This window comes from Emydura macquarii, unplaced genomic scaffold (genome assembly GCF_026122565.2).
Source record: "Emydura macquarii macquarii isolate MOO-44397 ecotype Brisbane River unplaced genomic scaffold, CSIRO-AGI_Emac_v2 contig_2473, whole genome shotgun sequence".
Classification (NCBI taxonomy): Eukaryota; Metazoa; Chordata; order Testudines; family Chelidae; genus Emydura; species Emydura macquarii.
Genome location: NW_027132610.1, coordinates 10,539,258 through 11,692,690, shown reverse-complemented (window position 1 = coordinate 11,692,690; position 1,153,433 = coordinate 10,539,258). Strand labels below are relative to the sequence as shown.

Sequence of the window (1,153,433 nt, the reverse complement as noted above, 5' to 3'; positions counted from 1 at the left end):
GGCTACAGACACATCACAGAGCAGTAGCAACAGTAATGTTTCATTAGCAAAGAGCAAAGCTGAATGCAGGTGAGGAGGAACAAATGGAACTTTATTAAACCCTGTGCACTGCTCTGTCCATGTGCCTGAATTACTTCCACCTAACTCCACCCAGTCCTTATTCCCCTAATGTCCTGTCCTTAACAGTCCCTCCAAGGAACATGAGCCCTCTGACTCCAGTTCCATTGATCATGATACATCTTTCCTATTTTATAAACATTTTAATATAAACGTTTAAAACAAACAATTGATGCCCAGACCTCCACCCCATCTCCCTTTGGCCAGAGGTTGCTAGCACATAACTGAGTTGGATTCTTGTTTTTACAACAGACTCAGTTGGTTACCAAGTTTTTGAGATAGTTTGATCTCCTCAACAGGTGACGATATCAGGAGTGACCCGTCTAGCAAATTATTTCTCTGTGGAATCACTTCCCTCCCTGTGGGGTTGGCCTCCAGATGTTTCTCCTTTCTGTGATGATCTCTGTAGGCTCCTCTCTGGGTATTGTATCTGCTGGCTTGTAAGTGCTGCCTGTTACTTTGGCTCATTTGTCCATTTTCCATAGTCATCTCATGTGACCTGGGTGCTACTGTATCCCTTATGACTTCTTTAGTCTGCTCTATCTGGTATCTCTTTTTATGGCTGGATCCTCACAGTGAAGTGCCTCTCTCTAAGGCCAGTAGATCTTTGGCTGACCTGTCATATTCTAGTGTCTACTTTCTCTGATTGTTGGCCATCTCCGCTCCGCAGTATCTCCTTTCTTTTGGCTGCAGCTGGTTTCCCCTCTTTAGTAACAGGGTTTTGGTCCTTTGTCCCATCAATGCCTGCTTTGGATTGTTATGGCATTTCTATGATGGGGTTGTGACACATCCATGCCTAGGGTAGCCACCTGAAAATGCCAATGTCAGGGCAGGCTATAAAAGAAGAGCAGATTCTCCCAGCACTGGCGGGTGACACTGAAGTCAGACTTCCCAACTAGCCACAAACAGTGCTTCTGATTCCCCACACTGGTTATCAAGAAGCCAAAATAGAATATACACAGCCCCCTTTACTGCATTTCAGCCTCCAGCTCCCAATCAGCCACTCGGTCCAGTAAAGAAATCAGTTATTTAAAACTCTATGCTCTTTACCAAAAAGGTTTCTCCTGACCCCAAAGAGTCAGCCACAGTACCAGATTAATATAAGTTTAGATCTTTCCCAAAATACCACGCTGCCAGCCAATCCTTTAGAAAATAAAACTAAAGGTTTATTATAAAAAGAAACAAACTATAAGAGAAATGTTAAATAATTAAAGCACTCAGACACATACAATTGATTTGAAAGCTCATATATATCAGGTTTATAGTAGAATTGTGGAGTTTGCAGGCTTGTATAGTCCCTCTGGTATACATCCAGTACCTGGATGGGTCTCAGTCCTTTGTTTCACAGTTTTAGTTCCGTTCAGTTCAGTTGTAGATGAGTTGATCCAGAGGTAGGTGAAGACTGAAGACAGAGACTGAAAGACAAAATGGATCTTGGGCAACTGCCTTTTATGTCTTTTGGTCTTTGCCATGCTGCTGGTGGAAATTTACAGGAATACAATGGAGTCCAGAGTCACATGAGTAAGTCCTGGTGACTCATCAGGTATATCCCTGGCTTCTCCCCCTGAGCCCATTGTACCTGTGAATTTCCTTAATGGGCCATTAAGCAGGGTTGTGCTGCAGCCATCCTGTCTGGGGTGTCGCCCAGACACAGCATTATTTGAAATACAGATATATCAACCATATCCATAACTTCCATTACATATATAACACATGAACATAAACATGATCATCTTACTTAGCACATTACAGCCTTTCTAACGGTACCTGGCATGGCATATCTCACATGAATTGCTGTGATTTTGACATATTGATGTTAAAAAATATAATAAATGCCCCCCCCCCCCAAATCCAGTTAGCATGACACCCCCAACGCGAGATTGGTGTAGAAGGGAGTAATCAGAGCTCCTGAATACACCTCAAGGGCCCCCCTAATCCAGCCAGTGTCACAGGGGTATTCCTGTGTGCCAAAAATGCTAACAAGGGTCTGAACCACAAGAAATGGTCTTGTATAACAGTCTTAGCTGTTTTCACAGTTGATTCTATCTTACCATTACTCTATGGGTATGCTGGGGAGGAGGTCTGGTGGTCAAATATACATTTGCGTGCAAATTCCTTGAATGCTTCCAAGGCAAATTGTGGTCAGTTGTCAGTGAATATAGTGTGGGGGGGATGTATTTCACAAAGTGGACCTTCAGTTTGCCAATCACTGACTTGCTTCTTGTGTCAGGCAGGGCATTGACATCACAAACCTTTGATTAACAGTCCACTGTAATGAAGCACTACTTTTTCTTAAAGTAAATAAGTCTGCTCCTACCTTTTCCCACAGTCAGGTGGGCAGCTCATGTGGTAACAGTGTCTCTTTCTGCTGGTGGTTCTCACACCGTTCAATCAAGAAGTGGAGTTGTGTACTCATTTCCAGACAGTAAACAGAGATGCAAGGTAGGTGGGGTAATATCTTTTATTGAACCAACTTCCGTTGGTAAGAGATACCAGGATGTCATGCAGAATATACATGCCTCACACCTGGGCATTGACAACTGTCTTAAATGAGCTCAAGCATCTCTAAGAGCTTGAGACCAATATGGCTACAACAACACTGCATACAGCCTATAGGAACTTCTCTTTTGTTTTCTGGCCATCCTGCTAGTATCAGTCTTTTGACTTCCTATAGTTGGGTGTCCTTTTCCATAACCTCTTTGATTTTCATCAGCATTGCTGTTGAAACAGAGATAGGACACTGAATCTATTAACATGCTACACTGAGCCCCTTCCCCCAACTTGCTGATGCTGGATATACATGCCCTGCTCAGGGCGTCAGCTAACACCAGTAATTGTCCTGGACAATATCTGATCTCTCCCTGATAGCACTGGAGGCGCACCAACATGGGCTGCAGTCTCCTTGGAGCATTAAGAAGACACTTTGCTATGATGGTCTCTAAGAGGTTGTTGTCTCATTACACTGTTACTGGGTGGCCACAGGTGTACTGATGGAATCACTCCACTCCAAATACCACAGCCAGAACTCTTTTTTCTATTTGGATGAACTCCTGTTCAGTCTCTCAAGGGCTCTGTCAGCATAAGTGACCAGCTGCTCCTGCAAAACAGACACCTAATCCTTTCTCCAGTGCATCACACTAGCATGTCAGCGTATCTCCAGTCTGGTACTGCTTCACAACAGAGGCATCTGTTATCAGTTTTTTCAGCAGGTCACGTTTGCTCTTGGAAATCTGCCCAGTTCCAATCAGCGGCCTGCCTTATGAGCTAACAATGGGTTCTGCTACTGCAGCCAGGTGTGGACAGCACTTGAACAGAAAATATACCTATGAAGCGCTGTACCCCTTTCACATCCACTGGAGCTGGCATGTCTCTGACCACCCTGATCTTGTTGGGAATCTGCTTTCAGTCCCTCTGCTGTGAGCAGATGTCCAAGATATGTCACCTCATGCTATTAGAATCATATTTTCTCTGGGTTCAGTTTCATGTTCTTGTTCCTGCATTGCTGTAGAAAAGTTTGTAGTTTTTCGTCACGGTCTGGTTCAGCTTCTATATTATTGCTCCCTTCACTTATAAGGAGGAGATCATCTGCAATTATTTTCACCTCAGGCAGCCCTTCCAGAACTTGGGTGAATCGTCTCTGGAACACTACTGGTCCTGGACTTATGCCCATCAACATGTGCAGCCATCTGTAGCAACCAAATGGTGCTGCAAAAATTGGATATGGCAGACTCTTTATCCAGGCTTATGTGCCAAAACCCATTCCTCACATCGCAGACTGTAAAGATTCTGGCTTTGGAAAGTCTTGATAAGATGTTATTAATTGTGGGCAGTGAATAGTGGTATCTGATCAATGCCTGGTTCAAGGGCTTTGGGTCTCTGCAGATGTGTAATTTGCTTGCTGGCTTCTTTACCACCACCATGCTACTTATCCAGGCTGTCCTGGCCTCTCAGGGTGCTATGATACCCCTGCTCTGCAGACTTTCAGACTTCTTGCATACTGTATTATATAGGGTCACTGGAATTTTCCTTTGTGGTAAACACACAAGTTCCACTGTGGTGTCTACTTCCTGTCACAGCTTCCCTTCAAGGCACCCATCACCTCTGAAAACATCCCCCTATGTTTTAAAAATGGTTTCCATTGTCCATGGGACTCACCATTTTGCTTCTTCCACTGCAGCTGTAAAATTCTGATGCTCCACCCTGATCAAATCCAGGGTTTGTCTGGCTGTATTGCTGCTGAGGAGTCTGTGGTGCTTACCATTCACCACTCCAAACTGAGTTTGTTATTTTTTGGGTTAGTTACTAGAGGTCACATTTTCCTATGGGCTGCATTATGCTTTCGTATGTTATTAGAATGCCCCTGGTGTCTGTAATGGGAGTGTTTGAGTCTAATTAACCCCCAAGGAATCACATTGCAGGAGGCCCCTCTATCCATCTGAAATCACATAGAATGTTTCCCTACCAACATTGCTGCATAGTCAGAGGATGGTATTGTCCTTTGTTGTTTTCCTGTCCTAAAAACCTGAATCTGTTGAGCTCTTGGATTCAAGGGGAGATCCATGATATCACCACTGTTATGTGCCACTGCCCTCTTGTACAAGCCTGACTGAATCTTTCTTGGACCTTCCTCTGCTTTTGCACACATGGATAAAATGGTTCAACATGCCACATTCCTTGCAATGCTGTCCTAGAGCGGTGCACTTCTTTATCTACTCATGCTTTCTCTCACAGCCAATGCATATCACTACAGGCCACCTGCTCTCCTTTGCTGTTGTCTCACTACATATTCTTCTGAGGGTACTGTGCCTCCTGGAGCTGTCATCCTTTCTCTTGAGGCTTCAGCTGCAAGTCCCACCTCTAAGCATCTAATGTGAGATCACCTTCCTGGAGCAGCCAGTACCACAGGTGGTGATCCCAAGTGCCACATACTATCCTGTCCCAAATCAGGGAGGTTGTCATGTTCCCAAAATTGCACGTAGCAGCCAGTGTGCATAAGGCAGTAACATGGGGGGGAGGGGTCTTTGCCCACCAATTCAATTCACATTTAAGGAAAAAAACCAGTGTCACTCCACAGTTAGGTTCTAGGATTGCTTTGAGGCAATGGTGAGCTTTAGAGTGGTGCAGACATCTCTGGGTTGTTTCCCAGTAAGGTAAAGTAACAGTTTTACTTTCCTGCTACTGTCATCCTCCTGTATGGCCAGGTCTGTGTAGGGCTCAAACTCCTCTTTCCCCTGGACTAGGTTTGCATCTTCAAAATCCAGGACTCCAGGTGGCTTCAGATCAGGTTCAGGGCTCACGCTGCCAATTGCTGAACTACAGAGAACTCACAGATCAGATGTGGCCACCATGTTTTATTCACAAACTCTGAAGCTGAATGCAGTTTAAGTTGAGTAAGTAAAACTTTATTGCACTCTGTGGACTGCTGTGTCCATGTGGCTGAGTTGCTGCCACCCTAACTCCTTTGTTCCCCCTTAAATAACAGTCCCTCCAGGGAACAGGGCCCCTCTGATTTCAGTTCTGCTGATCATGATGCAAGTAGGACAACTCATGTCGACAAGGCACAGAGCATTTTGAGCACTGTGATATGTAGACCTGCTCTAAGCAGGGTTAAGTTATGATTCTCCAGCTCTACAATTTTCTTTGTTTGTAGGGAGAACATTGTCCCTGAACAGGTCTTGAAATTTGATGGGGCACATGGGAGCCTTTAGGACCAAAACATGATTGGACGGCCCTCTGTGTTGCCTGGAGAAATCGAGACCCTTAACTCTTGTTTGAAATTAGATGATGGAGAGGAGCTGGTTTGTAATGTTCTTATGTCAACTTCTAGTCCAAAGAATTAAGTCCTGAACTGTGGCCAGCAACATGGGAAGACTCTTTGAGAGTACTAAGGAGAGGAGAGTTGAGTTAGTTTATTTTGGTCTGACGCCTTGTCAACATGAGACAAGACAATGAGTCGGGGCCACTTCACCACTATCACCAACAGAATCTCAGTCACTCTATTATGAATCCTTTGTGGAGGAATTCCCTGGGTCCTTGTTTTGTATTTGAGCTGGGGAAATTGACACAGATCAGCTTATCATCTTCTCTACCCATAGCCTTTGATGAGCTGAGTGAGCTAGGGAAATGAGGAGGGCTAGCACAGGGTATGCAGTGTCATCCAGCCAAATCTTGGAAGAGCAGGCTGCATCTGGAGACTTTACTGACAATGCGATTATGGCTGGTTTTCTATCTGTTGACTGCTGATCTAGCAGTGAGCAACACAAGTGTGAATTCTTGGGGCTTCTTTGCATCAGTTTCATTACTGTGAGTAGCTACTATTTATTACGTGATTCCAGTTCACAGACCCCTAGTGTTATAGGCTTCTAGGGTATACGCAGTCTTTCCTGAGGTTGTTCCTTCCATTTAGAACTTTAATAGGGGTGGAGGAAGACACAATTGAGTTAGGGCTGCTTCGTGTGTGTGCCAGATGAGTCTGATCCTGAGTGTCATTGTCACCCAGCTGCATGATAGGAGGGGACAGAGGAGGCATAGCCTGGCTCAGAAGGGGAGGTGGTGTGGTGGAACTAAATCTGCATGGCTTGGCTATACAGTGATTAAAGCAGCATAGGAGAACCAGCTACAGGCGTTCTGAGGGTATAAAATGTTAAGGAGGAAGAGGCATTCTTTGAGGTAGATCTGAAAGTAATGGGATGCAACTGAGGAAAGGAAAATTTAAGCTGAACATTAGGAACCATCCATGAGAGATTGTCACCATCCAAAATAGCTAACTGGCACAAGTCAAATATTATAAATATGGACATAAGTGAATAGGAGAATTCTAGTACCTAAGATAGTTAAACTAGCAGCATAGCATACTAGATATTTTCCTAATTTAATTGCAATAAAACATGTCTGAATTAAATCCAAAACACTATTGATCTCCCACAGAGTTATTACCAGAAAGCCTTGCAGTGAGAGAGGTGGTGGTTTAATTAGCTCTCAGTGACACTGAGGATTAGCTAATGTCTGTAAAGTGCTCTGAAATGAAAAACTCAGTGTTTAGTAAATTAATATAAAAATTGTCTTAACAATGGGGTCTATTAAATGAAAGCATAATCCCTCCAGAGAAGTGGCAGAAGCATCATCATTAAACATATTTAAAACTGACCTGGGACAACACCGAAGAATATGCTCTAGGGCAGTGTTTCTCAATTGGGGTTCCATGGAACCCTGGGGTTCTGTGGGAACAGTGTTAGGGTTCCGCAAGCAGCTGTTCTCTGCGCCACCGAAAAAGGGAAGATGTCCCGGATTTTTTGGCGGAGGGTATCGAGTGTAAGTGTAATTTAATTTATATTTAATTGAGAAACACCGAGCTAGTTGTTTGTATAGACATTTTTTTTGGCCCCATATGTAAAAATACTGTTAAGAGTTTGGGGGGTTCCACAGTTATTTATTGAGTTCAAAAGGGTTCCATGGCCAAATTTAATTGAGAAACACTGCTCTAGAGAATGGTTCTGCATTTGCCCCCAGCAATGAACCAGATAACTTAGCACTGCAAGTGTTTTCCATCTCTAGCCTGCAGCAGTCTTTCCTGAGGTTCAAGCAATGGAGTTGATTATTTAAATTAGATTTTCTTTATAACTAACAAGTGAGATGTATTGACAGGAAGTGTGTGTCATTCACCTAGTAAGTCTGGCAGCTAAACTGAGGCCGTAAATTACATATTCTCTATGAATAAAATATACACACTGGATCAGAATACAGGGTCACTTGACTTTTCTTGGTGACCAGTACAAACCTGCAAGCTGGTGGGAGGAGGTCACCCAGCTCTGCTCAGGACGGAGGGAGTGCACACTCCGCCAGCTGAGTGCAGCAAAATCCCTGCATCATTAGAACCCAGTCAGAGTCCAAGCAGGGGAGGAAAGGCGCAGCTTCTCCTCTTTTCTCCTCCTATTGCTGCTGCTTCTGCCCACCACCCAAAAAGTGCCTCTCTTCCCCACCTCCTGCCCACCTAGGGCTCAACTCAAGCAGGGAAACCAATGCCTTGAAGGTCTGTAAAGCCAGCTTCAAAGGCCCTTGTAGAGGTGCTTTCCAAACCAGGGAACCCAACTGAGTTCAGTATAGGTGCAGGGAGAGGAATAGGTTGGGGGAGAGACTTGCCACTCCACTCCTCAGCAGCACAAGTTTACCATCACTCACCTGTTTTGATGCATGACTCACTAAATGTCTAAAGATCATCACTGTGACCCAAATCTCCCTTACACCCTCAAAGGATTGTGGGATATTGTGGGTCATAGGACAATTTTTCTGGAGTTTTGTTGCCACAAACTAAAAGCAAGTTAATAGATCTGTAACCCATCTGCCCAGCAGAGCCGGCAGCAGCAAGGGGCCGGGTTCTATGTCTAAGGGGTTTCTGTCAATGATACAACACCAAACTGGCTCGAGCCACCACCCAGTCACCTGGGAAATCACACACTATCCCTTGGGCACCCCCAAAAGGCAATAATTCCCCTCTCGCAAGTGCAGCATCTGAGTGTAGAAAGTAAACCTTTTAATAAAAGGAAGGAAGGAACACAGCACTGGATTGGGAAAACAGTGCAAACAGAATTCATAAACACCATGAGCACAACCCAACCCACCCCCAGAATACGTGGGGTGTGTCCTTCACCTCTCCCTTCTTGCTTTCCCCTGCCCTACCAACCACTGTAGTTGCACTGTCCACCTCCCAGTCATGGGGCTCGACCATCGCCCTCTGCTGGCTCCCTCCACCTGACGGACATGGGTCTCAACCAGCCCCTCTGCTGGCTGTCAGTCTCTCAAGGTTTCCCAGTTCCTTAAGCGACTTCAGCTCTAGTGAGTTTCAGCTTCCAGTGATTTCAGCTCTCAGCTCATGGGAAAGCCCTCTGCTGACACAGGAGCATTGACCCTGCTTTTTAACAAAACAAAGGACTCCAAGAGGAATCATTAATTCTACCTTTTAACAGTGGGAGGAAAGAGCCAATCCATGTCTGAGGATGGCCCTTGGCCAGTGCTGGCACAGCCTCAGCAGGAAGACCCCAACTGTTCCCAGCTGCTCTCACAGGGCTCTAGCATACGAATGCCTCTTTGTTGAGTTCTGTTCGGACAAGAGTGAATCTTCCATCAGAATAGGCTAAGCACAGCTCTGCTGCCATTTGTTCATACAATAGGGGGACAACATTTCATTACCTCTGCAATTAACACTAAAGTGATTTGTAACCCAATACCAGCCAGACCAACCATTTCCCATCATGCTCAGCACCTAGGTGTGCTTATGCAGACACAGTGCAACCATGCTGAGCACCTAGCTGTACTCTTGCAAATACAGAGCGTAGGCAAATAAAGTGCTCCCCTTTTCAGCTGGCTGAGCAGAGAAGGGACGCTAAGACCTTGCTCACAGATCCATAGATTTAAAGCCAGGAGGAACTCCTGTTTTCATCTATTGATTCTGCAATACACAAGCCACAGAATTTCAACCACTAATTCCTGCATCAAGCTCAATAACTAGTGGCTGAACTAGAGCATATCTGCTATGGTGTGTCTTCACTGCAGTGTTGACATAAGTTTCCTACTCTTGAATTTCTCCTCTTGCATTAGCCTAGCCCAAGTGTGAGTGCACAGATACAACTGCACTGCTGTAGCACGTCTGCGGAAAACACTCTATGCCGACAGGAGAGGTGTTTCTCATCAACATAATTACTTTACCTCCATTAGAGGTGAAGAAGTTATGTCAACAGGAGAATATCACCCACTGACATGTCGCTGGTGTGGACACAGCTTAGGGAACTGTAACTTGCGTTGCTCAGTGGGGTAGCTTTTACACATCCTGGAGCGTTGTAAGTTATATCGACTTAAAGGGTAGTGCAGACCTGCCCTAAGACTTCTGGGGAATATCCTCTAGTTCTTAGCACTGCAGTAAGCTGAGCTTCTAACTCTATGAATTCTTTCTCAACGAACTGTGAGAGAACTTGTCTGTCTTCGTTGGGCACACCAGAGGAATTGTGGGAATGCCTTGGAGGACTAGCAATACGTGAGTGGCAGTACCATGTACTCATATTACAGTGTTTATGTTAGCAGCTGACGAATTGTGATCCCTGCAACTGCAGCCTATATATGCAGCCTCGATGAGCCAGCCAGTTTGATTTAAAAGCACCACCATACTTAAGTTAAGGGGTTTTGTGCGTGGACAGGACTCAAGTTGGGGACAACACTCAAGTTAATTCTGCAGGGAAGACAAACCCTTAATAAAATATTTTATCATGATTTAAAGGTTGAGAAGCCTTTGGCCAGTGGACAGGGCTCCAGTACTCACAGCCAAGAACTTCTGAATTTGAATCCCACCTCTGACACTGATACATTGCATGTCACATTCCTTAACCTCATTTTCTTCAACAGAAAAATAGGGATGATAGTAATGTACCTAATAGGGTTTCAGGAGGGTGAATTAGATTATTTATCCAGACCCTTATAAATGTGTAGCACTATACAGATGCTAAGTATTACTCCATCAAATCATGAAGGTCCCTCGATCTAGAGAAGATGATTGACTCCATCATTAGTTTCATAATTAACATGTCACTCATAATCAAAAGGCTAATGATCTGAGTCACCATGATTTCATTCACTGTCTTAAGGCAGATGCCTGTAAATAAAGGTGCCCATCCACAGGGATGGTAATCAATACATATGTATGCCCAGATTTTGAGCCATTATTTGTTACAGTAATACAGGATCATATGTGGCCTTGTAATATTGAAACCATTTAGATACCAATCAACTCCAACAATTAAAGAAAAGGGAAGGTAGTGTGTTGCTGGTAATCACCATAAACTGATATGCTGACACTTCAAATTGTTTCATCTCTGTAGAAATCATCTACTAAGAATATGGTACAGCAAATTGAAGAAGTTAAGTAAAACTGACAGCTCTAGCTTCTCACATCTTGTGCCAACAGCAGCTCAGCACTGAGTTGGAGTGATTGGGAACAGCCATAATTGCTTCTGAATTTGATGGATTGTTTACACCAGACACTTGAGCCATTCTGTTTAAGAGATGGCTGATGATAAATTCAGGTAGGTTGCCTTTCATTGACAAATGAGCCTTGTGAACATGGTAACACAGGCATATGCTCTTAAAAAGGCATTTCAGTGTGTTTCGGAGGCATCAAAACACATGGTAGAGAATTTTAGGAAAATATTCCCCCGGGTGCTACTGCTGCTTCAGTTCTATTAGTGGGCAGCATTTATGGGATCCCCAATATAGACAAGGTTCTAATGACTTTCAGCGTTTTTACCATCATGTCTATTTAATTTGTTCCTCGGTTTTATAAAGCACTTGTCTACAGCAGGGCTACTCCTAGGACAGTTGATTTGGTGATTGCACCAGGGGGACATTTCTAAAATCCATAGAATAGATCTAGACAAAGACACAGAGGAGGAGGAGGAGGAGTACAAGTTCCCAGCTACACTTGGGTCTTTTTGACACAGAACTGAAATTACTGACACATCTGGACTGCAAGCTGTATATAACTGTTGCCATCCAACTTCTCTGTTCAGGACTGTACTTACACCTAAATAAATACGGTTAGCTATCCTGCATCTTCTGTCAATCAGTTAATTTCTCTCCCAACACAGAAATAACCTACTCCTGGAATTCTCTTTCCTGATTGCTTAGAAGCTGGAATGCTGACCATAGAGATATGTGTAGAACTACCGAGCATGTTACCAGTTATAAATGGCACTGCAGGATAAATAGTTACACTGTCACAATGTCATGATTCAGGTAAGCAAGCAGACTGGAACTCAGAATCAGGGTTGTTTGATTTGGGTTTTGGTAGCAAGGTTTCAAGGGTGAGGTGGGGACCAGAGATTTAGCACCTTGAACCATGACAAAATAAATATTATGTGAAATATCATGATGGGCCTATATTTTTCAGAACAGGTGGCTATCTTAGAATGCACGTATCTTCATGATGTGAGTCACATACCTTAAGCTGACCAAGAATGACCTCATAGTGCAGCCTTTGGTTATCAGAATTAGAGTTCGAGTCTCAGTTAGGATTCTCTTTCTATCTTGAATCAACATCAGCATTAAAATTCCCAAGTGCCCAGATTTCACCATCAATAAACCTGCTGGCTATGATAAAAAATAGTTTAAGACAGTTGTTTAAACTGAATTAGGAAATGAGGGCCAATTCCAGTAAACTCACGTGATTTTTGTAAATCCTGTGTAAAGGTTATTAACAGAGTAAAGTACAGAGGCTTGTAATATGACAAGGTATGTTAATGTTCATACCAGTCCTGGGAGAATAAAAAATACTGTTTATTCGCACATATCATGATAAACTATTGCATTCACTATTACAATACTCTAAAAGTATTAATAAGTCTGTCTTGTTTTATTGAAAGTTTTTTGTGTACCATGCAAAACAAGAACTCAGTATAATGCATTACATTTTGAATATAGCTTCAGCTTATTTCAATGAAATTTTAATGTATGCACAGGACGAATCAATAAAAGCCAATTTCAGAGGCACTCTCTCTTAGTAACCACAGTGACTCACTTGCCATTGTTTTTGTCCCCCTGCGCATTTTGTATTGTTTGATGGTAAATAACTCTTTGTAAAGCCTGTTGAAGGACTGATAACAGATTATCCAGAATAAAAACACAAAGTAATTCATGCAGCTGTAGAGGCAACACGTTTATTGAACTATTCAAAATAAAAGTACATATTTGACTAAAACAGCTGACTCCCCGTATGCAGTACTTTACACTATCCCCTTTCAATAGCAGAGTTCACTTTCTGTATTTATTTTCCTTTCATCATCTGCAAAATAAAACCAAACAATGCAATTCTTCGGCAAACAATGCCAGGGGAACATTTTTAGTGCTTTATGTAGGAAATTAAATGAGCAATTTCACCTTTACAGTTCCTCACTCAGGGATCTGGGGAATGCTTTGTTAGAAAAGAAGTTTGCACTCAACTTCATTCCATGAGTTGACTAATTAGGGACAGATCATAAAGTTACAGTCCAGCCTGGATAAGATGCAGCACATAGGTGGGATGCCTCTGGAGCAGATGAGGGATTATGACTCAGTCGTAATTTTTAGTTCTCACCCTTGCTGCCACTGAAACATTTCACTTCAAACATTTTATTTTCCCTTTTGTTGCTAGCAAGAAAAACAGTACCACAAGCCCGGCACCCCTCACACCCGGCATCCAGAGCAGGCACCTGCCCCTAAATGTGGCCCTGTAACAGGGTAATTATGGAGAGATCCACCCTTCTCTTCCAGCTTCTGGTAGTCAAAGATTTAGTGTCATCCCTAGCATGGCGTTTCATCCCTGACCATCTTGGGTAGTAGCCATTGATGACGTATCCTCCATGAACTTATCCATTTCTCTTTTGAACCAGTTATACCTTTGGCCATCACAATATCCCATGGCAACAAGTTCCACAGATTAGTTGTGCATTATGTGAACAAGTATTTCCTCTTTTTGTATTAAACCTGCTGCCTATTAATCTCATCTGATGACCCCTGATTTTTGTTGTGTGAAAGGGTAAATAAAACTTGTCTATTCACTTTTTCCACACTATTCATGAATTTAGAGACCTCCATCATATCCTCCCATCCCCCAGTCATCTCCTTTCCAAGCCGAACAGACTCAATCTTTTTATCTCTCCTCATTTAGAAGCTGTTCCATTCTCTTGATCATTTTTGTTGCCTCCTTCAGAACTTTTGGGTAAAGAGTTACCATCTGGTCCTGGTGATCTTCAGAAGGTCACAAATCTGATCAGTTTAACTGACTTTTTAATAAAATTTCATCTAGTACATTTCTCTCCTTACCAACTGGTTTCAGATCAAGATTATATCATCATTTTTCTCACATTCCAAAAGAAGATATAAAGACATACATAAGATCACAACTATTCCCCATTTCTCCCACTAATGGTTAGGCTTATAGTGTGGGTGAGTGGGAAGGGTTGTAGATATAAAAGTCATGTCAACTGATTCCCTCCTTTATATTCATTGACACTTAAGTAACGATACCGCTTCATGTCCTGCATTGAAGACTTTTTTTTTCAGGACAATAAGAAGCTTTGTAAGTATGCCACACAAAAAATCTGTGAACTGTGATTTAAGGTTGCTGGCCTGCATAGCCCAACAACAAAAACCACAAAAAGCAAACGAGTAGCTATGTGCTATGCCCCATTCATTAGTTTCTTTTCTCAACCTCCTTTCCACTACTCACACATCCTGAACAATGTGCATCCTTAAAGTCCAATTTGGTTACATCTATTATATGTCAATGTTGTTCCATGATCTATATATGATTGATTCAACTTTCATAAATTACACTGTACATAGTTCTGTACATGGTTTTGCACTGGTGTGTGTAAACAAGAGCTGCAAAATAAGATTTTCCTGTGATGTTTAGGTGAGCTTATGTAAATGGGTGATCTTTGTTGTTCATGGTTATTCTAGTACTAGAAATTATAGAAAAGCAGTGGATCAGGTACATTATGTGGATGGTCTAAATTAAGGTTGCACTTTTTTTTTTTTTTTGTAAAGTCCAACACATGCTTAGCTATGGAGTCACTACCAAAACTTTCATATAATCCATTGTGGGAGACGTCATGGATTTGCTTTTCTTATTAATTCTCTCTAGGTTCAGAATGGTCCTTCCATTCACTTCCACTTTTTCTACGTACCAATTGTGTCCAGCTGCTTCAGTTTACCAGGCTCTGCATTTCTAATAGGCCTCTCACTTCAGCATGGAGGAGCTGGATGCATCATTATGAGTAGGAGCATTTCTGTATGAAAAAGACAAGACTCTGTGCCCCTCCATCATTTTGCTCACAAATGGATCACTCTGTGTGGTAGTCTTCATGAGAAAATATTAGTTAGCAACTACCAATTACTTTTTTTTTTACAAGCATTTCTATGCACTTATCACCACATCTGGCCTCCTCACTTACAGTGAGGAATGACCTGTACAAAGAGAGGATATCTCACATTGCATCTAAAAGTTATAACCCATGCTAGTGTGTTCCCTACTGTATGTTTTCTAGTACTCGCTCCAGTATATTTCTAAATATCTCCATGCTAGGCGCTTCTATAATTAGGACAAATACAGATAACTCCTAGACTACCATTATTTTCCCTTTTTTCAAAGCAGGCGCCCAGTTCTGTGTCTAGTATGAATTGATTTAATATGGAAATTATGTTATCCCCAGTGGAGCAAATGATCAGCCTTTCCCACCCATTCCTGGGCTGTCTTTACAAGATTATCTTCATAACATCTTTGTATTTTGACTCAGAAGGAAAGAGCTCAAAGCAGGGAGCAAAGGAGGCACACTTTCAAAATTAAAAATTGACCTGAGGCAATCAACAGAGCAAGTAAACAGCTTTTAAACAGTCTAAGGAGCAGTCTAGTCTCATGTGCACATATTTATGTTCTAGTAGGATTTCTGCCATTCTTACTCTTCTTCAATTACACAAGCTGGCTTGGGAGATTATGCCTGCCATTCACACTATTTCTTGTTCCCTCTTGCCCCAATTTTAGTTCTTGTACCTTGTTAACAATGATTACAGAACTTCTTCTTCTGATAGCAATGGGCATGCCTCGTGGTATTTTATTTTTATTGACTAAGATGGTCCAAAGCTATTTTTCTTACAAATATAGGGGCTAACCCCGCAAACACTTCATGCAGTATTTGACTTGGCTGGAATTCCTTATATGGGTAAGCATTATACTCAGTAGCAAGCATCTGCCAGATTGAACCATAGTGTTTAATCCCCATCATTAAATATTATGTAAATGGGGTTTGTGATGGGAATTGCAAAAGTGCTCAGTACTGGCCTATTTTTCTTCCCACTGAAATCAACAGTAAAACTGCCAATGATTACAGTAGAAGCAGAATTAGGTAAACACTGAGCTCTTTTGAAAATTATTCGCTCTGTGTTTATTTCATGCCAGTGTAACATAATGTGCCCCATGTACACCTTTATGGTGTGATTGTGTATCATTCATGTTCACCCTTATAGTGCAACTATGTATTGTTTAATGCAAATTATGCCATGTAAGGTGTTTCTGGAATGTTTATGACATTCTGAACTTTATTCTTATGATAGTATACTTCCTGCAATGTCACATGCATGGTTCTGAAGCTCTGCTATGTAATATTCCCAAATGTGTGTCTCACATGGCTTGAATAGATCCAGGCAAACATAAAGCAGAGTGAGCATTCATGCCTTGCTGAGACATGCATACAGGAACAATGGACTTGCCTATGCATCTGATAAGGTGATGCTCATTTGATTCAAGGGGAGGAAGCCATGCCAGACATGGCTGATCACCTGACCCCAGGGGGTTGCAAGGAGAATCTGTTAAAATGAGAGGCATTTTGGTATCTGGAGCTCTGTCTTGCATTCCATCTACAAGTGAACATCAATCAACTGGTCTACAGGGGTCAGCCAGCCTGTGGTAAGAGAACATCAAATACTGTAAGGCGACTGAAGTGTTAACTTTAGTTTAGAATATGATTTGCTTTATTTATTTGCTTTATCAAATCGGATTTATATTATTCTGGTTTATAATCACTTAAAATCTTTCTGTGCTTAATAAACTTATGTTTCTTTTATCTAAAGCAGTAAATGTGGTTTGAGTGTGTGGAGAGACCTCATTTAGAGTGACAGAGCAGGTGCATATCAATTTCTTTGATACATTGACTAACCAATGAGCTTGCAGGGTCCAGTGGACAGTACTGAACTTTGTAAAACAGCAGTTCCTAGAGTTGCATCTGGGACTGGGAATATTGACAGGGGGTCACACCCTTGCATAATCCCATGAGTGGCTGGCCAGAATCACTCACTCACTAAGATAAGAGACACTGGCTTGCAGGAGGGCTGGGTGTAAACTGACCCAGGATTCGGGTGTTCACACAGCAGAGCAAGTGCTAGTCAGGTTCTAGGAGTGAGGGATTGGGGTGACACAGCTATACACCAGTCCAGATTGCAGAGGGGACACCATAACCAGGTATAATTCAGTTCCTTAAAATTGTTTAACATTTATCAAAGTTTGAATATTTTATATATTAAATGAATCCAGAATTGTTTTATTAAATATTGGTGTCATACCCTATGCTGAAACTAACAGCAGGACTGGAAATGAAAATAAAAGGGGATTATCCCATGTTATTTTTCTGATTAGTTTTATGCATTTTTGTTCCCATTTTCTTGGCAGTTAAAATTGTATTTTGAAAAAATATCCTTTTTACCAAAAAAAAAAAAAAAAAAGTAATTCCTTTCTCTGATTATTTCTGGGGCAGCTGTGTCAGAGACTCTAAGCTTCCTTCTGCGTTGCAGGAGCTGTGGGCTGCAGGACTGCTCTCTTCCAGCTCTGCTGTCCAAATAACCTGTTTCTATCTCTTTTAATTCCTCCACCAGAAGGAGCATTTGCTGCAGGTGTGGCAGGGCAGAGCTGACTGGGCCTAAAATAATCCCTTAACCCCTTGTTGCCCAGTGTTGTACACCATCACAAGGGGGAATACTGAGTATGAGCAGGGAAGTGGTATTACCTCTGTATACAGCACAGGTGAGACCATTACTAGAATACCAGGTCCAGTTATGGTGTCTGTGCTTCCATGCTGAGGGGTGTGGTTGGGGGGGGAAAGGGGAACCAGAAAATTTTCACAGAAGAGTCACAAAAATGATTTGAAGACTGAAAACATGCCTTACAGTGAGAGACTTGAGGAGTTCAATCTATTTATCAAAGAGTAAATAAGGAGTTGATCGTGGTCTGTAGGTACCTACACCAAGGGAGCATGTATCAGATATTAAAGTACTCTTTAATCCATACTTACAGGATGTGTGATTCTATCCTGGGAGGCAGTAAATCTGAAAAAGATTTGGGGTCATGGTGAATAATCAGCTGAACATGAGCTCCCAGTGTGACACTGTGGCCAAAAGAGCTAATATGCTCCTGTGATGAATAAACAGGGGATTCTTAAATAGCAGTAGAGAGGTTATTTTACCTCTATATTTGGCACTGATGAGACTGCTGCTGGAATACTGTGTCTACTTCTGGTGCCCACAATTCAAGAAGGATGCTGATAAATTGGAGATGGTTCAGCAAAGAGCCGTGAGAATGATTAAAGGATTAGAAAAACCTGCCTTTTAGTGATAGAGTCACAGAGCTCAATCTGTTTAATTTACCAAAGAGAAAGTTAAGAGATGACTTTATTATAGTCTATAAGTAACTAAATGAGGAACAAATATTTAAAAATGGGCTCTTCAATCTAGCAGAGAAAGGTATAACAAGATCCAATGGCTCGAAGTTGAAGCTAGACAAATGCAAACTGGAAATAAGGCTTAAATTTTTAATGGTAAAAGTAATTAACTGTTGGAATAATTTACCAAGAGTCATGGTGGATTCTCCATCATTGACAATTCTTAAAACATCCAATCTTGACTTAAAATTTGCTCTAGGAATTATTTTGGGGCAGGTCTATGGCCTGTGCTATAGATGAGGTCAGACTAGATTACCACAGTGGGCCCTTCTGGCCTTAGAATCTATGAATCTAGCAGAGAAAAGCATAACAAAAACCAATAGCTAGAAGATGAAGCTAGACAAATTCAAACTGGATATATGGTGCAAATTATTAACAGTGAGGATAATGAATCATTAAAAGAATTTCCAAGGGTCATGGTGGATTCTCCATCACTTGATATTTTTAAATCAAGATTGGACATATTTCTGAAAGATCAACTCTAGCTTAACCACAATTACAGGGCTTAATGCCAGAATTTCTTGGTTAAAGACTACGGCCTACATCTGGACGAGGTCAGACTAAGGCCATGTCTATACTACATAGTTAAGTCGACTCAAGTTACGCTAATGATCGTAAACTGCTATAATTACATTGCTTGTGCATGTTCATACAATGATCTTTGTGTCAATGGAGTGTGTCCACAGTTGGTGCTCTAGCATTGACAGAGAGAGCAGTGCATCATGGGTAGCTATCCCATTATGCAACTCACCACCTTCAGCCGCAAGGAGTTCTGGGAATGGATCGCAGTGAATCATTGGTGTACATTACATCCCGTAATGTAGTTTTCTCCGTCCCATCATTCCATGGGCTTCCAACTATGTTTTGCGCTGTTTTTCAACAGCCCCTGTAAACTGTGCACCTGCTGTCTCTGTCTGAAAGCATGGATCCTGCACTGCTCACCAGTGTTGTGATAAGCATTATGAATACAATGTGGCTGAGCATGCAGTATTTTATGAGCTGCAAATCTGAAAATGACTCTGTGGTGCCTGCCCTACTGAGTGCCGTGGAAAGAAATAATTCTGGTTTGCTTTTGGCATTCACGGACCAGCTGCACATGGTGCACCATTGCTATTGGACTCAGGAAACAAGCACTGAGTGGTGGGATAGCATCATCATGTAGGTATGGAATTATGAGCCCTGGCTGCAGAATTTTCAGATGCACAAAGCCACCTTCATGGAACTGTGTGCAGAGCCATTAATTGCACCCTGCTACAAAGGACTGTGACTCTAGGCAGTGTGTGTGAAATAGAGGATGGCTTTGTGGCAATGGATTCCCTAACTGCAGTGGGGTGATAGATGGCACACATATCCCAATTTTGACCCCAGACCATATTGCAATGGAGTACATCAATAGAAAGGGCTACTTCTCTATTGTATTGCAGACATGGTGGATCACTGTGATCATGTCATTGATATCAACACGGGTGGTCAGGGATGGTACAAGATGCACGCATCCTCAGAAACACTACCCCGTATGTAAAGCTGCAAGCAGGGACTTTCTTTCTAGACCAGAAAATTCCAATAGGGGATGTTGATGTGCTTATTGTGATCCTGGGAGACCCAGCCTACTCTTTACTCCCGTGGTTCATGAAGACTTACACCAGAATCCTTGACAGCAGCAAGAAGCGCTATAACAACAGGCTCAGCAGGTACATTTGAATGTATGTTTGGCAGATTATAGGCTCGGTGGCGCTGCCTTTTTGGCTGACTAGACCTAAGTGAGGAAAATATTCACATGGTCATTGCAGCTTGCTGTGCTTTGCATAACATTTGTGAAGCTAGGTGGGAAAAGTTTCCACAGGGATGTAGCACTGATGTGGATCACTTGGAGGCTGATTATGAGGAGCCAGATAACAGGGCTTCAGCGAGGGGCTATTCGAATCAAAGAGGCTTTGAGACAATATTTTGACAATGAGACCCAATAATGTGTTTTTCTGTAATGCTTTCGGCCATGCTTTGTTTACTTGCTGGCTGGAATGACCCTTCTAATGATTGCTTCCTAAGCATGCATTGTAGTCTGCAAATGTGACAATTGCCCCTGTGTATGAATTCCAGCAGAAACCACCATGTGTAGGACAAAAATAAAGATTAATTTTCTTTCCATGAGTATATTTTTTTATTGAACAGCAATAAGCAATATACAAAATTCAATTTCTTGCAAGGGACATGACACTGAGAAATATTCTCTTAATTGAGACTCTCAGAGCTGTGTGTAAGTCCATCTGTCATTATGGAACCTGTGGGAAAAGGTGGAGTGCAAAGGGTCCTGTGATGGGGCAGGAATGTGTAAGGAATGTGTTTGGGAAATTTGGGGAGGGTATGGAACGCAGTTCTGTATGGGCTGCAAAAGGAGAACAGCATGCATGTATTCTGACTGCAGCACAGCCAGGGAACTCAATATCTCTGTTTGGTCCTCCATCAGTTTTATCATCTGCTCCTTGCCCTGTAAAATATACTCCTGGTCCTGTTTCCTTTTCTGGCTATCTATTTTTAATTTTTCATTAATTGTCTCTCTCCATGCTCTGTGATCATTATCTGCAGCATCAGATGATTGCAGCACCTCCCTAAACGTGTCCTCCTTACTCCTCCTGGTTCGCCTCTTTATCTGATAAAAGTGCTCTGCTGGTGTGTATGGGGTTCCCCTCATGTGCACATCTGCAGAAGCACAAGAAATAGAGACAATATTGTGAGTGCACTCACAGCTTTGACTCATAATAATCAAATACACCTCTTTCTCATTCTCCCTTGGCAAGCTCCTGAAAATGGTGAATTTGGTATGTGGCGGGGGGTGGGGGGGGGGGGAAGAGCCAAAATGAGGCACAGGGTCTGGATGGTTTCCCCAGGGGATCACAACAAGTGCCTAGGGACACTCTTGTAAATGCTGGCACCATTTTCCAAAGGCAGGGTGATTGAACCTGATATCTCATTCTTGAGGGTAATGGAGGATGCAAGGGTTCATCTCCTGTATGCATGTGGCATCAGACTGGATCCCAGTGCTGCTCGCCTGCATGTCACTGTGGGTCCTGCAGAAGTAATTGCCAATTGGTGTGGCAAAGTTTCCTACAGTGGGGGAAGAAACAAAGTAGTTCTGCCAAGGAACCTTTGGCAGAGGATTGGCAAGTACCTCCAGGAATGTTTCCTAGAGATCTCGCTGACGTATTCCTGTGAAATTTCTGTGTTCATTAACAAACTTTTCCACGTAGCGGCATTGGGGATTGGGAAGCCGACGCAAACAGTGCTAGTCTTGTAAATTTGTATCCCTTAACTCACTTCTAACATATAACAAAACAAAGCACAGCTCTACTTCATGTAATCATGCAGTATCAAATCAAAACAAGTACTTACCAGAGCCACCTTCTCCTGCATGATGCATGCCAGAATGCTGGAACCAGCTCGAACCCACCGGAGCTGAGAAGAAGTCTTTGCTTGCCACGCTACCGGACGACCCTGTCACCTGTCCCACATCATCCTCCAACTCCATTTCCTCCTCCACCACTGCTTCATACTTGGGGTTGACTCCAGTTGACTCCAGTTTCACACACGCCCCCCCAAAGTATACACAGCACTCTTGGGGGTGGAGGTGGTGTCACCGCCGAGGATGGCATCCAGCTCCTTGTATAAGTGGCAGGTATTTGGCACAGCACCAGAGCAACAGTTTGCGTCCCTTGCCTTATGGTACGCTTGCCTCAGCTCCTTGATCTTCACATGGCACTGATGTGTATCCCATTCATGGCCCTTCTCCAGCATGCCATGAGCCATCTGCCCATAGGAAACAAAGTTCCTATGGCTGGAGCAGAGCTGGGACTGCACAGCCTCCTCTTCCCACAGACCAGCACACTCTGGTGTACTCCAGGTGAGAGCGGGTTTGCTGAGAGGAGCCGTCATGGTCAACTGGCATGATGTGAGCTCTCCTCACTAAGCAAACAGGAAGAGGAAGTTAAAACATTCCTGGGCTTTTAAAGGGGGAAGGGCACATGCCTGTTAATCTGGCTGCAGGGCAGCGGAGTTCAAACCGCTGACCAGAGTGGTCAGGATGGGCATCATGGCACACCTCCTGGTGGCCATTTATGGCAACATAAGCAAGAGCGGTGTCTACACTGACATGGTGTCACTCTAACTTTGTCACAAAAAAACTTCTATGCCTCTGATTGAGGTGGTTTTATTATGTCAGCACAGCAGGAGAGTTACACTGGCAGGAAGAGCATTGTATTATGTACACCTCCACTATTTTGTTGACAAAAGCTGACTTTTGTCGACAAAACTGTGTAGTGTAGATGTGACACTAGACAAGGGTTAAATCTTCATAATGGCCCCTTCTGGCCTTAAAAATCTATGAATCCAGGAATAGTTTAGGCACCAGCATCAATTTTGTAACTTCTCCTTGAAGGCTGGAAGATTACCTCTCCTGGGGCTGGGCTATAGTGAGTAATCCCAGAAACAGTTTAAGATAAAAACATTACTTAAATAAAACAAAGTTTACTGAAAATTGAGAAGTCAAATTGAATGAAAGAACAAAAATGGAGTGAAGACCAGGTTGCTTCATCTAAGTAGGTCCCAATAGTCTATCTAGGGCTTAGATAGTGTCTACACTTAAACTGCTGCCATGACACACACTGTGGTAATCCACCGACCCAAGAGACAGTAACTAGGCTGATGGAAGAATACTTCCATTGACCTAGCACTACCACAGAAACTTAGATCATCTTAACTACGTCACTCAGGTTGATTTTTCACACCCCTGAGGGATGTAGCTAGGTCAACCTAATTTTCTAGTGTAGACCAGCCCTTAGAGATACAAGGTGGATGAGGTAACTTCTGCCAATCCAATAAAATATATTACATCACTCGGTCTCTCCAATATCCTGGAACCAACACAGCTACAACAACACTGTGTATCTAGGATTTATACTTCCCCCAGTACATATGAGCACCTAGATGCTGGGAATTATGAAAAAGAAGGCGGTGCCAATCAGGGTTTAGACTCCCCAAGGAAAAAACAGAAGGTTTAAATCCCAAAATGAGCAGTTAAACTAACTGATTGCACAATGTGTTATTGTCCTATAAAAGTGAATCAAGTAAGGTCTTTTATGAAAGCTTGTAATGTTGTGAACTTGATGGTTGTTGTGTGATACGTATACAGGCTGTGGTTATGAATCTATGTATTTGTGACTATATAAAACTGTGCTCACAATCTATGCCTCACCCTCAACTACACATCACAACAGGGTGATGAGCAGTCAAGCAGGGAGGGGCACCTCCCAAGTCAGATATTTCTATGAAACTGGCTGCAAGTAACTAACCATTGTCCAGCCCAGGAAAAGACAATGATGGACCACTAGAGTTAATGGAAAGTTACCCAGACATCCCCAGAAATCAAGTCAAGAGGGAATTTCTCTATTCTGAATAAACATGAGTGATCAGGGATGGGGGTGTGGGAGGGGAGGGAAGAAACAGCAGCAGAAGTAGTTGCCGCCTTATAAAAGGAGGTTTGGGACTATGTTTTTTTATCCAGAACTTGGGGAACTGTCTAATGGAGGGAGGCTGTCCATGAACACTTGATCCCTCCATTAGCTAGGGGTACCCTGAGAAACTGTCTTAAAGCAATAGATAACTCTTATTAGAAAAGGGATTTTATGCAATGTGCAAGTGAAAAGCCTGAGGTTGTGTGTGGGTATGTTTATTTTCTGTTTAACTTGTATTGTGTTTGCTTTCCCTTACTATTTCACCTTTGAATCTGTGGTTTTTCTATTAAACTAACATTTTGTTTATTTTCATCCCAAATAGGTCCCTGGCGTGCTAACTGTGTATGTCAAAGTAAGCTGCTATCTGGGAGGCTACTTTCACACCTTCAGGCGTGACAAACCAGAGGGGAATGATCTGAGTGTCTAATAATTAAAAACGCTGAGAGGATATATTTGGGGAGACCCAGAATTGGAGGGGCTGTTGGTGTCACCCTGCAAAATGTAATTAGGCTGGTGAGAGCCAGGGTGAAACCTTATGCTTGTGGTCTGGCTACTGGTGACAGGAACCGGAACCATAGCTATACATCACAAAGGCTCCCCAAGTTACAGGGCAGGTTGTGACAGAACCCTTTTGTGGTCTGTGTGTACCCTCAAAATGTGTCAGATACAGATTTTTAAGCCCTATCCTTTCTCATCCCAAGTCTTGTCTACACTGTAAGCAATGCTTGTTTGCTGACAATGGGTGTCACCGTGATTATAATCTGCTTCTGTCTGGAAGCAGAGGAAACCATGTGGCATGTCTGACATTTGTGTACAAACAGACTATTTCACATCATTAGGTCTCATTCTTTTCTTATATGTTTGGTCTTGGTTTTGAAAAGATAAATTATTCAGTTACAAAACAAATCATCACTCTCTTCTAGATTAAACTCTGAAAATTTCCCGATGGGGAGGAAATATACTTTGTAAACAATAAACTTCACAAAACTGCTCACTATGGCTAAAAACAAAACAAAACAAAAAAAGTGTTAAAGAACACCTGACTCTAGCTTATTTTTCACTGGGCTTTGTTAAATGGCCTTTCATGTCTTGGTTTACATTAGTCAGAGCTCTGCTATCCATGTGAAATCAAACAACCAACCGTTTCCCAACCGTTGAAGCAACAGTGGGAATTAGATGATCAACCTTAATTACATCTTGCAAAGATGAAACAGTTTCCACAGGCATTTCTCAGCTCTGCTTAATCAGACAGCAAATTGAGAGGCAACCTAAATCATTGTAATTAGATGTCCTCAGTCTCCTTTTTCTTCCCCACGGGAGGTGTTTACAGAGAAGTCCAGATAAAGCTTCTGAAGGTCAGACAAGGTTAGTATTAACAGATCAGCCACATTCAGAACCCTGCCCATAAAAAAGATAGGCAGCATTTGTGAACGTTGTCACCAAATTATTTCCTTTCTAGGACTGACATCACTCCTAGTCTGAGAATTTGGACTGTACCTCATTTCCCAGAAATACTAGAGGTAATTCAGGTTTGTCCATGAGGTTGCTGGGCTGGATGCTCTCTACCCTCACATCAGCCGAGTACTTCCAAAACTGTAGGGAAACATTTAATTCTCCTTTGTAAAGTAATTTACCACCACCAACTTACATCTCTTTATCATACACATGCACCCTGAAGATATCTCTGCAGAGATATCTGGAAAATATTTCTTGTGTGGGATAGACTGGAGGGGAGGGTCAGTCTCAGAAATGAAATCAGGTGATAAATTGGCCTTTTGCATCCTAACCCTAGCTCCCATGTGAGACATCTGGGACACAGCTAGCAGAAAGAAAAAATTAATGGGGAGAAAGAGATAAATCAATCAAATGGGGGGGGGATTTCCAATTTCCCCTAAATTAGTAGTATTAATCTAGTTTGTGGTTACCACTTGGAGCCTGCCAAAGGGAAATGTCTTCAGAGGACTGAAGATCAAGATTGTGATGCTTTATAAAAGTGTTTGTGGATGATCAAGTGACAGCTTTACAGGTGAAATATTTCTTGGTTCAGGGACATTCTGTATGCCAGCTCACTTTTGTGTTCAACATGTCATCTGTGTAGAATCCCCTGATGGCACCTAGGTGACACTAGGAGAGAACTATACCTGGTAAGCATATAGACTTGAACTTCTGGTATGTTCCTGAGTTACGTATGCCAGGTCACAGAGGTGTCTGATTGAACCAGGATATACTCTCTCCTCAGATGAGCCCAAAGAGCGAGCCTCCTCTCTTAAGAAATTAATGTTGACGAGACCTTCTGACTTTGACATTACTTGTGTATTGTGTTGCCCTACAATTGTGCTTTATCTTGCTCACCTTCTTTCTCTGATTGGATCTAAGTGATGGCCACCATTGCCCTCACCATGGGTTCAGACATGGCTGGGAAGAAATAGCATTGCACTGGAGAAACAAGGGTGATTGTCCTTGTCAAAGAATCAGCCTCTTTTTTGTCTAGTGTTCCCAATTGGCTCTTACCCACTATGGTAGAGGGTTGTCCTTAGCAGCTGTACTCATTATCACATCCAATAACTGGAGAAGTGAAGACAAGCATCTCTAAGAGAGCCCAGTATCACTGTGGGAAGGAAAATCAAAAGGATGTCAGATTTCTTGCCAAGTGACTTCATTACCCACTTCAGAATCTGGGATAGGACCCTGGAGCTTTTCCCACTACAAGGCAATTCTTGGGCAGAGCTCCACAACACATCCTTGACTGCTGTTGCTGGTCCAGTTTGCTTGTCCCAAGAATAGAACAGGAAGGGGCTTGTGGAGATGTCTGCTTTTTTGGGGGGAGATGGACAGTTTCCAACAAGCAATCCAGAAAAAGGGTTTACAGACTGGGAGCTATCACAGCAGAACTCCCCTTTTTGTGACGCCTGAAAGGGTCTCGTCACAGAGATATTGTCTCTAAGCTTTCAAAGTGCTCTATTTAGCCTCCTCCACCAAGAAGGGGGGCATGGAAGAAGGAACTAGGTGCGTGCCCTCATTTGGAAACCAAAGTCCCCTGAATTTGGTCACCACAAGAGAAATGAGGGAAAAGGGTTTTAATTGAAGCTGTCCCAAAATCAACTTTAAAAACAGGGATTGAAATTAATAAAATTGGACCACTGAACCATTGCTCTGTTTGCACCACTGGAAGCAGACACTCTTCTGTGAGGTCAGACAGGAAGGGGCTAAGCCCTAGGACTTTGTGGACAATTCTGAATTGTCTCCACTATTTGAAGGAAGCCCTATTTGAAGCTTCAGATTGAGGAAGACATCAGGATCAGAAATACGCTCATTTTATTAAATTAGAAATTCATGTATAGGTCACCAAAGTTGTGAGGAGTTGCCATATTTGAAAGGCTGTTTTCCAAGATTTGCATTTGGCAGCTCTTATTTTTAGACACCCAACTTCCCTGTAACATTTTCCATGACCAATGCTGCTCTTTTGTTTTTAGGTACAGAAAGCACTTAAATTATGCTGTAGCAGGGTCAGCTGCCTCCCATGTGCCCCCTTATGGCCAGGGGTTTCTCTGCAGCATCCTAATAATTTTTCCCCTCTTCAGGGCTCTCTCCCCTTATGTTCCCATCAAACAGTGTCTTGGGCCCTTCTGGCTGGGTTTCAGTGCCCAGGCCCTTTCTGGCAAGGCTTTTATTTCTCTTACCCTGCTAGTCTATCCTCAGGGATCTCTCTCCCACAGTTTACTGCCAGGCTTCCTACCTCAAGCAGACTCAGCAACTCTCTGACATACACACCTTCACTACAACTTCCTGCTGCACTATAGGGGAATCTCCTGATCCAGCCTAGCCATGGCTGGCTAGCCAGACTCTGTCTGGCCCTTAAGAGCAAGTCACCCTGTTACAGGCCCTTTTAAAGAGGCAACAAATGTTTTTCCACAGGAATCATGTGGAATAGGAGAGAACAGAGCCATATTTACTAAACTAGAATAAAAAAGGAAGTTAGGAAGTAAACTTCTGTTTTAAAGGGTAACTAGCAGTAAATTTACAACTACAACCATGTGCGGCATGTTTGGGAAGATAATGCAGATCATGTGCTTGCATATTCTAATACCAAAATGTTTTAGTGATTCATGCCATGTTTTATAGCTGTACTTAATACTGTACTTTATCTTTACACTATCCGATAAACAGCTTCAAAAGTTCCAAAACACATCTAAAGTTCAGCGTGGCATTCGACTCCAACTAGCCTTTTGGTCAAATTTAAAGAAAGCAAAAAGTTAGATGAAGGAAACATGTCATCAATTATAAACAATTCTAATAGCCTCAGCTTCTCTTCTAAAGACATTGATAACTAAATCTGGACCCACAGATACACTCAACAACACCATAAGCCCTGCAACAGCTAATGACTGTCTTCAAATTAAATCCAATTTTTGGTTTGTGTGTAAATTATTTATTTTATTCCAGTATGCAGCACGTTAAGACGGGGTACACAATTTACAGCACCAGCTGTGAACTCTCCTCTCCCCCAAATATTCAATAATCTATTTAGAAGCTACTGCTTTTAATAGGACTTCCTTCTCTTTGTTTTTTTGTATTTTGGTGAAATGTTTATGAGTTTGGTAAATGAGTTTCCCTTCACTGTTTCAAATGGACACCCAAACATGTTCACTTTGTATACCTTCTTTTATTGTCATCAGCATGATTGAGGATGTCAGCATAGGTTTGTAAACTGTAACTTACGCTCCAGCTGCTGGTTGGTTCTGCAGCAGCAGAGGAGAAAATAAATATTGTCAGACATAAAAGCTCTCTCGTCTAATTTTTCTGTCACTAAGTAGTGGATTTAATTCCCTTCCCGCCTCACCATTATTTCCCTATCCTCTTAACTAACACACACACACACACACACACACACACTCGCGCCCCCCCCCCCCCCCCCACCCCCCCAATTTGCTTTTGGACAACATTCAGCTGCGCAGCCAATTCTAACAGTTGTAAGGTTGCATACTTGAGGTTGTCCCTTCAAATATTTAGCTTATAATATGTAATGCTTCACAGTGTAGAGTGAGTCTTCCTTCACTGTATTTAAACAATACTGAAAAAATATGGCAAAGCTGCCAAAATTTTCAAGAATTATCCTCTGTTTCTCCAAACCTGTTGTTAGTTCTACAGAGCTCCACAATACAATGTAGTATTAGGAAACTCCCACAAATCACTTCAGAGATCAGAGATGCATTTTTTAATTGATGGTACTGAGTAGCATATCAAGTGAAGTGTTATACTTCAGAGGGCAATTCAACACTGGAAAAGAGCTTAACTGAAAGAGTTAAAAGGCATTTTCCCTCTCTAGCTTCTCTAATGCTAGATAGTGTATTACAATTCACAATGGGCTATCCAGATACTTAGCATCCATCTTACATTGTGAAACAAAAAAACTTAATTGTAAGAAAAAGTGAATGACTTTCTAAAATGTGGAGCAAAGATGTGACTATATTTAACATGAATAAAGTTTCAGATTAAATATAATGCAACAGTACTGACATATTATAAATTAAGCTTATGGGTTTCATTGCACGGTCTTGAAAATCTTCCCCAGTTTCAACAATTTAAAACACCTCTGAAAGGTCCAAACTCATATGCAAGTGATAAAATATGATCACATTGTCCTCCTAGGATGGTATTCACAAATGGGAATGCATTTAAAGAGGATGCTTTGATTCAAAAGAATCCATAATAAACCAAGCTCTCTCAATCTCCCCACCCCCATTTTATTAGTTTTGATAAAGGAGTGCATACAGTTGTAGAGACTCATTTTCTTGCACCATCTGCTGGGTTTTAGCTGTAACTGCGCTCCAAGTGCTGGCATACTTGATTTCTTACTCCATACATATATGGGCGTATGATTACTTAATATGTCTTGATTTTCCAATCAGACAACCCATTTGCTTTTGTTTCTTGTACATTATTGAAAGACCTTTTCTTTGTTATACAACTAAAGAATTTGTGTCAAGCAACATTTTTTATATTTACAAGGCTCTCTTTTCACACGTGAAATTTGCAATTCTCTCTTTTCTTCTCCATGCTGTTGCCATAACACTACATGCTGATGAGTCAATATTTGATGGAATCCAGCCATTTGTACTTAGGTGGTTGGTTCTGATTACAAACATTAACGCGGAGTTTGGGATTCTAGCTTGTTAGATTGTTTACCTGTCTATACATTGTTTATTTTTAGGGAGGGGTTAGCCTGGCTTCCTTCTATCTGTACCTTGGGCACCTGTATAATCTTTTTCTATGATTGCTCTCATGTGATATATTTTCTATATTACTGTCACACAGAAAGCCCTTAAATAAAAAAATACTATTGTTATCTTGACCTAACATGTCATTGCATTTTGCTCACACACTACATGACACACTGTTGTGCTTAACAATAAAAAGTAGCAACCAACGAAAATTGGTTTGAAATAGAGCTGTCAATTAATCACAGTTAATGCATGCAATTAACCCAAAACAAACTAACTAGATTTAAAAATAGTCCTGATCAATCACAGTTTTAATCATATTGTTAAACAATAATAGAATACCAATTTACATTTATTATAAATATTTTTGGATATTTTTCTACATTTTCAAATAAATTGATTTCAGTTACAACACAGAATACAAAGTGTACAGTGCTCACTTTATGCTATTATTTTTATTACAAATATTTGCATTGTAAACAAGATAAACAAAAGAAATCGTATTTTTCAATTCACCTCATACAAATCCACTCAGTCCCACTTCTTGTTCAGCCAATCACTAAGACAGACAAGTTTCTTTACATTTACGGGAGATAATGCTGCCCACTTCTTATTTACAATTTCACCTGAAAATGAGAATAGGCATTTGCATGGCACTATTGTAGCCAGCGTTGAAAGGTATTTATGTGCCTGATATGCTGAACATTTGTATGCCCCTTCATTCTTCAACTCGTTGGCGCTAAAGTTTTACATTGTTTTGTTTTTGAGTGACATTATTTAAAAAAAATAATTCTACATTTGTAAGTTTCATTTGCATGATAAAGAGATTGCACAACAGTGTTTGTATGAGGTGAACTGAAAAATACTATTTATTTTGTTTAACTTTTTTATAGTGCAAATATTTGTAATAAAAAATACAAAGTCAGTACTGCTCACTTACAAAGTTATTCAGTTACAAAGTGAGTAACTGAAATCAATTTATTTGAAAATGTAGAAAAACATCCTAAAATATTTATAATAGATTACCAGTTTAAATTTCTTATTGTTCAACAGGACGATTAAAACTACAGTTAATTTTGACTATATTTTTTAATCTCACAATTAATTATGATTAATTTTTTTAATTGGTTGACAGCCCTACTTTGAATAAAATACGATGTCAATCTGTAACTTCTAAATATTTTTGCATCACAGCATCCCAATTCCGAGATGTAAATAAATTCTCAAAAATGTTGATGCTCATGAGTCAGTGACCCTTTAAGAAAACTGATAACTGCATCTAAAATGCCACATTAACCACTGCAGAGCAGTCGTAAATAATATAGCTATAATCATGGATTCACAGGTATTTTTAAAATGTACCCTTACATGTCAAAATTAAACTCCACATCCTTACCTTCAAGGTCCTACAACACTGAGCACTCTCTGATGTCTCCTTATTCGTCTCACTCATCAAAGCTCACAAGTTGTGCATCTAATTTCTTCTCCATCTTCCACTCATCTCTGGGCTGTCCTCCACTTGGCCCCATATACTTGGAACTTCTTCTCTGATCTTGTCTTTTCTCCTTCAAGTGCCTTCCTAAAAACACTTTTTCCAAAATACCTAATAGTCCTAAACCTACCCTCAGAAGAGCATTAAGCTAGATGCTTGAAAATCTTTACCTGCAAATTTGCAAGTTTCTAGTTTTGACGGGTTTGTTGATTGTTGTCGCATTAATAAAATACTTTAATGAATCACTAATAAGCCATCTGCCTAGCCTGTTTAGAGTTTCATTAATATTCCTTCATTTCTAAACACTACACTACAAATGTGCACACAGCTAGTCTCTGTAACTAATGTTCCTATTAGTGTATTCCTTAATTTCCTCCAATACTCATCACCCTGTGCTTCATTCATCTATGTCTTTAATTAGACTGTAAACTTTTTGCAATAGGGACTGGCCTTTGCTGTACATACTATATGTACATCACCCAGTACTAGTAGGACTGATTCAGATCCTCTGGGAACTACTGCAACACAAATAATAAATCTAAACTGGAAGTCCAGCCCAGTGGACTGGAACAAATGTGACAATATTGTAACAATGGAAGTTTTTGGTCAATGGAATAAACTTTGCTTGAAAAACAAGATAGCAAAACCCTCTAACTCAAACATCTGACAAGCCAACCTGGTGCAAAATGTCTCATATGTATGCACAAATGATTGACGTTGCTTTCTGACAGCTGGTCCACAGAGGAGATAAGGGATGAACTGCTATCTTCAGCTATGGCTGTTCTTCAGTAAACTGGGAGAAGCCTGTATGTAAAGAGTGGAAACGTGAGGGGTCTAGCACCACCTGCCTTTGTGTGAGATTTGTACAGTAATTACATCTGTTGCCTGCTACTCACAGATTCATTACAGTGTAAAAACTCCAGGAATAGCTACGCCTGTATATCAATGTATCCAAGGATCCTTTATAGACTCAGGGACTGGTACTATATTACTGGGGTGAACAGACTTTTTGTTCTTTGGAAATCCAGCTGTGCATCTAACATAACAGGGAATCATGAAACCAATGCTATGTGATTGATATAGTCTATGCAGCCTGCAAGGTTAAACAGGTAACACCCCCTATTGGAAACAGAATACATCAGAAGACAAATCTACAGAAGACATCTATACCTCAGCATTTTACTTAAGATAACGACCTCTGACCACCTATTGACTGGCCAATAATATGGCAAAACCTAATTGAGTGTGTGGCGAGAGCTGACCTTTGGAGCCTCCAGAACCCACATCTGTAGATGCACCAGTAATGATGTTGGAGTTCCTCTAAATTACCATCTCACGTTCAATGTTGTTACTGAAAGGTGTGCTTCTAGACCTCTCCATTGCACAAATCACCTTGAAAATATAAGTGAATTGCTAGAGTGGAAAATTTGTCTTCTGTGATTTTTCCTTAAATCCTCTTAAAGCTGTCCAGGGCCTGAGTTAAGTCTGTGGCCCTTGATTTGAGAGAGAACCCAGAGTGACTTGTGACTGTGCATGAGGGGCTGTCTGAGTGCAGTAAGCTTCCTGCCCCAGATGTTTGCCTACTCCCACATCTAAACTGGCTTCACTGCTGAGCAGCCAAAGTACCCTCAAACCAGGCCTGGTCTACACTAAGAAATTCTTCGATATGTAATTCCTTAGTGGTGCAGCTCCACTGGTGGTAGCGAGGGTGGAAGATATAGTGTAGGAAGGACACAGACATTTATTCCACTATAATGTCTAGTTCTACCCAGAGTTTCCATCATTATTAGCATCAATGGGGTTGCTCTGATGAAGTAAGAATCCAGGTTTTGCCAGGTACAGGTAGCAAGGTAGGGGTAGCTCCATAATGTAAAAGACATGTGGACCGAGGAGAAAAGCAGGAGCAAAGACTTTATACCTTTTAACCACAGCTCTGACAATGACTCTAAAGTCTGTATAGAGTATCTCAAGCACGCAGAGAGATTTCCAAAAGTCACAAATGAGAATTAGGCTCACAACTCCCATTAACTAATTGCCCTTTGAAAAATATCCCCCATAAATTTTCTGTCTTAGCTCTTCCGTAACTGCATAATCACTCAACTAGCCCACATAGGGATGCTGTGACCACTAACTAGCTGTTTGTGAGGTATTATATACTAAAGGATTAACTATGATTAAAGAGAGTGCCAGAATTAGGTGAGGAAAGAGAGTGGAAGAAATGGAGAACCCTTGAAGAACAGAGATTAGGATGCAGTGAGTAAAGAGGACAGACAGTACAGAAGGAGGGGAAGAAAAAGGAAGGAAATGTAGATGGGGAGAGGACAAATGGGTGGACTGAAGACAATGGAAATAAATATTACAGAAAGAATGAAAAGAAGAGAGATGCTGCTATTAACCAAAAAAAGACAAGATATGAGAGAGAGAGAAATAGTATGGAGATAGATAGAATGGGATAGACCTGGAAGGAGAGAAAAGAAAAGTAAAGAAATAGAAGAGTTGGAAGATGAAAAAAGGGAACTTTTATGTTGTATTTAGTTATGCTTCTTTATGTCACTGAATTTCCCTGGCAGATATTTTGAGCATGTGTTTATATTAATATTTATATGAATATTGCTGGCTACTTTGGAGTCTATGTTACATTATGTAACACTAACAGCGCACGAAGTGCTATATAGAAAATTGGGAGGAGAAGCTGACAAGGTCCCTGCTTTCTATGTAAGTGGTATTTCTGAATAGAGAAAGGCACATGGAAAGTAACCTTCTGGTAGGAACTGGCCTAGCAGCCCTCAGAGTTCATGCTTTCTAGGAGAATTGTCCCTTGAACATCTCTTTCTGATGTTTGTATGGACCAATATCCTGTTAATATGGTGTGATGATAGTGGAAAGAAGTCAGTTAAGTTTTTAAAGGGATTTGAATGACAACTAAGAAGGCTTTTACAGGCCCACCCCAAAATGCAGAAGTAGATGTATAGGCATGCATGTACCACAGCATACAATTAGAGTTTTCTGGGCAACTTTTGTTTAGTTCCTCGAGTCTTTCATTAATGCACTATGAGATCTCTGTTTAATTGCACTCACTGCATTAATGACCAAACAATGGGCTATAGCAGGTCTGCCATGGGTCTGACAGGCAGCAAATCAGCCAGTATGAACAAACTTCATATTAGTGTCACCCCCAAGAATAGTTAGAAAGAACAGTGTTACCCTGTAACACATGGGACAAGCAGATATAAATTTAACCCTTTGGGAACTGGCCAGTTCCCAGGTGGCTGACACATGTAGCCAGTTTATTTTCTGGGTTATTTTTGGGCTGCTATGGATGCTTTACCCAGGAAAAACGGGGGAATTTGCAACTGCTGGGAGAAGAGTAAGTGGGAACTTCTGCATGAGAGAGTCTTTAGTGGCTCCATCTCCTGCATACCAGGAATATCACTGTCTACCCTGGACAGCTCTTTCAATAGGAGCGACCTTCCCCATGCCAGGTCCTGCTTTCCCCCCGCAAGCAGAAATGGCAATTTCCCAGTGTGGAAGACAAGCTATGTGCTGACAGGGGGGCTGATGGAGAGAATGAGCTCTATGTGCTTGGAGAGTCAAGGACTTCTTTAGAAGCCACAGGAGGGGCTATCAGGGTAGGGATGAGCTCATTTTGGAAGGAGAAGGAGGACAGAGCAAGGAAGGGGTAAAGGGTTTTGAAAGGCTAGGCTCCAAGAAGAATCGCCTTCAGTGCCATTTACTGAGAATGAGCATTATCTCTTTGGAGGCAGAGAGAGATATGTCCTCTAGCTTCCATCTGTCCAGCAGCGTGGAAATGACAGAATTCTAAAGGGATGAGTTCTAAGATTATTTCACGCACAGTGAGACTTTGCAAATACTGAATGTCAGAAAAAACTTACACTAGCTGTTTGAGCATCTTGCTGAGTGTAAACATGATCTTTGAAAAATATTCTAGTATTTCTTCAGAGAAGCAATGCACACAGATTCAATTAGAAATGTGGACAAAAGCACCTGCTGCAGTGTGTCTCTCTTCTTTTAAACTTTCACTTTTGAATTACACAAATACAAACTGAAACTTAAGACAATAGAAATGTTTGTGAACATTATTTTTCAACAAGAAACGGAGGTCAGGCTCCTGAATAATCAACTTCAAACTAAATTAACTGGAGCTAAGGGCATAATCAAACCATGCAACTCACACAGCCCCTAATGGAACAGCAAACATCCAAAATGCCATGTCAGTTCTACATTCCTATAAGTGCACTGTTATCCACATCACTAGGACAAATAACCTTCCCTGAGTCTTTGGGTCAGATCCTCACCCAGTGTAAATCAGCACAGCTGTACTAATTTATATCGACTGAGGTTCTGCTCAATTACAACTTGGAATTATCTCTTTGAAAAGCCTAACTTCAGAGATGATCATATATGAAAATTGCTGAGAAAATTATCCTAAGTTTTGCTAACTTGGAAGGGGACACATTGATTAATTCAGTTTAGTTTCTTGAAGAGGAAAATCAAAATAATTCCTATAAAGAACTTTTATAGTGATGGAGGAAATGTCAGTGAATTCTGAAGTAATTGAAAGTGCTGGATCTTTTCAGTCTTGGCTCCTTCTGATCCATCAATTCCTTTATCTACACTGTAATTCAAGGACTAGCTGGGGATGGGTAATGCAACAAGCGCTAGCTTGATCCTGAGCGGTGCTGAATTCTTTCAGTTCCCAGGGAGTTAATGGAGAGATGTAGGTTCTCAGCAACAGACACAAATTATTGTATTCCCTGGATGCTTATGAACCACATACCAGTGCCACAGTGTTCTGTTTTGTTCTTTTTTTATATGTAGAATTTGTACAGTCCCAACATTTTAAAAGAAATTTAAAAGGTTGAAGTATTTAAATGATTGTGGTGCAATCATGATTGTTATTGGATGTAACTGGAGCTGACAAGGTATTTTTGGCTTGACTAAGTCTGATCTGGTTCCAGTTTTTAACTAATCCTTTCAACAAATTATGAAAAATATACATATATCTACTGTCCACAGTGCTTTGACACCAAATACTTCTTCCTCAGCCCCCTAATTCTACAAACTCTTTGATCCTCTATTAGTTATTTGATACTGTGTTTTCTCCTATTTTCTCCAATGACCAATTATGGTCTTTAAACTACATTAGGATAGCAAGAAAATTATTTTTAATGCAAGATAGCACTACTGATCAAATTTGTGTCATTGCTGTTTAACTCATGTGTGTTATTCATGAAGATAACAAATTTTCTGGATAAAAATGGTTCAATATGTACATAATGACGACATTAATCTAAGCAATGTCTGCTCTAATAGAAACAATGCCAGAGCTAAGATACATAACTACTGGATTTATAGGTATGGACACTAAATGGAGTAGCACAAATCACTTGCAAAATTTAAATCAGAACTAAATACATGATCCATATTAAACTGTAATCATTAAGAAATGTAAATCCTATAAAAAGCAAATTCTTCAGACCTGATTCTAACAGAGATGAAACACTGACTGATTTGTTTATGTAGTATATAGATCAAAGTCTCTTAATCCATACACTGTCCCAAGATGAAAATATAAGTATCCTTAGGAGCTGTCTCCCAAAAACATTTAGAGAAGTTAAAGCCCAGTCCTGCTCTCCTTGAAGTTGTTTCAAAAGTTCCATTGACTTCAGTGAGAACGAGATGGGTCTCTAAGTTCTCTAAAAGTTTGGTTTGCACAGCTGCATTAATAATAAATGGCATGACATTATCCCATATGACAGGGTCAGAGAAATATCTAGATAGTATTTAGGATCATATAAAATGCAATTATTTTTTGTCTTCCTAATTTTCAAATTACACTGACATTTACACACAGAATCCTAGTTATATAGATCATGTTTAAGTTATTTGGGAAAACAACTGAACAAAACCACAAAACTCCATTAACAAACTATTGCCTTATATGCCTAAAAATACTGACATGATGTTAAATGGACACCCTCAAAGCCATATGCGGGCACCAGTGTTATGTGCTAACCAAAATCTGAGCCAGACAATTAGATTGCTGAATGGCTGACCATAAATTTAAAATAAGGCTGCCAATTTGGAGTCAGCTTATTTGTGTCAAATTAACTCCAAGAAGTTTTTCCTTTTTTAATAAAAGGAGCAGCCAGCCAATGGGGTCTCTCTTCTTTCCTCTTATGGCATCAAAATCTTACTTCCAGCATGTTTGTTTTTGAATGTTTACTGAAAGGACATAAAGGGAAAGTACTGTGTTGACATTTGGCAGTCAATATAAACTCCAATTGCATGTGTTAAGTACTGCTGTGTGTGCACACGCACATGAAAAAACCAGAAACTCAAACACAAACATTTGAATGAAAACCTGGTTTCTGATTCACTGAAATTCAAGCTTCTAATAGCCCAATGCTGCCACCACTGAAATCAACGAGAGCTTTCCAGCTTCCATGGAATTAGGATCAGGCCATTAGGCCAAATCAATTCATTTTTAAAACAGGGGTACAGTTAACAACAGCTCGTCATAAGCCTATAGTTGCCACAGAAACCATAACCGTGCCACGCTGCACACTTAAGGCACAAATTTAACAAAATACAGAAATTTGTTTAAAAAAAAAAAATCAATCCTGCATAAATGCAAAGAGGTCAAGGCCCACAGGATCGCTTTTACATTTAATAGATGAAAGCTGCAGATTATGAGGATGGCAAATTGTTTTAGTTTTGGAAGTGAGAGTCATCTTTCCCTGGCTGCATCTCAGTGGTGGCCAGCAGGGTCTATACTCACTCACTCTCTGGCCCAATGAACATTTAATTACTTATACAAAGTGGAACTGTGGGGGAATGGGAGGGAGCGAGAGCACATGCATGCAACTCATCCCAAACTAGCCATAGTTTGGTGGTTAGGGCACTTGGAGGAAGGGAGAGCTGGGTTCCAGAAATGAACTGTTCGGACATTTGCCAATGTTTTCTCAACCAAAACAATTAGTTGAATCTGCCAAATTCACATGATTCGATTGACCTGAATCTGCATTTTTTGGGGAGAAAAAAATAGGTCAGATGAAAACTTTTGCCCAGCTCTACGTGGCCAAATACACGGTGCACCATATCTCACTAAATATTGCATGGCTGGTGGCCTGTCATTCATAAGTCATCATCATACAAAGTGTTTGGGAGAGGAAGCCCTGATTTCTGCTCCCTCCACACACAGCGCTCCATTGTGGTACACTGGACTTGCACCCACATCTCTGATTAACGTGGCTACGGGATTTTACTTGAACAAATCCCAAGTATTTTCCTCTAAACCACACTCACTTTTCCTTTTATTCTGACTGGTGCTAAAAGTGGTGCATCAGAAATGAGCACTTCGACGAAAGGGAAGCTGTATCCCCTTCCCCAGAGGCATTCTACATGCAGCTGTGGAGTCGGCACTCCAATCTTCAACTTCTCTGAACCTCCCTCCCAGCAGATCCTTATTTTCCCTGCTGTTTCCCCTCCCCCATCCTTGCCTGCCTCCCACACAGCTCCTGCTCCCACTTCTCCAACGTTGACTTCCAATCTCATTTTGAAACAAAATAATGAAGGGGTTGCAGGGTTCTCCTGGAAGTGCCATCACTGAAGGGATTGTTTAAATGATACCATCATGTACAACAGAATGTTAATCTTTTACACCTCCTTAATGCTACTTCTACAGTGATGCAAAGTGATGCTTCCTCACTCAAGGATGCATAAGCATCAGTAGCACTCCTCATGCTTAGAGCTATTGCGCAATGTTACTGTTTGTACAACGTTCAAAGAGGTTATTCCTTTTTGCAGAAGTTCTGAAAGTGTTTATATGTTTTTGCTAATGGAGACATTACCTTCCCAGTAAACCACCAGAGCATCACATAAAATGTTTATTGTTCACATATTTTCTATATACTGCACCAGAGAGATACCTTCAAGAATCTGCAAATTTGTATTTCTTACATACTCTTATTATACCTCATTATTTGCAACACACTTGGGATTTGAAAAGAGGTTACTCACCTGTGCAGTAACTGAGGTTCTTCGAGATGTGTCCGCCTGTGGATGATCCACTTCAGGTGTCAGTGAACCCCGATGCCATCAATTGGTGAATTTCAGCAGCAATGTCTGTCTAGGTCACATATGTGTGGTGGTCATCTCATGGTGATATTGGCACCTCATCTATCATGCGCACAATCCAACCCAACTTCATCCGTTCCTTCTATACCATAGAGTCCCTAATGTGAAATCCGAAGTAGATGGGAAGAGGGTGGGTAGTGGAGCACCCCCACGGACACATATCTCAAAGAACCTCAGTTATCACACAGAGTGAGTAAACTTCTGTTCTTCTTTGAGTGATGTCCCTGTGAGTGCTCCACTTCAGGTGACTGTAGAGCAGTGCCCCGTTGTGGATGGGAGGGGCTTTGGAGTTGTTTGAGTGAACGATGCGTGAATAGTGATGTTCCATCGATCTTGTGGTGGAAAGCGTTAATGGCTGCAAGATGTACCTTGATGGAACTTGTGGCTAGCCCCGAGTTTTTCAGTTCCAGTATGTAGTCCAGAACTAATGGGAGAGATGCAGAAAGTGCCTTGATGTGTTTATTTTGACACCATGGGTAGAATCTCTTCCATTTTTTAAGATAAGTTTTAGACATGGTTGGTTTCCTACTATTTAGTAACACATTAAACTTGTTCTGAACAGGTTAATTTGTCATGATGGAACCATGATGAAGTCTGTCCAGAGTGGGGTGAAGAATCTGACCCTCATTCTGTGACAGGAGGTCCGTCTGGAGAGGAAGATGTTGTGAGGCACAGACCGCCATTTGCATCAGGTAGGAATACCAAGTTTGTTTGGGCCACGTTGGGGTTATCAGTATGACTTTGGCCTTGTTGTGGCATGTCTTGTGTATCACCCTTGACAATAATGGGATCAGTGGAAATGCATAGAGGAGTGTTGCTTTTCATTTGAGAAGAAAAGCATTCCCTAGTGAACGGGGTCCCAGGCCTGCTCTTAAGCAGAAGTGTGGGCATTTCCAATTTTTTGCTGTTGAAAATAGGTCGATGGATGGGAAGTCCCATTTTTGGGATTGTATGGACTGTGTTGTTCAGTTCCCATTCATGGCCATGGAAGAATTGTACTACGAGCTATAGGCAGGTACGTGTCGACATGTGCGGGCTGGCTGTGGTTACCATAATGAGGTTTGTCAATGTTAAGAATCTGTTGAATGGTAGTGATGTTCTGGTCTCTGAATTGAGGTCTGCTCCAATGAATTCCAATTGTTGTATGGGAATTAAGTTTGACTTCTGTTCATTTATCTGTAACCCTAGGTTCTAAAAGAGACTGATGGTCTTTGAGTATTGTCTATTGCCTCTGATTGAGTGTGGCTTCTTAGTTGGCAGTCATCAAGATATGGGATTATTATTCTCTCTTTCTTGCATAAGTGTGCCGCTACTACCACAAGGACCTTGGAGAATACCCTTGGTGTGGTGGAAAGGCCAAATGGTAGTACTCTATTAACAATGTTTGTTCCTAGTGTAAAGCAAAGGAACCTTCTGTGAGCCGAGTATATTGTGATGTGGAAGTAAAGCATCTTCTAGGTCGAGGGCTGAAAACCAATCCCCTTGCTCCAGCACTGGATTTATTGTGGTCAGTGTGACCATCTTGAATCTTTGAACTCGTACAAACTTGTTGAGCTTTCTGAGATCTAGAATGGATTTCTCTCCATCCTCTGCTTTTCTTCTGTGTTAAGAAGTAATGGGAATAGAATCCCTTCCCTCTGTATTGTGGAGGAACTTGCTCCACAGCATCTAATCATAGAAGGTGATTTATTCCTTGTCGCAGAAGGTGCTTGTGAAAAGGGTCCCTGAAGAGGGAGAGGGAAGGAGGTTGAATGAGTGGTACTGATGTAAAGGGCATTGATGTAGCCCGCTCTTGTAATCTCTAGGGCCCATTTGTCCATGGTAATTGACAACCAGGTGTGATAGAAAGGGAGTAAATGATGCCCAAAAATCTGGTTGATGTTGGGTACTGGCGCTGTGAGGTGGGAAAGATTGTTCAGGCCCTTGACCAAATCTTCAAAATGGTTGTTTTGCCGATGAGAGTTGTGAGGAGGATAGCTGGGTTTGAGATGGTCTGTGTCTCTGAGGTCTCTGTCACTGTCTCTGAGTGTCAAACTGTGTTTGCTGACGTGGGAATGAGGTGTCCCTTCGCTGATAAGGTTGGTATCATCTGCATTTGGGTGCAGGTGTGTAAATTCCAAAGAGTACATAAGATCATTCTGAAGTCCTTCATAGAGTGGAGTACCTCATCATTTTTAACCGAGAAGAGTTTTTCTCTGTCGAATTGGAGGTCATCCACTTTCAATTGTAAGTCCCTTGGGATACGTGATGATTGTAGCCAGACACTATTATAAATGTGGCAGTTGTTTTTGCCACTGTATCTGCAACATTGAGGGACGCTTGTAATGCCATTTGAGTGACAAGTTTTCCCTCGGTTATTAGATCCTTGAATTGTTCCTGCCTGTCACCTGGTAGGTCATTGACAAATTCATTAAACTTGCCGTAGTTACTGTGGTCTTCTTTAGCAAGGAGTGCGCTGTGATTTGCCACTCGGAACTGTAAGGTCTCAGATAAATAGACCTCTAGTCTAAATAAATCAAGTCTCTTCCACTCCTTCTTGTGTGGGGTGGATTTGTATTGGGGTTCTTTGCCTCTTTCATTTGCGGCTTCTATTACTAGAGAATTGGGCAGCAGTGTGGGGAAAAAAGGAAGCCCATGTCTTTGGCTGGCACATAGTACTTCCTATCCACTCTCTCTCATGTTGATCAGGCAGTGGCTGGTGTTTGCCATACAACCTCTGCTGGCTCTATGAGTGCATCATTTATCAGTAGCACTGTCTTAGAGAGGGAGGATGTCTGAAAAATTTTTAATAGCTTGTGTTGGTTCTCAGACATTTCCTCCAGAGGAGTTTCCTGGCTCTGTGCCATCCATGTAATGAGTTCTTGAAACTGTTTGACATCATCGGCTGTTGTGGGAGGCGGGGGGCATTATGGACTCACCCAGTGATGACAATTAGTTATGAGTGGGTGGCATCATGTCCTGCTCTGTCTTCTTCCCTCTCCTCCACTGTATCCTTGTAGGCTTCAGCGGTTTCTGGTACAGGTGGTGCTAGCGGTGATCTTATTTCATCCCAGAGTGGAGTTCGGAGGAAGAATGGGGTGAAGAAAAGGAGGGGGGTCCTTTTGAGGGGGTCAGGTCAGACACGTGATAGATGAGGCGCCAATGGAGCCGCAAGATGACCACCACACATATGTGACCCTGACAGACACTGCTGCTGAAATTCTCCAATTGACGGCACTGTGATGCACCAACATCTGAAATGGTGCACCCACAGGGACAACTGTTACCCTTACCAGTTGTTGAATGTTGAGACTTTTCCCTCTGTTTTGAATAGAGCTGGCTCTTGGCCAAATTCAGGCTCTAAGTGTAAACGGATACAACTTCCACAATTTCAACAGGTGCTGCTTACTCAAGGATTGAGTTAGGTGTCCCTTGTGTTTATCAACAGCCTTAAAATGACAATGCCACTTGCGCAACTGTACTGCTAGGGCAAAAACAATGAGAGTTCTGTGGCACTTTAAAGACTAACAAATTTAATATTTGCAGGGCAGTGGAGAATGAAAAAGATTCCTATTGACAGAATTAAGAGGTATTCAAAATGGGAAACTTTTTTGGGGGAAGAGGGGATACAGTTTTTTTTTAATTTGCATTTTTACTATTAGACAATATCAAGAAAGTTAAAGAACAGGTGGATAGAAGTATGATTTTGCTTTTTGGTGTACTAAATCTTGGCATAAATGTAATGAGGACTTTATATTGTGACCTATATGCCAGGCCTGTATATTAATTTTGTTTTAGAGAGTGCTCTCCTACTGTGGATAGCAAATGATCTAAAGTACTTTCACAAGTATTAGCAGATCTGTGCTGTGGGTCTCACTCATTCCCATATTTATGATAAACATAAAAAGAAAGTGGGAGAAAGGGGATTCTGGGTTATTAGAGTATTGGGACTATTAATCTATTAATCAGAGCCTCGAATATTTGAAGCTAAATTTTTTTACTTGGGTAACTTAAAAATAAAAGCAAGCGCACATATCAGAAGGAAGGAGTTAAAATAAACCTTAGGCATGAGGAAAGCAAAACCTGTCACCAACACACAATCAACACCTCTCTAGGCTTCAGAGCCTGAGCTCCAGCGTGATCTCAAACACCACCAACCACTAGTGCCCAAGTGTGTAGGCCTGGGCTCTAAGACTCTCTGCCACAGGTTTCTGTTTGCCATGTAGATGTCTCCTCAGTGTCTTTGCAGGGACTGAAAAGGGGTATCCCTTAGGGAAAGGAGGGCAAGTTGGATTCCTGATGAGTAAAGTGTGTGTGGGTGGGGGGGGGGAGGGGGTATTCATGGTGCTGGACACTGAAGCCTGGCAAATAGTTATAGCTGAATTACAGGGGAAGGAGGGTATCGAAGGGTAGTGTTAGATAAAAAATCAGCAGCTCAATATGAATACTCAATATGAATACTGAGATATGAATACTGAGATAGACATCATGATTGTTAGGACCCCATGGTAATATGGATTGGTGTCTTCAGTGTTCGCTTCAGTACTTGCAGTGGCCTGGGAAGCAATTGTGCCCCCTTTATTATCTTAGGTAACTTTGAGCGGTCTGTGTCTAGGGTGGGATCTTGGCCTCTCTGTTCTCATTTTTAGCCATGACTGCTTCTTATTATGCTCAGCTGGTGGCTACTTTGACTAAGCAGTTTGGTTTCTGGCCTCACATGTTTCTGCCGGGGATGCATTTGAAAAAATAAATTAAAGGACAGTTTCTGAGAGCACACATCAGCATTTTTCTGACTTTGCTCAGCTTGGTTTGATTAATGTCTTCCATCTCTAATAGATAGACTCCCAATCCTCTGCAACTGGCATTTTGAGTCAGGAATAGGATATAGGGATTATAGTGAGAACTCAAATATAATCCTCTTCCTTAACACACGTTGGATACTAATATCCCACAGCTATATGGATATCTGCTCCTTCCCACTTCTTCCTCAGTTTCCCCAGGAAAGTCATTTATCCTCTCTCTGTTTCCCCACCTGCAAAATGGGGATAATATTAATTTATCTACCTCATGTAGGTATCAACGTTGAAGGCTTCTGTTTATATAAAAGGTGGCATTCAGCTCCTTTGGTCAAGGGGAGATGGGATTATCTAGGTTGAAGTCTGATGTCCTGCTACTCCTTGCTCCTACCTGCATTTCTCTCTGTAGATTACCCTACTTTCAATTCAAATTTCCAGTATCTTCAAAGTGCTTCCAAAAATCATCTGTTTTCCCACCCGGTCACATACACACCTGCACACACCAGTGTTTAGAGTTCACCTACATGATCTGAAAGGGAAACTCTTAAGAAGTAGAAGCAGGACAAGATTCTCTCTCCTACCTCCAATTCTTTTCAACAGATACACATGGGAGGACAGCAACTGCTTTATGAAAAAGTGGAACAGCCTTTAGCCTACCAGGCAGAAGGCCAAAGGCTAGCTTTTAGAGAAATGCAGGTGTCTCAGCATACTCATTCCCAGAAGGTATATTATTGCTAAGGATAAAATTATGTCACAGAGATCATGGATTCTGTGACTTCCAGAGTGACATTTTCAGATTCAGTACTGGGGTAGCGGAGATGGAGCTGTCAGCTGGTAAGGCCCCGCGCAGTGCCCAGTCACCAACTCTGGAACTCCCAGCCACCATGGGTGGCAGAGGGACCAGGAGTTCCCAGCTGCCAGTCCAGAGCTCTGAGATACTGCTGCAAGTGGCAGGGAGACCCACTGCAGCTCCGTCACCGGAGCGGGACCCGGAGCTTTGAACTGCCATAGGTGGCAGGGGGGACCTGGAGCACCAAGCCCCCCGTAATCAGGGGGGACCCACAGCTTTGAGCCCCGGAGCTCCAAGCTGCTGCAGGCACTGTGGGCCGCTGCAGCTCCCTGCTGCCATGGGCGCCCTGCAGACCCAGAACTCCCAGCTGTGGCCCCACAGCTCCCAGGCACCATGGGCAACAGGGGCCCCAGAGCTGCCAGCTGCAGCAGTGGATGCTAGACCCCTTAGCCCTCCAGTCAGCCCCATTTTGTCAGTAATTTTTAGTAAAAGTCAGGGACAAGTCATAGGCTTCTATGAATTTTTGTTTATTGCCAGTGACCTGTCCCTGACTTTTACTAAAAATTATTGTGACAAAACCTTAACCTTAATTATTGCGTCTATAAAATAGCTTTAAAAATAAGTTTTTATTTTTATTTTTGTTAGAATTAGCACATTATGGTTTTATTCGATTTAAAAAGCACTTTTCTGTTCTTTCAAATCATTTCAGTTCACATGTAGTGTTTTTTTTTTTTTTGGTGAATACAAATATGCTACAAGGACTGTAGACACCCGGAAACTTAAAATATAACTGCTTTTTTTAAAAAACATCTGCTTCAAGTGAGGTTGACTATTTCATTTTACTATGGCTTGGTGAGAGTGCTTCAGATTGTCAGTAAGGTCTTTTCTCAACATGTTTTTGTAAGTTCTTTAGGGCAGAGACCCATGCTACTCTATCTCTACAGTACAGTGTTGGGCACTTGATAAATACTAATAGCTTCTATTTTAGATGCTTCCATTTATATTAGATTCCCACATGCTTTATAGTAATGGGAATCACAGCACAGGATTGGACTAAGTTAGACAAAGTGTAACTACTACTATACACATAGGATAAAGTATGGGGTAATACTGGCATATTTTCCTTATAATACCCAGCATTTGAAACTTTATGCTGTGTGATTTTGCACAGAACCAAAGAACCTTATGAAATGCAGAACAAATTTAAAAATATTTTCTCCAGTGACAATGTTTCTGAATAAGCAGGAAAAATGCAATAAATTCATTCAGTGACACTGCTTAGGTTTTCAAAATCCTATGGTGCCCTAAAAGTGTCTACACCTGCATTTAAAGTTGAATACAAAATACCAGAAAATAAAAGTAACAATAAAATACCTGTAGATATTGTACATTATACGTGTTAAAAACCATTCCAAAGTTGCATTGCATAATTTCTGAAATGTCAGAGTATGGATTTGTGAAAAATCTACATTATTTCAGAAAAAAATCCATCCTCAGTCCTCAAAGCATATAGATACAAAGGACAGTATATGGCAGCTGCCAAAGAATATACATGCTAATTATTTAAATGAATGTGCTATTAGAAACAAGACTGAATACTTGTAGTGAGCACTGATTTACAATGCCACATAAGATGCTTTGTTTTAGTTACTACTTACGTGGAATATTTACTATATAATAAATAATGCACATTTACTTACCCTCTGCTGCTCATAAATTTGTTAATAGCACTTAGTGAACTAATTAGGCTGAAGTCAGAACTTTTAGATGGCAGGATCTGAATTGGAGTTTAAGAACAAATTGTTTGGGTTCTGCTGTTTTCGTTATGCTTGCACCTACAATTGGTAACATTCAGATTCGTTATTCTCCACTGGTCATAGTAATAGAGGATGCTCCACTGTAGATAAGAGAGCAGTTGTTTTTAACAGCATGTTGTGTAATCCTTTTGACACAGCAGTATACACACATGCTCTGCCTATATTAGAGCATCCACCTATCACCACCATGGGAGTTGCACCTACATTAAAAGTACAATTTTCCTAGTGTAGACAATGTCTTTGTGCTTGTGACATCCATTAAGGATAAGGAGACTAGAGAGTGCCACCCTGCCTAGCACAATGAACTGGGGGTGAAGACTTCTATTCTTCACATTGCTGCTGACTCAATGTGTGGCCTTGTTTTAAGTTACTTGAACCTCTCTGTGCCTCATATCTATAAAACAAGGATAACGAGAGTAAGATCAACAGGATGGTAGTCAGGAGCTCATTCTAATCATGACTCACTGTGTTGCCTTGAGCAAATGTCTCCACTTCTGCCTCAGTTTCCCTATTTGAAAAAAATGGGTAAAATACTTTCAGTACCTACCAGCTTGCTGATGTGAAGGTGAATTAATCCATATAAAGCTTTGAAAACAAATGGCCAGATTTTCAAAGGCCAGATTCAAGCACAGGCTCACAATTGTGCACACTTGAGTATACATACTTCTTAAAGACATGTCTTTGTGTGTGCAAGTGTTATAATATCCAAAGTATTTTTATGGAGTTGGTTGCAGAAAAGAGCAAGTACATATCTTAAATCCCAATCCTGCAAACATTTATGCATATGAGTTTGCAGGATCAGACCCCTAACATTTACAGTGTGTATTCATGGAGACAGATTTTGATAACCTGGCCCATAAAACTATTTAAATCCTAAATCTTTAACAGCTATAATAATTCAACCTCTTTTCAAAGTGCATTGAGTCCTCAGATGAAAGATATTACACAAGTGTTAAGCACTTCACCTCTAAGCTTGTTGCATTTTAGTCACAAACAGGACGAAACTTCTCCAGCATTGGCGAATCCTCCTTTCTAAATAATTTAAATGTTTGTGCCATATAGACAAACTTCAAAATAGCAAGATTCATATGCTTGAAAAATGGTTTGTGTTAGACACGGTAAAATGTCAGATTAAAGTATCAACAAATATGTAGAGAGTTTAGAATATAAAGAGCCAGATTTTTAAAAGCCATCTTCAAGCATAGGCTCATAAATGCATGTTAGGGTACTTAAGCAACTAGCTGAAGCAATTTTGGATCCATTAGTGATTACTTTTGAGAACTTCGATAGAGGGAAAAATACTGGAACAATCAATTTGTAATACCTAGAGGCTAATAGGGTGATAAGTAATAGCCAACATGTCAAGAACAAATCATGTCAAACCAACTTAATTTTCTTCTTTGGCAGGGTTACTGACCTAGTGGACTAGGGGGAAGCTGCAGACATGATATCTTAATTTTAGTAAGGTTTTTGACACAGTCCTACATGACATTCTCATAAGCAAACTAGGGAAATGTGATCTAGATGAAATTACTATAAGGGGCCACAAAATTGGTTGAAAGATTGTACTCAATGAGTAATTATCAATAGTTCGCTGTCAAACTAAGAGGACATATCTAGTGGGGTCCCTCAGGGTACTAACATGGGTCTCCATTAATGACATGGATAATGGAGTGGAAAGTATGCTTACAAAATGTGTGGATGTCCCTGAACTGGGAAGGGTTGCTAGCACTTTGAAGGACAGGCTTAGAATTCAAAAGGACCGTGATAAATTGGAGAACTGGTCTGAAATCAACAGGATGGAATTCAATAAAGATGAGTTCAAAGTGCTACATTTAGTAAGGAAAATCCAAATGCACAACTACATAATGGGGAATAACTGGCTAGGTAGTAGTACTGCAGAAAAGGATCTGGGGATTATAGTGGATCACAAATATAGTATGAGCCAACAATATGACACAGTTATGAAAAAGGCTAATAGTCTAGGGCATATTAAAAGGAGTGTCATATCACTGGCCTAGTGTACAACTGAAATTTACTGCAACCTATTAATATAGCTCAAAGCAGTGAAAAATTTCATACCGTGTGACAGTTAGATTGATCATACCCCCAGTGAAGATGCAGCCACATTGACAGAAGACTTCTTCCCTCAACCTGGCTATGATCTCTTAGAGAGGATGATTACTGACACTGAAAGAATAAAATCCTTCCATTGATGTAGGAAGCATCTACGCTGCAGCACTGTAGCTGTGCCTTTGTACTACAGACATGACCTTAGACATGAGAGGTAATTTGTTCCACTCTTCTTAGCACTAGTGATGTCACTGGAGTACAGAGTCCAGTTAAGGGCTGATATAAAGAGGATGTCCACTGAAGGTAGGACAAGTAGTAATGGGCTTAATCAGCAGCAAAAGAGATTTTGATTAGATATTACAAAACGCTAACTATAAGGATAGACTATAACACTAACTCTAAGCAATGGAACAGGTTACCAAGGAGGTTGTGGAATCCCCATAGCTAGAGTTTTTTAAGATCAGGTTAGACGAACATCTGTCAGGGATGGTCTAGGTATACTTGGTTTGATCACAGACCGCAGGGATGGACTAGATGACCTCTCAAGGTCTCTTCCAGCCTTCTATGACCTCTATGATTAATGTATAGATGTAGATTATCTAGTTTTGTGGGGGAGATTTTTCAGTTACAACTTTCAAACTAGCAGTTTCATACATTTCCTTATTTATGAGTAGCTTTAAGAAGAACCCTTAATATTTACATTATCAGAGAAAGTGGTGGAAACAAAGAAGTGTCAAAAACCAAGCTTATGGAGTCAAAGTAATTAACCTTTAACAGCTAGAGAAGAGTTACAGGCACTGCATGTATTTCACATATAAAGTGAAGATCATTGAAAGTTTCCTGTACCACTGCAGCAAGAATATGAAAAGTAATGAAGATTACCTTAATTTGCTGCAGGATACAGTAAAATACTCACTGTAATTTCATAAGAACTTCATACTGGAACTTGTTACAGTGAGTTCAATTTGATTTTTTAATGTAATACAGTACATTTTTATAAACTGAACATTATCATTGCAGAAGAGCATGCTAACTGAGTGTTAGCAATTTATATTTTTATACATAATTATTTTACTCTACTGTAGCTATTGTATGCAGATCTCAATATTAGTACATAAAATATTTATTTTACTTATATGAGGAGATGAGGATGAACCTAGAAGAGGTTTGAATATCAGAATGTCATATCTGCTGCACCTGTTTTCCCAAGAAATAATGAATTACACATTATAACCCCAAAAATAAACATTTAAATTGCAAAACTATAGTTTAAATTTACATTAATCATATTTTATGATCAGTTGTGCATCTATAGTCAATGAAATTTGATCTAATCATGCTTATGCACATAAAACCAACAGTCCACAGCAGTTTCAACATCAGTTCTTCATATTTTGTATAAAATGGACTTAAAGATATATCTTCCATAAATGTTTTCAGTGCAATTCTGTCAATGAAGAAAATATAAAGTTAACTTTCCATTTTTATTTTATAGGATAAAAAACTTGCATTTGCACTGCTGAAGTGTAAATAAGCCATTTAGGTTAGTTATGCTAGTGACAATTTCAAAGTCAGTCGTTTAAACCAACTTGAACTGCCCTTATGGCAGCAGTTTCCCCCATATTCATGGGTATAACTTAGAACAGCTGAATATTGAGGAAAAATTTAAGTGGAGGCAGAATAATCTATTTTTTGAAAATATAGTTTTTAAGGAACAGAAATTTTAAATGGAAAAAAAAAGAAAGAAAACAGTCAAATTTCTTATGATGTAGTCTGGAAATTGGTAAAACCATGTTCCAACACTATCATCATCTCTCACATCCCTATGCTCTCTATGTGCTGTCTTGCAAATATAACTTAAGAAGATATGCATTGATGGGTTATATAAAAATGCTCCATTATTCAATGAGACAAAGATTTAATAAGTTAAAAACTGATCTTTTTCACATGTCAACTGCAAGGAACCAGAGGGAGAACTGCACCTGAAATTATCAAAATGTGCTTGGCTAAGCATAAAGTAATAACCTATACATTTTGGTTCAGAGACTCAGTTTGTAAAACTGCACACAGGATACTGCCTTACATATTTTGTCTCTGTTCTTTGTAGATTACACCCAACAAACAAAAATTCAACCACTCTAAGGTAGCACAAAATAAAAGCGAGCTTCATTCAAATCTTGAACACCCGACTGCAAAGACCTACAGCTGGTCATTCAATGACAATTTAGCTCTTCATACCAAAAAAAATTTGGCTCACAAAAAATAAGTACAATAAACTCTTGGTAGAAGGTTCTCTTATGAGGCAACCTACCATATACTACTGCTAGATACGAGTCTCCAAAAAAACATTACATCCCATTTTCAGCACATTTTTCATAAACATGCAACTCACTATAAAATACAAAACACTTGGCTCTCAAGAACAGTTTTATAAAGACACACTGCATCAATAAAATTTTTTTCTTTGTGATTAACTTTACATGGTAATAATTGTATTTTCACTAATGTTTATATATCAGATTTCATATTATAATGTAGTAATAATTTGCTCTGTGTGAACATAATGTTCAGGAGGAAATATCTATACACATTAACATACTAGACTATTAAAAACTCATTCAGTTACAGAATTTTATTGATACAGTAGATTAATAAAAACTGATAGGGGAAGATAAAATGGATAGGGTAATTCAGTACATTATTTAATAACACATTTTAAAAATTAAAATATTTTAAATCCTTTCTGAATTTTCAATGCCACTCAAAGTCCAGAAAAGCCTGGCATCAATACTGAGGTGTAAAATGAATCAGACAACTTATTTCACAATTTGTATCTGTTGTATTATTCTATCTGACATCTTTCAGTGATAAAAGAAAAAGTAATTTAACACCTTTGATGACAGAAGGTGCTTAAGAGTAAACTCTAAATTAGATACATAAAGGAAACAAAGATCATTCCTTTTCTTTCTCTTTCCAACAAATAGTGGCAAAAAAAAATGGCACTATTTATTCAACTGATTTTTTCACAGTTAAATGCCAAGGAGAGTACAAATATGAACACTGACAGATATTGCTTGAGATCCACTCTAACATTTGTTTTTCTTTTTTAAATCAACAGATCTAATAAACAGTTGGGCACTGTCAGTTTAAAGCCACTGATAAAAGCTATACAAGCACTTAAGAAATCAGAAACATTAAAAAAGGGCTATTTACATGTTTTTTCTTTAGTTCATATGTCTACAAAGTCAGCGCACATTACACTTCACAAAAATCCACAGTTAATGATATCAACATGTGTGTGGCTAAAGCTTGTGACCTAAGGGCTGCAAACGCAGGGGTAGTAAATGTAAAGTAAGTTTTTGTTTTTCTTCAACGACCCCATTTTGTGCACTAAGAGCTTCATTCAGCCTCGATCTTCAAATTATGAGCGTTCTTCAAAGCTTTCACCTTGGAATGCGGATTACTACACACTTCCTCATCGCCTCTCTCTTTTGGAAGTTCTGCGACGTACCTGTTGAAAAGAGTCAAGAGATTCATTTTTTAAATTACATTTTTAAATTTAATTATTTCATTTTATTTTAAGAAAAGCTGCACCTACATTATTTTGAAAAAACTCACATGTAAACGTATTCCATTATGGGAAAAACATTGACTGAATGAATTTACACCGTTCTTCATAAGCTACGAAATAATACATTCATAGGAGCTCTCTAGGCCTGTCGTCTTCTAGTATTATTTAAAAAATTAACCCTCTTTTTGGGAGATATCCATTGCCAAAAACTGTAGGTGAGCAGTTCTTGGAATTGGTCCAAACAGTAAATTGTTAGTGAAAGTGTTTTCAAAATAAAAAAGGATATAAATACTAGGTATCATTATTACCAATACTGTATTTTAATACATACACAAACAATTTGAAGGTAAATTATACTGAGAAGCAACAAGGAAAATATTTTTTTTGAGGCAAGACTTTGCATTTTGGCTTTTGATTCTTGTAATTGCTGAAAAGCACGATTTATATCTGTTCTATAGAATGGAGCATTATTTGCAGCTCCATGGCTTACACTAAGATTTGCAGTTACATGAAGGATTAAATCCTGTGGTTAGATACAAAAATGTTCGTTTATCATTCCCAAATTTAAAAAACTTAAGGTAGGCAGGAAAGGATAAAGGCTGAATTTTCTAAAAATTACAAGTAAATCTTCCAAAGTTTTAAGGGTTTGAATGAACTAAAAATACCTTAGATTTGGCACAATTACAGATACTGGTAATACTTCAGAATTTAAATAAATTATTGTGATTACTCATCACAGCTGTTTCAATGTATTTTGTAGAAGCAAACCAAGAAAATATACCTAGCCAGCAAGAAATACAATTTTCTACATCATATTGTAACTTCTAAAGCCTGAAAGAACTCTTGCAGACTTTCTAAACTCTGCAGGCAAGTACTCAGGGATTCCTTAGCAGCTCCTTGACAAATGGGAGCTAGAGGGAACTTCTAGAGCACGGTTTCTCAAACTTTTTTTGCTGGGACCCCCTTTGAAAATATTTCAGGCTGTGACGCCTCCCCTCCAAAAAGTGATGACCACGCCAGGTCATGCCATCCATCCCTCCTTGTCATGCCACCCTTGCTTCTGCGCTGCTGGGTGTGGCGCTGACTTCAGAGCACCCAGCCAGCAGGTGCTGCTCTCCAGCCACCCAGCTCTGAAGAGCTCTGGCTGTCAGCCATGCATGGGGCCAGCAGCACAGCCACAGCATGCATGGGGGCTAACAGCTTGCAACCCCCCCATAATAAGCTGATGACCCCTCAAGGGGTCCCAACTCCCAGTTTAAGAACCCTTGTTCTAGAGGGAACTTACTGAGCTCCTTAAAGTATCTTTTCTATATAAAACAACTAACTTTCAGTTCAGTTAAGTACTGAAACCCATGAAGTTTCAAATACATCAAGAAACTAGATCAGGGGTGTCAAACATACGGCCCGCGGGCCGCATCCGGCCTACGAACCTTTTTGATCTGGCCTGCGTCCGGCCAGTTTTTTTGAGACGTGCTGCCACCCAAAGTGAGGGCATTGCCACTTAAAGAGATTTCTCTGCCTACGGCGATGCCGGACACAGAGAAATCTCTTAAAGTGGCAATGCACTCAGTCCGGCAACACTGTCCCCCGCGAAATCCCGCCGCCGAAAAGGGCTGATGCTGTGCCGCCGAAAAGGGGAAGATGGCCCGAATTTTTCAGCGGAGGGTATTGCATGGCCCCTGTGAAGTGCAGTTTATGAGAATTTGGCCCATCACCATCAGCAAGTTTGACACCCCTGAGCTAGATGGTTTCTACCACATAAATATAACTATATTTTACCTACAAAAAAACTTTACAATGGATAGGCAGTTAGTGTGCTGAGACCACTGCTCATCATGCTGACCAGTATCATCTTTGTTTCCTTGTGCTCCAGTCGTCTGTACCCACCTGATTGCTCGTCTTACAATTACTTTGTAAGATCTTCAGGGCAGGGACAATCTTTTTGTTACGAGTTTGTAGTGTCTAGCACAATGGAGCCATGCTCCACAACGGGTGTCCTATGTGCTACCACAATACAAATAATAAATTATACTGTCAGTTCAACAAGCTAAGTGGTCCCCCAGAAACCAAATCTCTAAAGACCTGATAAACTCAGGATCCAGGGGCTGTTGGCTGCATCTTTCTTCCAACCAGTTCTTCTGACCTATGAGGTACCCAATTCTGGAGATGAAGGCAGCCAACCACATACTCAAGGAAGTTCAGTAGCTCCCCAGTACCTTGGATTTTGGAGCCAATCTGGAACTCCACTGAGCTTCTTAATATTTTCTCCTTCTACAAGCAAACTCCGTTCTTACTGTGCTGGTTAAGTACTTAAGCATTTTTTGCTTAAAAACTTTGGCATTTAAAATGTTAAGCCCTAAATGTTAAATTATCTTAGCTTGAAGTCTGTTTACTTGGCACATAATAGTAAATTGAAACTTTCCTAACTTGCTGACTTCCTCAACTTCACAGGACAAGGCAAATGAAAGATTTTCAGATGTAGTGGGAAAAGAGCTGTCAAATTCCATTAAAGATTAAAAGACAATATAGAAAACAGGTGAGGGAGGAATGGAGCTTTAAAAAAATAAAAGGAAATACATGGCTCTAGGGAGTGCCTCCTATCTTAATTTTTATCATGGCCACTCAGTGTCCATCTTCCATAATAAGTTATATAATCCTGAGACACCTTTAACTATTCCAGCTCAAAAAACTACAGACTCCTCCCTCTCTAGAGCTTAGGAACTTAACTTGCAAATTTTCCCATCTCCTACTGAATTTAGAAGCCTGGAACTATGCAAAACTTGATGCCCCCAGTATACCTGATCTTAACTTTCAAGGCTCATCTATTTTTTTCCCTGGAAGAAAACGAGGAAAGACCCATTTAAAAATTGTTAATTTAGAGGTAAGGTTGCTAAAATAATATTATCCTTATACAAGAATACATGCTTCAGCATTACCATTAAAAAAATCTAAGTTAAAACGACTATTTATAGGTAAAACTCCATAAATATTTTATTACTCTTCTATTTCAGACATTCCGCTATTGACATTGATACATGAAAAAACAGAAAGTTTTATGGTTAACATTCTCTGACCCATAAGGCAAACAAGCACACCCACTTTAAAAATACACATCACCAATATAGGGCACTAATTTGAATATTTATGATGTACAGGTATATATTGAATGAGTTCATAAGTACAGCTCATCGAAAAACAGGATTTCTATCGCATGGGAAATTCTGATATTTCAACATTTGTCTTCATCCTAAATCTGGATGGAAAGTCAAAATGTCGAAACTTTCATGGAACAAAATATTCTTAAAATATGACTCAGAAATGTCAAAATGTTTCATTTCAGGACATTAATCTACATATGCCTGAGCCACTGCTGTACTTCATAGGAGTTATTGTTCAGGTCATGTCCCCAATTTTCCCTGGGGGTAGGTTCTCCCACAGTACACCTCAATCAAAAGACTGCCAGGATATCTGACAGCCCAGGTGTATCATAGGAGTCCCATGATTGTGATGCATCATGGAGATATAATTTGGGTGGCGTGTCCTGCCCCTGGGAGAACAACGAGGACAAGCAGCATATGAATTACAATTCCCATGAGGCATCACCGCAGCTCATGCATGTACTGAAATTAACGTTGCCTTCAAACAAAATTTATTATTTTGATTTTCCCTATGGAAAATTGAAAGTTTCTGAAAAAAACCCGACAATTTTCCCATATAAAATTTCAATTTTGCAGAAGCCATATTTTTCACCAAAAACATTCATGGAAAATTCTCACCAGTTCTATTCATAAGTATATTTTGAGAGCCAAAATACACACTATCAAAATGTGAAAAGTGAGTTTTTGCTCATTAACAGGCATACAGAGAGGTACCAAACAGATCCACAGAACACATTTCAAACATGCATCTTACACTGATTGTGGAAACTTCCTCTTCCTCCATTACTTCTTCTTGCGGAATGTCATCACTGACAGGAGAACTACCCTGAAATACATCCATCTCTTCACTAGATTCATTTTCTTTACTTGATGCTTGTTTAGTGCGTCCAGCACGGCTACAATTAAAAATCACAAATTAATTTTACAGTACATGGGTCTTTAAGCACACAAATTAATTTTTCAATGGAAAAACACTTCCAGCTAGCCTTTTAAAAAAAATGTTCATTTGCTTCCTGTACAGCGTCCATCTACTTTTATCTGTAATCAGAACGGTAGAAATTCTGTTAGGAGGCTGAGTGATTACTTTTGAAACCAAAATAACTCCAGGATGATGTGTCAGGGGTACAAAAAATGTGAGAGACCAGACCATTAATATATTTACAACTATTTATGTTCATCTTAGACTGAGCATATTTTTCTTTCCAACACCTTAAACCAAATTGCATGCCAAAGGGTGTTTTTTGTCAGAACAACAACCCTGGTGAAAAGATGATGTATCTCAGGTATATTGTTGATTTCATGGTTCTCAGGTACATCATTGGTTTCATGGTAAAATGAAAGATAAAAACACCATATTACTCATGGGAGAACACTTTTCACAAAGCAATCACTCCATGTCTGATCTTTCAATACTTGTCCTCAAGGGAAACCTGCTCAACACCTTCAAAAGGCAAACCTAGAAACTGAAATTCATAACTCTGCTAGACACCAAAAACCATTGACTTAAAAGTTACTGATTTTATGGCTTATTACAACAATCTATAACACACCACACTGCCTGTTACCTTTAATTGCCCATTTCAAATCCTTTATGCATAGCACTAACCCCAACTGCCCACTTCAATTTGAGTGACCACCTTCATCATGCATGAACCCTTCTGCTTAACAATCTGTCCCAACTTTTATTTAGCGCAGACATTCTGCTTCCTTCCCCCACCTCTATGTAGCTCAAAAGCTTGTACACCTTCCACCAACGGAAAATGGCCCAATAAAAGATATTACCACATCTACCTCATCTCTTTCAGTACCACAGTGAGCATTTTTAAGCTAGATCTAGATATTATTTTGCATATATATCACAGAAATATAGGGCTGTAAAGGAACTCGAGAACTCCTCATGTCCAGCCCCTAGCTCTGAGGAAGGACCAAGTAAACCTAAACTATCCCTGATAGGTGTTTGTCCACCCTGTTTATAAAAACCTCCAATGACAAGGACTCCACAACTTCCTTTGGAAGCCTATTCCAGTTCTTAACTAACCTTATAGTTAGAAAGGTTATATCTCCCTTGCTGCCCATTAATTCTCTTCCTATCTTCTATGGGCATGTGGAACAATCAATCACCATCTTCTTTAGGCCCTTAGCATATCTGAAGACTTATCGGGTCCACTCTTGCTCTACTTTTCTCAACACTAAACATGCCCAGTTTTTGTTTTTGTATTACCCAAGGTCAGTTTTTCTAAACTTATCATTTTTGTTGCTCTCCTCTGGACTCCCTCCAATTTGTCCACATCTTTCCTAAAGTGGCACCCAGAATTGAACACAGTAATCCAGCTGAGGCCTCACCAGTCCCAAGCAGAGTGGAACCATTACATCCATAGTCTTACATACACTACTACACCCCCAAAACAATCACCCATTTTGCAACTGCATCACACTGTTGGCTCATATTAAATTTGTGATCCAATATAATCATCAGATTCTTTTCAGCAGTACCACCACCTAGCTGTTTATTACCTACGTTGTAGTTTTCCACTTGATTTTTTCCTTCCTGAGTGAAGTACTTTGCTCTTCACTGTACTGAATTTCATCTTGCTTAATTCATATCAATTCTCCAATTTGTCAAGGTACTTTTGAATGCTAATCCTGTCTTCCAAAGTACTTGCAACCCCTTCCAGTTTGGTGTCATTCACACATTTCATAAAGATACTCTCCATTCCATTATCCAAGTCATTATTGGAAATACTGAATTGTACCAGACCCAGGACTCACCCTCCACAGGACCTCACAAGATACATCCTCCCAGTTTGACAGTGAATCATTGATAACTACTCTGAGTATGGTCATTCAACCAGTTGTGCACCCACCTTTAGTAATTTCATCTAGAACACATTTCCCTAGTTTGCTTATGAGAATGTCATGTGGAACTGTGCCAAAAGCCTTACTGAAATCAAGATATTCCATGTTTACTGCTTCTCTCCTGTTTAACAGGCCAGTAAGTCTGTCAGAAAAGGTTGGTTTGGCATGATTTGTTCTTGAGAAATCCATTCTGGATATTCCTTATAACACTATTATCCTCTAGATGCTTATAAACTGATTGTTTAATCATGTATTCCAGTATCTTTTCAGTTATGAAAGTCAGGTTCACTGGTCTATAATTCCATGTATTCTCTTTAAAGAATGTTTGCCCTTTTTTCAGTCCTTTGGGATCTCACCCATCCTCCATCAGTTCTCAAAGATAATTACTAATGGTTCAGAGATTGCTTTATCTAGTTCCTTAAGTACCATAGAATGAATTTCATCAAGCTCTGCTTACTTGAATACATCTAACTTTCTAAATATTATTTTATCTGTTCTTTCCCTGTTTTGGCTTGGCCTCCTTCCCCCTTTCTGTTAATATTAATTGTGTTGAGTATCTGATCACCATTAACCATTTTAGTAAAGGGTGAAATAAAACAGCCATTATACACCTCAGCCTTCTTGATGTTATCAGTTATTAGCTCTCTTTCCCTGATAAGTAGGAGACTTACATTTTCCTTCATCTTTCTCTTGCGCCCAATGTATTTAAAGAACCTCTTATTGCCTTTTTTGTCCCACGCTAGATGTAACTCATCTTGTGCCCTACCCTTTCTGATTTTGTCCCTACATGCTTGTAGCTATTATTTTGTGCTCTAGCAATTTATCCATATTTCCATTTTTTGTAGGATTCCTTTTTAATTTTCATGTCATTAAACAGCTTCTGATGAAGCAATATTGGCCTTTATTCTTACTATCTTTCCTTTGCACTGGGATAGTTTGCAATTATGCCTTTAATACCATCTCTCTGTGGAATTGCCAGGTCTCCTAAACTCCTTTATCCCTTAGATTTTATTCCTATGGGACCTTACCTAACCTAAAACCTACCAGTTTTCTGAGTTTGTCTGCTTTCCCCCTTTTTTTAAAGTCCACAGTTTTTATTTTGCAGCTCTTACTCCTTCCTTTCCTTAGACTCATGAGAGCTATCATTTCATGATCACTTTCACCCAAATTGACTTATTTCTTCAGATTCACTACCAATTCCTCCCTGTTAGTCAGAATCAAGTCTAAAAAGGACTGCCCTCCTGGTTATTTCCTCCATTTTCTGGAACAAAAAGTTGTCCCCAATATATTCCAAGAACTTAGGGAAAATTTTATGTTTTGCCGTATAACTTTTACAACAAATTTCTGCTGTGCACCATTACTAAAAGTTATTGTGCTTTGGCTATTTATGTTACTTGTTCTAGAAATGTCTCATCCACCTCCTCTTATTGATTTGTTTTTCTACAGTAGACCCTTACCATGATTTCACATCAATTTTGACCCCTTTTTTACTTTACCACTCTCACTTTCTTCTGGATCTCAGAACGAGTGTATATATTCTTGATGTATGATGCAACATCTCCTCCCTGAACAAGCTATATCCTATACCAATATTCCAGTCATTAAACTTATCCCACCTACTCTCTGTGATGCCAATTAAGTAATAATTTAGCTTATGTACTTTTTCCTCTTTATTCCCCTACTCCTGTCATATGTATTGACAGAGCTTCAGATACCTATAGTTCTACAGATAACTAAGGAGAAAAGAGGCCAACCATGTGCCCGAAGACCTTCAAGAATGGTGTCTCTTGGTAGACTGTAGCACATCTGGTATACAAAATATTAACCACTGAGATTGTCTCCAAGTGGATAAAGCCTGATCTTTCAATAGAAAGGCCAAACAGAAATTCAGGAGGTTACATTCAGAACTTACACTTTTTTTTGCTGTGACAGTGGCGTTTTTGGAGGCCTTCCTCGTCTTTTCTGTGGTGTAGACTGCGTCGATTCAACTGCACTAGTTTCAGATGATTCTACTCTGTTTTGAGGGAAACCCAAATTGCAAAGTATCAAATAATAATTAATATCCAAGCTTTTTTTTTTTTTTTTTTTTTTTTTTTTTAAAGGATGTAGTTTACAAGGAAAGAGACACACCTCTGTTGCGCTCTTCTTGGTGTTCTGAATTGCCTGCCTTTTGGCTTCTGTTCTTCCAAGTTTTCACTTTGCCCTTCTTCCTCCTCCTCCTCTTCCTCCACTACTGGTGCTTCAGGCACAGCTTTTTTTCTGCCCCTTTTAGATGCCTTTGCTGCTGGTTCTTCCTTTGGTGTACCACCAAGAGCTGCTTTAGGAGGTCTTCCTCTTCTTCCCTTCTTTGGTGGACTGTTTTGTTCATCCTCACTTTCTAATACATCTTCCTTTATCCTCTTTTCCTCTGGCCACTGTGTTTCATCAGATTCTGAAACAACTGCAGCTCTCTTCCTCCCCCGCTGATTCCCTCTAAGTTTCTGTTCTTGCCCCAATTTATTCAGGTCATCTATACCCAATTTCTCTTCTGAGTCTGTGATGGTTGCTTTCTTTCTACCTCTGGGCTTCTCCATCTCTGACTGAAAAGACAGATGAGATTACTTTTGTTAATGAAACATTTTAATGATCTTATTTGAATAAAGTGATTTACATTCCATGATGAAGAGTAATTTATGGCAATTCTTCATCTTCAATTAATAAAGTCTTAAAGTAAGTTATTAGCGTAAGATCTTGCACCACACTTCAAATATCTTTGCAAGGGTGTATAAATATATATAAATGTTGACAAGCATAGAGAAAATATTCTAAGGAAGCTGAGCCATTAAGGCCTACCAAAATGTGGGGCCTTCCTCTCTTGGGTTCTCACTTGTAAAAATGTGCAAATAACTGGATAATTAAGACATTACAAAAATACCTATAATCCCATTCTTTAATGGGGGTAGAGGACCAAGACAGAGTATCTTGCCTGGTTTTGTTATAGGAGGAGCTTGAAGAAAACTAGGTTACTTAAGTTTATATGTAAATTATGTTCTCCAAATACAATATTCCCAGAGTTTCATACTTTTGGTGTTGGGCTCAGTATAGCTGAAAATACAACACTTGATCTTTCTACCTGTACGCAACACTACATTATATTTTGACTCACTTCTCATATGAAAGGGAGAGCATTCCAAAGGATATTTCATAGGACCATATAATCGTAGGACTGGAAGGGACCTCTTGAGGTCATCTAGTTCAGTCCCCTTCACTTATGGCAGTACCAAGCATTATCTAGACCAGGGGTTCTCAAACTTTATTTTGCTGGGACTTTCTCTGAAAATATTTCAGGCTGTGACCACCTCCCGTCCAGCAAAAGTGATGACCCACTATGCCATGCCACCCATCCCCCTATGTCATGCTACCCTTGCCTCTGCACTGCTGCTGTGGGTAGCACTGCCTTCAGAGCAACTGGCCAGCAGCCCTGTTCTCTTCCCACCCAGCTCTAAAGGGTTCTGGCTATCAGCCGTATGCAGGGCTGACAGCCACAGTCCCTGCATGCGAGGGGGCTGACAGCTCACGACATCTCCCCCCTTAATAATTTGTGATCCCTTAAGGAGTCCCAAGTCCCAATTTGAGAACCCCTGGTCCAGACCACCCCAGACAGGTGTTTGTCTAACCTGCTTTTAAAAATATCCAATGATTTACAACATTGAATCATTTTACACCAATAATACAGTTAGTAAACCAACATTATCATTATACTGCAATTCAAATGGAATGCTTAAATACATCTGCTCTGTCCTCATCTGGATCAAAGCAAATATGTTCACCCCATGCCATTCAAATACAGATTCGACATTTCTCCTCTCAAACCACTGCTGTGAAGACTTAAGTTAGTAATCAGAGAATTTATGAAAAGAACTCTCTGCTCCAGTAGCCCATCTTTGCTCAAGAAAGAGGTAAAAAGTCCAGCCAGTGAGAAGGAATTGTGAGAAAGCACAGGGAGGTCTAAAGGAGGAGATATTAACTAGAAGAAAATATTGGTAACTTGAACCTCAACTGCAGCATTGAGTAAAAGATGAGCCTTGCCCTGTTTGATTTTGCACAGAACAATGTGCAGGAGAGGGATGGGAGGAAAACCATATAGAAGACTGTCTAACCACATCAGTAGACAAGCATGTGTTAGTAAACCTGGGTGTGGGGTGCTCGGTTGTGTTTTGTTGCAAATCGACCCACTTTGGGATGTTCCCCAGAGCTGGAAAATGGGGATGCTATCTCTGAATGAAAGGATGCATAGACTTTAAGGTCAGAAGGGACCATTATGATCATCTAGTCTGACCTCCTGCACATCACAAGCCACATAACTTCACCCACCTACTCCTGTAAATAGACCCCTAACCTATGACTGAGTTACTGAAGTCCTCAAATAATAGTTTAAATACTTCAAAGTACAGAGAATCCACCAGCAAGTGACTTGTACCCCATGCTGCAGAGGAAGGCGAAAAATCCACAGGGCCTCTGCCAAACTGCCCTGGAAGAAAATTCCTTCCCAACCCCAAATATGGTTATCAGCTGAGCATGTGGGCAAGACTCACCAGTCAGACACCTGGAAAGAATTCTCTGTAGTAACTCAGAATCCACCCCATCAAACATCCCATCACTGACCATTGGCATATTTACTGCTAGTAATCCAAGATCAGTTAATTGCCAAATTAGGCTGTCCCATCATACGATCCCCTCCATAAACTTATCAAGCTCAGTCTTGAAGCCAGCCATGTTTCTTGCCCCCTTGGAAGACAACTGCTCCCCTTGGAAGCCTGTTCCAGAACTTCACTCCTCTCATGGTGATTGATAAACAGTTTGCTTAGGTGGTTTGTCAGGATATCCTAGACGCCTGGAAGGAAAGTGGCTTTCAGAAGTATAGAGCTGACAATGCAGAAATCCCAAAGTAGAATCACTTCTCGACAGCATAAAACATGGCTGTTGTACTGTGAGTCAGAACAAACCATTCAGCCAGGTAAGTGAAGATGTGAACTTCTGATGTCCATAGTTATGCTGCTACCACCACCATACACTGAATACAGGAGTGGCAGCTGACAGACCAAAATGGGGCAGCACTGTGAACTGGTAATGCGAACCGCTGACTCTGAATCTTAGAAGCTTTCCATGTCGCCGATGAATTGCCATGAGGAAGTAAAGCGTCCTTTATGAAGGGCAGCATACCAGTCCCTGGCTCCAGGGAAGGAATAATGAAAGATAGAGTGACTATCTGGAATTTGATTTCTTTAGGAACACATTTAACTCTCTCAGATTTAAAACAAGCCTGAGACACATCCTTAGCTTTCGGGATCAGGAAGTATTAGGAATAAAACTCCTTTCCCCTGAGCAATGGAGAGACCTCTTCTATAGCTCCTACAAGAAGAAATGATTGAATGTCTCACAACAATATGGCTTCATGAGAGAGGTCACTGAAGGGGGATGGTGATGGGATAGAAAGAGATTGAGGAGTGTATCCCATTTCCACTGCGCTTAGAATCCACCAACCCAATGTGAGTCCAAAGCACAAAGAAAGCTGAATAGGCAGTCTGCAAAAACTGGGGAAGGGAAAGACGGAACTTGGAACTGGTAATCTGCCCTCAATCAGTCCATTAAAATGTGCTCTTGAAGGATGCAGCCTACCTTGACGAACTGGTAGCTGCAGGGGCAAAGGATGGTGATGGACATAAATCCCTAGAAACTTCAACTCTCAAGTCCTGGAGACTATACAGAGACTCATCAGTCTTTCCCAAGAACATTGATGGCCCTTCAAAAGGAAAGTCTTGGATTGTTAGTTGTATCTCTGAGAGGAGACCACAGGACTGCAACCATGAAGATTGTCACAAAGTGATGGCGTAGGTTGTGCAGTGAGCTGCAGAGTCAGATGCGTCTAGATCACCCTGCACAGCTGTTCTAGAAACCAACTTGCCCTCCTCCACCACCACCTGAAATTCTTGTCATGTGGGAGCTTGTCCTTAAACTTTGAAATTGTATCCCACAGGGTGAACCTGTAGCATTCCCAGCAGACCTTGCTGGTTTACAGTGCGAAGCTGTAACCCTCCTCTGGAAAAAAACTTCTTTCCAAACAATTCTAGCTTCTTACCTTCCTTGTTCTTTGGTGTCGATCGCCGGTGACCCTGCCTTTCCCTTTCATTAGCAGCAGATACTACCAACAGTGGGGGTTGGTTGTAAAAATGTTCAAACCCCTGAATGGGTAATACTTCAGTAGTAAGAAATCAATAGTTTATGGCACCTTTAAAATGTCTATTTATGTCTATTCAGATGGTATATGGCATCAGTTCTAGCTCTGACAATGAGAGAAAAAGACTAAAACTGGATCAGAATTCAAGGCAGATGGGAAAGGTGATTACCAGAATGATACAACCTCAAGGTCCATTATCTTGAGTCACAAGGCTTAAAAACCACTATACTCATCTAGAAATGGAGATTCTCTCGTCCCACCCTCCCACCCTTTTTTTTCCCCAGGGGATTAGTTTATTTTCCTGATGATTCACAAGATACTATAACATGAAATGGTCACTAGTGCCTCAGACCAGGCAAAATACAGGCCATTTACCTGACAGAAGCTTTCAGCATCCCAAGCAACCTGGTGAAAACTACCGCAGCAGATGCGAGTGAGATAAAAGTAGCAGGTGGAAGCATGGGACAACAGTGGAACAAAAGAGGTAATGACAAGAGATACCATCTCTTGGGTGCACTGTTTTCAGAGAAGCGAATTACAGTAAATGTGGTATTATATTTATTTTGCGAGCACAGTTTAGCTTTATATTTTAATACAATTATTGACAAACTGTCAGATATTAAAAAGCAAACTGATGTAGAGAATTCTTCATGGTGGAAATACAGAGAACTAACAGTATGTGAAAATTTTACTGAGATATTAGAACTGTTTTATAAACAAAAAACAACTGTATAATTAGAGATCATCATCAACAGTAATTTTTTTCCCTGTATTAATTTTCTGTGCTATATGAAAGTAAGACATCTTTAAAGAGTGATTAAAGTCAGAAAAGTGAATGCAAATATATCATGAGGTTCCATTTTTATCCTGCTGTGATCTCTACATCAAACATGCTCAGTTCAAAAATATGAAATAAGATGTCCATTTTTCAGATCTATCAGAAGCCTTTGATACCACTGACCACAAGAATTTGTGTCACCTGCAGGACTTGGTAGAGACAGGCTAACTTCCTTCACAGATCAATAAATGACTGATCATCCATCCCCAAAAGCTCTCACAAATGGGATCCCCCAGAAGATAATAATGCTATTCCTCCTGTAGAATGTTTGTATGTTGTTGTTGCTGGTCTTCAGTCTAATGACAACACTTTATTCTATGGTATCCCACATTTGGTAATGATATCACAGACAGGTTTCATTTCTACATTGAACAACATAGGCAAAAACCTTTATTCTTGACAAACACATATCAAATCCCTTGGTGATAACACACGTGTTCATCATCATTCATCGAACTTCCATCTTCTAGATATTATTGGAATCACTGAAAGGAAGCTATGTCTCAGTTTCCAAAGCAACAAGCCACTGTTAATCATATTGAAAGCTGGTGAGAGATCCAGCATAACCAAAATGGCCAGCTGACTTTGATCTAAAAAATCAGTAGAAGATCATGACTCAGGCATTAGCTGTCTCCATACCAAAAGTTAGACCAGAATGCCAACTGTTATGTACACAATATGTCGATCTTCAAGTGCACATGGAAGTTAATAGCCACTGCTTTCTCCCTCACTTCTATAGGAACTTGGTGGTAGTTGACAAGCACTCTAGCATCAAGAGAAAGTTATTGGAGGAGACAGTAGACCTACATGTTTTAGCTAGCAATTTCTCCACACAAGGCAAAGTTCTGAGAATGCTTGTCAGTGAAAACCACAACTATCTAATTTTGCCTTTATCAACTTAGATAGCAACAGGCATTCTCATGGCACTGTCAGCACCGCCGGATCGATTCTTTGGGATCAACTGAGCGGCAATGGAGACCTGCTCAATCGATCCAGAAGTTGATTCAATAAATCCACCCCCACAAAAAGATTAATGCTGCGTCAACGGGAGGGCATTTCCCATCAGCGCAGCATAGTGGGGACGGGAGATACGCAAGCTTCTCTACGTAGCTTCCATATCCTCCGTTGACTGCCACTGAATTTCGCCACAAGTGTAGACCAGGCCTCAGAGATCCAACTAAATGCAACTAATGGATGGCAGTCAATAAGTAGTGCCCTGCTTTCACTCAAAATGGTCTGGAAGATGAGCCTGAAATCCAGTTCTCTCACCTGCAGGGAAAACTGAAAAATCAGTGATCAATTAGAAAAGCAATTAAGAGACCAAGGCAGTCTGGAGTAATCAGATATCAGCCACCTGAAAAAGTGTTGACAGACAGACTGTTACTTGTGCTGTCGAGGGATGAGACCAAATAATATTTCTTGGCCTCAGTCAGACCTCTATTCTGCAGCAATACAAGTTATCTGTACAAAATATGATCAGACTCCAGGTGGCTCTTCAGCCAACTCTTCTCCATTTTCAAGGCTTAGCTTTTTAACTTCCAAAATTCTGTGTTAAACCATGGTGCCCTTTGGGACCACAGACAATGAGGACACAGCAGGTAATGGAGAGTACCCTCTATCAGTTCACAGAAGCTGACTGTTCACTGGAAAGGGAGGCCTGATTTGCCTCATCAGCAGTGAAGAGACAACTAAAATGTAAGACAATAAAGCATTAAGACTGTAATAAAACACTGCTCTGCCAGCACCATGGATATGAAATAACTCTCAAAAAAAAAAAATCAGACAAGGGCTGGATTTTCAAAATACTCAGCAGGGGTGACCCAGGATCTCAGACAGACAAACCAGTCCCCAGAACTAAGTCAAGCATATGGCCAACCCTATGGGAGTTCTCCTTGATCCACTAGAAATCAAGCTTACTCCTCCATAGCTGAATTTGTTGTGTGGTGCTAACGATAACTAGGGTCATCTTAAAGCACAAATTAGAGCAAGCAACTGCTGGTGGCCCTGAGCAAATCTGAAACTCACGTGCCTGCCCAATTTCTTTGCAATAGGTCCTCAGCACAAGACAAATCATGCACTAATTTTCATTAGCCTACCTCCTCCAAAGCCTTGGATACCAACTCGTTAGTAATCTTCAAATCTTATTGCTAGCCTTTAAGTTAGTAACATGAAGCAAAGACAACTTACACACACAACAGAAACATGTACATTGAATAAGAGGATGCCTTTTTTTTTAAACATAGTCTTATTTCACATCATAACCAAACTGACCATCATGAACATCAGCTCAACTCCATGTAAAAGTCGAAGTTTACAAAATTACACCAGTTGATGCTTGTTATAAGGACTGCATAAGCTTATTTGTTCAATGTTGAGTCAATTAAGTTAAATTTAATTGAAACAACTGCAGCATAACCAAGCGGCTCACCCTTACAAGATCAGAGTCATCCCTTTTGTCAGTTTTCTTCCCCGGTAAAGGTGAAGCCATTGTGAAATCTTCATTTTCACTGTGGTCCATCTCAGTACTGTCGAGCCTATCAACACAGACATTTATCATTATTGAACATCAGGAATGTAGTAATAATTTTAATTCTATTGTTTGTATCTAACCTGTCAAATTGGCAGTAGCTTTGTCTGCATAATAAACCTAAAAACAAACAAGTGCAAATTTAGCATCCCTTTAATTATTTTTCAGATCACCAATCACTGGTAATATCATAACTTATAAAACATATTTTTCATGACTTTCCCTCAGTATTTTTGCAATTACTGAAGAAAGCTATTTAAATAAGAGTATAGCCCAGGCCATTCTCTCTCTTTGATTCAGCATTGAAGACATAATGCTCAGTTTATGACATCCCAATCAGGCTGATGTCAAACAAATTCACTACTACACCACAGAATCAGAATCAGACAAAATTGGACTGCAAACAGCTGCTCAAAAACAAAAACAAAAACAAAACAAAACAAAACAAAACACAAAAAACAAAACACAAAAAACCACACACGGCACAACCCAGGAGGAAATTTTCACAAAAATCTTTTTTCAGTCAAATTTCAACACAGTTTATTTTTATTTCTTTTAAAAAAAATCAAAATGTAGAACTTTCAACCATCTCTAGCTGTGAAGGAGAAAGATATAATTCAAAACAAACATTATATAACTAAATATAACGTAGAAAGCTATTAGCAAACTAGTTTGTAATACAAATGTTCATATTTTCCCCTAAATTTTCCTCAGTGTTAAATTTCTCTAAAATCACACATTAAACTTTCAAATTCTAGACTAAGAATTTAGCTTAGTAGCTGCATAATACATTAATCACCAAGACTAGAATTCAGAAGACAACTGAGCCCTAAACCAGAAAAGGTTTGGCAGACCCATTCATCTTTGGTTATTGGAGCTGTCACATGGCACTGTGGCACAACATAGCATAATTTGTCACTCCTAGCCAAAACAAAGATGTTGATAGCAAACTAGGGGTATTGATGCACAGTGATTAAATTAAAGTAACAGAGAATTTATAAAATAATTGTAAGACTTTAAATTCTTAACACTGCACCATCTGAATGATGGAATAGATAATTCATTTAACTTCATAGTTGATAAACATAATAAACTTGTTAAACAATTCAATAAAAAATAGGATATTTCATATATCATATAATTGTGTAAAGTGAAAGAATGAGATACCCAGAGATAGTATTTTTTCAATTACTGAAGGCTGTGTTTGAATTCTTGTTACCTGACATTAACTTTTAAATAGTTTTTTTTTATAGATTCTAAAGTAAGTCTGTTTTAAGATTATTCCCTAGTTGAAGTGACAATTATTCTATTATTTTAACATACTGTATCAGATATTGGGGTGGACTGGGCTAAGTCACAGGACAGGAGGACTCTGTATCTCTTTCAAAGTTAAAGCAGAAAACCAAACTTCTCTTGTATACAATGCTTTTTGCAAAAAGACAAGTGATATACATACTATGTATATAAATACACACACATGCGTGTGCATATTTATTTATTTATTTACACTCTGTGTGTGTGTGTGTGTGTGTGTGTGTGTGTGTGTGAGAGAGAGAGAGAGAGAGAGACAGACACACACACACACACACACACACATGCACGCTCTCTGGATTAGGGGTGACCATTCGTATGGGTCACATCTTGTACAATGGCCTACCTAGTGGACAGAGCATCAGAATGGGAGCAAGAGACTTGGGTTCTATTCCTAGCTTTGCTTGCCATTGGCCTGCTGGGCGACCTTAGGCAAGTTACTTCACTTCTCTGTGCCTCTGTTTCCTCATCTGTAAAATGGGGACAATGATACTTATCTTCTTTGTAAAGCACTTTCAGATCTACTGAAGTAAAGCACTATATAAGAGCTAAACATTATTATAGTATATGAGGACCATTTTGTTTCATCTACTTTGGGGCTGGAATGAGGCAGCCATTTTAATACTGCAAATATTGCACAATTGTTTAGAGACAAAAAGCGAAGACTAACTTATCCATTAGAGCAAAGGAGTAATTAAGGTATGTGAAATATGGCCTTGAGACTGCTGCAGTTACTCCTACTCTAACACAAGTGCCACTGCGATCTTTAACGGACATGAGTGATCAGGAGCTCTGTTTTATATCTAATCTCAAAGACTATACACATGCAGAGCCGCAATGCTCCTGATATGCTGGTATACTGGTTCAGTAATAATCACAAAGAGGAGTGATACCTATTGAGTCATTAACATCACCTCCTGAAGTATTTTGTTTTTTCCACGGAGGTCTCCATTCAAGTACTGACCAAGCTTGGGCTTGTTTAACTCGTAAGATCTGATGAGATCACAGCCAAAGTAGTACAGCCCAGACTATAAATTTTGTTGCATAGTTTAACAATGAGATGACTGCTGAACAATCTGAATCTGGCTATATTAGCCTAACAGATTAAGTTTACTTACTGGAGCAGGGAAGAAACTGGCTTTCAATCTGTCTTCAGTGAACAACTATTTCCATATACTACTTGTATTATTTCTTAATTATCGTTCTTCAGTATGATCCTTCCAACATACGCAGTTGATCACCTTCATCAACTGCTCACAAGCTACTGGGCCACATTACAACTAGTATTACAAATAAAAAGGTGATATACTGTCAGCTCTCCAGAGGCAACATAATTCACCACCATAGGATAGTCTACTTAAAACCTTAGATCATGAGAGAGCTCTCTCTTCCTTACAGTCTCAGACTCAATGGGAGATATGATGATGTAGCTGGAATTACTGTTAACTACACAAGCTTGATGGGAACCCCAGATCTATAACTGAATGTGTGCTGCTTTTTTTATTTTATATTGTACATGATGATTTAACTTTGGCTAGCTTTCACATAATGTGCTTGGGCTGCTTTTTAAAAAAACTTATCTATTTTCATTGTGGTACTGAGCCAAATTCTGGTTTCAGTTATACTAATGTGCTGGTTACTCTGGATGTACACCAAGATAAGAGAATAGAATTCAGTCTAGCACTGTTAACCCATATTATAGAAATCTTTGCAGCTTTAATAAAAATACTTGAGCATCAAAGCTACATGGCGGTATACCAACCTCCCTTTGATCCTTCCTGGAGAGCTTGGATTTGAACTGCTGCTGGCATTGCTTACAGTTTCCATTCGTGAAGATTTGGATTGAGACTGCTTGCCTGCTGCTGAAAGAGGCTTATTAACTGCTCCAAGAACATTGGCTGCTTTGGGCTGAAACCAAAAGTATAGTTCCTTTATTTTAATCTACATATTTAATATGATACATACCTAGTCTGAACCAACATGTACTAAGCTTAAATATTTGCATGTAACCTGCATGCATCCTACAATCACCAGTGTCTTTTTTATTAGAACAGGAGTTACTTAAAAACCAAAAACAAAAAGACATAAAAATTACAACTCAAGCCAGACGGAAGGTAGCAGAGATCATAATTTCCATGAGGAAAAAATAGATTCAGAAGCAAAACTTTTGGCATGAAGTCCTGACCCCGTTAAAGTCAATGGGACTTTTGCTACTGACGTCAATAAAATTAGGATTTCACCCTGGAAGCCAAAATTTCAAAACATGGGTTGACCTTAGGTTACCATCTAAATAAAGAATGGTTTAATTTTCAGATGTGCAGAGCTCCTTCAGCTTCCACCAACTTTAATGTAAGTTTAAGATGTTAAGTAACTGTGAGTATCAAGTCACACACCTAGAGACTAACTAGAGACACAAATTTGAAAACTTGCTAGAGATCATACACAAAGAAGATAACTATTCTCACTCTCCTATGAACGACAGTTTAATCCAGTATAATGACTTTTTCATGACAGGACTATTTATTAAACTACTCCCTGACTCTAGCTGACTATGCTGAATGATGAAGCTGCAAGCTTTACCAAAGGCAGGTAGTTGTCAGTGATTCTATAGACAAAAGTGTATCTTATGGAGGTGCTCGTTGTGTCTCCAGAGTTAAGGTTGAACTGAGTTTTACACTTACAGAAGGGATTCACTATGTTGTGTATGAAGAACATAGAATATCCTCCCCACAATTCAGTTATTCTCTGCATACATAATTAAACTGTCTGAGAATTTACAAGTAAATCTGTTGGTTTATTATTTAACAATCAACAAACAGGTCCTTTAAGAAATTTGGCAGACCCTTTTTTGTCCTGAATGATCTTAGCAATGAGACAAACCTCAAACGTTTCATCTAGTTAAAACTCATTTAAATCTATAGTATAGGCTACTTTTGAAGATATTCGGTTATAATTAAGCTAAATTATTAACAATTGTTGTATTAACATTTGATTATAGGCAGGGCTATGTCAACAGCTCACTTCATTCTTAATTGGGTTTTGACATTAGAGATAACACAACCAAACATTATCCCTGCACCTAATTTGCATGCGACAGTTCTACCCATTGTAATGAGTGGTATGAGAGACTGGACTCCCTGTCAAAAGTTTTTACTGGTTGGTTACTTAGCCCCAACTGTCGCTAACCCTTAAAGGTCCTGTGATCACTTGCTAGTTTGGGCATCAGTATCTTGACTCCATTGTGCAAGACACAGCACTGCATGGGGAACTCAGGCAGAAACACAAAGAGAGGCCTTAAAGCAAGAGAGCCTTCTTGGGACTGGATTGGGCTGGGCTCCAGTTCAACCCTGGATTAGAGATTCCTAGACTATAGAACCAGAGAAATGTAGGGTTGGAAAGGACCTTGAGAGGTCATCTAGTTCAGCCCCCTGCACTGACACAGCACCAAGTACTCCTAGACCATTCCTGACCATTGTATAAGGTCAGAAGGGACCACTGTGATCATCTACTCTGACCTCCTGCGTAAAACATGCCATAAAAGATCCCTGAATTAAACCCTGTTTGGACTCAGGCATACCTTTTAGAAAAACATCCCATCTTTATTTAAAAATTCCAGTGATGAAGAATCCACAACAACCCTTGGAAAAATTATTCCAATGGCTAATTACCATCGCTGTTAAAAATTTGCACCTTTTTCCAGTGTGTATTTGACTAGCTTCAACTTTCAGAATTTTGTTATACCTTGTCTGACAGATTGAAAAGCCCATTATCAAATTTTTGTTTCCCATGTAGATATTTCTAAACTGTGATAAAATCATCCTTTAACCTTCCCTTTGTTAAAATTGACTGAGCTCTTCAAGTTCATCACTATAAGGCAGGTTTTCTAATCCTTTAGTCATTCTCTGAACCCTCTCCAATTTATCAACCTCCTTCTGCTGGAGACCAGAAATGGAAACAGTATTCCAGTTGCACCAGTACCAAATACAGAAATGATATCTCCTTATTCCTACTTGAGGTTCCCCTGTATATTTTCTCAACATTGTTGCCATTATTTCTAGTGTTAGTCTACTATAATTTTTTTAGAAATATAACTCTTAAAAAAAAGCATTTTACACAAAATTTGCTCAACTTTATATTATCAGGAGCCAACTACCTTACCTGTTGCATGTTCTTTCTTCCCCCCAACCTCTATCTGTGTTTTGAGGGGTTTGTTTTTGTTTTTAAAGAGTTTAAGTCCTTAGGGGCAGGGACCATGCCTCTTTTTGTCCCTGTGCAATGTTTAGCCTATAAGGAGATTTTAGTTGAAAAAACAAGATAGGTGGTGATAATAAAAAACACACCTTTCCAGGAGTGAAAAAAGATTTCATTTCCGGAGGGAGATAATTTTTGGTGTTACTGAAATTCTGCAAGCAAGGGAATAAAGAAGAAAAGAAAGGTCAATTAATAAATAGATTTCAAAAAATACATTTATGAGGTGATACTGGAAATTATTTTTTTTTAAATTGAATTTCTTTGAAGCATTTATGTTTTTGAAATGCTAAATCTGAACATTTAACACATGCATTGACTTGAGACATTATTGGGACCGTAAGTAAAAAAGACTATGTTAATTACAAGAGCTCTGTTTTAATAAAACTCAGATGAAAGCAAGCTGCCTACTTAAATCTTTAATGCAGTTTAATTAAAAAAAAAAGAAAATTCAACCAAAAACCCAAATTATACCTTGTCAGGTTGAGTGAAATATCGAGCTGGAAGTACTGGGTCCTTAGGGGATTCCAAACTGTATGTTGTGCTCTTTGACATAATGATATTCATTGCTACATCACAAACTGTGTAGAGTTTCTGTTACAAAATAAAAATGAGTTATTTTTTAAACAGACTTGGCATCATCTTTAATTTTAACAGTAACAAGTACAAGTTCATTTGAAACTTTCAGCTCTGATGTGCCACTTTAGAGGCATATTGGAAACTATTCGAAGTCCAAAGGGTTTCTTTGCTACCTGAGTGTTCAAACTCTCTGGTCAAACAAAGCTGGTTCTTATGGTCTCTCTACATTAGAAAACTGTACATTTCAAAATTAAAGTGGTTTAGTTAAGTGTAATTTTTGAAAATAGTCAGTGTCTAATTAGTCTGTCTTATGTAAAACATCCACTTACAGCACTCTGTTGATGTACCCGTGCACTGTAGTACCTGGGTGGATTTTTCATGAGGACACCAAGAAGTACTTCCCTGACTCCAGGGTATCTCCCAGCCAAATTCCAAGTTTCCATTTAAAAGCACAGAGGCCATAGAGCTCAAAGAAGTGACTGGGGGAAAAAATATCTAACTGTGTTCTCAGAAACGGTTGAACTATTTCTGCTAGAACTTTAAAAAACTTTCAGCCAGAGGCACATATCAAGCATGAGAAATTTATAAGCAACTAAAACATGGATTTTTAATTGGAAGTGTTAGGCAACCTTAAATACGATTCATTACTAACTCAGCCTATAATATGTCTACAGTACCTTTGGTGCTTGTGTAATGCTAATAATAAACACAATCTGGGAGATGTACGTAGTATACAATACATATTCCCACAAACAATAGTAGTAGTAGTAGAATCATCATTGTAGGAGTTGCTAAGTACAATCTATGCCCCCCATAAAATTCCTTACAAATAAAGTAATGTCCAGTTAAGTGAATTTTCTTTAACATATCTTACTTCTTGACATCACATTAACTACTCTGTGATAGACTCTATTCCACCAAAAGAATCCTTTCCAAATTAAAAAAGATCGAAACAACACACATACCAAATTCCTACAACTCTCACACTAACACAGAACCGTAATATCAGCATCACACATCTAACTAGTGCACATGTCTACACTACGTAAACAGGAAAACTAAAGTTTTTGCATTGTAGAAAGGGTGTCAAATTCATACTGTGGGGAGGGACTAAATTTCATTTCCAATTATGGTCCATAGGGTGCGTGGGATGTATTATTACTATATATCCCCCACCCCCAATCCACAACACATCTCCCACTGTGTCAATGGGAAATATTTACAAAAACAAGGGTAGATGTTGGCTTTCTGTAGTACCTAAACTTTGTATTTTGTATTTATTATTTGTTCAGTGACACATACTCTCTGCTTGGGATTTATTCCCATGCCCTTCCTTAATCCAGCATTAAAATTATTAGAATTGTATAGTTAATTACTAACATTTAAAATGTTATTAGGCAAGAGAATTAATACCTAAAAGGAGATGATGGGGTGACTGGGAGTCTGCAACTCTCAGTCATTATTTCAGGCTACCTGCAATAAAAGTAGGACGCTGCATTGGTTTACACTCAGTTCATCTGGAAGGTGTGGTGTTGTCTGGCTTTTTTTTGCGCAACCATGAGGGCTAAAAATTTTAATTTAGGAAGAAAAAAATAATCTTACATTTTTCAGAATCTGATTATATACCACATGGTCCACATAAACACATTAAGTGATCCAAACATCCATGTTATAATACAAGTTAGAGAAATTTGGTGTGTGTGTTTTTTTTTTAAATAGTCAAGAAACTGCTTACTGGTACTACACTGCAATTTTTTAACATTGTTGAAAAGTAGAAAAGCATTGTATTATAGAACTTAACCCTAACTTCCCAGAATTTCAGCCTAAATACTAGTAAAGATATTTTATGCATAAAGGTGGTGGTTTATTGAAACCAATTTTTAAAAGAAAAATAAAGGGCTCCTGACAATTCCAACTAGCTTCTGAAGAATGTAGACATCTCCTGAAGCCAAGTAAAGTAACAGAGCAGCTAACCTAAAGTCTATAGCTTTGAGTCTAGTGTACAGAACGTCTATTGCCTTTTATATGTAATTCTACTGAGAAATATACATATTTTAAAATAGGAGTGTAAAAATGCCTCAGTTTCATGATGTTGGAATAAATAAGCAACTTCCACTAAAGGTACAACATACTTCATTCATTTTTGGATCATCTGGTCCTTGAGCATCTTTTGTCTGCTTAATGTTTTCCACCATTTTTCTGATAAACGCATGACTATTATTTTCATTTTTAGCCATCAGTATTTCCAGTATGAACCAAAGACACCTAAGGGAAAAACGGTTTTCTTTATTAAGTACAAGAAGAAGAACTGTCAAAGAAACCTAGAAAAGACCTTGTTTAAAAATACAGTTTACTTTAACATGAATTCATCCACTGATCAGTTTGGCTTTTTTGAATAAATTCATCTTCAGGTTTGCTAAAGATACTGGGAAGGAATAAGCAAAACGCAAGAACAGGAAAAATGCATTACTGACATTGAGCAGTCCCCAAATGCCTGATATGATTGAGTAAAACAGTTAATATAAACTAGGAATATTTAGTATCTCTTATACTAATTTAAGAAAGTAATTATTCTTCATAATTATGTACTGGACAATTTATCATGATTAGGGATAAGTCTTTATCACGGAGGTCACAGAAGTAATGGATTCCAGAGACCTTTGTGAAATTAGTCTTTTCAGCTTCCACCCTGTGACCTGGGGGCAGAAACTGTCACCTTCTGGAGGCTGTGGAGCTCTCAGCAGCTGTAGGGATCCCCAGCTCCAAGCTCCCGGGCTGGCGGCAGGGATCTCATGGCTCCAAGTGGCAGTGACCCCGCCTCGTTGCTGTCAGCAGGGGTGGGCAGCAGGGACCCTGCGACTTGGAGCTGGGTGGGCAGCGAGGAGACCCTGCAGCCCTGATCCACCATGGGGGAACCCCAGAGCCCAAAGCCAGTGCAGGCGGTGGCCCCGCAGCTCCAAGTGGTGGACAGTGGGGGGACCTCAGAGCACTGGGGTCCCTCCATCACCAGCGGTGGCTCTGATCTCCCAGGTCGCTCTACTGGTGGCTCTGAGGTCCCCACCACCTGTGGGAGCTGATGGCTGGGGTCCCTGGAACTCTCAGCTGCCGGGGGGGACCCTGCAGCTCCCAGTCACTGTGGGTGGCGGGGAAACCCCACTGCCACCAGCCATGGCAGGTAGTGGCGCCCTGCGGCAGTCACTGTGGTTGATGGAGGAACCCCTCTGCCCCCAAACGTGAGAAGTAGTGGGGGGACCCCAGAGCCTGCAGTCCAAGGGCCCCACGGGGACAGTGGGGGAGAATGTCAGAGCCAATGGGTACCTTCGCTATCCGTGTGGGCTCTGAACTCCAGGGTCACCACCACCTGCAGCAGCTGACGGCGGGGCTCCCTGGAGCTTCCAGCTGAGGCAGGGGGACCCTGAAACCCCAAGCCAGTGTGGGGGAATCCAGCCTAGATCCCCTCCCACCCACTCTCAGCTGCTGGGCCTGCGGCGGCTCTGAGCTCTCGAGTCCCCCAGACCTCTGGTAGCTGATGGCGGGGATCCTTGGAGCTCCCAGTCTTGGCAGGGAGACCCCGCAATCCCAAGCCACAACCTGGACCCCTCTAGCTCCCAGCTGCCACCTTGTTATTTTTAGTAAAAATCACCGACAGGTTATGGCTTCTGTGAATTTTTGTATATTACCTGTAATCTACCTGTGACTTTTACTAAAAATAACCGTGATAAAGTTACAGATACCATGATTAAGGTTAGGATTTTAAAAGCTATCATTAATTATCTCTGAAAGTACAAGCAAGATCTTAAAATATGAAAGGAAATAGTCTTACTCTTTAATGTCCTTAAGTTGTTCAATATCCTGGACTTTCACATAATCTGGGTCATGTGCCAGAAGATGGATAGTATATGGAACAACATATTCTGGTAGAAGTGATAATAATTTTTCTGAAAGTATAGAATATAATTAAAAAAGAGAAAAACAGTTGTGTTAGAAATCTGTATATTTGTTCAGGGTTTTTTTTTCCCTCCCCTTTACATAAAAAAATCAAACAGCACTAAATAAAGACAACCTACATTAATATATTGATTCGTGCTATTTTGGTGGACCTAAAGAACAGTTATTTACCCTACAGTAACTGTGGTTCTTCAAGATATTGTAGTCTGTATGTGCATAAGTGCATGTGCGCCTCATGCTCACAAGACCTGATTTTTTTTGACTGACAGTGTCTATCAAGTCCCCATATGTGCCTTGTGCCTCTCTTGTTCTCCTGTAGGAGGGCATAAGGTCAGGGCAGCCATGACCCTCATTAAATTCTCTCAGAGTTGAAAACTCATGTTACTAAGGACACTGAAAAGCAGGGAGAGAGGGGCAAGTTGTAGGATCCACAGTAACTACATCTCGAAGAACCAATTACTGTAAGGTAATTAACTGTTCTTTCTTGTTGGAAGATTCCAGGATAGGTGAATGGCAAGCAGTAACTTCTCTGGATGGTGGGAATGAGGAGTTTCAGATGTATCAGTCAAATAGGGATTGCATACTGCTCTCTTGAACAGGCATCTGACCTGATTGCCATGTCAAGGGCATGCTGTTTTAACAAAAGTAAGTCGGTTGCTTCTCATAGCTACCTCGCAGATCTCAGAGTGGCTTATTTCTGAAGCAAGATGATACCATCTGTGTCCTGGTGGAATGTGCTTTAATGTTCAGGAGGAGAGGCTTGGCAGCCCAATTGATAGCAGATGGAAATATATTGTGTGATCCACTGAGATGAGTTAGGTTGGCCTAATATGGCTACAAAAAGGCAGAGAGAGAACTTGAAAGGCTTGATCCTGTTAAGGTAATATAGTAAGACTCTGGAGACATCCAAACCATGCAGCTTCTTCTCTCCCAGTGCTGAGTGTGGATTCAGGAAGGAGACTGGTAAGATGATGGCTGTTTCAGGTACAATTTCTAGGCCATCTTCAGGATGAACTTGGGATGTGGTCTCATCATCACCTTGTCCCTGAGGAAGGGTGTTTAAGATGTCCCGGCTGCATTGGCTTGGAGTTCACTGACTCTCCATGCCTAGGTAATGGGCATGAGAAAGATATCTTTCTGGTAAGAGAACATGTTGAATGCTTCAAAAACAGCTTGAAGGCAGGCTTCATAAGCTTTAGAAGGATGACACTAAGGTCCCACATGGGAGTTGGGGCTCTGACTAGAGGACCAGTATGAAGAAGGCTCTTAAGGAATTTCAATACCACAGGATATGAAAAGACAGAGCATGACTAAACTGGAGTGTGACATGCTGATATTTTGGCAAGGTGAACCTCAAAGAAGTTAAATGCTAACTTAGCTTGTTTCAGGAGTAGGATGTAATCCAATATTTGAGTATGTCTTTGTGTGGTGCAAGGTCTCCTACTTTGCACAAGAATTATGGGCAGCCATAACCCTTTGGTGTACTTTTATTCAATCTCAATTTTTCTTGTACAGACAATAAAAAGAGTAATGGATTGGGATGAATGCAGAAATACTCAAATCCTGAAGGGGGTATCTGATACCTCTTCTCAACTCATTTCACCACTGGCATAGTGGCTGGTGTCAGTCAAAATAATCCCTTGTTAATGGGAAAAGTGATCACAGCAGGACCAGAAGCTGAGAGGATGTCAAATAGCTTGTGGGACTTTTCTCAGATGACCAAAGTCTTTGTGTAGATTGCCAGAACTCCGGAGATAATGTGATCCAGGAGCACTTTAAAAGTCATACTGGAATAGGCTTCCAAGGAAGGTTGTGGCATCCCCATCACTAGAGGTTTTAACAACAGATTAGACAAACATCTGTCAGGCATGGTCTAAGTAAACTTGGTTCTGCCTTAGTGCAGGGGGCTAGACTACAGGACCTCTTGAGGTCTCTTCAAACCCTTTTACGATTCTATGATTGTTTGCTCAATGGGGAGCTAGATTATGCTGGTGTGTGTAGTATTAGGAGTCTAGAGTGTTTCCTCTGGGTCTGATGAAACCTTCATGGACTGTTTGAGAAGGTGGAGTTTCACAGCCTTGCATCTCACGACTTGCAGATCCTCACATCTGCTTGGAATGTGTGATTCACACAGAAACAAGAGACACTTACTGAGTCTCTTGCAGAAGGATTAGTCCACTGTAGGATGGACAGGGCTTTAAACCCACAGGTTTCAAATCCACCATTTAAAAAGCCTGGCATCAGTGGAGTCAGATCAACAAAGTTTGGTCCAGGCAGCTAGTGATCAGTTCATGGCAGTCAAAACAGGAGATTAGAAATCGTTCAAAGGATTTGTAGAAGATTTCAAGAAGTTTAGCCTGATCTCAGAATCAGTGGATTGGACACTCATTAATTTTCATCTCACTACCATGTGTTAGTTGTAAAAAGTAATTGAGGGACAGTGATGGCTGCTCTCCCTTTTTGCTCTAGTACAGGAGCATGAGGTGACATAGGGGCATGTGCATCCCTGATGGACATTGATAGTAAAAAAAATCCAGACTCAGGTATGAGGTGCATGTGCACCTACAGAGGGATGACCACTCATATATTCGAATGATAGAATAGGACATTTTTTAGAAAGAAACTTATAAAAGTGTCTTACTTTCATGAGATGTCTTGTGCTATCAAATGAAGAATAAATGCTTTAGGAAATGAAATTTAAAGCGTAAGCCACAATAGTAATGATAAGTAGATGCCCCCCATTTAGTGGCTAAATCACATGTAGAAGTTTATGATTCTGTTAGGACTTGAGGCTACTGGACCTGGCCCAGTAGGTCAAACAGCAGAGGGTCTTAAATACTTTTAGATCCAGAGGTCCTAGGATTGAATGATGCTCACGGATAACCCTTCTAGAGGTTCCATTACATCAACTTTAGTTCAGACCAAAAACATACACCATTAAATACAAGAACAACACCTTAAAAGACTGTGATTTAACCAAGAAACGGCAATTAGGTAGCCAGGAAATTTCATGTTAATGTTACATTTAAAACCCCATCCACATTTGAAAGTACAGAAAGGCACAATTAAGCAACCAAGTAACTTCAGTTCTTTCCCTGTCCCCTGGCACCTTGTACATCTTGATGTGTAAGCTACATACCTAATTTGAAGTCCTTAGAAAAAGTAAGTTTAAGTTCTTAAAACATGTCTGAAATAGAGGAAAACTGGAGCATGTATTGGAGATGTGAATTTATATGTAAATTAGATGTGTCTATGCCTTCACAGTATGCTGTAATTTGACATTTTAAAACCAAATAACTTGACAGATAGCCCAAAGTCTTGTCACTTCTTTTGAGAACTTTTAGAAAATATCTAACCATGTTTTTGAGGAGTTTGCATGTGAACAAAATGAAGGCTGCAGCACATGGCAGGAGTTATCTAACTCTTAGCACACTGAAGTTTTAATATCATAGCAAAGGGTATCTAGGAGATCCAGATCTCTGTATGTCATTTAGGACAACCATATCGGAGTTAATCAAATAGCAGCTGTCACTAAAGGGGTGATAAGTTATTTTGTTTTTCAGTTTCATATACTGATCTATGAAATATGCCTGACAAAAATTCCCAAAAAGGTCCTACTTTGGCAAAAGATCATTATGACCATTTTCATATGGATTTATTTAATTCTGGTGAAATTAGGCATATGGGGCAACAATGAAATTATAATGGAAAACTAGCTACAGCCTTAGCTAGTCTCTCCATAAAAACGATTCATAAAAGATATCAAGGACAAAACTGCCATGGTGTATGGGGGAAAGCAGCAGTCCCTGTAAATCCCTTAGTGCAGGGGGTACACATAGGATTAGAAGGGAGGCTCCAGACCAAGGGCCAGATAAAATTTGATTCCATGTGCTTTTAAATCATTAATCATGTTTCCTATTAACTACTTAACCAAAATCCATTATGACACTTTGTTCATAATGCTATGGTATGTAACAATACCTTTGCATTATCTCGAATTTTAATTTACAGTCTAACTTCGAGCCAAACACCTACACAACTCTCAATGAAAAGGCTGAAATACTTCATTTTGTAACAGTATACTCTATTTTAGCAATTTCTGCATTACACAAAATTAGTTGTAAAAATTGTATAATTTTTCTTTAGCTGAGGTATTTCTTAAATTAAATTTATTACAAATTTAGAGTTATTTTTTATTATTGAACTACTCAGCAAAATCAATCAATATTTATACAGCCTAGTCAGGGTCCACATACATGGCTAGCACATTTGTATTTGCATTTGCTGAGAATTATTTCTATTTTTTTCCTTACCACTCACTGCTGCATGCTGCTTCAGATATTCCCTTCTCACATTTATGTTTTTCACAAGGCACTGCCTAGCATGTGCTCTTCTTTCCTTCACTGGGTCTTTTGCGCACAGTGCACAAATGGCCATATATTCCAGCGGGAGCCGTAGTCTGGAAAGGCCTTTGTGGAGTTTCTGAGCAAATATTTGTCTAACTTGATAACACTCGTCCTGTAAAAAAATGTATAAAAAATTGAGCTTTTTTACATATAACACAGACTCTTAGAAGTTACACAAAAAAATTACTGGTATGTATGAAAAAACACAATAAGTTCCCCTGCAGCCATAAAATTCTTCCTATTCTGTAGAAAAGTAACATCTTTCCCTCCCCCCTCTACCCCTCCTCCCCCAATCAATAAGAACTTGCTAGAATTCAACTGAATGTATCCTGAAGGGCGGAAAATCCCCTATAGGACAAGAGGAATGTTAAAGTTTAGGGTTAGATCCAACCTTGAAGCCTTTTTAAGGCCCACTTGAGAAGCATGTGCCTAACTTGAAGTACATGAGCATTCCTCCCATTGATTTCAATGGGAGTGGTGGAACGTAAACTGGCGCACATATTTAAGTACCTTCCTGTGCCCCTATTCTCCTTACGCTGAATCAGGACCTAAAGCAAGTAGTTCCACGGAAGTAATAAAGCCTTTATTGGTAGTTAAGCAAACAAAAAAAACAATGTGGAAATATAAAGTGGTAAAATCAAAACAAATTTTCAACATGCCACTGAAAAGCACCTGACACAAACTCCAGCTCCCTGCCAAACTTCAGCTGTCTACTTCTGTTTAGTCAGGAGATGTCCAACACCAAGGGCAATGCTATCAGTACCAGGAGCCTTATTATGCCCTAGCTAGTAGTAAAGGTTATTGATGAGCAACTCTCCCCTTGCTTGTAACCACTGGATAAATAGCATGGGGATTTCCCTTATCACGATTGGTTCTAACAGGATTGGGGATTCCGGGTCCAAAAGGAAAGCAATGTCCTTAGGAGTGGTGTAACTATCCCCAGATGAAAGGGGGTGGAATGGACACCTTTCTTTTCACAGGACTGGTAGCGCTGGTCTTTGTCATGGTCTTCGGTACCCATGACTCCTTGCCATAGTACCACTGGTATAGGAGGCATCCACTTCCGTTTCTCTCTTGCTGATACTAAGGATGGTCCTTTTCCTGCATTGAATGAAGTTTCAGACGGTATAACTCTTCAGAATCAGGAGACTGGTACCATGCATTCCTTGTGAGCTTCTGACATGTCTATACCAGGGTGAGGAGTCTCACCCAATATGGAAGACGTCAGAGTAAAGGTCCTCTTGGATGAGGACCTAGAGGAAGATTTCTCTTGCTTCTTGTGAAAGTGAGTGTTTCCTGTTTCTCATGCCCCTGTTTGGAGAAGTCCTTACCTCTGTTCCCAATGGCCTGAGAGTTATGCTTGGAGGGGTGCTTCTTGGTGCCTCTGCCCAATCTACAGAGGGGTATGCCAGGCCAGAGTTGGGGCCTTATAGCACAATCCATCAAGAATCTCCAAAGCCTATACCCATGGGGTGGATAGGCTCGGCTTGGAAAGGATAGACTAATAGTGCACTTCAAGGGGATGTGAGCTTCTCTGACCTGATATGAAATGCATTAAGGATCAAAACAAACAATCAGGGGGTTTTTTTGCTAGATTGGAGAAGGGCAAGATGAGTTTCTAGAAGACTGGAGGAACTTGCAGTAGTCAAGGAGGAAGATGATTAAGGCACAGACAAATACATTTTGGCTACTAGCACTGGAAGGAAGGAGGAAACACAAGAAAAGTCATCCTGGTGCATCAAGTCCAGCCTCCTGTCTTCAACACTGGCCTGAGGACTTCAAAATGAGTAGAGGATGAAGTGACAGGCTTTGGTTACATCCTAGAAATGGGGAAAAGAGGAGAGAAGAGTCTCCTCCCCAGGTTAGCAAGTCTGTGTAACAGGGAGGATAGTCAAATCACAGAACTGAGGTACTAGAGAACATCTGGGAGATAATAGTATGCACTTGGTTTTGTCTACAATGAAAGAGTGGTGAGCAGTCCAAGATGAAATGTGAGGTGCGGGGAGCATGACAGGCTGAACTGCAGATGGGCCTGCAGTTGAGATCTATGTTCAAGAGTCCACAGCACAGAAGTGATATTTAAAATCTACTAAAGCACTAAAAGGAAAGAAGCAATGGCATTAATGAGAATGAGAACAAACAGGAGTACACAACTAAGGACTTAAAGTTTAACTTATTTTTAAAAAACAGAAAAAAACAAGTTGTGTACAGAACAATAAGAATACCTCATGATCTTTCATTGCTGTAAGCTTTGTTCAGGAAGGGGATTTGGGAAGACTTTTTTGGTTAGATATTGCCATGTTATGTCTAATTTAGACTGCAAACTCCTGGAGGCAAAAAGCAGTACATTTTAACTGTGAAGTGCCATGAACATATACAGCATTGTATAAATACTAAAAAATTAAAAACAAGAGGGGCAGAGTTGAGAAATCATATGCTGTTCAGGACAGGGAGCATGCTCTTAGCTATGTTTGGAAAGCCCCTAAAATATTTTGGGTTCCATCACAATCTTTAAAAAATTATAATAAAACAGGAAATTAAAGAGACCCCCATGAGGGGGGAGTCCAGGCTCCAGCCCAAGTTTGAATGTCTACAATGCAATTAAACAGTCCCGTGAGCCTGAGTCAGCTGACACGGGCCAGCAGCTATTGTTTAATTACAATGTAGACATACCCTTAAGGTCTGCAGGATAAAAGATTTCTTCTGCAGAATTAAAAAAAAAGTCAATATCCCTAAGTGAACTTTGCATGGTTCATAAGAAGCTAAGATCTTTAAAAATCACCATAGCCCAGTGTATCTTTCTTGCATCACTACTTCAGCATTAAATAAATGTGTTATCTAACTGGGATATGGCAAATAGATACTAGAAGAATCTTTTAGCTCCAATGAATAGCAATTTTCTAAAAGTCAGTACACCACTGCTCTTACTACTAGACAATACTCCTTTATTGCTTTTAGGTCAGAGTGGTATTCATCATTTCAACATTATAAAAAAAAAACCCTGAATTTTCATGACTATGAGAAGCAAATTTAAAATTGAGGACAAGTTAGAACTGCAATTTGAATATTAAGGACTTTTCAAATGAATATTCTTAGTGATCTGAAGACATATATTATTAGCATACATACTAGATGATTCAGACAGACACACACTCCTCTCTCTTCCCTCCGCCCCATTTCCTTACATTAACGGCTAATGCACACAGCTGGTATTGTTCTAATGTGATGATTTCATGGTAACAAGGTTCCTGTGCCAGCTTCACAATAGCACTACCAGCAGCCAGCCTCAGCCGAGACATATCGGGTTTACTGAAAAACAAGCACAGAAGTAAATGGGTTAAAAATAATGCAAGATTATTTAAGTATCTGTGTGACAAAATAAAGTCTGTCATGTCGGAAACCATTTTTCTCCATCATACTGAAAAATGGCTCTGGAGGAACAGGGAGGAATTTGCTTTCACTTTCTGTACTCAAAATAATTATACAAGTAACTGAAAAGTAAAATTAGAACCTTGTAAATGAATACTTCTCATGGAATCTCTACCAATCTAGAGGTTTGCATGGTACCTTTGGTAACCTTGTGTTATTTGCTGTATGAAAGGGTTTAGTTTCTAGATTCAGGATAGAATAATCACAGCAACTTAGGGTACACCTATAACGCTTGGGCACATTTGGGAATTAATATGTCCTTTGTGATTTGCTCAGAGAGAGTTTCACTTGAGGAAATGGATCCAATCTGCCTTTTCATAATGCCTATGAATTATCGAATGCTAGCACAATATGCATCAGATCCTCATGTATACTAGGTCTAATGAAATCTCAGTATAAGGGCTAAAGCATTCCCTCCCCCTGTGAACCCAGTTAAAGGGAATCTGGTGAATCAAGCCAATTGTCTCTCAATACTTTGGGAGTACCAGTAATTGATTTACATGCTCCCCTAATCAGGCATTTGCTATTTTCCAAATATGGTTGGACTTTTGGTACATTGGGTATTATTATCTTGACAAAGACATCATAAAAGTATCAAAAAGTTTCCTCATTTTATCTCTGCAAATTGGTATTGACTCAATCTGAATAAACAATCAGTTTGTTAGCCTTCAGGAACTTTAGAAACAGTCTCCTTTTTAGCATTTCTTTTGGCTCTCTGTGGATTTGATTATGAAAAAGAAATAGATCTCAAAAAGTCTCATGTCTCTCTCAGTCTCTTGCTTGGGTCTGAATTCTAGTGTTGACTGCTGTACCACAAACAACTTTTTACCCTGGCAACCTGTACTAGAAATTAGATCCATTAATAAATGAAGGGATAGAATTACTAATATCTGAAATATGACAAATACTGAACTCCTTAATCTTTCTCTCAGGTATTTATGGAGTGATAACCACCAGAGTATTTTAAATCTGTCTTTATCATGAAAAATATATTTAAAAGTTCAGATGATTAAAAAAGAAAAGATTGTAACTATACTTATTAATAAAGACTATTGATGAAATGCTTGGGAGATTTTGAACATACACAAATTGCCTAGTCATGTACCTTAAATTTTTAAGGGAATTAGCTAACAATTTTTTTTTGAAGTCACGTAGAACTGGAATACTAGTACTACAACAACAACAAAGGACATGAAGAATGATCTTGGAATTTTCTCATCTTCTTCTAACTAAAACAGAATGGAAAAATATTGAGAGAAAAAACAAGAGTATAATCGAGTCGCATGCAATAAGCAGTATGGGTTTAAAAAAGAATAAAATAAGACTTGCCAGACAAGTTTACTTTCTTTTTGTGCTAGAAATGAATTTGTTGGTGAATGAAAGAGGGCTACGCACCTTGTGCAGTAACTGAGATTCTTCAAGATTTGTGTCCCTGTGGGTGCTTCACTTTAGGTGTTGTCACGTACCGGGTTCTTGATCAGAAATCTTTACAACAGTACTCGTCCAGGCCACGTGTGTGCAGCTCCCGTCTCACGGTGCCGTTGGTGCCTTTCTGGCACGTGTGACCCAACCCCCTCTGTTCCTTCTCTACCATACAGTCCTGTCCTTGAACTCCAAAGTAGGGGGGGGGGGGCGGTCATGGCGCACCCACAAGGACATGCATCTCGAAGAGCCTCAGTTATTGCACAATGTCAGTAACCCTCTCTTTTTCTTCGAGTGGTGTACATGTGGGTGCTCCACTTTAGGTGACTCTAGAACAGTCTCTCTCATTTGGTGGAAGGGACTTCAGATTCAGTTGTTTGGACAGATGAAAGTACTATTAAATCCTATTGCGCCATCCCTAATAGATGCGTGATCAATTGCATAATGTTTTGTGAAAGTATGTGCGGAGGCCCAGGTAGCTGCCTTACATATGTCCGTAATGGCAACATTGTTAAGGAATGCTATAGAAGTGGCCATTGCTCTGGTTGAATGTGTTCTGATTCCCGGAGGAGCTTGTAAGTTCTTTTGTTTATAGCATAAATGGATACATTCTGCTATCCACTTCAGTAGTCCCTCAGTAGATATTGATTTGCCTTCCGTGTGTTCCACCACAGATCAGAAGAGCTTGTCTGATTTTCTAAAGGGTTGTGTTCTATCTAGGTAAAAGGCTAGTGCCTGTCTGACATCCAGGGTATGCAGTTCAGTTTCCTGCGCATTATGAGGTGGTTTTGGATAGAAGGTGGGTAAGTAAATAAGTTGGTTCATATGGAAGTCTGATACGATTTTTGGCAAAATCTTTGGGTGAGGTCTAAGAGTGATCTTATCTTTGTGAAAAATCACATAGGGTGGGTGGGTAATGAGTGCCCCGGTCTCTTCTACACAGTGCGCCGATGTGATGGCTACTAGAAAGGATACTTTCATAGACATATGGAGAAGCGAACACGTTGCTAAGGGTTCAAATGGTGTTCTAGTAATGGCCCTTAGCAGTAGATTTAAGTCCCACGGTGCTGTGGGGGCCATGTATGACTGAGAATACTCTTTGTATCTCCTCCAAGAACCATTTTACCATTGGGTGACTGAAAATGGTTGTATCATTGATCTTGTCACGGAAGACACTAATTGCTGATAGATGTACCTTTAAGGAGCTAATTGATAAACCTGATTTTTTAGTTCTAGGATATATTCCAGGATAGGCAGAATGGATGAGGATGCAGTGAGGATTTCTCTATCTTTGCACCATGAATCGAATCTATACCATTTCTGCAGGTAGAGTGTTCCTTGTTGTCATTTTCCTACTATTTATTAGTATATGTTAACGTGTTCCGAGCATTCTAGCTCCTCTGAGCAGAGCCAGTTAGGAACCATGCTGTTAGATGGGGTTTTTGTAGCTCTGGGTGAAAAATACAGCTGCTCTCTAGGATAGGAGATCGTATAGCAGATGGAGAGTGATCGGTTTGTATCTTGATATCTGCAGTAGGTCGGAGTACCATGTCTCTCTGGGCCATGTAGGTGCTATAGTTATCACTGTCACCTTGCCGGCTCTTATTTTGTGGATGGTTCTAGGTATCATCAGGATGGGTGGAAATGTGTAGAGGAGTTCTTTGTTCCAGTTAACGAGAAAGGTATCCCCCATCGAACCTGGTCCTAGTCCTGCCCTTGAACAGAAATGGGAGCATTTGGTTTTGTTTCATAGCAAAGAGATGGACAACTGGATGACCCCACTGTCGAAAAATGTTTTTCAGAATGTCATTGTTCAGTCCCCACTCCTGATTCTAGCCAAAGTGTATGTGGGAGGGTGTCAGAAATGGTGTTCTGGCACCTGGGTAAGTATGCCACTGATATGTTGATGTTGTGCAAGTTGCACCAATTCTAGAGTTTCGTTGCTTCAGTGCATAGGTGAGATCTTGCTCCTCCCTGTCAATTGATATAAAACACGCACACGATGTTGTCTGACATTATCTTTATTGTTTTGTTTTTTATGAAGGAAAGAAAATGATAGCAGGCATTGAGAACTGCTCAGAGTTCTAACAGGTTTATATGCAGACTGGTTTCAGGTTTTGACCACCAACTTTGTATCACGTGGTTGTGGAGATGAACTCCACACCCTAGGACTGATGGTGGCTGTTGTGAAAATTATATTCCTGTCATCATGTTACTGTCCTGGGTCCACCACATGAGGGAATCTTTGACTTTGTTTGGCATCGTCAGTAATCTGTTTAAACTGTGTCTGTGGGGTTTGTAGACTGAAGTTAGCCATCCCTGTAGACAATACATTCTGCCATTGAATTGGATAAGGCATGGGTACTCGAAACTATAGTAGACCATACCAGGGATATGCACTGGGTCCCTTATGAGGTTTGTATCTGGGTGACTCCAACAATGGTCTCTTAGGAGAGCTATGCGGTGATGAAAATTCCACCTTGTCTTCCTTGCTGTCCTCTCCACTTCAAAAGGGTATTGGGGAGAGAGCTTCATCATGTACAAAGTGAACTGGGGAATTGTTGTCTTGGACACCAGTGATTGTGGAGACAATGTAACTACTGTCTCAATTTGGTGACAGTGTCGTTGCTTTTCCTTTTTCTCTTAACATGGTGCCAATAACCATGCCACATCTCATGTCAGTGCCGTGGTTGTCTTAAGTGCCATCTTCAGCACTTGCTTGTTGTCGGTACTGGTATTATCATCGGTGACAGAACATTTAGCAGCACCGTGATCATACTTGGTGCGAGACTGAGTGGTTGTACTGTAGTTGATTGTAGTCGGTGCCTTGTCATCTGACAGTACCATGGCCAGGACGGTTAACTGTTGGGCCAGTGATCTCTGCTTCATCTCTTTCATCAGTGCACTGCAGGAGGAGGACAGTTTGTCTTTGTCTCTCGACTCCGCACCGGGGCATTTCAAGTCCTTTGGTGCCATGGTTTGAGTTATACCTGAGGAACCTGGTGCTTTATGGGTACTAAGTCTTGAGGCTGTTAGTCCTTTGGGCAAACGCCCCTTCTTTGCTGTGGCTTCTTCTTGGAGACATTGAGGCTCTTTTCCCATTTTTTCTGAAGATGCTGGGATGATCCCTACGTGATGTACACCTTTTAATTCCTGGTGAACCAGGCATTGTGTAACTGCCTCGGTTTCAGAAAATATTATACTCTAAGAGGGGAGTCAAGAAGAGTGAAAGAGAAGGGGAAAATAAAACATTTTATTTTTTGGAGGAAGGTAGGTAATTAAGGTAATTATTGACTAAACTAAGCTGTTTCTAAAAGTTATTTGTGATAGGACGAATTAAGTCTGGGACATCTGAGGACTCTATCTCAAACCGTGGACGTTAGAGAAGGAACTGAGAGGGTCAGGTCACATATACATGCCAAAAAGGTGCCAAAAGCACCAAGAGACAGGAGTTGGGCATGCACAGCCCAGACGAGTACAGCTTTTAAGATCTCTGATCAAGAACATAAGCGCAATGACATATAAAGTGGAGCACCCACAGGGACACCACTTGAAGGATAAGTTTAAGAACTCTCAATTTTACTCAACCATTTTACAGTATCAAAAAATGTTATTCTGAAAATTAACAGAAATCAGATTTTACATATAAACTGGCTAAATAATTACTAACAAAGTTCAAATGATTCATGTTAAATATTTGTATTATAGCAGTGCACAGAAGCCTGAATAAGACCAGGGCCCAACTGTGTTAGAGATTGTACAAACATATGGTAAGAGACAGTCCTGGCCCTTAAAAGTTTACAGTCTGAATTAAGACAAGCTGCAGTGGTTGTAATAAACAAATGAACCAAGTGTGTGTGTGTGTGGCGGGGGGAGGGACGAAGCTAACAGCAACTACGCATGGGGTATTATATAGCAGAGAAGGCTTTGTAGACAGAAATATGAGAATTTAGAAAAAGGGGTTCCGATATAAGCCATATATTTGAAACTGCAACAAAGTGAGACCAAATGCGTAGATAAATTGTAGGACTGGAGTACTTATTCTGAATTCTGTTAAATTTTCTGGGGTAGATAATCAAAAAAAAAAAAAAAAAAAAAAGTGTCTTACAAGCACTTGTAATGACATTTTATCTCACTCCACAAACTAATACTTAGGTATGTCAGAAAGAACTTCTCTTCTGAATTCACAGTATATAAATGAAAGTTGTCCAAACCTCTGAACTTTTTCCAAGTATTTCTCTGAACAAAACAGACCCTTTGGCAATATTGGGTATCAAGCTGGAGCACGGAGGTAGAATTATGCCTGAATCTATGAAGCAATAATAGCCACTGAAAAGAGTATTTTTCTTTCATCCAACTCTTGGTTTTCTCCTGTCAGTCTCATTTGTCCGTAGGCTTTCATCCTAGGGCAATGTGGATGGTATGGCCTTCAATATTCTTATTTCCAAAATGCAGTTTTATGAGGGGTGATTTTTGGGACCTATTGCCAATCAATACGTGAATGGGGCTAGGGATCTCTTAAAATGGATTCTTACCCTAGTATCAGTATTCTTAACAGCTATTTGCAGCAGTTGGTGTCATGTGGTATTGCAATATCCTAGTTTTCTTTTCATAGATGTATAAGCAATACTGTATTTTTGCATTTAATGCTTGCTTTAGATTAAAATAAAAACTGTATTTAAACAATGTAGTGTGACTGCTTTAACTTCAATTGTTTTAGTTTAGCTAATTTCAATTAATTCTTCATCTTCTTTAAAGAAATATTTAAATGTAAAGGATATCATTATCAAGGTGGATAAGTCAAAAATGTGTCATCTGTACACATGCTAACATTGTATGACTAAAACAATACAGTTGCTGTGACACTGTCTGGATTGGGGTGACTGTTTATAATACTGATACCAATATTGCAGAATTACAACAAATCTTGCAAAATAGTTATGATTTACTGAATATGATAAACTCATCTATTTGTGTGCATCATATTTGTATTGTAAGCTATGAACACGTGTGATATTTTATATCTAAAACTTGGGCTGTGCTACTGGGTGATACCCCCAACAAATTAGCCTCAGGACTGGCCAGCCTGATTGAGAGCCAATCAAGGGCCATCAACTATACAATGAGCCCAGGGGCTACAGCTTTCTGAGTCACCAAGACATGTAGGAACATTCCTATGGAGAGGGCTTTGAGGCTTTTCCATGCCATGTGTGCTTCCTGGCTGTGTTTGGGACAAAAGAATATACAAGCCACATGCAGAAACTATAAAATGCAGCTTCACCTTCTCCATCTTGTCTTTATTCCTGTTTCCTATCTCTGGATCAACTCACATACAAATGAAGCTGTGAAACAAAGGACTTAGATCCATCCAGTTACTGGATGTGCACCAGAGGAACTATATAAGCCTGCAAACTCCACAATACTACTGAGAATCTGATACATACAAATGACTTCAAAGTCCATATATATCTGATTGCTTTGATCATTTAGAATCTCCCATCTTGTTTTTTTTTTTTTTCCTTTTATAAAAAACCTTTAGTTACTAAAGGATCGACTGGCAGGACAGTATTTTGGGTAAGATCCAAACCAATATTGATCCGGTAATGTGGCTAACCTTTTGGGGATCAGGAGAACTTTTGGTAAAAGGAACAGAGTTTTAAATAAGTTATCTCTTTACTGGATCTAGTTGCTGATTGGGAGCCAGAGACTAAAATGCAATAAAGGGGACTGTGTAACTTCTTGTTTTTAGCTTTTTGATAATCATGTGGGGCATCAGGAGCACTGTTTGTGAATGGTTTGTGAATCTAACTTCAGTGTCAGCCACCAGTTCTTGGAGGATCTGCTTTCCTTTTTGCAGCCTGCCCTGATCTTGGCATTTGCAGGTGGGCTACCCTAGGCACGGACGACTCACAGTAGCTATGTAGAAGATTTACCTGGAAACTAAAAAATATATCAGTGAAATCAACAATCCAAAGAAACTGTCTCTCTGAAAAATATCTTAGCAGTTGCAGTCTACCAAGCTTCTTCAGCCAACTGCTCCATGGTTTAAATGGAAAGGGGCTAATGCCAAGGAGTTTTTCATGTGGAGCTCTGACTGGAACCCAGTTCATACCTACATATGACAAAGTCTGTACTTGCTGACTTTTCAGAGCATACTGCAAAGCCCATTTCCCTATACTGTCCTTGAAGAAATAGGTATGTAAGTGAGAAAAAGGGGCGTTAGAAATCTTATTTATGGAGATGAGAGAATCTCTTTCCATGGACATTTGCTCTAGCAAATTTTTGTATGCATCTATAATGACGTGCAATTCTTCAAGTTTAGACACACCTCTTATCATGCTGAAATTCACAAATATATAACGATAAAGACTATTGCAACACAGATTATGAGCATTCATGTAATCATACTTCCTATCTATTGAAATACACATTTATCCTAGACTTTCCACTATTTACACCTTTAATTTAGAATTGATACAAGTACCCACTAAGTGGAAAGTTTCAGATTATAGACTCAGATATAAATACGTATAATTTACTATGAAGAATAATGATTCAATAACATAGCAATGATGCAGTAAAAATCAAGTCAATAAAGAACCAGCTAAATCAGTGGTTCTCAACCTATCTAGTATTAAGAGCCGCATATGAAGCCCTCTGTGTGTTATGTGGGCTGCATCCACCCTATATATACACACATATATGACCCTGAGGATGTCACATGGGCCGCAGCTGTGTGCTAATTGGGCTGCAAGTGGCCAGAAGGCCAAGAACCACTGAGTTAAGTTCATGACTCATGATAAAAAACGGTTACCTTTTGTAACTGTTCTTCGAGAGGTGTTGCTCATGTCCATCCCAAGTAGGTGTGTGCGCCACGTGCACAGTGGCCAGAAGGTTTTCCCCCAATGGGACCCGTCGGGTTGATGCAGACACCCCTGGAGTGATGCCTCAATGGCACTGCATATAGGGGCCTGTTGACCCGCTGCCTCTTCTGTTCCTTCTGACCGTCTAGCTCTGACAGCAGGGAAGGCAGGTGAGTCTTGGAATGAACATGAGAAACATCTCGAAGAACCACAGTTACAAAAGGTAGATAGCATTTGAAGGGGAAAAAAAAGTTATGTCGATTCCAAGTAGGTGACTCCCAAGCTGACACAAGGAGAGGGGGTTGGAACTCACAGCATCACTGACTGAAGCACAGCCCCACCAAATGCTGCATCATTCCCGGTGTGCTGTGTCATGGCACTGAGAGAGGTGAACGTATGAACTGATGACCAAGTTGCAGCCCTGCAGATTTCCTGAACAGGGATATGTACCAGGAACGCTGCTGAGAAGGCCTGCGCCCTTGTGGAGTGCACTGTTAGCTCTGGGGCTGGCACATTCGCCAGATAGTAGCAGGTCCTGATACAGGAGGAAATCCACAACGAGATCCTCTGAGCCAATACCAGGAGGCCTTTCACCCTATCTGCTACAGCGATGAATAGCTGGTTCGATTTGCAACAAGGTTTTGCCCTTTCTATATAAAAGGCCAGCGCTCGCCTGACATCTAGGGAATGGAGGGTTCGCTCCCTATTATTGGTGTGCGGCTTTCGGAAGAACACCAGGAGAAAGGAGAAAGCATGAAATGGGGATACCACCTTCAGAAGGAAGGCTGGACGGGGTAACAATTGGACTTTATCTTTGTGAAACACTGTATAAGGGGGATCGGATGTCAAAGCCTTGAGCTCAGACACCTCCTGCCTGATGTAATTGTGAGCAGAAAAGCCACTTTCCATGCAAGGTATAAGAGCAAGCATCACACCAAACGCTCAAAGGGAGGCCACATTAATCTGGTGAGTAACAGGTTAAAGTCTTATGCTGGTAACGGGCGGCAAACCTGAGAGTATAGCCTATCCAAGCCCTTAAGGATGCGTGCCACCAACGGATCAGCAAAACCCGAATGTCCATCTGCTCCCGGGTGAAATGCAGAAATTGCCACCAGATGTGCCTTTATGGACAACACAGCCAACCCTAGATGTTTCAGGTGAAGCAGGTAGTCAAGAATGAGAAGCAGCAGTGCTTCCAGCCAAAGTAGTGTCCTTTTGCATTGACCATATGAAAAAATCTCTTCCACTTGGCTAAGTGCTGTCCCTGATGGATGGCTTCCTTCTGCCGAGTAGGACTTCCCTGACCGGGGAAACCCCAAACATGCAGACACTAGGGGATTCAGCCATGAAGCTTCCACACTGTGAGGTGGAGAGCCCGAGGCTGGGATTTTTCAGGCATCTGTGGTCCAGAGTGAGCAGGTCCGGCACCAATGGCAGAAGAAAATTGGTGGGGGTGGGGTGGGGAGGAGAAGACGACGACAACCATGGACAGCTCCTGCCATGCTGTCGGTGCCATGATGGGGCTATCAGTATGATGGATGCCCTTTCCCTACTGATCTTGAGAAGGACCTTGTGAACGAGCGAGAAGGGTGGAAACGCAAAGATTAGGTGGTTTTCCCATGAGGGAAGGGAATATGTCTGCAAGCTAGTCCGAGCTGTGACTGAGGAAGGAGCAGGACTATTGACACTTCCTGTTCAGTCGAGCCATGAACAGACCTACTTGGGGAACTCCCCACTGCTGGAAGATGATGTTTAGGATGTCCAGATGAATGGACCAGTTGTGGTTGTGAAAGGATCTGTTGAGACGATCCACCAGCTCTTTCTGTGACCCTGGAAGGTAAAATGCCTCCAAGTCTATGGCGTTGAGTCCCATAGCTTGAGGGTTTCTTGGCACTGGAGAAAGGAGTGTGCTCCACCCTGTTGTTTTATATAAAACATTGCTGTCATACTGTCCATCATGACTCTCACACACCTGCCGTCCAGGTAAGGTTGAAAGATGTGACATGCTAGGCAAACCACTCTCAGTTCTTTGACGTTAATGTGAAGTAACATCTCTGATGGAGACCAAAAGCCTTGAGTCCTGTGAGACACCAGGCATGCTCCGCATCCCAGCTCAGATGTATCCATGACCAGGGATAGAGATGATTGGGACCTGGAAAAGGGGACTACTGCGCAAACAAATTGAATGTTGAGTTACCACTGGAGGGATTGTAATACTCGAGACTACCTTGTCCAGCAGGTCACAGGAAGTGATTATTCCCCTCTATTTGGCATTGGTGAGGCCGCATTTAGAATATTGTGTCCAGTTTTGGGCCCCCACTACAAAAAGGATATGGACAAGTTGGAGAGAGTCCAGTGGAGGGCAACAAAAATGATTACGGGGCTGGAGCACAGGACTTATGAGGAGAGGCTGAGGGAACTGGGCTTGTTTAGTCTGAAAAAGAGAAGAATGAGGGGGGATTTGATAGCGGCCTTTAACTACCTGAAAGGGGGGTCCAGGGAGGATGGGGCTAGGCTGTTCTCAGTGGTGGCTGGCAGATGACAGAACAAGGAGCAACGGTCTCAAGTTGCAGGGCGGGAGGTCTAGGTTGGACATTAGGAAAACGTTTTTCACTAGGAGGGTGGTGAAGCACTGGAATGGGTTACCTAGGGAGGTGGTGGAATCTCCATCCTTAGAGGTTTTTAAGCTGAGGCTTGACAAAGCCCTGGCTGGGATGATATAGCTGAGGTTAGTCCTGCTTTGAGCAGGGAGTTGGACTAGATGACCTCCTGAGGTCCCTTCCAACTCTAATATTCTATGATTCTAATTTAAATTGTATCAGCTCAATATCGCCTGTTGATTAGCAATACAAAGCTGTAGCCCCCTCAGTAGAATTTACAGTTCTACCAAAGAGATCCAGCTTCTCCGAGTCCCTGAATTTGGGCGTTGGCCCCTGTTGGCCTTGCTTTTCTTTATCATTTGTCGCTGCCACCAACAACAACCCCAGCTGTGGGCGAGTAAAAAGGTACTCATGCTCCGCAGAGGATGCAAAGTATTTTCTTTCTACCCCTTTAGCTGTAAGAGGGATAGAAGCTGGTGTTTGCCACAGTGTCTTAGCGGTGGCTTGGACTGTCTTTATCAGTAGCAAAGCTACCCTAGAAGGGCCCTTTGGCACCAGGATATCTATCACAGGGTCCTGACTCCTGCACTTCCTCCCCTTGGATTCCCAGGTTTTTGGCCACCCATCTTAGCAGCGCCTAGTGAGCCTTATTGTCTACTGGTGGTGGACTTGAAGAAGTCCAGGTCACCGCCTCATCGGGGTAGATCGGTGATGACTCCCGAGGCAGCCCCGGTCCTCCTGACCAATCAGTACGTGGTGCTCTTTCTGTGTTGTCTCAGTCAATCTCAGTGCCAAGATCAGCTCCAGTGCTGGTCTCTACTCCATATTCCACACTTGCCTCGACGCCAAAGTCATCACCCACTGTGCCGTGAGATGATAAATGGACCCTGGGTGGTCAAGGGGACTTTGTTTGAGAAGCGACCTAATAGGAGCTTCTGCAAGAGGACCCTTGGGCCTGGTGGTATGCCCATAGACTCCAAAAAGGCCACTGTGTTGGCCAGGGTCCCATGAAGGAGGCTTGCCCCATCTCCCACAGTCCTGGAGGTGTATGACTCTGTTTCTGACCCGGAAGACTGCAACTTGCAGTGTGGGGACCATGGCAGTGCTAGGGGATGGCAACTGGTCTGCAGCATGGCAGGTTTGCCTCTAGACAGCACCACGCTTCTCTGTGGTGCCGGAGATCTCAGGTCCTGCTCCTCCACTCTGGCTGGGGACTGCAGTACCATCATGATTATCAGGTCCTTTGTCATTGTCATTGAGATGGAACAGGGCACTGTATCAGCTGCATCAGATGCTGTTTTGACAGTAACTGCCCCCCATTGATCATGGCTCGGAATTGTTCTCATTGTGACTCTGATAGATGGTCAATAAAGGTGTTGAATTTGGTATAATACATATATAGTCGTACTTTGCCATTAAGTACTTTGCAACTCTGAATTGCAAAGTAGAAGAAGACTAGGCCTTCCTCCCAAATAGGTCAAGACACTTCCAATCCTATCATAAGGGGTGGATCTGGAATTATGTTGGCAGCCAAGGGAGATCACCACACCTCAATAACGATGAAATTATGTGGAGCGTGGGGAAGAAAGAAATTCTGTATCCTTGGGGGTTACACGTAGTACCTCTAGACCCTTTTGCATGTTGGCATAGCTGATACTAGGATTTGTCATATGAGTTTAGCTGGATCCAAAAGCTCCGCGTTGATAGAGGGGGCAATCCTCGAGAAGTAGGAAGTATGTAAAATATGTAGCAACTTATGCTGAGTGTCTGTTACCTCCTCTAGAGGTATTTGCAATGTATCTTCCACCCTCTTTGTATGGTCTTGGAAGAGCTTAAAATCATCTGTGATAATGGTGGAGGGGGCATAACTGTCTCTTCTGGAGGAGAAGAGATGATAGTATGTGGTGTAACATTGTCCTCGACTCTGATCTGCTTCTCCAGATCTCCTCAGGAGGTTCTAAGGCTCTAGATGCAATGGCTCTGACAGAACACTTCAGTCTCTCAGTGTGACACTGGATGCCTGGGAGGCATGACGCCTATAGGCTGCCCGTGGATTCCAGCAGGGCCACTGGGGCTGTGGGAATGGCATGGGTGACTAAGCCCCTGGTTGGTCCTGGTAGCAGGAAGGAGCATAGTGGGAGTGACAAGAGAGGACCTCCTCCTGGTCACAGTCCAAATCTCCACTGGAAAGTGGTGGAGCCAATGCAAAAACTGGAGGTTCACAGCTCGGTGCCAGTGGTGAGCCCTGGGCTCAAGATATGCTTGGTACTTGGGCCTCAGTATCAAGTAGAGGAAACTCTGGTACCTTAGGTACTGTGTAGTCCTTAGAGACTTTGTACTGCAGCACCGCTGGAGTTCAATCAATACCATCAGAGGTTGCCGGTGTCGAGATGATGGTGCTAAAGGATCGGAGACCTTGGCTGCACCAAGTGGTCCGATGATGGTTGTCTTGCAGTCATTGGTACCAGGGGTGCTCGTACCAGTGCTGTCTGCCAGGAAACAGTACAGTCTACGTCCCTGTCCCTGACTGGAGGTACTAATGCTTTGGTGCCTGTGCCCACAGGATACTTAGACGTACCAGCGGTGTCTGTTGCAGAAGGCCCATGCAATCTGTGGGTATTGTACTTAGATGCCTTCAGTACCATTTGTACAGAGGAGACCCAACATGTCAGTGATCTCCTCTGGCTGGTTCAGAGCTCACTGTGAGGGCTCTAAACTCTCTTTTTAGAGGTCTTACATGGGGAATCCGAGAGTTTCTTCCTTGGTTTATCGTCCTTGGAGATGAAAGGCTGTGGAGATGACCCATGTCACCTGGGAGACTTGGGCCGTGGATCGGTCACAGGCTGAAGAGCTCCACCCATAAGAAGACCGTGGTCCATGACGAGGTAACAGACACTGTGGGAATGTCCATCCATTACTGGAATGGTCTACCTGGAGGACAGGCACCTCTTAAACCCAGGCAAACAGGACATGCTTCTTACTGGGGGCAATCCCCCATATAGGGGGAAAGAGGCTTAAAGTAAAGAACTTAAAAAAAAATGGGAAGAAAAAACAAAAGGAAACTCTATGAGACTTAAGCCTGGTCTACATTACAGAGTTAGGTTGACATAAGGCAGCTTACACTGACCCTCCTTATGTCAGTGTCTATACTGCAGCCTTACTACACCAACATAACGCCACGTCCATGAGAGGCATAGCACTTCCGTCAGTGTAGTTTGGATGATGTAGTGTCCCTTTCTCTACTATGAAATTGAGCTTGGCACCGGGCTCACAGCTGTCCCGCCCCAACTGTCAGCCAGGTGCCCGGCTCATATCTGGAGCCGCTGCCCCCCCCACCCCAGAATGGCAGCCCCAGATGTGAACCTTGTGCTGGGCTCAATTTCACAGCAGGGAGCCTTCCAGCCTTTGTCAATTTCATGGCTTCAGCTAGGAGACCCTCTGTTGTTCTGAGCCTGAGGCAACCATAAAGTTGACAAGAAAGGCTGGTAAGCTCCCTGCTGTGAACCTTGCGTCAGGCTCATAGCTCGGACTGTCACCTGGAGGTGGGTGGGGACTCCAGCTGTGAGCCTGGCTACCACCTGGGCTCTCAGCTCCCTGCTGGGAACCCAGCTGCCACCCAGACTCTCAGCACCCCGCTGAGCTAAACAGCTGGAGATCGGCTGCTGGGAAGCCAGGAGCTGGGAGCCCAGGTGGCAGTCAGGCTCCCAGCAAGGAACTCTGTGCTAAGCTGAGAGTCTGGGCTCTCAGTCCCCCACATTGCCCCTCTTAAGTCGGTGCAAGCACTCCTTTTGAGGACACACAGCACCGACAGAAGGAGGGTAGTGTGGACATGAAAAACCACAGTAATTACTGTGGTGGCTTTTATTGTATTGTTGACTTAAATTTGAAGCGAGACATGCCCTAGGAAAAAAACAAAAGAATTAAAACACAGTTAGGAATGAATTTCTAAACAAGTAAAGTATGCGTGAACAGATTGCTAATTGCTCTGTCTCCAGCCAGGGGTGGGTAAGAAGGAACTGAGCGTGATTTGCCCCTCAAGGCAGAACACGAGGAGGGGACAGCACATGTGTGGGCCAAACAGATACTGTGACCAAAGATCTCTGATCAGACACACAGGGACTCATATACACCTACAGTGGAGCACCCATAGGGACACTAAGAAAAATTATTACTTAATTCTTCATTGACAGACTTCTATGTGTGGGTCATATGATGGTATTTTAAATTTAAGGGTGTTATGATTGCTTACAAGTTATATTGAAATGGAATTCTCAGCTTGAGTGAAGTGACTCACGTTAATATGCAACTATAAAATTCTCTATTTTGCAATTCCCTACACTCTGGATTGGTCTGGTGTTTGATTTGCATAATCATTTTACAGTCATTTAACTATATACACCAAATATGCAAATCTCTTTATTTTGACTACTGTTGTCCCTCTCTGCTGTCCATTGGTTTCTGTAAATAGAATTTTCAGTGTTTGCCAGAAACAATGATGGTGAACTCAGCTCCTCACTGCTGCGTAAGCAGAAAGATTACATGAAAATAAACATTAGCAGTCAAAACAAATAGGCTAACAGCCAGATGAAATGGAAATTGTTAAAAACTAATCTGCTTTACCCATTTCCCTCCTCCCTTTCATCCTTCTCTCTCCCCCTAAAAGGCAGAGCGCCATCAACCACCCATAAAGTGCACCACAAGATAAGATTTTCATAATTTATTTGTTTAAAATCAATTTAGAAGGAGAAGGAGAAATTGTGCAATTCTTCCTTCCAGTATGAAAAGTAGTTCAGAAGGAAGGATGAGACAAAAAGTAGACAAAAATGCATAAAAATCCTTTACTATGATTTTGGATTATATTTATAGTAACAATCTGGGAATTCAACCTAGGATACCATTGCTCATGAAAAGGTAAGTTTATATATAAAGTGTAACGTACATCTATACACCCAAAATGCCCTTAAATTCTTCTTTTCCATACAGTGCACCCTGTCCCTTCTAAGTTACTGAAACTATTGAGCCATTATACTGTCCAAATAGATGGTTTCACATAATTGCTGATGGTATACCTAATTTTTCCCTGTTCTGTCAAGTCTCCATCACTGTGCAATATCGTGGTTAGTAATCTCAAAGTAGAGGTTCCCGATTTACTGTGGTTATTCTTCATTCCTAGCAACCATCGAACCATCATCTTAATGGCCTGGATCTGAAAGAAATGTTGACGGGTAATATGTCAATTACATTCTGCAAACAAAATTTTGAAATAATCTCTGTAGTAACCTAACCACTTCGCAAAATGATCTTCTCAAACGCTTTTATTAGGTAGAGAACATAATCCTCCCATGCATGTGAAACACATGATCATCATTGCAACATGCATAGTTTCTACATTTTCTGAAATGTAAATAAACCTTACTAGTTTTTCACAAAATAAAGCAATTTTTCATTAAAAGGTATAATAAAAAAATTATTTACCATTTACCATTGTAAGTAAACATCTGCTAGAAAATATGGTTAATCAAGCCTTCCACCACTAACATTCACACCTGCTGTCTCCTGTGATACCACATATTTAATTTGAATTACATGATCAATGTATTACTATTAAACCTTGGAACTCACAAGACAGCCTACATAAATAATCCAATCACCATTTATTTTGTTTTTATGTATATGAATAGCAAAATTAATATTTTATTTGTGTACAGAGATCTAAGATGTTGAGCAGTTTCCCCGCCAACTGTTGGCCCTCTTATTGCTCCTGTGATTTTGCTGTAACTTTCCATTTCTCTCCCCTCCGACATGTTTAGCCCTCTGTTAAAGTCACCTTTTTTATACCTACCTGTGGGATTTGGTCACCTGCCCTCCCTGAATCTAGTTTAAAGCCCTCCTCACTAGGTTGGCGAATCAGTATTTGAAGATGTTCTTCCTCTTCTTGGTCAGATGGACCACATATCTTCCCAGCAGTCCTCCTTTCCAGAACTGCACCCCATGGTCAAGGAAGCCAACACCCTTCTGTAGACAACATCTGTGAAGCCATGCATTTATCTCCAGGATGGACGTGTCCCTGCCTTGGCCCTTACTCTCAATCAGGAGGATGGACGAGACCACCACCTGTGCCCCCAACTTCAACTTCTCTCTCAGAGCTCTGTAATCACTACTGAGTTATTCAAGGTCATACATGGCAGTATAATCAGTATCCATGTGGATGAACAGCATTGGGTAGTGATCAGAGTGACAGATAAGCCTCAGTAACCTTTCCGTAACATCTTTGATGAGGGCTCCAGGCAGACAGTACACTTCCTGGGTAACATGTCAGGTGGGCAGATGGATGCTTCTAACCCACACAGAAAAAAAGAGTCCCCATGCACCACCATCACCCTATGTCTCCTCCTCTTGGATGTAATTGCTATGAGTCTCCCAACTTGGGGGCCAATGTCTCCTCCTCCCCAGTTTTAGGGTCTACTCCTCTTCCCTTGTTGCCAGCGTTGCATCCTGGTTCTTCATGACGTTAAATGGGGGACCAATGAATGGGTGGTGGACCACTGTCTCAGGTGGCAAGCAGCCAGCCTCCTCCCCGTAAAACAGCCAGTCTCCTTCCTCTGGTACTGCTGTAGTCATCCGTAGCTGGCTAGCATATCCAATCCTAGATGTCCCCATGTGGATCCTGCCAACAAAGACCTCATGCTCCTGTATGGTATGCTAATTAGACACCTCCTCCTGCAGCTCTCTCACCTGCTTCCTGAAGGGCTACAACAACAGACACCTCCCACTTAAACACATTTAAATAAAGGAAGGTTACCCTATAGTAACTCGAGTACTTCAAGATACGTGGTCCTTATGGGTATTCACTGTGGGAGGACAGGCACTCTGTATGCCTGAGACCAGAAACTCTTCAATGGCAGTGCCCATTAGTCCACGCCTGTGACTTCTGCCTCCTTGTGCTCCCAACTGAGAGTAAAGACGGTTACTTACTTTGTAACTGTTGTCTTTCGAGATGTGTTGCTCATGTCCATTCCATTGTAGATGCGTGCACATGTCCGTGCATGGTTACTGGAAATTTTTTCCCCTTAGCAGTACCCATAAGGCCAGCTCTGGCACCCCCTGGAGTCTCGCGCACATGCCACGGTATATGAGGTGCCGATGGCCCTACGCCCCCCCAGTTCCTTCTTGCCGCCAACGCTGGCAGCAGGTGGAGATCATGGAATGGACATAAGCAACACATCTCAAAGAACAACAGTTACAAGATAAGTGACCATCTTTTCTTCTTCAAGTGTTTGCTCATGTTGATTCCATTCTAGGTGACTTACAAGCAATACCTTGGAGATAGGTTCAGGGATCATCGGTGAGCAGATTGCAGCACTGCCTTGCTGAAGCTGCCATCATCACATGCCTGTTGGACGATGGCGTAATGGGAGGTGAAAGTGTGTATCGAGGACCAGGTAACAGTTTTGCACATGTCCTGAATGGACACCTGTGTCAAACGCAGCCAACGAAGCCTGTGCTCTGGTGGAATGGCCTGTGACCACCCCCGGAAGCGGGACCTTTGCCTGCTCGTAGCAGAACCTAATACAGGAGGTTATTCCACAAGGAGATCCACTGCGTTGAAACAGGTGAGCCTTTCATCCTATTGGCCACTGCCACGAAGAGCTGTGTGGACTTAAGGAACGACTTTGTCCACTCTATGTAAAATGTCAGGGCCCTTTGGACATTGAGTGTATGCCAACGTCATTCTTCCTCCGAAGCATGGGGCTTCAGAAAGAAAACGGACAGAAAAATATCCTAATTACAATGAAATTGGGACACTACCTTGGGCAAGAAGGCCAGGTGAGGCCGCAATTGGACCTTATCCTTATAAAAAACTGTATACAGTTAAGTACCCTAACCTCAGATACCCTCCTAGCCAAAGTGATTGCTACCAAGAAGGCCACCTTCCAGGACAGCAACAACAAAGGACAGGTTGCCAAAAGCTCAAATGGGTCCCACAGGAGCCTGGAAATGGATCCCTAATCTGGGATTGCCATGGGATCTAACCTGGGCCTCTCATGAGCCTCTCTTCTTCGGGGATCTCAGTGCCGAGGGAGCTCGACAGCTCCAAGGCTGGTCTCAGGGTTGCTTCCATGAGGAGAGCTTTCAGGTGGATCTCCCTTTTCTTCTAAGTCCTCGACCTGAAGGCCTTGCAAATCCTGCACTTATCCTTCCTGTATGATTACCCCAAACACTTTAAACAACTTTCATGGGGGTCGCTGGGTGGGAAGGGTTTGCCGCAAACTATGCAGGGCTTGAAGCCCGGAGCATAGCCCACTCCCAAGCAGAAGTCCCTAACGGGACTAACACTTAACACTAACTTACTACCTAACTCCAGTACTTAACTAACAAAGAACTACTTAATTAACCTAATCTCTAACTATAAGAACAGGGGAACTGAAGCACTTATGATAGCAAGCAGAAGCAAGGTTCCAGCAATCATCAGTGGTGGAAAGAAGGAACTGAGAAGCCATAGGGCCGGTGGTGCCTCATATACCACAGCATGTCAGTGGGGCTCAAGGGGGCACCAGAACCAGCTCTATGGGTACTGCTAAGGGGAAAAAATGTCTGGTAACCGTGCACAGAGGCTCGCACGCACCTAGAATGGAAACAACATGAGCAAGCACTCAAAGAAGAATAATGAGCAGCGTGAACTGACCACCTCTCCAGTTCCTAGTCTACCACAAATAACCCTACTATAAGGATCCGATGCAGAGGGAAGGCGGGCGGGTCATGAATAAGCATAAGGACCACAAATTTTGAACAACAGTTACTATAAGGTAAGTAATTTTGCTTTCTTGTTTGAATGGTGATCCCTACAGGTTTTCACTGTAACTGACTCCCCAAGCACTGTGTATTAAAGGAGGTGCTCTGCACCATAGTTTGCAGGATCATCAAACCAAAGGAAGTGTCTTCAGCCAAAGCTTAAACTAGGGCATAATACTTAGTAGATGTATGAATTGAATCCCAGGTTGCAGCTCTACAAATCTCCGAGAGTGGAATTCCTTGTAGGGAAGCCACCAAGGCAGCTTGAGCTCTGGTGGAATGAGCCCCGATAGACTGAGGAGGAAGCGCTTCCTTAAATTCAGAGCAGAGGAGGGTGCAATTGAAAAAACCACTTTGAGAGTCTTTGGAAAGTTATCACTTCCCCTTTCAACCTCTCAGCAATAGAGACAAATAACTTTGGAAACCTTCAAAAGGGCTTCATTCTGTGCAGGTAGAAGGCTATAGCTCTGCATACATCCAGGGAGTGGAGTCTCCTGTCCTCACTCCTATTGTTTTGGGTAAAACACTGATAGGTGGGCTGTTTGGTTCAATTGAAAATTGGAAGGAACATTGGGGATAAGCCTGTTCTGTAATCTCAGGTAGACTGTCTCTGTGAAAGATGCTATATGGTGGGTGGCACCATAAGGGTCCCGAGCTCACCCAATCTCCTAGCCAAGGTATTAGCAGTTAGGAAGGCTACCCCACTGAAACATGTAAGAGGGAGCAGAAAGCCAAGGGCTCAGATGGCAGGTTTTTAAGTGCCAATAGCAGAGAGTTTAGGTCCCACACAGGCATAAATTTTAATATCAGCAGGATGTTCTGATAATGCCTTTTGGAAACTTTACTGTTGTGGGGTGGCTGAAAACTGAGCAGTTCTCCATCAGAAGATAAAAAATATCAATAGCTGCTAAATGTACGTGTAGTGAACTGACAGATAGGCCTCATTAGTTCAAGGAAAGTAGATACTGCACGACAAGAGAAATCCTGGACTCCTCCAGAGGTAAATGATGCTGCTGATACCACAAAGAGAACCCCTTCCACTTGCCAATATAGCATCTTCTTGTAGATTTCCTGCTATTGAGAAGGATGGATTGGCCCACCTCAGAGTAAGACTTCTCTAGCTCTGTTGCCCATCCAAAAAGCAGGCCACCAGATGGATGGATACTGAATTTGGGTGACTGGTTTTGCCTCCATTCTGCAACACTAAACCTGGAAACAGCTGTAGGTAAATGCAAAGGTAAGAGGCCATCAGCAGGATCATTGTGAACCAGAACTGCCTCAGGCCTATAGTGCTATTAGGATTACTGCTGCCTTGTCCTGCTTGATCTTCTGGAGGATATGAGGAAGCAGAGGGATAGAAAGGAAGGCATAAATCAGTGGGTTTGACCACTACACTATGAAAACATCCCCTCTGAAATTGCATCCTGAGTGTCCCAAGAGTAGTAAGGCCAGGTATTTCCTGTTTCTCTGGGTTGCAAAGTGATCCCAATATGGAAATCCTGCACTGCCGAAAAATGTGCTGGATCACTGAAATGTGGAGTGCTTACTCATTTATCCTTGTGAAAATGCCCACTCAGGCTGTCTGCTAGGAAGTTCATTTCTCCCTATAGGTGCACTTCAGAGAGGGTGATTTGATGCTGGACACACCAGTTCCAGATCTCGATCACTTCTCTGAAGACTGGGGTGGATTTTGCTCCCCTTTCTTTGTTTATATAATAAACAGCAGTCATATCTTCCGACCTGATGAAAGGCACAAACCTCTTGTACTCTTTATGCACTACTGCCTTAAGAGTGATGTTCTTGTAGAGTCAGGAACCATGAGCTGAGAGGTAATCCAGGTGCACTCGCCATCCCAGTAGGGAGGCATCATCATAAGTGTCGTTATGCGTGGGATTGGAACAAAGGGAACCCCAACACAGACACAGGTATTTGTCTCCCAGCAGGTGAGTTCTGTCAGGATGCTATGAGAAAGTGAGACCCATTTGTCCAGGGAGCCTGTGCTCAGAGCATAGACTTTCCTTAGGTATGCCTGGAGGAACTGTAGGTAAAACATTGTGAAAGGAGTCACAAGCGCAGGAAGCCATGTGGGCTAACACGACCAGACAGTCATCTGAGAGGCTAAGTCAACGTTGAGAAATTATGTCTCTCATCATGAGGAATCTGTCCTGAGATAAATATGTCCTGGCTGCAATCAAGTCCAGATTCACTCCAGTAAGCGATATCACTTTTGTGGTGGTTAAAGTGTTCTATTCTTGATTTACCTGAAATCCCAAGGAGTGACTCAGGTCAAGTAAGGAGATGACTGCTGCCTGTACCTTCTGATACAATTGTCCCACGAGCAGCCAGCTGTCTAACTAGGTTATAATGGACTGCCCTATCAGTGCAGATAGGTTGCTTACCATAGCCACCGCCTTTGTAAAGGCCCTCAGGGGTGTCAAGAAGCCAAAGAGCAGCACTCTGTATTGCTGAGAGCCCACCGTAAAGTGCAGAAAATGCTATATGCCAGGTGAATGCCTATATGAAAATATATGTCCCTCAAATCAAAAGCTGCAAGCCAGTCACTTTCACTGAAAAACAGGTGGTCATCCTGAATCTTCAATGGTGGATGAAGACATACATCTGTCTGAGGTCCAAGATGGGTCTCCAGGCCCTTTCTTTTGGGGGATTAGAAAGCATTTGGAGTAAAAACCCTTTTCCCTGTGTTGGAGAGGTACGGGCTTCTATTGTCCCTAGCTGTACTAGAGAATCCAGCTATTGTCTGAGAATCCTCTTGTGAGAGGGGTCCCTGAAGGAGGACCCGGAAAAGGGTGTTTTGGAGAGGGGACAGAAAGGACTTTGATTGTGTAGTCACTTAAATGGGTCATAGACATCATCTTGTCTGATGTGATGTGATGTGCTGCTACACTGGGAAGAAATGTGCCAGGTGGCCAATGAATGGGGTAGAGGAAACTGATTCTGTGTTAACTGGTTGACAGCACTCAAGTGACCCATTAAAATGCCTGCTTGATAGGTAGCTGGATCCAATGAAGAGATGAAATTGGTGGAGTACATGTCTGCTGCGCTATACCCTCTGGCACTTCCTCAGAGGCTCACAGAAAGCTAAGAGGCTAGTCAGCATCTATGAGGCAGTGGTTCAGAAAATTTCCTCCAACATGCGGGGGTAATAAGTCCAAGGAGTGGAGAGTGCCACAAGAATTCTTGAGGGAGTGAAGCAACTCATCAGTCCTCAAGAACTTCACTCCCATCTCCTTTATTTTAGGAAAAGGGATAACAATCAGCAATGGTATAGTTAATGCTGGCACAGTAGTGTCATCAACTGCCCTTTAGAGAGATCACACTTGAATGAGATTAAAAGGGAAACAGACAGTTCACCCTTCCCCATCACTCCTTCAGTCTGCCTGCAGACTCAGACAAACCTGACAATGGTTTACACTCAGTTCGTGTTTGAAAGGTTCTATCTGCAGTTATGGGGCCTACAAATCTCCTTATTTAAGAAAATGAAAGCTTACATTCTGCACACATTTCAGTATGTCAGAAGGGCCGTATACATATCTCATGCAGGCCAGATACAGCCTGTGAAATGTATGTTTGACACCTCTACACTAGAGGATGCAGCACAACACACTGAAACATACATCCACATGTATATTTCATAAATAAGCATAGAAAGGGTAAAGATATAGCAGGTTATTTCTGAAAGGCAGTGTGGGTAGGTAAGATGGGATTTCGATCCGCCATATTTGAGAACTAGGTTTTATTCCCAGCTTGTGTAAACTATTACTAAGAGGTATTGCTTAATAATAAAAGTTGTGAAGAATTCAGAATTAACACAAGTCAGCAGAATAAGGAAGTTGGACTTTGATGCTGGGGTTCTCATCATACCCCCAGAAGGCAAGGCAGAGGGAATTCCTGCACCATGTGATGCCTCCAAAGGGGTGGATCATAGCCTGGCTCCCCTCCATCTCTGAGATGCTATGGCAGCAACTGGGCTACATTTCTGCACCCAGAGCTCCAGTGCAGTGTATTTTGCAGTAGCCCGGTTTTAAATTGTTCAAGGTTTTAGGTGTGCTGACAACGTCAAGCAGAGCACCAGGAACACAAACCAAAGGAGTGAAACGGTACTAAAAAGTAAACAAAAAATGTTAGGATACATAAGGACTGGTAAAGAAAATAATACTGAAGATATTAAAATGCCATTATATAAATCTATGTCTACTTTGGGAATCCTTGCATCTTCCTTTGAAGCATTTGATACTGACTGGTCACTTTCAAAGATAGAATACTAGCCTAGATAGAACACTGGTATAATCTGGGATGGAAATTCCTGTTTTACCCATGTATATTTAACTTAACATTATTTCACCTCATATTTAATACTGCACTACAGAGTTTTGTACAAACACTTACAATTTGGTGGCTGCATTAATATTGTTTAGATCAGGGGTTCCCAAATTGCAGTACATGTACTGTTACGAGAGAACTTAATTTGATTTAACCGCAGCCATTCTGTGTACTCAGACATCATTAACTGAAAGCGAAAACACCACGTAATTAGGAATAAGTTGGGCTTTACCTAATGTGGAAGGAACAGTTTTATAAACTTTATTTTTTGTATTCTACTTTTATACCTAGTTATATATTCTATTTTGTATTAAACTTTTAAGACTCCATCTTGTATGCTAAAGATTCCATCTTGGATTTTTAGTAGCTTTCTCAGCCTTGAAACAGGTACATTTTGCAGATGTTGCAGGTTTTTGCAGCTGTCAGTAGATAACAGGACATTGCTAACTATCTTCAAAAGATAGTTATGGTAATCAGGGGCCACATTCAATTAGTAATATGGAGGAATTTATTAGTATATCTTAGTGTAGAAAAGATTGAGCTAATGGAAATGTACTGCAATACGTCATCTTTTTCTTTGTTCTCTTTGTCTGAATACTGTATAAAACTTAGTGATGTGAGTCCTCAGGAGCCTTAGGGTGACCGACACTTCTCCGAGCTGCTCGTAATAAACTGCCTCAAAGAACTATGCATGCAAGTCTTTATTTAGGAGGGCCCTGAGCTTTCCTATGACACTAAGCAGGTCAAACAGCTACACAGCTGCAGCTTTGCTAATAAGGACAGAGAAAGTGACAAATTCATGAGAATGGGAGGAAGTGTGGATAACTGATCTTGGACCTGGGTGTCTATGACCACGATGTTGTTGCTGTTGTTAAAACTAGGAGTTGCTTTGCTGATAAGTAGAATTATGAGGTTTTCTGCTGACGCTAGGAAAATTGTTAGCCCACTAGGAGTTATTATGAGTTATGTGCTTTGTTTTGGGCAATCTATAAAGAGATAATATGGAAGTTTGGTGAAGCTTTTGATGGGCTAGGACAGGGGTTCTCAAACTGGAGGTTGTGAAGTTATTGGGGGGAGAGAGGGGAAGGGAGTTGCGAGCTGTCAGCCCCCGCACATGCCCCATGCAGAGCTGGGTGACTGGAGAACAGCGGCTGCTGGCTGGGTGCCCAGCTCTGAAGGCAGCACCGTCCACAGCAGCAGCACAGAAGTAAGAGTGGCATGGCATGGGGTGGGGGGGTCATCACAGCCTGAAATATTTTCAAAGGGGATACGAGGGGGTAAAAAGTCTGAGAACTCCTGAGCTAGGAGACTGTCATCCAACTCCCCAGTGGCTAGGAGGAAGGCTGGCCATCAGAAACCTGCTGCTGACCACTCGACACCATCTCAGACTTTGGTAACTCTATATGGGTTGCTCTAGACTATTGTTATTTTAGATGTGTACTTTAGATTCAATAAAAACAAGAGTTTTTGGGTGAAAGCACTTTTGTGTGAGCCAATCATTTATCAGACAGAAGAGCTGTGTTCCCCACTGATTTATTTCCTGAAACCACCTAGGAAACAAAGACTAGTTTTCATAGGTTCGAGTTCAGAAAGCCCCAGTACCACTGATTGTACATGAGCTTGTTGGAAGTGATACGCAGTAACATGGTGGTCTGTCCCCTTTAAGGAGTAATTGGGCCTTGGGCTAGTCAACTTTTATTCCATAATATAGCCTTTTTAGGGAAACAGACATTCAAGGATGCATCAGGTTAGCTGGGAAATAGAGACCAGAGGGTTAATGAAGTAGTTACCTCCTTAACATGATAAACCCCAGCTGTTAGGAGACTCCCAGGACAGGAAAGAGGTAGATGGCCTGGAGAGCAGAACTCCAGAGAAGTATCAAGTCAGGGGAATAGGATGAGACTGGAACAAAAACCAGAAGGGAGACTGATGGGCTAGGGAAGCCAGCCTGAATCAGAAGCCAGCCCCAAGAAGGATGCATGTGGGGCCCTGAACCAAGGCAAAAAGTGAGACACACCAAGGAATGCCTTGGGGAGCAAGGCTGGAACCTGGATACTGGTGGGTTGAGGAAGCCTGCTTGAATCATGGCAGAGCCCCATGAAGGAGATCCGTGGAATCCCAAGAGGTAGGAGCTGTGAGTCCAAGCTCCTGGGCAGGAGATCACTATGAAAGATTCTCCAGAGAGGCCAGGGTGTACATTGGGACTGGCAGAGCTCACTGGCTGAGACACAACTTGAACCAGGAACCTGAAACCTTAGAACAAGGATGAATTGGAGCAGAGTTGAAGCTGTCTGGTGCCCAAGTAAAGCCCCTCCTCTTCCAGCCAAGACTCTTCACCTCTACCCCGCCCTGTTCTTCTACACACATCTATCCCCCCCACACATAATAGTGCCACCCCTGCATTCCAGCCAGGGCTCGTACACTTTCTGTCTTACCTCATGTCTTCTAACCCTTCCACCCAGATTACCCCACCCAAACTCAAAATTTATTTGTAGTAAAAATTCACAAATACTTAAGTTAAGCCTATCAAGTCCTAAAATAAATATGCAGAATAGGAGAAATGTGCATATAATACTTGAATCATGACTTTTAAAGAAGATGGTACGTGAACCAATAAAGTTTGGGAACCAATCATTTAGACAGAGGTAATGCCAAAAATATGCTAGGTCAGATGAGTAGAGCCCTAGCAACTGAATGAATTCCAACCAAAACAGAATTATCCAAGCATGAGCTAGGTGCCAGGCTGTAAAATGAGGTACTGACTAGCAGAAGAGGGAGTAAATAAACAATAATAAATTAAATTAACAGCTTTAGGAGACAGAAAACAGGGAATTATAGATGGGTTTGACTCCAAATGTTTAAATAAAAAACATCTAAGAAGAAAGGAATGCTACAAACAATATTGAAAGATCAAAAACAGTGTGATGTGTAATACGTGCATTGTTTCTATTTATGCAGACCAATGTGTAAGAAGCATAAGCTGGTTCCTGTTCTGAAGGAAGGGTTATAGAGGATTTAAAGGCAGTTGAAAACAAGAGAAACAAAATTCTAACCACACAAAGAAAGAGGAATGGATTTGCCATATGAAACGTTAGAGGTCATAACCTTGAATAGGGAAGAAGTGAAAGACTGCATATTCTTCTAAGACCCTAAATACTGTAGGGAGAATAAAAAGTTTGTAATGCCATGTAACCTTGATATCCACAATAAACATTCCACCATTTTAAACTTAAAGAGAAATCAGAGTGAAAAGCAACATATGAAGATCTAGCAGCAAACCAGTTTTTTTAAACAAATCAAAATGGAGAAAAAGATTCCTAACACAGGTGTTTAAATCTGGAACTTTATTATTTCATTTGTAGGCTTTTGCATTTGATATGCACTTAAAGCTCCTTGTAAACAATTTAGTAATCTATTAACTCAAGCTAACTAATGTTTTTAAGCATGGTTTTTCATCTTCCAAATTTTAGTGAAAGTTTCATTGGGATCTGAAAACCTCCAAGTGAAGTGTAAGAATCAAGACACCACAATAAGTCTAAAAATGTACTGGCTTTCTTCCAAGAATCAAGACCATAAATTAAAATGTCCTGTAATACAGAAAATATTTACAAATATAAATAAAGTGGTCTTTTGGAATATAAAATAGCGTTTTGAGCTATCTAACAAGAAGTGAAAAAATTAATTAACTTGTTCACACAAGGAGCTGGAATTTCTTTAAATGATGCACTTATGCAGCAGACACTTCAGGCCTGCGTGCATCAAAAGGTTATGGCATGTAAATGTATGTTAAAGAGAAAAATTTAACAAAAGTTCAGTATGATATATATATATATATATATATATATATATATATATATATACACACACATATATATATACATAATCTTACTTGCAAACAAGTAGATGTTCCAAGAAACAGAATCTGGTGCCTATCGTGACAGAATTCTTAATTTATAAAAATAGACTTTTTTAATTTTAGAAGGACCACAGGGCAGATAGCATACAAAAGGAAGGAAGCATACAAAAAAGAATGACAGTTATTAATGGCAGCTTTAGAAATTCTAGACATCTTTAGGCATACAGACATTATTAAGTCACAATTATTCTGATGGTAAATATATACCAAGAAAATGTTTTAAGAGCTACTTACTTTGACAAGTGTTTCAGGAGAAACTTCCTCATCTGGAACCCAAAGTTTAGTTGTCTTTTTCCCTGGAAGCTAAATCAAATTTTACATCTTATTACGCTTTATTATACTATTACTATCAGTATCAGTAAAGCCTACTATAATCTTATTTGCCTCTGTTTGCTTTTAAAGACAAACAGCAGCATTCACTAGTTAACTATGTGGCTTTTGTCAGACTAGCACTCTTACTCGCTATTGAAACAGCTAGTTTAGCCATACTGAAAAAGATATTTTTTTTACTTATTTCATTTCTTAAGAGAAAGCATTTGCTTTGAAGTATAAGCCAAACTGAAAGTTAAATTCTTATATTTACAGATCTTGTAATTATTACAAAATTGAAATAAAGCCTTCTTAAAGTTTCAGGTTGTTGGCCCAAGACACATAAAAAGCATAACAGTGAAATCCTGGCCCCCTTGAAGTCAACCACAAAACTCCCATTGACTAAAATGGACCTAGGATTTCACCCAGTGGCTTTAATATTCTAAGTGTTAGGCAGTCACTTGCTGTGATCCATGAAAAGAAAATGTATTCTACACATTACCTGCAAAAAGCCCTCTTTCCCTTTTTACCACATAAATTTCCAATCAAGTTAAAAAAATATACGTGCCAAAACACCAAAATATTAAGGGATGTATACAGCCAAGTGGAAGCATACACGTCACTAATTTTTATAACTATCATAATTTTCTACTTCCTGAATATCTTACCAAAGTCAAATTCTCAAAGACAACACACATTTTTTTTTAAAAAAGTACTTACCCTGTCATTCATTAGCAAATCTTTAACAATAAAGGTAGCTACCAAGGATTTCAAAGGGGCAGCAAACTGGTCTGGTGCAAGCATGGCTATATGACCAATAGAAACCAATGGTGTAATGAGATGCTCAAGGTTGCTTGGATCAAGGCTCTTATGCAGTGGCTAAAATATAAATATAGGCAACAAATTCAGATCATACCAATCTTTAGCTATACTAGAAAAGTACTTTTCATCATTATTAAACTCTAAAAATTCCATTAAGTGAAAAGTTTAACATGGTACTGCAACAATGTGCTCTCTCTCCCCACCCCCCCAATCACAAGCCTCGCTGGCATTATGAATTCATTAGATTAATGGATATATTTTTCTGTGTTGTTAAATTGATGTCACATTCTGTCTCCTAAAACTACTATTTCAGTAGTGGACTAAATGATTCCTGTTTGAAAAGTGATTTAAGATCCTTGAAGATGAAAGGTACTATAAATGTTAATTATAAAGGATGCTGAAGGCACGTGCTATAGTTATACCTACAAAATAGTTTCCTTCAATCTATTTAATCCCATTTACCCCTAGCTTCCAATGGAAACAAGTCATTTACACACCGTTCCCTTTCCAAATACAAACTGAACCATCAAGGACTGTTTGCTGGAGCCAGTAACTACTACAAGGTAAGCTTAGCCCCTCTATTGCAATCTACTCAACCAGCAGTATCTGAGCCATTTAATATGCCCTCCATCCAACAAGGACGACTGATTTGAGATTAAAGAAAGAAAGGAAAAAGTTTATTTTCTAGTTTTAGGACTTGGGTAGTGGGGAAGGACTGACTGAATAACTTGTGTTTCAATATTAGTTACCACTACACTCCTGATTTTAACAAAATTATAAAAATACAAACAAAGGTATCAATATGAATATGCAATATGAAGATAAAAAGAAAATAATTTAAAGCTTTTCTTCTTACCTCAAATATCTGTGCAAACTGTGTTTCTTTGCTGGAAAATATTGCATGTATGCAGTGAATGGCATACTTGGCCTGACGAGGAGGTCCTTTTTTAGCTTTGTGATGCAAGACTGGGAGCAAAGCACTAAAAAAATAAATACCTTTTAAAAAATTGTAAGCTTGCTACTTAACATGCTTTCACCATACAGCTATACAAAAGAAACTTTCTTATTTGCACAAATGACTGGGGGACTTCCTGGGGAGATTCAGTTTTTTCCCTCCTTCATCTGGCTCTACAAATGTTAAATACTAAAAAACATCCTTCCAACATTACAGAAGTGATTAACTTAGGAAATAGGCTGTAGTAACTGAAGTACAGTAACATGGATTTAGGTTTCAGACCTGATAGCAAGAGGAGATTACCTGACCGTAACTAGAGGATCTTCAAGGCGTGTGGTCCCTATCTGTATTCCACTGTGGGTTTACGCATGCACAATATGCGTCTGAAGCTGGAGAATTTGAAAGTAGTAGTGTCCGTTCCACGCATGCGCCCTTGGCTCATGTCATGGTTTTTTCCGAGGTGATAAACAGAGAGGCAGACCAACCGTGTCTCCAGTTCTTTCTCCAGCACAACAGGATCCAACAGATCCTCAGGAGAGGGGAATGAGGAGAATGAGACCAATAAGTAGAATACAGATAGGGACCATACATCTCAAAGAGTCTCCAGTTACAGGCAAGTAAGTTCCTCTTCTTTGATTGATGGTCTCTACTGTATTCCACTGAGGGTAATTAACAAGCAGTACCTAAGCTGGAGGACCATGCGAGGATGAAGATGCAACTGTTGAGCAGAAGACAGCTGCACTGAAGAAGGAATCTGCCGCCACATCCTGCACCACGGCGTAACGCGTAGCCAAGGTGTATACTGAACTCCATGTGGCCACAATACATATGTCCTTAGAGGCATGCTGTGGAGAGAGACCATGGTCAAAGTCTGGGTTCTCATGGAATGGTCCTGCACCCAAGAGGGTAGAGCCAATCCTGATAACTGATAGAGTGTAACACCCCAAAATCCACATGGAGATTCTGTGCGACAGTTGCTTCATCCGTAATTCTTTCAGCTATTGTGACAAATAGTCTAGAAGATTTCCTGATCAGTCCTTGCCCTTGCCAAGGCCCGACAGACATTAAGGGAGTGGAGTCATTCCTCTGCCAAAGCGTGAGGCTTCAGAAAGAAAGCCGGTAAGTGAATGGGTTGATTAAGATGAAACTGGGAGACAACTTTTGGCAGAAATTTAGGATGCAAACACAGGGAGACTTTATCTTTATGGAAAGTGGTGAAAGGAGGGTTCCGCCATCATGGCTCCAATTTCACCAACCCTTCTCGCTGAAGTGAAAGCAACAAGGAAGGTGACTTTCATGGAAAGGAGGGACACAGTATGATGCCAACAGTTCAAAGGGTGATTTAATTAATACAGATAGAAATAGGTTGAGGTCTCACAGGGGAGCAATGGGTTGAACAGGTTGGAAGGCTCTAATGAGGTCTCTCCAAAACCTAGCTGTCAATGGGTGTGTAAAGATTGACTGTCCTTCCATGCGGGGTGGAGGTGGGGAGGGGGAGGTGGCAAGGTGCCAATTGCCACTAGCTGGACTTGAGAGTTGAGAGTAAGACCAGATGCCTTCAAGGACAGGAGACAGTCCAGAAGGAGAGGACTCCATCTTTTCTGAGGAAAGCCCTTTCCATTGGGCCCATGAGGCAAAGCATTTCCACTTGGACTGGTAGGAATGCCTAGTTCACTCTTTCCTCCTGCTGGAGAGGATGTTTTGCACCTCTGATGAACACTCCTATTCTAAAGAGGATGCCCATTCAAATATCATGCTCTGAGGTGAAGTGTCTGTGGATTGGAATTTCTGATCCTGCCATTGTGCTGCGTAAGTAGTTCATCGCCAATTCTCATCCCCTCTTTCCCTGGGCAGACATGCAGAGGAGGCTGGGAAACCAGAACTGTCTGGGGCAGCAGGGGGCGATCAGGATGACCGTCCCTCTGTCTTGTCTGATCTTGTGGAGTGCTCGTAGCAGGAGTGGAAGAAGAGGGAAGGCATAGTTGATCTGGCCCAACCAGTGGAGTACGAGAGCATTGCCCTAAGAGTGGGGACCAAGACCCGCCTGGAACATTATGTGCTGCATTTGGTGATGACAGAGGAGGCGAAGGTGTCTCTGGTCAGAGTCCCCCATTGGTCAATGATGTCACACACCATGATGTAGTGTAGTCCCCACTTGTGGTTTATCACAGACTGTCTACTGAGCAAGTCTACAATCATGCTTTGAGTCTCTGGAAGATAGGATGCAGATAACAGGATCTTGTGGGTGATGAAACAATTCCAGAGGTTGACTGCCTCCGTTTACAAAGCGATCAACTTCATGCCTCCTTGTTCACTGATGTAGTAAACAGCTGTGGTGTTGTCTAACATGATAAAAAGATGATGGGAATGTAGGAATGGGAGAAATGCTTGGCATGCACTCCTTACAACCCAGAATTCCAGAATGTTGTCATGTATCTTGGATTCCTGAGAGGTTCATGTTCCCTGTGTCATGTGATCTCCTATGTGCACTCCCCATCCTGTGAAGGAAACATAGGTGATGACTGTCCCATTGGGAAGGAGATGAGAAGGCGAATTCCTAGGCAAACCTGTGATGGGTCCATCCACCGGAGAAGGGAAGAGACTACCATGGGGGAGAGGGAGACTGCTGGCATAGGGTCCATGGCATGATGCATGGATGAGTAGAGGAAATTCTCTGGAGGCACATCTGGAGGTGGCAAAGGTGGAGGCGAGCGAGAGTGATGACATATGTGCACAAGTTCATGTGGCCAAGAAGGAATAGGCAAGTCCTGGCCAGGACAAAAGGACTGTTGACTATGCGGGCTATGAGTTCTTGCAGAGTCTGGAACCTGTCCCTCAGTAGGTAAGCTCTTGCTGTGACAGAGTTGATGGAAGCCCCTATAATAATGATGATAATAATAATAATAATAATAATAATAATTAAAAAAAAAAAAGAAAGAAAGAAAAAAAAAAATCAACGGATTGTGTGGGGTCCAAAGTTCATTCTTCAGTGCTAATGCTAATTTCAAGGAAGGAAAGGTATCCAAGCAACATGCAGGTTGAAAGTTGAGTTTCACATCTGGACCGCATCGCTAGGAATCAATCATCAAGATAGAAAAATACAAGGACCCCATTACGCCAGAGATAGACCAACATCACAGTACCACTGGAGCACGAGAGATGTGGCACATCAGATGAGGAGGTACCACTGAAGTAGGAAGATTCCTGATGTAATTGCCACCAGAAAAACAAGGTTACTTACCAGTAACTGATGTTCTTCAAGATGTGTTGCTCATGTCCATTCCACTATAGGTGACTAACAAGCAATACCTTGGAGGTGGGTAGGAGTTACCAGTGAGCTGCTCTCAGCACCACTCTGCTGAATTTCATGTCCTCTCTCACTTGCTGGGCAATGGCGTAGTGGTATGTGAAGGTATGCACAGACGACCAGGTGGCAGTTTTGCAGATGCCCTGCAGGGGCACTCTCTCAAGGAAGGCTGTATATGTGGCTTGAGCTCTGGTTGAGTGCACTGTGATGGTTCCCGGAAGCAGAACTCTCGCCTGCTTGTAGCAGAACATGATGTAATCCATGAGGAGATGCGTTGGGTGGAGACAGGTGAGCCTTTCATCTGGCCAGCCACTATGATGAAGAGCTGCGTCCATTTCTGGAATGGCTTTGTACGCTCGATGTAGAAGGCCAGGGCTCGTCTCATGTCCAGCAAATGCCATCTTCTCTCCTCCTCCGAACCGTGCGGTTTGGGAAGAACATGGGGAGAAAAACATCTTGGTTATTGGGAAACCACCTTGGGAAGGAAGGCTGGATGTGGCCTTAATTGCACCTTATCCTTAGAAAATACTGTATAGGGGGGCTTTGAGATCAAGGCCCTAATCTTGGAGACCCTCCTAGCTGAGGTAATGGCCACCAGGAAGGCTACCTTCCATGAAAGCATGAGCAGAGGACATGGAGCCATGGGTTCAAAGGGGGGCTCTATGAGTCTCAAGAGGAGCAGGTTGAGATCCCAGGGAGGCACCGGTCACGGACCTGCAGATAAAGTCTCTCCACCTGCTTGAGGAACCTGACAGACATGGAATGGGAGAACAGGGATCTACCCTCTAGTGGCTGATGGAAGGCCGAAATGGCTGCCAGGTGAACCTTCAGCGATGCCAGCACCAGACCCTGGAGCTTTAGTTGGAGTAGGTACTCCAGGATCGCCTGCATTGGCGAGAGGCTGGGCGGAATACCCCTGGACTCCGCCCAACAGGTAAACCACCTCCACTTAGCCTAATACACGACCTGTGTGGAAGGCTTCCTGCTGCCAGGCAGGACTTGTTGGACCTGCGCCGAGCAGCTCTCTCCCCCTCAGTCAGCCACAGAGCCTCCATGCCGTGAGGTGCTGGGAGTCCAGGTCCGGGTGCAACAGGCGACCACAGTCCTGGGAGAGAAGATCGTGCCATCTTGGGAGCTCCAGGGGCGGGGTGATCGAAGTTTTAAGTAGTAGTTAACTAAACTACTTAGAATAACAAACAGTTCAAAGAAGGGGAACAGAACTTGCTGAGAGCAAGGCACGTTCCAGCAACTGTGACAGGCGGAAAGAAGGAACTGAGGGGGCAGCAGTGTCTCATATACCGCAGCATGTGCACATGTCTCCAGGGGGCATCAGAGCCAGCCCTACGGGATCTGCTTAGGGGAAAAAAGTTCCAGGAACCATGCACAGAGGCATGCACTCACCTATAGTGGAATGGACATGAGCAATCACTCAAAGGAGGAGGCAACTTTCTACAAGTCCTGTTTGCTTCATCCCAACATGGGTTCAAAGGGAGGGTCTAGTGAATCTGGACAAAACTAGGTTGAGGGTTCCATGAGAGAACCAGGTCTCACCTGCAGAAAGAACCTTTCCAAGCCTGTCAGGAATCTGGCTGTTATCTCATAGGAGAAGACTGATCTGCCCTGGCTATGTGGGTGAGAGGCCAAGATGGCCACCAGTGTATCCTGATTGACAATAACACCAGGCCTTGATGTTTCAAGTGGAGTAAGTATTCCAGAATGGACTGTAATACTACCTAGATCAGGGAGAGGTTTTAATTCCATCACTCAGCAGGAGAAGCATTTCCACTTTGCCAGGTAAGTTACTCTTCTAGAATGTTTTCTACTTTGCAGCAGGACTTCCTGAACCTGAGTGGAGCAAGCTTGTTCCTCAGGGCTTAACCATGCAGCATCCACACTATCAAATGTAAGGAGGCATGGTCCAGATGTAACAGCTGACCATGATCCTGTGAAATCAAGCCCGGACGGTCCGGGAGTGTCTGAAGGGTTGCCACCGCCAGGTCCAACAACATGCAGAACCTCTGTTGACAGGACCATGCCAGAGCGAACGTTATGACCTTTGTCCCTCTAGATCTTTATGAGGCGCTTGTGGATGAGAGGGATCAGTAGAAAGGCATACATCAGGCCTCCCGACCACTACAGGATAAAAGCGTCAGGAAGTGAGCCACTGTTGGGTTCTTGTAGGGAACAAACGGTGACATTTCCTGTTTGGTTGTGAACAGGTTCATCTGGGGAGTTCCCCACCAAAGGAAGATAACCTTAACTACCTCCAGGTGCAGGGACCACTTATGGTGAGAAGAGAAGCACCTGAGGAGGTGATCTGCTGGGAGGTATGAGGCTTCGAGGTGGATTGCATGCTCCACACAGAAGTCCCACAGACTAAGTGCTTCTCAGCATAGGGCTGAGGATCTTGCTCCCCCTTGTTTGACGACATAATGCACTGATGCTGTATTGTCTGTTAACACTTGTACTACCTTTCCCAACATCTGGGGGAAGGAATACTTTGCAGGTTAGAACGATTGCCCTGGCCTCTCTGACATTTCTGTGTAATGTTAGCTTCTCTATGGACCAGAGACCTTGGGTCCTGAGGAAACTGAGGTGGGCTCCCCTGTCCCAGATCCAAGGCATCCGATACCAAGGAGAGAGTCAGATGTGGGGCCGCAAAGGGGACCCCTCTTGCTACATGGGTAGCGTTTGTCCACCATGCCAATGAGACAAGTACTCGATGTGGTATCGTAAGAATCACGTCTAGGCTGGGTCTCAGGGAGTAAATGGAAGCTAACTGCATTTGTAGGGGTCTGAGATGCAGTCTTCCATATTGTGCCATGTAGGTACACATTGCCATGTGACCCAGCAGTCTGAGACACTGTGGTGAGGGGGTGAGCTGTGAGTTGTGACCTGGGTGATCAGGTTTGACATGGTTTGAAGTCTGGCTCAAGGTAGAAATGCTTTGGCCTAGGGAGAGTCGAGGACAGCCCCAATGAATTCTATCCTTTGCATGGGTACTAATGTAGATTTCTGCTCATTTCCAACAGGCTCAGTTCTTGGCAGGTTGCCTGTAGTACTGTGATACTGTGCCATATCTGAGCTTCCAAGTGACCCTTGATGAGCCAGTCATCAAGGTAAGGGCAAATTTGTATTCCCTGGTATCTGAGGTAGGCTGCGACTACTGCCATACATTTGGTGAACACTCTTGCAGTGGCTGATAGGCCAAATGGGAGAGCCGTGAATTGGAGTGGTTGTTTCCCACTATGAACTGTAAGAACCATCTGTGGCCATGGAAAATGGAAATATGGATGTACGCGTCCTTCAGGTCGAGGGCAGCATACCAGTCTCCTGGAACCAATGAAGGGATAATGGTGGCCAGAGAGACCATATGGAACCTCAGCTTCTTGAGTTATTTGTTGAGGTGACATTAGTCCAATATGGGCTACAGACCTCCCTTGGCCTTTGGGATTAGAAAGTAATGGGAGTACAACCCTTTCCCTCTCAGATGTAGCGGAACTTCCTCTACAGCCCCTATCCATAAGGCGGCTTGTACCTTCTGGACAAGAAGTTGCTTGTGAGAAGGGTCCCTAAAGAGGGACGAGGGCGGGGGATGAGGAGGAGGAATATTTCTTATGGAAATAAACTGAAGGGTGTACCCCACTGCAATGGTGCTTCGTGCCCACTTGTCTGACATTATAGCCGCCTATGCAGGAAGATAGGGGGAAATGCGGTTTGAAAAGAAAAGGAGGGTTGGATCCTGGGTTAAATCTGCTAGGCTGCTCCCCGTCGCACACTCAAAAGGCCTGCCTGATGGTTAGTGGCTCGAGCCTGACAGGGAAGTGCTGGGAGGGGGGTTGACCTTGATGGCTCTTATATACCTTGGTCTTCTTCCTGTAGGGCTTGCTCCTGTCCTGGCCCGTGAACTGCTGCGGTGGCTGAGGCTTGAAATGGTTCCTGGAAGCCAATGGAGCGTGCAGGCCTAAGGAGCAGAATGTGGCCCTGGAATCCTTTAGCCTCTGTAGCCTGGCATCCGTTCTGTTGGAGAAGAGCGCCGCACCATCCAAGGGGAGGTCCTGGATGGTCTGTTAGACCTCTGCAGATTATGCAAAGAGCCTCGTGGCTACAGGCCTGAGACTACTGACACTATTGTTCTGGCCACTGTGTTGGCTGCATTGGAGACTACCTGGAGGGAAGATCTCAGCTTGTCCCCCGCTCCCCATTTGTCCTTCTTAGGGGTCGGGGAGTGCTCTCCAGCATGCAGCTTCTTGTGCCGTTTCTTCAGCACCAGGGATGATGACTGGTGCCAGGATGAATTCTGTGTCAGCAAGGCACTTCAAGTAGATGCCGATGTACTGGGCACAGAATCTGCGTGGCTAGGCTCGAAGTCTGGTCTGAGAGTGAACTTCATCAGGAATGCTCTTAACTTGATGTCCCAGTCCTTTTTAGTGTGGAGTCTATAGTTTCTGCAGATCCTGCACTTGTCCCGAATGTGGGTCTCACCCAGGCACTTTAAGCAGCTCCGGTGAGGATCGTTTACAGGCATGAGCTTCTTAAATGAAGCACATGGTTTGAGGCCCAGGGACTGGAGCATGCCCCATCATTGGGGCTATATCCCTGAGGAACTAATTACAACTATATCTAAACTACTAATTAAACTTATCTAACAAACTATGTACACTAAATCTACGGATGAAAACACTGGTACAAGGCTTACCAAGGCAAAGATGATCCAGCACCATACTGGCAGTAAGAACGAACTAACAGAGGAGTAGGGGCCAGCATACCGCCACTGCAGAGGGCACTAGATCTGGCCCTATGGGTAACACTGAGGGAAAAATCTCCAGCACCAGTGCATGTGGTGTGCACACATACCTGACATGTGAGCAAGCACTCGAAAAAGAACTGCAGATGCAGCTGTCGGTCCTTCATCACCTCAGACAAAACCATGAGGGGAGCCAATGGCACATGTGTGGACTAATGGACACTACTCTGGACTAATGGACAAATTCTCTGGCTCTGAACACATAGTGTGCATGCATAAACCCTCAGTAGAATACAATAGGAACCATCACTCAAAAATATTGCTTTTCACATATTACATGTACTTCAACCTTTCATCAGTTAATGCATTTAACGTTAGTTAAACCTCACCGCTATTCATATTAAAATGCCCGAGTGCCCCAAACTTTTCTTTGAAGTAATATTTTCCTTCAAAAAATGAAGAATATGGCACTTCCAGATTAAGAAAATGTAACACTTCTAGAATTCCATTTAATAAAAAACTTCACTAAAATAAAATATATCCAACTCACGATCTGATGTGAGGAAAGTCCTCTTCAATTTTACTTCCTGTATTTTTGAAAATTTGCAATGCAGCTTCTGCCACCTTTTCATCCTCCATTTTCAGGCAAGCTAGAAGGGATTCAAAAGTTTCAGCTGAATGGAATGAAATAGGGTGTGTAAATGACAGGACCTGCAAAAATAATGCAAAAAGTCAGATGTCAACTTTAAAAAAAACAAACCATTGTATAAATTACCAAATGTCATTATCTGTTGCCATATTTTGAACCCGTATAATACATTGCAGTTTTTGACAAAGTAATCCTACGTCTCTCACCTCGCCACTCAAGACATTCTTTCCCTCTACTTCTGCTCACTCATCTTCCTCTGCCAATGATCTTACTAATGTTTTTATTTGCTCTCCCCATCCTCAACCTCCCTTCACAATCCTTTGATTCTGTTCTTTTTCCTATGTCCAACAGTGAGGTCTCTCAAAAATATTTATCCCTAACTCTTCAAACTGGCCACATTCCATTATGCCTTTCCAGCTCCTTTTCTCTCTCCTGGATCTCCTACACTGAAGAAACACTACTTGATCCTACTTCATTCTCTATTGCGTCTTCTTCCTTTCAACTCTTTGAGTGGGCTGTTGAGTCTCAGAGCCTCAACTTCCTCCCCTTCACACCTGATTACATCCTCTCCACTTTGCTGAAACTGTCTGTCGTCATTAAAATCATTAATGATATTTTCCTTTCCAAACTCATGTGCCTCTTCTCCATACTCCTTTAATTTTTTTTGCTGCCTTTCACATTGCTATCTCCCTCTTCTTGGGCTTCTGTGGATTCTGTCCTTTACTAGCTCTCCTCCACCCTTGCTGACCACTTCATCAGCATTAACTTTGGTAGATTCTCTTCCTCCTCTCCCTCCCCTCTGTTGATATTCAAACAGTTCAGTTCTGTCTTGGATACCTTTTTCTTTCTACATTGTCTTCCTGACAAATATCATGGCTCCTATGGTCTTTTTTACACCACATCTGATGACAACTCAAACCTGTCCCTTTACTCCTGACTTCTTCCAACTTTGTCCCAACTTCCAGAGATCTTCAACTAGTGATGTTGAACATCTACACTCATCCTTCCCTATCCCAAAGTCCCCATACTGTTAAACCAGCTGGCCTCAGACAAGTCTTCCATATTTCTGGATAATCTGGGGTGTATGTTCTGCAGACTTCAAAGTCTTTAATTGTCTGAACACAACTGTCATTTTTGGGTGACCCACAAAGCCTTCATATACTTGAGGCTGTACTCATTAATGTACTTGATGCCATAAACCTGGTATAGACTAAGCATATGTGGTATGAGCAACACATACAGTGGAATCCTTTATAGCAAAGTCAGATATAACAGAAGTAGGATCATTAAACAGAATGAAAATTCTGTACTGCTTCAATTAAAGAGATTTTCACACTGTTTAGAGTACACATTTGTAAATCACAAGGTGATCAGTTCCTCCCCTTTTCTGTTTTGTCACAGCTACAAGAAAAATAGGAGATCAGGAGACACAGGAATTTCGTTTAACTATGTTTGTACAACATCTAGCATAAGAATTTCATCCTGTCTGGGGCCTTGGCACACTATCCCAATATTAATATTATACATAATAATAAATAATAATAATAATAATAAAGTGTGGTGAAAATTAGGAACAGGTTCTTGTTTTAGTGAAATAGTGATTTTTTTGAAAATTATTAAACAACTTGCCTATAGCCAAGTTCCACTGTAGTTGATTTCTGAAGGCAGAGGCAAGTTACTCTGCTATGGATTAATACCCTAAGTGCCAAGTTATGCAGCAACACAGGTCAATACATATGATATGGTGGAACTTCTTGTACTTATAATTGCCAGCATGTTGGAGTGTACACAACAAACAGGACAAAGAAATAAAACCAAAAGAAGAGCTTAGTAAAACAGAGGTGAGGGATGGAAATTAAGGCAAATGCACACAGTGATAGCTATAGCTCAAACCCAAACCTCCAGAAGAGAATACTTTCAACTTTAAAATTAATCTTTGAAAAAAATATATAGCATGTCATGTAAATATCCTCACTACCTTGTTATGATGTGCATGAAAAAGGAGGACACAGTAATGTTTGAGAATAGTCGTGAAAAGATGCTGAGCTTGTATTTATAGTTTCTATTGTTCTCTCACATTGATTAAACCTGAACAGTACGGAAAACATTTTCTTCTGGATGACTACTGCAAAGCCTATAGTAGCTTAAGAAATTGAGAACTAATATATTATAACATAGTTATTTTAGAGAATTTTAACAAACCTATCATAATGTTCACTGAAGACCAAGAAAATATTTACCTTAAGCAATTCAAGACCTGCTCTGATTGCCTGATCAGTAGGCACACCCTCATCTTCATCATCTGCTGTTCCATCTATAGATTTGTTTACTTGCTTGATAAGGGCACTGAGAAGGAAAACAATGTTCACTCAAATTTACAAATTACTGTAGATTTTAAGCTAACATGTCCATTTCTAAAACATTAAGTACAAATTATTAGGAAAGCAATGCTAATCAGCCTCACACAAATATCTGATTGCCCATCCCTAATAAATACTTTGAGATGGTTGCTCTAATGTAATATTTAACCTTACAAAAATGCCTTGTTTATGGTGATGAATAAAAAAAGCTGTAAATAAATTACTCTGTTTAAGGGGACCAAAGCGTAAGTCTGAGTATGAGGAACTGAGATTCAGTTAGAGTTAAAATATTTTTCCACTTGACATTACTGGCTATTTTGGTTTCTTAAAACTGATGGAAACTATGGGCTTGTCTGCACCACAAACTTAAGTCAATCTACATTAGGTCAACTTATAGCCACTGCAGTAATTACTGTGGTAATTCATGTCCACACTACTCTCCTAGTGGTCCACATCCTCACCAGAGTGACTGACTTAAGAGGAGCAAGTATGGGGGGCATGCAGCTGCCTGCCAGGACCTGGCTTTGCCCTCCCCCCCCACCTCACCCGCCTGGCTCTCATATCCCCACCCGGGGGACAGCTGGCCTCCTGACGGGGAACAGAAAGCCCAGAGCCCAAGTAGCAGGCCTGGCGTGGAGTGGGGAGCTCAGGTGGCAGCCTGTCTGGGAGTGGGAACACGGGAGCTCGTGAGGCAGTTGGGCTCTAGCTGGACTCTCCCACCCATCTCAGGGCGACAGCCAAAAGCCAATGTAAGTAACCCACAGTGTCTACATAGATATTGCATCAACCTAACTACACCAGCATAAATCCTACGCCTCTCGTGGAAGTGCAGTCATTATGTCAGTGTAGTAGGGCACTTACATTGAGGGTAGCAAGGCTGTAGTGGGGACACTGACATAATAAGGTAGCTTACATTGACCTAATTCTGTAGCATAGATCAGGCTTGAATCGGAGCTGTGATTACTAAATTAGACCTGGTGGGCAATGCAGAGGCAGCTGCCTAGACACACACACCTGAAAAACATCCTGGGTATTCTCTGGGTTTGCTCTGGCAGAAAGGGAGCTAATGTAAGCAGTGATAGCAAGTAGTGGAGAAATACGCTAGTCAGACATGGACCGGACAATATTTAGAAGATTAAAATAAAAGCAATTATTTGGAAGTACTGGAGTTGTCTGTGTATATACATTCTGGGTTCTAATGTGTCACATATATTCAAAATCTAGAATAAAAATGTTAACCAGCACTTGTTTTTGCAGCAATATATATTGCTGGGGCAGTTGTCTGAGGATCCGCTTAGTTTCACTGATTATTGCTTCCACAATACCTCATTGTGCCCAAGTACTAAAGTTTTCCTTAAATGTTCATGAAATTTAAATTGAGTAAACAAGAGCTGTTTCTAACATAATACAACATTCTCCCGTATCTGCAGAAAACCCATACTAGGATGATGGAGTATGAGAAACAAGTCAGAATAGGAAAGAAGGTATACTATTCCTTCTGCAAGTAAAAAAAATGTATGCAGGTCTTGTTGCAACCATATCTTTCGAGGATATTAGAGAGAAGTTGGGTGAGGTAATATCTTTTATTGAACAACTTCTGTTGGTGAAAAAGACAAGCTTACAAGTTCACACAGAGCTCTTCTAAAGAAGCTCAAAAGTTTGTCTCTCAGCAACAGAAGTCAGTCCAATAAAAGCCAAAAAATGGACAGTAACTACAATACTGGTGAGCAAGCAGACCGATTTCAGTCTCCAATATTTAGTCAGACAAAGAAGGAAAACTTATCTTGATTACAGGTAGAGAGGTGGGAAATAATTTTAATATGTACATCACTATTTCTCACAACCAGATGCGTTTCTAATAGAGTTAAACACAGAACCCTGCAGGACTAATTAAAAAGACAAGCAGTTTGAGATTGAATGATTCACTAAACAGCAACAACCTGTAAAAAGTATACAAAGGTTTTCATCAACAATACAGCTGGTCGAAAATTTTCCAACTCAACAGTTTTTCATCAGAAAATGCCAATTTGATGGAAAGAAACCATTCCACAAAACACATCAATTCTGTCTAAATTTAAATGGAAACCAGCCAAGCTGGCTACCTGATTCTTGACAGCCTACTCAGCTACCCGGGACACCTGGTTCCAATGCAATCTGCCTAGCTGGCTAATGGGCCTCCCAGGCTCTGCACTTCCCCCACTGTCCACATGGCAGGTTGCCCAGCTCCCAGACTCCATTCAGCTGGCTCTTAGGGCTGCTGGGCGGCTGGTTCCTCAGTGTCCCAAGGAGCCTGGCAGTCACCAGTCAGGCAGCACAGAATTCTTAAGAGCATATTTAATTTCAAAAACATTGAAATAATCAGACTGTAGAAACATTTTGCTGTTTCTGAAATGAAATATTTTAAAATTTCAATGTGGTCCCCCGTGCCCCTCCCAATTTTTTTAAGATTGGGAACTTTTTTCCAGACTTAGGTTGACTTTTTTTTCCCCCCAAAAGCTCAAAAAATTTTCCACAGGACAGAAATTCTGTTTCCTGGCCGGCCCTAGTCAAAAGATGCCCTCACACATATTACTTCTGCTATGTCTTAAAAACATATTTGTATTAAAGATGAAACTGGTAGCAACACCAATAGTTCAGCAGCAGCAGATTCACACTGCTAAGATGTACCCATGGTGGCTTTTCATCTTCAATGGTCCCTTGCAAATCCTTCTTCCTTCAGCATGAGTCAGTATATGAGGGATTAGGCTTAAACCCCTCAAAATTGCATCTTCCTTCCTCATTCATGGTCGGCTTCATGATCTTCTTCCTTCAACTTCACCTTTAGAAACCTTCTGTAAATGCATACCTTCTTCTTCTACATGTTGGACATGACCCCACCATTGCAGTTGTCTTGTTCTCAACTGGTTCAAGACTGCAACTTGTCAGAATCACTTAAGTATTCTCTCATTTATGATAAAATCAAACCAATGGCTGTTAATATGACATAACTTAACACTGAAAACTGTGTAATTTTCTCACCTCAGCTGTTTCTAAACGCCATGTTTCTGCTCCACATAAAAAGCTATCATCACTACCATGCTGAACACTTATATTTTAGTTGTCACCCAGACATCCCATCAGCCAAACAGAGATCTTTGAAGATGATATGTCATTGACAAGACTGACACTATGTGCGACTTCTTTGGATATAGAGCCTCCAGCTGTCAACCAATTACCCAGACAGATAAACCTATTCACCTATTCAATGTTATTGCCATCTACATGCAGCATCAGCAGATCATTTGTTTCCCCCTTTTATAGAAGGCATGCATAGCTTTAGTTTTATAACCATTGATTTTAAGTACCACAGATTCTGCACACTTTTTCACAGCTCTTCCAGCATTCGCTGTAGTTGGTTAGCAGGCTCTCCAAATAAGGCGATATAAATTTGATCCTCTAAAAATGAATTTAATTTCACACCTCGTACTTTGGCCTCAATCAGCTTTGTCATCACATGGTCTATCAGAATATTAAATAAGGTAGGAAAGAACATCCCCTGGTGTACTCTTAGTTCTACTGAAAACCAGTGTGTAATATAACCACTGACACACAGCTAAATGTGTCACTATACAGTTTCTCCACAAGGGACAGTAAGTAGTCAGATACCGCAGTAGCTGTAGCAGTATCCACAGTGCTGATCAACATACTGAGTCAAAAGTGGATGCAAATGTGTCTATAAATGTGATGCTAACTTCCCTTTGTCACTCCAGTTGTTTTTCAATAACATTCTGCAGAGCATATATAGAATGGATTGTAAATTGACCTGTATGGAAACCACACTGGTTGTCCCTCATTTTTGGGTTGAGAGACTATTTCAATCAATTTAGTAATATGATCGTAAAAGCACCTTCACTGAGATTGACAACAATTTTATTCCTCTATAATTTGAGCAAGGGGATCTCTTTCCTTTTTTGGAAAAAGGAATGACACAGCTCCTTTTCCAATCTTCTGAAACATGACTGGTTTCGCAAACTTTTAAGTCAACTCTACAAAACCAGTGAACTATATCTGAGCCTCCATTCTTTAGTAATTCTGATGAAATATTGTCAAGACCAGATGTTTTATTATTTCTTAACTGCATGACTGCAAGCATCACTTCCTCTAATGTCACCTGCCTGTTTTCTGCGGTGTTCATTTTTGGATTAAGATGTAATTTACACCTTGGTGGTGATCTGTGCATTAATTAATTTAAAAAAATGGAACAACCTTACTCCAATGCTTAAGTTGTGCATCAATTCTGTCACGCTGGCCCTTGAGGTGTATTCAGGAGCTCTGATTACTCCCTTCTACACCAGTCTCGCATTGGGGGTGTCACGTTGACTGGATGGGGGGTGGGGAGGAACAAGCATTTATGATACTGTTTGACATCAGTATGTCAAAATCATAATAATTCATGTGAGGTATGCCGTATCAGGTACTGTTAGAAAGGCTATAATATGCTAAGTAAGATGATAATGTTTATGTTCATGTGTTATACGTGTAATGGAAGTTATGGATATGTTTGATATATCTGTATTTCAAATTGTGCTGTCTGGGACACACCCCAGACAGGATGGCTGCAGAATAATAGCCTATTTAATGCCCCATTAAGACATTCCCAGGTGCAAGGGGCCTAGGGGGAGAAGCCAGGGATATACCTGATGAGTCACCAGGACTTGCCCATGTGACTCTGGACTCCATTTTGGTTCCTGTAAAATTACACAAGCAGCATGGCAGAAGCCAGAGGATATATAAGGCAGAAACCTTGGAATCCATTTTGTCTTCAATCCTGTTCAGCTTCCAGTCACTTATCTACCTCTGGACCAAGTCATCTGCAACTGAAGCTGTGAAACAAAGGACTGAGACCCATCCAGGTACTGGATATATACCAGAGGGACTATACAAGCCTGAAAACTCCACAATTCTTCTAGAAACCTGATGTATATGGACTTTCAAATCATTTGTATGTACTTGATTGTGTTAATCCTTATAGTTTTTCTTTCTTTTTATAATAAATCTTTAGTTTTAGTTACTAATGGATTGACTGTCAGCGTGGCATTTTGGGTAAGATCCAAACTTATATTGATCTGGTACTGTGGCTGACCTTTGGGGTCAGAGGGAACTTTTTTTGGTAAAGAGCATAGAATTTAAATAACTGGTCTCTTTACTAGACTTAGTGGCTGATTGGGAGCCAGAGACTGAAACGCAGTAAAGGGGGCTGTGTATATTTGTGTACTTGCTTCTTGATAACTGGTGTGGGGAATCAGAAGCACTGTTTGTGGCTGGTTGGGAAGCCTGACTTCAGTGTCACCCACCAGTGCTGGGAGAATCTGCTCTCCTTTTACAGCCTGCCCTGACCTTGGCATTTTCAGGTGGCTGCCCTAGGCACGGAAGGGTTACAAATATCCTGGTAGTGTTCTTCATTTTGTCCTTAACTGACAGAAGCTGTGAGAACAGGTTCAACTAGGACCTGCGAAGTCTCAAATACACATTTCTGGTCATGTCTTCAGAAACTTCCTCAATGGACTGCGCCATGCTAATTACAATCAATCATTCTGCCAGACCCTTGACTGCCCATTCAAGACATTTCTTTTTCCTCTACTGCTCATTTCCTCCTCTCGGCACTGACACAACTCTGACCTTCCGGTGTTCATTCCACACCACACCTTTTTCTTTCCCATAATTTGATGGTATCACCTATAACCCTAGGTTGCTTCTTCACTCTCCTTAGACCCAGTTGTTCTTCAGCAACCTCTGCAACAGAATCACAAAATAAAGACCACTCTTGCTCTGTGATAGACAGCAGATAATCCAATATGGAATATTTCGTGGAAATTGCTACCACATAACTATTAGTGATCACTTCATCATGAAGCTTGTCAACACTGAATCATTTCAATGCAATTGATATCCATCTGGAACCTTATTAAATGCAACAACTTTGTTGCTCTTTGGAGTCAATGATCAGATTCCATAGCTAGATCAATATTTCTAAATGCACATATATCCTGGATGAGATTAGTCAAGGTTTTTGCAAACTAGAATATGATCCAAGGTTGCACTGATGCTTGATGGATATTGAAATGTATACTTATAGCAATTCTTGTGCTTAAACCAGGTAGCCATTAAAAATAGCTCATGTGTCAGCAAATTCTAACAGATGCACACCACTCTCCTATCTCTCATCTTATAGTTGAAGTCTTCTAAAATCTCTACCATAAGCATCTGCTTTTAGTTGCTTATAACTTTGCCAAATTTACTGTTTTGGCTCAAACTTACTATGCTAGGTATTCTCACCAGGCTTTTATTGAAAGTTCCCATGAAAACTGTGCAGCAGTTTCAGGAAAAGTTCAGCAAAACAACGTATTTTTCCCTATTTTAAAAAATTCTTACAACCATTTCTTTGAAAAAACTAGCACCTGCACATTTTGGAACAGGCAATCTGAAATCAGTAAGAGTCACTCTGGAGTCAGTGAAGTGTTTTTTGCTGACACTGAAAATTTGCAGAAACCTAGTCAAGTCATAAGCCTCTGAGAACTGCCATCTCCATATGCTGAGGATTGCAGCTAAATTCTAAGAACATTCTGCCAGCACTAAGCATGCTCCACAACAGGGTTGCAGAGACTGAGCAGGATTTTTCCTGCAATTACTCACCAAGCACCAAATGGACAGCAAGGAGGTAGTCTCTCCTGTGCTCTCAATACACTGTGCTAGTACACAGACAGCATGAAGGAGGAAGAGAAATAGTCTGACTCAAATGAAGAGGAGCAGAGAGTACAAAGAGGCTATGATGGAGAATTTGGGGGGAGAACAAAGCAGCAGGGTCTGTAATCACTAGAGTACACTCCCCTGCAGAACCTGGATTGGAATCCAAAATTTCCAAATCCCGACTGTCTAGAGCAGCATTTCTCAATTATATTTCGCCGCGGCACCCTTGCGCAGCCATGCCATACCCTCCGCCGACAAGTCCAGGAATTCTTCCCATTTTCGGCGGCGCGGTGTAGGCTGGTTTCGGCGCCGCGCTGACAGTTGTTCGGTGGCGCGGTTCCGCTTTTTCGCGGAACCCTTCAACTCAACCATTCCGCGGAACACTATTTGAGAAACACTGGTCTAGAGCAAGTAGTTGTGTTACCCACTGGCAAAGCCTACCAGTACTACCAGACTTTCCACTGGGACAAGTAGTAAAGGTCTGTGATGTGAATCTAAAGCTTCCAAGCCTGCTAATAACCCACATGTAGATTAAAATGGTTAACAATTGTGGATTTTCTGTTTTTTCAGTTTGATTTCTAAAAAAGTTTAGGAAATTGGATAAAAAAAAACTACTTCAAAACACCACTAAGGTTGCAAAGTCAAACATTCAAAAGTTAAGAAATGGAAGAATTAAGACAGCCTGTGCAATCTTAACTCTGCATTTCCTTGCACATAGATATTATGATACAGTTCAATTACATGATAATATGCTGATCTTTCCATGGGACCCCTGCCTTATTCAGTGCACAGGACACATGGTGATCAGGGAATGAATGAGGGTTGCGTAGAGACTGAGTCTGTAGGACTCCTACTTTATTTGTTACAGAAGTTGGAAAGTATGTATTGAATGAGGCAGGTGACTGCAGGAAAAGGAAGGCTGGTCTTGAGGCAAAACTATATGCTTCTGCACTGTTAACACATATGCACTTTTTTCCCTTCCATTACTTAGAAGTATAACTGTACAGAGTTCAATTGCTATGTCTACAGTGATATAAATATTACTGTTTGCAATGCACTACATGAATATTAATTAAAATGTGCATGTTTTCTATTGCTTTTATGATTGTTCATAATTACAGTATGACCAGATTTTTTTAAATGGAAAACTTGGACATACAATAATGGTCTTAACTGGTTCTAAAAATTAAAAAGAAAACAAGAAATCCAGTTCAACTTTTCCACTTTTTTCAGATGAAAAGAATATTTTAGAATCACGCTATGACCTGACCAGAGACTAAGACAAGATCATGCAGGGAACAAAGATTTTGTTCTAGATTTTTAAATGAAATAATCTTAGGGGCTCAGCTATTTTCAAAGCTGAATGAAATGCAAAAAAACAGTACAAATGTCAAAAAATTAATTTTAAAACAGTTTTAATCTATGATGTAATTAGTAACAGGTAAAATAATACAGTATCTAAAAATATTTTAATCTGATTGTGTCTTTTTGACAACCCATTACTTACATGTCAAATCTTCCATTAGTTTATCTGCAACCCAAACAAAATACATACCTGATTGATTCAGTGTCAATGTGCACAGGGGCTATCCTCTCCAGAAGAAACTTAATCATTTCCAAGAAAGGGTTTGTAGGTTGTTTGGGATTGCCCAATTTCTTTGTAATTTCTCGCTGCAATATATATATATATATATATTTGAAACAAGTTAATAACCAATTCAGTTACCAAAATAACATCAAATACTCTGAAAGCTATTCTTACCACACATCCTTCAGCCTGTTTGCAAGAACATGTTGGGCTAACAAGCATTTCTAACTGGTTTCTTATTTTCTCATCATCTTCCAGAACTTGTGTGAATTTCTTCATGAAATCCTGAGCCTTGCCAGGATCTGGCAAGTTTCCTTTAAAAATTAAAAAAGATCTTAAAATTAGTATCAACTTGACCATTTTTAATTTTTAAGCAAATGTTTACTTTTATATTTTATTACTGAACTATTTTTTTCTTGTATTGTTTTTAAAATATTGGTGATCAGGCAGATAAGGGCACTGAAGAGGAAAAACACAATGTAGCTTCATATTTCATATTGCTGCAGATTTTAGCTAAAATGTCCATTTCTAAAACTCTTCCCCCTGTGCTCTCAGCCTCCTCTTTGCTTCTCTCACAGAATCCAGGCCAGTCACTTCTCTTTCCCCACTGCCTAAGGCTCCCTATTCTGCTGGTAATACAAAGAGCTAAGGCAGAAAAGGTGATGGGCCAGCATTTGACCTATAGAATCTTTTATTACTAGGGAGATGCAGATCAGAAGCAACACAGCAAGGGTGGTACACCATAAAAATACAAAATGTATTTACACAAACTGACCTTATCCAATTTACAAATCATGTACATATAAAACATGGAGTTTCACACTGCAATTTTAACAAAATTGATTCTCCACTATTCTCCTATACTCTATGATGAGATCTATACTGTGGAAAAAAGTTTGAGAAGCCCTTCCTTAAACAGTAAATAGAAGAATACGGAGTAAGGAAAAAAAATAAACCCCAGGTCTTTTAGCAATGGCAACATTTAATAATCAGCATACTTTTTCTTCTAGTACATTATATGTTAAAAACCGGGGTGACAACGAACAGCCTGTGTTAAATCTGTAGTCAACACCTTTTAATATATTGTGTGCTGCTGTAAGTGCTGAAGGACAAGTTGTTTACTTCTGTCATCCATTTTACTACAATGCTGTCTAGAAATGCTGTCAAAGTGTGAGGAGGAATATCAGTACCAGGTAACTAGTTCTGTGATTTATTTGTGACTATGTACTAAATATTGTTTTTGCAGTTGCCTTGATGATCCCCTTAATTAAAAAGTATAAAGTAATATAGGTTTGCTGCAATAGTCTATAGGCTAATGTATCAAATATTTGTAAACCAGAAAGCATCATACTTTAATTCTAATCGTTAACAGCATAAAATATTTAATCAGACTTACTTGTAATTACCATCACTTTTGAGAATATAGCTTTACTGCTGGCATCTGTCTGCAAGTCACAAAAAAAGAGAAATCTGTTTGAAGTGAAGACTTGACATTATATGCTATCAAATGGATACAGTGTGAGCACAATTCTAAAAGGTTATATAATCAGAACAAGACTTATTACTTCTGCTGAATAATACAGGAGTATATTAAATGCAAAAAAAATTGATAATGTCAGTGTTAAATGTTTAATCACAAAGTCAAAGTTTAAAGTTTTCAGTAACAGTAATACATCCTAATGGCATACTATGGATATATTGAGATAATCATTTAGTAGCTTAACTAGTAATAAAAAATATTTTATGAACAATGAAGTTGTTTCTATGAGAAGCATTGCATTTAATGACCTTTTGTATTTAAAGCTAATCCTAACATCGCATTCAAAGATTTTTTGCATTTTATCATTTTTTTGTTTGTTTGTATTTGTTTTTAATTGCTTCTAAATGTAAGTATATAAATAACCCCAGCTGAAATCAGTTTCTCAGTATGACGAATGAAGCAAGTTCATATGCATGGCTGTCGCTACTGTTCAACTGAAAACTTTGCTGCTGTTTGTTTGGTTTTTTGCGAGGTCTACTCCAAAAGGGAGTCCCTTTGACCCCCTAAACTCCCAGGATACATGTCACAGTTTGGTGATTGACTAGGCCTTGGGACAGAAGGTATGGAAATCCTAAATTCTGAGTGAATCATACTCGGAACTGAAGGCTGTAGTGGGAAATTATATACCATCTTCTCACCTGATAGAGATGGCATCGACAGAAAACATTCCTTTGTCTAAATCTCCTGCACAATTTAGCTATATTCCTACTCAGATCAGGGAGCAAACTGATCAATGTTTGGTATCAACCGCAGTACTGCAAATTTCCTGAACTGAGTTCCCGTTTCTTGGATGGGAATAAAAATTTTCTCAGCTTGGACACTGAGGACTCTTGCTAGATAGATTACTCTGGTGAACTGAAAATACAGTTCTGCTAAGTGTAACAGAGCCTTGGCGTCCAAAGAGGTTTATTTTTCATCCTCCTTTCCTATGTTTACAGTCAATATGCTCTTACTGAAGTACTGTCTGTTTGATCACCAAGTGATTATTGAATCATCTCATTCTGAACCTAAGTTTACCAGCCAGTAGGCATCCTATTTCTTTGCTTCTAGAGGTCAAATTTATTTAGCCAAGCAATTATTCAGTGTGGCTGTCCAGCTTTATATACCAACAGAGGCAACAAACACTCCACAACTGATGGCAATCCTCCCACCTCTGAAAGGAGGCTCAGAATTCTACATGAAAATGACCAGGTAATGAGAAGAGCTGAAATCACTATCTCAGAAAGAAAAGAAGCAAAGCAGCAGACTCCTGGAACAGGCCTGGCTCATGGAACAAGTTTAAATATTGAGGTCAACCGGACCGAGCAAACTTCCAAATTTCAGTTGAGTCAAAAATGAGGCAGAGCATATAAGATTCAACTGCCTTGACCTTGCAGTACTGGACAGGGCTCCCAGATAAGACAAACCTTGGAGTCAGGAAGCTGCTATTCTTCGTCATCAGAAACTGCAGGCAGGCTAAAGCATTGATTACTTGAGACACAGTGTCGCAAGTTACCTGCTTAAATGGCCAGATTTGGAATTACTTGAATCACAAGACTCCCTCACAAATACCACCATCAAAGCTTTGTTTTGCCTACAACAGCTTGAAGGGGATCAAGACTTACCTTTCTAGAAAGCTTATTGTGACATTCTATCTACTTAATCAAGTCTTGAATTCACTCTAGAGAAGGTGTATACCAGGAAGAATTGGGAATTAAGCTATGGCTCTTCAGGGCAGACTTACGTTCCTTTCTTAGAGCCAAGTCTCAATAGTCTCTCTTGAATTGGAAGTGGTGACGTCAGAGTCACTAGGAATAGAGGAATTCTTAATGGCACTTTAATAACTGCTTTATCAACTCAAGGAAGAAGAGAAAACTTGCCATCTTTAGCTGAAGGGAAACTATAAATCTTGCCAAAAACTGTGGAAAAAAATCATTCAAAACACAGCTTATCTCAGGTCTCCAAGATCCATTTTCTCCAGGTTCTCTTTTTTGTTTCTTTGGGAAAACACTACTTTTCCTTCTACTTCCTTCGATTCTTCCAAATATCTGAGTACTGGCCTTGTACAGACAAACAAATCCTCAAATGATACTTCAGTGGAATGCCTTATTGAAAGACAAGATCCAGCTTCTTTTTATGTGCCTGTCCAAATTAGGAGGAGAAAGTAGAAACCCCACACAGAAAGCTGAAGAACCAGTAGCCTGAAGGGCAGGGCAGCCTTTCATCCCAAGAGATGGAACATGCTGAGGCCATCCTGACAGGAACATATGGAGTCGGCTCATCTTCATGAACAGCAGCCCAGGGTGAAAAAGTAGAATAAAAGCTGATCTTCTAGAGGCAGGAGACCTTTCTCTGTCTAACTCTGTAGTACCAAAGATTCAATTTTCTGACCTGAGAGAGGAGAGGGACCAAAATCCAGGAGAACCCCCAACTGGTCCAGTAGGGGGAAAGGAAGAGAAGAAGGTGCAGGGTCTGTGCTGCTCTATGTTTCTGCTATAGATAACACGGTAACACCAGCAATGGGGGTTATCATCACCCAAAGAAAATGAGAGCATCTAGCTTGGAGCAAGGAAAAACTGAACAGGCTCCTTAAGTACAACCATATGAGGGATCTCTTCTAAGATGGAAGAATGTCCATTTGAAACAGTGAATAGGTCTGGTGATCAGTTCACCTGTCTTCAAGAGCAACACTTGACAGGGGCAGACCATTTCTTTAGACTTGAGAATAGAGAGGAGGAAAAGTTAAGTACTTATCTCATTGTTGGTTATTGACTAACATTTTAAACTGTCTCAAATACTCCACCAGTTCAATGACTCAACATCCCTTAAACCAACTCACTACATCTGTTTTACTCCAAGACAATTTAATTTTGCTGATAATTTTCCTTTCTAATATCCTTTAAAGAAAGGCTTCACTAAAATAGTGGGATATATAGAAAAATAGTGAAGAAATTTGTCTAATGAGATCACCACCACCTTCACTATTTAACTTCTCCTTGCTACTCCAGTCATCATTATTTTGTGTTTATGACACTATAGATTGTTATGTCAAATTCCATATGGTGAAAACTGAAAAGTTAAGTATGTAGAGAAGGGCCATTAGGGAAATAGCCAACAAGGAGAAATACTTGATCATTAAAAGAGAGAAATTATGAGCGTACATTATAGTTGAATGGATTAAGAATGGTTTATTTGGAAGTTTTTCCTAGTATGAAATGCTCTTTTTCCAGCCCTTTTTCTGTAGAATGCTTAAGTCTACAAAATATTTTTTCCACGAGAGGAGTATGGAACTGATGAAAACACTACATATGAATACGAGTATTTCAGTATAACAACAAATCAATTTTTAAAATACAATATTTGTGGAGGCCTTCATTGAAACTACAGTTTTAATATCATGGTTTACATCATGCCACCATGATGCTACAGTTATGAGTGATAAATCATTCATTATAACACTCTATTTTCAGGTAGATATAGCTTTCCCAAAATAATACGCTTTCAACTGAAATTTTTCAGGCATTGAGGTTATTTTTGAGAAATCTTAGGATGAACAAAATAAATCTTCTTTCACCAGTGAAGAAATTTTACAAAATGTCTTTTTGCATTCCAATAACTCTAAAACAAAGTTTCTTTTTCAAACTTGTCATGGTCTTATTTCAAAATGTATTCGTACTCAATGAAAAACAACTGAAGAATTAAGTTACAGGCATGCAAAAATTATATATTGTGCATGAATGTACTATTACATTCCAACTGTAAATTCAATTATTAAACTGAGATTAATTTTTTTAAACAAAGCAACTTAATGAAATGGGGAAAACACTTTTTTATATTTAACTGTATACATACTATACAATTATTAATGCTGTGTTATGGCTGAGATATTAAATGCATCAAATCAGAATGATTCCCTCTGCAATCATAACTTGGTTCCTGGCTGCTTACAACATCATAGTTGTAAGAGACAGGAAAGAACGATTGGATCACAGTTTCATCTATCTGCAAGAGCAGAGCTGTGCCCTGCAGAGGACATATCATATTAGATAATATACTAATATGTGTAGAAATATATAAGTAACAGGGAGAGAACGTAATTACATTTTCAGTGGAAAGAGTAACTGGATCTCTTGACGTATATGTTCAGAATCTCAAATATAACATTGCATGTTAACTTTTTTTTATATTTAATTGTATATACAATATACATTTTTTGCGCTGTAACACCTAAATGTTGTCATTGCTCATGTTTGCTCAACACATCTTTTGCTTAAAAATTAGTGGGAAACACAAGAGTAACTTTGTGACACTGATGTCACCCCAAATCAGAAATTTTTTTTTCAAAGTTTTAACAAAAAACCCTTGGAACAATTCCCATATTTCAACATAATTTGCAGTATATAATTAAGCCTAGACTGCCAGATGCTGAGATAGGGGATGGATCACTAGATAATTGCCATGTTCTGTTCATTTCCTGTGAAGAACATGGCAATGGCTATCATAGGAAGACAGGATTCTGGGCTAGATGGACTCAGTATGGCTGACCAGGTCTGACTTAGTATGGCCATTCTTAGGTTCTTTTTTATATAAAGAGCATGCATATGAGTAAGTAAAATTCTGTCATGTTAGGTATTAAGAAAAACTTGATTTTACAGAATTTTACATTAAGCTGTAGAATTAAAATTACTTCAATATTTACATTCACTCATCTTCTAATACATTTTTTTCCTATCATCATCATAGAAATTTCTAACAACTGTAACTGAGTTTTTTGGCTTTGAAATAACCAAATGAATTTCCAACAATTTTCAGAGAGAAAATATAAAAGGAACGCTATCAGGATAATTAATATACACATTTTTTTCTGTTAATAAACCCTACCTTAAATAATTTAATAATTAAAAAGAAATTAAGTTTTAATGTGTGTGTGCTTTTTTGTATTTCACTCAGTTTGGCCATCAGAAATAGATCAGCCAGTTTACTTTCTGATTCTCCAGCCCTGGTACAATCCTGCAAGATTTGGCTTTCAAATATTAGAAGGAAACATTTAAATTCAAACAAAAATTATTTTTAAACACACTATTTCATATTTTTTTTAAATTTTCCAGCTAGCTAAAGTAACCCTCCTCCTGCCAGACAGACAGACAGACACACTTTGCTCTCTCTTATGTAGTCTGATAGAATTTTATTTGCGTTTCCAAAAAATTTCACATCACTGAAAATAAGCATGGCAAATTTCAGCTCAACAGGAATAGGTTCTAGACATAAATTAATAGTGTCCCCCTTTAAGTAAACTCATAATTGATATACACACAATAATTCAAGAAGAAACTGAACTTACTTTGGGCTGTTTAATTAAGTCGACCAAGTCCTTTACCTGGTGTCGTAGCAGATTTTGACATTTCCACATTTCATTCAATGCTCTGAAGTGAAAAAAAATTAGTTGACAGAAGCTGCTACTCATTAATATACCTGTAAACCTATAATATACCAAGTGACTCAACTCCCATTGACTTCAATGAAACTCGAGATACTGAGCTTCTTCCAGGGTTTGTTCAACTGTCATAGCCCAAAATAAATACTGGAAAAAACATTTTTTACTCTTAAGACAGCTTTTTTTTTCACTGCAAAAAAGTTTTAGGACATCTGTCATAATATTTCAACTTAAACCATGTAAAAAGTTCTTACTGTAACGCGAAAGAAAGAACCTCTAAGCTTTTTTAAAAAAATTGTTCTTGATCAAGTTAAATACATGCTACAGCAGTGCAGCACTATCAAAAGATCAAAACAAAATGACAAGTGAGGCCTTCGCCATCAACTTACGCAGCACTTAAAAGCTTTCATTTGGAAATAATTATGTTTCTGTCCCTTAAAATAACCTACTAAACCAGAACCAAATATATATTTTTCCTGAGTTTGCAGGCATAGAGCTCCAGTGTCACAGCAGCACTTATAGCACTGGCAAACCAGAGCACAGTGAACATACCAACACTTTGGGTCAGTTTCTGAACCCTGGAAGCAGCAATGAAATTATTAATAATCATGTCAAATTCATGCTTTTGCTTGGGAAAGCTATGAACAGCAAGAGAGGCAAGCACTAGTTACCAAGAGCAGATGCTATGGGAAAAGGGGTGAACAACAGACTACCTTCCCTTCTTTCACCTTCAAACAAGCATGAGGCTGGAGGAGGAGTAGAATAATGAAGACCAAAGCGGTCAAAATATGATCCAGTAACTGCATCCCTCATAGAAATCCATGCTACCTCTCCCTTTCCTCACCAGGCTTTTGCGCCTGGACACACCTTTCAGATGTATTTATGGTCAGTAGTCATCTGGCTAGCAGGTGTTTCATAAACGTTTCAAGCCCTGAGTGAACATAACATTTTAGCACTGTATATTTATTGATAATTTATGAAAAGGGATTGTCCACCATGGCTGGGCCATCCACCGTTTTTCCAACATTTATGCAAAGTAATGGTAATACTTTGTACTTACAAAGTGCTTTACAAAGGAGTATCATCATTTTTACAAATGGAAAAGTTCTGGCACAGAGACGTTAGATGAATTGCCTAAGATCACTCAGACTATGTCTACGTCAGGCAGAAGAGACAGTTAGCAGATCTGGATCAACTTATCCGGTTCGACAGAGCAGCAGTGAAGACATGCTCAATCGATCTGGAAGTTGATCTATTAAAACCACCTCCAGAAAAAGCGTAGTGCTGCGTTGACAGGTACACATTTCCTGTTGGCGCAGCGTAGTGGAGATGGCACGTAGAACAGAAGTTAGGAAGTCGACTCCCACCGAATTTACCGGTCAGTGTAGACCAGGCCTCAGACAGAGGCAGAGACTGGTCTAGAACCCAGGCCTCCTGATTCCCCATCCAGCGCTGACTCACAAACAGACTTATGAGGCTCCATCCAGGTTTATTAGGATCCCTATATTAAATATTCTCTTTAAAGTACCCAAGTCAATCCTATTAGTGTTGCAAAGGTTAAATACACTCAAGTTCACATTTATTATATGAAACATACTTCACAGCATTTGAGTCCAGTGTTGCATAAAGGTAATATAAACATTTCATTCGTTCATTTGTTTCCAAATTGTGAGGGACCATATACTGCGCAAAGATGCGTTCAACAAGCAATCTGAAAGAGAACATTAAGAAGGAATTTTAGCTATAAAGGAGCAATGTGGTTATACAGTCAAATTATTAAAGCATTCATGTAAAAATTCTCAGAACAACACAGTCAGTAGTAGGTTTACACAAGAAAATGGATGTTGTTTAGAAATCTGAAGATCAAGCTTAATCCCCATTAATGGTCTCAAGCAGAACTTGATCAGTTAACTGAGCTAAATGTATAATACCCCTACTATCAGAGTCCCTCACAAAAAAGTCTATGCTTATTAGACCCAAGTGTATTGGTATATAGGTATGAATCAAAATATTTTGAGAATATTTTAGATTAGAAGAGAGGAATTAATAGGCTTTTTCTGAGTGAGGGAGTTTTAAAGGATGGAAGCTTTTACTTCATGGGTTAAGTACTTTTAGGGTCATCTGACACTGCATGTATTTGATTATCCTGTACATATTTTTAAAGTTTATGTCTTTACAGATTTACTGATATGTACAATGTATAAATAAAAATACTAAATTAATAAAGCAAGCACCTTTCTGAACATTAACATGAGATGAGAGTGGGAAACAGCAAAAATACTAGAAAGTAATTCTGCTCCATTGAAGCAATACTTCAGGGTTAAAAAAAAGCAACACAACTTGGCTGTGTCCATTTAAGAACACAAGTTGGCCTATACTATATATAATGATAAAATATGAATTTGCCTTTTGTCATCATTTAATAATCAGAAAATAAAATAAACTTAGAAAGCTAGGCAACCTATATATACAAGCCTCTAATCTTCAAAACCCAGTAAACTGACCTACCGGTCATCAATACTGTTTTGATAATATATGTGCAGCAATTTGTCCTTGATCCATGAAATTTGTTTTGCAGCTTCTTTTCCCGCCTCTGACTGTAATGAATATTTCTTGTATATCTGTGCAAGTCCCATCATAGCTTCTTTTCTCACTCTCCACTAAAAAATAATATTGCCGTTTTAAAACTCAATTTTTTTTAATTTTAAAAGAAACAATCACTTGGCAAATAAACATTTCCTTTCATTTCCTTTTATCTTTTAAAAACTAAAATGGTGATTTTAATTTGTAAAAAGAAAATGTTTAATGTATTTCATTGAGTTTACTAAAAAGTTTTATATTTATTATTATATCAGCAACAACCAACATTTTCATCACCATCCATAGCTGGCATGTGAATAAAACTAATACCTGAGTAAGCAACAAATCCTGTGGACTTCAGTGGGTAACATTTCTAATATCAATATATTTTTTCTTCAGAGAACCATACTGAATACCTACCATTATTTTATGGCTGCATAGGGGAAAGCATGTCACCAAATGAGGGGGAAAAAAAAGTCAGAAAATGAAAAAATGGTGATTGGTAAAGTTTGCCCTCAGCATGCTTGCTGTTAATGTTATTTAGGGTACATGAAAACAGTTTTTAAAGTTTACTGAATAATAAAACATGGTTAACTGAAATTTAAAAGAATTCGAGTTTGGAAGTTGCTGAATTTGCTCTTAGTCTTCCATAGTTCTAATTAAAAGTAAGCAAGCAACCTGACAGGCTGAGGATGACTGAACATTTTTCACTGGGATTCCACAATACATTTTGAATTCTGTATTCCATGTTTTAAAAAAAAACATTGAAATATCTTGGAAGGATTTCATTTTTATTTACAAATATTAATATAACAAAAATACAACAAATGATACAGAAAATACCATTAAAATAGTTATAAGACCATAGACTGAACACGATCCACAGTAGTACAATGCAACACTTTTGGCCTCTATATGGGCTGACAGAGGCAGAGCACTATGGAAATAGGATATTCAGACTCTAGGGCAAGAGAATGCTTCACTGTTTAGCAGTGACTATTCCAGCTAAATATAAAAGACCACCAATAATTTCTCCAAAGGGAGTCCTGCCAAGTTCTCCTCAGCTGGAAGGATAATGATTACACAATGGTACTTCAAGTGTGGGATGTTTAAAATGGGATATTTCACAGGGCTCAGTGAGTGACACAGGGACAGCCACCCACCTTCCATGCCCTAGGAGGGGAAAAAAAGAAAGCAGACTAAAATGAACATTCTGTTAAACTAGGATGCAATACTCCAAAGAATGTAGTTTATCATCTACAGTCATTTCATTTGTTTGTCTGACAAATACACATACTATGGTGTTACCAGATATTCCACCAGTAATCTTTCAATGAAAAATTATTTTTCTCTTCAGTTTTAATGTTTTTCTATCATTAGACTTAGATACTTTAAAAAAGGGAAATTTGAGATGAATAAACTTTACACTATAAATGGCAAAGATTTTTGTGTTATTTAATAGTTTTTATAATGTATTCAAATGACAATTTTTAAATTGGCTGTTTTAAAAAGCAAGGTTATTTTCTTATCTAAAAACAGAAAGCTAAATTTGTTACAAGATATTTAAGACAAACTACTACAATTAACCACTATTAGTACTAATCTAAATGTCTTACCCGTTTATCCAGTGTTCTCTCTCTCACAAAATTAAGTAGGTGATCATTGACAAGCAAAAGATCTTTTTTAGCAGCAGTGACTATGGATACAATAACATCATGCCTAATGGCTTCTTCTGGGTCATGTGACCTTACTTTAAGATATTCTGAAAGAAAAAATACTATAATTGAAATTAAATATTTATGCAGCTTTAACTATGTTTAATTCCCCAGAGAGTGCTTAGAGAAACATGACTGAAGTCAGCCACATTTTACACATTTACACTATTTCAAACATCAAATATAAAGTCACTGAATTCATCTTGAGTAGATGAACTGCCAGCTATTTAGCAACTTTTGTTATAGAGTACAGTATATCTAATAATTATTTCACTATTAGTTTCTCAGTTCCTATCTATAATTAGAAGTATTTTATTTTTGTCAATAGTTAGAGATTAAGATTTTCTTTCCCAGACTACATGGTATCCCTAACTGGTAAAATATAACCTTTTTGCCACTTTATACACCTTGATCACTGTTCAGTGACCAATGAAAAATGAATTGGTCATCTCATAAGAACAGCCATACTGGGTCAGACCAATGGTCCATCTAGCCCAGTATCCTATCTTTTGACACTGGCCAACACCAGGTGCTTCTGAGGAAATGAAGAGAACAAGTAATCACCAAGTGATTCATCCCATCACCCATCCCAGCCTCTGACAAACAGCAATACCTGCCTATCTGGCTAATAGAATTTAATGGATCTATACTCCATGAACTTAACCAGTTCTTTTTTGAACCCCTTTATAGTCCTGGCCTTCACAACACCCTTTGGCAAGGAGTTCCACAGGTTGATTGTGTGTTGTGTGAAGAAATGCTTCCTTTTGTTCATTTTAAATCTGCTGCCTATTAATTTTATTTGGTGACCCCTAGTTCTTGAGTTATGAGAAGGAGTAAACAACACTTATTTACTTTCTCCACACCAGTCATGATTTTAATAGATCTCTATCATGTCCTCCTTTAGTCATCTGTTTTCCAAGCTGAAAAGCTCCTGTCTTATGAATCTCTCCACATATGAAAGCTTTTCTATAACCCTAATCATTTTAGTTGCCCTTCTCTGTACCTTTTCCAATTCCAATATATATTTTTTGAGATGGGACAACCAGATTTGCACACAGTATTCAAGATGTGGGAGTATCGTGGATTTATAAAGAGATAACACGATATTTTCCGTCTTCTTAGTTATCCATTTCCTAATGAGTCCCAACATTCTGTTAGGATATAGTGGCAGTCAAAAAAACTAAGTCGATGCTTTCAGAGAACTATCCACATGACTCCAAGATCTCTTTCTTGAGTGGTAATAGCTCATTTAGACCCCATCATTTTGTGTGTATAGTTGGGATTAGGTTTTCCAATGTGCATTACTTTGCATTTATCAACATTGAATTTCATCTGCCATTTTGTTGCCCATTTTTGTGAGACCCCTCTGTAAGTCTTCGCAGTTTGCATTGGACTTAATTGTCTTGAGTAATTTTTTTTTAATGACTCAGACTTGACAAAGGAAAAAACTAATACAAATCAATTATTCTTCCCCATATCTCAAAGCACACCACAGTGCAGGCCATGAAGTCTAGTACATTACATAAAAGCAGGCCAAAGTCAACTCAACGCACTTTCAGGACAACAGAAGGAATACAATTAACCTTTCGTTTAGTAAAAGTTTGAAAATAATGTATTGAAATGTTAGGTGTTAGATTTTATAAGCTATATTTGTGTTATTTTGCTCTGCTTATCTGAAATACTTCACACTACATTTTGTGAAGATCATGGAGGCAGTGGTGTTTAAGTAGTTATTAATTACTCTTGTATTTTTAGTAATCTTTAATTCAACTTTGCTGATATTTATCAGCTTGTTTCCATTTTTAAGTCATTGTAAAAATCTACTTCATCAACCCATTTCAAAACCTCATTTTCCACAAATGTTGCAAAGCCACAACAGTAGCCGGATACCTAATTCTGCTATTACCATGGAGAATAGATAAAAAAAATACTTCAGAATATTAATATAATAATTGGTACCTGTTAAATCTTTTGCTAGATCTGGATGGTTCATAAGGCAGTGGCTAGCAAATTTCACACATTCAAGCCGGATAGGTACATGGATATCATTAAACCTGTTTTAGGAACAAACACTGTATTTAATAAATCAACACATATGTTTAACTCAAAATTATTTTATTTCATTTCCATCAAAGCACTGTGCCTATTTCTACAAACAAAGCACTGAAATAGTGATAGTCCAAGACTGGTCTTAAACCAGGGGAGAATTTCTCTCACATCTTCACTTAAGAGTAGCACCTTCCCACTTTCCTGTCCCCTTGTATCAGGCAACCTTGTACACGGACAAAGTTCTATGTGTTTGATTCTATTTCTAAGGGCTGTGGGTTCAGTTGATGAACAGATCAAACAGGATTAGACTAGAAGGTTTTGGGACCCAGGGCAGAATGCTCCAGGAATCACTATCTGCTTTTACTTGTAGCTTAGGCAGCATGAAGCAACCAAACTTAAATTAAAACAAGATAGATGTAGCTGCTTTCTAGCCATTTTTTCTTTTCCAACTATGTCTATGCTTCTCATATATGGATGCATGCATAAGATAGATGCCCTTGATTTTACACTGAAAATTTGACTGGTCTTGCAAAGTCTCATTTAAAAAGGAAACTTGAAAATATTTCTTATATAAATACAGTTAATTTATTTGCCCTTTACTAATGAAAATACCCTCCCTTAATGCACATGGAAAACTCCCATGAACACAAATGGCAGTTATTTATGGGTAGCAGACATTGCTGGTTTAAAAAATATAGATAGTCCACTGTCCACCATTTCCATAAACATCAAATATTTAAATAAATAACAGTAATATGAAGAATCATATAAGTTTCACTAAAATAATTGGTTTCCTAAATTGTCAATCCCAAATAACCTATTCCTCTTTAAACTGAACATGGTAAGGCAAAATTAATAGACTTATATATGCATCAAATCTAATCTAATAGGAATCTGTTTAAAGATGGACCACGTTAGAAGTAGTTAAAACTTTCAAAAACCACATTCTTAACAGAAGTGCATGAACATTTGAAAACTCAAAATCTAGTCTCATGTTTGATTTTATTAAACTGGAATTGTTCTGCATAACTATCCGTTTAAATTATTATGTAATATAATCAAATATAAATTTAATATAAGATACTATAAAAGGGAATTCTTTTGGAAAAAATCCAATGCCTTGTGCAATATTTTCAAAATCTGAACAAACTAAAATGATCTAAATTAAATAAATTCAAGTTTCCAAATTTTTAAAAACATCAACACTCAAGATAGGGCAACACAGTTCTCATATCAGTTAACAGTATATATGAAAAACTTCTGACACAAAGATTGACATTTGAATGTAACAGTGCTATAAAATAAAAAGATTTAGTATATAATTTAGAAAACAAATACAGAATTACGTTATATTTGAATTAAAATGGATTTATAAATTTATAAAGGGCTTTATTACAATAATGTAAGTCTTTACTGGTTACTTATTTTTTCAAATGTTTGAAAGAGTCTACAAAATAAATATTGAGTCTTCAAATTTGTAACCTTCTTAAAATAGACATTGTGATTAGTTGATGACAGAGCATCGACCCAGCATCAGGTACACTTTCACTACAGTAGTTATGCTTAAGTTTCTTTCATTTTAGAAGTGTATCAGCTCCATCTGTATTCCCCATTTTTATTAGCAGAAATTTTTTTCATCAAACCAGCAGAATCTTTCAGAATGAAAGAAACACTAACTGTGACTGCTGTATAATGTAGCACTAATTTTATTTATTACAACACAGCAATTATTATTCAGTAAGATATAATACTGTATGCTTATACTCTATTGTAAGTCGTCTCAGGATCACTTCAATATAAGCTCATACTACCAATGCCATCTGATGTTATTTTAAAAGTTATGAACTGATTATTTCAAATAGTGTGATATATCTGAAAAAGTAAAATAAAATGCTGTTATCTTGGCAGTGGCAGTAAAGAAAATTACAATATAAAAATAAAAAATTATCTAAGTAAAGTAAAGAAAAAGGCAGGTTGATAATTATCAGCTCTATCGAATCACAGATGTATCTTTAATATTATCTGTGTCAGATTTCAGAGCAAGCAGCAGAATAGAATTCTTACTTATCCATAGCTCATACTTAAAGGAAATTTTAAAAATGTTGAATTATACTTCATTGTTTATCTCTGTGGGAAGGGAACTAAAACAGTGTATACCTCCCCAAGTAGCACTGCCAAAGTGGTTTGTTTTGAGATGCCAACTCTGAATCCTTTGCGCCAAACATTTTTGCTAGTAGTTTTACAACCTGTAGGCGTTCTTCATTGTCATTGCTCTGGAAAATGAACACATTTTGCAAAAATAAAAAAACTGTATAAATGAGTTTTACACATTTATCTTACATTACACATACATTTATCTTCAGAAAATGAAAATGCAGATTAAGATATACAGTTCTGGTATATAGCAATCTATGTTCTAAACAGATATAAGATTATCTTAATCTTGGAGATGAAGAAATTGATACAGAAATTAAGGAAGTTCAAAGAAAGATGAAATGTAGAGTGCCCTAATAATACAATCCTGTTAAGAGAATACAAATGTATATTAAAGGCTTATGTATATTTCATTTCTCATTTATAGTTTGTTAATACTGTTTTAAACAAATACAGATAAAAATTAACAGAAGTTAGGCACACTTATACAACCAAACTTAGACAGATAATGAACTAGATAAAACAATTTAAAATAGTGTCTACGAGTATACATTTAAAATGCTGCGGAAATCTCCTACTGTGGATATAATGAGAACCTGAGTAAGGTGTCAGGTTCACTGCCCTTAAGTTTTTATAGAGTTCTCACTGAAGGCTCTTCAGCATAAATTTTCAAACGCAACTAGTGATATAGAACCTTAAATTTTTGGGTGCCCACCTTGAGACACTGTGAGGCCTCATTTTCAGGAAGTGATGAGCACCAAACTTAAAAAATACCGGGGGGGGGGGGGGGGCGCTGTGTGTGTGTGTGCGGAAGAGAGCGGGAGGTGGCACTTTAAAGGTCTCTCAAAATTTAGGTACACCAAAATTGAGGCATCCAAAAACTTGTCATGTTTGAAAATTTAGGCTTTTATAATTCAACACTTTCCAAAACTAAGCAGACGCCTTTAGTTGGAAATTAAATTTGCTCCTACACAGTTCAAAATGATCTTCTAGCTAAATATTCCAGTACTAATTTTCATTTCCACCTGTATGAAATACAGAACATATCCTTTAAGGTTAAAATATACTGTAGAGACGTCACGTTAGATTTGCAGTTTAACATTTTACAGTTTAGATTTACACTTACAGTTCACCATACAACATGTATATTTTTGCATAAAATAAGAAAATATGAAAAACCGGACATATAGTTACTCTACACTAAGGTTACACACAGCTACTCAGAGACAGACTGAAAATGTTCTCTGTACATTTATTTTCACAGAATTTTCAAAATCTGAAAATATTTCACATATTTACACCGAACATGTTCAATTCCGCAATATGACTACAGTTCTAAGAAATAGCCATTTCCAAAGTATGCTGCCTGTATAAATACTAGCATCTTTTACACAGCATTTGCTTCCACTTACCTTAAGACTTTCAAGCATATCACTTCTCAGTCCTACCTGTTTGCCACAAGCTACACAAACAGATTCCAATCCAAAACTCTGCATTGTCCAGTCTTATCCAAAATTATACTATCATTTTAATTTCCAATATTCCCACCCCAAAGTTTGCCAAAACAACATATTCAATCTCAAAAACAAGAAAATAATCTCCTCACCACAACCACCCACCCACATCATAGATGATTTCACTATTTCAGGTAATGTAAGAAGAGGAACAACTTCTCCCCTCTGACACTTACACATCACAATGGATTGTATGATTTTTTGTGTTTACCTGTGATTCAGGCTTGTATCAGAATTAACTTATTTAGAATTTTCTTCTCAATTTGCATCCACTCTATTATTGTAAGAAACGGAAACTGAAGAATGAGGAAATCTCTAACACAAATATCCTTGGCACTCACTACCCCTATCACGTGAGAAGAGAGACAACTCAGCTTGAATACCATTTTTTTTTTGGTAACAGCATAATTCAATGTACTTCCTGCTAAAATTAACCAATAAATTCCCTGGTTATGGTTCTGCTTTAACGTTAGCAAGAACCAGCAATAACAGTACATTTTTATTCCACTGCAACAGTGTATATATCTGTCCATTTTTTCAGATGAGTGTTCCCGTTCCAAATTTGCCATTCTAATATGTGGTAATAAGACAGACACTGGCAATATTTTTGAGAAAAAACTATCTTTCAGTTTCTTTTCTTTTAATTAGTTTACAGGATGATTTTTCGGTCATTGGCTTCAACAAGTACCAAAACTACAGCATTTTTTCCAAACTCATGCCAAGAATTTGTCTGCTTGTCAAATTTCCTGCCTAAGCACCTGAACCCAATCAACAAAAACCCAAAAGTCTGCACAACCGCACACCATGTGCTACTACACCCTCTCTAATCCTATGTGTATAGATACTTTCCTTACAGGGATAAAGGTCCCACCAACATATCGCTGTCCACACCAGCGCTTAAATCAGTATGTTATGTCACTCAGGGGGGGGACTAATTCAAACCCCTGAGCGATATAACTTGTATTGACTTAAACTGTAGTGTAGCAATAGCCAATGTCAGAGGCTATGTACACACTACAGCTTATGCCAGTATAAGCTGTGTCACTCAGGGGTGTGAATAAGCTGAAACTGTTCAGCAGTATGCTGAACCAATCCCAGTGCAACCAGGATGATGTTCGCCCTGTCCCTCTTGATTTTCAGGAGAACTCTGTGTAGCAGCGGAATGGGCGGGAATGCATATATCAGAACCCCCTTCCACTGTAAGAGAAAGGCGTCGGATAGTGACCCCTCCTCGAGGGTGCAGAGAGAAAAGAACTGCAGGCACTTCTTGTTCCATCTGGATGCAAACAAGTCCACTTGGGGAGAACCCCACCTCTGGGGAATCATAGTGGCTACCCCCAGGTGGAGAGATCAGTTGTGGCGAGGTAAAAAGGACCTGCTGAGGTAGTCTGCTGTGTCGTTCCTGATGTCCGGAAGGTTAGAGGCTATAAGGTGAAAATCATAGCTCACTGCTAGGTTCCACAGACATAATGCCTGCCTGCAAAGGGTGGAGGAGTGGGGTCCCCCACTCCGCCTGTTGATATAGTACATGACAGCAGTGTTGTCCGTCAGCACCCACACTACATTGCCCGCAATGAAAAGAAGACACCACACAAGCCAGATGTATCGCCTGTAGCTCTCTCGTGTTTATGTGCATGTCTCGCTCCTCCCGCGACGAAACCCCTTACATGCTGTGGTTGGAGCTGATGTGGGACCCCTACACCCCAAATCCGAGGTGTCCAAAACCAATGTGACCAAGGGGGATAGCTCCTTGAACGACATGCCCCGCAGCACCGAGCAAGGGTCTTGCCACCATTCCAGTGTGGACAGGACATGGGGAAGGACCATGACCACTCGGTCCAATGAATGCCTACTCAGGGCATACACAGAGGCCAGCCATGACTGGAGCGACCTGAGCCCTAGGTGTGCGAACCTTACTATATACATGCAAGCCGCCATATGGCCCAGCAGCTACAGACAAGACCTGGCTGTCGTGATGGGGGCACTTGCACAAGCGAGTAATATCCGACATAGTTTCGAAGCGAGGTTGGGGCAGAAATGCCCTGTCCCACGTGGAGTCCAGGACCGTTCCAATGAATTCTATCCTCTGTACCTCCGTTAATAAATTAACAGAAATCAACACTAACAGACCCAAACAGCAGCAGGAGGTACATACAAGGTCCAGACTGCTTCAGACCTGAGACTGAGACCTGCCTTGATCAGCCAGTCATCTAGATGCGGATAAATCGGCACACCCTGGTGTCTTAGGTGCGCTGCCACCATCGCCATGCATTTTGTAAACACTCTGGGGGCAGACGAGAGGCCAAAGGATAACGCTGTAAATTGGTGGTGGGAGCAGTCCACGACGAAGTGGAGAAATCGCGTGTGGCCAGGAAAAATCATGATGTGGAAGTACGCGTCCTTTAGGCCGAGGGCAGCATACCAGTCTCCTGGATCCAGAGTGGGAATGATGAAGGGTAGGGAGGCCATGTGGAACATCAGTCTCTTGAGATATCTGTTGAGACAACACAGGTCTAGAATGGGCCTGAGACCCCCTTTCGCCTTGGGAATAAAGAAGTACCGGGAGTAAAATCCTTTCCCTTTCATGTCCATCGGTACCTCCTCTACAGCCCCTAGGTTGATAAGGTTCTCCACCTCCCACGTAAGAAGCTGCTTGTAAGAGGGGTCCCTGAAGAGGGACGGGGAGGAAGGGTTGGGAGGATGGGGGAGGAAGAAAATTGCAAGACATATCCTGCTGAGATTATGCCAAGGACCCAATGGTCCGATGTTATCATGGCCCATTAGGACAGGAAGAGGGCAAGACGGCTGAAGAACGGATGGGAAGGAGGATCCTGTCTGGAGACTGGAACGCTGTCCTCGGGCGCACTCTCAAAAGGAATGGCGCTGGCCATTGGAGCACATGAAAGGCCCTGGCTGAGGCAGACCCCACAGTTGTCTGGCACCTCCTAGACCCCGTATCTCTGTCCCTTCATCTTTAGGGGGCGAAATGAGGAGGCTAATATCTCTGCTGCTGCTGCTGAGAGCGGACCTGGAGCCTCAAGATCTGGGGCATTTAAAGGCTCAAAGAACGGAGTGTAGCCCTCGAATCCTTCAGACATTGCAGCTTTTTGTCAGTCTGGTCTGAGAAAAGGGCAGACCCATCAAAAGAAAGGTCCTGAATGGACTGCTGCACCTCCTGCAGCAGCCCAGAAAATTGCAGCCCTGAGCACCAATGCATGCAAATCAACGAGGCCATGGCCCTCCTGGCTGAGTTTGCCATATCGGAAACTGCCTGCAGGGCCACTCTAGCCACCGTTATACCCTCCTCGAAGATGGTGGCAAAGTCTGGTGCCTGTTCCTGGGGCAGGGACGCCTCAAAACGCTTGAGGGAGTCCCTAAGATTGTAATTGTACCTGCCCAGGAGTTCTTGCTGATTAACAATGTGAAACTGCAGGCTTGCCATTGAATACATTTTTCTCCCAAATAAGAACAAAAAACTGGACCGGTTTTTGGGAGCCATGCTAAGCTGGCCCTGCCTATTGTGCTCATTGACAGCCACTACTACCAGGGAACCCAGGGAGGGATGGGTGAACAGATATTCAAGTCCCTTGGTGGGAACATAACACTTTTTCTCTGCCCTTTTTGATGGTGGGACCACAGACGATGGCATCTGCCACAAGGCTTTCACTACTTGAGCATCCCTTTGTGTATGGGCAGGGCGACCTGGGCTGACACAGACGCCAACGCTGCCAGCACATGAAAGAAGCTGTCCGAGGCCTCCCTGAACTTCTCTGCCTCCAAATCCAAATTCGAAGCCACCCTCTTAAGGAGCTCTTGGTGGGCCCAAAAATCGTCCAGGGGGACAGACAGCCCAAATGCAACTGCCTTGTCCAGGAAAGACAATGAGGATTGAGCAAGCACGGAAGGCAGTGGCAACTCCTCCTGTTAATGGGGAGCCGTTGACAGGGAGCCACTGACGACGTTCCCTCCTTGGGGTCCGAGTCCTCCTCCGACGGCCACTCGTGCGTCCTCTCCAGGGCCACTGGTGCTGACTGCATGCCAGAGGACCTGTATGAGAGAGGGCCTCAGGCCACTGGGATCCCCCAAGGTCCCCAATACAACCACTGCACCAGCCACTGGCCTTGGGGCCAATCAGGAGCTGCAGAGCAGGGGACTTCCTCCTGAGTCCTTGGGGAGGGGGTGGGGAGTGATGCCCTGATCAGGCAGCAGGCTACCTGTCCTCCCTTGAGGAAATGGACTCACTGCCAGACGACACTGGAGGGGCAGTACCTGGCTCCCTTGCAGTAAAGTGCCGCAAGGGGAAGGAGCGGTGCTTCGAGTACCATGGCGCTCCGATGACCACCGCCTTGGTGCTGGGAAACGCAAAGAGGATGACCGGCAGTACCGCTCACCCGACCGACACCAGGTTGCTGAGGATCCATGACCCAAGGATGATTGGGATGGGTGCTGCGTCGAACATCAGCACCTTGGGACCAAAAACTTGCAGTGTTGTTTGCCCCCTTTAGGTGATGACTCGCTCTTCGGCGACCGGGTTCTGCACTGTGCCCGTATGAGCGAATTCTTTGGTGCCAGGGAGCAGGAACAGTGTCGACGCCCCTCCGGAGAACACCTGTGGAAGGCTGAACAGGAACAGTGCCATCCCCCCAAGTGCAAGGCCCTCGGTGCCGGAAAATCACGATCGGTGCTGCAAGGTGGCTGGCGACCACCTCTGATGTTCCACTGAGGAGCACCCCAAGATGGGGATCGGAAGCACCCTCTCGGGGACCAGTGCCGCGACGTCAACTCCCTGCGCACTAACCTGTCCCTTGGGGATGAGCACCTCTGTTCAGGGGGGCAGTACAGCCATTGAGGGAGACCCATCGTGGGCTAGCCCTCGGAAACCGGAGCCTTTTCCTTCAACAGCACTGGGATCTGAGGAGAAGGCACCAATGGCAGGGCCATCAAGTTCCTCGCTGCCTGGAACGCCACCGGCCTCGATGGCAGCATAAGCTAAAGAGGCCGTCTTCTGCTCCCAGGAGTCAGGGGTGACTCTCTCATTGGGGTTGCACTCCTGGGTGTCGATTCCCTCTCCTGCTGACTGACTCCTGCTGACTCCTCAGCTGGCTGCTCTGAAACAGGTCCCACGCTCAACCCCACTTCCCTGGACTTTCTTGGTGAGGGGGAGTGGCCTCTCTCTGAACATTGCTTCTTCTGTTTCTTCCTTGATGGGGAAGAGGAAGAGGTCTGGAACCATGTCGGGGCCGGTGCCGACTGGGCGCATTGCCCTGACGCCATACTCGGCACCGAGGTGGATCGTGCCTGTTCGGAGGCTGGTCTTAGTGCTGCCTCCATCAGTAAGGCCTTCAAGAGGATTTCCCTCTCCTTCTGGGTCCGTGGTCTGAAAGCCTTACAGATGTTACACTTCTCCTTCCTGTGGCCTTCCCACAGGCACTTCAGGCAACTGTCATGGGGGTCACTAAGAGAGATGGATTTGCTGCAGGAGATGCAGGGCTTGAAACCCAGAGACTGAGGCATGCCCCACTCCAGGCAAAGGTCCCAGCAGGGACTATTCCTAACCTACCTATTGAACTATTAACAACTACTTAACTAACAGAGAACGAATAATAACTATCAAAAACTACTGAAGGTACTAAGCACTTGCAAAGCAAGCAGAGCAGTTCCAGCAACCATCAGAGGCTGAAAGAAGGAACTGGGGATGGGGGGCAGCGGCATAGGGCCAGCGGCACCTCATATGCTGCAGCATGTGCACAGGACTCCATGAAGCGCTGGAGCCAGCCCTACGGTACTGCTGAGGGGGAAAATTCAGGTAACTGTGCACGGAGGCGCACGCACACACACCTAGAATGGAATCGACATGAGCAAGCATTTGAAGAATCGCCTCAGAGGGAAAAAATTCTAAGAAGAAATAAGAATTTAAAAAAACACACACGCACCTTTTGACATAATAAAATACTGAAGTAATAATATGAACTACATAGCAACTATTCAATGGTATCAAAACAGTCAACTTCAGAGTTCTAGAAGTGGTCTGCAGAATAACGACTACTTCCAGGTAACCCACAGAAGTGCATCTATGAGCATCTGCATCTGTCAGCGAGTCTACCTGCTAACTGTAGCCCAACACAATTACATCTTAGCCTCCTTCATGATTTTCATGCCTTATTTTGTTGGGAGTTTTTTTTAATGTAAATTCAGCCATGATCAAATCTGAGATGACACCAACACTGGAAACGTGGCAAACAGCACAGGACAAAACCCATCTACATAAAGAGGTTAAAGGGAATGTGAAAGCTTTTAGAAATTACATACCTATATATAGATATTTACGTGGAAGTGGTTTGCGCTATTAAATAAAAAGGTAGAAAGAAAGAAGGGTCTATTAACAAATGAGGATGATAATGATTTACTTACAGCTAAGATACTGAATGCCCTTTCAAACAGAAAAAAGGTGGAAAAATTGGTAAATTATAAAAACCATAACAAAAGTTCTTGTTGTGGTTCAGGCACTGGACATATATTTAGGAGTCCTAAGCTCAATTTTCACCTTCACCACAGGCTTGTGAGAGACTATGGAGATATTATTCAATGTATTAATCTCCATCAACAAGGGGCCCAGTTCTTCCCAGCTGGGTTTCCCCACCCTGGAAGGACATAGGTCCAAAGCATAGTTTGTAGTTCAAAATATTTCCAACATTCCTTAACACTCCTCACAAGGAGCAACACTGGCTGAAGCAGAGAAGACAAAAGACCAGATTCACCCGTCCACTAAGTTCACTTTGCTCCATGAAGGCAGTGCAAGTAGGAGAACTTAAGCCAACCAGAAATTCTCACTAAAGACTTCCCCCTGTGAAGGAGGAATCTTTGCTGGCATAAAGCTGACTTCAGCTGCCCTCCCCCATCACAGTGAAGAGGCAGGGGTGTTGAAAGCCGGGTGCGCTGTGAAGGAGGTACAGCCCACTACACCTAATTGTCTACAGCCATAAGTTAAGAGTAGGCCCCCTATTGCTCAGTCACCAGCTGGGCAACTGACAAGGAGCTGCAAATGGGCTGCCTGTGGCTGCCCCTCTCCACTACATCCAAGCACAGCCACAAACAATTAAGTCCAAATCTTTTGAATTTCATCTACAAGTGAACATGACATTTCCTCACAAAATGAGGTGGAGGACAGAACTTGTGTTAATTTAGTGCCTCATACAATTTTTATTAACCAGCCTATCTGCTACATGAAGATTGAGACGTAGGGCTTATCTACATGAGAAAGTTGTATGGTCTAATCTAAGGTGTGATTTAAATTCACTTCCGTTACATTGGTACAAAAGGTTGCATGGATACTTACTTCAGTTTTAAAAAAAGACTTATTTTAGTTTAGCTTAAGTTTATTGAGAACAGTTTTAGGCTAACCTGAAAACCACTCTTAAATTGAAATAAGTGTCTCCGCACTGGGGTTACACCAGTATAATAAAATCAATAAAAACAATGTAAACTAAACATGTTACCATAATAGGTTAAAAAAATTCAGACAAGTGATTTTTATGTTGATGGCGTGCTTTTAAGTCTTAAAGAGAAAAGCAACTCTTAAATATAGTAAAATTTGTCTGGGTGTACACCCATACTGTTAAGTATGGCCAGGAAGGAATTAGTCCGGATAAATTAAAGAATGAGACTTATTGCTTTGTTCACATCTGCAACACTCCATGTTAGCCTTCATGGGATTCATTCCAAGGCTTTCTTGCCACTATAAAAGGGGTGATAAAGTACAAAAAGTTGTACTTAGGAAGGTCTGATTATGATCTATGTAATTTCATGTTAAATTGAGGGTATGCCATTGCTTTTTCCAGAGGATGAAAAAGTCTTAGAAAAGAGAATTTCCTTAAATCTGGATATTCAATTTTAGGAATAAACTCCACATTAATTCAGAGAACCACCTTTTACTTGCAAAGTATACAATATTAAGGTTCAACTGATAATGCCCCTAGCTCAAATACCTTCCTTGCCAAGGTGAGGACTAAAAGAAAATTATTTTCAGTGATAAAAAGTAAGGACACTTCAACAGAGGTTCTAAATTGGTGCTTAGTGAGAGTATTCAGGAAAATGTTTAACTCCTATGGGCTGTGTTCTATGATTTTTTGGAGTAATGATTAGACATGCTCACTGCCCATAAAAATTGTCTGATACATGGGTGAAAGCTGGACAAGGATGCTGGATATAGCCTCCATCTGACCTTAACTTTAGGGTTTTAAATCCCTAGTGAGCCCATTTTGCAGAAATTAAAACAAGTGTTGACCTTGGCTTGTAGGAAAACTATATTAGCCTTTATGCCAAAATTTGAATTGAGACCAGTTATATATATAATATGTTGATGCATAATAGTTTAGCAATACTAACATGTTAATAGCCTCTAATTTTTAACTCTCTCTTTTCAAAATTGAGGCAGCCATATTTATGGCTTGTGTGTACACATACTAGTCCCCAACTAATGAAATGTTTCCTAAAACTGATTTATTTTCTTGAGTGCAAATCTTTCTTTGGACACATTTTGGAATAAAAGTGGATTAGCTAAATTGATTTTAGCTACTTTTATTCCAAATAAATATCCATGTACAAACTTGCACTGGAAATAATTAAACTGGTTTTAATTCACATCCTGTTATTTCAGTGCAAATTTGTATGAAGCCCCTTTGCATCTTGATGCAGAATTAGTCCATATGACAACAGGTATTTTCTGCAAGGGAAAGAGATGAGTAGGCTAGCTGACATATTTCCTAGATCAGGGCAGAGAGGCTGCCTTGACCAGTGAGAGGAAATTAGGAGCATAATTGTTTTCTCCTTCCTGATCTTCTGAATCAGACTGGTTAAATATAGCTTTAACATAGAACTGGAGACAAAAAATTTACCTGAAGATACTTTACCCTCTCCTTCTGAGGCTTCTCTCCAGCATAAGATCACTGGTCTTCCAGGAGGAAAGGAAAGGATTCTTTCCCTTCTTAGGCCTCAAAGACTTTTTCTTAGAATTTAAGGACCTATAAAATCTCAGTTTATGTGCTTGGCCTTTTAAATATAAAGAACAGGCTAAGGGAGAAGCTCTGGTGTTTTCTCTTTGATCTGCAGTATGCAACATCTTCTGTTATTTTATCTGGAACAAGTTCCTCCTCTAGTATGATGTAGTAGAAAGAGAGAACCTTAGACATGAGGCCTAAAGGCCTGAACTAAAGTCAAATGCTGCTAATTTAATGCAGAGTTAGCAAGACTCAGGGCAAGTCAGGCCCCACGCTGTTACAAAACATGCCTGTTTGCAAGTTCACAAAACCTGGCAAGAACAGGACTGATATTGCAAAAATGCAAACATTTTTAAGAAGTGCTAGGCACAGGACGCTCACACAAACACCTTCCAAAAGGATAATACCAGAAAATCCCAATGCCAAAAATTGTATAAATACACTGACCACTCCTAAATATAGGTCAGGATGACAGGGTGATGGATAGAGATGTTTTGATCAACCAGCAGGTACAAGGTAAAGGGTGGTAACTAATCATGTCAGAGGGACAATACATAACTTGTTTCTAACAGTGTATAAAAGAGGGGTCTCAGGAGGAGTGTCTTTGGCCTAGAAGGGAATGGAAAGTCCTGCCATTCACTGAGCTGGTCCTTTGTTACAGGCATACATGTATTAAGTGTATTTGTAGAACATATAGGGCACTAATACCATGCTTTGTTGGCAATAAACCTGGATGAGCACCTTCACTACTGAACAAAGTCTGCGGTATTACTGGGCAGTTTGATCAGAGCCTGCTATACAGGCTAGCTGGCCAGAGCCTGTGCAGCATGCAGCGAGAACACATACACGCAGCCAACAACTGGCTACATACAGAGGAAGAGATAAGTAGTCTTTATTTTGAATGGGATCTTGGATATCTTTACTTTTTCTCAGAAGCAGCCTTCCTGGCCTTGGATTTCTTTTTCTTCAAATCAGCCTCTGCTGGAAGGTATGTCTACATTGTAATTAAAAACCCACAGCTGGCCCATGCCGACTGACTCAGGCTTGTGGGATCCAGGCTAAGAGGCTGTTTAACTGTGCTGTAGACATTTGGGCTCAGGCTGAAGCCTCAGCTCTAGGACCCTGAGAGGTAGGAGGATCCCAGAGGTCACGATGTAGTGTAAATGACATTATAATTAAACAATCCCTTAGCTCGAGTCAGCTGGCATGGACCAGCCACAGCTGTCTACTTGCAGTGTACACAATCAAAGATGACAAAGAAAAGGCTTTTCATATTTACTGGGGATAGAGGAGATTCCTTAGGCTCACTCTAGCAGAGTTTCAGATTTTTTATTTTATGATTAATTATTATGATTATTTAAAGGACACAAAGCTTGATCTCTGGTGATCTGTCTCCTAGAAGATGGAAGTTCCTGATGCAGGGAGGCAGGGGAGGAATAGGCAACGACAAGAGGTCAACACAGCCACCAGCTTTGGCTAGTAAGGTAAGTCCAATCATCTCCCTGCCCTTTGGGATGTACCTCTGGCTAATGCTACTTTGTGAGGACTCCCTCTCACAGTTAAGGGACATTACCACTAGTTTCTTCATATCAGGCTGAATTTCTGGTCCAGGGTGGCTTCCTTTTTATTTGGCCAGCTCATTGCTTTGAAGATGGGCCTTGCTGCTCCTTTCAGACACTCCCATCAGCAGAGAAGAACAGGAAGAGCACCTTTTGCTTCTTCATAAGATTCTCAGACATTACCAGGGTCCCATATTTAACACACTGCAGCAGGAAGACCTGGTTTGCCTACATGCAGCTGTGGATTGTGGGCTCATCAGGAACAGGGATATTCCTATTTTTTTCTGATCTGTTTCCTAAGCTCAGAATTGGTTGTAGACCCATTAATTAGGATCTATAGAACTTACTATGCAGAAGAATAGAGAGAAGTGGTGGTGACAGACAAGAGGAACAACAGAAACGGAAAGGACAAAGGCAGTATTATAAGAAGCAAGAAAAAAACCTTTACACCCCAATCTCCCAACAAGAGTGCTTTTTTATTCAGATATTAAACATTGCTTCCAGGACTTTCATAATTCAAGCATGAGGAAGTAGAATGAGTAATTCAGAAGATCTGACCCATGGTAAAAAATACTGAGTTTAAGCCTTATTTTTAAAATTATGAGGCTTGTTTTCCCCATTCACAAGACCATTATTTTGACAAATTTCTAAAATAGAATAAAACCTGCAAAAAAACGTGCTGCTTCCTCTAGGGAGATGAGGGGAAATAGCTTGGTACCCACATGCCCTTCTATTATAGTGTTGAGAAGACAGACAGTAAGGCAAAAAGTAGCCCAGAAAAAGAGGAGGAAGAAGGGGGAAGCATAATGACCAGGGACAACAACACTAAAAAAAAAAAAAACCACACCACCACCAACAACAATTCTTAAATTTCCAGGAAGTAACAGTAAAGAAGTTGCTGTTTTCCCACTACAAAGGATAAAGAATATTTCCCAATCTAATGACAGCAATACAATATTTTAATGTTGGCCAGACATTTGCCCAGGAATAGCACCCTTCTCCATTCAAACTTTTTAAAATTACCACATTCAAGGGCATGGTATGCCATTAAGTGGCATATTTTTCAATCTATTAAAATTTGTGAATCAGTGCGCAAGCATTTAAATAAACAATAGCTCGCAATGCAATGACAATATTGGAAATATGTTACCTTTTTGTATGAAACATGTGAAGCGGACTTATAAATGCAGTCTTTTTTAATTACTCTTTGTGAAGTAACATCTATAATTATGTTTTTTCTACAACTTTCAGATTAGTCTTCTTATGATATAATCTTGTGCACTGGTTGTTTTGAGTTCCTTAGATATGATAGTAAGAAAATACTTAATTCCAAATTAGACATGGTGAACTCATCATGTATTATATAGCCCAAATTCAGAGCAAGAAAAATCCTTTTTGACACTGTCTAAAACATACATAGTACGGTATTTACCTTAAGTTTGAATTCAAGCTGCGGTAAAACAGAAAGCAAGAGATGACTGTCAATATTGTATAACTCCAGAATTAAGTCAAAGACATGCTCTGACAGATCACTGATAGAAGTTTTCCCAAGCATAAGCACCTGATTAAAGAACTGGAAAGTAAAACAAATAACATTGTATCAGTAACAGAATATAAAGTAAAACTTATAAAATTCTAACTTTGCCTACCACTGAATCAGCTTAAAATATCTTCACTAATTCTGAGTAAGGATACAAATTTTTATCTATTCAAATGATATGGGGGTGGGAGGGGGGTGTTTATGGAAAGGTAGCTGTGTCCCTTAAAATACAGTACTTTTTCCTACCAATTTATATTCATAAATTAGAGACAAAAGGCATGCATACAAAAAGATGCCATGCAACGTTTGGTTTATCTCAGCAAGTCTAGAAACAACTTTAAGATCAACAAATAATTCCTCCACCAGTTTCAGTTGTGAGACCTTTTGTAATAACACTAAATTTAGAATTATTTAACCCACAGGGGACACCAATTTATTTCAAAAGCATTCCATCCTTTTCCCTAAATGGGACCAATAGAGAGAAATATCTAGGGAAATATCTAGGGAATTACCATACTGTAAAAAAATAACGTATACAGTTGTATGCAATGTAGTTGTAGCTGTGCTGGTCCCAGGATATTAGACACACAAAATGGGTGAGGTAGTATCTATCCATTGGCTCAACTTCCATTGGTGAGAGAGAGAAGCTCTCGAGCCACACACAGCTCTTCTTGAGGTCACACAGCTCTCCTTCTCAATAGTCAAGAGGAAAAGACCACTCTAATAACTAAAAAGGCTGTATTAACCTCATAGGAAACTCCTTTATGGATCCTTTGAGAGGAACAGATATGATTTGAAGAGAGAGGAAGAACACAAAACTTATGTTCTTTATCTTTTAGCTGGGTAAAATGAATTTGACTTCTTTGAACTCAAAAAATCATTAAACAATTATGTTCTTTTCCCTTTGCCAAGTTATTTTTCCACCATTGTGTTTCTAAAACAACAAATCATAGAACTTTTTGTGCATCAGCATGCTCAATTCCAAGGAAATGCACAGACCTTGGCAAAACATTTGAACTATTAACTACAAAACCATCAGGAAGAGTTCACACATTTGACTTGCTATGGTATCAAGAATCAGGCCAACCAGGAAAAAAAGGGGGCTTCTTTCATAAGGTGAGAAACGTAAGAAGAAAAATGAAAAGCTATTAACTGATAAGGAAAGGATGCACTATATTTACAGATCAAAAATCTAGGTGCTACACTAGAAACACTAAGCCAGTGAACTGGCCTTGTGAGGTATGGTGGTTTTTTATTTTGTTTTTTCTTTTAAACAAACAACTTCTTCTGGAAGATGTATATTCCTGATTGGATAGTTGTGTGTCCTCTACTGTGTTTTCTTTATTTACCCTTCCAAACAAAATTGTTCTTTAATGCTATAAAGTGTACAATTCCCCACTTGTCAGGTGGATTTTCAGAACAAGAGAGCTGTGGATGTAAAGATTTTTCACCATGAGAGAGGATTTTTATTGCAGTAGCACCTTGAAGCCCCAATCAGAATTCACAGATTCTTTGTGGTAGATGCTATACTTGCCCCAAACAGCTAACCATCTTGCATATGATGAGAAAGTTGTTATAAACAGCAAATTGGAAGGGGGTGGAGAGAGAATCGGTGGGAGAAGGCAACGGTGAAATGATCACATTAAGTAGAATAAGCAACTGCAGTGCATCAACTGCCTAGGGTTGCCATATTTCCATAAAACAAAAATCAAATCGAACTCCATTCTTGTCTTTCCTTAACTTCCTATCCAGGTCAATGAACATGAATTATGGAACCATGAATTAAGGTGGAGCAGCAGCAAGAGTTAAGCTTATGCCCCAAGTTTTGCTTAAGTGCTAAGCTTGCTTTGACTAAGATCAGTATGAATTACTAGATGTCCTTTGCATAAATTTTACCCAACTTTAACAGCAACCTCTCCAATCTTAAGGTTGTAAAACATATTAATGTTATATCAGATGTAACAGTTTCTTGATATAAGAGTATAAGGTCACAGTTCCAAATCGTGTACATTTGATGAAGTTGGAGTGCCTTTTGCTTTTATCTATCACAGATGGAAGTAAATGCCTTAGGGGGTGTTGCAGTGTGGTATTGATAGCATTGAAGGCTACATGAAGGTGTCAAGGAATACTGAAGATTTTCCCTAAATTTATTTCCATGTTCTTAAGATTTAGGGTGACTGAGGCATGCCCTGCTGAAACCTTAACTGTAATTAACAAAGGCTGTGTTAGTTATGTTACTTATCCTGGAACTCATACTTTTCTTATGTCTGATTTCTCTTCCTTCTCATCTCTTATTTCTGTCCCTCATCATCTCTCTCTTCTCTGAGATCTTCCTATTCTCTTCAGCTCTTATCTATTCTTTCTAATCCACCTGCAGTTTCTTTTTTTCCTCCATCCCTCCTGCCTGCCTATTCCTTCCTCTTTAACTCTATTTCCCCTTCTTTCCTATGACAGTGGTGTAAGAAATTTTCTCATACAGCTTCTCCCATTCTCAGATCAATTTCCTCATGCCTGTAACAAAGAGTAAGTTGCCTACTTTCTTAAGTCCTTTAGGCAGAGCAACAGAGGTGTGGAAAAATCAAACAGATAAGTTAAGAGCTTCATGAATACTGTTCTCAATTTTGTGGATTATGCCATGACTCTAAGAAGCAGCTTAGAAATGGAAGAGAATGAAAAACATGCAGGTAACGCCCTTTTTAAAGCCAAAGGCTTAAAATTACCTATGCACTAGTCCTAGGTAATAGAGATACCAAACAGTAAAATATCCAGCACCATTTTTTTCTTAGCAGGAGCTTCCTGGTATGTATTCCACTGAAAGGCCAGAGAGACTGGTCTGAAGGTGTGATTTGTAAACACCCACATGCCAGCAGTTGAGGGTGCACACATGAGCAACTGAGTACTCTCCCCCCCCCCCAAAAAAAAATCTTCCTTTTGTTTCCATTTGAGAACACTGAACCTAAAAGAAAAACAGCGTAGAAGCCATAGACCATCAACTCACTAGTTATTGTTAATAAGTCCTGTCAACACCAACTTATAACTAAGTTCCGCAGTATGACAGAACATAAGTCCAATAATGCAGTGTAATCTAATAGGCAAGGCACTGGACTGCGTGTCAGAGACCCAGGTTCAGTTCCCAGTTCTTCCACTAACCTGTTGTCACCCCTTGGGTATGTTACTTCACCTCTCTGGGCCTCTATTTCCCCTCCCGCCCTTTGGCTAAGCCTACACTACCACTTATGTCGGTATAACTTATGTCACTCGGGGATGTGAAACACACACCCCTGATCAACATAAGTCACACCAGTATGGACGGCACTATGTCAGCGGGAGAGCTTCTCCCACCAGCATAGTTACTGCAGCTCGTTAGGAGTGGCTTAATTACGTCGATGGAAGAGTTCTCTCCCATCAAAATAGAGCGGCTACATGAGAGATCTTACAATAGCGCAGCTGCATTGGTACAGTTGTGCTGCTGTAAACTCTTTAGTGTAGACATGGCCTTTGTCTTATCTGTTTAGATTGTCAGCTCTTTGTGACAGGGGTGAGGGATGTCTCTCACTATGTATCTGTACAGTACCTAACTGAATGAGACTATCATGAATGGAACTCTAGGTACTACCCTAATACAAAATGATGAAAATAATAAAAGCACAGTTTGGTTTTGAAACTGTGTCAGGAAATTGTAACCAAGTACCCCAAAATTGTTAGTGGCTTTGGTAATTTCTAAACAATTGCATATTAGATTTTAGGGTCAATATGATATAGTATTTTTAATACAGTGGATCTTCTCTGCCAGATAGCAATTCTAAATTATTACTCTTTAAAAAATTACCTAAAAAAAAAAAACCACCAATAAATTACTCGGCTCTCTATTAAAGCTTTTATCTTCACCTGTGTGTTTAATCACTTGCAAATCTTGACTTACGTTAGTAATGTATGGTTCAATAGCTTGAGCTGTCCTCTTTAGTAAAGCCTTTGCCAAGTCATATGCTTGCTTGTTTAAATTCTGAAAAATACAAATAGCAAACTTTGATCCACACAATCTTAAATATAGAAGAAACTTGAAATTAACATATACTAATAAATAATGAACCCCATTGATTCCCTCAGTAGTTAAAGCAATGCTGTCAGATCAAACTTGGTCCAAAATTTAGGTCTGGTAAAACAGAGCATGAAAACTTTCACTTAATTGACAACAGTGAATGGGACGGCTTCCCAGAGAAATTTGGGAGGCTAAACAGTCAATTCCCATAGAATCTAAAATATGTTATTTAAAAATGAAGTTTATAGCGATTATTGCTGTGAAGATAACCTTTCAACTATGAACCAATAACCAATGTACACTGAATCGACGCTGCCTGTCTTCCTGATCTGTGAACCAACAGCCAAAGTGCCTGCATCTGCTGCTGCTCCTCATGGATCTTCTGATGTTTGGGGAAAGCTATGTGCTATAGCATATACTGGCACTGGAGTCAGTCACATGAGGAAAATGCAACAATGGAACCTGTGAGAGGCAGAACAGCAAATACCTTTCTACCCTTGCAGACATCATGCATATATGTGGGAGGGCTATACAGCAGAGACAGAGCTTCACTCTTCTACAGATATACAGTCTGGATGATGGGGGGAGAAAAAAAACAAAACTCAAACCCTTCTTCTCCTCTACAACCAGAAGAGGGTGGCAAATACAAACATTCCATGAAGCACTCTGATAGGGGTCTTGGCCTCCTTTCCTCTTCTGCTATCTAAAAAGTTGGGCTGTTTCTCACTACAGTATTGCCCATACACATCACTGGTGGGCTTCCTCTGCCTTTCCCACCATTAATCTCGTGTATCAATCTGACTAAATTTTTTCAATCCCTGTTGTAAAACTAATTTTTCAATAATTTCAGGATAAGCAAACCAATTAGAACATTCTCCTGCAGTATTTGCAACACCAAAATTGCAGTACTATTTTAATGCAATGAACATTTCTTTTAAATTACCCTTTAAGGTTAAATAAACAAATGTGAAACTGAAAACTGCAACTGTAAAAAAAAATTCAAAATGATCAATTCTGATAATCTAGTGTTATTTGTAATAAGAAAAAAACTGAATTTTTTAACCTGAAAGGATCCTTTATAAAAACATGTAGTTGTTTAGGTACTCCATTTAAAAGAAAAATATAGTTGAAAGGTATGACCTGTATAGACTCATAGACCCATTGGATTCAAAGGGACTGTAATGGTCATCTAATCTAAACCCCTGCCAGGATACATGATTTGTTGTGTCTCAAACATCCCAGGTAAATAGATGGCTATATGGCCTCTCTTTTAAAACCTCCAGTGAAGGAGATTCCACAACTTCCCTAGATAGTTTGTATAGTATAGTAATGCAGCTACATGTGAAAGTGTTGACATTCTTCATTTTAGTTTAAATGTGGTTTTCTAGATTATTCCTAAACAGCATGCATTATTAGAAACAGGAACTTAACTGAAAATGGTTTGCTTAATATTTCTACATGGCTATTTTAATACACACTTGAGTGATATTACAGATTTACAGAGATATTTCTCCAACCCTTTAAACTTTGCAACCCTAAAAATAAGTATACTTGACCAGAGGGTTCCAATCTGAGGGATGGGAGCAAAGTAAGATATGTTTAGTTGTAATGACACAAGAAAAACAAACCATTAAATAAAAATATTAAGTAAGTCAGCATAAAGGAAAAATCTGAAGACTGATTATGAACATGATTTTTTTTATTATTTACTGGACCCAAGATTTGAGTCACCACTAAAAGCAAATAAAAATTCTCATCCTGAACAACTACTAAGTGTTTTCATAGAACTTAAACATGGAAAGACTTGGAACAATAACTTATCTACAACTATCTTCACTTTTTTCCTTGAGAGATAGGGATTTAAAACTGAGCCATGTTTAGCATCTGAACCCACACAGCAAAAGGAAAAATACGCTACATACCATGAACAAAATCAATCACTGGAGAAACTGAGTCATATAGTTAGCACACAAAATCCAGCATAAGCAGATGAAGTCAAGATATGAAGATTAAATTTAGACTCTTAAAGAGCACATAAAGTATAGTAACTCTCAATTCTCTTATTTTTTAAAAAAGGACAGTAATTTTTTTTTTTTTAAAAACCACCTACTGTTGTCAAAGGATTACCTCACCAGTGTCACAATGAAGATACGAGTCAATCCTCTAGAAATGTTCATTGAAACAGTAACAGAGAGAACACTTGAAATTATATTAAAGAATTGCGGATCATATTTTCCACTTTCCGAAAAAAACATGACAAGTTTTTTTGAAAGATGTAGTAACTTGCATTTTTTAAACTTACATTTAATGAAAGCAAGAAACATGGAAAGCTGTATCACCCAAAAAGACACAGTAACAATGGGCAACAAATTACATAATAGTTTGCAACACGATATGGCACGAATTACAAACAACAATAATAGTAATATTATGAAGCAAGTGACACCTCCTATACAGTGAAAACAAACATGGAACATTGCATTCAAACTGTGGACACCTCCATTACCAAAAAGATCAACACAAATTAGGAGCCCAGAAAAAAGCAACAAAACTTAAGAGTATTTGAAGGAATGACTCATGAGACGATAAAGCAGCTAAATATGTATAGTGTGACTAAGCAAGTGACTACTACGGCAATGCTGACTAGGAGCTTTTGAAAGGTATAAAACAAGCAAATAAAGGGAAAAATTATTTAGGGTGGTACAAGCAGGAATAAGCTCTAAGTAACAGAATGAAGTTAAGAAAGGGAATATGACAATGAGGTCATCAGGCTGTGGACTAACGTCCAAAAAGGTGATGGAAATCCTCTTACTTGAAGCATTTAAAACTAGACTGCACAAAGCGGTAGCCAAAGTGTAATGTTGGAACCAATCATGCTCTAGCAACAGGACAGACTAACACTAATAAGGCATTTCATTCCTAATTTCCATTATCTGATGCAAGGTTCTAATATTAGAACAGTTATTTTGCAGAATCATCCAAACACGCCAAAGTGCGAATTCATACCAATTTCTTCTATATCTGCAATGTAACAGAATCCTATAGCATGATCCTTTATGCGCTACATCCTAGTTTGTCACTCTTACTAGATTCCCTTGCCAATCAATCCCTATAAAATTCTTTACTGTCCCTAAAAAGGGGAGGCATCAATGGTAATTAGATGCCAAGGAGTTTCTGAAAATCCCACTAGGTACAAATCTGCATCTTTAGATGCCTAAATACCTTTGAAAAATCTGTTCCTTTATGCCTTAGCTGGTAAGTTTTATGACTGACTATTTCACACTGTGCACCAAAAGTGCTATAAATGCAGCAAGAGAAATAACAAAAGACGTTTTAAAGAAAAGCTTAGACCCATTAATACATGTGAAACAAAGACGAGATGAGATGAATTCAAAAGTTTAAGTGGCTTCCGGGGAAGTGGTGATATAAACAGGAGAAAGTAGAATGTAGGGAGCAGAGAGCAATATTGCAACAAAAAACATTTGATTTTAGTAGATCCATAAAACCAAAATCTAAGATTCTACATATTCCACAGATTAATAACTATTGAATAATTTTTAGATTTTCCCTTGTCGTTCGTTCCTTGGTGCTAGTTGGCACAAACACCACAGAACACTTGCAATAAGAAGACTACTAAACGTCAAACTCCCCACATGAAAGGAAAAGCTACATTTTTATATCAAGTTTTTTTTTAAAATCATTATTGCAAGAGACAACCTGTTCTATTAAGAATATAAGAATGGCCAGACTGGGTCAGACCAATGGTTTATCTAGCCCAGTATTCTGTCTTCCAACAGTGGCCAATGCCAGGTGCTTCAGAGGGAATGAACAGAAGAGGTAATCATCAAGTATTAAGAGTTTGCACCTTTTACCCTGTTATTCATTAATCTGTTTTTTCTTGTTCCTTACACATTTTCATATTAGAATATTTTGCTAATGCTTAATGTTCTTTAGCATCTCATATCCACTCTAAATGTGAATCATCTCACCTATCTCCACTTTTTGTAAAACCATCATGTTTGACATTATTTAATCTTTATATTAAGCAGCAGCCAGAAGACCTGATCAGGTCCATTGTTCTATACAGTATGCACCATACAGAAAGGTAGACATGATCCCTGTCACAAAGAGCATAAAAATCTAAGAAATCTCACCATGTTCCTTTTCTGCAAGTGGTGAAAGAGAAACAAACTGAAGCATGTCTTTACCAAATAAAAGCACTTTTTTCTTGGCATTGATACAAGACTAATGGGAATGCTGTATAATCGAGACAATTGTCCCTGAAATTCTATTATTTAATATTAGTAAAAGACAAAATTGAACAATCTTGCTCATCCAGTACTTCACTAAGAGAACTAATATCTTATAGTGCACTTTAAGGACTAACAACTGAAGGCATTGTTCATGTCACATCTCTCAATTTCCCACAACGATTTTAGTGAAATATTATCCATGAAAATTTTTTTCATAGTCTATATGCTGCAAAAGCCACCAAGAAATTTAATAATTCAAAAGCTAGTACAAAGATTAGGAGGCATACTAAAAATGCAGGAAAGCCATTAGATACCAAAAGCATGGCTGATTCTGCGTGATCTGCATTCTTAAATATATTATTGAGCTTTAGAGTTTCAGGAATCAGCTTAATTTCAAAATCCCTGACAATATATCCTGAGAACTGCCATTTCTGAAAACTGAGCACTTTTTTTCCAGTGGAATTTATTTTTAATCAAGATGTGTGTCTTATTGAGTAACCATTTGCTTACAATTGTCACCCTTGTCGTTTTCTCTTGCCTTTCTTCACCCTTGCCAGTTTATGACCCTCGCCTGTCATGTTATGTTTAATTATGAACTGTGTTCTCTTTAGGGCAAGGAAGATGTTTACAATTTTGTGAGGCATCTAGCATGTTGCTGGGTGTCTTACAAGATAATTATGTATAAATACATTTGTTTTTACCTGTTCTCTACAACTTGGTCAGAAAAGACCATAGGGTTGCCCTTCCCTCCTCCTGCCCTCTACACACAATTTTGTGCCACTTGTGGTTCTTTCTATGATTCTCCTTGAGCTTCCCCAGTTTGATTTATCCCAAGATGAAAAATTTGCTCTACCCCATTTAAGAGGTGTGACTGGTCTTCCTGTAAAAACAGCTTCCCTCCTGGATGGATGTTTGTACTAAATCACAAATTGCAGAATTCAGTCAAAAGTTAGCTTTTACCTTTTGAGTATGCATGCACAAGCTGGCTTGCACAGCACAGATATGGGGGTCTGAAGATCAGTCTTTGAAAATACCCAAGTGAAAGAAACAGCAAAAGATTGTGGAAACCAGAGAATAAAGCCATATCTACTTTAGGAGTTGTTTATATTTTAAAATACCATTAGTGCAGCATAACCAGAATTATCATTGATGGTTGTCTTCTTGTAAACAAGGCTCCACTGGCCACATTGTTTTCAGTTTTATGTTAATTACATGTGTTTTTCAGCAAATTTAATTAAAGCAGTGGTTAACATGCCAGATTTTTGTTTACACTTCAATGCTAACAACTAAACTTGGTGTTTTTTTATTTTACATTCCCTAATGTAGATATAGCCTTAGAAAAAGAAAATGAGCAATGGGAAAGGTTCAGCATCCCAATTCTTCAAGGAACCCTCCACTACATACTCAATGGCCAAACACAGCATTAGCCAACATCCTAACATTCATCCTTAGAGCTTAGCTAGCAAAACTTAGACATGTCAAGATGCAGCCTTGTACAATGTATTCACTAATTATTTACCTCTCTTGTCCTAGAAGTTGCAGTCACTCAAGTGGAACAAGCCCTAATCATAACAGGGCAGATCATGTCAGCTACTTTCTATGCCTCCTAAATACACTATTAAATCTGCTGTGCTGATGTCTGAGGCCCTTAAAGAAAGAAACAGCATGAACAGTTAAAAACACTGATCTATTGAGACAGATCTTAAGGGCCCTAGCTACACTGTAGAGGAAAGTTAGATCAGTGGCTCCCAACCTTTTTGGCTTGAAGGCCACAAATATCATTTTTACAAACATGAAGGGCCACCAGTCTATCAACTCATAAAAAAATGTAACGACGTATACACCATTAAGGACTACAAATCACTACATATTTAAAGTAACATTTTGATGCTACTGTGCTCATTTTTACATTCACTATTTTACACCTACAAATTATTCACAGTATGTCACACACTCACAGACAAAGCACTAGTGTAGATGAGGGACTGTCACTACACACTGAAGCACAAGGCCTGGTAGCTAAGTCCAGGTGGGTGGCCAGCTAAGTGCAGGCCAAACCAGAAGGCACTGATTTTTAGAGGCCTGCCCCTCCTCAAGCATGTAGGTCCCTGGCTGCTCCACCAGCAGTGTCCCCAGCCTGCAGCCAAATGGAAGGAGTTCATCAAGGAGGCAGCCTCCTTGCTGATCTATCCCCCTGGCTGCAGCGGGGAAACCGCACATGTCCTGCAGCCCTGTGCACTCCAACTGGGTCCCTAGGCAGTGGCTCCCTTCTGCAGCCAAGGGGATAGAAAATCAGTGCTCCGCTACCCTCTGGCTCAAGAAAGGACCCCAGCACCTAGGGACCCAGGCAAAGCACTTTGCTCCCTGCTGGAGCCAAGGGGAGGGGAGTGCTGACCTCCTGTCCCCTTGGCTGTAGCAAGGAGCCTGCACCAGTCTTGTAACCCTGAGGCAACATGCTTCACCTGAGTCCTTAGGCGGCAGCTCCCTTCTGCAGCCAGCAGGAGGAGAGTGGCAGGTCACTATGAAAGACCCTGAGGGCCACAGGTTGGTAACCACTGAGTTAGATTCTCCTTCCTTGCTTTGGGGTGAAGGTAGAAATTGGGAAGAGAAGTGTCTTGGTTCAAATAAAAATTGGACTGAACTTGGGGAGAAAGCAATGACAGGTTCAAACTGTTTATAAAAAAAGATTACTTACTAGTAACTGATGCTCAAGATGTGTCATATATATGTATTCGACTCTCAATATTTTGTACCCCGTAATGTCAGAGATCAGACCTTTTTCTTGCTAGCAGTCCCCTATTGGTCCACACATACCCATGGAATCTCCTCCCTCCCACTTTTCAAGGACACAAAGGGGCGGAACATATCTACCACTCATTTCCTTCACCAGCCAAAATTCTACAAGGATTTTGAATAATGGGGAAGGAAAGCAGGTTCTGGAATACATATAGATCACACATCCCAAAGAACTTCAGTTGCTATCATGTAACAAACTCTTTTCCTCACTGTGTGGTTGTCTATAGGTCTTCCACTCATGGAGACTGAAAAGCAGTTGACAGATGCAGGTGGGTATCAAAGTCTTACCTACAATATGTCTACACTACAGCTGAGAGCATGCTTCCCAGAGTGAGTCGACAAACCCTAGCTCTGCTCAAGCTGGTATGGTAAAACCAACAATGTAGTCAGGGATAGTTTGGGTGGCAGCTCAGGTTAGTCACCCGAGTATGTACCCAGGTGGTCCAGGAGAGTTTGTTCATAGGAGCAATGTAGCCTGAGCTGCCACATGTGTAACTCCTGGAGATACTTCTATTTTTAACCCACTACCTATATTCACACTAATGCATCTGTCTACTTATGATGCGAAGCTGCAGTGTAGACATACCCTTAAAAACAGATCTAAGTACTGCTCTGCCAAAGGTTGCATCTTCTCTAGTTGCCTGTCCAATTGCATAATGTTTTGTGAAAACGTCATCAGAAGCTCACGTAGCTGCCTGCCTTACAAATTTCTACAACAGACACATTATTAAAAGAAGCTATGGAAGCAGCTTGTGCTCTTGTAGAATGGACCGCAACTATTAACAGGGGATCCCAACCTGCAAGCTGACAGCAGAATTTAATACATCATGAAATCAAATTTGAAAGTTCTGAGAAAAAATTGGTCTACCTTTAACCCCCTTTGGCATATATCTCAAGGAATTTGGAAGAAAACCTAAAAGATTTAGTTCTGTTCAGATAAAAAGCTTAAAGCTCTAGCTACATCTAAAGAGTGCAGAGTTATTTCCATTCTATTAGCATGAGGTTTTGGACAAAATTGACTGGTCAACACAATCCTAGGCAGAAAACTCAAACGAGGCATTAATAAAACTTTATCCCTATGAAAAAATCACAGGGAGGACAACATCAAAGCATTAATTTCACGCACTCTACATGCAGACGTAATCACTAGAAAAAATACTCTTTTCATGGACAAAAGACTTACCAGATAACTAACCACAGGTAATATGATATTCAAAACTCACAGAGCAGGTGATCCTTTAAAAGTGAGAGCCAGATCCTTAAGAAATTTTTTTAGAAATAGAACAAGAAAATATATTTAAACCAATCTTAGGATGATAGGCAAATATTGAAGCTAATGAAACTGACAACTGAAAGGATTTTAAGGAATATCAGCCTGAAAAGTCCGGAAAACTGAAAACTGTCCCTTTGTTCTGTGATAGCAAGTCAGGAACCAGAAGAAAGCTGATCAGTGAATGTATCGACAACCTGACCAGTTCCTGAAACCAATAATGTCTGAGCCATGCTGGAGCAATGAAAATCATGAAAGCTAAGTGCTGCTGGTGCTTCATTAAAGTACTTGAAATCATCGGAATTGTAGGGTAAGCATAATGAAGGACTACAGACCGCAATAACTCATCAACTACAGAGCCTGGAGTGTTTCTACCCTCAAGCAATTCCTCTGACACTTTTTGTTGAGGCATGTGGCAAACAGATCCCCATGAGACAGATCCCATTTTTGGATCTCTTCAAAGACCATTCATGGTCTGATGCAAACTGTCAGCTCAGCAGGTCTGCAAGAACATTTAGCAAAGCTCGCAGATGAATTGCTTTTCATGTTTATACACCGTTCCCCGAGAAGTTGCACTTCTTAACATAAGGTTGTTGATGCCCTTCGCCTTTGGGAGAGAAATTGTCCACCATAACTTGAATTACCTTATCATGGATCAGACGAGGCCATACGAATTGCTCCAAATTCCAACACATTTGTATGTAGAAGAGTTATTTCTGAGACCATAATGCTTGAGTGTGATGATGTTGGATGTAAGCACCCCGACCCAGTTTGGAGGCATCTGTTACCATTGTTAAAGTTGGTGGAGGAGGCACAAACAGAAGGACCTTGAAAATTTGAGAAGGGTCTAAGCAACAGGATAACCACCGAAGAAGGGACATCAAAACTTTTTGGGGAACGCTTACAATCATCCTTATGCTTTGTAGAGAAATTGTACACTGTCTTCAACCACACCTGGAGAGGATGAAGTCAAAGCCTGGCATGAAAAATGACACACACACACAATATCATATGCCCCAATAGTCTCAGGCACCTCTTGACAATCATTACATGATTTCTTTGTATCAGCAGAATGCCATTCACCAAGTTTTTTAATCTGTTCTGAAGGGAGATATACTGACACTGTCCTAGAATCAATCCAAGCCCCTATAAATTCCACTTTCTAAGAAGGAATTAAGTTTGACTTCATGTTGACTTATACATTTAAGTTTGAGAAAAGATTACAAGTGAAGATGTGATCCATTATTTGCTTTTGTGAAGAGTCCTGAAGAAACCAATATTTCAAATACAGATATACTCTGAGGTAGTATCTTCTCAGGAACACTGCAAGTACGGCCTACTTTGTGAAGACTCTTGGAACCGAAGCCAGTCCAAAGAGCAATACTTTGTACCAGTAATGGGTCATTCTTACCACAAGCTTTATAAGTTTCTGTGAGCAGGATGGAAGGAGATGTGAAAATTCACATCCAGAGCAGTATACCAATCCAGCGGATTCAGTGAGGGGAATACAGCGCCAACAATTATTATTCTGAACTTCTATTTATAGATAAAAGTGTTGAATTGTCTCAAATCTGGAATGGCCTTCCTTCCCCCTTCTTTATTTGATAAAAGGAAAGAACAGGAATAGAAATCTTTTCCTTTGAATTGAATGGGAACCTCCTCATAGCCCCTAGTTCTAACAGGAACTGAACTTCCTCTCATAGAAGCACTTTATGAGATGGGCCCTGAAAAGGGACAGGGAAGGGATAGAGGGGACATTATGAAATTGTATGACATAATTCAAACAAATTATTTCTAAAACCCATCTGGCTATAGAGATGTTTTCCCATGCCTGCTGGAAAAGTTTCAGATGTTAGCCAAAGCGGGTAAGCAAAGGATCTAAACACACTAAGAACAATTCAAGGCTCAGGGTTCAAATCATCAAATTTGTTGTTTGTTGGCAGGCTGCTGACAACGTCAAGTAGCAGAAGGAAAATTCATGTAAGCAGAAGAACGATGTTTCTGAAATGACTGTTTCCTTCCAGGATGGATCAGGTTGTCTCTGATAAAAGACGACTGAAGTGGTTGAAAGGGTTTTCTGTAATTAGACTGTCTATACTGTCTTTTGGTTTGTGGAGTATAAATTCCCAGTGTCTTGAAGGTAGCTCTTGAATTCTTCAAGTGTGTAATGAGTCATAAGTCTTGGAACTGAATAAATTTGTTCCTTCAAAAGGAAAGTCTTCGATTGCATGCTGAATTTTACATGGGAAGCTGGAGGACTGAAGCCATGAAGTTGTTCTCATGATTATTGCTGATGCAACTGAAAGGGCAGCAGCTGTGTCAACTACATCTGTAGCTGCTTGTAAAACTGTTCTAGAGACTAAAAGTCCTTCATTAACAATATTTTGCATTTCCTGAGGTACTTTATCCAAAAACACCAACTTTTTCACCAGCAGACCTAACATATCTATACAGAAGAGCTTGATAGTTACACATAACTTCATCTGGGTTGTAGCTGAAAAACAATTCTTTCTATACAGAAGATCAAGCCATTTAGTCTCCTTGTCCTAAAAGCCATTTTGAAAGATTGCTGCTTTAAGCAATCTTGAGCAGCAGGGTCCACCAAGTAACTGGGTGAGGGACACGTATAAAACATCTCAAAGTCCTTAGCAGGAACCTGAAATTTCCTATGTTTGATGTAGCTGCAATTATCACTGGAATTAGCCATAAAGTTTGAACTGGTTCCAGTAACCCGCCATTTATGGGCATGGCTATTCTGTCAGAAGCTGAAGAATGTAAAGTATCTAAAATCTTATGAGATTTAATCAGAAGCCATTTCAACTGCTATTTCCAGAGCTGCTGCAATCCTCTTTATAGATCTTCTCTAGATCTTTTAATCACCTGGAGGTGAGGAAGAAGTTGCTATTAATCCATCAGGAGGAAGCAATGAAATATTTATAGGAGGTTGCTCTGACTGACTTTGTAATTCTTCCTCAGAGGAAACCTGCTGATGTAGTGCAGGAGATGTATGAGGTTGTTCATCAGGGTAACCAATTTCTGAAGGCTCAGGGGTTGGTGACCTCAGCCTTGAGCAAGATGAGCATGGGCTCTCTCATTAATGGTACCAATCTCTTAGAGGTATGCTTCAGAGGACACTGTTCTATGCCTTGAAGTCTCTTCTGAAACTGAGCTTGAGGTGATCTTGCTTTCTTTTTCTTTGAAGGACTACAAGAATGAAATTTGTGTTCCTTTTCAGCCAAAAATCTTTCAATTGCCACAGGAGCACTATTTCTAAAGGGAACATTGGGGATAGATCACGGTCAAGCAGATGAGTCTGAGCCAGGTCTTATGAATCTGTCCAAGAGATACCACCCGACTTAAATTTCCCTATTCTTCTGAGACTGCTTGCTGAAAGACCAGCAGATAGCATATTTACTAGGAATATGCCCCTCCCCTAGACAATAAATACATTTTTCATGTGTGTGTTTGACCAGCATAGCATGAGGGTCAGGTTTTAAAGCTTGGAGATTTAGGAGCCGACATAGTTGCCTCTCATCCTGTATTGATATACAATCTTAAAATACTAACTAACACTAAAATACTAAAAGGATTAAATCAAAAGCTAACTGACTAACACAAAAACAGACTAAATAACCAGTTTAAAACAGAGATAAATGACTGCTAAAGTATTCTGACTCTAGTCTAAGGCTACAGTTGAAGGAACTCAATAGCAGTTCGTTTGCTCTGTCCCCTTAAACCCTCAGAGAAGAGGGAAGTGTTCTTTGAATATGTGCAGATCAACAGGAGACTGCTAGCAAGAAGGAAGTTCTCATCTCTGGCCACAAGATGGCACATGGGGTGGCCCGTTCCTTTACAGTACCTACAAGCCAAGCAAGAACAGGCCACATTTTGCTAGGCACTATACATAGTTTAAGCCATAACCGCCACACCAATGAGTTCACAATCTAAACAGACAAGACAGACAAAGGGTAAGGGAATGTATAACATACAAGCAGAGTGAACCAGCATGATGTGTCAAATGTCATATTAGTTCTTATTTATTTATTTAAATCCTTTCAATGGGATTATGTTAGGAGGGGATTAGCTAGATAGAAAGGAAAGGAGCGCAAGGGGCTGGAACAAACAGCTAACCTGCACAGTGAGAACATTCAGTGTGAAAACTGCAGGAAGTACTCTTCTGACATTATCGGTTTCCATCCCTGTGCCTGAACTGCAGGAAAGCAGCTTCTCTGCTGGCATCAAAGATTCATAGTTTATAAGGCCAGAAGGGAACATTATGATCATCTAGTCTGACCTCTGGCATAACACAGGCCAAAGACTTGTGGAAGGAAAAGTTTTATATACTCCACTTTTTGTATTCTACTTTTATATAAAGTTACATATTCTATTTTGTATCAAGCTTTTAAGACTCCATCTTGTATGCTAAAGATTCCATCTTGGATTTTTAGTAGTTTTCCAAGCCTTGAACAGGTGCTACATTTTGCAGATGTTGCAGGTTTTTGCAGCTGTCCAAAGATAACGGGACATCACTAGCTAGCTCCAAAAGATAGTTATGGTACCAGGGGCCCTGTTCAATTAGCAATATGGAGGAATTTCTTAGTATATCTTAGTGTAGAAAAGGTTGAGCTAATGGAAATGTACCGTAATACGTCATCTCTCTTTATTCTCTTTGTCTGAATACTGTATAAAACTTAGTGATGTGAGTCTGTAAGGCAGAAGTCCTCGGGAGCCTTAGCGTGACCGACACTTCTCCGAGCTGCTCGAAATAAACTGCCTCAAAGAACTACACACTCAAGTCTTTATTTAGGAGGGCCCTGAGCTTTCCTATGACAGACCTTCCCTGAACTAATTCCTGTTTGAACTAGAGAATATCTTTTAGAAAAACAGTCTTGATTTTAAAATTGCCAGCGATCAAGAATCCACCATAACCCTTTGTAAGTTGTTCCAATGGTTAATTAACCTCACTGTCAAAAATGTATGCCTTATTCCAGTCTGAATTTGTCTAACTTCAATGTCCAGCAACTGGATCATGTTACACCTTCCTCTGCTAGACTCAATGGTCTTCTGTCAAAATATTGTTCCCTTTATGGGTATTTCTACACTTAAATCTCTTTGTTAAGCTATATAGTTTGAGATTATCTTTCACTTTGAGGCATGTTTTCCAATCCTTTTAACATTCTCTTGCTTCTTGTCTGAATCCTCTCCAATTTAGTAACATTCTTCTTGAACTGTGGGCATCAGAACTGGACACAGTATTCCAACAGTGATTGCATGAGTGCCAAATACAGAAGTAATATAACCTCTCTATGACTACTTGAGATCCTGTTTATACATTTAAGGATGTCATTAGCACTTCTGGCCATAGCACTGCACTGGAAGCTCAATCTTTTTCACAGTCACAGCTTCCCAGAGTAGAGGGCTCCATTCTGTAAGTAAGGCAGACATTCTCTGTTCCTAGATATATGAATTTATATTTAGCCATATTGAAACACACATTATTTGCTTGCACCCAGTTTACCAAGTAATCCTGATTTTTCTGTATCAGTGAACTGACCTCTTCATTATTTACCATGTCCCCAACCTTTGTCCCATTTGCAGACTTTATCAATAGTGATTTTATATTTTCTTCCTGGTTACTGATGTGTTAAATTCTATTGTGCCACAATTCTGCAGGACCTACAAGAAATGCCTGCTCCATGATTCCCTCCTTAGTTACATTTTGAGACCTTTAAATTAATCAGTTTTGACTCCTGTCAGTCTCCAGCGGATGACCTTGCAGTTTCTTTGCCAAAATCCACATGGCTCAGATGGGGGAGGCAGTGTGCACGCCACATAGGTCATAATGCCCAGAGAGGGGTGTTTCCATTGCACAGTTCTTGGTTATGGGGTGCTGAGGGTTACCCCCAGCTAGGCCCCATGTTCCTCTAGTGCAGCAGACCTGTTTGAACCATTGTCTGCAGCTGCTGTGCCTGCTTTTAACCTAAACGATGCAAGTAAATTCTGGATGTCCCTGAGATATTGAAGTTTGAGACAAACTCTACTGTGCCATTTTACAGGGTGAATTTCTCAGAGGCCAACAGCCCTAATATGCTTGTGTGTGTGCCTTCCAGATCTGGTGTTTTAGTCAGGTTTGAGTTTTAATTCTGCAAACATACTGCTAATGATTATTTGTAGAGTTGAGCAGTAATAGGATTTTGTTTTGTGAAAAATTTTAAGTTTTGGGGAAAAAACCATTCTGTAGCAGAACAAAAATGAGAAATTTACCACAAGATAATTTTCTCTTATGCAGCTTCTCTCTGAATTCATTACTAATAAGTTAATGCCCACCCAACCCTGTGGATGGGAGCAACACAGTGATGTTGCTGGAGGATCCAAGACTAAGCTCTGCCTCTCAGCTCAGGCCACCAGAAGAGTTTTTCCATAGCTGTAGAAACACTCCAACTGATTAACAACATTAAGACAACCTGATATAATGTATTAAATTAACCTTAAGGCAATATATATTTAAGTTTCACTCTAGAGAAAATTTTCAAATTTATATTCTGGTTATTTACCAGGCTACCAGAGTGGGTTGAATTTGGAGAGAAACTACTAACAGAGAAAATTATCAGATAAGAAATTTCTCATTCTGTTGCACAGCTTCCATACTTATTCATTACTAATTGGAAGTAGCTAGCAGTGAATCCCAGAAGTAGGGATGGAAAAGATAAGCAGAGTTTAATTATTATAGTAGAATAGGTAGGAATGGAAATTCCCTCAACTTAAAACAAGAGCTTTTTAAACTAAGGAGTTATGTGGGAATCAGCCAAGTAGCACTTTCCTATCAAAGGATGCTTCTGCAGAGGGGTGGAGACTTACTTTGCAAATCTTCCTCTAATGAGGCTCAAACACTTTATCCCCAATGCCTCTTGGGACTTCTGTGAATAGTTTTCCCAAATACCCAGCATGCCAAGTGGTGCAGGATTTTTACATCTTGCCTGCAGCAACACTGAGGTCCTGATGCCTTGGCATTTTGGATACAATAAGATGAACAGAGGGCATATGAATAGCTTGAGATACATCTTCAAACTGCCAATTTATGCCACAATCTTCCAAGGGTTAGAACAAAATGATGGGAGAATTATTTCCCGAGAACAGTGAAAAAAGAAACTGTTTGAACAGAAAGCTTTCTGGAGCTACAAGAATAACCTTTTCTTTATGATAAAAGCAGTGTAATTATTGTATGGATACAGGAACTAATGCCAAAACTTACTTTTTAGAGGTCATGGCGACTGGAAAAGCCAGCCACAGGCTTGTCTAATCAGTCATTCTGATCACACTTCACACTTGATATTCAAATAGAGAATACAGGGTGCATGTCTACAAAATGCCAGTATGTCTGGTACCCACATTTCTATAGTCCTTGGTTGTAGGACTCCAACCAACCTTCTGGAGAAACTGTAGTGTAGCTGAAATCACCAGAAAAAATAGCTACTGAACTGTATAGTAACTGCAGTTTTTAGAGATGTGTTGTACACATACTTTCCACTATAGATGTATGAGTGCGCAATTCATTCAAGACTTTTGCCAGCAGTACCACTAGGTTGCACATGCAACTCTGCCCTCTTTGTGAAAAGCACTGCCTCCCTCTCCATTGCTGAAATCTAATACATGAAATAGCTGTGAAGGTGGGAGGGTTGTAGAATGTATATATGCACAATACATCCCAAAAAACAAGTTACCTAAATAGGTAAATAACTGTTTTTCCCCCTTGGAGTGATTGTGTACATATACATTCCACTGTAGGTGACTTCCCAGCAGTTGACCTAGAGGTGACTTGTGATTACTTGAAAAAGAGACTGTAGCACTGATTTACCAAAGATGGCAGCATTCCAGGAAGCTTGAGTGATGGCATAGCATCTGACAACCACTATTACTCAAGACAGCTGATGAAGTGGAATGAGCACCAGTAGAATGAGCCATTATTTTCAAAGGAAGAGAAAACTCTTCTGGATTATAGCAGATCTTAATACTGTCAGAAATCCAGTGAAATATATGCTGATTGCCCTTTAATCCTTTCAGCGAAGGCGACAAAAGTCCAGGACACAATCTGAAAGACTGTGGTCCAGGTAAAAGGATAGAGTCTTCTGAATGTCCAAAGTAGAAAGCCAGCCTCTCTTCAGTTTTGCTAGAATGAAGTTTCAGAAACAATACATGAAGATGAAAGGTCTCAGAGGTGGAATGCAGATACGACCTTTGGCATACACTGAGGGAAACCATGTCTTTGTTAAATGTCATAAAAGGGGGTCAGCTTATGGTGTCTGCAGCTCTGACACCCTTCTCTCAGAAGTAATTGCTACCAGAAACAGTTTTCATTTATAGCAATGATAAGAAAGTTTTTGCTAAAGGCTCAAAGGCAGAACCAATTAAATGGGACAATAGTTCAGATCCCTTCAGGGTATGAAGGAAACCATTTAAAAACCTAGATCCAAAATATTTGAAAAACAGAGAACCCATCCATGGTGGATCTATCTTGGAGATGGATGCTAAATGCAACCTTACAGAATTGATGGGGAGACCGGAAGATTTCAAATGCAACAGGTAGCCCGATATATGTCTAATTTCCACACTGCTTGGTGACAACTGCCAGGACTCAGCCCAGGCTGAGAATCTTTCCCATTTTGCTGCACAAGTGGCTCTGCTTGAGACCTTCCTACTGCACATCAAAATGGCATGGACACAGAATAATAGAAATATAGGAATGGAAAGGACCTTGAGAGATGATCTAGTCCAGCTCCCTGCACTGAGGCAAGACCAAGTACACCTATTTTGGCGTTTTCTAATTATTTTGATAATTAGAAAGATTTTCCTACTATTAACGCACATCTCCCTGGCTGCACATTAAACTGAAGACTACTTCTTATCTTATCTTCAGTGGACCTGGAGTACACCTGATCACCAGACTGGGGTGGGGAGTTTGGGACTTCTGCCTTGAAGTGGGGGGTAGGGCTAGAGGCTTCTGCCCAGCACCGAGGCACCTGCCAGGGCTCTGGGCTTCTGCCACATGGGGTGCGCCTGCTGGGGGTTCAGGCCTGCAGGGAGGGGAGTCTTGGTGCTTCTGCCCAATGGTAGGCGCCTGCTGGGGCTTCAGCAGGCACATCCCATGGTGCAGAAGCCCCAAGCCTCACTACCCCGCCACAGGACTGAAGCCCCGAGGCCCAGCTGGCATGCCCTGGCTCTCGAACTTCTGAAGATTGTTGTATGAGGCTCAGAGGTTCAGTAAGTCTGACAACTCCTGTACTAGAGCTTAGTGGGAGGAAAAGGTATGTACCAAATGCCATGTAGCCTCCTTACATACATCTGCAAGGGGCAGATCATGCAACATTCCATATCCCAGCTGGTGGGGAGAGTCCGACAACTGATCGAATGCACTATGCACTGCTGAGACCCATTTAGAGATTCTCTGGATGGAAAGGATGCCCTTTAATTCTCTCCGCTATGGTGACAAATATCCTGGGAGACTTACAGAATGGCTTTGTCCATTGTACACAGAGCCCTACACACATTAAGGGAATGAAATCATCATTCCTCATTAGAGGTGTGTGGTTTGGGGAAGAAGGTAGGTAGATGTATGGGTTGATTGAGGTGGAATCAGGAAACTAACTTTGGTAGGAACTTGGGAGGCAAAGTGGAGACCTTGTCTTTATGGAATATGGTGAAACAGCAGTCTGCTATCATGGCTCCCAGTTCACCAAACCTCCACCCTGAAGTAACAACAAGGAAAGTGGCCTTCACGGAGAAGAGAGAAAGAGAACAGGAGGCCAGTGGTTCAAAAGGAGTATTCATTAATGAGGTACGGACTAGGTTGGGGTCTTATTAGGGAGCGACAGGTTGAATGAAGGAGTATTTATGTAAAAGGCCCTTCCAGAATAAAGCAGTCAAGGGGGTAGGTAAAAAAAATCAAATGCCTGTCCGCTAGAGGGTGAAAGGCGCTAATCGTGGCTGCATGAACTCTGATGTCTGCATGAACTCTGGATTAAGTTTAGAGGCAAGAGCAACAAGGGTGATGTCGTGGTGGGCGTCTGTCATAGACCACCAGAGACCAGGAGAATTAGATAGATGAGGCTTTCTTCAGACAACTAGTGAAAGTTTCGGGATTCCTGGTTCTCAGGGGGGACTTCTATCACCATGACACCTGCTGGGAAAGTAATACAGCAGAGTGCAGACAATCCAGGAAGTTTTTGGAGAGTGTTGTGGACAACTTCCTGGAGCAAGTGCTGGAGGAACCTACTAGGGGCCGTGCATTTTATGAGATTATGGAAATCTACCCTCCAGGTATGCTTGCTTCTATAAAGAGTAAGCAAGGGTCTAGAATGAAAGTTGGGTGGCTTTCGGTATTTGTTTGCACTTGCCAGCCCACTTCTTTCATATGGCTTGGGTAAGTAACAATGATTACAAATTGATTGATAGATTTGATAGCAAACACATTACTGCAGCAATGAGCTGGTGAACATCCCTCAGGCACCCAGGAAAATAACGAAGGGGAAACTCAGAGACCACCCTGACTTCTGGCTCCAGCTCCCATTTGGGAGCACCAGGCATCTGGGCTCTAGGTGTTGGCTTTCTTGTTACTTTCACAGCTCCTGCGTGAAATTGACAAGACAGCCAACAGCTGAGGTTAAGAGACACTGCATCACCCTAACTACATCATCATAAGCCTTATACATCTCGTGGAGGTGCTGTTATGTCAGTGTAGTAGGGCACTTATATCAACAGGAGGAAGGCTGTAGTGTAAACACTGACATAATTAGGTCGACGTAAACAGCCTTATGTCGACCTACATAGTGTCGACCAGCTCTTAATTTTCCCAGGTAAAGAACAGCTGTAGTTCCTACAGGAATCTTGTTCAGCAACCAGCGGGAAGAGAGATAGTCTGTACAATCTTGACTAGGAAGGGGGGGAATAAGCACACTCTATTATGAAAAATTGTGACAACTCCTGCACTACTTAAATTCATTTTCAGTCTCATACTCCCAAATAAAAATCTTGGAAATGGGTAAAATTATTACAAAACATAATCATTGCAGGACAGAAAGCTATGCTGAATATATAGCACTAAACCTCTTCCTTTTGTACCTTCCCAACCTCTAAAATAACTATCCTGTATATCTGACTCTACAGTGCTCTTCATCCTGCCTGCTTTGAGCAACATTGACCACTTCTAACTCCTCCTAGCTAATGAAAGACCACTGAAAAACAGGAAAAAAAATAAAGTGTGATTGTACTTTTTTTTTTTTTTTTTTAAATTGACCCACCAGAATAATCCATGAGCCAAGATGATTAAACGTCCAATTCTAAGTCTTTAAAGGAAATGGTAAGAGTATACGGTGTGTGCATTTGCATATGTAGGAGAAAGATTTTTTTTAATATGGTGTGACTATGACCAACCCTCTTCTCTTTTGGATGAAAGGCAAAAGCCCTGGCCAGGTAAACTCCTATATCAGCAGGGGCATGCACATCGATCTGAAGAGAAGTGAGGGACTGCTGCAGGCCCTAAGAGACCTAAGAAGATGTGGCACCCATGTAAACTATCTGTAGCAGTGGGGAGTGAACTTCCTCCTAGGAAAGAAGAGAAAACTAGAAATTATAAAACAGGTATTTTCACCATACTTATGGAAGGGTGCGGGGTTGGGGGGGAAATGTATATGCAAGGTTACAGGGACCCACTCCCAACGGATGGCAGAAAAGAAACGTAAGAAACCACCTGTTTCCCCTCCAACGCTTCTAGCAAGAATGTAAGGAGAGAGGAGAGTGGCATTCCATAATTTCCCTCACCTCACAGAGAAAGAGATGGCAATTTGGAGAAGGCGTGGAAGAACATCTTGCTTGCCCCCAAAAAAATGTAGTATTCTGGGAAGAGTGGGCAGGAAAGAACACACCTCTCACACAAAGAAGGAGAAAACACTCCAGAGTACTCAGTGGGTTAATCATATCAATTCTGGCTAAAAGCTCTAAGCCTCTGGCTCCTCCCACTGTTTCTGCAGAGCCACAAATTACCCCTTTCTAAATCCTCCTAGTGGCCTTTTGATTTCTGCTGGAAAAGGAGGTATATGGGAGCTAGAAACTCTTAACCTCTCAAGGAGGGAGGTGAGCTTTTTGGAAAAATTCAAGCTCAAGTTTGCATTTCTTGATATTCTATAATTTGAGGAATTTAACATTTTAAAAACAACATTTTTGTAAAATAATATACATTTAAACCACTGATATATGCCTTCAATTGCAGGTTTCACCTTAACTAAGTCTGAGTTGAAATATAAATATATATCACAAACGTCTGTTCATTATTGAGACTAAAACCTGCATAAAAAATTTCAGAATACTGGCTGAACAACCAAACATAAAATACAGACTCGTACTTAGAATTAGATCACAACAGACTTACATCACAGACATGTAAGTCTCAGAACATTAGATTTATGCAAATTATGCAAATAATTGCAGCAATTAGTGAACATGTATTTAGGACTTCTGATTTGTGATTTTAACCAACACACATCAAAAAATTAAATCAATGTTTAATCCAATAAAGACCAGAGAAAGAGCAGAAAGTGATGTGTATCTAAGGGCTCATCTACACGGAGCAGTAATGGGGATTATAGTGATGTGACTGCCAAATCACACTATCATGTTGCACATTACTTTGTCCAGGCAGACCCTGCTGATAAGCACTAAAGGTTTGTTAGTGTACTTTAACATAGTGCTGTTTGAAACAGTACTACATTGAAGTGTACTAAGGAACAATACAAAGAGATCACCCACTACAGTATATAACAATGTAATATGTATTATAATATGCATTACTCATTACCAGGTCTACAAAGAGAAAGCCCAGAAAACTCCCAATTCTTGGATTCCTACTACTGAAAAATTGCAAAACAAACCTTGAAAAATAAAATCAATGAACCCAAAACAACAGAACCCCTGCATATAATTAACATGAGTGTAGTCAAAAAGGTGACCTTTTAGCAAGAAGAGAAAGAAAAGCAATACACAATTAGGAGGCTTTCTTGCCAATACTTGGTTTTTATCCACTATAAACTTTCAAAATGCCTATCTGACAGCCTGCACCGTGGTTCAATACTACAGCCACTCTTCCCTGAATATTTTAACTTTTATCCTATAGTAAGAGCCAGCAAACTAATGCACTTTCATTCAATAAAAGTTTAGAACTTTCATGGAAACAGTTACTAAATGATCTCTCACTATAGAAGCAGGAAAAACTTTCCACAGAATGAAGGAGAATAATTTGTGAAGACTAATAAAGATGAATGTGGCACAAAACACCAAACAAAAATTAGATGCTAATAAAAGAAAAATTCCAAATTTAAGAATCAAAGTCTGTAGTCTTCTTTTACATTTTTCATACCGTGAGGCCTCCTCTAGTAAATTTGAATCCTACACAGAAGTTCTGGGGCTGATTTCTTTGGTCAAAGGTAAGTACTGGTAACTCTCAAACTACATACAATATGGCTGGCTGTAAGAAAGCGGTTTGAATATTTTCAGTCAAAAAAACTTTTAATGAACATATAGTTTAGTTTCAAAAGATTCTGTTCTCTGTCGAATACATACAAACCTCTCCAAAATTTAAGTAGTCACATTTCCAAAACTATCTTACATGGAGATATATAAATTATAAAACTGAGTTAACTTTGCATCACCTTATCTATGTTACATCTTGTATCCAAAGTTCCACAAGATAGCATCCTGCAAGGGAGAAAAGGTGGAGGGGTTGCATTGTATGTAAGAGAGCTGTATGACTACTCAGAGCTCCAGTATGAAACTGGAGAAAAACCTGTTCAGAGTGTGAGTTAAGTTTAGAGGAGAGAGCAACAAGGGTGATATTGTGATGGACATCTACTATAGACCACCTCATCAGGAGGATAAGGTAGACGAAGCTTTCTTCAGACAACTAATGGAAGTTTCCGTATCACAGGCCTTGGTTTTCATGAGAGACTTCAATCATGCTGACATCTGCTGTGAGAGCAATACAGCAGTGCACAGACAATCCAGAAGTTTTTGGAGAGTGTTGGGGACAACTTCTTGGTGCAAGTGTTGGAGGAACCAACTAGGAGCTGTGTTCCTCTTCACTTGCTGCTCACAAACAGGGAAAAATTGTAGGCGAACAAGAAGTGGATGGCAACCTGGGCAGCAGTGACCATGAGATGGTCAAGTTCAGGATCCTGACAAAAGAAAGAAAGGAGAGCAGCAGAATACACACCCTGGAATTCAGAAAACCAGACCAATTCCTTCAGGAAACTGATGGGCAGGATCCTCAGGGAGGCTAATATGAGGTGGAAAAGAGTCCAGGAGACCTGGAGGTATTTTAAAGAAACCTTTGAGGGCGCAGGAACAAACCATCCCAATGTGCAGAAAGAATAGCAAATATGGCAGCTCCAGCTTAGTTTACAGAGAAATCTTCAGTGAGCTTAAACACAAAAAGGAAGCTTACAAGAAGTAGAAGCTTGGTCGGATGACTAGGGAGAAGTATAAAAATATTGCTCAAGTATTCAGTGGTGAAATCAGGAAGGCCAAACCAGAACTGGAGTTGCAGCTAGCAAAGGACGTGAATGGTAACAAGAAAGGTTTCTACAAGTATGTTAGCAACAAGAAGGTCAGGAAAAGTGTGAGTCCCTTACTGAATGGGGGAGGCAACCTGGTGATAGATGATGTGGAAAAAGCCAAAGTAGTCAATGGTTGTTTTGTCTCGGTCTTCAGAGACAAAGTCAGCTCCCAGATTACTGCACTGGGAAGCACAGTATGGGGAGGACGTGAGCATCTCTCAATGGTAAAAGAACAGGTTAAGGACTATTTAGAAAAGCTGGACATATACAAGTCGATGGGGCCAGATGCAATGCATCAGAGTGTGCTGAGGGAGTAGGCAGATCCATTGGTCATTATCTTTGAAAACTCGTGGTAATTGGGGGAGGTCCTGGATTACTGGAAAAAGACAAATATAGTACCCATCTTTAAAAAAAGGAAAAAGGGAACTACAGACCATTCAGCCTCCTCAGACCCCAGAAAAATCATGGAGCAGGTCCTCAAGGAATCCATTTTGAAGCACTTGGAGGAAATGAAGGTGATCAGGAACAGCCAGCATGGATTCACCAAGGGCAAGTCACGCCTAACCAACCTACTTGCCTTCTATAATGTCTGGCTCTGTGGATGTGGGGAACGCGGTGGACCCATACCTTGACTTTAGCAAAGCTTTTCATACGGTCTTTGTTGGAGGCCTAGTACAATTTGATTTGCTTGACCACTGTCCTACAGGCCTAGCATAGCTTCAGTTGCTTGCTTAGCTATTTTGACCCCTGCAGTATGACATCTTCCAGTTGGCAGAGATGAATTGGACTACTGAGTAACCTTGTAGATGTCTCAGTTTCTGTATAGCACGGCACATAAGACAAAATACAGATACTGTATGCTTGGCAGCTGCACACAGATAATGGTAATAGGAACAACAAATTATCCTTGAACGTCTGGGGGTACACACTGTTTCATTGCCGAGGGGCATACTTTTACACCGCCCCGCCTATCACCAGATGTTGTTTTGACAACCCCAATTATCATAGTAAAAATAAAATGTAATTTAAAATAAAAACCCAATGTATATAAAAATAAATAAAAAAGTGATTAAGTAAAAAAGCTGTTCATAAAAAAGTATAAAAAGTCACTACTTAAACAAAGGGGTGTGCTCCATCAACACCTGACTCCCCAGGAGGTGCTGCCAGTTAGACCAGGAGGCTCCACTGACTCCCTGGCGGGGTCCCTAAAAAATGCCATTCCTATATACAGCCTTCTGAGTAACTGCTTAGCTCTCTAGGCTTAGTGAGTATAATATATTGTAGTTAATTTTAGGCTTTGTATTTAACTAGTATATTTATAAAAAACCTTGCACATTAAACCTTATTCATCTGCAAATCGGGCATACCGTGTCTCACTAGTATCCACACTGATCACTCAGTGTCCAGTATCAACAACTGGCATCCCTGGGGGCTCAATCAGCTGTGAGTGAGACAATCTGAGGTGTACGGTGCAAGGGTTTCTCTCACTGAGTGTCGGCATGGTAGCAACCTGCCTGGCACGGTTCTCCGTGAAGCTGTATCTGTGTTTGGCTTCAGGAGGAGGGCATTATGTCCTCTACAGGAACGTGTTGAGTCAGGCGGTCATAATAAAAATAAAATATAATTTAAAAACCCCCCAATATAAATAATTAGCATATATAATAATAAATAAAAAATTATTAAATAAAAGCTATTTATAAAAAGTCACTACTTAAACACCTCCATCAACACCTGACTCAGCAAAAAGTGCTGCCAACCAAACCAAAGAATCCACTGACTCCCTGGCAGGGCCCCTAAAAAAAGCCGTTCCCGAATACAGCCTTCTAAGTAACTGCTTAGCTCTCTAGGCTTAATAAATATATTACATTGTAATTAATTTTAGGCTTTGTATTTAACTAGTATATTTATAAAAAACCTTGCACATTAAACCTTACTGATCTGCAAATCGGGCATACCATGTCTCACTAGTATCCACACTGATCATTAAGTGTCCAGTATCAAAGTCTCCCACAGTATTCTTGCCAGCAAGTTAAAGAAGCATGGGTTGGATGAATGGACTATAAGGTGGACAGAAAACAGGTTAAATCATCAGGCTCAACAGGTAGTGATCAACAGCTCAATGTCTAGTTGGCCGCCAGTATCAAGTGGAGTACCCTGGGGTCAGTCCTGGGGCCGGTTTTGTTCAACATATTCATTAATGATCTGAACAATGGGATGGATATCACCCTCAGCAAGTTCACAAATAACACTAAGCTGGGGGAGTGGCAGATACACTGGAGGGTAGGGGTAGGATACCAAATAACCTAGACAAATTGGAGGATTGGGCCAAAAGAAATCTGATGAGGTTCAGCAAGGAAAAGTGCAGAGTCCTGCATTTAGTACAGAAGAATCCCATGCACTGTTACAGGCTGGGGACCGACTGGCTAAGCAGAAGTTGTGCAGCAAAAGACCCGAGGGTAACAGTGGACAAGAAGCTGGATCCAACCCTAATCTTCTATGATTCGGTGTGTTCTGAGGTGCAGACAAATTAGGCTTTCCTTCTTTTTTTAAAATTTAAGTGTGATAAAATATACTAAAGATAAAGCCTGAAGCAGTCATTTTCCAGTTTACCTAATAACTGCATGATTGCCTATCAACGTAATCAACTTTTAATACTTCATATAGTTTTCCTAACATTTTTATTTATGTCACAAAGAAATGTTGAGAATACATTATGATGCACTTAATCACTGTCAACACTGTTGTCAATTCAAGCACACAAAAAAATGAATTCAATTAACTCTGCCTTTCCCCCCCTCCAATTTATAAAAGTGTGGTAGTTGGGCCTGTTCACATATGTACAACTATAAAATCATATACATCATTACAAATATAACTAACCGTAACAACCCTGGTTTCAAAGGAAACTGTATGTTTATGCAAGGTTCTTACTACACACAAACCACTTAAATAAAAATGTCACACAATTAATTTTCAGACAAGCCACAATGCAAATAAAGTTTAAGAAAAATATTTACATTAGACTATTGTTAAAAACCAAGACAAAACATTTTTACTTCATGACAAGCCAATGAAAACAATAAGTTTTATTCAAAATTGAATCATGAAGGCTAAATCAAGCAAACATAGTGAATTAATTCACCTCACAATTTGCCCTGTGAATTTGATCAAGTTTCAACATGATCTAGCCATAAAATTCAATAGCTATTTAAGGCTTACCTTATGTGCTGGCACCAGGTTAACTAAAACCGTATCTAAAAGTTCCTGAGACACAGTATCTCCTTCACAAATGATAGAGCTCATCAGATCCACCATATGCATGTGTACTTTTTGATTATGACCATTGCTGAAATTAAAGGTAGAATTCCTTAGTACACTAGCACAATATAAAGTACCACCTCTAATCACAAGAATTCCAAAAACAGTACCTTTTTTAAAATGTAACTGGAAGCACAGCAATTGGAGCATAAATTCCTTTTGAGAAATCAAACTAATTACTAGACTCTACATGGAACTTCTTATCATAATGTTTCTTGTATTCTTTCTCAACGTGTACTACTCTTTACAAGAAAAAGTATACATTTGCACAGAGATAAAACTTCTCTCCACCCCCACAATATGAACTATTTTCTTTATAACAAAAATTCTCCCAATATTACACATGGAAGTCTCATAATTGTGATGCCATTAGAATTGCAAGCTGAGCATTGAACTAAGTAAATATCAAACATATGGAAATAATCAAACAACATTAAGTAACGCATATGTACAGATGGTACAAAAATAAGCAAGAGAAAAGTTCAGGTAAAATGTGTTTGTTTTATTTGCACTAGTGTTCAGACTACTGAAGATGTTCAAATGATGTAAACGAAAAGATCCTATATAACTACAAAACTGAAAATCAGGAAAGTTAAATGCATAAATAATACCATCAACTCAGCGCAGACAGTAAAATTCTCATTAACAGTGAAAGAGTGTATACAAATGACGATTGACCAGAAAAACGAGGTACTAAAATACAAAGCAACAGAAAAACACAATGACCAAGTTGGGTCATTACTGGAGATGACTTGATTTAATAATATGTTCTTGCAAAGTAGGGACTAATGCATTTAATCTACTGTCTACACCATTTTTTATTTTTATTTGAGACAAGAGTTTCAAGAGATGAATACAGACAGTTCATGCAAAATCGGTGCCATTTTTTTAAAGGAGCATTTCCTAAAAAAATGGTTTCTAATTTTTGCGCTAGAAAGTTCATTTTGTGTTAATTTCTTTTAAGGATATTATATTGACAAAACCCTGAAGAGTAGCACCACAGTAAGCTCTCATTTTCTAACCTCCCATAAACCTCTCTCTGAAACACTTTCTGCACTTCTGACCTAAGATAACATCTAAATAAAACACAACTAATTTTTTTAAAGCTTTTGTATATTTAATACTTATTCTCCAAATACTAATACATTTTGATGTCTCCAAGATTTTTGAAAAGGGGAGGTGATTAACTGAATCCTCCCACAAAGTACTATCTGAAAAAATAGAAAGAATACATACCTTTTTAAACCAAGGCAGCAGTATGAGTGTAATAAACTGAATTCTTAAAATAGAAATGTTAAGCTTTGATTACTACAATATCCAGACTAACAGCTTTAATGAACAAGCAGTATTACAGATACATGTTTAAATTAGAATGGTTTTCCTGAAATATATGATTAAAACTACATCAATCAGAATATACTTACTTTATTACCGAAAACAGAGTTCTGTACAACTGTGTGAAAATTTCATTGCTGTCTTCTAGCTCAAAGCATATGTTATAAGATTTGACCCAAGCAATATTCTATGTTGGGGAAAAAAGAAAAAGGTACAGTAGTTATGACTTTTTCAACGTCTTGTAATAGTAAGAAATAGTAGATGTTTTAGCTTACCTCAAGTAAATAAAAATATCTATTGAACTGTGGGCTTTTTGTATCTTCTAATCCTTTCAATTGCCTTGTTATAAACATAAATATATCCTAGAAAGAAAAAACATAATAGCTATTTGTTTTATCACATAACTTATGACTGTTTACCTAAATTGTCTAAATATTCATTTTGAACTGTTGAGGTCATTCCCCACTACAGCACTTGCACAAATGCCAGATACACCAATCTTCCCTAGCCCGGGCAACTAGGATTACAATAAACCTATGAAGAATTATCTCAGCAATAGTAATCCTTAGAAAGTTTCACCGTGGTAACAATGTCCATCTGGTCCTGGTGACTTCTTATTGTTAAGTTTATCAATTTGTTCCCAAACCTCCTCTACTGACACCTCAATCTGGGACAGTTCCTCAGATTTGTCCCTAAAAAGAATGGCTCAGGTGTGCTAATTTCCCTCACATACTCTGCAGTGAAGACTGATGCAAAGAATTCATTTAGTTTCTCCTTACTCTCCATTTTATAGATAGATACTCTATTTGCCCTTTTCCAGTCCTCTTGGATCTCTACCATCTTCCACAAGTTCTCAAAGATAAATCAAGATTGGATTTTTTTTTTTAATGACATGTTCAAAAGTAATTATTTGGGGGAAGATCTATGGTGTGTGTTACATAGCAGGTCAGACTAGATCATCAAAATGGTCCCTTGTGGTCTTGGAAACAATTAATCTATGAAAACAAAATATCTGTCCTAAATGTGGCCCTGAAGGTTTAACTAAAGCAGTATTAGGAAAAATGACCCCCAAAAAACAAGGCATCAGATCAAGCTTTAACATCAAGAATTTAATGCTCTGTAAAAGTGTGCAGCAAATTCCATACTCTTCAAGTATTGGAGACTGACAGGATAATATAGCTCTAGTGGCTTAAAGTTCAGTTTTAGTCCACAAATGACAGGTCTGAAGATTAATTTATTTGCACAGATTCTGCACTAATATACACACTTCTGGCTTTCTTTTCAAATGGTTCAAAATTTACATATTACCACAGGCAACTGGTAGGCCACAACAGCTACACAATGAACATCAAAAAAAACAAGTTGAAGCTCATCAGTTAAAGTATTCAAAATTGCAAAAAACACACCAAACAAGAAAAAGAATATCTGACACTACCTACAACCGCAAGCAGAAAATCATTTCCACTTTGAAAGTCATTCTCTTCATATTAAAATTTATAAGATTTACCTATAATCTGGCAAACACATACTGATAACCCAGCATTCCTCCCCTTGGGAGAGAAGATTGCAGAAACAGCAATGGTTTCCAAGTCATAGCAATACTTGAACTGGTACACAGAAACACAGGTATATCAAGTCAGATCAATTGCCCCATTTAGTTCGGTATCCTCTCTGAGACAACGATTAAATGCTTTAGATTAGAGCAGGGGTGGGGAACGTCCGGCCCGCGGGCCGTATAAGGCCCGCAAAATCATTTGGTCTGGCCCTGGTGGCGGGGGGGAATGCGGCGGGAATTCGGCCGGGGGGGGGGGGGGGGGGGGAATTCGGCGGCAGCGCGGTTTCACGGCAGCGGCGGGGTTCCGTGGGAGGGGGCAGTGCCTGCCGCCGAAACCCTGCTGCCGTTTGCCCCTTTTCGGCGGTGGGGGGGAATTCAGCGGAAGTGCGGTTTCGCCACAGCGGCAGCGGCGGGGGGAAATTCGGCGGCGGACACTCAGCCGCCTTCCGCATACCACCATCAGGCCCTTGGCAGAAAAAAGGTTCCCCACCCCTGGATTAGAGGAAGATACAAAACTCCTCTATTGTAGACAGTTATAGAACAACCTGTCCATAAGGAAGTTTCTTTGTGAACCCAGGTAGGCTTTCTGTATCCTATCTAACCTGAATATTCTCATTAACCATTTATATGAATCATTTTTTTAAATTTTTTACTGAACTCTTGGCCTCAAATATAACATCATCTCTCTTGTACACCTCTATTACACTCCCCCCACCCAATGCTCCCCATCCCTATTAATCTCTTTTCTAAATAGTTCCAAGCCTTTTCAATATATCTTCCTCCGGGATTCTTTCCAGCAGAACAGAGCACTTAATCTTGCTGACCCTGACATGTTGAACTAGTCATACACATGGCTGAGTTCTAAATTAACTGTAACCATTTAGAAAACTTCTGTGCATCACGGTAGACAGTTCACTGAAAACTTCAGTGCAGTGTGTAGTGACAAAATAAAACAAGCACCATTACAGACTTTATTACACAAAATATATTACAAAGAAAAGCATTCAAGAATTAAGGGTGCACAGGCATTTCCTAATGTGGAACAGTGAATACGCATTATGATACTGTCTTTAAATTATATCATCACATAATATGTTTTCCACAGGACCCAGATTCATTCCATTCACAAGATGGACAGAACTCACTTAATGAGCAGCTATTCAATATTTTTCTTCCTCTTCATTGTTCACTGTGTGGCCCCAGGGCTTGTTTACTACACCCTCTTCAAATCCTGCTCCGATAACGGAATTAATTTCCTCATGGGCTTTTCTATGGTACTCATCACTATAACATTTGAATGCTTCACAAACATTCATAACCCCCCTGTGAAGTGAGGCAGGAATATTATTCCCTTTTTATAGACAAGTAGATGAGGCACAGAGAGAAGGTCAAAAGCATCCATTAATTTTGAGAGCCCAGTTTGAGATCTAGAATCTGATTTTTTCAGAGTACTTAGCATATGTTCAAGTTACAGCTCCCACTGACTTCAGGTGCAGCTGAGTGCTCAGTACTTCCACAAGTCAGACCCCAAAGTCTCAAGCGGACACACAGAGATGAGAAAACAATTACTGGCCATCTCTGATAAGTCTGGCGACTTGCCCAATATCACATAGGAACAGAATTCAATTCTCCTGAGCAGCATCCAACTGCCTTAACCGTAAACCATATTTTCTCCTTCTACAAACCTTTGCCTCATTCATTATGCAGCTTCCAACTTCTGCAACAAATGAAGCAGGTTCCTATGGACAATAGCCTCCTTAACTACACAAATCTGATTCATCCCTAGAGGAGGTCCATCCTGTATACAGAATGAGGCAGGAGTCCTGTGGAAAAATAGTATATGATCATGTACCTACGGACTATCATAATGCATATGAACTGTCAATCTTAATTCTACCATTTCCTCATTTTTGACTGCTCGACTTCATAACATCAGTAATGTTCTCTTAACAGTGTGCGTGTGTGCAGTTTACCAGGGTTTTTTAAAAGCAAACAAAAACACATTCCATCATGGGCTATCATATTAACTCCCACTTGAATCAGCAGCAGGGATTTTTTAGATCTACCACACAGACCTCTGCCACTTGAGCTAATGGAGTAGCTGAAAGCAATAGTAAGTCATCACGCTCTGTGTGGACCAGTATCAGATAGGAATGAGACATACACTCTGCTAGTGTGTTTCACAGCTATTACAGCAGATGAATAGTGCAACTCAGGAACACTGTGACTTATTCCAGGTTCTGGAAGGGAGCATGCTCTAGTGGGCATAAATTTTTCTGCCCATTCCTTCCAAACTTGACCTATTCTGTCCTGCCCCAGTCTCGTCTTGGCTCCTTGTCCCAGTCCCATTCTCCCCACTTAGCTAGTCCCATTCTCCATGCCTCAGGCTTCTCACCTTAATCCAAGTCACCTTGCCCAGCAAACCTTAGTTTTCCCAGCAGGGATCCCACCTGAGTCCCAGTCTCCTCCATTGTAATCCGTCTCCTTGCACAGCCGTTTCAGTCCCCCACTTCCAACTCCTCACTCACCCTGTCTCTTTTCTAACACCCAGCCTCAAGTTGCCCCCTCCTAACAAGTTTCCCCACCATCACTAGTGCCTAATCTGTCTCCATTCTCAGCTCTTCATGCAGTCTCAGTCTCCCACCTCAACTGCTTGCCTCAGTCTCCCCACTCCTTATCCCAATATATTTGCCCAGCCAATTCCAGTTCTCCCATTCTCCCCACAAAATTTGGCTCCTTATCAGATCAATCTCCTGCACCCATCATCTGGTCCAGACAGTCCCACTCTCCTCCTATCCCCCAGCTCCTCACCTGTTCTCAGTGTTCCTCCAACTCCCCCATTTCCTTCAGAGATTCTCAGTCCCATTCTCCTAGCTCAACTAGTCTTAGCCTCCCCTCAAACCCAGGTCATAGTCTCAAGGTCCAGCCAGTCCCAATACCCCCTTGGTCTCCAAGTATTTTTGCCCAACAAGTTCCAGGCTCCACCCCAACTCCACAGTTTCTCTTCTCCCACCCCTTCAATCCCAGTTTCACCAGGCTTCTTGCCCCAATCTATTCATTTCCCTCCCATTCCCAGTCCACCTTTTGCCCCCTCTCCCTTTGAGTCAGGCAGCTTTTTCCCTCAGCACTGTGTGGGTGCTAGTAGGGGGGTCACTGAAAGCACAAAACAGACTCCCTACTCTGAGTTCTGGTACCGAACATCACCCCAATCAGCAGCAGCCAAGAGTAGTAGTTACAGGGTAAGTCTGACTTTGCGTCTGAAGCCCTGCACTAGAGCAGATGCAGTCACTATTCAGGGATGGCGCACGTGCCGTTTGGTCACATACAGGAGCTGTTAGGAGACTGAGCATACTCTGTCACTCTGTGGGGATGGTACATGTGCAGCAGTTGTGAGGGGATGAAGCATGCTCAGTGAGGACAAAATCTTTAGAGATTTCAGCTACTGAATTCTCATCAGTCTCTACTAAACAGGTACAAATTGAGGTTTACAAAGGCTTATAATTTAGTCAAATTAGTGCAGATTTTCATAGGAACTGCACAGCACAGCTGCCTGCCTGCCATATTTCAAGTCCCTGCTCCAACGTATAGGGACCCTAGAGTGTCCCAAAGAAAATGTCACCAGAATTATTTTAAATGACAAAATGATGTATTTTTCTTTAGCCTCATTGTCAGAAACAGCAGAACCATTTTGGACAAAGTTTTCCAAAAAAAAAAAATAATAATATTTTTTTAGCCTGAGTCAGACACCCAGCATGGAAAATTTCAGCCTAAATGGTCAAAGTTCAGCAAAATTATAAGCCTCCGAAAATAGGGTCTTATAATATCAAGTGTCAGGCAACCTTAATAAGTGATACTACCAACCCCACCTACACCAAGGAATAGAATAGAAAATATTGGAATTATAATTCCATTATGTAAATCAGTTATATGCCCTCACTGTGCTAATATATTTTAAAAGCCAGAAGGGGTCATAGGATTTTAATGCCAGAAGGGACCACTATGAACATTTACATCTGATCTCTTGCTTACTGCAGAATTTCAACAAATGATTCTTGATTCAAGCCCATAACTTTTGGTTGAGCTAGAACATATGTCAGAAAGACATTGAATCTTGATTTAATTTGGGGTCAGTCACAATCTCAAAAAAAGAAAGATATAGCAGAAACGGAGGTTCTGAAATGGGTGACAAAAGTCAGCAGGATTGGAGATCTAGATTTTCAATTTTGGCTGCCATACGAGACCGTTTTAAATAGCCTGGTTTTTAGAGTGCAGGGATCACTCCTCAGATCAATCTCCCCCTTCCTCAGATGGAAAAGTTGTGCATGACATTCTACTTGCAGAGTATTCTACTTGGATCCTGAGGCGTACACTGCATTAATTGCACTATCAGATTCTTTTATGGAAACTGAAGCAAGAGGGCAACAAACCGTGGAAAAGTGGGCCTGAGAGGCGGAAGCTAACCTCAATTTCAGGCTAAAACAATGTATGTCTGATGAAAAAGCCAGGAAGATTAAGAAGCAAAACAGTGGGGTAAGAGCTGTGAAAACAAAACACTGCTCCAGAAAGAGGCATTCTTCCCCTTATCTTTTTTTCCCCATGAATGTGAAAAAATTATCTCCATCATTAATATCAAAGAGTTTTTTTGAGTCCTGCAATCAGGACACCTGTGAACTGATTTCCACAGGAGCATAAATATAAACTGCCTCAGTGTAACAGATTGTACTCCATGTTCACCATTTTTACGAGACTACGATAAATTTTGCACAAGTATGCCTTATGAGGTATCATTTGTATTTTACCATGCAATGTTGATACACACATTTTACTAAGACAATAATGTTCAGTAGATTATGAGTCTCAATTTACTCAACATTATTGTCCTGGTAAAATGTGTGTATCAACACTGCATGTAAAGTTATAAGATTCTACTGTATAACATTGCAATAACATGCTCCAAGTTTAAGAAAAGCAGGCACAAACCAGTTTCTCAGAGATAAAGATACCTGGCTAAGGGAACCAGTGTATCAGCTAATCAGATGAACTATTATGGACTATGATCTAAAATGGCCATTCTTTGGCAGAAAGAGGGGTGTGAGTGAGAACTTTGTATATTGACAATCAAACAGCTGGGAATTTTCATGCAAACAGACTGGCTGTCCCCTGAACCCCAGCTAGAGATAATCCTCAAAGAGGGGAGAAGGGTATAAGAAGGAGAAACAGTGGCCTCCAAATCACCTCACTTCCCCCATCTCTACTCATGGCAGCTACAATGCTTGAAAGACAAAGCATCACTGAACTAGGGGAGGGGTCCTGCCTGCAGGGCTTTTCAGCCAATACAGACTGCTGTAATTAAAGGTCAGATAAAACCTTTGCTTTAAATCCATTTAGCTTACTAAATTAGGTATAAGTTTGCATATTATCTTTTATTTTCTTTGTAACCAATTCTGACTTTATGGCTCATTACTTGTAATCACTTAAAATCTATCTTTCTGTAGTTAATAAACTTTATTTTATTGTTTTATCTAAACCAGTGTGTTTGGGTTAAAGTACTGGGGAATCTCCATTTGAGATAACGTTTGTGTGTATCACATTTTCCACTGATGAAATAACTGACTTTATATGAGCTTGTATTGTCCAGTAGAGAGCAGGGCAGTACAAGACACACATTTCTGGGAGATGGTCTGGACCTAGGAAGTTGCTGGCGTCACCCTGTATGTAATTCATGAGTGGCTGGCCAGAGCATTCATATAATTCAGCTGGGAGTGATTTTTAATGCTAGAGGCTGTATGAACTGTACAGGGGATGGTGATTCCCACAGCAAACCAGTGAGAAAGGCACTCCAGATTGGAGAATTGAAGTAACACAGCTTTTCAACAATCCAGGTTGTACCCCAGGTAATGGCACACTCAGCAATAGTCTTCTGCACCAGTATTTTGTAAGTGACTCGGCTATCTGTCCTTTCCTTTTTCCATGTCTGATGCACTTACAAATTTACCTCTGAAAGGAGCAATTCTGAAATCTGCAGACGAAGAAAGACTGGAGAAGTGAAAATCAAGGGCAGGAGACAATGAATAGAAAGACAGCATCATTTTTTAAAATACAATTTTTCACTACTGTCTGTTTAAAAAAAAAAAAGAGCCCAATCCATCAGTCAAGATTCAGATAGGGTAATGAAAAGCTGTTTGGGGTTTTGGGGGGTAGGAGAGAGACGGTAGGCCTGGTGCTAATGTTGTAACAGAAAAAAAGAATTAAGCCATCTAAACTGCCATAATAGAAAGCTTTTGTAACAAAAAGGTGGGTTTGCAGCTGCTTGTTTAAAAGGTCATTTCCCAATCAACCACCTCCATCTAGAGGGGATAAGGGTATTTCATATAATGTAGAGTATTTCATGTAATGGAACTTTCAAATTCTCATCAGAAATGATCAACTTCTCAGTTGGGTGGAGAGTTGCACCATAGTTTAAATTATTTTCAAACATACCTTTCTTTAATAAAATACTCTCTCACCTCCAAGAGCATATCTTACACTGCACATTAAGCAGATAAATCAGTGTCTCTGGTTTGAGCCCAAGCCGATCAGTCTACAAACAAATCAGTCTGATCGGGGTAAGCAAGCACTTAGGACTGGAGATCTATGGGGAGTGGGTCACAGCCTGAGTCCCACTGCGACTCAGGTCCAAGTCCTGTTATTTTGCAGTGTGGATGCACCTCAAGCCACTTACTAGAGTCAGAAGGTCTATAATAGTGCAGTATAGACATGTCAGGACTGCAGTGAGACGTGGGTCCAGCAATTATAAACCCAGGTTTAAAATGCAGTGGGGCACACAAATGCAGGCTTGAAATACTGAGTCCACAAACATGGGTCCCACAGACCCAGTGCAGTGTAGAAATACCCCAAAATACTAACTTAAAGCACCAGTGATCACTACTTTAGAAATGCTGGTGGAGAGGATTTTGCTGCTCTCTCACAGAAGGATCCTATGGAAGCTATAGACCTGCCAACACTTTTTAAAAGGACAGCAGAGTAGATATTCTAATTAAGCTCTCATATTGAAAATAACTAAGTTAATAATTCCAAAGCCTTTAAATATTATATATTGAAACAGATGCTGCTTATGAACTTGAGAGAAACAAGGTGGGTGAAGTAAAAATCTTTTACTGAATCAACTTCTATTGGTGGAAGGCACAAGCTTTCGAGCTACACAGAGGTTGTCTTCAAGCCGCTGTGCAGCTTGAGAGCTTTAAACTTCCCCAACACAAGTTGGTTCAATAAAAGATATTACTTTACCTACCTTGCCTCTTTCATAGGCTGGGCCAACACGGTTACAAGAGTTATGCTCCTCACCAGTTACAAATGCCTATTTGTCACATCAACATTATAACTGAATTAGAAGATTTAATTATAACAGTTATCTTCTGACTTTTATAACAGTTAAAATATGCAGTGCAGACAGTACTTGTGTCCTCATAACCAGGTTAACGACTTGGATTTCTTAGGTAATTCATTTATTTTGATTTGTACAATAACTAGCTAACCTGCTAAACCAGAAGCAGATAAAAAAAAAATTAACACTAAAATTAATCATTCAGCTTGGGAGAAATGTATCCTCCTGCCCTTCCCCTCCCCTCCCCCCTTTTTTTTTTTAAAAACACATACATTGTGTGTGTGCATGCATATTTCAATTTACCTTCAGTTTATCTGGTGAAGTGTATGGAGCTTCAGGAGCATAAATTCTGAAAATATCAGCAAGGCAACATGCTACCAGCAACCGCACATCTTTATCAGGGTGTTTGAGGAAAAAATCTGAAGCAAGATGTAATGCAAGATTTAGATACAGCTCCTTTTCTTCTTCAGAGTCCTGGTCCATATCCATGAACGTTTTCACAACCATCTACAAAAATAGAGAGATCAATATATAAGTGAATCTCACTAGGTAAACAGATCTTCATTCAAAATAAGACAAGAGCTCACGCCATTCTACCCTTTCTCCATCCTCCCAACATCCAGAGCTTTTGCACAGTTGCTGAAAGCCACAAAGTAACATCCAGTTTGCCTTTAGAAGAGACAATTCACTGATTGGACTTGAACAGTATTGTAGGCATTTCTTGTTCTGGTAGGTGGCAGACAGGTATACTGTTGAGTCCCCCACGCTCAGAAGATATTGTGGAGCATTGCTGAATCTATTTCCCACTTGGGGTTGTGAGTGAATTAGCAGTTCAAATGGTCTACTACTGCGTTGTATATTCCCGATAGGTAGGTCCATAGCTTCATTGCTTCCGTGCATAAGGAGTGGTGATCTGCCTCCTCCCTGCTAGTTTATATACTACATACAGGCCATGTTGTCTGCCATGACCCTTGTGTGTACCTTTCATCTGTGGTAGGAAGTGCGCACACGCATTTCTGATCACTCTGAGTTCAAGCAGATTGATGTGTAGGCATATCTGACTTGAGGACTACTTGCCGTGATCCATACTGCCATTGAGATGTGCACCCCACCCTCTGAGAGATGCATCCATTGGTAGAAATGATTGGGGAGGTTGGGCAAATGGGACTCTCACACAGATGTTTATCAGATTTTTCCATCAGCTGAGGGAGGCAGGTACCAACAGTTTGTTTATGCTGTCTCTGTACAGTCTGTAAATCAAATCGAACCATGTTTGTAAGCATCTCATGCATACTCTGGCATGAGCTATTACTGATGTCTCTGCGGCCATGTGCTCCAGGAGTTGGAGGCACGGTTTGGCTGACATACGTGAGTTGGATTGTACTTTATCAGTGAGAAGAGACTGAGGAATCTATGGTGAGGTAGAAGCACTCTCGTCTTAACGGAGCAGAGGTCTGCTCCCATGAATTTCAGCATCTGTGCTGGTATCAATGTTGATTTTTGTTTGTTGACTTGCAGGCCCAGACTCAAACAGGTCCAAAGTGACCTGAGTGACTTGGTGGGCATCCACAAAGGATCAAAACTTGAGGAGGCAATCATCTAGAAAACAGTAAATCATGGTGCCTTGAGAATGTAAGTGGGCTGCCATCACCAAGAGGACCTTGGAGAATACTCTGGGGGCCGATGAAATGCCGAAGGGAAATACTCTGCACTGATTATAGCGATCCTACCCTAGAGTGAATCTGAGGTAATGCCTGTGGCTTAGTTTAATTGAAATGTGGAACTATGCATCTTGAAGGTCGAGTGGCGAGAACTAGTCTCCCTTTTCTAATGCTGGAATGATCATGGACAATGTGACCATCTTGAAGTTCACAGTACTGACAAATTGGTTGAATGCTCAGAAGTCCAGTATAGTATCCAACCCCCTTTTTTCTTTGGTATCAGGAAGCAATGTGAATAGAAGGTTTACCCCTTAGATGTACGGGCACTGTCTCTATTGCCCCTATGTTGAGGAGGTAGTCGATCTCCTGTCATAGCAAGCTCTCATGAGAAAGGTCACTGAAGAGGGGCGGGAAAAGTGGTTTCGAAGGTGGAAGGGAAGAAAAATGGATGGAGTATCCATTCCAGACAATCTCCAGCACTCACCTGTCAGAGGTTATCCATTCCCAGGTGCTGAGAAACAGAATAAGACGGTCCTCAAAGGGATGGAAAAGGTGTTCCAGTGTGGGATGGAAGTGGGGAGAGCACCTCAACCAACCTGTCAAAACTGTCTCTTAGATACAGAAGGCTGAGAAGAAGTTTGATGGGAACCTGATGTCTTCTATCTGGTTTGGAACCTGGGTTTCTTCCTTTACGGCTCCCACAGCTTCTGGGACTATTGTACTGGGTGTTGAGATGATTAGGTGTAATAATACTGTGATATGGGTTTAAATGATGATTGAAGATTCTATCTCCTCTTATAATCAGGTGTGCATATCCCTAAGGATCTGAGGGTGGCTCCTGAGTCTTTTAGAGTATAGAGAATAGTCTCTGTTTCAGTGACCAGAATTGCTCTTTCAAATGGGAGGTCTTCCACTGTTATTTGCCCCTCCTTGGGGAAGCTGAAGAGTGACGCCATGAGGCCCATCTCATCACCACCGCTCTTGAAATAGAACAGACCAACATGTCAGCTGCATCCAAAGCCAACTGAAGGGATGTCTGTCACCGAATGACCCTCATTAACAACGGCTTTGAAGTATTCTTTATGCAAGTCTGGGATCTGATCAAGAAAACTTTAATTTTGCATATATTTTGTAGCTGTATTTTGCCCATAGGGCTTGATAATTTGCCACTCAACTGGAAGGTAGCTTAAGAATAGGCTTTTCTGCCAAACACGTCTAGCCGTTTGCAGTCCCAGACATAAGGGGATGACTTAAAATGGTGTTGATGACCTTTAGAGTTTACCATATCTACAATGATGGAATTAGGAGACAGGTGTGAAAATGGAAAACCTGGACCACCTGAATTTCGGTGTGCAATGGACCTCTCAGCGTTGGACACAGCAGCTGAGGGAGGGGGCGTCTTTTTCTGCTGGAAGGATCCACTAGGGGCCAGCGAGGTCTGTTGCCTTTGGGCCTGCCAGGGGTCCCGATACGACCCCTGGCCCAGAGAGGGTGACAGTGTGAATAAAAATTCCATTCCCTTGGCCGGGACATAATACTTTTTATCTGCCCTCTTACAGGTAGATGGGATGGTACCCAACATTTGCCAGATGTTGTTGGCTAGTTCCAATAATGCATCGTTAATGGGCTTTGATAAGGTGGTGGTGTGGAGGATCCTCAGTAATTTATGGTAGGATTTCATGACTTCCACAAGAGGGATTTCAAGATCTTCCACCACTCTTTTGAACAAATCATGAAAGTGTTTAAAGTCATCAGCAGGGGTCGTTGTAGGGGGTATTATTGCTTCATCAGGTGAGGAGGATGTGCAGGAGATGATGTGTCCTGTCCGATGCTTTCCTCCCCTTCCGCCACACTTAGGAATTGGTTCAGAGACAGATGGGGCAAATGTTGCATAACACCTGGGTCTGTGTGTGTGTAGGGGCTAGGGGTCTACTGAAAGCCCTAGTGTAGTTTGACCACATGTCCCAACCCAGCCATTCCATGTGATAAGGCATGGTTAGCCCAAACCATGGTGGTACGTACCATGGATCCACCTGACATCCCTAGCGTGGTGTGTGTCTGGGCACTTCTGAAGTTAGTCTAGTGGGGGAGGAGTGTTGGGAAGAGAATTCACCTCCCTCACTCTCGTCGTCATTTCCAATAGAAAAGGTTATTGGAGAAAGCCTCACTGTGTGAGAAATGCACTCGTGATGCATGTGTCTCGAGCAGTGGTGATTGTGGTGATGATGTTTGTGTCATCTTTTTCTGCTGGCCATGGTATGTCTTCTCCTTTCACTTCTGCACCAGTGCTACTGTCAGTATTGTGTTGGGTGACAGTGCCAACGCTGATGTTGGTGCCGTGGTCAGCGATGAAGCAGTTATTGGTGCCACGTTCATCATCAGTGCTGTTGTCTTATGCAGTGCTGCAGTTGGTGCCATAGGCTCTGTTGGTACAAAAGATTTCTCACTTGGCTATTTGGCCTGCAGTCTCTGCTCCATTTCTTTTGTTGGTGGCGTACTGGAGGAGGTCGGTTTAGTTTTGCCTCTCGACTCTGCACCTGGGTGTTGTGAGCCCTTCATTCCTACAGCCCGCACCATACCAGAGGAACCTGGCACCTCATAAGTACCTGATCTTGGTGTTTTGTTATCCCGAGGGGCAAACCCCTCTTCTTTGGTGGCTGTTCCTAGGTGAGGTTGAGGATCTCTTCCTTGAGGTTTTGTTTTTTCTGTAGGTTTATCTGGACCTAGGTCACAGGATCTCAAAGACTTTTCCATAAGAATTAGCTTCAGTCAAAGATCCTTCTCTCTTCTGGCTCTGAGGTTGCTGCAGTGAATGAATTTCTGAGGTACATGGCTCTCACCTAGGCTGCGGACACATTATGAATGTCTGTCTGATGGTGGGAAGGCATCCCTGCACGATGTGCATCTTTTAAAATCTGGCAAACCAGATAACTTATCTGGTATGAAAAAAACTAACTCTATTCTACTCTATCAATGGGGAGAGGAGAGGAAGAAAAATTTAAGGAAAGATGGGTAAAGGTAAGTACTAACTGACCAAAACAAACTACTGACTAGACTAACGCAAATTCTAACAGTTACAGGAAAACCAGGATGAGTTTAGAAGGAACTACTGAGGCTCAGTCTCGGACCGGGGACAGTTGAGAAGGAACTGAGGGGGTTGGGTCACGCACATGTGCGCCAAAAAAGATGCTGACAGCGCTGCAAGATGGGAGCTGCACATGCGCAACCCAGATGAGCACTGCTGTAAAATCTCCAATCAAGAAAAGCAAGGACGAACCAACACCTAAAGTGGAGCACCCATAGGGACACCACTCAAAGAAGAATCCACACTTCTGCAGTATGTGCTTCTCCCCCAGGCAATGAATGCACTGCGAATGTACACCAGTGACCAGGATAGATTCCTCACAACTGATGTATTTTTTTAAAACAAGGGAGCCAGGCATAGCCTTGTCCAGGGAGGTCCCCCTCCAGCCGGGGTGTTGGAGAATAGAGTTGCTTTTTCTTTTTATATATAATTTCATAATATTTTAGGCACGGCAAAAGTAAATGCAAATGAATAAAGAAAGAAGGCTTCAGAGAAGTCAAAATTAGCAATTCTAAAAAAAATTAACGATCCATAAACAGACAGCTATTAACTCCTTCTCTAGCCAAGGGCAGCTGAGAAGGAACTGAGGAGGGAATTCCAGCGTGTGCTGCTAGCCTCATGGTTGGTGAGGAACAGTGCATGTGCAGGCGGTATGGACTGCTACCGAAAATCTCCGATCAGTGCATGGGGACACAGACACACCTGCAGTGCAGCACACATAAGCACTCGGAGGAGGAGAAAAAGATATCTTAGGCATTTGTTCAAGAATAATCTATAGGATGGGATAATTTTCCACTTTTCAGTTGTGCCTTCTTTGGCTGCGTATTCTTATTTCCCAAAGGCTAGGATCCTCTAGCTCAGCGGTTCTCAACCTTTTTTCCCCCCCGAGTACCACTCGGGTCAGGTACAGTCAGGTCAAGTACCACCAGAGTACCACTCGGGGGGGGGGGGGGGGGAAGAGGGTGAGGGGGAGACTTGCGGCGGCAGCGGGGTTTCGCAGCGGGGGGTGGGGGGACTTTCAGCAGCAGAGTGTTACATGGGGGGAACAATACCCTCCGCCGAAACCCTTCCGCTGTTTGCCCCTTTTCGGCGGCAGGGTTTCCCGAGGTTGGATGGGCGGGCACTTCCGGAGGCGGATTCGGCGGTGCGGTACAGCTCGCGTACCACCCAGCCTTCTGCGAAGTACCACCGGTGGTACGCGTACCACCGGTTGAGAACTGCTGCTCTAGCTTAAAGGCTATAGCAAGGGGATCTGAAACATTAGCTCTGTCCCATAACAGAAGGTTCCAGAAGCTACTGTTCTCAATCCTTGGATCTCTGGAAGATAGACCAACTGTGACTCCAATCTCCAGTCTTGAAACAACTAAGGTACAGCTGCTAAGGCTGATTGCAAGTGGGAGCCCACTGAGAGGTCCACTGGGTACAGGACCTGGTTAATCCATTCATGTAAGGACAGCAGTGCTGGGTGGATGTTGGAGAGATAGAGAAGACATAGGATGGCCTTTTACTGGTACTTTCCTTTGGTCTCAGCCATCATCCACACTATGCCTTTTAGCCTAGGTGGCATAGTCAGGCCCAGATGCTGTTGATCAGTTTCAGGCAATTTTGCACTCTTTCCCTGCTTGTCCAGCCTCCTACTGACTGAACAGATTGGGAGCACCTTCAACTGCTCCTCTTCTGATGTTACCTGGGTCTCTGATCACAGACAATTTTTCTTCCCATGTTTGAACAAATAGTTTAGTAGCATTTCTAATTCTAAAAATCAAGGGCATTATTACAACTTATCCCAGTTGTAGCCACCCAAGAAATTGTTGCCCACATAGTTTATGTGATGCAAGTTTAAACATCTTAGAAACATCTGGTCGAGATTTTCAGAGCAGTCTATAGTTTTTTGGTAACAATTTTAATTTAAACCATTTCTAAACCCCATGTACGTCTTCAAAGATTTCAACTATCTTCATCTAGGCACTCCTGATGCTGATCCACCAACTTTGTCGTACCTTTATGGTCAGGAAAAACTTTCTGAAGCTTTGCACCTGGGAAAGAATCCCCATGTGTTCTTCCTAGTTCCTTAACATCCACTCATTTTATTAAAAAAAATTTTCATATCCAAATGTGTCAAATGGTCCAAGTTAAACATCATGTTAGTCAAGACTTTTTTTTTACTTTATTAGTAATTCTCACTTTGTAGTGTCCTACAGCAGCCTGGCACAAAGGAAGTACTTATAGAAGTAACTGGCTGTTATTTGCAATCTGCTGTCCTCAGCCACATTACGACAGTTACTGTATTCTAGTGCACTAACAACTGGGATTAATCCCACAACATTTTTGTTTGATAGGAGATAGCCTCCTACCACAAGACACTAATTAAAAATCAAAAGGGAAATTTTATTTTTACTTTTATTTCCTAAGTCTACATTTTATATGAAAATGAACCACACCAAGACAGTTCCTTCACTGAAGGGAAATTCAGAACAAAAATACTAGGAGAAAAGATAAGGTCTCAAATACAATTTTTAATGCATTTCCATGTGCTGATCAAAAAATGTAACATACTTAAAAGACTGGTTCTACACTATGTAACATCTTACTATACACTATACTGGAAATCTATTAAACACAGATTCCCAGCAGAGCACAGAACCTACAGGAGTAGGCAAATGAATTTTAAAAAGTAATCACACACTTTTCCAAAATAAAGCAGCTCACATCGCCACCCTCTTGAGATATGTGAAGGGGAAATTAAAGAAAAATTAAGCCATACTTCTCCCATAAAGATTCCCACCCCCACCACTGGCAAATTCCCTTTGTATCCTTCCTATTTAAGAAGATTAGTCCATCCATATAGACATAGCCTTGTTTTTAAATAAGATGAAATTATTTGAAATAGTATTAGCTAGAAATAGTAACATATAATTCATTTTCACTATTTATTGCCAATTTGTGTTTGGATGGAATAGTTTGAGGTGGCGGCAGAACACAAAAGCAGAAAGCAACCAATAAATAGTTATTCTGAGAGTATAACACCTGAGTAAAAAAGCATAAACTTAGAAGCACAGCACAGCTCAGTAAGAAGCCACAAATTTAAAAAGATATGAAATATACTTTGCAAAGTCTCATGTTCATATTAAAAGTAATTTCAAGCTGCCCCAAATGAACCTCCAAACTTTAGCAAGCTGTTTACTAACCTTTAAACGCCTCACCATCTCTTCTTTAGATATTTTATCAGAGATTTCTTTGACTCCTGGAGGATACGTAATTTTTCCATCATTGGCTCTCGTTTTCGAATGAGCCATGGTTTCACTGTTTTAGAACCTGTAAACAGAAAATCAAATTAGGTAGTACTTTCACAAATCAGTGTTTTTTAACAAACCGTAATATAATTTGCAATGCCAAGGACAGGGGTGAATACATAATCCATCTGCCCCAATGGGATATAATTTCATGGGCAGTGCGACAAATGTGAATGGCCCTAAAAATTTACCCGTCAAATATACACTTGCAAGTCCAATTGAAGTAAATCAAAGCTGTACCCTTATAACTGATGGTAAAGTTAGACCTAGTTTGTCTTTCAGTAATCAACAGTGTGACTATACAGAATCTAAGGTTCATTCTCACAAAATAGCATCCTAAAAAAGGTACAAAGAGCAATAATTTTCTTGAGATATTTTAAGCCGCAAAGACATTCTAACTAAACAGGACCTCCAGAAGCTAAGTGTAAATAGCAATACAATAATCCTTCATTCTTACTTATAATTTGACCATTATACTTAAGGTGCAGATAATAATGCTGCCTTTAGTAATTATGTTGACCACTTCATAATCAAAACTAACATATGCTCCCTAAATCCTTTGGGCTCCTAGGATCTCACAGTAGAGCTCTTTTAAAAGGAACTGAAGAAACAGTCAGAAAAAAAGAAGTAAACAAGTTAAAATACTGGGTAAAATTTTCAAAAGCACTTCATTGATTTAAGAGACTAACTTGCTTCGGTACTTTCTGAAAATTTTACGCATTACCTATTTTAATTTGCCAATCATCTGTAAGCCCTTCTCCCGTCCTAGAAGAGATGTGGAAAACTCTGAAATGTAGAATGGGTGGTAGCAGTGGCAGGAGAAGGGAAGAGAGCAGGCCTATAGGGAGCCCTCTCCCATGCCCCACCCCAAAGTTTGGGGCAACAAGCCCAAGGTTCCCCTTTAATCCTCAGAACACTCCAGCAGCATTTCGGGGGAACCACCTATAAGAAGCCCAGGGAAGACAGGGGAGGGGCTGCATATCAGCAGGCTTTCACAACCTTTCATTTCTGCAGGAGGTGATGCTTATTATTTATTATAATTTGTATTACCATAGCCCAAAGAAGCTCTACTCATGGACCAGAACCCCAATGTGTTAGATACTGTACAAACACCAAAACTTTAGTATCATAGCTACAGAGTTTTGAGGAGGAATTTGAAGGAGAATAAGGTAGCTTTGAAGATGTTTACAGGGAACACCACACAAGCATAAGGGACGGCATGGAGAGAAAAATTTTCAAACAAGCGGGCAATGGAGACTGCCATCATAAGCCAACTGGAGGCAGGCACCATAGCTTGATGCAAATGAGAGATGATAGGCAGGGTGGGGATTGATGTGAAGGGCCCTGAAAGTGAAGATAAGCATCTTATACTTTATGTAATAAAAAAGGGGGAGCCAGCAAAGAGAGGGATGACAAGAGCAAAGCAACAGGCTAGTGAAATTATCTTTGCCACAGCACTCTGAATGATTATGAGCAAGGCAAGAGTGCATTTGTCAAAAGTCAGAGACAAGTATATTGCAATAGTCAAGATGTACAATGATGAAAGCATGGTCAAGTTTTAACTATGTGAATGGGTAAGAAAGGCCATATCAAAAAGACTCAGCAAAATTTAAACATAGCCTGGATATGAAGATCTAAAGAGGTCCAAGTAAAAAATGAGGCCCAGACTACAGACCGGAGTGACAGGCAGGTTGGTGGTGTTATCCTCCATGCTCAAGAAAAGAGGCAGTGGAGAGGACTTTAGGAGGAAGACTGGGACCTCAGTTTTTAGTGATGTTTAGCTGGAGCTGACAGCAAGACATTTATTAGAAGAAATCAGAGAGAAAGTCTGAATTGATGGAAATCATTAGCCAGGCACTTTGAAAAAGAGTTCTTTCAGTAGCTAAGCCAACTTTTCACAGCAGTAGCTTCCTCTGCAGACACAGATTTTCATCATTTGGTATTATTCGCTCAGAGCTAAGAAATCAACTTGGAGTTGAAAAAGCAGGAAAACTCGTATTTCTGTTTCAGTCTATGACTAAAAATGACAGTGGGAGTGGGGAAGATGAGAGCTAGTTGTAGAAGTTTTAAGGATAGCGTATGTTTAGTGTTGTGATGACTTGTCTGTTAGAGTTAGTAAAATCTGAAAATTTAAAAAAAAAAAAAAAAATCTAAAGACAGCCATCAGCCAGCAACTTAGAGGAGACTGCTGCAACTGCAAATGTGAAACATTTATGTAACATTTAAGATTTAGTTTAATAAAAATATAAGTGCTATTGTGTTTGTGTGTGATTGATTTAGTTCTTATCATTCCTAATATACTGCTGCTGCATCTGCAGCTTGACATAGGTAATGAGTATTATGTACCATTTTCTCAATTGATAAAAAGCTAGTTATCTAAAAAATAATTACAAAAAGTATACTCTCCTAGATGTTGTAAAATGCTGTACTGAGTTGTAAATTAACATGTTTTAGTGTTCAGATTTGTACCATTGTTTAAGAAATATGTGAAGTATCAGTGGAAAACTTGATTTAAAGCAATGATTTTTTCTTGTTGATTTTCTTGTTGATTCTTTGCAGTCAGTCTCTTTTTTGGACTCTGAGGACAGGTGTACTTCAGACACTAGATCAGTAACTAGTGCACAAGGTTCAACCCTCACGCTGCTTTACTGATTCCATCCTTAAAAAGGCAGTTCAGAATTCATTTCTTCTGTGCTGCTTCCAATGATGAAGTCCTGAACTAGTTCTCTTACTATTACCAACACTTTACGCCTTTTCTACTATCCACACAAACTAACAAAATCAGTTTCAGGGCAGTGGCTCTCAATCTTTACCACACCGTGACGTACCTTATAAAAAGTTTTAAGCTCTCCCTTAAAGAAAGGAAAGGTAATTATCTCCTCTGGGCTTTGTCACGACCCCTAAGTTAACACACCCAGGGTCGAGGGAATATTCTCCCTTCAAATGAGCAAGTGATTTTATTTCAAAGTTCTGCACTGAATATAAATTTCACTGACTATGGGGCCACCAAGCTGAAGGGCAACAGAAGGAAGCATTTCTACTCTGAATGAATTTGCATAGGGAAGGTGCTACTCTTTGGACCTTGTCAGTGGAATCCAGAACCAGAAACAATAGTTAAAATAATGTAACTAGAGAATTTTTTAAAAGTTCAAGCATCTTCATATAGCATTCTTATTTACCAATATTTGAACAAGGTACTTGCCGCACATAACTGTACATATGTTCAAAACATGTATTAATATTATTGGTAATGTAACAACTGCAAATGCCACATAAACAAGTTAAAGGAGGTGGGGGAGAAAATAACGTAATTTCCCTCCAAGGCATGGATCAGTAGGGGAGGCACTGTACAGCTACTACTCCAAACTTAGCGCTTCATCAGATAACCCTGGTGCAACTACCTTCCTCAAGGGGATAGGTAGTAGACCTGGAGACCCATTGGCCATGCTGTAATTTCTGCAATGTAGTGTGGGAAGCCATTGCAATCCACAGTACACAGAAAGTGCTGAATCCTTGATTGGGTTCTCCAAATCCTGACACATCTACTTGCAAGACCACATGGGTTCCATTGTGGTTAAGACCTGTTGTGCCAACAGATGAAAACGGGAGTATTTAGACCAAGAGAAGGTTTTAGTTTCATTTCTGTCAGATGAATTTCACTTTCAGATTTGATTTGGAGTGCGAGGGGAGGGAACAACAATACAGTAGAACCCCTATTTTACAAACTAATTGGGGACTGAAGTTAATAAAAATAAGAAAAGTTCACAAAATTGAACATTTCACTATAATAGTAGATATGGCGCATAAGTTGCAGTATGGTGCACTGCATCTTTTTTGTCTTGTCCTTCAGAACATTGGAAATTGCTTTGCCATGAGGTTTGATGGCAATGGAACGTGAAGGGATGTCAATTTGTTTTTCATCAACATCACTTTCATGATATGATTCTTCCCTCCACCCACTCAATCAGGAAAAGTTATTTGTATAACTGGTCGCTCATAAGACAGTTTTAATAAAATCAGGGTTCTACTATAGTTCAAAACAAATGGTTCTGTACAAATTTCTTTTGGTTTACCAATCCATCCCAAAGAGTTCATTGAATTGGTAACTGAAAAACTAGTGAAATTCTCTACCTCCTCCCTTCCCCCAAAACCATGTGGCACCATAAATTTCCACTTAAAAATAATTTGCTCTTTCTTATTTACTGTTATAATTTGGGAATCTCTTTATGTTTATGAATTCTATTTGAAATTGTGCTCTCCATTTATTTAAGCCTTTCTGACTATATGGAAGTGGCAACTTACTAGATGATCATTGAACCAGAGACGTGGGTTCAATTCCTGGCTCTGATGCTGGCTCACTGGGTGATTGAGAGAAAGTCACCTCTCTCTGTGTGCTTCAATTTGTAAAATGGGGATAATGATACTGAGCACCTTTGTAAAGCACTCTGAGATGTACTGATGAAAACTGCTGTACAAGAGCTAGGTATTCTCATCTGTATCCTTGTCTAAGTGGCGCGCCTGAGTGTCTGTCTCTCAAAAAGATGGTTGTTAAAGACCATCAAAACCTGAATAGATCTTGCCCAAATAAAATAAGGGGATAGCTCAAATCTAAGAAAACCAGTTAAACCCCACTTGTCTGCAGGGAAGGAGAGGAACAGTAGAACTTCCCCAAGAGGGGAACAAAGACTGAAGTACAGCCGTTTAAAAAGAGAGATGGAGAAGCAGAATGGATAAAAACTAATAATGTTTTTCTTTAGTTAAAATTAAATCTGGATTTAATTTAGTTATCTTAAAAAAAACTAAATTGACAGTTTTTGGTTAAGGCATAAACTTGTTAAAATCATTTACATTAAAGACAAAGCCAGCAAGCAGTACTTTGGTTGCCAAATTTAAAGTCAAACCACTGAAAAGGTGGAAATCATTGGCCAAGCACCTGTAACCAGAGTCTGTTAAAGAACTATACCATCTTCTGATAACAACCTCTTCTGCGGGTGCAGAAAGAATATTTTCTTCATTTCAGTTTATTCAACTAGTTCAGCTCAATGATTAATTCAAAATTAAACTGAGAACTGAAAAAAACAGGAAAAATGTTTTTTCTTTTTTTAATCAATGAATACAAACTAGGTGCAACGGGATGTGACCTACTAGTTCTAAAATATTGAAAGATATGGTCATCAGAAATAACCAGTTCCATTAGCTAACTACTAAATATTTGCTTTAATAAATGTTATTTTTAAATGCAAAACACATTTTCATAAACTTTATTTCTTATGCATCCAGCACATTTAAGGTAGTTTTATTTAATTTAAAAAATTAATGCTGTTTTGGTGCACTTTGAATTGAATTTGAATTTCCATCGATACAGAGCTCGACACAAGTCACAAGTAAAAAATGAATCTAAAAATAAGAAATGCATCGTATTTTCTAACATCATGACAAATGTATAAATTAATCTGAATAAGCGTAAGTTAAATTGAAGAAAGCAGACTGCAGAAGTCAGAGGGACTCCATGATTTTGGAGGAGAAACTGTGAGCTGAAGGAATGTGCCCCAAAAGGGGGGGCTTGGAACCCGAAACGACACTGATCCAAATCCCAAAGAATGCTCAAGAGTGATGAGGAAACAGAGGCAGAAATGGTGGACAGGAGTTTCTTATTTTGCATGGATATTTGTATCTCTTGTGCTGTCTAAAGCGAAAAAAAGTGGTTTAAGAAATTCTTTTACAAAGCCTATATCTATTTGCTTCAACTATCACATGTCCATGCAGCTGTAAACTATAAACCACAGTGCCCAGAAGGGTGGAGTTCTGGAGAAGAGTGTGCTTAAGCTACTGGGATGTCTTAATAGGTGAGCACTGGTCCTGGGGTCCCACTTCTAGAAGGGGTATCAGAATTTGTGTACAGGGAGTATGCTGGACAGGCCGGTGCCAAAGACATGCTGTGTGTACATTATAAGATAGGAGTGTAATTCCCAGCTGACACACACACACACTCATCTGAGCTAACATGCTAAAAACAGTAGTGTAGCCTCAGTAGCTCAGGAAGCAGCAGCCTGGGCTACCCACCCCAAGCACATATCAGCAGGGTTCAGGTGGGTTTGTACTCAGGGCAACTAGCCCATGCCCACCGCTGCTTGTTGTACCATAGCTACGCTACTATTTTTTACTGTGCTAGCTCAGATGAAAGCTAGCATGGAGTATGACTATGCAAGCTAGGAATCACACCCCTAACTAGTAGGGCTGACATAGCCTCAGTGGCTGAAGCCTACCAGTGACCAACGGGAGCTTAAAAAGCACACAGATCTGCTGTTGGGATGCAAATACAGCAGTCTAGTGAGTGTCCAGCAGGGGGGATCTCAACTGGGTCTGTGACATTTCCTTCTCAACCCCATCCATTTTTCTGACACTCTCTTCCCCTACCTCAATCTGGAATTTCTTTCCTCGTTCAGTTATTTTTTAGTGATGTTATTTGGGATTCCCCATTCGTTTTATTTCCTCTTCTTCAAAGAGGAAATCAGCACAACTAGGGCTACTTATGACTTTCAGTTTCTGCATGTTGCTTTTATCACCAATTAGAGCCGCAGGCTTAAGGAAGACAATACACATCCTTCCTTCCATCTCCCAGAATTTAGTGCATCGCTTCTGAAGTTCCACTCCTACCAGCCTTCTGGTACAGGAAATGAGGGACCAAACCAACTGAAACATTAACATTAAGCTACCAAGCCTATGTAATTTTGCCCCCCCCCCCCTTTTTTTTTTTTTTTTTTTTTTTTTTTTTTTACTTCCTCTTCCCCTTTGTACAATTCATCCTCATTTGGCCTTGTTATCCCTACCTAAATGCTCCTGTCTCCCATTTGCTTGCTGTTCTTTGAATGATTACTCTCCATGAGTGGATGTAAGATATTATACATATCAAAAAGTTAATCTTGTCATTAAATTTCATCTCTCCTTTTTTCTCTTCTCTTCCTCTTGTTTAAAATGGCCTACACATTTCTTCAATCCACACAGTGGCTATAACTTCAAGTATTTTGTTACAAGAATGGGAGAGAGAGGGGTAGACCATTCAGGTCCTAAGCAAGATCATTAACTGAAGCCAGACAATTTTGTAACAGTCTTTCAAGGAAAATCTTGCTGTGTGTCTTGTTAAATTCCTACTTGGGTTAGATGTCAATAGTGCTTTGGTCTGATCTGGCTTAAACTAATAAAAGGTGAACCAATTTTATTATATTGGTACCTTTCACACTCTTGGGTCTCTAGTTCCATAATGAATCTATTGTCAAGGAGCCTTAACGTGACTGTAAAATAAAAATAAAAAAAAATCATTCCTTGTTGAAACTTGGAAGATGAGTTCCCAGATCTAGAGTAAAACAGAAAACTTTATAGAAGTTGAACCATGTATGGTTTAGTATGTAAATCTGAGATGTTTCACATTGATTCAGACAAAATATTTAGATGAGAAGAGTGTATTTTTCATCCTCTCATAATTATGCCCAGTAAGGATTGGTGTAGCAAAGTATTTACAGAAACTGCTATCCGCTTAATCAAAGATCTGCCTGAACTGAAGAAACTTGCCACAGGGGCAAAAGTAACACTTTCTCAGAGATAAATGTATGAAAAGTATTGGGTTTCACCACAGAAAAGAGTCACTAATGGCAGTAATCCATTGAGAGTTACTGTGTCAGGCAACTAAATGTTTCTGCTTAAGTCAAGAAATATTTTGTACTCTTTAGCCTTGTATTACAAAATATGGGGGGGGAAGAGTTACTATGAAAAGTTGCTGTAATTTAATGTCAATAAAACAAATTAAACATTTTGTGGAGAGTGAGAAGGCATAAGGGCAAGAACTGGGTCAAAGTATAGATGTTTATGTTGTGGATTAGAGGGAACTGGAGGAAAGAGACCAGGAGACTACATACAGAGTAGGAGTGAAGAACTGAGCTGCCATATGGTATCAATGCCACAGTATGCGTGTAAAAAAAAAATCAAAATTTCAAACATACTAACTGCACAAAACATAGTTATTATTTAACAGTACCTTAGAGCTTGAAAAGTCCACTTGTCCACTCACTCCAGATGAGTCATCCTGGGCAAGCACATTCCCTGCTTCTGCAGAATTTAGGCTTTCATTTGAAAAGTTTTTTGTTTTGTTTTTTGTAGACCTTATGGCTAAAGAAAACTTTCCAAAGGCAAAGCAAATATAACTGATTTACTGCTGTCTTCTTAAACCTTAAGATGCACCACTCCAGTGCTGCTGCAACTGCTCAGAATTTCCATAAGCTACAACAAAGTGAAAACTGATAAAACTCGTCAGTTCTCACTGCTTTGTTCGGATCTCAGTGGGCACAGTAAAAGTGACAAGAATGGAGTCACTTTCATTGATCTGCTGCTTAGGTAAGCTAGCACCACCGTTCAGTGGGGCAGAAAGAACTAAAAAATGAAGGCTTGGGCAAATTGGTACAACAGCAGAAATACAACCACTGCAGCAGTCAAAAACCTGAGAGCAGAACAGAGTGCCCCCCTTGAGTGGTGGGGATCTCTGTGCTTTCGTATCCATCTGCAACTGATCTATCTAGTCCTCGATGCCTATCTGTAAAATAGGAATAATTTGATACCTACCTCCTTTACAAAGCACTTTGAAAACTATTGATGAAAAACAATTAGTATTATTAGTAAATTGCATGAATGGGAATAGGCAAGAGTGGCTGATTAATGAATAGAGAGGTTAAAGGGAAAGAATAAAACAGGAAATATGAGAGAAAGTTGAGAACACTATGTAGGGAAGGGGAATGGATGAGAAGAAAAAAATGATACACCATGATTTTTAAAAAGTGAAAGGAGAAAACAAGATTACTTACCAATAACTGTTGTTCTTCGAGATGTGTTGCTCATATCCATTCCAATTTAGGTGTATGCGCGCCCCGTGCACAGATTCCCGGAACCTTTTTCCCTAGCAAGCCCCGCAGGGCCAACTCAGGCGCCCCCTGGAGTGCCGCACTCATGTCGCGGTATAAAGGGCACTGCTGGCCCCGCGGGCCCCCAGTCCCTTCTTTCTGCCGACTCCGACAGCGGGGATGGGGGGTGGGTTTGGAATGGATATGAGCAACACATCTCGAAGAACAACAGTTACTGGTAAGTAACCTTGTTTTCTCTCTTCGAGTGATTGCTCATATGCATTCCAATTTAGGTGATTGAGTAGCCATACCCTTGGAGGCGGGTAGGAGTCACTGACGAGCGGCTCTGCTCAGCACAGCCCTGCCAACCGCTGCGTCTTCTCTCGCCTGTTGAACAATGGCGTAGTGAGTCGTGAACGTATGAACTGACGACCAGGTGGCTGCCCTACAGATATCCTGCAGTGGCATGTTCTGCAGGAAGGCAGCCGAAGAGGCCTGTGCCCTGGTCGAATGTGCCGTTATCACTCCAGGTAGTGGCACTTTCGCTTGCTCGTAACAGAGCTTAATACATGATGTGATCCAAGAGGAGATTCGCTGGGTGGAGACCGGGGAGCCTTTCATCCGGTCAGCCACTGCTACAAACAGCTGTGTCGATTTGCGGAAGGGTCTGGTTCTCTCCACGTAGTGTGCCAGGGCCCGCCTGACATCCAACGAATGCCATCTTCGTTCCTCAACCGAACCATGTGGTTTCAGGAAAAACACAGGGAAGAAAATATCTTGGTTACAGTGGAATTGGGACACCACCTTGGGAAGGAAGGCTGGGTGGGGCCTCATCCTGACCGTATCCTTGTAAAAAACAGCATAGGGGGGCTCCGAAGTTAGTGCTCTCAACTCAGAGACCCTCCTGGCTGAAGTGATGGCCACCAGGAATGCTACCTTCCAGGAGAGGAGGAGCAGGGAGCATGTCACCATGGGCTCAAAGGGGGGTCCTGTCAACATGGTGAGGATCAGGTTTACATCCCAGGGGGGGACAGGGTCTCGAACCTGTGGAAACACTCTCTCCACCCCTTTCAGGAATCTAACTGACATGGGGTGGGAAAACAGCGACCTCCATCGGCTGATGAAAAGCCGAAATAGCCGCCAGGTGTACCTTCAAAGAGGCCAAGGCCAGGCCTTGGAGTTTAAGACTTAGAAGGTATTCTAGAATCACCTGTATGGGCGAGCAGGTAGGAACAACACCCCTGGTCTCTGCCCAAGTCATAAAGCGCCTCCACTTCGCCCGGTATGTAACCTGCGTGGAGGGTTTTCTACTACCGAGTAGGATCTGTTGAACCTGCAAGGAATAGGCCCTTTCACCCTCCGTCAGCCAGAGAGTCTCCAAGCTGTCAGATGGAGGGAGTCCAGGTCCGGGTGCAGAAGGCGCCCCTGGTCCTGGGAGAGTAAGTCGTACTGGGTAGGGAGTGTGATCGGCGTAGCAATGGATAGGTCGAGCAGTGTACTGTACCAGAACTGCCTTGGCCACGCTGGGGCAATCAAGATGACCTCCACCTTGTCCCTCTTGATCTTGAGAAGGACTTGGGGGAGGAGAGGGATGGGGGGGGAAGGCGTACATCAGGGACCCCGACCATTCTATTAAGAACGCGTCGGACAGGGAGCCCGGCTCGCGACCTCTGAGTGAGCAGTATCTCGGGCACTTCTTGTTGCGCGAGGATGCGAAGAGGTCCAGAAGGGGAATGCCCCACACACGGAAGATTGAAGTCGCTACCTCGTGGTGAAGCGACCACTCGTGTCGGGGAGAAAATGACCTGCTTAAGCGGTCTGCCTCGTCGTTTCTGATCCCCGGGAGGAGAGAGGCAAAGATATGAAAATTGTGTCTTACCGCAAATTCCCATAGACCCATAGCCTCCTGGCACAGGGCCGAGGAGCGTGCTCCCCCCTTCCTGTTCATGTAGAACATGGCCGCTGTATTGTCTGTGAGGACCTGGACTCCCTCGCCCCTCAGGAACCTGAGGAAGGTTTTGCAGGCCAACCGGACTGCTCTGAGCTCTCGGACGTTGATATGTAGAGCTCTCTCCTCCGGTGACCATGACCCTTGGGTTCTCAGGCCTTCGCTGATGTGGGCTCCCCATCCCATATCCGAGGCGTCCGTGATAAGGGTCACGGATGGAGTCAGGTCTCTGAACGGAACTCCCTTGAGCACCTCTCTCGGGTCCCTCCACCAATTGAGGGAGGACAGCACCTGTGGGGGAACCGTGACCACCTTAATCAGTGAGTGTCTAGAGGGTGCATAGATAGACGCTAGCCATGCTTGTAAGGGCCTTAGCTTAAGGCGGGCCAGCCTCACCACGTACATAGAGGCTGCCATATGTCCCAACAGCTGTAAACAGCGTCTGGCTGTCGTCATGGGAGACGTTTGTAAGTCTGTGATCAGGGATCCCATTGCCTCGAAACGCGGCCGAGGTAGAAAAGCTCTGGCCTGTATAGCATCCAAGGAGGCCCCTATAAAGTCTGTACGCTGCACCGGGGCGAGCGTGGACTTCTGCTCGTTAATGAGCAGGCCCAGTCTGGTGCATGTGGCGCAAACCAACTCCAGGCTGTGCTGCACCTGCTCACACGATCTACCCTTGATGAGCCAGTCATCCAAGTAGGGAAAGATCTGAACCCCCTTACGGCGTAAGTGGGCTGCCACTACCGCCATACACTTAGTAAAAACTCTTGGGGCTGAGGACAGGCCAAAGGGTAGTGCCGTGAATTGGTAGTGGCCTCCCTGTACCCTGAATCTCAAGAATCTCCTATGTCCCGGCAAAATGGAGATATGGAAATAAGCATCCTTTAAATCGAGGGAAGCGTACCAGTCCCTTGGGTCTAGGGCCGGAATTATGGAGGCAAGGGATACCATGTGGAACTTAGTCCGTCTGATATACTTATTCAGACGACGGAGATCCAAGATGGGTCTCAGACCACCCTTGGCCTTGGGGATCAGGAAGTATCTAGAGTAGAAACCCCTTCCCCTTTCCGTCTGCGGAACCCCCTCTACCGCACCAAGCTCCAGGAGAGTGTGGACATCCTGTAGTAGGAGCTGTTCGTGTGCGGGGTCCCCCATATTCGACGGGGTAGGAGGGGATTCCGGAGGAGAAGCTGTAAACAGCAGGGCGTATCCCCTGGGGACGACTCCCAGGACCCAACGGTCCGTCGTGATTGCCTCCCAAGCATGATAGAATGGCCGAAGCCTATTTGCGAAGGGTTGGTTATGACCCAGGGGGAAGGAAAAAGCGCCACCCTCACAATCGCTGTCAAAAGCGTTTATTACCATTCACGCCGCCGGTTTTTCCTCCGTTGCGCCCGCACAGAGGAGCCTCGCCGATCCCGGCAGTTAGGCCCTCGAAAGCGGTCCCGTCCCCTCCTCTGCTGAGTGGGTCTAGGGGCTGGCCTGGGCGGGGGAGGTGGCTGGCGCTGAGGCTGAGGGCGAGACTGGAGTCTTGCTGCTTGAGGGGTGTACAGCCCTAGAGTCCTCAAGGTGGACCTAGAATCTTTGAGGGCATGCAACTTCCCTTGGATGTTGCGGGAACAGAGGAAGGTGTTTGCCATAGGGCCTTGGCAATAGTCATGACCCTGTCATGAACGGGAAGGGCCATCCGCGAAGGGCCTGAGGGCCCTGAAGGGCCAAACAATGGGTCGTCCTCCTCAGACATCTCCTTAAGCGGTAGCCCCAGGTTATTCACCACACGCTTAAGGAGTTCTTGGTGCGCCCTAAAATCAAAGAGGGGCGTTCTATGGTCCCTGAAGGTGCCTTCATCAGGGGATGAAGAGGAGGACAAGGGGAGAGGCCCTGTAGATGGGCCTTCTCAGGGTCTGAGTCCCCATCAGAGGGAATGGGTGGTGGCAACTGTGAGGGTGGAGGAGGAGGCTGCACCACCGCAGAGTGGAGCGAGTCAGCGCCCTGAGTCTGCTGAGCTGCCCACGGACGCCAGTACGACCAGTGCCAAGGTCCCCGCTGCCACCCTGGTACAGGCAACTGCACAGCATCCCCCTTGTGATCCCAGCGCCCCGAGTCCCAAGACCGTCTCTTATGACGCCTTTGCGGGGAGCGGCTTCGTGAAGAGGAGGAAGAGTAGCGCCGATGCCTACGATGCCTCCTGGATGAGGACCAACTAGACGAACCAAAGGATTTTCTTCGTCTGCGGTCGGACCGCTTATGTCTGCGTTTGCTGCCACGGGAGCGGTGGCTTCTACGGCTACGCGTCGAGGATCTCGACCGTGGACATTGCGCTGCTTCCAGCGCGAAGCTTGGTGCCGAGGCCGTTGGGACAAGTGCGTGCCTCGTTACCAATAGGCTCGGTGCTGTCAGGCTCGGCGCCGCGTGGGCCGGCGCCGCCGTCAGGATGTGTCGTGTAAGACGGTGCCGGTGTCACCGGTGCCGTCGGTAGCGGTACCGGTGGGGTTAGTGCCGAAAGCCCTGGACTCAGAGGCATGGACGGCGTCGACCACATCACGGAAGGCTGCTGCCCCGATGGACCTGGCAGCATCGACCAACCCGGTGCCGGTGCCCCCACGATAGAGGACGGGACCAATACGGTCGGTGCCATCTTGGAGGGGGTGTCCCGAACCTTGCTACGGCGCTGCGCCTCTCCACTCTCGAGAGGGCTCGAGTCCGACTGCTGAGTGGTACTGGAGTCAACTCTGACAGCCGAGCGCCCGCTCTTTGTGCCTCTAGACCGCCCCCGGTGCCGCGGCGCTCGACGACCTAGAGTCGGAGCTGGGAGGGGATGCGCTCTCCACCCTCTGTGACCGTCTGGGTGAGGATTGAGACCGTTGGTTCCTCCACCCACCGGGGCCACCCAGCGCGGGTTTGCCCCGAGACGCCGGTCCCGCGCCCCTCGGCCGAGGGGGGGGACGGAGGCGTGGGCAAGGTCATGAGGGCCCTTGCCGCATCGAACGCCTCCGGCGTTGACGGTCCTTGTAGAGGCTCTACCCCACCTTTTAGAGTCAGGGGAGGCTCCCTACGAGGAGACACCGGTGCCGGAAGAACCTCCATGGCACGTGGCTGGGGTGTCTCCTTCTCCTCTCCTTGCTTCCGGGAGGAGTCCTTGGAGACAGTGCCGGCGGTCTTGGTCTTCTTCGGCACCGCAGTCAGTGCCGGCGGTGCGCTCTGCACCGAGCGTAGACTCGGTGCCGGTGACCTGGACGGCTCAGACGCCGGTCGGAGCGCCGCTTCCATGAGAAGTGACTTCAGCCTCGCCTCCCGTTCTTTTTGGGTGCGGGGCTTAAAGGACTTGCAGATCCTGCATTTCTCTCGTCGGTGCTGCTCTCCGAGACAACGGAGGCAGCGATCGTGGGGGTCACTAACAGGAAACTGCTTTGCACAGAGGGAACAGCTCTTGAAGCCCACGGAGCCCGGCATGGCTCCGGTCAAAAGCCCCTAAAGGCCCTTGAACACAAAGTCAGTGGCTTCAGCTAACTGTCCTTGACTTCGAATAACAATAGTTCTTCCAAACAACTGATCTCTAATCTTCTAATCGATGCAAATAGCTAGGGACTGCTGCTTGCAACGGCAAGTGGCAGAAGTTCCAGCAACCGTCAGAGGCGGAAAGAAGGAACTGGGGGCCCGCAGGGCCAGCAGCGCCCTTTATACCGCGACATGAGCACGGCACTCCAGGGGGCACCTGAGCTGGCCCTGCGGGGCTTGCTAGGGAAAAAGGTTCCGGGAATCTGTGCACGGGGCGCGCACACACCTAAATTGGAATGCATATGAGCAATCACTTGAAGAGAGAAGCAGAGTTCAGGCAGAAAGAAAAAAAGATGTCACAAGACGGAATAGATACAGTTGCTGAAACAGAACTCATCAAATGTGTTATTTGTTTAACTTTACCAATGAATAATTGTTTCTGTTAATACATTTTTGTGATATTTGACCAGCTCATTAGATTTGTTAGTTGATCAATTACTATACTACAAATATACTAGATTAAGACTTGTAGAAGTCAAATATACTAAGCAAATATATTTTTCTGCTATGTGATCAGCCCTAAGAAGTTAAATATTTTAAAATATTTATTCATGGATTCCAAGGCCAGAACCATTGTGATCACCTAGTCTGACTTCTTGTATAACAGATCATAGAACCTCCCCAAAATAGTGTCTAGAGCACATCTTTTAGAAAACAGTCAATCTTGGTTTAAAAGTTACCAGTGACTGAGATTCCACCATGACTAAGGATAGGTTGGGGGGCAATAAACAAAAATTCATGGAAGCCACTACCTGTCCCTGACTGTTATTAAAAATACCTTGGGGGTTGGAGGGAAAACAGAGATGCGGGACTTGCAGCTGCTCCATCCCCACCGATCAGCTGTTCAGTGGCGGCAGCCCCAAGGCTGACAGCTGCTCCAGCCCTGCCCCAGAAGTCATGGAGGTCCCAGATAGTCACAGAACCCATGACCTCTGGGAACAAATCTTATCTTTAACCATGACCCTTAGTAAACCATTCCAGTGGTTAATACCCTTATGGTAAAAATGTACCTTTTATTACCAGTCTGAATTAGTGTAACTTCAACTTCCAGCCATTTGATCAAGATATACCTTTCTCTGCTAGATGAAGAATGCATTATTACATATTTGTTTGTCACATGGGTACTTATAGATCAGGGGCTGTCAATAGGCGGACCATGAGCCAAATCTGGACCACCAGATTCTTTTGAACCAACTGCAAAATCTTTTTATTTACTTGTTATCATTATTGTTATCGTGGCGTGAAAAACGTATCTCTGGAATCTGGACATTGACTATACCTTGACCAAGAAATGTGGACCTTGACAAAAATATAATTGACTAACCTTATTATAAACGAAGCAAGTCATCCTTTAACCTTCTCTTTCTTAAACTAAATAGATTGAGTGCCTTGAGTTTATCACCAAGTCACTCCAATTTAACATCCTTTCTGAGTTGTGGACACCAAAACTGCACACAATAGTCCAGCAACTTCAATGCCAGTACCAAACAGAGGTAAAATACCCTCTCTATTCCTACTCGAGATTCTCCTGTTTGTGTGTGCAAGGATTGCATTAGCCCTTTTGCCCATAGTGTTACAATGGGAGCTCATGTTCAGATGATTATCCACCATGTCTCTCAAATCATTTTAGAGTCACTGCTTAGCAGGATAGAATCCTTCATCCTGTAAGTATGGCCTACATTCTTTGCTCCTACAGCCATCTAAGTATTGAATCCTCTATAAGGATCATCTGTCCTCCTTGGATGGGTGGAGATCTCTGTAGGCATGCTTGATTTTCTTACAGATTTGGCTGAGCTGCCATCCACAAAAACATACCTGTTTTTTGAGAGATATCTTCCAGTTTCCACACTGAGGTCCTGGTATCAATTGGAAACTACAAGCTGTGTGGAATTAATCAGTTCTCTACCCTCTGGTGGCCTGCCTATTCTCACTGATCTACAGTTGTGTAGGATGTCCCCATGACCTCTTGCCTCTGGTAGATACAAATTGCCAAGCCTCCTCTCTGATTCCTCTCTTTCTGACTCCTTGGTGACCAGCTCCTTTCTCCCTTGTACCCGGGGGACTGATGTCTCCCAAACCCGCCTGGCAAGGAACTCCTCAGCTTCTCAGAATCATCTCTACTTGGCCCTCCAATAATTTTTTTTTCTTCCATCACACAACCACCAACCTGCACTTCATACATAGAAAGTCCCTTCTGGCTTGAGGCAGACAAAAGAACATGGCACATGCACTGCAGGTCACCACTAATGTTCCATTGCTGACCTCCTTAACACAGAGATGAACCTCAAAAGCAAACCTCTCACACTTCCTCTCTCAACTCCCTCCAAAATTTCCTGTTAACTGCTTCTGTTCACAGCTCTCGAGTTTGCCTACTAAGTGACTTTTTATACCAAATCACCTTGCTTAGCTGAAACAACTGAGATGATCAAAGCTCCAAAGGTCAGAGCCACATGACCCCTAACAAGGAACCAAACAGTCTTGTCTCAGGACCCCATAGCCCAGCTACACAGCCTGCATGCAGAAAACAGTCAAACTCACCAACGGAGCAAGCACACCATTCACCATGTTCCACTACTTCCAAGCAGAGTCCACAGTTATTCCCTCCAAAACTCTCCTGTTAGCTGCCTCTGTTCATGGCAAATTAACCGACAATATACAACAATTAAATACAATGTACAATGAGCAGTTCACAACGGTCTTGTTCTTTTAGATTACAGGTAGATTGGCCCTCAAACAAGGTAAGGCAGCACAGGTAATTTGCACACTTACTAATATGTTTAACCATAGGGCTAGGAGGTATCCAGTAATTTTCTCATGTACTCTAGTACATAACTGATTTTCCGCAAGGAAGATAGTGATAGCTGTAGTGCTCCTTAATTTGCAGAAAAACGTGTATTATCTTAAAATAGCAAATAGGCATGATGTCACCATGCTTGTGAAGAAAAACCAAGTGAAAACTATTTGCCTCTATTTTCAAATATCTTCCTATCTTCAAAAAAAAAAAAAAAAAAAAACCACACACACACCCTACTACATTTTAAAGATAATACATCTAAAAAAAGACTTTATAAAGTGTCTGACAGTGACCCTTAAACTTGATAATTTCAGGGGCTATTTCTTTTCTAACTACGTATGCCTGTATGTACAAATGGTAAAAAGTTTAAGAGGCACCATTAAACACTTTATAAAAGTCACTTTTAAATTTTATTATAGGGAAAGCTGGTAGCACCATCTCCTAAAGTTACCTGACACTTCCCACTGCAAGCCTGTTTTCAGTTGCTTTTAAACTTTGCCACCTAATTGTTTGGGCTGAAATTTTCCATGATGGGTGTCTGCCTCAGACTGAATTTTCTTGGAAGATTTCAGCCAGAATAGTTCTAACCATTTCTGAGAACGAGGCTACGGAAAAAGACATCATGCTCACGTTAAATTCCAGTGAGCTTTTCTTTGCACAGCTCTAATGTACCCATGCTTTAGGGCAGAAACTTGAAATTTGGAAAGAGATGGCATTTGTGTCAGGGATGTAGCTTTGTTCTCTCTGTGAAAATCCACACAAATTTGGCCAAGATATAAATCTTTGAAAAAGCTCAGTTCACACACACATTCCAAACTGATTTTAACTGACAAAATCAGTAACGATTCTATCCATACTCAAGACTCCCACAGCAATAAGGGCTGACCAGACTGCACATGCCCCAGCCTTACAAAGCAATTGAGCATGCTCCAGCTCAAGGCTACAGGAGTGAAGATGGACTTTCTCTGTAATGGCTGCTCCAACAGGATACGGTCAGGCACTGGAACTGAAAACAGGGAGTCTGTCTCGTCTGTGCTCTCAATGATACCCCCGCTGGCACTCAGGCAACATGGACAAGGAAGCCATGTGATTCAAATGCAGAAGGAACAAAAGCTGGACCAGAAGAGCAGACTGGGAGCCAGTGGGTGGGAGGCAAGGCAAGAGGAGGAAAGAAAGACCAACAGAAAACTGAGACAGGGCAGAAAGGGGTCAAGCTTGGAGGGGAACAGACAGAAAAGCACATTCACAAGCACACATTCCCTTCCAGAGCCTGGAATAGAAGCCTAGACTTCTGAGGATCACCATTCCCTTACCGAGAGCAAACAGCCATGAGGCCCAGAGGCAAACTGTGTCTCATATCCCCCGCTAGTACTGGTCCACATAGCAGCAAAAGTCTGTGTTGTGGCTCTAAAGGTTCCAACACTCATGATGACCCATCTGGATGTCAGTATGATGCCATATGGTGGAATTTCTACTTCAGTTTGCTTTTTAAAAAAAAAATTAGACTATTACAGACAGTACATTAAAGTTGTGAAGTCAAATATTCATAAGTCAGGAATAACGTTGGCATATCCTATGTGCATCTTTATTTCAGCTCCCTTGTGCATATGCATTATTATAAAAATTACACAGTCATCTACCAATTTTTCCACAAGACTCCGGCCTCATTCAATACACAAGATGGACCATGCTCTGGGGATGAATCAGGGTTGTGTAGTAAAGAAGGCTGTTGCTTGCTGGGCCCCCTACCTCAGAGGTCTTCAATCAGTGGGGCGTGCCCTCATTCAGAGAGGGGTGCCACCCAGCCCCCGTCCCAAGTTCTGCTCCAGGCCCCCTCGCTACAGCCTCCCCAGCTTCTGAACCCAGCCATTGCCTCACCCCCTTCCTCCTGGCCTCAGCACCCAGCTCATGCCGCAGCACCGGGCCTCACCTCGCCCTATTCTTCTTTCACCTCTTGCCCCTGCCCCCGCCCCCCACCCTGGGTGGCCGCAGCACCCAGCCCCCCCCTCAGCCCACGGCCTCAGCTCCTGCCTCCTCGTCACTGGGGCCCGCTGCAGTCCATGGTCCCCGAGGACAGTTTCAGTCCCCGGCTCCCAACCGCAGCTTCAGCCCCAGCTGTGGTCCCGCTGCAGCTGGGGGGAGGGGGAGCATGCGGGACAGGCGCAAGGTGGTATAAGGAGGTCAAAAGTTTGAGTACCACTGCACTACCTCATTTGTTGCAGAAGTTAAAAGGTGTGTAATGAATGAGGAAGGGGATTATGGAAGAGAAAGGATGGTCTCACTGTTAAGATAGTTGAATTCTGCCCTAGAAAAGGTGTGTCCATCCCTACCTCTGTCACAGAATTCCTATGCAATGCTAGGCAAGTCATTTAAGTCAAACTTTTCAGAGATGGTCACTAATTGGGTGTTTCTCATTTGCTAGGTACCCAACTTAATATTCCAGAGTCTGAATTACATTAGTGGTGAGCACTCCCAGCTGCAGCTGAAGTCAATGGGAGCTCTGCTCGAATGTATAAAATACTATATAATGTTAAGAACTTTGAAAATTCAGGCTCCAGGTGTCTGAGATTGGACACCCATAATCAGTGGAAACTTTTGACTTTAATCTCTCTGTTTCAGCTCTTCATCTGTAAAATGCAGATACCATCATCTCTCACCTCATGGGTTGTTGTGAAGATAAATTCATTAATATTTGTGAAGCAATTGGATACTATGAACACCACAGAAAAGCCCATCATGAACCTAATTATCTTCAGAGCAGGGTTTGAACAATGGACAGTAAATCAGGCCTAGGACCATATATGGAACAATGAAGAGAAAACAAAATATTGAATAGCTGCTCATTAAGTGAGCTCCATCAATCCTGTGAATGGAATGGGGAAAAGGTCCTATAGCAAAAATAGTATGTGATCATGTATTTAAAAGCTGTATCATAAGGCATGTACACAAAGGGGCCAAACTAAGGTTACACAGGCTTCCTTAATGCTGGCATTTACTAACTTTTGAGTGCTTGACTTTGAGTGCTCGCAACCTTAATAATGTTCCTTTAATGTCATTTTTTGTGTGTAATGTAATGCACAGATAAACAAACACAAATAATATGCTCTGATGTTAAAAAATGTAGTGTATTGGCAGGCAGCTGAGCTTGCATACCACATTTTGCAGGATTAGGCCAATAATTAAACATGCTTTTTTGAGTAAGAAAGGTGTCAGATCAAATTTTTAAAAATACAGTAGAAACTTACAGAAACTTTGATGCACTAAATTATATTTTATGGGATTTATTCTTTAAGCAGAACTCATTTTGTGATAACTATTTATTAGTTCCGTTAAATTGCATTGTGTACCTTGATATTCGAGTAGTTTTATTCCTTCAAACTGCATTTAAAACAGCTCATACTTCTTTATAATTATTAGAGTTCAAAGTCATACATCTGTGGTTCATTCAGTTTACACAGCTAAAATTTAAGGCCACAAGAGCAAATTCCATCCACAGATACTATTTTGCAGGAGGTGGAAGTACATAATAATTCCAAAATGTACTGAAGGCACCAGTCACAATGAACTAGTTCTAAGTTTTAAAGTGTTTCATTAAAATCTAAACACAAATAAACTCTAGCAAGTAATTTTTATTTGTGTCATCAAGATTGTAAGTGTCATGGTGTTATGGGAAAGAGTTCAAAATGTATATTTAGTTGAAGGAAAAAATCAGATCAAAGAACATTTTAAGTTGTTTGTCAAGGTAAAAAGAAGAGAAGAGTAAGATACCTTTTAATGGTATAAAACCATTAAAAAATTTACTCTAATACACAGGACATACAAAGAACCAACTTGTAAAAATTCATGAAGGAATTATTTAGTAGCAAGTTGGCCAGAGGCAGAAACCATGATTTCTATGAAAAACTCTATGTCAGTTTTTGCCATACAAATACAACCATGACAAATGCATAGTTTTAATAGTCATCATGTATAGCATTCCACTTTCTTTCTTTGTCCTTGGAAGACAAGTAAAAAAAAATCCTATTTCAATAACTTTCTTCATCTGAGATACTTCCAAAATGCATTTGTTTTTACAAAATTGCCTCAACAGATCCCTACTGTATCATTAAAAGAATCATGAACTGTGCTTTCTGATTAAAATTATTAGGGATATACATGCTTCGACCTGTGAACTGCATATTTCACTCAGTTATAAAAGCCCATATCCCTAATAATCAGTTTTCTTTCCATTTGTGAATGTAGTCTTATAAGAGTCTTTGTCCTTTACTGTATAATTTGTTTAGCTTTACATTTTTATTAATCAGTATGTTTAAGAAGTTTAAATATAGATATAATTAAAGCAGTAGTAGTCGGTAGCATTGGCCTGAAATGAGGGATTGGATAAGGGGTTCTGGCTTTAGAAAATGTGATTAATGAGAGTACATACTGGTATATGATGGGAATTTAAAGAGTTTGTAATGCCTGGGAGGAAGGTATTTCCCTGTTCATCTTTTATTCCCAGAGCAAGCAACACCTCAAAGTTTATCCTTTCAGGAGGTAGAAAGCAAGGCAAATAAGGTTACTTCTAAAGAGTAGATCCTTCACCAAGAAAACAGTGAAAAAAATTAGTTCCAGAAGTTCATTTTAACCACATAAAGTCCTTGGTATCACCCTTTTCTGAAAAACCTGTATTCCAAGGCCTCAAGATGCTCTGATAGAAGTCTCCAAAAGGCATTCCAAGTTCATTAAACCGATCTTAAATGAGAGATGCTCACCCATTTGGATGCGCCCTGCTGATAAATAAGGATCCACTGATTGATATATTCAGAGTCTCTCTCTCTCTGGCTGAAGGTGGAAATGGGGGAGAAGGCATGGAAAAAAGGTTTTTGGATTCTACAATGTCCTCTACTGGAAAGTTCATCTGGGCAACACCTGAGAAATAATTACTTCGAGTCCTAAAATAGAGGACAATAAAATTGGACCAGAATTCACCTCCTTTAAAAAACTCTTCACTCCCTAACCCTGTATCAGAGAGATCACAATTTGCAGGAAAAGCAGAGAGCTATAGATCCAGAATGAATTTTCATCATATCAGATTCGAATCAGGTCCGGTGCTCCCCTAAACCTGTCAGCTAGTCTACCTAACACAAATACGCTCAAGCCACAGCACACATCAGTATTAGACGAGGACAGAAGAGCATCACAAAAAACCTCAAACCTTCCACTCTAGGGAATGAAAAATCCTGATACAATCAGACAATGCGACAATATTAGACAGGCAACAAGCGAAGTGGAACTACAATGGCTCTATGTATGGACTGGAATATTAGTACTAATCTAAGTACCAAAGTCCTTTTGGAATTTGATTATGTCACACAGCAATAAGAACAACTGTCCTAGCCGAAAGTCTCTCTCAGAAAATTCCTCTCTCTCTCTCTACCAGAATCTGAAGGATTTTGAGAAAGTGGGGGAAAGGTGAGGGGATCACCATACAGTCTTCTGTGTCAACCAGAAACTTCACAATCCAAACAGACTACAGACAAATTTGAAACCACAGGCATAATCCTCCTTGTACAGTAAGGGAACTATTTTGGGGTGGAGTGAGCGGAGGAGCACTACTGCTGTTTGCTTCTTCTTCCATCATTGAACTATCACCCTCCCCCCCCCCCTTTTTTTTTTTTTTTTTTTAAAAACAGTTCATCAACTGAAGATAATGCATAATGATGTCATTATAATGAGTGAACATGGGCACAGTCTTTGTTTCAACATAAAAGTCTCAGACATTTTTACATTATTCTGCATTTCACTGTTTTGAAGACTGATCTTTCTAGTGGTTATATGCACATTTAGCATTATACACAACAGTAGCATCACATTTGAGACCATGCGGAAGGAAAGAAACTTAGAAGGAACAAAGGATCAAATAAAACTGGGGAAAGAAAAATAACGAGGGGAATAATGGAAGGCTAGAAGATAACATACAAATAGAAAGGAGAAGACTGCCTAATACTTGTGATCTACAGACAGTAGACCTTAGTCGGCAAACAAATTTGATCCTTTGAACTGTCCCTGAGGAGGAAAAATAGCTTAATCATCACTCAAAGAACCCAACTGGTTGACAAATAATAGCAATTAAAAGATACAAAAGGAAACTGTGTTAAATCCCATCCTGGATTGAAGTTTTAAATTGTCCAAAGTGGACAACGGGTGCCAAGATGGTTGTTTTAATATCTAGCATGTGCAATTGCTCAAATAAAACACAGAACAGAATCGAATGAATTTGTAAATTTTTAGAAAAACAACTTGCTAATTACAGGTTTTTAAGGCTCTGAGTAATTTTTCAAAATTGTTTTAGTGACAGACCAGAGCAAATGCACATATATGGGACTATCAAGGAATTCGTCCTGATTGGTTGAGTTTGAGGGGACAAAGTTGCATTCTCTTTGGGGGATTTTTTTTCTTCTGGGGAGCATTGTAATTTACTCAATATGACAGTGAACTAGTGAAAGCTTTCTATGTTTTTATATTAACTAGTACAATAGTAGGCTCTTGATACTACTGTAAAATAATCTCTTCATCTATGTGCACATGTCTTGACTGGTCTTTTAGGAAACGGAATCAATCTTTAATAACAGAACATAAGAACTGTGAGCTACCACCTAAAACTCCTCCATTTAATACCATTTGAGAAACTCAGATAAGCGTTTTCCCCCCTTTAAAATCCCTCCACAAATGAGAGGGAATAAGGGAGACAAGGTTGTTGAGATAATGGCTTTCATTGGACCAACATCTGTTAGTGAAAGAGACAAGCTATCAAGCTTACACAGAGCTCTTCTTCAGGTCTAGAGAATCAAGGAGATTGTTAAAATAAACTTTTACTTAGTCCTAAATTTTACATATTTTGTTTTTTCTTTCCTTCCTTGTTTCAGGGCACACAAGCACATTCAAACCGTAACATCAAGTTATTAGCATGAATGGTATGACAGTAAAGATAGCAAATAAGATATCAGAAAGCCCTAAATGCCCTATCCCAGTTGGTCTCAACCTATTTATCAACATGGGCCGCATATGCAGCTCTCTCTGATTTATGTGGCTGCATCCACACAATATATATATTACCTGTATGGATCAGAGAATGTCACACAGGCTGCAGCGCCGTGTTGACTGGCCTGCAAATGGCCCAGGCCACAGGTTGAGAACCACTGCCCTATCCTAACACCACGGAGGCATGCAGTGTATTTTTAAATCGGGATAGGGTAGAAGGAAAGGGAAGAGATCCTGGGAACTCCTCCATCCTCTCACGCATAACGGAAGGGTGAATTTGCTAAAAAGGGGAGAGAACAAAGAAGTGCAAAAAATCCAATAGGTGGGAGAGGTGGAGGAAAAAAACTCAAATTTTTAAACTGCAGAATCAAGAGAGCGCCTGAATATTGATCTCTCCTCCAACTCCACAAAGAAAAAAAAAATCTAGGTTTTAGAAGTATTACTTGAATAATAAGTTAGCACTGGAAAGGGCCAAGTTAACCTGACACCTCAACATGACTAGCTTCAAATTTTCCATTTTTTCTATAGTGAGTGAAGTGCCCTCAGGCCATACACATCCAAATAAACACATCTGGGATTGAGGCGTATATGGCTGGAGGTCTGGCAAGGATGCCAGCAGAGGCAAGGGATGCTTAAGATGACAGTGTAATGCTTTTAAAAAATTACACTGATTAAAATATGCCATTCAGGTAAAACTAATCTGTTTCATCTTACACTTATACTTTCATTTCATTGTATGATGCCCAAAATACTTGTACTTCTATGCTTATTTTTAAAATCTTACACCTTCTTAAGTTGTTAAAAATAGAAAATAACGCAGTGTGCATATACCATATACTGCTTTGTTTTATAACTTGCTTATTTTTCTTCAAATATATCTAAGGCACTTCTCAATCTTTACTAATGAAAATTTATATTATGAGTACCTAAAGAAACTACAGTCATTTTACTGGGCGCTGTACAAATAGAACTGGCTTATACATCTGGCATATAACAATTTAGCTTAACTTGGTAAGTAAAATTTAAAAAACAATTTTAATTAAACCAAATACAAGTTGTATCCGTAGACAAAGACTTAGCTAAAAAGACAATCCCTACCCTAAAGACACAGACAAAAGGCTGGCAAATGGAATCTAACATAAAATTCAATAAGGTGAAGACTCAGCACAGTCTTATCAGTTAAATGTTCTGTTGTTGCCGGTTTTTGTTTTAATTTTTTTTTTTTTTTTTTTTTAAACTGGAGGGTGGTTAGAGTAAGGAATGGACAAGTTAGTACGTGAAAAGGAAGGACAGCCAAAATTCATCACCTATTTAGCCATGATCAGCAGGTAGAGCTTAGTAGGCATGCAGAGATGAGTCTTAAGGAGGTATATGAAACAGTAATGAGCCAATGAGAACTACAAACTTAGTTTAAAGGTGCTCTTTTATAAAGTCATACGAGTTACATGATTACACCCAGTATTTCCAAAAGTTCCTGTTTAGGAAAAACACTTGTAAAATGTTTTGAATTCTCAAAACAGCCAAGCAGAATTCTATCAAACTTTTTAAAAAGATGGGTTGAGAATATACATGAACTTCAAGCAAAAGGGTAATTTTTTCCATAAGCTGTCTGAGCCTGAAAACATGGAACTTAAAATTAGGTCTTCTCAACCATAACTACAGAAACACTAATCTGACACACACCGTTAAGATACACATGGTCCCAAATGCATCAGACAACCTGCATCTTGGGAAGGGGAATACACCCCTAACCTGTTGCTGCTTCCTTCAGACTAATTCCATCAAAACCCTGAAGGGATGCCATAGGGTTCTAGCTTCACAGAACTGGAGGTGAAAAGTTACGGATGGAGTAGAAAACTAGTCATTTGGAGTCCCCCAAATTCCCCCTCTACTCCCAACCAGTAAAATAGCAGCACATTTTAATAAATCTCACTTATTAGCTTGTACTAGTTCCCCAACACATTGTAAAAGCTGCCCTAACAGCAGGGAATCCACCGAAAACCATTCAAGGAGCCATGAAACCAGGCAGAAGAATGGAAAAAAGGGCAATCCATCCAAATGCCCTTTGCCTCTTCAGACTAAGTAGTGGGAAAAGCACAGACCAGACCCCATAAAAAATTCCACAAACTGACAGACAAAATTCATTCTCCTCAAAACAGATTACTCTTATACACAGGAAAACAGGGTCCCTAAATTCTTAGCCATCAGAAAGCTTCATACTCAGCTCAACCAGCAAAATAATTACCAAGGTCTTGCAGAGTGCTAAGAGCAAAATCATGATTATAGATCAGTGGATTTTTTTTTAATGGATTTTTTTAAAGGATTTTATTTAAATCAGAGGTTTTTTTATTTTGTTATTTAAATTATAGTGTTTTTCTTTTTAAAAATAAACCTGTTTAAAATTATATCTGAATTTAATACAAAATAAATGAAGGCCTAAACTTCTTATAATCTCTCAAAACATTTATATAAAAATAAATATGCTTAATCCATGCGCCTTTATCACTTTTCTATATAAAGAAAGAATCGGGGGGAAAAACATCTAAATTGTGAGGTCAAGCTTTATGAATATGGAACAGTAGGTCATGTACTGTATTGGGGGCTTGATCTGATTTAATAACAAAAATTGTATATGCTGTTGTGTATTTTATTACATTCCAGTTACCATCCTAATGCAGCTTGACACAAATGATGAAAGTTAATTATCTAGTAAATAAGCAATATAATATTCACCAGTTTCTAACATACAACAAATGTACAGTTAATTAATAAGACCTTGAAAATATTAAGCTATATAATTGCTTAAATATATAGTTATAATGTACCCTTGTAGGCAGCAAAAAGATGTACCAAATCTAATGTAAAGGCTCTATTTAGTTGAGTAGTCAACATGTTTCAATGGCTAAATCAACCAATGTGAATGCACCTTTCTCTAGAAAATAACTGAAGAACAAATAGAAATGTTGATTAAAATCAATTATTTAAATTGGGGCTTTCCACTTGATGATTTAAGTCATTGTTTAAATTGCCTTGATTTAAAACAATTCCCCTTAAGCCACCTAAAATCTTCACATTTTCACATAACAGATATGCTTAACATTAAAAAAAAACAGGAAAGCTTAGCTTGTTTGTTCACAGAGACAAAATTCACAAGGATGCTTAAAACACTGTCTTCCACAAGGTGCATTTTTGCCCTACATTCTCAATGTACAATTCCTGTCCATTTTGTTTTTATCAAAATGGAGTTGTATGGGATTCACTTTGCCAAATCTATGGAAAACAAAGTTCTTCATTTGCTGTCTCCATAAAAACATACACTGAACAGTCTAGAGATACTTAGGGCTTGTCTACACTTACAGCAATTCAGTTGCGCTATAGTGCTTAGTGAAGATTCTACCTACACCAACAGGAGAGCGTAGGTCGACACAACACTGTCTACAGGGGGACAGTATAACTGCATCGCTCAGTGTGTTTTCTCCACACCACTGACCAATGCAGTTATACAGACATAAGTTTGCTGTGTAGACTAAGGCTAAGAAAAGTGAAGCAAGTCAGTCAAATTCAAAGGGGTTTTAGAACTGGATATGGAAAATGTGTGTATTTAATTAAAGAGATGTTTGGACACTCCCTACAAATTACACTACTTGCAACCACTTCATGCCATAAGAGTTTAAATCTCTCCATTTTTGAACAATTAAGTGACAATTTTTTTCTTTTTTAGTTTATCTTTTCTCAGAAACTGATATTAGGCATGACTGTGTTGTATTCAACTCCCATGTGAATAAACTGGGTTTGATTCACAGAGAAGCAGAGGCTAGAACTGCTTTGAAAGCAACAGACTATTTTAAATCTTTGTAAAATGGGAGGGGAGCCCTATTAAGTTACTCTTCCAAAGCCAGTGATAACTAGACTTTTAGTTCACAAGGGAGAGTTTAGTCCTCTCTACATAAAAAGGTATGAGTGATAATTTAGGCAATCAGAATATGGGGGAATTAAGAGAAGGATGATCTGGGTTCTGGACTTTAACACCACTTATTTATTTGTTCATTAAAAAATGCATCAGTAGATGTGGCAAAAGTGTAAAAAAAATGGCACTGCTGAGGAAAATCTGCAATAGGACTCAAGAGTTTCCCCAAGCAGTTGACTACTTATTTCTAAATTCGAAAGATGGGTCATCAGGATTCTTAGATCTGCACAGGTTGGCACGCATTTAAATACCCCTTGACAACCTGCAAATCTTATGAGACCTGCAATTTAAGAGGCAGGAGAGTGTAAGTTAAAAGCAACACACAGTAAATGTATATTTTCTTGCTTAAAGGACTCAATTTCATTTAAAAATTATGATAGAAGAAAAGGAAACCCATGAGGTTTTATCCTTCACTTACATTTCACAGTTTCTCTCAAAGTTATCTAGAGCACCACACATTACTGGTAAGAACTGGCATTACAAAAAAAAAATCTTTGAGGGATAAATACGTATCATTTCTGTGACAATAACACAGCTTAGTGTAAAAAAATGTCTACTCTATACCTCAATCTCTGTCACACATACTATTTACAACATTATACGGCTTTAGGCTACTTAATGAACTGGTTTCATCTCTTGGAACCAACAAATTTTTTCTGTTTATTTATCCACAAACACCAAAAGATTGTGTTCTCAGACACTCCTTAGGACCCCAATCCTGTATCAGTTACATTAAAACATATCCCTGCATCTGTCAATAGTCCTAGTAAAGCCAATGGAAGATCACTCTGATTAAGAAGTCTGCATTATAGGATCCTGATGCAGGGTCAGGGACTAACATTTAACACCAACATATTCCATCTAATTTTGATGAGGAGTTGCTGTTTTGTTTATTATCTCTCACCATGAATACTACCACCAAAGTTACAATCAGCAGAGACACTAGAGCTGAAACACACTCAATTTAAACACAAGGAGGCTGCTGGCAGGGCATTTTCCATGAAAGGACCTCAACTCTGAAATTCATTACCTCACCAGCCATTTCAAAACACCACAAGTCTTGACTTTCAGGACATGCCTCAAGTCCTACTTATTTTCTAAGGCCTTGGAATGGGATTAAGAGGCAATTTGTAGTAGGAATAAGGGACAAGATTTGTAGTCTTTAAGGCGGCTGAGGTTTTTTATGCTTTTGCATTTGATTCTTCATTCATTATGTTACATATCAGGACTTACTTTAGGTTAGATGTTCTGTATTTTAAGTTTTTGTATGAACTGTGTATTTTATTTTTATTGTGAAATCTTCTAGTTTTAGTATAGCCACTTAAATAAATCACAATAAAAATACCCACATTTGTTAATACAATACCTACCTATCAAGGTTTATCTCACACTCACTGAACTCATTTACAGTTTGTATCAATCCTTTGTTTAAAATGAATTAAGTGTACTCTGCTATATTTAAAAACTAAAAAGATAATCAAATGTCCTGTGAGACCAACACTTAACTAAAAATTTCACTGACAGAGTGGTAAAGATACATCTTTATCTCCACAGAGAGAGAGAGACACAAATTGTTTCACTTTTAAATGTGTGTTTGGAGGCAGGAAAGAATCCATTCTTAAAGGCCCTGTGTTCTGACAATACTTCTCCAGATGAGATCTACACGGATTCCCTCCAGAATCTGTCAGTGCCACTCAAGCATTGTCCATAGACTAAGGCAACCCAACACACTCCCACCAGTTCCATAGACAATGACTAGGCCGCTTAATAACCTTTCTAATAAACAATGAATCTTCAGAATTTTCCCATACCAGCCACAGTCCAGGACTGATTTTAAAATCATTTTCTCAAGATTCTCACTCTCTTTCCAGGGTTTATTTTGGATTATACTATTGTGTATGCTGGGTACATAATTGCTATCAGACATTGCATTATTTTTATAACCCTATAAAAGCATGATGCACTGTCATATCAGCAGAGAGTGCTAACCACTAGAAATACCACTAGGTAGCAATGATGAAACTACTTTGGAGGAGACAAAGGATGTATCAAGAAAAAGAGACAGTAAAAGAAAGAAAGCGTACCGAAGTATTGGGGCTGAATAGCATGAATGAGGTTGAACAGAGAAGAGCTTATGAATCTGCTCTCATTTTTCCTACCCTACTTTTCCTATACCTAAAAATTACCCTCCTAATCTCCCACTTTGGATCCTCCTTCCACTCATTTTCATGCCTTCTTCCACCTTGTCCCTTGGAAAATACTCCTTTTGTGCAACAAGTGGTCCACGTTGTCTCCTCCAAATCCAACCTTAGAAAACACTTCCCCCAAGGATTTCAATGATTATCACAACTAGACTTCATCACTTTTATATATAATTTTACTGTCTTGCTTGTATATATTGTGCTGTCTTTATCTGTAATAGGCTATAAATGTTTTCTTCATGCTTGTACAGTATGAAGTACAAGACCAGTGACCAACAAATAAAAATAGGACAGAGAAGGGAAGACCAAATAGAAAGAGAAAAACAAAGCTAAAACAAGAGTTAGGGACAAAAAATATATCCCACCAGAAAAAGCACCTCTTATCAGCCACAGACATGCAACACTGCCTCTAGAAAAGTCTATGTACACATCAGAGAGGCAAGAGTAATAAAGGATTACTCCTTTCCTTTCCAAAACAGTGACAATTGCTGAAATTTACATTTTTTTATTTAAATCTTAATGATTTCACTGAACTGTCCAACTTAAATCTCTACTTTGAATAAGATTACTTGACTTTTTCAAAATGCGTTTTAGCATGTGAACTTGCTACATATGTCTAACATACACATTTCCACAATTTTAGTTTATCCAGCATTTTTTTCAGACAAGACACACTGAACTAGTTTTTTAACAAACAGTTTTATAAATATAATTTAATACAATTTAAATAATATAAATATAATTTACAAATATATTATATTTGTGTAATAACCAGTACAAAGTGTAAACAAAATATTAGATATTGCCATTGACCAATAAGAATAAGAAACATTGACAAAAGGAGGAACCTAAGTTGAATATCTAAGCACAAGGTGTTGGGCTAACTACAATTTTCTTCTCTTTTACATACTTTCCGACGTAAGTGGTGACACGTGGCACATTTCAGTCAAAAAGATAGAGAATCAAGAAAGGATGCTATCACTAACATAACATTTTCTTTTTAGGTAGTACATTTAAATGTTTCAATTCCACCTTCACTAACTAAGCACAATCAGTGTGGTTCAAAAATATATAAAGGTTTTTCAACTGCTCTCCACAGCAATTTAAAATATAATACTTTGAACTTGTATAGTATTTTACACATGAAATGCACCGTACTAACTTTGATCAAATAAATTAGAACCTACTATTGCATTCAGGAAGAAGACTACAACTTCACTTGTTTGGAGAGAGGGAATGTGAAGAAATGCATGTCACTGTACACCCATCCTAAAGTTAAAGATTTGAGACATATTTCACTCTTTAAATACCCTTAATGTTTAAAAATTTCTACCCTGTTTATCATCTATTTCATAACTAATGAAGATATTGAACATGGCTAAAAGGCCTCCCCATCATTTCATAAAGTGTTGAAATCATCAAATAAAAGATTCTGAGTAGCATTCAATACTTGTGTTAAGCCAGAGTTATTACAGCACACTTGACAAGACCGTAATAGTTATCATTAGGCAACCATTTACAAGTTAAAACCCATGCAACTCAGAATCTCATTACGGCTTTTACAGTAAAATCCAGTCCTGTAAGTGCTGGGGCTACTGCTGTTGAATTTTCAGGTTTGTACACCATCATTTATTGTTGATTTGTTTTGAAGAGCAGACAGCGAGTTATTTGCACAGCAGCATGAAGTTACTAGATTCCTTGACCAGAGTCTCCACCAATACATATTCTACACACAAAGTGTTCTTCTCTTGGTAATTCAAGTGTAAAATTTCATATTTATTAACCAAACATCCATATCCCCTCCCCGCAGCAGAACCCTGCGCAAAAGACAACATGATGGAACAAGCTGGCTGCGAAGAGTGACCCACCAAATCCAGGTCCTCCCCCGTCACCCCCCACCTCCTCCTAGCTGAACAGCCGCCGAGCCTTGGGAAGTGGAGAGTCTGGTGGTAGCGAGATGGGGTCTTTTCCCCTCTCCTCAACCCGGGCAGCAGCCCAAAGGGGCTGCGAGAGGCTCGGGTGCTGCTAAGCGGGGGTTAGGCCAGCTACCCGGGGCAGGGAGGGGACAGCCAGCGCCAGGGGAATAACAATCGTTAACCCGCTCGGCCCGGCTCCGCCACAAGCAAACCGCACATTGGGGGAGCGACGCCGGCCGCCAGGGAAACCGCAAGAGCCCAGGCCACCTGGGCAAGGGGCGACCCACAGCATCAGCCACCAACTCCGGGCGAGGGGGCAAAGCCCCGCCAAGGTCACCCCCTCACCAAGGCCCCCGCGAGACGACCTCCCCCCCCCCCCACCGAGCCAGGAAGGGGAGGGTGCGCCAAGTTTAGCGTGTAAAGGCTGGAGATAGCGCCAGGGGCGGCAGCGGGGGAGGGGAGCAGCTGGGGGGGGTCGGCTCCGGGCCGGGCGCCCCCACACACTGGCCGTGCAGCATGGTCCGGGCTGGCGCCGCAGCGGGCGAGAAAGGAAAATGGAGCAGCATGCGGGGCGGCGGGAGCTCCCGGCCGCGCCACCGTGATCCTTACCTCCCCTGCAGCCGCCGTCGCCGTCTCTCCTCGCCGCTGCCAGGCGGGTCCGCTCCGCGCTGCCGCCGCTCTGGGCTCGGAGAGAGAGGAGCCGCCGCCGTAGCCGCAGCCAATCGCCGCTAGCCCCCTCCCCTTCCGTAGCTCGCCCCGGTCTCCCTGTCGGCTTCAAAATGGCGCCAAGTTGTCTCCGGCTGTTCCAATGGAACCGCCGAGAGAGGCGAGGAGGCAGCTGGGCGGAGCAGCAGCGCCCCCTGCCGGCCGGCGCGGGGAGGCGGAGCGAGCCAGACACGCACGGAAACAACTTCGACAGCCAATTTTGTGTTACCTCTCTTGGGACGAGAGCCCGCATACGGCTCTGCAAAGCCACACCGGCGGCTGCCGAGCAACTCCAGCCACAATGGCTGCGGAGCGGACCCGCCTCAGATTCCCCCGCCTAAGCAACACACAGAAAACTAAACTCCTGGTGCCATCACAGCAAACAGTGCTTCCCCTGCCAAGCACTAGAGCGCCAAAAACTAAACCCGAGCGTAAGCGTGATCCATCCCTGTAAGTAGGGACGGATCACGGGTGCAATAACGCTAACTTCCCAGCCAGGGAAGCGAACCACCCATCACCTAAAGAAAAAGCACTGAAGATGCTAGCCCAACCGTATATGAATCACTCGGAAAAGCACCAAGCTAAATTGCTACAGATCCTAGCACTGAATTCTCGAACTAGCAAACTACCTCACTATAGTGACTGGGACGCTTACCAAATACAGAAAGCAAGGACCATATACAAGAGGGGGGCACAGAGGGACAATGCACAGCCCAAATCCAGAGAGAACTGTGTGCAGTCAATGTGACAGATGAGACAGAGAGAGATACATTCTATTCCACTGTGCAAAATAAATATGTCCTAAAAGCACCAGGAACTATAAACTATAAGAAAGCAATCATAAATAAATGTGCTTAACCCTGGCGAGTGGGGGGAGAGAGCTGAGTAGCTCTAATGGGGGGCAATACTTGAATGGGAGGAAAGTGAGCATAAAGGTGATGTAATTCCTTCCCCCTATACAGGTAAACACTAAGTTTATGAAAGAGAGGAACCAGAATACCAGAAGACAAAAGTAACAAGTTTAAAACTGCCATTATGTTTTTTAAAAAGTGACAAAAAACAACACTTCACTCAACCAGTATGCTAATATAAACGGCTTTGTCTAGACTAAGAATAAAGTTTTTTTTTTAATTAGTTAAAATGTTGTCCTAGTGTAGACAGGTTTCCTAGGACTCTGCTCAGCTAGTTAACACATTAAAAGACAATATGTGTGGTCTTCACTGAAGTTGTAAAATATGTTAAAATGTGCTAGCTAACAAAACCATCTTTTATTATAGTCTACATAAAGCCTAAACAAGTAAACTGGATTCTTCATTACCAGAAGTGTTAGTTTAATCCAGTTTCCAGGGCTGGGCCAAATTCTGCTCTTTTTTACATCTTTGCAACTTTGCCTGCCCTGAGTTTTGCCTATTCTACCTTTCTTGAAACCAAAAGCATCACTGCATAGGTATAAAAGAGGACAACATTTTGCCTGACAAATCTTTATTGCTAGTGATAATGTACCAGAAGTAAAGAACCCAGCTTGACTTTCACAGCTCAGAGGAAATTTGTTGCACTGACAGTTCAGAAAAACATTTTTACTTGCAAGCTGAGCACATCTGATACACCAATAATAATTAAAATAAATTTCCCATGTGACCATGTAATCTTTTTTTCCTTGTCTTTATCCTGCCTCTTTCTCAGTCCTCTTCCTGTTGTGATGGTCTTTACCTAGGTTAGTGGTTCCTAACCTGTGGCCCATGGGCCAAAAGTAGCCTGTGGTCTTTCAAAGTGACCCGCTGCTCCCCTCCCACTGGCTGCAGAAGGGAGCCACTGACTAAGGATCCAGGCAAAGAGTGTTGCCACCGGGCCACAAGACCGGTGCAGGCTCATTGCTGCAAGCAAGCGGATGGGAGATCAGTGCTCCACTCTCCCTGACTGTAGCAGGGAGCACAGCAAAGCACTCCACCTGGGTCCGTAGGTGCTGGGGTCCCTGCTGGAGCCAGAGGGAGGGAAGATCAGCACTTCCCTCTGCCGGCTCCAGCAGAGAGCAAAGTGCTCTGCCTGGATCCCTAGGAGCTGGGTCCCTGCTGGAGCCTGAGGGAAAGGAGCACTGATCTCCTGTCCCCCTGGCTGCAGAAGGGAGCCACTGCCTAGGGACCCAGATGGAGTGTACATCTGGCTGCAGTGGGGGAGGCTGCTGACGGAAACTGGTGGCCCTTCAGAGTTGTAAAAATGATATCTGTGATCTTTGCGCCAAAAAGGTTGGGAACTACTGAGATAGATTATAAAATCTTATGGTCAGGGAATCTGTCTTTATCTTTATTTGTTGTGTGAAGTGCTACACACATATATAAATCTTTATACATAATTGCAATTTACATTTATATACAAGTATAACAGCTGTAGACTCTCCAGTCTAATTGTTGACTTTTGAATCTTCTTGCTATTCCCTGTTTACAATAAAGCGTGTCTCTTGTTCCTCATTCATGGGGCAGGGAAGGGTACTTATCCCCTCCATCTGATGTCAGGATGCCTGGCACCTATAGACAGACATTTGGAGACTGAAAAATGGTGAGGTGGGTGCTGTGAGTGAGGAAGCCTAAGATTTGGTCCCCAGTCGCCAGAAGGTCTTCATAAATGCCTCACTCAAATGTGACTACACTTAATCATTCAATCATTTCAGAAGTTTATTCTTTAGAAGAAATTCCTTTACTTTTTCTCCCCTCCTCTATCAGTGTTAAAACAACTGCTTAATTTGTGATGAAAGAGGTGCCTGATGCAGCAAGCCCAGAAGTGCTGGAGCTATGAACTGCTGAGATTAGAGGTGCCGAGACTCAGCCCTGGCACAAATGAAGCACTGGTTAAAAACTAAAAAAAAAAATAAAAATAAAACATCCACCACTCCTTCACAAACTACTGATACTTAGCTACTTCTTACTACTTGGTACTTCAACAGCAGTACCATACCTGTTCCTCCAGAGGGGGCCCTTACAGCACCTCTTTTCATGAGGATTAGCTGCTGGTTCCTCCTCAACAGTCATGCAGGGTGCTAGAACTAGAGTGCTGGGGTTGTGGCAGCACCCCCAGGCTTGAAATAATAATAGCAACTGAATACATGGCTTCCATCATATTCAGGGTTTACAGTTTTGTTCAATGGCTTTCAGCATCCCCTTTATAAAAATTGTTCCGATGCCCCTGCTGTCAATCCCAAATGCCAGAGATCATTCTGATTCTAACTTCCCCTCCTCTTCTTGTAAAGGGACATGACTCAAAATATTCTGCTTGAAGTTTGAAAAGAGGAAAATAATCACTCCATAGATACTCTATTATATATACTGCAATTTTTCTGCTCCCTTTGCTCCAACATCACCCCTGGAGTTATCTTATGGCAGAAAACAGATCCTGATGCTACAATTGCAGAGAAACGGACAAGCAGACTACCGTAAATTGGATTCTTGCCCTTGGTGGTGATAATCAGCAGTACTGCGCTGCCCACACAAGCTTCAGGACGCAGCAAGGAGCTGCTGTTACCAAAACACCAGTCAAATACAGGTACGTACTGACTGAGGCCAGTGATGAAGCTTTGCAGAAAACTCTCATATGTTACATTAAATTTGTATTAAAATTATAATTATGGAGTTATGCTGGCGTAGTTGTGGTGTCATAACTATGCTGCTATAGTCCCTGTAGTATAGACATGAGCTGTATCTCAGCTCTCCATCTGTAAAAATGGGGATTATAGTACTTCCCTACCTCTCAGAAGTACTGTGAGGATAAATACTTTAAAGATTGCAAGGTTTTCAGATACTACAGCAATGATGCTATATAAGTACCTTAGATAGAGCGAGGCATATGAAGAAACAGAATTCAGTACACATTATCTTAGTTGTTCTGGCTCTTTAGTGCAAATGGGAGTAAAAAGCAGTAATAATGGCCACAGGCAAATGTGGTCCCTTTTCCTACTTACTCTAAAAGATAATATTCCACAGAGAACCTGGATTCAATTTTTCCACATCATTCTCCAGTCTCTTTCCTCACGGCAATAACCCTGAACTCAGAGGACAGTGGTGGGTGGGTGTGTGTGTACATACAGCTGGACAAGGTTTTCAGGTCAATAGTTTATTCCCCAAAAAATGCAGTTTTGGGTCAACCTGAAACTATTGTGAATTTAATTTCGTAGATTTATAGACTAATTAGTTTCAGCAGAGAAAAAGATTTTCAGGGCCAGCTTCAGAAAAGAGTGAGTATGTCTGGCCATCGTATATCCTTTAGCCCAATGGTTAGACTTCTTGCCTGAGATATTAAAGACCCAGGTCTGAATCCCCATTCTATAGTAAAGACAGCACTCTCCTACCACTCTCTGGCAAAGGAGGACCCTAACCACCTGTTCTCAGTCACTCCTGTTTAAGTTGTCCCACTTTGTATAAATATATAAATATTCATTGGGGCAAAAAGCTAGAGGGAGCAAAAATGACTCTATAGCCTGGTAATTAAGACAGTCACCTCAGAGATAGGAGATGTGGATTCAAATCTTCTCTCCTTGATTCAGAGGAGGGATTTGAACCCACATCTCCCACCTCTCTCTTCATCTCAATTTAACAAATATTCATACAAAGTGGAGTAGCTTCTCCAGAAGATGCTGAGGGCAATCCACCTCAGAATAGCTGATAGCCTGGTGATGAGGATGCTCACCTGGAGGAGGGGAGACCTATGTACAACCGGAAACAGATTTTTCTGATTTGTTGACAAATTCTAAACATTTTGTGAATTGAACTGAATATTTTTTCTGATTTTTCAGTTTGCTGACTGAACTGAAAAATCACTTATTCACTCTGCTCCGTGTATATTAATGTCTTTACCATCCTCTCCTTCAAGGCCCTGTCCAGCTCCACCCTATTCTCAATCTCTGATTTAGTTTCTTATCCTGGCCTCCCAAGATTCCTTCACTACACCCATGGTGACAATCTCACCACTCCATTTGTTTCCCGCTCCCACCTTCAAGACTTCTTCAAAGTTGTCCTTTACATAGAATGACACCCCACTTCAAATGAAGCAGGCCCCTGTCTCCTCATTCAGATAACTTCTAAAGACTCACTTTGTTTTGTCTGTCTTTCTGTTTTAGAATACAATGCAATATTCAGGGCATCAACTATTATTCTTTCTATAAACCCAAAACATTACCAACATTTATTATACATAACACGTGTGGTCATGGTATCCATGAAATAATTATTTTATTTCTGCTACCATGAAGTAAATTGCATTTATTCTGCACCTTCTGCACTCTGTCCTTTGATTCATATTCAATAGGGTAAAAGCTAGCCTTATTTACAGGAGGGAAATAACAGGCTATGAATGCTCTATACCCTAGTTCAGTTGTTTTCAGGCTGTGGTTTGTGGAGCCCTGAAGGTCCGCAGACTATGTCTAAGAGTTCCAAAGGGGTCTGCACCTCCATTGAAAAATTTTTAGGGGTCCACAAATAAAAAGAGGTTGAAAACCACTGCTCTAGTTCCACAACCAGATGAAGAGAAGGGGCAAGTCTGAGAGTTAGAGAACTTGAATAAAACAGAAGCTCAAGCAGCCAATTGCTTTGCTTGTGCTTGAAAGCACCCTGGTTCAAATTACTTGCTTCCAAAATTTCAAACCTCTATCTTTCAAAAACAAAATGTTTAACAGCACCTACCAAGAATGTTCCCCTCTCTCTATGGATCAGGGAAAGCAAGGGTCTGAAATTAATCTTATCGGAGATACCCAAAAGAAAGTTTTGTTTTACCTTTTTTCCCCTTACTTGCTTGACTTTCCTTTGTAATGTGATTGTGACAGGTTAGATAAGAGAATGCATTTGTATGCTTTCCCCTCCATCAGTTCTCTTCTTTTCCTGTTCCCTGTTATAATTATTAAGCTTAACTGCTTTGTTGTATCAAGAACTGTGTTTGGTTAGAGAAGAAGCTAAACAGGAGTACAGATCATTTGTAGACTAATATCAGCCTATTGATGTAGTAGGAAGATGGAGGTGGAGATAGAGTCCTATATAGACAGTACTAGAACTCAGTCGGTTCCAGTACCTGGAAAAGAAAAGAAAAAAATAGTTGATTCCTTGGATTGGTCCTATATCTCTCTCTTACCAGAGAGTAAGTGTGAAAAATTGAGACGGGGGGGGGGGGGGTTGTGGGGCAATAGGCATCTATATAATACAAACCCCAAATATCGGAACTGTCCCTATAAAATTGGAATATCTGGTCACCCTACTCACTCTATATAAATAAATAGTTGTGTATTTTAAACTTCTTTGCACTCAATTGCTATTTATAAATTTAGGAAAAAATATGCCTACCTATATGATTGAATAAGCATATAATGGTACATAGTACTGGCAATTTTTTGATGATTTAGCAGCTTGTACAGAAACTAAACTTTCACTTTAAGTTAAAACAAGCACATTAATTTTCTAGCTTTTATGGCTATATTATATAGCTCTCTCCACAATAGTTTCTTATTGGTTTTGTGGATAAACTGAAGCAGTAACTCAGAAGTGACACATACTCACTTGACTCAATGAAGTGTTAATTCGAAAGCTTAATAAGGAGAATGTAAATGTCAATATTAACTATTTCAGAGATAATCACTTCAGTAGAAGCATCCAGCTATTCTTGCATTTTGGCACTATTTATAATATACAGAAAGGGCAGAGGTCAACTGGGAGTATACAGACACATGAACTACTTATAAAACATTGAATTTTGGGGCTAGAGGACAAATCAGCAACAAAATCCACTTATTTTTGTCTATTATAACCCCAACAGCTCTCTAAATAAGGCTTTTTCCAGCTGGTGGGAATGCTGATCTTGCAGGACAGCTCAAATCAGATTAAGCGATAATAACCAGCAGCCTTTTAATACTGGTCTTTAAAAAAAAGTTACTATGACTCTAAAAGTGATGTAGCAAAAGCTTCTCTCTTTGATTTCCTTACTCTTTCTATTTTCCCTCTTCATCTTAGGTCCTATCTAAAGAGAGCTGTACCATTAGAGCCCCTTATGAGAAAACAGTAGGAAAAGGTGCTTTATGTGCTCTTCCATGTGACAGCAATAGTAGGACTGTCTGACATCACTCAAATTGTAAGCTGTCTGGGGCAGGTACTGTCCTTGAATTGTTTACAATGCCTAGTGCTGTGGGATCTTTATTAATGATTGGGATAACTAACTGCTACTGCTATCCGAGGAACTAAACATCTAGATATATTTTGCTACGGGATGAAATTAGTGCATAGAAGTAGTTGCTCAGATAAACATACTAAACATCTAGATATATTTTGCAATTAAAACACTTGGGCAACAACAGCAATAGGTGTGGTGGGTTACAAAACAATATTTTTTTCTCAAACCTTTTCTTTAGGAGCTTCTGACACCAGCTTTTTTTATGGCTTCCTGACAGTTTTCTGTCTCCAACTGCCATGGAACCTTCTCTTTTGGTGCTATAACATCACTGCTAGTCTGTCTCATACATTAACAATGACAACTCCAGTTATTTACAGAATATACAGCCAACAATATTAATTTTAACAAAGAACACAGCAGTTACTATCCAAAAAAATATGAAGGTTGGGAAAATAATTGTTCCCGTCTTTACCTTTCACTGTCTGGAAGCTAGATGCCTTGCTGACAGATGGGCTGTCAGAGATCTAGCATTCTTGGAGGCTGCCGAAGCAGTCTGCCTCCTTCCAAGGTGCCTGACTGGCATCAGTAGAAATGCTTTAACCCAAAGTTGTTAAAAGCCCTTGTAGGAAGGTGCAGTGGCCCTCCTCCGAGCCTGGGCCCAAGGAAGGGCCACAATCATGGGGTTGGACAGTAAAAGGGCCGGCAGTCCAGTCTGCCTGGCAACCAGAAGGCCGGCTAGCGATTGGTCGGCTGGCAGGACCTAACTGGCAACAGAGGGACGGAGCCTCAGCCAGGGCTGAGAGTATAAAAAGCAGGCCCCACAGCTCAGAGAGAGATATACTGCTACTGGAGGCAGATGTACTGTTCTGCTGGCTGCAGCAAAGGCCTGAACGGGGCTGGGCTGCTGCCCCAAGTGAGTGCCTCCTGGAGCGAGGGCCCTGGGAGCGGCCCAAGCGACCAACCCCTAAGGGTTGGATTGGGCCCCTGGGCCCCCTAGACTGGCCTAGGCCTAGAGGCCCCAAGGACTGGGCCTGGGCCCCAGTGACTGGACTGAGTTCCCTGAGCCTGAGGGCTGGAAGATCCCTGCTGCCGTGCCCTCCCTCCCTTCTCTCCCTCCCCCCCCCCCCAAGGCCAGACCCAACATGGAAGAGCTGCCTGATGCTGAGCCCCCAGAGATGGGATAGGTTCTGGAGGAGCTGCCTGAGGCTGAGCCAGCCCCTGTGACCTAGAGGCGCTGCCCTTCGCAGGGGAGCTCCCTGCCTTGCCCCCTGTGGATGAGGAGGGACTGGCGGGTCTACTCCAGGCTGTGTACCCCAGCAACCCTGAGGATCTGGCACACACAGGTACCTGGGGATATGGGGAGGAAGTGGCCCAGGGACAGCCATAGCCATAGCCTGTCAGTGTTTTGCGGCGGGAGCCCCGCCGACTCAGTGGCAACGCCTGTGCCACGGCTAGGCCCTGGGCTGGGACGCAGTGGAGTTGGGTGGGCCTGTGTCCCCCTCTCCTCCCCCTTGTCCTTGCCACGCTGGGAATGATTACCGTCCCCTGCTCTCCTGATCAGAGGATACTGCATACTTGCTTGCCCGCCCTGCCTCAGGACCGGGGCGATAGACTCATCCCAGATGCTAATGTTCCCCTTGTAGGAAGGTGCAGTGGCCTTCCTCCAAGCCAGGGCCCAAAGAAGCCCCACAACCATGGGGCCGGACCAGGCCCCGTGCTACAGTCCTATACTAATCTATACTAGGATACAGTTCTGTATCTGCTTTCACAGTGGCTGCTAGTGTATTTTTGATTATTTGTTTTTATTATTAGAGGTGGAGCTTAAAGCCCTACCTATACTTACAGGTGTCTTGCACTTTCCATTATAAGACTCTGTTTTCAGTAGCTTATAACGTTGCCGAACTTTAACCTTTTGGGCTGAAATTTTCGATGATGGGTATCTGCTTCAGACTGAATTCTTTTGGAAAGTTTCAGCTAAAATGGTTCTGCTCTTTCTAAGGGAAAATACATTGTTTTGCCCTTGTTAAAAAATTCTTACAACCATTTCTCTGAAGAGACCTAGTGCCTCCCATGTTATGGTGCAGGGACTTGAAATTTGGCAAGGGTGGAGGCTGTCACTGATGTTTTTTGCTTTTTGCTGCCCCCTCCCCCATGAAAATCCACCCAAGTCTGGCTAAGTTATAAGTTTCTACAAAAATGAAGGTGCATATGCTCAGCAGATGTTTGTTAAAATATTTAGAGAATAATGTTGCCAGATTCCATCTGCAGTGAGCATACTCCATCCCCACAGAGCTCCTATGTGCTGACTGGACTGAGCATGCTCCATTCATCCTTGCAAGGGCTGACTGGAACTTTTTTCTGCAAAAGTTCTTCAAAGCGGTTGGGGGCTACTGTGGTACCAGGTATCAGAGCTGGGAGTAGGGAAACAATCTCACCTGTGCTCTCTATGTTCCCCAGCTGGAACCCAGGCAGCAAAGGGAGAAGGAGAAGCAACCTGACCTAAATGAAAGAGCAAGAGAAGAAGGGGGAACAAAGGTGAGTTGAAAGTGATAGGAATATGGTGTGGTGGGTATAGGAGCAGAGAGGACAAGTACAGGAAGCAGGATGGTGGTGGGTAGCAGAAGAGAGGGATAGTGACAGAAGTTGGGATGATGATGGAGAGATGGATGGGACCAGAGAGTGATGAGGGCAGGAATTGGGGGGAGGCTAGGAACAGAGGAACATACAGATGAGGTAGAAGAGCCTATAGCCACTAAAGCACACTCCTTTCCAGAACCTGAAATTGAATCTTGTAATGGGGTCTATAAGCCCCATTCAGGACTTAGGCAGGAAGGGGAGGGGAACTTTCTTTACCTGCAAGCGAGCAAACAAACAGACCTGCCACACCCACCTGCAGCTACAAGAGCTGCCAATCCTGGAGGCAGGCAGCCAAAGCTGAACCTTGTGAAGGGGGCAAAACCCAGTATACATGAGGAAGAGCAACAAGGGGGGGGAAGAGGGTTAGAAAAGCCCAAGACAGAAAAATAGCGACAGCCCCGTGTCAGGTAGCCTCTCTGAGACTTTTAACAAGGCAGCTTTATTCTGACAAACCCAGCAAAGGCAACAACCTCAGAGGCTGCCCCTGAGGGGCACAAATTGGGACACCTGAGGGGCCCAGCAAGGAGCCCAACACAGACGTCAATGGGAACCTGTGACAAACTTGCAACAAACCTGCTGAGGATGTGAGGAAGATTTCCACAGCTGAACCCTTCTTTAGGTGACAAATCCGAGGAACTGTTCCATATGAGATGTCATTAGAGGAATTTATGGGATGTATTAATAAATTAAATAGTAATAAATCACCAGGACCAATTGGTGACCCCAGGGTTGTAATGGAACTCAAATAAAAATTGCAGAACTACTAACTGTTATGTAACCTACTACTTAAATCAGCTTCTGTACCAGATGACTGGAGAATAAATAATGTGATGCCAATTTTTTAAACAGGTTCTGAAGGCAATCATGGCAATTACAGGCCAGTAAGCCTAACTTGACTACTAGACAAAGTAGTCGAAACTATAGTAAAGAACAGAATTATTAGACAATATAGATGAGCATGATTTGTTGGGGAAGAGAACATGGATTTTGTAAAGGGAAATCATGCCTCACCAATCTACTAGAATTCTTTGAGGGTCCACCAACACGTGGACAAGAGTGATTCAGTGGATATAGTGTACTTGGACTTTCAGAAAGTCTTTGACAAGGTCCCTCATCAAAGGCTTGTAAGCAGTCATGAGATAAGAGGGCAGGTCCTCTCATGAATCAGTAATGAGCACAGTCCCCTGGGAATCTGTACGGGGACCAGTGAGGATCAACATTCATAAATGATCTGGAAAAAGGGGTAAACAGTGAGGTGCCAAGTCTGCAGAGGATTCAAGATAGTTAAGTCCACAGCAGACTGCAAAGAGTTACAAAGGGATCTCACAAAACTGGGTGACTGGGCAACAAAATGGCAGATTAAATTCAATGTTGATAAATGCAAAGTAATACGCAGTGGAAAACATAATTTAGTATGTATAGTTGGGATTAACTGTTATCACTCAAAAGAGATCTTGAAGTCATTGAGGATAGTTCCCTGAAAACATCTGCTCGATGTGCAGTGGCAGTCAAAAAACTAATAGAATGTTGGGAACAATTAAGAAAGGCATGGATAATAAGACAGAAAATATCATCATGCCACTATATAAATCCCACACCTTGAATACTGCATGCAGATCTGGTTGCCCCATCTCAAAAAAGATATACTGGAAAAGGTACAGAAAAGGGCAACTAAAATGATTAAAGGTATGGAACACCTTTCATGTGACGTGATTAAAAAGACCAAAGATACTGGGCTGGATGGACCATTCTTATGCCAGAATTAAGTTTGCTCATGGAACCTTAATTCAGCACTCTGTGCATATGCAGTCTCTACTGCACTGTATAATTAAGTGCATACAAATCACTAACATGATAAAATCAAAATATTGTTTATTAAAATAAATATTTTCAAATATTTCCCTCCACTATTCTGAGCTCTAATAAATACTACATTTCATCAAGTAAAACAAATGTGACCATCCCTAGGATAGTATCCCTAGGATAGTATCAGAATGAGCAGTCAATTTCAAATGTTTTGACTCCAGGGCAAAAATACAAATACATAATTTTTACACTTCCCCCTTTTAACATTTTCCACGAAATGTACAGCAGCATAAGTGCACAAAAGGTTAGTATAAGCTCTAGTTTTGTGTAATATCCAGCAGATAGACTTAAAAAATTCACATTTATATACAAAAGTAACCATACAACATTAATTTTTACTTTTTAGGGGGGAAATACTCCAGCATGTAAAATGCAGTATCAGTGCTAAAATAACTTATCAGTTTTAAATGAAAAATATTTAAAAATTATGTCACAATGGAGGCAAGTTAGATTAGGGAACTGGAAAAATAGGATTTCTGATTTCTATTTCCAGTTCTTAAACTAACTTGCTTTGTCACCCTGGCCCTGTCACTTAGCCTCTCTCTGCTTCATTTCTTCATCTGGAGGAGCAAATATCTGCTCATATTTGTAAAGCATTTTGAGATCCCTGATAGTCTTTCAATGACAGTTACTATAAAAGGGAAATACATTATTTATTTGTAAATGTTTATTGATGCATGTTTCAATAGATAGGTTGTTGGTCTGAGAAACTGAAAGTCCAGATATGCATACTGTTTTGTACAGTACAGTGTGCATATGAATAGCTGTTCCAAAGTACCAATCTAAACAATCTGTATTTTTATTTTTCATTAATGATAACCAACATGTTGACTGCGAATAGCCTTTATCCCCAGATGATGTATGATTCATGATTTATCTCCTTAAATGAAGAAAATGAGTGTTGTAAACATGCCCAGAGTCTTGGGCAATGGGAATAGATTTTTTAATAAATCTAAATAAATTAGCACAGCATCAGCATTTGTGCCAGACAGACCATACCAGGAGACCTAGACTTCATTATTTAGTTCTATTTGTGTATGCATTGGGACTTCTAGTTCCTCACTAGACTGCATACATGGATTAAAGCTATTAAAAATGAAACAGTCCTAGTGTTGGTGACCTTGATGTGGTTACTTCCTGCACCTTTGACCTATGTCAGTATTTTTATATTACTATTTTTACAGTACTGTAGATGTGCATAAAAGGAATACATAAAGACAGGTCCCTGTTTGGGAAATTTACCATCTAACAGTATGCCTACACCTCAAATGTAAACATATCCAGGATAGCTTGAATCTAGCTAGCACAGTTAACAATGTTTGTGAAGATGCAGCAGCATGGGCTTCAGGGTATGTTATCTATCCCCATACAAGGCCAGCGGGTGGGTACCAGGTTGCTGGCCGTTGCTAGGTCCATGCCACTGCATCTTCACTACTATTGTTACCTGCACTAGTTAGATTAAAATTAGTGTGGATACATCTGTGTGCTACAATTATACCTTAATTTGGCAGGTAGACATCCCTAAAACCTTGGTACTGTAAAGCCTTACAAACATTCTAACTTTATGCACTACGAGTAGTTTAATTATAGTACATGCAAAAGCCTTTGCAGGATCAAGATCTAGGTAAACTGCAACACTTTGAATAGTCTTTTTTCATTTTTAACTAGTCAGGGTTTTAAGGAAGAACTATTAGCACAGTGTTTCCCAATCTGGGGGAGAGGGCCAGGGCTGGTGCAAAAGTATTAGACGCCCAAGATGAACCTTCAGCCTTGCACCCTCCTCCCCCCCACAATTAACTTTCAAAAATGAATATTGTGCGTTAGTATGATTCTGCATTTATAATTACAGATTTATTTTACATGACAATGGATATGATACTGATTGTACATTCTCATTGCTCTACGTTTTTCACAGGATATGTACTAGAAGAAATGCACATTATAATGTGTAATATAGCTCACATTATGTGATACTATATGTTGTTGCAACAAAGTTGATCATTAGAATTTAAAATTTAACTTTCTGTGCTTTCAGTTTAGCAAATGTAGAAACAAGTTCCTTCTGGTCAACGTTTGGTGCAATTCCGTGTTCTAGTGACAAGGTGGATAGTTCAACAAGACTTTCTTGTATCATTGAGGAACAAATGTATTTTTTGATCAACTTCAGCTTGGAAAAGCTTTGCTCACCACTGGTCACAGAAACAGGGAGGATGTGGAGAGCAATAAATGTGTTGGGGACACTATCTCAGCTTATTTTTGCATTCAAATACATCTTGTGGTGATGCAGACTTTGAAACTTGTATTGCAATGGCTTGCAATTCACTGCACAAATCTGAAGCATCAATATCTTTGGAGTCCCGGTGTTTTAAAGCTTGCTCTAGCTTCAAGCAGTGTTCCATGATTTGCTTTGATGTTCTATTCTGCAAACTGTGAACATCATAGAGAAAGCCAAACACAGAACTAATTTGATGCATCTGTGTGAATCTTTCTTACAACCAATTGTATTGCTGTGTCAGACTGCAAAATAAAAGTTCGCTTTGAATTTTTCCTTGGGCTCTGAATAGGCTTATTGTCTGCTTCCTATGTGAACTGCTTCCTCTTTCTCCTAATATGGACTGGATCTGGCTCAAAGTGTGACAGTATCTCCAAATCCTTAGCAAGTTCACGTATATTTACCATTGTTTTCTCAAACCCTTCATCACTCCTGCATTTTACAAGAAATGTCTTGGTTTCTCTCACAGTTGATTAACGGCATGTATTCTCAGTTTCTCTCAGTTGATTAATGGCATCAGATTGCTTTGACTGAAGTTGTTTGCTAGTCATAGTGATCTCAAAGAGGATGTCATACCACACAACAAGAGAAACCACAAACTTAAAGTTAGAAATGCCTTTTGCAAGAGCTTGTGCATCTACTTATGAGGCATTGTGCCCCAGACAATGTTTTTCTATCTGCCATGATGCCACGTTAACAGAAACAGAACAAGGAATATAATATGAAATTTTGGGAAAGATTATAATGTAAATACATGGAAATCTATATGTATAACAGTAAATATGGCTGTATATCAGTAGATCTAGACCTTGCATTCCCACTGCTGAAGCCTGTTTACTATGTAGTTTCATGAATAGTTCATTCAGTTTTTTGTCCCCTCCCCTCCCCGCAAATTTTGCTGCTCTAGGAGACCACCTAGTTTGCCTAGTGGTTGCATGGTCCCTGGATGGGGCAAGGCTTGGGATAAAGGACAAGAACACCACGGCCAGATTTAACCTTCCTCTCCATCTCGTCTCCTCTACTTTCCCTTCCCAATTCTCCTATTGCAAATGTGCGTCTGCTGGGTGGCTGGCTCCTTGAAAGCCACTACCTATCTAGCTACCCACTGTGCTCCTTGAAGGGCTTCTAATGCAGCTGGGACAGAGCTTGGAGATAAGTTCATACTACTGTGGCTTGGGGATGCATATTCCAGGAGGTCAATTTTTATCTATATCATAACCAGGTACAGCAGTTTTCTATGTGCGAGCTGAAGCAACTGTAGTCATATCATTATGAAAAATGTATTTTATTACCCTCATTGAAGTTAAAAAAAATTAACATTTTAGGGTATTGTCAATTATAACATTATGTGGTTTATTTAATCAGGTACTTAGGTATTGAGAGAATTCCCAACATGAAATAAATGAGACAAAAAATTATTGTTATAACAAAAGGCACTGGAGATTTTTCATCTCCAGATACTAGCTGCAAAAGGCACAAATGAGGAAGCAAAATATAGTACACTGTTTTCCTATCTAAAAGGTTAATGTTGATGATTTAGCTTGCCAAGGGACCTCAGCAGTAATGATTTAAGATAAGATATCTTTTTCTTTGGGGGGGAGTTCTTTAGGGACAAATAATCAACTGTACCAGTAGTCAAAGATTTTTCCCCTTTGTGCCCAAAATCTTTTTATATTTAAAAAATCAGGAGTAACTCCAATTACTTCAGTAGAGTTAGACTAGTGAAAAACTGGTGTGTGAAAAGAATCAGGATTTTTCTTCCTTTTGAAAATGGACATTTTAATCCCCTTTTCCAGTTAAAGTAATAGTCCTGCTTGCATTCATAATAAATAAATGAGCTTGTATCACTCTCCTACCAACCAGTCATCTTGTTTTATTTTTTTCCACTGGAAAAGGACAATTCTTTGAACCATTTCTATTTTCCTTCTCCTGAAAGTTCCTGTAGGTTTAAATGATTAGAGCTCATTCTTATAAATCTCTTCCCTACCCCAAAACAGATTTTTAAAATGAGCTCCTTTACACATCATTTTGCTGTGGGCTCCAAAATGTTATTAGAGCAGTCAGGTTACATGTTTGCAGGCAGCAGTGTGATTAAAGAAAAGACTGTTCCAGCCCAGGTGAAGAGTATGTTGGAGAGGCCCCGCCCTATTTCCTGGAGTTCAGTGGAGGCTGTGCCAGCCCTGATCTCTTGGAAGAAGCTATACACATGTTTCTCAGGCTTGGTTGTGGTGAAGAGGAAAGTTAGCCATAGAAGATGATAAACAGTGACCACACCTCAATTGTCTCCATTAGAGCAATGCTACCTTTGGACATAAGTGGTAAAGCTACACCCTACTCACTGGGACTAACGTCTAGATATAGGGAATGGTTGGCACAGAAGTAGCTAATACGGTGAAGTGCTTGCAACATATAGTAACTGAACTGGTCATGTTGAGACCTTTTTCCCCTCTTGCAAATGACCATTTATGGAATGGTGTGATATGAAAGTTTAGATGTTTCTTTTTTAAGGCAAGTGGTTTAATTACAGTGGTTCTTGTATGTAATTTGCCAGTACTAATTTTACATATCTTTCCATTAGAGACCATGCGAAGGAGGAGTACAAACTAATAGCACAAGTAGGTAGGGACTAAATCAGAAATACAGGAAGGATGAGCTCCACCTAAATCAAAACGGAACCAGATCACTGGCATGTAAAATTAAAAAGGTCGCAGAGGAGTTTTTAAAATAAGGGCTGGGGGAAAACTGACACAAATGGAGGAGCACGCTGGTCAGACAGAGACATCTCATAGAGGAAGACATGGGTGAGCATATAATAGACCTGGGGAGGCCAGATGCCTGGGCCGTGGTAGCCCTACCTCTTCCTGTCCCTCATGGGCAGCAGGTCATGGAGGTTGGGGGGCTGTAGTGGGACTCAGAGCTCCTCGGGCCAGCCACGGCTTCATGTTATCATGGCTAATTTTCCTCTTCACCACAACCAAGCCTGAGAAACCTGTGTATAGCTCCTCCAGACTGCTTGCGGGCTGGCCAGGGCTGCTCTGGGTACTGGCAGGCCGGCCAGTGTTCAGGGCTGCTCCAGGCACCAGCCAGGGTTTGGGGCTGCTTTGGGTGCTGGCAAGAGTTCAGGGCTGTTCTGCCTGCTGGCTGACAGGAGTGAGGGAGGCCAGAATGGGCAGAGTGGGGGCAGAAGGGGGATGATGGTATGGGGCCTCGGGTGAAAGGGGCTGGGTGGAGCAGGGCCTCAGATGGAAGGGGCAGGGGCAGGCGGTTAGCGTCCCCGAAGGGGGGGGGGGGTACACATGCCATCCATGGGGGAGAATCTATTCACGCCGATTCTCTGTATCCTAGTGTAGGCCATGCTGGAGCCCTAAGCATAAGTAACAGTATGAACCAATTCTTTGAACCAGAGTAGGCCTGGCTCTGGAAAAATAGTGACACCCCAGGTGTTAGCTAACCAAGTAAGCATATTCCTGACTAGAGAAGATGGTACAAAAACACAGATCTCTCAAGTAATTGTAAACACATTTTTAAGAGATGGCACAATGCTCATTCCCTCTCATGGGCAGTGGGTATAAGAGGCATGGGGAGGATAAGCATCCACAAACAGCCGCCACTGCCAGAAGCTCTGCCCCTGAGGCCCTGCCTTCACTCTGCCTCTTCTGGCCCTGTACCATTCCCACCCCCCGCTCTCCCTCCCCACAGGAGCAAGTGGCGGGCGGAGGCGGGGAACTTGGGGGAGAAGGTGGAGTGAGGGTGGGAATAAGCATAATGAGATTGGGGGGGCCAAGAGGAGCGATCAGTGGGGGAAGGGTGCATCATGGGAGGGAGCTGAGCAGGAGTGGAATGAGGACAGAGCCTCGGGGGAGGAGGCAGAGAGGTGGCGGGGCCTCAGATTGGAGTTAGCCTCCCCAAATTCAAGAGGCACATGCCGCCTATGTTCTCCCTGGAGCATCTAGTAGTGGCCACTGTAGGAAGACATGATACTGTGCTGGATGACCTAATATGACAATTCTTATGTTCTTATTTTAAAAGCCATGAATGCCTTTTTTTTTTTTTGGTATGTAAATGAAAATTAATAAAGGGGACCAGTTTCTTGGAAGTGGTGCAGCTGCTTTGTTCTACATCCCTAATAGCATCTGGCCACAGGAATACCATCCCATGTAGGGTATTCTCTGGTATATTTAAGACTGGACCAGCACACAGCCAGCCCAAAATCAGGGGAGTGAAAGGTGAGCTTTACAACCCACTTTCCCAGCCCTGCATAATGTGCTCCTTGAAGGCAACTGAACATCTGGCCAATTGTCCTTTCTCCTTAAAATACTGCAAACTATTATTGTTTAAATGACCTTGATGCTAAACAAGCTTTTTCATAGATCCAGAGTTTAAGACCAGAAGGGACCATTAAATCATCTAATCTGACCTCCAGTATACCACAGGCCATTATATTTCACCCAGTTACTGCTGTATTGAGCCCAATAACTTATGTTTGACTAAAGCATATCTTCCAGAAAGGCATCCACTCTTGATATGAAAACATCCAGATATGGAGAATCCATCACTTCCCTTGGTAGTTTGTCCCAATGGTTAATCATCTTCGCTGCTAAAAATGTGTGCCTTATTTGAATTTACCTGGCTTCATCTTCCAGTCAGTGGATATGCCTTTCTTCACTAGCTTAAAGAGTCCTGTAGTACAAGTATTTTCTCCCCTTATCTGCTGTAATCAGGGTATGTAACTGTGCTATGACAGTTATTATTTTGCCAATATAAGTAAAGCATTGCTCTTGTGTGTTTGTCTTCCTCAGGCCCTATGATCCAAAATGGTCTGTTCTCAGGACAAATTCTGCTGTCATCTATGCCAATGTAAATCTGGAATTACTGAATCTCTGGAAAGCTTGCTTATTGGTTAGATCAAAAAAAGAGACTTCTGTTTCTATAAATGTATCTTTCATTATATCTGCATGTTTAAAATGGATGAATGGAATCCTTTCTACTTTAGTGCCACTGAAATTGATAGCATAACTCCAATTTAAGTCAATGGGACCAGTATTTCACCAATAATTTTTATAAACACATTATTTATAATTGTTTAGTTGACCCTTATTTATCTCAACTGGCTTAACACAATAGAAATTTTCTACACACTGTTTTGCTGAAAATTTAAAATAAATGTCTAAATTAAAAACTTAACCCATGTTTAGGACCTAGATAGTCCTGGGATTTGGTAATACAATTTGGCACCAGTCAGCAGTTAAAATCAAACCTAGGTTGGCAATGACCACAAGTTGTTATATTTTAACAGTTTAATAATTTGGTGATTCACTTCTTAGTAGAATAGTCAATTTTAGCATTTTTGGGTGGGTCTGAACTATATTTTTTGTCACATATTCAAATATAATTGACTCCTGTCATGATGATCAGACCATTATACACGCAGCCAGCTTGAGGATTTGAGCGAGGTATGCTACACCCCAATGCTTTTTAACATCAAAATTGTTTATTTGTAGAGATGATCTTTGTGTTTTCTATTGCTGCAGAAGTGGATCCCAGCTGTATGTGCTTGGGTTGGTATTCAGCTGTGAACATTTAAAAAGTTTTGCATGGGGCTGTTGTTCAAATGAGCTGGAGATATGGGATGGCTGTAAATTTATTGAAAATGAAGTGTGATCACTCTAGTGACTGACCTCTAGTAACCATTGGTGGGGAATATGAGAGCCTAAAGGACTTGTTTACAGAGTGGTTGTACTAAAAAATGCTAGGAGTGTGGCAAGAGAGTAGGATCAGAAAACCAGGCTTTTCATGAACAGCTAGAGAAAGAGGAACAGTTCTGAAAAATATGAAAGAGAGCCAATATAATCTGTTTTAGCACAAGACCAACAACTAAAACAAAAGGAATAATCTAAACTTCAGAACTCTCTGCAAAAGAAAATTGATTATGTCCTTTACATAGTAAAAGAAAGTTAGTCTGCTGAAGAGATATAAACAGCCACTGGGGGAAAAAGAAAATTAGACTGCATCCAAATTCATATTGACAGGACTATTACTAGCCAGAATCTACCATTGTAGTCAGGGCTGGATTTCCAATTAGGTGTAATAGGCATGTGCCTGGGGTGCTGGCATTCTAGGGGTGCCTAAACAGTGGTGGATTATCACATGGGCCAACAAGGCCTGTGCCCAGGGGCCCTGATCAATTTGGGGGCCCCACACAAACTCCAGAACTCTGGCCCTGACTCCTGCTTCTGTCCTTCTCTTCTCTGCTGGTGTCCCACTGCCCTGCTCCTCTTCTTCCCCCTGAAGCCCCAGCCCCTGGCCAGGTTGGAAGGAAGCCAGACAGAGCCCAGGGGTGAGCATATTCCCTGAAGCTGGCCAAGCTGGTTGCCCCAGCTCCTCTCCCTCCTTGCCCCCCACCTGGCCTCTCCCTTTCCGCCATCTCCCTCCTTGCACGGAAAACAGGAAGGTCAGCTGTAGGCAGGAGGGTGCTGAAGATGCTGTGCTTAGGAGTGCATAAAGTATAAACCCAGCCCTGATTGTAGTTTATTTTTTAAGAAAAATAACTCAGCATTAAAGAGTTTTAGGAAGCAAAACCAAACTACAGCAATCACGGATTGGAAACTGTTTTCATGCCCTACGATTTCAACATATGAAAAGACTTCTTTTCTTTTAACATGTTAATACTTATCATTTAAAGAAATCACACTTGCTCACTTGTCTGCAGTCCCAATCTGAAAAACCCACACTGACGTTTCCCTAGCATGCGTGGGGCAAGAGACTGAGACACATGCAGCAAAATCACTTCCACCAGCAGACAGATCATTCACAGCGCGGGAGACTGCAAACAGTGGCTCTAAAAACCAAGCCCCTCCGGAACAAGGGGCGCTCCCGTCTTCCCAGTTAAGGAACCTCAACAAGCGACGGGGGAGGGATCCTCATCCTAGTGACAAAATCCTCTCCATGTGCCCGCCTGTCATTTGCTATGACATCCACAAGGCAGAGGTCTCCCTGTGACTCCTCAATATACAAGAAGGCATCACCCACGTGTCAGCCACCCCCCACGAGAGACCTCCACCTCCGCCTGCCTTCCAGGGCGCCACTTGAAGGCAGCCTCTACCTCCGCTTCTCTAAGGGCCTTTGCTTTCTCAGCCCAGACCTGAGCAGGCTGCAGCTCCCCGGCTCAGCTGCGACGGCTGGGCAGTCCGCGGGGCATTCTGGGAGTTGTAGTTCGAAGCCCAGCCGGGGCTTCACTACAAGCCCCACAACAGGCCGCGTTCAGCCCGGCGCGCCGGGCGGCTGCTGCTGCTGAGGGAGGTGACGCCATCTTGAGAGCGGTAGGCGCTCCCCTCCCCTCCCCCCACCGCCTGGGACTGGACTGCGCTGCGAGCCGGAGGCCAGGCCGCGGGACACTGGTGCTGTCTCTGCCCGGAGGTTGGTCCCCTCACCCCGCCGCGGTTGTGATGAGATGGGCGCCTCCGCCTCCCCCCGCGTGTGAGTGGGCGATCGAGTGAGGCGGGGGTCCCTGAGTGCCTTGCCGGGTGGAGGGCGCAGCGATGGGGGAGCGGGAACGGGCCGGGCCGGCTCGGCTGAAGCCCAGTACGACAGAAACTGAGTCAGTAGCAGCACCCCCAGCCCAGAGAGAGACCGTCACACACACACAGCAACACCCCCCCCCCAGCCCAGAGAGAGACCGTCACACACACACACACACAGCAACACCCCCCAGCCCAGAGAGAGACCGTCACACACACACAGCAACATCCCCCAGCCCAGAGAGAGACCGTCACACACACACAGCAACACCCCCCAGCCCAGAGAGAGACCGTCACACACACACAGCAACACCCCCCCAGCCCAGAGAGAGACCGTCACACACACACAGCAACACCCCCCCCCCCCAGCCCAGAGAGAGACCGTCACACACACACACGCACAGCAACACCCCCCAGCCCAGAGAGAGACCGTCACACACACACACAGCAACACCCCCCCAGCCCAGAGAGAGACCGTCACACACACACAGCAACACCCCCCAAGCCCAGAGAGAGACCGTCACACACACACACCACCATCCCCCAGCCCAGAGGGAGAGGTCACACACACAACACCCCCCAGCCCAGAGAAAGAGAGAGAGACTGTTGCACACAGGAACACCCTGCACCCCACCCCAGAGAGAGGGGAGAGACTTTCTCTCGCTGTCTCACTCACTGTCTCACACACAGCCAAATTCCCCATTGCACCCCAGGGAGAGACTGCCATGCACACAGTAACACTCCCAACCCCACTCCAGTGAGTGGAGAGACTCACACCCACCCCAGAGGAGAGAGGCTATGACACGTTAGTACATTACCTTCCAACTTATCACAGAGGGGAAGACTGTCCCTTTCACACAGCAACCCTCCTCACCCCAGAGAGAGGGGAGAGACTGACGCACACAGCAACACCCCTGAACCAACCCACCCCAGAAAAAAGGAAGAGATTGTGAGAGACACAGCAGCCCTCCCCAGCCAACCCATCACAGAGAGAAGGAAGAGACTGACACAGGCAGCAACACCCTGCACCCCACCACAGAGAGAGGGGAGAAAGTAACATCCTCCACCCTAGCCTTAGAGAGAAAGGGACATAGTTTTTAACATACAGAGCCACATTCCCTGTATCATTTTGAAGTTGGGGGTTGCTGCGTGTGTGACAGTTGGGGAGACAAACACATATATACAGTCAACAATATCAGCATTCTGAGAGAGGAGCCCAGTCTTTCCTTCCCAGCCCAGTTTTATCCCCAGAGTAACTCACAACACCGAAAACAGCAAAGTTCCTTTCCCATCCTTGGAGAGGGAAGAGACTGATATGCACCTAGCAAAATTATTCTTATTTCCATATTCGTTTGGGAGGGTAGACGCTAACCCTCCTCAGATACAGCATAACTATTTTTCTGTAAGTGGAAGGTGAGACTATAAAAACTATCTAAAACTTCATCTTTAGATAAGAGAATCTCATTCTTCCTGCAAATTGGAGAGTTCTCTTTAATTTTATTTTAGTTCAGTTATTGGGTGCCTGTCACTTTGCAGAGTTCAGAAATTTAACAGGTTACAGACACTAGCAGAATTAACTCTCTAGTAGGAACTTGAAACTGTTTTTCACCATCTTGTCTGATGCATTTATTCTAGTATTTCATGTCAAAGAAATAGCATATGTCTCATTTTTTTAAATAAGGCAGTTGTTATTGCTTTCCATCTACTCTGTATACCTCTGGAATGCCATGAAAGACCATGCATTTTTGGGATAGGTATCTTAATACGCAGGTGACTGGACGACACTCAGATGAGTGATAATGGTGGCATTTAGAGACCACTGCCTGTCATGCTGACCAATATTGTGTCACTGGTTCCTTGTACTCTTCCATCTGTCTGTACCTGTATGTTGTCTCTTGTCTTATATGTAGATTGTAAGCTCTTTGAGGAAGGGACAATCCTTTTGTTCTCCATTTGTACAGTGGCCTTTCACAATGGAGTCCTGATCTATGGCTGTGGCTCCTAGGTGCTATGGTAATACAACTAATAATAGATTACAGCTTTAATTTTTAAATCTGATCTAGGTAATTATTGATTGATAACTGGCATCTGACAGCTGTTCGGTGTCCTATGTGAAATGAGTTGGATTAATCCAGTTCATATCACAGAAATGACATCACAGTGGCTGTAAGTGACATTTTTTGGCAATCTGAGTAGAGAGGTCAAGCATCAACTGAGCACAGATATGTGTTTATCTAATTCTTAGGTGTGAAGAGTTGAAGCTTGTTGGCAGTGAGGTAAGAGTAATTGCACTGCTAATGTCCATACTGAACATGTACTGTGGGTAACTAGAGAACGCCAGTATTCAGGCTGCAGAACTAATTTGTTTCTGAAACATTAAATTCACTTTTTAAAAATAGCTTAGTACAGATAGTAAATTGCTAATATTGTCACTGAAATTTAAGGAAAGCTCTGCGCTAAAATAGTTTTTATTATACACCTACTTAAATAGGTAACTTTTATTTAAAATCAAAACTGCATTATCTCATAGTGAGTATTTTCTTTGATGAAATGAATAACTAACTTATTTTAGTTGTGAAGGTAGATGAACTTTTAGGTTACAAATTATAGCTTTGAATGACTTCTGCTTTTGCGTAATGTATTTTTAAGGTGAATGTACTGTTAATATTCTTACTTTTCTTCTTTAAGATGCTTCATGCTGAATGTAAAGTAAGACCTTTGGAATGTCAAGATGAAATGGCAATTGAACCATGTTCTAAAAAAATGAAATCAACAGAAACAGCTCAAGATAAATTCTGTGATGATGGTTTCCAGGGATCTAATGTGAAAACAGACACTGAGAGAACAAACAACGAAAGGATACCTTTATGCATCCTTGACCAAGGAAAACCGGAAATACAGCAGAAAGAGAATGAAAATACAGACGTTTTGGAAATATCCAGTGAAGATCTCCCTGGTAATGGGCCAGGGATTATTGAGTCTACTCATTCAAAGATCATGCAGAATGTAAATCTTCGATTAGTATCAATAAAAGACACTGAGGTTACAGAAAATAAATGCCCTTTCATTACTGAAAAAGTTGATGAAGCTAATATTAAAGAAACTAGCAATAAATCATTCACGGTAAATGGAGGTGAAGTAGAAATTGAAGAATATGGTACAAGCAAAGCATTTATTGGACCCGTTTACAAACCTGTGGAGGAAAACAAAGAGGATGAAACCAGGAATTGCACTAAATTTAGCACAGGCAGAGAGAAACAAAATGCTGTACTTGACAGCAAAATTGAGAAAGAGGAAGCAAAGAAAATACAGACTCTCTCTTGTGATGTACCAGAAATAGATGATGAATTGTGCCAATTTTATAAAGAAATTCAGGAGCTTGAAAGTGATAAAGATGAGTTAGAAGGTAACTTACAGGAAAAAGAAACTGAACTGTCTCAGGAACAATTTATACCATATGATAAATACAGTCAAACATCTCAGGAGGATGAGCAAGATATCTGGTACGGTAGAACACAATCAAATAATGACAATGAACAATGTTACTATAACAAACCAAGTGGCCAGAAGACTGGCAGTGAACCAAAATGTTTTGACAGTGGAACAAATTACTGGGGAACTGAGAATCATTTTAATTGGCAAGCGGATTCTAAATTCTGGAACCATTCAGTCCCTCAGTTTAGGCCTGGATGGCAGCCCACACAATCTTTCATAGTACCTCAGGGTCCTCTTCCTCCTAGGTTCAACTATCATTTAAATGTTCCAACTTTGAATTCCCCACCACATAAACCAAATAGTCTCCATCCACAAAATGATGGACCTTCTCACAAGAATTATGCAGGTTACCATAGAAATAGTGGCAATACTAACGGGAGCTGTCCATTGTTTGATCAGAATAGTAGTTATGCTGGTCATATTGGTATCCATAATACACAAGTCTCCAGAAATGGAAATAGTGACCACGATGGATGCATGAGTAATGGTTTCTGTGAAACCAGAGAAGAGTGTTGGAAAGATCCTAGAACTTACAAGATAGAGGGAATACACAATTTTTATTTTCAGCAGTTTTCAGAAGACAAGTTATGTAGGTCACAGAAACTACTCCTAATTTTAAGAGGTCTGCCTGGCTCAGGAAAAACAACACTGTCTCGGTAAGTGTATACTGAAATAATTATTTAAAAAAAAAAATATGCTAGGTTGCTCTTGTTTCAGGTCCTGGTCCTGTACAGATTTACACAAGTAGTATCCTTGAAGTCAGTTGGATTACTCATATGTATAAGCCTTTGCAGAATTGAGGCTCTAATTGTTACATAGTGAAGAGGTACAGTAGTGAATACTGGAAATATTATTGACTTCTTTCTTAGCTTTGCTTTTGATCTTTTTCAGTAAAAATGCTTATGATCACAGAGAGCTGTTTTATATTTGTTTAAACATTTTTTTCTTCTATCCAGTGATTCATGCATTTTCCCATGTTAACTCCTGAAACTCCCAGTGCTTCTAATATGAAAGTTAGCCATCCTCTGGTCTTTCAGATTTTTTCCTTAAAATGCCTTCTTCCAAGTCTACCAATATTAACACATCTAAATTAGAAGTGCTGTTATATGTCCATGAAAAAAACTTTAATAGGACACTATGAACTTGAAAAATCTCATTTGCATGAACATTTACATTTTCTATTATTTAATTTAACAAATAATATATAAGATTAGTAGAAATAAAAGAGGCGAGAGAGAGAGCGCCTTTTGTTTTCGGTTTGTTTAATTTGTGCATAATTAATAAAACTTTGTGTTTAGTCACTTTCTCTGTTTTTCCAGTCTTGTCAGTCAGTTTCCACTTTTGTTTGTGAAGGCCTTTCCCATAACAAAAGGGGATAGAAAAGTTTTTTAAGGGAAAGTATGCTAGGTAAACTAGAAATTCTCAGGGACTTATATCAGGGATAGACATTGAAACCATTTCTAATTTAAAAAAGAATTTTAATTGACTAATTTTCAAGTACATAGTGTCTTACAACGTTCTATAACAACCTGCCTGCAATCAGAGAGAATAGTTTATATATCTGTTACATCAAAAAAACCTACATTAAAAGAACTTTGAGTCAGTAATTTCACTCAATTTAATAAAATCACAAGAGACAACACATCCTGGATGATTTAAAGGAGCTTACCTTGTTAAATAGAGAGATTTGATGATCATATTACTGCATAATATTTCTCTGAACAAAAAATAAGCTCACTGTTGTAATAATTAGCTTTTGTTTTTGATTTGTAAACCCGTTAAAACTTCCTAAAAAAGGAAGAAAGTTATTGAAGGAAAAAACCCAACATTATTAAGCTTGCTAAATCAAGCACTCAAAAGTTAGTAAATGCCAGAATTAAGTTTGTCTGTGCAGTCTTAGTTTGAGCCCCCTTTTGTGTATTATGATTAAAGATACAATTCTGTCACGGAGGTCATGAAAGTCACGGATCATGACTTTCCAGGACCTCTGTGACTTCTCTGGGACAGGCCTGGAGAAGTTGTTAAGGGCTGCCATAGAAGTAGTTGCTCGGATTCCTCCCCCCCCCCCCCCCCCCCAAACAGCTGATTGGTGGCGGCTGCTGGGGCCCTTCCCCCCCAAAGCTGATTTCCCACCTCTTCCCCCCCAGCAGTTGCTTGCCTGGGGCATCCTCCCCACCTCGAACAGCTGATTGGCAGCAGTTGCCCAGGTTGCCAAAACAGCGGGCTCAGCTCACTGCAACAGCGGTAGGGTTGGGTCAGCTCTGTAGGGGTGGAGCAGCCACCGTCAGCCCCTGCCACAGAAGCACCGGCTGGGCTAGAGCAGCTGCAAGCCCCAGCAGCCCTCTGTTTGTCCCCCCGCCCCAGGATATTTTTATTAAAAGTCCTGGACAGGTCACTAGCTTCAATGGATTTTTATTTATTGCCTGCAGCCTGTTCCTGACTTTTACTAAAAATACCTGTGACAAAATCTTAACCTTAATTATGATATGGCCTTTAATTAAATGATGGCATACTTTTTCTCCATAGGATCCTGCCTTATTCAATGCATGGAATAGACAGTGTTCATTTAATGAGCAGTTATTTGATATTTTGATTTCCATGCTTTACTTATTGCACCCTATTCGAACCGTGCTCTAAAGACAGAATTATTAATTTACTCAGAGGCTTTTTCTGGGGCACTTGTCACTGTATATGAGTGCATCACAAACATTAATTTGTTTTCAAAACATTCCTATTAGGTGACATGGTATTATTATCCCTATTTTACATATGGGTAGCTGAGACACACACTAAGGTAAAAAATATCTACTAATTTTGGGTGCCCAACTTGAGACACCTAGGACCTGATTATTTCAGAGTACTTAACTTTATATATACATATATATAGTATGTGCAAAGGACGGCTTCCAGTCATTTCATTTGCAATTGGGAAGGCTCAATACATCTGTAAATTAGATTCCACAGTCTGAAGTCAGGCACCTAGAAAATGAGGGACACGTAATTAGTGACCACCTGTGAAAAATTTGGTTTCTGTGATGCTCGGCAAATCACATAGGAACTTGTTGGCAGAGGCATGGATAGAATCCAATTCTCCAAACCTTAACTATGCTACAATTCTTTCTCTTCTTGCATTTCCCTGCCTTGTTCACTACACACCTTTCAACTTCTGCAACAAAGAGTTAGGACCCTTGTAGACAACATCTTCTACTTCACAACCCTGATCATTCCCAGAGCAAGGTCCATCCTGTGCGCTGAAAGAGGCAGGGGTCCTATGGAAAAAGTAGTCTGTGGTCATGTAATTAAAGACTCAATCCTTAATAAAAATTTTAGTGTAGGTTTTTGTGTGTAATTGTCTAGGTTTTTTGAAAAACAATACGACGTTACATGATGGAATATGTTTAACACCCAAATGATTCATCAGTAGGTTTGGAACCTTTAGATCCACTACACAGATCTATGCCACTTGAGATAATGTAGTAACTGATGGAAATAGTAGGTTGTCATTCTCTTTGCAGACCAGCACTAGAAGGGGGTGAGACACACCCTTTACCCAATGGATTTGATAGATATGTACTGACAGTAGAGAAATGGTAAGATTCAGGAATCTCTAGGTTCTGTATGGGAATGTGTCTAGTAGGCACAGACTTTTCTGCTCCTTCCCCCAAAGTTTGACCCCTTCTGCCCCATCCCCTTCAACCTGTCCCAGTCCTATCTGTTTCCCATCCCATTCCCCTCATCCAAGTCCCAGTCCCTATGGCTCAGTCCCTAATTGTAATCTGAATTTTCTTGTTCAGCTGGTCCTGGTCATCGCCTCTTGACTCCCTATCATAGTTTTCTCCTTCCAGTCTCATTGCCCACCCATTTCCAGTTTCCTCCAAACCCCTTCAGCTCCTTGTTGCCAGTCTCCTTGCCTGGCTATTCCCATCCCTCTTCCTTCCCCTCTAGTCCTCGTCTAATATGTCTTCGTTCTCACCCACTTTCCCATTTCCACTGACTCCCAGTCCCAGCCTCCCTCCCTGGTCTCCTTATCCAGTTTCATTACCCCGCCTCCCCGGCTCTTTGCCTAGCAGTCCCAGTTCTCTCCCGATGCCATGTCTCATCAGATCTGTTTCTCTTTCTCCCTATTCCTTTTGCTCTTTCTACTGGTTTCCAGTCTCGTTGCTAAGCTAGTTCCAATCCCTCTTTCTCCTTCCCTGTCTGGTCCTCATCTAATTTCAGCCTCCTCCCCACATCCCAGGAACTGGCTTCTAGTCCCAACCTCCCATTTCCACCTTGGTTCATAGTCTCACTCTGCTCCCTCACCCCCTCCTCAGCTCTTTTCCCCTCTGCATCTGAATCAGGCACCTTTCTCTTCTTGCTGCCTGGGAAAAAGTGCAGGAGTGACAGGCATCCTGCTCTTGCTGGTAGCAGCCCAGAGCTACAATTGGTGGGGAAAGTACACGCTCAGTACAGATGAATCTTCAGAGATTATAGCTATACTCTAGCAAGTGTCTGCTGAGTGTATATGACATTTTTTCCAAGGTTTTAACTTGGCCGAATTTGGGTGGGTTTTTGTGAGGGTGGCAAATATACCACCTTAGTATAAAGATGGGGGCACGAGCTTCTCAAACAAAAGGTTGCCAGAATTGAATGTGCAAAATGCTGTATTTTTTCTTAGCCTACTTCTCAGAATTTAGCCTGACACAGACACCCCTCACAGAAAATTTCAGACCAAGTTATAAGCAACTAAAAACAAGGTTTTATAGATCATGTAGGTAGTCTGGTGGAGCAGGGAATTGGACTCCGGTCTTCTGAGTCGAAGGTTAGCTCTCTAACTTCTGAGCAGTCCATCTTTTGTAGTCATAGATTTTAAGTCCGGAAGGGACCATTAGATAATCTACTCTGACCTGTATAACAAAGGCCATACATAGAACTTCATCCAGTTACTCTTGCATTGTACTGTCAGTTTCATCTGTTAAGGTGAGTCTTCAAAATAGAAACAGGGAGAGAAAGAGTCATTGTTTTAAAAATAAGAAAATGTGGATTTTTAATAAATTTGTAAACAAGGGATTATGAGTCAAGCCATCTAGGTTCTAGTTCCAGCTGTTCTGCTGATCTGATATATGATCTTGATGTTAACTTTTTATCCATAATACTTCTCTGTCTTTCATGGGTATTCCAGGATGTAATATTTGTAAAAAGCTTTTTGAATGAATTATTAAACATTAAGGTCCCATTCCTCCATGACATGCTCTGTGGAAGTACATGTTCAAATAATGAATTTTATAAAGAATATCCAGAATATTGTGACATGGACCTATGTAAAATTCAATAACTTAATATAAATCTGTGAAAAATTACTTTTCCAGTGACATGGACCTTCAACTCTTAATAACATCTGAATGTAAGAGTACATATACAAACTGTCAAAATTAGTCCTGTTACACTTAAAAGGTACTAAATATCAAGACAGATGTCATGAAGTTAAATATGGCTCAATCTAGATTTTGTGAAAACAAGTTTTTCAAACCATGTGAACTGTTTGCATGAATTTTTAATTGCAGTTTAAAGGTTTTTTTATTATTGTTTATAAAGTGCTCTGAGGATTAAAAATGTTACATAAATGCTAAATGTTATTAATATATCTAGATGTTTAGTAGTGTTTGCACTACCCAAATAGTGCAACATTTTATTCCTTCAATTCCACCTGCAGATTCCCATGATTAGAAACTGACTATGAAGTTGCATGAGCCTTTCTTGGGGACCATTCTTTTCTAAAACTGAAGTCTCTGGGTTCTTCAAGTGGATTGTAGAACTGAATGCTTTGCCTATAAGAAGGCTCAGTTATTCCTCACAGATAGTGGAAGGCTAGTCAGTTAAGTTGCTTGTTTAACTCTTGGGGCTATTGAGACTGGTGGCATTTTCAGATATCTAGACTGAAAGTGGCAGTCAGATAACCAAAGAGTAAGGACAGGGTGACCAACCGTCCCACGATTTGCGGGACAGTTCTGCAATTGGATCCTTTGTCCCACATCCCGCAATGACTACACAATGTCCTGCAAAATATGGAGTTGGGAGGGCTGCCCAGCTGGGTTGCTCTGCTCCGCACAGTGCTAGGAGTTGGGGGACTCGGGGCTGGCTGGTGGGTGGGAGAGCACAGGAGGGCATGGAAGGGGCAGAGCCAGATGGAAAGGGGCCTCAGGCGGAAGGGGCCTGAGTCAGCTGTCGGACAGGGTTACCTTACTAGCAAGCTAGCTATATCGATAGCTAGCAGGTAGCTACTGAATACAGAATTTAGTTAAATGTGTTGTTTTAACTGTCTACAGCTTTCCAAAACAGGTTATTTTGCTACGGGATGAAATTAGTGCTCTTGGTTACATTAAAGGGATTTATTTATTTTAATTTCACCGTGTCCCATGATGTCCCACAAATGAGATCATGGTGTCCTAACATTGGACTCATGTCATTGTTCACCTAGAGGGGCAAGGAAGTAGCTAAAATTTGTAGCTCAATTTAAGTGTATTTTGTTGTGCTGCTGTTTCTATTTAACTCTCGATGACTCTTAATAATTGTACTGTTGTTTGTTTCATGCCTCTTGCAAGTTACGTTTCTCTATTTTTGTATCTTCTTAGCTTAGTTATAGTTTAGTTTATAACTAAATGTTATATTTTAATCTGTTTCCTACTATTTGCTGTATACTTCTTTATTTTAAATTGCTATGGTAACATAATAAAGGAGTTAGGCTAGAGTCTAACGTGACATCTCTTGAAACATGCTAATCAGCATTCATAGTGGGATCCAGGGTGACTGCCTTTAACCTTGGAGAATTTATAACAATTAAAATAGGTTCATCTTGGTGGCAGGAAAATTTAATTTTTTTACATGCTGATAAGATTAATTATATTGTGTTGCTCAACCCTGTGACTGCGTCAAGATAGGGGTTGTCACACTGACTTATGTAAAGATTAAACTGGTTACTTTATTTTCAGCGTCCAGACAAAGTCAAAAAGTAAATTGACACCATAAATAGTGAAAAGTAATGTTGATTTGTTTTTCAATTTTAATCATTTAAGTTTTAGTGGATAAGGAAATGTTTCTTTTAATAAGATTTTTTTTCACCTGACAATTATTTTGCAGCACCCAAAAGTGTATTTAATGCTTCACAGAGCACTGAGAAAGATACAGCAGCTGCCCAGAAAAATTTTAAATCTACATTTTGGATGGGACCCAAGTGAGGGAGACGAACAATAGGGGCAAGTCTATATGTACAGCACTGCAGCGGCGCAGCTGTGCCGCTGCAGTGCGTCTGGTGAAGACGCTCTGTGCCAACAGGAGAGAGCTCTGCCATTGGCATAATAAAACCATCTCCACGAATGGTAGATGCGATGTCAATGGGAGAAGCTCTCCCACCGACATAGTGCTATACACAATGAGCACTTATGTCAGTGTAACTTAAGTTTTTCGGGAGTGTGGTTTATTCACTCCCTTGAGCTACATAAGTTATACTGACATAACCTATAGTGTAAACATCGACTTAGGAGGAGAAGGGATGAAAAAAGACAGAGATTATAGCACTGTGATAGTGCCGTTACTAAATTCAAGCATGTGCACATATTGATGTTTTTATATATAAAATAATATTGACTCATTTAGTAAAATATTTCTTTCCCTCTGTTTTCCCCTCTATTTGCATTAGGAACAGCAAGGGTATCCTCTCCTCATTCCATTGGTAATTTTTTTAATGGAGATCATACCGTTTTAATGTTTCTTCCTTCTGGATGTTTTGTGCATGTTGGTTTTTTGCTTTTGTGTTATATTTTGTATAGGATAAATGCTTTTAGTTTTATTTCAAAATAGTCCTGGAAGTGTTCATTCTTGGTTGGCATGATTCTGTTCTGTTAAAGGTGGCTGAACTGATCAGCATGAAGTTGATTAGTTTGTTTGTATACTGCAAACCTATTGTTTTAACTGCCATAAATTGTAAAAAGACAACATTTTGAAAGTCTGAAAACTTTATTTCATTGCTTTAATTTCACAGTTGTTATAGCTACATTAATATGCAGCTGTTTTACATTTGAGGTTTTAGTTAGATTATATCGGAGACTTTCTCATTAAGTCTTGTCATGATGAGTATCCTGCAATACATTATCCATGAGGAATTCTATTGTGGTGACTTACCTTAGGTAACTGAACCTTTGCTCAGGCCAAAAAATTATTTGAAGAGCAACTAGCCAAAGACTCAGAAACTAACAGCAAAATTTTTTTAAGTACATCAGAAGCAGGAAGCCTACTAAACAAACAGTGGTGCCACTGGACGATCAAGGTGCTAAAAGAGCACTCAAGGAAGATGAAGCCATTGTGGAGAAACTAAATGAAGTCTTTGCATCAGTCTTCACTGCAGGGGATGTGAGGGAGATTACTGTGCTTGACCCTTTCTTTTTAGGGGACAAATCTAAGAAATTGTTCCAAACTGAGGTGTCATTAGTGTAGGTTATGAAACAATTTGATAAATTAAACAGTAATTAACTACTAGGACCAGATGATATTCACCCAAGAGTTCTGAAGGAACTCACATATGAAATTGCAGAACTACTGACTGTGGTATGTAATTTATCATTTAAATCAGCATCTGTACCAAATGACTGGAAGATAGGGAATTTTTTAAAAAGGCTCCAGAGGTGATTTTGGCAGTTACAGACCAGAAAGCCTAACTTCAATACCAGGCAAATTAGTTGAAATTATCATAAAGAACAGAATGATCAGACACATAGATGAACACAATTGTTGGAGAAGAGTCAGCGTGGCTTTTGTAAGGGAAAATAATGCCTCACCAATCTATCAGAATTCTTTGAGGGAATCAACCAACATGTGGACAAGGATGATCAGTGGGTATAGTGTACTTAGACTTTCAGAAAGCCTTTGACAAGGTCCTTCACCAAAGGCTTTTAAGCAAAGTAAGCAGTCATGGGAGAAGAGGGAAGGTCCTCTTATGGATCAGTAACTGGTTAAAACAGGGATTCCCAAACTTTTTTCCCTGAGGCCCACCTGTGCAGCTGCAATAGGCACTGCAGCCCACTATTAATACGTGTCTGTCAGAGAGAGAGATCCTGCAGGGTGTGTGCAGCCCCTAACCTCAGCAGGAGCCAGGGCCAGCAAGAGGGCGAAGGGGTCAGGCAGGTGACACAGCTGCCCCCACCGACACCCTCCTCCTCAGCAGCCTTGAGTGCCTTGAGCTGGTCACCTTGCAGATGATACATAATTACTCAAGATAATTAAGTGCAAAGCAGACTGCGAAGCATTACAAAGGGATCTCACAAAACTGGGTGACTGGGCAGGAAAATTGCAGATGAAATTTTGTTGATAAATGCAAAATAATGCACATTAGAAAACATAACCCCAACTATACATACAGAATGATGGGATCTAAATTATCGATTATCACTCAAGAAAGAGATCTTGGAATTGTTGTGCATAGTTCTCTGAAAACATCTGCTCCATGTGCAGAGGCAGTCAAAAAAGCCAACAATGTTAGGAACCATTAGGAAATGGATAGATAATAAGACAGAAAATATCATAATGCCTCTATAAAAATCCATAGTATGCTGACATCTTGAATGCTGCATGCAGATCTGGTTCCCTATCTTAAAAAAGATATATTACAATTGGAATAGATACAGAGAAGGGCAACAAAATGATTAGGGGTGTGGAACAGCTTCCATATGAGGAAATTAAAAAGAGTGGGAATTTTCATCTTGGAAAAGAGATAACTAAGAATGGGATATGACAGGTCTATAAATTCTTGACTGGTTGGAGAAAGTGAATAAGGAAATGTTATTTTCTCCTTCACATAACAAGAACTTGGGGTCACCCAATGAAATTAATAGGCAGCAGATATAAAACAAACAAAAGAAAGTACTTGTTTGCACTACACACAGTCAACCCGTGGAACTCTTTGTCAGGGTATGTTATGAAGGCCAAAACTATAACGGGGTTCAGAAAAGAAGTTCATGGAATATAGGTCCATCAGTGATTATTAGCGAAGATGGTCAGGGATGAAACACCATGCCCTGGGTGTTCCTGGCCTCTGTTTGCCAGAAGCTGGTAGTGGATGACTGGATGGATCGCTTGATGATTGCCAGTTCTGTTCATTCCCTGTGAAGCACCTGTTGTTGGCTACTGTCAGAAGACAGCATATTGGGCTACATGGGCCATTGGTCTGACCCTGTATGGTCATTCTTGTGTTCTTATGTTTCCAAGGTTACAAGGTCCCCTTGCAAATGTGTCTTTCAGTATTTTAAACCTACTTTTAATGTTACACAAAGTTTTAATTAAATGTTTTAATCTATTTGTTATGACTGTTTTAATTGTGCTTTATTCAAAGTTTTGGCTGGGGCTAAACAATATATTCAAAAAATAATGCTATGTTACTGGGATTGCAGGACTTGTGCCATTGTCAGTGTTGTCTTTAGCAAATAGGAGAATACAGCAGAATGCGCTGAATGTGTCTCAGTACAACTTAAAATACATCAAATGTATATAACACCAATGACACTGTAAAATTTAAAATAGAAATAAAGACCCCACATTTAGCTACGAGCATACTTAGTTTTGCAGAGAGACTCGTTGAAGTCATTGGGGTTCCTCATAGGTGCAGGGATATGGCTGTATGCAGTTGGTGGATTATAGCCTAGTTATCTACTAGAAGGTAGGTGCTTCCTCCTAAAATAAGAGGATATATATATTCATCAGTTTTTGTTTATAAGAATCTACTGATATTGCTTGGGGGGAAAAGCTACACCTGAAGTACATGTGTTTTATGCAGTGGATGAATATGGAAGCTGGATATCGTTTCTCTAACATTATTAATTGCCAAATGCAGAATTATCTTGATCTGAATAAGAAAATCAGTTACTAGTCTGAAATCATGGCTTCCTGACTTGATGAATATAGTATCTATAGAAGAAATTTTTTATAGGAGAAGAATAAATATGAAGTGCTGTCAGGTATGGACAAAACTCACCAATTACCTTGAAGTTGTTAAAAAGGCATCATGCTGTTAGTTTTATCTGCTCAGGAGGAATCTTGTATTCAAGTTCTTATATGTTATATCTCAAACCAACCCAACACATCTTTTGCTAAAGGAAAAAATATTCCACCTAACTAAGTTTACTGTTGAACAGTTTGAACCAAAAAAAATTAAGTAATTGTATTACATATGTTGATAGGATTACATAAACATCTTTATCTCTAGGGGTGGGGAAAGAGACAAAAAATGTTCTTGATCATGCTACTTGGAACTTGGATCATTAATATCTTTGGGACTTCATTATTCTTAATGCTACAGTAAATTGCTATATTTATACAAAATCTATTAGTTATGGCACTAGTGATAAAAATTATACAACGTTTAGGTGCTGAGTTATGAGCTTTATATTCATGATTTACCTGGCAAAGCGGGGTATAAGTTTCCTTCTGTGGCTGAATTTTTAATGAAGAGGTGTGGTTTTGTGACTGGTCTACAATGTTAGATCATATACTACAGTAGAACCTCAGAGTTACGAACACCTTGGAAATGGAGTTTGTTCGCAACTCTGAAATGTTCACAACTCTGAACGAAACGTTATGGTTGTTCTTTCAAAAGTTTAAAACTGAACGTTAACTTAATACAGATTTGAAACATTACTATGCAGAAGAAAAATGCGGCTTTCTCTTAATTTTTTTTAGTTTACGTTTAACACGGTACTATACTATATTTGCTCCCCATCCCCGGAGGATGCCTGATTGTGTCCTTCCGGTTCCAAATGAGATGTGTGGTTGACTGGTCAGTTCATAACTCTGAGGTTCTACTGTACCTATGATCCACAACAGGGTGGTGTTAACAAAGTTAGAGGATAGAATTACATAGTAACTAAACTTTTAACTAGTAAAGTAGTTTTGAAATTTGTTTGGACATGTATGGTATTTGGGTTTGCAAATGGACACGCTTGTGCCCTTATGTTATTTATGGTTTGACCTCTTCTCCTCTTTTCCTGCTCTCTGAGCAGTAGGACATGCCAGAATGCAATATCCCATGTGCTGTTCTGTTTCATATCCTCTGGCTACTCAGTCTTCTTTAGGCACTGTAGCATAGCTGCCTAGATATCCCAGAATGCACTGCTACAGATGTGGTTAGGCAGCATGATAGTTTTGGGCACATTGGTGGTTTGCAGAAAAGCTGCTATGTACATACAAATTTAACCATGTTTACTTGAAACCTATTAAAATAATAGTGGATCAGAGAAGATGATAAATATGAATATATTAAGAAATCTCTTTCTGGCCCATTGGCTGAGATTTTGATGGTGCTGATCAGGTAGCAGATAATTCTGTTCTTATAAGTGTGCTGTAATCAATCAACCTTGCTTGTTGACAAATACGTTTTGGCATGACTAGGCAATATTTAGAATGAATTTTGGATAAAACAAAAGTTTGTTTGTTTTAGCTCTATTCAGAATTTAAAAATTGAGACGAATAAAATCATTCACATGAAAACTGAGACCTCTTCTGTAATGGCTTATTTATTATGGCAGTTCACGACAACACTAGATAAAAATATGAAATTATAAAAATGTGTGTGTAGTGCAGGGGTGGCCAAACTGTGGCTCAGGAGCCGCATGTGGCTCTTTTACGGTCAAAGTGCGGCTCACGGAGCCCCCTACACCCCCACCCCATACTCTACCTGCCAAACTGGGGTGGATAGTTTGGGGCTTTTGCCCTGCAGTGGGAGTGCTAGAGGCCAGCAGGGAGGCACTTGCCAGGGCTCAGGGCATCTGCCCCATGGAGTGTGCCAGTTGGGATGTCAGCTCTGCAAGGAAGGGGGTCTCTGGACTTTTGCTCTGCTGGGGCTCGGGGCTTCGGCAGGCACGCCCTGTGGGGCAGAAGTCCTGAGCCCCACCACCCTGCCACAGGGCTGAAGCCCCGAGGCCTGGCAGGGTATGCTGTGGCTCTTGAACTTCTGAAGATTGTTATATGCGGCTCAGAGAATCAGTAAGTTTGGCCACCCCTGTTATAATGGAGTTGATGATACTGAGTGGCGTTTTCCCAAGACAGAGCTGCTTTTGCATTACTGATTTGTATATTTGAGATTTACTTCTAGGGGAATTCTGTGCCAAAAAATTAAAATTTTATGCATGATATTTTAATATTCTGCATATTTTATTTGTCAAAATAACACAATATAATCATGCCAATTTACATTATTTTGGTAATTTATTTTAAAATACCTGTCAACAAGTATGTCTGTAACAATACAGATAATAAAAAAGATTCTCCCAGGAGTAGAGAGTAAAAGAAACCCCTACAACAGCCTAATTACTGTTTCTCTGTTATGCTTTTGTTGGACACTTCTGTCTAGATGTGTCACTCGTGCCAGCTGGGCACATCTTGGGGGAAGACTCTGCCCCTCTGGTGTTTTAGTTGATTCTTGTTTTTTTTACTCTGCTGCCGTAGGGTTACCATATAGAGGTTCCCAAATAGAGGATGCTGCTGGGAGGCGGGGGAGCTGGAGGGGTGTGTGTGTTTACTGGGAGAGGGTATTTAAGAGGTGCTGGAGGGGACTGTGCAGGACCCCTCAGCCCAGACACTTGCACTCCCTCCCCATTGTGCAGAGACCCAGAGGGAGAAACAGCTTGTTGCTGTCAGACTGGGCTTGTATGGAGTTTCCTGCACACAGCGTGCTGGGAAACACAGGTGTCCAGAATCCTCCAGCTCTCCTTCCTCTTCTCCCCAGCAGTGTCCTCTCATTGTGGAGCCCGGTTTTGCCAGGTCCAGTGGCCCCTAGTGGCAGCCAGCAGCTCTGCAGCACCAATTCTGCAGGGAAAAATGAAATTCTATGCAGGACATTAATTCTGCGCAAATTCTGCATTGCACAGTGATGCAAAATTCCCCCAGGAATTCCAGTAGCATTTCCAGTGAAAATAAAATGCATGTTCATGATGGTCCCATTTCCTTTAAAAGAATTGCCCAGACATATCTCCATGGCCTCAGTGGGGCTAGATAGTGTTACATTGACAGATTGGAGCTTTAATTATGTACATACTGCTCTTTTGATGGATCCTACAGGAGCTGCAGAGGACAACTGATGGATCTATTTTGGGCATGGTATGGTTTTTATAAAAATAATAATTTCCTGGACCCATATATTTGAAATCTGAAAAGCACTTAATTGGTTAAAAAACTAATAATTAGGTGTTAGGATGTCTGAAGGAAAAAATAGTAGTATTAAATGGATCCAATCCATCATACAGTACCCAACTGATACTGACAGTTTTTAAAAGAAAACTTGAAGTGAAGAGGTAGGTGAGATGGTTTAGGAGAGATCAGTAAGAGAACAGGTGAAGGAAAGAAGAGCATCAGAAGGAGAAATACATTGTATGAATTTCTGCTCTAACAATCTAATCTCTTTCTCTGCCTTTTCTTTAAACCTTTTTGAGAAACCATTGTCAACCAAGATGGTTTAATACATAGAAGTGTTAGCAAAAGTTTTATTTTAAATTTAAAAAATTGCACATCAAATAATGATGAAATGTAAACTCTTAATTATAAAAATGGATATTTAATTTTTTGACATTAAGGATTGATAGTGCGGTGATTTGATTTAGTATTATGTTGATGAAAGAATGACTTTTTTTTTTCTGATTGAACTATGAGTGCATACAGTGCATACACTAAAACAGTGTTTTCCACTGAAAATTTAGGAAAGTTGGAGGGTAGATGGAGTCATCAAATGTTTTCTGTGTGTGACCAGAAATGGGAGAAGTTAAATTTGGGGGGAAAAAATTGCTCGTCTTATTTTAGATTAATCTAAAAGTGAGGGATGCTTTTAGGGAAAGGCATATGCTCTGTTGCAATTCTGATTTTACTCAATAGAACAGTCATGCAGGATTATTATATTGTTACTGCTACAACTGCCTGTTGTTCTTGCGTGTGCAACAGCAATAGAGTAATTGACGTGTAAGTTTTGTTAGTTTTACTGTGCAACTCCAGCTACGCATGTACTATATGCGAGAGCCGCACAGGTAAAAATGAGGAAGGAAGGTCTAGTGGTTAGAGCGCTGGTCTGTGACTCAGGAGACCTAATTCAATTCATAACTCCACTGCAGACACCCTGTGTGACCGTGTAACCAACTACCCACCTTCAAGATGGGAGTAATACTCTTCCCAGGCATGTTGTAAGAATAAATGTGTTAAAAGATTTGGAAGATGCTCAATTGCTACTGTGCTGGTAATTAGGTACAAGTTTCCCTTCTGTGGGGAAGGGAGAAAAAACAGCAAATAAGTAAGCTGTGGAGAGAAAAGAAAATGCTTAATTTTAGGTTGGAAATTATTGAGTTTCTTTTAGCTACCAAAATGAAGGTATCAAAGATCAAATATAATACATCATCATACTTCCCTATATCACTTTATTGTTTACTCTCAAAAGAACAAGATTTGGCGAATTTGTAACAGTTTTGCTTTTTTCCTTTGTTTGACAGTACTATACTTGGTCAAAATCATGATGGCATGGTGTTCAGCACCGATGATTATTTTCGGCAGCAAGATGGATATACATATAACATTGCTCAGCTTGGTGATGCTCATGACTGGAACCAGAAGAGAGGTGGGAATGCATTAGAAGAATTCTTTTAAATCTCATATGGTTAGAAAATGCGTGTATAGCATGAACATGTATATACAAGTGTCAGCAGTTAGTTTACATGGAATTCACTAATACACAACTTTTGTACCCTTTTTTAAAACTATGGATTTTGTGCTTATGAAAGGTTCAGGTGTGAGAAAGACCATAGACATTTTCTTCTTTGTGCTAAAATCCACATATCTGTTACAGGGGGTACCTCAGCCTGCTTGCAGATTCAGGGCAGAACTAGACCTGTCAGTCACTGGCAGCAGGGGAATATCCTGTGTCCTGAACTTCCCTCAGTGGTCGGCATCTCTGCCAGCCCACCCTGCCACAGAGTTTTTCTGAGGGGAATTCCAGATTTTATTTCAAATTTTTAGACTTAACACCTGGCCTCAGTAATGTGTCTGTCTAATTCCCAGCTGTGTTCCAGGGCACACTTGATTTTGGGGGCAACTGTCTCCTTATCTCTGCTTCCTTTTCTGAGGTGTTTGCAGCAGATGATGCCTCTGCAAGCTTCAGGGTGCAGGTTAGACCAAGAAAAGCTAGAAGCAAAATGAAGGTACTGTGTCTCATGCTCTCCCACTTACTGAGTGTCTCGTTAAGTATCTTAGCTGGTTTGTGCAGTCAGGACGCAGTTTCCCTCTCAGCCAAGCCATGGCAGATTTGGTTTGTCCCCCACCTCTTCCCAGGAAGGAAAGGAACCAGGCAGTATTGGAGAAGCCAGCTCTGCTGGGAAAGATGCAGCTCAGGCTGGGGAGAATTGCTTCAGCTGCCCTTCCGCTGTCAGGAAAGGAATCAGGTAGGACTGGAATGGAACTGGCTCCAGTGCAAGCAGCTGCTCCCTTTTCCTTCCCCATGAGGGGAATGAAGCCAGAAGGGCAACACGCTAGATGGAAGATTACATCTGAGTTCCTGTAGCCTGCATCAGCAGCTATGCCTCTGACTGAGGAGCTCAGCTGCCTCCTCCCTGTCCCATTTCACTTCTTTGCATGTCACCACTGGAGGGCATTGGACACAGCATAGATGCTGTGAACGCAAAAGACAGTGGTAAGAGGTCTTTGGACCCAGCTCCTTTCCCATCCTGTCATCTCTAGAACAGCCTCCTCGAGGACTCCCTATTTCTATTCCAGACTGAGACCTCCAAGGAAACATAGATCTATCTAGACCATGTGGATCCCATGCAGTAGAGAGGGGTGGAGTTCCTGTGGAAGCCCATCTTTGAGCACTAGGCCAGTACCTTCCTGAGAGACCCAGAAGAGGAGACAGCTATGTCCAGCCTCTTTAAGGACAGTGATATTGGTAGCCACTTGAAATATTTATGGGGCAATCTGAGTCAAGTTTCGCTACCCCTTCTGAAGCAGAATTAAGAGAACAAACTCCCAAAGGGAGAATAAATGAATAATACAATTGGTTCTGTTTCCCCTGGTGATCTTCACAAAGTGTGGCAGGGCAGATAATCTTCTGTGCGAGTTCCTTTGCTCACTTTCAGAGTACAGCAGGCCAGATCAGTGCAGAAAAGTCTAGGCCATAGACATATGCTGATTCCTCTAGGTGTGCACTTAACACACATGCAAATGGAATTCTTCCTGCTTGCAGAGGAAGGCCAGCAAATGAAATCAGAGTTAGAGAATCAAATAGTAAAATATATTCAAACAAACACACACAGCAGCGGATAGGCACTGTCAGGCAGTAGTGTACTGAGTACTGTGAAACAACGCATAGGAGTCTGCAGCTTCCTACTCTAAAGAAGCTGTAGCTATGCACTTCTACTTATCCACTCTGGAAAGATGTATTAAAGGGATAAGGATTTCTGGTCATACCAAAAAGACTGAGAAAGTATTGTGCTGTCATTCCCAGCTGCTGCTTTGCATCACCATGCCTTAATATCCAGGTTACTGTTTCCAACCTCTGTTGCAGGTTATCATGTCTCTCGTTATAACTCCTATCCCATCTGACAAATGGCTGTGGGGTGATGAAAGAGATAGCAACCCAGATGTGGAAGAACCAGTGGGCTGTACGGGGTCTCTGACCCACAATTTATTTATTTCTGCCTTGGCCTCCATTTTATGAGGCCAAAAGATTGCTCAGTGTTCACTAATTAACATTTAACCTGGGATTGGTGTCCTAGATAAATGTGGCTATTTTCCCTTGTGGTCAGTGATTCAGTGTTTTTGACTTAGGGAGATTTTTACCTGAAAGAGTGGCCTTTTCCCTATATAGGCCTTCACAGCCAGCCAAGTTTAGTCAGGCATCATCTCATTTCATCCCTCTCCTTTGGGCATGAAAACCTTTAGGTGATGTCAGGCCAGCAAAAATAAACAAATATGAACTGTCATCTGACACCCTGAGTGCCTCCCTGTGCTTTCATAAGCAGCACTAACATAAATGCACATTATTGCAACATAAAAATTTCACGGCCTAAGGGCTTCTCCCTGGAAAGAAAAAAAGGAGAGAGAAAAGAAGGGTTCATATTTGTTTCATGCATGTATATGGGGCTTTGGACCTTGTGATTAGATGCTCAGAGAAGTCAGTTCCCAGCAATCTTAGTGATACAGTGGGAATCTTTATAGAAAGATGCGGCTGCTCATAATCTACAGAAAAGTCCTACAGTCCAGACTCCTGCCAGACATTATCAAAAGGAATACAGGTCATATGGCATTGAAGCAGTTTATGAAGTGTAGTTGGAGAATACATCTTTGCAAGTGGTAGCTAGAACAAGTGTCAGTAGCTGTACTCTGCTGTCTCAGAGGTATCTGTGGGTCTTGCAGCCAGTTCTAACGAGGTAGATACCTGATTGGTGATGGGCGCGCTCATTTTGGGAGCAAAAGGTCTCACCTGTATCTTTGATCAAATGAGGTCACTACTGGACATTGTCCAGAGTGGGTTACCCTATGGAGCTTTGGAAGAATTTCAGGAATAGCTTTGTCCCATTCTCAGTTTCAGCAACCCATGGAAAGTTCATAATATGAATGAAATAATCTATTATCTACTTACAATCATAGCATTGTAATCTGCTTCTATTTTTAGTCTCACAAAATTGGGATCAAGCAGAGCAGTACTCATGTCTGAAACATCTACATAAGTTCCTAATGGAGACTTGTCATCAAAGCCTTCCCATTGTACTATCATCAGACAATTCTTATGTTTTCCAATTTCGATCTTTATACTATAATCTTACATGTGCTCCAAGAGTCTGTCTCCAGGATCAGGGTAACAATAATATTTGCTTTAGAAGGAAATTCACTTCTCTTCTCCAACAATTTGTCTTATCCAGGTTCTGCACAGAGAGAAAGCTGAAGCAAACACTCACAAAGTGATGCAGTTCCTTTGGATTCAGGACAAACAGACATATAGTTCCAGGGAATTCAGTCATGAGATGAGATTAGAATGAATACCATTAGGTACAGAACATTCATCTCAGAAAAAATTTTAACAGAAGATGAAGATGGTCATAGTTGGAAAAAACAAGTGGAATCACAGAAACAAAAATCCAATTCTTATTGGAGCCTGTTAGAAATTCTGATCTCATACACAGACATGTTACCGTGATCTAGAGTTTATATGATACTTATCCAGTAGTTGTTGGGTATCCCCTCCATATCTTGTTTTGTCTTATCTGTTGGGAGAGAAGGAGCTTCAGTTGTATATTCTGTGCTCCCATAACTGGTAAATGCAGAGAATCAGATATTTTGAAGGGATCCTCTACCTCAGGGTACCAGAAAAAGGGAGATCATGGTATCATCAGCTGGAACACAATGAATTGAACTGAGATATCAGAGAATTGCTCTTTCCCTGGATAATAGACCTGTTTGTGATAGTCAATGTTACTGATTGTGATAGTCAATGTTACTGATAGGTTTTCATAACATCTGGGAAAAACATGATCAGCCCTATCCCAGAGAGCAGAGTTTACTATCTCTGTGTGCACTGCTCACCAAAGAAATGATGAACATCAAGATTTACACATGGCAAAAGTCAGATTAACAGAGTGGCTTCTACACCTGGAAATATTTTGCTAATTTTAAGTCATTTTGGTGGGCTGATGATCGACCTCTTTGCAGCTGGAAACAGTAAATAAAGTGCCCTGAGGGCCCCTCTGTGTGTTAGGACCCAGGAAGTGAAGTGGTGAATGACATCGTACTAAATTGGATAGGGTCCCTCCTATATGGCTTCCCACCTTTTCCACTGTTCCCCAGGACAATACAAAAGATAGGAGTGAGAGAACAGCAGTAATATTATGCCTTTCTGGATGAAAGTGCTATGGTTCTCAGGTCTGATTAACATAGCATTAGATCTTCAGATGTTCCTATCTCACAGAAGGGATCTCTTGTTGCAAAACCTATCCTTTCTCTGGGACCAGACAGGTTTAAAATGAATGCTTGGATGAGGTAACTTATTGCTCTCATGGACTTAAAAGAGAAGGAAACAAATAGAACTTAAACTGTGGACTATGTCCTAGCCAGCAGAATACCATGTTAAATCAGTAAAACATACCTTTGAGCAGCCATAGTCTGGAGTGCTTTATTGTGAGAGTATGAGTGAGAGTCCCAGCAAAAAGGTCATAGCTCTGTAATATAATGTTCTCAGCATGTTCAAGAAATGGCAGTTTTTTACACATCCCAACATTAAATATTGCTTTAGGGCATCAATCTTATTCTAACCTCACAAGGTCACAGAGTACAACCGTGGCATGTCATCTGCTCCTTACAGCATTGCCCAGGTTGAACCCTTGCAGAAAGGGTTGTTATATTTTCTCTATTCATTAGTGTAGACCCAAGGTAGCTACTCTTCAATCAGATGAGTTTCTTTCTTTTTTTTTTTTTTGAAATTGAGAGCTTTTTAACTGAGATTCAGTACTGTACTTTTAATTCAGACAGCTCTCATAGCATTCATTCCTTCTTCAAGAAATATTCCTTCTTCAGTTAAGCCTCAAAGTCCAGTCCTTAGAAGCATTGACAGTCATGTCTCTGGTATTGAGATTGGCTAGACTTCACCAGATTCAGAATATTTGGTCATCCAGTCTTAGCCAATACCATTTCCTTTCTTTGGGAAGCAATTTTCTCCACATCTTAGTGCCCAAGGGAAGAGGAGGCAATATTTATATAATTTACCTTGTTTCGGATGTCCATTTTTGAAGCATGTTCTTGGTTCCCATTGTGGTGGGACATGGGAATGAAAATCCCATTTTAATGGGTCTGTGGATCTCTGCACCAACAATAGGAAAATTTTATCCATGCTTACTTGAAAATTTTCTTTCTTCAGGTAATAAGGTCCACAGATCTGACTCATCGTGGAGACAAATGTATCGTAAAGAATAGAGAGAGAAATTGACATCCAAGAATTTGGATTTGTTGCTGTCCATTAGAATTTACCTTGCTCTGCAGTAGGAGAAATTGTTGTATTTCCTCAAAGTATATGTAGCACAATATGTAAATTTAAGTAGATTTGAATTATCTTGGCTGTGGAATTATCTCACCTGGAGGGAACTTCAGGAAGTGAGACATGCCCCTGCTGTTAACGACTGAGAGGTCTGGTTCTACCTCCAAGGATGCTGAATTACCCATTGTAAGGGATCTGTAGATCTTATTATTCAAAGAAACGATATTTTCAGGAAAGCACATATAAATTTTCCTATTCCACCAAAATATCATAAGCAGCAACAGTGTAGGCTTCATCACTGCTTCTCAGTAGTGTTATGGAGGGACCAGCTTCAGGAGTAGAGGGTAGTTAATTGATTCATTGGCTGCTTGTTTAAAGCTGCCAGCTATGGTAATTGTGGTGAGTTTTCTGATTTAAACACTTGTTCACTTTGAATGAGACTGCAACTCATTTGGGGGCTAATCTCTTCCTGGTAATGAATAATAGTTGTTTGACTGTGCTGATCCTTTTAAATCTGTCAGCAGTCTTTGATAGTGAGGTTTCGTTAACCTGCCTATGGTCACTAGTTGAAGTTGTGTCTCCAAGTCTTTGTGTAGAGTAGGAAAAAAGGTGCTTATTTTCAATCAAATTAACTCAATTTTTATTAATAAAAGTGCTTGTTTTGAATCAAATCAGCTCAATTTAAAACCCAGTTTAGCACCAGTATAGACTCAATTTTACATCTTTTGCTCATTTTTAGTAGGCCAAGGCTATAATTCAACCTGGTAAAAGTGAGCTAACATTGTTAACTCCATTTAGCACCAATATACACAGTTTAACTAGATAAATAAACACCTTTATTTCAAAACAGTTTTATTCCCTTTATTTCAAAACAGTTTGAAAATAAACACCTTTTTTCTAGTCTAGATGAGGCCCAAGAGATATTGGAGTGTAGTTCTGAACAATTGCTTATCTGCTCTAAAGAATCTTTTCTAAATGGCAAAATGCTTTGAACGGTCGGGTCATCATTATGCAAATAACATGCTGCTCTATATCTTCATTTTTATCAGACCTATCTGTGCTTTCTCAGTGCCTGGCCAAGATTGGGATTTGAATGATAATGATCTTTCTGTTTAAACCAGAAAATATAGAAGTGATGCTGATGGGTTAAGGGAAACAATTATTTCTACTCCTTTTATTTGCTCATCTTTTGTCCAAGGAAATTTAAACATGGGGATACTCTTTGTCCCCTGTAAACCTGGGTGGTGGTAGGAAGTGAAGAGTAGGGTTTTTTGTTTGTCTGGCAAGTTATTTGCAACATTTCTTTTCACATCCAGACCTCACCACAGTTATCCATGACACTGTGTCTTCTAGATTAGATTATTGCAAAGTGCTCTGATTTGGATCATACTGAAGAAATCTTGTGTACTCCAACTGGTGCAAAAATATGGTTTCCTGCACACAGGAAATGTACAGAAGTCTTCATAGTTTTCCAGTTCATTTCTGGATGTAGAGCAGAGCTTGACGTTAATCTTGAAAAGCTTTACTTGTCCTATATATTAGCTACAGAGAAGGCCACTTTTCTCCCAGTGAGCCAACATGGTGGATGAGGTCAACTGAAGTGCTTGAGCAAATAGATTCTAGATTTAAATGTTCAGTGATAGAATATTCTCAACTCCAAAATTTTTTCCTATGTTGGTCAGTGATAATTCAGGTGTGTTGACCTTTAGGATACAGTGTTTGATAAGAAATTGTCTTGCAAGGCAATTTTGTTCTGGGGAACTGTAATGTTTTTTTTTCTTCTTCTGGTAGACGGCAAAAAATGTACATTCTTAAGTGATTTTGTCCCTGAGACATGTCAGAGGGCATTTTATAAATAAAAATATAAATTAAGGCCACCAAACAGCTGTCATTTGATGATGAATTTCGGTCATTTCTGACCTAAGACTAGTTCAAACTAGTGACCTAGAGGTGAAAAGTGCTATATTATATTTCCTTATCCATGTCTCTAAATTATCCAATATTTCTGTATTTCAATATTTAATAAGAGCACTATTCCTGTTTTTTGAAGCCTGGGTGTGTATGCGAGTACCAGAACAGCTGGTTACCTACTTGAGTTTTAGCTTGCAATGAGTACATTTATACAGCTTTGGGGGCAAGCAGCCATAATTATGTCATTATGTAGATGGTGGGGAGATGCATAAATGTATTTATAGACTTGCTAAAGTGCTTGTAGCCCTGCACATGTATATAAGCCTTGAATAATTCTTATACTAGGATCATGGTGAAGAAAGCAAAAATGAAAGGATACTTCCCAAATGAGGAAACGAGTCAGTCAGTAATAGTTTATGAAATTTTTGTAAAACTGGATAGGTAATTTAATGGTAGTGTCAGAACACTTGAGAGTTACCTAATACCTGTTTTACAAAACCACTGATTTTTAGCTCAGAATGCAATTTTAGACTCCAATATACTAATCTGAAAATTAAATTTACAGATTGTAATGGATATGAAAGAAATTTGTATATTATAATTGTATATTGCATTTAAAAAACTGTTAAAATGTAAGGTTGCAAAGTCAAGTTGTCATTAGGAAATGCCAGAATTATGGCTGCTTGTGCAACTTTAATTTGACCTCCTTGTGCATATACATTTTGCTACTGTCTTTAATTACACGATCACTGTCACAGTTACAGGTGACCTGTACTTGATTCCCTCTAGTGCACCCTTCCAGTGACAGGCATCATACCTACAACTTAACTAGCAAGATGCCCTCTTATCTAATAAGGTACTGCTTACCCAGAGTGCTTCTTTTTCAACCAGGATGGCTGAGACCTTTCTTTCATGAGACCATGCCCATTGGCAGCTTGTCTCCTAGATGAAGGATGCCAGGATATCTCTCTGCACCCCCTAGATATATTAGACCAGTCCTTTATTCTTCACCTGTAAAAAAAGTTATTTTCTCTTCTCTTCCCCCCCTCCAATATACCCCCTCCAGCCATGCTGTTCACCTCTTCCTGTTAATTTCTTCTCCTGAAGTCCCTGCAATCTCATCATTGGTATTTGACTCAGCATGCTAATAGACTTTCATTATAAGACACGCAATACACAATGGTCAGCCAGGAGATAAATGTCTCCTACTTCATGTCTGGTGTAACCTTTCTTAAGGTATGTCATCTCTAGGTGATCTGTCTTTAACTTCCAGGCATAATTCATGGTTATATATGCATAACTCCTTACATATTATTCACACATGCATTTCACAGAGATTATGATGATCAGTGTGACACAGATTTTCAATAGAAATCTGACATTACACTCTTTGGTGAACTAGAATATAAATACCAGACCCAGGGGATCCTTGCACTCCTGTGCCCTCTGCCAGTTAGTCCTTAGATCATGCACACCATTAGTGGCAACCTCTGAAAAGTTTAATTAAGTGTCTTGCCCAGTATCACATAGGAACTTTCTGGGAGAAGCAGTGATAGAATCCAGTACTCCAAGATGACATTCAAGTGCCTTAAGTATGAGACTATTCTTTCCCTGCAGTTTCCTGCCTTAGTAACTATATACCTTTCAACTTTTGAATCACATTAGGGATGAGTGGTTCCTATAGACCAGGGGTGGCCAAACTAACTGACCGCCTAAGACACCCCGCCCCCCGCTGGGCAGAATCCTTTAGCCCCACCACCCTGCCAGAGGGCAGAAACTCCGAGCTCCCCACTTCAGTATGGTAGGTGGAGAATTGGTGGAGGAGGAAGCATAGGGGGCTCCACAAGCTGCACTTTAACTGTCAAAGAGCTGCACACAGCTCATGAGCCACTGTTTAGCCACTCCTGCTACAGACAATAGTCTCATTCACTATACAACTGTGATTTATCCCCAGAGCAGGTCCAGCCTGTTCACTGAATGAGATATGGAGATTATATGGAAAAAATAGTATGTAATCGTATAATTAAAGGCTGTATCTAATGCATATACACAATGGGAAGTGAATTAAAGTTGACTTTGCAGACTTAACACACTTTAACAGAGATTGGATTTTTTGCTGTAACTTCTTAGGGTTTTGAAAAAGGTAAGCTGGAACCCACCCACATTCCCTCGTGTGGCACCCTGCTGACCCTCACATGGGTCAGCAGCAGGATTTGGATCTTAAATCTATCAGAAAGACTTCTACCACTTGAGCTCACCAGATAACTCAGTGATTCCCAGCGCATGGCCCATGGCCCAAAAGTGGGAAGAAAGAGCCAGAAGGGAGCTGCTGCCTAAGTACCCAGGCAGAGTGAGTTGCTGGTGCAGGCTCCTGGCTGCAGCCAAAGGGACGGGAGAGCCTCCTTGCTGAACTCCTTCCCTCTGGCTGCAGTGGGGGTGAAGGGGGGCTGCTGGCAGAGACTGGTGGCCCTTCAGGGTTGTAAAAATTATATTTTTGGCCCTTGAGCCAAAAAGGTTGGGAACCTCTGAATGATAACTGGTACCTCTCTGTCTGCCTTGGGTATTTATATAGCCCTCCATTACTCTAATAGCTGAATGCCTCACAATCTTTTAAATGTATTTATCATCATAGTACTGTCATCTCTATTTCAGAGATGGGGAATTGAGGCAGAGTGAAGCTAAGTGACTTGCCCAGGGCTCACACAGGAAGTCTGTGGCAGGACAGAAACTTGTAGACAGTTCTGTCAAGTCCTAGTCTAGTGCCATAATTGCTGGATCATCCTTACTCTCCATGTGCTTCTCTCAAGTAGCAGTAGTAGGCTGTTATCCTCTATGTGGACAAGCCACTAAAGGAAGATGACACTTTTTGCCGTGGCTGTTTGCGAGGCAGTAGAGGAATTTTGAGACTCTGGAAACCTGGGCTCACTTCCAGGTTCAGGAGGGAAGTGTTCTCTAGTGATTATAGACCCTTTTTCCCCTACCTCTCTCTGTTCTGACTCCTTTCCCCCGGCTACTTCCCCCATTTCTCTCTTTTTCTGTTCACCACCACACCAGTTCCTGTATCATCTCATTTGCTCTTATCCCTGCTTCCACTCAGTTGTTACCAATCTACTTCTTCCAATTTTCTCCTTACCTCTTTTGCATTTGAGTCAGTCTTTTTCCTCCTTATCTCTTCCATGTTGCCTAGTGGCTAGTCCTTAATGGAATACTACATTCAGTTTTGGTTTTCACATTTTAAAATGGGTTTTAACGAATTGCAAAGTTTTTAGAAAAGAGCTGCCAGAATGATGTAAGGTCTTACAGTCAGACTAAAATGCCATTTAACAAAGAAATTTGAGTGGTTATACTGGATCGGTCTATAAGTATCTACATGGGGAAAAGATTTCTGGTAGTAGACAAAGTCTACCAGTCCATCAGATGAAGCCATAAGATGGAGTGACTAGAAGCTGAAGCTATAATAAATTCAGATCAGAAACAGGGTGCAGATTTTTTTTTCAGAAAGGGTAATTAGCTATTAGAACAATTTACCTAGGAATGTGGTGGATACTCCATTAGTTAAAGACTTTAAATCAAGATTGAATGTCTTTCTAAAAGATATGCTGTAGCTCAGCCAAAAGTTGTGGGGTTGACAATTTGCAGTTATTTGTATGAGATTTTATTAATGGAAATATTAGCTGCTTAAAGCAGTAAAGTAACTTAAACGTAAGTTTTTCTAGAAGCATTTTCATGCCATCTCTGTCACAATACATGTGTATTCCATGTAATGTGGCTTGTGTAATTATTATTTAGGAATTAACTGTAAAAGTAACTATAAAAGTTGTGTAGCCAACACCCTCCTTATCTCATTCCCTACGACAAATGCCTCTTTGATGCACAGCTTCTTGCTAGGAAGCAAGAAAGCAATAGGCAGTTTGCCCCGTTAACTACATAGCTCTGTTAGCACTTGTTTCTGTTAAGCAGATTACTGTTTGTTGGCTTATCCTGAAGCTGTATCCTTGTTCTTATTTAAGTGGAATCTAATGAAATAGAAATCCAATTTAGATTACTTAATTACGTGATAAACTAATGCAAACCTCTTGTACAACAAATTGTTGTCATCATTTTACTTGAAATAGACGGACTATTAATTCCAATTTTTCACTTATATACTGAGGGTTGTATTGTAATCCTTTATTTATTGCAGCAAAGCAAGCAATGGACCAGGGAAAATCTCCAATTATAATAGACAACACTAATACTCAAGCCTGGGAAATGAAGCCATACGTGGAAACGGTAAATATAACTACTGTGTAATTAAATCCATTGTTTCTTTTGCAGCTCTACCTTCACAAAGCACGAACAAACTACTTTGTCTAGTAATACGTCTTCCTTTTCGACGTTCCTTCCTCTCTTCAAACAGGCTACTTTTTTAACATAGCCACTAACACATATGGGGGCAGTCTAGTTTGGATTGACTTGACCTAATGTTTTTAGCTTAGGATGAAACCTAGAGGTTGTGGGGTAAGTGATCTGAAGTTCAGTGAGCTAGGACTGATAAGTATGTAATTTTAATGTCTGTTTTTCATTAATATTTTTTCTATGTAATTACTTGTTGCGTTTGTTACAGTATAAACTAATATAATAACATTATACCTGTCATACATATTTCTATGTTTGCTGTAGGCTCTAGGGAAAGGCTACAGAGTGGAATTCCATGAGCCAGACACATGGTGGAAGTTTGATCCTGAGGAGTTAGAAAAGTAAGACTTGTGTTATAGTAGCCATTGTAGTTTTTTTTCTTTTGTATTGTGGTTTAATTTAAAAATTTTCTCAGTACTTCATCAATTCTTTGAATGCTTTATTGCTAACATATCTATGCTAGTATGTACTGATTTTTGTTTATATTTATATAAATGTACTGTTTACTTAAATATTAACACAGGAATACACAGAGTGCAACCTGGCCCCTTTGAAATCAAAAACAAAATTTCCATGGACTTAAGTGGAAAAATGATCAGGGCCCTAGGAAACACTTCCTTACACAGTGGATGATTAATTTAATTTGGGAAGTCATTGCTACAAGACGTGACTGAGGCCAGGAGAATTTATATAAGTTAGACAGTTATGTAGATAAGAACACCCGCAATTTAATTAGGTAGGATAAAACATTTTACAAGGAATATAAATCCTCCTGCCTAAGGATATAAAATAAATCCACTCCTAACCAGTGGGGATTAGGAAAAGAATTCCCAGATGAGCAGGCTATTCCATAATTGTCCATCACAGTCTTTCTTGAAATATTTCCTCTTTCTTCCCGGTCCCCAAAAATCATCTGGTATTGAGTACTGTTGGAAACAAGATACTGAATTAGATGGTGTGATCTGTTATGACTGCCCATTTCATTTTCTTTGTTAATTTCTGCTATTTGTCATCCATTTCAGATCCTCTTGAGATATATGGAATGTCAGTGTATGTCAGACAAACTTGGCAGAAGTTAAATGGATAAAAATGTTTACTATTTTTTCCTCATCTCTTGTGTATTCTTTTGGTTAATCTTCTATAGCTATCTTAAACAAAGCACATAACTCATATTGACTCCTAGTAGGACACCGATTCTCCTAGTTTAATTGGAAAATGTAATCTCAACTATATTTATAAAATGGGGTCTAAATTAACTGTTACCATGGAAGAAAGAGATCTTGGAGTCATTGTGGATAGTTCTCTGAAAACATCCATTCAGCAGCAGTCAAAAAAGCTAACAATGTTGGGAATCATTAGGAAAGGGATAGATAAGACAGAAAATATCATATTGCCGCTTTATAAATCCATGGTATGCCCACATCTTGAATACTGCATGCAGATCTAGTCTCCCCGTCTCAAAAAAGATATATTGGAATTGGAAAAGGTACAGAAAAGTGCAACTAAAATGATATGGGGTATGGATAAACTTCCATATGAGGAGAGATTAATAAGACTGAGACTTCTCAGCTTGGAAAAGGGACGTCTAAGGGGGGATATGATAGAGGTCTATAAAATCATGACTGGTGTGGAAAAAGTAAATAAGGAAATGTTATTTAGTCCTTCTCATAACACAAAAACTATGGGTCACCAAATGAAATTAATAGGCAGCATGTTTAAAACAAACAAAAGGAAGTATTTCTTCACACAACACACAGTCAACCTGTGGACTCCTTGCCAGAAGATGTTGTGAAGACCAAAAAAGTTCAAAAAAGAACTAGACAAGTTCTGGGAGGATAGGTCCATCAACAGCTATTAGCGAGGATAGGCAGGGATTGCTATTTGCCAGAGTCTGGGAATGGCCAATGGGATGGATCACTTGATTATTACCTGTTGTGGTCATTCCCTCTGAAGACCTGACATTGGTCACAGTCAGAAGACAGGATACTGGGCTAGATGGACTATTGGTCTGACCTGATATGGCCATTCTTATGTTCAGCAAATTACTCATTATTTCTTATCAAAGCATTTCTAGTATTTCTGGTCATAACAACAATAAAACTAATATGTCAGGGGCACTTAAAACCAAGGTTGCTATCCAAACATTCCTTGCATTCTAATGGTACATTAATTCTCTGTCCCATCCTCCCACACTGATGAGCAAAACTGCAATCATGCCAGCTGTTTGGCCTTGTCTCTCAGAGTCCTAAAATTATTTCTAGTTTTGTGGTATTTGTTTTTCAGCTGCCAGTGGCTGGATACACAAAATGGCTCACTGCCATGTAACATCATGTTCTGGGGTAATACGCAGTCAGATCATGTTCTGGGGTTACAGCCTCCATTATTCTTTCATCTATATTTTTCTAAAGTGAATGACGTGGAGGTACAAAACTGCAGTTCTTTGTGCTGGAGAGAGGTTCATTTTGCTTTGGGAGAATTCACAATATATTATTGGCAAGTAGTGGTTCTACCACCCCACTTCCTCAGGATTTATGCCATTGGAGGACAGCCTTAAGTTGCAGTCAGAGTTCCTTAGAAATCCTGACTGTGGAAGCTATTGTGGGGATGTACTGAACTAATGCATCAGCAGCTGTGGTCATGCCCCCTCCTTGGTCAGCATCATCCACCTTTGGGGCCTTACTGGCTCTCTACAGATGTCTTCCTCAGTGCAAAGTCTTTGCAGCTGCCTGTGCTGCTGGACATTGCCCTTCATCCCCATGCCCCTTACCAATTCATATCAGTAAAGACTTAAAATAGGAATGACCAAGAATTAATTATGTGATAGGGATTGAATTACTATGGCATTGAGAATCAGTGGGTTGGGAGTAAAAGTTTGACTGGCATAAGGCAAAATTTTGCAGTTTTGTCTGACTGTTGTGTGCCTCCTTAGCTAGCAAAGTTCATTATCTAATTTAAAGCTAATTAGAGGTTTTAAAAACTTAAAGGTAGGGTCTGAGGAAGTGTTAAAAACGATGTTAAGTGTTAAAAAGATTTAATACAATTTGGATATTATAAAATGGTAAATATTGTGTAATTTAATTTGAACTTCCACACACTACAGAATGTTGCTTTTCACAAGCATGTAATCAACTGATGTTGTGATGTTCTCTATTTCAACTGTATTTAAGCTTACTGTTTGGTAGTGTTGAGAAAACCTATGTGGTCCTACTGGGTCTTGAAAGTGGGCAGAAGATTAAATGATGGCAATTGACAGTCTGAGTGGACGGAAAGGATAAAACACAAGATACTCTGCAAAAGTTTGAGAGACTACAAATATATAAAAAGTACTTATCAATTTATTTAAGTTCTTATTTTTGTAGGAGGAATAAACATGGAGTCTCGCGTGAGAAGATTGCTCAGATGTTGGAACGATATGAATATCAAATGTCCATCTCTGTTGTAATGAATTCAGTGGACCCTCCTCACAAAAACATACAAAGGCCACCTCCACAGCGAAGACAGAGGTGGGGAAGCTGTATAGACTCTTGGAATTCTTTCAGTGTTTCAAATAACCGATAACTCAGGTTCAACTAACACCAGTTTTGTTGCTCAGCCTTTTAAAAATATTAAAGTGGACTTTTCCTGGGATTTAAATAGGCTTAATGCAATGAAAGGATCATTCTCTCTTGGAGATTGTTCCATTAAACAAAGCTTTGGAGGCTTAAATGTAAATAAAATTTAATATAAAAATGTATGTTAAATGTTTTTACAATCTATATTTATTACATTTGTACTAACTTTGGTTTCTGGATAGTGTGAAGTAAATGAGTCTTCCTTTATAGTTGAGTCTCAAACAATAATGTTGTCTACAGAGGAAACTGTTGAACAGTTTTTTGTTCTTTTTTTTTTTTTTGAGGAAGTCCTAACAAAACTGATCTCTTTTTTAAATAACTCAGAAAAGCCCAATGGAATAGGTTACTTGTGTAGTTATTGCATTTTAACTATTTCCGCAGCTTTTTAATATTCTATCCAACTTTTATCAGGTTTTTATACTGAACAATTAACTATGTTTTCTATTTCTTGCTGGATGCTTGTTTGTTTAATTGGCATCCAAAAGGTTGTCACACTAATAACCCAGATTTCCTCTCCCTTCTCTTTTGGCTCATCTGGCAGCTAAACCAATGTGCTGCAATTGCAGTATTCACCAGCCTGAAATGACAAAACATGATTTGTCTTGAATTGATTTGCTATCTACAGAAATAACAAATGCCTAGAAACTAGCTAAATTGATTTTTTTTTAGATTTTTATTGGCATGAAAATGTACAGCTGCATATCTTTAAGTTTACAGCATTAAGATGCTTTGTTAGAGCTGAGTGTTTTTGGGCTAAGTGTTCTGTTTTATTACGAAAACAGGATACTTAGAATATTAGTCTATCAGGGCCCATCTGCAGTTGGAGTATGTGCAACTGCACCGATTACGTACAGGTGGACAGTGGTCTCAGTTCTGTAAAGCCACATTACATTCTTTTCACGATTTGGCACAGGATTTAGGTTTAGCAGATGCCTAAGATAGAGCCAGCATGGAGACTAATGATTTTATTGCCATAGATCCTTTTTATTTTAGGCTTAGACACTTGTATGGTATTAAGTTTTAACTTCGATGCTTGCATTTTTCCTGGTCACTAGACTAATAAAGAATCTCTCTGTCTTTACTGCTGCCATTGTTTTAGTAGTCCAATGTAAGTCTGACAAAATTAGTATCTTGTTCTTATATTTTATGGTTTTATATTAATGAAAATATTACTTAAACAGAAATTGACATAGTCCATCTTTGGGCTCTGCCACATTGGATTTTCTGTTGTGTGTTAATAAATATGGGGGAGATCTTGATAGTAAATTTGTTCAAGAATATTTGTCCATTGGCTAAATGGATCTTCAGTTAATATTTAAGTCTGGTCTTCAAAGACAATTGTAAAGAACTTGGTTGTGTGGAGTACTATCAGCATAAGATAATAATTATATTGCAGACACCCAGATGCAATTTTTTTATATTTGTGCAGTGAATGGATGAGTTTACCAAGCCTGGTTGAACATGTTTATACTGTAATGATATGATGGCAGAAAAAACCCCCAGCATATTTACAATGGCTGTTCAGTTAAACAGCCTATAGCAAACTCATGAATTTCAAATAATGTAATACGGTATCATTTTGTACCTCTACAATAAGAGGCATTTCATACAATTCATACAAGACATCTAGAGGGAAGGAAATGAATTTAGTGATCTTTAGATACTTGGAAGGTGAGAACAAGGGTCTCTGGCTGTCTACATGCTATCTGATTGATGAGAACCACAGAACAAGTTTAAATCTGAAGCTCTTACTTGAAAAGTGGTTTGATGGATTAAGTAGATTAAGATTTCTGTAATTGTGTAGAAACTAAACAAAACTCGAAAAACAAAAAGTTATTTGAAAATTTGTATTTAAGACAACTCAGTCTTCCATTTTTAAGGTGTAGGTGTGAAATTACAGTGCAGTAAGTCTGCTATAATAGCTCTTGAAAGGGGGAAACAAGATTCTAAATAGATATGTACTTTTAGAATACACATTCTATTGATTCATGTTATGTTTTGTATAGTGTGATCAAGATATTTGAAAATTGGCCCTAATTATTCATTTTTAAATACTGGAAAGACTTATGGTCAATGTGCTTGGTTGTATTAAATAAAAGTATGAAAATAAAAATTTCAGCAATCACTGTGTAGAACTCTAAAAGGTGCAGCCCTTTTGCTGTATAGGATTTATAAAGTTAACTTAATCATGTTTTCTTATTATATGTTTAGACCTAATTACATAACTAAAGGGACATTGTCAGGATAAAAATGAGTATTTAAAAACAATAAGTTTCCTTATCTGAGTTATTAGTAAATTAGATGATTAAAACTGAAATAGTTCGATAAAGCTAGTATTTTTTTTTCACTTTTTGCATTTTCCTCAACTTGAAGGATAAAACTAGATTGTTTCGTTCTTGTTCATATTCAGTTTTCATTTTGATCAAACACTGCAGGAGGGAGTTTGATAAAGATTTTATTAACATTTTTTAAAAGTATTTACATTTTCTATTCTATTAACAAGGAGGGTTTTTTTTTTTTTTTACCAATTTTCTAAATAAAATCTAAATCGTGGGTCTAAAAGTACCTGACATTGTCCCATCCATGGCACAAAGTGCGTTTGTCTAGTCACCATTTATGGAGAGTCCAGGAGTGCATTGCAAACTTTTAGGACTTAATACAGATGGCATTCTAGTATTAAAGAAGAGCATATCATCAGGCCCCATAATAGTGGTTTTTGAAGGGGAACATTTGAACCTGTAATAAGTTCAGATTGAATAAGCCATAAAATCATTTTATTGTATGGGTTTTTGTTTTTGAGAAAGGGCAAAACAGAAAGGATTTGTAAGTTAAGGGAAAGTTGTTAGATGTCTTTGAAGGATGGCTGCATATAAAAATATATGTCCTAGCACTAGAGAGTAATAAGGACATTTGCACAATATAGTAGAGCACTGATTTAAGGTATTGGTTTTAAAAAAATCATCAGTGTGTACAGTCATCTAAAAAGATTTATGTTTTTAAAAAACATTTTCAGGATTTGGTAGTTAAGAAAAATATTTGAAATTTGGTAATCTCTTTTAATTATGCTAAGGTTTTCAAGGTGCTTTTGCATATAAACATATATGTAATAAATAGAAATACATAGCTGAATTAATATTTTAATGCACTTTTTGGTTTAATGAGGTTTAGAATTTTGAAGACTTGTCAGCATGCTTTTGTTTTATTATGAAGCAACTGTGGAAATAGTATTTTAATTTAGAGTCTGAAACACATCGATTGAAAATCCAGACATTTAATGCAATCTCTTTCTGTGGGTTTGTACACTTACTGTGCAATTTTAAATGTGTACAATGTGATATATATCTAACATAATGTTTTAATAGGAAATGTTATTGAATTTAAAAGTTGACATGCTGTTTTATTCTCTTATTTAGTAACAGTTTCGTCATTTGCAAATTATTGTAGTTAAGATGTTTTTGTAGTCAGTGCATATATATTCATAAGTTGACACTCTGTTAAATACATCCCCTAATTGTATCGTATTCCCAACCATTTGTGTTACTTTTTATTCAGTCTTCATGTCTGGTTATCACCTTAAATGTCCTTAAAGAAGGCATGGAAATCGAAAGAAAAAGTCAGAAGTGTTTTCTGTGTCCGAAATTTTTATATACTTAAACATAAAAGACCACTTTGAGGGGGAAAAGGGTTTTAGGAAGCCTCTTTTCATTTGCCATTGTGATTCTGTCAGTTTCTCTAACCCATAATAAGGTTAGAGAATTACTTGGTTTTATTTTCAGTTTATATGCAATTTATGCATTACATCAAGATATAGAAAAAAATACCCGATGACTGGAATCTGATACGTGTTTGTAAGGATTTTGCAATAACTTAATCTTCAGCTTTTGAAAGTTGGGAAGTTGACAGAGAGTTTTATTTTTCAATTGGAAAATTTTTTTGAATGGTGAGGTTTAATTCTTGTCCAAAAGGTTAAGAAAACAGTGTATAGGCATCTTCCACGGTTTTGGCCTGTCTGGAATTATAATTCATGGGTGGTGGTATTTGTTTTTGGTATAAAAAGTGTACAGATGAAAGTAGGCTAGTATGTATGAAGAATATTTTACTTTTTATAACTGGGCATGTTACCGCCATCTTCTGTAAACCTATATTCTAGGGTAAGTGGAATGGTATGGTAAGTGTTAACAAAATTAAATTGCTCTGCTGATTGTGTAGTGATTATAGAATATTAGAGTTGGAAGGGACCTCAAGAGTGTGTGTCCTTTGTTATATTTTGTGTTTTACTATTTTTTATTTCCTTGTGTTTTGTATATATCTGCTAGGGATATGAAAGTCATTGTAATGAGCTACTAATTATAAATAATATCAGAACATTAAGCCCTTCATGGCAGAAACTTTGCCTTCTTCTTAGAGTGTGTGTCTGTATAGGTGCTCCACTACAGGATGTGCATGTGTCTGTGTCCTCTCAGTCGGAAACTGCAAAGTAATGTCTTCAGCTCTGCGCAGAGTAGCGCCTTGTGTGCTGAACAAGGGCAGATAGGGAGGCCTGAGCCCTCCCTCATTCAGTTCCTTCTCATCCACCTACAGCTTGAGATGGAGAGGTCTGCTGTATTCACTTCCTGCCTTCACTTTGTGAATGCTTTACTTTGTTTATTTGTTTTAATAGTTTCTTTTCATTATCTATTTTCATTTGATATCTTTATTTTATTTAGCACTCTTACGTTGATTGAGGGGCAGGGAGCTCTTTCCCTTCCTCTTTTTTTGACCTTTTGTTTGTGTCAGAGCATAATTTGTTACGCCCAAGACCACAGGGCTTAGGACCTGAGAGACTTGCCACAGGTCTTTTTCCCTACAGTGAGGGACACTCCAACTAAGTGTGGTGTTTGGGGACCTCTCACAACCCTTCTAAATGCAAAGTCTGTCTTGGTTTCAAAGGAAAATCTAAGAACGACAGGGAGAATAGACTTAAGCTCTTATTAATAGAAAGTGCTCTAGCTCTGTAGGGGTCTGCTTCCTCTCCCTGTACGTTGGCCTCTACATCGCAAGCCACCTCAGTCCCAGTTATCTGCAGCCCTTGACCATCAGACTCTTTAAAAAGAAACAAACCAAAAAAACCTCTCCACGCAAGGAGATGGAGAAAAGGGGCATAGCACCCCATAACAATCACTCTCAGGAGACGTCTCATCCCTCTAAGGGTACAGTAGAGATTCTGACTGAGTCCAGTACCAGGGCAGAAACCCTGTTTGGAAATACCTACCACCAGAGCAACTACTGTGGCAGCACCGTCTGATACCTGGTGGTGCTGTGAGACACACAGGGCTACCATCCGTGCTCTGTTATTGCTATCACATTGTACCTCTGAAAGGGGAGATGACTCTACAATTTATCTCAGCACCACAAAAGCCTCCATCTCACCAACCGGTAACAACCCAAATTTTATATGATAGCTATCAGAGCCTCCACTTCCTTCCAGGTTCCTTTCTTCAGAGGATCTCATTAAATCTGATGAACCTGAGTCACCAACAATGGGAAGATCTAGAGCGCCGCCTCCTAGGTACCACTATGAAACCAGCAAGTTGAGACTTGTTTACTTCTCAAGGCTTCGGTACCATTAGAACATCAGAATGTACCTCCCACCTCTTTAGTTAAGGGGAAGATTCGTCCGACTCGGAGATCTCGGTACAGGGATCCATCCTGGTACCATACTACCCTATCCCCATGAGTCGCTTTCACGAAGAAGATCCTAGAGAACCTACCAGACATTGTATGTGCAGCCATTATGATTACCATTGAGGTCCCTTCTCTTATCCCCCTTCCCAGTGGGGTTACTGGGACTCATGGGATGCTATAGTGATCAGCTCCATCAGGTGCCTAAGAGAAAGCACTGGCAACCACCACTACCCTATCAGCCACTGGCACCTACAGATTGTAGTGGATGCAACCAGTGTAAGGAACTGTCAAGCTTACTCTAGGCCCTCTCCATCTGACAAGGAATCTAAGCAGCTGGACTTGCTGGGAAGGAAGAGCTACTCATCAACCACTCTCCAATTTTGTATTACCAACTCCCTGGCCTTGGCAAAATATGGTTTTAACACATACTCCAGATTTACACATTATATCGAGCATGTGCCACAAGACCAGAAAGATCAATTTTAGTCTGTCATCATTGAAGGGCACTTAGTTGCAAAACTTTCCATGCAAGATGCTGTAGATGCTACTGACAGCTTTCAGATGCATGGCCATAGCAGTAGTTAAGAGAAGAGCGTTCTGGCTCCAGTCTTCATGCCTTTGCAAAAGAAGTACAAAACACAGTGGAAAATATCCCATTTGAAGGGCCCAAGTTCTCTGGGAGGCACTTTTGACACCTCGGTCAAGAGCAGCAAGCAGTTAACTCCACTGGATCACATGTTGTGTGACTATTCCTCCTTTGTAGACCATCAAGTTACCTACTTATCTGGAGAACCTTTCCTCAGATAAATGGATGCTGGAGGTTGTCAAAGTGGGCTACTCTATATATTTCATTTTGTTCCTCCTTCTCACCCCCTTCCTCCAAGGAGTTCATTCTTTCCTTTTGGGAGTGGTAGATTTAGTCCGACTAGAGTTCATTGAAAGATGGTTCTATTCCAGTTATTTGTTCCCAAGAAAGGTGACCAATCTTTGACCTCAGGAGTTTGAACAGCTAGATGCAATCACAACATTTGAGAATGGTGACATAATTCCATCCTTAGATCCTAGAGACTGGTTTGTTGCCCTCTGCCTATAGGATGCCTACTTTCACGTAGCTATCCTCCTCTCCCACAAGCATTTCCTTAGATTTCTGATGGGGCAGATCACTGTCTAGTTGAGTTCTCCCTTTCAGACTCTTCATGTCCCCAACAGTGTTCACAAAGATTCTCTCAGTGGTAGTAGCTCACAGTGTTCCCATATTTGGATGACTGGCTTCTCAGAGGCCAGTCACCTCAAGATGTCCAGTCGGCAATGTCCAGAGCATTAACACTATTCCAATCTCTGGGCCTCCATGTCAACCACAAAAAATCCATACTAATTCTAGTACAGAGAATAGACTTTATAGGAGCTACTCTGGACTGTTCAGTCTCTCCCCAAGGAGAGATGCTCCACCCTGTCCAACCTAATCTCAACATTACAGTGCAGCCCGCAAACAGTGATGACTTGTCTGCAGGTCTTGGGCCACATGTCAGTCTCCACATATGTGACCCCACACAAAGATGCACCTAAGATGCCTCCAGACATGGATAAGAACAGTGCATACTCCAAACAGACACAGCTTCTCCAAATGTGTCACAGTGTCTCTGAAATTTGGATTCTCTTACATGGTGAAAGGACCCAAGGAGGGTCTTTGTTGGTACCCCAACCTTAAATCAAACATCTCTGAATACCCTCACAACAGATGTGTCTCTGTTAGGATGGGGAGTTGAGCATAGGGAGACAGCACAGGACAAATGGTTGGCACAGGAATCAGCGTTCCAAATCAATATCTTGGAGCTAAGAGTGGTACATTATGCTTTCCAACACTTCCTTCATGCCATACGAGGTCACTCGGTCAGAGTAATGCTGGACAATAGGACAGCGATGTATTACATCTATGTCCAGGACAGAGCAAGATCCCAGTCCTGATGTGCAGTCTTTAAGGCTAGGCAACTGATGCATCTACCAGCAGATAGAGATATAAGTAGTCTGTCCACCGGGCTCCACAATACAATCACAGACTTGCAAGATCAGGAATGGGAGTTCAAAGACTTTTCCGTACCATCTGCTATACAAAATGTAGTCTGTTCTACTCCAAGGGAGGTTGCAGCTACAACACTCTTGGGGATGTACTGACAACACCATGATCCCATACCCTTCTTTGTAATTACGCACTTATACTGTTAATCCACAAGACCTTTTTCAACCTGCCCCAAGATAGAGTGAGAGCTATCCTCATCACATCTGCTTGGCTGGCACAGATGTGATACTCAAACTTCATCCACCTCTCAGAGATAACACCCCTCATACTTCTTATCATGATGGATCTATTGACACAGAACTCAGGGTCCCTCATGCATCCCAATCCCTCCCTGAATTTGAAAACAGAATGGCACTCAAGCATGGAAATGACCATTTTGGATAGAGTTCAGTCAGTTCTCTTATCTGGTAGAAAGCTCAGTAGTCACAAGACTTACCTCCAAAAGTGGAAGTACTTCCAATCCTGGTGCTCCCTCCCATCTTTTCAAGCCTCAGAAGTTCTGCTTTCCAAGATCCTGGACTACCTGTTAGCATGAAAAGCACACGGTCTCTTAGTGAGCTCTATCATAGTACAGCTGATCGCCATCACAACCTTCCACTCATCCATCAAGGCTTCTCAGTCTTTGCTCACCCTACAGCAACCAAATTTCTTAAAGGTCTATCCAACTTGTTTCCTGTTGTTCAATAACTGGCCCCCAATGGGACCTCAGTCTGGTTTTAAACACTCTAAGGAAATCTCCCCTTCAAACCAATGGTGACCTGCTCCCTCCTCCACCTCTTCCTCAAAATTTTGTTCCTAATTGCCATCATCTCAGCAAGGCGAATGAGAGATCTGGGGGTGCTCATGATGGATCCATCATACACCACCTTCTACAAAGACAAGGTTATATTACACCCTCATCTTTGCTTCCTCCCAAAAGTCTACTTGTAACATCACATTAACCAAGAAATTACACTACCAGTTTTCTAACTGGAACCTCATACCTCCAGAGAAGAATCAAGCCTTCATTCACTGGATGTCAGAAGGGCCCTTGCTGTCTATCTGGACAGGACTAAACTATTCTGAGCCTCTCCGAAGCTATTGGCATAGGATGAAGGGCCAACCTATTTCCACACAAAGATTGTTTAAGTGGGTTTCAGGCTGCATCTTGATCTGCTATGAAAATGCTGGGGTGCAGCCCCCCCACAGATTAACAGCACATTCTACTAGAGCTCAGTCCACATCTGTCACTCTGCTGAAGGACATTCCCATAGCAGAAATCTGCAGGATTGCTACTTGGTCTTCTGTCCATACCTTTGGCCACATTACACCATCTTACCTGCTTCCAAAGATGACACCGCCTTTGGTGATGCAGCCCTTTGAACTGTCCTGGAGCTACCTCCTTAGCACCTACCTCCTCACTGAGTTACTACATGGGAGTCTTCTCTGGTGGAGCACACACAGGAACATATACTCGAAGAAGAAGGAGAGGTTACTTATTTTACAGTAACTTGAGTTCTTTGAGATGTTTTATTTCTATGGGTGCTCCATCTCCCACCTTCTCCTCCTCCTCTGCTATGGAGCTCAGCTATACAGTTGAGAAGGAACTGAGTGGCAGCAGGCTCATGCCTCCCTATATGCTCTTGTTCAGAGCATGAGGCACTTATGTGCAAGCCCGCACCAGTGCAGAGGTTACTTTACAGTGTCCGAGAGCATTGGGCATGCACACATCCTGTGGTGAAGCACCCATAGGGACAAAGTATCTTGAAGAACTCAAGTTACTGTAAGATATGTAACCTCTCCTTCTTGCTTGTCTGAAAAGCCTATAGCACACTATGAGTGCTATATAAATAATAATAAGAGTTAATGAATAATAAAAGAGGAAGTGAAATCAAAGGGAATTGCAGGGTGAATTTTTCCTTGTGCACCTTTAAAAGTGAGGAAAATCACCAATTTTGTCAACAAGGAACACTCATTGAGGAACAAACTCAAGTGGTGGGGCCTAATCCTTTTAATGCTATAAAGCATAATGCTTAATTGTGTGAATAGTCCCATTTTTTTCTCACCACAGTAAACTATATCCAATAGTTTATGTATCCAGGATCAGGTCCTCTTTGAATGTTTAAGTGACAAACGTGTAAACTGTAAATTGTAAACTGTCACTTTATTTTATTTTATAAATTAGTGGAACTAGAATTTGCTTCCTTAGTAGTTAATACACAGAATTTCTCATTTTTCTAATCTAAAAAATAGCCATCAAAGTAGGAATACTCTTTAATGCTGATACAATGGCATACAACAGAACTTTGCTAATCTACATTTTGCTATTACTTTTCATAGTCCATCAAAAATTACTATTATAAAAAATTAATAAAAATTTTTAAAAAATTATCCCTACCTCTCAGCAAAAATTTAATAAGTGCTATTGCAAGGAATTACATTATTAAGCTTTCATTACCTTTTAAGAAAAAAAACTCAACAATTACTAGTATTCTTTTAAGTACTATAACTAAACTATAGTTGACAAAATAAATTAACAAATTAAATTTCCCGATGCATTAGCTTTGTTTTTAATTATTCACTTACTAATTTCATCTGTTTAACCAATGCAATGTAGAGCTGCATCGATCTCCGGAACGGTCACGTGCTCCATGTAGAAGGTCAGGGCCTGTTTTACATCTAGCGTGTGCCACTTCCTCTCCTCCTCTGAACTGTGCGGTTTGGGGAAAAAGCACAGGGAGAAAAATATCTTGGTTATAATGAAACTGTGAAACCACTTTGGGCAGGAAGGCCAGGTGCGGCCTCAACTGGACCTTATCTTTATAGAATACAGTATAGGAGGGTTCTGAGGTCAGCGCCCTAATCTTGGAGACCCTCCTTGCCAAGGTAATGGCCACCAGGAAGGCCACCTTCCAGGAAAGCAGGAGCAGAGGGCATGAAGCCATGGGTTCAAAGGGGGGGCCCGTGAGGCATGAAAGGAGCAGGTTGAGATCCTAGGGAGGTACCGGGTCACGGACCTGCGTATAGAACCTCTCCACCCCTTTCAGGAACCTAATCATCATCAAATGGGAGAACAACGATCTCCCCTCTAGCAGCTGATGGAAGGCCGATATAGCCTCTAGGTGAACCTTCAGGGAAGCCACCGCCAGTCCCAGGAGCTTTAGCTGTAGCAAATACTCCAGGATCACCTGTATCGGCGAGAGACTAGGCAGGATACCCTGGGACTCCGTCCAGCAGGTAAACCGTCTCCACTTAGCCGGATACACGACCTGGGTGGAAGGCTTCCTGCTACTTGTCCTTGGTCAGTCACAAAGCCTCCACGCCGTGAGGTGCAGGGAGTCCAAGTCTGGGTGTAACAGCTGACCATGATCCTGGGACAGGAGATCGTGCCATCTCAGAAGCTCCAGAGAAGGGGCAATCGAGAGGTCCAGCAGCATGCTGAACCAATGCTGGCGCGTCCAGACTGGAGCGATCAGGAAAAGGTCCGCTTTGTCTCTCTTGATCTTCAGCAGGACTCTGAGCATGAGGGGAATAGGCGGGAACATGTACATGAAGCTCCCTGACCACTGCAGGAGGAAAGCTTTGGAGATTGACCTGCATCTCAGCCATGGAGAGAGCAGAACTGTGTGTTCTTCTTGTTCCATGCTGACGCGAACAGGTCCACCTGGGGAGAGCCCCATCTCCTGAGGATCATAGACGCCACCTCTGGGTGTAGCGACCAATCGTGGTGGGGTAAGAACGACCTGCTGAGACGGTCCGACTTGTCGTTCCTCACTCCCGGGAGGTGAGAGGCTATCGTGAAAATCGAGTTTCACCACAAAGTCATACAGACGGATAGCTTCCCCGCATAGAGCTGAAGAACAGGCTCCCCCTGCCTGTTGATGTAGTACATGGCCGCTGTGTTGTCTGTCAACACCTGTACCACCCTGCCCACAATGAAGCGGAGGAACACTCTACACGCCAGGTGAATGGCCTGTAGTTCTTTCACATTGATGTGCAGGTGCCTCTCTTCCCTTGACCAGACCCCCTGTGTGCTGAGGTCGGCACTGATATGGGCACCCCACCCTATGTCCAAAGCGACCAATATCAGGGTAACCATGGGAACTAGCTCCTCGAACGGAACGTCTCTTAATACTGTCTGAGGGGTCCTCCACCAGTCTAGGGAGGCTAGGCGGGAGGGGACTGGGGGGGACTGTGGCCACCTGATTCAGAAGGTGCCTGCTTGGAACATACACTGAGGCCAGCCATGATTGAAGCGGCCTGAGCTTCGGGTGAGCCAGCCTCACCACATAGGTGCAGGCCGCCATGTATCCTAACAGCTGTAGGCAATGTCTGGATGTTGTCGTAGGGCATTGGTGCAAGTGGGCAATAATGGAGGACATTGCCTCGAAGTGCAGCTGGGGCAGGAAGGCTCTGGCCTGGGAAGTGTCCAGGATCGCGCCAATGAATTCCATGTGCTGCACAGGATTTAACATGGACTTCTGCTTGTTTATCAGCAGGCCCAGCCGGCAGCAAGCGGCGCATGTCAGGCTCACACTGTTCTGAACTTGACACCTGGACCTGCCTCTGATTAGCCAATAATCCAGGTAGGGGAAAATTTGTACCCCCTTTCGCCTCAGGTGCGTAGCCATCACTGCCATGCATTTGGTAAACACCTTGGGGGCTGAGGACAGGCCAAAGGGTAAAGCTGTAAATTGGTAGTGGGGGCCGGCCACCATGAAGTGATGGAAGCGCCTGTGGCTGGGGAGAATAGATATATGAAAATATGCGTCCTTGAGATCGAGGGCGGCATATCAGTCTCCTGGATCCAGGAATGGGCTTTTGGAAGCTAGGGAGACCATGTGAAACTTGAATCTCTTGAGATATTTGTTGAGATGACGCAGATCTAATATGGGCCTTAGATCCTCTTTTGCTTTGGGAATGAGGAAGTACCTCGAGTAGAACACTCTTCCCTCCATGCCTTGAGGGTCCTTTTCCACTGCTCCCAGGCTGAGGAGGATCTCTACCTCTTGAATGACGAGTTGCTCATGAGAGGGGTCCTTGAAGAGGGATGGAGTGGAAGGGTTGTTGGGAGGGGAAGAAACAAACTGGAGGGCATAGTTTGCTGAAACTATGCCAAGGATCCAGTGGTCTGAAGTAATTTTGGCCCACTCGGATCGGAAGGGTGCAAGGTGGTTTAAAAAGGAGCGGGAGGGATCCAGGAAACAGGCTGAGGCACCATCAAAAGGGCCTTCTTTGATAGCCCGACTGCCTAGATGACCCTTGCTGAGGGGCTGAGGAGGAACTTGGGGGCGGATGGCGTCTCCTAGCTCTCCTATTTCTGTCCTGTTGTCCATAGTTCGTGAACTGCTGTGGCTGATACCTCTGCTGCTGCTGTCCCTGGGGACGTGACTGACGCCTAGAGGTCTGCGGCATTTAAAGGCCCAGGGAGCAGAGCGTGGCCCTCGAGTCTTCAGACCATGCAACTTCGCATCCATCTGGTCCAAGAATAAGGCTGACCCGTCAAAGGGAAGGTCCTGGATGGACTGCTGGACCTCTTGGGACAGCCCGGAGGATTGGAACCACGGGCATCTGCGCATGCAGATGGTGGAGGCTATGGCTCTGCCTGCTGAATCAACGGTATCTGAGGACACCTGGAGCGCTGCTCTAGCCACCGTGGTACCCTCTTCTACAATGGTATTAAAATCCAGCACCTGGTCCTGGGGCAGAGCATCAGCGAAGCGTCTCAGCGAGTCCCAAAGATTAAAATTATACCTGCCCAGGACAGCCTGCTCGTTGGCAATCCTAAACTGTAGGCTTGCCGTGGAATAAATCTTTCTCCCAAACAAGTCTAGCTTTTTATTGTCCTTGTTTTTCGGTGTTGACCCCAGCTGCCCTTGCCTATACCTCTGGTTGGTAGCGTCCACCACCAGGGTCCATGGGGAGGGGTGGGTGAACAGGTATTCAAACCCCTTGGCTGGGAGGTAATATTTTTTCTCGGGTCCTTTAGATGTTGGGACTATGGAAGAGAGAGTTTGCCACAAGGTCTTCACTATTTTGAGCACCCCTTCATGGATGGGGAGGGCTACCTGAGCTGCTGCTAGGACATCAAAAAGGCTGCCTGATGCTTCTTTTAGTTCCTCCACCTCCAGCCCCATGTTGGAAACCACCCTCTTGAGCAGCTCCTGGTGTGCCCTAAAATAATCCAGGGGTGCTGAGTGACCTTGGGAGACTGCTTCATCCAGTGAGGAGGAGGAGAATTGGAGGGGCACAGCAGGAGGTGGCGCCTCTTCCCTTCGATGAGTAATCCACACAGAAGTCCCTTCCTGTGAGTCCGAATTGTCGTCCGAGGGCGAATGGTGGCCCTTCCCTAGAACTGGTGGCACTGACTGCACATCCAAGGACTTGATGGACTGTGGTCCTGGTCCCACCGGGAAACCCCAGGGGCCCAATACAGCCATTGGGGAGGCCATACGGGGGCTCTGATGCCTTTTGTTGACGGTGATTCACCCTGCGACTACCCCCCTGGGAGGACACTGAGGCACCACCAGAAGACCATGGTGGGGCTGTCTCAGAGGCTCCTGCTGTGCGGTACCGAGCCTGGGGAGAGTGCTGCCCTGATCTGTGGGTGCTCTTCTCGATGCCACTAACCTCGATGCCGACAAGGTCTGATGTCAACCCTGTGACCAGTGCCGGTGCGCAGAACCATGCTCCGAGGAGCTGGATGTTCCAGAGCGTGGCCTCAATACCGAGGACTTGCAGTGCCGCTTGCCTTTTGGTGCCAAGTCGGACTTCGGCGACCGGGTTCGGTGCCGCCTTGGTGCGGGCGAATTCCTCGGTGCCAAGTCTGTCTCCGACGATTGGGTTCTGCACCGCTTCGGTGCAGGCGAGCTCTTCAGGGCAGGAGAGCGGGAATGGCGGGTTCCCTCTAGGAAGCGGCGGCCACACGAGCAACTGCGACCAGTGCCGCCTTCTGGGGTGGACATCTCCCGGTGCCGGGGATCAAGACCAGCGTCAGGAGGGCGACTCCATTTCCCGCCTTGATGTAGGTTGGCCCTATGACCGCAACCTGGAACGACTTCTAGGGGAGTGGCACTGCTCGACCCTAGGCAAGCGTCCTGCCAGAGATCTTCCTCTCTGCACCGGGGATCTCCTGAGCCATTCAGAGGGTCCCAGCGAAGGCTTCCCCTGCAACACCAGCCCCTTCTCCCTCGCGGTAGGTCAGAGCGTAGGCAAGGCCAGCAAGGCTCTTGTGACCCGAAAGGCCTCTGGTGTCCACAGCACTGCTAGATAGAGAGGGGCTCCTACCCTTTGAGGAGTTGTGGGTGGCTCCCTGACCGGAGACGCTGGCTCTTACGAGCAGGTGTCCGTGATCCAGTCCCAGTGCAGTTTGGTGCTCGACCCCACCTGCTTGGATGGTACGGGGGAGTGACCACATTCCGAACGCTGCTTCCGCTTCTTCTGTGCCGGAGATGTGGCACACTGCCGAGTCGGGGCCGGTGCTGATGTTGCACTCTGTACCAACACCACACTCGGTACTGAGATGGAGCGGGTTGGCTTGGAGGCTGGACGGAGCGCTGCCTCCATGAGCAAGGCTTTCAAGTGGATTTCTCTGTCTTTCTGAGTCCTGGGTTTGAAAGCCTTGCAGATCTTGCCTTTCTCTTTACAATGGGCTTCCTTCAAGCACTTCAGGCAGCTGTCGTGGGGGTCTCTTAGTGGGAAAGCCTTCCCGCAGGAGGCACGCGGTTTGAAGCCCGATGACCAGGGCACACCCCGGTCTTGGCAAAGTCCCAGCCGGGACTACCCTAAGTATCTAACTACCACTATTAACAGTTACTTAATCTAACTACCTAATTAACACAAACAACAAGGATAAAAGCCCAAACAATGGGGAATGAAGCACTTGCGATGCAAGTGAAGCCTGTTCCAGCAACTGTCTTGGTCGGAAAGAAGGAACTGAGGGTGCGTAGGGCCAGCAGTGCCTCATATACTGTGGCATGTGAGTGGGGCTCCAGGGGGCACCGAAGCCAGCCCTACGGGGTCTGCTAAGGGGAAAAAAGTTCCGGTAACCATTCACGAAGGCCTGCACAACACCTATAGTGGAATGGACATGAGCAAACACTTGAAGAAGAAAATCCCTTTTTGTTTACTTTTCTCAATTTTCCTAAAGGAGTTATTTTTAAAATATTTTCAGTGAGAAATTGAATAGGCAAACCATAAAGAACAAGGGGTTAGGAGACAAAAACTACAGGAAAAATATTCAAATACTGGGAAAAGTAGAAGGAAAGAGATTTTTTTACTGTCAAATTATTTTAAACTTAATACTAGAAGCTCCATTTTATATAATATGCAGACCTAAAAGTTACTTGATTTTGTTTTTCAGCAATTCATACTAAGCATGCCAGTTTCTAACACTTATGTTCAGGTTACTCCACTAGAATATATCTAAAATGTTGTCTTTGGGCACTGTGCAAATTTAGGGTACGACCATGAGGAAATGACCTCCCCTGAACAAGAGCAGCACATTGTGGCTCTCCCTTCTGGTTCCCCTGCTGCTCTGGGAAGGGAGTAAATTGGATGCAGGATGGTCCCATGGTTAGGGCACTAGCCTGGGACTGGAGAGTCCTTAGTTAATTCTCTGTTCCACCACAGACTTCCTGTGTGACCTTGGGCAAGTACCTTAGCCTTTCTCTGCCTCAGTCCCCTCTCTGTAAAATGGGGATAATAGTACTTCCTTACCACACAGGGTGTTGTGAGGATAAATACATGAAAAATTGTGAGGCACTCAGATACTTTGGTGATAGGGTACCTAAAACAGATACCAAGTCTATACCCTAGGGTTGTGGAGACAAGGCTCTCACCATTCCTCATGCTATTCCACAGCCTCCCATACACTTGTTCCAGATAAGGGGGAAGTAGCCGTTCTGTAGAGCCTGCTTTTACACCCTGTTTCATCATCCTGCTGTGATCTGTGATATGCTCCCTTTTGCCCATGTGCTACTTGTTAGCTAGGCCATAATTGGGACCATAATAAGTACAACAATTACACCCTCAGGTTTCATCTTCAGAAATCAGGACTACATTCTCTAATAAAATAATACTTTACACTTTTCATTCATAGATCTTAAAGTACTGTATAGAAGTGAGCACTGTCAAGCCCTTTTGTAGGTGAAGTAATTAAAGTTGCATCAAGTCAACAGCAGGATTGGAGAAAGGGGCCAGATCTTCCAATTCCTGGCTCTGTTCTTTAATTATCAGACAATAGCTGCCCTCCTCTACCTGAAAGGTTTCTCAGTTCACTCTTCTTCCTATATAGTTGCTACAGTACATTTTTCCACTCAGTAGAAAGGGAAAATATCTTTCTATGGTTTTAGTCCCTTTATTCCTTTTCCTTGGCATAGCTGTCTTTGAAAAATTATCTTCCCATTTGAATTTTTGCCATTTAATTAACAAAAGTAGCATTTTCTAATCTTCTTAGGAAATGTTAATTCAGGTATTAGTATCTATCTGTTCCATTAGAGGAAAGTGATTAATGGACAGGCCTACATAAGACTTCTCCTAACTGCTTCCAGAAACTACCTGTCCATGCTGAAAGTGTTACATTTGGAAAGAGAAATTTGGACTCCTACATAAAGGGTAACTTCAGTCGCATGGTTTTCCTTTCTATAACTTTTGCTCTTCCCTTTATACTTTGATTTCTTTTTAATAGTGCTTAAGTTTGCTGAAAGGTACTGAGTTGACAGATGTTACCTGAGGTCCTCTATGTAGCCACAAAATTTTAGCAAAGGAACAATAAAGAGGCTAGGTAGCTAAAGAAAGTTCTAGTGAGTTTTGTGAAAATGTGGTCCATCTAGATCATAATTTGATTTGCGGGTCCTAATTTGGACTGATCCTACTGGATGAAATGAAGCTTTGAATACCTTTTTGTCAACTGACATATTGAAAATTAAATTGAGATTAACAGCAGGTGTTGCCTAATGCCATTAACAGCACACTAGATAGTGGACTATGAGTACTTGAAGAGCAGTGAGGCAACAGGTATCTAACCCAGAGGCCTGAGTATCTGGGTTTCCCTGGCACTAGTCTCTCCTAGTTCTCCTCTTACCTTTCTGATGGTTCCTTTACCTTTTTTATTTGCGCCTCCCTCCCCCCCACCTCCGTGGCTGAGCTACCTCACTCTATTTTCTCCCAGGATGATTGTTTCTGCTCCTATGTGTTCAGCTACTATGCCTTACCTGATGAATTCTCAATCTGCATCTTCGCCCCTGAATTTTCAACCTCAACTTAGGTCTTTGTTTTCACTTACTTTCACTGTCTTTCATATCTTTTGAATAGCTCACCTCAAACACTTGTTGTTGCACTCAGCCTTTCTTTTCCCCCAGACATTCTTCTACCCCCATTTACTGAACTGACTGCAAGTATCCTGCAAGTATTCTTCCTGTCACTCAAAAATACAATTTAGGTGTCATCTTTTTTCCTTACTCATTTTTCTTCTCTGCCACCCTGGAACTCACCAAATCCAATCACTTTCTCCACATTTGCAAAATTAATTATTTTGTCTTCATCATTAGAACCAAAATTTTATTCTGTATTCTGGTAGTTTCTCCATTGTAAACTCCTGTAAATCTTTTCATTGGCCTCCAGTGATCCCATCTCTAGTCTATGTAAACTGTAGCTGTTAAGATTGTCTTCTTGTCTGCTCCTCTGTCGGTCCCATAATTTGAACCTCTGTACTGACTTATTATGTATTAAGTTGTCGTCTCTTTCTTATCTAAAGCTCCATCTCTACTGTCACCTCTCTCGCTATAACTCCATTCCCTCCCCATACACATTTGTCCAAGCTTCTCTTTACCTCTTTTTTTGCCTTTTTCTTCTTATTGCAGACTTCATTATGTCTTTTATGTTGGGAAAAACTTCGCAAATAAAGGTAATCCCTTCACTTCTTTAAAAAAAAAAAACGCGCCCCACCTATTATTTTGAAGCATTCTAACCTGTTCCTATTTCTAAAATTGTAATTCTCGTATGACCCTCATCGTTAAGATATCTGAGTGCCTTCCACAAAACGCACTGAGTGACATAATTAGTATTTGTCACATGTGGTTTATTTTCCCTTTTCTCTCCAAAACTGTGAATTTTTAAAAATACTACTGTGTACATGTAACACATTATATATGTGTTTATAGTAGCAAAAGCAATGTAAAAGAAGTACACCTTGCACTTGGAAAGAGAGCCTTTGATGCTGAAGAAATATTTTTAAAGTAACAGACAAATATAAATCCATTTACCTTTCACATGTTTTGTATGTATTTCCTTTCAAGTTTCTTAATCACCAACGATATTTTTGTTTCATTAGGCTTTAAGAAAGCAAATCCTTATTTAATCAGCTTCTTTGATCCTAGAATTAAGTCATACAGCAGAAAGATTGTGATGGTAAGGTGAGGTTAGGTAGTGGGGGAGAACATTATTCAAGTAAATATTTTTTTATATAAAGTTTGCTCTAGTTCAGATGGTATTTGGGTCAAGTGACAATAAAGTAATTTCTCTAAATAGCACGTCCTAGTATCGTGTCATATTCATGGGCACAGGGTTATCTTTGATTTGTCAATTCCTTTACATTGTATTTCAGAAACAAATACAACCATTCTCAGATATTAATCAAGCAAGTATAGCTTTGGGATGTGGTAAACTTAAGGCTTCTAAAGTTGCAAAGCTGTCTTTGGTCAAACTTTGCAAATAAAGGTAATTTGAATCTGGCATATTTCAGTGAGGTCTAATTTTTCTGTATATTTCTCTCTGTACTGTACATCAGTCATCAGAAGTGCATTTACTGTTCCTGTAATGGTCTATTTTGAGTATAGATTGTCAATCAAACTGGACTTCATTAATTATTTTGGGTATTACCACATACCACAAAATCGTAAGTAACAGAGTAACTGCTCTAAAGTCATTTCAGTGATATTTCATGCTTCTTTATCAGTGGTAGAACAAAGGATGCAAAATATCAGCAAATAAGCAATGAGACTCATATATCATAAAGACAAAGTGTCAGCTTTTAGGTTTGCATATAAAGAAACAGTGTTTTTATACTTACTGTACAACAATATTTAAATAACAAAACTGATACCACAACATGGTTTATTTTCTTTGTGTTTTTTTGGAGTTTTTTCCCCCCACTAACAAGCTCCAATTTGTAAACAACAAATTGTCTCCATGCTGGTTCTCAAATTTCCTCAGTATTTCAATGTACCTTATTATGTGTGTGGTTTTATGATACAGAAAACTCTCCACCATGGATTTAGAAGTGATCAAAAAGAGAATGAACAAGGCAAATATTTCTACTAATTTTCTTAAATTTTTATTAAATTCAAAACTTAATATATGCTAGTGGATATATAGCAGGCAAAAGTATCATTTCTAGTGCTGTTAGCACAATGAAACATTTACAAACACATGCTTTATCAGCCAGAATTAGGATAGAATCTATTGCATGGAGTGCATCTGTCTGGGCAAAGGAGATGTGAAGAATGAAGTTAGATGTTTGATCTAGAGTGAACACCACTGGGTTTTTTTTTCCCCCACCCAGAATTTTTTGCTAAACTGGCTGTTGGGGGTGGTGTGACTGTGTCTCGTCCTATTAATACTACTTTTCTTCCAAACCCAAGGTCATTGACATGGTCTTATGAATGATGGAATGATATAGCTCAATCTTTGCTAAATCCATCAGTCCAGATTGATGGGTTGCACTTCTTATTGAGTTTGACAGGCAACAATTTCAATGAAATAATAGCTATTGGTTTCACTAGATCCTTCAGATTCCTGTTTCCACAGTCTCTAGTCCCCGTAGTTGCTTCACCTTAGAGAAAAGATAGTTAATGTATATAGAATCATAGAAATGTAGGGCTGGAAGGGATCTCAAGAAGATCGTCAAATCCAACATCCTGCACTGAGGCAGGACAAAGTAAATGTACACCATCCCTCACAGTTGTTTGTCCAACTTGTTCTTAAAAACCTCCAGGGATGAGAATTACATAACCTCCCTTGGAAGCCTATTCCAATATTTATCCTTATAATTAGAAAATTTTTCCTAAGATCTTGCCTAAATCTCCTTTACTGTGGATTAAACCCATTACTTCTTGTCCTAACTTCAGTGGACATGAAGAACAATTGATCAGTATCCTCTTTGTAACAGCCCTTAACACATTTGAGGACTGTTATCAGGTCTCCCTTCAGTCTTCTTTTCTCAAGACTAAACATGCCCAGTTTTTTTAACCTTTCTTTGTAGATCATAACCTTTCCTGATAGGTCATGTGCTTCTGCTCTTCTTTCATTCCAAGTTGAGTCCTGTCAGGGATGTTTTTCTCCTACCTGTTTCAAAATGATGATTGTGGTACGGGGGAAGACTAACTCTGTTAGACTTGTGAGTTTTCCCTCACACTTTTGTAAACCTTTGCAATACTTTGCGATACCATCCTCCATTGTAGGCCCCAAGAAAGCTGGGCTCTCATATAGAATAGATTGAGAGTAGTGGCCCAGGATACCAGGAGGAGGTAAGTGAATCCTTCACTTTTTGTCTAATTTTTTTAAGCCCATTGGGAAGTTACAGATAACCTGCTTTAATCAGTACTTTTAATGTTCCCTTCACTTGGGCGTCAGCAGGATGCAAAGTCACATCTGGGAGAGGAGAATAGTAAGAAGGGATAGGGCTAATCCAGCACCTCAAGAGAGGTAAATGATTATTCCATTCCTTTGCCTCTGGATTTCAGTTATACCTGTACCTGCTAACAACACTGGTAGTATGTGGGTCAGATCTTACAGAGTTGTGTAGTAGTCCAGATTGATGGGTTGCACTTCTTATTGAGTTTGACAGGCAACAATTTCAATGAAATAATAGCTATTGGTTTCACTAGATCCTTCAGATTCCTGTTTCCACAGTCTCTAGTCCCCGTAGTTGCTTCACCTTAGAGAAAAGATAGTTAATGTATATAGAATCATAGAAATGTAATGGCAAGGATCTTTTGTAATGGCAAGGAACCAGTTACTTCAGATACACAGGGCAGCTCCTTTTGTGAAATTGGGACATCCCTGTGTTTGTCTCATTGCAAGAGACTTTCAAGGAAGAAATTTGCATCAGTTCTAGAGAAGTCTTCTAGCATCCCTGTAAATCTTCCATATTGAATCATAGAAATGTAGGTTTGGAAGGGACCTTGAGAAGTCATCAAGTCCAGCCTGTTTTGCCTAGACCATCCCTGACAGGTATTTGTGTTCTTATTAAGAATCTCCAATGATGGGGATTCCACAACCTCCCTTGGAAGCCTATTCCAGTACTATTTGCTTACGGTTAGAAAGTTTTCCCTAATATTTTACTTAATCTCCTTTGCTGTAGATTAGGTCCATTACTTCTTGTCCTACCTTCAGTGGACATGGAGAACAACTGATTACAGCCCTCTTTATAACAGCCCTTAACATATTTGAAGACTATTATCAGGTCTTCCTTCAGACTTCTTTTCTCAAGACTAAACATGCTGAATTTTTTTAACCTTTCCTCGTAGGTCATGTTTTCTAAACCTTTTATCATGTTGTTGCTTTCCTCTGGAGCCTCTCGCATTTATCCACATCTTTCCTGGACACAGTACTCCATCTGAGGCATCACCAGTGCTGAATAGAGTAGGATAATTACCTCCTGTGTCTTATATACAACACTGCTGTTAATACATTCCTGAATGATATTAGCTTTATTGTCAGCTGCATCACATTTTTTACTTATATTCAATTTGTGATCCATTATGACCCCCAGATACTTTTCAGCAGTACTACCATATAACCTGTTGTTTACCCATTTTGTAGTTGTGCATTTGATTTTTCTTTCTGAAGTGAAATACTTTCATAGATTCATAGATTCCAGGGACCAGAAGGGACCATTGTGATCATCTAATCTGCTCTGCTGTATAATGCAGGCCATGGAACTTCTCCCAAATAATTCCTAGAGCATATCTTGATTTAAAAATTGTCAGTGATGGAGAAATCCACCATGACCATTGGTAAATTGTTCCAGTGGTGAATTACTCTCACAGTAAAAAATCAACACATTATTTCCAGGCTGAATTTGTCTAGCTTCAACTTCCACCCATTGGATTATGTTATATCTTTCTCTCTCAGATTGAAGAGCTCATAATCAAACATTTGTTCCCCATGTAGATACTTTGTAATCAAGTCACCCCTTAGCGTTCTCTTTGTTAAACTCAAAGATTTCAATTTAGTTAGCTTATCACTATAAGGCATGTTTTCTAATCCTTTAATGATTCTCATTGCTCTTCTCTAATCCGTCTCCAATTTATCAACATCCTTCTTGAATTGTGGACACCAGAACTAGACACAGTGTTCCAGCAGTGCCAAATATAGAGGTAAAATGACCTCTCTACTTGAGATTGCATTGTTTATGCATTGGAATTTTTGGGATAGAGTCCCCCATCCTGTAAGTGTGGCCTACATTCTTTGTTCCTAGAAGTTTACATTTACATTTAGCCATATTAAAACACATATTGTTTGCTTATACCCAGTTTACCAAGAAATCCAAATTACAGTGAATCGGTGACCTGTCCTCTTCATTATTTGCCACTTTTCCAATTTTTGTGTCATCTGCAAACTTTATCAGTGATGATTTTTTGTTTTTTTCCAGGTCATTTATAAAAATGTTAAATAGCATAGGGTCAAGAACCGATCCCTGTGGGACCCTACTAGAAACATACCCCCTTGATGATGATTCCTCATTTACAATTACATTTTGAAACTTATCAGTTAGCCAGCTTTTAATGTATGCCATGTTACTTCTATATCATTCTAGTTTTTTAATCAAAATATCATGCAGTACCAAGTTAAACACCTTATAGAATTCTAAATATATTACATCAATATTAACTTTTTCAACCAAACTTTTAATCTCATCACAAAAGATATAAAGTTAGTTTGACAGTTCCTATTTTCCATAAACCCATGCTGATTTTCATTAATTACATTATCCTCCTTTAATTCTTTATTCAAGTCCCGTATCAGCCACTCCATTATCTTTCCTGGGAACGATGTCAGGAGATAGGCCTATAATATTCGGGTCATCCCATATACCTTTTTTAAAAATTCTGACATTAGCCTTCTTCCAGTCTTCTGGAACTTCTCCAGTGTATCAAGACTTACTGAAAATCAGGTTAATGGTCCAGGAAGCTCCTTAGCCTGCTCTTTTAAAACTCTTGGATGGAAGTTATGTGGTCCTGCTTATTTTAAAATGTCCAATTTACAGTAGAACTTCAGAGTTGTGAACACTTGGGAATGGAGGTTATTCATAATGCTGAACAAAACATTATGGTTGTTCTTTAAAAAGTTTACAACTGAACATTGACAATACAGCTTTGAAACTTTACTATGCAGAAGAAAAATGCTGCTTTTAACCATCTTACTTTAAATGAAACAAGCACAGAAATAGTTTCTTTACCTTGTCTGATCTATTTTTTAAACTTTCCCTTTATTTTTTAGTGGTTTACTTTTAACACTATTGTACTGTATTGTACTGTATTTTTTTTGACTCCGCTTCTCCCTGATTGTGTACTTCCAGTTTCAAATAAGGTGTGTGGTTGACTGGTCAGTTCATAACTCTGATGATCATAACTCTGAGGTTCTACTGAGGTACCACTTGACCTGACTGTACCTGACCCGAGTACCACTTGGGAAAAAAAGGGGGGAGACTTTCGGCAGCGGCAGGGTTTCGCAGCGGGCTCCATGGCGGGAACAATGCCCTCCGCCGAAACCCTTCCGCCGTTTCCCCTTTTCGGTGACAGAGTTTCTTGAGGGTGGGTGGGAGGGCCCTTCCGGCGGTGGCTGCGGATGCGGCGGCGGCGCCGCGGTACGGCTCGCATACCACCCAGCCTTCTTCGGCGTACCACCGGTTGAGAACCGCTGTTCTAGAGATACTAGTGGAATGGAAAGAGTTTTTATCACCGTATCATGAGACCATATCATCTGTTTTCCTCTCCAATACAGAATAGAAATAGTCATTGAACACTTCTGCCTTTTCTGCATTATTATTGATAATACTACCATTTCCATCTAGTAATAGATCAGTTCCACTGTCAGGATTTGTTTTGCTCTGAATAGATTAAAAAACTCCTTATTGTCCTGAACTCTGCTAAACATAGATTTCTCCTTTGTCCCTTTAGTTCCCTTATCAGTTTTATACAGTTCCTAACTTCTGATTTATATTCATTACTATCTACTTCCCCTTTCTTCCATTTATTATATATAATTTTTCATAGCTACCTTCACTTCCCTTCCCCTCTAAATTTTCACTTGAATTTCATCTTGTTGATTTCAGACCAATTCCCTAATTTCTCAAGATCATTTTGAATTCTAATCCTGTCTTCCAAAATTATTGCAATCCCTCCCAATTTGGTGTAATCCACAGATTTTATAATCGTTCTTTCCACTCTATTACCCAAGTCATTAATGAAAATATTGAATAGTACCAGATCCAGGCTAACCCTTGCGGGACCTTGCTAGATACATACTTCCTATTTGACAGTGAGCCACTAATAAACAACTCTTTGAGTATGGTCTTTCAACCAGTTCTATACTCACTTTATAGTAATTTAATCCAGACCACATTTCCCTAGTTTGCTTATGATAATTCTGAATATCTGCAAAGGAAGAATTAGTCAGCTCCGTATCCTGGTTAAAGGAATTGATTCTGCTTTTCCTGCACATTTACTTTAGAAAATGTTTGTCTCTCTGTACATATCAAACTTCCTACCCAACCACTAAAGCAAGGTGGATCATTTTTATATCAAAGTGTTGACAAATTCCATAATAGGTTCCCTCAGCTCTAAAATTCATTCCAACATCCTGTGTCTTTAATTTATTGTAAATTTCATTCATAGTTAGAACTAAAAGATGCCATATTTTTAGTAGAGTTCTTGGACGCGGACACCCAGGCTATGTACACACTACTTATGTTGGTATAAGTTATGTTGCTCAGTGTATGAATAAGCCACCTCCCCCAGCGATGTTAAGTTACACCAACCTAAGTGCTGGGAGAGCTTCTCCCACAAGCATAGCTAGCAGGGGCTGAAGTAATTAAGTCGACAAGAGAGCTCTCGCCCATCAGCTTAGAGCATCTGCACTAGCAGTGCTACTGCATTGCTGTAACCTCTATAGTATAGGCATAGCCTCAGCTACTACAGTAATGTGCACAATATAAATCCTCAGCTATGTAAATAGGGTGACATGAGATAGGTGATCTCTCTCAAAGAATTGTCTCTATTTAATGTGTTCAAGTTTATTGTTACCAGGAAAGCTTTTTGACCCTTTGGAAAAATAGAGCCATTGCTTTCAACTTTGAAGATACTTCTGTAACAATGTACTTCAAGAAATAGGAAATGATGGCTTGGAGGAGGAGAGTCAGTTTCCTTTTACCTAAGTGGAGGCATCCCCTTGCCTTAAGAGCCTGCCATCTATGAAGGAAGACTACTCTCTTAGTAGAATTCCTCATCTGGCTGTCAGTTCAGTGGAAGCTAATTCTGCACCCAAACATATTTGATCTCACAGACGCCAATAAGAATTCCCAAGATCTTTTTTGCTTCTTACAGCAATACTGAGCTGTCCATTTCTGTAGTTGTTGTCAAATAACATGGCGACTTTCATGGTCATCTTTTTTCCCCTATTTCCATGGTTCCAGAATTTTGTTGCTGTCCTTCAGGCCCCCAAATTATTTAGAGAAATGGAACAACAGACAGAAGACCCCAACACATCCTAGTAGTTCTTGCCCTGGCTATTTTGTCAGTATGATTCCATCATTTTGTTTTGAATTCTTTCATGAGAGGGATACATTTAACTGCTTATCTGTCCTCTCAAGTACTCATGGAGTGATCTGTGAGTGTGTGTATCTTCAGAGACTGAGGGTCAAGCTCATCTATGTGCCTATAATATTATCCAAGGGGAGTCAAAGGTGGCTGGTCACTTTTAGCATGACTTCCCTTTTGAACAGTCGGAGCCTTGGAGGCTTAATATGCTTAATTAAACTATTGTCTTTGGTCACTCATGTTCTTGAGCATTAATGTGTTATTTTAGGCCTGTTGTACATTACAAAAATTAGCACTCATTTTAATGCAACTGCCAGCAATGGTGAGGCTGCAGTAATAGTAGTAGTCACATAAGTGCTAATGTAGAACAGCCTCAGACATTTTTACTAGTGTTAGTCTAGCAACTTAGCATAGGTACAGCTGCACTGTTGTGGGCTGCTGTAACACATTTTCTAGTGTGCATACATGCATCAGTGATCACAGAGTGACAAGCTGGCAAATTGTCTTGTATTATTAGTTTTTTTATATAAGGGAAGTCTTGTCTTTAGGACCTTTTCCTGTTTATCTCAAGGTTTATTTTGAATTTTAAAAATGCACTTTTTTGTCCCATTCTATATCCAACAAAGAGCACCTTTTGGTACTTCTTTATCACAGAAGACCCCTCAATTAATTTGGAAAGGATTTAGCATGTTGATGCTAATGGAGGGTCCCACAGTTTAAATACCAGGTTAATTGATGCCTTTTTAAAAAATCTTAATATAAAAGGGAATCAAGACTTTCAAATCTACTATAGCTTGGTGAATTTGTCTGAGACGTATCTACAGGGCAAAATTTCCTCAGAGTGTCAGTCTCTCTTCTTTGAGTGATGGTCCCTATTTGTATTCCCCTCAAGGTGTGCATGCGCTCCATGCATCTGAGACTAGAAGATTATTGCTATCAATGTCAGTTGGTCCACACCTGTGCCTTCTGCTCCTTGTGCTTTGAACTGAGGGCATAAAAGGTGGTCTAGACCAACTGCCTTTCCAGTTCATTTACACAACCCATGGTCTGAGATGGAACTTCTCTAGTGTCTGTAGCTTTAGCTAGATTTCCTGTTAAAAAACTTAGATACTGTTAATAGCTTCACCAGTTTAGATAGTGTCATTTTAGTAGTTCAGGAGTATAGGGGCACCCCTACCCTGACACCCCCCTTTGCAGATGCCGAGGATGCCCAAGACCTCAGGATTCAAGATCTATGTGGCCTGTCCCTAGGCTTTTCCAGTCAGCGATTTCCTATTACCTTAGGGAAGCTCATATCCTATCTCAGTGTAATATCTGCTGATCCTCTCCTCACAGAACTAATCAATTCTATGAATCCAGGCTGAGAAGATTCCTGATGGACCATTCCATGAGACCTCAATTCAGTCCTGGCCCATCAGACGCTCTTGTACATTGGAGAGAGACACTGAGAAGCTCCCTTTAAAAATTGGTGATCTCTGGCTCTGGGCTGTTGAGGATAAAGATAGACTTTTCCAAATAGAGACATGAGGAGGGTAAGAGCAAACACTTTCACAAGAAAAGTGATAAATCTCCCTCCAAGTCCTCATCCAAAAAGAGGACCTTCTCACCAACACCCTTTAATTCAGGTGTAACTCCGCACCTTGGTACAAGTATGTGTGGAGCTCACAAGGAACACAGTATTGGTTCCTCAGCACTGAGAACCAAAAGCGCCCCAAAACTGTTAACAGCAGAAGGGGTGGAAGAATCCATAGTACTCATGAGGGAAAGAAGAGAGTGGATGCCTGCTACACTGATGGTATTGATGCGCAGAGAAAAGGAATTGTCGGTACCAAAAACCATTGTCCATCTGAAGCTGGCACCACCAAGGGACAGGAACCTGATCCACTGTCCAGAAGCTGGTGCTAGATACATTATCCTGGAGGACCTTATGATCTTTGCAGACCTGGAATCACCAATGCCATTGGATCCGGTCCTAACCAAGCAGGTCCCTACACCAGCACTTTGCCACTCTTCAATACTGTCAACCAGCTGAGGCATAATGAGACCAGTGATACCGACAGCACTGCCTGTTGTCATAGAGTTCTCATTCTCCTCCGATGAGTCCGGAATGAGTGGGAGAGCTTCACTAGCCTTAAGAAGGCAGGAAGTGAGCCCCAATAGAGTTTCCAGGGCAGTTTCTCAATCTCACAAGAAGGAATACCCAATTTGGAACCAATGGTATTCTCATCCATGGGGACCACCCTATTACCCCTATGATTAAGGTTAAGATTTTTTTCATGGTTATTTTTCTAAAAGGCATGGACAGGTTGTGGACAATAAACAAAGATTCACAAAAGCCCATAACCTGTTGGTGATTTTTACTAAAAATAATGGTGGTGGAGCTGACTGCCAGAGGGGACTAAAGCTCGAGCCCTGCGGGGGAGTGGTGTATAGGGAACTGACAGTTCCAGTCTGTGCCGTGTGCCCTGGGGGCTGAAGTTGAAGAAGTCATGGACGTTCGTTAAAGTCACAGAATCTGTGACCTCCATGACTAAATTGTATCCTTACCTATGATCCCTCATGCTGGCCTTATTGGGGTCCCTGAAATCCATATATGAGACATCCCAAATATGCAAGGTCTCAAGGGGAATTGAGGCAGGCTTCCCCATCTGGGGAAGAAATTTAATCTACTCAGGAACACTCTGGGGAAGATGAGCAACCCGAACAGGCAGAACCATTCATTGCTGAAGGAGTATCATCATCCTTACCAGATGAGGCAGTCCCAGCTGCCTCGCCATCACCATCTGACGACTATAGGCAATTCCAGGATCTCCTAAAGAGAATTGCAGACACACTCCAGATCCCGCTGGAGGAAGTACATGACACCCCTCATAAGATACCAGATATCCTCCAGAGGGCTGGTCCCAGTATGGTAGCACAGTCTGTTAATGAGGCTATTTTAGAACTGGCATATTCCAGCTACTTGCACTCCCACTCCTAAAAGAATGGAGAAGAAATACTCTATCATTAAAGGGAGCAGAATACTTATTTTTACACTGTGCTCCAAACTCTGTCATGGTGCACCGTCTTTGGAAGAATGAATTTCACTTTGGCAAGTTTATAGTTCTATATAGTGAACTACCAAGCATTGATGTATGATTTTATTAATTATAATAAGTTCTCTGAATTCACTAACAAACTATCTCAAAAGGTTAGATTTCCGTTCCAAGCAATCATTCATGAAGGTAAATTGCTAGCTAGATTGGCCATCCAGGTTTTGGTGGATGCAACAGATACAATTTTCCTGCTCGATGGCAACATCCATAGTTATGAGATGGGCTTTGTGACACCAATCCTCCAGATTTTCAAAAGAAGTTCAGTCCACTGCAGAGAATCTGCCTTTCAAAGGAAATATTCTATTCCGTGAGAAAGCAGATTAATTTTTAAATACCCTCAAAGACTCAAGAGCAACTCTTTGCTCTCTGAGTATCAGTACTTCAGCACCAAGGAAGAAATATCCTAGGCCCCAGTCTCATAGGCAATAACCATCTCCTCCACCATTATACCATCAAAGAGCTTGCAAGCCTCCTAGAAAACATCAAAGAATGCATTGTAGTGAGCATAATGTTCCTTCTTCATTATCCTTTTAACCCCAGCCTCCCATCCAGAAGTCTTTTTAATGAGATTTTTGACAACCGAGAATCAGTCCCTGCCACATCCACACATTCAGAAACTCTACACCCCAGTGGGATGAGTGTATTTCAACAATGGGGATTCTCATTGTGGGATCTCTTTGCATCCAAAGAAAACAAGAAAAGCCTGGTATACTGCTCCATAGTGACCTGGGGCCTCAACTCCAGAGGGGATGTGTTTCGAGTACAATGGCCGGAACCAGTGATGTACATATTTCCACTCATCCCTCTCTTTTATGTTAAGTCCTGAGTAAAATTAACCAGGACAAAGCATTGGTGATCTTAGTTTTTCCTTGGTTATCGAGGCAGTTCTCATTCACCTGCCTTCTCCAGATGGCCTCACACTCCCGTGCCTCTGCATTCAGCTCTTTCCAGACCTTTTGACCCAAGACAAAGGCAAGATCCTCTACCCCATATCAGCATCTCTTCATCTAACAGGTTGGTATTTGGATGGATGATAAATGTAGAATGATAATGCTCAGAGATAGTCCATTCTTAACTATAGCCAAAAAGACTCCATGAGAAAATGCTATGCAGCTAAATGGAAAAAAAAATTCTACTTGGTGCCAGAATCATCATCAGACCATTGAAAACATTGAGACTATATATCATCTCTTTGCAAGTGCATTTGAGCTGCTTGTGCCTTTCACGTTTCAGTGCCCATCCTCCTACAGTAGTTTCTGAAGAGACTTGTCAGAAACTTTCTTCTGGTACTGAAAGCTATTCCAATATGGGATCTCAGTCTAGCCCTATCAGCCGTATGTTCCATTCAAATCTTTAGCCCCATGTTCCTTCACTTAGCTAGCTATGGTTACCTTTTTGGGTGCACTTACTTGAGCCAGAAGAGTAGGTGAATGGGGAGTCCTTATGGTGGAGGTTACACCCTAAATTCCTTCCCAGAGTAATCTCAGAATTCCATCTGAACAAGGTCATCCCTCACCTGTCTTCTATATGAAGCCACAGGCCACCAGAGAGGATAGGCAGCTACGCACTCTGGATGTCCGTTGAGTCTTGGCGTTCCACCTACAAAGGACAAAACACTTCAGAAAATCCCCTAAACTGTTTATCTCCTTTGCCAAGCACACGAGAGGGGGGCAGTCTCCTCACAGAGACTTTGCAAATGGATTTCAGGCTGAATCTTGCTTTGCTATGAACTAACAGTGATCTCTCCCTCACAAGTGTTAGGGTTCACTTGACCAGAACCCAGGCTATGTCAGCAGTTTCACTTCTGCGGTGTTCCTCTTGTGGAAATCTGTAAAGCAGCAATATGGGGCTTTGTGCACTCTTGAGATATTACACCTGGTACTGGCTTCTACAGCAGATGTAGCCTTCGGCAGAGCAGTCTTCCAATCTGTGGTACAGCAGGGTTCCTCACACCTCCCCTTCTCAATAAATACTGCTTGTAAGCCAACTCAATTGGAATACACATAGGGACTATCACTCAAAGAAGAAAGTCGATTACTTATCTTGTACAGATACTGGAGTCCTTTGAGATGTGTAGTCCCTACGTAAATTCCACTACCTGCCCTCCTTCTCCTTTGCTGTGGATCTTTCCAGTTATACGCTATAGAGAAAGAACTGGACAAGTAGTCAGTGCATACAGCCATTTATGCCCTCAGTTCACAACACAAAGAGAAGAAGGGTGCCAGCATGAACCAGTGGACACTGCTAACAAAAATCTTCTGGTCCCAGGCACATAGAATGCATGCACACCTCACGTGGAATCCATATACGGGCCAAACATCTTGAGGAATTCCAGTTACTGTACAAGATAAGTAACAATACTTTTCCAGTAAAGAAATGAATGATATCTGTAAGATGACAGGTTACTCATTCTTGCACTCATTTAATGGGTATTACAGGGAGGAAACAAATCTCTATGGAGTATTTTACCTGTATAGGTCATCTACCTGTTAGATCTGTTTATTTGGAGTTACCTTCCCTTCATTGTTTTGCTCTATAAATAAAACTATATCTACAGAGTACACTACATTCATGTAATAGGTTTCCCTAGTTATCTTTATTTTCTGTATTTAGGGCTTACTGTGGTTAGAGACCTGTGATCAGATGAGTGATGCCAAAAAGTTTTTAGTTGCCATTTTTATCAGCATGGCTGCCTGTTAATCTTCATGAGAAGTGCAACCCAACAATTCAGATTTGTAGATCTGGGATTCATAAGTAATCTTACATAATTGCCTACTAATAAATTAATTCGTTTCTAGTAGACTTAAACTGTTGGATTGAGGTTCACTTATTCAACAGATTGGTCTAACAAATATTTATTAAGGCAAGACACCCACCAAGTAGTGATCAGTTACTTATAAGTGGGAAGCTCATTTGGACAATCCCATCACAGTCGCCTCCAGCACTAGACACTGCAACTTCAACCTCCCTTTGTTACACAAACTGATTTATAACTTTTTGTTATCTTTTCTTATACATACGTATTACTGTCATTTCCATGTTAACTCTCTTTCCCATCAGTACAGGGTTAGTGTTTAGTTCAAACTGGTCTTTTCTAGTGTTTGAGTTACTTTATCTTTTCTTGTTCTCACAAACATGATTACTCTGCAACTGCTTTCACATGTGCAGCACTAAACATGATTATTCTGTAATTTCTTACACATACCACAGTTCTACTTATGCTTACACTATTGAACGTACCGAAAAAATCTTAAAATCTCCTATCTATAGCAGGCTTCTGTCAGGCCTAAATATGCGTTCCCTTCCAACAATTATGAGGCACCACTGTTCCAAATGAAATAAGTATTATAGTCCCCCAATAAATTGTATGTGCACACTCACTAAACATGTTACCTTAAGCAGTCGGTCTTAGGGAACTGTAATAATTATTAAACCTGTATGTCAATCACAATTTTTTGTAGTTAGTATCTTCTGAGTTATCAAGTCCATCTAAGGTATTTTGCCCAATAGAAGAACACTCTGATATCAGTGGGATATTCTAACAGAAGGAAAACTGGTCATGTTACTGTCCACTCATTTTCCACCATTCTGAATATTGCACAAGGCGGCACTTCCCAAAATTTCAGAACATGGGCAAATCCTAGATGCTGAATGACTAGTGAGGATCAATCATTCATAATTGTGAAAGAGCTGAAAATGCTGCCTTTCTTGCTGTTTTGTTTTAAGTTAGACGTTCTTGAAATGAGAGTCAAACTAAAAGTCTCTGTGTGTATGTTAAACAGTATAAATATGCTTTCTGAATGGTAAGATACATGTATATAGTGTTTTTAAAATATACAGAAATGGTACTTTTTAAATGAAGGAGGTGTCAAGATTTAAAAAAACCAAAAATTTCAGCAGTGAGGGAATCAAAACTTGTTTACCAAATAATTAAATAAAATATTTTTCCTAAAGCTGCATATCATCATTAGGTTATTACTACTATGGATTTTATTTCATATTTAGTTTTTTATTCTACATTTAGGGAAACAAAAATTAAGAAGAAACCTGGGCACAGATTGAGCAAAGGGAAACAGAGGAAAAAGCGAAAAAGAAACAGAAAAATGAAGACCGATCATATTAAAATGACAGAGAAAAAATCATATGGAGCCCCTCGTCATCTAATTCCAGATGACCAGGAAACATCAGAGAGTGAAGAGGAAGATTCAGAAGAAGAAAACAGAAAATCAATATTTACATTTAATGGAGATCCAGGAGGTCCAATAGAAGGTTGTGAAGATCATTCCAATGGTGACAATAGTGAAAGCCTAAAATCTACAAAGTATCAAGCAGAATATTTTCCTATTGCTGTGTCTGAGACTTCAGCAATATTAGCTAGTCCATTGGAAAGTAACTTACTTGCAGAAGATGAGCCATTTCTAATAAATTTGATATCAGCTCCTAAAAAACACTTAATTGAACACTCACTTGATGATCAGGTAGTTGATCATAACCCAAATAAAAACCTTATGGAAAATCAGAGCAATTCCTTAAATACAAACGATCAAAGTTCTGTTCTAAAGATAGAATATAATAGTAAAGAAAATAGTGCTGTGGTGTTAAACAACCAAGATGAACTTACATCAGATCAAATTGCATGTGAACCTGAGCTAGAAAGTAAATTGTTAAATGTAAGTAATGGGAAAAAAGAAACTCTGTCTCTCCAGCATGATTTGAAAACATCTGAAATTTGTGTTGTCTTGCCTGATAAGACCATAAAAGACAAAAAGACATCAAAAAGGAATGAGAAAAATCCTTGGGCTTTTTTTTCAATTGATTTAACTGATATACAACTGCAGCCTGACTCTGATAGGCAGGATTCTTGTTTTTGGCCTGAGGATACACATAAGTTCATATGTGAGCAAAGACCAAAAAAAGTGAGGAGGCCCAAACAGACCTGTCTTGACAGCACAGTAGAACAAACTCATGAATCTAATGAAGAATTAGAAAAAGAAACCGATCTGCAAACATTAAATGAAGAGAGTGGCAGTATAACAAATGGAGATCTGCAGTTATCATTGAGTGACAAAATACGTAATATTTCAGGAGTCACTGTCACAAACTGCTTAACTGAAGTAAATGTTCCAAACACTGTAGATACACCAGTTCCATCAAAGAAAAATGGAAGATGCAAAAGGATTTTCAACTTGGCACCAAACTTTCATGTACCAAGGCAGATTGTTGTTAGTACAAAGGAGGAACAGAAGGATGTTCTATTTATACATGATCACCTATCAGAAAATGTTTTGAAAACAGAACAGGAGAGAATTTTGAATAAGGACAGTGGAAAGAATAGTGAACAAAATCATGAATTTCAAGAACATCTAGCACCTTCTAATAATGATGTGACAGATTGTTCACGTAACTGTGATGTGGGATCTCTCTTACATAATTCTTCCTATAGTCAATTGGGACAATTTCCATGCCTTTCAAAGAAAGCTGTTTCTTCTCCAGCTCAGAAGTTTCCCTCTAGTTTTTGTATAGTTTCTTCAACAAGTGAGGAACAAATTATAACTTTTAAACAACAAAAAATATTTGATAAAAAACAGGGTGAGAAAGAACAGTTCTCTTCAGAGCTTACAAATAGTCAACCAGATATTTTGTGTTCTGTTAATGTAACATCTGAATGTCCTACAGACTCTAATAAATTTGAAAGCTGTAGTGAAAATATGCACAAAGCAGATGAAATTGAGCCATCACAGTCATCACAAATTGAAGATAATCAAGATCCTTTAAATACTAAATCCAATTTGCTTGGTCTTCCCTTATCATTGGGATTTGCATTTCAACTTGTAGAGCTTTTTGGTTCTCCTGGATTTCCACTAGGTAATATTATTTATTATTATTTATTTTTAACTATGCATAATGATATGTGTCAGTTTCTTATTGCAACTAGCAATTACACGAATATGATAATATATTGTAGGTGATCATTGCTTGCCAATATAGATACTTTTAATGGCATTCACTTAGTGTCTTGCAAATGGTAATTCGCTTTAAGATTGTGCGTTTCAGCTCTGTATATTATCTATTATGCAGTGATCATTGCTATCTTTGTTAGCAGTTTGCCCTCATTGCATGATCTTGAGTAATGCTGAATATTTACTAACTTTAAATCCAAGGAATAAAGTCCTTGTAGTTATGTTGCAGTTCCAGTAGCACAAATACATGAGTGATTTTTTTAACCTGTGATTTAGCAAACTCTATGAAAACAGGTGTTTGTATTTGGGTTTGTATATTTCTTTGCTAGTAAATGTTTGTTTCACCTTTTTAATACAGTAGTATCCCTTTACTAATAATTTAAAATTACAGGATAAAATTTTCAAAAGCACCTATGTTCCATTTTCAAATGTGATACAGGCACCTTAGAGGCTAAATCCCACCGACTTTCAATCAGACATACTCTGTTAAGTCACTGAAGCAATATGAAAACTTTACCCCAATCAAGTTTAATTTGAAATTGAAGTTCAAAACCAAAAAATATATTTTCTAGTACTGAATATATTCTTTTAATCATGCTATCTATAGCTACAAATGTCATGTTTAGAAGGTAAATGAACAAACAGAGCTTGCATTTTCATATTCTACTGTCATTTAATGTATACTAAGTCATATTGTATAAACCCTTTCAGAAAGATCAAAAAAGATTGAAATGCTTAAGTCCTGATTCGGATTTATGCACATGGTTAATTTTACACACAGGTAGTTAGTTAGGAACTATTCATGTGTATATATTTGAGTGTGCATAAATCTTCTCAGGATTGGTGTCCCTTAGGTCCCTGTTTAGCGAGATACTTTTGAACCTTCTAACTCTCTAATTATAGTCTCTCCTTAATTAAAACATTAAATAATTTATTTAGGTTAAAAAAAAGAAAAAAGGAAATGAAATGTTTTGGTTCTGAACATAACATTTTTAAAATTACATAATTAATTTGAACAAAGATACAGTTAAAAAGAAGTTAAAAGCATTAATAATGAACAATAGACATAAAGGCCCAAAATCAGTAAAGCATTTAAGCATGTGCTTAACTTTAAATGCTGAATAGTCTTATTGAAGTCATTTTTAGGAGTGTCTTGACTTCAAGATAGTCACATGCCTAAGTGCTTGGTTGAATCGAGGCTAAAATGAACAAATACATACATAATGGGGGGGCAAAGAGGGGGGGTTGAAAATCAGTTTCTCTTTTACGTACCTGCCATGACCAAACTTCAAGGTTATGTTTTTATCTTGCAAAAGTTGATAGCATCACTATCTACTAAAGCAATACAGCTTCCTACATTTGTTAGGTGCTTGTGATGCCCTCGTCCACTTCATGCAAAATACAAATCCCTTAGTTGTGGCCTGCAGCTATATATATTTGGGCTGCATTAATGCCAAATCTCTATGCAGGCTTGGACTTGGTAATAACTGGAATAAGTAAGTCTCTAGCATAAAATGCATTTGTTTGCAGAAAGTAGTGTTAGGTGGTTTAGTATATCAGTAAGTGTTACTCTTCCAATCTAGTCAATACTGAACCATTTTTAGCTCCATTTTTAGAGGAATATCTAATGGAAGTACTCTTTTTAAGAGAAGCAAAACTGAGGCTATGACTACACTAGAGAGCTTACAGAAGCACAGCTGCCCTGATGCAGTTGTGCCATTGTAAGCGCTCTCTGTAGCTGATCTAAGATGACGAGAGAGAGCTCTCCTGTTGACTTAATTACTCCAGCCTCCGCAAGTGGCAGTAGCTATGTCAGCTGGAGAGTTTCTCCTGCCAACATAGTGCTTTCCTCACTGGTGCTAAAGTCAGTGTAAATTACATTGCTCAGTGGGGTGGCTAATTCATACTCATGAGTGACATAACTTATGTCGACTTAAACTGTAGCGCAGCCATAGCCTGAGGAACTGGCTGTTTGTGATCATTAAAGAACACACAGCATTTTTCTCAGAATTATAGATGTTAATCCCACTTTCCTGGCCATATTCTGATTTGAGCATCAATATTATTCCTGCTTAAATGTCTGCTGCAATTTCAATCAGAAATATTTTTCTTTATTGCCTGTCCTAAACTGTTATGTACTATGCCATACTGTTAAGGCAACTACTGTGCATTTGTGGGTGAATGGTTTCATAAAGCATTTAGGAATATTCCTAAATGCAAAGAACTATATAAATGCTGTTAGCTGTTCTATGGAAGGCAAATAGCTTATTAGCTAACCAATTTATTTGTCAGTTATCTACAGTTAATACATTTAACAGAACATATATTCCGTAAACAGTTTACACTGTTTTTCTATAAAACATTTCTTTTCAACTTTAATAATTGAGGATCACTTATCCGGTTAAAAATACAACGTATTTGTAGAACAATCTCCATACATTATGTTAAAATGTCCTCTTATTATAACTCATTACAACTGATAAAATTTTAAAAACTCAATTTATTTTTCATTTAAGATGTTTGTTTCTTGTTGCATTTTATTCAATTTAGAGAATGAAAAGTTTCATTTTTGTTTTTAGTGATTTTTCTCAGTAAATTTCACTTTCTGGTTCTCATGCACTTGGACAAAGCTACAATTTTGAGGATGTAAATACTGCAGAAAAATATTTTGGTTTAAAAAATACCTTTACATTGACATTAAACAAAAATATAGAATTTTTTTATTGGTCTTAGGTTCTGCACAAGTTTATTTATATAAAAGCTAAATTTTGGGCTTTGCTTGAGCTGGCATGATCTCTTTCAGATATGCATGAAGCCTGACAAAATATAACACTATGATACTGTTTTGATGGCTCATTGCTTTATGTTAAGAAGTATGAAAAAGCAGCTATGAAAATGTTGTGTTCTTTTTCAGAGTCTTTACTGCCAGATGATTATATAGTTCCTCTTGACTGGAAAACGTCAAAGAAGATCCATTTACTATGGAGGACATCAGTGGAGGTATGAGTTTTAGTTCTCTGCACAACTTTCCTGTATTTTAAGAGTAAAGGGGAACAATTTAGTCTAGAATGTAACCAGAATTTTCCTAAGAAATAGGCCCATGTCACGTGCCATATCCTCACTGAGGCCACCATGACTCTTTCTAGAGTGAGCCCATAAGTGGAAGAGGTGAAAGAGGCAATGTGAGGAGATGGCATCCTGGGGTTCTGGGAAGCAGGGAGCTGGGTCCAGGGAGTGCCAGGAGCCAGAGTCACCTCCTCTACCTCCCGTCCCCTAGGACCAGCTGGGACCTCTCCTCCCTTCCCCTCCCACTGGAAAGACCGAGGGAGACTGTGAATTTGTGTTATCATCTGTACTCCTCCAGATCTGCCCCCCATCATTGTGCTTCTGCATCCAGTTCATGCTGTGAAAGTATTTCTTGCTGGTAGATCCATGTTTTATATAAGTAAATATACACAGTGAAGGAAGAGGCGTTATATAGATCCTGTCCTCCAAGCCTTGAGAAAGGGACAGCTCTACCTTATAGCAGGGTTGAAGGTTTAGGTGGATAGAGCAGCAGAAAAACATATGAACCAATCATCAAAAATAAAACCCCTCCCTCTTGCTCAGGGTTGTTCCCTTTACCCCACAGATTCTGACCGTGCACCTTCCTTTCTCTCCATCATCATCAGTTCTAGCAAAAATGCTCTCAAAGTATGTGTTTAGTGGCTGACTGGGACTTGGCCTACTTTTTCTGGTCAGAAAATTGTAATTGTTTTACACTCTGTCAGTGCACTCTATTCAGAGATCCAGCTCAATGCTGGCCATTCCCTGCTGTTGGTGAAGAGAAAAAGAGCCTTTCTCCAAACCTTCCTCCATCTTGTATCTTGTGGGTATAGATAAGAAGAAATCACGCTAAGTGTGTTGAGGGAAGGAGGTAAATGAGTTTAGAATTATAGAAACGTAGATGGAAGGGACCTCAAGAAATCATCAAGTCCAGCTCCTTGATTGAGGCAGAACCAAGTAAACCTAGATCTAGATTGTATGGCTGATGATGGCAATTAGCATTTATGTGTTTGGAGGGTATAAAATGTAGAATTCAATTGATGGAGTAACGTATAAGATGTGTCTGTGAAGGTAGAGGAATGGATTAAGGGAGACAAAGGAAATCAGAAAAATTATACTCTAAAAATAAATGTAAGGGGAAAACAAAAGAAAGAAGAAAAGTTATGCCAAGATGGATAGACCGGCAATGGAAAGGGAAAAAAACGAAAGGAAGGGACAGGAAAATAAAATGGACACAGTACACTTTAAAAAAGTTTAATGCCAGTTTTATTTAAAATAATTTTAAAATGGGATAGAATAGCCAGGTGGGTTGGGGAAAATAGTGCACACATTGAAATTTCCTTAGGGGAGCCAACTGGCTAGGGCTGGCTCAGATCTCAATGCATAGAGCCCCTCTGATTTAAACAGGAGTTTTGTGTGAAGACGATTTGTAGGATGGGCCCTGTATGTATACAGATGTTTATATACTGTTTCCAAACCTTCAGAAAGTAGCGTCTGCATGTACGGTTGTCTATATCCACACTTTGAGCATTGTCACTGGCACCCACAGTTGACAGAATTTACACATGCAAAGCCCATCACTTGTGTGCACTGGTGATAGACTCTCACATGTGCCTTCACATTTGTATGATTCAATAACATGCATGCAAAACAGAGGCTGGGTTTGGCCCTCTTTGAATATTTGTCCGACTATATACATATTTGAACATACATGCTTTCTCTAATGATTCCAGGATACAGTATAATTTTACGTGTTAGGAAAGACCCAATTATCAAAAAGTAGGACAATGGAGAACTGCAAATAGGTATTCTAAAGATGTGAATATAAGCATAATGTCACATTTCAATATTACATATTTATATGCTGTTTATACCAGAGTAGTTTAGTCAATAGTTAAACTGAATCGTACTTAAGAAATATAAAAATTATTTCAGAACCTTTCTTTTGTCACTTTTCAGTGAAAGGATATCTTATTACTAAGGGTGGTTTCTTTTGGTGGCACGTTTTAGGAGATAATACAGGATAGCATGATGAAAAGTACAAAAGCCCATTAAATACAGTTTTAAAATGTAAGTAATGTAATATGGGCTTTCTTCTGCATAATAACTAACCAACTCCCACACCATCATATATATTTTATTTCTCTTCTCTTGTTTATTATTGCTTATTTTATTTGTTTTTAGAGGAAACAGAAAAAGAATGGATTACAGAATTGGAATTCCTTGGCTGGTAAGCATAATTTCTTAAACAAAAAGAATGTAAATGTTAATTATTCAGTGCAACAAACAGTTAATGTAGAAGTGAGAAAGTTCAAAGTTACTGTGCCCACAGTGTCTGACTGCTGCAAGTGCCGTATTTAGTACTGTAGGGTGTGGTATTAAATGTGTGCCTCTATATACAGTATACATACAATGTGGCAGATTTATTGCTGCTGTGAGACACAATTTTGAATTTCCTGACTTATGATTTGAATGCTCCATCTTAAGTGTTTTTCTTATTAAATTAATCAAATAATTTTGCTTTGCATTTACTTGAATCCAATTCAGATGAAGCTTAAAGTGAAAAACATGTTGTCTTAGGTTTTATTTCTGTGAAGTGTTGAGAGTCCTCAACTCTCATTGAATTCAATGGGTGTTGAAGGTTATCAGCACCTCAATGGATCAGGCTCCGAGGCAGCAAAAGAAAGTGAGACTTGATGAGAAACATCAAGAGCAGTGTTGGGTGAAGGAATCCTGTAGTGTTCAGATGGCAAAAGCATGTTTCCAGTTACCTCGTACCCTGATTTTCATTTCTTAGGGTGGGTGGGTCACCACTGGCTTCCATGTCCCACTGCTTTGGGGACTGGCAGCCTCAAAAGCATCCACCCCACAATTCTGTTGTCTTCAGTGGGAGAGCTGGCTTCCAGCAGCCTCCCTCTGTAATCACCAACTCTATATATCATCTCACTCCAGCCCATAAGGTCTCTGAAGGCAGCTGGACAATACACTGCTGGCAGCCTTCCTCTAAAGGTATCTGTTACAGCACAGTCTGGTAATGCACTGTAAATTGCTTCGTATCATTTATCTGTGTGTTCTAAAATACTGTATCATAGGTAAGGTTAAGATTCTATCATGGGTATTTTTAGTAAAAGACAGGGACAAGTCTAAGATATTAAACAAAAATTCACTTAAGCCTGTGACCTGTCCATGACTTTTATCAGAAATACCCGTGGGGGATGATGGGGGGACAAACAGAGTGCTGCTGGGGCTTGCTGCTGCTCCAGTCCCAGGAAGGCTGACCCAAACCAGGTCGCTGCCCTTGAAGCCAGGGACCGCTGCTCTGGCAGCCCCCAGGGCTGACAGCTACTCCAGCAGCCCTGAGGCTGACCGCTCACCCCTGCCCCTGAAGAAGTCACAGAGGTCCTGGAAAGTCACAGAATCCATGACCTCCATGACAGAATTGTACCCTAACCATCAGAGGATAATCACATCTAGGGAATAACTTTTGGTGTTTAATATAATTACATAAATTGGCATAAGTACTTCTAAAATTGTTGGAAATATATAATATAAATATTGTTCCCTGGAGAATAACAGATAACTTGGTAGCTAAAGTTGAGGAAAGATCCCGTGGGAAAGGAGAGACTGAGAGTACATCTGCACAGCAGTTAAACAGCTGCATCTGGTCTGTGTCAGCTGACTTGTGCTTGCAGAGCACTGTTTAATTGCAGTATAGGCAATTGGGGTCAGGCTGGAGCCTAGGCTCTGGGACCCTCTCCTCTCGTGGGGCTCCAGAGCCTGAGCTCCAGCCTGAGCCCAAATGCCTACACTGCAATTAAATAGCCCCTTAGCCCGAGCCCAGTTCAGCTGACGTGGGCCGGCTGCAGGTGTTTAATTGCAGTATAGCCGTTTCTTGAAGCTCTTGACTTGGATAGGAATTTGCTGGAGAGCCATGAAAGATTCAGACCAACAGGGAATGCGTGTAATTATCAGGCGCACAGCTGAAAAATCCATCAAAATTAATTAAATATGTTGTGTGTAAAATTGGTAACATTTGTAGTTTTCTAGGGGCAATAGTCTTGTTCTATAAAAAATCTTGTCATAAATACAAATGCCAAACTATATAAATTATACTTTGCATGTCTTTGGCAAATTACAATGTTTTTTTAGTTGGTGCCAACACTATGGATGATACAGATAAAGATTGCCAAGAAAGTCAAGAATCTTACGAAACATTTTCTAAAACAAACCTATTTCAAGATGTAGTAGAAGAGAACTCTGTGACTTATCCAGACAACAAGCATTTGTGTAACATAACAACCAGTCTTGAATGTCATCTTAAACGGAAAAACTCAACATGAAGATAAAGGTAACAGTTTATAAAATTATCATTTTTATGGCTAATGCTGGCCTAAATAGCTGAAAAACAAAGATTACTGCATTCATTTTTTAAAAAATTATTTTTAAAAATACTAACAGCTCATCTGGTCTGTAGGCACCTATGACTTTACTATAAGTATTGCACAAAGTGGAACAGCTCCAACATGAGAGTGAGAGACTCCTCCCAGAATAGCTATAGCCTGGTGGTTAGGACACTACCTGGGATATGGAAAACCCAAGTTTAAGTTATTTCCCTGAATCAGGCAGAGCAGAGACTTGAACCTGCATTTCCTGAATTCCAGGTGAATGCCCTAACCACTAGGCTCTTGGCTGTTCTGGGTGGAGGATCTCACTCTCTCTCATTTTGACCAGAAAGTTTAATTGAAACTCACACATTTCAACAAATTGCCACTTTCCGATGAAAAAACATTCTGTCGAAAAATTCCCAGACAGCTCTACCATTAACTGGTGCAAATGAACAACACATTCTGTGTCTCATAATCCAGAGGTTAGGAGTTTCCTTTCTCCAATCCTTTTAATTCTAACTGTTTCAAGCAATTATTTAATATTTTCCTAGATGATATTTCTCAAAACTACCTTTTGTGGGATAGCACACTGGTTGATAGCTTAATGATTAAGCTAGTTTGTTACTACATTTCTAAGCAATACAGAATTAACATTATTTCCGTATTGTGTGTATGTACAAGTACGTCTGTGTTTATGAAGGTATGTGTGAACATAATGAGCATGGGGAGAAAAATATTTCCTAGCTCAAAAAAAAAAAAAGGGTTTAAATAGAAGTCCTGAAATTTAATGAATGTCATTATAATGATAGAGTAAATTTGGGGTGTGATTTACCAAATATAACTAAGATGGTTATTTTTTACAATGCAATGCCTATCTTGTAATATTATACATCCTGCATATCAGAGTGTAGGTGGATGGATGTTCAGGAAGTTCTTAGTCAGAGTACCTTCAAGTTTATTCAAAATGGGGTAAACATTGTTTAATCAACCTCTTTGGGATTTTTTAAATTATGCATAGATAAATAAAGACAGTCATAAATCCAACACAGGATCATGTTGTCAAATTGTGAAGGAAGGAGTCTAATAACATTTGAGTTATTGGTGATTGGGTTATTTTTCATTCTGCCATTTATGAACTCAACTGTGTGAAAGATCTGCTTTTAAGAATGGAGAGTCAGGTATGAGGCTGTTGTAATTATTTAAACATATATGTGAGAGTGTTAAATGCAGGGATATATGTGAGAACTAGCTCTGAGAAGTTTATAGGAGCCTGTTGCTAAAATTTTGCCACCATTTTGAAGAGAGGTTAGGGTTGGGTTAGGTTAGGTTAGGAGGTTCTCCTTCTCAAGAAATCACACATTCCTCACCTCCCCAATGGATGATGATAAAGTAACCCAGTGAGAAGTGACATCCCGGAGGCTTTTAAAACATACTCTAAAGAGCATATATAAATCTTGGAATGGAACAGATTTCACTAAATGTCAGGTATTTTAAAAAAAATTCACAGAGGAAGAGAGTCCTGGGAATTTCAATCATAACCTCTTTAAATTACACCAGATGAACACCGTGCTAATGCTATCATCATAGTCAGTATATTTTTGAAAAACAAGTTATAAATAAATATTTCTAGCATAATATAAATCTATTTGCCAGATGGTGGTGCTTTCTTCCTTTATTAGTTTGTGTGTTTTTGTCTAAATGGAAAATGAATAGATTTGTGTCTCTTCTCTTCTTTGCACTTGTATGCCCCCCGGAACATGGCTTGTTTCTGCTTAAGAGACAACATTTTTGTAAGAGTTCCTTATCAAAACATTGACAACACATCAGTAGGTGAATAACTTGTTCTAGAGAATAGGAAATGACCATGATCAAAACTGTTTATAGAAATAAGCATCTGTTGAGCAATGGAAGTAAGTATTTTTATTTATTAATTTGTATTACCATAGTGGCTAGGAGCTGTAGTCAGGGACCAGGACCATATTGTGCTAGGTGCTGTACAAACAGAGGTAGTATGATGGTCCCTGCCCCAAAGAGTTTGCTGCCTAAGTATAAGACAAGAAACAACAAACAGCTGAATACAAGAAAACAGTAAGACAATATTGGTCAGCATGATGGTCAGCACACCAGCAGCCTAACCATTGTCCAGTTATTTTGCAGGCATCATGGAAAAGGAGAGTTTTGAATGAGGATAATGAGTTTATTTTGTGGATGTTATGGACAGCTCCTCCCAAGTCTGAGGGGCAACATGGAAGAAAGCACCAAGGTGTTTATTTCAAAATGTAACAGGTGGGCAATGAGGCTGGGATCATAAGCCAATCAGAGGCAGGGTATGACATCTTGATTGTGAATGAAAGAAAATAAGTAGGGATAGGAAAGGCCATGGAGATTCTTGAAAGTGAAGACTAAGTAGGCTATGGAAACATGGACAAATTACTAAGGATTGAATACAAAAGAACAGAGCTAACATGTAGAGACAAAATCAGAAATGCTAACGCACAAAATGAGTTGCATCTAGCAAGGGGCACAAAAGGCAAAAAAGAAAAAAAAAAGAACTATAAATATACTAGGAGCAAGAGAAAGATGAAGAAAAAAGTGTACGTCTACTACTTGGTGGGGAAGAAGCTAATAACAGATGACATCAAGAAGGCTGAAGTATTTAATGCCTATTTTGCTTCATTTTCACTAAAATAGTTAATTGTGGCCAGATGCTTAACACAAATAATATTAACAGCAAGGGGGAAGGAACACAAGCCAGAATAGGGAAGAACAGATTGAACAATATTAAGATAAGTTAGATATATTCAGGTTGGCAGAGACTGACAAAATTTACCCTAGGGTACTCTAAGGAGCTAGCTGAAGCAATCTCAGAATCATTAACAATTAACTTTGAGAAATCATGAAGGACAGGTGAGGTCCCAGAGGACTGGAAAAGGGCAAACATAGCATCTATTTTTAAAAGGGAAGAAAGGAGGACTGGGAAATTATAGACCAGTTAGCCTAACTTTGATTGTTGAAAAGATACTGGAACAAATTATTAAAGTATCAATTTGTAAGCATCTAGAGGATAATAGTGTAATAGCCGACATGGATTTGTCACGAACCAATCATGTCAAACCAATCTAATTTCCTTCTTTGACAGGTTAACTGGCCTAACAGATGGGGGGGAACAACAGAGGTTATATACTTTGACTCTAGCAAGGCTTTTGATACAGTCCCATGTGATATAATCATAAGCAAACTATTGTAATGTGTTCTAGATGAAATCCCTATAAGGTGGGTGCATAACTGGTTGAAAGACCATAGTCAAAGCATAGTTATCAGTGGCTTACTGTGAAACTGGGAGGATGGTTCCCCCAGGGGTCTGTCTTGTGTTTGGTACTATTTACCATTTTCATTAATGACTAGGCTAATGGAGTAGAGACTGCTTATAAAATGTGTGGATGATACCAAGCTGGAAGGGGCGTTTAGGAGGACAGGATTAGGATCCAAAATGACTTTGATAAATTGGAGAACTAATCTGAAATTAGCAAGAACAAATACAATACACACAATTTCAAAGTGCTACATTTAGGAAGTTAAAATCAAATGCACAACTACAAATGGGGACTAACTGATTAGGCAGAAGTACTGCTGAAAAGGATCTGGGGGTTATAGTGGATCACAGATTGAATATGAGCCAACAATGTGGTGCAGTTGCAAAAAAGGCAAATATCATTCTGGGATGTATTAACAGAAGTGTCATATGTAAGTCATGAGAGATAATTGTCCCACTCTATTTGGCACTAGTGCAGGGCCCAAGCATAATTTTTTCGGGCACAGTACAAACTTGTAACATGGGCCCCCTCCCACACACACACCACAATCCCTCATCCCATACATACAATCTTATGAGCCATGAAAAAAGTTTCAATTCTGAAATTACTGTTACATATTCTACATTTCTGAAAAATGCCCCCCTTTGCTATTTTTGTTTAACATAACACCCAACCCGAGAATCCTACAAGTTTGCTGACTATTTTGTAACTTTTTGGTCATTATAAAGATATTATATCCTGTCAATGTCTTGATTTTGTTCATCTGCTTCCTTAGTATATTCCCTGACTGCAGAAAGGCCTTGTCTGATTTGAAAAACTGGACGATAGGTTGTATTTATAGCCACCATCAGACATGGCAGTATGGGGGGTGTGTGTAACTGAGTGAATTAGACACTTCCTCACATATATTTTGGGCTTGCAAATCCTACCAGAAGAAGAAGCAGCAGCAGCACTGGCTCCTACCATCTTATGGTGCTTTGCTTTGCCCCTCCTACCAGCTGTCCCTCCCTCCTGCCTATGCACAAGGAACTCTGGGACTGGTAGATCTTGATATGATAGACCATGTCACAGAGAGGAGCACAAATCGCTCTGTCTCTCAGTCTCAAACTACAAATCCTAGTTTAACTGCACAAGCACACACACTCTAGTCTAGAGAAGGGCCTGGGCTGGGCCAGGAGGCCCAGCAACTCACTGTTCAGAATGTTGCTTGAGACTGCTCTAACGCTGCTTCTGATTGGCTCCAGCAAATCTCACAAGCTCTGGACAATAGAAACATAGATACAGGGAAATAAGTTTCTCTAAATATCTTCAGGCATGATCTACAATTTAGCCTCAATTTTTTCCTCATGGTAAAAGGGGTTGCAGCCTGGGCCAGGCCCCTCTGGGCCCCAGTAAAGTATACCCTTTTTCCCCCCCTGTGGGGGCCAGGCACTGGTGAGGTCTCAGCTGGAGTACTATACTATATCCAATTCTGGATGCCACACTAAGAAAGATGTGGGCAAATTGGAGAGAGTCTAGAGGAGAGCAACAAAAAAGATAAAAGGTTTAGAAAACCTGACCTGTGAGGAAAGGTTAAAAAAATTGGGCATGTTTAATTTTGAGAGAAGACCGAGGGAAGACCTGATAACAGTCTTCAAATGTGTTAAGGGTTGTTATAAAGAAGATGGTGATCAACTGTTCTCCATATTCACAGAAGGTAGGACAAGAAGAAATGGGCTTAATTTGCAGCAAGGGAGATTTAGGTTAGATATTAGGAAAAACGTTTCTAAACTATAAAGGTAATTAGCTACCAAGGGAGGTTGTGAAATCAGTTGTTGGAAGTTTTTAAGAACAGATTAGACAAATACCTGTCAGGAATAGTCTAATTTGCATTGTTGTTGTAGCCATGTTGATCCCAGGATATTAGAGAGACAAGGTGGGTAAGGGAATATCTTTTACTGGGCCAACTTCTGTTGGTGAAAGAGAGAAGCTTTCGAGCTTATGCAGAGTTCCTCAGGTCTGGTCCCAGCTCACATTTTATCACAATGATAATGAAAACTTAGTGTTGTTTTTTGACAGTCGGGTAAAATATTAAGTGTTCAGTTCTCTAATGTTAATGGGAAGTATAATCTGTTAAACATATATTATTTTTAAGGACTATGTAATGTAGTGAGTATAAAGATATCCATAAATTAACATTTCTATTTTACCTAATATTTCCCATATTGATATAATCTTTAATTTTCACTCTATTATTATTCAGCATAAGATAAAACAATAACAAAAAATAACAGTCTGCAGAGAAAGGTATGCTAATTCCATAGACATGTGGATAGTCAGTACCTTTGGGAGCACAGAGAGCTATCCATAAACAATCTCTTCTCATCATTAAATGCAAAATCTCCACACAAAAGAAAATCAAATAGATCTATTAGACTTTTTTATGCTAGAACTAAAGCTCAAATGAAGAAGATTACTACCCCCTTTGTTAAAATTGTATGTATTTAAACAAATCATTTTGAGATTGGACAAATGTGAAGAAAGAACTCCCTTGTACGATGTTTACCAATAGAGCCCAGCCTAGCATTTGATTTCAAAGAATAATTGAAAGGAGACATAAGAGTTATATAGAATACAGTCTTTTATCTACTTAGAGCTTAAAATATTGTAGATCAAATTGAGCTGATATCTTCCACAGGATTCCTCAGAATTTTTAGAGGACAATAAGGTTCCATATAAATGTAATAGAGAAAAAAAAAACTGTTTTTAAAGCAATTTCTGAGGAGTAGCTATGACTGAAGAAGTATTGGTGGGAATATATCTCTTCTGTGATACATGTGCACCAGGGTTAATTTTCATTTTAAGTTTTGTTTATCCTTTATTCCTTTTCTTGTTTTTGATTCTTCATGATGTCTAGCTCCTTGCCTTTCTCCATTTCTGACATCATCTTCCCATTTTCCCTTCCTCTGTATTCTTTCCCTTTTCCCTACCTTTTCTACTCTCTACTTCATTTCTTTTCTAAGCCTTCAAAATCCTTCTTTGTACCTCCTTCAAAAGTAGGAATGAAAATCAAACAGCTGAAACTGAGAAGGAAATGGATCCCTTAATCAGGGACTGGAGGTGAAAAATGATCTTTTAGTACTTTTTTTAGTCATAGGGTGGAATGTGGCAATATTGAAACAATGTTTACAAGTTACTATTTTTAAAATTTGCATTGACTGGTTGTTATAATGCTTCAGCAGACTCTCTTCTTTTATATTACAGAAATTTGTCAATCTTGGTACCATCATGGAAGGACCTCAGTTTACAATCAAGTGTGATAAATGTAAGGAATAACCTGGGAGAAATACTCAGCATAGAATTTGGTGCTGAATCCATGACCCTCACTAATCCTTAGGCTTTCTACTCACATTGACACCTATTCTGGTTTTGAAATAAAAAATTTGTAATGATTTTTGATTGTCAAATGGCCACTTTGAGAAGTCCCTTGATATTCATGCTTCCTTTACTCATCCTTCTGTGGCACAGAGAGGCTGAAAATAAAGGAGATTGTTTTGGCCAATGTTTAATGTGAAGCAAAGATAACAAAAAGATGTCCACATTGACTGATTTCTGTGTTGACAAACCAAAGGAGAGGGAGGAGTCTGTTGTCTGCATAAACTGTGAGCTTCAGATTCCTGAATATAATTCACTAGTTTTAGTACCCAGAAATATTTGCTACCTGCATTAGAAGGTGATGGCTTGATGGTAACAATGCATGTTTGCAGAGCACGATGTCTGACTTCACTGCTGGTGTCACTTCTTAAGTTTTGTGTTTATGGCAAGTTAGATGATTTATCCTTTCTACTTCTGCCTCCTTCTGTTTTCTCCTATTCTTCCTCCTGTTTCTGTTACTAATTGTTTTCATCCCTTGCTTCCTCATGATACTAAATGGAACAAGTCTTCATCAATCTCTCCTCCCTATTCCACAAATACATAACCTTTTCCTGTTCATATTTACTGTGTCTTGAACCCATGCTTGCTGTCTGCTTTAGACTATATTGTTAGGTAGACTTATTCCTGACTATGGAAATAAGCAGAAGTCATCTTTGATTTTCATTATCGGGGCTGACCTAAAGCCCATTGAACTCAGTGGAGACTATCCCATTAACTTCAATTGGCTTTTGATCAGGCTTTCTATGAACATTGATATTTAGTTATTTTATTACCATTAATGATGCTCTTTTTGCCTCTGTTGTCTAAAGAACCTCATGATTACTCATCGAAAACTTTGAAAATAACCTAATTCAAAGTAATTATTTTCCTCATATAACACATTTTTGTGTTTTACTTCCCTAGTTTTTTTAATTGCTGGCTTTTTCCTTCAGAATTAATTAGCTGCTGCTTATTCCCCTCTGAAGCCATACTCTTGTGGTAGCATCTGTATTTGTTGCTGTGGAAATTATCATAATAGCACTAACAGAAGATTGATTTCATGTGGGGAATGAGCAACACAAACAGATTAACAATGCTCATGTTTTAACTATGAAATTCTATTTGTTCTTTGAGACATTGATGGGTTTCATAAATTTGTCTGTTCTGTGGAAGGTATAGGAAGAGTGTGGCTCAGCAGTGCTTTAGAACTTCCATAGGGAGTCATAAAATTGTTCTGCTGCCAGCAGTGCTATGGTGCACAGCTCACAATCATGCCATTCTTTAAACTAGCACTCGGTTACCTGGTGTCTCTGAGAGGCAGAGTGGGGAGTGGAGCATGTCTCAGAGGTGCTGCAGGAGCAGAGTGGTCACCTAGCACTGAATGACTAGCACTCATACATAAATGGTGTCAGAACAAGTGTGGGAAGGGTGAGGAACCCAGAAGGGAATGAGTGTAGTGTGGTGACCTGGGGGGGAGGGAGGGAAGTGATAGGACATATTTAACAAGAAGGGGAGTGGAAAGACTGAAGGGATGAAGAGGGAGTGGTGTGAGCTATAGAAAGGAGTAATAGGAGGAGAGGAGGAATTGTAAAAAGGCAGTAAAGGTGAAGACTGACTAGAGAAGAGAATGGGAGGAAGGTGAAAGGACAAACTGACTGTTTATGGCATGATCAGATGGCACTGTGAAATAGTTACACATAAAGAAAACAGAATGGAAGAAAAAAAATTCTACTTACCACTAGTACAATTTTTATCAATCACAGGGGGCCCTGTCACAGGAGAGGATGAAAGCTTCTCTCTGATGTGTGGGAATGAATAGAGAAGGACAAAAATTACCTTGACAGGTGCCAGGTAAAGTGGAAAAAATAAAAGACCAAGGGGTGGAATAGAGATGAGACTATCACATTAAACAGTTTAGATTGCATATATTTGTCAAAAAGACAAACAAAAACATCCGTACTAGATTACCACAATCCCTCCACACAGACACGCTTCAGATTAAAAAGCAATTTAATTCATTTTCTCTAATTTGGGCATCTCTCATTTTCTGCCCTTCTCCCCCACCTTTTCCCTTGCCAGTATTTTATGTATCAGCTGTAATACCAGTTCTTGACCGGACCCCCTGCTAGGGGATTGCTGCTTTGTGGTCTAAACTACATGCAATTTGCCATCAGGCTTCAATGTAAAACCTACAAACAAAACTGAATAAGAAGCTCTAGAGCATACTGCACCACTGGCAAAACGTGTACTTCCATTTTGCTTAATAGTGTTTTCGCTTGGGTGAAAATGTATTGTACTTCTGCCAGCATGAACACTATAGAAAATAATAAGGGGTGTAGGTATTTCACATTGGTTGCAACATTAGTGCAGCTTAATTTTACATAAAATACTAATGACATTAGAACAGGTCACATTTAATTTAAAGAAAGATTCACCCAAACATTGACATAAATGTGATTTTTTTTCCTATTTGTTTATTTGACAAAGAATAAGAATCTGAGTACACTGACTGTCCATTAAAATCTAATATTGTTAATTGAGTATTGAACTTCCAGAACACTTGAAATAAAAAAGAAATGTCAAAATCTCTCAGTATCTTTTTTTTTTTTTTATAAAAAAAGAAAACATTTTGAGGTTTGACTCTTAAAGGAATACTGTCAGTTTAAAAATTAAATTTAAAAATCAATTTGTAAGCACATAGAGGATAATAAAAATAAGGAATAGCCAGCAAGGAATTGTCAAGAACAAATTACGCCAAATCATTATAATTTCCTTCTTTGACAGGGTTACTGGATGAGGGGAAGAAGTAGACATGATATATCTTCAGCTTTTGACACAATCCCACACCACATTCTCATAAGCAAACTAGTGAAATATAGTCTAGATGAAATTACTGTAAGGTGCGTGCACAACTCGTTGAAAGACTATACTCAAAGAGTAATTCTCAATTGTTTGCTGTCAAACTGGGAGGATGTGGCCAGTGGGGTCCCAGAGAGTTCAGTCCTGGATCCAGTACTATTCAATATCTTCATTAATGACTTGGATAGTGGTGTGGAGTGTATGCTTATAAAATTTGTGGATGACACCAATCTGGGAGGGATTGCAAACACTTTGGAGGACAGGATTAAAATTAAAAAGGGACCTTGACAAATTAGAGAATTGGTCTGAAATCAACAAGATGAAATTCCATGAAGACACATTCAAAGTACTTCACTTTAAAAAGAAAAATCAAATGTACAACTAAAAAACTGGGGCATAACAGGGAAGGTGTTAGTACTACTGAAATAGATCTGGGGTTATAGTGAATCACAGCTTGAACGAAAGTCAGCAGTATGTTGCAGCTATGAAAAAGGCTGATATCATTCTGGGATGTATCACAAGGGTGTCATGTAAGACACAGGAGGTAATTGTCCCACTCTTTGGCGCTGATGAGGCCTCAGCTAGCATTCTGTGTCTAATTCTGGACACTGCACTTTAGGAAACGTGGACAAACTAGAGAGAGTTCAGAGGAGACCAACAAAAATGATAAAAGGTTTAAAGAACCTCACTTATGAGGAAAGGTTTAGTCTTGAGAAAAGGAGACTGAGGGGACCTGTTAACATTCTTCAGATATGTTAAGGGCTGTTATAGAGAGGACTGTGAACAATTGTTCTCCATGTCCATGGAAGGTAGGACAAGAACTAATGGGCTTAATCTGCAGTGAGGGAGATTTAGGGTAGATATTAGGAAAAACTAACTATAAGAGTAGTTAAAGTCTCAAATAGGCTTCCAAGGAGGTTGTGGAATCTCCGTAATTGGGAGGTTTTTAAGAACAGGTTGGACAAAGACTTGTCAGGGATGGTATAGGTTTACTTAGTCCTGCCTGAGCATGAGGGGCTGGAGTCGATGTCTTCTGGAGGTCCCTTCAGGCCCTACATTTCTAACATTCTCTGATTCTATAATGTGGCCATAACATATAGTGCATATGCATGGCTTCTTCAGATCTTCATAAGAAAGTCAGCATCCTCCTCCTTTTCAAAACGTTTCTTAGTGTTGTCAGCAAACCCATCTCTCAGACATGTGCATGCTCTTGCATTGATCACCCACTGATGTCACAGAGCTGTCTTCAGTGGATATGTTTATAACATTTTCCCTTCTTGAGGTCTAATTAGCTCAGCTATAAAGTGAGCAAACAGAGTGACCTGTCTAGTGGCTTGCCTACAATGAAAACTTTCTATGCAGCTTCAGAAACAAACATAGAACATGTCTAGTAACTGCCACACCTAACGTTTCTTGGTCAGGTTATTGGCCTTGCACTCTGCATATGGGCTGAGTCACACTACCATAATGTTTTAAGTGAGCTGAAAATATTTTTGTTGCAGCATATCATAGATGTGTCCTCACACCTTTGTGGATATTGCAATAATTAACTCCTTAATATTACCATCATAATGTAAGAAAGGTGTAAACACAACAACTGCTGTGTTTGTAAGTTAAATTTTCTGAGAGCACATAGTTAGTACAAGATGAGGTTTATATCACGCATTGTTAGTGAGCAAGTAGAGGGCGAGATCAAAGAAGAATCTTTATATTTAAAGCACCAAAAACATGGATCATTTGGTTAATTCTAATGGGACAAGAGTGCCACCACTTTATATGCATTGCTTAGAGAGAAGATCCTTGTACAGCTAGGCCAGTGCGCTCTGTGTGCACAGTAGGACCTATCATGGCACTATTATTAGGCCTTTACTCTCCTGCTCATGAAAAAGATGTCCTGACCAGCACAGGACAGAGAGAAGGAAAAAGATCACCTAAAATATTAACTTTAAACCATTTATTGAAATTTTTTCAGGCCAAAATTTATATTAAGCTAAGGCTTTTCTACAGAAAGAGTTAAGATGAGTGCTCCATTACTTCACACCTTCTTTTTGAACTTCAGAAAAATCAAATGTGGGTTACACCTGGACTATACAAAAAATTTTAGATGTTCAAGATAAGTCAAAGACCTGATGATTAATAGAGGCTTGGGGAAGGAGTCCTGCTATCTTTTAGGGTTGCCCTGACTGCTGGTGTCAAAACTAAGGCCATTTTGCTTTTCAACGAAAAACCACACAAGGGTTTAAGGTGCTGTAATGTATGTGCATTAACTTCACATCTTTACTGACACATGATCTATACAAGTCCTTAATAAGGGAAGGTAATAAGGAAAATTGAGGGGAAGCCTCTTATTAATTCCTTTACTTTAAAATGCTTGAACTGGTTTTCCATGACACCCATGTAACTCGGGGAGGGGGCTGTATACATTCAGACACAACTATATCTGATGAGAAAGGAGCAGTGTTAGCCACACAATATCAGTTGTCAAGTTATGAATAATAATGAGTCAGGATTATAATGTGTCTTCAGTGTTAAGAAAATGTTTTTACTATGGGATAACTAATGTGCATTAGCTATCCCCCCTGTAAAAACGAGTGGAGATAAGGCACTTTAATTTCTCCAAAAGGCAACCAATGCAAAGGTATAACAGAATAATTTATTTTAAAAAATCCTTGATTTTGGCAGTAGATAACAGTAAGGTTATCAGAATGAAGAACATCACTGAAATGTATCTTAACAAAATATGTAGCTATGGCTATGACATGAAAATATGCAATTAAAAGTAGAAAAATAAACAATTAACTAGAAAAATCAACATTTATGTATGCAACAAATGAAGTAAGAGAAGAGTGAAGTGGACCGTTCAGTAGTGGCAGGATGGGGAATTACAGAAATAAGGATTTTAAATAAGTTTTCAGTTACAAAAGGAGCAGAGGGAAGTTCAAAACAGTTCTGAATATTGTATGAATGTACAACTTTATTTTACAGTGCTGTAAACCCTTATGTGAATGGTTTCATTCAAAAGTAAACATAGGTCTATGGCTTCTTTAGAAGAGGTGACAAAGAAAGCATGAAGCTAGTGCACCCTAAAGGCTCAGAAACAAAAATGTCAGATTAAAAGAACTCCAATTGTATGTATGTTTTTTAATTTCATGACTTTTCGGTGCATAATTCATGATTTTTTAGTACTGGTGATGTTTGATCTAACTTGGGGTTGTATACCTATATTGAGTAAAATGTACAGTAGATATTTAGTTTTGTGAAGGATTTCATACACAATAGTATAGTGCCCTGAGGGTCAGCTTTTTAAAGATATTTAGGCAACTAGTTGGCGTTTCAAAAGCAACTAGAAACTTTCAACATTTAAAAACCTGGCCTGGAGTGACTATTTGGGAACCATGTTCTACACACAAGTGGTGATGTGAAAAAGGACAAGGGTACCGTACAGAGGCAAAATAACAGTGACAAAGGCAATCCTCATTGGTGAATTAAAGGAACCTGAAGAAGTTTTGACATCAACCCAGGAATCTGTCAGCCTTAATGTCATAAGATCCCAAAGAATAAATTTGTGTAAAAAAACCCCCAAAACTATTGACATGGAGTGCAAGAAAAAGGCAGCCCAGTTCAGACAATCAGACCAGCAGAAAAGGCACATTTGTGAACTGTTATGAGGCTTTAGAAACGGGTAAGGGATTCTTTTAAACACTGACAATGATAATGGTTTTGGTGCGAGGGCCGTGTATGAAAAAGATGTCACAGAATCGAGTCTCTCTTCGCAGCTCAAGGAGACATCAGAACAGAGAGGGACGTGGGGCTGTGGGCTGCACTGTGCCTTGACAAGCACAGCCCTGGGAAGCGGATGCTAAGAGAAATCCCTGCCCGGTGTCCCCCTCCCCCCCCCCTTTTTTTTGCAGTCACTGCAGCTGGCTCAGCCCAAGGCCACCTGGGGTTCATCCCCTCCCGCGCCGCTAGCCCGCTCTCAAGCCCAGCTCCTACCCCCGTCACTGATGTGGCCCCTGGGCCCACGCCCAGCTGTGGTCTCCCCCAGCCCCTCCCCCGCGGCGTTCGGCCCTGCCCGGCCCCTGCGCACGTGTCCATGCCAGGCTGGTGGCAGGGCCGGCAGATGTTAGTGTGACTGCGCTGCCGGGGTGGGGCGCATGCGCAGTGCTGGCGGAGCCATGGAGGGGTCGGAGAGCCTGATCCGGGCCTTCGGGGCCCTGAGCTTGCAGCCTCGGCCCCCGGCGCGGCCCCGGCCCCCGGCGCGGCCCCGCGGGCGTCGCCGCTTCAACAAACGCCTCCACCTGCTGCGCGGCCTGCCCGGCGCCGGGAAAACCACGCTGGCCAGGTAACCGGCCCGGGGCGAGCCGCCGGGAGTCTCTCGGGGCCCCCTTCGGCCAGGGGCTCCCCGCCCTGCTGCGGGCCGGGCCGGGCCGGGCCGGGCCTGGTGCCGGCGGCTCTCCCGCGGCGGGGCTGGAGCCGAGCCGGGCCGGGCCAGGCCGGGTCGGAGCTCAGCGCCCGCCGTGCAGCCAGCCACCGCCGGCTCGGGAGACGGACCCGCTGAGGGGTCCCGCGCCGGGCACGGGGCTGGCGTGGCCCAGCCCGGGGACGGGAGCGGGGACGGAGCAGGCCGGCGGCTGGCGGGACGCGGGGCAGCAGCAGCGGCGGCTGTGAGCGAGAGGCGGGTTTCTCTGCTGTGGCCGCACCGTGCCGCTGACGCAGGGAGCGAGCGAGCGCAGCAGGTTGACCTGAGGGCAAGGCAGGGCAGGGCCCCCCCAACGTGCCTCCCCGTCCCCCGCCGCAGAGCAGCTGCTGAGCCCCTCAGTCACACCGACCCGGGTGGGGGCCGGCCTCCCCTCAGGCGGCGAGGGGTGGCTGCTGCTGCACCAGAGATCAGCTGAGCTGGGCACAGCAGCATCCGTCACCTGCCTGGCAGGCTGCCCACGGCGGATGTTGTGTTGGTGTTGAGCACCAGGGCAGCAATAGCCTGGCCCTGTGTGGCAAGCCCCCCACCCTCCCGGGGAAGGAAAGATGATGTAAACAGTTGCCATAGAAACTGACTTGCTGAGAAGCCCATCTTGGTTAGAGACCATGTGGCAGCCCTTGTATCCTTCTTGATAATAAAGTTGAACGGAACAGATACCTACAATAAGCAGGGACTGGACCACACAAACGCTGTGACTTTCCTTTCTTTTAATGTATTCTTTGGACTTGTACACTATGCCTGTCAACACTCTCTAGCCACTTTACATACACATAATAATTCTCAATTCTGCAAAATATTTTCTTCCGCCTGCTGTGTACGCTGTGACTCTGATTTTTTCCTACCTGATGCTTAGGAGAATACATCACAAAGGCTCTCTCTTCACTGAGAAAAACCCCAAAATAATCTTTGTTTTAGTTTAACTCAAAGCTAAAGCAAACTAACGCCATTTTACTTCCAAAGAGCGTATACACACAAGGATTGATGTGTCTTAACTAATACATGTTAAATTCATACAGTTAATTAATTTGGCTTAATTTACCATGTAGACAGGCCTCAGGTGAAGAAAAACCTTGGACTGGCACAGCACAGTATCCCTAACATATAGAGGGGACAAGAGTGGTGCTGCATCTCTTGAGCAGCACAGCATGGGGGGGGGGGTGGACTTTTAAGCCACTCTTTTGCCTTCTTGATCCAGGAATTGGAGAGGTTCCCAGCATCCCATACACAGTCCTGGGGGGCCTCTTATTTATGGAAGCCTCCCCTGATTGCCTTGTGAGCTGCAGTGCTGTGGTCTCACCCTTGACATGCCCCTCCTGTGCCCGGCACACCTCCTGCGTCAGGGCTCACAGCAGTCTATTGCCCTGCCTGTACTGAAGGAAACTTTCTCAGCTGTAACTGGGACTTTTAGGGCCCCTTTATGCTGCTCGGACCCTTTTATTCAGCCTGAAGGGGCTGGAATGGGCATGATCATCTCATCCAGTGAATTTAGCCTAACAATACACTTATGAGGTAGGGAAGTACTATCTCATTTTACGTGTAGGGAATTGGGAGATTGATTCCCCCATGTCCCCAAGGAAGTCTGTGGTAAAATCAAGAATAAACCCAGCTTCCCCACAACCTATGCAAGTGGCTCTCACCCTTTCCAGATTACTGTACGCCTTTCAGGAGTCTGATTTGTCTTGTGTACCCCAATTTTCACCTCACTTAAAAACTACTTGCTTACAAAATCAGACATAAAAATACAAAAGTGTAACAGCAGACTATTACTGACAAACTGCTTACTTTTGCATTTTACCATATAATTATAAAATAAATCAATTGGAATATAAATACTATATTTACATTTCAATGTATAGTATATACAGCAATATAAACAAGTAATTGTATGAAATTTTAGTTTGTGCTAACTTTGCTAGTGCTTTTTAATGTAGCCTTTTGTAAAACTAGGCAGATATCTAAATGAGTTGATGTACCTCCCTCCCACCCCCCGGAAGACTTCTTAGTACCCTCTGGGGTATGTGTACCCCTGGTTGAAAACCATTGACTTATGCCGCCATCTAATTAGGAGAACATCCTTTTTCTCTGAAGGCTTTGTGCCAAAGTACAAATCAGATAAAACCCTCATGGCACTGTTAAAAGTTAATGAGTTACATCAAGCATCATATTCTAAGTGGATACCTGTATCAACAGTTAGCACACAACACACTCATTTCTCTATTGAGAAATCTACCTTGCACTAGCCTCCTGCAAATTAACTGTTCATGTGGACCCTGCTGCCCATTTCAAAATAGAGCAGCTCAAAGTGCACTAGGGATCTTTTAGTGCATGACCACAGGGTCTACATGGACAGTTTGTGCAAGATAGAATTACATCCTTGCTTGCCATGTACTAACTATTTGTATAAACAATCCCTGGGTTTGGGGTTATATCCTTTGTGTCTGTCAATGTGCATTTCATATTCAGTTTTCTGTACTACCGTTCTGTGAATATGAGAGTTTCCTCTCCCATTTTTCTGCTGTTTCTGTGTGATGTGAGTTAACAGGCAAGCTACATGCGTACACAACTATATGTGTGAACTGAGGAAAACAACTGGCATAGAAGAGCAAAGGCAGCAATGTGATTGGTTTCGCAAAGACTGTTGAGTGCAGTGATGATTAGTTTTGTGTGTTATGGGAAAGTCATTTGTGCACCTTAGTCATGCTCCAATAGGAGGGGGGAGTAACACAAGATAAATTTATTCATGAAAAAGAAAATGGATTCACAATGATTAAAAGTTAGGTTTCGGCCCCATGGGGAAAGTAGCTTGCAAAAAACAAGCACAACATTCAACAATCAATCTGCTTTTTCTTTAGAATTGTTACAACAAATTTAGTTTGTCAATCTATCTTTAGAAATAATTACTTCTAATCACATCGGTAGCACTGTAACTGTATATGCTGATGTTCAGAGAAAGGTCACTGCCAAACTGAATGGTATTTTTCTTAAAGCAGAGCTGATCATCTAAAGGCACAGGTAAATGTGTTGCAGCCACAAAGTATAGCAGAGGAAGGATGGCTTTGTGCTTAAGGCACCAGACTGGAACGCATGTGCTCTGGGTTCTTTCCTGCCTCTGCAACAGCCTTCCTATGTAAACTCATTAAACCACTTACTCTTTCGGGTTATAATATTTATTTGTGATACCATAAATCCAGAGCCACAAAGTTTACTTAGATTCAGCAGTGCAATGCCTAACTGGAATCCACAGCCCTGAGTTAGGTGTTCAGGCTCCCTATGCAATGTCTGGGGAGGGTAAGGTGCCTAAGAATGGGATTCACAAAAGCCAGCAGGCTGAGTGGGGAGCAGCCTAAACTGAGGAAGAGCTGAGGAGAGGGGCGTGCATGCCCCTCAGAGATAGATGTCTAGTTAGAGACACCACGCTCCCCTTGGGATTCACAGCTGTGTAACCTCTCCCAACAGTTAGGCACCTAAACCAGGTCAATGGTTCTGAATAGGCCTCAACTACTCTAACTGAATGGACTTTGCTTTTATCTACCTTCCCCATTGTTGTTACTTACCCTTGGATATGTATATATATAACACCTATGTGATTTCTATTCCTTACATCTGATGAAGTGGGTTACAGCCCACGAAAGCTTATGCCTGCAGAAATTAAATTTGTTAGTCTTTAAAGTGCTACAGACTCTCGTTGTTTTTGCTGTATACAGACTAACACGGCTACCCCTCTGGAACTTTAAACCAGGTCCGTCTTCCATATCATAGGTGAGTGCGCTAACCCTTGGACTACTGAGTATAAGGTGGGGTGGTACCACCACCTGTGGGTTGTGCCAGCCCTGACGCAGTAGGCTTGCTCTGAGAACATCTACTAGATTGTGCTCCAGAGGTGAGATAAACTGGGGATTTGGAGTGGAAAGCTCCTACAGTGTTAGGCCACTGGTAGGCTGAAAACAGTATCTAGCGTGCTGACCAATATCGTCTCACTGTCTTTTGTACTCCTCTATCTATAAACTAAGCCACAACTGGATCCTCACACTAGGCTTTCCCCCACCTCAGGCCTCACATTTGCTCTTGGCTCAATCCCTAAAAAAAGTAAATAAACCCTAAATCCTAATCCTAGTGGCACTTTTACCCTGAAAAGCGAGATGTGCCAGAGACTTCATGAAATCCACTAGCAATATTGCTGTTGATTTTACATGGAAGGAGCTATAATATAGTATGGAACCCTAAGCTAGAGAGCTTCCTAGCTGTAATAATCAACAGTACTTCCCTATCTTATAGGGGTTGTGCAAGACTTAAATTAATCCACATTTGTGAGGCAGACTGATACTACTGTGATGAGTGCTTTTAGAAAAACCTAAACCAAATAGCATTCTCACCTAGAGCTGGACAAATTTGCTTAAAGAGGCTGATTAAATAAGGCACCCTTTGAGAGGCATAGGCAGAGGGAGGGGGCGCAAAGAGGTGTGAGCGGCAGCGGAGTGGGGCATAAGGTGGCACCTTGGGGAGGAGTCTGAGTGGTGGCAGAGTTGGAAGCCAAGCACTGTTGCCGCCCTCCCCCATCCAGCCCCAAAGGCAGGAGTCACGTGTTGCCTGTGGCTTAGCTGCATTGTTAAGTTGATTTACACCAGTTGCATCAGCCCATTTATATGTTAATGGAATATAATAGGGAGCAAGTTGTCAATGCTGATTTAGTCTGGTAAAAGAATCTCCTTGAGAATCTAATTTTGCATCAAGCCCTTGAAAAGCGACAGCAGGGTACTAATTCAAACTACATCTCTGAATTCAGCAGTATAGGGGCTGAAAGGTCAATCGCAAAAAACCCGGACACAGTGGACTAGATTCACAAAAGAGTGTAGGTGCCAAAGTGCCACTTTAGGCACCTAAATCCCAGAATCAGGCCTTGCTGAGATTCACAAAACCCCCGCTGATCTCTAGGCACTTAAATTTGCTCAGCCCCTACATTTCTACCGTAAACATTCCCTAGGTGCCTATGTTTCTGTCTGCGTTCATACACTCTGCAGCCCCCATGCCACGCATCTAGACACCTAACTCCAGCGTGTTATATGAATCAGGAAAAGCTAGGTGTTCCTCTGCCCCACTCACCTACAGGGGCCCAGTTCAGCAAGTGGGCTCAAAGTCTGTTTACCGGATCACGCCCCTTAGGCAAGGTCAGGGGGAATGTGGGGGAGAGGAAGATCATTGGGTACAAGAGCACATGTGTGAGAGAGACTTGGCAGCCTGGTGGTTAGTAGGTGGGTGATCCAGTCCTACTCCAATGATGTAAAAAAAAAATACATTTATCCATAGTGGAACAACTTTCATCAGGAGAGACTGAGGGAGCCCTGGCTTCTTGCAAAAATGGCATAGATGCCTAACTCCAAGAAAGGGTTTGCAGCTGAGAATCCCAAAGCAGAGGGTTGGAGCAACTACAGACCAGATTTAGGCCCTGAACTCTCAGAGAAGGGCAGGGTTTCAGACAGACCCCTCACTTTGGTGTGTTCCATTCCATTGGCTATTTTAGGCAAGGAGCTGCCGAATGTGCTGGTTTTTGTGAATCCCACGCTTAGGCCCTTATTCATTTATTGTATATAGGGAGCCTAAGCGCCTAACTCAGGCATTGTGAATCTCAGTGGTTTTCCAGTCACCACACCCAAATTCCTTTGTGCATTTACATCCAGTGTGTTACTGGCTGCTCTAATAGTTCTGGCTGGATTACAAAGAGAGACTATAGCAAATGGATTAAACAATTGTCCTGATGAAAGAGAAAGGTAAGCATACACTATAGTACATGTTTTCTCTTATCCTAATCTGACAATTACTATTTCTACATCCTGCATTAACTAACAGTGAAAAAGAGAGAGCACAAATAAAACTGCAACATACAAAAGAGGCATATGATGAGGTGTAGCCATTGGTACAGTTTCATAGATCAGCTAATCCTATCTATAACAAACTGGCTTGTACTTTGGGACCAGTTTGCTTATCTGTTATTTTAGGGAACGTCTATGTTTGTACAATACCTGCTGCACCGTGCCTGTCACGGCAATATAAATACATTTCACATCATTCCACACGGAGGGTTACAATCCTCCTGAACCTATCAGTGCAAATTAGTAAGCAGTCAGAAGTTGTGGTTGAACTAACTTGTGAAATACTGGTTCCCAGGTGTCTATAACATTGTATCTGCATAATCTGTACCTCCAAAAAGCAACAGAGGGCTTATCTTCACTGCAGGGTTAACTCTAGTAATAACTCAAATGGTGCCTCTAACTTGGGTCCCCGCCACACACAAAACCCCTCACCAGGAATGTGATGATGCGTCTAACTCGAAGATTCAGATCTGCCAGAAGATTCAGGCTACAGCTCAAATTAGTGCAACCTTAGCTGTTATTACAGTCACGCTGTGGGGTTTGAGTGTTGTTTTGTAGTGTGGTCACTCTCACTCAAGCTAGGCTAGGTAGGAGCAGGCAGCTTGGGTAATTTCTCTGATTTATTAATACAGTTTGGAGGAACTCTATGAACCTTGAATCTTAAGACTAACAACTACAGTTCATCCCAATTTACTGTTGATTGTGGGATTGTAAAATCATTTCAGTTTGCTTCACCAGGCTTCATTTAGGTTATGTATGTGGAAAAGACACAGGATTCATGATATGCACTGATGCTTAAAGTTTTCTCTACTGTATAATATTTGCACTTACAGCCATTACGCTATTACCATGGTGCACAAAATACATGACACTGTCATCTTGTGGGCACCACTGCACAAACAGTAGGATCTGCTCCAATAACCATAGCAGACCACTCAAACTCTCCCCTTCAGTTAATATAGCAACATATAACTTTCCAGCTAATGACTATTCCTGTCTCTTTTGATTCCTAGTTTTAAGAGGGTAATTTCTGTATCCCTCATAAGATATGAAGTGAGTGGTAGAAGGCTCTAAGACATGCCAGGACTAATGATACTGGCACCCCAAAGGAATTACTGTTCCACATTGCTTGTGTTTCCTTTTCTCTTGCTACTTATTTCCAACCCTTTTGTCAAATTCCCTCCATTTCTTATTGTTTTAGTTTCCACTCCAGCTCTTTTGTAAGGTTAGTAGGATCTTGAATGCATACTGAGCAATTTTGGCTCAGATACCTAGAAGTTTATTGGCTATGCACAATAGAACCTGTTGCTCATGTCCTTCATGTATTAACACATTGTAGGAATTTAACTTTGACTATTAATAATGGTTGCTGTGCACATAATTCTCTTTAACATGAACCACTATATAACAAACACAAATTCTGACCTGTTGTTACTGATCTACAACTACTGATTAGAGACATTGGCTAGTCAAGTAAATCACTCCTTAGTGAGGCAGAGAGAGTGATACACAGGGCTGTGGGGCACTGTGATTGCTCTGCTTCTAAACACTATAGGGAAGGAGACTGGTACGCTCCTGTGTCAGATTACCAAAGTCTTTTCTGGGCAATAAGAGCAGTCTTGCAATAAGCAGTACAAGTAAAAAGGTACTTTCTGTAACAGTGCATGTGTTCTAAATATCAATAATCCTTGAGTTTATGCCAAACTAAATGCTCTAGATGTTCCTGCGATCCCTTGCTTTGTGGGGCATGAACCAAATGGGCGCATGGAACTAGTATTAGATGCATCAGAATGCCAAACCATTAAATAGGCAGTAAGTAAAAATCCCAGAACTGTACCAATAGTTGGTATGGTGACATATGATGCCTTTCCCAATCTGAATGATAGGACTGTCCATTTCAGTATACTTTCTAGGACTTATTGTCAAGAATTTAATCTTTCAAATTTTGTGATTAAAGACAGCTGAAAACTCTTTATTCCCCAGCAATGTTATCAGTCAATCTGACAACCTCTCCCCAGCTGCATGCTTGCATTTCAACACCCAGTCAAATGAGGCTGAAAATTAACTGCTTGTTTTTATGGCCAGAAACAGGCATACGGTTAAGTTTGAAATGATCATATGGGAGCCTTAATGAGTATTAATGCGCAGTGCGCTCAGCAAAAAAGGACTTTCATTTTATCCTCATCAGTGTAAGACACCAAAAATATAGAATGAGGTGTGAACTTGAAAAATAATTAATTAGCATGATTACAATGCAGTCAAGCTCCTCTAGTTACCTCATATAATCAATGGACAGGTGGGGGTGATAAGGCAGAACCCTGTAGCTCACCTGTGAATGCCTTTGAAGTGGACAACAGTTGGCCAGCGTGACCTTCTGGGCTCTCTCCAAGAAGAAGGAACAAATCCACTGATGAGCCATTTGTCCATTCCCACAAGATTCCAGAATACCTTGGGTCAGCTTCATCAATGGCTTTTGATAAATCCAACAGAACCATATATTTGTATTCCTTTTGTATTGGTTTTCTTTCCTTGATATATTAAATTTCAATTTTTTAAAATGGACCTTCCATGGGCATACACAAGGACTTTCCTAGAAACCCATAAGTAACATATGCCATCATCTGGGACATTGCCTGTCTACAATGCCTGTACTGGTTGGTTGTACTTTTCTTCACATACTGTATTTATGTATTGTTTTATTATTACTACTCAGTCATATGCTAGGCACCTGACAAACAAGTAAAGATACAGTTCCTCCCCTGAATAGTGTAAACCAAACAGCGGATGAGACCTCGCAGTTAAAAATAGGGGGAAGGTATATGGTGGTTTTAAGCTCTTTTTGTCCCCTCCCAATCCTGTGTTGTTCTGGAGGCAGAAGAGATCTCCAACATAACTTAGACAGTGCTAGGGCTGTCCATGTTACAACAACCTGCCCAGGTTGCCCTACAAATGACAGCGCTGCCTGGAATCTGCAGTGTAGTGTATGCCTGCCCCACCACTGATACATCTGCCTACATCAGGGCTTGTTATAGGAGCCTCAACCAACAGCCTTACAACGCTGCACTTGTACTGAGGGGAATCCTTCTTGGCCAAATACAGGATTTTAGGGCCCCTTTACGCTGCTCTGGCCCTTTTACCCAGCAAAAAGTGGCTGGAGTGGGATCGAGGATCTCGATCAGAATATTTTAAATAGGATCACGGAACACTCCCAATTCAGCTTTTTAAATAGCAAATAATTGCCTCTTACAGTTAAAGCTCATTGGAAAGTTGGTATTAGAGTTCAAGCAGAATAGGAGGGGGGAGGGAGAAAAATATGGCTTATGTGCTGGCTTGGAAAGCTGGCTATCTAAAATATTTGAATTATGAGAATTTAATTACAAATAAAGGAAATATCCTGATTCCCTAAAACATTCTTATTCTGTCAATTCTAGTGACAAAATTATGTTTTGCAAGATACAAAATATTTAAACAATTTATTGTAAATAAGTTATATATTTTATAATCACACTAAGACAATAGAGTGTATGTTATTAGGCAATAAAATGGCCCAACCCCTGTGAATTCATATTAGCATTTAGACAAATACTCCTGATCACATTTTAGTACTTAATGACATTTTTTGATAACAGAAAACAGAGCTGATAAGGTTCAGTTACAAGCAGCCTTTGATCTTGCTACCAGCTATGTTCTGTCTTTTCTTTCTGTGTATGGTTTTCTGTGTACTAATCTAGCCAGTATATGGGTTTTCCTTTTTACAGTTCTGCTCAAAATTTACTACTAAATTTGTATTAGTCACAAGATCTCCCATTTCCAATGCCTAGTGTAGATTTTGATAAAATGTAGGCGGTGTGGTGTTCAGAGTAGTATTCATGGTCACAGTATTGCTAGTGGTACTATAAAACTTGATTCCAGTCAAAAACCATTGTGTACTATGGGTAGACTCTGAAGGGCAATTTTAAGGAGTATCATGTGCGCTTTAAATGATAAGGTCAAGAAAGACAAAACTTTTGCCAATTAGCCTTTTATATAGACAGTAAAAGTTTACAGAAAATGTGAGTTAACCTATTACTTAAAATACTTCATTTCAGTTTGTGTACTTTCCAAAGCCAAATGTAAACATCTCCTTTCAATTAATGTAAGCTTATGCTATTGTCAATAGGTATTTACATACATGCTTCTAATAATGGAGAATATCAAATGTACTAGTGATTCATAATTTGTAATGTACATTGTCATGTAATTTTCTTCGTTGACTCTTCCTTGAAGCACAACTAGATTGGAAGCTGTTAGCCTTAATTACCAATGGGGTGAAACTGGTAGTACTAGTTTTGAGTTTACAAGACAGCCTGCAGATACACTCTAGATAGCTTTGAGGATGAATATCAAAGCCATCGTGTGAAATATGTGAATTTATGTGATCTGTGTCTGGAGTGAGATAAGGCACACATCAAGGAACAACAATTAACTTGTCCTGATTAAGCAGCTTATTTTCTCAAATTGTGACTTTTGCTAAAAGAAGCTTATCTGTTTTCTTGCTCAAGGAACTTTGAAGTAGCAATTAAGAGGGGACAATATTATTCTTCTCAAGCTAACCCCCCTCTTCCTCTGACATAATCAAAGAAAGAGGGGGCTGTGTATACTCTTATCAGAAAAAATGTTTTGACAGTAAAGATTGTGATTCAGAAGGTTAAGATGGAGACAGAGGGCAAATGTTTTGCAACATCAGAATTAAGACACAAGGTCAATTTAAGTTTATCAACATACAGGAATATCTGTTTCATTGCCACTGTGACAATACAGTGTCAGAAAGGAAGTGCTCCTTTTGGAAAAAAACAAAACAAAAAACACACACTCTCGCTCTCTCATTTTGCAGCAATTGGAGTTAAACTTCCCTGCAACTAAATGATCAGTAAATCATGTTAATTGACCCTCCCATTCTGGCATGCACAAAAGTACTTGGACATGCTGTGATCCAAATACCCATGCTTTGGTTTTGTGGAGTAGATCGGAGGCACATCCATGCAGAATGTAAGTTCTGGACAGAACCCAAAATCTTGTTCCAGGATCTCAGGGACAATGTTGCGGTGGTTGTTTAAATTGGTTCTCATGCTTATCTTGCTAAGAAAGGGCCATATTTCGCCAGTGCTGTGAGTGTGAAACTCCCAAACAGTTGTAGTTCTTTGCACAGAATGGGCAGAGTCAGGCTGAAGTAAGATGAAAAAGTAACTATCTGCAAAAGTACACTGAGTATTTTGTTTAAACTTCTGTGCTCTAAAACAATGATGTGAATGCGACTCCTTCTCAGAGGTCGGAAGGCATGGAATATGTAGCTCTGTGACTTGCAATGCGGTTTAGTAGGTAAAACACAGGAGCAGGAGCCAAGATTCTTGGACTACTCTTCTATTTCTGCAGTTGACTTGGTCTGTAACCTTAGGTGAATCATTTAAAGTCTGTGTCTCAGTTTCTCCATCTGTAAATTGGAGATAGCACTTATCCTCCTGGGTTTGTTAGGCTTAATTCATGTCTGAAAAGTGTTTCTTAGAGTTTCTCACAACAAGATACTAAAAATGTAAGTGTGAAGTGTCACACTTTTGATAGCTATTTTTTTAATCTAATGATGCTATATTTATTTTTTCAAATGCAAAACCAGTGTAACCTTCTCTATTAATAAGTCCATAGAGAAGGAGAGAATACACCCTCTCTTTATATCTAATTAGGCATTTTAAGAGGCAAAAAGGGGAAAAAATGGATAACAGCAAAATTTTCGCCTTTGTCTAATGTACAAGAAATTCCTATTAATTATGGCCTTAGGGACCACCTATATCAAAAGCAACCAAAAAGAAGGATGGTTAGGCTAAACACAAAATGCCTGGGATTGTGAAAAGTTAAAAACAAAAGTTTAAAATAATAAAATTCTGCAAAAGCAAATTAGTGCAAAGTCAATGTTCTTCCTGTGCTAGCATCGTAATTCATGAAAACCCCAACATTTGTAAAATTGGTTGTACAGCACTGCCACATTGTATATTGCTCAAAGAAACCAAATGTTCTGAAAGCCTTCAGTTGTCTAGATTGCATCGAGATTAAATATGTAAACCTAAACATGATAAAAATAAAATGCAATAGCACATGCATACCTTAGTAATTAACACTGTCATTCTGGAATGCACAAAAGTACTTGGACTTGCTGTGATCCAAATACACATTCTTTGGTTTTGTGGAATGATTGGGAGGCAAGTTCTCTTTTAGCCATCCAGGCAAAAGCATAGGTTTGTGCCAGTACTGCTGCTGCACATATCACTTCCAGCATAGCCTAGGATAAAATTGATTAGCACATTGTCAAGTTCATCCTGTTGCCTCTGCCAGTGCCTGAAAAAGAACAATGATATCTTAGGGGAAGGAAGACAGAAAGAGAGAGCTGGATCAAACTGCAGGGGAAGTGGGAGAAATCAAATAAAGGGATGAAAAACGTCAGGGAAGTGGAGGAAATGAAGGGTGGGGAGGGAGGAGAGAGACAGACTGAAGGCTGATCCACTGGCAGCACATCGTATTGTAAGACCAACTTGGTCTCTCACTCCTTGTCATCCAGGGATGAAAGAATTGAGGAAGGCATGAATTTATGCCTCATGAATGGAAGGTCTCCCCAGCTAAAGAAGCAGCTGCAACTGGCTCAGCAGGGATCTACATGTAACCTTCTTCAGTTATGATGCATGCTTTATGAAGGCTACTCTCAAAAGCTGGAATGGAACAGAGTGTGTAGCAAAGGGGGAAAGATGCAGAAATGGAGCTAGGTGGGACAGGATGGAGAGAAGAGAATGTAACATACCAAATAGTGTGTATATGTAGCACTGTCCTTTACTGGATGGAATGTCACATCTGCTCTCCTGTGTTTCCTAAACCCTAATACTGCTACAGTCTAACTGTATTTCCATTAGTTCAGGTGGTAGGGTCCTGTGCTTTTGGTGCAGAAAAATCAGAATTCTCTCTCCATTTATGACCATAAAAGTCCTGGGTAGTCACAGTGTATGGTTTAATGATAATTATGATATCATGTGTGAATGACCAAGAGAAAGAAAGCATATCTGGTGGGGAGTAGAAAAGAGGCAAATACAGAAGAGAGAGAGAATGGTTTAATTTTAGAAGCATTTGAGGAAAAATTAATTAAATTTGAGTTTTGTGATTATGAGCCCAGTATTCAGTTGGACTGGCAATGGAAAGAAAATTAGAAATATCACCTAGCATTTTATAATTTTTCCTTCCTTCCTTCTCCATTTGAAATGGGAGGTTGGAGGTCTGACCAAATTAAATTAATGCCTCTTCACTGAGAGTAATGGTTTGTCATTGCAGGCGGCTTTAATATGTAGCTGAAGTCTCAAAAACAGAGGTTGAACTAGAGTTCTGAAAGGCATGAACTGCTTGTTTCTCTGTCTGATGTTAGGGTCATACATAGGCTGCATCATATGCCATAAATAATTTTGGCTCTGCCACATCATAGTGCACTCACAAAATGTCTGTAGGTTATTTCAAGTTCCTTTGTACAAACCTGACTAACTTCTGAGAATTCAGGATTTTTGTCATGAGACTCAGTCATGCAATATCTTCCTCCCAAATCAGCTTCCAGTTGGTAACCAAAACTATGGCTTTTTTCACGACCATCATTAGGCATTTATCCATGAAGTTACTTCAGCAAATACAATATACCAACATTTAATTGAAAATTAATCCATTAGAATGTTTTGGCCAGAATTTTTAAATTGAGTGCCCTAAGTTTGGCACCTAAATCAGTGGCCTGATTTTTAAAGCTCCTACTGACTTCAGTCTCGACCCTTTGTTGAAATGTCAGTGGGAGGTAGGGGTGCACAGCACTCTTGAAAATAAGGCCACTAATTTAGGTGCTTAAATATGGATTTAGGTGCCAAACTTTAGGAACTCATATTGGAAGATTCTGACAGTATCTGCACAATCTCAGAGTTACTCAAAACCACTGAAATAATTGCAAATATTGTCCTCATTGGGGTTTTATAGGAAATAGTACATTACACTGAACTCAAAACAAATTAAAAGATCTTAAAGCTTGAATGCTTTTAATAACTACACTTAGTAATATAGAAAGCAGAAGTAGGAAATATTGGATGCATTAGTCACAATTGTCACAGGACTGTGCAAAAGGCAGGTTAAAAACAAAAGATGTAAGCATGGAGTACACTAGAGGAATGTACCATTCTAACCATTCTAACCCATTAAAATACTTGCAGTATGCTTCAAGCTCACACATAAAAGTGCTCCAACATGTTTTCTTGCATTCTAAGAACTATTTGGATTAGAATAGATTTCAGCAGGTCTAACCCAATTGGGTATAACCCAATTTATGGACAGCATGAAGATGGTTCAGATAGGCCTCCCACTGCTGCCCCACAGGGGACTGGTGGCCTTTCCAGATCTCCCTGCTTCTGGTAGCGGTGACAGGAACTGGCAGGATAGGCACCCAGAAGGCAATGCGAATTAAATGGTTAGAACAATGCTAGTATAGACAAAAGCAAGACAGCTAGTGTAGATGATACATTGGCAGGCTCTATCACAAATAGTTCAATTACAAACAGCAGAATTCTCCAGTGCATAGCCAGCTTTTGGATGGTGTAGTCCATAGAACTTCTACAATACAGAGGCTAATGCTGATCATCAGCCAGTAACTGCTGAGTCACAGCTTTCTGGCAGTAGCTACCATAAATAGCACTCATTTAATTGGCAGATAAAAGACTGGAAAAAAGGAGCAAACAACAGCTGAACCCTTCTGATATGAATGTATGCAGAGTAATTGCACAGTCTAAAGCAATACATAGCATAATTTATAAGTGAGAAACTTCTAACAGCAGGCAGATTAGGGTAAACGAGCACACAGACAGACAGCAAACAGATGACAGAATTAATCTTTGCCTGTCTGCCTCTCTTTTTTTTAGATAACTCAAAAGAGCTCCTTCCCTAGCTGTTATTCAGTACATTGAGAAACATTTTGTTTTGCAGCTTAAGAATCATGGATCTGGTAGTTTCACTCTTTTTTTGGGAGCTCCCTGCACCTTTGAGATGGATGTAGGATGAATGCTTCCCACTTCCTCATAACCATATCCTGACACTTTTGCTGCCATCTATCCTTCTGTCTCTTCTCTTTTCTTCTTGTCTTTTTCCTTTTGTGTATTTTTCCTTTGTTCTTTTGTTTTTCTTGCTCTATTCTGCCAGCCAGCTATGTGGGAGGCCAAAATGAGAGCAGGGAGGGAAGATGGATGGCTTTCAGTGCACAACCTGACATTTTATCTGCAGCCACAGCAATGCAGGAGGAAGGTGGCGTTTTCACATGCAACTTTCCTCACACATGCTATTTTCTATTCTGCCCTGTACCTCCTACCTTGTCTAGTCACCCCACCACTGGGAAACACTGATCTAGATGAAAGATCTACAGTGAAATTATTCTGTCAAGAAATATAATAACTTCTTCAACAATGCATATAGCCAGTGTTGTCTTTTGCACCTGTGTGGAGCTACAAATGAAATACTTTAAAATACTTGAGGTTTCAATCACAAAGTTTTCAATAATAATAATAATAATACTTGAGGTTGCAATCACAAAGTTTTCAATAATAATAATAATAATTAGTTGGAAGAGAGAACAGAGTGGAAGATAAATACAAGAAAAGAATCAGGAACATGCTATGAAAACATACAAAGTAGCAATGCTCAGAGAAATCAAAGGGAGAAAGAAATGAGGATCAGCAGTCAAAGCAGTGAAGTAAAAATGATAGCAGGACTTTTTCAGGACTGAAAAAGGTCAAAAGGATTGGAAAAATAAAATGCTTAGTGTAGAGGACATTAGACTTGGTAGAGAAAAATAAAGGTGGGGGCAACATCAAACAAAAGGAGAGGGGATAAGATTGTGAGCTTCAAATGTGAGAGAAGGAAGAGATCAGTGGACACAAAAAGGAATACATGAAGCACAAGGGCTCAAAAAGGAGACAAAAAAAAAGAACTGAATGTCTGCTTGGCTAATGCACAAGTCATTCATTTTCTAGATGTGCCCAAAGTGACACTATCTCACCACAAGAGTCAATACACCAGCCAGGTAATATAACCACCTGGTAATCTGATCTTGGGACACAACATAGTCAGAGCTATTAATGCTTCCCTTACCCATGGGTTTGTGCACATGAACTCAAACAAACATACCAGAGCTACCCTCACTACCCCATTCTATATTTAGAGTGGCTGATTGTTTTAAGGTGATGATTATTAACTGGCCAATTTGAAATTCTTTCTAATCCAAATTAAAAAACAAACAAACCATGTATGAGTAGAAAAAAATCAGAGCAAAAATATGAAATTGAATAACCTATTCATATATCTGTTGTTACTGATTAACGGCAGCTATGTCTTGCCCTCCACTCCCTTCTTCGGTCCAGTATCACAGTTCTTATAGCCAATGCTTAAAGTGATCTGCGGTGGAGGTTGTCTAACTACAGAAATGGAATTGACATCACATCTGCCTGACCCTCCATTAAGTCTGCCCCCACATCTGTTTTGTCTTCCGGCCCACTATCGTTTCTTTCTATAGCTCCAGTGGTTCTTCACCTTCCCACTTTTCCAGGGATGGGGGAGCTACAGCAGGGTCCCTTTCCTTCTCTCCTTTCCCAGGTGGGGTGGTGTAGAGAGACAGAGGGGCAGATGAACTGGCCAGTTGCTTACAGGAAGGCAGGGGGGAGGCGGGTGTAGAGCTGTCCTGAGCTGCTGGGCTCTTTAGCTGCCTCCCTTCCGTTCTGTGAGATTATTCCTGGGAAGCTGAGCTCTGCCTGCTTGAAACAGCCCTGATTGACTGCTGACATTGAGGAGGGTAGGGCAGTGGGAAAAGCAGCCAGTCAGAAGGCGGTTTCCCCCCTGTGGGCTTGAAGTGCATGCATCAACAATCCAGCTGGAGTTGTAGAAATTTTATTTGTGGGGTCAATGACCCCTTTCAACCAGGCACACTTTAAGCATTGTTTCTAGCAGTTCTTCTGCAGTCTTAATCCAAGCATAACAAATAGATTATGGACCCCTTTCCATGCAGAAACAAGACTGTGAGTCAGTTGCCCCAGTGGAACCTCCCTGGGCAACACAGCTCCTAGAGAATCAGGCTGATGGAGAGCTGGGAAGGGGCCATTGGGGACCAGAACCTATGTTCAGGATCTCTGAATTACCACAAACAATTTACCTTCCAAATTCTTACTGATAATCTCCAGATTGAATGGGCATGGAGACTCAGTTATCCATCACTCTTGGAGGTCCATCAACCATGAGGCATATTAGGGAAGAACTTGCACAGTGCCGCTGCCAATAGTGGACCTGTTTTATGGTTAAGGGACTTTAGCATCAGTCCAGTACATTTAAACAATGCTCAATTCACTTGGAAAAATATATTTAAAGTGATAAAATGAAATAAAAGTTACACAACTTTAGAGGAAAAAGGATAAGCATGAATTACACATCCAGTTAACAAGCCTAAGTAAATTAAAAAAAAGGTCAATGGTGGACAAAAATTTGTTGCAATAAAACTCTTTTTATTATTACATTAAAAGAGCAGGAAAATCTTGATTAATCATGCTGAAATGTATTTGCAAATATGACAATTATAGATGTGTGTGCTATGTAGCTAAAAAGCAAAAATTGAGAGGTAGGATAGAAGAAAAAAACATGAAAAGTAGTAGAATAGAGATGAAAATTCACATCTTCCTTACTTTGCATCAAACCTTGCCCCTGCTCCATTCCATCTGTTTTTCCCCAATAGTCTTTAAAGAGGGATGTTTGTACATAAAGAAATATGATGATCAGATTCTCTTCATTCCTCCAAAAAAGACAGATTAACTTCCTTGAAGTTATTAATAGCTTCTTTGAAATTTACAAGCATTCCTCCTTCAGCTAACTCAGGCCTGGTCTACACTGGCAATGGAGGTTGACATAACGCCACTTACGTCGACCTCCCTGACGTATGCATCTTCACTGGCACGTACGTTCCACCGATCTAAAGCGCAGTAAAAGTCGACCTAATAAAATCACCTTCGCAAGTAGTGTAGCACTGAAGTATGGGAGGTATTCCATAACACTCTGTTGTGACTGCTTTGGACATTCATGCTCTGCTGTAATGTGACCACATAAACAGGAAATATCTCCTCCCCTCAAACCCCGGGAAATTTGGAATTCCCATTTCCAGTTTGCACAGCCTGGAGAAAGCTTTGTAGCTGAACCGCTTATGGTGACTGCACGGCCCAAATGCACTCCAGTTTGGAGTTGACCTTGGATCTTACTGGTCTATGGGGTGAAGAGTCTGTTCTGGCTCTGCTCCAAGCCAGCAAAAGAAATGTAGATATCTACGAGAAGATATCTCGCGGCATGTTGTAGAAGGGGCACAACAGGGACGTGCAGCAGTGCCGTGTTAAGCCTGCCTCAACTCTTTGATCGTATCAGAACACTAGGGAAGCTAACAGCCATTCTGGCTCCTTGCCCAAAACTCGCCGCTTTTACAAGGAGCTACATGCGATTCTCGGCGGTGACCCCACCACTGTGCCACCATGCAGCATTGATACCTTTGAAGAGTCCCAGTCCAGGATAAATGAGAAGGACTCTGTGGGATGTTACCAACAAGAGGAAGCTTAGGGAAAGTATGGGCCCCTTAGAGAATGGGGGCGGCAACCTAGTGCCAGAGGATGTGGAGAAAGCTGAGGTACTCAGTGCCTTTTTTGCCTCTGTCTTCACAGACAAGGTCAGCTCCCAGACTACTGCTCTGAGCAGCACAGAATGGGGGGGGGGGGGTTAAAAACATCCCTCAGTGCTGGAGGAACAGGTTCAGGACTATTTAGAAAGATTGGACATACACAAGTCCATGAGGCCAAATGCAATGCATCCGAGGGTGCTGAGGGAGTTGGCTGATGTGATTTCAGAACCATTGGCTATTATCTTTGAAAGCTTGTGGCAACTGGGGGAGATCCCTGATGATTGGAAAAAGACAAATATAGTGCCCATCTTCAAGAAAGGGACGAAAGAGGATCCCGGGAACTACAGACTGGTCAGTCTCACCTCAATTCCTGGAAAAATCATGGAGCAGGTCCTCAAGGAATCCATTTTAAGGCACTAGGAAGAGAGGAAGGTGATCAGGAACAGTCAACATGGATTCACCAAAGGCAAAGTCATGCCTGACCAAACTGATTGCTTTCTATGAAAAGGTGACTAGCTCTGTGGATGTGGGGAAAGTGGTGGACATGATATACCTTGACTTTAGCAAAGCTTTTGATAAGGTCTCTCACAGTATTCTTATCAGCAAGTTAAAGAAATATGGGTTGGATGAATGGACTATAAAATGGATAGAGAACTGGCTAGAGCATAGGGCTCAACAGTAGTGATCAATGGCTCCATGTCTAGCTGGCAGCTGGTAACAAGTGGCGTGCCCCAGGGGTTGGTCCTGGGGCCAGTTTTGTTCAACATCTTCATTAAAGATCTGGAGGATGGGGTAGATTGCACCCTCTGCAGATGACACTAAGCTAGGGGGAGTGGTAGATACCCTGGAAGGTAGGGATAGGATACAGAGGAACCTAGACAAATTGGAGGATTGGGCCAAAAGAAATCTGATGAGGTTTAACCAGGACAATGCAGAGTCCTGCATTTCGAACAGAAGAATCCCATGCACAGCTACACACTGGGTATTGACGAGCTAGGCAACAGTTCGGCAGAAAAGGACCTGCGGGCTACAGTGAATAAAAAGCTGGATAGGAGTCAGCAATGTGCACTGGTTGCCAAGAAGGCTAATAGCATATTGGGCTGCATTAGTAGGAGCATTGCCAGCAGATTGAGGGAAGTGATTATTTCCCTCTATTAGGCTTTGGTGTGGCCACATTTGGAGTATTGTGTCCAGTTTTGGGGCCCCCACTACAAAAAGGATGTGGAGAGAGTCCAGCAGAGGGCAACAAAAATGATTAGGGGGCTGGAGCATAAGACACAGAGTGAGGGAACTTGGCTTGTTTAGTCTGCAAAAGAGAAGAATGAGGGGGGATTTAACTACCTGAAAGGGGGTTCCAGGGAGGATGGAGCTAGGCTGTCCTCAGTGGTAGTAGATGACAGAACAAGGAGCAATGGTCTCAATGGGGGAGGTCTAGGTTGGATATTAGGAAAAAGCTTTTCACTAGGAGGGTGGTGAAGCACTGGAATGGGTTACCTAGGGAGGTGGTGGAATCTCCAGCCCTAGAGGTTTTTAAGCTGCAGCTTGACAAAGCCCTGGCTGGGATGATTTAGCTGAGGTTATTCCTGCTTAGATCAGGGGGTTGGATTAGATGACCTCCTGAGGTCCGTTCCAACTCTAATATTCTAGGATGAGGAGAGTAGGGTGCAGGAGAGCGGGGGTATCCATTCTGCCCGAGAGCCAGGACCTGTTCATTACCCCAGAGCAGCCCAGGACAATGGGACTGAGCGAGATGCTGGGGAAGGCACATCTAGTGAATGTGTGGCAAACCTTATTTTTTGCTGTTATGTCCCCAGTTCAGCTTCTTAAAAGGAGATTGTGTCTTTGAGGGGATGGTATTCCTGGGTGACAGCAAACTTCAGTGGAGGGTTACTCCTAGAACAGACTATTTATGTGCAGAGGTATGCGCCGAGAATCCTCTGTGGATATCTCAAGGAACCTTTCATATAGGTAATCTGTTAACCTTTGCAGAAGGTTTCTGGGGAAGGCAGCCTTATTTCTTCCACCACAGTAGAAGACTTTTCCCCACCACTCTGTAGTAAATGAGCAGGCCTCATCACGGAACACTGCATAGCAGCATAAGGGCCAGGCCTGTACCCTAATGCTTGCAGCAAATTTTCCATTTCTGCCTGAATTACCCTCAGCAGACTGATGTCACACATGGTCATCTGGGGAAGATGGCGCAAATTTAAAGTACCCAACCACTGCAGTCACTTTGTATTATTTCTCTGTTAGGGATGGGGTCCCTGGGCACCTCCCCAAGACTATTCCTAGTCCTGTTGCAATGGGCATTATGGGTTGGGATAGTGGTTGCCCTATGTTTTCTGCTGCTACAAGTCACCCACAGTGTCCTCTAATCTGTTCTGCCCACCTCCTCCCAAACCGGTCATTGGCATGTTATAGGGGAGCCCGATGATGCCTCTCCTTGCTCAAGTGTGGATTGTGGATTTTAGTGCTAATGAAGCCTCTCTATAATAGAAGCAAGTGCCTCTTGCTTACCCTGTGTGGAACGCCACTCCGACCCGTCCAACACATACAGTTTGGAATGCTGGTCTGGCTTAGCTTTGTGACCATGAAGGGGAGTTCTTTTTACATTGTAACATTTCTTTTACTACTTGGGGTCAGCTAACAATGGCAACTTTGTGCTTTGCTTTTCTTACAGTCCGCACTTCAGCCTTTGGCTAAGGTAGCAGAATTCCTGCTGAAAGACTTTCCCAGATTAGAAAATGGAAAAAAAAAACCTCATGGGATGACATGTTCAGCAAACTAATGAATGCCTCCATGGCTGCTGACACAGAGCTCAGAGCCTGGCAGATGTCCTTGTCTGAAAAACTAGAGATGGCTATGGGACACAGATCGGCACAGAAGCAGGAGCATGATACTGCTATGCTGAGGCATCTGGTAGAGCTCCAGTGTCAGGACAGACTCCCACTGCAGCCCCTCCAAAATGTGCTACCGTATACCACTTTATCAGCCCCCACACCCAAACACTCTAGGAGGAGGCTTAATAGAGTGTAGTACGTGCTGCACTCCACCCCACTGGAGGGGAGCAGAAGGACACAACAGCCCCTTTAAGAACTGCACACAACAGTTCCTTGCACAGTGACACTTTACAATGTGAACTTATCCTCCTTTCCCCCCATTGAAACGGATCACAAATAAAAATTTGCAGCATTAAAAAAAATCTGTCTTTATTCATTCATAGCTTAGGTGGAGCAAGAAGGGGAGGAGGCTGCTGGTGCGAGGGTGGGAGATGAGAAAGAAAAGCACAGCAGAGACATACATTACTGCCGTTCATTGCAAAACTGGTTTTTCAAATGCTTCCTATAGGCAAAGCACTTGACAGTTGACTCTGAGCATAGTGCTGGAATCTGGCTGCTCAAAATTTGCGGCCAGCCTATCAGCCTCTATGGCCCAACCCTGGAGGAACTTTTCACCCTTTGTTTCACACAAATTATGGAGTGCATAGCCTGCACATATAATCAATGGGATGTTCTTTTCACTGATGTCAAGCCTAGTAAGCAGACATCTCCATCTGGCTTTTAAATGGCCAAATGTGATTCCACCAGTCTGTGCTTGTTTCCTGGGACCAGAACTAGTGCTCCATGGACTGAAGATGATGCGAGATAGCCTGCAGCAAACACGAATTGTTCCGCTCTATGGCTTGTAGCAGGGCGGCCTCAGTAACATTGCTATTTTCTGTGCTGCGACTCAGTGCTGTGATGATAGTGCAGAGCTGAGCAGGCTTCATGCCTCTCCGGCAATGGTGTGCACACGGCATAGAAAAATGGTGCAAAAAAGCATTTGCAGTTTGTTTGGGACAAGAAGGGAGTGGGAAGGAGCATGTTGCATCATGGAAGGACGACAAGCTTCTCAAAAGCCTCTGCGGGTAGTTGCACTGTGGGATAGCTACCCACAGTACACTGCTTTGAATGTCGATCCAACTATGGCGAGTGGGGATGCAAGAGCCCGGCTCAAGGAACATGGTGTGATCACGCTCCTGTGACTTCTAAAATTCAGTGGGGGAAAGTTGATTTAAAGTAAAGCGACTTCAGTCTGCAGTGTAGACATACATACCTTCAAAAAGACAACTGGGTTTGTCAACATGATTTATGGCTTAGACTGACATGTTAGATATCCATTGTTGATCGCTCTTATAGATTAAAGGAAGGGATCAAAAACTTGCCCTTAGGTGAAAAGGAATGGAGTTTATCTTCCTGGCAACTGAGGAAATAATTTCTAATTCTCTTTAAATTGGGGTTTGTAGAATGAAAACGTTAGGCAATTCACAGTCAGTCATGTGAATTTTATTTGGAAGTTATATAGTAAAGAAATAGATTTATGTGAACTAATCCTTCTCTTACCATTTTTTCAGACAACTGAAACGTGAATTTCCTAGTGCTGTGGTTCTTAGCACTGATGACTTTTTCTTCACGGAAGATGGCACCTATGTGTTTAGTCATGATTGTTTAGAAGAAGCACACAAATGGAACCAAAAGAGAGGTGATTGAAACCATTCCTAGTTTATTTACAGACTTAATGGACTCTCTCATATCTGTGTATCTGTCTAGAAAATTATAAAGCCCACAAAAACATAGTATTTCAGCACAGTATTCTTGCACTGTAGTGACACCCTAAGATGAGCAAGAGCCAGTTTAAAGTTGATCTTCCATTGAAATTCATGGCTTGTCAGTCTTCTCAAAAACCTTAGGATTTACAGTCCAACTTTGTTCTCTAGGATGTTAAATAAATAAATTCCATATTATATGAGTGAACTTTGATAAACTCATGGCTCATTTTGTTTTTAATTTTTAAAGCAATAAACACACACTATAGATGTGCAGATGTTGCAGAATATAGATACTAATATGTGGCATACAAACTCCAGCACCATGACTACTTGATAATGACATATATGCCATTGTTCAGAACCCAGCATTTTAATCATCTATCATGACTTTGATTTGTGCCTTTTACACTAGGGAGTTGTGGTGTCAAAGAGGTGGTTTACAGAGTTAATTAGAAAGGTATTTACTAGGTTTGGGAGCTGAACAAGAGTAACCTTATTTTAGGGAAAAAATTGTGATAGTCTTTTAAAGAGGTTGATGGGTGTGAACTTGTGAATATCACTATTATATTATATTTTACCAAAATGTAACTGTATCTGCTAGCAATTATCTACCCTTTATAAATATTTTCATTTACATTGTTACTGCTTATATAAATCCAAGTACGTTCTAAAACTAAATATCAATATTTAGAATATTTTTATTCAAGTTTCACTGTGGAGCATATCAGTTGGCTACTTCTAGCAATTTTAGAAGTATTAGCTAATTACAATCTATTATTATTTATTTTCATTGTGATGGGCTCCCAAAAGTCCAAGCCAGGAATGGGACCCCACTTTGCTGTAGGCCGTACAAATAGAGAATGTCTTCAGGCTAGAAGGTCTGGATCAGTTGTCTGGTATTTTTGAGCTTCATTAAATATGTTATGTTACAGCACATAAAGCAATGAAGAATGGGAAATCCCCGGTTATTATTGATAATACCAACATCCACGCTTGGGAAATGAAGCCATATGTGATTATGGTAGGGAAAACTATGACCTACTATCATTGTAAATGCTTAGCTATGAAATTTAAGAGGTAGACTGATTGACAAAAATATATGAAAATATTTTTAAAAATTTCAGTTTGTCCTTTGCTCTTCAGTTATTCTCATTGTAGGCCAGGGTCTTGTCCGGCCTGGTTGTCATGGTCCTTCTTCGGGCCCAGGCTCTGAGGAAGGCCACTGCACCTTCCAAAAAGGGGAACATTAGCATCTCTGTACAAGTCTTAGTCCCAGCCCTCCGGCAGAGCGGACTGCCAAGTAGTCTGCAGGCTCGGGCCCGGAGGCAGGGCAAGGCAGGCGAGCAAGTAGTCTAGGGGCCTCCAACCCCTCAGGCAGGGCAAGACCAATAAGCAACTAGTCTGTTGCCTCCGGCTTTCAGGCCCGGTGAGGCCAGTAGCAGTCTATTGCCCTGGTCTACTGGGCAAGGCGGGCGGGCAAGCCAGCAGTCAATAGCCCCGGTCGACTGGGCAGGGCAAGATGGGCAGTGGGTCTGTTGTCGGTAGCGGCAGGGGAGAGCACGTTCTCCGAGGGTGGTCACTGAGTCGACGGGGCTGCCGCCGCAACACGCTGATGGGGTCTTGCCCCTGACTCAGCCACTGGCTATGGCTGTCCCTGGGCCACTTCCTCCCCATATCCCCAGGTACCTGTATCCTCCAGGTCCTCGGGGACGCTGGGGTACTCAGCCCGTGACAGGCTCACCAGTCCCTCCTCGTCAACTGGCGGCAAGCTCCTCTGCGGAGGGCAGCTCCTCAAAGTTACAGGGTTCTTGGGGTTCCTCTGCAGAGGGCAACTCCTCCAGGTTACAGGGCTCCGGGGGTTCAGCTTCAGGCAGCTCCTCCAGGTCAGAGTCGGCCTCTGAGGGTATCTCCCACCCCTGAGTCTCAGGGGGCTCGGTCCAATCATTGGGGCCCAGAGGCCCTATCCAGTCGTTGGGGCTTGGCGGCCCAGCCCAGTCACTGGGGCCCGGAGGCCCTATCCAGTCCTTGGAGCCTGGTAGGTTGGGCCATTCCCAGCACCTCTGCTCCAGGAGGTGCTTGCTCGGGGCAGCTGCCTGGCTAGGGTCAGGCCTACGCTGCAGCTGGCGAGATGGCACATCTGCCTCCAGCGGCAGCCTGTCCCTCACTGAGATATGGGGCCTGCCTTTTATCCTTCCTGCCCTGGCGGAAGCCCCACCCCTATTGCCAGATTGGCTGGTCTGCCGGACCTATCACCGTCCAGCTCCCCGGTTGCCGGGCGGACTGGCCTGTCCTTGTCATTGTGGCCCTTCCTTGGGCCCAGGCTCTGAGGAAGCCCACTGCACCTTCCTACACTCATCAACAGCTGAGTCCTTGCAGAAGTGGTTGAAGAGGTGTCTGTGTACATGCCAATAAACTGTTTAGTTAAGTAAGAGCAAAAATCACTTGCAAAGATTGTCTGTTGTTACTTACCCCGTAATTATGGAGAGATCAACCTGTAATTTACCATTCCCCAGTAGTAGTCTAAATTTAACAGTTTCCATATTGTTTATCTGACAAACATATAAAGCCCTGATTTATGGCCTTAGTTTACAGCTTGCTAGAGGCATTTGTATCAGCCTTTTAATGGTTGGCAGAGATGGAGATTTATTGGCAGTCTTTCTGGTATGGTCTGATAGGGAGGCCAGATAAGCATAATTGAAACATTAGCCCTGAGTATAGTCATCTCGTCAGAATTTACAAGGCTGGGATCTCCAAGATGCAAGAAATAATGGTGGTGGCTCTGTGTCCACTCAGATGCTACCAAACTAGAGATTGTGTGCAATTTTTCCAATGAAAAAATCAAAATCAAGGTTGTAACTCTTGCAGATGAATGTACAATAACAGCAATCTAGATCAGAGGTCCCCAAACTGTGAACTCATTGCTGGTCATGGTGCTGGCTCTCCTCTTTTCCAGCTACTACATTGGATTCTTGGTTAAAAGTACTTTAAATACTTGTTTGTAATTTCACTTTTCCATCTAAGCAATTGCTGTAGTTGCCATAGGCATATTATGTAATTGTGAAAGAAGACAATTTGTGTGATTAGGAATGGGAAGCATATGGTCTACCCTCTAAGTTTGAGAGCTCTTGGGGTAGGTGACTAGGCACATAGCGAAAGTTAAGTGCTGGCATAAATCTTCAAGGGGGTAAAAGATCTAGATGGTAACACCCTTAAAATTTGTGTGCGCTTTTTCAAATCAGGCACGTGAGAATAACTATGAAGTTATATTCCAAGAACCTGACACACACTGGAAATTCAATGTTCGAGAATTGGCAAGGTACATCTTTTTTCCTTAATTCTTCAGCTTGCATCTCAATTACTACCACAGGCTGTAGAAGAAAGAGCAAGACTGTAAGATGCTCCTTCCTCCTAGACCATTCTCAGAAATAGTCTAGTAATTGACTAGTAGAGGACGGTTGAAGAACAGTTTTGTTACTTAGCCCTTGATGTGGACTAAATTAACATCCAAGAATTCTAGTTACTCGGAAGGGTATGAACCTACTTTGGTTCTAATGTCCTTAAGGGGCAGGGATCACCTTTTTGTTCTGTGTTTGTACAGCACTGAGCACAATAGGACCTGGTCCATTACTTGGGCACCTAGACACTGTGATAATACACATTAATAAATAAATAAATAATAAATACCTACATTTTGTGACTTATGCACTTTATATATAACCATATTTCTTTAATATAGTTTGAATGATACATTAATTATATGCAATAGATCAGTCTCCAAAGGATCCTCCTTCAGATCTTGACTAACATCCATAAAAGGGACACATTAGATCCAAAAGCTTGGATATTCTATATTACTTGTTGATCTAAAAAATATGGCATTATTTGCCTTATCTGTATTGTTTTTAGATGATTATGGTGATGATTATTTATTTGTATTATGGGAGCAGCTGTGAATTCCTGTCAAGGATCAGTGTGTTTCCCCATTTTGTGCTGTACAGACAAATACCAAAGATGATGGTCCCTACATAGAAAGCTCATAGTCAAGGTGTCAGACAGTATGGAAAAGTTGGGCAAAAGAGACAAATGGTTTGGAGATGGCGACGAGGTAACAAAACGTACAGTTCAACAGTAAAATGAAAGTCTTGAGTTGCCTAACCCCAGAGAGTTAGTGATTTGCAGGCATCACAGAGAAGTAGAATTTAAGGATTATTTTTAGGTATTCATTTTAGGGTCAGCTACCCCATGATTTATATTTTTTACTCTAATAATGAGTGGGGGTGAATGTCAACTTTTCAACCAGATGTGCAAGTAAGTGAATATCTTAATCAAATCTATCAAATACAGAATTTTAAGCAACATATTGGAAAATGGTTCAGGTAAAAACTGAGGGTGAATATCAGTGAACTATTCAGTCAGTACACACTGCAGAAGTGTCCCGATTTTGAAATGCTCCCCTATCCCATAGTTGGGGTTTCAAGATATGATGGGTTACCTTTGATGGCAGGTTTTACATCCCTGTCTAACCACCACCTCTTGGTGGATGGCCACTAGGCTACTGTATTAGATCCAAACCTTAGATCTCACATGTTTTCAAGTCTACTGAGTTTGAGAAGCATCCAGAAACTGTCTAAGACTAGTCTTTCAAGTACACTCCCGGGGTACAGACTCCAGTGCTAGTACCCCTTCTTGGGATGTGGGGCCCTTCCACCCAGTTGCCCCAAGACTAGTGCAGACCTCCCAAGCCTAACTCAGTAGCTCACGCACACTCTCTGTACAGTTCTACCCACATGGTTTACCCAGTTTACCACTCAGCTCTTTGAGGGCTACATGACAATTAAAGAAAGTGACATACAGACTTTGGAACCTCATAGACAAAGCACAAGAGATATCCAGATGTATGGAAAAACATCCACATGCAAGACCCTGCCTCAGTTTCCTCACCCCTCCTGAGAGCCCTTTGGGTCTTAATATCTTTCAGGGGATCCAGGGCCCTTTTGCATCCCCTCTACTCCTGCCCAACCTTCCCTTCTGGTTCTGCTCTGGACTCCCCTTGCTAGGAAGTATCCCTTTTTGACAGCAGATTCTAGCACCTTTGTCTCTTTTGGTTCTTCTGTTGGGGGTTTTCCATTCTCTGATTCTCAAAGGTTTTTGCAGATCAGAAGCCTTACCAAGTCTTTGGTAGTCTCCATTGTCCTGCTAGGACCCTGGCTCTATCTTATGCTGATCATGGTTGTGCCCCACTTGGACTTGAACAACAGGTCTTGACATCTGTGTTCTCTGGTTCAGCATCAGTGATTAGGTTATCTAAGGCTACAGCTACACTGACAGCAGCAAATTCGCAGCCATCAGATCGATTTCTCGGGATCAACATACTAAGACCAGCTACAAAAGTAGCGCAGCACAGTGCAGACGGAGCACAGAAGAGAAGCTCAGTAGTTGACGGGAGTTATGCAAGTTTTTTGCATACTTTGCGTAACTCCTGTTGACTGTTGCCGAATCTCACAGGTAAGTGTAGACAGAGCCTAAAACCACTGTCCGACTTTCTGCAGATGTGTAGCTCTCCCAGGAGTTTACTGTCATGGTGTGCAGAGAGTCATCAAATAGAACTACATATAATATTCATAAAAATACAGATCTCTCCCCCATGTTCTTCACAGCAGGTTCCATGAACTCCCCTTGTTTCAAAGGATTCACCTAAAATTACATCCTGGCTGCACACAAAAGTATTTGGGTTACGTTTTGCAGTGAAGTGGCCAAAAATAGTTTTGAAAAGTAGGTAGCTGCTAGCTGGGATGTAGCAAAAGTGTTAAAGCCTGACCCAAGAACTTGTGCATTACTAAACACAGCAGCAGGATTAGCAAATGTAAGAAAATCCATCTGATACACAGAGTGCTAAATCCTTACATTTTTCTGTTAATTTGTATTTTATAGAAGAAACAGTCATGGTGTCCCGAGAGAAACGATACAGCGCATGAAAGAACAGTATGAGCATGACATTACGTTTCATATCGTGCTTCACTCTGAAAAACCCAGCAGAGATGGCAGAAATTCCAGTGGACCAAATGCAGCTCACAACCCTGGGGCTTATTCCAATACATATCCAACATTCCCAAATAGAAGAATAAACAGCCACTATTCAAATGAAAGATCATTTAATAGAGGTGGATTCCAGAATGTATTTTAGTATTTCATTAGGGTTAAAGCTAAAAAATTTTAACCATTTTTTACTCTCAATTTTTATATTTTTCTACTAAATCTCTAAATCAGGAGTTACTTCTGTTAATTTACAAGTCTTAAAATATCAGTCTAATGTTGTTTTCTCAATTACACAATCTGAGACCACTAAAACTAATATAAAATGTACACATCCCTTTCCCACTACACCCCAATATTTGCCAGTTTTCCTTGTTCTGTCATGTCTTAACGTTCAATTATAAACATTTTGCAGGGTAGGGATGTTGTTTGTCTCTTGCCTGTAAACTGTCATGCACATTTATGGTGCAGTGTAAATATTATTTCTTCCTGTCTTCCAGGGCCATTCTCTCTCCTTCTCCCCTCATATACAGTCTCTCACTAATGCCAATCACTTCTTTCTCCTTAATAGTTTCAAAATCCAGCCTTTCTTCATGGTCCCTGTTGCCAAGACACTTGTCCATGTTGTAGTCATTTTTAGCCTCTCTACTTTCTCCTGTGTGGCCTCAATGCTTCTCACCTTTTCCCACCTTAGATTGACTAAACTGCTGATAATGTAAACTTTCAATTCTTCCATTGGTTTCCTTTCTTACTACAGAAAATTCACCTTATAAGGCTCTACATAACCTTCTTTCCACCTACATCTCTGTTCTCATTACTCATGCTTTTCTCAATTTTCATTTTCTTTTCTTTTCCAAATTTACATCATACATTCTCTTTTCCTGCCCCTCTGCACCTAATTGCTTCATCCTCACCTGCCAACCACCACCTCTCTTCTCATTCAAATTCCTTTTCAGCAATCCCTCTTCTCTTTCCTTAGTTAATAATCACCTCCTCCCTACCCTTTTCCTGAACTGTTGTTCTGTATTTGTCTTCTCTTATAGCGTAAGGTCTTTAGGACAGGGAACATATTTTGAAGTGCAATGTAAATTAATGGCACATAAAATTTTTAATAAAATAATAATAGAACAACAAAAATACTTAAATGCTATAATTCCATAGAGGTGACATCAAAGAACCACAAGAGAACTGGAACAGTATACTAGAGATAATTAAGTCAGGGCTTGCAGCCTTACCTTGAGAATTGACCAAAATTATTTGTAGTTATTCCTTCACACAATCATATGAGGTTTTTAAAGACATTTTATCACAGCAATAGGATAATTCAAGGTATGTTGACATTATCTAATGAGACCTAGACAGGTTGAAGACACATGGTCTAAGTTTCAGAGCTGCTAATATTTCTTTATCTTGTCCTCTTCTAGCTCCATTTGTCTGTTTCATCCCTATGGCATCAAGTCAAGTCACTATCCTAGACTGTGAGCTCTCTTGAGCAAGGACAATCTATTATTTGTTTGTAAAGCTCTTAGCACAATGTGCCCTTATCCTTAATTGAGCTCATAGGTTCTACTGTAATATAAAATAACAATTACATGGGGAAATGGAGGCTCACCTCTGAAAGTTAGGCTATAGGACCCTATTTTTAAATTTGATTGTATAAAGTGAGGCACCTAAATCCACATGTAGACATCTAAATATGGATTTAGGAACGTAGCTTTAGACTTACAAGTGTGAAAACTGAGTGCTTAGACTTGGGCCTCAACACTCAAGTCTTGTCTTATTAGACCAGATGAAATATTTTAATTCCTTATCACTGCAGGATGGACAGTTCACATACACTGCACTAGTTCTGGAGTTACCCTGCTTTTGATGTGTATCACACAGTATGCATGATGAACATGACACCTCTTGTACGATATTACTTATAAGCATTTGTGTACAGATATTGGGCTTTTTCTTGGTGCTTGATTATTATTATTGCACCACACTCTGGGTCCTGCTTTGTGGAACACCTCTTTTAATCATCTTATTGTGTAAAACTTGATTTCTCTGGTAATCTAACTGAAAATGCACATTCTCGGTTTATGTGTTGTAGTGTCTGTAGACATGAAATCAGTCTGCCTTGACCTTTGATAAAGGGTCACAAAAACGTTAAAGTAGCCTGGGAATAGTAGTCTTCTTCAGAACAGAAAAAAATGGAAGCAGGAAAAACAAAAAATTGTTGATGCCATGTTGATCCTTGCTAGTTATGTTGCTTTTTGCTGTGCAAATTATTGGCCAAGCAGGGCGATGGCTTCCTTGTCAGGTAATCAGGAGCAGCAACAGTGGCTTTATAGTCAAAACAGACCAAGAGAAGAGAAGAGGATTAATTTTAAAACACACACAATGTTTGTAGTTTTATAAAAAAAGCCAAAAAAACCCCCACCACACATTGAATCACTGAATCATTTAAAATCAATGACTTAAGGATATTCGATGAACAGGGAGAATTTTGTCCTGATATTTCAAAAATAGAAAGTTAGTCAAAAGATAGCCAGACAAGAAGGAGAAATCTAAAAAACTTTGTAAGTATTTTAATGTATATAAGTTCTCTCTTTCTAAGCCATATCTTAAATAAAAAGATAAAATGGAACTCTCTTTTTATTTTATTTACTGAAGTTTGAGAAAGTAATCTACCTTACAAACATGCATGACTATCACAAAAAAGTTAAAATAAATCTAAATTGATTAGGATTAATGATGTCAGATGCTTAATCTGTAAAACTAACAATTCAGAGCCTGCTTTTTTACATTTCCTTGCAACAAAACACTTAGATTTTAAGTAACTTGGAGGCCCACAATAACAGCACCTAGCAAAATGGGGTCTTGATCCCGATAGCAGCTTTGAGCTGCTACATTAATAAAAATATTAAACAACAATCATTAAAGAGCAAGGAAATTGCTAGTTAAACTAACATTAATATCCACAACAACCTTAACTCACATACCTCCACACTCAATCACATCACAATATTCAAACACATTCAGACTTCACAAAACAAGGTTACTTACCAGTAACTGATATTCTTTGAGATACGTTGCTCATGTCCATTCCAGTATAGGTGAGTGCACGCCTCCGTGCATGGTTAACGGAACTTTTTTCCCCTTAGCAGATCCTGTAGGGCCAGCTCTGTAGCACCGTGCACATGCCGCAGTATATGAGGCGCTGCCAGCCCTACGCCCCCTCAGTCCTTTCTTTCTGCCAACTCCGGCAGTGGGGAGGGGGGGGGGGGGCTGGGCTATGGAATGGACATGAGCAACACATCTCGAAGAACATCAGTTACTGGTCAGTAACCTTGTTTTCTTCTTTGAGTGATTGCTCATGTCCATTCCACTATAGGTGACTAACAAGCAATACCTTTGAAGGTGGGTAGGAGTTACCAGTAAGTTACCCTTAGCACTGCTCTGCTGAATCCCACATCCTCTCTCGCCCTGCTGGACGATGGTGTAGTGGGACATGAAAATGGCTTTGCAAATGTCCTGCAGGGGCACTCTCTCCAGGAAGGCTGTAGATGAGGCTTGAGCTCTGGTTGAGTGCGCTGTGATGATTCCCGGATGATTCGCCTGCTCATAGCAGAACATGATGCATGACGTAATCCACGAGGAGATGCGCTGGGTTGAGACAGGTGAGCCTTTCATCCGGTCGGCCACTACGATGAAGAGCGCGCCAATTTTCGCAATGGCTTTGTATGCTCGATGTAGAAGGCCAGGGCTCATCTCATGTCCAGCAAACGCCATCTCCTCTCCTCCTCTGAACTGTGAAGTTTGGGAAAGAACACGGGGAGAAAATATCTTGGTTACAATGAAATTGGGAAACCACCTGGGGTAGGAAGGCCAGATGTGGCCTCAGCTGAACCTCGTCCTTATAGAATACTGTATGGGGGGGCTCCGAGGTCAAGGCCCTAATCTTGGAGACCCTCCTGGGTTGAGGTAATGGCCGCCAGGAAGGCTACCTTCCATGAAAGGATGAGCAGAGGGCATGAAGCCATGGGTTCAAAGGGGGGGCCCTGTGAGTCTCGAGAGGACCAGGTTGAGACCCAGGGAGGCACCGGGTCATGGACTGCAGATAAAGCCTCTCCACCCCCTTGAGGAACCTGACCGACATGGGATGGGAGAACAGGGATCTCCCGTCTAGCGGCTGATGGAAGGCTGAAATGGCCGCCAGGTGAACCTTCAGCGAGGCCATCGCCAGACCCTGGAGCTTTAGCTGGAGCAGGTACTCCAGGATCACCTGTATAAGGTGAGAGGCTGGGCAGAATACCCTGGGACTCCACCCAACAGGTAAACCGCCTCCACTTAGCCCGATACACAACCTGTGTGAAAGATTTCCTGCTGCCAAGCAAGATTTGTTGGACCTGCACAGAGCAGGCTCTTCTATCTTCGAGTGATTGCTCATATGCATTCCAATTTAGGTGTGTGCGCGCCCCGTGTACAGATTCCCAGAACTTTTTCCCTTAGCACACCCGCAGGGCTGGGTGCGGCGCCCCCTGGAATGCTGCGCTCATATCGCGGTATATAGGGCGCTCCTGGCCCCGCGGGTCCCCAGTTCCTTCTTTCCGCCTCTGACGGTTGCTGGAACTTCTGCCCCTTGCTATTGCAAGCAGCAGTCCTTAGCTTTATCGCTCTTGTTAGAGCACCAAATTAGTTAAGTTAGTTTTTGTCATTTAAAAGAGTTAATAGTGATTGTTTAGATTGTTAAGTGCCCTTAAGGGCTTCAGCGGAGCCATGCCTGGCTCCACTGGCTTTAAGAGCTGTGCTCTCTACACCAAGCAATTTCCCGTGAGTGACCCTCACGATCACTGCCTTCATTGCCTCAGAGAGCAGCACCGAAAAGATAAGTGCCGGATTTGTAAGTCGTTCAAGCCCCGTACCCAAAAAGAATGGGATGTGAGGCTGAAGGCCTTATTTATGGAGTCCGCGCTGTGCCCGGCCTCCTAGCCATCGAGATCTCCGGCACCGAGCGTATCCTTGGTGCAGAGTGCACCTCCGGCACCGTCTAGTTCCAGCGCTTCCTCCAGATCAAGCTGCAGACCTGGCCACGGTGGCACAGGAGGGAGAGGCTGAGGCCCAGGCAGCCTTACAATCAGCGAGTGATGCGGCAGACACCGAAGGCAGGGCGATGGCTTCTGCCATCGTCATGCGCCACTGTTTATGGTTACAAGCGTCAGGGTTATCTCCAGAGATCCAGCAAATGATTCAGGACCTCCCATTTGAGGGTTCCGGCCTCTTTTCAGAGAGGACGGATGACAGGTTGCATGGCCTAAAAGACTCAAGGGCTACCCTAAGGTCCCTGGGGCTATACACCCCTCAGACATCGAGACGTCAGTCTTGCCCCCAGCCTCAACGACGCCCGCCTCCCCCGCCAAGGCCAGCCCCTAGGGCCCCTCAGCCAAGGAGAGGTCGGGAGCAGTTTAGAGGGCCCAATCGCTGTGACTGGGAGGGTTCTTCGGCGCGGGCACAGCAAGGCTGGATCTGGAAACGGTAATAAACGCTTTTGACAGCGACTTTGAGGGTGGCGCTCTTCCTTTCCCCCGGATCTTAACCGACCCTTTGAAAACAGGCTTCGGCCATACTATCAGGCTTGGGAGACAATTACTACGGACCGCTGGGTCCTGGGGGTGGTCCTCAACGGATATGCCCTTCAGCTCACGGCTTTTCCCCCAAATTCTCCTCCTACCCCGTCCCCCTTCGGGGACCCGGCCCACGAGCACCTTCTCATCCAGGAGGTTCACTCCCTTCTGAGGCTCGGCGCGGTAGAGGAGGTTCCGCATGCGGAAAGGGGAAAGGGATTTTACTCCAGGTATTTCCTGATCCCCAAGGCCAAGGGTGGCCTGAGGCCTATCCTGGACCTCCGTCGTCTGAATAGGTTTATCAGACTAGTTAGATTTCGTATGGTCTCCCTAGCTTCTATAAATCCTGCCCTAGATCCAGGGGATTGGTACGCCGCTCTCGATTTAAAGGATGCATATTTTCACATCTCCATTTTGCCATTTAAACACGCTTTCATCTCAGATGGGCAGCCACTACCGCCATGCACTTCGTGAACACCCTGAAGATAGGCAAAAGGGCAGGTTTAATATGGGTCTCAGGCCCCCCCCCTTCGCCTTGGGGATGAGGAAGTACCTTGAATAGAACCCCTTCTGCTCTGAGGGACCATTTCCACCGCTCCCAGGTTGAGAAGGGTGTCCACCTCCTTGCAAGAGGAGTTCTTTGTGAGAGGGGTCCCTGAAGAGGGATGGAGGGGGAGGGTTGTTGGGGGGTAGATGTAATCTATAGGGCATAGCCCCCTGAGACTATCCCAAGGACCCAACAGTCTGAAGTGATTTTTGCCCATTCGGAATAGAAGGGCCTTAACCTGTGTAGGAAGGGGCGGGGCAGATCCAAGAGAGCAGTCGGAGCGCCACCCTCGGGCGCACCATCAAAATCATCTCCTCTGGTTGTCTGACCTCCTCGGGGGCCCTGCTGGGGAGCTGAGGATGAGCTGGGGGGCTGGTTTCTCCTTCTAAACCCCCTATTCCTATAGGGTTGAAAAGGCCTGGGCAGAGGCCTTGGCTGCTGCTGCTGCGCCTGGGACCGTGACAGCCGCCTGGAAAACTGGGGTGTGTAAAGGCCCAGGGAGTGAATCATGGCCCTGGAGTCCTTCAGATCGTGCAACTTTGCATTGGTCTGGTCAGAGAATAGGGCCAACCCATCAAAGGGGAGGTCCTGAATAGACTGCTGCACCTCCTGGGACAGGCCCGAGGATTGCAGCCACAAGCACCTTCTCAGACAGATGGTGGAGTCTATGGCCCTGCCTGCTGAGTCACCAGTGTCACAGGACATCTGGAGCACTGCCCTAGCTACCCTGGTTCCTTCCTCCACAATGATGCTAAAGTCTGCGGCCTGCCTGGAGCAGGGCCTCAGCAAACCGCCTGAGGGAGGCCCCTAGATTGACATTACATCTGCCCAGGAGAGCCTGATGGCTGGCAATCCTGAACTGCAGGCTTGCCGTGGAATAAACCTTTCTCCCAGACAAGTCCGGCTTCTTATTGTCCTTGTTTTTGGGAGTGGGCCTGGCTGACCTTGCCTGTCTCACTGGTTAGCTGCATCTACTACCAGGATTCCCGGTGCAAGGTGAATGAATAAATATTCAAACCCTTGGGCTAGGATGTAATATTTTTTCTCAGACACCTTTGATGTAGGGGCGAGTGAGGAAGGGGTTTGTCACAGGGCCTTTACAATCTTAAGGACCCTTTCGTGGACTGGGAGGGCCACTCTCACTGGGGCAGCTGCCACCAGCACATTGAAGAGGCTATCTTCGGCCTCTTTTAACTCCTTCACCTCCAGCCCCAAGTTGGAGGCTACCATCTTAAGCAGCTCCTGGTGCACCCTGAAATCCTCCAGTAGTGCCAAGTGGTCCCGGGAGACTGCCTCGGCAGGTGAGGAGGAACAAGACTGCCAAGGTGCATCCTGCGGGTATGCCCCCTCCTGGCAAAGGGTTGCACCAGTTGAGGGTCCCCCCATGGAGTCCGACTCCTTGTCCGAGGAGTGGTATTTATGACCTTCTCCTATGCCGGAGGTATGGACTGCATCCCCGATGACATAATGGATTGGGGCCCTAGCCCCACCTGGATACCCCATGGAGCCCAATAAGGCCATTGTTGTGGCCACTGTCCCTGGGGCAACCCGGGGTTGACTGCGCCACAGCCTGTGATGCTTTGTGGGGGCGTTGGCTCTCCCGACGACTATCCCCCCTTAGGAAACCTCGAGCCATCCTCATAGTCAGAGGCTTTGGTCCGGCGGTGCTGTGTACGTCCTCGGTACTGGGCACCCTTTCGTGCCGGGGATCACACACTCAATGCCTCAAAACTGGAGGATGATGAGGACTGCTTCCGTCACCCCGAGTGGTGCTGACGAATGGAGGTGTGCACCAAAGAGCTAGAGGTACTGAAGCAACATCTCGATACCGATGATTTCCGCTGCCATTTGCCTTGTGGCCCTGCAGACACCTTCGGTGACTGAGGTTGGCACCACTCTGAGTTTCTCAGTGCTGAGCCAGACTCTGGTGAGCTGGTTCCGCATTGTGGATTGCGTGGGTTCTGTGCCGTCTCGGTGCGGGCGAACTCCTCAATGGCGGGGATCTGGAATGGGAGCTGTCCAAGCGCCACCTGGCGGACCTCAACTGGTGCCGCTTCCTGGTATGCGCTGCCTCCGGTGCCAGGGATCGATGTTGGCGCTGAGACGGGGACTCCATGTTCTGTGTCGGAGCAGGTCGGCTCGACACCGCTAATCTGGAGCGACTACTGGGGGAGCGGCTCTGCTCTACCCTCAGGGACCGTCCGGCGGGAGATCTTCCTCCCCGTACCGAGGATCTGCACCGCCATTTAGGAGGACCCAATGCGGGTTTCCCCCATGACACCGGCCCCTTCTCCCTCAGTGAAGGTGGGGGGGGGGCGGAGATGGCGTAGGCAAGGCCAACAAGACTCTTGCCACCTGAAAAACCTCTGGTGTCGATGGCGTCGGCAGGGGCACTCTCCCACTCCCAGGAGTCGGGGGAGGCTCCCTGACCAGAGATGCAAGCACCGGAGAACACTTGAGGGGCCGGGTCCAGTGCATCTCCATATTCGAGCGTACAGTGTATGCGCTCCGCACGCTGCTTCCTCCATCAACAGGGCTTTCAACCGGATCTTTTGGTCCTTTTGAGTCCTCGGTTTGAAAGCCCTGCAGATCTTACACTTCTCTTTCCTGTGGGCTTCCCCCAAGTACTTAAGGCAGCGGTCGTGAGGGTCGCTGAGCGGAAATGCCTTCCCGCAGCAGGCACACGGCTTGAATCCTGGCGACTGGGGCATGGCCGCTCTAAGTCCCCAAAGGGACTTGCCTTATCTCTAACTACTCTTAACAACACTTAACTACTTAACTAACTAAAACTAACTTAGAATATCAAACAAGTCCAAACAAGGGGAATAGTACTTGCTGAGAGCAAAGCTAGTTCCAGCAACCCTCCGGGCAGAAAGAAGGAACTGGGGGGGGTGCACATGCCGCAGTATATGAGGTGCTGCCAGCCCTACGCCCCCTCAGTCCCTTCTTTCTGCCAACTCCGACAGTGGGGACGGGGGGTGGGTTTGGAATGGATATGAGCAACACATCTCGAAGAACAACAGTTACTGGTAAGTAACCTTGTTTTCTCTCTTCGAGTGATTGCTCATATGCATTCCAATGTAGGTGATTAATTAGCCATACCTTGGAGGAGGGTAGGAGTTATCGGTGACCTGCTCTTGACAGCACAGCTCTGCCGAACCCCGCATCTTCCCTTGCCTGCTCCACGATGGCGTAGTGCGACGTGAACGTATGGACCGACGACCAGGTCGCTGCTCTGCAGATGTCCTGCAGGGGAACCCGCTCCAGGAAGGCTGTGGAAGAGGCCTGGGCCCTAGTAGAGTGTGCTCTTACCGCACCTGGAAGGGGTACCCCTGCTTGCTCGTAACATGCTCTGATGCAGGCAGTAATCCAGTTGGAGATTCGCTGGGTGGAGACAGGAGAGCCTTTCATCCTGTCTGCCACAGCTACGAACAGCTGTGTCGACTTCCGGAAGGGCTTGGTCCGCTCGATATAGTAGGCCAAGGCTCGTCTGACATCCAGCGAATGTCCTCTCCTTTCCTCCTCCGACCCATGGGGTTTTGGAAAGAACACAGGAAGGAAAATGTCCTGATTACAGTGGAACTGAGACACCACCTTAGGCATAAAAGCCGGGTGAGGTCTCAGCCGGACCTTATCCTTGTAAAAAACTGTGTAGGGGGGCTCCGAGGTCAACGCCCTTAGTTCGGAGACCCTCCTGGCCGAGGTGATGGCCACCAGGAAGGCTACCTTCCACGATAAAAGGAGAAGGGAGCAAGTGGCCGTGGGCTCAAAGGGGTGTCCCATCAGTCTATTGAGGACCAAATTGAGGTCCCAGGGTGGCACTGGGTCCCGCACCTGAGGGAAAGTCCTCTCCACCCCCTTAAGGAACCTCACCGACATGGGGTGAGAGAACAGGGACCGTCCTTCCATCGGCTGGTGGAAAGCCGAAATGGCTGCTAGGTGTACCTTGAGGGAAGCTAGGGCCAAGCCTTGCAGTTTAAGCTGCAGCAGTTACTCTAAAATAGCCTGTATGGGTGAAAAGCTCGGATGTAACCCTCTCGATTCTGCCCACCCCGAGAACCTCCGCCACTTAGCTCTATACGTTACTTGCGTGGACGGTTTCCTGCTGCCCAGAAGGACCTGCTGAACCTGAAAGGAACAGGCCCTCTCTCCCTCCGTCAGCCACAGAGTCTCCAGGCAGTGAGGTGGAGGGAGTCCAGGTCGGGGTGCAACAATCTCCCGTGGTCCTGGAAGATCAGGTCGCACCGTCTGGGTAGCGGAATTGGTTCGGTGATGGAGAGGTCGAGCAGCATACTGTACCAATGCTGTCTCAGCCAAGCTGGAGCGATCAGTATGATGTTCGCCCCGTCCCTCTTGATTTTGAGAAGGACTTGGGGCAGGAGCGGAATAGGGGGGAATGCGTACATCAGATCCCCCGTCCAGTCTATCAAGAAGGCATCGGACAGCGAGCCCGGTTCGCGACCCCTGAGCGAACAGAACCTCAGGCGTTTCCTGTTCCCGGCTGAAGCGAACAGGTCTAGACGGGGAACACCCCACCTTTGGAAGATTAAAGCCACTATGTCCTGGTGCAAGGACCATTCGTGGCGGGGTGAGAAAGATCTGCTGAGGCGATCCGCCTCGCTGTTCCTGACCCCAGGGAGGTGAGAGGCAGATAAGTGAAAATCGTGCCTTACCGCGAAATCCCACAGTCGGATAGCTTCCTGGCAAAGAGCCGAGGAACGTGCCTCTCCCTGCCTGTTCACGTAGAACATGGCTGCCGTATTGTCCGTGAGGACTTGGACCACCCTGCCCTTCAGGAACTGAAGGAAGGCCTTGCAGGCCAACCGGACCGCTCTGAGCTCGCGTACATTGATGTGCAGAGCTCTCTCCTCCGGTGACCAAAGCCCTTGGGTGCCCCGGTTGCGACAGATGTGGGCTCCCCATCCCATATCGGATGCGTCTGTGATGAGCGTCACAGATGGGATAAACTCTCTGAAGGGAACGCCCATCATCACTTCCCTTGGGTCCCTCCACCAATTGAGAGATGACAGCACCTGTGGGGGAACCATGACCACTCTAGTTAGAGAATGCCTGTTCGGTACATACACCGAAGCTAACCACGTCTGGAGAGGTCTAAGCCTCAATCGTGCCAGCCTCACTACATATGTAGAAGCTGCCATATGTTCCAGCAGCTGCAGGCAATGCCTGGCTGTCATCGTGGGGGACCGGTGGAGATTGGCTATAATAGCCGCCATTGCCTCGAACCTCGTTTGAGGGAGGAAGGCTCTGGCCTGTACCGCATCCAACCTGGCTCCAATAAACTCTATACATTGTACAGGAGTGAATGTGGACTTTTGCTCATTAATAAGCAATCCCAGTCTGGTGCATAACTCGTGGGTGAGGAGCAGACTATTTCTCACATGAGTCCTCGACCTCCCCGATTAGCCAGTCATCTAAATAAGGGAAGATTTGGACCCCTCTGCAGCGCAGGTGGGCCACCACCACCGCCATACACTTAGTGAAAACCCTGGGTGCTGAGGAGAGCCCAAAGGGTAAGGACCGAAACTGGTAGTGTCGCCCAGCTACCATGAACCGTAAGAATCTGCTATGGGCAGGCAATATGGAGATGTGGAAGTATGCGTCCTTCAAATCTAGGGCAGCATACCAATCCCCCGGGTCTAGGACCGGAATAATCGTGGCGAGGGAAACCATACGGAATTTAATTCGTCTGATATACTTATTCAGACGACGTAGATCCAGAATGGGCCTAAGGCCTCCTTTCGCCTTGGGGATTAAAAAATATCTTGAGTAAAAACCCCGACCTTCCTCGGCCACTGGGACTTCCTCCATCGCCCCCAGCATGAGGAGCAACTCAATCTCCTGTACCAGGAGTTGAACCAGGGCAAGGTCCCCAATGGGGGACAGCCTAGGAGGGGCGTCAGGGGGGAAGGCCGTGAGTTGGAGGGTATACGCTTTGGCGATCACCTCTAGGACCCACCGGTCCGTAGTAATGGCTTCCCACTCTGTAAGGAAGGGGCGAAGCCTGTCTGCAAACGGACGGTTTAGATCCCGGGGAGAAGGAAGAGTGCTACCCTCCTGCACAGGGTCAAAAACGTTTATTACCATTACCCACTTTAGACGGCCCTTGTTGGCCCCCCGCAGAGGACCCTTGACGGCCTCCTCTGCCAGGACCGCGGTAGCGCTCGTGACCTCTCCTCTGCTGGGCGGGTCGAGGAGCCTGCCTAGGCGGGGGCGGCGGCTGCCTTTGGACTTGTGGCCTGGACTGCCGTCTTGAGGCCTGGGGGGTATACAACCCAAGGGACTTCAGGGTGGCCCGGGAGTCCTTAAGCGCGTGTAGCCTCTCGTCTGCCTTTTCTGAAAAAAGACCTAAGCCATCGAAAGGCAAGTCTTGTATGGCCTGTTGGACCTCCTGGGTTAGGCCAGACGCCTGCAGCCAAGAACATCGGCGCATAACTACCGCCGAGGCCATTGCTCTACTAGCCGTGTCTGCTGCATCGCTAGCAGACTGTAATGCAGCGGTTGCCACCGCGGCCCCCTCCTGAAGTACCGTGGCGAAATCCGCCTCTTGGTCAGGAGGCAAGTGGGACGCAAACCTTTGCATCGAGGCCCATAAATTTTTGTTATATTTGCCAAAGAGGGCCTGGTGGTTTGCTACTCTAAACTGCAACGCTGCAGTAGAGTAAATCTTCCTCCCAAACAAGTCTAGCTTTCGGCCTTCCTTGTCCTTAGGAGTATTCCCCTGGTTCCCCTGGCGGTCTCTCTGATTAGCCGCGTCGACCACTAGAGAGCACGGCGCGGGGTGGTTATACAGGAACTCGAAGGGTTCTTTAGGAACATAGTATTTTCTCTCCACCCCCTTAGATGTGGAAGGTAGAGAGGAAGGGGTCTGCCAGAGATTGCTGGCAATCTTCATGACCCTGTCATGGACCGGCAGGGTTGCCCGAGATGGCCCGACAGCACTCGAGGGCCCAAAGAGGGGGTCCTCCTCCTCGGACATGAGTCTGAACTCCATGCCCAAGTTCTCAGCAGCCCTTTTTAAAAGGTCCTGGTGGGCACAGAAATCAAACAGGGGGGCCCTGTGATCTCTGGCCGCTGCCTCATCCGGTGATGAGGAGGAGGAGAGGGGTAACGGTGCTGTGGAGGGCCCCTCCCCTGGGTCAGAGTCTTCCTCCGAAACCCGCTCCTAAGCCTTAGGGAGTGGGGGCATTGGAGGGGCCGCCACCGATTGTGTTGATATTGAACCCTGGGGCATAGGGGCATTCCAGGGTCCCCAATATGGCCACTGCCAAGGCGCCTGTGTCCAACCAGGGGCTTGCAAGGGGGGCGGCTGATGTCTCGCGGCCCTCTTGTCTCCTGAGCCTCCCATACGTCGCTTGCTCCGTCGACGTGTGGAACGGTCAGATGATGAAGACGATTTAGACCGGTGCCGACGTCTGCGGTGCCGGCGATAAGAGGAGACCGGGGACGACGACGAGGTGGAGGACCTGCCCCTACGGCGAGATGACTTGCGGTGCCGCTTACCCCCTCGAGAGCGTGAGCGGTGCCGACGATGGCAATGCTGAGGAGACTCCTCCCTCCCAGTCATCAGTGCCGGGCCCCTCGGTGCCGGCGGGAGCTCCCGGGGTACCAGTGCCGCTGGGTGTGGGCCATTGTCCCTCGAGGCCACGGACAGCGACCTGGATCGGTGCTGGGACGGGCTTCGTACCGGAGTTCGCGAGCCCGACAAACGGTCCCTGCCCGGGTCAGAGCTGGACCGGCGGCGGCTCCGGCGATGGACTCGGGACCGCCCACGGTGCCGAGTCGCTCGACGACATAGAGTCGGAGCTCGGAGGGGAGCCGACGCTCTCCACCCTCCGTGACCGTCTGGAAGGAGACCGAGATTGAGAGCGTCTCCAACCACCGGGACCACCCAGCGCGGGTTTGCCCCGAGACGCAGGTCCCTTGTCCCTCTGCCGAGGGGGCGACGGAGGCGTAGGCATGGCCATGAGGGCTCGTGCCACGGTAAACGCCTCCGGCGTCGACGGCCCTTGCAGGTGCACTCCCCCACCCCCAGGAGTCGGGGGAGGCAACCCGCGCGGAGACCCCAGGGCCGGAGTGATCTCCACGGACCGTGGCTGGGGTGTCTCCTTACTCCCTCCGCTCTGCGGTGGCCGGGGGGAGTCTTTAGGTGCGGCCAGGGGCCGTGCCGTCTTCTTCGGCCCCTTAGAAACCTGTCCCGGTGCCGAAGGCTGTGCCGGTGGGGGGACACTCCGCACCGACGACACACTTGGTGCCGACGGAGACCGAGAAGGCTCAGACGCTGGTCGAAGCGCTGACTCCATTAGGATCGCCTTTAGCCTCGCGTCCCGTTCCTTTTGGGTCCGAGGCTTAAAGGACTTGCAGATGCGGCACTTGTCTCGTCGGTGCTGTTCACCCAGGCACCGGAGACAATGATCGTGCGGGTCACTGACCGGGAAGGCTTTAGCGCACAAGTCACAGTTCTTAAAGCCTGAAGAGCCCGGCATGACTCCAAGGAAAAAACCCCGTCCGGGGTTTTACTTATCACTAACTACTAACTCTAAAACAACTATTTAACAACAGGAAAACTCTAAAGAACAGTAATAAGGCTAGGGAATGAGCTACTTGCACACAGCAAGAGGCGATAGTTCCAGCAACCGTCACAGGCGGAAAGAAGGAACTGGGGGCCCGCGGGGCCAGCAGCGCCCTTTATACCGCGATATGAGCGCGGCACTCCAGGGGGCGCCTGAGCTGGCCCTGCGGGGCTTGCTAGGGAAAAAGGTTCCGGGAATCTGTGCACTGGGCGCGCACACACCTACATTGGAATGCATATGAGCAATCACTCGAAGAGAGAACTCTAAGTATCTTATTATAATGTGGAGGAGCATGTTGGCTTAGCTGGTGATATGCCTTATTTCTAGTGATTGTTTTACTAAGGTAGTGGAATTTATTACTTGATCATTTTCTTTCTGCTAAACAACTTCACTCCTCATTTGTCTCTAATGAGTCAATGCGCCATACCTGTGGAATTCAGAGTTGATCCAGTGTTGGTGCTGTAAATTGAGGACTAAGCCCCACCCTTCAGCTCAACAGGAGAGTTCTTCCAAAGCTGTAGAAATACTCCAGCAACTGGTTGTTAGCATTAAAACCACAGACTTGATATATTAATCTTAAGGCAAAGAGATGTCGAAGGCCTTGTCTTCACTAGAGTTTTGTCGATACAAGTTATGCTGACAATCAAATTGCTATAATTGCATCGCTTGTGCATGTTCACACAATGTTCCTTCCGTCAGCGGATCACATCCAGTTTGCACTCATGCATCAATAGTGAGAGCAGTGCATTGTGAGTAGCTAGCCCACTGTGCAATGCACCAACTTCTGCAGCGAGGCATTTTGGGAAAGCGTAGTGGTTCGCAGTGCATCAAGGGTGTGGGCTCAACCTCCCATAATACATTTTTTTTCTGTCCATCATTCCATGGGCTTCTGACTGTTTTGTGCCATTTTTCAACAGTCCCCGTTTACTGTGCGCCCGCCATCTCTGCCAGAAAGGCTGGATCCTGCATTGCTTGCTATTGTTGTGGTCAGAGTTATAAACACAATACGGCTGATCATGCAGTCTCATGAGCTCTGAATCTGAACAGGAATCCATGGTGTCGGCCCTGCTGCGTACCATGGAAGAAACAAGAACAGATTGCTTTTGGCAGTCACAGAACAGCTTACTATGGTGAACTCTCAGTATTGGGCTCGGGAAACAAGCAGAGTGCTGGGATCGCATCGTGCTGCATGTATGGAATGACAAGCAGTGGCTGCAGAATTTAGGATGCACAAACCCACCTTCCTGAAACTGTGTGTTGAGCTTGTCCCTGAACTGCACCGCAAGAACACCAAAATGACTGAGCTTGGCGGAGAAGCGTGTGGTAATCACTGTGTGGAAGCTGGTAACTCCGGACTGCTACCAGTCACGAATCCATTTGGAGTCAGGAAGTCCACCATTGAGGTAGCTGAGGGGGAAGAGCTACAGTCAAACAAGTAGCACTAGCCACAGAGGCAGCTTCTCCCTCTGGTGAATCTTTGTGATTTATCATGGGGAAATCCAGCTCTGACAAACCTCACTTGGTATGTACAACTGGAACTAAAATAAAAGTGGTCAGTAAAAACATGTATTCAGCCCTGGAGTTGCAGGATATATTCCAGGCAATTGAATTTGACTGTTTACATGTTATAAGTAAATTAAAAAGATGTGAACCTCTTTCCTAGTGTTACAGTTCTAGGTGAACAACTAGTAGTAGTAGATATACTACCAAGAAAAAAAAAATCTATATTCTACCCGCTTGAGAGTCTGATAATCCTTTCATATCAGATGTCAGATTTTCCTCTCAATTAATGCATCAAAACTATGGCTGCCTTCTGACATCTTAACACTAGACAAGCATAGAAACGGTGAGGGACACTAACTCCGTTGGAATTATTGTGTTATAATTCGCCTCTACTGAACTATGACCACTCCAGCAGTATCTCTGGGATTCTGGAATCAGCAGCTAAATAAATCCATTCTAGTGACTTCCTGATAATCCTAGAAACTGAGAAAAGCCAACTGTTTAATTTAAAACCAATATTCTATTTTATCAGTACATCAGGCTCAAAATATGGGTTCATGATTAAATGTTGGCAGACCTTTAACACCAGTGTGAACAGTGGTACTGTAATATACAGGTATGAATGAGATCTTAATAGATAAAAGATTGGACAGTTCTTGTTCAACTCCCAAGGTTTTCTATTCTGTAGATTAAATGCTATTTATTAAACCTTTGTTTTTGCAATATAGATGTGCATTATTAAATACAATTAGGTACTGTATAAATGTTTACAATGTACAAAGCATAAAAATAATCATTTAAATATGAAGTATATACAGTACTGTACATATGCATTTAGTAACATTTTCGTTTTCTTCGCCTTTGTAGCTTCTTTTGGACTGCTAATGAGCCCTCAGTTTCCCTTGTGTCTTTCCCAGGAGCCTGAGCTCCTTCAGTACTGCTTTGTGAACTTTTTGTTTCTGCAGCAGACTTAGGAGAATTATTTTTGAGTAAAATGTGATCTGATGGATCACTGGATATTGCATTGCTGGTTTGATCAACACAATAAACCTTCTTTTCTTCTGGCAAATTATACAAGAGCACTTGTGTGTTTATCATTGCAAGTTCTTCATCGGCAACCAAATCATTCTCAGGAAGAGGGGCAGTTTCATTTGTCCTTTTAAAGGGGGTGATATGACCAGAGTTATGATTTGTTCTCTTCAGTGATTTGTTATCCTGGACACCAGAACTTCGTGGTGGCTGAAAAGCCTTTTTCAAAGATGGAGAAACAAATGAATAGATTGGTGTCACTGGAGGAGGGGAAGGGATTTGAATGAGCAGGTCCAGAGCTTTTCTTTTTTTGCAGTTCCTGGGAGGTTCTTCACTATAAGTAATATGTGGGGTCACTTTTGCTGAGCCTGGTGGCACAAGTTTCAGGTCTTGCTTGCTGGCTGACAAAGAGCTCTGATACTTTATTTCGCTATTAGGAGAGGAAATCTAGTTAAAAAGAAGAAAAAATGTTAATGCTAAGGCCAACACTTTATTTTGTTTAATTTCCTATTATTAATTCCACATACAACAGAAAATTGGACAAACATTACTGTGCCACCACTTATGTCTGAGCACATTAGCCAATCTTCTGGTAGTGGCTATCCATCCCAAGCTGAAGTACACAGAAAAAAGTTGTCTGACTCCAGGAGGGTCACTATGTACATACATATTAAGGCAGAGAACAGTCTGGCCCTGTATCTCAAATCTAAACTTCCTGTATCAGAAACCTCTTCCAGCGGATGGTAAGGATTCACAAAATGCCTGATCAGCTATGAAGAGACAGGCTGACCTAATATATTTTAAAAGACAAGAGGTTAAAAAAAATAAGAGCGAGGGAAGTAGTGACATTGAAAAGGAAAATACAGTATGTTGCTCTTGAACTGAAAGCTGGAAGCAGTTCTTTAGTTTGTTTCAAATAAAAGTTAGAAAGGAAGTGTAACAGATATGACGAACACAGGCATATCTTGAGACCACTTTATTTGACTTTCTGAATGTTATATGGAACATTTTGGGCTAGGGATTGTACTTTATTCAATGGAGGAGGGTTACCACAGCTCCTCCAGGAACTAAAAACAATGGGGAGTGATTATTGTAGTCCTTGAGCTTGTAAACAGTTCCTGAGATGTACCACCCCCTGGGCTGGTTTCCATACGTTGGTTCAAAGAGCTATGAGAAGTCTAAGGAAACACAGACCTTACATTTCAATAAACTTACCAGACATTTATTTCCTGCATCAAGTCCTGATTTCCAGGAAAGAGAAAGGTGATCTAAGCCACACTCTTTAGGTAAGTTAAATGGGTGTGGGTCATTTGTTCGAAGCAAATTCATCAATTTGCGTTCTGCATCATTGCAAAAGCAATTTACATTCTACAAGACAGGAGAGAGAAAAATGCAAGGAGATTGTGTGGTTTTTAAAATGGGTACAAAATATAACAGCTGAGACTATGTTTACTACTGAAACAATAATGCTATGCTTAGCGTTCTGAATATTACCCTGCTTGTCTCCTTGCTAGTAAATGATTTAAATATTACTAATGCAAGATGTGAATTTTTTAGAAGTTTACTGCAGCTTTTAGAAAAAGTAAAATACTGTTAATCCTTCTTAGTTACTGTAAATGGAAAATCTTTTAAAAAATTTTCCCCATGTACCTAATAATTTAAAACAAAATAAATGTATTTATTTAATATCAACTGACAATAAATGATTTCCTATTCAATGTGAATTACACATTTCTGGCATCCTATGCCAAACTGCCGTTAATGCCAATTTTAGGTACTTTCAATGATTTTCAAATATTTATATTGTTTTCTCTATGTATTAGCTATATGAAACAACTTGGTAGAGCAATTACATGGTATTAAGTTTTGCTACTTGGAGAGTAATTCAAATTGTTTGTGTATATTTTTATAAATTTGAAAGAAAACTAAATAAATGGGAGAAAATATATGCTTTGTTGATTTCATATTCCACTTGACACAGTTCAGTTGGAAAACTGCAGTCATTAAAAAATATTGTGATAGCGAACTGTTAACAAATGGGCTCAACTGACAAAACAGTGTGTTTCTCATATCTTTAACTTCCAGCCAATTAAAGTGACAATGACAGGTTCCATATAGAAAAAACTATTCTATTCTTCTTGGGCAGAGGATGATGACCCTGACTGTACCCTTTAGGATAATAGTGAAAAGCCAAGAAAAATGAAGAAACTCCATGAGTGATATGGAAGTTCCTCCAGAAGAAAAATAAGCAATCCTTCTCCAAAAATTCCATCAATCAACTAAGTATTATCAGTATTACCCTATAGTTGGTGAGAGTACCTGTGTTAACGGACTCTATGCTGAAAGAAAAACACTGTACGAATAACTAAACTTAACTATTGCATTAAAAAAATCAACCACTTTACCTCTATTGTGTTCTTCAATTTATGAAATCTCTCTTGAAGATAGCTATCCTTTGGACTTGCTGAGAATATGGAAAGGTCTCCAGCCAATAATGTGGGAATTTCTGATTTGAATTCAGATCGCCACTGAAGATTAGTTGCAGAAATCAATGTATAAGGGTTAATTAGGTCTTCAATAGCAAGTTGCTTAAAGTCTGTCCAGATCTTGATAGCCACTAGATTATGATCTTCATCTGACAAATATACAAAAGTAGCGAAACCTAAAAAGTTTTAATTAAATTGAAATGATACATGCAGTTTGGACAGATGTTTTCATAGAAAAAAAATGCTCTACTATTACTTTTGGGTTGTTTTTCCAGTCACACTGAAAGAAAGGAAGTCTTCAATTTACAAAGGGCCAGATTTACTTAGGGCCAGATTCTGCTCTGAATTACACTGATGTTAATCTGGTGTAATTCCATTTCTTTCAATAGAGTTACTGTGCTCTATATTTACACTGGTATAACAGAGCAGAATTTTGCCCTTAATATTTACCTTTCAAGTCAAATCTGGGAAGGAAATTAATACTTAAAATGTCTATGCTGCCTTGCCTACTAGTGCAGTAAAGTGACTGAGATCATTTTAAAAAAAAAACCAAGCCCAAGACATTGTAAATTCCTTGTACCATGTTACTGCAAAAAATTTGAAGGATACTTATAAATTATCAATATTCTTTTTAAAAGTTACAAGTATACCTTTTGTATAGAAACAAAAAAGCTATGCCTGCAAAGTAGTAGTTGACTAAAGCAGGAGATGAAAGTAAAGAACAGTGTGGAAACTCTTAAAAAATGAATAAAATACTTTACAATATGCAAGCAAAAGATTTCACAAACACAACTTCTGGTGAATATCCCTTAGTAGTTGCCTAATTTCTATGTGAAAGAAAACACATCAAGCTTAGCAGAACAATTCAGGGCTTCAGAGATGAGTGTTGAAGACAATTAACATTGTAAGTAACTTTACAGCTTTTATTGTTTCCAAGAGAAAAGGAAGAAAGCTGCAGCAGGACTGGGAATAGGTTTGGCAGCACAATATTCTCAAAGAAACTGGATAGCGAAGACCTAATAGGTCAATTTTATGTCAGGCCATGGTATTGAGACACTGTTTGTTCTGGTAGATCTTCTGTCCACTGACAAGTAAAATAAAGCCAGATTTATTCTGTTGTGCCCCTCTGCAGCATTTGATAGCGCTGATCACCAGGTATTGAAATGTTCTTCCTCAACATCCAAACCAAGAGAATTATGGGCAATTGTTCCTCCACCTCTGGAGCCCTTACCTGTAGAGTCTCATAAGACTCAATCCTCTCCTCCATATTGTTCAACATCTACATGAAATCATGGAGAGAGATGGTGAGACACCACAGGCTAAGATTCAGGCAGTACCAGTACATCAACAACCAATTCTACATTTTCTTTTTTCAAATATAAAGTAACCGTTATTTCCCAGATTTCTCAATGCCTAGTTGAAATCAACACTTGACTAAACCAAGGTAAGACTGAAATGATGTTGGTAGGGAGAGAAAAGTGCTTTAAAGAACTTGCCTCAGCTATAACATCCCCACTATTAAGGACATCTGACCTTAAACTAAAGTTGGTCTGTAGCCTTGGGATCCCCCTGCTACATTCAGTGCTACCAGATGCCTAAATAACCATGCAAGCATAAAAATTGCCCATTTCCATCTGTAACTCTAGAAGATTGTGCTGCATCCTACCAGGAAGAGAAATGCCACAAAAACCAAATATTTGTGACCTCCAGATTTGATTACTATTGCTTATATCTAGCAATGAAGCCACAAACTTTGAAAAAGGTCTAACTGGTGGAAAACATAGCAGCTCATCTGCTTAACAAGAAAAGTTGTCCTGAGTACATCAGTCTGGTGTGCAATTCATTCTCTGCACTAGTTCATTACTAGTCCAGTTCCAGGTCTTTGTTTTGATATTCAAAAGCCCTTTATAGGATTTTCCCTAGTTACCAAAGAGATCACTAGTCTCTCAGCAACCAACATCTCCAATAGCTAGGTTTCACTGGATCTAGGCAACTGTTGATCAAGAGGGGAGTTCATGAGTATAGGAGACAGAATTTCACAGGTATTGAACCTAGACACAGGAACTCAATTCTGCAACAGATGAGAATGACAAAACTTAAAAGCAAATTTCATCTCCTCAACTTGGCTTCCTCTCACAAACTTCTTCCCCAACAAATAATTAATCAAGATATTTTTCCTAAATGGCAGGGTATATTATTTCTGAAGTCTCAGACAGCTTTCAGATACTACGGTAAACAGTGCATATCAGCAGATGTGTCACAGTGGGGGTCTACTATAGAACACCAAATCAACAGGATGAAGCATTTATAGAGCACACAACAAAAATATCTAAAACATCAGACTTGGTAGTAATGGGGGATTTTAACTACCCAGACATCTGTTGGAAAATGTAATATGGCAAAACATAAAATTTCCATTAAGTTCTTGGAATGTATTTGGGACAACTTTTTTTTTCAGAAAGTTGAGGCAGTAACCAGAGGGACAGACATTTTAGACTTGATTCTGACCAATGGAGTAATTGATGGTGAATCTGAAGATGGAATGTGGTAGCTTTCAGGTTTCTAAGCTTTCAGGTTTCTAAGGAAAGGAAGGAATTAGGTCAGCAGAATAAGGACAACTAACAAATTCAAAACTAGTAGGTAAGTTCTAATGGGGAAAAAATTCTAAAGGATAAAGGAATCCAAGAGAGCTAACAGTTTCTCAAAGGGACAATATTAAAGACACAACTGCAAACTAATCCAATGCAAAGGAAACAGAGAAAAATATTAAGAGGCTAATATGGCTCCATCAGGATCTTTTTAATGACCTGAAAATCAAAAAGGAATCCTACAAACAATGGAAATATGCAGGAATTGCTAAGGAGACGTACAAAAGAATAGCACAAGAATATAGGGACAAAATCAGAGAGCACATAAGACACCAAACTAGAGACATAACAGGCAATTAGAAGAGGTTATATAAATACATTAGGAGCAAGACGAAGGAAAGTGCAGGTCCTCTACTTAGCAGGAAAGGAGAAATGATATCTGACGACGTCAAAAGGCTGAGGTGTTTAATGCATATTTTGCTTTAGTCTTCACTAAAAGGGTTATTGGTGACCAAATACTTACCAATTAATGTAAACAACAAAAGGAAAGAAACACAAGCCAAAATAGGGAAATAAGCTAAAGAATATTTAGATAAGTTAGATGTAGTCAAGTTGTCAGGGCCTGAAGAAATTCATCCTAGGGTACTTAAGGAACTAGCTGAAGCAGTCTAAGAATCATTAGCAATTATCTTCAAAAACTCACAGAGGATGGGTGAAGTCTCAGAGGAATGGAGAAAGGTAAACACAGTACCTATCTTAAAAAGGGGATCTGGGGAATTATAGACCAATCAACCTAACTTCGATATTGGAAAAATACTGAAACAAATTATTAAACAATCCATTTGTAAGGACTTAGAGGATAACAAGGTTATAAGGAACAACAAGAACAAATCAAGGCAAACCAACTTAATTTCCTTCTTTGACAGGGTTACTGGCCTAGTGAATGGGGGGAAGCTGTAGGCAAGATATATCTTGATTGTATGTACTGAGTACATACCCACCAGTTAGAGTCCAGAATAGAGCAACAAAAATGATAAACCTGACCTATGAGGAAAGGTTAAAAATCTGGGCATATTTAATCTTAAGAAAAGACGACAGTGGGACCTGACAATAGTCTTCAAATATGTTAAGGGAGGTTATAGAAAGGACAGTGATAAATTATCCTCCATGTCCACTGAAGGTAGGACAAAAAATAGTGGGCTTAAATCTGCAGTAAGGGAGATGTAGGTTAGATATTAATAAAAACTTTCTATCTATGACTATATCTACACTACAAGGTGGGGGGGCGGTATTCCCCTGCTCGCGTACAATTATTTATGCTAGTGCTCATGTAGCTAGTGTGTGTATAAATAGCAGTGTAGCTGCAGCAGCACTGGTAGTGGCAGTCGAGGTATGGCTAAGCCATGCTGAATACAAACCCACGTGAAACTGGTGGGTATGTACTCAGCACAGCTCAGCACATACCCACCAGTTTCAGAGGGGTTTATACACATACTAAATCATGCCTCTGCTGTTGCTACCTGTGCTAGCATGGTTACACTGCTATTTATACTCGTGCAAGCTTGACAGTACGTATACATGAGCTGGGGAATTACACCCTTATTTCTTAGAGTAGACGCAGCCTATAAGGATAAAAGAATATGCTAACGAGATTTTATGGAATCCCCATGGTTGGAAATTTGTTTAAAAAAAAAAAAAAAAAGGTTGAACGAACACTTGTCGGGGCTGTCTAAGACTGGTTTACTTGGCCCTTCCTTGGCACAGGGGACTGGACTTGATGACCTCTCGAGGCTGCTTCCAGCTCTACATTTCTATGATTCTATGGTCTGGCCTGTATAACCTAAACAGACAGGTATACCAAGATCAGGAAATTTGTAAGATTTTTTTTAAAAAATATCTGTTTAAACATGAAAAAAACTTGGACACAGTGCACAATATACCTGTTCTCTTGCTAACAGAAATTATAAATCCCACTAAATCCACTTCAGCACAGGCTGGCTGAAAAGAAGGATCCAACAACATGCTGAACTGCAGAGCCTTTCTTGGTTTATAAATCTGTAACAACTCCTCTTGCGAAGCCTGAAGAAATAGAACTTTAAACAGTTATGCCATAAAGCTTAAATAAATTGTTTATGCTGTTAGTCTAATACATATATTTAGTTAAAAGTTTTTACCTGTAGTTGCAGGTACTGAGTTCTCTTTGTGGCTGTTAACTGTACATTAGCAGCATCTGATTTGCCTTTGGATTGCGAAGCTGCTAGCTGGTATATTCTATACCGACCGCCTTCTTTTAACAGGGAACATACATCGAATAATGGACGCCAGATATTCAATATAAATGCTAAAATATAAGATTAGAAAACATATTAGGTATGCAGTAACATAGAGGCCTCAGAAAATTAAACTTAAGACATCCTTGGTGTAACTCTTTTGAACTTATAGATTCATACACTTTAAGGTCAGAAAGGATCCTCGTGATCATCTAGTCTGACCTCTTGCACATTGCAGGCCACAGAACCTCACCCACCCACTCCTGTAATAGACCTTTAACCTCTGGCTGAGTTACTGAAGTCCTTAAATCATGATTTAAAGATTTCAAGTTACAGGAATCTGCTATTTACACTAGTTTAAATATGCAAGTGACCTCTGCCCTGTGCTGCACAGGAAGGCAGAAAACCCCCCAGGATCTCTGCCAATCTGATCCAGGGGAAAATTCCTTCCCAAACCCAAATATGGTGATCAGTTTTACCCTGAACATGTGGGCAAGACCCAGCAGTCAGACACCTGGGAAAGAATTCTCTGTAGCAACTCAGAGCTCTCCCCATCTAGTGTCCCATTATTGGCCATTGGAGATATTTCCTGCTAGCAGTTGCAGATCGGATACATGGTCATTGTAGGCTGTCCCATCATACTATCCCCTCCATAAACTTATCAAGCTCAGTCTTCAAGCCTATTAGGTTTTTGCCCTCACTGCTCCCTTGGAACGCTGTTCCAGAACTTCACTTCTCTGATGTTTAGAAACTTTTGTTTAATTTCAAGCCTTGTTGATAGGATCAAATGAATATAAACTGGCTATGTCCACATTGGCACTTAACTTAAAACAACTTTTCTCCCTCTCTGGTATATATCCCTCTGGTGTATTTATAGAGAGCAATCATATCTCCCCTCAGCTTTCTTTTAGTTAGGCTAAACAAGCCAAGCTCTTTGAGTGTCCTCTCATAAGACATGTTTTCCATTCCTCAGATCATCCACGTAGCCCTTCTCTGCACCTGTTCCAGTTTGAATTCATCTTTCTTAAACATGGGAGATCAGAATTGCACACAGTATTCCCGATGAGGTCTCACAAGTGCCTTATATAATGATACTAACACTTCCTTGTCTCTACTGGAAATGCCTCGCCTGATGCATCCTAGGACTGGATTAGCCTTTTTTCAGACTGCATCACACTGGCGGTTCATTGTCACCCAGTGATCGACCAATACACCCAGGTCTTTCTCCTCTTCTGTCACTTTCAACTGATAGCAAAAAAAATGCATGATCTTGCACTTTGCACTACTGAATTTCACCCCATTTCTACTACTCCAGTTTTCAAGGTAATCCAGATCTTCTTGTATGACAATCCACTCCTCCTCCATATTGACAATACCTCCCAACTTTGTGTCATCTGCAAATTTTATTAGCACACTCCCACTTTCTGTGCCAAGGTCTTCAATAAAAATGTTAAATAAGACTGGTCCCAAGACACATCCTTGAGGAACTCCACTAGTAACCTCTCTTCAGCCTGACAATTCACCTTTCAGGATGACCCGTTGTGGTCTCCCCTTTAACCAGTTCCTTATCAACCTTTCCATTCTCATATTAATCTACATCTTCTCCAATTTAAGTAATAATTTTCCATGTGGAACTACATTAAATGTCTTACTGAAATCCAGATAGATTAGATCTACTGCATTTCCTTTGTCTAAAAAATCAGTTATCTTCTTAAAGAAAGGGATTCAGGTTGGTCTGGCAAGATCTATCTTTTGTATAACCACATTGAATTTTATTCCTATTACTGTGGCCTTAACTACCCTATTATTCCTATTAGTCTATGGCCTTAATTACTTTCTCTTTCAAAATTTGTTCCAAGATTTGCATACAACTGAGGTCAAACTAACAGGCCTGTAGTTTCCTGGATCACTTTTTTCACTATCTTAAAAATAGGTACCATATTAGCAATTCTCCAATCATTGGGTATGACTGTTGAGTTTGCAGATTCATTAAAAATCCTTTTTATTCGCCTTGAAATTTCATGCGTCAGTTCCTTTACTATTCTTGGATGGTGATTATCTGGGCCCCCTGATTTAGTCCCATTAAGATGCTTGAGTTTGACTTCCACCTCAGATGTGGTAATTTCTACTTCCATATTTTCATTCCCATTAGCCACCCTGCCACTACCCCTAAGATCTTCATTACCCTTATTAAAAGTATTTGAGGCAAAGTATTTACTTAAGTGTTGGGTCATGACTAGATTATCTTTAATCTCCACCTGATCTTCAGTGCTTAACTTGGCCTATTATGGTGAAAATTGAAGTTATTTACATTTTTCAGTACTAACCTTTATCTTTTTCTTGTTTTCTGTAATCTGTAACACGTAATTTCCATACAATAGACACATCCCTTTTGGAGCAACCATGTTCCTCCCCTTCAATAGACTCTACAGCCTTCTTGAATTCTGCTTGTATCAGAGCTTGCTTCTTATCACTCAGCATCTGTCTGTGAGTATTCAAGGCTTTTAACTGCTCTTCACTGAAATAGTCCTGTAACCACAAAGGGCAAATCCACTCAGCTTCATGTGTCTATCAGTAAAAAGTCTGTCATAGATTTTGACTTCTCTAAGCTCTGTTGTATACAAGATTAATTTTAATTTCATTAATACAATACCAGGACTTCAGTATTTTTATGTATTATACAAATACAAAAGGGCACCAATATTGCTTCGGCCCTCTAGTCATTAGTGGAATGCAAATAATAAGTATTATACAGCACCATAAATAGGTACATTTTACAAAACACTGACAAAGTCAAAGTGACAGACTGTATGACTTATTACAGTTAAAAGCCCTGATATCCCGCAAATGCTTAAGCAAATGCTTAGCTTTATAATAGATACAATAGGACTACTCACTACTTAGCACGTCGCTAAGTGTCTGTGCTTGAATTAAGATCAGGAGAAATGGCAAACACACATTGAAGGTGGAAAAGGAGGAAGAATGGGGGGCAAAGACAGCAAGATAATTCAATCATTTGGGTGAATAATGCATAAGCCTTGAGAGTCACATGGATTTGATTTTTTTTTTAAATTTATTTTAGTAGAAAGCAAACCTGGATCACTTTCTTTTGCACAAACAAAATAGAATAAGGGCATAAAACTACAAACATTAACTTTAATAACATTGCTTGCTGAGTTGGTTGTACTGAAAATATAGATTTGTTTGTTAAATCTCTCTCAATCCAAACCGCTACTGAGTGTATTAATTTTTGTATGTACCAGATTCTTATAGAGATATTGGTATAATTATATGAGGGAGGGAAACACAAGTATGGTAGGAAGGACTGATTTTCATTGCATAAAGCATTTGGTATATATATACTCCAGAGGAAAATTTATTTAAATATTAATAAAATTAATCATCAAAATAATTTTATAGACCCATATATTTACAGATTTGTAAAATTTCCCTGTTCACAGCTGGACATTTAACTCTAGAGGAGAGCTGACTGACATTTGGAGTTTTCAGTTAATAGGGAATTTCAGTATTTTGAAATTTGGTTTCAGTTTCATCCAAACTGAAACCAAATTTTACAAATTTTCTCATGAAATAGGGGATTAAAAAAAATTGTTTAGGAAATTGTTTAAGGAAACCCTGAAACATATTGGGGAGCATTTTTTGTTTAAAAAAAAAAAAAAAAAAAAAAAAAAAAAAACAATCTCCAGCAGCTGCCCAGTGAACTCAACATGATTCATGTCAGTTTCATTGCTTCTCACCACTAAATAGGCCAAAAACTGAACAGATTGCAGAGCTGAGAGCCTCAACTCAGAGCCACAGCTTGACCCAGGGCTCTCAGTGCCTTCAAGGCTGCCAGGCTCCCAGCTCTGAAGCAGAAATGTTGGAAGCTAGCGACCCTACACGCCTGGGGTCCCTGGCCTGGCAGCAGACTGCATGGTGGACCTAGCTGGGTTCCACTAGAATCCTAGTAGCTAGGATACCACCGGAAACCTGCCTGTAACTGAATGAAAGTTAGCCGAACCTGACTCATTTTTGCAAGAAATTTCAAGCTTGACAAACTGGCATTTTCTGGTTAAACTATTTAGTCAGAAAATTTCTGATCAGCTCAACTCCAGAGTACATCTTTGCACACCTTATTAATCCACTAGTAAAATATTTATTAAATTCAGTAAACATCTTTTATTTTTATTAATATATTTGTTTTTGTGGAGAACTGGGAAATTTCTGATTTATTTTTATGAAAGAATGTGTAACTCAGTTCCCCAACCATCATACACAATATTGTTACCCATCAGGGGAAGGGGTTAACTTCTTTCCCGTTAAATGAAATGTGACAGATGTGAGACCTAGGAAACATGAACTTCAAAGACTATTATACTGAGCTATGCCAAATGCTATGGGCACATAGAATATTCACAGACCTTTGCATTAATAAGTGTTATGTGTATCTGTGTTTCTGGCTCCCTGAATAGTTTTCCTAGGAAATACAGAATCACAGGAACAGGGTGGTGATTAATGCAGAGTCCCAATGCCAGTTATGCAGATATTCCAGCCTTCAAAGTCTCTCCCCTTAGGGAAAAGGGCATTGACTAGTTTCAGGAGACCTCAGGACCAAGCCCCCAAATTGTAAAAAAGTGTCAGCCTGAACTGACTCTGCAATCCCTCACTTAAAGCACAACCTCACATGAGACTGTAACCAAGATGGCAAAACCCTGCTGGAAGGGTTTGAAGGATTCTGAAAACCACTGGAGTCTCCACATGGAAGGTGACTGACACCTGATAAGCTTAGCAAGCATATAGACTATTTATTGGTTTATTACATGTTTTCTCTATACTGCTTTTGTCATAAATAATGCTTTTGTACTGGGCTTTGTAAAAGCTGGTTGGTCACTGGTAAATGCCGTCACAGCCCCAGAGAGAGAGCAGACCAGCAGGTGCCGGACTCAAGTCAGACCTGCTGGGATAAGCACAGTGAATTGCCAGTGACTGCAACCCTAATACTCTCGTCTGGAAGGAAAAGGAACATTGGTTCTATCCTTAGGCCTCTAGCCATCACCTCTCTAAGATTAAAGAGATGCCCCTGAAGAGACCACAAATGAAGCAGAGCTGTAGGTAATCCCAGAACTTTGACAGTTCTAACAGACCATTACTAGTCAACAAAAAAATGTAACAATATGAATCCTTCATGCAATCTTTTTAAATGATTTTAATCTGAAATCTTACTTAGTGATCAGCAGATTGCAAGAAGATCTCACAAGAAGGCAAAGCAGCAATACTAATTTGAAGTTATACAATGTCCTTGAATCCAGCAGAAACTACTATTGAATAAAAACTATAGAGATTCCACATGCATTTGAGGGTAGTATTTACAATTAGTAATTACCTCCATACAACCGGGATCAGATGCATTCTGAATTGCTTCATAAAGCTCTGCACCATCTTGCAAAGTATGAATCTGCTGTCTGGTGAGTGCATGTGATCTCAGTGCTCTTCTTCTAGGTTTGTCTGTTTAAAAAAATGTTAATGTTATATCCAACTGCAACAATCTTAAAAATATTGGGATATAGAAAGCTCGCTAGTGGCAACAGTATTTCTGCATAAAAATACCAGGCTGAGTCTCTATACAAGAATTCACTTTTTTTAGTGATACAAGTGGCAGAAAGTCTATTAACTTGGATTTCATATAGTAGAATGTGATATAAGCTAACTGTAGAATCACCAGAGACCGAGATAGAAAATATCTATTAAAAAGGAAAGTCATCTTTGCCATATAAGAGGTTTAAAATATTATTTGCACTTGGGTGGCTGAACTACTTTACTTTTATATTTTAATGGCATGTGAAGGTATGTCAGAGTGTTGATTCAAGACAAGTCAGGACCTCCTTGTGCAGAGTAATGAGTGAGTGAAAAAGAGCTGATATGTAATTAAGATTACATTTGTAATTAAGATATGTAATTAAAATTAAGATTCTGTCAGAGTGCTGCCAAGGCTTGCAGCTACTCCAGCCCTGCTGCTGCTCCTGCAGCAGGGGATGATCACTGCTGCTCTAGCCCCAGAGTGGGTCTGATCCAACCCCGACCAGCTGTTCAGCAGCCCGGGGCTGACAGCTGCCCAAGCCCTGCCCCAGAAGTAGTCACGGAGGTCCCAGAAAATCACGGAAACTGTGACCTCCATGACAGAATCATATCCCTAGTAATAATGTTATAAATACTGTAGAAGCTGCTAAGCAATATTCTATAATGGGATGCAACAATTTTATGGATGCTATTTGGAACTGGCCAGTGAAAGGAAGTTGTTGTATATTGGGTTATAAAGACCTTCCTGTATAAATGTATTGCTCTAGCATAAGAAAAGGTTGCAGGAAGAACAAACAGAAAGTCAGCATGTCTTCCCAGATAAGTTGACCAAACACTTGGGGTGGCAATTACAAGACAATGGCACACTTCCAGGCTAACATCTAGTTGTTTTGCCAGGCCAGGAACTAGAGATGAAAATGACAGTAAACAATTAAAGATAGCTTCTCAGAAGTAGAAGGAGGGTGGAAGGGTCAGTTGTCAGTGAACTCTGAAGGGAAGAAGTTACTCATCTTGTGCAGTAATGATGGTTCTTTGCGATGTGTGCCCCTATGGGTGCTCCATTGTAGGTGTGTCTGCGTCCCTACGCTGTTGATCTGAGAACTTCAGTAGTAAAATCCATTGGGCCCACATATGTGCTGTCTCTCCTCATGCTACACCATGAGGCTAACCAGTGTGCATGGGCTAACTATCCTCAGTTCCTTCTCTACTGCAGTCATAAGTGAGCACTCCAAAGTATAGGGGAGAAGGGACAGGTAGTAGAACATAGTAACATATCTCCAAGAACCATCATCACTGCACAAGATGAGTAACTTCTTCTTTGAATAGTGTCTTTATAGGTGCTCCACTGTAGGTTGACTCCCGAGCAGTACCTCTCTTGGAAGACTGGGACTTCAGAGTCGGATTAGTCACAGATGATAGTATTGTGGGGCCAAAGATGGCATCAGAGGCAGAGTCCCCAGTGATTGCATAATGTTCTGCAGATTGGCAATGTGGGCGTCAGTCCACACCTTTGCAGATCTCTGAGATAGAGACATCCTTAAAGAAGGTGACAGATGAGATTGTGGAATGTGTATGGATCAAGTCTAGAGAGGTCACTTTACAAATTTGGTAGCATTGTCTGATGCAATTTGAGACCCACTTGGAGAGTCTTTGGGCTGATATCACTGAGCCCTAAGACCTTTCTGCCATAGAGAGGAACAGTCTATGAGACTTCCCGAAGGCTTCTGTCCTACCAAGGTAGTATGCAAGGGCTCTCCTAACATCTAGGGTATGTAGTATGGCCTCCCTATTGTCTCGGTAAGGCTTGGGGTAGAGGGCGGGAAGGTGAACAGACTGATTCATGTGAAATGAGGAGGTCACTTTAGGAATGAACCTGGGATACTGCCTGAGTGTAACCTTATCTGGAAAGAACATTGTGTATGGGGAATGCACCATTAGAGCTGCTATTTCCCCTATTCTTCTAGCTGAAGAAACTGCTATAAGAAAAAACATTTTCATAGATAGCGAACAGGAGGCCGTAAGTTCAAAGCGGGCCTAGTCAACCCTTTCAGCACTAGGTTTAGGTTCCACGAGTGAGTAGGAAGCCAAAGTTGAGGGAAAAGGCTTGTTATTCCCTTAAGGAACCTTTTAGTGGTCATGTGCAATAGTACTGAGTGTGTACCCCTCTACGGGTTGGTGAAATACTGTGACAGCTGCTAGGTGGACCCTGAGAGAGCTCAGAGATAACCCCGATTTTATAAGGGTCAGAGGATATTACAGAATATGTGGAAAAGTTGCTGACACTGCAGAAATTTGTTGGGATGTGCACCAGATCTGGAACCTGGATCATTTCTGCAGGTAAGTGTGTTGTGTGGAGGACTTTCTACTGTGTAATAGACCCTCTTGCACTTCCTTTGAGCATGAGCTTTGTAGGTGCTGGAACCATGTAGGAGCCATGCTCTGAGGCAGAGGATCCTCAAGTTGGAATTTATGGTTCACCCTTTGTCCTCAGAAAGAACGTGCAGAGTGGCTGGAAGGTAGATCAGTGGGCATATCACTGTAGTAGTAAGAGAAAGACCTTGAAACATTAGGCCTGGTGCAAGATCTGAAGCCTGAACCAAAGTCAGGCTGTAGGAAACAGGCTGATTGTCTGCTTACAAGTTCACTGACTGATACAGGAACTTGGCAGAAACACAGAATAGTTATTTGCATTAGCATTCTAAGGAGCAAACACAAGAACACAGTATTGTTGAAAGCAATGGTATTCCTAACTCCCTGAATACATACTAACCACAGAAACACAATGCTGGGAGACAATACAAGTGATCCTTGAAAAGAAAAACTATATAGGGAGGCAGTACAGGCTGTCCCCAAGATACAGTGGTGCACAAACACAATTCTGAGAGACAGTACAGAAACACCCTGACCTTAAAAGGTGGGACAGAATGATAGATGAAGATGTTGTGCTTGATTTGGAGGCAAGGTATGGAACAATAGCTGACATCAGAGATGCAATGTGAAATTTGTTTGTATCAGGGTATAAGAAAAGGGTCCCAGCAGGGGCATCTTTGTCCAGCCTAGGGAATAACAGAAACTCCTGCCATTAACTGAGCTGGTCCATTGTAACGAGCATAATGTCCTAGTGTACCTGGAGCTCCTATGGGATGCTAGCACCATGCTTCGCTTACAATAAACCTGGCCAAGTGCCTTCGCAATCAAACCAAGTCTGTGTTCATTTACAGGCACTGCTACGAGGTCTGATGATTCAGCTAGCTGCAAAAGCTAAGATGGCATACAGAAGGGAACTCACACCAGCACACATACCTGACTGACAATGATTGTGCGTTGAATCAGGTAAGGGCACCACCTCTGTCTCGGCCACATGGGAGCAATCAAAATTACGTAAGCTCTGTCCCTCTTTATCTTTAGCAGGACCTTTAGCAGAAGAGGAAACGGAAGGCGTAAAGAAGGTCCTTGTCCCACGGGAGGAGGAGGGCATCATCCAGAGAGTGCTCTCTGATATCCACCCTGGAACAGTATCATGGACACTTCTTGTTCTGGTAAGTGGCAAACAGATCTGTGGACAGCATTCCCTACCATGTGAACAAGTTGTGAAGTATTGACTAAGCTTGTCCACTATTAAGTTTTGTGTGCCCAGGAGGAAAGTCGGACAAGGTGACATCGTCAGAGGTGCACCAGTTTCATAGTTTCATCACCTCTGTGCATAGGGAGAGTGATCTGGCCTCTCCATGACAGTTGATAAAATACATGCAGGTTATGTTGTCTGTTAGGATTTTTGTATGTGATCCTGCAGGAGGAAATGGGCACAGGCATTTCTGACTGCTCTCAATTCGAGATTGATGTGCAGGTGACCATTTGCCTTACACTGTGAAACAGTTTAAATGTGCGCCCTATCCTATGAGGGATGAGTCGGTGTAAGGAGCGATGAAGGCGGCGCCTGTAAAAAGGGGATCCCTTTGCATGAACTGGCTGGGTTCTTTCACCAGTCCAGGGACTTCTTGATCCTGGTGGGCAGTGACAGGGGTTTGTGCCGACTGTCTCTGTTTAGTATATAAACTGAACTGAACCACAACTGGAGGCATCGCATGTGGAGTCTGGCTTTGGCCTGTAGCACATCTAGATCAGCCACTATGAATTCCAGGTGTTATACTGGTTCAGGGTTGATCAGTCAGATGTTATGTGGTCCCAGACACTGTGGAACGGTGGCCAAATGGGTGCATGAGAACAGATAGTAATGGGGGAGAGGTCTCACAGTGCCTCAACCTGTCCATCAAAAGTGATTCTTCGGGGCAGGTTGCTGGTCAAGGATTGGGAGCCAGAAGGCTTCCATTTAGAGAATTTCTTCTTTTCCTTTAGAGCTCGTAGTGTCATGACTGGAATTGTGATGAATGAGGCCTTTACTGGTATTGAGGACTAAAATGTCTCTTTTGCTCTGGCATGTAAATTACCAGTGACCAAAGGGTGACCCTGGAATCCTTCAAGGAATGGAGAGAGGTGTTGGTCTTCTCAGCGAAGAGCTTCAGACCCTCAAAGGGGAAGTCCTCCACTGTAGCCTGCACCTCTTTTGGGAATCCCAAGAAGTGAAGCCATGATGTGGCTTCCCAAAACCACCACCATGGAGATGGTCCTGGCAGTTGTGTTGGTGGTGTCCAGGGCCGATTGCAATGATGTTTTTGCCACCAGTTGCCCTCCTGGATGATGGCCTTGAAGCAGTCCTGGGAGCGCTCTGGCAGTTTATCAATAAAGTCATTCAAAATTATAATTCAGGTAGTCATACTTTGCCATGAATGCTTGGTAGTTGGCAATTTGAAACTAAGGTGGCTGAAGAGTATGCCTTCCTACCAAAGAGATCAAGGCACTTTCAGTCTCCATTACAAAGTGTTGTACTGGAGTGATGCTGTTGGCCACATGAGTTCACATTGTCCACCATGATGAAATGGGGTGGTGGTTGGGTGAATAGGAACTATGATTCCTTCATGGGGTCATAATATTTTTTGTCCGCCCACTTGCACGTCAGGGCCACTGAAGCTGGGTTTACCACACCATCCTAGCTGGGTCTAGGATAGCTTAGTTGATTGGGAGAGTGATTGTGGAAGCAGATGAAGCATGGAGGATATCAATGAGCTGGTAGTGAGTGTCTTTAACCTCCTCAAATGGTATGTGGAAGGTGTACGCCACTCTTTTTGCCAGTTGCTGGAACAAGCAGAAGTCATCTGCCAAAGAAGATGGTCATAGCATGGCCTCTTCATCTAGTGAAGAAGAGAATATGGCCTTAGATGTCACCTCCTCCTCTGTCTCTCTCTCCTGCTCCTCTATTTCTTGAGGTTCTGAGGCCCACAATGCTATGGCTAAGGGAGCGTGCCTGTGAGTCTCTTGGGAGATGCTCAGTGCCCTTGAGGAAGGCTGTCAGTGCACCACCCGGGGTTCCAGTATGGCCACTGTGGTGGTATATGGATTGTTGGAGGTGTCCATGGGTGGCTGTGCCAAGATGGTGCGGTGCCATCTGGTGGTACATTTCCAGACCCCGTTGATAGTGGGTCCCATGTGGTGGTTGGGAGGAGTACTGTGAAACTCCTTCTGGCTTGCTACCCAATCCCTCGCTTGACATCAGAGGGGCATGGCATGATTGTGGGGAAATACCCCTTGGTCGGCCATGGCTTGGTGTTGCGATCTTGGTACTGAGGGGAGGAGAGTCAAGTGCTTCCAACATACTCAGGTCACTGGACTGACGAAATTCTGCCGGCACAGAGTATCCTGGCATCAGTGGCAGTGCTGGGGGAGATGGGGACCTTGTTTGTACTGATCTCTCTGGTGACGGGTGGGCTGATGACACTGGTGGTACCAATGTCGACTTGCATACCAGGAGCATTTTAGGGCATATTGATGGTACTGGACACTGACACTCGCCATGAGGTGTGGGTGCAGGATGCTCTTGGTGCCAGTGCTGCCGAGGATACCAAGCAAGATGATTGCTTTTGACTATTCCTGAGCTCGCTAAGGGGACTTCCCGTTCTCTTTTTGACTTGTGAGGGGAGTCCCCAAACCGTTTCTTTGACTCACTATCCTTTAAAGTCAAAGGCTGAGGGGAAGACTCATGCCCGCGAGAGGGCTGAGGTTGGAGATCCGCCTTCATAAAGATAATTTTCTGGCGAAGTTCTCTGTCTTTATGGGATCTCGGTTGGAACTGCTGGCAAAGAGAACACTTTTGTTGGATGTGACCCCAGCCGAGGCAGTGGATACACTAGGAGTACTTGTCCACAACTGGGATTGCCTCACTGCAAGTGCAACACTTCTGGAAGCCCAGAGAGCTAGGCATACTCTTGTCCAGGGTGGTCCCCCCTCACCACCGGGGTTGACAAGAACAAAATCTTTTTTTTTTTTTTTTTAAAAGGCACGGCCAAATAAAGAGTCAGAAAAAAGCTACAAGGTTTCTAAAAGCTAAAATTTATCAAATGAAAGGGAGTGTTAACGATCCACTAACAGACAACTAAAGGCTCTCTCTCTAGCCAGAGGCAGTTGAGAACAAGATGGCATAGCATGAGGGGAGAGAGAGCATGTGTGAGCCCAACGTACACTGCTACTGAAAGTCTCCGATCAGCAACACAGGGATGCAGCCTCACCTATAGTGGAGCACCCATAGGGACACTACTCGAAGATGACGAAAAGCTGTCAGGCTCAATGGAGGAGTCTGAAGAAATTGGACCTTGCCCGATTCAGGGAATGGTAAGTCTTAGGGAGGCATTCATATAGGCTGATTTATTATTTTTAAGGTATATTTTCTCTTAAATGCTTTTATTCTAATAAATAATATTTTGCTTGAAGAAGGGTGATTGGTCTCTCATTATCACTGTCATTGTTCCCAGAAGGAACAGCATCTGAGCTTAAATCAGACCTGCTGAGGCAATCATGGATAGTACCAGGGGATTATCCCCCAGGGCCTGGTAGGAGAGTGGATAGATCATGATTCCATCACAGGCCCTGATTTCATAAATATATGTAACAAATGGAAAAAAGGACATGTTGATAGTAATGAATATAAATCAGAAGTTATGAATTGGAGAAAATTGATAAGGGAAGCAAAAAGGACACATAGAGAACTCTATGGCTAACAGAGTTAAAGACAATGAAGTTTTAAGTACATTAGGAACAAAAAAACCTGAACAATGGAATTGGTCTTTAGTAAATAGAAATGGCAGAATTGTCAATATTAATGCAGAAAAGAGAAACTATTTGTTCTGTACTTAGGAAAATCAGATTCTACAAGTCATACTATGTGATGAAACACTTTTCATTCCACTAGTAACTCAGGAGAATGTTAAATAAGAGTTACTATATTTAGTAATTTTTAAAATCAGCAGGTCCAGTTAACTTGAATGCAAGTGTTTTAAAAGTGCTGGTTGAGGAGCTCACTGGACCATTAATGTTGCTTTTCAATAAATCATGCAACATTGGAGAAGTTCCAGTGGAAAGGAAGAAAGCTAATGTTGCATGTCTATATTTAAAATTGATTAACAGGATATCCTGGGTAATTATAGGCCTGTCAGCCTGATACTGAACTTTGGCAAAATAACAGAGCACCCGATACAGGACTCAATTAATAAAGAATTAAAGAAAAATAATATAGTTAATGTCAATCAACATGGGTTTACGGAAAAATAGCCCCTGTAAAACTAACAGATTTTTGTTTTATGAGATTACAAGTTGAGTTGATAAAGATAATAGTATAGATGTAATATATTTGGACTTCTGTAAAGCATTTGACTTGGTACCATACAATAATTAAAAAACTAGAATGACATAAAATTAACATGGCACACATTAAATGGATTAAAAACTAGCTAATGGATAGGTCTCACAAGGCAACTGAAAAGAGGGACTCATCAAATGAATGTTTCTAGTGGGGTCCAAAGGCCTTATTTTACATTTTAATCAGTGACCTAGAAGGAAACAAAGTCATCACCAACATAAACTGCAGATGACACAAAGATTCAGGAGTGATGCTGGCAGGCCAGGTGCCAGCTCTTGCCAAAGCTGCAGGCATTAGCTGAGAAATGACAGATTCATATCTGGAGACCAGAAGAGTGCACTTATGTGTTAGTGTTGCTCAAAACAGGTATTAGTCTTATAAGAATGTATTTCATGTTAGGCTCTAGAATGTTTGTAAATTGCTGCATGCATTAATCTTATTTGTAATGTCTATATTCCATACTATAAAGAAATATAAGTTTTGCTTTAGAACTTTGAAAATGTTTACTCTAAACTTGTGAATTCAAATGGGAAGAGTGTTTCCCATCCAGAAGAAAGATCAAAATCAGATGGGCTATCAAGGAACATCGCAATACAATGAATTGGTTAGTGACCTATCACACCTTAGAAATGCTATGTCCAAGGAAGCTTGTGCTATGGACTTGGAAGCTGAATGATGGAAATAAAACAGACAAGATTTTCCATCTCTTTGCTGTTTGAACTCTGACAGGGCCAGAAACTCTAAATCGAGAGGCAGAGTTCTCCAGGGAGTTACCCCCTGGGTCTGCGCTGAAAGACATTTTGAATTGACAGATTATCTCATCTCTGTCATCTTTAGGAATCATAGATAGTAACTCATTTGTGTGTTGTTTGCCTGCTTCAATCTGGAAATTACTCATTTCTTTTTCCTAGTTAACAAAACTTTAAGTTAGTTTATTACAGGATTGGCTACAGATGTTGTCTTTGGCGTGAGATCTAAGATACAAATTGATCTGGGGTAAGTGATTGGTCTCTTGGGACTGGAAGCAACCTGAATATTGTGTGATTTTTGGTACAAGTAACCATGTATCACTAAGGCCTGTTTGTCTGGGTGGCAAGAGAGACTGAAGAGTCTAAGGCGATGGTTCTCAACTCGCAGCCCAATTAGAACACAGCTGCGGTCCATCTGTGTGCTAAAATATTTCAAATTTTGCATCTAGCAGGGGGTGGGGCTGGCTGAGGGGAAGACAGCATCACGCAGCACTGCCAGAGTGCTCCCTGCAAGCAGGGAAGGTGGAGTAGCTCCCTGTGGCAGAAGAATAGCTCAGTTGGCAGCCTGCTGCTTCCTCCTTTCCTGTGCTGCAGGGAGCAGGGCTTGCTCTGTCCAGCCTGTCAGAGGAGGCTGGCTGAGCCATTCTCCCTGGCTGAGGCCTACTGGGTCCTAGTGTCCATCACTGTCCTCTTCTAGGTGCTGGGTCCTGTTCCTGTACAATGGTGAGTGCCTATTGGGGCAGGGCAAGACGGTGCAGTGGGAGGGAAAGAGGCAGTGGGAAAGGAATAGGCATGGAATAGTGCAGGGGGAAGAGAAGGGGATGGGGTAGGAGCATGGGATGGGGCAAGGGAAAGAGAAGGGGATGACAGAGTGCTGCCACCAGGCGGAGCGTTGCCTCCTCACTCCTGGGAGTCCACACCAAAGGCATCTGTAGAGATTGGGGGGGCACGTGCCCCCACTAGCCACAGCTACATGTCACCTCTGGAGGGGGATAAGCATGTTCCAGGCTGCAGCATGCCCTGCGCTGCCTGCAGCAGACAGCGCCTGCCTGTCCATCCCCTGCTGGTCATGTCCAGACCCAGAGCTCACAGCCAGAGAAGAAGGCTGCCCTGTAAGTCCTGTCTTTGGGGGAAGAGTTGGTGTGGAGTGAAAATTTGTTCCATGGGTGGCTTCCCAGCTAAGGTCCCTCATGGCTTGGTGGATGTTATACATCTAACAACAAAGAATGTAAGGCATATTTACAGGATGAGGGACTCTATCCTGGGAAGCAATTAATTCTGAAAAAAAACCAAAAACTTCAGGGTCAAGGTGGTAATCAGCTGAACATGAGTTCCCAATGAGACACTGAAGCCAAAGAGGCTAAGTACATCCTGGGATGCATCATCAGGAAATCTCAAGTAAGAGTTTATATTACCTCTCTATTTGGCACTGGTGCAACTGCTGCTGGACTACTGTGTCTAGTTCTGATGTTCACAATTCAAGGAGGATTTGAAAAATTGGAGAGGGTTCAGAAAAGAGCCACAAGAATAATTAAAGCATGACTCAGTGATAAACTCAAGGATCTCACTCTATTTAACTTAAGGGGTGACTTGACTACAGATTGTAAGTACTTATAGGGGGAACAGACATCTGATAGTAGAGGTCTCTTGAATCTTACAGACAAAAGTTTAACAAAATCCAATGGCTAGAAGTTAAAGCTACACAAATTCAGACTGGAAATAAGATGTAAACTTGTAAAAGTGAGGGTAATTAACCACCGGAACAATTTACCAGAGGTTGTGGTGGATTCTTCATCACTGGCAATTTTTAAATCAAGATTGGATGTTTTTCTAAGAGATATGCTATAGTTCAATTAGGAACTATCCAGGGAAGTGCTATGACCTGCATTATGCAGGATGTCAGACTAGAAGATCACAGTGGTCTCGTCTGACGTTAGAGTCTATGAACCTGGTGACAGCTAAAATCTGAGATCACGAAGGTTCAGAGGTGCAGTTCACCATGAATTGTCATGATAAACTCACTCAACTATCAGTGACTCTATATCTGTATTGGTGTATTCCAAGTCTGCACCTCACAGGAACAGGTCCTAAATTATGCAAAAAATTTGTTAACAAGTTAGTATATCTGGTGATTATTTACACACGATAAGGAGTGGCAGCCTGTCATAGTTGCCTTGAACCATCTCAGAAAGAACATTAAAAAAATAAAACAACTCCATTCAGACTCAGCAGAAAATCTTAGTGGTATCTTCCAAACTACTTCAGGAAAACTCCTCTTTTTAGCATTTTCAGGAAAACTCTCTTTAAAAAAGATCCTCATGTTCACACAACACATTCCTGTTACAATAAGAATACCTTCTAGAAACCATGATACTGTGAAACAGGAGAGCTGACCTGAACTCTGTGAGAGCTCGAAACCTTGTCTCTCTCACCAATAGAAGTTGATCCCATAAAAGATATTATCTTACCCACCTTGTCTATATAATATCCTGGGACCAACACAGCTACAACACTGCATATTTTGAAACAAACAGTTTTACCTTCATGCTGTTCAAATTCTACTTGGATTTGTGAAAACAGAGCTTCCAGTCTTTTTTGTCGGTTCTCTGCATGTTTTGCAGCTTCCCTTTCTTCAGCTCGACTGTTACGAAACACATATGATCCAGTTGGCATCTTTTCCATCCACTGGAATAAGAATTCACATATAAAAGTAAGGCTTTTTTAAAATTTAAAAGTGCCCTAATTTAGTATTTTAAAATTCTATTCACCCACCAATAAGGCCAATTTTTAATGCTTTTTTCCCCCACTATAACCTATAAAGGGAAAAAAACCCTAGATTTTTATGCCTGGGCTGGCAAATTTTATTTCAGTTTTGAAAAACTCCCTTAACCTCTCCCTCTATTGTCAAATTTTCAATTTTGGTTAAAATCTGACATTATACTTGCTAAGGTAGGTTTATCTCCATCACAAAAACTTTGGTTCTTGGGGGCTGCAATGATCACTAAGCACATTATTTTATAAAAATGGAAGAGTAGGCTGATGCCCTAAATACAATAGTGGTATTCAAAGCTGTCAGAATTAGCAGTCAAAAAAAGAATAGCTTACTGCCATAGGAATTGGTTAGATGAATTCAAAGATATTTGGAACGTGTTTCTAGATATGTTTGAATAAAAATAACAGACTGCTCAAATAATGGCAAACTTCTATACCAGCTGCCACATCCCCCCCTCACTCCCTTCTGCTTTGGTTGACTTTCCTTCCTTCCTTTTCCTTTTCATGTATGTCTCCTATTTTACAATTTTAGTCCCCACCTTATTGTGTTATGTGTATACAGTATAGTCTTGTATCTGATGAACTGTAAAGATGTATAATTCTTTTGGAGCTCCCAGGAAATATATGGTATCTGGGAATATACACAAGCTATAAATAATTTTCTACTTTTGTATTTGTATCTGTTTATTAAAAATTAATAAAGAATCACATACAAAAAAAATATAAGTCTGAAAATTACTCCAAAGTTCAGGGCTGTCACTTAGTTGAGATGACAACTACAAAAAACCAATAACCTCTATCTCTGTTGCAGTTTAAAAGTGAGGGGGGAGTCAAAGACAAAGTAACAGTACAAATTTTTACTCATGAAGACTGAAGAAGTGGGACCTCTGAAAGGAACCATGACAACGGAAGTGCCTAGCATTATTAATGTGAAAGATGCAGAGCAGACAAAGAGAGCATAGGCTGGAAGCAAGGGACAGCTTTGTTTTATCTGAGAGACAATTATTTGCAAGAAAACTAGCAGAACAAAAGGAAATAAGAAAAAAGAGTTACTGACCTCTGTAACTGTTGTTCTTTGAGATGTGTTGCTCATGTCCATTCCAATGTAGATGTGTGCTCGCCCAAAGAGCCGCCGCCATAAAGCTTTTCCCCTCAGTGGTATCCTTTGGGTCGGCTCCGGTGCCCCCTGGAGTCATGCTCTCATAGCGCTGCTATATAGGGCCTCACTGTCCCTTCAGTTCCTTCTTGCTGGCTAACTCCAACAGAGGGGAAGGCAAGTGGGATGCTTTGGAATGGACATGAGCAACACATCTCGAAGAACAACAGTTACTCAAGGTCAGTAACCATTTTTTTCTTTTTTGAATGCTTGCTCATGTCCATTCCAAAGTAAGTGATTCCCAAGCACTTGTGCAGGTGAAGGGTTCAGAGTTCACTGGCATACTGATTTTAGCACCACTCAGCCGAAGCCCACATTATTTCTAGCTTCCTGGGTGATGGCACAGTGTGACGCGAACATGAGGATTGACGACCATGTCGCCACTCTACAGAAATCCTGAATTGGGCTTGCACCACAAACACTGCTGCCCATTCCTGAGTTTTTATAGAATGGGCCGTCAACCAAGGAGCTGGGACCTTTACTAGGCCATAGCACGTGCGGATACAGGAGATGATACATGATGAGATTCTCTGGGCCGAGACTGGATAGTCTTTCATCTGTCCGCAATAGCTATGAACATCTGGGTGGACTTCTTAGGTGGTTAGTCCTTTCTACGTAAAAGGCACGCTTCACATCTAGTGAGTGGAGTCTCTGTTCCTACCCGTTAGCGTGTGATTTAGGATAGAAGACTGACAGAAAGGTATCTTGGTTACTGTGAAATTGTGAGACCACCTTTGGCAGGAAGGATGGGTGTGTCTGCAGCTTATCCTTGAAGACAATATGCGTATCCGGTGGCTTAGAATTAAGAGCTCAGATCTCTGAGATCCTTCTGGCAGAAGTAATGGTGACCAGGAAGGCCATCTTCCAAGACAGAGAGATTAGAGAGCACATTGCCAGTGGTTCAAATGGTGGTCCTGTTAGCCTTGCTAGCACCAAATTGAGGTCCCAAGGAGGTAGTGGTTGGCATACTTTTGGGTACAGCTATTCCAGCCACTTTAAGGAAACAGCCACAGATTGGAGTTTGACAAGACCGACTGGCCATTCACCCATGGATGAAAGGTTGAGATTGCAGCTAGATTGACTCCTATGGATGACAGCACTAGACCTTGCTGCTTTAAGTGGAGTAGGTAATCTAGAATGAAGGGCAGTGATGACTCAGTAGGTGAAATGCCTTTTTATGCTGACCAGATCGAGAATCTCTTCCACTTTGCCTGATTAGTGGCTCTAGTAGACTGCTTTCTGCTCCAAAAACACACCTTGCACCACATGCCCAGAGCAAGCCAGTTCTGCTGGGTTCAGCCATGGAGCTTCCATGACATGAGATGGAGAGATTCGAGGTTTGGGTAATGTAAGTGGCCGTGATCTTGACATATCAAGTCCAGAAACAGTAGCAGGCTGATCAGTGTGTCCACAGAGAGATCTAAGAGAGTGGTAAACCAGTGTGGGCACAACCAGGCTAGGGCTATCAGGATCAGACATGTCCTGTCCCTTTTGACCTTCAGCAGGACCCTGTGTATGAGAGGGGTGGGATGGAATGCATAGAAGAGCTAGTCTGTCCAAGGGAGGAGAAAGGCATCTGTCAGTGAACTCGGGCTGTGGCGTAGGAAGAAGCAGAACTGAAGAGACTTCCTATTGTATCTTGTCTCGAATAGGTCTACCTGGGGGGTTCCCCACTTCTGGAAGACAGTGTTCACGACATATGGGTGAATGGACCACTCGTGATGGTTGAAAAAGGATCTGCTGCGATGATCTGCTAACTCGTTTTGCGACCCTGGGGGATAGGAGGCTTGAAGGTGGATCAAATGGGCTATACAGAATTCCCATTGGCAAATAGTCTCTTGGCACAGGGGAGAGGAGCACACTCCACCCTGCTCATGTAAAACATTGTTGTGTTGTCTGTGAGGACTGACATGCAGTTGCCCTCCAGATGGGGATGGGATGCCTGGCAGACTAAGTGCACCACTCTAAGTTCCCTCACATTGGTGTGTAACAAGAGGTCCTCTGGAGCAGCTGAGGCCTTGAGTTCTGAGAGACCCCAAGTGAGCCCCCATCCCATCGCTGACATGTCTGTGATGAGAGAAATTGAGGGTAGTTATTTTGAGAACAGGACTCTTGCACATACTGTCCCTGGATCCAGCCATCAAACGAGGGTGGAGATCACCGACAGGGGAAGTGAGACCATGTTGTCCAGATGACAAGGATCTGGTATATATACACATCGATGCTAGCCACGACTGGAGAGGTCTGAGTCACAGTTTTGTCTGTTGCACCACATAGGTGCATGATGCCATACGCCCCAGGAGCTTTAAGCAGTTTCTTCCTGTGGTGATGGAGTGACTCCTCAGGCTCTCTGTGAGTGCCCCTAGAACGCTGAACTGGTTTCCTTGAAGAAAGGCTCTGGCCTGGGTTGAGTCGAGGACTGCCCCGATGAATTCTATCCTTTGAACTGGGGAAAGCATGGACTTCTGCATGTTTATGCACAGCCCCAGATCCCGCAAGGTTAACTGTATTAGCTTTAGGTTTGCCTCCACCTGGGCCTCGGATTGACCTCTGATAAGCCAGTTGTCTAGGTAGGGATAAAGACCTGAACCCTTTGTTTCCTTGGAAAGGCTGCCATGCACTTTGTGAACACACTTTGGTGACAAGCCAAATGGGAGTGCCATAAATTGGTAATGCCTGCGGTTTACAACAAATCGTAGGAACCTTCTGTGTTCCCAAAAAATAGCAATATGGAAATTCAGGTTGAGGGTGGGGTACCAGTCCCTTGGATCCAGGGAAGGGATAATGGAGGCCAGGGAGACCACGTGGAGCTTCAGCTTCTTCATGAATCTTTTGAGGTTGTGCAGGTCCAGGATGGGTCTGAGCTCATCGTTGGCCTTCAGGATTAGGAAATAATGGGAATAGAACCCCTTGCCACTTAGCTCCAGAGGAACCTCCTCTACCGCTCCCACTTGCAGGAGCGTTCACACCTCCTGGCCTAGAAGTCTCTTGTGAGAAAGGTCTCTGAAGAGGGATGGGGAGGGAGAGTGGAAAGGAGGGGAAGAACTGAATTGCAGGGTGTAATGCAGTCCTACTATGTGTAGCACCCAGTGGTCTGAGGTGATATGGGCCCACGCCCGATAGAAGAGGGACTAGTCCATAAAAATTGGGGAGGGTGGATCTGTCCTGGTACACCATCCTCGGGTGTACGCTCAAAAGGGCTGCTTATAGCCCACCGAGTGTCTTTGGGGGGCAGACACTGAGCAGATGAGGAGTGGAACGGAGGCCTTCTCCTGTAGCCTCTGTTCCTTCTCCTACTGTCCTGTAGTCCTGCCTCTGCTGCGGTGGATAGAAGTGGTCCATTGGTTGGGGCTGTTAGTGCTTCCTAGAGGGGGCTGACATATGCAGTCCCAAAGATTTAAGTGAGTCTTTTAAGCTGTGCAGCTTTGAGTCTGTTTGCTCCGAAAAGAGCAATTTGCCTTCAAAAGGAAAGCCTTAGGTTGTCTGCTGGACCTCACATGGCAGCCCTGAAGATTGGAGCCACGCGCTTTGCCTCATTACCAACGCAGAAGCCATTGAGCACGCTGCAGAGTCTGCTGCATCCACAGCTGCCTGGAAGGACACGTTGGCCACTGCTTTCCCTTCCTCCACCAGGGCAGAGAACTCACCCCTAGATTCATGCAGCAAAAGCTCCCTGAATTTATCCATTGCACTCCAGAACTTAAAATCATATTGGCTCAGGAGCACCTGATGGGTGGCAATCCTGAGCTGGAGGCCACCTGTGGAGTAGACCTTTCTGCCAGCAAGGTTGAGTTTTTGGCATCCTTAGCCTTAGGAGTTGGACCCTGTTGTCCCTGCCTTTCCCTTTTCTTCACTGCCGAAACAACCAGTGAACCAGTGTGGGGTGAGGGTGTATACAAAAATTAATATTCCTTCAGAGGGACAAAATACTTCCTCTCGATCCTTTTAGCAGTAGGCTGGAGGGATCTGAAGTCTGCCACAGCATTTTTATAAGATCCAAGATGGCATCGTTCAATGGCAGAGCCACCCGCAATGGCCCCGAGGCCACTAAGATATCCACTAGGGTGTGGGAGGATTCGGAGATCTCCTCCACCTGGATACACAGGTTTTGGGCTACCCTCCGGAGGAGCTTCAGGTGCGCACTATAATCGTCCTGGGTGGGCACCATAGCTGTTCCTGCTACCGTCTTGTCAGGTGAGGAGGAAGAAGTTTGTACAGATACAGATCCCTGTACTGCTCCTTCTGCCCCAGATGGGTCCCACCAGGGAAGGGGGGGGGGTAAATCCTGCAGGTACAAGGCTTGGCACTGGGGGCTGATCTTCGTTCTGAGGGAGATGAGGAGGAAGGCTCTTGATTCCAATATAATGGAGTATGACCTTCTGAACTGGGGTCCTGGATTGATTGGAATGCCCAAAGATTCCAAAATGGCTACTGCAGTGGCATTTGCCATTGTGCCAGTGGCTAGGCCACCAGCAGCTTATCCTGGTTTACGTCCCCTGTAGGGCACTACAGGGGATGCATAGGACTCTGCTCCCGAACTGGAGTCCAAGGATTCACTTCTTGGTGACCAGCACGGAACAACGCCAACTGGTGCTGGAGAGCAGTGCTGCATCAGTCTGCTCTTTACTGCTAGCTGTCTCGGTGCAGGGTGGGTCTTGTTTCTGGTGCTACCACAACCGGTTCCTGAATGGCTGAGGATGGTGGCACTGGAAGGGAGAGAAGGTCCCTCACTGCCTCAAATGCACCGATGTAGATGGCAGTGCCAGGGCTGTTGAATTCCAGTGGCTCTTCCTTGGCAGAGTGTCCAACAGTAGCAGACTCAACGGTGCCTTTTCTGGGGCCAGAGTCAATGGTGCCACATGCCCCATTGGTGTCTTCAAGTGACCCAGAATAGGTTGCACTCTATCAGCGTCCTTATGGCCTGTAGACCTTAGGGTTGGAGAGTGCCCCCGGTCAGTCCTTGTCTGCTTCTTCCTTGGCACCGGCAATGGTGAGTGGTGCTGAAAGTCCCGTGCTGGTGCTGGGAGTCCCAGGCTTTCAGTATGGAGTCTTGTCCTTGGTGTCAGGGAGGTAGAACAGTGTTGCACCTCCCTGAGACACCGGGGCACTCCTCACTGAAGTTGAAGTGCTCAGTGCTGAGCCCACATGACTCTGCATCAAAGGGGAATGGAGTGCTGCCTGTTTTGTTCCGGATCTGAAACCCCTGCGAACAGTGCACCACTTCTGCACATGGACCCCCCGACACATAAGGCAGCTAACTGGTAGCAGTTTGTGGCATGATGCACAGTTTGAATCCCGAGGACCAAGGCATACCCCAGTGTCCAGGGAGGGACTAGCTCCGCTAAGTGAGGTTTGCTATGGCTATACTACTTACTACCTTAACTCTAAAAGATAACTTACAGAAAAAAACCACTGAGAGAAAGCACTTGCAGAAAGGAAGAATGAAGAGCAATACCAGCAACCGTCACAGGTGGTAAGAAGGAACAGAAGGGGCAGCGGGGCCCTATATAGCGGCACTATCAGGACTCCAGGGAGCCACAGCTGACCCAACAGATACCATTGAGGGAAATACTTTCCAGCAGCAGTGCTCAGGGTGTGCACACACCTACACTGGAATGGATATGAATAAGCACTCGAAGAATAAGGAATGTCTTACCTGATTATGCCCTTTCTGCTAGCAGCACTTCCCACAATTCTGAGCTGTATGGATGGTTTCCCTCTGTGCAATTCCAGTGGTGGTTAAAATGTCATAGTGCAGCTTGTGCTGGCCACATCCCCTTCTCTGGCTTGCCGCCAGACTATTCATTCCAAAGCTGCGTAAGAACTCTTTGAATATCAAAAACAACAGACTAACACGGCTACCCCTCTGGAACTTCTCTTTGAATATCAATAACTATTTCAATGCCAGCCAGGAAACTACATACAGTATGTGAACTGACTCACAAACTAGAGATATAACAATTAAATTTGTCCATTGGCTAATAAGCCATCTAGGAAGAGTAGAATTGTGGGAGATGCTGCTAAGCAGAAATAAAATTATTGGATAAGAAATTGTCCATTTTGCAGCCAAAGATCTCCCACATTTCTGAGACACATGGAAAATAGCAAGCAGTGCACATAAGTAGGGAGGGATAAAGACTGAAACAGGAAAGTCTCCCCTTGAAATTAAATACCAAAATGGCAAACTATTTCTGGATCACCACTTTCCTTCCAAAGGAGGCCTCTGCAAATTCCATCTTATAGTAGCTAACAAAAGTTGTTAATATGGGACCTTGCTGTTTTTCTGCAGATTTCCTCAGTGGAAGCATAAGCTTTTTCTACCCAGGATGTTGCTATAGATCTTGTAGACATTCATCTGACATCATGCCTTATATTACTTCCAGCATAACTGGCGAGGGATAGCTTGGATCCTTGAAGCCTTTGGCACTCGGCTTTTAGTCCATTCTCACAATACCATGTGGCCAGGGAAGGAATTGCTTTGTTTAGAGGCACTCTCCACCATCTCATCCAATTTCTCTCCAAATAGGACAGGGCCTGTGAATTTGGATGAGCACAGGATTTGTTTGTAGTGGGTATCTGCCATCCATGGACACAGCCACATGTGGTACCTGTCTGTGACCTGGATGTGATGTCCCTGGTTGAGAATCTTATACCATCTATTAAGGTATCTGCCACAAACGCTGTTAGGGATATTTTCTTAAGGGTAGACAAAATCAGGTTGGCCCTAGTTGTCCAGGGCCTTTGGGTCATCCACCCAGGACATGGGGGTGGCTCTTGCAAAGCAGACATTGCTCAAGGACACTGAGGAAGACTCAAAATCCCTTCTGAGAATGTTTTCCACCTTTCCATCAGTTCTATTTTTGGGAAAGAAATCCCATTTGGTTGGGATTATCATATCTTTTGCTAATGCCATGGTAGCATCTACCTTTAATGTAATGACATTTTTTGGATCTTACATCTTGTAGTATCTACGTGCATGCCTGCTGATATACTTATGATTCTAAGTGGTTTCCCATGTCCTCAAAAGATAAATGCAACGGGATTGCTTTTTCAGGCAGAGTCTTCGCTGGCAGGTAGTTGCCCTTGGATTTCCTATCAGGTACCTGCTCAGGTTGGATCTGGATGCCAGATGCAACCTTTCCCCACATAGTATCAAATTTGCCAGGAGCAAACAAACCTTTGTTGCACTTTTTCCCATGTTCTGCTCAGAGCCTGAATCAAAAAGCTCTCCCATCCTGAGTAGATGTAGTAAAGCATGAGGTCTTCTATTTCTTCTATTTTTTAATTTCCCTTTTTGCATTTTTGACCAATATCCAGCAGTGCCTGTCTTTCTCTTGTGGCACTTTTTATCAAGAGGCATCAGCCCCCTCAACAAGTCCTCCCTCTGCATCCTCCTCCTCAGGGTCCCATTTGCCAGAGTTCCTAGGTTAATTGCATTTATGTTCCCTCTGTGGTCTCCTCAAGGGCACCTCTTTAAGGTCTCAAGACTCTACCCACCACTTCTCTATCTGCTGGATCTTATATTCCTTTTCCCTTCAGGCTAGAGTGTTATTACCGTCCCCTTGCAATTCACTGTGCTTATCCCTGCACGTCTGACTTTAGTCCAGCACCTGCAGTTCTGCTCTCTCGCAAGGGCTATGACAGCTTTTATCAGTGACCAGCCAGCCTTCAGTACACACAGTACATTTATTTAGCATTTATTTAGCAAAAGCATTATAGAGAAACAGATAATAAAGTAAACTGTCTGCACACATGCTAAGCTTACTGTCTGTTACCCATTTTCCACATGGAGTCCCTAGCAGGTTTTCAAAATCCTTCAAACCGTACAAGCAGGATTGGTCACTCCTGGTTAAAGTGTCATCTCTGTTTAGATCAAGAGAAGGACTGAGTCAATTCAGGATACTTCTTTTGTTATAAAGCTCATTTTTTGTCTGCTAGGCCTCTTGAAGTTGATCTGAACCAGTATATGCAATTCCTCCAGGTAGTGATACTTCTCTGGAGTTGTGTACCTTTCCAGGAATTTGCAGTAATTACCCCCATTGATTTTAATTCTTGAAGGAAGTTCTATAACCTGCCTCCCATGGTGCCAGAATACAATCCCTAGCTCATAGCGAATCATACATCATTTATAGATGCAGAAGTCTATGAATATTCCATGTGCCCATAGCATCTTGCACATCTCAGTATTAGTCTTCTGACGTTTCCATGATTCCAATGTTTCACATACATGTCACACCATTCCACTGCCTGTGGCATGTGGTCTCATTGTAAGACTCCCGATTCATGTAGGAGAGAACCCTGGGGTTTTTTCGCCTTTCTCTGTAGCATGGGGCACAGGTCACTTGCTGGTGAATTCTCTGTACCTTGAAGTCTTTAAACCATGATTTGAGGACCTCAATAACTCAGTCATAGGTTAGGGGTCTATTACAGGAGGGGGTGGGTAAGGTTCCGTGGCCTGCGTTGTGCAGGAGGTCAGACTAGATGATAATTTTGGTCCCTACAGACCTTATAGGCTGTGAGTCTATGAAGAGGAGCTGTATAGAAGATTTGCTTTTTCCTTCCAGGGAATGGAGGACCCACTTCAGTATTTTAGGGGAAATGACACACATGATGTCCCTTAGGGAGTTTTTTCCTTCTAGGCTGGGTTTTCTTTGAAACTTAACTACCTGAGCTTACTGGATGGTAGTGGTCTCATCCTTAGACTCTCTCCCTGAAATGATCAGAAGCATCAAATTATTCTCTGTTGGAGTTGCCGTTTCTCATGGGAACTGACACTTTGGTCTGACTTTCAGACCCATGCACTGGCAGTGTGAAGGTTGGCTGGTTGTGAACAGACAGGGCATAATTTGCCCTCTGATAAGCCTATAAAAGCTGCCTCATATGGTACACTACTTTAGTTTAGCTCTGTGTGTGATAAATTCAGCCATGCCTGAGGCAGGAGCAGTGGCAAGGAAGTGCTGCAGTGGCAGATCCAGGTGGTTGAAACCACCAGATATGCTAAATACCCAATCTAGAAGACAAGGAGGAAGAAGGGGTAAAAGTTGCTTATTACTATCCAAAAAATGTATAAAAATAAAGCTGGCAAAGAAAAGGGTCAGGAGCAATGCAAACTGCCACTAGCTCCTGCTGAAGAAGTTGAAGTTCTACCATCAAGCTAGAGAATGGGACATAGCCAGCCCAGGCTGTGCTACAACATTACTGAAAGGAGGGACATCAGCCCATTCTTGGAATTGTGGGAGATGCTGGCCTGCAGAAGGGTGCGTGTATATGAATATTAAAAAATTACATCTGAATTTCTGGCTGTGTTTAAAATTACTGTGCTCTACTTTACATACATTCACAATTTATTTTCACTGAAATTTAAAATAAAATGATAATAAGTCATTTAGCGATGCAACCAACCCAGGCAAAACAAGCAGCAATCCTAATAATGCTCCTTAATTTTTAACTCTTTCACAATAGTGCTGTATTCTACAAACTGAACCAACTGGTCTGGTTAGTTCTGCTTTAAGCTGAAAGGTTGTTCATCAACATTTTTCCTTAGTTCACTCTCAAACAAGTCTCCCATTTTAAAAATTACAAAGTTCTGAAACTCACTGTATCACTCCAAGCTCTGAGGAGCCAAAAGTAAAGCTGATCAGAGGAAAATAGGCATAAGCTGAAATAGTTATTTTGAGGTATACACTCCTCTTGAAGTGTTAAGTCAAATTCACACATAATGAAATGAGAATTTACTCTATTAGTATTTCATAAATGATACATTTTCTTATTAAACATTTTAGCCCAAAAGTATTCATACTGTACCTGAATAGGATAAGCTCTTTGAATAACTATATCAACACACCCAACAGTACCACCTTCACTGAAGAGCGATGACAAGGACAAAGGAAAAGGTCTGGGATCCTGATGAAATCCTAGTTTGGCATGCCACCGAGCACATCGAGTACTGTTAGCTGAAATCTGAATAAATTAAGTGTTTTTAAGTGAAAATGCCAGACAGACCAAAAGGATTAGCAAGCTACTGAATTTAGGGAGAAGACTCTCCATCTAAAATGTTCTTATTTGTGCAACTGAACATATTAAAACCAAACACAAGGGTTTTCAAACTTTTTCATAGTATTAACCACATCTGAATAAAGAGATTTGCAAACTAACAGTCTAATGTATTTTAGTGAGTGTCCATGAGACCCTACAGGCTTATTACTTAATATCACTTATGTCCAAAATCCTTTTCTCTCCTTCAAAATCCTTCCTCAAAACCTACTCTTTTCATCTCGATCCCAAACAATGTGTCTCATTCTTGAGCACTTTAATATCAAATTATTTTAAAAAGCATTTAAAGAACTGGTACTTACACAATGCCTACATGTAGTAACTTGATACAACTTTGCTGTATAAACTTTCCTTCCCCTCTGGTATAATATTTTCTATCCCTGTGTCATGGCATACCTCATCAAATCTAGACTGTAGAGGTAACTACCACCACCCTCAAAATGCATTTCTAATCAAGTCAAAGTAATACTTAATTTTACCTTTAACATAAGAGACTCTGGAATTTCCAGTGGTGTGCATGCATCTTGAGAGCCCACAAGTTCTGCTCCATGTACTATGATCTTCTGACCCACAGTCAGCCTTTTTCTGTGTAAGAGTGCTTGGAGAGGAGGATCCAAGACAGCCCTAACCCCATACCATCCATCTGTAACTTCAATCATTGCCGCTTCCTTTTTGCTTTCCACAGTGTTTTTATTACTACAGATATCAGATATGTTTGCATTTAATGATATAATTTTAGAAATACACAGTATGAGTGTTTTTGCAGCTGAATCATCTCTTTCCAATATCTTTTTGATAGCCGAACGCTGACTTTTATCAATTTCCAAATCATATCTATAAAAAAGAAGGGGGAACAATGCATTCACAATACACTTGAAAATACACAATCTGATATTTTCTTTTAAATTAACAGTGCTGAATTATAACTAACCAATCTATATGACCAAGCCCCATTGGCAGAAAATAGAACTTCTATATATTTTTGTAAATATTTGTGATATATTTTAAGTATCAAAAGAATGAAGTTCAACAACACAAGCATTCAAATGGATTTATAAACATAAAAATGATGTGTGCAAAATTCACAAAACTTACACTCCAGCAAATGCAAGCAATCACAACCTAAACCTTAAATATATTGCTGTACACTTACCTGTATTTTAACTGAAATAGCACCCTTTCTGGTGTCAAACACCTATTAGCAAATTCCTGTGGAAAAGAGACTTCCATGGCTGCCAGTTTCCATACAATCCACCTATAGTGGTTGTAGACCCAGGCGTCAGTAATTAGCTTTGGATCCACACCAGGTGTATCACATAGTGCCCTGCATACAAATTGTTATAATATTAAACTGAACTCCATTTTAAAGTTTTTCAAATTTGTATTTTTACTAATATTTTAGTCTGTTGTATTAGTACTTTAGCACTTGATATAGGAACAAATCTAAGAGTGCATGCATTGGAAAATTACTGATAAAATACACATTTTTATATCCTATTTACTGAGGAAATCAGGAATGGGCATTGAATCGGAAAATATAAAAAATGTTGACAAGTAAATAAAATATTTTTAAAATGTTTCTAAAATAATCAAAACTGAAAGTATGCTATTTTGCTTCACATGATGTCTTTTGGATAGCAGCTCATTTGCAAAATGGCCAGTAGCAAGGTAAAATATAACTGATTTATAAAAGTGAACACTAGAGTTGCAGTGTGTGTATATTTTGCTTTTAACTGATCTTTAGAAGTGGCCTGCAAAGGGGTAGGTGTGGAAAGTGTGGAGTGAAGAGTTATGTTTGTGTCCTTTTTGTTTCTTATACCTTGTTAGCCAATGTCATGTATATTTACAAAATGTTTTGTATTTAGGCTAAGTTGTATAACTATGAACTGGATTTCCAGAATGCTTTGTACTCATCCTAAGCTTTACTGGGGAAATTTACTTTCTATCAGAAATTGTATGTTCTGTTAAGGAATGTTATATATAAATTGTGTGTTGGGAGTACACAACAGTTCATTTCTTTACAGTCTAAAGCTACTCTACAATCTACTAATATCTGGAATGTTATTGTGTATGGTTAGTACAAATCTCTCTGTATCCTGAAAATATAGGTATGAAATTAAATAAGAAAAAAGGGAGTAAGTTGTATTTAATCTTCTACTTGTCATAAACAAGTGGACTATAAGTCAAATTAAGATCACACTGTGGGAAAGAATGAACTGCCACAATAAGGTTCCCTTGAGATAGGCAGTGTATGAACCCCTCTGTGCTGATCTATCTGATTAATAAATTGATTGAGCCAAGTTATGTGACATCTTGTTAATCGATAATCTAAACTGAACCACTAACAATGTATACAAGAAAAGCCCTGAAAAGGGTGTTTCCCCCCTCAAAGAAGAAAAGTTAGAAGTTTGTTCTGCTAGTTGTTTTCCTTAGTAATTTTAAGGAATGTCAAGACTTGTCTCCCCATTTTTTTTGGAAGACTCCTTGGACAACTCAGATGAGGATCAACGGCTTTTAGTCCTTCATCTGAAGAGCAAGGCCGTTAAATTCTTGAGAACTTTTCAACCAACTGTTTTAATAAGACATGTGTTAACAAAAAACCCACTAATTTTTAAACCAAATAAAAATGAGAAAATGAAACTAAATTAGTTGAGAGGGGTCATCTCCATGTCATAATGCTGCCAGTACTTCATTATCTATAGAGATTTCCAGACTAGACAAGCCCTGAATTTCTAATGTAAAGAGGAAAAACCCTTTAGGCTTTTCTTATATCTTCAAAAAGATACCAAAAGGCTATAGATAGAAAACCTGATCCACTGAAATCAACAGTTTTACCACTGACTGATGTGGAGTCAGGATCTCACTATAAATCCAATTTCCCTTTGCAAGATCAGCTTTGACCAAAGAAGATAAAGTGATAATGGAACTGGAAAATTTGCCAATTCTCTCATACATCCTGCAAGAAACAAACCAAAACCCCCACCTGAAAAAAGTCAAAAGATTTAACAAATCTATCAGTTGAACAAAGTGACAGAAGTTCAGATCAATCAGAAAGTATCAGCAGGCTTCCAGGCTACATGAGTCTTGAAAGTCTCTCTGAAAACATGCTCCTGATTTTAATATAAACCAACTTTCTATATTCCTATTTACAGATCTTTACAGATCACCTGCAGTGGGGAAATGGACAGATAACCCATGAATGCACATATTAAGCCACACATAAATACAAAGACTTAAAATATTCTTACGTACAATGAGAGAAGTAGACTAAAATGTACATTAATGACCTGTAATAAGAAGATAGCTACCATCTCAAACAGACCTACTGTGTATACTGGTTTTATCATAGGGCAATATAACATAGTAATATAAGAACATATTTTTTCTTCAAACTTATAATCACACCTGTAAAATTCTTCTTTTCCTGCCTTTCCCGCATCAGTAGGTATAAGCCATCCTCCATCAGCAAGCTGTATTCCATGTCCAGACAGTAAATACTCCTTACTGAAAAAATCCTGGATGAGAAACTGGAAAGATTCTGCATTTATGCTGTTAACTTCTATGCAGTGCTTCGAAACACCGTACATGTACAACTGTAAATGATCAAGTGAGAAAGAGCAAAGTAAGAAGAACTATTCAATACAATAAGCATTTCAGCAACCAGAAACTTTTCTTGTTGAATATAGAGAGTTGTTGTAAAACATCTCCTTTAAATGTGTGCAGTTTTATCTGCCAAAGAAGTCTCATATATAACCCAAGCAGAGAGGAGGAATTCCTAAAATACTAATTGGAAGTTGAAGCTAGACAAATTCAAATTAGAAATAAGGTGCAAACTTTTCATAGTGAGGGTAATTAACCATTGAAACAATGTGTCAAAGATTGAGGTGGAATTTTCATCCCTGTCAATTTTAAAATTAAGCTTGGAAGTTTTTCTAAAAGATATGCTCTAGGTCAAATAGAAATTAATTCAAAGAAGTCCTAGGGCCTATATTATACATGAAGTCAAACTACATTTTCACCATAGTCCCTTCTGGTTTTATAATCTATTAATCTAAAATTTTCACTTATCAAATGTTTCTCAACAAAATTTGCATAAACAGCATGAGAACCTCAAAAAGCAGTAAAAGGCTTTACACTGATATTTTTGCTTGATGAATTGGGCCCTTTTGTCCTAAGTTTACAAAACAAAAGGGGCATAAACACCAACGAGTAAAATATTTCAGTCTCCATACAAAATAAATTGCCTGAATAAGACCCAAAAGATCATTTAAAAGATTATTTTTCTCTATTAGAATGGTCATTTTAGCTTGTCATTTTAGCCAGAAAAAAAAAGGTGTTAAGCCTAAAATGAATAAAATCTCAACCCAATTTGTTACACTCATGCTTAAGAGACCATCATTTGCAAACATAAATGTCACCTATTAAGATATTACCAGGCTTTTCAGTTAAACATTTCTAAAGCTATCAATTTCCTGGTAAAGCCAAATATGTAACACACACTGCAGGCTGTGAGAAAGTCTCAGGTTTTATAGAAGTGATGTCACACCCATGAATTATTTAAAAACAAAACAAAAAAAGCCAATAAGCACAGTGGGATGACTGTCAGATTCTGCTCCATTGATCTGCCAGGTCTGATACCAACTTGGCTCCAAGTTAGCAGAAAAGAGGAAATCACTAATAGGATCTCAGCAGAAACCAGAACATGTTCTATAAAAGGCTAAAATTTCATTTTAGGATTAGCCGTTATGGGTTAAGAGGCATAATTAGACCACACTAGCGCATTTACAGCTCCTTGCTTCACCTTTGTAATTTGCTCTCCTCTTATTTCGTAACAATATTTTTGAAGGGCTACAGAGATACAAGATTTCTTAAAACAAAAATGATTGCATGTACCAGTTAAATTTATTTATTTTTATTGTAATTAACAACCTTTGTGAATGTACTGCTGTAAGATTGGACTAAAATATCCAAGCAGACTCTCATATTGCATGTATTCAAAATTAGTTAAACCTTGTGAAACATATAATACAATAAAGACCCACCTGTTCAACAGAATAAGTACTAGGAGATTTTTCTTCTACGGCAGCTTTAAGAGAGATCCTTTTTGCTGCAGATGTTTTTATGAGATAAAGACTGCCTGGCTGTGGACGAATATTTTGCCTTTGTTTCTTTCTAATTCTCATCTCTTGCAGATTTCTGGCACAGTGAAGGTTAGCAATCATTTCCATCAAATCTTCTAGGAAAAAAATACACATCAAATCCTGTTTAAGATGTATGTTAATTTAGGATATGAACTCAATGCAAAAAAAGCAGATTGGTAACAAGTATTTTTTTTTTTTTTAAGTTAGCATAATGATTTTTAGAATTTGTCATAGTATAAGCATACAGAATCAAAACTTTTTAAGAACCATTCATTTAAAATATTTTAAAATGTTTAGTTCAACAAGTGCATTTCAAACAAAGTTAAACACTTTTTTATTCTAGCATCTAAGTTTTTGTTGAAAACATTGAATAAATGAAAAGTAGTCAATGATTTCTGAATCCATAATCTTGAAATGTTAAAAAGAAGAGTCCTTTTACTTGTAAACAATGGGCCTAACTCTGCTAACAATCAGAGACGTGTATAAATTTATGCACATAATTAGTCCCATTGAAGAAATCTGGACTACTCATATAAATGAAGTTATATACACTGACTGGGATTTTCAAAGAAGCTTAAAAGAGGTAAGCCCAACTCCAACTGAAAGCTGAGTACCTAATTCCCTTCTGCCTCTTGGAAAAAGCTGGTCGTGAGCATTTGGCAAGATGGGACTTAAATTTTAAACATATTAGCAAACAAAATAAATGTGTATGTACATACAAATAATTAAAATGTACTACAAGTGACCATTCTATACACCACATAGAATTTTCTATGTTAAACAAAAATATGTATATACAAATGTTAAGTTAAATTCAAAGAGCTGTCACACAACTTATTTTCTAAGCATTGCTGTGTCCAAAAGTATAGCAAGTCCTTGACTGACTTTAAAAATGTACATATCAATGAAAATGCAGCATTATGAATATAACAGACCAAATCAATCAAGTATTGAAAATAGATTTTTACTTTTAAATTTCTATTTCCTAATGTGCCTACATGTAGTTTTAAAAATAAAATCAATAAACTCACAATGATGTGCAAAAAGCTTCAGGGTCATAGACAATTACTGCTCACAACACCTAAATGTTCAAAAACCTTTGCCTAAAAATACCTGAATCACGATCTCCATTTCCTAAATTATATGCTGTGGCTTGCTTGGTGCAATCTCTCTCTTCTGACTGATAATCTTCAGCCTTGCCAGTGTTTTGTAGAATTGTGACCTCTTTTAGTTCCTTATCTCTATTCATATTCTTGTTAATTAATGAGTCAAGTCTTTTGCTGCCATGCTGCTCATTTGTAGAAACATTTGACTTAACTTTGAAAGGTGGAACAAAAGTTTTTGCAGTTTTGCTCAACACAGGCAGATTTTTCCTTTTCTCATTTTCTTCAGTGGAAATCTTATTACATGGAATAAGAAAACTTGGTGTATCACTTAAAGACTGTCTTAAAACATGATGCTGAAAAATATCAGATTTAGATTTAAGTCCTTTAAAACCTTGGTCTGATGGAGTTGGATTAGGATTCTTGATGTCTTGATGTTGTTTAGTAGCACTGTATAGATGAAAATATTGAACATATAATTGAGCTTGGTTATCAGTAAATTTTCACACAAAACATACCAAAAATTTGCCATTCTTTATAATTTTCTTTTTTTAACCTACTAGCCTCCCCCATTTAGTAAACAACTTTCAATTACAGTCTCAAAGTAATTCTTACAACTAGCTAATGCTTTATTACTTAAAAGAAATCAGGTTACCTAATACAACATTTTATATCTATGGAAAAATTAAATCTGAACACATATGTAGAATTTCCATGGAATATTGTAGCATTGTTATATTAAGGCAAAAATGTAGATGTTTCAGTGTATTTTGTATTAAAATTGGTTTAGCATTTTTTAGAAAATTGTATGGCAAATGACTATAGTAAGATTAAAATCAATCAACAAGAACATATTCATTCCATATTCTGTTAAGCAATTTATTTAGAAATAAACCTTAAAATTATACTACAGATTTTTTTTCTTACCTAAAAGGACCACACGTTTCAGGTTTTAAAGGAATATGGTACATAAACTTTCTTCTGTCTTTGATTGTGCCTGAAAAATAATTAAAGCATAGTATGTTTCAATGGCACATATGTTTCTGGAACATGTAACAGTTTGTGTACATATATGTATATAAATAATACACACAAATCTACGTAATGGGTAAACAGTTCTTTTCCCTTTTTATTTTTAAGGAAAATAACTGATTTTATATAAAATTCTCTTTATTTTTAAAGAGACCAATGTTTAGGTTTCCTAGTTTACTACTAGTGAGTGAAAAGTAAGTTTTGCTGTGCTGACAAGTAAGCACAGATGTGCTTCTCAGCTTGAACACCTGAGCAACTACTGTTATTGTGGGAGCAGCTCTTGTTATTAGAGCTCCCTGCATGCCCAAGAGCACCACTAGAAACTATATTTAAAAAGAGGAGGCAGTCTCCTTCAAAATTTCTTTCCTAAGCAGCAAAGCCTCCTTTGGCACAGATCTCTCTCTTTCACCTGCCTGCTGCTAGAAACTCCCTGGTCCACAGGCATTCTTTCTGACCTGAAATGTTAAGCCCTGTTATATTTCAGATTAACTCAGGAGTAGACAGCAAAGAATTTTCACATCCCAGTACTTTAAACACATGAATATAGTTTTGAGTAAATATTTTTTTATTTTTGTTCAATTTTATTGATATTCTAGCTCAGACTAATAGTGTCAAAGAAATCATAGAATTCTATGATTTATTTGACACCATTAGAAATCCTAATACGTCCTTTTTAACATCTACATGAAGCCATTGGGAAAGAAAAACTGTGAGAGACCACAATCTCACATCAGCATTATGCAGACAATCCCTGGCTTCACTTCCAGTGCATTAGGCATAATTAGCATCCTCTCCCAAATATCACAATGTGTGGTTGCAATCAGTATCTGAACTACAAGTAATTGGCAGAAGCTCAACCAGCGCAAGAGGGAAGGGATATTGGTAGAATGTGTAAAATGCTTCCAAAAGCTATCTACTGCTATCACATCACCCTTTATTAAAGGACACTGCTTCCAAGTCATCAGTTGATCTGTAGACTATGGGCTGTTTTACGCTCCTCACTGCTTCTAAAGTTTCAAGTAGCTGCTGCTCTGAAGAATGCCTTCTGCCACTTATGCAGCTCTGTTCCTTAAAAACTCTTAGGGGTTAACATGTTTTAACTCAGACCTCCAAATTTTTATGTAGAAATAATAATACACAATTTAACATAAAAATGCACCTATTGGTAAAGTATTCTTATCTTACTGAGGTTGCAGTTTGAGAGTCTGTGTAAGATTTTGATACTGGATGAATGCATTGTGGATGGTTGCATGTTAGAAGTGAAAGAGTTTGTTCCAGAGGTGAATATACTTCAGTATTATATTTGTGTTGCAAGACATCTTATTTCAGGTTAGCATGGATGTTAATATTGCTTAAATGGTGATTTCCTTGATTTTTCATGACTGTTGTGTTGCTGTTGATTTTTTGTTGATTTTCCTTGATTTTTCATGAGTGTATTGTTGCTTAAACAATCTTAATTCATTAACTTTTTTGTGTTGGTGTATTCAAAAGAGAAGAACAAATGGCACAATATGACAACTTACTATGTAGTATACATACAAGAAAAATAAAATTACCATCTGGAGTGCTTTTTGAAGCTTTCAAATATTTGCGGGGATTCTGTGTTCTGTCAAATTCAGGTAATAGTTGTCTTTTAATTGGAGGGTCTCCTGGAACATAAATTTGAAAAAGTAACTTTCCATTAAGAGAAACAGCTTGTATATGGGGAAAGATTAGTTTGTTTTATAAGCTTTGGGGTTGTCTATTTAGGGGTAGCAGCCCTTTCTCATAACTATACTAAATACTGCCCATTCTTACTAAATCAGCTTAAATAGTTAAAACCTTTTTCAGAAGGGCTGGATCCTGATGATTTGCAAACTTTCGTCCTGTGAGGCACTATTATGTAGCATTGTTGGGAGTACTTCTAAAACGTCATACAACAGATACTTTGTTGGAGATTTCGCTGAGGACAATATTCCTGAGTCACTCCATGGCAGCATCTATGGGGCATAAGCTACTATAAACTTTGGAGCAGGTCCTTGCTCAAAAAAAGGAAAGCGAGGGGTTAGTATGCCAAAAAGTGATCTGTAGTGGCACAAGATGGCTGCAACCTCCCTTGCACAGTCAGGGTGGCAAGAAGTCTACAGGAAACCCTAAAAATAGCTTTGGAGAAGGTGTGACTAAGGTGTGTAGAGATGGCCTAATTCAGGTATCCATTTAAGGAGCTTCCACCAGTGGAATACCTATGAAATCTTACTACAACTGAAAGCTATTCTCCACTGATGAGACACAAAATGATGCACGTGGAAACACTACCTGTCCTTTTCTGTGGATAAATCCCCTTTAGACACAGGGCATCTCTACACTACAAAATTAAGTTAACCGATGTTAGGTTGATTTACAGCCACTGCAGTAATTATTGAGATTTTTCATGTCCATACTACCCTCCTCCCTCTGTCGATGGTGTGCATCCTCATCGGGAGCACTTCCAGTAGGGTGCGGGAAGCAGAGAACTGGGAGTCTGGGCGGCAGCCAGATGACCAGCCCAGGCTCCAGCTGGTTAGCTCCTCGGGGAGCTGAGAGCCCAGGCGGTAGCCAGGCTCACAGCTGGTGCTCCCCATTCCTTCCCCCAGGGTGACAGCCCTAGCTGTGAGACAGGCACAGGATTCACAGCAGGGAACCCACCAAACTTTTTTGTTGATTTCACAGAAGGGAGCTTTGACAAGAAATTGAAAAAATGATAGCCAATAGCTGATGTAAGTAAGGCAGTGTTTACACAGACATCACCCCAACTACACTGATATAAGCCCTATCCCTCTCATGGAGGTGGAGTTATGTCGTCAGCGTAGTAGGGCACTTACATCAGCTGGAGAAAAGCTATAGTGTAGACACTGACATAATTAGATTGACATAAGCTCAAAGCCACAGTTGATTAGATCTGCACAGAGAGAACTTCTGTGTAGACCAGGAGGAAGGGGTTACCCTTCTGGCCCCTTATGGTAAAAAGTGATAATCTATGAGAATCTGCCAGAGCTTTCAGGTGACAGTTGTAGCTTTCATAAATATTAGAAAAAAAAATTTGCAGCTTTAGAACTGATTAATAATTAAAGTCTGGTTTGTGCTTCATAACAAGAGTCCTGCTTGTCCTCCTTCTGAAATCAATGGATAAGTTATCACTGACGTCAAGGAGAGTTTTGCCATTGCAATCAAGCAAAGCAGGCTCAAGCTTAGCTTACATAAAATCAGCTTAAATGAGTTATATGGCAAAGTGCTCTAACATATATAGAAATATGAAATTAAATGCATTTATTAGAATAAAAAAAAAATTAAAGACACCTACCAAGTGAGATTTTTTCTTCTAGGAGTCTTTTCCCAGTTCTCGTATTTAATGGACAGTTTTTATCATTCTTTCTACAAACAAACAGGGATCCTTTTGCTTTATTTTCTACTCCAGAATTAGTGAGTTTATCATCTTCCATAAAAGCTTTGGCACTTTCTACTGCTTCTGTTTCCAAATAATTTTCTGAACTTTGGGAACATGTAAGATGATAAACATCCGGCTTTGCTTTAATTGGAGGATTACATGAAATTGCTTCAGATTCCATTTCCATCCTACTTAGACCATGCTGCTCTTTTTCGAAAAACTGAGTCTCCTCTGCAAGGGTAAAACTGTTTTTGAATAGTGTTTGGTGCTTATCCTTTTCACAGTGAGGTGCACACAAAGGTATTTTAATATTGCAAATGTTTTGTAAAGGCTTCATTTCAACAGGATAGCTGTTTGTTAAGTCAAGTTCTTCATTATGGGTATCCTGGGTTTTGGATTTTAAAGAGGTTTCATCTACTGCTTTGTTTGCACCAACATAATTAATAGAAGAGTTTAAGGCAGTTACAGGATCTTGTCTTGAACTAAGTTGATTTGCAAAGCAATCTTTGCTGTTGGGAGTCTCAAACACCTGCTTCATTTTCTGAAAAGTATTTTCAGAAACTAGCACTTGCTTTTCACTTGCTGTGCTGAATCCAAAAGTAGTATTTGAAATCAGTTCAGGATTTGGAAATCTTTTTTCTTGTGATATTATTACCTCAGATTTCCTAAGGGATGAAATACTTCCTGTTAGAACAAACTTTCCTTCTTGGTCCCCAACTGAAGATACATCATAATCACATTTCAGCTCTGACAAACATTGTTGATCTGATAAATTATTATTTTCCATTTCAGAAAAGAGATATCTAGCTTTCTTTAATGACTCTTCTGATAACCGTACAAGTTTACCACTTGCTGTACTAAAAAAACCATAATTACCTGTAGAAAAGTTTGACTGACGACGACTATGATTTAGTTTATTAGATTTACATGTGTCATTCACCTGAAAGCATGATGTCTGATGGCTTGGCTCAGACTCAATATCTGCAGATGTATTCCTATTGTGCTGTATTGCTTGTCCATCTTCATAGTTGTTCTCATTTGAATTGGGAAAATGACACATAGCTGAATTATATGTCTCATTCTTCTCTACACTTAAAGAGTTAGCAGAAGTAGGGCACTTAGTACTGTTCAAGGTCCCAGAGCAATTTGTTGCAATTTCATTTTGAAAAGTTTCTGATTTAGTGTCACTGTTGTGTTTCATAGATTTATCACAGTTTTCTGGAAACATTTGTTGGACTCTCTTTAGTGCATCATAGGAAACAGTGACTGTTTTACCTCTTGCCGTACTGAATGCAAATGGTCCATCCTTAAAAAACTTTGAATTGGAGCCTGCCACTTCAGTGGCTGAGATTTTCAGAACGCTGTTGGCATCCAGAAATTTTAAATCACAGTTTTGATTCACATAACTTTCATTTTGAAAAGTTTCTTCAGAACTAAGTAAGTTGTTTTTGTCTGCAGTGAGACTTACTAGTGGCTGATCGTGGGAAACACTATCCATATTTTCTGGGAAGCAGTTCACATCATGGCTTGAATCACTTGAATGTTGAAAGTCAGACCCTTTATCACCCTTTAAATGAAAAGAGCTACTTTCTAAAACATTCCTATAAGTTAAGTAAAGGGAATCATGACTTTTAATTTTGTCATCCTTAACAGTTAAAATATTTTTCATATTTATGTACAAGGGGTGTTCTGCAAGAATATCTGATACTTCTTTTAAATGCAAATCTGTAGTTGTCTGGTCAAAAGCAGACACAATTAATGTACTTTTTGAGGCATCGTTTTTTCTTGTTCTATTTTCCAGATATCCTTCTGCAAACAATTTTCTTGCCTCAAATAAAGATGCCTCACTTACAGAATTTTTTTTGCCATCCCCAGTATAAAATCCTAAATCTGACTTTCTAAAGGCCACACCAAAAGGCTTTTCTGAAAATGAAGTTTTTGAATTTTCTTCAGGTTCTTTGTCTAAATTAGCAGATAAATGTACCTCTACTGAAAGTTTTTTCGCAGTTTCAACATCAACAGGTTGTTTAATTAGACTATCATCTAATATATTTTTAGATGGATCTTCAAGTTCTTTAGAAACAAAGTTACCTGTAAGGGTAAGCATTTTTTGATATTTAGAAGTACTTTCTGAAAACAACTCACAATCTTTTATAAATTCTTTGTTACATTTCCTTTTTTTTAAAGCCTGAATCTCAGTGTCCTGAAAATTACTAATATTATGCTTATTTTCTAGGAAAACATTTTCTTCCGCAAAAATTTGTTTTGCTTTTGCCAAAGATTCGTCAGTAATTAGAACTTTCTTGCCACTAGCAGTATGGAAACCTGTTATATTGTTCTGTTTTATATTTTTTATTTCAAAATCTGTGTCTTGTTGGATGGAGATTTGTTGATGGTCAGAGCCTATTTTGGGTTTGTTTTGGTTCACATTAATGTTTTTTTTGACAGAAGTAGCATCTATTCCTTTCTTGTTTATACTATTTGTCATTTGCCTATTGGAATTTGATGAAATATTATCCTGTTCTTTTTCTGTGCATGTTTCAACAAACAAATGTAGTTTATCCACTGGTGCTTGGGAGACTGATACATTACTGCTAGATGCAGTTCGAAAATCATCTAGATTTTGTATCTTTTCTTCATTTTTATCAGGATCCAGTTCTGTTTCATTTAAAATATTTAAAGTTAATATTTCTTCAGTTTTAGACGCTTCGCTCAAACATGTTAGGTCTGACAAACCTTCTTGTAAACTATACTGAGCCTGAGTGTCTATCTGGTTTATTAATTTTTTTGAGATGTTCAGATGCTGATTGTGGTTTTCACTAGATGATGGACCATTTTCCATCTTATGTACAGAATACTTAAATTTTAAATTATTAATTCTGGTACTAGTAGAAATATGAACATTTTCACCAATATTTTTTATACTTTTTGCCTGATTTTCAGGATATATTTTCATAAATGTATTAAAATTATCTTCATTATTTTTCAGTGCATTTTGGTATTCAGCATTTGCATCTTTTACACTTTCTCCACAATAGTAGTCTTTTTCTGTCATACATCTGGAAATATTCTTACTAGAAGTCATATGTCTATTAGAATAGCCACTTCTAAGATTCATCTCAGTGGGTTTAAATATCTCATCATCATCATCCAGGTTACTGAACAACTTTGCAGATCTGATCAAAACCTCATTAGAAATATTTATTTTTTTGCCTCCAGCTGAACTAAACCCTCCAAAATTAGAAACACTGTCCTGCGCAGGTACTGAAAAACTTGGGGCAACAGATGTCCTATTTGCATTTCTGCACAAGTTAGTAGAGGTAAACAATTCACAATTATTTTTCTGGAAACTCTCTCTCTCTACTTGTACATTACCCATCAGTGCAGAATTTTCATTTGTATCTTTGTGCTTACTAGAAGATTTGTCATTTACTCTTTGGGCTTCAGTTTCAAAACTATCATCAAAATCAGCATCTTGCCACATATCAGAAATATTCTTCAAGTTAGTTGTTTCATTTGTATCTACACATCCAGAAAGCTCAGAACTATTATTCTGCACCATATTACTCTGCTTTCTAAACTGTGTAAATTCAAACTGACTATCTGTTTCTTCCAGTATGTTAGAAAGTTCAGTAATTTCAGCTTCTTGGCTTGCTGTCAAAGTTTGGTTTAGTTGAGATTGTTGATTTCTAGGCAAGTTTTGTAGAGATGAATCAGTGCTTTCAGGCAGAATACCTTGTGCAATCTTAGGTTCAACAAGACTTGCCTGCGAATCAAAACGATGGGAATGGTTAATGTCCAATTTATTATCCACAACTGGAGAAATCTTAACATTTTCCTTTGTAATTTGATTGGAAATGTTTTTGATCTCTTCTCTGGAAAAGTCTTCAGAACACTCAAGTTCCATATCTTTAAACAACATTTTGCCTTTTATGATGCTATTTTCAGAGAGTTTTATCAGCTTATTAGAAGCAGTTTGGAAGCCACCAAAGCTTTCATTTAAGCTATGGCCATTAAAACTTGCATGTCCTGACCATTTCCCTTTGTCTTCAGGATTTCCTTTTGACTTGATGTTTAAACATAAAGGTTTTTTTGAATATAATTCTTTGTCTGATGCAATATGTTTAGAAGGAAGTTTGATCACCTTCTTTGTGAAATGTTTATCTTCTACATTAGGCTCTGGTACTTTCTTTGATAGATATGCAAGTCTTGCTTTCTGAGTACTAGTTGATGCAGAATCTTGTGTAACAAAGTCTGAGACTATTTGTTCAGGTCTCATTTTTAATGCAAGCACTGGCAAGGCAGATTTCTCAGAAATTACTACTTGTAATGAACTACAGTCTTTGTGATCAAACAGTTTTTTGCCACTTTCTATAGTTACAATGTTCTTGTTAGTAGCTGTTTGAAGCTTATTTTCATCATTTTCAATTGACTCAGCTTCTTGCTCGGCAGCCATAACTTTTGAAAATGGAACTATATCTGTTTTCCTCTTTCTGCGTAACATAGTGCTAGAATTCTTATCTGGCTTAATTACCAAAGGTGGCAGAGTTACAGCTTTGCATTTTTCTATTGGCAAATGGCCTGTAACATCATTTTCTTCATCTGATTTTTTTTTATTGCAACAAACACTATTGTGCTTACTTATGTCAAGATTGATTTCACTCAATGTATCACTGAAGTTACAATTTTTCATAGATACTCGCTCCTGTTCCATTTCAATCAGGTGTTTATAATCACTAGATAGCTCTCCAGATTGAGCCTTAAAGGTCTGAAGTATAATAGTGTCATTATTTGAATTGACATTCCTACACCTATCCACCTCGTCTTTCTTTGGGCACTGAACCACATGTTCAATCCTATCAAAGTCCATTTTGGAACGCTTTGTTGCTAGGAGGCAAGCTGTAGCTATAACTTTATGCTTTATACTCAAAACACTTCTACTGTTTGAGGAAACCACTAAATATTCTTTCGGAGCATTAGATGTTTCTGAGCAATCTAGTGATGAAGCAGGTTGATGTCCCTTTTTATTATCTTTTAATACATCTTTCAAGTTCTCATATATCATTCTGTTATTGAAAGAACTAACAGGTGAGTTATCGATTCTATCTGCTCTTTTGGCATATTTGCTCAATAGCATGGATTTTTCCTCAGTATCTGACAGCAAATGATTTCTCTCAGCAGAACAAACAAAAAGATCTATAAGGAAATGAAAAACATTGTAAAACAGATGACAATAAATAGAAAATACAAAGTACTTCTCACTTATTCAAATAAACTGAAGTTTAAATTAAATTAGCTCTTCAATACAACTCTGTCCCCACTTCTGTAAACACCTATGCACATAGAATATCGGAGTTGGAAGGGACCTCAGGAGGTCATCTAGTCCAACCCCCTGCTCAAAGCAGGACTAACCAAAGCTAAATCATCCCAGCCAAGGCTTGTCAAGCTGCATCTTAAAAACCTCTAAAGATGGAGATTCCACCACCTCCCTCAGTAACCCATTCCAGTGCTTCACCACCCTCCTAGTGAAAAACTTTTACCTAATATTCAACCACATACTTTATTGTACAGTATTACCATTAGTCTGATTGACCTCAAATGTGCATTTGCAGGATCATGGCCTTATATGCCTTAATCATGGTCCGATAGTTCACTTTACAGTGAATAGAAATCAATAGCCAGCAGTTAAAATATCGTAAGTTGTGATCACAAATCAAGTAATGCTTTTGTAAAAATAGAGGAATAGGTGTCCATCTTGTGAAGTCACAGTACATGGATGCTGTGATAAGAGCTTCACATGAAGAGGGATCCTTAGCTCCCCAATCTGAACTAATTATTTTTTTAAAAATTCACAGCTTTTTAAAGGAAATTATGTACATCACAACAGCTGTATAAGTTAAAAAAATATCTGCCAGGATTATGGTAAGTGTTTTAGTGCTCCTGAAAGGTACCAGATGGAAAGGTCTGGAGATTCGAGCTCTCTAGTTATACATAAAGGATACAATGGTAGTACAATGTTCCCCGTATTGTTTCACTAATGTTCATCAACCCTGACCTAAAGTTCTCTCTCTAGAATACTTCATGCCCAGTCAGTCACTTCTGGAGACGGTGAAAAAAAAGTTGTCAGCAATGACAATAGTTTATTTGAGGTGGAAACTTTTCTTCTAGAAACTAGACTGAGAACAGTATATTTCACATAGACTAACCAGACCCTTTTCAAACGGTAATATTCTTCTGTCACTATTTATCATCATCAGATCCCATTACCAATCTTATGAATTACCATTCCCTTCAGATTGATACTGAACTGTGAAGGTGAAGCAAAAGGTAAATTTAATTTAAAAACAAAACAAAACACTTCACCCTGTGAAAATAATTAAAAGACATACCTTGATCATCATTATTGGCCGTATGAGGACCCTTAAAGGTACATGATTCAAACTCTGAATCAGATGATGCAGAATGAATAGAGGAGGCTGCTTTTATTTCTTTCTGGACTTTTTCCTCTTGATATGGGGAAACATTGTTTATTGTATAAATAAATCTTTTTGGTTTCTTTTTCAAGCTGGATAGCACACTCATGCTTTTCAAGCCAGACCTCCTGGGGGTGTTTTCATTGTTTGTTGACCATTTTGTGCCAGCCGGATTTTTTGAAGTTGAAGCATTACATATAAGAGGGTAAGAGATAACATCATTTATGGAAGATTTAGAATGCTCCTTTAAATGTTTACGAAAGCAGCTGTTATGGACTTCTGGGTATTCTGTAAAGTTTGTATTTTCCATTAAGAAGGAACTACAGTCTAAAAAGTTCATTTTAGAAACCTTTTCATATGCACATCCTTTCTCTAAAGGTGAATCCTGACCACTCAAAGAGACAGAATGTATTACAGAGGTTTCAGAGGCTGAGTGCTTCTCGTAAGTTTCTGTTTCATCCTCCATGTTTTCTGACAAATTGATATTCAACAACTTTTCTGCTTTTATTAGACTTGAAGTGTTCAATAAAGATGTTTCTAAAGTACTGAAGTTAGCATATTTTTTGGTCATAAGTGCCAGTTTGTCTCCTGATGTTTTCTTGCTACAAAATCTGGATGGTGAATAGGTATCACAGGTGGACATTTTTTCCAGCTGTGTTACATCTAAACCAGATAAGTCCAGCTGAGACCATTGAGAGGCTAAAGAAGATGGCTTATCCTCTCTTGTAAATGTTCTATTTTCTGAAGGCTTCTGTATTCTATTAGTTGGTATGTTACTTGTAAATAGCTCACACATAGGTGAATCCAAATCTCTTTTACACCTTATAAAACAAGCATCTTCAAAATTTTTCCCCACTTCATTAGTTTCTTGAAATAAAACAGCTGTCATTTTATCAAAGTGTGTTTTCTTAGTCCAGTTGCTTGTTTTCACTTCTTGTAGACTTCCATGTTTGCCACTAGTATGACATACAGAAAGAACATGATCCCCTCCATCTGGAATATCTATGGTCATTTCATGCATCTCTCCATCTTCCAGGGCATTTGGTACCATTTGGTTCCCACCTGATTTAATGGGAATGTGAAATCTATCTTCCAAGACATTCATCTCACCAAATGAGCCATCTAACATCTTCTCCAATTCTGTACACAGTTAAAAAAAAAAAACCAAACAGGATTATTGAAAGTATCAATTTAAGAAACACTACTCTATTTCTATCATACAGTTAGTAGACTGTATTTACTCGTGCTGTTTACCTCTCAATTCTGACCCTTTGGGTCAATTTGGAGATATAGTAGGTATCAACAGCAGCAGTGTTCTCCCATGGCCAGCATTTGCTGCTATGGATAGGAGAGAGGAGACAAGGAGTATCAATACAGATATCTCTTGCCTCCCATGGACTGCAGTGGATCAACAAGTTTTGAGGATGGAATTCCTAGCTTCTTCTACCAGGCAGAGGGAAAGTGTGAATGTCCCCAGACAGAAAAATGAGTAGAAACTCCACAAGTTAAATGTCTGTATTTGTCTCCTATGCAAGTTATACCACGCAGAGGACAATGAAGATCCTACAATTAAATTCAACATTTTACATTGTCCCCACTCTTTGGGTCTACTGTTTGCAGTTAATGGAACAATAATTTAAAGGGAAAGATGTGGTCTATCACAACCATTCTCAATGCACGATATTATAGCATTAAAAAGATTAGGAAGACAATCATAGGTGGTTCTTTTTTATAACTATTTAGGAAGTTTTAAAAAGGTTACAAATCATTGCCCTATAAACATTAGAAAAACAAACAATCATTACAATACTACACCTCCTTTTTGTTTAGAGAAACATTACAGAGTAATATATAGTCAACTCTCTCTATTTGATAGGGGTACCATTGCCATATTACAGAGTGAGCCTCTTTACCCCACCCACTACATTTGTTTCTGGGGATTTTATTAAATAAAGTGAAAACACTGATTCTACTCAAACCTATCAAAACTAGGTGTGTCTATCAAATATTAATATTAAAAAATTGGACAGATGTGGGTTGGGTTTTTTTTGCAGGTGAACATACAAATATCTATGTGTATCAGTGGTTCTCAACCTATTTACCATTATGGGCTGCATATGCAGCTCTCTGAGTTATGTGGGCAGCATCCACCCAATATATATACTACTGTATGGCCCTGAGGATGTCGCATGGGCCACAGTTGTGTGCTGATTAGGACACAAGAGGCCCATGGGTTGAGAACCACTGATGTATATATTTGTCCTCTATTTTGCTGTGTAACTGATGCATTAATTTTTCCATAACAACTTCCTATTTTAAGCATTCCACTTTCAGGGTCATCAGTAGTCAAGTTACCAGCAGATGAGATTAATTTTTCATTTTTTTGAGCATCATTTTCATTAGGAGGTCCCAAGAGAATTACCAAGGGATTATTTGACAATAAATATCCAACAATATGTAGTATTTGGTTATGACTCACATCCCAGTACTTTTTGATTACTGGACATGTCCATACAAAAAATACATAAAATTATCTCTTTGACCACAATTTCTCCAATATGTATCTCCAATTCAGTTTGTTTGTTTATTTATTTTAACCTGACTACTACTTAGAGTGTCTTAACCCCCCTTTTTTTTTAAAATGACTCCAGACTGAGGTTGCACGTCCTCTTTTTCATATCAAAGCCCATTCCCCTGAGGTAACTCTCTATACAAATCCTGTTTCCTGGTGTCATGTATGGATATTAGGAAAGTTGTCTGTAAAGACTGATATCAATTAGGAAGCAAACAAATATATAAACTAATCAATCAGAAACCATTGTTTCTATTAAAGTTAACTTTCTCCATAAAACAGTTTTACTAGAAAGTTGAGAAACATAATACTTAATTTGAAGGTACTGGTACCAGGGGGGAGAGAGGCAATTAAAGTTGGTTTTGATTTCTAAATAAGTTATTTAAAAAAATTCCTTTGATGAATAGCTGGCCAATTGTATGTACTCAAGATCACTCTCAAACTTTGAAAACTCTGATTTGTAATTTGGGTTAAAATCTGGATTATTTACAATGGATGTCCAGGGCAAAGGAAAAGATTTTATCTCTAGTTCTATCCCAAACCCAGAAAGTAACTTTTGCTAAAGGATATGTATACATTTCTGGAGGGCATGATATTTTTTTTAATTAATCTATGGCAGCCTATTAATAGTCATATGGGCACAATTTTCTTGTTCAGTTGTGACCCACTGCTTCTTTAAGTTGGCTGGTTTGATGATACTCTATAGTATTGGAGCTGCTAAGTCACCTGGTTTAATGGACTATATAAAGTAGCTGCACTTATGTCTGCCCTTTTTGTTTTTTTTAATTCCATATAAAGTCTAACATTACCTACGTTCCTACTAGAATTTTATCTGGGACAATTATAAGAAGATTTTGAACTAAGAAAGGTATCCTTGACAAAATATTCATTTTGACTTGGCTTTTTTTCCTAACCAAGAAATTGCAACCTTCCCTCAGCACTTCCAATCTTTTTCCACATTGCTGACATTTAAATTGTACAGTTCTTCCTGGTTGTTTAGAGATTATAAATCCCAGTGTTCATATAGAATCTGTTGCCCATTTGTATCCAACTGTTTTCTGGAAGAATGACTTCTCCAAGTTTGGCAATTTATAAGTAGCATTCCAGATATGAGAATTTTCTTTAAGGCCAAACACTGTTCCAAAGTCATGGATTTCTTTGGATACTAATCTTCGGGGAAGGTTTGAGTTAGACAAAAATATCACATAATCGATCTCTAAAACTATTTTCTGATGTGTTACTGTAAGTTCTATTTCTGTGATAAATGTGCTTGAATTCTCATTCTCACCTTCTTTCTCTAGTCAATAACTCTATAGACTGACGGTAAGGGCAATCAAGTCGGATGTGGGAGACCCAAGTTCCAAATCCTAAATCCCGTGATTAATTATTTATACAAAATGGAATAGCTTCAACTGGACAAATTGAGAGTTGCACATAAGCATATCCCACTGCTGGTGTGCTCTCTTGCAGTGTGGGAGGCCCAAGTTGAAATTCTGCCTGTACTTAAGGCAGAGGAGGAAATTGAACCCAGGTTTCCCACATACCAACTGAATGACCTAACCACTGGGCTAGAAGTTAGATGGAAGACAGCACCATGCCCAGTTCCTCCTCTTCCCTCCCCATATTTTGTGAATGGCATCTGAGTCCGGGACAGGCAGCGGGGGGGGAGGGGGAGGGGGGGGGGAGAGGAAGAGAAACGACCTGAAACCATTTGGTGAATTCATGTCAAATTCACAAATAGTTTCAGGATGACTGAAACTGCATTTTTTGGCAAATAAACCATTTGTCCAAAATGTTACACCCAGCTCTAGCCCGCACCAATTAAACTTATTGATAATGATGACATTTAGTAACCAGCTTCCTAGGTCTGTTACTAGGCTCAGGTGGAAGGAACAGCACCCCGTGCACTCAGTCCACTTTCACCTCTTCCAGAGAGCTTAGATTTAACAACTCTGCAATTAGTATTTTTACATAACCGATCAGGTATCCTCATCCAGTATTTTCAGGCAACGCTAAATTCTACTACTGTTTCTCTTGTATTTTCTTTTTTGAAACTTTTTATTATGGCAAAGTTGCAATAAAACATTAACATACTATATCTTATGTTACTTATGCAGGATCAGGTTAATATTCAAAGAACATGACTTCAGATTCTAGCTTGCTGGTGGGACAGCCCTTCTCCTCTGAGTACACTAAAAGGGTGACCAAATTTCTAAATACCTTTCCTCTTTTTGGTGCTTTCTTTTGGTGTGAAAGCATTCCCATTACAAGGACAGTCCATATTTTGCTATACCACAATTCTATAGAAGTCACATTTTTCCAATAATGTGCAATATCATGTCTAAGTACTAACAATAAAAAAAGTAATTTATGCTCCGTTTAAAATATAGATCCTGTACTGGAGCATTAAGTTAGCAGGTCAGGGAATCATAAGCAGCTGGCATTTTGTCACACAATGAATCTTTTTAATAATTTCCTCCCATAACCATCTAATTCTCAGACACAACTACCATACATGCAAGTATGTTTCCTTTTCCCCTCACCCCCTTGAACAAAGTGACTGTCTCATAGCAAAAACATGATGGATCTTAACTACAGTCAAATATCAGATATACAGTAATTTATAATATTTTTTTTATGAGTTTACACAAATTGAAGATATATATCCCCTTTCCCATACAGAGACCCCCTTAGCCAGATCAATTTTTTTGTCCAAATCCCTTGGCCATCTTTTCATCTCAGCTGTTTTCTTAATATCTTTTTAAATCAAAGTTGTATATATCTTAGAAATTAAACCTTTATTGCAGCCTGCTCCTAGGTCAACTCCTCAAAAGGGGTTAAAGGTCTATATAGAGCCATCCTGTAACCAGATTTCACAATAAAATGTTTGATTTGTAAATATTGAAAATACAGGATTATTTACATTATCACCTATATCTTGGTATGATTCATATCAGGATCCAGGAACAGCTATCCAAATCTTAGCTATTTCCCGCAATAAATAGTCATAAATATTTCCTAAGGATAAATTCCTTATTATTAATGAAAGTAGCAAAGAGTGCCCTAGGAACAGGAATTTAAAAAATTTATCCAAAGTTGCTGAGGTGGTCTGGATGAATGAGTGTTTTAGGCAGTTTTTTGGGTGACCTAAATTTCGTTTTAACCCAACACTATGAATAACTATATCTGGGCATTATTCTTGTTCAAGTTTTGCCCAGTGTTTGGATGGTCTATTGTTAACCGAAATGATCTCATCTTTTAATTGTGATGCATAATTCTTTAATTAATAAAATCAACCAAATTAGGGAATACTAGTCCACCTCACTTTGCTGGCTTATACAGAGTTTTAGAACTCATCCTATGTCTTTTATATTTCCTTATGAATTTTATTAGCAAATCCTACCATGTTTTAATGTCATGTCAGGGATACCAACAGAGAGAAACTGAAACAAAACTTAACTGCTTTGGAAGGAAAATCATCTTTACCGAGGCTACCTTACCTAGCCACGAAATTTCATATTTGTTCCATTCCTCTAAGTCTTTTATTATTTTATTTCTCATTGGAGAATAATTTGCCTTAAAAGATTTTAAAGTTTCTCCACAATATTTCTGCCTAAATATTTTAAAGATTCATTTACCCATATTAATTTATGAAGCTGACAACAGTTTGTTTTGATCCTTTTGGGAATATTAAATCCTAAAATTTCAGATTGAAACCTGACAACTGCCCAAATTTCAAAATCAGTTGTTCTATAATTTTTAGCAAAGCTTCTGGATCCTATATAGCAAGACACTGAAGCATACAGAGCTATATTGTGTTCTAATCCCAAAGGCGTTTTGATGCCCTTCACAATGGGGCTGTTTCACACACCTTGCAGATGGCTCCACTGCCAAAGCAAACACACAGGGCAACCCTGTCTTATACCCCTAGACAAATTAAAAGAAAGAGATTGATGACCAAAGCAGACACTCAAGGGTGAGTGCATAGGTCTAATATGCCCTTGTAAAATGATTTCCGAAAACAAACTTTACCAAAATCTGTCTGAAGTACTCCCACTCCAGCCTGCCAAACGCTTTCTCAGCATCCAAAGAAAGTAGCACACAGGAAGAATTGCTAAAATTAATATTTTAGGTCAAATTCAGAGCTCCTCTGATATTATCAGATAGATGCCAGCCAGCAACGATCCCAGACTGTTCAAGGGAACATATTTGGTCAACATGACACTCAATCTGTTTGCTAACACCATGGCATAAATTCTGGCATCCATATTAATTAAATAAATAGATGTATATGATGCACAGTTGGTAAGATCTTTTCCTTCTTTAGTAACAACCACAATTTTTGCCTTTTTCCATGAATCTGGAATCTCATTCCCCTGCAACATCCATTAAACAATTCAGTTAAAAGAGGGACCACTACTTCCTTTAGAGTTTTATAATACTCCTCAGAAAATCAGGACCTTCCTTGATTTTAAATTCTTAATTACAACTTCAGCTTCCCCTGCAGCAATTTGCTTATCAAGAACCACCACATAATCCTCTGAGTAGTTTCACGCTTCTCAAATATTTATTTATATATTCAAGATCTGGATGTTCTGAAGCATACAAAGTATGGAAAACGTTAGCAAACATTGAAGAAATCAGACTAAGACAAATTATTACATTTCCCTTTTTATTTCTAATCTTTTAATCCCATTGTAACATGCCCCCCCCCATTCTCTTCCCTCCAGAAACTGCACAGACTCCACTAGGTGTGCTCTCAATGAAACTTTATTTAGATTCCCCTTCACCAATATCACCAGTTCCCCATGCTTCCACCTATTTACAATATTTGCTGAGCTTTAAGCTCTCTCAGCAAAACCGGAGGGGAACAGAAATCTCCCTATGCTGAGGCCTCTGTATGACTAGATGCAGCTAGCTCTATTCCTCTCTCTCTCTTATCACCCCTGGGCTGATGGGGCCAATTAAGTTTTTACCCCAGTCTGCCGCCAGCCTGATCAAGTAATTACCCCCAATCAGCTTCTCTGGAGTCCAGTCTCATCTACACTCCCTGCACTCTGTCACACACCTCCCATTCTTGCCTACTGGTCAGATCTCTCTTCCTCTGCACCACCCTTCTTTAAAGGAGGTTCTGAGCTCTCCATGCTCATGCTTGCCCCCAGGGTGGTTGTCCACATTTCACCTACAGAAGTCACACTTTGTGGGTGATGGTCACCCCCATAACTTTGTTTCTTCCCACAGGTTCACAACCCCATGGACAGTATGTTTCCCCCACTTCCTTTGCCTTCTCCTTCAGTTTGGGGCGGGGCCTATCACTGTGCTCCTCTTTCCTCCTCCAGTGGGGGCTCTGGTTCTCCCAACCCCACAAACTGGTACCAGGATCTCTCCTCCTGCTGTGCTGGTGGTGAGGTCACCTTGAACTGCCTGCTTTCCACATGCAAGCTAGGAGCACTATTTTTCCCTGCCCCGTGTGCTAGGCTGTCTGCTTCCATCCTCTCCTTCTCTAGAATGGTCTCATCTTTCTCCTGGCTTGTATCTTTATGTCTACGGTTCTCTGGTTTTCCTACATATAGTTCCTTTGCCCCATTCCTTGTCGGTCTTGCTTCCTGCAATGGAGGACTTTTGACCTTCATTTTCCCCTTATAAAGGGAAGAGGCTCCATTCTGTCCCAATAATGACTGGATGGGGCACCTCATCTACCACCCCTACCCGCTTCCACTTAAACTTCCTCTTCACCTCTAGGGGTATTTCTGCCAATGGGCAGTGCCTCTTCTTGCTGTGGATGAATTTTAGTTTCAGGATGTCACTGGGTAGTACCCAACAGGGCTTCACCAAATCCCTCTGGACCAGTGTGCACCCTGAGGCCGTGTCCACCAGTCCTCTCTGGCTCCTTCTCACTTTTACAGGAATGGTAGGTGTTTTCTTTTTTCTGCCCATGTCCTATAGTTTTAGTCCACCCACAAAACCCAGCAAACCCCAATTCCATAATTGTGGTGGTAATCTGGGCAGCAGTGACCATGAGATGGTCGAGTTCAGGATCCTGACAAAAGGAAGAAAGGAGAACAGTACGATACGGACTCTGGACTTCAGAAGAGCAGTCTTTGACTCCTTCAGGGAGCTGATGGGCAGGATCCCCAAGAGGCTAATATGAGAGGGAAAGGAGTCCAAGACAGCTGGCTGTATTTTAAAGAGTGTGCAGGAACAAACCATCCCATCGTGCAAAAAAAATAGCAAATATGACAGGTGACCAGCTTGGCTTAACAAAGAAGTCTTCAGTGAGCTTAAACACAAAAAGGAAACTTACAAGAAGTGAAATCTTGGTCAGATGACTAGGGAGAAGTATAAAAATACTGCTCGAACATGCAGGAGTGAAATCAGGTAGGCCAAATCACAATTGGAGTTGCAGCTAGTAAGGGACATGAAGGTTAACAAGAAGGGTTTCTACAGGTATGTTAGTAACAAGAAGAAAGTCAGGGAAAGTGTGGGCCCTTTACAGAATGGGGGAGACAACCTAGTGACAGATGATGTGGAAAAAAATGAAGTACTCAATTCTTTTTTTGCCTTGGTCTTCACAGACAAGGTCAGCTCCTAGACTCCCACACTGGGCAGCAAGAAAGGGGAGGAGGTAAGCAGCCTTCAGTGCTGAAAGAACAGGTTCAGGACAATTTAGAAAGGCTGGAGATGCACAAGTCCATGGGGCTGGATGCAAGGAATACGGTGTCCAGTTTTGGGCCCCCTACTACAGAAAGGATGTGGACAAATTGGAAAGAGTCCAGTGGAGGGCAACAAAAATTATTAGGGGGCTGGAGCACATGACTTATGAGGAGAGGCTGAGGGAACTAGGTTTGTTTAGTTTACAGAAGAGAAGAATGGGGGGAGGGATTTGATAGCAGCCTTTAACTAACTGAAAAGGGGTTTCAAGGAGGATGGAACTAAGCTGTTCTTAATCGTGGCAGATGACAGAACAAGGAGCAATGGTCTCAAGTTGCAGTGGAGGAGATCTAGATTGGATATTAGGAAAAAGTTTTTCACTAGGAAGGTGGTGGAATCTCCATCCTTAGAGATTTTTAAGGTGCAGCTTAACAAAGTCCTGACTGGGATGATTTAGTTGGGGTTGGTCCTGTTCTGAGCAGGGGGTTGGACTAGATGAGATCCTGAGATTCCTTCCAACCCTAATTTTCTATGATTCTATGAATTGGGCTGTCGAGCTTTATATGAATGGCCGCACGCATCAGTAGCAAACCACTCCCCGGTTCCCCAAAGGAGTCCCCCTCCTCTCCTCTGTTTTCTTTTGAATCATCTGGGATGTGGCCAAATCGCCATCCTTCTTCCAAATCCTGTCCCTGAAACATCTGGAATTCTTTCTTACGAAAATCTGCATCCACAAACTCCTCTGCCAGCTTTACCACTTCCTCCGAGGTCATTGGTTGGTGCCTTTGGATGCTTTCAGGGAGGCCCAGGAGAAATTGCCCCAGGATTATGGTTGCCCACTCTTAATTTTTGCACAAAAGCTCATAGTCGCACGCCTTCAGTCTATCTAATGGTCCAAAATGTCTGTTTATATTTTTCACACAAAAGGCCAACCCTGTCCAGGAATGCCATCTTTACTTTATCACAGTCCCAGGCCTGCTTCTTTCTGACAAGTAGTGTGCCACTTGGAGAGCTCACGATGCCTTATCCCAGCCATCTCCCATTGCTACACTTTCAAAAGTTAATAAAAATGCATCAGGGTCATCACCAGGACCCATATTACACAGGCTCACCCCTGTGACTTACTGCTATTTCCAGTCATGGGACTCACCAGACCCCATATTAGTTGCTGCTGTACTTGTGCTTGCTCTTTTATTAAATCTTGCAGGGATTAAGCACCTTCTTAAAATCTCCTAGAATAATATCTCCTTCCCTAAAATTTCCTAAGTGCCTTAAAAAAACTGATTAAAAAAAAAAAAAAAAAAAAAAAAAAAAAAAGCAGCAGCATCTTGCCCTTAATTGAGAGCATACACAGGTTAAAGTGAGAAGTTTACCTTCAAGGACCCCTTAAATAAAATGTATCATCCCTCTGTATAAAATATTTTCCTAATATAATCCACCTTGGCATAAATTCTGGCATGTATAATAATTAAAGGTAAAGAGAGTTTGTATCTTCTTTTGTTATTGCTAAGAACTGTGGTCACCTGGTATATTTCTCTTCACTTTCTAAGGGCTGAGATTGCCAGATCTGGGAAAATTTATATGGATTGGTTAAGAATCATTAGTGGTTCAGCTCTCTCTGTCATTGCCATTTTCCTTGCTTGGATAGTAGTATAAATGGATAATTGTATCTCTTGATCTGGAGCCTTCTGAGGGCCTGGGAAAAAAGGATCGATAAGCCCTCTCAGTATGAATGCAATCTTTATTTTATGGAAAATATCATCCAATGTGACCAGATTTGTCCCTTCAGTCTCCTCTTGAACACCTATGATCCTTAGTCCCCTGTTCTCTATTTCCATGTCCTCTAGCTATATATTTCTTTCTTTTTCTCTTTTTACAATTATTTGGATTCTTTCATCTAGATTAATAATTATGTCTGATTGCTCATTTAATCCTGTTTCCATATCTGATATTTTCCCATTAATTTAATGTTTTGTTTCTTTATTGTAAGCCTAGAACTCTTCCTTCATCTCCTTATTCATCTTTTTTTATTTCTATATGCAGGACCTTCCGGTCAGACATAGTGACCGTTGCTTCTGCACTCACCTCCATAGTGTGCTTGCTGGAGGAGCAGTTACTCTCTTCCACGGCCATGTATTGGAGAAGGTATCTTTCCTTTCCCAGACATCTAAATCTTCTGGTCTTTAATCTCTGTTTCTTGACTGTCTAAATAGCTGCTGCCACACTTTCCCTTTGTTTGTCTGACTTTTCTAAAATGGCTGCTGACACACTTCCTCCTTCAGCCACAATAAAACAATTTTTTAAAAATCCCATTGCTTTCATCCCTTGTACATTTACAGCATAGTGAGGATCCAGATCAACATCATCAAGCTGACAGAGTAATTTTAATATGTTTTGCAGTGGATTCTCTTGCTGGATTTTCTCTTCCAGAGGCTGCTCTCTAAAATTGGGATCTGCTGGATCCCTTCAGCCTTCTTTTTCTTGTTCGCACATTTAGGGCACAAATCTGTGGATTCAGGTTGGTTTGGTTTTTTATCTTCTTAAATTGCTTTGATTTATTAGAATCAAAGGACTGGAAGAGACCTCGAGAAGTATTCTAGTCCAGTCTCCTGCACTCAAAAGCAGGACCAAGCATTATCTAGACCATCTCTGACAGGTGTTGTCCAACCTGCTCTTAAAAATCTCCAATGACAGAAATAGGAAATTTATTCCAGTGCTTAACTACCCTGACAGCTAGGAATCTTTTCCTAATGCCCAACCAAAACCGCTCTTGCTACAATTTAAGCCCATTTCCTCTTGTCGTATCCTCAGAGGTTAAAGAGAACAATTTTTCTCCCTCCTCCTTGTAACAGTCTTTTATGTACTGTGACTGGGTCAGAATAGATGGCTACCAGAGAGTTGCTAGAAGGCCAATATATCAGCCCCAAGCTCAGCAAGTCCTTTTTCCCTTGGTAGCTGAACTGGGGTTACTCCAGGTTAATTAACACACCTGGAGCCAATCAAGACCCCACCCAGGACTTGTTAAATGCCTCCCCTCCAGAGAAAGGGTGTGGCTAGAATTTTGAGAGTGAGGGGAGCTACCAGAGTGTGTGTGAGCGAGCAGGCAAGACACTGTCAGAAACCAAGAAGGTTTAGGAGAAGGAGAAGAACTCTGGCAGAAGAGAACCATGCTGGTACAAAGACTGGGGGAGGGAAAAATACTGCCCAAAGAGAGCAAAAGACCTTTCCCAGGCCTGGAGGCCTCAGGGAAAAGACCCTGCCAGAAGTGGAAGATAGAACTGGATATTTGGTTTGACACTACCACGCCCAGTGGGGCTGTCAGAGGTCAGGAGCCTCCCCTGACGAGGAGGCCAGGAAGGGCCCCTGTCTGAGCAGGATCCAGACATTAAGGGGCACAGGGAAGTAACCCAGGAAATCTAGCAGCTTTCCTGAAGCCATAGCACAAGGCTGCTAATTGTAGGTCCCTGGGTTGTGGCCCGGAGTCAAGGGTGGAACTGGACCCCCACCCACCCTCTACCAGCCATTCACTGGAGGGGCAAGAGACCCAGCGAAGAGGCACAGGCCTCTGAGAACTAGAGACAAGACTGGAACTCAGCAGGGAGCGGCCATCTAAGAGAGGCTGTATTACCCTCCCCCACAACTAGAGAGTGGAAGAAAACTAAGAGGTGAAGCAGTTCCCTGACCTACCGCTAGAGGGAAGCGTGGGACCCACCAAGGTAAAGGAAGAGCTTTGTCACAGTACTTAACTGTTATGCCCCTCCTCTCCTCAGTTTTCTCTTCTCCAGACTAAACACACAATTTTTTCAGTCTTTCCTCATAGGTCATGTTTTCTAGACCTTTAATCATTTTTGCTGCTCTTCTCTGGACTTTTTCCAATTTGTCCACATCTTTTGTGAAATGTTGTACCCAGAACTGGATACAATACTTCAACTGAGGCCTAATCAGCGGGGAGTAGCGCAGAAGGATTACTTCTCGCATCTTGCTTACAACGCTCCTACTAATTCATCCCAGAATGACGTTTGCTTTTTTCCAGCAGTATTACACTGTTGACTCATATTTAGCTTGTGATCCACTACAACTCCCAGATCCCTTTCCACAGTACTCCTTTCACAGCTTCCATTGCAGATGAGTTAATCCAGAGGTAAGAAGCAGGAATGAAGACAAGATGGGGATGGTGCAGGTGCCTTTTATGTCCCTGTGTCATGTGACTTGTACCAAACAGAGTCACACAGCACATGCCATGGAAAAGTCTTAGAGTCCCCGGTCCCTAGGCATGTTCTTACATGCACTGGTGACTCATAAGGTATAGCCACTGGGTTCTCTCACTACCTTTTGAGTTTCCTTGATGAGCCATTAAGCAGGCTTAATGCCATCCTGTCAGGGGTGTCACCCAGAAACACAGCACAAGATGAAATACCAATGTATCATACATATTTAGAACTTATAATATTACACTGATACATTTATATAAATGTGCTTATCAATTTTAGCAAATTATAAACCTTTCCAACAGTACCTGACATGGCATATCTCATATAAATTACTGTACTTTTGCAATATTGATATTAAATATTATAAATTATCCTTTATACACCAGACAGCATCAAAGGATCCCCAACTGTGCTAGGCACTGTATAAGCACTCATTAAAAAAGACATTTCCAGACCCAAAAACTTGCAATCTAAGCTACAAAAAGACACAGTAGGTGGATGAAATGAACAGTTGGGGTGAGAAGGCAAGGTATCAGTAAAACAAGCATATCTAAGCACAATGTGATTTGTTCATGGTTCACTACTTGCCTAGCCATTGAAGAAATTATTAATTTTAAAGCAACCTGAGGTTTTGTAAACATACAATATGGAAAACCTATATAAAAATATCAGTCTGGAGACCCCTGTAATATTTTGTTAACCCAGAACAGAGACTGATCTTCCATCCCAAGTTTGAATTTTTTGACTTTCATATTTAAGCCTAAGGTAAAATTTTCAAAAGCACCTAATGGTATGTTTACACTGCAGCTGTGAGTGAGGCTCCCATCCCAGGCAGACAGACTCATGCTAGTGCGACTTAAGCTAGCTCACTAAAACTAGTGGTGTGAATGTTGCAGCTCCGGCAGAGATTCAGGCTAGTCGCCTGAAGAGGAAGCTACTTACATGTAACTGAAAGTTCTCCAAGATGTGTGGTCCCTATCTGTATTCCACTGTGGGTTATCCATGTGCATTACATACCCAGAGCCAGAGAGTTTTGAAAGCAATGTCCGTTGATTCACATATGTGAGCTGGCCCACCTCGGGCATCCAACCCAACTGATAAAGGGTTCCTTCTCTACCATGAAGCAGAAGACCTGAAGCAGAGGGGAAGGAGGGCAGGTAGTAGAACACAGATAAGGACCACACATTTTGAAGAATCTCCAGTTACAAATAAGTAACCTCCTCTTTTTCTTTTGAGTGATGGTCCCTATTGTATTCCACTGTGGGTGACTGACAAGCAGTACCTAAGTAGAAGGTGGGTGCAAGTAGGGTTGTGAGGATGACTGCTGTCCCAAAGGAGGCATCAGCAGTCCAACATTGTATGAGGGCATAATGCTTTGCAAATGTGTGGATGGAATTTCATGTGGCAGTTTTACAGATGTCTAAGAAGGGTACATCTTGACAATATGCTATAGTCATTGCTTCTACCCTTGTAGAGTGAGCTTGTATCCCTGTAAGGGTAAGGCCAGATATCCATTTAGAAATTCTCTGGGTGACCTGTAACCTTCTCTGCTATTGCAATAAACAGTCTAAGGGACTTTCTGATTGGTCTTGTTCTCTACAGATATAAAACTCACTGCATGTCAAGAAAGCGGAACCTACGTTGTGTGGTTTAGAGAAGAACATAGGTAAGTGAACGGAGTAATTAAAGTGAAATTCTGAAACAATTTTTGGGATAATTTTAGGAGTGTAGCTACAAGGAAACCTTATTCTTATGGAACACTGTGAATGGAAGGTCTGCTATCATGGCTCCAAGTTCACCAACACTTCTTGCTGAAGTGATGGCTATAAGGAAGGTGACTTTCACAGATAGAAAGGACATGGAGCAAGTAGCTAAAGGCTCAATGGAGGATCTTGTTAGACTCGAGAGAACTAGATTCAGGTGGGGGTGATCTTTGGAGAAGGTGGGGAGGTTCTTATGAGGCCTTTCCAGAATCAGTTGGTTAAATGGGTTTGCAAAAATGGAGTGGTCCTCAATAGGAGGATGGACTGTGCTGAACACTGCTAGGTGGACTTGTAGAGAGCCAAAAGGAGAGAGCCTAAGTCTTTAAATACAGGATATAGTCGAAGATGAGGAGGATGTCTGCAGGTTCTGGTATAACGCCTCTTAGTTCAGCCCAGGAAAAGAAACATTTCCATTTTCTAGTAGACTCCTTTCTGCTACTTCAGGAGGCTGTCCCACACAGCTGAGGAATGTGCACATTCTAGAGACAATGCCTATCCAAATACCACACCCTGAGATGTAGTGGATTGGGGTTACTGTCCTTGCCATTAAATTGGGTCAGAAGTTCAGGAAACATCAGGATGGCAATCAGTGGGCGAGATGACATGCGCAGGAGGTTGGGGAACAAGAACTGCATGGGTCAGGATGTGGTGATCAGAACCGTCACCCTGTCTCGTTGGATCTTGTGTAACACTCATGGAAGGAGTGGTAATGAAGGGAAAGCATAGTTGACCTGGCTGGACCAGGAGAGGAGAACATTGCCTTGGGAGCGATAGCCATGGGCTTCTCTGGAGCAATACATAATGCACTTGCTGTTGGTGTGAAAAGCAAATAATCTGTGGTTGGGATTCCCCATTGCGTGAAAATGTCATGTAGTACCCCATTGTGGAGTTCCCACTTATCTTCGAGTGGAAAGTGTCTGCTGAGAGAGTCTGCTAGTACATTCTATTTCCCAGAAGGTAGGTTGCAGATAAGGTAATCTGCATGCTGGTGCACCAGTTCCAGATATTGACTGCTTCTGTGCACAGAGAGGTGTTGGAGGCCCAGTACAATTTGAGTTGCTTGATCACTGTCCTACAGGCCTAGCATAGCTTCAGTTGCTTGCTTGGCTATTCTGACCCCTGGAGCATGACATCTTCCAGTTGCAGAGACTGAATAACCTTATAGATGTCCCAGTTTCTGCATACCACGGCACATAAGACAAAATACAGATACTGTATGCTTGCAGCTGCACATAGATAACGGTGATGGGAACAACAAGTTATCCTTGAACATCTGGGGTACACTGTTTTATTGCCAAGGGGCATACTTTTACTCCACCCCTCCTATCACCAGATGTTGTTTTGACAACCCCAATTATCATGGTGAGAATGGAATGTAGTTAAGGGTGGAAACCCAATGTAGGTAATTATCATATATGATAATATGAGAGAGATAATTAGGTGAAGGTTGTTTATGAAAGGGTATAAGTAGCCACCACTTAGACAAAGGGGGGCGCTCCATCAACACCTGATTCCGCAGGAGGTGCTGCCGGTCGGACCAGAGGATCCACTGACTCCCTGGCGGGGCCCCTGAAGAAACCCGTTCCTGTATACAGCCTGCTTAGCTCTCCAGACTTAGTGAGTATAATATATTGTAGTTAATTTTAGGCTTTGTATCTAACTAGTATATTTATAGAAAACCTTGCACATTAAACCTTATTGATCTGCAAATTGGGCGTACTGTGTCTCACTGGTATCCACACTGATCACAAAGTGTCCAGAATCAACAAGAGGCAGACTTCATTCCTCACTTGTTGATGTAGAATACGGTTGTAGTATTGTCTGACATTATCAGGACATGGTGCGTGCTGATGAATGGGAGAAAGAACTCACATGCTGTTCTTACTGCCTGAAGTTCCAAGACATGGATGTGCATTGGAGTGTCCACATCCCCTATATGATGAGATTGTCCATGTGAGCTCCCCAGGCTAGTAGGAAAGCATTAGTAATGATAGTTATGTCCAAAGAAGGGAGAAAGAGGACACCCACGCATATGTGGTGAAGGTTTGTCCACCACTGAAGGGAAAACAGTACCTTGGTAAGAACTGTGAGGGGAAGGTTTACAGGGTGATGACTTGATGAATACTGACTGTAGCCATGCTTGAAGACAAAGGTGGAGTCTTGCAAATGGGATGATGTAGGTGCAGGAGGCCAGGTGACCAATTAAGGCTGTATGTGTTGGCCATTACCTGAGGGTTGCTCATAATGTGAGCTATGATCTCTTTCATATTCTGGAACCTGTCTGTGGTCAAGTAAGCCCTCATGGTAATAGAGTTCAACGTTGCCCCAATGAAGTCCACAGACTGCGTGGGGGTGAGAATGTACTTTTCAATGTTTATGCTGACTCCCAGTAAAGAGAGGGGGCAAATCATCATAAAGGTCGACGTGTAGGCCTCTTGGAGGCATCTGGTAGCGAGAAGCCAGTCATCAAGATACAGAAGAACAAAGGAGGCCATATCATCTGACATGAGCAGCCACCACCGAAAATACCTTTATAAGTACCCTGGGGGCAATAGCTATCCCAAAGGTTGGTGCTCTGTATTGGAAATGGTCAGATACCACCATAAATCTGAGAAAGCATTTGTGGTTGGGATGAATGTCTATGGAAGACTCCTACTTTCACATATTGAGAGCTGTGAACCCCAGGCCTTTTTCTAATCACAGAGTAATTACTGTTAACATCACAATGTGAAATCTGAGTTTGCAGATGAAGCAGTTGAGGTGATGGAAGTCGAGGCTCGGTTTCCACCTGCCCTTCTTCTTGGGTATCAGGAAGTATGTTGAGTAAAATCCTGTTCCATGATTTGTGAAGGAACTCATTCTATTACCCCAAGTTGCAGTAAGGAGCTTACCTCTCAGATGAGAATACTTTTGTGGGAGTGGTCCTCAAAGAGGGAAGGGGATGAAGGTTTTGGAGATAGCATTACAAATTCAATTGCATAGCCAAAGTGAATGATGTTCAGCATCCACTTGTCTGTTGTTATTGTACTCCAGGTGTTAAAAAAAGGATGCTAGACTACCCCTAAACGGAGTAGAGGGGTCATGAGGTGTTAGGCTTACTGGTTTGCGGCTCTCGGGCTCCTGTCAAAAATATCTCCTGATCTGGAGTTGGGATTGAGATGTTGAGGCCATAAGTCCAGGGCCCTTTGAGAACCCTTTGTTTTACGTTATGGTTCATGTTGTCTTTGGTGGTAAAAGTGTTGGGACCTACACCACTGTGTGCTTGACTGGTGATGAAACTTCCTTTTCGGGGCTCCGTATAGATGCCCAAAAATCAAAGGGTTGCCCTTCAGTCATTTACAGTGTGTAGGGATTCATCAATCTTTTCATTGAAGAGGTGGGATTTGGTTATTAATTTACCTTCCTCAACAACAGTTTGGAAATGGATACAGTCCTGCTGTGGGAGGCTGTTGGTGAATTCCTTTAACTTATCATAATTAAGGAAATCATATTTAGCCAATAGTGCTTGATAATTGGCTATCCTGAATTGTCAGCTGGAAGACAAGAAAATCTTCCTCCCCGGTAGGTCTAACAATTTTCCCTCTATCTGCTGGCACAGATGCAAGATGTTGCTGCTTGGAAGCAGCCTGAACCACCAGCAAATTGGGCGCTGTGTGTGAAAATAGAAATTCTGAGCCTTTAGCTTGGTACATAGTAGCATCTCTCCACACCTTTAGGAGTAGGAGCACAGGTGGTGAGGGTGTGCCAACTGTTCTAGCTGGCTCCAGTATGGCTTCGTTGATAGGGACGGCAATTCCTGTAGGTGTCAAGGTGCAGAGGATGTCCAAGAGCGTGTGTTGAGAGTCCTGGATTTCCTCTTGCAGGATCTGAAGTTCCCCAGTAGGTCTTTGAATTGCTTGAAGTCATCCAGAGAGAAAGTGATCTCGAAGTCACTGCTTCATTTGGCAACGATGAAAGTCTAGTCATTTCCAGTGGAACTGAAGCATATTATTCCTCTTCTGTCATTGAATCTGGGGGCAAGTTTTATGGTTCCCTCGGAGGGAAAGCAGGAAGCAACTCCTTGGCAGAGCGGATGGACTCTGAAGGGGGCACTGGATCCAGGGTCCCCCATATGGCTAGCAGTATGGATCAATGGGTGGTTATGGAGGTCCCACAGGCTCTCTACTGCAGGCGAGTCTTTCGGAGGAGAAAGGAGTTCTCTGGAGACTTAAGGTCCTGATTGGAGGACTAGGGGGAATTCTGGATCCAGGAGAGGAAAAATGACTTGCAGTGCAGCCACACAGATCCAGATCTCCCTAATGTGAGAGTGACTCTTTCTGTTCGGGCCGCCGGAGCCAGCGCCGAAGATAGTGTCTGGTGGTGGTTGAACTTCATTGGTGCTGAAGGATCCTGGGTCCTTTGAGAGCTGGGACAGTGGTACTGGTGGGGTCCATTCTGGAGCCGGTGGAACCCAATGCTTCTGAGCTTTCTTTTTATGTCTAAGGGACTTAAAGACATGCTAATGCCTCATGGGCAGAATTGGTGAATGGAACTTCCAATTTTTGTGAAGTGGACTTAGTGGAAAATTTAGTCCCATGCCTCTTTGAATGCTTCCTAACAACCCGACTAACCCTGCCACAGGGTCTGAGAGAGTAGATTCACCGGCACCCGAGTCGGACTTCATAGTGGGAAGTAGACTCCTCACTGAATCAGGCCGATTTATGGCGGTGTTCCCCTGCATGGGTCCAATGTTTATGGAGGCAAAGTGCCCACCCTTCTTCGGTAGAGCTAGGGAAGGACTGATAGATTGAGTTACTACATGAGCTTCTTTCAGGCAGTAGAGACAATGTTGATGGGTCATTGCTGACCAAAAAGGATCACAGACAGGAGGCACAGAATCTGAAGCCGAGAGTTCTAGACATAGTCCAGTACCCAAAATGGGGTATGGAAAGGGAGGGAGGAAACCCCCGTAATCTACTCTAAAACTACTAATCTATAAGTTATTTAACAATTAATAGAACTTTTTACAACTATTTATTTAGAATGACGTTAGAGATAAGGACACTGAAGTTCCAACCCAGATCATGCAGCAGTGAGAGGGAACTGAAGAGGCATTCCAACCGAGACCATAAAGGCTGGGCCGGACTGAAATATGAGGCAAGTCAGGACACATGTGGACCAACAGACATTACCTTCAAAACTCTTTGGGTGCATGGTACGCATGCATAACCCACAGTGGAATACAATAGGAACCATCACTTGAAGAAATTAGATGGTTGGTTGATCTTGTGAGTCCGAGATTCAGCCTGACCCACAACAGCCACACTGCTATTTTTAGCATGATAGCTCAAGCTCTGCTAGCATTAATGTCTTCCTGGCCTGGATGGCTCAGTCTTAAGTGCAGTGTAGACATTTCCTAAGTGACTTAGGAGTTTAAACCCTATTGACTTTCAATCAGACAGGCTCCTAAGAACCTAAGTCACTTTTGAAAACATAGGAGCCATTTCACTGAAAGTCAATGGGACTTAAGACACTTTTGAAAATTTTACCCAAAGCTTTTTAATATATTTACTTTAATATAGTATGACTGGTAAAATAACTGTTCCTACAGCCTTTTATATCCTAGTTAGAATTCTGAAAATTTATGATTGCATTTCTTGACCTTGGCAACATTTGCCAGTCTTTCTAAGTTATGAGTTCTGTATCTCTGTTCAACAGCGAACTACCGTGAGTTTTTCTTGCAAATATTTCTTTTAATGAAGGTACCTTAATATTTGAGGCTAATAAAAGAAAAGCCAATAAAGTACTAACAATATTAAAGTATTGCTTACCATGGTCTTTGTTGTGACTTTCTGCATTTAAGGATAGTACATTTATATCGTTTTTCCCAGGCCTTTTACCATGACTGGAGAAAAAACTGTGCAAGACCTATATGCCCAAGAGTTAAACAAAAATTATATAACATTATATAGCAACTATGATTTACTAATATTAAAGCTTTGTATAAGGTTTAATAATGATAACGTGTATATATAGTTTAAGTAACAAGTGGAGTGTGCATCAGTTCAAAACACAGATAATACTAAATGCCTCAAATGAAATTATAGCTTGGTGTTACATACGAAATTTTGCAAACACTAAATTTTAAAATTTAAAGTGTTTTAAACCATACTGGAGATCCCACAGTGAAGAGAAGAGGAAATTAAATATTTCACTTTTTTGGCTCAAATAATATTAAATACACAGCTATACATAAATACATGATTATACATACCAAGAATCAGATTCAGCAGGATACTCCCTGCTTAAATTTACTCACCATAGCAATTCTCTCATCATGTTGCTTTGCTCCAGAAATTGAATCATTTCCTTTACCTGAAATTTAAAAAACAAAAACAAAAAAAAAACAATTCACTTATACTTATATGGCTCATAAAGTGGCTCTGAAATGTGTAACATTTATTTCTGGTTAATACTTAAACAGTTCAAATCTGTGGGCCAGTCATTTAAAAAGATTATGGGTGAGATTCTGTCCTGATTTAAGAATCCTGAGGGACTGTTTTAAGTTACAGCCATCTCCTTGAACTGCAGTTCAGGTGACAGAGGTACTCAGAATCAGTACAGTGCTGTATGCTGTGCATCTGTCCCCAACATGGCCCTAACACCAAGTTTCCAAAGGGTTCTTCTGAAAACAGCCTTATTGGTGTCTTACACAGTTCCTGCCCTCAGGGGAACTCCCCGCAGGCATTATGAGGAGCTTTTAGAGACCCTTTGCACCATTCCAACTCCTATACTTCGCATATAGAGGGAAGAGTGGAGGATCTCACCATATATATTTGGAATATACAGAATACTTGTAACAACAACAGTAAAATAGCATGAGGCTGATGGACTGCAGTGACTATTTGTTTTTAACATGTCTAGCAAGAAGGTATTGCTTGATAAACCTGTTTTCTTTTTGTATTATTCCTGTAGTAGAAACCAAGCCATTACACACTTTACACATCATTCTTAAATTGACCAATACATGTGGATTCTGAATGGCTCTATGAAAATCAGCTGTAAACATTTACAAAAAAATTATGAACAAGTTGAAAGACCACCTGTATAATATGCTAATCTTTCACCTGTAGAAACAGACACCAATGAAATAAATGAGATGGTCTCAACCTAATCCCAGAGTTGACCTCTACCTACATTACAAAGGCTACCACAATTTAGCATGATTGTTTGAAATATTGCACACCAATGAAGAATCGGAAAGTTGCACTTGAAAAGCTGTAACAGGAAACGTTCATGGCACTTGCCTATAATGAGCTATTTTATTACTCTTTCATTTTCATAAACAAAAACCTTTCGTCTAACTCTACTCCAATTTATCTTCACCTCTTAAAATACACAAGCACAGAAGAGAATTATTAGTGTGTAAATAGCATATTCTATTTAGAACAGCTGATCTTAAAGAAAGACTGAACTTTCCATTTTAGAAAGAGAGAAGAGGTCATTCTTACCATTTCCAAACAAGGAGAACATCAGTTGGAAGTAAATAAATGAGGGATGGAAAAGAAAAATACATGACACAATGCCATCAGTGCAGTGTAAAAGAAATAAAACTGAAGATTGCAGTAGATCAAGTCACAATGACGGAGACTGGATTTTATGTTTTAAAAATGGGACATCAGATAAAAATTGAACATCAGCTATCTACAGCATGTCCTATCATACAGTCTTGCATGTACTGTTTCTTTAAAACAAATTCAAAACTTCAATGTATTAATCCCTTCACCACTTACTGAACTTGTCAATAATTCTAAAGTGAATTTTAATTCAAATGAATTGACTATTAGGAAAAATAATTAAATATTAACTAATATTTGTACAGCATCATAAATGCTATAATAATTAAGATATTAGGCAACACTGGACAAGCACTTTTCCTGCATGTACCAGATCGGATATGATGGACTAATGATAGTTTTACATCTATATAGTGTGCTTCATCCAGATATATCGGAGTGTTTTACAAACTGATTATACAACCTATGTACATCAGTTCATCCATCAATGATATACAGACACATCTGAGATCAAACATTGCAGCGGTTTGGTTTTGTATTTAACCTAAAAGACCATGTCCCCAGCAGCCCAGTGCCCATCAACCCATTGACTGCCACACTTTTTCAATACTTAATTTATGTGGCAAATTAAACCTACTGAATCATCAATAACTTTATTGCAGAATTTTATTTCTCCTAGAAATATTATATCCAAGTGCCAACTCAGCCTGACTTAGTTTAGCTTGAGCTTATAAAAATCATAGCTTGAGATGGTATGGATGCAGGCAATCAATAGAACATGTTAATGTTTGTTCCTATAAACGTTGCTATGTTGTTATTCTGTAGGGTAGGATGCTATTGTATGCCCTGAGCCCTGATATAAAGGAACTAGCCTTTCAAAGAGCAAGAACACAGTTCAGTTCACGTTTTCCTTTCAGAAAAAGTGGTTAGTTACTTTTGTAACTGTTGTTCTTCGAGATGTGTTGCTCATGTCCATTCCAATTAAGTGTGTGTACGCCACCTGCACAGTTGCTGGAAGGTTTTATCCCTACAGTACCCGTCAAGTCAGTGCAGGCGCCCCCTGGAATGGCGCCTCCATGGCACTGTATATAGGGCCCTGCTGATCTGCCACATCCTCGTTCCTTCTTGCCGGAGTGCTCTGACAGAGGGGAAGGTGGGTGGGTCTTGGAATGGACATGAACAACACATCTCGAAGAACAACAGTTACGAAGGTAAGTAACTGTTTTTCTTTGAGTACTTGCTCATGTCGATTCCAATTAGATGACTCCCAAGCTGACCCAAGGTGGAGGGGTCAGAGCTCGCGAAATCGCTGACTGAAGCACTGGTCTGCCGAATGCTGCATCGTCTCTGGCCTGTTGGGTGATGGCATAATGTGCAGTGAATGTGTGAATCGGTGATCAGATTGCAGCCCTACAGATCTCTTGCGGAGGGACGTGCATCAGGAATGCTGCTGAAGAGGCCTGTGCCCTCATGGAGTGTGCTGATAGCTCCAGAGCTGGCACCTTCGTCAGTTCATTGCAAATTCTGATACAGGAGGTGATCCAAAAAGAGATCCTTTGGGATAAGGCAAGTAGGCCTTTCATCCTATCTGCTATAGCAATGAAGAGTTGGTTTGACCTATGGAAAGGCTTAGTCCTCTCTATGCAGAAAGCCAGTCCTCTTCTAACATCTAGGGAGAGGAGGCTCCACTCCCTGCTATTGGCGTGCGGTTTTGGAAAGAAGACTGGAAGGAAGAGATCCTGGCTTGTATGAAATCTGGGACACCACCTTAGGTGGAAAAGATGTGATTGCAACTGCATCTCTTATGTCCAGAGGATGGGGTGAAGTATTTCCTCTCTATCCCCTAAGCCATTAGAGAGATAGATGTAAGAGTCTGCCAGTGTCTTAGTGGTGGCTTGAACTGTTTATTCAAAGGAAGGGTCAGCTGGGAGGGGCCCTCTAGAGTCAGGATGTCAATCATCGAGTCCTCCAACTCCCTCACCTCCTTGGCTTGGAGGCCTAGATTCTTTGCCACCCATCTCAGCAGCTGTTGGTGGGCTCTATTATCCACGAGGGGGGAAGTAGCTGCAGTCCCTGCTACTGCCTCGTCCAGGGACGATGATGAGGATGCCCTGAGGAGGGGTGAGTCTTCCTGCTCTGCAGGATCCTGCGGTTGCCCTGGAGCCTCCCTCTCAGTATCATGGACCTCTTCGGCACCGGGTTCCATGCCAGGATCTACTCTCTCCTTAGTGCCATAGTTGTCATCCCCCTCGGCACTGCGGGGAGACTGTCATGGTGCCGAAAGCCTCAACCTCCCTCCGTGGGAGGCAACAGAGTACAACCTCCTGGATGAGATTCCCTGGGCCTGATAAGCCCAAGAGGTCCAAAAGGGCAATTGCAGTGTCACCTGCCACTGAGCCTGCCATGGTCCCATAGAAGGGTTTAGCCCTTGCTCCTGCTTCTGGTTGTGCCTCTGCAACCAGTGCCAGCTGCGCCCTGACACACAGAACTCCGCCTCTGAGCCAAATGACAATGATTCAGATCTTAGATGCCACAGAGGAGCTGAAAGGGATGGGTCCAGAGAGCAGTGCCAAGGTGAGGACGACCGGTGCAGTGCTATAGCAGGCTTGCCCCTAGATTGCACTGCCGTGGTCTGTGGTTCCAGAGGCCTTACTTCCTGCTCCTCCCTTCTGGCAGAGGGTGACCGAGTCATCATGGCTATTAAGTCCTGTGCCTCCTCGAAGGTGTCCAGGGTCAAAGGAGTGCAACTCTCCCACGTGGCTCTCCCTATTGGGTGAATCCAACGGCACCGGACTCGACAGAACCCGTTGCGGGGCCAAAGTCAAAGATTTCAGCCCTGGTGGAGGGTGCTGGGTGTCTCAGCATGAGACGCACCTAGATCTCCCCTTTCCCTGTGGGCTCCGCTGTCAGAGAGCACCCCCACTCCAACTTCTTCTGCGGCACCAGGGAATGAGAATGGTGCCGTGTCTTTGGTGCCGGAGAATGCCGGTGCCGGGGCTCTCTCAGTGCCGAGTTCCTCTTCGGTACCGAAGCCTCTCTTATAGAGGCTAGTGCACTCCACACTCATGTGCTGGGTGCTGAGTCAGAAATCAGCTGGGGGTAAAGTGCTGTCTCCATGAGGAAGTGCTTAAGTCTGACGCTCCGATCCTTTTTTGTCCTTGGATGGAAGTTTCTATAGATCATACACCTGTCTGCTTGATGTGCTTCTCCAAGGCACTTTAGCAAGATTTGTTTGGGTCTCCTCTCAGCATTGGTTTGTGGCAGGTTCTGCACGGTTTAAATCCTTGGGACCCAGGCATGCGCTGGCCCTGGGGAAAAGAGGGGGGGGGGGAGGGGAGGGAACCTCCCCAACTTAACTACAACTAACAACTAACTAATAACTATTTACAAACTTTTCTTAGGAATGCTTGCCAGACAGAGAGGCAAGAAGCTCCAACGACCATCATTGGCAGCAAGAAGGAACAGAGGTGGTGGCAGGTCGGCAGGGCCCTATATACAGCACCACCGACTTGACAGGTACTGCTATGGGAAAAACCTTCCAGTGACTGTGCATGCAGCACACACCTAATTGGAATCAACATAAGCAAGCACTCAAAGAACAATGTTATTTAAAACTAATTGTTGCAGCTCAATTATGGACACCACATTAAAGACAAAACCATCATATAAATACCACATAAACATCCAGTTCGCTCTTCAGTCATGTGTTCCTGGGTTTATAAGAACATTTAAACTAAATATGATAACCTTGAAATACCACACATTTGTAGTATTACCTATTATCACTGTTGCACTAAGTGTAGGGGGTGTGGCTAAAGAACTTGACCAAGACATATCTGGATCCACTTCTGCTCCCAGGCTTTCAGAAATACATTTTGGTGTTGTGACCTAGAAATACATCAAATCATTTTTCAAGTAAATTTTAAAACAATAATGCTCTTGCTTAAATGCCTGGCTGGTGCATCTTGCTCACACTGTCAGGGTCATACTGACTGCTAGATTTGGGGTCAGGAAGGATTTTTTCTCCACTTTGGATTAGCAAGGACCTGAGGTTTTTTTCACCTTCCTCTGAAGCATGAGACATGGATTGCCTGCTAGGATCACCTGGGCAGGCCTCATTTAATTAATTCAATGGAACTGAAAGAGGTTCAGGAATTGATGGTACCTTAGTATCTCCTATTCTCTGCCGTGGCACACAACAGTTTAGATTCCTTTAGTCTAGCTCAAGTCATTGGGATCAACATAGGGCATCTGGATGGAATTTAATGCCTTGTGACACACAGGTCTGATTAGATGAGCTATTGTTCCCTTTCTGGCCTTAAAGTCTATGAAACTAAACCCGGAAATAAAAGGCTTACCTCCAAAAGCTTCGGGGTGCAAAACAAGCTTCCACACGCCACTGAAAAAAATTAAAGTAATCAGGACATTTAATTAAGTCATCCAATGATCCTTAGAGCAAAATATTTTTGTTAGTAAGAGAAGGAACAAATATACTCACTAGAAACATTATTTCTCTGTGGTGTTTTGTAAATACCCCTTAAAACAGCTGGACTATATAACAAAATCAAAGAAAAAATTGTTACTTAAAGTGAAATGGTAAGTATTCCTAATATACATTATACACACTCCATTATATTGTCTTCACACACACAAAAAATATTTGTAGTTTTACTTTAGCTATATGGGCCATCAAAACATAACTCATGAAATATTTAAGATCCAGTGAGTTTGCCTGTGATAATTAAAACAAGGAACAATGAAGTTATTCCATCATCAGTAGCAGTTTCCATGGATTTATACTGCCTGTTTAATAAATGCTTTGACTGAACTGCATTAAAATCTGCAAACTGGTAGTCCAATTACAATTTTAAATGAACATACTTCACTACGGAAGTGTTCTATAGTTTCAGATACTCTAGCCTGATTAATTTGAAAAAAATAATTAATTCTAGAATCTGGAATATGGCAGGGACTCGCACCATTTGATCATAAAATAGTTCCTTTACAAAACAAATGTTATGAATAGTGCATTGTGTTAATATGTTGCAGTTAGTAATGTATAGTCATTATGGTCAGATGCTAAGGATTTGTGAAACTGAGATAATGTCAACTAAAGCATCCTATGCATATTATCATAGAATCATAGAATGTTAGAGTTGGAAGGGACCTCAGGAGGTCATCTAGTCCAACCCCCAGCTCAAAGCAGGACTAACCTCAGCTATATCATCCCAGCCAGGGCTTTGTCAAGCCTCAGCTTAAAAACCTCTAAGGATGGAGATTCCACCACCTCTCTAGGTAACCCATTCCAGTGCTTCACCACCCTCCTAGTGAAAAACTTCTTCCTAATGTCCAACCTAGACCTCCCCAACTGCAACTTGAGACCGTTGCTCCTTGTTCTGTCATCTGCCACCACTGAGAACAGCCTAGCCCCATCCTCCCTGGACCCCCTTTCAGGTAGTTAAAGGCTGCTATCAAATCCTCCCCATCCTTCTCTTTTGCAGACTAAACAAGCCCAGTTCCCTCAGCCTCTCCTCATACGTCTTGTGCTCCAGCCCCCTAATCATTTTTGTTGCCCTCCGCTGGACTCTCTCCAACTTTTCCACATCCTTTTTGTAGTGGGGGGCCCAAAACTGGACACAATATTCTAAATGCGGCCTCACCAATTCCGAATAGAGGGGAATAATCACTTCCCGTGATCTGCTGGCAATGCTCCTCCTAATGCAGCCCAATATGCTATTAGCCTTCTTGACAACCAGGGCACACTGCTGACTCATATCCAGCTTTTTATCCACTGTTACCCCCAGGTCCTTTTCTGCAGAGCTGCTGCCTAGCTCGTCGGTCCCCAGTCTATAGCTGTGCATGGGATTCTTCCTTCCTAAGTGGAGGACTCTGCACTTTTCTTTGTTGAACCTCATTAGATTTCTTTTGGCCCAATCCTCCAGTTCAGCGGTTCTCAACCGGTGGTACGCGTACCACCGGTGGTACTTACGGGATGGCTGGGTGGTACGGGAGCCACCACCGGAAGTGCCCTCCCACCCGCCCTTGCGAAACTCTGCCACCGAAAATGGGCAAACGGCGGAAGGGTTTCGGCAGCGGGTATTGTTTTCCCTATGAAATCCGCCGCACGTCTCTCCACGCCGCCGCGAAACCCCGCCGCCAGTCCCCTCCCTTTTTTTCCCCCTGAGTGGTACTCAGGTCAGGTACAGTCAGGTCCAGTGGTACTTGACCTGACTGTACCTGGCCCGAGTGGTACTCGGGGAAAAAGTTGAGAACTGCTGCTCCAGTTTGTTTAGGTCACTCTGTATCCTATTCCTACCTTCCAGGGTATCTACCACTCCCCCCAGCTTAGTGTCATCCGCAAACTTGCTGAGGGTGCAATCTACCCCATCCTCCAGATCATTAATAAAGATGTTGAACAGTTCAAAAATAAAGAGGAAATAAAAGTATTTTAATAAAGTTTCTTATGAGTCCAACAAATCTAAAAAAGGGAGAAATTCCAAGTATATCTGATAATACATTTTCAATTCACTTAGCTATGCATATAACTTTAGTGCTTGTGTACAAGACATGCAAGATTATTCACTGTTCTGAGATTCTACCATTTCCATCCCTGTGCTAGCCAAAAGTTTTTATAATATATAATCTGAATTTCAATATAATCTTCCTATAAAATATATTAAGTCAAATACTTTTGAATATTTCTTTTTAAAAAGTGTTAACATCCGTAACATACCTTACACTGAGGGAGGTATTCAGAGGCGAAAATATTTCATTTCTCTGATCCAATTTCGTCTTCATAACATGTGGACTTGTTCTATGTTCTTTATTAACCAAACTGTCTTTGCCTGCAACGTATAGTATATACAGTACAATAGTTAACCAGGTCCTGCATATCTGTATGCAACTATTTTGATTCTGAAATTTAAAAATAAAAAACTTACCTTTTCAATATGCATAACTCAGCCTTAGTTTTTAAAAAGAAATATTGTTCATTGTCACTTACATTTCTAATAGTGATCCTTTCCATCAAGTTGGAATATGTTCACAAATTCTACATTCTAATCAAAATGACAATACCAAGAATATTTCAAATACATACACAGAACTTCAGTTAAGCTCATTTAATAAATCTCATTTTTTAAAAAAAATATTTATTAAATGTATTTCTTATGTATTCATCTTCACTATAGATTATGTCAGCTAGGCAAAGCTGTCAAGGTGCAATGTCACTGCATTTCCTACAGGAGAAATGATTCTTGCAGGATATATTTTACTAGTATTCTCCCAGGTCTGCACAAGAAATACGTTTCTTAGGTTGAATGAGCTAGCATAAAGAATAAATGTTTTTGGTTTTATACACAGTGCCAGACAGTACCAAGTGTCTCATGAACAGTAGAGAGTCAACCATTAGTAAGTGAAGAAGAGCATTTCCACCCTGACCATTGAAACCTATGGGCTCAACTGTAAACCTCTTATGTGGTGAGCAGTTACTCATATGTCCCACTGACTCCAATGAGACTACTTGTATAAATAACTGCTCATCAGTGTGAGGAAGGGGTTCATAATCAGGCCATATTATACTAAGATTTACAATACATTTGTATAATGGCTTAAAGTATAACACTGAAATACAAAACACAACTCAAATAACCCTTTTAAAATGGAAGGACCATAAACTGCCCTGATTTATATCTTGTGCAACGCTATTCTGACTTGCTGAACATCTTTAAAGGCTTAATTGGAGGCTCTAGATATGCCTCTGATACATGACAAGAGATGCAGCTTCAGCAGAAGCCAATATTGAAAGGCTTTGCCTTCTTTGCTGGAAGGACACAAATTTACAATAAATGTACCAATCATATACTACAGCAATGGATACATAAGAAATACGTATGCAGAAAATATTCTTATAGTTCATCTAATTCTGGTCCAAGAAGCATAGATGCTAGAACTTCTAGGTATGTCAAAACTAGAGTGAAAAGTTGCATGTACTTTGAGGTAAACAATGAGATACAGTCTAAAGTGAAATGTTACCTGAAAAGATCAGTAACTCTCCCTTTTTATGGTTGACAGATTTTATTCGCCAATAGGACCACACTCCATAGCTTACAATTTTATTAAGTTAACAAATGTACATCTACTTACCTTACAACTAACGCATCTCGATTAGAAAGGTCTGTGAGTGCCCCAAGGACTACACTGGACCTCAAATTGGTTACAGCGGTTTTCTATTTACCCTAAACCAGCAAACTAACTTGCAGACCGGTTTTACTTTTAAAAAATAGGGTAAGCAAAATTCACTCCTGGGCTCTCCCTTCATTGCCAACTAGCAACTCCAACCTTACATTCTACTGATATAGAGTGGTTAAAGCACTGGAAAAGATATTGTACCCAATCCTGCAGTGAGCTCTGCATGCATGGATCCATACAGAGCTCATTGCCAAAGTGGATTCATTATAATGAACAATTCTGCACTTATACAGGATGAATGAGAGGACTTAGTTCTGTTTGTCTTTTTCATATTTAATGTTTGAGATAGCATTAGCTATTGCAGTACTAATGGAAAGCTATAATAATGAAATATAAAGTCTCTCTTTTAGGTGGCTATGGGAAGCTCTATTCTAAGCACACTTACTTCAAACAAACCTAGTTACTCACCTGCTTCTAATTTCTTCTGACCCAGTTCTTTTATTGGAGTAGACAAAAGTGGCAATATTGCATTCTGTTCTTTGAAAATCATTGGAGTTGATGCCAGCTGGCTATACGTAGAGGGTTTCCCCCTTGGAGTTTTAGAAGCACTTTGATCAAGCCAGCCAACTCTGTATTCAGGTTCCTCTGATGTTTCAGATTCATAGGGTGGAGCTTCTGAGCTGAGTTCATCAAACCAGCTGAGACTTATTGGCCCTAAGTCTATGAAGAAAGATATCCAGCATACCATATCAGATTATTTTTATATGTAATTAAACCTAGTCTAATAGTATGACAATTATACAAAGTAGCATGCCTATAACCTCAAACGCTGATTGATCCAGAGCTTAGGATAGCCTTATATATATTTGAAGAACCCTAGTTTTATATTAAATTGTTGTCTTAACTCAAATCAGTTTAAAACTCCAGGCAGGACATTATACAGTAGCTGAGATATACTGGACATTTAAACCAACCTGTTATAAAACCCAACAATACCCTTCTAACCATTTAATTTTATATTGTAGTACTCCTTCCAATTTTGATGTTGACAGAACATCACTTTTGTCAAAAAATCAAAGAACATCAACAAAACTACTACTGTGGCTTTTAAACCATGAAAATAGTTACTTCCCCTTCAGTAACTGTGGTTCTTCAAGATGTTGCGGTCAGTGTGGATCCCACTGTAGGTGCACATAGGCCTCATGCACATGAGCTTAGATTTTTTTAATTTAAACAACAGCGTCTGCCAAGGCCGTGCACTTACCCTGTGCGTCCTTGTGCTCCCATATGATGGCATAAAGGGCAGAGGAGTCGTAACCTTCCCTTAGCTCCCTCACAACTCAGAACCCATGTTAGCTGAAGACTCCGAAAGCAGGAGGAAGGGCAGGTTCTGGCATCCACACTGACTACATCTTGAAGAACCACAGTTACTGTTAGGCAAAGTAACCATTCTTTCTTCTTTGAGTATGTCAGGGTGGATCCCACTATAGGTGAACAGCAAGCGGTATAATTTCCAGATAGTAGGAATATCACAGCTGCATCAGTCAAATAGAGATTGGAGAACTGTTCTTCCAAAACTTGCCATCTGATCTACTAGCTAAATCCAGTGCATAATGCTTGACAAATGTGAAAGGGTTGTGCCATGTAGCTGCCTTGCAGATTTCTGATATCGGTGTATTTCAGGAGCAAACAGGAGATGTCGTTTGGGCTCTGGTGAAGTGAGCCTTAATAGTCAGAGTGAGAGGCAACATTGGTTACCCAGTGAGATATACAGCATAATCCATTTAGGCAATCTTTGCAATGAAATAGTTTGGTCCTTGGAGCAGCCATCAAACAGAGACGGGGACAGTGAAAAAGATTCTGTCAATATCACATAGCTCTGGGTATGTCTAGAGTGCATAGCTTTTTCTCCGCTGGTGTGCATGTGGTTTTGTGCCAGTGTTTCCTGAACAAGCAAGGAGCAGTTCCTTTCTGTGATGCTTAATCAGCCAGCATCCAAGCCACCCAGACCCCAGGTCACTACTCCAGACAGGAGTACTTGAGCCTGATCTTTGACAACAGCTCTAGTCAATCTGGGAGCCTGACGGTGGTCACGTTGACATCTGTAACAGCCAGAACTACCTCAGCCAGCAGGGAGCTATGAGAATGAACATGGTATTAACAGAATCGGTGGGATGGCATATACAAGGACTTGATTCCACTGCCGAAGGAAGGCAATGATCCAAGACTTATGCCCCCTATGAAACAGAAATTTGAGCACTTGGCATTGTCCTTAATGGCAAACATGTCTGCAAGCAGCATCCCCTACTGATGAAATATCAACTTGGTGAGCAATTTCTGCAGTGTAATCTCATGGTTGGTGATGGACTGCTCAGGAAGTTCGAGTTGTTGATGACTCTTGGAAAGTGCAGAACTACCACGGTGATGGCATGTAAATTGTCAAGCTCTAAGACATTTATATGCAGTTCCATCTCCATATCTCTTGTACTGGTAAATGGTCTAGGTGGGCTCCCCAGCCTGTCCCAGATGCAGCCGTCACTAATGCCCTGAATGGCAATGGGACCACAAATGGGCATGGATGCAGCAATCTGTTCAGCACTGCGAGGACACAAAGAAGTATTAGGACCCTCTTTGTTGGCGACTTTGCAGGGGAATAGACTGACCAGAGCCAAAACTGCAGCAGTCTCAGGTGAAGTCTGGCAACCAGCATCACATAAATATAAGAGGGCACATTGCATAATGCTGCAAGGCAAGTCTATACAATTGTAGCCAGGTGCAATTGACTGTATTCAGTAATGTCTGAAGGGAGAGGAATCGATCCTTGGACAAGTAAGCTCCTGTTGCCATGAAATCTATCCTAGCCACTATGAATTCTATCATCTGTGATGAGATAAATTAAGGTTTCTCATAGTTTTCCAACAGCCCCAGCTGGGCAAGCAGGGTGAGGGCACAAGTGAAACTTGTCAGGGTCTCCTGATATGATCTGCATCTTATAAGCCAGCCACTCAGATAAAGATAGAGTGGATGCCCTTCTTTCTAAGGTGTGTGGGCAGCAACATGAGGCATTTCGTAAAGACATTCAGTGCTGTGGAGAGTCTGAAAGACAGCATCTTATACTGGTAATGATTTGATCCCAGCATAAATCTCAGGTAGTTTCTGTGGGCTGAGTGGATGGCAAAGTTGAGAGTCACAATCCAGTCCTAACTGTAAAGTGATGGATTGGTGACAGCAAGCATTACCATCTTGAATCTGAGGTTGCCTACATATTCGTTCAGTCTCTTCAGGTCTAGCATAGGATGAAGACCACTTTCCTCTTCAGAAGAGGGAGTGCCAGGAGTAGAAGCCTCTTCCCTTGCACTCTCAAGGAACTTCTTCTATGGTTTCTAGATGAAGCAACAAGGCCATTTCTTTTTGCAAAAAGCTCCTATTAGAAGGGTTCCTGAAGAGGTATAGAGAAGGGGCCAAAGACAGCAAATGAATAACGTAGCCATGGGTGAAAGTGTACAGCATTTATTTGTCAGCTATAATCTCTGACCATGCCTGACTGAAGAGAGTAAAGCAATTTCCCAAGGCCGACTCTGGGATGGCTTGATGGGGCTCTCAATAACCCTATCAAGCCTGCTCCCTTTCAGAGGGAGCCTGGCGTGGGAAAGAGGAGGATGATGACAGGGCCTCCTGCTATAACAGGGCCACTTTCCAGGTGGGTGTTCCAGTTGGCGACTGAGGATAGTATTGTGTGTCTATGCGGGAGCTGGTACCAGAAGGGCTAGTGGCATGACACTGACGCATAAATTCCCTAAAGATCTCAGCATTGCACTCGAATCCAATAGAGTGCACTGTCTGTCTCCTTGTATGTTGCCACATAGACTTATTTCAAAATCCCAGACGCCTGTAAGTAGGAGACCTGATGCAACTATGACTTCCGTAGAATCAAGCTGCTGTATAACACTTGTCCATTGTCACTTGTAATGCTGTTTATGTCACCATCTTCTTCTTTGATAGTGTCTCAGCTGCTCCTTATAGTCCTGTAGGAACCTTGATAATAGGGAATCACCCTCTCCCACATCAGAAAACTGTATTTTGCAAACAGTAGTTTACGATACGGTACTGGAGGAAGGGTAAAAGTAAGCCTTTCAAATGAAAAGGACCAGTTTCTTGAGGACTTTATCTTTTGTAGTTTCCTTGGTGGATCTGGTCTTTTCCTGGACTGGTTACCACAAGTGACCCTGGTGTCAGAAGCAAACAGAAATGTTTCAAGTCCTTAAGTGGATCTTGAGAGCACTTTTTACTCACTTGGAAATAGAAGGAAACAAGGCTGGGATGTGCCACGATCTTGCTGGATGCAAGATTGACTGGTAGGGCAATTATTGCTGCCACGGAGGATATTGAACAGCTTGTGAGTGTTCTCCTGGATCATCATTGTCTCAATGTCCAGGATTTCAGTTATCCTTGAGAGCAAGTCTTGGAAGGCCTTAAAGCTCTCAATAGCCAGTCTCAGGGACAAGGTGACAGCCTTATTCAGAGAAGATGAAGATTCCTTAAGTGAGGAGGGCAGTTGGAGTGTTTCCTGAGCTGCCTCCACTCCCTTACACAGGGATTCCTCCAGTTCTGGTGTTAGGAGGGCTTGGCTATTGATGCTGCTGGTGACTGAGACCTGTTCTCTTTCCAGACACACGATGGGGCTCCACTTCAGGCCCTGTGGAAAGCTGAGTCCCAGCAAAGCCAGTAAGGCCACAATGATAGATTGTATGGGTATTGACTCAACTGTGGTTGACTCATCCACTGCCAATCATGCACCAATGCCTTGTACAGGGTACTTCTGCAGCTTCTCTTATAGTATTGTTCCAGTCTAACAGGAGGGGGCTCCTTGCTTGAAGCCAGGGAGGAGGAGTGGCTCAGATACAACAAGAAATACATCTTTGGGAATGGCAGGGCCTTTGGATGTGGGACTGGAATTCCATGCTAGAATGAGGGGCAAAGGTAGTGCCTCAAATGCATATCTCAGTATCGGAAAGGACTCATTGGTTGGTGCTGGAACCTCTGTCTCCCAAGCCTTCTTTGTCCCCAGTGTCTGACTCTCATCACTTGGTGTCAAAAAGAGGGTTTGGAAAACTTGGCTTTGGAGGATTGCTTCGAGTCCTCCTTCTGGTATAAGCCCATTATGTACTCTGAACTGTGCTTGCACTCAGTGTAAGTTTGTCACCTGATGTCTGAAGCGGATTGTGTGGATGCTTGGTCTTGTTGCTCTGAAGTCGGTGCCAATGCACTCTGCACCGAGGTCATCGGCGCAGGGATCTTGGCAGCCTTTTAGACTTCTCCCTGCTAGATACAGAGGTATACCAGCTTTGACTCCAGCTTGGAGGATGTCTCTTCTCCCAAACCAGATGTGTCTTTTATGGATTTCTCCAAGAGATGTAATTTGAGCTTCGTGACTCTATTTTTAGGTGCAGGACAAGAAGTAAAGGCAGATTGAGCGCTTGTCAGGGATGCATCCTTCCCAAGGAAGCAAAAGACATATACTGTGCCTATCATTAAGGACATAAGAATATTGCATGACAGGCAGGATTTAAACCCTGTGGGTTTATAGTTATCTATGCCAGTGGTTGGCACAAAGTTTTTCACTCCCTGGTTCAGAGGATTTACAGGGGGTCTCCCCCAGTCTTTATTTTTTGGAAGGTCCAAAAAAATTAATTAAGAAAACAATGAGAGTGAAAAATTTCTTCATGAAAGGGTTGAGTTTTAAACTAAAGAAGTGTGTACACTATCCAGGTTCCATTCCAAAGGGAGGTGAGGGAGGGTTGCAGTCAATCCACTCTTTGTTTGCTCATATGGAAGAATGAGGAGGAGCAAGGCACATGCACAGCCCCGATACACAAAAAATTCTGCAGTTGCAAGCAGGAGGCACTTGAGAACCCACAGTGGGATTCACACTAAAATATACTCCAGGAAGAACAGTGGTTAAACAATAGGTTTGTTTTACAGTTAGAAGGGAAACTGGACCCATTTTGCTCAGCGCAGCAATCCAGGAGTTTAAAAAATAAGAAGTCCTTCTCAACATGAATACATCACAAAATATATTTTGGAAAAAAAAAAAAATCATTACCATTATCACATCTGAGCTTAGAGCTGCATGCAACCATCTGACCGAAAAGTGAAATAATTTTTAACATTGACGTGATGCCTATATAAGAGACTACAGCCTGGTCTACACTGGCCACAGATTTCAGCGGCAGTCGGCGGAAGATATGCAAGCTACGTACAGTAACTTATGTATCTCCCATCAAATTCCTAACGTCTACTTACTGCGGCGTCTCCACTGTGCTGCGCCAACAGGAAATGCCCTCCCATCGACGCAGTGCTACGCTTCTTGCAGCGGTGGATTTAGAGTCAATTTCCAGGTTCGACTGAGCAAGTCTTCACTGCCGCTCAGTCAAACCCGCAAAATAGATCCTTCGCTGCCGGGAGTGTAGCTGGCAATATAGACATAGCCTGAGGCCCCGATAACATTAAGTATATTTAAATATTGGAGCATTTATGAGTCTTGAGCCATTATTAAAACCAGCTGGAAATTACAACCAAATCTTTTAAAAAATTTAATTAAAATTTTTAATGCAAAGTTACATAAAAATACAAGGAGTACCACCAACAGGACTAATCAATTGCTTCTGAATCTTGAATAGTCTCCTTAACATTTTTTGTTTTCAGTTATGTTAATATATTCATATATTTATGGAAGTACAATGACAAGAAAAAGACTTCAAACAATAGTTAAGTTAAATAGCTGTAAACACAGCAAAATAAATGAGTGTATAAAGAACATAGGAATGTAAGGAGACAACCAAGTTAAACTCAACTCTTCACTGGGACATAGAGTTTATTACAAATATATACAGAAGACAGCACCCTGCCTCTCATTACAATATGTTTTCAGTAAATTATTAATTTTAATCAAATGAAATAAAAGATGTACCTGATTCACTGCATCGTGCCTTAAATATTTCAAAGAAAGTTGGTCTTTCCACAGGTTTGTCAGCCATTTTCTTTTCCATAACATCACTGGTATGCTTGCTAAAGGAGCCTGTAAAATTATATCAAAATGCTTTGATACTCTGCACTTCCAGTTAGGAGGAATGGTGCCATTCCCATTTCCTTGCTCCTCAGGGAGAGATTAACACAGCACACACTTAACCCAAGGGAGTGACCTTTCTGGACAATTAGTTGTGGTGACAGACTATAGAGTCATATCCAGTCCTACTTGGCAGGATTATGACTGCAACATAATGCACTCAACACAATATTAGGCATGGCATAAAAACCTAGACAAAAATTATATGATCTCTCCAGTGCGTGAAGTTTCACAGAAGGAAAAGAAAAAAGAACTCAACTCTATCACAGCAGAAGAGAACACCATACAAAGTACAGAAAATTTTGGTAAAGTTTTACACTAAATGAATCAGTTCACAATGACTTTAGATGAACAAGGTATACCACTTCCTATATAATTAGGACATATTTACATAGTGAAATCTGAAAGTGTTTTTTGCTGGCAGACGCACCCATCAAATAAGAAGAATGTGATTTAAATTGAAATGCAAGCTAAACAGACGCTGCCAATTTCAAAAACACTTTTTTTAAACTCCTGCCACAAGTAAAAGCTAAGCTTACTGTAGCAATTTTTCAGTTTATTAACTTTGTGCATTGAAAGCATTTTAAATAGTCTGTTTCCTTGTGGATGATAAGCCTGCCAATTTCAGCTGTCTATGTGTCTAAGTTCTCAGTACTAAGGGACACTAAAATATTTTTTAAAACAGGAAAATGTTGTTATGAAACCACAACAAACAACTGGCCAAGGGACTCTTAAGTTTGTCTACACCCATGCTTGCAAAATTTATGTGGCTCAGCAGGGTGTTTCTTTTCATACCCCTGAGCAACAGAAATTTTGCTGGCATAAACACATATGTAGACAAGCCCTAAGGCCTGAAAACTATTTGAAACTTTTTAAAAATTACTAATTTAAAGGGGAGTCCTTTTAATTTCCAAATGTTTGACACTGAATATTTTTGCCACATGCATTTATGTGATGCCCTAGTGTAAAATAATTGTTAGAAGACTGCTGATCTTATTTTACATCACATATGTCTATAACATTGTCACTGATGAACCATGTCATTCCTCAATTTGCCCTCAAAATCCCCACATAGAGAATTTACTTTTTGGAGGATTCAAGGTTGGCAAATAGTTAGCCAAGTTCAGAAAATGACTTTTCATTGTATTTTTGCACAGAAAAATTATGTATGTTTTCAACACATGCACAGAAGTGAGCCAAATCCCAGTGTGGGTTGACCCAAGTTATCACATGGATCTTGCCTAAGAAACGCTTTTATAGTGTGCTCAGTTACTCTGTGACCCCTGTACAAAAGGACATCTGATCAGACAACACTCAAACTTCTTCCTTCTCCCCCCTTCCTCAGGATGACAAGAAACTCCCTCACCGGGGATGTATTTTAAGAGTCAGTATTTCAAATGTAATCCTGAATTGGGAGGAAATAACTGGACCCCTCTCTCCTCCCTCTAACACAGTGGTTCTCAAGCTTCCCAAACTACCATACCCCTTTCAGGAGTCTGATTTGTCTTGCATACCCCAAGTCTCACCTCCTTTAAAAACTTTTTGTTATTAAATCAGACAAAAATACAAAAAAGAGTCACAGCACACTATTACTGAAAAAGTGCTTGCTATCTCATCTTTACCACACAAATATAAAGTAAATCAATTGGAATATAAATATTAATGCTTATACATCTCAGTGTATAGTATATAGAACAGCATAAACATGTATGAAATTTTCCTTTGTACTGACTTCACTAGTGCTTTTTATGTAGCCGGTTGTAAAACTGGAGAAGTATCTAGATGAACGGATGCACCCCCAGGAGTAGGTGCACCCCTGCTTGAGAATCACCGCTCTCACACACAGAGCCCTTTGTTTATCCTTCATGGGGTGGCATAGGGCAGATATCGACCGCAGGAATCATCTCGTATATGAGCCAGTACAGTACCGAGCACCCTTGTCCTACGAATAACGCTAGGATTTTAAGTATCAGCATTTCAAACTGCCATCAAGAGGGAGGGAGAGGGAGTGATCGGGGTCACCTGTGGCTGCGCGCACCTACTCCCCCTCCCCCGCCACCACGGGGTGACAGGTGGGAGCTCCCACGGATGATCCCGTGTGTGTCCGAAGTGAAGGGCGGGCAGGCAGGCAGACAGACAGACTCCCTCCCCCCTTCAGGGAATGAAATCCTGCCCTCCCCCCACAGGAGACCAACCCCCCACCCGTGGTGCCCCTCCCCCAACCCCGAGAACAGTGCAGTCTCTCCGCCCCCTGTGATCCGCTCCCAGCGGGTCGGACTCGGGCCACTGCAGTCTCGACAGGGATGCAGCCACCGCGGCTCCGCACAGGGACGCATCACAGCCCACCTCCCCCGCGGACGCGGGGCTAGCCCGGGACGGGCCCGGCCGCACTGGCAGACTCGCGCCCTCCACTTGCCTCAGCGCCGCCACCGCCGCTTCCAACATTCATTCCATTCAACTCAACCGCCGCGCGCTTGGCGCCAAATCCCCCCGCGCCTGCGCCCTGATGAGCTGTTTGTAACGCCGCACCGCCCGCTTCCTACTGCGGCTGCGCCACAGCCGGGCAGCGCGCCGCGTTGGCGTTGTTGTGGTGCCAGTCGGGCAGCGTCTTTGCCGAGTGGGGAGGGGCGTGGAATGGGGAGGAGAAAGCGTGAGGCGAAGAATGGATTTAGGCGGGAGAATCGAATTATTGTCAACCCAAAACACAGGGAGCTCTACAATATATAGCGAGAGAGCGAGAGAGATTGTAACACACACAGCAACACCCTCTAGACTAGAGAGAGACAGTAACACACAGCAACATCCCTTATAGAGAGAGAGAGAGACTGTAACACACACAGCAACACCCTACTAGAGAGACAGTAACACACAGCAACATCCCTTATAGAAATTGTAACACACACAGCAACACCCCACTAGAGAGAGAGATTGTAACACACGCAGCAACACCCTGTAAAAAGACATTGTAACACTCAGCGACATCCCTTAGACTGGAGAGAGACAGTAACACACAGCAACATCCCCAGAGAGGGAGACTGTATCACAGCAACAACCTCCTACAGAGACTATAAAACACAGCAACATTCTCCGAGAGAGAGGTTGTAACACACATCAACATATATACATCCTCCTAGAAAGAAAGACTAACACACATCAATATCCCTGGAGAGAGAGAGAAAGAGAGTAATACGGGGGGGCTTTGACAGACGTTGGGTAGGTTAGGGGAAAAGTGGGATTAAATTCAGACTGTGGGGAAGGGAGAGCTATAGAAATAGGGGAAGAAACATGGTAGGAGGGGTAAAGGAAGAGACAGACAGGCATATGCTAGATGACAGGATCAAAAGGAGAGGTTAGACAGGGAGAGCAGAGAAAGAAATGTCTGTAACCACTAAACACACTTCTCTCCAGAATCTGAGATTGAACCCAGATTTCCTGAATCTCAACATGTCTCTATTACCTGCATATATCTAAGTATCCCACTGGCAATATGCATGTCTTATCTCCCTGTAGTGGCTGGTCCACATAGAGGATAACAGTCTACTACAGGTATCAGTTAGTTCAAGTGGTAGAAGTCTGTATAGTGGATGTAAAAGTCCCAGCTGTGCTGATGACCCATGAGGAGGATCAATATGGTTATAAAGGGTTGCCAGCTGTCTGGTTTTCAACTGGAAAGTCTGGTTGAAAAGGGAATCTGGCAGTGACACTAAAAGACAAGTTGCCAAGACAAGTGGGGGAAGGCACCAGGTCATCAGGGAAGCGTAGTGGGGGGGGGCATTGCCCCACTGCCTCTCCACCCCTGATTTTTGTGAGCATCAAGCAGGGCTTGCTCTGCTCAGCCTGTCAGGATGGTGGGAGGAGGTTCTGTCCTTTCCACACTGCACCAGCTCACTTGCCCCTCTCCCAGTTGAGGGGCTGGCAGTTCTGGGATCCTGCCTCCCAGATTCTAGTGCCTGTTGTTGTCCTCTTCTACATGTGCTGGGTCCTGTTTCTGTACAACAGTAAGTGCCCATGGGGGGTTGGGCAGGGCAAGGGGATAGGGTGGGGGGAAGAGGCAGTGGGGAAGGAAGGGGGATGGGATAGGACAGGGAGGAGGAAATGGGGCAGAGGGGAGATGGAGTGGGATGGGGCAGGGGACAGGGGAGAGGAAAGGGGATGGAGCGGAGAGAGGAAGGAGATAGGGGGATGGAGCAGGAGGAAGAGAAGGGAATAGGTTTGCCATCCAGACAGTCTAGTTTTTGGCTTCTGTGTCTGGATGACACGTAGGGTTGCCAGGTGTCTGGTTTTCAGGACCCGGCAACTCTAAATGGCACCCATACCAAAAGTCCGGTTACCATGGGGTGGGGGGAGATATCGGGACCTTCTCCTACCTGCAGGCAAGCTCTTTGAGACAATTCAGTGAGTGGGATGTGGTGGGAAGAGAAGCAAGCGATGGAAGTCCTTCTTGTGGGGGGGAGGAGTGAGCCATGGAGGGGGGGGGGGGACTTGAAGGGAAAGGTGGAGCAGGCGTGAGGCCTCAAGGGAGGAAGTGGTACAGGGGGCAGGGCCCTTGGAGTCCAGTTACAAGCATTTAGAAAGGTGTGAACCCTATATGTGATGACAAGAAGACTTGAGCCTCTCTCTTGTCTGATTCAGACTTAACTGTGGTGATCCACATATTTGTAACTTGCAGTGTTGATTATTTGTAATTAACTTGATCTAGGTGTGAAATCACAACCTTAAAAAAAAGCCTAGAGCTCCTTGAGAAATCACGAGTTTAAAAAATGTTTGACAAAATGATTCATTTTTGGGAAAACAAACAAAAACCCTATAAACAAATTTTCCTATTTTTTGACCAACTCTAAAAAGCTCCAACTTTTTCAGTGTGCAACGCCCCTTCTACTCAACAACACAAAGAGTATCTTATCCTAGTCAGCTCTGGTCACTGCCTCCCTGTTGAACACCAGGTCAAAATCAGCATTAGGGAATCTAGCTGACACTGGGTTAATTCAGAAGTAGCTGATGAGCAGGCTGTTTGAAACCAGTTTAAACTGTACTGGTACAAGTCACTGTTTATACTAGTGCATTGTGTCTATGGTATGGATTTGAATCAATGCAGCTACACTGATGGCTAAAAATCCCCAGTGTAGACCTGGGCTAAACCAAAAGAGAGTAGGAGCTTTAAATATTCAATGCATTTATGGGACATGACTAATTCTGTATGGTAATGAAAACTGGGTGTAACTCTTAATTTCAGTGTGAGCCATACTGCAGATGGATGTATGCCTTTTATCACTTGAATTACTGTCGCATATATAGTAATGTCAGTTTTTATGATCTAATTATAAATCTGATCATTTGTCACTTTTCACAGATTCTGCAGTTTTCCACATCTGCTCAATAGTTGGCTGTGGTGCTCTTTTAGCTTTCAGTTTAAAAAAAATGTCTAGCCTTCATGGTTCTGACAATAATCTGCTAAACATGAACAAAAGCAACCAATGCATTGCTGTCATCGTCAATCCTGTCAACAAATAGTGTTTGTGCAGAATGTTCCTTTTCTTTATTTAAAGATGTGCTTTAAGGTCAGCTGTAAAACCACATACTTTAAAAATGTAACACATTCTTGGTTTAAAAGAAAAACCTTAGTATTATTTTTATAGGTTATCAGCATTCCATGCGTGAAATGTTGGCTCCACTGAGGTCAGGGCAAGGCTCCCGGTGTCTTCAGTGGGGCAAGCATTTCACGTCATGTATTAATGGATATTTCATATTTGAATGAATGTATTATGGTTTAGTATATTTTAAAAATAAAACAAACAAGCTACCCACCCCTACCTAATATATTTTTAAAGCATGCTATGACTTTGGGGGTTTAAAAGCAACTCAATTTTGTGGTGTTTGCATATTGTTTTGCTATGACAAACAAGCAGCCATAATCATGATTTTTGTTTATTGCCTTTTCAGATGTTTATTCTAGGGATGTCAAGTGAAATTTAGAAGCTACCCATGTAAAATACACAGCCATATGGTAGTGACTTCAGAAGTGTTTAAAGAAATAACCAAATTAAGTAAAATTCAGTTTGATCTTTTGGTTTTGTTTTGGTAAATGTAACAATTTAGTTATATCTTGCTAAATGAACAGCGGTTTAGACATTTCAAGCCAAATTTCAACCCTAATCTAAATGGGCACAATTCCACTGAAGTCAATGGGTTTATACCAGGACTGAATTTGGCCCTTCACCAGTTCCAGCTTTCACATTGCAATAAACAAAAGCTAGCAACATCTGCCATGAACTCATCTGAGATTCTCTGAGGGTGAGAAAGAGGGTTCAGAGGTGCTCTTTCTGTTTGTTTCTTTGAAGGAAGAAGGATGGGAAGCATGCACATTAATTTGGGAATTAGGGTTGTTTGAGACAATTTATTTTTCTGCTCTTTGGCTCCTTTTTAAAATCCTCATTCCTCGTAAGCGTTGCAGAGAGTAAGCCAGTTATGCATAGAGGCAGCATGGGTAATAAATCTCTAATAATCATGGTGTGTGTGGAACAGCTTGTTGTGCAACTCTTCCATATAGCATAGGGACATTACAAGGTCAAATTCTTGTAATTCATGAGTGTCACAGCTGCCAATTACAAATTTAAATATAGGTTAAAGAGTCATTGTCAATTAGTTTTAGGACCAACATTTATTTATTTATTTATTTATTTTGGGGAAAAAAATTCATGCCCTGTGTCTGTACATGAAATAAAAATGAATGAGTCTATACTAGATTCTTTGTCAAAGGAGAGTGGAATGCAGAAAGTAAACAAAAAACATGAAAGATGAAAAGTCCAAAAAGATTTTAAACATTTACTTTTAATAATCTAAGAAGTTACTGGTATCAGGAACACATTAATATTTGGACATAAGTTTTAAGTGTCCCCTTTGTAAAAGTCCTCTCTCAAATGAAAGCTTCTGCCTACTGCAGGTCTCTGCTTTTCACTTAATATTTGTATTTGTGCTAGGGGATGCCTTCAAAGGCCTCATCTAGAGTAGGACTTGATGTGATGTTACCTAGCTACGTCTCCCTCCTAGGCTTTAATTTTACCAAGTTAGCATGTGTTAAAGGCTGAGTGCTTTGTCTACACTAGTCTTTTAAAATGTGTTAGCTTCCATGCAGTGGCTACCGAGGGGGGCGCATGCCCCCAGGAGCCAGCCGGAGGAGGAGCTGCCCCTCCCCCCCACTGACATCCCCAGTGGCCATGCTGAGCCATCCCCTCCACACCCTCACTGGGTGCAAGGAGGGAACCATGGGGATCCTGGTTGCACAGGGGCCAGGCAGACAAAGGCAGACCTCCAGGGCAGAGCCCGTCAGGCCCCCCTCCACGCAACCCCAGTACTTACATTTGAGGCCTCCCGCATTTGGTGGCAGCACCCCAAGGGGGGGAGGTCTGAGGGCCCGTTTCCTGCTCTCCCCCACTCCTGCTTTCCGCCGCACCCACCACCCCCACAGCAGGGGGGATGTGAGGGAGAGCAGGAAACGGGCCCTCAGACCTCCCCCCCCTCAGGGTGGTGCTGCTGCTGTTGGAGGGGGGCGCAAATGTAAGTATTGGCCCCTAGGCGCTGGAGACCTACGGTACACCACTGCTTCTATGTTCTAATATCATGCCTTAAATCCTAGTCTAGACTAGGCCAAAGTCCCAATCCCAAACAATGTCCCAGCTGGTGGGGCTGGTTGGGTGACTGGTTCAAAGCTGTGTCAGTGGTGCTTCCTGGCAGTGACTGCTGCTGTCTCAACAGACCTCCTCTCTGAAGCTGTTCCAGCTGTAGAGGGGAAGGGGGTATCTGGGTAGCAGCTACCGCTAAAAATTAGGCATCTTGGGCCTCCCTATTTCACTAATCCCCACCACCTCTGGCCATGTTATGGCTCAGATGCTGATGGCAAAATTGCAAGTCCTGAGACCTGATGGGCATTCTCAACTTCCTGAGTTCAGTGGGAGTTGAGATAGGGTGGCCAGGTGCCAAGTTTTCAACCAAAAAGTCTGGCTGAAAAGGGGACCTGACAGCGTCTGGTCAGATCTACTGACCCCACACCAAAAGTCTGATTACAGCAGGCGAAGGGGCACTCAGCCAGGGCCGCTTCCTACCTGCATCTCACAGCCCCAGCTCCGCAGGTGAATCCCTCCTGCCCTGAGCAGAGCGTGAGGGGGAGAAGAGGAGTAAGCAGCAGGGTGGAAGAGGGCAAAGGGGGGGTGAGGCTTCCAGGGCAGGATCCAGGAGAAAGGGGCAGGGCTTCAGAAGGAGGGGAGGAGGGTGGGGCTTTGGGGGGAAGAGGTGGGGCAGAAGAGGTTCCAGCACTCCTGCTGGAGTGTCCGATTTTTTAATATTATGAAGTTAGCAACCCTAAAGAATTGTGTTTAAAAAAAAAAACCCAGAAATTTCCATTAAAAATAAACTATGAAAAAAGAAAGCAAAAGTTGCACAGTCATGCACTCAAAATCTAGGAAATTCCAGTGTTAATGTTTCCTGTGCAATCTTCATTCAGCTGCTTATGTGTATGCAGATTTTTAATTACATGATCACATACAGTTTTCCCCACCAGATCCCTACGTCATTCAGTGCAGCCTATGGATGATGCTCACTAGATGAGCAGCTATTAAATATTTCTTTTTAATCCTCATCACTCAATGTGTGGCCCCACATATGCTAACCACAGAATTATTTATTTCCTTCTGGCAACACAATTCACTGAGATATGGCACCTTTGTCCAGGCCCCATGACCAAAACTGAGTGGAGGATTTAGGTTCCAGAAACTCTTTTTCTCTCAGCACCTCCCCTTAGAGATTAGTGTTTACTTTGTGGATGGATTGCATGAAATTGTCCATTTAACAGCAATTTTAATAAAATCAAGTTTTATTAAAAATACAGAAAACATAGAAGTAAAATAAAATATTTGGTTAATGTACCTACATTTTTACTTCTTATAAATTACACTACGTGAGGTTTTCTCAGCTTCATTATAGAGAAAAGGGAAAGTAAATGGTTTACAGCCCTTGAAAGCAATCCCCTCCCCTTTTGCCACTGTTATCTACCTATGAACATGGCCTGCTGTCTAGTAACTCCCTTCCCACCGTCCAGGCCACTACCACCATTTTCCATGTTTCTTCACTTACCTACACGCACAATAATAATATAAGAATTGCCATACTGGATCAGACCATCGTCCATCTGATCCAATATCCTGCCTCCGGCAATGGCCAAAAGCAGATGCTTCAGAGGAAGATGCAAGGAACCCTACAGTAGGCAGGTATACCAATGGGCGGAGGACTCTGCACCTCTATAAAGGTCTCATCCTAATCCCTACTAGTTAGACATTGTTTTAAGCTCTGAAACACAAGATTTATCTCCTTTCCAACAATTTTGTTAGGATTAATCAATATAACTCTGCATATTCTTGTTATCCATATAAACATCCAATGTTGCTAAATTCTTGGCCTCGACATCCTATGGCAAAGACTTCCACAATCTAATTACAAATTGTGCACGTTAATAATTGATCTAGCCACAATGATACCTCATCTTTCCTGAGTTGGTAGAGTTAATTTAGAATTCTGTAAGGTGTCTGAATAGCATATTTCTCTCAAATGAGCAGAATTTTGTATTTATTAATTTTGAACTTAATCTGCTATTGTGTTGCCTATTCACCTACCTTGGTTAAATCTCTCTCTGAATTTCCTCAGTCCTCTTTGGTCCTGTCTAACCTAAATAACATTGTGTCTTCTACAAATTTTGCTACCTCATTGACAAGGTGCCGCACCAAAGGCTCTCAAGCAAAGTAAGCAGTCATGTGATAAGAGGGAAAGTCCTCTCATGGATCAGTACTTGGTTAAAAGATAGGGGGAAAGGGTAGGAATAAATGATGTTTTCAGAATGGAGCGAGGTAAAAAGCATGTCTCCCAAGAGACTCTATTAGGACCAATGCTGTTCAACATATTCCTAAATAATCTGGAAACATGTAAAATGTCACCCTTTTTTGGAGTTAGAGAACAGAGATGCTCATTTAGGCTGTACGCCTGCAATCACGTACATTCTTAACCTGGGACATCTGAGCAGTGCAATTTGTACTAACAGAGTGATTAAATTTAAGTATGCATATATGTAAAGGATTGGGGACTTTGACAGACTGGATGCTGACTTTTTTCTCACAAGATTGATGATAGTGTTTTGAAGTCTCTCCCTCTTGTGATGAGTCATGTATGTACCTGTACTAATGGGACATTTCAAACCTTATATTTTTGGCAAGACAATCCCATTAATTTAATCAGACTTCTGCCACTAGTCTTCCTCATGTTTGGGATGTATGCTGAAGGATGGGAGTTGGGAACGCACACTCCCTCATGGGAGATGGATTTTCAGGCAGTGTTTATAAAGACTGGGGATGAATACTAAATATGGTATTTTTCTGTGTGAGTTGTACTTTCCTCTTCTGGGGATGGGGAAGGAGAAATATGTGCATGTATTACAGTCTCTCCTATTCCTCTGGGGCTAGAGATGGGGGGATTTTGTTGGGTGCATTTAATAAGCACACCCATTTTATGAGCTAAAATCTCATTCTTAATTAATCACTGAGCTGGAGATAGTTCAGCCCTCCCGCCCCTTGCAGAAAAAATGAGGAAAGGGTACAGCAAGAAGGCAGCGAGCCGTGCTGACTCTCCAAGGAGCTGCGTTAATTACCCAGGAAGAACGTCAATTTCCCTATCGATTAGGACAATTAGCAGCAGTTCCCTCGGGATAAAAGCGAGGGCCGTGGCCGCCACCCCCAGGTAGGCAGTCTTTCGGGTGGGGGAGGGGGAGAAGCATTAACAGCCCATGGAGGGATTTGTCTATTCCCCCTACCGAGTGTACCAGGGGTATGGCGGCACCTTCACGCCTAGCCACAGCGGGAGCTCGGGCGACCCTAAGCAGCAGCAGCAGCCGCCCAACTGGAAGCAAAGCAAAAGCAGCAGCGGCCCCAGCCCCTACCTGGTCGTCCCCTCCCCAGCGGCTGCCCCGGAGCCCGCTGACTACCTGGACAGCTACAAACGGGCGCAGCTCAAGGCGCTGCTGTCCCAGGTGAGCCCGGGCCTCACCCCGCGGCTCCGCAAGGCCAACACGAAGGAGGTGGGGGTGCAGGTGAACCCGCGGGTGGACGCCTCGGTGCAGTGCTCGCTGGGGCCCCGCAAGCTACAGCCCGGCCGCCTGCAGAGCCCCTCGGGCCGCTTCAGCCAAGCGGCCCCGGCCGTCTACTCGCCCGTGCTGGACCGGCGCCTCTTCACCCTGCCCGAGGCCGCCAGGCCCAAGGCGGAGCAGGAGGCGCCGGCCGCGGCCCCGGAGGGGCAGGACGGAGCCGACGGGGAGCAGGCGGCGCTGCACCCGGAGGAGCCCGGCGAGAGGAGCCGTGGGCCGGACGCCGCCCAGCAGCCGCAGCGGGACGAGACAGAGGAAGCACAGCGCGAAGAAGGGGCCGCCGAGGCGAAGAGATCCGCCTTCCAGGTGGGCGGGCCGGGCTGGGGCTCCTAGCGCTGCGCGGCGCTCACACACGCCGCAGAGGGTGGGAGGGGAGAGAGAAAGCACCGGGCTAGAGGGGGCGCCCTGCAGCCCTTCCCGAGAGAAACCCGCCCGCTCGGCCCAGGCCAGTCTCCGCCCTAGCGCCAGGAGCAGACGATCTCCCCCCCACCCCACCCCAATCGGCAGGCAGCGCCCAGCCGTGGGCCAAGCTCCCCCCCCCCCCCATGCCGCTTTTCCTGGGCGGGAGCTGTGGCGCGGCCGCGGCGCTGGACAAACAGCAGGAGGCCCTGCGGCGGCTGGAGAAACGTGCAGGCTGAAAAGGGGCAAGAGGGAACGGCGGGAGGGGGTTGGGAGCATGATGGGAACGGGACAAGGTTATATCTGCACAGTGTGGGTGGCAGAATCCCAGAGATGAATAAGGGATGTGCGTTATGCAGTAATGGGCCACCTAGCTAGCCACTGTCATAGTAAGTGTAGTCAGTTTATGAGTATTTATATATTTTTTTATTTAAATGTTCAGTTGCAGGAAACTAGGGGGATCAGACTGACTTTTTTTTTTTCATTACAGTAGAGGTGGAGTTTCAAAGTTAGTCTTATAACCATTAAAACACAAATTGTCAACATCACATGTCAAAATATACTAAGTGAATATCCTTAAATCGGATTGAGTTCTCAAGTATCACTGGTCTTTCTTTCCCTGCCTGAAATGTGTATTAGTGATGGAACTATGTTTGGCTTGTGCAGTGTGAAATCAATGTTTACTGACACCAATACAAATCTAATCCAGTCCTAACATAAAACAGTTTCCCATGGGTGATGGCAGCAGTGGGCTTTAAGAGATTTGAAGGAGTGGGTGTGGTAGCAATCTATTTTTTGAACATGGCTGCCTCTTGCCTCCACTGGCATGGCATCCATGAACATTCTTGCCTCTCTTAATGCTTAAATACAACCACACTAGCACCATCCTCAAGATGTAATGTGTCTCAATTTTAAGATCCGCATAACTTCTATAGTCTTAATCCTCCATGGATTTGATTAGGCCATATAGTAATAGGATGGGGTAACCTACATAAGTCCTCACACCCCTTGTGTATACTCCTCCGTTTTAGTATTGTCTCTGGGGCACATGCTTTCTCTATGGCATCTGATGTCACTTAGAATGGTCTGTCTTAACACTTTTTATAGCATATTTTTATTTCTTTCCCTTTACTGAAAGGTTCCTAAAGTACTTTGGATACAATTTGTATGAAGTGCTCAGTCTCAAATCTGTATTGTATTGCTTAACCCCAACTGTACTGTGGGGGACAGGGCGGACTCCCAATGTAACTGAACTCCCTCACCAGGGGGTCTTTAAACACACTACCTTAATGCTTCCTGCAAATGAAGGAAAGATTGTAGGCAGGTCAACACTAGAAGCACTACATCCGTGCAGCTGTGCCACTGCAGTGCCCCTGGTAAAGACTCTGTATGCCAATGGGAGAGTGCTCAGCATAATTACTCCACCTCTGTGAGAGGCGGAAACTGTAGAGCATCTCCCACTGTCATAGCACTGGTGTGGACAGTGCTTAGGTTGCATTAATGTGCATTGCTGGGGTGGGGGGATGTCTCTTTTACACCACTGAGTGAGGTAAAGTTAGATTGATTTAAGCAGTAGTGCTAAGGGCAGGCCTACCGTTCTAGTGTAGACTTCTAGGTAAATACTAAGGCCAGTGATTCATATGCTAATCTTATCCTGAATGGGTTTCAGCACGTGCTGCTTAAAAGCATTCCTGAATCAGGGACTTTTTATGCCTTTTCTAAAGGATTAAGGAAACACTGTTACAATTAAAACTCAATTGTCTCATGAAAAACTCTTGCCTTTAAAAAAGGATGAGTGATCGAGATCCACTCTGTATGCTGATGTCTAATTGCGTAACTACCAAAAATCTAGTATCAGTTGCATGACTACAAAAGGAGTTGGTTCAGTGAGTGCTGTTCTAGCAGGTTATGATTGAACTTTCTCTGTTTCAGTTCTTGGAACAGAAGTATGGCTATTTTCACTGTAAAGACTGCAAGACCAGATGGGAGAGTGCCTATGTGTGGTGCATTTCTGGAAGTAACAAGGTAGTTAACAATGTATTGAAATCCTTATTATCCATATTTTCGTTTTTAGAGTAGAGGAACTTGGCACAAACTTAAGATCGGTCTTGGAAATATTCCTGAATTTAAGTGTCATGGTAGTAACTAAGCATTTAAATTTCTTAGGTTTACTTTAAACAACTCTGTCGCAAATGCCAAAAGGGCTTCAACCCTTATCGAGTGGAAGCAATCCAGTGCCAGGTAAATTATATGAATGGTGAAAGACACTAAGGTTTGTAGCAAGCTCAGGAGAACTTAAAATTAATTACAGCATCTAAGTTAGCAGAAAGGGTGGCAAAGTATTTTCAATTATACATACTGTCTTTAATCCAAAGCACCCCTCATGGTTCATGTCACTACTAGCTTGGGTAACTGCACAAATGAAGATGGTGATTCCTGCAAACACTTTCATGCATACTTAATAGGCTGAAGTAATTGGACTAGTGTGTACAGCTTAAAGACATGCATAAGTGTCTGAAAGACTGGGGTCTAATTCATTATCTGTTGCTAGATTCCATAGTCAAACACGTTTTCTGAGAAACAACAAATGTGCCCACAAACACATGAACTGAAGTAATGCCAAGTATGAAAACATGAGTATTGTATTTACTCCAGTCTGACTTGTTTACACAAAAGGAAATAAATGCTAGTAATATACAAGGGGCCACTTGTAGCTTTTCTGAGGCAGTTGCTACCTTTACTTGAAATAGGTCCATCTGCCCTCTCCTCCCTAACAATGAAATGTCTTCTCCCCTAAGACTTGCGCAAAGACTCGTTGCTCCTGTCCCCAGAAGAAAAGACACATTGACCTCAAGAGACCTCACCGCCAAGAGCTGTGTGGTCGCTGCAAAGGCAAAAGATTATCCTGTGACAACACTTACAGCTTTAAGTACATTGTTTGATCTGTGGCTTACCTCTTAACTTGTACCCTTTTGTATTTAGCACTTTGCACTTTGTCAGTCTTTGTAACATGGCTTTGACTTTAGGCTTTTGACCTGGCATTGGATAATGGATTAAAGATTTTTTGTATTATTTGTAAGATGCTTTGTAACTTTACAGAATACATTGTAAATAAAGTTGAATAAAACTCTGCATTTGGTTTACTTAATCTTGCCTTAGCATGGGAGGAATTCACCTTCAGAATGAGGAAAATCTTTCTGACCTATGTCGGAAATACCTTTTATCCTCTTTCAGGTAATTTAGCCTACTAACTTAAAAAAAACAAAACAAAAAAAAACCTACTTGGGATCAGAGAATCTATGCTATACTAAAACCATTGCTACAGGAAAACTAGAGGAAGCCAAGGCCTCTTCAGTGCCAGTGTAAAATGAAATCTAGGCTGAGTACACAGCTACCCTAGCTTCAACTACTGAGAAACAGATCTAGAAACTGAATTAATGGCCTATATTTTAGGCTGTGGGAATCCTCTTCCTTCTTTCTGATTCCTGCTCTTAAATTGAGGAGGGAAGAGTTATCCAAGGGGTTCAGATGCCTTTAAACACAGTACAACATGCTGAAAGGGAAAAACTGCATCTGACAACAAGGATGCCAGGGCTGTGAGTGGGGAAACAAAACAACTTGTACCTATCATAAGGGGGGAGATGATGCAAAGTTACTTGTTAGATCATATTAGTGAACAATCATCAATCCACTCCACAAAATCTTCTGACATATGTAGGATATGTACTGATTCAGATTTGGTTAATGGCTGTGTTTAAACTAAACTCCTACATCAGTTTTTGAGTGAATACTCCTAATTTTCTTTTAAAGGGCTCCTATAAAGGACTTAAGGTAAGGAATGGATAATACCTTGCTTACAAAAAGACAGTATGAATATAGCCATAATTGAAGGCAGTCCACTACTCCAGTCATGAGTAACCCCAAGAAATGCGTCCAGGCCATGGGTGAAAGACACCCATGTCCAAGTAACTTACCTCAGCTCAGAACTGAAGAGGTAACTAATACATGACAGGATGCAGTTCTTAACATGTTCCTATACCAAAAACTTCAGTTGGCCTTCATAGTAACTGGGGTGCTTGATTTTGTTTAGTGGGGTTCTGGCAATGTAAGGCACTAGTGGAAAAACCCCCTTGTGCTGGGAACTCTCTGAATTCCTCTTTTCTTAATGTTGTGATAATAAGAATAGTGCAAAACTCCACAGTATTTACAAAGAGCACCTCTCACTTAAGACCAGTCTCTACAGATAATAGCAGATCCCACACTGCAGCTATAACTGAGGAGGGAGGGGGGGAGGACAGGTTCAGTGGGCCAGTACCCTGACCTACTCAACAGTTAAGATACAAGGCAAAGCTGAAGAGTGTAAAGCCCCATATATTCCAGGGTTTTAATTTCATATATTAAATCTTCACTGTACTATAGGATCTGTATGTAATAGTTGTAGCAGCAACAACAGAGTTAAACCCCAATCTCATGAAAGGTACTGACCAGTTCAATTGAAGGAGGGGGGAGAGAGATAGTCATTTCTATTTTTAGTCTTTCAGGCAGGTACATTAAACTGATTTGCAGTTTGGATACAGATGACCATAGCCATTAACGTGGCTAAACTTTATCCAGTGGTACAATGTCTTCCTACAGAATACTAAAGTTTTCCTGCATAACGATACCTGCTTTTTCATAAATGGTTTTTGCAGTTTAGAGAAAGTGCACTGTTCAATAGACGCTACTTCAAGGATATTTCATTTGAAACAGTAGTAGCAAGAGTGGCTGCTCCTTTGTAGAAGTCGCATTCAACCACAGTATAGTCAGCTGGTAATGGGACTCTGAAGGGAAAATGCTAACTCTTACTATTCATTGGGGACTGATGATTTTAAGAGTAAATGGGCAGACAAGGGAGAATACCTGATTTAATTAAATTTTCTACCTCTCCAGCTCCTGCAAGCTATTTCTTCTAATAGTTCAGTTGGCAAAAACCAAGTGTCTTTTACTGCATAAGCTAAGTTCACTCAGGAAAACTGGGTCCCAGTGAACAGCCTCAACACTTTTATGTGTTCATATTCACATAGATGCAAATTGGGATCCCTATTTGTTATCACAAAAATCCAGAGGGAGTGTAAAATTGTGGGCAGAAATATTGAAACAGGTGGTGTTAATATGCACCGACACAAACGTCATACAGTAATTCACTACTGATAAGTCACTCAAAACAGTACTTAGAAATGAAATACATAGTTGGAATTTGATATCTTATTTTCCTTTAAAATGTTTCCACTCTGAAAAAATATGACTAGGTGTAACAGCATTTCTTTCTGAGCAGAGCTTTTCCCTGTGTCTATTCAGTCATACAACTAGGAGTGGGTTTTTTGTTTTTTAAGTACTCGTAGCCTTGCAAGGTCAATGCAGACGTGAGAGAGGTGGATTCTATACCTTTTTGTGCAGCAACACAGTTATTTACCAAGTTCCAATTACAGGACCAATCAATTATAGCAGTGCAAACAAGGAATAAGAGAAGAGTGGAAGTCATGTTCAAAGGAAGAAACCCTACTTGATTCTCAGATGCCAGACTGAATTGGCAATGCTGCCTGTTAGAAGAAATTAGTATCTGTAAACCAAGAATACCTAAAATGGAAATTGTTGGGACACAAAGCAGGAAGGCCACAGCGCTATATCCACAGTCAGTTTTCAGAACTGAACTTTAAACCATGAGATTTTAGAAACTTGGTTTTTTTAAATCTACAATTTGCTCTTCTCTGGATGTGTTATTGCAGAGGAATAGAATGCAGATACCTTACATTCTCTTTCACTATAATGGGTTTAGCCTTTTCAGGAAGAAATAATCTATGAACATTTCAGTGTCTGCCTGTTATTGGTATCTCAAGTTGGTATTGTAGACTCAGTCAAGAACAAGATCTTCACCAAACCAATCAGCACTTACACAGTTGTGATTTATATGACTTTTATATTTTAGTTAAATGAATGTACTGATCAAAATATCAACCAAAGTTACTTCACAAAAAACTAAGTGTATTTACAGCATGAATAAGTTATATAATGTCTAAATAAGAGTGTCTCAGATGTGCAATAGATTTACATGCACACATTTAACACTTGACAGCAGTTAAATGTAAGGAAATAAAATAAAACAAAACATACAAGAATGACTTTTTATATATATATATATATATATATTATATATATATATATTACAAATCAAATAAGACATCTTTTTAAGAACTTAAAGTGAGAACTTGCATTTCACGTTAATATTTTTACTTTTTGTAGTCCAAATTTATATTAAATAAAAATATGCATGCGTGACAGTTCAAAAGATTTTGAATCTGTGATGTGACTTTTTCCTACAAAATGGTAAGTTAAATCAGATAAACCATCCTTTAATAGTATAAATATATTCATAAAAGCAACCCTCTAGTAAAAAGCAGCTGAAGTCCAGAAAGAAAAGAAGAAAAAAACCCCAAAGGGAATATCTATCTAGACCATTCATGGCATTCAGGGCCTAAGAACAGACCTCTGCAATATAATCCAGTACCTTCAGAGACAGTAGCCTAGCAACATTAGGAAATGTACTTCATAGCAGCTCATTATTTTAAGATACAGTAATCATATTCAAATTACAGTGTACAGTAAAATGTAGTCCATTTACAATTTGTTTCATATACATAGGCTCTCAGCTTTTGACCAATTTTGCAATGTTCTGTGGCCAGCTTCATTTTGCCCAGCTTTCATTCAACCAAACAAGACAAAAAAGAGAAAAATGTACAAGTTTTGTAACAAAAAATATTCTATAGTGAAGGAAACATTGCACTTTTGCCAACCTAAAATAATTTTCTAGAAAGGAAGTACTGTTCAGTGTAGTAGGCTTTGGTATGCAATGGAAGTCACCTCTTCAGTAGTGCGTTGCAGTTGCTCAGTGAAATGCTAACCAATTTCTGTGCAACACAGAACAAAGGATTCTGTCCTGGATGGTTTATGCTACCTTTGTCCTTACAGTATTGCTACACATTTGAAGTTCTGCCCACCTTTCTTTAGAAGTCCTAAATGTAACAAGAGTGAGTACAGCGTGACCAAACCTTTCTAAGGCCGAGAAGACATTGACCCACCTCATTCCAGCAGGGCAGCACTCCCAGCTTGAAAAAGAAAGGGGACACAAGACTCCTGTCAGAGACTTGTGCCGGAAACACTGGAGTCTGGAAGAAAAGTATTGATGACTCGGTAACTCTGAGCTCTGCGAATCATGTCGCGAATCTCTATATTCAGCTCCATTAGTTTGGTACAGATTTCAGTCAGGCTCTGGTTGGAGCCCACCAGTGCATAAGTGCCAGTCTGGCCCAGGGTTTGATGCCGGAAGTAAATATTCAGTAGTGTCTGGACCTCATCATCAGAATTGCTTCCAAAGATGTCATTTGGCCACAAACTCCTGCAGTGCAACAAATTGAAAGCATATTTATGTTATTACTTGTTTGGCGGGATATAGATTCAATTATTTTACATAGATATATACATCAATTGTATTTTCTACATATCTATAATCATTCTGGAACCAAATAATTTCAGAACACTTACTTGTTAATTAAACCCAGAATATTTAGACACTGAATTCACATAACATATGAAATGCAAGCCCAATTTATAAAACTGGAATATAAGAACTCATACAAAGAAGTGGAAAAGACAATGGGCTGGATCCATAGCTGGTTAAATGAATGATTTACACTTGCTGTGGATCTGGTCCTATAACTGAATTAATTTTGAAGAACAATTTCACTGCAGTATTTTTATTCTATACGATAATTAAAGAAAGTAAGATAATTAATTTTTTTGATCTGATATTAACATCCCCAATGCTGTAAATACGCAAGTACTTAGGTCTGAATATTTCTCATTTGGTGTCTTTATTAACTTTTGTGGTTATGCTACAAATAAGGTGAATGGTTCCCAGGTCCCTTCCTGAAACATAACATTAATCTTATGGTGATGACTCGATATATCACTTAAATGTTCTTGCTGGATAAACAATCCACTTAGGAAACTGATAAATGCATGCATTTTTAATAATGTGATGGTTTAATATCAATCATGTTGGAAAACTTGCCTGCATTCTCTTATTTGTAGTAAAGCTTTACTAAGTTCGTTGTTTTTTAAACACTCCAACATGGATTGAATGGCTGCTTCTGTAGAACTGAATGTGGGCTCAGATAAGGCAGCTTCCATATTTAGAGGATCAGCTGCAATAGCAGTAGTAGCATCCTTAAGATTTTTCTTTAATTCACTCAGTTCTCTTGACATATTTAGGAGCTGTTCAAAGACAAAAATCGATAAACATGTATTTACATTTTCCTTTTGTATCAAAAGGCAGCAATACATTTCAGATCTGCTCTGTCATCATATTATAGAATTATTTGTGGCTTGTGAACGTACATTTTAATTTTAATACAAGAACTACACTTTTCAATCTCAATGGCAAAAATGTTCTCATTGGTATATACAGTATATGCATCTACTCTACACACTCAAACTAAACAGATTTTATCTTTAGTTCAATCCTCTGCTTTGTATTTGCTTCTTAACATATCAGAGCACATATAGCTTTCAAAATATATCAGAACTAACAGGATCAGTTCCCTGAAATGTTCAATAAGGAAACAGTAGTTGTATAACCCTTTTACTGGACTGAAAATTTAACATGACAAAAGATTGATAAACAATTCACAACGCCTTAATTTGTTTTTAAGGATATAACAGAACATGACAATATGTGATAAACATGTTCTATCCACTGTGAAATAATAGTTCACGTATCCAGCATAACATGATTAAAACTATTCCTCCTATTGTCTTTTTTTCCATTCTGTAGGTTGCATCAGTTGTAACAAACAATCCCATTCATTCACTCATTAACTTTAAGTACCGTGCTAAAATATGTTTACAAAATCAACCCTTTACTAAAAAAATTACTATGATCTTTAAAAAAAATATCTACCATTCATGGTACTAGAGTTCTAATAACTGTTATCTGCAATATGATCCATTGCCTTCAAAGACAATAGCCTGGCAATATTACAAAACATACTTTGCAGCAGAAAGAGAAAGATATGGCAATATTCAAATTGAATGTAGTGTCCACACCACAATCACAGTTGAATAAATAACTTTATAAATTAAACAATCCCCAATTACTACAGACTTTGCGAGCTATCTGCTATATACGCTTTATAACTAGAAACGTCTTGTTTTAAGAATACAATTGTAATAAAAGCACTAGTTCTTTCCCACTACTTTAAAACATACACATTTTTACAAGGAAAAAAATGCATGCTGTAATTTATTTTATCATCTTCTCTTATGTGATGACTACAGAATATACAATGGTTACAAAATACCATTTCTTAATGTATTGTGTTTTGCAGTATTTGTGAGAATTTGCCTCAAAAACCTGCTGATGTGAAGCATTTTAAAAAAGTAATCTGTGTAGAAATATCTGAGGAGAAATGGCCAGCAATCAAGCTCAGAATAGACCATTTCTTTGTTATGGTTTTAGAACTACTGTATCTCAAAGATTTAGGGAAAAATTTTAGGAAACATTTTCTAAAACAAGTGATACAATCTTTATGAATCAACTTTAAATTAAATGGCTATGACGCTACTATGCTTATTTGTACACTATAATTTTAATATTTTTTCTTTTAAGTGAATTTAGTACTCTTGAATGAATTCAGATAGACAGCAGCAGGGACTGGAGACCGTTGTGAATCCACAGAAGAAGTACGACATAAACAGTTACAATGCAAGCTTAAAGTCAAGTCTATTCTACAAACTTCTGTTAGCATAGCCATGTCAGACAGGAGTGTGAAGAGCTTTAATCCCTGACTGACTAGCTGTGCTGACAAAAGCCACTAGTGTAGACTCAGTTACACCGGAAAATATGTGCTTTTGCCAGTATAACTACATCTACACTAGGGGCTGTTTACTTTGTTCAGGGGTCTGGAATAAGATATATCACTGCAGTATTGCCAGTATAAATTGCATCCAGTTGGAGCACTTTGCTGGTATAGTAAAAATAGTGTAGACCTGGCCACAATGTCCAACTAATGTCAACCATGTCCTAGAATAAGGATCCTTTCCAGACAATGGAAGCAATTTCCTTGAAAATTCCTTTGATCCTACAAAGACTTATGCACATATTTACATAGTGTGAGCAATTCCAACATGTTAAATTAAGCATTTGAATAAATCTCTGCAGGATCAGGCCTAATTTAGTATTCTCGCTCATTACCATTCAACTTACTGAAATTACCATTGAAGACTGACTGTATAAAATAACTCAACCTCTGAATCACTGTACTGTCTCTTACCTACAGTGCAGAATTCCAAACTATATTTTAATTAAGACAAAGGAGTGTTATAGAAATATTTAGTTTGGAGACCCAGAGTTGAGGTTAATAACTCATTTTTGGTGAAATCATGTAGAAAGAAAAATACAAAGATACAGTGATTATTTTAGTAAAAGGCTTGGTTGTGCTTATGACATACCTCCGGCATGGAACTAACTTCATGCACCTGTCCAATGAGTTTACAATACGACTGAAAAAGCAACAGCAGCTGGAAGTGGAGCTTATATAACCTCTGACACAGTTCCAATTGCTAAAAAAAGATTTATAGGAGGAGAAATCATTAATAAAGAGCAGTAGCTTTTGGATCATCTTTGTGCAACCAATAAAACATATTTGAGGCTATATCTATTACTGTTTCTCTGGTAAGAAAAAGCTGGTTGGCATTATTTTACTAAACTATAATAATGAATCAGTGTGAAAACACCCAACATATTGTTTCCTCTGTAGAAATAATACCTAGCTCTTATATGGCACTGTTCATCACTAGATCTCAAAGTGCTTTACAAAGGAGGCCAGTATCACTATCCCCATTTGACAGATGGGGAAACTGAGGCACAAAGAGGGGCAGTAATTTGCATAGACATATAATAAAACCTCAGAAGTATGAGCACCAGAATTATGAACTGACAGGTAAACCACACACCTCATTTGGAACAGGAAGTACAGAATCAGGCAGCACAGCAGCAGAGACAAAAACAATGCCCTCCAAATACTGTGCAGTACTGTGTAAAATATAAACTACTAAAAAAAAGGGAAAGTTTAAAAAAGATTTGACAAGGTAAGGAAACTGTTTCTGTGCTTGTTTCATTTAAATTACGATTGTTAAAAGCAGCATTTTTCTTTTGTGTAGTAAAGTTTCAAAGCTGTATTAAGTCAATGTCCAGCTGTAAACTTTTGAAAGAACCACCATAATGTTTTGCTCAGAGCTACAAACAACCTCCATTTCTGAGGTGTTCATATCTCTGAGGTTCTACTGTAATGCTTTTAAAATTCAAAAGTGGCCAGAGAGATGTCTTCTGAGAGAAAGGAAATCCACAATGGGATCCTGGCCCATGTCTGGGACTCCTAGGTGCTATGATAATACAGGTAATAAGTGATAATAAGAATAACAAGGCGATGCTCCAATTGGGCCAAATGCTCCCTTCTATGAAAGGAAAGGAACAAAAAGCAGTGGATCCAATCATGTGGATATAGAATATGGGGGGGAGAGGAGGGAGGAAGTGCTGGTTTTGCCACATAATCCCCCGTTTTCCTCAACCTTGATGAAATCACTCCACGGGTAATCTGGGGGAGAACAAGTTCCAGGGATAAGGGGAGTTCTGGTCTCTGTGGTATCATTCCTGTCATCTTAAGTTAATGTTGCCCCAGGAGTATTAACTTAAAATGGTTCTCTTAACATGCTGTGCAACTCTACCACCAAAGGGAGATTGGGGATACCAAGGCAACTTGGAATGTCTACAGCAGCCACGAGGTCCAGAGGAGCAGATGGACCAGGAGTTGTGGATCTCTCAAGAGTGTGGGTTTTGGGGTTCTGAACCCTATGCTAGCTCCACAGGTGGGCCAGGGGCCAAATTCTGTGCTCTGGACTGAACTATGAGGTGGAAATATTATGAATCTAAATTCAAGGAGTTTCCTGTTTCTTATGCAGGAATGAATGGCTTGTGTAGGGGATGATTTGTCTCACAGACTTTTTAAAGAAAAAACAAAACTTTTAAAGCTTCAAAAGTGACCAAAAGGACTCATGCCTAGACATAATTTCAGTGGCTGCTTTTGTTGCTTTAGAAACTCGTTAACAAAAAATACCTAACAAAAGGCTTTATGAGAGACTGTTTATTTCACCACCTCTACCCCAAACCAGTATCATGTCAACCCTTTATTAGAACAAGAGGTCTGGACAGAGCTCATTCTGAGATTCACATGGTAGAATCACTTGGCAGCAATGCAAAATGCTCCTTCCTCATCTCCCACCTGAGAGATTAAATGCATATTTCTGTAATGTGTAACTGGCAATTAGCTAGAAACAAGGTTCTGATTTAATCACAACTTCTGAGTTCTCTCTAGTAAGGGTCATGTTGTTACAACTTTATTCATCCAATCCTAAAGGTAACCAAACAGTGTAGATTATTTAGCTAGCCATAAGAGGCTATGCTCTGTGTACAGTTACTAAAATAGATTTCTGAAATTAGCCTTATGCTTCTTTCAGGCCTTAAGTTTCAGTTAATATTTGACAGCCTCTATTTGTGCATAGTGTCCTGCAAAGGCAGGGGTTTGATGAGGTGACATTTCCACTTCTAAATTAAAGCTAGATCTTATGATTTAGAGCAGAATTTTATACAAAGTGGAAAAAAAGAATGACTGCAATTCTGCACAACACTTAGGACATGCCTAGCTATAAGCATATACTTAAGTGGTTTGCTGAATCCGGGCCATTGTGATTATCAGTACAAAATTTAGTCACAGATATCTTTTAAAATGCCATAGAATTAAGTTGTCTAAAGTGTTTATTTAGATGCTTCAATAAGTTAAGGATATACAAATATTTAGAGTGGTTTTTTAATTAGACATAATAAATATATTCTCAGTATTTCCAACCCTTGCAATATATCCACAAGTCACACAAGTTTGGCCAGGATTGGAGTCAGTCTCACGATGACATGAGACGCTCCTGCCCTCTGGCCAATTTCAGTACTGCCTGGAGGGAAAATCCCTCTGACTGGCTCCATTCCCCACTTGCTCACTTCCTGGGGAAGAATGGCCAACCAGGGCTGCTGAAGGAAGCTTCCCCTGTCCCCTCAGGAGCCATTATCACAAGAGCGGGGAGGAAGGAAAAGAAAAAGCCCATTAGCTTAGGGCAGCTCTACTCCCTCCTGGGAACAACCTGCTCTCTTCTGGCAACACCCAACCAGGCAAAGGGGAGAAGAATAATCTACTGCAGCTGCCTCCTCTCCCATTTTAGGAGCAACAGAAGGAGAAGAGATAAGGCTTGGGGGTGGGGTGCAGAACTAATATGGAGGCTGGGCCGATGTGGGGGCAGAACTCAAGGGGGAACTTGAGGGGTCAGAATTGGGGATGAGCAGAATTAATGTGACAGGCAGATCTGATAAGGGGGCAGAACTGATGTGAGGATTGGGAAGGCAGAATTAATTGCTGGGAAGGGGCATGAGCAGATATGGGGTGACTCCTACTGCAGGGACAAAATCACTCTACCCAATAAATTTGGGAGAGTGGGCCACATGAATTGTCACACATGCACTGCGGGGAGGTGGAGGGAGTTAAAAAAAATCAAACATAGACCAAAAAACAAAATATAACATTTTAAAATAATCTCATGATTTTTGGGTGCTAACTTGCGATTTTATAACCTTGAGGTTTGGTAATACTATAGTTTTAACATTTAGTTTTTTCCTACTGACTACTAGATTAAACTAACATAATTGTGCAAAATTAAATTAATTTGAATTAAATTTAAGCTTGATATAGCCAGCAGTTAATTATGTTATCATGTAGCTTACTTTTCTTATTCCTGGATAGTTATTGAAAGGACAATATTTCAAATTAGATGAAATTTTCAAATGAGCATATTATGAAAACATTTTAAAACCTAATTTAAAGTTAGTATTTCCAATGTTTCATATAGATATATTGAAAAATTATAAATTTTTAAATAATCACTTCTGCTCTCCATTCTAGCTTATTAACTCACTCTAATTTAGAGTCTGGCTTGTTAAACATTAATTTAAACAGCTGTTCTAAATGGTATGTGACAATGCCAGAATTTGTAAGAGTAGCTTAGAGTTCTGCTTCAAGAGAAAATTGACACAAAACACGACTTAGTTACTTATTTTAATAATCACATGTTGTTGAATCAAAATTGCTAAGGAATAAATGAAAAGAAAAAGGGAAAACATGCCAAGAGGTAAAAAAACCAACAACAGTATTAATCCATCTCTAGATGGACAAAGAATATGAAAGAACTTCAACTTACTGCAAGAGATTCCATTTGCTACACAGCAAGCATGGCACAGGAAAAAGGAAAGGAAAGAAAGTATAGTGTCAGTGTAATGCATGCAATAGGAAGCACAGCCCTTCTTTAATAGCTTAACTGTCAACAATATTAGCATTGCTTGGCTCAGCTTGCTAAGTGGCTAAAAATGTACCACCCACACAGCATGCACGGCATTCTCATTAAAACCAAGCTTTAATTCTAATGGTAAATTATAAACTAACTGAAATCAGTTAGATTTTGAGATTTGTTAGTCCCAATTTCTCCCACAGTGAATTTCTAAAAACCAGGAAGTTACACCACCAAAGTTTCTATTGCGTAAAATTTTTTAAATGAATTTAAATTTACATTTGACTAAGTTTGGTCTTTTTTATTATGGACAAAGAGTTCACAGCACAGAAGTTTTCAAAAGTATGCAGTGGTTTCAAATCATTAACAGAAGTGAAGCTAAAATGTTGTGTTATATGAAATTATTATGTCAAATACTATTTCCATTAAAAGCCCTGTAGCTTCCAGGTTTATAACTTGGCATTTTAAAACCAAAAAGTTTTGTGTATAACTTTTATGTTGTGAATTATTTTAAAGTCTGAACTTTAAAGAAAGTCCCCTCCCTGAAAAAGGAGAGATGCTCTCTCTTCCTTTTCCCAGGAGCTAACATTTGCTCTAATATATCTGTCTATGCACTTCTAATACAGCTTTCAACATTTTGTCTAGGTGCCATATCAGGTATATAAAACCATCATGTCACCAGTTTAACGCTCACATAAACCTACACTACATGACAGCCCAGCTGCAATGTGATGTCAGCCGTGCACATTCACATGATGTTAAGGGACATTTGTAACTGTTATTAAAATATTTTATATTACTATTTAAAAAACAAAGAAGGTAAATACAAAAATGTTAACTAATGCTAAGGGACTTTCTTGGCATTGCCAAAGCAAAGGAATTCAGCCCTGTCCTCATCCCATTGTGTTTGATTTTAAAGCATGTATGAATGTAAGCTTGCCCAGTTTCCTGCATTACCTCTACACAATGGGATGAGTTAATGACTGAATGGCAGGCTAAGCTCTAAATGTCCTAGCTTTTGTGGTGGTTAACTTTAAGCCTTTAACATAATTGGTCAAATTCCATGCAGTTTATGTAATTAAGCCTTGTACAACTAAACATAAGATCAAACAGGAAGAGATAAGACAGATTACTGTACCAGTAATTTCAGAACTACGCTGATTTGCATTTACCAAAGCTTGTTTGCATTTCACTTATATATTTCCAAATTTTGGCACCATCTTCAGGTTTTATGTGAACTTTTAAAAATACCCGATTAAGTAAATAAGTGTGTCCTAACTTACCATGGAATTTACTTTTTAAAAGTGGGGGAAAGCAGCCAAAAAAAGAATGAATTCCATGGTCCAATGTTTCAGAAAAGCTGCCTTCTCTCCACTGTTTCCAGAAAGAAAGTGTATATGGGGAAGGGAGGCGGCACAGAGTAAGTCAAGAGAAAAAAACCTCCCTGTTCACTGAAGGAAAACATACCATTCTTTAAGTAAATATTCCAAAGATCCTCTAGTTAATGATGCCCAGCTCCAATTTGGCTCTAGAATCTGATAATGATTTTAATTCCTCATCCTGGCTCCCTCAGCATGAAAAGAAATATTTCTTGGAGGGATAATCAGTTTTTGATTGACAACTCATTTACCTTCCTCTGTCATTTAATTGTTCAGGCAGAATGATTTTAGCATTCAAATGTCTCTCATCCTAACCCTCTTAGACTATTTGGTTTCCGGGACATAGGCAGGGCTAAAATCCTCTCCCCCAGCCTAAGGGGAGGAGCTACTGAGCCTGGGACTCAACTGATTGCGGGGGACAACGAATGAAAAAACAGGAACAGGCATGAAGATCAAAGAGCTAAACGGACAAGGGACACCGAGCAGAGAACCCCGGACAGCGACCACTGCTCCTTAAAAGTAGCTAAGGAGTCAACGGACGCGGCCCAGAGGAACTCTGCCTGGATACGTGATTGGTCAGAGGAACAGAAATAGGCCCCACAGTCACAGAGCAGCTCCTCAGCCAACATCCTCTCTCTGGTGTTATAGATGACCACCTTGGCCAAGGCGAGGAGGAAACTGATGAAGAGGTCTTTTAGGAGGAGGTTCTGGAGGAGCCGGAATAGGGGCTGCAAGCTGGTGCACTCCAGATATATGTGCATCAGGGTTTCCGTCATACGGCAAAAGGGACAAGTATCAGGATGAGGGGTGAACCGTGCCAGGTACACACCCATGCTCACAGCTCCATGAAGGAGCTGCCAACTAATATCCCTGGTGGGCCGTGGATCCAAGGTGAAATACAGACTGTCCCACTGCTAAATACTCTTGGTGTGGGCATGTGTGTGAGGTTAAGAGATTAGTTTGACAGGCCTAAGTGATAAAAACCTCTAAGAAGTGCTTGTTCTACTCAGTTAATATGTATCCTCCTTTGCATATGGGGACATTGAATTTTTAAAATATTTAGGACCTCTACATGCTCCTTCTTCCAAACAGTGACTGTTACCCATATTTTTCAAATAGGTCTAAGAAATCAAAAATAAAGTCACTGCGCTCCAGCAAAATTTGGATTTATCTTTTTTTCAGGAGAAGGGTAGTTTTTCAGATTTGACAAGATCAGAACTTGTGACATTAAAATAGGGTGAAAAGATGTCAAAGAAGTAGTCTGATGCTGGTAAGCCTTCTTGTGATTTTAAGGAAGTACTTATATGTCCTAAAAAGAGATGGGAGTCACTATACAGTCATTATTCTGAAGGCACTAATGTAATTCCAGACTAGACAGACACTTTAAAGGTAATACTATTCTTAGCCATTCATTGACACAGGAGAGTCCCACAATACCACAACTCTCCCCAGCCACTGGGACGTTCAGCAGCAAATGGATGATGTTCAGGTGTTATAGTTCACTCCTCAGCACTGGGTCTATTGTTTTCATTGGGACAAATGTTGTACTGCATAGTTGTTATTGGGGCATTTGATGCTCTGGATGAGGTATGCCACATGTTGTGATAAGCATGTGTAGGACCCATGAATCTTGAAAAGTGTGTTGTGGGGACTATTGATTATCTTAGTAGTGAGATATGTCTTCAGGGTTTGCAACTTGTTCTGGCAAGGTCTAGTGCTCCTTTATGTTGATGTGTCCCGGTCTGTGAGAAGCCTGCTTCTGATGATGAGCTTGGCAAGGTTGAGGGGTTGTTTGAAGGCCAGAAGAGGGGTTCATGTGCCAAGCAGTATTCTAGGCCCTGGATATAACCTTCAAATGGCATTAAAGAGTTTAGGTAGGTTACCCTATTGCTTACTTTGTAAGACAGAGGACCTTTTTTTACCAACAATTAATTTATTCTTTGGCATATCCCCATCTTCTTCATTGTGTGCTTGTGTGAAACTATCATTTCATGCTCAGGGTAAAGAGCAGAGGAAAGACATGGAAAAAATTACTTGCCATTGTAGGAATTACTTTTCCCTTCCCAATGACACTTTCTCAGCACATACTTCCCTGGAGTCTTCTTCCCATTTTACTTTTGATGAGCATACAGAATGGAGACTGTTGGAGAAGAAAGGCTTTTTGGGGAGGACAGTTTCATATGGACAGATGAATGGGATGAGTAAGAGAAACTTATGCACCAGTTGATCAAAAGTCCTGTCATACTATGAACTCCCAAAGAATAATACATTTTGTGTTGAGGGAATATTGTTGGGAAGAGAATAGGGATTCCTGCAGCAGTGGGAAACATTTCTTTTCATTCTGACCAATAAGTAGTTTGTATACTAACCCTTGCTTCACAAAACACACACATTAACTCTGAAATAGAGAACACCTCATTAAAGACAAACACAACATAAGTGTAATATGACATTCATCTTTTAAGATGTGCTTAGGCCATTTATATATTATGCAGATTCTATGGACTCGATTCATATTTTAATCCCCTTTGGGTATCTTTCACAGTGTTCTCTCTATTCCTACTGCTTTATTTCCTTTTAAAATAATGAGCAAAATGACGTAAAGTGGGACTGAAGGTTGCAATTATGAGAGCAGGAACTGGTGAGGAAGAGGAAGCTGTACAGTTAGCAATGCAGCAGCAACTTTTTAAGCTACTGTTTGGTTTCTGTTCTAGAACAGCAGGAAGACAACGATTAAGCATATTCTAGTCGTTAAACCTCCAGACAAATTTTATCTCATATTTAAATTGTATTTATAAAAGCAATATGGAATCTCTCCCCATATTCGTCTTTTTCTTAGCTTTGCACGCAGCCCACCCACAACATGCCCCTGTGTGACTACATCAGGGCTGGCCAAACTATGGCCTTTAGCCTTGTTAAATGTGATCCAAGTATTGTCAGGTATGCTAGCAGCTTTCCCACTGCTTTTGATCCTCCCCACAGGCTTTAATGCTTAAAGTGTCAGGGCAGCCAAAATGCAGGGGGAGAAAGCATTAGCTTTGGAATTTGCTTTCCCTCCCCATGTGTTTGGCAAATGCACATACACAAAAAGCAAGGGAGAGCGGAAACAGAAAGTGAAGAACGAAGGAGGAGATAAAAAATGAAGCAAGAAAGATCAAGAGGAACAAAGGATGATCAAAAAAGAAAGGGGAGAAGGAATAAAATAATAAATAATAAATAAAATAAACCAGAAAAAAGGGAGAAAATGTGAGAGGAGAGATACTGAACAAGTAAGAAAACATGTTAGAGGAAAATATGGCTAAATCAGGTGGGTAGTTCTGAAAAGGTTATTGTCCTTTCTTACATACACAAAGATACGGAAGGAGGGGATGTCATATTTCTTCTTTCTTCTGCCTCCAGATGCCGCTTCTTAAGTGTGTTCTCTACTGCTCCTTCTTTACTTTTCTTTCTGTCTCTCTCTCTATCTTTTGAGGACTGGAATAGGACATGGTGCTTCCTTATGTGCCTGTCAGAATATCTGGTCTGTGGACCAAAATCCTTAGATTCACAGAATCATAGAAGTGTAGGACTGGAAGGGACCTTGAGAGGTCTTCTAATTCAGTCCCCTGCACTCAAGGCAGGACTAAGTATTTTCTAGACCATCCCATACAGGTGTTGTCTAACCTGCTCTTAAACATCTCCAATGACAGAGATTCCACAACCTCCCTAGGAAATTTATTCCAGTACTTAACTATCTTGACAGTTAGGAAGTTTTTCCTAATGTGCAACCTAAACCACCCTTACTGCAATTTAAGTCCATTGCTTCTTGCCCTATCCTCAGAGGTTAACGAGAACAGTTTTTATCCCTCCTCCTTATAACAACCTTTTATGTACTTGAAAACTGTTATCGTGTCTCCCCTCAACTTTTCTCTTCTCCAGACTAAACAACCACAATTTTTTCCATCTTCCCTAGACTTTTAATCATTTTTATTGCTTTTCTCTGGATTGTCTCCAATTTGTTCACATCTTTTCTGCAATGTGGTGCCCAGAACTGGACACAATATTCCAGTTGAGGCCTAATGAGCACGGAGTAGAGTGGAAGAATTATTCCTTGTGTCTTGCTTACAACACACCTACAATACAATCCCAGAATGATGTTTGCTTTTTTTTGCAACTGTGTTATACTGCTGACTCATCTTTAACTTGTGATCCACTGTGACCCTTAGATCCCTTTCTGCAGTACTCCTTCCTGGGCAGTCATTTCCCATTTTGTATGTGTGCAACTGATTGTTGCTTCCTAAGTGGAATACTTTGCATTTGTCCTTATTGAATTTCATCCTATTTACTTCAAACTATTTCTCCAGCTTGTCCAGATCATTTTGAATTTTAATCCTATCCTCCAAAGCACTTGTAACCCCTCCCAGCTTGGTATCGTCCGCAAACTTTATAAGTGTACTCTCTATGCCATTATCTAAATCATTGATGAAAATCTAGAACAGAACTGGACACAAAACTAATCCCTGTGGAACCCCAATTGATATGCCCTTCCAGCTTCATTGTGAACCACTATACTACTGTCTGGAAACGGTTTTCCACCAGTTATGCACCCACCTTATAGTAGTCACAGGTAGGTTGTATTTCCCTAGTCTGTTTAATGAGAAGAGCATGCAAGACAATATCAAAAGCCTTACTAAAGTCAAGATAGACCACATTTACCACTTCCCCCCATCCATAAGGCTTGTTACCCTGTCATAGAAAGCTATCGTGTTGGTTTGACATGATTTGTTCTTGACAAATCCAAGCTGACTGTTACTTATCACCTTATTATCCTCTAGGTGTTGGCAAATTCAGTGCTTAATTATTTGCTTCATTTTCTTTCCAAGTACTGAAGTTAAGCTGACTAGTCTGTAATTCCCTGGGTTGTCCTTATTCCCCTGTTTATTTGCCCTTTTCCAGTACTTTGGAATCTCCCCCATCTTCCATGACTTTTTGAAGGTGATCACTCATGGCTCAAATATCTCCTCAGTCAACTCTTTGAGTATTATTCTAGGATGTATTTCATCAGGCCCCGGTGACATGAAGACATCTAACTTGTCTTGCACTCGCTAGCACTGCCCTGTACATTTACAGTATTTGCCATTAAAACTACAAAACATTTTCCAACACTTCCCAGACAATGGTGTTTGAGATAACAATTGTTCCATATAGATAAAATAGCAAATAACCAGGAACACTGTTGACTATGCAAACTGCTGACAAATGTTGACTTCTTGATGGCAATCACTGCGCATCATATACAGGAATCTTTTATTCCAAATGCAATGCATGAATCATGGTTTGGCGTAAGTGTTTTCTACTGCATTGATTACTTCATAGACCACTAAAAAGTCCTTTGATGATAAATATTTTGTAAAGTATTTGGATTTCAACCAATAACTTAAAGGTGAAAGGCTTAATATTTCAGGTATTAAAGCTCAAATGCAAAAAGCCTACACCCACGGGCCATGTTGAGGGTGGTGTGGAAATAAAGTGCACAAAAGGGAACTCTCAGAAACATTATGCTGTAGGAAAGATACTACTGCTACATTGCAATGTCCTCTGGTCAGGGACAGCTCTGCTTGCTGGTGCAAAGTGGGAGGACAGAGCCATAGCCCTACGCATTCTCTGCCCACTTTGGGCAGGCCTGTGACAACTGTGGCAATAGACTCATGAGTGCAAGAAACTGATATTGTGCCCAAGATCTGCAAAGGGACACAAGGAGGTAAAAGCACCAGCTTCTTTTGTCATCAAGAAACAATGCATAAATGTCACTTGACAGGCAAGTAAAACAGCTCTGGTCATATTACCTTTTCTTCAGAGTCCCCTGGCTGACAAGTAATAACTCCATCTCGTGAACCCCCAGTAAATGTTGCCTTGCAGTTTGCAAGCCACTGTGTTCAGAGGAAAAAGTGAGGTATTAGCTCTGACTAGATTTAAGGAAATGTAACGAAGTATTTTAGTCACACAAAATGATGCCTTGAAAACATATTAAGTCAAGTTTTGGAATTAAACTCGTCAGTCATAAAGCCCAACACACTTGCATTAGTAGGCACAGTTAAAAAGCTATAATTCTGATTTTTAATAGTGTTTATACCATATAAACAAAGCAAATTAATGTATTAATTACTAATTAATAGAGAGGAGGAGCTTGAAAGATTAGACATGCTCACACATTTGAAATTAAGCTATATAAGAGCCATTCTTTTAATTCTTGTTGTATCAATTACCATATATTCAAAAAAAAGAGAGAGAAGACATTTATGGATCCAAATTCTAGATACAATATTGACCTACAAAATGTTATACTATTATTAATTTAAACAGATTTGAGATCAAAACATGCAATAACAACACATTTTAATGTGTGAATACAGAGGGCAATAAAACAGAAATCCCGCTTACTGAGAGAGTTGCTTCTTTCCTGTTGTTGTATGTATCCAAATATTCCTGTAGTTCTAGAACACTGAATTTTAGCTTTTCAAGAAGTCCACAAGAGAGAAGCTGGAAACATTAAAATAAAAATTGGGCCAGTAAATTTTACTATAAAAGAAGAAATATATCAGTAAAGCAGAAGCTATGGCATGCTCTGCAAAAAGGCACTTTAAAGTTTACCCACTGCCAGTCTCAATCCTATGCTGATACTTTACTAACAGTGCTGGATGTACACGTTCCTGCTCTAGCTGGAATTAAAATGGAGAAAACAAACCCCAAACAACAAGTCTTTAGACAACCCATCGTGTTAACAGTTCTGGCAGCCAGTAAGAGTTCCTGGAGTAAACTTGCTCTTTCTTTTGATGTTCAGACCTTGATTCCATCTCCAGGGCATGTTCAGTGACTTCTGGAGCTGAGACAGGCACATTAGCTCTTACCACTAAAACCTCAGTAAACCCACTTGTACTCTGGGCTTCAGCTCAAAATGCTACAGATAGCAAATCTGACCTTCCCAAACAAATACATAAATAAAGTGCGGTACAAATATTAACTATTTAACCTTCACAGCTCTCCTGTGAGGTAAGTAACAGTATACACATTTTTACACATAAGAGAAACAGGATGCACAGAAATTAGTAATGTTTCCAAGGCCACAGCAGTGAGTCAGATGCCACCATGGAACATCTACCTATGGCTAATTGATAAAAGATGGACAAAGTCACAAAAAATTGGAAAGGTTGTCTTATTTCCTAAAGCCAGTCTCTATTGTACAACTCATACTACAGTGAACTCAAATGAAGCTGCTGAGCATATAGTGATGTCTGATGCCTCAACATGCCTAGAGCCAGCTTTGCCCCCTCCTCTTCTCTTTCAAATATAGAGCTAGAAGAGAAAGAGATGACTTAAATGGCACAAAGTGTTCTATGCCAACATGGCAATGCACACAATGCTGGCTGCTTGTCAACTTCAATCACTGAGGCATTTAGGGCAGCTGAGGGAACGCACATGCACTGCTGGCTTTCCCAAGAGTGGTTTTTCCCACCTACTGAACAACAAAGCAGCAAGAGGTTGGCCATTCTGAAAGCCTGCCCCACTAAAATCTAATGGCCTCTTCAAAAGCCACCTGCTGACTTCTTCACCCCTTTCTCCAACAGAAATACAGGAGTAACTCCATCAACTTTGCCCTGTCCAGAGCAGCAGCCTTGCTTCATAGTAAGCCACTGTGTTGATGGCGTCAATGTGTATAACAAGGTGCTTTCCAAATAGCAGTATCTCTGCTCTTCCCAACATATCTATAGAACCTCAGTTTCCACCTGAGAGTATGTCTACATTGCACAGTTAACCTGGGATCTAACATGGGTTCTAGCCTACCATCCATACAAAAAAATCCACTGACTTGGGTTTGGAGGTGCTTTTAGACTGGGCTAGTTTATCAGGCTGCAGATTATAACCTGGGCAGGAACCCACACACTTTGTAGTAACGATGCAGCTTATGTCTACAGTACAGCTTATGTCGGCATAACTTATGTCACTGAGGGGTGTGAATACATCTTCCCCCCTTTCCTCTCGAGTGACATTAGTTACACTGACATAAGTGCCGGTGTGGACATCGTCACGTTGGCAGGAGAGCTGCTCACAGAGGTTGTTTTATTATGCAATGGGAGAGCTTTCTCCTGTCGGCATGAAGTGACTTCACCAGACATGCTGCAGTGGTGCAACTGCACTACTGGAGTGCTGTATGTCTAGAAAATCCCTAAATCACTCAAGTGCTGACAGTCATTCAATACCCTTACTACAATTTCCCCCAAGGACAGACAAGTTCTCCCTCAATTGACTGAGAAAGAAACCTAGAGCTTCTCAGCACAAAGAATAATGGAATATGCCCCAGAGGCACATGGTCAGGTGCAGAAACAGAGCTGCTTGCACTCAGGCTAGGTAACCTAGGTGATCAAACCTGGGCACCAATCTCCTTGATTAACTGTGCAGTATACATATACCCTTAGTGAAAATAGGAGAGCGCACTGGGCTGGGACTCAGGAGATATGGGTTCCATTTTTGACTCTTCCACTAGTCTTCTGGGTGACTGTGGGCAAATCCCTCAGTTTTCCTAACTATAAAAGGGGGATAATGATACTGATATCCTTTGTAAAGCGCTTTGAGATCTACAGATGAAAAGTTCTATATACGAGCTAAGTATTATTGGCCAAGCTTGAGAGGCCTTAGTCAACTTGATGGCATTTCTCTGTTTGGGTGTAATACAATAACTTTGAATGCTGCACCTGACCTTGGTGTGGGGGAATGGGGAGCACACACAGACCCCTGGCATGGGGGGAGAATAGGGGATCCTAGTATGGGCAGAAGGAGGAAAAGGGGAACACAGGAGAGAAGAGTGGTGAACTCTGACACAGGGAAGGGGAGAGGGGAACAATGGGAAAGCATGCAGAGACCTTGGCATAGGGTGTGTGCAAGGAGTCCATGAAAAAGAAGGGAATGGGAGAGTGGCACTTAGAAAGCTTGAGGGTGGGATGGGGAAATGGAGGAATGCAAGTAGTTCTTTGGTATGTGGAATGTCCTTGGCCTACAGAAGCAACAAAATTTATAACCCCCTAATTGTTATTATTATTAAAAATCCAAAACATAATGCAAACTGTGAATATATGGATTTGAGTTTCACTAAAGTGTGAACTAGTGAGATTCTACTGTACAGTCTCTCCAAACTACAAACTTGCATCCTTACTATAAGCATAATTTTGACTGAAGAAAACAATCACTTCCAACAAAAGAAGCTGAATGTTCCCAGTGTTCTTCAATAAGACTGTGCAAATAGTTTGAGTAGAAATCTAAGCCTGCCAACCCAAGAACATTCTGAGTCAGGTTCAATAGATGTTTGCACTGCCAATCATTGTGTCATCATATTGCAACATCATCAACATCAGCTCACTAGGAGGTCAGGTTTTGGATATACTTAGATGAACTGGGTGGTCAACAGATGAAGCTGAACTTCTTCCAAGTTTGGTCACCCTCATTCTCCTGTCACTGTAAATAGTTTACAACTAATGAGCTGAACCTGTGGTCTATGGTCTTGTCTACATTAGAAAGCTGTGCCTCTTTAACTATACATTATAGTTAAAATGGTACAATCCTGCTAGTGTGGATGCAGTTATATTGGCATAAAGGTGCTTTATACCATCATAGCTATCCTGTACAAGAAGGGGAATAACTACACCAATACAACTCACTTTTATACTGGTATAACTGCGTCCACACTAGGGCTTCTACTGATATAAATATATTGTTAAAACATAAATCACACCCCTAATCAACAGATATATTGATAAAACCTTTAGATCAGGCCTTACAGGCAATTGTATCCTTTGTTAATCTTGAGACACAGATTCCTGAACACATCGCATTTAAAGAACGGTTTTCCAACATTATTAACCTCTAATAAAAGGGTATGAAAAAGCAATGGAAGTTTGGTTGACAATGGAGAAAAATCACTATAATCAGGAGGAGTATGGGTAGGAATCCAAGTGGGCAGTTCCCCCTTGATAACTATATTCTTCAGCGGACCAAAAGTGGGATAATCAGATGGTCCCTCCAAAGCCCCAACATCTGTCTTCAAAATACTAGACAACTTAAACAAGAATCTCCCAAAACTTTTGCCAGCCTAGCTTCCTTTACACATGATACACATTGGATATGCTAATTATTATTTCTATAGGAATATACTCACAGTTTCAGCATCTACGAAAAGAGTGGGGCATTCTGAACAGGAAGTTAGCATCTGAGAAGAGCTCACAAACTTTGAGCCTATTCCTCGCAGGTTGTCACCAAGGTAACTGGCAGCATCACAAGTTAGGAAGCAGAACCTTTTCTGAATATTCTGTGAAACAAAATAGTTCTTATCACATTCATTGCTCAAGTACAAACTTCTTTCCTTTGTAAACACTCTGCATACATTCCTTCTTCATACAATTACAGCAAGTGCAAAAGAAACCATCCGCAGGGGAGGAAATGAATGTTTGCCCAAGGATAACAGTAACAATTATTATTACACTGGTCACATTGCTCACAAATTTCTCCAGATGGGCAACTGTGGAATTGGCCACAGAATTCACATTTAGCAATGGAATTACAAACTGCTGCTGAAGTACCATGTTCTTGTTTGTGAGGATGATTCACTCTTTGTAAACTATGTACCCACATGTAACTTTTTATTATTCCTGCTGGTCAGCAGTGTTGATCAATACATGAATTCTCTGCAGGCATTATTTTGTTAGGATCCAATATCAAGAGGCCAATCAAACAATCTAGCGACAATCCTACTACCAAACAGTAGCATAAAAACTCATGAAAGAGGTTTCTCTGCTTTTGTTTCCACTCTGCAGAGAAAGCACTCCTTGCTTGAACACTCTGCTGCTTGGGAAGGCTCCAACAGTATCAAATTGCATCTGGAAACTATTGTTCATACAGATTTTTTTTATATATGAGTAGGTACAGCACCTAAAAGAGTACAAAGTCTTCATCTTCAAGGAGCATGCTGCTCCTGTAACTTCTTTTAAATGACTTTCATTTAATAAATAATAATAGTAGTAATAAAAAGATAGTTTAAGCCTTTCAAGAATTGAAATAATTATTCAGATATCACTGCCACAATATACTTCTGAGGCCAAAAGCTCAGTAGGATTCACATTAAAAAAATGAGACCATGTATGGATAATTAGACCATCTAAAGATAGGAAAAGCAATTTAAAAAGGGATGTATAAACCCTCATGCCTTGGGGGACAAATCAGCCATGGTCAGAGAGAAATCTCCCCTATGGACAAATGTATTCCATAATTGTCCATTCCTGAATCTTACTCTGAAGCACCTGATACTGGTTATTATCAGAGACAGGATACAAAATTAGATGGACTACTGGTCTGGTAAAGATACTCCATTGTGCTGGGTTTCTCCTCCGTGTAGCAGAGATGAAGGGCTGTCAGAGAGATGATTATAGCTCCTTGATTCTCTGCCCAGCTCTGGTACAGAGTATGCCAGCTGGCAATAGTCCCCAAGGGATGTTTGTCATTGGCAGATGGCCAGTGCACACAACGTTCCAGCCATGCTTGCTCCCCACCCTCTGCACTGGTGGCTAAAAGGGATGGTGGCATAGGATGAGCCAGTGACAGTTGTATGCTTGATAACAACTCCCCACCATGCCAGGGGAATCATTAGCAGGGAATATAGGGCTAGATTCCATTCCCTTTGCTCGACCAGAGTGGGCAGCATCTGGTCCTATATTTTTAAGTATTACAATCTTGTTCATTTCGCAGCACAATTTTATCTTTCACAGAATATAGTCAAGTCAATACATTTTTTTAAAATGTGGTCATTTTTAAACATACATTTAGCTTTAGGATATATCAGCCAGATGTTTATGAACATGATAATGCAGAGGGCAAATTCACTATTCTGTCATCTCTATAGATGTGGATGAGGTTGCAATAAAAAAATGTTTAAAAGAAATGAATTTCATGGTCTCCTACATTATTTCTCATTTGTCCACATTACAACAATCTCCACTTGAGTCAGCCTGATTGACAGCCTATATACAGGGGAGACTCTGAAGTGGAACTGGAAATGCAGTACAGGGAGTGTAGGTCTGAAACATGACACATTATTTGAACTGTGGAGGGATGCTTGAACAGCATCTACTTCTGCTATGAACTGGCTGAAACCAGTGCTATTTGTTCCCAACTGTCATCAACTCCAATTTCACTCAATATTTTTATTTTGTTTTTAAAAGTATTTTTTTTCCTAGCAAAGAAATGGTAACAGAATACACAGATATCACCAGGAAATTATTTAAACAAAGTATAAATAATAGATAAGTGAGCATGCGGTGTGCATTTCATCATTACTTGGGTTAGCATTACTTTGAATCACATAGCTTTTTGATAAGAATCGACTTGAGGTGACTGAAAACCTTTCTTTTCTTCTATGTGCATCACAGAGTAAACTGAAATTGTTAATCACGTAAAGGAAAAGATCCTGAAGCTATAACAAAACATATTACTGGAAAGCAAAACAGACAGTGTGTTTTCATGTGTTTATTTTATTTTGTGGTGACAACCTCCCAAAGCATTTGAATTTTAGATTAATCAAATCTGTTAAGACTAAGTGTCCTTACTCCTTCATTCCTTCTCCTTCCAACAAACTGCTCCTTTACAGTTATTCATGAAGACAACATTTATTCATATGATACCTCAGCCGGCAAAGGGGGCACCTACATGATAATACTATATTTCAACCAGTAGGAGGTGTACATATTCAACCTCCCTGTAGAAAGGAGTACCATCTCCCTGCTGCGTCAGAATTCACAAGCTCCTGGAATGACTATTCTCAAATCTGGATTTCTTGTAATCCTACCATTCAACAGGAACTGACATGCTGGATCAGACCAGTAGTCCCTCTAATTCAGGGGTGGTCAAAATATAGCCCGCAGGCCGGATCTGGCCCATCTAACATTTCTGTCCGGCCCACCATGCAGGGGCAAAGCTAGGACCACCCAATCTGTTGCTTCTGCTGCCGACGCTCTGCATAAGCTGCCTCGGACCGTCAGGCAGCTTTCGGCCAGTCACTACCCGAACTTCTGGCTTCTGGTCATGTGGCCAGAAGCAGGAAATTTGGGAAGCAACCAGCTGAGAATCACTAAGCTGCCCAACGCTCTAGTTGCCAAGGTAACTGGGCTATAGACTGCTCCCTTGCTCTACTCTGCTTGGGTCCTGGGCTATAGACTGTGTACTTGCTTGCCCTGCCCTGCCTGAGGGATAGGGGCTCTAGACTGTGTACTTGCCCTGCCCTACCTGAGGGCCAAGTGCTACAGACAGTGCACTCACCTTGCCTCGCCTGAGTGCCGCAGCTATAAATTGCATAGTTGCTCTGCCCTGCCTGAGGCCCAGAGCTCCCCAATGGCCTATTGGCTAAGTTCCCCTTGTTAAGAAACAGTGACATAGTGAGGCGGGGCGGCCTCTCTCTGACCCAGTGGGGGAGGGATGACTGACACCTAACTATGGGCACCTTGGCACTGTGAATAGTGATCAAGGCCCCATGTACTCTGTGGCCAACTGGACCTAAATTGTGCATAAAGGTCCCTGGATTCTGTGGCATACTGAAGCAGCAGAATAGAAATCGTGCAATATCTCCATTTAAAAAAAAAAAATCAAACTGTGCAATGAATGAGATATTAAAATAAATAATCAGTCAGAGCAGCTGCGGTGATATCTAGTTTGATATTAAATTCAAAGTACTTTATGCTGTCCCCACATTTTTAATTTTTGTTATGGTGATTTTCAACTGACAACACATAAAAGTTGCCAGAGGGAAGCAGAAGGTTTTAGTAGCTGGGCAGGGATGGTAGGAACTCTTGCATGGGGGAAATGTGGAAGGCACTTAGGAATTTTGGGATAAGAACATTAGCTGGATGTTTCTATTAAAATTATCAGCAGTAAAAGAGTTAACAGTGTTAGTTATTTAAATAGCCATCTTTAGGTTTCAGAGTTAGTTGCCCTTTCAGATAAATGGTACATTTAACATCTTTCACAGCTATTGTTTCAGGCTGTCTGTAGACTCAAGATGAAAATATTATGACTTTACACTTTTTTCTAAGGTTATCTTCAGGTCTAGATACATAATATTTTAAAGGAAAATTGTGATCTTAGATCACATTTAAGCAGCAGAGAATATATTCTGTGGCAAATTTTGCAGCCAAGTAACCACAAAATACATGAGGTTATAACAACATACTAAGTAATAATTCACTATTACTATTATTTAATAATGTACTGGGGGGGAGAGGGCGGGGGTGGTCAATGTGCTCACCTGAAGGTATTAAGTTCCAAATCTATTTTCTTACCTTAAACAGAGAGGAGAACACATGAAATGTATAAACTGCACAGGACCCATCAGAATCACACATGAGCTGGTTTATATGACTACGCCAGGCTTCTTCTGCATCATCACATGCAGCTGGCTGAAATGCAGCAAGTATGGCAGAAAAGAACGGTGAGGGAGGAGGGGAGGCATTTCTGTCACCTTCACCAAAACTGGAGGAGAAGAGAAAATAAACATCTAACTATAATGAAAATACACCCAAAAGAGGCCGTAGAAAAAATGTTTATTGTCTCAGCATGCTGCAGTCAATTGATGTAATCTGAATACCACTACACTGTGGTTCTCAATCTATTTGCCATTGTGGGCCGCATACGCAGCCCTCTGTGCGTTATGTGGGCCGCATCCACATAATATATATATAGTAGATGCTTGTTTGCAGCAACACCTAGTAAGAGCAATGGCCACTTTCAAGCAACATTTTCCCTGGGAACACTTTCCCTACTGGGAATTGTTGACACTCCCCATAACAGCAATAGCTGCTTAGGAGCAACATAGTAAAAGGGCACCCACATATTGCTACTAAATAGTGTCTACTGTAATATCTGTATTGCCCTGAGGATGGTGACACCATTGCCCTGAGGATGCACCTCAGCTGATTGGTGGTCTTTAGGCTGCCCAAGGGCTGCAGATTGAGAATCACTGCATTACAATATCTTCCTATCATAACTAGAATCTTTTCTATTACTGCTTGAGACTGGTGAAATGTGAGATTATAACTCAATACCTCTAAATCAATATTCCTACACACAATTTTTTTCTTAAAAATACGTTTTACAAGTATGCGTTTTTTCAATTCTTAATCTCAATTTATTTTAATTTTAACTTTCTTTTTCTTTTCATGTATTGAATACATTTAAAAGGTTGAGTTTAAGCATCCACAGCACACAATTCTGGTATAAGAAAACGTTGGCTTAGCAACATATGCAATTATCTACAATATATTAAAGCAGGCCTCTATATATAGTTAAGGTTACAGAAGTGTTTCCATTCTAATCCCTATTTTCAGTTGCACAGAACTTTCTGAAACTATCACTTACTGGGCTGAAATTTTCCATATTTGGTTTCTGCTCAAAAGTGAACATTTTGGAAAGTTTGAGAAAATATTGTATAGCTGTTTTTGAGTAGCAGGACAGTAAAAATAAACACACTTTCCTCATTGTTCTTTTTTCCCCACAGATTTGTTCTGGGTAGCTTTACGGTCCATGAGGTTGGAGGAAGAAAGTGAGAATTTGGCAGGGAAATAGATTCAGTTGAGGAGAAGTGCTTTTTGCTTTCAGGGAAAATTGGTTTTTGATATAATTGATTATGATCTATGGAAAACTGCACTTTGTACACATGTGGTAAGTTTTGAATGGGTTTTTCTGCTGTGACGGGTGAAGGGTGGAGATCCATTGTCCCAAGGGGAGCTCTCAGGGAAATTCAATCACAGGGAGGAAGAATTCTTCCTGGAAGAACATGGTGCAATAGGGGAATGTTCTGACCACTACTTCCTGTAGGAAGTGCTAAAATACTCCCACCTGGGCATTCCCCCTGTGGAATGGTGTGTGTAGATGGAGAGAACAGTCCCCGTGCTCCCCTGAGAATCTGATTGCTCTGAGAAATCTGGCTAGCTGGGGATTCTGTTCCAAAGAGCACGAGGATCCTGCAAATAGAACTCCACTAATAGCCAAAACCTGGTGTGCTATGGTGCTGGGCTGATGACCTTTATCCACATCTTCTTGAAGGAAGTCTAGGATTAGCTAGATTTCCAAGATCTCTTGAATTAGCATTGATCTCCTGGCATCAAAGGCTGAACTTGGTCCAAATGGAGGAACAGGTTTTTATCATGGATACTCTCCTGGATGCAAGCAAACCCTAATTAATGCTTTTCTTCCAACAATCAGGCTGTCAATTGAAGATGGTTTGGGTGAAGAAAAGGGCCTTGGAAAAGAGTGTCTGGTCTGGGTGGCAACTGTCATGTTGATTCCAGTTTCAGCTCTATCAGATTGCCGAATCTCCTTGGTCAGTACGGAGCTATCATGATCACTTCCATTTGGTCCCACTTTATCTTTTGGATTACATTCCCTTTAAGGAAAGGGTGGGAATGCATATAGGAGGCCTTATTACCACATGTGGACCCCTATGCATGACACCAGGAGGTCAGTAGCTGGAAGCACTGAGTTATGGTTTGTTTGGTGCACTTGTGGAGGACAGAGATGAGCTCCTGGATCTTCTGGAGCCTGTTGAGTGACAGGTAGATCTTCGCCAGTGAGGTATCTATGTCTACTCCCAGGTGGGTTATCCTTATTGATGGGATCAAGGAACTTTTCTTGAGGTTTTATCACAAAGCCATGGGCTTGCAGGAGGTCCAGCGTTTGCATTGTATGCTGTAGCCTGGTTTGGAGTTCTCATTAGAATGTCATCCAGACAGGGGTATAGATGAGTCTATTGTGACTGGCTATGACCACCAGCATCTTTGTAAAGACCCTTGAGGGTGATGAGAGACCAAATGGGAAGATTTGGTACTGGTATAGCTTTGTGCCATATGCAAATCTCAGAAGTCGGTGGTGGAACACGTGGATGGGGATTTGAAGACAATCATCTGCCAAATCCACTGAGGTTAGGAGATCCATGTGACACAGGAATGTCACCATAGAAACTAGGGTCTTCATCAGGAATTTTGTTTTTGTCATCTATTTGTTGAACCTTTCGATATTTAGAATAGCTCTGATTCCCCCCTGTATGCTTTTAAATGATGAAGAAGAACCCTGAGAACTTTTCTTCTGAGGGAACTCCTTCTGTAGCTCTTACGTCCAGGGGATGAGAGATATCATTACAGATTGATTTGTGCTTGATGGGATCAGTGGAGATGGGGGACTGGATGAAGGAGGAGTGGGGAAGGAGTATCCCTGACCTACTGTTCCCTCACCACTTATCTGTGGTTGATACATACAATTTTTCTGAGATGTGAAATTCTGCCTCCTAGATTCAGTTCTGGGCAGAGGCATATCTGCTTGTTTTCACTATGTGCTTTTGAGGGCTTCCAGTCCACCTATGGGCTTTTTGCTTGAACTCTGGCTCCAGGGCTTTCCCTTGGTGTATCTGCTACGCTTCCTCTGGTACTTCAGCGAGGAAGATGGATGCACCTCTGCCTCAATGCATGTTTGTACTCCCTCCTGAAAATACTCAATGGAAAAGGGAGGGATTGCTTCTATTCAGATTGTGGCAGAAAATGCTCCTAATCTAATTTTTCTCCAAAGAACTTAGCGGAACACAAGACTTGCTTAGTGTGTCTACCTTCCAAGGATGAAGCTAGACATAATGCCTCGTCACTGAGCTGGATGCCACAGCGCTGGCTAAAAACATCATTGCACCCATAGAAGCAACAGCCACAAATGCTGTTGCCAGGGAAATTTTCTTGAGAACAGAGCAGAAGTCAATGTGACCCCTGTCCTTGAGGGCCCTGAAGTCTTTCATCCAGGACAGTGAAGCTCTTGCAAAGCATGTAACTTGAGAGATGCTCTGAGACAGGCTAAGAATGCCCTGAATTCCTTCTAAAGTGGTGTGGTCTCCACGTTCCTATCTGTGTGGTCCTTACGAAAGAATTCCCCTTCAGTCAGAATAAACATATTCCTGCTAAGGATGCTACTGCAGTATCCTTTTGGAACCTCAGTGACAGATTTTTTTGGCTTGTGTAGCTTGTAAGAGTCATATCTATGTGAATGTGCTTACCCTGTCGGGTTGTTTTTTCCCCACTCCTCTCTAATCACATCCTTGAAGAAGTAGTACAGGGGAATTGCAGCCTCAATGGAGGATTCTGAAGGGAGGTATTTACTCTGAGGCTTGTCCTCATGAACCTCTTCAGGTTGGATCTGTAGCAGACATAGCAGACATCATCCTTTGCATATGGCCTCAAACTTTTTGGGGGGGCATTCTTTTTTGGTTCCATTTTCTCCAAATCCTGCTCAGATTCAGAGCCTGGGAGTGCTCATTCCTTGGTAGAGAAGGTGGCAGTTGAGTGTCTTCTGGATTTTTTGTATTTTTTCTTTCCCTTTTTGCTCATTCTGGACTTTTTACTTATTGGCAGCCTTCATAGGCATGGCTGCCCAAGAATGGCCAGAACGTGGTCTCACCTAGCTTGCTTTATGCAGAGCCTGAAGCCTTCTAAAGTTTTCTCTTGGAGTGTTTCCCATTGGAGTCCCACTCCCACTGGGTGGGAGATCGAGTCTCATTACTGGTGTTCCCTGTTTCAGATTGGGAGGGTGGGGGGCTATTTATGAGCCCAGCATCTCTCCCCAGGGAATCTAAGACCTAGTTCAACACTTGTGGGGGAAATGGTATTCTGGTAGGGTTCGTATCTTATTGTTTATATTTTACCCCAAGACTTACCCCCTGGCTAGGCTGGATGAAGTCCTTCTTGTCCTTAGAGCCTCTGTCTGTTCAGGCTGGGTTCTTTCCTGGTGAAGTCCTGGTTTTTGAGTGCTAGGGGACCCAACATGCCTGCGTAGCTCAGTGCCCTATGCCCTAGCAGAGATAGGGTCAGCTGGCTGGGAATGGACTGGACATAATTTGTTTTTTTGCTGAGCTTGAGAGTACTGCCTTGCATATAGAGCACCACTTGGATTTTGCCTTGTGCTTGTGTGGCTACTCTACCATGCCTGAGAAGGGGCATAGGAGCGTGGCAGGAAGATGCTACAGTGGAGGCTCCGGGTGGCTGTGACCATCATGCATGGCTCAGACCCTGGACCAGGAGGAGGCTTGAAACAAACAAACAAAAAATGCTCAAACTGCTCGAAAAACAGATAGAACAATAAAGTTGAAAGAAAAGGGATGGGAATGAAGTGAACTGTCACTATCTGCTGCCAAAGAGGCAGAAGATCTGGCAGCAAGTGGGAGAAAGGGGCATAGCCAGCACAAGCCATGCTGCAGCTTTGAACTGTCGCTGGAAGCTGTAGAGAGAGGAGAGCAGTGAGCAGCCCCGGTGTAGCAGAACTGTGGGAAACAGTGGGCTCAGAAAGGCTGCAGGGTATATGTAACAGAACCTCAAGTTGTCCCAATGTATGCTGAGGAGCCATCCCTGCACACAGCAGGCACAGGATTGGAGGAATGCAAAGGTGAGAGTTATGACACCCTGGCACCTCTTCATGAGATACAAGCCTTGCATGGATGAGTATTTAATCATGCAAATCATAACATTCTCTTAACACAGGTATTTTTTGTGAAATATACTATACACACGGATCAATGTAACTGTACAGATGGATGTACAAATCTTATACAATTTCTGCTATGAGAAATGTCTTGCCCTATTTTTCAAGTGTTAATAAATGTGGTTGAGCAGATAGATATTCTTCTGAGTTGTTCTTTCCACAGTCCTCAATTCCAATGAGTTTTATTCCAGTTACAGTCACTATAGCTACTGCGGATATATGCTTCATGACAATATATTAAGAAATTAATTACATGGCTACATCTTTGGTCTATGCTGTAGAAGAGCTTTATACCTTACAGAATATACCAGTACCTTGCAAGAGCAAACTGCTCTAACAGTCTGTCCCCCTTTTCTTCAGTCTCTGTCATATCCAGGCTAAGGCTATCACTGCATTCAAATGCTGCTGGGAGTTCATTTGTAGACCCAGAAAGGTCATCTTCATTTACCGTGGTATCTTCCTCTTCGTGGGCAGCTTCAGCCTGAGAAAACAAATAACAGCAATAATGTCTTAGAGGAAACAGCAAATTTAAAATGTATTATTTTGGCTTGCAAGCAGAAAAGCTTATATGTAAAATGTATATTCAACAACATTTGTTAAGCAACAGAAATATACAGTGAAAATGAAAATGACTAAAATTAAGTTACTCTTGATCAGAAACACCGTACATACTTGTACAATCCATTTCCTTAATCAAGATGTTTTTAAAGAAACTTCTTCATTGGCATGTCTTGCTCATATGTTTACAGAGTGTCTTTCATTCAGAAGGGTTCCAAAGCACTTTAAAAAATGAATATAGGGATTATGTGCCCACCATTTTGGAAATGCAACAGCCTCTTTTTGTATTTTGAACCTCCTATGCTCCCTTCTCATTTCTCAGAACATAATCTGCTGCCTCGGTGATCCCTATTCCAGATTTAAATTTCTTGTATTTCCCTGAGGTTTTTCTTTCCTGTCCCACTCTTAAACCTGAACAAAGTTCAGATCAATCCCAGTTCTCTCTAATTTTCCTGTTATTCTGCATCCTCAGTGGGGTGCAAGTCCGTCTCTTTTGGAATGGGTGCCATCTTCAAATCACACCTCCTCTTAGGCATCTTTCATGTTAGAGGTGTCTCACAATGCATTATATAACTGACTTAGGGGAAGTTGTGTAACGTGTGGGATTTGAAGACAGCAGTTGGCCCTTCATAGATTACCAGACTTGCTCAGCCCTGCAATAGATTCAGGATACCATGAGTTCTGAGAAAAAACAGTTTTTATTGGAAGGGACAGGAGAAAACAGCATTAGAGATTGAGGAGAGTGTGTGTCTGTGTAAAAGGATGGAAGTGTTGTTAGGCTGAAGCCAAGAGAAATAAGCAAGAGCGCAAAGTGCTGCTGAAGAGAGAAATGAAGGACATCTGGTTAGACTACAGGAATAGGAGATAGTGGGGGTCAGGTACTGCACAATTAGATGCACTATGTTCATATTATGCCTTCCTCTGTTTTAGCAACTGCATAAGCCACTTAGAAATATGGGATATCAGACACATGGACTATTAGTTTGCTCTGGTATGGCAATGTCAGTGTTCTTATCAGAAGAGAAAACGCTCTAGTTGAATTAGGGGGAAGAAAGGAAAATGATACAAAGAAAAAGATGGGATGTAAAGGGGAAGTTACCTCCAAAGATTCAATTATGTTATAATAAGCTTCCAGAATTTTAGGGGTTTAGATATCACAGTGATAGGAGCCATGAAAATACCAGAGATAGACAGATCTGAATCTCTGAATTTCCTTTTATGTTTGTCCATCAGTAGTCTATAATTCCTCTTAATACTCTGCTAAGGCCTGGTCTCCACTAGAGAGTTTTATCAACCAAAGTCAGCTCTGGTCGACAAAACAGAGGTAGTGTTCACACTGCAATCAATCCCCGGCCAATAAAACTGCCCTGTTTTATAGACAAAATAAAACCACCTCAATGAGAGGTCTAGGGCTTTTGTCAGCATAGCTAGGATGACGCAGTGTCAATGTACACAGTGCGTCCCCTTACATTGACAGCAGGCTGTCTTGTCAATTTCACTGCGAAAGCCCAAGCCCGGGCGACTGGTTCCCGCTCTCAGCTGGGAGCCAGGGCCAGAAGTCCAGGTGCTTTCTCCACCTGCTACCCAGGGGGGCAGCCTTGTCAATTACACGGCTGTGCTGTGAAATTGACATGGCTGCCTTTTTCAGGAGGAGAGCAGGAAGGGAGAAACCCTGCATGGTTCCTGGCAGGGACAGGGGAGGGAAGAAGTCCCCGGCGGGTTCCCCTGGCTCTCAGCAGGGAAAGGGAGGGGAAAAGTTCCCGCTTTTGGGGCGCAGCCCACAGGGATCCCAGGAGCCTGTGCTCCAAGCAGGGAACTGAGAGACTAGGCTCTCATTTCTCCACATTGTCCCTTAGGTCAGTGGAAGTGCTCCTGGTGAGGACGCACTCCTCCAACACAAGGAGGGCAGTGTGGACATCAGCCACCGCTGTAAGTCGATCTATATTAAGTGTAGACAAGACCTAATTGTTGCAATCTCTGCCGTTAGAGACATGATAAAATCACATACTTTCTTTCCAGGCTTAAAATGGTGCCATTTTGTTCTTATCTTTGACTCTAGCTTTATGTTCTGTGGTTGAAAAACTGATTACACATTGCCAGATGCTTTTTGGCATGGAAATGTTTAAAAAGAACCTTTAGCGAGAGACCTGGATTAGGAAAGGTTTCCTTTTCCCCTACCTAATCTCGCTGTTTACTGCTGTCACTCATTGCATTGTGTCTAAAACTGACATTGTAAGATTCCTGGGGAAGGCACCATGTCTTTTTTGTTTGCCTGTGAAGTGCCTAATACAATTTTTGGCACTATATAAAAAGCCACAATTCCTCCTCCACATTGCTGACCTACTAGTATACTGTGAGAAGGAAATATAGGAATAAAGAAATGACGGGAGAGTTGACCTTTGCTTTTTATTAGATTAAGTAAAAGCATTTAGCTGCAAGTTTCAAGATTTTCGAATGAAAGACTGGATGAATTTTTTGTTTACACAAAGTTAAATATCAAACCAATTATCTTCCCATGCCAACAGCCATTTTAGCTGTGTTTATGCTGATTCTAGATTGCTCTGAATTAAAAGTAACTTGTAAAAAAAGTAAAAGTAACAAGTAACGTATACTCATGGAAAGGATGTTTGTGACATATGCATTAGGAAAGCATTTCAAATAAAGTTTATTAAAGGGCAGTATTACCCTAGCAATGTTGGAAAGGTCCTTTGTTGTATGCAGTACAGTTATAGCCATGTCGGTCCCAGGATATTAGAGAGACAAGGTGGGTAAGGAAGAGCTCCATGTGTCTCAAAAGCTTGTCTCTCTCACCAATGGAAATTGGTCCAATAAAAGATATTACCTCACCCACTTTCTCTCTGGAAAGGTCCCCACTAACCTGGGTTATGCATTTAATAAATGTTAAGGTTGTTGTGGGACTAATCAAATCTGTGTATCAGTTTTACAAACAGTTCACCGTGTGTTTTCATTCTCTACTCCTTTGCAGATTTCATGTATTAAATTTTGTACCAAACATGTGAGTAGCAGGACAGGGACATTACATGAATTTTTATGGTATCGTTTTTTTTTAAAATCAGGCATATATATATATATATATATATATATATATAGCATATAACATTCATGAATAGTGGTCTATGACTTTAATTTACAGATCAATAACTATTAAAAGGAGTCTAAAACATTGTCATCAAACAGGCAGTAGTTGTAGTCTGCCACAGAATCTTTTTGACCAGAGTTACTTGAAACAAAATGTTATCAACCCCTGCCCACTCAATAACACATTTTTCTATTTATTTTCTTTCCTTGCCTCATTCTCTTATTTTCCTGTTACATAGAATGTACCCAACTCAGCCACAACAGCCTGACTGATAGCCCTATTGTGTCATAATGATACAACAAAAATATTAGAGTAATCTGAAATTATGTGTATCACCTGTTTTTTCTTTTCTTTTCTTTTGTATTGTGGGAGTGAGGGAAGAGTAAGGTTCAGATGATATATTGTAATGGAAGTATTACCAAAAAGAAAGAAAAAAAAATCCCCCACATGCTGATAATCTTTTACCAACCTTTCATGACAGAATTGTGGCCGCAGGATTGGTTCACTTCAGACAGCTGTATGGAACAGTGTTTTGCAAATCTAACATAATACTGCAAAATGTTCTGACAGTATGCCAAAAGGCGAGAATTGAATCCAGTGCACACAACTGCACAATAGGTTCCCACATACAAAAAAATCTCACAAATACATGCATACACCCACACCCCAATTAGCATATTATCCTATAAATATCAGTATGAAGAACATTAGGAATATTTCCCAAGCATTGCAACTTCAGAGACGCATATTTATCTTGCCATTAGTTAGTGGCATTCATACTGTATGCAAAATATTTAATTTAAAAAGACAAAATAGAAAGAGACAAATGTTAAAAAAGAAGCTTATGGGTCATACAAGCGTGTGTGAAAAAATATATCTATATCTAGATAAAATATACAAACTACACAATGAGAGAAAGAGAAAATGTCCTTCCCCAGCATTCAAACCCCTCATGAAATTTTAAAAAATAAACAATTTTTTTTTAACGTTCATTTAAAGGGAAATATAATCAGAAAGTTGTCTAAACTCCTTCACCTTAGAACTCTCAGCCACGTGGTGATTACTCATGTCAGGCAAAGACACTTCAAAACTAGATGCTCTTGTATTAAAATGATGAGGGTCGGCTGAGATTGTATCACATGACGTGGAAAGAGAGTCCATGTGAACTGCATCCTCAGAGGGAGAAAGAGTCATGATCTATTAAAAAGAATACAAACAAACAAACAAACAAACAAACAAACAAAAAAAAACGATCTGTGAAGCTCTTCTATCACATGCCCTTTTTATTATAGCAGGGTGATAGCCCTGGTACAGTTCAGGTTAAGATCAGGTTTCTAGTTAAAGCTTGACTCTAAGTGCTCTAAAATCGACAGTTACCCAAAATGCACTGAAATTTGGTATGCCTCATGGGAGCATGGGGGAGCATGCCTCATGGAGTTCTGTTAGTGGACCAAATTTGGGGCCATTTGACCAAAGGGTTCAGAAGATACAGCTCCTGGAAAAAAACAACTTTTCTTAAAGTTGAGAGATTCTGGCAACCTTTTTTTTGCTCACAGACAGAGATCAAACCAAGGGTCAGATCATCACACCAATGTGTCGAACACTTGAGGGTTATCCCAACAGAGTGCATAGCACCCACCAGCCCTTTGGGTGAAATCAAATTAAAAAGTTATTTCAAAAAGACTTTGCTTCTCCCATGTAGAGTGTTGCAAGCCTTACACACTGATATGCTAAAAAAATTACACTGAACAGGAGGGGAAAAAAGGATTTAACAGGATTGTTAGCCTTTAAAGGTCCAGACTAGCTGAGCAGCTCATGTGGATAAACAATAGCTCTTGGAATCTCAGCCAACCAGCCAGCCTGTGTCAGATCAAGTCCCATGTTGTGCAGAAATTTGGAAAAGCATAGCTGGTGCTGTTTCTGTCAGGTTTCTCTTTTTAATTTGAGGGGACTTTAATTCATATTTTGTATTCATATTCATATGTATTCAAAGTTTCATAAAAATTAGATATGTGAATGCTTGCTTTTCATGGGGTAAAGGAGTGAGGGGAATAGGAGTCAGAGGGATTTAGGGCTGCATTGAGGGGAGGAGGATAAATGGGGATGGGTAGTAAAGGGGAAGAAAGAGGTTGGGGGCTCAGGTGAGGGGGAGGAACACACTGGGATTGAGTGGCATAAGGGTTGGGGGAGAATAGGGATCGGGGTGCCTGTCAGCCTCACATTCTGTCCTTCTGTGCATGTGCCAGGATCAGGGATGACTGAGCCTCTCATCCTTCCCATGTGAGCTGGGATCTGGGGGTTCCTGCCTCCTGGGCGTGTTTAAGCCCTATTGCTTGCCTCCCTGTGTGTGCACCAGGCTCTGGGGGCCCACTGCCCCTCCATGGGGTTCTGAGCCCTTTCCCTGCCCTCTTCATGTGAGCTGGGATATAGGGGAGGGCTTCCCTCTCTGGGGGTGTCTCACCCCACTCCCTGCCCCCTGTGTTTATGCCAGGTTCTGGGGGACACCTGCCCATCTATAGGCATCTGCCCCCTCCCCTCCATATCACCTTAATGGGAGCCAGGTTCACAGGCGGCTTGCCTTACTGATGGAATCTGAGCCCCACTCCCAGCCCCCTTGTAAGATGTGATCTGCGGAAGCCCTGCCACTTTTGGTAGGGAGCTGAGAAAAGCCATGCTTGGAGTCAGAGGATGCCGTAGGGATACACTGCTGAGGCTGGGGTCAGGCCCTGAGAACTCCTATGCTGACTGCTTGGACACAAGAACAGCTCCGATGGGGAGGGAGAGAAGAGGAGTGGCAAGGGAACGTTCACAGACATGAGTGGAGCTGTTCACATGTCTCAGAGCTATTGTTTCAGGCAGTATTCCTATCCAGGGGATATTCTCTTTTAGATGAGAACATTTCATTGAGATGAATGGGCCACTTAACACCTCTCTTAGCCTCCAACTTTGAAGTCTGAAAGGGAGGGGCGGGGTGAGTAGGGGTGTCAGAGTAGGTGGGAATAGTGCAGAGAGGTTTGGGCAAGGGATGGGGTATAAATGGGAATTGGTAGCAGGGGAGAAAAGTTGGGGGGCTCAGGTAAGAGGGAGGGGCGAAAAGTAGATGAAAAGACAGGAAGAGTTGGAGAATATGAGGAGTAGCAGAGGAAATTGGCTTAATGAGATGGGACCTGGGAATGTGGGCAGAGACACTACACGTTGGAGAGAATGGTGGGGCAGGGGATGGAGAAGGAGGCCTTGTCTACACTGACACTTATGCTGGCAACACTTTTGTTGCTCAGGGGTGTGAAAAAAATACACCCAGCATAAGAGCTTGTGTAGCCGCATTATGTCGACAGGAGAGAGCTCTCCTGCTGACATAATAAAACCACCTAAACAAGAGGCAGTAGCTATGTTAGAGGGAGAGCATCTCCCATCAACATAGCGCTATCCACACAAGTGCTTATGCCGGCAAGATTTATGACACCCAGAGGTGTGTTTTTTCACACCGCTGAGGCACAAAAGTTTTGCTGGCATAAGTGATAGTGTAGACAAGGCTGGAGAGACACATCTTCTCTCACACACTTAAAGTTACAGTAAATTTGTACCTTGAAGTCTTTAAAGCATGATTTGAGGACTTCAATCACTCAGTCATAGGTTAGGGTCTATTACAGGAGTGGGTGGGTGAGGTTCTGTGGCCTGCAATGTGCAGGAGATCAGACTAGATGATCATAATGGTCCCTTCTGATTTTAATGTCTATGAGTCTATATAATAAAACTGTCAAGGTTTTGGGAGACGGACTATGGATGAGATTTCGCTCACCAGTCCTATTAGCACCTACACACTGCAAACATTACAAAGCATGACCATTATCCCCACTCCACTATAACAAAATATACGGGTGCAGGGAGGAGCACAGAGGAGTCACATAGCAACCGTATGGCCTAATGGAGAGACCGCTGGGTTGGGACTATTCCTAGCTGTGCCACTGGCCTGTTGGTTGACCTTGGGCAAGTCACTTCATCTCTCTGTGCCTCAGTTTCCCATCTGTAAAACGGGGACAATGATGTAAAATTCTTTCAGATATACTGATGAAAAGTTCTATATAAAAGCTAGAACTTTTGATTGTTACCTAGCTACAGTAGCATTTCAGCTGCAAACCTACATGAGAACCACAACTGTCTAAATGATCACTAACTTCTACCAACAAACATTTCTTTTTCTGTTTAAAAAAACTAGGAAATTAAATGGCAAAAAACTGTTAACACAGAGGGCTGGTCTACACTGAAAACATACATCAGCATAGCTAGGTCTCTCAGAGCAACGTAGTTAAGCTCACCTAACCCCTGGTGTAGACACATTAGGTTGCTTGAAGAGTTCTTCCATTGATCTAGCTACTGCCTCTTGGGGAGATTGATTAAGGCCATGTCTACACTACCACTTATGCTGGCAAAACTTTTGTTGCTCAGGGGTGTGAAAAAACACCCCCCTGAGCACTGTAAATTTCACCAGCATAAGTGGCAGTATGCGTCTTCCGCCGACATAGCTACTGCCCCTCGTTGAGGTGGTTTTATTATGTCAATGGGAGAACTTCCTCCCGTCAGCACAGAGCAGCTACATGAGCAATCTTACAGCGGTGCAGCTGCATTGGTACAGCTATGCCACTGTAGACTCGCTAGTGTATACATAGCCTAACTATAGCAGTGGAAGAACCCTGTTATGACCCACAGGTCTTGAACCCGGGTTCAGGGGTGCAGTCACACTTCAACCTTCCACCTGCAGCTGGCTGACAACTGCTTACCTAGGACCCATGAAGTGCAGCCCCGATTTGAGGCTCCACACCTGAGGTTCTATTGGTGGAGTCCCAGAGCAGCTGATTAGCCCACTAGCCCTATTTAAGGCAGCAACAGGAACAGGAAGCTGTCTGAACAACTGGGATCTACCCTGCCATGGATTGTGTGCCTTGTGCTTCTTGCACCTGTTCCCCTGGCTTGATTTCCTGGCATCCTGACCTGGCTTGATTCCTAGCATGTGATTCATTGTTCTGATCTCCATTTTATTTCCTGCCTCTGACTTCCTGGCCTGCCTCTGATTCCTGACTCATGGGTCTGATCTCAAGTTTGTCTCTGTCTGATCTCTTGTATCCTGATCCAGCTGACTCGTCTCATGTATGTGGACTCTGGCTCTGACCACTAGGTCTGGCAGCCCACAACCCAGCAGTGACAAACCTCTCCAGTTGCAGTAATAAGTGTCTACACTGAAGTTCCAAAATGACACAGCTGCAGTGTTGTAGCTGTGCTACTGTACCATCTAAATGTAGACATAACCAGAGTTAAGACCGCTGGTGACAGTTTGTGCTCTTCCAGAACATTGACTTCAGCAAAACTCATACTTTTGAAAACCAGGAAATACAGAGTTCAGGTAAACACCAACACTACCTTAACTCTTCCCTCTCTGAGCGATGCCCAGTACATCCATAACACACACATTCCCATCCTGCCTTTTCACTGTAATGCACAGACGCACAGTTGTACAATGTAACAACTTCATGCCCTTTTACAAACCCTTCACACTTGCACACAGGATACCACCTCAACCTTTACTTTCCCCTACCTATCATCCACAGACTATTCTCAGATCCTGCCTCACTACTGACATTACCCATGGCAAGAAGAACCCAGTGATCTGGTGCTGACACAACCTACACAATTCTGTACTGAAATGATGCAGACTGGGACCTCAAGATACACGTGCACCTCTTTCCTTTGATAACACATGAGGGGACTCAGACCTAGATCTCCTCATATCACAGTCACAGCTCTTCCAAGGTACCCAATTTACTCCTCCACCATACAGGTACATTTAACAAGCAAATGCAGATGGAATTGCATGCAAATAATTCCCAGTGACTATTGCCAGCTGCAGGTGCAGGGGGAGGCAAAGTTAAGGCTGTGTTGCATTTACCTTAGCTCTGAATTTCCTGGTTTTCCAAAAGTTTGAGTTTTGCTGTACTTGATGTTCTGGAAAGCCTTGAGCTTCACCAGGCAACTTTATTTCCACATTAATAAAGTTTTTGACATTTAGTATATACATGCAGTGCAAACACTGTGCTAATGCTACCTTCCCAAGGTTGTTTATTAGCTTGTTTCAGCTTGTACACTTATTCCTTTTATAACCTTTTAAAGAGGGTTCAATTTTTTTTATATTTAAACATCCCAAAGGTGAACTTTTAAAAAATGGATGCCTGCTGCATTTTATAAATATTCTACATCTGAAGGATTTAACATTGGCCGTTTAAGCAAATCTGGCATATAATATCTTGCTGAATAAAGTGCTACTTCTCAGATCTGACACTTCCTGTGTTTAGTACTTTCATCAACATTTTTTTCCATTTTCAGCTAAGGGAAAAGCAAGCAGTTAGAAAGCACTCAGTTACATGAGATCTGGCATCCCTGATTTTGCATTTAGGCAATAGGGAACTAAAAGACCAGTTTATTAAAAAAAAACCCATCCATCTATTCTTAACAAACTGTAAATTAACTACTTACTAGGTCTGAGTGTTCCAAGATTTGGCTTGTTGTTAGGTCCTCCTCCTCTGATGACTCATCAGAGTCCTCATGGTTCATTTTATTTAAGCTGGGTGTGCTTCCTGAAAGCTGGCTCTCTTCCAGAAGCTGCATATCACACTTGTCCAGACTATCTAGAGAACGTCTGCGCACTCCCCAGTTGAAATTGTCCATACTCTCACCCTGAAATCAGACACAGGCTTAGCTTGCTTTCTATACCATTATATAAAATTACTTTCAAAATTACTAATACTTTGTTCTAATCTAGCAGAAGACTGTTTTTGATATAAAAGTATAGTACAGATCTTATCTGAACACAATTCTGTTAAGCAATAAAGTAACCTGAAACCACTGACACTTTCTAAGATTCCATCTGGAAATAAGAGCAATAAAGATGGAAATAAAAGTTAAATGAATATTCATTATTTTTAATACTAAGTGTTTTTCATGCTTTTACTGCCTTAAAATTTGCTTTTATAATTCCATAAGCATATATGCATATCTCAATGTCAATGTGACCAACTAATTACAAAACTTAAAGAAACTCAAAAAGATTTTTTTCTCATAATGTTATTGTAAAACATTAAGATCACATTACATTTCATAGTAATATTTCAATAGCAAACCACATGTTAAATATTTTAGATTATCTGTACTACATACATTACCACAATAATGAAATGCAGAGTTAAGGCAGATTTGAATGCAGCTCTAATTTAGCATGCACAGTGCAATGGCTAAAGCAGCAGTTTTTAAACTTTTATTCTAAGCTTAAAATTGATTTTTCTTTATAAACTGGAAATTATTTCCCCCAGAAGTAGGATGACTAGTATGGACCAAAATTTCACTTTTTAAAAGTCAACTTAAAAATTAAATTTGTATCTGAATATTTTCTACGTACTTTAGGTTTTGATTCTACACACACTTATACAAACATGAGTTAAAGCACAATGGTTAAGTATTTGAAGGATCAGGACAATTGTGGCAAACACCACATAAGATTGTTATAAATGAATACATTTAGTGAAAAAAAATTTTCACACTATTTTTTCCCATTTGTTTACTTTGTGTGTTTGACAGCACTCTGTGTATAGTCAGTTTCACTAACTCCTTTCCCTGGGCAAATTAAGGCCAGATCCTGCAGATATTTAAACATTTGCATAATTTTACTCATGTGAGTAAGCCCACTGAGGTCAAAGGGGCTCTGCACAAGTCCAGGTATCTTCAAATTTGGATCCAATTGCAGGGTTGGGGTCGAAATAATTTTACCTCTTGCTAAAAAGACCCTTGTAAAAACATCAACATGAGAAAAAAGCTTTTATGTAAAAGGATTAAAAGGGAAAAATTAAGTACAGGACCTACTTTTAAAAACTGTGCTCTACAAGAAACTAGAATTTTTAAAAATGAATCAGCTTCAAGCTGACAATGATCCTTTAAATATGAAATAATTAATTGTTTTTTAAATTAGGCAAAAAATCTGTCTTAAAATCATAAACATGAAGAAAAATTACATATTACACATGAAGCATATTATACTTTAATAGCATCTGACACCCATGCAGAATATACCCCTGAGTAATACAATAAACTTTCATAGGGAAAAAGGCTCAGTTCAGCATGTACCTAACTTTGAGTATATGAGCAATCCCATTGATTTTCACATGGCTTCTCACTTACTTAAAGTTCGATATTTGCTTAATACCTTGCTAAACTAAGGCCAAAGGGTATAAGAAGCAGTGAATTAAGTATAAACTTGTTTTAAAATAAGTCACTGAATTTGTGCAAGGATATATAAGCATTTTGAATCACTGCCTTTTAGTGCAAAGAGACTTTGGCACATAGATATTCAGAGAAAAAGCTCCAGATAAAAGTAGTAAGCTAACCTCTCATGAACAAAGATGGAGCGAAGATATAAAATGATGTAAGAAAGAGAAAATACCATTCAGAAATATATGCTAGTCTAGCCCAGTCCACTCAAACATTTGGTAGACTTAAAGGATACATGACAATCAAAAGCAGAATGACAAATAATCCATTATGAAGCCATACTTAGTTAGCAGAATATTGTGTCTTTCATATTCTGGAAGAGGCATCACATAGTAGGGTGATCGTTGGAAAAGAACAGAAATTATTTCCAACATTTAAGGAAACTTGTCTTTTTGAATTGTAAAGAATAATTTATAGTTTCAAACTATTTATTTGTGTTAACAAATAAGTTCTTTTCCCAACATGAAGGCTACAGAACAACTGCATCAGTTGCTCTTCCGTAACAAGGTATCAGTTAACAAGAAATAGACTAATGTCATGTCCTGGTCTTTACCATGCCAACTGCCACTGAAATATCCAGCAGTTTTATTTTGCAGCTGGTGCCACAGAAACAAGGCACTAATTTATTTTCACTGTTGCTCCTCTTTGGAATCTCTCAAAGAAGAAAAGAAGAAAAGAAAACAAAATGGACGAGAGATAAAAAGGGCAATATACAGTAAATGTAATCGGGAAAAACAGGGGGAAAGAAAGTAGGACAAAGAAAAGAAAAGAAAAGAAATTATGAAACTGAAGAGATTAAAAATGAAGAGTGGATTCAAGAGAGAAGGATTGCAGGAGATGTGAGATACCCATCAAAAAATATCTGGGGCCTGATCTTTCCAGTGATACATAGAGATTCATACTGAATTCAATGACAGACTGGAATGTGTAGCAATATTACTATTTTTGCACCACAAAAGCAATTTTGTTATCACTGTTAACAAGGCAGAAAGATGTCCTTGAGTGGATATTAACTTCTCTTTTGCAGCAGGTAGAGACTATCATCTACTCTCCATAAAGCTATTTGTTACAAACACAGATAATTTCATGTGAAATCAGGCACTTATGATCATTGTGTCTCCTAAACAATGGCCAGATACTATAGTGTATTCTATCACTTAGCATCATTTGCTGGGGGAGAGTTGAACATTGTGTCCATCCTAAACACTACCACAACAAAGACTGAAACTGGAACATCTGTGGTTAGGAATAAATAAATAAAAAAGCAGGTCTACTAGGCGGACCAAAGTATGTCCCCAATCAAGCCAGTAGGAATTGTGCTAAGCTTGTTTCAGACAAGAGTTTACCTTGCAGTACTGGCAAAACATGATTGCATTAACTTTGCATGCAAATAGCAGTGCATAAAGACACAATGTTGCCCATGTAGATTAGACATGTCTTAGTAATTTAAGAGTAACAGTATATGCTTGTGTGTTTTACAGCAGAGTTTCCCAAATGGTGGAGAAGGTTCTAGGTGGGTTGTGGACTTGGTGTAGAGGGAAGACCTTAGGAGGCAGAATGGGTTGGAGAGCAAGCCTGTGTTGTACTCATTTTGCAGCGGTGGCTCGACCTGGCGCTTGCTCTGGACATCATGGTCTGGCACATGGGGATGCCGCGCCATTCATTCAAATTTGGCCTGGCTACTCCTCCATCATGACAAGGGTGCAGCCAGGCCAAACCAGAGAGGTGCTGCGGTCCTGTGCATTAGGTCACAACACCCAGAGTGCGGAACCAGCCCAATCCCCCGGGACAGAAACCGCCGCTATAGGATGAATGAGGGGTGGGTTCTCTCCCTCTCCAAACAATATTTTCTACAATCTCTTACTAGCTTTCAGTCTCATTTAAATTTTCTACAATAAGTTAAAGGTTTAAAACTCAGGCCTCAATCCTGTATATCCTTATGCATATCCTTAACTTTACTCACATTAGTTCCATTGACTTCAATGGAACTATTCCTGTGGGTAAATTTAAGCACATATATGTTTTCAGGATCAGAGCCATATCTAGTCATCAAAACTATGTGGAACCGTGGACTATTGAAAGTTTTTCTATAAAGAGGTCACATGTACCAGTTTTTGCAGCATGCTAAGAAGAACCAACATACCTATTAACTTCAACTCGAAATTGGGAGTCAGTTATCAGAAATTTAATGGTACAAATGTAACAAACTTTGGTACATTTTACCAATATAAATGTGACAGATTAATTCAACATATTTCCTGTTTTTTTAGTGTCTATGCACTACTTGTGTAAAAAGTTACTGAAAAAGGAAAAAGAAAAAAAGAGTCCAACTTTGCAACTCAAATTAGAAATGAGGGAATTTCACCTAGAATCATCCATTTTTAAAACCACTTATCCTTTGATAATGCAAAGCCCACATATTTGAAGTTCAGCCCCAAATAGTTGAATCACTTTAAACTCAATTTTTCTAGAGTTCTAAAAATATTTTTAGGGCAAAGCAGCATGTGAAACACCATTTATATACATACACACACACACACTGAAAGAGAAAAAAATCTAGGATGTTATTCTATAATACAAATTTGCAACAATGCATAACATCTACTTGCACATCTGATTCAAACTTCTTACCTGAAGTTCCTGGATAGCAGATATAATAGATAGAAAAACAAATAAAAATCTATTTAAAATTACTGTCTTAAAAACACCATATACTTAAACATTTGCCCCTACAGTAATAAATAATGCTATCAGAAACATTTTAGCTCTGTAAAACTACCTTTAAGTAAACAATAAAAATAAAATAAAATAAAATAAATACTATGTTACTGGTTTTTAATTCTTTATTAAGTATCAAACAATCATATCTTATGATCTGTGGATAATGCACCTAACAGTGACCTGTTCATAATACAATCTTTCCAAAATAGCTGTCTCCATTTGTGCTAGTCTGAGCTTTCCAACACTGTTTTATTCATGTTTATGAACACCAAATTTAGACCTGGTATTAGTGGATACAGTTCCAGTGAAGTCACTATAGTTCTGACCTCTTATGTAAGGTCTGAATTTGGCCCTATGTCTGTATTTGTCAAAACTAAATAGCATAATGATGTGAGGATTCAATCACAGGAAATGTATTATTGGGTTGCCTAATAATATTGCTACAGTTAAAAATAAGTACATTTGCCCATTATACTTTCCTCTTTTCAGGAGTTTAAAGTAATAACTCCAGGCTTGCTTAAATCTTGGTATGCTAGTTTCAGATGTGGAACAGTTTATCACATAGTGAAGGTTTTTTTTTACATCAGTATTTTTAGTTTTACTTTATGCAAAAATTGAAATGTTGGATGCTTGATCCACAAGTACCATGAGACTGATTTTTTTTTTAAAGTTTAGGAACAAGCTTTGTGATTAGTAGTTCAATATTGGAATGGTCAAAACACATGAAAATCCACAGTAGAATCCTTTCTAGGATGAACTTGATATCCGATTAAATTTTTCCCTCCTTTTGTATCTGACTTCATAATTGCTATGTTTAGTATGGTAACTGGTTCAATGGAAGCTGCCCATGTGGTTTCAGGGATATGGTCTTTACTCACTAATATGGACTAATCTCTTTTTGAGAGTTGAAAATTGTTTTTATTATTATTATAATGAACTGCAAAATGTTTGCCAAAATTTAACCATGCATAATCTGCTGAGTTTCTGTGACATCCATCTCCCCAACACTTGTAACTGTATATTGACTAAGGCCTTGTCTACACTAGCACTTATGATGGCAAAACTTTGGTTGCTCAGGGGTGTGAAAAAACACATCCCGAGTGACACAAGTTTTGCCAGCATAAGCACTTATGTGGACAGCGCTATGTCAGCAGGAGACACTCTCCTGCTGACATAGCTACCACCACTCGTTTAGCTGGTTTTATTATGTTGGCGGGAGAGCTCTCTCCTGTTGACATAATGCGGCTACATAAGTGCTCATGCTGGCAAAATTTATGTCGTTCAAGGGTGTGTTTTTTCACACCCCCAAGCAACGAAAGTTTTGCCAGCATAAGTGCTGGTGTAGAAAAGGCCTAAAACTATGAACTCTTTGGGGCAAGGACTTTACAGCAGCTAGCACAATGGGGCATCAACCTGGTTCTGGGCCTGTAAACACTACTTTATTAGTAGAGCTACTAATAGCAATAGTAACAAATTGCTAATTGGTTTGCTGGCTTGTCTTTATTTCTAATCTTTGCTCTCTGGCTGAATACTGAAACTCTTTTTCTGCATCTGATTTTAACTGCTGAAGGGAAGGAAGAAGCAATTCTCAAATCTCAATCTGTGGGTAGAATCCTGCTTTCATGGTTCTCACACTAGTTATCATCTGATAATCAATCAAATACAATTATCATTGCATTGTAATATTTTGAATGCATTTTAAAAGAAGTGTTGTAATGACTGCTGCAAGTGGTTTTTTTACTTATTTGACATAAATATTTTGTCTTTTATCATTATCTTTTACAGTTTCTGAACTCTATTGGAACAACCACTGACTAAAATTTATCTTGTTAATAAACTAATAAAAAGTAGAACTAATTTAAAAGTTATCCTGCAAGCTATTCAGTTTAGCCACAATTGCACCTACCAGAAGATTTTGCTTTCCCACACAATGGGAACTAAATTAATGTCAGTCTCTTCCAGAGATCAGCATGGCTGGATTGTCAAACCCTTGACTAACAATGCTAGGGCTTCATTTCAGATAGTTCAAGAAAGAGTTATGCTTATTTGTGAGACATTTGGTGCTTTCCTCCAAGAGGTCAAAGAAGGAAGTGCCATATCATACAGGTTGCCTCTTTCCCCTATCATTCTACCTAATAAGTTCTGAAATTGAAATAACTGCATTTTAGAGAAAATGGTTCTGTAGGAAAATGTCTGTCATGAATGACAACAGTAATGGTGAATAAAGGCTTGTAGGAAGAGTGACCATATAATTTCAAGAACTGAGATATAAAATGCTATTGGAAAAGATATCTTCTACATGGACAGCAATGGAGATAATGGCAGAATTGGCTGGGGGCCTGGAATTTTTATTTTAAAAATCTGTAAGTGTATTTTGTGTTTATGGGACTGAGGGTTAATAGAATTGGTTTAAGAAGCCATATTATATGCAGGTGTTGTGAAAGCTTCCTCATACTACACTGCCAACACACTCAACTGTTGCATGCCACCACCTTTGGTGGCAGTTAAGGGCCACTTTTGAGCAGAGACTGCCAATCACATTAAACTGGCGTGGTAGGGGGTTATGTGGCGGTTCAGTGCCATTTAGGTTTGGCCTGGCCGCTCCTGAGTGGTGCTGTGACCCTGTGCATCAGGTCGCAACACCCAAAGCGGGGAGACAGGCCCAGCCCTGTGGGAGAGGAAATACCACTGTAAAGGGTGGGTTCATTCTCCAACCACCCTTGGGCCTCCCCTACGTACCAGGCCAGGAGAAGTGTATGTTTCCCTGTTTTTGCACTCTTGGTTTCATGATTTCTGTGAGTGCAAATGTGCTCATGAACCCATGCTAAAGCTGCTTCTATTCCATCCCTTCATTCTCTCTTCTATCTCTTGATTGAAAATAAAATCACACAGGCATTAAGGCACTTGAATTCACAATGGACAGAGAGAACTGTTTCTTGTAATACTGCTTGAAATCTGCCAGCAAAGGTGCTTATGAGCTCTGCTGCCCACATATTATTCTTGAAGCAAAGTGTGACACCTCTGAGAATTAATGCTGAATCTAGGTCTTCACTGTGGTGACAAGATGTGCTTCCAGCTGAACTGTTAGGCTGGCTAAAGATTTTAAATATTTCAATATATTTTAAAATATTTTAAATATCTGGATATAGTTGACCAATAGTTTCTGAATGTTTAAATGGTAGCAACTTAATTTTTAAATGGTAGCAACATTGTTTGACATGTACAATACTGGGGGTGAATTTTGGAACAGGCTTGCTCAAGGGTAAACAGGTTTAAAAAAACTAAAACAAAATGAAGAAAAGAACAACCTGATCTGTATGATGTATATTTGATTGAAGTTCCCTTGCAACATGTGTAATTAAAGGTGAACTGACAGGCTTTACCTGCCAAGTCCTGATCTCAAGCCTCAGGGTTCTGTTTTGCTCCTGCAAGAGTGATGAAATCGCTTGACACCTAAAGCAAAGCAGAAGCTGCATCCTTTTAAGTGCTTAAGGCCTTGTCTACATTAGCGCTTATGCCAGCAATACTTATGTCACTCCAGGGGGTGTTTTTTCACACCCCTGTGTGACAAAAGTTTTGCTGGCATATGTGCTAGTGTAGACAAGTCCTAAATGTTAGTGATTTCATCAACTGTTGCAGGAGTAACAGAACCCTAATGACTTGAATTCAAGTTTTGGCAGATTACTGATGAAAAAACTGATTTTAAACTTTTTGTTTTATAATGTAATTTCTTGAAAGCTGCAGATATATTTTGTTAACAATTTGGGATCTTCAACAATTTGTGTTTCAAAGCTTTTCCTTTCACCTTAAAGTTACAGACTCCTGATATTTGTGTTGTCATTACAATTACAGCTTTGCCTTTCAGTAGTAATTTTACAGCATGTATTAAAGTGAGTTCAGAGAGGAAGGATGTGGAAGCTTGCCAATATTCTGCTACTGTCATAACACTGTGAATATTATAAATAAGTTAATTCAAAATCAAATCTACAATCATATAGTTATATTTTTATGTTATAAAGAGTGAATTACTTAGTGATAAGAAGTGTTAAACTGTTTTTTAGCCAGAGATAGAGTTTAAGCAAAGCCATTTCAGAGAGAATATACTGTACCTCCCCATCTTCCAGTTCAACATCTAGGAAATCGAAGTCCCTAAAGACTCTGAACTGTTGTTCACTGTTTGAATCGTCCATATTCTCTTGTTCCCTTGTTCCGTCTTCTGAAGACACCAAGCTTGTCTGGTGCTCAATCAGATCCAAATCACCACAGGAAGAAAAAATTACCTACAATTCAAAGATTTCACTTTTGAAAAACTTTTCCCTCTGGTTGCTTCTTAGTAAAAGCTGAACTGGTTATTCAGAAGACTGTATTTCCAGTACACACCTAATTCCTTTAGCTGGTATTTTTAGACACGCTCTTTTATTATTTATGTTGGACAGGTGCCTTCAGATTAAATCTTGTACAAAGACACAACTTCATGCTGCAGGAACATGTCCAAGAATGTAACAACTACCTCCTAATGGCTGCAGACTGATGTTGCCTAAATGTTTATATACATTTATGGGAATGAAATTCAAAGAGCCCACTGCAGAAAGGATTGTCAAGGGGATGAGTTAATACTTTAACCAGAAAACCTCTAGTTAAACATGCTTCAGCATGTGAAGACGTTAGGAAACATAACACAGACTAATTTATGCAACAGTAGCTTTTCCTTTCCTACTGAACAATAACCTTTTCTGCAGTTTAGATAAGAACAATTCATTCTGTGGGTTCCTGTTTTGCTCAAACTGAGAACACTTCCCCATATAATAGCAAGAATGACATAGTAATAATATCACAAAGCACTCAAAGTTTTTATATTACTTTTAAAATGTTTAAGCATTATTTTAAAGAAAATAAATACAAATCTTTACCTTTTAAATTTAAAAAATCCCTCAATCAACCAACAAAATTGGAATAGTCCACTATACATTCCACTGCATGAGACAATATTCATTTCCTTAAAGAGTAATGTTAGAATCATTATCTCATGAAGTGATCAGGGTGCTAACCTTCATTTCTTTTTCTGTAATTGAATCTAGGGCTTCTGAAAGTAGCTAGATTGACAGTACTGGAGACCAAAATGTTCCATTCATAGAACAGGTACAGTTTGGACAGTAATAATACCAGCATCCCAACCATGCTCCACCAAACTGCTTCATAGTCCTGTTCTGCAAGAACTGCCTCTAAAAGTGAGAAGGCCGTTACTTGCCATGTTCTTTCAATCACTGGTCTTTATGCTGAGAAATGCAACATGTGCCAGATTGTGCTAACTATGATGGTGGTTTTGTGATATGGAATAAATCAAAAGAGTTCAGCAATTCAGTGAGATAAAGTTCTTGACATTTAAAATTAATAGCAAAAAAACCAATAAAAGATGAAACAGTCAATGCAACAAGACTTACTGAAGGGTTTTTGCTCAGCCCCACATCTTGACCACACAGAGTAAGGACGTGTACCAGCTTTTCCTTTGTCCTTTTCTAGAAAAAAAAGTTTTTATTTTTACCATCATTCTTTATCCATCCTGTTGGTAACTTGAGGGATATGTTAATAGGAAAAATTGTGACCAGAGACTCAATGGTTTGATATTAAAAGAATTATTTTATAGCAATGATACATATAGGGAAATAGATAAAAGCAGCAGATAATATTTTTCAGTACTTAAAAAAAAATTAAAAACAGGTCTATTCATTCCATTAGGCCCTAAACTAGCAAAGCACTAAAACATATGTGTAACTTCAGTGGGACTACTCAAGAGCTTGAAATTAGGCACATGCATACATTTTTCAGGGTTGGATCCTCATCATCCCATATCTCCAATATGCTTAAATACGACAAAAATAAATAAATGCATTCTATATGTTTTTACTTTAGCTGGCAGCTAACAAAAGCTAACAGTCCAATAAAAATGTCACATTCAGGAGCAATGTTACAGGAGTATTTTAATGAATAGGGGGCTCCATTACAGGAACTTAGTGGGAATTTTACCTGGGAGTACTGAGGCCTTTTCCAGCTCACGGGAACAAGGACATTGGAATTAGAACCTGAGGAGGTTGATGAAGTGCTTCGAGTGACAGCCATTGCCCTGGGTTTACCATCTCGGCCAGAAGAACTCTGTAGCTCATCATATCGTCTCCCAATAATTGGAGTCTGAAATAACAGAGAATAAAACTGCATTATGTCGAATAATGTTAATGAACGTATAAAGGCACCTGTTAGCTCACTTGCAGATGAAGGTTAATTCTGAAAATTGGCGAACCCCAAATGTTACCTATTTTTTGTTTTTCTATGTTTGTAAACCCCACGTAAATCATGTATTTTTTCCCACCATATATTCCTCAGAACTTCCTTACCCCCAACAATTCATGAGCAACTTACAATAACAAATGCGTTTACAGAACAGGCAATGGAGAAAAGCAAATTTTGTTAAATAAACTTATTTCAGCTGCAGATTTCTCACATGCTGTTGTTACAGAAGTTTTTTCTGCAGGGTGCTGAGCAGTCTGGCCCTGATCCAGCAGAACACTTAAGCACATATTGAAATGTTTTGCTGGATCAGACGAGAGTGCTCAGAAAGCCCAGAACAATATGAGTGAGAAAGCCTTGATGGAAAAATACTAAAAGTATATCCTTTTGTGGTAGTGTTTCCTTTATAAACCTTATTTCTCAGTAGCTGTTGTAAGAATAAGTCTCCAATCCTGCAAACATTCACGTGAATAACTTTAATCAGGTGAGTAGTCTCATAAAGTTAAGTACGTACTAAGTGTTTGCATGGTCAAGATCTAAGTCCTCTGTCAAAAGACTTCAGTCTGAAACTAGAATACGGGGTTTACTCAGAGAACATATCTATGTACATTTTTTAAAAAGAAGAGTTTATCATTTGTATTTAAATTAATCAAGTGAACAGCTATGTTATAAAGCTGCAAAATGTAATACACCCACATATCCTATATATATTAGTTTTTTGGGTTTTTTTTTTTCCAGGTTTTTAGATTTTTTTTCCCTTGAATGCCCATGTTCTTTAAAAAAAAAAAAAAAAAAAGTAGAAACCAAAACCAAAAAGAGAGGTTGCTCAACCTGTGTAGTAACTGTAGTTCTTTGAAATGTGTGTCCTTTTGGGTGCTCCGCTTCAGGTGTGTAAGCTCACCGATGGGGGGGAAGGTGGAGGCATAAAATGGGCAATTGCCCAGGGGCCCAGCAATTTAAAAGGGCCCAGGCCTCTTCTGCCCACAGCCCTGGCCACACTCCACCTCAGGCCCTGCTTGGCCCTGCCACTTGCTGCATCGCTCCTTCCATTCCCACCCCCACTCGGCCTTCCTGCTGTTGCTCGCCATTTGCAATGCATCTCTTCTCTTCTCCCCCGCTTGTCCTTCCCCTCCTCCTGCTTATCCCCCCAACTGTTGCTCACTGTCTGGGGGAAGCAGAAATGTGGAAGAGAGAAGGTGGACTGAGCAGGGGGAGGGAGCGGCATCTGGGGTGCAGCAAGGTTGGACTGTGGACGGGGCTGCAAGTGGAAGAGGCAGAATGGGATTGTTCTGCCTGTGGCCCAGAATTGCTGTCAGTGGGCCGGCAGGTGTGTATGCAGCCCACATGCCTCTGATGGGAGATTTTCATTAGCAGTGTCCATTCAGCCCACGCATGCACTGTTGATATCCTTGTGCCCTGCACTAACGCTCTATTAGGCTATGCGGGCAAACCACCTCAGTTCCTTCTCCACCACCAAGTCTCCGATGGAAACTCCAAAGTAGAGGGGAAGGCAGGCGGGTAGTGGAGCACCCATAGGGACATACATCTCGAACAACAGTAGTTACTGCACATGGTGAGTAACCTCTTTCTTCTTCAAGTATTGTCCTTAGGGGTGCTCCACTTCAGATGACTCCCGAGCAGTATCCCTATCAGGAAGAGGGAGCTTCAGAGCCGAGTCCATTACAGAGGAAAGAACTGCATTGCCAAATGCTGCATCAGATCCGGAGGCACTGACCAAAGCACAGTGTGGGGAGAAGGAATGTATCAAAGACTGTGTAGTAGTTCTGCAGAGCTCAGCAAATGGGGTATTTTTCATTAGAGCCACAGATGTAGACTGTGACCTTGTCGAGTGAGCTGATACTCCGGCAGGGGGTTGAATGCTGGCAACATGGTAACAAGCTATGGTACACCCCCAAATCCATTTTGATAGCCTTTGGGTAGAAATCACAGAGCCTTTTGATCTGTCTGCAAATGAAATGAACAGTGTAAGGGATTTATTAAATGGTTTAGGCCTGCGTAGATAGAAGGATAACGTGCTTCTGACATCTAGAATATGGAGCAAAGTCTCCATGTTGGAGTCGTGTGGTTTCAGAGAGAAAACTGGCAGATAAGTGATCTGATTCAGATGAAATTCAGAAGACACTTTAGGAAGGTACCTGCAATGTGGACATAAGGAAACCTTATCCTTGTAGAAAACTGTGAAAGGAGATTCCGCCATTAGGGCCCCAATCTCTCCAACTCTGCGGGCTGAGTTAATAGCCACAAAGAAGATTGTTTTCATAGACAAATTTAATAATGAGCAGGTCACTATCCATTCAAAGGGAGGCTTCATGAGGCTTTTAAGAACGAGATTAAAGTCCCAATGAGGGATAGGGCCTTTCACCAGTGGAAATAAATTTCCTAGGCCTTTCATGACCCTTGTGGTTGCAGGGTGACAAAACAGGGAGAACTTTTCAATAGTGGTATGAAATGCTGTTAGGGCTTCTATAACATGCATGCCATGTTGTCCATCATGACCCTGATGGATTTGTGTCTGATGAGAGGCAGAAAATGAAGGCATGCATTTCTGACCACTCTGAGCTCCAGCAGGTTGATACTGAGGGAGGTTTCCTCAGGTGATCATTTGCCCTGTACTATGAGAGCATCCATGGTTATTGTTACCATTGACACTGATTGAAGAAAAGGAGCTCCTGCCCCTGCTTGCGATGAATCTTCCACTAACCTAGGGAATGCTTCACCTGCAGGGGAACTGACACTTGCTTGTCTAGGCTATGTTTGTTTGGTGAGTAAACTAATCTGAGCTATGCCTAGAAATAGCAAAGATGTAACCTTGCATGTTCTGTCATAAAGGTACAAGCTACCATGTGACTGAGGAGTTGAAGACAATTTCTGACTCAAATCTGACGGCTCCCTTGAATAGTTCTGACAACATTTGATGTCACAAACCTGTCCCTGGGAAAGAAGGCCCTGGCTGCTAAAGAATCAGGGATGGCCTTATAAATCAGTGGTCCCCAAACTATGGAGTGAATCCTAGCCAGCTCCCACGGGAAGTGGAGTGGGACCACCACCCAGCCCCGCTCTGGCCCCAGCTCTGCTCTGGCCCCACTCCTGGCCTTGGCTCCATCTCTGCCCCTGGGCTTGGTCCCCGGCCACAGCCTTGGTCTCAGCTGCGGCTCTGGCCCCGGCCTCAGCCCTGCTCCCAGCCCTGGCTCCCAAAGAGATGAGGGCAGATTACATTAGGGATAAAGGTCAACCCTGGGGATCTCTGTTTTTTTGTTTCTTAGCTCCAGCCCTTGCAAGAATCCAAACAGCAAAGAAATGAAAAATCTTCATGTTAGCTATTTTTATTTCCCTCTTCCAGCATTCAAAATGATGGGAGGAGCCTTCTGCATGCACTTCTCCATGGGTGGATGGGGCAATTAAAGCTTTTGTCCTTTGATGGCTCACTTCATTTTTCAATAGTCTTCCTAGATGGGTGAAGATAGCCATTCTTCCCGTCTAAGTTCACAAGTTCAGAGCAGGCATTTTTACAATTATAAAACAAACTTATATTTTACCTTGCATCATGGAGTACAAAAGATTAACACATGCAGCAACTTACAAGCATTTTACAGAGTCTAAACACATTCTTACAAGTCTAACACCTATCTTGAATAATATTAACATATAGGTGAGCTGGTCTGGTCTCCAGCTACAAGTTTGTCATTTCTCAGCTAATTCTCAGCCTTGGCCAGAGCTGGCATGTGGTTTACCATTGTCACAACTTTCATCATCCATCAAATCCAGTCCATCAACTGTGAGAGTCTGTCTCCAAACTGGGGGAGGTGGGCAAATTTTGAAGTTGTCAAGCTAACAGAAGTGGGGGAGTTAAAACCCTTAACCATCCCTACAAAACGGATGCTTTAATGATGAAGGCTGCTGGAGGTTCCATCAATCTTGGAAACCCAGAGAATTGCATGAGATGGGATCTTTGAGTCGTTTGCAAGCTACTAAACTTCCTTTTGTTTGCAGGAGTGTAGCTACCTAACAAGCATAATGTGGCCCTTCAGTCCTTAAGGGTATGCAATGACTTGTTGGTATTTTCTGCAAACAGCTCCAGTCCATCAAATGGAAGATTCTCTACTGTATTATATTTCTCTGAGGAAGCTGGATAGCTGTAACCAGACAGCTCTGCACATCACCACTGCCGTAGAGATGAAGTGGGCCACAGTATATGTGGCATCTAGAGCTGTCTGAAGAGATGTTCGGACAGTAATTGTCCCTCAATAGTTGTGGCCTGAAATTTTTCCCTTTGGTCCAGAGGAAGATGTTTAACAAACAATCCAAATTTTGTATAGTTCATATAGTGTATTTTGCCATCAGCACCTGGAATTTGAAACAGAACTGTAGAGTTGCCAATGAATAGGACATTCTCCCCAGCAGATCCAGGCATTTCTGGTCTCTGTTGTAATGGGGCAGGCTTATAATGATGTCGCTTGCTTCTTTCATTAACCGCATCAACCATGAGAGAGTTAGGTGGAGGGTGTGAGAATAAGGACTCAGGAGTCCTTTGTAGGCACATAATATTTTTTATCGACCCTGTTATATATGGGCATTACTGTAGCTTGGGTTTGCCAAATGGTTTTTGCAGGTTCCAGGAGACCTTAGTTGATAGGAAGGGCAATTCTGAATGATGTTGCAGAGTGCTGAATATCCAACAGCTTGTGTTGGGATTCTCTGATCTCTTCAAGAGGTATCTGTAGGGATTCTGCCACTTGCTTAATGAGATCCTGGAGCTGCTGACAGTCACTGGTCATAGGTGGAGGAGGCATTAAAGCTTAATCCGGCAAAGATAACAAAATGGTAGTTTGAGGAGTGGCTTCTTCATCCACCCTAGATCTTGGACTTCACATTTCCTCCTGTTCCTGGGAAGGAGAAGCTTGAGACTCATCCCAATGGAAGAGGGTTGGGGCCCTGGAAAACTGTCTGCAATAAGCTAGCCATAGATCCCAATATAACCGTTGAAGACCATACGGGGAGGGGGTGGCATCTAGAATTGCTCCCAGCAGGAGTGGTGGGGTCCTTGAGTATTGTCCCTACCCCTCTGAGAAAGGGGATTTTGTAGATGGGTACGTGGGGGGACCCTGAACAGAAATCAAAGATGTTGAAGGGAAATCATCATCATCATCCTCGTCTTCCTCTATTGGTGGAGCTCCAACTGAAAAGAGAGGTGATAGTACCAGAGATGTACAGAGCTCCAAAGACCAAGAAGCTTTTGGTACCCACCAGCAATGGGGACTCTGGTTCAGCAGTCACGATAAGTCAATTGTGTATCTAAAATCTTGCAGTGCTGAATGATGTTGTAGTACTGTGTACTGTTGCAGCACTGACAGATCACTATGCTTGTCCTTGCTGGTTGGTACTAGTTGTTTAGGAGGCTTTGCAGATGGTGCTGATGTGGTTGGAGGCTTACACAGTACCCAAGAACTTGACAGGGGTACCTGGAGAGGAATTAAATCCAATGATACCGATCCTCTGTGTTTGCTCTGTCCATCCCCAGTAGATGGTACTGGGCCTTCCCAGTGCCATGCCTGGACTTTGAGCTGCGAGACTTTCCCACTTCACTGGGAGCAGAGTCATTTGTTGCCTCCACAGTACCAAGCCCGAGGACATTGTTTCTGTGGGTATTGACCTGATTGGGGAACAAGGTTTTTTTTTGAGGAGGGTTCCTTGGGAGGGGAATTAGAGATCCTCTTCTTAGGATGTTTAGAAGAGGTCTCTGAGGATTTTCCCTTTCTGGGAGAGAGCTGTGCCCATGTCAAAGGGGTGCCAGAGGCCCCCGGAAAGTGATGTACAGGGGGTTCTCCTGACCTAGCTCCGAAACATCACAAAGGGAATGCTCCATCATCAGTAGTCACAGCCTGTTTCTTGTTTCTAGATTTGAGGGCTAAAGAGAAGTTACATTTCTGAGGAACATGCAACTCTTCCAAGCAGCAAATGCACTTTGATTGTCCATCGCTGATCAGGATAGCCTCTGTACACGAGAGGCAATGGTTAAACCCCGATCAACCGGGCATGCCCCACAGGAAGGATTTCTCCAGTGGAAAAAAAACCAACTTTTTTTCCCAAACGAAAGAAACTACAGACTACTACCACAAACTAAAAACTAACTAGCTAGCTAAGTTGGGATAAACAAGCAAAGCAAAAGCTGAGGCAGACACCAAGTGGACATGCCAAGCTCCATCTCAGGTTGAGGCGGCTGAGAAGGAACTGAGGGCGGGTCATCCGCACAGCCTAATATAGCCTTGGTGAGGGCACAAAGATATTAATGGCACATATGTGGGCTGAACAGATGCTGCTAATGAAAATCTCTGATCAAAGGCATATGGGGCGTTCATGCACCTGAAGTGGAGCATCCATAGGGACACTACTTGAAAAAGAACACATATAGGACATTAAATTTAACTTTGGACCTAAAACAATGTTTTTAAGATGATGTTTTGTCTTGTAATTTTCCCTGCTTCCCAATTCTTCAACTTTCATTAAGAGCTAAGATGGAAATTAAGGTCTGAACTAGTAGATGTTCCTTGTGATATATACAATACCTCAGAAATATCTAAATGAAACTCCAAAGTTTTTCCTGGCAGTTCCTTTGAAGCAGTGTTCCACACTCGATGTATTTCCATTTTTGAAAGATCACTGTGTTGGTAGGAAGGTAAAACCAGGCTAGCAGATCGAGAAACTACCAACTTCAAGATGTTCAAGGCTTCTCTCCAGTGATTGCTCTGGAAGTAGATATTGTTTTTGTCAAAACAATTTGAAATAAGAATTTATATCAATTAACATTACATTTACAGTCATATTATTAATCACACATCTTAACAATTACTAAAAGTGATGACTTACAATTAAAGTAATTTAAATACTGAAATCATTCATAGATTTTGCAATTCAGTACAAAACTGAGATCTAGAAATAGTGCTGTAGAATAAAGGAGTGTTTTTAAAGGAAATGTACATTTATATGAATAACATCTGCAGTTAAACAAGAAGGATAAAATTACAAGGACTATTATCAACCCTCATATCTCAGAGCATGAATTAATCACCATCTAGGTCAGAAAGAGATTTCCACCATAGTATCATGGTACAGGTTTGCACTTACTTGCAATGAGATGTATTATTATTTATCATTGATTAAGAACAGGCAAGGTGTTTGCACTGCATAAGACAAAATGAGAACTCTTTGACCTGAAACATTTTAATCTAATTAAAGAATTGATAATGGGTTATGAAAGTTTTACATCTTAATTTGGCACAGTTGGTATTGGCTATAGTCAGAGACAGAGAGAGAATACTGGATTAGATATTGAGAGTCAGTGTGGTAATTCCTATATGAAAGTTTAATATTTCACAGTAACTACTATTCAATTCATACTTTAATATAAAGAAGATGCAATATTTACCTGCACATATTTTTCAATTGTCTTTAACACTTCCATGTTAAACTGTTTAACAGGAATGCCTGACAAGTCCATATAACTAAGAAGACTATAGATCATCTGCAGGAGGGACTGTTGCATGCTGGGAAGGCCCTTTTCTAGCAGCTACAAAAAAAACAAAACAAGTGAAAATAACTAGATTTTGAAAGGTTGTTTCTCAAAGAAAACAGCACCAATATCAGTCATGTACACATATCATTTTCCTAGTTGAAAAACAATAATTTTAGAATGTCTTGTTACAATAATTAGTGATGATGTTACCAGCAAGCCAAACTACAAAAGGTAAGTTATGGAGTCTGGAGCTAATTAATTATGTTTTGATAGTGAAACATAAAGCTTCTTGTCTTCCCAGTACTCCTACTCTAAGCTATCCAGAATGCCCATTCAAGGACTGAAGCTGACTGGGCAGCTGAAATTCAGAATTTAATTGAGAGAGACATCCAATAAAAAATAGACAAATAGCTTTTTATTTTTACATTGGCTGGAAGGCTGAGGAAAAGGAGAGGAGACACAGGCAGAAAGAATTCAGACAGCAAATTATATTTACCCAATATATTTCACTGCCAATGATCTCCAGTCATAGCTTCCATGGAAACACACATTTACTAGATAGGAAGATGGAATGCCTGATCTCTCTCATGGTAGAAATTGATACAGAGATGAGCCTAAACTAAACCCTAACTTTAAATATCCCCAAACTTTGAAAAGTTTGGATCTGGATTCAGGAGTACAAGATCTCGATTTTGAAAACATGATTGAGTTTAACCTCGCATATGTGAGTAGTTCCACTGATTTCAAAGATTAGATTAGATCCTTAAGATTTGTGTGTCACATGAATAAGAAATTTCTTATCTGATAATTTTCTGTTAATGGCTTCTCTCCTCATTCATTGCTGACAGGTAATACCTCTCACCTGTGGAATCTGGACATGGTCTAATGCTGTTGGAGGCTCTAGAATTAAGCCCCATCTTTTAGCTCAGACTGCCAGCAGTCGATTATTAGCATTCAGACAACAATGTGATATAATATGTAAATAAATTTAAGATCGTTATATGTCCAAGTCTCTTTTTAGAGAAATTTTTCATTTTTTACAAATTGTATTCCAGTCATTTTCTATTCTAGCAGGTTGGGTTCAATGAGGAGAAAAGGTCCTCGCAGAAAGAAAATAATCAGGTAAGAAATTTTTCATTCTGCAGCACAGTTTCTCTCCTCATTCATCACTAATGGGAAGCAATGAATCACAGAAGTGGGGGAAAAGAAGTAGAGTTTTAATTATTATTAGAGTAGAAAAATAGGAAGAATTGTATAATTTAAAGCATTATTTAGGAACCAACCCAGCAACACTTTCCTGCCAAAGGATGCCTCTGCAGAAGAATGGAAACTTACTTCGCAAAACTTCCTCAGATTAGGTTTATATTCTTTTACCCACAATGCCACCAGGGACCTTGCAGAGTGAGCCTTGACTCCTTTGTAAATGGTTTCCTAGATTCCTAGCATGCCAACTGGTGCAGGATTTTAACATCTTGCCTACAGGAACTTGGTGCTCCTAAGGCCCTGGCATTTTGGACAGGATGAGATGAACAGGGTCCAACTGGCAGGTATATTCCATATGCTTGAAAAATATCTTTAGTTCTAAGAATGCCCATTTATGCCACAGCCTTCCAAATGGGTGCAAAGGATTAGAACAAAATGATAGGAGAACTATTTACCAGTAAAAAGTGGAAATAAGAACTCATCTGAAGAGAAAGGCTTCTGGAGCAATACGAATAACTTTTTCCTCATGACAAAAGTGGTTCTTGTATGGTCAGAGGAACTAATTCCAAACTTATCTTTTGGAGGTGATGGCAGCTAAAAAGGCCAGCCACAGACTTGTCTAATCTGTTATTTCGATTAATCTTGACATTTGATGATACTCAGAGGCTTATGGCTACATGGCACAGTTGTCCTCTCAAGCCTGTGCCCTGGCAGGGTGAGGGTCGATGGCTTGTGGCAACAGGGCACAGCTCATTTTCCTGAGACTGTATCTGAGCAAAGTGACAATAGGTAGGTTGTGGCAGCATGACATCGCTCGCCCTCTTAAGATCACATCCTGGCAGAGTGAGGGTCAATAGCTTGTGGCAGCAGAGCATAGTTTGCCCCTCTCAAGCTAGTACCCTGGCTGAGTGAGGACGATGGCTTGTGGAAGAAGGGCACAGCTTATCCTGTGAGGCTCCTTGAAAGCTGCCTATAGTTCCTCTTGGACTTGGCTGGATGTTTGTAGGGCTTCTTTGCTGCCACTGTGGAGGGCAGAGGGTGCTCACTAGAGAAGTGTTGAACTGGAGAAATCAGAGGATTAGAGCCTCAATACTCCATTGATTCCTCATTTTAGAGAAGGGGGAGAGGAGCTAGAAGCTGAAGTGAAGTCATGCATGACAACAAATAAATATGCAAGTTATAAAACAAAATGGTTGGGAAAATCTGAACTGCCAACTTGCTTTGCTGTTGGGGCAGAAAATCAGGTTACTTGAGCAGATGAGTGGGGTTTAATCTTGTAGTCTCCAGCAAGATTAGATGGACTTTTAACTCCACAGGTGGGTGGTATTACCCATTACTGATGAATGAGGAGAGAAACAGTGAAGAAGAATTGTTCTCTCTGGAGTTAGAAGAATGCATTTGGATCATAAAATCATAGGACTGGAAGGGACATCGAGAGGTCATCTAGTCCAGTTCCCTGTACTTAAGGCAGGACTAAGTATTATCTAGACCATTCCTGACTAGTGTTTGTCTAACCTGCTCTTAAAAATCTTCAATGATGGAGATTCCACAACCTCCCCAGGCAATTTATTGCAGTGCTTAATTACCCTGACAGTTAGCAAGTTTTTCCTAATGTCTAACCTAAACTGCCCTTGAGGCAATTTAAATTAACTTCTTCTTTCATTTTTCAATTTTTCTTCCTCCTCCTTGTAACAACCTTTTATGTATTGAAAACTGTTATCATGTCCTCTCTCAGACTTCTCTTCTCCAGACTAAACAAACTTAATTTTTTCAATCTTCCCTTGTAGGTCATGTTTTCACTTTTAATCATTTTTGTTGCTCTTCTCTGAACTTTCTCCAATTTGTTCACATCTTTCCTGAAATGTGGTGCCCAGAACTGGACATAATACTCCAGCTGAGGCCTAACCAGTGTGGAGTAGAGTGGAAGAATTACTTCTTGTATCTTGTTTACAATACTCCTGCTGATACATCCCAGAATGATATTTGCTTTATTTGCAACAGTGTTACACTGTTCACTCATATATAGCTTGTGATCCACGATGATTTCCAGATCCCTTTCCACAGTACTCCTTCCTAGGCAGTCATTTCCCATTTTATATGTGTTCAACAGATTGTTCCTTCCTAAATGGAGTACTTTGCATTTGTCCTTATTGTATTTCATCCTATTTACTTCAGACTATTTCTCCAATTTGTCCAGATTCTTTTGAATTTAAATCTTATCCTCCAAAGCACTTGCAACTTGCAACTTGTGGTATCATCCACAAACTTTATAAGTGTAGTCTCTATATCATTATCTAAATAATTGATGAAGATATTGAATAGAAACCGAACTAGAACGGTGGGACCACAGTTGATATGCCTTCCAACATGACTGTGAACCACTGATAACTACTCTCTGGGAATGGTTTTCCAACCAGTTATGCACATACCTTACAGTAGCTCCATCCAAGTTGTATTTCCCTAGTTTTTTTATGAGAAGGTCATGCAAGACAATATCAAAAGCCTTTCTAAAGTCAAGATATACCACATAGGCCTCTTCCCCCCATTCACATGGCTTGTTACCCTGTCAAAGAAAGCTATCAGGTTGGTTTGACACTATTTGTTATTGACAAATCCATGCTGACTATTACTTATCACCTTATTATCTTCCAGGTGTTTGCAAATTGATGGCTTAATTATTTGCTCCATTTTCTTTCTGGGTACTGAAGTTAAGCTGACTGGTTCTCATCCTATAGGCAAGGACATTTGTAGCAAGAAATGGATCCTTATGTGACAAGTGATACAGGCTAAATTGTGCAGCCCTAACTTACATTCCATGGAAATGAATAAGAGGAAGTACTAACTCCTGTAAGTGCTCACCAACACAAGTAAGGTTTGCACAATTTAGCCCATTATTAAAAACCATAAAAGGTTGACAAATACATATGGTAGTTACATATCCTTTCTTTGCACTCCAATTATGGGAGTAGTAGAAAAACCTATTTGTTCATGAGCGAGCACAACTTTAACAAGTAATGAACTTGAGGACTTTACTTGACTTTGGATATGTTTTGCATTTAGTGTTTAGTTTTTTCAAAAAAGTATACAGCAAAATTCTCCTCTCAGATCTGCACTGTGAATAAGAACAGAGGAGAGGAGATCTATAATGAGTATCCAAGAGGTCTTAGCCCTTCAGTTTGTCAGTAGAAGTTGGAAGATTGCTTGGTTTTAAAAACTTACCTCAGCCAAATATGTAACCATACTCAGAGTAATGTCAGCAAATGCTTCATGGAGGTAACGGCAAACAACATTTACCCAGGTGGCACAGTCTCTTGTATAGCTGTGAGTTTTATAAAGTGTCATTACATGTGCAAGATTTGAGAGCTTGGGGTTCTTTTCTTCCAAACAAACCTAATTAAAAATGAATGTCACATTGTGTTAAGAACATGTCAAAAACATTCACAAGACTTAATATGATGTACAATGTACTAAATAAGATTCGTACCTGAGCAATCCTCTCTGCTATGTCCTTACAGAACTGGTTTGGGCTATCAAAATGTTGAATTAAATGAGGCAGGAGACACAAGACATTCAGTGGGAACCCTAGTACAGAACAATACAGTACAAAGTGGATATTTGATGAGAGGACAGGAATATTAGCTGTCTTTAAAGCAATATTTTGCTGGCAGCTATAATCACAAAAGTACATTACAGTGATGTTATATAGACTCTTTCAAGTTGTTCAGGTCCAATATTTCACCTGAAGACTGTTATAACAGATTAAACACAAAATCTATTAAATAAATGACAGTGTGATCGTGTTTTTACAAAGAATGGGACTGATTCTGCAAACGCTACCATGCAAAGTGCTTACTATCAGGAGTAATTCCATGATAATAGTAGTAGCAAGCACTGCTACTAACAGTAAATGTCTCTAGGATCTGGTCCTAAACCTTAGCATGCAAAATCCTATTAATACTGGAGGCATTTTTGTATACTATATATTATTAGTATGTAGTAAGAAAAAGCAGGAGGTATTAAAAAATAAAATACATTTTTTGGCCTGATTCTCAATCCCAGTTTCCTCCATTTTATACTGTTTGTACGGCAAAAAAAAAGGGAGTAAGCTGGCTGCAACTGGCTAGCTGAGAATTCCTCCAGTAGAGGGGAGTTCTGAATTAGTATAAAGCTGGTGGAGATGAAAAATTCAGATATAAACCACATAGTTCTTCTCAAAATATGGGGGTGTTTAGATAAACAATTTTGGTTCCTGCCCTTGACTAGTGAGGACTTTCATGGCTCTGAAAAAAATAGAAGCCCCTCCTCAGCCCAAGAAAAAAGAACACAGGGCTTTATTATAGAAATAGTGAGAAAACTTCATAGGCCCTGCTAGGCTCTACAACTAGAAGTGAAATCTGAAAGAATATTCCAGTACAAAAATGACATCTTTCCTCCTCCCCTAATGTTGAATAGGTTTGCTGAAACCTCAGCCTATTATGCTGACTGTCTCATTGTTTTCTCCTCTCTTGTATGTCTGTATCTATGTGCGTCTCTTGTCTTATATTTAGATTGCAAACTCTTGGGGGCAGGGGCTGTCTTTTTGTTCTGTGTTAGTACAGTGCCTAGCACAATGGAGTCTTGGTCCATGACTGGAGTGCCTAGGTGCTATGATATTACAAATAATAAATAATAGTAATAACAAAAGAATTTCCCTTTAGTTGATTCTTTGGCAAGATCTGCTACAAGTATAAATATGTACTCATTTAAAAATGTATTATAATGTGTACATACAAATATAAATCTATATTCCATAAGGTGACATAAGTATTTTTAAGTATCATACTGAGGTTTTCACATCAAACAAACATAAAAACAATTTCATAATCAAAATGTGAAAGACAGAAAAATATTGGCTTTACCTATAACTTGAGAAGAATCCACCATGGATACCCGGGACACTGGTGTCAGCAAACTGAAGAGCTGTAACGTGAGGTCCGTGGTGGTAAGCGAAGTGAATCCTTTTAGTAGCAGCTGCTGCAGCCCCAAGAAATCGGCCCACTTTAGCTGTCCTTGTAGCTTTTCTAACTTCTCCCTATTTTCAATTTTATCCAGTGGCAAATGAGCTAGTAATTTATTCAACAATCGTAAAGCCATTAGATACTCAAATTCAAAATCAGATTCCATCAAAGCTACAGCAACCCAGAAGATGGTGGCCAACAGGTTGGTTGGATTATTAATATTTGATGGATCAGTGAGGCTGTCTTTTAGAGAGGATGAGCTCCTGGTTTTAGAGGAGAGGCTTTGCTGGGTGCATGCCTGAATTCTATCTAGTGTGGCACTGCGTGGTGGATCTGAGGATTTGTCCACAATACCAAATTTTTTGGGTACAGAAAAGCTCCTCTGGTGTCTGCTTCGTTCAGCAGTGGCTGTGTTACCACTTACAGCCCCAGGATTCACGTTCAGCTGGCCTGTACTCTTCCGATTTGCAGTCAGTTTAGTGCTTGATGTTAAGTCTGGTGATGATGAACTGAGCGAAAAAATAAATTAATTATATTTTATTATATCACAGAGCAGAAATGTGTAAAAGAAATTTGTACAAATAAGAAGGAAGTAAACCAAGAATTTACCAAAAGATAAACAAACAGAACCCCCTGTCCTCCCTCCAAAAAGTAAACAAACAAACACCAGGCTACCTGTTTTACCCTCCCACAGATTTCTCCACTATTATTTATATTACAGTAGTGCTAGAGACCCCAGCCAAGAATAAGGACACATTTGATAGGCACTGTACAAACACACAGTAAGAGACAGACTTTGCCCTGAAGAGCTTACAATCTAAGTAGACAAGATAGAAAGTAGGGGGAAGGGCAAAAAAGCGGTGAAGTGATTTGCTGAAGATCATACAGTGGGTCTGTGATAGCAATGGGATTAGAACTCAGGCTTCCTGAGCCTCAGTATCCTATCCACTGGACCTGCTGCAGGAGTTACTTGGCATATGTCACACTTGTGAAATTGCTGGCAAATTGACCCTGTGGCAGGAGGAGTATTGGCCACTATGGGTGAATGTGTGAAGCCAAACCAATGGTTCCTGAGCAGAACCTCAGAGATGTTTCACTATCCTGTAGAAGGCTGGCATGGAGCTATCAGGGTTCCCCTTAGCAGCCCTGTTCCCTTATGATCAATACTGCCATTATGCCCTCCATGCCAGTGCCCTAGCTCCTCTCTGCACACAGGAGATTTAGGGTATGTCTATACAGTATGTCTATATAAACTGTCTATGTATAAACTATAGTATATCTATATGTATGTCTATATGTATAAACTGTTCAGGAAGGACAGGCAGGGGCGAAAGGATGGAGGAGTTGCACTGTATGTAAGAGAGCACTATGATTGCTCTGAGCTCCAGTATGAAACTGGAGATAAGCCAGTTGAGAGTCTCTGGGTTAAGTTTAGAAGCAAGAACAATAAGGGTGATGTCATGGTGGGTGTCTGTTATAGACCACGAGACCAGGAGGACGAGGTAGATGAGGCTTTATTCAGTCAACTAGGGAAAGTTTCTAGTTCACAAGACCTGATTCTCATGGGGGACTTCAATCACCCTGACATCTGCTGGAAGAGCAATACAGCAGAGCACAAACAATCCAGGAAGTTTTTGGATAGTGTTGCAGACAACTTCCTGGTGCAAGTGCTGGAGCAACCAACTAGGGGCCATGCTTCACTTGACCTGCTGCTTACGAACAGGGAAGATTTGGTAGGGGAAGCAGAAGTGGGTGGCAACCCAGGCAGCAGTGACCATGAGATGGTCGAGTTCAGGATCCTGACAAAAGGAAGAAAGGAGAACAGCAGGATATGGACCATGGACTTCAGAAAAGCGGACTTTGACTCCCTCAGGGAGCTGATGGGCAGGATCCCCTGGGAGGCTAATATGAGGGGGAAAGGAATCCAAGAGAGCGGCTGTATTTTAAAGAAACCTTATTGAGGGCACAGGAACAAACCATCCCGATGTGCAAAAAGAATAGCAAATATGATAGGCGTCCAGGTTGGCTTAACAAAGAAGTCTTTGGTGAACTTAAACACAAAAAAGAAGCTTACAAGAAGTGGAAACTTGGACAGATGACTAGGGATGATTATAAAAATACTGCTCGAACATGCAGGAATGAAATCAGGAAGGCCAAAGCACAATTAGAGTTGCAGCTAGCAAGGGACATGAAGGGGAACAAGAACTCAATGCCTTTTTTGCCTCTGTCTTCACAGACAAGGTCAGCTCCCAGACTACTGCACTGGGCAGCACAGAATGGGGAGGAGGTGAACATCCCTCAGTGCTGAAGGAACAGGTTCAGGACTATTTAGAAAGATTGGACATACACAAGTCCATGGGGCCAGATTCAACGCACCCGACGGTGCTGAGGGAGTTGGCTGATATGATTTCAGAGCCATTGGCTATAATCTTTGAAAGCTCGTGGCAATTGGGGGAGGTCCCCGATGATTGGAAAAAGGCAAATATAGTGTCCATCTTCAAGAAAGGGAAGAAAGAGGATCCAGGGAACTACAGACCAGTCAGCCTCACCTCAATCCCTGGAAAAATCATGGAGCAGGTCCTCAAGGAATCCATTTTAAAGCACTTGGAAGAGAGGAAGGTGATCAGGAACAGTCAACATGGATTCACCAAGGGAAAGTCATGCCTGACCAAACTGATTGCTTTCTATGAAGAGGTGACTGGCTCTGTGGATGTGGGGAAAGCGGTGGACGTGATATACCTTGACTTTAGCAAAGCTTTTGATAAGGTCTCTCACAGTATTCTTATCAGCAAGTTAAAGAAATATGGGTTGGATGAATGGACTATAAAATGGATAGAGAACTGGCTAGAGCATAGGGCTCAACGAGTAGTGATCAATGGCTCCATGTCTAGCTGGCAGCCGGTCACAAGCGGAGTGCCCCAGGGGTAGGTCCTGGGGCCAGTTTTGTTCAACATCTTCATTAATGATCTGGAGGATGGGGTAGATTGCACCCTCAGCAAGTTTGCAGATGACACTAAACTAGGGGGAGTGGTAGATACCCTGGAAGGTAGGGATAAGATACAGAAGGACCTAAACAAACTGGAGGATTGGGCCAAAAGAAATCTGATGAGGTTCAACAAGGACAAGTTCAGAGTCCTGCACTTAGGACGGAAGAATCCCATGCACAGTTACAGACTGAGGACCGATGAGCTAGGCAGAAGTTCTACAGAAAAGGACCTGGGGGTAACAGTGGATAAGAAGCTGGATATGAGTCAGCAGTGTGCCCTGGTTGCCAAGAAGGCTAATTGCATACTGGGCTGCGTTAGTAGGAGGATTGCCAGCAGATCGTGGGAAGTGATTATTCCCCTCTATTCGGCATTGGTGAGGCTGCATTTGGAGTATTATGTCCAGTTTTGGGCCCCCCACTACAAAAAGGATGTGGAGAAGTTGGAGAGAGTCCAGCGGAGGGCAACAAAAATGATTAGGGGGCCGGAGCACAAGACTTATGAGGAGAGGCTGAGGGAACTAGGCTTGTTTAGTCTGCAGAAGAGAAGAATGAGGGGGGATTTGATAGCAGCCTTCAACTGTCTGAAAGGGGGTTCCAGGGAGGATGGCGCTAGGCTGTTCTCAGTGGTGGCAGATGACAGAACAAGGAGCAACGGTCTCAAGTTGCAGTGGGGGAGGTCTAGGTTGGACATTAGGAAAAAGTTTTTCACTAGGAGGGTGGTGAAACACACTGGAATGGGTTACCTAGGGAGGTGGTGGAGTCTCCATCTTTAGAGGTTTTTAAGCTGCGGCTTGACAAAACCCTGGCTGGGATTATTTAGCTGAGGTTAGTCCTGCTTTGAGCAGGGGGTTGGACTAGATGACCTCCTGAGGTCCCTTCCAACTCTATGATTCTATGATTCTATACTGACGGTGGCAAAGTTGCCGCCGCCAGATCAATCTTTCTGGATCGATTGAGCAGTCAGTGTAGACCTGCTCAATCGATCAGGAAGTCGACTAAGTAAAACCACCCCTTCAAGAAGCATAGCACTGCGTCGATGGGATCACAGTTCCCGTCAGCACAGTGCAGTGAAGACACCGCGCAGAAGGGAAACACAGCAGTTGATGGGAGTTACGCAAGCTACTATGTGTAGCTTGCGTAACTCCCGTCGACTGTCGCCAAATCACAAGGTCAGTGTAGACCAGGGCTTAGTTAGAGTTTCAGAGTTTCAGCCCCGTAGATCATCACTTGGAATTCCATATAGCCCTTATTAACTATTTGTGTTCTTATAGCACTCACAGTGTGTAGGTATTGTTGAAAGACAACAGTGAGACACAGACTCTGTTTATAACCTAACAACATAAAGGTCCAAGGGAAGCTTGCTGTACAGGGCAGCTACTTCCCAGCTCCCTCCATTCTCACCACTGGAATGTTTCACTCATAAAACTGCAGAGCCCCCATGCTGCTAGCCTGTAGTATTTTCGCAGAGTGATGTATGCAGTCACTAGGAGCAGGAGTGGGAATGGTGATATCCCCTTCCTTCCACAGTTTGGGGACATTTGTGTTCCATTTTGCTCCCTTCTGCATCGGGTAGTCAAGAGAAACATGTGGCCCTTGGTTTGGAATATAAAAGGCTATATTATATTATAACAGCATCACACAAGGAATTTTAACCCACAAACGTTTATGTTGCCTGAAAAGGTTTAGAACTTAAGGAGATCCTTCCAAGCACATACCCAGCTCCTATTACTGCTAATGGATGTTACAGACAGACATTAGCCTCTCATTGGTGCACAGATCTGTCACTGGTTGTACTGCAATAGGAGAAAAGGGTCAACCTTGGAGGGTCCTCTGCGGGGTCAAGGATCTACAGCTGAGAAGGACTGGGGGTGAGAACAGGAGGTGCACACTGTTGTACATCCCTCAAACCTCAAATAAATCAGTGGGTGACCTTCTTTCACATTGTGGAACCGCTCTTCATAGGAGGCTCCACAGATATCTTCCTGTAGAGATTGCCAAGGAAGAGGAAATTTAAAGCTAGTGCAGAGGCATGGGACCTCCTGAGGATATTAAGGTCTGAGGATAGAATCCCCTATTTGTTCCACCAAGGGGACAAATCCTGGCCATTCACATAGTGCTTAGGGAAATACTTCATTAGGGGAACTGTGAGTTTTCTCACAGTGGGGAGCAATCTGTACCCCCATCTGCAATATTTTAAACAAAGTACACATTATTTCCTATACATCTTTTCAAGACTATGTTAGGTACAAAAGCAGAATTTGGAATCCTAATATTATTTGTTTAAAGAGGATGTCAAATGTACTGTAGGCAGCTGAAAGGAAGAAAGAAAAGCTATAACAGGCTGGGAGGCTCCACAAGTCTATCAATATTTCTTTCAACAGCTGCCAAATGGGGCTCAGATGCACTCTTAGGCTTGTTCTGTAAATGTGTTTTGAGTAAGATCAGTTATAGCAAAACCATTTTATGCAATTCAGAGTGCAGAATTTTGTATTGCTTCATGAGACTCATATAGAAAAAGGTTACGTGATTAAGGGAACAGACTCTTACCGAGATAATACAGTCAAGAGATCACTGTTCTTCAAACAGTCAGACAGATTATCCACCGTAGCCTCCAAGGTAAGTAGTGCTTCCATTACATAACCCTGTCAAATACATATAGTCAGTCATTTTAGGAAAAACAATCTTCAGTAAGTCAGTAACAATAACCATTCTGTATTGACAGCATCTTATTGAAAATAGAACGCAACACTAATCCTAGTAAAAAGAAACCAGAGCTATTACACTGCATGTTAAAACATTGCTGCAAATTTTATTTTTTTGTCTCGCTGAATGATCTGTGAAGGAGAGAGCATACTTAAGGAGACCAGCTATCTCATCAGGGGATGATGGGTAATGGGATACTGAGCCTTTTACCTCTATGTCACTCGTTCAAATTCTGCACAGACAGTAGTGGCAGAATATCACTGTCATCTTGAGGCTATTTGATGATCTATGTGAAATATGTTGGTGATCTCCGTCCATTTCCTAATGCAAGTTAATAGTGTCAAGATTTCAAAAAAGCACTAACGAGAATGCTGTGGTTGTAGAAATCTCAGGAGAGAAGTCAAAGATTGAACAGGAAAGAGACCAGACTACTGCTCCATCAATAGAGGGGGGCATTTAGGTCAGGATATGGTTTTGTTGATTTTGATTTTGTTGCTATCCTCTAGCAGATAAATTACAAGATGGGGTACAAGCTGGTGTCTGCTAGAACAACCAAACCACAGTATAGAAAAGGATGACTGGCTCCTTAAATACCTGTCTATATAAGATATAGGGAAAAAATGTTGCATAATCATGGAGGACTTCAATCTGAGTGACATATACTGGAGGTCTCATGTTGTCAGTAATAAAACATTATTGGTATTTCTAAAAATTACATATAACCATCTGCTAACTCAAAAAGAATTGCATCCTGCATAGAGGAATTCTATATTAGAACTGATACTGACAGATGAAATAATCACAAAACTAAAAATCAGTGGCTACTTAGGTGCACGTGATCCTGATTTGATTACATTTTTAATGGGTAAGCAAAATAAAGCCTCAATCAGTAATATATATTCTTGTTGCTTTTAAAGAACCAATTTAGCAAACATAAAAACAATTATGAGCCAAATCAGATGTGAGAAAGAATTCAAACAGAAAATAAATGAATGATAAATGGGAACTATTTAAGAACATTTTACTGGAAGCACAAAAAGCTACATCCCACAATTGAGAAAGAAGGCTACACTGGTTGAAGGACCAGTCTGAGTTAGATGGAGAGTAAAACAGCTATAAAATAGTAAAAAGGGAAAGCTGATATCAATGAATGTAAGATAGAAGGTGGGAGTGTTAGAATATTGAAATGGGAAACAAAAAGATACAGAAGAAACCAATAGTTAAGGTCTAGAAGAAGAAGTATATTAGAACAAAAATAATCCAGCACTGGTATTGGTCCATTACTAGGTGAAGATGGTAGAATGGTCAATAATAATGCAATTCTAATTTTTAGAAAGGGGTTGACCTGGGTAATTATAGGCCTGTCATTCTGATGACAATTGGGAGCAAAATAATGGAATGGCTTATATGAGACTCTTATAAAGAATTAAAGGAAGGAATATAATTAATGCCAATTGACATGGGTTTATAGAAAATAGATCTTGTAAAGCTAATTTTTTTTAAAAATCAGATTACAAGTTTGATTGATAAAGGTAACAGTGTTAGTTTTCTGTAAGACATTTGAAACTGGTACTGCACAACATTTTGATTAAGAAACTAGAACAATTGATATTCAACATGGCACACATTAAATGAATTAAAAACTGGCTAACTGACAGGTCTCAAAAATGTAACTGTAAATGGGGAATCATTCAGCAGGTGTATTTCTATTGGGGTCTCAGACGACTGGTTCTTGGCCCTACAGTATTTAACATTTTTATCAATGGACTATAAGAAAAACTCATTACTGCTAAAATGTGCAGATTACACAAAGATTGAAGCAATGTTAAATAATGAAGAGGACAGTTTCTCACAGCTATTGCAGCTAGATGCAGTGTGTTTGGAGGAACATATTGTATTAAGTGTAAGTATCACTGAGGGCCAGGGATTATGATTACATTCTACTCCATTGGGGAGGGTAACCACAGCTCCTCCAGAAATGAAAACAGTTGGGGTGATTAAAGTGAATCACTCATACTGTAAACACCTCCAGAAAGGCAGCGCACATGTGGTGGGGGTGGTTTGCATATACTGGTTCACACTTGGTTTCCAGAGACTAAGAAAACAAAGAATCAGCTTTTGGCTTAAAAAGGCTGCATTTAAACTGAGTCTGGGCCTGCTTTGTGATCCAGAAAATGGACAGGACCTTCTGTCCAAGAGCTCTAACACTTGTTAATGGTTTGGAAAGACTTTGGCCTACCAGGGCCGCATAAGATTGATGGGTGAGCTCTGGTAAGTTTTTAGCATAGTAACTTTTATTGCTTTTATATATTTTCTCTGTAATGTGCTTGCCTTCAGAATAAAGTTGCTTGCGTAGAAAGAGCTGTGTGGTATCTTGTAACTGCTGGTAGTACACTGTTCATGACCCTCAGAGAGAAAGAAAAGCACAGGTGCTAGTCTTTAGAAAGATTAGCTTGCTGGGGAGACAGCAGTGTAAGACAGTGAGCTGTGGAGCCTTAAAACCCTGGTCAGGAAGTAAAGTGATGCAGCTCTCTGTTGTATTTATTAATACAACATCTCCACCCAAGAGAGGTGATGGCTGGGAGCTAAAAACTTTAAGTGGATGCCTTTGAGGGACCATGGAGGGGTAATACAGGCACAGTTACCCTGAAATTGTCACACAGGTCACTGATACAAAGTGATCTGATTGTGGGGTAAGCTCGGTACAAGCAATAGGCGTTTCCATACCCCAAATTTACACCTCCAGAAAGGCAGCCCACCTGGGAGAAAGAGAGGGACGGGGTTTGCATACTGGTTCACACTGTTTCCAGAGACTGGGAAAACAAAGACTCGGCTTTTAGCTTAAAAAGGCTGCATTTAAACTGAGTCTGGATCATACATCTAGGCACAAAGAATATGGGCCAAGCTTACAGGAGGAGGAACTTGGTTCTGGGAAGCAGTGATTCTGAAGAAGACTTGGGAATCACTGTGGATAATCAACTAAACATAAGCACCCAGTGTGATACTGAGGCAAAAAGGGCTAATGTGATCCATGGCAGTATAAATAGCGGGCTATCAAGTAGGAGTAGAGAGGTTATTTTACCGCTGTATTTGGACTTGCAGTCCCTGAGCAGCCCCTGAAACTGCTATGGGAATACTGTGTCCAATTCTGCTGTCCACAATTCAAGAAGGATGTTGATAAATTGGAGAGGGTTCAGAGAAGAGCCAGGAGAATGATCAGAGGATTGGAAAACATGCCTTATAGTGAAAGAGTCAAGGAGCTCAATCTTTTTATCTTAGCAAAGAGAAGGTTAAGGGGTAACTTGATTATAGTCTATAAGTACCTACACAGGGAACAGAAATTTGATAATAGAGGGCTCTGCAATCTAAAGGTATAACAAGATCCAGTGGCTGAAAGTTGATGCTAGACAAATTCATACTAGAAATAGGTGCACATTTTTAACAGGGAGATTAATTAACCATTGGAATAATTTACCAAGGGTTGTGGTGGATTCCTCATCACTGGAAAATTTTAAATCAAGATTGGATGCATTTCTAAAAGATATGGTCTAGTTTAACCACTATTATTGGACTTGAAGCAGTTATTAATTCAGGGAAGTCCTATAACCTATTTTATGCAGGAGGTCAGATCAGATGATCACAGTGGTCCCATCTCTGTTCTTAAATCTATGAATTTATTATTCTATTTGTATTCTTTTCCTTTCTTTATTCTTTTGCTTGGTTTTTGCTCCATCTCTCATTTTTCTTTCTTATCTTCCACTCACTGGAAGAATGCATGCTGCTCAAAGGGGTGGTGGCCCAGATCCATGAGTGGTTCCATGGTGCCAGTCTATATGGTTTTCTCACAGATGGGCTGATTGGCACAGAGAAGAGACTCTTGGCCAGCAGCCTCCAGCCCTGTAACCATGAGCTATTGTTACAGCCAGATGTATTTGTGGTGGGGAAGAATTACAAAGTGCTCCCTGCCACTTTGCCTGCAGCCAGAAGGGACTTTCTCAGTATGGAGCAGGGCAGACTCAGGGTCATGCATCTTTCCCACATCTATTACTCTTACAATCCCTTGTCCAATCTGACCCTCAGGTTAAGAAACACTACACCATGGTTTGTTCCCAAACTGGATCAGCTGCATCGTAATGGTGTGAGCTTGTTAAAACAATATGTTCTTTCTACAGTTAATTTATTTCTCTTAAAAAGAGAGAGTCAAGGAAGTTTGTTTTTAATTTTATTTTTATTCTCCATTGCTCTTAACACTCTTTACTTAGATTAAAAACCCTTAATGATTTCATCCTTTAGCATATGGCAAACATAAATATGCCCACCAACCCATCCAGAGGGCCAAAACCCGCAGACCTTAATCAAGCAACATTCCTAATGGCTTTAAAGTTGAATATTGTTCAGTGGAAGATAACAGAATTTGGCCCAGTGTTTGTAATTTAACTGCTTTTGGAAAGACAGTAGCGGAAGCACAAAGTGGTGTTTCTGTGAACCCCACTACAATCAACGGTTTACATTTTTTAAAATTTCACAGTGGGTGATATATTTTGAAACAAATTAGACTTTTCTTTTCAGTGTTCAGACTATCACATAGTCTGATCATGAGCTTGACAGCATTTTTTTAATTTTTCAAAATGTGATGAGAACACAGTTTTTCTTTTCTAAGGTCACATTCCCATTTGCATGATAGTTTCCAAGTTTATTTCACCCTTTGCAGTAAAATGAAACAAATGATAAGGTACAAATGCACCATTGTGAAACATTGTCAGGAAGAAAGCACTGTCACACATGTGTACCTGAATCTCATCTCCGTGTTCTCCTATAACTTCCACCAATCTTGACAGAAGGTCGGACAATGCATGTGCAGAAAGAGGTTGCTTTAGAGCCCTGAATATCTGGAAAGAGCGACCTGCATAATGTCTTGAAGAGCTCGCAAGAGCTGTTTGTAAAGCAACTTCACTCAGATGCTGCTCCAAATGAAAACCTAAGCAGTAAAAGAATAGTATGTTGATATTTAAAATCTAAGGAAGCAGATTTTACTGTGTGAGAGAAATTAAATTTACAATTGAAACCTACAGCAGACCAATTTCCAGGCATTGCAAAAAATTTTGGCCATTTTTTAAGGTATATTAATTTAGGAAAGAACCATTGGAACATTCTTTACAAATAAGTGGACAATCCCTGTTACTGGACAATACAGTACATAAAATTGGTAATAGTCTAGCAGGTAAAGACGTTACACTGCATTCAATCTGATACTGTAACAGTAAGAACTAAAATCTGCACAGTATTAAAAACAAAGGGCATCATGGTCTAATTGTAATGAGTAGAGCAGTGTGGGAACCTGGAATTGTATGATTTCAAAATTTCTTCCATTCCAGAACAGAACAAAACCAAAAGATTTCAAAATTTCCCATGAACTAAAATTCTGGAAAGAAGAAATTTGGTGCTGATTGAAACATTTCATTTTGACAAAATCTAAATGACTAATTCAAATTTTTAATTTTATATTATATTTTATAATATAAAAAACTGAAACAAAAAGTTGTATTGAAAAAGAAAATTGAAACATTCCATTCCAAAAAAGTCAAAACATCCCTGAGTAAAATGCTTTTTCTCAGTTTTTTTTCTATAAATCTTTGTCAAAGGCAACGTGTTTCTGCAAAACATTTTGCTTTCAACAAAACAGCATTTCCAAACAGCTGTAGTAATGCGCATGTTCTAATTCTGGCCACTGACTCACTGTGTGGCCATGGCAAATCACTTAACTTGTAAGCTCCTTGGGACAGGGACCGTCTTTTTGTTATGTGTCTGTATAGCACCTATTGTGCAAAGGGGTCCTGGTTCATGACCTGGGCTCCAAGGTGCTATGGTAATATAAATAATTACAATAATAATAATTTCAATGTTTTCATCTGTAAAATGGGAATAACAGTTCTTATCTACCTCATAGGGTTGTTGTGAGGATTAATTAGTTAATGTTATACATGAAGATGTAAACTTTTATATAAATATGCCATATAAATACTAAGCATAGTAGAACCTTACTAAATGCAATTCACCCACAGCCCTGATTAAGGAAAATAGTTAAGTATATGCCTAAATACTTTCCTGAACTGAGGCCTCAGTGCTTGACCCAAAGCCCCATTGGAAGTCAGGAGGAATCTTTCTATTAATTTCAATGGGGTTTGGATCAGGACCTAACTGCAAACTATGTTGCTCTCTGCCCTAATAATAAGTGAGTTTTCATTACTTTTCAAAACACTGTTTAGTAAATTACTAGTATACTATGAAATCCCATAATAAATAATTAAAAATAACGATAATTGTCAAAATAAATGAACAAAGAGCGTTTTGCTTTTGGGGAAGATTGATTAATATCTCCAATCTATTTTATGAATAAGAGGTGGACTTTTCCCTTTTTTTTTAATCAAATAGAACAATCAAAATATTTTGCAGTGATGGTTTTGAAGAATTGATTGGACTGTGGCTGCATGCTAAAACAATCTACGATACTATTTTTCCAGCAAGTACATAATATGAAATATGTCCTACACAGAACACACAATCTTGTGCTTTAGCATAAAAAGATCTAATGAAAGAAAGATCACAGGATAAAAGTCTACTGTGGACTAAATAGACTAAAGAAGAATATATACTTTTCACTGATGAAATGGAGCAGTCTGTAGTAATCTCTTCAGGCATATAATAAAAGAAAATCTTTAACTTCTGACAGAAGGAAACAAAGTTAATTAAAATTAATTTGAAGATGTTTATTTGCACCATTCAAACATATTTGAATCCAATTAAAGTCACATAGTTAAATCAGATTATGTGAAAAGAATAACTTGAAACAAATCTCTAAAACAAAAATTGCTTTAAAACGTTTAACCCTTGTACATAAAAATATTGCAGAAAGAAGATGTCTTGAACAAAGAAAAAAGAATCATTACGAAATTATTACTTTCACAAAACAGAGGGCACTGTTGCACAATCAAGCGCCTGTAGCAGCCATTCAGGAGAAAAGAAACTGGCATTAAGAGGCAAGTTCTATATAAGCAAATACTAGGGACTTGTCCACTAAGCGGGGGTTTTAACTAAGGTACAATCTCCAGCCATCCTGGAAAAAAAGTTTCAGTACCTGACTTGGAATCTTTAAATACAGACACAACATGTCGCAGGAAATTAGTAAGTTGATCAGCACTCTTTGTGTTCTGGTTCTTGGGTGTGATATCTTCATGGCACCAGAGGGGACCAAATGCCCTTAAAGAGAAGAAAAATGTAACAAAATGCATAAGCATTTAAGTGATTGAAATAAATGTAAGTAATTTTTAAAATTACCATACTATGCATTCAAAAACAGACATGCAGAACTATTTGCTGGAAAACGTGACTGAATACAAATCTATGAACAATACAACTACGACTACATATACTTCAACTTTACAAAGATTTCAAGTTCAAAATATAATACTAGCATGACATTATACATGACTGATCATTTCAGGTTTTCTGCTTTTCATCAGTTATTTGCAGAAGCCATTGGGGGTTATTTTAGGGTTTCTTTACTGGAAGTTTTAGAGCACTGCTTTGCTTTCCACACCATTTTCTAAATCTAAGGCTATCTTTTACACTAGGGAATTTTATAAAAGAATTCCCACTGGTGCTATTTACCATTATGGGAACTACAGTGTGACAATGCTCAGGTGTTTTTACTACTGCTGAAAGGAGGTTAAAAATAAAAGAAAGGATCAGCCACAAAATCCTGGTCTACATTAAGGCTCCCCATGGTGCTAAAAATACTGACTTTTTTTTTTTTGTAAATTCCTTAATGTAGAGAAGGCTTAGCAGTGTTGAGATTGATTGCTACAACTCTTGCTGAAGTCCTATTCAGCAACTCAGCATAAAACAAATGAGTTATGAAACTGACAGATGTAGGCACAAAGACTTGCTATCTTGTTTTATATTTAGCTTATAAATTCCTAGGGTCAGGGATCATCTTTTTGTTCAGTCTTTGTACAGCATCTAGTACACTGGGGTCCTGGTCTATGAGTGGGGTTCCTATGCACTATCATAATACAAATAAATGAGTAACAAAATAATGAGTATTTTTCAGTTTAAAAACACATTTACTATTGAGTACATAACTTGATTTAATTAGACGTTTGATTAGTAAAGTTAAATTTATATAACAACTTGAAGTCAGTAATCACACAACATAACTTAATGCATCTACTGTATCAGGTTGGACAATGTTCTGTATCATAACACAAATAAAACTAAAACCGTAGGGTAGTGCTTGCAAATAAGTTGTGTAATGGGCATTTGTAAGACTTTTTAAGGTAAACCTAGGATTTCAGGCTTTTGTCTTGATGCAGGCAAAATTTCCATTAAAGTCAGTAGGAGTTTTTCATAAATCAAGTCTTCAGGATTTTACCAATAAGCCTGGTCTACACACAGTTTTTATACTAGTATAGCTATTTTGATTAGGGATGTGATTTATTACCAAAATCAAGTGGTACAACCCCTAGTGTGGCATACATGAGTAAGTTATACTAGTATAAGTATGCAGTGTTGTTGTAGCTGTGTTGGTCCCCCGACATCAGACAGACAAAGTGGGGGAGGTAATATCTTTTATTGGACCAACTTCTGTTAGAGAGAGACAAGCTTTCAAGCTTACACAGAGTTCTTCTTCAGGTCTTTAAAGATATTACCTCACTCACCTTGTCTCTCTAACACCAGTATAAGCACATTTACAACAGTATAACTGCATCCACCCTAGGGAAGTTGTACTGTTTTAAATACACTGGTATAACTACAATGGTACAGCTTTTATGTATAGACAAGGCCCTAGCCACAGTGAGTGTTCTGTAAAAGTAAAATTCTCCAGTGTGCCTAAGGCATATATAGAGCCGAACGCTGGGCCAAACACCTTCTGTGCAAACAGGGGCATGTGTTAATGCTGCAAGAACAGTGTTAACTTGGGGTGTATTCTGGTTAGCTCAGGAGTGTGTGAACAAACCCCACCCAAGCTATTCTTCAAATTTGTGCCAGGGCCATGATTAATTCTCATGAGGAGTATGTAGGGAATTGGAGGGCTCCCCCCAAAAAATTCAGAAACAGCCTCTGACCCAGCTCTGCAATGCTTCCTCTATTGTTTCAGTGATATAGGATCTGCAGAGTATGGACACTAAGGGTTTCAAAAGATTTTGCCAACATTGTCTGTACGGTCTGGCTGCAATCCCTGGAGTGTAAACTTCTTAGGCTTTGTTTACACTAGCCTTTACACTACAGTAGTTTTACACTACTTTGTCAGTATAACTTTTGTTGGTCAGGGGTGTTAAAAAACACCCCCCCGACTGACAAGTTTCACCCACAAAAGCACTGGTGTGGACAGTGCTGTAGGCAGGAGATCATAGCTACTGCTGCTCATTGGAAGTGGTTTAATTATGCCAGCAGAAGAACTCTTTCCCATTGGCATACAGTGGCTACACAGGAGACCTTAGAGTAGTGCAGCTGTAACACTACAGCTGTGCCACTGTAAGATCTGTAGTGTAGACATAGCCTTGAAAAGACACCTGTCTGTGCTAGGTTTGTTATTTATTCAAAATGCTAAGTGTAAATACATAAAAAATACCAAGTGTAAGTCACCAGAGGACTAATGCACCAAAATGCCTTTGATTATTACTCTTGTGACAGGGGCTACCGGAGGGTAATAGAAGGGCGCTATGTTAGCCCAAGACTGATCAAAGCCCTATTCCCCTAGCAGCTGCCCAAGGTTTGCTTCAAGCTGATCAGGGCCAACTGAGGCCAAGGTCAGCTGAGACCAATTAAGGGCTGCCTGGGAGCAGATAAAAGCTCCCGGCCAGCCAGGCAGGGGTCTCCTGGAATCTGGAGAGTTTGGAGGTTTGGAGTTTCTGGGAGAGTTTAGAGGTTTGGAGTTTTGGGAGAGTGTGAAGAGTGTGGAAACCAGGGTGGGGAGGCAGCCCAGAGGGGGGATTCTCAGAGTGCGTTATAACAGCAGCCAGCCACTGCTATCAGCCAGGGTCTCTGGGCTGGTGTCCGAAGGAGAGGGCGGGCTCGGACACCCCCCACCCCACCGCAGAATCCCGAGGGCACTGCCCGGCCGGTGAAGGCCCGAAGGGAGACGGGCCAGAGGTGGGACGGCCACCATTTTAGGACTGCTGGGAACCCCGGGCGGCCATTTCATGCCTGCTGCACCAAAAGAAGCGCTCAGCCCACAGGAGCACGAAGGCCACCCTACCACACTCTGTAATGAATGGGATATTTTCCTTGATGAAATACCGGTTAATTATGATTAGAAAGACTTTCCAAAACTATTTCCTTTAAAAAAAATATCAGGTAAGAAGTGAGAAAGAAACATCATTCCAAATAAAAGTTCACCAAGTAGACAGTTATATTATCAATTAAAAACATTAACGAAGTTAAATAAAATGAGTTTTAAGACCTAACAAAATCACATATTACACTGGGTTATGCCAGTTTACAATGATCACATGTCACTTAAATCCTTTCTGCACTTAGTGCCACCCCTTTTTTTGCTGTCAGTTAAGAACTACTCTTCTGGATGGAAAGATAAAATGCAAGAGTCACTCTGTAGCTGCTCTGTAGCTAGCCAGGCTTAGGACTTGTCTACACTAGAAAAATAAGTTGACCTAACTTAGGTTGACTTACAGCCACCGCAGTAATTACTACCCTCCACACTACTCTCCTCTGGTCAGTGGAGTGTGTCCTCACCAGGAGCATGTCCACTAGCCTAAGAGGGGCAGTGTGGGGAGATGAGAACCCTGTTTTTCAGGTCCCTGCTGGGAGCCGCACAGGATCCCTGTAGGCTGCCCTGCCCCCCACCTTCCATTCCCTGCTGTGAGCCAGCTCCGGGCTTCTCCCCTCCTTGTTCCCCACCAGGAGCAGGGGAAGCCGCCCAGGGCTTCCCCCCTTCCCGCCCCTGAGGAATGGGTCCAGCTGCCCCAGCTTCTCGACTCCCCTCCCCCACCTATTCCCTGCCCAGAACTGGGCTGCCTTATCAATTTCACAGCTCAGCTCAGCTGTGAAATTGGCAAGATTGCCCTGCTCCCCCGGGGAGCAGGCAAGAGGTTGCCCAGGGCTTTTCCCTTCCCTGTTCCCCACCAACAGCCAGGGGAAGGTGCCCAGGGCTTTTCTCTTCCCGGTTCCTTGCCAGGAGCTGGGGGAAGACGCCTGGAGTTTCTCCATTCCCTGCTCTCCACCGGAACAGGGCAGCCAAAACTGAGCCATGAAATTGACAAGACCGTGGACACCAGGTGCCTGGGCTTCTTGCTCCCTTCTGGAGTGGAGACCAACTGCTCATCTCTCAGGAGGGCTTTCTTGTCAATTTCACCACTCCAGTAGAACGGTGAAATTGACAAGAATCTCAGCCCTACAGCCTATGAAAGGGATGCAGACATGCAGTGTCTATATTGACACTGTCTCCCCCTAACTAAGCTGACATAAGCCCTACACCTCTCGTTGAAGTGTTTTTATTATGTTGGCATAGCAGGGGACTTACATCGGGGGGAGGAGCATTTTAGTCTGTACATCGCTACTGTTTTGTTGACAAAAACTGACTTTTTTTGACATAACTCTCTAGTGTAAACCAGTCCATGGCTTCCAGACACTTATAATATTTACACCACTTTAAGGCCCCTTTCCTCTGCTGGGGCAGTATAAAGGGGTCTTAATGTAAATGAGAATCAAGCCCTAAAATTTTTCAACAGAACAAGTGTAGGATGTGCCAGCCCTATTCAGTAATTAAAGTTAGGCTCATTGTGGCCCCTTGCAAAACCAAATTGTCTTTTTTCATAAGTTCTATCTTGGGCATAATATTATAGGATATTTAACAATTTATTCTGGTCAGGCAGCATTTTTTGTAGTGTTCCTGACACTGTGATGCTGTTAAATACAACTTCACATTTACAAGTAACAGAAGAAAACTAGGAGTTTATTATTACTATAGGTTCACCTCAAACATTTCCATCTGTGTCTTTTTCAAGTTATTATAGATAATTTTACAGAAGACATGAAGCTTTTCAAGTGTAACCAACAGTAACCTCTCCTTATCTTGATTACCTGGTAGTCAGAAATTCAATTAATTTGTTTGCCTTTTCATCTGTTTCAGCAGCTGTGTCCATGTCCTCAATCTCTTGGGTAATCTGCGGGAGATTTCCACTGCTGCCTCCTAGACTGATACTGGAGGAGGTAGAGCTGGAGCTTAAACCAGAGTCTGGCACTGGTGATGACTGGTACTCCCGTAGAAAGTCAAAGCCACCTGGCAGCAGTAGAGGAGAAGATAAAGATGGAATGCACCACTTAGGTCAGCATTTCAGATGAAAGTATAGGACAAACACCTCTTTTAAACAGTAAGTTGCTGAAAACTTTCACTTGGAAGCAGAAAAAATAAGCAAAATGCAAAAACCTACAGCAACTGTGAAAAACTGATGATCTTGCACTTTCAAATCTTCAAAATACAATATAAAAATGACTAATACAAAAGTCAAGGTAAAATTTTTATGCACTATAGGTATAGTATCTATAAAACAAATGTTTCATAGGTTACATTCAGAAGTATATATTTTTGTAAACTGCATTACAGTTAAATAAAGTTAGAATATGTATGCAATCAGGCTAAGCCTAGGCAAAAGTCTAGTTCATTAATCCAGGCTGGTCTGACGTTGAGTAAGATGAGAATCGGCAAGAAATGTAAGATGGGTCTTAGGTTCATAACACAGAGTGAAGTAGGTCATATTATCCTGATTCACCCTCATTTTACAGATGGAGAAACTAACTTGCTTAATATTAAGCACATGAGTGGTCTAACTGAGGATTATCAGCATTCAAGTTAAGCATGTGCTTTGCTAGATCAAGACCCAAGTAACTTCTGGTCTTCAAACAACTCCCTCGTACCCTCGCCAAACTCATCATCAGAAGCAAGCTCCCCACAGACCAGGACCCACTAACTCTAAGGGGCACCAGATCCTGCCATAACAACAGATGCAAAACCTGCAGAAATATCTCCACTGTTTTGATGATCAATACCCATACAACATACCTTTCAAGATCCATGGGACCTACACATTCTTAGCACAACATGTGGTGTACCTCATCCATGGCACTAAATGCCCCAGTAACAAACATGTGGGTGAAATGAAACAATTACTATACTCTCAAATGAACTCACACAGAAAAATGGAAAAAGACAAAAATCACCATTTCACCTATGGACAAACACTTTTCAAAAAACAATTACTCGGTATCTGACCTCTCATTCCTTGTCCTCGAAGGAAACCTTGCATAACACCTTCAAAAGATGAGCATAGGGCTTAAATTCACAACTTTGTTAGACATTAAAAATCATGGACTAAACGAAGACATTGGATTTATGCCTCATTACAACAATCTATTACCCACTAACCCTCCTTTGTCCTATGACAGCAGGGGTGTTAACTGCCTACTTCACCTTGAATGGTCTCTTACAACATGTTAACTCCTTGTGTTAAACAATTTGTTCCACCTTGTGTTTAGCTGTGACACTCTGAGTACTTTTACAGACCTGAAGAAGAGCTCTGTGTGAGTTCTAAAGCTTGTCTCATTCACCAACAGAAGTTGGTCCAATGAAAGATATTACCTCATTCACCTTGTCTCTCAGAGAGTCAGTTTCAGAGATTGAATTAAAAGCCAGGTGTCTTCATTTCAGATTCTATGTTCTAGCTACTGCACCAGATAGCATCCTGACTTTATCTGAATTGCTTTCCTCATCCAAACAGCAATTCCTCAATATTAGCTGACAAAAAAGCACTTTAACTCAAAAGGGAGTTCTGATCAGTTCACCAGGGCCACAAAAGAGGCCTTGATATCATAGAATTATAGAATATTAGAGTTGGAAGGGACCTCGGGAGGTCATCTAGTCCAACCCCCTGGAGGTATCAAAGGTGGGAAAACCTATGGGAATCTTAGGGAAAAATGAAAATGTCATTTAAATTTAATTAGTTTATTGTATAAGTTTAACAGTTTGTGAACATACAACACAGAGAAGGGTTTTCACACCGTTTTGGGAGGGAAATACGTTTTTCACTGCTGTCAAAGGTAAATAATGAGCATATAAATCATTTGACTTAATATTTTTGTCATAAATTATGATAAAGTTTTGCAATGAAATATCTGAAACATTTAAGTGGAATAAATAGTCGTGAATTATGCAAATAACGTTGTTTACCATTACTGTCAGCATTCTCCTAAAGGTCTATGATACAAAAATGAAAGCCATCAACCTCCATTTGTTCTGGCTATGCACCAAAGCAACTGTTTAAAGGTCTAAAGATTAACGTTCCAAAGTAATTTTCTTTAAGCTTCTACTGTTCGTGAAGTTATGTACTATTCAGGTTTCATAAGTAGGGTTAAAAACAACCTTAATTTTAATAAGAAAAATATTTTGAGCGAGGATTTTAATATGTTATTGCTCTTTTTTTTTCAAACAATCATGTCTGTGACTTTCTTAAACTGTGTAACTGATTCCCTTCAGGGCACTGAATAAGAATCCATGAACTGTGTGTCCACAAAAGGGCAGAGGGCAGCATGGCCTTTGGATTGTTATGCCACACATTGTACATTATTTTCTGCCTCCTTTCCCCATCGTATCTATTTTTATTTTAGGGAAGCCATCCTATAGTGATTAGTGTCAGGTAAACTCAAAAGGTTCAGATAAGTATCCAAATTATGGTGAAAAAGTATCTGAAGCTCATCTAAAATCTTTCATAACATTGTCTCTCTTTTCCTCACCCATCCTTGCTTCCTAGAAGTCTGGAAGCTACAAAGAATCAGTCCAGTCTATACCAAAAAAAAGACTGCTCCCCAAAATCTATTTTCTAGTCCCCTGCCCAGTCTAATTTTCAATGTACCAAACAAGGAGGTTTCTACCATATTCTACGGGAGACTACTACACAGCCTAATGCATCTCACAGTCAGGAACTTTTCTGATATTCAGCTCTAGCATTGCCTTTCTTAATTTCATCTCTTTCACCACCTAAAATAATATTTCTCCATTCTCATTGTTTACCTTTCAAATACGTGTAGGCTTATCTCCCAGCTTTATTGTTGTTTGGCCAAGTTATAAATATTTATCACTTTTTAATATTTTTTCTCATAAGTCAATCCCTCCATCTTCCTGGCTGATCCTCTTGGAATTAGCACACAGATCTGCTACTATCTGGTAAGAAGGTGCCCAGAATTAAATTTGATATTCCAGTTAAGATCCTACTAGACCCATATAAAAGACGGACTTCTATCTTCCTGTCCATGACTTGGCGTCTTTGTGTACACAGCCCAAAACAGCACTAGCCTTTCTTCTGCCACATTTCATTGCAAACTCACTTCTAATCTATTGTCAAAGATTAACAGGAGCAATACATATAACTGCTCCTCCACTTCCCAAGCTCCCCTTGCAGAGTCCAAGTCCGCAACAGTTCCCTCCTCCATATTATTCAATGTTTATATCAAGCCATTGGAAGACCTTTTGAGACAACAGAGGCGAAGGTACCTGCATTATGCAGATAACACCCTCTTACCTCGTTTATATCAAATGTACACAGCACTATCTCCCAAGTTTCCTAATGACTAATTGAAATCAGCACTCGGATGACATGCATATGGCTAAAGCTGAACTCAGGCAGGACTAGGATGACCAGATAGCAAGTGTGAAAAATCGGGATGGGGGTAAGGGATAATAGGCACCTATAGAAGAAAAAGCCCTGAATATCGGGACATCTGGTCGCCCTAGGCAGGACTGAGGTAGGAAGTGGGAAGCACTTTGAAGAACATACCTTCTCCACAACATTGAGCACGTCTGCCCTAAGAATGTTAACTTGGTTTCCAGCCTTGAGATCCTTTTGGACTCCTCAATACTTCTGGCAAGTGCAAGTCATTTCCATCTTCAACTGGCCAGAGGACTGCTGCTCTCCAAACACACTGTGAAGGAATCAGGCTGTCCTCCTAAAGGACAGTATAAACCTGCACAGTGAGAAACTCAAGGACAGCTCAGGGGCTCTCCGAGACACACTACAAACTACTCCTGGATTGATGCACTTCTGCAAACCCTAATCAGGGCTGTGCCCCTTAGGCATAATTTACCCCTCAATATACTACATCTACTGCCTTCTCATCATCCATTAGTTCTCTATTCCTAGCACAAAAACAATCAATCATCTGGTAAGCTTATTGTGTATAAACTCATGCTGTTTTATTGCTCTTGGTTCTGTTACCATCTAAGCGTTTCAAGATTCTCTCTCTTGATATGCATTCTACTATTTTACGAGAGCCAGAAGTGACACTTCTGAAATGGTAATTGCCAAGATCATTCCTCTTTCCTTCTCCCCTCCTGGTCTCCCAAACATATTTTTTTCTTTTTGATTTGACCATATCCAACCTTCTTCTGGAGCCCCAATCTTATCTCCACAATTCTAAACAGGCTCTATGACTTCCTCAACTCCCAACTGGCTCCTTATATTTGGTGACACTCCACAAGAGTCTAAAATCTGGCCAGCTATTTTCATCAAACTTTGCCACCACCCAACCTCATAAAAATCATGGATTTTGCAAAAGGTTATCAGAACAGCCAACCTAGCAGATTGGCAAACCTGCTGAAACCAGAAATGGATTTCAGCAAAGGCAGGAAGTGTGTTCATGGTCAGAAAGAAGTAGTATTGGAGGGAGTACTTCATATTGGAACAATACTGAATTGAAGGAAAAACATAATTGGGAACTTTGAAGTGGATATATCATTCCTAACAGTGTTAATTCCATTGCTTTTCTTGTGCTGCAACCACATATTATTTATTTAGGTTAAAGTCTGATTTCCCCCATTTCTAACAGAGTTCTGTGCCTCAATGTGTTATGGCTTGTCTACACAGCGGGGTAATGAGCATTATGGGGATATGATTTCTAAAGTGCATTAACGTGTTGCACATTAATTGGTCCATGTAGATCCAGCTGGTGTGCACAAAAGGCTTTCTAGTGCACTTTAACGCACTATGCACACTGTTTCAAACAGCTCTATGTTAAAGCACATTAGGGAACCTTTAGTGCACCCCAGCAGGGTCTACACAGACAATTAATGCACAGCATGTTAATATGCTTTAGAAATCACATGCCCATAGGGCGTATCCCCACACCACGTACACAAGCCCTTAGAAAATTACAGGTATGTAACACTGCAACATTCATTTTTAAAACTGTATTATACATTTTTCTTTATAGCAAGGGGCTTTTCCTACTCTCGTAATAAGTCATCATTTAGTAATTTGTGGTGCATTTCAAAAGTAGCTCACAGGGAGTTAAAATCAATGGCAGCTGTACAGATTTCCCACTTTGATAATTCAGCCTACAGATATTACACTATCTCAGGAAAGAAACCCTTACATTCCAATATTTTAAACTCTTTAAATATAGTGTAGTGTCTCTTCCAATAGTACTTTATTACCTGTATACAGGAATTCAGGTAAATAGGCTGGTTGGACTGTCAGAGTCTTGGCTTCATTCATCTCTCTGGTCTGAAGAAGCACTGAGGCAATGGCCTGAAAATTGCTGTTGCAAGACAATGCAATCAAAAGATGAAGCAGTAGCTTTTTACTGTGTTCAAAGACCTCAGGGCGGTAATGGTCAAGACCTGAAGGAAAGAGTTACAGCAATCACTGAGTATGAAGTGATTATAAACAAGTTTAAATTCCAGAAATAACAAAGATTCCAAGGCAGTTCATGGCAACAGTAAAGAACAAACAGAAGATATAATACTTCAGGACACAGTTCCCACAGTTTTTTAAAAAATATTTGTGTGAATTTAGTACTTGAGAGAGTACAATATGAGCTGCAGCAGTGCAAGACCCCTCACACTGTTCCAACTCAGTGCCTCGACCCTGAGATGGGGGGACCACCTCCACAGATGAGAGGGTAGTCCTGCATCCGTGTACATTCAATACTTAGACTCCCTAGTACGACTGCCATGTTGACAATTAGTGCTAACTGTAGTGTTTTGAGACATTGTGAAAGGGTGTACCTGGCCCTGTGAGGACCCCTGCTGGAACCCCTGTGGTCCTAGTACACCCAACCCCAGGAAAGGAGCAGTGAAGGTGGGTCCTCTAGGCCTACAGAGGCTGCACAGAAGCAGGCAATAAGAGCCCACCAGGCTCAGATAGCAGGAGCTGCAGCGGCTGAGCAGGTTGGTTCTTGGCTGGGGCCAGAGGGGTGAGGAAGGATGCTCTGCTCTGGCCGAAGGGAGCTTGATTGGCTGCAATTGCTAAATGTGGGAGTGAGATGACCTGACAGCTCTAGCCCTAAGGTAATGGACAGAGGTGAAGAGACCAGGTGGGAAGAAACTGAGGGAATGTAGCAGCAACCAAGTAAAGGAAGCAGTATGTGGCTGCTATGTATAGGGTCCCTGAACTGGGACCTGGAGTAGTAGACGGGCCTGGCTACCCCCACTGGCCTACTAGCAAAGTGGCCTAAGTCCCGAGATGGACAAGGCTCTGATGGGAAGCCCATGTGAAGGGTAGGACTTAAAGGGGCCCAGAGATGGGGCTGAAGACCCTGCTGAGAGTTGACAATGTCAAACTCTTTGCTACCCCGAAAGGGGTTTATCCATATTGACTGTGTGACTTAGCTGGAGGGCTGAGCCAACGAAGACCTACTAATCAAGGTCAACAACCTGCAAGGGGCACCAGGAGCAGGACAGACTGCAGTATCACACCCAGCTGACAAGAGGCACTCATGAAAGTTGAGTGTCCTCTGTTACAGACATGGACACCCACTCACTGGGAAATGGAGTGAGACCACAACATCACTTTACATAGGACTCTGATCAGCCACCAGATGGTAATAGCTTTTGGTCACTAGTACCCTGAGCTGGATTTGATCTAAGGGTCTAGAGATGAAAGAATCATGAGCTAAAACATAAATGATTCAAGTTTTTATACTGCTTCACTGTGACAAAGCATTTTTTTCATTTATCATCTTAGTTCTGGTTCAACACCTTCTGAGATGGTGGCATGAAAGATCAAACAGTTACAGCACAGAATAATAGAGCTGGCTGTCTCTTCAGCTCCTCCCTTGTCTGAATTTCTTCCCCGGAAGGCTGCCTTTTCAGTCTCCCTACAATGCTCCTTCGCATTATGTGCCTCTGGTGTACACTTGCCAGTCTGCTCTTTGACTGGCCTGCAAAATCCACCACAGCAATTTGCACCAATTGTTAACCTTCAGAGCTAAGGAGAGAGTCCTTGGACTGAATGAGCATGGAAACGGAGCCATTCTCTCACCCCATAGGTGGAACCTCTAGGTCAACACTGGGCCATTTTTCAGTGCAGCTATGCGGTTAAATACAGAGGATTTCAGTCACTGGTGCTCTCAATCCAACATCTTACACAAGGACTCAATTAACAGAAAACCTTTTTAACCCCTTCATTATCAATATTAGAGATCATTCTGTCCCTTACCTATATATCTCCTGTAGATTCCCTTCACTTAAATATATTCCTATTCCGCCCAATATGTGGAAAGGCACATGCTCAGTTTAACAGCCAAAATATCTTCAGTTTCTAAGTCATATCTCTCATATGCTCCTTCCCATATGCATTCTCACATTCTAGCATGATATGACTTCTTCATATGCAAGTCATACTCATACCTCCGGCTAACACATTTAGTACTACTTCATTATATTCTCAACAAGGAGGAATCTACTACAGAGATCATGAAAACATTCAGCATGGCATGGCTGGCAATTTTATGAAACTAAACCATAATAAAATGGAAGCTTTAATGTTAATTTAAATGTGAGTCATTCTGAAATACTGTAATGTTAAGACCTGACAAAAAGGATAAGAAAATGTTGACAAATGCATTTGTAATATCATAAATCTATTTCAGCAAATATTTACTTGCATTGCTACATGATGGTTGGTGTACATTGATCGTCTCTCAACCAAAATGAAATGGCTAGAGTCCTTCATCTTGCTGCACTTTGTTTTTATTCCTACTGTTAACTCCCTTCACTGATTCATTGACTCAAACTGAGGTTTTATTACTTACTACTAAATTTCTAACTACAAAGGTCCATCTATTTTTCAGAACTACTATAACTATAATTCAGCAGTTCAATCAGTTCACCAGTTGCTAGCTATTTGTTTTGTCCACATAAGACTGATATTATACAGTCTCTCTCCTTTCAGCGACTTTTCATTGTATCTGGGGAGTCAGCTCCCAACTGAGTTTGAAAAGCTGAATCCTTTTTTGTTTTTATGCCTAAATTTTGATGCTGTCTATAACATTTTAAGACTGTCTTTGTAAATTGCTCTGGAACGGATGGCATTATATCTTGCATAGACATTCATGGTAGTCTCAGCATCACAGAGAGAGGAAAGGAAAGTGGCATGAACAGTAATTTTACCATGACATCCATTTTATTATAGAGGATTTGTATCCTTTTAAATCTGGAGAGACCTCTAATTAAACACTGATTTCTCTTTCTGGATTTTTTTCTGCATGTCTTTAGTGCTTGTGAAAGGGACTAGTGTGACAGCAATGGTCTCTTGACCATTATGATCCATAGACATAGGTAGATCATGGGTACTGGCAGTACACACTTCCCGCATTGTTCTACTAATGTGCTATAAGCTTTTAGCTCAGCCTCTATGTCCATTTAATCCTTGCTATCTGTGCTGAAACTACCAATAAAGGGTGCAAATAAGTTGCAGCTATGGTGGCGGGTTTTGTAATGTGGACTTCGATCCACTGAGAACTGGACTGAGACCACCATTTATTATTAATTCATTCCACATGTCTAGCTATTCTAATGTCCTACAGAAAATATGTATCAACCACATAATTGGATAATTTTTATACACTTCCTAATTACTCTAGTATGCTAAACATTTCTGCTTATGTGAACCCTGCAATGATGAACTAATAAAGTAAAGTGGGAAAAAAAGGCCACAAAAATTCAGAGTATTGTGAAGTGTGATAAAGAATGCTGCAGTGACAACCTTCCAACTAATCAATATTAGTTTTGAGAACCAATGTAACAAAATACTAAAGATGGCTGTAAATATAGCTATAGAGAGGAAGGCAAAGACAAAATATATTTAAAATAATGCTAACTCCACAGCTTTAGTTTGACCAATGGTATTGGAATATATCCACGTTTTAATTTTTGTTGTATGGGTCTTACCTAAGAAAAGAGCATGAAGTAATAAAGGGAGGTGAAGAGCCCAATCTTCTCTCACACTGTGATCCACTACCATCTCAGTCATGAAAATAACAGCAATATTGCACCTAATAAATAAAATCACAAAATCAATTGAATAACTTACTTCTGGGAGATGGACAACCATAATATGGTATGCAATCACATGAGAAGTGATAAGACATGGGTTAATGCACTAGCCTTTCAGCTCTGGAGCTGAAATTCAAACCCTGACTTGGATCCCAAGTAAAACTAGTTTGATCATCTGGTACAGTTCATCATGATCACCATTCAGCACTCAAGAGAGGCCATGGACTATAAGGTAGCAGTTTGATACGCAGGAACTGAGGCCCACTGGCAGTGTCAGGCAGCCTGCACATTGGCTGGCTTTACTAGACATTGCTAACGCCTAATAGGTCCTGATTTTCTACATCAAAACCATTCTTTAAAAAAGTAGCTGTACTAAAAACTCTAATACTAATTATAAGGACATTCTCAGAAGTGCTATTGACCATAAGTTATCATAGTGCATGGGACGTGCAGCAAAAAAATTGAATAAACACAAAGCTATACTGGATGAGTCACAAAGCCCTCAGCATTTTCTAAAACTAAGCTTTCTTTTTAATGTTATTAATGTCAAAAAGAAATCACGATACCTCAAGTTACTGTACTTAGCAGTCAAGTACCATTATTAAAAATAACATTATTAATGTCAATATAGATTATACAAAAGAAGAGTTCTAGCACATGTATAGCATAATTAGCATACCACAAAAAAGTGCCACAAATAACAGGTTTGGGAAAGACAATGTTCAGCTTCTGAGAACCAAGTTTGGTTGCTTTAATCCAGTTCCCATCAGTACCTATGATCTCATGCAAAGTAAACAAGCTACAGTTTTAACAAGGCACAAGAACTGCAAGGCCTTCCGATTTAACTCGCTGGGAAGCAGTAAAAATGTATGGTATTATTTTTCCTAAGTGCTGGGTAATGGGGCCATTCAATTATTGCTGACCAATTATCTAATTAGCAGAAACTTATTTCAGTACTGCTCACCTATGAAGGGGTCCCCGTGGCGTGACAGTTTCTGGGAGGTAGTCAACAAGCGGTGCCCAGCATCCTCCATTGTAAGGCATTGGCAAGGGTTGTGGCTGTTTGGTCTCCACAATATTCAACAGCCAGCTAGTATATGGAGAAATAGGATCATCTGCATGGTAAAATATTAAAGCATGCTTTAGTCTGTAATGACATAAAAACCAAATAGTTTAATTATTTAGCATTTAAAAAAATGTGCATACTAAATTCAGTGGTTCAACAGATCAGAAGAGTTTGGTGAGAGGACATGGGTTTGCAATAACAAGTGCAGCCTGTGTAATTCCTTTTTCGCCATGCTGAAAATGCACTACAGAATCCAAGCAAGCAACACTGAATTTTATAGGCTGTAGCTGAATTCCTTTTGTCACTGTTTAGTATCTTAGGGTCCAGATCACAAAGCACCAAGCAACAGAATCTCTCCTAAAAATGAGAGTAAGTTTCAGCCAACATAACTGCCATGGCAAGGCATCTGTTGTAGGGGGTCTTACAGCAGTGACACATTCTTGTAACTACCAGCAGGTGCCCTGCTGAGTGATGCTACAAAGAAGCCAAAAATTAAATCTGCTGAATTAAGAGGAGGAAATAAGGAATGTGAAAAACATCTTTAGTGAGATACAACTCTTACAATAGGGATAAAATATTTATTAAACGTCTAAAGTATCTATTTAGTTCAGGTTTAGTGAGAGAGCTGTTGTACAGTAATAAACAATAGATATTTCTCTATAGTTATAGACATATCACTTATTTGCCTTATAAGCCTCATGATAATTAATTAATGTTTGCCAAGTGCTTTGCCATGACAAGCACTATATAGCTATCGTTTATTATTGTTGAATAATATATGTAATATACAGTACAATAACTATTCTATTAAGTCTATATTAAGGTCAAGATTGTCGCTGGTGCTGAAGAGAGTGTGTGTGGGGCCCATGGGTACATATTTATGTAAGGGGAACAAGAAGCCTTCCACCCCCTCATCTATGATCCCTGCACAAAGGTCCAGAAAACCCAGAGCTTCTGTAACCAGATGAATCCAGACACTGCTCGCTGCACGTGCCCTTAGGCATACAATCTACTTCAAGAGGGCAGGAAGGGAAGGAGAGCAGACCACGACAAAGAACCCCTCTATACAAGCTTGCACAGCTGGTTGGGCATGCTAAAGGAAGCAGGCTGCATCATGAGAAAGGAACTTCTGCCACTTGGCCTGCATGCTTAGGAGCTGAAAGAAGGACTGGCCTGTCTACTTACAGCTGTGGCTAAATGCCACAATCTAACTATAATGAGTATCTAGGCACCTCAGTGTAAAGCCTCATAGACTTTAGGTTACATCTTAATATTTCATAGAATCATAGAAGATTAGGGTTGGAAAGGATCTCAGGAGGTCATCTAGTCCAACCCCCTGCTCAAAGCAGGACCAACCCCAACTAAATCATCCCAGCCAGGGCTTTGTCAAGCCGCAGCTTATAAACCTCTAAGGATAGAGATTCCACCACCTCCCTTGGTAACCTATTCCAGTGCTTCACCACCCTCCTAGTGAAAAAGCTTTTCCTAATATCCAACCTAGACCTCCCCCCACTGCAACTTGAGACCATTGCTCCTTGTTCTGTCATGTGCTACCACTGAGAACAGCCTAGCTCCATCCTCCCTGGAACCCCCTTTCAGACAGTTGAAGGCTGCTATCAAATCCCCCCTCATTCTTCTCTTCTGCAGACTAAAGAAGCCTATTCCCCTCAGCCTCTCCTCATAAGTCATGTACTCCAGCCCCCTAATAATTTTGTTGCCCTCCGCTAGACTCTCTTCAATTTAACCATATCCTTTCTGTAGTAGGGGGCCCAAATCTGGACACAATACTCCAAATGTGGCTCACCAGTGCCCAATAGAGGGGAACAATCATGTCCCTCGATCTGCTGGCAATGCTCTTATTAATGCAGCCCAAACTGCCGTTAGCCTTCTAGACAATAAGGACAAACTATTGACTCATATCCTACTTCTTGTCCACTGTAACCCCAGGTCCTTTTCTGCAAAACTGCTGTCTAGCCAGTCGGTCCCCAGTCTGTAGTAGTGCATGGGATTCTTCTATCCTAAGTGCAGGACTCTGCACTTGTCCTTGATGAACCTCATCAGATTTCTTTTGGCTCAATCCTCCAATTTGTCTAGGTCACTCTGTATCCTATCCCTACCCTCCAGGGTATCTACCACTCCCCCCAGCTTAGTCAGAGTGTCAAAAGGAAACCTGGTATCAATAATTATGTAGTTTTGAAGCTTGCAGATAAAAACTGGGATCTCCAGTCACAGATATGGCTTGAGGAGACAAACCCATGAAGACTTTCACCTTTCTCAATTAAGGCTTTAATTTGCTATGATGAGTTCCCTCTCCCCCACCCCCTGCTTAAAATTAGCAAATTGTTTTTCAGATTTTATATGATGCTATAACTATCACCCCAGTTTACTGTAACTGCATCAATGATTCATCCTTCTAATCATGGAAAGCAACATGAAGTTTTTGGTATCTGACGGTGTGTGATTAAATTTGTGTTACTTATGCAAAATTCAGGCTGACAGGAGCTAAAACTGGAGGGAAAATAGAATGAACAATCTGAAATAAGGTTCTGTGTTTTGTTAGCATGGCAAATAGAGGTTTGGATGGAAGTGTGACTGTACTCCATATTGGGTTTTTGGAGTTGTGGTGTACTTCCCTCCTTCCTGAAGTCTGCCAAAACTTTTCCTTTAGAAGGAATTGTTACAGAAATGTGTAACTTACTATTGTTATCCCTTTTTGGTTTGAGGGTTTAGCCAATATTCACCCCCTTGAGAATTATTTCCATTAGGGGGACAAACTGATGATAGAATCAGGTATATCTTTGATTAAATTCTACTTATTTACAAAGAATGTATACAAATCCTGTTTTCCTCAACAAAGTTGGACTTAATAATTGGCTGTTTTCTTGCTCCCAATCCCAGCCACTTTCCAACCACTACTCTCCCCAAAAAGTTCTCTTGACTTTCTCTTACAGCCATGCTGTAAGGACTGGAGTGTGAGTGGTCATGTCTAGTGGTCAGAGTCAGGAACCAGGAACTGTAGCTGGGGGCTGACATTGGAAACAGAGTCAGGAGTCAAGCCAAGAGTCAAATCGGAGTCAGGGAATGAGTGAGGGGTCAAGTCAGATTCAAGAGTCAAGCCAATGGTCAAGTCAGAGTCAAAGTCAAGAGTCAAGCCAGAATTGAAGTCGGGGTAGGGCAGAGAAGCAGGGATCTGGAGACAGAAAGCAGAAACCAGGAGCGGAGGAGAATCTAGGATAAGGAGGACAGGAACAGACAGGAAGGCAGGGCTCAGGACTCAAGGTCCAAAGTGGCAGGCAGACAGTCAGGGATTCACCTAGTTACTCAGACAACTTCCTGTGCCTCGTTCTGGCTTAAATAGTGTGTCCAAGCCAGTCAGTGGGCCAGATGTTTTCCCCTACTGTATCAGGAACTTCATGGGCAGAGCCCTTAGTGCACTAGAGCTCTTTGTGAGCTATCCCCCTTTGGCACTGGTTCTGGTGAGCTGCTGGGTGATGTCTGTGGTCTGAGCACCACCTGGAGACTTGCAGACCCAAGTTCAAAACCCGCAATGCCTCCCATACCCACGCCCAGTGCTTGTCTTGCCTGTCCTCTCTCCCACCACCTGTACAATCAAATCAACCCCCAGCCCCTGTATTTGTATTCAGTCTGGTCTTTGGGAAGTGGTTTCCATTGTTTCAGCTATCACTAAACAAAGAGACATTTAACTGTTCCTTCAGTTAGCCTGAATATTAGGCGGCCAGCACGCTCAACAGCTTCAGTGATTGCCTGTGCATCAAAGACAACCAACATCTAGCATAACAGTACTATGAAAAGAAAGAGTTATGTCAGTGACTGAGACTCTGGGAGTCAGGACTCCTAGATTTTATTCCTGGTTCTGCAACTCACTAATCATGTAATCCCAGGCAAGCTGCTATTCCTCTGAATTCAGTTTGCTCACAACCTGTGTCCTAGAGAAAGTGTTTCAAAGTATTAATGTTGTTCTGTACTGGAATGTAGTTCATTAAAATCACATGAACACTGCTGCATTAGTTAACATTTGCAGCAGAACTGTCAATTTGCTAAAGAATTCAGCACTAGCAAGCCATGCAAGCGAAGAAAAATTGCACCACGTTCAGTATGTTGCAGAATATTTATTTTACTAATTAATTTTAAAAAATATTTACTGATTTTCTATGTCCACAATCATGCAAAAGCAACTATTTGTATATTTAAAATTAATCAAAATAGCTTATTACATTAAACTTTATGTTTCCTATTTTTGACTATGAAAAATATTGCCAAAAGGATTTCATTTGGATAATAGAAGAGATAAAACATGATTACATGTATTATTCATGTTGAACCAGATGGTACTGTATGGCCAGAGCCAAATCACTGACCTATTTAGCAGTAAGACATACCACTAGGGCCCTCGTACCATGTGACCTTGGTTTTTTTATCAGTCAGGAATAAGGGGCTGTATAAAGGACTGGCTTTTCTAAGATGCAGTTTAGGGTGTAAATAATGCATCAGCCTCTTCACAATCCATTGCAAAAATGAATTCATACTACCAAACTTCCCAAACGTGTAACATAATTTAGTAAATAACTGACATATCAGGTGTTTCTTGATATTCTTTACTAAATAAATACCAAGGACCAATATATGGCCAGTTCAGAATAGGTATGCAGGGGTGACAGACATAGAGAGTCCTTTCTACTCTTCCCCCAGCACAAGTGTGGAGCCATAATTAGATTGCAGGGAGTTGGGAATGGAAGGGATGGAAAACGATTTGCTGATGTGACACGTTTTGGTGGGCCCCTGGACCTGCTCCCCATTTCCAGGTACTGAGAGAGAATGCTGGTTATTTCTGTTACACTGTTGTGATAAGTCCTGATACTCGGTGTGTTCCTCATAGAGCCCCGAGAAGCATTATGCCTTTCAAAATGAAAATGCCTCCAGCCAGGCACTGCTGCTTGCATGGTACCTCACTTCCCCCTCGGCAGTGAAGCTGTGCCCGTGCAAAGGCTCTATTGAGCCCTGAGCTAGCAAAAGGAATTACCTATAAGATCAGTTTAAAGGTAACAAGGTGACACAGATAAGCCACTGGAATGATAGCTTCCTATGCTGTGACTAGACTATACAGAGAGCTTTATTGGGTGTTCTCTTCCAGTCACAAGAAACATTTCCTCTCCCACCAGTACCCAAGAAATTGGACAAATGGAACGTCAGCACTTACTTTTATCATCATCATAAGATCCTCCAGAGCTGTTACTGTACCTTGATTCCAGTCGAGTATGTGCTCTGATTACATTACTGAACCTTGAAATACAAGAAAAATCTTCATTAAATGCTTTATTTAGACAAAGCAAACAACTGGTGTACATGTTTACTCTGACTAAGGTTGCACAGGCTACCTTAAATATGGCATTTCCTAATTTTCAAGTACTTGACTTTACAACCTAAATAACATTCTTTTAAAATATTTTGTATACATACAAATATGGGTTACTAGTATTTTATTTTGAGACTCTAAAAAAAACACTAAAAAGTGCACTAAAGGATATATTTTGAGGGAAAAATACATATGAAGAAATGCACGTCAAATTCTATCTTCAGTGGAACTCCGTAGTTTCAAGAGAGATGATGAAAGAATATAGCTAGACAGACTTTGCAATTAAGAGAAAGAGGTCACTTTGAACACCATATAACAGATTCTGACATTACCAGCACATAACTGCAACAATATAACATGGTTATGTCCAAATGCATTGATATCACAATACAGTATTATGGTGTAAAAGAAAGCTATCACATTGCAAGACAAGACACAATGCAACATCACTTGAAGAGCTGTGATGCAGCATGATGACATTGTGCCAGCCCAAAAATTTTCCAGATAACTAAAGGGTATTTTACACTTACTCAGGGTTTCCTTTTATGTGATATTGTATCTTCAAAACAAAAACTAGAATATCTTCTACCTAGTTTAATGATATGTTATTCCAAAACAGGCCTGTGCTTATGAGAACAGGTGGCAAACCTTCTATTACTTATTGTAGGAATTTTTATCATAATCATATTTGAAGAACTATGATTGTTTGAGACAAATTTATCCACAACATCTGCTCTTGTCACCCTATTATATATATAAAAAAAAGAAGACTACAAAGAATACTAAGAAAAATTCTACATCTTTGTATTTACATGTAAGTTTTGAAGTACTACAGCACTTAGGGCTTTTGCTGTCTTTGAAACTGTAAATATCACCAATGAATTGTGACCAACTCTTCTACATTTCTTCTTAACAGTCTTCCCCAGGGGAATCAAGCACATAAGCACAACAACATCGTAGCCTCCCCTTTACTTTCACTCTTCCAAACAGTCTCCAAGCAGGTTTGAATGCCAAAAAATTGGTTTGGCCATATGTACGTTTTGTGTGAGATAGGAAACTGTGAAGTTGCTGGCAGATTGTAACTGGGTCACATAATGATAAATGTTGTGTCAATTGATCGCTCTGCCATTTTAAAATAATACATCTATAAACATTTTTGTAAGGAAAAATAAGAAGGGTAATCAGAAGCAAAGAGGTTTATTTTCTTGTTGCTCACACATAGGATCTTTCTGCTGCCTGTTCTGAGACCCATCAGTTTTGGCACACTCTCTGTTCTATGCAGTTTTTATTCCATGTTCAACAGCATGACAACTGAGTGCCTAACTAAGCATACTCCATGGAGAAACTAGGAAATTAATCTGAGAAAATGCCAACCTCTTATATTTATAGTACCTAGCAGGGTAATTACAGGAGAAGATCTCTGAGCTGATTGTTCTTGATCATTTGAGGCCTTATCCAGTGGAGGATGGATCAGACCCTTGACTGAAATGACACTAGTGGACATCAAGAATCACAAACTAACTCAACATTAATGGGGACCTTTGCTGGTATTATTGCAGCTCATACAGAGTTCCCTTCCAAAGAGAAAAGGGTTTTAGTAAGGGAAAGAAAACACACTTTTCTGTGGTACAGGAAATGGTGTGCCATTTTAACTTGTGACTTCACCCTCTAATCATCTGGCTATATGTACAATAAGAAGTGAAAGATGAAGCAGGCTGGAAATATATTAAGTACTCAAAATTGCTAGGCAGAATATTTTATATATTCTATATATAATATATATTAATATAGGACATAGAAAATGGTCCTTCCAATATCTGCCACCTCATCCTAAAAAGAAGAGTGACCCAGATTTTTCTGCGCAGTTAGAAACACTGACCTGCACAGAGATTTTCATCCTCTTTTTGTGGGCTAAAAGGGTCTGAGATCAAGTCCAATATTTTAACATTCTTTTTTCAGTAAATTCCCCCACCTCTCTTTCTCTTGTCTAGGTGGTTCCTGCAATATGAGCTTTCTAGCACAAATTGCTGAATTTAGGTGTCACACAAACCAGGCAGCACCTACAGTATTAGATTAGGCACAATCAACTGTCTGAAACAGGAGACTTTGCACACTGCTTTTACTACTTTCCTGAATGATTATTTAAAAACATTCCTCTTGGATAAAAACAGTGCTTATAGTCAGAATGATCATCAGTAGATGTAAATCAGTGTGGATCCACTGAAGTCAATGGAGCTGGGTTGATTGACATCAGCTGATGTCAATCTGGCTCTTAAAATATTTTTTTAAAATGCACACATTTTGGAGAAACAGATTACAAACCTTTCATCAGTTTCTTTCACCATCCTGTTCTCCTCTATATCAGGAAAACTGTCTTGGCCAGCTACAACAGTATTACTGCTAGAGGTAGTTCCTGTATGTGAGATGACAACAAGCACATCCATTAAATAACACTCACAGTCTTGTCATGAGTTCTTTTTTTTTTTCATACTAAAATAACAATAAAAAAGTTCAACTTTGTATTTATGTCAAAGGCCACAGTAAAAGTGGTCATTAGGCATATACAGTACCATATTCAGTAATACGAATAAACAGTAATGACACCTATAAGTGTTAGCATCTACTAGCATGTCTGCATGCTCTGCAAATGACATGCACTGAATGACGGATTCACTAAGTTCTCTCTCATGCAACCTAATATGCTGCTTCTGTAGTGGTCAGTGGGATGTTGGTGAGACTTAGTTTGCGTGTATGTCATAGTGTCATGTTCTCTTTGACTACCTTATTCTGAAAGTTGCATTAGACTTTCAAAAGTAGGACTGCAACACAGTTAAGGTGCTAGCTTGTCAGTAAAACAGGATGCTGGGGAATGCCCACTGTGATAATTGGATTACTGGTCACACACTGTTCTGTAATATTAATGATAGAAGAATCAATTTAGATAAATGATGAACTGTACCAAACCCTGACACCGTCTTTTTAAACTGGTAAGAAACAGTGAACACAAAGTTAGAAGACATGCAAGACTCCAGGAACTCATTTTTGTTAGGATGTGAAATAAGGCCCCAAAACACATGTACGCACGGATATGAAAGTGTGTGTGGTAATTAAAAAATACCATTTTTCCAAAGAGACCGACGCTGAAAAAAGATGTAAAGTCATAGCTGAAATAATAAGGTTTAGCTCATACCAGAAGCAGCAGCTGAGGGCTTGTTGCTGGCAGTAAAGCGGTAAAAAGGTGGATTATCACAATGCTGGACAATAGGGTTCACTGGATCTGTCTGCTGCAGCTCAAAAAGAAGCTCTTCCATGGTTTGAATAGTGTTATTCCGACACAAATATATTGCAACCTTTTTGATCTGAAGGAGGAAAAAGACATTTATTAGTCTCCATAGAAAATGAATAGAAAACTAGAGTAGTTCACACAATTAAAACATATTATATTTCAATAACGAAAAGGCCAAAATGTTGAAAAGACACCATAACTATGTAATCGAATTAACCCTGCTCATATTAATACTAATACACCCTTTTGATTTCAACATACTTTCCCTTAATAATAAATCTCTGATCTGGTTGTTTGAAATTATTTGGTTATCCTCCATAAGCCCAGGTTTTTTATATACTGATTATAATTAAAAAATGTATTGCTAGCATTACATGTGAATCATATTCAGGGGTTTATCTTTTGAATACATGAATACCCTCCAAGCTAAAGCTTGCCATACTACATAAAGCCATTGTTCCAAAATAAAAAGTGGGTCCACGCATAATTTCATGCTTACATTTATGCAATCGTATGTGAAAGTCAGATAATTACACATACAAATGGCAGGTAAGGCTCCAGCTAGCTATTTACATGTGTAATGAGATATTTTCAGAAGTCTCTAAAACATATTTCTACATAGGTAAACAAGCAATCACAGTAAGGTCAATAATACATACCATACCGACCCTACTCCTATTGAAGTTAATGGCAAAATTCTCGCCTCTGTTGTTTTCTATTTATTTTACTCTCTTTTTTAACATTAGAGAAAACATACACATTTAAAGGCTATGCTAAAGTAACTGAAAAAAATTGTGCTAGTTGTACTTCACTGTGGGTGATATAATAGGGGTTTCTAAAAAGCGAGAGCTCTTCAGTAACCATTTGTACTGCGATTAGAAATGGACAACACCCAGCTCATGTAATAAATCTTGCACAGCACCCTTGAAAGCAAGGGGAGCAGAGCAGTTCATGTGGATGCACCAAGAAAACAACACTTAAAAGAAAAATAAATAAAAAAGAGACCAGCCAACCAGCTTTAAGCATTCTTTGCCTCTTAAAAAAAATAAAAAGTCAGCCAGTAAGGTGTTAGAGGCATGCATTGCCTTGGGCCCATTGAGCCAGAACATATGGCTGAAGGCAGGAAGCAGCCAGAGGCACACTGATCCCAAAACAGAGAAAGGTAAAGACAAATCGTTAGTCTTGCAGCAATGTGGCCTTTTGGATCCTGCAAGCCAGAAATCTGGATAATTTATTGGGAGGTATTATCTTTAGTTGCTAATTATTCTGTTTTCTGCAGTAAGCATATTGTGTTCTCCTTGTTTCTAACTACTCTGTATAGGGGTGAATGGCACACTATTGTCACTGCAGGACTAGTTTGGATACAACAAATCTTAGTAGCTACAGGTTTTAACAAGCAATTGTCCTCCAATGTTTTCTTCTCTCTTTGGCTGCCACCATCCCCACTGCCTCTCTCTTTAGCATCAAACTCACTCACCCAAATCTATAGAGTGCTTTTTTAAAAGCCTTTAACTTTTTTTTTTTTTTAAATGATCCAGGTCTCAGACCACATATACAAGATCAGGATGAATGCTGACACCCTATTTCCAGGACCTGCACCAAATGTGCTAATCTGGAGGACTACTCCTCTCTAACTCTAGATAATGAAATTCCGTTTTTAATATCAAAAGTCTTACGTTGCTTTTTGCTGTGAACAATGTAAATGATTAATGGCATGTGGTGCCTTTTTAGCTGCCCGCTACTCTCAAACTGTCGTATTGTCTTTATTACATTTCTGATGCAAAGCTGACTTGGAATACGTCCAAACATCTGTTTGTCTCTAACGCACCCACCACCATGCTAAGTGTGGTCTCTTTCCCTTTGCTATAGTTGTTGGGATAAGATCTACATATCTATTTTACTTTATTATTAAACATATATAGGTTATCTGTACGATAAATGATCGATAGAATATGTATTTATGGCATGAACAACCTTTTATAGCTATCACAGTTAACCAGATTTCTTATCTGGGCACATTGGGGCCCTATCAATGCATTGCACACATTCATGTGATAAGCCTACATATTTTGATAGCATAAATGAGGATGTAAATGAAAGTGCAACTGATGACCACAATCACGATATGAATTATAATGGAAGTCAAACCCCTACCATGGCAAACATGGAAAAGACACAAAGATTCCTTTGTTTTTTTAACTTTATGTTGCAAAAAAAAAAAGCGCAGCACTGGTGTTCGGAACAAAACAAAGTACCTCTAATGCTGGAAAGACAATATTCCAGTTTCTTTGAAGAATGAATAAATCGTGTTTGAATATATTACATTACTTTCCTTTTCTAAATGCTCCTGGCTATTGCTGAAGTTTTGTGTGTGTGTGTTGGGGGGAGGGGGAGTTGTTTTACATCTCCACATAAGAGTATATTTTCTAAATCTCCTGGTTTTGTATCATTTTTTAATTTTGTGACTGTATTTCTCTATCATATTTCTCTTAAACAGGTCTTACATGTTTCTCCCATTGTTATGTATGAAAAAAGAATACCTTCATATTGTTGCACACAGGCATTGCTGTTTTCATACAATCTCTGAGTATACATATCTATATATATTACATCTGGGGGAATTCTGCACCACTGTGCAATGCAGAATCTGAGCAGAATTTCATTTTTTCCCTGCAGATTTAGTGCTGCGGAGATGCGGGCCACCACTACGGGCTGCTGGAACTATCAAAGCCTGGCTCCCCAGCTTGTGAATAGAGGACCTTGATGAGGTGGGGGAGAGAGGCAAGGGAAGAGGAAACTGGAGGGGTCCTGACAGCTGCGGTTCCTAGCACAGTGTGCAGGAAACTCCATTCAAGCCCGATCTGACCAGCATCAGGCTGTTTCTCCCTCTGGATCCCTAGGCTCTGGGGGGAGAGGGTGTGGGTGTCTGGGCCACAGCAACCTTGTGCAGTCCCTTCCAGCACCTCCCAAATACTCCCTCCCAGTATACACACACACACACACAGCTTCAGCACTCCCCAACTGTACTCCCCCCCTCCAATGTCCCCTCCCTTTCCCCCTGGCAGTGCCCACTATTTGGGAACCTCTATATGGAAACCCTATGGGGACAGGGCAAAAAAATGAGAATCGACTAAAAGATCGGAGGGGCAATGTTTTCCCCCAAGATGTGCCCAGCTGGTATGTAAGACACAACCAGTTTGAGGCAACCAACAAAAGCATAACAGAGAAACAGGAACTGGGTTGTTGTAGAGGGGTTCTTTAACTCTCTACTCCTGGACTTTGTTGTCTGTATTGTTACAGACATACTTGGTGACAGGTATTTTGAAATAAATTACCAAAATAACCAAAATTGGTGTGATTATATTTTGTTATTCTGACAAAATAAAATATGCAGAATTCTGCAGAATTTTAAAATATTGTGCACAGAATTTTTAATTTTTTTTGGCACAGAATTCCTTCAGGAGTAGTATATGTATATTTCTCTATGAGCATATAATTTTTGTGAGCACGTGTGGATATATGACTCCTCTGGATTTCTTGACTATCAGAGGTACAATATAAAGCATAAGCATTAATAGTGCATTATTGAATGGTAATAATTTGCAAATAAGCAATTTGATCTAAAGGAAAAAAGTCAGTTCCAGAAAACAAAGCACGACAGAGTGAGTATTACATAAAGGGGCTTAAATTACTTTCTATTGAAGCTGCATGTAAAGCAACAGGTATCCAATATGCTTTGGATACAAATTCAGACTAAAGCATACCTTTTCTTGGGCTGACAAAACATAAACACACACCTGTGCTTTAGACCGTCTTTAGCAGCATTATGTAGACTCAGACTGAAGAAGCACAAAAAGCATTCCAATAGCTCAGGTGGCAAAGAATGTGTTGTGAAATGGCTATTACTGCCTTCTTAAAATCAATCAGATTATGAAACACTCCTGCCTCTAGTCTACCCTCAGTTCCCAGCATTTTCTGTCATACAATCATAGAACCATAGGGTTAGAAAGGGTCGCAAGGATCATCTAGTTTAAACCCCTGCCAAGATGCAGGATTTGTCATGTCTAAGCCATCCAAGACAGATGGCTATCCAGTCTCTTTTTAAAAACCTCTGGTGAAAGAGATTTCATATTTCCTGTCAACTCAACTCACCTTGTTGCTCTTTTTGGGCCTGATCCGAAACCTATTAAAGTCAATAAAAAACTCTCAGTGACTCCAGTGTGCATTGGATCTGGCCCTTTGTCTCCTTCTCTCATACCAACCCTTTAAGCCAGGAATATCTTTCCTGACCAGGAGTACCACATTATCTTCCTCCAAATTTTTCTCGTTTTGATTAGCTTTCCTGCAATAACAACCACCCCAGCTTTTGTTGCACAGAGTCCACAATTTTAATATATTAAATTAAAAAATAAAAAGGAACCAAAAACATTTATATGTAATAATGAGAACATCTCGTGATCCTCCACCGTTTTCCCATAAATTTTCCACCATCCTTTGTTTATTTCCCTTACTCTTTTTGGATGGTAAACTCCTCAGGGTATGCCTGTCATTTTTAACTGTTTATAAAGCACCATGCACACTTATTTAACTAAAACGTAATAATTGTAATGACAGAATCTGATTTTCTTAGTATGGGAACAAAGAAGGACATTCAAACAGGATACTGTAATACTGCTGAAAAAAGTAAAAAGCACTACATTTTGATTCAGTTTCTCCCAACAATTAAAGAGCCAGATGGAAGTGGGGCTATATTGCTTCACTCAGAAAAAACCTGTTTTATTCTAACTGCAGCAACAGCAGCAATGTATCGTACAATTTGACTCACATTACAACAAGGAACAGTCATGTAACCAATGACAGCTATGTGGGAACAAAAAGGAATAAGCTGACATGCTAAACTTTACAATTTCTACTAATATTTGAATTGACATCTGGCATTGCACCAGAAATGACTGATATAAGGTTCCAACTCAGGAAAGCCCTTAATCATATGCTTAAGTTCAATTAACTAAAATGGATCTAAAACACTTAAGGCTATGCAATGGAAGTTTTGAACGTGCATAAGGCAGTTAGGCACCCAACTCCTATTGAAATCCACCTTTCAAAATCCCAGTCAGACTAAAGAAAAATGGACTTTGGCACATGTTTAAAAGTAAGCACATGCTTAAGTGCTTTGCTGAATTGGAGATAATCCTTAAAACGCACAAACACTATTACTGGAGATAGCATGAATATATTATCCTGTTCTTTGTATAACATTTCATTGTTTTAAGCCCTTGCAAAATTTAGTGTACAGGTTGTCTAAACTAGCTGCATGCTGGGGAAAGTACAGGGAATTTAATGTTTTTAACTTAGTTAATTTTTCATGCCAGTTATTTAAACTTGGAAGAATTCCTTTCTGTCATGTTCATAACATTTTTTTAAAATGCATACCTTTTATATAAGTCTGATATTGAAAAATGGTTCTGATGTTTGTTGACAGTGATTTCAGCAATTAGTGGCCAGCCCCTGTTATTACTGCACTGTTCCCTGGTGCAGACAGACAAAGCTGCTATTTTCACTGATGGAGTTTACCTCAGCTTGAAATCAAGTAAGCTCCACAGATGCAAACAGAGGCCCTGATGGCACATTTAATTTATTTGCCTTCAGTACCCGTGCACATTTATTCTTCCCAGCTGACCTAATTTAATATGGTATGCTAAGGAATAGATAAGCATAATGGTATATTTCGGCAGAAATTCTTTTTCTACAAATGCTGTTTTCTTCATTAAATACTATGCAACCAATAGCAAATAAAACACAAACACTTACGTAAGGTAAAAGGATGGTATCACTGCTAACCCCACACAAGCTAATTAGAAACTGCAGTGTTATTCTAAGGTTGTTGCTCCATTTCTCATTGTTGGCCAAGGCATTCCAGACATTTTCCATCTCTATCCCAGGAACTTCATCTCCATACTGTAAAGAGGAACAGAGATGGAACTTTTGAAAAGGTGCACTGAACATATAATTAATATGCGTAGACACTTTAGAAAAGAAACAAAAGGTACGCGATTTTACAGCATCAGCTCATGCAAAATCAATAGCAAAATACTCAGGAACATGCACGGAGGGACAAGCAGGGACATGGGCCATCCAATAATTGGTACAGAACTCCTCCATCCCCAGGACTGTGGCAGAGAGAGCAAGCTCCTCCGGCCCTGGGGCTGTGGCAGGAGAGCTGGTTCCTTAGGCCATGGGGTAAGAGCTGGCTCTTCTGGCCGTGGGGTGATAGCCAGGCCCTCTGGCCCCGGGGCTATGGGGAGAGAGCTGGCTCCTCTGACTCCAAGGCCATGAGAGGATAGCTGGCTTTTAGGTCGTGGGAGGGGAGGGCAACAAGCTCCTCCACACGGCAGGAGTTGACAGCTCCTCCGTTCCTGGGGGGGTGAGGGAGTGAGCTCCTCCATCCCCAGGGCTCAGTGATGGCACAAAATGTGTCCCTCCAAAAGCGGTCAGATTTGTATTCCTAAGCACACCCCTGAAAACCCTGTAACAAGATGTAGGGAGGTGGTGGAATCTCCATCTTTAGAGGTTTTTAAGCTGTGGCTTGACAAAACCCTCGCTGGGATTATTTAACTGAGGTTAGTCCTGCTCTGAGCAGGGGGTTGGACTAGATGACCTCCTGAGGTCCCTTCCAACTCTATGATTCTATGATTTTCAAAAGCAGCTAAGGGACTCAGAAGCCTCCATCCCAGGCAGACTTCCCCAGTGTTTTAGGAGCCCAAATGTCATTTCAAGGGGCCTTAGGCTCCTAAATCACTTACAAACTTTTAAACATTTTTATTCAGGATGAAATTCATATTTAGATAGAGACACATGAATAACTATGTATGCTCATGCAAAATGTCATATATCAATGGGAAGAATTCTAGACACACTTTGCTTTTTGAGTTTGCACTATGCAACTCAATTTATTTTTTAATATTTTAAAATATCATAGCTTGAATATTTCAGAAGACAGTTTTGCTTTACCTTAGCTGTCATATACATGAGATTATTAAGCACCAATGATGTGGCCTCAGGAGAGCCCCATCCATTTCCTTTCAGTCCATATGTGACAACTATTTCCCCTTCCTTGTCCTTTATTTCATCCTCTGGGGTGCTAGGACTTGAACCTGGGAGAAGAAGTCTGCTGTCTACAAGTTCGATGTTATGAAGCCATGGTAGCAGATAGGTGAGCATGATCTGTCTCCCATTTGGATGAGTTGTGGGGAATCGCTGACTTACCTCTAAAAGAGTAAACATTAAAAAGAATAAATCATTAGTATACGAAGGTAAGCAGAAGTATACTGAAACAGGGGCATGGTCCCTCCCCATTAATGAGTGGGGGCACAGAGCTCTTCTGGCCCCGGGGCTGCTGCGGTGGGAAAAGCAAGCTCCTTCTGCCCCAAGGCTGCAGCAAGGACACAACTCCTTTGGCCTTGGGGCTGGGGGAGCTCACTCTCCCTGCTGTGGTGGCCTTGAGGCCGGAGGAGCTCACTCTCCTCACTGCAGCCCGGGGCCAGAGTAACTCTGTGACCTCGCTGTGGCTCCGGGGCTGGAGGTGCTCGCTCTCCCCTCTGCAGGGACCCTGGGGCTGGAGGGACTGTCAACTGCTGCTGCAGCCCTGAGGCCAGAGGAGCTTTGTGCCCCTCCAAAAGGCGTCAAATTTCAATTCCTGCACACACCTCTGACTGAAAAATTACATGCCTAGCAAGTCTGATCATTTCTGTTTTGTCACCTGATGACCTTAATCTTGCAAGGTAAGGGAATATTATCAAAGCACAAAAGCAAATATTTAAGTATAAGCAGGAGGAACATACATTAATTTGATGTGAGCTACTAGTAAGCAACATGTCAGAAGGCTTAAGTGCAAAATAACTGAGGTAAGAATTTTGAATTTAGAAACATAAATTAAGAAACATGTTCAAGACATGTCCTATCATAGATTTCTGTATACGAACACACACCACTAAATGGTTGCTAACAGAAGAAAATAGGGCAGATATGACTGTTATTCTAGAATTTTAAAAGTTTTTGGAGAATTATGGAAAATTTTCAGTTATGTTCTGTAAATAATTATGGTATCCTGACATCTGGTTATAATTATTGCATAAGCTTCTGTATTTCCTAACTATGGCCTAAATCTCCAGGCGTTTATATACATTGACTGTTTAAAAACCCTTGTGGTTATCACTAAACATTATTCATATCAATGATATTATTTCTATATTAACTAATGTATTTCACAATAGAAAACCAGAAGAAGATAATACAAAAAAAGACATGGACTGAACAAAATACATAGTACAAAAATACATGTCTTCAGAATACAATATAAAGATTTAATTCCTTATCTGGGAAAACCTATATAATTCACAAGTTATTCTGTCACTCTGAGTACTGTGGATATACTTTATAGAACACTATTTCATAAAAAGTATGTGAGAGTGCATATTATAGACAAATACACAATACATGTAAACACAAAATGTATGCCATTAAAAAGTCATAATTTATCAATAAGAAAATTTGATTTTGTGGTTAAAGCATTGGACTGGGAGGATTCAGGAGTCATGCCACAGATTTCCTGTGTGATCTGAGGTCAGCCACTTAATCTCTCTGTGCCATAGTTCTTATAAAATGAGAATACTAATACTTCCTTTTTCTCATCACAATCCATTTTGTCTTGTAAGCTCTTATGGGCAGGGATTGTCTCTTGTAATGTGTCTGTACAGGGCGTAGGTCTGAACAAAGGGGCCTTGCTCTCAACTGAGGACTCTAGGCACCACAGGAATGACTCCATTAATGACTGCTTCTAGGATCAGCTAGTCCTGGGACCTACAAAGGGAGAGGCAATTCTTGATTTAGTCCTAAGTGGCACACAGGATCTGGTCCAGAAAGTGAAAATAGCTAAACTGCTCGGTCACAGCAACCATAATGTAATTCAATTTAACATTCTTGAAGGGGGAGAAAAATCAAAGAAACCCATCACAGTAGCGTTTAACTTCAAAACGGGGAACGAGACAAAAATGAAGAGGCTAGTTAAACAAAACTTAAAAGGAACAGTTACAAGAGTGAAATGCCTGCAAGCTGCATGGAAACTTTTAAAAAACACCATAACAAGGCTCAAACTTTATGTATACCCCCAAATAATAAAAAAAAAAGACAGTAAGACGATCAAAATAATGCCACCATGGCTAAACAGAGTAAAAGAGGCAGCTAGAGACAAAAAGACATCCTTTAAAAACTGGAAGTCAAATCATACTGAGGTAAATCAAAAAGGAACATAAACTCTGGCAACTCAGGTCAATTAGGCAGGCCAAAAGAGAATTTGAAGGGCAACTACCAAAAGACACAAAAACTAACAGCAAACATTTTTTTAAGTACATGAGAAGCAGGCAGCCTACCACACAATGAGTGGGGCCACTGGGTGGTTGAGTTGCTAAAAGAGCAATTGAGGAAGACGACCAGGCCGTTGTGGAAAAGCTAAATGAATTCTTTGTATCAGTGCTCATTGCAGAGGATGTGAGGGAGATTCTCACACCTGAGTTATTTTTTTAGGTGACAAATCTGAGGAACTGTCCCAGATTGAGGCGACAATAGAGGAGCAGGAACAAATTGATAAATTAAATGGTAATATGTCACCAGGACCAGATGTTACTCACCCAAGAGTTCTTAAGGAACTCACATATGAAAATCCAGACCTACTAATTATGGTATGTAATCTATTGCTTAATCAGCCTCTGTACCAAATGACTAGTGAATAACTAATGTGATATCGATTTTTAAAAAAAGGCTCCAGAGACGATCCTGGCGATTACAGATCAGTAAGCCTAATTTCAGCACTAGTCATATTGGTAAAAACTATAGTAAAGAACAGACACATAGACGAACACAATATGTTGGAAAAGAATCAATTTGGCTTTTGTAAAGGAAAATTATGCCTCAACAATCTATTAGAACTCTTTGAAAGAGTCAACAAATATGTAGACAAGGGTGATGCAGCGGAGATAGTGTACTTGGACTTTCAGAAAGCCTTTGACAAGGTCCCTCACCAACGGTTCTTAAATAAAGTAGGCAGTCTTGGGATAAAAGGGAAGGTCCTCTCATGGACCAATAACTGGTTATAAGATAGGAAACAAAGAATAAGAATAAATAGTTTTCACAGTGAAGAGAGGGACCAGTACTGTTTAATATATCCATAAATGATCTGGAAAAAGGGGTAAACAGTGAGGTGGCAAAGTTTTCAGACAATACAAAATTGCTCAAGATATTAAGTCCAAAGATGACTGTGAAGAGTTACTAAGGTATGTCACAAAACTGGATGACTGGGCAACAAAATGGCAGATGAAATGCAATGTCGATAAATGCAAAGCAATGCACTCTGGAAAACATAATTCCAACTATACATACAAAATGATGGTGTCTAAATTAGTTGCTACCACTCAAGAAAGAGATCTTGGAGTCACTGTGGATAGTTCTCTGAAAACATCATTCAGTCTGCAGCGGCAGTCAAAAAAGCTAATAGAATATTAGGAATCATTAGAAAAGGGATGGATAATAGGACAGAAAACATCATAAATGCCACTATTCAAAATCATGGTACACGCACACCTTGAATACAGAGTGCAGTTCTAGTCATGCCATCTAAAAAAAGACATATTAGAATTGGAAAAAGTACAAAGAAGAGCAACAAAAATTATTAGGGGTATGGATTAAAAAGATTGGGACTGTTCAGTTTAGAAAAGAGACAACTAAGAGGGGATATGATAGAGGTCTATAAAATCATGAATGGTGTGAAGAGAATGAATAGGAAAGTGTTATTTACCCCTTCACATAACACAAGAATCAGGGTAACCCAGTCAAATTAATAGGCAGCAGGTTTAAAACAAACAAAAGGAAGTACTTCTTCTTCACACAATGAACAGTCAACCTGTCGAATTCATTGCCAGGAGATGTTGTGAAAGCCAAAAGTATAATTGGGTTAATAATTAGATACTTTTATGGAGGATAGATCCATCAATGGCAATTAGCCAAGTTGGTCAGGGACACAACCCTATGTTTTAGGTGTCCCTAACCTCTGACAACCAGAATCTGGGACTGGATGACAGGGAATAAATCAGTTGATAAGTTGCCCTGTTCTGTTCTTTCTCTCTGAAACATGTGGCAAGGGTCACTGTGGGAAGGCAGGATGCTGGGCTAGATGGACCATTGGTCTGACCCAGTATGGGCGTTCTTATGAGTCCGGATCCTTGGCACTACACTAGAAATAAGGTGCAAATTTTTAAGTGAGGGAATTAACCAGTGGAACAATTTACCAAAGACTGTGGTGGATTCTCAGCTGCTTGAAATTTTTAAATAAAAATTGGATATTTGTCTAAAAGACATACTCTAGTTCAAACAAGAACTGATTCAAGGAAGTCCCTCTGACCTTTAGAACAGTCTAGGGTTGGGCGGGCACAAAGGTGTCTTAAAACCACCATAGCTCCTTCCCATTCTGCCCCCAAAGACTGCACACCCTGTGTTTTAAATAGCAACCACTGTACTTTGCATATGTCTGCAGGCATGTGTATCTAATTACAAAATATTTTGCTTACTTTTACTAAAATAGAATTGGAATATAACCAAACTGAACAGAAATATCAATCTAATTGTTATTCATATCTTGAAATACACTAACAGATCACCATATGTACACTACATAAAAAAAATATTGAAAACATTTTAAAAAAATATCAGTAGACTGGTACCTGAAAAAAGTGGAAGGGTGAGCTCAGGATACATCCTTGCTAGTTCATATGAAAGAAGTGCTAGTGATACACTATAAAGAGGTGGTAATGGACCATGAGTACCATACAGGATACTGCCAGGTCTTTGCTCAGCAACTTTCTTTGAATAAACAAAAAGCTTTGCCTCAAGAATCTATGGAAGAGAAGAAAATGGGCAATTAAATGACAGGACAGTTCACAAAACTTTCACATTTCAACTTTAAAAAGATTAAGAAATCACGTAATGGTCTACATATTGCAGAGTAAAATTTCCAAGTTGCAAAAAGATCACATATAATCATTTGCATTCAATTTTTATGCAAGTAATCATTGCAGTATTTGTGAATATTATTATTAATTATATTCATTACCATAGAGTCGAGATGAAGTTTCAGAATAAAAAGTAAAAACCCCAACCAAACAGTAATCCACGGTAAGAAGTTCATGGTGAAAACAATGATAGGGTGACTTGCATTTGATTACAGTTTTAAAGGAGATTTTTTTTTTTAAGTTGCTGATACATGCCTGCATAAGTTGCATGGAAATTTCATAAATCTCTCTGTTGGTGTCAGACGCCTTGAATAGCACTAGGTTTAAAAGTGTCACTATATCAAAGGGATAGTTCCTGGAAGAATAAATAGTACATGTTTGTCAACATTTAGAATCTCAGATTAAATTCACTCTGATCTTCTATGCCTAATAATGATCTAAAGAAAAATATCATCTCTGTTTTTTTTCCATTCCTCCATCAGACTATAGGAAAGAGAGTTATTTACTCATGGATACATACTTCTGCGTCAAGTGACCATCTGGTGAGTGGTAGAGAGGGAGGTATGGACAATTACCTTGAGACAATGCTTAGGAATGCACTGCAATTGCCTTTTCCATAAATGTAAATTCTTTTAAAATACAGTATCTAATATTTTATAAACTAGAGAAAAGACGGTTGGGGAGAGAGTTTCCAGGAATGAAATATACTTAAAATAATTCCACTGACAGCTAAAAATAGCCTTTTCTGAAAAAGGATATATTCCTCATTGTGCACATTCACAGACATTAAAATTAAAGAGAATTCTCTATCAGTCTGAAAAGTTAATGAAGGATAAGCATGAAGGCTGGGAATATATTGGCATAACAAATGGCAAGCTCTTGCTGAAGAAATTCCACCATCTTAGGTGTTCAAAATATAGTATAGGGTGGATAAATAAGTGCAGGGTCCTGAAAGGACTATTGCTAGAAAGGCAATTTTCCATGTAATCCTATTTGGACATGCACAAATCTAGACTGGAGATTTCTACCCTTTTTCCATGGAGATATGCAAATGGACCACCTTAGTTTTAGCCACGGTAAAATTGTGGAATTTGTATATCTATCACTTTGACCATAATGAATTCGGAACTAAGGGCCTGTTTACGCTACAATTACAAATGAGTCAGAGGATCTGATTACAAGAGGGTTCTTTTCTGACTTACTTATGAGACTGTACTAAATTGTAGCAAAGACATGACCTTAATCATGTTCATTAACTGACTTACAACCTTCTTCATTATCTTGTCTATTAGGCTGAATCTTCACATGAAGATTTAGGACCCATAATTCACCACTACTGCAGCTCCACTGGTGGTGAAAAAAACAGGGCCCAGGAGGTTTTTACCCCTGAAACTATGACAGACAACAGGGTGGTAAAAAATAACTGAATCCGTCTACATTAGAGTCTCCACCATTGCTATCACAGCTGCTGTTGCAGTGAAATGCAGGTCCTAAATTTCCTAGTGTAGACAAAGGTTGCTGAGTTGTTCAATGGACACAGTGTGATTTCTGGGATATCTTTACTAAATCCACATACTAGTGTAGTCCAGCTCTGCTGCTTCATGTCAATCTCTCTGGTCGTTACCCAGCCTAGTCCCTCCCACAGTTCACAAAGTTCAAAGAATCCCCAGCTGCGGGATCATCCTGAAAGAGGAAATTCTATAAAGCATTATAAAAGCATGCCTAAAAGAATCCAATATAAAATCTAAATCTTAGAATAAAACAAGATTATATTAACAAAATAATTCTACTGTAGAGTACTAATTGATACAAAATAGAAAGAACTAAGCCAGTGTCTCAACCTTTCCAGACTACTGTACCCCTTTCAGGAATCTGATCTGTCTTGCATACCCCCAAGTTTCACCTCACTTAAAAACTACTTGCTTACAAAAATCAGACATAAAAATAGAAAAATGTCACAGCACATTATTATTGAAAAATTGCTTACTTTCTCATTTTTACCATATAATTATAAAATAAATCAATTGGAATATAAATATTGTACTTAGATTTCAGTGCATAGTATATAGAGCAGTATAAACAAGTCATTGTATGACATTTTAGTTTGTACTGACTTCACTAGTGCTTTTTATGTAGCCTGTTGTAAAACTAGGCAAATACCTAGTTCAGTTGATGTACCCCCTGGTAGACCTCTGCAAACCCCCAGTGGTATGCATATCCCTGGTTGAGAACCACTGAAGTAAGTTGGATGAAAAATATCAGTAAAATAGGCAATAAGTAAATGTGGTTAAAAATAAAGAAAACCAGATATCTGGTATAGGCCTCCTTCAAATTAATTTGACAATCACATGAATCACACAATATTTGCAAACCTATGCACCTCACATTAGACAACTAAATCCATATTTAGACACTGAAATAAGTGGTCTAATTTTCAAAGTGGTAAGCATCCAGCAATTTCCTACTACTTAAATAAGTGTTCTGATTCTTTTTTTATGGTACATAAATAAAAATTCAGGTACCTAACTATTAGCCTCTCATACAGTATGATGGAGATTTTATAGTTTTGCCTCAATGAAAATGTCTTAACTATTTGAGATATCCATTGCCCTTCCCACTTCATCATCAAAATGCCACTGGCCAAGATGTTGCCAAAGGATGTGCTTTCCAGGAGTTTGAACCCATGTAAAATCCCTGTAGTTACTAGTTGAAAAGAAATGAAATAAACTGTAAATAAAGTGTATGTTTTCAATTACTCCAGTATTCCAGTCTGTAACTACATGATCAGCGAAATTACAGCACACATTAGGGTATTACAACAAAAATGTAGCATGGGAGACCATAGGCTGGGACAAAGTTAGTATTTTAATGGAGAGGATTCTTTGTAGAAAGAGAGGCGTCACCTATGCAATACTACATTCTTGATTTACAGCTGGATTAAGCAGCGGTCCCCCTGCACTTATTGCTACTGAAGAGAGGATGGAAAATGGGAAACTGCCAACCAGTTTTTAGTCTGAGCTAAACTCTCAACATAGTTCCCAAAATAGGCAGAAATATGAGTTTCTTCTTGAAGATGATCTTGCAAAATACATTTTTTGACTACTGCCAATGGCACATAAAAGAAACTCTTTTCCAGGGCACTTAGTCATATCTAACAAAAATCTGAGGAGCAAAGGCTGTAGCTGAAGGGCTAGTATTATTGTGTATTCTTTTAAGATAGATAGCAAAACTGAATCTTAGAAGTTACTAAATCTGCAAGCAAAAATTCCAATCATACTTTTAAAATCTCAGTGTAATTCAGCTTGTACTTGCAGCTGTTTCTATAAGAACAAAATATTGTTTTTACAGATATACTAAATTCTAAAATACTTAACATGTTTTGCTTTGCACAATCCCACATATTTCCCTCCCAAAATATACTGGTCAGACATCTTGCCAAACTATATTTTTGTCAAGAAGTCTCAGACTAAAGTTTATCAGCATTTCAAACATATAATCAGATGAGAAGTATTCTTTATTTCAAAATAACTATGAAAGCTCTTTTCGTTTTAATCCCAAAAAAAATACTAAGAAAAAACAAACAAAAAAGAAGTTTATGAAGGACCTATAAAAAAACAATGTTTTGTTCTCCTGCTCTGTTAACATCATTGATAATGTTAGTTAATCTGAGAACAAAAGGTAGGGAAACTCAGATCAAACCCAGGGACAATTAGAAAAAGGACAAAATAAATGTTTGGCAAACTCTTTTTATTTATTTTTTTTAAACTTTTAAAACTTTTTTTAGAAAACTTTTATTTTCATGTTATTTACTCAAAGGAATTGGAAAAATTAATCAAAAATTGCTTTGGCAGTAGGTTTAAAAGCAGTAAAAACAACGAGAGTCCTGTAGCACTTTAAAGACTAACAAATTTAATTTCTGCAGGCATAAGCTTTCGTGGGGCTGTAACCCACTTCGTCAGATGTAAGGAATAGAAATCACATAGGAGGTATATATATACATACAGAAAGTGCTACAGAACTCTCATTGTTTTTGCTGTATACAGACTAACACGGTTACCCCTTGGGAACTTTTTAAAAGCAGCGTTGCAAATAAAAAGGTTTAGATCATAATGTACTTTTCTGTGTAAAACAGTATGGAAGGGTCAGAAGTTCAAATACCTACACAGCAACAGAATCCTACAATGGGTATCTTAACATATGCTCAAAAAATGTGCCTCAGGCCTGTAAGAAAGGGACAGGGATGTGTATCCTCAGAACATTGTGTAAAGAGCCATCACATGAGAATGCTAGCTGCAATTCCATATAGAACTTGCTCAACACCCTGGTATCTCCCTTGTAGATTTGATCACATACACAGACAGTGACCACTGGCCTGTCAGAGGCTATTTTTTTAACCTTTCCCCAGCACTGTGCTGATTTTGTCAGTATAAATAAGCATGTTTGCAGAGGCATTTCATGTGGTAAGTGATGCTCTTGTAAACTTCTTGTACCTAACCCCAGATCTGGTCCCTTTTCTGCTGTATGCTGCCAAGTCACAGAGGTGACTGTTATTCAGTGGATGTTCTAAGGCAGCATACCATTTGGCTATGCAGATGCTTCACCATTCTCATTTACACACAAGAGTTTATTTCTGTCTCTTCCATAGAATGCAGCAACCCAGGATACAGCAATCTACAGCAAACAAGCGTACAGTTTCAACCATTTTTAAATGTAGTGGAAAAGAAAATTTAAAATCTGTTTCCACCACAAGTAAGTAAGATTACACAAAATATCTACTGTGTATAAACATCTTAGAAATAGCAGTCCTGATCTTGGTTCACACTAACTGCCTCCGGGACAGTCTACTTCTAGATTTATTTATACCTGCTTCCGCACACAGTAGCAATGGCTTTGAAACATCCAGAGGCAAGTTGGTATGATCCAGTATAACACCGATCTATAGCCCAGTTGAAGAGATTTACTTGGTCCGGATTTAGTTCCAGCAACAAGACTACAACTTCACATCCAAGCTGATGAACCTGAATACACACAGAATGGTAAATTTTTAAAAAATAAGCAAAAAAAGATCATTCCATGTTTCTTAAAATTATTCAGGGAGATAGACACAAAGTGACAAGACTAATCTGCCTTTTAAATGAAAAAAGAGGAACATGTTTATTGTGCACTATGGAGAAAAATAAAGTGGAGAGTTTATGCATTTTATATATACCACAGCATGGGATTTAACTCAGTTTTGAATACTTCACACTTCAAAAAAATATGTCTTCCACAAAACCCACATATGTTAAATGTATTTTTTAAAGTAGATCTTCAAAATAAGGGCTGAAGCATGATACTATGATTAGGCCCAAAACCAGTGTGTCAGGAGATCTGGGTTGTATCCCCAGCTTTAACACGCACTTGCTGGCTGACACTGGGAAACATCCATATTTTGCTATACAACCTGTAAAATAGTGATACTGCTAATTTTCTACCTCACATGAGTGCTGTGAGGCTGAATTCATTAATGCTGGTTAATCCTTAAGTTTGGACTACATTTTTGTGTTCCTTGAATTGCAGATAATGTAGAGGGACAAAAATTATTATTAATGAGTTTTTGTCACTAAATGAGGCTAGATTCACTGTAAAGACACACAGTAATATTTAGTATAAACAACTGAGGTCTGAGTTAGCATAACGGGAACACAATTTAAAAAAGAAAGATTACTGAAGATTTTGTTCTGGTTGGGCTTCCTTATCTATTAAATGGTGACAATTTGCCTTCTGTGACTTTATGCATGTTATGTAATGATTTTCAACTGGAAATTTAAAGTACTGATGGTGAAAGAATAATCACAGGTTCCTCTCCTGCAACTCTGACCATTTAACATCCCATCCATAAATCCCCTCTATAGCTTTCATCACTCATAAGTACTCACACAGCTCCACCTCTACCAACACGTTTAAATCTTCTTTCCTACCTTCCACCAGATGCTCACTTTAGTGATCCTTTCTTTCTTTCTTCTAACTTGTCTAATCTATCTGTCATCATTTCTCAAGGGTTTACGTAGCTGCTACACCAGGATTACAAAAACAGTGACCACCAGCCAGAAGGGCTAATTTAATTGTAGTGGTTGTGTTATCAGGTTTCTTCTGTTCGGGAATTTTGAACCATTGATGAGAAGAAATTTGATATAACTGGTATTACTGAAACTTCTTGGGATGACTCAAATGACTGAAATGTTAAAATAACTGATTATAACCTGTTCAGAAAGGACAGAGTGGTAAAAAAGGCAAGGGGAGGCATTCTATGTTAAAAACTCTTTACTTCTTTTAAAGTTATTGAAAACTCAAAAGTTATTGAAAACTCTGGAGCGCATATGGATCAATGTGCTAACAAACCAAGCCCAGCAGGAGGAACTGGTGGAGGGCCTGTTATAGACCAATAAATCAAACCAGAGAATATGATGAATTATTCCTTAAACACTTGTCGATACTGTGTGGACAAAAAAACTATGTTGTTAGGGTGGAGTTAAATTTGGGAGACAAATGCTAGGGTCTTATGCAGTTAGTAGTAAAACACAATTAGAATTTCTGAAAATTATAGGTGACAATTTTTTAACACAAAAGATATTGCACCTAACAGGAGGTAACATTATTTTGGATATCACTATGATGGATAAAGATTAAATGAATCACTGGACTGGAGGTTAGTGGCTGCTTAGGGATGAGTGGTCATGACTTAATTACATTCAATATGGGCAAACAGAGGACAGTCAGTCCCACCGTAACATATATACTTGGAGTTTCAAACCGACTAATAGCCCTAAATCGAGGAAAATTATCAGTAAAATTAACTGGGAAGAAAAATTTAGACAAAAATGTGAATGAAAATAGGGAATTCTTTAAGAAGAATTTATTAAATGGCAAAAAAGCCATGATTACACAATTAAGAAACAGAACAACTTAAGCTAAAAGTCCATCCTGGTTCAGTGGTGAAGTGAAGGCAGCAATTAGAAATTAAAAATCAATATGTATCAAATGGAAAAAGGGGAAATAGATATCAATCAATATAAATTAGACATTATGAAAGAACGATAAAAAACATCAGAGAAAAATCCATGTTTGGCCGGGCTAAGGACAATAAGGAGTTTTTTAAATGTTAGGAACAATAGAAATCTTTGCAATCATTCCATTATTTAATTGAAATGGAAAAATTATTAATAATGATACACAAAAAGCAGATGTGTTTGTGACAATTAGTGTTCAATAAATATTTCTGTTCTGTATTTGGAAAGAAGCAGGATGCTGTGCTTATATCATATGATAATGATAAAGTACTTCTGAGTTCATTAATAACTGAGGAGGATGTTAGACAACATCAACAAGGGGTAAACCATTTCAGATCAGCAGGCCCAATAACTTGCACGCAATAGTTATAAGAGAGTTAGCTGAGGAAATCTCTGGCTTCTTGATGTTTATTTTTAATAAATCTTGGTATACCAGGGAAATTCCAGAAGACTGGAAGAGTGCTAATGTTGTACGAATATTCAAAATGGGCCAGTAGGATGACCCAGTTAACTAATAGGTTGGTTACTCTTAGGCAAAATAATAGAAAAGCTAACATTGGACTGAATTAACAAAGAGTTAAAGGGTAGAAATATAATTAATGCCAGTCAGTCAACAGAATTTTACAGAAAACAAGTCTTGTTAAACAAACCTGATTTCTTTTTTGATCAGATTACAAGTTTGGTTGATAAAGGAAGCTTCGTAGATGTAATATACTTAGACTTTTGTAAGTGTTTGTCTTAGTACCGCATAATAGTCCGATTACAAATTAACACTCTACAAATAGAACACACCTTAAATGGATTAAGAACTGGCTAACTGACAGATCTCAAAACATAGTTTTAAATGTGGAATCAACATTGAAAGGGGGTGTTTCTAGTGGGGTTCTGCTGAGATTGGTACTAAAACAGATTCTATTCCATATTTTCATCAGTGATCTGGAAGTAAATATAAAATCACTGCTGATAAAATGTGTAGATGACACAAAGATTGGGGAAGGGGAGGCAGTGGTAAAGAATGATGTGTACGAGGAAGTCACAGAGTAATCTGAATCACTTGGTAACCTGGGCCCATTCAAACTGAATGTATTTTAATACAGCCAAATGCAAAATAATACATCTAGGAACAAGGAATGCCTCCACTTACAGAGTGGGGGGCTGTATCCTGGAAAGCAGTGGCTCTGAAAAGAATCTAGGGGTCATAGTGGATGAGCACCTCAGCATGAGCTCTCAGTTCAATACTGTGGCAAAATGGGACAATGAGATCATTGGATGTATAAACAGAGGAACAGTGAGTGATTTTACCTCTGTGTATGGTGAGACCAGTATTGGGATATTGCATCCAATTCTGGTCTCCAGACTGTAAAAAAGGATGTTAAAAAACTGGAGAGGATGCAGAAAAGAGCCACAAAATTATTTGAGGGCTGGAGAAAATGCCTTGTCATAAGAGACATAAAGAGTTCAATCTGTCAGTTTATCAAAAAGAAGACTGAGAGATGACTGAATTACAGCATATAAGTACCTTCATGGGTACATGGAGAAGGATTAAGCTACAGGGAATTTAGGCCACTTTACTCCTGAATGACAGCATCCACATTGGGATTTAATGTGCTTGAACTTCACACCTTTAGTTAATTTGTCTTAACTTTTCTTAGTGTCCCCAGATAGAGAAGCCCTCTGTGCAGCTTGGACATATTTAAACTACGCTTTGTTAAGCAGTATTCTACTTTACAGCACTATGTAAATGTAATGTCAAACAATGTCAGGATCAAACCTGGGAACTTTGAAGCTTAGTATGTGATCCTCTACTGCATGAGCTAAAAGCCACCTGGCCTTTAGCCAAGGCTGTAGCAGACTCATCAATCTCTAGCTGGGCTAGGCGACACTAGAGGAGGATAGAGCACCACACTAAGCAGGCATGGGTTACACAAGCACAAACATCATCGTGCAGGGTTACATACAACACTGAAATGCAGAGAAAGAGCATCAGGGCAGAAAGTCTCTCTTCCCTTTATCATCTAACCCAGTGATACTCAGACTGCAGCTCGTGAGCCACAAGTGGTTCTTTAATATGTCGTCTCCTGCGGCTCTTTGAAGCACATGGTATTAAAACACTGTGTGATTTAATTATTGACCAATCTAAGTTATTACTCAATCAGGATGCTTTTACTTTGTTATTAACCAATTAAGTTATCACAATAACTTGCACTAAGTTATTAACTTATTTGCTGTGAGAATCATATATGTATATAAAAACTAAATATTTCTCCTATCACATGTTTAAATCTGAATAGTACTATAGTAAATGAAACAATGAATTTACACTACTGTGGTTCGTCTAAGTAATGTTGATTGCTAATTTGACCCTTGAACCTCTGAAGTCTGAGTATCACTGATCTAATCAGAAATGTTTTAAGGGCAGAATAATTTTAAATGCAAAATAATCTATTAAATTATTACTCATGGAATTATTTTCAAACACTGGCAAGTCAATAAATATTTGGTTGTTACAGATCCAGCATATGAGGCAAAGACACATCTTCTATTTCTCTGTCCTTACTTCTTCCTAAAATGAGTAGTTTTTTTTGCCTTTGTCTGAAGATCTGCCCACTGACATTGACTCATTCAGATTTGCTTCAACAGCAGCTATATCACTGACCAGGAAATGATTTTACATTTTTATTTCACAAGACCTGGAAGCAGGTGGGATGGAAATATTCCAAACAGAAATATAAATACTTTTTGAGATCATACTGTCCTTGACCTTTGGAGTAGTGGATGAAAACTCTAAAATATTGCTGCAAACCAGTCTGAACCTCATAACAGAATCCTACTTAGCTTAGTATGATATATAAACTGTGTGTCCTGAAATAACAAAATTCCTTTTACTATTTAAACATTGTTGTGATGCGGTTCATTATGAATTTGTAATCGAATACGCACAGATCTATTGCTTTCTGTTCAAAACAAAGGAACAAATAAGGTCACGGAGTCTACAGTCACACAGTGACTATTCTACAAGTACAGAGTTTAAAATAATTTAAAAACCATGCATTATTGATGAGGTACTTACTCGTAAATCTTGACAAGCTAGAATGTTATCAAGCCATTTGTAAAGATAGCCATCGGGGGAAAGACCCACATTGTCAAATACAGGGCCACAGCAGAGTACAGCTGACATTGCCTAGGAATAGAGAGAAATCTGGTAATTGGGCAAGTGTTTTAACATTTGTGAATGTGTTTAACAGACTCATGCTTGCAAAATATTTCCAACTACTACCTGTTTTTAATGAAACAGTGCTTTTTTGCTAGCTTTCAACATTTACATTAATCTAGAAGTTAACTGTATTAATGAAAATGGGTTAATTATAATTAAAAACTGCATTAATTAATTCAAATACTAAATTAAAAATTTAAGCACATTAAAGGAACACTGTAGTAGGAACACTTTATAAATGCTTCAAAATGTGTTCTTTCATTTCAGCCAATCTTTGTTAATAAGATTATAAAAATGATTAAATGTTTCATTAGCATTATATTTTCTGTATAAATTAAATGTATTTTATATCATTTGATGCAGCATATACTGGTACATAGAACATTATTTTCTCAGTTTACTTAGGTGCTTTGATTGCAGCTGTTAGAGCTGGACAAGACTTTTAAAACTATTGAGTGCATCTCCATACAAGTGCAGGATATAGTCCTCTGGAAATAGGATATATCAGATAGTGAACTGATACTGCACTTGATCTTAGGGCCTCATATCCTGCTTCCTCTGAAGTCAGTGAGAGTTTATCCTTACTGAACATCTAAATAATAAAATAAAATTGCACTCTGTGTGGGCAAAAAATAAATCAGACATGAAAAATGACTTTAGATTATAATTTTGGAAAGAAAAATAGGAATGTATAACTTCATATAGCTCTCAAAATAATCAATTACTTTAAATAAAAGGAAAATAAATAACCATGATTTCTGTCTCTTAAAATGTCTAAATTTAGGATTTGTTGTAGTAATTTGTATTATTGAATAGATAACTTTGCATAGTGGAAGGAAATTATGCTATACCTTTAATGCACAATACTGGTATCTTGTAATCTGGTGATTTCTATCACTATAACGATCCAGTGGTGTAAACATAATACTGAAAGGTCCAGCCCATTGACTAAATAAGATGAAAAGGTGGTGCCTCAAGCTTTGCTGAGGGAAGAGAAATCTTCTATGGTGAACTAAGTGAATAAAAATAAAATTTGTCATGGTTTGCTAAAGTAAAATAGCAATAATCAATCAGTGTCCTCTCTCAATAACAGTGGTGATGACATATGAACTTCAACTTCTATGAACATAAAGTCTTTCCTTATATCTGAGGATACACTTAGTGCAAAGTAGCTAAACATCTTTTGTTAACTTAATATAGTTAATAAAACACATTTCATTTTCAAGAGCCTTAATACTTTGAATGAACATATGTTTATATTTTAGAATCATGTTGTGTCATGTACAACTAACTTTAGAATCAGGGTTTTGGAGTTCACTGCCCTCACACACTCCTTTCATGGTAAACTCTTACATGCTTGGTGTTTTCAAATCTTTCAACACCAGCCCTAATAGCGGGTATATGTTGTCCTACTATAGTAGCAGGTGGAGATAGGAAATAAAACAAAGCCTTTATCATATCATTCCCTTATAAAGAGGTTTGGTAGGCTGACTGAAATGCTAACACATGAGCAAAAGGAAAATATCTATTAATTCTAAAAAATATGCGAGGAAAAAAATTCAAAAGTTTTCAAAACTGTTCTAATTTTTCCAACTCAAAACTGGATGGGAGGTGGGATCTCCCAGATGGCAGAGAGGAATTAGGGAGAAACTAATATAACAGGGAAGAAATTACCATTCTTCAACATCCTTCTATGCCAACCCATACAGTGGGAATTTCAGATAGCAATAATCCAATATGAGAGTAAATAGAGCAGAAATTCACCCTGTGATGCTGAAATGACCAAGAGAAAAATTTCCTAACCCAGAGAAAAGGAAAATTCTATTTGAGAAAGAAATGACCAAAAGGTTTAAATACTGTATTATTCAGATAAAAAACAGTTCCCCTGAGGTGGCCTAGCCCATTCGTGCTACTTCTCCTGAAGCAGGGCCAGTGCATTGACAGTCAAAAGCAAAATGAATCCAACAACCAATCAGGTAGGGAGGGGAGCGACAACAAGACCAATAAAAACATGGAACTGCATATACTAGAACTATCTCCGCTGAGTTACAGAGCCTGTTAAACCACAACTACGCACTGGCCTCCCAGCCATTTAAGAGGGGATACACTGATATAGGGTACACTATTAAAATGGCATTTCCGGTTAAGTGAAAGGAGGCAGGACACACTGCTAGTGGTAGACTGTTTCACCCCACATTCAAAGAATAAAATAAAACCCCAAAGCCAATCTAGCTAGTCAATAAAAACTCCAAGTCAATATTTACAATATCTAAAAACTATGGAAGCTGACAATGAAAATGTGTTTGACAAGGAATTACCTATTATGGCTTTGTTAGTTTTTGCAATGTTTTAACATCTGCTTGTTAACAGAAAGATAACCCTGTATTCATAAAGAAATTTTGAATAAATTAAACCATACAACAGTTATCATTGGCTTTTTGCAGAACATATAAAATGGCTGTTTCAATGTGCAAAGTTCACAGAAATTGTAGATAATGCACATTAGATTATAAACATAATGAGAATACATGAAAAGAAGAAAACCTTTGCAAATATTCACAGCTGAGTAATTTCTCACACAAACCATATACGAACAGAAACAGAAAAAAAGGAATTCAGTAAATTGTCCACTGATAACAGTTAATGAATTGACATCATTGAAGTTAATGAGAGCTTTTTCATTGACTGGAATGGGAGCAGAATCAACTATCGATGGCTAGTATAACTTCTTTTCCTTATTTTGTACATCTCTTATATATATATTACATATCTCATACACCTGAAAATGATTAAATCTTGAAGCCATCTAGTTGTATACGTTTCTGACCTATGTAAATGCATGGTCTCATTACTCTTTCTCTAATTCTCCTGCTTTCCCTTCTTCCCACTGCTTGGTACACCTGTGGATGTGATCTGTCAAATATTCTGTAAACAGCAAATGTACTGGGAGTGAGCAAGCTTCACATTTTAGTTTCTAGTAGTTAGGTGGAGCCTTTTGAAGCAGACCTTTTTACTTTATGGGCTAACAGAATTACTTTATATTTTAAAAACAATCTTGCAACACGCACAATACATGAGAATATGGCAATATTATAGTAACATAGCAAAGCAAGAGCAGATATGAGCAGTCTTTTGCTGTAAAAAAGGCCAAAGGGAGTTTTGCTGAAATGGGGTAGAGCTTGAAGCAAGTTTTCCAGTAGATGTTTAAAACTGAGAAAACATTTTCTGCAACTATCAATAGAGATTTTTTTCTTTTCTATGGGTCTGATTGCATTCCCATGAAATGAATGAAAATTTTGACACTTCAAAGAGAACAGGATAAAGTCCTTTGTAAAAGAAATCTGGAGCTGCAACAGGCTGTGTATGGTTCATTTGCTGGATTTAGAAAGAGAAGAGTCTTACATATGTGCATTGCAAGCTTTGCTATGTTTCTTGTTTCGATTCTGGAGAGAAATCTGTACTCTATTGCCCAAATCCCCTGTAATATTTGCTACAAAACAACCTTAAGAAGAAAGGTTTATAACGAGAAAAATTACATAATGAATTAATATCTCAGTGTACTTATACATGTATTACATGTAGTTTTGTAATACAATGAGGTAATACATCACCATACCTGGAACACACTGAATCAAGTTGGCAGTCATGGCACTGAAATGTGCTCTCATGTCCTTAAGAATTTCAACTTCTTTATCATTTTCAGCCTCTAGCAGCATGCGAGTCAGATCAACATATTCTAAGAACAAGGCTCCAAGGGCTAAAGTATCCCTCTCTAAGGCTCCATTTGTACTAGGATAAAGAAAAGTTGAACTTTTCAATATGAGAGTGACAGTGTATTCAACTTGTAATGTAATATACTGTAATCTTTAAACACAGGTCCAAAGCTTCCACAGTTGCAGATTTAAAAAATATTTTGTATATTTTATAATTGTTCAAAGAAGCTACAAAAACAAACAGAATGGCAACATCATCAATGGAAATTCTTCAATACACGAACCTATCAGCAGTCTTACCTGTCACTTATAACACCAGCATCAGCAAGCAATTCAAAAATTCGCAATAGCTGTAATCTCAGCAGATCTCGGCGCTCACGGCGTTTCTTATTCTTGGTTTTAAAAAAAGAGATACTTAATACATGCACAGGTGAAGACATTAAAATAACGCAAGCCTGGTCACAATAGCTGTGTTTAAAGCAGAGCACTATAAAGGACTTATCTGCTTATGATGGAGTACTACTACATTTGTGTGTACCATAGTACAGATATGCTTACATAACAACACAGCTATATAGGTTTGTTCACATTTCTAACTTTCAAAACAATTCTTGAAGAAACAGTTTGTAGCCATATTTGTCTTTGAGGACAAAGTAGATGTGGTACTCTTGAAATTCTAGACCAGAAGTAACTTTTAATATTCAAGCTTTGATGCTGAAAACACACTTTCTTCATGTGCTGAAATATTATCATATGATATCCAAGAATCCTGCCTCTTTGATATTTGAAAATGAGCATCTACAGCACTTCCTGCAACCATGGTAGTCTTAATTCATAAGCTCTCTCCTGTATTTTATACTCACACTGGGAAGAAGTGTGGTTTAAAGTGTCTCAGAACCCCAAGGCTTCCTCTTCACCTAACACTTCTAGGAAACTCTCCTTTACCTCCAGAAAAATCTCTGCTTTGCTCCTGACAAATGCGAAGTCAGTTAGCAAAGTTTGCTCTTTGCCTGAACAGCTGCAAGTGCAGTCAACAAAGCCTTCCTGGGAGTGAAGGGAGCTACAAAAAGAAGTTACTCACCTTGTGCAGTAACGCTAGTTCTTCCAAGATGTGTGTCTCTGTGAGTGTTCAACTGTAGCTGTGTATGCATACCTGTGATGCTGATTTGAGAACTTTGGTGGCAGTCCATCCCACGCACGCATGTGCTGCTCCCCACCTGCCACGAGGCCAGCCAGCATGCACGGGCAATCCCTCCTCAGTTTTTTTTCTACTGCAGAGTCAACTACTAGAACTCTGAAGGAAAGGGTTGGAAGTGGGTCATGGAGCACTCATAGGGATACACATCTCAAAAAACCATCGTGACTGCACAAAATGAGTAACTTCTCCGAGTAGTATTACTATGGGTGCACCACTATAGGTGCCTTCCAAGCAGCGCCCACCACTGGAGGCTGGGACTTTGTAATTGACTCTCATATGGATGGTAGTACAGTAGCACTGAATTTGGTGTCTGCAGCCGAATCACCAAGGATGGCATAGTGTTCTGCAAAGGTGTGTGCAGATGCCCAGGTAGCTGCTCTGCATTTTTCTGATATAGGGATACCCTTGGAGAAGGCGATGGACAAGGAAACTGACCCTGTAGAATGTGTGTGTATTGAAGATGGGGGTGTTAAGTCACACAATTGGTAACAGAATTTAATACATCCCAAATCCCATTTGGAGAGTCTCTGAGCTAAAACTGCTGTGCCTTTTGATCTATCTGCAATGGAGAGGAAGAGTGTCGGAGATTTCCTGAAGGCTCTTGTCCTGTCCAAAGAGAAGTCCAAGCATATGGAGGATGGCTTCCCTATTATCCTGATGGGGTTTGGGATAATAGGCTGGAAATTGAATGAGCTGTTTATGTGAAATGTGGAAGTCACCTTGGGAATGAACTTCAGATGTGGTCTAAGCTTAACCTTGTCAGGGAAGAATACCATGAAAAAGGGATGTGTCATCAGAGCCGCTATTTCTCCAATCCTTCTTACATAAGTGATGGCGATAAAGAATGCCATCTTCATGGAAAGGTGAATTAGTGAACAAGTGGCCATAGGTTCAAATTGTGGCTTAGTCAGACTTTTTAAAACTAAATTGAGGTCCCATTGAGGACTGGTAAGTCTAGGTTGTGGGAAGAGGTTCTCTATGCCTTTGAGAAACCTCTTCGTAGTTGGGTGTAAAAAGATTGAGTATCCTTCTACTTGCTCATGGAAAGTTGCAATTGCTGCTAGATAAACTTTCAGCGAACTGATAGAGAGTCTCAGTTTCTTGAGAGTCAACAGGTAGTCTAAGATCACTGGTAAGGTGGATGTATTAGGGATATGACCTTTGGGCTAGCACCAGAACTGAAATCTCTTCCATTTCTGTAGATAGGTATGGTGAGTAGCTCCTTTCTTACTGTGCAATAACACTTCTTGCGCCTCTTCAGAACAAGATGTCTCTGTGCACTGGAATCATGAAGGAGCCAACTTTGTGACATAGAATCCACAAGTTGGGATGGACAGTGCATCTCTCGTTCTGCAATATAAGGTAAGGAGTGATTGGAAGAGTAATCAATGGACATAATGCCAGCTGTGACAGGTAAGGATACCACATCTGTCTGAGCCAGGTGGGAGAAATAAGTATAATGTTTACTCTTTTTTTTTCTTTCAACAGGATTTTCAGCATCAGAGGGAATGGGGGGAAGGCATAAAGAAGGTCCTTGTCCCATGGAAGGAGGAGAGTGTCTCCCATCGAGTGTCATGCAATCCCCATTCTGGAGCAGTGCCGTGGACATTTCTTGCTCTGGTAAGTAATGAATAGGTCTATTATTGGTGTCTCCCATTGTCAGAATATGTCACCGAGTACCACCAAATCTAACTCCCATTTGTGGTCATGTGGGAATTTGTGGCTTAGACTGTCTGCAGTTGTGTTTTCCCGACAAGTAGGCCACTGATATAAGGATATTGTGGGAGAAGCATCAGTTCCATTGTTTTAGTGCTCCTACACACAGGGAGTGAGACCTGGCACCTCCCTGATGGTTTATGTAACACATGCAGGCCATATTGTCTGTCATGACCCTTGTGTGCATGTTTTTGATCAGTGGAAGAAAGTTAGCACATGTGTTTCTGACCGCTTTGAGTTCAAGCAGGTTGATGTGGAGGCATTTCTCTGTAAGAGATCATTGGCTCTGTATTGTGTGAACATTGAGATGCACACCCTATCTTAAGAGGGATGAATCAGTGTCAGGAATAGAGATGGGGAAGTATAAATAAACTGGATTCCAGTATAGATGTTTACTGGATTCTCCCACCAGTCCAGGGATTGCTTGACCCTGTGGGCATCGATAGCGGTTTGTTTATGTTCTCTCTGTTCGGCCTGTAAACTGAACCAAACCATGCTTGGAGGCATCTCATGTGTAGTCTGGCATAGGAAATAACCAATGTGCCCGTGGCCATGAGCCCCAGAAGATGGAGGCGTCAGTTCCTATGAATACTGGCTTCTGTACTGGTATTAAAGTCGATTTATGTTCGTTGATCTGTAGGCCCAGATTCTGAAAGAGGTCCAGTGTGGTCTGAGTGACTCGTTAGGTCTCTAGGAAGGACCGTGCCCTTAGAAGGCAGTTGTCCAGATAAGGATAAGTCATGATGCCTTGATAGCATAAGTGAGCAGCCACTACCAAGAGGATGTTGGAGAATACTCTGGGGGCCGATGAGAGGCCAAAAGGGAGTACTCTGTATTGGTACTGGTCTTGGTTTACAGTGAATCTGAGGTAATGTCTGTGGCTCGGTATTACTGAGATGTGGAAATATGCATCTTGAAGGTTGAAGGCTGAGAAACAGTCTCCTTTTTCTAATGCTGGAATGATCATTGATAATGTGACCATCCTGAACTTCTGAGCCTTAACAAACTTGATGAGCACTATGAGGTCCAGTATGGGTCTGCAACCCCCTTTTTTCTTCAGTATCAGAAAGAAATGAGAGTAGAAGCCTCTGCCCTTTAGATGTGTGGGCACTGGCTCTATGGCTTCTATACTGAGGTGATGATTTATCTCCTAGCTTATCAGGCTCTCATGAAAAAGGTCCCTGAAGAGGGACAGAGAAGGGTGTTTGGAAGGGGAAGGGAGGAGAAATGGATGGAATATCCATCTCAGATGATCTCCAGCACCCATTTGTTAGAGGTTATCCATTCCCAGGTTCTGCGGAACGGGGCGAGAGTGATAGGTGTCCCCAGAGTGCCACCTGGGCCTGGGGTACCACAATGCCCCCTTAACTCCCTAAACTGGGTTGTCTCCCACACTACTTTCCTACTGACAAGCAGTAAGCCCCTCGAAGTGCTGTTATCACCCAGCCCAATAGTATATGGAGCCCTATGCCCAGCTAAATTGCATGAATGCTCTCAGAGCCACTTATGAATCTCACAGAGAATGGCCCCAGCCAGTCCTCCCCAGTTCCTTGCCCAGTACCCCGAAGTTTCCCTGTCCTGCTTTGGTCAGAAGTCTGACCAGTTTAGTAAGTTTATCACCCGGCTCACCCCTACCTCAGTGTGGAGAAGACACATCAACTTTTGTTAACTGAATGAGGATTTTTCCAAACACTACACTGAAAAATAGGTTTGTTAGCTACAGAAAGGTGGACTTTAAATGAGTATAAGTGGCAGGCATAAGAGATTAGAAATAGGTACCAAAGAATAAGAATAAACACACAATCTAAATCTTAAATCTTCAACATTTGGCAGCATCTAGGTTAGGCCGTTTTCTCACCCCACTTGAATGTCCAGTTCTCAGTATACAGGCTTCTCCTAAGCCTGGGTCCAGTCTCTTTCTGTTCCAGCATTCCTGTTGCTTTCAGCATGGATGGGGGAGGAGAAAGGACAAGGCCTGCATATTCTGTTCCTTCCTTTATATCTTCTGACCATGTGGCCACTAGCCCACACATGTCCGTGTGGGCCCTGCTGAGCCACAAGGTTGCTCAATCCCTCCATGCGAGTGAGTCAAAGTTAAGCAATCTCTATTGTATAGTCTTGTGCAACTGTCGTATTGTAAATCCTTTGTTTACAACTCCTTTGCTGGCTGATGACTGCTGAGCCCCTCTTAGGTGGGGATGCCTCCTTTGCTGTTACTAACAAGCCTTTAACATTTTCCAATAAAAGCAAAATCTCATATGTGTATCACTAGTAAATAACAAGTTATTTTGACAGAACAATGGGTATTAGCAGATTATGACCTTCCATTAGATATCTTACATGGCATGCTTAATATGAATTATTACAACTGTATAGAAATGATACATATGAGGTTTACAGTGTGCTGCTTTGGGGTACAGTATGTCACAGCAAGACTGCCTACGAAGGTACGGGTAGAGTTTTTCAGCGTGAAGGGAGGCGAGTGTTCTACGGGCACCTCGACCAACCCGTCGAAACTGACTCTTTGAGGTGGAGGGCTGAGGTGAACTTTGCTGAGATCCTGATATCTTCCATCTAGGGAACCTGGTTTTCTTTCTTTGGGGTTCATATGATCTTTGTGCATAGTGAGATGGATATTGAAATGAGTAGTGTGAGGGCTGTACTTTTTTTTAATACCCATGTGTATAGATCATGAGGGAACGAACAGTGGCCCTTGAATCTTTTAATGTGTGGAGGGAGCCATCAGTTTTTTCAGCAAATAATTTCATCCCCTCAAAGGGGAGGTCCTCCACCATCATTTGGACCTCTGGGAAGCCAGAGAGATGAAGCTATGAGGCCCATCTCATCACAATGATAGTCAAAATAGATAGTGCCGCCATGTCAGCTGCATCAAGTGTAGACTGGAGAGACATTTTCGCTACCAGCTGGCCTTTGTTGACAAAGCCTTTAAATTAGCCCTTGTGAGAATCAGGGAGCTGTTCAATAAAAGAACTAGGCTTCACATAATTCCAGTAATCATACTTAGCCCACAAGCCTTGATAGTTCGCTACTCTGTATTGGAGGGTGGTCGAAGAGTAGGCCTTCCTCCCAAACAGGTCCAGGCACTTCCAGTACCGGTCATAAGGGGTGGACTTAAGAGTGGTGTTGATGGCCTTTAGAGTTAACTTCATCCACAATGATCGAATTGGGAGGCAGGTATAAGAACAGGAATTCCATGTCCTTAGCTGGCATATAATATTTCTTGTTGGCCCTCTTATAAGTTGGTGGGACAAACACGGGAGTCTGCCATATCACTTTGGCAGGATCCAGTAGAGCCTCATTAACAGGGAGGGCCACTCTGGAGGAAGTGGAGAAATGTAAAATGTCCACCACTTGTGGTGTGACTCAGACACCTCTTGTAAAGGTACTTGGAGTGCCTCTGCCACCCTCTGTGCCAAATCCTGAACAGTTTAAAATCATCTGCCATAGATGGCAGATGGGGCATCAGAGTTTCGTCTGGTGATGATGACGAGAAGTTGTCTGGAGGAGTGACTTCCTCCTCAACCTTGACCTCCAGTTCCTCCCTTGCCTGCTCGGGGAGTTGAGAAGCCTTTCAGGCAGTGGGTGAAGGAGGGTACTTCCTCAGCTGTTGGTAGGCCACACTAGAGGTGATGGAGGCCTGTTGCCTTTGGGCCTGCCAGGGGTCCCAGTATGGCTATTGTGGTGAGAAAGGGCCCAGTGGTTGGTACCACGATTGCTCAGACCAGAGAGGCTGTGGGTCAGAGGGGCGGTATGCCCGGAGTCCACAGTGAAGCTGGGCTCTATACTGTCAGTGAGAAGAGCATTGGGAACCTAGGTCCTTTTGGTCACTTTCTGATTCTGATGACGAAAAGGGTAGTGCGTGGCAGGAGGTTGTTGATGAGCCAAGGGCTCCGGGTGAACTCAGTACTGGGGCCCAGTACTGAGCAGAGAAGAATCCGGTGTGTCAGACACTGAAAGATCCATCTCACACTGGAAATCTGTTGGTGTGGAGGGTGTTGGTACCAGTAAAGGCTGTCGGTGCTGAGAGGCTTGCACCGACAGTGTTGGGGACTCAGACCTTATAGAAGCAGGGCTCATTGGTGCCTGGCATATCATCAGGGATACCAATATTGATGACCGTATCAACGGAGCCTTCCCCTGGACAGATCTTCTATGTTTCTCACACCCCTGCGGTACCGAAACTTCTTTGCCTGACCATAAGGTCTGTAGGCATTCCAATTTTCCCTGTCAATACCGCGCATACCCTGGGTACCAGAGTTAGATGGCTTCAGTGCCATTGGTACCAATGATACTGACCGAGCTGGAGATCATTTTTGGCTCAAACGGGGCTGATCAGCAACGCAGGAACACAGACACACCTATAATGGAGCACCTGTATGGACACTACTTGAAGAAGAAAGATTTTTGGAGCACCTGTATGGACACTACTTGAAGAAGAAAGACTTGTTTTGTCCTGTCTTGTCTTTCAATGGAAGCACTATATAGTATGTCTTCCCCTCTCCCTATTGCTCTAAATGAGAAAAGGATCCGGGGAAGGTGATAAAACCAGTCGCTGGATTTAGTAGTGGAATTTGCAGACAGTATAGGAAAACCTCATTAAAAGTGGTATTTTCCCTCAGTACAAGCCCTGGTCTATACTTCAAAGTTGTACCAGTATAATTATTTTGTTTAGAGGTGTGATTTTTTAATCAATATAGTTATACTAGTACAATCCCTAGTGTGAATGCAATTTTATCAGTTTAAAGGTACTTTATACAGGAATACGTTATACCGATATAAGCACTTTTATATTGATTTAACTGCATCCACACTAGGGGGATTATAGAATTACAACCATACCAGTATAGTTAAACAGGGCAGTTTTCTAGTGTAGACAAGGCCTAAAGGAAACTAAAGTCCCTCCTAAATCCTGTCATACAACAGAAATAAAGAGGTTACTCACTTGTGCAGTAACTGAGGTTCTTCAAGATGTGTGTTCTTATGGGTGCTCCACTTTAGGTGTTCATGCACCCCTGCGCTCGCAACTGGATATTTGTAGTAGCAGTGCCCCAGTTGGGTCCCACATGTGCGGTCCCCATCTCACACCGTATTAGAGTTATCTGGCACTGTACGACCAACCTCCCCACCCCACCCCTGGTTCCATCTCTACTGTAGAACTATTTGTGTGAAAGCTCCGAAGTAGAAGGGAGGAGGGAGAGTAGTGGAGCACCCACAGGGACACACATCCCGAAGAACCTCAGTTACTGCAGAAGGTGAGTAACCTTCTCTTTTTCAAGTGAAGTCCCTCTGGATGCTTCACTTTAGGTGATTTCAGAGCAGTGCCCTCCAGTGAACGGAGGGGAATTTGGAGTTGAAGTCACGGCAGATGATAATATGGTAAGTCCCAGTAGTATATCAGAACTTACATGTTGTTATGCAAATGTATGGGCTGAGGCCCAAGTTGCAGCTTTACAGATGTCCTCAATGGGGATGTTGTTGAGGAATACTATCAAGGTTGCTACTGCCTTGGTGGAATGTGTATGAACCCCTTTAGGGGGTTGTAGGTTGTATTGATGATAGCACAATTTGATACAGTCAGAAATCCATTTGGAAAGCCTTTGCATAGTTATGGTGTCTCCTTCTGAGTGTTCAGTGATTGACATGAAGGGTTTTGTAGATTTGTGGAATGATTTTGTTTTGTCTATATAAAATGCCAATGCCCTGCGGACGTCTAAGGTATGAAGTATCAATTCTTTTCTGTTGCCATGGGGTTTAGGATAGAATATTGGTAGGTGGATGGGTTGGTTGAGGTGAAATGAGGAGGTAATCTTAGGTAAAAATTTGGAATGTGGTCTTCGAGTAACTTTATCTTTAAAGAAGATTGTGTAGGGTGGGTCTGCCATGAGGGCTCCCAGTTCTCCAACCCATCTGCTTGATGTGATTGTGACAAGAAAGGCTACTTTCATTGAAAGGTGGAGAAGAAAGCAGGTCATCAAAGGTTCAAACAGGGGTCTGGTGATACCCTGAAGAACTAGTTGAAGTCCCATGATGGGGTGGGTGTTCTTACCTCTGGGTGAGTGTTACTGAGACCTTTAAGAAACCTTTTGGTGATTGTGTGTGCAAATACTGATAGGTCGTCCACATTGTGGTGAAATACTGTAACAGCTGAAAGGTGTACCTGGATTGAGCTCATGGAGAGGCCTGATTTCTAAGTTCTAGTAAGTAGTCCAGTATCAGGGATAAGGGAGAAGAAGCTGGTGTGATCTGTTTGTTTTGGCACCAGTTATCAAATCTACCCAATAGACATATCTATGCAAATGGTGATGTTACTCTACGACTATTTAATAAGATGTTCTGTACTTCCTCCAGGCAGGCTATTTCGGGTCCTCGTAAGCATGGAGCAACCATGCCTTGAGATAGAGAGTTTCTAGGTTTGGGTGCAGGATTTGACCTTCGTCCTGGGAAAGGAGACAAGGGAGAAGAGGAAGGGTAAGTGGTTAACAAACTGACATTTTGAGAAGGTAAGGGAACCACATTTGTCAAGGCCATGTGGGAGCAATCAGAATTACTGTGGCCTTTTCTAGTCTGATTTTGTGAAGCACTTGCACAAAGAGGAGAATGGGAGGGAAGGCATATAAGAGGGGAGCATTCCACTTGATAAGGAAGGCATAGTCCAGGGAGTGACGGCCCAGTCCCACTCTGGAGCAAAATTGGGGACATTTGGCATTGTGTGAAGTAGCAAATAAGTCTATGGTTGGGAATACCTATTGCCTGAATATGTTGTATAGCAGCGGTTCTCAACCTTTTTTTCCCAAGTACCACTCCGGTCAGGTAGAGTCAGGTCAAGTACCGCTTCACCTGACTGTACCTGGCCAGAGTACTACTCGGAAAATAAGCGCATTAAGCACTTTCAATCAATACCCTCCGCCGAAACCCTACAGCCATTTGCCCACTTTCGGCGGCGGCAAGGGGGCATGATTCGGCGGGGGGAGGGAAGAACGGCAGCGGCGGCTTTTCTCAGCGGGCGGGGGAGCAACGGTGGGAGGTTTTCTCGGCGGCGGTGGGGGGGGGGAATCGGCGGCGGGCGGGTTTCTCGGCCCTGGGGGGGGGGGGGGGGGAATCAGCAGCAGCGTTTCTCGGCGGCTGTGGGGGGGGATCGGCGGCAGGAATTCCTGAGGCACCACTAAAGTCGGTACCATGGAATGGCTGGAGGTTGGTACCGATGATTGTGCAGTGATTGTCGGTGCATGTGCCATGGTGGAAGGCACAGCATGGTTTATGGTGTTATGGAGCCACTGGGAACTGAGTGCGTGTTCGGCTCCCTTGGTACCAAGGTATGGGATTTTTGTTTCCCTTTATGCTGGTTCCGGAGTTAGTCTGCCTGGGGTCTCTTGGTCTTGCAGTAGCCATGGTACCAAAGGGTCCCTCAATTTTGGCTATGGAAGAAGCTGGTGTGGTTGGTACCACAATGGTTTGCCGGTATGAGGAACACTGTTTCTTGGCATAGTCCTGTACCGGTACAGTTGTAGACTGCTTTTTTTGAACTTTTCTTGGTGGGTTACTCCTTAGTTTAAACCATGGAAGTTAGACCTCTGTAAGAGGCTGTGGATGGAGAGCTCTGTCCAGGAGAGGTTCTTGCCTCTGGCTCAGATGCCAATCTGAGAGATTTCTCTATCAGGAGGAGTTTAAGTTGCAGGTCTCTTGCTTTTCTAGCCTGGGCTTTTAGATTGAGGCAGTGTGAGCACTGCTGTGGTATGTGTATCTCGCCTAGGCAGTGGACACACTGTGAATGCCTGTCTGAGACTGGTATTGAAAGCCTCCAGGTGAGGCAGTGTTTAAAACTCAGGGAACCAGGCATGCCCCTAAAGTGAGTGGTTTTTTCCCCCTCTTTGAAGGGGGAAATAAAATTCTACTCTAACAGCTTCTACTTCTAACAGTTTAGGAAACCTAAACTTTTATTGTTGAGGGAAAAACAATTTTTTTTAAAACAAAGATTAATGGGGATAAATGGAACTACTTATACCTATCACTAACAAAGTTTAACTAATGAAAACTATGCGGATTATATTAGGCAAAGAGGAGGTACTGAAGCTTGGACTTGAGCCAAAGACGGTAGAGAAGGAACTGAGGGTGGGGAGGGTTGATTGCATAGTGCCAGATAACCACCTAAAGTGGTCTGAGATGGGGACTGCGCATGTGCAATCCAACTGGGACACTGCTACGACAAATCTCCGATTGCAAGTGCAGGGGCACACAAATACCAAAAGTGGAGCACCCACAGACACATCACCCAAAGAAGAACCACATTTCCAACACTGTTGTGAAACATGATTGTGGCTCAGTCACGTTACAATATGTTTTTCCCTTACCACTGTTAGAGGGAGTTTACTATATCTAAGTTCACCATGAAGAGGTGCACTACTGTATTAACTAATTTGTTCCTTCCTTAAAACTAAATACAAATGTATGAATTGTATATTTTACACAGTAATTTAATTTAAAATTATCCATTTAAATTCAGTTTTAAATGTAATTGCTTTAAGTAATTTTTTCAACACAATTATTGAAAGGTTCCTTTATTAAATGTCAAGTTAGACTTGCCCATAGCATATCTTTCTGGTTTTGTTTTTTTAAAGAAAGACATTTACTTTTTTTAACTTCATGTTGCAATTTAAACAAACAAATCTCATTTCTTCAACTAACCTCTGGTCTTCTTTCTAGGGCTTCTTTCATTAATGGGTGAAGTTCTTCTACTAATTCCCTAAATTAAAACAAAACAAAAACTTTCTAAACAAAATCCTTCATAATTGCATCTGTCTTCATAAATTACATGCTCCTTTTAAGATAGAGTATTACACTGCACTCTCTTTATAAGGTATTTATAACACATTTATTGATCTGTACAGTGTATGTTCACTCCCAACTATGTATTTGGACACTGATATCCTTGTGGTCCCACAAGCCAGGACAGATCTTAGGAAGGGTTCCAATTAGGACTTTCATTTTGCCCATGTTTGACACTGCAGTCAGGCTGCAGTTTCTACACCTAGGCAGTGGGAGAAAATACTAACATTGTGGTAGTTCCACTTAAGTCTAACACAAACAGAAAGGAAACATTTTTGGTGCTTATGAATAGCTAAGTTATTGGAAAAAGCTACCTGTAGCTTTCACCCAGAACTTCCATCCAATACCACATCACAAACATATACTGCTAATTCAGTGCTCCTTGTCACTCCCTAGTTTCCTTCTCCCACAAAAATCAACATCCTATTTATTACAATAAAACAAAACAGCATATCTGAATTAAAAGCAAGCTATTGAGATTACTGTAAACTGTGCAGTACCTGAAAACAAGAGAATTTGTTCTTCCAAATCCTAATACAAGTGATTCTGTGATTTCTATGCTTTCAAGTCTCATCAAAGGCACTAGCTGTTTTAACAGGACTCCAACAGATGGGGTTCCTATAGCCTAAAATATATTTATTAAGAAATCACCAACATTTCATTATTAGCATTATTTTTAGTGAATAAACAATTATAGATTTCAAAGCATGAATGAGTGTAAATGTGGAGATGTTCTAACTGGCTGTCTTCTACATCACAACCATGTCAGTAAAGTCCTTTAAATATATGGGTATCTATCAGGGTGGATTGATTTAAATCAAAACAATTTAAATCACTGATTTTAATTATGATTTAAATGAGCAAGCAGAAAACCTAGATTTCAATCACTGATTTTAATCTTGTTTTACATTTGAACTTCTTAGTTATTTTCCTTAAAAAACGTTGATTCTCATTGGTTGGTAACCATTAAAACACGTTGATTTGTAACCAGATATACTCTTTGCACTAAATTTCAAGCTTTTTTTGGTAACCAGGAGGATATATTATATCTATACACATTTATTTAAACAATTAGATAGCTTTAACTTACATTTATTCAGATTCTTACTTTTTTACATTATTATTATATTAGAAAATGGTGAATGTTGCATTTCTTATTTACTAGATGATTAATTTTAACTTGTGATTTATGTTAAGCTTTATTTGGATGGAAATTCAATTTAAATTAAAAATGCATAAAACAGAAATTTTTAATTAAATAAAACTACCTTAAAATGCATTCAATACATAAGAAAAAAGGTTATCAAAACATATTTTGCATTTAGAACTAACTGATTTATTAACAGTTTATCAATCCATTCATCCATCAGCTGGAAGTTGAAACAGACAAATTCAGACTGAAAATGAGGTGAATATTTTTTACAGAGGGTAATTAACCATTGGGACAATTTAACAAGGGCCATGGTGGATTCTCCATTAGTGACAATTTTGAAATCAAGATTGGATGTTTTTCTAAATGATATGCTCTAGGAATTATTTTGGGGAAATTCTATGGACTGTGCTACATAGGAGATCAGACTACGAGATGATCACAATGGTCCCTTCTGGCCTTGGAATCTACTGATCTATCATTAGCAAGTTGAACTGATTATTTCTGGTCACTGTGTCCTTCAAGATTTTAGAACCAGTAGATCTCATCTTCTCACATCTAGTTTTTATTGATAGATTGGAAGAGAAAAACAAGCTTTCCTGCTTTTTCAACTTCCAACTGGTTACTTAACTTTGAATAAACTAGTCATTGAACTGAACTAGCTGAATAAACTGAAATGAAGGACACATTCTCTCTTCACCTATAGAAAAGGTCACTGCTATCAAAAGCTGGTTTGGCACTTCAACAAACTCTAGTTCCAGATACTTAGCATACTTTTTGTGGTTAATTTAAATATTTTAAATATATTATAGTAAGTTTAGGTCTTAACATAGGTTGTCAGTTTCAAATTTAATATTAAATAGTTTATTTTTTATATTTTATATTTTTAATTTAAATGAAACATCTGATTTTTAATTTTTTAATCAATTTTTATCCACCCTGGTTTAAAGGTTTTCTTTATTTTCAAAAACAACATTGTACTTTAGTTTTTAAATTTATAATATCAACAAAAGACTCCAGTCAATGAATTGTAGGAACTATCACATTTCTCAAGCAGTTACCACTTGGCCTTTGGTTTCATAGCACACGCTATGAATGCAACAGATGCAATAATGACTCAAATACATCACTCGTGCCTTATTGCTTAGGAATATGTTATAACAGTACTTAACAGAGTGATCTGCATTAAAAGTATGATATAAGGTAAAGTTAACATTAGTAAATGATGTGTATCATCTCCATACTTTGAATATATACTACTTAGAATGCGAATTACCAGCATAACACAGTAACATGCTGCAAAAGCCACTCCAATTATCAAATGTTTAATGGAAAACAGTGTAATGTGCTGTACAAATGAATGTTTTCAATAATAAATAAAAATACTTGAAACAAATCACAGATATCAAAATAGTCCTCGGATGTACTTTTATCACTACTACTTGACTTTCACATTCTTTTCAAAACATATTTAAAATAATTACAGAATAATTCTTCTGAAGCATGCCATGTCACCTTGTTATCGTAGCTCACTGTACCATCAGGAGTAGTAGCCATGATCTCTGGAGTTGAAGCACGCAAGTGTCCAGGGCTCATAATACTGGGTTTTGCTACTCCAAAGCATAGAATAAGATAGTTTCTCCACAGAGTTACATAGTTGTCTCCACTGCTTGCTGTACTGGTTTTCTTTGCATTAACAGGGATACTGGAATTTAAAAAAAACCCCAAATAGTTAATTCCAGTTCCTAATTTTAATTTTCAAGGGCTTTTTTAAAAGCAAAACAAGCTATACACGCGAAACAAAAACAATACTATTAAATCCTAAATAATGGAAAAAGAAAATCAATGAAGGTGATAAGAAAAAGAATCATTATAATTTAAATTGGCAATCACCAAATTAAATACCAAAAATTCTGATACTATTAGAAAAGGTGGACTGTCAAACTGGTATTAAAATGTGGGACTACATAATTTATATTATAATGTCACAAATCCTTAACAAAAAAAAATCATATACGGAGTATCACTTACTTTGGATCCACAAGAGGCATTATTAGCTGTAACCTCGTAAAAGCATATGGCCAAGCATAGCTAAGAGCTGTAGGACAATGTTTTGGTAAATTCTCTTGTCTAAGAAAACTGAAGAGGCAGAGAACCCATGGGTCTTTAACTGACTGTGCAAATATCCAGACATGGGAAGGACTTTTTACATCATAATGACTATTTACTAAGACTGCATTCCATTCTACCAGCCATTGCAAATCCACATTGTGTGTTAATGGTAATGTTGTCTGTGGAAATAGGAAAAAAAATTAAAAATCACAGTGATAATAACTTATTCCCAACAATTTAGGTCACAGTTCAGCAAGCACTTGGGCATCTACTTCCTAAATAAAGATGAATTTAGGCATATGGTTAAGCCCGTTGCTGAATCAAGGCCTTAATCAATTATAAACACCACCTCCTGTTGGCAAGAGCTATTTCCGTCATATGAAGAAAAAAATTTCCTTACTGTATATTCCATAACTCTTTTTAAAAGAAATATACCCATGGGAATGAAAGCTAAAAAAAGTATAAATTTGGTATATTAATTATATGAATTAAAACTGAAAAACACTGATATTTTTCATACATAATCATAATCTTGTATATAGAATCTATTTTTATATCATATGCCAAACTTTTTTACTGACAAATACAAAACAAAGGAACTAACAATGACTAAACAGGAGACTAGATGGGCATATGTTTTTATACACATATTTACATACATACACATACTGATAAAGATATACATTTTAAGTGAAATTTGCAGTTTTGTTAAAGGCTTTTGTACTTCAGTCACTTAAATGCTTTTGAAAATTTTACCCATAAATAAAACCCCTGGAACTAAGCAGATATGTACCAATCAACATTTTTACCAGTTTGCTTGCTTGTTGTATTTCTTTCCCTCACCCATCTGTCTTTCTGCATGATGAGGTCTTTGGGGCAGAGGCTGTATCTTTCTTTATGTTTGTAAAATACCTAGCACATATTGGTTGCTACTGTAGTACAGTATACATTTTATGACTGCCAGGACAAAAAACACCAGAATTAATACTGACACTTATCAAAAGGGAGGTTCTATGTACATTAAAGGATAGATCCAGAGCTGATGTAAATTCTCATCACTCCACGGATTTCAGTGGAGTGCTGACAATTTACACTTGCTGAGGATCTACCCCTATAAACCATGTAATAATTGGGGATATATTACCACTGTCTATCATCAGAGAAATTACCATTACACCAGCAAACTCTGCTGGTATAGTAATAGTGCAGTGACAAAGGCAACTTGTCATTCAGCTGAATAATAAATGCATTACCTGTAGTGTTAATATGTTTTTCAATACAACTTCAGTTTTTAAACTAATCATATATCTTCTGCATCTTTAGCCTGTGGCACAGGAATTTTCTTTGCATTTCTAATAGCTTTCTTTAACTATTTCACATGTTATATTTGTTCAGTATCTATGTTTGGTGAACCATTAGCAGTCAGTGAAAATGAACAAGTACTTACTGAATCAGAAACTGCCACATGAATAAAACTTTCAAGAATAGAAGAGCTTAGCTGATCCATGACATCAATCATAGGCCTGTCATCATCCTGTACAAATTAAGGTAATAGCAGTCATTGACTTTCCTTAGCTAATTGATTCTTTTCACCTTTGTCTCATACACGAAACAGAACTGCATGCAAGATTATAATAAGATAAAGAAGTGGTGAAAAAAATATTCAGGTGGTTATCTTGATGGATAAATTTTGCCTCTTTTTGTATTAACGTCAAAGTCAAGCCTAGCTTGTGGTTTGAAAGGAAGTTAATTATTGGCCTTAGTTCACTGTTTACTGAACAAAAGTGCATATCAGAAAATTCCATACGACTTGGAACATCTGGCATCAAAGGGAATGAAAACCTATCTTAACTGTTTAACTAAAGCATTCCTTTTCTATGAACACACATATTTGTGTTCTCAAGCAGTTAGATGGCTCAGTGTGTTGGGGCCTTCCACACATAACAAGACTCTGCATGCTTTTATATCTGTACAAAATAAAAGAGTTAGACTTCTGCACTATACAAGAAATATTTTATGTGAATAAAGTTAACTGTTTATTGTGCTGTTTTTTGTTCAGTAGGCTGCCATGTTGTTATAGTGAATTTCATCTTCACTAAAAGTTAATAATGCTGATGATATAAAAATTATTTGCCCAATTCAAGGAACAATTTTACAGTATAACTTTATGGGTCATAGAAAAAACCCAGAAAAAGGATTCCATGTTGTGCAAAACTGGATGTTCTTTTTGCACAACTGACCAGGTTTTGCACAAAGAACATGTGATTAGTGGTTTATACTAAACAGCCTGTAAATTGAAAATCTGCAATAATCAGACAAATTAAAATGGCAGATTCCAAATAGGTCAAACTTTTTTTTAATAATAAATGATCTGTTGCATTACATACATTATGGTAAAGCACTGTTAATTTTAGTTTAGAGCTTTATCTCTGGAAAATTTTCATTTGAAACTTCTAAAAGGAAATGCATACCTCTGCCTGCCCAAGGGCGAGAAATAAAGCACGGATCTCTCTGAGAATCAAAACTGCTAGTTTACGTGTAGCAACCTGGAAACTACAAAGTAGGACCAATGCAAATCCTTCCACAGCATGTAGTACGTTGGAATAAGGACTTCTTTCAGACTGCATCCTATGGCTTGATCCGTTTGGTATCAACTGCAAGAAATGAGAAAACTATACTCAAAGAGTGAAATATTAATGGAGAGTGAGGATGAGGTTATGAGAAATGTCCTATTTGGTCAGAACGCTCACGAGAATGAAAAGATAGGCAACAACTTTATTTTAATTTTAAATGGGAAGGGAGACTGACCCCACCCAAACTATCAGGCATTAATTGGGTCCCATGTGGGTTAAATGATCTCATGCCATACAAAGAAGGAATGAAGGTTGGTTCCCTTAGTGGCTCTCCACTTAATTCATGATTAAGCCCACTGCTAGATTTCACTATCCTCCTCCTGAAAGGGAGAATGAAGGTGGATGAGGGAATACATAATCTCCTAAAACTTCCTCTTATCCCAGGGATTAAAAAGGTCCACTAGTCTCTCCTAGGGCCTGTGCTCTATCCCAGGTGCTAACCCTTTGAAGCCTATTACCTGCACTGGACATCAACCAAAAGTTGCAACAATATTTTTTGAAATGTATTTAATCCCCTTTTTAATTATTTCCATAGGTACTATAATTTATCCTTATTATCCCCACCTGCTTCCAATATACCCATTGGATATCTTGTCACTCTTGCCCAGAGGGAAAAATTCCTCCCTGATCCCAAAACATGACTGGTTAGACCTACAGCAAGCCTGGAAACCCAGTTCTTACATGTACAGCACCTTCAGGGCAGATGGGACAGCTTTCAGCAAGAAGAATGCTTAAACATTCCTGGAAAGGGGGATTTGCTGGAACCATTCAGCTCCCTCATCATCCCTTGAATTGACCAATGTGGTGGCTAAGGGAGGAGAAGCTCTACTCCATTCTCCCCAGCTCCAGCCACCCTTATACCTGCAAGATCCACATTTGCATTCTGAACAGGAATAGAGGATAGGAAGGGGGACAATTGCTTTTCATATTTGTGTTCACATGCTGGTTCAAGATAAGCAATGAGCATTTCTACATGCAGGATAAAGCTCTTACAGCAGATAATTAAATAATTGTGTTAATCTCATTGCTGACAATGCCAAGCATTCAAATATCATGAGTCAGCCCCCTCCAAATCATAATATTGATAAAAGAAATAAGACAAAAGTAAAGGGAGGAGGATGTCTTTTTAGTTGCCTTCTGATTTTTGAGCCTTTATGCTGCACTCAGGTCACATTTTCAAGCTTTCTTCCCCAACTATAAGGTCTAGAAATTTTATTTTATTTTTCAATGAAAGCTGAGATTCTCATGTGATTGTGGGACTCCAGAAGCTGAGGCTTTAAGAAAAAATTAATATTGCAACATTCAATAAAATCATGAGAGTCGACAACATTGTGAAGTAGAATGATCCCAACTAAAAACACTAGTTTTTAGGGGCTATATATTGTTATTTATTCAACAAAATCTACCATGATATATCATGACATAGGTGTTAATATGGTGCTAGTATGGTGAAAGAGAACATGAAATTGTATATTTAGTGTCCAAAACTGCTTTTCTATTTTTGCACTGTTGATTGATTTTGGAAGATTCTTCTCTTTCCCAGACTTCAGACTCCCTCTGATATCTTATAGGGAACTTAATACCCATTTCATACATAGGCATTTGAGAAAGATAAAGAGAGTATGATAGACAGAGACGTATATTGGAAAGTGTGATTAAGGGTTAGTCTACACTAGAAGTGCTATAGCTGTGCAGCTGGACTGATGCAGTTGCGCCGCTGTAGCGCATCTGGTGAAGATGCTCTATGCAGAACAGAGAGAGCTCTCCTGTGGGCATAATAAAACCACTCCATGAGAAGAGGCAGCTGTGTCAGAAGGAGAAGCTCTTCTCACAACATAGCGCTGTCCGCATTGGTGCTTAGGTTGGTGTAACTTATGTCATTCAGGGGGTGGCTTATTCACACCCCTGAGTGACATAAGTTATACCGACATAACCTGCAGTGTAGACAAACCCTAAATCTTTTAGACTTTGACAGATCGTTTAGGGAATACAAACAAAAAAAATTATTGAAAATTTCTGCTAAAACCAAATGATTTGTTCAGTTTTTTGCTCAGCTATTTTCAAAAAGTGCTCTCACTCACCCACTTATTTAAGCCCTTTTAAGAGATCTCAAGTTGGGCACCAAAATATTGAGACACCTAAATTCCCTTTTGAAAATCTTGGCTATTAATGACTTATTTAGCCAAACAAAATGGGATATAAGGAATTTCTTTGGATATGAGGGAATTCAGATAAGTTAGGTTTTTTCATGTTAGTGATGCACATTGGGGTACATAATCTAAAGCAGATAATGATTTTTGGATAAGTGGGGCTCTGCTGGACCTCATAAAAGTACTTAATTGGAAAACATTTTATTCCCTTTGATATTATCAGTAAAATTAAATACATAGCTAGATTCATGAGACAATGTAACACATAGGAAGGGTTATACTGATGCTCACAAATTAGTATTCACAGATCATGAATATGTGAATTTTTAGGCAGTTTGAAGGGTAACACAGAAAACCTTTGAGCCATTTTAACATTATCTGTCAGTTATAGTGCTGGGAAAAAAGCCTCTGTCACTCCTGACCCATTTATGTGTTTTTGTTAACAAGCCTATTTTGATTTGACATGAATTCTCCTATGTTGCTGTACTACATGTACTATGCTGCAGAAGGTAAAAGCTGTTCTAAATACTTAATACTGCCTCAGCATGGCGAGATGGACTAGATAACCTCTTCAGGTCCCTTCCAGCCCTTCCAATGATTCTATGTGAGAGCTGAACTAATTGTTTTATATAAAAAAGTCTAACAGCAGTGAATTTTGCTGGAGTGCAAATTGAGTAAATTAGGCATACATAAAACAGAACAATGTCCAGGAAAAGTTAAATAGCATCATAAATTGGTTTAACTATTGGAATGCAGTTCTCTTTTATTCATACCTCTGATGATCTGTTTTTTGTCTGTTCACTGGCTTTTCCTGGAGTATGTATTACAAGTTTCCATTGTGTAAGCAACTGTAGCAGCAACTTCAGGGAAGTATCAAGAAGAGTGTGATGCATATCATTCACTTCACGTAGTAGAAAGTTAGTAAAACCAAAGAGCACATCTTCTCGCCAGTCAACAAAGTCAACAAGTAGACCCTGTAGAGAATTTTGTGCAATGTGCCGAAGTTCATCATCCATGTGGATAGAGAGTCTGTATGTTAAAATAAAAGTGACACTAAAAGCATAAATGCCATTAAATGGTGTAAATGAACAAAGTATAACTCAATAAATTAACACTGATAGAAACTTCCCAAACTTAATGTAAAATTTTATAAAACTATTCACACTTTTATTGTTATTGACCACAATCACCATCCTCAAAATTTTATATAAATTCTTGTTACACCAGTACTTGAATACATACACAGATCCAAGAGATATGTTTGCTCCAGTCCAAAAAGTTACTGTAGAGCAGCTTTATGAGCAACTTATTTTTTCACTTACCAGATCACGTTTCAAGATAGTTGAAATATGTCAACTTTGCAGTTTCTCAGAACGAAGAATATTGCTGACTTGATCACTTATGAGATCAAAAGTCTTTCAGGATAATGCATGCACCTCAGATTTTTTTTTTTTTACTTCCAAGATAAAATCAAACAAAAAAAACAAACAAACCAAAAACTCCCATGAGCCCATAGAACAATTAAAATGAACCTTTGACTCAGCAGAAGCAAATCACAATTACCAAGAGTGGAGCTTTAAATGAAATTAAAAACACCTAACTCAAACACAAAAATTGCCTCAAACTCTCATTTCTTCTGGGAAATAGAAATAGAAATCACAAGCTCCATGATACTCTCCACTTTTTAAGAACTAGAAGTCTATCCCTCCCTAAGTGTTTTCTAGGTAATTAGCATTTTAGATCCCATTTTTTCTATTTTATTTTCTCTGTTCCTATATTTGCACCTCATTTGTGCCCTTTTCTGATGGACAGCGGTCCATGTTTCCTCTTTAAAACAAAATGAGAAAGCCACTTCATAGCTTGTAGCTGGGCAGAAAGAAACACTTAAAGATCATATGCTCAACACATTTTTTAGTTTGTCACTTCCAAAACTTTGTAACCCAAAGTTGCTAATGTTGATGGAGGAGTTAACACCCATGTTCCAAGTATTTAAATTTAGTTGTCACAGAATATTTAGAAGTGAGGATATATTTGTGAATAAACAGGGAAAAATTTAGAGAGAACATAACAAAATGCAATGGACCAAATTCTTTTCAGTTAAAGTTGTATGATGTGGTATAATTGAGAGAAGAATTTGGTCCAGTGTATGTAAAAGTTAAGTTAATTGACTCCAACCAGTCTGAAAATTCTTCATAATCAAGTCAAAGGTGGCTTTATTCTATGCAAGGAAATTTTAATGGCCATGGAACTTCACCAACACAGACCATGATGCTAAAGTGGATTGCTATGCTTCAGGATCCTGTGGTGGCATAAGCTTCTACCCTAGACAGCAAAGGGCAAAGTAGCTCCTCTGGGAACAGTCAGCCTCAACCTGTGGTACTTGGAGGCCTGTCAAACCTGAGATGGGCAGCTTCTTAAAAGGGAGGATCCAAACCCAGTGCACTGTGGCACTCAGAGGGAATCAGAGCTAGAGCACAGAGCGGGGGCTGCTTACTCAAGAAAGCTGCTGAAGAGCCTCTGTTGCATAGACTCTCTGGAGACAAAGAGGGATCATCTTTAATTCATTTTTCTTTCATTAGGGCTCAGGGCATTCAGCCTGGGCACCTCAAACATACCAGGGATTAGGAACCTGGTCCCCCTTCACAAAGACTATTGACCTTCTGCCTTGTGAGCAACAGTGGGGGAGCCCGGACTGTTTTGCGGACTGCAGGATTATTTTGTTTGCCTTTTACATTTTGAATTGTTATGCCCAGAAGGGAGAAGAGAGCTGCCTCCCTATGACTTACAGTCAGAGAACCATACCCCACATTCCAAACCAGTACTACAGTAAAGTCTATAGCCAAAAGAACAACATCTGGTCTGAGAGAGATGCCCACCTTTACACCTGAGGTATAATCTGTGACAGATCCACATGAAATTTTTTACAAATTGGGAATTACTGTATTTTTCTGTCATTAAAGGAAGGCAATTTTATCACTTTCTCCTTCAGACACTAAAAATCACAAAATCAAGCAATAAACTGAGATTATGACCAACTCATTTATTAAATGACTCTTCCTAAGTGACACATGGTGGTAATGGAAAACAAAATAGAGACTAAAACTGTCTCCAAGCTTAAATTTACTCTATAAATGCATTGGACAACATTATCAAGGGTGATTGAAGTTAAACCTAGCATAAAACCATAGCTCTGTAACATTATGGTTACACTATGGTTAGTGGAATCAGTAGAATGGATAGGGGCTGCATTAAGAATTTCTCCTCATTACTAAGAAGTAGGACCTAAAGAGAACTCTTTCTGGTAAATAATTTGGTTTGGCAAAGTCATTTTTAGGATGGGGCAGATCAGATGATGTCAAGAAAATATAAAGACAAGTCATCATGCAGTTAATTTGGTAGTAGTAAGTACTTTAGTTTCTAACAATTGTTACTGAGCAAGAAAGATCACCAGAGTAAGTCAGTAAATATTTGTTTGTTTGCACTTCTGACCTTAAATCTAAAACCTACCTTGGGGATTTGTAATGAATGGATCCAGTGGGCAGCAAAAGGCAGAATAAAAGCTTGACATCTGCTTTGCTGCTTGTAATTTGAATGCAGCTGTCTTGGAAGAAAACCTAGCTTTTGAGTTACAGATTCTTTCTGGGATTTGCCAAAAGACACATCTGTTCTACGGATGAAAATTCAAACTAAACTGTGGGTAAAAGAATCTGTTAAGACAGAGATGTTTAATCTTGAGAAAGGACAACACATTAATAGCTTTTTGTCCAAACATCAGAGCTCACACAGACCAGTAATGAAAGGTGGCCCAGGACTCTGGATTGCTCTTTTTAAAAGGATTAGAGTTAGGAAAGACTGAATCCCCAAACCTTCAGATTCTGTATGGATTTTAGTCACAAAATGTGACGACTCCTGAACCTGAAGTGAGAAAATATTGTAACATAATATGCAGCATCTCAACACCAGTAAAGCCCCTGGGATGCAGCAAAGCTGGCAGGAGAAGACTGGTATGAGGGAAATTGCCCATATTTGAGTTGCAGCTGGGAAAACTTTCATTGTTTTATAGTGAATGCACTTTAGTCTGATAAAGATGTAAAAGCAGCTTTGTGTCTCTACATTAAAAGTCATTGGAGTAGTTCATAAACTTCCACCTAGATTCAACTGTTATGCTACTTCCAAAGTTGCCTTTCAAGGAAGCTACAACTGCCATGGGCCAAGCAGAGGATTGTGAGTGAGTGCATGGGCTGACATGTCATTGCTAAGCTACTCAGATACTAAGAATGGGCCCCATATCCATTACCCAGGTGAAAGCTGGTACCACAGCACAGGGGAGTTGGGCACAATCAAATACCTTTAAACCTCTGACCTCCACCCCGTACAGTTTAGACACAGCCTAGGACGTGGCCAAAATTGGTTTGTCACTTATCTGATGGCCTTATCATCTTATCTTATCTTATAATAGTGGCCACAATAACTTGCATTCCCACTGTAATCCAATAATAATTCCATTTTAAGAGGATATGTTGAAATCACTCAGCAATGGTACTCTGAGACCAGAACTGAGATATAATGACAAAGTATTCTGTGCTGAAAGTTCTTTGCTATCATCAGCTTTTATCATGACTGTTATACAACTGAATCTTCTCTGCTCTGTGTCACTCTGTGACACTGCCATGACATATAGGAGCCCACCTCCATTTTACAGATGCTGTGCCTTAATCCCCCTCCTTTATGATAGTGACACTGTATCTAGACAAATCAGAGGGAAGGACCCCAGCTCTGAGAGATAGGGACCCAAGCTCTCCTACCTTTCTATTTTTTTCTTTTAATTAAAAATAATCATGATTAGGCTTGGAAAGATTAGATTTTTATTGGTAAATATCAATAAATGTCAATTACACTGTACACACACAAACTGATGTAAACATATTTTCATCAATAATAATAAAAATTTACTGATAGGCAAAGTAAGAAAAATACTGTTTGAGAATGTATTAAAGTCTGATTTAAGGATATTTATTTTGTATATTTTGGCATGTAATGTTGACAATTTGTGTTTTAACAGTTATAAAGCTTAACTTTTTGAATTCTAACGTCTACTGTCATTAAATAACTATTGTTTGAACCCCCCCCCCCCACAATGTGAAAATTTAAACAAATTAAAATTGAAGAAAATGCTTAAAAATAAACATTGATATTAACTGACAAAAAGATAAAAAATAAAAATCTAATTTTGCTAAGCCTAGTTATGCTGTACCAGTAAGAAGAAGGGGAAAACACACCATCTCTAGTGCATTTTTTTTGCCAAGCGGATGTGTAGAATTCATAATCCAAAACTGAATTTTAAAGTTTGTTTTCCCATTACAGTAAAAATAAATCCTCTCTTCTCTTGTTTAACATATTGCTCTGGTAAAATAGTGAGAATTATATATACTTCATATTACAAAAAAGTAGTTTGTTTTCAAAATGCTACTGAGTGGTTGAATCTATGTGCTGACCCACAGGATGAAAAACATTTTGAGACAGCACATTTACTTCTGTATCACATATGGGGTCTTTGGTATAATGCCTCCTCTGTGATAATGCTGCTCAGGTCAGTTGAGTCTTTAACTTTAATAACAGATTATTTTGTACATCTATGTACCTCTGTCTAAGAAACGGTTACACAGACTAGTGCTAAGTTTCATTCTATTCCCACTGATCAGTCATTTCTGTGTTTACACACTTACCTTGCCAGCAAATCAATCAGCTCAAGTTTTGACATTCCATCAGGAAGCAATCGAGGAATAGCAGCCACACATGTTCTGAAAAGGTCGATTTTTGGTTTTCTCTCACCACTGAAAATTTGAAACAGAGTTTATGGATCACTAGAAGCTGACCAAATTTTAGAGATAAATATGTTCAAGGATCTATACTTTTGCTAAAATGTGACGGAAGAGATGTAAAACTTTAAAAAAAAATGTATCTGCTTGAGTGCCAGACCACTGATAAGGTTCTCATCAAAAAGCCTAAGTACTAACAATATAACAACAAAGAAACTTCTCTTAAATAACTATCTGACTTAACTGTTCTTGGAGACATGATACTTACAGAGTACTTGGAAAGACCATGACTACTGAAACATTAGCTTATTTTTGTGGCCTTAATGTAGGACATGTATCATTTACCCAAGCATAGTACAGTATATGAGAAGGACAACATAATACACAGATTAACGGGCCAGATTCTGGCCCTTTATAAGGCACTGGCACGGAGGATACCCCACACCATGGGCAGACCACTTAGGAATATGGAAGCGGGAGGGCAGGGGGGGCATAGCCAGAGGATGGGTATCTGTTGATCCCCAGCTGATGTAACAACCCCTTGGAGGCTGTTACCAGCTGACACAAGTTATAGCAAGCTTGAGTCTGCTCTAAATTGTGCAAGGGCCAAACTGCTTCCTGGCAGCCCTGGTGATTGGGTGAGCAAAAACTCTGTTGGAACCAAGAACTGGGCCCAAAATCTTGAAATTTTTTAAAAGTAGGTTAGGTTTCAACCAATTACTATCTTAATTACAGATATTATCACAGGCATGGCTTCTAGTTGTGCCACTTCCTATGATCATTACAAATATTTCTGTGAGAATGCAGAAATGAGTGGAAATCCATCCTATAGTCTCCAAAACATGATTATTTATGTGACTATTTTTGCCAAAATCTTTTGCTATTTGGCTATCTGGCATTAAGAACCTATATCAACAGGCTAACCAAGGTACAATATTTTAATGGGCATTGTCTTTCACACAATTAACTATTTGCATTGAAGTGGCACCCAGAGGCCCCAACCAAGATCGGGGCCTTACTATGCTAGGTGCTCTGCAAAAACATATAGTAAGGGAGAGACTCTGTCTTGAAAAGCTTACAGGCTAAATAGACAAAGGATAGGAGGGAAACCGAAGTACAGAGAAATGATGAGACTTTCCCAAAGTTATAGAAACGAAGTCTCTTGAGTTCCACTCCAGTATCCTGCCCATTAGATCTCTCCAGACTACATAGGGCAGTGGTTCTCAACCTGAGGCCCATGGGCAATCAGCACACAGCTGAGGCCCATGTGACAAATATATATATTATGTAGTATATATATTGTGTGGATGTGGCCCACATAACACACAGAAAGGTGTATATGTGACCCACAATGGTAAATAGGTTGAGAACCACTGACATAGGATATTAAATTTAGATATCTTACTCTCATGATAAGTAACAAAGATGGCATGAATTTAATAATTTCTCATGAGAAACATGTAAACGAGACTAGAAAACATTACAGTTTTAATCCATTCTTGAAACTATTAATGTAACGGGTACAAACACAGTCTAGTTTTATTATAATATGAAGATGCGAATTTAATGATACTTTTGTGGTCCTACTTGGCAGCCATTATTTCTCAGCATATTGTCATACATTCATCAGCTTGAATATGGACTGTCAAAAATATAACAAATCCAAAAAAATAACAAATCCAAAAAAGCTTTCAATGTACTCTGATTCCACTGTACAATGAATGAATATTATTTTTCATGATGAATTACTTCATAATACATTGACGTACCACGGATCTCTGGCACCTGGGGACCAAGCCTACATTTGTGCTGCCCCCAGGCCTCACACTGTCCCCCTCCGTGCAGGGCAGGAGGGGTCCCCGGCTCCCACAAGATGGCGCTGCCCTCCAGTTGTCCTGGAGAGGGGGAAGGTCTGTACTTGCAGGGTGGGACACGCCGCTTACCTCCTCCTGCTTGGGGGACTTTCTGGCACTGATTGCTACAGAAGCCGGGCTCCGCCACTTCCATGCCCCGCACTTACCTGCCGCACGGTGCCCACCTCTCTCACTCCAGCCCTGCAGCCCAACGCTGGCTTGGGCGGGGTGGTCTCACTCCCCCTGCCTGGGGGGCGGGCACTGGGTCAGCCCTTCATGACAGGCAGGGGTGGGGGGAATAGGAGGCTCTGAGGTGTGGCTGCCATCCAGCCGCCACTCAGAGCCTCCTGAGCCCTGCCCGTTGTGAAGGGCCGGCCCGGCTCCCACCCACAGGTCAGCACCAGGGGGCCTGCCCCCCCCGGGTACGCCACTGTCATAATATCTATACCTTAAAGTGTATCTTAATTTCAGATAGATTCTCATTACGAGGAGATTTGAATTTACTTGTGAAATGCTTTGAGACCTACTGAAAAAAAGCACTATGTAAGATCTAGGCATTGTTATTATCTCTAAAACTATAATTTTTCATCTGGTGATTTGTCCTAGTACTTCAATAATACCGATACCACTAGATTGCACAGCAAATTCTTCTAACAGCTGGGATTAGTTTCATATCTGCCTGAAAACAGATAAGCTTTGCTGGCTCAAACTGGAAAATGAAATTTGCAGGGCTTCTAGGCAGAAAAAGCAAGCAATATTAGACACTTAACTGGTACACAATTCTTTACTAGCAATCACTAGGGCTAATAGTTTGTGCGTTGAATGGAACCCTGTAAACTAGCAGTACATGAAGAAACCTTTATAATGGCAGATGTGAAAATATATATAAATATCATGTCTCTAGGCTGTTTCAGTGGTTTAGCAATTGTTCAAAGCACTTCCATGGGAGTATCGAAATCTGACAAGACTTCATGTTCAGATCTTAACTGGACTAGTGAGGGTTCTGTGGACATAGAATGCAAGCTTCTAATAAGGAGTGACTCACGTAGCTCTGCAGTGATCTCTTTGATTGATTCAGGAACCCATATGATGAATTCTGGATGGAGTTGCTTCCAGCTGTTTTCAGCTGGAAGGACAGTGTTTGCATGTTAAGGGAGGGAAATTAAAGCAGAATAGAAAGGAACTTTTTTTCAGTCTACAAAAATGATTAGCGTATTTGTAAAAAAATGTTTATATGGAACTTTGGTGTATGATGGTTCTGAGTGTAGTGAAATGATCAGTGGCTCCGCAAACATTTAGGAATTATGAGAGATGTTTTAATGATTTTGTTCAATTTCAGGAGAGGGAGGGTCTGTCCAAAATGTGGCCAATCCTGAAGGACCAGCTACTTCAGTATATAATATCATTGGCAACCTAGGGAATGGTGTCATCAACCATCTCCACTTGCCTAATGGGACTTGCATTTGTCAGTAAGCTGAAGGGTTACCAAGATGCTTGTGGCAGGATTTTAGTTGGGAAGTTTGTAGTGGGGAGGTCGTGAAGCACTGGACCTAAAGACGACTGACATCAACCCATCACTGTTAATATGTGTAAGGATTTGGTACAAATTCCTGATCTCATATGTCATTGTGGACAGGAGGCAGCCTTGATCAGGTTGGCATTCCTGGTACAATTTTGTGAGGCTTTTTCATTCACGGTGACAGAAGTCCTTTCACAATATGCCAGTTTGTTACAGTTTTAGGATAGGGTCTGATAAGGTGGGGCGTCCAACTCATTCTGGATCATGGTGCCAAAAATGATGGTGCAGCTGTACCTGGGGGCAAGGGAATTCAGGCAATTCGGCACTGGCAGGCTAATGCATACAGGATGCATGTGAAACCCCAGGCTGGGAATCAGAAATAATTTTGCTTTTGTTTCCATTTGAGATGGCAGATGGGCCAGGCAGACAGTGGTGTGGATCTGTGGGCACACTATTGTGTATTGAGTGCATAGGCAGGCTTCCGGTTAGACAGGAGATTCACAGCTTCAGTGTAGAGGCAATCCAGAGATGGCATGGCAGGAGGGACATGACACAATATCAGCTGATGCCCCCTGTATACTCTGGTGACCAAGGAGCAGGCACCAGATGTGACTGTAGTTCACCTTGGGGAAAATAATTTGGGAAAGTGTAAAGGGATAGATTTGATGTTCAGAAACAAGAGGGACTTAGTATGGATCCTAGAAATTTTCCCAGGATTCAAAATTATTTGGTGTGACCCAGGGCATGGTGGGGAGCCATGAAGACCCTATGGGTCGACAAAACTAGGAGGCATATGAACAGGAAGGTGGCCAAATTCATATGTAGTTAAGGGGGGTTGGTAATTTCTCATCTGCGCATAGTTTACGGGGCACCAGAGTTATTCAGGGAGGATGAGGTCCACCTATCTGACTGATATATTTTTGGCTGACCTTAAAGAAGGCCTCAGTAAATGTCTGGGAACCTGGCTATGTATGGGGAGGAAGCAGCCAAGCAAATTACTGGCACCTCCTTGTAGCAGATGTCCAGTGCAGGTACTGCACAGGGAATGGATAAGGTGATCCAAAAAAATGGACAGGTAAAGGATTTAAAGAAGGCATTCTTTAAAGGAGCAGAGAAAGGGGGTTTGGGGCTCCCATGACTGGTATGGCAGGGAGTTATACCCACTTCCCCCTTTTCTTTTCCTCTAACAAGAGACAGGGTACGTCTGCCTGGGCTTGTGTTGAGGAATCAAAGAAAGAAAATTTACCAATAAAACCAAATATTTCTTTCTGCACAGTGCTCACATCCAGTCCAGGTTCTTGGGATTTTACTAAGCAACTAACTACTGGAAAGAAGATGCATGTGACAAGACCTTTAATTTTTTGCAAAAGCTTGGACACCCAAAATGCTCTGAAATGGCTGTGAACACTGAAAAGCATTTTGGGTATCATTTTATGAAAAAACATACCAAGCATAATACTTTGATGCTGAAATAGTATTATTATTATTTACATAGTAGCATTGGTGCACATGACAATTAATAGAAATAAAAGATTACAAGGTTCCTGACTCAAAGCACTTACAATCTAATTTAGACTAACAGAGCAATGGGAACCAACAAAGGAGGACAGAGGAAAGGCAGTTAGAACACAAAGATTATTCACAGCTGGAACAACAGCTGGATTTCAGCCAGCTAGTGGAGTCGACTGGGTATTCGCTGTACTGTTGGTAAGTTGGCCATTTTGTTGGGCAAACTATCAAACCTATCAAAAATCCACAACAGTCCAGGTCCCTCTCTACTGCCAGACCTCTCCAATGGCCTCATTCCCTACAAAGGACAAGCACCCCTTAAAAAACTGGCTCTTTCTGAATGTACAACTAGCTCTGTTGCTCCAACAGCAAGGATGGGCAGCATCCGTCCAACAGTCTGGCTTCTCTTTCCAACAAGGCAGTTGTCCGTAATGGGCCATCCTGCTTCCTTCATCACGTGGCACCTCACATGCTCTGTATCTAGTAAAAATCCATTTTCCCTGGAACACTCAACAGGGAACTTGTTCAGTGACTCACATTGGATGTATTTAAGAATATACCAACGAAAAAATACACCTTTTAAACTTCTTAAATTTGAGGCCATCACCACAAGATGACTTGGAACTATAATAAAGTTTGATTTCGACTGTAGTCATGGACACTAAGGGGAAATTTCAAAACTTATTTACTATTATCTGTAGTTCTCAAAATTTACTGCCACCATTTTGAAGTTCAGTGATGGCAGAAATATTTAGCAACATTGGTCTGAGTCATTCCCTGCATACTATGCTGATAGGCCTTGCATTGTGGACACTTGTGCTTTTTACACTATCTTCCCTTTCTTAAAAATCCTAGGTAATTTTGGCTGCTTTGGGGGAGTAAATGCAATTCCCAAAATTACCACATTCATGCAAATAAACACTGAAATCCAGAAAAACAAAGATATATTTTCTGATTAAGAGAGGATGACCATTCCTGCTGAACCCACAAATGGTGGGTTTGACAGAAGGCATTCAATGTATGCATTAGCAACCCGTTCTTGTTACACTCTGTCTTTATGACAACTAAGACAGAACTTGAGTCTGGTTGGAAAAAATAAAGCAAAAGTTCCTTCTGAGTTATGTTTCAATCATACAGGATTTTGCTTTACTTTCATTTGACACTCACGTGATCATGTCTTCAGGTTCTTTGTTTAACATCTGTATGTTAGTTAGCATCATGCATCGTCCAACTTCTTTATCAAGATGTCTTAGTATGTTGTCCACAGCTTTTCTTACTTGAGAATAATATAATGACATACCTGTAAAAATTTATATTTAAATTTTTAAAGAAGAACATAATGTTGATATTCAGGCATTTTGAACAAGAAAGAGCTTATTCCAGCAGTGTTACAAGAAGAAAAAAAACCTAAGTTTTAGCCATGATATAACCTATTGCCCCAACTACTACGTCCTGATTCAGAGCCAGATTAGCCACCTTTTCTCACAGTGAGTAATACCTTACTCTGTGAGTGGTTTCAATGATTTGGACTATTTAGGAGAAAGATACTACACAGCCTTAGTAAGGATAACTGAAATCTAGCCATAAGTGGTTAAATGGAAACTGAATTTTGAATAATTCCAGTCCACAGCCTGAAAAACTTTATTATATATTTCGCCACCCTCTGAGACTTTGAGAGCTTTAAAAATAAACTGACAAAAATAAAGGATCTGAGCCAGCAGTGAGGCTTAAAATTAACACAAAAATTGGATTTAAACTAGTTCTCAAAATACTCTTTTGGTATGAAAAATTAGGTCATGCTGTTTTCTATTAAATACGATATTAGCTTCATACTGTGATACACTAGCGTATGGAAATCAATTAATTTAAAGGTAGATATAATTTACACAATTAAAAATACAAACATTTTTCATTTCTGTAAACTCCAAAATGAAATGCTTCCTACTTTTATCATATTAGGCTGAGATTTTCAAAGAATCCTAAAGAAACTTCAGATAAATCTCTACCAATCAAGAGGTATTTCTTAATCTGCTTTTCTCTACCCGTTTCTCCTTTTAGTAGATAAAGTCAGCATAGGTTTGGAGCTCTGAAGTGACCTCAACATTCAGCTCCTTCATATGCTTTAAATCCCATGGTAGTGTGGGAAACAAATGAAAAAGTAATCTATCTCAGTTTTATTTTACACTGAGCCTGAATAACGGACCCTCCATTTCATTTCAGAATGAAAATTCTATTTAAAAACAAACAATGAATGCAACCTCACTAAGGGGAAACCAGACTGTTTAATCTATGTATTAAATATATTGCTGCAAAACTATTGTAACAAGAAATATATTAGCAATAAGAATTCAATATACAAACATTTACTACTAGCTGCAGAACTTACTAACATGAGTAGTAACTGAAGTAAATATGATTTATCACAGTATTAAGCACTAATGCCTACTAGTAAGTGTTTACAGGATTGGACCTTAAATTTTTATAGTTTTTATTATCATGATCATATACTATAGTAAAAAAAGGGTCTTTTCATTGGTGGGGAGCTATCCAGTATTTGCAGTTGAAAGTTTCTTCCATTTTGAAAATTTCTACTGGTCTGAGGAATATTCCCAGTACTTGAAATGTAGATATTCCTACAATTGATGATGTTTTTCAAACTGGTGAGAAACTGGTTGAGTGCAATCACTGTATTTCAATTACTAGCAGGGAAGCTGAATAAACATGAACAAATGCTCAGCATTAAGAAGATTTATCTATTTACCTACATACTTATATATCCATCTCATAAAAGTGCCACTAACTGTTGGGGTCACCAACACCATAGTATCTGAGTATTTTTACTCAAAGAATCATGCAATTAATTCCTAGAAGCTTAAATTTAAGAAAACAGAAATAATCAGTAAAGAGAATATATTTCACTAAAATACATGGTAAATAAAAATACAATTAAATACTTAACTATATTAAAATTATCTACATATTCACTTAGGAATCTTGTACATGCTTCCATTGGTCATTCTATAATTTTGCACATGATTACATGCCTGTTACTGACCTATCATCTTAGCTTCCTCCTCTGTGAGAGTTTTGCTTAAATAAGTTTTCTTCACTCTTAGAGTGTTTCCAGAAGGAAGGACAGCTCCAGTAACTGGCATTGGAGGTTCACCATCTTTTTGCTGCAAGCTATCAGCAATCACCAAGAAAGCTCTCAGACCAATATTCATTCTCTGTAAAGTTCAAAATGTGAATCAATATCATAATAAAATAATTAACACTTTACTAACATTTTAAAAACCACATTTTTCAGAAATCAAATTTTGCTATACCAGATCTGAATAAATTAAGTTACCAAGTTACTTCCCTCTGCCAAAATTTGTACTTAATAAAATACTGTTTCTAATCGACCACATTAAATGTTAGCACGCATATCTTTGTCTATAATGCAAACTCCATACAGTTGTGGCAATTACAAAAAATCTGTGGTATAACCATTCAACAATATTTCCTACAATGTATCATATCTTGTATTAAATAAAGCTAAAATAATGTTATTCTGAGCAAACAAAATTAAAGCTGAACACTCTATTATGGTTAAATATGTTTAGCTTAACAGGACTTCTCTCTCCAAAACTATGTAAAAGAATTATTTCAAGGACAGTGTTCTACTGTTTTGTTTTTGTTGTTGAACTTTAATTATCTCAGATGCTTCCTTTGCTACATTCTTTGGCATTCAGGATACATGCGCCTACTCTACTTTACAAAAATTGTCCATAGAGATTTAGAGCTAATTCACATCTACACTGCAAGGTAAAAACAATCCAAATTCATCAAAATCCTCTCCCTTTCCCATCTCTATATAATTCATTTCAAAATAGTACTTTTTAATTTATTTACAGAATAAATAACGTGAGTGTTTCTTAGATCAGCATGCTTCTAACTGGGGCTTAATAATGTTTCTAATACGGCCCTTTGGGCATTTTCTTAGGTGGCCACTTGAAAAGGCAGGTCAGCCCACTGTATTTCAAAAGGCCATAAGGTTGGTCATTCTACATGGGGAGTTTGTAATGATACTCAGTATCAAAACTGTGAACACATTTAGAGGAACACTGCAGGGCTCAATGAGCTGCATACGTTGGAGCGACGTATCCGCACAAAAAGCCCAATTTTGGCACTAGGATGGACTATAGTGTATGTGTTGCCAATTCCTTAGGAGTGCATTCAGAGGGTATTTAGTGTTTGGTGTGACAGTGTTCTGTGAGGAGGCTGGTGTGTCCACATGGAGTATGATTCTTTGATGGAGCATTAGGACAATGTAGCCTGTTGTAGGGCTCTTTGGGCTCCTTCAGTCATTTTGGGAAAACAGACTAGGACTCGGTAAGGAATGACTTGCCCAACTCTTCTGCTTCATTTCTATTTGCACTGTTAAATTAAGGTGGAAAACTTGTTTAACTTGTCAATTATGCGCATTGGCAGTGAGAGGATTGTTCAAACACATTTTTCTAAATATTTTGTAATATTTTGTAATTTAGAGTCTATTAATAAGGTCAGCCACTTCATTCTTAATGCATTTGACAGTTTAATAGGAGGCTATATATAAAACAGGTCAATTTATTGAGATTAAACTTGAAAAATATTTAAAGCTTTTATTTAGTTATTTTTCATTCCCATACATCAGAACGGCCATACTGGTCAGACGAACGGACCATCTAGCGCAGTATCCTGTCTTCCCGCAGTGGCCAATGCCAGATGCTTCAGAGAGAATGAATAGAACAGGTAATCATCAAGTGATCATCCAGTCAGCTGTTCCCAGCATCGTGCAAACAGCAATCTCTGCCTATTCTGGCTAATAGCCAGAGACAGACCTATCCTCCATGAATTCATCTAGTTCTTTTTTGAACCCCGTTATAGTCTTGGCCTTCCCAACATCCTCTGGTAAGGAGTTCCACAGGTAGACTATGCATTGTGTGAAGAAATACTTCCTTTTGTTCATTTTAAACCTGGTGCTTATTAATTTCCTTTGGTGACCCCTAGCTTTTGTGTTATGAGAAGGAGTAAATAACACTTCCTGGTTCACTTTTTCCACACCAGTCATGATTTTATAGACTGCTACCATATCCCTCTTTAGTTGTTTCTTTTCCAAGCTGAAAAGTCCCAGTTTTATTAATCTCTCCTCATATGGAAGATTTTCCATACCCCTAAACTTTTTAGTTGCTCTTTTCTGTACTTTTTCCAATTCCAGTACTTTTTTGAGATGGGGCAACCAGATCTCCATGCAGTATTCAAAATGTGGGCATACCATAGATTTATAAAAAGGCAATATGATATTTTCTGTCTTTTTATCCATCCCTTTCCTAATGATTCCCAACATTCTGTTAGCTTTTTTGACTGCCGCTGCATATTGAGTGGATGTTTACAGAGAACTATCCACAATCACGCCAAGATCTTTTTTTTACTTTACCAGTTCATCAAGTTCAAGATCTTGCCTGCATCACAATGCAATAGATACATATTTCAGTGAAAAAGTGTGCATATATATCATACCTCTGGGTTGAGACTGAAAGCTTTTGCTGGTTTTCCAACACAAAGAAAGTCAAAGATAATTTCTTTCATTGCAAAATCTAAACGTTCCTGAAGTGGAAAAAAGAATTGTTACAAATCATATGAAATTGCTTTTTTTTAAAGGCAATGGAAATATTGAAGCAGAATGTAGCCAGAATTTATTTAAATTTATTTAGGACCAGATTTTCAAAAGTGTACAGCACCCACAATTGGGTCCAGACTTTCAATTCAGTTCTGCTCCTATTCAGGCATCTAAATGGAAGTTGCTGAGTATTGAACACTTTTGAATATTTGGCCACTTAATTTAGATGCCTAAATAAAACACTTTGCTTTTAATTATTTAAGTTTCAATTGTAGTACTAATGTGCTATTTTATAAAACAGAAGTCTATTAACAGATGCTCCAGTTCAGCAAAACATTTAAGTATAGGCTTAAGTGCATCCCCATTTAGCAAAACACTTAAGCATGTGCTTAACTTTAAGCACACACCTAAGTGCTTTGCTAAATGTAGATAGTTTGCTGAACTGGTTCCAATACAGGAGAGTAGCTTTCCATTGATGAATGGTGAATTTATGTGGTAAGCTCCCATTAATACCAATTAACGTTATGTGCGTCAGTTCCTAGTGCATTAAAATTGCATACTGCAATTGATCCTGTCACTTTTCCTTGTTTTACACCAGTGCAACTCCACTGACCTCTGTGGACGATCTATACCATTGTTAGAACAGAATAAGGCCTATCATATCTAGCCTAATCCAAACCCACAATTTACCACTGCCTAAGAGAAGGCTATCAATAGTGGGGAATGAATAAAGTGAGACGATACCAAGTTTATTCTTCCATTAATAATTTATTAGGAAAATAAATTATTCATTTCTTGGACACATGGTTTGTTTCCATACCTGTGCAATGAACTGTATAATTTTCACAAAGATGTTGAGAGGCATATCCCTTGGTACCACACCACGGGACCCTTTTGGGAAAAGTGTTGTGATGATGGTTATAAGTCGACTAAGAAAAGAAAAAAGCAAGCATCAGCACAGTTCCATTCCTTGAAGACAAATGGCAGGTGTATCTTCTTGTTTAATTATCCCAAAGTCTGTCTGGAAATCTTGGGGCCATTTAGAAAGCCTTAAGTATGAAAAAGTTTTTCCAGATTAAAAGGTACCTTGCTCTATTTTTTTGTTTCTAAATTTTACTGAATTATTGCTATTTTGTTATTATGTTGTAAGTATCCACAATTCACTCAATAAAACACTTCTCCTTCAATTTCCACTATTTTCAGAAGCAAAGAGTGATTCTGTCTATGTTCTGGATCTTCTAAAACCAAAAATGTTGGGATAGTAAGTGCAAAAAGCCGGAGAAAAATTATTAGATGTCAAAAAAGGGAACATTTTATTGTGCACATTTGAAGCAGAATCTATTCTAGGTCAAGGACACTCAGTTGAGTCATTGAACTGCTAAACTGGAAACATCCACAGCAAAGGGACCTGGTTACAATTACAATACTTTACCTCTGGGTAGCTGTATTGCTTTCACATTTAATTCTAATCATGTAAACCCATAGCAGTCTGTACAGAGACTCCAGTGCAACTCGAGCCATTTTGGGGTCCTTGTTCTAGAATAAAAACACAAGCAAACAGTAGATTTCAGCCAGTTAAGTCTTAACCTACAAATCCTTCTAATGTTTTCTTGGAGCACATCCTATACAGGAAATTTGGGGTGTATACCCACTCTTAGTGAAGGACAAAATATATAGTTTTGGTACTGAGCGTCATAAAAAGATGTGGAAACACAGCTGTTTGATGTCCAAATTTAGTACCTGCTCACAGAAAAAATATATAAAATTATCATCATGCAGAATTTAACCTTAAAAGTTTTTAAAAACTTATTTATAAATGACCTATCTTTTAATATCTTATTTAAAATTTCATATATCCTAAGTGCCTGTGTTAGCATAAAACAGATGAGATGTAGTGCAATTTAGAATCACTGTGGAAACCAAACCTATCCAAATCTAGACAAAAATCTCAATTAAGCTGTTGGATTTCTGTTAATACAAATCTTATTCCATTTTTATGCACTGATATTAAGCATATACCCAATATTTATCATATATTACACACATTTAAAAATGACAGAATTTAAACATAAATAGAATGATCAATCAGACTGGGTAACAGTAGAGGCTGAAAATATTTGTGCTGGGTTTTTTCAAAGAGTTTGAACCAGTAAAGTCTCTTGTTTCCCCATTATCTGGTGTGGTGCTCACTTGTTTTAGCCTTTGGGCAGGTAACTGAGATTTTGTTCATCATGGGTCTCTGTCACAATAATGGTCATAGACCCGTCTCTGTCTTCTACAGATGGCTCCTAACCATTGGTTCATTTAAGTTTCAATTCACTGGCCCCTCACCTGAGATACCCTCAAAGTCTGCAAACTCGTTTATTATTCATATTAGGACCAAACTAGAAGTGGCTGTTACATAAATTATGAGAAATACTAGATCTGATTATATTTTCAAGCTTCAATATCATTATCACCAATAAAAATTCACATTGGATATTATTTGAAATGCAGACTTAACTTGAACTTTGAAGTATGATAAGTATATTTGGTATTCAAAAAGCACTTTACATTGTCAACATGTAAAAAATATTATCTGAAATTATTTGAATACTGAAAATTTAAATTTACATTTAATTTGAATTCATTACTAAATTCTAAATCAGCTTCTAAACGATAACATGTTTTCAAAGATATTACAGAAGACACAAAGTAAATTATATTTGTATTGGCTTACTTGCTGCAGATTAAAAGTGTAGAGATACAAGCAATCTATACTTCATATTATACTATACTTTATATAATCACATTTTAGAATAAAACAGCTCCTTTGCATCCATAGTCTGAATTTATGTCTTTAGTAATACTGAACAACCTCCCAGCTATGAGACAGCTTTGGTGGAGCTCCTAAGAATGACCTTCCTAAATAGCACAATTTGAAAGAAACAGGGTTGTGCTTCCACCAGGGGAGAGCCATATACCTGGGCTGGGCCAGGTTATGTTCAGACAGTACTAAGGAGGAAGAAGGTGATTAAGTCATTTTCAGCATCTAGCATAACTTTGGCCCCGATCCACCAAAACACTTAGGCAAATGAGTAAGCTCTATTGACCTCTGTACTGCTCACCATTCTCAAGTAGGCCCTTAATAGCTGCAGCTTGTCCTAGAGTGCCCCCATTGCCAGAGGGAAGGAGGGAAAAGTAAAAGCATGCAGCTGGCTGCACTGGATTTACTCTACTTCCAGATTCGGGTTCATCAGGGGAATCTCTCACCTATGTCTCTTGAGCAATTTACAGTTTGTTTTGTGCTACTGAGCAGTGCAGAGTTGCTGGCCAGAAGACCAAGTATCTCTACCTCGTTCCGCAGATGGCTATGAGGAGACCTGGAACTGCATTAGCTGGTACACCACATTTCATGGGTGTCACAATGTGCCAACTATGGAATCTGTCCAGCCACCTCAGTTAGCAGCAATGCTAACCAGAGAAATATGTTGCTTTTAGAGCAGCAGCACAGGACACTGTTGGCACATGGTCTTGGCATGTCCTGAGAGATTCTGTCCTGCAATTACAATAGCATGTACAGCTGGCCCACTTTATTCCCTTTTAATATAAGGCAGAATCTGCATTACTTTGAGATTCCTCTATAATTTTGTCCTAATATGTCCAAATATTTGCATTGGTCACCTGTGATTTATTCCTGGGCAGTTTCATTGCATCTTCTCTTCTTTTCTGCTTTAACTTCATTCTACCTTAGCTGATGAAATCACCTGGGATTCCTGAATTTACTTATAGTCCATAGCCAGGCACAGGGTATTTTCAGTGATGTCCCTTGACTCTGGAACTTTTACCCCACTGGTCTGAAAGAGCCCAAATTTCCTGACAATCATACACTATATCTATTTTTCTGAGATTGAAATCCTGGCCTTACAGAAGTCAATGGGAGTTTTGCAATTTTATTCTGGCAGGTTGGGAGAAGTCTGTAATATTGTAAAGTACATCAAAGGTACATATCTATACAAAACATACAATAATATCCATCATATGAGGTCTTAGGCACAGTTTGACTTCCATATTGGAGGAAGGCAGCTCCAGCCAGGCCATGGGGCGAGCGTGAGGGGCCAAATTCTGTGCCTGCCGATGCTTGCAGTTTGGGATCAACATCCCTCATGTGCCCCCAAACTATGCCCATGTATGAAGTTTTAAAGAGCCCCCCCAAAAAACACATAAAAACCTTTGTTTCTGGAATGCTTGCTAGACATCCAAAAGTGATTAGCTGAGATAAATTTAAGATGGTATAAAGTATAAAGTAAAGCCTACCAAAAAATTTCTAAACAGCTACCTTATCTTACCGTTTAGAACAGAGAAATGCTTTCATTTTCCCACCTGAATCCCTCCCTCTTCTGCTGATTTATGTGCCTGAACTTCAACAAACCAGCTTTTCAAGTTAATGTGCAGTATATGTGTGAAAAGATAGCTTTGCTAATGCAGAGTATCATGCATAAGCATGAACATATTTAATTTTAACACTACTCAAGCTACAGTCACTAAAGACATTAAAAGCATTTAAAATATTTAAACAAACTGAACTATATAATTCTACAGTTGAATTTCATAAATTCTATAAAAGCAATTCACAAAAATTAATAGCAGTGCTGTAAAGCCACATCACTTTTTAAAAACAAAAATGAATACACAATTGAATATAAAAATCTGTATCAAATTAACACTTACATAATAAATTATTTTTGATTTCATTATTAACCATTCCATTTCAAAATTACCATTTGGCATCAAAGCAGTGCTGCAATTAGTTAAACATGAAGCTCAGCCAGCAAAACAGTACATGAAATATTCATAGAACAACAGAAACTATATATGGAAAAGATCTATTAGGTCACCTTGCCTAACCTCCCTGCCAAAGGACAATTCTTCCTTATTAAATATTCTCTATTACTTTGTCCAGTACAACTTTAAAATGATCCACAGCAATAGGACTTCCATCACCTCCTTTTGGAAACTACCCCACAGATTACATACTTCACTTGTTTGGAAATTTTTACAATTTCATATCACAAATTCTCCTTTGCTTACTTTTGTTATTCCTAAGTATACTACTTATATCACTCTAAACAATTTCTCTCCCTCATTGGTTTACACTCTTAATACCCATCATTATCACTGAACCAGGCTTCATTTGTTTGCCAGTGTCTATCATATTCTTCTCTGGATTATATAAATACATTGCATCACTTCCTGCCCAGGCAATTCTTGTCCCAATTCAGCAGGCTGCATCTACAGTCTTTTCTGCTAGGCAAGCTATGGATCCAGGCAACCTACTTAGAGGAATGTTAAGCATATTGCAGAAATATCTTTTCAACACTCAGAGAGCCCCCAAACATGCTAAATATCTCAATTTGGAATTATGCAATATGGAATTACCACCCAGAAATGAAGTGTTATAAACTCATACTACAGCACAAATATTAAAAACCAAAGTTCATTCTCATTGGAGGGCTTATGTTAGACGCTTTATCTTTTATCTATCTGCCTAGATTCTAGTATAGCCTCCACAATCATAGTATCTGAGCACCTCATGTATATGAATAAATTTGCCCGTATAAGACTTGTGAGTTAATGTATTTACAGATAATGGTATTGAGGCAGAAAGAGATTAAAAGCCTGATCAAGAGCCCTTTTAAGTCAGTGGAAAGACTCCCACTGAATGTAATAGGCTTTGGAACAAGCCCTAGCTACAAGACCATCCTTCCTCTCCTTTACTTTACTCAGTAAGTAATGATGTGGGTTTAACATCTCTTACATTTCCTGCACTATTCAATGAAATATCTTAATTTTACCACACACAAAATAGCATTACAGGGTGTACACACCAGCAAAAAAGCATCTTCTTAAAGAAGCACATACCATACATTCACATCAGATGAATATTTCTTAGTTTCTTAAAGGCTGGATGAAAATGGACATGGTAATAGTCAGTAAATCATGTAACAGCCCTGGGGAAGAACAGCAATTGTGTATGTGGAAAGAGACAGTAGTATCAGAAACATTTTAATTTAGTTTTAGCTTATTTAATGAGACTTTAAGATTGAAACAAGAAGAATCAGCATCATGGAAACATGGAGAATCAGCACCATGTGACCAGCCAGCTTTCCTCAGGCCAGCAGCAAGTGCTCCAGTTTAAGAACCCCTGCCTGAGTGAAAGAAAAAGTTAAAAGATAACATCTTGGCCAACTTTTACCAACAATTTAGTCTGTCCTCACATGCGTATGCAATACTTGGGTTGTTTGTTTCAACTCTCCATTAAGAAAGAGATGAGAAATTCAAACTACATATAGGAATATTTTTTCATTGACAAAGTCCTGTATTGCTAAATTATAAAAACATTTATATGAGGTAAAATTACAGATAGATTCAGCTATTATTAATAATCTAGCTCAGCCACATAAAACTAATTTGCAGAAGACCCAGACGACATACAGTGAGCTAGCAAAGTATTAAAAAAATATATATACTAACTTTGAGATTGGATAGGCAGTTGTTGAGGAAAATATGCCATCTGTTTAAAAAGAATTGCTTCTGACTGACACAAAGTAGGCATGTTACCAAAGGATACAAAGCCTAAATAGGAAGAAAGATGATAAAGGATTATTTGTATATCAACAAACATCAAACTGATTTAACACTAGAACCACTGTATCAGAGGTCTTCAATCTGTGGGGTGCACCCCTCTAGAGGGTGCAAAGGAATGTTAAGGGGGTCGTGGCAGGACCTGGGGCAGTCCCCCGGAGACTGGGAGGGAGCGATGTCCCATTCTGCCTCAAGCTCTGCTCCAGTCCCTCCCCCGCCACCAACCATGGCTTCAGCCTCAGTTCCCAGCCCTGCCCCCTGGCTCTGGATGCAGGCCGCAGTGCCCTGGCCTGCCCCCAGCACCACTCTCAGCCTTGGCTGCTGCGGCCTTGGCGTCTGCCACAGCCCCCAGTGCCCAGCTGCCACCCAGATGGGGCCGCAGACTCAGACCCCAGCCTTGGTCCCCAGCGGCTGTTCCCGACTCGGCCCCCGGCCACTGAAGCCCCGCTCCCAACTGGGCGGGTCAAGGATGCAGTCAGAGGTAAGGGGGAATGTGACCAAAAAGTATGGGGACCAATGACAGTACATTTAAAGTCTTAGCTCCCCTATGCTATGCTTATGCACCAGCCAACATAAACACATTGTTCAACAACATAATTTAAAAGGAATGTTTCTGTAAAGCTGTTATAAATTTGTATGGATTACTTTGTATAAATGTAGAATTACATTTGCACCAAAAACAATCAAATGCCTAAGTATAGCACTATTCATAAAGCCTAAAGATGGGTCAAAATTCTGCAGCCTCACAGGGCTAATTTCTGTGTCAGTTAACTGAGAAATGTAGTAGCTAGGGAATTACTGTGGATACTATGCTCAGCATTAGAATCCCCATAGTCCATTGTTGGTTGTCTATTTACTTAAGACCTAACTCCTCTCAAAATCCACGGTCATTAAACTTATCTGAAGAGCTGTCAGACCCTATGGGCACATGGTTTAAATTAAGGCTAAAACATAAGCCTTCTGGAAGTTTAATCTTGAAGGGTAGCTACTGAAAGTGTAAAAACAGGCAAGACAAAGGACAGAAAATCAAACACTGTCTGCTGGGTGCTTTATCCACATCTGTTCTGACCAATGTTTGACATTTGCATTGCATATTAGGCTAAATGTTAGGAATAAATACGGTGTTTTTGACCGTGACTTTGCTGTTCCAAGCCCCTCACCTGGGACAGTTCTTATTTGAATGCCGCCAGGTCTGGACTCTAAAAAACAATGACCAAAGAGGAGGCAGCTTTCTGTACCATAAAGACAATTGATCCTTAAAACTAACCCTAAAATTTTAATCTAAACCTTGCCCCAAAATATAACCCTCACCGTAAAATCCAAATCCCGTTTCTCTCAATCCAGGGCAAACATTGTCTGTAGTCAGTGTAACTCCACATTCACTGACAAATAAGACCACATATATATAACTTTTAGTGTTTTACATAAAAACACACAGCAATATAATAACCAGAGCAGAATTAAAGCTTCCTCACAAGGCTTCCTCACCAGGCTGGTAAACATGTATGTGATTGATGAATAGCCCCTACAGGACAAGACAGGTTACATGCATACTGACTGAACAACGACTCTAATAATCCTCAAAACATAATTCTCCCAGCAAAAGCTCATCCCCTAAAATTTAAAGGAGTATGTATTCTTGTTTAAAGAAGGCCAATAGTCATTCCCCTGGAAACTGCTGCTGCTATCACTGCTAGCTGCTTACCATTCTCTTCTTCTTTGCAATGTTTGCTTTCCTAATAGATCATGCCACGACTCTATTCTATTTCATTACTTTTCACTCTCTGGTATCTGTATGTGAGCGATCACACAGAAGGGCCCCAACTCTGTATCCTTTACTCAAGTTGAGTAGCATTTACTCTAGTGAGTAGTCCCATTATCTCCAATGGGATTATTTGATTGGGAAAGTACAAGGTAAGGATTGAAGAATTGAGCCCTTAGTTTCCTGTAGTTTCAACAAAGTGTCACCAGGGTGTCTGCATCCGCAACAGGATTGGATACGCATGTACATAAAGGGAGAAATCCTGACTCCATTGAAGCCAATGGTAAAACTCCCACTGACTTTCACTGGAGCCAGGATTTCACCCAGAGAGCATTATTTTGACTTTGTTTTGGAACTGGCTGGAGTAATGACAGCAGCAGTAGCAAGTGTGCCTGTATGAGTCCGTCAGTGACATCAGATAACAATACTTCCTAACACTCAGTGAGATAGCGAGGTCCTTTTGACTTTTACATAAAAAATAAGGAAGGACCAATGAAAATAACTTTCTTTTCTTAAAAGGCCAAAACTTCAGAATGGGTTAACTGAGGTCACAGTGCTGAGGTGCACTGACCCAGATGGAAAGATAGAGTGCTTAAGGCAGCCAGCGTCAAACTGACTCAGCTCTCCATTTAATCCAGTTCAACTATCACTCCTAAGAATACACTGTTATGCCACTGTTAATCTCTCAAGAAAACAAGAAATAGAGAGTGTCTTAGCAGACAGGCTGTGTAAAAAGGCACTGCTGTTTTAAAAGACTGTTATATATTGGTTTTTCCCACAAAACACTACTTAACCCCTTTGAAAGAGCTGTTCTCACATGTCCCATTAGTTCTCTCTTGACAGGCAATGCACTCCATTCAGTTTTTCTTTCATGCTAATGGTCAGAAACAACAGGTATTGACCATTTTATAATCAGAAACCCAAGATCTGAAAACATCTGGAGGATTCAGACTAAAATGGATGTGGATAAAACATATATTTTTGAAATCGCAGTTAAGTGTGTGTGGATGCAGATAAATAGCGTTACAACAAATTCTGTGAGCCCTTTGAGAATCTTGCCCAGAGAGACTTCTGACAAAGAATTTTAGCTTCAGCTTCTCCAGATTACTAACCAGTGAGTGCTTCTTTCGAGAAGAAAGCTCGAGTGTCGTGTCATACAGGCTTTCAACAAAGTTCCTCAAACAAGGGACATTCACTTCATTTTTAACAGCCTGAAAAGAGATTTCATATTAATATTACGTTTTTCACAAGTTGACTTTCAAATCTAATTTGAAAAAATCATGCAAATAAATAAAACAAACTCACAGCAGCTACAGGGACAAGAATTTCAACAAACAGTCCTGCTAATGCATGCTTGATATCTTTGTCTTTCACTTCAAGGAAATAATGTGCACATTCCTGGAAGACAATTGAAGAGAAAAAAAATGTGCACATCAGATGGAATAAAGACAACCGAATGTTTGTTAAAAGCACATGTGATAGCTGTTGCTTCTTATACCACAAAGAATATTTCATATATCAATTAAGGGTTAGGTTCTACATTCACAATCTGCCCTGAGGATGAGGCAGTGCATAACCTCAGAAACAGGTCAGGAGGAAACTGTGGCTCTGTCCATAACTCTCCGTTTTCTTTAGCTTGTGCAGGCTGATTCATTGCGGGACCAAATGCAAGGTTCCCCTCAATCTCCATTACCTGCCCACGCATCTGTGTGAGATCAGTAGTAACAGCTCTGCACTCAGATCCATCTGGCACATAGCCCAAAGAGAGGAACACAGAATCACCTTATGCCTCCTTACTCCACCAAGTGGATGCACAGGCCAAGGGACAATCCTGTCCTAAATATTTTGGGTTAGATTATGTTGCAAGGGCATAGCCTACACAGGGCCATTTTAAGACCTTTGTAGGCCCTAGGCACACTTGCCTTCGTAGGCCCCCCGACCGAAATAACTAATTTGATTTTAAGTTAATAATAAATAGTTTTTCAAATAAAAAAAAATTATATATAAAAATTTTTTCGTAGGCCCTGAAAGTTTCGTAGGCCCTAGGCACTGTGCCTATTGTGCCTAATGGATAATACGGCCCTAAGGGGCAGTGCACAGCTGTGCTGCTCAAGGGCAGGAATTGTGGTTCAGAATGGAGTGGTTCATTGTGGGGAGTAATAATTTATCGCTGGCCTATACTTGCAATAAATTACTACCCCCATCTCCATAGCTGTGCTGGTCAGTGAGTGGAGGGGATGGATCCAAGGATGTGCCCACTCCCCACCGCTCTCTCCCCAACTGCTCTGGAATGGGAGTAAACAGGCACCTAGCTCCAGTTATTCCAATATATCTTGGTCCAAGACCCAGCTAGATACTCCTCCTCCTCTCTGGCTCCATAGTCCATACAGGTCCTTGCCGCTCTCACAATTTGCCCCCACCCCTTTCTGTCAAGGGCCTTTTTTCCCATTGATGGTAATTTACATTAAGAGCTCTCAGATCTTGACCAATATTATTCCTCCATCTTCTCCTTCGATGGTCACAAGGTTAGGTGTCATATGGATGTCCTTCCAGAAGAGGTTTAGTTGGTCTGTCTTCTGCCATCCTAAGTACATGCCCTGCCCACTGGAGTTGTTGGGATTTCACTACATTTACTATATAGTTGGTTCTTCATAGACTTCTAACAGTTGTCTATTAGATCTTCTCTACACATCATTCTCCCTTACTGGCCACAAAACTCATATTTTAACACTTTATTTTAGTTAGCTGCCTTTCTTCCTTCTTAGTAAGTGCCCAGATCTCATCCATATAAAAAAATAGGCCTTATACTGGTCTTGTATATCTGAAGCTTGGTCTCTCTCAGTAGTTTGGAGCTAAAAATTCTCTGCAGAGAAGATGAACAATCATTCCTTCTGTCTCTCCAACAATAGCCAGGTCATCAGCACATCCAATGAGTTGATGCAGGCCATTTACAAATTCACTTTATCCTGAGAATTCTGCAATGATAGGACCATTTTTTCCATAGCCACATAAAAGAGTATTGGGGACAGTGCATCTCCCTGCCTTAGTTCAGTATTCATGACAAATGGGGCAGACAGCCTATGTAGTACATAAGGAGGGTTCTTACTATCTTTTCCTCCTTGGCATGGGCATGTATACCAATTTACAATATAGCCCATAGTTTATAATTATTGCATGGTAATTATATGTGTAAACTGCAAGCTGTATTATAAAACACATCAAGTAGGGCTAATTTTAATACATATTTTTCACATCTGATATACATTTCTATTCTGTGCTTGGTGGTGAGTTTGGCACTCAAATATTATAGTGATGACCACAGTACAAAAGCCTAGATAGTTTCCATTTGAATCCTGCTTCCATGAAATGGGAATTTTGCCACTGACCTCAAAAGGAGTGAGACTGGGCCCTAATAGCAGTATACTATCAGAAAACACTACCATTTATTCATACCACCAATGTACATTTCACACACAAAAAATTGTGCAACATAACACCTCTGTATAATTTATATGAAAATATGTCAGCATTCATGAATATGGCTGCACTTATGGAAACACAGACAATATGGACTGTGGGTATGCTGTTCCAAAGAGAAGAGGAGAAAGAGATTGTTTCTATGTTGCTAAGTATGGTATAAAGCATTTTGCCAAAATAAAATTAATGTAGTTGCTATTTAAGTTTTATAAAATAAATAAATAAATAAATCTGTATTCATATTTCAAATCCTTAGTTTAGGACACCTACCATTTCCACAGAGTATATTGATTATTATCTATGAGAAATCTTCACTCAGCTAATCTCCACACACAGGCCAGCAAAAAATATATATTTTTCATTGGAACTTTTAAAAAATTAATGGTGACTGCCAATGCATCTATTTGCCACAAAAAACGCCCCCAGGGAAAAAGAATAAAGATACCAACATGTAAACTAATCTTTTAGGAATAGTGTCCTTTGTGTGATAATGACCAAAAAATGAGGATTTTTTTAATGTTCTAATATGTAGGATTTCCCCCGCCTTGTATAGCATGATATAATTTGGCAAATTAAACTGTTTAAGCCAGACATAGTGTGGGCTACATCAGAGAAAGTTACCTGCATAAACTGAAGAGAGGCTTCAAAGTCCTCTACAGGATACATCTTAATGCGAAAGAATTTCATCCCCATTATTAGACTGATAATGCTTTGAACCACATAAGGGCTTTGCTCTTTATGCCGCAGCTCTTTTAATTCAGCCATGAATTTCTTCTTCACAGCAGGAAATCTATGAAATCATACTGGTTAGTTACAAAACAATAGACTGGCAGTAAGATTTAGCATGTATTGCAAGGGACCTAAAGAGAAACAGTAAAAGAGATAAAAGTTCTATATTTAATCATTAATATACCTTACTAGTTGTTTTTTTTTACTTAGGGTTTGTGTGAGGCTATCCTCCGATGCCTCCTTCTCTCATCCCCAATATTTTCCCAATAGTTCCCCCTTCAAAAGCCCTTCATTAAGTTGCCACATCTTTATGGCCAAAGATGGCTGAACATAATTCCCTGAGTGCCTGTAAGCATTAAAGCTAGATTGACAGGATGGATGGATTGAGAACAATGCAAAATGCTCCCCTTCCTCCCAAAGGCTTAGTATACTGTTTCCACAGTGCTCCCATTCGCCGCAAGCTTGAAGAATGAGAGAAAATCTTATTTCCTGATTTTATACCCCTCACATTACTGTATCTAAAGAACTTCCCAATTTTTAATTCATCATGTTTCTTTTTATACATAAACCAACTGCCATAAAATAATCACTCATACTTTCTTTGAAAATCAAGGATAAAAGACATTTTTATTGCAAGCATGTACAAAGTTTACAAAGGAAAATGTTCAAATGCTAACCATAAAATATTCAGATAGGCCTTCAGCCTTTTCCTGATAGTTGTTACAACACTACATTATTTTAGGTACCAAAGATAATTTTTATTCCAAGTATAAAAAAATACAGTGATTTTTCAGATACCACAGGGTAGTAAGTAACTATTGGTAAGTGCTGATTTTTTAATGACAATTATGTTTTAGAAGGTGATGGTATTATTTGACATGCACTGGGAAACTGTAACTTTACAGTGTACCTGTGCCCAAGGACATTTCAATTACTCATTGTTATCCAAAGACATTTACATTTTCCTGAACTGAAGTCTACTACAATAAAGGTTACAATTGTTAATTCCATGTTGGTAGCTCATCCACTCTAACCTACTATTTGAGATTCTACCTAGAATGTTTTCACATACTAAACAAGATTTACATGATACTAAATTTCCCACAAATCTATTGTTCAGATATAATACTTTTTCATTTAATTCAATTTACCACTGCAGAATAAACATTTTAAAAATTTGAATATAGATAATACATTTAGGTAGAATCTTTTAAATAATTATTTAAGACACATTACCATCACCAATGTCAATGCAGCTAAAATGGCACAAATCAGCCTGAAAATACACTCCTTAATATAGGCCCTGATCCTGCAAATACTGGATCATGTGAGTACTCATATGAGGAGTTTAGTCATGACAGTAGTTGTATGAGTAATCTCAGAGAAGTCAGTGGGACTACTAATATGAGTAAAATTAAGCATATTTGCAAGACCTATAGTGATGAGAATAATTATAATTATTGGAACCTCAGGTCAGAAACCTATATAAATGAGAAAAGGATTCTGTAACTTTTTCTTGTAGGTGAACTGTTATGCATGTGGGGATCCCAACTCATTTCTGCAGGACTCTGTGCAAGTGCAGTAATGTGCCTGGGACAAGAAGTTGCAAGATTGAGGCCTTATTATGTTTCCACAAAAACAGCTCTTAGTGACACATGATAACTTTGTACAGTTCAATGACTTATTCACCTATGACACCAAGTTATTACATATGTTCTCTGGTGTCATCTGTTTTCCTTTTAATTCAACAATCATTCAGGAATCCTGGCTCAACAACCAACTAACAGAACTTCCATTTCCTGATGGATGTCTTACTGGTGAATAGAGATGGGTGAGTATTGCAAAAATATTTCTATGAATGTTATTTTGAATCCTTAAACAAATGTACTTTGTCCTGTCCATGCTCCCTTTCTGTTTGCTTTCTTCTAACATTTATACAATCAAGTTCTACTGGTATGGATGCTTGCTAATGGCAAATTTGAAGCTTGCGGGCTTGAATATTTGTAGAAAGTGAGCATTAAAATTTACTTTCTGTGTACATTCACACCAGGAAACCAATGCTAACAAACAATACCATGAGACTTAGGGTATGTCTACACTGCCGGGGCTGTGCCGGGCTGCGCCGGGCTGCATGGATTGATGCAGTGAGATCGACTGAGCGGGCAGTGGAGACCTGCACAATCGATCACAGAAGTGCTCTCCGTTCGACACAGTAAATCCACACACCCCTCCCAAAAAGAGTAAGGCTGCATTGACCAGAGGGCATTTCCTGTCAATGTAGCGCAGTGGAGACTCTGTGGTAAGGGAACGTTAGTAAGTCAATGGGAGACAAGCAAGCTATACTAACTAGCGTGCGTATTTCCCATTGATGGACGCCTGGCAGCGTAGACTAGGCCTTATGTGACCATGCGTAAGCAAACAGTACAGTTTTAATTTTGGATTTTGTTACTTCATGTAACAAGCCATTGAGTATATGAAACTTCCAAAAAATTTCAGTGAATAATTCTGAAAAACTTCAAAAAATCGTGATCTACTCACAATCATCTCATGAATAAAAAAAGAGGTAAAAAAATGGTAATACAAAAAGCACCATAGGTGCTTCATTTTGCTTGTTGTGTTACTAAGTGCTTATGGTTCTGTTTACTACTACATAGAATTCAGAATTGGAACCAGAAATTAAAAACTGTGCAGAGAAACTCAGGGAGGAAAACAGGTGAAAGGAAAAGAGATGGGGAAGATATTAAACACAAGGAATTAGAATAGGGGAAAGAATGGAGAGGGACAGGGGAAAGAAACTGACCTCCTCAAGTAGTAATATAAGAAAAGAATATGTGAAAAAGGGAATGGAAAACAAAGAAAAAGAAAGAAACACTTGCAACTTTAAGGTTATTAAACTAACCTATATTTTGCTTATTCATGTTTGTTTTAACCAAAAAATAATTTTGATCACTTTTTGACGAAATAGCAGCAGGTCCCAAAATTATCTTTGTGATGTCAGTATAATATCCAAAGATTACATAGTTGACAGTCCATCTAGAACAAATGCACCACTTAAATTTAGTTCTAAACTGCAATAATTGTGGACATTCAAAAAAAGGCTTCTGTGACTAGATATGGGTAATTTTTAGCTTTGCCAAGTTAGGGAAAGACCTACTTTTCTACTGTGTGCCCTTCTTTCTTCTTTATCCTCATTTCCAGAATGATAACATTTAAATCTCTCAGATTTCCAATAGGCAATGTATTTAAGTATACTTACTTAGCTTGTGCTAGCACACCTATTACTTCTGCATACAGATCTGCAACAATGTGCATATTTCCAGTGTTAGGACCAAGGTACCTAGCAAGAAATAAATCAGATGGTTGAGAAAGCACATAGCTTTAACTAATACAATTAAAAAATTCAGCAAGCAATTCTTTTTGTGTTTTGTGTGGGAAAGAGCCTTACCCTTCTTTATATTTAAAGTGCTTGAAAGCCAGGTTAATGACATCATGTACCAAACTGTCTATTACAGGATGAAGTGGAATCTGAAAGTACAAATAAAACATAACTGGCATATGAATATTAAAATTTACCCTTCATACTTCAGTGCCAATATTATTTCTGTATATCATCCCTAAACAAATATTACACCAGATAAAAAGATTAAAAGATTACACCAGAGAGCTAATTATATAAAGATGGTTTAGTACTGAAGAGAAATATTTCATCTCTGAAACATATGGCAAAATGAAGTCCCTATTAATATTAAGTTGTATAAGATGTTTCCCTTATGTGGGGAGAGAGGACAGAATAAACAAACAGGTGGTTCAGAAATCATTTGTGTTAGACTATTTAAGTTGTAAATAGAAATTAATAACAATTTGAAAATTAGCCAGAGAGATGAAATACTGTACAACTTCATCATCATTTACTTCTTAACGTATTATTTATTTTAAGAATCTCATACCTGTTTCAAAACTTCTATTAATACTAAAGAAAAAATAAAATCAATGGCCAGATCTCTTCTTTCCATTAAATAGTCTCGCTGCTGTTCATCACTGCAAAATCAAAACAAGAAATAAAATAGTGCTGAGACATGTGTCATGTTTTATATAATAGGTCTGCATAAATTATAAGTATACAAATAATTGTAAATTGGGTTTTATTTCCAATTTTTCAAACTGTAATCCTAAATTAAACAATTAAAGGCAGTACAATGACAATCTCTTAAAATCTAGAATTAATAGTCTAAGTACAGAATTGTCACATTCACCTATTTTTAGACATCGAAATGCCCTCCCTTCATTTCCTCTCTCTCTCTCTCTCTCGTATTCCAGCTCCAGAGACCCATGCTATGTTGGCTCTTTCTCCCTCAACACTCAAATACTGTATTTTCTATTTTAATACTTCAACTGAGCAATGCTGAACTGAAATCTAGGAAGTGGATTTTGTATTTCAATCTCACTGTCAATATCATTGTTTATTAAATTATCAGTAATTTTGAAGGTAGAAACAGTACTAGTGTTATATTAATCAGAAATTATTTTAGGTCAAGATTTTAAAAAATAGGAGCCTGAAAGATTCCCAAATCCAGATTTAGGTGCATGCTTCATTTTTTAGATGGTTGAACACCCAGCAGCTCTTATTGAGATAAAATTTTCAAACATAGGTACCTAAAGTCAGGGACCCAAATCCATATTTAAGCACCTAAATCAGGGGCCTGGGTTTTAGAGGTGTGAGTACTAATAGATCCTGCTGAAGTCAAAGACCATTGACCATATAATTATTTAATTGGCTAACTTTACACTCTCAATTTTGAAAATGTTGGCTTCAGCATTTAAGTAGGGTTGCATTATAGTTTACTCTGTCATACTGACTGAAGTTCTGTATTAAAATTTGCGCAACAAAAATATATATACATAATGCTGAGGAATAATTTTTAGTCAATGACTAGAAAATCAGACTTGCAGGAACCTCAGGCAATGCTTTAAAGATCATTTTCAGAAAAGATTTGTTTGGTTTGGTGAAATTCTGTATCTTTTTCATATTCCAGTCACATAGCATTAGAACGTAAAAAAATTAAAAGCCTATTAGCATCAACAGCAACGCATTAATTTTTATAATCACTACTGATTTTTGCTTCATTTGTAATCAAAGTTCCCAAGAACAGAAAATCTTCATGCTGGCCTAGTAGCCAGCCATGGATATCTAAATGCCCAGTAGTTATAGAGGTGGCAATCCAGGATTTTTCATAAATAAATCCATAATTAAAAAAACAAAACACTTTTGTTTTTGAGTGATTTGAGATAGTATGATGTGGGGTGAGGAGGCATTTAGAACATATGGGAGGATTAAAGGGGTCTCTCTCAACTTTCATTTATGTCACAGTTATATACCAGTTCATTCCTCTCTGAGCAGTTAACCATCAGGATAATAGGGTAAAATTAGGTTTAATATAACATGAAACTGAATTATTGGACAACTATGAAGTGAGCTAAAACTTAAAGTTAGCATGCTTATTTGAGGTTGATTGTTCCAATATTTTATTGGATAACAAATCAGACATTATCTATTTTTTCTATGCCTCAAACTGGCTGAGAATCCACAAACAGTCAGCACCCTCTTTCTACATCTTCCTTAGCTTTCATTATTTATTAAAGTTACCTGCATACTGGATGCTATGTAAAACATGGACGAGAAATGGTCCTGCTCCGAGTAGCTTCCAATCTATTCTGAAGTGTCAACTTTGACCATTTGCTCCGTTTTAAAATATATTGAAAAGTCATGAGAGAAACTGAATTTTTAAGTGTCTGGCTATCAGTCCCCAAAGGTCCAATCCTGTAGTTCTTTCTCAGTCCCATTGATTTAAGTAGGATATTTCTCTGAGTAAACAGTAAGGCTCAGCACAGTTCTCATGTTTATGACTTCTACTAGGCTACTTGTGTTTAAAGTTAAAACATGTGCTTCGTGCTTTCCTTGATCAGGGCAAAAATAAGGGATGTGTGATCTGGCCTGCTAGTCTATAATAATCTGAAAAAGGAATAGTCACAAATCCAGTGTATTTTTCATAAGAATCTATTAAATGAAATGTTAATTTTATATCCTCATTTATGAACTGAAGTGCTGGTAGGCCCCACACAGCTTCAACTGACTTCAATAATCATTGGCCACTTTTCAAGCAGTTGTAGTTTTCAAAGAATAAAATTGTACCAAAAACTCTCTCTAAAAAATTCTCTGCTAAAACACAGACCGTTATCTAGTTCCCTAAAACGCAAGACTTAATTACACCATATGAGGTCTAGGTAGCATTGGTGGGTTTTTGTTTTTTTTATTTTGTTTTTAAACTTTTTAAGGCAAAGTTACAATAAAACATGAACATAACACATCATAATATGACTTATTCAAGATCAGTTAATATTTGCTAGAGCTCCCCAAGTAAGCTACCTGCAGTGTTCTGCGATATGGATATATGTATGTGAGAAAGCAAGTATGCACACAGGTAGTTCTTTTTACTGTTCTATTCTTGTGAACAAGCAGCATACTAAATCTATAACAATCCTGCTCTCTGAAGTGCCTGGAGATTATTGTCAGCACAGTACCTTCTCACAAGAGAAAAGCAGGGAGACACAATAGATGAAAAGCACTATTTAAATGGTATTCACAAAATACAAAATGGTGGTGAGGACCAATACTCTGGTTTATATGGGATCATCCAGGAGCATAACTTTAATTTAAAGAATATTGCACTCCTTCTTTAGGTGGTCTGGGGAGTGGACTCTTATAAACTTGATGTGAAGAATAAGATGATAATATGAGAGTAGATTTAGATATTTGTTTTGCTTATTCAGCTAAACGGTATTATTCAAATTGATATAAAAATTGATTGCCCACAATTCAGAAATTTCACCCAATATCAGAATTTTATTTTCCTGAAATTCCTGTTTTCCAAAATTTCAATGCCTGAAAAGCCTCTTAAATAAAGAGCATAACAGAAGCTGAATGCTTAAATACAATACATTATATCACAGAATACAAATTATGCTTATTCAGGAGTGTACCTTTTGGATTTAGTGCTTGTTCTTGGTCTGTATTCATGAGATTCATCTTCTATGCCATTTTGCCTTTTATACCAATCAAAAAGAGTGCGTAGAATAGAGGGTAGGCAATACTCTGAAAGGGAGCTCATTGAGCTTATTACCTATGTGGAAAAACAACATAAAAAACAAATAATTCAGATAGTATTCAAGCTTTATCTTCTTCAAACAGTGCTGTAAAATCATACTTAAAGGTTAAACTTGCTCTTCCTTGTTTGCATCTCCAGTTGAAATTTTTAATTTTACCACAAGCAGTGCCTTAATGTTCTTTATCCACACACCCATACAAACAGAAATGTAAATAACGGATTGCACTTCTATTGTGCCTTTCATCTAATATCAAACTGCATTAAAAATATTAATTACAACTTGCAACACCTCTGGGAAGTATCTATCTAAGTTTTTATACCATGCTCACAGCCATGGTGTCTGAGCATCTTCCAAAGTAAGGAAATATGTCAATTTTACAGATGGGTGAATTGCTGAACCTAGATTTGTGATTTGTCAGAGGCCAGATGTCTTCCAAAGTGTGGAGTAATTGGCACTGGACCAAAAAAGCACTGAAGTATGTTCTTACCTTAAAATGTGTGAGTAGTGCCATTAACTCCTGTAGGATACCCACATGCTTAAGTTAAGCATCTGCTTAAGTGCTTTACAAGATCAAGCTCATTGAGTGTCAGTGACTAAGTCAGGAATAAAGCAAATTCCCTATTCTAATACATAGACAACATTGTTCTCAAACTGTAGTAAAGTCATATATGTCAGCCTTTATGAAATGACAGAACTAGTTCAGATATGCAATTTAACCTAAATTCTGATTTATTTCATTATAGGAGTGCAGATTTTTTCTTAGCTGCAGAACTTACCTATTTCACAGTGATCTTATGTCATTTAAAGTTTGTGAAGTGTTTTGAGGATGAAAAATGCTAAGTGTTATTACTATTTTCAATTGTATTGAGGTATCATGGGCTAGAATTTAATCATGTTAAACAAGAAAATTATACCAACCGGCTGTGTAAAAATAGTGCATTTCTACAAAAGTACTATTCTTTCTAGAAAAGCATACATGTTTCAGTCCAGCTGTTTCAACGTATTTTATTATTTGAAGCATGAAACCAACAATTGGAAATTGGTATGAAGACTCTGCAGTTTGGTGTAGCATCAGGGAGCTTTCAATGATAAAATATTACAGTAATCCACATTAAATTACACTAAAACCCTTAAGCATAAGCATTCAGATAAGCACATAAAGGATATACATAATTTTGTCAGTTCAAAATGCTAATTGTTATCAATTCAGGATGCTATGAAATTACAGCTGAGACAATTTTATCTTATTTTCTAAAGCTTGAAAAAGTTATTTCTGCAGAGTGACGCACCAATTTTTGTTACTCATTAATAATAATTAAACCAACACTGGTTGGGCCACAGTACAAAACACATGCAAAAATCCGATTTGCAGGGCACCTATTATACGTTTTGATTCAATTTTTTAAAGGGGAAGGTGCAGGAACATGGAAATGTTGTTCTCAATTAAAAATATGAACCTGCATGAACATATTTAACTTTGCTTTGAATTAAATAAAAAGTCAATGGATCCCTATCCCGGACATTTCAATGGCTGTCAATTGTCATATCAGAAACACTGTAACAGGATGTGATGCTTCATAACAATAAAGTACTATGATGTAATGTACCAGCCCCACATTGGACAAGAAGGGGTTAATCCCATATTGTCGGTGGAGGAAGCCACGCCCCTTTGCCACTGCCAGGCATGCTTCAAGTGGAGCCGCGGTATAAAAAGGAGCAACCCATCTCAGGTGGGGCTGACCAATGAGGAGAAAGAATGCTCATTGCAAGCTCTCTCCCGGGAGCTGTTGGTACCCCAGATCAATGAGGCCAAGCGCACCAAGACCTAAACAGATACCCGGCTGCCCACAGAAGACCGAGAGGGGATGGCATCACTGGGAGTTTCTCAAGTCCTACAGAGGAAACTCCAAAGCAGAGGGGCAGGAGGGCAGGTAATGGCCATAGGGCACACATTTCAAAGAACTACAGTTACTTCACAGGGTGAGTAACCTCTTTCTTCCAAGCAGTATCTCTGTAGCAATGAGGGATCTTCAGAATCTGGTCCAGAACTGAATGGCCAGCTGATGTATTGGATCTAGAAGCATGGACCAAGATATAGTGCTTGGAGAAGGTATGTACTGAAGATGATGTAGTGGCTCTGCAGATCTTAGATATTGGACCATCTTTAAGTAATGCCACATATGCTGACTACAACCTTGTAGAGTGTGCTAACACCCTAGAAGGAGTTTGAATGCTGGCCACATCATAACATGTAATAACACACCCAGAGATCCACCTTCTGAGACTAGTGGAGACTGTGGATCCTTTAGATTTGTCTACAATATAAAACAAACCATTTAGGAGACCTCCAAAATGGTTTGGTCCTATTAGATAGAAGGCCAACACTCTTCTGACATCTGAAGTATAGAAGAAAGCCTCCTGTTCTTGGAAATATATGTTTTTTGGGGGAAAATGGTAAATGAATGATCTGATCAAAATGAAACTCAGATGACACCTTAGGTGGGAATTTAGGATGTGGACATATGTCCTTGTCCTTGAAGAGGGTGTACCATTAAGGCCCCAATTTCTCTGACTCTTTGGGCTGATGTGATGGCTACCAAAAAGGCCCTCTTCATAGTCAAATTCAGTAAGGAGCAGGTAGCCATTGGTTCAAAGGGAGGTCTTGTGAGACATCTGAAAACTAGGTTGAGATCCCAACCTGGAATGGGGATTTTCCCTTAAGAATAAAGGTTCCCCACTCCTCTGATGAACCTTAGAGTTGTTGGCTGAGCAAACACTGAGAACCCTTCGACTGGGGAATGAAAGACTGTTATGGTAGCCACGTGAACCTTGATCAAGTTGGTTGATAATCCTGTTTTCTTCCATTGCTTCAGGTAATCCAGGATAACCAAGAGTGAGAAAGATTCAGGTGCGAGTCGTGAAGTTCACACCAATGGATAAATCTTTTCCACTTTTGAAGGTAAGTATTTCATGTAGATTCTTTCCTACTGTTTAGTAACTCCTGTTGTACCTCCACAGAACAGGCAAACTCTAGCCACAAGAACAATCAAGGAGCCATGCCTTGAGGCGGGGAATGCCTAGGTTGGGATGAAGCAATCAACCAGCATCCTGGAAGATGAGATGAGGAATGACTGGAAACTTGAGGGACAGGTAAAACAGATAAGGACACCCTGCTGATCTTGGCCACGTTGAAATGATTAGAATAACCCTAGCTTTGTTCTGTCTGATTTTGTTCATTACCCTCAGCATCAGAGGTATTGGGGGAAACGCCTAAAATAGTCCTTTAATTCCAGGTAGGAGAATGGCAGCCTAGATTCCCTTTTAAACAGAACAGACAACACTTCCTGTTCAGGGAGGTAGTGAAGAGGTCCACTTCTTGAAATCCCCAAGTTTGAAACATGCTGTTTGAAGATCTAGGGTCCAACTTCCCATTTGGAAGAAGTGTCTGGCGAGAACATTGACAGGAGTGTTTTGAATGCCAGGGAGATACATTGCTGACATGTTAACTTTATACAATGGATTATGCACTAGTTCCACAAGTTCATTGTTTTGGCAAACTGGGAAAAAACATAGCTGAAGCATGCTCAAGGTAGACACCCTAAAGCTTAGTCTCAGGCTGAGGCCGCTGAGAAGGAACTGAGGGCAGTTCACCTGTGCAGCACTGTACAGCCTTGGTGCAGGGCATGAGGATGTGAAAGGAATGGACACTGTTAATGAAAATGTCTGATTGAAGGTGTGTGGGAGTATATGCACTTGAACTGGAGCACCCATAGGGACACTAATCAGAGAAGGTTATTTATTAATAGTTAATTACAAAGACTAATACCAATGTGTGGATATTTCAATTTGAAAAAGATATTTCATTTTGAAAGGATAATAATCTTTTGAGAAAATTGTGGTTTTCACACTAATTGTTGTGCCCATAAAGAAAAATGTACAACTGACACCTAAATATCTTAGATCATAAAATTCAGCTCTAAGTAGCTGAATTAGGTGTAACTGCACATTCCTCATAGTGTGTCAGTGCTATTCTTCAAATCTCATCTATAATGATTTCACTCATCATAAAAAGTCAAAGTAATTCTTTGTAAATACCCACATACCATATTTTCACTGGTAAATTTACAGTGGATGTCTGTAGTATGGATAAAAGGTCAATATAGTTTTTTAAATCTTTCTGTCATTGCTCTTTTAAGGCAGGAAGGAAGGGTGGAATCTGAAAAGACCAGGTTCTCAGAGAACAGGAAGGGAGGGAAGTCTAGCCAGCATGTTGGTTACTCAACTCCTTCATTTATGGGAAGCAAATCCAGTGGTGAGATGAATTCTAGCTCTGTGCTGTTGCTGAAAGGGAGTGTACAGATGTACAAATATGTCCTTGTTGCATGTAATGATCGTGTTCTTCCATCATAAATGAATGACATACTGTACAGCTTAAGGATATCAGGGCTACACAAGCACAGTGCTGTTTAAACCTTATGTTCATAGAGCATTAAATGTTCTTTATGTAAATGGGTCCTTAATATTTATTTTGGCATAATTTGAAAAAATAAAATTTAATGAAATTTGCTCTGGACAGTTTGCTACAACTTCTATAATTTTTCATAAAAGTCTTATTATACTGCCCAACTGAAAATGAAAGAAAATGTATTAATAGTATATCAATGACTGAATTAGTTTGCATTTTTATATTTCAAATGTTATTTTACCATAAAAGTGGTAAATTTAACAGCAATTATATTCACTACTAGCTCAATTTCCAATTATATCATTAATATTTTGGAATTTAGATTCTATTTTTCATTTTGCTTATAACATGTTTTCATATGTATTAATGTTACTGTTATATTAATAATAGAGACTTAGAATGACCATTTTGTCTTGCATACTATAGAACAAATTCTGCTCTCAATCATGCTAGTAAAAATGCAAAATAACTACAAAGTATGTGTAGTTATTTTGCAGTTACACCAGCATGACTGAAAGCAGAATGTAGTCATATGTTATCTTCTTAGGTACATTTTAGTTTACTCATGGTTATATAAGAATGCTTTTCCTTTATTTAAGGTTTCTTGCACTTTACTCATTTTAGAGTAGGGAAAATAGGCCAAATTTACACAAAATAAAGGTCTATAATGGAAACGTAACTATAAGCAAAACAGGCCCTACTAAAGTAAAACCTAAGATGAAATCCTGGTTCATTGGAGTCAATGGCAAAACCCGCATTGACTTCAGTGGGACCATGATTTCACCCTTAACATTTAAAAACTAGAAGAGAAACTAAAAAAAAATTCCTTCTTTAAATTTTATAGACTGTAGGAGAAGATGATGCGCTGCACTGGGCTCTTATTGAGGCAATTACATGCTATAAGTGCTGTTTATGCCTTTGAGACACATAAATTACCGTCTTTCTGCAAAGGCCACACTTTCGAAAAAAGCTAATTTCTTCATGAAAAAAGGACCAAGATTCAATATTAAGAGCAAATAGTGGCTTTCTGATAGTGTAGGTTTCTTTTATTAGTGTTTTAGTTCTAAGCAGTATTCTCTCATGACAGTATTGTGCTCTTAACAGTCTCTGGAAATGTGTACTTAAAGGAAAATTCCTAAAGCTGATGAGTATAAAATTAGACCTGTTAGTTTTGGTTTTTGGTGTCAGTTCAAAAACCACCTCAGCAAGGTGAGTTTGTTGATGGGTGATTTTATCTACTTTGCCTTCATTTTGGAGCGCTGATAGCTACTTTAGAACCAGGAGAAACAACATAACATTTATTTTTAGTGTACTGTAAATTCACTTTTGAACCTGTCATCCTTGAATTTGTCTCCTGAAATGTTTTTTTCCACATTGCTTTATACCCAACTCAGTGATTAAGGGCCCACACCAGTTGCTGAGGTCCCATAAATATAATCTCGTCCTTTCTCTGTTGTGTACACTTCCGCTAGTGAATAGGAGTACTGTGTGAGATTGAAGAAGCAAAGGGAAAAAAATAAAAACAAAGAGGGTCAACTATGCTAATGCAGCTGATCTGAAAGATGAATGTAGTCATAATACTGATGTGATTACTCATGAATTGTCTCTTGCAGGCATACTGTGAAATGGGAATACTCATTTTGCTGGTGATCATCACCACATTATCCAACCAAATTGGTTGAAACTATAGTAAAGAACAAAATTATCAGACACATAGATGAATACAATTTGTTGGAGAAGAGTCAACATGGTTTTTGTAAAGAGAAATCATGCCTCACCAATCTACTAAAATTCTTTGAGGAGGGTCAATAAACATGTGGACAGGGGTGATCCAGTGAATATAGTGTACTTAGATTTTCAGAAAGCGTTTGACAAGGTCCCACACCAAAGGCTCTTAATCAAAGTAAGCCATCATGGGATAAGAAGGAAAGTCCTCTCCTGGATCAGTAACCGGTTAAAAGATAGGAAACAAAGGGTAGGAATAAATGGTCGGTTTTCAGAATAGAGAGAGGTAAATAGTGGTGTTCCTCAGGGTTTTGTACTGGGATCAGTACTGTTCAACATATTCATAAATGATTAGGAAAAAGATGAGGTGGCTACATTTAAAGATGATATAAAACTACTTAAGATAGTTTAGTCCAAAGCAGACTGCAAAGAGTTTCAAAGGGATCTTGCAAAACTGGGTGATTTTCAAAAAGTGTTAAGCCCCTACCCTCTGAAAATCAGGCCCTCTCTCTGAGGTACCTCATGTTAGATATCCCAGAATTGAGGCAATCAAATTCAATAGTAACTTTTGAAAATCTTGGTTAAAGGTTTTTTTGTTTTAGTTTTTTTTTTTTTTTTTTTTAACATTATCAATATCAGTAATATTATGTCTGGTCTTCCCTTGTTTTGCTGGAGAACTTCTTGGGGGTCCCAGAGATATATTGCGATTTCTAACATCTTAACTGAAAGGAACCAAGTATTGGAACATTAACAATGACTTCCTTTCTTCCAAATGCTCAGTAGGTATTGGAATTAGTTTGCTAAACAAACAAAACCCAAAGAATTTTAAAGACTCTGACTAAAAATCCCTTCCCCTCTTAACTGCTCAGCTTTTAGTCTTACGTGACATCATAACTCTAGGCATTTTAAGTTTTCCAGGTTAGACAAGACCTGAATTTTTAATGTCATAAACAAGACTTTGTATGCATACCTCAAACCAGTGATGCCCAACCTTTTTTGCTCAAAGGCCACAGATATCATTTTTACACCCTGAAACAGCTGGAACAGCCAGACAGAAAGAGTTCGGCGAGGAGGCGCCTCACTGATCTCCCATTCCCCGCTTCAGCAGAGAAACCGCATGCATCCTGTATAGCTCCGTGCGCTCCATCTGGGTCCCTAGGCAATGGCTCCCTTCTGCAGCCAGGTGGACAGGAGATCAGTGCTCCCCTCCCTCTGGCTCCAACAGGGACCCCAGCACCTAGGAACCCAGGCAGACCGCTTTGCTGTGCTCCCTGCTGCAGTCAGGGGGAGGGGAGTGTTAATTTCCTGTCCACTTGGCTGCAGCAAGGAGGCTGCACCAGTCTTGTAGCCCCATGGCAATGCGCTCTGCCTGGATCCTTACGCAGTGGCTCCTTTCTGCAGCCAGCGGGAGGGGAGGGGCAGGCCACTTTGAAAGATGCTGGGGGGCACAGGTTGGGAACCACTGCCCCAAGCAAAAGCAAAAATAAAAGGACAAGCCCATTTTTTGCAAGAGCCCTTTAAATTGCTGAAAGGTACTCTTAACCTCTTCGTGCAGCATGACCAAAAAAGATGGAGAATCTAGTTCTTGAACTTTAACAAGTCTCAACTGAGCATGTGCAAACTACAATTTTTCAAAGGATATATCTACACTGCAATCAGAGGTGTGAGTGCAGCAGCTAAACATACCTGAGCGAGCTTTGATCTAGCTAGCTTGTACAGTAGAACCTCAGGGTTATGAACACCTCAGGAATGGAGGTTGTTCATAACTCTTAACAAAACCTTATGGTTGTTATTTCAAAAGCTTTACAACTGAACATTGATTTAATACTGCTTTGAAACTTGATTATGCAGAAGAAAAATGCTGCTTTCCCTTTATTATTTTCATAGTTTACGTTTAACATAGTACTGTACAGTATTTGCTTTTCTTTTTGCCTATGCTGCTGCCTGATTGCATACTTCTGGTTCCAAATGAGGTGTGTGGTTGAGAGGTCAGTTTGTAACTCTGGTGTTTGTAACTCTGAGGTTCTACTGTATAACAATAAAAGCATGAGCTCTACAAGCCTGCCCAGGACCTGAAGGCTACATCTATACTGCAATTAAACACCTGCAGCTGGCTCATGTCAGCTGACTCAAGCTTGTGGGGCTCAGGCTGCGGGGCCTTAAAACTGCAGTGTAGATGTTCAGGTTTGGGGTGGAACCTGCACCCTGGGACTCTTCCCCACTCGCGGTGTCTCGGATTCTGGGCTCCAGCAAGAGCCCACATGTCTACACTGCAGGTTTACAGCCCAACGAATCCGAGTCAGCTGACATGGCCAGCCGCGGGAATTTAATTACAGTGTAGACATACTCTAAGTACATACTCAAGCGGCTAGCCCATCCTGCTTTAGCTTCACTGTAATTCTTATTTGAGTTGGCTAGACCAAAGCTATCTTGGGGTATGTCTAATTATGCTGCAGTCACACCTCTGACTGCAGTGTAGACATACTTAAAGATCTATATAATTTGGCCAAATTTGGGCAGATTTTCCTTAGGATGGTAAGAGGCACACTAACTGACACTAAGCCAATCACCCTGCCAAGCTTCAAGTCCCTGCTCCAAAGCACAGAGACATTAGCGCTTCATGCAAAAGAATTGTAAGAAATTTTGAATGACAAACAATGTGTTTCTCCATAATCTCATTCTTGGAAATAGCTATACCATTTTGGCTGAAACTTTCCCAAACAATTCTTACTGAGGCAGACAGTTGGCATGGAAAATTTCAGCCTGGACCGTTTTAAGTTTGGCAAAGTTACAAGCAACTGAAAACAGGGTATTGTAACTGGAAGTTTCAAGCACACTTAACTACAGGCTCTGCTACCCTCTCTATCTATAATATATATAGGGACAGATATGCAGTTAGAATTGTATACAAGTTCTATGTATATCAAAGCTTGTTTTTGTCTTTACCTTTGCACCTCTCCGCCCAAGCTTCAGATTCAACACCTGTTACAATTTGGAAATTTATGGCTGGTTTACTCTAATAAGTGCTTTATGTCCTCATTAATCAACCTTGAGGTAAAGGTGCAGTTCAAACTTATCTGTCACTGGAGCAACAGCTAGGACATGCAGGCAGGGACGAAAGGATGGAGGAGTTGCATTGTATGTAAGAGAGCACTATGACTGCTCTGAGCTCCAGTATGAAACTGGAGATAAGCCAGTTGAAAGTCTCTGGGATAAGCTTAGAAGCAAGAACAATAAGGGTGATGTCGTGGTGGGTGTCTATTATAGACCACCAGACCAGGAGACAAGGTAGATGAGGCTTTCTTCAGTCAACTAGGAAAAGTTTCCAGTTCACAGGACTTGGTTCTCATGAGGGACTTCAATCACCCTGACATCTGCTGGAAGAGCAGAGCACAAACAATCCAGGAAGTTTTTGGAGAGTCTTGAAGAGTGTTGCGGACAACTTTCTGGTGCAGGTGCTGGAGCAACCAACTAGGGGCCATGCTCCTCTTGACCTGCTGCTCACAAACAGGGAAGTTTTGGAGTTTTGGTAGGGGAAGTAGAAGTGGGTGGCAACCTAGGCAGCAGTGACCATGAGATGGTTGAGTTCAGGATTCTGACAAAAGGAAGAAAAGAAAACAGCAGAATACAGACCATGGACTTCAGAAAAACAGACTTTGACTCCCTCAGGGAGCTGATGGGCAGGATCCACTGGGAGGCTAATATGAGGGGGAAAGGAATCAAAGAGAGCTAGCTGTATTTTAAAGAAACCTTATTGAGGGCGCAGGAACAAACCATCCCAATGTGCAGAAAGAATAGCAAATATGGTAGGTGCCCAGCTTGGCTTAACAAAGAAGTCTTTGGTGAGCTTAAACGCAAAAAAGCTTACAAGAAGTGGAAGCTTGGACAGATGACTAGGGATGATTATAAAAATACTGCTCGAACATGCAGGAATGAAATCAGGAAGGCCAAAGCACAATTAGAGTTGCAGCTAGCAAGGGACGTGAAGGGGAACAAGAAGGGTTTCTACAGGTATGTTACCAACAAGAGGAAGATTAGGGAAAGTGTGGGCCCCTTATAGAATGGGGGAGGCAAACTAATGACAGAGGATGTGGAGAAAGCTGAGGTACTCAATGTCTTTTTTGCCTCTGTCTTCACAGACAAGGTCAGCTCCCAGACTACTGCAATGGGCAGCACAGAATGGAGAGGAGGTGAACATCCCTCAGTGCTGAAGGAACAGATACAGGACTATTTAGAAAGATTGGACATACACAAGTCCAGTGGGCCAGATGCAATGCATCCTAGGGTGCTGAGGGAATTAGCTGATGTGATTTCAGAGCCATTGGCTATTATCTTTGAAAGCTCATGGCAATTGGGGGAGGTCCCTAATGATTGGAAAAAGGCAAATATAGCGCTCATCTTCAAGAAAGGGAAGAAAGAGGATCCAGAGAACTACAGACCGGTCAGCCTCACCTCAATCCCTGGAAAAATCATACAGCAGGACCTCAAGGAATCCATTTTAAGGCACTAGGAAGAGAGGAAGGTGATCAGGAACAGTCAACGGATTCACAAAGGGCAAGTCATGCCTGACCAACCTGATTGCCTTCTATGAAGAGGTGACTGGCTCTGTGGATGTGGGGAAAGCGGTGGACATGATATATCTTGAATTTAGCAAAGCTTTTGATACAGTCTCCCATGGTATTCTTATCAGCAAATTAAAGAAGAATAGGTTGTATGAATGGTCTATAAATGGACAGAGAACTGGAGAGATCTTCAGGCTCAATGGGTAGTGATCAATGATTCCATATCTAGGTGGCAGCCAGTCACAAACGGAGTGTCCCAGGGGTAGGTCCTCGGGCCAGTTTTGTTCAACATCTTCATTAATGATCTGGAGGATGGGGGATCAGCAAGTTTGCAGATGACACTAAGCTAGGGGGAGTGGTAGATACCCTGGAAGGTAGAGATAGGATACAGAGGGACCTAAACAAATTGGAGTATTGGGCCAAAAGAAATCTGATGAGGTTCAACAAGGTCAAGTGCAGAGTCCTCCACTTAGGACCGAAGAATCCCATGTACAGCTACAGACTGGGGACCGACGAGCTAGGCAGCAGTTCTGCAGCAAAGGACCTGGTTGCCAAGAAGGCAAATAGCATATTGGGCTGCATTAGTAGAAGCACTGCTAGCAGATCGAAGGAAGTGATTATTCCCCTCTATTCAGCATCGGTGAGGCCGCATTTGGAGAATTGTGTCCAGTTTTGGGCCCCCCATTACAAAAAGGATGTGGACAAGTTGGAGAGAGTCTAGCGGAGGGCAACAAAAATGATTAGGGGGCTGGAGCACAAGACTTATGAGGAGAGGCTGAGGGGAACTAGGTTTGTTTAGTCTGCAAAAGAGAAGAATGAGGGGGGATGTGATAGCAGCCTTTAACTACCTGAAAGGGAGTTCCAGGGGGATGGAGCTAGGCTGTTCTTAATAGCAGTAGATGACAGAACAAGGAGCAATGGTCTCAAGTTGCAGTGGGGGAGGTCTAGGTTGGATATTAGGAAAACATTTTTCACTAGGAGGGTGGTAAAGCACTGGAATGGGTTACCTAGGGAGGTGGTGTAATCTCCATCTTTAGAGGTTTTTAAGGCCTGGCTTGACGAAGACCTGGCTGGGATGATTTAGCTGAGGTTAGTCCTGCTTTGAGCAGGGGGTTGAACTAGATGACCTCCTGAGGTCCCTTCCAACTCTAATATTCTATGATTCTACGAATTTTAATTTATCCTAATAATGGACCTTGATTTACTTAATCCTTAAATCCTGATCCTGCAAATAATACCTAGGTACATGAGGAACCTGCTGATGACACTATCCAATGAAGTCAACGGGAGTATTCACAGTCCATAAAGTTAAGCATGTGCTTAAGTTTTTGCAGGATTCAGCCCTCAGAGTTCACATATTGGTGCCTTCATTAGTTAATTTCTTGTAATTTCATTTAATCTGTTTGTGTGAGTCTCTTCTCACACAGGAAGGGGAACAAGAAAATAATAATAACATAGGTAATTGAGACTGTAGAACCAAAAACATTGTCATTGGAACTACAGGGGCAAGGATTCTAAAATCTTTGGTTAATTTTGGGAAACACCCTGATTTTCTAGCGACATAGGTGTTATAGCCCCCAAATAACTTTTTCATCTTATTTCTAACATTAAACCAGAAGTTCATCAATTTGGAATATTTCTAGAAGATATGACATTTGTCTCATGAATCACATCAGAAAAAATCTACAGGAAATAATACAGGGATATCAAATGTGCTGAAAAAAATTAGGAACTTGTAGTGGCAAACAATATTAAGTTTGGAAGAAATGGAAATTACTCTTAATTCCTAAAACAGATGATTAGATAGAACACTTTCAGTTCTATAGCCTCAAGTAGAATGACACACTTTTAATCACCTGCATGGTGAATTACTGTAATGTTAGGAGGACAGAATACTAGCCTACAAATACTCAGATTTTGTCCTGTGAAACAGAAGAAACAAGAAAGAAATGTCCTTTGAGTTAGATATCTCTTACTTGATCAAATTGGGGATCTTCTCCTCGTTGCAGAGATTTGGTCAGTGGCTTTTCCTAAAATAAAATATTAAAAAAATACATTATTTCAGAGCCACATTGAGATGTTCTAGCAACACTACTATTACGTTTCTATTGCCATTCTATCCAGACAGCTTCTCCCTCCCCACCTACTTTAGTGAGAAAAAACCGTTTACTTCACACACACAAAAAGAAGACATCTCCATGCACATTTATTAAATTAGAATGGCTCCTTTCAGTATTTTTTCTTTTAAAGAAAAATGACTAAAATTTGTTATAATTGATAAGATTGCTATTCAGTGACACAACAATAAACTATTCAGGCGCTCTGAAATATGTCTAGTGTTTCCTTCTACACATATCGTAGGTGCTATCCTTTAACACAGGACACTTTTTTGCCAGGAAAAGTAGTTTGCAATACAAAATGACCACACTGCATGTTAAGCTGTGGGGCCATTGTCTGGCTTGCTGGGGAAAGGGTTATAACTCTTTAAGAGCAGAGAGGCACAGATATTGCTGCAAAAGAAGAGCAGGTCAGTGTGGGATACTGATTCATCCCTCAGGTGACCAGAAGAGAGGGGAGATAATATAGGTGCAAGCTGGTGGGAGAAGCCCTCTTTCTCCAGGACCAAGCAGAGCAGCACCCACCCCTCCACCCTTGAAAGTGTCAAAATACCAGGTTGGGTCAGGATCTGAAGGCAATTGCACTAGCCACTCCTAGGGCTAGGAAGGAATTTTTCCCTTCTCACCAGATTGGCCAAGGGAGAGTGGGTTTTTTTTTTCCACCTTCCCCTTAGCAGGTTGGGGGAGGCTTAGTTGGGGCGAGTTTGGAATAGGAATTAGGCTATGATGTTGCAACTCATTTATGTAAGCATGAGGACAATGTCCAGTGCAGCTATTCCATAGAGAATAGAGACAGTGATCAGATAAATGGCTTGGTAAAGGATTTAAAGAGGTGTTTGTTAAAGAAGCAGAAACGGGGGATTTGGGGCTCCTATGACTGGCACAGCAGGGAGCCAATCCCCCCTTCCACTTTATAGTCCACTTTAACCCACATTTGGGGGCAGGGGAGAATGATAAGGTCCCAGCAGTGGGTTGGCTGGGGACCAGGATGGAAAACTGGGGTACTAGACAAATTAAGTACTATGTATAAAACCTCTTTCCTAATTTTTTTAAAATTAATGTGGTCAAAGATGATTGCCTAGAGAACATTGCATCCAATAAGACAATACAACAGACAAATGGCAAGTACAGCAGGGAGATTCTAAGCTGAACTTTAAAAAGAAACAATAACAAATTATAATTTAATTATTTTTAATATAATGAAAATTTCAAATGATTTAAGTACTCGTCTAACTTCTCTTTTCTTAAGGAATATATATAAAATATCTATTACTTCAAACCCTTTATGCATACTAATTTAATCCCCAATTGCCCACTTCATTTCAAGTGTCCATCTCCGACATGTGATACCCTTTCTGCTGAACAATCTGTCCCAATTTGTATTTAGCTTAGGCCCTCTGCTTCTTTCCCCAGACCCAAGGAAGATCACTGTATAACTCAACAGGTTGTACCTTCTAGAACAGCAGCTGGGCCAATAAAAGATAATATTTCATCTGCCTTCTCAGATCCTGGGACCAACAGGGCTAAAACAGCACTGCAAACATCTATTACTACTCTTATTTAGGCAGCAGCCTAATATACCCAGCACTGTATAAAACGTGAATGTGCTGAGTAGAAGTGGAGATAAAAGGCCCCATGAGGCATGGAAGCAGATACACCTGTACTGTAGTACAAGATTCTCCCACCCGAGTCTGTGAGAAACTACAGGACAGGGTGAAAAATATGTGATCCTTGCAACTGTGCACTGAATTTTAAATTCTGCTGGTGAACAGTCCACATGTCTGTGTCTGAATCACTGGTCAGCCGCCTTTTCTCCCACTCTCCCAAAAATCAAGTATGTCCCTCTTTTCTGTGATCTGGAGATCTAGGTACTACCAACCCTTCAGAAAAGAATTTCTGTATAACTTTGTGCAAGCTGCTTAACCTGTCTGTATCTCAGTTTGTTAATAAAATAGGCATAATACCACCTACCTTGGCATGTGTGTAAAACACTTTTAGATGCTAGGATGGAAGGATACAAAGGATTTTCATTTATGAATGCTATTTTGGGGAGAATACTATTTTGTATAATTTGTTGACTGATTTGATAATTAATTATGCAGATATGATCTTAACTCTACCTGGAAAGGAGGCTTTCTGCAGAGTCAACAAAGTATCCCCTGACTGCCTCGCAAAGAATTGTTTCTACTGAAAGTTTAGTCACTGATTTGCCCAGTACACTGCTCAGTATTTCCCCTTGTTAGGCACTGGCTACTCCGATCTATAAAGTGACCTTTCCAAGCATAGTGGTGGCATAATAACTTTTGTAAGAGTTTTATGGCAGCTTATTGGTGTTTGTACCATGTATGTTCATCATGCATTTTAGTAATATACATACAATAGCTGGGAGAAAAGGGCGACAAAAATCGTAATACTAACCCCATTCGTTTGTGCCAGGGCTCAGCTTTCCCCCACTCAACTGCATCTCAGAATTGGGTAATACGTGCATTGTCAGTTGATGCACATTGAAAAGGGAGGCAGATGACATTCCAAAACAAGTATTTATTTTTGTCACAATATAAAGGGTTTTCTCAAGATTTTAGTAAAGGGGCAGGAAAACCAACAAATGATCTTAATAAATGTGGGGAAATTTAGAAATGAAAAAAATGTATAGGAATTTGATATTCAATTCCCAGCTCTGCCACAGACTTCAGAATGACTGTGGGCAAGTCACTTAATCTCTCTGTGCCTCAGTTCCTCATCTGTAAAATGGACATAATTAACAGTAATAAAATAATAATAAATATTATTATTATTAATAATAATGACAATCCCTTTCTCCCATCAATTGTCTGTCTTAACTATTGAGACTGTGAGGTCACCGAAATATCTTTAAAAATCTTGGCCTAAGTTCTTAGTGGCAGAGATTGTTTCTTACTATGTGTATGTACAATGCCTAGAACAATGGGTCCCCAGTCTTGGTTGTTGGTGTCCTAGCATTGTTTTTATACAAATAGAAATAATAACCACCACAATAATAGTTGGATTAAATGATGGAGACTTTCAGGATTGGGAGCATGTGGGAGCCAAATTGAAAGGAGGCTGAGGACAATACCATTTAGGATTCTGAGGGCAACTCTGATCCTGTATTTGGAAAACCTATTTAAACTAAGAGGTCATGTGTTGAATTTCACTTTGGGTGGTAATTTTCTTCAGAGTACTCAACAGTAATCAAGTCCAAAAAACAGAAATAATGCCATTGGTAATTGAAAGATCTAATAACCCATTATAAGGTGAACCAGACTAACAGATCAACAGCTTGACTTCTTGGACAATATTAGTAGCCTAAAGCACTTAGGAATTTGTGTTAGTTAAGATGCTCCCTTATCATCAAATTACTCTTAAGTCATCTGTCTCACTGACTGGCTTGCTTACACCAGAGCATGAGAACAAATACTTTGTTTTGCAGCTAACAATCAATTGCTTTTTGAGCAAGTTAACTTTACTCAGTGATTCTTTCTTCAAGACATCCCACGTTTCAATGTAACAATATGTACTTATTATACCTGTACCAATGGCTCTTGCCTCTACGGCTGTCAAAAATGATTATCACAAAACTTATACTTTAAAAACATAAAATGTAAAACCCAACAGAATGTATGTGCTTTCTTACCGTAAACTAGAGGAGGAAAGATTTTAAGAGGTAGATTGTAGATTTCAGACTTAATTGTATAAAAATTCAAGCAAATATAATTATTAAATAAACAGTTCATACTGAATATAAAGAATCTGAGACAGCAATTCATTGTTTGGAGAAACTCATTACAATTCAGGTCTTTCAAGTTTTGTGTGGTGGCTCCATGCTACAAAAAAGCTTTAGACCCCCATTTGGAAATAATACTGTAGCATTCCACATTAACAGTCCTCCCAGTAGTAACACTAATGTAGAACACAATGTTTTAGACCAATTCTGTAGAATATCTGAGATGCGGTGTTCACCCCACACTCATCCTGAAGTGGTTAATGAAGGCCAGATGAGCCAATTAACCTCTTAGGCTGAAGGCTGAAAGGAAAGCTGTAATTAGGGGAAGCTCACCTCTGTGGGAACAGGTGGGGCTTCTATAAAGCCAGAGAGCTGATAGCAGAAAGGGGCTGCAAGGAGGTGGTGTGCAATCACTTGCTGGGAGAAGGGAGGTTTGACAAGAGACTATAGAGACAAGTAGCCCACAGTTGCTCCCTGGGAGTAGAGAGGCTGGCAAACCCCAAAAAGGGGGGAATGCAGAGTAGGAAGTAGCCTAGGGAGGAAGCAGCAAGGTTGGGGACCAAACAGAATTTGGCTGCATGTTGTAGGGTCCATGGGCTGGAACCTGAGTAGAGGGCTGGCTCAGATTCCCCTACCTGCCACTGGGGAAGCGGGGGAGTGAAATGGAAGACTGCCTGGGTCACTGGGGGAGTGACAGAGACTGTGAAGAACTATATCCCAGAATGGGGGAATGCTGAGTGATCTGGCCGGAGAGCCAAGTCATGAACAGGATGCTGTGGTTCATGGAACAGAAAAGGGGCTGCAGACCAGACAGAGAGAGACAGAGTGACGGTGTGCAACCGCAGAAAGGGGCATTGACCTCCTGAGCTAATCCCCAGAGCAGCCAGGAGGAGGCATCAGCCTAGCAGTAAGTGGAACATCCCGTGACAATACCACACTTTAAAAATATAAAGATCATATGAAGAGAATAACAAGAAATTATGTCAGGAAGGCCCTGATTAGTAAACTGATGGAGTCCTCTAAATGTCATGCTAAACAGTGATGGAAAATGTCATAGGGTGGCCCCTGGCCAAAGTGCCCTGCTACAGCAGGCCACAGCATAACAGGCATGCCTGCCTCAATTTCTCCTTTGAAGAGTCCTCAGTAACTCCAAGCAAGCTCTCCCCTCTCTTAGGGCACATATCATACACTAGCATTTTTGATCACACCCAGACTCTCTGGCAATCCTCCCCTGTCCTGGTACCAGGACAGTTACCCCAGCCCTTTTTAATGGAGTGTAACTCCTCTCTTCCCAGTGGGAAACCCCACAGCCTCTCTTCTGGGAGAGCATCTTTACCAAGGGAGCATCCATCACTCCCTCTCAAGGTTATTCTTGGTCCAGTTCTCAGGCCTTGGAGATGTCAGCAGGTAAGCTCCTCTGTTGCTCTCCTGCTGTCAGCTCTCTCTGGCTTACAGCCAGCAGACATTTCCCTCTGCTGCTCCTCCTGCCTTCAGCCCTCTCCTGTCTTTCAGCCCTGGCACTCTGGCTTGGGGACACCAGCCATCAAACCCTTCTTGCTGTTCTCCTGCCTTCAACTTTTTCTCAGGTCCCAAACATACAGTCTTTGGCAGCTCTCACCTGCCCCTGACTCCCACTCAAACAGCTGTCATTCACCAGGTCTTTCCAACTCACTGCAGGTGTCTCTAACCTTTTATAGCCCCTAGGTGCTGCTCTGCCTTCTTAACTGGCCAAATAGGAGCACCTGCTCTGGTATAGGGATGCTGGACCTACTTCATTCACAGGGGCCAGCCATCCTCTGACAGAAGTGTTCAGAAAAAGGAACATCTGACCATCTGAGCCCTTTATTACCCTTCTTGTTTCCTTCACTTATCTAGCACTAGCCACTTCCGCCTTCTCATAGAATCTCAGCACATAAAGCACAGAAGATTTTTCCTCTGAAGCTCCTGTTATCTAGGACAGCCTTCTTGTTTTAGCACACCTCAATCACTCTATCTTTTTAATCTCTTCTCAAAACAACTTTTCTTCCCTTGCCTGTTATCTCAGTTTCTCTCACCCTCTGCTATTGTTGACTATTTAACTCTTCCTTATTATTTGGCTCTAAATTACTATAGATTTAACTCTGAAGATATTTATTACATAATTCTATGAAGTATTTCAGGTTCCGTTTGTATGAAGGCTGTTATCTACAAGAAAGCTATATTGTTTTGTATGTTTAACCTTCAATACAATAAAATGAAGCTGTTGGTGAGCACTGGATTTTATGGCAGTTTATCTGCCCTAGGGATGAATTTATTTTAAAAAAAAAAAAAAAAAAAAAGGCTTTTCAGCCTCAAGGAATTTTTTTTTTTTTGGTCCACCCACCTCAGAAATGGCATAGAGACTCTATTATATGAAGTGTTCATTCTATCTGAGCCTCTCTAGCTTTATTACACTCTTCCAGGTCTTCCTGTCTGAATAGGTGGGCTGAATATGGAGCCAAGGACTGCAGCCACAGAAAATATGAATAAAGAAGGGTTTGATTCATCGGAAATAACCCAAAGCATTCTGGACTGTGGAAACCTTCAGATAATTTCAGAAGAATGGAGTCCTTAACATAAATATTCCTATTTTAAATCCTCATTTCTTATCTGAAGTGCTGCTCTCAATTGCATATTTTGCATTTGTTTCACATATGAAACTCCCATTGATATTGATATGCATTAGAGATAAGCAGGGGAAATCAGAGAGAAGAATTTTGCCCTTAATCTTAATCTTAAAATTTAATTTTTTATAATAAAAGAAAAATGTCATTAACCTCTTCCTCCTCAATAAAATGCCTAAATCCCACAATGAATTTCTTTCTGATACTGGATAATATTTGTATTTATTATATTTAATGTAACGTACCACTAAATATTTGCACACATTATATAAAAATTTAATATATGTAATATGTATAGTTATCTAAATCATACTGTACCCATCCAAAGCCATATTTTGAAATTATCAAACTAAGCTGTTTTCCCAACACCAATCAATTTGTTTAAATAGTTAATACATTAACACTCTTTGTAAGTCAATACATAAATATAATTGGGAAAATTTACATAGGCACAGATTTTCCCAAACACCTGTCACAAAATTAAGTGTTCAGGGAAACATGAAAAATAAACAACAGAATGTTGTAGTACGTATTAGAATTCGTTGTTTTAATATATTACAATGAGATATTGTGGCACTTAAAATGCAAGCCATTTCCATTCACAGCAACCATTATGCATACAACTAACACAGAACTACAGCTGAGTACTGTGTTACTAACACAGATAAAACCTATTTTCTTATAAAAGCTTAGTGAACATAAGAATATTCTGATACAGTGTGGAAACAGGCTATATATGTTCTACTGGTGATTCCCCTGATATGTGAGAGTTGCCAACAGGAAATGGGAGTAGAAAGGACCGTTAAACAAAAGGATTGACACTTACAGTTATTGGAATTGTTTTTGTCTAAAATACATATAAAAAGAAGCATTTTTAGTACAGAAAAATATACTTTTTTCATCAATATGAATGAACTTCCGAATCTGATGAGGTGCTCAGCAAGAGTCAGCATGCTCATCTCCCATTCACTTCAGTGGGAATAGAAAGTAGCCAGCTTTTTGCAGAAGGTGCTTAAAGTCAGCACCACACTGTTCTGTCATTACTTATTTCTCTTACAAAGATCATAAATCTTATTGCTGTCAGGTTGGTGCACAACTAGTTTGTGAACTGTAACCTGTACTTTGAAATGTGGCTGAAAACCTGATGACTTCAAGTACCTTCTGAAAGCTGAGCATGTTATTCCCTAGAAAGCTGGCTAGTCTAAGACTAGGTAGATAACAAGTCTCACAAAATGGCAGATCCAAAGGGTAATCTTGAAAGGACTTGCCATATGGGTCTATTATGAAAATTTTGAAATCTCTGAGAAGGCACTCCTGTCTCCTATTTGCTTTATTACAATTTGTGAATTGTCTTTATTTCTTAGATAAGGAAGCCTGTTTGGAATACTAAAATTCTAATCATTACAGGGGCCAAGATTTCACAGTTATACATACAATATGTTTTTCCCCCAAAAGGGCTGTCTCTTGAAACTGTTATAAAGTTGCTGATTAATGCCCTGTGTATTCAAAATCTCTTACTAAATCATTTGATCACCATAAATTAAAAGAAACAAAATCACTCTTTTAATGTAATGACATTAGAACGTTTGAGCTTTCCCTGATGCTCTGTTAAGCATCATTTAACTACCAGATACTGTCTCTAGTGCCATGTATTTGGGATAATGGTGCTCAGATAGTGAAATGAACAAAACTAGGTGTGGAAGGTGTTTGTAATTTTTGCAATACTAGATATATGTGATGTTTTCTTGGGCTGCCCAGGACTGTGGGTGACCTTGTGGGTGCCCCTGCCTCCAGCGCGAGGGTGTCTATCTTGTGGTACATGGATGTCAGCTCCAGTACAATACCAGCCTTTCCACCACTCAAGCACTCTACTCAGGACTCTGCCAGTCTATCCTTGCAAGTTAACATTAGGAGCATCCCAATCTTTGAGCCCCCTTGTAGAGCATTCTTCTGCAGTATCCAGCCCCTGTCTCTGGAGAAATCATCAAGTCCTCTGTCTACACTCCAGCTTGTTAGCTCAGTTGAGGATGCACACTTACTTTAATATTAAAACACTGAGATCAATTTATAATATAACCAAGAATAAATCTATTAATAAAGAACAGAAATTTAAGATATACTAAGCAAAGGTAATCAAAACAGAAATGAATACAAATAAAACAAAAGTATAACATACTTCTAAGAGACTACATTATAACCTTAGCAGGCTCCAATCTCTGTCTAAAGCAGTTTTTCTCACCTACAATCACTTCTCAGATCACCAACCCACATGGCTGAAGATCCATCACTCATGGATGCAAAGTGCACTGACTTCTTTGTTCCCTCTGTGATGGATAACTAAAGGGTTCCTTCCCCTTTTTCTTACGGTGCAGAACACCTTTGAAATGTATTCTTTTGAGGTGTACCCACAGACAAAGTTCTTCGCCCCCGCTAGTGTGCAAGCGCCATGCTGCCCATGCTATTTCTTCTCATCCTTCTCTTAATTTGTTCCTCCTGTTTTCCTCCGATGCAAATGAACTTCCCATTGCCTCTGGCTTCACCATGATCAATTTACATTAGAAGACAGGGAGATAACTAATTTCCCTCCTGTCTGAAAGAAAACCTGTTTCTTCCTGTTTGGTTACAGATTTTAAAACATAGTATCAGTAAGTAGCCATAATTTCTCATATAGTGTTAATACATACATTTCATAATGATATTAATGACCAGTGTGCAACTGCTTCCATTTGACATGTCACACAACATTGCTGTCATAGATTTTATCTTTAAAGAATGTGTTAGGTGTAGTGAGTTTGTCAGGCCTGCAAAAGCTGCTGACAGTGTAGAGAACCACCAATGGCCTCTGTGTCACAACACATGGCAAAATAAAATATTAACCAAAAGCAGTACAAAATGGATATGAAAATAATTTAATGTTCAGGAAAACATCACAAATTTGTATTATACAAAATTATAAAAATTGAAACTGTTAAGTAAAGAAGAATTTGCTTTTGAAAAGTGTAAAAAATGTAACGCTAACTTCAACAGGGTCCCTTATACATACTTCAGATAAGACGTAATCACCAATTTCCTCTATCACTGAGTGCTTATAAGGGCTGCCATAATAATTGTGAAAACATTATCATATCCCTAAATACTATTTACTTTAGTAAAATCAAGTCAACAATGTACTTCTCCATTATAGTTAATATACTGAAACCAATGAAAGCTGGTACCAATGAAAAGATGGCTTCACAGGTTAACTGGTCAGTGTCATGAAACCATCCCACCCCTCACTCATGAAATAATTCATCTTTATTTCAATCCTTCTATTTGACTCATGTAGTTAAAAGGAATGATATGCTTGGTCCCATCTAATCTATTACTGGACATAAAAATTGTGAGAGAGCTACAATTTTGTTTTATGTATAGGTTTTACTCTCTAGGTCCCAATCTTGCTTTTCTGGAATTCACTTCACCAGCATTCCAACAAAGTAATCAAATATTGTTCTAAATAAATGACAGGTTATGCCATCACATCACATATTACAGGCTCACTTTTGTCCCAAATAATCATATTCTTGATAAGAGGCATATTACACATATCTTTTACTAACAACATTTTTAATGTGAATGTTCAGAAGTTCTATCCATGAGAATAATTAATTATAAGTGATAGAAGGATCAAAAAATAGATCAAACATACCAAAGAAGGATCAAACAAATTTTCGGTATTCATGCTAATGGGGAGTGTATCGCAAGCATATTTGAGAGAGAAACAAGACTACTGTATTAGAAGCTATTCTTGAACTCCCTACGCGTGCAATGAAGAATGAACACTACAACAGCTTCGGTAACAGTGACTCTGTAAGAACCTCTTACTGTGTTAGGGTTTCTTCCATGTCCTGTAAATAAAGGAAGTCCCTCCAACATAACATAGGAGTAGTAATACTTTATAACTTTATTCAAACTTGAATGTCAAAGTTGAGTGAGAGACCTTTTTTTAAAATGAAACCTGAGATTTTTGCCATACATTTGGCTCCTTTTAAAAGTCCACTACAAGCAGCCCAATGGAGGAGTTTGATATTCCTAGTTCACCAATGAAAACTTCCCTGATATGCCTTTGTCTGACTTAAAGCTTGCCACGTGCACCAGTTCTCATCAATAATTTAGATAAACATTACTGAAGTTTCTAGGAGAAGCTGCTTTTGAGATAGGATGTCTGTAAAAAGAAGCATTAGAAGAATTTTCAAAATATGATTCAACTATTTATTTGAAGTCCCATATCTTTAAAAGGGCTTATCCAAATTACCTCACATTTGGCCACCAACACACATATAAAATCTGATGTGGCAATTGCTTTCTTAGAAGATTTTAGTGTGGGGAAGGAAGAACTGAATTGATAATGGTAAACAAGTTTTAATGTTTAACCCCAACTATTGAAAGACTGCTGCCTCACTTCTATGCAGATAGCAACAAGTATCCAATAACGGTAGGCAAGTAGGACTGAAGCATAATGACTGGCAGATTCAGTAGAAAGGTCAAAGAATGAATGAGAATGAAAACTGGTACCTTCTTGCCTAAACACAAGGCCTTCGTTATCAAGTTTTATTTTGTGTAAATTTCCCAGGCATTTATCAGTGCTTATTATGAAATTAAAAACCAGGTAAAAATCAGTGCAAAAAATTAACATAATTTTCTCGGTAAATATAGACACATCCTACATTGACAAAAGGGGTTTTTCTGTCAATGTAGGTAATCCACCTGTCCAAGAGGTGGTTGCATAGCTTGATGGAAGAATCCTTCCATCAGCCTAGCTGAATTTACACTGGGCATTAAGTCAAACTAACCACAGTGCTTAGGGTGTGAAATTTTTCACAGCCCTGAGTGTACTATGTTGACCTAAGTTTTAAGTGTAGACCAGGCCTACTTATACACACACATATGCATGTGCATCTTCCATAACATTGCCTTACTTTAACAGACAGTCTCACATTTACACTTTAGACTAATTTATTAACAACATAAACACATATAGATAATATAATGTAATGGATTTTCTTAACATAATCAGTATTTTCATGTACTTGAGTGGTTCTACTCTGTGTGCTGTACCTATTGCGTGGATAAATAGAGAATGCCATTCTCTATCTTTTGGGCATGAGCACTCAAAATTTTACATTTTAGTAGCTTTTGGTGCTGCAAGGTGGCTCACATTCAGTTTCGTAAAGTGGGGATCTGTTGGGGAAATTGCAAGAAAGTAGCATTACTAGGCACCATTATTTTTATGAGGCAATTTGTTAAATAAACCTTTTTTAAACACAAGTAGTAAGTTTTCTTATTAAAAATTATGCTACGAAACTAACAAAAACCATCCGCCTGTAAACACTACAAAAAAGTGAGATCCAACTGAGGGTGGGTGAGGTAATATCTTTTATTGGATATTACCTCACAAGGTGGGTGAGGTAATATATTTTATTGCACCAACTTCTGTTAGTGAGAGAGACAAGCTTTCAAACTCATACAGAGCTCTTCTTCAGGTCTGGGAAATGCATTCCAGATCTGAAGAGCTTTGTGTAAATGCCAAAGCTTGGCCAGAAGTTGGTCCAACATCAACATCGCTACACCACCAGATCCAAATGAGGTATGCATAATGCAAACAATCCTCAAATACAGGAATGTCAGACATAAGAAATGAAATCCTGAGATACAGAAAAGAAGCTATGCAGAACGAATTGTTTCAGCTACTCAGTGCTGCTTGGTATGTAAAGAAGATACTAGGTGACCAATGAAGAGGAATAAAAGTATTATTCTGCAAATATCAAAGCAGACGTAAAAAATGCAGCAAGCACAGGAGAACCAATATTCTGCTTAGGTGCTCACACCCAGTTTTACATTTTCAGTGAACATGAGGGGGGACTAAATTTATTTCAGACTTATCAATTGAAGATTAAATCAGTAAATCAGGAACTCAGTATGATCCACAAAATAACTTATCTCTGCTATAGTGCAGCTGCCAGGGTTTTCAAACCAATTTAGATTCTTGCTACAGCCATCAACAAAGAACTGGCATTGATTAGACAAATGATGAACTGTAACAACAGCTTTTCTGCTAATTTCTCTTACCTCTTCTACAAATCCACCCTCACCGTGCTTGTCTGTTTCATCCACCAATTATTTTTACTGTGGAAGCTCTTAAAAATCCAAATTTGTGAGCAATCTAGGGCCTGGTCTACACTAGATACTTTTGTTGACTAAAGTCAGCTTTTTGCGCCAAACAAATGGTGGTGTACACACTGCAATCCCCCCTGCACTGACCCAATTCCCCTGATTTTGCAACAAAATAAAACCATGTCAACGAGAGCCGTAGAGTTTTTTTGCGCCAAGCTTTTAGTGACAAAGCATCAATGTAGACACTGCACTTGGTTCTGTTGCGGTAAACGGCCTCCAGGAAGTGTCCCACAATGGCCATCCTGACCACTCTACACATCAGTTTGAACTCCGCTGCCCTGCAGCCATCTGCCCCTTCCCGTTTAAAGTCCCAGGAATTTTTGAAATTCCACTTCCTGCTTGGTCAGTGTGGAGAGCTCACATCTCATCTTCCCAGCTGACCATGGCGGCTCCACAAACCAAACGCTCTCCGATTTGAAGCACACTGGAGCTTCTGGATCTGATCGGCATGTGGGGGAAGATAGCTGTGCAGTCCCAGCTCTGTTCCAGTCAAAGGAACTATGATACCTTCAATCAAATTTCTCGTTTAATGGTACAGACGGGATATATAAACAGGACACGCTGCAGTGCCGTGCAAAAATCAAAGAGCTGCGGCAAGGGTATCCAAAGGTTAATGAGTCAAACCATCGCACTGGGACAAAGTCAAAGACCTGCCACTTCTATAAGGAACTAGAAACCATCTGCAGTGGCGACCCCACCTCTACTGCGAAGACACCCGTGGATACCTCTGCAGGCCCAGGGGCAGCAGACACCGGGCTCAAACCCAATGAAGAAGTTGTGGATGAGGAGGTCAAGTTGGAAGATGATGCAGAGAAGGGGACTGGGTTGTTTGGTGATGTGAGAAGTCAGGACCTCTTCTCGACTCCAGAGAGTTCAAGCCACTTCCAGCCCTACAGCTCTGGCGTGCAGGATGCAGGAGAGGGGAGCTCAAGTAAGTGATTTTTTGGAGCTGATGCTGCTCAGTTACTTAAGGTACAACTATCCTTTGCTTTGTTGCATTATACAGGAAGTTGAAAGGATAGAAATGCACAAGAGTAGCTGTGTTTGCATGTGCTTCCCAGTCTCCTGTTAGCTAGGCAGTGTGGCAGAAAAGCATGATAATGCAGAACCAGATTTCACAAGAATCTTTCAGAGAGATCTCTAGGAAACTTTCCTGGAAGTACTCACCAATCCTCTGCCAGAGGTTCTTTGTTTCTTCCCCAATTGTAGGAAACTTTTCTGTGCCAATCAGCAATAACTTGTTCAGGAACCAAAGCAGCACACACACAAGCAGCATAGGGACCTGTTTGAAGCTGCTCACATGGAGGAGAAGCACCCTAGTATCCCTGCTTACTCACAGGAGTGAGATATCGGCTTCTATGGCCCCCGCCTGTGGAAAATGGTGGCAACAATTTAAAATTTTGTCCCTATCTACCTGCATCAATACCTCAAACAACAACTGACCCAAAACCTTTTCCCCAGCTTGAGTGCTCCCCTCTTCCCCCCGCACACAACTCACCATGCCCTGGTTGATTGTCAAGCTGTGTGCTTGCCAAGGGACAGTGAGAAAGAGGTGTGTTTTATTGTACTCCCAGTATTGCTCCTGTTCATTGTTTACTGCGCTTCTACAGATATGCTCTTGAGAGAAAACCCCGCCACAACTGCCAAGCACCTGTGGCGATAAGAAAATTACTATGGAGAAGCAAAGAGGAGATGTTTCAAGAACTCCTCTAGTCCTCTGAGGTGGGGAAAAAGAAAAAAGGGCATGGAGACACAATGTGTCTGAAAAATCAGAAAATTGATAGGCAGAAGAGGAGGGAAAACCAGGAGCGAATGATAGCTGGTCACAAGTGTATGATAAAAGCCATGGAGGAGCAAATGAAGCTGCTAGTCACTGATTGAATTCATGCATGGTCACCCCCCTTTGCAGCCAGTACAGAACTGCTTTCCATGTGCTCCCCAAACTCCATTCACACATTCCTACCAAACTCCCAGCCCATCTAGGTACGCCATTCACTCCATCCCTTTAGACAGCTACCAGGACGATAGCTGGATATACACCCAGCTGTCATAGCTCCCACTGCCCCCACTGCTTTCTCCCCTCCAGCCCAGCTTTTCGTGTGTGTTGTTAATAACTGTTATTTAATAAAGACATACTGTGTGAAGAATAAGCAATCTAGTCTCTTGCACATGGTTGTTGCACCTCAGACTGATACACAGTGAAAGATGCACAGCAGTCATAGCATAGCACAGAGCTGTTTACAAAGATACCTTATTGGTGCTCATTGTCAAAATAGTTCCTCAAGGCCTCCCTGATTTGAATGGCCCCTTGCTGCACTTCTCCACCAAGAAGGCAGCTCTCATTCTGGTGTCATTGCACCTCAGGGCAGGGGTGAACTCCGCACAGAGTTCCATGAAGATAGCTTTGTGCATTCGAAAATTCTGCAGCCACTGCTCATCACCCCAGACCTGCATAACGATGTGATCCCACCACTCAGTGCTTGTTTCACATCCCCAAAAGTGGCTGTGCACCGTGTGCAGATGCTTTGTAAATGCAAACAGTAATCCAGCGTTGTTTGTTTGCATGGCACACAGCAGGTCAGGTGCCTCGGATTCCAGTTCTGATTGGGAGCTCAAGATATACTGCATGACCAGCCATGATGTGTTCACAACACTGATAACAGTGGAGAGCAGTGCAGGATCCATCCTTTCAGATAGAGATGGCAAGTGCTCAGGAAACTGGGGATTTGAAAAATGCCATGAAATGCAATCGGACACCCATGAAATGATGGGATGGAAGTCACTGCTTCATGGGACGTTGAGTACACCCATGATGCACTGTGATCCTCTCCGCCTTCCCACAACTCCTAGCGACATAAGGTGGCGAGTTGCACAGTGGGATAGCTGCCTAGAATGAACTGCTCTCACTGTCAATGCTAGAGCACCAACTGTGGATGTGCTTCGGCAACACAAGTGCCGTGGGGACAGGCACAAGCACTGTAATTACAGCGCTTTTTGATCACCACCGTAACTTGCATTGACAACACTTTCTAGTGTAGACAAGGCCTAGGTCTGGAACGGTCTTCGTTGTTAAGTGTTTTACAGTGACTAGCACAAACTCCCCTGATTTTGATTAGAGAGAAAATGTGGGTGAGGTAATATCTTTTACTGGACCAACTTCTGTTGGTGACAGAGACGAGCTTTCCAGCCACAAAGAGATCTTCTTCAGGTCTGGGAAAGGTACTCCCCCAGCATCACAGCAAGATGCAAGGTGGAACAGATTGTTCAGCATAAGTAGTTAGCACATAGTCTAAGGGATCATTCAAGATGGAGTGGGCTGTTAACACCTCTGCAGTCATAGAACAAAAAAAGGGGGTTAGTGGGTTAAAAGAACCTGCACAACACTTTCAAAAGACAAGCCTGGGAGCATAAAGTCATAACTTTGCAAGACACTAAAAATCATGGACTGAACAGAGACAGTGGATTTATGATTTATTACCACAATCTGTAATCCATGTACCCTCTCTTTTTGTTCTATGATTACAGACAACAGCAGTTAGTCCAACAAAAGATATTACCTCATCCCCATTGTCTCTCTAACATCCTGACACCAACATGGATACAACTACACTACATCTAATGATCTTTGATTGGTGTTTAAATTCTATGGTAATTTTAATAATAATTATATACAAAAGTAAAGCAGCACCTACTGTAATGTTGTTCTATTGCTGGTTAGTAGGGAGCTTTCTTGTATATACTAAGGCCTTGTCTACACTAGCACTGATGCCAGCAAAACTTTTGTCACACAGGGGTGAGAAAAAACACCTCTTGAGTGACAGCAGTTTTGCCAGCATACGCGCTTGTGTGTACAACGCAATGTCAGCAGTGAGCGTCTCCCACTGACATAATTACCACCACTCATTTAGGTGGTTTTATTATATCTGTGGGAGAGCTCTCACCCGTTGACATAACGCGGCTACACAAGCGCCCTTATAGCAGCACAGCTGTACTGATCTAAATTTTTCAGACTGACTTCATCTCAAATTCTGATGGCCCTAGCTACCATGATGTATTATTCAGACAGATTAACCTCTCAATTTATGAACTTGATAAACTCCGTCATGGCATCTGGAAGCCAAAGTCAGACATTTATTTTTACCACATTCAGTCCCTCAATGTCAATATTTTGTCAGCAGACATGAACTGAATAACTCTGGTTTAAAATCTTACAAGATAAGAAAAAGACTAATTTTTGTTATTTAGAAGTGTAACTACTGTTGTAGAAAATCATTAAGCTTTATTAGCATCTTGTTTTATAATGAAAAATCATCAAGAAGGACCTTGATGTGAGGCATGGTGAATGACTGTGAAGTTAACAATAAAAACATGATGACTTAACCAATACAGTAGAATGCTAGTTTAATATACAATTGGAACTAACTTATTAGCAGATTCACATAGGGCCAAGTTTTACTAACCTTATGTATGTGAGTTAACTTCAATAGTAATACCCACAGACAGAAAAGCCAAACAGGATTTGACCTTTCATGTTCCTTATTTCTTTACAATAGACAATCCATAGTTTCATAGAGTTTAAGGCCAGAAAGGACTATTAGATCTTCTAGTCTGATGACCTGTATATTACAGGCCATTACATTGCAACCAGTTACCCCTGTATTAAGCCCAAAGACTTTAGTTACAGTAAAACAGTTTAGTCCTCAGGAGACTGACGCAGGTAGAAAACAGGCAAGACTGAGATGCCACCAATGCCCGAGGCCCCGGTAAAGGCAGGGAATTCATTAGGTGAGATATGACCAGAGGATCCCAGCAGGCAATCCATGCCCTCTGGCCCAGATGGCAGTGAAATCCCCCATGGTCCCTGCCAATCTGACCTGGGGGAAAACTAATTCCCAACCCCAATTCTAACTACCAGTGTGACCCTGAGCATGTGATCAAAATACACCAGTCAGGCATCTAAAAAGAGCATTCTCCCTAGCACCTCAAATACTGGCCCACCCTGTTTGGTGTCCCATCCCCAGCTGTGGCCAATCTCTGATGCTTTAGAGGAAGGGGAAAAAAAAACCAAAAATCCAAAAGTAAAAATTGGCTGAAGCCCTGAAGCACAACATTTCATTATAGTTAATCTGAATGTACAGCAGCAAATGTTATGAGCACGTTGAAGGCAACATAGGCAAGATTTTTAAAAGGGATCTTCCCAATTCAGTTCAGGGAATGGATACCAGAAATTGATAGCACAGCATCCACCAGCTGAAACATAATGAATCCAACTCAAGTATCAGAATGTTGCTCCTTCCATGGATAACAGACCTGTTCTGGTTAGGACAGTCAACAAGTTTTGTAAGTTTTCATAATAACTGGTAAGTATATAATCAGCCCCACTCGAGAGAAATTCTCCTGTCCTGGATAGAGCACAGTTTTCCATCTCCATGTTATTCTTATATACCTGGGCTGTTGTCCCTCTCCTGACTCCACAAACATCTTCAGTAGAGAGGAGGAGGAAGTGATGGCAAGGCATGGCAACTGTGGCAAAGGCGGCCTGTTCTGCCCCTCTGCGGGTCCTGCGCTCTTTTTGGCTACGCTGGTGATATGGCTGGGTGGGAGCAGGCGGGGGGGTGGGCTCAATCCCGCCCTCTACCCCGGGCCCCAACCCAGGGACCCTGTGAGGAGTGGCCTCAAACCACTTAGTCCATGAGAGCTACTACCTTCCCTGGGTCGCCTCTTCTTGGCCCCACTGCTCATGGTCCACTTCCTGGAACCGGGACAAGGGTTTTTCCCTCCTCTTTGCCCTGGGTATCTCTGTCCCTGTGATCCTCCCCTGTTTGGGTGAGGTCACCCACCTCTACTCTGTTGCTCAGTTGTCTGATCGACTGGGTCCTCCTTCAGGCCTCTATGCCTATGACCCTTTGGCCTGCCGGGATGGGCTTCTCCTCAACTCTTGTACCTCTTCTATTGTGGTAGCAACAGCAATTACTGTAAGTTCGGTAGCAGCTCTGCTCCACTCCGCTCTGCTCCTCCTCTCAACTCCCTTTCAGCTGCCCCTATCTGCCTGACAGGAAGGCTTTTAGCTGCTGGTGCAAGCTGCTTAATTGGCCTCAGCTGGCCTAATTGGCCTAATTGACCTGGAGTAACCCCAGCTGAATCACCCAGGGAACAGGGATTTGTTGATCCTTGGGTAATATATATACCCTCCAATACTCTCCTATAGCCATCAGGTCTGGCCCTGTCACACATCCTCCCCATCTGCTCAATCCCACTGGGTTGGGCAACTTGGGACGTCATGCAGTGAACCTGGGATAGGCCATCCGCATTTCCATGGCGACTTCCAGCCCTGTGTTGTATAGTGAATTGGAAGGCCTGGAGGGACAAGAACCACCTGGTCACCTGTGCATTTTTCTCCCTGTTCCGCTGCATCCACTGGAGGGGCGCATGATTGGTCACGAGGGTAAAGTGGCATCCCAACAGGTAAAAAGGGAGGGCTTCCATAGCCCATTTGACGGCGAGGCACTCCCTTTCTACTACAGCATATCTCTGTTCTCTCGGGAGAAGTTTTCTGCTGAGATACATTATCAAATATGCTTTGTCTCCTACCATCTGTGACAGGACCACCCCCAAACCTACTTTGGAGGCATTGGTCTGCAGTATAAATTCTTTTGTGAAGTCCGGGGCAAGGAGTATGGGGTCACTGCAGAGGGCTGTCCATAAGTCTGTGAAGGCTTCTTCTGCCGCGGGGGTCCATCGCACCATGTCTGGGCCTCAGGCCTTTATCAGATCCGTCAGGGGACTGGCTCTGGAGGCAAAATGGGGGATAAACCGCCGGTACCACCCCTAAGAAGGCCCAGACCTGCTTCTTTCAGTTAGTCCGGGGCCAAATCTGGATTGCTTCCAGCTTGCTTAGTTGAGGCCATATCCGAGGTATCTAGCCTCGGCGAGACCTATGGCACACTTAGCAGGATTTGCAGTGTGGCCGGCCTGCCTCAGGGTGTTCAATACCCCTTCCACCTTTCTCAAGTGGCTTTCCCAGTCTGGGGTGTGGATGACCACATCGTCCAGGTATGCCGCAGCATATTCGGCACGGGGCCTTAGCAGCTTATCCATTAGGCGCTGGAAGGTGGCTGGGGCCCTATATAGTCCAAACGGGAGGACAGTGTATTGGAACAGCCCATCTGGTGTGAAGAAAGTGGTCTTTTCCTTTGCCTCCTTAGCTAGAGGGATTGCCAATACCCCTTGGTCAAATTGAGTGTGGTCAGGAACCGGGCCTTGCCCAATTGGTCCAAGAGTTCATCTATATGGGGCATGGGGTATGCATCGAACAGAGAAACCTCATTCAGTCAGCGAAAGTCATTGCAGAACCTCGTAGTGCCGTTGAGCTTAGGCACCAGCATGGCTATGAGATTCATCTATGAACCCCAGCTCCAACATCTTCTCTACCTCAGCCTTAATTTCCTTCCGCTTAGCCTCCGGAACTCTGTAGGGCCTCATCGTGACCCTGGCCCCGGGGGTTGTGATGATCTGGTGAAAAACCTCCGTTGTTTGACCCGGCTTAGTCGCAAAGACATCTTGTTTCCGATCTACCATCTCTGATGCCTCGGCCTTTTAATTTGGTGATAGGTCAGGGGATATCCTTACTTGCTCAAGTGGTTCTATTGCCTGGGGTAGGGTCATACATGCTTCTCGGGCCTTCCAGGGCTTCAATAAATTGATATGGTAGACTTGCTCTTGCTTGTGGTGCCCCGGTTGTCGTACCTTATAGTTGGTTTCCCCCACGGACTCGATCACTTCATAGGGCTTCTGCCACTGGGCTAGTAGCTTACTTTCGGCAGTGGGTACCAGTATCATCACCTTGTCTCCTGGCTGAAATCGAACCGCTGCTTGGCGGTTATAGTAGACCTGTTGGGCCCCCTGGACTTTCTCTAAAATGTTCCTGTACAATGGGGGTGACTTGGGCTATCCAGTCCCTCATCTGAAGCACATGGTCGATTACATTTCTCCTTGGGGCGTGTTCCCGCTCCCAAATTTCCCTGGCGATGTCCAGGATGCCGTGGGGATGGTGTCCGTAGTAGCTCAAAGGGGGAGAACCCTGTGGAGGCCTGGGGAACCTCCCGGATGGCGAACATGAGATACGGCAGCAAGGCATCCCAGTCCTTCCCATCTCAACTCACCACCTTCTTTATCATGGCCTTGAGAGTCCTATTGAACCTTTCCACAAGGCTGTCTGTCTGAGGGTGGTAAATGGAAGTTCTTAGGGCCTGTACATGTAGCAGAGTGCATAAGTCCTTCATCAGTTTGGACATAAATGGGGTCCCCTGGTCTGTCAATATTTCCTTGGGTAGCCCCACCTGGGCAAAAATCTTCACCAACTCGGTCGCGATCACCTTAAAGGTAGTATTCCTCAGCGGAATGGCTTCCGGATACCTGGTGGCATAGTCGAGGACAACGAGTATGTGTTGGTGCCCCTGGGTTGTCTTTTCCAAGGGACTCGCTAGATCCATGGCAATCCATTCGAATGGGATTTTGATGATGGGAAGGGGCACTAAAGGGGCCCTGAAGTGGGGCTGTGTGGCTGGCACTCAGGGCAGCTTGCACAATAGCGCCAAACCTCTTCATGTACACCTGGCCAAAAGAACTTCCTCAGGATCCAGACCAGGGTTTTTTCTATGGCTAAGTGTCCTCCAAAGAGATGACTGTGGGCCAAGTTCAGTATGGCCCTTTGGTGCTTCCTGGGCACCAGGAGCTGCGGCATCCTCTCTCTGTTCACCTCCGTGACCTGATACGGCAAGTCCCTCTTTATCAGAAAATATGGTCCTGAACCCCGAGTTTTTCCCTCTACAGGCACTCCATCTATCTCTGCCACTTCCGCTCAGGCATTGTCATATCTTGGGTCCTCGGCCTGATCTCGGCTGAAGTTCTCTCATACCGGGATTAGCTATCCAAGATCAGGTAGGTCTGTCTCCACCCCTTTCTCTGGGTTGGGGAGACCTGGCTCAGGGCTTGCTTCGGGTCCTTCCTCTCTCGGGGCAGCTTCTCTAACTGCGGCCTGGGTCTGCCTACCTACCATGGAGGGTCTTAAGCCCTGGGTCAAAATCCTGGTACCCAGGGCGTTAGCTGCCCTCCTTTCTGCCCTGCTCTTTCAGCTCTTCCCAGGGGCCGGGAATAGATCCTGGGTGATCTCGGAGAATATCAGGGGGTGGCTATCGAGGGGAGCTAGCCCAGTAGTTTCAGGATTCTCCCCTTCACCCGAGCCCTCTGGGGGAAGTAGAGTTCCAAACCCCAGGAAATCTCTTCATAGGAGGACAGGATATGGGAGCTGGGGAACCACCCCCGCTATCACCCTTGTGACTCCTTCCTGAACCTCGATATTTACTGGGACAGTCGGGTAATAGCTAACCGCCCCATGGACGCAAGTTACCCCTGTGCGCTTGGCCTGTGTCAGTTGGCTACATTTCACAAACTTCCCTGAAATGAGCGTGATGGCGCTCCTGGAGTCCACCAATGCCAGGGTCTCAACTCCATTTAGCTTTACGGGCCTCGTATACCTATGTGGGGTTAGTGCTATCCCACAAAGTGGATTAGGCTGCAGGAGTCTGCCCAATTTCCCAGGTTATACTGCATGTGCTCCTTCACATTTGGACATTTGCTGCTATGTGCCCCCACTCCCCACATGCATAGCACCAGTAGGGAGCTCAAGGTACCGCTTTGTCCCTTGGGCCAGGGGGGTCTGCCCCCATTTTCCCTGCCCAAGTGGATCCATCCCTTAGTAGCCTCCGATGGGCCCTCCATTTCCCTCATCTTCCACCTAGTCTTCCCTGGGCTGTCAGTCGTCCTGACCCCAGGAACTGGGGTAGGTCGTTTGACCCGGGGTAAGTCCTCTCTGGCTGGTCGGGAAAGGCCTCTGGCCATTACCCATCTTTCTACTAGGGAAACCAATTCATCACAGGAAGAGGGGTCATTCTGACCTACCCAAGTGCAGAGGTCTGGCGGTAATCCCCTTGTGTACCAGTCGATAACGAGAATTTCTAGAACTTTTTCTGGCCGGTGGATCTCCGGCTGCAGCCACTTCTGTGTGAGGTGGGTGAGATCGAACAGCTGTGACCTCAGGGCCTTGCCTTCCTGGTACCTCCAGTCATGGTACCTCTGGGCCCATACAGCTGCTGTTACTCCTGATTGAGCCAGGATCTCCGTTTTCAACTGGTGGTAGTCGGCTGTCACTGCTGCAGGTAGGTCATAGTAGACTTTTTGGGCTTCTCCAAATAAAAAGGGGGCGAGAATACCAGCCCACTGGGGCCTGGAGCCAATTATCACGTGCAGCTATCCTCTCAAAGAGAAGGACGTATGCCTCCACGTTGTCCTCAGCAGTCATCTTTTGCAAATAACTGGTGGCCCGTAGTGTTCGCATCCCGTCAGGCCCTGGGGTCTGGAGGTCAGGATCTTCAACTGGGCCACCACCTCTCGCAAGAGGGCCCGATCTTGGTTAGCCTGGTTGATCAGCAACTGGTTGGTCTCTTGCTGGAGTTGCACCAATTCTTGTTGGGTGGCCAGCTGGGCACTGGTGGCCTCTTGCTGTGCTGCCGTGGCCTGTATGAGGGCCCTTACCATATCTTCCATTATGGCAGAAGGAGGGAAAGAAAAATTCCCCTCTCCTTTTTTCCCCCCCCACTCCTCTTTCTCCTCTCTCTCTTAGCACTGCGCACAATACGATCCATCCCGACACCAGCTGTGGCGAGGTTGGCCTGTTCTGCCCCTCCACGGGTCCTGCACTCCTTTTCACTACGCTGGTGGTATGGCTAGGTGGGAGCAGGGGAGAGGCCCAGTCCCGCCCTCTACCCCGGGCCCCAACCCAGGGACCCTGTGAGGAGTAACCTCAAACCGCTTAGTCCGTGAGAGCTACTACCTTCCCTGGGTCGCCTGTTCTTGGCCCCACTGCTCATGGTCTGCTTCCTGGAACCAGGGCAAGGGTTTTTTCCCCCTCCTCACCGTGGGTCTCTCTGTCCCTGTGATCCTCCCCTGTTCAGGTGAGGTCACCCACCTCAATTCTGTTGCTCAGTTGTCTGAGTGGCCAGGTCCTCCTTCAGGCCTCTGTGCCTATGACCCTTGGGCCTGCCCAGATGGGCTTCTCCTTAACTCCTGTACCTTTTGTGTTGTGGTAGCAACAGCAATCGCTCTGTAGCTGCGCTGCGCTGCGCTGCTCCTCTCAACTCCTTTTCAGCTGCCCCATCTGCCTGACAGGGAGGCTTTTAACTGCTGGTGCAAGCTCCTTAATTGGCCTCAGCTGGCCTAATTGACCTGGAGTAACCCCAGCTGAATTACCCAGGGAACAGGGATTTGTTGATCCTGGGGCTAATATATATACCCTCCAATACTCTCCTATAGCCATCAGATCTGGCCCTATCACACAACCTGCAAAAGAATCTGGGAGCAATCACCTGACATTAGGGGATGGCAACTCACAGCTGCAGCTGGGTATAGCAGTCCAACAGTTAGGGCATGAGGACCTTCAGCTGAAGCTGGGGATGACAGCCTGATATTTTTCCAGTCTTTTAGTGTGGCAGGAAATTCCTGTTCATTTATTACACTTCCCCAGGGTGTATGAAGAGGGATATATATAGATATATAGCTATAGCTTGTCTAGGGCAGCTACAGGACTCCGATTACAGTTTTACAAAATTCAATATGCTCTTCCCCAACAGTCTATCTGCTGTGTTGTTTTTGTTTAGCTGAGTTTTTTTTTTTTAATACATTTTACTATTTGATTCTAACATTGATTTGGACTGCTTTCATTGCTCCCCTAAGGAGGAAGAATTCCCTTTGTGGGTGTGTTCACATGTCTATGGTTAGATCTTTTTTGCAATGATCTGCCAGGCTACCCCCTGAGGTGAGCCAGGAACCCAGCACTGAGAATTATCCTCCCTGGAGGACAGGTCCATCATCATGGAGGTAGGTCCATCAGTGGCTATTAGCCAAGATTGTCAGGGATGCAACTTCATGCTCTGGGTGTCCCTAAACCTCCAACTGATTTGAGGACTTTACTAACTCAGCCAGAGGTTATGCGGCTATTAGAGGAGTGGGCGGGTGAGGTTCTGTGGCCTGCAATGTGCAGGAGGTCAGACTAGATGATCATGATGGACCCTTCTGGCCTTAAAGTCTATGAGAATTACCAGAAGCTGGGTCTGGGCAAGAAGGGATCATTCAATAATTGCCCTGTACTGCTAATTCCCTCTGAAGCATCTGGCACTGACCCCCAATCCAAGAATTGATATGACACTGTGATCCAGAGAGACAGGTCCTGTGAGAGAACCTGAAGTACTCTGACATCTTTCAGGGTCTACATGGGAAAGATGGGTGACACCTAGTAAGTTAGGCACGCATGTAAGTTATTTATTGTTTTCAAGATACGCTTTTCTGCAATGCTTTTTGTTCTAAATAAACAGGACTTTGCTTTATGAAAGTTGACTGGTTCACTAGTTAATCCTGTCATTGCCCTGAGAGAACAGGACTGCAGGTGCTCAAGTAAAGTCAGACTTGTTGAGGTGATCACAGCAAATTGTAGAAGCCTCCAGCCTAAAGCCCGAGTCTGGGGGGAATGGATCATGGGATTCCGCACCAAGACAGGTGATGGCTACACACCTGAGACCTAGGTAGAGTGCTCTCAAGGAGACCACAAAGGGATAAGAGGTGCTGTTCCCTTGGGTACTATCACTCAGAGAGCTCCAAGAGATTGGGGTGTTCCTCTGCTGTCACTGATTATCAGGAGCAGGCTGAAGTACCCATGGTATCAGATCCATGGACCTTAGCAAAAAGCAGAATGAAACACTGCAGTGTTCAGTTGCTGAACTCAGTAGGCGTGGAGACATTTTGATTTTCTGTGAGCGGGAGAGGGAAAGAGGAGGATTCCTGCTAAGTAGAATGTACTGCAGCTGAAGTTCTGCAGAAGAATCTTGAGTACTTCAGAGATGAACAGTGAGAGTAAGAATACTTGTTCTCAATGTCCTAAAGATAATTTGTAACAAACGGAACTAGAACAACTAATCCAGTAATTAAATTCACAGATGATTTGAAAATGCAGTAAAAGTATATAATTGTGGCTTATATTGTAAGATCTTTAGGGCAAGGACTATGTCATCAAATATGTTTGTAGCACATTGAACATCATGAATGTTAGCAGAACATATAAAATAACTGATGATAAAATCACAAATGAAAAATACATTCATGAATCATACTGAGTGAGCACAAGTGGTTTGGACACATGGTGGAAGAAATCTGGCATATCGGCAGCATTTTAAAGAATATGCTCCCGAGAAAAATGTTTTATATTTTTCATTGATTAAGTTTTTCTGTAAAGGGTAAAAAATCCATTTACAAGGCTCCATTAAGTGTCAGTTCACTCAAACAGTGTTACCTTGAGTTTTTCCTTTGGGCTCTCATAAACTGAATTGATAGCTATTTGCAAAATAATATATATTAGATAATAGCTTCTGCCTGGGTGCTGTGCTTACTCTGTGAATAAATAGGGACTCCAGACTATTATGTTTTCAAGCCATTCATGAGGACTTAAATGTAAAAAATGTATATTGTGATAGTATGCCATTATATGCAATGATGTTTCATTTGATGCTGCTGGTAATTTATCCTGTATAAAAGAGGAAAGACTGCATAGCAGATGAATGCAAAATTCACTTGATATTGTTCTAATCTACACAAAACATACCCAGATACCACAGTCTCTGCTCTAAAAAACCTGCTACCTTATCATCTTTCAAATATCTCCTTAATTCATTTCTGCTGTGATGCCTATGAAACACTGACAGCCTGATAATAGGCAGATGGTACTTTATGCACACTGCTGGTCTTTACAAAAACATGCTCATGTTATTTTTCCTTCATCCTTTTTCTTCCTACCCCTCACCAGTTTACTTATCTACTACCCCATCCCGTCTCGAGGTAAGTCTAGACTGTAAACTCTTTGAGGCAAGGACTGCCTTTTCACTGTTTGTACAACTTCTAGCACAATGCTCCCACACCCCCAATTCCTGACTGGGGCCTCCAGGCACTACTGAAATACAAATAAAGAAATAAATTGTTTAATCAGAATTACTATTAGTCACACCACCACCATCAGTTTTTCATTTCAAAGGCCTTGTAAATTTATGCTGTGGGCTTTTTATTGGCAGAATACATGGATATTCTAGTAGCCCTAGTTCTCAAGAGACTCACATTCCCTTCTGAGTTGTTCAGTGTCAAGACTAAGAGTTCTTGAATTTGAAATCCTATAAGAGACTCGCTTGAGAAGGATTGCTGGAAAAAAGCATAATGAAAGCTCACAAACAGCTAAATTAATGGTTAGCAAACCACTGTCAATGCCTTAATTTATTACACTTCATCACTGTCTACAAGTGTGTAAGTACTGTAGAAAGCAGCTTGAAGAAAGGCGTGCTAATGCTGATAATGAAAACAGATATGTAAATATGGAGAAATAGAAAAAGCAATCAAAAGGCATAAAGATGAAAACTAATTTTTCTACGCTTTTTCTGTTCTTGATGTGTTACTTGAGAGAATACATTTTAGAATTCGAAAGAACAAAATGACCTCCCTGCCTCCCTAATTCTAAACTAATTATAAGACTACCACTGCAGGAAAAATAATTAAGGGGTAATGAACACAAAGTGCTAAATTGTGGTTTTTGAAGTGAAGAGACGCAAAGAAATACATTAAAATAAATTAATACAAATGTACATGTCAACTGTGGAAAAATGGTAATCATGAAATATGGACAAAATTCATTGTAGGGGAGGGTAAATAACTGTTTAAAAACAGTTCTGCTGTCAAATACATTAGATCCATATATCATTTCAATATTTTAAAGCCATATATATTATATATTTTACATGACTAAATAATTAGTCACGTGTTTGTGACTGTAATGTATTTATTAAGATCCCTGCTAAATTTCACAGATTCTAAAAAGGTAAAGAGAACGCTCTGCAATTCGAAACAAAATCCTTTCTAGTTGAAACACAAAGAAAGATCAACATCTAAAAACAAAAGGTGTCATTTCTAACTTGCACTATCTTGCTAAGGTCTTAAAGGTGGATATTTTACACTTGCTTCATGTCTAGAAAACATATTGAGTAGAAGGCATGTTCTCATGCTGGTCACAGTCTGATTCAATAGTGAAAAAATAAAAACGTACTTGTCTGAATCTTGCTATAGTCAGTGTAGCAAGACAGAGAAGTGACACTGCCCCATGCATCCTCTACTGCTGGAATTCTGTTGTCCCAATCCAGATTTCATGGGGTAACTAAGGGAATCACTCTGGAGTGCGCTCTGCCACTGATCTAAAAAGGAACACTACTGCATGTCCCCCTTCTAGCATCTGCTGCTGATGGCAGCATATCAATATACCTCTTTTACCCCAGTTGTCAAACTACTGCAATTTGTGGCAGGGTTTGTCACCCAGCACTGTCTTGAGTGATATATAAATAAAACTTTGTAAGTCTTCAGCCTTTCTCATCCATTCAAATAATGAGCTAGTTTTACTGCATCTTAATTTACTTCTCAGCAGGAAGAAACTGAATCACAGAAATGGAATAGAACTATTAGATTATTCAGTATACACTTCCCCACCCACCATCAATACAAGTGTGTTCTTTAATATACACTTATTAGTTTTAAACCAGTCTAAATTTAAACATTTTTTACTTTATTTACTTAGATCTTAATTGTGCCTACCGAATTCTCTAGGTGCGCTAAAAAGGTTAAATAAATGCTGAATCAATAATCAAAATGTATCAATCCGATAGTAGAAAAATAGACCTCTCAAAAAATTTGCCCAACCCCAGAATTAATTCCACCACATCATTCATCAGTCCCTTTATTGATCCTAAACTCAGAAAAAGCCTGGGGAGACAGCTGATTCTCACTATATCTGGACTGTGGTGGACTAGGAGGGCAGTAGAGGGAAAAATATATTTCAAATCAGAAGACTCCTCCCCAAGAATGATCTGCTACCAGGACCCTCCCATTTAAACCAGGAAACAGTTTAGCTCAAAATATTCAGATGATCACAAATGCTGCTTTATTACAGAGAGAAAGAAAGGCAGTTTCTCAAGTAGCTAGGACTCAAATATTTAGGGCTTCATACGTCAAACTAACACTGCAGTCATGACCTGACCATTCTGTGTGAAATCCTGTTTAATGTCCAAGATGCCACAGTCTGCCGTAGCTGCAGTTCCCAAATGGTATGAGGATGTAGCCCCATTAAACAATGCAGTAAAGGTAGTTTTGAGGTGACAAAGACACGGATAGTTCTGATGAGATCCATTCTCTTTCCCACCAGAAAAGGAGGCAACCTTCTCGTGAAGTGCAAATGATAAAAGCATGCTTGGTAGACTCTACTCAACAGCTACCTCAGATTATAAACCCAAGCAAGAAATGGTGGACATAAACCCTCACTCAGCATGCCAATATATATTTTGCCATTTTCTCCAGTTTCTTCCACCTTGTAAGTATTACCTTTGGGTCATCTTAGGGTTGAGTTTCTACAGAGGACTACTTAAGTATGTGTCACCTGGGCACCTAAGGACCATACTCTAAATGCCCTATTTCTACTAATTAGATATGAATACTTAATTTAATTACTGCTAGCATTTCATAATTAAACAATATTTTCAGGACAAAGACAAACACTGTAGAAAAGAACATGCTTCCAGTTTATCACAAAATTCTTGTACCCTAGACTTAGTTTTCATTAGCACAAGAAAAAAATTATTTAACCAATAAAAAATTAAATTATCATTAACATTTTCATACATTTCACACACAAATAAAAATGAACATATCAACACATTGCAAATGCATGTCATCTTAACACAAGGTGAACTGGGGAAAAACAGAGACACTATTTTAAGTCTCTATTTAATTGTATTTTAGTTTTTTTACTTCCACTCAGAACATTTGTTCAATGTGCAGTGGCAGCCAATAAAGAATATTAGGAAAGGGATAGATAATGAGACAGAAAATATCATAACACCACTATATAAATCAGTGGGATGTCCACACTTTGAATATTATGTATGTTTCTGGTCACCTCATCTCAGAAAAAGGTATTAGGTTTGGTCTACACTGTCAGCGGATTTCGGTGGCAGTCGATGGGAGATACGCAAGCTACATAAAGTAGCTTGCGTATCTCCCATCGACTTCCTAACTTCTACTTACCGCAGCACTCCCACTCTGCTGCACCAACGGGAAATGCCCTCTGGTTGACACAACGTTACTCTTTTTGTAGGGATGGATTAACGGCATCAACTTCCGGATTGATTGAGCGGGTCTCCACCTCCGCTCAATCGATCCCAGAGAATTGATCCTGCACTGCCGACAATGTTACCGGCAGTGTAGACATATCCTTAGAACTAGAAAAAGAACAAAGAAGAACAACAAAAATGACTAGGGGTATGGAATACCTTCCATATGAGGAGAGATTAAAAAGACTGGGATTGTTCATCTTAGAAAAGAGACGCCTAATGGGGGATCTGACAAGGCTATAAAATCATGAGTGGTGTAGGGAAAGTGATAGGGAAGTGTTATTTAAGTTTTCACAAAATACAATAACGAGGGGTCACCCAATGAAATTAATAGGCAGCATAGAATCATAGAAGATTAGGGCTGAAAGGGACCTCAGGAAGTCATGTAGTCCAATCCCCTGCTCAAAGCAGTACCAACCCCAACTAAATCATCCCAGCCAGGGTTTATCAAACCTCTAAGGATGGAGATTACACCACCTCCCTAGATAATCCATTCCAGTGCTTCACCACCCTCCTAGTGAAAAACTTTTTCCTAATATCCAACCTAGACCTCCCCCACTGCAACTTGAGACCATTGCTCCTTGTTCTGTTATCTGCCACCACTGAGAACAGCCTAGCTCCATCCTCTTTGGAACCCCCACTTAGGTAGTTGAAAGCTGCTACTGGATGCCCCGCTCACTCGTCTTTTCTGCAGACTGAAGCCTGCCAGAGAAATTCAGCGGCAGTCGACAGGACATACACAAGCTACATGGAATAGCTTGCGTATCTCCTGTCAACTTCCTAACGTCTACCTACCGCAGTGTCCTCACTATGCTGAGCTGATGGGAAATGCCCTCCTGTCAACGCAGCATTACTCTTTTTGTGGGAGTGGATTAATGGTGTCAACTTCCGGATCGATTGAGTGGGTCTCTGCTGCTGCTCAATAAATCCTGCAGAATCGATCTGTCAGTGCCAACGGTGCCGCCGTCAATATAAACATACCCTAAATAAACCTAGTTCCCTTGGCCTCTCCTCAAAAGTCATGTGCCTCAGCCTCCTAATCATTTGCATTGCCATCCACTGGACTCTCTCCAATTTGTCCACATCATTTTTGTAGTGGGGGGCCCAAATCTGCACACAATACTTTAGATGTGGCCTCACCTGTTCCAAATAGAGGGGAATAATCACTTCCCTCGATCTGCTGGCAATGATCCTACTAATGAAGTCCAAGATGCCATTAGCCTCCTTGGCAACAAGGGCACACTGTTGACTCATATCCAGCTTTTTATCCACTGTAACTCCTAGGTCCTTTTCTGCAGAACTGCTGCTTACCAGTCAGTCCCAGCCTGTAGCAGTTCATGGGATTCTTCCCTTTCAAGTGAAGGACTCCACACTTGTCGTTGGTGAACCTCATCAGATTTCTTTTGGCCCAATCCTCCAATTTATTGAGGTCTCTTTGAATCCTATCCCTACCCTCCAGGATATCTATCACTCCCCCCAGCTTAGTGTCATCTGCAAACTTGCTGAGGGTGCAATCCATTCCATCCTCCAGATCATTAATGAAGATGTTAAACAAAATCGGCCCCAGGACCAACACCTAGGGCACTTCGTTTGATACCGACTGCCAACTAGACATCGAGTCTCATGGATGATCTAGCCAGCTTTCTATCCACTTTATAGTCCATCATCCAACCCATACTTCTTTAACTTACTGTCAAGAATACTGTGGGAGACTGTATCAAAAGCTTTGCTGAAGTCAAGTATATCATGTCCACCGCTTCCTCCACATCCGCAGAGACAGTCATCTCATCATAGAAGGCAATCAGGTTGGTCAGGCATGACTTGCCCTGGTGAATCCATCAAGGACTGTCCCTATCACCTTCCTCTCCTCCAAGTGCTTCAAAATGGATTCCTTGAGGACCTGCTCTATAATTTTTATGGGGACAGAAGTGAGGCTGACTGGTCTGTAGTTCTCTCGATCCTCCTCCTTCCCTTTTTTAAAGATGGGCACTATATTTGCCATTTTCCAATCGTCGGCAACCTCCCCTGATTGCCACGAGTTTTCAAAGATAATGGTCAACGGCTCTGCCATCACATTATCAGCCAACTCCTTCAGCACCCCATGGACTTGTGCATGTCCAGCTTTTCTAAATAATCATTAACCTGTTCTTTCACCACTGAGGGCTGCTCACCTCTTCCCCACACTTACTTCCCAGTGCCGTAGTCTGGGAGCTGACCTTGTCTCTGAAGGCAAAAAAAGCATTGAGTACTTCAGCTATTTCCACATCATCTGTCACTAGGTTGCCTTCCCATTCAGTAAGGGACCCACAATTTCTCTGACCTTCTTCTTGTTGCCAACATACCTGTAGAAACCCTTCTTGTTACTCTTCATGGCCCTTGCTTTTGTTCAACATCTTTATTAATGATCTGGAGGATGGGGTAGATTGCACCCTCAGCAAGTTTGCGGACGACACTAAGCTGGGGGGAGTGGTAGATACCCTGGAAGGTAGGGATAAGATACAGAAGGACCTAAACAAACTGGAGGATTGGGCCAAAAGAAATCTAATGAGGTTCAACAAAGAAAAGTGCCGAGTCCTCCACTTAGGAAGGAAGAATCCCATGCACAGCTATAGACTGGGGACCGACGAGCTGGGCAGCAGCTCTGCAGAAAAGGATCTGGGGGTAACAGTGGATAAAAAGCTGGATATGAGTCAGCAGCGTGTCCTGGTTGTCAAGAAGGCTAATAGCATATTGGGCTGCATTAGGAGGGGCATTGCCAGCAGGTCACGGGAAGTGATTATTCCCCTCTATTCGGCATTGGTGAGGCCACATTTAGAATATTGTGTCCAGTTTTGGGCCCCCCACTACAAAAAGGATGTGGACAAGTTGGAGAGAGTCCAGCGGAGGGCAACAAAAATGATTAGGGGGCTGGAGCACAGGACTTATGAGGAGAAGCTGAGGGAACTGGGCTTGTTTAGTCTGCAGAAGAGAAGAATGAGGGGGGATTTGATAGCATCCTTTAACTACCTGAAAGGGGGTTCCAGGGAGGATGGGGCTAGGCTGTTCTCGGTGGTGGCAGATGATAGAACAAGGAGCAACGGTCTCAAGTTGCAGGGCGGGAGGTCTAGGTTGGACATTAGGAAAAAGTTTTTCACTAGGAGGGTGGTGAAGCACTGGAATGGGTTACCTAGAGAGGTGATGGAATCTCCATCCTTAGAGGTTTTTAAGCTGAGGCTTGACAAAGCCCTGGCTGGGATGATATAGCTGAGGTTAGTCCTGCTTTGAGCAGGGGGTTGGACTAGATGACCTCCTGAGGTCCCTTCCAACTCTAATATTCTATGATTCTATGATTCTTGCTGGCTGCAACTCCAATTGTGCTTTGGCCTGCCTGATTTCATCCCTGCATGCTTGAGCAATATTTTTATACTCCCTAAGCATCTGTCCAAACTACCACTTCTTGTAAGCTTCCTTATTGTGTTTAAACTCACCGAAGACTTCTCTGTTAATCCAAGCTGGTCACCTGCCATATTTGCTATTCTTTCTGGTCATCGGGATGGTTTGTTCCTGTGCCCTCAATAAGATATCTTTAAAACACAGCCAGCTCCCCTGGACTCATTTTCCCCCTCATAATAGCCTCCCGGGGATCCTGCCCATCCGTTCCCTGTGGAAGTCAAAGTCTGCTTTTCTGAAGTCCAGGGTCCATATTCGGCTGCTCTCCTTTTTTTCTTCTGAACTCAATCATCTCATGGTCACTGCTGCTCAGGTTGCCAACCTCTTCTACTTCCCCTACCAATTCTTCAGCAGCTTAAAACAAACAAAAGGAACCATTTCTTCATACAACGCACAGTAAACCTGTGGAACTCATCAGGGGATGTTGTGAAGGCCAAAAGTATAACTGGATTCAAAAAAGAATTAGGTAAGTTCATGGAGGATAGGTCCATCAATGGCAATTAGCCAACATGGTCAGGGATGTAATCCCATGCTCCAGGTGACTCTAAACCTCTGACTGCCAGAAGCTGGGACTGGATGAGAGGGGATGGATCATTCAATAATTGCCCTCTTTGGTTCACTCCCTCTGAAGCACCTGGCACTGGCCATTGTCAGAAGACAGGATACGGGCCAGATGAACCATTGGTCTGACACAGTATGACCATTCTTAAGTTCTTATGTCTATTCCCGAAACATTAAATGGAACCACATGGTTAAGTATTCAAGGGCTACAGAAATGACCCCAATACAGAGGTATTTCTCAATATTCCGTCTCCTTGCAACTTTTCTTCAGAATCCACCTAATTGTCATTTATCTTATCTTATTTAGCAATTTCACAGCAATATTTTGTTTTCATACGTTTAAAAGCATTAACTGCAGGTAATATGAAGATTGTTTGGTACCAAACTGCTGCTGGCATTCCCTCTACCCAAGAAGACCTGTACCATGGTTGATTTTACTTTATTTTACTCTCTCTAATTTATTTGGAGACATCTGGAAAGAAAATTAACTGGATTGTCCCTCCCTTTCCCTCCCCACCACAAGCAGATTGCTTCTTTTTGCCAGGCTGTGCTTAAATTTTTTTCCCAGTCTTTTACCTCTGATAAAATTATGCAAGATATCATCTTCCATCTGCACAGTGTTACAGAGGGAAGAAATACTTCTAAGTACAACAAACCCTCCCAAATCTAAATCAAAAGTTACATCTAGTCACATTTCATCAGAGCCAACACAATCTGGACTTCCCTACCTTTGGGAATCTCTAGAATCCTAAAGATATCGGGGTCTAATCAGATTTTCTAGATGATCTAAACAGTGTTCTATAGCAAAATGTTATCAGTCACTACAAAAGTTTCCCTATAATCTAGGTTCTTAATTATTTTAAGAGATGCAATTCTAGCTAAAATATGTGCTGCAGAACTATTACTGGCCTATTCAGGACCATAAAAAAGTAAATAAAAAGTAGTTTTGGGTTAAAGGTAACAAAAGTCTAGTTACGTGCTGGAATATTAGGAATTGCAACATTAGGTCAAGTGAAATAATTCTTAAAAGCCTACTTTTATCATGGAAGTAAAATACAGGTTGTTGCACTACAGATTTTCATGTTTTAGTTTTTGAGAACCATTGACATTTTGAAACATTACTGAAATTTATATAATAATCTAATACGGACTAGAAATTTCATAATAAACACCACATTTCAGCACAAGATCGACTTAACTATAAACTCTATGGAGCTTAATTTTTTTTAGGATTTCCCTTTTACTCACCAGGGGCTCTGCCATGATGATGCGAATTTTGCGTTCAGCCTGAGTTGTAAAATTAACAAATAAGCTCTTCAAGACATATTCGCCTGGTTTACTGTCTGGGTCAACACTGATGGGCAACATGGCTGGAGGTCCCTTTTCCTTTTGTGTGCCAGAAACAGGTGGAACTGGTGGTTTGATGTATCCGTTACCAACTGGAGAGGCTGAAATGTACAAGAAATATGTTTATTTTTGGCAACATCTACATGCTTTAGTTTTCTAAGACTATTGCAATTTCTTATCAGTGAAAAAAAGCAACAGATTAGATGATAATCAGGCCAACATACAACATAAAAATAAATACTGAAAGTAAGCTGTGCATTTATTGAACAAAAATGTGAATGTTATACGAGGTTCCGTGGTCTTTGTTGGTACGATACCTATGTATTATTTTAAGAGCGCCCAAACTGTACATGATCTAGATTGCCACAAGAAACTGTAGATGACATCATATATCTTATGATTGGATACAGTTCACTTTTCATGTTCCACTATGTACTGTCTTTACATGATGAGACTTGCCATTACCCAGCTCTCTTAATAACGCTCCAGTTTATCATCACCTTATCTTCCATGCAAAATCATTATAGCTCAATTCCAGAGGGGTAGCCGTGTTAGTCTGTATACAGTAAAAACAACGAGAGTCCTGTAGCACCTTAAAGACTAACACATTTCTGCAGGCATAAGCTTTCGTGGGCTGCAACTTTGTCTGACGAAGTGGGTTGCAGCCCATGAAAACTTATGCCTGCAGAAATGTGTTAGTCTTTAAGGTGCTAGAGGACTCTCGTTGTTATAGCTCAATTATCAACTATTCTCGTTATTGTTATTCAAAATGCTCAACTCCCACAAATATCAGGCGTATAACTATTTTTTGTTAAAAACAGAATATAGAGGGCCTGATTTTCTTCTCACTTATTCTGATGTAAATCAGGAGTAAGTCCATTTAGTTTCACCATATGTGAAAAGAGTCAGGGCCCAAATATTTTCTCTGATACTGAACATCTATTATTTTATCAGTTTACCTGAAAGGACAAAACACTAGTTTTATTAATATTTTTACCAAGCCCATAATTATGAAGACAACGTGTATTGTATTTAGCTCTGCTCCTGTTTCTTATAATTAACTCAAATTGAAATAAAGCAAATGCCAATACTGCTTTTCTATGCATGAGATCCCTAAACTTAAATTCCCAACTTTAAACCAGAAGAGGCTTAGTCCTCAGTGGGGAAAAAGTGACATGTTTGATCTTGTGGAGTGATGCTGGCTGCATCCTCTGTAGTTCACTTTCCAGTTAGTATAAGAAGTGGTATTATTAGCAGTTCTGCAGGGAGCAGCTCACCTGACATTCCTGCTATAATTCAGGTATCATAACACCTTTGACCAGCTGTGAAGGTGAGTGCAGAGAGAAAAACACCAAAAAGCACGTGCATTGCTTTTGTGTGTATCTTACCAGGTTAGAAAAAAAATGAGAACTGCAAGTACAGAAGCAAATTTTTCAGATACCCAGTGATGCATACCACACATCTAAGATTAGAACTGGCTCTTGGCATTCTATACCATATGCTCTTCTGGGACAAATTTGAAATCTTCTGCTGAAAGTTATTTTCAAATATTAATCATTTGAGTTTACCATAAGAATAAATGATATTTTATATGCTTCCTGAACACTTTAACATCCTGTTTCTGCAAGTGCTAAGCATCTTTAGTTCCCAATGATTTCAATGGCATTTGAGGGTGCGCTGCACTTGGCAGGTTGTGCTCTGAATCTGCCAGAATTCGGTCCAAAATTCTTCCACTGAAGATGATGGAAACTGCATTGCAGACAGGGAACAAGATAGTTTTCTTTCAAAATTCCATTTTTAAAATACCATTATATATAATTTAAATGATAGACAGAAGTAAATGTACTATTCTGTGTCTGGCATAGCTCTTACTTTTAAAGATGTCAAACATCCAATCCATATTGCCCTGCACTGAGAATTATCCTCTTCATTAACAAGATATGAGATCACACCCTAGTACAGCTATTACCAATTATTTTCTCCCCCTAGCTTAAATTTCCATAAACCTTACATTGATTATTGATTGTTAAAACATAATAATGATAATTAAGCTGTGCTGGGAATGTGCTATTGTGCATATAACAAATCATAAATAGAGAAATTCTATATTTCTGATATAAAATTGTTTCTAAGAAAGGAGCCTCATTTACATCAGCTATTCTAACAACAACAGACTTCAAAGTGTACTTCAAAGTGTATGAAGAAGAGAACAATCAACGAAAAGAGTATAAATAAAAAATTCTTCTCCCATTATCATTTAGGATGGTCCAAAAATGGTATGAGAAATAAAGGGATGCAACTGAAAAAGGGGAAAAATATATTGAATATCAAATCTATTAGATGATGGAAGTTTCTCCCAAGATACGCACAGAAGTTCTTTCACTTGAGTCTTTTAACAATGGACCAAACGCTTTTAGTGAAGCTCTTCACTGCAAAGAGATTATGTAAAATGGCAACAGAGTCCCAAGTTTTTTGTGCAATTTCTGACTTTAAATTTGTTTAGTTTACAAGTAAAATAATCATTTTCTAATGCTTGTACCACATATTCGATCACAGGCCTGAAAGGCAACATTACCACCCTGAAGAAGATCTGACAGCTCAAATTCTATCCTCATTTATATCTGTGCAAGTATTGTATGCAATTTCTGCCTTCTGTTGTAATATCTTGTCTCTTGTCTCACAGATTTGCATAGTAAAAGAGTAAAAAGTTTAGCCCAGCAATTGGAACTTCATTGGCAACTCTACTGATGATCTGTGAGCCAGAACAGAACCCAGTTCACTCTTCCATAGTGTTGCCTCTATAATGCTGATCTTAGTAAAATAAGTGAGAACTTGTGTTTGTCATTACCTTCAACAGATGGGACTGTTTATGCCAAGCAGCAGGTCTGCTAAGTACGTACATACAATTTTTGCACAGTTACTTTTCACAGCAGACCCACACTTTACGAATATATTGTAGGGACTAGTTTTGCACTTGCAGAAGGACAGAGAAAATGGAGCAAGAACTTATTACTACTAATTACTATAGACAACATTTTCAAAGCTGAATGCCTGTTAGCCTCCTAAAACTATACTTAGGTTCCTGATTTTCATAAGTGCTGAATAAATGCAAATATCCAATTTTTTAAATTTTGCCTTCTGATTTATAAGAAAAACTGAATGACATCTGTAACGTGTACACTATGTAGTAAGTTCTGTAGTATCTATATATGCACAGAAAAAACTATGTAGTACATAAAAAAACTAAATTAATAGAATGCTAGGGTTGCAAAGCCAAGCACTCAAAATTTAGGAAATGCCAGAATTAAGGTTGCCTGCGTAACCTTAATGTGATCCCCTTGCAGTGATGCATAATGATACAGCTATTAATTACATGATCACATCCTATCCTACTAAGAATACTAAGACACTATAATGACAGCATCATAGAAAATCCCATGGGAAATTAATAATTTTGTAACAGGTACAGGATTTAGATGGTACACAGTAAATAATGCAAAGGAACACACATAAATAACAAGCATACAACAAAATATTTAATTTGCATTCAGTGAGCACCGTCCATCCAATGCACTGCATGGGGTACAGTCCTGTGGAAAAAATAGTATGTGATCACGTAACTAAAATGCATAAACACCAGGAGGCCGAATGTAGGTTGCATTGGCAACCTCAGTTTTGGCATTTCCTAACTTTTGAGTGATTGACTTTGCAAACTTAATGTTTAACATAGGGTTGTTTTAAAAAATTTTTGTTTTCATTTTTTACACACACAGATACACCCACACACAACACCTGCCCCCTAAAAAATCTGTACAAGATATCACCTTTATTAGATCATCCCAAAAATACCTCCAAAATTTCAAGTACAATTCCAGTCCAATTTTATTAGAGAACCACCTCCATTAAGCAACCAGTTTTGCTTGGTACCTTGAGTTACTGCTTAAATTCTCTCATACCTACAACCAACTGTACCTACAAACACTAATCCTTCCCTATAGAACACTTCCATTAAGACCAGATTGTAACAGCACAGCATTTTCTTTAAATGTGAGAAAGAAATATTATAGAAGTTTCAATGAAATATCCACGTAACTCTATGACCCTGTGCTATCACTGTAAACTGGATAACTGCATTAAAACGTATGTTATTTCACTGTTAATTCTTTTTATATTGTAAATAAACTGCTTTTCTGATGTGATAAAAACAATTACTACAGTAAGAGTTCTAAGAAAGCACAGTGATTTTAATACATACATATGCACTAAGCTGATAAAATGTGAGGAGTAGAAAACTAAATTATTATGCTATTTTCTTGGTACTTCTTGTACACCATACTGCAGAAACTTCTCTTCAAACTCGCAGATCAAGCAAAACAGAAAAATCAATCTAGTTTGTGCAAGTTAAAAATTTGCAACACAGTGGGAACAACTATAGTAAAACACTGTTAGTGACTTCTCATTACCTTTAACCAGAAAAAGAATACATTATTTTCTTTAACTAAAGAGTGTCAAATTTGGAATCTAGCAACATGCAGGCTAATGAGACACACTAAAACACACACTCCCAATGCTTTTATACCTACCAAGACCTTTTATAAAGCTGACCACACTGGATCTTCTCCAACAGACTACTGTAATATCCATGAGCCTGAAAATAACTGAGAAGTTCCAATTCTCAAAATCGTTTTCTTACTAAAATTGAGAAAGTAATTACTTGTTTCATGATCCTGTTTCACACTTTCACTATACGTTTTTCTTTGGCATCCAGACAGGCATTTCATTTAGGTTTTTTGTTGTTGGTGGTTTTATTTTTTTTTTAAATAGGCAAGTACTGAAGCTAGAGCAAACCCCCTGATCAGATCAGGCTTTCCATAACCAAAGGGTAATTTTTAGCTTCAGCATATGATGATGACCTACAACTTGCAGAGTGGCTGCATGTCTATATTTATCCAAAAGCACATACTATACTGACAGATTAGTGAAACTACTTCAAGCACTCCAAGAACATGAGACTGGCTAACGCAATTTGGCATAAACAAACCATGTATATCAAATATATGTATTATCACACAGTTCAAGCTGAAAGCATTTAGTAAAGAAATGTTAAGGATAGAGATAATAGAAGATGGGTGATAAAAACTTTGTTTTGTAACTAAGGACTTTTGGCCATACCTACAAACAATTTAAATTCCTTGAGACAAAACCAACATAGTATCCTTTTTCCATGCCAAAGAATCAGTGAGAAACCACACATCCTTAAGGAAAATTACACAGTGAACGTCTACTGGAATAACTCTTAAGGAAATGTGTTTGGTTTCAAAACTATAATTATAATATTAAAAAAGACACACACTATAAACCAAATTGTTAAGAATTTAGTTTACAAGGCCAAGTACATAGCAGCAAGGTTGGCAAACAGAAGCTTTACTGCTCTTTGGAAAAAAAAACCCCTCCCAGATTAGTGAGAGACTGTCAGGCAAGGAAAATAAAATTCAACGCTTAAAACAAATTGAAAGTGTAAGAGATTAATTTCATTTTAGTCACAAGAACTGATCAGGGAGAATATGCTTTCACAGACACACATCTGAGATTTTTATAGTATGTTGTTAATGTAAATATAACTTTGCATCATTAATTTACTTTATTTTCAGGAACAAAAAAGATGATCAATACAGATCTAAAATTAACAATAACGTGATATACACTAACTATTTAAACAATGTATCATATGAAGACAACACACCTAAAACGCTATTTAAAAACCTAGGTGATACTACACTGACCAACTAATATTGCTGAAGTTGAGTCTTAGAGTATTACTCTCTACCCTGGTTTTTTGCAGATTTATACTCAATGGGTGAAATTCACCTCGGAAAGAGGGCCAGCACAAGTTCTATGCACAGGTAAGTCCAAATAATGGCATTCTTCGAGGGACAAAAGGGAATTTATGTAGTGTATAGGCCTTGGCCTTAACCGCTGCACAAGAATCAATTTCACCCAATATGAATATTTGCTTGCAGATTAAATTTGATATTTGTTTTACACATTTTTATAATACAAGGGCAAGCTGGCAGCAGCTGGTTCTGATAAATGCAAAATCAGCATTTGCATCGTGAGGTCATTATACGTGAGAGATATGTATTCAAAAGGTAATTTCATACCTCTTGCTCTTTAGGCGAGTGCATTCCAGGTTCAATGCAAACTGAAATGCAATGGGTTTCCAATGCTAGAGAAAGGAAATTATATCCACATTTGTATGTGCTTTTGACTGATACACGAAGCAGCTTGCACCCAGAACTTAGAAAATGTTCTATGTCATACCCACTTAACCTCTCTTTACATTAGTTTCCCCACTGTAAAGTTGGGGTAAGCAGAGATGACCCACTGGGGGTAAGCAGAGATAACCCAGGCCTGTTGATAGTGAGGGGGCAGAGTGAAGGCAGTTGGCTTTAGCAGTGTTACTGAGCATGCTCAATCTGGGCAAGCATGCTCATCACAAGCCAGAAGCAAACATGGGGTGGAGGGAGAAGTAATGCGGTGTGTCGCCTCTGTGGGGGGAGTATAATTCCTCCCTGGGAGGAATGTTGTGAGGTTAAATTAACTGTAAAGAGTTGGCTCCTCAGTTGAAAGCCCTTATTTCTGCAAAGTATTATTATTCAACAGTCTGTTTACAAATAATAATCTAAATTTTTTTGTTTGTACAAAAGCAAATTAAAATCTATGCTCTTTTTGTTTTTTCTACTTTTGGCAAATATTGATTGTTACAACATAACAGAATTGAGGATTACATTTGAGGCTCCTTTATTTTATAGTGTCCCTATATCCAATCCTGATTATCTATCAAGAACTCTCCTTATCACGTTTCAATTTGGCATCTTTCCTTATTAAAGACTAGGATTTCTAAATAATGGTGGTCAGGTTTTAAAACAATGGATGTAGTTTTGTTTTATTTATTTATCCTTTGAGCTGGAGCATTTATGATATTATTACACCATTTCCAAGACTGTCCATAATTTGGTGCTTTTTAATCATATTATGATCAGTTTTATTTACTCTGTATCTTATCTTATCATCTTAAACACTTAACATGCTGCCAGTGTTTTGCGCTTTAGCCTAAAATGACACCACTCAGCTGTATGGATTTGTCTTACATTAATGAAAAACAGGTTAAAATGCAGTCTAGACAGAAAAGATGGGCAATAATCTCAGTGTAGATATCTGGGATCTCCCACATCCTTAACCTTTGTGGAGGCGCAGTCTGGGGAAATCCCATGCTAAAAATTGGGAAAATGATGATAATGTGGTTAACCTGGATGGAATGTGGCATACTATATATCTCCCAATTAATAAGTGAGGACCAAAATAAATTGTTTACTTCTCTCCAACTACAATACAACCTATCAGGTACTGCAATGTGGCAATGTAATGAGGCAGAATGGCCTCATTCCGCCACAGAAGAGGTTAACTCACCCTGTCGGGGTCAGCTAAACTCTTCTCTTCCCCCCCTCAGGAAGTATGATAGCGGGACAGGAAGTAGAAGAGCAGGGCCCTGAAGCTTAGTTGGAGCCAGACCAGGGAAGGAGCCAGATGTCCTTCCCAGGGTGCTGAATTGCTAGCAGAGCCCACGACTGGCTGTGGCAGGTGACGACTCCCCTGAGCCAGCGTGGAGAGAAGGTCAGCCGCTATCCCAGGAAGACAGAGACACACAGAGAGGAAGTGGAGAGTGAGCTACTTGGCGTGGAGATGGGGAACCAGGCCTCAGCGGCCGTGGAGCAGCCCCACCAGACAACAGTAGGAAGTAGCGCAAGAAAACGAGGCATTGACTTGGTTGTATTGCTGGGAAGCAAGACAGTGAATCCAGCTTCTCTGCCGACCCTGTGACAGGATCACCCGTGACCTCTAAGGTCCTGGGCTGCAACCCGCTGAAGCAGGGTGGACCCAGGGTGCACCTCTGGCCTCATACTCAGGGATGGATAAGCCACAGACTACTTGCTTGCTTAGCCGCTATCCAGAAGGCCTGAGCCATTGACTGTTTATTTGCTTAGCCCTCAAGTAGGAGGACTGAGCCACAGACAGCTTGGGTACTCAACCCTTAAGCCAGGAGGCCTGATCAACTGACTGTTTATCTACTCTGCCCCCATCCAGGAAGCCTGAGCTAACACTTCCTCAGTGACTCTGCTGCAAGCCAGGATGCCTGACAGACCAACATGGCACGAGTAGCAATTTCTTCCCTGGCCCTGAAACACAGGAACCTTCCAGACAACATACTCAAATCTGTCACCTGTTCACCTCAGAATTTGGCCTGGAAGCACCAGCACTGTTTGAAGTGCCTGAACTCAAATTTCCCAAGGCTGGCAGCTACAATACACAACCTACCAAAATATTAATACTGATGTCATGAGGCAAATATAGAATAAAGAACTGGCGATAAACAGTTCATCCCCATAGCGGAACAGAACAATACGAGGCATTAAGGAAGCAGCTTTGGTCCTCCAATTTGGTCATGCTTTGAGCAGAGGGTTGGACTAGATGACTTCCCAAAGTCCCTTCCAACCCTAATCTTCCATGATTATGTTTCATTCTACAAAAAAAATCATCTTTAGGGTGTGCTGATAACCCCAAAGACTATACAAAATTAAAGTTTCCCCCAGTGATCAATTTTAGAGAAGTGGGGGCGAAGGAGCCACACTTTTACATATGCTTTAGTCCTGCCCTATTGTTTCAAGTTTCTGGGATAGTTCTAAAAACATAATTCACATGACCCTAGAGACTTTTTCTCTCATTTCTGATGTTTAATACTTTTGAATGTATTCTGTTTGTTGGTACCTAGTATTTGTTTTGTTTGTTATAAGAAAAATGGAAAAAGTTCAATAAATAATAAATATATTAAAAGAAATTATTGGCAAACCTTGTGCACAATCTCAGAATGATTTTGACTGTAATTTCTGTGCGGTATTAAACTTTTTCATGCTTTCACAGAAATTTAAGAAACATTTGACTTAATTATATTTAAGGGTGGAACTTGGCATATTTAGAACATAGAAATACCCACACTGTCTCTGTTATGACTTGAATTAAACACTGATGCTGCTCAGCTTCTGTGTTTTAGAGAACAATTACATGTTTCCTCTTTTAATGCTGACCTTGGGTTAACAAGTATGCTTAGGAAATCCTGACAAACTTTCTATATGTCTTTTAAATGTTTTATTATCTTTGCCAGTCTTGCCAATTATTTCAAAAGTAAAAAGACTTTAAGAATTGGGGAAAAGTCATCACATTTTGTACTTAAAACTGATTTGGATAAATTAAAAACAGACACTGAACATTGGCCTGTTTCCCAAACTGAACCAGAATGTCTTTGCTCTGGTCTACATTTACCTGGAAATTCAGTGGCAGTCGACAGGAGTTACGCAGAGTAGATATCAGAGTAGCCTGCGTAACTCCCATCGACTGCTGGGCTTCCCTTCTGTGCGCTGTCTTCACTGCACTGCGCCACTTGAGGGGATGGATTTACTGCGTCAACTTCCTGATCAATTGAGCAGGTCTACACAGACCGCTCAATTGATCCAGAAAGATCGATCTGATGGCAGCAACTTTGCCACCCTCAGTATAGACATAACTTTGAGATTCAAATAAAGTTAAGAAAATATTTTGTTTTATAATAAAGATTTTCACATTCCCATACATGTAGTTGTTTTTGTTAAATACTGAATGAAGAGCTGCACTCTGAATTCCTGACCTGGTTGAAACTAGAGAGTGATGGCAAATTCACATATAAAAAAAGTTTCCCATATGATTTCTAGCCTGATGTTTTGTTGCATTTCCTTTCCATTATAGGGAAGAGGTGAACATACACACCTCTCTGAATTTTGTGGGTGGTGGGTGTTAACAGCAGGATTATTTTTAGTAAGCCTGGAAAAGGCCCAGGAAGCTCAAGATTAGAAAAAAGAGTGCAAATGTAATAATAAAGAGTAAGAATCTCTGCTCAAAAAAAGATGGGCCAGCAAACACAAAGGACATGACCAGCAATTTCCCTCTTTACTTCTCTTCTTTTGGGCAGGATGTATTTTTCCCCTCCCTAAACATTCAACAATAAAGATGATTAGGGTTTTGTCTGAGACAGAAAACAGGTTTATTTTTGATTATTAAAGATCCTATTTTTCACAAGACCCGGAGCATAAACACTGGTATCGTGGCCATATTCCAATTTAAGTAGTTACCATTCTGTGTGCCTAGAACATCCCTTGAACTTTCCACTGGTAACTATTCTTCACTTCTTGTTCAAAACCATTGTGCAGTGTTGCTATGTGCTTTTAAACAGTTGCCTTGTACCACTGGATAGGCGGCTGCATATTATGGATGAATTACTTCCTGTGCAGCATATACATATCTATGAAACTCCATTACCTCATGATAACAAATAGTCCCTGTAACTGGAAATTAGTAAATAATTCTGTTGATGGTGCACAAGAAACAGAATCCAGATCTCTCTCTCTCTTGGAACTACAGACCCAGAAGTTAATCATGTGTTTGTGTTTTGCTGAATTTGTGCCCAAGTAAATAAGATACCATTTTAGCATAGTTCTTTTTCAAAATAGAACCACACTTTTAAAAATACTGAAGCCTTAGTTATTCCCTCTTCTAGATCCCTCAGTGCTTCTTGCCTACTTTAAGTCTCTTTTTTACTATAAGCTATTCAGGGTAAGAAACTATTTTTAGTTTTGTTTCTTGCACTGCTCCGCTTATGTCAGCAGTTAAACTGCCCCGGTGAGGTCCATAATCAGGGTTGTGTGGGTGAAAACTGGCACAGCCCAGGGCATGAATAAAGCCCATAGCTGGCATTTTACACTTACAAGCTACATTTCCACAGGCAAAATTTAAATATTACACCGCTATCTGCGACCAAAAAAAAAAATGTTTTCTGTGAACAAACATTAATTTAACAAGAAGTCTCATCGAGTATGTGCCTCTATAATATAGCAACCACAATGGCATATATTAAAGGAAAACTGAGGGAAAAATATAGTATATGCAGCATGGTCTATTTCTGCTGAAAAAAGGTATTTTAAGGCCCTGATCCTGAAAAATTTAAGCATGTACTTAACTTTACTACCATGAATACTCCCACTGATTTCAGTGGGGCAGTAATAAATATGCTTAAGTGTTTGCAGGATCAGGGCCTAACTACATTTTCTGTATTCAGTAAATTGCTATTATTCTTTTCTGTTTGTTTACAGCCCCCCCACCGAGATATGTCATCATTTGCTACTATCGACAGAAATGTATTCTATTTTAGGGTTTTCTATAGCTGTAGTATCTAAGCATTATGCATTTTCTCCCTCAACGCTGAACCGACTTTGTTTCTCATTCCCAAACCCAAAAAAACAAAAGTTGCACAGTAGCTACTGCTAGACCCAGGCGCCACAAACAAAAACACTTCTTGCCTTGACATTACTTGACAAGACTTTTTGCATCCACTTTAACTCAGTGACAGCTTCTGAAACTCTGGCTTGAATCCAGCTAATAAATAAGAACCTTTCATTTGAACAAATCTTTCAGCCAGATGGAATTTAACCTACTATCTGACTGAACATCATACTGACCAGACAGTAGTAAACACCAAATACATCATGCAGAAAAACAGTGTTCTTTATATTGCCCATTGGATTGTGATGAACACCCTTTTAATACTCTGAAACGCCTGACTGCCATCAAGCAAATCACCACTGGAAAAAGACAAATTATTACATGCAATTAACCCACTCTTTTATGTGCTCAAAAACAGAGACAAGGAGGAAAAAAATGGACAAAAATGAATGAAAAACTATCCCATGAGAAATTGTTGAGAATTCACTTGCTTAAAAATTAATTATCTGTAGTACTCCTGCACTGATACGGTGGTTCCTTAATGTCAGATATTGTATTTCAGTTGTTTAGAGACCTTGCCCCCCAAATCTATTTTAAAATCTCTCATAAAATGGAATATTAGAATGATATTGGTATATTTGGGGAAAGTTAAGAAAAGAACAAAAGTGACAAAGAAACTGTAGTGAATGGTTTATGAAAAAAGATTAAAGGGCTAAATACGTGTATCTTGACTGTGACAAATAAGAGCGGACATAACAGTTCCCAAATATTTAAAGGGTGTAAACACAGTAAAAAACTAGAGGAATCCTTTAGGATAGCACAATGGGATATAACTACAAATAAATTAATTAAAGTGAAAATTTATGATGAATAAGGGGGAAGACTTCCTGACAGTAAAATCTTTTAGGCTGTACAACAGTCTCCTCCCCCAAAAGTGGTGGAAGCCCTGTTATTTGGAACATTTAAATTTAGACTGGACAGTACGTATTAATTTTCAGTTGATTTACCGGAACATGGAGGAAGTTCTGAGGACCAGAGGAAAGCAAATGTGCCATTAATTTAAACAGAATAAATGGGATGAACCAGGTAATTACAGGCCAGACACTGATCCCACTTAAATTAATGTAACAGCTGATACTGGAATCTTAATAAAGGTTTAAAGGAGAATAATATAATATATGCCAATCAACATGGGTTTATAGAAAATGGATCTTGTCAAACTAACTTGATATATTTTATTGAAGAGATTACAAGTTGGTTGATCAAGGTAATAGTGCTGAAGTGATATTCTTAGACTTCTGTAAGGCATTTGACTTGATACCACAGAAAACTAAATAAACCAAAATGATACAAAATTAACATGGCATACAATAGATTGATTAAAAGCTGGATAACTAATAGATCTTAAAACGTAATTGTAAACAAAAATAATCACTGAATGGGCATGTTTCTAGCAAGGTCTGCAGGGATCAGTTCTTGGTATACCATTTCTGTCAATGAAATGGAAGAAAACATAAAATCATTACAAATAATGTTTGCAGATGACACAAAGACAGAAGTATGTGGTAAATAATGAAAAGAACTGGTCACTGATACAGAGTCATATGGATCACTTGTGTAATTTGGGTGCAAGCAAACAATATGCATTACAATACTGCCAAATGTAAAATCATACATACTGGTGGGTGAATTTTTTTTGGCAAATAGTTTATTTATTAGAAAATGCAATTTATTTGACCTGAAACTATTAATAAATTCATGTTGAGTTTGCCAAAGAGTTTAAACAGAACTGAAAAAATCAAATTTTTTAGATAATGCCAACTAGATTCACAAAATGGCAGGGGGAAGGCAGCAGTGGCAGCCTCCTTTATAACGGTTAGCCCAGTGGTTAGGGGACACTCCCAGGATGTGGGAGACTATGGGTTATTCGGATTTAGGTTTCCCTCACAGTGTACAAATATATATGCAGTGGGCCAGAGAGTGTGAGAATGACTCTGGAGTCTGGTGGGAAGGCAAAAGGCCTTTCTCAAGGTAAATATGTGATTGAGAAATTTGTTTGAATATAATTTAAATAAAATTTGTTCTATTTTAACTTTTCTGGCCATAAGAAAACTGCAAATGCCACTGTGCTATGTGTGTGGGAGATTATATCCCACTTGCTGAGTTAACCTAAACAAAAATACTGAAAGAGTGCCGAGTAACATAGAAGAACTTCAGTTTGGATGCCATTATAAATAACATGCACACACACACTTGGATTCCCTCAAGAATCTGGAGTGGCTTTTATCTGGATTGCTGTCCAGTGGGAAAGTGAGAGAGCACAATCAAATGCCTGGACACCTGCCACAAAAGGAAGGCAAATCAATACAAAGTTTCTAGAGCAGCACCTGGTGTAATAGCATTATTTAGAACAGAATTTATTTTCATACTAGGATGTGTAAACAAGGTTGGGTGCATAATGGTGTGGTGCTTTCAGTCTACAGGAGGTAATTTGTTTCACCTTTCTGTTGAACACCCTTACTAGCTGGCCATATTCAAGCAGATTGCCTTGCCCCTATTCTAGTGGGCATAGCACAACACAGCATACAACTGTTGCTCTGTGGGGTAAGAAAATTCAGAAGGCAAATGGATGTTTAGAAATAAGTCAGTAGGTAAGAACCTCTTCAGAATGACTGATTAATGATCTCAGTAGACAGAAATTAAAAGTTGTACATCATAATATTACCTTAAAAACATAAACAAACCAATAGATATGTTCTCAAAAGTGATATTTCAGAGAAAATGACTTAAGTGTTAGGCAATGGCATTTCACAAAAAGGCAATTTATTATAGTTCAATTAGCAATAAACATCAGATGTTGCTTCAGAACCTAGTTATGGGACAGCACTTTCCCTTCAGGACGATGACAAACTACATTAGCATAATAGTTTATTATTCCCTGTACCATGTGATCAGTACAATGTGGCATTCCAAAGACAACAACCCATTTTGTTATGCCACAAGGACAACGCATGTACAAAATTGAATGAAGTGTGAACCTGAAGTAGCTGAAATGTTGGACACACGTTGCAGATAAAATAATAATTTATGCAGTGGCTTAACTGTGTAATTTTCTTTGTATGGTGACGAAAAAGGCTGCAAATATTTGAAAATGGTTGTCCCTCCTCTCAGATAACCATCACCGGGTAAAACATATTCAAAAGGGAATTGGTCCAGGAGAGAGTAACTCATTCTTATTCGGTCCTTCATTCTGGGCTCCTGCGTGAATCCCCACAAATCCCAGTTCCTATCCATTAAAACAGACACATGTATTCTTCATGAATGCTGAATTACACCTGCTAATGGAATGGGCAAGCAGCAGCTTCCAGAAATTAACCAATGAGTAGGGTTGCCCAGGAGCAATACAAATCAAAACCTTTCCTGGTGAGCATCAAAGCTACTGGCCGAAAGGTTGACAGTCTTGCATTCTCTCCCATCAATGTTCCTGTCTAGCAAAACAAGACATTTTTGGTGAGTTGGGGGGAGGGGATAGGTAGCATGGAAGAGCAGCCTTAGTGGCCATATTTAGGCATCCAAATGAAAGCTTTCCTACAACTTAACTAAGTTTAAGAAAATAAGAATGACCATACTGGGTCACACCAATGGTCCATCTAGCCTAATATGCCAGTGGCCAATGCCAGGTGCTTCAGAGGCAATGAACAGAACAGGGCAACTTTGAATGATCCATCCCCTGTCATCCAATTCCAGTTTCTGACAAATGGCTTAGGAACACATGGAGCATCCTGGCTAACAGCCATTGATTGACCTATCCTCCATGAAGTTACCTAATTCTTTTTTGAACCCAGTTAAATTTTTTACCTTAACAATATCCTCTGGCAACAAGTTTGACAGGTTGACTGTGCGTTGTGTGAAGAAGGCTACCTTTTGTTTGTTTTAATCCTTCTGCCTATTAATTTAATTATGTGACCCCTAGTTCTTGTGTTATGTGAAGGGGTAAATAATACTTCCCTCTTCATAATTTTATAGACCTCTATCACATCGCCCATTAGTTGTTTCTTTTCTAAGATGAAAAGTCACAAGGGACGAGTGAAACAAATTAGAATTTGTAGACTACGTGTGTCAACCTGCTATACTTCCAATGCCAGTCAGTAACTAGGTCTGTCCTAATCCCTAGCTACTTTGTCAGTTTAAATTTTGTTTTGTTTTGATTCTATTTAAAGACAGAATTTTCTTTTTAATAAAGGATGAAGATTTCCTAACAGAGTGAGAGATTTCTACTGCTTATTATATGGATTCAATTACTCTCTCTTTAGTTTTCCAAAGACACTGAAATCCTATTAGCAAGAGGTCTCTATTTTGGTGTGGACTACCTATGTAGTGCAATTGTATTCCATTCCAAAAAGATTCATAAGTAATTTATGAATCAGGAGAAAAATGAGGAAAGTCAAAATCTGATTTTATAAGTGCTAGTAACTAGACATCTGCCTTTCATTTGTACAATCCAGTTCAACCAATATGAAGCTGAAAATCCAAAGTAAATCTGTCTTTCAAGTGAGAAAAAAATGTAAGGAAGATCATTGATAAAACAAATGTCTACTTTTAATGATTAATTTTACTGAACTTTGTATTCATTAATCATTAGAAAATGCTGGTAGTACAAAGCAAACATTTGCCCATTAAAATTGACCTTTTACATTTTCAGGACTGATACCTTCAAAGAATCCCCCTTGCTGCAGATTCAGTGGACTCGGAAAACAATTGATCATAACCCTGTTTATAACAGCCCTTAACATATTTGAAGACGGTTATCTGGTCCCCCATACAGTCTTTTTATCTCAAGACCAAACATGCCCAGAATTTTTTAACATTTCCTCATAGGTCTGGTTTTCTAAGCCTTTTATATTTTTTGTTACTTTTCTCCAGACTTCCTCCAGTTCGTCTACATCTTTCCTAAAGTGTAGCACCCCAATCTGGACACAACACTCCATCTGAAGCCTCACCAGTGCTGAATAGAGTGGGACAATTACCTCCAATGTCTTACATACGACATTCCCATTAACATACCCCAGAATTTATTAGCCTTTTTCGCAACTGCATCACATAGTTGACTCAAAATTAATTTGGGATCCATTATAACCCTACATCCTCTACTATCGTCTAGACAATTATTTCCCATTTTGGAATTGTGCATTTGACTTTTCCTTCTTAAGTGTAGTACTTTTCACTTTTCTTTACTGAAATTCATCTTGCTGACTTCAGACCAATTCTCCATTTTATCAAGGGCCTTTTGAATTCTAATCTTGTCCTCCAAAGTGCTTGCAACCCTTCCAATTTGGTGTCATCCAAAAATTTTATAAGCAGACTCTCCACTCTATTATTCAACTCATTAATGAAAATGGTGAATAGTACCAAGATGCAGCACTGACTCCCTGAGGGACTCCAATAGATATGTCCTCCCACTTTGACAGTGAACCATTGAGTACTGTTTGAGTATGGTTTTTCAACAAGTTGTGCTCCCACCATGGAGTAATTTAATCTATACCACATTTCCCTAGTTTGCTTACAAGAATGTCATGTGGAACTGTGTCAAAAGCTTTACTAAAATCAAGATAAATCACATGTACTGTTTCCCCTCTGTTCACAAGGCCAGTACCGAGGGTGGAAAATTAAAAAACAAAACAAAACAAAACAAAAAAGATTTTTTAAAATTTAAATTAAATACAGGTTTACTTTTTATAAAAGAAACCTATTTATAAATAAAATTGAAATTATGACAACCTATGTTAAGGCCTAACCTAACTATTATATATTAAAATAATTTAAATTAATTAAAAAATGTTAAGCAGTACATGTGTTCTGTGAAGCCTTAAAGAAACTGAACTGGTAGAACTCATAGGCCAAACACCTGGACCCAGGATTTCTTGAAGGGCTAAACCAGCTTTTGACAGCAGTGGCCTCTTCTGCAGGTGCAGAGCAAATATTTTCTGTATTTCAGCTCAATGACTAGCTCATTCACAGTTGAGAAAGCAACTGGGAATTGCAAAAGCAGTAAAGTTTGTTTTTCTCTCCCAATCTTGGAATAAAAATCAGGTGTGAGAGAAGAAGAGCTACCAGTTCTAAAATCTCGAAGGGCATGGTGACCAGCAACAGTCAGTTCAATTCACTAACTACCGATAATACTTCTTTTGTCTAATAATTCAGTTAGTTTTAAATTCAAAACTGTTTTAAATGTATCTAGCACATAAGGTAGAGTTTTACTTAGCTAACAAAAAATTAAAATGCTATTTTTGTGAATTTTAATTTATATCCAAATAGATTTTGACACAAATCGCAAGTAAAAAATTAATCATATAGTAAATAAGAAATCCATCATTCACCATTTTCTAACATAATAAAAATGTAAAAATTAAGAATATGAATAAGTGTGGATTTAAACTATGTATTTGCTTAAATAAATGTGTATCAATACAATATATTCTCCTGGCTAGCAAAAAGAAGCACCAATTTTGTGTAAAAACTATGTTTACTTGCAAATCAACATGTTTTTTGGTTACCAACCAATGAGAATCAACTTTAGGAACATAACTAAAAAGTACAAATGCAAAACAAGATTAAATTCAATTATTTAAATCAGGGCTTCTTGTTTGCTGATTTAAATCTATTTGATTTAAATCAATCCACCCTGTCAATTATCTGGTCAAAAAGGAAATTAGGTTGGTCTGGCATGGTTTGTTCTTGACAAATCCACATTGGCTATTGCTTATCATCTCTAAGTGCTTAACAAATTGATTTTTTAATAATTTGTCCCAGTATCTTTCCAGGTATCAAAGTTAGGCTGACTGTTCTATAATGCCTCTGGTGCTCTTTTTTAAAGATAGATACTATATGTGACCTTCTCGAGATCTCTGAGACCTCACCCTATCCTCCATGAGTTCTTTAAGATAGTCACTAATGGTTCCAAGATTGCTTCAGGGTTGTATTATTATTTTTTAAAAGGTGATACTACAGAAGTGAGTTCCATAGAAAGAAAATTCCACGCATAAGGCAGAGACTCATACATACTTTAAAGTTTAACTATACATAGCTAACATTCTAATTTAAGATTCTAAACATGAAAGTATTTTTAAATAAATATATTTACAGTGCTAGAGTGGGGAGAATGACGCTCCTTAGTAATTTTTCTCTAAGTGGCCCTCACTATCCTGAATTTTCATCAGTGGGTGCAGTGTAAGTTTCTAACAAAGGAAAAAATACTGTGCCCTCTTACAGATGGCTGTAACTAGAAGTTGAAGTCATGGGAAGCAATATGACCTAACATGGAAGGAGTAAGCATAAAAAGTAATCAATAACTGATGCTTCATGAAAATGTGTTTATAAACACTGTAAGGTTTTGTTTTGCTCATAACACAAATCAAAGATGGTAAGTTAAATTTTGAACCCATTACTTTGGAAAAACAACAAAATGTATTTTCCCTGAAATACTGTAAGATGAAAGTATTCGGGATGTAACTTAATAGCAGAAGTTTGGTTACACACAGTGGGTGAGTTTTTAAAATGCCCTCAACATCAGCCTAATTTTGCTCCCACTGAAGTCAATACTTAAAATCCCATTGACCGCAATTGGAAACAGATTTAGGTCAATGATGGGCCCTTCTGAAAATCTGACCCGCTGCATCTTAAGGCCTGTATTATCAATTTAGATTTTATCAGTATGGCAGGAAATTGTGGACATTTGTTGGAGAGTTTATGGAAAGTTATAGTGATAATTTGAATCCATTGTGCATATTAAATTTAATATGCAATTTCATGCTGTTTTAAACAACAGCATGAGTCAGATACAGAACCTGAAAGCTTAGTTCTCACTTCCCATGTTTTTGCTGATTTGTGTCAACCTCAATAATAATTTGACGATAGTTTCTGGTATTTAATTAGTAGCATATAATCTCAGTTTCAGGCCTTATACTGAAACATTTTAAATGTTGCTTGTATAAAGTAATGTAGAAAATCACATTCAACATAAAATATATCAACTTAAAATGCCATTATTGACTCACATATTGTAAAAATGTAACATTTATAAAAACAATTCTTGCCCTAATGACCTTGTGGTATTGTTCATTCAGACTTTAAAATGCATGATTGGTGAGTCTGACAGACTTTGACAGGTTTACGAATAATGTTAAAGGAAAGTTCAGCACATGAACTAGCTATATAGCAAAATCTAAGAGCTCCAAGGTATGTGAACAACTTTATGCAAATTACATCACGTAGGAATGAAGAATCAACCGCTCCCCACTTTGGGCATAATTCCACAAATATTTGATTTAAATCAACTGGAGTTGAGGATGCTCATCACCTTGTAGGATGAGACTGTTTTTGAAACAAGAAAGTAACTTGTACAATTTTCTAAATATAGATCTCTTAGTGAGCTGGAAATAAAGATATTAAAATTAGTGTTTACATTACATTTATATTAGCTTTTAAATTAAAAGAGGTATTTATATCATGATTATGTGACATCTTAACACAACTCCATCATGCCAGCATTGAGGTGCTTCCACATTACTTCCAATATGAATTGCATTCACCCTAAAACAAGAGAAAATCCCTCACTTGCAGTTCTTGTTTATTAAGGGTATACAGTTATAACACACGACAGCTGTATGGATTTTGTGCTTTTGGCAAATTACAAGTTGGAATTTGCATAGGTTCAGTTCTGAGCCACGTACATCTGCTTGGAGCTCTAAAATCACTGGAAGTTGTGATGAAAAAAAGATATATTGGGTCACCTAGTCTATCTTCCTTCCAGTTCAGGACTGTTCCCTAAAACAGATTTTAATGCATTCACCAGTCTAGTTTTAAACGTTACAAAAAACAGGGCTTCAATCATTCTCCTGGAGAGACAATTCCACAGCCTCATAGATCTTCATGTCAAGAAACAAGAAAGAAACCTTTTTTGATATTCAGCCTAAATCTTCTTCAGAATTTTCTTATTCTCGATCCAGATTTCTAACTTCTGTATCACTTCCACATCCACCATCTTTCAATGATGTTCACTTCTCCCAATTTGTCAATTATATGCAAACGTCCTTAATATCTTTCACTTTCTTCCAAATCACTAATGATCCTGATTAAGATAGTCACTGCAGTACACCATGCTGCAGTACACCACTACTCTACTCATACTAATTTGATACATTACCATCAATAACTACACTTTATGTACAATCCCTTATGCCAGTTTTCAATATAGCACTCATAAAAATTAATTTTGAAAGTATGCTTGTGAGATACTCAAATGCTTTACTAAATTCCAAACATACAATCTGCTTTCTTCATCTGCTAATTTTAGAATACTGTCAAAAAAAGCAATCCAGTTTGCTTGACCTATCCTAGTTTATGAGATCTCTGTGGCAGGAATTAGCTTTGTGTTATTAGCTTGTACAATGTCTAGTTCACGGGGGACCTGGCGTCTCTGTTAGGCAGTAAATTGCTATTGGAATAGAAATAATAATTAATAGAAAAATAACAATCCGGTAAATTCATTCTTTATAAATGCATGCTATTCCTCATGGTTTCATTAACTCCTTGGGCTGAGGCTTTCAGAATTGTATGCTGACAGTCATGGTAATATTATGCACAAGTGATCAGTTTGATGCCTAGCAGGCCAACTGCCTGCACAATTACCTTAGTAGCACACGCAAATTACGTGTTGGTCCTCCCAGCTGATGGATTTTAATATTCTCCATCACGTCACCCAACAACAGTAATAGTAGGTTGTCATCCTCCACATAGACAGTTCTAGATGGAGATGAGATACACACTTTGCCAGTGGGCTTCAGCAGAGGAATGGTGAGATTGAAATCTTCTATTTCAGGCTCTGAATGGGAATGTGCTCTAGTGGACACAAACCCCTCTGCCTGTTTCCTCAAAGTTTGACTTCTGCTCTGTTCCCTACAAGACGTCCCTGTCCTAGTCCTGTCTCTTCCCCACCTCTCACTTCTCATCCCCCCTTCCCATTTTCCTCCCCTGATCAGTTCCATGCTCCACTCCTCAGGCTTCTAATCCCAATTCCAGGCTCCTTTCCCAGCAAAGTCCTAGTCTCACCTTCCCAGCCTCTCCAATGCAGATCATTTCCCCCAATCCCAATCTCTTTGCCCAGCTATTGCCAATTACCTCCCTCACCCACCATGGCCCCAGTCTCCTTGCCCAGCCAGTCAGTTCCCCACTTCCTGGCTCATCCAATCTGCCACAGCTCATCCCTATTGGCTCAAGTCCTAGTCCACCCCTCCCCCAGATCCTCATCTAATCTCAGACTGCCATCCCCTGCTATCCTCATAGCTCCCATTCTCTTTGTCCAGCCAGTCCCAGTCTCCCCCTCCCCCTCAATGGTTTCCAGCCCCTGTCTACTTACACAGCCAGTCCCCATCTACCCGCTTCATTCCCTGGCTCCTTGTTATTTCTCCTTCTGGCTCCATATCCCAGTCTCGCCATCACAATCAACTCCCTGAACCCACCCCAGGTTTGGCTTTAGTCCCTTCTGTATTGAAATCAGTCATGCTGCCTGGGTCCTGCTGGAGAGGGGCTCTGAGAGCACAGAAGAGAGGGCCTCCCTGCTTTCAGTTCCAGAGCCCGGTCCTAGCTCAATCCACAGCTGCCCAAAGGTGCAATTGCAATTTAGGTCCAATAAAAGCAAGCTGCAACATGCCCAGTGTGGATGGAAACTTCAGGGAATTTAGCTGCAAAGAACTGGAATGTCTTCACTATGTAAGTGTGAACTGTGATTTTTCAAAGGAAAAATGATAAATTGGCCAAATTTTGGCAGCAAAAAAGCCATCCTTTGCCAAACTTCAAGTCCCTGATCCAAAACATGGCAGCACTAGAGCTTCTCAAAGAAAAGGTCACCAGAATTTTTTAACACGGGCAAAACAACACATTTCCCCCTAGCCTTGTTCTGAGAAACAGCTGAATTGTTTTGGCTGGGGGGAAAACACCCAGCATGGAAAATTTCAATCAAAAAATATAAGTTTGGCAAAGTGATTTATAATTATATTTATATATGTGTGTGTGTGTGTATATATTATACACATATACATATACAGAATCACAGATCTACTTCTTCCCTTTCTATCTTGCCTATAAACTTGTACCTGTCTATACTGTCATTCTAGTTTTAAAATACCTTTCCACCAAGCTTTAGTTATGCTCACTAGATCATAGTCTCCATCATTTCGTAAGATCCTAGTTCTTTTTCTTTGTTTACTGTACAAACAGAATTTCTGTAATTTGTGTAAGATACTTTAATACATTAATGAAATTCTTATACTTTATCTTCTGTTCCACAACATCTCTGCCTTCTGTCTTAACTGAATATATTGCCACAGCTGGGAATGGGCAACAGGATGGATCACTTGATGATTACCTGTTCTGGTCATTCCCTCTGAAGCACCTGGCATTGGTCACTGTTGGATGACAGGATACTGGGTTAGATGGACCATTGGTCTGACCAGTATGGCTGTTCTAATGTTCTTATTAAAGGTTCAGCAGGAACAAGCTGAGGCTTAGCTTTAATTCACCCAAACCCTAATGACTCTTGTACTTCAAATGTGATACTGACAGACCTTATGATCCATGGAAAGTTACTCTTCTTGATCAACACTTCATCCAGGTAGTTAATATGTATACTGCTATGCCTAATGGCTTTTCAATATGATTAAGGCCCTTCGTTTTTGATTTTTACTGATTTTTACCAAAATTTCCTGAGTTTTACAAAAGCTATTATTCAGTTTTTACCGATTGCCACCTTAATTTTGTACTACTCAGGTACAGAAAATACAGATTATGTTATGAAAATACAATAGATGTATTTATGTTAATAACAAATTAGTCCAAATGTAACTGTGAGGCTGTCTGTTACACTAAGGCAGTGTAGTGGAAGACACACACACACACACACACACACACACACACACACACACACACACACGCATATGTGTAATGTCAATACTTAAGCTCTAAAGTGCCAAACTTCCCTGACCCTGCTCCCAGCTCTGGAAGGAGAGAGAGTGGCTCAGTAATGTGGGCGGCTCAGGTAACCAAGCCACCATCTCTCCTTCTGGAAAGGTTATGGAAATAGAAGAGGTTGAGGAGGAAGCTTGAGGAGATGGTGCCATTGCATTGTCTACCTCTTCCATTTCCAGGCCCATTTTTCTCTTTTTGTTGCTTTCTTCTGTCCCCCCATCTCCCAATATCAACCCAGAAAACTGGGAAGTTAATTTTTTGCACTGATTTTCACCATTTTTGTAATGAAGAAAGATAAATTCCTGGGAAATTGTAGAGATACAAGATGGGTGAACTAATATCACTTAGGTCCAATAAAAGATATTACCTCACCCGCCTTGTCTTTCTAATATCCTGGCACCAGCATGGCTACAACAACACTGCATACAACAAAATACAAACCAAAACCAGAAGGCCTTGAACATGATTAATAAAAGAAAAATCTAAATAAAATTATTCCCAGCTCTGAGGGTAAGATGAGTACAGGATGTCATGGAGTTATTTGTTATAAGTATATGCCTTCAAAGAATAAGAATTATAATTAAGCATTTTCTCTTCTCCAAAGGTATCAGTTATAACACATTTACACCCTGTGGAAAATAAAATGTTCCAGGAATATCTTAAGAAAAATTGCTAACTAATATCAATTAACAATCTTGTCACAAATAATAAGCAGTAGAAGAATGATTCACAAAGTGTCAGTTGGCTACAGTCAATATGGAGGAAGAATGGTTCTTGTGATTAAGGCATATGATAGGGGTCTATTCCCAGCTTGGGGACAGACTTCTTGTGTGACCCATTTTTGCTGTATACAGACTAACATGGCTACCCCTCTGGAACTATTCTCTTTCTCAGTTTGCCCATCTGTAATAACAATCCAGTCCTATGGAGAGAACACTTCCTTCTTTCATAAGGAAGGAATGCCTGTAAAGGATTCATACAGAAAGCACTTTAGAGGTATTATTTTACTGGCTATTGCTGAACCATGACAAGAACATAGCACCATTTTCAAATATAAAGTGATGATACAACTTCTGAAGATACAACAAAACATATGAGCATGCATCCTGAAGACACAAACCTAGAAGACAGGAAAGTTGAGCTACTTCCAACCCAGAAAAAAATTCTGTAACACTTATAAACCAAACCTGGAGCCATGTTTTGATTCTGAAGATAAACAACAGTGCCTTGTGAATATATGCAGCGAACCCTACGTGTCTGCTTTGCAAGTTTCTTAAATATGGCTTTATTCAATACACCTTGATTAAGGTAATGAGTTTCAAAAGAAACAAAAATCTGGATGGGCATTCTTACAGGCTTAGTTTGCTCCACATAAAATATGAGGCTCTTTTTTATAACAAGCTCATAGAAAAGCATTATGTCTGGATGGCTATGAGATAATGAGAAAAATATTAATAGAACGGTCACTTAATTATATTGAAACTCCTACAATACAGTATTTTTGGCAGTAATCTATGATATGTAAATTCCCCTTATGTACTTATTTACTGAATGCACAATAATCCAACAAAGTATCTAGTCTCAGTGCTAGGCAACTTTACTATTTTTTTATAATAATAATCAAATTCAAAGTGAAGCCATCAGCAACTCCTAATCACAAATTATAATCAAGCACAATAATTAAGTGGTATCATATTCTCCTGTCTTGGCAAGTACGTGGAAATCAGGACTGTTTTGTGGGACTATGTCTAAAGTCACAACTCAACAACTCCTCAATACAGAAGGCAGGACTTCACCCCTTGCCACTGGTTACTGTAAAACATGATAGCCTAAACAGTTGTATAAATTAGTGCTACTTTTTGAGATAATTAGTTGCTGAAAGCCTACAATGTATTCAGAACATTTATCTTAAGATGAGCCTCCTAGACTAGGTATCAAATATCTTTCTGCAGAGGCTCCTTATCTGGTTCCATGGAGCTGAATGGAGTCTCTGGTGAGCCCTGAGATGTATCTGCAACGTCTACACAATCGCTGTTAGGAAGGCCTTCAGACTAGCTTCCTGCAGTCCAGTCCAAAATCTGTCTCTTGGAAGACAGAGAGGTGACCACGCTGGCTACGACACTGCCAGCATCACCCCAGAATATGTCAAAAGACCTGGAGCAGACAACAATGGCTCTCTTAGCAGGTCCTCTGACACCAAATCCATCAACATCACTATTCTTTGTAAATAAACAGAATTGCACCAACATATATGCCTGACTCATATTATCCATTTTGCCTCCTAATGGAAACAACCCTGAATACTGGCTAGCCAAAGGGCCAATGATAATGTAACAGATAAGAAACACACTGATAAAAAACTTATACATTATTGTATACATAGACCTTTCACTTGCTAGACATCACAAAATGTAACAACAAAAATAATTAAAATTCTACTCTGAACAAGTAAGGCCTCGGTCTGAATTTAAATGCAAGTAAAGAGAGAATGCCCTAATATTCAAAGGCCAAGAATTCCAAAGTCCTATTGCATTGAAAGCAAGTATCATTGCTCCTAAAGATGTGACCTTTATGATGAAACAACTGTGGTTGCTCAATCAATTGTATGAAAAGGAGCAGAAGGAACCAAGATGTTAGCTATGCAAAATGTGTCCCATCTATTGCTTTATAATCCATAAAGGCCATTTTAAAATCTATATTTGGGAACTGGAAATCAATGCAATACAACCTGTACCAGCTCACATAATACATGAATTGTGGAGAGAGAAAGGAAGCCATCTACCTGTACCATTCTAATCTCCTAAGGAGCAGGAAAGGAAGAAAACACTGAATTGCTAGTTTAATCTAGAAAGTATAAAAGTGTGAATTTGTGTTGCAATATTTAACAGTTTACTTCTCCTGTAGACAATAAAAAGATCCCTTACCTACAAATATTTGTATTCTGAAAAGATTAAAAAAAGGTTAAGAATAAATCCAAGATGTAGCAACCCTTTACAAAACAAATATTGTATTAACAGACCAGCCCAAAATCCTGAACCTTCTAGTTACATATATTCTTTGCATTAATTTAAATAATTTATTTAAAAATACAGGGCTTGGACGTGACCATAAAATAAATCGAAGGATGATATTCTGATACCCTCGCTCAGATTTAGTATTTTAGTCCAGGAGTAGTCCCACTTATTTCAATGGGAGTACTCTTAGAGTAAGGTACTGTTCAAGACGAGTATGGATATCAGTATGTTGCCCTTGGTATTTTCATTAATATAATTTTCTAAAATAATAGTATGTATTGTTGTTATGATCTACAGCCTTCCTATATGTGAAAAGTGGTAAATGAAAGCACTGTCAATCCAGATATCTGGCAAATTAGAGGAATATTTGCCAGCTTTCTTTGAAAAGCAGTCTTTTATTAACATATACAGGGCAAAATTCTGCCTTTAATCCTTAGAGTCACATATGGGGGAATACAAAGGAGTCAACCTGGTGGATGGTTTGAGCCATGCTGCTAAGTAGGCCCTTTTGCTGCTCCAAAAAGCAGCACTGTGTGCCCATCTACACCATGCTATTGACAAACTGAGCCTAAACATTATGAGTGCACAAAAAATCCTAAAATGAATATTAGCTGGTTTCCTAGCTGGGACCTGACCATGGTGAGCCAGTGAGTATGACAGATAGGCCACTCTCCAAGCACTCTGGAATGCCAGGTAGAAATCCTACCTTGCTGCTTCATGAAAGTGTAAAATAGTATTACATTTCAGAAGACCTTGGATATCGAAGTTGGATACTAATGCCATACTATGCACTAAACTGTCCATTAAGAAAATGTTCGTGCTCTGTATAAACCTTAATACACTTCAGCAGGAATGACTGGTTTCATTAAATTAATACATCTCAAGGACAACCAATATATCTATGGCTGCTGTTTCAAAGAATGCCAGTTTATGGAAACTTTTATTAATAGGACCTTTACTACAACTACCATTTTGGTAAATTACATAGTATAGCCTTTAAGTTTCTTTTTCTTTTAAAACAATATTTTTAGAAGTATTTCTTTTGGGCAAACACAGTAGAATAACTAACAACTAGATTCTACGCTCACGTATGCAGGCATACATCACTTTATTCTAAAACACATGTTCCTGTGCATGCATGTGGAACTTAGCAAGAGGTTTTCAAGCACCATCCACCACATAGCAGAGTTTAATAGAAACCTAGATCTTCTGAACTTCCCAGCATTTTCTGATCAAATAATTTATTGTTCATTCATAGAAATTATGTACAATTTCATAAAAAGTCTTTTAGACTGCAAGTAGATAGTCTGACAACAATTTTAAATAAAACTGGATTAACTGATTGGATTTCCTCTTAATGTTTAATCCAAGTAAAGTAGAAAAGCACACATTTATCTGTGAAGGAATGACAGAAAGAGTGATACTTCACATATCAATTTCATTTTTCTAAAAGAGAAAAAAACAGAATTTCATTTAAGGACATCTAATTTCAGCATAGAAATGCATTAGTTATTAAAAAGAATTTTCCTAGGAAAAAATCTGTGGAATCAGCAATATAGAAATTTAAAAAATTATATTAATCTTCATAGTATTATAACAATGTTATATTCTTACCTTTTGTGATTAAAAATGTAAGGCTAATATTACCTGGCCTTTATTATTAACATATTTTAAAAAAAGAAACAGGATCAACAGGATCCATTTACGACAATTTCCCCATCCTCAAAATTATTTATTTTTCTTTACTTTCATAACACGGACTGTAATTAGTTTTGATGCCCATTGTTACAACATATATTCATGTTTCCCTTAATCAATTAGCAATAGCTCAAAAGCAAAATAATAATAAATTAATCCTCTATTTTTATTATGTCACAGAATCTAAATATAATAAATGTGTGCAAAACGGTTTAGGACTATAGCAAATCAAGAAATGCTGTTTAGGTAATAGTATTTTTCCCTAGTGGTTTCACACTTGTGGTAGAAAAACTGATTCAGACAAGCCCTATTAGTGTATACTACGGTTGATATTGACTTGGAAAAAACATGATTTCTATGGATATAATTTAGAGATGGATATCCTAGTATAACACATCTTTAGTATTTTTTTACATTTCTTAACAGGTAATCAGATGTACGTCAGGCACTAACAATGTCTGCAAAGGTATAATTGTATACACTATAGTATCTGACACACCATTTTATGCAGGAGCTATTTAATTATAGATATTGGGATGATGATTATGTACGCAGTAATGGATCCAAATTGGATTTTTCCAGAGAGATTGTGTTCTATATTTTAAAAACTGTTAATGTATTGAGTCTGCCATTATTAACGGTTGCTAATGTGAAAAAGAATATAATATTCATATATATTTTTAAATACAAATTAAATTTGTATCAGAACTAAGAATCTGGAGGCCTGATTCTAATTTGATTATATTTACAACCCCTGCCTCTACTTTGAGACCTTATCCATTATAATATATTATTATATTACAATACATTCCTGAAAAATAAGATTGATTGATATACATAGTGATTAAGGTATTAGCATTATAAATAAAGAAATAATTAAGGAAGACTATAATCTCATTTGTTTATATTTTATAAAACTCTAGTTTGGATTAGATATACATCCTGGTTCCTTTTTTATACTAATGTTTCAAAAGAGTCTGAATTTAAAGCATAAAAGAAAGGAGGAAAACAAAGCTGTAAGAACACTAATTCATATTACAGTGATGACTTGCAGATCTAGAACATAAACAATACATTTTTTGTTCACATGACACAAGGATAAAATAAATACAAAATACTTCAGAGCAATGCCACACCCCTCTGATTAAATAGCATTTCACAAATATTTAGATAAAGTCTGAACAAATCAAACAAACATCTAGGCAGGAAATTATGTTTTAATACACTACCACTGTGCTATTCCAGAGAGCCTGAAAGCAGCCTAATTTGAGAACTCAATCAAGCAAAAACTAGTATAATCTCATTGCCGTATTTGCAGTTAATGAAAGCTATTTAAATCTGTGACATTCTGATTTTTATAGACGATGGAAGCAAAAATTATTTGTTTCACTAATAAGACAAACATACATTAAATTTAAGATTTTATTATTTACGTTATCCTTACTATCTACCAATCAATGAACAATATTAAAAGATTACTCTTCTGCTACTCACTATTGCTCCAGGATTTCAGTAAATATTTGATACTGATTTCAAAGAAGCCTGAATCCTGCTGGCTAGCCATGTCTGCTGCATACAAAGAGGCTTCTATAATTCTGAGCAGTTGAAGTGGCAGGTATTATATATGTAGATGTGACTGTCACCAGTTAGTGATGTAAAGGAGGGGTCAGAAGAGGAAATGAAGTCTCTGCACATCAACTTCTTCCGTTGGAGGTAGGTAAGCCCTCATTTAATACAACAACAACAACAAAAACAGACCATGAGATGCTTGTCCTCTGCTCCTCCTTCAGGGCTGGTACTTAGTTTTATTTGCTGTATTTTTTTTCACCCTGCAGACATTCAGTAGGTGCTTTCATTTATTCCATTCCACAATGAACCAGATTTCTGCTGCCTTCCCATAGGCTCTGTTTAATGCATGTACTGTACCAAAGCAGCTGTTGTATAAACATTTAGAATGTCTCCTTGAAGCATGTTTGAGCTGGCCTTCTAATAGCGTGCAAGCTGCCTGTCTGAAGCCTTTTCCTTTAGAGACTGATAGACTGAACGTATGCACCTCCTCCTGCAAGCAAACACAGAGTATCAACTTGAAGCCCTACTGAGAATGTCTCTTCTGCAACTGAATGAATTTCACAGGTTCTGTTATTCTTTTCTTTATAGAAAAATCTCTAACAAGTAGCGTATGTGTGTTCTGGTCAGCTGCTTCCCTTCAGTCTGTTTCCAAGAACAACACACTGAATTAGACACAACTGCATCATGCTGCGGTAAAGCAAAGCTGCACCCATATATCTGATTGCAGTGACGTTTAAAAAAAGCCCATCAGTCAGCCCACTTGCAGAAGGGAAGCACTTGCATAGCATCAACAACCAGACATTTAAATGGCTGTCCGTTCTCTTCTTTCATGGCTAAAGAAGAATCTCAGTTTGATGTCATTTTTGTCTTGACTTAGACTTCTTTAAGATGAGAGACAGCAAGCTGAATTCATATTGGAAAATGAAACAGACAACTAGTTGCTTATTATGCCCTCTGCATTTACTACACTAAATTTGATTACTAATTACAATTTATCTATTTCTTAAAATTTTCTAATAATCACAATACCTCAGTATGAACAATTTACTAATAATGAAGATGAAGCTGCAGCAGAAGTTTTCCAATGCCTTTTTGCTTCCTGAGTTCTTGGTATCATGTTTCTTGATTCCAGTTTGCTTGGTTTTACATTATTTCTTCTCTCATCTAGTAGAATAAATAGTGTACTGTCTGATCATATTCAAACAAACATATAGCCTCTCCCTAGTGGATTCATCCAACAATGTTGTGAATTGTTGTATTTTCAGAAACTTGGTTCAAGTGTACAGAAAATTTTATCTTCAGATTTAAATTCCTAGTGATATGTATTTTATCAGGTTGTTTTCCTCTGAAAATGCATAATTACACTGAAATGTTTAATAAAATACATAGAATATTGAGGAAAAGGCCAACAACAAAAATCATAATTCTAAAACTTATTCTTTTTTTCCCATCAAATGCAAAAGTACACATAGAAAAAGACCTTTTTACATTGTGCCTACTGGTCTCAGAAAAAAATAGCTTTACAAAGACGAACTACAGTAACAATCCAAGGCATTGTTGAGCTTTCTCAGTCAAGACAGCAATGTTTACAAACTCATCAGCCTAATAAAAATACCCATCCACCAGAGAAACAGCTATCCCACAATTAACAATCACATCAGAGTTCAACTTCTGATCAATTGACTTATTTAAAAGAAAAATATAGCACGTATAGCCACGTAAAATCACACTCAATCTTATTATTAAAGCAACTTGAAACATAAAGCACCAGATTTAAAGATGTGTTAAAATGTATTTTGATCCTATTTAAATGTTTTTCAGTATAAATTTCACTCTAATAAGAGACTATCTAGAGATAGCAGCATAATTTTGGCCACCTTTTGGAAATAGTCTTAAAACAGCTGTAACAGCTGAAATGGCAGTAACAGCAGCACTGTACTTCAGATCTGAAAGAAATTCCCCAAAGTGGCTTTAACACCAGGCTAACATGTCTTTAAAAATACATATGTCCTGCTTTCTTCCACATGAAATTAATTTCTGATATCTCAGAATCTTATTAATTATGTATTTCAGTAGATGAAAAGCAGACTACCACAATACAGAACCCTGAGGTATAAAAGAACTCTTTTTTGATGGATTCTAGAGCCCTATGTATTTATAGTATATCAGTATCATGGTTTACACGTTTTTGTCTATGACAGCCTGGATTTTGATACATGTGAGTTTAAAATAAAGAGCTCTAATATAACATTTTTCATCATAAAAAGGAAATAAAAGATCAAGAATCTGAGTATTTTCACAGATCTGCCATGATAAATTGCCTATTTCTACTATCACAGTAGTTTGCAGCACATCAGTCATCTACAACTGCCTTCAAGCCAGCCCCTCACTCCTGCTGTCTTTTCTCTTTTGGAGAGCACAGGGAGAGGCTATTCAAGAGTCTTGGGCAAAGGGACTATCCCCACCATCTGGAAGAGCACCAACAGTACATAACCCCCTGCTTGCTTGGAGTGGCACTCTGTTCCCATTAGTGATGGCTAGGCCCCCAGAGCAATGGTTCTCAAACTTTTTAAATGGACTTTTGTCTAACAAACGTGACCCCCCTTCCCCTGAATCATGCCCCCTTTTCCCCCTTCTAAAAGTGGGGGCCTTTTCAGAAAAAAAACAGAGGGGGGCGCTTCCCACGCTATAGGCCCTGTTTTTTTCCTGAAAGGGGGGAGGGTTGATGGGAAGGGGGACACTTCCCGTACTGTAGGCCCTAACAATCATGCCCCCTTTCCCCCGAATCCCCCCCTTTCAGAAAAATGACAGCGCAGTGAGCGCAGCAGCAGCAACACGGGGAGCAGCGAGCAGCGGCAGGGGGCAGCAGTAGCACAAGGGCAGCAGCAGCGCAGGGAGCATGCCCAGCAACAGCAGGGGGCTGCTGCTGCTGCTCTGGGAGGTGGGTGGTGACTGCTTCCATCTATGGGGAGTGTGGAGCTAGACCAGCTCTGTCCCCTGCTCCGTGCCTCCCCTTGCCCCCCCATGATCCATGTCGCATCCCCCAGGCCCTCCCCCACTTTGAGAACCACTGCCCTAGAGACTGATGAGCCTGCTACAGCCTTGGCTAAGAGACACATCTCTTAGCTCCTGTGGTAGATGCTTATGCATTTAGCAGCAGAGGTCCCAGGTTTAATCCCTCCTGTCAATGCTCACGTGTGGTTCGGCATTACAAGTAGAAATGGTTTTCAGCCTATGGGAGGCTTAGAGGACTAGCCTTACATTAAAATCAATGGTGCTCTCAGGCACAGACTATTATGATTGCTATAAGCAGCTGTTCTCCAAGTAAACTTTTGAAAACAGAGATCAAAGCTATTACCCAATAGGAGAAAAAGAATGGAAAAAATGTGTAGTATGTTTACATCTTTGTGATTACTGTTTGTCATAAAAAGTCATATATGCTGTTAAATTCTCCATATTCTGAGCAACACATACAGGAATTCTTAAAACAGCTCCACTTATATGGAGCTGCGAGTAGAGTACAGCACAGGCCTGCAGCCTGATCAGATACAATTTCCAGAGCTTATTTTAACTTTATTATGGAGGGAACTATGTGGTGCCAAGACTTTTACATTCTGAACACAAAGAAACTGCAATTTGAGGCTAAACACAAGAAGTAGGGAAGGCCTCTCAGGATCACGTCTGAAGCAGACCTTAGGAGAAAACTAAGTATAAACTGTAGGTTTGTGGGTTTTTTATGTGTAATACAGTGGATTAGTGCAGTTGAACGTATCTCCCTCTAGTGGCAACTACTGATAATTAAAACAGCCTGCTCCTTGATTTCTACTAGGTAAGGGAATTACTCTCTTAGCTCAGGTAGAAGGGGATTGTGCTTTGCTCCTTAACGACCTTGTTTTGATCCCCATTGATAAACCGATGGTGTTTGTATTTGTCAGCTGCTTTATGCACTGTCTAATATGCTGTGGTAGTATAAAATGGGTACTCTGGACTTGACCACAAGGACACCATAGAGTCTGATCTAGGGCTTAATTATGGTAGTTGTCAGGCTGGGCCCATCAGCCCTGATCCTCAAAATACTGAAGAACATGCTTAAGCTACTGATTTATTCAAAGTATGTGCTTAAATACTTTGTGGGATCCCTGCAAGATTCTAATAACTCTCTGATCCTGCTCAGCACCTTGCAGGCTCATGCTAATGTGATCTGAGCACAGGCCTTGGAGCTAGAAATATTGTGTTGCAATCCTAGCTCTAAAACTGATTCTTTCTGTGGCCTTGATCAAGTCACTTAACCTTTCTACCTCAGTTTGGGCCAAATGCTATGTCCTTTTAGTCAGACCATATTCCGGTCTAAGTTGTACCAACTTCACTGCCATAGTGGAGTTACTCTGGATTTTCACTGGTATGAGCTGTGCATTCCTTCCATCCTTTACTATTTTTATACAGTGAATATCAAGGAAATTATTGTGGCTTGCCGTGGAATTTGATTGATAAACTGAATTAGATGCATATGGCCAGAATGAAGAACTTATAAAGACTGAGGAAGGTCCCATTGACACATCTCCAGAATACAGGACATCCCCTCATTTGCATGAATCTCCAAAACTCTATGATGGCATGACCTCACATGTACAGTGTGTGTGTGGCAAGGTCACGGCACACAGAGGACGCCATTTTGCAGAGTACATGTGCATTCAAGATCATGCCAGAGAAGGCAGATCAGCGTGCTCTGCAAAACGGTGTCCTCTGTGTATTCATGATGATACGGACAAACCACGCCTGGGACAGGGGCAAACCTTACAAAACAGGATTGTCCAGCTTAAAAATAGTGATCATGTCTTCCTTTGTGTATGTATGAATGGCCTTCATGAGTGATTCCCAAATCAGTTTGATTCCTCTGAAAGAGACACAGAGTAGAAGGGAAGGGATCTGTTTTTGTTCATTTCAGGATAAGCATTAGATACAAAAATATAAGTGCACATAAATGTCTATTTTGTTTGTAATAAGTGGGCACCACTGAATATTCTTTCTTAAGGTCATATTTTATTAAGGAATTAGACCTACTCTATACTAATAATAATTACCACTGTAAAATATGCAAAAAGATTAAGTGATGGCTATTTAACTATATGAAAGCTTGTCTTTCTCACCAGCAGAAGTTGGTCTAATAAAAAAATATTACCTCACCCATCTTGTCTCTCTATTTGAATCCATACATTTATCTCATAAGAATTAAACAAGTAAATATAGTAAAACACAGAAAATTAGTTTTAAATAGTTCTTTAAAGTCTTTAAAATATTTAGTTTTGTTAGATTTCATTCCAGGGCATTTACCTCTTCAAAATTTAACTTCTTTACTGCAGTATTTGGATCCTCTATTTTGTTCTGCTCTTAAAAGACTTGAATGACTTTCAGTTTCAGAAAGAAATCTGGTTTCTTACTTTTCTGTTGCAAACAGCAACAAAGTTGTGTTTGTTATCAGCATAGTCTGACAGTAAAAGATAGGCCTGTGGGTGGGGTAGATCTTTTAAAAAATATTTCACAAAATATTAATATTTGGACTTATTCATATTTGAATTACTAAAAAAGTAATAACAGAAGAAGTCAAACTCTCATCCTAAATAAAAGCATGCTCTTTTAAGTGGCTAAGAGTACATGAATTCCATCTCACAATTTGTATATTACAGCCCTTCATACTTTATTTTTATTGAATATGAAAATAGAGGAAGTTTATATATTTACATTGACCTTTTCTTCAAAAAGAATGCATAACATATTCTATCTTGTATGTCTCTCTCTCTCTTATATTTATATATATTTTATATATATGTATATATAAAACCTATCATTAAGATTTTAAGTTCTTTGAGGCACAGCCTGTCTCAGTACAAAGCCAAGTTAACTATCCGCACTCAACATTATTATTATCTATACTATGCTAGCTTCCAGAATCCCCAGTGAGGATACAGTCCCCACAGTGCTACATGTAGTATAATTTTATATTAAAATAACATTCCCTACCATGAAGAACTTACATCTAAATTAAGATGTAGCATATGGGGCTAGCAAGCAAGGGGAGGAGATATGGGAGGCAGAACAAGGGTAAAAGCGATAGGAAGACATGGTTATATATGCTAACTATACGTGACTAGCTAGGTAACAAGTAGCAGTTTTCTAGTCCAAAGATCTGTGAGTTTGATTTTAAAAACTAAATAAACCAAATATATCAATATGAATCACCTTCATAGGGATAATCAGTTTGTAAACTATCACAAACATCACAATGCAAGTGGGTCTTGAGAAAGATTAAGAACCAGCATACTGGCTTTATGGATTAATCTGGGGAGGGAATTCTATGAGTAAGAGGTAGTATGGAAGAATGTATAAAGGTGCTCATGTGGGAAGTGGACAAGGAAATGATGTAGGCTGGCATTCTTGGAGGAGAAGAGGGAGGGGAATTTGTGACAGCACAATAATGACATTTTATTGTGGAAAAATTGAACAACTGTCTATATTCTGAATCATATATTTACTTTCTAAGATCTTCAGAGTCTTTTCCAAACTGAATTTACCCACATTAACCATTTCCCCATAGCAATACACCTGCTAAACCAGAATAACAAATTTATAATTTTTAAAATATACTGTAGGAAAAAAGACAAAAGACAACAGAGATCTCAAAATTATAACCACTAGAATTGGAGAAGACTTTTTTTATTTTTTTTTTTTAGTTTTTGCTACATTATGATTCTTTTTAGAACTGTTTCATTTCATTAGAGTTTTTGAAAACAGATTAAAAATCTGCTATATCACAAAACAAACATCAGGGAATTCATGATACAGTGTTCAAGGTTCCTAGCCCCAGCCCATCTGCATGAATTTCATTCACTTCAACTGGGCAACCTTTGACTTTATGAACTGCAGTCTTCAGTTTTCTCACATCAAAATATTTACAAAAGCATAAATTTTTTTGCCTTTCAAACACATCCAATTTAGATTTATTAAATACAAAAAGTTGCACAGCACTAAACAAGTCAAACTAAGTATTAACCACGCTGTATGCACGTGTTGAATTATTAGTGTCCTCACTTGAAACGCAGATCACAAATTTCATCTGTCAGTTCAAATCTGTATACTTATACAGGCTTCCATAACCACCCAGACTACATAGTGAAGAGAAATTCAACTTGCCATAATCCAAATTCAAAATACAGATTTATATTGAATTGATGCACAAAACAAAATAATTATCACTAAGCTAAAACCATTTAAATATGATAGGTTGTAAACTAAGGTGACAATAATCCTGTTCAGTTTTTATATCTCAATCCAGTTATAGTTGGGTTTTTTTTTTGTTTGTTTGTTTGTTTGTTTGTTTTTTGCACCCTTTTGTTTTATTTTCTGATTGTAATTATATGTCAATATACTGCCACCTAGTGGTAAAAAGCATAAACAAAGAAGCAGAATAAAGATGGCTGATGAAAAGAGCATATGTATTTATGTAATTACATAATTAGTCCTTTTTTGAACCCTGTTATAGTCTTAGCCTTCACAATATCCTCTGGCAAAGAATTCCACAGGTTGACTGTGCGTTGTGTGAAGAAATACTTCCTTTTGTTTGTTTTAAACCTGCTGTCTAATTTCATTTGGTGACCCCATCTGACATGATTTTATAGACCTCTATCAGATCCCCTGTTAGTCATCTCTTTTCCAAGTTGAAAAGTCCCAGTCTTACTAATCGCTCCTCATATGAAAGCCATTTAAGTAATTTAAACAGCTTTCATTGTCGGTGCCCATTCTGTGTCTCAAGCAGACCATCCAAAAATCGAGGCACTCAAAACCAGAGATATTTCTAAAAATTTTAGCCGCGAGGCCTCTACGCATTACCTGGCATAGTGGGACATTTGAAAAGCATGTTAATTATTATTATTTTAAAAATATATATAGAGGAAAAACAAAAGAGTTTGTACCAAAAGTAGGAAGGAGAAAATGCTGTTCTACAGGTACATCACAGGCCCGTTCTTGTAGGAAAAAAACTTGCCAGGAAGCAGAGTAGGGTGTAGAGCAGTGAGAGGATGCTACTCAAATAACTCAATGGCTGTTGATCCATGTAGGCCATGTAAGCTTTGCATAGTGTGCAGCTATAGAAAGCATCCTATTTTGAGTGAGGGCTTGCACATTTTTTGTGTGCTACCCAAACCTGCTCTAATTGGTAAAACTGCAGATTTTAAACTGGGTTTGTAGGAAGGACTTAGAAACCTATATTGTTTCTGGTGGGTCTGGGAGAGTAATAGACGTTCATCCCTGGTTGACTGATACGACTTGTGACTATCAGTCAGCTAGAAAAAATGTTTAAAGGGGTTGTCGACTCTTAAGTGCCTACATCTCAGTCTGACAGCTCCAAAATAAAGCACAACCAAGAACACCACTGGTAACAGTTTGTTTCTTCAGAGTACTCTTCCAATATTCATTAAGCTGGAGGTATTTTAGGTAGATTTTATTATTATCATTTATTAGCATCACCCCTATTTTACAGATGAGAAGTTGAGTTACAGATCACTTACGACTCGCCCAAGGATGCTCATCAGTTCAGTGACCGAGGCAAGATTAGAACAAAGATGTTAAAGTAAATATTGTAAAATAATATTCCTATTAAAATACTTACGTTATTGTATCCAAATCCTCTGGTTGTCTGATATAGTTTCTTTGAAAGTAAGTAAGCGTATGTGTCTTATTAGTACACTTCTATCTTCAGCTTATGGGTGTGTAAGCTCATCTCTCTCACCAACAGAAGCTGGTCCAATAAAAGGTATTATCTGACCTGCCTGGTCTCCTGGTCTTCATACATATGCTCTTTTCGTCTCTCATCTTTCTTTATTCACAAAAATCTCACTGTTAAGTACTGAAGCATGCAAACCTTACAACGTTTTGTTCTTCTTGTGCGTCACTTTATTCATTCATTTTTTGAAAAGCTCTTTCCTTTATCTTTTTTTCTTAATTATTAAAGTTTCATCCTTGCTGACTGACCTATTTGGACATTCATACCTAAGAATTACAGCTACTGTATTCTCCACCAAAAGTATTCCTCTGATTGTGTTGCCCTCTTTGCTCCACCCATCATGCCAATCTCAAATGTCCATTTGTCTGCTTCTCTCCCAAATAGTTAATGCTATTAACAATTTTGAAAGGGATATTAAACCTTCTGCTTCAGAGCGTGAGCCAATCTTTATCTATTAAAGGTCAGGGTGAGATCTCTTGTGGGTACCTTAGACCAGTGGCTCTCAACCTTTCCAGATTACTGTCTCCCTTTCAGGAGTCTGATTTGTCTTGAATACCCCAAGTTCCTCACTTAAAAACTACTTTCTTACAAAATCAGACAAAAATACAAAAGTGTCACAGCACACTATTACTGAAAAATTGCTTACTTTCTCATTACCACATAATTATAAAATAAATCAATTGGAATATAAATATTGTACTTACATTTCAGTGTATAGTATATAGAGCAGTATAAACAAGACATCTGTATGAAATTTTAGTTTGTACTGACCTCACTAGTGCTTTTTATGTGGTCTGTTGTAAAACTAGGCAAATATCTAGATTAGCTGATGTACCCACCCCCATGGAAGACATCTGCATACCCCCAGGGGTATGCATACCACTGGTTGAGAACCACTGCCTTAGACCGTCCTATTACTTCTGGAACTGGCTATTCTTAGAGACAGGCTACTGAACTAGTTGGGCCTTGGATCTGATCCAGCATACCAATTCCTGTGTTGCTCCAAACATCTACGCGCTGTCGTCCACACTTACCTTATGCATGAAATGGCCTTCACGAACTAATCCCAAAGGCTACTACCCTCTCCTCAAGATCCACTTCTCCTGCAAGCCCGCCAAGAAATCAGTCATCTCATGATGACTAAGTTGAGTAGTGGTCAGGGATAGATGATATACATCTATCAACAATTTTCTAAAGGCCCTTTCAGATTATTTGGAAGTATCAAGTTGTGCCCATAGCTAAACAAGGTGGCTATCCAATCTTATTGCCATTACCCGCATCCTTTCTTCCCTGCTTGGCTCCTATAGTTTCTTACATTCATTTGTTGTGTGTTGTTTCAAAGAATAATGTAAATTTTTCTGGGCATGGGCCATCTCTTTATTTGTGTATGTACAGCATCTAGCATATTAGGGCCTTTAGACATTACCAAATACGTAACTTTTGGGACATCTTATTCAAAATGTTATGCTCCAAAAGAAAAGTTCAAGTATAGCTTCAAATATTTGAAGTCTATTTCAGACTTGTAATCCAATCTGATTATCTAGAATGATGATTTAATGATAATATTTATGACCGTTTTTCTTGTTTTAGGGTGGGGAAGAAGGAATTCCAAAAACTCAAAACAGCTAAAGAGAAGTTACCACAGATAGCAGATCCTGAAGCTGTTTCCCCGCCCCCCATTATGCAACTAACAAACATGGCAAAGCATGATATGTACTTATATACCCTGTATTATTTTACCTACCATATCTAGTGGCTATGAGTTTGAAGTTATTTATATGTCCAAAATGTGCATAAAATGCTCATAAATCAGAATTCTCCACAAACTTGCATCACTGGTAGTTTTATACCCGCTTTGTACATATGTGAATGACTATACAGGGTGCAAGGCAATGGAAAATCAGGCCTTAAGTCTCTGCAATATATGCACTGAGTGCAATGAGTGGATGCTCATTGTGAGTTTACAGCTCCAATCTAAATACTCTCCTGCTGCTACTCAAACTCCTCCCTCTAGTCCCAAATTCCAATGAAATAATGTCACCAAAACACTTGATCTTTCCTTAGGATTCTTAAAGGGAGTGTCCTCTTTCATATACTTTTGACACACACTTCCAGATAAAATTCTTTACCAATGGTTAATAAGACAACAGAATGGACATATTCTGTATAAGTTTAAATCCTATTACAAAAAGAGATGCTTGGATACTTGCTATATAGGAGGTGGAGATTTGCACAACTATTTTACACAATAATACCTCCCCCCCCCCCCCGCAATATTATGCATACATTTTTTAAATAAAAAGGGACAGAATATTTCTTTCCAATTATCTTTAAGTATCTATCTTTTCATCTGTAAAAGTACTTTGCAGGAAGAGAATACTCAATAGAGCAACATTAAAGATTTTTCCCATTTTTTCCATCTTATATAATTTTACAGTAGAACAACCAAACATTTTAACAAAGAGCTCTCTCTCCAAACTGGTGTAGATGTCTTGTGAGAGAAGGGGCTCTCTCTGGGTGATGGTGAGGAGAGGGTTAATTGATCTCCCAGATCCTTCCCAGTTGCTGCTCTTCAAACTCCTGGTTGAAACCAATGGAATTACTTATGACAGTAAAGTTAAATATGTGCACAAGTCTTTGCACAGTTGGGGCCTTAGTCCCTTCTTGGCATCTCCCCCTTATTAACAAACTTCTTGCCACAACCTGCTCTTGAGTTTATTAAGTTCTAGGATTGCTCCCTGCCAACTAGGTATCTGATAAAGGGTGTCAGGATCTATCTGCATCTTGTAATTATTCCTAGGTAAATGCTTACCTCCACAATGGGCGCAGAAGCAAACTAAGAGGTTTGGCCCTAGTGAGAAGATGAGTATGGTTTTCCATCCCAAAGGAGTGGGAGTTTGGGACAACCTAACTAATAGGAAAGCTTCCATCACTAGTGACAACGAACACAGCAAGGTGTCCTAGAACCTGACACACTGTTACCAGGAGAAATCTAAAAAGCAGTAATGCTATAACAGACTTTGGGGCACATCTTTCATTTCATTTTTATCTGGTGTCACAAGGAAACATCTGGAATCTTTCTCCCACTCCCCACATAACACACACATTTTCAAACGGGCTGGAGAAGGGAATCTGACATTTTGAAGAGGGATTTAGGCATTTTACTTCTGAGTTCCTCTTGGCTACCAATCTAATTAACAGGATACCTTCACACATACCTACTCCAAGGGTAAGCTCAATTGACAGGAAGTGGTTAAGTGTTTATATAAAGTTCCATTGACCCATAACAAATGTTAATAGGAAAAGGTGCAAAAGGGAGCCAAAGGACTGGATTAGTCCAAACAAAAAGGCCTACGGATATAACTCAAGGGGCATACTGAGACTATGTCTGGTAACAAGACAAGTGTGGGACTGGGGGAAAAAAAATGGTCCAAAATTGCTGTGCTAGAAATAAGGTCTAATTGATTAACAGAATAATGAGAGGTTGGGCTACTCCATCCATCACTCTGCTGTGGCGTTCTTAAACTTAGGGCTGGTCTACACTAGAAAATTAGATTTCCCCAGCTATATCGCTATGGGGGGGTGGAAAAATCCAATTTAGTGAAGCTGACCTAAGTCACCATGTAGATAGTGCTAGGTCAACAGAAGAATTCTTCCATCGACCTAGCTACCACCTCTCGGGGAGGTGGATTACCAGTGCTGATGGGAGAACCCCTCCCATTGGTGTAGGCAGTGTCTATACTGAAATGCTACTGCTATGCCGCCATAGTGATTCAAGGGTAGACAAGCTCTTAGTTAGCCAGTTGGCTGGAAGTTGAGTGGATCGGAAGGTGCAAGCTTCACCATTATGGCTACCAACTCCATTGTCTCCTTGAGCCCTGGGACCCACCATGACACGGCTTGGCCTTCATCATCCTGATCCTGAAAGATGCCCTGACCAGACTGGGCCTGAGAGAGGGACCCAGATGACATTGCTATTAGCAGCTGCAGCTAAATCCCAAACCGCACCTCAGACACGAGACTTTGTCACCTCCAGTCCGTATGTATCTTTATCCTTCCCCATCTTCTCTCTTCTTTCTCATCTCTCTCCTTTTTCATTCTGCTTAGTAAGAGTTTGGTTTAGCCAGCCAAGCAACTAAAAGCAATGCCCTAAACAGCTTGATACAGATACAAGTTTGCCAGTTCTTGGAGTGGTTAATAAACCTGTGTGCTGTGCCTGTTTTTTTCCATCAGCGAGGTTGCAAATAAGAGTCAGCAACAAAGACAGAAGCTGCATTTGCTTCTTTACTGTTCTTCTCTCTCCTGATTTGTGTGTGTTTGTCCTGTTTTGTCTTCAAGAAAATGAAACTGGACTTTCACAAAAGCAGCAGCTCCAGCCCATCTCATTTCTCTTCCCCCCCTCCGTCCCCCCCAAAGATAGTTATTGTCATCTTTAATAGCATCTAAAAGACTGTCACCCAGTGTTTGTTTAGTTTTTTTCTAGTTTTGAGTTTTAGTTTCTGTTTTTTTCTTTTAAAAACCTCTCTGAATTCTAACTCTCTACCTCAGTTAAAGGGGAAGACTAAGGGTTATTGTTAAAATAAAAGCCTTACCTATACTTTATATTTCAAATGCTTTAGTTGCTTCCCCTTTTTCTATATCTTCAATAAAAGGTTAACAAGATTTTTAATGGTGTGTTTGCTATGGGACGAAGCAGGCTGGGGTCTCTGTATTCAAACCTCAAACTTTGTTTAACTGTTCAGTGGTATACACTGACAAGGACATGTTCATGCCTTTGTTCCTCTGAGCCCATTTATGCCATCAAACTTAACACAACAAAGCCAAAGAAGGAAGTATGTATGTTCCCCAGTGTTAAACACTTTGCTTCTATTTGTTTTTTTTTCTCTCCATCTCCCTCCTAGATCCCAGAAATACTTTCCCCTCATCTCAAAAAACCTGGGTTTTGTTGTTCCTCATCTCATGGTGTCTCTCCCCCATTTCTCCAGGAGATGCTTCTCCCACTTCCGTTTGCTACATTGCTCCATCCTCCCGATTGGCCATCATCCCCTCCTGAGCTGCTCTTCTGAGTAGACCCTTTCCTGTGTCTCCAGTTTGGCCCCGCTCCCAGCCTCACCTTGAGTCTCTTGAGCAACCTCTCTTTCACACTATGGGGACAGTCAGTAGAACTTTCATTCCTGCCTCCACTCCCTCTATTTGAAGCCAGTGTTCAAAGCAGATCCACTGAAAGGACAGCAGCTTAATGAAAAGAGGGGGAACCTCACCTCCACCCATACTCAGCCTTTCAATCAGTGAGGCCAACAACTGCTCCAACAGGCTGGTAATTTTTGAAATCCTGAGTGGAAGCAAAGACAAAGACTTGTGCTCAGCAGGCCTAGTTGCAGACCAGGGAAAAGTTTGGGAGGCTGCACAACTACCCCAATCATTCACAACCTTGCAGGATGGATTGATTTAAATAAAAAAATATTTAAATGACTGATTTTAATAATGATTTAAACTAGCAAGCAGGAAACTTCAACGTAAATGTATTTTAATCTTGTTTTTCATTTGTACTTTTTCATTATTTTCCAAAAGAAAGGTTCATTCTCATTGGTTGGTAACCATTAAACCATGTTGATTTGCAATGAAATATAGCCTTTACACTAAATTTGGTACTACACTTTTTTTTTTTTTTTTTGCTAAGCTGGATGCTGGCTTCTGCTGTGCTGAGACCACCATCTATTATGCTGATCAATATTGTCTTATTGTTTCTTTGTTAACCTCCTCCCATCAGTCTGCCTCTTCTCCTATACTTAGACTGTAAACTTCTTAGAGCAGGGACCGTCTTTTTTGTTTTGTGCTCGTACAATTCCTAAACAATGGGATCCTGGTCCATGACTAGGGTTCCTAAGGCCTATGTAATATAAGTAATAATAAACAGAAGAATACACAATATCTATACTTAATTTATCTAAGCAATTAAACAGCTTAACATACATTTATTCAGATTTTTAATTTGTACATACTTTTGTTAGGTCAGAAAATGGTAAAGGACCCCTTTTTATTTACTAGATAATATTTTTTACTCAGGATTTGTGTCAAGCAGCATTTGGATAAAAATTAGAATTAAATTAAATGTACAAAAATAGCATTTTAAAATTGTTTTTATTTGTTAAATGAAATTACCTTAAGTGTATTGGATACACAAGGAAAAAAAGTAATTTTATCAAAACATGTTTTCATAGAATTTAAGGCCAAAAGGGATCGCCAGATCATCGATTCTGACCTCCTGCATATCCCAGGCTATCACCATGCCCACTAACCACAGAGTAAAGTATTACAGTCCTCATTATATGCCACAGGCAGAGACTAGGTGGAACCAAGATGCACCAATGCTTAAGGCACCTGCAATGTGCATTTAAAACTAATTTATTAAATGAAGGAAATATTAACCATAGTTAGTGAACTGGTGGTTTGTTTCTAGTCATCATGAGCCAGATTTCCCAAAGGTATTTGGATGCCTAAAGCAGCAGACAGGTACCTCATGGGATTTCAAAAATTCCTAAGCAGGTTAGGCACCTAACTCCCACTGAAATCAATAGGAGGAGAGAGGCACCTAACCTGCTTAGCCATTCTTTGAATATCCCACTAGGCATCTATCTACATCTTCAAGTGCCTAAATATCTTTGAAAATCTGGCCCCATGTTTGTCAAGTTTTTAGAAGTAGTAGATCTCATCCTCTCCCTTCCACTTTTTATCCATAAATTGGAAAAAGAAAAGCTTTCCTGTGTTTTCAACTTCCAATCGGTTTCTCAGCTTTGAACGAACTAGTCCAAATGAAAAATATATTCTCTGTCCCTATAAGCGAAACTGAAAATAAAAGTAATTAAGGGAAAAGCTTTGATACACAACAGAAATTGAAAGTAGTTACATTTGGAAAGATGTAAATACCGGCATTTGTGCCATTGTAAAGACTGAAAATAATATAAATACTTATTTAATGCAGTACATGACATTCTGACTTGAGTTGACCTCACAAGTTAGATACTTTCTCCGATTCTGTATATATTTTAAAAAGCAGCATCATCTCATTAAAATTTGAGGAGGGCTCATTGATCCAGCATATTGCATTCATATTTATTTAAATCCTTTCAACAGATTATTGTAAGTTTAGGTCTAAACATAGGATGTCCTAATTTCAATCAGTTTTATTTTTAAAAAACATATTTAATTTAAATTTAAAAAAATCTGATTATTTTAAAATCAACAATTCTTAATTGCCTTGGGAATGTAAAGGGTCACAAGGAACCATACTGCTATCACAGAGACTTTTGGAACAGAGTTCAGTTTCTGGACATAGAATTTGAGCTGTATCAATTGCAGTAGTGCTCAGTGACACTGTATCCTACAGACTCCCAACAAGTCACTAATGTATGACCTTTGCCTGAACTTCTCTTTCACACAGGTCAGGAGAGTCATCACTAGACACCAACTAATCTGATAAACTGAAAATGCATCATCAGTACAGAATGAATTCTTTATGATGTTAAAAGTGCTTCAACAGTGTGGGACTATTTTCCTGTCAATAAAATTACAGTTCCAGCACTAAACCACACTACAGCTTTTGGCCTGTAAGAAAAAAAATGGGTTTTTTCTCTCATTACAGAACTGTATGTTATTTTGATTCAGTGTTTCAGAAGTAAAATATTATTTTGGCACACTTGGGACTCTGCACATACATACCTCCCAACATTTCCAAAGACTAAAGCAAGACAAGTCCTGCTCCAAGGGAGTGGGTCGGGAGGGAGATAGGGAGGATCAGGTGATGGGAGGGCAGTTGCAGTGTGAGCCCTCCCCCACACACACACTGTGCAGGAGTGTCTCCTGTGCCTCCTGTTCCATTGGGCTAGCAAAGTTTGTCTCGCCACTCCACGTGCTGTGACTTAGCCCCTGGCACATGAAGTCGCATCACCACTCAGGACCAAACCTGAGCAGTGCTGTGACCCATGTGCCCAGGGTCAGATTTTAACACCTGCAGCAGGGAGCCGAGCACACCCAGCCCTGCGGGACAGGAACTGCTTCAACCAGGACAGAAGGCTTTGGGGATCAAAGCAGGACATTCCCACGAAACCCACGGCTATTGGGAGGTATGCACATATTAGAAACCATGTCAGCCTAACAGTATGTGATTCCAACTGCATTTTATACACAGGGACACAACAGTACAGTGTGGTATAAAATTTTATTGACATGAGTTTGAAGTGGGTGCTTTACTCACAAATGGTAATGCCAACAGTGTGCACACACACATACAGTCACCCCAGAGCTGGTTGGAAAATAGAGGAAAAACCTTTTATGGTAATTAAAAAAAAAACCAAAGAACTTTTCATAGAAATTGCATTTTCAACAAAATTTCCCAACAGCTCTAATCCATATGCATGCAGAACATTCTTTTAAGGAACTTTTTAGTGCTGAGCAATTTGTTATTTGTCTGCTTCAGAAGCAACAATTTTAAACATTCTAGTTACTAATTAAGAGAGGCACTGCTTCCTGTGATGTCAATTCAGAGATTCATAGGTTTTAAATCCAGAAGGGACCATTATAATCATCTAGTCTGACCTCCAGCATAACACAGACCATAGAATTTCATCTTTTAATTCCTCCATCGAGCCTATAACTTTCAGTTTAGCTGGAGTAAATCAGTGCAGCCAGGCAACACTAAAAGCCTTCTGATGGCTCTCAGCTACTAACTGGCAGTCTGGATCTAGATTAAGATGTCTTGCAAATTAGTAAAACACATCAAAGTATTCATGACAGCAGACCCAGTTTATAGGACATGTACTGAACATCCTAGATGTACACAGTTACAAAGAGTGTAAATAGATTCACCATTTAAATACCTCTGATGGCATGATTAATAATTTTCAGTATACAATATACAACTGTATTAAAACTTTTATGGTAATGTACCCATCTGTCTGTGTAGGAAAATAATGTTATTAATAAGTAGCTGTTGGAGAAAGAGCTCAGTTGTTCGTATTTTTGGGTTTCATTAAAATACTTATTTACAAATTCAGCAACTGAATGGTGGATTTAAGACAGAGGGATCTTCATTGTATTACAATAATTTTAAAGTTGGTTTAGGCCCAGATTTTGACCTCTCAGTATAAAGTCTTTAACAGAACTATAGATGAGAAGGAAAGGGAAAAAAATAAAAATAGCATTTGTTAATTATATTAGGAATCTTAAATACAATCAACCCAATTCACCCCCTGGGTTCTGCCAGTGTTAAACTATCACCATTCAGACTCTGGGACTTAGTGGCAGAAAGTTTGCCAGGCGTATGGATACAATATCACAAACTATGCACAAAACCACAGTGCAGGGGACAGGAATGAGCCAGTGGTGTCTAGAAGGGAGCAGGACTTGGCAATACTAGGGCTGGCAATACTGTCTGTGTGGAAGAGGCCCTCAATGCCATCATCCCAAAAAATCTATGATGGGGTGGTGGCAGCAAGGGTATCCTCATAGAGTCATTTACTCAGGTAAGTGAGAGTTAAAGACAGAGAGTGGTTGTTTGAGACGAGGCCCCATCTTGCCCAAAAAAGCAGTGGTGCACAATCCCCTCACCAATTCAGGTTGCTCTCAGACACCAAGTAGGAGCAGGGCAAGAGCATGGAGCTATGACTCAGAGGCCTCTATGTGGGGTTGTGCCTAAGGCCTGGATCCGCTTAATCCTGCCCTGAATATTTTGCTGCCTCAATGCCAATTTAGATGCTTAATCTTAGACACCAACATTTGAAAGTTGAGAGCAATATGAAAAGTCCACACCTTTTAGTAATTAATCTCTTCTCTCTCTTTAGGATGCCAAATCCACTGAGGGAACTGCTCATTCTGGGCTCCCCGCTCTCAAGGGAGGCAGTAATCTGACATGTCTAGGTTTCTCTTCCCGTACCCATATATCCTGAATGGAGGAGAGAGAAAGCAGTGCACTTGAGGAAAGAAAAGAGTTTTCTCTTGCCTATTAGCAGGCACCACCTACGGGTAACAAGTAGGGAAGCCTCGAGCAGGAAGTAAAGGTAATATCACCACAATGGCAAGGACATTTAAAACAACACCCAGAGAATTATGGAAAGAATTCCCACAAGCACTTTGCCCAAGTGAGACATGAATGGAGATGAACCTAGCTGCATAATGGGCTGAAGGATTTTTTTTATTAAAAGAGTAGGCCCAATACATGAGAAAAAATGAAGAAATAAGTATATCTGTGAGGAGAAAGTAACCACCATAATAGCTCTGTCAGTGAGACCAAAGACCTGCAGAAATTCTTGTCATGCATATTAGCATTATCTGCAGATGCCTTATTTGTTCACCTGATGCTTCTAATATTTAAAAGAAGGAATGAAAATTTGGAGAGATAACTAGATGAATAACTTGCTCACTTGCAGGATTATTATGAGTTTTTTACACGGCTACATTTTGGACAAACACATTTTCTCTAACAAGAATTACAATTGGGAATGTTGACCTCGCCTAATGAAAACAACACAGTGATATTGTGGTCATTTTCATTTGAAATATTCAAAAAGTCTGTGTGTGTGAAATGCAAGTAAGATCAGCATAAGGCCCACTTTAGAAACAAAAGATACTGTGGAATAAAGATAATCTCTTAGAACTAAATTGATAAAGTTTAATGCACTCTAAATGTTATATAAAGAAAATAAGCAAATGTACATAGTCCTATGGCATTCAAATAGTTGAGTGTGCAATTCTTCAATTTATTGGGTGTGAAAAAGTGTGGAATTTCAGATATTAACACCATTGTTTTGACACTCACTTTCCTTCTGGCAACTACAAAAATATTAATTTAAAATCAGTATGAACATAATTTTCAATGAAGATGAAATACTATATCAAGTCATGATCATATCTTTCAGTTGTCATCTATGATAATTGGGCTAATGATTCACAAAATATATTTAGCATGTCTCAGGATAACATGGAGGAGTGGGTGCCTTCCTAATAAATTTACGTTTTTTCAATCAAAAGGGGTCACACAGTCCCAAAGCTCTGCTTTGGACTTTGGCCAGGAAGAAGAAAGATCCATTAGTCAAAATATCTCCCCCTACTGCTTCCTGCCAAACCAAACTGCAGTAAAGATTTTAGAGTATCCTACCATTTTGATTGGGAAGTTCCTACACAACAGAAATGTGGCACGTGCAACCCTCCTCAACCTTTGGTGATAAGCAAAAGTGCTGCCTTGCCACTAGCGACCAGGGGTGAAAAAGCACTCAAAGAAACCATTAAAAAATGTTAATTCAAAAATTAAGAGATAGCATGGGCTCAGCACTTGTCAGCTTCTCCTGATGCTACAGACAGGTGATTATGGTACCTTCAGGAGCTGGACTACAGGGTCCCACTGCCCAAGAAAGGTGTCAGGTACAGGGTCTGCACCTGGAAGTGTGCTTGAGAAACCCAGAGCTAGGAACAGTGACCAATCAGCACCCTGACACTGGGGAGCTTAGAGAATTCAGGGTTGAGTCCACTCACAAACTGGTGTCTGTCCAGAGTGGAGGAGTGGGCCAACTTGTGAAATTTTATATGCTAAAAAATACAATTTAACATGTAATTTATTAATATACCACAACAGGATAAACTACTATAAATCTGAGTCACGTGTTATTCTACCGTCAAACCACAACACATATATGCCATAATATGAAGAGGCTGTGGGGTTTTCAAAAGCACCTAAGTAACATAGGCTCACACGTCTGAGTGAAAGTCAGTGAAACTTGTTTCCTATATCACTTAGGTACTTTTGAAAATCCCAACAAAGGCCGTTAAAAGGGAATAATTAAAGTGTATCACATACTATCTATCAATGTGAACTAACACTTTTTAGGGGGTGGGGAAAGATTGTTTATTCTAAAAAGAAAATTACCACTCAAGTGAATAGGGAAAAGAAAGAAAAAAAAAAAAAAAAACCAAACACCAAAGACAGAGACTCGTAGTGTTTCAGAAACTGCAGTATGAGCATGAATAGCAGATACTGAGGACAAGGCATCGCTCTAACATTGTAAAGCAGTCAGAAACCTGTGTACCTTAAACCAGTAAATAATTCAATTTAAAGGTCTTCATCTTCAGAGGCATTGTGCAGCCATGACTCCCAATAAACTCAAAGGTAGCTGAGGATGTTCAGCACCTTTCATGTTCAGGACTGATTCTGAAGCCAATCCCAACAGAATAAGCTTTTCCCAACAGATTCCCCGCCCCCAAACTAACCATAGTTTTGTAGGAATAAGGATTTTCAGAATGTGTGATCCATCTGGTGAACTTTCCTCATTTTTAAAAGTGAGGCACAAATAGATCCGTCTACGACTAGGTATTGTTAATGCACAATACTTTAAAGGCTTCTTCACATCACTTCACAGAATTGTTTCAGAACATCTTTATCTTGCCAAGCAATACATCTGTCCTTTCAGCTAATTCCAGATAATTTCAGTGAGCTTTTTCTGAGCAGTCTGTATTAACTATCATAGATTCTATTACATGTTTATCTTCCATTAAACAATATATTTATTAAAGAATAATACAAGCAAAGGACTATTTGAACCTAAACAGAAAGAATTTTTATTTAGTACTGCATTTTATTTGTGCATTTCTTTTTGAAAATACAAAATCAAGTATTTTTAGAAATTCCAGAAACACTAGCTTTTACTAAACAACACATTTTTCAAAATTTGAGGGAGATAATGTACACTAAAGAAAGAAAAAGAAAGAAAATACTGAAAACTTACATAGTTTGGGTTATAAGATCATTTGGTTATTTAACTTGAATAAGGTTTTACATACTGTGTGTCCTTATTGAAAGTACAAGGCCATGTGACTGATAAACAGCTCCGATAAGAGAACTAACTACCATATACATACAGCAAATCTACAAATAAGCAAGTACTATACAAATAGTAAATATCAAATGATTAACTTGTAGCATATAGACCTATGCAAGCATAACAGCCAAAATTTTCCCTTACTAGCCACATAGATTAGATAAACATTGCACATTTAAAAAAAATAGAAAAAGGACAAACCACAAAGGTTGGGAAGAAGGTTAAACAAGCAGTACTATGATAACCTTTAACCCTACTTCTTTAAGAAGCATTTTGTTTGCCTTTGGTGTTTTTGAGTACTCCAGAAGTATTCCTTTAAAAAGTTGAGAGGGATGAATATTTTTTGATGGAGTTTAATGAAATACTCCAGAGTTTCTCAGCTCTATAAAAATGTAATTCAGATAAATTTTCTGTTGTATTAGCATGATAACACTATTTTGTGGACCAACAGTGTGCACATTTTTATGTGGAATCTACACTCTAAGGTGTAACGTCAGGAGGAAAGAGATGGAAAAGGAAAGATTTTATTGTCTAAGGACTTCTGAACATGGACTTTTAAAAACAAACTATAAATATATGTGCCTAACGACTATACATTTACTGTATTTGAAATTAATTAAAATGATTTAACTTTAACAACATGGTTGATTCATTTTAAATGTTTTTGATGTTTTTTATTTCAAATTCCTGTTTCGCTCTAATTTCTAACTAACATCTTTATACAGCTATAATTGTCATTTTGTATTTATATACATATTCTATTTTAACTGGCATATGTGAAGGAAAAAACAGTAGCAAATATTCCTTTTAAAGCCCTTCTTCAAAATGAAGGGATACTTTGTTATATACATAAATCTACTCATTTCCCATCAAAGGACATACATTCAGTATAAGCGCTAAATTGAAATGTCATTATATTTTTCAATCCTATCCTCTAGGTAATACACTGTACAAATGAAGAGTCAAACAACTATAACATGTTACTGGGCCAGATTCGTTTTTTGCATTCTAGCCCTGAGACAGATTTAGTCTACACTGGGGAGGAAATCCATGCTGAGAATCTAGGACCCAGAGCTGTAACTGGCTCCCTGAGACCTCCTCCCATCACCATGAGGAAACTTAGCACAGCAAAGAATCTAAACCATCAGGTGTTGTTTAATTTGCAATATATTACTTAAAATGGGATATAGACCACTGTCTATCTACTGACTTTTTCACAGCACTACCATCTTGGCCTAAACATGCATTTTAACACCAGGAATAAGAGATGGTGATACTACAGCAAGGGAAAACCATATATCATGAACAAGCAAAGTAAAAAAGTGCCATAGTAGCAACACTCTCATCTTTTTCATCTTCACCTTCAGGCTGACTCTCCAGTGGAAATGGAGAGCCTTCTTGATGTTCCATCTTCACCGTAGGCCTAATGGAAGATCAACTGATCTATCTACAGAGTAGTCTGTAAATACCAAAAGCAGTAATACCAATGATCCAAAGAAGAAAACAAGTTTGACAACCATGTATTACACAAGACCTGTTTAGATTTAGAATCTAAAGCTTTCCTTTGAATCATGGACCCACGCTTTCTGAACAACTTATTTTCAAAAGAATTACAAAGGCTTAAAATGATGCATATTATGATATAAGCAGGATGTATATGAATGTATGAGTGCAAAAATAAAATGTGCACAAGCAAAAAGGCAAAAGTTTTGTTCACAGAAAAAAGCCAATTGAGAACAACTGCCATTTCTTCAGCTTTTTATTTATAAAATTGTGACATTTTCATATCAATTTAGTACATTTCAGAACAGGATTAAATAAAAAGAAAAGAAAATGGTTTGAGTTAAAACAAATTTCCTATGAAGTAACTAATAAAATGTGAAAAATATCAGTTTATTTATCACGTTTTTTCCTTCAGGAGCAAGTTTGGCTATAAAATGGTTAAAGGAAAACAAGCCATGAGTTACAAGTCTGGAGATATTGGTTCTACTTTTGGTTCTTTCAAAGTGTTCCTATGTGAGCTTGGACAAGTTACTTAAGATTTCTATGCCTCAGTTTCTCAGCTATAAAATGGGAATATATTGAAGCATCCAAACTACTTCCTAAATTACTAGTTTTGGAGGGAAAAAGAAGAAAAGGAAGGTGAAGACCCAGGGTGGATTGATTTAAATCAAATCAATGATTTTAAATCAGCAAGCAGGAAAATTGTATTTAAATAATACATTTTAATTATGTTTTTCATTTATACTTTTAAAATATTTTCCAAAAGAAAGGCTCAGTTCATTGGTTGGTAACCATTACAAGTTGATGTGCAACTAAACATAGTATTTACACTAAACTGGTGATTCTTTTTGCTAATCCAGAAGATAAATAAATGTAAGAAATTATATAGCTTAATTTACATTTATGCAGATTTTTATTTTTTTACATTTTTATTATGTTAGAAAATGGTGAATGATGCTTTTTTTGTTAATAGATTAATTTTTTACTTGCAATTTGTGTAAAACTGTATTTGGATGGAAATCTGAATTCAATTAAAAATGCACAAGAACAGCATTTTAATATTTTTTTATTAAATAAACTACCTTTAATGTGCTGGATATATAAACTTATTTTTTCTCAAAACATGTTTTGTATTCAAAACTGATTTATTCAACAAAGGAAAGATTATCTGTAGTTATTGAATTGAACTGAACTGGCTGTTTCTAGTCACCATGCACTTCAAGATTCTAGAACTAGTAAATCTCATCCTCTCACACCTAGTTTTCATTCATTAGCTGGAAGAGGAAAACAAGCTTTCCTGCTTTTTCAACTTCCAACTTCTTAACTTTAAATGAACTAGTCAGAGACGATCCATACCTGCTGATAGTGGGTGGGGAGGGACAATTTAAAGTTCAGCCATCCCCAGAACAGCTCAAGTCACGCCCCACCCCCTCCCCAACAGCTACCTTCTCATCTCCCCTCCTGGAAAGCAGTGGCCTCTCCCTGTAGCTCCTAGTTGTTGCTCCTGCTTCTCCCCGCAAGGGGTAGCTTGCTGGCTTTGGCAGCTGTCGCCGAGGAAGGGGGCCTTATGAATGATGAACCATATGAGCAAGCAGGGCCGGCAAACCCTGGCCAAAATTGGGGGAGGGGGGAGCACATGACTCCACCATGCCCCTCCCCCCCCCCCCATCACCTCTGGAACTAGTCACTGAATTGAAATAGCTGAATAAACTGAAATGTACAAAATATTCTCTCTGCACCTGCAGATGAGGCTACTGCTGTCAAAAGATGGTTTAGCATTTCAACAAACTCTGGTTGCAGTGATTTCTACTAGCTCAGTGGTGTGACTTTCTTTAAAACTTGACAGCAAACCTCTACTGCTTAATATTATTTTGTGTAACTCAAGTGATTTTAATATATTATAATAAATGTAGGCCTTAACAAATGTTGCCAATTTCAAATTTAAACCTGCTATCAATTTAAATTAAAACAATCACATTTAAATTTAAAAATCTGATTTTTTAAAATCATTGATTTTTATCCACCCTATGGAGACTTTTTGGAGAAGTAAGTCCTGTCTCTCCTCTGCCTTCTCTGCCTCATGCTCTTTGCAAAATTAGTCCCTAATTTACGACTACTGGCCCTCATCCTGCATTTGATTATGCACTGGCTCACGGGACCATTGAAGTTTAACGGGGCTTTGCATGCATAGCAGTCCACCCACGCAGATCACAACACAGTGTCAGGGCTTTAGAAATGACATAACTACTTGTAACTTAGTACAAATTTAGTCAAAGAGGAAGTAGGAGTGTTCATATCTTAAAAAAATTAAAGTATTTCACATAGATCATTGTACCTTCTTTAAAACAAGACCCTATAATTATGATTTGTAGCATTCTTATTAAAAGTAATTGGATTGTGGAAAACATTCGCTTCCCCCCCCCCCCCCCCCAATAAGCATGGCTAGCTATCAAAAGAAAATTCACATTTTTATCCCATTGTCAAACAAACAATGCCATTTATTTACTTGCAGCATTCCTGAAGTTGTTAAATATTGTGTATTGGTTTAATTAAAATCTTCCTTTCTCATATTACATTTACATATTTTAATTCTTGAATAAATATTGCATCAGGTCATTTAATTTATTTTAGAGGATGAAGCTTTTAAAATTATAATCTGGTTTGAACATCAGAAGTGCATTACTTACACTTCCTTGAAAGAGCACTTCAGGACTGCTGTTTAACTGAGACTATGTCTTCACTTCAAAAATGGTGATGAAGCAGGTTTACAGTGGGATAATTAACGTTAGCTATCCAGCTATAAAATCCTAGTGGATACAAAGCACTTGTAATTTTTACTGAGAGTTAGCTGGCAAGGTCAATACTACATCGCCACTCATGGATGACCTTGCCTAATTTACTTGCGGTAAAATACAGTTTCTTGTCCCCATTATGTAATTACAATGGGATAGCTAACGTGTTAAGTTATCCTATGGTAAAAACACACCTCTTCTGAAAGCAAAAACAAAGCCTGAGTCACAGAGACCAGACATATTATGGAGGCATGCCTAGTCCTGGGAGAAGCAAACACTTCCATACCCTTTCCTCTCCTTCTATCTTCCCAAACAAACAAGTTAGTCAAAGAGAATTAAAAGCTACACATATTGTGAGGTTCAAAAAAAAAAAAATCAGAACAAGGTATTAACAGTTCTAGAGCCAGATTTTTAATAGAATTCAATTTATATTGAAAGGCCTAAATGAAGTGACCAGAAGAGCTGCCAGTAGCTCCCACTGTTCACTATGGGTACTGGTTGCTGAGCACTTTTGAAAATCTGTCCCACAGAGCATATAGCTATAGAAATGGCAAGGTGGAAACCTTAAAACTGATGTTGATTTGTTTTAGTCTGTGTCTATGCACAACACAAGTCTGTTCTCCACATGCTTCCAAGATCATATGAATATGACAATAGGATGTGCTGACTGTATGCTAGTTGTCCCTTCAAAGAAATTGCATAGCACATTGCATTACACTACACACCCTTTCAATTAATTTTAGCAGGTGTTTATAATTAGAACAGGATGACTATAAGTTAGCCAATGCTTTGACAACACCTGCTTCTTCAGGGTTTGAACTGTATGTCAAACACATTCACTCCTCCACATGCTACATAGTTGACTTCAGTTGAGACATGGCATCACTCCTCTCTAAGTGATGTAAAAGTAGCCATGACCTTTACAGTTTTCTAATACATCATTTATCAGCCAAAATTATCTTCAGAATAAGACAATACACCATTCATTTTTTATAAGATGTCACCCAGACAAAGGCTGTATCAAGGGCTAGTACGTTGAATCAAGTCCTATCAGCTCAGATCTGGTCATACTGAACCAACAGCTCTTAGAGGCATGAACTCCTCCATCCATATTAATAGATGTTAACTGTAAAGTTTAATTATGATCTCTAGGCCCTGTCTACATTACAGAAAGAACTATATGTTAACACAGTTCTCAGCATGGGTAGGAAACTACTTGTTACAACACATTTTTCACTGCCTTGCACTCAGACACTAAGCAGTGTTGCCAGTCAGGATTTGTAATATATATGGTAAATTTAGTACAAGGGTTTTCCTGTCATCATTCTGAGTTTGCACAGAATCTGAAACAAGAGATCTGATGCATGAAGTGCCCTGTTCATCTTAAGGGATGATAACTTAGATGCCTTTAAATGTCACATTGTTCATTATTTCATTGTTCAAAGCACATAAAGGAGGAGGGAAGGACAGCAAGATTTACATTATGAATATCTACATATAGGGCTGCCACCCTTCTAATGGCTGGTAACTGGACCCCCAAGGCCTCGCCCCCACTCTGCCTCTTCCCTTGAGGCCCCGCCCCTTCTCCTCGGGTGACCACATAGTACGTGTGAAAAATTGGGACAGGGGCTGGAGTGAAATAGGTGCCTATATAAGACAAAGCCCCAAGTATCGGGACTGTCCCTATAAAATCGGGACATCTGGTCACCCTACCTTCTCTGCCTCTTTTCCACCTCTTTCCCCAAGGCACCGCCCCTGCACACCATGCACCACCACGAGCCACATGGGCAGCCTGGTCCCGGAGGCAGCAGCAGCAGCTGATGCTGCATTGCTTTCTTCCTTCCGTTTAGGGTTGCCACAGATCAAAAAAATGGATGACCCACAAGCTAAAACCTGGACTGTTTGGGTGAAAACCAGATCGGTGGCAACCCTATCTACACATGTCCCAAACCTTGGGAGGCAGGAAGAAGTAAAGGACTAGCAAGGGGGAAAGGGAAGGAGAAAATGTGGAATGTTTACATTAAAAATGTAACAACACATGGTGAGGTTGGAGCAATGGGGTACATCAGATTTCACTTTCCTGAAAAGGGAGTTCAGCCTTCAAAAGTCTGGGAAACACTGCAGTAAATCAAGACTACAGAACATTTGAACCATCAATATTATTCAATTTCCATTCTACTCTACATTTACATCAGTGACAATGATAGTCCAGAAAGCTTTTAAAATTTTTTCTTACAGTAGATTATTTCTAAAAACTTGTCAACTGAAAATCCTACATAAAGAGTGATGAAGGAACAGATCCCATCTCTCTACCCCACTCCACCTACAGCTTGGAGCCAGCAATTAGCATTACCTTTGAGTCACTGTGCACTGTAATGTTTCTGCAGTCCATTTCATAAGTGTTGTGGCACCATTCCAGATGCACAAAGCATTTTTAGAGTATTCAAGTCTGAGATAGAACAAACCTTGTGAGGATAAATGCTGGTGTGAGTGATTTGAGGAGAGGGAAATAGTACAATGACAAGCAGAAAGTATAGTTTTTCATCCAGGTAGGTGACCAGATAGCAAGTGTGAAAAATCGGGACAGGGGATGGGGTGTAATAGGCGTCTATATAAGAAAAAGCCCCAAATATTGGGACTGTCCCTATAAAATCAGGACATCTGGTCATTCAGGATCACCCTGGATGGCATGAAGGCATAAAAGGAAAAGGAGCAAAGCTGAATGGACACAAGAGAAAAAGATCAGCTCAAAGGGAAGAGAATGCTAGTGGGTATGGTTACATCCAAAGGAAAAAAAAGTTGGTAGACAGGGAAAACAAAGAAGAGGTGCAATGGGGAGAAAGAAAAAACCAACAAGAGAGTACAACAAAGGCAAGAAGAAAACAGAAGGGTAGATGTTGAGACAGAAAAAAAGGAAAGATAAGAAAGACTACATTTTGGCAATCACAGACAGGCAGCACTGCCTCAGAAAGAACCGGTTCAGGCACTAGGAAGTGGTGGAGCCACAGGGCATGCCTGAGTCACCTGACATAAGCTATTGTAGGAAATGTCTTTTTTTTAAGATTAAAAATAAAAGGAGGAGAAGAGAGGGAAGAGGGCCTTATTTCCTTTAGTGTTCAAATACTTCCTAGCTGCTTTTACTTTTCGAAGTATTAAAGCAGGAAGCCCTCCTAACATTTCTATAACTTGATTTTGAGATTCCAAACCCTGAGCAAATTCCACTTTTCTCTGGCATCTGGTGGTCCTTTCTCTTATCCTAGCTCCCATTATAATTGTTTCAGCTCATCACAAGTGCAGGGTTTTGCCTCTGGTCCCCTTATAGGTCTAGCAGACTCTAAGGAAAACACTCCACCATTTTAAAAATAAAAATCTCAACAGTTGCTCTTAAAGTGTCTGAATTACAGCACCATTCTTCAAAGAGGACTTGGGAATTTAAATCAATCTGAATTTTTTCATCAAAAAATAAGATAACTTGTTTCAGAAGATATGTTTGTTCCTCGGAATAAGGATTTTATTTGCTTTGATTATTTCACTGAGATACTCTTATAGTTTCCACAGGAACCAACATGAATACTGAATTTTTTTCTAACCATTTAAAATCCTTCTGGTAAAAAAATCTCATAATCGCTATGAGCACAATGCACTGCAACAGATGCTGTAATGTTTTCATCCTAATCTCTTACTTATTTTAAACAGTATTTATAAAATTTTAAAAGTATATATTTATTTGGACTGAAATATACTGATCCAGCTTGTTCATAAATTTTAACAACCAGAGGCTAAACTGAATCATTTATTACAAACATTTTCAGGCTCCAATGCAAGACAGGAATTCAAAGCATGCATCTGAGTATTTAATGATGTTAATTTCTGACTACACAAAAGCCATCGGTTTCACTGAACAAGTCCACACATCTCCCACATCCCCCCAAAAAGAAAAAAAGAGATACTGAAATAATTAAAAGTGCAAATTGGATACATCAGTATCACAATTAAATAGTTAATGAATTGTGCTCTTTGTAAATCTGACTGAGTAAATACAGAATTGTAAGCCCTGTAATACATGGAAATTATTTTTTTAAATGGTAAGTGTTAACAAAACAAGCAAACAATATGAAAACAAAGAACCTCAAAACAACAGTCTTTTTAGTTACATTTTAGACGGATGCATGTCATGCTGTTGTACTACAAACAACAGCCATATTTCTTCAATGTTATAAATCTTAGACAATATTTGCAGATAGATTTTATACTGAACATAGTCCATCTAATAATTGTTTTAAATAATCACTGAATTCCTCAAATATCATCATAAAGGTTAAAGAGGTGCTGCACCAATGTACTAATAAACAAAGCATATCCTACCTGGAAAAATAGAAGGTCTTTTCTTAGGGCGTCTGGGGTTTATAGGTTCTAAATTCTTAATATTTCTTTGAAACCTTCCTTTAATATCATTTTCTAGGAGGATGTCTGCTGGTAGGCTGCTCCGTCTTGTTGATTTATAATCATTCTGATATGAATTCAGTTTACTCTTAGTCCTAGAGTACAAATTGCTGTCATCAACTGCCATTATAGCAGATAAATTGGAAAGCTACCCTAGCATAGAACCAAACAGTAAAAATCTGAACACTCAAACGCTTATTTAACTTGTGGTTACACTCCCAAGCAAAATCTGATGTTCTCATGCCTAACTCTGCACTTGTTTGGTAAGTTTAGCAAGTTGATAGGCGTGGGCTAAAACAGGTGTAGAATTACTATGTAGCCCCTCCTTTCAACAGTTAAACAACACAGGGCAGGAGATATATTGAAATCATTAGGTTAAAAGTTTTTGGATGTCTGGAAAGTTTCAACAAACCTGAACTCATCAGCTCATGATGCATAAAAGGGAAAAATTTCTGAACCACCACCACTGTATGGGGTATTGTACTTCATGTTTCACCAACAGTATTTCTAAGTTCAATTCATTCATATTTCATCGGCATGACAAGCTGAACAAGTGTTGCTCAATTTTTAAAAGCAAAACAAACAAACAAGTACAGATCATCCAGATATCTGTCAAAGAAAGGAAAGTACAATTTGATCAGTGTGTTTGGGTTTTTAGCTGAGGCCTGTGTCCATCTGTCTCAGAACGAGTGCTACTGTCTGGTCAGAAGTGGAGCACATTTTGAGAATAATTTCCCAGAGATTTTTATGCTCAATTTTGTATTATTTTGGTTTTTAGTCTCAGAATTAGTGTGGCTTATTTTCTCAAAAACATAGTGTTTCTGAGATGGTATGTCTGTAATTATTTAGACTTCCTAACACACACATACACACACACGCGCATGCATGCGCTCTCTCTCTCCCGTCCCACCCCCAAGAATGATTTTAATAAACTGCAGACATAGCAGAGACATTGGGAAGGAGCAGTAATAACACTATTCCTTAACTGTAGCCACCGTTAAAATGTGGCAGCCTAAATGGTCAGCAGTTAACTATTTTGATGTACCCTATTCAGTAGATAGCATATGTACAGAGAGGTCTGCACAGTTTCTGTTTAGAAAAAAGTAGGGATACCCTGCCAGTGAAACCACCTGTGGTTTGCGCAAAACTTTCAACAAAATCTTTTTGCTGTTTTTGGATTCTAGAAAGAGCAAAAAGAAGGGTGAGTACACCCATTGCTTTCCCAAAACTTGCTAGATTTCTAGCTAAAGTTTTGTAAATAAACAGATAAAATTCACCAGTAAAAGAAAGTCATCAAAAGTCAGTATCATTGCAATTGCCATAAAATAATTCATTGGTTTTGTGTGACATTTGTGTTATTTTTGGGGGTTCAAACATACCTGAAGATTGGTGGGAATAAAGGTGCAAAACCATGTGAACTGAATCTGCCAGAAAAGTTCAAACTTGTTTAAAAGAGATGCCAGCAGATATTGCACTGCTGAAATAATAACAACTTTTAATAAGTTGGAGGTGAACAAGTAGGGTGATAATTCTACAAATATCAGTAACCAATCTTTAGATGACGGACGTTAAATAGGGCCATCACAACATTACACTGCCTCTGCAGAGGCTCCTCCTTCCTTTGTTTGAAAAATTTCCTCTGCTTTCAAAAGAAGGATTTTCATACAGTTTTGCAAGGTGAACAGATTTAAGAGTTTATCAACAGGGTCATGATTCTAAGAACTTTTAAACAATTTTAATCACTGGGGTCAAATGCCATCCTGATAGGGAGCAACCCCTCCGCCACCTCCAGTGAGTATCCCTGCCACAGGTATCCCCTGCAGCACCCCCCAAATATCCCTCTAAGTACACACACCTCTTCCACACCTAGGGTTACAACCTTTGAAATGCAAAAAACTCGGCACCCCCCCCAAGGCAAGTCTGACGCAACCCCAACCACAAGGCAACTCCGCAAACCCCCTCCTTCAACAGCCAATTACAGTATCTAGACAGAGAACACACAGAGATAAGATTGATAACATCATTTTCTTACCTAAACAGAGGAAGTGGGAACACTGCAGCTTCTTTAGCTGGACACAGAAATTTTTAAGATTAGATATCTCAGTGTATTGTGATAATAATGAAAATCTTTAGACCCATGTACAAAAATACGGCAGATTAAATTATTTTTCTGGCAACTGGCAAATCCATAAAAAATCTGGCTAGGCCAGTCAAATATCAGCCAGCTGGTACCCCCCAGGTATCCCCTCCAGCATCCCCCAGGAACCTCTCCCAGTACACACACATGCCTGTAGCACCCACTAAATATTCCCCTCCACCACCCCCAACTGTACTTCTCCCTCCAGCTCCCCCTCCCCCTCCCTCTTCCCCATCAGCAGTGTCCTTTTTTTGGGAACCTGAAATATGGTAGCCCTACATTAATGTCAATAGTTGGAACGGGTCATTATCTAGAGCTGGTTCATGGCTTGCCATTGGTTGGAACGAAGGCTGCAGACAGAAATCTACTGTGTGCCAAGCTAGAAGTGGTTTACTTTACTGTGCTGGTGGGCTCAGACCCACTTCTGCACAGAGGCCCAGAAAGGACAGATGAGTTCTCCCAAAGTGCATTTCCAAAAGAATTCATAGAGTGATGCAGCTTAGTGCAGTGCTACAAACCATGGGATAAGCACCCAGAAAAGTCCTGGTGCCTCACACTAGTGAATGAATCCCCAGAGTACATACAGCAATTTGAGTATACCTTTGCAGTGGGAACACTCGCACCCAAGCTAGGCTAAACTGGATGCTGATCACCAGGGCTAACTCTGCGATGAAAAAATACCCAAAGAAAGGAGTTTACTGATCTTGGCTGATAAACACCTGTTACATTCACCAAACACTTCTGTGATAAAAGTCTGTTTACTTTTGAGGAATTTAAGAAAAAACAAAGTCTACAGCTCAGATCAACATATCAATACCTGGAGGCCAATAACTATGTAATTGCCTTGAGCCTCCATGACTTGGAAATTTACCAAAACAGCTATTCCAGAATAATTATTAAGCCCCCATGTGAACACTCTTATTCCCAGTCAGGAAGCTCTCTAGTTGCTGTTTAATGCATGGCTCTTTTTGTTTATATCATCACACTGCACAGAGTGCCTCAAGATTCCATACTAGAGCCAATGTTGTTTAATATCTTATTAACAATCTGGAAAAGAGGATGATTCAGACTATCTGAAACATAAATAATCAGATTTTTCCAGTCAGGGAGCTGTCAACTAAGCAGACAGCACATGCTTCTGCTCTCTTCACTTAATGTAAAACTTTTTTCCCTTTCAAACTAAGTTCTATAAATTAATGTTAAGGGGCAAAAGCAGCCAAAAAAGGAACTGCTGCAATGGGTGCTGGGGGCTAACGGGCCCCAGCTATGGCTACCCCATCCCCCAGCACCACCCTAGACTCAGAACTGTGCAGAGGAAACCCCCTATTCTAGGGGCATTAGGATCCAAGTGGTGATTCCCCCACTCTCCTCATGGGCTGCAGAGGGGTGCCATCCAGAGACTCCAGCTGGTAGGGACAGAAGCAGCCAAAGCAGGGACTGCTGCACTGGGGGAAGGGGATAAAATGGGGCCCAGCTGGGGGCCACCCCTGTAGGTCCCAGAACTGTGCAGGGGAGATTACCCACCTATTTACTGGGGCACTAGGACCCAGGTGATACCTCTGTCCCTCCCCTACCATGTGGGCTGCAGAGAAGAGCCAGAGAGTCAAAGATGTAGGGGCAGAAGCAACCAAAGCAGGAACCTTTGGATCTATGAAAATGCAGATAACTTTCTACTGTTTTGGCTGGACTTTCTCTGCCCTGTGCTGAGTGGTTGTTTGCTCCATGTGTCTTGCCCCCCACCCCCCGCCTCACAATCTCTTCACTTCAATTTCACTCCACACCTGCCCCTCTTACTCCCTTCCTGTAACTTTTCTTTCAATTTAGCTGATCCTCATCTAAGTAACTCCTATTCCTGTTATACCTGTTGTCTCACCCTGTATCTCTTGTTTATTTAGGTCATGTCTACACGTACAGCGCTGCAGCGGCACAGCTGTACTGATACAGCTTTGCTGCTGCAGCACATGTAGTGAAGACGCTCTATGCCGATGGGAGAGAGCTCTCCCATTGACATAAAAAACCCCACCCCTGAAAGCAGCATAACCTACGTCAGCGGGAGAAACTCTCTCCCATCCCCATAGAGTGTCTACACCAGATGTCTGCAGTGGCAAAGCTGTATCACTGTGCTGACTAGCATTTATGTCTGTGTAACTTATGTTGCTTGAGAGGTGAAATATTCACACCCCTGAGCGAAGTAAGTTACACTGACAGAAGTGCTAGTGTAGACCTAGCCTTAGATTGTAAGCTCTTGGGGAAGGGACTGTCTACAACTCAATGTTTGTACAGTGCCTAGCACAATGGGGCCCAGTTCTTGCTCAGCCTTTAGGCACTGCCTTAATAAATATGTTTAAGTAATAATAATAATTTAATAACTGAGCTGTATTGAGACTAAACTACTCAAAACCCCTATTTATGAAACATATTTTAGGCCAAAAAAATTCAGTATTACACTATCAAAACAAACAATCTTGATATATTCCCTGCGACATATGTCTAGTATTGTTATGTGAATGCTGCCATTTTTGTCTTTTTTATATGAACACAGCCTGATTTCTATTTCTCCAATGGGAGAAAAGAAAATATTTTCCAATAAGGAAAAAAGATAAAAAATTAAGTTTCCAAACTTGTCTTCTCAACAAATCATTGATGAGCAGGTAGCTCAGAAACTCTGCTTCGTGGTAGAAAACTCTCAATATATTTATAGATATCAAAAATAGCAGCTCAAAATAGCTATAGCTAATCAATCAGGCATATTTGAGGACTTCTGTGGCAGGAGCATTTGTTCAGATGATGCTAAATGGCAGCCAGTAATTGGTTGTACAGAAAATTCAGTATATGCTCATTATTTTTTAGAAACATTTCTATTCTAAATTACCAAAATTTTAAATCCACACGTGTTAGAACAGTCACTGACCTGCAAATAACAACATGCTTGTGCTGTCTGTTCTGTTCTCTCTCCTCTTTTAAAAGGTAAACTATTAAACAAGAAGCAAATCAAATGGTAAACAGGGGCTGAATTTAGAGAATAACAGCTATGCAAATCCTTCCAAGTCTGATTCAAAAGAGGTCTGTATATTTCTGTGAGAACTGGTTTCTATGGATTTAAAGGCCCTAAATGTATGTTTGCATTAACCCAGTTTTTCCACAATCTAATCTTGCTGTGAACAAACAAGCAAGTTTTGATACACTCTGATCCCCCAAAAAAGTTCTCTAAAATCAGGTGTGTGTGTGTGGATGGACCAGATTAACAAATAACCAGAGTCACACTTACCAGCTGAAAAAAACAGAACTAGAGAGAACATTTTAGGCTTACATTAATGTATATCTTAGGCCTGGTCTACACTAAAAAGTTAGGTCAACCTAACTATATCGCTCAGGGTCTGAAAAATCCACATCCCCAAGTGGCATGGTTAAGCTGATCTAACTCCCAGTGTAGATAGCGCGTCCCCCTTTTGGGGAGGTGAATTACCTATACAGACAGGAGAAACCCTCCTATTGGTATAGATAATGTCTACACTGAAGCATTTGTAGCACAGCTGCACCACTGTAGCATTTCAAGTGCAGACAAACCCTTAGCTATAATAACCACACTGCTTTAAGAGTCAAGCCAACAGGCAGTTGTCTGACCAGGTGTGACTTTATAGCCCTGCTAGCTAAATCAGAAAACTGACTGTTAAACATCTAGTACACAGCAACATCATGAGATTATTTTAATCTGTGACAAATGATTGGTAGGAATTAGGATATAATCATCATTGACTGAAAAAAGCTATATATATTTTTTAATAAAAGAGCACCATTACTGTACCAGTATTTGAACGCTCCACCTCTAAAATATGATGCAAATAAAAAACTTCCTTTGAAAGAAACGTACACGGAAAAGTCAGAAAATGTTAAGATATATTTGATCATTTCAACTTTGTATGGAACGCATGCCACTCAATAATTTGTGCTTTCCACATAGCCCTCGTCTTTCTCTCCCCTACCCCAGCCACACACAGTAAAAGCAAAGAACTGGTCAAAATTTTCTTCTGGCGTAACTCCTTTGAAATCAATGCAGTTATATCAGTAGACAATTTGGTCCAGTGTCTCCAGTTGTTTTAATAGAGAATGCATTCTTTGGCTGAGAGACATTTTGCACCTTTAATTTTTTTTAACATAATATTGTTTGTTTACCAACAAACAAGACAAAAGGTTAATACTACAGATTCTGTTCAGAATGTGGCAAGTAACACACTTGATTCTTAAATATGCACATTCCATATTAACAGGGAAATTTGACTCATATCTCATTATTTCTTGTGCAAAGAAAAATTCATACACTGCTAATATAAAACAGTGATAATTTTGCTTCAGACTGATGTTCCATTGCATAATGATTGTTTCAGTCTTAAATTCATGCTGGTTTGGTCAGCTGATTTTGACTCTATCAGAAGAACTATGCAAAGAATAGCACGAACACCAACAGATTAAGAAACAAACCGGCTGAAACTGCTCCCTGCAGATTGCCTCAGACCTGTCAACACATGCAGCTTCGCTCATTCACCCTGTCTTCTATGCTTGACCGACAATTCACAAAGCTGGCTTACTCCAACAAGCAGAGGCTTGGGGCAGAACTTCCTGTCGTACACACTTCCAAAAAACTAAGGTTTCCTTAAAGCAATCAAATCCCTCTCCCTCTTCACATTATTTCACGTAGTAATATTAATTATACCTATTATCAGGAACAATGATAGAATTATAGAAATAAAAAGACCTGAGAGTTATATAGGCATCTTTCCTATTAGATTGTTTGCATGTTGAATGAAATAGAGAAGATGTACTCTACTGTTCCCAAGATGCAATAGAAACATATAAGTATTAGAAAGAAACATCAAATATTAAGGTTATATACATAACTTCATATACAAACTTCAGACAAAGCTTATATTCTAATTCATAACACTTGTGTGTATACAATTTTTCTTGCAAATTAAACTTTATTTACTACATTTTTGGTTTTCAGTAAAAGGCGAGAATAAGGTTTTTCTTTCTTTTATATATATATATATTATTCCTACATAGGCACCTATTAAAATTGTATGTGATTGCAAGGCCACTGAGCAAATTCACCAGCCGGGACAGTCCAGGTAAATATAAACAGTTGAGTCAGGCTCCACATCGCTTTTCTCAGGGCAGAATTTATTAAATAATGGAAAATAAAAAGGGTCAAGGTAATCAAAAACACTCAGAAAAGACCCTCCTACCTCGCAAGGTCCCAGAACTCAGGCTCGAGCCCAAGCCCAGATGTCTACACAGCAGTGAAATAGCCCCACAGCCCAAGCCCCATGAGCCCAAGTCGGATGGCCTGTGCCAGCCACAGGTGTAGACATACCCTGTGAGCTTGGTTCACTGCAGTGTTAGCCAGAGGTAGAATGAGTTTTGCTCCAACCTCACTCCCATGCACACACAAAAATCCCAAGCTTGAGTTAAGTGGTGCTTTAAACTTGAGCAAGCTGGCCCATTGGGGGTGTGAACTGAAGTTCAACTGCTGCTGAAACAGAAATTAGTAATGCATTGGGGAGTCAGCTACTGTGCGCTGCTTGAGTGTGACCACTCTCACTTAAGCTATGCTAACTTGAGAGGAGTTAGCTTGAGTGAGGAGGATAACTTAAGCTAACACTGCATGGAAGATGAGCCCTTAGAAGAGCACAGAATCTCATCCTTACTACTACTTTATTATTTATTTTTGTTAAATGTTTTGTTAGGTCCTTTTAAAGGTATCCATTGTGTTAATAACACTGACCTGCTTAATTTCAAAGATTATAGGAACACTGAATAGCGGAATAGCCTACATTTGTACAACTTGCTAGCAACAAGCCCTACTAATGAAGAAAAGTTTCTTAAATCGAGATGCAGACATACTGACTATAATTAAGTTACTCAAACTATACACAAGTGTAATACTGCATAATTTGTCCCAAGATATCTAGCAAAAGTGTTCCAGTAATGCTCTGGATACACTCCTAACTGGTGATATCTGAAAATTACAGGGGAGAAAAGAAAAAAAAAATCAGTACAATCATGAACTTTTAAAGCCACTGCTTGAAGCTGATGAGCTCTGCAAGAGCAGAATTGATGAGTATTAAATAGCATTGGCCTCAGCATCTTAAAAATGAAATAAAAAAACAAAAATGCTACAATTTTTTTTAAAAAGCTTGAAAAGTGACAGCTGCTATTTTGTCCAGGCTTTCTCATTTATGTTTCACTTAATCTTTTTCCAGCTTTAATGCATTTAAGAGTTTTCCTATCTTAGTTACTGTCAGATAAGTTAGTGTGCTGGAGGCACATTGTTTATCAGTTGCTTACAGTTGACCACTTTTCCTGTGATTTGGGGATTTTACCAGTCTCTCCACATCTCTCCCTGTCCTTTTTATGTTTTTCAACATCTCTCATTTTCCTGTTTAAAAAATAAATAGCATTTATACTCAATACTAGGCATGTATAGCACTCGGTGTGTTCCTTGTTAACTCCCTTTTAATTATACAATAAAAGGTGCATCAAATCACTTCTAAATCCATATTTAGGCACCTTGAGGGCCTCCCGCCACCCCAGAAGCGCTCACCACCCACAAATCTCACTGAAGTTGATAGCAGCTAAAGATACTTGTGAACTTTGAAAATCAGGTCACTTCTATTTAGGTTCCCAAATATGGCTTTAAAAATTTAACCTTTGCCACCCAGGTTTGTGCCATTGGCAAAGATGCTAGAGTTACTACTCCTACTTAAAATGTGCAACTGGATATTTAACTTTCCCCTGGAAATGTCACTAGGGCAGAATGACCTTAGCTCCCTAAAAAGAGAAACAAACATTTTTTTTTATAAAAGAGGATCCTGAGAGCATTAAAACATTAGATGCAATAGATATAATCAGATCAATATCAGACAAATACAAAATAAAACATTAGTAATAGATACAATCACAAAAACTATTACCATAGTTACACTGAATAATCAGATAGTATATGTGCAATGCAATAAGGAACCTAAATATAAATGACGTTCCAGAAACTTAAGGGCAGATTCTGCCATCTTTACACATGCTGGGTAGTACCTTAGTAAGCAGTCTCACTGAAATTAAAGGAACTATGCAAGGAATAAGGTTACTACTCAGTGTGAGTAACAGTGGCACAATCTGGCCCTGTGTGTTTAAACTTGGCAAAAGATGCACCACACATATAATTGAACTGGGCAGAACAATCTGTGTAGGACCTACCTGGAATGTAGTTGCAGACACAAAGGAGTGAGCTGGTGCTGCATGCCTTACACTTACAGATGGGAGAGTAAGTGGACATGGAGGGGCAAAGCCATGACTCCCAGCTGGTAAGTATGGGGACTGAGGTAGAGATGAGAGCTTGCTGGGCATATCTGATGGGAGGAGGGGGAACTCATTATACCTCCCAAAAATGGTTGTACTAAATTACTTGTCTCCCTTCCCCTGGTATGTAAGGGAAGACCAGGGAGGCCCAATTTCTTCCTGGTGCTTTGAGCTATGCACCATTCCATCTTCAAGGCTGAGCCTAAAAGGCACAATCAAAACCAAAGAGATTAGGAAAAAACTGGGGTTTTTTCCAGTCAGTTTGAGCATTTGGCAGATGAACCTGTGGCTCAGTTATGTTGGGTCTAGGCCATTTTGCCAGCCATAATTTAAATTCACAGAGCAATGGGACTGTGTTTAACCTACCATTGATTGGAGTTGTGGATCTGAGCAGTGATCTTGCGCTATCACCATTGCTATTGGTATGGGCAAAACCATGGCATCAGAACAGACATTCTGAAAGGTAATACTCATTGCAGTAGGGGTATGATCCCTTTTAAGGATTTACTCTGAGCATGTGTTAGGCTTCAATCTAGGATCCAAGTATGTTATTGGAACTGAGAGAGGCATTCAAGAGACTCAGAATCATGTTTGGCCATACTGTTGGGGTCTTATTATGAGCCACCATCTTTTTCAGAACTGGGAATGTCAGATCCAAAAGGGCATTGTTGCAATGTGGCATAATGACATTTTGCTGCAGCATCACCATTTTATGCTGCATCAGTGATACATTTGGGGGATACAACGTGAGGGTCAAAACAATGGTTGGATTATATATTTCTTCCCTTACACTCATAATTTATGGGTCTGCAGAAAGTGTGTGTGTCAGGTAGTCTAGCATATTTAAAAGCATATTGAATTAAACTGGAGAAGACATTCTGTGTTTAGGAACAAACAATACTATTATCTTTTTATAAGCTTCAAAGAATTAGCTAGATTTAAAATGGTTTGGATGTGCCACATATAGGGCGAATGAGATGACAGCTTGAGCAGTCACCTCACTGTTCCAACCAAGATAGAATCCTTTAACACACACAACCCGCTTACCCACCCACCCACAAACAAACAAACCCACAACACTCCACTAGTCATCCTCTAAAGGAACTGTGCATATAAACATTACCATAGAAAAACTGACAGGGATAGGGGAATAGTTTCCCTAGACTTGCCTGTACTGTGTCTGGGTCATATAATTATCTAATGGATGCATCCTTTTAGGAATGCCTGCCTGAATGTGTCTTCCTATTATCTACTATAGCTAAAAATTGGGAAAGACTCTTGCAAAGTAAGGAAAAGTGTTCCTCGATATTTTTTGTTTATCTGTGCAAAGGACAAAATTCTTTTAAAAGTTTTTACGAGATTCTTACTAAAACTAATGCCAAGTATGAAAACACCTGAGAAAATTATAGTATGCTATGGATGGACATGGAAAATCTGTGGCAATATAGAATGAAAAATTTTCATTAATATAGGCTGTTGTCAAGGCAGTCAATGTAATAAGTAAATTGCTATGATATTTTTCTTGATAGTGTCTAGGCATATTAAATAATTGTATAAATATGCTGACTCCCTCAAAGAAGAATAAAGCTCCTTTCCATTTCCTCTATATATTAAAACCACTTATGTAAAAGGATTTAAATCCAGGCAGTTTATTTCCTAGAGCATGAAGCCAGGGCCAATAACAGTTTACGTGTTAAGAGAAGGCTTGGCAAAGGAGAGGAATCTTGCATCACACCCAAAATGTGGCTAGATTCTGCCTCTGCCAGAGTGGCTAATTCCATAATTCAGGGTGCTCAACTGCGAATGCCATGTCCTTGTCCTTTGCAAATTCAAACCCAGACTCCGTAAGCCACAGCGACCCCAATCAAATTGAGAAGAGTGGTAGAGTACAGAGCAAAAGGCAGTCTCTCAGAGTTTGTCTACACTTGAAATGCTACAGGGTAAACACTACCCATGCCAATGGGAGGGATTCTCCTGTCAGAATAGGTAATCCAACCTAAAGTAATTGTAATTGTGAGGACAATTCTTGCTTAGATCTTCAAAAGGTTAATACTGCTTTCAGTCACCTCTGTATTTCCTGGACTAAGACTATATCTACATTACAGACTTTACAGTGGCACAGCTGTACTGCTGCAGCTGTGTCATTGTAAGGTTTCCTGTATAGCTACTCTATGCGATGGCAGAAAGCAATCCTGCCAGCATAATTAAACCACTACCAATGAGAAGTGATAGCTATGTTGGCGGGAGAGCATCTCCCTCCGACATAGTTCTGTCCACACCAGTGCTTGCGTCAGTAAAACTTATGTTGGTCAGGGGTGTGTTTTTCATGCCCCCTGACAGGCAAACGATTTACTGACAAAAGTGCTAATATACACAAAGCCTAATCATAAAATCATCGAATATTAGGATTAGAAGGGACCTCAGGAGGTCATCTAGTCCAACCTCCTGCTCAAAGCAGGACCAACTAAGCTAAGATAAAATAGCTAAGACAGTTATTTTTATCATCTGGGTTCTTCTTCCAGGACCTTCTGATTCACTCAAGACAGTGGGACAGCAAGGAAACTTAATGAGTGAGGACAAGATAGCATGCAAGAGAGGCAACACAATTTTGAATGTTATTCAATACATATAAAGACCTTAAGAATCCTTCGATTTCCTGCATATGTTGAGAGGACCCTCAGATCACATTTCAGAAGTATTTACCTTAAGTGTTGAGATTCACAAACCTAAGTAACTCTCTCCTAGTTCTAAATTCTTACCAAATAAATGAAGAATGCAGCCTACTGTCTGTGGGTGAAATAGGATGCAGTACATGAATATTTTTAACTTGAAGTTCTGGAGCATTCCATCTGGCAGAGCTAATGGCTATTTGGTCCTGTTTAAATAAAACGGATTAAAGCTCAAGCCTGCTTTCATGGCTAAATTACAACTGTAATAAACAAAAATTCTTTGTTTGGCACTGAGCCAACCGGATAGGTGCTGAGTAATTGGGTACAGGTAGTCAGAGTGAATGACTGAAAAGGATTTTTCTCTCCCTACTATTTCAGATAAAGCTGAAGATGCTTGAACTTTAAATGGGTAGTAAGGGTTTGAAAAGTAATTTTATAAATTATTACTTTGAAACCAGATTTATTTGGAATAAGTAATAGAAATTTGTCTGTCATAGAAGTGTTCTTACTATTTGGATCTGAATTAATGCACACAATAATTTAGGGGTTTTCCTATTAAATTTTAGGAAAATGAGGATCTGAGTCTCCACTTCCATGCACATTCTGTAGTCATTTACAGCAATATAAAGTGGGCAGGAAATGCTACCATTCTCATCTGGTAATGTATCACAAACCTACTTTATACTGCTGTAAAGGGCTACACATGGGTGCGACAAATCCTGGGCGCCAGGTCGCCATAGCACCTAGGAATTTAATTCTGGCGCCTAGTATTTCTCCCGGTGACTGGGTCACAGGGGCCAGGGCACCACTGCGTCCATGTGGCAGGGCTGGGAGGCGGGAGCACTGCGGCTGCCATGTTCCAGCCAGGGCGCCCTGCCGCTGGGCCCATGTTGTGCAAGAGAGACAGGGGGAAGGGGCAGGGCCGTGGGGACCCACATTGTCTGGCTGCCTCCTAGCTACAAAACAAATTTGTCGAGCCCTGGGCTACACACAGTGCACAGCAGTAGATAATCAGGTCCTGAATGTCAGACCTTGTTCTTATTCTGAACCAAATACAACTCAAATCCAAAATGAGGTAAAAAGTTCTTAATGTTTCCTCCTAAAAACAAAACATAACACCTATGTATAAAAGAAAGATTCATATACTGCAGCAAAAATGTCCTAATTATAAACCTGTGATGTGAAAGAAAAATATAAAAACATTAAATACTCACGTGAAAGGCTGACTTTGTGTATGTAGAGTGCCACGCTTACTTACGGTGCTCTACAAGTCAGAAATATTAATGACTTTTCTCCCATTGAGCTGATCACTAATCTAACATACTAGCTCTGCAAACAACCCTGGATAGTTCTTATAATTGAACTTCAACAATAAGAAAAAGCTACCAATTTCAAAGTTAAAGAGAAAAGCATTAGATCCATCAAGTAACAATGAACTGGGACTAAAAGAAAATTATTTTAGTGCCAATGAGACATTTTAAATATGTGGATTTCAATCTAGCAATTAAAAAACTTTTATTATGGGAAGACGTGCATAAACTGTTGCTTTGCATTATTACTAGATGGTTAAAAAAATGATGGCAACTGAGGCTTAAAAGTAAAAAGGGAAAAAACAATTTAAAGGGGTTTTTTTTAAAGTTACGGATATAGGCAACATCTAAACTTATTTTAAATAAACTATTTTAAATAAACGTGTGTATTTCATCCAGCCAAGTGAAAGTTTTGGTCATAATGACTGGGTAAAAGAGTTTTAAGACTGAGGAATTTTAAACATCTTAACCATATATTTGTCAAATATTAAGGTGTTTGGAAATTAATATAGAGGAAAGATAAAGGCATTTTCTACCCTTGATGATCACAAGTGTTTTGGGGAGTCGCCTCAAGATAGACTACCCAAGATCTTTAAATAAAAAGTTATACTGTGCTCTTCTAAAGCCTTTTTCTATCTGTAGACCTCAAAACCCTGTACAAAGAATGCTAAACATAATAAGACAGGAATGTGCTACCACTGGAAAACTAGCTGATATTAACATAATCCATTAACACCTTTTTATTAGCAGTTTAAGGTACATTTTAAAATCATTTAAACTTCTTTGATCAGCTTTATTGTTATTTTAAAATCACTTCCCCTTATTCTTTTACTGTGACCCTTAACTGAGTATGTATTCTTGTTGGGTAGCCTTCCCTTTTTCATTTTCTGTAAAGTCTTTTTTAACCTCAGATCTTTGTGTTCCTGATGAAACCACACTGACCACTTCTTGTTCACTGCATTTTTCTTTTTCAGAGAAATCATTAGTTGCATCTTAACTATGGTATATTTTTGGCTTCCTCAACCTCCTTCTTTAATAATCCCATATTCTCTAGACTTCTCAAAAATCTGCTTTGCTGTGTTCTAATACTGATGCATACTATGTGAATTCATATAGAATTTGGCCACTAGTCCCAAGCTTCCTTATAATTCTCAAGTTGTCAATTAGATCGTCCCTACAGCTAAGTAGTAAACCTAGGGCAGTTTCTCCTCTGGTTGGAAGCTACTTTCTACATTATAACATGCCTATTGCATAAATTAATAACTTATTAGATGTTTATTTAGCTGTATTTTATCCCACACACATGTAGTTTTTAATATGCCGTCTGTAGCAGATATCCACTGTAGTTTCACCATTATTCATCCTTTGCGTCCCTACCAAAAAACAATCTCACCACCATTCTTCATTGCCAGTGAAATACAATTTGACGATGTAGATAATTTTGGCAGAGAGCATCTTATACTTTTTTTCTCTCCTACTTCTATTGCACCATTATATACTGACATTCCAATTATGAGAATTATCTTCACTAATATATATATACTAGATCATAACTGCCACCATTTAAAAACCCTTCTAACTCTTACCATTTCATATGCTCCTTGCATTTAAGTATAGACGGATATATAAACTTTTCTTTTTTTACATCTTCTCTAGTAGAATTTTATCTTCCATCTCATTTGCAGTACATGAAAGATTATTTGATTAAAATAATAGCTCCTCTTTACAACTTGTCAAACCAAATCCTGGCTGATTTGAACCTAGAAATCTGTACCCATTCTGCTTAAATAGAGATCATCTAATCCAAAATACTTCTTCACAATATAGAAGACATGTTAACCTAAACCAACTTCTATATATGACACTAGCATGTCCATTATCTGGTATCCTGTATTACCCTTTTCTTTACTTCTCAAACAGTTGGTGCTCGATTATTCTATATAGGTGGAACAAAAACTCTGAATCCAAATATTCCCAAAATTTGAGTTTCCAAATCTCAGTTGAAGGTGCTTGGATTCAGCCTGCTATGTACAGGTTCAAGATCTGAACCCTACCTGAACCTAAATATGGGAATCAGAACCAAAGTTTTGGTTCAGGTTCCTCTCTACATCAAAGGAAGCATTTTGCCTATTACTCTGATTCTTCTAACAAGGTCAGAATACCTACTATGAGTGCCACAAAATAGCCTCTGCTCTTTTTATTGCTCCTTCCAAGAATTACATTTACTCCTTTTCTACCATTATTATTAAACCATGCTATCAACCCACAATGTCGATGAAAGGTCCTGCCTCTTTGCTTCATCTAATTTGGCTTTCTCTATTTCTCCCAGTGACTTCAGTTGATGATCAAAGTACTCTAGGAAAAATAGCAGACAGACGACACCTTTGGAACGCTTTTCAAGGGCTCCCTGTTAGTTAGCTAAGTGTTCTTACTATTCACTAATTCTGACTGGTAAGATATGAGAGCAGTCTGTGGATTTAATGATGCACACAGGAAAGTATAAGTTGAGATGGTACCCTGTGTGCAACTGTGAAGGGTTTGTAAAAAGGTATTAAGTGGTTATTAAATTTTCCAAGTGTAATATTCCATTGGGAGAGCAGGCTCAGTGCTTGAGCACAGGGTAAGTGCAGAAAGCACCTGTCCATTACATGAAAAGGCAGAGTGGAAGTGTATGTGTTCTGATGTATTGGACATTACCCAAAGAAGGCAGAGGTAAGATTGCTTGGGCATTTACCTTAACTTTGGATTTACTGGTTTTCAGAAGTTTGAGTGTTGCTGAACTGTGGTCTGGAAGGGCACAGGCTGTCACCAGGCAACCTTAACTCTGTGCTAATGAAGCTTTTTTGCCATTTAATTTCCTACTTTTTTTAAACAGAAAGAAAAACGGTAGGAGTTAGTGGTCATTTAGACAGTTGTAGTTCTCACCTAGGTTTGCAGCTGAAATGCTACTATGGTGTGACAGGGGCTACTGGAGGGTGGTAGAAGGGCACTATGTGAGCCTAAGAATGACCAAGGCCCTGTTCCCCTAGCAGCTGCCCAAGGCTTCCTTCAGGCTAATCAGGGACAGCTGAGGCCAGAGCCAGCTGAGACCAGTTAGGGTCAGCTGAGGCCAGAGTCAGCTGAGACCCATTAAGCACTGCCTGGGAGCAGATATAAGCTCCCTGCCAGGCAAGCAGGGTGCTCTTGGAGTTTGGAGGTCTGGAGCTTTGGAGAGAAAGAGATGAGTGAGTGGCAGAAGCTAGAGGAAAGCCTGGGGCTTGCCTGGTGGAGTAGCTACTTACCCCCAACGGGGACTAGGGTAGGGAAGTGGCCCAGAGAAAAGACTTACACAGTGCCTTATAGCAGCAGCCAGCCACTGCTGTCAGCCAGGGTCTCTGGGCTGGTGTCTGAAGAAGACGGTGGGCTCGGACACCCCCTACCCCAAACCTTAGAACTTAAGGTCCCGAGGGCACTATTCGGCCTGCGAAGGCCTGAGGGAAGACTGGGCTGAAGAGAGACGGCTGCCATCTTGAGACTGGCGGGAGCCCTGGGTGGCCATTTTGTGCCCACTGCACTGAAAAAGTGCTCGGCCCACAGGAGCACGAAGGCCACCCCATCACAATGGCTAGAAAATAATAAAAAGACCTAGCTTTGATATAGAGCTTTTCATCAGTAAATCTCAAAGAAATATACATTATTATCCCATTTTGCAGATGGGAAGTTGAAGCAGAGAGAGATGAAGTGACTTGCCCAAAGTCACTGAGCAGGTCAGTGGTAGAGCTAGGAATAGTCCCAGCCCAGTAATTTTTCTACTATGGTTGCTATGTGATTCCACTGTGCTCTTCCTCCACCCTGTACATGTAGTTATAGAGGAGTGGGGATAAGGGTCATGCTTTGAAATGATTGCAATGTGTTGCTGCTAACAGGGCTGGTGAGAGAAATCTCATCCATGGTCTATGTCCCAAAACCTTGAAGTTTTATTTCACAGTTATTATAGTAACTTTAGGTCTGTGAGAGAAGACTGGTGTCTCTCTCTCCTTCTCCTCCCCAAGCCACTAAACCCCCACCTTCCTCTGCTACTCTTCATGTCCTCCAATCCACCGCCCCCCCATCATCTCACCTCATCTCTAAACACTAACATGGGTGAACTTGAGTGCCTCGTATTAAATGAGGATATTGATATCACAGAAACTTGGTGGAATGAGGATGATCAATGGGATACAGTAATACCAGGATACAAAATATATCAGAAGGACAGAATAGGTTGTACTGGTGGGGAAGTGACACTATATGTGAAAGAAAGCTAGAATCAAATGAAGTAAAAATCTTAAATTAACTAACCTGTACCATAGAATCTCTATGGATAGTAATTCCATGCTTGAATAATAAGAATATAGCAGTAGGGATAGACAACCGACCACCAGACAAGGATAGTGATAGCGACCGTGAAATGCGTGGAGATTAGAGAGGCTATAAAAATAAACTCAGTAATAATGGGGGAATTCAACTATCCCTATATTGACTGGGCACATGTCACCTCACGACGAAATGCAGAGATGCAGTTTCTGGACACCTTAAATGACTGCTTCTGGAAGCAGCTACTCCCAGAACCCACAAGAGGAGAAGCAATTCTTGATTTAGTCCTAAGTGAAACACAAGAGCTGGTCCAAGAGGTGAATATAGATGAACTGTTTGGTAATAGTGACCATAACATAATAAAATTGAACATCGGTGGGGTAGGGGGTGGAGAATCGAAGCAGACCATGGTAGCACTGAATTTCAGAAAGAGGACCTACACAAAAATGAAGAAGTTAGTTAAACAGAAAGTAAAAGGTACAGTGCCAAAAGTGAAATCCCTGCAAGCTACATGGAAACTTTTTAAAGATACCACAATGGAGGCTCAATTTAAATGTATACCCCAAATTAAAAAACATAGTAGGAGGACCAAAAAAGTGCCACCATGGCTAAACAACAAAGTAAAATAAGCAGTTAGAGGCAAAAAGGCATGATCCTTTAAAAAGTGGAAGTTAAATCCTATTGAGGAAAATAGAAAGGAGCATAAACTCTGGCAAGTGTAAAAATATAATTACGAAGGCGAAAAAAGAATTTGAAGAACAGCTAGCCAAAGACTCAAAAAGTAACAGCAAAAAAATTTTTTAAGTACATCAGAAGCAGGAAGCCTTCTAAACAACCAGTGGGCCAATGGACAATCGAGATGCTAAAGGAGAACTCAAGGAAGATAAGGCTATTGTGGAGAAACTAAATGAATTCTTTGTATTGGTCTTCTTGGCTGAGGATGTGAGGGATATTCCCAAACCTGAGCCATTCTTTTTAGGTGAAAAATCAGAGGAAGTGTCTCAGATTGAGGTGTCATTGGAGGAGGTTTTAGTACAATTGGTAAATTAAACAGTAAATAAGTTATCAGGACCAGATGGTATCCACCCAAGAGTTCTGAAGGAACTCAAATGTGAAATTGCAGAACTACTAACTGTGATATGTAACCTATCATTTAAATCCACTTCCATACCAGATGACTGGAGGATAGCTAATGTGATGCCAATTTTAAAAAAAGGCTTCAGAGGTGATCCTGGCAATTACAGGCCAGTAAGCCTAACTTCATTCCAGGCAAATTGGTTGAAACTATAGTAAAGAACAGAATTATCAGACACATATATGAACATGATTTGCTGGGAAAGAGCCAACATGGTTTTTGTAAAGGGAAATAATGCTTCACCAATCTACTAGAATTCTTTGAGAGGATCAACACGGGTTTGGACATGGGTGATCCAATGGATATAGTGTACTTAGATTTTCAGAAAGCTTTTAACAAGGTCCCTCACCAAAGGCTCTTAAGCAAAGTAAGTGGTCATGGCGTAAGAGGGAAGGTCCTCTCCTGGATAAGCAACTGATTAAAAGATAGGAAACAAACCATAGGAATAAATGATCAGTTTTCAGAATGGAGAGGGGTAATTAGTGGTTTCCCCCAGAGGTCTGTATTGGGACCATTACTGTTCAACATATTCGTAAATTATCTGGAAAAAGGGGTAAAACAGTGAGGTAGCAAAGGTTGCATATGATACAATACTACTACAGGATGGGGGTCTCTATCCTGGGAAACAATGACTTTCCCAGTCATGGTGGATAACATGAGCCCCCAAAGTGAGCTTCCCAAGGACATGGATAAATAGGTGAATCTTGAGTAGGAGCAGAGAGGTTATTTTGCCTCTATGTTTGGCACAGTTGTGACCATTGCTGGAATACTGTTTGGAATACTGGAAACTAGGTATAAATTCTTAATGGTGAGAATAATTAACCATTGAAACAATTTACTAAGGGTTTTGGTGGATTTTCCATTGCTGACTATCTAAAATCAAGATTGGATGTATTTCTCAAAGATATGCTCTAGGAATTATTTTTGGGAAGTTCTATGGCCTGTGTTATACCAGAGGTCAGACAAAATTATCACAATGGTCCCCCCTTCTGGCCTTCGACTCTATAAAATATTCTCTATACCTGCAATAGACTGTCAAAAGTTGGGTTAGCACTTCAACAAACTCCAGTTCCAGGAACATAGCTATCTTCCCTTCTTTTTATAAGGTTTAAACTCTTTGGCTACAATTTCATTCAGCATCAAAAGGAAATAATTAAACTAACACAAGCTCCATACTATCCCAAACCTAAAGTCAACCTGACTGATGTCAAAGAGAATGTAGTACTCCAGAAATCACTGAGTTAACTTGTCTTTCTTAATGACTTTATCTAACAGAGGTACATTTGAGCCTCAAGGATCTGTATTTAAGTGTTTAACACATTTATCAATAATCCAAAGAAGGGGATGATAAGCTGGCAAAATTTGCAGATGATAAAAAATGATTTAGGTTTGTCAAGACTAGAAAAGACTAAGAAATTCCAGAGGAATCTAACAATAGTAGGCAAATGGGCAGCACAATGGCAGGTGAAATTCAGTGTTGACAGACATGTATAATGAGAACATCCACAGTTACATAAGATAGGATAAAAATATTAAAGGGATATAGAACCTCATGGTTCATAGCATAAAACTAACTACTAACTGCTTGGGGTTATGAATTAGCTTCCCCAGGGGCAAGTTATCATGCAATTATTGAAACCAATGAGACAGTATCAAATTAAGTTTCAGACGTGAACTGTTCACAACACAACTTTACTTTGGCAAGCACTAGATCTCCCTTAATATTACTATATTTCCTTCCCATCCTCCTTGTATTCAAATCAGAAAAATAGCAAGAAACAGTCTAAAATTGCTATAAAAGCCACCTAAATTAAACTAGGAAAACTTTTTTTAAAAGGTGTCCCAGAGCACACAAAAAGTTGGCAATATAATTTCCTCTGTCACTCAAAGTGGTTATAGAACCTCCCATTAAAAAGTAGGTGAAAATACAAATTATCCTTCCCTGTGCATGCGGTCATCAGCCTCAAGTATAACTCATACCAGAACACATGTTCAGGATCAGTGTAAAGAAAAATAAAACCAATGTTTGTCCTTTCATAACTTTATTTAGCTTTCCTATGCAGCTTTCTGGAATGTTACACAGCCACCTCAAATGAATTACCTGGACCAAATGAGCTGCAGCAGAACAAAAGTACAGGCCCAAACTGATTTAAAGAATAATTTCTTCCAGTTAATTCGCTGAATACTTTTTGTTTTACCACTGACTCCACTCAACTTATATCCCTCCAGTGACCTTTCTTCCACCCCAGTTTATTGTTCTAAATTCACAGGTACACCACTGCCTGGTCAATCATTAATTTTCTTTGATGCAGCCTTTATCAACCGCTCCGTATCCAAAACACACACATTAGTTGGTGAAACAACCACTCCTCTCTCACCCTTTCAGTAAAATATGTATATTTTGGAAGTGTATGTTTATTATATTTTTGTTTTAATCACAACTATTCTTTCTTTAGAAGGCTAGAGAAATGGCCTCAGTCTGGCTTTTAGTCTCCCTCTGAAAATTCAAAAAACAAAAACAAAAAACCCAGGTAAAACCAATAAGCTCTCCTTAATTAGAAAGTTTCAACTGAAATCCTGAAAATACTGAGATTCTCAATGTTAAGTTTAATAAATAAAGTGCAAGTTTAACAATGGAACTGCCTTTTCTAATTTGCTGAATGAAGTTAGTTTGCACAGAATTGCCTGGCAATACATGGTATGTAAAAACTACAAATAAATATTGAGTTATTTTTCTATTAATTGAATGGATAATAATGGAGTTCTTTTACAAAAAAATATCAAAGGTCTAGTAAAGTGAGAATTTTTTTTAAAAAAAAGATGGGTGCATCCAGTTCTGCTGTAAAGCCTCAATCCTGCAAGATGCTTCACATTCTGGCCTTAACCCTGCAGAGCATTTCAGTCTTTTATGTGATAATTATGTGAGACTTCAATTAATGCAATTAAAATTAAGCATGTGCTTAAGGAGTGTACTGGATAGTTCCCAGAGTGTTTAGCACCTGGCAGAATAAAGCAATACCTACAGCTTCTTCATATTGAATTAATCACAGGGTAAAATTTTACAAAATTCAGCAAGGGAGGAAATTAAGTTTATGTGAATAGGAAGAGATATAGAATTGCAACCTTTTTACCTTTAGTATTCTCCCCTTGATTGTGAGAAATCGTCTATGCACACAAAAAACTCTCCCAACACAGAGACATTCACCTGACTTTTCTGATTTGATGGTCTAAAGTGTAGTAATAAAAACTATTTAAAGTTGGTTTTACTTAACTTCATAAATAAAATAAAATTAAAACAAAACAATAAATCATAAAAAATACTCTCACAAGGCCACAGAATGCCTGCATGTTTCTTTTAAGAACAGACACCTAAGGTCCTACTCCTCCAACCTGTTCTGCGCTTGCAGACTCCTGTGCCCACACCCCGCTCCACTGGAGTCTCTGTGGTTGTGGCAGGAGTCTGCCTGCACACAGCCGCTTTCAGGACCAAGCCTTAATATCATTACAAGTATGTACATCACAACGGTGTGCATTCTAAACATATAATAAGCCATGTGTGCAAATCTGTGCACCAAAACACAAATTATCCTTTTATTTTAATTATCTGCATACACACTCAAAAATAGTGAATATATGGAAATAAAATAGGCATTGGAGATAATCCTGGATAATAAAATAATTGATCCTATTGCTAAACACTGGCATCTCAAAACTGAAAAGAAAATATCAAAATAGGAGACAATTTATTAAAGCAATTAATGTAATACACAAAGAATCATTAAAAATAATTCTGGGGCTTGTCCAAGTGGCTTTGTCACAGTGCTCTGCAAATGCAAGATTCGAGTTCTATTTCTGTTCTATGTGGGAGAAGGCGCAGTGCATATGCAGTGACTGAGGCTGAGGAAAGGAATACAGAAGAATGACATTTGGCTAGTCTGGCTCCAAAAGGAGACGACCTCTCCTGGAAGGATAAGGATTATCAAGATCTAAAAGGTGATGGGTAAAGCTGAGAAGAGAAAATTTTGCTTTATTTTAAATCAGGGACATTGATGAATTGATCAAATTGTTTTCTCTTCTCTGCCCGGCTCTTGAGATAAGATGTAAATATCTGTGCTGACAGTAACTGTGGTAAACCTCTACTTCACGTGTATGTGCGCGTCCGTGTCCCCATATACAAAATGTTCAGTCCACGCTTTTTCGTCAGCTTTTATGAAAGCAAGTAAAATATACCCAATCATTAGAGACCTGCGCAGATACCAAAATGTGGATCTGCATCCAATCCGTATCCGCAAGAAACACCTTGTATCCAAACCATGATCCACACTTCGTCTTTTATCTGTATCCGCATTCACACCTCACCCGCAACAGCACATTATCTCAGAGTGCCTCTCAGGAGAGCATCTGTGTGCATGCATGTGTACTGTAAATAGGATCTCAAAGGTGGGGAAGCAGCTGTCTGCAGCTCATAGCCTAAGAGACTGTTTCCCTGCCTTTGAAATCCTATATTTCCTCTCCCCCACATATACAGAGAAAGGGGAGATGATAGATCAAGACAGGCAACAAAATCTCCCATGGTCCTATCCCCACCGTTTAAGCAGCTAAGCAATTTGGGAAACCTCTCAACTTCATTGCCTTATCAGGTCAGTTGGGGAGGGAGGCAGCTGCTTCTGCAAAGTCAGTATGGCTTCCTGACTTTCTTTTTAACTACCAAACTTTTCATAATGTATAGTTTTGAAAGGATTACCACAAGTCTATTATTAAGGACTTAGTAAGTTATCTCACACACATGCAAAAAATAGCCTGGAAGATATTTGTATACAATATTTGAAAATTATTATTCTTTTTTGTAAATCATATCATAATGGTAACATTATGGTTACACCTTTATGTCTTTCTGGTCTGTAATTGCTTCAGGCAAAAAAAAAAAAAAAAAAAAAAAAGAATAGAGCAGTGCTCTAGGAAAATAAAGAAGTTTTTGGAATAAAAGCCTAATTTTATTGGACTATATTAAAGTATATTACAAGCACAGTTGCCATTAGTGAAGTAATCTGCAGGTGTTTCCATTTGATAAAAAATTATAGGCATTGGCTGTTAATGTTTTATTCCACAAGATACCAAACTTAAGGTGAGAAACGAAGGTTACCATTCCTTCATAAAAAACCTAACTCATTTAAATAAACGTTGATATATAAAATTGCCCATCCTTTTATTACTATCCCCAAATGAAATAAACATTGATTTTTAAAATTCCTATGTCCTATTTAAATAGAAGGCTGATGCCCTCATGGCATTTAAGATGTGCAGTTTTGCCTCATCTGGATGTGAATGAAGTCAGGAAAAGATTTCTTGTAAGCTAATCAACTGATTGAGGTGGAACTCTGTTACTGCTTTAAGAAAGAATTTACGATAGGGATAGAGAACTAGTTTGTCCTTGTGGAAGACTGTAAATAGTGGATCAGCCATTAGGACCTGCAACTCACTTGTTCTTTCAGCACAATAATTGCTATAGTGATGGCTGTTTTGACTGAAAGATTAATCATAGAATCATAGGATTGGAAGGGACCTTGGGAGATCATCTAGTCCCTTGCACTTATGACAGGGCTAAATATTATATAGACCATCCCTGACAGGTGTTTGTATAACCTACTCTTAAAAACCTCCAATGATAGAGATTCCACAACCTCCCTAGGTGAAAAGAAGAAAAATTCCCCATAGGTTCAAAAAGGGAGCTTTCATGAGCTAATAAGTACTAGGTTCGGATCCCATACCAGAGCTGACTTTTACTGAAAGATAAACACTTACTATTCCCTTCATGAATCTCTTGACTGTCATGTGTGAATATTTTCTGATTATCTATTAATGCATGTTGTGCCAAAATGGTTGCTAAGTGGACTTTCATGGATGATATAGGCAGTCCTAACTGCCAACTCACTAAAAAGGAAAGGAAACAGGGAGGCCAAAAGAAACACTTTAAAGACACTCTCAAGACAAACATCAAGAGATGTGGCATCGACATCACACACTGGGAGACAATAACCGAGGACAGGGCTAACTGATAAAGAGTTGTCAGAGACAGAACAACCACTTTTGAGGGAAATCGCCTTGCCCTGGTTGCAGAAGAACACCAGAAAAGAAAGGACAGACAACTGCCATGCAGCAATAGTGGCCCAACCCTGCCTTCCAACACTACCTCCAATGTTAGCCAATGAGTCTGCGGCTCAAGTATCGGACTCTTCAGTCACCAAAGGACCCTTATAAAATAAAACCTGTGAAAGAGATCATCCTTGACCACCAAAGGATCGCCAACAACATTAAAAATCTATTCCATTTGAAGTCAGCATCTGCGAGTTGACTATTTCCCGGTATTTATCAGGACATGCTGAACTGCAAGATTTTTCTAGATCTGTCAGAGTCCTAGGGAAATCAGAATTATTCTTGATTTGTCCTACCATTTCCCCATTTTGTCCTTTGTCCATTTTCCTCATGACTCTATTCTGATGAGTTAATTTTTCCATAACCTTTTTTTTTTTTTTTTTAAACTATTCCTTTAGTTTTGAACTATTTTTCTTTTACTAATGAGAGGCTATTAGTGGTCTACAGGATACCAGCAGATGAGTGATTAAGTCATTTCTTGGAATGTAAGAATTTCCACTAGGAAGCCCCAGAAGGATTATCAAAGGATGGACAGAGAATTATTGCTAACCAACGTGGAAGCATTCTCATCCTGAAGTGAATATAAGGGACTATGTAGGTGGCTGAAGCCAAGAGGCCCATTAGTTTGAGTTGATGACTGCCTGAGAGGATTTCCCATGGAGCCTTTTTATTGCTGTCAGAATTTCCATAATTTCCCACCCCTGAGAATGAAGGCTGTGCCTTTGAGAATCTACAACTCCCCCATTAAATTGTACTAAATACACAGAGCTATATGTAATTTTTTCCAGTTTATTCTGAGTCCCAGGATGGTGGTTGTTGGGGTTTTTGTTTGGTTGTAATAAGGAGCATGTCGGGAACAGAGCTCTGGATAGATCATCCTGAAAAGATGCTTTCATGAGCCAATTGTCTAAATAGGGATAAAATGAGGATATCCTGTCTTCAAAGGTGTGCTGTTACTGCAGATAGGTATTCACAAAGTGCCTGAGGTTTAGTCAAGAGGCCAAAATGGAGAACGCTGTACCAGAAATGGTCCTCTCCTATGATGAAATGAAGTTATGAGATCCAATAGCAATATAGAAATATGCAACTTGTACATCAAGAAATCAAAATCAATCTGGAGTGGATAAAGGAGGGATTAGCTGATGGTAAAGTTAACATATGGAATTTGAACTTTCTGATGAATGAATTGAGCTTTCGCAGGTCTAAGAATGGACTGAAGACCTCAAACCTTCTTTGGGATCAGAAAGTCTGGAATACAAACCCTTTCCATGGAATTCCCTTGGAACCTCCTCTCTGTCCCCTGCTTCCACTAGAGAGCAGACTTCTGCTCTGAACAGACTCATTAAAAGGGTCACCGAAGAGGGATAAGGGCAGGAGTATGGGGAGAAGTATAGTATTGAAAAAAAATTAAATAATATCTCTGAACGATTTCCAGGATCCATCTGTCTGTCATGATGGCACTTCAGATGTTGAAGGAGTGAGAATGTCTGTTTCTAAAGGAGTGGCAGGGAGGCAGAGGAGGTTGATGGGTCAAGATTTGTCTGATGCTCTCAGATGTCTTGTCAAACCTTAGGTCCAAGCTCTGCCATCGAAGACGAGGAAGTTGCTTGTATGTTATTCATCTGAGGTTTATAGATTTTCCTCCCTTTGTTGTTGCTATGGAAGAGGAGGTTATTGCTGGAATTGCCATCCCTGTATGTAGTTGGAAGATGAGGAAGTACAAGAGTATTGTTGTTTATTGTATGTTAAAGGCAGGAACATTAAATCTTTTTCTGACTGGTTGGTAGATCCAAGAGATTTAGTTGTGCTGTTAGCAACCATCAGCTTTTCTAGGACTTGGTGTGTCCTTGTAATAAACAGACCAACTCTCTCAAATGAAAAGTCTTCCACATATAGAAAATCTTTCATTTGTAATGGAAGCCCAGGATCTCAGCTACAAATGTCAAAGAAGTCAAATGATCCTCTTAAAACATGCTTGGATACTAACTGATCTTCAGAGATCAGGGCTTTCACCAGCTTCTTCTGGTCTTCAAGAAGGGTTTTGGTGATTTGGTGATTTTACCACCATTTTCCAAAGGTGGTAATACCTGGACTTTGAGGCTTGGTAATTAGAAACCCTAATGCTCAGGAATGCTGAAGAGAAGGCCCTTCTGCCTAGAGAGTCAAGCTTTTTCCCTTCTCTGTCAGACAGGGGGAATGTATGTTTCCTTCTTTTGTTTTTTGGACAGCTGTGGTGGTTCCCAAGGTACCCAGGATTGCAAGTCCTCCTGCTACCCCATGCCACCAGTGTGAGGGAGTCTTGCTTGAGCTTAGCTGGGTGTCAGCTCCCTAACAGTACCAGCCTGTTAGCCACTCAAGCACTCTCCTCTGGGTTATGCCAGCCCTAACTTGCCCTCCAGATTAACAATAGATGCACTCCAGGCCCCAAGTCTCTTTGAAGCATTCCTCCTGTGATATCCAGCCCCTGACAATAGTTACTCACCAAAAAACCAGGTCTGCTGTCCCCAAAGGAACAGTACATACATAAGCTTTTAAGATTGAGCTCAAGACCTGCACTTTACTTTACACTACAGCACTGAGATATATTTATAGTGAAAACAAAAATACATTTATTATCAAAATCTAAAGATTAAAGAGATAGTGAGTAGATATTGGAAGCAAATGGATACATATAAAACAATTATAACAAACTTTCTAAAGACTAAACATAACTATTAAGTTTATCTCTTGTCTAAAGAAATTTATCTCACCCAAAGGCTTTTGCAGCATCTTAACCAAGGTTGGTTGTGATCCCATTTTCATAAAGGTAAACGCACTTCCTGTTTACTTCCTAAGTGCAGGATAAAGGGGTGTGTTTTCTTTGCTTCTTACATATACCCCCTAAATTCATTGTCTGTACTCCAACATAGGACAATCACTCGTGGCTTCTTTTTCCTGTGTGCAGCTTCCCTGTTGACTTCACATCTCTACGTTAACGTGTGATTACATATGTAAACTGGAAGACCTTGTGTTAGCTTACAATGCTTAATTTACACCTTGACAGTGCCTAATGTCTGGAGGAAAGCCTGTTTTTCACCTCTGTCTTGATACAGGTTTCAAAACCATATTTTTAGTATATAAACGGATATGTAATATCTGTACATACATTTCACAATGATATTAATGACAAGCAGGACCTTGTTTTTCATTTCAAACCTTACATGACTTTCTTTGGTGAACCAGAATGTACATACCAGAGTCAGGATATTCTTGTAACCCCATTGCCAGTTGGCATGAAGGGGTTCTTGGGTCACAATGGCCACAGCAACAACCGGTGAATTGAGAGCCAGATGCGCGTGGAAAAGTGAAAACCCTTCATACAGGAGTTGATAAAGCTTGTCCACATTTTTAGACATAGCTTGACCCATTGCAGGATTTGACCATATATTCTTGGTCAGCTGTAATAAACTTTCTAACACAGTAGCTCTGCTAAGAGAGACCGACACCTATGACATTTCTTTGTTCAGAACCAGAGGTGGCGGGTCCAAGGGACTGCACTTCTGAGGCCTGGTTCTGCTAATAAAGGTCAATACCTGCAGGGGCATGACTGGCTGGTTTGTCAGATCTGATGGCTATGGATCCTTCGGTAATGTGATGATAGGTTTTGCCCTGGGAGTGGAGGTCAGAACTTCGGCTGGGATCTTATGCTGCTCTTTAGTCCCTGAAGGTGCTGGGGCTTAAGCAAACCGATCTGTACTCATGCATCTCAATGACTAAAAACTGGAGAGCTTGGCTGCTAAGGCTGGGAACTGGTTTTAACATTCATTATAAGCTCTCGGGGGAAGGTGCTGCATATGGCCCAGCAACATGGAAAATTATCCTAACAAGTGTGGCAAACAGCCGGCTTCACCCTAGTGGGTCTCACGCCTCTACCCCTTGTAGTGGGCCAGGAAGTCACCAGTTACCCTGTCTCCCCAGGCTGAACAAGTCTTTTGTCCTTTCCCCTCAGCATGCCCCCGGGGCCAGGGGGGATACCTTACTGTGGTTCCCTCCTGCCGGCTGGGGCCAAGGGTTTTCTCCTTCTCTGCCCCTCTGGCTGCAGAGAAGCACCGTCTCCTAGCTTGGGGGAAGTTTCTCCTCCAGCTGCCACAAGTCTTCTGGCAGTTTCCTTCTCGTGTGCTTCCCCCACCCTCCCCTCCCTTTATGGAAGGCAGGGTTTAAGTACACCTGGACTAGCCCTCCATTGGGTCCAGGTGTCTCTAATTGCCCTGCAATCATCTCTCTTCTGCTTGCAGGAAAAAGGGCTTTTGGCATTCTTGGGCTTACATACTGGCCCTGGTATGCCCTTTTGAGGCCCTCTGGCCTGACTTTATCACACAAGCCAGACACCTGACATGGGCATCTGAAGCCAGAAATATGACAGGAGAAGCAGCCCACTTTCTAAATCCTCTTCTTTGCTCATCTGAATCCACCATCAGATCTGCAGATCCATGTCAGGGCATGGGAACCAACTAAAATGAACAAAATAAAGAACTTTATAAAAGAAGTTTAATTTAAAAGGCTAACCTTACACTGAGAGCTAGCTAAGGCATTGAGTCTTGAGTCAATGATTTTGGGATGAAGCTGCAAGGTGAGGTTCCTGGCCCATCTGCAACAGTGATGGTATGGAACTGTGACAGCCAGGAGTTCCACACCCACACGTATAGCCTCACCCTCAGACCATTCAGGAACAGGGAGGGGAGTGGCAGGAGGGGCACAAGATCACTCCAATAGGCACTGCTACGAAAAGGTTCAACCATCAGAACTGTACCACCAGTACATCCCATGAGAAGAAATACGTAGAAGGCACTTGAAGATCAAACCCATCCACAGAGATATGAAGAGAGGAACCTCACAGAGCTTCTCTATAATTCGATGCCTGAGACAGGATGGTTAGAGGGCTTGCAGAAGATTTGGCCACCCAAACTGGTGGATCCCAGGAATCTGCAAAGATCAGTCCATCCATGCAGCTCCACAGGTTTCTTTCTCCCAAGCCAGCATGAATTGTATATAGTAGGATTCTTTCTGCAATTGGCTAGGAACCACAATCCTATGCAAAACTCCCCGCCAAAAGGGTTGTAGGCACAGGTATTTGACCCCCAAAGATCTGATGGTACAAATGAGAGAGGGGAAAAATGGAGAAGAAAAGGTGAATATTGTGGACAGCAGCTTCCCTTCCATCACTAATCCCCCTGGAGCTCCAGCAGAGGGACTTGCCCGGGATCAGAGAATGACAATGATGTAGATATAGAATTCACCCCTTTGGCAGAATTTCATAATCTGAGTCCTCTAGGCTTATGAAGCAAACAGGATAGTCTGACCCCAAAACATTACCCACAGTTGTAAGTACAAAGCACATAGGGCTAGGAACTTAATGATGGGATCTGAATATCTTCTTCCAATATTACATCAATAGCTTTTTTATATTTCATGGTCTCATAAGGCAGTATTTTCCAAACTTTGTGAAAGCTGTACCCCCATGGAAAGGATTGAAACCAATCATACACCCCTTGTGCTTCCACCATGTGTTGTTAGAGGCCTCCCAATCTTAATTATACATCTTCTGTACCCTCTCCCTTCTGGCTAGTCCTTTGAATCCTCCTAAGAGAGCAGTTTGATAAACATTATTGTATATCTTGATAATTCTTTTTCTTCCTTACATGCTCTGACGAGCAGTGAAATAATTAAGTGTTGACATTTAAAGTATCTTATAAAGTATCGCATTTGCGTTAGCACCCATTGAGATCAATGGGGCTGTTCATATCTCACAGCTATTGTTTTAGGCTTTCTGCAAATTCAGACAGACAATACATCATCAGTTACACTCGAACCACATTTTGAAGATTTTCTTCACAACTATAATTGCTAGAGACTTACTTTTTTTCCTCCTAAATGAAAACTGATACTTTGGAGAAATGAGAGGCCTATCCACACCCTCTGTCTAGTCCTTCATGCCCCTTCTGGGGAAATATATCTTATACTTCATGAAACACTGTCACAGGAATATGTAATTTTTGGAAACTTGATTACTTACTTTTGCCTCAGTAATCAAAAACAAAACACCCCCCCCCCATTTATTTCAGGGTGCATTAAAAGCAAAAAAGCAATCTTAATTTGACACAGAAAGCATATGTTTGGATAATGAAAGACTAGACATAGCAAAATAAATCTAAAAACAAATAGAGTCACAGGTCTGCATAATAAACAGCACATCCCAATCCTAAAACACCTAAAGCAGTGGTTTTCAACCTGAAATCCACAGACTATGTTTAAGTGGTCCACGAAAGGTTGTCGTTACCATAGAACAGTGGTTTTCAATCTGTGGTCCATGGACACGTGCGGTTTCACAGGCTATGTCTAAAGTTTCCGAAGGGGTCCATATCTCCATTCAAAATATTTTAGGGGTCCACAAATAAGGTTGAAAACCACAGATCTTTACTGGGGTGAGGGGGCAGTAAGGTTACTCATTGTAAGTAAAGACTGAAGCAAGAGCAATAAATATTAACTTTGATGCATGGACTTTACTTCAAAGAACGGGGATGAATTGTAGAGGAAACAGTCTCCAATCAAATTCAACATTTATGTGCAAGTACACCCCCTGCTATGCTTCAACACAAAGTAGCTGCAGTTGCTGTAAAAGCAGTTAGAAACATTCTTCACTGCATCCAGAGGAAAAATCCAGAATTTGGACAAGGTTAACACTGAAAACAAAAACAAAAGCCCTAAAATTATTTATTTTCTTGATCTATATACATTCTGTGGTGAAATAATCTTACCAAATACAACATATTGGATATAAAGAGCTTGGCTTAAATTAGAAATGATTCGACAACTTGGTGTGCAGCACTTGTGTAACATTACAAAAGGTACATTCAGGCTGAGGCATCTCTCATTAATTTATGCCAATATATATTTTACTTACAACAAACCACATGCAAATAATAATCAAGTCTCATGATAATCAGATATTATTGCACTGACATGCAGAAAACAGGTCTGAAATTAGAGCAGCACTGCAGAATAAGAGAGGCCACTCAAAGAAATCATTGTCACCATCATTAATGCTAACTTTTCCCTGCTATAATAAGTAAGACTGCCTCAAAAATAAATATTAAAAAATTGCATGCCATAACTGTCTAGGTGGACAGGTTCTTGGAATAAAGTCTCAGCCTCATGCAAAATGAAAACCAAGCCTACAAAAATAAAATAAATAAAAATCATGGGTTTACACACGATAAAAAAAAAAATCTATAAAATTCATTTGCAACTGATTAATTAAAAAAAAACAAAAAAACAAAAACAAAAACAAAAAAAAAACCTCTGTTCTATCAGGAATAGGCTAATGACAGCATCAGCTGCATCACTTGAGCACCCTCTTCTGGCCCTTTTGCACTATGGAGTTTTGCCTACATTGCAGTCATTTGTGTAATTTGCCTTTTTCTTTAAATAGCTGTAAAGTGGATTTTACAAAAGAACGTGTGAATTTGAAAAGGTAAGGGAATCAATAATGAAAAACTATACAGCATATTAAAAATATATCTGTATAACAACAACAACATTGCTGAACATTTAATGCACAAGCCTATGTTTTGATACAGAGGGCAGGCGCAAATCCACACTGTTCATCTTGTTTTCATAATATAGGTTTTTACTGCATGGATTCTCACATAAAGCTTCTATTCACATAAATGAGAGTGCCACATATGGAACATGTGAAGAATGTTTATTTTCAGAACACCTCTCACTGTAACAGCTAGGTGCTTATTTGGTTTTTGTGTTTGTTTTTTGGGGGTGGGTGGGTTGTTTGTTTAACAAAAATATATATAAACTATCCACAAAAAGTGGCAGCACTATCCAACCAAAAATAAAGACAAATAAAACCCAGAAATTAGACATAAGATAAGCAAAATATGAACATCATACATTGTGCTATGCCAGCCAGTTTCCAGAAACAGGGACCTTGAGAAAGCCCTGACACTCCAAGAACCTAAAAAGAGACCTTAGCTGCCACAACAGGTGAGAGGTAATCTCAGAAAGGTAACTATTATACATCCAGTCAGATTGAAAAGAATCCACCAATATTAGGATATAAAGAAAGGCAAATTCAAATTTCTCTTCATCTTCAAAGCTCTACATAATTCTGCACCTGTCTACGCATCATCCCACCACTCCCTATTCCCATACTTCATGCTCATTGCTTTGCTGTGTCTTTAGGCTCTTTCTTCATCCATTTCCCATGACTGGAATAACCTCCCATTAGTTTATGCCAAACTCCATCTATCTTAAGTTTCAAGAAACTCCTAAAACTCAGCTCTTCTGTGAAGCATTCTGTGACCCAATGGCCACACATCTCTATGTATCCTTTTGTTTGTATTTCCTCACACCTTTATATTCTAATCTCTTCAGAGCAGCTATGACCTGTTTAGTACTAAGCTACTACTGTACAGTAGTGTATACATTTATTGTGCTTTTTACATGATGATAATAATCTCCAAGAGCCTGACTGATATTTGGGGGAGAAGTCAAGGTTAGGTGGTTGCATAAGGCTAAAAATCAACTTTATCTGCCTCCAGTGAAGGAGACGTGTCTTGAGTAGGGAGCATTCTGTGTGGTTGCAACTCCCAGAAGACAATAGAGCTGCTTGCAATATAGCAGCCACTAAGGAAGTATGTCTGTCCCATAAATATGTTATATGGACTTCACATGCACACAGAAAGGAAAATGTTTTTTAAAGGATGCAAATGGCCAGCTAAGGCAAATGGCCTTTTAAAAAAAGCAACATTTATCGGCCAAGTTTATAGTATTAGTCAAATCAGTACAACTCTCACTTCTTAAATCTTTACCTGCAATTATTTAAAACTTTGGCCAACTTATTTTACTGTATGACTGACAAATACGGCAATTTCCTGTAATATCTTGGGAGAGTTTACTGTATTCAGTTTTTTATGTATCATTGTGGGCCAGGCTTATATGTAATTCCATGGGGGAGGATGAACATAGCCATAGCTCCTCCAGGAACTAAAAATGGTGTGTGGGGAAGGTGGGGAGGAGGAATAATTTGGAAATTCACTCAGGTTTTAGAGAAGAAGTACCATCACCTGGAAAAGCTAGTTCAAACTGGCTTCTCCACAGACCAACAGACAAAGAAAGGATTTTGGATAAATATCCTGCATTTAAATTGACTCAGGGCCTTCGTTCTGATCCAGCAAATGAACAGGACCTTGTGTCCAAGGGGGCCCACAAGACTTCCTGGGAACGGTTGGAAGGACTTTGACCTACTGAGGTCCCGTAAGACTGATGGGTGACCTCTGGTGAACTTATTAGCATGCGTATAGGAACTTTTATAATGATTTCTCTGTAATGCTTCCCTGTTAAGAATAAATGTGCTTGCTTACAAAGGGCTGTGTGATAACACAACTGGCAATTATACTGTTCACAGCAGATCTTCCCTTTTCACCTCTGTTACCCTCAGGAGACTGATATCACACATGGTCACCTAGGAAAGATGGTGCAAGTTTACAGTACCTGACCAATATAGTCAGTGTGTTATTCCCCTGCCATGGACGGTGTCCTGGGCCCCCACACAGACAATTCCTAGCCATGACATTGTTGTCCTAGGTGTTAGGGGTCTGGGAATGGGTGCCCCTATATTTTCTCCAGCGACACTTCACCCACACCCTCCTCCAATCCCTTTGGACCACCTCCTCCCAAACCAGTCTTTGGGATGGTAAAGGGGAGCCCAATGATCCTGCTCCTTGGTTAAGTGTGGACTGCGGAATTAAGTGCTATAGAGACTTCCCTATAATGGATGCAAGAGCCCCTTACTTACCATGGCTGGAACGCCACTCCGACCCATGCAATACATGCAGATTGGTATGCAGGTTTGACGTTGCCTTGTGAATATGAAGGGGAGTTCTTTTTACATTATAACATTGCTTTTCGTTCATGGGACCAGCTAACAATGAACCAGCTAACAATGTGCTTTGCTTGCCTTACAGTGGACAGCTTGGCCCTCTCCCCAGCTTCTACTCCTGCAGAGCACCTTTCCAGATTAGAAGGTGGGGAAAAAAACCTCGGGATGACATGGTCAATGAACTAATAATGCCTCCGTGGCTGCTGACACAGAACTCAGAGCTTGGAGGATTGTCAGAAAAACTGAACATGGACATGGAAAATAGAAAATCAGCCCCTGAGCAAGAGCATGCAATGCAAGAGGAGATGTTGTGAATTATGAAGGATTAGTCTAACATGCTGAGGTAGAGCTCCAGGAAGAGCAGCGACAGGACAGACTCACTCTGCAGCCTCTGCAAAACACTCAGCTGACAAGCTGTTTCCCAGCCCCATCCCCAAGCACTCAAGGAGGAGGTTGAGCAGGATACAGTATGTGCTCCACTCCATGCCAGAGGAAGGGAGCAGTGTAACACTAGGCCCAAAACAGCCAAGCAACTTTGCAAGTTGCAGGGCCTAACTCTGACCTTTCAAGATATGTTATAGGAAAATACAAAGGTTGTGAGTGTCATTCCTTATAAGTAGACTACAGCTTTGATATGCAAGTGTATTATTCGTAGTTATTTGATGTTATTTACGTATCTCTTGTTAGAGGTTAGCAATGTAGATAAACTGCTTTCCTGTCTGTCACTGTTCTATTGATTAAGAGTTCAAAAGGAACATACAAACACTTGGACGGAATTTTGAATGTAACAATACTATTGTTTATATTTCTCTTTGAAGTTTAAATAGTGAATAGCTGTGAATGGTTGTAAATGGGCAATTACCTTATGCTAATATTACTAGTTACCTGTGTGCTCAGGACACAGGAGATGGTACTTCAGAGTCCCAAGTAATCATCTATTAATTGTTCAAGGAGATACCTGCTGTCAAGAAAGTATCGGTCAGCCTGCATGGATCTATAAAAGACTCTAGGGGACTGATCCTTTTATCTCAAATCTGTCCAAACTTGTCAGGGAAAGTTTATATCATAAGATTGAGATCCCAGCATCAGCCTGAAATCACCCTGCTAATTCTCATGGGAAAATTTGAACAAATGCTGCACATGGACTATTTAGTCTTCATTCCTCTGGATCAACCCATCTACAACTGAACTTAAGCTGTGAAACAAAGGACTGAGACCCATCCAGGTATTGGATGTACACCAGAGGGACTATACAAGCCTGCAAACTCTAGAAACCTGATATATATGGACTTTCAAATCATTTGTATGTATCTATCTGATTGCGTTAATCAGTTAACACTTCTCTTACAGTTTGTTTCTTTCCTTTTATAATAAACCTTTAGTTTTAGTTACTAAAGGATTGGCTGGCAGCATGGTATTTTGGGTAAGATCCAAACTTATATTGATCTGGTACTGTGGCTGACTCTTTGGGATCAGAGGAAACCTTTTTGGTAAAAAGCATAGAGTTTAAATAACTGGTTTGTTTACTGGACCTAGTGGCTGATTGGGAGCCGGAGACTGGAATGCAGTAAAGGGGGCTGTATACATTTTTGGTTTAGCTTTTTGATAACCAGTGTGGGGAATCAGCAACATAGTTTGCAGCTGGTTGGGAAGTCGGACTTCAGTGTCACCCACCAGTGTTGGGAGAATCTAGTCTCCTTTTGCAGCCTGCCCTGACCTTGGCATTTTCAGGTAGCTACCCTAGGCATGGACGGGTAACAAGCAGAAAGAGGCAACAGCCCCTTTTAGAATTGGGAATGAGCATGCTTTTCTGTTTGCACAGTCACACTTTGCTTTGGATCCCCTAAAAGCCTTATGAGAATGTTAAATTATCTTCCTTTCCCCACACTGTAATAGATCACCAATAAAGCTTTACTGCTTTGAAAAACATTACTCTTTATTCATTGAGAGCTCAGGGATTGTTGGAGGGGAAAAAGGGGGAAGGTAACGATGGTGCAAGGGTGGGGGATAGGAAGGGAAGGGACAGCAGTGACAGAGACGTACAACCAAAATGCTCATTCCACTACCATTCTACACTTGCTGAGCTTATTACTGAAACACTCCTTGCTTTCCAGGTGCTTGGGGTGGGCTTCATTAGCCAGGGGAGCAAGGAGAAGGCAAGATCCCCCAAGATCACTATTGGCATTTCAACATCTCCAATATTTATTTTTTGGTCAGAAAAGAAAGTGCCCACCTGCATCTTTTTGAACAGACCTGAGTTCCTAAAGATGCGCGCGTCATGCACCTTTCTAGATCACCCCACACTGATGTCGGTGAAGCATCCCCTGTGATCCACAAGGGCCTGCAACACCATTGAGAAGTATCCTTTTCGGTTTATGTATTCTGTGGCAAGGTGGTCCCATGTTAAGATAGGGATATGCCTGCCATCTATCGCCCTGCTACAGTTTGGGAACCCGATTGCAGCAAACCCATTCACTATGTCCTGCACATTTCTCAAAGTCACTACCCTTCTTAGTAGAAGTCTATTAATGGCCCTGCACACTTGTATCACAGCAGCTCCCATGGTGGATTTACCGACTCCAAATTAATTCCCAACTGATTGGTAGCAGTCTGGGGTTGCTAGCTTCCACAAAGTGATGACCACTCGCTTCGCCACTGTCACAGCAGGTCTCGAGTGAGTATTCATGCATTTCAGGACTGGGGACAGCTCTGTGCAAAGTTCAAACAAAGTGGCCTTTTGCATACGAAAGTTCTGCAGCCACTGCTCATCATCCCACACCTTCATATTGCTGCGATCCCACCAGTCCCTGCTTGTTTCCCGGGACCAGAAGCGGCACTCCACCAACTGAAGATGGTTCATGACAGCATGCAACAAACGGAAATTGTTTTGTTCTATGGCTTGTAGTAGGGCAGCTTCAGTAACATCACAATTTTCTGCACTGCAGCTCCTGTCTTGGCCTTGAAAATACTGCAGGATAAGTCACGAGGTATTTGTGATGCTCACAATGATTATGCACAGCTGAGCAGGCTTCATGTTTCTCTGGCAATGGCATGCACGTGGCAGAGACGGGTTTGGAAAAATGGCATGAAAAAATGTTAGCCTGTTTGTTTTGGACAAAAGGGGAAGGGGGAGGGAGCACGTTGCATCACAGGAGGATGACAACCTTCCCAAAAGACACTGCGGGTAGTTGCACTGTGGGATAGCTACCCACAATGCACTGCTTTGATTATTGATGCAAGTGCAGCTGGTGGGGACGCAAACCTCCGACGCAATGCACGTGGTGTGATCACGTTCCTCTGACTTCGTAAGTTCGGCAGGTGCAAGTCAACTGAAATTAAATCAACTTCACTCCGCATTGTAGACATACCCTAACACACATGGGTCTCTACCCAAGGTTTGATCTATACTACAGCGTTCAGTCAACATAAGGCACTTTACGTCGACCTAATTATGTCCATGTCTACACTACAGCCTTGTTCGGGCGCAGGTCGGATCCGAGCGGGGAGCCAAGAGCCTTGGGGCAGCAGCTGGGCTCCAGGGGGTTAGCAGGGAGCCAAGAGCTTAGGGGAAGCAGCTGGGCTCCCAGCAGGGAGTGGAGAACCAAGAGCCTTAGGGGCAACCCAGCTCCTGGCGGAAAGCTGATTATACAGGCTCTCAGCCCCCCACACTGTCCCCTTAAGTTGGTGGAAGTGCTCCTGTTGAGGATGTGCACCATCAACAGAAGAAGGGCAGTGTGGACATGAAACACTGCAGTAATTACTACCTACCATAGGATGACTTAAGTTTTTAGTTTAGATATGCCTCAAGAGAGGTGACAGCTGAGGAGCCTAGAGAGGGTCCCCTCAAGGAACCATGGAAGGGAATACAGGTGCAGTTGCCCTGAACTATGACAATGACTATGTGGGGGGGTGGGAGGAGGGGGAGGGAAATGACCGTTTGATTTAGAGTGTCAAAATTTGGATTAGAAGAGTCTGATATCAGTTGTCTGTAATAAAACTGACACTAGCTTATGAAAACTGTGCAGTTCATCAAGGCTATCAACCAATCCAGGAATCAGCGTTCGGCCCAAACCAGAAGCCCGCATCCATACAATCACAATCTTGAAGAGAGAGTTCATATCTGGATTCACAGACTATGACACTATAACCGTGACCTGGAAAAAGGGGTAAAGAGTGAGGTGGCAAAATTTGCAGATAACTCTCTTGGGTAGTTTTGTAAGCCCAAAGCAGACTGTCAAGAGTTACAGAAGGATCTCACAAAACTGGGTGACTGGGCAACAAAATGGCAGATGAAATTCAATGGTGATAAATGCAGAGTAATGCACATTGGAAAATATAATCCCAACTATACATATAAAATGATGGGGGTCTAAACTAGCCATTACTGCTCAAGAACGAGATCTTGGAATCATTGTGGATAGTTCTCTGAAAATATCCACTCAATGTGCAGCAACAGTCAAAAAAGCTAACAGAATGTTAGGGATGCTACCCCATAGCCTCTGTTTGCCAGAAGCTGGGACTGGGTGACGTGGGATGGGGTCCACTTGATGATTACCTGTTCTGCTCATTCCCTCTGAAGCACCTGGCATTGGCCACTGTCAGAAGACAGGATGCTGGGCTAGATGGACTATTGGTCTGACCCAATATGTCTGTTCTTATGGTCACAATAAATTTAACACATAGCTCTCCTTCATATGAATTAAAGCTCCAAAACAGATATTTTCAGTAGTTTCAAAAGTAATTACTATTTTGTCCATTATTTTCTAACATCCATATTCTTCCTTCAAAGTCACTGCTGCTGGCAACAGGGTTTTGTTGGGTTTTTTTTTGTTTTGTTTTTTAAACATTGTGTTTTTAATAAAACTTCACCCTTTCATTTTTCCACATTTGATGTTCTTGTTCTGAACTGTACGTGTTAGAAGTTATTTCCTCCAGAATTTGGCTGTTTGTAACATTGCTGGTTATGGCTGCTGTGCCTGTTCAGTAACTGGCAATTTACGTAACACAGCTCATCTGCCTAGCAACAGTCCGGGTGGGGTTCAAAACAGAGAAATTACTCCAGAAACATTTTGCAACTGTGAAATTAGAAAGAGAGAAACACAGGAACTAGCTGAGTATGTTTCTTTACAATGGAAAAAAACATTACTCTCACCCTTCCTTTATGAAACATATGTTGTTTTTTCAGAAATGCAACATAGGAGAATGAATCAAGCTACAGTTAAAATATCTCCCTCCCCCCCAAAAGCGTGATTAATAGATCATGAAGACTACAATATATGCTTAGATAACCACAAATAATGCATACAGAGGAGTAAGGGATAATAGCCTTTTGTAGCGAGTATAATCAGTGTTAGTCTTTTCCTCCTTAAAACCTGAATAAGATTTCAGTTTATCCAGCTATCATGCCTGAAAATTTTCTCATCACCAGGTATTCACTATGTTAGATACTTATAGAGCACCTTTCACTTTAGTATGAAAGGGTTAACATGGTAATAAAAAAGGGTAAGAGAATCAAAAATCATATATTTGGAAGTGAAAATGGAGGTAACAATAGACCTGAATCTTTGATTTTGAAAAGGTTGTAATCACATTTTCCCTACTCATTGAGGTCAAGAGAAAAACTGAGGAGGTAAAGTGGACATTATTTATGGACTGAAAGATAGATACTTGGTGAGATAATCAAGGTCAGGACTAAAAGTCTAGTATTAGAAAGAATTTTTTAAAATAGGAACAGTGACTTGTTCATAAAAACATGAATTGTTGCATAACTCAGTTTATTCTCTTGTTGCTCATTACTTTCCATTCTGATATTGTAACATTATTCACAGTGAATTCTCCCTTTTAAAAACGTCCATTTTACACATATCCAGAAGCTGTTTCAGCATCTGAATAGGATCACACTTAACTAGAAAAGATCTCCCTCTATGTTTCAGAGAAAAATATATTTTACAGGATAATTTTATTTAGCACGTTTCTGAAAGTATTTTATAGCACAGAAAAAAAAAACTATGCAATAGACATGAACATCTGCACACTTTGTCAACATGTTTCCAAATATAACAATTTATGCTTGTTTTTAGTGTAATTTCCATCCCAGAATATTAGTTTCTCATACACAACTGCTGAAATAACACTTTTTCTAATAGACAGACTCCTTTTTACAGTAGGGAACTCCTGATGTGTGTAAATGGGAAGTGGTTACCAACTGACTTTCCAGAGTGTGCAGTTCTCATTTTCTGAAATAGTGTGTTAGAGTACCAGACATTCTGGAGGAAAAAAAAACCACAAAAAACCTCTAAGCCATTCTACGCACAGAAAGCTAATCTAAAGGCAAGAACAAATCTGACCTGTTTTCACATAAAAATTCCATAAAACTGGCATCACTACTAGGAATTGACAAGCATTTCTGGTACAAGGGAGGGAAACATTAGATAGCTGACTTTTAAAAGGATTTATCTGAAATCTGCATTTGTAGAAGAGAAATAGTCTGCTTGACAATATTTTTTTTTGTTGTTGTTTTGGTTCGACTTACAGTCGGCTAGGCAAACCCATCTTGGAGTTTCTCTCTGTTGACCTTTGTATATCCCACACAACACATATGGACAGCAAAATTTACAGAAGGCCTGAGTTATATTAATGCAATACTTGGTGGATATTTGGAATACCAGGCTGTGGAACTTCCTGAGGCTGTTTTGGTCTTTGGCAAAGTTAGGGCAAAGCAGTGCTTAGTTAATTCATTTTTCATATTTAGTTTGGGGAGGAAGGAAGAGAACAATCTCTTTTTAGAGACAGCCTGTTCCTTGATGTTCCAATCTCACTAACTTTCTACATTGAAATAATAGCAGAATAAGCACATGAAGGGTGACAAAATTTAAAAAAGCTTCTTTCTATATATGGTTATAAAGGATGATAAGTGAAGGCCTGAAGCAAAAGACGGATTCCATTTTGAAAAGTCTCCTTCACGATCAGTTTGATCTTAGAGATTGCTAGATTCCTTAAAGCAACGTGACAGTGAAAGGCCAAATTCTCTTGCCTGCAGGAGAGTCTGATCTACCTATGCTGTGATTTACACATGAAACAAACTAGATCAAGGCCACAGTGGTGATCAATCTCTAACACAGAATGCATTAGAACCCACAACATGGGAATTGAATCAGAGGATTTAACTTTCCCCTTCCGAGTCAGTTTGTAGAACCTTGTTGTAGGGCTTGGACTGAAGGAGAACATATACTGTTTGGAGTAACCAAAATTCATGAGGTTCAACTTTCACAATGCCCCTTCCTTGCAGCTTGTAATCTGACATCTGTTCTGGGCCCTGGGACAAAAAATTCAAGGATTCAGTAGTCGACACTTGCAAGAGGTAGGATAATGGGGAGATGCAGAATCAAGGAGTTATGAAAATTATTTGTAAGCAGGTGGAATTCTCTGTCTGATCCAAACAGTGTACATACACATCAGGGCTTTTGTTAACATAGACAACAACAACAACAAAATACAAACTTCAGCCTAAGCTTTCTCCTGAGCTGGGCTATTTCCAGTAGGACTTCTCTGTCCCTGCCCCTAGTCCATATGCCTCAGAATGTTTACTAAAAATCTTGTATGCTCCCAGGTTGGAACTAATGGGATTCAACTGACCAGACATTAGAATGAATCAACAAAAATAACTCAGCATGTCTATGAAGGGTTCTAGTACTTGACATCAGCAAAAATAATTCAGCATTCCCAGGCAGGGTCCTACAACTTGCCATCCTGTTACATACTTGCATATAGTGTATTCTGAAGCAGTTCGACTTGAGCCTGATCATTTTCTGCTTTTCTTGATGACATCACTATCAGTGACAAGAGGAAAGACAAGAATGTTAGATGAGGCATCTCTTGTCCAGGCATCCTTCTCCCATCATCTGCAGCGTAAGATACCCATCCTCCTGCTAATTGATATAAAAAGTCAACTGTGGGATTGGTACTGTGTGCTGAAGAAGTGTTCATAGAATCATAGAGCTGGAAGGGACCTCAGGAGGTCATCTAGTCCAACTCCCTGCTCAAAGCAGGACTAACCTCGTCTAAATAATCCCAGCGAGGGTTTTGTCAAGGCGCAGCTTAAAAACCTCTAAAGATGGAGATTCCACCACCTCCCTAGGTAACCCATTCCAGTGCTTCACCACCCTCCTAGTGAAAAACTGTTTCCTAATGTCCAACCTAGATCTCCCCCACTGCAATTTGAGACTGTTACTCCTTGTTCTGTCATCTGTCACCACTGAGAACAGCCTAGCTCCATCCTCCCTGGAACCCCCTTTCAGGTAGTTAAAGGCCGCTATCAAATCTCCCCTCATTCTTCTCTTCTGCAGACAAAACAAGCCTAGTTCCCTCAGCCTCTCCTCATAAGTCTTGTGCTCCAGCCCCCTAATCATTTTTGTTGCCCTCCGCTGGACTCTCTCCAACTTGTCCACATCCTTTTCTTAGTGGGGGGCCTAAAACTGGACACAATACTCCAAATGCGGCCTCACCAATGCCGATTAGAGGGAAATAATCACTTCCCACGATCTGCTGGCAATGCTCCTACTAATGCAGCCCAATATGCTAATAGCCTTCTTGGCAACCAGGGCACACTGCTGACTCATATCCAGCTTCTTATCCACTGTAACCCCCAGGTCCTTTTCTGCAGAACTGCTGCCTAGCTCATCGGTCCCCAGTCTGTAGCTGTGTATGGTATTCTTCTGTCCAAAGTGCAGGACTCTGCACTTGTCCTTGTTGAAGTGATATCAGACATATTTGTAAACCAGTCATGCTAAACTTTCATTTGGAGAGGTGGTTACTGAGTACTGTACATGTAGAAAGAATTTTGTCATAAGAAAAGCAGGAAAATATTAGGCCCTCGCTGTATTGATTCAGGATACTTTGAATGAAAATGTGTAATAGGGTGGCACAGCTGTTTCTAATTTGTGTTAGAAATATTAACTTTTATACTGCAGTAGCACTTAGAGACCATACAGGTCATAGCCCCATTGTGGTAGGCATGCATGTGCATAGAAAGTGACGGCCCCTACCCCAAAGAGTACATAGTGTAAAAAACAAAACAGAATAGATGGTTAAGACAAACAAGTGGGTTGGGGAGGGGAGTTGGGGGAGATAACATATCAATAATAATAGGATGTGCACAATTCTTAGCCAGTCAGAAGTAGCAGTCAACTTGCTGCCCATCTAGTCATCCACAGACTTAATGGCAGAGAGAAAAACAGTGTGTTGAACGGATCTTTAAAGTGAGTAATTTGGACTATATATTTTACATAGTATTACTGACTTTTTATCCATATATGTATATCTCCATATTTATATAGTAAAAAGACAAGTTTAATCTGGTATAACAGTGCTCTGAATAATACCTTAAGTGATTGCTTTTTCTAGCTGTAATATGTTTGACATAACTGAACCTCAAAAATAAAGTCAGAATAAAAATCATGAAGAATAAGCTCTGCTATAACAAAAGGATTTGCCAAAAAAGATCTCCAGTTACAAAATTCCTTAAAAGCTGACTTCATTTAGAAGGACTAAACAATTCAGAAAGAGTTTGTAAGGAAGTCTTTGTAATTGCTATCTATATTGCTTTCTTCAGCACCACAATAAGCCACTGTTAGCATAATCATACTATCAGTTCTTGAGGATCAAGTAGTGAACACTATTCAAAATCCGTAACAACAAAACCAAATGAAAATTTATTCTCACTGGACAAAACCTTTTCTCAAAACATTCACATCCAGCAAGACTCTGTTTTTTCTGTCTCCATTGTGCTTGGGAGAAGATCCAGACCTGTCATTCACTGGCACTGGTGCTTCGGACATCTTCCTGACATTATATAAACAATAGAGGCAGGAACTGTAAATCAGTGGTGGAAGAATAGTGGCTCCAACCCAGGGACTGGAATTTATTTTAAAAATTTGAATAAGGTGAGTTACCTGTGTCTCCATCCCATGGATGGGTGGAAGTCTCCCGCCACTAAGTTTTCATGTTGTATTTTGTGGGATATAATGGGGTGGGCCCCAATCCCTTCGTCTTTGCTTTAGGACCTCAAAATCTGAATAGGCAGGTAATAGGTATTCTTTGAGTTATTTGGTCTCCTTGTTCCCTTTGACTGATGGTGAAATAGAGCTATCAGTTAAGGAGAGATTAGTATCCTTGGGATTTGGGACCTTTAAAATTCTTCTACTGTAATTTAGTAAGGTGGATAAGATGTTGTCTTGCATCAAGAAATCACTGAGATGTAATTTCTGTGAGTCTGGTTGACATTATGCACTGTATATTACAATTCTGCTGAGTGAAGTCCCAATGTAGCCATTAGAGAAAGTAGTTCTGTCTGAATATGTTGCTATGGCTCTGTGGCCCCAGAGGCTCGTGGAGCTTCTATGGGACAGAAGTTTGTGTTTCAGATAGTTAGGTAGGCCTCTAAAATATAAGTGAGGATAATTTTATGCTGGGGAAAGATCACTATTACAGTTTCCTTTTCCTTGAAAAAGGAATATCCTTTATTTTAATAATGAAGCTGACTGTTGTCAGCTGTTGGCGGCACATGCGTTCTCCCAATCTGTATGCTGTTCCAGCTCTGCACAGATAATATAAAAACCAAATCATGACTTGATTATCCAATAAAACCAGAAATGCGTTTCAGTAAGGAAGGCACCAGGCCAGGTTTATTGCCAATGAAGCATGGTAAAAAGTGTCTTATACATGCTACAAGTACACATAATACATATATGCTCGTGACAATGGTACTGGTTCAGTGAACAGTGGGACTTTCTGTTCCTCACTTGGCCAGACAAAGATGCTTCCTCTGAGACCCTCTTTTATACACTGACATGAACAAGTGTGTACTTGCCACCCCACCATTTACCTTGTACTGGATGGTTCAGTCAAAACATCTCTATCCATCACATTGTCATCCTGACCTTATCTTCAAGAGGGGTCAGTGTGTCCTCATTATCTTTGGGGAGCCAGCTTGTACCATTCCTGGTAGTGGGATGTTCTGGTACCACCTTTCTGGAATCTGCTTAGTGGTGGGAGACTCCCACCCATCCATGGGATGGAGAGACAGGCAACTCACCTCATTCAAATTTTTAAAATAAATTCCAGTCCCTGGGTTGGAGCCACAATTCTTCCAACCACTGATTTACAGTTCCCACAGAGTAAAGGGTCATATTCTGGCTTGAGGAGCTGGGGATGGACCAAGCTTTGAGTATGGGAGCTGTGGAGCTCATCTTCCTAAGTGGCTCATCTCCCACATTTCCATAAATTCTGCATATTCTCACTGCAAAGCTGGTACGGTTTTATTGATGTGTCAGGCTGGCCATTCTCTTGATTAACACAACTGATGGTAGATCCAGAAGTTGAATGATGCTGCTTGAATAGATTGTGGATATATTTTCCAGACCCAGACCCTTAGTTTTTCCTTTCTTATCCCTATTTTTATTTTCTCTGCAGGCCACCTGACATTTTCTCATTCCAAGGCTTCTCCCTATACCTCTTTCGTCACACCATATTGTTACCAAATTATATTTCCGATCCAGACTGACACAGCCCATCTAGTTTAATACTCTTACTAGTAAATATTTTGTAAATGGCCCTTTCCATTATTTATTTTTGTAACATACAGAGACACATCATAATATTTGTTTTTAATGCTGTGATCAACAATTTGCCAACTCTTGCCTTCTGCCTGGTTCTTTAGCTTCTCCTTTGTGTTTGCCTGCCAAAGCCTGATACAATACAACTCACTGGGGAAGACATCTCTGTCCATGACCAGACATGACGGTGCTGGGTAAGTTCTAAGAACTCTTTACCACTCAGTATTTCTCCTTAAAGTTTAGGGGATTTTCTTCTCTTTGAGGATTTCTTTATTATTGTATGTGTATCTTCATGATCTTAACAAAAACAAGAATGATTGAAAAACAAACCATTTTTCCTTTTAATTCCATTTAACACGTATACATTTACACTTCTCAAAAGTTAAATTAGATAAGGTATTTCCAATTTAGAAAAAACGGAACAGCTTACATCTCATTAAAGCAATTTCTGCTCTGACTACTCTTTAGTTAGACTGTCAGTCAGCATCACTTGCTGTTTAAATGCCAGACAACTCTTTCTGCATCCACGACCTGCTTATGTCAGCATGCATTTTCAGTCATGCCCCTCCACGCCTGCCTCAGATTAGAGCCCATTACCTTGGCAGGATTCACTAACATTGATACTAAGGAGTTTTTTACCTGAAGTCCCATTTCAGGGGTTGAGTGCGGAGAGGAGGCCGAACATGGGCGTTTCCTAATTACCTCTGGGAGTCTCTCCCAGCCTTCCTAACTCCAAGGCTGGTACATCAAAACCCCTAGGGATTTCCATATTTTAAGATTAAGTATGGCGATCAACTTTTGATCTGCACCTTTGTTATTCTTTATAGTTTGCACACTCTCTATGAATATACCCAGTGTCTACTGGATACAGTGAGAACTGAGATGGGACCTTTTAAAATTTTCTTTTATTAACTTCTCTCACCATAAAACAAATTACTGACAGATCCTAGATCCTCTGCCTCAGGTCTCTTTCTTTGAAGAATAAATTGCAAAAAATTATGGTTGCAGCTATATTTTGAATGCATGAGCCTCATATTCCAGAATTTCCATGTCTTAGAATTAGTCCCAAACCTCTGTCTTACTAATTATGTTTTCCAATTATCTGTTACAGTACTGGATACTGTACCAAAAAGCCATTTTATCATTTTTGCAGCTTCATAGTGAAAATTATTCAGTGCGCAGTTACTGGAGAAAGATTAAATAAAAATGTATTATTTAATCACAGGAAGATAATGCACATATATCAATTAAATATCATTTACATTATAACTGCAGTCTTTGCTGGAGGAGGCACACTATTTCTCAGCATATCAAAAACCTTTTGGAAGAGGAAGCAATTCCAATTCCAAACATGTTTCACTCTTCCTCTTTTATCATTGACTATATATATCCCTAGAGAGACAAGGTAGATGAGGTAACTTTTATTGAACCAACTTCTGTCGGTGTGAGAGACAAGCTTTCAAGCTTACACTGGGCTCTTCTTCAAGTCTATATACCTCTTTCATTCACAGACAAAACCCTACAGAAACTCACTGACGATATATATATATATATCTCCTAATTTCTACTTCCTCTTCAAGCCATGTTTTTCTTCTCAAAGACTGTTACAAATGAAGAAGTGTGCTGAGGCCATCATTTGTGTTGCTTTTCAATGAAAGGAGGTTCAAAACTCTAGACACTGGTTATGTACTACTTTATTCTCTACAATCTACCCCTCATTAATAAGGGCTTCCCCTTTAGAACAGCAATGTGAGAGCCTTCCTTGTTGAGATTTCCTAAATAAAGTGCTTCCTGGACCCATTGTGTTTAAACCTTTATTCCACTTCTGTTCTTTTGCTTAATGATTTTGCTGGCCTTGGTCTCAAATGCAGACAAAATAAACTAACTAAGCTTAATTCAATTGTCTGATAAACAATAAAAATCATGTCCAAAAACCCGACCCATATTTTCTCTCTCATGAGTTCATCTATAGGAAACAGGTTTTATTCAATCATATTACAGAAAAGCTGAGAAAAATATTTTAATCATTTCTATACCTATTTAGTTTCTTATAAGACTCATGATCATCAACATAGTATATAAAAACAGGAAACAAAAACCACCACCTCGCTCTCTTTTCCTTCCCAAATCATAGGGCTTGATTAGTTTATAAGGATTATTTTTTGCATGTTTACATTTGTTTGTATAAGAGAGAAAGGGTGTACTGTGTTTATGAACATGTGTAGAATTTACTGAAGGAAGGTTAAGGCTTCTCCCAATTTAATATAGTCTGCACATTTCTTTAGCATGCTAGGTTTTTGTTGGGGTTTTTTTTGTTTGTTTTTTTACCTGTTCTAGGCAGTAAAATGTTAAACAGGACTGGTCCTAACACTAATCCGTGCATTTTTCCCCTGGACACCGCTCTCCAGATAGTATATTGCTGTTTATCATAACTCCTTTGGCGAAAATTCCTCATTAATTTTGAATCCTTGTGATAGCATTTCAGTTCAAGAGTAATTAGAATTAATTCTGAGAGACAATGCGTAAAATGCTTTCCTAAAGTTTAAATATATTTACACTCTTTGTGTCCCTTTACTAATTATAGAATTCTATGCACAAAACGTTAATCAAGTTACCATGCTCCTTACTGTTCATCACTCCTCAGCATACTAAGAAAAACATTTCTAGTTATTTGTTAAATTATTTTACCAGGGATGGATTTTGGACTTGAAAAGCAACACTTGCCAGGATCCATCTGCTCTCTTTTTGAAAACAGGTACTTCTATTAACGATGTCTAATTATGGACATGTCTAATTATGGTCTAATTATGGACATCTCACACAAGTGCCTCTGAAAAAGTATGTATTTTTTTAATAAAAAGGGAAAAATCTAGAAAATTAGTATTGCAGGGGCAACCTTATGCAAGATTCAAGTTAAAGAGTCAAGCAGACATGCAATTAAGAATATTAAGGATGCTGGTGTACCATTTTCTCAACCACAAAGCATATATGTATTCCCATTCCTCTGTCCCCTGTTAAATGCATACGATATTGTTATTAAATATATACCATAATATACAAGGCATGACAAAGTGAATATGGTCTTAAAAGCCTTATATTTTTAATTATCTCAATTATTGCTTGATTTCTCATCTTTAATGTTGCAGTAACTTTATATATAATTGTATGTGCATATACACACACATGAGCTGTATAATACATTAAAGTGCTATATGAAACCTGTCACATAATTTGCTTACATGTTGCTTTATAATGTACAAAGTATGCATAAATACCAAAGAGAACAGACTGTAAATGATCATTCCTAATCTTAGGACCATATCAATTATTTACTAGCCCAGTTCTTCTTGTGCTTTATCGTATAGACATCCCCATGGCAACATCACACTTCACTTCCTAGTCTTAATCAGTGATATCTGTAAATTAATATTAGATTTAGCTATTGGATTACTTGATATTCTGTTTATTACACCATAAAAACTAGATAGTTTCCTATATGTCAATAAAGTTCACTTGTTTAGCAATTTTAAAAAAAGGTAACTTTTCTAAAAAGTAAACAACTAGGTTTTTTTTTCCTGTGTTGGCATATCAATTATAAATATGAAATTCAGCATAATCTTCAACATTTCAAAAGGAAAATGAGGAATGATAATAGTGACCTGTGGCAACAGTCACCATATTCCTCTAACAAAGGTTGGTAAATTGTTCATTTTTAAAAAACTGTAAACAGCCAAACCACTGGAGTTACAACACTGACTATTTTAGAAAATTTGCTTAAATCAAAATGATTTGTTTAGTATCAACAGTTTTAGTTTACAATATATGAAAGGTACAATTTTCTCTCTTCAAAGATTTATATCTCCATGGTTTTTCTCCTCTCTTTTCATATTTCCTTTCTATAATCCATTTCTGTCTTGATGCATCATTACTTCAGCAATTATGATTATTTTCCTATAATTTCTCATTCTGTTAAGACATTTTACTACTTCTACTAGCTTTTGCTCAAGACATTTTCTTCTTTTCTGATATAGCCTTTTACTGTCAGAATTTCCACTTCTCTTTCTTCCTTCCCTACTCTTCCCCATACCTTTTTCTTCCCCACAGGGTATATCTTCATGGGGGAAAAAAAACCCTAAAGCAGCAAATCTCAGAGCCCAGGTCAACTGACTTGTTCTTATGGGGCTTGCACCCCAGAGCTAAAAATATAGCACAGACATTCCCGCTCTGGCTGGAGCCCAGGCTCAGAGATATGGTGTGCTCCTTTCACTGTGTAGGATATATCCTCTGCTTTCACAATCATAGCACCTTTTCGTTTCATAAACTTGTTTGCCCTTCTGCTCTCCATTTCCTTTCTTGCTTTTTCATAACGATCTCACCCATTGTTTCAACTTGTGATTTCTCCCATGGGTCTTTAGGGAACACTGACTCAAGCTGTGTTTTGAAGTGCTTTGCTATACTTCAGCATGGAAATGATTCACAAGATTTTCTTTAATATGTAGAAATCTAACCTTTGTACTGCAAGGAATCTAACCCAAGAATCTTCACAGAGATCATGGCCCCAGCCACTTCATTCTCAATTCCAGTCCCTTGGAATCTTAGTTAGCAATTATGAATTGTGTGTTACCTCCCCTAAACAACATTAATCTTCATAGCCACTGAGAAAAAAGGGAAGAATCTCTTATCTAAATATACAAGATATGTAGGAACATAGAAGTCAGAGACCCACTAGATAGAATCCACCCTACTGCAACTGCAGGTCTTCCAACATATTAACACTATGTACCTAAAAAGCTCTTTATCAACCCAGGACATTTCTCAGGGATACTGAAACAGCTACAGACAAACTAGCCTTAGAATAAGGATAGAATTACAAATTCACAGTTAACTGGAGAACCTGAAAACATGGAACTAAAGGACCCAGTCTCAACCTTTCTTGGAAGATTGGCTAATACAATTCTTTGGTCACAACTGTGTCCTTTTCTGGTTCATTTTAAACAGCAAGAATTTATCTCTTGGTATTTCATGCTGTAACAGCATCATTACTTGTTTTAGAGGTGGATTTTAAAAGGTGGCTTCCTTTTTGGGACAGTTGTATATTAAAAAAAAATCTATTCAAGTTCTTGTGCATATTTATTTCAAGCATTTTAGTACCATCTTTATAGTACCTGAGTGCCCTACACAAAGCTTAAATCAACACAAGAAAACATCTGCTAAGTGTAATAGTTGTTGCCAGCTAGCTATTATAAGAAAAGATATAGGAGACTTTAAGTAACAGCAAACACTTTACTTATTACTGAGAACTATGTAGATACGTATATTGTCAACCTGGCTCTAAGTCCATAGCAAAGCAACATGTGTGTCTTCTGCTAAGATTTACTATATAGTGATTTGCTACATATAACGCTATGGGTAACTTCAAGTCCTTCTCCAAAACTATCATCATGACTTCTCCCTTTTTTTTTTTCCAACTAGACACATGCAATTTAACTGAATTTCAACTATTTACTTATTTGTATCACCTTAATTCAGCATTCATAACTCTAATCTGAATCCTTAAAAAAAATCTAAAATGGACTCTGTATCTAGCAGATTTTATCATCACTATAGAGTGATAGAGGTGGTAACAGGAATATCAGTGTCCCATTTTTTCCCATCTTTGAACTAATTGCTTGGGACTCAGTAGTTTCAGTAGACTGGTCTGGTATTGTTTGCATTTCTGAGTTGGATGTTGATTCAGTTTCTGTTTATTCAAAATTTTCATTCTCTTCCCGCACAATTCTTTTTGTGATCATCAAATTCTGTTTCTTCCACAGACATCTCGTTTCTCTGTCTCAGCAAGATCTTTGAGCAGTGTGTTGGTCAATCACGGTTGCACGTTTCCATGCTCTTTTCTGATGAATACAAAGGCCTTCCATTTTGCAGTGCTGATAAAGGCTATGTATCTTTGTCAAAGAAATATTTCTGCTTTACTTGTCTCAATGTTAAGCTAGTTTGTATGTCTCCCTATATCAGCTTGGGTTTTAACAACTTTGATAAAGTCAGTAATCTGGTCCTTAGACGTATTCCCATAAGGAATTTGCATGTTACCCTTGCCCAGGTGCCATGCTCATCTTCTCTGTATCATTCCAATTTTAGTATATGTGCTGCCAAAGGAGGTGAGCAGGTGATCCTAAATCTCCTATAGATGTATTCCAATAGTCAACCAAGCTAAGAGACTGTGTTATCCAAGTTATATTCTTTTAAGAATTCTTTTTACAGTTTGACAGAATGGCTGAGAGAGCAATTCAATCGTTGGAACATAATTACAACATTATTAAAATAAATTTTATATGGGATAATGTTTTTGGTGCGGAGGGGGGAAATCAACAAAAATAAGATTTCAAAGCCTGTTATAGCAATAACTAAGATTCCTCTTCAACTTTGATCCTGTAAAGACGGTAACATTAGTGGTCTTTTTTATACTTGGCTTCCTCTCTTAATTCTGTTGCTCTTTGATCTGCAGCAGCTTTAACTATATTTAAGCAAAAGATCTCGGGATATTTTGTAGTAAATTCAGCCATTAAGCACTGACATGATTTAATGCTCTAACGCTGTTTTGCAGGAAGTACTGCAGAATATCACCGCCCCTTGGGCAAGACCTCATTGTTAAACAATAAAGCTTAACCCAACTTCATTAATAAGAAAAAGAAAAATGTTTCCATCCTAAGTAAAGCGAATGTTTATTCAAAAGGCTAAAAACGAAAAGGGACTGCAACTCAATAATCTCTCTCTTTTGTATTCATCTTTAATGCCCACTAAACTTCACAGCTTCTTGGCATCTTTGATACATAAAATATATGGTAATCATTATCCCTGAACTTTGACAAATTGCAGCTCTCTGGAATCTTGAATTTAAGTGGTTTTGGTTCCATGCCATACATTCAGCAACAGGGCTAAAAATAATTTTAAGTTTAGAAAGGGTTAAGTCCCAAAATAGGATTTTTTCCTTTTGGCCAGTAAAAAAGTTCCTAAGGTTTTCTAAATCACATGGGGGATGATCAACACTGACTACTGGGGTTTGTTTGTTTGTTTGTTTGTGATTGTTTTAAATTGTACAATGATATGCACAGCTGATTTCAAAAGAACCAGGTCAAACCAGGTAAACTAGATTTTAGTAATCTAACACAAAAGATAAAATCTAATTCTTTTTAAATATTTAGATCAATATGTTGGGAAAAAACCAGCTCCACACTCTCAGACCCTGGGGGATATCCCCTCTTTTGGTTCACACCATTTAGCTTTTTTTTCTTTTCTTTTTTTAAAATAAAATTCTCTGAGCATAAACATGAGAAGTGAGGTAACAGCTGGTAGATACACTGCCTGCATATTCTCACTGCTACTGGAAATGGAAGACATATTCCAAATAAGATAGTTTGAGGTTAATTAAAAAAAAAAAATCAGAAATACAGTATATTTTTACTATGATAATTAGGCAACATTTTAGGCATCCCAGGTCAAAAATAGATAAGATTACTCTGAAAATTTTGAACATGGTTCTGTAGTTGATCTATCTGATTACATATGGTGAAAGGCTAATAGTAACTTGGGGCCTAGTGATCCAAATTCCACTAAACTCAATGGGAATTTTTCCATAGATGTCAAAGGACTTTGGCTAAGACCCTTAGTGCTCATTCAATGCAGTTTGTGTCATTAAGAGAAATGTCAAACACTATAAATATAAGATTTCTGAGCTTGACATTTTCTCTCTCAAGATATTTTTGAGGACTTTGGTAATGTGATTTTATTATGCTGACATATGAAAATAATTATTGGCACCAATTATGTGCACATAACATCCACTTTCCTTCAGAAACAATATCCTCTATGTACCCACACAGTCAGGCAGGAGAGAGTGAGGACTGGTAATTTTTTGGTATTATGCACCATTTTCAAAGTTACTCAAATGTCAAGAATTTTGCAAGATTAGGTTTCTCTATAGGCACTGCATAACTTTCTCCTCAGGTCTCTGCTAGTAATTCCATACCCAAATAGGTATAAGGCAAGCTGTTCTTCTAATTACACTTGCATGAGAAGACCATTTTTGCTCTATAAAAAGAAAACTTTTGAAAATGATATTTTAGATATCCCTCAACACTTGAATTAGATCATCACATTGCATTTCACCTGTTTTTTCCCCTGTGCACATGATTCTTTAACAGAATGAATATTTTTAGGACTTTTTCTGCCTGGCTACCTATCGCTTTCTTCTAAAAGAAGTTTCTAAATCCTCCTTGTAAGAAGGAACATTGTGTTATGAATTTTATTTTTCTAGAATTTTCTTTTCAAAAGAAAAGAATGGGTAAAGATATCTTCAGAATTTCAGCCATCAGTTACTTCTTCATGTTTGTTCCATCAGGCTGTTTTATGCAGAGTTTTTACTCATATTAAAACAATATTTACACACAGCAAGGAAGCGAGGTACAGAGGACAGTCCTAAGTGATTATGCCAGCAGCAGTAGCGCAAGTTCATCTGGAACCAGATCATAAAGGACCACTTGAAGGCCTTTTATTTGGTGGATAATTGACATCCTATATAGAAAATTTGAGTCTTACACACCCATTTGGGGAGGGAAAGGAGTCGTGACTCAAATGTACCCCATTCCCTTGTCCTATCCCCCTTCTGGCACTCAGAAATTTAGATTCCCTCATTCTAATGGGACTGGGGCAGAAGACAGGACTGGCTCTGCAGATATTGCTCCAATCTTTCCCACCAGTACTTCTTAAAGGACCACCTTTTCAACCGGAGAAGTAATGGGTAGTCCAGCAAGCCAGAAGCAGAGAGAGGAGAATGAGATCAGAGTCTGGGCAGGCATTTTCAAGCTGCAATGAAACTAGCTGTATAGCTCTTTCTGCTCCCCCCTCTCCAGACTCCATCTTCTATGCAGCTGCAGAGGCACTTTTGTGGTGGAATGGCTTTTCTCTGCCATCCTAGCACCCCAGCACTTGCTGGCTATTTAAGGGTGAGAAATACTTGCCTCCACTGCTATCTTGGACAGAGCATGTTGGAGCCTATCCTGCCTCCATCTCATTAATTCAGAAGTTTGTGGATATTTGTCTTCAGCTAGCTGTACCCCCCAACTGCTCCTCTCCCATCCTCCACAGCCGCTGAACAGATCTGCTCTTCAGAATCACTGCTACTGTACTTGTTCCTGCTTCCTTCAAGAATTTCAACCCCAGCTACAATTTCTGAAAAGACCCCTCAGTATAGAAAGTCTTCTGGATACCTCTGATTTTATCCTTTAAAACAAATAGAACACCATAACTCACTCCTCTCTTGTTTTGTTTTTGGCAGACTTTGATACCTAAACTAAGATATAACCTGCAAAAGCACTCTCCCAGGTAGAGAGCCATGTAACTTAAGCTGCTAGGTTTATTATAGGAAAGCACCACTCAACTTTTAATAAATTATTTAGCCAGCTCAGTTAAGGGAAGTAAGCATGGAATGAAGTATGAAGATGTATCAACAAGGCTCTATCAGAAATGTGTGCACTGTATACACCAAACTATTGTACTGGACAAGCTACATAATTATAAGGAACACAGTAGGCCATTCAGCAAATCATGTGAAAAAATGATTAGCAACGAAGCTTGATTATAAAAATATTTAGGTAAGAGAAGGCTACTTACCTTTAATTCATGTCCTTAGAATATAGGACTCCAGTAGATTTCCACACTGTGGATGTTTCACCTCTAGCATGCGACAGGTCAGATTTGATTTAGTTCAAATTTTGAGCCATTAGAATTTCCACTAGCAAGCGGCACAAGCCAGCATGCACAGATACTCTTCTGTACTGTAAGTGCCACTCTTCAGCTCTTTTCTAAACAAATACAAGCAAACAAAAGACAATTAAGCTGTGGCTCTCCAGGCTTGTATTCAACCTCCCCCGACAGTGGTGGTTAGCCATGGCATTGCATCTTCTAAGGGAGAATATATTTCTGGGGTAAAAGACCCCAACAAATCTCCTGATTGGGCAACTCAGTGTCAGGACACCTACTTACAATGCTGGTTTTACAGGGGAACATTTTCCTTCCAATATAGGAGGTAACATGTTCTTACTGTCACTGCAGCTACTGCCTTTGGGGCAGGCGCTCAGCCTACCCTGTGTTAGCTCTTTGAAGTGTTCATGGCGGACCCTAACTACAGGCTTCTATTCAATAGGCTTGCCTACCACTACCAGCGTTGCTCAAGCTCCAGAGGGGATGCTACTTACTATGACATTCACATGCCCACAATTTTTACTTCAACTGACTTGCAAGCAGTGCCCATTTTAACAGTAGTAACAGGAGTCCATGGATAGTGACCTCTGCCACGTGACATGGGTATTAATCTTATGTAACACTGACAAATGTCAAGCAATTGGAGCTAAAAAAAATAAAGACGGATCTCTTTCCAGCACTTCTATGTATCACACTTCTTACTCCCTGCTAAAAGGGGCAACTGCCTTGCTTTTTAAAGCCTCCCTCTGCTGCTCTGTACACAGCCACAAACCCACTTACATCTTTACCAAACCTTCCAGTGTCCTTTTTAGCATGCTGCACAGAAAATCACATGATGTCCTGTGGTGAGAATGGCAGCAGGAAGCAACTTCAACAGCTGCTACCAATATCATGGACATCAGACATCCTGCCAGAGCTCAGAGCTTAACTGAAACTTGGATCAGACAAGACTGCCCTGCCTCTGCATTTCTTGTTCACCTGTCAAAGTGGTGTTTAGATGCCCAATACAGTATTGAAAAGTGCACTGAAGTTTATTCACACATGATACTGTAAGGCCGACAGACCCTGATTATCGGCAGGTGGGATCGAACGTAGGACCTCTGAAGATTAATGTATGAGCTTCTACTGCATAAGCTAAAAGCCACAGACCTCTGAGCTAAGACCATAGCAGACAAAGCAGACAACAATCTAGGTTCCACGATAGGAGGATAGAGCACTACACCGAGCAGGCATAGGTTACAATACTCTTCTCTATCCATTCTCAATTCAGTCATTATTACTTTGTATTTTTTTTAATCTATTCATGAGAAAGGATGCTGGGTTGTTCTTCAGCCCTTGCTGTTAAGAAAAGGCTTACATGAAAAGAAGAGTTTTGAAAACAGCCGGGTTTGGGTTAATCCTATTTCCTGCAATAAAGAGTTCCATAGTAGAGAGGCCTCTCAGAAATGTAATTCTGTCCTCTATCAACCACGAAGTTCAATTGACATGAACATAGGAATTGTTGTAACAGATCACACAAATGGTCAACCTAGTCCAGTATCCTGCCTGACATTAGCCAGAACCAGATGGTACCACAGTGGTGTAGGAAACTCTGCAAAAGACTATTTTGCAATTACTTGCCCATAGGGTAGTAAACCACTAGCTGATGGGGCTAGGAATAAGCTTATGCCCTGTGGCATTGAGGATTATGTCACTGAAGATGTTTTTATCCTATCAAATATAATTCATACTTCTTTATTATCCATACAACAACATCTCATTCTTTTTAATAGTCCCTCCAAGCTCTTGGCCTAAGTGATATTTTGTGGCAATGAAACCCACAAGTTAATTATACACTGTGTAAAAGAATACTTATATCAAGTTTTCATTTGTGACCTTTCAGTTTCATTACATATGCCCTTGTTCTTAACATTAAAAAGGTAATTAGCAGCATTTAATTTACTTTCCCTGTACTAATTGTTATTTTGTATATCTTTATAATTTATTACCGTTTAGATTGATTAAATTAAATGGTCCCAATCTTCTCAATCTATCATTTTGTTGCCTGTCTCTGGATCCTTCTATTTCTGCTCTATCTTTTTTGATAACAGGGGACTAGAAATAAACACAGTATTCCAGGTATTGGCCTACTACTGATTTATATGATGAAGTTAGAAAAAAAAACAAACCAGAAAATATTATATCCTATTTCTATATAGCCTCACAGTTGTTTGCCTTTTTAACCCAGACTGGATAATTAGCTATCCACAAAGGTACATAGGTCTTTACTGTGAATGGAAAGGTAACTGAGAACCCATCAACATATGCGTTCATATAATACTTCGGTTGAGGAATTCCTTTCAGGCACTTGTCAACATTGCGTTCCATTTACCATCATGTTTCCCATTCACATAGCTTTATTATATCTCTCTGAAGTTCCCCCCATCTTCCCTATTCTTGACTAACCTACATAATGGTGTATCATCTGCAAGATACACCACCTCATTGTTCACTCCATTTTCCAAATCACTGACTAATGTATTAAACAACAGTGGTACAGAAGCATGGTACACCCCACTGTTTTGGTAATTGTCCATACGGTTATTTTTCACTTCTCTCTTTAAGCCAATTTCTAAACCTACCATAAAAGCACAGGTATATCCCCAATAATGTCGTATTTTCCATAACAGCTCCCTTAACTCTCTGGTAGCCCAGCAGAACAATCGATTCTCTCACATGCTTCCTGCTTCAGATATTCTTAAACTAAGAATTTTTTTGTTTCTGTCACACCTTTGGCTATATTTATTCAACAAATTCCCTCTTAGCCCTCCTAATTAGCATTTTATCCACTACAGTTTATGCTCCTTTCTATTGGTTTTCTCATGGACTGGACTTTCATTGTGTAAAGGACATCTTTGTCCTGAACATCATCTAATACTTTGCATTTATTCATACTAAATTTTTTCTTGGCTTCATGCTGCCATTTTTATAGAGGGGTATTTAGAACTTTGCAACCGTTATGGCGTTTTCAAGTAGCCTCCATGCTAAATCTATGGATTTTAAATGTCTTTACTTTTGACTTCAGGATCTTTTAAATTAGATTTCTCAATCTCTTTTAAATTGGGTTTGTAGTGAGTGTCAGTAGTGAGGAACTCATAGAAAAACTGACTATAGAGTACAACCTTGGTTTGAGTGATCATGAGCTAATTCAATTTAAACTAAATGGAAGGATAAACAAAAATAGATGTGCAACTAAGGTCTTTAATTTAAAAAGGCTAAACTAAAAAAATTAACATAATTAGTTAGGGAAGTGGACTGGACTGAAGAACTCCAGGATCTGAATGTGGAGGAGGCTTGGAATTACTTTAAGTCAAAGTTGCAGAAACTATCTGAAGCCTGCATTCCACACAAGGGGAAAAAATTCATAGGGAATGATTGCAGACCAAGATGGATGAGAAAGCATCTCAAACAGTTAATTAAAAGAAAGCAAAAAGTCTTCAAAGAACGGAAGATGGGATGGATCAGCAAGGAAAGCTACCTCTTGGAGGTCAGAAAGTATAGCGATAAAGTGAAAACTGCCAGAAACCAAGTAGAGTTAGACCTTGCAAAGGGAATTAAAACCAATAGTAAATGGTTCTATAGCCATATAAATAAGAAGAAAACAAGAAAAGAAGTGAGACCACTAGACACAGAGGATGGGGTGGAGATTAAAGATAATCTAGGTATGGCCCCACACCTAAACAAATACTTTGCCTCAGTTTTTATTGAATCTAATGAAGAGCTTAGGGGTAGTGGCAGGGTAGTTAATGGGAACGAGGCTATGGAGGTCAAAATTACCACATCCAAGGTGGAATTCAAACACAAAACAACTTAATGGGACTAAATCAAGAGGCCCGGATAATCTCCATCCAAGAATATTAAAGGAACTGATACATAAAATTACACGCCCAGTAGCAAGGATTTTTAATGAGTCTGTAAACTCGGGGGTTGTACACAATAACTGGAGAATTGTTCATATAATTCCGATTTTTAAGAAAGGGAAAATAAGTGATCCGGAAAGCTACCTGTTAGTAGTAGGCCTGTTAGTTTGACCTCAATTATATGCAAGGTATTGGAACAAATTCTGAAAAAAAAGTAGTTAAGGACATAGAGATAATGCTAATTGGGATAAAATACAACAGAGGCAACGCATGGGAGTAGGGTGGGGGGGGGAGTCATGTGCCCCGCCCCCCCCCGATTTTTGCTATGCTTTATATTTTTATTTTATTTCTTTTTTTGTGACCCTCCAGCCAGGCCAACTGAGCCACATGTGGGGGGCAAATTCAGCGCCTGCCTGAGACTTGCAGGGCTGGGCCTGCTGTGGGGTCACCGCCTGCCCCGGTGTCTGTTCAGGTCTTGCACAGGGACTCGGGGAGGATTCAACCAGGGCCACAGGGTGGCTTATGCGCAGAAGCCCCCAGCAGCCATGGCTGGTAACCGCCCAGTCTCCAGGGGCCCAGGGTGGGGTTGGGGCTGCCCCACTCCTGTGCATGTTGACTCAGAGCTGGCTGCACTTGGTCACATGTTGCTGCCGGGCTCCCTCCCTGTGTGGCAGCTGGTGGAGCCAAGCCAGTCAAGTGACCTCAGAGGCTGGGTGAGCTGCGAGCTGTGCTGGGAGCTGTGCCTTGTGGGGAGAGGCAGGAGCAACAGCTGGGAGGGGAGACTGAGGGTAAAGGGGGGGCTGCCTGATTGGAGCCGTGATTTGAGCTGTTCAGGGGGTGACCAAACCTTTAAATTGTGTCCCCCCTACTACCAACAACAGGTAAGTGTCATCTCTGAATACAACATCGTTTTACAAAAGTTAGATTATGCCAGATCAATCAGATCTCCTTCTTTGAGAAGATAACTGACTTTTTAGACAAAAGAAATGTAGTAGATCTAATCTACCTGGATTTCAGTAAGGGTTTGATACAGTTCCACATGGGAAAATATTAGTTAAATTGAAGAAGATGGGGATTAATATGAGAATGGAAAGTTGGATAAGGAACTCGTTAAGGGGAGACCACAATGGGTAATACTGAAAGGTGAACTGTCAGGTTGGAGGGAGGTTACTAGTAGAGTTCCTCAGGGATCGGTCTTGGGACCAATCTTATTTAACATTTTTATTACTGACTTTGGCACAAAAAGTGGGAATGTGCTAATAAAATTTGCAGATGACACAAAGTTTGGAGGTATTGCCAATATGGAGTAGGACCGAAATATCATACAAGAAGATATGGACAACCTTGTAAACTGGAGTAATAAAAATGGGATGAAATTCAATAGTGAAAAGTCATGCATTTAGGTACTAACAACAAGAAAAAATTTACTATAAGCTGGACATATCAGCTGGAAGTGACAGTGGAGGAGGAAAACCTGGGTATACTGCTTGATCACTGAATGACAATGAGCCGTCAATGTGATGCAGCTGTGAAAAAGGCTAATGCAGTCCTAGGATGCATCAGGCAAGGTGTTTCCAGTGAAGTGTTAGTGAATCTCCAGTGAACTTCACTTCCAGTGAAGTGTTCCAGGGAAGTGTTAGTACCATTATACAAGGCACTGGTGAGACCTCATCTAGAATACTGTGTGCAGTTCTGGTCTCCCATGTTTAAGAAAGATGAATTCAAATTGGAACAGGTGCAGAGAAGGACTATTAAGATGATCTGAAGAATGGACAAGTTCCTCTACTTATGAGAGGAGACTCAAAGAGCTTGGCCTGTTTAGCCTAATCAAAAAAAAGGCTGAAGGGAGACACGATTGCTCTCTATAAAAATACATCAGAGAGATAAATACCAGGGAGGGAGAAGAATTATTTAAGTTAAGCGCCAGTGTGAACACAAGAATAGATAGATATAAACTGGCCATCAATAAGTTTAGGCTTGAAATTAAGCAAAGGATTCTACCATCAGAGGAGTGAAGCTCTGGAAGCCTTCCAAGGGGAGCAACAGGGGCAAAAAACCTAACTGGCTTCAAGACTGAGCTTGATATGTTTATGGAGGGCATGGTGTGATGAGACCGCCTACAATGGCATGTAGCCAATCTGTGACCGCTAGCATCAAATATCTCCAACGGCCAGTGATGGGACACTAGATGGGAGGGCTCTGAGTTACTACAGAGAATTCTTTCCCAAGTGTCTGGCTGGTGGGTCTTGCCCACATGCTCAGGGCATAATTGATCACCATATTTGGGGTTGGGAAGGAATTTTCATCTGGGTCAAATTGGCAGAGACGCTGGAGGTTTTTCACCTTTCGCTGCAGCATGGGGCCTGGGTCACTTACAGGTTTAAACTAGTGTAAATGGTGAATTCTCTGTAACTTGAAGTTTTTAAACCATGATTTTAGGACTTCAGTAACTCGGTTTGGGGTCTATTACAGGAGTGGGTGGGTTAAGTTCTGTGGCCTTCAATATGCAGGAGGTCAGACTAGATGATCATGATGGTCCTTTCTGACGCTAAAGTCTATGAGTCCCCAGTGATCACAAGTATTAACATCACTTAAACTGTTCAAGGGCTAGCCAAGAGAATAAAGTACTGGGGATGGCATTATGAGCTATAGGAAGTGATGATGAGTACAACAATCAGATTGCTCAAAGGATGGAATTGGTCTTGCTGACAGTAGAACCTCAAGCACTGCTAGCACCCCACACAGTTCAAGTTCAGCTATCCATATGACAATACCAGAACTAAGAGGTAAAATTCTTCAAAAATTTAGGCTTCTTCATTAGTAAATCCTGGAACAATACCCCCAAAGACAGAGTTTGCTGGGCGAAAGGAAGGGTAGGAAAAGTACTGCAGAAAAAAGTTGCAACAACTTTCCACTCTGCTGGATTCTGCTAGAAGACTAACATAACCACAAAAGTGAAAAATACTACCCAGAAACAGCACAGCAAAGGAGGTCAAAGGATACATTAATTCTGTACATCCTGACAGCAACCTTCACCACTAAAAACCATCAGGGTGAATCAACCTGGGGATACAGAGAAGTGAAATGTATGTTTCCTTGCCCTGTAAGCATGACACAAGAATTACAGAAATGATGCAGGATCCTTTTGATAAAAAGTATTTTTCCTTTCCATGCATCATGATTTAAATTAATTCTAATAATTACAGTCTAAAAACAAAAAAAATATTTATTTTAAACACATATTTGCCCAGAAAGCAATGGAAAGCTGTCAAAGACAGTTACATTACCATATTGTATATGTGAGGGTTCAGAAGTAGCTTTTAAAATTGCTCTCTGGTCTGGCAGAAGGAAAAATATGTTCTGGACAGGTCCTTTGGGCCTTATGTATGTGCAAACTCTTTTTACATCAATGGGAGTTTTGCATACATAACTACAGAAGCACTTTAAAGCAATTCCCTTTGTTCTGTTACTATACCTCAGACCCAGCCATAGCTCTCCTAAAGCTCTGTAGTGACAAAAAAAACCCCTCAGCATTAGCTTCTGATCCCGCCTCCAGACTACTAAAAATTAGCACTGCAGAATTATAATGTATACATGAGGTTGACTGCATAAACATGTAGTGTTCTCCATTTTTGCTCACAACTGAAGGGCTTTAGGACTGGTGAAGAATGAACCACAGTCAGAACAAACTTAATACTACTAAACAATGCATGAAATATAAGGAGCTGGTGACCACTGAAAAAAATCAGCCACAGCTGAACTAAAAAATGCTGATTCTTTGGAAGGAGTTATTAAATTAGTAGACAACTGAGAACACACAAAATATAAATGCACAGAAAGTATGGCTTTCCCCTCAACGACCAGCCATCACTGCTGATTACACAAAGGTGTCATCATGCCCCCTATGCATTATTGTAGTACCTAGAAACCCTAGTCATGAACCAGGTCCCCACTGTGTTATGCGCTGTACAAATACAGAACAAAAAGATATTCCCTACCCCCACAGAGTTTACAATCTTCTTCTCTCCTCCTTTCCCCCCCTCTAACTATACCCCTCATATCCTTCCTTCCTCCTTTCAATCTCAGTGTTTAGTTTCCCAGCAATCCCGACCTCCCCGACACCACAAAACCCTTCAATTTGCTGTAGTTTCTAAGATATCCTTAGTTTCATAATCCTTGACTTTCCCTTTCCTATTCCCACCATCTCTGGTTTTTACTCCTACTTGCCATGTATTATCAACATTTTAACACTGTACGCTCTTTAACACTTGGACCATGACTTTAATTGGTACTGGTAGGCACCTAGTATATTTTGGGGGCTGTAAGGAGTAATAAATAAGCATGCTAAATAGTGAACAATTAGATGTCTACTCTATTTTCTGTAATTTAGCTAAATGGTATTTGGATTCTCCTCTGTTAGAGGACTGTATTTGCGTTCAGATATTCTAATTGAACTTTATGATAAAGAGGACTTCTAGTCAATATTATTGAATGACATTACAATAGGCTATAACTGAAGTAACTGAGTCTTCTTTTTTACATTTGGTACAAATATTATCTAGTATGTAGTTCCACATATAAATCTACTACAGTTTATTAAAGGTATGTTTATACTATAGCTGACAGTGATAGGGTTTTTCTGATAATTACAGTCTCAGAAATATTTTTTTTTAAATAAATGAGGCAGGAAATATACAAATGTAAAACATAGGGAGTGGGGAACAGAATTTCTCATACTTATTTTTGAATTTTAAATTGAACAATAAATCTATATTATAGAATGAAAAAAATCTATTTTAACTAGTATAAACTCAGATAATGCAGGATATTTTTCTGGAACATAAATCACGCCAATATACAGTTTCTGGAATGCACACAAGATGTAGGACTCTGAAATCCCAATAATACTAATTTCAAAATAATCAAATTAAAGATGCACCAATACAAGATAGTATGGTTATTATGCTATGAAGACCTGATATCTTAATCTGTAAGGCTTCTGAATAAATTTTGATTATACTTACAAATTTTGTGATTGTACCTTTCACCCAAACAGATTTTCAAAACTACCCCAATGAAAAAAAAATTGAAAAACTGAATTATTCTATGAAGTTTATAAGGAACATAAGAATGGTCATACTAGGCCAGATCAATGGTCCATCTAGCCCAGTATCCTGTCTTCCAACAGTGGCCAGTGCCAGATTCTTCAGATGGAAGGAAAAAAGCAGAGCAATTATTGAGTGATTCATCCCGTTGTCCAGTCCCAGCTTCTGATAGTCAGAGATTTAAGGACACCCAGAACATAGGGTTGCATCCCTGATCATCTTGGCTCTTAGCCATTGATGGAACTATCCTTCATGAACGTATCTAATTATTTTTTGACACAGTTATACTTTTCACCTTCACAAAATCCCAACGAGTTCCACAGATTGACTGTGTGTTGTGTGAAGAAATGGTTCCTTTTGTTTGTTTTAAACCTGCTGCCTATTAGTTTTATTGAGTGACCCTTGGTTCTTGTGTTATGTGAAGGGGGTAAATAACACTTCCCTATTCACTTTTTCCACACCATTCATGTCTGTATAGATCTGTATCATATCCCCCTTACTTGTCTCTTTTCTAAGATGACCAGTCCCAGTTCTTTTTAATCTCTCCTCATATAGAAACTGTTTCATACCCCTAATATTAGCTGCCTTTCTCTGTACCTTTTCCCAATTCTAATACATCTTTTTTGAGATGGGGCGACCAGAACTACTACAACACAAATAAAACAGAAGAATTCTTTGTTAACAGTAGTCAGTGTCAGTTCAGCAGACCTAGAAACTATTACGCTATTACCTGCGGGGTCATTCCACCTTCTGTGTCAACACTGTAACTGCAGGACATCTATAGCATCTCACATGTGTTGAGGTTACATCCCTGCTCTTGACCAGCAACCAGGCTGTCATTATCATCAGTTTAACCTGCCTCCAACAATGAGACAAAAGTAGCATTCCTTTTGAAAGCAAACATGTCTAATGTTTACAAAAATAAGGTAACTACTAAAGTAATTTTTTGCTTTCATACAGAAATTAGATTTTTAACATTAAATCAGGGAACATAAAAGAAACATATAGAAAAATTGATAGTGCAACATAACACCTTAAAAAGAATCAAATAATGATTTCATCCTGTAATGAATTCATGTGCTGTTTATATACAGACACTACTTGTCAGCTATAATATACTTGATGACAGTGAGGATTATGCAATGAGGATAGCCCTACTCTCAAAATATAGCCGTCTACCACTTGAGTTAAAAAAAGGTCTCCATTAGAGATCGAGTATTAGGTATCAGTATTAAGGTTTGCATTTTCAAGAACCAGCTACTACTAGACAATGCATAATTATGAAGACTTGAATATATCGGATGTTCCATCCAGGAGAGGGCAATATAACACATACAAGTTTGTCAGAACATTACACACACTCTCCTGTCAAACAAACCTCACTCTTTCAAATTTCTGGTGTTCACATGAAATCATTAAAAATTATTACCCAGTTCTGGGATTTGAACTGTGAAGTCTATATGACCTGTCATACACCAGTTATAAAAGTTCAGAAAGCTTCAGTTCTAAGACAAATCAAATGCAGTAAATACTTTAATAGAGTAAGAGGCTCTATGCTGCTTTCAAATAACTATTAATTTAACAACCCAGATCTGATGTGGGTTTCTGAACTCCTTTTATAGACTATTACTGCTAATTTATCATGCTTTCTCTAATTTGTGGGAATGAGTGTTGGTATACTCACTTTTTGTTCTCACCTCATTTTAAAAGTGTAACTAAGTCCCTGACTGGAAATAGTTTAACTCACTCAACAATTGGGTTGTGAAATATTGTGTTTACAGTCTGTGCACTTAGGCAGGTTTTGGGGTGCTGCTTGGATTACATATGAATAGCAGATCAGAGCAGTGCCCAGAAAAGTATAATTTCTCAAACAGCCTATGTTGGGCCAGGCTATGGTAAGAAAATTACCCAAAAATCTAGTTTAACACTTAACTTCTTTGGCTGCATTTGCAGTGAGAGTTCTCGCAACATTGCTCTAGAACTGGTGCAGTTGCAGGGTATTAGCAACAGTGGAAGCACTAGTGCAAAAGAGAATGGCTACCCATGTTTTTAACAACCATGGTGTCCTATCCTGCTATGATCAGGTTTAAATGACATGGGCAGTAAAGATAACAGAAACCAGTCTAGACTAGTACCTCATTCTCTAGTGGTATTTGTGGAGCTGCAGTGGTGCTAGAACAACAGAGGGAGAATACCCTAAAATTCTCAGTATGAACATGTCTTTGATCTACAAAGGATGACTCTCAAACAGCAGGTGTGGCATCCCATTCAGCAGTGGACAGTGACATATACACACAAGCCACTACATTATAGTCTTAGAATAAAGTTCATCTAGTCCTTCTCTCCCACAGATCGATGGAGAAGTTAAACAAGCATCCTCAGATACCATCTGGACTTGCCAAGTTTCACCAACAGAACAGAAATATCTCAAATCCCTCCACAAGAACATAAGAGCCAGCACAAAATCCTATGGAATACAATGTGATGTCCAGAACAGCCCTACATGTATTCACTCAACAGTCGACTGATACCATTCCATCATGAATGATTTTGACATATTCACAGATATGCTCACATAAGGCAGATATCAATGCCTCAAGAAGCCACTGAGGCCAAGAATTTAGCGAAATTAAAAAAGGGACTGGATACATATATGGATAACAAGAATATCCAGAGTTATCATAATTAAGGCTAACAAAAATTTTAGAAGGGCTATTAAACATCATGCTTCCAGGTTTAAGACAGCCTCTATTTATTAGGGATTAAGATGAGACAAAGCAGGAGATAGATCTTCCCACATGTGCTTAGGGCTGTGTTCTTACAACTCCCTCTGACGCATCTGGGACTGGCCACTGTTCGAGACAGCATACTGGACTATATGAACATCAGGTTTAATCTAGTATTGAAATGTTTATATTCCGATGTAATCAGGTCATGCAATTAAAGCCTATGAGTCACAGTATGAAATCCTACTGATAGATTCAATACCACCAACAGACAGGACAAGTTTCCTTTATCCCTTGTGGTAAGCAAATCATCCACAACTCTGACAAGCACATTTTTAGTATTATGCGTATGGCTGAATTCTGATTTGTATAATAAATTCCAATCATTAGTGTCTCGGTGTTCCAGCAGCTATATCAGTAACTCCGCTTCTGAGATTTGGCCAGATACTACATTAAGATAGACACTAGTAAATGATTTTCAAAACATTGACAAGTTAGGCAAGGTCACTAAAGTTCCTAAAAGAGGCTTTATTCCTCTTATAATAATGATCCATCTCTGGCAGATGTAAAAGAGACAAATTAAAAGTTGGGAGGACAGCAAAATGGCCCCTGGTTAATCAGGTTGGATTTTAAACCATGCATAAAGAAAAACGTAAGTTGTACAAAAATACTCAGGTTCCTTTGGTATACCTAATACCAGACTAAACAGTTCATGTTTAGAATTTAAAATATGAGATACATCTCATTTTCCAAAAGTCACCAAAAACCAGTAGGGGTAAGTTACAGGATTTTATTAGGACACTCCATCCCAACCTGGTGGGCAATGACCTAGCCTCAGTTATTCACACTTTCGTCACCTCTTGGTTGGATTACAGCAATGTGATGTACATGGGCATGAAGACTTCAGTGCTTTGGAAATTCCTCGTAGAACAGAACACTGCAGCATGTCTCCTCAACAACAAAGGCTACCACGAGCATTTGAAACCTGTCCTCCACTTTCTATGCTGGATTCACATAGAATTTCAAATCAAGTTTGAGATCTGCGTTCTTATCTTCAAGGAGTTCCGTGGCCTGGGCCCAAGAAATCAAAAAGATCACCTAAGGCTCTGTAACGAAGACCATAGTAGACAACTACTCTCCTCTAGCACAAAAGCACTCTCTCTAACACAAGGGTAAAGTTTGTCGGTACAGGAGACAGAATGTTCTTCAGAGCCAGGAATGAGGCCCATCACAACCCTCATCCATTGCTCTAAGTCCAAGGCACATTTATTTTACCTTTGCCTTTTCTAACAAACATATAGATTAAAAGAAAGAGAAAAAAAAATAAATCTGTTTAAACAAGACACTCCACTGCATACATTTCTCCTCCTGGACAGAGGATGAGAGAATAACCACCACATGACAGATTTTTGTCACATTGCTTACTGCACTACTGAAAGGTGCTCAGAATCTACAGTGATGAGGGTGGTAGGAGAACCTGTACAGAATACAAATATGTACAAGCTAGCATTGTATGAGCCTATGGAAAGAACTTGTGGAGATGTGCATGTGAAAAGTATCTAAGACCTATATTATACAGATCTATAAAAAGAGAGCACGTAGATTTGACTGCTTCCTCTAGTGGTAACTCACCATGAACGATACAAGTCAACAGGTGTGATTGCCAGATGTTCTAATGACCAATACAACATTGTACAGTATAGAAGGATGGTGTACGTAGGCTAGACTCCTTGTAAAACAACCACAAATTACAATATCAAATTCTATGTAGTCAGTCACTGAGGCTGGTATTTCAATAAATTATTTGATTCAGTACTAGTGAAAAGCAAAAGGTATTTTTAAAAGTTCAATAAATAGTAAATGACACACTAATTTTCTGGAATTCTGTCCAGACATTTCAACAAGTAGCATGTCATGAATCACTTTTTGGACAAATCCTCTTGGTTTTGAAAGATTTTCAGTAAGATCCAATTGTTTGTGTGTATTAAAAATGGCTTGATAATTCAGCCACTCATGTTTCATAGCAGCAAAGTAGCAAATTTTTAACTGCACAGACTAGAAAAACTATGTTCACTGGATAAAAAATTTGCTCATATCATTCATCCCTCTAACAGCATCATGAATTACAGCTGAGGCTTCCACTGCCTCACAAACTACAAGGTTTCTTCAGTGCATTAAACAGTACATAAACAGTGCAAGGGCTACTTTCTGACAATAATAGGTTGCACTCCACTGTTCAAAGCTTCTCGCTACCCAAACACAGCAAACTTCAAATTTAAAAAGTTAAAAAGCTTTCACTTCATTAAAATACAGGCAGAATTTTATTCACCCACACTGAGCCAATATTTGATACTTTAAATGACAAATGGACTCTACCAAATGCTGGTGTGAGAGCAAAAGATGAATTCTTAAATGTTAGGGACATGAAGCTACAGTAAGGGAAAAGAACATTTGGGCAAATTCTGCAAAATATTTGGTTGAATGTGGCTGAACAAATTTGCTTCCATAATGTTTGTGTGTTTACTTTACAAATATTCTAATAAACAATTTTATAAAATATCAGTATCTGCCAAAATAGTGAATTTTAAGCAAACAGTACAGAACATTTGTGGAAAGCAAATTTTAAATTCATACCTGAGTATTTGCACTGGAAACCTGATTCCAAGAATTATGCTCACCTGAGAAGAGAAACACCATGTGATCTGCAAATCCGATTAAAATTACACAAATTTCAAATTATTATAAATGAATTGCTCACAAACATTTTCAGAAATTTAGTGAAAAATCTGGGAAAAGTGATCTGGTTGGGGATGATTTTTTAAACAGTGAAGATCATTTCTAATGAATAACTGATTTGACAAAGTTATTTGCCCAGCTCTAAAAATGAAATCCATCTAGTAGACTAAATTAAGCAGTTCTGACTTTGAAAATAGCTAGAAATCATCCTAGCAAACCAAGGAGTTTAAAACTTTAAAATCTACTAATAACCCTCATCAACATAATGAAACTGAGATCATCCCTCAAGCCCAAAATCTTGGTACTGTCTCTAACAGCTGCTGGCAGTATGAATAAATATGACGGTCATCACCCATGAATAAGGTCACTAAACTTTCTTGTACTTCTTTTCCTTTGTTTTTTCAGTAGTAGTATTACTTCATTAAAGGGATCCTATGTATCTGTATTAGAGTCAAAATGCAAACCAGAATTCAGCTATGTGAAACATTATAACAAGGCTTCTGTAGAGAAGTAATACAGTCTAATAGCACAATAGTGTCAACATCCCTCTAATGGCAAAGTCGTCATAAAAATAAAATGTAAATTCAGTCTAATTACAAGGTATTTTGTAACCAATATAATAAAATAAAATAAAAGGGTTATTTTTCAAAATACCAAAGAGAACTTCTTTATACAGCCTGCAGACACTTTTCCCTAAAATAAAATACTTAGATGTACTGAGCAGGAGCCACAGTACATTGTTAGTCTTTATTAGATTGGAGCTGAGGCCCATGAATAACTTTACATCCATGACTTGCCCCACTGAGTTCAATGAGACATTTCACATGAAAGATCTTTGCTGGATCAGGATCTCGCACTACAAAATAATGAAATTTCCACATACAGTGAGAAGGGCAAAGACTTCCTAAACTCAGAATTACCTTGTTTTTGTAGGTTTAAATCATGACTATTTTTAAAGGATTTAAAATACTTCATGGAATCATTTGCATGGAACTCAAATATGTATATTAACATCCTTAGGTTCTTTGAACATGTAAATGAAATGTTTTTATTAAATACAAATGTTTTAAAATAATATCATGCATGTGCAGTTGCCATTTTTCATAATTAAATAATTCAGCCATTTACAAAGACAGCACCATGATAAAAGGCACTAATCCACTTGGAGCCAGAGCCTACAGAAATGACTCTATTTAGTAATTTCTATAAAAAGTCTGAAGCTCACAAAACCAAAAATCACTTCCTCTCTCAGTACTTGAATATGGATTAAGCTATTTATACATGCATAAAAATATGAGACATCTAAAAATACGTTTGCTGGCGCACACAGCATATGGCAGAGCCAGCGTTTCTAAGCATTTACTTCTGACCAGAGAGGGCAGCAATCCCCATGTAAGTCAATCGGCCATAAATGAGAAATAAAAACAAACCCTGTTGAAGAGAGGGGACCATTGCTGATGTTTAGGGGGATTACTGTCACACTCCCGCGTCCTGCAGGTGGAGGCAGGGGAAAGGTCTCGGGCCCCCGGCTGCCCACTGATAAATGGCTTTTGTTCCTCTTGCCCATCGGCGCGGGCGCAGAGCGAGGGCAGCATCCACAGGGAGCAGGAGAGACAATAAAGGGAGAGGAGGGGGCGGCAGCCAGGCTGGGGCGGGGGAAGCCGGGGCTGGTACCTGCTAGGAAGGACGCAGGGAGGAGAGGCGTGCTCGGAGCCTCGGCTCCCCGGGAGTGATGGGCAAGGGGCCCTCGGCTCCATGGGGGCAGAGGCGGAGAGAGGCTCTGAGCTGGGCGCGAAGAGGGCTCCCGGTTCCCCCGCATCAGTGAAACTTTCTTCCGGGCTGTGGCTGGACCAGGCGACCCCGCTTCCCCCCGGCCCACCCCCGGGACCGCGGGGGAGAGGCAGCGCCGCGCCCCACCCGAGGGGAAGCGACCCCCGCCCGCTCCCCCAGCATCACTCACTCGCAGTCGCTCGCCCGTTCCTAGCGCTGGCAGCCGCCGGTGCTTCCTCCCCCGCCCGAGCCGGCGTAGGGCGGGCAGGGCCCTCCCCTCACAGCGCTCGGCACCGCCCCGCAACTCACCTGGATCCTCCTGCCCCAGGCGCCGCTCCGGTCTGGGGAGGGGGCAGGGGCAGGGCCTGAGGGATGGGGGGCGGGGGCAGCTCCAGCTCCTTCTGCCAGGGTCCTAATCCCCTCACCAAACAAAATACCCGCCGCACGCATAGGCCCCGGCACGGAGCCTGCCCCTGATGGCAACACTCGCCCCCGCAGCGAGGGGGCTGGAAAAAACTGTTGCCAGGGTCACTTAACAAATGCTAGGAAAGGCTGTGTAGGGAGTTCTCCTTCAGCGGCCCCTCTGAGGGGGAGTGGACAGGACCCTCCCTGCCCTGCACGCTTAATCTGCAGTCTTGCCTTCTCTCACATAAACAGGTGCATGGGGGTGGGAGGGAAATAACCGCCCCCACTACTACTACTAAAACATACTGCTCCACTGCACACCTAGTTCTCCCCCTGGGAGAGGATGAGGAAAAACCCAAACTACACCTGACAACTCCACGCCTGGAAGGAGTTCTGCCACTACCAGCTTGGTATAGGAATCTATGCAGAATAGAAGTTTATTTTCAATGTGCAAGCCAAATATAGGCCCATCCCCTAGTACATGTACTTGGCACTTTAAAAAAGGCCAGTTCCCAGAGCTGAAACAAAACAAGCATGAGGAAAACTGAGCAGGAAGAAATATTTAAACATAAAAATTTGAATTGTTATTGGGAATTATTTAAGAATGCTTTTATTAGATGCCTCCCACTCAAAAATACACAAGTCTACAATCAGAAAAGGCAGCTTGTTTGATTAAAAAAAATTGGTTTAGAGGGGAAGTAAAAGGAGCTGTATATAATTATTAATTAACATAGCACCTAGGAGCCCTCGACACAGAGCAGGACCCCATTGTTGAGGCACTGTACAAACACAAAAGAAAAAGATGATCTCTCTCCAGAACTTACAGTCTACATATAAGACGAGACAACAGATAGATACAGACCAAGGGGAGAATGCAAGGAAACAACAAAACTATACTGTTCAGCATGATAGGCAGTAGTCTCAGAACACCAACAGCTTAACTATTGTGTGTGTGAATATATAACAAATGGAAAAATGAAGAAGCTGATAGCAATAAGTACAAATCAGCAGTTAGGAAATGCAGATAATTGATAAGGAAAGCTAAAAGTTTCTGTGCAAAAAATCTATAGCCAGGTGAGTTGATAAAAAAAAAAAAGAAGGAATTCTTTAAATCCTAGCAATGGTATGGATCTCTAAAACTAAACAAGGATGGTAAAATTACCAATCATGAAGAAAAGACAAGTATTCAATAAATGTTTCTGTTCTGTATTCAGAAAGAAGCGGGATGATGAATTCATCTGTTACAGTGAAAATGAAATACTTTCTATTCCATCAGTAATCAAGGAAGATGCTAAAGAGCAACTATTAAAGATGACATTTTTAACTCTGCAGGACTGGAAAACTTGCACTGAGGAATATTCAAATAATTGACCATGGAGCATTCTTAACCATTAATGATGATTTTTAACAAATCTTGGAACAGTGGGGAAGTTCCAGAAGACTGGAAAAAAACTAATGTTCTGCTAACATTTAAAAAGAGTAAATGGGATGACCCAGGAAATTATAGGCTGGTTAGCCTGACATCAGTCCTGGGGAAAAAATTGCAGAAAGGCAATATGGCTGATATGGGATGAAACTAAAAGATGATAGCTTAATTAATGCCAGTTAACAGGGGCTCTATATAAAATAGGTCTTGTCAAACAAATACTATTGTTTTTTTTTTGAAGAGATTACTAGTTCGGTTAATACAGGTAACTCTATTGACCTAAAATAGTTAGACTTCTGCAAGACATTTGACTTAAACCTGCATGACATTCTTATAAAAAATGAGCACTATATGAGATCAATGTAGCCCATATTAAATGATTGATTAAAAACTAGTTAACTGATGGATATCAAAAAATAATTGTAAATGGGTAATTATCATCCAATGGGGCTGTTTCTAGTGGGGTCCTGCAGTGATCTGTTCTTGGCCCAATGCTATTCAGTATCTTTATCAACGAATGGAAGAAAATAAAATTGTTGATAAAGTTTACATAAATTGTTTAGAGCGGTAAATAAATCTAAGGAATACATTTATACAGACAGACCTATACTGCTTGGTAAGATGCTCTCATTTCAACAACATGGATTTTATAGCTAGAGCCGACTGAAAATTATCCAATGGAACTGAAAACTTCCATCAGAAAATACTCATTTGCAAAATCTAAACATTTCACAGAGATAAATCAATTTTGTGCAAATCTTTGATGAAAAGTTAGCACAATGAAGTGCTTTGATAAGAATGAAACACTTCATTTAGATATGGTAAGTTTTATATTTCTAAATCAAAATTTTTTGAAATATCATTTAGCAGAAAATTTCAACTTTTCATTCCAATTTGGAATGAAAGGATGTTTTGAAAGGTCAGAATTTCCCAGAAATGGAAATTCCTAGTTTCAACCAGCTCTAGTTCTAATATAGCAAAATGTAAGATCAGACAGTTAGGCACAAAGAATGTAGGTCACATAAGAATGGGGACTATATTCTGAAAAGCAGTGACTGTAAAAAGAATTTAGGAGGGACAGTAGATAACCATTTAACCACAAGCTCCCACTGCGATGTTGTAGATCAGAGGATGAAAAGCAATCTTTGGATATATAAACAGGGGAATATCAAGTAGGATTAGAGAGATGATATTGCCTCTGTACACAGTACACGTTAGACCAATACTTGAATACTGCGTCCAGCTCTGATGTCCGCACTTCAAAAAGGATTTTGAAAAATTTGAAAGGGTTCAGAAGACAGCTAGCTACAAGACTGATTTATGGTCTAGAAAGTTGGTCACTTGATCACAGTGTACAAGTATCTATATAGGGAAGAGATTTTGATAGTAGACATTCTCTCTAATCTAGCAGAAAAAGGCATAGCAAGATTTATTGGTTGGAAGCTGAAGCTAGACAAATTCCAACCAGGCACACATTTTAAAAAAATAGTGAGGATAATTAACAACTGAAAAACCTTACTTGAGGATGTGGTGGATTTTCCATCGTTTGCACTCTTTAAATCAAGACTGGATATCTTTCTAAAAGATATGATATAGTTCAAATAGAAGCTATGGACTTGATGCAAAAATTATTGGGGGAGGTTTGTGGCCTGTGTTATGCAAGAGATCAGACTGGGGTATCTCTACACTGCAGTAGCGAGTGTGCCTCCAACCCTGAACAGACAGACATGTTCTTGCTCTGTTAAAGCTAGTGTGCTAAAAATAGCAGTATAGACATTACAGCATGGGCAGCGTCTTGGGCAGTGTAGACCTCCCCTAGATGATCACAATGGCCCCTTCTGGCCTTAAAAATCTGCAGATTTATCCTCTAAATTAGAGGATAATTAGCATCTTATGCAACACTTCTCATCCAAAGCCTGTCCCAAACTATTCGCCAATAAATTTAGTCTAATGTACATTTTATTTATTTACATAGTGCCTTTGATCCAAAGCTCTGGGGAAGAACAACAGAAGGACACAGGAAACAATGTAAAATTACGTAAAACTGTAATAATGATAAACAATAAATACAACCAGGTCAACAACTGGTGGTATTAAAGTGTGAAGTGATGCTATAAAAATGTCACCAGGGGGCTCTGTTTATTGTCTCTCCAAGACTATATCTAATTTACAAATAAAGCCCCTTGTCTTGTAGAAATTTCAACTGCTGCGCAATTTTACTCATCTGAGTAGACCCATTATCTGTAATGGGACTACTTGTGAGAATAAAATTATACATGTACTGAAGTGTTTGCAGGATCAGAGGCAAAAAGCTGAATTTTTTAAAACTGCCTGACTTGGAATCTCTCAGACCTGGGATCTGAAAGTCAGGCCAGTCTCTTTCTTTGTCATGCATTATCATTAACAATAAAAGCCAAAATCCTCTAAAATACTTCATGCAGGTGGAGTCAAAGTGGGTTCAGGGGTTGGGATTTAGGGGTCTGTCCCAACAGAGCAACATGCAGGATCAGGGCCCAAAAGTATAACTTTTTCAGGCCCAGTTCAAACGTGTAACACGGGGCCCCTCCCGCACACATACCACAATCCTGCATCCCATATATAAATCTCATGAGCCATGAAAAAAGTTTGAATTCTGAAATTATTGTTACATATTTTACATTTCTGAAAAATGCCCGCCCCTTTTGCTAGTTTTGTTTAACATTACACCCAGCCTGAGAGTTCTACAAGTTTGCTGACTATTTTAGTTAGTATATTGCCTGACTGCAGAAAGGCCTTGTCTGATTTGAAAATCTGGAGGATAGATTGGTGTCCTTTGGCTTCTTTTAGTTCCCTTTCTTTTACCTCCTTATGTTTCTGGCTGCCTGATTTGTATTTATAGCCACCACCAGACATGGCAGTATGGAGTGTGTGTCTGACTGTGAGTGAATTAGACACTTACATATATTTTGGGCCTGCAAATCCTACCAAAACAAGCAACAGCACTGGCTCCCACTATCTTATAGTGCTTTGCTTTGCCCCTCCCACCAGCTGTCCCTCCCTCCTGCCTATGCACAAGGAACTCTGGGACTGGTAGTTCTTGATCTTGATATGATAAACCATGTCATAGAGAGGAGCATAACTCTCTCTGTATCTCAGTCTCAAACTACACATCCTAGTTTAACTGCACAAGCACACACTCTCTGTTCTAGAGAAGGGCCTGGACTGGGCCAGCAGGCCCAGCAACTCACTGTTCAGAATGTTGCTTGAGACTGCTCTAATGCTACTTCTGATTGGCTCCAGCAAATCTCACAAGATCTGGACAATAGAGACATAGATACAGGGAAATAAGTGTCTATAAATATCCTCAGGCATGATGTACAATTTAGCCTCATTTTTTTCCTCATGGTAATGGGGGTTGCATCCTGGGCCAGGCCCCCCAGAGCCTCCGGGCCCCGGTAAAGTGTACCCTTCCCTCTCCACCCTGTGCAGGATCAGGGCCAAAGGTTATACAGGCCAAATTATGCACTCAGATACATCTGTGCAGCCTCATTTTCTTCTTATTCTGTTACATAGGACTTGCAGTAACCTGCTGGGTCATTGAGTTTTGTCCCCTGCTATCACAGGCAACCCTTTGTAATCCCATTCAGAAATTTATCAACTTTATCATAAAACTAGTTAGGTTTACTCCTAGTGAAAAGCTGTTCCAGAATTTCACTCCTCTCATGGCTAGAAACCTTCTTCTAATTTCTAGGTTACATTTATTCATGGCCAGTTTATACTCATTTGTTCTTGTGCCAACATTATCCCATAGTATAAATAGCTCTTCTTCCTCTCTGGTATTTATCCCTATGACTTACTTATAGAGAGGAATCATATCACCACTCAGCCTTCATTTTGCTAGGCTATGCAAGCCGAGCTCTTTTAGGCCATGTCTAAACTACCAACTTTAACAGTATAATTTATGTTGCTCAGGGTGTGAAAAAAAATCCCTTGAATGACATAAGTTACACCGACAAAAGTGCCAGTGTGGATAACACTATGTCAGTGGGAGAATGCCACCTGCGAACATAGCTACCACCACTTGTTGGGGATGGCTTACATTGATTGGAGAGCTCCCTCCCATACGCATAGAATGGCTACACAAGAGATCTTACTGCGGTGCAACTGCATCGGTACTTGTATGCCGCTGTAAGCTCTCTAGTGTAGACATGGCCTTAGTCGCTTCTCATAAGATAGACTCTCCATTCCCCTGATCATCCCAGCAGCTCTTATAGACTCTAACGTCAGAATGGACCAATATAATCATCTAGTCTGATCTCCTGCACATGGGTTCTTGAACATGGGTTACCAGAATTGTACATATTCCAGATGAGGTATTACTAATGTCCTGTACAATGGCATTAATACTTCCCTATCTCTACTGGAAATACCTTGCCTGATACATCTTAGGATTGCACTTGCTTTTTTAACAGCCCATTACACTGGCAGCTCATAATAATCCTATGGTCAGCTAAAATATCCAGGTCTTTCTCTTCCCCTCTCATTTCCAACTGAACCCCAGCTTATCACAGAAATTCTTGTTATTAGTCCCCAGATGCATGATCTTGCACTTTATGATTTTGAAACTTATCCCATTTATATTACTCAGGTCCTCTAGGTCAGTGTTTCTCAATTAAATTTGGCCATGGAACCCTTTTGAACTCGATAAATAATTGCGGAACCCCCAAACTCTTAACAGTTTTTTTACATATGGGGCCAAAAAAAAAGTCGAAATAAGCAAATTATATACAAACAACTAGGTCAGCGTTTCTCAATTAAATATAAATTAAATTACACTTACACTCGATAACATCCGCCGAAAATCTGGGACATCTTCCCTTTTTCGGCAGTGCGGAGAACAGCTGCTCGCGGCAGCGCGGAGAACAGCTGCTCGCGGAATCCTAACAGTGTTCCCGTGGAACCCCAGGGTTCCGCGGAACACCAATTGAGAAACACTGCTCTAGGTCATCCAGTTCTTCCTCTCTAATATTCTGAACTTCCTCTGTATTGACCATGCCTCCCAATTTTGTGTCCTTAGAAAATGTCATTAGTACCCTCCTACTTTTTGAGCCAAAATCATTAATGAAAATATTAATTAAAGATCAGCCCTAAGACTGATTCTTGAGACTAATAACTTTCCTTCAGCCCAGTAGTTCTCCTTTGAGCACAATCCATTGTTCTTTCTCCTTTAGCCAGTTCCTTCCCACTTTACTATTCCTATATTAATCCCCATTTTAATTAATAATTTCCCATGGGGTACTATGTCAAATGCTCTACTGAAGTCAAGATAGATTAGATCTACTGCATATCCTTTGTCTAAGAAATCAGTTATCTTACAAAAGAAAGATATCAGGTTAGTCTGGCATGATCTACTTTTGATAAACCCATGTTTCATTTTATTCCATTTACCGCTATGTCTTTAATTATTTTTTCCTTCAAAGTTTGTTCTAAACTCTTACATACTATTAAAATCAGATTATCAGTGGTCCAGACTGCCTTTTTTCCTCCTCTCTTAAATATAGGCACTACATTTGCTTTTCTCCAGTCATAGAGTACCACCTCCAATTTGAAAGATTTATTACAAATACTTACAATTTCACATGCCCATTCTTTCAGTATTCTGGGAAGGAGTTACACTTTTGCAAGCCATGGTGAGGCTACCTGAATAGCAGCTGGGGGGAAAAATATTTTTTCTTATAAACTGAGCAAATTTGAGCTGGAACTAATTGAGAGATGATAAAATTAGAACTCTAGTATGCAGTTTCAAAGAACCTCTTTTCAGAGTAGAGCCATATTTCAAGAAGAAGAAAACTGACACCCTAGATTTAGATTATATCAATAGATTGATTAGATAAAATAAGATAGCATCAGATACATAGAAAAAAGGGAGATTTGCGGATGAACTGAAAAGGAAGAGAATCATAAAATAAAGAATGGAGGAGAGAGTTCTAAGGCTGGGAGTAGAAGAAAAAAAGAGATATTTCAAACTGTCAATAGCAGAATAAATGTTGGTGGGAAGATGGATGAACAGAGTAAACAGAAAGACAGGGAGTAATAATGTGAAGTGGGAAGGTCCCAGGCAATAGCATTAATTCTAATCTAAATCAAGCTATCTATGGTATTTTTGAGTTGCCTATCAAAGAGGAAAATTTGTTCAAAGAAAATACCAAATTTCCCAGCAATGAAAAATGGAAAGATCGGAATATAATCAATTATGAGAAAAATGTTTTGCAGTAGTGCCTAAAAATGCCAATTATAGACATGCATAGCTGAGGAACCTAGCAAGAGATGGAACAAGGAGGTGACACCCTCACAGAGGGCCTCTATCAGAAGGGGTGAGCCAGGAGAAAGTTGTGACTGCACTCGTACTCCAGGGAAAAGTGCTGGAGCATCTTTAGGGCCATATTTTCAAAACTGCATGTAGTTTGTAAGGCTACCATGCTACTGTGGGGATCTTTCAGAGTGAATACTGAAAACCTGAGGTTGTGTTTGCTCTCTGTGCCTACGTAAAGTGACTTGTAAAAGCTCAGGAGCCTAGTGCTGCACATAAAAAGGTCATGCAATTCATGTATTTCTGTGCTCAAATCACCAATGAGATACCTACTTGACTAAATGTTCAAATATTCAGTTAATTAGTTAATGTCTGTAAAGTGGTTTCAACAGATACTTAGCACGCATAGCATTTTGTATTATTCACAAATCTCACTAATGAGTCTGAATATTAGGTGTACTGTGGTGGTACATGCATTTTTGCATGGGGCTTGGGGCTTTTGGGTTTAAAAATGGGACACTTTATGTCTATTTAGAACAAAAAGAACCTAATTCTTTTTGATGTCTGAAAGACACACACATCATAAACTGTGTATTCAATTTAGCTCTCTCAGAAAGTTTAAGGATGAGTCAACTCTAAAGGGATTTGAATCTGTGGTGCCAGGGAGTCTAGATATTTAATAGCTGAACATAAGATAGCTAAATTAATCAGTTATTTTTCACCCCCAAACACTGAAAGTAGTTCTTTTATGTTAGATTATGAACTGTTCAGTGGAAACACTGTATGTTTTAAGCATATTTATGGCCCTATATAAGTATTTACTGTAGGACTAATCATAAAAATAATTATTTTTTCCACTTGATTTCTCTTGCTTTTGCACATTATTCTGCTTTCTGAAACCATAATGAGTAATATACATTTGGGCTAAATACAAGAGCCTGTCTCACAAGGAGAAATGATCCATTTCAGACTTCCCCACTTCTGATGAATTTAGTCTGTAAACCTACAGAGTTTGTGGCTGACCAGACATTTTCTTGAAAATTAAAAAAAAACCCACCTGTAACAGAAAATTAATGGCTCGTTCTGGGCACAGTCACCAAGAAGTCCATGGTTTTTTTCTAATATTCAATATGTACATTGACAGTTATACAGAATATTCTTCAATCCCCCCTTCCTTAAAATGACCATATTAACTCAAAACATGGCAGTGTAATGCTACTGTAGACTATAGCATTCTGGACCATTTGTGTAGAGAAGTCAGCGTGTGTTTTTACAATATCACTGTATACAATTTCATCAATATACTTTTTAAAGGATCTGTGCTAATCTGTGAATTCAGAAACTCACAGATCGAACACGAGGAGCTGGACTTATATATTTCTGGGTCTGGTGGCTAATATATATATATATATATATATAATATATATTAGATTTTGTAGGATTCTCCTACTTAGAAATTACAGTTATAAATTGGTTTGAAAAATATTCATAGAATCATAGAATATTAGAGTTGGAAGGGACCTCAGGAGGTCATCTAGTCCAACCCCCTGCTCAAAGCAGGACTAACCTCAGCTATATCATCCCAGCCACGGCTTTGTCAAGCCTCAGCTTAAAAACCTCTAAAGATGGAGATTCCACCACCTCCCTAGGTAACCCATTCCAGTGCTTCACCACCCTCCTAGTGAAAAACTTCTTCCTAATGTCCAACCTAGACCTCCCCAGCTGCAACTTGAGACCGTTGCTCCTTGTTTTGTCATCTGCCACCACCGAGAACAGCCTATCTCCATCCTCCCTGGAACCCCCTTTCAGGTAGTTAAAGGCTGCTATCAAATCCTCCCTCATTCTTCTCTTCTGCAGACTAAACAAGCCCAGTTTCCTTAGCCTCTCCTCATAAGTCCTGTGCTCCAGGCACTAATCATTTTTGTTGCCCTCCGCTGGACTCTCTCCAACTTGTCTACATCCTTTTTGTAGTGGAGGGCCCAAAACTGGACACAATACTCTAAATGCGGCCTTACCAATGCCGAATAGAGGGGAATAATCACTTCCGTGACCTGCTGGCAATGCTCCTCCTAATGCAGCCAGATATGCTATTAGCCTTCTTGACAACCAGGGCACACTGTTGACTCATATCCAGCTTTTTATCCACTGTTACCTCCAGGTCCTTTTCTGCAGAACTGCTGCCTAGCTCGTCGGTCCCCAGTCTATAGCTGTGCATGGGATTCTTCCTTCCTAAGTGGAGGACTCTGCAATTTTCTTTGTTGAACCTCATTAGATTTCTTTCGGCCCAATCCTCCAGTTTGTTTACAGTGAATGTCTCGTATATTGTTGCAGAAATGGCTAAAAAGCTACTGCAGTAGAGGTAGGAGCTCCAATAGAAACATCTTGTTAATTTCTTTGTGGTGTAGTGCTTGATGAACCCTTACAAATAACATTATTTACCCTCGGATTCCTCCATTGTTGTCTGATTGCTACCACACATAGAAGGGAGCAATAAAAAAGTGAAAGTAACTAAAATACGAGCTTCAGAGGCCAGCATTTGCTTGAGCTCCACTGTGTTACTATTAGTGCTGATAAAGCAGTAGTGGAAAACAATACAGGAGTTAGAGGCAGATGGGGGAATGACAACAAACAGTGAGAAGAAAACAGGAAGATAAGGCTTGAAAGAGGAGAGTTTCTTACTTCTTTACATACAACTTTTTGAGCGTCAGCTTTCTGTTTTCTCATGCAACAAAGTGATAAATTAATAGTAGCATTCTATGCTCCAATTGCACAGTGCCTTTGGATGTGCAGTGATGTTTACAAATCCCCAAATGTCTGGCCTAGATGCACTCAAAATCCACAAAAAACAAACACTTTGTGCCATTCATTTCAATGTGGGAGTGTTGTTTATAAGATTATTTTTGGTTACAATCCCTGCTTTCATTAGTAAAAATGAATGAAAACATTAGATAACAAATCAGTAGTCAACTGATGTATATACCTTGACCTACAAGATTTTATCTGACATGGTTTGTATGTCACTGTATTGCTTTTCTTACATTTTCTAACAGCAAAAAAGATCATGTTTAAGTGCTACTCATTCTAATGAAAAAAATCAATACGTTTGAGCTTTCAGTAAGTGTTGACCTCTAAATGTGGGACACTGGAATAACAGGCAAAGGCAACACAAGCCACTAATGTATTTTTGTTTGTGTTTACAGAACTATTCTGGAAGTGGTAAAGAGATGATCCACCATCTAGGCCCAGACACTATTTAAACTATCTATTTATTTAGATATAGAGACATCATTGAACATGCAATAAAACACCATTATTATCCATGGTACTGACATACATTCTATAGATTTATACTAATAGAAAGGTGACTAGCTTTACTCTTTGTTCCATTATTCATATGTTGTCCCAAGGGGACCTCTGTTTATATTCAAATATAGCTCATGAGTAATCTTTGTGCTGGGCTACAGGGCAGGGAAGCGAAGTAGGTCTACCCTGGACAAAAAGTGAGTAACACGTAGTGTATTAGAAATATCCTAAGGATACCATACATACTTACTCTAAAGCACTGAAACATACAAAAGCTAAATAAAATAGATTAATCTAAGAGCATCTCAGTTTTATAACATGAGAGGGCATCCTCTAGTTAGAAGAAGAGGTATAGGAAAGTTCAGACAATTTATTCATCTTTCCAAGTGAGAACATAAATGCTTTATATTTCAAGTGCAGTTATGGATACATAGGGGAAAACTCCATAAAAGTGGTTGTGTTTAACTTTTTACATAAAGCAGAATTAAAATCTTTCTATTCCACAGTTCAGTGATTGAATTAGTCTCCATATTTACTATGTTTACTGTTAAAGGGCAACTGAATTTTTGCTATCAGTGTTTGGATAAAATAATTCCCAACTATTCAGGAGAAACTTTTTAAAAAAAAAATCAATCAGTTATTTTTGATATTTGTCCTTATCAATCTAATTATTAAAAAAAAAAAAAAAAAACAACCCAGTAAGTAGAAACTTCAAACCTCTCCCTCTCCCAACATAGGCAGGTTTTGCCATTTTAAAAGTTAAAAACAGGAAATTGTTTGTCATAGCCATAAAGGGCATAGGATCAACTTTCAAGTAATATCCCAAAGTTCCTAGAACCTCGGTGAATGAAAGTGGCTGAATTTTAACCAGAGAAGACACCACAAGTTTCCTATCCAGGTACAAATCTGCACTTGCAAAGTAAGCCAATCTGGTCTGAATCCAGTCTCCCTTATCCATGAAGTAGGTAGATATTCCTCACAATATGAGAAGTCTGACTGTCTGAGTGGAGGGAACCCAGATTCACCAGGTTGGCAACCATCTGGAACAGTTATGTTGGTCAACATTTCACAGATAAAATGGTGGAGAAAAAAACTTTTTCATTGCCTGCACCACAGCCACAGCAGAGGATCTTAAAAATTCTGTGTTGCAATCAATAGGACTACAATTGTGGTTTCCACTATCAGTGCTCCAATTTCTGACCCAAACATTTAATCAGTCATAGAGAATAAGAACAGATCTTCAAGTAACAGTGGGTACAAATATTGGAAACAAATGGTTTCATATAAAAGAAAATCATAAAATGCTTTCTAGAGACTAAACTTAAGTAACAAGGCATTTTCCCAATCTCTTACCAGATAGCTCACCCCAAGTTTTCCTCCCAGCATTTTTAGCCAGTTTAGTTGAGGCCCATTCTCATAAGATCGAGTCTGCTGTTGGCTTTTCTTCTCAGATTGGAGGAATACCCCAGGGTCCATCTGTACACTCCAGAAGTTCATTGTCTTACCCCTAAGCAGGATAACTACCACTGTTTTTATTTTTCCCTCCAACCCCCATAATCTGTTGATTAGCATTTTGATCAGACTGTAAATGGGCATTCATTGTGAATGATATGATACTCAATTTGCATATAAACAGCCAGAGTGAGAAAAGCATTTCTTTCTCCGTCTGCCAGGAATATATGGATCACCTTTTTGGTGACATCTTAACTCACAGACCCAGAGAACAATTTTCTAACAATCTTCTAATATTTTTTCATACATACCAACATCTCACAATGATTATGATAGCCTATGTCACACTGGTTTTCTTTAGAGACCTTACCTGACATTTTTACCACCATATCTCTGTGTACCAGTGTGCTGCAAAAGACAAATAGCCTTAAAAATCCTTCAGCATTTTATGTACTACCTGAAAAACTACAGAGCAAAGAACAGACATCTGAAACATTTTATTCAGACTTTCTTCATTCACATTCATAACAAAATCCAATGGTTGGAAGCCGAAGTAAGCAAAATTCAAACAAAGTAAAATGCACATGTTTAACAATGAGAGCAATTAACCACTGAAACAGATTACCCAGGTATGTCATAAAATAAACTCTCTATCACTTGGGAGTCTTTAAAGCAAGATTGGATGCATATCTAAAAGATAAGTTTTAGCTCAACATTCAGTAATGACAGGACGATTCTGGGCCTGTGTTATGCAGCAGTTCAGATTAAATGATAATAATGGTCTCTTCTGGTCCTAAGGTCTATGAGAATGTGTGTGAAATGTACACAGAACACCATAAAATCTTTAAAAAAACCAATATTATGCAAAATCCCCACAGTACTGCATACATTAAAAATGTGAAGTGTCCTATCACGGTCCTTTCTCAGGCAAAATTCTCATTGATGTTAATGGGATGTTGAAGGACTAAGTAAGCACTGCAGGACTGGACCCAATTAACATCTGGATAAAACTTAAAATGAGGAACTTGAGAGAATTCTCTACTACCAGAAAAAAGCGAGCCCTTGACACAATCTTACTAATTAAACTTTATTTTTCAAATACATTCGCAAATCATTGTGCAGGTCTGATTTTAAACAGGACCTGAAAACCTTGGTTTTGTTAGGAATCTTCCCTTCTTTAGCAGCTGTAAATGTAACCCTCTTTTCTTTGTGCTGTAGAAGAAGGGACCTGGCATACGCTTGGCCAGCTCACATTAGAATAAGCATGCTCAGTCAAGATAGGGTCATTCTTTCTGGGCAGTTGGAGGCAGGGAGAAAATGTGAGTCCATTGTCCAAGATCTCCCAGATTGGATTTCAAGGTGATGGTCTCTGTTACCATTACCCACTAGTGTCGCTCTATGAGATGACTGTACCTTGCACTGCTGGTAATCTGGAAGGCTGTTGGACTCAGTGGGTTTGCATGCAACCTCTGGTATCTCCACTATATAAAAAGAAGCCAAATAATGGCTGTCCATGCATAAATCCTGAGATCTCAAGCCAGCACTTCCACAAACACTAAATTCACTAAAGCAAAGCATGAGAACTTAGCAATGATTTTCTTGGATAGTATAATCTTTGTAGGGATGGGGAGTGGATAGAACTTTCTTCACAGGAGCCCTGCACGAGATCCAGAATACCCTTGTGTTTCTCTTTCCAGGGATTTACAGTATACAGGAGGTTCAGTTAAACACCTGGAAGTTGATGCTTAAAACAAACTCTCAAATCTCTCAGCAAATTTGACTGGAAACCTTATGAAAAAATTTTCTTAGCACCCACAAAAAGGACCTGAACGTGTTGTTGATTTTGGTAAAATAAAAGGGAGGACTATGGAGAGGGAGGGAATTCAGAATTAAAAGGATCCTGGAAAGGGCATTCATTTTAATTATGTTTATTTTTTCCCATAGTGAGAGAGTTTTTCATGAAATAATAGTGCTACAGAGAAGAAATTGTTAAACAGCCCTACTCCATCCACCTCCTCTTAAATTTCTCTGCGTCCAAGTTTTTAAGGGGGTTTTCCTGTAGGAAGTTAATATCAGCTTTCAGTATTTTTAGATGACTGATAATTCTTTTTTCTCTTTATTGTGTGGTGTTCCAGGAAACACAATTTGTAATATTAACCATAAGGAGTGCCTAGGTCAAATATTTCTTTATCAGGCACCTGAATAGTGTCATTGCTTGGGCCATTATTAATTCCAGATCTAAAAAAGATGTATTTGGGTTCCCTTCACCACCTCAGGGGATGTGAGGGGGAGGGTAAAGGATAGGGGATAAGACAGACCAGGAAAAGAAAAAAAGATAAGTATAATGTGAGAAACAGACAGAGAAAAAGAAATGAAGTGATCAAAATTGACCAAGAATCACTTTAAAAATGTGTAAATCTTATCCCAACTCAAATAGGACCTAAGTCCAGGAGGTTTAAAAGGGGTGGCCCCATCACTCATTCCCCCAACACCCCCCCCTACACACACACACTTGGGGTATAAATGGATTTCCTTTAACTCCATAAAGAAAAAATAATCTCACATCAAAGGGGGGGGGGCATGGTTTCTGCATTATTCGCAACACTAAGAACTAAGAGGGAAGAAGGCTACCATCTAAACTTAAGAACAAGTCGATAGTGGATATATAAGAAAGTTATACAAGTTGTTTAAATAACATTATTCCAATGTAAGTGGATCATTTGCAGATAAGGGCTCATTAGCAGAACAGTTCTGCCTAAGCTTTGTCCCCTAGAGCCTTCTCCATGCTAGTGTGAACACCATTGCCCAGCTCAGTAGTTACATCAGCCATGTAAATCAACAACATTTATTTCAACTCATTTAACAAAAATAAAAACTAAAGAAAAGAATCTGAACTGGTATTATTGAAAAAACAACTGACAGTCTGATAATAACAGATTCTCAGTAATTTGGTGAATCATAACCAGCAATAATAATTATTCTTGGATAGGATTTTAGGGGATCAGATTTCCTCCCATTTGGGAAATTGAAAAGATTCATCATTAAATTGAAATCTTCATTACATTGCTTAGACCTGGTATCCTTATAAGTGTACATGTAGGGCAAATGGGTTGAATATTTCTGGCTTTACTATAAAACCCAGAATCTAGGCAATTAGATGGGCGTGAAACAAAGTAAAATCATAGAAGAAGAGAGAGGAGGAAGATTTTTTTAAAAAGGAGCAGGGGGAGGGTTGGGAAAGGTAGCAGGAGGGAGAGTGTTTCACACAGAAAACAACAACAACAAAAATCACACTTCTCTGTCGAGCCTTGTCAAATACGGGTACAAGGAGGTCTCAGGTCTGGTTGAGCGATTTTCTTGAAGTCAGGATCTCAGAGCTGGATGTGCTCCTGATGCACTGGGATTCATGACCTGGGGTGGAGTAGGGTAGGGAAGATGTAGGAAAAGCAGGTGTGTCCATATTGTAACATTCCAACCTGCCAATAACAGCAATGGGAGCCCAAAGCCCTTCTGGAGTCTGGGTGGAGGGTCAAAATTGAATCAGAAGTGAGATCTTCACCCCACCCATTTGGGTTCTATCTGGCTCCCTCTGCTGGTGAAACCAGGGAAGTTCAAAGAAACCAAGGAGAAGGGATGAGACACAATGGTTGGTGGATTTGTTGCTAGGCTGAAAATGGAATCCCATGCTGCAGTTACCGATCTGGTAAAGTTGTTTTAGTGTATCCCGTCTGTATCTTCCGCAGGCGTGTTTTGCTGTAGTGAGTTCCGACACCTTTCAGCTTCTGCTGTCATCAGACTAAGCATCTTGCCTTCCTTTTGATGTTGAAAGTAGCAGAGAAGGAAATGAACTAATCCTAACTCAATCCTTTGGCTAGAGCTCTTGATCTGTTGAATTTAGCCCTCTTTCCCACCACATCTTTGGTGTAATCCAGGAAAACCCACCAGTGTGTGTCCCTTCCATTAAGAGTTTTAAATCCATGGGATTTTTAAAAGAATGAGCTCCTTGATACAGTATTTAAAAAATCTTACAATCATGGCCCAGGGCTTTGCATTTGGAGGGGGTTTTGATGCAAGGGAGAGGTGGGCTCTCTCATTATCTATGCTCTGATTGGGGGAGAGACAGAAGCGTTGGCAGCATGGTGGATAAAAATTTCACAAGCCTCCCTTTTTCCACCCGCTCGGGAGACCCACAATTCTAAAATTATTTCTCTTTGATCTTCCCTCCAGATCATTAACCTTCTCCTGAAGTGCTTTCATAGTCCTTTCCTGATCATTTCAGGTTGTATTTATAGTACTCGCTGTGTCTTCTAGCGAGGAGATTCTGTTCTCAGCTTCCTCCAGTCTTGATGCCAAGCCTTGCAAATTAGCTTGATATGTCTTGGTAATACTTGTCTTGGTAATACTTTTGATCTCAGTTATATCTTCAGATATTTTTCTCAAAATAGTCTGCTCACACGACATTTGTTCAACCAGTCCATAATTTCAGAGGGGCAGCCTTTCCCTAGTCAGCCATCCTGGCTCTAAAGGGGCTGTCTGACAGCTTCTGCTTTTTAGGATTTTTTAGGAAGTCTGGAGATGGAGCAGCATCTCTAATGGTATTACATTTTTTAAAAAAGAATTGTAGACTAATATCTAATGAATATCAGATGGAAAAAGATTCAGTCATGGACATTTGTGGATTTTAGGAGGTGGGGAAGGGAGCTGTAAAGTTATGCAGCCACCATGGCCCCAGTAGCTTCTGGAAGTCTCAGTCTTATTTTTTTATATATATATATACACACCACCACCCCCTTTTTTGTGGCAGATTAGTTTTTTCTGTTGAAAACACAAACAAACCAATAGCATCTGTGTCTTTCTACACATCTGGCATTCCCATAGAAGTGCTTTAGCTTCTTCAGTGAAGTTCCAGCGGCCTAGTCCTATTCCAGACTCAAGCAGTTTTGTAGGAGTTTGTTTTCTCTTATGTGAGATGATGCCAAGGGCTCAACTTTACTCTCCATTCTCAGTGTCTTCCTTACCATGGCACATTCTGTCAAGGTAAAAAATTAGATTTAATTCAGTCACTATCAAAAAGGCCCTCTGATCCAGAACCTAAATACCTTTGAGGATCGGGGCCCCTGATACCATAGTGAGGGGCACAGAACAAGAATCTACGTAGACAGAGTATATTTTAACATACTTGAAACAAATATGCTGTACTATAAGAATACCATTTTTTTTTTACTTGAGACAAAACATTCTTTTATTGTAGCTTTGATAAATACACCACTACAAAAAATGTTAAAAGAAGGCCCTAACAGAACTTTCACTATAAGGTAATGAGTGTGACTGCAATAATTACATCGAAAGTTACACTGCTTATTTACAACAAAGCATTGGGATAATCCTGCACTAAAAAAAAGGATGGATAAGATGATCTTACATCTCTTTTCCATCTCTCATTGTTATGAATCATTCATTAAATGCATGTTTATTAATACTAGCTACACAGATTATTATTGTATTTTTAAAAAACTCAATCAACACCGACTCTGGCGAATCCATTGTGAAGATTACAGACCATATTCTCATCCCAGTCACACTGAGACAATTACATTGGCTTCAGTGGGGTTGCATTGGTGTAACTAAGAGGAAAATTTGTCTCCAAGTTTTTCATTGTTGTCCATTATTTGCATGGGTTTGGTATTTTATTTACTTGGCTCCACACTACCAGTTTTAGTGCCGTGCATGGAATAGTTCTAAAACTAAATACCTGTGTATTCTGCAGCTCTCTGAAGAGTAATGAGCAATAAAGCTGTGCAAATGTGAGTTTGGGAAAGTCAAAGTAAATTCAACTAGGTGGTGATATTTTTCAGGTATCATACATCACTTCTTGCCTGTTTCTTGAATCATTAATTTACTATCACAGTGTTCATTCAAACTTATTTACACCCAGTACTAGAACTAAAGACTGTTAATGTAAGGTGTCTTGAAATTCAAATAAGACGTTATCCTTTTATAGAATATGTCATTAGTTACCCTGCCATCTCTCACCTCTCTCATCCCTGAGTGGTGGCATCTGTTACCAAAGTTTCTGTAGGTAGGTGTGGAAAAGGGAAAACTGTTGCATGCCTGACATTGCTCTCTCCACCAGTTTAACAAACAAAGCATTTCTTGTACGACTGTGACCATTATGTCCATGCAGTATCTGCTGGGTAGACATAATAATCACAACCACCCTTTCATGGACTGATGATGAAGCCTGGCATGCGGTGTAACATAAATGTGTACAGCCATGTCCCCAAGCAATCTGAGACATGTACTCACTTGTGTCCTTAGGTGGGCTTGCAGTTGACTGATGAGGTCTGTCATTGTCTGAAATTTTTACTGTGGAAAGTAGGTCCTTACTAATCTGGAGGCTAACTGTATGTCTACACTGCCAAAAAAAAAAAGTCTCAGAGCCTAGGCCAAGTGACTCAAACTCATGGGGCTCACACCATGGGACTAAAAATAGCAGCGTAGGTTTCTATTTGGGCTGGAGCCTGGGCTCTGAAACCTGGTGGGGGGGTGGATGGGTCTCAGAGCCAAGTTTTAAGATTGTCTGTACTGAGTTGGTCACCAGTTGTGATGATCTTCCTTGTATCAGCCAGTTGTCTGGATTCTTTGTCTCCTTACATGAGCTGCCACTTCCACCTGACACTTGGTGAAAACTCTGCTGAGAGGCCAAAGGGCAGGACCTTGAGTCCACCCTGCCTCGCTGTTTGCCGCATCTCCTCACTCTTGCTTGTCGCTTGAGTCCCTCCTCTCCTCCCCCACTCATCCCCCCCCGGCTGCTGTTCATCGCATCCCTCCTACCCCCTCTGCTTCCCCAGCTGTCGCTCACCCCCTGGGGGAAGAGGGAGTGTGGAAGAGAGGAGGGGGATCAAGCAGCGGGGGGGGAGGGATGCGGTAGTGAGCAGGCCAAATGGGGGAGGGGGAAATGCCTGGGCTGGAGCAGGAGCAGGGCTGGACCATAGGTGGGGTTCACTTGCAGGATGGGACTATTCTGCCCTGGGGCCCAGAACTGCTGTCAGTGGGTCTGCTTATCTCTGGGTAATCTCATCCGCAGCCCCAACTTGAACTACCACTTGTATGCTGATGACTCACAGAACTACCTCTCTACTCCAGACCTGTCTCCTGCTGTACAAACTAAAATCTCAGCCTGTTTCTCTGACCTCTCTTTCTGAATGTCTAGCTGTCAGATGAAGTTCAATATGGCTAAAACAGAGCTCTCAATCTTCTCATGCAATCCCTCCTTGCTACCACCTTTCTCAATCACTATGGACAACATCTCCTCCTGCCTGTCAATATTACCTCACTATTTCCTTGTATTCCTCCATCTGTCTGCCTGTATCCAATTGTTGTCTCTTGTCTTATACTTAGATTGTAAGCTCCTTGGGACAGGGGCCATCTTTTTGTTCTGTGTTTGTACAACACCTAGTAGGTGCTACGGTAATGACAAAGAGATAATAAATAGTAATAAAAATAATAATTAAACAGGAAATAGAACTGGGATAGTACAGACAGGAGAATATATTTTTGTGTGCTAGAGCTACACAAACGTCATGTTTAAAAAAAATTGTACCTGGAGCCTCATTGCTTAGAAAGAGCCGTACTCTGTGAAGACAGATCAGATGCATGAGCAGATTGCTAGGAAAATGCAGTCAAACTATATTGACACTGCTGAAAATCATTTAAAACCCTTCACAGCATGCAAGGAAGGACCTCCTTCCAGCTGAGAAGTATTTAAACTGGCTGGAATCAATAATAATTGGAAAGTGCAGTTTTGAAAAGATTTGTAATGGGGAACCAGGCAGCAAAACAAGGAAGAGCTAAGGGGAAGAGTCAGAAGAAGATAATTTTAGATTTCCCCCCATTTTAGACCATTTTTCTCCAAACTTTCTTTGCTTTATTTTAAGTTTGAGTGTTTTATAAACTAGCAGTTTTAAACCTTTTACTCATTTTTACAAATTATTACAGAAAGCAGATAACATCTAAGTAACATGGCTGAAGTAATGTATCTAATATTATGACACCATCACTAATAAAAATGAAATGAAGAAATAAACATACTCATCATAATATTTTTTAAAATTATTTTGTTCTGATAGGTGCTTTGAAGTCACAAAAAGTGGGAGTGTGCTAATAAAGTTTGCAGCTGATACAAAGTTGGGAGGTATTGCTAATACAGAGAAAGACTGGGATATCATACAACAAGATCTGGATGACCTTGTAAACTGGAGTAATAGAAATAGGATGAAATTTAATAGTGGAAAGTGCAAGGTCATGCACTTAGGGACTAACAACAAGACCTTTTGCTATAAGCTGGGGACATATCAGTTGGAAGTGACAGAGGAAGAGAAGGACCTGAGCGTATTAGTTGATATCAGGATGACTAGGAGCTGCCAATGTGATGTGGCCATGAAAAAAGCTAATGTGGTCCTAGGATGCATCAGGCTTGGTATTAGGTAGGGAGGTGTTAGTACCGTTAGTACCGTTATACAAGGCATTGGTCAGACCTTATCTGGAATACTGTGTGCAGTTCTGGTCTCCCATGTTTAAGAAAGATGAGTTCAAACTGGAACAGGTGCAGATAAGGGCTACTAGGATAATCCGAGGAATGGAAACCTGCCTTGTGAGAGCCCAAAGAACTTGGCTTGTTAGCCTAACGAAAAGAAGTCTGAGGGAAGATATGATTGCGCTGTATAAATACACCAGCGGGATAAATACCAGGGAGGGAGAGGAGTTATTTAAGTTAAGCACCAATGTGGACACAAGAATAAATAAAACTGGCCATCAGGAAGTTTAGACTTGAAATTAGATGAAGGTGTCTAATCAGCAGGGGAGTGAAGTTCTGTAACAGCTTTCCAAGGGGAGCAGGGGGACAAGAAACCTAGCTGGCTTCAAGACTGAGTTTGATAAGTTTATGGAGGGGATGGTATGATGGGACAGCCTAATTTGGCAATTGACTGATCTTTGACTACTAGTGGTAAATATGCCCAATGGCCTGTGATGAGATGTTTGATGGGGTGGGTTCTGAGTTAGTGCAGAGAATTCTTTCTGTTTGTCTGACTCGTTAGTCTTGCCTACATGCTCAGGGTTTAACTGATTGCCATATTTGCAGTCGAAAAGGAATTTTCCCCCAGAGCAGATTGGCAGAGGCCCCAGGGGTTTTTGCCTTCCTTTGCAGCATGGGGCACAGGTCACTTCCTGGTGGATTTGCTGTATCTTGAAGTCTTTGAAACATTATTTAAGGACTTCAGTAACTCAGGCCTAGTCTACACTGGCAACAGAGGTCGACGTAAAGTCACGTACGTCGATCTCCGAACACCTGCATCTACACTGGCACTACAGTTAAGTCGACTTAAGTCGCAGCAAAAGTCGACTTAATAAGACCACCTCTGCAAGCGGCGTAGCGCCTAATTCAAATTTATTGGTTCGATTTAGTGTCAGTGTAGACACAACTTCACTTAAATCAACTTTATTGGTCTCCAGGAGGTATCCCACAATGCCCCATTGTGACCACTCTGGACATTCGCACTGTGCTGTACTGTGGTCACACTATCCGGAAATGGCCCCTCCCCTTAAGCCCTGGAAACATTTGAATTTTCATTTCCTGTGCTGCCAGCGTGGAGAGAGAGCTTTGTTGCTGGACTCCTCCTAGCTACTGCAAGGCCCAAACGCGCTCCAGCATGGAGTCGACCAGAGGTCTTAGACCTCATCGGGCCATGGGGCGAGGAGTCCGTTATGACTCAGCTCAGAGCAAGCAAAAGGAATCTGGACATTTATGGGAAGATATCCCTGGGTATGCTGGAGAAGAGACACAAGAGGGACGCGCAGCAGTGCTACGTGAAGATCAAGGAGCTGCGCCAGTCGTATCAGAAAGCCAGGGAAGCTAACAGCCGCTCTAGCTCCTTGCCCAAAACATGCCGCTTCTACGATGAGGTGCATGCAATTCTCGGTGGCGATCCCACCATGGTGCCGCCTCTCAGCATTGATACCTCCGCTAAGTCACAGTCCACGGACAATGATGAGGAATCCATGGACGAGGAGGAGGAGGCTGAGGAGAGCGGATGCATGAGAACCGGGTGTCCGTTCTTCCTGAAAGTCAGGACCTATTCCTGACCCCAGAGCAGTCCAGCAGCACACAGGACAGCAATAATGATCCTGGGGAAGGCACATCTGGTAAGTTTTTTTTCTTCTTAGCAGTTCTGTCCTTTTACATTGGGGTGGGGGGGAGGAAGGGGATTTCAGGCATTTATCGGACTTTACTGGGGGGTTACCCATGGAACAGATTATTTATGTGATGAAACATGCTCCGATAATCATAAGTTGATATCTCATGGGGCATGTTTAAAATACCCGAGCTATACAGCAGATGCCATTTATCTTTGTATTCCCCATTGCAGTGTCCTACCAAAAAACTTTGATTACTTTTATTTGGTTTAAGCAGAGACTATATACGCCCCCTCCCTCCCCCTGCTTCCCATCTCTGTAAGGGCACAGCGAGTCAACCCTTCTGGGGTGTCAGGAATGGAATGAGGGTCTGTGTTTGCCCTGTGCCCTGCAAGGGGAGTATTGTCTACATTGTTGCAGTTGTATCATTTTCTTCACTCTGATAACAATGGCTACCTTGTTACTTTCTTTTCATTCTGTAGACTCCTCTGCCTTGGCCCAACCCTCAAGTAATGCTGCAGAAAGACTATCACAGATTAGAAAGAGGAAAAAAAACCCCACCAAGAGATGATATGTTTGGCGAGCTCATGAACGCCTCAGCGGCCGCAGAGACAGAGCTCAGAGCGTGGCGGCTGACCTTGTCTCAGAACATGGACATGGACAGGAAGAGTCGCAGAGAAATGCAGGAGCATGATCGCAGCACCACGCAGGAGATGCTGCGATTCATGCGTGACCAGGTAGACATGTTCCAGCGGCTTGTGGAGCTTCAGGAGGAGTGGAGGCAAGACAGAGTCCTGCTGCATCCCCTCCATAATGCTCCTCCACCTAGGGCTGCACTGCCCTGCCTCGCCCCTCCCCCGCCCCCAAGAGGTCTCAGAGGAGAATGGCCAGGCTGCAGTACATGCTCACCTCCATCCCAGTGGAGGCGAGCAGAAAGCTATGGTGGCCCCACTGACAGCTGGCCAGCAAGCAACCACACTACCCCATGAGACTGTGAATGAATATTTCCCCCCTTCACCCATGACTTGAATGTTCATAAATAAAAGTTTGCATCATTTCTACACATTTCTTTATTAAATCATATGTTGTCCTGGAGGGATTTGGAGGGTACAGATATCAATTTGGGGGGGGATGTTTAGCAAAGGCAAACAACATACAGGAACATAAATCAGTCCTGCATCTCATTGCAGAACCTGGTTTTTAAAGCTTCCCTAATGCAAAGCGCTCCGCGGTTAGCTCTCAGCGTACTGCTGGCATCTGGCTGCTCATAATTGGCAGCCAGTCTTTCTGCCTCCACAGCCCAACCCTGGGGGAACCTCTCACCCTTCGCTTCACACACATTATGAAGAACACAGCACACAGATATCACTGAAGGGAGGTTCTTTTCACTCATATCCAGCCTAGTGAGGAGACTCCTCCATCTGCCATTTAAATGCCCAAAGGCACATTCTATAACCATTCTGCAAGTGCTTAACCTGTTATTAAAACACTCCTTTTCGCTGTCAAGGTGCCCGGTGTACGGCTTCATTAGCCAAGGGCAAGGGGTAAGCAGGATCCCCCAGGATCACTATGGGCATTTCCACACCCCTGATGTGAATTTTTTGGTCAGGGAAAAAAGTGCCTGCCTGCATTTTAGAGAACAGCCCCAATTATGAAATTTGTGCACACATCATGCACCTTCCCAGACCACCCCACAGAGATGTTGGTGAAACAATCCCGGTGATCCACAGGGCCCTGCAGGACCATGGAAAAGTACCCCTTGTGGTTTATGTAGTCGGTTGCTAGGTAGGCAGGCGCTTAGACAGGGATGTGCATTCCCATCAATGGCCCCCCCAAAATTTGGGAACCCCATCATGGCAAACCCATCCACCATGTTCTGCACATTTCCCAAAGTCACTATCTTTCGTAGCTGAAGTCTGTTGATGACACTGCACACTTGAAATACGGCGGTGCCCACTGTAGATTTACTGACTCCGAATTGATTCCCAACTGAGCGGTAACAGTCGGGGGTTGCCAGCTTCCACAGAGCGATGGCGACTCTTTTCTCCACCATCAGAGCTTGTCTCAAGCGAGTGTTCACACGCTTCAGGGATGGGGCCAGCTCCGAGCACAGTTTGAGGAAAGTTGCCTTTCGCATCCAGAAGTTTTGCAGCCACTGATCATTATCCCACAGCTGCATAACGATGCAATCCCACCAGTCTGTGCTTGTTTCCCGGGACCAGAACCAGCGCTCCACAGACTGCAGATGATGCGTTACAGCCTGCAGCAATCGGGAATTGTTCTGCTCGATGGCATGTACCAGGGCAGCCTCGGTGGCATTGCTGTTGGCTGTGCTTCAGCTTCTTGCTCTACTTCAAAAATACTCGATGATAAGCCACGATGTATTTGTGACGCTCACAATAACAGTGCAGAGTTGAGCTGGCTCCATGTCTCCACAGCAATGCGATTGCGCGGAGTAAAAAAACGGCGTGAAAATAGTTTTCCTGTTTGTTTGGGGGAAGAAGGGAGGGAGGGAAGCAGTGTTGCATCATGGGACAATGACACTCGTCCCAACAGCCACCGCGGCTAGTTGCACTGTGGGATAGCAACCCACATTGCACTGCTTTGAAAGTTGAAATAAGCGTGGTGAGAGTGGTCGCATGAGACCTGCACAACCAGCGTAGTGTGTACACGCTGCTGCAATTTCTAAAATTCGATGGATGAAAGTCGACTTTAAGTAAGTAGACTTCACTCGGCAGTGTAGACATACCCTCAATCTTAGGTTAGAGGTCTATTACAGGAGTGGATGGGTGAAGTTCTGTGGTCTGCATTGTGCAGGAGGTCAGACTAAATGATCATAATTATCCCTTCTGACTTTATAGTCTATGAATCTAAGTCCATAAATGCTCCTTTGATGGCTCAAACCAGTACAACCCAGTGCAATGAGAATTGAATTTACTGCTTTCAAGGATAATTTTTTTGTTTGTTTTTCATTTTATTCTTGTTTCATTATGTGGCTTACAAAGCAAGTTTAATTTTCCCGTAAGCCCTGCTTTATTAAATAAAATTAAAAATAACACTGTGATGTCCTATGTGGTTGTCTTTGTTCCAACAAGTTAATGATCTCGAGAGTCAATAATGAGAGTCAATAATGAGTCGATTAATGACTAAATTAATTGTATTATAAAACAACAGGAATAATATAGATTTTTAACTATTTCTAGACTAATACAATAGAATATGAAACAGACAATTACTATACAATATAAACTGAATTTGAACTGACAGTTAACTACAAGAGACAGAATGATTTTAAACAGACAGTTAACTGCCAGGTACAAACTAATTTTAAAAAGACAACAAACAGTTAACTGCAAGTTACAGACTGATAGGGAGAAATGTAAAACAGACAGCTAGCTACAGAACACAGACTGATATGGAGGAAGGAATGTAAAGCTGCAACACAGACTGACAGTTAACTCCTTACCATCCAGGCGAGAAGGACACACAGCATAATAAATGTAAAAACTCGAACTCGGCCGGCTAACAGACGATTCACGCTGGGGGGGGGGGGGGGGAAACAGGACACGGACACGGGAGCGGGAGAGTCCGGACCAGGTGATCAGGCTGGTAGTTCGGGAAGACTCTCAGCAGGGGCTTGGGTAAGACCCCTTTTTATGGGCTTCGTGCCAGCACCCGATTGGCTGGGGGATACGTGCACTAGGTTTCGTTTCCTAGTTGATGTTAAGTTTCGTTTCCCATGTAATGGTCAGTTAAGTTTCGTTTCCCATATATGATGTGGGAGCCGAAGGCACAGCCGATCGCATAGGCATACCCTAATAAGGTCAGGTCATGGGTTGACAGTTAGCACCGAATGGGGGGGGGGGCGAGGGGTGGTCATGGCAGAATTGGTGCAGCGACAGTTTTATGTGTTAAAAGAAATTCATCTCTGTGCAGAGAGCCAGCACAAAGCCTACGCATTACTTAAATCCCACAGGATTTTTAATAGAATATACGAGGCACACAGGAAGTCTGCTGACACTCTGCCCAGCAGTGTATCCAACCCATGGTGAGAAGTACTAGCCAGACTCACACCATGCAATGTACAGTGCAACCTCACTGAGGCAAACTATTTTTGGAATCCCCTTCAGCTATCTCTCTTCCATGTTACGGAGACTGTAATTGAGAATTACTAGTATAATTGTCAAAAATCACTTTACAGATGCTTTAGAAATTGAAGTGAGTGCATGGACACCACTTGCCAGATTACAAAAAACCCAGGTGACTTCTGGGTTAGTGGACATTAACTGTAGCTTGAGACAAGGGGTGCCTCTATAAGCTGTGACCCTAGATTTTTGCCTGCTTGGCATTGCTTTATGGCAGTACTGGCATGAATTGCTTTTGCAGTATTTCTAGGGGAGTGAACTGAAATAGAAACTTAAAGGGGCACAGCATCATCCAATGATCCCCTTCAGAAGCAGCCCATGGCTGTCCTAGCCTTAGATGGCTACTGGCTAAAGACAGTGATAGCTTTTTAAAATTCAGGTTTCTACTTCTCACTACCCTCTGAATTGTACCTAATCTTTACCTACAGAGACAGTGCTGAAAAGTCATAACTGCACTGCCACTTTGGCCCCCCAGTTTTGCTTCCAATTTTCCTGATGACAATAGGCTTACTGCAGAGTCTCAAACCCTTGAATACAGGCTAAAATATTTCAGGATGTAAGTTTAATGCCTATTCCAATTAACCTCTTCCCCTCCCCTCTGCCCACCTAGTGTCTGTAAGGACAACCAATTTAGTCTCTGCCATTCCATCAGGAATTAGGGCTTCAGGGGGAGTGGGGATGAATAATTGAAATGTCTCAGTTTTCAGCACCAACACACAGTGTGCTTGCACTGAAGCTTTAACATGAAACTGAAATGATAAAAGCAACAGCTGTCAGTTTATCTTACAGGAAGATGAATACAGAGATGATTATAGGTTAGAGGTTTATTACAGGAGTGGATGGGTGAGGTTCTGTGGCCTGCGTTGTGCAGGAGATCAGACTAGATGATCATATTGGTCCCTTCTGACCTTAGAGTCTATGACAAAGACATTTTGAAATGAACCTCAAAAAGATTACCATAATTAATTCTGGTAGATCCAATTCTTGCTGAGAAACCATCATTCGTAAATTAATTTAATTACACTGTCCCCGAATTATTTGTTTAAAAATCCAAGTTTAAAACAGGAGGCAAGATTTAAGGAATCATCTGTCCACACTATTGAAGTAGCCAAGCTTTTTCTATCATTTTTTAAAACCGACCTCCTTGGATGTTTCTGCAGTAACTGCTTTAACTTCTTCTTAAAGAAAGTGGTGGTGAAAGTGTAGAGAATTGGGTTCAAGGCACTGTTTATTGGCAGAATAAATATCACTATCCAGGAAGTGACAGTGCCTAGAGAAAAAAACAACGACATACAGAACTTTAGAAGACAATCAGTATTTTCTTTTGTTATGAATAACATAGAAGCAACGATGTAGTATATTTTAAGCTAGGCTGTTAATGTGTGTGCCATGGCAACTACCCTCTCATATATTTCCTTGCTCTCTATTGAAATAAAGCACCGATTTAGAAAAACACTTTAATGTGTGCTTAAGTCTCTCTCTATTCAGGACAATATTTAAGCATGTGCTTAAATTCCATTAACTTCAGTGGAACTGAATAAAATAACAGACATTATTAACACTAATATCTAGCTTTTCAAGTTAAACATATGCTCAAGTGCTGTCCTGAACTAAGATGCTTTCCTGAACGAGGGCCTAAGACATGGGGAAAATAAACTATCTTGAATACCTACATGAGAATCACAATTTCTTTTCAACCACCAAGTTTAACCACTTTTCCTACTGGGAAACAAATCTATTTCCAGGAAATCAATAGGGCTAAAATAGGTTTCCTGACAATCTGCTGTATTTGTATAGTATCTTTGTTAGTTTCATGGTGAAAGTTATTTACTTGACTTTATGCAAAATGTGAGGTGGCAGTTTTCTAGAAGTATAATGGAAAGGCAAGATGCTTTTATTAAAGCATTATCTGGCGGCAGGTGAACGGTTAGGGATCTGTCAGTGTTTCCACTTTAGAGTTTGGATTGGCATCTTTTTATTTTCCAAGTGGGCAAACAACTGGACTCATTTTATATACTGTGGGATTTTCTGTAGCCACCACAGTACAAGAGCTTTGTCACAGTATGATTCAGGTGAGTGCTCGGTTCCTAACATGAATTTTGAGAGGGGAGTGTATTAGTTTGAATCTAATTTCTAAACATAATGAAGTCAAATGTTTTGGCAAATATTTGACGCCTGAGAGCATAATCGTTAGGTACTTCTTCAGACAAAACTCCCCCCAAAGTCAATGAGAGTTTAGCTTGAAGGAGCACTGGGCATGCACTGCAGGGTTCAGTCCTGTAAAAATATTGAAACTTGAACCGAAGAACAAAGAAATCACATTCTCAAACAGCCAGCTAGATTTACCTGGAATTTCCACCTGGAATAGGGAGAGGATTTTTATAACAAAGACAGGAATCCAGCAGATGGAGTCAGTGAATACTATAAAAAAAAATCGATTGGCAACAGCTACATTCAGGTGAATGTCTCTTCTTACTTCTGATGTCTGAAGGGAAGTTTTTTGAATGGAGCAAAACATACTGACATATGAAAACACTATTATGATGAAGGCTAGTAGATTCACACCTGTTGGGAAAAACAGAAGATTCAAAAACAGCAAATCCTATAAAAGGAATATCATCCTATCTTACTTTTCTTCCACCATTTTTATATTCTTTCTTCCTTTCTAACTTTGTTATAAATATTCATCATTACAGGTAGCTTTTTATTGTTAGAAATGTGTCCTATATATTTTCTGCTGTCACAAAGCCTTCTTATGTACATGTACTCCCAACAGTTACGCAGTGTGAAATGAAGGACTGTAGTAACTTCAGAGATCTGATCTCCTGACTAGATATGCTACACTAAGGCTGAAACACAAAATACCTACAAGAATTCTGCATATTGATGAATAATGGCATTGTTACTGTGGAAGGGCTGATACTTGTACTAGCCCCAGAACAGTTACCTCAGCTCCGTTCAAAAAGTCAACACAAATTACTGCAGAAGAATGTGTGCAAAGCAGGATGTGCAGCTTGTTTTCTAAGAGCCAATCTACACTAGCTTCATATCTGTGTTTAAGAACTGGACTTTTAGCAATGGGCCAAATTCTGCTCTCAGCAGTCAGAGCTGCTCTGGATTTACACCAGTGCAACCTAAAGCAGAATTCTGGTCCTGTTACTGCTAGTCTTCCTGATAACACAGTTTGGCCAGGTAGCTGGTTGGGATGGGGACAAAATCAGTTTAAACTATTTTTCAAAAACACGTTAAAGTTGATTTCACAACCAAGCTATAGCCCAAATTTTCATTTGATCCATGACAAACAGTATTATAACACAGTTTTGTCAGAACCATATTTCAACATCACACTAAGGCAACTGTAAAGAGGGACTCAGTTTATCACCATATGGCTGGCTAATGATCAAACATGGGCTGCGCATTATTGTTGTGCAAGTGTATAGATTTGTGGTGGCGTATAAGGGACTCAGGATATTGCTCCTCAAAATACCATTGCTTTGAACCCTTGGGCCCACAGTGGTACCAGCTGCTGGAATGCTGGCCTACATGACTCCTCCAGTGGAATCAATGCAGGTTTTATTAAGAACGTAAAAACATAAAAATAGCCATACTGGGTCAAACCAATGGTCCATCTATAACAATATCCTGTCTTCTGACTAATGCCAGATGCTTCAGAGGGACTGAACAGAACAGGGTAATTGATCAAGTGGTCCATCCCCTGTTATCCAGTCTCAGCTTCTGGCAATCAGAGGTTTAGGGACACCCAGGAAATGGGGTTGCATCCCTCACAATCTTGACTAATAGCCATTGATTGTCCTAACCTCCATGAACATATCTAGATGTTTTTTTAACCCAGTTATACTTTTGGCTACCACAGCATCCCAGGGTAAGAAATTCTACACATTGACTTTGCGTTGTATGAAGAAGTACTTCTTTATGCTGCCTATTAATTTCATTGGGTGATCCCTGGCTCTTGTGTTATGTGAAGGGATAAATAACACTTCCCTATTCTTTCTCCACACCATTCATGATTGTATAGACCTCTATCATATCCCCTGTCAGTCATTTCTTTTCTGAGCTGACCAGTCCCACCCTTTTTAATTTCTCCTCATATGGAAGCTGTTCCATACTCCTAATCATTTTGATGTCCTTCTCTGTATTCTTCCCAATTCTAATATATCTTTTTTGAGATGGGGTGACCAGAACTGCACACAGTATTCCAGATGTGGGTATACCATGGATTTACATATCATTAAGATATTTTCTGTCTTATTATCTACCCTTTCCTAATGGTTTCTAACATTCCGTTAGCTTTTTTGACTGCTGCTGCTGCACACTGAGTAGATGTTTTCAGAGAACTAGCCACAATGATTCCAAGATCTTTCTTGACCAACAACAACTAATTTAGACCCCATCATTTGGTATATATAGTTGGGATTATTTTTTCCAATGCGCATTACTTTGCATTTATCAATATTAAATTTCATCTCCCATTTTGTTGCCCAGTCACCCCATTTTGAGAGATCCCATTGTAACTCTCCACAGTCTGCTTTGGACTTAACTATCTTGAGTAATTTTGTATCATCTGCAAACTTTGCCACCTCACTGTTTACCCCTTTTTCCAGATCATTTATGAATATGATGAACAGCACAGGTCTCAGTACAGACCCTCGGGGATCTCACTTTTTACCTCTCTCCATTTTGAAAACTGGTCATTTATTCCTACCCTGTGTTCTCCAAATTTTAACCCAGTTACTGATCCATGAAAAGATCTTCCCTCTTATCCCATAACTGTCTACTTTGCTTAAGAGCCTTTGGTGAGGAACCTTGTCAAAGACTTTCTGAAAGTCCAAGTACAATATGTCCAGTTGATCACCCTTGTCCAGATGTTTGTTGACCCCCTCTCAAAGGATTCTAATAGATTGATGAGGCATAATTTGCCTTTACAAAAGCATGATGACTCTACCCTAATTTATTGTGTTTATCTATGTTAATTCTGTTTTTTTCTATAGTTTCAAACAATTTGCCTAGCATTGAACTGAGTCTTACTGGCCTATAATTGCCAGGATTGCCTCTGGAGCCTTTTAAAAAAAATCGGTGTTAGATTAACTATCCACCAGTCATTTGGTACAGAAACTGATTTAAGTGATAGGTTACAAACTCTAACTTACAAACTACATAATATACAAATTACAAACTTAAGTGATAGGTCTGGAATTTTTATTTGAGTTCCTTCAGAACGCTTGGGTGAATACCATCTGGTCCTGATGACATACTACTGTTTAGTTTATCAATTTGTTCCAAAACCTCAATCTGGGACAGTTCCTCAGGTTTGTCACCTAAAAAGAATGTCTCAGGTGTGGGAATCTGTAGTGATGACCAAAGTGAATAATTAATTTAGCTTCTCCGTAATGGCCTTTTCCTCCTTAAATGCTCCTTTAGCACCTCGATCGTCCATTGCTCCCACTGATTGTTCATCAGGCTTCCTGCTTCTGATATAATTAGCTGTTAGTTTTTGTGTCCTTTGCTAGTTGTTCTTCAAATTCCTTTTTGGCCTGCCTAATAAACTTTGGCAAGTCACGTGTAAAAGTATAATGTTCTTTTTTTAATTTCCTCAGTAGGATTTGACATCCTATTTTTAAAAGATGTATTTTTGTCTCTAACTGCATCTTTTACTCTGTTGTTTAGCCATTGTGGTATTTTTTTTGCCTTGTGCTTCTCTGCACCCATCAGCTTCCCCTCAGTCCTGAAATTAAAAACTCCTATACCACCTTTTACATGCCAGCAATCTGGTTCCATTTTGGGTTGGGTGGAGCCCATCTTTCCTGTATAGGCTCCTCCTTTCCTAAAAGGTTCCCCAGTTCCTAATAAATCTAAATCCCTCCTCTGAACACCATTGTCTCATCCATGCACCGAGACCCTGCAGTTCAAACTGGCCCTGAATGAGGAACTGGAAGCATTTTACAGAATGCTACCAAGGAGGTGCTGGATTTAATTTCTTACTTAGCAGCCTAAATTTGGCCTCCAGGACTTCTCTCCTACCTTTTCCTATGTCATTGGTACCTACATATACTACGACCATCGGCTCCTCCCCAGCACTGCATATACATCTGGCTAGATGTCTTGAGAGGTCTGCAAACTTTGCACCTGGCAGACAATTCACCATGCAATTTTTCCAGTCATCAAATACCCCATTACTATTATCTGTCTCTTCTTAATAACCTGGGTCCTCTCCCCAGAGAGGTATCCTCAGTGTCCCTCTACAAGAGGACTTTTATCCAAGTCCACTTTACAGTCCACAAGTAGGAGTTGCATGGATATCAGCTGGCATGATACAGTGCTAATTCTTGCAACATTTTCTTGTGTATCTTTTTGTGCAGCTCTGCTCCCCCCATGCTGTTTTCTGCAAGAGAGGAGCATACGGTGCTAGGGAAGGAGGGTTGGATTTCTGTAACCACAGCCTATTTTGTAACAGATATATATATATATATATATATGTCATACTATGGAACAATAAGTCCTGCAAAAAGGTCATTCTCTCAGTTCCAGGAAAACTGCCTCAAACCAAAAATCTTTAAACTGAAAAGTTTTGTATAGCAAGAACATAGAAGAGAGCTATCTTCCCACACCAGCAACTGCTGTGTCCTTTTATGTTTACATCTCATGAAATTTGCAGGGAACATGGAAATGCAGTATTTCCCAAATCAATGCTACGTATAATGATATTTTTCAGCAGGATGCCTTATCATAGAAAATTTCTACCTTTCATATTTTGGTTTTGGTTTTGAAAATAATAGACGAGGCTTTCTTTGCGAGCTCATACTGCCAAGTGGCATTGCCTAAAGCTTTTTTTTTTTTTTTAAATTAACTCACAGGGGTTTGCTACATGAATTTGACATAGTCTTTAGCAAGTTTAATGCCCTCACACTTGTTACTCAGGGGAGGGGAGTGTGATTCTAGACAAACATCAACCCTATATTTTTGTGTATAGTTATCATTCTTTGTCTGTTTTGCTAAAAGAAAAATCTCAGAACAGTGAAGCCAAGAGGCAAAAAGTGGGGATAATTGTTAAACATAAATATTTTGACAGTGTATTAATGTGGTTTAGGGAATGTGGGGCAGAGGGAAGACAGTTTGCCAACAGTTTGAATAATGCTCAATCTTTGGCATGGTGGTGTGCATTTTATACTAGAGTGTTTATTTAGTTGTTTTTATGGCTGCTTATTCCCAGGTCATTTTATAGACTGACTAGGAAAATGATTCCTCAGATCCTCTCTGTTAATCTTACGTGAGCGCTATTTTCTGCTGTTAAACTGCATCTAAATTATCTGTTTTTGTAGTTTGATAGTTTCATCCTATATTATCACGAGTGAGGATTAGGTTGAATGGTGGTTGGGGATAGCTGATTTTACTAATTTATAAAATGGAAAGGTTTCAAAAGATTTGGAAGTACCATGTTGTGCATACAGTGCAGCTATGTACAGGAAAGGCCCGAGGCATTTTTCCAGCCTGGGCAGAAAATGTTTTCTGCGCCTCATGGAACAGCAAAACAAAAAATAAAATGGCTGAATGGCACATTGATATGGTACCCCCTGGGAATTGGTGTTCAGAATGTCTGCCCTACCTGCCTGCCTGCCCGCCCCTAGGATTGGCTGTGGCCATATAATTAGATTATTTTACTATTGTTAGCCACATCCCTGCCCCCACTTCTTTCCCTCCTCTTGTTTGTTACACTCACTTGTGTCTTGTACAAATTAGATTCTAAATCCTTCACAGAATGGACCATGTGTTTATGTAGCACCCAGCACAATGGAGACATGGTTCTGACTGGGACCTTTGAGTGCTACCACAATACGAAGAGTAAAACTGCACTAAAAATATATTTCTATAAATGAGTTTGCTGTAGTCTGGAAATCAGTTTTTGTAGTACAATAAGAGAAACAAGTAATAAAGACATATGAATATATTAAACTTACCAAGAAAAATGCCAAGAGAATACCACTTGCCTCCAGTTTCTTCTGTTTGATCAAAATAAAGTGGAAAACAAACTCCATTTTTCCCATAATAATTTCCAAAAAAGTCCTCATTCCAAAATGGTATTATTGCTATTACAAATCCAATAAACCACATGGATACAAGGATTATTATTGTCTGATGCTTTCCTGGTCGGATATTACTGAAGGGAAAGACAATCACTAAATATTTTTCCAAAGTCAGATATGTCAACAACAAGACAGAGACCTCTGTAGAAAACATGGCCAAGAACCCCATGATAGGACATGGTAAACTTTCCATCCACAGCACAGCATATTTTTTATACTGTCCATGGTATTTAATATCAAAGACTCCAATGAAGAACAAGTACACACCCATCAGACAATCAGCACCTATTTAAAAAAAATGTTCACAATTTATTAAAAATAGTAATTAATTTAAAGAGATATTAAAAATGTTCTTCTTTATAGTTGGCCAGATCCTGTCTGACATATGTAGTAATGTAATTTAACCCAGGGATTGTGGTATTAAAATTAATTTGATGGAAGTGGCTGCAATCATGCCATGAACACTGGATTATGGCACTGTAGTAAATCTATGAACTGCAGCTGACACCTCTAATTTGAAAATCACATCCAGATAGGGAGATGAAACTACAAGCCAGTACTACTTGAGTCACGGGAGAATTCTCTTAGGCTTGGTCTACACTGTTGGCAGAGTTGATGGGAGATATGCAAGCTACATACTGAAACTTGTGTATCTTCCTTCGACTTACTAACATTTCCTTACCGCAGCATCTCCACTGTGCTTGTCAACAGGAAATGCCCTCCAGTTGATACAGTGTTACACTTTTTGGGGGGTGGATTTACTGCGTTGGCCAGAGAGCACTTCCGACTGTAAGATGGCATGTTACATCACAAAATGCATGCAAGTAATAGCCAATCTAACACCGGTTAATCTTTGTGTGTTCTTGGATGTAAAATTAACAATACCATTAATAAAGTTAAACCATTAGGCTGCATAGACTCTTGCTATACATCTTGACCATTTCAAGGGTTAAAAGCAACTTTCTGCTTATATTTAAAATACGGGAAAGTGGGACAAAATTAGAAAAATTTACTAAATGTTTTGAAGTTAATGCATTGCTTATATTTTCATCTATAATGTAAATGGTTGAAGATATTGGCGTATACATAATACAACAGTCTGTCACTTCAATTTAAAAATAATACCACTAATATATACTTACAACACAAAATTTTGATGGACATGGTGTGTATCTTGTTTTCAGCTTTGATAAATGATCTCATTCCAATGACAAAAAGATTTCCAAAACAGGTAACACAAGCTATGACCCAGACAAATACTCTAAGAACATTATTGGCTAAGAGGTTCTCAAATGATGAAATCCCATCTGTTAATGGTGTGCATATTTGCACGTGGAGTGCATAGGAACAATACTGAAACTTTTTGAAATAGCTGAAAGCAAAGAAATGAACATATAAAACTGCTGTTCAAGCACAGGTCAAAGTCACAAGTATGTATTAGATATGCAATTAGACACAAAGAAGCGAAAGAGAGGAAATTCTAACAACCAAAATTATGCCTATTGGTTTAAGTAAGGAGGTGTAATGTGAATAGCATTTCTCATTGGTCAGTGTAATATGCAGCCAGGGTGTAGCTCTTGATTTGGGGCTGACATTAGAAGACTTTTAGTCAGATCAGCTCAAAGCTGGTTTTGAAAGTGGATGCTCTGAATTTGTGATCCTAATGCATCCCTTTGCACTAATCCAGTTCTGCTGTCTCACTGTTCTTCCTAGTGGATTGCCTAAGAAGCAGATCTGTTACTGTGTCTTGACAGAAAAGATTTTGCCAAGACAGTAGTTTGCTTTCTGCATTGACAGACTGCTGATGTGTAAACTGACAAAGTTGATAGTTGACATTTAAGGTCCTCAGCAGACTGGGTCTCAAGTATATTACTTAGGTTCTGACAATTCTGACTTCTTAGGCCAGATGGAGTGTGGTTTCTGATGAAGGCCTATTTCTGCAGAAAGGGTACATGTGAGGTTCATTCCCAATCTACACTAAAAATAGCAGTAAGTTTAAAACTATTGACATATATTTACCAAAAGGAAATATAACTTATAATACTTTACAATAGGGTCTATTCTCTTGGTTTTAATGTCTCTCAAACCTTTAGAATGACAGAGTTTGTTTCATGGATCTCTCTTTCTAAAAGCTTTATCTTGGTGTGATGTACACAGAAGGGCATTGCTGCATATTTTGTCAACTCAGATGTTATGTTCCACATGCAAGAACAGTAGCTAACTTTATGAGATACCCAGTGAAGTTCTCATGCATATCTGAAGGAAAAAACAAACATTAATATTGTGAATTATACAGAATCATAAGAGTACTCTTACCACCAGCAGCTAACAAAGGATCTAATCAGAGAGTCCCTCTGGTTTCAGTGGCAATACTTGCATGAATAAGGGTTGCAGACTGTGCATAAAGGTCCTAATACATCTAAGCACTTAAGCATATGCTAAACTTTAAGTATGCTAAGTCCAATTGTCTTAGGTGAGACTTAAACATTTGGTTAAGCCCTTTGCTGAATGTGGTTGGCTATAAGCACAGGCTTAAAGTTAAGCCTGTCCTTAAGTGCTTTGCTGACTTGGGGCCATAAAGGTAAGTAACAAAATATTGGCAAAAAGTTCAAATCAATCATTTTATCTATGTTTGTATCCATCTTTAATTGTAAAACTTCCACTCTATTTGTGAAATGACGCACATGAGTAATAAATAGTTAATGAATAGCAAAAGTATAAAAAACATGAAAGATACAGATACACAAATAAAATTAAAATGGGAAAATATTTATTAGAAGACACTATTTTTCTGAAATGATTGTAAAATATATGAAGGTTGATATGCCAAAGGACAGCACATAGGGGTGGCCCAGCAATCTAGCCAGCAGTTCTGCCAAGCGGGCAGCTCTCCCAACTTGTCAATTCAAGCTTCACACTCTGAAGCTTTCAGATTTCAACAGGAAGTGAGGAATGGAGAACAGAGTACAATTTGAGCTCTAGAAACAAAGCCAAGAAGAACACTGCACACTTGCTGGAGACTACTTACATGCTGTGTCATGGTATGGAAGTAGCAAATGTGGATACTATGAGGGAGCCAAAAAATAAAAGAGGCAGCCTAGAATGAAGCACTGGAGCAAAAGGCAAAAGATGTTCATTTTGAGTGGAATTGACCCTATAATTACTGCCTTTGAGAGGAGAGAGACCTTGTGGTATGTGTCCTGGCTGGGGCCAATGAGGTGAGAGAAAACAAGCTCTATAAGCTGGGGCCATTTGCCTCAAAAACAGGGGAGGGGGGAAGTGTTTTGTACTTCACAGGCATCCAATAGGACTACAAGCTATGGTGTGTTATGAAGCTATTGAGACATGACAGTAGAGGAAAACAGTCACATGAAACAGGTATTACTGTCTGCACAAACATATACAGCTCTTTCCTCAGCCCAAAATATACGTATTCTTTGCATACAGTAAATTTCTGGGTAATTCTACCTCTCTTATGATGTTAAGCACTTGAAGAGTTATTCCAATTCCCAGAGGTATGCATAACTTCAAGTAACCAGGCAGAGTTCCCCACCACCCAGTGTCATATAAGAGGTCACTGTGTGGGGAACAGAGGGGCGATGCCCTATGGAAATATGAATTACATGGAGAAGATGTATTTATCCTTATTGTATTTGTATAAAATTATGATATACTTAATATCTTTTTGCAGAAACAGGACTCTATTGTGACAAATATTTTAGTATTTTATAATATGGAAAAACAATAAGACCTACTTTGTACATTCTTTTATGTTAAACAAATGTCACTATGCCTTCTGTTATTTTCCATACTTACATGTAGGAAAGGTTCCTCAAGGGTTGAAACATTCTTGCATTTATATTTGGAATCTCTATAGTTTCCAGGTCGCTGGAAAAAAATTAACCCGTGTTATCTATAAACAAACTTTAGAATAGTTTTTAGTTATCACATTCTGAATTATATGAACAAGTGTATTTTCCAGATCACAGGATAACAAGTAGCCTGCGCACAATATGCTATTTCAACAAGACAACTTTTAGTATTTTGTTCATTGCAGTGAGCTTGTTTACGGAAGAGTATAAAATCATAGAAATGTAGGGCTGGAAGGGACCTTGAGGTCTTCAAATCCTGGCCCCTGTGCTAAATGGTCTAGTAAATCTAGACCATCTCTGACATGTGTTTGTCTAACCATTCTTAAAAATCTCCAATTCTGGGGATTCTAGTGTAGGAGAATAAAGAGTTAAAAGCTGGACAAGTAGTCAGGCCTAAATTACAGGGAACAGGGTCAGAGTAAGGGCAAACTTTGCTTCTGTTAATTGGTATAAATTTTAGTTAGAGTCTTATCTCTTTTCTTCTCCTCCCTTTCTGGCTACCTGTGTAGGGGATGAGCCTATTGCTATTTCTGTGCAAGGTTTTATGATGGGAAGAAAGTGTTATCTTCCTTCTCCCCTGGCATGCCTTTACTTTAAAGAATGTTAGTGTAAAATTTATAGGTTTTAAGGTGATGTGCCTGACCCCTGTATGTTAATCCTGTAAATAACGAACAGGGGCAGGTATAATTATATTCATTATGTAGTTGTTAATATTCATTTTATAGGGGTCAATGTAACCAAATAAAGGTCTATGGGGAGTTGCTGGAAATGTATACATTTACATACTGTTACAGACAAAAGAATTGTAAAGTAACCCCCTCGTTGCTCACTCCCGGCGTGGAGGTGGAACAAGCAGGTAATAAAGGGTTCCGTCTCCCCACTCCGCCTCCGGGACAACCTATTTGATTATTTCTAACATCTACAACCTCCCTAGGAAGTAGTGATCTGCTATAACCCCCAGATCCTTTTCAGCAATGCTACCACCTGGCCAGTTATTCACCATTTTATAGTTATCCATTTGATTTTTCCTTCCTAAGTGTGGTACTTTGCACTTGTCTTAACAGAATTTCATCCTGTTGATTTCAGACAAATTCTCTAATTTGTCAAGGTCGTTTTGAATTCTAATCCTGACCTCCAAAGTGCTTGGGATCATCCACAAATTTTATAAGCGTACTCTATACTCCATTATCCAAGTAACTAAAGAAAATATAATATCAGAGCCAGCACTGATTCTTGCAGGACTACACTATATACACCCCCCAGTCTGACAGCAAACCATTGAAAGCATTCAAAATATGCTTTGAATATGGTCTTTCAACCAGTTGTGCACCCACTTTATAGTAATTTCATCTAGACCACATTTCCATTAGTTTGCTTATGAGAATGTCATGGGGAACTGTGTCAAAAGCCTATACTAAAAATCAAGATACATCATGTCTACTGCTTCGCCCCCCACTCACCTTCCACTGTGCCAGTAAGCCTGTCAAAGAAGGAAATTAGGTTGGTTTGGCATGATTTATTCTTGACAAATTCCATGTTGGCTATTCCTTATAATCCTATTATCCTGTATGTGCTTCCATATTGATTATTTAATAATTTGTTCCAGTATTTTTCCAAGTATTGAAGTTAGGCTAACTGGTCTATCATTCCCCATGTCCTTTTTGTTCCCTTTTTTAAAGATAGTACTATGTTTGCCCTTCTCCAGTCCTCTGAGACTTCACCTATCCTCCGTGAGTTCTCAAAGCCAATTGCTAATGGTTCTGAGATTGCTTCAGCTAGTTCTTTAAGTACTTTAGGAGAAATTGCACCAGGTCCTGCTGACTTAATTACATCTAATTTGTCTAAATATTCTTTAACCTGTTCTTTCTCTATTTTGGTGTGCCTTCCTTCCTTCTCGTTAATATTAATTGTGCTAAGCAGCTGGTCACCCTTAATCTTTTTAGTGAAGACTGAGGAAAAATAGCCATTAAACACTTCAGGCTTCTTGATGTTATCTGTTATTGGGTCTCCTTTCCCACTAAGTAGAGGCCCTACACTTTCCTTTGTCTTTCTCTTGCTTCTAATGTATTTAAAGAACCCCTTCTGATTGCCTTTGATGTCCCTTGCTAGGTTTAACTCATTTTGCACCTTAGCCTTTCTGATTTTGTCTTTATAAGTTTGTGCTATTCTTTTGTACTCCTCCTTAGAAATTCATCCATGTTTCCAGTTTTTGTAGGATTCCTTTCTGATTTCCAGGTCATTAAGGATCTCCTGATGGTGCTATATTGGCCTGTTTACTATTTCCGTATGTCATATATAAGATACATTTTGTCTTCACTAATCTGGGATTCACTAATTTGAGTGTCCAGTGATATGAGTTCTCAGCCTCAAAGAACTATGATTTCCTGGCTGATTATTAGGGTTACTGTGCCCTGAAATCCTTAAGGATTATAAAGGAATGAAGGGACAATCCAATAGAATATGGTAAATATGACAGATATCCAATTATTTATGGCACTACTTTCAGCAAACTATAACAGAAAATATTTTAAGGATACCAAAAATGTAAAAAAAGCTAAACAAACAAATCAAAAAACAACCCCCTTCTGCCTAAAAATTCCCCTACAGAAATCTTTGTGTCCAAATATTCTAAAATGGTTTAGAAAATGTAGTTTCCGACTTGTTTTAGAAACTACTGTTCAAAAGATTGTACACACACAAAGAATGTATAGTTCAAATGATTACACAAGTAAAGCTTTTTAGATGAGTCAAAGTTTGGTGTATTTATTTGATTTTTAAACAAATGTCCCAATTCAGTGATTTCTATATAGCAGCACATTCCCGTTCCCTGTTGATATCTTAAAGTAATATGTTTTTGAGAGACACAGTATAGTTAACAATAGCACACAGCAGTCATACATTCATGCTCTAAGTTTTATGGATAAATTTTAAGACTAATTTTGTTGAATTGTACAGAGCAAAAAATGTAATCAGAGCTGGTTAACTTGCACCTTTTAGCAAACGCCTCTTAATTTGGATTTAAAAAATTAAGATTAATAAATCAAACTGGTACCTGTGCATGACAATGAGTACCTGGTTTATCTGAATGCCTTGGTGCCATTGGGAGACCTACGCGCACAGAGGAACCCATCATAGATTAAGCATACCTAACTGTAATCCCTTAACAGAAACTTTAGTATAATTTACAATACATTGTAAATTTGTCTTGTTGTAGATTGATGGTTATAATATGAGTCTATGTGTCAGTGGACAGCCAGAAAGAATGCAGAAATACATTGCTCTTTGAAGTCTTTGGGTGAAATTCACTGCAGATTTAAATGGCTGCAACTTCACTCAAGTTAATGGAGTTGCAATTTCTTATGACAGCAGTGATTTTGACCCAGAAAGTGCAAAGTATTTTAATATTGTCTCCAAGATTCTGATTATGAAAATAGCTTTCAATTGTGTTTTGGTAGCTGTAGGGTGTCAATTTAATCCCATAGCTAGTGAATCAGCATTAATCAAGGAGGTTCATGGAAGTACTATTCACACCATTCAGCCCACTATACTGGGAACTTCAGTTAGAATTAGATCGGTCAATATCCTTACAGCATTTATGTGAAATGTGTAAAGTACACCCTTCACACATATATTGTATGATTGATCCATGCATACAATAACTACTGATTTCAATAGGAACTGAGTTTGTTTATCAAATGTGCAATATGGCCTTTGGAGAGGCTCTCAGAACAGAAGCACTGAAAGACTGGGAATTCTAGGATGAAATTATGTCACAAATAACCACCATGTTTTCTAAGATCTCTGGATGAAAAGCACTACGTAAAAGCTAGGTATTATTCATTATGATAATATAATACTGAACCAACATTTATTTGAATCTGTAGAGAGACCCAGTTTCTATTACACATGATCAGTTACAGTATAGATCACTCTGGGACAGATTCTGATCTCAGATATACCAGCATAAATCCCAAGTAACTCCAGTGACCTCAGTTATTTTGTATTTATGCTGATATATGTCCTGTGCAATTTAGAAGGTGAATTTTGGAAGACTGTCAGAAATGTACATGCATTACAATAGTATTTTATGGATTATTTTTACATATATGTATGGTTATCAGTGGGAAGTTTCAGAGGGCACTTCCCCCCATATTTTGTGTATTCTCAAAATGGAGAAATAAAAGAACTTTGTCAAGATGCATTGGTCAAAAGACCAGACAGAACTCACAGATCCTTTCAACAATGAGCCAGGATAAACAGAGTTATGTAGTTAAATTGCATTGATCAGCAACTGTGGTAGTCTGTCACCTGGGCCTGGCCAGTGTTTAATAAACAGTGTCAAATAAACAGTGTTTTTGCAATAGGGCATCCCCTGAGTTGATGTATGAGATTTGGATTCAGAGGTGTCTGAACTCAATAAGGAGCATGCCACAGGTACTAAGTCCTTTAGGTTTATCAGGTACCCTGAAGACATGGCAGGGAATTTTGTTTATCTCACTTGATCAGAGCCTTAAAACATTTGAGTTTGGTTTGGTTCAAGGATTGGCTCAAATTGGGGCAGATTCTTATTCTGGCCACATCCATTTGCCATTATTTCTAACCTTTCACAGGTTTTAAAACTTTGGATTTTGGTTTTTTGACCATACACCTGATCCCATTATATAAAAATGCTTGCCTTCTACTGGCAGAAAGAGGTTACGGCAAAATTGTCAAATTACTGAGGCTATGTCTACACTGACGGTGTCAAAGTCACTGCTGTCAGATCAACATCTCTGGATCAAAGAAGCAGTCAGTGAAGACCCGCTTAGTCGATCCAGAAATAGACGTATTAAGACCACCTTCTCAAATGGCATAGTGCTGCGTTGACAGGGACACGGTTCCCATCGGCGCAGTGCAGTGAAGACGGCACACAGAACAGAAGCAGAGAAGTCAACGGGAGTTACACAAGTTTTTTGCGTAGCTTGCATAACTTCGGTCGACTGCCACCGAATCTCCACGGTAAGTGTAGACAAGCCCTGAGATGACATAGCACTGGTATAGCAATCAGCAAGAAACTTTTGCAGGCTTCTCTTTGTGTTACATTCCTTTTAACATAAAGAGGTAAATCAGACTACTAATCTTGACAGACAGGTAGGCAGTGTATGAGTAGTAACATATCTATCAAATACTGGTGTGTGTGTTCCCATATTTGAAAAACAACCAAACTATTCTGGATTGGCCAAGTTTTATTTACTTTTAGTATATACTTTTTCACTAGGAGGGCGGTGAAGTCCTGGAATGGGAGGTGGTAGAATCTCCATCCTTAGAGGTTTTTAAGGCCTGGCTTGACAAAGCCCTGGCTGGGATGATTTAGTTGGGGTTGGTCCTGCTTTGAGCAGGGGGTTGGACTAGATGACCTCCTGAGATCCCTTCCAACCCTAATATTCTATATATGCCCATTCATATTTCAAAAAAGTTCTCTGTCTTCCTAATGCTATCCTGCTTCTGCAGTCTCTTGCAGGCAAAACTGTAAGATGTCAATGAATGATGAGACGATAGTGTAGGAAGAGGTTTAGTAGGAACTAGGGAACCTTTGGGGAAAGAGTGACCTGTACAGAAGGGATGGGCTCTATCTAAACTAAAATAGAACCAGACTGCTGGCACAAAATTTAAAAGGTTGTAAAGGACTCTTTAAACTAAGGGAAAAGCAAGGGAAACCATACGGAACGTAGTACATCTGATATATTTGTTCAGATGACGGAGGTCCAAGATTGGTCTCAGTCCCTCCATGGCCTTGGGGATCAGGAAGTATCTAGAATAAAACCCTTTTCCCCTTTCCGTCTGCGGAACCTCCTCTACCACTCCAAGCTCCAGGAGTGAGTGGACCTCCTGTAGCAGGAGTTGTTCATGTGCGGGGTCCTCCATACGGGACGGGGTGGGAGGCATCTCCGGAGGAGAAGTCGTAAGCTGTAGGGCGTAGCCCTTGAGGACGACTCCCAGGACCCAAAGGTCCGTAGTGATTGCTTCCCAAGCATGATAGAATGGCCGAAGCCTATTCACGAAGGGTTCGTTAGGGCCCAGGGGGAAGGAAAAAACCCTCATAATCGCTGTCAAAAGCATTTATTACCATTTGCGCTGCTGGTTTTTCCACCCTGCTGCGCCCGCGCTGAGGAGCCCGGCTGGTCCCGGTGGTTAGGCCCTCGAAAGCGGTCCAGCCCCCTCCTTTGCTGAGCGGGTCTAGGGGCTGGTCTGGGCGGGGGGAGGTGGCTGCTGCTGGGGTTGTGGGCGAGACTGGCGTCTTGCTGCCTGAGGGGTATACAGCCCTAAGGACCTCAGGGTGGACCTCGAATCCTTAAGGGCATGCAGCTTCTCATCCGTCCTCTCCGAGAAGAGGGCAGACCCCTCAAAGGGGAGGTCCTGAATGGCTTGCTGGACCTCCACTGATAGCCCCGACGCCTGTAGCCAAGAACAGCGGCGCATGACAATGGCCGAAGCCATCACCCTGCTGGCAGTATCAGCCGCATCACTGGCCGCCTGCAACGCTGCCTGGGCCACGGCCTCTCCCTCCTGTGCCACCGTGGCCAGGTCTGCTGCCTGATCCGGGGGAAGGGCGACAATCAACCGCTGTAGCGAGGCCCATAAATTTTGATTATATTTGCCCAAGAGGGCCTGGTGGTTAGTCACCCTCAATTGTAATGCCGCTGTAGAGTAGACTTTACAGCCAAACAAATCTAACTTCCTCCCCTCCTTATCTTTAGGGGTACTCCCCTGGCCACCCTGGCGATCCCTCTGATTTGCTGCATCAACCACCAGTGTTCCTGGAGCCGGGTGGCTATAGAGGAATTCGAAGTTTTCCTTGGGCACATAATATTTCCTCTCTGTTCCCTTGGATGTTGCGGGAACAGAGGAAGGAGTTTGCCATAGGGCCTTGGCAATGCTCATGACCCTGTCATGGACCGGGAGGGCCACCCGTGAAGGGCCTGAGGACCCTGAAGGGCCAAACAATGGATCGTCCTCCTCAGACATCTCCTTAAGTGGTAGCCCTAAATTATTAGCCACCCGCTTAAGGAGTTCTTGGTGCACCCTAAAATCAAAAAGGGGCGTCTTATGGTCCCTGGAAGTGCCTTCATCAGGGGATGAAGAGGAGGACAGGGGGAGGGGCCCTGTGGAGGGAACTTCCTCCAGGTCTGATTCCCCATCAGAGGGAATGTGTGGTGGCAGCTGTGAAGGGGGAGGTGGAGGCTGCACCACACCGGAGTAGAGCGAATCGCCTCCCTGACCTGGCTGAGCTGCCCACGGACCCCAGTACGGCCAGTGCCATGGTCCTTGCTGTCACCCTGGCATAGGCAACTGCAGGGCGCCCCCCTGGCGACCTCGGCGCCCCGAGTCCAAAGACCGTCTCTTATGACGCCTTTGCGGGGAACGGCTCCGGGAAGAGGAGGAAGAGTGGCGTCGATGCCTACCATGTCTCCTGGAGGAAGACCGACTAGACGAATTAGTGGATCTCCTCCGTCTGTGGCCCGACCGCTTGTGTCTACGTTTCCCACCATGGGAGCGGGAGCGACAGCTTCTGTGGCTACGCGTCGAAGACGCTGATCGTGGACACTGCTCTGCTCCCAGCGCAAAGCTCGGTGCCGAAGCCGTCGGGACAAGCGGTGCATGCATCAGTGCCAGCAGGTTTGGTGCCGCATACAACAGTGCCGACAAGCTCTGCGCCAGTGCCGTCGGTGCCGTCAGTGCCGGTGCCATCGCCGATGTCAGTAGGGTCGGTGCCTGAAGCCCTGGAGTCATTGACATCTGGATCATCAGTGGTCGGGACACCAGAGGAGCCAAAGGCATGGATGGCATCGACCACATCAGGGAAGCCTGCTGCCCTGTTGGATCTGGCAGCGTTGACAACCCCGGTGCCGGTGCTCCTATGGTAGCCGTAAGGGACGGTGCCGATGTAGTTGGTGCCGTCTTAGGGGAGGTCTCCCGAGCATTGCTACGGCGCGATCTTCCATGCTCCGGAGAGCTCGAGCCTGACCCCGGGGTGCTGGAGTCGGTGCTAACCCCCTTGCGCCGGCTCTTCAGGCCTCTGGACTGCCCCCAGTGCTGCGGTGCCGAGGCTCTCGACGACCTAGAGTTGGAGCTCGGAGGGGATGCGCTCTCCACCCTCTGTGACCGTCTGGGTGAGGGTTGAGAACGTTGGTCCCTCCACCCACCGGGGCTACTCAGCGCGGGTTTGCCCCGAGACGCAAGTCCCGCACCCCTCGGCCGCGGGGGGGGACGGAGGCGTGGGCAAGGGCATGAGGGCCCTTGCCACAGTGAACACCTACAGCGTCGACAGCCCTTGTAGGGGCGCTTCCCCACCCTTCAGAGTTGGGGGAGGCTCCCTATGAGGAGACACCAGTGCTGGAGGGACCTCCATGGCATGTGCTCCTCTCTTTGCTTCGATGGTCGGGAGGAGTCTCTGGAGGCGGCGCCGGTCGCTTTGGTTTTCTTCGGCACCGAAGCCTTCGGTGCGCTCTGCTCTGAGTGTACACTCGGTGCCAGTGATCGGGATGGCTCGGATGCTGGTCGGAGCGCAGCCTCCATGAGGAGCGCCTTCAGCCTCGCGTCCCGTTCTTTCTGGGTGCGGGGCTTGAAGGACTTGCAGATCCTGCACCTCTCCTTGCGATGCTGCTCTCCGAGGCAACGGAGGCAGCGATCATGTGGGTCACTGACAGGAAACTGCTTAGCACAGAGGGAACAGCTCTTGAAGCCCGCGGAGCCTGGCATGGCTCCAGTCAAAAGCCCCTGAGGGCCCTTGAACTCAAGTCAGCGGCTTCACTAACTGTCCTGTCTTTGAATAACAATAGCTCGACTTAACTGATCTCTAATCTGGATAGCTCTAATAGATGAAAAGGCTAGGGACTGCTGCTTGCAACGACAAGTGGCAGAAGTTCCAGCAACGGTCAGAGGCGGAAAGAAGGAACTGGGGACCCGCCGGGGGCAGCAGCGCCCTTTATACCGTGACATGAGCGCGGCACTCTAGGGGGCGCCTGAGCTGGCCCTGCGGGGCTTGCTAGGGAAAAAGGTTCCAGGAATCTGTGCACGGGGCGCGCACACACCTAAATTGGAATGCATATGAGCAATCACTCAAAGAGAGAACTGAACTTGTAAGACTGAGAACAAGTTTTCAGTCTATTAAGAAATGCTGTATTGCTAGTTTTGTTCTGTAGGAATCCTTGGAGAGAATCAGTGGCAGATAGCAGAAAGTTTGCTCCTGACTTTATTTCCTATATTTAGAGGAAATTCTTAGGATAGGGTAAGTTTTGGGCATTGATGCCTCTGATCCAGAACTCATACATATATATATTTATATATTTCTGCATCACTGAGTTCCTCTCCACTAGGAAGCTGACCTGCAAGGCCCCAGAATTCTGCCACTGCTCAGCAGATGGGTGAAACTGATTTAAGAAGAAGGACACTGGTGTCAGAAGAAGGGGCAACTTTCTATATTTAAGTTTGTGGACAATTGGTTGAGGTATCTGTCAGATGATGGTTTGAAACATTGGAGAGTTCAACTTTCGCAAATTTCCTAAGGCTGTTTTGGGGAAATGTCATACTCTCAAAAATGACTTGACCTAAAAACTCCACATCTGATTCATGCTGTTATCATCACAAAGGACTAGTAAGTGACTACTTTTGAACAACCATAAATTAATGTTTTAGAATGAGATTTTTGAAAGTGCTCAATTTTGGCTATTGACTTCAATGAGAGCAGAGTTATACCAGTGTTGAGAGTTTTTGAAAATTCCACCCTTAAATGTTAACAATTTATTTGAGTAAATAACCAATAAATATTTTGCAAAATGTACTTACATCCAGTTAATAAAAGGCATTTCAGTACACATTTTCCTAGGAAGGGCCTCAAGTGAGTTGTTCGTCATAGACCTTCATTAAAAGGAAAATACTATTATAAAAGGAATTGTATTATACACTAGTATAATACTGACTAGTAGTGGAAAAAAATACTTAAAACATAAGCTTGTGAGCAAAGAGTCCATGAGATTAGATTAGTTACATTGCCTTAAAAGTAAGAAATTCAGTTTAGATTTTGCTGTAGTCCAGTAAGAAACCCCCCACCCCCACAATGATTTAACTTGGGGAGGGGGTTTGCTTTCCTCTGCAGCATGGGTTATTTGCAGGTTTAAACTAGTGTAAATGGTGGATTCTCTGCAACCTGAAGTCTTTAAATCATGATTTGAGAACTTCAGTAACGCAGCCAGAGTTATGGGTCTATCACCTGAATGGGTGGGTGAGGTTGCGTGACCTGTGATGTGCAGGAGGTCAGACTAGATGATCATGATGGTCCCTTCTGGCCTTAAAGTCTATGAGCCTATAACAAAATCTATAATCTTCTGACACTAGTGTATCAGGTATTTTCTTGATAAACAATAAATATATGTAGTGCTTATGAAAGGAGTCAAACTGACAACACCAGAGCATTTTTCCATAAAATAAACTACAGCACAGGCAATGATAGTGTGAGTTTCCTTCAATGTTCCCCAATTCTGTTCTGGAGGGGACAACCCAAAAGATGAAAGGATATTTCAGGTCCCTTTTCCATACATTCATTGGTCATTCTGGAAAGACTGGCAGCGTGGTGAGCCAATTAGTATGAACTATAATGGTTTCTGTGATGTAGGCCACTATCTTCCAGGAACTTGATTGAGGCATTCAGATAATTTCAAATAAATCATTAACAGCAATTTGAGAGCAATAATTTTTCATCTCTACTGACCTGGACTAGATTTCTACCAATGGCCTACTAGTGAAAGCCTCTGTATTCCATTTTCAAAATGATGAATTATTCAATCCCCTGGAAATTATTAAATACAGCTCTAATAGTATATATATGAGACTGAAATTCAGGAACTCCTGAGTAGTGCTAGGCAACTAATGGATTTTTTGGTTCTGTGGCAATAAAATAAAAAGTAAAAAATAAGCTTTGTTTTGGATCGAACTGAAAATGATATTTTTCAAAAAATGTCAGTGAATTGAAAAATCAAAAAATGAGGCAAAACATTTTAGTGGAGCCTCCCTTAAAACCTTCAGGCCAGTGGTTAGTGTGCTCACCCTAGAAATAGGAAACCTGGGCTCAGTTCCCCCTTCAGCCTGATTGGGAATTGAATTTGGGTCTCCTATGTTGCAGAAGAGCACCATTGCCACTGGGCTATAGGATATTCCAGTACAGGGGCTCTCTCAAGCCTGGTCTACGCTGCTGCTGGCGGTTGACAGGAGATACGCAAGCTACATTATATAGAGAGCTATATAATGTAGCTTGCATATCTCCCATTGACGTACTTACATTGCCATATTGCGGCATTTTTAGTGCTCTGTCAATGGGAGATGCCCTCCCGTTGACACAGCCTTACTCCTTTTGGGGAGGTGGATTACCAGCATTGACCAGAGATCCCATCTGGGATCGACTGAGTGAGTATCCATCAGTCCTGCTGCATCAATCATCGCAGAACCAGTGGTGAAGACATGCTCACAGTCTCTTCTCTTCTCACTTTTTATAAATCATTAAACGGACCTTGGAGCAAGGACATGAACTGTTCTAAGTTCAAATCTCTTCTTCTCATCAGGCACATGGGGGAATTCAACCCTCGTTTCCCACATTCCATGTGAGTGTTCGGACTACTGGGCTAAAACTTATAAAGGGAGGCACCAACACCGTTGTCTCCTCCTCTAGCCATTTTGGGAGTCCAGTCCTCCCTCCCTTTGCTTTTGTCAAAATGCCTGAAAGTCAAAACACATTTTGTGGTGGGAGAAATTAAACTAAATATTTTATTTCCATGTTACTGACATTTTTCAATTCAGTGGAAACCATTCAGTGAGCCTGACATGAATTCAGAGATCATTTTGGTGGAACCAAAACTGTATTTTTCATTGAGTAGACTGTTTATGCAAAAAATTTCACCCAGCTCTGCTCCTGAGTCCTAATCCAATATTTGCTTTTAGACTTTTCTATTGTGCTCATTCCTATAGTATCTGAGCACTATATAAGTGCTTAAATATTACTTCCGTTTTCTATGTTTATTGTAAAATAAGGTAGGAGTTTGCTATGATGTTGAAGAGTTTTCAGTTTAGAAGCAAGGTTTTTTGTGTGTCTTATGAGAAGAGAGTTATGCATGTAAATAAATAACTTTAAGGACATAATTAAAATCTTAATTCAAATCATAATTAAAATCTTAATAGTTGAATGATGTGGACAATACTGGACCTTAAAAACAGAGGGAAATTTGAAAGTATCCCTCATAATTAGGAAAAGTTGAAAGGTGAGATTCATTCAGGAGGAAAACATTTGAAAATCTTATGGAAAGAAAGGAAGTATATTATGACTTTTAACTGGTATCAGTGGCATAGACACTGAAAAATACAGATATGAGAAATGTACAAGACTAGTACTTACAGAAAAAATAAAGACTTTAGCCCAATAAATAGCTGCTGTGAAATTTTCGCTATTGGGTTACCATCTAGAATTCTAGCAAGACATAATAGATTTGTTACTACATTAATAACACACATAAAAATAAATCACAAAATGGTCCAGAAAACTAACTCATGAGGAAGTGAGATGAGTGGTTTCTTTTTGAGGTCCCAACGTGACTAGAATTTGATATATACAGTAACTAATATGTAGCCTATAGGATGATTGTAAGGGATTGTAAAATATTTGGTATCATAAGTGACAGTTTCTAATTATCTTTTTTTTCCTGCAAAACCATTCTGAAAATAACATTTATTATTTGATTTTATAATTTTAAATCTACAGTATATGTACACATTTACAATTAAGTGAAGAAAATGGACACTCACAGCCATTTCAATTTGTGTAGATTTCTGAATACCCCAGGTCTCAGACTGGTGATACAGTTATGACTCAAATATCTGTGAATGAAGAACTATTACATTAGGACTAAAATAACTGTACCTGAATCTACATTAGACTAGCCTTTAAAAAAAAATCAGAAAGCTTCTTGCAGTGAGACACTGATGTGACAACAATTATGGAATATTTATGGATAACAGTAGCAACCGCCTTTGTGTTTTTAAAACCCTAGATGACAGCAATTTAACATCTCTCTCTCAGAAAGGTTGTCTGTACTACAAGGACAATACAATTTGATTTAATCTTTCTTTTTCCGTGTTGTTAGACATTTAACACTACACTGGAAAAGGCATTTGCAAATGTACGTTAGGGAACAATCATGCACTATATGGGGGTGAACAACTATAACTGTTTGTGTTCCTTTGATTCAGTGAACAATATTTGCCTTGAACCTGCACAATTCCTTTTCAGATGTATGCAGGTCTAGTAATAGAAACTCTTAATATTTATATAGACTAACATTTTCAAATGTGGATGCCCAAAGTTAGGCACCTAACTTCATATTAAGGGACATATATAAGTAGCTTGATTTTTCAATCAAGTACCTACAACTCCCACTTCAACATGGCAGGTCTTCACTATCCCTGAAAAATCAATGCATTTCTTTGCAAGAAAGAGCAAAATTTGGACTTAGATGTCTAACTTTAGAAACCTAACTGTGACTAAAATGCTTTGTAAAAATCAACTAACGAGTCCTCATCACCACTGTAAGGTAGATACAGTAACTGATTGTTATTATATGATACCAAGACACAAAGAAGTTAAATGGTTTGCATATAGTCACAAAACAAATTCAGAGTCAGAGCTGGGAATAAGACTTCAAGAGTTCCTGGCTCCCATCAATCTTGCTGAGGCCAAGCCTCTTGATTGACTAAGACTTAAAAGACTGAACATTTCCTTCAAGGATATTTTTAGCAATCTGTTAGTCTTACAAAATTCAATTTTATAAATTATGTACATTCTTTTGCTTACATTAGGTAATTAGTTATATTCAAAAGTAAATATACAGCAATAGATTACTCACAATATTTGAAGATTGTATAATCCAAAAAACGCTTTCCTTGATATAATTTGAATGCAATTATGTTGCAGAAATCTGATAGGGATAAGATTAAAAAAAACAGGGTAATTATATTTCATACATTTTACAATTGCAGATGTTTCATAATCTCACATTTACCCCTTCTGCCATTTAAACACACTGGGCTAAATTAATCCCTGGCGTAATACCTCTGAAATCAGTGGAGTTACACTGGGGAGAAATACGGCTCAGTATTTCCAACCAGAATGAAACTCTCTAGACAACTTCTCCAACGTTATTCTCTGTGTCAGTCTGTAGGGGATGCTGTCTCTCACTGCTTCAAGGAACAAGTTCATCATGTCTGTGGAATGTAGAGTCAGAGGTCATGAGGACATAATATGCAGAGCAGTGGGGTGGAAAGGCCTATAGAGTGCCTGGCCAAGCCTATATTGTTCTGAATTTTATCATGCAAGGACAATCCCTATTCACAATCAGTGATGCACATATATTAATGTGTGCACTGAAAAGAGAAAAAATCCAAATTTGTTTAGATTTTATTAAAAAGGAATCCATTCTAGTGCCATTCCTATTCTTTAAATTATGTGATCCTCTCAAATGATTGTCGTTTCTGAAGGCTGGTCTTGGGTGGAAGGCAGTTTGGGCCATCATTAGGAACTGCCTAATAACAAACACATAACATCAAATCAGAACCAAGGGATAATCTCGTACTGTGTACTTAGAGGATTTATTAGGATTTACTTTATGTCGGCTATATGAATTCCTGATCTTTTAGCTGTCATTCTTTTCTCATATAGAAGAGCCAGGATTATATATACCTGGTGCTTTGTATGTACAGTTTAACACTATGAAGGTTTATCTGAGAATGACATTTGATATGCAGCAGTTGTCAGCACAGCTGATCTTTTTTGTTGTTGTTGCTAGTAGCTATATTTAATGGGATCACAGCACATTCTACCAGACTGTGTAACTTACACAAAGGTTTCTCTTACTAAATCGACAGCAGATTGGTTTCTTTAGTAACACTGATAAAGCCATTCTTAAAGCTCCATTAGCTGAATTCCAGTAAAAGGTCATCTGTTTTTGTTTTTGTTTTGTTTTTTGCAGCTGCCAGCTTGTTTATTAAAATAGTTTGATGGGTGATTACAGAGGTCACACACTGAGCCAACAGCTGCATCCACTGCTTAAAATACCAACACAAAGTGAAAAGACTGTAACAACCAGGTCACTATCACAGCAGAATATTGCTCGTCCTTTCCCTGGACCTCTAGCTGCACTATATGTGCATGTTGCCAATGAGAACATAATACACAGTATCTTCCAAAGCAAGAGGGTCCAAAGGTGTCCACTGGTCAGCGCTCTATTCCTTGCTGAAGGATTAATGAGAACAGCTGAGTCCGTTTTTATGCCTTGCTGCAGGGCGAGTGTTTTTAAAATTTATTTTTATTGAAGTGGGGCTGAGAAGCTCCACACAGGATCATGGCCCGATTGTGCTAGACACTGTACAAACATGAAGGAAGACAGTCCCAACCTCAAAGAATTTATAATTGGCACATGAGATGACAAGCAATAAATATATACAAACTTACAAAATCTACAGCTAGCTGAAAAACATGTTGCAGCAATTAGGCTGTTTGGTAATTTAGCACTTAAAACCAATATATGAATTAATAAAGATATTTGAATAATTTCCCCTCCACCACTGAATGATGACGAATAAAACAGTAACTTTTATTTTTTTAAAAATGTTAGTACAAAAGCCTATATTCTGCTCTCTTGCCTTTCTGCAAACCTACCATTGTCACTTGTGGCAATTCTGAGGCCTAATTCATCCCTGGCGTGACTCAGTTATCATCAGTGGAGCTATACCAGTGATAAATTTGGCCCCTGCTATGTATTGAGGGTACTATATGGCACTAACTTTGTTGGCCTACCCTACAGATCATCATTAAAAAATACAATTCAGCTCTCTGCATAGAATACATTTGTTCACAATGTTGTAGCCATGTTGGGTCTCAGGATGTGAGAGAGACAAAGTAGGTGAGGTAATATCTTTTATTGGACCAACTTCTGTTGGTGGAAGGTACAAGCTTTTGAGCTACACAGAGCTCTTCTTCAGGTCTGGGGAAGGAATCTAGAAACTAGACACTCTGTTTCCTGAAGTTGGTCCAATAGATGATAATATCTCTCCTACCTTGTCTCTCTAGAATACATTTTACACTCCTAGTTTAGTTAGTGTTTAGTTTCTTAAAACATGAGTTTACAGCTTCATCACTAAATAGTGGTGTTGCTTATTACATGCTTTTATCTTCAATGTTTCCATGTCTTTCTGACAGACATTTTCTCCATTTAAGAGAACAGACCGTCTGTTTTTCATTGCTTACAAAACTACATTGTGTCTATGTGTTTATTGCTAGAATGAGAAGCCTACATGATTAAAATTCCAATTAAAAAAATAAATGCTATTACATTATTTAAAAGGTAAACAATTGATTATATAAATAATTCAGTGTTGAGTTTAACATATTCTGTAAACTGTCAAGAAAATACTTACATTTTCTTTACTTTTGTATATCTGTTGAAAACTTCATCTGGAAGAGAGTGGATCTTGTTGCGTTTAAGAGACCTAAAATAATTGGTAAAGAAAGGTTTAAAATGAGCTGTTAATTAGCCATTGATTTAACAGTCAGAAACTAGAATTTACAGTTTGTCAGTTGCACGAAGGCCCAGGATCTGGGCCAAAGTTCCTCCCAGATAAACTATGGGCAAAAGCATTTGCTTGCTCAACTCATAGGACATTGTTCCAAACATCAGGATTCTCATTAAGAAAAGTGTTGTTTATTCTGAAGGTAAATGCAGTTGTTGGATTAATTTTGCAATTTTGTGATAGTGATTAATTACATCCCTAGGTCAATTAAACTCATTAGGTATGTTTAGAAAAGGCATTGATAATTATCACAGTTTAGTCCAAGAATACTACATGCTATGAGATTAATAATATGGTTATTTCCTATGACTGAAAAAGAAATAAGATCCTTATTCAATACTTTCCAACACAGACACTTATTTATAGTTCTGTATATCATATTTCTCTAGTATTTTAAGAATCTCAAAATGCTACATAAACTTAAACTGATACACAAACTAAACCTGGGGATCACTTGACCTACCACTGATATGCAATGCAGCCACCTCTAGGGTAAAATTCATCTGCTGTTAATAGCACACAACAACACTGCATAACATGTTAGGGAGGAAGTGAATACCTCATCCAATGAAAATCACAGAGGGAATTTAGATAGAATATAATTACCTAAGGGAGATTTTGGCCAGGGCACTGGAGTTAAATTCTAAGACCCTGAGAAGAAGTATACCTCTTCTCTGTATTTTACAGGGAGGATAAGTATACTCAGCCTGAGTATGCCTGCATCCCTAGAAACATGTTGTGTACTTTTCGCACTGAATTCATGCCTGGGAGCCTCAATCATAAACCAGGACCACACTGGGCTGAACATTGCACAAACACAGAACAAAAAGATGATTTCTACCCCAAAGAGCTTACAATCTAAGTAAAAGACAAAATGTGGATATAGGTAGAATGGGGAGAACAAAGATACAAAACTGGACAGCACAATAGGCAGCAGTCTCAGCATACTCAGCATCATGGCAGAGGAGTTTCGAGGAGTGATTTCAAGAAAGACAATGAGGTAGCTATGCAGACATTTATGGGGAGCTTCTCCTATGCATGAGAGGCAAATATGCCCCCACATACTTCCCTCTTCCCCCATTGAGACCTCCTCCACTGCCCTTCTCCCTCTCCCAACCTACCCTATGACTCTTTATAGAGGTGCCTCCTTCTAATAAAGTGGGTGGCTAGTCTCGTGCTCTCATGCCCTCTAGGCTCTGTGCTAGCTCCTCTCTGACCCCCAGTTGTGCTGCTGAAATGAGCCACCCATCACCCAGTGTGTCTTGGGCTGATAGAGTGAGTAGGACCCATATTAGGGGGATCTGGTTCACAGAAAGAAGGCAGACTCAGATGAGGAGATGTTTCCTGGCAGGAAGATGTGAGGTCAGTTAGGACTCACTCCACACAGGAATTCTAGCCTGTGCCTGCCTCTCAGACACCACAGACCCTTTCTTCTTCCCACCACACTGCCCCCAATGGCCTAATATGCAAAGCAATGCAAATACACAACCTAGAACTTTGTGTGCATTTGTATTGGAAGCTTAACACAGACCTGAATTTCACAGCTCGCTCACTTCTGTAACCGGCCAAATCAAATCCCAGGATCCAAACACACTTGAGCTTGGTGAGGTTCAAAATGAGTATCCAGATTTTTTTATTACTTATTCTGGCCCATCTCAAGTGAAAACAGTGGAAATTAGACAGTTCCAAGGAAATTAACTGGTTTCCTAAGGGTCAGCATCATTATTCTTATCTTTAATCAATTTTTTGTTGAGATAGAAAGAAGTAGCAATAATAAGGAATATGATATCCTATGCCCATGATGGGACAACACATTTCCCCCAAATTCTACAAACATATTCAGGTTGTGTTTAGCCATCCATCTCATTTGTTTCTACAGCACTTTTATATCAGAGAGTAAGAGAAAGGTGGGGAGTTGTATTTATGGATGTACAGTATTGAGATTTACTTACTGTAGGGTTACATTTGTTGAAACACGTGGAACAGATTTTAAATTAACGTCTACACATTCTAGCTCAGTTTCTATGCAATCACAGCTTTCTGGATACTGGAGGAGACCTGGGGGGGAAAAGGTTTTTACATGTGACTGTGTAACATATGAATGACTCTGCCCTTTTTAATACAGACTGTTTGCGCCATTTTAAAACCTCTCTTCAGAAAAAGAGTGGACATTTACGTGGATGACAAGGCGTATTAACATCCAGAAGTCCAGGATTTGATCCCCGCTGCTGACAAGCCAGCCAGAGAGGTGTTAGTATGATATAAATATCATGGGATTTTAGCACTACAAATTCTGAAAGCAAACACAAAAAGATAGAAACAAAATGTAAATCACAGGAGCATGTACATATGGCAACAGCTACTATTGGGTTGGGTGCCTCAGGACAATAGCCATTGTATGTCTTATAGCTGGACATAGAAAAATTAGAATTGTCAGAAATTCTCTGAAGGAACGGTTTTCTGTCAAGAGAATGCAGATTCATCTTAACTGAAGCATTTTGCAGAGATGGTTCAATGTTTGACATAGGTTTGACAGCACCCAAGCAGGTTTCTGATGTACATCTGCCTTGTTTCCCGCCCCCTCACCTCTCTGGCTCCTCAGCAGCTCACTTGGTGCTCACTTCAGCAGCCAAATTGGAACGAAACCAAATTTCAAAATCCTGAAATCCTCCACAAAATAGAATTACTGATTTCCGCACAGTTCTTCTAAAAATAACATATTGACACAAGTGAGCAAATACATTAGCACTTTTCACATTGTGCCTTCTGCTCCATGCTGGTGGCATGCAAAAAAAAACCTTCTCTGTGCTCTGACGAAGATAACAGGCAGCTGAGCTGCTCTAATAGCCTAGATAGCCCTTTAATAAAGGTTAATACATTCATTAAATGGAATAACTCAGAAGTATAAAATAGATGAAGAACATTAATATAAGCATTTCAATCTGCTCAACATTTAGTCATAATGGTAATCAAATTCAAACACAGTAATGTATTACTCTCTTCATCTGGTATCACTTACAGCACTCCTGTGATAAGTCCAGATAATTAGGCTTTCCATGGACCTTGTCAAAGATATTTGCCCATCCACTATTATCTCCTAAAAAACAGTGTTAACATTTGTCAGCTGCTATAAATAGGATATCAGCTTTGAAAGAAAACATGAAAATCATCTTGTTTAGAAAAAGGAGAGAGCCATTGCCTGTTTGGTCAAAATTTCACAGCAGAACATATATCAAAGATTGAAGTTCTCCATCTGGAAAGGAATCTTTCATCCCATGACTCGACTACCCACTATTTAACTCAATTCTCAAGTTTTCACCCAAAGCCAGTGATCATTGGGCTACCAACATATTTTTTTTCTGGTATCTCCCAGATCTCATTTATTTTCTTTCTACAGCATTAATTTACCTTTTCCATGTTTTCTCTAAATTTTAGTGGGGGATCCAAGAAGTATTTCAATGGTTGCTGTGACTGCTCTGCACCTCCGAAAAATCACACTACTTATTCAGGTGCACAAATAAGGATTTAGGTGCTTAATGTTAGGTTCTCAAATTTGAATGTTTATTTATCAAGTGAAGCAAATGCTTTTACCATGCTCTATTTAGCTATTTGCAGGCTGTGCTATTTTTCACTTTATATTGGAATGGAATGCATTATATTTTGTACATATCATACTACAATTGCAGTTGTGAAATAATGACCATGCAACAGATTTTAATTAGTAATGATTGTTGCAGACAACTAACCCATTCCTTTTATGATGTTTGACAACTATTGCTTGCAGTCTCTCTGGTTTGGTAACAATAAATGATCGTTTAGGTTAGGTTATGGCTTTGGATTACATGGTCATGCAGAGGAGTAAGTCAGTCCTCTGAAGTGTACCAGAATTTGCAGGACATCTCACACTTTGGTTCAGTCAGGCTGTCTGTTCCACAGACCCAAGAGAGAGATCAATCAAATATCTTGGAGCCCAAAGGCAAAGTACAAATGATTTCAAATCTCAAGAGCCAAATGAACTTGCCCTTTTTTCTATACGTAACAATACTATGACCACTACAGCCAGTTCAAACTTTAAATTAATATTCCAAAATATGAAGTTAACATAGACTTAATTTTAAAAAATGGTATGCTGAAAAAATAACTGAATATTGAAACAGGAGGATTAATACTATGCACATTTTATATACTGCAGGATAGGCAATTGCATGGTACTTACAATGAGAATCAGAATCTAAAGTGAAGACAAAAATGTTCTGAGGCAAGATATAAAGAGAGGACATAACTCAGTGGGAAGACAGAAAGATTGTACCAGATTCAGTAACTGGTGTAGCACAGGTGCAAGAATGATCTCAAATTTCAGACAGGTCCATGGAAAATATTGAGAGGAGACAAAGATTGGAATGGCTGAATTAACTGTCAGTCATTATGTAAGTTATGAGAGACTGGAAAGCAAAATGAAGCAAACCCATATTTAGAAAGCAAGGAAAACAGTTATGAATAGAATAGATGGAAGTTAGTGACAAAGAAAACTCCTTACACAGATGGAGAACTTCAGTCAATGAAGCACTCAGTAGTAACATATGGCGTAATCAGGACAGGCAGATAAATGGATGGGTATTAGCCAAAGAAGATGTAGAATGGAAAGTCACCTGCAAAAATGTCCACATTTAAAGCTAAATGTAGAAGGAACAGGTTCATGGAGAACAGTAGAGGGGAAAAGGAGGAGATTATAGGTACCTAATAAAAGAAGTGATGAAAAAGAAGATGTAAGACCTCCTCTAAAAATGAAACAAGCAGTTACAGAGGTAGGATTCAAAACAAGAGAAGAGATTGCTGGAGGCACAGGCTTCTGATCCAAGATGTTTAAAAGTAGTAACAGAAAGTTCAGTAGTAATGAATGCCATACAGACACTGAATAAAATGGGAAGATGAAGATCCAAGATCAAAGATAGAAACAAGTTTGATCTGAAAAAAGGGCAGACTCCTTGCTCTGACTTACATAGAATCATAGAAGAATTATGGATAGAAGGGACCTCAGGAGGTCATTTAGTCCAATCCCCTACTCAAAGCAGAACCAGTCCCAACTAAATCATCCCAGCCAGGGCTTTATCAAAGTGCACCTTAAAAACTTCTAAGGATGGAGATTCCATCACCTCCATAATTAACCCATTCCAGTGCTTCACCACCCTCCTAGTGAAAAAGGTTTTCCTAATATCCAACCTAGACCTCCCCCACTACAACTTGAGATCATTGCTCCTTGTTCTGTCATCTCCAACCACTGAGAATAGCCTAGTTCCATCCTCCCTGGATCCCCCTTCAGGTAGTTGAAGGCTGCTATCAAATCCCCCCTCACTCTTCTCTTCTGCAGACTAAATAAGCCTAGTACCAGTAGCCTCTCCTCATAAGTCATGTGCTCCAGCCCCCTAATCATTTTCATTGCCCTCCCCTGGACTCTCTCCAATTTGTCCACATCCTTCCATTCTGCACTTGCTGAGCCTATTATTAAAACGCTCCTTCTCGCTGTCTAGGTGACCGGTGTAGGGCTTCATTAGCCAGGGGAGTAAGGGGTAAGCAGGATCACCCAGGATCACTATTGGCATTTCAACATTGCCAATATTCATTTTTTGGTAAGGGAAGAAAGTGTCCACCTGCATCTTTTTGAACAAACCCGAGTTCCTAAAGATGCGTGCGTCATGCACCTTTCCAGACCACCCCACACTGATGTCAGTGAAGTATCCCCTGTGATTCACAAGGGCCTGCAACATCATTGAGAAGTATCCCTTTTGATTTATGTACTCTGTGGCAAGGTGGTCCAGGGCTAAGATAGGGATGTGCATGCCATCTATCACCCCGCCAGTTTGGGAACCCCATTGCAGAAAAGTCTTCCACTCTGTCCTCCACGTTTCCCAAAGTCACTACCTTTCTTAGCAGAAGTCTATTAATGGCCCGACACACTTGTACCACAGCTGCTCCCATGGTGGATTTACCAACTCTGAATTGATTCCCAACTGACCAGTAGCAGCCTGGCATTGCTAGCTTCCACAGGCTGATCCACCTGTTTCTTCACTGTCAGAGCTGGTCTTAAGTGAGTATTCATGCATTTCAGTGCTAAGGAGAGCTCTCCGCAAAGTTGAAAGAAAGTGGCCTTTCGCATTTGAAAGTTCTACAGCCACTGCTCATCATCCCACACCTTCATAATGATGCGATCCCACCAGTCACTGCTTGTTTCCCGGGACCAGAAGCAGTACTCCACCGACTGCAGATGGTGCGTGACAGCCTGCAGTAAACGGAATTGTTTCATTCTATGGCTTGTAGCAAGGCGGCCTCCATAACATTGCAATTTTCAGCGGTGCGGCTCCTATCTTGCTCCTGAAAATACTGCAGAATAAGTTGTGAGATGTTTGTGATGCTCACAATGATAGGGCAGAGATGAGCAGGCTCCATTCCTCTCAGGCAATGGCGTGCACACAGAAGAGAGTGAAGGGTTTGAAAAAACGGTGCAAAAAGGCAATCGTCTGTTTGTTTGGACTGTGACAAGAAGGGAGGTGGGGAGTACGCTGCATCATGGGAGGACGACAACCTTCCCAAAAACCTCTGCGGCTAGTTGCACTGTGGGATAGTTACCCATGGTGCACTGCTTTAATTGTCGACCCAAGAACAGCTAGTAGGGACGCAATCCCCTGATGCAATGAGCGTGGTGTGATCATGCTCCTCCGATTAAAATTCGGTGGGTGAAAGTCAATTTAAAATAAATCAACTTCACTCTGCAGTGTAGACATACCCTGAGAGAGGAACTTTTTCATAAAACTCACTGAGACACTATCAAGTGGAGGCACTTTACATACACAAAACAGGTAAGATTCTTGTACCACCTTATATCATCATATAATAGAAACTCTCTTTCACAGTAATTGGCACTACCACAAGCAAAGGGATTGACTTACTACTCCCTTGTTCCTTTATACTCCCCCCCTCCTTCCCCAACACACACACGGATCATTCAGGAGTTTCACCAGTGGAGGCTGCCTGGGATAGTGCATCCTTTATGCAACTTGGCCACACTCTTTCCCAGTGAGAATTGCTAAGTTTTGAGGCTGCACTTGAAGGCTCCAGGCCTTCTGGTTTACCATTTTTCCTCTTTCAAAGAAAACAATAGAAAAATATAAAACAATAGCCTTATACTGATTAACTGCTAGATTTGTCACGCTTGTTCGTTGACTGAAGACCATTTATGTGTATTATCTGGAACAGCACATATCCCATATGCACTTTTCACTTTGTTTCTTTAACACAGAGTAGTCATGAATGTTATACTCACCGCAATTGTCTTCATCTGCACCATTCCCACAGTCATTTACACCATCACAGTGAAATGCCCGTGGTAAACATGTTGTAAGGTTCCCACATGGAAAATAACCCTTTTGACAGACAGGACCAATTGAGCTCCCTTTAACCAGCAAGGATTCTGGAAATGTGCAAAAACAATGTTTTTAAGTTAGAGCATGTTCCTAATCATAAGTGCAGCCCCTTCCTCCTCCACAGCCCTGTCATAGGGACTGCCTCAAGGCCAGGGACCCCATCTTCCAGGGTCCAGGGCTCTGTGGCAGACCCATCATGCCAGGACTTCCAGGCTTCCTACTGTGGAACCCAAATCCCTGGGAGCCTGACTAATCTGTGCTTCACTCCCAGCTTCACAGTAGGGAGCTGGGAAGTCTGGAGAACCCTTGCGTTAAGGCTTTCCAGCTCCCAGCTGCAGGGCCAGGAAGTCCTTGGGATGGACTCCCAGCATCCTTAGCTCCATCAGTCTAGAAGCTAATAGCAGCACTGAAACTGACAAAAACTTCAGTTTCATTCAGCAGTTGCAGGGTCTTAAGAGCAGATTTGTTTCTGTTAACACCACAGAGGGGTGTTACCAAAACAATCTATTTTGGGGGGAAGGGAGAGATTTCCCAGGAAATTTTGAAAAATTTGGGTTCATTACGATTCATATTGAAACCAAATTCCCGGGAATCAGAAATGCTGCTTTTCAGTGAGATCCATTTGGCACAGCCAGCACAGTTTCAAAGTATCCCTCTAGTGCAGTGTTTCTCAGCCTTTTTGATACCAGGGACTGGCTTGTTGCCTTCCTAAACTGTCAGAGAGATCTCAGGGACAGGTGCCGGTCGACCCATTGTTGAGAAACACTACTCTAGTGGACCAGAGTGATCCTCTTGGAGGCAGTTATCAAGGTATGGAATTAAATTATCTTATTCCACAAAATCATAGAAGTAAAATGAAGCCATTGTGATTGTAAATTTGGACATATTCTCCTAAAAGCATTTTGGTGATGGCAAGACCTTACTTTCTACAACAACTATTCACACAAATCACAATTAAAAAATCAATGATAGGTGAATAAGAAATACATCATTCTACCATTTGTTAACAAAATAATGTAAAAAAATTAAGAATCTGAATAAATGTAAGTTTAGTTATAGAATGACTTAAATAAGTGTATAGATAAGTGTTAAGGCCCCCTCCCTCAGTTCTTGGTTCGTTGACAGAAGCAGAAATCCAGAGTCCAGCAGCAGGCAATACAATGGGTTTATTGGGATAATTACACAAGCATCAATTCCAATTCTTCACACCAGTGATTCCCCCCCACTTCCTGTTTGACCTCAGTTTTTATGGTGTATCTTAACCAATCATTTTCTTAAAAATATTACAAGATAATTCTTTAACCAATCCTAACATATTATAACATAATTATCTAACCAATCATACCTAACCACCTTAACTGATTACAATTAGTTATGGGAAAGAGAAACAATAAAAAAATCAGACAGAAATTATCAAAACAATGGGTACCATAATGACCAAACAATACGAAGTGTAGATTCTATAACCACAACTGTTGACAAGTGTTTAAAAACCAGACAGAATGCAATCAAACCAAGTTTTCTTTATGCAGTCTAGGGTCTTTTCTTTATCTGGAGGCGTTAGACTGGATCGCCTTCTAAACAGCCTGATATTACATTATTTTAATGTAATTTGTTTGGAATGTGTGGATGTGACCACATGCTTCCCAGCTTATGGCTGCCCCTGCTGCTTTTGTTTTTGTACAAAGCCTCAGATTGTCACAGTGAGAGATGGCCCATAGACAGGCGGCCTGTGATTTTGATTATTTGTTTTTATACTCCTGTAACTAGCTAAGTGATAAGAATATACTTAAAAAATCATAGGCCTTTGCCCCCCACCCCCTAACAACAACAACAAAAGGAGAAAGAAGCACCAAATTTAGTGTAAAGACTATATTTAACTATAAATCAGCGTTTTAATGATTAATGATTAACAGTGAGAATCCTTTCCTTAGGAAAATAACTAAAAAGTACAAATGCAAAACCAGATTAAAATTGATGATTGAAATCAAAGCTTTCTGCTGATTTAAATCATGATTAAAATCAGTGATTTAAATTGCTCTGATTTAAGTCAATCCATTTTATATACAGACCCCCATTTCCATAGGTCTAGGTTTTAGGGGGTAATCTTTTATACCTAATAAGTACCTATCCTTCACTATAGCTAGGGGAAAAAAAACCCTCATCTTTTTATACTGAATCTTCCTTGGGGGAAAACCATAGAATTAAATTACAGAATAAAAGGTTTCTGAGCTGAATTGCCAAAACTGAAGGCAAAATTTTGAAAGCCGTGAAGTTTGTCCATTCCTTATTAAACATCGACATATCACAGTGAAGATGTAAAACACTAAGCAAGGGCTAGAAAACATCATTAAACTAAGATGTTGCTCCTTTAGGAAAATAGTAAATTTTGCCTAATGAGATTAAGTTTACAAATATACAAAAATAACCTTCAACCATCTGATTTTCACATTAATGTGCTTATCCAACGCTTGCTTGCATACTTCAACAATGATAAATGCAGCATCAACTTCTTTCTAGCTAATCCTTCATTTCACATTCTGTTCCATGGAAAGAAAGATGAAGAACTTGCACTTGTTTCTAAATGAAATGACCCTTGAACAGATTTTTTTAAATGAGAGGAAAAAAAGAATATTTGGAACAATAATGCATATTATAACTTTATGTTCAATGGAAATATGAGCCTTAAAGAGCTTGGTTAGTAGCATTTAGAGGAGCTGATTATTTACTATCCGAACACAATGGTGTAACAGACCAGTAGCTTGCATTTATACCAGGAGAAAAAAGTGCTTGCTTATTAAGGCCCAGACTGAGACTCCCCTACTCACACTGATGAGCAGTTTGTCATGGCTGGATCATGGGCAGCCAGAACTAGTGGTCAGGGGTGGGGGGCCACAGTCAAAGGACAAGAGTCGACCAAGTCAGCATAGTGGGAGATCAGAGTTAGGAGACAAACCAGAGATCAGGACCACAAGTCAAACATCAGGAGTCAAGCTGGGGGAGCAGAAGGGAGAGCAGGGTGGATGGACAACTTCCTGTTTCTGTGCTGCGTTTATACAGCAGTTGTGGACAAATCAGGACCTCCAGCATTCTGCCAATCAGATTCCGGTTCTGGAGTCCTCTGTCAGGGGTTCAGCTTCTGCCCTAACAACTGTTAGTGGGTTACTGGATGGCAGGTTGGCACTTACTAGCTCATAAGGCCTTGTCTACACTACCAATATTTGTTGACATAAGATATGTCAACTTTTAGCCACAGCTATGGCTGATATCCACACTGACCTCCTTGGGTCTGTAGAGTGCGTCCTCACCAGGAACCCTTCCACCGACCTAAGGGGCAGTGTGGGGAGCCAAGAGATCCATCTCTCAGCTCCCTGCTGAGAGCCCAGAGCCTCCCAGGGTTCCTTGTGGGCTGCCTACCCACTCCCTGGTACCAGCCGGGAGCTGGGAGAGCCACACAGGGACTTCTTCTCCCCTCCCTAGTCCCAGCCGGGCTGCAGCCGCCCACATCCCAGTTCACGGGCAGGAGCTGGGCGGCAGCCGCCTGCATCCTGCCCAGTCCCTGCACGCAGCCAGGAGCCCGGTGGCAACTGCCTGCGTCCCGGAGAGCTCGGCTCCAGCTGCCCGCATCCCAGCTGCAAGCTGAGAACCAGTTGCCCCAGCTTCCAGGGCGACCTCCCTGGCTTTCTTGTCAATTTCACTGCTTCATTGGAGCAGTGAAATGGACCAGAATGACAGCCCCTCCACCGCTATAAGGGGATGTAGTGTCTACATTGGCACTGCGTCGCCCTAACTATGCCAACAAAAACCCTCTCATCGAGGTGGTTTTATTTTGTTGAAAAAACAGGGCAGTTTTGTGGGCGGGGAGGTGACTGTACAGTGTACACCAGCACTGTATTGTCGACAAAAGCGGACTTTTGTTGACAAAACTCTCTAGTGTAGACCAAGCCTAAGAGTCCTGTTGATCAGCATTTGAGACCCGCAGTCCTGAGACGGTTACAGACATAGTCCTATGGCTTCAGTGACATAACTTCTGTAACACCTCTCCAGTGTGAGTGAGAGGTTCACAATCGGTGCCAAAACATCTGTCTCATCTCACAGGGTCCCAGAGCCCAGGCTCCAGACCGAGCCCAGAAGTCTACACAGCAATGAAATAGTCCCGCAGCCTGAGCCCTGTGAACCGAGTCGGCTGGCATGGGCCAGCCGTGGGTGTCTAGTTGCTGTGTAGAAATATCCGGAATATTGCAGCTAAATACAAGGCGGTACAGATTGTTAACTACTTATTAACATATATTCTAGGAGATCATTCAAGGTGAAGTGGCCCATAAACACCTCTGCAGTCATAGGACCAAAAGGGGGGTTAGTGGGTTACAGATTGTTGTAATAAGTCATAAATCCAGTGTTTTTATTAAGATCATGATTTTTAGTGTATAGCAAAGTTATGAATTTAAGCTCCCAGGCTCATCTTTTGAAAGTGTTGTGCAGGGTTCTTTGAGGTCGAGGACTGAGGTCAAATATGGAGTGATCATTTTGTGAAAAGTGTCCACCCATGGGTGATAGGGTGCTTTTGTCTTTTATCATTTTTCTGTGAAAGTTCATTTGAGAACTTAGTGATTGTCTGGTATCACCCACATAGTTATTATTGGGACATTTAGTGCACTGGATCAGGTATACCGCATGTTGTGATAGGCATGTGTAGGACCCAGGGATCTTGAAAGGTGTATTGTGGAGGGTGTTGATCATCGTAGCAGTGGAGATACCTCTGCAGGTTTTGCATCTGTTGCTCTGGCAGGGTCTGGTGCCACTTTGAGTTGGTGGGTCCTGGGCTGTGGAGAACTGATTTCTGATGATGAGCTTGGTGAGGTTGTCTGAAGGCCAGTAGGTGGTTTGGGAAAGATTTCTTTCCAGATGGGTTGCAATTATTTAATGATACCTGATGTGGGTTCCAGTGTAGGGTGGTAGATGACAACTAGGGAGTGTGTGGTTGGACATTTTTTTTTCTGTTTTGGCGTGTTCCATGATGTGATCTACTTCTTTGGTGGAATGGGGAAGGCTGTTTTAAGAGAGTTAAGGTGTGTATCCTGGACTTTCTCCTCAGAGCATGTTCTGTGGTATATGAGTGCCTGGCTGTAGATAACAGATTTCTTGGTGTATCTGGGACCGGATCTGTGAAAGTAAATATGATGATCTGTAGTTTTCTTGTATATAGTTGTCTGTAGGTTTCAATTGTTGATGCTGATCCTGATGTCCAGGAATTTGATGCTGGAGTTTTTAATGGATGGGTGGTGGTTGTTGAAGTTATGGCAGAAATCTATGAGGGAGTTTAGGTCATCTGCCCAGAGAATGTAAACATCATTGATGTATCTCAAGTATTTCATTGGTTTCATGGTGCATTTGTCCATAAATTCTTTCTCGAGGTGGCCTATGAAGAGTTTGGCATTTGGGGAGCTATCCTATTTCCCATCATGGTTCCCATGGTTTGGACAAAGTGTGTGTTTGCTGAATGCAAAACCGTTATGGGTGAGAATGAAATGGATCAGTTTGGCAATATCTGAGTGTTGTCCATTGTCTTCTTGTTAGCTGGAGGCAGGCAGCGATGACATAATTGTGTCGGATATTCACTAAAAATCATGGTCTTAACAAAGATACTGGATTTATGGCTTATCGCAACAATCTGTAACCCACTTACATCCCACTCCCCCATCCCTTTTTGGTCCTCAGACTGAAGAATTGTTAATGGGCCATTTCAGCTTGAATGGTCTCTTAGAATATGTTAACTACCTATGCTAAACAATCTGTTCCACCTTACCTTTAGCTGTGACACCCTGAATATCTTTCACAGACCTGAAAAGCTCTGTATTGCTCAAAAGCATATTTCTTTCACCAACAGAAGTTGGTCTAATAAAAGATAATACCCTCACCTACCTTCTCTCTCTAATATCCTGAGACCAATATGACTACAACTATGCTGCAGACTTTGATATGAACTGGCTTCTTTTCATTCATCACAAACTTGTTGGTTTTGACTCTGCAACATGCCTAGGTTGCAGTATAACTACTTTTCACAGCAGTCTGAACCTTGGAGATAACTGAATAACATTTACTTTTGGTTGAACACCCTGCCCTGTGTCACAGTGACCAGTTCTAGAGATCTTTCCTAGGTTAATGTAACAAAATAGAACCTATACGTATGACCATTAGAGGGCAGTAAAACACCATTTTTTTTAAATAACACCAGGTAATTCATACTAAAACCTAATGCTGCTTTGGAAGATTAATAAATCACTCAAATAACAGCAACTGTTATAATCAAGTGCTGTTACCAATGCGTTACAGTATGTTTATAAAGCCCTTGCACAAATATAATACATTCATAAAGTATTGATACCTAAACATTACCAATCAAATAACAAATATCCACTTCTGATTATACATCATTTTTTCTGCTGAAAAATGCAACAAATGTGGGTTTTCCTAATGTGATTCCCTGGAATGACATTCCAAAAACAATAGGGAATACTTTATTTAAGATATAGACATTTGGCAACATTTAGGGGGTGGGGGTTAATATTAGAAACCTTCTGAAGCAGATGGATAATTCACTTTTCATTTTATTTCTACGTGGCTTGGAACCTAGCTATCTGAAGGCTTGTCTATATAAGAAAGTCATCCTGGTATAGACTACTTTTTCTCTATCCCATACCAGCACATTTGCAGATAGCAGCCACTCCTCTTACTTCAGAATGAGATGGGGGAAAAGAGGGTTGCTAAGGCATTCTTTCTGAGTGCCCCATAACCGAAACAGCCTGAATTTGTCCACACACATTAGGATCATGCTGCAAAGCCTACCTAGCCATATGAAGATGGTTTGTGGAGAGAATGTTTCAGTTTTTTATTGCCTATTACTGCTGGTTAGGAGGCAAATGAAGAGGCTGGAGTTGCAACAAGGGAGCTCTTCTAATGTCTGTATTTTTAATTATGCTAGTGGCACCTAAAATGAGTGGTAGGTGCCCTTTTAATTTACTCTGGTAGAACTCAAAATAAAGAAATATATATATATGACAACTTGTCAATAGACAGCATGGTAACAGGTACTCTAGTAATAACTTAATTTCATACTTTTGTTTGTAGCCAGTGTTAGGGACATGCATGAATTATGGCCACAGGTTTAAGCAAATAAAACCTGTTTACCCACATGCAAGTAATTGAGTCAGGGTCCCTTTCAGCTGAGACAAACGGCTAGACAGACACAAACAGTTTCATAGGAAAAGAATCCTTTATTCAGCTGAAGACTTGCAACAAAAGGATTGCAAGTCCCTCCTGCTTCTCTTAGTTACAGTTATATACCTTTTACCTAAAGGAGGAGGCCCCCCTTAGACATTAAAACCAGATGGTGCACATCTCCTGTTTCTCCCTAGTATTTTGCTTACACTGCAGTTTCATATATACGTTCCATCTTTTCTTTTGTTTCTCTGTTAAATTCTGCTTACAAAGGACATTCCTATCCTATAGCTTCATGACACTTTTATGCATAATATCCTTTCTTATCGATCACCACTCTCAGGTTTCCAGCTAATGATTTCCACATGCATAATTTCCTTTACACCAGTCAAACTGCAGCCATCAGAGAAATGCGCTAACCTATGTAATTAAAAGTTGAGTCATCATATTTTCTGTTACAGTAAAGCAAACATTGAAAATATAAGAACAATGAAGTAGCAAGTTGAAGCAAAAATTATTTACACTGATACAGCCTTCATCAACTACAACAATGGAAACCACACTTGCTTATTTCATACCATGAATTACTTTTTCATGAAAAATCTCTCCATGACATGTTCCATCTCTTTCTTCCACTGTGTCCACTGGACAAAGAATATTTCTCCAAGATATGATTTTTTTCCCCCAGAATGGTATTTTGTTAAATTAGTTTGCTAAATACCTTATTTAAAATTTCTGTGCCTTATTAGTGAATCACCAGTATGTCTCAACTTGAATATATTTCTTGAAAACTGTTATTTATTTACAGGACTACTTTTCAAACTTCTACAAAGAATGTTACTCCTTCCCAGACTCATTTCAGTAAGAACCATTTATTCACTTTTTTGTCAGGAAACAACACAAAGTGATAAATACTTTTCATTATTAAAAGAGAAATCTTAATTAACCAAAAAATTATAATTTTGGAAAGTTTTTTTCAACAAAATACTGTAGCTTTTTTGTACCATTGTATTAATAAAGATTTTCCAGTAGAAATAATTATGTTTCCAACATCTTTTTTTGATATTCAGGATGCTGTTATATACATACAATGCTAAATTTAAATGTGTTTACATTGAAAAAGCTGATTTTTGTGTCATATTAGCATTAGATGAATTAGCATCAATGAAGGCTTAGTAGTGAATTAAATGTTTACTTTTTTTCTAAAATGTAAGGAAATACATTCCTACTAGCAAGAAACTTCCAAAGATTCTGCAAAGATTTATTAATTTAAACATATTTTCAAAAGGACAAACTTTAAATATTTAATCTTACATTCTACAAATATGAATTCAGAGTTTGCAGTAATTAAGGTTAGACGTGGGAGCAGTATCAAGAAATCAAAGATAAATTGTCTGCTTTAAACAATAAACCATTTTATAAAATTTTGTTTTACAAAATAATCTAAGTGAAAATACTTGATTTATTTTATTTATTTATACTAGAGTGCATTCAGACTCATAAAAGTAGTAAGAAAGGAATAGTCTTACCTTTGATTTCTAACAAAACAACAAGGAGGAGCAGAAGGAGCATTTCAGGCAGTCTGAAGCTAATAAGATTAAGAGAGAAATAAGAGTATGTTTCCAGCAATTGAATTATATTTATGCTCCTGGGCAGCTTAGAAGCTGCTTTCATATAGTGAACTCCAGTGCAGCCACATACATTACTGAGCATGTTCACAGTCAGCTGCTTGCAAACACAGGGATACATCTCTTGTCACCCATCAGGTTGTTACAGTTATTTAAATCAAAGTAACAGTTTTATCTGGTTGCTTGATTATTATGGACTGAGTTTGAGAAAGAGAGCAAGGGACCTTAATTTTACTGGACAGGTGAAATAAATTCCTTTCCCTTTTTTTCCAAAAGCGCTGAAATATTTTTTAAAATATTGTACCCTCGTAATGGATACACAAATCTGGAAGTCTGTCTGCAGTTGTCATCTTTGGTATTTTATTTTATGCAATATAGTTATAGCCATGTCAGTCCCAAGATATTAGACAGACAAAAGTAATATCTTTTATTGGACCAACTACTATTGGTGAGAGAGACAAGCTTTCAAGCCAGACAGAGCTCTTCTTTAAGTCTGGGGAAGCTACTCCAAGTGTCACAGATAAATGCTGTAGTAGAAAGTAAGAGCTGAAACATGAGGCCTAGCATAACAGGTCAGGTATAAGGCCTGAGACCTAGCATAACAGGCAAGGTATAAAGCCTGAGGCCTAGCATAACAAGTCAGATATGAGGCCTGAGCTAAAGCAATGATAAAGTCTGTTATAAAGCAAAGTTAGCAGAAGTGTGCTGACAGGCTCACAGTAACTGGCAAGAACAGGGATGGTATAACAAACACACATTTCAAAAAGTACTAAGCATAAGCACATTCCAGAAAGGTACCAGAACATCCTAATACCCCAGAAATAACGAGGGCTCACTGACCTCCTCAAATGACACTATAATGGATAGAAATGTCTTGTTAATATGATAAATAGAGATGTTTTGATTGAATCATCCAGTACAAGGTAATGAGTGGTACTTTACCACATTAGGAGATGCCAACTACACACGTCAGAGGGGTAATATGTAATTTGTTTGTATCAATGTATAAAAGAGGGTATAAGAGGAAAAATCTTTGTCTGGCCGAGTGGGGAACGGAAAGTCGTGCCATTTACTGAGCTGATCCATTCTCAGGGGCTCACAATATTTAAGTGTAAACTTGTAGCACGTATAGGGTGCTTTCTGCTGTGCTCGTCTGGCAATAAACCTGGCCAGGTGCCTTCATTGCTAAGCGGATCTGTGGTTATGCTGAGTAATTCGATCATGTGGTGGTGTCTCGGTTACCTGTGCAGAGCTGGGACAGCATACACACGGGGAGCACACAGACGCAGCCAACAACTGACAATAAATGCAAGATGGAACAGATTGTTTAGCATAAGTAGTTAGCAAATATTCTCATAGGAGTTCATAGAATCATACCAGAGTAGGATTGGAAGGGACCTCAGGAGGTCATCGATTCTAGTCCAATCCCCTGCTCAAAGCAGGACCAATCCCAACTAAATCATCATATATTTATTTACATATATTTCCCAGATTTCTTAACTTTTTGCCTTACTGGCTTTGGTGTTAGGTCAGAAAGAATCCTTCTCCAGGTCCACAAAGCAGAAGCAAAGCCATGATGGGGTTGCTAAAGCAACTATGGCAACAGCAATCTCTGCAGCTACTGTGACACCTTCCAGCACCACCAGAAATGACAGTCAGGTTGTTACAGAAAACTATCTTAATAGCTGTTGATGAAAGTAAAACCTAACTGTTTCATTATGTGGAGTTGTGTTTTTCTAATCAGCTTAATCCAATTTTAAAATTAACCAAAGCAAAAATCCAACAACTTGTGTTTACAAAATGCTGAAGGTTGCAATCACTGTGGTGAATAGTTTTTTTGTAAAAAGAGCTTTTTATCAATTGAAAATGGTAAGCGGTAAGAAATTGTGCAAGCCTGGTCTATAAGGAACATGATTTAATAATGTTAATTTACAATCACATTTTTTTTACTTGAGAAAAATCTGTTTTCCTATTTTTCTGATAAATAGATCACCTTATAATGTTACATGTCAAAACCTAACGTCAAAATGCTTAATCAACTGATGAACGCTTTTCCTGAATTGTAAGGAATGCAGGCTTTGGTCCCTAAAATATATGGTTGATTTAAGATAGAAGTAAAAAACCCTAAATCTATATTTCTCTGATAAAACATAATAATTTGCATAAAGAATATATTTCATTTTACCTCTATCATCTAGAAGCACTCTGAGAGGCCAACAAAGTTCTACTCAGCTTTTATTGTTCTCCTTTCAGGACAGCCCTAGCTAGTCATTTTAGAGTGAGTCAGTTCTACCTTTTGCCATCACCCACTCTTGGTGCTTCCTGTGTTTTGAGTAACTCAAAACATCTCTTTTGTCAAAACTAATATTCAGTGTTACAAAGCAGATAGCAAGTTTGAAGATATTCTAATACAAAATGCAAGGTCACATAGAAACCAAAAAACGTACATTACATTTATAGGATGGGGGCTGTATCCTGAAAAGCAGTAACACAGAAAAAGATTTCAGATCCTGGTGGATAACCAACTGAACATGAGCTCCCAACTCTGAAAAATCTGCCTTGCAATGAGAAACTAAAGAAATTAAATCTATTTAGTTTACCCAAGAGCTTGAAAGATGGCTTGATCGTATTCTATAAACACCTATGTAGGGAGAAGATTTCTGATAGTAGATATCTTTTTAATCAAACAGACAAAGGCATAAAAAAAATCAAATGAATGGAAGCGGATGGTAGACAAATTCAGACTAGAAATAAGGCATGCATTTTTTTAACTGTAGGGATAATCAGTTTATCTAGGGACATGATGGAGTCTCCTTTACTTCAATTTTTAAAATCAAGATTGGATGAAGTTCCAAAATATCTGTTCTTGCTCAGCCAGAAGTTAAGGGGCTTGATGCCAGAACTGCTTGCTGAAATTCTATGGCCTGTATATGCAGGAGGTCATACTAGATGAACATAATGGTCCCTTCTGGCCTTAAAATCTATCATTTTTTAATAACGTGCCTAGAATGTGTGTGTCTTTGTAATCTGGAGTACTGGCTGTTTCACTATTAACTCATTCCTTATGGCACTCAGATTTTCAAACTTCACTTATTTCAAGATCATTTCTTCAACCAGTTGATGGCATGTTGACTCATTCTCTTTTTCAAAATCTTGGTTAAGGATAGAAACTTCAGTTCCCGAATTGATTATAAAACCAGTATTTTTTGATTCACTGGTTAGCAAAATTTTAACTTTTCACAGAATTTTTCCAGCATCTCTATGTATGAAGTATGGTCTGATAGTAACTGATCTATATCACTCACTGCAGTTTACCCCACTCTTCTTGTTCTACTGCCTGGTAGGACCAACAGAATTACCTGGTGATTTAGATGATCACTTAAGCTTCAAAAGAAAAACAAAATCTTGCACACTCATTATTTTGCTCTTTTTATTCAAAATACAGTAGAACCTCAGAGTTATGAACACCAGAGTTACAACCTGACTGGTCAACCACACACCTCGTTTTGAACTGGAAATACACAATCAGGCAATGGCAGAGGCAAAAAAAAGCGCAAATACAGTACAGTGTTGTGCTAAATGTAAACTATGAAAAAAAATATAGCATTTCTCTTCTGCATAGTAAAGTTTCAAACCTGTAGTAAGTCAACGTTCGGTTGTAAAACGTTTGAAAGAACCACCATAACAGTTTGTTCAGAGTTATGATGATTGGGATGATATAGCTGAGGTTAGTCCTGCTTTGAGCAGGGGGTTGGACTAGATGACCTCCTGAGGTCCCTTCCAACTCTAATATTCTATGATTCTATGAACATTTCAGAATTACAAACAACCTCCATTCCCGAGGTGTTCATAACTCTGGGGTTCTACTGTACACTTCTTGCTTCCATGGGGTTTTAACCGACTTTTTTGTTGAATGCTCCTGCCAAATAATAGCTCAGAAGGTATAGTATCACATTCCAATGATATTGCTTTATAGTTTAGACACATACATACAGATCTTTCCTACTATCTACAATTTCCTTAACTTTACATTTAGCAATCTATTTCACTGTGGACTGTCCTGGATTTGAAGTGCTATTCTAATTCCTGAATATTCGTCTATGTCCGTACTTAAATTGGTTCAAAATATTGACACTTGTCCTTTTCTTTTTGATATCTCAGTATCACTATGTCCTTCATGTAATTACTTCAAAACCTGATGTGTCAGAAAGAATTATGATATCGTTTCCCTTAACAACAGTCTGTCAGTTGCTGAAAGTTCATGTCTTTGTGCTGTGGAGTTGGAGGGTATGTCTGCTGTTTTATTGCTAATAATTCTTACATCTTTGCAGAATTTCTTTTTTCATAGCCTCTGTCTGCATGAGCTCCCACTTTGCAAGAAAGACTTCTGTGTGACTGTAGCAAGATTATATGCACAGTTATTTCCTTTTTAATTTCTTTGCCTTGATACTCAATACAGATCAAGGGGTGCAGGATCTATTTTGGCTAGGAGATTTAACTCATTTTACACACACACACACACACACACACACACACACACACACACACACACACACACACACACACACACACACACACACACACACACACACACACACACACACACACAGGTATTTTGCTGTTTGCGTGCACGCCATGTCCTCAGAGCCATCTTAGAAAAGTTGTTGTTTGCTAGATGCCTTGGGAGGCATCTACCCACTGAAATCGTAATTCTCATCACCCAATGCATCTTTTAGATTCTGTGTGTAACCCATCTGCCACACAGTCAGCAGTAGCAAGGGCCATGTTCTATGTCTAGGGGGTTTCTGTCAATGATACAACACCAAACTGGCTCGAGCCCCCACCCCGTCACTTGGGAAATCACACACTATCCCCTGAGTACCCACAAAAGGCAATACTTCCCCTCTCGCAAGTGCAGAATAAACCTTTTAATAAAAGGAAGGAAATAACATAGCACTGGATTGGGAAAACAGTGCAAACAGAATTCATAAACACCACGAGCAGAACCCACCCCACCCCAGGGTATCCCAGGGTAGCTGGGATGTGTTCTTCGCCTCTCCCTCTCCCCTGCTTTACTAACCGTTGTAGTTGCATTGTCCACCTCTCAGTCATGGGACTCTGCCAGCCCCCTCTGCTAGCTGTCAGTCTCTCAAGGTTTTCCAGTTCCTTTAGTGATTCAGCTCCCAGTGAGTTCACTGATTTCAGCTCTCAGTTCATGGGAAAGCCCTCTGCTGACACAGGAGCATTGACCCTGCTTTTAACAAAATAAAAGATTCCAAGAGGAATAATTAATTCTACCTTTTAACAGTGGGAGGAGAGAGTCAATCCATGCCTGAAGGCAGCCCTTGTTCAGCGCTGGTACAGCCTCAATGGGAAGAAGCCTCCCTTCCCTGCTGCTCTCACAGGGCTTTAGCATCTGAAAGCCCCTTTTTTTAGTTCTGTTCGGACAAGAGTGAATCTTCCATCAAAACAGGCTAAGCACAGCTCTGCTACCATTTGTTCATACAATAGGGGGACAACGTTTCATTACCTCTGCAATTAACACTAAAGTGATTTGTAACCCAATACCAGCCAGACTGACCATTTCCCATCATGCTCAGCACCTAAGTGTGCTTATGTAGATACAGTGCAACCATACTGAGCACCTAGTTGTACTCATGCAAATGCAGAGTCTAGGCAAATAAAGTGCTCCCCCTTTCAGCTGGCTGAGCAGGGGAGGGCCACTCAGACCTTGCTTACATGTGCAACTGATGTGTCTAGGTTTTTTGTTTTTGTAATATATTTTCTGAAGGTATTATTTCTTTAAACATATTTTTCTAAGTACCCAATTTCCACATTTTTAAAGGCAGTTGATTTTGTTCAGGTTCGGTCTATTTTCTCATATAGTTTGAAATACAGGATTCAATCTTTTGTCATGTTCTTCTAGCATGACCCTCAGGGATTCCTCTGTACATTGGTCTCAGTGCCCTGTGGAACACTTCTACTGCAGAGAAAATACAAAAAGGAAGTCTAAAAATAATCTATAATGTCTGAATAGAATATTTATAGTGCATAGTTTGGAACTCATCTTGTCATGTGGTATTTCATAGATTCCAGGACCATCAACCATCTTAGAGAATACCTGAGCTTTGCCATTTTGCTCCATTATTTCTGTTCTAACTGGCAAATGAAGATACTTTCCAAAAGATTTGAATTAAAATATTAGAAGACTCATGCAAATTATGAAGTTCCCATCTGGTTTCTCCACTATAACCATCAGATGAACCCAATCAAAATACTTTTTTACTTGACATATGATATGGTTTTTTACTAGCCTGTCTGATTCCCTTTTTTCACTCTACATTTTATTGATATTTTTCTCTTGGCATGAATTATTGACTGCATTTTTTCATTGGATAGAGTGGTTAAATCAGTATCCAACCCATTCAATACATCAGCAAACTTTTCAACATGCTTTCAGTTCTTTCTACACTAGAACCGCAGAGTTACAAACACCAGAATTATGAACTGACCCGGTCAACCACACACCGCATTTGGAACTGGAGGTACACAGTCAGACAGCACAAAAACAAAAACAAAAAAACCCTTCCCCCCAAAAACACAGACCACTCATGTCTTACCTGACTTTTGACAATCCCCATGGTAAGAAGACCCCTGAGCACCATTCCTGACATAAAAGTGGTACAAACTACAGAACTCCTAATGTCTACTTATTATTGCACCATTATAATGAGGACCTCTACTCACTGTTTGGTGGCACCTTCTCCTGCCTGCTCTGGGGATTAGCACTTTCAGCCTCACACCCTCTTCTTGCTGGTTCCTCAGCCCATCTCATTCTTTCAGTCTGCGGCCCCTGTCTTGCACCTCAAAATCTGCTGCATCTCTCTTTCATGGCTTAGCCCTCCAGCCAAGTCACAAGAGTCCTCCCCTTCCACGGTACTATCAATGTCTTCCTCACTATCCCAGGCAGTCCTTAAGTCTGCAGCCCTTGCTGGGCCACTCCCTCAGTGGCTAGAACACATTCTCCTGGTTAGCCTCCAACTTGACTGCCCAGATTGTGCCACTCACTCAGTGGCTGGTAGGGGAACCCAGACCTGTCCTCAACTCTGGGTTCCAGTCTAAGGCCCTATCTCCAGTAGCGACAGTCTAGGCAGCCACAGATTTTCCTGCCACTCCCCTGCACTACTTCCTACCTTGCCTATCTCAGCTTTCATTCTCCACCCTTGTAGCCAAACCCCTTTCTTTTGCATCTGCTAGACAAACCCTACCTCTTGGGTCTAAATCTCTTGCTCTTCCTTGTCCCAGGGAGTGTGACAACAGCCCTCTTCCTGCAGCCTCCTTTCTGTTACCAGCGCCCTGGTTTTATAGAAGCCCTGCCTGTTCCTGTGCAATCCCCTAGTTTGCAGTCTTATAGGTTAAATGGCTCATCTGGCCTTCAGGGTGACTGTAGGTGACCACCCCTACTGAACCATTGTAAGGGTACATCTACCCTTTTGCAAATAAACAACAACCAAACAAAAAAACAAAAAACAAACCAAAAACCCTGTGTCAGTGAGTCTCAGAGCCAGGTCAACTGATCTGGGCTTACCCGAATTCTGAAACCTGGCGAGGGGGAGGGTCACAGTCTAGAACCTGGGCTCCAACTCGAGTGGGAACATTTACACAGCTATTTTTAAATCTGTAGTGCGGACCCTGCAAGCCTGAGTCAGTTGATTTGGGCTCTGAGATTCACTGTTGCACGGTTTTTTTCCTGCAGCGTAGACATAACCCCAGTGGTTCATGCCATCTCCAGGGAAGAATTAAGGTTCCATGCACAGTTGGCATGAACATTAACTCTGTTTTCCCTAGTTTTCCGAAGTTTAAGTTGGAATTACCTTCTCTCTCTATTTCCTGGTTTTCACAAGTTTGAGTTTAGCTGAGCTCAATGTACTGGAAAAGTACAAGACACCACTGGGCAACCTTAACTCTGTGCTAACAAAGTTTTTTGATAATCTCAGTTCAATACAACTTGCATAAGAAAATCTCCCATTAATGACAGTGGGAGATTTTCTTGAACAAAGAATAGAGATATTCCCAAAGACAGAGATATGTAGCTATGAGACTATGATGCCATTATTCCTTTTTCATTCCACTGTAAACTGACAGCAACTATTACATTCTCAAGACTTGCTATTATAGAGGACACACAAACACCCTGCTCTCTATGAATATTTTACTTTTGCTGATTTTAGCAAAACCTAAAATAAGTAATTTAAAATGAAAGTATATGGTTGCTCTTTGTGTACAAAAAGAGCATAATAATAAGCACTGAAGGCAAGACATACTGGGATGATTTCCAAGGAAGAGTTGCCAGCAATTTGATTCTTGGTCATCACTTTCAATAGTTTTATTTGAAGAACAATTTCTTCTGAAAGATCAATGAATTATTCAAGTGGTTGCACAACAGCCACCATGGCAAGGAGAGCTTGAAAGATAATTACATCCATTAGCTGCACTGCAATACCTGTTTATTTCCATGACTGGCAGCATAACAGTATATATGATACCTTACCAGGGCAGACCAGCCCTTATCTGAGGAAACAATAGATGTTCCTGTAGCCATTTAGTTCATTTTTATCATTTATTGTGTGATGTTACGATTAACTAACATCATGTCATATATAATCATTGTATTCTAAATAGATATAAATTGTAGGATTATAGAAATATGAGATTGATCAGTATTCAGAAGGGATAAGTATGTATTAAGTAGGGTGGAATTGTAAGGCCTACAGGCTGAGGCCTGTAAGATTTTATCTTAGCCATAATAGGCCCGTAGGCTTAAGAAATGCTTGACATAAATAAGTGACCAAAAAATGACCCAATGCCACAAGATTACAGGAAAAAAGATGTGCCAATGGGTGGTATTGCAAAAAATTGACCATAAGGTTAATTCTGGATTCCAAGATGCCCAGTAGTTACATTTTCTCTACCATAAGCCCTAACTGCAGGGTGCACTCTGTGTGTAAGTGCTAATGTGAATCAAAGGAATTACAAACAACCTATGAAAAACAGGGCACCCAAATAATTATTGGGAGACATAATACAAATAAGGAAAAAAAGAGAATGGACACTTAACATGCACAGAGTATTAGTGTGGTCAGAACAACAAGATAAAAAAGGGCTTCCAAACTGGGTAAAATGAGTTCCTTACAGGAAAACTCCATGAACTGATGATCAATTGGCAAGGCACCCATTAGACCCTAAGAATTTCGTTAAGGGTGTGAGTATGACTATATTTGTAACTTATGAATGGGTCTTTATAGAATTTTTATATGCTCGGGTAATCATAATCTTAACTGTAACTTTAATAAAACTTATAAAAACAGACTAGATCTTGTACTTGTAAATGTATGTGTGGTCACTATCCTTGGTCTTTGTGTGTTCCTAGAGGCTCTAAATCTGAAAAAAGTAGCAAAGGTGACTTTCTCTCTGTTGAGCTTGAAACTGTAGCCACCAGAGAGCCGAATCCACGGAGGTATAATACAACACTATTAAATTAACTTTAAATAAAAGGCTACAGATGTTCCTGACTCCCTAGGAACCCAAGTATAGATGGATTAATTAACTGGCTTTGTTGCATGTACCAGGAGCCTCATAATTTGTGAATAATAATAGGAAAAAAGGAGTTTTGCACTTCACAACCTTCATTTAAAAGTGAAATAGACATAATATAAAAGTTGTGTTGCACCATATGTCTTTGTGTAAGTATTTCTAAAGAGCTTATCAATGTGGTGTCTTAGTACAAAATCAATCACTGCAATGTCTCCCTCTTAGCCAAGATAATGATTGTGTAGAGAGTATTTCAGTGTCTAGTCTATTATCTTTGCAATCTTTATTCAGCAAAAGAAACTCACAAACATGAGTTTTACATGTCCATGACCTTTGGTGAAACTGCTCATTTAAGAAATTGATTCAGAACATCACTCTGCAGGGATGAATTTGAAAAACTGTCAACTATCAAGCCAAAACCACCAAAGGTCACTTGAAAACTCTGATAACATATGTGAGATGTCAAGAATTCTGTCTCTTATGTCCATCTCATTTTCAGATACCCCCTCTTATATTCACATATTTAACAAATATCTACAAGAAAATCCACTCATCACTTCACCAACAATTCTCAAGATAAACTAGAGAACACCTCAGAGCCTTCATTTCACTCTGAATCCGCCATTCCATTTCTGCAGACATTTCTAGAAATTTTCAGCTCGTGTTGAAAACTCTGTTGTTCTATGCTCATTTGTCATTTATTAACCTTTTAACTGAGTTAAAAAATCTCTTATGTCCTGTGATTGCAAGTAATTTTTTTAATTTTCCAAAATTGCCCAAAGACAATTATATTTTCTCAGTTCTTGCTGTAGTGTCACATTTGTGCTCTGCTCAGTCTTCCTCCTAAAGCCTTGAGGAACAAGTAATTTTTCCTTTAGCCATATCTCGTACTTATTCTAATCTATAGCACCTCTGCATCTGATGTAATGTGCATATCCAGGAGAAAGCACACATGTCCAGGGCATCTCTACATCCTGGCAATCAGAGTAGCCCTAAGATTGGGCTTTGGGGTTCATGACCAGTCCAGGAACCAGAGGGACCTAATAACAAGGAATGTAAAGATGGTTTAAAGTCATCTTTGTCTCTCCTTTCACTCCCAAGTCCTGCCTGAGCATAGCTAGGTCAAAAGGGTTACTTACCTGTTCTGTAATGGAAGTTTTTTGAAATGTGTGGTCCCTATCTATGAATAGGGTTATATAAGTGCAAGATGCCATGTGATCCAGGAGGGTGATCCAGGAGCAGATTTGCAGCTGTGGGCTCTGTGTGAGTTGCATGGCAAGATGTTGATATCCTGGAATCTATCCTGCAAAAGGAATGTGTTGGCTTTGATCGAGTCTAGGTTGCTTCTATAAAAACTATGGACTGGGCTGGCATCAAAGTGGACTTTTCTATGTTTATGAACAGTCCTAGTGACTGCAGGAGGTGGATCAGGTCATTGGTTACTGAAAGCATCTCCTGGTAACATTTCCTTGTCAGTAGCCAGTTATCTAGGCAGAGGAAGACTGACAACCTGTGTCAATAGAAGTGAACTGCTACAACCAAGAGAACTTTGGTAAATACACTTGGCACTGTTGCCAGGTCAAAGGGAAGCACCTTATATTGTAAATGCTCATTCCCTATGATGAATCTCAGAAACTGTCTGTGAGAGAAGTTGATGTCTATGTGAAAATAGCCATCCTTCATACCACAAGCTAGGAACCAATCCCCTCTGGACAATGAGAGGATGACAGATGCCAAAGTAATCATTCTGACTCTCAGCTTGCAAATTAAGATATTGAGTTGTCTTAGGTCTAAAATGGGTCTCCAGCCCGCTTTCTTTTGTATGAGGAAGCAATCTGAGTAGAACCCCTTCCCTCAGTGTGGTAGAGGTACTTGTCCTATGGTTCTTTGCATAAAGACAGAGACTACTTCTAGGGAGAACATCCTCACTTGAGGGAATTCATGAAGAGAGACAGGGAAGAAAGTTTTGAAGGGGGAAGGGAGAGGAACTCAATGGTGTCGCCTGATTGTATTATATCGAGTGCTCATCTGTCTATTGTGATGGCCTGCAGGTATGGAAAAAGTGGGCCAGGTGACCTACAAACTGAGGAAGAGGAGTCTTGGGTAGTGTGAATGTCATTTGTTGATTGAGGCTTCTGTCAAAAGTATATGTTGTTGGAGGAACTATTGTTTATTGTGTTGTATCTTCTGCCTTTCCTGTGGAGACTCCTAAATGATAGAAGGGTTGGGATACTCTACAAGATTTGTAGGATGTGGTTTTGTGGTATTCTCTTCAGTCCCAGAGAGTGTAAATTCCTAATGAGCAGAGGATTACCCTTCAGTTTTTTAGTGAGACTTCAAGAGATTATTCTCTCTCTCTCTGCTGCAGCACCCCCGCGGCCAGAGGGGCTTACAAACACTGCCTTTCTGAAATTCCACCCCTGCCCCATGAGTAAGCCCTGACCTTTGGTCACACTGAGGAGCAGGTACAGACTGCTTGGGGGCCTGAGAGACGGCTTCCGTCTTGCTAGCATAGGGAAAAGGGTCAGGGGAGTATTTTCCTTTTGTTTGGATTGCTTTATATCCCCAGAAAGGGGACATACTCCCTGAAAGGCACAGCTGGAGGACTGTACCCTGTAACACAGAACCAGCCCACAAGGTTGCAGCTGCCCAGAGAACAACAGAAGAGGTAAGGAAGGTGGCCTTACCCCAAGGCGGCAATCTCCAGCTGTAAATCTTCGACAAAGGACATCAGGATATGGCTTAGTGTGAACTGCAGTTTCAAATCCAAAATAGGTGTTTGCTAAAAAAGTTCATTCCACCTTGCAGAAAATGTGGGAATCATTCTTATCACATTTCTCAAGATTTGGAAAGATAGTCTAAATATTAATCAGTTATTTAGTTCATTTGTGTGCCACTCTCCCTACTCATTTACACTTACAGTGTGATCACTTAATAGATATTTATAAAATGGGGATATTTACCTGTACTGTAGTATTTATGCAATTCCTTATTACAGCTGGTCAGAAATTTTCCGACAAAACAGTTTTGTCAAAAATGCTGATGCATGAAACATTTCAGGTTTGATGAAAACATCTCACATTGGATGTATTTTCAGCAAGTCAGCAAATCCCACTGGCTGACTTTAGGTCATGAACCAGAGGCTTCCAGGGTTTGTGGCTCCAGTGTAGACAGCCATTATAGGTCTTCCAGCTTCCCTGCTGCAAAGCCAGGAGCCTGGAAGTCCTCAAATGGGTTCCTAGAGTCTGCAACTCTAGGGCAGCCCTGCCATGCAGACTGTCCCAGGCCTAGGATCTCAGGGCTTCCAGGCTCATGGACCAGCTGGCTTCAGGGAACTCAGGTGGTCCGGGAGTCTGAAAGCCCTCAGCATCCCCAACCTGGAGCAGGCCACATGGTGAGCCAGCCCAAGAGCCAAAGACCATGGTAGCCCTGGCAGCTGCTGAGTGAAACTGATAAGAATGTCAATTTTACTCAGCAGCTGTGAGGGTCGCGGGGAGTAGATCTCATTTCAGAAACACTACTTGTCGGTGTTTCCTAAACAATTTTTTTTTTCAGGATTTTGGTCCATAGGAATTTTTAAAAATGGGTTTGTTCTGATTTGAAAAAGTGAAATTTCACATGAACCAAAAACCTCATGTTTCCGTCAGCTCTATTCTTTATAATTAGAATGGAAGGTAGTAAGAGTATGGCCATAAAGTAACAACTTGGAGGTGGTAAATGTCCAATTTTTAATTTTATCCACTGCCTATGTTTCCCTCTCTGACCATTAAAATCCCAAACTGACTTGTCAAATGGCAATTTCATTTGCTTATGTTCAATGCTCAAGATACAGAGAGCAGTCCTAGTACATCCAAGAACCAAAAGTTTGACTCGTGTTCCCTAACTTTAGCCAGATCTCGTCTTTCCAAACACTGTTTGTTAACTACACCTCATGCTACTCAATAGATACTGATAGCCACACTTGACTTCTAAAATGTACGGTAAACAGCACTCCACCTGTATGAGACACTAGATAAAATACTCTTTCTGAAACCTTCATTAACAGTATAGAACAAAATCTCCATAATTGAAATACAGCAGCCAGTGGGTGGAATATAGGAAATGAGAATATATCATGGATATTCACAAAACAAAACATGCTGTTCAGACAAAGTCTAAAAGACTGCTCCAATGTTTGTCTAAGCACACTTTACAAAGTTCCTCTCAAATCCACAAGGTGGCACCTCTTAACATATGCATTAATAAACATTTTTAAAAGGTAGCAGAAGAAGAAAGCACTTAAAAAGATGTTCACAAATTAATAATGTTTTTAAAATCCAGAATTCAAAACACTTTTTTTTCTAACTAATGATAGTAATACCTCTACTGGCATGATTTTTTTTCTTAGTTAGCTAGAAATTCCATCCAAGTTGGATGTAGTTACTTTGCACACTAGGTATTCCTTCTACAGGTCTGTATCTTCCAGGATTCTAGTCTGCAACTGAGTTTAAGTAGTGTGGAATAGTGGGACGAGCACTAGAGTGGGACTCAGGAGACCACTAGAACAATTTATCACGGGTGTGTTCTCCATAACTGGCAATTTTTTAATCAAAACTGGATGTTTTTCAGACAGATGTGATCCTGTTCAAAAGAAATTTTGGGCTAATCCTCTGGCCTATGTTATATAGGAGATCAGACTACATGATCACAGTGGTCTCTTCTGGACTTGTGCTTTTTTACTTATTCATACAGTCCATGTTTATGCATTTTTTTTTACACCCAAAAAATTAAGGATTATAAATAGCCACTGTAACCGTAGAGTCTAACAGGAAAGCAAACATAAAAGAGGATTTTTAGTTCAAGACTGCAATAACTAAGTACACAGGATGAGGAGACAGGGTAGAAAGAGTAGAAAAGACTGCTCAAACCCTCAAGTATTACACAGGAAACAGAGATCAATTCACATTTTATAATTTGGTAATCTCTGATATTTCCCCAATTGAGGAACATTTTAACTTCTTAAATAATTCAATTTGTATGAACTGTTTTTCCATTAAAATCGATTCGTCACACAAGTTGTGGAGAATTTCTAATGTTGAAGTTAAATTTAAAGTTTTTTTAAAAAAAAGCAATTACACTGAGAAACTTAGTTGACAATATTGAAACATCTATTAAATTTAATAAAATGGTGTGCTACTATGTTTTCCAAACACAAAATGCAATCAGAATCTTTTATAACTAACTATTAATAACTTTTTTATTTTAGACTGAAAAACAAGAGCAAGAAGCAAACATTTCCATGAGAGAGAACAGGGTGCATGTCTTCATTGACAGTTTGTACTGAGCCTGTCAACGAAAGGGAAGATTTTCAAAAGGCACACAGTTCAAATCATACCCCCAATTCATATTAACTTCATTATCTAGCTACCTAGTGTGCCTTTGAAAACCTCCCCCAAAATAGCTGCTGTACTCTGCATAGAAGAGAGTGCTAGAACTAGAGGTACAGTACACACAAAAAAGAACAAAATCTCCAAAATACATGAGAGTTCTATAGGGCGTGTATAGAGAGCACAGATTAAATTTTGGATTTAGGAAGGACGTTTGTAACAAGTACTTGACATGATGCACAACTTCTTTTACTTTAATGGTACCTAAGAGCTTATGATTTTAAATTTTCTACTTGGATTTGTGGATTTTTTTTTATTAGAGGTGCAAAGACACCTTTACTGAGGACTGCTCAAACATTTCCAGTTTGATGAGGTCATTTTCATTTGTTTAAAAACTTCTTCAAACATTTACCTTTCTGTTTGAAATCTGGCACGTTTATTATATGAGAGAGTTTAACAGGTTAAGCCAAAACTATTCAGCTGTTTTTGATAATGAGGTGTGGGGGGAAAACCGTTAACCTTTCCTATTTAAAAAAAAAAGTGTGCGACTTTCATTGAACAGCTCTACATTACATCAATAGATGGTAGGAACTTGAAATTTAGCACAGTGACAGTCCTTAAATCAGATTTTTTTTCAGTGGTTTGGGTAAAATTATTGCAATTGGTCAAAGTTACATGAAATTTAAAAATATATTTTGTGCACATGCACTGGATTATAATATGATCTCTTACAGGCCCTCAGTGTTCTTTTGGATCTGCACATATCAGTGTAACTTAAGAAAGTCTGTGTTTTGTGCTGTCTCTTTCTCCAATTAGCAAAGGGAAAAAAGCAATTCTGATTTCTGAATAGCTTACTACAGGGATATCTCCTCAAAGTAGGGGACTCCTTGGGGTGACTCTACACCATCAAGCTCTTCCTACAACATCCTTGCTCTGTAGCTGGCATAGAGCATGCAGCTGGCAGAAGGGAAAGTGGCTATAGTTGCTGTAATTAACAATTACCTTCAGGCTACTCAAACTCATTTTAGGAGATCGGTTTGGCACACAGCCAATCCAGCATGAAGGGGAGTCAAAGGTTCCCCATCTGTACAACAAAGATAATATTTACTATCTTGTTATACTCCCCATTTCAGTGCTGGCTTAGTACTTGTATGATGTGCAAACTGCAGAGAGGTATCTTATAGTCTCTGGCCAGTTCCAAAGTTTCTGTTACCCAGGCTCATTTCATGGTGCTGCTTGTAGGTGATCAACTCCTCTTCCTCGTGTGCTAAAGGATAAAGCTACTTGGCGCTGCCTTCAGTGAGACAAGGCGTTAACTACACTTAGGCAGTAGCTACCGCCCTTAAACTCAAAATCCAATGCAATTTCCCCCCCTCCCCTTCCTTCTTTTCCCTTCTATGACTGCAGAGGTGTTAATCAGCTTGACTGGTCTCTTAGAATACTTATGCTAAGCAATCAGTTCCACCTTGTATTTAGCTGTGACACTCTGAGTACCTTTCTCAGACCCGAAGAAAGCTCTGTGTAAGCTCAAAAGCTTGTCTCACTAACAGAAGCTGGTTCAATAAAAAATATGCCTCATCCACTTTTTCTCTTTAACATCTTAGGATCAACATGGCTACAACACTGCATACAAATAAATCAAACTCACACAAATAAAACTAAAAAAAGCAACTATAAATCTCATGTAAGGATGTGATTAGACAGACACATACAACCAGTAAAAATATTAAATGATTAGAGATGTCAGTAATGCTTTTTAATTATTAACGGCTATGCCAGTAAACATACTACCCCAATGTTTCTAAACAGAAATGTCTCCCCACTCAGTGCTGTCTGTCCTCCATGTCTCAGATACCCAGATAGTGCACATGGGGACAGGTTGCAGGCCTGTAAGGAGATGCTTTATTATACTGGGAATTGGCAGTATAGAGTCTTGAGGCACCAGGTAGATGAAAGCCCTTTCACAGGTGCATAATTAAACCTTAACTACTTAACTACAATACAGGGTACTCACACAGGTTCATTTTCTGGCTGAGAGATCAAGAGACCAGTTCAGGCAAGCAGATCCTCCATAGGGATGGCTGGAAAGGGACTAACTGCCCGTTCCCTTCAGGAACGCTACTGGTGGCCTGTAAAGCTTGAAACCCACAGCTTCAAGTGTAAACAGGTCGGGTCTCTGGATCCAAAATCTCAGATCTGGTGCAGGCTGGCTGCAGGGCAAGCGGGAGAGATGGGCTGTCTCCTGATACTGGAAGCCTGGGGCAGAAGGAGCGAATTGTCTGCAGACTGAGGTTACTGTCAGACCAGTTGCTGGGCCTGCATGTATGATGTTGGCAGGTTTCAGGGAAACCTCTCCGTTCTACTCCCCAGCTGGTCTCTGCCTTGTGGAGGGAATGTGGGGCTATTACTAGCCTCCCTCCTGCTTTCCTGCACAACTGGGGCTCTGTCAGACTGCTTGCAGTCTGCCTCGTAGCCTTCTGCCCTCTAATTGGCTGCTAGGGATGGCTATTGTCTCCTCTCCTCACACTGGAGGAGGCAGGAGGTTGCCAGGTTGACTGTGGGGGTTGGTCACGTCCCCTTCCCCATCCCTCCTGCTGCAGGGGAAGTCAACAATGCAGGATTCTGTTGCAGATTTCAGAGACCCAAAAGAGATCTCTCTTCTCTTGGGGCACAGCCCCCTTGCTAAAGGGGTGGGGAGCTATATCGTTTATTTTGATTGCAAACTCTCTGAACAGGGGCTGTCTCTTACCAAAGGTAAGTATATCACATGTGTACATTACAAAGCAGAATGAGTCTCATTCAGGGCCTCTAAGCATTACTATAATCCTATCACTACTAATAAAACAATACTTGAGATCTCTGCAACGTTAGCTTTGCTGCCAGCATGGTGGATGGTTATGGAACTATTCTACACTACTACTTTTTCAATACATAGGGCAAGGTGTTTTTATTTGATAAAACTCTCTGCAGTGATTCTACCAAATCAGTTTATGACCCCATTGTATAAGCCAGCTTCAGTTATCAAAAATTGCCAGAACAATTAAATGTTCTATTTCTAAAAAGAGAAAGAAACAGTCCTCCTTCCAATCCAGTCATGAAAAGCCACTAAGAGCCGGTGTGTTTCATTTGTATAGTATTTCTTTCCTGCATGTCCCCTTCACTTAATATGTAGTACAGTATCTTTGATTGTAAAGAACAAAGAGATACACCTTTGTTATTGGCTTTGAAAGATACATTGGGAACATTGGATATTAAAGCAATAGTAAATTCACAACCATTGGACCAAATCAATGAGAGAAGCTATATTTTATCATTATGATACATTATTTAGCTAATGATTATTTAGTTGGGGTTGGACTAGATGACCTCCTGAGGTACCTTCCAACCCTAATCTTCTATGATTATTATAGAAAATTCTCTTTCCCCACCTTTGTAGAGTGCTTTGAGATCTCAGATTTAAAAAAAAGTGTGATACAAGAGCTCAGTCCTGTGATGGGCTGAACATTCTGCTCCTGAATCAACAAAGCACTTAAACAGTTTCTTAAAGTATGTGAGTAGGCCCAATAGATGCTTAAAATTAAACATCTGCTTAAGTGCTTTGTTGGGTCAAAAATAGAGCACCCAGCTCCTTTCAGGATGAAGCCCCACCTGCTTAGTTTTCTTATAGAGATTATTGTTTATATAATACCATAGGTGGCTGTAGTGCTTGATGGTCAAATACAAAGTTGAGGTCCCTGCTGCAGTGTTTTCAATCTACAGACCCAAATATCTGCTTCTGCACCACTAAAATCAACAGCAAATTTGAATTTAGTAAGAGTATGATCAAGTCCCTAATCCTGCAAATTAACCATGTGCACATACACAGAGTGAAATAGTTCATCTTATATACCCAAGCAGGAAGTCTTCTTGCAGTTTTCTCATAGCTGCTGTAGGTCAGTCAATTGCAGAAATGACTTTAAAACAAGTAAGCTCCATTCTTATGTGCAGACACGACTTCATCTTTTCTATTTTAATTTTATCTTTGCTCTCACTGGCAACAGAAGCCGCAGGTATCAGATTTGCAATTTGTTTACCAAGAAACACAGCAATTGTTAAATGAAAACAAAAAACCCTCAAGTCGTAGAACAAGCTATTTCATGTTTCCCTCTGAGGTCCAGATTAATAAAACTGTCTACCATTAACAATCTTTCCTCTAAAAATTTGTGTGCCTGGTGTGATGAGGGCTGGAATGTGGTAAATAACTGTATCCAGACTTCCAGGGAACACACAATGTTTCTGTAGTTTTATTAGACAATGTAATTACTAAGTGCAACTGAGAATCATCAAGATAAAAATAAACAGATCAGGCAAAAAAATGACTTAGTATGTAGACTATATACTCCAAAAGAAAAATGGCTTTGACCTGCTCAAGGCAAGAAATCTGGGTCTTTCCAGCTCCTCCTCCTAGGTGTAAATTCAAACTATCACCAGGACTATAGCTAGTTTATAGAAGAGATATCCTGACTCCATACAGAATTTTAGAAGGCAGAGTTCAATTTTGCACTTAAAGCAGGGTTCTCCGTAATTTATGAAGAATATAACCTATCCCCCTAGGAGAAGGGAACTTTCCCAGATCCGCCCCTAGGTTCTATTATCTGTCATTTATCCTCTGTACTCTCCTCATGACTGCATTTGGAGGAATTCTCTGGGCTGGGACAACCACATCCTGGCAGAGGGCTGGTTCTTCTTCTTTCCTTCCCCTTGCGAGAGAGGAGAGTCTGGCTGGAACAGGGGTCAGCCTCTCTGACAGCCTCTGGATAGGGCTTCATGGGCTCAGTCTCTCAAATTCTACTGTCCTTTCACAGGATTTACCTCCTATCTCACCTACTGGGAGATGCTGCTTGACTGTCAGCCCAGGTGGCCCCAGAAGCAATGTGTTCCACGGCTGTATACTTCTCAATTAGCCTAGCCTGGCCTGCATCTGTTCCCAGAAGACTCTTCATGAAGCGGTCTTCTTCCTGGTCACGACTCCTTCCTGTCGTAGCTTCCCCTTTTAAGCCCCTCCTCCTTCTCCACACTGGACAAGCAGTGCAGGTATGCCTCCTTAGCACAGCACAGGCCCAGAGGAGCTCACGAGTCTCTTCCCAGCTAGTGGGAGGGCACGTCCCTTCACATCCCAAAAGCAGCACTTTTCCTTTGAGAACAAAATGAATTTTCTGAACATTTACAAGCAAATTAGTTAATTAATGGAATAAAATTAATTAAAACTGAATCCTTTAAGGAATTTAGCATCTGTGCCAGTCCTTTTTGTTCCAAATGATTTAAGTAATGGAATAACACAGTTGCTTCAAACTTTCCATATAGCTAAATTAATTGACATATTAGGCATAGGCTATATTTGAAAGTAGCTTTTAATCAAGCCTATGTTTAATAATTGTTGTATCTAGTAGTTATGATTATATAGACTACAGAGAGCCTTAGATCAATAGCTCAAGCAATTCTTAAGTGGGGCCATTGTGACATCAAAAGTAACTCACCCATTCACCCCCATTCCTCTACAACTAATTTGTATGCAGCAGTACTATTGGTTATAATGAGTCAGTGGGATGAGTGAGATTGGGCAGGTGTCAAAGGTTCTCAATGGTAGATTATTTGACCCAACTGTCATTAGCCTTTAATGGTTTCATGGTCACATTCTAGTGTAGCCCTCCACTGAGTTGTGTCTTATGCCTCCTCTCTGATGCTTGCTATTTAGAGTGCTTTGTCCCCACTCTTTGTGTGGATTGGGTCCTGGGTTCTTTGTTGCGGTGCCTAGTGCCTCCACCCAAGGTGACACTTCTGTGCCTGGGACACAAAAGGCATTGTCCCCTGGAAAAATGACTAACGCTAGCACTCTTAACAAGGAGCGCTACCCAGTACACAAACCACAAAATACATTAATAAAACCCCAACAAATGAAATGCTATTCCCAAAAACAATATACTAAAGGAAACTTTATTGGGGGCAGGTAAAAAGGGTTCTAGGGAAGGAAAGGGTTAAACTTAACTAATAAATGCTAAAACATTAATAATACAACCAATTTCCTACCTCCCACCATTCACAACTGTATCTCAAACCCCAGCTCCCTCCATGGCAACTTCCCAGGCAGATGAAATGCCAAGGATGAGGCTGGACAGTGGTGTAGCAGTGCTGCAAGACACTGGTCGGCTCAAAGAAAAAGCAAGAGGACCTCTTATAGTATTGTCACCCCTGAGTGGGGTGCCTTTTCTGGCGCCTTGATCTAGAGTCTTGTGGAGGTCTTGATTGGTTCATAGTTAGCTGTTATATGGCTGGTCCTCTATCTCCCTAGATGCTGAAGAACGTTTTGCAGTAATCACACATGGAAGCAAAAAATATGAAAAAAACCTTTTAATGCATCTTTAAAGATCACTTCAGCTAATCTTGGACCCATACACTAATATAACTTAATTGTAATCATATTTAATCACTGCGTGGCATCAGGGCAGAGTTAAGGCACCAAAATAACCCTATAACATTCTTGGATTTCTTTTAAGTGCAACTTCGTTATTTGCTATTCATCATTCTGTGATTTAAAACATTCCAGTCAGCCAATTAGAGCAGAAGTAATGCTTTTTTACTTTGGTGGCTAGCCATACTACACAAATACGGAATGAAAATGATCTGAATTGGACAGTTCACAAATAAGCCATAGTGAAAACTGTCCGTCCAAATTATCCATATAAAAGTTGAAAACAAGAAAGTTAGAAGTCACAATCCATTCCTGAATATTCAGAAACAGAAATAAGACTGAATTCTCAGTGAACGTTATTTGGAATTAATAATTAAACCAGTTGCATTCGTTACATGGAATTTCAAGAGACCTATCAAGTTTTAAACATATGTTGCATAACTTCAACAATGTACATTGTGGAATGAAAGGACTCCCACTGATTTCAACAGGAGTTGGCTTGCGCCTTGAGTCTTTTGAGTTTAAAGAAGGGATCAGACATAAGTTACAAAGACATCATCTTTGATAAAAAGTTAATAAATCTCTTAAATCCTTTTGAAAATAAATTTTAGCAAAAAGTTTCTTGTTCTTTTGTGACCTGTCTGTTGTTTCATGGGCATCTCCTGAGAGCAGAGGCTGATTATATAATATCTATTTTACATAGAAGCTTGTACAGGAAACCCTTAAACCCTATAATTTGTCCAGTGAAAGAATGCTTATTTTAATTATTTCAAAGGCTTACTAAAATAATCTCTTTATTATTCAATAAAATTATTTTGTAGATACTATTAACCTTTGCAACAAAAACAGATACAATCTAAGGTGGTGGTTTTTTTTGTTTGTTTTTGATTTTTAAAGAACGTTCATGCTCACTGTAGACTCAAAAAGCTTGAAATAGAGAAGATTCATGCCAACTCACTGGGAGGAATTTAAAAAAAATCAACATATACAGAGGGCAACATTAAAAAGTCAGCTTTTATTGTACTGCAGTATTTGGGTCAGAGCTTCAGCTGGTATAAATGGGCATAGTTCCATTCAAATAACAGACTGGGATTCAGATTTTGGACACATACAAAGTTAGATGCAGGGTTTTGGTTCAGGTCCAAATCTAAAGAAACTTGATCATTTTCATTTTATTTTAAATCACTGATTTAACACAACATTTAAGTACATGCTTACGTCCATCCCTATTCAAAGCACAGCACGTAGGCACGTACTTAAAACTAAGCACATGCTTAAGTGCTACTGACTTCCAACTAGCAAGTACTTTTCAAACATTAAATCATTTTAATGTAAGTCAGTTTAGCAATGGAGTCTACTGCTCTTATGTTTTGGTCAGTCCCCTTTGCATGATTGAAAAACAATACAAAACTGCTATTTATTATACTCAGGGATCAGCTAGTTTGGATCACTTTGTTATGGTGCAGCACTAGCCTCAGCTGAGTTTGCATTGTGGGTTTCATTTTACAAGAGCGAGAGACCTGTGCTGTTCAACAGATTCATTAATGTCTGGAAAAAGCATAAAGAGCGAGGTGGCAAAGTTTGCAAATGACACAAAATTACTCAAGATTGTAACTCTTCACAGTCAGCTTTGGATTTAATTAAGGGATCTCACTAAACCAGGTGACAAAGTAGCAGATGAAATTCAATGTTGATAAGTGCAAAGGAATGCACAGTTGAAAACAAGCTAAGCTATACATACAAAATAATGGGGTCTAAATGAGCTGTTGCAATTTAAGAAAGAAATCTTGGCGTCATTGTGGATAGTTCTCCAAAAACATCCACTCAATGTGTAGTGGCAGTCAAAAGAAGCTAACAAAATGTTAAGAACCATTAGGAAAAGGACAGATAATAAGACAGAAAGTATCATAATGCCATTATATAAATCCATGGTTCACCCACACCTTGAATACTGAATGCAGTCCTGGTTTTGTCATCTTAGAAAAGATATTAAAATTGAAGAATGTGCAGACAAGGGCAACAAAAATGATTAGGGTATGGAACAGCTCCCATGTGAGAAGAGATTAAAAAAGACTGGGACTGTTCAGCTTGGAAAAAAGATGACTAAGGGGGGAATATGATAGAGGTCTATAAAAGCATGAATGAAGCAGAGGAAAAAGTGATATTTACTCCTTCACATAAACACAAGAACTAGGGGTGAAATTAATAGGCATCAAGTTTAAAGCAAACAAAAGGAAGTACTTCACACAACACAGTCAACCTGTGGAATTCTTTGCCAGGGCATGCTGTGAAGGCCAAAATTATAACTGGGTTCAGAACAGAATTAGGTAAGTGCATGGAAGATAGGTCCATCAATGGCCATTAGCCAAGATGATCAGGGAGGCAAGTCCCTGCTCCGGGCGTCCCTAAACTTCTGACTACCAAGTGCTGGGTGGGAGTGGACAAGAGGGATGGATAGCTCAAAATTGCGTTGTGCTGTTCATTTCCTCTGAAGCATCTGGCACTGGCCCCTGTCAGAGACAGGACACTGTGCAAGATGGACCTTTGGCCTGACCCACTATGGCTATTCTTATGTTCCTTTCCTTGGACCCCTTTTTGAAGAAATCTGAAACAAAGGTCTGTGCTTTGCTCAACCTGTTACTCCTTCATGTGCTGATTCAGATTTCAGTTATAAATAGGTAGCAGTTGTTTGTAGAGCTTTTTCATAGAAAATTTCTGTTTTGAGAATGACAGGCCATTCAGAAAATGTTTGAGAAGACATCCTGAGGGGCTAGTCCTCAAAGAGGCTGGCAATTACTTCCCAAATGAGTGGGCTGTGTGACAGTCAGCTGTGCCTCAAATGGTCTTATATCAATAGATCAGCATATCTGGCATCAGTATGTGAGGTTAGATGTGTCAGTCTGTTGATACAATTAGTGTAAGAACATAGGAGGCTCATCTTTCAGTCACAGTCCATTCATCTGGGAAGTTGTTCTGCTTTAATATGTCTAAGGTCATGATTAAGGAGCTGTGTGAGATAGCTCAACTTTGATGATGTTGGGGTACATACTGTTTTTTAGAATTTGTGGAAATGTACATGAAAACCTTCTGGAGTGTGTGACAGCATTAGAGGCAACATGAAGGTGACAAAGAATGCAGTAAACATTTCCCTTAACCTCTTACTTGCATATATTTAAGGGTTTGCTTGAGAGGAGGGGTCCTAGTGCAACCTTAACTGTCACTATATATATGTATTGTTACAAAGCATTTGTATAACACAACTAAAGCAACACTGTCAAAACTAGAGGGAATTTCTGTATGCTACTTCTGTATGCTAAGATCTCTGGATACCCTCCAAAAATTCAAGTTCTATGCCTTTCCCCCTTCAATTAATATTATTTTACTTTAAGGTTTATCTCTTCTTCCCTCATATATCAGCCTTTACTTCTGTCTTTCTAAGAAGTGTGTCCATGTTTCTGCTAGAAAAAAGCAGTTAGTTCTAATCTCCCCAGTGACTATTTCTGTTGTTCTACTTTAATAGTGTAACCAGAACAAACTTTCCAGTTTAGCATTTGACCTGTTAAATAAAGTTTCCATTGCTCCCATCTCAAGCCAACATGAATTTTAAAGCCTGAAAAATATAAACAATTGATTCCTCATATTTTCTTCTCCTCAACCAACACTCAGAATTCGCAGGGCTGTGATGATTGCTGACATTAATATAATACTGATGCTTTTGCACAAAAATAAAAAGAAAACAAAGCCAGCCATGTAAATTTCATCTCCATTAAAATCTAAGAGAAAAATTCAATATTTGTCAAATGGACAAATACAAAACAGGTATTGTTTTCAACGGAAGTAGGATTGGACCTAAATCTTCACATTAACGAACAAAACAGTATCACCTGAAATGTGAACCTTCCCTATATAAATCATATGTGGTATACCTGGTATCCAGCACTCTAAATTAGATTGCAGACTGCTTGGGGCAGGAACCATAGGCCAAATTTATTGATGGCATAGACAGGCACCTCCCCAGCAATAAGTTTGGGCCTGTCTCTTTATGTATGTATAGCGTTGACCACATGTTAGCATTCCATAAACAGGGATTTCAAAAAATAAACAAGGTATCCTGTAACAATACAGGACTTGACAGTAGTCTTTATAAAAATGAAAACAGGGGGAGATATAGACAACCATGAGAATAAAGTTCTCATTTATCTTTTCTGTCTTTATCTTTATGATTAAACAGTCAAACCATCTCTTTGATATCTTCACTTGGGGATTCTAACAGCTGTGTGGAGGAAATATTGAATTTCACCAGGTTCAACATAGACAAAAGAACCGGGAGCTGTATTCTTTCCTGGTGTATTTCATGCACTATTTACTGTAACAAAGTGGAAGAGAGGACAAATTTCAATCAATCAACTCCTAGGTTCAGACAGTGCACAGATGTGTTCCCTGAATTACAGACAGTTCCCATTAAAGTGGACTGCAAGCAGAGCTACATCAGACAGATTACATCGCGAACCATTAAGCAGATGAGGAACTTTATGAACATGAGTATTCCCCTGAAGTTCATGCAATCTGCTCTCATGAATTATGTTACATGTATTCATGTTTACAGGATCAAGGACTAGGTTTGGTAAATCAGAAGACTGCTACTGAAATGCCTGGGTTTTGCACATATTACGTTTTATAACAGTTTGACTATGCAAATCACAAAAAGACTAACTAATTCCTCCAAAAAGAAAATCATTCTAAGCTAATACTCAAGTTAATATGCCTAGCAGCAGATTCTCTATAGGCACACCATGTAGTGGGAAGGGGAATGTGATCATCAGGGGATCTGGTGCTGGCCTTGACTGAGCCCAGGGGATGCTCTAACTTGTACCATCTTATGGATGGTCCTCAAGCTCCAGTCAGTCAATCCAACCTGAATATCAAGATTGTTTTCCTAGACCTTTCTGGAATATTCTGGTGGCTGAAGGAGGGTCCTTTTATTTTTTGCCCCTGTAGCTTCTTCACCTTCATTAATGGCCTGTCTGAGCTTGTAGTGATGGTGGCTTCACACCCCCATACAATAGTTAACAGGATTCTTGCATATGCAGTCCCTCTCATTTATGGTGAATTAAGATTGTCAATGTTTAGCTTTAACAATTACTATTTTTTGTTGTAAAAGAAATGCCACATCCTCAAGCCTTTGCTTTGAGGTCTGCCAGTATGTATAGATTTAGGTATTAGAGTGGATAAAATTGCTCTGCTCGCCCCAGAATAGGGACACCTCATACTATAAGATGTATCTTAGAGACATTCACTTCTCTAAACTATGGATTGTTATCAAGGCTGTTATTCAAGTTGAGTAAAGTACTCAAAACTAGCTAAAACATTGCTATAACAGGAACAAACAAACATCGAGGATAAATGTGGACCAAGTTGGGAGTGCTCCACAGTGCAAGACAGCACATTAACGCCAAGAATACTAGTGGCAAGCATTTTTGAAATCAGATTTCTGATGAAATTGTGTCAACAGTATTATAGTTAATTTATCATCTTTAGGACTCAGTTGTAGGATACTTACAAACACACTGGCAAAAAAATTAATCACATGAATAGCTCCCTTAGAAGTCAATGGGCTATTGACAATAGTAAGTGCTCACTAACCTAAATGACGCTAAGAGAGAATTGTACAAGTTTGTAAATCATATAAGCATTAGTTATTAGATCTAAAATGAATTGTACAGTACTGATAGTGTGTTATGGATGAATTGTATTTCTTTGCAAAATGATTAATTCTTGAATGAAGACAACTATGAACAAGCAAACAAAAACCTAAAGAATAAATCAGAAAAAGGGAGAAAACCATTGGCAGATGAAAGCAGCAAAATTGGAAAGGGAAGAAGTGAGAACAAAGATTCATTGTAATTTTAGATGTCAGCTGACTAACCCATATCCAAATTGGATTTATCATAGACATTACTCTAGAAACCAGAACTCCTGATTAAGTTGTGAGACAAGACAGCAAAAACTTAGGACAATTATTGGGAAGACTACAAAAGGAATTACACCAGGACAAAACACCTTGACCAGTTTCAGCAGATCAAGTAGAAGCCAAGTTCAGTAGAGAACAAATTAGTCTTTTTGTTACAAACATCGTTATTCTGGTCACGGAGGATCCATATTAACAGAAAACTGATGAAATTGAAAACAGGAGAATAGTCATCAGTCAACTCCAGAGGAGAAAGAAAATATGCATGCCATTTTCCTACAAGACTTTTCCCACAAAGAACTTGAGTTACCTTAGTTGTATTTTCCAACTAATGATCATGCAGGTCATTTTGGCCTGGCCATGTGTCTGGAGAAAAACACCTTATTTCAGACTATTATAGCCTTTGGAAATAAGTTATAAAGATTTTGCTATTTGGATGAGTATAACTATACACAAACTAGTTTTCACAATCAGAAGTGTTGCATGCTCAGTTTTCCTTGTTGTTTTCAAAGATTATTAGCGTGTCATTTAAATTTTTCAAGAGTGTTTAAATAATTTAAGGGCCTAAATCCCATGTTAAAAAATGACATAGGAATAAAGTTTCTTTGAAACTCATTGTTACTTAGGCACAAATGGCATCCACTTTAAGTTCTTAGTGACTTGTTTTTTTAAGGGGACATCTTTAATGTACATAAGCACTACCTTTCTATAATATTTTACAGTGTATATTCATACTAGGACAAATAATCATGACAGGATTTGCAATGTGAATGAATAAAAGGAATAGTTTATTTAAAGATTTTAAGGCCAGGAGGAACTGCTATGATAGTCTGATCTTTTGCATAACACAGGCTATAGAATTTCACTCAATAATTGCTTCAGTGGAGGGAATTTAGATTGATTTGGTATATTTTGAACTTTACGCATTGATTAAAATTTTTGCCCTGATGCTAAACAGCTATTTTTCTGCTTAATGCAAGGTCAGCTATCAAATTGAGCTTAGCACACTTGAGACCCCAAAAAGAATAAGAATACTGTTGAGGAAGCTTATTATTGGGGAGTTTATTGCTAGCTTCTTTGGTTTGTTTTTCTGCCCAAGGATGTATGTGCACTATTCTGACTGACCTTTAATTAGGTGTTGGGGAGCCACACATACAAGTGTGAGAGCAGAATGTGGTTCAGTGCCAACATTTCCTACAGTGTTTATAATTATATCAAATGATTGTAATAAATGAACTTTGTGCCTAATTAAAATAGTATGCATTTTCCTGTTCTTGCAGCTCCTGAAGATAGTTGAGAATTTTACAGATCATGGGAGGGAGGGAAAGGAGGGGCTCAGACTCTTGACCTGGCATCTGGTACTGGCCACTAGTGGCGGACAGGACACTGAGCTAGATGGACCATTAATCTGACCCATTATGGCTGTTCTTATGTAGCTGTTATTGGACTCAAATGGTGCTTTGTCTTGGGAAAGAGCTACTTGAAGATACTTTAGCTGAAATCTTTTAGAAAACCAAAGAATTCTATAAAAAAAGCAATATATTTTCACATAGCCACTGAAGGGGGGAAAACAAGCAAACAGTAGTAAATGTAGGATTTGGGGTCAAATTCTGCGTTCAGTTACAGGGTGCAATTCTCACACACCAAATCCAGCTTGCCTGCCTAACTCATGCAACTGTTCCCACTTAAGTCATCAAACTACTCTGATGAGGAACATTTGGCCCACTGAGGCCAGTGGAAGCAGGTGTGTGTATGCACATGTGCCTGAAGACAAGAATTGCCCTTCTTTTACTAAATATTCTATTTGACATCAGCAAGACGATAATGGCTGCCATCTTCTTTCCATATCAACTAACGATTTTCAGTGTTCTTTATAAAGTATCAACAAGGAATACTATGATCATACTTCATTTCTAACAGAATGAAACTGTACCTCAGATATAAATATTTTGTATCAGTTAACAAATGCTAACTACTGTATCTCAAGAGGAAGAGTAGACCGGGAGGGGAAAAAAAGTGGTCAAGAGCAGTCATTGGGATATCAATTTTTTTTTTTAAAGTTCACTCATTTTTTCTTAAGAAAAAACCCCTAAATGCTTAACCTTTTTATAGCTATGCAGCTTGCTATGAGTTGTGCAGCAATTTTGCCCCTATTAATGTATTATTTTTATCACATGTGCCTTACTAGCATATTAAAATAAAAAAAAAGGCTATAGTATAAAGGAAAGTAATTACAGTTCCCATGCCACTGACTAATTCACCTATTTTATGAAGCTATGGATGACATTCAATTTAACTTGGGCTTTCGGACTAAGTATACAGTAGAAAACGTTTCCAGCATAGGAAGTTACCAGCTCATCCTTCCTGCTACATAAAACCTTTAACTGAACAGGGGTCTGTAAGGTAGCACACTCCCCTCTAGCACATCCCCTAGATGTGTCAGGTGGCAACATTGCAAGAATGTTCATCTCTAGCATCTCACTCGTTGGCAGCCACTTCCTTGGCCCTGCAATGGCTTGTCTTCATTTGAGCCTTACATATCCTGGTCCTCTGGCCAAATCAAGTACAAATTCACTCTCCTCCTGGAGTAACGACAGTCCCATTAAAAACAAACTAAAACCTCTCAAAACAGATCCTGCTTCTGTCTCTCTTGGGCCATTTGTGCCACAACCCATGGTTTCTCCTCAGGGTTTCCCCACTGCCTCCCCTGGGACTCTGACAGTTTCTTCACAGGAATCTCTCTATTTCTCCAAGCCCTCCCTCAGGACATCCCACAGGAGCCCAACCTGATCCCTGTGGCTCCCTTTCCCAGAGAGGGAACTCCTGCCTGGTCTCTCCTACATCTTCTACCCAAACTGAGCTCACAGCTGTTTAAATAACCCTCTCTTTGATACCTCTCAGCTAAGGTGAGTGACGGTTTGCCTTAAAGAGTCAGCCAGCCAGCGACAGGATCCTAATAATGTTTTATGATGCACTGCAATTACTGACAGCCTACTAATACAGAGTGATAGCAGTGAAGCCTATCTAAGGGGCTGAATAGAAGTTGGATGAGATTCAAAAGAGAATTAAGTAAATAAATGAGGCAATTTCATTCACCCTCAAAGACTTATTACTATTTTTATTCCGCAAACTGTTATCAGTCTAGCAAAAAAGGCCCAGAGGATTGGAGACACGAAGCAACTTAACAGCAGGAGTGTGATAGGTTGTACCTCTCTGGTGCCCCCTTAGGGTGAGGCAGTCAACCTTTCGTTTTGGATGTCCTCTGGATAGCAGCTTGACAGTACTCTGAGTTCCAGATTTGGTATATAGACCTCCAATTGTACATTTGGGGGAGGGGGAGTCTGCCCCCTTCCAGGGGAGTTGGTGGTGGTCAACATAGTCCAAAAAGAAAAAAAAAAAAAAAGAAAAAATACCTCCACAGTCAACAATAAAAGGTCAGGTTCCCACGGTCTCATCCAGGTAAAGGCCAATAGACATTGAGATGAAGGTTTGGGCTCCTTATCCCTTGTGTGCCCAAACAATTAAAGTGGAGGCCCAGGCCTCTGAAAGGAAAAGTAAGGGAAACCAAGTCCCTCTATTTCCTCAGAGGGCTCAGGCACCTGGTGCTTTCAGGCAGTTCCCCAGCAGACATCCCCTCTTCTAGGCCAGGAAGATCTGTCCACCAGCTGTTTGCTCCTGCACGCCATCCAGCCTAAAAGGGAGGATCCTCCCTTTTAGGGACCCATCTTTCTCCACGACTGACAGGGGCAGTGGGTTGAAGCTGATTGAGCCCAGAGTTGCTCTAAAACCCCTTTTTGACTGGGAGCTGCCCTGCCACATGGAGACAAAGATCTAAGGATATTGTGTCTTGAAAGAGAAAAGACTTAAAAGGGACATGAATGAAGTATGCAATGTTATAATGGATAAAGTGAAATCTATTCATACTCTTTTTATCCTAATCCTTACCAGGAAAATAAGCTGAGATTCAATGAAACTGAAAGACGGAGTCATTGCATGGGTTCTGATGGCAGAACCCAGACTACGGTTACTGGGGGCAGGAAGTGAAGACAGGAGTGAAGACACAGCAGGAGTGAAGACACAGCAACAGAATGTCTCCCACAAGGCCCCTATACCAGTGGGTCTGGAAAGGGTGGTCACAGCACATAAAAACGAGTAAATCCAGCAGATGTATTGATTCAGTGTATCTCCTTGTCAGCCTCCGCCCACTGATGGGGGTCCCAGGCAAAGCATAAAGCATACTATGGAGTCCCAGCCAAAGCATAAAGATACTTTACCCCAGTGCCACCCTCCCACAGTAAATTCCTGCTCTGGTGTCACTGTTCTGTGAATGCAGGAGGGTGCAACTTTCATCCCATTGAACCCACAGGGATAAGTCTGCAAGTTTAAAAGGAAGTAGCCCTGGATTCTGGCTCTGAATAGGAGATGTCATAGTATGGATTTCTGGAAGAGCAAACATTCTGGCACTTACAATAAAACAGGATATACTCCATTATGGGGAGGACCACCTCATTTGCTTTTGCCTTGGGTTTAATCAGTCATCTTAACTTCTACACAGACGGCATTACACAGTTGTTGAAAAATGAAAATTAAATAGTCTCTCTCTCAGTGAGAAGTAAAGGCTTCAGAGAAAGTTATTTCACTGACGGCTGAGCCTTAAGACCTTCACATTTAATTAAAACAGAGTGCCTTTCAGCTGCCACTTACCTATCTGATTTATCTATCTGAAGAAGTGGCATGGCCAGCCGAGGGTAATCCTAGTTAAATAAAGACATTTTGCCAATAAGTTCATCATGATATTTTACAAACCAACAGTCTTCCAATAAGCACTACCTTTAAAATTAAGTGTCCTATAAAAAGAAACATTTACTTACATTAAGTGTCATGCTCGGAGATGTGATGCAGATGTGAATTCCATGCTGGTATGTGTGCGCCCAGCACTCCAGTGCCAGAGAAATTTGCCTAGCAATACTCATAGAAGGGCAGCGTTTGCACTTCTTGGCCGTAGCCTCTCCCTTGCCTACATGAGCCTGTGCCACCCCCACCCTCCCTCAGTTCTTCCACACTGAATGCCTGGAAATGAGGCTCTAATGCAGTGGGACAGAGGGTGGGTCATAGAATACATGTCTGCATCACATCTAGAAGAATTACAGTTACAGTAAGTAACCATTTCTTCTTCAGCCATGAATTCCACTTTAGGTGACTCACAAGCTGTAACAACCCCCCCAGTAGGCACGGCTTAGAGTCTACCTACACAAATAATGCAGGACCGCTCTACCCACGTCTGCGTCTGCCCTAGAAGATGTGGTTATGGTGTAATGATTCATGAACATATCTATAGATTAACACGTAGTAGCTCTGCAAATGTTCAACACGGAAACGTCACCGAGAACACTATGGGTGTTTGTGGTGCCGATGTGAGCAAGAACTTCCTTTCTGGATCTTCCCCTCAGTAAAAGTCATCCAGATATGGGAAAATGTGAATGCCCTTCTTCCTGACCATGCATTTGGTAAAAACCTTAGGGGCAGAAGAAAGGCCGAATGGAAGCACTGTGTACTGAAAGAAGTGCTCTGCCATGACAAATCAAAGGAACTTTCTGTGGCTCGGCAAAATCATCACCTGAAAGTGGGTGTCCTGGAGGTCCAGAGCAGCAAACCAGTCATTCTGAGAAAACACAGGAAAAATAGTCAGTAGAGTGACCCTTCAGAACATCATGTACCCAATATATTTGTTGAGGCTGTGAAGGTTGAGGATAAGGAGTCTTACCCCATTTTTGGATTTGGGTACCAGAAAGTACTGGGACTAGAAGCCATAGCCCCAGTGTTCAGGTGGAACCACTTTCACCACTCCCAAAGCCAGGAGAGAGCAGACCTGCTCGAGGAGCAGTATCTCATGAGAGGGGTTCCTGAAGAGGTACAGGCAGGGTGGGTGGGGAAGAGGTGTGGAGAGGAACTGGATAGCATAACCCAATCTGACAGTGATTAGGACCCAGCTGTTGGCGGTGTTCAAGCCCCAAGCATTGTGAGAGCAGACCAGCCTGTCTGCTAAAGGGGGAAGATGAGGAGGGAGGAGCAATGACTGGAACAGTGCTCTAGACTAAGGAGTCAAAATAGGTGATTGGAGGGCACCAGGGGAGGGCGTGCAGACTGGACGAACCCTGAGTCTAACTGCTTCCTCCTGTGGGATCTATGCCCCTTTTCAGGATAATCCCATTGCCTTAGAGGAGGGAAAGGCTGGCCAAACATGCTGCAGACAATACTACTGCTGCTGAATGCCATAGTGGCACCTCTGCACCACCAGCAAGTAGCATGGTCCTTGCCTCCCACAGGACTACAAGGTAACCGTGGAGTCCTTGAAAGAGTGCGGGATCTCCTCAATCTTGTTGGAGAACAATGTTTGGCTTCCTGGACATCAGGGCAATGCCCAAATTTTGCAGCCAGGAAGTCCTCCTCATGGTGACCACAGAGGGCATCACTCTGGCCAAGGTATCTGCAACATCTAGCACCGACTGCAAGGACATCTTAGCCACCAAAGAGCTGTCAGTGGCAAATGCCCAAAATTCTTCCCATGAAACTTCAAGCAGCTGGACTGCAAACATGGACATAGCTAACCAAATCCTACTTGGACAGTAAGGCTTGGTGGTAGCAAGTCACATTCATAAGAAAGAAAAACAGGTGCAAGATCCATTTGTTTAGAGTCTTTGTCACTGGGGGAGGGCTTAAGCCTGCCCTGCTGGGCTCTGTCCTTCACTGCAAGTACAATAGGGAATTTGGGGCCAGATGGCTGTAAAACCCTTCAAATCCCTGCATGGGAACAAAACAGCACTTTTCCATGCGCTTAGCCACAGGCGGTATTGAAGCCAGCAAATACCCCAAATTGTTTTAACCAAAAAACAAAATTCTGAAGAAGTCAATGTTCCACTTTGACATTTTTAAATGAAATGTTTCAATTTTTTTTATTAAAAAAACCTGGTTTTTGAATTTTACTTCCATTGTATTACAAAAAGGTAAAAACCCCTCAAACTAATTTTTACCACTTTTTTATTTAACCCAAAATTAAACTTTTCAACTTTCTTGTTTTGCTGAACATGTTTTTAAAATTTTGTTTCAGGTAGATCCAAAACAATTATTTTTTGTTTGGCCATTAAACTAAATTATGGTTATTCACATAGCTCTGCTCAGAAGCCTGTTTGTATTCCTGCCATTGGCCTGTTGTGAGACTCTGAGCAAGTCACTTCACCGCTCTATGCCTCAGTTTCCTCATCTGCTAAAGAGGGATTAATGACACTTCTTTGCAAAATTATTTCAGATCCATGACCGAAATGCAATCTAGTATATTATTATTGGAATATACATGTCCCTAGCATGCAAACTCAGAAATGAATACCAAGTAATGTCTATTTGGGTCTCTCAACCCCAACCCTTCTCCTTATAACAACCTTAATGGAACTAGGAGGGAGGAGTACAGGTTACAGAAGGGAAGAATTTGGAGGAGGCACCAGAAAGTCAGTCTGTGTGCACATGGCTCAAAGGCTAGCTACAGCTGCAGCATTTCTGTAAATAGTCCTTAATAAAAAGCCAGTTTAATTTTATAAGCATGGAGTCCTTTCATGTCATTACCCATGGCCCAACTCATTAAAGACTCCCTCGCATTGAATTTGGAGAGTATAAAATTGGTATGGCCATAACCACCCTTCAATTCCTTCTGACTGTTAAAGGAGCAGAAAGCTGAGCGCACAGTTCAGTGTCCTCAATGCTTCTCACATCTGTTTCATCCATTACTCCCCACCCCTCACTTTCGGTGTCTTACTTGTACATAATAGTTCATCTTTTTTTTAAGCTTAGAAAACAAAACAACCGTTTGTTGTTCCCTGTGCTATTGCAGACGCCCCAGCAGCATTTGTGCCTTCACTCATTCATAACAGGGAGACTGGTGTTTTCTTTTCCAGTAGAACCTAGCAGGGATTACTCACGTGTTGTTCTTTGCTCCAAGCTTCAGCACTGATATCCCTCTTGAGAGACATGAAGGGCTGCATCTGGGAAGCCTCAGCATTAGTCTCACTGACACCCAGCATTGAGCTCAAGTCCCAAACTGGGCTCCCTGATGCTCTGACATTACTCAGCCTTTTTACAGACATAGCTCTACCAGCTCAGACTGTAATAAAGGTCATTTCCCTGACCTAAGGGTCATTACCCCTCCGTTATCATACTCTTGGGATCCTTGTGATTCATGGACACGCTCTGGACTACTTTAAACCTGTAGGTTTGTGTGGGTCATGGGCCTTGTTGGTCTATGTGAACTCCTCAATCATGAAGTCAAAGCCTAAGAGCTGGTCTCCAAAAAGGGAAAAAAGGAGGCCTTCTCCTTAACTTCACTTTCATGGAGAGTGTGTGACTAGCTATCCTGCTGCTGCTGAAACCTGGTTTCCCACAAGGGTCATTTCAGTATAAGGGATCCATCACAGAGGGAAACAGGAGGCTCCATATGAGCCAGAAAACCCTCCCTCAGAATGAATCTGTAGGCTCTTCCCTAGCTGTTGTTCTGCCAGGTAGGATGAAGGCTTTCCAGGAGCTGCTAGACCATCTGGCTAAAGCCTTAAACCTGGAACTTACACAGTCCAAGAGAAAGCCTACAGGCATTGATATCCTGCAGCATTGGATCCCTTTATCAGGTCCCTTAAAAGAGTTTAAAATAATACTCATCCTGGTCTTGGATCTCTGATAGCGGCAGCAGCCAATGAAAGATCTTTGCAAAATGGAGTGTCTAGGTCATGCCTAAGGAAAACTATGCTATGCTACCTCAGTACATGGCTTCCCTGGGACACAATACCTGCTCTGATGACTCACGCTATCATTGTCTGGTAATTGGAAAAATAGGATAAAATGCTGCTCTTCTTGGATCAACTCCTGGATGGGGAGGAGGAGAGTTCTATCATATCTGCGGGACAAAGGACGCTAAGCAAAAATACACTCCTTTTCACTTCTAAAGACAAAGCTCTCCCAATCCTCCAACAGGTCAGAAGTACTCTTTTAGGTGAAGGAACAAACATTCTTCCTCATGGGTCTCCTCAACCTCATTTGGCAGCAATGCTCCATGCAGCTAGGCTGATAGAACAGCTAGAGGTTCTAATGGGACTGTCTTGTGGATTTATATGCTTTTCCTTTGCCCTTTTGGGGACTGTCTTTCCTATTTCCTGGGAGCATCTAACGGAATTACAGGATCAGGATAAAATCAGAAAGATGAGGAAAATTATTGATTCTGCAAGTTAATGTTCTCTGTGCAATTTGTCCCCATTTTGTATAGAAAATAGGGTATTTTTAAATGAAGATTCTAACACAGCTCTTTCTATTAGAGACATATTTTCTCCTATATAGATCAATATAGTGTTGCTCCTTTAGGACGGCCTTGAAGAAAACTGTCTTCAGACCAACAGCAACATCAAAGGCAAGAACTACAACCCACATTTACCTCACAGAGATGTCAAGTTGCAAGCCTAGGTGGGATCATTAAAAGATACAACATTATTAACAAGTCATTCCAAGAAACTTGAGTGCAGTTAAACAACCTTTTTCACCCACTCAGTGCTGTTAGTCTGTCTAATCTACATTATCTAAGCAACATCAATCACTTAATTTCTAGATGCTGAATGCATTGTGCAGGAGGTCAGACTAGTCCTTTCTGACCTTAGAGTCTATGAGAATGCAGTAAAATAAGAGACCTAGAGATGTAAAACAAAAGAGGGCTCCATTTCTGCTTTTCTAGAGTTTGGTGGATTGTATTTTTTCCCCTCACCATATCAATTTCAGCTTCTCTTATTAAGGATAAACTTTAGTGCCAGGGTAGGTTTTGCACCATACTGTGAAGGCAGTCAGAGTAAAGCACAATCTGGTTTCTTCTAATCGAGTGTTCTAGAACTAGGACACAGCACTGAAAATGCCTGATCTTTTATTTCTAAGGGACTCTTATTTGAACATTTCTAGTTTCTCTTTCCCTGAAGAGCACCACAGTCTCAGGAGGTTAAGATGAAAATGAAGCAGGAAGTAATCTATTTTGGTGATTGGGGGAGGTGGAAAGGAACAAATGCTTTGGATGGAAAGTAAGATCATGATCTTGACAAACATTTTGAATTGCTTCCTTTTCTTACCATCATCACTTCTGTCCCACTTGCACTGAGACTCAATCAGCTGTTTTTTCATCCAAGTGCTTATCTCTCTCAAGCACTTTTCAACAGTCACTTGAGATTTGGTAAACTGTTTATTTTTGAAGATTATTCGACTTTGTGTGGATCTTACCAGTTTTCAAATGACTATTATTTTTTGTTTGAACTTCATACTTGGGAATTCAAATTATGCTAAGCTACCTTTCAAAATCAATACTACATAATTTGGAAGTAATTTTCTGCAAGGTTGTCACAACGCAATAACAATATAAATTCTGAAATGGGTAAATTTCTGCATTGGTTGATTCTGCTTTTATGTGATTTAGACTAGACATTTTGCAAGGGGGGTGGGGGAGAATGACAAGGTAATGTTTATTTTAGAAAATGCGGACACACAAATATAACAAGATCTTTATCAGATGATTACTACAAAGCCACAAATTAATTCTTTTTAGCAATTTTGTTAAAACAGGTCAGGTGGTGGGTGATGATAAATCATTTTAAATATGCAGTGTTGTTGTAGCTGTGTCAGTCCCAGGATATTAGAGAGACAATGTGGGTGAGGTAATATCTTTTACTGGACCAACTTTTGTTGATGAGAGAGACAAGCTTTTGAGCTACACAGAGCTCTTTCTCAGAACTAGTGGGAAAGGGACTCAGCATGTAATGGCTAAATACAAGATCAAACAGATAGTTTAGCATAAGTAATTAGCACTATTCTAAGGGACCATTCAAGGTGAAGTGACTTATTAACATTCCTGTAGTCATAGGACAAAAACACCCCAATCACACCAAAAAATCAAGAGAAGATTGAGGGGAGACTTGATTATCCCTATAATGTATTTATGGAGAGCAAATACCAGGGAGTCAGAGGAGTTATTTAAATTAAGCACCAATGTGGACAGAAGAACAAGTTTAGACTAGAAATTAGATGAAGGTTTCTAACTATAAGAGGAGTGAAATTCTGGAACAAGGTTCCCCTTCTAAGGGGACCATTGGGGGGAAAAAACCTAACTTGCTTCAAGACTTCTTCTTTCTTCTTTTCCTTTATGCCACCTTTCCTGGTGAGGGTTGCAGCAGCAGCATGAAGAGTAGGGAGGACCAGACCTCCTTTTCTTTTGCAGTAGGTTCCAACTCCTCTTAGGGGATCCTCAGGCATTCCCAGGCCAGCTGGGAGATATAATCCTTCCAGGGTGTCTTGGGTTGACCTTGGGGCCTTTTCCCAGTGGGATGTGCTTGGGCTATTCCAAAGGAAGACTACCAGGGGACATTCTTATCAGGTGCCCAAACCACCTCAGCTGACTCCTCTCACTCCAGAGGAATAGGGGCTCTATTCCAAGGCTCTCCTGAATAGCCAAGCCCCCTCACCCTATCTCAAAGAGTCAGCCCAGCCACCCTGTGGAGGAACCTCATTTCAGCCATTTGTACCTGTGCTCTTGTCCTTTTGGTCAGTACCCAAGGTTAATGACCATAAGTGAGGATGGGGACATAGACTGACCTGTAAACCAACAGCTTCGTCCGAAAACTTAGTTCCCGCTTCACCACCATTGATCAGTACAGCGCCCGCATCACTGCTGCACTAATCCGCTGGTCAATCTCACACTCATGCTTACCATCACTCGTGAACAAGACCCCTATATACTTAATCTCTTCCATTAAGGGCAGCTGTTCCCCCTTCACCTGGAAAGTACACTCCACTATCTTCCGGGAAAGAACCATGACCTCCAATTTGGAGGTGCTGATTCTCATCAGCTGCTTCACACTCGGCAGTGAAGCGTTTGAGTTCACATCAGAGATCACAGTCTGAATAACTAAGGAGAACATCATCATCTGCAAACAGTAGAGATGCCATCTTCAAGTCCCTGACCAGACATACTCTCCAACTTGACTGCGCCTTGATATCATGTCCATGAAGATCATGAACAGAAGTGGGGACACGAGCAACACTTGGCAGAGTCCACAATCCACCTTAAACGAGCTTGATTTAGTGCCAAGAATGCAGACACAACTCTCACTCCAGGAATAGAGGGACCAGATAGCATGCAGCAGCGGCACCTCATACTCCCACAGCACTTCCCACAGGACATCTTGGGGAATGCAGTCATAATTCTTCTCCAGGTCAACAAAACAAAGGTAGACTGGATTAGCAAACTTCCACAACCCCTCAAGTATCTGTAAGACAGCAAAGAGCTGGTCCATTGTTCCACATCCAGGATGAAAAACCACATTGTTCCTCCGGAATCTGAGGTTCAATTAACGGGCATAGCCTTTTCTCCAACTCCCTGGCATAGGCTTTGCTATGGATGCTCAGAAGTGTGATCCCCCTGTAGTTGGAACACACCCTCTGGTCTCCTTTCTTAAAGATTGGGACCAGCACCCCAGTTTGCCAATCCCAAGGTATTGCACCCACCTTCCACACAAATTGAAGAGGTAGTTTATTTACAACACCCCAACTTTATCCAGTGATTTCAACATCTCTGGGCGACTGTCATCCATCCTTATTGCCTTACCGCTGCAAAGGCATTTTACCGCTGCAGCGACCCCATCAACAGAAATAGATCTGATCCCACCGGGGTTTTCCGGCACTGTCTCATGAAAGAAGGGCATATCCACCAGGTTGTGGAGTTCTTCAAAGTGCTTCTTCCACCTCTCAACAATCTTTTCAATCGTAGTCAGCATTTCACCACCCTTGCCAAGAACAGCCTGGGCAATGTCCCACTGACCCCCTCCTAAGGTGATGAATGGTTTGCCAGAACACCTTTGAGGCCATCCTGTAGTCATTTTCCATGGTCTTTCCAAACACCTCCCAGGCCTGCGTTTTCACTTCAACGACTGCCACAGCCACAGCTCTCCTAGTCCTCCAGTACTTCTCAGTCATATCTGGAGTCCAATTCATGAGCATTTCTCAGAAGGCCTCCTTCTTTGCCTTGACAGCTTCCCTCACCACTGGTATCCACCAGCAGGTCCTAAGGTTGCTGCCATGACAGGCACCAACTGCCTTCAAGCCACAGATTTTCGTGGCTGCCTCAATGATTGGGGCCCTGAACACTTGGACTCAATGTTTACGACCTCACCTGGAATGCAGAAGAAGTTCTTCTGGAAGTGGGAATTGAAGTCTTTCCTTACAGGGTCCTCCACCAGATGTTCCCAGGCAACCTGCACTGTGTCTATCTGTCTGGCATCCCATGTGTTGGATCCAACTCACCACCATGTAGTGATCACTTGACAGCTGTGCTTCTCTCTTCACCCAGGTGTCCAGAACATACAGTTTTAGGTTTGATGAAATGACTATAAAGTAGATCACTGATCTTTGGCCCAAAGTGCTCTGGTACCAGGTACATTTATGAGTAATCTTGTATTCAAACATGGTGTTCATTATGGACAATCCATGACTAGCACAGAAGTCCATTAACAGCTCACCTTTTGGGTCCAGATCAGGAAGGCCGTTCCTCCCAATCACTCCCCTCCATCATTTCCCATATGAGCGTTAAAGTTCCTCATTAGAACAACAAGGTGGCAGGTGGCACTCTATCAAGGACCGATCCCACAGTCTCCAAAATACCAAGTACTCTGAACTGCTGTTAGGCTCATAAACACACACAGTGGTCAGGGTTTTTCTCTCTCAGACCCAAAGTCTCATGAAGGCAACCCTCTTGTCTACTGGGATCTAACTCCAACTGCACAGCACTCAGCCAGGGACTTGTGAGTATCCCCACACACCCACCTGGGGCCTCTCAGACAGGGCCACTCCAAAGTAGGTACTTATCCACCTCTCCCACCAGCTCTGGCCCTTTCCCCACCAACAAAGTGACATTCCACATACCTAGAGTCAGTTTCCATTGCAGAGGGTCAGTCCATCATGGCTCATCCCTGCTGCTGCCATTTGTGGCAGGTGGTGGGCCCATGAAGTGGGTGCATGTCACCTTTTTGGGCTGAGCCTGGCTGGGTTATGTGGGTGGCCTGGCCACTAGATACTTGCCTAACACCACCCCCAGGTCTGGCTCTAGAGATGTGTCCTGATATCTCTAATCTGGGCAAGATTCACATTGTCATTTTTGGGCCCTCATGAGGATCTTAGAGTGGATCATTTTTAGTCTTGAACCTTCCCCACAGACCTTTTGCCTATGGTGACCCTCCCAGGAGCACTAAGCTCCAGATGACATAGCCCTGGAGTTCATTGGAACACACAAGCCCCTCCATCACAACAAGGTAACAATCCTTGGAGCGGGGGCTTCAAAACTGAGCTTGATACGTTTATCGGGTGGCCAGGTGGCCAGTTTTCAACCAGAAAGTCCAGTGGAATAGGGGATCGGACAGTGTCCAGTCAGATCTACTGATGGGACATCCAAAGTCCAGTTACTGCATCGTGTGGCTGCAGCTCCCAGCCACGGCTCCACAGGTGAGTCCTTCCACACCTGGGCAGAAGGATGGGGAGAGGGGAAGAGCAGCGAGTGACGGGGCAGTGAGGAAGAGGAGCAAAGAGAGTGAGGCCTCATGGGGAAGAGGTGGGTCTTCCAGGGGAGAGGCGTGGTAGGAGACATTCTGGCACTCTTGCTGGAGTGTCCGGTTTTTAAAAATTACAAAGTTGGCAACCATTTAAGTTTATGGAGGGGATGATATGCTGAGACTGCCTATAATGGCATGTAGCTGATATGCAGCTGCTAGTAGCATATATCTCCAGTGGCTGGCAATGGGACACTAAATGGAGAGGTCTCCGAGTTACTACAGAGAATTCTTTCCCAGGTGTCTGGCTGGCGGGTCTTGCCCATATGCTCAAAGTCTAACTGATCACCGTATTTGGGGTCAGGAAGGAATTTCTCCCCAGGTCAGGTTGGCAGAGACCCCGGGAGTTTTTCAGCTTCTCTGCATTATGGGGCACAGGGCACTTGCAGGTTTAAACTAGAATAAATGGTGGATTCTCTGTAATTTGAAGTCTTTAAATCATGATTTGAGGATCCCAGTAACTCAGCCAGAAGTTAGGGCTCTATTTCAGGAGTGGGTGGGTGAGGTTCTGTGGCCCGAAATGTGCAGGAAGTCAGATTAGATTATCAGGATGTTACCTTCTGACCTTAAAGTCTCTGAGTCTATAAGTCTAAATCTGTTATCTACAGCCAGGCACTCAGATACTACAGAATATGCTTCGAGGAGAAAGTCTGGGATATACAACTTAACATGCTCAAAACTGCCTTCACCAAACGAGGACCACTCCCACAGAGAAGTAGATCACACATGGAACAGGCCACCCAAATATCCCAAGAGAACCTGCTTCAATGCATAAATAAAACCCCCTCTGACTGCACACACTAGCTGTCACCTACTACCCACATTGGAACCCATATGGGCATCATCAAACTACCACCACCCATACTTGATGGAGACCCCATCCTGAAAGAAATCTTTCCTGAACCCCCTTTTCTGGCCTTCAGACATCCCCTAACCCATAGTTTCTCAACCTGTGGTGCGTACCCCCAGGGATATGTGTAAGATACAGGCAGGGGGTACCCGGGGAAAAACAGAGTGAAGGGGAGGTGGGCAGTAGCCCCCGGCTTTTGGGAGAGGTGGGCAGCAGTCCTCGCTTCCCACCCAGTCACAGCACCCAGGTGGGAGATGGGCGGCAGCCAGCCACAGTCCCGGGAAGCTGGGCTGCAGCAGCCTGCTTCCTGCCCTGTCACAACTCCCAGCTGGGAGGCGGGTGGCAGCCACTGGCTTTTGGGGAAAGCACGCAGCAGCCGTGCACTTTCTGCCCGGTCCCAGTTCCTAGCTAGGAGGCAGGCGGCAGCCACCTGCAACTTGCTCAGGTGGCAGCCTCCCTCCCTGGCTCAAAGCCCAATGCCCAGAACACTTGTCAATTTCACTGCTCTAGCTGAGCAGTGAAACTGACAACTATGACAGCCCCAGATTTCACCAGTTACCCTCTTTTCCTGTCTCTCTCTCTCTCTCGCTCTCCTTCCCTGTCTCTCTCTCAGCCCTTCCTCCTCTCAAATCTATGACAAAAAATTGGGCGCAGCACTTTATATTCCCCAGCATTGGCATGCCGCTCAAAGCCTCCTAGCTTTGGCCAACATCACCTCTAGCCCAGGTACATGCTTGAGTTGTGCACCCTAGGTGTAAAGGTGGTAACCCTACCCACACTAGATCTGACATCTGTCATATCATGGCCTTATATACTCAGCCCTTCTTCCAACAAATGGCTCACAATAGTCTGTAAATATAAAATCCCATGAAAAACTGAGTGTTGGGGTACTTAACATTTTCAGTAGTTAGGGGGTACTTGCTACTTAAAAGGTTGAGAAACACTGCCCTAACCTCTCCAAGCTCATCAGAAGCAAACTCCTCACACACCAGGACACACCAAATCAAAGTGGCATGAGACCCTGCAAGAACAACAGATGCAAAGCCTGCAGCCATATCTCCACTGCTACAATGATCACAAACACCCCTCACAACACACCTTTCAAGACCTATGGGTCCTACACATGCCTATTACAACATGTGGTGTACCTCACCCAGTGCACTAAATGTCCCAACAACAACTATGTGAGTGAAACCAGACAATCATCATGCTCTTGAATAAATCACACAGGGAATGATAAAAGACAAAAACCTGTGCGGGAGCACTTCACAAAGCAATCACTCTGACCTCTCAGTCCTCATCCTCAAAGGAAACCTGCACAACACTTTCAAAAGGCGAGCCTGGGAGTTTACATTCATAAATTTGCTAGACACTAAAAATCATGGACTGAATAGAACACCAGATTTATGGTATATTACAACAATCTGTAATCCACTAACCCCCCTTTTTTTGTCCTGTGACTACAGGGATGTTAACGAGCCACTTCACCTTAAATGCAGTGTAGAAATTCGGGCTGAGGCCAGAGCCCGGGCTCTATGACCCTGTGAGGTGGGACAGTACCACAGCTTGGGTTGTTGCCTGAGCCCCAACATCTATACCACAATTAAACAGCCTTTTCCCCGAGCCCTGCAAACCCGGGTCAGCTGGTACAAGCGTGGGTGTCTAATTGCAGTGTAGATGTACCCTCTGAGTACCTTTCCCAGACCTAAGCAGAGCTCTGTGAAGCTCAAATGTTTCTCTCTCTCACCAACAGAAATGAGTCCAGCAGAACATATTATCTCACCCACCTGGTCTCTCAAAAGACAATCTAATCCCAGGAAATACTGAGCCGCCCACAGCTGCCACTGAAGTGAATGAACAGAGAGTGCTTGTGGGGTTGTTCTTTGTTATTTGTTTTGGTAACTGTAACAATTTACAATCTTTGGGTTTGTGAGAGCTTATTTTTACAAATTTTGGGGCCAGTTTGACTGGTTTGACTTTTGACAGTTTGACTTTTATAGCATGTGTCAGACCAGTGATTGTATAAAAATAGCATCATCTTATTTCATATATTTCCTCCTGTGTATCTTGGCTTGACTAACAAAAAATGTTTACTCTGTTGACACTGCATAGCCCATACTATTATGAAATAACGAGCTGGATGCTCTTCTGCCTTACTCATCAAATATCATTCTCAATCTAAATTCTAGCTGCTGAATTCCAGCCTGAGTTTGCAGTTCTGGCAGTTTAAAACAAACAACTATATGGAGATTTATCAATATAATTTTGTTCTAAAGTCATTGAAAGCCTGATCCTGAAAGTTGATAAACACATGCAACTCTCATTGAGGTTACAGAAAGTTGCAGATGTTCAGCTCGCCCAGGAGAACATTATAGCTATTGTAAGTTAAAACTGTACTGTATCTACCCTAACTTGTTCCAGGGAGCCTTGTGGCATGAAAATTATATTTAATGTTTTGCTTTCAAGCATAGACGCAGAATTCAGTTTCTATACTGTTATAGTTCATTTGCAGCCTATTTGACACTGTGTGCAAGGCTATACAGGTTTCATACATGAATCAGAATTGTGTAGTAAGTGATCTATAAAAAGAACCCAGAAATATTTGCAGAAAGAATTAAGAAAACTAGAAATGAATTGAACCCGAGTCCTTGAATTTGAAACCCTGATTTTGGAGGCAAGAGGAGAACTTTGATTTATATCCACAGATTCAAACTCCTCCTCCTAGAGTTTTGGTTCTGAGTCAGATCTAAAACCAGACAAGAACAATGGATTGAATGTGACAAATCTTTCTAGAACAGCCGTTCATCCAAGATTTTGGGTCAAATGGCAGAAATCCTGAAAGGACAGCTAATCTCACAAGATTTAAATTATCTCAATTTTCTGAGTTTATATTTTACATAAACATCTTGTGAGATTCTGCCAAGTCAATCTGACCCTTAACCCAGAGCCAGCCTTGAAACCAAATCACATGCTACACCTGAACAAGGCTCTGAGTCGTAACCTTTCCTTTACCAAAATTGGCTTTGTATCAAGTGCACATATATCTACTATGAACTAGTACTGAAGAACGCTAATACTTTCTGGTAGACTTTCAGAGCCAAGTTTCAACAGGTCACTATGAACTTTTGCATTGTGTACATTGCAATCATTATCAAACATTAAGCAGCACACCAAGCAAGTCTTCTATTTGGTGTAAGCATGTTATGTAGGAAATTAATTTCACTCCACTACTGTGGGTTGAAAAATAGACCTTTCATTAAGCAGATGTTTTATGATGTAGTGTGTGACTGAGGGTCACTACCTCTGTATTTATATCAGTGCTGAGGCAGTACCAAGTTAAGTGAATATCAATATACAATTCTCTTGATATCTCTTAAACATGTATGTGTAATTTCTATTCACAAAGAACAATCAGAATTCTGTCATGTATGGCCTAGATTATATAAACACAGTATTACTAACTCCAAATGTTCACACAAAAAAAAAATCACAAAATTTTACAAAAATAATTAAAATTGGAAATATTTAATTTGCTTTCTGGATTTTGAGCTTTTATGGTGCACTTGGGTCATGTTGTCAGGCTTTTCTCCAGAAATATGAGGGCTAGAAACCACTATGTCAACCCCAGGAGATGAAAAATCATGAATCAGATCCCCAAATAATTATGAGGTTGGCCCCAAAATCATGAGACTTTTAAAAAAAAAATTATATAATGGCTTAGACTGTCTTATGCTTTTGGAACTCCTCCTGCCTGCCCCCAGTGCACGTGTGACAATGACAGATTTGCCAGCCCTTACAGATTTATAATGAGTAATGCAATTTTGGCCACTTCTGAAGGAGCTCTTTCTAGAAGACCCAACTGATCAGCTTTGATTGGCTGTTCTTCCCCAAAAGGCAGGGAAGAGGGGCAGGCAGCTAATCAGAGCTAATAGGAAAGGTTGGAAATCACATGAAACCTGGAGTGTCCTATGTCATTGCAAGACTTGCTTTATCAGGGGCCAGAAACAGAATTACACTGCCTGCAATGAAATTGAGAATTGGCAACACCATAAATATAGGGAAATAAATGGCCCACTCCTAACTCATTTTATCCACTGGGAACAAAATTCTTGGCCTCAAATAACTAAGAGAGAGACATAATTTGCAACTCATATTATCAATATCAATAATACATTTATGCATGTTTATGCCAAATTATACTTCTGATGATGTCAATTCTCAGGGGTCTCGAGAATTTTCATACTCAAGTCAGAGTTTCTGGTATGCGTGAGAAATAAGTAGCAGTAGTCTTAGAATTATCTATAAGACAAAAATAAATGTAAGGGCTATTTCTGCTCTAAATGGGAATAAAACCCTTCCCAAAAGAACGTTTTTATATGTTTTAAGACTATATTGTCCCCTTTGTTCTTCAATATGTACAGCAAAGCATTTTTCAAAAGCTAGTTCCCTAATCTATTGAGGAAGGCCATCATTATTGCTATGCTGGCAGTTCAGTGAAACCTGGTTGAAGCTGGTAAGCATGATGGCTGCCCTGCATTCAGGATAAATGTGAGAAGCAGCTAAGTTCTTTTTTGGAGGAAGACAGTGGGTATTTTTGGAACTGGTCATCTACCCGAACAATAAATCAGGGTTAGAATCTGGAGCTGAGAGTTTCAAATTAATGAGAGGGACCCATTGTGCTTTTTGTGCTTTCCATTAACCCCTTTGGTTAGAAGGGAGGATGTCCTGGGTTGGGGGGTGAATTTAGGACAATAAGGAGAGAGATGAGGTTTCACTCTTTACTGATCATAGACTATTCTTTACCCAGCGTGTCCTTATTAAAATTTTAACCTCCTTCTCAGGCATTAAAATTAATTGTAAGAGGTCTATAGTTTCTCCCCTTACAAATCCTACAGGATTGGATTTAGATTGTAAAACTCTTTAGATTGTAGCCCCCTCAGGGCAGAGATTCTGTCTTTTCTGTGATTACACAATACCAGCAAAATGGAGCCCAATCCAGACTGGGGCCTTTGGATGCTACCACAGTATACATTTTTCCTTCTGCTACTATTAATAATAATAATTTAGTAGTGGACCTGCAGCTCAATATCAGGAATGGAAACTTGCAGCTGTGCCTGCCCAGTCTCAGGTAGCCTATGAGCACAGCTGAACCACAGCAGGGGTGCCTGATTGACCACTCTGCCTGATTGGACACAGAAGTCAGCAAGCCTGCTCATAAGCCCAACAGCAACAATCCATCTCTGACTGCTCAGTGTTTACACCCACAGCTGCAATCATCCCTGTGCCAGCCTTGCTCCAGTCCGACTCCTGCTTGGTCAGTTCTGACTTCAGCTCTAGCCCTTGGTTCTGACTCATGGTTGCTGAATCTGGCCCTGACCATTGGCTCCTGAGTCCAGCTCTGACCCTTGATGTTCTTCCTAGCCACTGACTCTGGCTCTGGCTCTGACCACTAGGCCTCACCACACATGCCCTAGTCTTTACACTCAAGAAGTTGCCTGATTTTCAAAGATATTGAGTACCTGCAGCTCCCACTGACTTTAATGCTAAGGCATAATAGGCACCAGACATGTCTGTTCTTGATTGGCATGACTGCATTGCATGACAGGCAGATTATGAAGGGACGGGATGATGAGATGACTGACTCTGTGGATGTGGGGAAGCAGGGGACGTGATATACCTCGACTTTAGCAAAGCTTTTGATAAGGTCTCCCACAGTATTCTTATCAACAAGTTAAAGAAATATGGGTTGGATGTATGGACTATAAGATGGATAGAAAGCTAGCTAGATCGGGCTCAATGGGTAGTGATCAATGGCTCGATTTGTAGTTGGCAGCTGGTAACAAGTGGAGTGCCCTTGGGGTCAGTGCTGGGACTGGTTTTGTTCAACATCTTCATTAATGATCTGGAGGATGGGGTGGATTGCACCCTCAGCAAGTTTGTAGATGACACTAAGTTGGGGGAAGGGGTAGATATACTGGAGGGCAGGGATAGGACATAGAGTGACCTAGACAAATTAGAGGATTGGGTCAAAAAAAAAAAATCTAATGAGATTCAACAAGGACAAGTGCAGAGTTCTGCACTTAGGATGGAAGAATCCCATGCATTGCTACAGACTGGGGACCGATGGGCTAGGCAGCGGTTTGGCAGAATAGGACCTAGGGGTTACAGTGGACAAGAAGCTGGATATGAGTCAACACTGTGCCTCTGTTGCCAAGAAGGCTAACGGCATATTGGGTTGCATTAGTAGGAGCATTGGTACAGCTTCTCCAGTGTACACCTTCAGAACAATTTTTGTTGGTTTAAGCGGAAGATGCTTCAGCTTCTCCTTATACAGTGTCTGAGACCAGCAAAACTGCTACTCCAGTGTCCAGTTCCATGCATACAGGTTTACCATCCAACAGTGGGGTTACCCAGTATTCATGTGAGCCAACTGCCATGGACAAGATGAGGACAGCACTTCTTCTGACTGGGTGTCACTTTGACAGGCTTTTTTTTCTCCTGCTTGCCTGTTCTGTTGGACTCTTCTTTCTTCTGTTTGCAGGCATGCTCCGTGTGTCCCTTTTTGCCACATTGTCGACACACTAGGTCTTTACACCAGCATTCCGATGCATGGTGACCAGGCTTTCCACAGCAGCAACATTCCCGGCTCCCCACTATCTTGTTGGTAGGTTCTTGTGACATGTTATGCACTCTGGTTGATGCACTTAGTTGTGCTTCTTTGTTGCCAGTTCCATGGAAACTGCACTTTCAATGGCCTTCTGCAAGCTAAGGTTGGCCTCTATTAATAGGTGCTTCTGTATTGCTTGACTGCAGAGGCCACACACTAACCTATCATGCAGGGTATCATTTAACACATCATTAAATACACAGTGCTCAGCAAGCTTCTTAAGAGCTGCTACAGAATGGGCTATTGTTTTACCTTCTTCTTGATTCCTTTTGTTGAACCTAAATCTCTCTGCAATTACCAGTGATTTTGGGGAAAAATGTGCCTCCAGGATTTTCACAATGTCATTGTAAGATTTTGTGCATGGCTTATCAGGTTGCATTGAACTGCGCAGCAGACTAAATGTTTTAGCTCCCACAACACTTAAGAAAGTTGCCACCTTCTTATCATCTGCAATTCCATTTGCAACAACAAAAAACTCAAAACGCTCAGTATATGAGCTCCTTTGCGCCACAGTTTCAGCAGACTGTCCCAGGGGCCCAGTAAGTGTAGCCATTGCTGTCTTCCCCCCCCCCCCCCCTTTTTCTTTTCTTTTAGTGTCTTTTATTCATGTATTTTGGGGGGCGTTCACACACAATTACTAGTCATTTCCTTTCACTAGCACTGCTTCCTTCCTTTGCTTCCTTCCTCCCCCTTTCTAATCTGTCTGCTTTACTTTCGGTTTGTGCCATCAGCACGAACAGCAGAGCCACCCAGAACAGCAAAAGATTTTCCTTACATTTTACTTTCGCTTCTGGCCGGTGGCAGTACCAGCACAGGTCTGTCATCCTCTTCACCGCTGTGTTATATTTAGATACTTGGAAGTTACTTGCATTCAGAGAGAAACCAGCAGACAGGAACACCGAGAGATGTAAACACACACAGCTTGGGTTTATTATTCTACTCTAAGACCAGCCAGAACTGGCTGAGCTATCCCATAATAGTCTAGCTCTGTTAGCTATGGCAAGGTAGGCAGGCCACAAAATAAACGACAGTTTTTATGTTTATGAATCCTGCTTGCGCTGTTTCGCAAATTAATACTGAGCTACTTCTTTCCTTTATTAAAAGGTCTTCTTTCTGCATTCAGACTCTGTGCTTACGAGAGGGGAAGTATTGCCTTTTGGAGATGCCTTGGGAGGGGCATGTAATTTTCCAGGTGACTGGGTGGGGCTTGAGCTGATTCTGTTGTATTGTTGAAAAGGAACCCCTAGGTGTTGAACCCAGCCCTGATTGCTGCCAACTCCACCTGGCAGAAGAGTTACACCAATTTACACCAGCTGAGCTGCTGATGCCCAGTGTCTGCAGCCATATTCTAATAGTTGAATTAAGTAAGATTATTTTAATTTACATTTTTCTTTAGTCAGAAAATCTTGGTAGACTAGAGCTCAGCACATGTTCTGTTTTCCTGGTCTGCAAACACCAGCCTGCCATAGTGCTTGCTACAGTGAGCAACATTCCCTCTAAATTTTCTTTGTACTGAGCGAGCTACGAACTCTACCGAGCATTACATTTTTGTACTTGGTCAAGCTTAAACTTGCCCAAGAACAAAATGGGGTTTGTTGGGGATGTGTGGGGAAAGGTGAGGAGTCTTTAGAAGGGGTTGTGTGTGCACACGCATGTATATGTAGGGGGGCTGCCCAACAGTGGCTCCTCCAGTGTCTCACACTAGTCCCTGTCTCCACCATTCATAGGATCCTAGAGGGATGTGATTCACTTAGCTGCAGCAGCATTACCAGCCCAGCCAGGAGTCTGTGCAGAGAGGGGGTATGTGTGTATGTATATCTGCGTGCACGTCAGAGGGGGAGAGAGAGAGACCACACCTCCCCGTGGCTGAGAGTATTAGACACACACACATACCCCACCGGGCATTCCCAGGAAGGGTCCCAGGCTGCAACTCCTTCCTGCAGCATCTCCTGGCAGCAACAACCACTGCATTCCCAGAAACCAACTGGAGTATGTGTGGGGGGGGGGGTGGTGATGCTTTGGATCTGTCAGGCCACAGCTCCAGTGACTGTGCTGACCCTGGCTGGCACAGCAGTGCCCAACCAGGCGTCTGTGCAAGAGGAATCCTTGAGCTGCCACCTCTCTCAACACCACCGCCACCTCCTCCCAGCTGGCCTGAATATAGCCCTAAGACTGAAATTGGTTTGGCTCCCCCTGCAGCAAGGAGGTGGGACCACATGCTGTGTTGTGCAAGGGGGGCAAAGGGAGCAAGCAAAGCATGTTCTTAAAGGCCCCCACCCTGTCTCTGTTGGGGCAGCACAGAAGAGACATGAGCAGCAGGGCTTCTGAGTGGCACAGCATGTACAAGATTGCTATGTGTACACAGCTTACAGGGAACATTGGGAATATTCCAAATAAAAGGAACTATGACTTATCACATCAGCAATCACCATCCTAGGGTAGTATGTATTTGCAGGCTAAGGTCATAATAAGATAGTGGGCTGTTTCACCAGCCCACAAAGGAAAGCAAACATTATTCCAGAGTTCTTTCAAAATGAATGAGTGAGCTAGGATATTCCCACTGCCCATCTAGCCCACTATTTTCTTCTGATGTTATCAGTATGATCACTAAAGGGGGGGAGATTAGTTCCAAGTGTCATAGCAGTAAGGTCACACAGATAAATATTTATTACAGTGAAGAATGCAAGGATCTTCTTGAAATTTTATACACTTTCACTGACATTTGTAGAAAAATTCTGAGAAATAGCTAGTGAAATGGAAGTTATGTAATGTAGAAATGTAAGACTTTACAAAGGAATGTAAATGGACCATAGAACAGATTGTTAGAGAGACCGAAAGAGAGGGAGTGTTGTCATTTCCTTTTGGAAGTTAACAAGCAGAGAAAAGACGTTTATCAAAAGTTTTGAGATGAGTACACAGAACACCCTGACTTCTGCAGTGCTTAAAAAGAACCCCAAAACTTGGAAGAGATTCTGCACAGCTCCCACATTGCTAGATTTACATGCTGGGCAGTCCAACACACTGAAGGGTACTGCTCACTGCAGAACAACCCATTGTCCCACTTCGAAATGAGGAGCTACAAAGCTATCAAAGACCTGAGGGGCAGATGAAAGGTATTGGGCCTCTAGAGAAGATTTATACTTTTAGCCTGGGCCCCAGGCTGTGGGCCTCATCCAGAGCCCATTGAAAATCAGTAGAAGGACTCTCGTGTAGGCAGGCCTGCCAACAGCAATTCCGGGCCACAGGGCAAAACAGTCAATGGCCCCCTTAGAAAGGGATGTCTGAGGTTTACGACGATGGGCAGCAGGTGAAGCTTCCCCTCAGGGAGGCTAGCTCCTCGTCCCACCTCTTCCGTCCATGGCCCTGCCCCCACCCCGCCCCAGGCTCTACCCCTCCCCCGCTCAGCCCACGCACTGCCATATCTTCCTCCCCTCCCCCCACTTGCTGCATCCTTCCTCCCTCTCTCCCACACAACCCCCTGCCCCTGAGGCTGTGAGCGACTGTGGGGCCAGAACAGGGAGGATGGATACCATGAGCAGCAGTGGGAGAGGGAGTGGGGGAGGGACGCACACTGAGCAACAGCCAGAGGGCTGAGTGGGGAGGAGGCCGAACAGGGAAGGGTGGATGTGGAAGAGAGGAGGGGTGCTGAGCAGGGGGGTAGGAGGAGGGAAGCAGCGAGCGATGGGGCTGAGTGTGGAGGAGGGATGCAACAAGAAGCGGGCTGAGCAGGGAGTGAGCAGGACGGTGGGGGTGGACTGTGAGTAGGGCCATGGGTGGAAGAGGCAGGATGGAGAGCTAGCCTCCCCACACGGACGTTCACCAGCTGACCATGGTATCTATCCCATCCACCCGCGCCCTTTTAAATCACTGGGCCCTGGGCAATTGACCTCTTTGGACCCCCGCCCCCATCAGCAGCCCTGCATGTAGGCCTGGCTTGACATGAGTATTAAACATGAGGGAGGCCCCATTTCTTAGCAGACAGGATTAGGGTGGTCACTGGATCAGCAGGTTGGAAATGGAACGTTTGTTCTAAGATAAGTACATGGGTCAATCAGCTAAAAGACAATGTCTGAGCTAGCTAAGAGGGGGAACATCCAGGTGACCATTTACTAAGAACAGGATAAGAATGGACAAGAGAAGTATGGAGTGTAAAGATAAGGTAAAGAGTAAAGTCGAACGTGGGCAGCATGTGGACAGGGCATGCTCTACAGGGACTGATTTCTGGGACGTAAACAAGCAAAACCCAAAACATCTGATGCAATGTATAGTAAATGTAGTGTAAAAGAAGGGGGTTTCTGTGTGTCTTTGGATGTGGTATACACTTCATCCACTCTCTACATCGGAGTCTGATTAACTCAGCATAGCCTAGCTGTATTCCAAATAAAGGAACCCAAGTGACAAGACTGGTGTTAAACTGAGATATTGGGGAACAGAGTGGAAGAGGTCTCAGAGGATACCGTAGCATCCCATTGACTGCATTTGGATTTGATAAGCTCACCGCTGAACTAGCTAAGTTCCTGCTAAGTTAGCAGTGGTAAGGGAGGAGCTGGGACCAAAGGTACAATATTTCAACATTTTCGCTTCTGCCAAAAATAAAAGTTCAGGAAACTGTGTACAATGAAAACTGCTTTACCCAGCTTTTTTCAGAACTTTACTTAAAAGATTGAGAGTCAAATCCTGCCCCTATTAAAGTCATACGAGTTTTGCAATTGACTTTAATGAGCATCAGAATTCCACCCTGAGCTTATAGCAGTAGTCAGGGAGAGAGGAGAAAGAGACCAATGTTGCTGGATGTTAAGGAAAGGTCCCAGGTATCTCATGCTGTATCTAGCAAAAGCTTTTTTTAAATATAGGATACACAGTGTATATATTTTTATTTTTGTTTTTAAACAGTTATGCTCTGCAATCCCAAAACACAAGGAAATGAAAGCAAGACAAGCAGGTAGGTGGTCAGTCAAAACTTAGAATAACCATGAACCAATTAAGTCTGATCAAAACATAACAGTCCAAATGTTAGGTATGTAGCAACAGGTCCTCTGCTCCCCCCAACAAACTGGAACACTGAGTTCAGGGAGCACAAAACAAACAGGAAAGGGATCAGGAAGTAATGATCAGGAAGGCAATACATGCATACACAAGTCATCACAACAGTAAAAAGCACCCACCCATCCCCACACCCTGACAGTTATTTATAACTGCAATATCAAAAATCCACATTTCATTTTGCATCACTCCTTATACTAAGAACTGCTGCTTTGTAGACAATATGAAACAAACCTCACCTGCTCCTTCTCAAAGACCTAGCAAAGTTAAACTCTAAGGGTATGTCTACACTGCAACAGAAGCCTATGCTCAAGCCTCTTGCATCTACACTGCAATTACACTAACCCAGAGTTTGGCCTCAGGGTCCCTGGACTCTGCAGGGCTGGATGATCTGAGCCTGAGTTAAGCCAGGATCCAAGCCCTATTGCTTTTCAGTGTAGACGCAGCCCTGCTTGACTCAGGTCCTGGGAGTCAGCCAGAAGTATCCCACAATTCCATGGGACAACTTCCTTAGTCCTCTCTTTCCCAATCATCAGCAATCCACTCAATTGAAAAATGAAGCCACACCCTCTTTGCAAACTGCAGCAGCTCAGGTCAGCGTTAACGCATTTTCTTCTGATCACTGATCTGCAAGAACACTATCAGGGAGCCTCCTTTGCAATGGAGAGAACCAATCAAGTCTTTTGCAAAATGAGCTGCTTCCTGGTAATGTGCAGGATTGACAGTAAAGTTTTCCCACAGTGTACTATGGCTTTGGGCTGGAGTGACCATATTTCAGGGGGAGAAAGGGATGCTAGGAACTCTGGGATATGATTATTTTGACTTGGGTCTGCACACCCCAGTGTTGAGACCAGAATCCTAGTTCGAGCACAGACTAGAAAAGTCTTATCAGGCTAAAATTAGTGTAGATGCTCAAACCTAGGGTTCCCTAACACAGGTCAGCTGACTCAAGTCTCACTAACCCTGGGCTTCCATTGCAGTGTAGACATACCCTAAGACATGCACTGCAAATCAACAAATCAAGTTTTTCAGAGCCATGGTGTCTAAAGGGAAGTAGATTTGAACTAAAAGGAACCATTCTGATCCAATTTACACTGGGGTAAAGCAGGAGTTGTTTGACTTAAGTCATGAAGTAGCATTGATGTGAAATCAGAGCCAGGCCCACCAGCTAGTAAATTTGGGGGGGGTGTTCTGTCATACTGGTTTTACACCAGCATAACTCAGTTAACTTCAATATGGCTTGAGTTATGCAGGTCAGACTGTCAGAAAACATGATGGGATTAGTCAGGCCTAGTGGTCGGAGCTCTAGCAGTCAGGCCAAGTGGCTGGAGCCAGGGGGTCACAGCCAGAATCAGGAGTCTAGAGTGGGGTTGAAGTGAGGCTGGAATGAGAGCGAGACTGGAGCAGGACTAGAGCAGAAGCAAGGCTGGAACATGCTAAGGCTAGGAGAGTCCATTGCCACTGTCAGGCAGGGGGAAGGTTCCAAGCTCTGGAGTGATGTTGAGTAGGATTTGCTGCTGTTCCTCCTGTGAGGCTTCTATACCTGCCCTGAGAGTCACCAGACCAGTTCCTGGTTTGTGGATTAGCTGGAACATAGCACAAGAATGATTCATCAGTGCATGAACTTAATCAGATTCTAGTTCAATTTACACGTTACATGATAAGGATCCCTTCTGACTTTGAAATCTCTTGATAGAATTACACTCTATATTAGAGCAGAGTCAGGCCTCTACTGATTCAGCTAAGAACAATTATGTCTCAGGAGGCCTATCATCCTCTACCACAAATCAGAGGTGCACACAAACATGCCAATAAATAAAAATAGATATGTCCTTAAGAAATATGCATTCGATTTGCACAGAAGAAACTGAATTATGGACACTATATTTTTCTCTGTCTGAGTAGCATGGAACATCTAGCAAATACATGTAATATTTAAAATTAGACTAGGAAGCGCATGGACTTTGAAAGCTAATTTGGTATGTGAAAATAGAAGTGTATGGAAGTATATGTGAAGGGCATGAATTCTGTCATAAGAATCTGAAACTATGCTGTAGCTCCACCTGCTAGAGTAAGATACAATATACATGACTAACACTCCCTGGGCTTCACATGTAGAAGGTAATAATAGTGCCTGGATGAGGGTAAGGCTCCTTAAACTTCCATGTGGGAAGAATAATTTAATTTTACTGTAAAGCAAGGGGGATCTGTGTTTCAGCCATCTTTCATTAACTGCTTCTATTAATTGTTTCATTATTAAAAGGCTGCCAAACTACACTTGTCATTCTGTAAGTCACGTATAGGAAAAAACTTTCTAGTGGTGGACAGTATTATGGACTTTAGATTTATTTTTAAAGTCAAAGCTGATTGTGCTTTTTATTTTACTGAGGAACAAAGTTTGTAACTGTATTGTTCAGTCTCTCATAAGACTTCTGAATGTATATTTTAAAGACTAGATTATGCTTTCAGTTACCCAACTATGCAAAGGTGTTAATTGCCCACTTCATTTTAAGTGGTACCCTACAACACATACAAACCCCTTATGTTTAACAATATGTCCTACCTATTATTTCGCTTGAACAATCTGCTTACTCTCCACAGATGGAGGAAGAGCTCTATGAAGATCAAAAGCATATCCTTCCACCAATGGAATTGGGTCCAGTAAAACACATTACCTTATCTACCTTGTCTTTCATGCCCACTGAAGTCAGTGGGAGTTTTATGGATGTAACAGAGCGCAAAATTTGGCCATAAGATCACAAAGTATTTCTAGAAATGATACACAAATACTGAGAAGCAAAAAACTGTATTGATAAAGTCTGGTTGAAATCCACTATATGCCGCCTTCTGCTTACAACAAAATGAAAAGGTGGTGTGAAAATTCCTTCCAATGCTACAAGTACAAAGCTCCCAGTGGCACCCTTTATTCCCCTTTGAATTCTTGAATAAGGCTGCCATATAGCATGCTTCACTTGAGTTTCTTGCTCAGAGTAGATGGAAGGATAGTCTGTCTTCCTGAGAAATTAAGATATTAAAATGAATGGCATCAGGCATGGTTAATTTCAGAATTTTCCCCATGGTTGTGTGGAAACATGACAGGATGACATTGGGCATCCTACAAGGGCTATCCAGAGGACCACTCACAGGTGTATGGCAAACCAGAGCTAGATCAACAGTACCAGAAAGATTGGAAGTGTTGGTTGTCAGAAATCTTACCCTATCCCATTAAACATCCTGTCCTACAGGAACAGATCAGCCATCAACTCATGAAGAACATAAAAGGCCATTCTGTGGTAACCAGAGACTTTTGATATAGGCTGCATGTGTTCATTAAGTCTTAAAGAGGGGGTGAATTAATTATTTCATGGGATTTTCCATTACATAAAGAACAGTTAAAATTCCAGTGCTTCACCACACTCCTACTGAAAAAGTTTTTCCTAATATCCAACTTATACTTTCTCCACTGCAACTTGAGACCATTGCTCCTAGTTCTGTCATCTGCCACCACTGAGAACAGCCTAGCTCCATCCTCCCTGGAACCCCATTCTGGTAGTTTAAAACCACTATCAAATCCCCCCCTCATTCTTCTCTTCTGCAGACTAAATAAGCCCAGTTCCCTCAGCCTCTCCCCATCAGTCATGTGCTCCATTTTGTGTAGGGCCCAATCCAGTAGATTTGCTCTATTGTGGCCTTTACTGGGTCAGGCCCCACAGACGAGATAGGCAAGGATTGAGAGGCCCATCGAGATGAGCTCCCCCTGAGAAGCTTGGTGCCTATCAGGAAGAAGGCCCGGGCGTGCATGCTCAGCAAAAACGTATGTGCCTAAGGGATTTCTCCAGTGAGCAGAGGTTTTGAGAGTGCCACTGGCACCTAAATCAGGAGTCAGGCATCTAAGTTCCCCCTGTGAATGCCATCCTATTTGAAAAATGCATCCTATTTGTACTGTAGTCATCAGTCAATAGCTGATGTTCACCACACTGAGGTAAGCACAGTCATCTATTCTAACTAGAGGGAAGTATTGCAGGGTAATTATAAGTAAATGGCACCATTTAATGACAATCACTGTGATAGGAATGATTTCCCCATAGCTGCTGAACAAAGGCTTGTCAGAAATGCCTCTGTCTTTAAAGCAGTCGCTTCCTGGACCTTTTGAAATTAAATCTTGTTGATACAGGTCCAATTTTCACCCTGGTGTAAGCAGATATAATGTATTAATTTCAACAGAGTTGCACTTGCTTACATCAGAAAGATGTGGCTCTGCAAGTCCTCACAGACAGTAAACTCTGAGGAGATTGTTACCAAATTTAGAGGTCTGGCTTCTGTTCTAGAAAATGAATAAAAATTAGTTAGTTACCTATGAGTTGGCAATTAAGAATTGATGTTCCATGAGTCAGCACCCAGAACCGTAGTATCCTGTCCTGTTCTTGTGCCTCCTCAGTCAATGGATTTCCAGAGCAGTGGATCCACTCACACTATTTCCTTAGCCTCATTTTTCCCGTCCTGCCCCCCTCAAACCATGCTTACTCAATTACATGAGGATTCTGTACCCCCCTCAGTGCAGTGGAATTTGAGTGCCAGGGCAGAGGACAGTGCTGGTGGATTAACTGCTATGGAGATCCACTAGCAGTTCTCTTCCATTGAATGGAGGGCACAAGAGCAGCAAGGAATACTACAGCTCTGCTACCACACAAAGGAATGGGAGTGTGGGGGAGAGCAAATTGCTCTTAGAATCTTTCTGCACCAAGGCTGGCTACTTGGCTTGGCTCAGGGGACAGAAGGTAGTCCCATAGTGCTTCTCAACTTCTCAAACTTTGAGCAAAACTACACCAAGAGAAAGCATCTGGACGGTGGCCTGTTTGTATTACTACTTCACCTAATTTATTTGAGGTATTATTCAGGCACTTTCCACTTAGGAGTTTAAATTATTAGTTGCAGATAACCCAGAAATCAACCTTGATTCAACTTGATTTATAGGCCTCTTTTAAACCAGCTTAGGTTTCAATTTCTGAGTTGCTGTTAACCCTCTGACCAAGTTCCTAGAATTTCAATCCCATATTGACAAATCTTTGTCCCTATCCCCTCTGTGGAGGAGAAAAGCCCCCGCATGTAGAAGAATCAGTACAGTTATACTGCACAAGGTGGGAAAGTACTGTTTTTGGACCCATGTGAACTATACACTTATGCTTTGTGGGAGTTTGGGCATGGTAATGGGCCAGCTGGATTGTTATGTGGTTCCATTGACCAGTCCCCTACAGGGTACACTGGGAGCTGCAGCAGTAGAGAAACCTCTATATCCCTGAAGCTGTAGCAGCAGCCATGGCGTATCCTTGAGGTAGGATTCCTATACTCTGACTGTTGTGGAGCCCTCTTATGCCAAGCCTGGGCAAACCGGCCCCTAGGCAGATTGCAAATAAAATGCTTAGATACTAGTGGCTAGCTCTGTAATAAGGCAAGCAAGCGTAAGAATTTGAGCTAGACCATAGCTCAGTGACATGAAGGCTGGATGGTTAGATATATAGTAAGTACACTGATATGTACAATAGAGGAGAGGTACTATGTCTGAAGCCTGCTGCTGGCAAAACTAGGAATCAGGGCCAGCCCCAAGTTTTGTGGGGCCTCATGCAAAGAAGGACATGTGTGACTTCACATGCAACTGTCCCCACCACTTCTACTTATTCCCACTGGTCACCTTCTGCCTTCCTGTGTCCCATCCCTCTTCCCTTTTCAGCTTGTAACAGCACCCTCTTTGCTCTTGTCTGTGAATCTGGGCCAGAAAGGAGAGGAGAAGAGAGAATATTCATTACAGAGTGACTCATTGCCAGCTCTATGGGGAATAAGAAATCAGACTCATACAATATTAGGGTTGAATGGAATCTCAGAAGGTCATCTAGTCCAACCGTCTGCTCAAAGCAGGACCAATCCCAACTAAATCATCCCAGCCAGGGCTTTGTCAAGCTGGGCCATAAAAACCTTTAAGGATGGAGATTCCACCACCTTCCTAGGTAACCCATTCCAGTGCTTCACCACCCTCCTGGTGGAAAAAGGTTTTCCTAATATCCAACCTAGACCTCCCCCATTACAACTTGAGATCACTGCTCCTTCTGTCATCTGCCACCCCTGAGAACAAACCTAGTTCCATCCTCCCTGGAACCCCCTTCTGGTAGTTTAAGGCCACTATCAAATCCCCCCTCATTCTTCTCTTCTTCAGAAGAAATAAGCCCAGTTCCCTCAGCCTCTCCTCATCAGTCATGTGCTCCAGCCCCCTAATCATTTTTGTTGCCCTCCACTGGACTCTCTCCAATTTGTCCACATCCTTTCTGTAGTGGGGGCCCCAAAACAGGACATAATACTCTAGATGTGGTCTCAGCAGTGCCAAATAGAGGGGAATAATCACGTCCCTCAGTCTGCTGGCAATGCTCCTACTAATGCAGCCCAATATGCGTTAGCCTTCTTGGCAAGAAGGGCACTGTGTTGACTCATATCCAGCTTCTTGTCCACTGTCACCCGTAGGTCCTTTTCTGCAGAACTGCTGCCTAGCCAGTTGGTCCCCAGTCTGTATCAGCACCATAGTAGTGAGGACGATATACATACCTGGATAGATGGATATGGGGGAAGGGTGGTGGGAGACAAGAATAAGCTGAAAAGAGGGGCAGCAGGACTGACCAAAAGATCAGGATTTGAACTTCGCTAATTGACGTAGACAGATTGAAATGCAACACCAGGGGAACACAACTCTGCTGTGGGCTGCAGCTGGCTCACTCCGTAGTGTTTAATGATGGATGTGCAGCCTTGTAATGTACTGGCTGGTTTATGTGGCTCAGCGGCCTTTGGGCTAACCAGAAGGCAGAGTTGATGAAGAAGGGTGCTAAGGCAAGGAGAAAGTTTAATCTCTAGAGCCAGCAGGCTGCAGCAAAGTCAGACAAGATACAGAAGAGGGAGTCTGCATGGTGCTCCTGCTTGGTATATCAGTAGAAAAGTTTTTAACACAGGAGTTTATGGGGATTTATTTCTAGTGGAATCTTGCAAGGATCAGTTCTTGGCTCTATGCTATTTCATATTTTTATGACATGGAAGAAAAAACATAACTGATACAGTTTGCAGTGACACAAATATTGGGGGAGTGGTAATTAAGAGGACAGGTCACTAACAGAGTTATCTGGATTGCTTGCACTCAGCTTACAACGCGTGTTTCAATATGGCCAAATGTAAAGTCATGCCTCTCTGAACAAAGAATATAGACTGTATTTACAGACTGAGGGATTTTATTCTGGGAATCAGTGATGCTATAAAAGAATTGAGAGTGCCAGTAAATAATCAGCTAAAAATGAGCTCCCAGTGCAATGCTATGGCCAAAAGGACTAATACAATCCTTGGATACATAAACAGGGGAATCTTGAATAGGAGTAGAGAGCTTATTTTATCTCTGTATTTGGCCCGGGTGCTACTGGAGCAGTGTGTCCAGTTCTGATGTCCACAATTCAAGAAAGATATTGAAAATTTGGAGAGGGCTCAGAGAAGAGCCACCAATATGATTAAAGGATTGGAAAAAAAAAAAAAAGATTCAAGGAGCTCAATATATGTAGGCAATCAAAAGCAAGGTTACAGGGTGACTTGATCACAGTTTCTAAGTACTTAGAGGGAGAACAAATATTTGATAATGGGCTCTTCAATCCAGCGGACAAAGCTATAAAAGGATTCAATGGCTCGAAGTAGAAGCTAGACAAATTCAGCCTGGAAATAAGGTGTCATTTCTAACAGTGAGAGTAATTAACCACTGACTTTTCCCAGGGCTGCGTTGGATTCTCCATCACTAGCAATTTTTAAATCAAGATTAGATTTTTTTTCCCCCTAAAAAGGTATGTTCTAGTTCAAACTAGAATTATTGTGGGGAAGGTCTATGGCCTGTGTTATTCAGGAGGTCAGACTAGATGATTAAGTGGTCCCTTCTGGCCTTAGAATCTATATTCTAAAGAATCACTTTGGTCTACTGCTGCCATTACCAGGAATTGCAGAAACATGTCACACTGATACAGATGGCATAGCTTTTTATAAAAGTTTGGCTTTGGCTTCCTTTGAGGAATGGTCTGAACTTTTTCCACTCAGGCCTTATTTTTAAACACCAGCCCTCAGCATGATTTCCATGTAACAAATGTGCAATTAAGTCTGGACATTGCTGTACTCAGTAAACAAATTTAAATAGACTTGAAAAATAAGAGAAAGCACTCACCTATTTACGAAGTTCACAGGAAGTTAAGCTGTTAGTAAAAGTAATTTACAAGCAGTGTCTGAAGCTGTATAGGGCAGCTTAAAGAGTCCCTGGTGTTTGATGGCAAGCTTTGAATATTCTATGTATAAACAATTCTGCTAACATAAATCCCCTGGAGGCAGGGGAAGATATTTCAGTGAGGCTCCATGTGTGCAACTCGAAAGGAGTTTATTGCAGGATAACAGTTTTAGTTTTGCTCTGCTAACCTATTATTGAGCCCAATCCTGGGACTAAGGACTTGGTCCAATAGTTGTATAGATGTTGACTGATCTATTATGCTCTGTGCAGAGCATATAAAATATCAGTATTAAGAAAATTAATGCAGAATCAGGGCCTTAGAATATAAATTCCTTAGGGCAGGCAATATGTCAATGTAGTACAACTCTAGCATATTTTGGGTGGTACTGTAATATAGATAAAATGATCATGCAAGATACAGATTAAAAAACTCTAGTTAAATAGCCAGGGATGTTTGCATCTTCTTACCGAAAAGAATAACACGTCTCTTTGGAAAAATATTGAGCAATCTGAAGAGAAATCTAAATAATAATGGTAAATTTTCCTATTCCCTTCTGCTCCTCACAATGCCAGCTGTGGATGTTTCAAACTACAAATTAGCTGAAGACTCCACTCCTTGTTAGAAAACAGTGTTTTTAAAAAACCAACGAAGTAGAATCTCACTAATAAAAAAAGACCCCAAAGGTCACCAAGTTACAGAATTCTATGAATTAGCTAGCGAACAACAAAAATGTTAATGCATCAGTGTGCTAATTTATCTGACAAATGCAGTTTAGCCTAATATTTAAATATGATGAAGTCTTAAGAGATTCGTTACAATATTCTGCCATTAAATCATTGAGTGGAAAGCCAGCTGGGTTTGTGTGGTAATTACATATATGAAGACTAATAATGTGTGAATTAATTAATTTCCAATAAAGATGACCTAAAACTATTATGGGATAATACAACAGCACCCTCAACATAAATACAGCTTGTAAGAAGTCATTAAGGGTTGTGCTTGCAGGTTTCACAAGAACCCAACTCCCTCCCCTGCAATATCATGGTATCTATATTTCTGTTTTCTGCAGAATTGTGTGTTAGCCTTGAGTCATACAGTAAGTCAGCAGCAAAGCCAGAAATTGAACCCAGGAGTCCTTAATTCCAGCCTTTTTTTCCCCCTCTCACAGTCAAGCTACCATTCCTATTTCTTAAAAGCAGAACTATTGTAGTAAACTGAAATCTTTCCTGCATTTCATATTGTATATTACATCCAGGAAATGGATACTTCCACTGTCTGCTGTGGTCAAAGCATTTCCCATTTTCTAAATTAAAAAAAAAAAAAAAAAAAAAAAAAAAAAAAAAAAGCGGTGGGGTGAGGGAAGTTCAACCACATACTTGAAAAAAAATTGTCAAAAAGGAGAATGGTGCCACCTCATTAAAAATATTTTGTAGTATTTACACACAATATTCAGAATCTGATCAAAAGCAGCAAATCTCTTGCTCTCCAGAATATACTGTTATTTGCATCAAAATTAATTTTCTATTACATAGTTAAACCATCTAGGCCCACAACTGAGGGTCCACTGGGAATTAAGTCTTGGTAAATGGCTGAGAGTTTCAAGTTCAGTCATTATGAACAAAGAGCTCTGATCTCTTTTTTGTGATGTGTTGCACGTGCCCTGCTTTATTAATGGCACGGATATGTCAAGGTTTTTCCACTTTGAATGTTGCAAGCAATCTTCATAATGAAGTATAATTAACAGCCAAATTCAGACAATTGAATAAAAGGAAGCCAGATATCTTAGTACCTATTGACTATGTATTTTTCATGTTAAGTTTCCATAATTATTCCCAGATTTTCTTATATCATGGTTCTAAAACTTCCTGGAATAGGAATTATGGACAGATTCAGTCCTTAATCTCACAATCCTATCTTAATCTTCCTCTGTTTAACTGCAAAACTGAGTCCCAAACTTTTTTTCCTCTCTCTTTACCTTGTCATTGATAAGCCTCTTGATCCTCCTCAGAATTCTTTGCTTGTGTTTCAGTTTTAATAGAGTCCCCAGGGGATGAAGCACTTTCCCCCAGTACTTAGTTTTCCGATAGTAACATTCTTGCTTTGTTAGATAAAAGTGAATTTAAAATGGAAAGCCTCATTTAGATCAAGTTTTCTTTAATTCTGTGTCTTTCCCTTTTTCCTCTTCTCTGCCTCAAAGTAACATGTGAAAAGTCTTGAAAGACTTGAATTTTTCTCCCTGGAGAAAAGGTTCTTTTTGTGTTCTTACCTTTCTCATAAAAGACTCTTTCTGCTGATAGCCTTAGAAACATAATTAATAAGATGCAGCACTATTTCCTCAGTCTTGAGTGCAGAAAACAGGGGGTTCTGTGTGTTGGTAAACTACTTTGAAAGCCTCAAAGTAGTTTACCAACACAGTGAAGGGCTCATTAAGATGATCTAGTCTGATCTGCATAACACAGGGCATATAATTACACACAGCAGAGGAAAGAAACTTTCTGTTCTCAGGGCTCCCTCCCCACCCCACAGTCTAATATGACTTCCCTTAGCAGCTCATCCCCTGCTCCCCCAAATACTGAAACTATATGTGCTCTCTATTCTCAATACTACCTAGTTTAAAAGTCAACAGTTGCTCTGACTTTTCCAGCTGTTTGATCTTAGTTCCTGAAGGTTCACGATTGCATCAGAAGTCTTCCCAGTTGTAACCTCCATAACACTCACAGCCATCCCAATGAATTGCAGTAAAAACTAGGGTAATAGTAAGATAAGGCAGGGACTTTTAAAAAAGCTGCTCTGTTTGCAGTTCTGGAGGGAGAAGTTCTGGCTGGCAACCTATTTTGTTCTGTTCAGGCTCTTATGCCACTCATCACCATGGTATCTGAGTGTCTTCCAGTAGTGTATTAAGCAACGTAACAAACAAACATCTATGTCAAATGTCAGTGTAAGTGGGTGGCACGGCACAGCAGGGGCATTGCAACCCTTCCTCAGTCCTCAGGCTCCAAGGAAGGCCATAGCGTCTTTGCTAACGGGAAGTAGGGACTCCTAAGAAGGCTGCTATCCCCCGGCCTTCCCACTGGCGAGCTGTTAAAGCAGTGTAGTGCCCCGGCCCTTAGGCAGGGCGGGCAAGCAATGGGTTCCCTGTCAGTAGCAGTAAAGGGGAGCACATTCTCCCAGGGTGGCTAGGGAAGGGGGATGCAGGCCCACCCATCTCCACTGCATCCCAGCCCAGGGCCCTAGCAGTGGCAAAGGCATCTGCCACCAAGTCAGCAGGGCTCCCGCCACAACATGCTGATGGGGGTCTTGCCCCTGACTCAGCCACTGTCTCTGAGCCACTTCCTCCCCCTGGTCCCCAGGTACCTGTGTCTATGTATCTCCCTCCAGGTCACTGGGGGAGGTGGTGAGCGAGCATCAGGTGAGTCCCCCACCATCGACCAGCAGCTGGTCCAGAAACATCTGAGGGTCATCTGCGAGCTCCTCCAAGTCAGGGCCAGCCTCAGGGGGTTCCTCCGGTCAGCTAGGGGCCATCCATGCCAGTGGGTCCTCCACATCAGGCAGCTCCTCCAGTTCAGGGCTTGCCTCAGAGAGCTTCTCCTATTCAGTGGGTGAGGGTAGCTCCTCCCCACTACTAAGGTCTGGTGGCCCTTCCCAGTCCCAAGGGTCCGGCAGCCCTCTCCAGTCCTCAAGTCTCAGTGACCCTATCCAGTCAAGTTGGTCGGGCAGCCCCCTCCAGTCACTCGGGCCTGTGGTTGGCAGGTCATCTACACCAAACCATTGCAGGGCCTGGGTCAAGCCTAGGCTGCAGCCTCCAGAAAAGCACATTTGCCTCCAGCAGTAGCTTCCTCCTCACTGAGCTGCTGGGCCTGTCTTTTATACTTCCTGCCCCAGGACTAGCTCCACCCCTCTGCTTCCAGGTGGCTGGGCCTGCAGGGCCTGGTTCTGTCCAGTGGGGGCAGAGCGACGCTTCCTCGGTCCCAGGCTCCGAGGAAGGCCACAGCACCTTGCTAACATAGGCACCCTGTACTTCAGGGGCCTTGGGACTTGACTGGGAGTTTTACAGTTGGAAAGATCCTGGGAGACTACAACTCCCATGATGCCTTGGGGAAAAGGAGAGAGACTCTTCTTCTTCCAGGGAGTCAGAAAAAAGCATGTGGGGGACTCCATTTTGGTGCTAGGGTGGAGGCAGCTGAGGCTGGAAGCTGCTGCTAAGAGCCTGATTGAGCAGGGAGCTTTGGAGGTTGGTGGCATTGCCCAAGCCAGGGCAGGGACTGAGCCTGGAGCTGCCTGCAGTAAAGGTAGTGTGAGTGCCCCCTGCGTTGTTTGGGGCAGGGCATGTAAAGGAAGGGGCACTGCAGAGAGACTTTGACTGAGCCTGTGAAGAGGCAGAGAGAGAGAGTCCCTTCAAGCAGGGCCAGGACTGCAGACATTTGGTTGGGCCAGCTCCAAATCTCCAGCTTGACAACTGGGCTGAACTGGTACACTGAACCCACAGAGTGCTGTCTTCTTCAGATCTTCAGGTGCGCCCACGCAAGCAAGGGGTTAGGGCTCTGAACTCTTGGGGAGTGTACACTCTGCAGATGGGGTAAACAGTGGCAGTGTAAATGCAAGTTTAGACAAGTTTCATTTGTTGCTGTATACTATTTTTATTAATTGATTTATTCAACTGCCCTGTGGATTTAACATAATAGTGATGTTTAATTTCAGTCTGCTATGCCATATTTCTTTAATTTAAGTAAAGTTGTGTTAACTCTAATTTATGTATATTGGATGTTTAGTTTGCATAATTGCAATTGTTAAGTTAGACCTATGTCTCAGATTATTATTATTATTATTATTATCATCAGACTAGGTTTAGTCCTGGAAGCTCCCAAGGCCCGCTATTAAGCATGTGTAGGGGCCAGCCAGGTGGAGGCACCGCCAAGTTTAAATTCCTTTAAAAGTAAAGGGACTGCAGCAGGGGGGTGGATAGAGGATTCCCACCTATCCTACATCACCGCTGGGATACTCAGGATCTCCTTTGTTGTTAACAACCTTAAGCGTCCTTGCACACAGGTGAGTGTTGCCGGCTCCCAAGTAACCCAGAAATAGAAGGGGGTTACACTACAGTCACCTTCTCCCCAAGAGAAGTGTGTGCATTGGAGTGTCTTATTTTGGTAGGTGTGGTTTTAGGTTTTTTTGGATGGTTAAGTCATAATGCCCCCAGACCAGCCTGGTGATACTACATATTATTTGTTTTGCAGTAACAACTAGGAGCCCCCTTGTGGACCAGGAACCCATTGTGCTAGGCACTGAACAAACAGTTTGTCATCTGCCTTGACCATCTGCAAAGAAAGAGACAGCCAACTTGTGTGGACTGGGGAAAGAGGTCAGGAACCAGAAAGAATAACACTGAACTATTTTTATATTGGTATCACTGACCTCTGGTTTGTTAACTTATATATAACATCCTGTGGGGTATTTGCCACAAGCTCATTTGGATAATGAGTTTAAACATTCCAAAGTGTATTTGGTCTTTGAAGAAGGATGTGAATAATGCACACAAATATTTAAACAAGTATGTTTTTATTCAGGTTTAGGCTCATGCAGTTCTAAACAGTAAACATAATTAACAGTACATCCACAGTACCAAAGAATGTAGCTCTGGTATTAGTAGAAGTGTCTACCGTTTAAGGCACTGATAGTGGTAAGAAAGAGTTACATTATGTTGGTTACTCCTATTTCAACATTATTTTAAATCACTATGAATGTGACAGGCCCACCGTCAGAGGGAGGCAATTGCCTGGGGGCCCAATGACTTTAAGGGGACCCAGAGATTTTAAAAGGGGCCCAGGCCATGGGTGGTGGGGTGAAAGTTTCCCCTCGGGGAGGCTAGCTAGTGGCTCCTGCCCACAGTTCACCCCCACTTCACCCCAGACCTCACCTCACTCACCAAGTCTCTCCCCACAAGCCCATATTCCCATTTGGCCCCCCCTCCTCTCTTCCACACACACTTTTCCCCACAGCCGCATCCCCCCACCATTACTCGCTGCCTGAATCCCTCTTCTCCTTCCCCACTCAGCCCCTCCAGCTGTTGCTCGCCACCTGGGGGAAGGGGGAGTCTGGAAGACAGGAGGAGGAATCAAGCGATGGGGAAGAGGGATGCAGTGGCGAGCAATCAGAGCAGGGGAGAAGCTGTGGCCTGGGCAGACTGTGGGTGGGGCCACAGAAGGGAAGGGGTGGGGTGACACTGTTCTGCCTTGGGGCCTGGAATTCCTGTCGGCGGGCCTGGAATGTGATCACTATTCAAATACTTAAAAATCCACAAGCTGTATTCACAAAAATGTGCATACTTCTCAGTGAATACTGAGTTACTTCCCCATTTAGATCTGGAGTAAGTATCTCATTACTTTGGAACTGAATCAAGTGCTGAACTACAGAAAATATTTTAAAACATGAACAAACAATTTCAGTAATATGGCTTTTAAGACCCTGCATTTGGTTACAATATAGCAAGCAAAGTTAGATAACAGCATATACACACCATATGCTGTTGTCTTAAAAGAAAAAAAAATGCTTTACTGTATAAAAATTAGTTCAGAATATACTAAAACTAGATTTTATACAAATATGTTTACAAAACTGAATTATACAAAGAAAACAAACAAAAAAAATTCAAATATGCAGCACTCTTTACATGTTAATATTATATGCATTACATTACTTTGTTTGTTTCTTTATTATATATACTGTAGATCAGTGGTTCCCAACCTTTTTGGCTCGAGGGCCACAGATATCAACTTTACAGCCCTGAAGGGCCACCAGTCTCTGCCAGCAGTCCCCCACCTCCCCAAACTGCAGAAGACAGAAGGAGTTCAGCGAGGAGGCAGAGGCAGGCCACTTTGAAAGCTTCCGCGGGCCACTTCTGCCCCTGGGCCACAGGCTGGGAAGCACTGCTCTAGATGATATAAATTAGGGGTGTTATAAACTATTTTTTAGCTTGGCACTTAGAAACTATGGTGATGTGAATGTTATAAATATCTAAACATTAGATTTTCAAAATTCCTTAAGAGTCAAACATTTATATTTGCCAAAGAGAGAAACCGTCACCTAGGTTTTTAAATGAACTATGGTGACATCCTGTAGTCACTTTAAGAATACCAGACCTTCCTTTGGATTTCCTAAGGTGATAATTCCTACAAAAGCTAACCTGTTTAAAGGTGCTATAGTAATTCAAACTCAAAGGGAATCATTTATCCCCTGTATCTGCAATGTCTCTATTTGAAAACGATACCAAGTATAGTATATAACTTTTTCTTTCCAGACCACTGTTCAATAAAATACAGTCACACCTCCCTACCCTATTATTACCTTAGGCCTGATTCTGACCGATTTCAAGAATCTAGAAGTTCCTCTAAGTCAATGGGAGGTGTAGATGTTTTAGGTCCCTAAATATGGAACTTAGGCCACTACTAGACAGTGAGGGAAAAATATGTGAATTGCTGGTGTTTGACAAAGAAATCCAAAAAAGAACATACAAATATCCTGTATAAGACACTTAAAATGTTAAATACAATGGTCACAAGATTCAAAGCCAAAGGTATTTCTAAAAATAAACCCTCAAACCACATATATACAAAAAATCAAGCAAGTTCCCTCTTCCTTTTGTCACAAGCATAACACATGTTGGACTGAAACATTGTGTTCTATGCAATATGGCAGACAAGTAGTACAACACAACACCAAAACTGCAGCACATTATAAAGATTTTATATATTATAAATCTTCCCTAATATGTCTCTGTTTCCTTTCATTAAATGAATCTTCCATCTTTGGTGCCAGCCATGTGAAATACACCTTCACTGGATCAATGTTCCAATGCTTGTGAAATGATATCGGAATTTGGTGAGCAAGGTAGTCCTTTGGATAGTCCATTGGTCTTGCCTAAGATGGGAGTATAAAAATAAAATACTAGTTCTCACTGGCTTAAAAATTGCTGTTTTAGAACAGTAAAGTGAATTTTGGAAAAAGAATCATCACTCAATAGACCTCTCTTATCTCAAATGCTTTGACATCAGTAATATCATATTACTGTAAAAGATTCTATATTATTACTGCATTTTTACATAGTTCTATTAAGCTGACTAGCATGCATTGATTTGCAATCATTTGACTTTTAAGGACTGCAGTCATCATGCTGTCTGAGTCCTACTACTCAGCTAGACAAGGTTAAAAGTAGTAAGATAAAGGAAAACAGTTAAAATATTTTCGTAATTGTTTGTATTATGTTGTATTACATTTTTTATGTTGTACCAAGCTGCAAAAGTTTATATAAAGGTAGAATGAACTCACAATTCATTTGTTTGTTTTGAGGGGACCAGCCAGTTTAGAAGTTATTATATTGAAATGATTTCAAGACTAGCTGATTTCACAGTTTTTGCTGAGTTGAAAACAACACAGACATGGAAATGAGGAATAATCTTAACTAGCCAGGTACACCAAAAACAAATAAAACCCAGTGGGAAAGAATCCAGGCCAAGTATTTTTTCTAGTGGTTTTCTTTATTCACGACTCAATTCCAGGCCTTCTTACCCCAGATAATCCCAAAACAAGCATTAACATTTTATAATTTTATTTTAAGGGTTGCTAGTAGCTATAGCTAGTAGCTATATATTCGTTGCCTAACACGTTCCATTACAAAAGAGTCTTACAACCCTTTTTTGAGAAGCTTTAACATCTGTTGATGCAGCTTACCTTTGAATTGGGCAGGAAGAAAGTCCTGGGGCTAAAGTAGTATCTTTTCTTTGTCCTGTGAAATTCCCTGTAAGTTTTGCCATTTCCCTTCTCTCACTTGTGTTCCTCAGGAAAATTTGCCAAAATAATAACTAAACACAAACATTCTGAAGTGCCACTACAGCTGCCACAAAACTGATTTTTAAATGCTTCAGAGCTGCAGGAGCAGCTGCTGGATGTGCCTAGCATGGATGCAGACGGGGGCAGAATTAAGGTTATATGGGCAACCATAAATCGGGCATTTCCTAACTTTTGAGTGCTTGACTTTGCAACCTAAATAACTCTCTTTTAACATAGGTTTTTCAGTATGTATTATAATTTTAAAAAATGTTAGTCAATCTCACCTCCAACATTACAATGTGGTCACACCAGTTGAAAGTTGCTGTGGTTCTTCTTTATTTTGTTTGGTTATTGTTTTATCGTCTTGTAAATTGCTTTTTGTGTTTTTGTCCGTTATTGTTCAACAAGGCTATTGGTTATAGCTGTTGGCTATGTGTTATGTTCACTATAAGGGAACCAATCTGTATGACGTGTTGGTATTACCTGATCTTGTCTTGACACTCAACCTAGTCACAAATTTCTGTGATCTGGCCCAAAATTACTTACCAAAGTAGCATTCCCTTATATCATCCATACATTCATGCCAACATACAAACAAAAACATACAAACAAAAACTACATTGTGTTTCTTTGTGTAAAAAAGGACACTGCATTCCTTTGGGCCTCTAACTTTTACAAAACTTCTAGTAGAAAATAAATAAAAATATTTTAATTATTTTAAACAGACACGCAATATAGTTATGCACTGTTTGGATTCTATGAAGAGAAACCTAAGTTTAGGGTCATACTTTTTGCTCCAATCCTAAATGCTGGATGCCAGAACTGTCAATGTGGCGGGATGGTAAGTTTGAGACCCTACCACCATGCAGATTAAATGTGAAAATGTGAGGCTCTTATGATGAAAAAGATGATTGATTCCATGAGATATTACTCCTTTGCCAGGTATCTGCACATTGTTGCCCTTTGTCAGCTATACTGAAAGAGACAGAATCTAAACCAACCCATATGTGGATGACTTCTCAGTGCAACAATTTTATTCACTTTTCCCTATGATGGAACAGAATATGAGCACTGCACTTATGTAAAACAAACAAGTTTCATTTGCAGTTGTTCCCATTAAAATATTTAAATTTGTCCTTTAGTATAAACCTACTTGCAAAGAGGATTTCAGTAAAAATGTATATAATAAACTCCCAGAATAAGATTTTATTCTCCCTCAGAACTTTAGTTCTTTAGAACTTTATTTCTGACAAAGAAATAAATAATGTAAGAAAAGATTTTTCTTCTTCTGTAGTAACAAAGATAATAGGAAAAAAGAGATCAGCATTTAAAGGACGCTAAGATAAAAATTAATTTACAAGATATTGTAGACTTCCATTACTGTGGATGTACTAATGAACACTACATAGTGCTTTCATGCTGTACTTTGTATATTCCTTTCATACAATCAAGCATTACAATTTGATGTTAACAAGAATCCTGTTCTTGGGATTTTTTCTTTGATATTTAAGCTACGGAAATGCTTACTTTAAAAATAAACAACAATGAAGAACCAAGAGGGAGCCTAACACCTGTAGGCCCTTTGAAAATCTCAATACAGGAGAATATCTGTGGATTTGATGACCTTATGAAATTTATTTTGACATAGCTAATTACTGAACTATTCTCACTTGAGACTGGCAAAAAACCTTTCAGTAATCTAAATATTTAGTTTATTTTGTAAATGTAGTACATTTATATAAATCTTCTGCTGCGTTGATAAGGAACAAATTTGCTTTAACAACATCTGTATTAATTACAACTATCTTTATCTATCAGATTACTTTAGATAACTGACTTTAAAATGTATGACTTTGTATATCATCATAGATGCTTATATATTACTCTCCTGATTGCTCTTTTTCTATTTGATCCTTTATTTCATGCTCTGGGGATTCAATTACTGTATACAATTATCACCAACCTTCACAGTTATATATATTTTACAGTGCTCAAGTGTGGAGCCAGAGATGGTGTCTGAAGCCTACCAAGTGACCAGGATCAGTTTAAGAGCACATGAGCCCAGCCCGTGAGTCTGAACACAGCAGCCTGTGAGTGTCCAGCAGTGAAAGCTTGACCAGGGTTGTGATAGCTGGTAACTTACCTCAAAACTTCCTGCTAAAAAACCCCTCTGCTGTAACCTAAGATTAAGTGTGAGAAATGTCAGGCTTAAAGGAGCTTTTTCAAGTTCAGTGGGAAGTGTCATAAGTGGGTTTAGAATAAAAAACTATCTTCTCATGTCACTTCAGTGGCTCCATGGTGTCTTTTTCACTCCCTTGTGTTACTTCCATTACTATATTTAAGACCCTTAATCAAAGTTGTACTTCATGCATCATTACAGCCTTGACCTGGTACGTTAACAATCACATTTCTCTTACAGCATGTCGTATAATTTTTTTTGCAGCACTTTCTACATACATTTTCTAGTAGTTGCTAGATAAATGTATGAAGGTGCATTTCATATGGATGGTTTAAACTTTATATATTAATAATTTTTCATGTGTACTATGGTATTTTTAAGGTGTGTATTAAAACATTTTGCATATGGAAGAGAACACAAAGATCACATTATGTAACGTTTTGCTGGCTAGTGCTCATGTAAAAATGTGACAGTGAATTTGAATTCATGATTAGCTCGATCGTCAGTTTGCAGTCTGTCCCAGACTAAAGGGCAGAGTTGTTGCAGGCAGGAACCCTAGAAGGAGATTGTCACTCATGGAGTCACAATCTATTGCCCCTCCTCCCTGTTCCTCCTGCAAGGAAGGACACTGTGATGTGTCCACCTATCTATACTCCCCAGTGCCCTGGCATAACTAAACTGTTAGGCAGATTGAGGGGCAGAGACAAGGTTCCCATGCTCCAACACCCATCTGCGTGAGGGAAGGATGCTGCTCTGGAGATTGCTTACCCATATGTGCAGCAAGCAGCACTTCTTGCGCTAAGAAGGAAAAGAGCATTTTATTCCTCCTCATGCCCTTGCATTCACATACAGAATAAGACATGATCTGACCCTATATAATTAAGGACATATTTACAGCTTATTTCAAAAATATAGTACAAGTAGCAATTAATTTTAGGAAATAAAAAATGATATTTTGCTTGATATATCAAACAGGAGAACAAATGTTTGAGGATGGAAAAAGTTATTTTTATCCAATTTTTTATTATGTATTATTATTTATGTATTAATTTAAAAAGATTAATTTCCTTGCAAAAAATCACATCACAGATCTACAAGGGAATCCAAAACATAAACTGATATGTTATGAAAGTTGACAAAATGTGCAGGAGGTAAGCGGTCTTAAAAAGCTTTATGAACTTTGGAATTTTTTTATATTAGCCTTCTGGATGTCATAAGAACATTACCTGAATAGGTTTGTAAACTAACGTTGAAGAAAGGTGATATGAAAGAATTTAACAAATTAGGATGGATTTAGAGTTTGCTAAGTAAACTAGAAAAAATGGTTAGGTACACCTATGATAAAATAAGGAATTAAATTTTCTAGAAGTTTTAAATCTCTGAATCAGATAGGAGTCTTAGATACTCTCTCCTCAAAAACATTTCCAAAACATAGAATCACAGAATTGTAGGACTGGAAGGAACGGGTCATCTAGTCCAATCTCCTGCACTTATGGCAGGACTAAGCATTATCTAGACTATCCCTGACAGGAGCTTGTCTAACCTGCTATTAAAAATCTCCAATGATGGAGATTCCACAACCTCCCTAGGCATGTACAATTTTGACGCATATAAACAGCATCTCTCCTCTTTCCCGCATACCAGATGACCTTCCACCTTTTACTTTTGCCTGCTCTTATGCCTGTTAGTTTTTACAGGTCTCTGCTAGTAGAAACAATTTTTGCCACTCTACTTCCTCAATTTTTGAGACATTTTGTTGGGGCTCCCTTTCCCATAACAAATATAGTCAGGATGAGACTACTGTTAGAGTTTGTAAATACTCATGTATGTTGGGTTTTTCTATAGGACCTATCATTACAGTATTTAAGGGCCAGATTTTTAAAGGTATTTAGGTGCCTAAAGAGGCAGATGAACAGAATAGGATTTTCAAAAGCACTCCCAATCAGACTTAGGCACCTCATCATTTTTGAAAATCCCACAAGGTGCCTAAATAACTAAATGTAGCCCTAAGTCTTTGTCATTGCTGGAGGTTTGGGTGGACTGAGACACCTATGTAGCACTATTAAAATATGTATTTGCCCGCATTTTACATTTTTTTAAAATCTACTTTATCTGTTTTATTAGACTTTCTCTGGGTGAAAGGGGTGAGCAGGGAGAGGTTGTACTGGGAGTGTCTGAGTTTGGGACAATTGATAATTATTGGTATGGTCCAATTTATATGGTACTTTTAAGGAGTTGGATGCAGTTCAAATGAATGAATAAATAAATACCAGTTTTCAATACTTGTAAAATGTGTCTCTCACCTGATGGAAAAGTGGACTGTGTGTTATGGGGATTCCTAAACCACTGAAACACATTCCAAGGACCATATCATCTGGAGCATCATTGCTGTAACACTGACATTTACTGGTAAGTAGTTTTTGGATTGCTTCTCTGCTGAAAACCATCCTAAACAATAAAAGCAAACAAAAAGTACAAGACACTCATTATCAATATAGTATCTGTAATCAATTTCCATTTATTACAACTTGCTCAGTGGAATAAAATCACAACATGGGATGTAGTCCACTAGTTCATGATATCTGGGAAAGTGCAAGATGTGAGAAGACAGCATTCAGGCTTGAATTCTTGATGAGGATTTTTCTGAGAAATACTTACTCTGAGATCCAATAGTGATGTGGTTTATTTAATTACAGAAAATATTAATTAGCCAACATTTTACTTGGTAATAATCCTTACCTCCTAACTTTTTTCTTGATGTAGCATGAGGGGAAAGCTCTATTTGGGGGAATTGATAATATAGATAGGAGATATGGCGTATTCAGAAATCTTATTGTAATTACAGAATTTAGTCTCGTGTTTGAAGCTGATGTGTGTTTTTATATTAACTGAATGCTCATCTTTTCCCCTCCTCTGAAACTATCTAATAAAAATGCAATTATAAAAATATTTAATGAAGTATCTACTGTGAAAAATGTTTTAAGCTAAGAAAAATGTAACTTGACAAAAATGTCTAACTTCTAACAGATTTTTTTTGTCAGTTCCACTTATTTTGGATTTGCTTCTTGTATGGTTTGGTAAAAACATTTTGTATTTTTCTTCTATCTTGTTCAAATTTACCAGCCGGATAATTAGAATGTAGCAGTATTTAAAAAAAGAGAACTCTAAACCTGAACTGCCATTTTTTTCCTGTAACATGTTACATACTGCAATCATATATTAGAGATCTGTCCACAGAAGAGACCAATATCTTAAACTGTGCTGCAAAGTTTTATTGTTCAACTTGGCTCCCTACGACTGCTCATTTAAATAGCATCTACAGCATGGATGCCTTCAGGTCTCTACCTGTAGAATAAGCTTCTGATAGCTGCTGCTTCACAGAATCCTCATGATTATCCAGAGCTCTGCAATGGAGGACATACTCTCTTCCTTAACATTCCGTGTCCATCCAGTTCCAGCACCATATATGGCTGCTAAAAATGATGTTAAGGAGTCTCATCATACTCTGGGTTGGCTACCCACCTCTCCGCAAGAGATTTTTTCTTCTTTTTTGGCAAAAATCACCTGGTTGAGTTCACTCATTATAACAGAATCCATAAATGGCAGCTGGTGTGCAGACTTGGGTTTGTACCTCCAATACAAAATTCAAGGAGTAAGTCTTGAATATTATCAGGATCAATATTGTTAAGGGTTTTAGAATCAGCAGTGCCAATTTAAAGTCAATCTGCCAGGCCAACGGGAAAAAAGAATAAAGGACAGGCACAATATAATCATAACCTGTTATGTTCAAGCTGCAAGCAAAGGAGGAACTGTATTGAGAACCTTAAAAAAAGGGAGTTACAATAACCATGTCTTGTGACTGGAACAGCATGTGTTGCTGTTGAGAAGCTGTCATAGAAGAATAAAGTAAATAGTACAAAGTTAGTACATTAAAAAACCCACCACTTGATAACAGAGAGGGCATGGTCAAAATGATTACAAGATCTTTAACGTGACTCACTATTATCCCCTCAACAAATCCCCTCAACAATAAACAGAGATATGAAGGAGGAGTGAGCTCTTTCATACACACATCTTTGAAGAACTGAGCACCAGAAAGCTCTGATGCCTCTAGAAGGTATAGTAAAAAAAATCACAGAACAAACAAAAGAAAATATAAAAAATCTGGCTGGTAATTGGCAAGCACCCCAGCATCAAAAGATGGTTCCTTAAGGAAGGGGTAAACTCTGCATAATTAAGAATGACAGGCACACTCCCATGCTACGCCAGCCAATTGGTCTTATTTATTTATGGACACATGAAGAGTCTACTGAGTTACTAGAATTTTTTTTTCCCCTGGAGAATAGAAATGTTAAGGGTATTGAGAGCATGGGACTGAATAATTTAGTTTTTAATTTAACTACATAGAATAATGGCTCTACCCATCAAGCAAGAGGGACAGAGATCGGAACCACAAGTGATGGGTCTCACTAATGGTATTTGGATGAACCTAGAAGATCATGGATATACTCATCTGAAACACAAATCATTCACCAAATCCATTTGGAACCTATGGTTCTCAACCATAAGGCCTGGAAAAATCTATCTGCAGCAATCTCTCTACATGAGAAACCATCTTCCATTGGTACCAACACTAAAAAACATGCTCGCCTACCTCCCCAGAACATGAGTTAAAAAATCAAAAGGGAGACAATCACTTTCACTCACACCATAGACAAAGAGGGAGAGGAATATTCTTAACCGGAGGCAATAACTGTGCTGTTAAGCCTCTTCCTTTTACTACCACTACATTATATCATGTATCACACAGAGGTGAACATTATTATTTTTGTCAATATGAATATCTGCATTGAAAGAGTGACTGGTTTAGCTCTCGGTGGGAGTTCAAATAAAGTAAGTTACCCTCCTCCGCCGGTGATATAACTATATCCTCCTGTTCCCAATCCATAGCCATAACGCTCTCCAAGAAACACTGGTTCATTCGGGTCATAGCAGCTGAGTAATTTCTGGAGCCTAAAGATACTAAAATGAGAGAGTTCATTTAATTAAAAACAAATGTCTATATCTGATTTAATATATTTATTTTAAAACAAGTTTCAAAATCTTTAAGTTGACAACTGAAAAGTCATTTTGGAATACAGTACTGAAAAATACATGTAAATTAATTGTGGGAATTCCAGGAAAAACAGTCAGGCAATCTGAACTTTGTAATGCAAGTTTAAAGCTAATTAGGCTATTTCCTTTGAAACATATTTCATAATACTTCAAATGATTAACTCAAAAGAAACAAGTATGTTCCTCAGCAACACTGAGTCTTTAATTTCAGAGTATACTTGGTATTTTTCTGGTATTTTTTTGCTTCTGCATGACTGTTCAAATTCTCAACTTGCTTTTTCTTTGAAAGCAATAAAATATATAACTTACTTTCTCTTTCATAGGCGATTAGTAACCATTTCTAGGGCTTCTCTTCTTTAGAAAATTAGATTGTATTTGAACATGACAATTTTCTAGCAAAGCCAAGCCCTAGATATAGGTAGGGATAGCTGTTAGGACTGAATATGAGTTTGGAGCCCTCCTCTAGGATCTGCTCTACATCGGGAAAATGCACTGCATTAGAAAATGTGTTAACCTAAGATTAGCCACAACCAGCTAACACTTTATATGTTCTTGCATCAATAGATTGTGACATGTGACTGTCACATATTCCAAGTAGGCTGCTAGGTTATTATATGTATACATTATTTGTTATAGGAGGTTTTATAAGAGGAAAACTGTATTTTTAAAAGGAGTCCAGGAATATAGGGTGCAAAAGAGAGTGCTCCTATTTATTGGAGTATAAATCAAAATAAATAAAGTAAATATTTTAAAACTCTTATTAATACGAATCAAGAGCATTTCTGAAATACTGTAATTCATACCTTATTAAGGTGTCATCATCCACAATGACTAACCATGGTGTTTTGGAAAAATTATGATTCAAAAACCTTTCCAAAATGGCAAAAGTCTTCCCACAATGACCTAAAAGGGAGAGAAATAAGAGAAAGAAAAGACATTGTCTTAAAGTAAGAGTGAGTGAGTAAGTGGGTGGGTGTGAGTGAGTGTATGTGTAAACAATTATTTGTAAATTAAACAATGATAAATTTTACTGAATACAGTGTTGACCAAAATGATAAAACATGTTTTTGCAGATAATGACAAACTGGCAAAGGAGCTTAAGGTCCATATTTCAAGTTGTATTATGAAGAGTGCATTTGATTTGGATGTGACCCACAGAAAATGCTTTCTATGAAGCAATATGGCCTAGTGGGCTGGGCACTGATCTATGACTCAGGAGACCTGGGTTCTATTCCCTGATGTACCGGTGACTTTGGGCAAGACCATTCAATTCTGTTTTCCTATCTGTAAAATGGGGATAATATAGTTACTTCCTTTATAAAATGCTTTGAGATCTATAGATGAAATGTACTATACACATATTCATACCCTAAAAGAAACTTTATAGTGCACCAGGTCAGTATTTTTTATTTATTTTTTAACATTAGACTTGAGTAGGTACAACCAACCAATGGAATAATCAAATTTATAGGCATTAACTAAGATTAAATCATAGCTCCTGATAGCTTCTCCAAAGCAAAGGCTTTAAAATGTAATACAAAGCAATGTTTTATAGCTGGTGAGACACCCTTGATTAAAATCAAAATAGCAAGAGACATAAAGTGTCATTCAAACTTAGTTAAAGCTAAAAACTTCTTCAAGAAAGATCAAACTATACATCACTAATAGTCACTAAAAATCACTTGTAGTTGATATTTTTTCAATTAAAACATTCTGACAAACAGCAGAATATTTTTGTTTAAAAACTGCTTTTTTTTATCCTGGCATTGAGAACTTCTGTTTATTTTTACTTATTTTTGAATCTATTAACATAATAAAAATGGATTTACAGCAAATATTTCCAATTCTATGCTCTCCACTGAAGAGAAATAAATGCACCAAGTGATGTGTGTGAAAGAAGGCAAGAAAATGAGAATGAACAATCCACTGAAGCCATAGTATCAAAGGCTTTTTTTATTCAAGGGCACCCTAAATTATTACTTTAAATTACTATGTTACGTGCTTAAAGAAAATACTGTTTGATTTTTCTGTTTAGTTTCAATGTTTAAAAACACAGGCATACTACAAGTAGGCACAAATTACTCTGAAACCATCTTGTAAATGCTTCATGCTGCAGCAACCAGTTGGCATCATATGAGGTTTTCTGTTATGAATGTATCACCCTGACACTGCTACTGTAACAACCTTGTTCATCACAAGATTCATAGACTAGCGCTGGCAGAAGGAAACATTTCAGCAGGCAGAAAACTGTCCACTTAAGTATATTTACTGTGCCCATGTCCATAGTAGCTAGGCACCAAATCATAATAAAGAAAAACTACAATTCTGTCTAAAGGAACTGTGTTTTCCACCCATCTCTTGTTTTGTATGATTAGTAGGAAGAATTTTTAGTTTATTTTTAATTCCAGGGGAGTGTGCTACAGAAATGTAACACTTGAGCATAACTTACTATACACAGAATAGACATTTCACCTTGAAAACTTATACTCATCATACAATGAAATTTTCTGCCAAAATGATATTAGAAGCTTACCTCTTTCAGTATTAGGTACTCCTAAATCTATAGTAGGAATGGAGGTCTCTGCATAATCACTATAATATTCAACAAGGGCAGCCTCACCTTCCCAGGTCTGCTTTACAATCGGTACTGCAAAATAATTAGTCATATTGAAACATAAGAACATAAGAATGGCCATGCTAGGTCAGACCAATGGTCCATCTAGTCCAGTATCCTGTCTTCCGACAGTGGTCAATGCCAACATGCTTGAGAGGGAATGAACAGAACAGGGAAATTATTGAGTGATCCATGCCCTGTCATCCATTTGCAGCTTCTGGCAGTCAGAGACTAGGGACACACAGAGCATGGGGTTGCATGCCTGACTATGTGGGCTAACAGCCGTTGATGGACCTATCCTCCATGAACTTATCTAATTCTTTTTTAATCCAGTTATAGTTTTGGCCTTCACAACATCCTCTGGCAATGAGTTCCACAGGTTTACTGTACGTTGTGTGAAGAAGTACTTTCTTTTGTTTATTTTAAACCTGCTGCCTATTAATTTCATTGGGTGACCACTGGTTCTTGTGTTATATGAAGGAGTAAATAACACTTCCTTAATCATTTTCTCCACACCAGTTAAGATTTTATAGACATTTATCAACTCCTTCCTACTCTTTAGTTATCTCTTTTCCAAGATGAAAAGATCCTATATTTTTAATCTCACCTCACAGGAAAGCTGTTCCTTACCTTTAACCATTTTTGTTGCCCTTCTCTGTATCTTTTCCAATTCTAATATATCCTTTTTGAGATGGGTGACCAGAACTGCATGCAGTACTCAACGTGTGGGTATACCATAGATTTATAAAGTGGCATTATGATATTTACTATCTTATTATCTATCCCTTTCCTAATGGTTCCTAACATTCTGTTAGCTTTTTTTGACGGCACTGCACATTGAGTGGATGTTTTCAGAGAACTATCCAGGAATACTCCAAGATCTTTTTCTTGACAGATAATAGCTAATTTAGAAACATAAGTAACTATTGTTTATTTAAATAGTTGTATTGACCAAATGGAACCCGAGTGCTTTGCAGCAAAGTCAAGGGTGAAGTGGAAAAACACTAGTTGGAAAGTTTTAGTTACATACTGTTCATTGCTTATGCTGCAGAAGTAGGTCCCTGGATAACAAATGAAATTATACTGAAAATTTCTAAAACTGAACTCTCACCAACAGAGCTATTAACCAGGAATGTAAATTGCTTTATTGCTAGCTGCTTGAAAAGAGGTGCATTGTGAAATCAGCCCTTACAAGTAAAACATATTAATCAAAACATAGAAGCTGTTTTTGTACTACAACTGTGATTAAAAAAGATGGGTTATGTAACCAAAATAATAAAGTTGCCAATAAGTAGAGTTCATTACATTTAGAATGCTTTATATTCATGCTAAATGGTGTAACTCTAAAACTGTATTGTAGTTAGATGCTGTAGCCTTTGCAAGACTCTTGCTCTACATATTACAGGGGAGTTCAATGAAATGCACTCAAACCCACCAACCTCTAGGTGTTTGTGCTACACCTGGCTGCTAAAAATTCTCATTTTGCAAATACCTCTGCAGCCAGATAAGAGAAAGTCTGTAAGGTCTATAGTGTCAGCAAACACCACATACAATGTTAATAGTATACATAATATCAGTATTATATATAATATCATATATGTTTTTGTTTAACTATAAGCTCTTCCCAAGATGCTTTTATTTATATGAAGTTGTATAATCAAAGGAGATGTAGAATGCTGTAATTTCAGTGCTTGGAACAGAGACATACCTGTCCAGAAGGCAGGACAGGACAAATGATTTTGCTGATACTCTATACCAAGCCACTGACAGCACAGATGTCACTTTACCTTTACTGACTTCTGGAATACAATGTTCAAGACAAAGATAAGAAACTTTGCAGATCTCTGTCCTGGTTACATGCAGGGTCTGTGTAAAACCGGAGTGTAAAATGTATGACTTACAAAATATGTCCCATCTACCAGATACAGACTGTTACAGGCATCGTTACAGCTTTGAAAACACCTCAAAGAAGATAGGTAACAAAGATGTACTAGATTTAAAGTAATGTAAAGAAATTGTGAAATGCTCTGTTGAAAACATCTGTTGAAAACATCTAGGATGGGGTTAGGCACCTAACTCTGAGACAGCTGACCAGCTGCATTGTTGTGTCCCAGATTGATTTATGGCTTTCCTCTCTGTATTATATAGTTTTGTCTTTTACTGATAATAACACAACATTGGTTTAATCAATTTAACTAAATCGAACCCATAACAGTTGAATGCCTAGTAGCTGATATGTCCAGTGGCATGATAATAAAATTGCTGCCTCTGAATATGGCATCATGATCCTAACATTCATTCTGTTCTTTTCAGTACTACAGTATTTAGGAGAGGCAGCTTTATAGTTCTGTGAAAGACAAGCCGCGAGTGGTTGGGTGAGTTTTACATAAAAATAAAACTTCTCATAAAATATTAGTGTATTTTCATTCATACTGTATGAAGGATTTAATCCAACACCTTTGTACAAGATGTTTAAATAAATGCTGACCAGGCTATGGAATTTATTACCTTTACATTTGTGTTAGATTTTGCTTATAATGCTGTGGTAACTATTATTATAGTGATGTGGGAGTGCCACTATAGTTAAGTCTGCACCATGACATCTGTTTAACAGTGGACGTTTCTAACTCTTCTAAAATCAACATGCTTAGTTGGATTTTCTTTGAAATTGGGAGCGCCTCAGGAGGGTACAGGGTAGGGTTAGTCACCTGGAATCATCTGATCCAGGGTTTCTAGTGATAAAAGCCCTGACAAAATTGCCATTTAAAAACAAATTTGTGATGTTTGGAGGATTTTTGCCCAGGGCTGTATATCAACATATTAATGTGATGTGGGTCAAATGGTCTCAGTCTGTCAAGTTTTATCCAAGATAGTGCATAGCACCCACTAATTCTTTGATGGAACTCAAACTGAGAACAGTATTTAAGAAAATGTACATTTTAACACTGCTCATGCCAATACAACAAACAAACAAACAAACAAAAATGGTTAGAGGGTTTCCGTTCCCACCATTTCAAATGCTTAAAAGTTCAACTCTTGTAATCTGACCGGTTAATCAGATTGTGTTGTAATTTAGTGTGCCTCATAGGGGGCATGAGGCAGCATTAGTGATCCAAATTTGTGGTCATTTGACCAAGGAGTTCCTCAGCTACAAGTTCCACCCACCCAAAAAACTGCCCCACTGGTACTGTTAAACTAAGAGGTACTAAAGACTGGATGAATGACAGTCCTCTGGCTGGCTGTGAACTCATCCTTCAGTTAATATATTGAACCTATGACAAAAGGAGTTTTGAGATGAGTTTATGAGTAATGGGTGGCAATTTTATTTGGGGGGGGAGGGAATGTAATCCAAGAATTTTTTTGGGGGGGGAAATTAGACATTTGAATGTTTCCTGGAAGGGGAGGGGTATTAGAAGGTGGAAGAGTGGGGAAAATAGGGGGAGAAGAGTTTGGGCTGCAGTGAGGGGAGGCAAAAGGCATGGCATATCCCAGCTCTGTCAGTGCACCCCCAACTTCCCTGCACTCCTCAGCTCTGCCAATGCACCCTAACCCACTGCAGTTCTAGCCCTGCCAGCAAACCCCATGACCCTGCACTCCAATTCTGCTTTCTGCATGCCACACTTCTGTCAATGCACTGCAACAGCGCAAGAAAACTATTAATAAGTGCTGGAAGGACATTAATTGGGAAACTGGAGGGTTCATGGATGACTAGAAAATGTGTACTGTTAAGACATAGAAAAATTACAAACACTGACAGCTCAGTGTTTCTCAAAGATGGGGTACATCTATTGGACACGGATCAGAAGATCTTCTTCTCAAAGATAAAACTGTCAATATTTTGGAAAAGAAACCCAGTCTCTAATTTCTCTTGCTGACCCTGACACAAACTCCATCTTCCAACTGTTGTGAAAGACAACCAGGAACACCATTCCACTGTGACATGGCTGTCCTTCATGTCAGGCACTGCAAGTGAGTCTGGTTATAAAGGGGGAGGGGGAGTAATGGCAATAGAAACATTTATATACCAGGGAGTGAAGTCTTCAAGGAGATGCATTCTTTACTTGCAGTGAGAAGGCCTGAGTTTAGTAACTCTTTCTCCTTGTACATAAACTATTTCAAAAGTGACTTTCACTACTTGATCACTCCACATTACATAATGTTGCATTATATGGCAATGAATACAAAGGAAATGTGCATCTATGTTAGAATAAAGTTACATCTTTACCAAAATGTGTTACTACTTGTAATCTTAAACAGATTTCAATATTGCCCTCTGGATGACAACTATGGTAAGTCAATATTGTGATCCTGGTTTATATTTGAATTGCACCTCTTTCTTGGGTGCACATTTTATTTTTTTCATGTGCTCATAAAATGCATACATCCAAAGAGAGAGTTAAAGTTGTGGTAAATTCTTAATTTTAAATGCCTAACTTATGTGTAATTAAATTCTCAGCCTTAATGTTGCAATAATGTAGTTTTTGGCATATAATAAAAAATGACTTACCAAGAAAAAGGAGCATTCTGAAGCTGGAATCAATTAATCTTTATCCTCCACTATGCAACACTGGAAGCTGTGAGGAAAGTTAAAGAATTTTCCTCCATCTTCAACATGTGTTCCTTGAAGGATGTTTATACTGTGCATTCATGTCTCCCGGCCTTCAGTTCCTTTTTTATTTTTAGTTCTAATATAGTAACATGTATTTTTTCAATCATCAGTGAGGTGGGAAAGTAAACATGGATCCAGTTCTTCAGTGAACTCCAATTACAGAAGTCAATTTCCTTTTGTCAAAAGGTATTTGCTATAGATAACCAATCTCTAGGAGACCAGAAGAGTATCTTGATCAATCAGAACAACAAAGTCTTAAAAAAATAAACTAAATAAAATAGATTTCATTCTGAAAAAATAGGTCAGAAAGCCTTGACTTTAGTAATGCATTAGTAAGAGCAGGGCATGGCTAAGCAGAACAGTCTCTTCTTGCACAGAGACCAAATCTTGGTTTAGATTACAAGTGACACAACATTTGATTTTACTCCTAGCCACCATCTGTAAACATCACAAAAAAGCACCACAAAAATTTGGTACAATTGCTAGTCATTGCTTAATTTAATTTTATTTTATGTAATAAATACACTATTTCTTAATTTATAAATAAAACAAGTGTAATGGTTTCACCTTCGATGCTTATGGGATTCTTGTCCACATAAAAAAAACCCAATTATATTATTCAGAATGTTTAGGAATCTCTTCTCACGAGAGTGTCCAGGATTAGAATAGAATGGGCAGATAGGTAGCAGAGAGGATACACTGCCACCCATTGGTTAAAGCACTGGACTTGAAAGTCAGGAAATAGGGTTCTACTCCCAACTTTGCCAATTATTTCTGTGTAATAATGGGCAGGCACTTAATCCTTCTGTGCCCTGGTTTCCCTATCTCAAAGGGTTATGTATACACAGACTGAAGCATTGAAGGCTTGCTGCATGTTGTTTCCAGCCCCCCACCATCCATACTCAACGCTGTTAAACACATATCTAGGCATGTGATGAACCTCTGCTGGCATCCTCAGTTAGAGAGTATGGGGCAAAGCCCACTCTGAGCTGTGAGCCACACCGCTACCCACCCACTTTGGAATGTGGAGGTAGCAACAGCACAGGTACCTGGGCTTCCATTCCTACAATTCCATGTACTTGTATCTTCTGGTCGTTTTACTTATTACTTCCTGTTCATCCCCTATGCACCAGAAGATACCTGCCATTTATATACCTTTGCTCGGCGTTTAATCCTTCATCTCCATGCAACCTACTCCAGTTTCTACATAGTTTAGCCCTGCTCTGCCAAACAGCAAAATGCCTACTACCCAGAGCACACGAAGGGTTCAAGTTAACCTCTGGTGTGAGTACGGATACCATCTCAAAGAAGCTGGTGGAAGTGGGCATCCACCAGACTGGTGTGCAGTGCAGGGAGTATTGAAAATCCTCTACCACAAGACTAAGGATAGCAATGGCAAGTCTGACAACTGTCCCTTTACAGGGAATTTGACCAGGCTCTTCCCACACCCTAAGCAGAGAACCCACTGTTTTCCATAACATTTTGAACATACATGGTCTTGTGATCAGACTGGAAGATGGTGGGGGTGGCACCAGAGAAGACCACAGTGAAGCAGGAGGTGGAGTCCCAGGAACAGACTGTGGAAATCCAGGTTCAATTCACCCAGCCAGATGGGCTAGCAGGGTATATTTTTCAAGAACCTATTTAGGAATAGACACACTAAACAGCCTACAGAGGGAGGAGTGCAGGGTGAGGGATCAGATTCACAGCCTGGTAAATGCTACCCACCATATTTACTAACATGGTAAGAAGGAGCCATTTCCAAATTATGATCAATAATATTATTGTTATGGAGGTCATTACATGCATTGAGCTGGGTTTAGCTCTGGCTAAGGGTAGAAGCCACAGTATTTCCTGGCCCTCTTCCCTCCCATACATTTGATCCAAGATGGATCCCAAGCAGGAACAAAAACATTTAAACTTACACTACTGGTTCTTTCTATCTTTGTAACTATTCTGTAAAATGTCACTAAAGGTCAACAGACTTAGCAATCATAAGTGCATATCTTTGCAAATACTCTTGTAATTCTGTCACACTGATGTAATTATAGTTTAATACTCTGCCTGGCACTAAAGCATTGTGCAGGCAGCATGGATTTTAAATCCCAGTAGTTATATTAAGCATCCAAGTCCCTTTTTTAACTCAATTCTTGGCCTTCTGGTTCTGACCATTTTGCTGAGTACTGTCTGGACTGTGGTAGGGGTGGGATGAAGGTGGGTGTGGGAAGATAAATCCACTCCTCTGTTGACAAGCCTTAGCATGGTTTCCTGTTAATGTTTGCCCAAAATTTCCCCCACTCTTGGCAGATGCTGCTTGAGAACAAGCTGGAGAAACTCAAGACTGTTAGATTCCTTGGTAAGGCAAACTTCCAACAACTGCCTCAGTAGTTTATCAGCCCTCTCTATTTCTTGATATGCTGTTCAGTCACCAAGCAACTTTACATAAATAGAAGGGATTCCACCAGTAACCTGGAAAATCTGATTTCTTTTCCAGTCTGCAATCTTCAAAACATTTACATCCTCCAGGGCTTCCCTCGCCTGATATTATGTTGACACCAAGACTTGTAATAGACCCCTAATTTGATTGCCCTACACTCCCCGAAACAGGTGCCACAATTGTTTTTAAAAATGCAGTAAATCTGAAACTCGTATCATGCTGTCTTCTCAACCTGGCTATTTTGGTAAAAGGAGCTTCTGAATAGGGCAGCATACTGAAAATGATAAAGATATGCCAGGCTGACAAAAATGCACTATGACCTTGTCTTAATGCAGAATATAAAGTGAGTGGATACTTTTTTTCTCCCTACATGACAAAAAACACGCTCTTTCATTCTCTTGACAGGCACTTCCACCTCCACTGCACCAGCGTTCATGCTCATCCAGGACTCTTGGGAATAGCAGCCTCAATCAGCAGGGGAAAGGAAGCGGGCTAGCGATGAGATGTTCAGTGATGTGAAGTGCAGAATGCATGACCACCTAACGTACCAGACTGCAAAGTAGGAGCAAGATATGCAGTGGGAGGAGACAATGCTTGCCCAGCTCCTCAAGCACAAACTAAGGAATAGGGACCAGGACTGACTACTGATGGAGCAGCTGATTACCCTGGGGGTCAACTGGGCACAGCTGCCAGCTCCAGTACCAGCCCCACCACTGCCCACAGACTCTTCTCCATGGTAGCATATCCTGCAACCAATGAAGCTGCTGGAAAACTCGGGGGTTGGTTGGTCAATGGACAACTCTATTCTATGAACTAGAATGCACAGATGTGTCCTGTGCACTCTACTGCTGGACAATCATGCAACCTGTACAGCCATGTACAACTTGTTCTGTCAGAGGGAAAGAGAACAGGGTAAGCTTCTGGCATTCAATTGCACCACCAGTGAGACTGACTATGGAGCTTGGACTTCAGTTAATTTCACTATTCAGCACTGTTTCTCAGTTTTGCACATATTAGCACTCCACTTCAGTTTGTACATTTGTCAGTAGTTATTTATGGACCAGGCAGTGTGACACACTGTACCCCATGTACACCCTTATGGTGTGATCTGTGTAGCATTCATGTTCACCCTCATAGTGTAACTGTGTATTGTCTAATGCATAGTATGTCATGTAAGGTGTTTTTGGAATGCTCATGACATACTGAACATTATTGTTATGGTAGTATGTTTCCTGCAATGCCATATGTATGGATATGAAACTCTGGTATGCAATAATCCCAAATGTTAAAATAATTAGTGCTCAACTGGTACATATTTAATAATGGATGCTCCTTTACCACATCTGTCCTTCCTTCCATATAATATGAACTGGTTGGTGTATTCCTATGATTTTACTTCCAACTTTTTGCTAGCTTTGCTTTTTTAAAATTATTTTTGAGTCAGGACTTTTTAGGATGATTGACTAATGCCTGTGGACTGACCATGACCTCAAATGTCTCAAAATACACCTAGACCTGCTGACCAACTGACTGGGTATATGTTGATCTTTGGACTTTCCCGAACCTGAAATTACTGGAACTGGGAGGTACTTTGTTTGCATAAAAGTGACCTAACATGCTCCCACTGGGTAAGGCCAGTGGCTTCAGAACAGGAGAGTCTCATCATGATTTGCCACGAAGCTCCTGAAAGGAGTTCCAAAATCGGGGAACCAGCCAGGCCAGGAGATTCAAAAAATGAACAGAAGGAAGAAGCCCTACTGCTGGCTTCTGATTTGCTTGCCTGCAATGTCTGTTGTCACGGCTGCTAGCCTCTGGCTATGCAATGCCTGACAAAGAGGCCTGTGCTTTCTCCACTGTCCCAACAGACCACCAATGGGTACGAGTCCAGCAATATGCAACATTTAAGATTCAGCATCTTCAAGCAAGTAACCTTTAGGTGGCCAGCAAGTGTGTCAACATTAAACATCGAAGCTAGTAAGACCACTGACTAATCTTTTCAACCATGTACCAGCTTCTTGAGGCTGAATGAAACCACAAGAATTGTGCTAACCATCTGTCTTTTTAGTTTTGTTTTCTTTTCCCATATTTTTTATTACCAGAAGGATGCCTCTACCATAGCATTCTTGCACTTGTTTTTAACTCCAGCAGATGGCTTGTAGCACATGTGAGAGAACAGATGTGTGTGGATAGAGCCCACAGAAAAAAAAAGCCCCTATAGAGTAGTTTCTTAAACGCCTGAAACAGCCTTAGGTTAAACAACTTAGTCATCTAAAAGATTACATACACATATTTCATGGGTTAGAAGTTGTATGTTTAATCCTGGCAAATCATGTTATTTGCACCTAAATTTGCCATACAAATATTAAATATAATAAGCTGTGTCATTCTGAATTGTATTGGAATGTTTCATGTAACCCTATGTTGAAAATATTGGCTATTACCTAACAACTAATAATGTAGGCAGGCTACCTGAATTAGCTTCAACCTGAGAGTGATCTGAGCCTTCCCTGTATCAACTATTTGGCTGGACCCTAAATAGATTAACTGGCAATAAGCTTGATAAAATCCTGTTATTTGGGGGGCCTGGTAGCTAAACAAGATTGCAGCTTCCCAAATTATTACAGAGAGTTTATTTGGAATTGTAGGTTTATTTGAATTAAATCTTTTTATAAGACACACTTGTATATGAATAGAATATATTTGTATTTAATCTGCAGACATTAATATGAAAGGAAAAAATAGTTTGGATTAGAATTCAAGATAATTCATGTTAGGTAATTTTTTCCCTAAGTAATTATTATTTTTCATAGAATTATGATAATGTTAAACTAAATACAGTAACATGAAGTAGAAACAGTTTAGATAAGAATTACATAGTGTTGCATTCTTTTCTCATCCAATAGTAGTTAAGTTTCCATATAGCAACAATAATTTATATTGACAGCATTCTAAATGTTCCCTGAATACCAATTGTTTGAAGGCTTCCTGACATTCAGGGAGAAATAAGAGAGTACAGTGCATTGTTTGGGCCACTTGGGATTGAAGGAATATTTTTAAATTTGGCGTTTTAAAATCATGAATAAATTGAGCGGATTATAAATGAATTTAGGTAGGTCAATTTTGGGATCTTGTTACCCTTGTTTATCAATTTAACACTTAGACTGTTGCACACAAATAACTAAACTAAATAAAATATTCTACACCAAAGCACAATGATTTTCAATACACTAGCAAATATTTTAAAAACTGATGGCCTGATTTTCAGAAGTGCTGAACACCCATAGCTCCCATTAATTTAAATTGGTGTTCTGGGAACTCAGCACATCTGAAAATCAGACCCTGAGTGCCTAAAGCTAGGCTCTTCAGTCCATAAGCAGGAACTTAAATAAGTGGTCCACAACCATCAGCTTTCACTGAAGTCAATAATTCATAATACTTTACTGATCATAAGAACGGCCATACTGGGTCAGACCAGTGGTCCATCTAGCTCATTATCCTGTTTTCCAACAGTGGCCAATGCCAGGTACTTCAGAAGAAATGAACAGAACAGGTAATCATCAAGTGATTCATCCTGTCGCCCATTCTCAGCTTCTGGCAAACAGTAATACTTGCCTATCCTGGCTAATAGCCATTGATGGACCTATCCTCCATGAATTTATCTAGTTCTTTTTTGAACCCCGTTATAGTCTTGGTCTTCACAACATCCTTTGGCAAGGAGTTCCACAGGTTGACTGTGTGTTGTGTAAAGAAATACTTCCTTTTATTCGTTTTAAACCTGCTGCCTATTAATTTCATGTGGTGACTCCCTAATTCATGTGCTATGAGATGCAGTAAACAACAGTTCCTTATTTACTTTCACCACATGAGTCATGATTTTGTGGGCCTTTATCATATCGCACCTTAGTCATCTCTTTTCCAAGATAAAAAGTCCCAGTTTTATTAATCTCTCCTCATATGGAAGAATCTCTCCCAATCATTTTTGTTGCCTTTTTTGTACCTTTTCCAATTCCAGTATATCTTTTTTGAGATGGAGTGATCAGATCTGCACATAGTATTCAAGATGTGGGTGCACCATGGATTTATAAAGAAGCAATATGATATTTTCTGTCGTATTATCTATCCCTTTCCTAATGATTCCCAACATTGAAGTACATCAGAGCTGCCAGAGGTGCAGCACTTTTAATAATCCGGCTATCTTTAGGTATTCAGCTTTGAAAACTAACCAGTCACTCTTTACCTCTCTATTTTTTTTTCACACTTAATAGCATGTGCTCCTGAATAGCTTTGCAATATCAAAAATTTATCTACAAACCACACAACTTAAATTCTGAAAACTGGAATCATTCAAGCTTTTATATTTCATCAGATTTCACAAACATTTAGTTATAGAACTACATAGAACAATTATCCTAGTACGTTAGCTTGTTTATTAAGATAATTTCATTAACCTGTACTACATAAATCTTCCATCTTGAAAAATCAAGAACTTACTTCTGTCTCCATGAAATTTTCGGCATGTTTTTACAGCAACAAAGATATCCTCTTTCTTCACTGGGTCTCCCTATAAGGAAATGGGGAAAAAATGAATGATGTAATTGCAGGCTTTTCTTTTAACTTTACATTGTATATACTGTATAGTGTATGAAGTAACACAGTGCTAAGTAGTACAGTTCAAAATACATTTTCTACCTGTCAAGTTATGGCGTCAATACTTTCAAGTAACTGAAATAACATTGTACAATGACTGTTTTCAAATCGTGTAGTATTCTGGTTGGAGCCAGAGACACAAATCATTAAGAAAGAAAATGAATAGGAGGATTTAGTGTACTAATACTGATAAAATGTCACATTTGTTTGGTCAGTTTTGTAACAAAATACTTGTAGTGTAGGATGCAGAAACTGTAGGATGTTGGGAAGCAGAAATGTAGTAAGGATTACATATCAGAAAAAACTGCTTCAGTGTAAGCAATATTCATAAAGTTAAACTTTATTGACATACTGACAATAATTAACACATTTTTATATAGTTATTGGTGTGCAAAGCACTTTAAAGTACACCCTTCTCCAAGAATTTAAAATCTGAATTAAACAAACACTGACAAATGACAATGGTGGGTAAAGAGTGGAGAAGAACACAATGGAAAGAAATACAGTTACTAGAAAAACACTGTTTTACAAGAAAAGCAATAAACATAACAATTCTCTCTCTAGCAGGTAAGTACAATTTAAAATATGATACTTACACAAAGTGGTAGGAAATTACTGAACATCGTGGCACAGTGAACAGCCTTATGTGAGTTCAAGTCATCTGTACAAAATTCAGGCACTGGAGTAAGATGTGGTCCATTGCCTTTATGCCAAATATATAATGCAATCTATCAAAATATACAACATAAGAATAATGAGTAATGGAATTAAACAACAATTTTCACAGTGCACCCAGAAATCATTGTTATAAAGCAAATTAATAAAACATGACCAAAGAAACAGAGAAGTAAAGAGGATTCTGAGACTGTGTATGAATTGATAAATTAGTTGTATTATTTACTTTGCATTTTGATTTTAAAATCAAACTAAAATTTTTACTTAAAAAAACTCTCTTCCATAACTTGAAAGTTTTAAAAATAATTAGCTTCAGGCACTCTAAATTCCAAAACATAGTAAATATAAATATATCTACAACAAAAGAGCCAGAGATACAGAAGAAAGGAAGGGGACTGAATAAATTTATCTGCACCTGCTCTTAAATAAAAGAAGATAAACTTTATTTTCTTGTTGTGTCATTCTTTGCAATTAATTTTGGTAATATGGAATGCTTAGTTCTATTTGTTTTAATTTCAACAATAAATAGATTTTCAAATGGACCCATTCTCTGATGGTAATTTAAAATGCTCAAAAATGTACAATGAACTACAGTAGAACCTCAGAGTTACGAATACCGTGGGAATGGCTGTTGTTCTTAACTGTGAACAAAACGTTATGGTTATTCTTTCAAAAGTTTACAACTTAACATTAACTTAATACAGCTTTGAAAACACTACAATGCAGAAGAAAAATGCTGCTTTCCCCTTTAGTACTGTACTGTATTTGCTTTTTTTTTTTTTTTAATTTTTTCCTCTGCGGCTACCTGATTGTGTACTTCTGGTTCTAAATGAGGTGTGTGGTTGACTGGTCAGTTTGTAAACCTGAGGTTCTACTGTACTATGGTATTGTAGTGAAATATCCTTTTATCTACTGTAAACTACAAGATTACAAGAATGCTAGCAAATGTCTTTAAAGAAAGAAAAAGTCATGCAAGGACAAAGTCTGAAGTAAACACAAAGGTGCATCTTGTCTCCACCTATCTTGAATTAATTATGCTCCATGTTGTAAATTATTGTATGTGGAGCTGGTAGCATCATCTATCTGGTTACCTGACATTTTAAGACCCTATTTTCAGTTACTATTAATTTAAACTAACTGCGTGAGATGAAATTTTCCATGCTGGGTAGTCTGCCTTAGGCTGATTCCTTCTTTCCCTTCTTTTTGAAAGTATCAGATAAAAAGCTTCAGATATTTCAGAGAACAAAAGGAGGGGAAAATATGTTTTGCTATTGTTAAAAAAATTCTTTCAAATTCTTTCTTGGCTCACATGCTCACAGTTTAACTGATTGTGATATGTGGGGTCAGGAAGGAATTTTCCTCCAGCTCAGATCAATAATGAACTTGTGGGGTTTTCACCTTTCTCTGCAGCATGGGGGTGCAGGTCACTTGCCAGGATTACCTGGGTATAGCTGACTTATTCATTTCCCTGCCATTACAGGGGCCTCAGGCACTGGTGCATCTCACTTGCTCTTATTCACTGCCTGTAGCACATAATAGGCTACGGCTACACTGACAGCAGCAAAGTCGCCGCTGTCAGATCGATTTCTCTGGATCGACTGAGCGGTCAGTGAAGACCTGCTCAGTCGATCCAGAAATTGACGTACTAAGACCACCTTCACAAGTGGCGAAGCACTGTGTTGATGGGAACCGGTGCAGTGCAGTGAAGACAAGTTTTTTGCGTAACTTGCGCAACTCCTGTCAACTGCCGCCGAATCTCGGAGGTAAGTGTAGACAGGATCATAGTCTATAGTCTCCTGTGGTTGTAATACTTTGGTCTAATTTCAATTGTTGCTTTTAGTGTGACGGTGGTGTTGGTGTCCTGAACCACCATGATTTGGGGGTCCTTTCTGGCCATAAACTCTGACTCTGAACTGCTTCACTGAGAAGCTCCAGCACCTCCATGTGTTGAAGCAGGGTCTTGATTTTGGTAGGACGGCTGCTCTGGTGCATTAGGCCATCCTCAGGAAAAGTCTCACATATTTGACCAAGTTATAAAACCTACAGTGAAAATAAAACAAAACCCCACCCTCAGTTTACACATGCTCAGTGGAGATTTTTGGTAGCTAAATTCTCTTAATATATATTATCTGCACTGACCATGCTCTATCCTGGGAATGCAGGGGGATAACAGAATTTTCCCTGCAATTACTCTTGCTGGCATCTGGGAGAGGGGGGGTTGTAGGAGCCAGAGGGCAGTAGAGGGAAAGGGTCAAGAGCTGATACATGTGAGGTGTGGATAGATGCAGAAGGAGAAGGCAATAGGAGATGGGGGTAGGATGTGGAGTGAATAGGAGCAGAAGCTGGGACTGGGGAATTTGGACTGGGCAGAGGTGAGTAGGAGCCAGGGTGGGAAAAAAGGATTTGGGCAGGGGTGGAGGTGGGCGGGATCCAGGATGGGGCAGGAGGACTTGGGCAGAAGCAGGAGTAGAGGTGAGCAGAATCCAAGGTATGGCGAAAGGATCTGGGTAGAAGCAGGGATGGAAGTAAGCAGGATTCTGAGTCAGGTGGGAAGGTTTGTTTAGGACCAGAGGTGGAGGTCACCCTCAGGTGCCAGGGGGTGGTGGATAGAAGCAGAGTGGGAAGGACAGGAGCCGAAAGTTGCAGGCATATACAGTAGTAGAATAAAGACAGGTAGGGGCACGGAGCAGAAGTGTCTACAACCACTACAGAACACTCCTCTACAGAAGTAGAAGTCCTTTGTTTCTCCACTCCTCTTTCAGTGGATAGCTATGAAGCCCGGTAGCAAGGTGTCTCACATCCCTCCTCTAATGACTGGTACACACAGAGGATAACAACTTTCTGCTGCTATCAGTTACTCTTTTAGCTCTAGTGGTAGAGGTGAACCTAAAGTCCTAAACCAGATGATGATCCAAGCTGAGGATCAATATGGTTACACATAGAATCATAGAAGATTAGGGTTGGAAAGAACCTCAGGAGGTCATCTAGTCCAACACATGATGGAATTTCTGTCTGTTTAAAAAAAAAAAATCTTCAAAAACTATTTAAAAAAACTACTTTAAAAGAACATTATGACTGCAAAGTCACGCACTCACAAATGAGGAAATGCCAGAATTAAGTTTGTCTGTGTAATCTTGATTCAGCTCCCTTGTACATATGCATAATGATATACATGGGCATCCGATGTGTAAGGCCTTCCCTGACAGCCAGGCTGGCCCCACCCAGACTCTGCCCCCTCCTGCTGCGTCCTATGGACTTGGCGGAAGTGGCAGGCAGTCTTAGCTGGCCTGGCCTCTCTGCTGAAGTGGTGTGGGCCAGCAGCAACTCCAGCAGTGGGGCTGGCCAGCTGGGCCAGCGTTGTAGCGCAGCACGGGCCTCTGGCAGGACAGCGGCGCTCTGGGGCCTGGTGCAGACTGACCAGCCCGGGGCCGGGGTGGGTTGGCAGGCTGGCCGGCCACAGGCCATCCTAGGGGGTGGGGGGTGGTGTTCAGGTGGGCCAGTACTGCAGCACAGCATGGGGGCTCGGGACACTTGGACTGGTGGCATTTAGGGCTGGGGTGAACCATCCATCCCAGGGCTGGGGTGGGTTGGCAAGCCTGCCAGCCATAGGTCAGCCTTGGTGTGGGAGGGGCCAACGGGAGGGTGGGATGGCATTGGGGCACGGCCTGGGCCTGCAGCACTCTGGGGGCACTCGGGCCGACAGTGCTTTGGGAGCTGGGGCGCTTGGGCTGCTGGCATTCTGGGGATGAGCCAGCCACCAGCCACCCTGGGGGTGGGGCGGGCTAGGAGCCCTCCAGGAGCAGGGGGCATTCAGCCCACTCTGGGGTCTGGGGTGGACCAGCCAGCCTGGGGCCAGGATGGATTGGAATGGGGCAGTGCTGAGGCCACCCGTCACTGGTGCTGGGTGCTCTAGCATTGAGGCCAGCCAGCTGGTCTGGCTAGCGCTCTCCGGCGCCCCGGGGTAGGGCTGTGATGGGAGGGGGGTAGAAGGGGTGGGGCTGGAAGCTAGCCTCCTGGAACTGGTGGTTCACGAGATGCCCATGATGATAGCCTTTAATTACATGTTCACATACTATTTTTTTCCTCCCACAGGATTCCCAGCTCATTCAGTCCACAAGATGGATGTGTTCTGAATTAGGTTGCGTAGCGAAGGAGACTGTTGTCTTTAGGACCGTGCCTCATTTGTTGCAGAAGATGGAAGGTGTATACTGAATGAGGCAGATGACTGCAAGAAGAGAAGAGAATAGTCTCCTGGCTAAGAAAGTTAAATACTACCACAGAGGATTGGATTCTATCCCTGCCTCTACCACAGAGTTCGTAAGTGATGCTGGGCAAGTAAATTAAACCAGCCTATTCATTGCTGGCCACTAAAAGTGTGTTCTTCAAATCTGTAGCCCTGGTGAGCACTTAACTGCAACTGAAGTTGACTGGAAGCTTGCTTTGAACATATAAAGTGCTATTAAAAAGCTAAGTAGACTGAAAAATCAGAACCTAGGTGTCTCATGTTGGGCTCCAAAAATTAATGGGCACTTTTGATCTTAATCTCATTGTTCCTCAATTCCCCAGATGTAAAATGGGGATAATAATTCTAATGGGGACAATATCCCCTAATCTCACTGAAGTGTTGTGAAAATAAACTCTGTAATGTTTGTGAAGCACTCAGATGCTATATTGAGAGCACCACAGAAATACCCAGGAGGAAATTAATAATTTCATATTCAGCACAGCATAGGCTAGTGTGCATTAAATGAAGTCTGCTGTACACTGAATGTGGAGGATAAAAGAGAGATCTAAGACTCACACTGAAAAGGAAAGGTATTTTATGGAATGCAGAAAACCACCAGTGAATACAGTATGTGGGCTCTATGACCAAAAAATCCATATATTTGTGAAATGGACCGTGTTCCATGTGAAAATCCACAGCAGAGTAGCGAATGTAGACAATATTAGGAAAAAGACTAATGAATGGGCAGCAGCTGTACCTAACAGAGACAAGAGTGAAATACAAAGGGTTTAAGGTAAATGATGTCACTTGGATTTCATCTTCCTGAAGATACATGAGTATAATACAATTGCTTTCCCCCCTCAACAATGACAAAACAAAATAGGAAAACATGGTAATCTTAATCTTCTGTTACATCTCCCTTACATCTCCATCTTTTCCTGTCTTCATTGAAACCTAAATGTATTGGGATTAAGGAATGAGGGGAATTCCTGAGGGCAGGGTCATAAACTAAACTGAAATATTTAACATCTTCATAATTTAGACTCTATAATACCAACATTAAAGATACTGGATTGTATCCTTTGATTTACTGGCAGCCAATGTAATTTATGGAAGACAGATGTAACCATCCCTTTATTTCTATTTGAAGAAGCACACAAGTGGCTGCCATTTGCAACTGTTAAAACCTCGGGGTCAATCAGAGTGTGTTACAGTAACCTAATCTGGGTATGGCAAAAGCAGGATGTGCATCAGAGAGAAACAGGAACTTTCTGGTTAAACCAGAAATGGTGCTAACGACTCTTGACCACCATCCAAATATAAACTTACTTTTTGAGAAAACAGTGATGGATTTCCATTCCCCTCAGACCTTTACAAGTTCCCAAATCTGTTTGACCAGCATTGGCTGTACTGTCCAAATAATGCACACACACAAGCCACAACCAGGCCTTTCAAAATACTTCCCACAGCACCATAATAGTTTAGTCTAGGTCAAAATTCAATGTCAGCAAGGCAGTCTGATATCTGAGACAGTCCTTAATGGGCATAGTAGAGGAGACTCAAAATGCAAACTTTTCCATTTGATGAGCTGGTAACCTTTCCTTTTTTCCATAGTAGACTTCCAAAAAGTGATGCCTTCTTGCACACTAAAAAAGTCGATTTTATTTGCAGTACCATCTACATTTTGTAACAAGAGAACTTTTACAATTCTACTTATTATAACACTGAAAAGGAAGGCAAACAAATATACAGTCCAGAAAGTTCAAAACTTTTAACAAGCTTAAAAAGTCTACATTATTTAGGCTTCAATTTATCAGCATTTAAATAGAAAATGAAAGGGTTATTTTCTAACACTTTTCACAGGAACAGAACATGGCTTACCTCATGTTTTAAATCTATAGTAAAGTCTGACTTAAGTGGTTCACTTTTCAGCTTTTTTGCAAGCCTGTATAATAAAAATAATGAAATTTACTCACTTCATAAAGTAAGAATAAGGAAAATGTAATGGAGGCAGCAACTGAATTTTTTATATAAATTAACTTGAGATTTTATTTATATCTATGAAATGTCAAACGATTTTTTAAGGGCTTCTTGATAATGAGCTGTTTATACACAAGACACAAAAATTTAGCAGATACAATTCCCAAACAGTTCCAATGAATGCATTATTTTATATAATAACATTTGCAGTGTTGTTTTCTATATAACCCTCCATTAACATTTTTAAAAAATTAAGCTATTCATCAGGAATTTGAGGGGTGGGGAGTTGTTTGGGGGGTTTTCTTGACTGTTTCCTGCAAAAATTCACACTTCTGGATTTATTAGAACCAGAAAATGTTTATATAAGAAAATCTGGAATGGAAAGCAAACATTTGGACATAGCCTGCTGTTATGATTACTAGTTCTTAGCTTATACTTTTCAATGTCAATTTTTCCTGCCCAAGAAGAAAGTCTTCAATAGGAGTGGACCTGCAATCCAGCATCACATTTTTAACATTCAAGGAGACAATTTTGTGCTTGCAGCTGCTTAATGACCAGCCCCTTGCTCATTAATCTACCCTTTTTCTTCCTATTTGTGCTCCCATTGGTAATATTTAAACATTTTCCACTTCTGAATATATACTCTTACTGCATAAAGATGCAGCAGACTTTAAACTGCATGAGCCTTTTGGTTGGTACCTAAAGTCATAAAGTGTATACCAAATTAAATTCTAATTATTTATTATCATCATTTGTATTTGTAAAGCTTCTTTTTGTGTTTTGGCATGTGGGATGAGGTGAGAAGACACTTTATGAGAAACAGTAGTATTTTTAATTTTGTGTAAAACACTAATCTGCGATCAATCATAACTCCTTAAAATTATATTGCTTAGTGTTTATATAGCTTTTTAATATCTTCAAAACACTTTACAAACATAAAGTAATTAAGGATTAATACAAGTCTGTCTGCCATGCACAATTTTAGAAAAGATTAGAAATTAAATCCTTACTTGTTTACAAGTGGAATGCTAAGTGCCCAGCCAGCAGCAAAATCTGGAAATTTAAAGACTGTAGGATTTTCAGCAAAGGCATAATGATGAATTATTGTAGATTCTTCATCATATAACGCTTTTCCTAAGAACCATTCCTGTAAAGAGAGATGGGATATATAATTTTGTTCATCTACTACATTGTTTTAATAAAGGAAACAGATAAAAAAACAATATTCTTGCTGAATAATATGTGTATTGTTTGTAATGAGACTGATTAAAATTTCATTTGTTTGCTGATGGTGAGAACAGAGGAGGAGAAAGCAGGAGAGGGAGAAAAAGTATTTTAAAGATCTACACACCCACTGTACTTCCAAACCATCAGCTCCCTTTGGTCTTGCATCGCAGCAGCTCCCCCTTCAACTGAGTCTAATACTACTTTGAGGGCTGGTCTACATTAGAGAGTTTTGTCAACAAAAGTTAACTTTTGTCAACAAAACAGAGGAGGTGTACAGACTAAAATGCTCCTCCCACTGATGTAACTCCCTTGCTATGCCGACCTAATAAAACCACATCAACAAGAAGTGTAGGGCTTATGGCAGCTTAGTTAGGGCAACGCAGTGTCAATGTAGACACTGTGCACTTACATCAGCTATGGGGTTGTCATTCTTGTCAATTTCACCCTGAAGAGCTAAGCAGCTGGTCCCCGCTCCCGCCTGGGAGTGGGGCAAGAAGCCCGGGAGGCAGGACCCAGCTCCCGGCTGTGAGAAGCCTGGGTGCTTCTCCACCCACTCCCCACTGGGAGCTGTGGCAGCCTTGTCATTTCAGGGCTCAGCTGTGAAATTGACAAGGCTTCCCCGGCTCCCTGCAGGGAATGGGTGGAGGGGGGTGAGAAGCTGGGGAAGCTGGATCACACTACCCAGGGGTGAGAAGTCCCTCCTGGCAGGGAATGGGGAGAGGAGAAGCCCGGGGCTAGCTCCCGGAGGGGAACGGGAAGTGGGGGGCAGTCCACCAGCAGCCTGTGGGGCTCCTACCAAGGAGCTGAAAGACTGGGCTCTCAGCTCTCCACACTGCCCCTTAGGTCGGTGGAAGTGGTCCCGGTGAGGCTGCACTCCACCAACCCTAGGAGGGCAGTGTGGACATCAGCCATCACAGTAATTACTGTGTTGGCTATAAGTCGACCTATGTTAGATCGACTTCTTTTTCTAGTGTAGACAAAGCCTGAGTGTTGGCTAGAGGGGACACCATACCCAAGAGCAATAAAAAGGTTCTTCCTCCTCTCACAGGGTGAATGCACATCGAATTTGGAATCCATGTCCATCCATCTTCAGTTGCCTTTCACTAGTGATCTTGGAAGGCACAGACATTTAAGTCCCCAAATCCCTCAAAACAATAACTGAAGATGAACAGAGTCTGTTCTAAATTTTAAATGCATGATGCAGGAGAATAAAAAATTACTTATAATAAGACTTTAACAAAAAGGGCAGTTCAAGATACAATTTACAACTGTATAGATTGTGTCAGGAGATATTTAAGAAACTTAAATGCTGCTTTACATTAATTCTAAATAGAAAGACTGACTACTCACATGCATAAAGTTAAATACACATCTAAGTCTTTGCAGGACTGGGACTCTAAAGAGGATTTTAAACATAAAACCAACACCTAAGAAAGGAATGGATCATTATCCACAGCTATCAGTCCAAAAAGCAATACTAGGAACATTTGGATCATTTCTAGTAATGGTTCAACGAAAGCTTTCAAATTGTAGATATTGTTCTTTGTATTTTGGCAGTGCCTCATGGCCCACATGGTTTGGCTTTTGACACTTCACATTCTTATGTAATTGTGTATTTTAGTGACGCTAAAGTAATCTATAAGAACTACTTTCCAGAGTTCCTGGGTGTAAAAACCATACATTATTCTCCTTACCCTGTACAAAGTAGAAAATTAAAACCATTGGTATAACCTTTCATTAGGACATTGTGCTTGCAATATTATCCCACAAATCAACAGCAGCAAGTACATTACAGCTGATATTCTGATCTCAAGTTTTTTCTGTCATGTCTATATATTATATTCCATATTGTTTTACAAAGCCATTGATGTGCACTGGCTTTACTGAAATTATGGCTGTACATGCCTCTTATTAGTTCAATTGTTTTAAATTTTAATATTTCTTTTTGACAGAATAAATTCAAGAAAAAGGCAGAAAGCACTACAGTAAAGTGAAGTGTTATAGTGTGTTACAGCATACAACATCTGAAAGATACAAGAACTGAACAATGGAGCAAGTTAAATAGAGCATCAGCTTTTAATTTCAAACTCTTCCTAGTGTCAAACCAATTATTTAAAGGTGAACTATAAAGCTGTTTAAAGTTTAAAGATGTTTAAGATCTCAAATCATTAACAGAATGCATGCAGATTTACAGTTGAAATATTTCCTTTTTAAAACAAAAGCTCATTTACCCTGTGACACTTGATTATATCACAAGCACAATCAGGTTGTGCTGTCACCAGCTCATGCAGGGGAGCTAGATACATGGTGTCTAACCTGATCCAGTACCCCTCTGTATGGACACCATTCTGTTGTGAATTGTCCCAATTGCTGGGGCCCACATGTTTCCAAGCCAACTTGGCCTGGGCAGTCTAAGTCATTGTTTCTAGCTCTGGGGCCTATTCCATACTCCCAGACTCAAACCTCTGGTCTGGCATTCTTCTTTGAGACGTGAGCTGCTGCTGCCCAAGTCCCTAAAATCGATGTCTGAGACCTCCTGAGCCCTCCAGTTTCTTCCATACGCTCCCCCAGAGCTCCACAGAGGCAGTGGACACTCTGGGATTCTAAGCTGAACCCCTTCAGAGATAATGTGGCAGAAAGCAAGGAGCACATGCTTAACAAAGGAATTTAACCACAGCAACTGTACTCTTGATGGTACTCAAGAGTTATAACTCTTTGAAAAGTTACCAAAGCCCTGAGAAGCACTCCCTCCCTCATCTGTTCTCACCACTTCTGTGAATCTGACGTTTGTTGGTGTTACCAGTTGGGCAGAGTCCCTCCTGCCCTTTTAAATCCTGCACATCATGGCAATGGTCAGAGCCCCTGCTCAAAGCAGCACCTAACTCTTAAGTACAGTTTCTCTTCTTTTGCTAGCTCCCCAGGCTGAGAAGCTGCAGATCCACCAGCCATACTGGCACCCCTGTATAGAAATCCATAGTTTGATGGAGTTAGGCCAGCAGCTGAGACACAAAACTGATTGCTCCAGATTGCTTTGTGATGGTTTCTGAGTGATGGTCCTTCAACGAGGTGGGGTCAAGTACCTTTCCTGGATGGGGCAGCTAGCTAGAATTCAATTCAATAAACTTGCCATGGGCAATGTTAGATGTGTTCAGCCCATAATATAAAATGGAGGTCTTAATACAAAATGGATACAGACATATTCCACATCATCACATATGGAATCATGAACCCACATATTGGCAGGTAAACAGCAATTCTCACATATTTTTTAAATTTACTCAATTTTTGGTCTTCACATATATCTTGTTTATTATGTAGGATGTAAAATAGTTTTTTTTAAAGCTTTGCACTACATCTTTAATTGTAGTTCTATTTTAACCTGTAGAACACTAGCTAATTGCATGATAAGCAGATACTATTTTTCATTTCAGGGTTGGGGTTTTTTTTGTTTGTTTTTTTAAGAGGGAAGTAGGGGATGATTGGAGACTGGATTACGAGGGAGGGTTTCCAACACTTTGGCAGAAGGATTCCTTGCTGTCAAACTCTTTTCTTCTCCAGTCTACATGCCCATCACAACCTGCCTCCTTATCAGTAGTTCTTAACTAGATATTCAGGTCAAAAACCACGGGGACAGTTGGTGGGTGCTTGGGAGCTGAAGCCAGAGAAGAAATGTCATGGAAACTAGCAGCAGCTAAGCACAGAGAGGTAAGGGCTGCAGTAGTGAGCAGGAAATGGAAGACAATAACCCTGCTTAAGGTGATGATTTGGTTCTTACAATTTATTTTCTATTCTTTAGAGGCACTTCTATAATGGTTATCACCAAAGCTCTTTGGAAATCTCCCTGGGTGAAAAGTGAACGGAAAGGCGGTTGCTATGTGTTGGAGGAGAGGCAATCACAGAAAATAAGAACACTTATCTTGCAGGACCTGAGTGCAGAAAACACATGAATGTATTTGTCCTCAATGTGAGAACATCAACCCTTTAAAAAATGGTCCCCTATCTCAACAAAAAATGGAAAAAATCCACCACAGAAGTGTGAGTTGACATGAGAGACATTTTGAAGTCATCATAGTTTATTGTGTCATGTAGAATATTTAGAATCTTTTTATAATGCAAATTATTGACATGATAAAATTACACTGAGGGAGCAGTTCTGGTCTAACTCAACATGTGAAACTATTAGTTGATGGATTATTGACACACTATACAGAAATTGGTTATGGCCCCGGGTCATCATACCAAGATGGCTTCTACTCTGCATAAAAGCAAAATGGTTCTAATTTTTCTTTCAATGAATGCTGGAACTCAACTCATTATTGTAATAGGAGTTATGCACATGGCATTCAAGGGAGACTAAACCCTGTCAATGAGCATGCAAAATAAAAAGCTTTATGAATTCTGAAAAGGTTGAAGTGCAGAAATTGCTTTTGTAATAAAAATAATCTGGTCAAATTTTCAAAATACCTGAAGTATGTTCAATAGACTATTTTGTAGTTATGAGCAGGGATCCTAAAAAGCTGTTTGCCATAGAAAAACATGGAAAAATGCGGAATCTGTGTTTTTACAGAGATTCTTTAGTTTTTCATTTTGTGAAAAAATAAACGTATATATATATATATATATATATATATATATATATATATATATAAATACAACTCTTTGAAAAGTTACCAAAGTCCTGAGAAGCACTCCCTCCCTTGCTTAATTAATAGTTAATATATTAACTATTAACTAAATTTCACTGAAACTCTCAGTGTCACTTATTCAATGCATGCAATCTCCTCCTCTTGTGGCTGATTTCTGAATGTGCTTTAAATTTACAGTGGAACCCTGTTTATCTGATCTAATTGGGACCGGGGCCAGATCGGATAATCAAAAATTGAGATAATCAGGAGAATTGGCAAAGAGCTTTCTATCCCTTATTTGAAGATGGGGGAGAAGATGGGGAAGAAGAGCCCTGTGCGGCAGCGGGCCGTGGCAACCAGCCACAGCCCTAGCCGCCTAGGGCTGACTGCCAGAGTCCCTTCCACTGTCAGCCCTGGACAGCTGGTGATTTGGTTTATACAGAGAACTGCATAATGGAGGCTCGGATAAATGGGGTTCTACTGTATATCAATAAAACACTGTGTTCAGCTGATACCTATATATACTGTGGATATGGAAACAAGTTCAGCGTTTCATTTTAATTGCGGAAGAACGCAGATCTTTATATTTTTTTATCAGAGAATTTTGTTTTTTTTTAATCACAGAAAACTAGGATCCCTGGTTATGAGACTATAAAAAGCAATTAAAAAGCTCTACATTATTAAGGTTCTCACATTTTAAAAGCAGTTGTATGGAAGAGTAGCTATGCCCGGTGGCTGTAATAAGAGTGAATGTAAAGAAAATGCCTTTCTAAAGGAAGGCCCATACTCACACCTGAAGTAGGGTTTCCCTCAGCCCTTGAACAAAATAACAGTACATGAACAAGGTTGATTCCTGCCAGTTTCCCGAGTAGCATAAAGTATGGTTTTCTTCAGCCAGTCAAAGAAAGGATAACAAGATGGGTGTTTTTCAGCAAGTTCCCCAGGATACCAGGATAAACAGTTCAACTCATGGCTCCCATCTAACACAGCCTCTATGGTCAGGGAGTTAGTCAATTTAACAGCTCTTCCTTGCTGGAGCTGTGTCTAGTCCTTTGTTCCACAAGCTTCCCAACTCTTTTTCTTCTTGGGAAGGTAAGAAAGATTACTTCTCTCTTAGGAACCAACCAACCTCATTATATAACAAAGGAATTGTCCTACCAGATTAGACCAGGTTCACCTAGTCCAGTATTCTGTCTGGCAATGGCCAGTAACAGGTGCTTGAGGGGAAGTGCGAGAACCCCCAAAGTGGACTTGTCACTTGCTCCTCCTACTGCTGCTGTGTCATCATGAGACCCAGCTGAAGGAACCTCCCTTATGGTCAACTTTAGCAATTCCTCCAGGGCAGGACAGATCCTCATACCTTTTCATACTGCAAGCTTTAATACATTCCCTGCTTGAATGAGGAGTATATACACCCTATGATAACCTGATTAGATTTTCCACACAGAATTTTGTAAGCTATGAGCCATGTAGGCAGTGGTCTAGAATGGAATTCTTGATAATAGAAACAGTTATGGTAACTTTAAAAAAGTAACATTTTATATGCATAATTTAGTATTTTGAATTAATTATTTGAACTAATTTTCCAGGGATTTTATCCAATATAAAAATCTCCTTCAAGCACATTCAAAAGATTAAACATCTGATGAATTTTTATTTCACCTTAGATTTGTCAAATCTTCTAAGTGTTTCCAGCAGCTTTACAATTTGTATTCTTGTATCTTCTTCACAGAAGAAAATCCATGAGGAGTTTTTTCCATAGGAAGCAGCGAAGCTAACAAAAAAAAAAAAAAAAAAAAAAGAGCTTGGTTTACTACAAGGTTGACTTCTGAAGGGATTACAAACTTTAAATAAAACCACAACAACAAAAAACCCTGTTAACTGGAAGACAAGCACTCAGCCATATGGACCCCAAAACAATTAGTGCCAATGCAGGATCACGTATCACAATCCATATTCAGTGCAGTGTAGAAGATGTCTGCATAAGGGAAATTTACACTGCCCTCAGTTTCTGACTATCTGCCCAGAATCTTCACAGGGAGGAGGATGCACAGAGTATGTAAATTCAGAGTTCTCCTTGTACTGGCACATAACCTACTTCTCCTCCCCCTTAATATTCTTCCACAGAACGCCCTTGTTGGAGGTCTAACCAAGAAAACAATAACCAGAGAAGTGAGAATGGTCTATGTAGTTTTAACAAAACTGTCCTGCACTAACTACACACTAGTCTCTGAATCCAACTGTGTTTATGTTCTTTAACTGAGTTAAAAACTGCACAAATTGAAGGGGTTTCCTTTCACTGAGTTTTAGTTAGGCAGGCAAAAACTAATCACAGTGTAGGATTCTCAACCCCTCTAGGAGGATCTTCCCATTTTTCTCTCAGTCAAATTCTTCCACAGCTAAAATATCTATTAGCCAAATAATGCCTCCCTGTGCTACTAAACATATTTTTATTTTTCTTCTTCTGGGGAAATAAAAGTGCCTTCTGAATAGCATCTGTGTTGGTTTAACCAAGTAACAGGAAACAATTAACTCCTGTGAGCAACACAAAAATTCCTTTGTACAGCAGCTCCTATGGAAAAATCAGGGGTGAAAACAGATGACAAGAATACAAGAAATAAGTCAATATAAGCAGAGTTGGGATATTTTCATTTCCTAGACAGCTTTCTAAGGAACTTTGCCCTAAACACTTACCAGTCAAATACCACACTGGGCAACACCTGGACATTCAGCATGCAGCTTTTACACAGAGAATGTATACAAGAAGCACCAGATGGATGCTTGGTACATCTCTGGGAAAAATGTTTCATTCTTCATTCTACCTGAAACCTGGCACCTTCCTATCTAAAGAACTTTGATTTGGGTTGGAAAATGGACATAGCACCCCTTGTATGTCTACTATTAACAAGACCAAATCCATTTAACTATAATAAACCTAGAATCCTCATGGCCCATTTAGGACTTTCACACAGACAAAAATGTAATTATTACAATATCATATTTGCCCCCCTATCACTACGAAATTTAGGTATGTTACAAGCCTTAACTGAAATATTCAGGATCTCAGAGAGAGAACCAAACACCATGCTCTTCTGCTGCCAAACACCATTCAGCTAGAAAAGAGGAACTTGATCTTATGAGGTTCTTTGAAATGTGTGGTCCCTATCTGTATTCCACCATGGGCATGTATGTGATCCATGCACCCAGAGTTGGAGAATTCTTGCAAACAGTAACTGTTGGTCTATGCATGTGCCCTTTCTTTCCTTGTGTTTTGAACCAAAGATATAAAAGGCAGACCAGTTTCTTCATTACTGCGAATCCAGTAAAGATCTGAAGCAAAGGGGAAGGAGGGTGGGTAGTGGAATACAGATAGGGAGCACAACTCTCAAAGAATCTTCAGTCACAGGTGCTGACTTTTTGTTTTGCCGCCAGGACTGAGGGGGCAGGGGAGAGTCCTTGGGCGGCAGGGAAGAATCGGGACTGCCGGGGGAGGGGTCCATAGGTGGCAGGGTCAGGAGGCAGCAGACTGGGGCTCGAGGTGTCCAATTTTCCAGCCAGGGGCCCCAAACCATTCCAGACCCTCCCCAGCCCTTACCCTAGCCTATCCAGGTTCCCTCTAGGACTTACCTGATGCCTGGCAGCCTAGGGTCGGAGGGACCCTGGTTGGGAGCTGCAGCTACGCACACGCTATCACCGAGGGAGGCACAAATTAATGCAGGTAGGAGTAGGTGAGGCACTGCAGATGGGGTGGCCCCAGCTCCCAGGTGAGCAGCAGGGCCTTGTGGCTGTGTGTGCTAATGCCCAGCAGGGTGACCAGTCTAACCCTAACCCCTTAAGCTGTTTTTTTTTTTAAATTACAGTGAGGGGGGCATGGCTTGAGAGTTGGGACCCCACTCCCTCCCCCCCAGTTGGGTGCCACCCAGAGGCTGCCAGAGGCTGGAGCAGGGGCTTGGGGTCAGAATGCACTGTCTGGGGAAACAATAATTCACAGCTGATTGATTTAACATACCCCCACACTCCCTCTCTGGCTGGGTGCCTCCGTGAGGCTGCCAGAGGCTGGAGAAGAGGCCTGGGGTCAGAGGCACTGCCCAGGGAAACAACAATTTGCAGCTGTTTGATTTAACCTGAGTAAATCAAACAGCTAATCAGTGGCCAGGCGGATGGGGCAAGACAAACTGCAGCCACAGTCCCTGGGTGAAATAGCTTATCAGCGGACTTTGCCAACAGCTAATCACCCCAACCATCCCAGTGGGTGCTGAGCACCCACTATTTTTTTTCTGTGGGTGCTGGGCCCCCTGGGCATTCCCAAAGTTGGCGCCTATGCCTTCAGTTACCATATGGTAAGTAACTTCCTGTTCAAGTGCTGGTCCTATGTGTATTACACCATGGGTGACTGACAAGCAGTACTCAAATAGGAGGAGGGTGCAAGGATGCAGACAGCACAGCCATTTGGAGGACCGCTCTCCCAAACAATGCATCAGCAGAGCAGTACTGCACTAGGGAATAATGTCATGTGAATGTGTAGATGGAACTCTACATAAATGCTTTGCAAATGTCAAGTAAGGGTATTTCTTGAAGGGATGCCACTGAAGACGCTTATGCTCTTGTAGAATGAACCCTCATCCCTTGCAGAGAGGAAGATGCCACAACTGGTAACAGAGCAGGATACATCCTGAGATCCATTCAGAGATCCTTTGGAAGGGAATAGCTTGACCTTGGACTCGTTCTGCTATAGTGAGAAACAATCTAGGTGATTTTCTAATTGGTTTTGTCCTTTGCAGGTAGAAGGTGAGAATGCATCATATGTTGAGGAAATGAAGTCTCCTCTTTCCCCCTCCTCCCCCCCCAATGCATTCGGATTCAGAAAAAACACAGCTAAGTGAGTTGATTGGTTTATGTGAAACCCTGAAACTACTCTGGGGGTGAATTTCAGGTGTAGCTGTAAAAAGACTTTGTCCTTAGTGTACAGCAGATCAGCCATCAGGGCTCCCAGCTCACCTTCCCTCCTGGCTGAGGTGATGGCCACAAAGAATGCAACTTTAACTGATAAGTGAGACATGGAACATGCAGCTAATGGTTTGAACGGAGGTTAGTGAGTGCCAGAAGAACAATGTTTAAGTCCCCTTGAGGAGACATTTGACATTTCTGAGTCACCTCTATTTCTAGAATGTTACAACAAGGCACTGTCCACTTGTAATACTTACTACCTCATATGGAGAAGCTTCGCTATCAGGGATTATAACAAGGATGCTACTGTAATATCTTATTTCTCCACTTTCTTCTCTTTTTAGCTAAGACCATCTTCACCTTTAAAGCTCACTATCCACCCTTGAGATCTTGCTGGTGCTAACGCTCTTTGAAGCTGACAAGTACTCACTGCATTTACTTTTGGTAGCTGTCATAAACACATATATCTTAACACTAAGTAACTGGCCTGCTACTATGTGGAAGACATAAATTTGAGGCCCAGGCCAGCAGGGATGGGAATCACTACTGGGTCTGGAGCTAGAGGAAGCATTAAGCATAGCTCCCCACCAACCTCACCAGGAAGATCACTGAATGGCTCTGGAGAGAACCATATCTGAACTCTCTTCTACTGTGGTGGAGGGAAAAGAAATAAAGCGAGAAGTCTCTTTCTCCTTTACCGCCCATCTCCCCAAAGGAACAGAAACATTAAATATGAGAAGGAAAAGCTGAAAACAAAATTTGTTTCAGATCCAGTGTCAGGAGAAAGAAACAGTAGCTACTGGTAGGATCATCTCAGACCTTGTATGTTATATATTTTGATAAAAGTCATTACAACAGATTGAAACAATTATGTGTGTGGATGTATAAGAAACATCTTGTGTCCAATATACGTTTGCATGATCAGCTCAATAATACACTTTTTAAAGTCTCTAAATACTTTACATATTTCCTCAACATACCACAACCCTCTCATACATGCAAAACTATGTGTGTATAATCATAGGAATATTATTATAAAAATATCCTACAGGAAATGAAATACAAAACTACATTTAAGAGGTATGAGCATATGCGCTTACTTTCTGTGTATATTCTATGTAAGGGTTACAGTATTTCTTTTTGCTTACTTTCACCAGACTTATCATTTTAATTGTTTAATAATAAAGTTTGCTTGAAACTCAACCCAAGTTTCTCTATGAGTGCCTTGCTTAAAAGCAAGTCAACTTGTCATGATAATTTTTTTATACTGCAGTTTTCCAGCAAGAAATCCCAGCTCTTGAACAGTGATGAGGACAATGATGGAGGATATAATTTTCTCCATCAAGATAAACTACAGAACAGAATAAGAAAAACAATAGGAGTCATCAGGGAATCCTACGCTGGTTAGCATGTTCTAGAAGGCCTGGAATCAGAGGACTGAACTTAATTTCGGGATAGTTAGGCAAGAACCCTTCCTACAGATACGGTAAGACTCATTTGCTTGCAAATTGCCTAGCAAGATACATTTTCTGCACTGGCTACCAATTCACTTCCAGGTGAAATTCAAGTTGCTCAGTTCCTGTCTTCAAAGCTCTTCATGATGCAGGTCCCATTTATTTTAGAGACCTTTTTTTGATTGTCTGTCTCAAGAGCAGCAATCACAGAAACCTTCGCCTTCAGAATTTACTTCCACTAGAACAGTCAAAACCCAAGTCTGGCCCCTTTAGAATATACTGTAAAATGTAGATCTTTATTGAGGTTGTCCCATAAAACCAGTCCTGGAATCCACTGACATTTAGCCTAACAGCTGAGTTTCCTCATTTCTGACTCCTTCAGAGAAATGATCTTGCATCTTTAAGAGACTGTAATATATACGTCCCCAACTATAGAAGTTTATTTTGTATATTATGTAAATAGCATCCAGATCCTACAAAAACAGCTGCATGTAAACAGATGAGATCCCCCACCTCAATTTTAATGCAGTACATACACAATGAGTTATGATCCAAACTCATCCCCTTCTTGAGGTTTGCGTTAATTAATTAATTAATGTGCCCCAGTGCAGGAGTTCTACTCTTCAGCTGGCAGTCACTAAGGTTACTCCATGAAGGACCTCACATATGTCATTCTAGCTTTCTCACCTCAGACAAACTGTCATACTTTTAGTGAGTCAGAACAAATGAGACCCACCTGGTCTAGCTACCAGGATGAATCAACAGAATCGCTCTGTACCTCCACAAAATATCCTATATTCTGCCACCTGACCTAGAATATTGTACATGCATGTAAATGACAATTATACAGACAATTTATATCAGATTTACCTTTGTGCTCTACCCCATTACAGAATATTACAACCCCTTACATATTAGCCAACTTATTTGCATAACTTTAGTTAGCATGCCATGTGTAAAATAAAAAGTTTTGACATGTCACAAAAGAAATTTGAAGTTGACCAGATGAAGTTACAAGAGTTAAGAGAAGGAATTCTCTTCCTCTGAAGAAGAATCATATTAAAACTGAAATATTTGGTTTAGCAAACAAAAGCCATTTAGAACGTAGGGCTTTCAAACATTAGAACAAAATTATATTCTTTTTGAGTTAGTTCACTTTTTTCTAGTAAGTAATTCAGTAATACAGATTTTTAGAGGAAGCTGATTGTACAGTTATGTTACATTACTTCACTCTTTAATTCTCTTATATTCAAAATAAATGTTATCTAAGTTAGTGAATTTTAATAGCAAATTGCTTTGGAAATTTATTTTTAGGAAACATTTTTAATACTGACAAAGAAGTGCAAGAAAATTCAAAGTTAATGTTAAAACTCCATCCTTAAATTGTTGCTCCCAAACAAACAAAAGAGGTGTTTTCATAGGTGGTGATGTTTTTACTTCAACACAAGCATTAAAGCATATCAACAATTTGTAGAGAATTTTAAACTTACTCTGGCATTAGTGGTAGTATGGTCCATGCACCATCATGTCTGTCCATCTCATGAATAAGCAGAACTCTAGGTAATTCCTTTGACAAAATAAAAAATATTCTTATGAGACAAAGTATTTTACAACAAAATATTTTCTTAGATGCCTAACTAATTTTAGAACTAAATTCTTGTGGAAAGACTATTTCACTCTGTTATTTTCACAGAACTCAGTAGCAAACAGGCTTGTAGACTAAAAGAGACTGGGGATGTAGTGGAGGGATATAATTCAGACTCTTGAAGAGAAGGAGCTTCTTGCAATTTCTTGTTTCTAAGCCCCCTCTCAGGTATAAAACTAATGCACCTCATACTTCAGTGAAACTTTATAAATATTCTGGATAATCACTCTGGTTATACCACATCTGGAACAATTAAATGTTCATCTTGTAAAGACAGGGTTTATAAATCAAAGTGGAGTATGCAAACTCTTCTAGTTAATCATACTTAAATCATGTTAATCAGAAACATTTATTTACGTCTATAGAGCTAATTTTTCATCTAACAAAGGACTGCAAGATAAAGCTCACTGTTCTTGATGACACCATTAGTTTTGTTGCAAATCGTCTGGTATTGTTAGGAGTAGCTACCACAAGTATGCAGTGTCCCCAAACTTCCAGTCAGACTTAAATCAACAATCCAGTGTATTTTACTGGACATTATAAGTTTTACTAAAATGTCAATCAAATTTGGTAGTTTACTGTTAATGTGATTCAAGAACCACCATTGAACTTTATCAGAACACGTTTTATAAATGGCATAACAATATGATCTTCTAATGGTTCTAGGTAAGAAAGCAAAAGGATGAGCATTTATCTTAACAAAACACATCACTATAGCCAAGCTAGTGCTTCGTGCACAGCCTTGTATTTCACATACAAGATAAATCCTGACAAAGTGAAAAATAGTTACTAATTATATATTTAGTTGTCTTACAAAAAAAGGAAGGGTTGAATTAATATACACTTTAGATATAATCAAGGGTTATATACAAAATAGACTGGATAATTTACAGTATATGTAGGAAGACAGCAGTTTGAATAAAGTAAACTAGTTCAATCACCTTTCCTTCGCCCAGATCCTCTCTTTTGGGAAGCACTAATGGGAAGAAGCTACAGAAAAAGCTCTCTCCCTCTCCTCAAATCTGAAGCTCCTCCATTCATGGAAATGGAGGAACAATCTGATCCTTAGAACAGTATCTTTTCCTGTATATATATACACAGAGGTTGTCTGTGTGGCTCTTCCTTCCTCAGTTTACATCTTTCCACCAAAAACCTTGCTAAATTATGCTGATCTCTTTGCCTGACCCACTCACTTTGCCTACTTTATCCAGAAGTGTGAAAGGTAGAAAAAGGGAAATACATTGCTATGTGAGCTTCCATCTGAGACTAACTGGAAAATCTGGGTAAGTATGAAGAAGAAGGTTGGCTGGTCAAGAAGTAACCTGGCCCAGAGTAGTCAAATGCTCTCTGGGGATTGTGTGCCTCTCCCAAACTCACTCCCTACTCACTGAAATTAACAATGTGAATAAAGTGCAGCATGTTCAGTGTACTGTTTTCATTAGTTAATATTTCTCAACCAGTGTTTTTCACAGTTAGCAAACCACACATTCCTTACCAAAGATTATATATGGAACATGCCAAGTCTGAAGTTTTAAATTCAAATAGGCTCTGGAGTTATTCAAGTGCAAACAAATCAGCTAAACAAACATTTTTAATGGCTGAGAAACTATTTCCCCACACTTAGAGAACTCAAAGACGGCTGAACTGATTTTAAAAAAATGTCTTTCTTAAAGTCACTTCTGCCTTGGAAAGTAGCATAACACATTTTAGCCCAGAAAGTGCCAGGCACTTTACAAACATACAGGCAGTAGTAGTCCCTGCCCCTAAGAGCTTACAACCAACACAGACAAGACAAAGAAGCAAACATTTGTGAAATGGTTACATAATGTCTTCAAAGTACTTTATAAACATTAAAGCTTTCCTGTATCTCACTTGTAGATAAGTTGTACTAAAGTTATTTTATAGCTGTATAAATGAGGCAGAAGGATGCCGAGTCCATTGCTCAATTCTACAGCAAATCAGTGGTTGGGCTAGAAATGGAACACAGGGGCCATGACTTCCAGTTCCTAGCTGTAAACATTAAAAATCTTCTCCATCAGTAAGTCAAATATTTTGAGAACATTTTCTCAGATTTCTGCATGAAAACAACTGGTCAGAGTAAGAATTTTTTCAAACATTTTTATTAATATTGAAGTTTCACAGATTAACTGCTAACCTAAAATAAATATGGGCAGAATGTGCCTACGCAGACTAACTTAACCAAACTAGGTATGCAAATACCCAGATTCATATAGTATTGGATAGTTTCACAGCTATATAGTGAGATTTATATCAGTGTTGTACAGCTGCAAACAATGTGAGAAGAACCAGTGTAAGAACTAAGAAGAGATTAGAACTTTCATAGATTTTAAGGCCAGAATGGGCTTTGCGATCATCCAGTTTGGTCTCCTCCATAACACAGCCCACAGAATTTCACCCAGGCTATGTCTACACTGCCGCGGGAAGTCGACTTTGTTTAATTCGACTTTCAGCAGCCGGTTTTTAGAAATCGCAGTAGAGTGTACACACTACGTACGCTGTTTGCACTGGTCTCTTGCGTTTACACTGACCAGCCTTAATTCGAATTGGAAAGCAGTGCAATGTGGGTAGCTATCCCACAGTGCAACTAGCCATGGTGGCTGTTGGGATGAATGTCATCGTCCCAGGATGCAATGCTGCTTCCCTCCCCGAGCCCCCAAAACAAACAGGAAAGGTATTTTTGCGCTGTTTTTTTATTCCCCGCGATCGCCATTGCTGCAGAGACATGGGGCCAGCTCAATTCTGCACTATAATTGTGAGCGTGACAAATATATCGTGGCTTATCATAGATTATTTTAGAAATAGAGCAAGAAGCCGAAGCAGAGACAACACCGATGCCACCGAGGCTGCCCTGCTACAAAACATCGAGCAGAACAATTCCCAATTACTGCAGGCTGTAACAAGTCATCTGCAGTCCATGGAGTGCCAGTTCTGGTGCAAGGAAACAAGCACGGACTGGTGGGACCGCATCGTTATGCAGCTGTGGGATGATGATCAGTGGCTGCAAAACTTCTGGATGCGAAAGGCAACTTTCCTCAAACTGTGCTCGGAGCTGGCCCCATCCCTGAAGCGTGTGAACACTCGCTTGAGACAAGCTCTGACAGTGGAGAAAAGAGTCATCATCGCTCTGTGGAAGCTGGCAACCCCCGACTGTTACCGCTCAGTTGGGAATCAATTCAGAGTCAGTAAATCTACAGTGGGCATAGCTGTGAATCAAGTGTGCAGTGCCATAAATAGACTTCTGCTACGAAGGCTAGTGACTTTGGGAAATGTGCAGGACATAGTGGAGGGGTTTGCCACGATGGGCTTCCCAAACTGCAGAGGGGCCATTGATGGGACACACATCCCTATCTTAATGCCTGCCACCTAGTGACCGAGTACATAAACCGCCAGGGGTACTTTTCCATGATCCTGCAGGGGCTTGTGGATCACAGAGGTCATTTCACTGACATCTATCTGGGGTGGTCTGGGAAGGTGCATGACGCTCGTGTATTTCGTAACTCGGGGCTGTTCTCTAAGATGCAGGTGGGCATTTTCTTCCTTGACCAAAAAATTCACATCAGGAGTGGGGAAATGCCCATAGTGATCCTGGGGGATCCTGCTTACTCCTTGCTCCCTTGGCTAATGAAGCCGTACACCGGTCACCTTGACAGTGAGAAGGAATGTTTTAATAAGAGGTTAGGAGTTGCAGAATGGTTGTAGAATGTGCCTTTGGGCATTTAAAGGGTAGATGGAGGAGTCTCCTCACTAGGCTGGACATGAGTGAGAAGTACCTCCCTTCTGTGATATCAGCTTGCTGTGTTCTTCATAATGTGTGTGAAGCGAAGGGTGAAAGGTTCCCCCAGGGTTGGGCTGTGGAGGCAGAAAGACTGGCTGCCAATTATGAGCAGCCAGATGCCAGCACTATGCTGAGAGCTAACCGTGACATGCTTTGAATTAGGGAAGCTTTGAAAAACAGGTTCTGCAATGAGATGCAGGACTGATTTCTGTTTCTGTATGTTGTTTGCCTTTGGTGAACAGCCACCCCACCCACCCCCCAACGATATCCGTGCCCACAAAATGCCTCCTGAACAAGATATGATTTAATAAAGAAATGTGTTGAAATGATGCAAAACTTTATTTCTGAACATTCAAGTCATGGGGGAAGGTGGGGGGAGTGTTCATTCACTGTCTCAAGGGGTAGGGTGGTAGCTTGCTAATCAGCTGTCAGCGTGGCCACCGCTGCTTTCTGCTTACCTCCACCAGGGGTGGAGGCGAGCACGTAGTGCAGCCTGGACAATCTCCTCCTAGACCTCTTGGGGGCGGGGGCGGGCAGCAAAGCCCTCGGTTGAAGAGCATTATGTAGGGGCTGCATCGGGACTCTGTCCTGTCTCCGCTCCTCCTGAAGCTCCACAAGCCACCGGAGCATGTCTGCCTGGTCCTGCATGATTCACAGTATTTCCTGCGTGGTACTGCGATCATGCTCCTGCATTTCTCGGCGATTCTCCCTGTCCACGTCCATATTCAGTGACAAGGTCAACCTCCACGCTCTGAGCTCGGTCTCTGCGGACGCTGAGCCATTCATGATCTCACCAAACATGTCATCTCTTGTTTTTTTCCCCCTCTTCCTAATCTGAGACAGTCTGTCCACAGCATTTCTTAAGGGTCGGTCCAGTGCCGAGGTGTCTACAGAATGAAAAAAAAATAACAAGGTAGCCACAATTAGCATAGTGAAGAAAATGATACAAATGTAACAATTTAGATAATGATCCCCTGAAAAAATGTAGCAAATGATTCCCTCTCTCTGCTTGTATTTTAAACCTTTGCAGAGAGGAACTGCGGACAGTGTGGTGGTGGTGGTGGGAAATCTCTGCCTGTATTTTAAACCCTTACAGAGAGGAACTGTGGATACCATGCAGGGGGGAGGCTATGCTTAAAACACAGATTTGCTGGACACAGCGGGGTACCAGCAGTGTTCCGCCATGATGCTGGCTACCTTGATTGCAGAGAAGAATCCTACTGTGGAGGGAGGAACAAGACAGCCCTCCCCTGAAAAGTTTTTTGAAGGATAACAGATTACATACATTAAATTCTCCATGAGATATCAACTGATGATAAACGCAGCACTTCTCATCACATAAATCAACTGTTCCTTGGTTAAACACACAGTACAGTCACCAAAATACCTGAAATCCACTTTGAGCTTCCCCCACCAATGTAAAAGGACAGAAATGCTAATAAGAAAAAAAAACTCACCAGATGTGCCTTCCCCGGGATCATCTGTGCTGTCCTGTGTGCCGCTGAACTGCTCGGGTGTCAGGAATAAGTCCCGACTTTCTGGGAGAATGGAAACCCCGCTCTCCTGCATCCTGCTCTCCTCAGCTCCCTCCTCCTCCTCGTCCATGGAGTCCTCATCGTTGATCATGGACTGTGACCTAGCAGAGGTATCGATGATGCAGGGAGGCACCATGGTGGGATCGCCACCGAGAATTGCGTGCACCTCATCACAGAACCGGCATTTTTTGGGCAAGGAGCTAGAGTGGCTGTTAGCCTCCCTGGCTTTCTGATACGACTGGCAGAGCTCCTTGATCTTCATGCGGCACAGCTGAGCGTCCCTCTGGTATCCCTTCTCCAGCATGCCCTGGGATATCTTCCCATAAATGTCCAGATTCCTTTGCTAGCTCTGAGCTGAGCCAGGACGGACTCCTTGCCCCACAGCCCGATGAGATCTAAGACCTCTGGTTGACTCCATGCTGGAGCACGTTTGGGCTTTGCAGTAGCCATGCGGAGAACAGTGACAAAGCTCTCGCCACGCTGGCAGCATTAGGAAATGAAAATTTAAATCTTCCCAGGGCTTGAGGGGAGGGGACTTTTCCTGCTAGCGTGACCACTGAGCAGCACAGCGCGACTGTCCAGAGCGGTCAAAACGAGGCATTATGGGATACATTCCGGAGGTCAATTAATTCGATTTAAGTTCCGTTGTGTCTACACTGACACTAAATCAATTTAACAAATTCGAATTAGACGCCACGCCACTTGCAGAGGTGATCTTATTAAGTCGATTCTACAGGCACCTTAATTCGAATTAACAGTGGTGCCAGTGTAGATGCAGGTGTAATTAAGTTGACTTAAGTGACTTTAAGTCAACCTAAGTTGCCAGTGTAGACCAGGCCCCAGTAATTCTTATGTCTAACCCAACAATGTGGTTGAGCTATGGTATATCTTTTAGAAAGACATCCACTCTTGATGTTGCTATGATATATGTAACAAGCCCTTTGTGACTTCTATATGCCATTGCATGTGAATACATTGTAATCTGCAGTGAAATATAAAACACAGTGGTGGATGGTGATATTTGTAGTGAAATTACAAGTCATCTGGTCAAAGCACCATCAAATGCATGCCCAATACTGATTATGACTATGTAGAAATACATAATAAACAACATGGAGAGAGAAGAGCTGCATAAGCTAAAAGACTATGTTGGCACAAGAACAAAAGAATGTAAACTGGTCATGAATAAATTTTGGCTGAAAATCAGAAGAGGATTTCTAACTATCGAAGAAGTAAAGTTCAGGAACAGCCTTCCATGAGGAATATTGGGGGCGAACAACCTAGCTAGTTTTAAGATGGAGCTTCATAAATTCATAAAGGAGAGATTATATGAAGGGGTTGCCTGTGACGGCAGGGGATGGGACTCGGTGACTCAGGGTGCATCCTATGTAGCAACTTATTCACCCCTCTGACACAGAAGAAGTGCAAAATACATCCAAAAGTTTCTCTTGGACTTTCCTTTAAAAGATATACCATGTTGTAGGTCTTTGGAAGATTTCTGACATAATGAAAAGATAATGCAAGTCTTTGAGCTCTAAACTCATAAAGAAGGGGAACATGCCAGGAATTCCTACTGTCAAATTCAGTGTACCATGCCTTTTTTATATTAGAGTGATCACCTAACTAAATTCACTTAAAACTACAATCTGTATTTATAATATCAAATTTAAAATCCTTTGAAGTCACAAGTATTGATAAGCATAGAGAACTAGTTATATTCCAAGGAACCAGAACAATTTGTACCCAAACAAAAAATACAAGTGATTTAAAAATACTGTTTTGTATGAAACTACCAGTAACAAAATTTCTTTATTTCTATTTACTACCACATCATCAGTTATTAAGCTGTTTGTCCAAGGTTGCCTTGACCTATTACTCTGCACAGAGCTGTACAGTCTTTGTTCCTCTCTTATATGAAGTGTATAATTTAGGAATTCCACCCACAGGAACAAAAGGGGTGAAATATAAACTATTTAGTATTTGTATCTTTCCTCATCAATTTGTCTATTTTATAAACTTTTTAAACAAGCAGCTACCAGCAAGGAAAAAGAAAATCTATTCTGTATTCTTAAATCCCCTTCTGAACAAAGATAACAATAGTAAGAAGTGTTACTTAAAAATCTCTACTTTTCAGGTGTTTGGGTTGTCATTTTGAAAAAGGAACTGGTTCTGTTAAAACATCAAGTACAGTTCTAAAAAGAGGTCAAGGTATTAGCATTATTCAGCTTCCATAAATCAAGAGAAAGATGCAGCACATTAGATTGCCTTCAGACAGCTATTTGATAATTTTCACTGGTAAAGAAAAAGAAGGAAACACTGACCTTCCACCCACAGATGATTACTGAAACTTTAAGAAAGGAAGTTGAAACACCCCTCAGTATAACTCAAGGAAATAGGAAAAATGAAAACATACTTTTTATAAATTTTAATGAATGAAAAATAACTTTATTCATTTTCTAACTACATTAAATAAACGAAAACCCTAAAACAATTTGGCTGCCAACCTGGCAGCTCCATACATTTTAACGCAAAAGTCAAAAGCTCTGAGCCTCAAGCTCCTGCATTGTAGATACAATATGCTTAGTGCCTGGAGGTGAGACTGATATACATCTATAAATTCATTTTTTAATCTTTCAGCAACTTTCAGATGGTTGATTTGTTCTGTTGTAAGTCCCAGGACTCTATTCCAACTACTTCATTGTCAAACTCATGGGTTTTGGCTACACTAGGCTTTTCCCTCAAAAATTCCTTACCACTACCATCAGTGCAGCTTCCCCATGGAAGCAATTTCTAACATAGAGAAGGTGCTGATGCTCACCAAATTTTTACCACCATCTTCTCTACATCTGCCCTAAAGAGGATTAGATGGCACTGTGCTTAACATACTGGCAGCTGAATTTTAGAGCTCCCACAATTGGGAAATTAAGACAAAAAAAAAGTCTAATGGGATCTTTGAAATCCAAAAAGATTACCACATTGTATAGAGCACAGATTGGGAATTATCTTTTCAGGGCCCAATCTTGCACCACTGAAATCAAAGGGAGTTTAAACCCTGATTTCAGTTGGACCAGAATCAGGGCCACCATCACTATGTCTACACAGCAAAAAACTTCCAACCAACCGAAAAAACCCCAATAACTGCAGCGGCAAGTCTCATCGCCCAGGTCAACGGGCTTTAGCTACAGGGTTAAAAAAGCCATGTAGATGTTTAAGCTTGGACTGGAGCCCAGGTTCCAAGACCCTCCCACCTCACTGGGTTTCTAGAGCCTGAGCTTCAGCCCAAGCATCCACCCAGCTATTTTTACCGCCACAGGGAGAGCCCCAGGAACCCAAGTCAATTGTTCTGGGCTCTGAGACTCACTGCTACAGGTAGCTTTTTGCTGTGCAGACATACCCTGAAACTGATAGTACACAGACTGACTTTTGCATGTGCATGGAGTCTGACTAATTTCAGGGGGCCTCAATATAGATACGGCAATATTTTTCTGTGGGATTAGAGCCTAATATTGCAACTATGGCACTTTTACAAATATTTGCTTGTTTCAGCACTCTTGATTTCTGTTTGAAAGAAGATTCTGAAACAAGCCACCAAAATAAATATTTAAAAAGCAAGTAACTTGATACATTTATCATTATCAGTCCCAGAAACTAGACTAAGACATTAACACTTTCTTCTTGCAGAGTACTGCTCAGTTGACCAGGATGCCAGAAAGTTGAAGCAATGTAAATGTCTAAATGGAAAAAATTTTCAAAATACGTCCACACTTTCACAAGTGGAAAGTAGGCATATGTACCTAAATTCAAAAGAACCATACTGCTGAAGAATAAAGCCTTTATTTTCAGAAATTATGGGGAGAAAAGAGCATTAAAAATGTCTTCAATTTCCAAACTCTACAATTTTCAAGTGACTAAAAAGAAGGAATTAATCTTAATTTTCAGTTAATAAAATGTGACTTGTGCTTGCTTCAGCAAGAATCTGTGGTTTGCAATCTAATAAAAGCATTAAACTTTGTGTTTACTTTCAATCTAAACAACTCATATAAAATTCTAATAATAGATCATTTCATTATAATAATTACTGAAGTGCCAACAAGACATAAAGTGGATAGTTCTTCCCTAAAGAGCTTTTCTGGACTCATGCACTAGGAAGAGCAGAGGAAAGATTAATATTGAGATGTGACAGGTGCTAGGAGAGACCAGGCTGATTCAGCCCCCTGCCACGGGTACCCTAATGGGTTGGTGCTCCATGAGCCAGAGTGGCGAGTAATGCTGTCAGTATAAACTGATGACGTGGTCCTTGTGGTCCAGGACCTGGGAGACCTGGTGTGGGTGGAGGCCTGCCAGGCTGTTTATGTGGCGACCTCCTCCGCAAGGGTCAAGTGGGTCAAGACCTTTGGCCTGATGGTCGGGGCTGGGTGGCAGGTGAACTCCCTCCCACATGTGCCTCAGGCCAAAGTTGTGGGACCTCCTCGTCAACCTCCTTCTCGCCTTGGCCAAGATGGCCATCTACAACACCAGGGAGAGGAGGTTGGCTGAGAGATGCTCTGCGACTGTGGGGCCTACTTCCATTCCTTTGTGCGATCACGTCTCCGAGCAGAGTTCCTCTGGGCTGCATCTGCTGACTCCTTGGCTACTTTTGAGGACCAATGGGAGCTGTCCAGGATTCTCTGCTCAGTGTCCCCTTCAGGTTCCCTCTGTTTAGCCCTTTGACCTTCACTCCGTCCCTGTTTTTTCATTCATTGTCCCCTGTAATTAGTTGAGTCCCAGGCTCAGTAGCTCCGCCCCTTAGGCTGGGGGAGGGACTTTTAGCTGTGGACAGGAGCAAGCTGGTAGGCCATACTGTATATTAGTAGATGGTGGTGGGATATAAGTTGTAAATAAAGAGCACTGGTGGGAGCATGAAGCTGATGTCTATGCTTGGCTTGTGGGCACAGAGGACCTGATCAGCAGGGGGGGCCTGTGCAAACCTACTATATGACTTATATAAATATTTGTATATGTTCATTCTTAGCATGCATTGTGGGAGAAGAAAGTCTTTACTAATTCAGGATGCAGATACAATTGCAGGATTGGAACCTAAATGAAGATGAGATGTCTATTAAAACAGATTTCTAAGACCCGCACACAGGACTACACATATTTAACCTATATTATTCAACCTTTCGTATGAGGATATTCCCAGGAAAGAGGACAGCATATTGTATGCATAAAATACTCTGACAACGACAATATGTGCTTTAAATTGAGATTTGCACCCTGAAGTTTTTTATATTGCAAAGTTCCCTTCCAAAAAGAGTTGGAATAATTGGGTGCCCTGCTATACAGACAAAAATCTTCATTCTTCCAAGGTGCAGATCATAAACAAAACATAGTGATGCTTCTTTTAATAGGCACTCACAAAAATTCACAAATTGCAGGTCAGAGTTTTGTATTCTTTTCTATTATTCTGTATTAAATATCTCTAGTTGTCTTGTAGTTTTACTTTTGATTTTTTCACATGTACATCATTCACAAAATATTTCCAAATACCAGCATTCAAGAAAGGAACAAAAATGCAACATTCAAAAAATGTATGCAAATGAGATCTATGTGGAGTCTGATGTACCAACCTTCAAAGACACAAGAAAATAATCAATAATATGCATTTTGTCTGTCTAGAAATATCTTGAATTAACAGTGAAACAACTGTCCTGACACGCTGATAAATTTCATTGCACAAAAAAATCCCCCCAATTTCCTCACCTTCCATTTTTAACACCATAGCCACTTATAATATTTTATCATCTTAATTAAAAGCTTTAGCAGATTTCAATTAACAGTTTTAATTGAAAAATTGGATCAAATATATGTTGTCTGTCTACCATAAGTTTCTTGGAAGGGGGAAAATCAAGATTTTGTAAAATTTAATAGGAACTCCGCTGTTTATTGTCTCATTCTTCCTCACTTTATCTTTTTCTGTATTACACCCTTTTCTTCTCCCCCATCTGTTCTTTAGAAAGCTGACTTTAACCAGTCTCTCAAAATGAAATGACAAGGGGAAATGTAGATGATGAGAAAAAAGACCAATGCCACTTTTGAATATTGTAACATGTAAAAACAGAATGTAGAATCATTCCACACTTGCCATACTTCAACATGAAAGTATATTCATTCTGTACTTGTTTACTAGGAACTTCAGTCTCTGACATAGTTACAGCAGTTTCCCACAATATCCTGGACAAACCTTAATGAATTAGATTAAATCTCACTGAATTAAGTATTTTAGTTCATTGTATTAATACTGCAAATGTTTATGTATTACTGTGGAATTGTATGGAACTTCTTTAGGAGGAAACCAGGATTAATAAAATCTCTGGGAAGCACTGGGAGCTTCAAAAGATAGTGTTGAACAATGTAGCAGACATGAATGATCTTTTGGAACAATACATGTGAAGTGGAATTCCTACGAAGTACTTGGGAGGAGGGGATCACAAACTTCTACTTGTGGATTCAGCCTTTGAATTTCCACCCTGAAAAGGAGACGTTTTGTCTGCTAATCACCTATTACATGAGGATAGTTTAAAGACAAACTGTATAAATGAGTAACTGACTTACTCTTGAGGGTGCTTGTTCTGAGCCAAAGTTGTGATGAAATTGTGCAGACAAACAGAGACGCTGTGTGGGGTATGGAGACCTAATCACCAGCCGGGGGGGGAATCTCTGGTAATCTTATTAGCATGTTTGTAGGTTCTTTTATTGTTATGTTTTCTCTGTAATGCTTTTACCTTAAGAATAAATATGATTGCTTATAAAGTGCTGAGTGGTAATTTAAAACCGTGGGCAGTTACACTGTATACCATCCCTGAGAAGAGAAGCAAAGTAGGCCTGCTTAGGCAGTCTGTCTTTTGCTGGGGAATAACAGTGAAAGCAAGGAACTGTTCAGGTGGAAATACCACAGTCAGAAGGGAGAGAGATGCAGATCTCCACCCAACAGTTGAGGAGCTGGGATCTTAGAGTGGGTGATCTTGCTGGCACGTAGAGGAGAAATACAGATGTGGTGTCCTTGAACTGTGAGACAGCATTTCTCTAATTATTCATATTTTATACACATTACACAGAATATACAGAACATGTAAAAAGTCATATTTCAAATAAGTAATTTATAACAAAACGATGTATGTCTGTCCTGTTCTATCTTTTTGGTGTCTGTTCCTGGTGTGGGTCTATCTATCATCACAGTCTTATTTTCAACAGACTAAAAATGAAGTGTCAGTGAGGCTGGACAACCCATACAAGATTTTCAAGTAAGAATCAATATTCTTCATTTACACAGCAATTATCTGTTTGTCTCCAAATCCAAGAAGCAATTTTTCCAATAAATATACTTGTACATATTTTTGCACAACCTAAGATACTTTATAATGATCTTTCAAATGTTATTGTCATTTGATTGACATGTTGACAATGTATTTTTAATGGAAATATAATACTTTAAAAATTGCTGGACTGACAGACTGGAAGGACTATTTCCTCTATTTGTCCATATCAGAGACCAGCAATATGTTTTATTTTTTTCATCATTTATGCAACACAAAAGGCATGCTTGCCTTTGTCCCTATGCAGAAGCCCAGTTTCTTCCACCCTCTCCTTCAATAACATGTATCAATTCTGTTCTGAAGGTGCTGCTTGTAGGAATGAAAGCACACGGATTTTTAATGTCTGTGAACTCAACTTGGCTGCTAGAAGTATTCTGTAAAGGATTTTGTAAAAGATGGCACACTGCAGAATGCAAGAAACATGTATAAACCATAAGGGCAGAGATCACAATGATAAAGAAGAGGCAAAAGAGAAGAGTTAGAAGAAAGCAAAGATAAGGATGAGAAGAAGTCAAATCTACAAAACTTCTTTTTATCTCAAGCCTTCAAAGAATCACCTACTTTTGGATGACTTTAAGGAGAGAGGACCTGAATTGAGGCTAAGATCTAAATTCTCAAAATTAACTGAAGATTTTGAATGCCTCTATATTTTGGAGCTCAATCTGAGTTAAATTTAAAAGGCTTGAGATTTTCAGAGTGCTGAACACTTGTCCTCTGAAAATCAGACCGTTTTAGAGGGGTCTCAAAAGTTGGATACCCAAATATTGAGGGAATCAGTCACTTTTGCAAATGTAATGCCAACAAGGACAATGAGCAGAGAGAGAACACTCTAAAGAGATAGAAGTAAAGATACTGGCACTGAGAGCAACCAGTAGGTCACAATGTTCAGAAACCTCGTGACCCTGCAGATGTCCTGGGTTGGTTCCTGTGTGAGGAAGGCTACTGATGACGCCTGAGGTCTTGTAGAGTGAGCTGTCATGACAGCCGGAGGCGGGACCTTTACCTGCTCATAGCAAGCTCAGATGTAGGTGGTAATCCAGGACGAGATCCTATGGAATGACACCGGGAGTTCTTCAATCTTGTCTACCACTGCGACGAAAAGTTGTGTGGACTTCCAGAAGGGCCTAGTCCTTTCAATATAGAAGGCCAGGGCCCATCTAAGATATGCAGCTGCCTTTCCTCATCAGTGCTGGGAGGTTGCAGAAAGAAGACAGGGAGGAAAATGTTCTGATTGATATGGAAATATGACACCACCTTCACTAGGAAGGCCAAGAGGGAGCGCAGCTGGACCTTATATTTGAAGAGCACTGTGTAAGGGAGATCTAAAGTCAGGGCTTTGATTTTGAAGACTCTTCTGACCGAAGTAATCGCAACAAGGAAGGCGAGCTTCCACAAGAGGAGCAGTAGGGGGCAGGATGCCAATGGCTCAAAAGGGGGCTCCCGTGAGTCTTGACAGAACCAAGTTTAGGTCCCACTGCTGGAGGCCTAGCTTGGTCTGAGTTGCTTGACTGAATTGCCTGACCACTGGTGAGTTGCTTGACCACTGTGTGAGGCCTAGCCTCAGCAGCCTGACTGCTTTTTACAATTGGCAGAGACCAATAGAGTGTTGAGTAACCCTGAGGTATCTCAGTTTCTGCACACCACAGCAGATAGTAAACAGTGTGGGCTTTGTACAACACAGCAAATAGTTTGTTAGTTTAGAGTTGCATATAGAAAAGATGAACAAGAACAAGAACTTATAAACCCTTGAAGAACCTGATTGTTATCTCATAGGAGAAGACTATTTACTTTGAACTGGAGAATGCAAGGCTGAGATGACTGCCAAGTGAACCTTGACTGATGATAGAGCCAGACCCTGTGCTACAGGTGAAGAAAATAGTTCAAAATGGACCGCAGGGAAGCCTGACATGGTGAGAGATTTCATTCAGAGGCCCAGCAAGTGAAATACTTCCATTTAGCTTGGTAGTGGAAGGTTTCCTCCTACCTAGCAAGACTTGCTGAACCTGCTCTGAGCAGGCCTACTACTCAGTGTTCAGCCATGCAGCAGCTACGCCATCAGGTGCAGGAAAGTGAGGTTTGGGTGAAGCAGCCAGCCGTAATCTTGCAAAATAAAGTCTGGATGGGGTGGGAACACTAGTGGAGCTGCTACCATGAGCTCTAGCAACATGCTGAACCAATGCTGATAACTCTTGCTTTGTCCCTCTTGACCTTTAGGAGGACCTTGTGAACCAAAGGGATCAGTGGGAAGGTGTTCATCAGGGTGTCTGCCACAAGAGCAGGAAGGTGTCAGAAAGGGAGCCTTTGCTGAGCCTGTGCCTTGAACAGAACTGATAGCATTTCCTGTTCTGCCTGGTGGCGAAAAGGTCCACCTCTGGAAGACAGCAGTGGTGACCTCTGGCTGAAGAGACCACTTGTGGTGAGAGGAAAAGGACCTGCTAAGATGATCCACCAACACATTTTGGTCTCCCAGGAGCTGTGCAGCCTCTAAATCAATGGTGTGCTTCACGCAAAAGTCTCACAGCTGTAGGGCCTCCTGACACAGTGCTGAGGATTGAGACCCTCGTCTGTTGATGTAAAACATCGAGGCCGTGTTGTCCATCAAAATCTGCACAACCTGGGCCAAGAGCTGGGAGAGAAACACCTTGCAGGCCAAGCGTTTCACCTTGAGTTCCCTGACATTTATATGCAGGGATAATTCTTTCCAAGACTAGAGACCCTGGGTCCTGAGACTGCTGAGGTGGGCTCCCTACTCCAGGTCTGACACATCTAACACCAAGGTCACTGTCAGCTGCGGGGCCACAAAAGGTATCCTTCCATCATGGAACGTGGATCTGACCACCAAGTCAGAGAAACTAAGATTGGTGATGGGATAATGAGAATTAAGTCCAAATGGTGCCTGCCTGGGGAACAGACTGACAACAGCCACATCTTCAGGTAGCCCGCATGTACTGCACCACATAGGTACATGCTGCCATGTGTCCTAACAGTTTGAGGCACACCTGGGAGGTCGTGAGTGGATAAGCTGTAATGTGGGCCATTAGATTGCCTGACTGGAGTCGAGCACTGCCACAATAAATTCTATTCTCTGCACCAGGATCAATGTTGATTTCTGTTCATTTATCAACAGATCCAGAGCCTGAAAGGTGGCTTGTATCATGTTGATGCTGCGCTGGACCTGCTTCCGCGAGTGGCCTGTGATCAACCAATCATCGAGATACGCGTAGACATATATGCCTCAATGTCTGAGGTAAGCTTCCACTACCGCCATACACTTCGTGAACACTCATGGAGCCCTTGACAGACCAAAGGGAAGTGCAATGAATTGGTAGTGGCATTGGCCCACCATAAATCTGAGGAATATCTTGTGTCCACAGAAGATGGAGATGTGGAAATCGGTGTCCTTTAAATTGAGGGAGGCGTACCAGTCTCCTGAATCCAGGGAGGGCATGATGGAGGCCAGGGAGACCATGCGGAAACTCAGCTTCTTGAGATATTTATTGAGGTGACGTAGGTCCAGGATGGGCCGTAGGCCTCCTTTGACCTTTGGGATTAGGAAGTATTAGGAGTAGAATCCCTTCCCTCACAAGACTTTAGGAACTTCCTTCAGGGCCCTCACCCATAGGAGGGCTTCCACCTCCTGGACGAGAAGTTGCTTGTGAGAAGGGTCCCGGAAGAGGACAGGAATGGGGAGTGGGAGAGAGGAACAGACACAAACTGGAGGATGTACCCCATTGATAGGATACTGAATACTCAACGGTCTGATGTTATCGAAAACCATGTGGGAAGGAAGGGGGAAAGGCATTTCAAAAACAAAAGGAGGGATGGATCCTGACTTGAGGCTGATAAGTGGTACTTGGGTGTGCCTACAAAAGCCCGACTGGGACAATGAGGTGGAAGGCTAGGTCTGATGGTGCAGGTAACCATTCCCTTTTCTTTTATAGGGTTTGTGCCTAGGCGGCCCCAAAAACCTTGGAGGCTGCTGTGGCCTAAAATGCTTCCTGGAGGCCAGGGATGTATGCAGGCCTAGGGAGTGCAGTGTGGCTCTGGAATCCTTGTGGCCATGCAGCTTGGCATGTCTGTTCAGAGAACAAAGAGGCCCCTTCAAAGGGGAGGTCTTGTACTGATTGATGGACATTATGCAAGAGGTCCAATGACTGCAGCCATGAACAGCACCTCCTGGTGACCGCTGACGCCATTGTTCTGGCTGCCAAGTTGGCCACATCCAAGGCCGCCTGGAAATAGGCCCTGGCCTTCCTCCAGGATGGCCAAGAATTCCTGCATCGACTCTTGTGGCAGGGAGTCCTTAAACTTAGCCATCAAGTCCTAGACATTGATGTCGTATCTCCCCAGCAATGACTGCTGGTTGGAGATACAAAGCTGTATGCTGAATACACCTTTTGCTCGAACAAATCCAGCCTTTTGCCTGTTTATTTTTCAGGGTGGTGCTTGCCTGCTCCTGTCTGTCCTGTTCATTTGTGGACTAAACCACCAGGGATCCCGGGGGGCAGGAAGGGGAGGAGGGTGTGTGTGAGAGATGACATATACTTGAACCCCTTGGCCAGTACTTTTTCTTCTCTGCCCTTTTCGAGGTCGGGGGCAGAGAAGAAGGGGTCTACTATAGCATCCTAACCAATCTCAACACCCCTTCATGGATTGGTAGGGCCACTTTAGGAGGGGGGCCGCTGCAGGCAAAATGTCAAATAGGCTTTCCATGGGCTCCTTCAATTCCTCAGCGATCCTCTTGAGGAGCTCTTGGTGGGCCCTGAAATCATCTGGTGGCAACAGATTAGAGAGGCCCACAACTGCCTCATCAGGGGTCAATGAGAAAGATGCTAGCACCGCAGGAGGGTCTGGTTCCGCCTTTTCAATCTGAGTAGCCACTGCTGGAGCCACTGCTGGAGCCTCAGCCTCAGGGTTGGCGCTCGAATCAGGGTCCGATACTGGTTGGGACGATACTGTGGTTTGCCTCTCAGATATGACCAAGAATGACCACTGGTGCTGGTAGGGAGGTCCTGTATTGGGGGAAACCCCCATGGGTTCCAATATTGGCATAGCACTGGCCACTGGCCTGGTGGCCAAGCTCCAGCAGATGGTCCGGTGCGTACATCAGATACCAATGTCTTCTCGACAAATGAAAGAGATTCCTGTTCAGAGTCTAACGAGGAAGACTCCCCTCAGAGATCATGGTGGAGCCATTCCTGCTTCCACCTGCTGGCACTGTTGGGCAGCCGGAGAGAGGAGCCCGAGACCGGTGTCTTGACTCTGGAGAGCGGTGTCTTGGGTCAGGAGACAGTACTGTGCATCTGGCAACTGGTGCTGTGGAGACAAAGACCAGTGTCAGGTCGGGGACCGCTGTGGTGGGCCCATGGAGGACTTCCCTCTGGGAGATGCCACTACTGAAGACACCATAGAAGAGGCCAGCAGCCCCTGCACTCTTCCATCCCCGGTAACCCTGGCTGGTAAGGGGTCTCATGGCATTGGTGGCACTGGGAGGGACATCAGGTCCTTAGCTGCCTGGATTGCCTCCAGTGTTGAGGGGGCTTAAAGGTGCACAGTGCCCCAACTGCTCCCAGGAGTTGGTGGTGGGTCCCAGACTGTGCTCAGTGCCCTGGGCGGAGTCACCGTTGCCAACCCTGGCTCTGGAGAGGATGAGTGGCCCAGCATAGGTCTTATCTCGTCAGCCACTCCCCTCTTGTCCTTCTTCAGCACTAAAGAGTGCCCTCTTTCAGCACGCTGTTTCTTGTGCTTCTTCCTGGCACCGGAGGTTTGGGGAATGGTGCCGAGGGAGCACGCAGCACAGAGACTGAAGTGCTCGGCCCCGAGTTGGAATGGGGATGGTTCCAAAGCCGGTCTGAGTGCTGTGTCCATGAGTAGGGCCTTCAGATGGATGTCCCAGTCCTTCTGAGTGCACGGCCTGAAGCTCCTGCAGATCTTGCACTTGTCCTTAATGTGAGCTTCCCAGAGGCACTTTAAGCAGCTCGAATGCCTGTTGCTTACTGGCACAGGCTATTTGCAGGTCACAAATGGCTTGAGCCCTGTGCCATGCCCTGTACCTGGGCAACATCACTCAATGGGATCACTATTTACACTAACTATACTATACACTAATAACGGAATCTATAACTATAAAACTATGTACAATATAAGTTCAAACCACTAGGAAAGACTTGCAAGAGCAAGAGAGTCATTCCAAGAAACCGTCATGGGCAGAAAAAAGGAACAGAGAGTGGAGGCCAGCAGAGCCCCTAATACCAGTGCATGTGTTTGCAACCCCAAAGGGTGCTAGAGCCAGCTCAATGGATACCACTTAGGAGAAAAAATCTCTGGCAACTGTACATGTGGCACGCATGCACCTAACATGGAATGGACATGCGCACTCAAGAAGAACATACTTATAATTGAGGAGACAGTGGACATTCAAATTGAAAAGAGCCATGATTGTAAAGACTATAGATGAACTAATGTTTCTTTCCCTTCTTCAAGAAGGCATATTGCCTTCCTCAAAAATAAAGAATGACTAGGAGAATGAGGTGGTAAACAATGCTTCCACTGGGACCTCTGAAAAGGTGTCAAGTTTCAGCCAGAACCTCAAAAGAAATTTGGATCCTCTTACATTTTCAACAAAAGACTAAAAATTATTGGTATCTGTGTGTTTTGTGCACCATGATGAACATCAGTATGCTGATGTTAGGGTGACCAGATAGCAAGTGTGAAAAATCAGGACAGGAAGTTGGGGGTAATAGGCACCTATATAAGAAAAAGTTGGGACTGTCCCTTTAAAATTGGGACATCCAGTCATCCTAGCTGATGTTCAGGTATCCTAGAAATCCATTTGCCACAGAAAAACCTAGAAAAACATAACATTTGCATTTTTACAGAGAATCTTTAGTTTTTATATTTTATGAGAAAATAAAAACATATACAGTGAAACTCTGATTTTCCCATCTAATTTGGACTGGGGCCAGATCAGATAATCAAAAATTCAGATAATCAGGAGAATGGATGGGGCTTGAGCTGTCAACCCCAGGTGGTGAGGCTCTCTGGCTCTCAGCTTAAAAATTGTAAATATATCAATAAAATATTGTGTTTGACTGATACCTATATATATTGTGGCTAGGGAAACTAAAGTTCAGCATTTCATTTTAATCATGGAAAATGTGGATTTTTATGTTTTTTTATCAGAGAATTTTGGGGTTTTTATCACAGAAAACTAGGATCCCTGCTGATGTTGAAGATGAATGAGTGTCTGCAGGCTAAGCAACACATTAAAAAATGAACAACGACAGGTGTTTCACTGACTCTCTTGAAGTGTAAGGAAAAAAACGCTGCCAGAGCATATGTGACTGGGATGACACTGGTGTAGGTATACATAAAGGCATACTATGGCTCTTCATCGGTGTTGGAAATATATAATTACCAAATTATTACCTACAAGACACAAAAGGAAGAGTTGATTGAACAAGCAGTGAGCGGTGAATTGCACTCACCACTAATAAGCACTGACTGAATACATTTATTAGAAATCACTTTATATATCTCTATCTATATATCATATAGTATAAGATCAAGCCAAGTTTGAAGACATAATTTGGGAAAAGAAAGTATTCCTATAAGTGGGTTTTAAGGAGGGATTTGAAGGACAAGAATACATACAAGTAGAAAAGAGATTGCTGTGGGCACAGGATGAGAGAAGGCATAAAATTAGGAGTGGAAGACAGACAAAAGGAAGCAGTAAGAGAAGAAGATTGGGAAGATTGCCTGGGGCCAAGGGAGAAAGAAAGAAATGAAAGCTGAGATATATGTGCCAGAAGATTATATGAGGAATTGAAAGCCAGGACAAAGAGCTTGCATCTGATGAGGAGAAAGACAAGAAGCCAGTAAAAGGATTTTTAAGAAAAAAGACGGAGATATGAGATGAAGCTGAAGTGTTGAGAGAGCAAGAATGCTAACTATTGCAGTTTAGGTAGACGGGGGACAAAGGTGGGAAGCAGATTACAACCAGAGCTGGTCAGAAATTTTCTGATGAAACAGTTTCGCTGGAAAATACCAGCTTGAACCCAAAATTTCTCTCTCAAAAAAAAATCGAGTTTGGTTTGATGACCTTTCACCCAATCACAAGCAGGGTTCCCTGCCAGCTTACCTGGCAGACTGACAGACAGACTGGCCATGCAGTCTGTCCTGGGGCTGAGGACCCCAGGCTTGTACAGTCTGCAGCTCTGGGACAGTCCAAACATGCCAGGGTTTCTAGGCTCCCTGCCTTGGAGCTGGAAGTGTCATGAATCAGGGGCTGTAGTAATTTCTGGGCAACCTAACAAGTGCAGCTTGCCAGTAGCAGCTGGGTGGCTCTTCAAAAGCATTCACCTACAGCTGCAACAGCTCTTGTGCCTGCTTGTTTCTAGCCTTGCTCCCACCCTGCTCCTGCCTTGGAGCCAGCCTTGCCTCACTCCAGGTAACCCAGATCTGACCCTCAGCTCTGATTCCTGGCTTCTGACTCTGACATCTCAGTCGCACTCTATTTTGGTGTGGTGACAGTGGCATATAAGGGTGGCAGCTTAAAAGTGCTGTTTTGACACAGTCTGCTCAGATGCACTTTGCTAATCTGTGAATGTGTGTGTGTGTGAATGTAGATGTTTATTTGAATCTGGGGCTGGAGGAACCCAGCCCTGGGAAACTTAGGTCCTGCAGGGAAGCTCCACTGAGAGGGGACTTGCAGAAGGGAGAAGTAAAGCTCCATATGAAAACACAAGTGACACAAGCAGTACATTATTAGAATTACAACCCCCACCCTCCAAGAAAAGTAACCCTAATAAATGAGCATACCCCAAGATGACGGGAAAATCTGGTAACAAATTGGTGGAGTAACGCGGGCAACACGTGACCCTAATCACGTGGTAATTGTTGAGTAGTTGCTGCAGAGTGGGGAAACTGAGGCAAAGGTCTGCGCAAGCTCTCTCTTCTTTTCTTCTATCAGACCAAACTCCTTTAGCGAGGTCCCGCTCTCATAAAATACTAGGTAACCTGTAACTTTCAAGTTAAGAATCGTGTTTAGAATAACTTTAAGACTGTGCCACAAAGAGTAATGTGTTGTGCCTTGGAATTAAGATTTTAGAGCAATACTATTATAGATTTAAGTGACTGCGTGAAAGGGGCTTTTGGTACTTTTTGGTAGTGATCCTTAGTGTGATAAGGGAAGTTGAGGGAAAAACTCCTTTGGCTGCTCGCTTGAGACAGGAGAAAACCAGCAGGTTAGAGAGAGAGGTAATGAACAAGGGGAAACACTGCTGGGAAAGGGGGTGCTTCAAGTCTGAGAATCCCCTGACTGAGGTAGGTCTAAGCTTTGAAGAATACTGCACAACCTTTAAGCAACATGGTAGTGCAAAGGATGAGGCTGCTGCATGAGCATTATTTTATGCATGTTTGGATATGGCTGAAATGGTAAAGGGAAGGCAGGAACTGGAACTTGAGAAAAAGCAGCTTCAACAGCTTTTGGACACATGAGACAGACAGGTGTCAATTTGTAGCAGAAAAGCTTAAAATGGTGACTCTACTTAGAAATGTGCAAGAGGAGAGAGACAAGGCAAGCAGGGATGCAGAACAGTATAGAAAAGAGTTAACACACAAAAATTTTGTTAGAAGAAGCAAGAGCAGCAATTCACTTCATGGCAGATGAGAACAAGGCATCCAAGGCAGAAGCAGACCATCAGGAGTGTGAGGCAGAGATTAGTAAATTGTGTGCCCAATTTAGTGCCCACAAAGGGGTGATAGCAGCTGTAAGGTTGAGAGGACTGTGACTTTGGGCTCCCTGGGAAAATAGAAATGCCCCCTGATGCTGTCCCCAAAAGCCCATTCAACCCCAATTGGCCCCACATGTTGCCCGTTTCCATAAGGCAGGTTAAATGCCTAGTTGCATGAGCCAATTCTCCATACAACGGAGATGGTCATGGTCGCAGTGAGATGGTCTCCCAGTCTAACCAAGGCTATTGCTGTGAGACTGGGACCACTGAACCGTGACACCGCTGTTGCATGGCTGGCTTGCGTTTGGCAAATGTACTCCTCTGCTGATGGCATGGACTTAACCCAATTAGCTCAGTTATGCACCTATCCTGGTGATGCAGATGCTCTGGACATAGGCATAGGTTCCTGGGAGCAGACTGGATGATAAGTGCTCTTAAAGTATTACTGCCTGCTTCTTCCCTTAAGAAACTGTATATAATGCAAGAGCAGAAACCAGGAGAGGCCCGAGAAGGTTACCTAATTCGAATGAAAATGCTGGCAGCTCTCTCTGATTCATTACCCCCGACAGAAGAGAGTGGGATTATCATTTCCCATTATCAGGGACCCGAACTGGTACAGAACACCTATGCAGGGTTAAATTCTCAGACAAAAATGACCATGGGGGCAATGGATTTAGAACACATAACCTGGCACGAACTAGTGGCAAAAATCAAACAGGCAGGAGATTTGCTGCAAGTGACTGACGTTTTAAAAAGACAACGCAGCAAAAGGATTATCTCAGAGCCTGTGCAGGCTATCACCTTTGCGAATAACGGTCCTCACTCTGCCAATCGCACTCCCCACTCCAGCTCCCCAACCTCTCATGACCCTATGCCATGCCAATACAAGGAAACCCTTAGAAATATAATTTGGAAGGAGCTTAGGGGAGGATACAGGAAAATATGATCGCCAGCCCCTTATTGTCCTGACTAATGCTTTATCTCAGGCCATGCAGAGAACTGAGTTAATGTAGGGAACACCCCCTCGGCTCGCTGCCCCACTATGAATTGCATCCCCCATGCCCACTCCCTGTCAACGCCAGATCCCTGCCTCCTCTCCTGAGCGGAGGCTCCCAAGGGAGTCTGTCGATCAGTAGGGTCTCCCAGGCTGATTGCAAGACTTCATTGTGACACATGGGGAAGAGCCACTGTGACGGCTATAGTGGGGAACCCAGTGATGTTAGCTCAATTGCTAGAGGATACTGGAGCATTGGTAAATATTCTAAGTCCCCAGTGGATCTCCAGAGGGAGACCCACCACTAAACAGGTTCAGCTCAGCAGGTATGGGGGAGAAATCCAGGAAGCTCCAGTTCGGCAGGATGTTCCCTTGCAAATTGATAGATTACAGGTGTGACCGTCCATGCCTAGGGTAGCCACCTGAAAATGCCAAGGTCAGGGCAGGCTGTAAAAAAAAGAGCAGATTCTCCCAGCACTGGTGGGTGGCACTGAAGTCAGACTTCCCAATCAGCCACAAACAGTGCTGCTGATTCCCTACACTGGTTATCAAGAAGCCAAAATAAAAATATACACAGCCCCCTTTACTGCATTTCAGTCTTTGGCTCCCAATCAGCCACTAGGTCCAGTAAAGAGACCAGTTATTTAAAACTCTATGCTCTTTACCAAAAAGGTTTCTCCTGGCCCCAAAGGGTCAGCCACTGTACCAGATCAATATAAGTTTGGATCTTATCCAAAATACCATGCTGCCAGCCAATCCTTTAGTAACTAAAACTAAAGGTTTATTATAAAAAGAAAGAAAAACTATAAGAGAAATGTTAAAGGATTAAATCAATCAGATACATAAAATTATTTGAAAGTCCATATATATCAGGTTTCTAGAAGAACTGTGGAGTTTGCAGGCTTGTATAATGTGTACATCCAGTACCTGGATGGGTCTCAGTCCTTTGTTTCACAGCTTCAGTTCAGTTCAGTTGTAGATGAGTTGATCCAGAGGTAGGCTGGAGACTAAAGATAGACTAAAGACAAAATGGATGTCGTGCAGCTGCCTTTTATGTCCTTTGGTCTTTGCCATGCTGCTTGTGGAATTTTACAGGAACAAGATGGAATCCAGAGTCACACAAGCAAGTCCTGGTGACTCATCAGGTACATCCCTGGCTTCTCCCCCGGGGCCCCCTGTACCCGTGAATTTTTTAATGGGCCATTAAGCAGGCTAGCGCTGCAGGCATCCTGTCTGAGGTGTCGCCCAGACACAGCACAATTTGAAATACAGATATATCAACCATATCCATATCTTCCATTACACATATAACACATGAACATAAACATTATCATCTTACTTAGCATATTATAGCCTTTCTAACAGTACCTGACATGGCATATCTCATATGAATTATTATGATTTTGACAGACTGATGTTAAACAATAAAATAAATGCCCCCCATTCCCCCTAATCTAGCTAGCGTGACACCCCCAACAGGAGACTGGTGTAGAAGGGAGTAATCAGAGCTTCTGAATACACCTCAAGGGACAACAGGGATGAGTGGAAAGCTGTGCTCATGAGGGAAATGAGAAGAGACTCTTAGAAGTTCCTTTCCTCCGAGCATTTCTGTTAACTGTGGATCTAGCTAACGGGGTGTATGGAAGTTAGAAGGAGGGCCCACAGAGATCTCTGCTGTGTATTGTTGTGCTGCTATAAAGGCACCACGGCCACCCTAACCTCCATTAGTGATTCCTGCGTACAAGAATTTCCCAGTGCATGGACTAAAAATAAGTCAGAGTGTGGAAAAATAAATGTGAAGGTTTTGATTGAAGGAAAAGATCCCCCTCCTCAGAGGCAATATAAATACCCAGCTGCAGCAGAGGAAGGTATTAAAAATACTATAGACTGTCTCTTGGAACAAGGGGTGCTCGTGCCTATGCAAAGCATTTGCAGTTCACCCATATGGCCAGTTCTTAAGGCGGACAGGGTCACCTACGGAATGACAATAGACTTCCGTGCATTAAATGCGGCCACCCCTGCAGCAGCCCCTGTAGTAGCTAAATACTGCACGCAAAATGCCACAAGGGAGCCACTCAAATTTTGTTATGACACCAAGACCACACCAGACTCCATCCCATTTTTCTGTAAACCAATGTGGACTCGAGAGGGACGTACACTATAAAAAGCAACCAGTGACAGGCACAGCAGAAGATGCATGATAGCCCTGGTTCCTCCGCTGTTTGGGGAGTGACCATACCCCTACGTGTCATCATCATCAGAACCCAGACGCCTCCACTGCCAGGAAATGAGCTGCAGCTGTCCCTGATCATGCCATCAGGCAAAAATATCACATGGGTCCTTGTGAACTGGGAATCACTGAACTGGACTTTAGCTGGACATGACCTGCTCTCCAGCAAGGTTCCCCAGACTGGGTAGTTCCACTAAAGGGCATACACTGTGATAAGCTCATGCCAACAATTTGGTTTAAATTCTATGGGCACATTGCCATTTTGGAGGGATTCCATGAGCCTGGATTGTACCGGGTGGAACTGGGCCAACAATCTCAGACTTCTCTGAAGAGGGTTCAAATGCACTTAGAAGGCCTGAATATCTCTCACATTGCACCTGCATTTGCTCCCTTAATTGGAACTAACCATAAGGGTTGGGATGAATGGATAAAAATGTGGCAAGGGGCCAACTATGTAAATAGAGTAAAAAGGGAATTAAGTGATTGGATTGTACCTGTGGGAGCAGGAGTTTCTTTAACTGATGCAGCAAATATAGAAGTTCTGGCTAATAAATATGCAGAAAATATATGGAAAATGGGAACCTCATTAACAGCATCTTTAAAACAGTTAAGGAACAGCAGTTAATAAGTAAAGTATTTGCTGGGTGGGAAGGACTCATAGAATGAGATGAAGGGTTAATGATGTCTGGTGTATAGTCCCTCCAAAATAACATCTCATTGGCTTCAGCATGTGAGCAAGCTCAGACTCTCACCCTGAACATAATCATGGGAATGATTCAGCAAGCCACTGCGGGACAAATTCCCATGGAGGCAATCAACTTGATTTGGCCCCATGTAACAGAGGAAGAATTAGCCCTCCAGTCCTGGTGGAGATTAGTTAATGCTTTGTACAACCACCATCAACAGAACTTGCAGTTATTCCAGATAACTGTAGCAGGCAAAAAAATTAGAGTAATCCATCCAGTAGTCTCACTGGGATTACAGACTGATGATAACTCAGTAATGTACTACAGAGATCATAACATTTGGGCTTGGCAGAAAGATAATGTGTGGAACACAGTGAATGTAAAAGGGTGTAGAAGAAAAGAAGGTTTGGGTTATATCTGTGAGGACCAAGCATGGGAGGAACATGATGTATGCTTCTTCCCACAACCTGGGAATAAGTCTCACTGTTCCTTTGATGTTATCCAGGAGAGGGAATCTGTTATTGTCTATGATGGTAAAGCACGTGTGTGCGTGAGAATAAGATGTGATATTTGTATTGATTAATGGTCATTTGATTCATCCCATGGTGCCTTACATTAATTGCTGTTTCTGTAATGTAACCACCATTGTTAGTTGTGGTATTAAGTTTACTGTGCCTATATGGACCGTACGACATTTTAATGCCTACCCTGAACTATACAAGGAAGTTTCCCCCATTTCACTGGAAATGGGTCTCTCTGCCATTAAGAGACTATTAACTCATCCTTCTTTGCAAACTGAATTGCAAAGGCTCAAAATTTTGGGAGAGAATGGCAAACTCGAGATTCAACACCACAACCAGGAGATCTCTAGACTTGCAGCCACAGTTAAAAACACAGGTTATCACTCCTGGTGGGAGACTTTGCTTGGGTGGCATCCCAGTGCACCAGGTTTTTTAAATATCATGCTTCACCCCATTGTGGTGATCATCGGTTTCCAACTTATACTAGCAATTGGTCTGGTTATGCTGGTGTGCTGGATCCAGCGACTGATGCGGCAGCTGCAATGGATTGAAGATCAAACCCGGTACCACGGAGTATGAACGTGATGGGGGTACTTGCTCAACGCAAGCACCCCATCAACAGGGGGACATGTTACCAGTCAGCTCTGTGTTCTTGGGGAACCAAGGCACAGTATGCAGCCTAACTCATGAAGGACCTCTGCCCCCACCAGCCTCTGCTTGAACCAGAACTGATCAGAAGAAAGACTTACAAAAAAAATAAAATAAAAAGGCAGTGGGAGACGCACCTAAACCCCTCTGGACAACGGTGACAGGATTAAGGTAACTCCCCTAGCCTCATCTACATCGAAGATATGCGAAGGAACATCTCTATTAGCATACCGAATGGAGAATCAAGCTTCAAGACAGGGACCACACTGAACTCTGAGATCAGTGAAGCAGGAAAGCGCAGCATGATGGGAGATCTCTGCTCCAGATGGTAATGAATCCATGCCTGCACACACTCAGCTCAGCAGTTATCAGACCAGTTTTAGTCATAGATCCTTTACTGATATCCAAAACACTGAATCTGCCTGATTGCATTGTGAGCTCCCTTGAAGGAACACTGCCCATAGCCAGGAATGATCAGTTCCTATTGTCCAGCCTAAACAAAACAACTCTAGTATACTCCCTTGAGTCATCGTTTACCCATAAACAAACCTAGTGTTCTCCCTTGAACCATTGTTTCTTCCCTACAAAAACCCCTACCCAAATTCAAAATTCTGTTCTGATGCCTGGATCCAAAAGCTGCATCAGTTCCACTGGGACTTCACCTTTTCCTGACTCATCACGTTGGGGGCTCTGCCTGTCTCAAGCACTCCGGACCCTAAGCTGAACACCCTGTCTCCTGGGAACCTTTGACCGGTTCAAGCTGCGCTGAGTGATGAGACCCCAACTCACTCTCTCTCTCTCTCCTCTGGTTAAGCCCACCTTTTCCCTCAGACCTAATTTAATCTCTCTCTCTCTCTCACTCACTCCAGGTATAACTTTCTAAACCTGACTTGTAATCAAACTTGGTTTATATTTCCTCAATACCCCAATTGAAATCATGTAATATTGTAACTGTTTTGTTTATTGGTCTTTCCTTGTATGGCTATTATGCTATATACCTGGCAATAAAATAACTTTTATAATCAAGCTGGTTGCCAGACTCTCCAAACTTCATTTACTCCTTTGTGTTCTTGTCTTCCCTATCTTGCACTGCAGCAACGCTTCTTTTACCTAAGCCAAAGATCGCTGTTACGGCCAAAAATCCTGTGGGGTTTGCTCATTAAGGGAATTACTACCAGAATAATTGTAGCGTGAAAGTGGGGATACCGACATGCTGAACCTGTGGCATATAAGGGTGGCAGCTGGAAAGTGCCGTTTGACCAAGCCTGTTGAGTCCAGGGGCATATAAGGGTGTCAGCTTAAAAGTGCTGTTTTGACACAATCCGCTCAGATGTGCTCTGTTAATCTGTGAATGTGTGTGTTTATTTGAGTCTGGGGCTGGAGGAAACCAGCTCTGGGAAACTTAGGTCCTGAAGGGTAGCTCCATTGGGAGGGGACTTGCAGAAGGGAGAAGTAAAGCTCCATATGACAACACAAGTGACACAAGCAGTACATTAATAGAATTACAACCTCTCCTCCCCCAAGGAAAGTAACCCTAATAAAGGAGCATATCCCAAGGTGATGGGCAAATCTGGTAACAATAGTGAGAGTGACTTTTTTTTACCATTCTGTTTCAGGGTCCAGCTTAGACATAAGGGCTTATGAACATCCATCATCTGCAATGTCTACAACTTCAATCATCTGCTGGTATCACAGGCAGTGCTGCAACTAAACATACATCAGACAGTAAATTATCTGTTGTTTTTTTTAAAAAAGACTTTCTTCATCTTCCAATAAAAACATGGATGAGTTCCTAATCAATACCAGCAAATTCCAGCAAGACTCCATAGATGAAAAGATTGTTCACAATTCATTTACACAACAAATTCTCTCTTTCGTCTTGTTCAGGACAAATATTTCATTGACATGGTTCAATCGTTATGACCAGGCTACACTACACATGGCAAAGCAGACGTTGTTGGAAGATTGCTGGATACAGTGTATGAGAAGGAAATTGAACAGTGTGCAAAAAACACTAACGGGAAATTAATTAATTTGAGTCTTGAGCGGTGAAGCAATGTATATAATGTTTCAGTAACATGTTTATATGAAACAAAAGAAGGGTCCTTCTATCTCACAGAAAAAACTGACATACCAGGAAATGCCCATACAGCATATAATTAAAAATAGAAGCAGTAAAAGCTATAACAAAATGAACAAAAATTCAAGCATCAAGTATGTAGCTTTGTCACAGGCAATGCTGCAAATGTAGCAAAGACAAGAAATCTAGAAGAAGATAATGAAGGAAACCTGAAGCTTATAACATGGGTGCAGTGTTCACCTGATACTTCTTTTAGCCAAAGACATTAGTAAAACTCCAGGAATAAAGGAAAATGTTGTTGAAATTGCAAAATATTTCTGTAACAACCACTTTGCTTCAGCTTCACTAAAGAGAGCAGGAGGATCCAAACTAATTCACCCCCAAGATGTACGATGGAATTCAGTTGCTGATTTATTTTGAGTTATTTATAAAGAACAGATGACAATTTGTGAAGAAAATCATGCCAAAATAGATGGATCTAACAGAGTCAAACAAGTCATCATCGGACTAAAGAGAAATGTAGAAGATAAGCTGAATATACTGAAAACTATTTCCATATCCTTGGACATATTGCAGAAAGATTGCTACTGTGCTGCTAATACTGTTGAAATTTGGAAGAAACTTAAGAGACATTGAAGAAATACCCAATAAAATTAAATTGCGGGCACTAAAGAGGCAGATGAATCTGTTACCCCAGAACTGAAGGGAGCATTACCCCAAAACTTGACCAAACTAATCGCAGCCAGAATGTGTGCATTCAGTCACCATTAATTAATAAAATAGATCACACAGGAAAGGGTTAATTTGGACAAGCAGGGCTTTTGGAGGCAAGGTCAAATACTAGCTCAGGCTTGTAGTTTCTGCTAATCAGAATGGGAGGAGGGGAGAAGAGAGTCAACAAATTATGAGACCAAAAGAAAATAAGTGGATGGAGACCCTGAGTGTGGGTGCCTTCGATAAGAAAACTTATTATGGCTAAGATTGTTTCTGAGCAAGGATACTGCTATTTATTTCTACTGTGTTCAAAGAAATAAGACTGGCTTTTTTTAAAAAAAAATACATAAATGAGATTACATTGAGTCTATACCAGTGTTTCTCAATTAAATTTGGCCACGGAACCCTTTTGAACTCCATAAATAATTGCGGAACCCCCAAACTCTTAACAGTCTTCAAATGTCGAAATAAGCAAAGATCAGCATTTCTTACTTAAATTACACTTACACTGGATACCCTCCGCCAGAAAATCCGAGACATCTTCCCTTTTTCGGCGGCACGGAGAACAGCTGCTCGCAGAACCCTAACAGTGTTCTCACAGAACCCTGGGGTTCCGTGGAACACCAATTGAGAAACACTGGTCTATACCTGATTTGTACCACAAACTTCTATTCCTTATGAAAAGAACCCTGGAAAATTTAGAACAACAGTTCAGGCCAAAGGGGCAACTCTACTGTATTTTTCTCTCTCTCTTGTAAACAGGATTAGAAACATGAAAGTCTGATTTAGGCTTTAGCAAAAGATTAGCATCCTAGAGTTTTAAAAAGTCTTATGCAGATTTGTTACTTCACAGAAGCTAGGGAAGAATAAATACATCTTTGCTTAGGCAGAATGACATGACATTCGTTTATGTCACTGATCCCCAAACTTTTAGGGTCGCCCCTCCCCCTTACCTGGTCCACACCCCTCCAGGAGCCACAATCAGGAGCAAGGGCCGGGAGTGGGGCCAAAGCCAAGGTCCGGGGCCATGAGCGGAGCTGGAAGCTGTGGCCCGAGCTGCAGCTGAAGCTGCAGCCCCGATGCCGCAAACAGGACAGGGAACCAGGGCCTGGAGCCATGAACAAGGCCGCGAGCCAGGGCCAGGAGCCAGGCCACAGCCAGCCAGGAATGGGACATGAGGTTCGGGGGCAGGCTGTGGCCAGGAGTGGGGGCCTGGGTGCAGGATGCGGCCAGGAGCAATGGCAGGGCTGCATCTAGGAGCTAAGGCTGAGATTGCAGCTGTCGGGTGGGGCTGGAGTGTAGATGAGGGCAGAGCGGGGCTGGATGGCACTTCCTCCCCACCCCATGGGGGCTGGCCCAGGTCCCGCTGCACCCCCCAGAAGGTTCCTCCATGCCCCCCGAGGGTGTGCTCCCCAATTTAGGGATCTCTGGTTTACACATACAACTTCAGAACACCTGTTATTAACTCATTTTTTTAAATAGAAATAATGGCCACTAAAGGAACAGTCTGTAGTGATAAAGTTATAGGATGAAATGACAGAAATTAAGGGCTTGGACACACTACCACTTATGTCAGTATAACTTATGTTGCTTAGGGGTGTGAATAAGCCATTCCCTGAGCAACATATAGTACACCGACCTAAGTGTCAGTATGGACAGCGCTATGTTGGCAGAACAGTTTATCCCAGTGACACGCCTACTGCCTCTTGCAGAAATGATTTTATTATGCCAGCGAGAGAGCTCTCTCCCATCAGCATAGGGCATATTCACTAGACATGCTACAGTGGTACAACTGTATTGGTGCAGCTATACCACTATAGCCTCTAGTACAGATTAGCCTTAAGTGTTTCCCCTCTGTGTCTGGCACCAGTTTAATTTCATGCAATCAATCTCAACAGTATGCTTTAGAATGTGATTTTGCTCATAACCAGGGATCCTAGTTCTCCATGATAAAAACCACAAAATTCTCAGATAAAAAAACACAATTAAAACGGACCACTACACTTTAGTTCCCCTAGCCACAATATATATAGGTATCAGTTGAATTAGGATGACCATACATGCATTTTGGCCAGGACAGTCCCCTTTTTAAGCCTTGTCCTAGATGTCCTTACTTTTTCGGCAAAACTGGTTGTTTGTCCCATTTGCTCTTGCCAACTGATGATCAGTTAACCAATTTTGTGTGATCATTGACCAGTTTTGTGACCAGTTTTGCCAAAAAATTGGGGTATGACCCCCTGGGGGGGTGCACAGGAAAGTTCTGGAGGGTGAGCGCCAACACCAGACAGTGGAGCTTGAGCTATTAGTCCCAACCCCAGGCAGTGGGGTTCAGGCCATCAGTCCTGGCCCTGGGCAGTTCAGGCCAGTACCATGTGGTGTCCCATTTTCACTTTGGGATATATGGTCACCCTAACTTTCAGTAAAATTTATTTAATAGTTAACATATGTTTTTATTTTTTCACAAAATGTAAAAACTAGAAATTCTCTGTAAAACCCCAAATTCCACGTTTTTCCATGGCAAATGGATTTTTAGAATCTCTGCTCATAACAAGTATACACTATGGCACAAATGCTGTGTATTCCAATGATATATTAAGTTTGTTTTATACAATAGCATATACATATATGAATCTCATAAAAGCATGTAGCACCTTGGAAAACAAGGCAATGAGGACAATGAAAAGGATTTATAATTATATTTCCGTACTCCGATAACCTGTGTAAACTTTATGTTCAAGTATACTTGTGTATTAGTGACACACAAGTTCCAGAAACTTTACACTGCTGCTACCTGGTTATGCTATTCATAATTCCCTTTAATCTTTACACTTTTTTAAAAACAACATAATTTTTATAAACATAATGAATTAGTTTCAGAACGTTCTGTAACCTGAAGACTCTTATAGTAAAAGCATGTTTCATCTACTAGATCAACTTGATACATAGTCTCCCTATCTTCCAAAGTAGTTTTATCAGCCCCATGGCAACCAAACTACTGCTACTGCATCAAAAATTCCATTAGTAGTCCAGAGTGATTTGGTGATTTTAAAGGGGCAATATTTTTACAAGTTGTTTCAGCTGTAAAGTTACTACTTCCAGAAGTAGCAGTGTTTCTAAATTCCTGGGGTGAGCCAAGTCTAAATATTATAATATACTCTACATCATATTTTCTTCATAATTACTTGACATATTATTCCAATTTGCAGAGCATAATAAAAATAGAAATACTGTATAGATTAAAAATTGGTAAAGAATTTAAGAAATTTTCCTCATCACTAGGTTTTAATCATTGCTTACTATGAAAAAATAATGGAAAAAACATTTATATCTAAGTAATATGTATCATCTTCATTTTAATAATTAAAGCAACGCTGACATCTAGTGGTAACCTAAATGACAGAATAAAATAGGTAGCATTAAATTTTTAAATGTGAAGTGCAAAATAAATTATACAATCATAGGAAACTTTCAGAGTGGATGCAAACAGCACAGTAAGTATTAAAACACTGAAAGAGATATTCATTGTAGTTCAGTAAACAAAATAAATACAGGTGACAGGTTTTATTTTTTCAATTTTAAAACTAGTTAGTAAATTCAATTAATCCTTAAGAGACATATTATCAGGGATTTAACTTCAGTCTGGTCTGAAAGTGATTCCCATGTACACATACTTTCAAATGGAAACCTGAAGACAAGGTTACTCCACGCTGTGCAGTAACTGAGGTTCTTCAAAATGCTGTGCCCTGTGGGCGCTCCACTTCAGGTATTGGTGCGTCCTTGGCACCTTTGATCGGAGATTTTCAGCAACAGTGCTCTTCCGGATCACACACGCGCTCTCCTCGTCCGCACTTTTGCCGGAACCTATCTAGCACCATGTGATGAGGACTCCCTCAGTTTCTTCTCTACCACTGAATGCATAGATTGAACTCCGAGGTAAAGGGGAGGAGGTTTGGTAGTGGCACACCCACAGGGACAACATCTTGAAGAACTTCAGTTACTGCACAGAGTGAGTAATTTTATCTTCTTCTTTGAGAAGTGTATCTGTGGGTACTCCTCTACAGGTGACTGTTGAGCAGTGCCCCTCGCTGAATGGAAGGAGCTTCGGAGTTGTATGGGTAATTGATGACTGTACAGTAAGTCCTATCAGTGTATCCAATCTTGAGCTCTGATCTATCGCATAGTGTTTTGTAAACATGTGTGCAGATGCCCAAGTGGCCACTTTACATGTCCATGATCAGTACATTGTTGAGAAAAGCTACTGAGGTTGATAATGACCTGGGAGAGTGGCTCTGGATCCTCGGTGGGGGTTATACATCCTGCTGTTGGTAACAAAGGTGAATACACATCCAGAAATCCATATGAACAGTCTCTGCTTGGAAAAGGCAGAACCTTTAGATTGTTCCGAAGTTGAAATAAAAAGTCTTGATGACTTTCTGAAGGTTTTGTTCTCTCAAGGTAGAATGCTAGTGCACGTCTGACACTCAGAGTGTGTAATACTGAGTCCTGTTTACTCCCATGAGTTTTGGGGAAGAACAAGAGAAGATGGATTGGTTGGTTCAAGTGGAAAGAGGAGGGTAATTTATGTAAAAATTTTGGATGAGGTCTTAGGGTGACCCTGTCCTTGAAAAAGATGATATATAGTGGGTGCACCATGAGGGCCCCTAACTCTCCCACTCGTTGGGCAGCTGTAATAGGGACTAAGAATGTCACCTTCATTGACAGATGTGTTAGAGAGCACGTTGCTAGTGGTTTGAATGGGGGCCTGGTAGTACCAAGTTCAAGTCCCAAGGTGGGGTAGATACCTGTATTTCAGGGTAGATGTTTCTGATGCCCCAAGAAAGCATTTGATGATGGAATAGGCAAATGTCAATATCTCGTCCACCTTGTGCTGAAAGGCAGTATAGTGGCAAGGTGTACTCTAAGCGAGCTGAGGGAGCCGGAGTTCTTTAGTTCTAGCATGTATTCTAAAATCATCAGTAAGGGGGTGATAAAAGGCTGGGCTAGTTTGTTTTGGCACCAGATGGCGAATCTCTTCCATTTGTGCAGGTAAGTATTACCTGTGGTTGTCCTTCTACTGTTCACTAATATGTCTTTCACCTGTTCCAACCATGTAGGAGCCATGCTCTCAGGTGAAGCCTCTCCATGTTTGGGTGGTAAACCTGTCCGGCATCTTGCGATAGAAGATTCGTCAAGAGTGGAAGAGTGCGTGGTGACCACCATCCTCAACAGGTATGAGTACCAAATTTGTCTGGGCCATGTGGGGCTGTCAGGATAACTTTGGCCTTGTCCTCCCTTATGTATTACTCTCAATAGTAGGGGGATAGAGGGAAATGCGTACAGCAGAGGCACGCCCCTTTTTAAGAGAAAGGCATAGCCCTTGGATTGGAAGCCCAACCCTGCTCTCAAGCAGAACTGCGGGCATTTGTAATTCTGAGATATTGCGTAGAGATCTATGAATGGATGACCCCAGTGTGTGAATATGCTCTGCAAGACCATGATGTTTAGCTCCCACTTGTAGTCCTGAGAGAATTCCCTGCTCAATGTATCCACCGTGGTGTTTTGACATCCTGGGAGATACAAGGCTGATATGTTGACATTGTGTCAGATACAGCAGTTCTAGAGTTTCATGGATTTGGTGCATAGTGACTATGACCTTGCCCCTCCCTATCGGTTTATAAATAAAACTTGCAGGCAATGTTATCTGTCATTATGAATGTGATTGCCGCCATATAGCCTACAGTTGAAGGCAGGTCTGTGCCAATATCTGTGGACTGCTCAGTACAGTACAGATTGACTATAGTGAAGAATCTGGTAGGTGGTAATGACGGTTTGGCCTCTAGAGCATAGACCCAATGAAGTCTAGCTTCTGCACAGATGTCAATGTTGATTTTTCTATGTTTAGTTGTAATCCTAGCCACAAGAAGACAGCAATTGTCCTGTGCATCATGTCTAAGGAATCTGCCCAAATGGGTGCTTTTAACAGGCAATTGTCCAGGTAGGGAAAAATTGTCATTCCCTTTTTGCAGAGGTGTGCCACCACTACCACAAGAACTTTGGAAAATATGCACGGTGCTGTCGAAAGGCCAAAGGGCAAAACTTTGTATTGATAATGTTCCATCCGCAAAGTAAACCTGAGGAAATTCCTGTGCACAGGATATATGGTTATGTGAAAATAGGTGTCTTGGAGGTTGTAGGATGAAAATCCAGTTCTCCTGTTCCAGTGCTAGTATTATTGTTGCTAAAGTGACCATCCTGAACCGTTGGACCCTTACAAGTTTGTTGAGTTTTCTGAGGTCTAGAGATATCGGTGTCAAAGAGGTGATTCCAGCGTTGATGAAACATGCAGATCCTCATAGTGAAGGAAAAGGTGTGGTGCCGATGGTTTCGGTACTGAGATGGTCAGTGCCGACGATGCTGTTGTAGTGGCAGCTGTTAGTGTGGACATCTGAGCGCTCTACACTATTGGGACAGGAAGTGGTGCCATTGCCTGTGTGGAGTGTCTTGGTCCCGCATCTCTGTCAGTGCCATAATGGAGGAGGTAGGTTTCTGTTTGCCCCTCAACTCCGAGCCTGCCCATTTGGGGTCACTGGCTTTCACAGTACGCACGGTACCAGAGGATCCTGGTGCCTCGTAAGCACTCAGCTGCTGTGTGGTCAGTATCAAGGATGTAGAGTAGGCCAGAGACCACTTCTTTTTTGGTGGCTCCTTGAAGGGAAAAGTTGAAGCTCTTTTCCTCTCTACCTTTTTGGAGGAGTGAGCCTTCCGCTGCAAGAAGGATGAAGTCATTGGAGTGGGTCAGTGGGTCCAGAGTGGGTCAGTGGATTGGGATCAGATGCCGAGCACAGAGACTTCTCCATTAATATAAGTTTGAGACATAAGTTTCTATCCTGCCTGACGTGAGGCTTCAGGTGATGCAGTGAGAGCACTTTTGAGGAATGTGTATTTCCCCTAGGCACTGAACGCACTGAGAGTGTCTGTCTGTGACCAGGATCGCCTCTCAGCAGGAAAAGCAGTGCTTGAAACCCAGAGAACTCAGCATGGCACAAGTTATAGCGGTTCAACACTAACAGTGAACACTAAATATACTAAGGGGCAGTTAAACTTGGAGTATAAAGGAAAAAGTGTTTTGGATTTTTTTAAAGAAAATAAATGGGGAGAAAGGGATAAGTAAACCTAACTAGGGTACTAAAGGCTACTCTAAACTATTTTAAACACTAAGTATAACTATCAGTCTTAACACTACTGGGAGCTCCAACTCAGGCCGAGGACGGTTGAGAAGAAACTGAGGAGGATCTGGTTGTGTAGCGCTAGATGGGCACTGACAATGGTGCAGGACGGGGAGATGCATGTGCGACCCAGACGAGCACAGCTGCTGAAATTCTCTGATCAAAGGCACCAGGACGCACCAACACCCAAAGAGACACTCCTCAAAGAAGAACCCCAAATTTCGATGCACAAGGATTTCAGAGGTTTCTCCCTTTAGTGACCAGTACTCATGGTCTTATTTACAAGGGTTGTGGACACTGTATTTGAAAGTGAGGATGGGGAAATAGAGACACAAGGAATACAAAGAGGTTTGCTGGACTTTTTTCCCCGCATTTTGCTGTCTCCTTCGCTTCCTGCCCACCGCCCCAAATCAGGTACTGGACATAGTGTTTTCAGTTTGATATAGTTTTCCTCACTTCCTATCCTAAACCATCATGTGGACTGTTTATCAGGTGTTATGTTACATCAGAAAAGTGTTTCCATTTCAATGGAGGATGAAGAGATCATCTTTCTAAAGCACTTTGGGATCCTCTTTACTTGCAAAAATAAATCTAATACTAAAAAAAACCTCACTTTAGTTCATTCAGAAGTGAGCATTGCTCCCAACTACAAGCCTATTGCCTACTCACAGAAATCTAACCTCTCTTACTTTCCTTCTAGCATGTCTATATTCCCTCTTGCTGACTATGCTCCCTCTTACGGACTTTTCTGGTTCCCAGCCATTTACATTCTGAGGTGTCAACATTTACAAAGTTTCCCAGAAATCCTTTTTTAATAGCCAACACCTTGTTACTGCCATAGGAGCCATGCAGATATACCCATGCGAGGAGCCCACTGAAGTTAACGGGGGTTCCATGTGTGTGCAAGGGCTGCCTGCATGGATGCAATTACAGAAAATGGGGCCTGAAAAAAGTGCAGTCAGAACATGTTTAATTAATATAGTATTGATCAGCTCAGGTAGATACATAATTAGGAAGTGTTTCATACAAGGGCAGCAAGAATCGTAAAGATTTTGTGCACACAGCTCTTTTTTTAAAAAGTAACTTTTTGAACCCAGTTTACTAGAGATGAAAGTTCAGTTCAATAACCCCACCATAGTATGCTACTTCACACTTTCATTTTAAATATAAACTTTTATTTAAAAGATAAAATAATTTCTCTTCCTCACTTTTTGAAGACCTTTGCATAGCTGTGGTTTTAAAACTCAATATTAGCTCTAGTCTAAGGCTCTGTGAGCCAAATTTCTAACCAATGCTCATTCTAAACGAATGATAATACGTTTCTGTTGTAAGAACTCTGACAAAAGTTACACCAAATGAAGATTCGTTACAAATTTTAAGGTGTGCCCCTGAAAGTGATCCTACATATGAATTTAAACTGATGTGCCCATGTCATCAGAAAGAAAATGCAAAAAACTAAAATGTTACATTAGACACTATTTGTAAGCATTTTCCATCCAACAACTTCTTTTATCATTCAGCTCAAATTCCACCCACACAAAAACAGTTGTTTTACATACATTATTCACTAAAGTATGTAATTCAAGATGAAAATGCCACTTGGTGATCGTTATTATATACCATCAGTGAAATCCTTGAGTTTAAACAATTACTTCAGAAAGTGCACAGAGAAAACATATGTATTCTGAGGGTTTGTTTCTTGCTGCACTAGTGCGCACCAGGAGGGTGTAAATTCCAGTGTGCACTAGCATGTTGTGCACTAATTGCCCCATGTGGACTCTTCTAGTGTGCACTAAAGTTCCCTGGAGTGCATTAATGTTTTAAACAGTACCGCATTAATGTGCACTAGGGAACTTTTAGTGCTCCTACAAAGGTCAGATAACACACAACAGAATTTACAGTTCTCTGAGATAGATTAATGATGCACTATGTAGACAAGCCCTAAGATAGGCTAACAAAATAAAATGGATTATAAAAAGAAGCTCAATAGAAAGGTAGTAAAATGTTGTAAAGACATATGCAAGAAATACACAGTATATATTACCTACACATACCTTTCCAAACTCCTCAGCCTGTTCTAAAATATTGCGCTCTAAATCTTCTGCTCTTTTTGAATGAAAAGAGTTGCTTTGACTCTGGATGACAAATACAATTTCTTTTAATTCTGTGAACAGGGAAATAAAAAGAAAACAGAAATAAATGCAAGTTCTGCACCACTGCTGTAGAGAACTTAGAGGGGGGGAAAGCACAACATAAAATCATAACTGATTTATTTAATGAATAATAAAAATGCATAAACATACATAAAAAAGTCTAAAAAAGCCCCAATTTTAATAGTTTATTTGTATGAAAGTAGAACTCTACATTTGTCATTACAGTATTGCCAACCTCAAGAGAGCAAAAATCTGAGACTGGCCCCCCAAATAATGAGATTTTAAAACCCATCAAATTATGGGTTTAGTATGTCTTATATTAATCACATAAGCAATAATGTCATAGTAAAATATGGAATTGGTTTAGCCTTTTGCAACAAGCAACACTTCCCTGACCCACTCCCACTACTTTACCTGAGACTGGGCAGAACTCACTGAGACTCACCACACATGCTCTTCTTTGCCCACTGGTATTCCAAATCTTCCCTCCCTCCACTCCCCTTTCCACCCCTGCTTCTTGTGCCCCCCATTGCATCCCCTAAATCTAACCTCTGGCTCCCCCGCATTCTCGCTACCTACCTTTTCACAGTATCTATACTGCTCCTCACAGTCCCTGTGTTCTGACTAGCCTGCTGAACCAGAGTGGCAGTCATCTTGCCTGTGGGTATGAGTTTAAACTCACAAAACAATGGGAGATGGCAGTCAACGTTATTAAAGACAGCCTCATTTAAACTTGCAGATAGACTGCAGGGAAATGGCAACCATCTTGCTGGCTTCAGTCCCATTGGCAATAATCGGAAATGGTGGCTATTTTGAATAAGGAAAAATTCATGAGCTGGCAGCCTTTCATCTTATTTTCATGAGTCAGGTAAAAAAAACTCACCCCCCAAAATTGATAAAAACAATAAGAGTTGGCAATGGTATTACATCAGTCCCCAGGCAGTTTTAGCCATATGTCTGTAGCCACAGCAGTGCTAAACAGTTTCACAATGCTGTTGGTGCGCCACAGGAAATGTACTATATATAACTACCATCTAGATAGTACCCAACAGAACTGCCCTTCTATTGGAGGGGGTATGCATTCTAGTTTTCATATCCTGAAAGACTAGCTTGTAGAAAATAGATATTGTTAATTTACTTTAGAAAAAGAAAAACAATCTTACACCACATTTTCAAGACAACCGATCAAATCTTGATGTCACTTTTATATCCTTCAGGATAAAGTTGCTAAGATAACCACAGAATCACTACAGAAAGAGGAAGGAGTGAAGATGGGAGTTACAGACATAAAAAGAGGAAGAACAATCTCTAAAGAAAGGCAGAGGAAAGGAAGAAACGACAACGAAAGAGAAAAAGAAGGATAGAAAACGTAAACTAACTATATGAACAAAGAACATGGAGAAGAGCTCAGGATTAGAAAAACGTTCACCTAATGCTGTTTCAGCTCAAAATTTCTATTACTATAATCTAAAGAAATGTCCAGAATCTAAATATCTATTTATTAAATCCCACCCCTCCATACCAAAACACATTTGTTATTGTTAAGATTGCTCAAGTGCAAATCACACACACACAGATAAATTCTTCCTTCCTCCTCTCCCCTCCCACAAATGCCATCCACCTGTCTCAACAAATGGGAGAACTTGATGGGGCTGGCAGTGAAGGGGGGGGACAGTCCCAACAACAAGAGAAGAAAACACTCTAAGGGACACTCGGTAGCTCCTCCCCTGGGGGTCCCTGGCATTCACTGGCCAGCTTTTGGGGGGATACTGGCCAATCAGCATCCTTCAACTCCCAAGATTTAGTCTGGCATGGGGGCCATGTGGAGCCTCATCCCACCCTCCCAAACTAGGAATGGAAATCTGGCCAGACGATGCGGCCGATCTAGCCTACTGCTCTTTTGGGGTGGGAAGAAAACCTTTTCTCCAATGGACCAATTGGCGGAGGACCTGGGAGTTTTTTGTCTTCCTCACAGCACCTTAAGCCACACTGGGTTAAAGTAGGAATGGACTTAATACCTAACTGAGATACTGCAGTTGAGTTGTTTATTCATCAAAACTTGTGGCTAGTTTCCAGTGCAGTTAAGGGAATAAAAAACAAGGCTACTTACCAGTAACTGATGTTCTTCGAGATGTGTTGCTCGTGTCCATTCCACTATAGGTGTGTACATGTCTCCGTGCACAGTTACCCAGAACTTTTTCCCCTTAGCAGATCCCATAGGGCTGGCTCCAGCGCCCCCTGGAGCCCCGTGCACATGCCGCGGTATATGCCTCCTCAGTCCCTTCTTTCTGCCAACTCCGGCAGCGAGAAGAGGGGGTGGGTTGTGGAATGGACATGAGCAACACATCTCAAAGAACATCAGTTACTGGTAAGTAACCTTGTTTTCTTCTTCGAGTGATTGCTCATGTCCATTCCACTATAGGTGACTAACAACCAATACCTATGGAGGTGGGTAGGAGCTACCGGTGAGCTGCCCTCAGCATGGCTCTGCCGAATCCCGTGTCCTCTCTCGCCAGCTGGACGATGGCGTAGTGGGACGTCAAGGTATGCACCGACGACCATGTGGCAGCTTTGCAGATGTCCTGCAGGGGCACTCTCTCCAGGAAGGCTGTAGATGAGGATTGAGCTCTGCTTGAGTGCGCTGTGATGGTTCCCGGAAGTGGCACCTTCGCCTGCTCGTAGCAGAACTTGATGCATGATGTAATCCACGAGGAGATGCGCTAGGTGGAGACAGGTGAGCATTTCATCTGGTTGGCCACTGCGATGAAGAGCTGCATTGATTTCCAGAACGACTTTGTACGCTCGATGTAGAAGGCCAGGACCCGTCTCATGTCCAGCGAATGCCATCTCCTATCCTTCTCCAAAACGAGAGGTTTGGGAAAAAACATGGGGAGAAAAATATCTTGGTTACAATGAAATTGGGAAACCACCTTGGGTAGGAAGGCCAGATGCGGCCTCAGCTGGACCTTGTCCTTATAGAATACTGTATAAGGGAGCTCCGAGGTCAAGGCCCTAATCTTGGAGACCCTTCTGGCTGAGGTAATGGCCACCAGGAAGGCTACCTTTCATGAAAGCAAGAGCAGAAGGCATGAAGCCATGGGTTCAAAGGGGGACCATGTGAGTCTCGAGAGGACCAGGTTGAGATCACAGGGAGGCACTGGGCCATGGACTTGTGGATAAAGGCTCTCCACCCTCTTGAGGAACCTGACCGACACGGGATGGGAGAACAGCGATCTCCCCTCTAGCGGCTGATGGAAGGCCAAAATGGCCGCCAGGTGAACCTTCAATGAGGCCAGAGCCAGACCCTGGAGCAGGTACTCCAGGATCGCCTGTATAGGCAAGAGGATGGGCGGAATGCCCTGGGACTCTGCCCAACAGGTAAACCGCCTCCACTTAGCCCGATACACAATCTGTGTGGAAGGTTTCCTGCTGCCAAGAAGGACTTGCTGGACCCACACAGAGCAGGCTCTTTCTCCCTCCGTCAGCCACAGAGCCTTCAGGCCATGAGGTTCAGGGAGTCCAGGTCTGGGTGCAACAGACGACCATGGTCATGAGACAAAAGGTCGTGCCGCCTCGGAAGCTCCAGGGGTGGGGCGATCGAAAGCTCCAGCAGCATGTTGAAACAATGCTGTCTCGGCCAGCCTGGAGCAATGAGCATAATGTCCATCCTGTCCCTCTTTACTTTCAGCAGGACCTTGGATAGGAGCGGAATGGGCAGGAACGCATAAATGAGGGCCCCCATCCAGTCCATGAGAAATGCGTCGGAAATTGACCCAATCTCGTGACCCCAGAACAAGCAGAACCTCGGACACTTCATATTCCAAGCCAACGCGAATAGGTCCACTTGGGGAACACCCCACTTTCTTGAAGATCATAGCTGCCACCTCTCGGTGCAACGACCAGTCATGGCAGGGTAGAAACGACCTGCTGAGGCTATCCGCCTTGTCGTTGCTCACTCCCAGGAGGTGAGAGGCAGTCAAGTGGAAATCGTGCCTCACGGCAAAGTCCCACAGATGGATAGCTTCCTCGCAGAGGACCGAGGAGCGCGCGCACCCCTGCCTGTTTATGTAAAACATGGCTGCGATGAGGTCTGTCAGCACCTGCACCATTCTGCCTGTCAGGAATCGGAGGAACACGCTAGGCAAATGGCCCTCAGCTCCTTCACGTTGATGTGCAGGAGCCTCTCCTCCCCCGACCAGAGCCCCTGAGTGCCTAAGCTGCACTGATGTGGGCTCCCCATCCTACATCCGAAGTGTCGGAAATTAGGGTGACCGAAGAGACCAGTTTCTTGAATGGAACGCCCTTCATCACTGCACTGGGAGTCCACCACCAGTTTAGGGAGGCTAAGACGGGCAGGGGAACTGTCACTACCCAGTCCAACAGGTGTCTGCTCAGAACATATACCGAGGCCAACGATGCCTGAAGTAGTCTGAGCTTCAGGTGAGCTAGTCACTATGTACGTGCAGGTCGCCAAGTGGCCTAACAGCTGTAGGCCGTGCCTGGCTGTTGTCGTGGGGCATCGGTGCAGATGGGAGATGATAGAGACCATCGTCTTGAAATGCGGCTGAGGCAGGAAGGCTCTGGCCTGGGAAGAGTCCAGGGTGGCCCCAATGAATTCTATACACTGCACTGGGGTTAGTCTGGACTTCTGCTCGTTTATGAGCAGTCCCAGCCTGCTGTACATGGAGCAAGTGAGGGTCACGCTCTCCTGCACTTGGAACCTGGACCTGCCCCTGATCAGCCAATTGCCCAGGTAAGGAAAAATTTGCACACCCTTTCGTCTCAGATGGGCAGCCACTACAACCATGCACTTGATGAACACCCTTGCAGCCAAAGATAGGCCAAAGGGTAGGGCTGTAAACTGGTAGTGGGAGCCAGCCACCATGAAATGGAGAAAACGCCTGTGGCTGGGGAGGATAGACACATGAAAGTATGCATCCTGAAGGTTGAGGGTGGTATACCAGTCTCCTGGATCCAGGGAAGGGATTATGGCGGCTAGGGAGACCATGTGAAACCTGAGTCGTTTGACATATTTGTTTAGACAATGCAGGTCTAATATGGGTCTCAGACCCACCTTCGCCTTGGGGATGAGGAAGCCTTGAGGGACCATTTCCACCACTCCTATGTTGAGTAGGGTGTCCACCTCCTCCAAGAGGAGTTGCTCGTGAGAGGAGTTCCTGAAGAGGGACGGGGAGGAAGGGTTGCTGGGGGAGGAGTAGATGTAAACTGTAGGGCATAGCCCCCTGAGACTATCCCAAGGACGCAACAGTCAGAAGTGATCTTTGCCCCTTTGGGATAGAAGGGTCTTAACCTGTTCAGGAAGGGACGAGGCGGATCCAGGAGAGCAGTCGGGGCGCCACCCTCGGGCGCACTATCAAAACTGTCTCCTTTGGTTGCCCAACCTTCTGGGGGGCCCCTGCTGCGGAGCTGAGAACGAACTGGGGGGCTGGTTTCTCCTTCTAAACCCCCTATTCCTATCCCTGTTCCTATAAGGTTGAAAAGGCCAGGGCGGAGGCCTTGGCTGCTGCTGCGCCTTGGGTCGTGACTGACACCTGGAGAACTGGGCGTGTACAGGCCCAGGGAGCGAAGCGTGGCCCTGGAGTTCTTCAGACTGTGCAACTTCGCATCAGTCTGGTCAGAGAATAGGGCCGACCCATCAAAGGGGAGATCCTGAATAGACTGCTGCACCTCCTGGGACAGGCCTGAGGATTGCATCCACAAGCCCCTTTTCATACAGATGGAGGATGCTATGGCCCTGCCTGCCAAGTCAGCAGCATCACAGGACATCTGGGGCGCTGCCCTAGCTACTGTGGTTACTTCCTCCACAATGGTTCTAAAGTCTGCCGCCTGGTCCGGGGGCAGGGCCTCGGCGAACTGTCTGAGGGAGTCCCACAAGTTGAAATTATATCTACCCAGGAGGGCCTGATGGTTGGCAATCCTGAACTGCAGGCTTGCCGTGGAATAAACTTTTCTCCCAAACAAGTCCAACTTCTTATTGTCTTTGTTCTTGGGAGTGGACCCTGGCTGACCTTGCCTGTCTCGCTGGCTAGCCACATCTACCACCAGGGTTCCTGGCGCAGGATGAGTGAATAAATATTCAAACCCTTCGGCTGGGACATAATATTTTTTCTCAGCCACCTTTGACATAGGGGCGACCAAGGAAGGGGTTTGCCACAGGGCTTTTACAATTTTAAGGACCCTTTCATGGACTGGCAGGGCAACTCTCACTGGAGTAGCCGCCGCCAGCACATTGAAGAGGCTATCTTCGGCCTCTTCTAACTTCTTTGCCTCCAGCCCCAAGTTGGAGGCCATCCTCTTGAGCAGCTCCTGGTGCGCCTTGAAATCCTCCAGTGGCACCAAGTGGTCCCGGGAGACTGCCTCGTCCGATGAGGAGGAAGAGGACTGCCGAGGCGCGTCCTGCAGGTGCGCCCACTCCTGGCGAAGGGTTGCACCTCGTCCGAGGAGTGGTGTCTATAAGCTTTCTCCCGTGCCAGAGGCACTGACTGCACCCCCGAAAACATTATGGATCAGGTCCCCGGCCCCATCTGGATACCCCATGGGGCACAATAAGGCCATTGTTGCGGCCATTGACCAACTATGCCACAGGCTGTGATTCTCTGTGGGGGCGTCTGCTCTCCTGACTACTGTCGCCCCTGGGAGACACTGAGTTACTGGACTGGCGGTGCCATGTACGCCCTCGGTCCTGGGCGCCCTTCTGTGCATGGGCAAGGCCAACAAGGCTCTTGCTGCCTGAAAAGCCTCCGGTGTCAACGGCGTCGGCAGGGGCACTCTCCCACTCCCAGGAGTCGAGGGAGGCTCCCTGGCCGGAGATGCAGGCACCGGAGAAGACTCGACAGGCCGGGTTCGGTGCATTACCGTACTCGACCCTGCCCATACTGATGGCTCAGGGGAGTATCTGCGCTCTGCACACTGCTTCCTCTTCAGTGCCAGCGATGTTGCGTGGAGCCATGTCAAGGCCAGTGCTGGCAGTGCGCTCTGCACCAAGGTCATGCTCGGTGCCGAGGTGGAGCGGGCTGGCTCAGACGCCGGGCAGAGCGCTGCCTCCATCAACAGGGCTTTCAACTGGATCTCTCGGTCCTTCTGAGTCCTCGGTTTAAAAGCCCTGCAGATCTTACATTTCTCTTTCCTGTTGGCTTCCCCCAAGCACTTAAGGCAGCGGTCGTGGGGGTCGCTGAGTAGGAAGGCCTTCTCACAGGAGGCACATGGCTTGAATCCTGGCAACCAGGGCATGACCCGGCTGCTCAAAGTCCCCGCAGGGACTTGCCTTATCTCCAACTACACTTAACACCACTTAACAACTACTTAACTAACTAAAACTAACTTAGGATATCAAACAAGTTCAAACAAGGGGAATAGTACTTGCTGCAAACAAGGCTAGTTCCCGCAACCGTCACGGGTGGAAAGAAGGAACTGAAGGCAGGTAGGGCTGGTAGCACCTCATATACCACACCATGTGCACGGGGCTCCAGGGGGATCCGGCCCTATGGGATCTGCTAAGGGGAAAAAGTTCCAGGTAACTGTGCATGGAGGTGTGCACACACCTATAGTGGAATGGACATGAGCAAGCACTTGAAGAAGAATGAATGGTTCCCAGAGGTAAAATATCTGGAATTTTGGAGATGGGCTCATGGGACAGGGTGAGACCCTGTGGCCTTCAAGGGCCAAAGTTAGACTTTGTGGCCCTCCTGGGCTCAAGTCCCCATCCTTCTGCACCCTCTGTCCCCTTCATAGGAGGCAAGGTCCTAGAACTCACAGAGCGCTGAGTCCTGGGAGGTAGGCTGAGGATATGTTATATGGTATGGAGTCCTGTAACACCTGCAGTGGAAGCAATTAAATGCCTGGTCTAGGAGAGTATGGGTGATGAGCAGGTAGCGACTCTCCCGTGTTAAAGAAAAGTTGTGGCTTGCCATTTAATTCCGTATATGTGTCTGTCCTCATTTTGCTACTGTGTACATATCAGTGTTAGTTCTTTTTATACTTACCTCCACCCACAACACCAAGACCACCTCTGTGACTCATTAAATGTGCAATCCTAACTCCCTCTATGTTGAGCTTTGAGATGTCTGTACTCATGGTGTTGTGGAACAATGTTTGGGGCCAGAAATTGTGATGCTGAAAGATGTATCAACACAAATAGCTATAAGAAAGACAAAGTAGGTGAGGTAATATCTTGTATCTGATCAACTTCTATTGGTGGGAGGGACAAGCTTTCAAGCTTCACAAATCTCTTCACATCTGGGGAAGGTAACCAGAGTGTCTAAACTAAATACAAGTTGGGACAGATTGTTTAGCATAAGGGGTTCAGGCATACTTGTCCCTCTCAGATCCTGGGACCAACACAGCTACAATACTGCAAACAACTATAGTTATCCCCTGATGTCCTCCATTTCTCCCTCACAGCCTTATTTTAATTCCAGGCCCACTGCATACACACACACATAAAAGATAGTGACTACTTGAAAAGAATCTGTGATAAAAGCTCATGAATATAAATTATTTGCTATCTAAAAGAATAAAGTTTGGGTGCAGAGATTTATATAACTTCCATTGACATTAATGGGAGTCACAAGGCTAAATCTGTATGTATATCACTGAAAGTATATCCCTAGAGATGAATAATGAAAAGTAGATTGCTTTATACAATTTCTGATTTAGTAGTACATTTATAGATATGGCAGTGTCTGAACTACAGTTTCACTTACGGCATATTTAGCAGCAAATGGGGATGTACTGGAGAAGAACACTCCCTAGGATGAATCCAATACTTATTTTGTTACTTGTGAAGCATCTTTTACTAGAGTAAACAAATGCACAGAAGAACCCATTCAAAAGAATTAAGAAATACATTTGTTTTTAAAAATGCAATGCACATTTTTATATAAAAATATAAAATAAAACACTTTATGATTAATACTCAACAAACCTATTAGTATTTTAGAAAGCTCCCTTCTCCTCCTGACTCGATAAGAATTATTTCTCTGCTTGAGAAATAATTGGTCTACTACCATGTCACTTTTCCTTCTCTTGGTTTTTGTGTGTGTCTTTTTTGTTTTCCCTCAGACAAAAAGCTATCATTCACCACCTTAAAATTACAGGAATCTCTTGAGCTGTAGGTAAGAAAATTATCTTGTGGTCCAATTTTGCTTTAGATGTTGTGGCTCACTTGTCTGAACAATAGCTATTTTACTGTGATTATTTTGTACTGCCAATCAGGAATTGGGGCACCATTGTGCGAGGCACTGTACACTCCTAACAAAAAGGCTATCTCTGTTCTCTGTTTCAAAGAGTTTACAGTCTAGGTAGTATCTCATTACTGAAAAGCTTTACTATATCTAGCACTGTTCTCAGAATTATCACTGCAATGCCCCTGACACTGCCATACCAGAACAGACCAATGGACCCTGCACTCTGGTACCGTCTTTGACAGTTGTCAATACTGGTGTTTCAGAGGATATTGCAATTGTATTTTATTTAAGCACATACATGGGACTTTAAATTACTGAACTCAGTTTGGAGGACTGAAAGGGTAGCAGACCCTCTCTCAGTATTGGTGACTGGTGCTTTCACAGTAGAATCTCTACTTACATGGGCACTGAAGGAGTGGGATCTCTGGGAGGAGCCTCCTTTTGGAGTCAGAGAAATGCCCTTTTCAATCTGATGCTCTCTTCATGCACTGCTCCAGTAGGTAGATCACTAGCCAAGTATCTGTGAAGCAGTGAGTTTTGGTGAAGGAAGACTAGCATACAGAGCAATAATCAGAAATGCGGCTCTTACCTAAGTGGAAAAGATACTAACAGTACCCATCAGTTAGTGCAATGAGTACGTCACAAGATGGGCATGGCTTGAAGCCAGAGGGTTTAGGTTCAGCTATTAGGCAGGAAAATATTAGCACCAAGAATAATACGAAGAAAAGAAAGAGGAGGCGGGAAATTTAAAGGAAAACAAATAAGGGACTTCCAACAGGGCAGAAGAGTCCTAAACAAGACTACATTCTACAAATAATTATAATTTAATTCAATGAAAGCCACTACAGGGTAGCAGGCACACATAGCCAAGTTCCATCTCACTGCCATGGGCAGCAAGAGGAAATCAAGAGGCAGTCAGTCCCACTCAGTCCCATGTGCCATTGGGGGGTGAGGGTACGGTGACATGCAAGGCGCAGGCACAGCCCTAGCGCTAATGGCCACCGCTGGCCATTCTTATCTCAGTAAGATTCTTATCTCAGTTAAAACGAGCATAAGTGGGATCCACATGGACAAAGACTTGAAGAACTCTTAGAATCATCCATGGTAACTTTTTTTGACACTTTGTCATGTTACCTACATTTAAGACTAATCCAAGGTATGTCTTTTCCCACCACAACCTAAAATCATCTGCATAAAACTCCTCTAGTCTATTTATCCACTTTGACTGTGTTTTCACCCAGGTAGGCTACTGGAGTTCCTACTTCTGAAGTACTTATAAGTATTTGTTTTTATACCTTTGGCAATTCATTCTCCAGGTTTTATTTTAACTCTCTGATGGGATCTGGTAAAGCTGATTAAAACTTTAGTGAATACCAGGACCCAAGATAAGAGAACTTCACTTTCTGCCACTTCCAAGTTGTGATCACCCTTGACTATAAGTCTCCCAGAATGAAAACACTTGCACTATTATCACATAGCTCTCTCCAACAACTGAAAAATCCTAAAGACTTGACACACAACACTTCACATTTTCAGAGCCTCATGCAAACATTAATCCTCAAAAGCCTTGTGAGCTAAATTATCATTCCCATTTTACAGATGGAGAAATAGTCAGAAATTAAATGACTTATTCAATGTCGCAAAGGAAGTTAATGTCTGAGCTGGGATTAGAATACAGGAGTTCCTAGCCTGTGTGTGTTTATACATTTCAATCAAAATAAATTTGACAAGAGATGGATGTGACCCGTCCGTGCCCAGGGTAGCCAACTGATAATGCCAAGGTCAGGGCAGGCTGTAAAAGAAGAGCAGATTCTCCCAGCACTGGTGGGTGGCACGGAAGCCAGACTTCCCAACCAGCCACAAACTGCACTTCTGAATCCCCACAGAAGCCGGTACACAAATGCACACAGCCCCCTTTACTGCATTTCAGCTCCAGGTTCCCAAATCAGCACCAGGTCCAGTAAAGAGACCAGTTACTAGAACTCTATGCTCTTTACTAAAAAGGTTCCCTCTGACCCCAAAGGGTCAGCCACAGTACCAGATCAATATAAGTTTGGATTTTATCCAAAATATCATGCTGCCAGCCAATCCTTTAGTATCTAAAACTAAAGGTTTATTGTAAAAAGAAGGAAATAAACCATGAGAGAAATGTTAAAGGGTTAAAGAAAATCACAGATATACAAATGATTAAAAGTCCATATACATCAGGTTTCTGGAAGAAATGTGGAGTTGCAGGCTTTTATAGTTTCCTCTGGTTCACATCCAGTATTTGGATGAGTCTAGGTCCTTCGGTTCAGTTGCAAGATGAATTGATCCAGAGGTCGGTGTGTGTCTACAGACTGGACAGGAGCAAAGACAAAATGGATCCTGTGGTTTGATCTTATAAACCCCCTCCCCCGACCATGCGGCCTGTGGACAGTCACAAGACCCAAACTGGAGTCCGGAGTCACATGGGCCAATCCTGGTGCCTCTTCAGGTGTGCCTGGGGTCCATAGTCACATGGACCAATCCTGATGACTCTTCAGGTGTGCTTGGGCCCCTCCGATCTGTGAGTGCCTCAATGGGCCATTAAGCAGGCTATTGTCTTGCCGCCTCTCTGTCTGGGGTATGTCCCAGACAGCCCAAATTGACATACAGAAATAGCAATACCTCCATAACTTTCATTTTACATATAATATATGAACATAAGCATCAGTATCTTACTCAGCATGATATATTTTCTAATGGTACCTGACATGATATATCTCACACGCATTACCATGATTCTGCCATCCTGATGTCACACAATATGCTAAATATCCCCCCTCCCACCTCCCAAAGCCAGCCAGTGTGACATCTCCTAACATGAGACTGGTGTAGAAAGGAGCAATCGGAGCTCCTGAATATACCTCAGGGGTCCCCCTTACCCAGACAGTGTGACAATGGGCCACAAAATTCCATGGTACTTTGAGACTGGGAATGCCACCATGTTTCATATACAATTCAGTAAGCAGAAAACTGAACTCAAAACTACTGTACAGGCTTTTCTCCAAGTACATTAATTTTATCATAATTACCAATTTCCCAAATCATTAATTCTTACTAAAACCTTGGTTTAACAATTTATAGACGAATCATTTGAACAGGAGCCAAAGAAAAAATGTCTATCAACATTTGGTTTAAACTAATCAACCAACAAGACCAACTACCAGAAGCAATTAGACTCCAACAAAGTCTACTAAGCTTGCCTTAGAAAGTTAAATAACATGTAGCTGAAACATATATCCTGATTACAGACTCCAAAACTGGTCAACCTGCCTCCCCTTCCTGAGTTACTGCTCTTTAAATGTGGCTAGCTTAGATTTATGGCAATTAAAGGCTGTGTGACTTATTTAGAATGCTCTAGAATCTTCTAACAAAGTGACAACCAAAAAAGCACATTTACTTAAACAAGATTCTCTTGCTACTAGTAATAGTATACACCTATGAAATCAAAGAATCATAAAAATGTGGGACTGGAAAGGACTTCAATAAGTCATCTAGTCCAATCCCCTGCACTGAGGCAGGATTAAATATTATCTAGATCATACTTGTCTAGCCAGTTCTTAAAAACCTCCATTGATGGAGATTCCACAGCCTTCCTAGGTAATTTGTTCCAGTGTTTAACTGCCCTTACAGTTAGGAAGTTTTTCCCAGTGTCTAACCTAAACCTTTCTTGCTGCAAATTTAAGCCCATTACTTCTTGTCCTCTCCTCAGTGATTACAGAAAACAATTTATCACCTGCTTTTCATAACAACCTTTTATGTACTTGCATGTCTAGATCTGAGAGAAGTACGAGCTGTGTTGATATTGACAGAGACCAATGCCAGTCTCTCCAGAGTGCTCGTTGATTACTACCTACAACATGCAGGAGAACAGTATGTGACTGTTCTAAGGATCCATTCTGTTTGTGCTGTAGCCTACAGAAGAATTGAGAGCAGCAAAAGGCTACAGCTAATGGGGCCTTGGGATTCAAACTCCTTTAGAGAATCTCAGTGTGGAGATTCAACTTCAGTAACAGACCCTGAGGTGTTTGACTTTGGGGAATCCCTGATAGGGTTTGTCTAATTTGCTCTTAAAAATCTCCAACGATGGAGATTCCACAAGCTCCCGAGGCAATTTATTCCAGTACTTAACTACCCTGACAGTTAGGAAGTTTTTCCTAATGTCTAACTTAAAACTCCCTTGCTGCAATTTAAGCCCATTGCTTCTTGTCCTATCTTCTCAGAAGTTAAAGAGAACATTTTTTCTCCCTCCTCCTTGTAAAAACCTTGACAATTGTTATGTTCCCTCTCAGTCTTCTCTTCTCCAGACTAAATAAACCCAATTTTTTCAAGCTTCCCTCATAGGTCATGTTTTCTAGATCTTTAATCATTTTTGTTGTTGTTCTCAGGACTTTCTCCCATTTGTCCACATCTTTCCTGAAATATGGCAACAAGAACTGGACACAATACTCCAGTTGAGGCCTAATCAGTGCAGAGTAGAGCTAAAATTACTTCTGGTGTCTTGCTTACAACACATCTGTTAATACATCCCAGAATGATGTTTGCTTTTTTTTGAAACAGTGTTAAACTGTTGACTCATATTTAGCTTGTGAGCCACTGTGACCCCCAGATCCCTTTCTGCAATACTCCTTCCAAGGCAGTCATTTCCCATTTTACATGTGTGCAATTGACTGATTATTCCTTATGTTGGTCAAATCTTGTTTTTGAAAAATACATGAAAGAACAGAGCCACAAACACCACCTCCCCCTGCCTACCAAAAGGCACTTCAGCCTGACATATTGTAACTTTAATCAAAAGTTAAAACCTCAACTAACTCTTGTTTTAGCCTTTGAAATGTTCACTTACTTTCTATAAGTCTATCTGTTTTAAGACCATTTTATCTGTTAATTTTACTCACTTTCAATATATATTTGTAAAGCCCTATTTTAAGTATAAGAAGCCACACATATAATATAAACGCTTTCAATTGTAAAAGACACTGTCAAAAATGAAATAAGGTTTGCTTTAAAAATAATATGTGAATTCTTCAGCTAGGAGTTGGCACTGAGTGATTGAAGTGTGAATGGCTGAGCAATTGAGGTAAGTGTAGACAGGGAGAGTGATTGAACAATTGGTCTGAGTAAGGGATGTCGAAACAGACGAAGAAAACACCAGCCTCATCTCAAATCTTTGAGGGAAGAAGAAAGGAGCGAAGATAATCAACTGGCCGAAGAGGAGTCCACCCTGATAACTTTGGAGCCAGTCCATTTCAAAGGACAAAATCTGATCAGGCTTGCAACAATGTGTGTGATTAAGGATCACACCAAAAATGCAGTTGCAGCATGACAGTGTAAAACCCATATACTTACATGGGGTTTTTTTCCCTATAAAATGGGACAGAAAGATGAAGGCTGGAGGTTCGGGTCATCATCATCACACCAGCCAGGAGTACTGGTGCACATCGGAAGGACCTTGCTCCTCATCCTCGTGCTTTAGTAACCTGGCCAGTGACTATCACAAGCACCAAGAGGCTGGGAACTATAACATCTGGGAGATCACTATGTATGTTTGTTTGTCTCCCTGTCTGTGTATGCCTGTCTGTTTGTGTGAGTGTGAATGAAAGCATCAATTGAAACGTGTCAATGAAGTATATTTTTATTAACAGGAATCTCTGTAATTGTAATATTGATACAATGTTAATATTGTTTTCTTAGTGTTTACATTATTGATACCATTTCACTAAAGTAAAGAACAATATTGATGTTATTACAGTGTTGATACTTTTATTTTTATTGATACTATTTACCAAATTTCTGTGTTCACAATAAAGGTGGCTTGTTGCCTTATCCCCTGAAAAAGATCTTGTGATATTTGTTATTTGGATAACACTTACTGCATTTGTCTTTACTGAATTTCATCCTATTTATTTCAGACCATTTCTCCAGTTGTCCAGATCATTTTAAATTTTAATCCTATCCTCCAAAGAACTTGCAACCCTTCTAAGCTTGGTATCATCTGCAAACTTTATAAGTGTACTCTCTATGCCATTATCTAAATTATTGATGAAGATATTGAACAGAACCAGACCCAGAGCTAATACCTGGAGAACCTCACTCAATATGCCCTTCCAACTTGATTGTGAACTATTGATAACTACTGTCTGGGAATGGTTTTCCAACCAGTTATGCACCTACCTTATAGTAGCTTCATCTAGGTTATATTTCCCTAGTTTGTTTATGAGAAGGTCATGCAAGACAGTATCAAAAGCCTTAGTAAAGTCAAGATATACCACATCTACTGCTTCCCCCTATCCACAAGGCTTGTTACCCTGTCAAAGAAAGCTACCAAGTTGGTCTGACACAATTTGTTCTTGACAAATCCATGCTGTTACTTATCACCTTATTATCTTCTAGGTATTTGCAAATTGATTGTTTAATTATTTATTTATTTATCTTTCCGGATGCTGAAGTTAAACTGACTGGCTTGTAATTGCCCGAGTTGTCCTCATTTTCCTTTTTATAGCTGGGCACTATATTTACCTTTATATTTTCATGGCACCCACAAACTTCCGGGACAACTGTGATTCCCACTACTGGTAAGAGGGCAATTTGCAGTACAAAGTGGTCAAGACCATTTTCTTAAGAATGTATAGCAGAAAATCTTGGTCTACATCCTGAAAGTGTGCCATCAGCCTTTGTGAACTACATAGCTTTTGAACAATCCCCTTTGTCTAGGTTAAATGCTGCTGACTGGCAAGAAATTCTAATACAGGATAAGAATATCTGTGATATCCTACTGACTAAAGAGAGAGGACTAACTCTGGAATGCATTGCTCCAGCCCACAGTATAGGTTAAACTTCCATTAAGGGAAAAATTGGTTAATGGGATGGGATACTGAATAACCATGGGTCCTTTACAAAAACAACTAGTGCAGAGATCCCCAAACTGTGGGAGTGTTCGACTAGGGGGGCATGGCAGAACATTTGGGAGGTGCGGCAGGGCCCAGGCCAGCGCCCATTGGGATGGGGGGGGGAACAGGGAGTGAGCGCCACCCAGTCCCAATCTGTCCCCAGCTCTGCTCCCTGGTGTGGCCCCAGACCAGCTGGGACTCTGCACCCAGGTTGGCAGCCAGCCTTCCCCTGCCCCCAGCCTCATGCCCCAACCATGTCCCAGCTGCAGCTTAGCTCCTGATCACAGACCCACCCTCAGCTGCAGCCCTGGCCTTGGCCCCGGCTCCCAGCCTAGCACAATTCCGGCCCCAGCCTTGGCCCTGGCTCCCAACTGCGGATAGGGAGAGAGGGGCATGTACAGAGGTGGGGGGAGGATGAGGTTAAAAGTTTGGGAACCACTGAACTAGTGTGACCTGAAGACTCCAGAGCACAAGTATGAGCGCACTGCACAACGACTTTAGATATTTGGGATGTGAGAAAACCTTGGATCTTGTATGAACTAGAATTTATTGGCTCCAAATTGTGGATGAACTTTGCAGGAAACATAATCATGTGCCCAGTGCACACAGAGGGAAAAATCTTACCCACCAAAGTGGCATACTTGCAAATAACACCAGCTGCAATGCTCTGGAGCTAGTGTGTATTGATTTTCTGTCTCTTGAAACAGACCAAAAGAATGTTGCTAACACCTTAGCTGTGACAGACCATTTTACAAGGTATGCACAAGCCTATGCAACCAGAAATCAGAAAGTTATCACAGTGGCCAGAATGTAATGGGGAAAGTATTTTTCAGGGTATGGCTTCCCAGCTCAGACACAAAATTCTGTCCTTGGTCAGCATGTAAAGTCACTTTTTAAAGGATGTGCTCAGTATGGCAAGGATTAAAGATTCCACGACTACCTCTTACTACCTGCAAGGGGAGACACAGCCTGAATGACTCAATCAAACTATTAAATATGCAGGGACATTATGTCCAGAACAGAAAATAAGCCAATAAGTTGATTTTTAGTGCATGCCTACAATACTACTGAGAATGATACTAGTGGGGTCTCTCCCTTTCTGTTAATGGTCAGGAGAGAGCCCCAATTACCCATCAATTTATGTTTCAGGGTATCACAGGATGGAGAGGACATTGAAACACTTCATCAATATGTTAATAAAATAAGAGAAAAGCTGAAAGGTACTTAGTGCCTTGCTATGGCTACAACACACGAGAACTCTGACAAGAATAAACACAGATGTGATACTAGAATGCACTCTCAAGAGCTTCAGTCGGGTGATAGAATTCTGTTGCACAACTTTGGTACTATGAGAAACTGTAAAATAGCCAACTGGCAGACGGCACTTCCTCACAGGGTGATGGAAAAATTAGGGAATCTGCCTGTCCACAATATCAAACCTGAGAGCTGCCCTGGTCAACCTAAGACACTGCATAGGAATCATCTCTTACCTGTGGAGGAACTAGTAGGCACCCACTGCAAGGCAAGCTCTGATTCCAAGATTGAGCAAAGTTTATGGCAGACAGCGAGGACAAGAAGTACATCATGTAGGTAGCTAAGAGGAAAGGAGACTGCTCTAGAGCAGCGGTTCTCAAACTGGGTGTGGGCCTTCCTAAGGAGGCACGAGATGGATTGGGGGGGGGCACCATGGGCCGAGTTGGAGGAGACTTATGATGATGGAACAGTCTCCCCCTGCTGGGTGAGGGACGCTGGGCTGAGAGTGGGGCCGGGCAATGGTGGGGACTCCAGCACCTCACACGGTTAGCCCTGGGCAGGTGTTGGGGTGCGGGACCTTTAGAAGGGGACCGGAGGTGGGGGAGGCTGCTGTGGGCAGCGGGCCTGGCCGGTCCAGCTCCACCCGCCGCACTTTGTGCAGCTGCTTTTGTCTCCAGTCGGAGCGCTGCTCCCAGCAGCTGCCGCCGCCACCACCCACCTCCTGCAGTAGCAGCAGTCCCTGGCCACTGCCACTCTGCAGGCTCCCGGAGGTGGCGGCTGCATTCACGCTGCTGCCCGAGGATAATCCCGACAACAAAATGCGATTCCTCACTGCCGCTGCCATTTTCTCTGGTGAGTCACATCAGGCTCCGAAGCTGCGGGGGAGCTGCTGCTACCACTTGCCCTCCCAAATTAAGCAGTCAAACTCCGCCTATGATACATAGGTCCTGGGGTTTTTTTTCTGAAAGTGCTGGGGGTTGATGAAAGGGGGGGTGCAATTGTTACACAAAAGTCCATGGGGGAGAGGAGGGCTCCATTTAAAAAGTTTGAGAACCGCTGCCCTAGAATACTCTGATGTGGGGGCTCCATTATGGGTCTTCAAAGTGTTTTCCACAATTATACAAAAAGCAAAGAGCTTAACGTTGATGCAAAGATGTTTGTGCCAGCATCTGTTTCGTCTGAGCCCTCATTTGGACAGACTATGAATGTGGGACCTGACTACTTGGAGGAAGAAATGGTTACTCACCTTGCGCAGTAACTGGTCCTTCAAAATGAGTGTGTGCTTGCGCCCCCTGCGCCTTTGATCAGAGATGTCTCATAGCAGTGCCCGTTCAGCCCGTGCATGTGTGTTACTCAGTCTCACGCTTTGTGCTATTATACAACAGTGCATAGGTAAACTGCCCCCCCCCCCCCCAGTTCTCTCTCTACCATGAAGCTTCACAGCAGAGAATGCCAAAACAGAGGGGAAGGAGGGCGGCTGGTGGAGCACCCATAGGGGGACACATTCAAAGTTACTGCACAGGGTGAACAGTCATTTCTTCTTCGAGTAATGTCCCTATGGGTACTCCACTCTAGGTGACTATCCAGCAGCTCCCCTTAAGGAGGAGGGGGCTTCACGGTTGAGTCCAATATTTAACAAAGTATAGCCAAACTGAATGCAGCATCAGAAGAAGAGCCATGAGTTATTGCATAGTACTCAGCAAACATATGTATAGAGGTCCAAGTCGTGGTTCTACACATTTCCATGATGGGAACATTTTTGATAAAGGCTGTAGAGGTGGAAATAGACCTCAGAGTGAGTTCTTATGTCTGAGGGTGCTTGGAGATTACAAGATTTGTAGCAACAACTAATGCAGTCAGATATCTTGGAAAGTCTTTGTTCAGAGACTGCAGACCCTTTTGATCTGTCTGTAATCAAGCCAAATAATTTGGGAGTCTTTCTGAAAGAATTAGTACCGTCACGATAGAGAGGCCAGGGCTCTCCTGACATCAAGTTATGTAACAGCGTCTCTTCTTTACCTAGGTGAGGTTTAGGATGGAAGATGGGAAGGTGAATGGATTGGCTAACATTGAACTCAGAAGAAATTTTTGGTAAATACTTGGGGTGTGGTCATAATGTGACCTTGTCTTTGAAAAATATTGTGAAAGGGGGATATACCACAACGGCTCCTATTTCCCCAACTCAATTCCTCAATTCAACAGGATGGCTCCCAGAAATGCTGTTTTCATGGATGAGTGAGCAGGTAGCCATAGGTTCAAATGGTGATCTTGTAAGGCATTTAAGAACCAGATTGAGGTCCCAAACTGAAGAAGGATGTTTGACTGGCAGAAAGAGATTTCTGAGCCTGCTGAGGAACCTTATTGTCGTTCAATGCCCTCAATACCATTCTACTGGAGAATGGACAGCTGTGATGGTTGCCAGGTGGACTTTAATGGAGTTCAGTGACAAACCCAAGTTTTTCCGTTCTAGGATGTAGTCCAGTATATCCGACAGCGATGAGGTCGTTGATGGAATGTGTCTGAGCTCACACCAGCAGGCAAATCTTGTTCATTTTGTAAGTAAATGTAGCATGTGGACTATTTTCTGCTGTGTAATAGCATTCCTTTTACTCCTCTGAACAGGCTGTTTCTAATCCTGGGAACCATTGACAAGCTATGCTTTGAGGCAAAGACCTCTGAGACTAGGGTGAAGGATCCTCTCTCACCTTCCTGGGAGAGAAGATAAGCAGCAGCCTGGAGAGCAATCGGTGAGTAAACATCCAGCTGTATCAGATAAGGAAACCACATCTGTCTGGGCCAGGTGGGAACTGGCTCTGTGGATGTAGGGAAGGCGGTGGATGTGATATACTTTGACTTTAGCAAAGCTTTTGATACTGTCTCTCACAGTATTCTTATCAGCAAGTTAAAGAAACATGGGTTGGATGAATGGACTATAAAATGGATAGAGAACTGGCTAGAGCATAGGGCTCAATGAGTAGTGATCAATGGCTCCATGACTAGCTGGCAACCGGTCACAAGTGGAGTTCCCCAGGGATCGGTCCTGGGGCCAGTTTTGTTCAACATCTTCATTAATGATCTGTAAGATGGGGTAGATTGCACCCTCAGCAAGTTTGCAGATGACACTAAGCTGGCGGGAGCGGTAGATACCCTGGAAAGTAGGGATAGGATACAGAAGGACCTAAACAAACTGGAGGATTGGGCCAAAAGAAATCTAATGAGGTTCAACAAAGAAAAGTGCAGAGTCCTCCACTTAGGAAAGAAGAATCCCATGCACAGCTATAGACTGGGGACCGACGAGCTAGGCAGCAGTTCTGCAGAAAAGGACCTGGGGGTAACAGTGGATAAAAAGCTGGATATGAGTCAGCAGTGTGCCCTGGTTGTCAAGAAGGCTAATAGCATATTGGGCTGCATTAGGAGGGGCATTGCCAGCAGGTCACGGGAAGTGATTATTCCCCTCTATTCGGCATTGGTGAGGCCGCATTTAGAATATTGTGTCCAGTTTTGGGCCCTCCACTACAAAAAGGATGTAGACAAGTTGGAGAGAGTACAGCGGAGGGCAATAAAAATGATTAGGGGGCTGGAGCACAAGACTTATGAGGAGAGGCTAAGGGAACTAGGCTTGTTTAGTCTCCAAAAGAGAAGAATGAGGGGGATTTGATAGCAGCCTTTAACTACCTGAAATGGGGTTCCGGGGAGGATGGGGCTAGGCTGTTCTCGGTGGTGGCAGATGACAGAACAAGGAGCAACGGTCTCAAGTTGCAGTTGGGGAGGTCTAGGTTGGACATTAGGAAAAAGTTTTTCACTAGGAGGGTGGTGAAGCACTGGAATGGGTTACCTAGGGAAGTAGTGGAATCTCCATCTTTAGAGGTTTTTAAGCTGAGACTTGACAAAGCCCTGGCTGGGATGACATAGCTGAAGTTAGTCCTGCTTTGAGCAGGGGGTTGGACTAGATGACCTCCTGAGGTCCCCTCCAACTCTAATATTCTATGATTTGATTCTATTAGAATAACTCTGGTGTTGTCCTTTTTTATTTTGAGTAGAAGTTTAGATATTACAGGAGTCGGGGCAACATCTACAATAGACCTGATGACCACTGAAGGTGAAAGGCATCTCCAAAGGATTGGTGACCCTCACAATCGATGATCGGTGCTTCTGGAGCAGAACTAGGAGCGTTTCTTGTTTATCACCATGGCAAAGAGAAAGTATAGCCTTCATTTGAGGAGTGCCCCATTCCCAGAATATGTAAAGTATGATGGAATTTATCTTCCACTCGTTCTTGAGAGAAGTGCCTGCTGAGTGTGTCAGCAGTCACATTCCGAACTCCTGAAAGGTAAGCTGCTGTGATGATGATCTGATTGCATATCCACCAATCCCAAAATCTCAAACCTTGACAACTTTGGCACAGAGAGAGGAGGATCTTGCCTCACCTTGCCAGTTAATATAGAAGATGCACGACATATTGTCCATCATGCCCATTATGTGCTTACACCTGATCAGTGGTAGAAATTGGAGACAGGAATATCTGACGGTCCTGAGATCTGGAAGGTTGATGTGCAGAATAGTTTCTTGAGGCATCTACCTGCCCGAGGGCATGTGAGTGTTCAGATGTGCTCCCTACCCCAACAGGGATGCATCTGTAATTATGAAAATCATTGGGGAGAGTGGGCAAAAGAGACTCCAGCACAAATGCGAGGACATTTCCACTCACTGAGAGATTGCTTTATGTAGGTGGGTATAGAAAGTAGTGTGGCTAGACTCCGTCGGTCCTGAGCCACCCTTGAAAGCGATGCAGTCTTACATGGTCTATAACGAAAGTACTAGCTGTCACATGCCCCAATAGCTGAGGACAGTTCTTCATTGCGGTTTGAGGGCTGATATGGATTGTGTTGACTATGTTGGATAGGGCTATGAATCTGTGCATTGGGAGGTAGACTCTTCTCGTTATTGAACTGAGATGAGCTCCTAACTTTTTCATAGGGGTCAAGGTGGATTTTTGAACGTTCAGTTATTGGTCCAATTTGAGGAAGAGGTCTATGGCTTCGCAAGTCATCCATGAACTTCCATCCGGGGAGAAACCTTTCAGAATATTCTAGGTAAGAGAACATCAGAATTCCTTTTCTTAGGAAGTGTACCACTACTACTGATATGACTTTTGTAAAGACCCTTAGGGCAGCTGATAGGCCAAAAGGGAGCACCCTCTACTGAAAAGGATCCTGACTGACAGTAAAACGTAGGAATCTTTTGTGAGATGGGTGGATCACTACATGGAAATATGTGTCTTGAAGGTTGAGGAGTGAGAACCAATCCCATTGTTTCAGAGATGGAATTATTGCTGCAAGTGTCACCATATTGAATTTTTGTGCCTTCACAAAGGTGTTGAAGAACCTTTAATCTAGAATGGGTCTCCAACTGCTGTTCCTTTTTGGAACCAGGAAATACCTAGAATAAAACTCCTTCCCTTTGGTGCTTCAGAACCAGTTCTAGACCACTGAAGAGCAGGAGAAAGTCTATTTGCTGTCGTAGCAGGCTCTCACAAGAGGGCACCCTGAAGAGGGACAGGAAAGGGGGAGAGTCGGCAGGCAGAAGAGAGGCATCCATTAATGTGTGCAGAAATTCATCTGTGCTGTCAGTGAACAGTTTATTACTATCAAAAGGGAGGTGTTCAACCATATTTTGAAGCTCCTTTGGGAATCCTAAGAGCTGGAGCCAGGAGGCCCTCTTCACAATTATCGCTGTAGAAATTGAATGGGCGGCAGTATCACCAGCATCAAGGGAGGACTGCAGAGATATCCTGGAGAGCAGCTGGCCTTCTCCAATAATTATGTGGAATTACTATGTTACACTAATAAAGAATCAATAAAAAAGTTCAGCTTGGTATAATTTGTATGATTGATTTCACCATTAATGCCTGGTAGTTGGCAATTCTGAATTGTAAAGTAAATGATGAATACAAGTTTCTACAAAACAGGTCAAGATACTTATGATCCTTGTCATAGGGTGCATATTTAGCATGGTGCTGCCTCCCACATTCATTAACTGCATTGACCATCAAATAGTTAGGAGAGGGATGAGAAAATAAAAATTGAGTCCTTGGATGGAACATAATATTTCTTATCTCCTCTCTTGCATGTAGGCAAAATTGTGGTCAGGGTGTCCCTGATAACCTTTGTACTGTCCAGTAGAGCATCGTTAACAGGCAAGGCAAAGTGGCCTGATGAAGCTGTATAAAGGATGTCAAGCAGCTGATAATTTGGTTCTTTAACCTCTTCCAGAGGTATCTGTAGAGAATCAGCAATTCTTCTGACAAGGTCCTGAAACTGTCTGAAATGCCAGGCATGGAGGAGCTGGCATAACCACTTCATCCTTGGATGAAGAAAAGATTTTGGCTGATGAAGAGACATTCATTAGCCCTACCTTCCAGTTCCTCAAAAGGTTTCTTCCTGAGGTTCCAGTCTCCTAGAGAGGACAGGTAAAGAAGGTTGCCTATCTCTATTTTCGAGGCCTTGGAGAATTGCTGGCTATACGCTACCCAAAGGTCCTAGTATGGCCAAGGAGGTAGTGCATATGATATTGGGGTGGGGGGACTCCCCATGGGTGGTCCTACCATCTCTCAGGAGTGATACCAATCTCCACAGAGACCTCTGGAAAAGAGCTTATATAGGAATGGAGAGGGGAGCCTTCCACAGATATTTGGAAGACCAAGACAAAATTGTCAACAGAATCCTCTTCCAAATCACTCTGTAGCAGTGGAGGACTGGAAGAAACATGAGCTGAAACCATCAGTACCGGCCAAATGTCCAGAGATCTGGACGTCCTCAATATGAGGAATATATTGGAGCCAAGCAAAGATAAGTCAGGCATCACAGATACAGCAAGGTCTTGGGGAAAGTAAAACTCCCGTGGTAACAAGAGTGTTGTCAGTACTGTGTCCATGGCCTGCACCAAAGTGATAGTGGCTGAGGAAGTTGACAGTACCATGAATCTTAACCATTCCAAGGGGAATCCAGATGGAGCCCAAGCGGGCTTCTTCGGTACCAAGTGAGGTAGAACTCTTCTTGCTGCCTCGCTCCACTGACAGTGGCAATGACCTTTTGGAGCCCGAGACTTTACAGTCTTTGAGCTTGACAGTGCCCTCAGTACCTGAGGAACCAGCAGCCTCATGGGTACCAGGTCAGAGAGCAATGAGTGCCGAAGTGACTGGAGTCATCGGAGACCGCAACTTCTTAGAGGTAGATTTCCTACATGGAGAACTTGAGGGACGGTCATTAGGAATCTTATTGGAGGAATCTTAGGTCCCTTTCTTAGATGCCCTCACGGAATGCAGTTCAGAGACAGTGGACTTACTTTGAAACTGGAGCAGAGGGGTTCCCTGGCCAGGGTCAGACAGTGGGCACAGAAGGCTCTCCATCATGAGGAATCAAAGTTTGATCTCCCTGTTTTTATTGCACATCCACTACCTTTTTGCCAGAGTGGTAAACTAGGTAATGAGCTTACACTGACCAGGCTGCTGATCAGTGCAAGATGATATAGTTCTGAGGTGCAAGACTGAGGAACTTTTAAGAATTGGCTGGAGCCTCTCTATTGATGGTTCATGAGGAACTGGGAGATGATTTATGTAACACAGTTGGGTCCTACTTGTGGATGTAGTTGCATAGTCCAGGTTGCACCCCAGGGACCCTGTGACAGAAGAATCCTAATAACTTACGGTTAGATGGTATAGATAGTGATATGGAGGATGTTAAAATCCTTTGATACCTTCAGTATCACAACCTAGGATAGGGGTATTCCTGTCTGAAATAAGCTCCAGGGAGCCTTATCCCACAATAGCCTAGGGAGTGGCTGAGATTGTACCAGTAGCACCTAGTATAAATAGGAGTGAGCGGGTTATTCAGCCAGTAAAACATCTAACCTATATTGCACCAGGGGTTATGGGGGAACAACCCATTCATATAGCCCACAGGTTTGTGGTAGCATTGCGGAGCATGTTCAAACTTGGTGAAAGGGTGATGAGTAGTGCAATCATATTATGAAATGTGTGTAATTACATGTTGAAAATGTGTGTAATTATATATTGATTTAATTTGCTATGACTGCAAATTTCTGGCTGGGGAATGAATACAAGCCCAGCGGCCAGAAGTGTAAGAGAAAAGAGAGGTAACTAAGTGAGCTCTTTGTTGGCATCTGCTGCAGAGCAAGGGGAGTCCACTGGGTGAGGGTGTACCTCATTTAAATATGAAATGTGTCCATTGCTGTCCATTGCTGGAGCACAAGGGGAGTCTACTGATCAAACAGTACCTCATTTACATATTAACTATAGCTAGTTTGAAGACACTGGGTTATAATTTGCCTACATTTTGTAGTTGGAGCCAAAATTTTGGAGATTAGCCTGTTGGGAACCACCTGGGCAAAACCTGGGTTTGGGGTCATGCTGGTGAAGACTGGTGTTTGCTAAGATTAGGTAAGAGGCCCTACATAGAGCCTGAGTTCAAAGGGGGAGAGAGACTACACATTCCTGGCTTGTTAGTAGAAATATTTTTTCTGGGTGGTAGGTACTCTGTCCCCCTTAGATCACTGATGTCCTTGCTCCTAAAACAGATTATCTGAGAGCTGAAGTTGCCTTATGTAGAGAAAGTTCAACAATGATCCCAGTAACCTGGCTACTGGCAAGCAGAAGACAGAGAAAAGCAGCAGTTTCAGGCACCTCGCCAGTAGTGAACAGAACAAAGTGGCAGCTTGGCCCATCAACAGCCTCCAGCAGGAAAGAAGCAGACAGAGCAGCTGTGGGGATTATGGTGAAGCAGAGGAGTTTCCATTATCAGTCCACAATGGCCAAAAGATTTTGGTGAGGTCTCCCTGTCCTAGCTCCTAAAATCATTATAGCAGGACAAGTGGTAAAGATCCAGAGCTGCCCAAGAAACAGGGACCTTGATTTTCCTGAAACTCCTGGACCCTTGAACTGTGAGCGGGGAACTTGGGGACCCATGAACTATGAGCATGGGTGCTGGGGGGAGGAAAACTGCACCAGCCACTCAGAGCTCAATTGTTCAGGACTGATTTATGCACCCTGAGGTAGTAGGTGTTAAATTGCTATATTTGTCCCAGTTCAACCTGTCCTTTTCCTTTCTTGCCCCCAGTAAAGTTATTTTCTTTAAACTTCTGTTGAATGTGCTTGTGAGCGGGTACAGCTTTGCCCATCAAAGGTGCCCAGCATGGATACAGTTTCACAGATTAATGGGTGGGGACTCAAGCCATAGTTAAGCAAATTAGAGAGAATCCCCTAGTAAGAAAGACCAGTCCTTGTTGCTCCCGACACTGTTGGTGGAAAGATTACAAGCACTATTAATTTTCTTAAAATCCAATTTCCTGGATTCAGAATCCAAGAATATATCATAAATATTTGGCTTTAGTCTTATATTGTGCCATAGCAAAGCAATGATGAGCAAAAGCAGTAAGAACAGGTTTCTTTGTTTTATACCTTTTTATTTACAGCAACAATAGGTTTGGAATGAGAATGATACCAATTCTTCTTCAGCAGCTTCCCAAGAACGTGGTGAATGAGTACTGCTCCAAGACACTTGGGACACCAAGCTGAAGATGACACTCAGCATCACCTTCGTAACAAACTGTAGAGAATTCAAGCTTATTAGAGCCTCTTATTTCAGGCCTTAAATATGCTGTAAATTGACGAGACCCAGTCAAATGAAAAACTCTAGCTCTTAACACCCACAAACATTTGGAGAATAAAGGAGGACTCAGAAATATCTAAATTTTGTACGTTGAGCTCATATCTAACTTGAAGTACCAGATATCCCCTATACATCTCAAAATTTACCCCCACTTTTCACACACTCCAATATCCTGACCATGAATAAAGATATGAATACCAAATTGGTCAAAATGGACTGTCAATAGGCCATTTATTAAAGATAGCATATTACAAAGAGCACTTCACAGAACTTTAATATCATGCAAATCACTGATCTTAAGGATGATATGTAAAATGGAAGTTATACTATTGGAAATATTAAAACATCCTATGTTAATTCACAAATTATTTTCCAACAGTGAACAACCAATAGGAAATGATCCTAAAAGGATTCACTATCATGGTTAGCCTTTCATTGCTCCTTCTACAGTAGCCTGCAAGCCAGGATGGCAATCTGTATGAGAATACACTGGTTCTCAATCAAAAACGTAGATAATTAATCTTTGTTTACTATTTTCACTAGGAAAGGTTTCTCCGTTACTGAAAGATGTTTATTTTTATTCTATTTAATACACTTTTCAGGCAGAGCATTTCTCCATATTTGAAGATGGCCTGAACATTTTCAATATTCTTTTGAATGGGTACCTGAAAAGTTAACTCCATAGTCTGCCTCACATGATATGTCTAGTAAAGGTATTTGTTCTGCTATTTAGCATTATACATGTTTCTACATGTGCTTAACATACATTCATCTAGGTTATTACAAATCTACTATATTATTTGACCTTTAGAGTGGTGCCTTGTAGTCTCACAATTAAGTTCTTACAGTACAGTTACATTATAATAAGCAACTTGGTAAAAATACCACTGTGGGGTATTAAGCTTATTATCTCAATTACTTTCACATCACAGGTACTTAGTTTATAAATTAGATGGGTTTTTCTAACTATCAGCTCTGCAAATTTCTAGTTGGCTTACTTCTAGCTCATGTATCATCACCAATTATTAAAAGATTCTGGAATTAGCAGTTAGCTAACAATACTGCTATGTAATAAGGTGCCATTTTACATGGTGACTAATCTAAGCATAACTGTATTTTAACATTACTAATAAAGCAGCCATAAGTAAAGAGAAAATATGCATTACACAGGATCACTGTCAACAAACAAGAGGATAGATACATTTCAATATGGGACTATTATAACTTTGACAAAGAAGAATTTGTTTACTTACCTATGTTTATTTTCCTTGATTTTCCACTTTTTTCAGACTCCTGTATTAAGAAAAGAAAAAACCATGAGGATGCAGAGAAAAATCCTAATGTTTGCATACAGAAATCTGAATAATGAAGTGTTCATCCGGTGCTATCTGAATTCTTATATTTTAACAGACTCTAGGATAAAAAAAAAACCTAGAGTAAAAAACCCACCCTCCAGATATTTAATATAATAAGAAACATTTTCTACATGGTCATACAATGACTGAAGCAATGTATTTGCATATTTAAAGAATTACTGAAAAGCATTATATAATGATTTTCTCTCTATTTCTTCCAAATCTAATTATGGAGGATTTTTGTTATTACTGTGAACATTTTACTTTTTTTTTTAAATGTCCTTTATAGATACCAAATGTGACTAAATATATAAAAGATATAAAATACAGAAAATATACATCATAGCAAACTCAGGAACACCTCATTCATACATGATCCACTACCACATGCTTATTGAGATAAACAAGGTGGATGAGGTAAAATCTTTTATTGGATCAACTTCTGTTGGTGAAAGAGACAAGCTTTCAAGCCACACAGAGCTCATCTTCAGGTCTGGAAAAAGTACTCAGAGCATCACAGCACAACACAAGGTGGAACAGATTGTTTAAGAAGTTGTATTGTAAGGAAACATTCAATGTAGACTGGCCTGTTAACACCTCTGCAGTCATAGGACAAAAGGAGAGGGTTAGTGGATTATAGATTGTTTTAATAACCCATAAATTCAGTGTCTGTTTAGTTTGTGATTTTTAGTGTCTGGCAGAGTAATGAATTTAAGCTTCTAGGCTCGTTTGAGAGTGTTGTGCAGATTTCCTTTGAGGATGAGGTCTGATAGGTCAGATATAGTGATCACTTTGTGAAAAGCATTCACCCACAAATGATGTGGTGTTTTTTCTTATTTTCCTGTATGAATTTATTTGAGAGCATAGTGATTGTCTGATTTCACCGACATAGTTGCTATTGGGGCATTTAGTGCACTGGATGATGTACACCACTTGAAAGATGTGTTGTGGGGGTACTGATCATTGTAGCAGAGGAGATAGGTCTGCAGGGTTTGTATCTGTTGTTCTGGCAGGGTCTGGTACCGCTTGGAGTTGATGTGTCCTGGTTTGTGGGGAGTTTGCCCCAACAACAACTATGTAAGTGAAACCAGATAATCACTATACTCTCGAATGAATCCATACAGGAACATGATAAAAGAGAAAAACACCGCATCACTTGTGAGTGAACACTTTTCACAAAGCGATCCCACTATATCTGACCTTCAGTGCTCATCCTAAAAAGAAAACTGCACAACACTTTCAAAAGACAACCCTGGGACTTTAAATTCATTACTCTGATAGACACTAATAATCACTGACTGAACAGAGACACTGGATTTATGAGTTATTACAATGACCTGTAACCCACCGACCCCTTCTTTTTGTCCTATGACTGCAGAGGTGTTAATGGTCCACTCTAGTTTGCATGGTTCCTTAGAATATATACTAACTACTTAAGCTAAACAATCTGTTCCACCTTGCCTTTTACTGTGATGCTGTGAGTACCTTTCCCCAACTGAAGAAGAGCACTATGTAAACTCAAAAGCTTGTTTCTCTCACCAACAGAAGTGGGTCCAATAAAAGATATTACCTTACTCACCTTGTCTCTTTAATATCCCAGCTACAACTGCATTGCATATTGAGATAAACAACATTCTTAAACAAAGCCCCTAAATCTAAGTTACATCACAGAGTTCAAATAAATATGAAAAGACTGCTGCAGCTGCCAAATAAATCCCCATAATTTCATGTTATCATACATATTTGTGATGGAATTTTAGCTGCATGCCTAAAAACAGAGTAGTGACATTACAGCATCACCCAGGAAACCAAGACGTAAGTGCTAAAAATATCTGGGAAGCTTATTCAACTGATTCTGAATAAGTTTAAGACTGATTCAAAAGAAAGGGTGCTTGAGCACAGCTGGCTGATGGAAAGACTAGGTTTAATAGCAGCTTTGGGCTACCTACAAAAGTTCTAAAAAAGAATGGAGTTCCAGTTCCTCAATGCCTCATTTTCCCCACATGCAAAATCAAGATAAATATCTATTTCATAGGGATTGAATAAGGTTTAATTCTGCTTATAGAGTGTTTTGAGATGCTCAGATGGAACAAACTAAGTGCAAAGTACTGTTTGTTATTGATTGTTAAATAGTGAACTTATTCTTAATTTCCCATTGTGATGGTTAATTCCGGACTATAAATAGACTGCCATGAAATTCTTTATGATTTTTCATTGGGGGAGGGGAGGGAGGATTTCATTTTATCCACACAGGGAAGGGCAAGATCCTACCTCTGGGGGTGGGGTTGCAGAGTGAGGGGAGACGGGAGGCTGGCCAGGCCAAAGCTGAGCAGCACTGTAACTGTGTATGAGTTCACAAACTCCTTAAGCAGGGAGCTAAGCCAAGCCCACAGGACAAGAAACACAGGAGTTACCACTGCGGGGGGAGTTTTTCATTTTAATTATTTGTATACATTGGTTTTCATTTTATTTAGTGTTATTTCGCATGTACAAAAAACCTGGGACTCTAACTATAAATTGTTTAAAGTCTCTGGGAAAGGATAAAAGGGTTAAAAAATTAGCATGATGTCATGGTAGGGGTCTACTACAAACCACCAAACCAGGAAGAAGAGGTGGATGAGGCTTTATTTTAAACAACTAACAAAATCATCCAAAGCACAGGATTTGGTGGAGATGGGGGACTTCAACTACTCAGATATCTGTTGGGAAAATAACACTGCAGGACACAGACTATCCAACAAGTTCTTGGAATGTATTGGAGACAATTTTTTATTTCAGAAGGTGGAGAAAGCTACTAGGGGAGAGGCTGTTCTAGATTTGATTTTGACAAACAGGGAGGAACTGGTTGCGAATTTGAAAGTGGAAAGGGCAAAAACGATCACAAAATGATAGAGTTCATGATTCTAAGAAATGGTAGGTGGGAGAACAGCAAAATAAAGACAATGGATTTTAAGAAGGCAGACTTTAGCAAACTCAGGGATTTGGTAGGTAAGATTCCATGGGAAGCAAATCTAAGAGGAAAAACAATAGAAGACAGTTGGAAGTTTTTCAAAGAGACATTATTAAGGGCACAAGAGTATACTACCCCATTGCGTAAGAAAGATAGGAAGTATGGTAAGAGGCCACCCTGGCTTAACCAGGAGATCTTAAGTGATCTAAAAGTCGAAAAAGAGTCTTACAAAAAGTGGAAACTAGTTCAAACAACAAATGATGAATATAAACAAATAACACATGTATGCAGGGACAAAATTAGAAAGACCAAGGCACAAAATTAGATTAAACTAGTTATAGACATAAAGAGTATCAAGAAAACCTTCTACAAATACATTAGAAGCAAGAAGACAACCAAGGACAGGGGAGGCCTGTTACTCAATGAGGGAGGAAAAACAATAAAATAACAGAAAATGCAGAAATGACAGGGGTGCTAAATAACTTTTGTTTCAGTTTTCACCAAGAAGGTTGGTGGCAATTGGACGTGTAACAGTGAATGCCAGCGAAAATGAGGCAGGATCAGAAACTAAAATAGGGAAAGAATAAGTTAAAAATTACTTAGACTAATTAGATGTCTTCATGTCACCCCAGGGCCTGATGAAATGCATCCTAGAATACTCAAGGAGCTGACTGAGGAGATATCTGAGCCATTAGCTATTATCTTTGAAAAGTCTTGGAAGACAGGAGAGATTCCAGAAGACTGGAAAAGGGCAAATATAGTGCCCATCTACAAAAAGGGAAATAAGGACAACTGGGGGAATTACAGACCAGTCAGATTAACTTCTCTACCCAGAAAGAAAATGGAGCAAATAATTAAGCAATCAATTTGCAAACATCTAAAAGGTAATAAGTAACAGTCAACATGGATTTGTCAAGAACAAATCACGTCAAACCAACTTGATAGCTTTCTTTGACAGGGTAACAAGCCTTGTGGATAAGAGGGAGGCGGTAGATGTGGTATATCTTGACTTTAGTAAGGCTTTTGATACTGTCTCGCATGACCTTCTCGTAAACAAACTAGGGAAATACAACCCAGATGAAGCTACTATAAGGTGGGTGCAAAACTGGTTGGAAAATCGTTCTCAGAGAGTAGTTATCAATCGTTCACATCATGATGGAAGGGCATAACAAGTGGGGTTCTGCAGGGATCAGTTCTGGGTCTGGTTCTGTTCAATATTTTCATCCATGATTTAGATAATGGCATAGTGAATACACTTATTAAGTTTGCGGACGATACCAAGCTGGGAGGGGTTGCAAGTTCTTTGGAGGATAGGATTATAATTCAGAATGATCTGGACAAACTGGAGAATTGGTCTAAGGTAAATAGGATGAAATTCAGTGAGGACAAATACAAAGTATTCCACTTAGGAAGGAACAATCAGTTGCACACGTACAAAATGGGAAATGACTGCCTAGAAAGGAGTACTGTGGAAAGGGATCTGGGAGTCATAGTGCACCACAAGCTAAATATGAGTCAACAGTGTAATGCTGTTGCAAAAAAATGAACATGATTCTGGGATGTATTAGCAGGAGTGTTGTAAGTAAGACACGAATAGTAATTCTTCTGCTCTACTCCACGCTAAGTAGGCCTCAACTGGAGTATTGTGTCCAGTTCTGGACACCCCATTTCAGCAAAGATGTGGACAAATTGGAGAAAGTCCAGAGAAGAGCAACAAAAATTATTAAAGATCTAGAAAAAGTGACCTATGAGGCAAGACTGAAAGAACTGGGTTTGTTTAGCCTGGAGAAAAGAAGACTGAGAGGGGACATGATAACAGCTTTCAGGTACATAAAAAGTTGTTACAAGGAGAAGGGAGAAAAAATTTTCTTCTTGGCCTCTGAGGACGGGACAAGAAGAACAAGGTTACTTACCAGTAACTGCTGTTCTTCGAGATGTGTTGCTCATGTCCATTCCACTATAGGTGAGTGCATGCCTCTGTGCACGGTTCCCAGAACCTTTTTCCCCCTTAGCAGATCCCGTAGGGCTGGCTCCGTCGCCCCCTGGAGCCCTGCACACATGACACGGTATATGAGGTGCTGCCAGCCCAACGCCCCCTCAGTCCCTTCTTTCTGCCAACTCCGGCAGCGGGAAGAGGGGGTGGGTTGTGGAATGGACATGAGCAACACATCTCGAAGAACATCAGTTACTGGTTAAGTAATCTTGTTTTCTTCAAGTGATTGCTCATGTCCATTCCACTATAGGTGACTAACAAGCAATACCTATGAAGGTCGGTAGGAGTTACCGGTGAGCTGCCCTCAGCACCGCTCTGCCAAATCCTGCGTCCTTTCTCGCCTGCTGAACGATGACATAGTGGGACATGAAGGTATGCACCGACGACCAGATGGCAGCTTTGCAGATGTTCTGCAGGGGCACTCTCTCCAGAAAGTCTGTAAATGAGGATTGAGCTCCGGTTGAGTGCGCTGTGATGACTCCTGGAAGTGGCACCTTCGCCTGCTGGTAGCAGAACTTGATGCATGATGTAATGCACAAGGAGATGCGCTGGGTGGAGACAGGTGAGCCTTTCATCCGGTTGGTCACTGCGACGAAGAGCTGTGTCGATTTCCGGAAGAGCTTTGTACGCTCGATGTAGAAGGCCAGGGCTCATCTCACATACAGCGAATGCCATCTCCTCTCCTCCCCCAAAACGATAGGTTTGGGAAAGAACATGGGGAGAAAAATATCTTGGTTACAATGAAATTGGGAAACCACCTTGGGTAGGAAGGCTGGATGCGGCCTCAGCTGGACCTTGTCCTTATAGAATACTGTATAAGGGGGATCCGAGGTCAAGGCCCTAATCTCGGAGACCCTCCTGGCTGAGGTAATGGCCACCAGGAAGGGTACCTTCCATGAAAGGATGAGAAGAGGGCATGAAGCCATGGGTTCAAAGGCGGGCCCCCGTGAGTCTCGAGAGGACCAGGTTGAGATCCCAGGGAGGCACCAGGCCACGGACCTGCAGATAAAGCCTCTCCACCCCCTTGAGGAACCTGACCGACATGGGATGGGAGAACAGGGATCTCCCCTCTAGTGGCTGATGGAAGGCCGAAATGGCCGCCAGGTGAACCTTCAATGAGGCCAGAGCCAGACTCTGGAGCTTTAGCTGGAGCAGGTACTCCAGGATCGCCTGTACAGGCGAGAGACTGGGCGGAATACCCCAAGACTCCGCCCAACAGGTAAACTGCCTTCACTTAGCCCGATACACGACCTGTGTGGAAGGTTTCCTGCTGCCAAGCAGGATTTGCTGGACCTGCACGGAGCAAGCTCTCTCTCCCTCCGTCAGCCACAGAGCCTTCAGGCCGTGAGGAGCAGGGAGTCCAGGTCCGGGTGCAATAGGCAACCGTGATCCTGGGATAGAAGGTTGTGCTGCCTCGGGAGCTCCAGGGGTGGGGCAATCGAAAGCTCCAGCAGCATGCTGAAACAGTGCTGTCTCAGCCAGGCTGGAGCGATGAGTATAACGTTCGCCCTGTCCCTCTTTATTTTCAGCAGGACCTTGGGTAGGAGCGGAATGGGCAAGAACGCATACATGAGGGCCTCCGTCTAGTCCAGGGGTGGGGAACCTCCGGCCCGCGAGCCGGATCCGGCCCGCGAAAAAACTTGATCCGGCCCGCGGGCGGGCGGGAAGTTTGCACCGCCGAAACCCTGCCGCCGAAACCCTGCCACCGTCTGCCCATTTTCGGCGGTGGGGGGAGTCCGGAGGCGGTTACTGCCCCACGGAACCCTGTGGACACTGTAAAACCGCGCCGCCGAAAAGGCGGAAACGGCGGCGGCATTCGGGCGGCGGGTACCGCCCCACACGTAACTGTGCCGCCGCCGAATCCCCCCCTGCCGCCGAATCCCCGCCCGCCGCCAGGGCCACCATCAGGCCCTTGGCAACAAAAAGGTTCCCCACCCCTGGTCTAGTCCATGAGGAATGCATCGGAAATTGTCCCAGTCTCACGACCCCGGGATGAACAGAACCTTGGAAACTGTGTTCCAAGCCGACGCAAATAGGTCCAGTTGGGGAATGCCCCACTTCTGAAAGATCATAGCCACCATCTCTGGGAGCAATGACCAGTCATGGCGGAGTAGAAATGACCTGCTGAGGCTATCCGCCTCGTCATTCCTCACTCTCAGGAGATGAGAGGCACTCAAGTGGAAATTGTGCCTCACGGCAAAGTCCCACAGGACGATAGCTTCCTCGCACTCCCCCCTGCCTGTTTATGTAAAACATGGCTGCGGTGTTGTCGGTCAGCCCCTGCACCATTCTGCCTGTCAGGAATCAGAGGAACACCTTGCAGGCTAGGCGAATGGCCCTCAGCTCCTTCATGTTGATGTGCAGGTGCCTCTCCTCCCCCGACCAGAGCCCCTGAGTGCCTAGGTTGGCGCTGATGTGGGCTCCGCATCCTACATCCAAAGCATTGGAGATTAGGGTGACCAACGGGACCAGTTTCTTGAACGGAACGCTCTTCATCTCTGTCCTGGGAGTCTGCCATCAGCTTAGGGAGGGTAGGACAGGCGGGAGAACTGTGACAACGCAGTCCAATGGGTGTCTGCTCGGCACATATAAGAAGGCCAACCACGCTTGAAGTGGTCTGAGTCTCAGGCAAGGTAGTCTCATTACGTAGATGCAGGCCACCATGTGGCCTAACAGCTGTAGGCAGTGCCTGGCTGTTGTCGTGGGGCATCGATGCAGATGGGAGATGATAAAGACCATCGCTTCAGAATGTGGTTGAAGCAGGGAGGCTCTGGCCTGGGAAGAGTCCAGGGTGGCCCCAATGAATTCTGTATGTTGCACTGGGATTAGTGTGGATTTCTGCTCGTTTATGAGCAGTCCCAGCCTGCTGTACATGGAGCAAGTGAGGGTCACGCTCTCCTGCACTTGGAACCTGGACCTGCCCCTGATCAGCCAATCATCCAGGTAAGGAAAAATTTGCACACCCTTTCGTCTCAGATGGGCAGCCACTACCACCATGCACTTGATGAACACCCTTGCAGCCAAAGATAGGCCAAAGGGTAGGGCTGTAAACTGGTAGTGGGAGCCAGCCACCATGAAATGGAGAAAACGCCTGTGGCTGGGGAGGATAGACACATGAAAGTATGCATCCTGAAGGTCGAGGGTGGTATACCAGTCTCCTGGATCCAGGGAAGGGATTATGGCGGCTAGGGAGACCATGTGAAACCTGAGTCGTTTGACATATTTGTTTAGACAATGCAGGTCTAATATGGGTCTCAGTCCCCCCCCTTCGCCTTGGGGATGAGTAAGTACCTTGAATAGAACCCCTTCCACCTTGAGGAATCATTTCCACCGCTCCTATGTTGAGTAGGGTGCCCACTTCCTACAAGAGGAGTCCCTGAAGAGAGACGTAGGGGGAGGGTTGATGGGGAGGGTAGATGTAAACTGTAGGGCATAGTCCCGAGATTATCCCAAGGACCCAACGGTCCAAAGTGATCTTTGCCCATTTGGGATAGAAGGGCCTTAACCTGTTTAGGAAGGGGCGGGACGGATCCAGGAAAGCAGTCGGGGCGCCACCCTCGGGCGCACCATCAAAATCGTCTCCTCTGGTTGCCCGACCCCCTGCTGGGGGTCTGAGGACGAGCTAGGGGGATGATTTCTCCTTCTAAACCGCCTATTCCTGTCTCTGTTTCTATAGGATTGAAAGGGCCTAGGCGGAGGCCTTGGCTGCTGCTGCACCTGGGTCCGTGACTGATGCCTGGAAGCCTGGGGCGTGTACAGGCCCAGGGAGTGAAGCATGGCCCTTGGAGCCCTTCAGACCATGCAGCTTCGCATCAGTCTGGTCAGAGAACAGGACCAAACCATCAAAGGGGAGGTCCTGAATCGATTGCTGCACCTCCTGGGACAGGCCCGAGGATTGCAGCCACGAGCACCTTCTCATGGAGATGGCGGAGGCTATGGCCCTGCCCACCAAGTCAGCAGCATCGCTGGACGTCTGGAGCGTGCTCTCCGAAGAGCTAGAGGTACCGGAGCATCGTCTCAGTACCAATGACTTCCAGTGCCGCTTGCCTCGCGGCCCCGCAGGTTCCTTCGGTGACCAAGATCGACACTGCTCCGAGCTCCGCAGTGCCGAGCTGGACTCCAGCGACCGGGTTCCGCGTCATGGACTGCACAGTGCCAGGCCCTCTGATGGCGACCAGGTTCAGTGCCGCCTCGGTGCGGGCGAACTCCTCGGTGCCAAGTCCTCCAACGGTGACCAGGTTCTTCGCTGCCTTAGTGCGGGCAAATTTCTCGATGCCAGGGATCTGGAGCAGGAGCTGTCCGAGCACAGCCTGGCAGACCTCGACCGGTGCTGCCTGCTGGCATGTGCTGTCTCCGGTGCCAGTGATTGACATTGGTGCGGAGAGGGAGACACCTCGTCCTGTGTCGAAGCAAGCCGGCTCAACGACACCGACCAGGAGTGACTGCTGAGGGAGAGTCTTTGCTCTACCCCCCAGTGGCCATCCACCGCCCTTCAGGGGGACCCAACGCAGCTTTCCCCCGTGACACCGACCCCTTCTCCCTCGGCGGAGGGGGGAGCATAGGTGGCGTAGGCAAGGCCAACAAGGCTCTTGCCGCCTGAAAAGCCGCCGGTGTCGACGGCATCGGCAGGGGCACTCTCCCACTCCTAGGTGTCGGGGGGAGGCTCCCTGATCTGAGATGCAGGCACTGGAGAAGACTCAACGGGCCAGGTCCGGTGCATCTCCATACTCAACCCTGCCCGTACCGACAGCACAGGGGAGTGTCCGCGCTCCACACGCTGCTTCTTCCTCTTCAGTACCGGTGATGTTGCTCGGTGCCGAGTCAAGGCCGGTACCGGCAGTGCACTCTGCACCGAGGTCACGCTCGGTGCCGAGTTGGAGCAGTTCGGCTCAGACGCTGGGCGGAGCACTGCCTCTATCAGCAGGGCTTTTAACCAGATTTCACGGTCCTTCTGAGTCCTCGGTTTGAAAGCCCTGCAGAGATCTTGCACTTTTCTTTTCTTAAGGCAGCGGTCGTGGGGGACGCTGAGCGGGAAAGCCTTCCCGCAGGAGGCACATGGCTTGAATCCCGGTGACTGGGGCATAGCCCAGCTGCTCTAAGTCCCCGCAGGGACTTTCCTTCTCTAACTACTCTTTTAACAACACTTAACTGCTTAACTTACTAAACTACTTAAAATAACAACAGTTCAAAGAAGGGGAATAGTATTTGCTGAGAGCAAAGCTAGTTCCAGCAACCGTCACAGGCGGAAAGAAGGAACTGAGGGGGCTTAGGGCCGGCAGCACCTCAAATACTGCGGCATGTGTGCAGAGCTCCAGGGGGCACCAGAGCCGGCCCTACAGGATCTGCTAAGGGGAAAAAAGTTCCGGGAACTGTGCACAGAGGCGTGCACTCACCTATAGTGGAATGGACATGAGCAATCACTCGAAGAAGAACAATGGGATTAAACTGCAGCAAGGGAGGTTTAGGTTGGACATTAGGAAAAACTTCCTAACTGTCACGGTGGTTAATCACTGAAATAAATTGGCTAAGCAGGTTGTGGAATTTCCATCATTGGAGATTTTTAAGAGCAGGTTAGACAAACACCTGTCAGGGATGGTCTAGATAATACTTAGTCCTGCCATGAGTGCAGGGGATTGGACTAGATAACCTCTCGAGGTCCATTCCAGCCCTATGATTCTATGATCCCTCTCCTCCTTCCAACTATCTCCATCTAATTCTTGGATGTTTTGTTGGGGATCTCTCCCTCAAATAGAGCCCACCTTTCATACCCACATATGAGTTACAGTAACCAAGCCCAGAAATCACAAATGTACGAAATCAGTGTCTGAGAGAATGGGACGCAAACTGGGCTAGTATTTTAAAGCTTAGTCTACACTACAGAGTTAGGTCAACGTAAGGCAGTTGTATCGACCTAACTCTGTAAGTGTCTGCACTACAACATTGCTCCTCTTGATATAAGTTGCCCACTACACCGACCTAATAACTTCACCTCCACGACAGGCATAGAAGTTAGGTTGATGTAGTTAGGGTGACACTGCATCTATGTAGAGATGTGTTACTTACATCGACTTTTGGCTGGCCACCCACACAGGGGCTCCAGCTGTCAGTGCCCCACAATGTCCCACACAGTTAAGTCGGTAGAAGCGCTCCTGGTGAGGATGTGCACCACTGACAGAGGGGTGTAGTGTGGACATGAACTTAGGTCAACTTAATTTTGTAGTGTAGACAAAGCCTCGGTCAAGTTTTCAGAAAACAAATATCCACATCACAAAACACACACCTCCACAATTGTCACCCTCAGTAACAGTGTCAGCAAAGAAGTCAAGGGCAAAATACTCATGAAGAGTAGACACTGACTTTGAAGATAGACCCTGTATGCAGAGATCTGATGCACACATAACCTTGCTCTCTGACACAGTTACAATTCTGTTTCTCAATCCGATGTACAGAGGAGACACTTACCCTTTCTAGACATACAGCCCTCAGACTCAAAATAAGTTGTAAAATCAAACAGGGCAAAACTTGATATCAGTTGGTTGTTATTTTTAACATTAAAATTAACATAATGCATTTTATTTATGTTAGTTACATCTATAAACATTATAATAAAAAGAGCAGCCATCTCTGGGAACTCTTAATAATTTTTTAAAATATATTAAAATAAGCAGACCCAATAATTCCTGCAGATCAACTCAAATACATAGCCCCAACATAAATATAACAAATTAATGAACCATACACAAAATCTCCAAAGTCCAACACCTAGCATATCCAACATATTTCATGAGCCAAGGAGAAAGACAGGCCTTGCACACAAACATAAACAAAATAACTGAAGTTGGATTTAATTTGTAATCCATAATGCTTCTAGCCTGGACATGCATCTCTCAACCTCCCAGTAAGTTACCCTCTGACTGACTCTCTCAGATATGTCTACACTGCAGCTGGGAAGGGTGATTTCCAGTGCAGGTAGACAGACTCATGCTAGCTTACCTCAAGTTTGCACACTAAAAATAGTGTGGATGTTGCAGCACTGGCAGCAACTCAGGCCAGCTGCCCAAGTCCAAGCCCGCCTGACCTCCTGAGTCTGAGTTCAGGCGGCTAGTCCAAGCCACTGCCAGCGCCGCAACATCCACACTGTTATATTTAGCGTGCTAGCTCACCTCAAATTAGTATGAGTCTGTCTGCCCACACTGGGAATCACCCCTCCCAGTTACAGTGTAAACATACCCTCGGTTGCCCTCTATAATGGGTGCAATATTGGTCTTTGTGGTCCCTTCTCTGACCTTGAGTTAGCACTCATCCACAATGTTAAAAGAAAATGGAGGAATTGTTTCTAAAGAGTAAGTTCTTTCAAGGGTTACACACAGGTAGTTGTTGCTTATTATAAATTGATAGAAAAGTATTTACAATATGACATATTCTAAGTACAGGAATGCCCTGCAAAACTGCCTGGTAATTATCAAGTTTTTATTGGTGAGCACATAGTGTTGTATGAAGCTGGGCACAGCTGTCACCTGTGACATTTCTGTTCTATAAATGGAGGATTACAGTCTACAGAATCCTCAAGAGAGCATCTCAATAGAGATTAAATTAATTTTTGAATGAAGTTTTTGGAATTCTGTTTAAATAGAAAGGCCTTGATAATGAGCATGACAAGTAAAGAACAGGGCCTGGAAAGTGACAGAAGCAAGATTTCCATTGTTTCTTTTAATTCTATGTTTGACTGAGAAGCTGCATTGGACGTAGCTAAACAAAAAAGCAAAAAAAAACCCAAAAAATGAAAACACGATTACTGAGGATAAGATTGTGTCACGGATTCCGTGACTTGCACAAACCTCCATGACATTTTCCACTTCAGCCCCCAGTAGTGGGTCTAGATCTGTCAGCTGATGAGGATTGTAGAGCTCTGAGCCACTGCAGGCTGGGTCCCGGGTGGCAAGGGTCCTGCAACTCCCAGACACTGTGAGCTGTGGGAGAACCCAGAGCTCCAAACTGTCGGCAGCGGAGCTTCAAGCTGCAGTGGATGATGGGGGCCCCATAGCTCCATGCCGCCACAAGTGGCAGGGGCCCCACACAGCTCGGAGCGGCCCTGGGCAGCAGGGGACTCCAGAGCTCTGAGCCACCGCAGGCAGCTGGGGGCCTCGCAGTTCCCAGCTGCCAGCCAGGGAGTTCTGAGCCACTGCAGCTCCCAGTCACTGCAGGCGACAGGTTCTGGACCCCACCCAACTGCACTCCTCTCCCAAAGCAATGTTCCAACTCTCATCCCTCCCCTCCCCTCCCCCCCCCCACCCTATTTTGTCATGGTTATTTTTAGTAAAGGTCAGGGACAGGTCAAAGGCTTCCCTGAATTTTTGCTTATTGCCTGTGACCTGTCCCTGACTTTTACTAAAAATAACCAAGACAAAATCTTAACCTCAACTATGACTTTATTTTGCATACCAGAACGCATATATGTCAGTACATCAAAAGTTTGTGGTACAGAAATCTGAATTTATTAAAATTAGGGCTGGATTAGCAATTTTATAGCCTGCAATAATTAAGAATAGTTATAAACACATTAATTGGGTCTTTAACTGTGATGATGCCACGAGATTAGATGCAAATTCTTCAGCTGGTTAAGAATAAAAAGGTAGATACAGCTCACAGAGTCTGAGCCTGACTAATTAGTTTTTGGTTTTGTGGGGTTTTTTCCCTAAAAGTTCTGGTTTAAACATTTAAATTTTGTTGTTCTATTCAATGGGGCTGGGATGGCTTTAACTGGACTTAAGAGTTACTTATGTGGTGCTCTCACAATGTAAAAATTAGTTATGCAAGTTTTATTTGCGCAGTGGCATGCATGGAAATATGTCACAGATTTAATTTAGTAGAAGGCACCATTTTGTTGAATTTTAATATAGAATTACTTGAGAAACAAAGAAGTAAAATTTAACATTCCCTATCCCCACTAACCAAGCAGGTGTACTTTATCTATCTATCTATCTATATTCATTATAAAATGAAGACAGGGAGGAGCTCTGTGTTGATAGTGTTTGTTCAAAACTTACTCTGGATAGTAGTTGACAAAGTTATCTATTTTTACTACTGTAACTTCTAAATATAAAAATAAAACTTTAAATATTAATCAAGGTTTTTACTCTATTTTAAAATGAGTACTGGAAAGTAAACATCTTTCTGTCCTCCATTTACTTAATAAAATAATTTTATTTACACAGTACTCCTTGTCATGCCATAGCACTCTGCTCATTGTATAAAAAAAAAACCACCCAAAACACCTACCTAAACATGTGACAATGAAAGACTTGAACTGATATTACCAACTGGCAAGACAGAAGAGGAAGACAGAGTATAAAAGCAGTTACTACAATATGTGATCAATACCACAAAGTTGAAGAACATGACAGTTGCAGGTCTCAGCAATACAGATTTGGGGACTTCCATAGCCCAATTTATAACTGTGTATATACTAAGTTTATGTCTAAATTGCAAAACAAGTTTTACAAGATTTCAAGAAAAATGGATGTGTTAATAAAAAAAAATAAAGATATAACTCTCTTAAAATACAAACATCAAAATAAATCCAGTTTAAGAAAGGGACTGAAATGTAATAAAATTAATAAAAGGACCAACTGTGATTATTCTAAGAATACTTTGGGTGGGAAAAGCTATAAGATAGGGGCTCTAGAGTGGTATTACTAAAGATGTGCTAGGTGCCTCACAGAAAATAAAGACAGCATTAAGTCCTGGTCCCAATAAAGTCAATGACAAAGCTCTCACTTGAGTTCAAAGGGGTCAGGATTTTACCCATGATCTCTGCCCCCAAAATGTTATAATCTAGGTTGTATATTACTGCTGTGTCAGAATTAGAATTTACTACCTGTGATATCAGTCGCTCAATCTGTTCCTTTGCATCTTCAGCAGCTACATTTATACCCAAAGCTGAAAAAAAGCAAAGTAATTTTTTTTTCAAAATAGAGTAGTTGAGCACCACATTAGACAAAGTTCTGCCTATATAGGACAAGAAAGCAATTTAAGTAATAGCATCACTTAATGTGTAGAATATTTGTTATAATCTTTTCAACCATTAGACAATTTGCTGTTTTAGAAGCTGCACTGCTGTAGCTTGACAATTATACTCTCATACATCTCTGGACAGAAAATTGTTCTTTGAAGTGAAGCCAATTGATCTTGGCTTCAAGTCAAAATAAAGCCCATTAAAAAAGAAAAAACATCTGGCCAGTTGAGTGATTCAGTTGATAGCACAATGTGCTATCACATGGGAGGACCTAGATTTCATTCTACCCTTAGGTTGATTTAGATCTCGTTCTACCATGTGGTTAGGGGTTGTGTTTATTATAGAGAAGACCCACTGGATATCCAGTGTGAAAAAGAGTTCATGTGCAAACTCTCTCAAACACTGCCAACAGCTGGCATAAAACTGTCAAAATTGGAGACGGCCATCATACTTCTTGGTCACATACTCTGAACAGCAGTATAGCTGTTTCTAATGCATCGGGAAAGGAGGTCCAATTATAAATTAGCAGGGAAGAATGGCAACTAATTTTATACTAAATCCACTTACCATATCCCCCTATGTTAGCCTCAAAACCTTATCCTCTATCTACTACATGAATCAGAGTAACTGCATTTGGAGCACTACACAAGGAATCCTTGAATATGCAAAACAGCTCTATGTCCTCTATTTGACAGAATTCTAATTTCAAGATTAATGCAAGAAATCATCTTTTTGGAAACTTAGTATTCACAGGGCATTAACCTGAAGAAGATGTATTACCTGCTAAATTGTGTTGCTTTGCATGACTGCAAGATAAATATGAGTTTCATTTTTCTCCATTTTTAACTTGCAGGTGAGGTGTTGCATAAGGAGATCTGAATTAAATATTCAACTGAGACTGAAAAGAAATACTTCCTTTCTCATCATAACTTTAAATAACTCATGCAACACAGCTTTTGAGATTTATAAAATATTAATCTATAGGAACCTTGAAACAAATCAAGTCTTACACAGCTAACCTGGAAAAAAGACCCACACTGTACTATATCCTTGACAGCACAGAAAAAAGTCTCTAAGGAGTTATTTATAACCTACTTAATCTCTATATCTGTCTTTTTTATATTGTCAAGAGATATGTGGACCCTATACGCCTAGCTAAATCTGGTATTTTCATCTCCTACTTCTACTGTTCATCTGGGACACTCCATATGCAGTTTCTATGGCAGTGGTCCCCAAACTTTCCTCTCACACCCCCCCTTGCCAGTAATAGAATGTGTCCACGCTCCTCCCCACCAGAGCTGCAGCCAGGAGCAGGGACCAGAAGCTGAGAGTGGGGGCCAGAGCCAGCAGCTGAGCCCTGGTAGTGGGGGCAGGAGCCGGGGCTGGCAGCCAGGTGTGGAGCCAGGGCCACAACTGTGGCCAAGGCCAGAGAAGAGCTGGGGGCAAAGTGGAGCTGGTGGCAGAGTGGAGCTAGGGGAGCACTCCCTCCCCGCCCCCTTGTGGGGGCTGGCTCAGGCCCTGCTGAGCCCCCACAGTTTGGGGACCCCTGTTCTATGGCCACAGAAATTTACTTTTTGGATAAACATAGTCCAGAAGAGTAATGACACTGGTAGTCTAAATAGATCACTCTCCTTATTCCTGATAATATTAAATTTTCAGCCCCGCTCTTTTCCAACAGATAAACACAAAAATTTACTTTGTATCCTTTGCAGTAAGTGAACTGGAAAGACTTTTCAAATATTCACATAGGCCACTAGTTTAACATCCACAAATATTGAATTACCTTTTGGCAGACAATGAGTAGAAAATGCCTGCTCAGAGAATTTCTTAATACTCAGGAACCACTCACTAGGTACATTACTCAGTGATCGGAAAAGCAGGCACAAGACAGAGCCCAGACTAGACTGTAAGCTCTTTGGGGCAGGGATTGTCTGACTGCTCTGTGCCAATGAGGTCCTGGTCCATGACTCGGGCTGTTAGGCACCACCACAATACATATAACAATAACAGTGGCCTTTCTCCAGACATTGTTACACATTCAGACAACTGAAGTATGTTTCACTGAACATTTCTTAGAAGAGATTTATTTTGTTCTCCAAAATCACAAGGACAAACACCTGTCCTGCCCTGCCAATTCCAGAAACACTTCCTATCCCCTAACATTTGTAAACTAATATAGGTACACCACACACACCCCACTAAATAGTTACCATGTTACATAATAATCATAAAGACATTATGGAAAGAATTTGGCTAACTAGTGAACATTCCAGTTGTGCAGGCACCAAGAGAAACCACATAGACCAAACTTATTAACCAATTTACCTTGCAGGCAAACTTTACAGTTGTCTAAGAAAAAACAGTAAGGAAATCACAAAAGTGTTACCTATTTTACTTTTACATTTTTCATATTTCAAGTATTGTAGACTTTGATCTGATTGGCACCTGTAGTTTATGTGATTTGCACAGCAATCAGCCAGAAGCTGAAAATGTCAAGTTCCAGTCCTCACCCTCTCCGGCTCGTTACTAGTGAACATTCTGATCCTACTTTCATAGTAACTGAAGTTGAATAAGGTAAAGGAGGACACTTGTAGATATTTTAAAATCCTTTACCCATTTTTACCACTCTGACATGTTTCCTTTGATAATAGAAATGGAAACCAGAATCGGCAGAAAAAGTCAGACTCCCTGGTTTTCAACCCATTTCCACCAAAATTGGAAATTGAAATCTAGGAAATTAAAATAACTGCTTTTAATTACTATGGATCTTTTTCTAAAGTTTCCCATTACATTCACAAAAATTGGGATGGAAAAAGCCACTGGAAGATAATATTGGAGAGGGAAAGCTCTCACTTATCTTTTCCATTGCTCAACAGGTGAACAGCAGACTACTATGAACCCTGATTCTATAATAATGTAAATGTAAAGAAAAATACTTTAAGTGCTCCATTTTAGAAACAAGAGGAACTTTCACACACTTAAAATGATTAAAAATCTTTCATTTAAGTTAGAGCAAAAGCATGGTATAACCAGACAATACTAAAGCATATATATATATACACACACACACATATATACATACCTACATACACACCAAGGGACCAAAGAACATTTCTTATATCTCCCTTTTTTAAGGGCCTGACTTCAGTGAGCTTTGAATCAATGGGAGTCATTCAAATAACCATGTGCTTTGCATCAATCTCAGCTAAAGGTAGACTATGGTACTATCCGTTATCTCATGAAAGCCTTTTGATGTGTTGTTTACATAGATCAAAAAACGCAGTCAAGCAGTTTTCAAAAATGTGAACTACTTGGGAACAGCTAGGTGTAGAATGCTGAAACAGCTGATATTGGTGCCTCTTGTAGGTACAGCATAAGAGGCAGGGGTTCCTTGGATTTTTACTAATTATCATTTAATGAAAGAGATCCTGTCAGCTTGGATCTCTTTTGCTGTCCTGTATTATTTTGCTCCCTTTGTCAGATTCTCACAGAACACCAGGGTTTATGGCTTGATATGTTTCCCAAGGTAACTTCTAAATTGCTGCTGTCACTCAGACAGATCAGGGTCTTTGATACTGAGGCAGCCTAGAAGCAGTAAACAGGCAAAATAAATCAGTCTTTTATCTATTACACTAAAGTTTTTATACCAGCTCTTTTTGATTGCTGCTGCCCTATTAACTTCAAAGGCCTCTGACCTAACCCATAAAGAGCAAAGTCTTGTTAGTGCTAGAAACTTATTAGGCCAGAGTTTTGAGGGGTACTGTGAGCTCCAGCATCCCAAACATTAGATAAGGCAATTAAAAAAACTCACATTTAATTTTTTGAATTAGCCCCTTAAAGAAGCAACGGAGACATGTATGAAAAAATATTCAGGCTGAAGTCATTTTAAGCTATTAATTATTTCTTCATGTAAGTGTTTAATTTGTACACAATCTCGTTATACAAAAAATAAGTTTGGTTTTTTTGGGAGGAGAGGAAAGGGGAAGAGGTCATTTGTTGTGCTTCTTTATGAAAAAGTCTTGAACATAAGACTAAATATAAAATTATGTAAATATATTTTACCCACGGTGTGGGTTAGCAACAAATACATTTGGTAGCAGAAAATTCTATGTTATCTAATTACCTTTACCCCTTTTTTGTTAAATAACAATGGATAAGAATCTTTAATAGTGAAGAGAAATATTCAACTTTCCCTCTGCCAACTGAAAAGTGTGAGATGCTCATGAACGAAGAGGCTGCTTTTAGCATAAAAGAAAAAGATATTTCTAAGACTACACAAACTAAGGCCCTGATCCAGCAATGAGCTCCATGTGAGCAAATCCCTAGACCAACACTGACACCCACTGACCTAAATTGGGTCCATACACCTACAGTTCATTCCTGTCTCCTCAATTCACTGTTAAGGTTTTCCTTTTTTTAAAGCTAACTGACTTTCCCCATATGCAGCAATAAACTTGAGGCTGCTATTCTCAGGCTGTGATGACAATTTGAAGTAAGGGAGATTCATCAAGTTATCAGGGAGACTATTTCAGCGAGATATTTACATTCAAGCAAAATCCTTCATCCTGAGATGGATTGAAATATGGCTTTAAAAAGAGACTGTCAGATAGTTAAATCCCAAAATACAGGTTAGCCCCAGTTATTCTCGTGAGAAAGACAAAAAAAAAATCAATATTTTTTATTTCAGTTTAAAGTTTGTTTATATTTAAATATTCCCCTGCAGGGTTTGCAGCCTCAAAATTGTGCTAGTGAAAAAACACTAGATATCAAGGTTGATTAAGAACAAATTGACATGGCTACATCATTTTCCCAAAAAATTCAGCACACAAGTAAAGAAAAACTAATTAGATTTGGAAGAGGTTTTCCATTTTTATCTATCTAAGGCAGTGGTTTCCAAACTGTTGTATGCAGACCACTGGTTTGTGGACAGCCATCTGCTCACATGGGACTAACTCTCCTCTTTTATTCTCTCCTCTTTCAAATGACATTAATATTAGAAAATATTTCCTTTTCCAGTTGCTCCTTGTAGTATTGATTGATGGGAAGATGCTCCATGACACACTCGTCTTTATTAAAATGTGCTTCACACACCCTAAAATCCTTGCAGTGCCCCTGGCCTACAGTGCTATTTCGAACAGATGTAAGAATTAGTTTGTCAGGTAAATATCATCTGTTTTTAAAACAAACTAATTCTTACATCTGTTCCAAATAGACCGGCTCTAATGGTTGGTAATTTCTTTAGGACGCTACTCAGAGGCTGTGGAAGCCCCCTCATTGGGGGTTTTTAAGAGCAGTTTGGACAAGCACCTGTCAGGGATGGTCTACGTTTACTTGGTCCCACGCTGGGCTGGGACTCGGCTCCTTGACTCTCCAGCCCTACTCTTCTGTGAGCGCGACTCCACTCCACCAGCTCTTCACACAAAACAGCACCAGACACACCCCTGCCCTGGTAACCGCGCCAGGCCATCCCATCCCATCTCAAGCGGCTCTCCCATCCCGCCGCAGCCCGCGGGGCTGGAGCTGGAGCTGCGGGGGGAGGAGGCAGGAAGCCCGGCCAGAGGCTGACCCGCCAGGCTGGCGTCAACGGCAGCTGGGGTCCCTTCCCCCGTGTCAGGGGAGCAACGCAGGGCCCTGCGCCCTCCCCTCCCGGCGCTCGCGGCCAACCGGCAGCAGCCCGGCGGCGGCAGGCGAACCGCTCAGCGCCGGCCATCACCACGGAGCCTCCCGCCCGGCGCGGGACACGCTGAGTCCGGCCGGCTGGCGGCAGAGGGCGCCGTGCTGGGGCCCCGGGAGGCGGCCGCTCTTCCTCCCCCCAGCCCAGCCCACTAACAAACTTCGAGGAAGGGGGAACCTCCCGCCGCAGCCGCATCCCCGCCCGCGGAGGGGGGAGAGCGGCCGCTACCGCTCCGGTGCCTCCCCGCCGTGCCCGTCTCTCGCCCGCCGGCAGCGCGGAGACCAAACGCCCCCGGCCGGCCACTCACCCCGCGCGCAGAGCGGCAGCAGCAGCGCTGGGAGCAGCCAGCAGCAGCCGCCGCCGCGCTCCCGAGGCATCCTGGCAGCGGCCGCAGCCGGCGCGGGGAGGGGAGCGGCGCGTCTCTCTGGCTCTCCGCCTCCCTCTGCGGCAGGACTCAGGAGCCCAGTCAGGCCAACAGCGGCCTCAGGATGGTGGCTCTGCCGCCACCAAGTAACCCGCCCCCGCTGGAGCCCGCCCGGCACAACCGGGGCCGGGCGCCAGGAACCGGAGACGGAGAGCGGCTGCGGCGGGGGAGAGGCGCCATCTAGCTGCGGCGGGAAGAGCTACCTCGCAGCGCCACACACCCAACGGCTGACGAGCCGGGCTCACCCACTTCTCCGCACCCCCTGCTGAGACACCCTTCCATCCCAGCCCCGCACCCCGTCTCCCCAGAGACACCTCTATCCCACTCCCCAACATCCTTACACCTCCTCCCCCCACAGATCCTCTCATCCTACATCCCCATCCTACTCCAGCACATCCTCCTCACATCCCCACATCTCCCCAGAGATACCTCCATCCTACTCCCCACCCTCATTCCCTCCCACACCCCCCACAACCTCCTCTCCCCAGAGACACCTCCATCCCTCCCCTAGAGA

At 40.8% G+C, this 1,153,433-nt stretch overlaps 9 protein-coding genes and 1 non-coding gene across 30 annotated transcripts; 3 read left to right on the top strand and 7 right to left on the bottom strand.

Annotated features, from left to right (window-relative positions):
* Positions 1-50,706: 50,706 nt before the first annotated feature.
* PDS5B (PDS5 cohesin associated factor B) lies at positions 50,707-246,323 on the bottom strand. Of its 5 annotated transcripts, none has more exons than XM_067562968.1 (35): positions 246,276-246,323; positions 213,267-213,393; positions 205,636-205,839; positions 196,669-196,755; positions 196,483-196,580; positions 194,960-195,086; positions 168,705-168,785; positions 164,675-164,815; positions 151,177-151,292; positions 148,930-149,024; positions 146,872-147,017; positions 145,184-145,335; positions 144,273-144,386; positions 142,583-142,664; positions 137,119-137,167; positions 135,897-136,036; positions 135,690-135,805; positions 127,289-127,394; positions 124,950-125,110; positions 116,247-116,370; positions 115,289-115,447; positions 114,494-114,562; positions 102,279-102,415; positions 86,081-86,204; positions 82,803-83,007; positions 78,365-78,479; positions 76,674-76,806; positions 74,437-74,556; positions 74,055-74,117; positions 71,477-71,622; positions 68,305-68,410; positions 60,952-61,400; positions 60,734-60,835; positions 56,720-56,861; positions 50,707-52,747 (listed from the first exon to the last, which is right to left on the bottom strand). In XM_067562968.1, exons 2-35 carry the CDS (start codon positions 213,372-213,374, stop codon positions 52,712-52,714), a joined length of 4,353 nt encoding a protein of 1,450 aa, XP_067419069.1. In that variant the 5' UTR covers positions 213,375-213,393; positions 246,276-246,323; the 3' UTR covers positions 50,707-52,711. The 5 variants fall into 5 exon arrangements, with proteins under 5 accessions (XP_067419069.1, XP_067419071.1, XP_067419070.1 ...); XM_067562970.1 differs by having other exon boundaries at positions 68,311-68,410; XM_067562969.1 differs by lacking the exon at positions 246,276-246,323 and having other exon boundaries at positions 213,267-213,741.
* Positions 246,324-267,640: 21,317 nt separating this feature from the next.
* Positions 267,641-352,004, top strand: LOC137162993 (NEDD4-binding protein 2-like 2). 6 transcript variants are annotated; one of them, XM_067562964.1, is made up of 12 exons: positions 267,689-267,699; positions 270,046-270,076; positions 270,489-271,951; positions 286,787-286,911; positions 298,406-298,494; positions 298,885-298,961; positions 301,980-302,123; positions 335,892-337,732; positions 340,742-340,827; positions 343,057-343,102; positions 345,022-345,220; positions 351,815-352,004. In XM_067562964.1, the coding sequence occupies exons 3-11, from the start codon at positions 270,489-270,491 to the stop codon at positions 345,210-345,212; spliced, it is 4,062 nt and encodes a 1,353-aa protein (XP_067419065.1). In that variant the 5' UTR covers positions 267,689-267,699; positions 270,046-270,076; the 3' UTR covers positions 345,213-345,220; positions 351,815-352,004. The 6 variants fall into 6 exon arrangements, with proteins under 6 accessions (XP_067419066.1, XP_067419065.1, XP_067419063.1 ...); XM_067562965.1 differs by lacking the exon at positions 270,046-270,076 and having other exon boundaries at positions 267,641-267,699; XM_067562962.1 differs by lacking the exons at positions 267,689-267,699; positions 270,046-270,076 and adding an exon at positions 269,710-269,813.
* Positions 352,005-358,980: 6,976 nt separating this feature from the next.
* N4BP2L1 (NEDD4 binding protein 2 like 1) lies at positions 358,981-391,144 on the top strand. 3 transcript variants are annotated; one of them, XM_067562958.1, is made up of 5 exons: positions 358,981-359,165; positions 382,291-382,418; positions 383,418-383,506; positions 385,725-385,801; positions 388,417-391,144. In XM_067562958.1, the coding sequence occupies exons 1-5, from the start codon at positions 358,999-359,001 to the stop codon at positions 388,667-388,669; spliced, it is 714 nt and encodes a 237-aa protein (XP_067419059.1). In that variant the 5' UTR covers positions 358,981-358,998; the 3' UTR covers positions 388,670-391,144. The 3 variants fall into 3 exon arrangements, with proteins under 3 accessions (XP_067419059.1, XP_067419060.1, XP_067419061.1); XM_067562959.1 differs by lacking the exon at positions 385,725-385,801 and having other exon boundaries at positions 388,417-388,612; XM_067562960.1 differs by lacking the exons at positions 383,418-383,506; positions 385,725-385,801 and having other exon boundaries at positions 388,417-388,612.
* Positions 391,145-405,261: 14,117 nt separating this feature from the next.
* On the bottom strand, positions 405,262-496,339 carry BRCA2 (BRCA2 DNA repair associated). Its single transcript, XM_067562957.1, has 26 exons — positions 496,261-496,339; positions 489,759-490,010; positions 487,834-487,945; positions 485,599-485,651; positions 485,459-485,499; positions 484,877-484,988; positions 479,843-479,898; positions 479,355-479,451; positions 458,264-459,487; positions 451,791-457,070; positions 450,028-450,120; positions 448,367-448,436; positions 447,450-447,889; positions 446,238-446,431; positions 444,601-444,788; positions 442,349-442,519; positions 441,675-442,029; positions 440,947-441,102; positions 429,755-429,899; positions 418,525-418,646; positions 415,469-415,670; positions 413,046-413,212; positions 412,812-412,950; positions 408,203-408,459; positions 407,013-407,165; positions 405,262-406,244 (listed from the first exon to the last, which is right to left on the bottom strand). The coding sequence occupies exons 1-26, from the start codon at positions 496,337-496,339 to the stop codon at positions 405,603-405,605; spliced, it is 10,800 nt and encodes a 3,599-aa protein (XP_067419058.1). The 3' UTR covers positions 405,262-405,602.
* Positions 496,340-507,202: 10,863 nt separating this feature from the next.
* On the top strand, positions 507,203-511,126 carry ZAR1L (zygote arrest 1 like). The gene is made up of 4 exons (XM_067562956.1): positions 507,203-507,901; positions 509,927-510,019; positions 510,161-510,235; positions 510,793-511,126. The coding sequence occupies exons 1-4, from the start codon at positions 507,239-507,241 to the stop codon at positions 510,934-510,936; spliced, it is 975 nt and encodes a 324-aa protein (XP_067419057.1). The 5' UTR covers positions 507,203-507,238; the 3' UTR covers positions 510,937-511,126.
* Positions 511,127-513,930: 2,804 nt separating this feature from the next.
* On the bottom strand, positions 513,931-877,934 carry FRY (FRY microtubule binding protein). Of its 8 annotated transcripts, XM_067562954.1 has the most exons (63): positions 877,791-877,934; positions 861,275-861,465; positions 744,826-745,025; positions 709,553-709,606; positions 696,699-696,838; positions 693,608-693,698; positions 693,106-693,185; positions 692,917-692,997; positions 689,553-689,721; positions 686,760-686,852; positions 686,567-686,665; positions 683,582-683,683; positions 678,501-678,604; positions 677,889-677,997; positions 676,969-677,055; positions 674,483-674,654; positions 672,595-672,727; positions 666,454-666,561; positions 661,501-661,756; positions 658,416-658,598; positions 657,392-657,478; positions 655,864-656,123; positions 655,348-655,537; positions 653,183-653,307; positions 652,542-652,599; positions 641,225-641,316; positions 640,828-641,000; positions 638,063-638,223; positions 637,068-637,178; positions 631,812-631,966; positions 627,204-627,303; positions 626,661-626,832; positions 621,901-622,157; positions 620,701-620,847; positions 614,794-614,962; positions 613,926-614,016; positions 611,448-611,530; positions 606,128-606,278; positions 605,059-605,162; positions 601,321-601,506; positions 595,920-596,118; positions 590,956-591,077; positions 588,611-588,798; positions 583,665-583,759; positions 578,033-578,640; positions 576,619-576,716; positions 576,354-576,524; positions 571,845-571,985; positions 570,985-571,164; positions 564,143-564,304; positions 563,560-563,634; positions 562,228-562,398; positions 553,613-553,813; positions 548,123-548,284; positions 543,744-543,910; positions 538,203-538,392; positions 534,038-534,187; positions 530,272-530,370; positions 529,677-529,760; positions 522,386-522,403; positions 518,540-518,650; positions 516,102-516,304; positions 513,931-515,426 (listed from the first exon to the last, which is right to left on the bottom strand). In XM_067562954.1, the coding sequence occupies exons 3-63, from the start codon at positions 744,943-744,945 to the stop codon at positions 515,168-515,170; spliced, it is 8,907 nt and encodes a 2,968-aa protein (XP_067419055.1). In that variant the 5' UTR covers positions 744,946-745,025; positions 861,275-861,465; positions 877,791-877,934; the 3' UTR covers positions 513,931-515,167. The 8 variants fall into 8 exon arrangements, with proteins under 8 accessions (XP_067419055.1, XP_067419049.1, XP_067419051.1 ...); XM_067562948.1 differs by lacking the exons at positions 861,275-861,465; positions 877,791-877,934 and adding an exon at positions 804,896-805,111; XM_067562950.1 differs by lacking the exons at positions 861,275-861,465; positions 877,791-877,934 and adding an exon at positions 804,896-805,111 and having other exon boundaries at positions 548,123-548,260.
* Positions 857,661-857,771, bottom strand: LOC137163159 (U6 spliceosomal RNA). Its single transcript, XR_010922643.1, has one exon. It is a non-coding gene; the product is annotated as a U6 spliceosomal RNA (small nuclear RNA).
* A 27,914-nt stretch (positions 877,935-905,848) lies between the features above and the next one.
* Positions 905,849-949,650, bottom strand: RXFP2 (relaxin family peptide receptor 2). The gene is made up of 16 exons (XM_067563297.1): positions 949,598-949,650; positions 940,751-940,897; positions 936,452-936,529; positions 935,385-935,490; positions 933,280-933,351; positions 930,711-930,782; positions 929,614-929,685; positions 929,207-929,278; positions 926,611-926,682; positions 924,101-924,931; positions 923,108-923,848; positions 916,730-916,801; positions 914,056-914,285; positions 912,788-913,198; positions 907,161-907,379; positions 905,849-906,084 (listed from the first exon to the last, which is right to left on the bottom strand). The coding sequence occupies exons 1-16, from the start codon at positions 949,638-949,640 to the stop codon at positions 905,849-905,851; spliced, it is 3,474 nt and encodes a 1,157-aa protein (XP_067419398.1). The 5' UTR covers positions 949,641-949,650.
* A 68,481-nt stretch (positions 949,651-1,018,131) lies between these two features.
* On the bottom strand, positions 1,018,132-1,153,156 carry B3GLCT (beta 3-glucosyltransferase). Of its 3 annotated transcripts, XM_067562944.1 has the most exons (17): positions 1,152,803-1,152,838; positions 1,146,684-1,146,745; positions 1,131,762-1,131,801; positions 1,130,298-1,130,445; positions 1,103,350-1,103,459; positions 1,092,879-1,092,982; positions 1,063,622-1,063,698; positions 1,057,393-1,057,504; positions 1,050,889-1,051,025; positions 1,049,780-1,049,843; positions 1,043,595-1,043,726; positions 1,042,843-1,042,912; positions 1,031,225-1,031,338; positions 1,029,495-1,029,594; positions 1,028,479-1,028,598; positions 1,025,880-1,026,024; positions 1,018,132-1,020,488 (listed from the first exon to the last, which is right to left on the bottom strand). In XM_067562944.1, exons 6-17 carry the CDS (start codon positions 1,092,879-1,092,881, stop codon positions 1,020,321-1,020,323), a joined length of 1,242 nt encoding a protein of 413 aa, XP_067419045.1. In that variant the 5' UTR covers positions 1,092,882-1,092,982; positions 1,103,350-1,103,459; positions 1,130,298-1,130,445; positions 1,131,762-1,131,801; positions 1,146,684-1,146,745; positions 1,152,803-1,152,838; the 3' UTR covers positions 1,018,132-1,020,320. The 3 variants fall into 3 exon arrangements, with proteins under 3 accessions (XP_067419045.1, XP_067419044.1, XP_067419046.1); XM_067562943.1 differs by lacking the exons at positions 1,092,879-1,092,982; positions 1,130,298-1,130,445 and having other exon boundaries at positions 1,152,803-1,153,156; XM_067562945.1 differs by lacking the exons at positions 1,130,298-1,130,445; positions 1,146,684-1,146,745; positions 1,152,803-1,152,838 and having other exon boundaries at positions 1,131,762-1,131,778.
* Positions 1,068,014-1,069,486, bottom strand: LOC137162987 (uncharacterized). The gene is made up of 2 exons (XM_067562946.1): positions 1,069,030-1,069,486; positions 1,068,014-1,068,459 (listed from the first exon to the last, which is right to left on the bottom strand). The coding sequence occupies exons 1-2, from the start codon at positions 1,069,409-1,069,411 to the stop codon at positions 1,068,224-1,068,226; spliced, it is 618 nt and encodes a 205-aa protein (XP_067419047.1). The 5' UTR covers positions 1,069,412-1,069,486; the 3' UTR covers positions 1,068,014-1,068,223.
* Positions 1,153,157-1,153,433: the final 277 nt, after the last annotated feature.

Bases quoted from the DNA above. Each gene is read 5' to 3' on its own strand.
- RXFP2 (XM_067563297.1), bottom strand. From the start codon at position 949,640: ATGCTCCTTCTGCTCCTCCTTGTTGTTTTGTTAGAAATCAAAG. The intron at 940,898-949,597 runs GTAAGACTATTC...GCACATTTCCAG, and splicing joins TGTTTTGTTAGAAATCAAAG to AATCCTTGCTGGTTAAAGGG. The intron at 923,849-924,100 runs GTGACAGCAAGG...TTTTGATTTTAG, and splicing joins CTGCAGTTGCCTATGCCAGG to GGTGCACCAAGAACTCCTTA.
- BRCA2 (XM_067562957.1), bottom strand. From the start codon at position 496,339: ATGGAAAAGAAAATGGCTGACAAACCTGTGGAAAGACCAACTTTCTTT. The intron at 490,011-496,260 runs GTACATCTTTTA...CTTTCTTCATAG, and splicing joins GGCACGATGCAGTGAATCAG to ACTTAGGGCCAATAAGTCTC. The intron at 415,671-418,524 runs GTAATTACTAAT...TTGTGGTTACAG, and splicing joins CTGATCCCGGTTGTATGGAG to GACTATTTCAGTGAAGAGCA.
- LOC137162993 (XM_067562962.1), top strand. The intron at 286,912-298,405 runs GTGGGAATGCAT...TATTTATTGCAG, and splicing joins TGACTGGAACCAGAAGAGAG to CAAAGCAAGCAATGGACCAG. The intron at 337,733-340,741 runs GTAATATTATTT...GTTCTTTTTCAG, and splicing joins TTCTCCTGGATTTCCACTAG to AGTCTTTACTGCCAGATGAT.
- ZAR1L (XM_067562956.1), top strand. From the start codon at position 507,239: ATGGAGGGATTTGTCTATTCCCCCTACCGAGTGTACCAGGGGTATGGC. The intron at 507,902-509,926 runs GTGGGCGGGCCG...TCTCTGTTTCAG, and splicing joins CGAAGAGATCCGCCTTCCAG to TTCTTGGAACAGAAGTATGG. The intron at 510,236-510,792 runs GTAAATTATATG...TTCTCCCCTAAG, and splicing joins TGGAAGCAATCCAGTGCCAG to ACTTGCGCAAAGACTCGTTG.
- FRY (XM_067562948.1), bottom strand. From the start codon at position 805,100: ATGGCAGTTGATGACAGCAATTTGTACTCTAGGACTAAGAGTAAACTG. The intron at 652,600-653,182 runs GTACTGCACAGT...GTTTTAATTTAG, and splicing joins ACAAATTCTCTTGTTTTCAG to GGAATTAGTAGAAGAACTTC. The intron at 562,399-563,559 runs GTAAGTCTTGTT...TTTGAATTGTAG, and splicing joins GGCTGAGCAAAAACCCTTCA to GTAATTTTTTCTTCCTGTGG.
- PDS5B (XM_067562968.1), bottom strand. From the start codon at position 213,374: ATGGCTCATTCGAAAACGAGAGCCAATGATGGAAAAATTACGTATCCT. The intron at 205,840-213,266 runs GTTAGTAAACAG...CTATTTTTGTAG, and splicing joins AGATGGTGAGGCGTTTAAAG to ATGGTTGTGAAAACGTTCAT. The intron at 102,416-114,493 runs GTAAGTAGCTCT...CATTTCTTTCAG, and splicing joins CTCCTGAAACACTTGTCAAA to ATCCAGGCCATTAAGATGAT.
- B3GLCT (XM_067562943.1), bottom strand. From the start codon at position 1,152,872: ATGCCTCGGGAGCGCGGCGGCGGCTGCTGCTGGCTGCTCCCAGCGCTG. The intron at 1,031,339-1,042,842 runs GTAAGTTCTTGA...ATTATTTTGCAG, and splicing joins AAAATTTCATGGAGACAGAA to TACCGATTGTAAAGCAGACC. The intron at 1,029,595-1,031,224 runs GTAAGCTTCTAA...TCTCCCTTTTAG, and splicing joins AGTACCTAATACTGAAAGAG to GTCATTGTGGGAAGACTTTT.
- LOC137162987 (XM_067562946.1), bottom strand. From the start codon at position 1,069,411: ATGCTGGAGAAGGGATACCAGAGGGACGCTCAGCTGTGCCGCATGAAG. The intron at 1,068,460-1,069,029 runs GTGAGTTTTTTT...TTCATTCTGTAG, and splicing joins TCCCGGGGAAGGCACATCTG to ACACCTCGGCACTGGACCGA.
- N4BP2L1 (XM_067562958.1), top strand. From the start codon at position 358,999: ATGGAGGGGTCGGAGAGCCTGATCCGGGCCTTCGGGGCCCTGAGCTTG. The intron at 382,419-383,417 runs GTGATTGAAACC...GTTATGTTACAG, and splicing joins CAAATGGAACCAAAAGAGAG to CACATAAAGCAATGAAGAAT. The intron at 383,507-385,724 runs GTAGGGAAAACT...TTTTCAAATCAG, and splicing joins TGAAGCCATATGTGATTATG to GCACGTGAGAATAACTATGA.